Source organism: Hemiscyllium ocellatum, chromosome 23 (genome assembly GCF_020745735.1).
Source record: "Hemiscyllium ocellatum isolate sHemOce1 chromosome 23, sHemOce1.pat.X.cur, whole genome shotgun sequence".
NCBI classification, from domain to species: Eukaryota; Metazoa; Chordata; class Chondrichthyes; order Orectolobiformes; family Hemiscylliidae; genus Hemiscyllium; species Hemiscyllium ocellatum.
The window spans coordinates 48,656,711-49,810,143 of NC_083423.1; the positions used below are offsets into that span (position 1 = coordinate 48,656,711).

Sequence of the window (1,153,433 nt, forward strand, 5' to 3'; positions counted from 1 at the left end):
CATACCATCCCAGTCCAGCTCACTTTGCTTTAAAGTTATGTTTGTAAGGAGCCTGAAGTTGAGCGAGCACGCAGTGTCTGACAGTTCACTGCACACTTCACTCTTTCAATTAAGATTTCAGGCATTGGATCTAAAACTCTTTGCAGGACCTTCCCTCAACTTGATTGCCTCACATCAACATGCGGAGGATTAGGTTACTTTACGCAGCACTGAGTTCATTCAGGAAGGATTCAAACAAGTGGCACTGAAGGGGTCATGGTTGAATTGAGCTTACAATCTTAACAACAACAACTATGTGAAAGGTCCACCATCTTACTCATTAATGTTTGTTGGTGGATTATGCAGTGGTGAATGAAATAAACAGACAAAAATCAGGATCATTTCTGCAAAATCAACAAAGCCTATATTTGTGCCAGTGCACCTTCACATATAATGGCAACTCGTTTCTTAATTGTGGTGCTTTTCTCAAGCAAACACCTTTTGAATTCTATGCAGATAGCCTCACCCCTTGTTCTCCCTTGAAGGCCCAAAAGATTGAGAGGATCTCCTTTAGTTGATATGTCCTTTAAGAATCATGCGATGAATTCATTGAATTTGCCATGAGAAGCATTCACGGCTGTTCAGGTACTGCTGCAGTTGCTGAAAAATCTCTTCAGGCAAATTCCAGCACCTTGTTGCTGTGGAACCACCAAGTTGGCATGGTCTGGATTGGTGTTATTAGTTCTTCTCTGTTCTTAGAATCTTTCAATACCGAGTCAGTGGCCGCAGTCATTGTTTCTTTAGTTACTTCACCATCTGTGAAGATGTTCTTGAGATTTTCCAGAAAATGGCAAACATGAAACATCACTTCAGTGTAGACCGCACCTTTTGTTGTTGGGTTCAAAAAAATGACTGTGAGCTTTGAAAATGGCCTTCAGCTCTTGTCCAAAGCAGACTGTTTAAGGTAAAACATTTGCTAAACCTGCTTCGCATCTTTGTACAGTCTCCTTCCAAATCCCCTTTTTATTTATCCATATACTTTGGTAACAGACAAGGCAAGAACTCCTCTTACTTTTCCTATTGCAGGTGGAAGTTGTACATTTTTGGTTTCTTTATAGATGGTCCAAGTTCATCAATCATAATCTTTGTTCCACCTTGTCGTTTATGCCATTATTTTGCTGCCAGTCATAGTGGCTTCTAGCTCCTTTCTTCTAGAACATCCAACATGTTGCTGACTGCTTTCATAGAAACCATCACCAATGATACAGCACAGAAGGGGGCTATTCAGCCCTTTCCTGTCTGTGCTGATACTCAGATGCCCTTTATAATCCTATCAGAAGATCACAGACCAAGAGAATTCACATGCAAGTAAATGGAAGTCCATCTGGACCAAACTGGAACCTGATGCAACAAACTGGCAAAGCCTGATGAGTACAATCCCTTTTCCCTAGCCATTCAGCTTCTGGAAGTGGGTGGTCATGTTGCAGTGTTTGATGATTGCCATATATGCAGCAAGGGTACACGGGCCAGCAATGAGATCAAATGTCAGAGACGCTGAGATCTTGATCAATTGGCCAATCAATATGTTAGAAACCACAGCTCTAAGATGATAAGAAGCAGTATGAACGAGAAGACTGCACAGCAATGAAATCAACAAACAAACTCCGAGTTTACCACAAGCACAGTTATACTTTTCACTTTAGCATTTAATCATATTATATGGTGTCTATTCAGTTCCTTAGTCCAAAAGTATAATTGACTTCTGATCTTCGCCATTAGATCAAATGAATAGGTAAATCATTGGGTTGGAGACTGCATCAGGAACAACAGTTTGAGATGGTCTTGTTATAGAATCATGTATGCTTACAATACCATTAGTGGCCATTCAACCCATTATGTCAATGCTTAGCTTTTGCCAGGGCAATTAAAAGTTAGCCTCATTGCTTTATTTTCCGCCCCAAGCCCACATAGATTTCTTTGCATCAACTGTCTCTCCAGTTCAAACATCAAAGCATTTCATGCTCCATTGACCTTTTGCAAAACAGAATTCCTCTCCCTCATCCCCTCACACCTCATTGTCTTAGGTGCTAATTTCAAAATGATGAAATCCTATCAAAGTGTTACACATTCACATATTTTATGGAACCACTGTATCAAAGCAAACTTACAAATGTATTTCTGAATGTATCTTCCATACACAATAACTGTACAGCATCTTTCTAAAGTTCTGGATCAGTGGTGCTGGAAGAGCACAGCAGTTCAGGCAGCATCCAAAGTACAGTGAAATCGATGTTTTGGGCAAAAGCCCTTCATCAGGAATAAAGGCAGTGAGCCTGAAGCGTGGAGAGATAAGCTAGACGAAGGTGGGGTTGGGGAGAAAGTAGCATAGAGCACAATGGGTGAGTGGGGGAACAGTCTTTGCGTAAGGCGGAAAGGGGTGGGGAGGGAAATATATCCCCTGTGGTGGGGTCTTTTTGGAGGTGACAGAAATGTCGGCGGATGATTTGGTTTATGCGAAGGTTTGTAGGGTGGAAGGTGAGCACCAGGGGAGTTCTGTTCCTTGTTACGATTGGAGGGGTGGGGTCTGAGGGCGGAGGTGCGGGATGTGGACGAGATGCGTTGGAGGGCATCTTTAACCACGTGGAAAAGTCATCCGCTGACATTTCCGCCACCTCCAAAAAGACCCCACCACCAGGGATATATTTCCCTCCCTACCCCTTTCCGCCTTCTGTAAAGACCGTTCCCTCAGTGACTACCGGGTCAGCTCCATGCAGCCCTACAACCCACCCTCCCATTCTGGCACTTTCCCCTGCCACCGCAGGAACTGTAAAACCTGCGCCCACAGCTCCTCCCTCACCTCTATCCAAGGTCCTAAAGAAGCCTTCCACATCCATCAAAGTTTTACCTGCACATCCACTAATATCATTTATTGTATCTGTTACTCCCTTTGCAATCTCCTCTACATTGGGGAGACTGGGTGCCTCCTAGCAGAGCGCTTTAGGGAACATCTCCAGGACACTCGCACCAATCAACCACACCGCCCCGTGGCCCAACATTTCAACTCCCCCTCCCACTCTGTCGAGGACATGGAGGTCCTGGGCCTCCTTCACCGCCACTCCCTCACCACCAGACGCCTGGAGGAAGAACACCTCGTCTTCCTCCTCGGAATACTTCAACCCCAGGGCATCAATGTAGACTTCAACAGTTTCCTCATTTCCCCTTCCCCCACCTCACTCTAGTTCCAAACTTCCAGCTCAGCACTGTCCCCATGACTTGTCCAGACTTGTAATACCTGCCTAGCTCCTTTTCCACCTATCTACTCCACCCTCCCCCGCCCCTGACCTATCACCTTCATCCCCCTCCCCCACTCACCCATTGTACTCTATGCTACTTTCTCCCCACCCCCACCCTCCTCTAGCTTATCTCTCCACGCTTCAGGCTCACTGCCTTTATTCCTGAAGGGCTTTTGCCCGAAATGTCGATTTCGCTGCACTTTGGATGCTGCCTGAACTGCTGTGCCCTTCCAGCACCACTAATCCAGAATCTGCAGTCATTGTTTTTACATCGTTCTAAAGTGTCAGCCATGGCTCAAAGTTAACATTCTCAAAACCCTCTGCAGAAACCTGAGCTTATAATCATCTCGATAGAACTAATTTATTCCACATTTTAAGCTAATCCTGCTATCTACACAGTGTGATACTTCTCCTTATTACCTGTGGCTGTGGTTTTCTGCACATATGGCTCAGTGATTTGCACTGCTGCCCCAGAGCGACAGGACCGGGTTCAATTCTAGCCTCAGGCAACTGTCTTTGTGGAGTTTGCACTTCTGCATGGGTTTCCACCCACAGTCCAAAGCTGTGCAGAATAGGTGAATTGGCCATGCTAAATTGCCCATAGTGTTCAGGGATGTGTAGGTTGGGTGCATTAGTCAGGAGAAATACAAAGTAACAATGTAGGGGAATGGGTCTGGGTGAAATACTCTACAAGGGGTTGGTGTGGATTTACAGGCCAAAGATTAGATTAGATTCCATACAGTGTGGAAACAGGCCCTTCTGCCCAACCAGTCCACACTGACCTTCCAAAGGGTAATCCATCTCCCCTCTGACTAATGCACCTAATACTATGGGCAATTTATCATAGCCAATTCACCTGACTTGCACACCTTTGGACTGTGGGAGGAAATCAGAGCACCCGGAGGAAATCCACACAGACACAGGGAGAATGTGCAAACTCTACACAGCCAGTCGCCCGAGGCTGGAATTGAAACAGGGACCCTGGTGCGGTGAGGCAGCAGCGCTCACTACTGAGCCACCATACCACCCTCATGGAGTCTGCTAGCCCATTATCTTAAAGTAAGTCTCCCTGGTGTCCTTTCAATACTACAACACTCTTTAGTCATATCTCCATACAACAGATTGCTTAATACAGCGCTCCAGTGTAGAATCTAAAATCTCTTCTTCTATATGCTTCATTTAGTCTAATCTTTTCTCCTGCTCTACTGATGTCAGAGTAACATCATCTGTTTCATCATCATCATTTGCTTAAACCATTATTCTACACTCCCAAGTTTCTTTTGTAACTAGATTACATATTTCTTTCACTTGTTTTTAATTATTTACATTAGCATTATTATAGTTATTCCATTGTCCCTCCCACCCCTACCTCAACCTCACAGATCAAGAGAATCTGGAACATGCCAATCATTTCCACATAAAGATGATCATGCTTGACTATTTCTGGAACTGCTATTCCATTCTGTAATAGATTTAATGTAAAATGGGTATCTCTGTCCCAACTCCTGTGATAATTGTATCCAGTCTCCCTTTTTGACTCAAATAAGTTCAACATCTTTCTATTTCTCCTGAATGTCCTCCAGGTGTCCCTGAATAAGATTTGTCTGTTCCTCGAAAGACTGTTGCCTGCGATGTTTTGTCTCTTAGCAGACTTTCTGACTTGGTATTAAAATTAACAGTACCTTAGTCCTGTTGCTGCAGTTGTGGTACTCTTTAGCTGTGGTAGTTTTTTTCATTTATTCACCTTCTTGTGATCATGAGAGGTTATGCCCAGTTTGAGATTGCACTTTAATACAAGCATATCTGTTTCAATCTCCTTTCCAATTCTTATCCAGTTGGTGAATATCCCTTATTCAATAGTGTTACTTTGTAACTGAGTTGTTCTAATTCTCGTCCATATTTCTATAACATTGATGTCTTTACAGTTTCTCCTTTTGACTAAGGAACAAGGGGAAAACTTGAGACCTGACTGAGACCTGTTTCGGAAGTGAACTTTCTAAATACCTTGCTCACAAAGTAAGCTTCATTGTCCAAATCTCGTTCCTCGAGGTTTAAAATGTATTGCAGAAATTAGGTTCAGTGTTCTAAACACTGACCAGGCCATGTTTGAGTGAAATCTTCTTAATTTAATCCAGTTTGAATGGTAGTCAACTGTAACGTCCTCCTTTTGAAGTCAAATGAATCCATCGCTATCTTTTGTCATTACCTCTCTGGATATTGTGCTGACACTAATAGTTCTGTCGGCATTTGACTGTTCACATGCCAAGATTAACTTTTTCCATGAAAATGCTTAGCTAGCCATCGTACTGACTGCTGAGCTCTTGCTCTGTGTTTCAATATTACTAAACATTCTCAAGAGAGCCTTTACAGGATCTCTTGCCTCATTGATTCTGAAATAACCATTCTATGGTGCACACCACATCTTCCAGAAACATTCAGTGCTGCTTTTATCCATGATATGATTTCAATGACTCATCTGCTGGACAGCATTTCGAACACCTTACCAGATCAATTTGCTTAACATTTGTGAACCCATAATTTACCCTCTAAGATTTATACATTTTTAGAATGTTCATCTCAAGACTGTTACCTGCGATGCTGTGTCTCTTAGCAGACTTTCTGATTTGGGTTTAAAATCAACAGTACTTTTTTCCTGTTACTGCAGGTCAATTACTGCAGTTACTACTCCCCCTTTCCCACTGCCAGGTGTTTTGTGAGTAGCTACTCATGTGTTAGTCCTGGATTTTTCTTTTAATGAGAGGTTGTAAAGGCAGAGGTGTCGAACTGGCTACAGTAAATATCTTAAATAAATAAATCTTAGGAGGCCCTTAGATTTGTTAAAAACAGTTGAAACAATGGAAAGGAAGTGGCCAGCTCTCACTGACCAGTCTTTTTTAGCTGTACCACTCAGAGCATTGGGGATCCCAGAAAAGTTGGAGTTTCAGTAACTGATTCCTAGCTGCTACTTTCTCTGAAATCTCTCTTTGTTGTTCTTCCTCCTGGATTGGAGAACTGCATAAAAGAATCTGAGCCTGAATTTACTTTTTTGCCAAGAGGTTTGTTTATGCGATTTTACTATATTGGAACAGTTAATTAGTAATAAGCACTGCATCTATTGATCAGTTAAGTTTCCAATGGTTAAGTTATTCTAAATTCCTCTTTCTTTTGTTTGTACTTTAACCAAAGTGTTTTCATTAATTGCATTTTTATAACATTGAGTAATTTGACCAGTTGCATCACATTTAGAATGTACACTTCACATTGATCTTTAAAATAAGTAAAATTTAGGGTCTAGGCTATCTTCTTGAGATTTATTAAGGGGCCTAGTCTGCACGATAACACTGTAGGATATAATTCTTCAATAAGAATTAATTCTTCTTTGTCCACTTGATCCACTCTTGCCCTTGATAGTCAATCAGCCATTACCTGTGCCTTGATGGAAATAAAGACTATTCTGTTGTTGTGCTTTATCAAGCTAAGTCTGAATCTTTGTATGTGCAATGACAGTTTTCAGATCTCCTTTGATCATATTATTTATGGCTTCTGATCTGTCTTTACCTGGAATCTCAATCTTACGAGAAACTCCAGAAATCTTTCACATACCCACGTATCTGCCCTTACTTCCTTTTTCACTATTAATGTGATGATAATGTGAATGGACCGACAATCCAGTGACTCAGCACATGTTCTGAGGATGTGTATTCAAATAGCAGCTGGTGAAATTTGAATTCAATAAAATCTGGAAATGAAAGCTAGTCTAATGTTGACTAAAAGTCCCTCTAATTTTCCTGACTCCAAGTGGTCTTCTGATGTCCATGCATGGCAGCAATGTGTGGATTAGATTAGATTAGATTCCCTACAGTGTGGAAACAGGCCCTTCAACCCAACAAGTCCACACCCACCCACTGAAGAGCAGCACAGCCAGACCCATTCACACCTGACTAATGCATCTAACACTGCGGGCAATTTAGCATGGCGAATTCACCTGACCTGCACATCTTGGGATTGTGGGAGGAACCCGGAGCACCCAGGGGAAACCCACGCAGACACACTGGGAGAATGTACAAACTCCACACAGACAGTTGCCCGAGGTGGAAATTGACCCTGGCTCCCTGGTGAGGCAGCAGTGTTAACCACTGAGCCACCAAGCCGCCCAAGAAAGCAATCAGTGTGTATATAGCTTCCCAGTGGTTGTGGACAGCTTAAAGGGAACACTGATAGTGACCATGTAACTAGTTTCAAATTTTGTGAAAACACATCTGCTTCACTAATGTTGTTTAAGGAAGGAAGTCTGCTTTCCTTTTATGGTCTAGCAGATGTGTGACTCCAGACTTGCAGCAATGCAGTTGATACCTAGCTGCCCTGTGGAATGGCCTAAAAAGATAATCAGTTCAAAGACAACTAGAGTCGGGTGACAAGATTCAGCCTTTCCAGCAAAACCCACAGATAATCAAAACAAATGCTGAGGTTGTGAAAGCTGCTATATAAATGCAGCATTTCTTATGTTCTGAGTCTTTATTCCAGATGATGATTGAGTTGCTAAGCAATTGCGGCATCTTTCATTTTTAATTCAGATTTCCAAAATTTGTTATTTTGTTTTTGTATTCTTGTCAGGTGAGATTTACATGGAAGGATACAGGGCTATTTCCTGAACATTTGGTCAGTGATTTTGCTGAATTTAAGGACATATTAATTGGATTTGCAGCATCGATTGAAATGATTTTTAAATTAATTGTACTGATTTCTAAGTGTTGATCAAGAGTGTTTTTGCACACACATATTTCCAGTGTGTTACAATTTTGAACCAATTGGTTACATAACCAACCTATGAACGAGATATTTATTAACCAGTAGTAATGCTGCCACCTAGAGGTATGCTTTGCATAATACATATAATAAATTAGGATGTTGACAGTTCAATGATACAAGAAACTTTGCGAAAAGCAGACACATGCTAAGAACCTACTTGTTTTTGTTCTTATCAATCTACCTTTTGCAAAATATATGATAGTATCCATATATTAGTCGATATATAATGGGATCTATATTAGTGACTGTGTACAGTAATTGTGGAGATGGAACCTTCACATTGTGGATGTAATGTTGGAATGTGGCAACATCATTGTTCTAAATGGTTTAATTGGAAGCACACTAGCTTTCGGAGCAACGCTCCTTCATCAGGTGATCAATCACCTGATGAAGGAGCGTCGCTCCGAAAGCTAGCGTGCTTCCAATTAAACCTGTTGGACTACAACCTGGTGTTGTGTGATTTTTAACTGTGTACACCCCAGTCCAACACCAGCGTCTCCAAATCATGTTCTACATGGGATCTAGTCCTGGTTAGTAGTAACTAAATTTAGATTTAGTCACACAACTGGGCTTCCATGATATGCTGAGCATCATCAGAAGAATTGTAGCAGCAGCAAAATTATATTCAGACAGAACATGTAATCTCATCGCCTGGCATCAAGCTAGGAGGTCAACCTTGGCTCAAGGAAGAGTGCAAGACGACATGCCATGACCAGCACCAGGCATTGCTAAACGTGAGTTTTCAACACAGCAAAGGTACAACACCAGACTATTTGCAGGGCAAACAGTGGATTCGGCAAGTGATAGACAGGCGTAAATGATCCCATAACCAACAGATCACTTCTCAGCTCTGCTATCCTGCTCCATCAGTTAAACATTGATATTCAGTTAAACAAGGAACAGGAACAGGCATCTCCAGAAATACCCCAGCACTCAGCGATGGGGCAAGTCCGGCACAGCACCTTCTCAACGCCTGAAGTCTACAGCCTAAATGGATGAGGGCAACAGATGTAGAGGAACACCACCAGCAGCAGGTTCACCTCAAAGTGCACACTATCCTGCTTGGAACTGTATCACTGTTCCATCATTGTCACCAGGGTCAAAATCCTTGCATCCCAGGGTACTAAAAGAGATAGCGGGCGAAATAGCAAGTCTACTAGTGGTAATTTTCCAAATTTCGTTAGACTCTGGGTCAGACCCCAGATTGACAGATTGGAAAACATCAAATGTGACACCATTGTTTAAAAAGGGAGGTAGACAAAAGATGGGGAATTATAGACCTGTGAGCTTAACCTCTGTAGTGGTAAAGATGCTTGAGTCTATTACCAAGGAAGAAATAGCAAGGACCTCGACAGAAATTGTCCCGTTGGGCAGACACAGCATGGGTTCATGAAGGGCAGGCAAAGCTTAACTAATCTTTTGGAATTCTATGAAGACATCACGAGCAAGGTGGACAACAGGGACCCAGTGGATGTGTGTACCTAGATTTTCACAAAGCCTTCGATAAGGTGCTGCACAGCAGTCTGCTGCATAAGATAATGATGCATGGCAATAGCATGGATAGAGGATTGGTTGACTAACAGGAAGCAAAGAGTGGGGAGAAGTGAGTGTTATTCTGATTGGCAATCAGTAACTAGTGGAGTGCCTCAGAGGATTGGTGTTGGGACCGCAATTATTTACAATTTACACAGATGATTTGGGGATCATGTGTTGTGTGTCAAAGTTTGCAGATGACACTAAGATGACTGGCAGAGCAAAGTGTGCAGAGGACTGTGAAACTTTGCAGAGGAACATAGATCATTTAAGTGAGTGGGCAAAGAGTAAAAAGTGAGGTCTGCAGAGCTGGAGATCAGAGCTGAAAATGTGTTGCTGGTTAAAGCACAGCAGGTTAGGCAGCATCCAAGGAATAGGAAATTCGACGTTTCGGGCCAGAGCCCCAGTGGGCAAAGGGTCTGGCAGGTGGAATACAATGTTAATAAATGTGAAGTCATCCAGTTTGGTAAGAGTAACAATTAAAATATTATTTGAATGGTAAAAAGATGGAGCATGCTACTATGCAGAAGGACCTACGTGTTCTTGTGCATGAATCACAGAAAGTTGGTCTGAAGGTATAAAAAGTAATCAGGAAGGCAAATGGAATTGTGTCCTTCATTGAGTTTAAAAGCAGGAAGGTTACGCTGGAGTACTGAGTGCAGTTTTGGTCTTCTTGCTTGAAAAAGCATGTATTGATACAAGAGGGTGTGCAGAGGAGGTTCACTAGGTTGATTCCGGAGTTAAGGGGGTTGGCTTATGAGGACAGACTGAGTTCACTGTGATTATATTCATTGGAATTCAGAAGAATTGGGGGGGGGGGTGGATCTTATAGAAACACATAAAATTCTGAAGGGAATAGATAAGATAGAAGTAGAGAATATGTTTCCTCTGATGGGTGAAACTAGGACAAGAGGGCATAGCCTCAAAATTAGGAGGAGCAGATTTAGGACTGAATTGAGAAGGAACTTTTTCATCCAGAGGGTTGTAAATCTATGGAATTCTTTGCCCAGTGAAGTAGTTGATGCTATTTCAGCAAACATTTTTAAAGCTAAGACAGATTGTTTTTGAACAATAAAGGAATTAAGGGGTATGTTGAGAGTCGAGTAAGTGGATCTAAGTCCAGGAAAAGATCAGCCACGATCTTATTGAACGGTGGAGCAGGTTCGAAGGGCCATTCAGCCTACACCCGCTCCCTGTTCTTCTCTCCTTATGTAACCATTTACGGGAGTGACTCATACAATAAACTCAATTTATACTCTACAGCAAACCTCCCAAGTCACTTTGTCATGGTATTAAAGTACTGTATCACCTCTTACATAAAGCTCAACAGGACCTAACTATTGACCAGCACTACAGAGGAGCAGCAACATGGTTACATAAGGAGGTTAATGCCAGCTGTAGCATTAACTCTGTGATCAAGCCCTGTCACATTGTAATCTTTTTCCTTGCAAGCTTAACCTTTTTGACCAATGTATTGTCATACATCATCAGTAAACTGGTTAGAATTGATATTAGTTTGCTTCATTTTCTGCAGAATGAAATGCCGCACCTATTGTACAAAAAACACATCCTGACTCAGAATACCTTCAGCAAAAGTGTTTTTAAAATTTCAATAGCAAGTAATAGTCCTTATCCTTTATGTAGTGCTGCTTTATTCTGCATAATCGCAGCTTCAGAAATCTCAGCACAATGTGTATAAAATACCTTGAATATAACAGTTGACGTGTGAATAATGGACGTGCATTTCTTCACAGTTCTCCTTCTTTGTATGGTTGTAAGTGAAATAGGAACTGCAATATTGTAGTTTTTCTTTATTTTTGGAAAAAAATCACATTTTGTCAAAGCATTTCACTTTGTATTCATAGAACAATTCGTAAGAAGTACAAAAGTGTAGAGAAAACAATTTGCATACTGCATAAAAGGAGAGTGTTGATTGGTTGGCAGGTGAACTCAGGTTGGTAAAGACGTTGCCATGGAGAAAGCAACAGTTATCAATCTTGCGCCAGATATAAAAGGAAGTAAACCAAATCTCAGCTTTCTAGTCCTCATCACTCACAACCCTTAACCCCAACACAATTCCTATGTTGCATCCATGCTATACCATGCCACTTCATGGCTCAGTCCAATCTCCACGGCCATTATGTCCCACAATGACAACCAAAGAGTCCTCCCACCCCAGTTGTAATCTCTTCCAACCTCTTCCATCTGGCAGAAGATACAAAAGTTTAAACATATGTACCAACAGGTTCAAGAACAGTTTCTTCCCCGCTGTAGTTAGATTTCAGAATGGACCTCTCAAATCTTAAATTTAATGTTAATTTCACTCCCTGTGCACCTTCACTGCAGCTGTAACATTGCATAATTTGCTCTGTTCTATTACCCTAATGCACTTTGTTTGGTATGATCTGCAGTGTACTGCAGGCAAAACAAAACTTTTCACTGTACCTAGGTACATGTGACAATAAAAATCAAATCAAATCAATGTCCTTTGCTCATCCCCATAGTCCCACGCATCCACATGTTAACTTAGCTTCCAGCAGTTGTGGATGACTACTATTGAAACAAGCTGTGCCAAATCTCTCGGCTTCCCATATGCAGTGCAATGATGCGTAGATAACTGTTCCTAGACGTTTGGAAAAGACATTGATCCAAGGTCTATTGTTCTCTGCCGGCACTGAGCCATTTTCTATGGCTATTTTAAGCTGCACATATCAATTAGCATTACCTTTTGTATTTTCTCAACCAGTTAGCTGGCTCATTAACTGCTTTTGAAGTGTGAAGATTATTGTAGGTGCACTGCAATTCAACTGTTATTTCTCATTGCACCTTACATGTCCCTCTTTTCACAGTCACCACTTAGGAATATGAAGCTTTGGGGAATTTGTTCTCAATGTTAAAAAATTGAAAACATTTTAATTTCATGCTGTATGTTATGAATATTATGTATGCTAATGTATGAATTGAAACACTAATTGAAATTATAGCAGTGTTACAGTACAGGCCAGTTCCTTCATGAGAAAAAGAAAATCAGACATCTTAACACACTTTCCAGCCAATGAATGACATCTGAAGTGTAGCCAGTGTTGTAATGTCAGCCAAATTTGCACACACCAAACTCACACAATGCAAAAATGACTGCCTGTATTATTTCTCACAGTCAGTATGTCAGTGTGTCTTTAAGAGACATGCTCATGATATTATCACTTCATCAGAGCTTATGACTTGGGTTTATAAAGATTTCAGATTCCATCTTGCCTCAGATTGCTTGAAGTATGACATTGCACTCTGCATACACCCCTGCATAATCTAAGGAGTTTAATCTTCTTCAAACACTTACACTCACAAATGATGAGTTTGTGCACAAAAGTTAGTTTAAATAAATGACCAGCAGGTAGACAAGCAGAAGGCTGGAAGAACACAGCAAGACAGGCAGCATCAGGAGATGGAGAAGCTTCGGATGTAACCCTTCTTCAGTGTCTGGTGGTTCCTTCAATACCATGATATCCACCTGCAGCTTCTTATGTCAAAGGTGATAATAGAAGCATTGTTACATCAGGTTAAAAAATCCTGCTGGAGACAAACCTTCTTGGTGAAATGGAAATAAGGATAAATATTGATCTGCGACACTTAGGATAGCTTTCTCCAAATAGTTCCCTGGGATCTGTCACATCTATTCAGATGGGACTACCACGTTCTCGGAAGTGAAAAAGTAGTCATACCTCAGAAGTTGATCATCAACTTTGATGAACCTAGCTGAGCCACAGTTTTGTGGACAGGTACTTTGCTCAGTTCCACCAGAACTCACTTCCTATATGTTTAGCAGCAGCACTCAATGCAGTATCTGCTGTGGTTTTCATATTATTTAATGAGATATTAGCTCACTATCCCGGCAGACGTATTGTCCAGCCCTCACGGCTGCTGGCAATGGTGTTCAAGGATTTTGACACAGTGGCAATGAAGAAAGAGAGATACAAGTGCGAGTCAGGATGATGTACGGCTGGGAACAGAGTTTGCAGATGATAGTACGTCCATACAACTGCAGCCCTTGTCCTCCTAGGTGGTAACAGTCTGATTAAAGTTTGTGAGAAGATTTGTAGCTCGGGAGCTCGTTGTTGTGGTTCTGTTCGCAGAGCTGGGAGCTTTTCTTGCAAACGTTTCGTCCCCTTTATGGTGACACAGCGTCTCTTGCCCGTAGGTGTTCAAAGTTTGTGAGAAGATTTGTAGCTCGGGTGCTCATTGTTGTGGTTCTGTTCGCTGAGCTGGGAGTTTTTCTAGCAAACGCTTCGTCCCCTTTCTAGGTGACTGAAGATGTCACCTAGAAAGGGGACGAAATGTTTGCAAGAAAAACTCCCAGCTCAGCGAACAGAACCACAACAAGTAACAGTCTGAGTTTGGAAGGTGCAGTCAAAGGAGCCCGGATGAGATAGCACAGTGCATCTTACAACTGATACACATTGCTGCCACTGTGCATTATTGCTGTAGGGAGTGAATGTTGAAGCTGCTGGACTGGTTGCTAATCAGGTGTCATGGGTGGTGTAAAGATTCCTGTTTGAACTAAATTTATCTTTGCATAAGAATAGATTCACTAATCTCACATCCACCCTTAAAGAACCACAGGGTGCAGTTCAAGGAATTTAATGATTTCAGATGTGAGGGCTCATCTGACACCAAACTCAACTCAGCCTTCCTGATTTATTATTGCCAAATTACTCTCACTCAGCAGATCAATCCCTGACTTCACTGACACGATGTGGCCCAAGTTCCCCTTCCAGATCGTGGCAGCAGATTTTGCTTACTGTATGAATGGAATGAAGAGAGAAGATACAATGAGTTATCAGTTTTCAGACTCTCAGTGATCATTTTCTCATGATTGGTGGCAAAAGCAGAGTGATCCAGGTTCAATCTCCACATAGACATCAGGTGTTAACTCACGTTGGTAGCTCCAGAAGAATACAGGGTGTGCCAGTATAAGAAGAACATCGTTTAGTTTATTGGTCATAATGGAAAATAGATTTAGTCAGGCATAAATCACGAAGATCACCCAGGGGATACACCTTGTGATGATCTATAATATCAGAGTGTGCCAATTAAATACAAGTTGTTGTTATAAACAATGGTATTTCAAGCATTACCTTGTTCGCATCAGAACCCAAGTTAAAACAAATTAGAATTTCACTGGGCTAGTATAATCAATCAAATTAATATGATTTATTATCTTCTACAGATATAAATGACCAGGTGCATTATGAAGCATCCATTAGAATTTTTCTGTCAATGATAATAAGGTTTTTGACAGCATACATAATATTCGATATTCCAAGTACATTGTGAAGAGAAACAGCATTTTACAAGTTGGAACTGATATTTATGAGCATCTGTCTGTCTCATCTGCCTAAAACTTAATGTGCCACACTGATTTTGCTGTTACATTGTCTCCCTCAAGCTGCAATTAATGGGAAATGTTGGAGTATCAAACAACAAGGTAGCTTAAATGTAGTTTAAATCACTGGTTTAAAAGTTTCTGTCAGCTTTCTAGCAGAAGACTAAATTCAGCTCAGATTGTTCTCCATTGCAGATCCCTATTGAAGGCAAACGGTATTTTCATAAATTTCATTTTGACAAGTTGCCGATTGACATGTACTATCACCATTACACATATTGTACGATGGTGGTCTGTTAAAATTCACTCCTGGAATCTAGTGACAATGTGCAGTTTTCACATATTTTAGCCTGAAGCTATTGATGGTGATGGATGAGGCTGAAACACTCTTTCTTTCATACATCTGAGCAGAAACCTCTCAGATTCTTAAGGCCTGCCATTGACATGTGCTAGAAGGATTTGAGGGTTGATAATAAATGTTTTTAGCCAATTCATGAACATTCCTTCCTTGACCATCAAGCTCTGGAATGGTACTTGATCCCAAGGCTTCTAGTTTGGGGGCAGGGCTGTTACCCACTGAAACGCAGGTCCCCCGAGTGTATAAACTGCAATATAATACTGCTTCAAAGTAGGCAATTGCAAAATGATACATTTCCACAATATTCCTGCTTTTGAGGATTGTGGGTGTCATCACCTAACCTTTACAAAATCATAAAAAATTTGACACAAAAGAGGATTATTTGTTCTGGGACTGACACAGAGTTGCCCCACCAGCTTTGCCCACCCTAATCTATTTCCCTATTTGTTTCCTTTTGCTTTAAATGCTTTTCCTGTGTTTTCTTAATTCTGTCTCTAAATTGACCTGGCTTCAACAGCCATTTGTAGAAATCTACTCCAGGAATACTGCATTCAATTCTGATCTCCCTGCTATAGGAAAGAAGCTGTTGAAAGGGTTCGGAAAAGGTTTACAAGGATGTTGCCAGGATTGGAGGGTTTGAGCTATAGGGTGAGGCTGAATAGGCTGGGGCATTTTTCCCTGGAGCGCCGGAGGCTGACCGGTGACCTTATAGAGATATGTAAAACCATGAGGAGCATGAACAGGGTGAATAGCCAAGGTCTTTTTCCCAGGGTAAGGAAGTCCAAAACTCAAGGGCATAGATTTAAAGTGAGCGAAGAAAGACTTAAAATGGTCCCTGAGGGGCAACTTTTTAATGCAGAGGGTGATGTATGTATGGAATGAGCTATCAGAGGAAGTGGTGGAGGCTGGTACAATTACAACGTTTAAAAGACACCTGAATGGGTATATGAATAGGAAGTGTTTAGAGGGTTATGAACCAAATGCTGGCAAATGGGACTAGATTAATTTAGGAAATCTGGTTGGTATGAGTGAATTGGACCGAAGGGTCTGTTTCTGTGTTGTACAACTCTATGACTCTAATTCTTTGTGTGAAAAGATTTCTTCCAATTGTCCCATTTGCATCTCTTTTGCTGTTATTTCTATCACTTTGGATATCCTGAGGTTATAAAAACAGGTTATTTAATTCATTATTTATTTTTTTGAAATGATACACAGCTCTTCTGCTCTGATTAGTAAAGCCATTTCCAAAACAAAATATCTTCTCTATGCTGGAAACTAGAACAATTTTTAATAGATACTTTGTTGCATTTGTGTTTACAAAAAAAAGGTAAGTTAGAATATAGTGCAGGCAGGCAAAACAGAAATTGTTGTCAAGGAAGGAATGTGATATACTGGCTGGGATAAACACAGTGATGGAGGATATCTGAAGGTGTTTAGCATCTTGGAAAGTGAATTAATCACCAGGTCCTGATGAAACATATCCCACTCAGCTAACAGAAGCAAACAAGGCAATACTGGAGGCTCTGATCACCACTTCCCAATTCTCTCTGGCTACCAGGTATGATGACAGGCAACTGGAGAACTGCTAATGTTTCAAAAGGGAGGCAAAACGAGCAATTACAGGCCATTCAGCCTAATCTCAGTGGTGACAAATTCAAAAGTCCTGAGAGATGATATAAACCATCACTTAGAAAGCACAGTTTAACCAGCAAGGAATTGGTAAGTGACATTCATGTCTGACTGACTTTATTTAATGTTTTTGAGGAGGTAACAAGAAGGGCTTTCACAAGGTGAGTTTCCAACTGTATATTTCAGGTGTCCATTTATGACCAGGCCAGTACCTTGCACAGACTAACCTCTTTTGCCCCAGACTGTAGCTGCATGTCCATCTGTATCTGATACCTTTCCAGTGAGAGGCAGAACTCCAGAAAATGATGGCTAGCCACACCATTGAGTTTAAACATTTTGCCAAGTAGCTTCACACAGCTGAATTGTGATTGGTGCACTCGCACACCTGGTACCTTTCCCAGATGCTTCCTAATACATAAACTCGATGAAAATGAATTGCAGCCATTCGTATTCAATCTTTGTGTTTTGAGTTCTTTGCAGCCTGTATCTTCACTTGGCAGATAACAGGGTTCACTGAAATGGTCATTGGTTTGAGCCTCACGCTGCAAGATTGAACTTTATTTTCTTAAGTATTTTTGATTTTTATCAAAAAGCAATCTTAAATGAAATATTACAATCAATTTTTTTTCAGAGTTTATTGGTAGTTGGTAATCTTATTTATTGAAATAAGGATTTGCATTCTACACTAAAGCCCAGACTAGAAATTTTTTTGTTAATCATATTAGAAAATTTATAATGCAAACCAATCAGGTTTATTGCCCAAAACTTAATATTTCATTAGTCAAGGCACAGCACTTAAGTTCAACTCGTGTCCATCTGTCTTTCCCCTATATCCTGGGACTACTTGTGACCTACTCTTTGTGGCTCCTTGAACTTATTCTCTTAGCAACACATCACTAATATGCAATCAAACACTTTGCAGCTTTAAGACTTCACTTCAAGTAGATCTTTTTCCAACCCACAGCCTGACAAACTACCTCAACTTCTGCAGCCACACATTTCACAACAGCTTCCTGAATATTTTCTCTCTCTATTCATCTTTCTCTTTCTGTCAAGGAAACACTTTTGTAATGCAGACTACGGTTTCGCCAAAGTGACTATGAGGCTATTTTACGACTCATTTTCATAAACTAGTATTTAACTCATTCCTCAGCAGCTCAACGAATATGTGATTTTCCGTTCAGTTTCTCTTAAGAAAATTACTTTTAGCTGTAACTCTCTTGTTTATATTGGGCCCATTGCTCTCTAATATTGGATTCTTAAGGCAATATTCTGAGAAATTGCTATTCCTCCTACTTTTGCCTCCCATTGTTGATATAGCCACTTTACCAAGGAATACTATGGATGTTAATTTTTACACTTGTTTCTCAGAAGTCTAATATTTCCATATCTACTATCCCTACACATATTTGCCTAATCTCCTTGAATTCTCACTTACTCTTGCCCTACCATTAGGGGTGCTGCCTTCAGCCTCTTAGAACACATTCTGGAACTTATTTCCTCAACATTTCTAATTGTCTCACTTCCTTAAATACTCTCCTGAAAAAAAATTAAGCTTTTTTTATTACGTCTCCTCTGGTTTAGAGGCTGTTTTTCAATTTAGTTTAATGTTTTTTAACATCAAAAGCTCTGGTGAAATTCAAGTTGGTAACTTTGTCTATGTCTGAACAGTTAATCCTTCATTAGTACCGCTTCATTGTTCCTGCATAGCATTCCCAATTGCCTATTAACCTCCTTTATTTCTTTGTCACCAATTGGCCATATATAAAGGATATCCAACAGCATTGTTGCACTACCGCTAATTCTCCATTCAATACAAAGAAATTTAGCCTCAGTGCTGCTTTGATAATATCCCTTCTTCCTAACATTTCAATCACCTTTTAAATTAGTCATGCATTTCCTCTCTTCTCCACTTTGTGTTTGCATCTGAAGTGTTTAGCCAAGAACATTTTATTGCCATTCATGATCCACTTGAGTTCAAGTTTTTGTCACGTGATTGTGTAATATCTCCCTGTAGAAATTAATATTTCTTGTTCCTCAATTTTATTACTAATGGTTTATGAATCCAAATAAGTTACTTCAAGCATGTTCTTTTGCTACTTCTTACTTTTTCCTTTCATTTTTTTTTCTTTCTCTCCCGTTACTCTTTTGCAGACATTTGGGATTTTCTTAATTATGTGGTTTTATTGGTTTGGATTTTAATGTCTCTTCAATTCCGTAGGTGCACCCATTAAGCTAAATACCACAAGCTCCAGTGATCTGTACATAATTTGCTAATAATTTTACTAAAGACTTGAATGTTAAAGTTTATGTTGCATTGTCACAGCAAAGATTAATCTTCTTCAGTCTATTCTTTGAGTTCTCTTTGATCCTTTTAAATTAATCTTCTGAATTTTTCCCAAGTCCAATTTTGACTGCTGCTGTGCTAAATCAGAAAACAAAATTGAAAATTATGTTGAATTGAAAATAATGACATAATGATGATATTACAACCAGTATTAAAACAAAACAGAATTAATAATACTCTAATGAGACCACTATATATTATACATTAAAAGTAGCATGGTGGCTCAGTGGTTAGCACTGCTGCCTTACAGTGCCAGGGACCCGGATTCAATTCCCACCTTGTGCCACTTTCTGTGTGGAGTTTGCACATTCTTCCCATGTCTGCACGGGTTTCCTCCCACAATCCGAAGATATGAAGGTTAGGTGAATTGGCCATGCTAAATTGCTCATAATGTTAGGTGGATTAGTCAGGGAAATGGATCTGGGTGGGTGCCCTTTGGAGGGTCGGTGTGGACTTGTTGGGCTGAAGAGCCTGTTTCCACACTGTAGGAAATCTAATCAAGAGACTAAGAACATTTCACATCCCAGGACATCACAAAGTCTTTACAACCAATGAAATGCTTTTTTCAGGAACATACTCACTCATGTAATGTTGGAAAAGTAGCAAACAATTTGCTCATGCAAGCTCCCAGAATAAACAATGTGACGCAACTATCCGATAGCTTTTTTTTCAATGAGATGGGAGGTGGGATAAATATAAGGACAACAGGATGGATAAACCAGCTCTTTAAATAGTGTCAAATAGAGAAAGTTTCTGTATCCTATATGACTTTCAACAGAGCATAAGGAAAGTTTTAAAAAATGGCTTTAGATACCTGGAACTGAAATAGCCATAGTTTCAATTAGGTACTAGCTGACATAAGACCACAAGCGATAGCGACAGGAGGACACTGTTTGGCCCCTCAAGCCTGTTCCGCCACTTAGAAAATTGTGGCTGATCTGACCTTCCTTATAATCACTTCCTGCCCTTTCCCCATAACCCTCGATTTCCCTACTGATCAAGAATCTATGTTAAATATACACAAGGACTCTGCCCTCATAGCTCTCTGTGACAAGGAATTGCAAAGACACTTAACCCTCCGAAAGAAGAAATTCCTTCTCATCTCAATCTTAAATTGTTGCCCCTTTCTTCGCAGACTATGCCCTCTGATCCATAAGGGGCAACATGCTGTTGGCACTTACCCTGTCGAATCATTAAAAATCCTACCTGTTTCAATGAGATCACCTCTCATTCTTCTAAACTCCAGTGAGTAGAGTCCCAGCCTGCTTAGCCTTTGCTCATCAGCCAATCCCTCCGTACCAGGGATCATCCTCATGAACTTCTCTGAACTGCCTCCAATGAAACTATTTATTTATTTAAACAAGGAGACCAAAACTGCTCAAAACTACTCCAGACGTGGTCTCACCAGCACCTTGTACAGATGCCGTAAGACTTCCCTTCAAATTAGCCCACACAACATGGCTTATGCCCAAAATGTCAACTCTCCTGCTCCTCGGATGCTGCCTGACCTGCTGTGCTTTTCCAGCACCACACTTTTTGACTCTGATCTCCAGCATCTGCATCCTCGCTTTCTCCAACATACAAGGGGAGGTGCACTGATTGCAAGGACTGACCTTCTCTGCAACAATTGACTGTAAAGTGAAGACACCCCTTGGCCTCGAACAGAGCAGCTGGTAAGAGAATGGAATAAGGTCGTGGATCAACATGAGAGGCCATCGCTCAAGCAGGTCGACAGTGGGAGAGAGAGAACAAGCTTCTGTGAGAGACCTCAGGAACCATCACCGGAAGAAAACAGAGGAGGTGGCCAAGGAGGTCAATTCTCAGAGTCTGGCCCTGAGCACTTGGTGGAAGTTGCTGCACGATATTCAATAACCTCAAGCAGGTGGTCAAGGTGAGTGAAGGTATCTTCAGATTCTATCTTATAGCAGTGCGATTTTTAACTTTGTACAGCCCAGTCCAACACTGGCGTCTCCAAATCATCTTATAGCAACTGCGCAACAACCTCACCCATTGTTCAATATACCCCACCCTGATTGACTACTCCATTATCAGTCCTTAGCAGTCATGACTGAGATCTGATATGAACTTCACCTAATTGTCACATACCTTCGAATTCCGTCAGCCTCCTGCAGTTTCCACTTACCTCTAGCTGCCTCCAATAAAATAAGGTCTTTTCTTTAAGTAAGAGAACCAAAACTGCTCACAATACTCCAGATGTGGTCTCACCAACACCTTGTACAATTGCAGTAAGACCTCCTTGCTCTTAAACTCCAACCCTCTTGAAATAAGGGCCAATATTCCATTAGCCTTCCTGATTACCTGCTGGCCCTGTGTGATAGCTTTCTGTGTTTTGTGCACAAGTCTGCCCAAGTTCCTTTCTTTTGTAGCTTTCTACAGATTTTCTCCATCTCCACCATGATCACTCCCTCCTTTCCAAAGCTCCTTACCAATCATAAATCTAATCCAACCTTGAATAAATTCAATGATCCAGCCTCTACTACTTCCTAGGGAAGAGAGTTTTGCAGACTCTAATGTCTCTCTGAGAGAGAAAAAATAAATTATCTACATTCTCTGTCTGGGAAGGAAGGCATCTTGCTCTTTAGCTGTGGTCTCCAAAGTTTGAAACTCCAAAAAGAGTCAACATCCTGCTAAGACAACTCTTGATCATAAATCAATAAAATCTCTATATCTCTAAATTCCATCTGACCCAAATGCACAAGTTTTCTTCCAATGATAAATCGTCTATTCCAGGAAGGAGTCAAGTGAACCTTTTCTGATTTTATTCTGTTTTTTTTTGCTTCTGGTTAAAGTTTAGATTAGAATTAAAAGCAAGTCGCACAAGAAGAGAGGTAATGAAATAATAAAGTCAAAAAAGTGGCTGTTAATAACATGGATCAAAGAGATAATGTGGGCTCTAATCTGCATACATTCACATTAAACCAGTTAACATCCCATGAGGAGGAAATGAGGACTGCAGATGCTGGAGATCAGAGTCGAGAGTGTGGTGCTGGAAAAGCAAAGCAGGTCAGGCAGCATCCGAGGAGCAGGAGAGTCAATGTTTCAGGCATAAGCCCCCTCATCAGGAATGGAGGACTTCTTCAAGGTAGGCATCCTTGGAACAGGCTTTGCAGTAGGGTTGAAATCAACTAGGAGAAAGTGAGGACTACAGATGCTGGAGATCAGAATCCAGAAAGTGGTGGTAGAAAAGCACAGCAGTTCAGGCAGCATCCGAGGAGCAGGAAAATCGATGTTTCAGGCATAAGTTTTTCATCAGGAATCCTGATGAAGGGCTTATGCCTGAAAGATCGATTCTCCTGCTCCTCAGATGCTGTCTGACCTCCTGTGCTTTTCCAGCACTACACTCTCGACCCCCAACATCTCATGAGGTGCCCTTCAAGCATTTCCCTGGGTAACAATGCTACACATGTTGTTCTGCTTAACTATTCAAGGTGGAGCCTCCACTCCAATGCAGCTTGTTTATTTAAAATGGACTTAGTAAGGTTTAACTTAAGAAATCAAGATAGCTGGATGTCTTGTGGTACAGTGGGTATCTACCAGCCAGAAGCCCCAGGTTCAAGTCCCACTTCAGGAACTAATGCAAAGGGAAATTATGTTTAGAATGTAGCCAAGGATTGAGTATCAACTTGTACATTTTTTTCAACATGTGGCAAGAATTGGTACCTATGCCATTATTAGAGATAGTTCCAGATTTCAACACACAATATCATTGGGAGCTGATTGACTGGCCAGCTATATTATGCTCATACTTCACTAGCACTATGAATCAAACAGGACACAGACAGTGGGTAAACCTGAACAGGTAATATTTCATTATGGGTCCTCTCAGCTCCTCAGTAAGTTTTAGACTGCCCTCCAGAGCATCCAGGTCACCTGACCCACTTTCTTAAAGTTGCAACACACTCCCAACAACATATATAACACTCCTTCCCCTTTATTTCTGTACTCCCTTTAACAATATGTACACATCCAACAATGATAACTATTACGCAGGTTGATGTGTATATCATCAGGAATATTTACAAAACAATAATGAAAGAAGAAAATGACCCTTCCTGAGGCTACATTGACCTGATCAATTTCTCAGGAGGATGGTGATTCCTTGAAGATCACCTCCTCACCTCAGGAGCCTTTTCTAGAGCTGTGTCCAGGATTCTGGCAGCTCCGATTGTTCTGCAGATACATCCCTTCCTGATTGATTATTGTTGCTGTGTGATGCTGCTATTGTCTCCTCATTGGGTGTGGCTGACCGTGACTTGGAGACACATGACTCAGTCGACACCACTGGGTCCTATCTGGACCTGCTCAGTATTCTGAGGGACATTCTCCCTGTTAGTGAGGTGTGGCAACCCGCTGGTCTGTGAGTCTCCTCCACACCACTTCATCCCAGGTTGGCACGGTATATGACAACAGTCCTGTTTGTGCCACCATCACCACCCGCTGGGATTCATTCTACCCGAAGTATAATTCTGGGCCAACAGGGTATCTCCTCTTTGGAATACCCTCCACCATAAGGTTCCTGCCCTCTTGACTATCTGTCCTTCTCGATCTTGCCCTATTACCTCTCCAGTCTCTTCCAGCTGCAGTAAGTTAAACATGATTCTCAGCTGGCAATTGAACATTAAGAACACCGGCACATAGTCGGTTATCATGTGTGGCGTGTTCCTGTAAATGCTGAGGAATTTGTTGATTTACCATTCTATCAAGCCCTCCTTTTGTGACCAGCTTCAAGGTGTGTACAAATCTCCACGCCTGGCTGTTTATCACAGGGTGATATGGAGCCGATCTCTCATAGGTCAGACTCCATGAATTTCCTGGTACTCCTCAAACTCTTACATCACAAACTGTGGGCATTGTCACTCACAACTTGTTCAGGGTTCCCAAACTTGACAAATGTTTCATCCTGTTGCATGTGCCCATACCAACTTCATGACCACCACCTCAGGTTACTTGGAATGTGCATCCACAATCTCTAGTAACATCTGCCCTCTCCTGGTCCTGCAAAATTGACATGAATCTGAGGCCATTCCCAGGGGTGAAGGGGGCACAAGGGTGGCACCTTCCTTACTAATGTGCAGGATTTGCATACTCTCATTTTCTCCTCAATCTAGCTTCTGGCTATTTCTTTCATTCGCATCACACTGGGGTGCCCTTGGGATACTTGTTCCAGAACCTTCCCTCTTAACAGGTAGGAACAGCAGCTCTCATTCCCCACATTAAGCATCCATCTGATATGACCACCTTCCACCTCCTGGACAGGCAGAGGCGTAATTCTGGGTTGTTTCTATGACAAGTCCTTCCCCTCAGGAGGAAGTCCACCACTCGACTCAAAACCAGGTCATTCCAAGTAGCATTCTGTACCTGATTTGCTGACTCAGTACCTGACTTGGTACCTTGTCATCATTTTCAGGTTCCTATCAAGAACGTCCTTATTCCCAGTAGTGATAATCTTTACAAAGCATCTACATTGCCATGGTTTTCCAGCTGTCGGTATCTGATTTCATGTGGATAGACTACTGAACCAATGTCCATCACTGCAGGCATATAATCATCATTGAGTGCACAGTTTACATAGCTCCCCACTCCTCCCCAACCCCCACCCCAGTATGTGGGCCAAACATGGAGGCTAGCAGCCAGGGATCTGTCAGTGACATGGAGTGCTTGCCCCAAAGGAAACGGATGAACTTCTTAAAACTGAATACAGCACTCAATATTTCCTTTAACACTTTGGGAATACTTCTCCTCCACCATCGTTAGTGACCTTGATGCAAACGCAATGGGCTTTTCCTCTCCGTTCAGCAAGATGTCTAACAGTGCAGTGCCAACCCCATAAGATGAGGTGTCACACACCAACTGCAGCAAAAATTTTAGGTCAAAATGCATTAACACTTCTGACCTTTATGGGGCTTGCTTCACCTCCTGGTAAGCCTCCTCACAGTCCTGGGGTCCATTTCCATGGCCACCCTTTTCCCAGCAACCTACATAAGGGTTTTAGCATGGTTGCCAGATCAGACACAAACTTGCCATAGTAACTGCCAAGTCCCAAGAACAATGTCAGTGGGGACATATTCTCTGGTCTAAGGGTTTTCATGGAGGCCTCCCTCTTCTTGGGTACCTTGTGTAGCCCCTGACTATTGAGTTGTAGCCCAGGTTCTCTCTTGAATCTTAAAACAAAACCTCATTTCTCCCTTGTTACTTGTAGGCTGTACTCCTGCTGCTTTCTTTGGGATTCTTTCAGGTTTTTCAAGTGCTCTTCTTTGGAGGATCCAGCAACCAAATTATCGTACACTGGGCATCACTCAAAATTGGATCCATGTCCTTCGGGAAAGGATCCAGTGCTAGCAAGATGCCGAAAGGCAGTCACATGTAGCGGAATAGTTCTAATGTCACTATTGGCAGTGGCATCTGGGACTCCTTTGTGACCCTTCGTGTAAGGAGGCCTGCGACAGATCTGTCTTTGTGAATTTATTTCTCCCAGCCAGATCCTCAATGAGTGCAAGGAGGCATTGATCTCCACTCACAGCTGGATTGACTGTGACCTTCAAGTCACCACAAATCCACACCATCTGTTTTAAGACAGGAATATTGGGAGTAGCCCATTCACTGGTTGTTATTGATTCCAACACTCCCAGATTCACCAGCCATTCCGGTTTCGCCTCTGCATTAGGCCAGATGGCGTATAGTAGTGGACATATTTTCAGACTCCTTTGACAAACCAAAATTTAACTTCTACTCCTTTTCTGTCCCCCAAGGTCCCCTTGAAGACATCTTTACACCTGTCCAAAATCTCTTGTAAACCCACCTGTCTATTAACTGCGCCCCAATTTAAATTTAATTTCTGTAACCAGGAGCATCCGAATGTTCTGATGAAGGGTCACTGGACCCAAAATGTTAATTCTGATTTCTCTCCACAGATACTGCCAGACCTGCTGACCTTTTCCATCCATTTCTGTTTTCGTTTCTGATTTGCAGCATCCACAGTTCTTTTGTGTTCTATTTAGCATCTAAATAATGCAGACTTTCACAGAGGCAGTCCGGCGCACTGGTCCCTAAGCTGTACTTTAACCCATTTAGTGGCACCACTTGTTCTGTAAAAGTCCATTCCTGAAGAAGGGCTTGTGCCCAAAACGTCGATTCTCCTGCTCCTTTGATGCTGCCTGACCTGCTTTTCCAGCAACACATTTTTCAGCTCTGATCTCCAGCATCTGCAGTCCTCACTTTCTCCGTACTGTAATTTCGGCAGGCTTCAATGGCAGTGGCTTTTTCCCTACATATTGATTCGGGAATCAGAGACAAAGTTGCACCCGTATCCACTTCCATCTTCACTGTCTTCCCCTCTAATTTGGGAAGAACGCAGAAACGATCATCTTCACTCCATGCCAACAGGATGTTTAACCGAGACTCTACTGAGCCTAGGCCTTCTGCTTCTCCTGCAGACCCACCTGACTCCAGGTCTACTCCCTGACACACGCCATGAATCTTGTCCTCTAAATTGTTTGTTTTAGATACCCCTTCTCTTATTTGGGTTGTACCTTCTGGCAATATGACCCACTCGCTTACACCTGTGGCACTGGGCTTCTGCAGGCCAACACATTGACTCCTTGTGCCTGCTCTAGCCACACTGCAGCATGGTACCGCACTGTGCTGAGTATCCGCAACTTTATGAACCAGGGTGTAATCGCCCAGCCGGTTGCTTCGCTGGCGGCCAGCTCCATCAATGTAGTAATTTCAAAAGCTGCCTTGAAATCCAGGTCTCTCCTTGATAGTAGCTTCCATTGGTTGGGTTTGTGTCGGAGGCCACAAACCAACTGGTTCCGCAAGGCATCTTGGAGGAACCCCAACCCAGGGGAACACCAGAGAATTGGCAATATTCCATTTGCCTCTTTAAGGCACCTACTAATTGGGCAATGGACTCTCCTTCATGCTGGACCTAGTTATTAAAACGGAAATGTTCCACGATCATCAGTGGCTTTGGCACAAAATTAATTCGCATAGATCTTGGTATGTCTTCTCAGCAGATTCTCCAGTTGTACTAGACTCCTTAGAATTACAAAGGTCTTACTCTCAACTATCCTCCAGAAAACCAGTACCATTATGTCTTCAGCCACTTGGTTCACCTTTAAATACACATTAACATGTTCAGTGTACAGAATCTAAATTTCTGATCAAACTGACCCATTGCTCCAAATTGCCTGCCATTTTGTTTTCCTGTCAGCAGAAACTTTTCCTCCCGCTTGAGTTTAGTAGCTGATCACAGACCAAGTCCCTTCTGTGAATGTTTTCTGCACTGGCCGATTGTGGCGGGAGCTATGATTTGGACTTGCCTTCAGGCTGAGAATTTAAGGGCAGCACAGTAACTCTATAGTTAGCATTGCTCCCTTATAGCGCCAGGGACCCGGGTTCGAATTCCAGCCTCGGGTGACTGTGTGGAGTTTGCATGTTCTCCCTGTGTCTGCATAGGTTTCCTCTGAGTACTCCAGTTTCCTCCCACAGTCCAAAGATGTGTAGGTTAAGTGAGTTGGGCAAGCTAAATTGTCCATTGTGTTCAGAAATGTGTAGATTAGGTGCATCAGTCTGGGGTAAATGTAGAGTTATTGTGTAGGGGAATGGGCCTGGGTGGGTCACTCTTCAGAGGGTCGCTGTGGATGCATTAGGCCAAATTGGCTTGTTTCCACACTGTACGGATTCTAAGATGAATAAGGTAGCTATCAGTTGGAATTGCTCTTCAGTAACTTAACCGTCTCCCAAGCACAAAAAGCTGGATAAATTCTCAATAACCAGAATAAGCCAACCAGTTTTGGATACCATCTGTGTTATTTATTGATCCTGAAGACAAATTACGCATGTGACATTTCAGTTTGTTGACCATTCTATTTCATTTTGTGCATACCCTCATATGCCAATAACATTTAAATTACTAATTGCATCATGTTTAATAATTAAAAATGAACTTCCTGGCACCTATAATGACTTTGTCCTGAAGGTCACAGTGCTCTTTTAGCTAGAAAGGAACTCAGTCTCATTACTTTTAAAGGCCCACTTGTAATTAGACAGGTTTGTAACTTGGAGATTTCTGAATAATTTTGGAGTAATGTGAGATGCTTAAAAAAAACGCTTCCTTTAAAACCTGATGTCGGTAAAAAAAGAAATGCGTAATTAGAATAAAATGACATGCTGCACATAAATGTAGATACAGCTCAATGTTAATGATTCAGACTTCGACCACCTTAAAATGCCATTAATCATTTTATAAGTTCCAGAGGTAATCATACGAACAAAGTATAGATTGAAAAAGGCTATTTATTCTGTAAAGCCATTTACTTTAATGGGCTATGCACAATCTCCATTTGACTCAACCCATTTATTCTGCTCAGGGTGTGCTCTACAAAATTATACCTTTCTCTAGTGGGCGAAAAAATACAACAGAGGATCTAGCCCAACATGTCAGATGATTAATCCTCAACTAGTTAAGTCTTTTTTTATCATACCACTCTCAAAATTCAAAAACTTCAATCATCTCTCTCCACGTACTTGATTTTATAGCACACATTTCCACTTCCAGCCAATCAGTCCTTTCCCCTCCTCTAAACACAAAGGCAAGCTAACATACTTTTAGCTGGGAATTTTCTTCATATAGTTTGTCCCCAAAAGTCGGAATTAATTCAACATGCCAGGCTGTAGGAAAACAATTGACATCTATGTCCAAGATAGTTTGGGAATTAAAAATAGGGCACTGTCACTCCATGATTATATCAGACAGCATGTCTAGTGAATACTGGCAATTCTGTCCACCGACTGTCCACTAAAAGTTAGCCTTGACCATGTCAATTGCTTGCTCAATGATACATCGCATTGTGAGGCAGCATTCATTGCACTGCTGTTGTGTTTCATTACTGGGTTTTCTAATGATTATCATCAGCCTAGTTTGAAGTGAATATCTCTTGTCTCCTAGTAGCCACCGCCTTACACCTGCCGGCAGACACAAAGAGGTCAAGTTGTTTGACGGCCTGAAGAATGAAGGCATATTCCCAGGAATCTAGAAAACACCTGCATAAGCTTTTCCTTGAGACTTCATACCAGTTGAACACTGACGGAATGAAATTTTTTGCAGCTTGATAATAATGCCTGGTTGATCAAGGAGTTAGATACACCTAGCCAAGGCTGCCTGAGTAAAATCCAGAAGTTAGCACATTGACTTTCTATGTTTTAATTTAACTCCTTAACAGCATCAAAATCCACCTGCTCTTCAATTCCCCCAATGCATCTATAAACAAATGACAGTTGTTGTAATTAACCATTTGCTAATACACTCAGCATCACACAAATCTATTGAAATATATGAAACAAGCTGATGATGAGACAAACGCTTTGTTCTTTGTTCTAATATTTACAATATTTAAAGCGAACACATTTTTAAAGTCAGGATCTATCCTCCAAAAACATTTACTTCTGCAGTAAGTCCCAGCTGGAAAATGCCAGCTAGCATTTATACATGCTTTTTGCCATGTCTGCTCTTTTGCAATTAACGTTAAACTGTTGGTATCAAGAAGCTAGCTTCTTGAGAGTAGTTAATTATCTTCTATTCTGCACAGGATTTCAATGTTTGCAATTGAAATTACAGTCAGCTTTTGATACTGTGGCAGTCACTGTGAAATAATATTTCCTTCCAAGCAGCTCAGGTTTCAAATGTTTCTTTCAAGTGCAATAGGCACAGAATTCAATTTTAATAAGAGATGCTTTGAGCATTGTAATGACTGTCAATCATGTGCACTGCATATTTCAGCTCAGCAGTGGGAAAACTGAGGATATGCTAAATAGCTCTATGATTTAATGACTATTCCTGCTCTTCAAAAAGAGTTAGGACCTTTAAAGATGGTGGTTCAGTAGTTAGTACTGCTGCCTCACAGTGCCTCACTGCTCCCTCACTGTATCCGGGCTGAATCCCAGCCTCAGCAACGTTTTTCTGGAATCTTTTCTGTATGGGTTTTAGTTTCTTGTCTGTGTGTGTTTCCTCCAGGTGCCCTGGTTTCCTCCCACAATCCAAAGATGGGCAGATTTGTTGGATCAGCCATAGTACATTGATGATAGTGTCCAGGACAATAGTGCAGGCTAGGTGAATTAGCCACGAGAAATACATGGATATAGGAGAGGGGGGGATGGGTCTGTGTGGAATGCTATTCAAATGGTTGATGCAGAGTCGATGGGCCGAATGGTCCCCTTTTACGTTTTACGGGTTCTATAGCACTGTGCCATTTTAACCTCATTTTGATATCTTTTCAGTGCAAATGTGAAGAATTTGTCTGCTCCCACAATATCCAGGAGAGGGAGCACCTGTCTTATTTAGTAACCAAGCATGCTTGTGAATAAATGCCTGATCCTGCAATTGAATCAGACCACCAAATATTCATAATCATAAGTGGGCAATATTTGAGTGATGCTACCCTTACACCTTTTATAAATTATTTTCAGATTTATTTTGTGTCTGTGGTCAAGAGTCAATAGCATGTTACATTTCCTGTTTTATAATGAGGGATTTTGCTGATCAAAGTTAGGTTTTCGAAAAACAAATGTTGTTATGTTAGAATGTGGGGTCGTGTTTCACTGAAAATCCTGTTTCCTATGATTGAGTTAAGAAAAAGTTCAAAGCAAATTAAAATCTGTTCTGAGTTGTGGAACACAGTTGACATAATTGTGGCCAACATCAGATTTTCATGTTATTACCTTCACCAGCTTACATGTGGACACTTGGTTAATGTTAAATAACATGATTACTGCTATTGCTCCCAATAATATAACACCATTAATGCAGTAAAACTTGAGGGAAGGATAATCAGACAAAAATCACTCTGAGCTGAAGAGATATTACAGCAAATGGTTTGCTGAAGAGGTCGGTTTGAAGGAACATTATGAAGCAGGAGAGAGAGAGAGGTAGAGAAGTTTAGAGAGACACTTCCAGTGTTAATTTTCACAATCAATCGTGTGCATATGATGCCATTCTCCAGTAATATTGAATCGCCCATTCTCCCTGATCAAACTAATTTCTCTTATCGTCCATCCTACAATCATTGCTGCCTTAGAAGCTGAGTAGATCAGGATCTACAAGTAAGGATGTCATGACATCAGATGACCAAGTTTCAGCAGTTATGACTAGGCATGTCATCTCATTAGATGGAACATAGTTGAGAGCTTTCCCACGCCACCCCGACGTGAGAGACTGCATTAGATCCTGCCACTGACAGCACGCACTTCAAAGGTCAGTGCTCTGCAAGTTCTGAACATTGACTTAGATTATCCATCTGATTATCTTGCCTGTTTTTCCCAACCGAGCTCCCATTTCATCACTGTCCAAGTTGCAGGCTCTGTGCCATTTAAATTTCTTTTTCCTGTCTTACTCAGTTGTTCTCATGTCTGTTTGTTCATGTGCAACCTTTAAATTAATTTTGCACACTCCCGTTTTCTATTCATGATCATGCCCATTAACTAAACTGGGAGCTTTTGATTTTGAGGAGCCAGTGTTGGACTGGGGCGGATAAAATTAAAAATCCCACCACACCAGGTTATAGTCCAACAGGTTTATTTGGAAGCACTAGCTTTCGAAGCGCTGCTTCTTCACCTGATGGTTGACCACCTGATGAAGCAGCGCTTTGAAAGGTAGTACTTCCAAAGTAACCCTGTTGGATTATAACGTGGTGTTGTGTGACTTTTTAACTTTATCTGGGAACTGTGTTCTATCATGCTAATGATGCTCGTCGAGTCCCTACAGTGTGGAAGCAGGCCATTCAGCCCATCGTGTCCATACCAACCCACTAAAGAGAATCCAATCCAGACCCACACCTCCTACCCTATGACTGTAACGCTGCATTACCCATGGCTAACCCACCTACCCTGCATATCCCCGGACACAATGGGCAATTTATCATGGCCAATCCACTGAACCCAAACATTTTTGTGGGAGTAAACCTGAGCAAGCCTACAATCAGAATATGCAAACTCCACACAGACCATTGCCTAAAGCTGGAATTGAACCCAGATCCCTGGCACTGTGAGGCAGCAGTGCTAACCACTGAGCTATCACCTGTTCATTTTTTAAAAATTAGCCGGAATTATATGCTGGGTCTGAATAACAAAAACATATCAGATTTCTTACCTTCACTATGCTTAGTCTTATAGACATTTTTCAGTTTCATAAACTTGCTAATTTGGGCAAAATGAGCCTACACTTTTCAAATCAGCTTCCAGTCTATTTTTTCCATTTCTTTTTCAAATGTATGCTTAGTCATTTTTGTATTAAGGAAGACAACTGGGCATTTTCAGGACTAACCTACATAGCAATGCATCCATCTCAACATCCTTGCTCTAAACACATGCATAAAGAAAGGCCTGTGCTATTAAGTAACAGAAAACTGTTGCCTACAACAATACTGAAACACTCCATGAGTTGACATTTCCCAGCTAACTGGAACAGAGAGAAAAATAAAACTGAAATGAAGGTTAACTTCTTCCAATAGATGTGGGAAATTTGTCCCAAGTCTAGTAAAGTTCTTTCGCATAGTATAACATGGCAATACCCTTTTGGACGGTGAGATTGAATGACACATTAAATAGTCCATCTTTTGTTGTTCAGGAAAGATTTAAAACTGACTTTATTCATTATGTAATATGATAGGCACACCTCAGGCTTTTAATTCAGGAAGTTGTGAAAACTCGACTTAGCAATAACCCTGCAAATAGTTCTTTTTTTCAAAATGGTGCTGAAAAGCAGATCTAGCAGCTGCAACCGCTCCAAAATAAACACCATTACCTGAATCAAATCAAGCCCCTTGTGAAAGAGCAGCATGTGTGTGCAGAGGATAAATCCTTGTTGACATGCAGGTGATTACATTGTGTTTTTAATACCATGGTGTTAGACAGAAGATCTTTTTACCAAATTCATTGATACAGTACACAAAAAAAATGTACTAACTTGGTTGGGAGCGCATGAAGGTTTTGGGAGGAGGATAAAATTCATGTTACCAACTGCTGGCTAACAGGAGGCAGAGAGTGGGCAGAAATGAGTGTGTTTCAGGTTGATGAATTGTAATGGATGATATATCCCAGTGGTTGGTACTGGGACCTCAACTGTTCACAGTTTAGGAAATTATCTCATGATTTGAAGTTAGGAATTGTCGAAGTTAATAAGATTTTCACTGAACCCTATGCAAGTCGTCCTTCTTTATCACCCCAGTACATTAAAGCATGACATTAAAGTAACAGTCACAACTTTCCATCCTGCTTCTATCTGTCCCTACCTATTTTGTGACTTGGCAAATTTTTGTAAATCTAGATGCAATCTCAGCAGGGACTTTGTGGAGGGAATGGGCTCTGCATTCATATGAGTGCAACTCTGTGTCTTCAGTTAAAGATTTGAAGTTCTGCAACCTTAGTCTTTTGATCTGGAGCATTTAGATAATTGACTGAGTAATAAGGTAATGGATAAATACAAGAGCTTTTTCTTTAAACCACAACTCTTTTCTAGTTTGTTATTGACTGAATAGAATAACAAAGAAGCAACAAGTTCATTGTTTCCATGAATTAGTTCAACGTCAATTAGAGTCATAGAATCATAAAGATATACAGAGCCGAAACAGACCATTCGGTCCAACTCATCCATGCCAACCAGATATTCTAAGTTAATCTAGTCCTATTTGTCAGCATTTGGCCCATAACCCTTTATACCCTTGCTATTCATCACCCATATAGATGCTTTTCAAATATTGTAATTGTACCAACGTTCACCACTTCCTCTGACAGCTCATTCCATATACTTACCACTCTCTGTGTGAAAACGTTACCCCTTAAATCCTGTTTAAATCTTTCCCCCGTCACCTTAAACTTATGTCCTCTAGGTTTGGACTCTCTTAGCTGCAAAAAAGACAATGGCTATTCACTCTATCCATGCCCCTCATGATTTAATAAACCTCGATAAGGTCACCCCTCAGCCTCTGACTCTCCTGGGAAAACAGCCCCAGCCTGTTCAGCATCTCTGTACAGCTGAAACCCTCAAGCCTTTCGAAAAGGTGACCAAATCGGTGGATGAGAGTAAAGTTGTGGATTTCAGTAAAGCATTTGATAAGATTTCCCATGGTAGGCTATTGCAGAAAATATGGAGACATGGGATTGTGGGTGATTCAGCAGTTTGGATCAGAAATTGGCTAATGTAAGAAGACATAAGGTGGTGGTCGATAGGAAATGTTCATCCTGGAGTTCAGTTACTAGTGGTGTACTACAAGGATCTGCTTTGGGGCTCATGATGTTTGTCATTTTTATAAATGACCTGGATAAGGGTGTAGAAGGATGGGTTAGTAAATCTGCGGATGATACTAAGGTCAGTGGAGTTGTGGACAGTGCAGAAGAATGTTGTAGGTTACAGAAGGACATAGATAAACTGCAGAACTGGGCTGAGAGGTAGCAAATGGAGTTTAATGTGGAAAAGTGTGAGGTGGTTCACTTTGGAAGGAGTAACAGGAATCCAGAATACTGGGCTAAAGGTAAGAATCTTGATAGTGTGGATGAGCAGAGACAGCTCGGTGTCCATGTGCATAGACGCCTGAAGGTTGCCACCAGGTTGATAGGGTTGTTAAGAAGGCAGATGGTGAGTTAGCTTTTATTGGTAGAGGGATTGAATTTTGGGACCATGAAGTCATAGAGTCATAGAGATGTACAAGATGGGCAGTTTTACAAAACTCTGGTGCTGCCGCACTTGGAGTATTGCATACAGTTCTGGTTGCCGCATTATAGGAATGATGTGGAAGCATTGGAAAGGGTTCAGAGGAGATTTACTAGGATGTTGCCTGGTGTGGAGGGAAGGTTTTATGAGGAAAGTTTGTTTTTGTTAGAGAGAAGAAACTTGAGAGGTGAATTAATAGAGACATACAAGATGATCAGAGGATTAGATAGGGTGGATAGTGAGAGTCCTTTTCCTAGAATGTCGATGGTTAGCTTGAGGGTACATAGCTTTAAATTGAGGGATGACAGATATAGGACAGGTATCAGTGGTAGGTTCTTTACTCAGAGAGTAATAAGGGGTTGGAACATCCTGCATTCAATAGTAGTATACTCGCCAACTTTAAGGGCATTAAGTGGTCATTGGATAAACATTTTGAGAGTCTGGTGCTGGAAAAGCACAGCTGGTCAGGTAATATGTGAGGAGCAGGAGAATTGACTTTTCAGGCATAAGTCCTTCATCAGGAAGGACTTATGCTTGAAACATTGATTCCCCTGCTCCTCGGATGCTGCCAGGCCTGCTATTCCTTCCCAGCACCACATTCTTGACTCTAATCTCGAGCATCTGCAGTCCTCACTTGCTCCTATTGGATGATGATGGAATATTGTAGGCTAGATGGACTTCAGATTGGTTTATCGGTCGGCACAATATCAAAGGCCGAAGTGCCTGTACTGAGGTGTAATGTTCTACGTTCTAATCCTGGTAACAATAGACAATGGACAATAGGTGCAGGAGTAGGCCATTCTGCCCTTTGAGCCTGCACCACCATTCAATATGATCATGGCTGATCATCCTTAATCAGTATCCTGTTCCTGCCTTATCTCCATAACCTTTGATTCCATCCTTGAGAGCTCTATCCAACTCTTTCTTAAATGAATCCAGAGACTGGGCCTCCACTGCCCTCTGGGGCAGAGCATTCCACACAGCCACCACTCTCTGGGTGAAGAAGTTTCTCCTCAGCTCTGTCCTAAATGGTCTACCCCGTATTTTTAAGCTGTGTCCTCTGGTTCGGCACTCACCCATCAGGAGAAACATGTTTCCTGCCTCCAGATGTCCAATCCTTTAATAGTCTTATATGTTTCAATCAGATCCCCTCGCAGTCTTCTAATCTCAAGGGTATACAAGCCCAGTCGCTCCAGTCTTTCAGTGTAAGGTAATCCGTCATTCCAGGAATTGACCTCGTGAACCTACGTTGCACTCCCTCAATAGCCAGAATGTCTTTCCATCCTTCTAAATCTTTTCTGAACCCTTTCAGGTTTGCAATATAGAGATAATTGTGGTATCAAAGATGACGTCACTAAAACAGATTATCTGCAATTTGTGAGAGCTTGCTGTGTGCAAGTTGACTGCCATGTTCCTGACATTACTGCAATGACTGTACTTCCTTGGCTGTCACGTGCTTACTTTGGGAATTGATGGAACTATAGGAATGTACACTGAATTCTTAACATTTTCTTGGGAAAAATTATTGAAAGTGGGCAGGCAATGTTTCCTCTGGTTACAGAGCCTTTTGACATCCTTTGAACTTAATATTATAATTGTTATTAAGTTGAAGGCATGTTCTGTACCTTTAAGAGAGCGTGAATGCTGTTCTGAACCAAGAGCTGACAAGACTAGCTAGCAGTCTCAGAGTGACTGGAAAATTGAAATATTTGGCTGTGAAATAGATACCTGAGTTGGTTGCTGTTTTGACAACAATTTGAATTTAACTAATCAGTTTAAATTATGCCCCAGGATACTAAAACCAATCGAGTTTAAATTTATTGTTTTTGCCAACAGTGAACCAATGAGACAATCCAATGTTGGGGGTAGAAAAAAAACAGGCATTTTGAAAGTCAGCCTCCATGTTCTGTGCATGGCAATTGCTTCTGGAATTAGAAGTTAATGTTACATCTATCAAGAATCTTGCAGTGGCTGCACATGTGCACAGCCACACTACTAAGAGGGACTGCTGAGTGGGAGATAAAAGTCTTGAATGCAATTTTCTCAGTTTAGAAAGACAATAGAGCTAGACTCTGGAATTCTCTGAAAAGTGGGCAGCACAGTGGCTTAGTGGTCAGTACTGCTGCCTCACAGATCCAGGGACCTGGGTTCAATTCCACCCTCAGCTGGCTATCTGTGTGGTGTTTGCACATTCTCCCCTTGTCTGCATGGGTCCCCTCTAGTGCTCCAATTTCCTCCCACAGACCATTGACGTACAGGTTCGGTGAATTAGCAAAGCTAAATTCTGCGTGGTGTTCAAGGATGTGTAGGCTTAGGTGCATTAGTTAGGGAAAATGTAGAATGATAGGGGAATGGGTCTGGCTGGGATAATCTTTGGAGGGTCAGTGTGGACTTGTTGAGCCTAAGGGCCTGTTTCCACGCTGTAGGGATTCTATGATGCTTACTGAACTGTATCTCAACACTGGATTTTGAGCAGAAGAAAGAATGAAATTGGGGCAACCAATTTGCGACAATATTCTGTCTTACTGCTGGTTTTTCTCATAAACCTAAAATCTGCCCCTGACAATTACACAATCTGGCAAAACTATCATTCACTGAGAATTAAAATAACTACAGATTTAGTTACTGCTGCAGACATGATTCACCAATTAATCGACAATGGCCTCAGATTTAAAATCTAACACTTTGAAGATTCTGAGCACTCTTAAATTGTAACCTTTATTTCTCTGTGTCTGTACTGACAGTCTTCCTTTTAAACTCATTTCCTGCATTTGAGTGTGTGTGGTTGATGACATATTTTTATTAGTTTTCCTCAGTAGTGGATAATAAAACTTTTCTTTCACTCAAGAAAATCTTGATAATTGACTCCTGCATTTTCAAGTGAACTGCATTTTAACTGAACTGTGACACCTTGTAAAAAAAATTGAAACATTTGTTGTGACACGTTTGAGAGAACTTAAAAAGAGGTAAAAGGCCTGCTGCCCCTTCATCACCTTGTTATAACAGCCCATTTAAATACTGTGCTCATTATTTTAGAGCAGTTGATGTGTAAAGACAGTAGAAGGCCCAAACTGATTCATTAGCACAGCCATCTCCTTCAATTTATTTCAGATGAGTTTCTGGGTGTGAGAAACACAGCAACTCATTTGTGTAAAGTCAACTTCTCACCAGCAGCAATGTGATAATGATCAAACAATCTCTTTTACAGACATGGGCTGAGAGGATAGATTTTGACCAGGACAAGACTTGTAAATGCTCTGTAGCATCCAAGGAAGTGTAAACTAGATGGACTTTCTATGGTGAATGGGGGGTTAAAGGGATGGGATTTAAGAGTGAGTCTGGGTGGGATGCTCTTTGGAGTGTCAGTGTGGACTAGATGGGCTGAATGGCCTCTATCTGCATTGTAACAATTCTGTGAATCTATGACTCTATGAACGCTAAGCACTCTCCCACTCTTCTACAAATAGTACTACATCTTTTATTTTGACCTGAGAATCTCAGTAAGAAAAGTTTCATCCCAGAAAGCAGCATCCATAGCAATGCAGCTCTCCCTCATTTGTCCTGAAGCATCACCATCCTTTCTTAATCTATAAAGGGGGTGAGTAAGAAGAAATGTCATGGTAATCAGGGCCAGTCTAATCAGGGCGGATTGTTCTATGCTGCAAAGTGTGAGGGTCCAGATGCCTGCACAACGTCTTGGCGTCATGGTTCAGGGCATCTGCTCAGGGCCGAAGAGGATTGGCGGGGATCCCATCCTCATAGTCCATGGCATAGACAGGACAGAAAAGGAGGTTTCAAAGAGCCAGAATCAGGAGCTAGGTGCCAAAATAAGAAGCAGAAGCTCAAAGGTCATAAGGTATTCTTACCTGAGCCACATGCCAACTGGCATGCAGCAAATCAGATTCAAGTGACGAATATGTGGCTCCAAGGCAGGTGCAGGGAATAGGTTCTGCTTCATGGGGAAAGTAGGATCAATGGGACAGTCTCCATCTGAACCATGGTGGGGCTGGTGTTCTTGCCAATCACTCAACAGACAAAGTATGGAGTGGAAAGTAATCAAAGAATGGCGTTGAGAGTGTGTTGCTGGAAAAGCACAGCAGATCGGCAGCATCCAAGGAGTAGGAAAATCGATGTTTCGGGCTAAAGCCCTTCATCAGGAATCTATGTTCCTGCCCCTCATTCGCTGCCTGACCTGCTGTACTTTTCCAGCAACTCACTCTCAACTCTGATCTCCAGCATCTGCAGACATCGCAGTTTCAAAGATATAAAGAGGTTAGTGGGAAACTACAAATGTTAAAGATAGCATTAAACTAATAGAAAAAGCATATTATTGTGTAAAGATAACCAACAGGTCAGAAACAAACATAGAAAGTGCAGGAGAAACTCTGCAGGCCTGGCAGCAACTGTTCAGAGAGAAACAGAGTTACTGTTTCAAGTCGAATATGCCTTCTTCAGTTCTGTTTTAGGAACTTCATCCTGAGCACTTAAAGGAAGTTGATCCACTGGTTTTTATTTTCCAAAACCTTCCTTCATTAGATTGGAAGATAGCATCAGTCTTTTATTCAAAAAGAGAGGGAGAGCGAGAACAGGAAATTAAAGATCAGTTAACTTAGCATCTATCATTGGAAAAATGTCAGAAGTTTAATTATTGTAGAATTTATAGCAGGCTACTTGGATAGGTTCAAGGTAAACATTGGGAAACTGGAGATCTTTAAGGAGATAACAAATCCTGTACATAAAAGGCAACCAATAAATGCAATGTATCTACATTTCCAGAAGGCATTTGATAAGCTGTCACATTATGATTACTGTGGAATGGCACATGGTGTAGGGGGTAACAAATCAACATAGACTGGCTGGCTCACAGGAACTAGAGAATAGGCAGGTAGACAAATCGTAATGGATGATATGTCACAGTGCTATGACCACAACTGTTTACATTTGTCTAAATGACTTAGATGAAGGGTCAGAATGTATACTTGACAAATTGGAAGATGACACAAAGATAGGTAGGAAAGCTGTGTGAAGGATATTAGGAGCTCCACAAAGGGATATGGATAGGTTAAGTTAATAGCAAAGAAATTGAAAAGGGAGTATAATGTGGAAAAATGTAAAATGATCTGGTTTGAAATATTATCTAAATGGTGGGAAATTACAGAGTTCTAAGATGCAGAGGGATCTAGGCATCCTAGTATATGAACCACAAAAAGATAGTATACAGGCGCAGTAAGCAGTTATGAAAGCAAGTAGAATGTTATCATTTATCATATGGGCAGTTGAATGCAAAAGTAGAAAGATTATGTTTCAGTTTTACATGACACTGGTGAGACCATATCCAGAGTACTGTCCATAATACTGGTCACATTATTGAAGGAAAGATCATAGTATAGAATCCCAAAGGTGTGGGAAGTATCCATGTGGCTAATCAAATCGCCAATGACCCCCCTGAAGAGAATCCCACCCAGATCCACCTTAATTTATAATGGCTTTCTATTACAACTTTATTCACACAAAAGCCTAGCATTTCAAATTAAGTGTAGTCTATTTATTTCCAACAAAGACATCCTCTGAGATGTCTTCTACTTCCCCTGTTCTAAAGGGCTCTAAAGGATTTAAATGCTCCAAGGCTCTACACAGCAGCTCCAGGGCTGGCCAGTGTAATACTGCACAACTCTTCAGTAGATCTTGTTCAGCACTGAAGTCCAAGGAATCTGTAGCCTTCCTTAATGGATGTTCTTATTATGCCACATACTTGACTGAACACAAGGGTCACAGTGACTTACACACAGAGAAAATGTCATTTTGATTTATAATATGAAAGCAGCAATTTCACGGATTGGTTGAAACATATCAAAACATTGTGTGTTTTCCCCTCGTAAGGTGATAACATTTACATAAGGTGTACCTTGGTTTGCAGATGGATCAACTAAAATTTAATCTAATCAAATCTGAGAATTATTGCTTCTTCTCCATAATTTCTAATTATCCCAGAAAAGATTTTCTGACACGAGACTGCACTTACCTTTAGTATGAGTTAAGCAGAAGCTTATGTTGAACTTGATGTTAAAAGTTAACATCAGACTTTTTCAGAGGGATCATAAAATTGAAAAAGAAACTGATCAGACAATATTGGAGTCCTTTGTTGGTGAGCTTTAAGAAGTTGATCATGTTTTGTGAATGTAATACAATCATCATTAAACAGCATGGAACTAATCTATGGGCTCTGTGGCACCAATGACTGCCACGAGATTTTGGTCTCAAAGTCCAGGTATTGTTGTCTATTTGTGTTGTGGGTGCCAGTCTTCTGTCTCTGAGTGGGTGGGAATAATGGTAATTGTTGAGCATCCAAAAACCAGATTCTTGCTGAAGAGAAACCTCTCACAATTAGGTCTGCCTGCTTGCGAGATCAAATTCTTGCCATCAAGTGGTGAGAAGCCTATAAGTATGCAGTTGCATCTCATTAAAGACACAACCCTTTCTTTCTGATTAGATTCCCTACAATGTGGAAACAAGCCCTTCAGCCCAACCAGTCCATACCGACCCTCCGAAGAGTAACCCACCCAGACCCATCTTCCTCTGACTAATGCACCTAACACTATGGGCAATTTAGCATGGCCAATTCACCTGACCTGCACATCTTTGGATTGTGGGAGGAAACCCACACAGACACAGGGATAATGTGCAAACACAGACAGTCACCCAAGGCAAGAATCAAACCTGAGACCCTGGTGCTATGAGGCAGCTGTGCAAACCACTGAGCCATTGCACCGCCCTGTAAAATGTCCAAATAAGAAACTTGAGTCCTTAAAAATGTAACATTACCGATTCAGCAGGTACATGTTGAATTCGATCCTCAGTGTTGAGTCTGGGTGAATTCACAGTTGTGTCAGTCACTTTCCTTCTCTTTGCTCTGATAGGTATCACTTCAACTGCAACTTGTGCTTCCATGGTCAACGATAAAGGTTTCTATTGGATTCCTCAATAACACAACTGGCTTTTAACTATTGCTTTAGCTTCTGGCTTAGAGACAGTGCTTCAGTGCAGAGGGAGGAACAGGAAGCTCATGGCTCTGGCAAACAGTGAAGAGCATGTGTAAGGGTCCTAAAGGGGGTGGACGTGTCACTGTATGGCACGGTGCATCATCAATGGCAGAGCTGTAGTAGCAGTTTACGCAGCAAACATACTGCATGTGCTTGAAGAGAGTGTGAAAGTCAAAGGGAGGAGTGTTTAATGGGGCAAGTTCTCACGTCACTGCTAGCATGGAGTCCTCTGCTTTGTTTCTTATTCTCAACAGTCCCAGTTGGTTAAAGAAAGGTCAGTTATTATTTCTATTGCAAATCTGATATCCTCACTTCTCTGAAACCAAAGGTACCTGCACAAAAGTGTCTCCTGCAATGTTAGTGATAAAGCAGCTTTGTAACAGTATATACTTCAATTAGATCGCTCAGTGCATGTTGGTATCAATATGGTCCATGTGCTGAAGACAAAAGAGTAATTTCAGGGAGAACGACTAATTTTTCATTCATCCTGAGAATGTTTCTTCTGAGAGATTGTCCATCACCAGCCTTCAATGTTTCATCTAGTAATGAAACTACAGTGTGCCCCACCATCCTCTATGGCAACACTCAGACTGCAATGAGCTGTAATGTTTGCCCTGTTTCACTGCAGTACTTTGCATGATGAATAGAAGTCAACATGTGAGTTGGCTATTGGCTATCTCAGTGAATTTCATGTTGCGCCACTGCTTTAAGGAGGGCAGACACAATGGACGAGGTATAGACGCATCACCCACACTGACATCTCTCCCATAAGGGGTGAACTACAAGTGAGTAACCATTGTTAGGCTGCTGTAGTGGAACACATCCTTTCAAAGATGCTCCAACTTTTCCCAATGCTGGAACTTTACATGTTCCTATAGACACAATAAGAATATAAGAAGATGTTAGAACATTGCAACTTAATGCAAATTACTAGACTGATGTATTTACATTTCGTTTGCACACCCATTTTCCCTCAGAATGTTTTCTTCCTTCTCTGCTTTCTACAACATTGCAGCACAGAGCCAACATTGCAGCTGGGGTCAAGGGTGTCTGCTGTGTTGTGGTGGAGGTGAAGGGTCATATTAGTGGAGTGTATCACTGATGTGTGTCCACAGCCCACTGAAGGAGGTGCTGGGATGCCTGCTGTAGCCTTTCCTTCCTGTGGGTCTCTGCTGGCATCACCTGTCTCCTTCGAGAAAAGGGTGCCTGAAGTGAGGTGCCTCTTTTTCCAGTCAAAGTCCCATTAATGCTAAGCACTTTTGCCTAAATTGAAGGATTGCAGGTCCAAGTGCACAACAGGCAGCCACTGAGTGTTCTGCTTAGACCTGAGGCTCCAAAATAGGCACACCTTTTCCAGTAGGGAGAACTACTGCCTGAGTCATCACAGTACTGAGAATGTAGATGCACTCCTCCATGTTATATTGGGTGGCATGGTGGCTAGGTGGTTAGCACTGCTGCCTCACAGCGCCAGGGACCTGGGTTCCATTCCAAATTTTGCCGACTGTCTATGTAGAGTTTGCACATTCTCCCCATGTCTGCGTGGATTTCTTCTGGCTGCTTCAGTTTTCTCCCACAGTCAAAAATGTGTAAGTTAGGTGGTCTGGCCATGCTTAATTGCTCATAGAGTCGAGGGATGAGTAGGCTAGGTGGGTTAGCCATGGGAAATACAGGTTTATGGGAATAGACTGGGATGATCTTCAGAGGGCCGCTGCAGACTTGAAGGACTGAATGGCCTTTTCCTGCAGGGTAGGGGTTCTACATTACATCCAGCCTACTGAAGGGACTCTGGCACACTTACTTGATGTTCCCATGCCTATGTCTGCAGATTGACTATGTCATCTCTGACCAAGTACAGAGGCACATCTCCTAGTTGGGGCTCAGTAGGTGGCTGATCTCAGCTGTCCTCTGGGTGTCAGAAACCCCCGGTTATTACCTCCTTCAGTGGGCTGTGGACACACATCAGTGATACACTCCACTAATATGAACACCCCGAGACTCATCGAGATAGTCAACCCACTGAGGAGATACTGGTGATGAAGCGTTCAGGCTGTTGTCATTTTCACTCTGAAGTTCTCTGGGCATCGCTGGTGCCTACATGAGATAAGAGTTAGTGAGGACAGAGAAAGACTTGTACAGAATAGAGTGATAGCTTCAGCATTGATGCAGGAAGAGGTGAGCACAATGTTGGAGGGTCACTGTCACCTCCCCATCTTCACAAGACCAGTTCTGGCATTCTTCAGCCAGTCTGACCATCAAAGGGGGTGATGTCCGCTATACTCCTGCTAATCATTGCCCTTTCAAAAATTGCTGGTCAAGCTTTCCCACATGAGAAAGGTGGTGAGGTGTTTCCACTGAGCAAGTCGGTAGTACATAAGGCAGGCAAGATTCAGAAACCTTCGGACCAATCTGGCCTTCTTCAAAGCCATTGCTAGGGGCGACCATCATAGTCTGAGAAGCAGGTCCTGGTTTTCAACATCTGAAATGGTGTCCAGATGGCTTTTAAATATAACATCAAAACATTCGAACCCAAAAGACCTCACCAGTGGTGTGCAGCTTACTTACGGCTTGTGCACACGTGATTTACCAAATGGCTCACGCCACAGCTTGCTTCCATAGGTATTGAGATGCCAAGTGTGCCACCATATGAAAGAAGTTGTCCAGAACATGGGCATCCAACACGATCACCACCATTTTTTAACTTTAAATGGGAGCATTCCACTGTCTAACTCCTAACCTATGGTCAGTGGTCCTGGAGATTAGGAATGAGATTTTTTATTGTTAATGCCCTTTTGCACGAATAAACCTTAAATCAGAACGTGAAGTCTTATTCATATTGCTGTTGAAGAGAAATGGCATTTAATAGAAATATAAATTTAAACTTCTTATGAAGCCCTTGTGTAACTATAATGTATCTGTCATTCATAAGTAACAAGTACTAGGAAATTCCGCTAACATTCCAGTGACTGGCACCAGTTTGAATCCCTACTGTATTAAGATAACTGACATCATAGCCAACACTTTTTTAAAAACATTTGGTTATGAAGATTAAGGATTAAACTCAATATATCTTTTTAATTTCTGGCAAATTTGATTAATACTTTGAATGTTTGAAATTGAACAGATAATGATGTGGTTCTTTGAGAGAGCCATTAATAAAGCACACAGTACTCTAGCCTTCATTAATAGTGGCATAGAGTAAAAGAGCAGGGAAATTATGACGTACTTATATAGGACACTGGAGTACTGTGTACTATTCTACATGTCTCCCTATAGAATGCACTGGAGAGTGCAGAAGAAGTTTATAAGTACAGTTTCAGGGACTTCAGTCATGAGGAAAGATTGGAAAAGTTGGGATAATTTACCTTGTCCACAAGAAGGTTAAGAGAAGATGAGGTAGAGAGTTTGTGGTTTGTACAGAGTAGATATGGAGAAACTCTTCTCGGTTTTAAAGCTTAAAATAAAATCAAAGGCAAGGTTCGAAAGTATTTTGTAAAAGAAGCCAAGGTGAGGTGAGAAGAACTGGGGCTTTGAATGCAATGGAAACGTGGCAGAGCCGGGTTCAATCGAGGCATTCAAGAGGGTATTGGATCATTATTTAAGGAGAAATGATATGCAGGGTTTTGAAGAAAAGGAAGGAAATTTGTTAGAATCATAGCATCCCTACAGTGTGGAAATAGGCCATTTGACCCAACAAGTCCACACCAATCCTCCGAAGAGTAACCTTCCCAGACCCATTCTCCTACCCTATCATTTTACATTTTCCCTGACTAATGCACCTAGCCTACACATCCCTGGACACTACGGGCAATTTAGCATGGCCAATCCACCTAACCAGTACAATTTTGGACTGTGGAAGGAAACCAGAGAACCTGGAGGAAGCCCACACAGACACAGGGAAAATGTGCAAACTATAGAGAACTGGTGCAGACACAATGGGCTGAATGACTTCCTTCTGCATTGTAACATTCCTGTAAGAAGTCATTAAATCACGTTCTACTGGCTGCTTTTGCAGCAACAGAGACACTACATGACTGTTGCCACACTGAAGCCACAGGTCAAGCCACAGTATTGACTTCAAACATGTCAGTTCCACGATCTGCTTTCTGATCAGGTTATCAAAGAATAAAACACCTCAGTGTAATCAATTATTCAGGGGCAAGGCTGTTAATTTTCTCCTTCTAACTATTTGAATATTTCAGAGTGCAATGGTATAAAAATCTCAGTTCACCTGGGTTTTATGAGTGTTGACAGACTTCTGTTCAGGCCTTTAATGTCACGCACTAATACCGGCAGACTTCCTGGAGAAAATGAATACTTAAATGTGATTGATGTGTTGTGAAGCAGTAACTATAGGATGTTCCAGCACTGATGTTAAACTCAATGTGAAGTACATTATTGCAGAGGTCCAGATGGCAGTAAAAACTGATTATTGCAGTTCTGTTGAAGCAGCAAATGGTCATCTTCATTTTTAATCCTCTGTGCATAATGGATTACTTTTGAGACAGTGATGTCTGGGGGATAATTCCACAGGAAAGAGAGGAGTATACACGTTTTTAATTCTGCTCCTTGACACAGATAATTTGGACTGATGCAGAATGCTTATTGCCTTTAGGGGAATGCAAAACTACAGTCAGAATTTGAGAGGATACAGCAAATTGTTAACACTATGTTACGTGAGTTTTTTTTGTTGAATTATGCTGTCTCACAGTAGATGTGCAGTTATGAGTAAATTAGTGGTGAGTGTTTGATTGCTTACTGTATGTTCAGCTGGTGGGTGCCGGAGGAATCCATTTCTCGCCTCCTAACAAAATAAACTTCTCTGGAGAAGCAGAGGGTTTCTGACTGCAAAGGTTTATCATCTCTGATCTTTAAGTGAGAAGTCAGTTCTAGGCCTCCTGATAACTTCCCAGCACTGTAAAAGATTTCTGACCTTTGCATTTTGATTTATGCAGAGGTAAAGCTCAAACAAAAAAAACAGATGGAAGGGAATTCAGCTGAGCACATGACTCAAGGGTGCTTGCACTCAATAATGAACTGGTGCTTGACGTGAATCGTTACTTTTGGTATTTAATTGCTGCTGCACTTTTTAATTAGATTGTGCCTCTCTCATTTGTATTCATTGACATGCGTACCGCAGTCAAGCAAGGCTCAAACATTAGATTGTCATGTAAAATATTATCATTATTCACTATTCTCATGGTTCCTTGTAGCTGAAGGAGTAAATCATTAAAATAGATGTTGTCATTCAAAATGTCTTAGTACAGTCAATAACATTTGATTTCATTTCATTTCATTTCATTTTTTACTGTCACGTGTACTGTCACAGTGAAAAGTGTTGTCTCGTGCTTTATGGGCCGATCATACTATACAAGTGCATCAGGGTAACAGAACAGAGTTCAGGTTACCATGTTACAGCTGCCGAGAAGGTGCAGACAGAGATCAACATTACTATTAAAGGTGTTCATTGAAAAGGCTTGGGAACAGCAGTTGCCACACCACACTGTAATGCATCCAGACAGAACGCTTTCTATGGTGCATCTATAAAAATTGATAAGAGTCTTCATGGACTTGCTAAATTTCCGAAGCCTCCTGAGGAAGTAGAGGTCTTGCGGCACTTTCTTGACCATAGTGTCAATGTGGGTGGACCAGGACAGATTGTCAGTGATTGTCACTCCCAGGAATTTGACGGTCCCACCATTTCCACCTCAGCATCATTGATGCACTCAGGGGTGTGCCCTCCTCTGCGCTTCCTGAAGTCAATGACTAGCTCCTTTGTTTGGCTGACGTTGATGGAGAGATTGTTGTGTTTACACCATGTCATTAAGCACTATAGCTCCTTCCTGTAGTCGGTCTCATCATTACAGTCGATTCATACTACACCATGGTAGTTCCACTCCCGTGCAATCTTGTGTTAGATGTAAGTCATGCAATAGCAGAACCATTTAAACTAATGGGACTGGAATCATGTTATAAGCAATACACAATTTAAAAGTTCGCGCTTTGAAAACAATGACTCCAATTCATCAATAGCATCATAGCAAATTCACGTTAACAAAGTGTGCCTTATAGCAGAACAACCTTAATTTGAGATCCGATCCACAATGGTGGTGTCGCCAACAAACTGGTTTGTGAAGGTTTGTAGCTCAGGTTGAGGGTTAGGGTGCAGGTTTGCTCACTGAGCTGTAGGTTTGATATCCAGATGTTTCATTACCTGGCTAGGTAACATCATCAGTGGCGACCTCCAAGTATGGATTATCATGGAGGTGGTATTGTCACCTTTCTTATTGACTGCAGTCTGTTGATCAACAAAAAGAGAATCCACTTAGAGTCATGGAGACAGACCCTTCGGTCCAACCCATCCATGCCGACCAGATATCCCAACCCAATCTAATCCCACCTGCCAGCACCCGGCCCATATCCCTCCAAACCCTTCCTATTCATATATCCATCCAAATGCCTCTTAAATGTTGCAATTGTACCAGCCTGCACCACATCCTCTGGCAGCTCATTCTCTGCGTGAAAAAGTTGCCCCTTAGGTCTCTTTTATATCTTTCCCCTCTCACCCTAAACCTATGCCCTCTAGTTATGGACTCCCTGACCCCAGGGAAAAGACTTTGTCTATTTATCCTATCCAGGCCCTTCATAATTTTGTAAACCTCTATAAGGTCACCGCTCAGCCTCCGACGCTCCAGGGAAAACAGCCCCAGCCTATTCAGCCTCTCCCTATAGCTCAAGTCCTCCAACCCTGGCAACATCCTTGTAAATCTTTCCTGAACCCTTCCAAGTTTCACAACATCTTTCCGATAGGAAGGAGACCAGAATTGCACGCAATATTCCAACAGTGGCCTAACCAATGTTCTGTACAGCCACAACTTGACCTTCCAACTCCTGTACTCAATACTCTGACCAATAAAGGAAAGCATACCAAACACCTTCTCCACTATCTTATCTACCTGTGACTCCACTTTCAAGGAGCTATGAACCTGCACTCTAAGGTCTCTTTGTTCAGCAACACTCCCTAGGACCTTACCATTAAGTGTATAAGTCCTGGCAGAGGTGACATTCCTGAAGAAGGGCTTATGCCCGAAATGTCGATTCTCCTGCTCCTTGGATGCTGTCTGACCTGCTGCGCTTTTCCAGCAACACATTTTTCAGCAGTGTATAAGTCCTGCTAAGATTTGCTTTCCCAAAATGCAGCACCTCACATTTATCTGAGTCGATATCCATCTGCCACTTCTCAGCCCATTGGCCCATCTGGTCCAGAGCCTGTTGTAATCTGAGGTAACCCTCTTCACTGTTCACTACACCTCCAATTTTGGTGTCATCTGCAAACTTACTAACTGTACCTCTTATGCTCACAACCAAATCATTTATGTAAATGACAAAAAGTAGAGGACCCAGCACAGATCCTTGTGGCACTCCACTGGTCACAGGCCTCCAGTCTGAAAAACAACCCTCCACTACCACCTTTGAGCGAGTTCTGTATCCAAATGGCTAGTTCTCCTTGTATTCTGTGAGATCGAACCTTGCTAATCAGTCTCCCATGGGGAACCTTGTCGAATGCCTCACTGAAATCCATATAGATCACATCTACTGCTCTGCCCTCATCAATCTTCTTTGTTATGTCTTCAAAAAAACTCAATCAAGTTTGTGAGACATGTTTCCTATGCACAAAGCCATGTTGACTATCTCTCATCAGTCCTTGCCTTTCCAAATACATGTACATCCTGTCCCTCAGGATTCCCTCCAACAACCTGCCTACCACTGAGGTCAGGCTCACCAGTCTATAGTTCCCTGGCTTGCCTTTACTGCCCTTCTTAAACAGTGGCAGCACGTTTGCCAACCTCCAGCACCTCACCTGTGACTATCGATGATACAAATATCTCAGCAAGAGGCCCAGCAATCACTTCTCTAGCTTACAGAGAAGGGGGACAGAAACCTATGCCCAGGAGCTTGCAGATGAGTTTTTTTTTGGAATAATGGTGTTGTCGGTGGAACTATAGTCAATAAGAAGGAGCCTTTGTTGTCCAGATGTTCCCGAGATGGGTGTAGGTTCAGGGAGATGGTATGTGCCATACTCATCTGAGAACAGATTTATAAAACACTTCAAAAATCATTATTCAGTTCAAGTCCTACTCCAGATCTTAATGGCCCAGGAAATAGCATTCATAAACCAATCAAACAGGTTGACTATCAGTTGTGTTATTCCTTATGGTCAATATGACCATATACCTTTAAGAGTCATACTCATCATAGCATCATTGTACCATAGGACGTAACCTGAAGGTACTGTATCTGATTTTGGATCATTTGAAGCTTAACACTCTACTAGAATCATGCTTCTCTGTTGCAACATTCTAGCTCAATATTTGGTCAGCTATCTGCCTGAGAATATGTTTGTACACATTAATTGTAATAAATTAAAATATTCAGTGCCACAAAACTCACCGCCAATTTAAAGCACAGCCAGTCAGGCAGCATCCGAGGAGGAGGAGAGTCAACATTTCAAGCATAAGCTTTTCATCAGGAATGCGTTTTTCCAGCACCACCCTCTTCGACTCCGATCTCCAGCATCTGCAATCCTCACTTTCACCAAAGAAGAACAGACTACCTTCCCAGCACAACTCACGCTCAGGAGGCCAGTGTGAACAATCTTGCCCAGCAATCTGTTGTTTAGGCTTTCCAAAACACAGGGCATTCTTCCTCAAAAACAGGAGTATTAAAGGAATGCACATCGAGAAAGCAGGCAGAGAACTGCCATAATAATACACGAGGGAGAGTTCAAGATACAAATACATCTGGATACCAACAGAGATTTCTAGAACATGCAAACAGCTCAGACCACACAAAGTCATGGCTAATCATGGTGAACGTTGTTCAGTAACAGAAGCCAGCTCAGATCAATCTACTGCAGTCATGCTCAGAAAGTCAGTGGAAGAAATGTCTGACTATATTTATGTTGTGTGACAGCAACAGGCAGCAAGACAACCGAATTGTCAAACAAGTGCAACCAAGAATAATGCATTCCTTTCCGGGCTGGTGTACAATCACCAGTTCCAGATGAATTGTTCCAACACAATAAACTGATGCTTGAAATGTTAGTCTTGTAAACTTCATTTTACCTGTTTGCATATTCATTAAATTGAAAATACATGACTTTATACAACAATGTATACCTATCTGGGATAAGATTTTATCTTTTATCTTTTGTCTTATGTCTCAGTCAGTGTGTCATTGTATTTTTAAAAGGCATGCTCATCATTTCATCACAGCGCCATAACATGTGACCTGAGGGTATAACAATCTCAGAATTCATCTTACTTTGGATCTCTTGAAACATGCCATGAGTGGAAGCATGTTATTCTGTTATCACATAAGCACTTAATCTTAGCACAGACACCTTGCAATTTACGGAACATAATGCTTTCATATAATAGTCAGTTTTAAGGGATGTCTGTTGGAGTCTTCAGTGCCATTATAAAGTACCCTGTTAAAGGGAAACTCATGCCATTAGCAATCTGCAAATTTTTCCAACACGTGTCAATGGCAAATGTTAAGAGTAGTAGCGATCTCTGATCAGTTTTGTGATATTCCCAGCTGATTCCATTATCTTCACTCCAACCCTCCTGCAGACACTCAGTTCATTGTCCTCTCATTGCTATAAGCTATCACACCATCGTCCCCTTGCTGCATGACACCCTCACTCAATCACCCTGTCACCTCCTCACTCCATTCATCACGCCCTCAGTCCATTACCTCTTAGTTCAGTTGTCCTCTTCATGACATTAACAACAGGGTTTCATCCAGAGCTGTAAGAAATACAGATTGCTATGATTTCCAGGAAGTTTTAAAATCTTTATTGCTTGAAATTCATTGACAGAAGCATGATTATCAATGGAATCCAGATAGCCATGCCAACCTGTGACAATCAAATTGAGACTTTCGTGCATGGATTTGAGCTCTAAGCATTGAAAGTACGTGATGCTATCAGACAATACTGCAGGAGGAAATGATGTAGCAAGAGCGAGTAAAACAGAAGTAGATATTTTCAATATTATCATCTAAAGCACAGCATTTGCCAAGAGGTGCGAGGGAGGAGCGAAGGACTTCTGGGAAGGTGAGTCTAACTGTTTAAAAGCCTTACATCAATGGCTGAAGGACCTGTACTGCGCTGTAATGTTCTATGTCTATGTTTATAATACCAGATGGAATATGTGCAATTCAGAAAAATTAGACCTGATGGTAAGTTTCGGTGTCGAAGACATTTTTAAAAAAAATCTTAGGTGCGCTAGGTAGAATCTTCGCTCATGAATAAAGTTCCAAATTTAGCAGGATTTTAAATTTTGTCTTTTTTGGAAATATTTCTGCAACTCTTAAGAAGTTCGTGGAACTATTACAACTTGTATCCTCATCCGACTTTTCAAGAGACACAATTCTCTGATCTCTCTGTAATCAACAATTTTGTCCACTTAATTGGGACCTCAGCATCAAATCAATCAATAATGGGTTTGAAATGGAATTTTTTTGATGAATTGTCCCTTCTGATACGTGGGGCTGAACTGTAACAAAAATCAGTTGTCAATCCCAAGGGACTACCATGGAAGGTTTCTCTCTGTGAACTCTGGCAATAGGGTTACAATTAGGGTTAGGTGAGATCCAATAAGTTTTTGCACACAATCCTCACTGCTCACCTCATCTAATGTGCACCATGCCCCTCAAGAGCTGCGCACACACACAGTCTTACACTTGGCGGAGATATTCATTGCTGCTGGGTTTTTTAGGGATTTCATCTTTCAACCCAAGTTGTACATCATGTCAACCGCTGCAAGCCAGGAACTGCCAAGCACAAGAGATGGCTGATCATGCCAGGCTGCTGCCCTGATGTTCTGACAGTGACCAGGAGGTCCTGGTAGAATATTGTCTTTCCTCAGGATCATCACAGTATCAGACAGACTCTGCCAGCCTGGTCTGCAGACAGTGCAGTGTCCACAGTCCAGAGGAACCCTCAGCACTGTGGCACTAAGATTAATGACCTTCTGCAAAGCTAAGTGCTACACACTTCTCTCTACCACTTCAGGCTCATTGCAACTCTGCTACTGCATCCGCCACCCACCAAGGCTCGTGTTCAACCATTCTCACTATTGTGTGTCACACATTTTCTCAGTTACTCTCACCCACTCTAAATGCCCAGGCTACGCACCCTGCCTGTCCTTTGCATTGCCTGCAGATTCACCTCGGTCACATATTTCTCCAGTACAAATGGCAAGGTCATGAGGGCAGGCGATACCTTGATCCCACCCCAGGTGCCCCTTGTTTTCAAGGAAACAGGGGGCTGCCAGTGGTCACTCTGCTGGAAGAGAAACCCCTGACAGCCCTCCTCCCATCCCCCCACATATCTCCTCTCAGGTTACACCCCTCCTCCTTCACCCTGCCTGAAACCTCCAACCCTTCCAGAGTTCAGGCTGAGGAGGGTGCATCTGCATCTGGATGGGATCTATTGTTGTTGCGTCGTCAAAGCCTTACCAAACCATAGGGCTGTACTCTCATTAGAGAGAGATCACTGATGTTGATTTAGCCTGAGGGCCACCATATCTCAGGAAAGGTTGAGAAGGAGAGTCCTCCTGGGTAACCTCAACTGGTGATGGCAACTGAACCCATGCTGTTGGTGTCACACTACTTTGCAAGCCAACTGTCCAGCCCAACTGAGCTAAACTGACCCCCTTTAGATAGAATACGAACAACACGTCTGGGCCATTTAGGCTCAAACACTGCCAGTGTCACCCATGCAATGCCAATGGGCACCACTGTAGGGCAGGTTCTAACCATTCCAGCTGTAGATGTAGTGGGAGGGAAAGGTGACAGCAAACTTCCTGAGGATGTGGATGTGGATGTGGATGTGGCAGGAGTGAAACTTTATCGTAAACACATCATCACTTTTAAAGTATATTTTCACTTTTCTTCATCAGCTCAGTGAGTGAATGGCATTGCCACTGCAACTGCAAAGGTGAAGATAGGGAGGCTAGTAATTCTTAGCACTACATGACTTTCTAACCCTAACTGAATGATAGGTATCCAACACCTACAGGAAATATTGTCATGATTGAATAAGGGTCTTCAGATGCTGTCAAGATTTCCATCAATTTGTAATGTCATCTTTTATTAAAAGGGTAAAAATATCAATCCCGTGAGTTGCAGTTGGGTTTATGCACAGGCTATTGGTCTCAGCACCATCAAAACATTTAGAGTCAGTGAAAGGTGACTTCACCCACCTCAGTTTCATTGAACGAGAAAGCCAGAGATGTGCTGAGATAACACAATAAGGCTGGTGTGTGTCTGATTCTAATCTTCAAGGATGAAGGATGATGGTAGTTATTAACTATGGAGAGTCCTCTCAGATGTTAGGGGCTGCTGGCCTGTTCGAGGCCTGGAAGAGCAAGTGACAAGCTGCTAATGGGTATAAAGAGGAGGTGAATACATCAACAGTCAGTGTGAGTAATGGAAATCTCCAGAGAAAGCAGAGTTGGCCAGTGTTACAGAGGATGGAGAGACCAGGCTTAAAATGCATTTAAACATGATCAAAAGCAAAATACTAGGAAATCTGAAATAAAGACTGAACGTGCTGGAGAAAATTCAGCAGGACTGGAAGCATGTGTTAAAGTTTCAAGTCTAATCTGACTCTTCTTCCAGTCTGCTGCCACTTGCCTGTCACCAGGGCTCGAGGGGACAGAACTGCACATAAAACATGGCTGACCAGGCAATTTGTCTGCTCTTACTGACTGCCATAGGCATGTTGGGAGGTTTTAAATGTTGATAAACAAACTGGATGGCCACATTAGCAATGCATCTTTAATGGCCATCAAACCTTGGGATGAGATTCAACCAGAACCTTCAGGTTCAGTTGCACCATAAGAGATCCTTTTCATTATACTGATACCTGCCGAAACCACTCCTTGTAAATCCTGCTAACACAGTCATAGCAATGAAGAAATAGCTTGAATGCACATGCTCAGTATTTAGGATTTAGCATTTAGTCTGGTATTCCAGAGGCCCAGGCTAAACTGTGGGGGAAAATAGATTCAAATCCCAACACGACTACAGGTTGAATTTAAATTCATAAATCTGGAATAAAAATCTAATCCCAACCATAAAATTATTAACATTTGTTGTAAAGACCCACTTGTTTCACTAGCAATCTTCAGGAAAGGAAAACCTTTTTTCTTTTGGCCAACATATATAGCCAGACCCAGAACAATCTGGTTGCCTCTTAAGTGCCAAGTTAGGTGGCTTAACAGACCAATTAGTTCAATGCCATAATGGATGCAGGCTGTGCCATGATAACCAGAGCTAATGAAAGGACAGATTTTTAAAAAGTGCTTCAGCATTCAGTGAATGATCTTACTGCACTCTATATTTCCATTTGTGCACAGAAAGATCGAAGAAATAAAACATATGAGGTAAGTGGCCTTCAAATGTTTTATTTTATTTCTACAGAGGATGAACTGTTGATGGAGCACCATAGAACTTTTATATCCATCTGAATTGTGAGAATGTGGTACCATTTAGCTTTTCTTTTGCATTTACTGTGGAATTGGATAGGAATACAAAAAAGCTGACGATTGGGCAAAGGATTGGGGTTAGAACACTTGGCTACAATTCAAGACTTAGTACCGCTATAATGGTCCAAATGGCCTCATTTTATGTTGTTATTCCTAAAACTATTGTACTGCCTCAAAATGCAGTATACATGAGCAGTGAGAAGTACTTTAACCAGAAACACACAGTTCTGCAGAAGGATCTGAAATGTGAACTCAGCTTTCTCTCCATGGATGCTGCCCGGCCTGCTGAGTTTCTCCAGCAATTTCTGTCCTTGTTTCAGATTTCAGCATCTGCAATTTTTTGTTGTATTTAAGGGTATCTTAATAACCTGGGTCTAAGGTTAAGTGTTCAGTGTAATTCTTTTATAACCACCTGGGAGGAATGAGACTCCACACTTTTAAATGTTCAATTTATGGGTCAGATAGGTGGAATGGCAGTCATCAAAAATGACATAGTTAAGAGCACTTATGCAATTATTTACTAAGTATCACTTTCTGTGGCAAGTTTAATGCATAGTTAATGTACAAGTGCAAAAGCTTCACAAAAATCACAGGGAGATTAGAACACAGTGTTCAGGAAGCCGTCATCATTTCAGAGGCTTCTCAGGACAAGAATCCATCCAATTGTACCTGAGGCAGTTGATGAACCAAAACCTAATTTTGCTGCTTCGTTTAATGTTTCCCACAAAACTGAATTCAAGAGAAGACTTCATTAACGGAATCTGATCTCCAACTCTCATTAATATTTTCATTCCCTAATTTTATTTTAATGACTCTTTTGAATATTAAACAATCCAAATCTATGATCAGTGACTTTAACGTTTTTTGCATTCTGTGCTTTTTCTCTGATTTTAATTATCCATTTTGACCTTTAAATACAGATGGCATTATTACAAACCTGTTCCTGAGACAAGTAACACGATGAAGCTGAATGAGTATACAGATGTGACATTGTAGAATTACTGAACAATGGGGAGCATGTTTGAAAAGATTACATTTAGTTCCCTGACATGGTTGGAAATGAACTCCCTGACAAATTCCTCAAGTGTTTCATCAGTGTTCATTGGTAATTTAATAAATAGAAAATCATATTAATAATCATTTTGAAATTTATTTACTTTTGATACATATGTTAATATTGCAAACTGTACTCTAAGTGCAGATTTAACCATGCAACAATTTTAACAGTTTAAGTATATTATAAGATACAGTGAATGGGGTAGTTGGGAGAAAATTGGGAGCAATGGATCTGGGCTCAACATTACATGGAGACATATTGTTCACCTGCTGTTGCTAGAAAAATTGATGAATTTTTTTAAAAAGCCTACCCTCCAGTTATAAAACATTGGTGCAGTCCAAATGAGATCACAGAGGGATTTGCACTCCTCAGAGAAAGAAGGTGCCACCATTAAGAGCAACCAATCAGATTGTCCAGCAACTGAGCAGTCACACCAGTGCCCATATGTGGTAGGAGCCACTGCTAGTATTGAAAACAGCCCTGAGGAGACAGCCGACAGTGACCAGACTTAGACGCAAGTCTGGGATCCTTGATGATGGATGAACCTGAGTTCCTGGGAAGTGGTAAGGGGGAACAGGAGGAGTGTGAAGATTTAGAGAACGTACAAAGAAAGGATTAACATTCAAGGGGTAGTGCCCTCCCTCCATACAGAGTACAACTCAAAGAAGGTAACCTCCTCACCCACCCCTAGCCGTGCCCCCCACCCCCCCCAACCCAGCACCCCAATCTTTCTCACCTTTCCACCTGAGGAAATTGAGTAGTAAGCTGTCTCCTGCTTTCTGCCTTCTCCAGCCACTCATATCAATAGCCAAGAGATAAACAGGCCATTTGATCCTTTATCCACATATTATGTGGGAAAACTTGGGTGTGGGTGGGAAGGCAAGGAGTAAGCCTACATTCTTCATTTATGTGCCCTACCCCCCCCCACTTGCAAAAATACCAGCTGGGGGGAGCAGCAACATGCCCATCCTGCCCCCAACCCTGCTCCTCCCCCATCAAGTTGCATGGTAATATTCTGCTGACAGTTCGAAAGAAAGAAGCTAAATTCCTCCAGCATCTCACATCATCACGTCCCAAAGTATTTCTTAACAGATGAGGCACCTTCGAAGTTCAGACACTGTTGTCACGATAAACAGAGCTGTCACTAGTGCACAAGAATACTCCAGAAACAGGCGAAAATGAGGACTGCAAATTCTGGAGATCAGAGTCAAGATTAGAGTGATGCTGAAAAGCACAGCAGGTCAGGCAGCATCCGAGGAGCAGAAAAATCGACATTTCTGATGAAGAGCTTTTGCCCGAAACATTGATTTTCCTGCTCCTCAGATGCTGCCTGACCTGCTGTGCCTCAGATGCTGGCTGACCTGCTGTGCTTTTCCAGCACCACTCTCATCTCTACTCCAGAAAGAGTGCCAGGGATCAAGAACACTGTGTTTGATGCTGTCGTTCATGTTGCCCAAGGCAATGCAAACACTCCCTGCTCCCTTATGAATTGCGCTTCCTGATTTCATAATACCTTTAATATTCTTATTTGGGACAGTATTTCTGATAAAGTGCTGCATCAATACATGCCTCAGACAAACCATTGCATTTATGTGCTTCAATCTTGGTGGCTTTTAATAATTCAGAGGTAGAAGCGGCCCCCACTGATTTCAAGCTGTGAGGAACAAAATAAAAATTGCCAAAAATTGACTTGTGATTTGCACACCTTTTGTTTCCAAACAGCTGCAAAATTGAAATTTATTGCCATTTGAAGGATGATATTTGCATCTTCCTCATGCTGAATTTTATCCCAGACACAGGTATGAATGCAGTGAAGCAGTAACATACGCATCAGTTTCCCAGTAATCATTTGCCTTGTGGCATATGCCAGCATCAATGGATGTGGCTCGATATGAGAATTTCACAAGGTTGAGTAGAGGTCATGATTCACTTTTTTTTAAAGATCAATTAAATGCAGAGAAGTGTAAGGTGATGTGCTTTGGTCAGAAGATCACTGAAAGATGACATAAAATAGTGGATACAATTCTAAAGGGGGTGCAGGAATATTTAGACCTTTGATGTATATGTGCACAGATCATTGATGGTGGCAGGACAGGTAGGGAATAAATAAAGCATATAGTGTTCCCAGCTTTATTGGTAGGGACACAGGGTATAAGAAGGAGATGATATTGAACTTGTACAGGGCACTTGTTAGACCTCATCTGGAGGATTATGTACAGTTATAGGAAAGTGTGAATGCATTGGGAAGGGGATATGAGGACAACAGAAATAATAATCCAGGTCAACTTCATCTACTGTTATCTGTCTTCACTGTGGCAAATGCACTAACTGCTGCTCCCTGCCATCAGCAACAGCATAATAAAGGTTCAAAACTTGTGAAAGTACCAATCCAACATCGCTTCCTTTACCTAGCTTTTACCTGTCCTCAATCTTTGTTACACTAAACATTTCCATCCAACATCCTAACCAATGAAGTTCGCCAGTCACATTGACACTTTGGAATACTTTTCAGGACAGAACTCAGCTCAGCTCCCTGCTCACTGCTAAGATTTTCTGAGATGGAGGGATAAGTCATTTGTCCTCATGGAAGCAGAAGCAGAAATATTAGAAATGCATGGCTGTTCCAACAGCATCCTTGAAGAGGAAAGATAGGTTAACATTTCAGCTACAGCTTTTCATCACACCCAAAACATAACCATGATTTTTCACGCAAAGGCGTTGAGTACTTTGAGATGTTTCTGTCTTTGTTGCAGATTTTCAATCTTTTTGGTTCACTTTTCTTTTGTCTTTTCCAATTCTATCTTAGATTCTTCCCTTTAAAATACTTGTCAGTTGGAAAATCAAACCAACCAGCAACAGTCATGAAAATAGTCATAAATTCCTTAAGATAGATTGAGGATTACACTTGAACACCATCGGAGATCATCTTTCACAATTTGAGTTTTCCTGCAATTATTGCTCTAAATGTCATCTGGAACTAGGATCATCTTTCACAATTTGAGTTTTCCTGCAATTATTGCTCTAAATGTCATCTGGAATTTGCCCTTCTATTCAAGAGTTTTCAGTGGCTGTCTATTGATGATATGCAAGAGAAATATAAAAATGGGTCAAGACTAGTCAACTCCTCCAATCTATTCCAATATTTGGTCAGGACATGGCACATTTGGAACTTAACTAACCTGCATTGAATCTGTAACCTTTAACACTCTTGATTCAGAAAAACCATCAATTGGTTTTAGCATTTTTACTTTGTCCGTGTCTTAGCAGCTTTTGGGGTGAGAGTCCCATATTTTCCATACCTTCCATAGAAGAATCATAGAAACACTGAGCAGAGAAAGAGGCCATTGTACTCATGCAGGCTCTTTGAAAGAGCAGTCGTCCTTTAGTTCTATAACTCTTATTTTTATCCATGACACTGTAAATTCCTTATTCTCAGGCACTGCCAAATCTCACAATTCTCTGTTAAGTTAAAAATAATCACATTCAGATTCAAAACCAAGTGTATTTCTTGGTGCTCTTCATGTTGCTGGTACTTAAGGGCAAGGAGCTAACCAAGGGCAAGGACAATGTATGTGTAGATACCCACAGCCGAGAGGTACTAAGTCAACTATCTAACTGTATTGGTAGCAGTACCAGCTGGAAGCACGCTTTAAAGCATTGTATGACTTTCAACCTTACCAGGGTACCATGTTTTCCTGAATGAATCTTATAGATGCACAGCTTGTCCTATTAATCACTTGAGTAGGGATTTGGATTGCTTGTTGAAATTCTTTTTTAACTGTTTTTAACTGTGCATCAATGAGTTGCTACCTAACTTCCTCCTGGCCATTGGAGGGATCTATCTAGCTTTGCAGAGTTGGCATAGATTTTCTACAATTCAGAAGCTCTGCAGTTGATTTCATGTCAGCTTTGAGGGGTGTAGATCAGACTGACAACAAGACGAGGTTTGGGCCTTGCTTTGTCTCTTGGCATTTTACGAGGCTTCTCTTGACCATCTGTATGTACCTTTGTATAAACCCATGTTCCCTTGAATGATACAGTGATGATTTCGAACCCACATGATTCAGTGAATTCCTGAAGTTCATGGTAGTGAATTAGGCTCTATTGTCTCATGTGAGCCCTTCATGAAGCCATTACTCATCCTCCTGAGAGGATTCTTGCAGCTCCCAATGAGGAACTTTGAATGGTAGTCTTCAGCTATGCGATACTACTGTTGACTATCTGAATAAATCAGCTCGCACAGAACGCCGCGATCTGGATGTTGGTTCAGTAGCTATCGTAGGATCCCTACAGTGTGGCAGCAGGCTATTTAGCCCATCGAGTCCATGCCAATCCTCTACAGAGTATCCCATCCAGAGCCACTCTATTCCTGTAACCCTGTATTTCCAATGGCTAATCCATCTAGACACTATGAGCAATTGAGCATGGCCAATCCACCTGACCTGCACAAGTTTGGACTGTAGGAGAAACCCAAGCAGACATGGGAAGAATGTGCAAACTCCACACAGATAGTCACCTAAGGCTATAATTGAACCCAGGTCCCTGGTGCTGTGAGACAGCAGTGCTAACCACCAAGCCATCATGCCACCAGTCATCTTTGCTTTCTGCTGGGTATTTCTGTACTTCTGCCATTCATTCTTTCAATGTCTATCCAGAATACAATAGATCTGCCTCTGAGCTTACATGTCTTCATTCCTTTTTAACCTTTCATAGTGTTCCTGATAGGTTCTTCTTCGGAGTAGGGTTTTTCTGGATCCAGCTGGATGAACATCATGTTTGGATAAGATGTCATCTCTACTGGATCAGAAATGCCATAATTCACATTGTGTTTGCTGCATCTTCCTGGAATCATAGAATTATTACAGTGCAAAAGGAGGCCATTTGGTCCATTGTGACTACACTAGCCCTGCTACCTCATGTCAATCTCTTGCCTTTTCTCCATACCCTTGCACATTACTCTTATCCAAATAACCATCCATTGTCCTCATGAATGCTTCTATTGAATCTGCCTCCAGCACATTTCCAGACACTGCATTCCATACTCTGTCATCTCACAGTGTGACAGCTTGTTCTCTCACATCACCATTGCTTCATTTGAATGTCAATTTAAATCTATGACCTTTTCTTCTTGTTTCTTTTTGAAGCAGAAATGGCTTTTACATATCTACTCTGTCCAGCCTGATCCTGATTTTGAAAACTTCAGTCAGTACTCCTATCAGCTACCATTTCTACGAGGACAACAGTCCAAATTTCTTCCATCTCTTCATCGACATAATGGAAATTTCCCATAACTGGAACTACTCTTGTAAATCACTTGCGCCCTCTCCTCAATGGGAATGACCTCTTTATTCTAAAGTGGCTTCCATAACTGCACATAATACTTCAGCTGAGGTGTAACAAGTGTCCTGGACAAGTTCAACATCACCTCTTCCTTCTTGTACTCTATGTCCCTATTAATAAAGCTCAGAACACTGTATGCTTTATTTATTGGTCTCCCTACCATCTATGCACATATATACCCAAGGTCTGTGTGTTCCTGCACCCCCTTTAGAATTGTATCCACATATTGTCTTTCAGTGTTCTTCTGACCAAAGTGCATCACTCTGCATTGAACCTCATCCCAACCTGTCCACCCATTTGTCAGCCATTCTTGGATCAATTACTAAGAGAGTATCTGTTCCTCTTCACCTTTGTAAATTTTCTCATTTGACTTGGTTTTGCTGGTGTTACATTCATGAGGTGATGGGCATTCATCTAAGAAACTGTTATCTCATTATTTACTGAGAAAAGCTACAATTTTTTACTTAGTTCTTCTTGCTTAATCCCAGACTAGCTGAAGCATGTGTATCAATGCGATAAAATACTGAGTTAATATTTGTCATTGATGTGTCCTTCTGATTTGATTTGTTTCTAGCTGTCAACATTCAGTTATCCCATGTGGCACTAACATGTTGGTGTTTGGTTTCAGGATGCCCTTCCTTGGCTTCTCATTTGCATTCATGATTTCCAGGAAAGGTAATCTCCTGCAGTTTGAGAGCGATGACATGATTCTGAAAGCTGGTGCCACGCTTCAGCTTCAGATTTATAATTTTGGGTTTGTTTTTCACTCTCTTCCTAATCTGAATAGTTGTGTGCATTTCTTTTCTCTGGGCACTGTCTTATCTAGCCACGTTGCATCTCAGATGTTTAATGGAGTCAAATGCTTCTTATCACAAGCTTAAGCTTATCATCATCTTCCAGGCTTGGGGACGGTTTGGTTTCTTTTTATACCTTCCTCGCGTTGCACTGTCATTGATAACTTGTTTGCCATCTTCCTTCTTTGTTCTACATGCCGTTCCCAAGTGACTTTGTTTTCTGCAATTTGATTCAGATGTGGCAGAATAGCTACACATTTTGTAATTATTAAAGGAATCAGGTTCTATCACATTTTCAGATGGGGTTCCAGATTCCTATAACTTTCTGGACAGAAACAAATTTTCCTCAACTCCCTGATAGACCATTTGCCAATGATTTAGATCTGTCTGTTGACTCAGTCATGGAATCACCCGACACCAAATTATAGACCAACAGGTTTATTTGGAAGTACAAGTTTTCGGAGCGCTGCTCCTTCATCAGGCCTGTTCTTCCAAATAAACCTGTTGGACTATAACATGGTGTCATGTGATTTTTAACTTTATCCACCCCAGTCCAACACCGGCACCTCCATGTCATCACTAAAGGAAGAAATAGTTCCGATTCTACCTCAAACTCTCATTATCTTGAACTCTGCTATTAGAGCATGTTTTTACCCTAGGCTGGTCCAGGATGTACAATTCCAACTTATTTCAACTTTTCCATATAACTGAAGTCTCTCAAATCTAGTAAACCTCTTCTGTCCCCTCCAAAGGTCTTAACATCTTGACTGAAATATGGGTGTATAAGATAGGCCATAGTAATTAAGCTGAGGCTCAACCAGTATTTTCTAAAGCCCTAGGCTGATCACTTTATATAATATTCTATGTAGGAGAAAGTGAGGACTGCAGAACGAGGAGATCACAGTCGAGAGTGTGGCGCTGGAAAGGCACAACAAGCCAGGTCACATCCGAGGAGCAGGAGAATTGATGTTTCGAACATAAGCCCTTCCTGATGGAGGTCTTATGCCCAAAATGCCAATTCTCCTGCTCCTCGGATGCTGCTTGGACATAATGTTCAATGTGCTTATTAATATACCCATTTTCCATCTGCCTTCTAATGACATTGTCTTTCCACCCTCCCAGTTTTAAGGACTTAATAATCAAGGTGCTCCTTCTCACTTATACATAGTTGTCCAATCAATTTATTTAATCATCTGAAAAACTGCAATTAGATCATTCCTAAATTTCCACACTGTATGTGTTCCTACATCCCAAGGATTCCAAGTCAGTCCTACATCCCAAGGACTGCATGAAAGCATCTCACCTGCAGCTCCTTCTGTGCAATTAGGGATAGCCAATGAATGTTGGCCGAGTCAGTCACACCCACATTCCATGAACAAAGAATTACGGTGTTGGAATTGTGCTGAATTATAATGACTGTGGCCACACAAGATACTTTTCAAATTTATTGTGTATTGTCCACTGATAATTCCACTGAGATCAATGTCATTTCTAAGTCCTTAGAATTTGTGCCTGCCCGCAGTCAAATGTGGGCAAATTTCAAGCTTAGACTGAGAAGTAGCTTACAGTATTGAGCAATATCCATCTCCAACAAGTGATAAACTACTCACTTCCGCTTGATCTTTAATGATATTATCAATGCTGAAACCACCATCATCGAAATCTTGGCGTCACCACTGACAAGAAACTTAGTTGGACTAACCACATAAACAATGTGGTTACAAGAGATGGTCAGACGAGGAATCCTGCACAAAGGAGTTGACCTCCTCACTCCCCAGAATCGGTCCATCATTGACAAGACACAGTTCCAAGTGTACACTTATCTGGATGACACTAAACATGATCCAGTTTGCTTGACTGGTACACCAAACACCACCTTAAACCCTTCACTTTCTCCAACACCCAGTGGGAGTAGAGTACTCCATCTACAAAATGCACTGCAGAAACTACTTCAGCTCCTTTAATAATGCTTTACAAACCTGAAACCTCAACTAACTAGAAGGACAATGGCAGCTGATGCATGGGAACACCACCCCTCACACCCAACTACACATCCAAGTTCACACATTGTCCTGACTTGGAACCATATCGGCATTCCCTCATTATTGTGGGGTCAAAATCCTTTCCTAACAGTACTGTGACCACACCTATCCAACTGTGGACCAACAGCTCACCAAGGGCACTTAGGGATGGGTAATAACTGTTGGCCTTGTTAGTAACATTGACAGGCCCGGTGTAAATGTGAAAAATCCTATAATCTTAATGACTTGTAAAACCAATTAAAATTAACTCAGTTTATTACCACATGCCATCCATGCTATCGCAGTGCAGAGATATAGCAGCGGAATTTGTGCATCACAGAACAAAATGAGTGTTGTGCAAATATTTTGAATTAATGAAAGTTCAGGGATTCTCATTTACTCACCACTCTAATCCAAACACTTTTCTGCAGTGCTGCTGATCCCCTCACTGTTTCCCTTCCTCTCAATGCAATGCTGTTCCACTGATCGCCATTCCCGGGAGCAAGGGAGAAAGGGGCAGTGTGGGGTGGAGTGCAGAGTGCTGAGTGAGGGAAAAGTGGGGTCCCAAATGGGGAAGAGATGCATGGAGTGAAGTGGTGAACAGGGGGAACAGGGGGAACAGGAGAGTGGGATAGCCAAGAGCGAAGGACAGTGAGCGGGGGAGAAGAGTGGGACATGAAGCATAGTCACAAATGCATTGGGGATGTCGAGGGCTCATAGAATCCCTATGGTGGTGGAAGTAACTATTCGGCCTATCAAGTCAACTCTGAGAGCATCCCACCCAGACTCACCCACTCCACCCCACGGTCTCCCTGTAACCCTGCACTTCCCCTGGCTAATCCACCTAGGCTCCACATCCCTGGACACATCCATGGGGTGATTTAGATTTAGATTTTATTGTCACATGTACTCAAGTACAAGAGTACAGGAGTACTGTGAAAGTGTACAATGTTGCTCCTTAAGGCACTATCTTGGGTATAAGTAACTAGTACAAAACCATCACAACAAGGTAGAAAGAAAGAACATAGTTAAAAGTTAAACATTATAGTAAGTCTTAGTATCAAATTGAAAAATAAAGAAATAAAGCTAAAAGTCCAACATTACAAAGTGCTTAACCACATTGGGACTGTACTTCCTACAGGGGCGTGATTGCCTCCTCTGTACTAGGCTCTCCCTGCACAGGACCTGTACTTTATTGGACTGTGGGAGGAAACCGGTGCACCTTTAGGAAAGCCTCTCAGACATGGGGAGAATGTACAAACACCACGGAGACAGTTGCCCGAGGCTGGAATTGAACCTGGGCCCCTGGCGCTGTGAGCCACCACCTTGGGCAGAATCAGCTGGTGAAACTCAGCAGGTCTGTCAGCATCCATAGAGAAGAAAGCAGAGTTAATGTTTTGGATCCAGTGAAACCTGCACAGAAGATTGAAGAATCAAAGATGCTACCAGACTTGCTGAGTTTTTCCAGCAATTTCTGGTTTTGTTTCTGATTTCCAGCATCAGCAGTTCTCTGGTTTCTCGGGGCAGGTTTTGCCTTGGTTTTAGGCTTTCAGCACACATTGATGATGCCAACAGCACCAACTTCCCTTGCTAATGCAGGGGCTCAGGATACTTTGTTTAATATTTCACTCCTTTGTGCATAATGTCATATTCTGCTAGCAGTGGGGAGCATGAAGTACATCTCTGCTCCTCAACAACATCTCAGTAAAATCTCACTGCTCTGGATTAGTAAAGTAGCTGTCCAATATAACAACTTACAAGCTGCTCATTATTCATTATCACACATTAAATAGCTATTAACAATCCATCTCCCAGAGTAGCTATTCTAAGAAGTCAGTCCCTTGACACAAACATCCAAATTAGGAGCAACAATAGATATTCAACCCTGTTCTGTTATTTGATCTGATCTGTTTGTGGTATTTTGTTGAATCATAGAATCCCTACACTGGAAGCAGGCTATTCAGCCCATCGGGTCCACACTACCCATCTGAAAAGCATCCCTCTCAGACTCAACCTTATCCCTGTAATCCTGCATTCCCCAGGGCTGATCCACCGAGCTGCACATCTTTGGATTGTGGGAGGGGACCGCAGCACCCAGAGGAAACCCATACATGTGCAATGCATAAATGTCACACAGACAGTAACCCAAGGGTGGAACTGAACCCAGGTGTCTCGTGCTATGAAGCAGCAGTGCTAACCACTGAGTCACTGTACCACCTGGTATTTCCTCTCAATTCTTATATTTTCTGACCTCTTTGTCACTCAAGAATTCACTTAACTCAGTTTTAGAACTACCTCAATGACCTTTCCTCCCTCTGTTCTCTGACATTAAGACTGTGATATCTGAAAGGAAATTAAAATCCACATCTCTGCCATAAGTGTCTGGCTTTGAATTTTTAAAACTGGTTCTAGTGTCTCCCACAAAAGGCCCAAAGAGGTCTGAGTGGACAGTTTAGTGACAAGAGTGTAGTGCTGGAAAAGCACAGCAGGTCAGGCAGCATCTGAGGAGCTGGAGAATTCCTGATGAAGGGCCTTTGTCCGAAATGTCAATTCTCCTGCTCCTCAGATGCTGCCTGACCGGCTGTGCTTTTCCAACACCACGCTCTCGACTCTAATCTCCAGCATTTGCAGTCCTCACTTTCGCCTGGACAGTTTAGTGCACAATCCTGGGCTTGGATCAGTTGGAATTCTGCCTTAACCAAACATCATTTGCAACTGGGGTGAAACAAAAAATATTGCACTTGCTGAAAATACAAAATCAGATGGATAATCCTGGAAACTTGCACCTGAAATGATCCTTTCCACTAATATCTGCTGAGTATTTCCAGCATTTTCTATTTTTATTGGCAACTGCAGCATTCCAAATCAAACAGAAAACTGGAAATGATGGAAGGTGTCAACTGATTGCAATTCAGTCGACACTGCAGATCAGTGATAATATGGGAGCATGGTGAGGTTCGATGAAATTCCTGTAATCAAGCGTGAATCAGTCCACTGGGGAAACAGACTGGATTGCTGCTCAGATGCCAACAAAGAAATCGATACTCATTGATGTCAAAGAATCCCTTGGCTTGGGAATTTGGAATGGGACGGCTCTCAAACTAATCAGAGAAAGAGCAGACAGTTCAATCAATAAGGTACAAATTCCCCAGAAGCACAAGTAAAGTATATGTACTTCACACCAAATTTACATAGAGTGCTGCCCTAAATCCCTTTATATTATAGCTACCATCAAGCCACCTCAAATACTCATTACAGAGTTAGTTCTAAAATGCTAATGGACAGGAGGCAATTGGCTCTGTTGGCTCTGGTACTACATGAAATTATTCTACAAATGTCAGACATGCAGAATAGGGTCTCAGGGATGGTGGGGGGTTTTGAATGGGCTGGCAGAGCCATAGATTTTTTTTGCTGGCCCAGTCACACACTTTTCTGGTTTTCCTGACGTGACCAGAATTCCCTGTAAGGACTCAAAGCCTTCTACAGTTAGATGCCGAGTGCAGGGAACGCACATCACCCATTCATATCTCAACAACGCCATTGAGCATCCAAAACATATCAGAGGCTTTTGATTTCCATAGACTCCTGACGGCCCTGCCTGATACAGGATGTTATGACATTAAGATAATTAGGTAATTAGCCATAGCCCACAATGGACCATTGCAGTCTCGTTTCATTAGAGAGACAATTGGTTGTAGAGGTTAAGAGCCACCACTCAATGACAATGGGGCAAGGAGAGGAGACAGGCCTGCATAAAATATGACATGTTATTGAATTACAAAGGTTATTGTGACAATGTTAATAATGCTGAGGTAAAGCTATCTAATTAAATATAAGAATGAATCATTACATTAGTATTGGAGTATCCAATTGACCATTGTCAACTTGCATCAAAGGTAATTTTGGACAAAAACAAATCTTTCAAATTAAATCAGCTGCATTCCCATGAAGTTGAACTTAATTTTTAAGTGCGACCAATTGTAAGTTCCCAACTCCACACAGACCTCTGGATTTTGACTCATGTTATTATTTCTGTGGAGACCAATAACTTTTAAAATGATATTCAAATATCTAGCATCTGACTGGGAGGCACTCACAAAATTTCAAGTTTTAAGACTTTTACTGTAATAAAAAAATTACAAGCCATTTTTAAACATTGTTCAACGGACAACTTAAAATCACAACTACAGAAAGAAATTCATCACAAGTTTTAAAACGACTGACAATCTTCTTCCATGGTCACAGTTTACTCTATCCCTTCTGTGGTCATTTAATTCTCCGGGAACTGGTCCAAAACTATTCTCAGATCCTGATGGTGTTTTCGTCCACTTTCATCTTCCAACCAGATGACTTGCAATTCCCAACTAACTGTCACATTGAACATTACTCCTCCAGGTCGTCAAAGTTAGGTGAATCTTCTAACTTTTGTATTTATATCATCATAAAATGGATTTCTTCAGTTCAAATCCAAACTCCCAATTGTATTTTGCACACATGGCTTTCACTATCTCTTGCTGAGCACTCTCTCTCTCTGTGAATCACAGACTCTTACAGGCACATTTGTTTCTGTTAGGCTTATTTTGGAAAACCTTGTAAACTAATTCTGTAAAGGCTTTCTATGGATTCTTCCCCTCTCAAAGTCATCTCCATGATGTGATGCATCACATGGGCATTGTATCCAGGTAGAAATATTAAGCAGCTATCTTTAAGAACCCCCAACTCCATTCTATTATGACATTTTATAAAATCTCTGGTGCATACTTCATGGCAGAGGGAGACCTGGAGATAAGTTTACTTGCTGAGCTGGAATGTTCGTTTTCAGATGTTTAGTCACAATACTAGATAGCATCATCTGTGAGCTTCCAGCGAAGCACTGGTAGTATGGCCCACTTTCTATTTATGTGTCTAGGTTTCTTTGGGTTGGCAATGTCATTTCCTGTTCTTTTGCTCAGGAAGTCATAATTGGGATCCAAGTCAATATGTTTGTTGATGGAGTTCTGATTGGAATGCTATGCTTCTAGAAATTCTAGTGCATGTCTCTGTTTGGCTTGTCCTAGCATGGATGTGTTGTCCCAGTCGAAGTGGAGTCTTTCCTCATCTGTCTGTAAGGGTACTAGTGAGAGTGGGTCATGTCTTTTTTGCAGCTAATTGATGTTCATTTATCCTGGTGGCTAGTTTTCTGCCTGTTTGTCCAATGTGATGTTTGTTATAGTCCTTGCAAGGCATTTTGTAAATGACATTAGTTTTGCTTGTTGTCTGTGTAGGCTCTTTCAAGTTCATTAGCTGCTGTTTTGATGTGTTGGTGGGTTTGTGGGCTACCATGATGCCATGAGGTCTGAGTGGTCTGGCAGTCATTTCCAAGATGTCTTTGATGTAGGGGAGAGTGTCTAGGGTTTCTGGACACATTTTGTCTGCTTGTTTGGGTTTGTTGCTGAGAAATTGGCGGACTGTTTTCATTGGGTACCCGTTCTTTTTGAATACACTGTATAGGTGATTTTCCTCTGCTCTTTGTAGTTCCTCTGTGCTGCAGTGTGTGGTAGCTTGTTGAAATAATGTTCTATGTGTCTTTGTGTATGGTGTAAGACATAACAGCCCTATTCATTTCCATCAACATCAACCTGGCCAAGAAAACACTGATTACACTATTAGAAGAACCAAAGACACATACACCAAACACCACCAACTTCAACAGCAAGGACAATAGTGGACCTATGCCCCACCACCCACTTCACCTTCAACAACAAAATCTACAGCCAAACTAACGGAGAGTTCGAACAAACAGCTCTGCCAACCATCCAACCCAAACTTTGGGTCCACTACATGAATGACACCTTTGTCATCACTAAATGAAACAAATTAGAGGAAATCTTCAAGACCATCAAGAATACCTTTACTGGCATAAAATTCACTAAAGAGGAGGAAAACAATAGCAAACTGCCATTCCTAGATGTCGCAGTAGAGCAAACAGCCAATGGGATCTTCAAACCAAAGCCTATAGGAAAACAATGCATACGGACCAAATACTGAACTACAGAAGCAACCATCCCAACACCCATAAACGGTGCTGCATTAGAATATTATTTCAATGAGCCACCACACACTGCAACACAGAGGAACTACAAAGAGCAGAAGAAAATCACCTATACCATGTTTTCAAAAAGAACAGGTACCCAATGAACAGTCTGCCGATTTCTCAGCAACAAACCCAAACAAGCAGACAAATGCGTCCAGAAACCCGAGCCACTATCCCCTACATCAAAGACATCTTGGAAATGAATGCCAGACTCCTCAGACCCCTTGGCATTATGGTAGCCCACAAACCCACCAACACACTAAAACAGCAGCTAATAAACTTGAAACAGCCTACACAGACAACAAGCAAAACTAATATCATTTACAAAATACCTTGCAAGAACTATAACAAACATCACATTGGACAAACAGGCAGAAAACTAGCCACCAGGATACATGAACATCAGCTAGCCACAAAAAGACATGACCCACTCTCACTAGTATCTTTACATACAGATGAGGAAGGACACCATTTTGACTGGGACAACACATCCATCCTAGGACAAGCCAAACAGAGGCATGCACAAGAATTCCTAGAAGCATGGAATTCCAACTGGAACTCTCTCAACAAACAAGTTGACTTGGATCCCATTTATGGCCCCTGAGCAAAAGCACAGGAAATTACATCACCACAGGAAATGACATCACCAACCCAAGGAGACCTAGACACATAAATAAAAAGCTGGCCACACCACCAGTGCTTCACCGGAGGCTCACTGATGTATAGTGACAAAACATCTGAAAACGAACTTGCCAGCTCAGTGAGCAAATTTACATCTACAATCTCAACCTGAGGTACAAACCTTTTCAAAACTCGCTGAAAATGACCTTTTGCAAGCATTCAGCATACTTTTTCTCATACAGTGTACATTGCTGTTCCCTTTGAAACTTGATATTCTTGCACTGCCCGATGAGTACAAGATAAAATGTTTTGACAGCATGTCTCCTTTTTCTGCAACACTCAAGTTCCACACTACCAAGCATTTAAAAAAAGTTTCAGCGACAATGATTGAATGTTCAAATAAAATGCAAAAGAGAATTTATCTTCTTCAAGCCAAGGATATATGCATGGAATTATTTTACAGGATTATCATGGATAATTATTAGGTGTTCAAAGGTCAATACTGCTTTTTAAGGAATCGATGATGTCAGGAGAGGTGTAGACATAGACTGGAGAAGACCTGCTAAGCTTACACACAGATGAGTTAGATGAAGCATCTACCTTACCTCTGTTAACTGCGACTTGTTTTTCTCAGAATGGATCACTAATCTGAAGCTGGAACATATTAAGTGTTACTCCATATCAAGTGTTGCTGACCAGGAGTCTCTCCTGCTCTAACTGCCAGCATTGGTATATTGGAAATACTAGCATGGTGACAACCAATCATTTATAGACAAATCTTGTGTGGCCATTCACCCTGAAGTAGGACTCAGTCTAAAACCTCTAGCTCAGTTGGACAGTACTTGCCACAACTCCAACTTCCCTTGAACAGATGAAGAGGAAGAAAACAAAACAAAAAGTGAAAAATATAAAAGCAGAAATGAGAACTACAGCAACCTGCTGTGTTTTAATTTTATTAGATATTATTAAAGTTTGTAACGCTAGCTTTCAGAAAACACAAGGCACCGTTCTTTTAAAGAAAAATTTGTATTTTATAAAGATATATTCTTGCAATGCATGAATTTAATTGAATTATATGATGTGGCTATGAATCTTATGCCACCTCAGGCATTGACTGTTGGACAGTCAATTGCAATCATTTCTTACAGTTGAATAAAACTCAGTTCTCCTAAATGCTGTTCAACCTGTACGAAAGATCCAACTGTGAACAGTTTTATAATGAAATTGAGATATTACTTCAGAAATGGTTGAATAATATCTAGGGCTGGAGCTGAAAAATGACTGGAAATAATAGCTAGATCTTTCAGGCCCTCCAGCTGTTCATTATTGATTTAATTGTTTTCTTTGAACAGGACCATTCAGATAGGAACTTCTGATTTGGTCATTAGTCAGGGTGTGACAGTGATTGCGGGAAGTAAGTGGACCCAGAGGGCAGAAGTGCTGGAGCCTCAGCCTTTGTGACTGCCCAACAAGCTTGACGTTCTCTTAATTTGTATGGTTGAGAGTGACGGCTGGAGAGTAATGAACTAAGTAAGCATGGCACCTTGTGCAGGAAGCCATTCAAGTGGAGGAAGCAGTAGTATGGAATAGCATATTGAGCTCTGCAGCAAGGAGTAAGTGCCCAGAAGCTGTCTTCCCTGTATGGTGCATATTGTGAAGTATGCGATTCACATACTAAAATTATTTATTTTTGATAGTGGATTTTGCTCTAGTGGCACATGGGTTTTAGTGTATGAGGTGGGTATGCCAGTATATTTTAAGCTATGACTTTTTATACAAATAGTCTGTGATAGAAACTTTCCAGAGCAATGATGGGACTTGTATTAGGAGAGTTTTATATGTGGGTAGAGTAAACATTGAAGAACACTAGCTTACTTTCAGTTCGAAGAATCAGGAACATTTCTTTCCCCCTAAGGAAGATAATGTTTGCAAACCTTTTGGTTTCGGGGTTTTTCAGATATCCTAGTTGAATTGACATGTATAAAACTGTTTCTCATCGAGAAAGGAGTCAGTTCAGAAAAGTTAGGAAATAAGTTAACTCAGTGAAGTTTGAAAGATTAAGAAATCCAGACCAGAAGTGTTTGATTAGAACCCATTTTCTGTAAAATTAAACCTTCGTGTTTTATTATTAAAACTGAATCTGCAGTACAGTGTGTTTATGTTTCAGTGAAACACCACCATGCTAAATAAAAGAAAATGAAGTCTGACCTATCATGCTGGATTTCAGGCCTGGATCTAACTTGTCCAGTACTGACATCAGCTAGGATCACAGTAGCAGTGTTTGGAACATCTGACACAGGAAGGTCAAAGAAAGAGGTTCTGCACAATCAGTATGAGGAGCTTGGCTTCAAAGACAATAATCATTGGATCATCATGTGCAATTTTCCAAATGGGTAAAAGTAAAAAAAGGATCTATTGCTACAGCAAGTTAAGTCACTCGGTCAGCTGCTTTGAAGACACGTCAGGGACCTGACCACTTGAGACAAATCCTAGCTCATGGGAATTCTAAGCAAGCAGTGTCAATGTGAGTTTGCTTAGTAGATTAATAAACATATTCTATGTGTCATGGAATTATATAATCCCTACATTGTGGATGCAGGCCACTCGACCCATCGAGTTCATACAAACCCTCGGAGGACTATCCTACCTAGACGCACACCCCTACCCTATCCCTGCATGGCTATTTCACCTATCCATGCACATCCCTAGGCAATTTAGCATGGCCAATCCATTTAAACTGTATATCTTTGGCCTGTGAGAGGAAACTGGAGCACCCAAAGGAACCCACATAGACACATGGAGAATATGCAAACTCCACACAGTCACCCGAGGCTGGAATCAAACCCAGGTCCCTGGCACTGTGAGGCAGAAGTGCTAACCACTGAGCCACCCAACAGAAGTTGTGGAATTCAGTGGAAGTAGATCCAATTTTTGTGTGCCATTGATATCTGGGCCACACCTCTTAAATGAGGAAGGAGGTCTTGCAAGAAGGTGCATGTGGTTCCTGTTGTGGGAGAATCTAGAACGAAGGGTCATTGTTTCAATGTAATGGGTCACTGATTTACGACGGAGACAAGGCAATTTTCTTTTCTTACGGCTGCTTATAAGACTTTGGAACTCCTGTCCTCAAAGACAGTGGAAGAAGAATCTTTAAATACTTTTAAGACAGAGGGAGATAGATTCTTGTTAATCAAGTGGATGGAAAGGGATTACAAACAGTTTGCAGTGAGATACTGATAGATTAAGTCAGTGGGCAAAAGGTTGGAAAATTAAGTTTAATGTTGGAACACATGTTGGGAGGGAGAAGAAAGGAACACTATTATTAAAATGGAGAAAAACTACAGGAAGCTATAAGGCAAAGGAACTTGGGAATAATTGTATACGAAAACAAGCACACAAGTACATCAGGTAATCAAGAAGGCTAATGGAATGTTGGCCTTTATTTCAAAGGAATTGGAGTATAAGAGTGGGGAAGGCTTATCACAACTGATAAGATGCTGGTAAGACTGTATTTGGAGGACAGAGAGCAGTTTTGGTCCCATTACTTAAGATGTTGCTTTGTTGGAAGCAGGTTCAGAGAAGGTTCACAAGGATGATAAAGCAAAGAACTGAAACAAAAACAGAAATTGCTGAGGAAACTCAGAAGATCCAGAAGCCTCCATGGGGAGAAAGCCGAGCTAATGTTTTGAGTCTGGGCAGTTTTGATGAACAGTCACCAGACTTGAAATGTTAACTCTGCTTTCTCCCCACTGATGCTGCCAGACCTGCTACATTTCACCAGGAATTTCTGTTTTAGTTACATTCGGTTGATCCCCATTATGAAGGCATTGTCTTAGAAGCCAAGGTTGAACAGGCTGTGACTTTACTCAATGGAGTCTAGAAGAATAAGGGTTGATTGCATTGAAACATGTCAGATTCTTAGGGGATTTGGCAGGGTCAATGCTGAGGGTATGTGTCCCTTCATGCAAGAGTCTCAAACCCAGAGGGCATAGTCGCAGAATAAAGGGGCACCAATTTAAGACTGAGGTGAGGAGGAATTGCCTCTCTTGGAGACTTGAAAATCTTTGGACACTGGGGGCAATTTCCTTGTGTATATTTAAGGCTCAGATAGATAGATTCTCTGATCCTCTGATAGAATAGATAGATCCAAACAAACGTCATCTACAAGTTTGCAGATGACACCACCATGGTTGGACAGATAACAAACAATGATGAGTCAGGATGCAGGAAGGAGATAGTGGGCTTGGTGTCATGGTGCAATGATAAAATCTCTCTCAATGTGGCAAAACAAAAGAACTGATCATTGATTCCAGAAAAGGAGGAGAAGAACACACCTCAGTCTACATCTATGGAGCAGAGGTTGAGGGAGTTGACAGCGTCATGTTTCTGGGAGTGATGATTATCGGCAACCTGTCCTGAACTTCCCACATAGATGTAATGTCAAGAAGGCACAACAACGCCTCTTCTTCCTCAGGCAGCTTTGGAGATTCACCATGTCCATTAGGACCCTTACCAATTTTTACAGATGCACCATGGAAAGCATTCTGTCCAGATGCAGAACAGCCTGGTATGGTAATTGCTCTGCCCTGGACTGTAAGAAACTACAGAAGATTGTGTGCACAGCCCATACCATCACAAAAGCCAACCTCCCATCCATGGCCTCCATTTACATTTGTCATTGCTGCAGAAAGGCTGCCAACATCATTAACAACCCCTCCCACCCCGGTAATGCTCTCTTCCATCAGGCTGAAGATGTAGAAGCTTGAACACATGCACCAACAGGTTCAACAACAGCTTCTTCCCTGCCATTATTAGACTGATGAATGGACTCTCTAACTACAATGAATGTTGATCATGTAAATGTTGATCTTGCTTTGTGCACTTCCTTTGCAGTGTAACCTGTACACCTTGCTATGTCTAAGCATCCTACAATCTGTATGACCTTGGTTGCTATGATCCACCTCTACTGCTCACAAATAAAGCTTTTCACTGCAGTTAGATACACGAGGCTCCAATAAGTCAAATCAAATTCTTGGTCAGTTCTGGAATCAAAGGTTCTGGGAAAAATGCAGGAAAACGGATATAAGAAATGTCGGATCAGCCAAGATCCTATTGAATGATGGAGCAGGCTCGAAGGGGCCAAGCAGCCAATTTCTGTTCCTGTTTCTTGTGGTCCTATGGTCTAACTCCAGCTTGTCCATCTGCGTCCTGAGTGCACACCCCTACAGTGATAAGACCTGGACAACATACTGCAAGCAGGTGAAAAAGCTGAACAGTTTCCATCATTGTTGTTTCAGAGATATCCTTGGCAAAACGGGGTCCTGACTCAGTGGTTGTGGAGTGTGTTAATATCACAAGCACACATTCAGTGCTAAACCAATGACCTTTGCATTGGCTTTACTGCATTGATCATAATGTGAAATGATGACAGTGTAAATGGCCAAATGAACACATATGCCACTCTTATAAGACCACCTACAAATGAGACATGATGATGACAGACAGTGACACTGGCAACTGGGAGATAGTTGCTGGTGGCCGTAAGTTTGGAAGCTCTTTGGCAGAGTGTTGGAGGAGTTGGGCAGAAGCAAAACAGTGAGTTGATCAAGAAGGGGAGCCCAAAGCAACAAAGGCCAGTGAAGTGTGCACCTTCTCCACCCAGATTGATCTAGAATAAATGGTGGGTTGTTAATTTGGGTACCTGCCAAATTATATTACCTCATCAATGTAATGTAATGTAATGTAATTTAGCAGGCACCCAAATTAACAATCCACCATTTTTTAAACAAACTCATTAACAGACAATTAACCATGTTTGGAAGTCAATTATGATGAAGCTGCTCCTTCAACAAGATTATGCTGTCCTTGGTTTTTTTTTCCAGAGAGGTCATAAAAGACACAGACTCCAAAAAGTCTAAGTTTGAAGGGTTTTAGAGCCAATTTGATTATAATTATAAGATACTCCCCCAGGCAAAAGGCTTTCAAGTTTAAAAAAGACACTTGTACAACAAAAGGGGTGTGATCAGTTCTCCCAGCTCAGCTTTTCTCTGGTTTGGTTTGGTTTGGTTTTTAGCAGTAGTGTTGAAAAAGCTGCTGGACTCCAAAGAAGCAGGGGGATCGTCCTCTCTCTCTCTGACCTCTCTCCAGTAAGGCACTGTATATGATTTTTTCTTTTGTGCCAATGGGGATTGGTGCAATTATTGGAACAGCATCATTAAGTTAGGATGATCTGTTGGGCTTTCAGATAGATTAGGTTATTCTGTATTCTGTTCTCTTTTGTTTATGTTTCATTCGGTAATCTTGTAAATAATCGTTTGTTTTGTTTAAAACTAAGTGGTTTGACCAGCTGCATCCCTCCTGGAATATAAGCATTACACCTGCTTAAAACACCTAGCAAAGTTAGGGTCTGAGTTACCTTCTAGAATGTTTCGAGGGCCTCTGGTCCATAACACAATCGACTGGAATAAAAAGAAATACGGCTAGTGAGAGTTAAATTTCTTCTCAGAGACTTATGGGAATAAATGGATATAAAGGCTTCAAGTGCCTGACTCTAAGAGAAGAGCCTGCTGCTGAATAAGAGACTTTGGTACTGTTGTGAATGTTGTTTCTCATATCAATTATATCTGCATCTGGGTGGTCATTTGCTGAACATTGCACAGCCTGGTCTTTCAGCATGGAAAAGCATAATCAGAGGAGGAATTGGTGGAGACTTGAAAACACAATTCGCTAACAAGGAATCTAATGAAGAGGTTGATGGCATGCACACAGCAGATGTGCAGGCCTGTTCACAGGCTCTGGAGATCCATGAGATAACTAACACGCTCTCTGATATTGAAAAGATTCAAATTGCAGAGTATCTCTAGCTCAAAAATGTCTTTCTTGTCCCTAATGGGAAGTCCCATTAGTTCCCAGCCATAAATGCCAACACCGTGTCAGAATAATCTGAGTTGCTAAATAATGTCGCATAGAGGGATGCACATGCCCTCAAACTCCCGAAAGAAGCGCAAAGAATTCCAAATTATTGCCCTCCACATCGCTGAGGTAATGTACAAATGCAATTAAAAGTTTCAGGTGAAAAGAAAACTCATTAGAGTTCACAACAAAACAATGGTCAAATGTCACAAATCCAAATGTGTGCTCGATATGGAGCTCACTTAAATTTTTTGTGGATGTTGCAGTGTGGTGCCACTCCATCCTCCCCAGCTGTGGTGGAGGCAGGCTGCCCAGCATTTCATCCCCTTGCTTGGGATAACATTGGCAGATGTCCTCAGGCTGCTGGAGGCCACAAGGGATTTAATGTGGTGGATGTCTCCTGCACAGTGCCAGGGTGACCCCAAGCCAGAGCAGTCAGAGGCAGCGGTGCCAGTGGCAAAGGCTGTCCCCCCGAGAGCTGCCCCTCTGCTCTCATAAGGTCCACTTGACCCTTTCTGTTTTTGTGTGAGAGGAACCAGCAACTTGTTATGAATATAGAACCAGTCTTAACCCTTACCCTCCTTCTGAGCCTGAAACTCCAAGACAGGGTAATGGACAATAAAGCAGAACGCCTTCCCAGTGTCCACTAGTGAGATTCTGGATTTTGAAGTTTCAGAGCATTTGGCAGCTGCATAATGGGGCATGCCATGCATTTCAACGAGTGGGTGATCACAGCACTTGGACCCTGAACTGAATCCTCCAACATCTTTATAAGACGTGAAGGCATTGGAGAGGGTGCAGAAACGATTTGGAAGAGTGGTTCCAGGAATGAGGAACTCCAGTTATGAGGCGAGAATGAAGAAGTTGGGACTGTTCTTCTTGTAGAGAAGAAGGCTGAGAGATGATTTTATGGAGGTTTTCAAAATCTCGTAAAAGGAACAAAAATGAGAGGGCACAGATGTGCAAAAGAAGCAAGAGTAATGTGAGGAAAAGCCTGTTCACAGCATGAGACGTTAGGTCTGGAATATACTGCCTCGAAATGTGATGGAGGCAGGTTCACCTGAGGCCTTCAGGAGAGGCATTGGATGATTATTTAGTTAGAAATAAGGTGAGAGGGCTTGAGGAAAAGGCAGGAGGTTAGCGTGAGGGAATAATGCTCATTTGAAGATAGGCATTATGGGCTATATGGCCTCCTTCTGCACTGGAACAATTCTATAATTCTGTCTGTGCGAGAAGGTGCAATCCCTTCAGAATCTCTGTCACATGCCTATATCAATGTCATTGGAACTTCAGCATCAATCACCCATGATTCCAGGGGTTCAGCATCAGCTTGGGGTTCAGCCTTGAGATCACTTCCAGCCCTCCTCCAACTGCCAGAAACCAGCAGCATCTCAGTTCCTGCAACTGTGATGTGCTATCACCAATGTCTATCCACTACCACCCACGTATATACGCCCACCCACTGCAGTAGTGTATCCATGCTGGTGTTACATACACAGCTAAGATGGGACAGTACACCTCTGTGGCGCCCTTATCCTCAGAGGCTAAAAACAGGGCTGTATCCTGCAGCTTACAATGTTGCACTTCTGGGGCAACCAGGAAAGAGGGTTGAGACTTGCTTGCTGAAACAAGCTTCTTCATTGCAAGCACTGGAACCAGGGTCGGAAATCTGACCTTTCAACATACAGACACATCTTCCACCCTGAATTCTCCAAGTCTCAAAAGATATAAACCATCAATTGAGACCAGCTTCCTCAGCTCCAAGCAACCTTCCCGTCACCCAGCCCCTTCAGCACTACTTGAGGCAATACTAGAAATACATCCTGGAATCTCAGCACCCTGGCGCCTTCCTTCCATCTTACCTTGACCTATGCCTGACACCACGCATTAGCAGTGAAATCCACGACACTATGACTGTTTGGATGTCTAAGTTTCTCATTCTGTTCCTCTCTCCCTATCATTGTGCATCTTCTTCTTCTGCAATTAAAGCAGAGAGTTGTGATGTTGATGGTGCTGTTCTGATGTAATCATGCTGTCAAATGTGTGGCCGTCAAATACTTTGTCAGCACTCTTTTCCGAAAGCTCTCCACCAGCTAACTGGCATTCCTTCATAATCGCTGTTGCCATGCAAAGTACTTATACTCTAGTATCAGGCTACTTATTCACTTGTATATCACACAGATCTATTGCACTTATTGATCCCTGTCACATCTTTCCATTTACATCCATCAGCAGAATGGGAACCCAATCCACCCTTGTTAATCTCAAAAGGTCATTCAGCCTTTCCACTACTGAAGCCAGATGCACTGGACGACCCCAAGACTGGTAACCTCTACTCTGACCTCCATCCAGCTACTTTTGTCTGTTTAAGAGGCTCTCTCATCCCTTCTGTGGTGATTGCAACTCAAAGAATTTCTGAAGAAATGGACTTCAGACATTAACTCTGTCTCTCTCTGCAGATGCTACCAGTCCTTCTGAGTGAACCTTAAATTATCCTTATCTCCAGAGCTAATAAAAGGGGCATCGCATTTGGTGTTGGACAGCATAGACAGAGAACAGTTGTTGATTTTTTAGGGAAAAATAGGGCATCAGCTCCAAAGGGGGAACAGGGAAAATGTGATAGAACTAAGGTACAATCTGCAAGAAAAGGAAGCTGAGTAAATTAAATCACCTCTTCTTGATAAATTGACAGTTCCATTTGTCCAGATGGGCATTTCGCAATTTGTTAAAGCTCAGACAGAAGTGAAAAGAGAAACACTGAAGAGAGAGACGTGACCATTGTTAGCCTCTTCTGTAATTACTCTTACTTAGAGCGTGAGCAGGTTTGATGAGACAGTTTCCATCTGATATTCTCTAACAAGAATCAAGGGCTGTCTGGCTCAGATGCATCAACCAGGCATTCAACTCCTCTGAGCCGAGATGGTTTCCTTCAGATTAATCACTGATATAATATGCTGTCAGAGTCCAGTGGTTCAAATTACTTGGGACATCTGGTCTGATGATCAGTCGCATTTATCTCAATGTTCATACAATGTGCAGTGTGTCTGTAGAACTGTGGAAAGTGAACCCTTCCAAAACTGCATAACTTTGTGAGTTTTTAGCCTTTTGAAGTTCCGCTTCAGATCTGTCCATTACTTAACATTGAAAAAGAATTTACAGAGCATCCTAAGGGATGAGAGGGAGGTACAGAAGCACACAGGTTTACGGAGAGATTTCTTGAATTTAAGGCCTCAAAAGCTGAAGAAGAGGTTGCTAATGAAGTCCTAATGCCAATCAGGGATGCGCAAGCGTCCAAAACTGGGACAACAGACTGTTCTGAGTTGAGAGTAGGGCTGGACAAAGTTATAGAGTTTGGAATGGGTGAGAGACTGACCTAGAGAGAGTTGAGTGCAGGGGTGAAGAAGGCCTTGTGGATGACATGCTCAATGATAGATGGGCTGAGGCACGGTGAGGGACAGGCAATTTTACAGATGCGCAATTAGGAGATCTACATGATTGAGAGGTTATAAGATCAGAAACATTGGGTAAAGTGGGACTCAAGATTTGATAGGCTTTGTTCCTGCAGCTTCCTTTTTAATTGCTGCATACATATGGGTTTCAAGTGATTTAGAATTGAATTTACAAAACAGGAACAGCAAAATTGCAATATTTTTGGAATAAACTGTCAGAGATGCGATTCAAAAGCATTCGATAAAGCATATGACCACTGGTGTCTCAAGGTGTCAAGAATGTTGCTTCCATCAAGATTTGAAGAAGCCAGTCTCAATTTGATATTACTGATTTATTCCGGACACACAATCAGAAGCCCATTTGTGCAGAAGAGACACTGTACCAGTATGAAGACTGTCTAGATATTGCTCCCAGTGTACTGGCCAACAATTAACCCATCACCATTATCACCAAAACAGTAGCTGAAAATGTATTGCTGGAAAAGCGCAGCAGGTCAGGCAGCATCCATGGAACAGGAAATTCGACGTTTCAGGCATAAGCCCTTCTTCTTTCTCCTCACCAAAACAGGAGATCCACCCATTTTTTTCTGTTGTTTTTGGGAGATTGCTTTGTGCAAATTGACCACTGTGTTCCTTACAGCATAAAATGTACTTCATTCAATGAAATGAACTTTTGAACGTCCTCCATAAAAGTGACTGTGTAATTTAAGCCTTTCTTGTATGCATGGTTAAAATTATGTACTGTAACAGAAGGGACCGTTCTAAGTTCATTTAATCACTCCTCAGTAGGAGCTATGCTTAACATGAACATAGACCAGTGAGCCGCTGCTCCACGTTCCCTGCAAGTGCGGTTTCCTGGTGCTTTCATGGATAATCTGGCTGCACTATGGAACAGGGACTCATTAAAAGCTGATAAATTGTAACAATGACTGAGGTTCTGGGGAGGCGAGGTGCAGAATTTAACATTGGTATTGCTGGAGAAACATTGATTAGCCTGTTGAGTGAACAGCACAGTGTGGGATAGTGAAAGGAGCTACTTCTCAAGAAGACTGGTAATAGCACTGAGAGCTCAGAAAGGAAAATATACAGTTTTAATTTTTTTTAAAATGAATCACCTGACAGGTCAGGGAAAAGCAGTTTATTCTTGGGATATAGTCAGCTGTGATGGTGAATACTGTGAATATTTGTTCATGTATTTAGAAGCATAAAAAACATAGAAATGAAGGACAGTATTTGGCTGTTTGGCATATTGAGTCTGCTTCACCATTCAACATGATCATCACTGATCCTCGATCTCAATACCACAGTCCTGCCTTCTCCCCAAACCCTCACTTGACTTCCTTCTGGACTCAAGTTCAACCTTCATCTCTTGGATGAGTGCATGCATTGGCATTCCTGGTAACCTCACCTCATTCACAAAACTCAAAAGAACCAAATATGCACAGTCCTGCCTTCCATCAAATTCGTAGTTGCCGTTGTATATGTGCCCAAAAGGGGACCTTCAGCCCTTCATTTGTTAGCAAAGTTAAAAATCACACAACACCAGGTTATAGTCCAACAGGTTTATTTGGAAGCACTAGCTTTTGGAGCGCTGCTCCTGCAACAACCACCTGATGAAATAGCAGCATTCCAAAAGCTAGTGCTTCCAAATAAACCTGTTGGACTATAACCTGGTGTTGTGTGATTTAACTTTGTCCACCCCAGTCCAAAACCAGCACCTCCACATCTTTGGTAGCAAAGACACCAAGATTTTCTGAAAACATGCTCAAGATTTGAAATGGGTCACCAAGATAATGAAACGTTGCCCAGCCAATCCCTCATGAACATCTTGATATATCCAATGGTTGACTCACTCAGAAATAAGTAAAATATCTTCTTGCTTCTATCAATACGTTCACATCACCACAGGGTGTACATGGATCTAGGTTCATAAAGAAGAGGACCTTATAAAACTGACACAGCACATGGTGGTTACTACTGCTCCCTCACTACCCCAGGGACTGATTCAAACCTAGGGTGACTGTCTGTGTGGAGTATGTGCATTCTCCCAGTGTCTGTGTGCGTTTCGATCAGGTGCTCTGGTTTCCTCCCAAAGGCCAAAGATGTGCTGGTTAGAATGGATTAGCCATGCTAAATTACCCATAGTGTCCAGGGATTTGCAGGCTGGGTGGATTAGCCATGTAAAAGCAGGGATATAGGAATAGGGTAGGGGGAAAGAGTGTGGATGGGATGCTCTTTGGAGGGTTGGTGCAGATTCAAGGGGCCAAGTGGCCTCTTTCCACACTATAGGATTCTATGACATTCCTTTGACACAGAGGGCCGTGTCTATGTGAAACATTTGTACTTCTTTGTAACTTCCAGATCTCCCAGCATGACTGGACAAGACCCCGCCCAATTTCCGACATGGCCATTCGGTTGAATACACTTACAGTGTGTTTGCCGCACAGGCAGCTGGCTGTCAGTGTTAAACTGACATCTCAGTTTGCAGTACATCAAGATGTCTGCCCCACTCTGCCACAGACATAAGCATAACAAACATCTTTCTGTATATCTGTGTGAAAGTTGATATGGCAGCATTGATAGTTTTTGGCTCCAGGTAAAGTGCCAATGCCCTAACAAGAATGGCAATGGTATGGGAGGCCACAGATGCTTCGAGCATCCAGACAGGCACTAGGTGAGCAATCTCTAACAGAGCAAGCAAGCAACCTGAGATGCAGCCTGGTCCATTCGATGGGTTGGGTGTCTAAACCTGTGCCCAAAGTGACCATGCACTGAAAGTTTAGTGTGCCCTGCAATGCAGTCTGTAATCCCTAACTCCCCTGCAAGAGATGATGTGATGGTTGTGAAAGGTTGGATGCCAATGTATACAGATGAGGGGTGCATAGTCCTGGTGCCCAAGGATCATGTCCCGAGGTGCTTATGATATTCTGAGCAACACAGAGGCTGCTTGCAGCTTATGCCATGTTGAAGTCACCAGGTGCCATATTAAGCTTTCTTTTTTTTTTCTGTTTTCTTTATTCCTTTTTTTTATTTTCCATTTTTACCCTCATATATCAAGCTTTCTCAATGTCTACCTCATTTGGAGCATTTGTTAAGGTAGAAAATTGAATATCCATGAGGCGAGTTGGTCCATTAATAAAGCATTTAACAAGCTATAATCTTCCTTAATTAGAACTTGTCAGTGCCTAGCAAGAAACTCAGCTCACTGCTTGGCAAAAGCCCAAAAGATGGAGTGAAATACTTCTGACTTCAAAATAATACAAATTCCAAAAGGACAGAGAAGAAAAGAATGTTCTGTTAATAAATTCCAAAAATACCTTCAGGTAAGAACTACAGCCTGGTTAGATTCGGTTCAGCTGACTTTCCAATTTACCTTCACATTGACAAATAGATTTCAACTACGATTTGGGAAGAATTCTCAGTAAGTTTCCACTCGTCTTGTTCCAATAGTCCCCAGGGCTTTATCTTTCCACGGAACTCAGGTGAGTAGAAGTGATTTTGCAAATTCCATTTTTTTGTTTCCGCATTCTACTGTTGGTCAACACTGTAACTTTACTCCAGATTGTATCAACAATAAGAGTTTAAATAAATTATACAGCACATTGTGAACTACCAAAACCTGCTATGTTTCTTTTGCAGTTTGGTCTCATTTACTGGAACCTCGTCATTTTCACGTGACTCTGGGCTAGCTGACTGGCTACAATATTCATAAATCTCTTGGGTTACAGCTCGTGCAGGTAGGGGCACACTCTATTTCAATTTTAAACTCTTGAAAGTTAAGTGAATACTCACAAATTTCAAACTCCTGTCAACTTACAACGGTAAATCCATTCAAATTTAAAGGTCGCTTTTACTGAATCAGTAAAGACTCACCCTACCTTCTTCAGTCACAGATTAAGCATGTAATGAGTCAAGTAGGCAGGAATTTTTTAACGACTACAAATATTGCAGGTAGTGCTGGACTTTGACACTATTAGATGCAGTGTCTCATCTATTTAATGTTTACATTAAAAATGCTTTTCACGGCCTTGGGTTGGGATTTATATTTCGGTTGGGAACATCATGAACTGAAGGTTCATATACAACTACGTCCTTGTACAAACTGTGACATTTATCATAAGGAACGGCTGGAATTTAGAAGCCAATAGACAGTCAGGTTCAGCACCAAGAGAACAAGGTTCGAGAAGACGGGAAAATGGATTAAACAACAAGAAAAAGAATGGATCTGCAGATTCAGAGTGACAAACCTGTAGTTACCCCAATCTATTCTGTTTTGTGTGAAGATTATCCATTTTTCCTGACCCCCCTTTGGAAGATTGTTCTTACAACCAGTTTAGTTCTACAGCTGTTTGCTAGAAGCAGCTCGTGTTATGTGTACAAACAATGTCTATTTGCATTAATCCCTGTAAAAAGCAGATGAAGTTGGTTTAGACAGATAATTCAAGATTGCTGGACCCAGAGTTATCCAAGAGCTTGAAACAATTAATATGGATCAGAGATTCTGATCTTCCCAGACTTGTAGTTTATTTTGTTTTCCAATACCAGGCCTTCAAGTGAAAGCTGTTTAAACAGTGCAGATGAGAAGGGGTGATGTTCACGCATGGGGAGTCAGCTCTGCTTTGCCCTGAAGGTGATAAATGGCTTGAGATAGGTGCATGGCATCGGAGATTTTCTTGATATTCATGAAAACTAATTTGACTGACAGGTCAGTCACTGTAAATGTTTCAGAGTGGGTCAGCTTTGATTAACTATAAGGTAAGCAATATCCAACTGTCATCCTGTGTCTCGCTGTTTTGATTTATTGCGATGGCTATCTTTTCCATTACTTGCACTTCAGATTGGCCTACAGAGGGCTGGATTGCCTCTAAGTCTCCCTCACTACGTCACTAGTTAATCTCGACTCCTAGGCAGCCGAACAAGCAGTGCTGGCTGACAAATGTCCATGCAAGTCTGAATTCATCCGCAGCCTCTACGTGACAGATGAGTGTTCAAAGTTTCAGAATAATAATGGAACTTTTGACATGTTTATCACCCTTGAAACCCATTTAAAAAGCTGGTGTGAAATTAAATATTTTCATGAGCCAGTGATGTCTGCAGCATTTACTTCTGCAATGATACAAAAACAAACCTGATTCACAGCTTAAAGTTGAGACATATAAATCTGGTTGTACATTAATAAGAAATAATCTGAGTATTTGGGTTGGATTCTGAGAGATTTTCAGTGTTCTGGTTCATGATTCACTCCACGCAAGCTGTCTTATGGGTAACATTGTGTCATACTCCTGTTGACTGGAGACGTACCTTGCTCAAGGAAAATGGTCCTTTATGCTCAGAATAAGGTGCTCCGACACTGCCAGGATTATGACACATCTACAATGGCCAGCTCAGGTTGGATGGCTCCAGAAGTGTCATCCCACAATCCCCTGCCTCCAACCAACTCCGCTCCAACATCCATATCAATGTTTACCATGTTCCCACACCAACTAACAATGGGGTCTCACCATTGTCAGCTAACACCCCTTTCCCCTAACTACATCCTGTATTTTTATAACTAGTAAGTTAACGTGTTCAAAAATTTGATTTGCTCTACTATTGCCACATGTGAGACACAGTGAGAAGTATTGTTTTACGTGCCAGCCAAACAAATCATATCTTACATAAGTACATCAGTGTAATAGAACAGCATGCAGAGTATAATTTTTAATTAATAAAACTCTTTCTTCATTGCTCATGTTTGTCTTTTGGATTCCTTGCAAAATCCTGGTAAAGTGTCTTCAGTTCCGGAGAAGGTCCAGGGCAGTTCTAATGGGTTGGCAGTTCTTGGGACATCACAGGTGGAGAATGTGCAGGGGCTTGGTGCTGATCAGAGAGAGAAAGAAAGAATAGTAACTTGCTAGTCACAGAGGAAGAGAGAGCAGGCAGCTACAGATCAAAGACCCACAAAGGAGCACTTTCCGATTGGAATTTCAGAGAGTGGAATCCCAGAGCTGGGGTTTTCAAAAGAGGATCAACTCCAAACGTTGGGATGCTGAGATTGGGAACCAACACAGCACTGGTGGGAATGTGGGACTCAAGGGCAGTGGATTGATAGCGGCAGCCAATTACTGGGCTGTTTCCAGTACTACTGTCAAATTGACAATAGCAGCTCCTCCCATCCATCTCCCTCTGCCCTGCCAAGAGATTCAAACAGATGAGCCGCAGTCTCAGCAGTGCCCCATTAACGATGGCTGCGACTGGTACCACATGATGAAGAAAAGGGTTCCTCCATAGTGAGGCATGCTCTAAAGTCAAATATATTTTGTAGAGCTGGTTGAGGACTGGCGAGTAGACCTCAGTGCCAGGGTGGGCTCTCCTCTTCCAGAGGTCTTGCCTTGGCTGTCCTGGGGATGGGTATTCTCTTGGCTGGCCCCTCTGTGAACCTTGGAGTGACCATTGAGGTGGTACCCTTGACCCTGGAAAGCTCTAGGAAGCCTAAAGGGATTACATAGTGATACCCGCAAGAAGGGGAGAGCCCTCCTAATGCAGGCATTGAACCAGCATGGGAGGAATCAAGTAGCCATCAATTGGGCACATGGATGACCTAACTGGACATTCAATTGCCTGCAACACCATTACACCTCCCATTACAGGAATATTCCACAACAGTGAGAAGATGTCAGGCTGCCCTTCCAGCGCCTTCTCATATTAATAAGAAATCCCACCCCCTCATCCCAGAACATCTTCAATGGGCTGGGAAAAGTCAAACTGACTGTGGATCAGTTGATTCATCCAAGGGATGATCAATTTCCTAACTGGAGGCTTTGACTGAACCCAGACCCATAAGATGCATAAGATGGAGATCTCATAGAAAGCTATAACATTAGAGTCATATAACCATAGAGTTGGACAGTATGAAAACAAACCCTTGGTCAAACTCATCCATGCTGACCAGATATCCTATATAAATCTAGTACCATTTACCAGCATTTGGCCTATTTCCCTCTAAACCCTTCGCTGAGGCTGTTTTCCCTGGAGCGTCGGAGGCTGAGGGGTGACCTTATAGAGATTTACAAAATTATGAGGGGCATGGATAGGGTAAATAGGCAAAGTTTTTTTCTCTGGGGTTAGCGAGTCCAGAAATGTGGCACGGTGGTACGTGGGCGGCACGGTGGTTGTGGGCGGCACGGTGGTACAGTGGTTAGCACTGCTGCCTCACAGCGCCTGAGACCCGGGTTCAATTCCCGACTCAGGCGACTGACTGTGTGGAGTTTGCACGTTCTCCCCATGTCGGCGTGGGTTTCCTCCGGGTGCTCCGGTTTCCTCCCACAGTCCAAAGATGTGCGGGTCAGGTGAATTGGCCATGCTAAATTGCCCGTAGTGTTAGGTAAAGGGGTAATGTAGGGGTATGGGTGGGTTGCGCTTCGGTGGGTCGGTGTGGACTTGTTGGGCCAAAGGGCCTGTATCCACACTGTAAGTAATCTAAAAAAAAATAGAGGGCATATAGATTTAGGGTGAGAGGGGAAAGATATAAAAGAGACCTAAGGGCAACTTTTCCACACAGAGGGTAGTACGGGTATGGAATAAGCTGCCAGAGGAAGTGGCAGAGGCTGGTACAATTGCGACATTTAAAAGGCATTTGGATGGGTATATGAATAGGAAGGGTTTGGGGGGATTAGGGCTGGGTGCTGGCAGATGGGACTAGATTGGGTTGGGATATCTGGTCAGCGAGAACAGGTTGAACCGAAGGGTCTGTTTCCACGCTGTACATCTCTATGACTCTATTCATATACCCATCGGGATGCCTTTCAAATGTTGTAATTGCACTAGCCTCCACCACCTCCTCTGGCAGCTCATTCCATACACACACCACACTCTGCACAAGAAAGTTCCCCTCTAGATCCCTTTTAAATCTTTCCACCTCACTTTAAAGCTATGCCCTCTAGTTTTGAATTCCCCCACCTCAGGGAAAATACCTTGACTATTCACCCTATCCATGCCCCTCATGATTTTATAAACTTCTATAAGGTCACCCCCTCAGCCTCTGATGCTCCGGGGGAAACAGCCCCAGCCTATTCAGCCTCTCCCTATAGCTCAACCCCTCCAACCTTGGCAACATCCTTGTAAATCCTTTCTGAACCCTTTCAGGTTTCACAAGATCCTTCCTGTAACAGGGAAACCAAAATTGAATGTAGTATTCCAAAAGCGGCCTAACCAATGTCCTGTACAGCTGCAACATGACCTCCCAACTCCTGTACTCAATACTCTGACCAATAAAGGAAAGCATATCAAACAAATTCGAACAAGATGAATCAGAGCAAATGCAGATCAGACGTTCCTGATGACCAGGGAATCCAAAACCAGGGGTCACCATCTAAGGATATGTAATTTAGGATGGTGATGAGGAGAAATCGCTTTACCCAGAGAGTTGTGAGTCTGTGGAATTCTCTGCCACCGAAACCAGTTGAAGCTGAAACATTGAATATCTTCAAGAAAAAATTAGATATAGTTCCAATATTCTACAGCTTCATACAGGGCTGAATGGAAACAAAGGTATGGAGAAACAGGATACTGTTTTGGATGATCACCCAAGATCATTTTGAATAACGGAGCAGGTTTGAAGAGGCCAAATAGCCTAATCCTACTCCTAGTTTCTATTTCCTACATTCGTGATGGTCTGACAATCTCAGAAATCCAAGAATCACACATCGAGAAAGGAAGTCATTTTCTCCCTCTTGCTAAAATGGTCAATCTCACAACCCTGGAGTTCAGTTCTATAGGGTATCAGAGTCTGAGGGATTCCTATTCCTTTTTCTGGGATCGCTGGCCAGTGTATAGCATCAAGCAGGTACTTAGTGATCACCAACAGGCCTTAAACATGATCCAGGATGCTGAGGAGAGAAACTGCTGTTGACTCGGGGAAGCTGGCCAATCATAAGCGAGCAGCATTTTTGCAGTGCCACTGAAGAGGCTGTGAGAGCAGCCAGAGCCACAGTGTTGAGGAACAATGCAACCTCCAGGAGGAGTATTGTAGGTCGAGGGCACAATGAGAGGGCTGGAAAGGGAGTGTCAGCAGCGAGGGAAGTGGTTAGTCTCTCAGCAAGCTCCCCTGCTTACTGATGTTGTGGCCCTTGATCAAACAGTATGTATCAATGAAGAAGGGACCTTCCTCATTACCAGCCTAGCAATGGATCAGCCCAAATAGGCCACATTGTTTTATCTGTCATACAATTATAGAGTCCCTATGGTGTTGAAGCAGGCCATTTGGTCCATTAAGTCCACACCGACCCACCAAAGAGCATCCCATCCAGACCCACCCCCAACTTTCTTCCACTTTTTATCCTGCGATTTCCCCATGGCTAATCCATCCAGCTAGCACAAGTCCTGGACTCTACGGACAATTTAGCATGGCCAATCCACCCTAACCTGCACATCTTTGGACTGTGGGAGGAAACCAAAGGATCTGGGGGAAACCCCCAGCAGACACAGGGAGAATGTACAAATTCCACACAGGGTGGAATCAAACCTGGGTCCCTGGTGCTGTGAGGCAGCAGAGCGAACCACTGAGCCACCTTGCCCTGTTGACAGACCTGCCCTCCAGTAGGTTAATATTTTCATTTATTTACTTTATTTATTGTCACCTGTATTTTGTTACAATATTTTGCTCTTGACCCCAGAATCCTATCTTTCTCCAGAGTGGGGGAGTCCAGAACTAGAGGGTATAGGGTTAAGGTGAGAGGAGAAAAATTTAAAAGAAACCTAAGGGGCAATGTTTTCATGCAGAGGGTGGTGCATATGTGGAATGAGCTGCCAGAGGAAGTGGTGGAGGCTGGTACAATTACAGCATTGAAAAGGTATCTGGAAGTGTACATGAATAGGAAGGGTTGAGAGGGATAAGGGCCAAGTGCTGGCAAATTGATCTCAATGAGTTTAGGATATCTGGTTAGCATGGGTAAATTGGACTGAAGAGTCTGTTTCCATGCTGTAAATCTCTATGCCACTGGGTTAATGAACAGGATAGAGGATGAGGTCTTTAACCAGTCATTAATTGCATACTTTACACCTTTCAATTGGTAATGAGGCAGTGGGACTCTCACACCTCTACCTTTGATCGAGGTAGGAGAACAATGGGATTGAGACATGTCACCATCCCACCTAATTCCCATCTCCAAACTTACCATAAGAGAGATCCCAGTTACTCTCTCCACCTTAGCCCTGCAAATTTTCCTTTTCAAGTATATACCTAATGTAAAGATTTGTTTGGTATCATTGCCTGAACTGCTGCAGGAATATCAAGAGAACGTTAGAAATGATTTCTCAAAAGTGCTGTCACCGGAGTGTCAGTAAACTGCAATTTTTGTTCCAGAACTGTCAATAAGTGTTACCCAGTGAGCAACTATTTTTCAATGATGCTACTGCAGATGTGCTGGCTTGCAAAACTACTTGCATGTTTCTTTGAACTGCATTGGTGTGATTATCCGCTGGAAAGCTCAGAGCTCTCATTATTCATTGTAGCATCGGAACTAACTCTCAATATCACTGCACTCTGATTTGAAAATGCTCCTGAGGGTTAAGAGCTCAGAAAATAGTCCAGGATGCAATGGGTTTGAAGTTACGTAAATTATTTTTATAAATGATTTGGATGAGAATATAGAAGGAATAGTCAGGAAGTCAGTGAGTTTGTAAGTTAGTAAGTGTGGGTGACACTACAATCGGTGGTAGAATGGATAGTGAAGAAGGTTATTTAAGTTTACAAAGAGATCTTGATCAACTGAGTCCATGAGATGAAGTGTGGCAGATGGAGTATTATTTGGATCAATATGAGGTATTGCAGTTTGGTGAAACAACCAAGGGCAGGACTTATACAATTAAAAGTAAGGCTTGACAAGTGTTGTAGAACAGAGAGGTTTGGGGTTTCAGGTATTTAATTATGTGAAGTTTGTGTCACATATAGACAAGTTGCTGAAGGAGGTGTTTAGCACGCTTGCCTTCATTGCTCAGACCTTTGAGTAGGAGTTGGGAGTTGAAGTTGTAGACTTCATCAGTGAGGCCTGTTCTAGAGTATTTGTGTCCAGTTCTGGTCTCCCAGTTATATTAAACTGGAACGGGCTCAGAAGAGATTTACTAGGATGTTGCCAGGAATAGGGGGTTTGTGTTATAAGTAAAAAATGAGGTCTGCAGATGCTGGAGATCACAGCTGCAAATGTGTTGCTGGTCAAAGCACAGCAGGCCAGGCAGCATCTCAGGAATAGAGAATTCGACGTTTCGAGCATGAGCCCTTCATCAGGTTTGTGTTATAAAGTGAGGCTGGATAGGCTGGAATTCTTTTCACTGGAGCATAGGAAGTTAAGGTATAACCTTATAGAGGTTTGTAAAATCATGAAAGGTGTAGATGAGGGTAAATTGCAGATATCGTTTCCTTGGGCTGTGGGATTTCAAAACTGGGGACATTTTTTAAGGTGAGAGGAGAAAGATTTTAAAAAGACATTGAGGCAATTTTGTTTTACACAGGGTGTAGTTCATGTGTGGAATGAACTTCCAGGTGGAGTGGTGGATGTGGGTATATTTGCAATTTTTAAAAGATATTTGGGTAAGTACATGAATAAGAAATGGAGGATATGGGCCAAACACAGGCAGATGAGACTAGTTTAGTTTGGGATTATTACCAGCCTGGATTGGTTGGACCGAAGGGTCTATGTCTGTGCTGTCTGGCTCTATGACTCTAAATTCTTCTGTTGAGGAGACTTCCAATGATTAGGCAGGTTAATGGGAATTGCCAATGCCTGTACACAAGAGACACCCCCTCCCTAAACATCTATGGATGCTGAAATGACTGGAACTTTGAAGTTCAACAGATTAGAAATATCATGGAATGATTAAAGCACAGGAGGCCATTTGGCCCGTAACGACCATGCGGGTTCTCCGCAAGGTCAACTCACCTGGTTCTACTGTCTGCTTTTTCCCCATAGCATTGCAAATCCCTTCTCTTTCTGGAGATCTCTGGCAGACAGATTAAGAACAGATAAAAACTCATCAGATGGGGAAAATATGACACAAAATCAAAAATGGGAAAAGTCAGCAGGTCTGGCAGCATCTATGGAGATAAAGAGTTAATGTTTTGAGTCTTCTTCAGAGCTGAGGTACAGGGAAGTATCCATGATCCAACTGAATGGTGAAGTAGGCCCAAAGAACAGGCTCCTCTTCCTATATCCTCAGATGATATTTGAATTCTTCCTCACTATTAAGTTTATATTATTCAAACTGATGTGTGGGTGGCAAAGGGATATAGCTTCAGGAAAATAATTACAAGAAGAATTTTAAGAGTTTTGTTTCCCACACTGAGATTGTTATATTTCCAATAAGTCATTTTTTTCCCCATGTTCAATTGTTGAGTGTTTGATTATGAGTATTGGGTTTACATTGCAATAATGTCCTGCTTCACATACATGTCGCTCAACATTGTTTTTTCACTTTTCCCATCAGTCCACTCTCAGGCTGAAGCAATCAAGCACCATGAGCATCAATGCTAAACAGACTCGCATATTCAAATACAGAATAATTGACCGTTTTGGTGTTTGGCAGCAGGTGACACTCCTGCAAATGACCTTCAGCTCCTGTTGCTTATTCAGCATCAACATAATCACATGAAACACTTGTGTGTCCAAAGCTGTATGCAATTCTTCAGTGATAGCCAGCCAATGTTTAAGAAAGAATGCTGACATTTCCACACATAATGATCTAAACAATTCATTTGGAAGAACCAGTTTTTAAAAATCTAAAATTGGCGAGGCCACATTTTGATTGATAAAATTATTTTCCTTCCAAATTACATTCAAACAGAGTTGTGTAATCCTAAAATATTGATTTATATCAGCAGTGAAATGGTGCGGAGCCATAGCCTGCTGAAAGCAAAAACAGGTGCAGTAATACTGAAACTGTAAACCATTGACATTGCATTCCAGTTTACTGGATAGACTGCAAGCTGTCATGTGGTCTTTATGAGCTTGCCTGAGTAAACACTCTAACAGATTGAGGTTTAACTTTGCTACTAAGCAGATATGGCGAATGTGAAACTATACTTGTGCACACAGCTATTCACTTGCGTGCCCAAGAAATGTTGCTCCTCTTGTACTTCAGCTCAGTGTTAAAGTGGACCTGAGAATGCTTCAGATTAAAAAGCCCTGATTTCATCCATTTTACTTGGTGGTCTACTATTATCTCCTGATGCCTGCAGAATGACTTGGAACAAATCAACTGGAAAAATACCTTCAGAATCCTTTGAAAAACGGTCAGAACAAAGGAAATTAAAAATATGTCCCTCAGAAGAATTTCCTGTCATTAAATGAAAGATGTGACACTTTCTGGGGAGCACTTGAATAATTGATATGCAGAAAATTTTCGATGAATAAGAGGTTGCACATCTAAAAGCAATTGCAGCAAGAAACATTCTCACATTGGACTTGTTTGAACCCTACTTAATTTCAGCGCAGTCCTAATTTGTGTAGTAAGTAAACTTGGTTTTAAATTTTTGTGTGTCATGTCATCAAAGAAATAAATTAGTAAGTAAACATCTGGAACAGGAATGCTTCATTTTATTGCAAATGACAATTAAGACAAATATTTTAAGATTATTTATTGAAAAAAGGAATCAAATAGACGTGATATGGACCAGGAGCAGGCAAGTGGGACTCATTTAGTTTGGGATTATGTTCAGATTGGACTGGTTTGAACAAAGGGTCTCTTTCTGCTCTGTATGACTCTGTACCTTTATGTGATAAAGAAGGATCTAAAGGGAAACAGGGAGTGGAGTTAACCCAATTGATGGGCACTACCAGTACTGCTACTTTTGTTGTATAAAGTTCTGCCTTCTTTGGAGCTCAGTATAGTCAGTTTTTATTCCCTAATACTACAAGAGCTCGTAGATATTTGAACATCTGTAATCACGAAGAATAGATTCAAGTAGCTTTGATGAGAACTTGGCTTTCTGGGTGTTACGCACGTACTTAAAGATCTTAAATGGCATCAGTGATGTGTCTACATACACTTTTGGGGTGATTTGTGACAGACTTCATGTTGTAGAGAGCATCAGCAGATTTCTCGTGAATGGTTGCTGCAAGTGTGCAGAGCATTTCACGATGTCAACTTTATTTGACACCAATATGATCATTTTGGAGCGGAACACTCTCCAACTCACATCCTCTCTTAACCTTAAAATAAACAGCATTTGAAGATACGTTGACGGATGTGGACTACAGGTACTCATATGAGATCATTGAGTTTCTCGTGATACAGCACCCATGCCCTTGGGACTTGACTCTTGGTAATAATCTCTGTAGATTGTTGCTTTCCCTTGCTTCATTATGTCTGCTATGGTCTTCTGGCCCCCTTCAGGTACAAGGTAACTTTCCTTCCTCCCAGCTCCTTCAACAAGTGCAGCATCGGACAACCCAGGAGCCTGCTGTCTGAATTGTGCCATTCTTTAATGTTTAGCCAGTCACATTCACTTCCTGTATGACTCTCCGTTCCTGCTGCAACTTCAATACTCTCTTCCTTTATCAGGTGAGCCTTAAGTGTTGGTTATTACTTAAGACTCTGGAAACATTACTGTCATGCCCAAGTGATGAACATTTGCAGTTTGTGCTGCCTAGATATTAAAATAATTGAATTGAGCAGGCAGCATGAAATTGGAGAGCTGCCTGCATCCCAATCAATGGTTTCAGGTTTAATCACTCCTCAGGGTTCCCGAGTTTGTACTTGGCAATGCTGAGGTTCGCTGCTGTTGATTTTTTGGGTGTCTCCTTTCATTCAGAAATAAAGTTGGAAAGATAAGGCAAATTTTCTAATTAAGTTGAACGCAGATGGGGAGGGAAAAAAACAAGTAGGTCAATCACAGAGCAAAACTGAAATTAGCTGCAATCTAAACAAGAAAGTGAAGCTAATTAGATTTTAAAAACACATCTCCATTTGCTTCCTTTTCGCTGCAGTTTCCACCTCATGAAACTGCTCCTCACAACCCCAATGTTTTTTCTACTAGGTTTGGGTATTTTTCTAAAGACTAATTGGTACTTCCTAAAGATAATATTTCATGGTGCTGCATAGACCTATTTATTTTAATTTTAAGATTAAATCTGCCTACTAATGTTCCACAATTGGACTGTCTGTGTATATTTTTCTCTCTTTTTTTTGCAACTCCAGTGAGTGGTTGGTTATCTTTCAGTTTTTATTTGATATAAAGATTTCTCCCCCTGAGCCATTAGCCTGTCTTTTCTTCTTTACAAGTGTTGGTGCTTTGTATTTCTAACCTTTTCTACTTTTGGTCCTTTCCTGAAACTTGCCCAAGTTTTATTATCAAAACCCAACAGACAAGAATTGGGAAAGTGCCAACATTATATAAAAAAAAATTATTACACGGTACAGTTGTCTTCTTGACTTCAAAATATTATCATAACTGAAAAGGAAAGATTTTTATTTGCTACTTGTCACGCTTCGAATGTGTTTCCTCAATTTTGCAAAAATCAAATAAACGTTTATCCCTCAGCAAGAGATAAACCCATGGCATCAATTTATCCACTTGCAAAAGTGTTACTGTAAAGAAGTAGGAAATATACTCATGACAATCTCCATAACCAGCATGTTGGCAACCAAACATTGTTGGATCTGGTGTGAGGGAATAAGTTGAGGCAAGAGAACCAAGTATCTACTGGGGAGCATTTGGCTCCGAGTGATCATTGTACCATAAGGCTTAGAGTAACAAGGGAGACAAACCTTCAACAATCCAAAGTAGGGTTTCTACATTACAGGCAGGCTGACTGCAAGGAATGGGATCTTATTGGGGTAAACCAGGGCGACGAGTGACAGAAAAATGTTTACTGAACAATGGGTTATCTGTATGAAGGAAAAACATCAGGTGAATTGAGATACATCTCAAAATGTGTGAATGGTCGGGGAACAGAAACCTCTGCTCCTTCGATGAGGAGGGAATTAAAGCATTTCATGAAAGAGGGTTAAGACTGATGTCAGGTTAATTCTATAAGCACAATTGTAGCCCAAACACAATATGTTGACAGGAAAAGTGAGGAACTCAGACTCGCAAAAAGGTCATATGAGAATAAAACAGCAGACAACATAAGATTTTCTAACAACAGATAATAAATAACAGGAGACTATAAAAGGTGAGATAAGAGTCATAGAGATGTACAGCACGGAAACAGACCTTTCGGTCCAACCCGTCCATGCCAACCAGATATCCCAACCCAATCTAGTCCCACCTGCCAGCATCCAGCCCATATCTCTCCAAACCCTTCCTATTCATATACCCAACCAGATGCCTTTTAAATGCTACAATTGTACCAACCTCCACCACTTCGTCTGGCAGCTCATTCCTTACTCGTACCACCCTGTGTGTGAAAAAGTTGCCCCTTAGGTCTCTTTTATATCTTTCCCCTCTCACCCTAAACCTATGCCCTCTAGTTCTGGACTCCCCGACCCCAGGGAAAAGACTTTGCCTATTTACCCTATCCATGCCCCTCAGGATTGTGTTGCTGATAAAGGTGCTAAGGTTATAGGCACAGGGAGGCTAGAGTATGTATTTTGTATCAGTTTTTCATTAGGAAGAAAACACTGACAAAATCTTTGTTGTTGCAAAGATGGTGGAGGTAATGGGTGGATTGAAAGCTCATGCGCAGAATATACTGAGAGGTTGCCTATGGTTAGAGTAGATAAGTCACCTGGAATGGTTGGCTTGCAACTTAAGTTGCTAATGAAATGGAGATGGGGAAGGTAGAAGGGCTTGTCACATTCTTCCAGTCTTCCCCAGGTATGTGAGAGATGACAGTGGACTAGAGAGGGGAATTTATGGCAACATTTGTTCAAGGAAAGATACAAGGACATTCCTTACAATTATCAGTTTATCATTGGTGGTAAGTAAAGATTTAGAAACAGGACTTCAGTAAGGCATTTGACAAGGTTTCTCATGGTAGACTAGTAAGCAAGGTTAGATCACATGGAGTACAGGGAGAACTCAGAAAATGCTCATCACATGACAACAGTTTATAGTCCAACAGATTTATTTGAAGTCACAAGCTTTCAAAACACTACCTCTTCATCAGGTGAGGAAAAAGTGAGGACTGCAGATGCTGGAGATCAAAGCTGAAAATGTGTTGCTGGAAAAGCGCAGCAGGTCAGACAGCATCCAAGGAGCAGGAGAATCGACGTTTCGGGCATGAAGAAGGTCTCATGCCTGAAACGTCGATTCTCCTGTTCCTTGGATGCTGCCTGACCTGCTGCGCTTTTCCAGCAACACATTTTCAGCTCTTCATCAGGTGAAGTGACTTCACTTCATGTGAAGGGGCAGTGCTCTGAAACCTTGTGATTTCAAATAAACCTGTTGGACTATAAACTGGGGTTATGCGACTTTTGAACTGTCTACCCCAGTCCAACACTGGCAACCCCACATCATAAAATGCTGTTTAACAAAATTGATACACATGGAATAGGAGGGTTAGTGTCAATTTGTATGAAGAAAAATTGCTTTAGAACAAAAATGAATGAGTCATGATGAATGGTTGTTTTAATGATAGGTGGTAGATGCTGGGAGCACTGTTTTTTTTAAATGGATGGAAACAACTTGCACATTGAAACATGTTGCAAAAGACTAAAACTTCCTGTTGACACCAAATTTGGATGCACAAAATCAAACAGAATTGGCAGGGAGGTAGCAAATAGGGAGAGACAATATTACCTTTAATGGTGTAATTTTAAAATGAGTGCAGCAAGCTCATAAACGTAGATCTCTGAAGGCAGCAAGATGTACTGAGAATAGGAAAAGTAAATGGAATCTAAGGCTTCACAAAGACAGACATTGAGTCCTAAATCAAGGACGAAAGCTGATTTGTTAAATCTTTATGAACAAAAACAGAAATAGTTGGAAAATCTCAGTAGATCTGGTAGCAGCTGTAGTGATAAAGCTAAGTTCATATTTCAGGTCCACGGACCTGCTGGGTTTTTCCAGCAATTTCCATTTTTGTTTCTGATTTCCAGCATCCACAGTTGTGTATTTTGTTGTGTTTAGTTAAATCTTCATCAAGTTCTCTTTAGACAACAACTCGAGAATTGCAACCAGTTTTAGCCGCTATACTTCAGGAAAGATCAGAAGGTCATTGAAAGGTTGCACAGGACATTTACCAGAATAAACATCCAATTTGGGAATGTAGGTAGCTCATTCAGCCCCTCAACACTGCTCTGCCATTTGATAAGATCATGACTAATCTGATGGTGGCTTCAAATTCACTTTCCTGCCTATCCTTGATACTCTTTAACTCCCTCGTTAGTCAAGAATCTATCTACTTGTACCTTAACTACGTTGATTGAACCTGCCTCCATCACTTTTTGGGAAGGAGAGATTACCAGAATCATGACCTTCTGAGAAAAAGAAGCAAGATACTCTCATTTCTATTTTAAATAGGAGAACCTTTATTTTTAAACTGCGTCCCCTAGTTCTTGTCTCTCACAGGATCCTATGTGATCCTATTCTTCTGAAATCCAATGGATACAGTCCCAACCTATACCCTTGTAGGTTAATTAATCACGTCATTTAGGTAATCAGTTATGTAAACCTTCTCAGAACTGCTTCAAAAACAATTATGTCCTTTCTTAAATAAGCAGCTCAAAACCATACATGGTAATCTAGATTTGTTCTCACTACTATACTATATAATTATAGCAAACCATCACTACTTTCAGATTCCATTCCCCTTTGCAATAAATGACAGTGTCCCATTTGCCTTGACTCAAGTATCAGGACACAAATTCTTCTGCCAGTGTTCTCATATAATATGGTATTTTTCTATTCTTCTTGTCAGTGTGGACAAGTTCACATTTTCCCATGTTATATTCCATCAGACTGCTCACTGATATGTCTTAACTATGTCTCTTCTTTTTCAAGAAGGCAGCAGAGTAGGGAGGCTGAACCTAAGACTCGTCTACTTTCATCTGCTTTCTTTTTCTTCTTCTCCTTTTACTCTTCTTGTTCTTGTTTTGTTTTCTTTTCTTTTAAGTCTGGAAATAGGTGGGTGAAGGAGGAGTACTCCTGCAACAACACCAGGATGAGCTAGACAAAGCCTCAGCCTAGGTCAGGTTCTCCCAGTGAGTGAAGATCAGGTCCCGTCCTGACTCTACTGGCCTGATCTCGAGGGCTGGGATAAGGCTCCAGGTCCATAGCTAGGCCTGAATGCCTAAAGGAGGAGAAGGACGGTCTTGGCCCAATGTGGAGTCTTCTTGCGTGGCAGTCTCCTGGTATGGAGGTCTTGTCATCTTCGTCTTCAGTGTCCAGATATTCCAGTGACCTAGCAGTCAGTCTCATCCAGGCATAGTGGTCTCGGCCCAGCATGGCAGTCTTCTTCGGCCAAGGCTTCTGGCCTAGTATCCAGTGGGCTGGCCCAGTGGTCTCAGCCTGGTTGCATCTTCAGGATATTCCATCATTCCTAAATCAGCCTCCCCCGACCTCTGGAGTCATGAAGTAAATTGTGATTAACTTTGTCTTAAATTTACTTCTGTTTTTAATATATGACTTCTGTCATTGAGCTAGGCACCATGGTAAGGAGGCTTATAAAACTTTTCAGTGTATTTTTCGTGTAAAAGTACACGTGATACTAACTTTCTATTCTATTCTTATGTCTTCTTCACAACTTATTTTCCCATATAGCTTTGTAAATTTAGCAATCCAACTTTCAGTCCCATCATCTAAGTCATCAATATAAATTATAAATAGATGGGGCTCCAGCCTTGATCCTTGGAGCAATCTATTCAATACATTTTGCCAATTTGAAAAAGATCCATTTATGCCTGCTCCCTGTTTCCCGTTAGCTAATCAATCCCTCTGTCCATGATAATATTACTCTCTACACCAAGAATTCTTAATTTGTTTAATAACCTTAGATTGACACCTCATCAAAATCTTTATGAAACTCCGTATACCTTATTCCACATATTTCCTTCTGCTCAGAATGCTTATTATTTCCTCAAGGAATGTTAATAATTCAGTCAAACATGATTTCCCCTTCACAAAACTATATTGGCTTATTGCATTAAGAATTTTATAGCACTTTGCTATATCCTCCTTAATAAAAGATGCCTTACCTACAGATCTTTTCAAGAATCTAGTAAATTTGGAAAATTAGAACTAAAGCATTTATTGTGTCAGCAGCCACTATTTTTAGATCCCAGGATGAAGTTCACCAGCAACTGAGGTCAGCTTTAAATCTAGTCATTTTTTTTCAATAACCTTTCACTGGTGATTGTAGTTGTTTTAAGACTGTTGTTCCCTTTCAGCTTTTGCGACACATTTATTAGTGGCATGTTGTTTGTATCCTCCACAAGCAAAGACAAATGCAAAATATATATTCAGTTCATCTGCCATTTCCTTATTGTGCAGTAATTCTTCAGATTCACTCTGTAGAGGCCAATGTTCACATGACTTATTTGAAAATACCTGTCGAAACACCTACATTTTAAATATATTTGTTTCTCTTGTTTTCTTATTTCACCCAATTGATCAATCATTCCTTGCTGATTTTATATTGTAATTATATGATCTGTCGCTAATCTTTACAGAACTATATGTTTTTTTCTTTGAATGTGGTACTATCTTTAATTTTTTTGGTTAATCACAGATGGCCCATCCTTCTCTAGAGTCTTGCTTCCTTATTAAAATACATCTTTGCTGAATGCAATGAAATATCTCCTAAATATCTTCTTAGTTATCCTTTAACTTAATTTCTAAGTTCAATTTAACCAGCCTGTCTTTATCTGCTCAAAATTGTCTTGTTCAAAACATTTGTCTCAGACCCAGTCTTATCAACCTCAAACTGAATACAAAAATCAATTATATTATGATCACTGCACCCGAAGGATTTCTTCACTATGAGTTAATGAATAAATATTGTCTTCTTGTGTGCTATCAGATCGAGAAAAGCCTGAATTCTGGTTGACACTAGAGTACAGCGCAAATAAATTGTCCCCAAAATACTCCATGAACTGACCTTCCAAGTTATCTTTGGAAATTGGATTCATCCAATCTATATGTAGATTTAAATTACCCATGATTATTGACATACCTTTCACAAAGACCAAATTATTTATTCTTGTACATTCTATCCCACAGAGTGATTATTGTTAGGGGGACTATAAACTACAATTATAAGTGACTCCCAACCTTTGCTATTTCTTATCTCTACTCAAACCGATCCTATATCTTGATCCTTAGAACTAAGGCAATCTCTATCTATTTTCATAATGCCATCTTCATTAACAAAGCCAACCTTCTGTCTTCTGCTAGCCTCATGTCCTTCTGAATTGTCATAACCATTAATCTTTCAGGACCTAGCCTTTAACATCTTGCAGTCATGTATTTGTAATGGAGATCAGATCTTACTAACGCATTTCTGTTTGAATTGTGAATTCATCCATATCGTTAACAATTCTACACACATCAGGTACAGAGCCTTTAACTCTGTAGCACATTTATCACAAACTTGCTCCATTGCATCACTATTTAGTTTAATGCTCTTTCTTTCATCCTAGTTATACTTCTTACTAGAACACGATTCCCAACATGAATTAGGAACATCATCCCAGCTCACACTTTCCCCATTACTAGAGCCAGTGCCCAATAAATCAAAACCTATATCTCCAGCACCAAACTCCAAGCTACCCATTTAACTCCATAAGTAAATTTATCTTGTGCCAATTTGCTTGTGGCTCAGATATTAGCCCAGAAATTATCAGGTTTAAGGTGTTGCTTTTCAATATAACCAATAGCTGCTTTTCTAACCTTAATTCTGTTGTTGGTGCCTACATGAACTACAACCATTGGATCTTCCCCTTCCCACTGCAAGTTTCTCTCTAGCCCAGAGCAATTATCCCGAGCCCTGGCTCCAGGCAGGCAACACACAGAAAATTATGCCAATTCCCACTTACTATACTGTCCTCAACTACCATGACATTGCTGTTTACTCTCCCTCGCTTGAATGGCCTTGACATGTTGCAATATCCAGCTCACTCGAGGAACGAGGGACTGTAGCTCCAAGGTTGGACTGAATAGGCTGTGTCTTCTGTCCTTGGATCAAAGGAGTCTGAGTGGAGATTTGACCGAGGTGATAAAGTCTAGCCCTGGAAAAAGCACAGCAGGTCAGGCAGGGTCTGAGGAACAGGAGAGTCAACGTTTCGGGCATAACCCTTCATTAAGACTGGAGAGGGGGAAGTGGGTTGAGAAATAAATGGGGGGGAGTGGAGCTGGGGGAAAGGGAGGTGGGATGGCAATAGGTGGGCGAAGGTCAGAAGTGATAGTGATAGGTCGGTGGGAAATTTGGAGTGGATAGGTGGAAAGGAAGATGGACAGGTAGGTCAGGTCAAGAGGACAGAGCCAAATCAGAGGGTTGGATCTGGGATGGAATGGGGGTGGGGGAATAGGAGATTTGGAAACTGGTGAATTCAGTGTTGAGGCCATGTTGCAGGTCCTGAGGCAAAAGGTGAAATGTTCCTCCTCCAGTTTGTGGGTGGCCTTATTTAGGTGGTGGAGGAAGCCGAGCATGGACATGTCGTTGGGCAAGTTGAATTTGATGGCCACTGGAAGATGGGGTTGGTTGGTGCGTATGGACCAGAGATGTTCCTTAAACTGTTCCATGAGTTTGCACTCGGTCTGTCCGATGTTGAGGAGACCACAACGAGACTAGTAAATGAGGTTCAAGGATATGCAAGTAAATCGTTGCCAGATTTGGAATGATCCTATGGGTCCTTGGTCAGAGGTGAGGGGAGAAGTGTGGGTTCAGGTTTTACACCTCTTGCGTTTGCAAGGGAAGGTGCTGGGTATGGAGAGGGGGTTGGTGGGAGAGTAGACCAAACAAGGGAGTCATGGAGGGAACAGTCCTTACAGAATGCAGATAGAGATGGGCAGGGTGGATTTGAAGTAGATGTCAGTGTTGCGTCAGTCACCAGAGACAGAGAGGTCCAGGAAGGGGAGAGTGGTATCGGAGATGGTCCAGTTGAAGGTCAGGGCAGACAGTGTTGGTGTGGTGGATGAACTGTTCAAGCTCCTTGTGGGAGAACAAGGCATTGCTGATGCAGTCATCGATGTAGCAGAGGAAAGGGTGGGGGATGGTGCTCATGTAATTGTGAAAGAAGGATTGTTCCACATATCCTATGAAGAGGCAGACTTAGCTGGGAGCCATGCGGGTACCCAAAGCCACCCTCCTAGTTTGTAGGAAGCGGGAGGATTCAAAGGAGACTTTGTTGAGGGTGACGACCAGTTCCCTCAATCAAATGGGGAGTGTCGGTGGAGTGGGACTGGTTGTGTTGGTGGGAGAGGAAGAAACAGAGGGCTTTTAGGCCTTCCTCATGGGGGATGCAGGTGTAGAGGGACTGGATGTACATGGTCAAAATGAGGTATTAGAGGCCGAGGAATTGGAGGTCATGGAGGAGATGAAGGGCGTGGGTGGTGTCAGAACAGTACAGGGAGCATCTCTGGTCCGTGTGCACCAATCAACCCGACACTCCTGCGGCCATCCATTTCAACTCCCCCTCTCACCTCCCTGATGACATGTCTATTCTTGGCCTCCTCCACTGTTGAAACAGGGCCACCCTCAAACTGGATGAGGAACACCTCATCTTCCACCTCAGGAACCAACAACCACACCTCCTCAATGTTGAATTCATAAGTTTCCAAACCTCCCCTCCGCCTCCACCTCCACACATACCCGCACCTCCACAACCTCCCCCCCAACCACCCCCCGACTCAGTTCTGCCCTCTTGCCCTGTCCTACCTGTCCATCTTCCTTCCCACCTATCCCCTCCACACTTCACACTGACCTATCACAATTACCTCCTACCTTTACCCACCTATCGCCATCCCACCTGCCTTTCCTCTACCTCCAGGTCCCCCTATTTATTTCTCATCTTCCTCCCTTCCCCCTCCCCAGTCCTGATGAGGGGTAACACCTGAAACATTGACTCTCTTGCTCCTCGGATACTGTCTGACCTGCTGTGCTTTTTCTGGCACCACACTTCATCGATTCCAACTTCTCCAGCATCTGCAGTCCTCACCATCTCCAATTTGATAGAGGTGTGTAAGTAGATACTTGCTGAACCTCAGCTGGAGTATTGTGTATAGTTGTAGGCGCTACATTGTAGGAAAGATGGTTACACACTGGAGGGAGTACAGAATGGATTTACAAGAATGGTTCCAAGCATGAGGATATAAGGTATGAGGATAGATTGAACAAGTTGGTACAGTTGTCCTTGGAAAGAAAAGGACTGAGAGGAAATTTGATAAAGATTTCCAAACCCATGAGTAAGCTGGAGGGAGTAGCTAGGGAGAAGCAGTTCCTGCTTGTACCAATTCTGTGATTCTGTGGTGGTGATCAGTTTAGATAAGGTAGACAAAGTAGAGCTGTTCCCATTACTTGATCATTCAAGGACGAGGGCATATAGTGTCAATGTTTTGGACAAAAGTTGGAAGGAGGGTGCGTGAGAAAAAAAGGAAGTGGAAATGACCTGGAACCTATTGCCAATGTTGGAAGCAGAGATGCCAATGATTTCAAAAGGAAATTGGATAGGTGTTCAAAGAAAAGAAACTTTCAGACCATGGGGGCAGAATCAGAGAATGCCTCACAGAAAGCCATCACAGAGTTGATGGGATAAATGGTCTCCTTCTGTGCCATAATGGCTGCATAACATTATGACAGTGACCAGTCTTGATTATAATCATGCTGTAAACATTACGCATTGCTGGAAAAGGCTAGGCTTAAGACATGCTCATAGCCCAAAGATAAAGACCTGATTTAGTTTATGTATGCACACAAATGGTTCTGGCTGGGCTCTCAGCCATGATGAAGCACGCAGCTGTATCCTTCTGGCTAAAACGTTAAATCTAAGTCTTGATCTGTCGCTTGGTTCACACTCACATTGATATATTTTATTTGCCTGTTGCTCTGCATTTTCTCCGTAAGGCTTCTGGCTCATTCAGAGAAGTGGCATTCTCCCCAGAGCCAGCCAGGCTTGAGAGTTTTCTGGTCATGTGTCATGATCCCGCGTCAAACTTTACCCAGAGGGGGTGGCCAACCTCTATAAAGCTGCAGAGTTGCAGAGCAAGACCGATTCTGCTGAAAAGCTGGGGCGGTCAACCTCACAGGGGTTCTGTCATTTGGTTTAGGACTCCCACTGTCAGTGACACACACATGCAGCATGCCTGCACCTGAGCGCAGTAAATCTCGAAGCTGCCATATGTACTGTCCCTGAAGCACAGTTCATTCCCACATGTTGAAGTTGCCTCTGGCACAGACCCTTCTCTGTCATTAACTGAGCAAGCCATACTTCTCCCTATTGCTGCTTTTAAACAGTCACAGCATAACATGTGTACTGCTGAAGATCAGCAAAAGAAACATGATCAAGGAACACAGAATCTATGGAACAGAAACAGTCCATATTGCTCAACAGAGTTCCACACATACTTGTTCCTCACTATCAAAATATCACTCTAATCCTTTCTCATCATGTACTTATCGTCTCCACGAGAGCATCTTTGTTCTTCACCTCAGCTATTAAATGGTGATATTTGGAATTGTTGATGTTGAGAAGGGTCTGGCTGCCCTTGTTCATAAGTCACTAAAAACTGGCATGCAGCTGCACCAAGAAATAAGGTAGATAAGTGGCACATCCGCCTTTATTGCAAGTAGATTTGGATACAGCAGTAAAGAAGTCTTGCTGCAATTGCATGCAGCCTTGGTGAGACTGCAGTTCAGTGTGTGTTCATAGTTCTGATACGCTTGCCATGACAGGAATTCAACAAAAGCTTCACCAGACTGATCCCTGGACATGCGGGATTGTCTTGGGAGGAGACATTGAGGAGACTGGGCCCCTATCGTCCAGACTCGAGACAATATTTAGGGCTCAACTGGGTATATGCAGAATATATGTTTCCTCGAGGTGGGGCTTGGAACTAAGGTGCACAGTCTTAAAATAAGAGGCAGGCCATTTAGGACTGATTTCTTCACTCTGAGAGTGTTGAATCTATGGAATTCTCTATTCCAGAGAGTTTTGGAGGTTTACTCTTTGAAGATATTCAAGACAGAAATCAATAGATTATGAGATATTAAAGTTGTCAAGGGAGATAGCATGGGGACAGTGTTGTTGAGGTAAAAGAGCAGTTATGATCAAGTTGAACAGCAGAGTCAACTCAATGTGCCAAAGAGCCTAACCCTGCTCCTGTTTCCATGTTCTTGTCTTCATCTTCTAACCATTCTGTAAATAAGCACTTTTCTCCTAAATTCCCTCTTGGACTTATCAATAACTTTCATATGTTTAGGACCCCTAGTTGTAGACATGCAACAACAGGGAACATCTGTACGTCTATCCCATGAAACCCATTCTTCATCTTAAAGGCCTTTGTCATGAGCCTCTGAAAATAGTTCCTGCTTGTTCATTTTGTCCTGACAATTATCGTGCACATGAGATACAATAAGAATGAATGTTTGATGAAAATTGGTGAATATCATTGAATGAGGAGCAGAGAGGATGATGAGTCGTGAATACAAAAGTAATTTAATAAACAATATTTCAGAGGGAAAATTAATTCTTTTCAAATTCTTGAACTAATGCAAGTGCAATACTGAACCCAAGAGAAAATGGAGGTGTCAGGATGAGGATGTAATAGTCATTATCACACAGTGCAATTTAAAAGTTTGAGCTTTCACTGTATCGTACAAGTGTTGTAAATAACCTTGTTTTCCACTTATTATTTCCCAGAGGTAGGTACTCATTCACCACCAGTCTACTTTATTAATGTGATTAATACAGGGGATCAGACTAACTCCCCAGTCACAGCAAGGAATGTAGCTTCAAATCTGCTTGACAGGTGTCCTAAACAAAAACTGATTGACAGCATCTGCAGTTCTATCAAAAACAAGTTCAGAGATCACTGGAAAAGCTCAGCAGGTCTGGCAGCATCTGTGAAGAGAAATCAGTATTAATGTTTCAGGTTGAGTGACCCTTCCTCCAACTTTGCCCAGTTTTGAGGAAGGGTCACTCGACCCGAAACGTTAACTCTGATTTCTCTTCACAAATGCTGCCAGACCTGCTGAGCTTTTCCAGCAATTTGTCGCTGATAGGCACGTATGCCTCTCAGTCCTGAGAAACAATGACCTTGATTTTCACTCCTTCATCTGGCAGATACCAGGAACAGGACCTTGACTATTTCTGTTCCTTCCTGAGCTGAGTGCAAATTGCCTGAATGAGTGCACCTCCAGATTCTCCAATAATTATTTATGCTTTGTTTCCCTGACTTGGCATGAAATTCTCAGTAGTCAACTAAATGCCACTTGTCCAGGAACTGCCTACACAGCTGCCTCCTGCCCATCAACTCCCTACATGCATTAACCATTTACTGAGGTCAACTCTTGGCTCGACTCTCCAGAAGACATTTTAGGGACAATATACCTTGGTGAGGTGAGGTGAGGTGATGTGACTCGCAGTGCACAGTTCTCAAATCCAGAGGCCCAAGTGAATGGGGCTGGGGGCATGGTTTCAAACCCCACCAGGGCAAGTAATGGAGTTTAGATTCAATTAATCAGTACATTTCGGTAATTTTTAAAAGACTGGAATTCAAAACAATATTTAGTGGTGACCTTGAAACCATCATTACTTGTTATACAAACACATTTAGTTCACTAAGGTCCTTCAGGGAAGGAAATCTGCCATCCTTACCTGGTCTGGCCTACACATGGCTGCAGACCCACAGCAATGTGGTTGACTCTTAACTGCCTTCTGGGAATGGGCAAAAATTGCTGCCTGACCATCCGGTGAATAAATAAAGACCTTATAAAGCTTTATAAAATCATGACGGCCATGGATAAGGTGAATGACAAGTGTCTTTTCCCTGGGGGGGGGGGGTGGAATCTTTCAAGACTAGGGGGCATATTAAGGTGAGAGGCGAAAGATTTTCAAAAGGCATGATGGGCAATTTTTTTCTACACAGAGTGAACTTCCAGAAGAAGTGGTGGATGCGGGTACAGTTGCAATGTTTAAAAGACATTTGGATAAGTACATGAATAAAGATGTGCGGGTCAGGTGAATTGGCCATGCTAAATTGCCCGTAGTGTTAGGTAAGGGGTATATGTAGGGGTATGGGTGGGTTGCGCTTCGGCGGGTCGGTGTGGACTTGTTGGGCCGAAGGGCCTGTTTCCACACTGTAAGTAATCTAATCTAATCTAAAAAAAAAGTAATCTAATCTAAAAAAATAAGAAATCTTTATAAGGATATGGGCCAAGCGCAGGCAGGTGGGGCTAGTATAGTTTGGGAATATGGTCAGAATGGACTGATTGGACCAAAGGGTCTGTTTCCGTGCTGTGTGACTCTATGACTCTTAATACTGGTCTTGACATAAACAGCTGAGAAAGAATATTAAAAAACACAAAGCTGATTTCAGTGGCTCTGTCTCCTCCTTTCCAGTGACTCCTTTCCCTGACACCCTCCCATAACCACCCCATCATCACCAACCCTTTCCGAGCTACCATCAGTTAAGAAGGAGAGTCCCTGGACTCGAAGCATTGACTCTGCTCTCTCTGCAGAGTTGCTGCCAGACCTGCTGAGTTTCTCCATCAATTTCGTTTTTTGCCTCAGGGTCTCTTTGAAAACTGTCTCTTTTTCCAGTTTGACAGATTGACCACTGATGAATAAAACTTAGGGAATCCTCCCCAGTTCTGGTAGGTAACACAGCCTTGAATATGAACAGCGACTCATATGGTATGACCTTTCATGAAAAGCCCATCAAAACCCAAATTTAATTCTGAATCAATTATCATCTGTAAATACGTTTCTGAAAATCAAAATAAAGCATGGTACAGCATATGGAACAGGTGTTCTTTTTATGTCTGATTATAAATGATAATGATAATTTAAAGTTCAGAGAGACCCATTAAATCCCAATTCAGTAAGCATCAAGCTGATTTCCTTTGCTGTGTAAGATTACATAACATATGAGGCATAGATTAAAGTATTTTATTTTGATTAATCTACAGCATGGCTGGTTATTTTTACAATTGCAAATATTATTCAGTTGATTTTTTTTTATCTTGTAGGTTATTCTGATCGGGTTGTGATGTTCACATTTCTGAGGAAGGAACAGTGAAGGTGGAGTGTTGGAAAATGGAATTACCAGCTGATGGGTATCCTCCAGATCAACAACAATATCTTGCTTCCAATTCCTCAGTGCAGGTTCCATATGGCTGGCAAGTAAACTACACACAACCAGGAACTGGAAGTGCTGCTACTAACCTACAACTGATGCCCAATTCTGTGCAATCTCAAGGGATAATAACTACGGCTAATCTATTGAATCCAGTGCCCAATTACCAGATAGCATGTTCAATGCAACAGGAAACCTTTCCTGGCTGTCAACCGCACTGTAATGAAGCGGGCAACAATATTTGGCATCCCGACCTGCAGAATAAAGAAACCTGGGCATCAGTTGGCTTACAAAATGTTAGCTATGCAAATCCCCCTGAGGAGAGCTCTTGGGATTGGCACCTTGCTTCAAACTACACAACACATGGCAGAGAATTATTCAGTTTCCAGAAAGATCCTGATGTGGAACATCCCAATGGGATTTCACCAATGACTCTGCAAGGATCAGGTGCAGGACAGACACCGTATCCCATTCTAGTTCCATATCCTGTAAATCCTGAACACCACGATCCATTTGATTCATTTTATAAAACGTTAATCACACCTTCAGCTCCCTTGGAACAGAGGGAAAACTTGACAAATGTTGGATGGTCTTTGTATAATCAACCAACACCACCCAGTCTAATGCAGGATGGCCAAATCCCACCATCTCTAAAACCAAATATGATGAGCTTGAATAGTGAGCCAGAATACGTTGGAACTGGTTATCAAGAAATGTCCACTCTGGGATTTCAGGATGTCATTCCTGTAAGCTCCAATTCACTTAGTTCCTCTTATCCCGCCTCTACAATGGATGCAAGTAGAAAATCCGAACACCAGTTGTGGCAAACACCAGTTGTGGATTCCAAATCTCTGCATTCGTCGCTCATACCGATAGGTTTTGAGGAAATGGGGTCATCCAATACAAACCTTCCTCATCAATATTCATGTGATGCACCTTTCCCAAAACCATTCAGCATCTGTGAAGCAGGCACTCGGAGTGCACAATCACATGTTTTGCCATCTACCTCACTGATAAATTTGTGTCCTCAATCAGAGGTCTGGACAAAGCTACCAGCCTCAGATTTTCCCACCTCTGACCATGAAGTCCTGTTTCAAACTTATAATAACAATGTAAGTAATGTTTTATGGAATGGGGAACTTTTTAAATTTAGTGTTAGTTTTCTGCATTGCCATTACCTTTCTACACTGACAAAGATATACTGTTTGCTTTGAACTTCAGTACAGTGTAAATAACTTAATTGTGTAGCTGAAATTTTCATTTTTCCAATGATTTGACAAGTATTTGGTTTGGATATCAACAACATGCATCAATGACATGTTGACATAGATGGAGAAAGAAATAGAGAGAGAAGGATACAGAGAGAACAGTAGAGTGTCAGAGAGAGAGAGAGGAATGGAGAGGGAGAACAGAAGGAGAGGAAGAAATAGAAAAAGAAACAGGATAGAGAAAGAGATAGAGGAAGAATTGAAGAGGGAAGGAGGGAAGAGAGAGAAAGGGAGAAGATTAGGCTTAAAGTAGAAATGCAGAGAGTGAGAGAGAAGGGAAAGTTTTTGACCATTTATTTGTGTTCATTTATTTTACTAAACAGCTGGACAGTGATAACATGAGCTGATTTCTCTTCTCTCACTTGCTATGTCTCCCTTTCTCTCTCTCTCGCACACAAAAACACACATATACTCACTCCCTCTCTCATATACACACACAACTGCATTTCTATACATTTCCAGTCATCTTCTTCCATTTCTAATATCTTGTGCCCATATTTATAGTAGAGCCATAATTCTGGGATTTTCTTAAGTTGCTCCAGGTCCAATGTGGCAGTGGTAACCACATTTTAGAATGGCCATTTTACTGAAGGTCGAACTGCAGCAATGTGAGGAAATTTCCATAATACCTATTTAAACTAACAGAGACCAACTAAAAACTTGCAGTAAAATTAGTATCAGCAATGCTATTCTCATTGTCATCTGTTACCAGGGTGAATGGGGTGGAGGGGCAGTGCATGAGAAGGTGGAATTCAAACACAATTAAATCAAGCATAACCTTATCGAATAACAGAGTAGGGTCAAGGGGCTGAATGGTCTAGCTCATATGTTTGTATATTATGATGCTATAACCATACCGTTCCTTTTATTGCTCTCAGGTCATCCCCATCCAATCTCTATTTCCTCCCTTGATCTCTCCAACCAGAAGTGTCTTGTTTCCTTGGCATTTTCTTTTCCTCTAACAACCCTCTCTAACCAACCACCATCACCAACTGCTGACAACTGCACATTCCTTATGTACTTGAGTTCTCTGCATATCCCTAACATACAGTAGGTTAAGTCCTGAATCAAACTGCAGACCATTCAAGAAAGTGCAGACAGACAAAACCTGGTTATTTTTATAATAATAGATGCATGTTGTAATTGTACACAATTACTAATGATGGTCCTGCAGTGACTTCACTGGAAGGTTGGTGGAATGCACATCAAATGTAAATACAGTCATTTTAGCTGGAATAAAAGCAGACACAATGTACACAAAAAGTCTCAAGTTTGGGTTTAACATTCTCCTTTGCGCAGCTACTCCTGTAGTTGGTCGAAAACTCCTACAAGAACAAAATGCTGCCAATGCTGGAAATATGATTCTATGATCTGAAATAGAAACAGAAAGTGAGAGAGAAACTCAGCAGGTCTGGCAGCATCTGTGGTGAGAGAAGTAGAGTTAACATTGACTCCAATAGGACACTCCTCCTACAGAGAAGTGGTACCGACTTGACATGTTATCTGTGTTTTTCTTTCTCCCAAATTGCTGCCAGACCAGCAGGGATTCTCCAGCACTTCCTGCATTTACATTCAGCACTGTGCCCACAACTTGCAATATCTAATTGTGGGATTGTGAATCTAGAATCCCTACAGTGTGGCAACAGGCCCTTCAGCCCAACAAGTCCACACCAACCCTTTGAAGAATAACCCACCCAGACCCATTGCCCTACCTATTACTCTACATTTACCCCTGACTAATGCAACTAACTTACACATCCCTGAACACTATGGGCAATTTAGCATTGCGAATTCACTTAACCCATACATCTTTGGATTGTGGGAGGAAACTGGAGCACCCAGAGGAAACCCACACAGACACTGTGAGAATATGTAAACTCCACACAGACAGTCACCCGAGGCTGGAATTGAACCCAGGTCCCTTGTGCTGTGAGGTAGCAGTGCTAACCACGCTGCCACCGCACTGCACCGGATTGTATAACCAGAAAATCTTGTGAAAGGAATCATGTGTGATGTGAAATTCACATAGTACTTTTCTCATGTATCTGATATTCTAATTTCACCAAAGGCAGGTTGGAACATGTAACCTTGCCCTACTCTGTTTTAAATGTGGATTGAAGATTCTCCTTTCCTTTGCAATATTAACTCCCACCTGAGGGTTAGTTTACTGTTCTTTCTGCAAACAAAATCTTATTTTCTCAAATGATATATTGACAATAGGATAGTGTGGCACACAATACATCTTTGACATCAGTTATGACCTTATTGATTCTTATGACATTTCCATTGCTTTCATATACTAAAAATTGGAAATATAGGTACTGCTGTAAAAGCAACTAAATAAAATCTCATGCTACATGGTAAATTCATTCATGGGGTATGGCGTTGCTGACTAGGCCAGAATTTATTGTCCCTCCCTAGTTGCCCTTTAGAAGGTGGTGATGAGATGACTTCCTGACCCACTACAGTCTATGTACTCTAAGGACACCTACACTGTTGTGGTGAGTTCTAGGATTTTGGGCCAGTGACACTGAAGGAACAGCAATATATTTCCAAGTCAGGATAGTGAGTGGCCCAGAGGAGAACTTGCAGATGCTCCCATGTATCCCATCTTTGGCAAATTTCTGCAGTACCTCTTCTGGACAGTACATAGTGCTGCTAATGAGCAAGAGTGGTGGAGGAAGTGGATGTTTACAGATATGGTGCAGGCTGCATTGTCCTGGATGGTGAAGTCTTGATCTGTACTCAACCAGGAAAGTGGGGAATGCTCAATCGCACTCTTGACTTATGCATTTTAGATGGGGGACAGGCTTTGGGGAGCTGAGGGGTGAGGTACTCACTGAAGTATTCCTAGCTCCTGACCAGCTCTTGTAGTCACAGTGTTTATGTGGAGAGTCCAGTTGAGTTTCTGGGCAATTGTAACCCCCAGGATGTTGATAATGAGAGATTCAGCTTCACATATGGTTCACATACCATTGAATATCAAAGGATGATGGTTAAATTCTCTCTTGTTGGAGATTTTCATTGCATAGGAATTTTTGTGGTGCACAAAATGGATACTATCTGGTTCATGATGCATTTGGACATGGGAATTTCCTGTGCCTTTTTTTGTGGGGGGGGGGTGGGGTTTGTTGGAGAGGGGTGTTACCACTGAGACACAGCAGAAAAACGTACTTAAAGTTTACGAGGTGCTTAAGACGCTTGCCTTCATTGCTCAGACCTTTGAGTGGAGGAGTTGGGATGTTGTGTTGAGGGTGTACAAGCTATTGGTGAGGCCTCTTCTGAAGTACTGTGTCCAGTTGTGATTGCCCTGCTATAATAATGATATTATTAAGCTGGAGAGGATTCAAGATGATTTACCAGAATGTTACCAGCAATGGAGAGTTTGAGTTCTGAGGACAGGATGGATAGGCTGGAATTTCTTTCACTGAGGCTAAAGAGATTGAGGGGTGACCATGTAAATGTCTACAAAATCATGAGGGGGAAGAGCTAAGAAGAATGGCAAGTATCTTTTCCCTAGGATGAAGGATTTCAAGAGTAAGGGGCATATTTTTAAGGTGAGAGGAGAAAGATTTAAAAAAGGACATGAGGTACTTTTCTTTTTACATAGAGAGTGGTTCATGTACGGAATGAACTTCCTGAGGAACTGGTGGATGCAGGTACAGTTACAACATTTAAAAAATATTTGGATTAGTACATGAATACACATGCACAGCAATATTGATAACTCCTGTACACAGTCCAAACATCTTATGTTCAACATTTAATTATGCAATACAGTAACGTGAGGATATAGTGAGAGGAAAATCTTGTGTGAAATGAACGCTTTGTCTGTTATTCCATTTGCCCCCAAGGCAAGGCAGAATGTTGCAGTGCACGAGGTCAGTTACAAACCTTTGCGTGTTCCAGCTGAACATAAAAAGAACCAGTTGTAAAATAAATCCCAACCCAAGAAAACCTCAAAAACAAGAAAAATACTTGCACTTGCAATTTTTATAAACCTATATAAAATCATTTGGTTTCAAAACACAGTCAAACATAATTAATTACCAAACCTTCCCAGCAAAAACAAGGTAAATCAGAGATCATAAGGCAGTCTCAGTATTTAGTTCAGCTGCCAAATCAATAAACACTATTCAACTTTGTTGTATGCTTTACTTTGTTCTCATCAGTGATCCATCAGTGAATATTAAAACATAATACTTTTCTACATAAACCAATTTACTGTGCCAAAACATTGTCACACACAGCAACAGAGTCTGGGGAGGGGGGACAACACACACTCCTAAGGTGATGAAACATCAGTAAATTTTCTTATCTTGTTTCCTTGTTGAACACAAAATAAGATACAAGTCTACATTAGACCTCAGGCACTGAGAATATATGATGTTTCTCATGCTCTTAAATGTGTTCCATAAAACACAAGAAAACATGTATGAGTAAGTGCCCATTAAAATGAACAAAGTGGCTCATGAAGGTTGAGTCTGGCACACAGAGTTTTGATGAGAATTGTAATTTCTCCTGCCTGACAGAAACCTAGAAAGGGAGTGCTTTTTTTAAGTGTTACTCACTTCAGGTCTGTTTGACTGGAAGGTTAATTGCAGGCACAACAGGGGCACCCAATGGGGTCTTTTAGGCAGATTGGGATTTGATAACTGATACTGTTTTAAATTGAAATCTGAAAAGGGCCACAGAAAATCAATTTTCATGGGCAAAGAACACACCTTGTAACGTTCTCTGGTTTCAAATAAAACAGAAATTGTTGGAGAAACTTAGCAGGTCTGACAGAATCCATGGAAAGAAAGCAGAATCAACGTCTTGGTTCCACTGTACCTTCTTCTAAGTTCCATGGATTCTGCCAGATCTGCTGAGCTACTCCATCAATTTCTGTTATTATTTCAGATTTCCAGCATCTGCAGGTCTTTGTTTATTATTTATTCTCTGTTTTCATGTAATCTGAAAGAACGCCTTTAGATAATTATTGTACATTTGGTTGCTCCTCTCAAAAATAATATTTACCCAAACTGTTTATCCAGGTTCCTCTTCTAACACAGGAAACCATGTTCACTTTCCAATGTCAGAATTATCCTGTCATGGTTGAGTTGTCGCACTTTGCTGAGCTGGAGCAGCTCATCATGACAAATGAGGGTGAGATGATGAAAGAGTACAATGAGAAAAAGAGGGAGGAGAGGGTCAAACGATTAAGCGAAGGAATGACAGAATGAGGCAGGGGAGGAGTGACTGGTTGAGATATCATATCGAATGAGGGATGGCAGGAATGATTGATTGAGGGAGAGGAAAAGTAAGTGAATGAGGGAAAGAACTGAATAAACAAGGGAGGGAGACTAGGAGAAAGGGCCAATACATAATTGAGGAATGGAGTAAATGAAAAAAAACTTCCACAACAAGCTTAATACAGAAATCACAATGGAAACGACAGTACCCTCCAATATACCCTAACAGTACTGACTCCATTCACACAGACCAAAAGAACACTAGTAAAGTATTGTAGAAAGTGATATCTTTTGGAGGTGTAGTTGGTTCGTGTTAGACGGGTGACATTATGATTATGATGACAATTCCATAACAAAATCAGAACAGGCATACTAACAATGCTACAAGTGTTCAGAAACTGAGAGTGGTAACCTAAGATTAACAGGTAGGTTTTACTGGATGGAGTAGAAGACCAAGGATTCACACATCTCAAATAAAATCTCTGTCATCTTATTCAGTAAAACTATAATAGCCCAAAACATTTAATAGCTCAGGAAATTGATGAGCTGGAGTTACCTTCATGATATCAGGTGAAATTGGACAAGAAATCGGACCAGAGAGGCCTACGGCTGTAGTTTCATCCATTGTGAAATTATCCAACGCCATCCCTATTCCCCAAACCCTCCCTGATGTGTACAATAGCTCAGTATGAAGGGACAACAGATTACTGGGTCACCAGCATTATCTGTCCATTGAAATTTATTTCGATGTAATTTTCAACAAATATTTAACTGGAGAGTTAGGAAAGTGAAATATGAATCTAATTAAACAGTCTACTCATTTTTAAAGGCCAGGAGATGATTTGGATATAGCCCATTGCTTGCTCATGATAAAATGCATATTCTCGGGCTTCAAGAAGTGTCGGTCTAACTTATGGTACCATTTATTGCTTTAAATATGCCAACTGAGCTAGTAACCCATTCTTAAAAATGTGTTGCTGGAAAAGCGCAGCAGGTCAGATAGCATCAAAGGAACAGGAGAATCGACGTTTCGGGCATAAGCCCTTCTTCAGGAATCTTATGCTTATGCTCAAAATGTCAATTCTCCTGATCCTTTGATGCTGCCTGACCTGCTGCACTTTTCTAGCAACACATTTTTAAGCTCTGATCTCCAGCATCTGCAGTCCTCACTTTCTCCTGCCTCCCCATTCTGACTTTCTTTATAACCAGTTCCTGATGAAGGGCTTTTGCCCGAAACGTCGATTTCGCTGCTCGTTGGATGCTGCCTGAACTGCTGTGCTCTTCCAGCACCTCTGATCCAGAATCTGGTTTCCAGCATCTGCAGTCATTGTTTTTACCTCTTACCTTTATATCCAATCTTGCAAGAGGAGATCCTGATTTTTATACTAGTACAATAATCATGTAGTTGAAGGAAGTGGTGGGGGTGGTGGGGGCTGATGGGGGCACTTAAGACAGTTCAGACAGATGGGGGCACCTAAAACAGAGTGTGAGAGAAGGATCATATACTTCTGAAATAGCAAGGTGGTGTAAGGAGAGCAGTTTTATGAACAGTGGAGAAAGTCTGGGGTCAACAGCTTGTCAAATAGCATAAGGAGGCACATAACAGCAGCTTCCTGAAAAGAAGAGTAGACCTACATCAGGTGGTAGATAAAAACTGGCAACTGAGAGCCCCTGTTAGAATCTAAGTGTGACAAAACAGATAAACAACACGTGTTTCTTTTGATTGAACAAGTGGTTCGTACAGTTAGAAAATTCATTTTTAAAATATTTAACATGTTAAATAGAATAGAGATGGCTAGGCAGGTAATGTGTTGCAGCTCTAAATATGTGGGAATTGGTGTGTACCAATGCAATCCATGGTGACCAAATTGGCACCAAGTGTTGTCTTCTTGAGGAGCTTTGGCTCAGAGTTGGTGAATTGGTCTCTGGACTGCAGATGCTGCAGGGACAGTGTTACCTGGACGTGATGTTTCAGGAGACAGTGTTATGGACCAGACCAAACCCCCTCAAAATACCTAGAAGATAGTCTAAACTCTAACTTTTAATAATGTTAAATGTAAGGTGTTGCATTCCATGTGCAATTCTACTGGATTTAAAGCAAAACCCACTTTATTCACCCATTATATTTAAAATACAATAAAATAAATAAGGAATTGGAATAACTTAAATCTACTGGAAAACTTAACAGAATAATAGATACAGTAACTATTGCTAATTAATTTTTCCAGTATAGCAACATCCCATTAACAGATCCTTGGCAAAAAGGCAAATTCAGAAAACAGATTGTCTAACATGCAGTTCTCCAGTCCAGGAGGAAAGAATATCAAAAGACTGTTGAGAGAGAGAGAACTCAGGTTTTCACAACCCCAGCAGCTTTTACTGATAAAACTAAAAATCTTGGTTGTCTAGGTGGGAGCTTGACCACACCCATTTAGGCTGCTTCTATCATTCCAACATTTAAAAAAAAATACCCAAGACCTCAAAAGTGGTTTACTCTAGAGGTGTCTCAGCCTTAGAACCTCCCTGCAAACAAACTTAGGACAAAATACACAGTATCATCACATAGTCTCATCTCTTAAATTGATTACATTGAATTTGGGTCCATGGTCAGGGACAGCAGGCTATGTTAGTAAGTCAGAGTTGAAAATGTGTTGCTGGTTAAAGCGCAACAGGTCAGGCAGCATCCAAGGAACAGGAAATTCGATGTTTTGGGCAAAAGTCCTTCATCAGGAATGAAGGGCTTTTGCCCGAAACGTCGAATTTCCTGTTCCTTGGATGCTGTCTGACCTGCTGCGCTTTAACCAGCAACACATTTTCAGCTCTGATCTCCAGCATCAGCAGACCTCACTTTTTACTCTATGTTAGTAAGTCAGGCAGGTATTAAGTACCAGAACTTAGCTTTGGAAGAGCTGCGGCCAGTGTCCATGTCCAACAGGTCCAAGGTTCCTGCTCGTAATGTGAACTAGGACACAGACTACAGAGAGAGAGGATGAGTAAACAGACCAAGACACTTTGATACAGAGTGCTGTTCATGATGGGGGAGTAAAAACAAATGTAGTAGAAATACACTGTGGGGCGGCATGGCAGCACAGTGGTAAGCATTTTTCCCCTCAAAGTGCCATGGACCCAGGTTTGATATCAGCCTCAGGCCACTGTCTGTGTGGAGTTTGTATATTCTCCCCGTGTCTGCTTGGGTTGCCTCCAGGTGCTCCAGTTTCCTCCCACAATCCAAAGATGTGCAGTTTAGGTGAATCAGCCATGCTAAATTGCCCATAGTGTTCAGGGATGTGTAGGTTAGGTACATTAGTCAGGGGTAAATATAGAGTAATAGTGTAAGGGAATGGGTCTGGGTGGGTTACTCTTCAGAGGGTAAGTGTAGATTCTATTCTAAATAGTAGTTAGGAGAGTGAGGGGAATAGATGCTGTTCTCTGCAGCAAAGAAAATCCCAAAGGCTATGTTGCCTATTTTATGTCAAGATTCAGGATCTTTCTTCTGGGCTGAAGGGGAACTTGGGAGTGGGAGGAGAAGGATCCAGTTGTCATGATCCATGTAGGTAGGACAGTTTCTGCTGGGAGATAATGAGCAGCTCAGAGCAAAACTAAAAGGCAAAACCACAAAGGTAATAGTGTCTGTATTACTAACTGAACCACATGCAAATTGACACAGAGAGGTAAAGATTGGTGTGGAAGAAATGTGTTCTAATTCTTAGGGCACAGGCACAAGTGCTTGGGAAAGAGAGCTGTCCATTAGGATGAGCATCGGTTGAACATTGCTGGGACCAATATTCTGGAGAATTGCACAATGTAAATAGGGCTTTGAATGAATTAGAATGAATTTGAATGAATGAATGAATGTGCAGAGGAGGATTTAACTCAAGGGGAGTTAAAAAAAATCAAAAAGAAATGAATGGGCAGAGGTGCAGGTTAGAGAATAGGGGAAAACTAATCAAAGTGTGGCAAGGAGAGTTAACAAGAAGTATACAGAAGAACGCAGCCAAAATTAGAAACAATAATGGTAAAAAGACAAAGCTTAGGGATCTTTCCCTGAATGTTCATAGTATTTGTTGCATGATAGATGAGTTGATGACAGAAATAGAAATAAATGAAAATGGGTTCATAATTCTTACAGAAAGGTTACATGATATCCAGGACTTAGAATTCAATATTCGAGGGTGTTCAATCTTCAGGAAGAATATGCAAAAATGAGAAAGAGATGAGGTAGCTTTGTTACTAAAGGAAGATATCAGCGTAGTTGTGAGTAGTGACATTATTGCAATACATCATGACATGCAATCAATTTCTGTGAAAATAAGGAATACAACGGTCAAAGGGTCATCTCTAGGACTCTGAACAGTTGCCTCGCTGCAGGACAATGTATCAACTGGGAACTAATGCAAGCATGTAAGTAGGGCATTTCAATTACAAGGGTGATTTCAATTTACAAATTAAGTTTGAAATATAGCAACTCAGATCTCAAAACCAGTGTCCTCAACTCAAACAAGGGCAACTACAAAGGTATGAAGGAATAGTTATCTAGAGTAGCCTGGGAAAACAGACTAAAGAGAAAGTCACTGAATGAGCAGTGGCAAATATTTAAGCAGATGTTTCAGCATATTTATTGCTTGAGATATAATGCTGAACTATATTCTGGTCAAAAAGAAGACTCGATGAGAAAAATGAATCACCCATGGTTAACAATGGTCAAGGAGAGTATCTAATCAAAAACTAAGGCAGACAAAGTGGCAAAACTTGATGTCAAGCCAGTAAATTAGGATATTTTAGAAATCGGGTATAGATTACTTTAAAGCTAATAAAGAGGGAGAAAATTGATTACAAAAGTAAATTGGAAAGAAATTTTAAAAGAAGCAAAAGCTTCTACAGGTGTATAAAAAGAAAAACAGTAATTCAAGTAAGTGTGGGAACCTCGAGAATGCAACTGGAACATTAATAATGGGAAACAGGGAATTTGCAGATAATCAAAACTAATATTCAGTTTTCAAAACTAACATCTCATAAACAAGATGCAAATGGGAGTAAAGCTCTTTTAACAGCCTCTGTTGGGAGGACAAAGTACTTAACAAACTAATGGAACTAAAGGCTGAAAAGTCATTAGCACCTGATAACCCTATACCTCAGGGGTTTAAAGGAACTAGCTGCAGAGACAGAGCAGGTATGGGTGGAAATATTTCAAGACTCACTGGATTTCCGAAGGGTTCCAACAAACTGGTAACCACTATCGTGATGCCTTGTTTCAAGTAGGGATGGAGACAGACAGCTGGAAGCTATCAGCCAATTAGCCACACATCTGTTGTTGAGAAAATTCTACAATCCATGATTAAGGAACACATCGCAGGACTTTAAAAACAATTAACATAATCAGAGTCAACATGGTTTTGTAAAAGGGGGATCATGTTTGACAAATTTGCCAGCGTCCTTTGTGGACAGAAGAGTGTTGATAAAAGGGAATCAGTCGGTTTTGAGTACTTATATTTCCAGAAGGTATTTGATAAGTTGACACATAAAAGGTTATTGCACAAGATAGGAGCTCATGGTATTGAGGATACATTAACACAGATGTTCAAGAGTCAGAAATGGGTCTTTTGCAGGTTGGACGATGTAACTATGATCTATATTGGTGACTTGGAGTAAGGGACAGAATACAATGAATCTAAATTTACTGATAGCGCAAAAATAGGTGGTACAGCATGTTGTAATAAGGATCAAGGAATCTGTGAGAAGACATAGATAGGTTGAATGAGAGGGCAAAAGTTTGGCAGATGCTGGAAACTGTGAGGTCATGCATTTTGATAAGAAGACTCAAAAGGCAATTACCTAAATGGAGAGAGGTTTCAAATAAAGTTCAGCGGAGAGCTGGATGTCCTTGTACTGGAAATGCCAAATTAACATGCAAATACAGCAAGTAATTAAGAATGCAAATGGAATTTTGATCTTTGTTACAAGAGAGTTGGCATTTACACATAAGGAAATCTTAGTAATGTATCTTGGCAGCATGTTAGTGTTGCAGTACCTGGAGTAGATTAGATTAGATTCCCTACAGTATAGAAACAGGCCATTCGATCTAACATGTCTACATCCACCCTCTGAAGAGTAACCCACCCAGACCCATTCCCCTACCCCATATTTACCCTTGACTAATGCACCTATCACTATGGACAATTTAGCATGAACAATTCACCTGACCTGCACATCTTAGGATTGTGGGAGAAAGCCAGAGCACCCAGAGGAAACCCACGCAGACACAAGGCAAATCCCACACAGTCACCCGAGGCGGGAATCAAACCCAGGTCCCTGGTGCTGTGAGGCAGCAGTGCTAACCACCGAGCACTATGCCACTCGAGTACTGTGCACAGTCTTCACCCAAGAAAGAACATAATGGCTTTGGAGGCTTTTCAAAAGAGATTTACTAGGTTAATTTCTAGGGTGAAAGAGTTGACTTATTGAGAATGATAACCTAATGCCGAAGAGTTAAGAAGAATGAGCGGGTGATCTAATCAAAATGTCTCCAATTCTGGAGGGTCTTGACAGGAGAGATCTTGAGAAGATTTTTCTACTCGAGGGTGAATCTCGAACTAGATGATTTAGTTACAGAAGAAGGGGACACATGTTTAAAAATGAGATGCTAAGAAATGTCTCCTCCCAGAGACGAGTGAGTGGTTGAAATTTTCTGCCCCAGAGATTTGTAGAGACTAGATCACTGAAAGTATTTAAAAAGGCAATAGATGGACTTTTGAAATATTGGGAAGCTGAGGACCGGGGGTGGGGGGGGCGACATGAAAGAGGAGTTAAAGCTAAACGCGGTTCAACCATAATCTATAAGGGACAAATGCCTACCCCAGCTCCAATTTCTAATGGTTTTATATCCTAAGACATGTTTACCAGATGGCTTCTGCTGTGAAATCCTAGTTCCAGTCTTCACATCCTTCCTAACCATTCATAAACTTTATGAAAACTGTCCTGCTGCCTTGGTGTCAAAATCCTTTGTTGTTATTTCAACTTTGACATTACTTTTGATTCCAGTTTTCAGTTACGTACAACCCAGAGGAATTGAACAGAGGGTCACTGCCTCCGAAGGACCATGAACTGAAGCTTGTAGATAAACCTGGAGGAAGCAATGAGGAGGTTGCTGCCTTCTGCAGCATGTTAAATGTGTGAGTCAGAAACATTCAAATAAAGTCATGAACCATTGATCGTAATATCTGATCTGTGCCTAGTGTTTAAGTAAAGGCATAAAATGTAGTTTCCAAGCTTTCTCAATCCATTCAGCTGTTGCCCCTTAGGGCTCCATCTCTGTTGTTGATGTACTTTTGTCTTTTAAATCCAGCTTATGTTTAAGAATTAATTTTACACTATAATATGGCAACTACAGCACAAACTTAACAGAATCAGGAAGTGCCCCATTTAACATGCTTACATTTAAATAATTCTACTTCTGGCAAACTAGGGCTGGAACTTAGAGAAGAGAACAGGATTTTAAAAAAAATAACATTCCATTTAGTCCAGGTGTGCTTCCAACATCAACGTTATAAATGAGCACCTCCAGCAGAAAGCTTTGCCTGACAGTTGCATTGATTAGAAACTCCAGCAGATGTGGCCTAGGGGTGCTAGTTTGTAAAATCTACACTAATCACAGCTCCTATAACCACTCTCTTTCTATCAAAGCTTTTTCACATTTAGTTTAATGTGATTTAATGCTCCTCAGCCCAATCTCTGCCAGACATCTTTACTTCATTTTCTTCTGATTTAGTAAGAACATAAGACATTGGAGCAGGAATAGGCCCAACCTCCATTGCACCTTGCCATTTTATAAGATCATGGCTGATTTGCCTCAAGCATTAACTCTTCTTTCATACCAGCCCCTCATGACCCTCAACTCCCTGATATTTCAAAAATCGATCTGCCTCCTCTTTTTAAAACTTCCAGTGAGCTAGCCTCCACAGCTCCATGAGCTGGAAAATTCCAATATTCACGATCCTCTGAGAGAAGAAACCCTTTGCAGTTTTAACTGGGTGTGACTATGTCTCTTAGTCTGAAAGTTCCTGACTAATAGAAGTACCTTCTCAACATTGATCTTGTCAAGCTCCCTCAGAACTTTCAATAAGATCACCCTCATTCTCCTGAACTCTAATGAATAAAGGCTTAACCTGGGTAGCCATTCTTGATAAGTCAACCTCGTCATCCCAGGAAACAGCCCGGTGAATATCTTCCCAGCTGCCTCCCAAGCCAGAATATCCTCCTTTCTATGTGGGGACCAAACCATTGCCACCGGTGCAGCCTCACCATTGCACTGGGAAGTTGCAACATGACTCAAACCCCTAGCAATAAAGGTCAAGCAATTCAATTTTCCTTCTTAATTACTTGCTGTACTTTCATGTTAACTTTTATCATTTCAAGTACAAGAGTGTTAAAATCTTTCCATACTGCACTTTCTTGGAACCTCTCTCCATTTAAATTATTATCTGTTTTTTGAGTCATCCAATCAAAGTAAATGGCCTCACATTTTCATACATTAAACTCCATCTGACAATTTTTTGCCCACTTCCTCAACCTATAATCCTGTGCAGATTCTTTATGTCCTCATCACAACATGTGCACTCATCCATTTTTTGTGTCAGCGGCAAATTTAGATACATTACACTCTGCCCTCTCTACCAAGTCTTCTTTTATCCAATCCCCAATCATGCTAATGTATTACCTCTAGATTGTGAGTTACTATATTGTGCAATAACTTTTTAACTTCACTGAATGCTTCTGGAAGTCCGAATGCACTACCTCTACTAATTCCTCTTTAACAATCCACATGTTATATCCTTAAATTTATCAAGTATTAGGCTTTTCTAAGCATCCTGTTTTTTCTTCTAAATAATGGACTCTAGTATTTTCCCAACAACAGATGTTAGACTAACTGGTCTATAGCTTCCTGTAATCTTTCTCCTTTCCTTCTTCAACAGGGTGTTGCATTAATGGTAATCCATCCATTGGAATGATGTTGGAATCCAATCTTTGAGTTCAATCTTTGAGGTGTTTCTCCCTTCCTTCATGTTCCTGCTCCAGCTCTTTGCTCTTAATTTTCTTGTTACTATATACTTTGGGCTCCTCTGCGTCTGGTAATAAAGCACAAAAACAGACCCTTTGGTCCAATCTACCCATGCTGAACATAATCCCAAACTAAACTAGTCCCACTTGCCTGCTCCTATCCCATATCCTTCCATACCTTTCCTATTCATGTTCCTACCAAAATGTCTTTTTTAAATGTTGTAATTGTACCAGTCATTTTCACCACTCCCTCAGGAAGTTCAGTCCACATGTGAACAACCCTCTGTGTAAAATATTTGCCCCTCATACTTTTTAAAATCCCTCTCCTCTCACCTTATAAACATGCTCCCTAGTCTTGAAATCCCCCATCCTAGGGAAAAGACAACAACCATTAACTCTATCTATTCTTCTCAATGTTTTATACTTTTCTATCCGGCCACCTCCTTCACCTCCTATGCTCCAATGAAAAAAAGTCCCAGCCTATCATTTGTTACTCAAACTTTCCATACGCAGCAATGTCCTGGTAAATTTCTTTGGGACCCCTCCAGCTTAATAATATCCTTAATAATATAACTGAGCAACTAGAACTGGACACAGTACTCCAGAAGAGGCCTCACCAATGTCCTGTACAACCTCAACATGACTTCCCAATCCTAACTCAAAAGACTTAGCAACGAAGGCAAGCGTACCAAACCTAATTATCTTTTCCACATACACGGTTCTTTAAGGGTTCTGTTTTGGGTGACCTGTTTCTTGTAAGCTATGTTGCAATGAGATGGAACCAAAAATTCATCATTATTTTTCTCCAGTGTTCCTCTTAATGCTTCAACTTCTTCTGCATGCCCAGTAGCCAAAGACCTACTTACATAAGAGCTCTCCATCCAACAATTTTTCGTGTACCTTACCTGACCTGGTTTCTATAAGGCTTCATTCAGTTGCCAATGTTGAGGCAATTCTGTAAAGTTTTGCCTCTATAATACGATAATGGCAGTAATGTCTATAAGACGTTTACAGTGGACAAGAATGCAAGAGTGCTAAACAACACCTAATACTCATGCAGAATATTAAAGAAAATAGAAAAAAATCAATAGAAAAGCATAAGCCAGGAAGACAACACTGTAGTCAAAAAAATATAAACAATAGTGAAACGTCTTTGAGTTTAGCCATTCTAGATTCAATGCCCAGTTCATTCCACACTAGTTGGAACATTATTCTCTGTTAATTTATTTAGAACATTTAGCTGCAGACAGGGATGCTTTCAGGTAGATTGAAGCAACTTTCTAGAAAATCCCAAAAGATGCAGCTATCTGAGCAAGTTTTTCCAAGCCCCTTCCTTCCCGTCGTATTCTGCATCTATTAGATTCCTGCCACGTTGGAGTCAGTCACTGGAAAACCACCCAAGTTATTTCTGAATGCTGTCCGAGGTCAAATAAAGTGCGAAAATATCGGCTTCCTGTCACCAGCTTTAATGGAGGTAAAGGGCGAAGCTCCATAGCACCAGCGTATTATTGCGTTGTTGTTTACAATGCTATGCTGTCTGACTAAAATAGCAATCTCTCTTGCTAATTAATTTGTTTCTCCAAGCAGTCTGTAGAGCTTATTTCAGTGCCTATGTTGCCAGGGCATAAAGTCAGAACACAACAGATCTGTTAACAATAATAAAAATAATATTAGATAGAAAGGGCTGGAAGTCCATTGAGGTGCCTTTTGCATTTGTAAAAACGAACAAGATACTTCCAAATAAACACTGCAATTAGATCTTAACTCAACTTGTCAACAAATGCAGAGTTCTTTACTTTGATGTCCTTTGTGCTCCCAAACAGTTTCCATTGTAACAGTTTCCACTGTAAGAGCTTGTTCAATTGCCAGCTTTTCCAGTTTTGCTGAAGCCTTGAAGGGCTCTGGCCTGAAACAATGATTCTCTTGCTCCTCAGATGCTGCCTGACCAGCTGGTGTAAATAAACCTGAATTCAGGTTTTACTTCTGTCTTTATCTGTCCCTCTCTGTGTCTTTGTGTCTCACACTCTCTCTCTTTCTCTGTCTCACTCTGTCTCTCTCTCTCTCTGTCTTTCTGTCTCCCTTTCTCTCTCTCTCTCTCTCTCTCTCTTTCTTTCTCTCTCTCTCTCTCTCTCTCTGTTGCTCACAGCTCCTTTTGTTTTTGTTGCACAGGCTAAGAGCTAAATACCTGAGTTCAGCGATGCAGTCTGACTACGGTCTGATCAGGAGTGTTGTCACAGTTCTTCCCGATGAGCTTCTCTGGATCTGGCATATTCCTGTAACGATTGTGACTGACATTTTTCCAGAACCAGTTCAAACATCCGTACATGGTTGGTAGTGTTTTTACATTCAAGGTGTTCTTTATTGGCCCCATAGGCCATAGAAGAGAAATGGTTGACATTTCTAGAGAAACTAGTTTTTTCAACATACTTGCATTTAACTTTTCATCTCAATTTCTGTCCACTGCATTTGAGCAGAGCACAGATATCATTTTACATATCCTTGTGAACTGTCACTAACATATCAACCAATTTATAAATTGACTGAGGGATCTGTTCCTGGCCAGCTAACCTGTTCAGTATTTCCCCTTTGTATCTTAAATGCTTAATCAAATCCAAAGAAAGAAAATACAGACAGCATAAAAGGCCAGTAGTCCACATAGTGGCCTGTTAAAAGAGCTAATCTGTAGCAGAACAGTGATGTAGTGTTGCAGGGCTTGTAAGCCAGAGGTCTGACTACTGCTCACGAGGCAATTGCTGGGGGAATTGAAAATCGATCAAAAACAATCTGGAAGAAAATACTCATCTCAGTCATGGAACTATATTGCTATTTCTTCACTGACGCCGTGTCAAAATCCTGGAACACCCTTTCTAATAGCACTGTGGGTGTTCATAAACCACAAGGATTGCAGTCATTCAGGAAGGCACCAGTGGGGCAAATTAGTTTGAGGGAAGTTATTCTTGTAATGCTTGTAGTTTAATCAGAAATTGAAAAGACAATTTGGAATAAGCAGGTTTGTGAATCCTAGAAGAATGAAACTGTGGCCTGCGTTAAGACTCTGAGAAATTAAATCAGGGCAGATGCGAAATGTGGAAGTTTAAATTGTTGGTAGATTAGGCTCAGCATTTTTATTGATTCTGTATTTTGATATTTCTATAGTTGACACCTCCACAGACTGATAGATTTTCCCCCCGAGATAGCCTGTCTGAAAAAAGGCTCCTGATTAGATGCCATTCTGTCAGTAATCAAAGGAGGAAAGGGGTGCATGTCTGTATTACCTTCCACAACATCAGGACCATGTCCCCCAGTCAGAATGTATTACAGCCAATGGAGAATTATTGCTTGAAGGAGCAAACACAGCAGTTAATTTCCACACCACCAACCTCCCACAGAAATGAAGAAGTAATTGATTAAGCTTTCATGGATGTTTGAAGACACTGCCTTGGTTTGGCCGTGGCTCCAAGAGGCAGCATCTCTTGTTGCATTTTCTCAGCAAATATGTGCCAGCCTAGATATTGTGCTCAAATCTCTGTAGCACAACGTAAACACATGACCTTCTAAATCAATGTGTTACCATTGAGCCAAGCTGCCAAAAACAAGTGTTTGATTTTGTTTTGATAGTCTAAGCTGATATCCATTATTAAATTCCTCTGGTACTCAACAAGCTTTGTATAAGCAATATCCCATATTGTGTATCATTTGTAGAGCCAGAGACCTAAATAACCCCCACAGGAAACAGCCTGCATGTGCAGAGCTAAGTCAATACTTTCATTTCCAAGGCTCGCAGAATTCCCAGAAGTTAATACAAATGAGCAATAAGCTCTGCAATTGATTGAGTTTCAGAAAGTCCTCCTGTCACTCAATGTCAACTTTAAGTAGGAGCTTGGACACTAAAGTATCCATAGTGCTTGAGGAGTTACCAAAGTCAGAAGGTGTGGATTCAAGTCCCAGCCTCAGAGTTGAGCATAAAATCAAGGCAAATACACCAATGCAGTACTCCAGGAGTGCTGCACTGGAGGTGCCACACTCAGAGGAGTCAGTAAATTAAGGCCACATCTACCTCCTTAGGTATAATAACCAATAGGACTATACTAAAGAAGATATTCCTCAGACAAAACACATAACCTGTTCATTACAACATTCCTTTTGTGGGAAAACTCAGCTGGTCAGGTAGCTCGGTAAAAACAATGACTCACTGAGGACGAACGATCAGTCCTCAGCAAAGGACTCACCTTCATCCCCCTCCGTCCATGCATCAATGAATTTAATACACGCCATGACGTTGAACAATTCTTCCGTCGCCTCCGCCTCCGAGCTTACTTTCACAATCAGGACTCCTGCCCATTTTCCGGGGACCTCTTCACCCACCTCCAACACACTGCATCCACCTGGACACCCCGCGCTGGCCTATTACCTGCCCTCGAGCTCTTCATTTCTAACTGCCGCCGGGACATTAACTGCCTCAACCTGTCTACCCCCCTCCCCCATTCCAACCTCTCACCCTCACAACGCACAGCCCACCAATCCCTCTGCTCCAATCCCAACCTCACCATTAAGCCAGCGGATAAAGGGGGCGCAGTGGTAGTCTGGCGCACTGACCTCTGCACAGCTGAAGCCAAAGGCCAACTCGAAGACACCTCTTCCTACTGCCCCCTCGACCATGACCCCACCCCCCCATCACCAAACCACCATCTCCCAGACCATACAGAACCTCATCACCTCAGGAGATCTCCCACCCACAGCTTCCAACCTCATAGTTCGGGAACCCCGCACTGCCCGGTTCTACCTCCTTCCCAAGATCCACAAGCCTGACCACCCTGGCCGACCCATTGTCTCAGCATACTCCTGCCCCACTGAACTCATCTCTACCTACCTCAACACTGTCCTATCCCCCCTAGTCCAGGAACTCCCCACATATGTTCAAGACACCACCCACGCCCTCCACCTCCTCCAAGACTTCCGTTTCCCCGGCCCCCAACACCTCATCTTCACCATGGATATCCAATTCCTCTACACTTCCATCTGCCATGACCAGGGCCTCCATTTTTTCCTCTCCAGATGTCCCCCACAGTACCCTTCCACCGACACTCTCATTCGTTTGGCCAAAATGGTCCTCACCCTTAACAATTTCTCCTTTGAATCCTCCCACTTCCTCCAGACCAAAGGTGTAGCCATGGGCACACGTATGGGCCCCAGCTATGCCTGTCTCTTTGTTGGCTACATAGAACAGTTGATCTTCCGTAATTACACCGGCACCACTCCCCACCTCTTCCTCCGCTACATTGATGACTGCATTGGCGTCACCTCATGCTCCCGCGAGGAGATTGAGCAATTCATCAACTTCACCAACACATTCCACCCTGACCTTAAATTTATCTGGACCATCTCTGACACCTCCCTCCCCTTCCTGGACTTCTCCATCTCCATTAATGACAACCGACTTGACACTGACATTTTTTACAAACCCACCGACTCCCACAGCTACCTGGATTACAACTCTTCCTACCCTACCTCTTGCAAAAATGCCATCCCGTATTTCCAATTCCTCCACCTCTGCCGTATCTGCTCCCAGGAGGACCAGTTCCACCACAGAACACACCAGATGGCCTCCTTCTGTAGAGACTGCAATTTCCCTTCCCACGTGGTTAAAGATGCCCTCCAACGCATCTTGTCCACATCCAGCACCTCCGCCCTCAGACCCTACCCCTCCAACAGTAACAAGGACAGAACGCTCCTGGTGCTCACCTTCCACCCTACAAACCTTCGCATAAACCAAATCATCCGCCGACATTTCCACCACCTCCAAAAAGACCCCACCACCAGGGATATATTTCCCTCCCCACCCCTTTCCACCTTCCGCAAAGACCGTTCCCTCCATGACTACCTGGTCAGGTCCATGCCCCCCTACAACCCACCCTCCCATCCTGGCACTTTCCCCTGCCACTGCAGGAACTGCAAAACCTGCGCCCACACCTCCTCCCTCACCTCTATCCAAGGCCCTAAAGGAGCCTTCCACCTCCATCAAAGTTTTACCTGCACATCCACTAATATCATTTATTGTATCCGTTGCTCCCGATGTGGTCTCCTCTACATTGGGGAGACTGGGCACCTCCTAGCAGAGCGCTTTAGGGAACATCTCCGGGACACCCACACCAATCAACCACACCGCCCCGTGGCCCAACATTTCAACTCCCCTTCCCACTCTGCCGAGGACATGGAGGTCCTGGGCCTCCTTCACCACCGCTCCCTCACCACCAGATGCCTAAAGGAAGAACGCCTCGTCTTCCGCCTCGGAACATTTCAACCCCAGGGCATCAATGTGGACTTCAATAGCTTCCTCATTGCCCCTTCCCCCACCTCACCCTAGTTTCAAACTTCCAGCTCAGCACTGTCCCCATGACTTGTCCGGACTTGTCCGACCTGCCTAGCTCCTTTTCCACCTATCCACTCCACCCTCTCCTCCCTGACCTATCACTTTCATCTCCTCCCCCACTCACCCATTGTACTCTATGCTACTCTCTCCCCACCCCCACCCTCCTCTAGCTTATCTCTCCACGCTTCAGGCTCACTGCCTTTATTCCTGATGAATGGCTTTTGCCCGAAACGTCGATTTCGCTGCACTTTGGATGCTGCCTGAACTGCTGTGCTCTTCCAGCACCACTGATCCAGAACCTGGTCAGGCAGCTAGATCAGTGCAGAGATTCTGAATTGCAAAGGCGAGTCACTCAACATGAAACATTCAATCAGTTTCTCTCTCCACAGATGCTGCCAAACCTGCTGAGTTTCTCCAGCAATTCCTATTTCCATAGTAGGCAGAAAGTCTTCCTGAAAATGTCTGGCAGCATCTGCAGAAACTGAAGTCGAGCTACCATTTCAGCCAGTTGATCTTTCATCTGCCCAGGAAGGATTTTAAGAAACGTGTTAAGTGAGTAGGAGTGGAAATCACATTTCAGCTTGACAAAGTCCTGATTAGAGCCCAGATGGAATACTGTCAGCAGTTCTAGGCACCATATCTTAGGAAAGATACATTATTCTTGGAAGAGTACACTGTAAACTTACTAGAACAATACCTCAGGAGTTCATTTACAAGAGGAAGGTTACACAAACTAGGGCTATATTCCCTGTAATTTACGAAGATAAAAGGATGATTTGATCAAAAGGTTTTCAAGATGTTAAGAGAATCAAGTATTGTAGGTAAAGAGAAACTATTCCCATTGGTTTGGAAGATACATGGGAGAAAGAGAGGATTGCAGATGCTGGAGATAAGTGTGGTGCTGGAAAAGCATAGCTGGTCAGGCAGCATCCGTGAAGCAGGGCTACAACACAGTCATACTTTTCAAGACTGAACTTGAAAAGTAAGAAAACGTTTTGTTTATATGGTGCTTTACAAAGCCATTGGACATATGAAAGACCTTCACAGCCAATGAAGTGCTTTCCGATTATTGCCATCAGTGTATGAAGGAGCCAGTTTGCACACAGCAAGTTCTCACAATGTGATATTAACCAGGTAATCTGTTTTTTGTTGTATGATATTACTTCAGGAATAAATATTGGTCAGGACAGTGGGGATTTCTCCTTTGCTCTTCTTTGAAATAATGCAACGGGATCTTATTCCCCCGCCTTTGCAAGTGTAATTCCCAGTTTAATGTCTTGGCCATTAGTGTAATATCTTGACGTACTGCACAGCTGAGTCAGATCTTTATGCGCAAGACTGCAGTGGGTCTTGACCCCAAATCAAACATGATTGGAAACAATTAGGAACCACTTTTGTACACTTTTGAAACTCAATTTTACAAATTCACTGGAAGGAGTAAAAGATGATTGGCGGTATTGGGACAAAGTCTCATCTGCTAATTCAGAGGGGAGATAAATAATATAGAAATGTGTGTTGTCAGTAATTTAACTTTATTGACAGGTGTGGATCGATCATGACATTGTGCTGAAGTTTTCAGTCATGATATAATCTCCAAAATGATTAGGTATGGTTGATACTGCCAAAAGTTATTTTACTCAAATAAAATATAGTAATCATCAAACATATATATTTTAACTTAACTAATTTTCCCTACTATTTTAGCCTTAGTGTTGCCATGGATTTGCAATGTTATTGTACGATGGACCTTCCCCCTTTGTCTATATAGATGTAACAAAAATATAGCAATGTTAGTCATAGATTAAAGAAAACTAGCAGCTTGTATCAAAACAAACTACACTTCAGTCAACAGTAAGAAATTGTTGAACTTCAGTGAAGATTTTAGATATTGCTACTTTTCTGATTTAATCAATGAGTCATGAAGAATCAGGAAGCTCCCACATTTACTTTCATTTGCACATTAGTCATGGCAGCATCACTGTTGCCACGGTGACAGTGAGGAAACAGCAATATGTTTCCAAGTCAGGTAGTGTATGGCTTGGATGGGAACTGAAGGTGGCGACAGGATGCTTGTTTCAGCCTTGAGCACGCTTGCTTTCATTGCTCAGACCTTTGAGTATTGGGGTTCAGATTTCATGTTGAGGTTGTACAGGATGTTGGTAAGACCTCTTCTGAAGTATTGTCTTGTTCTGGCCACCCTGTTATAAGATGGATATTAAGAAGCTAGATAGGATTCAGAAAAGATTTACCAGGATGTTGCCAGGAATGGAAAATTTGGGAAGGGACTAAAAAAAAATCTCTGAGTATGCGGAACATAATTTAATACCCTCCTCTGAGGGGCATTTGATGGTGGGAGTGTATTTAACTGGTTGGGACATTTCCTGCTTCTGTCCTGGTTAATTCCAGGTTCACAGAGAGGTTTCCTGTTCTGCTGCCAATTGAGGCCCTTCACTGGGCAATCAATGCCACTTTTGAGTATCTACCCAGTTTCATGAGTGCTCAACCAGTGACAAGTGGGGGACTCACAATGTGGGCAGCCAGAAAGGGAAAGCTTGATGGTTTTGGGTTAGATATGACCAGCTACCTTGTGCAGGTGAATTATTGCGCCTTTTTTTTTGATTTTATGAATATAACAGAAATTACAAAGAATTGAAGTACATGCAAGGTGAAGATACAGAGGAGCCTCAATTATCCGAATGACATGGGTGGGAAATATTTTGTTTGGATAATCAAATACCAGAATACACAGTTTAGCCAAAGATCAAGACATTGTGATCTTGTTTGGATAATCTGAAATTTGGATAATCAAATGCCAGATAATCAAGGTTCCTATGTAATCCCTTCCTTTTGTTATGAATGTCTACCAACATATGCATTAACAGAAGAGTGATTACTCAATTTTTCCCATAGGGTCACTTGTCTCTTCCCGTGTCATGAATTTTTATTCATTATTTAGCCACCTACATACTTAATACTAACACCTTCATACTACACTGCACCATTCATTCACTATCCCAGATTGATTTGAGCTCACCTACAACTCAACTGTCCAGTTCTGTACTACACTAAGCTCTGGTCGTCTTTTGCTGACCTCCGCTGTGCAAATTCTTGCCTGTGTCATCTATAGAAAGAAACATTCTGTACTTCTTCAACATCTTCTGTCCCACTTGAGGAAAGGGCATGCTGTTACCCTAAATCCTTCCTTTTCATTGTGCATCCTAAGCATTCACAATCCTGCATTTGTTTAATCTTTCTCACCAGTCCTCCATCTTTCCTAATCTCTCCCCTTTTCAAAACCTAGCTCTTTGAAGTTCAAATGTAGTCTGAAAAACAGCAGGGAGTGGTGCCCCGAACAGTAGAATCACAGAGACTGAAGCTTTAAAACAGCAATGCAGCAAAGTGTTGAGCCTTCAGTTAATGATTGTCAGGGATGTGGGAGACTAAGAACAGACAATCTAGATGTATTGTATTTGTGTTGGCTTTCCTTTCCCACTTAAAGCAAACTAGGGAGGAGTGCTCCACACAATTAGCCAGTTGGAACATAGAAATTGTTTAAAAAAAAGCTCAAGGTCCATTTAGTTTATCTTCTACATGATAAGATAATGAATTTGTTAATTAATACCTGTATTTAAATAAAGTAAAAGCTCATTGCTACTGCTCTAACTATTTCATAGTTACAGGATTATAAGGGATTGTTTCATCAACTTGTATTCCTGGACTTTTGCTGCTAGGTCCACATGTTGATTAATTTGCCCAAATTTGGATTTGCAACCAATTTGCTGAATCTTGGCTGGGGCATAATATTGTTCAGTAAAGGCACTAAAGCTTGTGGGCCAGAGAGGGGTAAATGGAATTCCAGCAATGATCCAATTGAGTAGCAGAACTGGTTCAAGGAGCTGAATGGCCTACATTTTCTTCTCATGCTCCCATGCTTGAAGTGAAAATTCGTAAAGTCTACTCCTTAAATTCACAAGAATGTAATGTTGCAATGCTGCCATTACTATTTTATGCCCTTGTTTTTAATCGCTGACATGAAATGAATAGAGATGTCTATCAATATTTCCATCCTTCCTATACTCATATGTATAGACCCTCAAAATCAAATTTAGAACCTGCACACTAAACCTTTTAACTCAAGACTTAACTTAATTGCCACCCAGTTCTAATAGATGTGAGCTGGGTGCAGGGATCATTCATTGACTAAACACATGGTGAAACCCAAAGTGTAGAAAAGTCCGTGTACACTCTCAGGAGCAAACACCATTTTTGTTTTGTTCCTTTCCCCTTCAGCTTTGCCGATGTTGAATTGAAGTTAAGATTTTCTAATGTCAAAAGGCTTTCCAGTGTGTGATATGACTACATTGAACAATGAGAAGATGTTATCTACACTGACCATTGGGGAAAGAGTAATACTCGATTAGGCAGGATTCATGGTATAGTGCTGAGGATGGGTAACCTGAGTAGTTCGACTCTGTTGCTGCGGTTACAATGACAATCGGCCAAACATGTGATGAAGTAAGGAAAGTAAGACAGGAAAGCTGAGCTTTAAATATGGTATTGGGAATCCCAGGCAGTCCTACCAGTGTGGAGTATTTCTGCTGTTGCCAAGTGCACAATAGAGCAAGCAGGACACCTTAGTAATTTGACAGGTAAATAATGACACAAGCTGCAGAGAATCATCTCAGATAACATGCAAGAGTTCACTGAAGGCCCCTCCAAGAAACTCCCTGAAACTGACTAGTGAATCTTTGCTAATGCTAATGTATCCTTTCTTAAATATTGGAGATCAAAATCACCAAACTTTATTCCAGGTGTGGTCTGCCCAAAAACCCTGGACAATTGTAAAAAGACTGTTTTTTTCTCTGGTGCCCCATATTCTTGTAATAAAAGGCAACATTCCATTTGTTCTCTGAATTGCTTATTGAACACATATACTAACTTGGTGGATTCCTTGTGTGAATACACCAAATTCACTCTCAATGTTAACAAATTCAGGTTTCACACCATTTTAAAAATATTCTGCTTTACTGGTCTTATGACTAGAATGAATAACATCACATTGCCCAGTTAATATTCCAGCTGCCATCTGTTGCTGACTCTTTGGTCTTTCTATAAATCTTTGTGGCCTCTTTATGTCCTCTCACTGTTCGAATTTCCACCTGGCTTTGTTTTGTCAGATTAGATTAGTCTCTGTCCTTTCACCTGTGTCATTAATATAGATTGTAAATAGCTGATGCCAGCAACAATCCTAATGACACTGCAGTGATCACAGCCCGCCAACTTGAAAATGCCCCATGTTTCCCTGTTGTCTTCTTCCTGTCCATTTACCATTCCTCTGTCCATGTGAACATATCATCCCAACTCATGAATCCTTACATTGTGTACTAATATTTGTGTGGTATCTTGTCTAATGCCTATTTGAAATCTAAGTATACCACATCCATTTTTCCACTTTATTCAAAGTGCTAGTTACACCTTCAAAAAAAAGTAAAACATATCCATAAAATAAACATTATTTCCCTTTCTAAAGCTATTTTGATTTGGTTTACCATACTATGCTTTTCTAAATGCATTGTTAGGACGTCCTTAATGATCAGATAGAAAGGGCAAATTTAAAAAGCACGCTGACTGTGCAAGGTCAAGAAATGCAGGATTAGGTTCAGTTAAATAGGTTACATTGATATAAGCCTATTAAACATAAAGTCCTCATCTGCTTCCATGTAACTCATTTCAGTGAAGACTTTAGTCCAAATTGTTCTGGTTACCTGAATGTCTGCAATTCAAATTCCACAGACATCAGATTTTAATCAGCATCTACCAGATTTGGGCGAGAACAAATTAGATTAACAAGGCAAGTGCTTCCATCCAAATTCCAGCACAGCTACACCAACAGTACAACATGTACGATATGAATATTTTATGGCAGTGACAAAGAACATTGCCCAAAGATGTGCAGGTGTGATGGATTGGCCATGCTAAATTGCTCATGGTGTCCAGGGATTAGATTCCTTACAGTGTGGAAACAGGCCCTTCAGTCCAACAAGTCCACACCGACCCACCCAGATCTTTTTCCCTACATTTATCCCTGACAAATGCACCTAACACTACGGGCAATTTAGCATGGCCAATTCACCTAACTTGCACATCTTTGGACTGTAGGAGGAAACCAGAGCACCCGGAGGAAACCCACGCAGACACAGGGAGAATGTACAAACTCCACACAGACAGTTGCCTGAGGCGGGAATTGAACCCGAGTCCCTGGTACTGTGAGACAGCAGTGCTAACCACTGAGCCACTATGCTGCCCTATGGTGGGTGGATTATTCATGGAAAATGCAGAGTTAGGGTAGGGATGTGGGTTTGGATAGGATGCTCTGTGGAGGGTCAGTGTGGGCTGAATGGCCTGCTTCCACACTGTTGGGATTCCATGATTGTGTGATTGTAAAAATAAACAACAACAAGAACCACCTCACCTTTACTGAAATATTTGCCAAAATCTGTTTTCTAACTTTTCCAGCTGGCTACACTGTCAAGGAACTCATTCAGACAATCTTGAGTGATACACGGCCAAGGGTCGAAGCCAGGAATGATTACGTTTTAAAGCTCTGTGGTTCTGAAGAGATTTTGCAGAAGTAAGTCATTTGTACATTGCTTGTTTGTTGCTTCCTTAATAAACTATGAAAAAAGTATGTACCAATTGAAATTTTAACAATAAGGGTAGTAGAAATCTGGAATTCTCTGAATCCCTATCAATTACTCCAATTTTTCCAACCCTTCCAAAAGACTATGTGTAGGGAGAGAATGCAGAAATGCTGAAATTGAGGGGTTTTTATTAGCTAGGTACTAACATAGAACAAAGATGGGAGAAATTCAGTAGGGGTAAAAATTATCTGTGATCTAACTGAATGGCTTGAGGGTTAAAATACCTAATTATATTCTCAATTGCTTTCAGTATTAAAAGGTAAAATGCTGCTATGATGTATTTCCAGCTTAATCACCAAAAAACAAATCCTATGTACATGACTTTATTTATTATTGTCACATGTACATAAGTACAGTGAAAAACTTTGGTTTGCATGTAGTTCGGGCAGATCATATCTTACAGAATGCACAAGGTTAATAGAATAGAGCGATGAATACAATATTATGCTGGCAGAGAATGTGTACAAAGAATGGGATCAAAATTAAATTTAAAATTGGAGAGGTCCATTCAGGAATCTAATAACAGCAAGGAAGAAATTTATCTTGAACCTGTTCTATGTGTTTAAGCTTGTGTATATAGGGATGTATTCTAACAATGCCAGGGCTTGTCTTTACTCTTTAGTAATGGTCATGCCCAAAGAACATCCTAAAGAAAGCAAGTAACACTATCTTTTCCAACAAAAATTCTTAGTTTAGCTATTAGTAAATCCAAATTACAAGTGATTCTGCCCTATTTGAGGCCAAGTTCCCTGGACTCAAAAACACCATTTATCTTCAAGGTTTGTGCGAAGATTTGTAGCTCGGGTGCTCGTTGTTGTGGTTCTGTTCGCCGAGCTGGAAGTTTTTGTTGCAAACATTTTGTCCCCTGGCTAGGCAACATCATCAGTGCTCTGGAGCCTTCATCCACAAACTCCATCAACAAACACATCGACCTGGACCCAATATATCAACCACTACAGCGGACAGCTGAAACTGACACCTGGAAGCGGCAAGGACAGACCACTATAAATACCGGAAGAAACATCAAAGAAGCGCTTCGCAGGAGGCTCCAAAGCACTGATGATGTCACCTAGCCAGGGGACGAAACGTTTGCAACAAAAACTTCCAGCTCGGCGAACAGAACCACAACAACATTTATCTGATTGTTTTCTTTTACAATTCCCATTCCAATATCAATGTTGTCATCAGATGAGTAAAATTAACTTGTACTCAAAGAAAATTAAATAACGTGGAGGAAATTGTTATGTGTATAAAGTCTGATCTGTTTTGGTGGGTCACATGACCTAAGAAGGGGCTATCCGTTTATTGCTTTCACTCCTCCCCAGGGAGTTAAAGCTGACTTCAGATTCTTACAGGTCATTTGTTTCTATAATGTAGGTAACTACGGCCTTCTTGGCACTTCCTACTCATTCAACCTCCTGCTGCAGGCACCATTAACAAAGTTAGCATTGATCGTTCTGAAATGATCTGACTGAGTGCCTTGCTCAACCTTTCAGAAACCACAAGAGTTGCCCATATGAGTGTAGGACCAGAGTCACCCCACATAGGCCTGACTAGGTTCGGGTGGCAGGTTTACTTTCCGAAATGGCATGAGTGGAACCAGTTAGACTGCTTGACCTGCCGTGCTTTTTCCAGCTCAACTCTTTATATCCACTCTGATAATGGCACTGCCTGATGCCTTACCTGCTGATGCAGAAAAGCAATGCTCTGCAATTATGACAACTGATGTCGCATTTTTGCTGTCATGTCAAGGAAGCTTTTCCCGTAGAGATCTTCCCATCTATTGAATGGTTGACTTCCTTATCTCAAACCAAAATGTTTCTTTCAAATTGAAAGTCTTGTATGCCTGTTTCAGATTCTGAACAATCCTGACAATCTTATTAGGTCATTTAATGTATTACGGATTTAACTGTAAAGGTATCTAGGTTGCTCTAGTGAGAGGCTGCTTCAACTCACTTTGCAGAATTGCCTTTTCTCTGCTATCAGTACTTTTATCATTGAATCCCTACAGTATGGGAGCAGGCCATTTGGCCCATTGAGTGGACACTGACCCTCTGAAGAGCATCCCAATCCCATACCCTATCCCTGTAACCCTGCATGTCCCATGGCTAACTCACCTAGCTTGCACATCCCTGCACACTATGTTCAAATCCTCGTGGCCAATCTACCTAAACTGCACATCTTTGGACTGTGGGAGGAAACTAGAGCACCTGGCAGAAACCCATGCTGACACGGGGAGAATGTGCAAACTCCACACAGTCACCTGAGGGTGGAATCAAACCTGGGTCCTTTCCACTGTGAGGCAGCAGTGCTAACCACTCAGTAATATATTTTCAACTGTAATCAATGTTAAGTTAGTTACTAACAGGGAGCAAAAACATACATAGAAAAGCAGACACTAAGAATTTGTGTATCATTCCAAGAACACTAATTTAGCCAGAGGGAATATTTTCATTTTGAAAAGGCATTGGAATTCAAAGTTTTCAAACAAACACTGCGTTGAATCAAATTTGAAAGCTTAAATTCTTGCCTCCTCCTTCAGAATTGTATCTTCCTTTTGATATTGTGGTGTTGTTCAGACAAATAAAGAATTTGTTGGTGACATATAGAATTTATGTGATTTTATATGTTATTTTCCCTTTGCAGTTTAGGTTATTACTGTATATAGTTTAATTTTCTTGATCTAGTCCTTGTACTTTAGGGAGCCATGAGTCCCTACGGCATTATCTGAAACTTGGCACTGACATCAAACTTCGGTTACTCAGGCAGAATGATCTTCAGCGGATGTTGGCTCGAACTGTAAGTGATAATTTTATTCAGAACTTTAGTAATATTGAGCTTTATTGTCTGAGACAAAGATCCAGTGCAAATAAAGTTTTTTTTAACATTTTCACTCTTAACTTCAATTCCTGCACAATGGAATTACTGTCCATTAAATTACCCAAAATTACTCTCATCAGGAAGGGGATGACCAAAGTCCATTCACTTTTCATCAAACTGTACCCAAAGAAAGTGACGCATCAAAAGTGAGCATATCCAGGTAAGAAATGTTTACTGAACCTTCTGACCTTAAATATTGACATGAGTGATGTTCAGCATTATTCTCAGTGGGTTCTGATTTAGACAATGAATTCTCGTGACTAGCATTTTCTGAATTGGTTTTCTGTTCCCTCCAAGTCGCCAAGTTGTATGGTTATAGATCCTCACTGCATATTTGTGCATCTTGTAGATAATAGGATTCCACTATCTCTGTGTGCACGTGGCCTATGCTTCTCATTTGCCATTCATGTCCCTTATATTTTCATCCCCAATTTTCTGAAACAGTGAGTTACCCAGTCTCCACTGGGACTGCAGTCCTCCATGTTTTTTTTCCCCAAGCTCCCAGATCTTCATATGTAAAGCAGCACAGGTCATGTGCTGTAAAGCAGCACACGCTTCCATATCTTCACAAGAACTATGGTCAGAACACTTCTCCAGATAAAACAGAGCCACCCAATACCCATTCGGATACTGTGTCTTGGCATTTACCTGAGGGCTGCAGACAGGTGACCTGACACTAGCAGCTATGTCCACATCTGACTATGGTGGCATTGTCAATGCTGAGAGATCACAACAAGGATCACTGAGGACCAATTTTCTTTGACCCCCGCAGGCCTCTAAGCTTGGGCAGCATTGGTCACACTGCACTGATTCTAGACCAATTTCTAGGCCTGTGCACCTCAATGTTATATATACTGCTTGTTTCCATTTCCAAAACAGATCAGTCAAGACAGATTCTATTTTAAAATGAATAGCTATGATATGATATAAAGTTAGAAGCTGCCTATATTTTTCACTTGGTTTAAGTATGATCTTCAGTGTACTTTCAGCTTAAAATCCATCATAAAACAATTTGTTGCAAGTAATATTTTGTGAAGTTGCCTAGTGTGAAATTTCAACAGTTAATTTAAATGCAGTTTGTCTTCTGGAGCTTTCTCTATTTTTTTCCTAACCTTCATAGCATTAAATTTAGTAGCCTTCCATAAAATATGGTCAGTTTATGTTTCTTTGCTGTTTATGGCCTTTGAGGTGCTTGAGTTTTCCAATTTTATTTTCACAGGAGAGCCCTAAGTTCAAAGCTCAATAGCTATCACCATGAGGCAGACAGTCTATTAACCAGTAAGGTAAGATGGGAGGATGTGAAACAGCCTGTTGTATGCAGCCAATAAGTTAATTTCAAGTAACAATCCAATTGGAAAAACCTTTCGAAACAACTTGTCTGATTAATTCATTCATCCTCATTAAGCAAGCACTGCATGCTTGAGGAATAATATGATCTCTGACCAAATGGTCCCTCTAAATGAATACTTAATAATATAGAGAGCCTATAATTGGCATAGACTGAACCATGAATTAGATTATTAAATCACTGGAAAGTAGTGAGATCTAAATTAATTCAGCATTGTGCAGGCAGAGAAATGGAATGATTCTTTTAAAGATGTACTGCCAGTTTCAACTGTAGTATGTTCTTTACATATGAGATTTAATGTTGCATTTGGCTTTTTGCATAACTGAGCGTTGTATATCTATAGAGGTAAGCAACACATTTGGAGTATGTAGCCTAAAGTGTTATATAACATGAAACTTATAGCTTAACTACGAGAGTAGAAGCCATGAGGGAATAATTATCAGTCCACATCCGAGAGCAATTTATGCTTTCCCATTTCAGGCAGGAATAGGCAATCTAATGAAAACAGACCAGTGTTGCATTCTACTCACAAGCATTTATTTCTCCCTCTTACTGTGTCATATTTCTCAGGTGAGAACTGGCCTGTCATTGTAGATTAGATTAGATTTACAGTGTGGAAACAGGCCCTTTGGTCCAACAAGTCCACACCGACCCGCCGAAGCGAAACCCACCCATACCCCTGCATTTACCCCTACCTAACACTACGGGCAATTTAGCATGGCCAATTCACCTGACCTGACCGGAGCACCCGGAGGAAACCCACGCAGACACGGGGAGAATGTGCAAACTCCACACAGTCAGTCACCTGAGTCGGGAATTGAACTCGGGTCTCAGGCGTTGTGAGGCAGCAGTGCTAACCACTGTGCCACCTGTAGTACATTGACTTTACAAGTTCTATTCATTCATGGGACGTGGGAGACACTGACAAGTGCATATCCCTAATTTCTTATGAGAATATGATATTGAGCACTGTACTCTTTAAAATGTAATTATTGTGTGCTATTATAGCAGCACGTTTTAGGCGATTTTACACAGCAATCACTTACTCACTGCATTATCATGGAAGGCACATTCAAAGACACTCAGTACCTGCTTGAGTGACTTGGCATCTGGAATGAGAGGGATTCTGCTGAAAGAAACCCATTGCCATGGCTGATACATGTCACTTCCACGCCAACCACCCCCCACACCCCACCACCACCCCAACCTTCCATTATCACTCACCTCTGGCCTGGGATCCAAGAATGCTTGAACCTTGGTTGTAGCTGTACCAGCAGGAGCAATTGCCCTCGTGGTAATCATGCCATTCAATAAGGGAGGTGTAAAATATTGAAAAAATAGCACTGTCCTAACTGAAGGAAGATCTCCTGCCCAACAATAATGCTATTATGGGCGGCACGGTGACACAGTGGTTAGCACTGCTGCCTCACAGCACCTGAGACCCGGGTTCAATTCCCGACTCAGGAGACTGACTGTGTGGAGTTTGCACGTTCTCCCCGTGTCTGCGTGGGTTTCCTCCGGGTGCTCCGGTTTCCTCCCACAGTCCAAAGATGTGCGGGTCAGGTGAATTGGCCATGCTAAATTGCCCGTAGTGTTAGGTAAGGGGTAAATGTAGGGGTATGGGTGGGTTGCGCTTCGGCGGGTCGGTGTGGACTTGTTGGGCCGAAGGGCCTGTTTCCACACTGTAAGTAATCTAATCTATTCTCTCCATCCTGGAAACAGGAATCATAACCAATCAGTTTAAAATCAATCTCTTCAAAATACCGCCTTCTTCCAGTCATTCCAAATAAAATTTATTTTGCACAATCTTTTTTTCCTCACTCTCTCCTAAAGCAGATAAATCAAAATAATATTGTAGAATTGATAAATATTTGCTTGCAATTCTCTTTGAGCTTATCGTTACTACACACGTTCCCGGTCTGTATTCCCCCTGAGATGGAAAGCAGGCTGAGGGTAAATGGAGGTGGTGAGGGAAATCAGAGGGTAACTCACACTCATTCTCCTTGTGGCTGGCTGAACAGTGGCATTTTAATAGTCCTGGGACTAACCGTTGGGGATTGATGTGTGATGATGAGAGACCTAAAGGTCATTTGAAGGAGTTGATTGATGCCTGGAACATGTTTTGTCTGTTCTTTATTGCCACAGTGTACTGCAAATAAACCATATCTGTTGTGGAAAGTCTACTGGATGGCTTCTAGGTGATAGAGAGCATGCCTTGATTGACAATCTCTTTATTCTGATTGCTTTTATGCTGACGCTGCCCGGATAAGTTTACACAGTTGTAGCTTGAACAGTTTGTTATAACTGAGTTATATGCAGAGTTGGTTCAATGGCCCTTTAGAATTACCAAAGCAATTGCAAGGATGAAGCTGCAGCAAAATTGCTCTTCAGAGTCATCTGAATGATAATTATGCATATTTTCTTCATTTAAAAACTGCACCAACATGTAGTTTTGCATGTGTTAATGTCACTACCTAATGGCTAATTTATGAAGATGTATTTGGTGATTTCTGGTTCAAGCATTGTTTCATCCTAGAGCATATAAATATTTTTAAAATTTGTTGGGAATCTAAATACTTTATCATTCTGGTGAATCTGATAACATGCTTGATTTTTAATCAATGATGGTCTGGTATCAGAGTATATGATCATGCAAAGTTCTCTGAAGGGATGAATGATTGTGGTTGGAAGTGGAATCTGTTTGGAGATTCAGAACTCAGTTCCCGGTAGATTGTCATTTGTGGGAACAGTCTCAGGAGGATGGTGTGAGGAGTTGTGCTGAAGGCTTGCTAAATAGCCAAACAATTGAATAACCACATCGCAAAAACCAAATTACTGCACTTGATTTTTAACCGGCATTCAGGTATGGATTTAAGTTTGAAGATTGGAATTTGGCCAAAATTAGATTAGATTACTTACAGTGTGGAAACAGGCCCTTCGGCCCAACAAGTCCACACCGACCCGCCAAAGCGCAACCCACCCATACCCCTACATTTACCCCTTACCTAACACTACGGGCAATTTAGCATGGCCAATTCACCTGACCCGCACATCTTTGGACTGTGGGAGGAAACCGGAGCACCCGGAGGAAACCCACGCAGACACGGGGAGAACGTGCAAACTCCACACAGTCAGTCTCCTGAGTCGGGAATTGAACCCGGGTCTCAGGCGCTGTGAGGCAGCAGTGCTAACCACTGTGCCACCGTGCCGCCCAAAATCTGTTGCATCTATGTGGAATAATAAAACTGTTGCAATGCCAGTCATTATCAGCTTGTGGTTGGGACAGCTTGCTGCCACTGGGCTCATACCTTGCCTATGTTGACATCATTGGCAGTCTGACTAAAATCTCCTGGCATACTTCACAATCATTCTTCAGTGAGGGTTATGGTCAATAGACACCATAGAAGATCAAACCCTTAAAACATTCATATTAGTTTCCCCTGTCTTTTATTTTTAAATGGGTGGGTTAAGCTGGACACTTCATTGAAACAGTCAACATTCTGTAATGTGGTCAAAGACTGAGGGAGTGGGACTTACTGGATTAAACTTTGAAAGAAGCAACACAAACTCAACAGGCTAAATAGCTCCTCCTCTGCTACATTATAGTATGATTCAGTAATTAAAACACTTGAAGGGTGATGTCATATAAATACACATCATCTAATATCACATAGTTACCGGTAACATTTTGACTAAGGCAATCAAAGTGTTCCATTACCCGGAATGCCTACAGCCATGATGAACACTAAATATGATTGTGTATGTAATTAGTCACATGCAAGCTAAGAGAACCTTCTGAGAAAGCATTAGAATGAATCAGGAAAAGTTTAAGGAACAAGTCCCCACAGAGGGACTGTTGCGATGGGCGTTCCTTGGGCAACCTATTAGTAAGTTAAGAGACTTGTTTAAGTAAGGACTGCAGACTGCTGGAAAGATAGAGCAGGTCAGAGACCATCAGAGGAACAGGAAACGTACAGGATGCTGCCTGACCTGCTGTACATTTCCTGTTCCCCTGACGCTGCCTAACCTGCTGTACCTTTCCTGTTCCACTGATGCTGCCTGACTTGCTGTATCTTTCCTATTCCTCTGATGCTGCCTGAGATGCTGTACCTTTCCTGTTCCTCTGATGCTGCCTGACCTGCTGTATCTTTCCTGTTCCTCTGACGCTGCCTGACCTGCTGTATCTTTCCTGTTCCTCTGACGCTGCCTGACCTGCTGTACCTTTCCTGTTCCTCTGATGCTGCCTGACCTGCTGTATCTTTCCTGTTCCTCTGACGCTGCCTGACCTGCTGTACCTTTCCTGTTCCTCTGATGCTGCCTGACCTGCTGTATCTTTCCTGTTCCTCTGATGCTGCCTGGCCTGCTGTATCTTTCCTGTTGCTCTGAGGCTGCCTGACATGCTGTACCCTTCCTTTTCCTCTGATGCTGCCTGACCTGCTGTACCTTTCCTGTTCCTCTGATGCTGCTTGAGATGCTGTACCTTTCCTGTTCCTCTGATGCTGCCTGACCTGCTGTACCTTTCCTGTTCCTCTGATGTTGCCTGAGATGCTGTACATTTCCTGTTCCTCTGATGCTGCCTGACCTGCTGTATCTTTCCTGTTCCTCTGACGCTGCCTGACCTGCTGTACCTTATCTGTTCCTCCGATGCAGCCTGACCTGCTGTACATTTCCTGTTCCTCTGATGCTGCCTGACCTGCTGTATCTTTCCTGTTCCTCTGACGCTGCCTGACCTGTTGTACCTTATCTGTTCCTCCGATGCAGCCTGACCTGCTGTACATTTCCTGTTCCTCTGATGCTGCCTGACCTGCTGTATCTATCCTGTTGCTCTGACGCTGCCTGACCTGCTGTACCTTTCCTGTTCCTCTGACGCTGCCTGACCTGCTGTACATTTCCTGTTCCTCTGATGCTGCCTGAGATGCTGTACCTTTCCTGTTCCTCTGATGCTTCCTGACCTGCTGTACCCTTCCTGTTCCTCTGGTGCTGCCTGACCTGCTGTACCTTTCCTGTTCCTTTGATGCTGCCTGACCTGCTGTACATTTCCTGTTCCTCTGATGCTGCCTGAGATGCTGTACCTTTCCTGTTCCTCTGATGCTGCCTGACCTGCTGTACCTTTCCCGTTCCTCTGATGCTTCCTGACCTGCTGTACCCTTCCTGTTCCTCTGGTGCTGCCTGACCTGCTGTACCTTTCCTGTTCCTTTGATGCTGCCTGACCTGCTGTACATTTCCTGTTCCTCTGATGCTGCCTGAGATGCTGTACCTTTCCTGTTCCTCTGATGCTGCCTGACCTGCTGTACCTTTCCCGTTCCTCTGATGCTTCCTGACCTGCTGTACCCTTCCTGTTCCTCTGGTGCTGCCTGACCTGCTGTACATTTCCTGTTCCTCTGGTGCTGCCTGACCTGCTGTACATTTCCTGTTCCTCTGATGCTGCCTGACCTGCTGTACATTTCCTGTTCCTCTAATGCTGCCTGACCTGCTGTATCTTTCCTGTTCCTCTGACGCTGCCTGACCTGCTGTACATTTCTAGTTCCACTTTTTGTCGAATGAGACTTTAGTTATTCGCCATTTAAGAACGTGCGGCAACCTTTGCTCCCTGATGATGCGAGCCCAAACCTTCTCTTCTGCTTCCTCACAGAAAAGCACCCGTCGTCTGGTTGAGGCGGTTCGAGCCATTTGTTACCTGCTTTCATCAGTGGAGACAAAGGAAATAACTGACGCCATTCAGCAGGTGCAGTCAGTTGCTCTACAGCAGGGAAAGGTACAGTCTGAGTTAAATCAATGTAGAGTTTATTAGTCCACGTGCTTTGGCATAGCTAAGGTTTAATACTAGTTAGCTCTGACAATGGAGTGGACCTTTTTTGGATCAGATCGGAAGTGGAAAGTTGGGCTACGAAACCTCAAGTTGAATTCTATCGTTAATATGCCACGTTGCAAAGACCTGACAATCTCTGATCAAATGGCAAACATATATCTTATCTGTCAACCCGAGGTCCATTTTAGGATATCATGCGATTTTTAGGCAGAGCTACAGTTTTTGCTTGAACAAAGCATACCTATTTTACTCTACAACCTGATGGCTCTCTGATGGAAACTCTTCTCAGTCTATCATTTTGGATTGGTCTAGTTTCAGTGATCACCAGATTGTCTAAGTAATCAAGATATATGTTGGCAAGTTCTCAACTTATACCGTAATACCATAGTATTCAAAATGATGGCAGCTTCTACACACAAACCCCCTCTGTGATGAAATTAATCCACTGCAAGTAATGTGTGTATATTCGATAGCAGGCCTTGACGATAGCAGGTCTGATGATATTCAATTCTGAGGTGTTTTTTTGAGTAGCTTTTGTCAGTGGGGTGTGCCATTGTCTTCTATTGTATGTATTGCAATGATGTGGAGTGGGGTGGACAAGGTCTGAAGTCACATGACACCAGGTTATAGTCCAACATATTTATTTGAAATCACAAGCTTCACCTGATGAAGGAGCAGTGCTCTGAAAGCTTGTGATTTCACATAAACCTGTTGGACTATAACTTAGTGTTGTTGACTTCTGACCTTGTGCTGCTATATCAGCCACTACGAGGTTACGGTTGGTGTTGTTTGCTACTGTATATGGCCTCATTGGCTTACATTGGTAGAGCAAAACAGTGAGTGAGTCTCATCAAGAGGAGGCTCTCGTTTTAATGGCATTTACTGCAGGATAGCACAGATTACATTAAGAATTTATGCATTCTTGCTAAGACTATTAGAAGAAGTGTGGGTACATGTCTGTACCACACAAGGTCCTAACATGATCTGTGTTATCCCTGCCTAAGCCCGTGTGGCATCATCAGATTGGCTGGAATTTAATGAAGTCTCCAACATGAACCCTTTCAGAATCGGTATTTTGTACATCCCTCTGCAAGCCTTTTTTCATGTTGTTCACATTTATACATTCAGGTATATTATCCTGCTAAGTCTCTGAATTTACAAATTCACGTAGTCTGGAGGTTTCACGAGTTTTTCAGCTTGTTATCTTTGGTGTTAGAAGATTGGTGGGTTTTTGATTTGAGGACTGTTGACTTTGATTCTCTTCTGCTGAGTCAAATGATTTGTCTCTTACCTTATGTAGAGGGCTCTTCATCTCCTGAATTCTTCCCTGAGGAATCCTTCCCTGTTGAATCAGGTAGCTGCCCTGAGTTGCTGCAACCACTCTCTTTTTTTAATTCAGTCTCAGGGCCTAATTGTTTCACAGCAGTGGTGTGAAACCACATGTGATGGGATGTGGTTATTAACTTAAACAAGATGTAATTTATGGCATAAAAGCAATCAGTTTCAAGTTGTGTTAGTATATTAGACATTAGGCAGAATCTTCCTAGCTCCTGAGCACTGTGGGCAGCTGCAAGAAAGTTGTGAGAATTGTGTAAAATGGCAGCTTCCTGATAGCTACAGCAAAATTTGCCATTTTCCAACTAAGTGAGCGGAGCTGCTAGTCATTGAGTAGCAAGAAGCCAACTTACATACATTAACATTATATGTATCCTTAGTATAATATCATCTCCCCTCATTGATATGCAATTTTCCATTTTCCCATCTACTGCATAGAAACTAGACAGTGATAATTCCCCATTGAAAATCACAGGGGCTACCTGGTGACTCCAGCTTATGACCTGCTCCTCCAGCTCCCAAACAGGCATCAACATCTGAAGGCACGTTCTATGGTCAGTGACTATACCCACCACTCATATACATCGGGATCTCCAGGGCAACACCAACAAAGTGGGGTAATTGACAGGAATTGCATGGGCAGCTGCAGGCTGCCAATATTTGACTGGTTGTATGCTTAGGTTTTAAAGATGGTGCCAGAAATAGGAATCTGTCAGTAGTTGCCAGTACTTCCACTGAGAGCAAGTGGGAGAATGCATGAGGGCCACCAAAGGAGCATGGTGTTTAGGAAATGATGCAAGTTCTGGACCCCAACCATAAGCTGGTAATAGCTGATATTGCAACACAAGACCAGAAGTCACACGACACCAGGTTATTGTCCAATAGGTTAATGTGAAATGACAAGCTTTCAGAGTGCTGCTCCTTTGTCAGGTGAGGCTTGTGATTTCAAATAAACCTGTTGGACAATAACCTGGCATCGTGTGACTTCTGACTTTGTCCACCCCAGTCCAACACCGGCACCTCCACATCATTGTAACACATACAATAGAAGACAAAGGCACACCCCACAGAAACCCTTCATAAAACTTGTCAAAATTGACACTTAGCTGATTTCTGGTAGAATTTAGTCCTGGTGACTAACCTTATAAGAGACAGTGGATACTGGGTTTCAGTTCTCAATATCCAAAGGCATTCTGCCTTTTCTAATTCAAGTCCTTGTGATTCATCCAATTGGGTGGAGCTTCATGCAGTTTCCAATATTAAATTTTTCAGAATGCCTTGCAAAACGCCTTCTGTTTCCCTGTGGGAGTGCAAGGAGGCAGATCCCCAGTTTGCTTCACCAGGAACTGCAATCAAACCCACACTGTTGGCATCATCCTGAACTGCCTACCCCCCCTAAAAAAACATTTAATATGAACAGAAACTAAACCAACAGTTCTTTGGGTGATGACACAATGAACACAATGTCTGGAGAGATTAAATTAAATTAAATTGTAATTGTGGAGTTCAATTTAGAGGAAACAAAATTTTGAAAAGCCTTTTCCCAGTGTGGAACCTCCTTTGACATGAATATTGAGCAGAAAATCAGAAATTAATTACCAGAAACCCATGAGGTTGACATTACTCTATGAGATAACTTTGGTATGCAGTTCCACACTCTATGCTCCTGTGTTGCTGTCGGTACGTTAACTTAGAGACTCCTGATAACACCGGAAGCTAAGTGCAACTTTCTCAAAGCAACTCTGTCAAAGATTTAAATGTTATTAAAATGATGCTTCATAATTTATAACAATTGAAACCATCAGATAACAAGAAAAAATCCTTCAAAGGTCATGGTGATCACTTTTGAAAGTTGCCCCATGAATATGTTCATTTGAAGACAACATCTTCACTATTACACTATTGAACCATTCAGGAAGCTTACAAAATTCACTCTGGCAGCATTGACCCTGAAAATTATAGTAAATCACTGAACACTTTGGCAGCTAGACATTTAGAAGTGGCTACGCAAGAGCAAAGCAATCCATTCATCGGTGGCTTAGCCTTGTTGTTCAGAGAATGGATAATTTTCAATAAACTAAAATTGAATTTCACAAAAAAACTTTTACATACCAAATGCAGAAATTGGGGTGAAAGATACTAAGCAACATACAGATATTTTTTAATCCGGCATATTATTACACCTCTGGAGCAGTTGGGATTTGAAACCTAATATCCTAGCCAAAAGGTAGGGAGACTAGCAGTGCACAATAACAGTTGAAATCACATGCACTGAATCAGCCCCAGTCAAAATGCCAACAAGCAATTGAACAGAGGCTTGCTTGGGTCTTGGGTAGAACTTCCCTACAGTGCCCCCCAGGGTCAAATGGCGAATTGACACTTCTTATTCAGGTTGCAGCTGAAGACTAGTCAGTTGGTCAATGTGCTGGAGAGTGGTTGGTGTCTGTAGTGTTATGCCCCAGCCAGGAAATAGCATCAGGAGAGAAATGTGGTGACAGAACCAGAGCAGAAAATAATTAAACGCAGGAGTAGCCCTTGTATCCCTTGACCTATTCAACCATTTAGAATAATTATTGCCAATCTTCTACCTCAACTTTATTTTCCCATCTTATCCAAACATGTATTGATATTATTCAGCCAATCAACAATTCAGCTGCAACTACCTTCGGCAATAAAAAAATTACAGTTTCACAACTTTGATTAAAGAAATGTATAATCAGTGCAGTCACACAAATATATGAATTAGGAATGGATGCAGGCCATTCAGTCCCTTGAATGTGATTCACCATCCAATAAGATCATAGATTAATAGCTGAACCCCTACACCTCATTCTAGACTCTCCATGAACAGGAACAATCAATGCCCATGTACCCTGCCAAGTCCTCTTCAAATTTCAATGAGGTCACATCCAATTGTCCACAATTCTGGAGAATTTTGGCTTAGTTTAATCAGTCTACCCTCAACAGTTATTACGCTCACCTCCAAATAAAGTCTTGGATTCATCAAATTATACAATGTGGAAACAGACCCTCTAGTCCAGCTCATCCATGCCAACCAGATATCCTCAATTAATCGAGTCCCATTTGCCAGCATTTGGCTCATATCCCTCTAAACCCTTCCTATTCATGTACCCATTCAGATGCCTTTTAAACGTTGTGATTGTACCAGCCTCTACCACTTCCTCTGGCAGCTCATTCCATTCATGCATCATCCTCTACATGAAATCCTTTATATCTTTACCCTCTCACCTTAAATCTATGCTGTCTAGGTTTGGACTTCCATACACACCTTGGCTATTCACCCTATCCATGCCCCTCATGTCTTTAGAAATCTCTACATGGTCACCCCTCAGCCTCTGACACTCCAGGGAAAATAGCCTTGGCCTATTCAGCCTCTCCCTGTAGGTCAAACCCGCCAGACCTGGCAATATCCTTGAAAATATTTTCTAAACACTTTCAGGTTTCACAACATCCTTCCTGTCGTAAATAAGGAGAGAGGAAAAGCTGTGAATCTTAAACGGAACAAATACATAAACAAGCAGCTCACAATCAAGTGTGTTATTTTGCAAATATCCTTGGAAAGACCCAGCACAATGTCCTGCTGCCTAACTCGGCCTCACCAAGGTGGTGGGAATTTTTTCAAAGCTACCCATTATCTCAGCTTGCAGGACTGGTTATGTACAAGTCACTCAACTTCTCTCATTATACATTGTTCCCCTTGGGTGCCTGGAGAGCCAACAAAATAAAATGGCTGACTGGCAAAATTGTTGGTAAAATTATGGCTGGGTTTGTGGTCAGCGCCCCCGCCAGGTGAAGCCCTGCAAGCACATGTAAAGTCAGAGCAAGAAATCCCTTGGGTTCCCAAGCGTTATCATCACTCTGCAACCAATGCTGCAGTTTTTAAAATGAGGACCTAAATTACTTTATATTCTTGGCTCTCTTCCAGAGTACAGTATCAAAGCCTCTGAAATATATTCACCATCACCATCTTAGCTTATTAATTCAAACACCTCAATATTTAGCCATTGACTTGCTGCTCGTTTTAAACAGCAAATGTGCATAATGATATGAAATGCATGTTTCTTTCTAACGCCATTTTACTAATACTTGTCAAACACTAAAATCAACAAATACACAATTAAAAATCACACAACACCAGGTTATATTCCAACAGGTTTATTTGGAAGCAAATTACATCTGCTTCCAATTAAACCAGTTGGACTATAACCTGGTGTTGTGTGATTTTTAACTTTGTCCACTCCAGTCCAACACTGGCATCTCCAAATCACAACAAATGCACCACCCTCCCAAATATACTTATGTCTTTATTTTAATATTTTATCAGCTCACACAACCCCAAGTAATAGTTTGCTACAATGTGTTAATGTGCAACTAGAGACTGCGTTTTCAAGTTTGATTACAGACAAAAATAATGTTTTAAAATCAAGCCACTTCATCACTTCAAAACCCTCATCCTATTCTTTGATGTTGCCTCAGAGCATGCACAGATGGATAGCAGTAGCCATTTATAATAGGGAGCTTTTGTGCTGCATTGGCAACATACGATGTATTCAATTACAGCAATTCACATGGAACACAAAACCTGAGATAATTTCCTGAATTTGTGTCGCTGCCAGTTTTTTTTCCCCCTGAAAGACGGCAGCTTGTATCCACTGGAATGAAGGCAATTGCTTTTGATTAGGAATGGGTAACTGAAAGCATTTTACCACCATATGCAGCCAAAACGTGAATCTCTCAACAGCAACACTGTGACACCAAGGGTCCTGTTGTACGTGCAGTCAAACCTCACCATGTTATAGGTTTTCTGCCTCCATCCTCTCTGCATGTTACAGCTACAGAGCTGGTTTGGTCCAGTGTTGTCAAAGAGAACCACTTCCTGGTCTAGCAAGAAGAGTCACTTGTAGTTGTCAAGATATTGTTCATTATATGACAGCAACTCATTGCAGGTTATGAAAAAACCATAAGATTAGGAGAGCGTTAGGCCATTCAGCCCTTCGGGTCTGCTCCACCATTCAATGACATCACGGTCGACCTAAACCTCAATACCATGTTCCTGCCTTTTCCTCATAACCTTTGATTCCTTTACTGCTAAAAAAAATTATCTATTTCAGTCTTGAATATACTTAATTGCCAATCTCAACACCCCACTGTGGTAAAGGATTTCACAGATTTATCATCCTCTCAGAGAAGAAATTCCTCCTCATCTCTGTCTTAAATATGCAGCTCCTTATTCTGAGATTATACTCTCCAGTCCTAGATTCTCCCAAGAGAAACAACCATTCTGCATTTAACTGTCAACTCCCCTAAAACTCACGTGTTTCAATAAGTTCACCTCTCATCCTTTTGAACTCTATTGATACAAATAGATATTGTCACGGAAGCTTTGAGGAGGTCCGGGCTGGTAGGGTTTTACTCCTCCAAAGATCCTAAGATTTTCTGCCCCAAATCCATGTGGCATCATAAATGTAGGTGGCACTTATGGCACTCCACAGAATTAATGCTTTCAGACTCTTATAAAATAGATCCCAACTAGCAAATTAACCTGATTCCTATGTGTTTAGACAGCTCATGATTGCAGTAAAAGACGACTGTGCAGTAATGTTAACTTCAAGATTGTCTATTAGTTTGGTGCACACACAGTGGACAGAACTTTGCTTATTCCTTGGGGGTGAGCTCAGTGGTGGCAGAGCATTTAATCAAGTTGGAGGGTGGCATTTTGGAACTCTGCAACCTTCCTGCATCCATCCTGATTAAAGCCATTGTATGTTGGCCCATTGATGGCATCCTCCCCTCACTGCCAATTGAAGCCCGCAAGTGGACAATTTATATCCACTTGATGGCTTCATCATACTGCCACTGACATTAAACTGTGGCTGGCAAGGAGTTTGGCACATGAGAAATACAGCAAGCCAACCTGTGAGAGGTTGACTGTGGACTACCAGGGAGGTGAAATTCCTTGTTCAAAGACATTCAGCATTCAATGGAGGGATGTGGCATTGGAATGGAACGAGTCTCACAGAGTGATAACCTTCTGCCCTTGGTGTTGACCTTCTTCTAAGTCCCAACATCACCCCCCCCCCCTTGCCAATGCGCACTTCTGGCCTGGAATCCTTTCAGTGAAGCTGCAAGCCTCTGATTGGCTGACTGGCTCAAACAGGAAAGACTGCGAAAGTGAGGACTGCAGGTGCTGGATATCAGAGTCAAGATTAGAGTGGTGCTGGAAAAACACAGCAGGTCAGGCAGTATTCGGGGAGCAGGAAAGTTGATATTTCAGGGAGGAGGCCTCATTCCTGATGAAGGGCTCCTGCCCGAAATGTCAATTTTCCTGCACCTCCGATACTGCCTGACCTGTTGTACTTTTCCAGCACCACTCTAATCTTGACTCAAACAGGCAAGATTTCAACCCTTTAAGGTGCTTGATGATAGGAAAAGGCCTGCAGTTGACTTTTCAAGTGCCTGATTGGCCTTCTCTTCAAGGAGAGTCATTGGCTCTCATCAGATCTCCAGCCGGTGGCAAGACCCCATTGTCTGCATCCAGTGATTCCATCTAGTGTTTTGAGACATGTCGAGAGCTATGACAGAATGTAATATTCATGAAATTATTTCCCAAGTATTTAATGTCCTTTAAATATTCACTTCTATAAACAAGCAAACAAAAAGATTAAACTGCATGTGGAAGCCATAAGCTGTTTTTTTAAGGTGCTAGGTTCTGAAAGGTTAATGCGAGAGTCCATTAAGTACTATCCAATATGACAATATCATATTAACCTGGTGGGAGAATGGCTCTTGATCCTACAGGAGACAGGCATAAATTTAAACCTAATCCCTCATAGTCTTAGTAACAACCAATGTAACTTATGCCTGATTGCTGTCGCACAATAAACTACAGCTTTCTTAATACAAGAGCCCCTTCCCAAGTAGTGTTCCTCTACCATATCAAATAGTCAGGTCCTTTAGATTCCAATTTAAAAGAGGGTGATAGTCACAGATCTAACTGAAGAACCTTTCACTAAAGTGACTGGTAAGAATCCATTATACAACCTGGTGTGCAATGGTGCAGGTTCCATTGACCTTTGAAGAAATCTTCATACAGTTATAGAGTCATAAGAGATGTACAGCACAAAAACAGATACTTCATTCCAACTTGTTCATGCTTACCAGGTATCCTAAATAAATCTAATCCCATTTGCCAGTAGTTGGCCCATATGACTCCATCCCTTTCTATTCAAATACCCATCCAGATGCCTTTTAAACGCTGCAATTGTACTAGCCTCCACCAATTCTTCCGGCAGCTCATTCCATATACGCACCACCCTCTGCGTGAAAAAGTTGCCCCTGAGGTCCCTTTTAAATTGTTGCCTTCTCACCCTAAACCTGTGCCCTCTAGTTCTGGACTCCCCCACCCCAGGGAAAAGACCTTGGCTATTTATCCTATCCATGCTACTCATGATTTTATAAATTTCTATGAGGTCACCCCTCAGCCTCCAACACTCCAGGAAAAACAGCCCTAGCTTATTAAGCCTCTCCCTGGCAACATCCTTGTAAAACTTTTCTGGACCCTTTCAGGTTTCACAATATCTTTCAAGAAAGTTACTGCTGAAGAGCAACTTGTCGCAAGGTCCAGCAAGACAGAATTTATAAGCAATAGCAAAAAGCATTTCAGACCTGGTAAAAGAAGTGTAGAAGCAAGTGCGAGTTAAACATTATATGGAGCAGGATACTGCTCACATTTGCCAATTACAGACGTATCATGAGACAATGAACTGTGAGAGTAGTCCTGAGCCATGATTCAGACAGAATGTGTGAAATCCCAGGTGAGCAAGGAGAAACTACGGCACAGTTACAGGATAAGAAAACCAGAAGTAGATGGAGTTACTTACATCTCAATATGACCTGATAGGTGCCATGAGACATAGCTACATAAGGGAAATTAAGGGCCACACAGTAATGGTAAAATGAAGTTGCAGCACCAGGCATGTTACAAAGCCAGAATTATAATGATAATGTGGAAATTTCAAAGCCCAAGCAAACAAATCTAATGAGAAAGTAAGTGGGGAGTCTAGTGAGTCTGCGGAAGAAGACATGAGATACATTATTTAAAGTTTGTGAGAAGATTTGTAGCTCGGGTGCTCATTGTTGTGGTTATGTTCACCGAGCTGGAAATTTGTGTTGCAGACATTTTGTCCCCTGTCTAGGTGACATCCTCAGGGTTTGGGAGTGTCCTGTGAAGCGCTTCTGTGATCCTTCCTCTGGCATTTATAGTAGTTTGAATCTGCTGTTTCCGGTTGTCAGTTCCAGCTGTCTGCTGCAGCGGCCGGTATATTGGGTCCAGGTCGATGTGCTTGTTGATTGAATCAGTGGATGAGTGCCATGCCTCTAGGAATTCCCTGGCTGTTCTCTGTTTGGCTTGTCCTATAATAGTAGTGTTGTCCCAGTCAAACTCATGTTGCTTGTCATCTGCGTGTGTGGCTACTAAGGATAGCTGGTCGTGTCGTTTCGTGGCTAGTTGGTGTTCATGGATATAGATTGTTAGCTGTCTTCCTGTTTGTCCTATGTAGTGTTTTTGTGCAGTCCTTGCATGGGATTTTGACAAACAGGAAGACAGCTAACAATTTGCATCCATGAACACCAACTAGCCACGAAACGACACGACCAGCTACCCTTTGTAGCCACACATGCAGATGACAAGCAACATGAGTTTGACTGGGACAACACTACCATTATAGGACAAGCCAAACAAAGAACAGCCAGGGAATTCCTAGAGGCATGGCACTCATCCACTGATTCAATCAACAAGCACATCGACCTGGACCCAATATACCAGCCACTGCAGTGGACAGCTGGAACTGATAACCGGAAGCGGCAAATTCAAACCACTATAAATGCCAGAGGAAACATCACAGAAGCGCTTCACAGGAGGGTCCCAAGCACTGACTATGTCACCTAGACTGAGGATGTCTGCAATACAAATTCCCAGCTCGGCAAACAGAACCATAGCATACATTATTTAAACCAGAGGAAAGTTAGGAAGAATGTATTAAGACCACACGCGTGAGGACTCACCTGGGTCTTATCCACCAAGCAGTAAGGATTATTAGTAGTCTTGTAGGTAATGCTTGTCAACTAGGGACATTCATTAAAGAAGTGGATCATCTTATAAAGCACTGGACTGGAATTCATATAGTAAGCTGTTGAGAGAACATGATTTTCTTCAATTTATTCATTAAATAAAATGGGAATTATATATTAGGCTAGAAAAGCATGAGAAGGCAAGAATCCTCCATTTTAATTGCAGAATGTAGAATCCTCCATTTTGACCACATAAGCATAGGAAAAGCCTCCAATACCAATATTATTATAACTACAGAATTAAAATATTTTAAAACAGGAACAATCAAGCAAGACTGAGAGACAGCAGAATTAAAAGAAGTTAAAGTAAGAACAAAGCATAATTACATTCGGAAGGCATGGCAGCAGAAATAATATTGCCTTGAAAATTTAATTTCACAGATGTGTTATGAAGATATGGGTGTACTGTACCTTTAAGAGAGTAAAAGCTAGCAGTGACAGCCCCAAGTGTTCTCAATAAGACACAATGCAACATGTGCTCCAGCCGCTGGGGTAGCTAGTGTAGCTGGTTGCCTGGAAAAGACAAAACAGATTCGAATTAGGCCAATCAGTTTAAATTATACCCCGAAAACTCCAGTCCAGTTTGAATATAGTATATTAACAATCTTAAAAGCCAGTGACACAACCCGATGTTTTGGGGCATAAGATCGTGGAAAATTGAACAGTTGGGAGGAGAATTGCCAAGTCCAATAGCTGTAGACTGCTCGTCAGAACTCTCTGAGAGATACCTGTCCAGAGAACGGGTTTGCACAGAGAAAAAACATCAACACTGACCTAGTGAACCAATCTACCAACGAAGATAAAGAGAAGATTCGACCGCTGGCTGGTTTTAACATTTGAATTTTTCTGTAAATCTTAATGAGGAGTTTTATCGAGCTAGTATTATAGAAGGGGAGGCAAAAGATAGGTTAGAGGAAGAAATTTTAAATAGTTCTTCGCTAATTATTCTCTGTTATACTTTAAATAAAGTTGTTAATTTTTACTTTAAAATAGCTCTTGCCCACTCGAATTTTTACAGATTACTGCATGGGATAAATCTTTTCTGTGTTGCTGGTTTTAAGTTAAGCGGGAGGGTTTACCCAGTGTCATAACAGATTTGGGGGCTTGGGTCCATGATTTGAACTGTTTTAGATAGATTTGAATAGATTTGGGGGCACGAAAAGTGCCAGCAAATTTAAACACTTGCAGGTTGTGTCCTAGATCTTTCAATAAAACGCAGGCAAGACAAGGTGACTTGTGATTGATTAATGTAAAAGTGAGAGAAATGGCTCTTAAAATTGCTAAAGAGGTTCTGGGATTGGAAGATGTTTCTCAAATTTGCCAGGAATGTTTAGAAGGAAAGAAAAAAAGGCCAAACCTTTAAAATTAGCAAAGAAATTAGATTTGGGTTTAAACAAGGACAAAAGTAAAACTGAAATTGGAAGGGAGTTACTCAAATACTTAGGTGTGCCAAAGAAACAGACAAATGCAGTAGAGGTAGATAAACATAAATTACAATTGAGGAAAATGGAGTTAGATGATAACCAAAGAGAGAAAAGGGAAGAGAGAGAGAGAGAGAGAGAGAGAAAAGGTTCTTGGCTGAGCAAACAGAGAGAGAAGAAAGGGAGACAGAGAGAGAGAGAGAGACAGAGAGAGAGAGAAAAGAAAAAGAGAGAAAGTTTTTAATTGAGCAAAAAGAGAGAGAATTTGAACTTGAGACATTGTGACTTAGTCAGCAAAGTCAAGTTAACAGAATGGAGATTAAAAGAGAAGGTAGTGATATATATATAAATGTCAAATTTTGATGAGAAAGATGTCGGAGCCTTCTTTATTTCGTTTGAAAAAGTGGCTAGACAGATGGACTGCCCAAAGATTTATGGGTAATGCTAGTTCAGGCTAAACTGGTTGGCAGAGCCAGTGAGATATTTGCCGCACTGTCCGATGAGATGTCAAGAGGTTAAACAGGCTATTTTAAGTGCTTATGAATTGGTACCAGAAGCATATAGACAGTGGCTCAGAAACACAAAGAAGGAACCAGGTCTGACTTACACTGAGTTCCAAAGAATTAAACATAGTCGTTTTGATCAATGGGTGCATGCTTTGAGGAACTAAGACAGATTATTCTGCTAGAGGAATTTAAAAGCTCACTCCCAGAGATTGCAAAAGTTTATGTGGAGGAACAGAAAGTTCAGGAAGTGAGAGGAGCAGCAGAATTAGCAGATGAGTACATGTTGGTGCATAAGACAAGCTTCCAGCCAGAATTTCATCCAGTGAGGGGTAGACATTGGGAGAAAGGGAGGTCCGACACTACAAAACCAACAGTCGAGCACAATGGTAAAATTTTACCACAGGTTAAAGAAGTCCAAGAGGGTGGACAGGAGGTGAAAGGCCTCAGGTATTTTCACTGTAATAGAGTGAGACACAGAGCATTACAGTGCCAGTGGTTTCAGAAGGGCACTGGGAAAAGGTATTTTCACTGCCACAAAGTGGGACACGTAAAGTCACAGTGCTGGTTGTTAAAGAAAGGCACTGTGGGAAAAGATGTGATAAAAGAAGCTAAGCCAGTGGCATTAGTGAAGGTAGTAATGGAGACCCCAAAAATTGCCAAGGAGCTACAGGAGAGTGCACAGCCTAGGCAGGGGTTGGGTATGGAGATAATACCTGATCTCTACAAAGAATTCACCTCTGTGGGTAAAGTTTACTCAGAAAGAACAGGGGGAGAAGCACAAGAAGTTATAATTTTGAGAGATATAGGATCTAACCAGTCACTGATTGTAAGGGATGAGTGAATGTGCACTTTTTCTGATTTGTTACCCAAGAGTGTGGTAATTTGTGGGATAGATGGACAGAAATTTAGAATTCCCCTATGTAAGATCAGGTCAGGGTGCTAACTTAAGACAGTGAGAGTAATTGACAGAGTGTCAGTTTCAGGAATTCAGTTTGTTCTTGGGAATGATTTGGTAGGATCCATGGTGGGAGTGACACCCCTTGTTGTGGAGAACTCCATCTGCCACTCCTCAGCCCATTGGCCCATCTGATCAAGATCCTGTTGTACTCTTCTTCACTGTCCACTACACCTCCAATTTTGGTGTCATCTGCAAACTTACTAACTATACCTCCTATGTTCACGTCCAAATCATTTATATAAATGATGAAAAGCAGTGGACCCAGCACTGATCTATGTGGCACACCACTGGTCACAGGCCTCCAGTCTGAAAGGCAACCCTACATCACCATCCTCTGTCTTCTACCTTCAAGTCAGTTCTGTAACCAAATGGCTGGTTCTCCCTGTATTCCATGAGATCTAACCTTGCTAACCAGACTCCCATGTTGATCACCTTACTGAAGTCATCACAGATCATGTCCAACACCCTGTCCCATCAATCCTCTTCGTTACTTCTTCAATAATCTCAATCATGTTAGTGAGACATGATTTCCCATGCACAAAGCCATCCCTAATCAGTCCTTGCCTTTCCAAATACATGTAAGTCCTGTCCCTCAAGATTTCCTCCAATACGTTGCCAACCACCAATATCAGGCTCACTAGTCTATAGTTCCCGGGCTTTTCCTTACCACCTTTCTTAAATAGTAGCACCACATTGGTCAACCACTAGTTTTCTAGCACCTCACATGCGACAATCGACGATACAAATATTTCAAGCAACCACTTAGGAGAAAGTGAGGACTGCAGATGTCAGAATGTTCAACAATGCTCAGTGTCCAGAGATATTTGAACTCAAACAGCAAAGGCAGTAACTGTGCAGATTCACTGCTGTGTCAGTCAGAGGTATGGGTTTCTTTGTCTTTTTTCCTCTTTTTTTAAAGTGCCATTGTTTTGATCATTTTCTCCCCAAGCTTCCAAAACAATGCAACAGCTGATCAAAAGTAATTGCTGCTCCTGGAATTTGAGGAAATCACCTCCAACACCTAAAATACCTCCAAAAAGAAGCATCTCTCAGCTACATTTTTTTTCCTATCCTCCATCTTGGATCACCATACGGTAGAACAAATACAATTCTTGGGAATAATACAATTTTACTGAAGAGTTAAGCAACTGGGAAAATCCATAAATAATTTAATTGATGATGTACAGATTGGCGGAAAAACATTGCTATGGAGCTTAGAAGTCATAAGCAACAGAATTGTCGTTTGAATTATTGATGAGTCTTTGTATCAGAGTCTGAGAAATATTTGACTTTGGAGAAAGCCATGCATTTGGTGAGTGATATTTGTCTTCAAAAGGAATGCAAGTTGATCTCCAAAGCAGAGGATCAATCTTATCACAAGAGATCAGCAGAATCTTTTCAGTGTCTGAGGTACAAGAAATCATGGGAAGCCTGTAGTGACGGTCGGCCAGGCAGCAGTTATGAAGAATCAGTGTCAATGTTGCAGATCAAAGAAATCTCACAGGGATAAGCAGTGCCAGCTACTAAAAAAGGATGCTCCATCAGTTTAAAACAAAAAAGTAGGTCACTTCTAGAAGATGTGTAGAAATAGGACACAGTTACAGAGGACAAGATGTCAAATAAATGCACACACAAAGAAGTTAATGAGGTAGAGCAGGCTACTATAGCAGAAAAAGTACAGGTATTTCTAGGGGAAATAGGTGATCTAAACTAAGTGATACAATGGCAATTGTCATTGTGTTACCAGGATTAGTTGATTGATTTATTTATTGTCACATGTACCGAAGTACAGTGGAGATATGCAATGGCTGAAGAAACCCTACAAAGCCACAACAATGCAGCTATATGGGATTTATTGCTGTCAAGGTTTGAGGTACGGCACAAGCAACTCTTGTGTCAGAGGGGGTGTCAGATAAATACAAACAGTATTTGTATTTCACAATAAAGAACTCTCACTCTTGAGCATGAATGTATATTTTCACCCCGATATTCTTCAAAGAACAGAAACAGATACGGTCACCAGTTAAAATCCATGGACAACTGCCAAAAAGCATCTCGTCATCCCATAACTGTTCAAGGAATTTTGGAAGCACAGGACAAAGAAATGTTAAGTAGTGAACAACCAGTCAAGGGATGACCAGTAGACACTTTTATAGCATTCCCAAGACTCATGGAAAAATCCAAAAAAGAGTACATAACTCATTGACATAAAAGAATTATTTAATATAGTTAACAGGATAGAAACGTGCGATTGTACAGGGTTTTCCACTCGTTATCAGACAATGTGACTCAATAAATTTTGTGAGGAGTCACAAATGAAAAGAAAAGTAATAACCAGTATTCTACACTTGAGCTCACTGTTGGCTTGTTTTACTGAAGCCATTCAGATGGAAACACAGGCTGGGAAACAAGTAGTTACAACAGACTCTAATCTGATGTCAGCTTTAAATAGGCATGTTTAAATAGACCATTTAATTCCTTCATCTTCCAATGAAGAATATTCTGTACCAGTGACACAGGTCATACCAAGAAAGGAGTGATACTCCAGCCATACAACTGGGGAAGTGGACATTTAGCATTCACCAGTAAAACAACCACCAGTACAAATGAAACGCTCCAACCTGACTAAAGTGCTGAAATATACAATTACTAATACATCAGCACAGGTTTGCCAGCAGTTTGAGTATAAGGATTTGTCTGCGCATGTGGAAGATGGGCTGCATCCAGTTCCATAAAAGCCACCACTGAGGGGAGATGGCAAACTACGATGGATTCATGATTTAATGGGGAAGAAATCACCCAACTCAGACATCCCGGGTACTGTGAAACAGCCAGTACCTGTTTTAGTTGGGAAGCCACCTTCAATAAAAGGAGTTCATGAGATTAAAGGTCTCCAGATGTGCAAATATAGCAGTTGCCTGGTTCAACAAGAAAGTTGCCTTCCACTAAGAACATCCAAGAGATAAAAGGTCCTCCCGCCTAAACAGAACTTGGAAATCTCACACAGTTAAGAATAGAATCAGGATCTATAGTCCACAAGCCAAAGACCTACCAATCTTCCAACTTCTCCAGAGAGAATGTGCACAGGCAGAGTAACAAAATCACCAGCCTGTCTAAATGTGTGAAGTCAGAGAGATGGAAGAGTGGTAAATGTAACTATGTACATGAATATGTGAACAATAAATATGGAGAAACAGTTTGCTGGAGATTTTGTATCATTAGGTTTCTGAAGGCAGAAGTCTCACCCAGAGAGAGCTGGCCAGTCAGAGGCTAGCAACTGTCACCCACCGCAGCGCCTCGGGTGGGATCATAACTGCTCTCGGAAGAACAGGCAAGGTTATGATGATCCGAGGAATCAGCTATGTGACTTGGCAGTGGTGTGGGGCCAGGACACTTTCTTCAGTTGGAGTTTGCAGGAAAAGGGTGGGTTGGGGGTGTGTTGATGGGTCTCAGGCAAAGGCAGGGAGTCACATCTCAGCAGTCGGGCTTTTGCCTGAAGCGTCGATTTTCCTGCTCCTCGGATGCTGCCTGAACTGCTGTGCTATTCCAGCACCACTCTAATCCAGAATCTGGTTTCCAGCATCTGCAGTCATTGTTTTTACCTATATCTCAGCAGTCACCCAACAAACCATGCCCTCAAGCGTGCATGAATTAGTTCAGATGGAGAGGCCCAATTGCCCTCACTAGTTTACCAGTCAGGTGAGCCATTTCTTATTTATTCTTCCTGGAGCTGAGATATTAGCAATCCAGACATGAATTGGCTTTGAGGTAATCCTTAAGTAGACATTCATTAACTTCTTAAGGGTCTCAACTGAATGCAGAGGAGGAAATCACACATCATCCTTCAGAACGTAACTCCTCTAGTAGTAGATTAGATTCCCTATAGTCCAACAAGTCCACACTGACCCTCCGAAGAGTAACCCACCCAGACCCATTCCCCCCTGACTAATGCACCTTACACTATGGGCAATTTAGCATGGCCAATTCACCCAACCTGCACATCTTTGGACTGTGGGAGGAAAGTGGAGCACCCAGAGGAAACCCACGCAGACACAGGCAGAATATGCAAATTCCACACAGACAGTCGCCCAAGGCTGGAATCGAACCCGGGTCACTGACTCAGTGAGGCAGCAGTGCTAACCACTGAGCCATCAACAGTGGAGTACCGGGGCACCACTATCCCATATAATTACATTCACACCTCCAGGACCGCAATGTTCTGCACCTCATTAGTAAGTTGAACAATTAAGTGCCCTGATTTCTTATGTTTGATATTTTTATAGCTAATGCTCAAATAATTCTATTTAAACAAAGGTCTTTCCTCTGTGACTTTCATATTGGTTTGCTCACAACAGATTCACATAGTTGTCCTGAGATTCCAAGGAAATCCTGGACTGTCAGCACCCCTATTGACACATGCAATCCCAATTGAGAATCATTCTCATTCTTGAGTGTTGACTAGAATCGAGAGTGTGGTGCTGGAAAAGCACAGCAGGTCATGCAGTATCCGAGGAGCAGGAGAATCGATGTTTCAGGCGTAAACTCTTCATCAGAAAGTTGACTAGTTATATTCTCTGATTCTACATGGTGGATATGTTGACATTAAAATGGCGTTACCATTCATCAACCAGTGGCTACTGTAGTTCCGATGGTTTGTTGGGCCCAACCATGATAGATGCAATATATACGCCTGGGAAGCATATAAATAGTGAATGAGAAGTTAACATTAAACAATCTCCAGCACATGAGTGCCTGATTTGTGCTTTACATACCAGTTAACTGAGCAAGCTTTCAAAATGGCAGCTCATTCTAGGCCTGAATATCTCACATTGGCCACTAGATGGTGACCTACCATTGGCTGAATCTGACTGGCAATCACAGATAGCTTAAAAAAATCATAACTGGGTGTTCTGTCCATGACACACCCTCACTTGAAAGTAAAGCAGAAATTGCTGGAAAAACTCAGCAGGTCCAACAGCATCTGTGGAGAGAGAGCAGAGTTAATGTTTTGGGTCCAATGACCCTTTTTCAGAATCTCAATTGATAGGTTGCAGCCAACATGAAAATCTTAACCAGGAATCTTGACGGATAATATTGTAAAGGTAGCCTTGGGTAATGGAAAGCAATATTGTCCTCCATCACCACCAGCATCAACCCCACCCCTGTGGGAAATTTTCTTATACTGATACTATTGAGAAAAAAAATGTTCTGTTGATGCCCCAAAGCAGTATCCTACAATAAGAAAGCAGCCAATTTGACACATTATGGGTGCATCAGCTTTTGGCAAGTTGAGATTCATCTGCCCAGCCCCCTCCCACACCACTCTTTCTCCATTACCTTGCAAATTGTTTCCTTTTCAAGAGCACAGGGTGATCCCCGTATCCGTGAGTCTGGTTTCCATGGTTTCAGTTACCTGCGGTTTACCACAGCCCGAACGTATTAAAGGGAATGTTCCAGAATGAGGGATCGGGGGCTGCTGGGAAGGTATGTTTCCCATTTAAATGAATGGGTGTGCATCTATTCGTAGTTTAGGGCTTCTGTGGTTGGTCTTGGAACATATCCCCCAGGTACTGAACATCCAATTCTCGATTGAGATAACTAATCAACTGCTCATTATTGATGTTGAAATTGCTAGTCTGTCTATGTGGCATTACACTCACTGTCTCTGCAGAGCTACAGAGACTGAATTGGAGCAGTGAGGTGAATGGAACATGAGAAACCTGTTCTGACATTCATGTCTGAATTTGTCTGGCCTAGGGGAATCTGTTCATATCTGACTTTTTCACATTTGTCAACTTGCTATCACCTCTAGCATGTTGTCCATTGATTCCTCTGCAACAGACAGCAGTCAATCCAATTAGAACCGGGCCATGACTGTTCCAGATGTTTGAGGGGGCAGTTCGTGATGCGCTATGAGCTACACATTGTATCTCCAACATCCAGCAGCCTCAGGACCAACAGACGAGACAATTTGTTGGACTACGGGAGGGCACATTTCAGAGTCACCATGGGACCAAAGGCATTTGTTCCATATGAAGTTGAAACATATCATTTTTTTAATGTCTGCCACACCATTCTATGAGCAAGAAAATAAATATTTTTCACAAAGAGTCCGGTCAGAATGATCTGAATTATTCCAAACCAGAAAGAAAAGCACTTCACTGAAACGAATGAAGCCGCAGAATGGGAAATGTGTGCACCATGACCTATACAGTGATCTTAGAGGAATCAGAAACAGAACTGGCACCATATTGCAGGTGCCAGATGACAGAGGTTCCTGGACTGGAGAATGCCAACTTACAGAGACACAGCATTCAGTTATAAGATCTTTTTCCCATAATCTGAAAATATTGTCTGGGAAAGAACCCAAACCCTCATGTAAGCCTACGATACCAAGGACAATGTTAACTTGGAATAATATAGCACCTTTAGCATCCTAATAGGTCCCAAGGTCCATCACAAGTTGGGTATCAGACAACATTTAACAGGGGGAAATACTGAGAAAGGTAGCCAAAGCAAATGCATATATATTATTGGAGGAAGTGGTGCTGGATTTCATAAAAGTGGATAAATCCCCAGGACCTGATCAGGTGTACTCTATAACTCTGTAGGGAGCTAGAGAAGTGATTGCTGGGCCCCTTGCTGAGATATTTGTATCATCGATAGTCACTGGTGAGGTGCTGGATGACGGGGGGTTGGCTCACATGATGCCACGATTTAAGAAAGGTTGTAAGGAAAAAGTAACTATAGACCAGTGAGCCTGACATCGATGATGGGCAAGTTGTGGAAGGGAATCCTGAGAGACAGGATTTACATGTATTTGGAAAGGCAAGGACTGATTACGGATAGTCAGCATGGCTTTGGTGTGTGGTAAATCATGTCTCATGAACTTGATTGAATTTTTTGAAGAAGGAACAAAGTGGATTGATGAGGGCAGAACAGTAGACATGATTTATATGAACGTCAGTAAGGCGTTTGACAAGGTTCCTCATGGGAGACTGATTAGCAAGGTTAGATCTCGTGGAATACAGGGAGAACTAACCATTTGGATACAAAGTGGCTCACAGATAGGAGACAGAGGGTGGTGATGGAGGTTGCTTTTCAGACTGGAGGTCTGTGACCTGTTTTTCATCATTTATATAAATGATTTGGATGTGAATTTGGGAGATATAGTTAGTAAGTTTGCAGATGACACCAAATTGGAGGTGTAATGGACAGCAAAGAAGAAACCACAGGATCTTGATCAGATGGACCAATGGGCTGAGGAGTGGCTGATAGAGTTTAATTTAGATAAATGTGAGGTGCTGTGTTTTGGAAAAGCAAATCAGAACAGGACTTGAACACTTAATGGTAAGATTCTGGAGAATGTTGCTGAACAAAGAGACCTTGGAGTGCAGTTTCATAGCTCCTTGAAAGTAGAGTCGCAGGTAGATTGGATAGTGAAAAAGACGTTTGGTATGCTTTCCTTTCATGGTCAAAGTATTGAATATAGGAGTTGGGAGGTCATGTTGTGGCTGTACATGACATTGGTTAGGCCACTTTTGGAATATTGTGTGCAATTCTGGTCTCCTTCCTATCAAAAATATGTTGTGAAACTTGAAAGGGTTCAGAAAAGATTTACAAGGATGCTGCCAGGGTTGGAGAACTTGAGCTATCAGGAGAGGCTGAATTGGGTGTTTTCCCTGGTGCATTGGAGGCTGAGGGGTAACTGTAGTGGAGGTTTTTAAATTTGTGAGGGGCATGGATAGGATAAATGGACAAAATCTCTTCCCTAGGGTAGGGGAGTCCAGAATTAGAAGGCATAGGTTTAGGGTGAGAAGGGAAAGATATAAAAGGGGACAACATTTTCACAAAGAGGGTGGTGTATGTATGGAATGAGCTGCCAGAGGAAGTAGTGAAGGCTGGTACAATTGCAATCTTTAAAAGGCATTTGGATGGTTATATAAATAGGAAGGGTTTGGAGGGATATGGGCTGGGTGCTGGCAAATGGGACTAGATTGGATTGGTTTATCTGGTCAGCATGGACAGGTTGGACCGAAGGGTCTGTTTCCGTTCTGTACACCTCTATGTCTCTATGTTAATGAGTACCTTAAAAAAGGAGCGAATATTAAAAAGGTGCAGACTTTGGGAATTCCAGAATTTAGGGTCCAGTCTGCTGAAAGGTTCAGATGTCAATGGTGTGATGAAGACTGTTAAAGATCTGCATGATTTCATGACACCTTTGAAGCTTATGGAGCAAGCTTATCTTTAAACTGGGCTCAGTACCTGAAACAGGATTTTCAGAATGGCATTACATGAACAGTAAATCATGGTGTGTTTTCATGGCAACTTGTTACACAATTCCCACACTAACTTGACACAGCTGAATGTCTTCAGAAAACGCTTCATAATAACAAGTCGCCTGTTATGAGGACACCTGGTAACACTTTGTGTCTGCTCATCATATGAGTAATTATCCTCTTTCCCCAAACTCTGACTGGGTGTAATTGACTTGAGTGTCCAATTAAACATTTCGCCAGCCTCCTGACTTGTGTATTTCAGCAATGTGTTGATAGGTGCCACAGGTGCAGAAGCAATGTCGAGGTTAGATACATCTCTGAGCATTATATACAAACATATAAGCCACATTTTCAGAATATGGGTTAAAATTGGCTAACCTTAAAACTCTCTGGAGCCAAATTCTAACCTCAATATCTTGTATTGTGCACTAACACAGAGCTAATGGGTCCATATGTTATTGGTTGTGATGTTCAATTGAGGCTTAAATCTGCATCTTTTTAACATTTCTCCTTTAAAGTACCCATTGAAACCTATCCAATTTTTTTTGTTTCATCTCTCAATATCTATTTATACATCGCTGACTGTTCAATGTTGTTCGATAACTCACTTGTGACATAGCTCATGATCTGTTACTATGTTTAAGTTATACACTTCTCTGGAACATTGCAAGCAGCTCACAGACTGATTTATCAGATTAATGTTTGGAAAGGGCACGCTGACTTACGAGGAGAAGCTGGTCAGGCTAGATTTGTATCTACTGGAGGTTAGAAGAGTTAATGTTGGCTTGATTGAAACATATAAGATCCTGAGGAAACGGGGACAGGATGGATGTGGAAAAGATGCTTCCTCTTGTAGGAGAATCTAGAATTTGTGCTGACTCTTCAAAATGAAGACGTCATAAATAAAGAAAGAGGAGGAGAGTTTTTGTTCTTCCAGAGAGCCATGAGTCTTTGAAAGCCTCTTCCTCAAAAAAAATGGAGGCAGAATCTTTGAATATTACTAATGCGTAGGTAGATTCTTGAGAAGCAATGGGTGGAAGATTATCAAGGATTGGCAAGAATATGGAGTTGAGTTTAAAATCAGATCACTCATTAGAACATAGAACATAGAAAAATACAGCGCAGTACAAACCCTTTGGCCCCCGATGTTGTGCCGATCCAAGCCCACCTAACCTACACTAGCCCACTATCCTCCATATGCTTATCCAATGCCCGTTTAAATGGCCATAAAGAGGGAGAGTCCACCACTGCTACTGGCAGGGCATTCCATGAACTCACGACTCACTGAGTAAAGAATCTACCCCAACATCAGTCCTATACCTACCCCCCCCTTAATTTAAAGCTGTGTCCCCTCGTAATATCTGACTCTGACACTGAGTGGCCTACTCCTGTTCCCAATTCATGTGTTCATATGTTCTCCATAAAGGTTATAATATTGTCTTTTTGATTATACACTATAATGGCCACTAAAAGAAGAGTATTTAACTATGAACTCCTCGACAGAACATTCCCATGTTCCTGTTTGGTTGTAAATTATTATGTGACCAAAGTTTGCATGTACTTCTCCATCTGGGCTATGTGCCCTGGGTTATTCTTGAATCATGTTAATGCAGTGCAAGAGATATAATTCTGCCCAGAGAAAGAAAGTGTCACCAGATTGAGAATTATGCTGATGCTGGGTTAAATGCCAACTTCTATAAACTACGTTTCCATAAATCACAAGACCGTGCTGCACCAATTCTTGCATATATCTTTGTCTGAAGCTGAAATGAATTTGGCACTTACCACAACAAGAAAACCTGGATGGGAATGACAAATATATCTTCTTGTCTCCTCCTCTGGTGGAATAATCTACCTTCTCCTCTGGGAGGTGTATTTAGACAATCAGAAAGGAGAAAATCTCACTCGTTCTCTTCCCCAACAGAAGTATTATTGGTCTCAGTGGTAGTTATCAGTCCCATGTCACAATCTATATTCTTCAGTTCAGTTGTGCTGCTGATAATTTTTAGATCTCTGTGGCTTTTATTACACAAACTGGATATCCTTCATGTATTTGGTTTGCTGTTTATGCCCAGTGCTAATAAACTCAGTTGCACAGCATTTTAAAGTTGATGCAAACAGCAAATGAATTATTTTTAAAAGGTTGATAGCCAGGTCAGTAAAGTATACCAATGTACATGGAACCAAATATGACCTCAGCGGCATCTGTTTGAATTCATATATCTTCATTAGTAATGAAAGCTCCTAAAGATCTGAATTTAGATGAGAAGAATTATTTTCTTGGTAACTAATTAGATATCAAATCTTTTCCACTTTCAGGCTTCGTTTCATACAGTTCAACTGCAGGACCAACAAGGTAAAAATGTAATGTTTTACGCACTCATGCATATTTGTTTATGCTGAGCAGGGCAAATGGTTTAGTTACTGGGACTTGTTATTTCTTTTTCATCTCTGAATGATACCACTGAGGCAGCATTTATGGATCAAACCTTGTTGCTTTGAGGATTTTGGGTGAACTGTATAACGTGAGACCATAGTGCTTTAGGGTGGCAGGTTCCCTTCCCTACAGGGCAATGACAGACTGATTGGGTTTTTACAAAACTCCAACAACCTTTGCTGTCATTGTTGATCAATTATAGCTCAGCATTCACCTATTTTATTGAATTCCACTTGGAATGGAAATTGCCATCAAGGTAAGTCGCCATTGTCTGATCAAACCATAGGGCCACTCTCTCGTTAGAGAGAGATGATTGGTGGTAATTTAACATGAGGGCCACCATACCTCAGGCAAGGGGAGAAGTTGAGAAAGACAGCCCTTCAATGGTAACTTCAGCTAGTGTGGGGATTGAACCCATGTTGTTGGCATCAGACTGTTTTGCAAATCAACCATCCAACTCCAATTGTCTTCTCATTAAGAAATGATATTTGTGAAAGTTTGGGTTATTTTAACATTTAAGGGTCACTCTGCCAGTAAAATGACAATAAAACACATTTCAGATTTCAAGTAAATTCACAAACTATTGTTCCTTCTGATCACTTTCCGCTGGTCACTGATGGACTTGATGTGCAACAGCATGTGTTCATGTTACGGGGCTAGTAATCCAGAAGAAAGTAATCTAATATTCATACTGCAGCAATTCATAAATTTGAATTCAGAATAATAAAATATGTCGGATTATCCATAAAAATCCGATTAGTTTGTATGCAGCCTTTGTGGAAGCAGATTTACCATCCTTATGGGACTGGCCAAACTTAACCCCAGTCCAATGCTAACTATGTTTGCCCTTGGAAATGTCTTAGTAAACCATTGACTGTATCAAGCCAGTAAAAGCTATTATTGCTAAGAATATTTTTTAAAGCTTCTCCTACATTCTAGGTTCACTAGTGAGAGCGGTCAATGAGTTAACTGCTGCAGTCTCACAGCTGGTAACTATCTACTGCAACAATTTTAACACTGACTATCAAGTTGCCCATGTTGGCGCCATTGAAACTGTATCAGCCGCAAAGACACTGTTGAGTACAACAGCTTTGAACTTCACCATTTATGCTGTGCATGGAGTTCCCAGTGCCTGGGCTGTAAGGTGAGCTGAATTATCTCTCCTCCCTCCACAGTTTCGGCCTGCACTCAGTTAGCTGTATTCTCACCTTTGAGGTGGAATGTCACACATTCAAGACCCAGTCCAGAGGCTGAACCATCTAATCCAGGTTGATTTTACAACCTGAGGGAATGCTACATTATCAGAGGTGCTGAATTTCAGATGAGATTTTAAACCTGTCTACTCTCTCTGTTGGACATAAAAGCTCCCGTGGCATTCTTTGAAGGACTGCGGTAGAGTTTTCCTGGCCAATATGTATCTTTCAACTGATTTTCTGATCATAATCATAGTGCTGATCGTAAGAGTTTGCTGTGTTCAAATTCATAGAATTGCTCCAGTGTGGAAGCAGGCCACTAGGCCCATTGAGTCTACACCAACCCTCCCACTGAGACCCAACCTCCTACCCTATCCCTGTAGCCCTGCATTTCCCATCACTAACCCACCTACCCTCTACATCCCTGGACACTATGGGCAATTTAACATGGCCAATCCACTTAATCTCCACACTTTTGTGACTGTGGAAGGAAACCAGAGCACCTGGAGGAAACCCATGCAAACACGGGAGCATGTCCAAACTCCACACAGACTATGGGTGAAATCAAGCCTGGGTCCTTGCCACAGTGAGGCAATAGTGCTAACCACTGAGCCACTGTGCCACCCACTTTTCAGGTTTCCTATATTACAACCGCTAAAAAGGAACTTACACATTTTCTCATATATTGCAGTGTTTGGACAGCCATAACTTAACAACTTCAAAATGGCTTACTTTAAGTAGCTTACCAATTCACTGCTGTTACAATATCTAGTTAGATTTCTTAGTGTGTCATATTCATTGCTTGAGGAAAAGTTCATTCAAAGAGTTAAAATTAAGTCAGAGGCCCCACCTCTTCCTTCCTGCATTCATTTATTAACATTCATAGCCAGGCACACTATGAGCAGACTTCCCATTATCTTCATTCTATTGTTAACCTTTGGTTAAAATAAAATGCTGCCGTTGAACAATTTTCAATTCTATCATTCTAGTGTAGTTCCTTTCTGCTCAATGTTACTGAAACTGTGGTGGCCAGAATGTTTTTCATCATTAATTTTCCAATATTTGCATTACAGCTGAACTGTGATTTTGCTGAATCAGGAATTCTCCACATTGATTTTTTCTTTATTTTTCTTGTTGTAGCTACGAGAACTTATTTGTGTCTTGTTCATTAATGTATGGAGCTAAGGAGCTGTGTCAACAGGTGAAAACAGAAGAAATTTCCATCACAAGATCTCCCCCTTTTGTTCTGGCTAGGTGGAATCAGAGGTAAGTACAACATAGAAATCATGACAAGCTTACACGAGTCAGATGGAATTCGTTATTAGAAGCTTCCGAACTTTGGTTTGGTTCTGATTGCAATTAAAGGTTACCATGTGCAATAATATGCAGCAGAATCTTCAGAATAAACAATTTAATCCACACAAAAAATGTTTTTACGTTGTGTCCTGATGTAAAGGAATAGAAACAAGAAGTCTGTATATTAGTTCTTCAGACTCTGTTGTGGATGGAAACTGCATTTTGTGGATTACACTACAAATTCTAGTCAAGCAGACTTAATATTAACAGTTGGAATTTTACCACAAATCGTACTTCAGAATGTCTTTCATAGATTTCCTACAGTATGGAAGCAGGCCATCTGGTCCATTGAGTCCATGCTAACCCTCCAAAGAGCATCCCACTCAGATCAATCTCTGTACCCTATTCCCACAACCCTGTATTTCCCATGGCCAATCCATTCAGCCTGTACAATTGCTGGGCACTATGGGCAATTTAACATGGCTGAGTCACCTAACCTGCACATTTTTAGTCTGTGGGAGGAAACCCACGCAGACACGGAGAGTATGTGCAAACTCCACACAGAAAATTGCCTGAGGGTAGAATTGAACCCAGGTCCCTGGGGCTATGAGCCAGCAGTGTTAACCACTGAGCCACCATGTTACCCTTTCTATTCCAAATAAAGATCTTAGTTTTCTACTTTGTGAGAGAAAGTAAGATAAAACCTGTCTACGGATTCACTGCTTGCTATGTAAAACACTCAAGACCTTGGACAATGTCCATCATTTGACTTATTTGAGCAAAACAATCATGCAAGAGTCAATATCCAACAGCACCGAGAGACAGTCTTCATCTCATGGGCTGTAGCAATTTAAGGTTGCTGCTCACCATCACCTTGCCAAGGGCTACTAATTTCCGTCAACAATAATTCAGTGCATCCTGCTAGTGTACCTCATACCCCGAGCATGAATTTTGAAAAAGAAAGAACCATTTTCTGGTTTGAACTAAACAATTTGCTATTTCCATTTCAGAATACACATGCCCATTGAAATTGCACAATTACCTTGTGAGACGATTCTTAACCTGACATTGTATGGAGACTGTACCACTACTGGGAGCTATATCGATAGCAGCAGACACCCCAGAAATGCTGACTGCTTAGCAAGTGTCTCCATGCCTCTCTACAGCTCCAAACTGTAAGTTCATAAAAGCAGAGACACTGGTTGAATCCATTCCACATAACGTGACTTGTAAATGTTATATATGAGTCACTGGATGCCATGATGGTCTTTCTGGCCAATCAGGATCCTCATTTAACATCATCACAAGACATTATGATATAGAAGATGGTATCAGCAATAACATTAGCAAATTTGATACTAAGCTGGGTGGCAGGATGAAATGTGATGAGGATGTTGGGAGATTACAGGCTGACCTGGACAAGTGAGGTGAGTGGGCAGATGCATGGCAGATGCAGTTTAATGTGGATAAATGTATGGTTATCCACTTTGGTGGCAAGAACAGGAAGGCAGATTACTACCTCAATGGAATTAATTTAGGTAAAGGGGCAGTACAGAGAGATCTGGGTGTTCTTGTACACCAGTCAATGAAGGCAAGCATGCAGGTACAGCAGGTAGTGAAGAAGGCTAATAGCATGCTGGCCTTCATAACAAGAGGGATTGAGTATAGAAGCAAAGAGGTGCTTCTGCAGCTGTACAGGGCCCTAGTGAGACCACACTTGGAGTACTATGTGCAGTTCTGGTCTCCAAATTTGAGGAAAGACATTCTGGCTATTGAGGGAGTGCCGCGTAGGTTCACGAGGTCAATTCCTGGAATGGAGGGATTACCTTACACTGAAAGACTGAAGCGACTGGGCTTGTATACCCTTGAGTTTAGAAGACTGAGAGGGGATCTGATTGAGACATATAAGATTATGAAAGGATTGGACACTCTGGCAGCAGGAAACATGTTTCCGCTGATGGGTGAGTGCCGAACCAGAGGACACAGCTTAAAAATACGGGGTAGATCATTTAGGACAGAGATAAGGAGAAGCTTCTTCACCCAGAGAGTGGTGGCTGTGTGGAATGCTCTGCCCCAGAGGGCAGTGGAGGCCCAGTCTCTGGATTCATTTAAGAAAGAGTTGGATAGAGCTCTCAAAGATAGCTCAAGGGTTATGGAGATAAGGCAGGAAGCGGATACTGATTAGGAATGATCAGTAATGATCATATTGAATGGTGGTGCAGGCTCGAAGGGCTGAATGGCCTACTCCTGCACCTATTGTCTATTGTCTATTGTCTATTATCTGAGATCAAAGAATTACCCATCGCACATACTCAGAACATTGCCAGTTTCCATAGCAACACATACCCCCTTCACATCCTGCTGAGACTTTTCCAATTTTAACATTCTGAATGTTTTTTTTTGCTATTGTGAATTGTTTTTATGTTGCAAAATAGATTATTTTGACACATGTGGCTTTCTATCACAGGGTAGGATGTAACTTCTGCACTCCAAAGATTTGCCTTGACTTTAGAATAGTTATGACATGTTACAATCAATATGATGCTGCTTCATAATCAGTCATATTTGCATATAATTATAAAACAGAAGAGTGATTTCTTCAGATTGAATTTTCCTTTTTCAAATACTATGCGCCTTATTCTCATTCAGTTTACATAGGAGAAGCAGAGCAACATGGCATTGCCTTTATAAACATTTAAAATGAATGGTATGTTAAAAGAGTGCATGATCATAGAGTCACAGAACAAGGAAACAGACCTTTCAGTCCAACTAGCCCAAGCTGACCATTTTCCCAAACTAAACTAGTCCTGCCTGCCTGCATTTTGGCTACAAACCATATATTTAAACTAGTGTCTTTTAAAATTTGTAACTGTACCTGCATCCATTGCTTCCTCTGGCAGTTCATTTACACACTGACTTCTCTCTGTGTAAAAACCATTGCCTCTCATGTCCTTTTCCAATCTTTCTCCTCTCACCTTAAAAATATGCCTCTCAGTTTTCAACTCTCCATCTTAGGGAAGAGACCTTTGCTTATCCACCTTATCTAAGCCCCTCTATAAGATCACCCCTCAACCTCCTATGCTCCAGAGAAAAAAACTCTCAATCTCTCCTTACAACTCAAACCCTCGACTCCCAGCAACATCCAGGTAAATCTGTTCTGAACCCTCTCTGGTTTAATAATACCCTTCCTATAACAGGGCTACCAGAACTGCACACAATACTCCAGAAAAGTCCTCATCAACATTCTTTACAACCTCAACATGATGTCCCAACTCCGAAACTAAAATCTTGAGAGAATAACATTTATCGTTGGATCATAAAGCACAGAAGGAAGTTAGTCAGCCCATCAATACTTACAATTCTTTAAAAATATTAAACCAGTCAGTTTCACCCAGTCCTGCTCTTTCCCCATAGCCCTGCAACATTTCATTTATTATGTTGAGATTCAACTTGTTTTGAATGTTCCTATTCCATTTGCTTCTGTCAGTTGTTCCTTCACATTATAATAATTTGCCAGAAAACCCACAGAAACAAGGTTTTTGGTTAAAGGACGGCATCAGAATTGAAGAAATTTCAAGGGAATTCACCACCAAAATCAAAAAGACAAGCAACATTTCAGGACAAATTCAGAGTGGCTGCGGCTCCAGAACAAAGCCTCAAGGGATGAGTCAGAGACACATATAATCTGGCAGATACTCCTTTCTTGTGAATCCTTACTGAATTTGTCCTTTGTGACTGATTATAAACCATTGTAACCTGTGAAAGGTCTAAATGCAGGCTGTGCTGAATAGTCCAGTAGATCCACTTAAAATGCTGCACACAAAGTAAAATATGATTGTTATTCAAGTAATATATATAATTACTAAAATTGACATATTCCACAATTTGCAACAGAGTTTTAGTCCATGATACAAAGTTATTGCATCTTGTCCCAGCCAACGCCAACCAAGCAGACAGCTTGATTCTACAGGTAAGCAATGTTTCACTGGCATTGAGTTATACAATAAATCCAATAAAAGAACAATTTGGTATAATGCTAGATAAAATAATATAACCTACCAAGTTAAGAAGTGCGATGTCATAATGCTGTCATTAGAGTTCCCTTTGTATTTACTTCGATGATTTCACTTAAGAGGAGTTGGCAGGCAGCAAGTGCACATAAATCATTTTGTAAAATGTTTGATGTATTTGGACTTTTAAAATGTTAAATGATCTGAAATGTTTACTGCAATGATCAACTGACCACCAGTCAGCCACTTGGGTGAGACGCCAGCTTTTTATATGCCCAATGATGAGATAACTGGCGATTACACTAATGTAGCAATTCATTACCATCTACCACTGAGAGTACAACTACTTACAGGGCTGACAGATTCTATGCATTGTGGAATTGGGAATTAGACCAAAGTGGGACAATGGATTTAAATTTGAACTGATTAATATTGTCATTGTGTGAGTTTAGCTGAACAATTCCATCCCAGGATCAACAGAAAAATTGGATACTTTGATACCAGTCTTGCCACCTTCAGTCAATGGAACACAATTGTGAATAATTTCCAGATTAACTAGTGATCGACAATAATTCAATAGACCTGGTAGGTTGCTCTGCAGTTGGATGACTGCGGACACAGCTAGTTACGAAGTCACCCTGGGCCAGATGAATACTAACATGAAGTGAATGTCAATAAATGAAACACCGCACTGAATATTCCATCTCTGGTTGTGGTGAGTCTCAGAACTTATGAATAATTGTCCAAAGTAATGGTGAGATTATTCTCACTCAAGGTGGAGGAACTCTAAATTCAAACCAACTGAATAGAACCACATTCATGATTATTTTCTCATACCAATCAAAATGGGCGAAATATTCTGACAGAGAATTTCAGTTCAGTCTCATCCTGAAGAAGAGTGCAGACTTAGGCTTTAAGAAAGCAGGAAATGGGAAGGAGAAAGTGAGGACTGCAGATGCTGGAGATCAGAGCTGAAAATGTGTTGCTGGAAAAGCGCAGCAGGTCAGGCAGCATCCAAGGAGCAGGGGAATCGACGTTTCGGGCATAAGTCCTTCTTCAGGAAATGGGAAGGCCAACCAACCCCTCGAGTACGTTTTAGCATTCAGTTAGATTATGGTTGATCTATGTCTTAACTCCATTTACTCACCTTCGTTCCATATCTCCGAATACATTTGGTAATCATTCTGATAACCATCAAGTTTAGAAATCTCCAACTACCCTAACTTCAACAATGTTTCAATTTTACCTTTGTTTCCAAGTTTAAAGTTTAGTGACAGAGGTAATTTTGCTCATTTGAACCATTCTTCAGAGACGCTGAAATCCATGCATCCCATCGCCCCACCCCACAACGGCATGTTGCATGCACTACAATATTATCAATAAATGAAAAGAATGCGGAACCTCTCACTTCAGCAGGAGGATAAATATTGCACCAGCAGATCACCAATCCATTCTATACCCATCAATCTGTCAAGTGAGTAACTGCTAATCCACTAGCGCCTTTATTCAGCTCCCAAATGAAAGTTCCCGCATTGAGTATTTGGCTGCATTACTCAACCTAAAGTGATCTCCAGATAGTAATCATTAATTGTGTCAAGACAATCAATCTGATATCTGTCCTAAACTTGCCTTTCCTTAATTTGTGGACTTCACCAGTTTCCTTATTTCCCCCCACCCCCATCTTACCTCAGTTCCAACCTTTCAGCTCAGCACTGTCCTCATGACCTGTCCTACCTGTCAATCTCCTTCTCACCTATCCACTCCACCCTCCCCTCTGACCTATCACCTCCATCCCCACCCCATTCATCTATTGTACTCTTTGCTACCTTCTCCCCATCCTAGAGGCTTCCTGCCTCTATTCCTGATGAAGGGCTTTTGCCCAAAACGTCAATTTTCTTGCTCCTTGGATGCTGCCTGACCTGCTGTGCTTTTCCAGCACCACTCTGGTCTAAACTTTCCTTAATTTGTGCATTCTTTTTCCATTGTCCAAGTGACATGATTTAACTGAATATATTACTTTGAATGCTCTTGTATAATTTTGTATCAGTGCAGTACTCAAATTTATATTTGTGGGCTAGAGTTAATCCCGTACCCTCATACCTATCTGGCGTGTTTTTGTTGAGGAGGGATCCATATATAATGTTCCAGATGGCTAGACCACAGTCATCCTTCCCTACCCAACCTAGTGCCCATAATAGAGAGAAGGGCAGTGTGCCGACTAACCTGCCTGCCCTTAGGTCTACCAGGGCCTTTGAGTGACCAATTATTGCTCTGTCTCCCCTGCCCTAATATGCTGAGCAGTGGAAGGCAGGCAAGAGTGGTAGACCTTCTGAAAACAAATTTGGAAAAAGCAGGAAGGAAGGAGGTGTAGGTCCTTTGAAGGATCCATGCACACTGGAGGTATTCCTTCTCCAGGCATAATCCCTTTTTGTGTCTCTTCATCTAGCCTCCAACACTTACCCTGCTACCCACCTCCTAGCTCTCCTGCTTAATATTCCTCACCCAAAATCATTGGGACTTCTCTGGGTCGGGTCTCACCCTCAATCTTCATTGGCCTCCTTTGGGGTGCCATACAGCTGCACAAGAGTCCAGGTTGCTATGGGGCTGCAAGAGGTAATACACAATCAGATGGACCAACTGCGCCGGAGAATGGGACACCCTTTTCACTGGTAGGTTGTCCCACAGCCAAACCTCAGCCCATGTCCCCTGCATTGCATTATTGCTGCAGGACAGCCTTTTATCATTTTCTGCTGGGGGACAGAACAAAAAAAACAGACCAATCACCCAGTGAAATTCATCCCCACGTGTGAGACAGTAGAAAACAACAAAACTTTAATGTTAATGCTCCAATAGTAACTCTCCAATAAGAACACTCACACAGAGCTGCCAGTGAGTAAAGGTGGGTTCTTTACTCCAGCAGTCCCTATCAAAAGCCAGCCAATTCTCACAAAAATCAAATAAACCTCATATGCTGCTCAGTACCAATTCTTAACAATATATTCCTTTTGAATGCTACAGAAACTTATTGCATCACTGCTTATAAACCTACTTTAATATGTGTTTATTTGTTCAACACACAAGAAATGTGTTGGAGGGAGGTGGGAGTTGGGTGGTAGTATCAGCAAAGATGTCTGCTCATAATATCCAAGAAAATTGTTTGTTTCCTCTCTTTCCTTCACTCTTTATTACATTGCAGTTATGAGGTTTGTAAGATTGCCACATTTTGGGACTGTGTTTTTGGTTTCAAGTAAAACAGGTCATGTAACATGTGCTGAAGTCTGCCTGACAGAATGTGTGGGCAATTTAATTATTTGAGATTAAAGTGGGCTCAGATTGTTTTTACTAGGAAGACAGTGCAAGTGTTTGCTTTTGCAAGGTAATGATTCTGAAATAGTTAATGTTGAAGTGCATTAGGTCCACCAAACCTGATAAGGCCACACACAGTCTTTGGGTGGAGACAAGAATTCTACCCTCGCCATCATTGGAAGCAGAGTTATTTTGTGCAGTTCCTTGCAATCGTCAGTAATTAGACCTGACTAGTAAAGTAAGTTACACTTATTCTTGTCATACAGTGAGCTACCTTGTTAACTGAGATAAGCACATCTTTTGTGGTTTATCCTCTGGTAATTAGACAGGCCGTGGACACAATCTAGACAAAGGAGAATTTATGGCAATAAACTACCTCAAATAACCCTTATCTTGTGTTTCACACTAGGGGAACAGTAGGGTATTATTATTAAGGTGAAAAGAGATAGATTTAAAAAGGACATGAGGGGCAATCTTTTTACACAGAGGATGGTTCATGTGTGGAATGAACTGCCAGAGGAAGTGGTGGATGCGAGAACATTTAAAACATTTTTAAAAAACATTTGATAAGTACATGAATAGAAAAGTTTGGACGGATATGAGCCAAATGCAGGCCAATGGGACTAGTTTAGTTTGGGAACATGGTCAGCATTGACTGGTTGCACTGAAGGGTCTGTTTTCGTGCTGTACAACTCTATGACTCTATGAATATAAGGAAATTGGGTAAGATGCTGAGGGACAGATTCTCCCACAGAAACTGTGCCCAGCAAGGAGTCAATTCCCACAGAAAATGCTGAGGAAAATTTTTAAGTAAAGATATATGATTCCAGTGCCCTGTCCCAACGAAAGATTGGATAATTTTGTGGCCACATACCAAAGGAAAGGGGCGGCATGGTGGCACAGTGGTTAGCACTGCTGCCTCACAGCGCCAGAGACCCGGGTTCAATTCCCGCCTCAGGCAACTGACTGTGTGGAGTTTGCACGTTCTCCCCGTGTCTGCATGGGTTTCCTCCGGGTGCTCCGGTTTCCTCCCACAGTCCAAAGATGTGCAGGTCAGGTGAATTGGCCATGCTAAATTGCCCGTAGTGTTAGGTAAGGGATAAATGTAGGGGTATGGGTGGGTTGCGCTTCGGTGGGTCGGTGTGGACTTGTTTGGCCGAAGGGCTTGTTTCTACACTGTAAGTAATCTAATCCAATCTAATGAAAATGTCCAAAACAAACCTTAATTCCAGTAACTTCCACATTTTATCCCAGCTGATTGACTTCATGTGGAAGTTGCTGGAATTAGTTCTCAATTCAGAATATTCCTGTTTGCAAAACAAATCAAAATCTTGGCAATGTTTCAAACATTTGATAAGATGTAGGAAGCAGAAGGTAATCTTTTAATAAATAGACATTTTTGTTTTGATTTACAAAGAATAAATGTTCACTACTCAGAAACTGAATGGAAATGATAAATTAGAATACATGATACAGGGTATTTTACTGGGAACAGAGACTTAAAGCTTTACTGTTAATGAGGCATCATAATGGTAGTACTTTTTCAAATTGAAGATTGTTTTTATTCATTCTCAGGGTGTGAGCATCACAGGTTGAGCCAGCATTTATTGCCCATCCCTAATTATCATGGGAAAGGCAGTAGTGAGCTGTCTTCTTCAACTGCTTCAGTCCATGTGGTGTCAACATAGCCATCGTCCCTCCTTTGGGAAGATAGTTTTGATTCAGCAATACTGAGGAACGGCAATATATTTCCAAGTCAGGATAGTTGTGGCTTGGAGGGGAATGTGCTGGTGGTGGTGTTCCTATGAATTTGCTGCCTTCTAGGGTGGCAAAGACTATAGGTTTGGAAAAATGATAGTGGATTTAAACATTTTGAGAGATGCACATGGCTAAATTGTTTCCATTGATTGGTGAGTCACTGATGAGAAATGGTGAGCTAAAGTAAAGATTAGAAGAATTGTTTTAACGCACACAGTTACCTGAGTGTGAAGCTAATTACAACATTCATAAAGCAGAATTAAAACATCGATGAGTATGGGGAATAAGAGGCAAGTAAAAGAGACTGTGCAAAAATCAGCTCCCAATTAGATTCTAAACATTTCAGGTAAGGGGCAATTCTGTTACCTGATATGTTTGTTTTTGTGATCAGTGGCAATTATAAATAAAATGCAGCATTTATATTGCACCTTATCATGTCCGAAAATCTTAAGCTGCTTTGCACAATGGGTAACGTTGAAAATGACTGAGTGTTTTGCGCATTTTAGCATATTGAAATGTTTATTTCGGTGCTCCCTGTTATTGACGATCACAATGTACTGGTAATGAATTTTGAGACAGTTTCTTGCCAGAATGTTAAAGTATATGTCCAGTATTAAAATGCAACTCGTATAATTTTAAATGCAGATAAATTTTCCAGACTCATTCCTGGTCACGTTTTCACGACCTGCTCCTGCAAACCACTGGCAGTATTTCACCGACATAGATGAAATGTCCAGAAAACAGATTGCAAACATCCAGCAGAAACACTCTCTGCTTTTGTAAGTATGTCCCCTGTCTATGAAGCATCTCTTTGGCCACGTCCTTGGAAATTAATTCTCGCATCTCAGCCCTGACATGAATGCTGCAATATTATTTCTTTCACAGAGCTAGCACGAGGATAATGGATTGATGGGCCATCTTCTGTGCTGTAGGATTCCATGTGGTTGTTCAAATCTGTTAGGGGGAACCAATGTCATTTCTCTCTGTCAGCCTGGATTCACCAAATTCAAAATTAATAGAATTTTGTTGAAAAGGCAGCTGACTTTATAGGGTGAGGGAGTAGTAGAATTAGTTTGTCTGGATTTTCAGAAGGTATTCAAATTGGCACCTCACAGAAGGCCAGTTAGTCATATTGAGTTTTATGCCATAAGAAAGATTAAGTATAAACTCATATATGTAGCTTCCAGCAACATTACAATGGCAGGGTTGGCTTTCTCAGGTATAAGCTGCATTTTTGGTCTCAATCTGTGTCCTGTCCCACAGTCTGTAAGGTTACAGGTCCAGCAAGACAGGCAATGCAGTATTAAAGAACAAAGTACCCTAACTGCAGATTAATGAAACATTTTGAGTCATTTTCTATTGCAGTGTCTGATAGTATTCTGGAGGAGTTCAGATCCTGCATTTACCAAACATTGTCACCAGATTGTTGCAGGGATGGCAGGGAAGAAGGTGGCCTATGCACACAGAGACTCCAACACATATGGAGGCAGTGGTAGTGCCTCTGGTTTTGCAACATGTCTGGGAGATTGAGCCAAGACTGTCAAGTGGGCAATCTCTGTGCCATGTCCATTGTCAATATGGGGTGCCTCAACAGCGACAGAAGCCAAGTCAGATAATGCACTTGAACATCTCGGTCTCTAAGCCCATTCAGACCCTTCACAACTCACCTCTGTACTATCTCATGACTGTCCTTATCTGAGTCCACTGCATCAGTGCATATCTCCCTCACTTACCGTAGCAGTGAAGTGGAAACCTTCTGGTTGTAGCTCATTCAAGCCCAGTGACTCACTGCGTGCTGAACCCAACCTTTGTTCTTACCTCCAAATGTTGCCAGGGTCTGAGCTGGTGGCTTGCTCTCCTTTCTCCTCCTGGGGCTGATGTGGTTGGGAAGTCCTCAAAGCAGCAACTCAGAATGGGATGTTTGTGAAGTGGGAGGGGGTCTTAATTGAGAGGGAGTCAGTACATGGACACAGTATTGGCAGCCCATCAGGTAGAAGATGGGTGAAGGTGTTCTGAAAGTTGAGAAGCCCACAAACCAGGAAGATACCACTATCTTCGATGTCCCCAGCAAAGATGGATGCCAGGGCCCTCTCTAGGATATCGAGAATCATCTCCTCTTTAATAATCAGGAGGTGCATGCATCTGTGTCTTCAGCTGATTCGACTCTGCTCTGTTCTCACCTGATCTTGCAAGAGAGATTGTCAGATGTAGTGTTGCACTGTTTTTGAGTGCTTCCCTGTTCTGGATGAATAGTTACAGGTATGCGGAGACAGTGAGAGTTGGGGAGAGAGTTGGCTTGCAGGATGAGATGAAGAGTGTTAGACAGGAGTCCAGTGCATCAGGGACTGCCGAATGATGTGGATGCAATACATTGAGCAGCATGGCAAGTGAGCACCATTGTGCTGTTGTGGTGAGTAAGTGAATTCACAGACTCTGACTGACCCCTTGAGACCTCTTAAAGTAAAGCTTGGATGACGACTCCAGGGTTTCCTGGCCAGCAGCTCCCATTCCCTTCTGCGAGACAGGAGAGTGAGGATTCTCTGGGCCTTTCCTATAAGGTGAAGCTATTAAAATCTGGCACAGAGCAAAATAAAAGAACCACATAAATTGTGGGGAGTTTTCTAGCTGCAACAGGTTATAGAAATTGGAATGAACAAGGTCATTATGAAATTTCAAGACAAGGATGCGAACATAGATTTTAACATGGGCTAGGACCTAAAAGAAAAATTAATATTACCTATTTCTGTAAAAGTTGCGGAATGATTCACTGATAGCTAAAATAATAGCCATTGCATCATTCCTAAGGATAAGTTAATATTTGTTGGAAAAGATAACATAAGACAGTGAGATTCATTTTGAAATGTTGTAGCAGAGCCTTGTCAGGTCAAATAACTTCTTACTGTGTTTGAAGATTCTTTGACCTGTTTGCCTTTGTTTGCATTAATTGAGTAGCAAGACTGCCCTGCCAGTATAATACAATATAGAGGTGCCATGTGGTAACTTCCAATCTCTGACAGCAATCTCATTAACATGGGCACCAATCCATTTCTCTGGGGTCGATAATTTGACCAAGTTGATCCTCCTGTCTGTTGATGAAGAATCCAAGTACAAAATAAACAAGTTTCAAAATCTCCATGCTAGGGTTAGTGAGGCAAGGCAGATAAAATCTATTATACAAAGATCACTACATCCATGAGTGAGTTACCTGAAAGGAGCTAGCCTGAGTTAACCGCATCTTGTGAAAGTGAGGCATGAGAACAGTGAGATCTCAGAATTTATCCCATTTGTCTTGAGCAGGCTGATTCGTTGTAGTGAGAATTAGCCTAACCGTCCTATTCACTGGAGTAGGAATTCCTGCAGGTATAGTGAGTGCCACATTGCTGAAAGTCTTCTGTTTCCTTTTATCCTTGGTGCTGAGTCCATTTTTGTGTTTCTGTCTAAGATAAGAGCTTAGAATATAGATTAATCCTGATCTGCATGTCCCAGGTCATTAATTCGCTGACAGATCAGATGTTTTGAATTTTACCTTAAAAACAAATCAAGATATTTGATGTGCCATGTTCTTTCTGTTTTTGAATCAATATCATGAACTTCCAAGATTAATTTGCCCCTTTTGTATAGTCCCGCCCAGCACAGTGCTTTGGAACACAATTTATCTCTCTGATTTTGGTTTGAATCCAACTCCTTTCATTTTCTCATGCAGTAAAAAGGCAGCATTCACATTCCCTGCCAGGGATTTTGTTCAAATGTCCACAAAATGGAACACCTTAAACACAAAAATGGTCAATCAATCTGATTTTAATTGACTTTGAATTGACAATTCCCATTTCCCGATGAAGGGCTTTTGCCCGGAACATCTATTTTCCTGCTCCTTGGATGCTGCCTGACCTGCTGTGCTTTTCCAGCACCATGGTGGTCTCATATCAAGGGTGACAGGGATTTGAAGCGCAAGCATCTATAAGACAGGTAGCTGGCCTCGGAGTAAAGCTCCAATACATTGTCAAAGAAAGTTTTGACTTGTGTCATGCTGTCTCAGGTTTTCACTCAAGGGAAAATGTTCCAATTCTGAAATGCTGGTATTATTCATCGTGATTACAACCCAAGGGGTATTGAGCTTTGGTGTCACAACATTTTCACTTCTGTACTGCTGTCGTTTGCAGGATTGAAGAAGGCGAGAAGAACTTGCTCTGGACAAAACGTTCATTCTCTAACAGTTCAAACTGTTTCCTTCCTCTCTTACTGGGTAGTGCACCTAGCTGTGGTTCAGAATCACTATCTGAGAGTTATGCAGTGCTCAGAAGGTGGAACATCTCAGCAAATCCTTTAGAGTCACTGGGACTATTGCTTTCAAGGTAAGAGTCTGACTGATCTCCAAGTGATCATCCTCCCACTTACCTTAAATGTTCTGGAAATATGAGACTTTATTTAAAGCTAATAGTTTCTGAAAATTCTCTTTCATCAGTTTCATGTTTGGGCTAAGGTAATTCTTAGTACAATGAGTTATAAGTTGGGCGTTTCACCTCCTTGACTTCAAAAAAACTGATGAGGCAGAGGTTTGTTTTCTCTGCCATGAAAAGCTCGTCAGAAATATATGCTTGCAAGTGTCAAGGAAAGTGAACATGATTTGTCAGCAGAAAACAGCCCATCACCTCTCAATTTTAGTCAGGGAACCACACAAATGGCCATTGTAGGAAGTATCAAATCAGTACAGAGTCATGGCGAGGTGAGGATTGAAAAATGTAGACAAGGCATGTGGATCACGCTGAGTCAGCTGAAACTAGGACTATCTCTTCACTACAAACAATTCACAAGGGTCACACACCAGATTAGAATATTTGGTGCCCAAGTTTAGAAATTGTAAGTGACTCAGTGAAGAAGCTGTTGTGATTTCTGTCACGTTTGCATCTCTTGGATCGAAGGAACTAAATAGGATATTGATGCTTTATACAATGCTGTGCAATAGCAATTTTTATCAGTTGGATGTTTTTTCAATTAGTGGCCTTTGCTTATTTGTTTTGTATTGAACAAGGTATTTTAATTAGGAATTGAAGCTTGCTGTGTGAGAGTGTGTTTGGCAGGGGCTGAAGGATCAGGGGGATAAGTCCATCTGCAACCTCTGATCAAACCTTAATGTACCAACTCATAAACCCGATAGCTCCAAGCTAACTTTGCGAATCTGTTTCATACTTGTTCATTTGTCATGTTTCAGTTTTGTAGATGTCAAGGTTAGGAGAGGTTTGCCTCAATGCAGTCTAAGTCTTAAATCAGAGAACAGACACCTGTCCGTAAAAACAACTGGAGATGAAAATAAATGAATGGGAACTTTGATTTAAGGTTTGCACTTAGGCCCCAAGACTCTCTAGGAACGTCAGACCTTGAGTTGGCCCCTCAAGTTTCTTTCATCATCCAATTGATTGATCATGGCTGATCTGTATTTTAAGTCCATCTGCCCACTGTAATTCCATTGCCTTTAATACTATTTCCAACCTCTGCAAGTTTGGGGGAAGTGAGTTCCAGATTTTCATTGCACCTTGAGTGAAGAACTGTTTCCTGAAATCAATCCCGAAATAGTCCACATTTAATTTTGAGATCTTGCCTCTTTATTTTGGGCTCCATCACCATAAGGAATTGTCTCTCTCTCTCTCTATCTACCCTTTTATTTCATTTAAACCCTTCAATTATGTCACCTCTTTTCTTCTATAATCTGGGAAATATAAGGCTAAAGCAGGCACCATGTTGCCAAAACTTAACCTTTTTAATTTAGTTTAACATGGTGCATACTTAGGTTAGCCATGAAGACAAAAGACTTGTGGAGAACTTTTATTTTCAAGAAATTGTAAGTATTTTTGACAGGATAATAAACTGCTACCAGCAGTTAGAGTGTGTGTTAGTGGGAGGAGGTTTTGAAATGCAACCTCACAGCACTATGATTATAGGATAAACTGATAACATCTTTCAACATTCCCAGTAATAGAACTATAAGAATCCAGTCACCACAGGCTAATCAATTTGAGACAATGGCCTGTCAGTGAGGCCTGCTCCCCACGCTGCCCTCCTGTTGCCTACCATGTGAAAATAAAACTGGCTTTGCAAATGGATTTGTAAACACACCGTACAATGATGAACAGATTGTGTTTAGCACTTGGCAGATGCAACCTAATTCATTCCGTTTAGGCTCATTGTCACCGAAGCCACCTGCCTCAATGGGGCTGACTTGCCTGGGGTGTGATGCGGAGGAGGAACTGGCATTAGCTCATGATGAAATGTTGCATGGAAATGAGATGGTGTTTTAAAAAAAGAGGGGAAAAGGTGCTTTGGTGAATGACAAAATACAAGGGAAAAAGAAATAAGTCAATGAATGCAGTATGGCCAAGAGGAGTTTATATTATTGCTAAAGCCACGTACAATAAATCTCTAAATGAATTATGTTGCTATGTAGAGACAAGGTTTTGTTCCATATGTTGTTAATGACAGAGGAGTAGGAAACTAGTTATTCATTTGTTCCACAAGCTGGTATTCTGAACTTAGCCGAGAGAATGATTTGACTGATCTAAACTACAATCATTTTAACTGCTGGTCAACAGCAACTGGCACACAATTACGTGGACAGCAACAAACAATATGTGAGTGTTGCACTCTAGTGCAAACTTAGCTCAGGAAAAAGGTATGCAAAATTGAGAACACCATGCCATTAATGTAGCGAAATTTTCAGCATGGGGGGGTGGGTTCCTTGAAAGAATTAAAGGTGGACCAACCATGCAGAGGGCAAACAATGTGGAGGGCCAAAAATGTGCAATATTCAAATAAGCAATTCTTGTCATGAAAGTGACAGAGTAAAGGAATGGTTCAGTCACACCTGCCAAGCCATGATTGAGCTGTGCAATCACAGCCACAGAAGCATCAGGGTCAATTGGCCACTCACACTGCACTATCAGGAACGACTTCAGGGGAACAATACTCCTCCTGCTCCCTTCTTGAATAACTGTACCGCATTGGCTGTCCTCCAGTCCTCTGGCATCTCTCCTGTGCTGGGAAGGAATTGAAAGTTATTGCCAGCACCCCTGCTATTTCCTCCCCTGCTTCACTCCATTTGCCTGGGATATATTTAATCCAACCCTGGAGATGTATCTACTTTTAAGGCTGCCTGATGTCTCAGAATCTCCTCTCTGCATAAGCTAACCTTTTCATTGATATCAAAATCTTTCACTCTGATTTCTGTACCCACCTCATCCCTCTCACTAGTGAATACTAAGCCAATTAATTTAGAACGCTATGAACGCTTTGTGACTCCACGCACAAATTACCACTGTGTTTGTGTGCAAATGAGCTGCATTGTCACCTTTCCTTGATAAAATCTTAAATTATCTCAGGATGAGATTTAAAAGAAGTTCTGGGATTTACATTTTAATGAATCAAAACCTGCATTCCCATTCTAAGTGATTAAAGACTTAACAGCAATCCACATTTGTTCAATACGTTGCATCAGTTGTATGACACTTTGATCTTTTACTATAAATTCTAGGTCCTGTGATCCTACCCCTCTAGCTACCACATGAAGGAGCAGCGCTCTGAGAGCTTGTACTTCCAAACAAACCTTTTGGACTATAAGCTGGTCTTGTGTGATTTTTAACAAAATTTGGTGGCATTTTGTTGATAGTGAAGAGGATAGTCTTGACTACAGTCTGATATTGATCAGCTGGTAAATTGGACAGAGGAATGGCTGATGGAATTTAATCAAAATAACTGTGAGATGATACACTTTGGGAGGTCTAATAAGAGAAGGATATGCAATGTATAGTATGTCTTTGGGAATTACTGAGGAACGAAGGGACCTTGGTATACAAGTCCATAGATCCCTGAAGGTTTTTGGATCAGAGTGGTGCTGGAAAAGTACAGCAGGTCAGGCAGCATCCGAGGAGCAGGAAAATCAACGTTTCGGGCAAAAACCCTTCATCAGGAGCAAGATTTTCCTGTTCCTTCGATGCTGCCTGACCTGCTGTGCTTTTCCATGACCACTCTGATCTAAACTGTGGTATCCAACATCTGCAGTCCTCACTTTTGCCTAGATCCCTGAAGGTGTCAGCACGGGTAGACAGAGAAATGAAGAAGGCATCCATAATACATGCCTTAATTAGGTGGCATGTAGAATATAGGAGCCAGGAAGTCTTGTTATAACTTTATGAAACATTGGTTAGGCCACAGCTGGAATATTGTGCAGTTCTGACCACCACACTATTGGAAGGATGTGACCGTACTGGAGAGGGTGCAGAGTGGATTCTCCTGGATGTTCCCCAGGATGAAAAACACAGTTGGTTTCCTTGGAGCAATGGAGGCTGAGGGGGGAATCTGATTGCAGTACACAAAATAATGAGATACATAGACAGAGTACATCATGAGAATTTCTTCCCCATGGCTCACACATCTGAGAGTAGAGTGTATGAGTTTAAGGTGAAGAGTAAGTGGCTTAGAGGAGATCTGAGGAAACATTTTTTCATCAAGAAGGTGGTAGATGTATGGAACGTGCTGCCTGAGAGGGAGGCGGAGGCAGATACTCTAGCAACATTTAAGAAGCATCTGGATGAGCATGAAGGCTACGGACTAAGTGCAGGGATTACTGTAGTTTGGAGATTTTTGGTCAGCAAAATGGGCTGAATGACCTGTTTTTATGCTGTGTGACTCTTAGGCTCAATGACACCCTTTCTCTTTATTGGAACAAGTTGGCCTTGGATTATCCCTATTTCCTTCTTGAATGTGTCTCACTGCGCTGTCTCAGATTGACCTAAGATTATCTGCTCCTCGTCCATTCTGGCCACATCACACCTGATCTTACTGAAAGTAGTTCTTGGGCTCAAACATGGAAAGGCCCGTGTGCAGCTTTACGTTTCATTGTACTTCTACACAGAGTGAGTAAAGAAGGGGAAGCACTTAGTTTTATGTTTGAGTTCTGTGGGTTGTCCCAAGGTGCTTGGAAATCTGTTTAGAAGTATTTAGTTTGTTAAAAATGCTCAAGGTTAATAATCAAGTATTTTAGAAGAGTAAAAGGAAGAAAGCAAATGGCCTGTTGGCTAACAACAAAGTGTCCTATGATTTGAGAAGGCAGAAACAAATTCTTTATAGGAACAGAGAACAAGCAAAAAGTTCAGGTAATGTATAGGTTTCTATAGACTGAAGCAGGTTATTCAGGGAGAAAAAGCCTGTAAGAGGAATAGCGCAGTTTAATTGTTTCCAGAACATTTGGGCAAAAGAAAAGGTATACAGTTTAACAGCAAGGAGGACGTGCTGGAATCGTGTCAATGTTAGTTAGAGGGTATTACGGGTAGTTCTGGAATCTACATTATAGGAAGGATGTGAAACACTGGACAGGGTGCAGAAGAGATTTACCATGATGTTGCCTGGAGAGTTCCAGTTATGAAGAGAGATTGAACTGACTGGGGTTGTTTTCTGTACAGCAGAGGAGATTGAGAGGGGACATGATTGAAATGTACAAATTATGAGGGGCATAGATAACGTAAATCAGAAGAAACATTTTGCTTTGATGGAGGGATCAATGACTGGGGGCATAAGTTTAAGGGAAGACGCGAAGTTTTAACGGAAATGTGAGGAAACCATTTATCATCCAAAGGGTAGTGGGAATCTGGAACTCACTGCCTGTAAGGGTGGTAGAGGCAGAACTCTAAATACATTGATGAATTATTTAGATGTACACTTTTAATGCCAAGGCTATGGGTCAAGTGCTGGAAAATCGGATTAGAATAGTTAGGTGATTGCTTTTGACCAGCATGGATGTGATGAGCTAAACGGCATTTTTTTAGTGCTGTATATCTCTATGACTGTCGGAAAAGAAATGCCGAGTGGCTTAATGCCAACAAGAAAAAGCTTCATAAACCTCTGGAAGAGGTTGGCCAATTGAAGAAGGAACTTTAACATGTAAACCAGGTGACTCTTCACTGAGATTTGAGGATATAAAGATCATTGTTGAGGGTAAAATGATTGAATCTTTATTTTTGGAGTAAGAGTGGTTCATCTAGTTTTTGGATGTTGTAAATAGGTTGCATCATTTTTTCAGTTGTGTGTCATAAACATTGATGCTCTGTTATTAAACAGGCACTTGTAAGTATGATTGGTGACTGAGTACCGTGGTAACCAAAATTGCAAAGATAAAACTTCCAATGTATCGAGCCAGATTTCTCTCTCAGATATGACTTATCCAGTTTTGCCATCAGCTGGTATCATAAGAATACAATAAAAAAAAGCAACAGGGGGTTCAAAAAAACAGAACAGATTTACAGATTCTTATACTCACATTTTAAAGATCAAAAAAGGTGAAAGCAAATAGTTAAGCATGAATTGGTGCAGCACTGACATAACTTCAGTTATTTAAAGAAAACGTAACTCTTTAATGGAGATAAATTTGCTCGCTGAGCTGGAAGGTTCATTTTCACACATTTCATCGCCATACTAGATAACATCATCAGTGACCCTCCAGTGAAGCACTGGTGGTATGTCCCGCTTTCTACTTATGTGTTTATGTTTCCTTGGGTTAGTGATTTCATTCCCTGTGTTGATGTCAATTCCTGTGTTCATGCTGTCATCTCCTATTCTTTTTCTCAGAAGTTTCTCTGAGGGGAAAAAAACTGGAACTGGCATCACCAACACAGGAAATGACATCACCAGCACAAGGAAACCTAAACACATAAATAAAAAGTGAGATATAACACCAGCGCTTCACCAGAGGCTCACTGATGGCATTACCTAGTATGGTCACGAAATGTCTGAAAACCAACCTTCCAGCCTAGCAAGCAAAATTATATAGAGAACCTCAACCTGAGGTATAAATCTTCTCAAAAATCGATAACTCTTTGATTTATGGAACAGCAGGTAACTGACAAAGAATAAGAGGCAGCTAAATTTCTTCATGCTTTGGCCACTGAAGCATTAAGAAGAAGAAAATTCTCCAATATTTCTGACAATGATCAGAACGATCTAACAAAGTTTTTCCAATTTTCTAAGATCAACACACAGTTCAAGTCAATTTCAGGCTTGTGTTCATGTCATACTGACAACAGCCATGTAAAACAATTGAAAAATTTGTAGGTAGACATTGATATAAAGATACTTAAGCTAGTTTAGGATTATGGAACTTGTCATTGCCTCTAGATCCATCAAATCATTCCAAAAGACACTTGATGCATTGCTAGACAAAGGATGCAAGCCTGAAGGAATTGTGGTAGGCAATCATCTTCTGCAAGTGCTTGATTTTGAAACAACTATTGCACATGTCCATAGGTTCAGTGTACTTTCAAATGCATGGAATGTGGCCTGGCTTATCAGTCAAAACAAGGTCCAGCATCTTGTGACATGCGCAAACTATTCTCTACAAGAGGGCAATGGGCTAACATAAAAAGTAATTTATGTTAGGATAATTAACATAAATTAGAAAAGAAATTACTGAGGAAACTCAAAGTACCACCCAATACTCCACAATAACATGTGAAGAAGAGCCAACCAAAGAGCAATGCAGAGAAGCTTATGTCCATGGAACACAAAGCATGTCAATGAAATGCAATAAGTCTGATAATAAGCATGGTAAACTTGACAGAGCATGGACACCATCAGAAAAAGCTGAAGCATTTGCCTCCACTCCAGTCATATATCTCAAAACGAATGGACATGTGCTAAATACTAAACTTTGACACTGGTACAAGTGTCTTTTCATGCATCTTACACACGAGATACTCAGAAAACTGTGCAATATGGTGTAGTCCACACAAGAATAGCTAACTGTTTATAATGGGTCTAGCATCCCATACAGTGACACTATCCCATGCAGTGAAGCTATCCATCCTAAATGTCCATTTAGATCATCATCTTGAACCCCAGAACCTTTTCCACTGTTAAAGAAGAAGGACCATCCATTATCAGTCTGCTAGCATGCATGATCATAAGGGATGATGTGGCAAATATATGAGTTGCAACATGAAAGATCCTAGACCATAACATGGCTCTCGTACATCTTATTCAGAGCTGCTATGACCCCAACTGATGCTATCCCTGGACAAGTCAATTACAGATAGAAATCTGGCTTGATAGGTTTAACAACAAACATAGTTTATTACAAAGAGATTATAGGTAAAACAGAATCATCCAAACCATGTACTTATGCTATAGCCTCAAAGATTTTAAACACGCGATAAAATGATAATCACAAAACTCTCTTTTATAAATTGAAAATAATCAAAACATATTTTATGTAGCATCCAAAACATCACTCCTCATCCAATATTTAAAACATACCCCTGGTACAGTTCCTAAAATACCACTCATATAATGCTCACACCAGAATCCTTCCAATTGACACTAGGTAGGTTTAGGTCACTATTACTTCAACTTGTAAACTGGAACTGCAGGTAGTTTCTTCTTGGAACTGCCATACACTTGAACTCCAACATACTCAGCTTAAATAACCCCTTTCTGGGTTTATCTGGTTTGGGACTAACACCCCCTCTTCACTCTAAGGGCCTAACACATTATATATCCTTCTCAGGGGCTCTTTTCTTTACAGCCAACCAATTCCAAGGTCCTCACAGTACTGACACTAGCTCAAATTAAAAGTGAAACTAAAAGTCTCACTCACTCAGCTATGGGTATTTCATTTAAACTTAAAAATAAAGATTCCAGAACAAACCTTGATGGCGCCATTATTTATTTTGGGTCACAAAGCAACTACAATAAACAAAGGTCATTAGTAGACCAATCCATTCACACTACAGCCAGGCTTTGACAACTGTCTTTCAAGAAACCTTTCCTCAAAAGACAACCCTCTAATCCTAGCCATTAATCTAGGAGTGCCTCAGGTCTGTGCTGGGCCTATTGCTGTTTGTTAGCTATATCAATGATTTTGATGAGACTGTACAAGGTATGATTATTAAGTTTACAGATGACACTAAAATAGGAGGTATCATAGTGAGCAAGGTTATCGGAAATTGCAGCAGGACCTTAATCAGCTGGGGAAGTGGGCCGAGAAATGGCAAATGGAGTTTAGTATAGATAAGTATGAATTGTTCTATTTTGGAAAGTGAAATCAAGGTAGGAGTTTCATGGTGAATGGTAAGGCCTTAAGGAGTGTAGTAAAACAGAGAGACCTTGGAGTTCAGGAACGCAGTTTTCTGAAAGTGGAGTCACAAATAGACAGGGCAATGAAGAAAGCTTTTGACACACTGACCTTCATCAGTCAGGGCTTTGAGTATAGAAGTAGGGAAGTTATGTTGCAGTTGTACAGGACATTGGTGAGGCTGGACTTGGGAGTACTCTGTTGTTTTGGTCACCTTGTTATAGGATGGATGTTATTAAACTGGAAACAATGCAGAAGAAATTGACAAGGATGTTGCCAAGATTCAACTGTCTGAGTTATAGGGAGAGGTTGGACATGCTAGGACATTTTTCTTTAGAATGTAGGAGACTGAGGGGGGATCGAAAAGTAGTGTATGAGATCATGAGAGGCACAGATACGGTGAATGCACTCAGGGTTTTTCCCAGGGTTGGGGAGTTGAGGACTAGAGGGCATTAGTTTAAGATTAGAGGGGAAAGAATAAGGGGGAACCTGAGGGAACCATTTTTACACAGAGGGCGGTACACATATGAAAGTGGTTGAGGCGGGAACATTAACAACATTTAAAAGGCATATGGACAAATACATGGTTAGGAAAGGTTTAGAAGGATATGGGCCAAGTGCAGGGAAATGGGGTTAGCGTGGATCCACATTTTGGTTGGCATGGGCCAACAGGCCTGTCTCTGTGCTGTAAGACTCTGTGACTCTATCAGAGCCTAATTATCTGTGGTATATTTGATGTGGCTAGCATATGTAATACACCACAAATGGCATCAATACCCATTGTCACCATTGATTTGCTTCCCTGAAAATGACAGATGAAGACCAAGATGACCATCATTTCAACTTGTCCATATCATTGTATGCTGTCATGCATCTCAGGGTAAATGAGCTGATAGACCCACTGATATCAGGTTGCATTTTCTTGATTTGAAAATTGTCCTCTGATGTTTGTATCCTTCAGGATACATAGTTACCCCTTCATCACCATTATCCTTGATTTTCTCGTGCATGTCATCATATATTTGTCAATGTGTACTTTTGTTGGGAATTGCTGAACCAGCAACATGTTCTGTTACATGCAGCATGCTATTTCATTCTGATTTTTGGAAAGTGGATTGGACAGTCAAGTCTATAAGTGCAAATGGTCATTGGATATTACTTCATTATTTGAAGTAAAGTGCACGTTGACGCAACGTACAGTACAAGTGAATCAACATGTGCTCAAGGAGATGCATAACCTTTGGCTGGTGATCGTTTGAGGACAGGAGGTGTGGTCTGATTAAAGTGTTCGACATGTCATACGTGAAAAGGATTCAATAGTGCAGATACTGAGTAACTATTCCTTCTCACAAAGGGATCAATAATGAAGGGACATGATCTTAAAATTAGACATTGGTCATTCAGAAGAGAAATCAGGAAGTGCCCCTTCAGACAAAGGCTAAAAGAATTCTGGAGCTCTCTCCCTCAAAAAAGCTGTGGGTACTTACTGAACTCAGGCACTTAAGACTAAAATTAATAGATTTTCATTTCAAAAGGGATGTGATGATGAGACCGACAAGTTAAATTGAGCTGTAGATCAAGTCATCTCTAAGTGACTGGAGGAGCAGCTTAAAGAGCTGTGTGGCTTCCTCCTGTTCCTAATGATATATGCCTGTACAGGCCTACAGCTCTCTCCTTCCCGTCAATTCCAAAAATGTATTACAAATGTGAATGTACTCAATGTTACTCCCCAAGGGAATTCCTTCCTACAATGTTTTCCTATTGTCTTCATGAGGTGTGCAGTATTCTTTGCATGAGCCTACTATTTTTGTTTACACTACCTTCTTGATGTTCCCTTGTGCAGATGCAGCAATTTTTGACTTGAATAATTAACCTTATAGTGACTGTTACCTCCATTGGAATCCTATGCTGCTATTTTACAATGAAATTCTTGCTTAAACATGATTTTCTTTCTTTACCAGTGGAACAGTTCTGAAGTCCATATAATATGTGCTAAGTTGCCATGTTTCTCATTTCTCAATGTCTAAATCAGTTCAATTCATTTAAGGGTTAAATTCTCTTGTCAAAATAAATCATCCTATTTCTCCCTTCCAGCCCAACAAAAGTCTGAACAATAGAATGCACTTTATGAGTTTGCTACTCAGCCAGTATGCAATGGTTTTACAAATGCCACAACAGTTTTAATTAGCTCTTCATTCATCATTGCCTTATTGGTGCAATAGTGACTTCAGAGGTGTTAAAGGATCACTGTACAGACAATATGATTGTTTTGGTCTCTTTCATTTCAAATGAGAAAATTGCATTAGGCAAAATCACCACAGCCAAATCTTCTAAACCCATTGCCTCAGGAGCAAACTGTGTTCGAATTTATGAAAAGAGGCATTTCTCACATTAAAAAAAGGAAAATCTGGTCATAAAGAGACTTTCAACTTTCAACAAATTAACTTTGTTCTGACAGTAAGCTCATTTGCTTTATTTTTTCCAAAATTCTGTTATTGGTTAAACTTGGGTTGATTTAACATCTTGTTACTCAGCTGTGACGCGGGTGTCAATGATGGAAGTAAGTTCACTCACTCTTTCATTTTCTTTCCATTTGATAAGCTTTTCAGATCAAGAGATTCGTCAGGCTGCAGTCCAACAGATTGGATCTATTCCGGATGATGAGTTGTTAGATTATCTGCCGCAGTTAGTTCAGGTAAATAGGCTTTGGTAAAATACTGCATTGTATGGCAGAATAGCAGCCAAATATCACTCTCTCAGCTTACAGTCACTTGCACAGTGGACAAAGTTAAAAATCACACAATACCAGGTTATAATCCAACAGGTTTATTTGGAAGTACTAGCTTTTGGAAGAGTGCAGGAGCAACTCTCCAAAAACTAGTACTTCCAAACAAATCTGTTGGACTGTAACCTGGCATTGTGTGATTTTTAACTTTGTAACCCACAGTCCAATACTATCATCTCCAAATCATTGCAAAGTGGAGCTAGTCTTCTAAAAAAAGATATTAGCTTGGCAAAGGGGGAGATTTGTAATAATGGGATAAATTAATATACCACACATGAAAAATACAAAATGGCAAACAGAACCATAGCTGTGAGTTCTTTCAATAGGTTGGTTTGTCAGGCCCTGCCACTAGAATCCGTGAGAGGAGAAAGTGAGGTCTGCAGATGCTGGAGATCAGAGCTGAAAATGTGTTGCTGGAAAAGTGCAGCAGGTCAGGCAGCATCCAAGGAACAGGAAATTCGACGTGACCTGCTGAGCTTTTCCAGCAACACATTCTCAGCTAGAATCCGTTAGATTTGATTTCTGATCGGTACTGTTTTGGCTGATTCAGTCTGACCATTGATTAGACCGTCAATGCCAAGGGATGCAACTAGGTTCCCCTGCTGATGTGAGTTCTGTGAGCTCCATTCAGGAAGTAAGTGGCTGGAGCAACACTGAAATAGATGCTCTGCACTGGTTAAGGTCAAGGTTTTAGAGCTGAAACTAAAAAGCAGTCAATAACCTCAGCTCAGCAGGAATTGGGAGCTATGGAGAATGGGGTTAAATAGTTGGTGTAGGCTATTTTACCAGGTTATTTTACCTCATTATGGTGTTATTGTGGTGTACGCTACAGAACATCATTCTCATTTTTGGATGCCAGCACCATGCCAGATTGTAATCATACTCTCAAGACGGAATATCTTATTATTATTTGGGGATACAAACACAGGGTAAGAGAATATATCATCATAAGCTGTAAACCATCATTTTGATAAGGATGCAGGAGCATACTCCCAAATATATTCATGCAGATGGACAAATTGATCAGATGTTTAAATAAGTATATGGGATCTGTAATGGGAGATGTGAATACAAAGATACAAGTGGCATGCAGTAAATCAGTCAGAGCCCAGGTGAGGTAGTTGTGTGCATGACACTTCAGAAAGATGCCAAGCTTCACAGAAGAGATCATTGAGAGTTTACAGGGCAGGAGGGACTTCAGTTCATGTGAAAAGATTTAAGAAGCTTTGCCTGTTCTCTTTACAGCAAAGGAAGCTAAGCAGAGAATTGCTGCGCTTTGATAGAGTAATTAGGCAGAAACTACATTGTCTGGCAGGTGCGCCAGTAACAAAAAAAATTGAGATTTAAAATTAGCAAAAGAACTCGAGGGGATATGAGATGATACAATTTCACACACTGGTTTATGATGATCTGGAATTAGTTACCTGAACTGATATTCCACAAGGACTTTCAAAACAATCGGACATGAACTCAAGGAGAAATAATTTGCAGCATTGCTGGGACAATCTGAGGTGTGAGATTAAATTTCAAAGTGCTGGCAGAGATGAGCTAAGCTGAATGGCCTCCATCGCTTATGTGTGATTTGTTCATGTGTTTGGACAGGGTTGATGATTAGGTTCCCTTCAGTATGGAAACAGGCCCTCGGATGAAGTAGCTGGTCTTCAGTAGCCCTCGTTTTCAAGTCCTTACATACTAGTGTGGTTCATCTCAACAAGAAAATGTGATGAATTACATTAATAATTAATCTATAATCATTATATATGCATGTAGCACCCAAAGTGAAATGCGTGAGTGGGAATACCAGTGAGATTTATCATTTAAAGGATTTACTTTCATTTAATGATTTTCAAAACAGCTGAATAAGTATATTAAATATGGATTACATGTTAAAGAATTGTGGGTTTTTTTCCAGTTTTGAGATCACTTTTGTAACTCCAACTATTAGCCTTCACGTGGTGATTTATACTTTATATTTCATAGAAGGAGTATACTAGATAGGTCACTTAGGACTGAAATGAGGACTGATTACTGGAGCATCAAAGTCTAAGGATATGGGATGGCCATTTAGGATTGAGAAGACAAGAAATGCTTTTACCAAGAGCCTGTGGAATTCTCTGCCACAGAAAGCAGTTAAGGCCAAAACATTGAATGGTTTCAAGAAGGAGTTAGATATAGCTCTTAGTGCTCAAGGGATCTCTGGGTATGGGGAGAAAGCAGGAACAGGATGCTTAGTTGGCTGTTTAGCCATGATCATATTGAATGACAGAGCATGGTCAAAAGGCCAAATGGTCTACCTCTGCTCCTATTTCTTATACTTTTACACTTCCTGATCACTGCACCTTGCAGCCACCACTGCACACAAATCACAGGGAAATGATACAGAGATGGAGTGTGAGGGGGTAGTTCGGAGGTGTGCTGACAGTAGGTGTGGCTCTCAGAGCGATACACCTCTGTGTGTGATTGCTCATGATCTCCTCCTTCCTGAGTGCATTAAACTGCCGAATCGTCATCCATAGATATAATGATTCCAATGCTCACCCAGCTGGCCTCCAGCCCTCCATTAAAATCAGCTCATCCAAACCTCTGCTGTCCTTACCCCAACTTGCACCAAGCCCTCTTCAACCCTCACCCCTGGGCTCACTGACTAGCAATCTGGGCTCACAATCTGGCAGTACCATGATTTCAAAATTCTTATCCTTCTTTTCAAGTCCCTGTTTGACCTTGTCCCTCCTCATCACTGTCACCTCCAGAAGCCAGGAGAAAGTGAGGATTACAGACGCTGGAGATCCGTCGAGAGTGTGGTGCAGGAAAGACTTAGCAGGTCAGGGAGCATCAGGAATGAGGGCATTCTTCATTCCTGGTGAAAGGCTTTTGCCCAAAATGTCGATTCTCCTGCTCCTGAGGATGCTGCCTGACCTGCTGTGTCTTTCCAGCACCACAGTCTCAAGAAGCCCTCCTATTCTCCAACACTTCTGTGCTCCTTGAATAGAGCTCTCTGGCCTATCACTACTTTCCAGCACAGCAATATTGGCGACCTTGCTATCAGCTGTACTGGCCCTTAAGGTCTGGAATTCTTTTCCCAAGCACCCCCAGCCTCCGCACCTCTCCTTCTTCAAAGTCCTCTTCATAAGCCCAGGTGTTTGAATATTGCTTTGCTCAACTCTCTGAATACTTCCTATATGATTTGGTCTCAATTTAATAACACTACTGGAAGATGCCTTGGGATATTTTACTGCATTAAACGCATTATAACAATAGCTGTTATGGTTATTGTAGCATATTTAAGGCTCAAGGCTTCAAAGTATCTTCTGTGTTTACAGAAATCCAGCTCAAAAATAAACAAACCAAAAGGAAAATAAAAGGCCCTTTTTATCATATTTTATACCAGCTTCACTTGATAGTAAAGCTCCTTAATCTGGGATTAGTGGACCTGTGATAAGAAATGACTTAGAATTGCAGTCTTGAAGGTCATTTAGTTTCTCACAGTTCTGTATTTAGCAGCCCACTACACAGTCAATGGTTACTGAAGCAGAGTCAAAGACAAACTAACATTCACAACCAAAAATGCCTGGAAGGATCTGCAGTGATTAGTAGATCATCCATTAGTACTGCATTGTATAAAACATTTGCCCTTCAAAACTGTAATGCAACGTGTTCCCAGAGTTACATATTAAAATCGGCAACTTTGATTTATTGTCTACGTCATTAATTCCACCCACACCACCTCATGCATCAATTGCTGATTAAAAAACTGATCTCTGGATAAATATCAATAATAGTTGCTGATAATCTTAACCTTTGCTAATGCTGGTTCTTGATTGCACTTGACAATCAAGGGGACATGGTGGTAATATCACTGGGCTAGTAATCTGAAACACTAGACTAATGATCTGAATCCATGGGTTTAAGTTCCACTTTGGCAGATGGTGAAATTTGAATTCCTTAAGAAGCTGGTCTTATAGTGATCATGCGACCGTTATTGATCATCATAAAAACCCATTTGGTTCGCTAATGTTATTTAGCAAGGAAAATCTGCCGTCGTTATCTGGTCTGGCCGACATATGATTTCTGACCCACACAAATGGGATTGATTCACAACAGTCTTCTGGGTAATTAGGGATGGGCAATATATGCTGGCCCAGTTAGTAATACCTGTATCCCATGAATGTTTTAAAAAATTAGAAGGGAAAATGAATCTTATAGATATGTTGGAAACCCATCTGTAACAATATACTGACAAACATGTGAATAATCTCCAGGTTATGAATATCTATGTTTATTTAATTTTTAGCATAAGATGAAGGTCTGATTTTTGACCATTTCTGATTAACATTTTAATGAGATGTAGGGTGTTATATAAGATAATGATCTGAAAGGGCTAATGCTGAAGATTGGCGTTAATGCTGAGGCAGCCCAGTAGCGAGATGCTGTTTGGAGAGTTGGTGCAGACTCAATGGGCTGAATGACCTCTATCTGCCGTGTAGGGATTCTATGACTATGAGATTACTGTATTAATCTGCTGATTTGACAAGGACATAGGGTGGGGAAAAGCAGAATCACTCCATATGATGAAGGGGACGCACCCCACCATCGAAGTCTTCTAATATTTGTAATAATAGAATAGATGTATAAATCCCAACAGTGTGGAAACAGGCCATTTGGCCCAACAAATCCGCACCAACCCTCCGAAGAGTATCCCACCCAGATAGACAAAGCAGATCATGTATGTCCCAAACTGAAAAGAAGATGGTGGCAATGAATCTAATCAAGAATCCAGCTCTCTCATGAAACATGGTGAGCTGTAGTGGTGCTTTGAAGAATTAATTTTGCTGCACAATTATGACAGGTGCCCTTGACAGAAAACACTTGTCAAATATGAATCATGATCTCAGAGGTTTATGAAGTGAATTGCAACATGTATTGACATTGGTTATGTTAATGACTGAAATTGGAAATGTTGATTGTCAAATTGTGTTTCAAATACAGTGATCAAGTTTTAAATGCCTATGCTACTTTTAACAGGCAGTAAAATTTGAATGGCATCTTAACAGCCCGCTTGTGGAACTTTTACTCGATCGCTCAATCAGGAATATTCGAGTTGCACATCATTTGTTCTGGTAAGTGCAAAAAACAACTTCCCTTTTCAAATTCAGGGTCAACCATGATTGAAAGCTCCAACAAATCACCAATTAGCACACCCCCACCTCAGTTAAACAAAATTAAGTAACACCTACACTCCCACCATTTTGCAGTAATGTGTTTTCCACTCTGCTGCTGACCTTGGCATTTTTGGGGCCTCTGGTTTGTTAGCCCAGGTCAATTTCTGCAATGGTTGCAATGCAAACAGTGTCCATCATCCTTAAGGGAATGCTGCACATCACATGGTTGTGCGTTTCTTGAATGTATTTTAAAACATCTTCATGGAGGAGCAATTATAGGTCCCATAAAAACCATTCAAGTCTCTGTCTGCCCAATTCTACCCTCACCCTTGACAGCTCATATTCCTATCCATGATCTCATCACTATGCATAAGAAGACAGTACCAATTGGTTGGCAAATGGATTCTGATTGGTAGAAACATTGCATTGGAGGGTGGACCCAATAATGATGACTGACAGTTAATTGTCAGGCTTTGTTTAAATATAAACAAGCTGGGTTAATAGTGACTACTCAGAGCATTGCCCTTAGAAATTAACCTATGAATTGGCTGATGCTATGCTCAAACTCCACTGCAGTGGCTGGGAAACTTTAAATTTAATTAATAAAAGTTGGGAATTGAGATAACTTGGGAGAAACTCTGGAAGTAGTAGTGGTAGTTTCAGACAAGAATGCAGAATGTTTGTATGCAGTATGGAATAGTTGGGCTTAAGGGCTTATTTTTGTTCTGTAATTCCTGTATAATAAGAATTGAAGAGTTGTGTTTTAACACAGTAGGTGGAAGCAGAGTCAATCACAACTTTCCAGATGGGATTGGACATAGACAGGAAAATAACATAAGAATTACGAGCAGGAGTAGGTGACTCAGCTTCTCAAGCCCACCCTATCATTGGGTAAGATTGTGACTGATCCGCTCCAAGCTTCAACATGTCAAAAGGAGGAAGTTATATGGACAGGAAATAGGGGAAAGGAATGGGACCAATTTGATAGCTTGTCAAAGACTCAACACCGATACAATGGGACAAATAGGCTGCTTCTGAACTGCATCCTGATGATTCCTGGAAATGCAAAGCTTCAAAAATAAGTTTTTAAGTAATTTGAACAAAGTGACTTTGAATTCTATCCAATAATTCAATAGTTCAATTCAGTAACAACACTCTTATGGGATGTGTTGAGCGCTTTATCAATACAATTCATTTACTATTATTGACAATTTGGGTTGTCATATTCCAATGGACTATGATAAGCCATATTTCTAACTCCATAATAGCAGAAACAGTAAGTCGTTTCCTCATGAGCAGTATTTTCTTGCTTATCACGCATTCACACCTCTTTTACTGAGTGTCTACTAGATTGTGGGCAGCACGGTGGCACAGTGATTAGCACTGCTGTCTCACAGCGGCCAGAGACCCCGGTTCAATTCCCACCTCAGACGACTCTCTGTGGAGTTTGCACATTCTCCCCATGACTGCATGGGTTTCTTCCCACAACCAAAAAATGTGCAGGCTAGGTGGATTGGCCACACTAAATTGCCCATAGTGTTAGGTGAAGGGGTAAATGTTGGGCAATGGGCCTGGGTCAGTGTGGACTTGGACTGAAGGGCCTGTTTCCACACTGTAAGTAATCTAATGTTTTGCCTCTTTAGCGTGGATGTGTTAGAAATTCCAGCCTTTACAACATACAAGGAGCACATTGAAGATCAAGGGCTTGTTTGTGTTAAAATAAAACATAGGATTGTGTATGCTCAAGGTCTGAAAACAGAAATTATTGAAGGAACCTGCGCTTCTGCAATAGATCTTCCCCTGCTCACCAGTGCAACTGGCACTGTAGCTGCATCGGCTAGTGTTTAACATTGGATGACTTCTGCCGTGATCATGAGCCAAAGGAAAAGTTGAAAAGAGCACTGAATGAATGAGTGGCAATCTGCCTTCTGGGCTTTCCCATTGCACAGTAACGTTGGGCAAATCGTGCACCTCACCGAAATTGTACTATGTTGACCACCCTGTCCCCTGGTACCTCAATGTGAACCAACATTTAATCCTGATTTGGAGATGCCAGTTTTAGACTGGGGTGTAGAAAGTTTAAAAATCTCACAACACCAGGTTATAATCCAACAGGTTTAATTGGAAGCATTAGCTTTTGGAGCGCTGTTCCTTCACCAGCGTTCCAAAAACAAATGTTTAATCCATGAAGTTCTGAGGCCATACTGAAGTATGATGCTGGTGGCTTATTCAAACATGTCATAAGGTAGGGTATTTTCATGCCAGCTTTTGTTCCTGTAAACTTACCTGTTCGTGGTGACATTAACTTTTGGCAACAGTATAAAATGGCCAAGATTCAATCAGATCAAAGTGGCGTCCATTACATATCTCTATCGATTTTCATTTCCACTGATGTTTGTTGCAAGGAAAATTGTTCAAGTATTGAATAATGGACGAATTGCTCAATAGAGCCATTGTAAATGACAGCTGAAAAAGTGATTCCTATTGTATTGCCTCCCTTGGAAATGGTGCTGGAGATAACCCAGAGTATGAACTTAAACAAAACCTGGTAGAACTTCACTGGCCTGGGTGACGTGGAATAGAGCCCCTTTCATCTGCTGGTTTCATTATTTTTCTGCCGCTAATGATCTATTATCGTGTGAGGTGCCATCTAGTCTGTCAGTTTGTATCCAGTGGAACATGACAAACAAGCTGGGGGCTTTGGTGAAAACTAGCACTAAATTAGAAAAACTCTCCTTTCCAGACCAAATCAAAATAATTCACAGCTATCTGATTATGCAGCAAATGATAAAAGGGATGAAAGTAAGGCTTCACTTGGCAAAATCAATGTTGTGCCTTCTCTAGGCTAGAATTGAAAGATTGATGCTCTATACTTGGAACACTCAGTACTGACTGCTCCGCTGGCTTTCAAACTAGGCTACAATCTGTAACACATCCCCAGCCAGTGGAAGTATCTTTTGTTTTGTGTTTGTATGCTGGAGAAGAGCCCATATACTGTTTAATCATCTTGTTTAGCTGAAGCCGTATAAAACCAGCCACGCATGCACAATCGTGTACAACGCCCCATTAATATCTGAGTTGCAGATTGTAGCTCCAGCTCTTACAATTTCTCCTCATGGCCGTATCCAAAACTGTTTCCTTCTCACCTTCCCCCTTCCCCACAGCCTTATTCTTCTTTTAAAAATCAGCAGTTATTTGTCATTTGAGTTGGAAAAAAATGAAGATTTAATGAATATTATTGGAAGATGTGATGTTGCAGTCTATCACTTTAAGTTCTATCCTGTCACTGGCTTTGCCAACCTTAGGAACAAGAAAAACTATTAGCGGAATGCTTGAAGGTGGGTGGACACAAAAGAAGATGGGTTGTTAGCTTACCTATGTTTCCGAACCAAACTGTTCAGAGGTTTCATTATACACCTGTGGAGCAGGTGGGTTTTGAACCCAGCCCTCCTGTTTCCGGGATAGTGACATTACCACTGCATCTCAAGAGGCCCCTCAGATGGTAAACTTAAAGGAAGAAAAAAATGATTTTCAATTGGCTCCAGATAAAATAATAGCATCATGTAGAAAGGACACGATAGGCCGAATGGCCTTCTGTGGTGGAATCATTCTTTCATAGACTGATTCAATCTTCCTGCCATTGTGACTCTTTTCAGCCCACATTTGTAAAGAAGTACCAGCTTTTTTTTTCTGTAGGGATTGGAGATTGTCGGGATCAAAGATCAGAAACTCTGTCTTCACACCACACCATCCAACAGGGATATGCTCCTTGCTGCAGTGCACATTGGAATTGCTGAGGTTCCAATTCAGCTCATTCCCTGCACACTGCCCTGGAAGTTAACACTTCCAATGGGCAATAGCATCTGGAAGCCTCCAAATAAAACCACCCTAACTCTAAATTAGAGTTGGAGACTTTAGGAGGTATCAACTGCCTTAGCTCAGTAGATAGCCAGGAAAATGTAGAGGTATTAAAATTTGCTGTAACTCCTAGATAGCTACTAACCTGACCTCCTATAATTTCAATCTACACCCAGTCCCTCCCACTACCTCAGGCCTAATATCCATTCTGCCAAACTCAACCTAACACCCAACCTCCCTAGACCCCCTCATGGATAGCAGGCAACACACCTACCTCATGCTGAACCTGCCCCACACTGCAGCCTACCCTCTCTGATTCCCCATGGACCCAAATCACAGTCACCCGAAAACCAAACATGGGTTATTTCCCACCTTAGCAGCACCCGCAAAGATCCCCAAAACCCACCACCCCCACAAACAGAGCCACCCTGACAGCTCCTGGCTGCCATCTGACACAACGCATCCCTAACCTTTTCACTGATTTAGCTGTAAATCTATCTCAGGCTAGCATTTACTGCAAGTGCTAACTGGAATGAGGAATCATTTTGCTGTGCATCTGGACTCACATGTTGGCCAGTAAAATCGACGTTTCGGGCAAAAGCCCTTCATCAGGAATAAAGGCAGAGGGCCTGAAGCGTGGAGAGATAAGCTAGAGGAGGGTGGGGGTGGGGAGAAAGTAGCATAGACTATAATAGGTAAGTGGGGGAGGAGATGAAGGTGATAGGTCAGGGGTGGGGGGAGGGTGGAGTGGATAGTTGGAAAAGAAGATAGGCAGACAGGACAAGTAATGGGGACAGTGCTGAGCTGGAAGTTTGGAACTAGCGTGAGGTGGGGGAAGGGGAAATGAGGAAACTATTGAAGCCCACATTGATGCCCTGGGGTTGAAGTGTTCCGAGGCGAAGATGAGGTGTTCTTCCTCCAGGTGTCTGGTGGTGAGGGAGCAGCGGTGAAGGAGGCCCAGACCTCTATGTCCTCGGCAGAGTGGAAGGGGGAATTGTAATGTTGGGCCACAGGGCGGTGTGGTTGATTGGTGCGGGTGTCCCAGAGATGTTTCCTAAAGCGCTCTGCTAGGAGGCGTCCAGTCTCCCAAATGTAGAGGAGACCGCATCAGGAGCAATGGATACAATAAATATTAGTGGATATGCAGGGAAAACTTTGATGGATTTGGAAGGCTCCTTTAGGGCCTTGGATGGAGGTGAGGGAGGAGGTGTGGGTGCAGGTTTTACAGTTCCTGCAGTGGCAGGGGAAAGTGCCAGATGGGAGGGTGGGTTGTAGGGGGGCGTGGACCTGACCAGGTAGTCACGGAGGGTACGGTCTTTGTGGAAGGCGAAAAGGGGTGGAGAGAGAAATATATCCCTGGTGGTGGGGTCTTTTTGGAGGTGGCGGAAATGTCAGTGGATGATTTGGTTTATGCGAAGGTTGGTAGGGGGGAAGGTGAGCACCAGGGACGTTCTGTCCTTGTTATGGTTGGAGGGGTGGGGTCTGAGGGCGGAGGCGTGGAATGTGGACGAGATGTGTTGGAGGGCATCTTTAACCACGCGGGAAGGGAAATTGCAGTCTCTAAAGAAGGAGGCCATCTGGTGTGTTCTGTGGTGGAACTGGTATTCTTGGGAGCAGATACGGTGGAGGCAGAGGATTTGGGAATACGGTCGATCTTCCATAGTTACACCGGCACCACTCCCCACCTCTTCCTCCGCTACATTGATGACTGCATTGGCGCCACCTCGTGCTCCCGTGAGGAGGTTCAGCAATTCATCAACTTCACCAACACATTGCACCCTGAACTTAAATTTACCTGGACCATCTCTGACACCTCCCTCCCCTTCCTGGACCACTCCAAATCCATTAATGATGACCGACTTGATAGTGACATTTTTTACAAACCCACTGACTCCCACATCTACTTGGATTACACCTCTTCCCACCCTACCTCTTGCAAAAATGCCATCCCGTATTCCCAATTCCTCCGCCTCCGCCGTATCTGCTCCCAAGAGGACCAGTTCCACCACAGAACACACCAGATGACCTCCTTCTTTAGAGACCGCAATTTCCCTTCCCGCGTGGTTAAAGATGCCCTCCAACGCATCTCGTCCACATCCCGCACCTCCGCCCTCAGACCCCACCCCTCCAACCATAACAAGGACAGAACGCCCCTGGTGCTCACCTTCCCCCCTACCAACCTTCGCATAAACCAAATCATCCGCCGACATTTTCGCCACCTCCAAACGGAGCCCACCATCAGGGATATATTTCCCTCTCCACCCCTTTCCACCTTCCGCAAAGACCGTTCCCTCCATGACTACCTGGTCAGGTCCACGCCCCCCTACAACCCACCCTCCCATCCTGGCACCTTCCCCTGCCACTGCAGGAACTGCAAAACCTGCACCCACACCTCCTCCCTCACCTCCATCCAAGGCCCTAAAGGAGCCTTCCACATCCATCAAAGTTTTACCTGCATATCCACTAATATCATTTAGTTGCTCCTGATGCGGTCTCCTCTACATTTGGGAGACTGGACACCTCCTAGCAGGGCGCTTTAGGGAACATCTCCGGGACACCCGCACCATTCAACCACACCACCCTGTGGCCCAACATTACAACTCCCCCTCCCATTCCGCCGAGGACATGGAGGTCCTGGACCTCCTTCACCGCTGCTCCCTCACCACCAGACGCCTGGACGAAGAACGCCTCATCTTCTGCCTCGGAACACTTCAACCCCAGGGCATCTATGTGGACTTCAACAGTTTCCTCATTTCCCCTTCCCCCATCTCACCCTAGTTCCAAACTTCCAGCTCAGCACTGTCCCCATGACTTGTTCTACCTGCCTATCTTCTTTTCCACCTATCCACTCCACCCTCCTCCCTGACCTATCACCTTCATCCCCTCTCCCACTCACCTATTGTAGTCTATGCTACTTTCTCCCCACCCCCACCTCCTCTAGCTATCTCTCCACGCTTCAGGCCCTCTGCCTTTATTGCCCGAAACATCGATTTTAATGCACCACTATTCCAGAATCTGGTTTCCAGCATCTGCAGTCATTGTTTTTACCTCACATGTTGGCCAGGCCAGGTAAGGATGACTAATTTCCTTCAAAAAGGCCATTAGAGAACCAGATGGGTCCTTACAACAATTGGTTATAAAGTCACCACAAGGTTTACTTTTCTTATATTAGATTCTTATTAAATGAAAATTTCTCCATCTGCCATGGTAGGATTCAAACATGTATCCCCAGAATATTAGCTTAAGGTTCTGGATTACTAATACAGTGACTTTAGCATATGCCACTATATCCTCAAAGGAAGAAAGGTCTGAACTATCCATATCAGTGCAATTGATATCCACAGAGTACAGCAAAGAGGAAGCATTTGGGTCATTAAGGAGATACGTGAGAGAAAGTGAGGACTGCAGATGCTAGAGATCAGAGTCATAAAGTGTGGTGCTGGAAAAGCACAGCAGGTCAGGCAGCATCCGAGGAGCTGGAGATTGACGTTTCAAGCATAAATTCTTCATCAAGAATTACACATTCTTGATTGATAGCTTATGCGCAAAACATTAACTCTCCTGCTCCCTGGATTCTGCCTGACTGACTGTGCTTTTCCAGCACCACACTCATTGACTGATTAAAGAGACAGTGTCTTAGGACCAAGATGAGGAGACTATTTTTCACTAGAAGGTTATGAATCTTTGGACTTGTCGACCTGACAGAAACCATTGAGCATGTTTAAGGTCATGATTTCAAAACACCACTGAAGTAAAGGGGTATGAAGATAGTATGGGGAAAAAAAATGCACTGAATGGAAAGATCTGCCATGGTCATACTGAGTGGGGGAGGCGGCCTAATGGGTTAAATGGCCTAATACTGCTCCTATGTTACTACGCTTGCCTGAGAACATTTCTCCAGCATTTCATTTTACAGATCTTGCTTTTGTACATGTTTATTTGTTGTTTTCAGCCTGAGGCAAAGGAGCTTTTAATACATTAAGCATAACCAGGAACAGTCAGTCAAAAGCTAACAGCAAATGAAGTCTATCAATACATACCCTTTTTAAAGGAGATTTTGGTTGACATATTTTAAATAGGTTTGTGGCTCCATTAGATGAGGGGACAGCGAACTGTCACATAAATGTTTCAACCAACCTCACACCAATCAGCAGCAATCAGTTCAAGCCTCAGGTCATTTGGGAATTAGTCAGGGTTTAAAGGATTTAAAGATATTTATGCCCCATCCATCAAAGGTCTCAATAATACTGAGTCAGCACAAAGTTAATCAGATATTTCCCTATTCAACCTTCCTCTGATCTGCTATGGAGTCCTAGAAGAGGACTAATGGCAATTTTTGACGACTGAAATCATTTTTGGCGTGAGGGACTCTGGAATGTTGTAAAAAGAAACCAAATATAGTATCAATTAATTTCCTCTGAAACTTGATGAAAAATAAGATCAAGGTTTTCGACCATAATAATCACTGGCTCCTAATTTCATGTCTATTTACATGTTATAGAGGGAAAATTGAGTCTTGTCAAGCTCTAGAGCCAATACCCAGCCTGTTAAAGGTAACAGACAGGAATAAAAAGTAATCAAAAAGGCACATTGACTTAGACTTGAGCTTAATGGCATACCACATTTGGAATGCTGCATTCACTTTCACTCACCAAACCTCAGAAGGGATATATTTACTTTGGCAGACAGAGGCATGGAGCACATATTTTTACCAGAATAAAGGAGTAAACTATGAGGATAGTGTACATGTCTAGTATATCCCTTGATTAAGATTGAGGCATAATCTTACAATATTTAAAAGATTCAGTAGGATGGAAAAACTACTGCCTTTGCTCGAACAGACAAGAAAAAGAGAACATAAATTTCAAAAGCCAACTTGACCATTTAGATAGGAATTCAGGCAGCAGCTCTTTGTACTAAGGATAGTAGAAAAATAGACATCTCTCCCCAAAATCCAGTGGAAGCTGGTTCACTTGAAGATCAGGGAATATGGAGCTAATTAGAAGGCTGGTAGAGCAATCACTCTTGATCTAATTGATTTATAGAGCAGGCTCAAAGGTCTAAATGTGCTACTTCACATCTCAAGTTCCTTCAGCAGTTTCTAAATCCACTACGGCTGCCAACTATTCTTTTATGTACTTCAGATATTTCCCCCAAGTAAATATGATCCAATATCTAATGCTGCTGAATATGTTGAATTTTGTTCACTTGTAGCAGATTTTCTCAAGCTTTTGTAAAGGTTTCCATGTATTTTTGTTCTGAGTCAGCCAGTATGGTCAAATGGGTTAGAACGTGTTGGTAATTAATCAAAAATATTCAGTCTTGGTTATGGAGGAGGGATGTGACTGTTTTGACAGACAGTCATTAATGTTTATTTTAGCACCAAAAAAACGCTGCTTTTGGAACCATTTCCTCAATTAGAATCACAGAATCCCGACAGTATGCAGGCAGCCCATTCGGCCCATCGATTCCACACCGACCTTCCAGAGAGCATCCCACCCAGACCACTCCATTCCAGTAACCCTGCATTTCCCATGGCAAACCCACCCAACCTGCACATCCCTTGACACTATGGGTAATTTAGCACAGGGCAATCCATCTGACCTGCACATCTTTGGACTGTGGGAGCAAACTTAAGCACCCAGAGGTAACCCACGCAGACATGGGGAGAATATACAAACTCCACACAGACAGTGACCCAAGGCTGGAATTGAACCCACGTTCCTGGTGCTGCGAGATAGCAGTGCTAACCATTTTGCCACCCCTGCAATTTACATTGCAGAGCCAATCTCAACCTTATGCTTTTGAGGTAAATGTTCAACATTCCAGTGTTTCTGATTTTTGATGTTCATTCTGTCCATGAAGTGCAAACTCAAGTGGAGACTATTCTTTGTGTCCCTCCACAGGTTATTGAAAGATGGCTTGGCAGACTTTCAATATAAGGATAGGTATAGCCAGCTATTAGCAGCTGTGCTCTGCTGTTCAGGGCAAGCCATGCGAGAAGAATTTGATAAAGAGACCAAGCTCATCGATAAGTTAGCTGAGGTAGCACAGAAGGTCTGGGCAATGGACCAGTCAAAACGTTCGGTGAGTACAAGCAAGATCTATCCAATTACACCTTTGGTAAGTTTTCCTTTCATTCATGGGTTGTGGGAGTTGCTGTCTGAGCCAACATTTATTGTCCATTGCTAAATGCCCTTGAGAAGGTGGTTGTCATGAGTTGTCTTCTTGAACTGCTGCAGTCCAAATGTGCTGTAGGTACCCCTAGGGAGGGATTTCAAAGATTTTAAGCTGAAGAAGTGGTGATAAACTACCAAATCAGGATGGCGAGTGTCTCGGAGAGGAACTTGCACATGGTGGAATCCCTGTGTATCTGCTGCCTTTGACCATCTTGGTAGAAGTGGTTATGGATTTTGAAAGGTATTGTCCAAGGAGCTGTGGTGAATTTCTGCAATGCATCTTGTAGATAGTACACACCACTGCTACTGAATTCAGCCGGAAGGGAGGAAATGTTTGTAGTTTGGTGCCATTCAAGAGGGCTGCTTTGTCCTGGATGGTGTCAAGCTTCCTGAGATTTGTTGGAGCCGCACCCATCCAGGCAGGTAGGGAGTCATTCAGCACATGCCACACTATGTGCTGTGGACTTTAGCACTTTTAAACAACTTTGGAAACCACTAAACACTTCTAACTTCAAGAAGAGCCAGTAAACGTCAAGTAGCAACTCATCTGAAAGAAACTGACTTACTTGCAATAGCTGGTAAGGTCTCTTTCAGGTTGCTGAATGCATATTCAGCTATGCAAGGTTAAAAGTGGAAGGTACAAGCTTATCTGCCAACAGTATCTGAATGCTTACAACCAATGGAAATGTGCATGAGTTGAAGATAAAACAGCACGCACAGCATTGGAAATGGTGGACACTACAGGGACAGATTTGGCCCCAGATGACAGATATTATTTGCTCTTTTCTACTGCACAATTTTCTAAAGCATATACATAACTTAAATGTCTATAAAACGTAAAGTTCCATGAACTCTCTGTTAGCTCTTCCCCATGAAAAATCTCCTTGTCCATGAATCACAATGCATTTACACCCTCTCCCCAGCAGAACTTCACAACTTCAGATTAATCATCCCTTGGATGATTTGTACATAACCTGGGAAAGTTTTGCAGCCTTTTGAGCACAGTTCACTCTTGGGAAATAATGTACCATTGAACTTCTCCGCTGGTTTCCTATTGCTGGCACCTTCTCTGTACGGGAAAGGGAAGAGTCCACTTCATATCTAGTACAATGATTGTTTTGATTACTTTGGCCAAGGGCATATTTCGGTTTGTTCTTGCATTAGAAGTAAAAACTTTTTCTTTCACATGTTTCAGACTTTATTAGCGAAAGAGATTGAAGAATTAGACAAATTCTTCTACCAGGAACATGTTTGCCGTCTGCCATTGAATCCTGTATTTGCAGTCAAAGGCATCGATGCCAACGTGAGTTCACATCTGAAGAACCTGTGGTTGTCTCATGATTTACTTTTAAATTTGATCTTGGTCAACTGAGGTTCTGGGTTACTGTACAACCCTTAATGTTTTCTGTTTCCTTCTGTCCCCTCAATAAGCAATGTGCAAATAAAAAGTAATTGCCATGAATCAGGAAGTCAGAGCTGGAAATCTAAAAGCCCATTCACTTGACTTAAGTTATGACAAGTTCATAAATGTGATTAATGGGGATTCTTTGTGTGACTACTAATGCATGTTTTATATTTTGGCTTGATGCAGAGATTTCTATATGTGTATTTGCAATTTTTATTTGTGTATTTTTAATTTAATTTTTATTTAAAATTCTTATCCATGCTCCAGATCTTGGTTCCAACTCTTTCCATAGCACTGTTTACTTTTCTCTGAGTCCACACCCAGGTTTAACCAATCAAGGACAGTGAGCATCAATAGTGAAACAACTTATATAGTTAAACATAGAACAACTACTGGGGTACAAAGAGGCTATTAAAACTCTTTGTAAAAGGCCATATAAGAGAGAGAGAAAGAGAGAGAGAGAGAAAGAGGCAGTTATTTTATTGGTGGATGTGGAAAGATCTAATTGACATTGCAAAACTTGATTTTGAAACTAAGTAATAAATGATTGCCTACTTAATTAGATTCTGTACAATCAGTGGGCAGATTTTGAATTGAGATTAAATTAATTGCATTCTTATTGGCAAAAGTACATGTGAAATAGCAGTAATTCTATATAGGGAGATGTTATGAGTTGGGTCCAGCAGTGATTGGTTTTTCTAGCCACTGCTTTTCACAACAATTATTAGTAATCTGGATGTATCTGAATAGGAAATGGAAGAAAAAACTAACCACAAATATGTAGATTGCATAAGAATTTGTGCAGGTTTTGGAATCTTGAAATCAGCCACAAAATTGATTATGATGAGGAAACAGATTTACATCTAACAGATACCATTTTGGTGAATAAAAACTGTGTTGATAATGTGATTAGGAATAATGATACAAAGTTAGGGGCTTAATGGTGTTGAGTGGAAATAAGACCTGCTATAGCAGGTGAATCTCTGAAGGTTCAAGACTGGAATCGTAGGTGTCTTCCAGTGCAGTAGGAGGTTGTTTGGCCCATCATGCCTCTACTGCCTCATCAAATGAGCATCATCACTTCGTGTCAATCCCCTGCCTTTTCCCAGACACAGGCATTATTTTTATCTAAATAATAATCCAATGTCACAACTGAACCTACCTCCACCACACTTCCAAGAAGTGCATTCCAGACCATAATTACTCACTGAGTGAGAAAGCTTTTTCTCACTTCATCCTTGCATCTTTTGCAGATCACTTTAAATCTATGCCCTCTTGTTCTTGTTCCTTTTATGAGTAAGGGCAGTCTGTCCCTAACTGTTGTATCCATCCCACTCAACATCAATCAGATCTCACCTTAACCTTCTGAGATTCTGAGATTCTGCAAGATTATTGCAAAAGCAAATGCAGTTGATGGTATGGTATACTCTCAGGATGATTAAATACAAAACAAAGGATATTATATCCACAAAACAAAGGATATTATTCAATCCTTGAATAAGACCTTGATTTAGGCTGTAAATATGCAGGTGTTGAAAATGTTTTCAAGAAAGAACACTAGACTTATAGTTAGTGTCAGGGCTCATAGTTCCAATGAATGAGAGAGAGAGTTGAGGTTGGATTTTTTGGAGGTGTGAATTGAGTTTAGAGAAATTTCCTGGCATCTCTACCTTGCTTTCATCCCCGCACCTGATGAAGGGCTGAGCTTCAAAAGCTTGTGTGATTTCAGATAAACCTGTTTGACTATAACCTGGTGTCATGTGACTTCTGACTTTGTCCACCCCAGTCTGACACCAGCACCTCCACTCCACTCCATCCCAGTAACACAGCTAGCGAGATTTTCATCAGGGAGAGCTGTGATCAGATCTTTTCCCCACCAGTAAGGAGGAATGGAAGTGTAAACGGAGACTCATGCTGATGTAGCATTCCCTCAGTACTGCATGAAATGTCAGCCAAGATTAACGGCTGAAATCCCAGCTTCAGGCTTGTGCCCACAACGACTTTAAGGTGAATAAGCTAGCAACCATATAAACTGACATTTAACTGGAAAAACTGGAAGGGTAAGATACTCAACCACAGTTTCTTCTTTTCATTGTTTTGGGAGTGGCATGTAAATGAAAAGCTTTTCCAGTATTCTGGCTAAGTCAGCATTTCAGAAATCAAATCAGAACAAAAGACAATTCTGAGTGGGTATCCTTTTGTTGTTCTGTTGAATCAAACTGCAGATGTTTTTGACATTGAGAAACATGATTAAACACAAGGAATCAGCACTTTCAAATCAGTGCTCCATTCCCTTTTTTCTATGGGGTGGCGAGTGAACAGAATTTAATGCAGCAGCAGAGTTTTCAATGTGCGCCAGGTTTTATGGAGCACGAGAGATGGAAACCAGCCAGAGAGCAATGGAACTGTCCAGCCTAAAAGTGACAAAATCATGAAAAAGCATTTCGGCAGCAGACAGGTTGAAACAGCAAGAGAGGCAGGTACTATTACAAAAACGGAATTGATGAAGGGACGAAGTGAAAAGCTTAGGTTTCAATCAAATCAGAAAGAAAAAAGCCATTTTCCTCATATTCATTCCTCAACTAATAGCATCACATAAAAACAAAACTGTTCATTTATCTTGCACAATCTTACTGTGGATTTGCCTCCTAAATATGGACTGTATTTCTAAACTATTGTGGGTACTTTATGGTGTCCTGGAAAAATGAAGACACTCTATAAGTGAAAATTCCTTCTTTTAACTATTGTAGAAATCATTGATTTGTTCCCTTATTCTTTGGTGGAATGTGGACACCGCACACGAAGCTGATGTTTGTTAGCTACAATCGCCCTTGAACTAGGCAATTTCAGACAGAAGCCTGCTGTGGATTCAGCATCACATGTAGGCCAAACCAAGTAAAGATGCAGATCTCCCTCCTCAAAGGAACTTAGTGAACAAGATGGGATTTTGGTATTGATATTGATATCTGCCTCACTGCCAACTTGGTACATCGTCTGGTCATCCAGAACCATCTGAGATCCCTTGGGTAGCTTCAAAATCACCAATCCTTCTTCACAGGATTAATCTAATTACTGATACCATGTAGAATGGTAATGATTGGAATGAGGTCAGCCAGGTGGACTCCTAGAATATGAGTTTCCTGAGGCTGTTAATCTGGTCCAATCAGGGAGCCCTAGCTGACAGATATAAACAGGATGGGTGAATAAAGATACGTGCATCTTGTGTCTCTCACTGTGTCTCACACCTGCACACACACACCATGGGTGCTGGGGAAAAAATAAGCACTACCAAGAGAAAAAAGAAAAAAAAGGAATCAGTTCCATTGGGTTGTATCAAAATGTGTTTTTATTAGCATATAATAGCACAGACAATGCTGCCACTAAAAAAAACAAGATGGTCACATGCACACACAACATGGGTGCTGAGGAAAAAATAAGCTCTACCGCAGTTAGGTGATAGTGTAAAAAAATGGTAAAAAAGAAGAGCGTCAGAGATTTTGTTTAAAAAAATGAAAAGAAAAAAAAGAACAGGACTGTCAGACACCCTGTTCACTTTGAGAGCTGGTTCTGAGGGAGCTGGACCAGTGTCAAGGACTCTTGCAAAAAGAAATAATTAGAAGGTTCAGAGGTTCTGTTCCCTCTGAGAGCTGGCTCTGAGGAAGTTGGACCAGTGTCAAGTACTATACACATGTAAATAAATGGTGACCTGGTGACAGGATACTAGCCTCCGTGGAATTATTTTAGCACTCACAAAGTCTTAGGCAAAATATAGGCTCAACTTCAATAAACAGTAAAGGTTTATTACACAGTACTTAATAATTAATTACGTTGCATCTGAGATACATGTTAATGTCTTGTGAGGCTACCTGTTTCAACATAAGAGCAAGTACACATTACTGTTAGTTAGATGGACTTAGCATTAAGATACAAAATGCCTTTTGCTACTCCCAGGATCAATCTTGTCCACCCTGATGGGCAGGGCTTATCTTGTTCTGTCAGTTAACCCTTTCAGGTACTACCTTATATAACAGTCACTATTACAGTGATTAGCTTTATGGATATTTTCTAATCAAACTGTTCATGCTTTATATTCCAAATTTCTTAATTGAATTTAAGTTCCACCAGTCAGCATGGTGGGACTTGAACCCAAAACATTAATCTGGGTTTCGGATTACTAGTGGCATTACTTTGCTATCTCAACCTGAATGTGTGAACTAATTACATTGTGATTCCTTGTGCAACAAATACCCATCAATTAAAAAGTGCACCTATGGCAATGCAGCACTCCTTCAGTTGTGCACTGAAGTGTCTCTCTAAATTTCAGATTTGGGCCACCTTCAGAATTTGAACTCACAATGTTGTGACTGAACTAAAAACGTTACTCTCTGAGTCAAGACATTAAGTAGATTTATCTTTCTGATTGATCAATGCCATTTTGTAAAGCATCCAAAATATGTTCTAGTCTAAACTTAACAGAGTTCCAAACTGCAGTCTAAATCATTTATACCTCTCTGTTCTTTACAAATCTAATGCGTTATTTACTGAAAGGTTAAGCTATCACATTCACTCGACAAAATGGAATGCTGATTTTCAAATTTGACAACGAATTGAAATCCAATGTAGAATGAAGTGAATTTAATGATCCACGTTCTCTGGTGTCTGAAACTTGTCACAGGGGAAATAAATTACAAGTTTGTAATAACCTTAAGGCCTCTGCTTAAAGCAAAATTACTTCAGTCCCCTCAGCTCTCAATCTTGGACAGCAAGCAGTCGAACAAAATCATTTGTTAGTTGTTTAAATGAGGCACTTTGCTGCGATTAGCTTGACATAGTGATTCAAAACACAGAAATCTAAAATCTAAAGCTTTTCACATGCACTCAGGAATTGTTTCTATAGAAACATCATATAAGCCAGTGCAAAACAATTACTGTACAAGTGTGATTAACTTTCTCCCAATGCGGGAGGGTGTGGACTCTATTTACATGACATATTGTGCTGACACAAGGTCTTTTTAATCACTCTGTGAAATAATTTACAGGTTTCATTTTCGAAGGACTCAGGCTAGAAGTTCTGATTGACAATATCCTAACCGAAAACATTTAGGCTTTATTGCTTTTTGTTGGTTAACCATTGCTCACTCATAGGAAGCATATAAAAAATAAATTTGCTTTTAATGCAACATCTTTCAGGCCCTCAGGACTTCCCAAAACCATTTCAGAATTGATCCAATTTATTTTTGAAACACATAGTTGGTTTATAGACAAACATGGCAGTCAACTGAAGAAGAACATAATTACACAATGGGAATAATAACCAGAGGGTGCATTTCTGGAATAGTTGGTTAAGGCTTTGTGTTGGCTAAAGGGAGCCCCTTGTATTTTCAAAATGTGCAAAGGAATTTTTTGCACATGTTAATAGAAAGAGGGGGACCCATCTTGCCTGGAAAGCAGCACCTGCTACGAAGCCACACCTTCTGTATTGAGCAGAAATGCCAATTGCTAGAGTATATGTTAAGGCGAGTAGAAATTGAGCCTATCATCATTTGAGCCCCATCAATGGCACCAGGACATGATTTGACCCAGCAGTCTTTGTTATAGCAATCCAGTTGGCCCACTCTTTGTCTGTATATACTTCAAATGTTGAGCAAATCAAAATGTTACCAATTTATCATGGTACTTATATTTCCATGTTTTTCTTTTTGCAAAATAGGCTTGTTCGTATTTCACCTCAAATGCTGTTCCTCTGAAAATATCTTTCGTAAATGCAGACCCTTTGGGTGAAAATATAAACGTGATATTCAAGGTATGACTGGAATGATTCAGGTCAGCTTAAATTGTTAAAAATCACACAACGCCAGGCTATAGACCAACAGGTTTATTTGGAAGCACTAGCTTTCAGAGTGCTGCTCCTTCATCAGGTGCTCCTATTTAACTTTGATTTTTAACTTTGTCCACCCCATGGCTTAAATTGTGACACATTTGCAAAATCCTACTTAAAGATCGACAGAGCGGTGATTACTTATGATATCAAAGCTATCCCTCTCTGTCAGTTTAAAGTAATGACTGGTAGGTTGTGTGACGTTTTTGTTTTTCCCAAAGCCAATTGCTGGAATACCAAAGTAGAGCATTCTAAAATTATACTTGATGTTTCAAGATGGACATTCCTGGAAAGATCAATCTGCACCATTCGATATGAACAATGGCCAGTTTTTTTTTAGATTAGATTCCCTACAGTGTGGAAACAGGAAACAAGTTCACACAGACCCTCCGAAGAGTAACCCACCCAGACTCATTTCCCTACATTTACCCCTGACTAATACACCTAACACTATGGGCAATTTAGCACGGCCAATTCACCTGACCTGCACATCTTTGGGAATGTGGGAGGAAACCGGAGCACCCGGAGGAAATCCACACAGACGCAGGGAGAATGTGCAAACTCCACACAGACTGTCGCCAGAGGCCAGAATCGAACCCGATGTGGGGCAGCAGTGCTAACTACTGAGCCATGGTGCTGCCCTTGAAGTTGTTTTAATTGGTCCAATTACTGCAAAATTGTCATTCAAAAAAAGTAGCAAACCTGAAATGGCATCCAGGAGGGGTAATACATTATACTTTCAATTTAAGGACCAATGCAGTTTACAAGGATAGATTGCTTTGCAACGGAACAAAAGGGCTAGCCACTTGAAAACAGTGGAATTTAAAAGCAGTGAAGTGTTGGAAACAAGTGGTAGTTTGAAACAATGTGATAGAAGAGGCATTAATGAAAGAATGAAGGCAGAGGGAATGGCAAATGATTTGAATAAAGTGAAAGAAAGGCAAGGAAAAGGAGGGTGTCATGGGAAGAGATTGAGGGAACAATTGGGGAAGAAGTGAACAAAAGGAGAGAAATTAGCACAAAGTGAAGTAAGGCTGAAGGATTGGTCCATTGAACAAAACTGAGGCAACTGAAGAGTTAGTTTTGAAATCAAATAAGTAGATAGGAGGGAAGCACTGGGATAGAGTTTGAAGAGATAACTGAAGAGGCTAATTACAGAGATGTAGCAGATTTCAATTCATAGTGTGCTACAATCTTTTTCATGTCCTGAATGTAAATGACCAAAATTAATTGCCACACTCATTTTTGATTAGAATAGAATGAGTAGCACCACAATCTCTGCTTTTCCACAGATGCTTTGAGAGCTCATTCAATAACATGATGTTACTATAATAATCTTGTAGCTCAGTGAATATAGCTTCTTGTGCTTACTGTTAAAATGACAAAAGACGTCCAGTGAATAAATTTACATTTATCTTTATAATGATAGCTGCCGAACCAATCTGATCCAAGCATTTAAGAATGTGACTACCTAGGGAGGGCAGACATAATGAGATGGCAGTTAAGATTAGCTCTTATGATGTAAATGGCATACAGATTATCTGCTTTATTCCTTTCGATGCTTAAAAACCTGGTTAATTACATACTAAAATCACATACTGCCAGAATGCCACATGAGGTAAATGTTTTATCATCTATGGTGGTGGTACTGCTGGACAAGTCAGATCCCAGAATGAAATCTGGCTTGATATATTGTATGTTTAGTTGTTTATTAATGTGGTAGTCAGTCACTGAGACATATTCACATGAGATTATAGATTTTCTTTAACAATCTAGCAAAAGTTTATTACACAAAATGCAAACAAAATAGAAACAAACTAATCTATCTAGATGGGGCAGTATGGTGGCTCAGTGATTAGTAGAGCTGCCTCACAGCACAGGAATTCCAGCCTTGAGTGATTGTCTGTGTGGAGTTTGCACATTCTCCCCCTGTCTGTGTGGGTTTCCACTGGATGCTCCAGTTTCCTCCCATAGTCCAAAAGATGTACAGGGTTGGTGGACTGGCTAAGCTAAATTGTCCAGGGATGCATAGGCTAGGTGGATTAGCCACGGGAAATGCATGGTTACGGGGATAGAGTCTGGTTAGGATGCTCTTTGGAGAGTTGTTGCAGACTTGATGGACTGAGTGTCCACACTGTGGGGATTCCATATAGAAGACAGTTTTAAAATATCTTAAAACACACAGTAAAACAAAGCTTTCAACTTATTTCTCAATAGCAAATATTTACAGAAATTCAAGTTCAGAGAATTTATGCCCTTATATTAAATCTTTAAGTCTGACTAAACTGATTATCTCTAGTTTTTTTCACTTTGTGTACTGTGGAGTCTTCTTGCGTGAATACCTATGAAACTAAGAGTCTAGATATTCTCAGCTTCTAATAACTTGCACATTTCTAACCAATCCTTTCTGGTCTGTACGTTCCACAGAGTAGACTTCTGGTGAGGTAACTTATTCCCTGTTATATTCTGAGAACTCCATTCCAGGAGAGAAACCAAACTTGTCTCTGACTCCAGTCAGGTCTCCTCTAATCTCCCAAAAACATGTTGAGTTTTTATGAAATAAAATCAATCCTTGGTTATCCTGAAAAGAAGTGTTGAAAAGTGTGGTGCTGGAAAAGTGCAGCAGGCCAGACAGCATTCGAGGAGTAGGTGAATCGACGTTTCGGGCATAAACCCTTCTTCAGGAATGAGGCTGGTGTGCCAAGCGGGCTGAGATAAAAAGTAGGGAGGGGGGGGAAATTTGGGAGAGGGGCGCTGGGAATACGATAGGTGGAAGGTGAGGGTGAGGGTGAGGGTGATAGGCCAGAGAGGGCGTGGGGGTGGAGAGGTCAGGAAGAAGATTGCAGGTCAAGAGGGCAGTGCTGAATCCAGGAGTTGGGACTGAGATAAGGTGGAGGGAGGGGAAATGAGGAAGCTGGAGAAATCTACATTCATCCAATGTGGTTGGAGGGTTCCTAGGCGGAAGATGAGGCGCTCTTCCTCCAGGCATCGTGTGGCCAGGGTCTGGCGATGGAGGAGGCCAAGGACCTGCATGCCCTTGGCGAAGTGGGAGGGGAGTTAAAGTATCCTGAAATGAAGCAAAGCTAATAACCATCCATTGTCTATCCTACATGTAGGAAGCAACCACAGTACAAATAATATTCCCTTAATACTCAACAGCCAGTCACCTGCTCTCTGACCTTGTCCTTTCAAAAACAAAATCCTGAAGACAGTAACCAACACCGATGTATACATAAATTAAACACGATACATCACACAACCGAAGTCAAAGTCTGACTTCAAGAAGCAAGGCTTGAGTAGGTTCTTTTAACCATCATGAACTTCAATGACAGTTTCCTGCCACTGTAAAGCGTTGGCTCAGCTACTTCACTAGAACTTTAGTATACTTTCATAAATGAAAGGCAGACAAAAATTTGAGTATTACCTTTCTCATATGAAGAAAATTAATTGCGCAGGATGTTGTACGAAGTATAATCTTCAAGAAAAACATGATTTGAGGCCAAAGGATATTTAAACCAGTTGAACCAACATAATATGATATGTTTTAAAGTTAAATGTTCCAACATGTTTTAATATTTACAATGAATTCTGCTGTTACTATTTTGTAATGGAAACTATGTGTGTAAAGTTGTCATCTTGAAACCATACCTGTCTATCAGTGGTGACATGCTAATTCCTGGCCAGTTTCAGTTTTAAATATCAATGTCAGAAACTTGAATGAAAAAAATATTCAATAGATATTCCTGTCTGTCATAATATGGTGTGCACTTCCCATGATTGTTCTATTTGAAACCTGTGACAGCTTTCCTAGTTTCATCTTTGTTGGTACCAGTTCTGCAACACAATAGTATCTCCTTCAACTTGTATATTGTGTAACTTTAAAACTCTTGTGTCCAGTGAAACATCCTGCAAATATCACAGTGACTTCCGATTGAATTATGTATGCTTCAATATCCCCAGCAGCAATGTAATTGGGGCATCTATTACAATCTTGCTGGATTTCTAAACTTATTGGTTTTGAAATTTCTTTTCAGTCAGGAGACGATCTTCGGCAGGACATGCTTGTTCTGCAGCTGGTTAAAGTGATGGACAGGATCTGGTGCCAGGAGGGGCTGAATCTGAGCATGATCATCTACAAGTGCATATCAACAGGAAGGGGAAGAGGTCTGTGCTACAGTGTTGTCTTCTTTATTAAACATATTAGACCCTTTAAAAAGGTTTAACTCTTAAATTACATTGATAAAAAGTTTACATTTTCTGCAAACCAATATTTTTAAGATCATCCCTGCTGGATTAAGTTGCTCACTATATTTGGTAATATTTCAAGTGCTTATAGCAAAGATTTCATCTCAATATTTTTAGCATTACACACAAGGAAGCCAAAATATTTTCACTTCAAAAATAAATAAGTAATACTCTGCATTTGTTAGAAATTTGATGCCGATGAAAATGAAAGGCATTTTCAATAAAAATGATGTGAAATCTTCCCTGAACAACTTACTGAAGATCACGGTATAAATTCAACCCTTATATTTTAGTTTATTCATTTACTGGATGTGGCATTATTGAGTAGGCAGCATTTATTGCCCACCCATAATTGCCCAGAGGGCAGTTAAAGTCAATCACATTGCTGTGGGTCGGGGGAGTCACATGTGGGCCAGACTAAGTAAGGATGGCAGTTTCCATCCCTATAGGACATTTGTGAACCAAATGGATTTGTCCTGACAATCAGTAATGATTTTCTGCTTATCATGAGACACTTAATTCCAGATTTTTATTGTATGAACACATCACTATCTGCAATGGCAGAATATGAACTTAGAACCCCAGAACACTACCTGAGTTCTAGATAAATAGTCCAGCGATAATACCACTCGGCCATGATCTCCCGATTTGTTACTATTGTACAGTGATTGATTTATTGCAAGTAAAAGCAAAATGTTCAAGGCCTTTGTACACTGCTTCACTCAAGCTCTTGGACTCCTTGCAGGCTTGGTAGAATTGGTCCCTGATGCCACAACACTTGCCAAGATCCATATGAAACATGGTATCATTGGGCCACTCAAGGAGCACACTCTTTTAAAATGGTTCCAGGAACACAACCCCACTGAAGAACAGTACAAGAACGTGAGCATTAACCTTATGTTTGCATCATAGGTTTAAAAAAAGTGGTGCTCCTCTACTGCTGTACTATTTTTCTATTATATAATCAGTGATTTGGGAACTGCTTGTGATCAGTTCAGTGTTGTTGTGATTACCTCAAGCTCCCATCCTTTATTATTTGTTGTGTATTGAATGGAATTTACAATTGATCAAAGCAGATCTTGCATTGAACTTGTACATTCTATATTCAGAACAGCATTCATATGTTCAAGAGTTGGATGAGATTGCTTGATGTTATAAAGAGAGTTTCCCAAAATCCATTATATTTGCAATCCAGTAGAGTAAATTGGAGTCAAAGTTGAGGGAGAATTGAATGCAGATTTAGAAGACTGAACCATATTGGTAGAGCCACACTGTTCCATTAGTAAAATCTCACAATTGCAATACTTCCTACAGGAGTCACTGCTTAAGGTTTGGTACAACAGCACTGAGTCAACTTCAAATTGTATTGTTACTTCTCTAAGGGCTGGCTATGCTAATAAGTCAAGGACCAGAATGAAATGACATGACTGCTTTGCACAGTTCAACAGAAGCAAGCTCGAGCCTAAGTACATGTACAGTTAATTATGACTGCAACTTGTAGTCTCAGGTGTTATATAAAGCTGATTTCAAGTTATTTTGTGTTACAATTCACATAAATAAAACCCAACATGGTGGCAGTGGTGGGGATTTTTCTAAGAAACGTAAACAGTGATGTGAACTTGCTTCTGATGATGTGGAGACACCAGTCTTGGACTGGGCTGTACAAAGTTAAAAATCACACCACACCAGGGTTATAGTCCAACAGGTTTATTTGGAAGCGCTGGCTTTCAGAGTGCCGCTCGTTCATCAGGTGGTTGTGGAAACTAGGATTGTAAAACACAGAATTTATAGCAAATGTTTACAGTGTGATGTAACTGAAATTATATATTGAAAAAGACTTGGATTGTTTTTAAGTCTCTCAACTTTTAGAATGACCACGTTGGTTTCAGTTCTTTCATATGTAAATTGCAAAAGTTTTATTAAAAAAGTTACATTCACAAGTGAACTTTAACAATGTGGGCCCAGATAATGTATTGAAGGTGCGAGTTTCCCTATGACGCTCTCTGTGCCACCATGGTCAGACTGATTCTAATCTAAAAGACGGATTCACAGAATCTTACATGGATTGCTTCTGATGGACTGTGCATGGTTGTTGGTTATGTGGTTTCATCCTATTCTTGGCTCATTGAGATATCCAGCTGTTAAAGCAACACAAATTCTTCAAGCAGTAACACAACAATTCCCAATCTCCTCAAGCAGCTACTGTTACACACAAGAAACAGACTGTCAGTAACAGACGTCACTTAGCACTTTCAGAAAGGGTTGGTTAAATATTTGATTAACCGATGACTCCAGAATGAATCATTAACCAGACATTTGTTGACTCCAATGAATGTAAAAGATCCCATGACATGATTCAAAGAAGCGCAGCCATTTTGGTGAACATTTACCTCTCAATCATAATAAAACAGCACATTAACGGATTGGCAAGTTTTAGAAATTCTGAGCAGTTCAAGCAGGGATTTAAGGATTTTAGGTCTTTATCTTTTCATTATAATTCAGCTTTCCACCATCCACAGTACTTTCCTCTCACATTAATTCATCAGTTACCTTAACATTATTTTCAGGATTTGGAGGTGCTGGTGTTGGACTGGGGTGTACAAAGTTAAAAATCACACAATACCAGGTTGTAGGCCAACAGGTTTATTTGGAAGCACTACTTTTGGAGTGGTGCTCCTTCATCCTTCAGGTGGTTGTTTATATTTACAGGAACCTGCTAACCAAATCAGTAACTTTGTAACAGCAGTGACAATAAATATAAATTTATCAGGCATAATATGCTTTAGCATTTAACCGTAATTTTCATACATCCACCAATGGTAATGATACCTTCCGCAGCCTACTGTCTAAGATTTGGAGTTAAAAATCACACAACACCAGGTTATAGTCCAACAGGTTTATTTGGAAGCATTAGCTTTCAGAGCAGGGCTCCTTCATCCTTCAGATGGCCACTGAGATCTCTCTCTCGTCCACACTGCCAATGTTTCCTTCAGTTAAAGGAGCAGTGCTCCGAAAGCTAGTGCTTCCAAATAACCCTGTTGGATTATAACCTGGCGTTGTGTGATTTTTAACTTTGTACATCCCAGTCCAACACCAGCTCCTCCAAATCTTAAGTTTTGGAATTCTACTTCGATGTTTTCCTAAGTTCTTGGTAGCTCCAAAGAATTGAGACCGATTGTGGCTGGGCTTTCCTAAAACGCAATAATAACACAAAAGACTGCACTTACTGGAAAATGCTGAACCTGTTGGTTGATAGTTCTGATGACCATAATACCTTTATTCTTGATAATTCATGAAATATGAATCTCTGGCTGGGCCAGCCTTTGCTCTCCATCACCAACATGCCTTGAGAAGTTAATGGCAAACTGCCTTCTTGACCAATGGCAGTTCATAGGTTTGGGCACACCCCCACTGCTACTATAAAGGAAATTCCAGGAGTTTTACACAGTGATAGTGAAGGAACTGTGATATTGTTCCAAGCTAGTTAATTGTGGAATTTGGAGGGAACTTGCAGGATAAAGTATTCCTGTAGGTCTGCTGCCCTTTTACTCCCACATGGTGGAGACTGTGGTGTTGAGAGGTCCTATTGCAAGTTGCTTGCCAGATTCCTGCATTGCATTGTGTCAATGGTACATACTGATTACTCTTTGCTGATAGTGGAAAGAGTGATTGTTTAAGGTGGTGAACTGGGTGTCAATAATGCAGACTGTTTTGTCCTGGGTAGTGTCAAGTTTCTTGGATTATATTAGAGCTGCCCCTCATCCAGACACATGGCCCATATTCCATCACGCTCCTGTACTTATTCTTGTAGATGGTGAACAAGTTTTGAGGAGTCAGGAGGTGAGTTACTCAACTCAGGATTCCCACTCTCTAACCTGCTCTTGTAGCCACAGTATCTTTATAACCTGTTCATCATAACAGCCAGGATATTGACAATGGGGGATTATTTGAGGTAAATGTGTTGAATGTCAAGGGAAGCACAGACTGCTTTGTATCTGAGAATGGAACAGAACACTACATAATCATCAGCAAACATTCCTACCTCTAATCTGATGATGGAAGAAAGATTGTAGATGAAGCAGCTGAAGATGGTTGGGTTGAAGATATTACACTGAGGAACTCCCTCACAGATGTCATGGGGCTGAGATGCACCAACCACAATCATCTTCCTTTATACCAAGGATGATTCCAACCAGTGGAGAGTTTTCTCCCTGATTCCTATTGACTCCAGTGTTACTAGAGCTACCTTGATGTCAAAGGCAGTCACTTGCACCTCAACTCTAGAGTTAGCTGTTTTATCTATGGTTAGACCAAGGCTGGAATGAGGAGAGTAGTCAGGTGACTCTGGTAGAACCTAAACTGAGCATCAGTGAGTAGACAAGTGCTGTTGTGACACCTTCCATCACTGTGCTGACAATTGTGAATGGATTGACAGTGTGGTAATTGGGTGATTTGGAGTTATTCTGCTTTTTGGGCAATTTTCCATATTGTAAATTAGATACCAGCAGTGTAGTTGTACTGGTAAATCTTGGCTAAGGGCTCAGCTTATTCTGGAGTACAAGTTTTCAATCTGACAGATGGAACGTTGTCAGGGCCCATAGACTTTGCAGAAACCAGAGCCTTTAGCTGCATTTTGATAGCATGTGGGAAGAATTGTATTAGCATCTTAAGAAGATCTCACAGGAGGAAACCAAGGCTAATTGTCAATGAGAAGTGTTCAATAATATTTATTCACACATTACAATGCTTCCTTCATCTGAAAAGTCAGCAAAAATTTCACAAACTGCTTTGTCGTGGGGTTAACTGAAAACTCAAGTTGCAGTTGAGTCAATATTGGTTAAAGTATTCTGTGTAAATGAATATTCCTATTCAGTTGTAATTTTTTGGATGGATCTTGGCCATAATTAATGTAGTGGCTGGAATATGATAGATATTCCAATGAAATCTGTGATTGATCTTGCAAGGAGGTTTGGGAATTTGAGTGCTGTGAGTACAAGATAGTCATCATATTCATATATGAGCATGCACAGGGAGGTCTTTCAGTTGCATGCACTGATATGAAGTCCAGGGACTTAATTTTCAATCTGGGGGTCAGAAACCCACCCCACCCCAATAATTTCCAAGTCCTGAGCCCAGATCTTAACTGCATTACTCAGGAGACATTATCTTTACATACATATGGTCTCATACGTTGTGCTGAGCTCCACCAGGCAGCAGTAGCTGACTGTTAAGCATCATCCTGTCGGGAAATGACAGCCATGGTGGAGCCTGCTACTACTTTGCAGAATCAAGGAACAAAAAAATCAATGGGCCAGGAGGAAGAATCCCACCGTTGGCACAGAGTAAAGGTGATGCAAAACCTTCCTTTTTTTTATCCCCACACTCCACACAGTCTTTCTCAGAGCAATACAGAATGGAGAGAAGAACAATACTTGCAAACAAAAAGTGGTTGAGTTAGTGTCAGCCCGGATTACGCACTGAACTTTATGGAGTGGAATCTGAGCCTGCAGCCTTCTGACTTGAATGCTAATAAGTGACATAATGTTGAGAGCAAGTTCATCAGGGATCATTGGATGTTTGTGTTGACTGTCAGATTAATTTGGTCTTTCCACGAATTAGTGAAAAGGATAGCAGGAGGAATTTCTAAACTCTTTAAATTCTCCTTCTTTCTACCATGTATGGCCAAAGAGGATTCCATCAATCATGCTGAAATAAAGCTGTTTTGATTCTATCCTGGCATTATGGGTTCCTGCCAATTGGATCTCACAATTGTTGTGCTGAAACTCATAGTGAGCAAGACCAGTTATTTAGTTTGAACCTTGTCTGCTCGATAGCAGGTCTTGCCCAATGCGTGGATTCTGGCTAGTTTCATGAGGTCACAGGTGGAGCCTGAGATGAGTCCAGAAACTTTTAAAGACCAAGAGATGTTGGAGCAGAAAGAGGCCATGCATTCCAAGTCTACTCCACCATTCAATTAGACCATTCTGATAATATTCTGCTACACATTCCTACTTTTTCCATATAACCCTCATGCCCTTACTGATTAATCATCTGCCTATCTCAGCTTTGAATCTACTTAACAACCCAGTCTCGACAGCCCTCTGTGGTAAAGAATTCCACAAATTCACCACCTTCTGAGAGAAGACATTCCTCCTCATCTCTGTCTTGAGCATGTGACCCCTTATTCTGAGATGATGCCCTCTGGAACTGGATTCTCCCATAAGGGAAAACAACCTTCCACATCTGCCCTATCAAGTTCCCCAAGAATTTTATACGTTTCAATCAGGTTGTTTCTCATTCTTCTGTATTCCAGTCAGTAAGCCCAAACTACTCAACCTCTCATCATAAGACAGTCCCTCAATAGATGTAGTAGACTCAACAGCCTTCTCTGGACTGCCTCCAAATGCCAGTATAACTTTCCAAGATAAGGGGCCTAAAATAGTTCACACTATTCCAGCTGTGGTCTGACTACTGGCCTTGTCTCGTTTTAGCAAAGCCTCCCTATTTTTAATGCTCATTTCTCTTTGAAATAAAGGCCAACATTTCATTTGCCTTCACAAAGGTGAATATCCAAAGACTTTTCACATGGTTCTGCAGGGCAATGTTTTCACACAGAAGATGGTGCGTACATAGAACAAGCTGCCAAAAGAAGAGTTAGAGGCAGATACAATTACAACAGTTAAAAGACTTTTGGTGAGATACAAGGATAGGAAAGGTTCAAAGAGATATGGGCCGAAAATGTGTTCCTGGAAAAGCGCAGCAAGCCAGGCAGCATCCAAGGAGCAGGAAAGTCGAAGTTTCGGGCATGAGCCCCCCTCCCTGAAGAAGGGCTCATGCCTGAAACGTCGATTCTCCTGCTCCTTGGATGCTGCCTGGCCTGATGCTCTTTTCCAGCCACACATTTTCGGGTCTGATCTCCAGCATCTGCAAAGGGATATGGGCCAAACACAGGCAAATAAGACTAGGTCAGTTGAGGAAACCTGGTCGATATGGATGAGTGGGCCAAAGGGCCTGTTTCCTTGTTATATAACACCACGATTCAATTACCCACTGAACTTGGACGCTGGCTTTTGGAGATTCGTGGATGAGGATTCCGAAATCCCTTTGTATATCTATTTCTAAATGAAGTACCATGATGGAGATAGATTTTGTTTCATTTCCTGGATTTAAAGTTCATGTTGCATCGTTCATGCATTACTGTTTTGCTCATTAGGCTGTGGAAAACTTCGTCAACTCCTGTGCAGGCTGGTGTGTTGCTACGTTCGTTTTGGGCATCTGTGACCGCCACAATGACAACATAATGCTGAAAACCACAGGCCACATGTTCCACATCGACTTTGGAAAAATATTGGGTCATGCTCAGATGATTGGAAGCATGAAAAGGTCAGCATATTTAACTTTTTCTCTAGAGTGTCTTACTCCTCACATCCGTGGGGATGATGTCAAGTCTAAATCCAGAGATGACAGCTGAAAATTTTGGCTGATAATCAAGTACAGTACTGAGAGAGTGCTACATTATCTAAATGTTCAGGTTCAAGGTCATCCTGAGGTACTACCCGGCCGTTAAGGTGGATGTTAAATCTGGGCGGCACAGTGGCTCACTGGTTAGCATTGCTGCCTCAGAGTACCGGGGCCAGGGTTCAATTCCCTTCTCAGGTGACTGTGTGGAGTTTGCACATCCTCCGCATGTCTCTGTGGGTTTCCTCCCACAATTCAAAGATGAGCAGGTTAGGTGTGTTATGACACAGTGGTGAGCACCTCTGTTAATACACCCAGAATAGCTCACCTCACCTCGTAATCTGTTAAAAGATGAGTGACAGAGAACTCCCAAATTCCACTATTTAAAGAAAATAATATCAATTTATTCTTTAACTCTAAAGGTGGACGTTGAACAACAACTGTTCATAACCTGAAGCCCCCTTTCTCTTACAGCTTAATATCTGCCTCCAACTCTGTAACATTATACTGTTCCAATAAACCAATAACTTACAAAACCTTCATTTCAAAACCATACAGCAACTGTTGTTGTCAGTGTCTTTCTTCTTCCGGATAAAGGTTCTCCCTGGGTCACCTTCCTTCTTTTTACTGTGAAGATGTTTCATATGAAAAGATACCTTTGATCGAGAGTGCTTCAAATGGCAGTTGTTCTCTGACCTTGAAAATGCCTGCCTTTTTTTATATCCCTGACATCAAATCATCACATTGGTTGGATTTTGTCAAAACAATAAATGTAATACATTTTAGTATCCTGGGGCATAATTTAAACTTATTGGTTAAATTTATATTGTTGTCAAAACAGCAACCAACTCAGGTATCTAATTCACAGCCAAATGTTACATATTTTCAATTTTCTAGTTTCCTCTGAGACTGTTATCTCGTCATATTACACAGGTGCTTGTCAGCTCTTAGTGCAGAACAGCATTCATCTCTCTTAAAGATACATTACACACCTTCAACTTCATAACAGGTGGATTGGCCATGCTAAATTGCTCATAGTGTCAAATTGCACACTATGTCGACTCACTATGGGAAATGCAGGTTACAGGGATAGAGTGGGATGCTCTTGGGAGGGTTGGTGTGGACTTGAATGGCCTGCTTCCACCCTTTACAGATTCTATAATATCTCAAGGCAATATTTGAAAAAGATTAGGAGGGTTCATCTAAATTTCCAGGCTGATAATTGTCTCTTAACCAACATAAATAGAATGGTTAATATCTAGTTACTTATCATAGTGCTGTTTGTGGGATCTCGCTGCGTGTTTCCTAATTGACAACACTTATCACAAAGACCCAGTGGTTCAACAAGGCAGTTCACCACCACTTTCTTAAGGGCTATTAGGGATGGGCAATAAATGCTGTCCCTGCTAGTGATACCCACATTCTGTGAATGACATTTTTTTTTTAAATGACGATACTTCAAAAGTACTTTGTTGTGCTAAAATGCAGTAGACGTCCTCAGGTTATGAAAGGTGCTAGCTCTTTTATCATATCAAAGAGTAAAGTTTCTGTTTATTAATTCAGAAGGGTACAGTCCATATGTTAATCAGGGTCTGTCCATGGTTACAACCAGGGATCGAGCGCCTTTTATATTTACATCTGAAATGGAGCATTTCATCACAGAAGGTGGAAAAGATGGAGCTCGTTTCCAGATGTTTGTGGATCTAAGCTGTCGGGCTTACAACATCATTCGACAACACACTCAACTCTTGATGAATTTACTGGAGTTGGTAAGAGCGAAAAGACACTTTTTGTCGGGTTTTTGAAACACGAAGGTCCTCAAAATCCCTGAATCCAAGGAGAAGATTTCAGCCTGGTCGTGGTGAGGAAATCTGTGCACAATGTTTCCATTGCTAAAAATCATTTTAAGGTACTATTCGGTGACTAAATGCAGTTCTTTAGACTATGGTCTGCCTCACCATCTAACCCCTGCACCAAGGGGGCAAATCCTGGACTACCCCAGAGATTCCTTCCGATCTAACCCTTAAAAGCCACAAGGCTATCTTCTGCAGACTGCATTTGGGGAAAGAGGCGGTGTTTAGTTGGATAGGGATTGACACAGTTCCAGACCCAAGCATTGAGATTCCTACAAAATTAAAATAAAATGGGGAAAATGTCAACCCACTACATCACGCTTTTCCTCTTAAAAACAAAAGACCCGCAGCCCCAGATAATTAGAGAGTGATAAAATCTATCTGATGTAATCTTCAGATGGAGCTCTAAGTCCAAAATGAGCCTAAACGCTGCTGAACTATACAAGTCAGAGAGCCACTCTGACAATGCGACCTTAGTAACATGTGGGACAGGGTGTGCAATGTTGGGCATCCTTACCTGAGGGTTTGAGAGGGTGCTTAGAAGTGTGCCTAGGAGATGTTTCATTTTTAATTTTGTTGCACTGTTCTCAAGCTCATTAAAATCTCAATCCCACTGCTGGCTTCCCACCAATCTCAGGATCACCGCATCCTCTCAGTTAGATCCAACATGTCAGACTGTGAAGATGCCTGCTTCCTGCTCACCCAGGTTGGACCGATGACGATCCACAATTTAGACTCTCAAGCCCCATAACCCAGTGGTAACTCTGGATTTCCACCGTGGTGTGTGTGTGTGTTTGTGTGTGTGTGTTTATGTGTATGTGAAGAGTGTGTGACTGTGACTGTGAAGAGTGTGCGAGTGTGTGAAGAGTATGTGTGTGAAGAAAGTTGTGTATATGTGAAAAGTTGTTAGTGTGAAGAGTGTATGTGTTTGTAGAGAGTTGTGTGAGTGTGAAGAATGTATATGAGCGTGAAGAGTGTGAGTGTGAAGAATGTGTGTGAGTGTGAAGAGTGTGTGTGAGTGTGAACAGTGTATGAATGCGAACAGCGTGTGTGAGTGTGAACAGTGTGTGAGTGTGAAGAATGTGCGTATGAGAATATGAAGAGTGTGTGTTTGAAGAGTGTATGTGTGAGTGTGAACAGTGTGTGAGTGTGAAGTGTGAGTGTGAAGAGTGTGTGTGCGAGAAGGGTGTGTGTCTGTGTGAGTGTAAAGAGTTTGCATGTGAAGACTGTGTGAGACTGAAGAGTGTGTATGTGTGAAGAGTGTGTGTGAGAGTGAAGAGTGTGTGTGAGAGTGTAGAGTATGTGTGTGTGAGTGAAGAGTATGTGTGTGTGAGAGTGAAGCATGTGTTTGTGTGATGTGAAGAGTGTGTGTGTGAATATGTGAGTGTGAACAGTGTGTATGCCTCTGTGTGTGTTTGTGTTGTTCCTTTTTATTACCCAGCAGTATATTGAAAATGTTGTGTTTCTGTATTGAACTCCTGCCCTCAGCAGCTCATAGCTGGGCTCTGCATAATTTAAAAACTGAAAATGAAGAATTAATCAAGCTTAGCTTTTCATCACCAATATCTTTGGCCATCAAGCAAGCTATTCATGTGCTTTTCTAATTTCCTCATCCTATTTTCCATCCATAGCAGCCTCAGCATAAAAGCAAACGAAACGCTGTAGCTCAGCAAAGTCATTACCATTGCATGTATTAACAACGTTAGCAATCATAGAAGACAGATGTCTGTCTTTTATTTAGATTTGAACTAATACAGTGAAAGGATAACAAATCCTGCTAGACTGCAGGAAGGCAGACCAGTAAGAATGCAGATAGCTAGCTCCACGAGTTACCATTTCAAAACATCCAAGCCAACACTTCTTAGTCTTGCTTGGTAAAATGAGTTAGCTTTTGTGACTTAATTTTCCAACTATTCTGTAGAGTAGCTCATCACAGTGTTCTTACACACCAGGAAGAGTCAAACTGCAAGAAAAAAAGAGAACAAAGAAAATTACAGCACAAGAACAGGCCCATCGGCCCTCCAAGGCTGCTCCAATCCAGATCCTCTATCTAAACCTGTCGTCTATTTTCCAAGGTTTTGGAGCCTTCTGCTCCCTGCCCATTCATGTACCTGTCTAGATATAGCTTAAATGACACTACCATGCCCACCTCTATCACCTCTGCTGGCAACATGTTCCAGGCACCCACCACCCTCTGCGTAAAGAACTTGTCACGTGTACCTCCCTTAAACTTCTCCCCTCTCACCTTGACGTCATGACCCCTAGTAATTGAGACCCCACACTGGGAAAAAGCTTCTTGCTATCCACCCCGTCTATACCTCTCATGATTTTGTTAACTTCAATCAGGACCCCCTCAACCTCCGTCATCCTAATGAAAATAATCCTAATCTACTCAACCCCTCTTCATAGTTAGCACCCTTCATACCAGGCAACATCCTGGTGAACGTCCTCTGCACCCTCTCCGAAGCATTCACATCCTTCTGGTAATTGGTGACCAGAACTGTGTGCAGTATTCCAAAGGTAGCCAAACCAAAGTTTCATACCTATGTAATATAACCTGCAAACCCTTGCACTCAATACCCTGCCCGATGAAGGAAAGCGTGCCATATGCCTTCTTGACCATTCTATCGACCTGTGTTGCCACCTTCAGGGTACAATGGACCAGAACATCCAAATTTCTCTGTACCTCAATTTTCCCCAGAGCTTTTCCATTTCCTGTAGGTTATCGCTGTAGAATTGAATCTTCTGAAATGCATCACCTCGCATTTGCCCGGACTGAACCCCATCTGCCATTCTTCCACCCAGCTCTCCAAACTGACAGTCCCCTTCACTACCTGCTACTCCACCAATCTTAGTGTCATCTGCAAACTTGCTACTCAGACCACCTATACCTTCCTCCAGATTATTTATGTGTAATATAAACAATAGTGGTCCCAGCACAGATCTCTGTGGAACATCACTGGTCACAGTTCTCTATTTTAAGAAACTCTATTCTACTACTACTCTCTGTCTACTGTTACCCAGCCAGATCTCTATCCATCTAGCTAGTACACCCTGGACTCCATGCAACTTCACATTCTTCATCAGCCTACCACGTGGAACCTTATCAAACACCTTAAGTCCATGTATATGACATCTACAGCCCTTTCCTCATCAATTAACTTTGTCACTTCCTCAAAGAATTCTATTAAGTTGGTAAGCCATGATCTTCCCTGCACAAAACTTTGCTGCCTATAACTGATAAGCCCATTTTCTTGCAAACATAAATAAATCCTATCCCTCAGCATCTTTTCCAGCAGCTTCCCCACTGACATCAGGATCACTGATCTATAATTACCTGGATTATCCCTGCTACCCTTCTTAAACAAGGGGACAACATTAGCAATTCTCCAGTCCTTCAGGACCTCACCCATGTTCAAGGATGCTGCAAAGGTATCTTTTAAGGACTGAGCTATTTCCTGTCTCACTTCCCTCAGTAACTTTGGACCTGGGGACTTGTCCACCTTAATGCCTTTTAGAATATCCAGCACCTCCTCCCTCCTCATGCCGACTTGACCTTGAGTAATCAAACATCTATTTCTTAACCTCAACAGCCATCACGCCCCTCTGCTCAATGAATATCACACAAAGTACTCATTAAGAATCTCACCCATTTTCTTTGACTCCACACATAACTTTCCTCCTTTGTCCTTAAGTGAGGGAACCCTTTATCTAATTACCTTCTTGCTCCTTTTATACGAATAAAAGGTTTCAGGATTTTCCTTAACCCTGGTTGCTAAAGATATTTCATGACCCTTTTTAGCCTTCTTAATTCCTGGTTTCAGATTGGTCTTACTTTCCCGATATTCTTCCAAAACTTTGTCTGTTTACGGTCACCTAAACCTTATGTATGTTTTATTTTTCCTCTTAGCTAGTCGCACAATTTTACTTGTCATCCATGGTTTTCTAATCTTGCAATTCTATCCTTCATTTTCACAGGGGCATGTCTATCCTGCAGTCTAATCAATCTCTGTTTAAAATCCTCCTACATATCAAATGTGGATATACCCTCAAACCGCTGCTCCCATCTACATTTCCCAGCTCCTGCCGAATTATGCTATAGTTGGCCTTCCTCCAGTTTAGCACTCTTCCTTTCAGACCACTCTTGTCTTTGTCTATGAGTATTCTAAAACATACGGAATTGTGATCACTATTCCCAAAGTATTCCCCTACTGAAACTTCAACCACCTGGCCAAGCTCATTCAACAAACACCAGGTCCAGTATGGCCCTTTCATGAGTTGGACTATTTACATACTGCTCCATAAAACCCTCCTAGATGTTCTTACAAGTTCTGCTCCATCTAAACTTCTAACACTAAGTGAATCCCAGTCAATACTGGGAAAATTAAAATCTTTCATCCCCACCACTCTGTTGCTCTTACCTCTTTACATAATCTGTCTACATATTTGTACTTCTATCTCACACTCTCTGTTGGAGGTCTGTAGTACAGCCTCAAACATTGTTACGGCACCCTTCCTGTTTATGAGCTCTGCCCATATTGCCTCACTGCTCAAGTCCTCATAGTGCCCTCTTTCAGCACAGCTGTGATATCCTCTCTGGCCAGTAGCACAACTCCTCCACCCCTTTTACCTCCCTCTCTATCCTACTTGAAGCCTCGATATCCTGGGCTATTTAGTTGCGAATCTTGCCTTCCCCTCAACCAAGTCTCAGTCATTACTATAACAACATACTCCTAGGTACTAATATAAGCCCTAAATTCATCTGCCTTAGCTACTACACTTCTTGCATTAAAACAAATGCACCTCAGGCCACCCTGCCCCTTTGCATTCATCATCTGTTCCCTGCCTACTCTTCCCATTGGTCATGCTGACTTCATGCTGGTTCCTTACAGAAACAGGTCACCCAATAGGAGAGTATGTACCATGACAATTGCACGGTTATTTGGTGAGCCAGGTGTGTGATATGCATGAAGCTTGTTACTGTTCATAACCATCTCCAAAATAACTTTTAAAGAAATTGATATAAGTAGACTTTCCATTTTCCAGATATGTTGTAAGTGTACTCTGTTCTTCCAGGGTCATAGCTTCAGGCTATAATAGCCAAGTGTTAAGGACTTCCAACAGTGCAGCTTGATACTTTTGAAATGGTCTAAGACCATACCTCTTACCAGCACAGAGCAGTGGTAAACCTCACACTCTTTGGATCATCCTGTGCATCATAACAACATTGGCCTTGCCAGATGATCTGACATTGAGGGGAAACATTCCTTTGTACCCAACCCAACTGTGAGCTCAACCAAAATCTCCTCTCTTGCCTTTCCAGAATTAAAGTGTTGCAAGGATTTTGGTTTGTTTTAACATAATCTGTTCATGGCATGTGAACTTTGTTGACTCGGCCAGCATTCATTGCCTATTGCTAATTGCCTTTAATTGATTAGACTGCAGGATAGACATGCCCCTGTGAAAATGAAGGATAGAATTGGCAAGATTAGAAAACCATGGATGACAGGTAAAATTGTGGGACTAGCTAAGAGGAAAAAAGAAGCACACATAAGGTTTAGGTGAGTGTAAACAGACAAAGTTTTGGAAGAATGTCGGGAAAGTAAGACCAATCTGAAACCAGGAGTTAAGAAGGATAAAAGGGGTCATGAAATATCTTTAGCAAACAGGGTTAAGGAAAATCCTGAAGCCTTTTAGTGTTATGGATCACAGCTTACAGAAAACAATAGTGAGTAACAGACAGGGTTATTAACGTACAAGTTGCCCAGCAAATTCATAGAATTAAATTATACATTATGACCTGTGAATTTCAGAACTTTCTGGTCAATATATACGTCAACCATTTGCTTCAAGGAGAAAGTGAGTATTGCAGATGCTGGAGATCAGAGTCGAAGAGTGTAGTGCTGGAAAAGCACAGCAGGTCATGCAGCATCCAGGAAGCAAGAGAGTTGATGCTTATGCCTGAACCATTGACTCTCCTGCTCCTCGCATGCTGCCTGACCGGCTGTGCTTTTCCAGCTTCTTTGACTCGAATCATTTGCTTCACACAAAAAGCATCATACCCTTAAGAATTTTCTAGATTTGGTTACTAATTCTTGAGTTAACTTGCTGCAGGAAGTTAAACCTATTAATTAACAGCATAATTCCCCTTTAAGGCTGTGACAAATATTAACGACAGCCAATCAAGATCTCTGGCCCAGAAAAGGAATAATTTAAACAGTAGATTTGACAGTAAATTTAAATAGTAGATTTAAACACTAGTTCTTCAGGCAGTGAATTATTACTGGAAATTTGAATGTTTTTCTCTTGCTTTTCCCTTCTTCTCTTCATGCAATCTTTTATATTTGTTTCTTTCTGATTCTGCATCTGATCTCATTCTATCTCACCTCTTTATTTCTCAAAGCTAACATTTCACTGGCTAAGGTGATACGTTGTTGGCCACAGCATTCACTAGGTTTCCAGATGCTTAAGCCATGGTGTCACCAAGTCATACTTAAAGCAAGTTATTTCAAATTAGGTTCAATCCGAGGGTGTAGGAAAAGGTTTAAGTAAAGATAGACAATGCTTACATCATCATCCTACTCGAATAAGTTCCCCATGATGTGCTAATAATAAGAAAGATTTATGATCAAGATCATACCAAGTAAATATAGGACGCAGGTACCTATAATGGATGAGAAAAATAGCACAATTCCAGATTTCTGGGGGCCACTGTGTGCAACGAAATGGCATTGCCTGTAATTTGTGCTTCTGGGACCGACTCTGTAATTTAACAATAACAGATCTGTCATTCTTGCCTGTTCAGATGCTGTCAGCTGGACTTCCTGAGCTGGCTGAAGTCCAGGACCTGAAGTACGTTCACAATAACTTGCGACCAAAGGACTCGGATGCACAGGCCACCTCTTACTTCACAAGGTTGAAAGTTGAGTTTTTGCTTTTCCTATTTACTATGCAACTTGTCCCAGCTCCTTCTCTGTCTAAATTCGATAAATTTAATGAAATAAGTTTGTACCATAGACCAGACAGCTAATTACACCAACCCTTAACAAATAAGCTTTGTAATTAATACAGTAAAATGGTTGATTAATGAAGCAAAGCAGTCAATGGCTGGGACGATGTTCAAGGTTCTCCAGAATTACTTGGCAGTAAGCCCTCCCCAGTCAATCATTTAAATGTAGAAGGGTTGCTGAGAAATATGTCATAGCATAAGTGTTGCATTAATAGGGATTATGTGAATTAACACTTTACACTCATGTATTTCAAAAAGAAAATTGAATACAATCAATAGGACTCCAGGTTGATAAATGAAATTTGGAACAGAATATTTAATATGTGGAGCAGTTTGTATTATCTATGATGGCTAAGCTTTTGCAATTCCTTTGCTGAAAAAAAAATGCAATTCATCAGGTCCAGGAGACTATTGGCCTTTAACACCCCAACTTCCTCCCCCCAGTTTTCCCCAGAATCTTTCTCTACTGATAGTTCTTGTGTTTATTTCTTTCCTTCCTCCCTCATCACTATACAGTAGTCCCTTGATTATTTAGTATTTCGGGAATGCTTTCGTACACTCTGATGACAGGTGCAAAATATTTACTCAATCCCTCTGCCATTTACTGGTTCCCATTATTTATTTCCCAAGCCTCATTTCCTAAATGTATTATACATTTTCAATAAATTGTTAAATATCGATTGTAAATATATTAACCATTGGTGCCTACTAAATGAGTTTCGTCACAAATCACCAGTGAAAGCTGAAAATCAACACTCAAACATAAGATGTACAGAGTTTATACAAAATAAGAAGCAACTCGAAGTCCCTCTACAGCGCAGAAGTAATTGTAAAAGATTCACAATTATTCACCATTACAATCACTGAACAGATTGCATGAAATTCAAATGAACTCACAATGCATAACTATTAAAATTCAGGCCAGTGCACTGGAAATGTTCCAGTGTAACTGAAGGTGTTTATTGGATGTCGATAGTGTCTAACATTCTATGACACAGACCAGTGAAATTGATTCTTTTCATCACCAGCTTGATAAAGGAGAGCCTGAGAAGCTTACCAGTGAAGATCAATTTTGTCGCCCACATCTTAGCACAGATGAAATTGGTAGGCCCAGATGTCCAGCCAAGCCTGACCTTTGCACCAGAAAAGTATACATTAGAGACAGACGGTCTAATAAGCTGTGTGGCAGTGTGTGGTTATGAGAAGAAAATTGTTCCTCCTAAGGATTATGTAAGTACTATGGAGATGTAGACATATGCTTAACACTGGGTTGACACTAGACTTGAAAAATTTTATAATTATGAGTTTTGGAAAATTCTTTCTGAGACAAACTCACTTTTAGTTTAAGAAATCATTCAGTCTCTTTTTAAAAGGTAAAGCTGAGTGTGCAGGGTGCAACAGGAACAGAGATTATTGAAAGTCCACAAGCAGTTCACACTTCGTATTAATGTATGCAAATTCAGTAACTACATTGCACTTGGCTGTAGCAGAAAGAGTTTAATTTACTTTGGAAACCACATGCAGATTGTGTGGTTTCCGGGTCTTGCAAGGGGTGGAGATGATGCTGAAACTGGTTCCAGTGCCAAGTTCAACTAATTCAGAAACTAAGTTAGAGGCTACAATGAGCACTGCCCACAACTCAGGACAACTCAACAAGGCTTCTTCAGCAAGAGTTTACAAACACAGGACCTCTATTACTTCGAAGGCAAGGGGGCAGTAGATAGCTGGAAACACCACCACCTGTAATCCCCCTGCCAAATTACAAACCATCATAAATTGAACAAATAATACCTGTACCTCACTGTGGCTGGGTCAAAATCCTGGAAATCTCTCCCAAACAGCACTGTGGGTGTATTTACACTGGACTGCACACGTTCAAGAAAAGGGCCCATCAACACTTTCTCTAGGGCAACAATTAAGGAATGAAGAAAGACATGGTTAGCAAGAAAATCAGAGACACCCACATCCCAAAATGAATTTTAAAAACGTGTTAACTATTTATCAGTGCCAACACAAGATAAACGTTCATTCCAGCAGCAATGGTATACCTTAACCTCCAGCTGGCAGTCAGATGTCAGAGTCCAACTATTTATTTTCTGTCTGTTGTCAGTGTGATGGAATTGCTTTCATGAATAGTACTTGCCCTGAATTACCTCTGCCAAATGACATCATTCGGGATGGGTGTCAAAAGCAGGCCAGCAGGGAGGCAGTGGCTTAGTGGGATTTTATTGCTGGACTGTTAATCTAGAGACCCAGGTAATATTCTAGGGATCCAGTTTCAAATCCTGCCATGACGAGTGGTGGAATACAATTTTAAAAATCTAGAATTAAGAGTCGAATGATAACCATGAAACCATTGCCAATTGTTGGAAAAATCCATCTGATTTACTAATGTCCTTCAGGGAAGGAAACAGCCAGCTTTGCCTGGTCTGGCCTAATGTGACTCTTGACCCACTGCAATGTGAGTGACTGTGCCCAGCACCATGGACATTTAGGGATGGCAAATAATTGCTGGCCCAATCAGTGATGCCCTGGACCCATGAATAAACAAAAAGCAGCCGACTGCCAAGTCAATGCACTCAAGCACAACAACATCGTAAACATGATGCCTTATCCAGTAGTCATCCCTGAACCATAATCAAAGACTTCTCTTACCTGGTGCACGAGGCCAGCTCCCAGGCTGAGCTCAGCAGCACAGCTCAAACTGATCATCAAACCTGGAACCTTGACAGAATTCTATTACTCCCCACTTCAGGTGACTAATATATCAGTTTGAACCACCAGGCATTGGCAACTTCCAGTGTCCTCCATTCACTAGGAATTGAAGACTGGTCTCCAGCATATTGCTTCAAACATTGCAGAAGAGAAGTCATTTGGGCATTAAAACAATGAGGGTTCTATGAATAATTCCACTTATTTTTTATTGACCACTTTCGAAAGCGGGGTAGGCAGGGGATTGAAAGAATTGTTTGACAAACATGCGGATTATTCCAATTTGTGTTTTGCAGTTGGCAATGTGCCTGGATGCTGGACCAATGATAGGAGGATAATGATAGTGTGGTTCAATTTGAGACGTCATGTGTTGAAACCTCCAGAAATCGGCCCAACAGAATTGCCAACCCTGCCAGCAGAGATTACGTGATCACAGAATGTTTACAACATCATTTGGGTGTAAAACCTAAAAACATATTAAATGAGCAATACTGAATTCCAATACAGCTGGAAACATAAAGCAAGCTGACTTGAATAATCCTACTCACACAGTGTTTACAGAGCACAAAGGACCCACCTTCCTTGCAAGCAAGTCATAACTCTTTTAGATTTGACTTATGGTTGACCCAGTGAATTAATTAGCTGCAGATGAGAGCGCTACATTCCAATGCAATGTTTTAGACAACATCTTTCCTCTTTTAATATATCTGGGGACTCTGCAAATGCAGTTATTTCGTAAAGAAACCTCACTCAGCAAGCTGAAAAACGCTGATAACTAAGTGGAAAATGCACAGAGGTCAGGAAGGTTACATTCTATCAACCTTAAAGTAGCTCAAGAGTGCTGCTTGTCAGATGCCATAAACCCCAGTAATGAGCATCTACGCTGAAATCTTGGAATATATTGTGCAAGGCTCCTACCACACAGTTAATCAGCTTGAAGTCGTACAGGTAGAATCTATCTGATTTTCCTAACTACTCCTACATCTGCCTTCATTTCAGTTTTATAAGATACAAGTGGAACGAGCAGGGCAGAGTCAGGCTTCCTTCATTGAAAGAAACTTCAATCAATTTGTTGAACTCAACAAACAGCTTCACTGCTGCTTTCCAGCATCTGAGTTACCGAGGTAAGGAATGATTATTAGGCAGTTTGGCACACTAAAGACACTTCCTTTAAAATATCATCCAGTCCATTCCCCTGCTATGCAACTACCCCTCGATCCTATAATGCCTAATTCTCTGTCCTCACCCTGTCTTGAAGACTGCCCTTCACTCCCCTCACTGCTATCAGGTACCTCTTTGACAATCTAACTTTCACGCTGCCTTGCTCTTCAGTAAAGATGGAAGCTCCTTCTCTCCCTTACTCAGTTATCTTGTCACGGGGACAGGAAATCTCAATATTCCCACCACAGCAGATGGTGGAATTTGAGTTAAATGAAGAATCTGGAAGTTAGGATCTAATGATAACCATGAAGCCATTGCCAATTGCCAGAAAAACCCATTTGGTTCACTAATGTCCTGTAGGGAAGCAAATTTGCCATCCTTACCTGGTCTGGCACGCATGTTTCTCCAGACCCACGGCAATGTGGTTGACTCTTAACTGCCCTCTGGGCAATTAGGGATGGACAATAAGTGCTGGCTTAACCAGAGATATTCACGGCCCATGAGTGAATAAAAAAGAAATGAGAGTTCTCAAGCTTTGACCCAACAGAGAGGTGGTATAGACATGAATGCACCAAGGGAGGAAGGAAGATGCAGGTGTCCAAACACAGTAAAATCCAAATCAGGGTTGTGTTTTGAGCCCCCCACATTGGTGAGGAAAACCACGTTGTTAACTTAGGAGTCTACTCCGAGGGCATGCAGGATCCCTTATTTAAATTTGGTTGTGAGAACTGAACAAAGCCCTTCTCCAGGCACCCACTAATGCCCAACTGCACAGCCTGGAATGGCCACTCAGAGATAGCATGTAACTTAGAAAACAAATTTGCCAAATAGTTACAGCTGGCTCCAATATAGAGGGTATGTTTCCTCTTGTAGAAGTCAACATTACTACAGCTCCGAAAAAGAGTCCTACCCGAATCAAAATGTTAATTCTATTTCTCTCTCTCCACAGCTGCTGCTAGATCTGCTGAGTTTCTCTTGCATTTTCTGTTTCAGATATTCAGCATCTGCACGATTTTGCTTCTATGTGGCATTAACCTTCCTGCTTCTTGCTTCACAATTTCAATGGCTACAGCCGAATGAATTTCTTGACTTTTCCCACTGAGTCATTTCATTCAGTAGGATTTTACACATCTAAATTTTGGAAATGGGACCATTTAAGGCTTGCCTATGCTCAGGGTTTCTTTATGCCACCTATGTCCTTTGATAACCATGAGAACTCTCATTTCTTCTTTATTCACTCATGGACCGTGAATATCTCTGGCTAAGCCAGCATTTATTGTTCATCCCTAATTGCCCAGAGGGCAGTTAAGAGTCAGCCACATTGCTGTGGGTCTGGAGAAACATGTGCGTCAGACTAGGTAGGGATGGCAAATTTGCTTCTCTACAGGACATTAGTGAACCAAATGGGTTTTTCTGGCAGTTGACAATGGCTTCATGGTTAACAATTGTCCATCAACTGAATTAATGTGATGTCAATGCAACTTGAGACTGACAGGTTGCTGTGTGAAATTGAGCAGAGCGATGAATTTGTATAGCTGTATTTGCATGGGAGCTGAAGAATTTGCTTTCGTGTTTCATCAGCCTGTGAGTTTCAAAATGAGAACCAGACCTTTACAATTCAAGTGTTGAAAGCTGGGTGCTGGAGGAATGTGTGAATTAGTTTCTTGTTTCTGGCCTTGCTTGTAATGATTTATTTAAATGTCCACACATTTGACATTTATTTTGCTTTTTCATGTAGAAGGTGAAAATAGCCACAAGAGCTGTAAACCATGCTGCTGATTTTTCTATATTGAATGCATGGCTAAAGAGGATACTGTTCCCTCAGCAGAATTTACACATTTCTTATTCTTCTAACATGAAGAGCATAATTTTATTTGCCCTCAGTATGGGCCTACTTGCATCCCACCAATTATTATCACTACACACACTGAAGCTGCTGCTTACTTGGAGTTTCCTGCCAAATAAAGATCCTCAGTGATGTGCACGTCCAGTTCATGCCCGATGGGAAAAAGGAGAAATCCACTTTTCTTTTTCTCTGTTTCTTCCCCTTTCCTCAGCAGCCCATCACCCCAAATCATCACCCATCCTTCGACCAATCCATAGTGTTTAATCTGTGTTAAGAATTAAATCTTTGGGTGGCTATTCATACTAACATCAGGCCTTACAGTGTGGGTCCCATACGTAGTTATAATGTTTACCCTTGGAACCCACATGTATTACATAGTGAACGAAACCAGTCCAAAATTGCATGTGCAATTTTTCTCTGGGAGGTATTGGAATGCACTAAAACTCTTTCCCCACTCCAATGTCTCAAACTGATAGTTACAAGTTTTAGTGGCTCATTAAGTCCCAGCTTCTCTTTCTTTTAGCACCATTGCTATTAAATGTTTTTCAGAAGTGGAGAAATTAACCTTTTGCACCCTGAGCCTGATTGCCTACCAAAAGAAAAGTTCAGATTTCTCTCACAGTTTCTTGTAGTTGGTGTTATGGAAATATTGGGAATCTGATGACTTCAGCAAATCAAGTCTGCAATACTCCAGGGTACTGGATGATTTATTGGCTCACAGATGGGAGCTGGAGTGTTAGTTCTGTTATTGGGAGCAGGGAGTTCCTCCCTCCACAAGCCAACACTTAGTCATTGTTCATTGAAAACTTCCCTGAGGTGTACAGTACTCCAGCAATCTCCTCATGCAGAAGGCCTCTAAGGCTAGGTGCAGTTCCAGAAGATACCAGTACCCATGACATCAGAGTAACCATTGGAACTGCACCCTGTGTATCCTGCGGGACAATGCTAAGACTATTCTAATTGGCTTAAACCAAAATTATGTTTCTTATTTCTGTAATTACGATCCCATAATAATACCCCTTTCTGTAATTAATATAAAATTATATAATTAACAAGAAAAAGTAGAGAATAAAAAGTAGAACAAAGCTAAAATGTCTCAAAGACAAAGGAATGAGACTGGACAAACCACTGAGCATCAACCAAGACAATACTAACGACAATAACAAATTTAGCCCTGCTAATCTTGCAAAGTCTTCCTTACTGACATCTTGGGCTAATGGCAACTTTGGGAGAGCTGTCCCACAGACTTGTCAAACAACAACCTGACACAGTTGTACTCATGGAATCATATCTTACAGACAATGTCCCAGACACCACCATCGCCATCCCTTGGTATATCCTGTCCCACTGACTGCATAGACCCAGAAAGGTGGCAGCATAGTGGTGTAAGGGAGCAAGGGTGTTGCTCCCGGGAGTTCTCAACATTGACTCCCAACCCCATGAAGTTTCATGGCATCAAATCAAATGTCTGCAAGGAAACCTTTTGCTAGTTACCACATATTGCATCTGCTCAGCTGACGAATCAGTGCTTCTCCATGTTCAGCACCAGCTACAGGAAGCACTAAGAGAGGGTAAGGACACAGAATGCACTTTGTGTGGAAGGGGCTTTATTATCCACCACTGGTACTAGCTCAGCAATGTCACTACCAACTGAGCTGGGCAAGTCCAAAGGGAAAAGGCTGCTAGACCTGTGTCCTGTGGCCAACAAGATGGAAAAAAAAACTTGACCTCATCTTCATCAATCTGCCTATCACAGATACATCTGTCCATAACAGAATTGGTAGAAGTGACTATCATGCAGTCTTTGTGGAGACTAATGTCTGTTTTCACATTGAAAATACCCTCTAACATGTTATGTGGTGCTATCACTGTGCTAGATGGGACAGACTTCAAACAGATCTAGCAACTCAAGACTCTGTATCCATGAGACACTGTGGCCCATCAGCAACCACAGACCATTACTGACAAGCCAGGGGCTCTACTCTGGTTCAATGGCAAGTGTAGGAGGGCATGGCAGGAACAGCACCTAAAAATGAGGTGTCAAGGTGATAAAGATACAACACAGGACTACTTCGGTACGAGACAGCATATCTGCAAGCGGCAGATGTAGCCAATTCCACAACGAACTGCCAAATCAAGATGCGAATGGTGGTGAACAATTAAATAGCTCACGGGAGGAGGAGATTCTACCAATATGAAAGGGAGTACAGTGCAATAACACAAAAGTCAAGTGTGAAGCCTTGCAACAACTTTCAGATAGAAGTACTGAATGGATAATCCATCTCAGCCTTCTCTAGGGGGTCCCATCACAGACGCCAGTCTTCAGCCAATTCAATTCATTCCATCTGATATCAAGAAATAGATTAGGGAGAACACAAAGGCATTTTACACTTATGTGAGGAATAAGAGAATGGTCAAAGAAAGAGTAGGGCCGATCAGGGATAGCACAAAGAATTTGTGTGTGGAGTCTGAGGAGGTAGGGGAAGCCTTAAATGAGTTTTTTGCTTCTGTCTTTACGAAAGAAACAAACTTTGTAGTGAATGAAACCTTTGAAGAGCAGGTGTGCATGCTGAAATGGATAGAGATAGAGGAAGCTATTGTGCTGAAAATTTTGTCAAACATTAAGATTGACAAGTCGCCAGGCATGGACCAGATTTGTCCTCAGTTGTTTTGGGAAATGAGAAATGCAATTGCTTCGCCACTTACGAAGATCTTTGCATCTTTGCTCTCCACTGGAATTGTACCTGAGGACTGGAGAGAGGAAAATGTAATTCCTCTCTTCAAGAAAGAAAATAGGAAAATCCCCGGCAATTACAGACCAGTAAGTCTCATGTCTGTCATCTGCAAGGTGTTAGAAAGGATTCCGAGGGATAGGATTTATGACCATCTGGAAGAGCATGGCTTGATTAAATGCAGTCAACACCGCTCATGCCTCACAAACCTTATCGAGTTCTTTGAGGATGTGACTAGAAAAGTTGATGAGGGTCGAGCTGTGAATGTGGTGTATATGGTCTTCCGCAAGGCATTTGATAAGGTTCCCCATGGTAGGCTCATTCAGAAGGTCAGGAGGAATGGGATACAGGGGAACTTAGCTGCCTGGATACAGAATTGGCTGGCCAACAGAAGACAGCGAGTGGTAGTAGAAGGAAAATATTCTGCCTGGAAGTCAGTGGTAAGTGGTGTTCCACAGGGCTCTGTCCTTGGGCCTCTACTGTTTGTAATTTTTATTAATGAGGGGATTGAAGGATGGGTCAGCAAGTTTGCAGACGACACAAAGGTTGGAGGTGTCATTGACAGTATAGAGGGCTGTTGTAGGCTGCAGCGAGACATTGGCAGGATGCAGAGATGGGCTGTGAGGTGGCAGATGGAGTTCAACCTGGATAAATGCAAGGCGATGCATTTTGGAAGGTCGAATTTGAAAGCTGAGTCCAGGATTAAGGATAGGATTCTTGGCAGTGTGGAGGAACAGAGGGATCTTGGTGTGCAGGTACATAGATCCCTTAAAATGGCCACCCAAGTGGACAGGGTTGTTAAGAAAGCATATGGTGTTTTGGCTTTCATTAACAGGGAGACTGAGTTTAAGAGTCGTGAGATCTTGTTACAGCTCTATAAAACTTTGGTTGGACTGCACTTGGAATACCGCGTCCAGTTCTGGTCACCATATTATAGGAAAGATGTGGATGCTTTGGAGAGGGTTCAGGGGAGGTTTGCCAGGATGCTGCCTGGACTGGAGAGCTTATCTCATGAATAGAGGTTGACTGAGCTTGGACTTTTTTCATTGGAGAAAAGGAGGAGGAGAGAGGACCTAATTGAGGTATACAAGATAATGAGAGGCATAGATAGAGTGGATAGCCAGAGACTATTTCCCAGGGCAGAAATGACTAACATGAGGGGTCATAGTTTTAAGCTGGTTGGAGGAAAGTATAGAGGGGATGTCAGAGGCTGGTTCTTTACACAGAGAATTGTGAGAGCATGGAATGCGTTGCCAGCAGCAGTTGTGGAAGCAAGGTCATTGGGGACATTTAAGAGACTACTGGACATGCATATGGTCACAGAAATTTGATGGTGCATACGTGAGGATCAATGGTCGGCACAACATCGTGGGCTGAAGGGCCTATGATGTGCTGTACTGTTCCATGTTCTATGTTCTATGTTCTATGATACTAGAAAGGGTAAGGGCCCTGACGATGTTCCAGCAATAACACTGAAACTTGTGCTCAAGAACTTGCTCTGCCTCTGAAACAAACTGTTTCAGTACAGATTCAATGCTGGTATCTACCAACAATGTGGAAAATTGTCCTATCCACAAAAAGCAAGACAAAATCCAACAGCCAACTCTATCAGTCTTCTCGATCGTCAGCAAAATGATTCAAGGGATGGGTGACAGTGCTATCAACAGCATTTACACAACAATAAACTGCTGACTGATGCTCAGTTTGGTGTCTGCTAGGCCCACTCTATTATTGACCACTTTTCACCCTGGGTCCATATTTGAGAAAAAAAAAGCAAATTTAAGATTGAAAATGAAGGTGATTAGCCTTACATCAACACAGCTTTTGATTGAGTTTGGTGTCAATGAATCCTGGCATAAATTGAGTCAATATGAATTGGAGGAAAATTCTTCACTATTTGTGGAGTTTTACAGACCACAAAGGAAGACAGTTGTAATTGTTGGAGATCAATCATATCAGCTTCAGGACACCTCTGCAGTAGTTCCTCAGGCTCGTGTCCTAGCAGCTTTATCATAGACCTTCCCTTCACCATAAGGTCACTGCTGATCGCACAATGTTCAGCACCATTTGCGACTCCTCAGATACTGAACAAGGTCATGTCCAAATGCAACAAGATATGGACGATATCCAGGTTTAGGCTGATTAAAAGCATGTGCTGGGCAACGATCATCTCCAACAAGAGAGAATCCAACCATCAGTCCTTGACATTCAACAGCATTCCTATGGCTGAATCTGACACTGCCAATACGGTGGGGGTTGTCACTGACCAGAAACTAAAGTGAATTAATACATTCTGTGACTGCAGGTCAGGCACTACAATTCCTGCAGTGAGGAACCAACCTTCTGACTCCCTGGATCCTGCCCAAATCAGGGTCTGATGGAATACTTCCCACTGGCCTAGATGCCTGCAGCTCCAACAACACTCAAGAAGTGCGACACCATCTAGGACAAAGCAGTCCACTTGAGTGTTAGAACATCCACAAACATCCATTCCATCCATCTCTGATGCTCAGTAGCAGCAGATACATTTACAATCTATAAGGTGGACTGCATAAATTTACCAAGGATCCTTCAACAACACCTTCTAAACCCACAGCTACTGCCACCTAGAAGGACAAGGGCAGCAGGTACATGGAACACCACCACCTGCAAGTTCCCTCCAAGTCATTCACCATTGTGACTTGGAAATATATCATCGTTCCTTCAGTATCACTGGGTCAAAACCCTGGAATTCCTTCCCATATGTCATGTGGGTCTACCTACAGTATTTGGACGACAGCAGTTCAAGAAGACAGCTCACGACCATTTTCCCAAGGGAACCAGGGATGGGCAGAAATGAATTCTGGCCCAGCCAGTGACACCCACATCCCATTGAATGAATAAAACAAAATACTGATCTTCGCCTCTTAATTCAAAGCTAGAACTGAAATTGATGTTTCAATTTCTGCATGTAACATCCCCATTTGCTTTAAGCTCCCACTTGAACATCTTATTACATTGCCTGTTGGATAGTGTAGTGTTTGTAAAGAGGTCTGCTGGGTGGACCTCATAGAGTACAAGTTCCCTCATTACAGCTGTTAATCTGGTTCAATCAGGGAGCCTTGACTGACAAATATAAACAGGAAGGTCAGAGGTTCTGCTCACTCAGAGAGCTGGATCTGAGGAAGCTGGATCAGTATCAAGGATTCTCCACATGTAAATAAAGGGTGACTTGGAGACAAGATATCGGTCTCTGTGCAGCTATTTCAGATAGTGCCGCCAATGTTATACAGAAAACAACCATCTCACACAGTCAGGAGGAGCTGCAACTTTGGTAAATTCTACAATTTAATTCAGTGGCGGTGTGAAGTTCTGCCTCTCTGCAAAGGAGTTTCATGTCAAGACATCAATTAATTTCAGGATGATGATTGCAAACAGCTACCACATGGAGCCAATTTATGATCACAGTTCTGCTGCTCATTCACTGCCCTACTTTTCCATCCTAACCAGCGTGTCTACACAATTACTTGTAACACATCTGGAGAAAACATATATACTTGCATAATCTGTTACACACACGTGCAGGTATGATATACACAGGTAGTTCTTCTATAACAGAATGGTTGCATTCTTGTGCAACCCCACATTAGAGAAAAACTGCTTTAGAAACAGTGCTTTAAGTATTGGCGATGTAATCGCATTACAACCAACACTCCTTTTAAAAGTTTCCCTTTTAGAAACACCGTCCCCAATTTGTCAATCGCGTTACAGCTAATTCGCATTAACAAAATGCATGTTACAACCTGGACCTAGAGGCAGTGCCATTCATATCCTCATATACAAACAAAGCAAAATGTGAGACAGGAGTACTGTGACGAAAATTTTCCACAAGAGTAGGAGAAGGCTACTTAGCAACTCAGAGCTGAAAATGTGTTGCTGGAAAAGCGCAGCAGGTCAGGCAGCATCCAAGGAACAGGAGATTCAACGTTTCTGGAATAAGCCCTTCTTCAGGATTCCTGAAGAAATGCTTATGCCCGAAACGTCGACCCTCCTGCTCTTTGGATGCTGCCTGACCTGCTGCGCTTTTCCAGCAACACATTTTCAGCTCTGATCTCCAGCATCTGCAGACCTCACTTTCTCCTACTTAGCAACTCAGTCTGCTTTATCCTTGATATTTCTAAAAATTCATTCATGGGATATCTGTGCATCTGGCTAGGCCAACATGTATTGCCCATCCTCTGTTGCCCAGAGGGCAGTTAAGGGTCAACCATATTGCTATGGGTCTGCAGTCACATGTAGGCTGGAGCAGGTAAAGGATATTAGTGAACCAGTCGGGGGTTCGTTTTTCTGATAACTGACAATGGTTTCATGATCATTAAACTTGTAATTCCAGATTTTGATTGAATTCAAATTCCATCACCCTCCATGAAAAGATTCCAACATCGCCTCCTCATGAATCATGTTTCACGTGTGATTCCCTGCATCTTAATTCAGCTTCCTTCAATCCAAATCCCCCATTAGCTTTCTCTAACCAAACTATATCAATTTCGGTTTTGAAACTTCCAGCCTCAACCAGCTTACTGGGGAGAGAATTCTAAATCTCCACTGTCCGTGATGTGCGAAACCAAGCCATAGTGGCTTAATTCTGATTTAACATTCTCTTTGTTTTACAAAGCTGATGGCCCCATCCAAGAGTAAGGAATAAAATCTTTATAATCAGGATGGTACTACATCTGAGGGTTAATCTCAGTCGAGACGAAACCAGTTAAAATCTGTATGGTAAAAAACTATTTGATATATGTGCAATGATTGTTAAATTCACTGCTTCAGGAGCGTGTTTAATTTCATACAATAACTGAGATACATATTAGTAACTGGTATTGGATTCTTTACTGAATCACTCCCACTCCTCATATTACCTGCTATATTCTTCAGATTGCTCCCAAAGGTTTCAGGACTTTTGCTGACAGCTGTTGTTTTATATTTAAGCAGTTGCCCACCCCCCCACCCCACAGCCTTTATAATGCTTGCCGTATAGTTTCTCAGTTGATGGGGAGATTTATGTTTAATCACACGCAGAATCAAATATAAACCTTTATCAATCTGCAGTAGCTTCCCAGCAGCTTGTCATCAAGTAAACATTTGGATTCCAAATTAGTTAAAGCAACTATTGGGAAATAATAGAAATACAAAATGTATCTGCAAATGCAAATTAAATATGGAGTGTCATTTAAGCGATTACTAGCTCTTCAAAGCTCAATTGATATCAGCTCGGCGAACAGAACCACAACAACATCAGATTCAGCTGGTAGATTCAACCTCCAATGTCAGGACTGCACCATACAGTCAGGGTTGTCATTTCTCTTTCTTCAGATACCATATCTCTCGGTGGGCATTGGTGACCATGGACCTCGAGTGGATTTATTTTGCTTCGTGAAATTGCCAGTTTTGGGAAGATGTGTAGCTCAGGTTGAGGTTCTGGATGTAAGTTTGCTCGCTGAGCTGGGAGATTCATGCTCAGACGTTTCGTCACCATACTAGGTAACATCTTCAGTCAGCCTCCAGATGGACCATTGCTGATGATTCCTGCTTTCCATTTATGTATTTGGGTTTCTTTGGGTTGGTGGTGTCATTTCCTGTGGTGATGTCATTTCCTATGGTGATGTCATTTCCGGTTCTTTTTCTCAGGGGGTGTTAAATCGGATTTGTTGATAGAGATCCGGTTCGAATGCCATGCTTCTAGGAATTCTTCGGCGTGTCTTTGTTTGGCTTGTCCTAGGATGGATGTCCCAGTCGAAATGGTGTTCTTCCTCATCTGTATGTAAGGATACTGGTGAGAGAGGGTCATGTCATGATGCCAAGGGGCCTGAATAGTCTGGCAGTCAATTCTGAGATGTCTTTGATGTAGGGGAGAGTGGCTTGGGTTTCTGGGTGTGTTTTGGCTGCTTGTTTGGGTTTGTTGCTGAGAAATCTGCTGACTGTGTTCATTGGATGCCCGTTCTTTTTGAATACCCTGTACAGACAACAAGCAAAACTAATGTCATTTACAAAATACCGTGCAAGGACTGTAACTAACACTACATTGGACAAACAGGCAGAAAACTAGCCACCAGGATGCATGAACATCAACTAGCCACAAAAACGTCTTGACCCTCTCTCACTAATATCCTTCCATACAGATGAGGAAGGAGACCATGTCGACTGGGACAACACATCCATCCTAGGACAAGCCAAACAGTGACACGCACGAGAATTCCTTGAAGCATGACATTCCAACCGGAACTCTATCAACAAACATGTTGACTTGGACCCGATTTACCACCCCCTGAGAAAAAGAACAGGAAATGACATCACCATAGGAAATGACATCACCACTGGAAATGACACCACCAACCCAAAGAAAACCAGACATATAAATAGAAAGCAGGAATCATCAGCAATGCTTCGTCCGGAGGCTCACTGAAGATGTTACCTAGTATGATGATGAAACACCTGAACATGAACTTTCTATCTCAGTGAGCAAACCTATATCCAGTACTTAAATTGCCTTCTACAATATGGCTGACCAGGAGAATCTGTTGTTGCCATGATGCAGATTGTGAGGATCCACAGACCAAGGAGAAACTTGCTTAGCTGTAATTTGAATGTACCTTCCTTGGCCATCTTGGGGTGGGACTCAAACCCAGAACTTCTCCCTCAGAGGTTAGGGATGCTACCCACAAGACCACAGTGCTCACTTAGTAAGTTTTACTATTTTGCTTTATGTTCCTATTTGGTGGCTGCATTTGTAAATTTGGCTGTCTGGAGAGAAAGAGAGAGAGAAAGAAAGAGGTGGAATATTGCCCCTAAAACATCTAACAATGACCATTCACAGCAAGTCAAGAGGGATTGGATTGCAATCTCTTGTAGTTGCAAAATTAATGAGGGGCTGAATGCCCACTGTCCATTGCAATGAGCCTTTTAAAATACATACTATGTCCAAAACTGCAGACAGGCTATATGCTTTGAATAATACACAAAGCCAGTTTCAATTCTATTGAAGTGGGCTAGTAGGATTGAGATTCTCATGAGCACCAGTAGGATAAGGTTCCAATGTGTACTAGACTCTGTTTCGAACAATGTTGTGATGATTACAGTCTAAGAACTGTCTCCTAGTAACTCCTGTATTGTAGGTAAATATCACTCTTATGCTGAATATTAGCAATCAGCTAGCGAGCAAACTGGACAAAGGGAAACAAGACAACAAAGAACTCTCTCGAATCCTGAACACTGGAATTCAATCATGATTGAAAAGAGTCAATGTCATCATTGTCAAGATGTGTATCATTTATGGGCTTGGGCTTGCAACATTAATCCATCCACAAGTCAGCATATTTGGCATTAAGTTGGTCGATGGGTTCAGAATATTTGGTGTGAAGAGTGGAAATATCACACTGTTGCAGTAGATGTCCTTTGAAATTGGGAATTGTGATGCATTGTATGCAATAAAACTTCACCTTGTAATATATATTCCATACCAGTTATTGATACGCAAAATGGGAAGAAATGTTTTTTAGTCCAATTGGCTGCAACCAACAATTGAAATAGTCAATCGACTACAGCGTTTCACAGCACTTAATAGCTTTCTGTGCCAGATATTTAGAACAGTTACTCTTGAATTTGGCCATCCTATCCATTGACCCATCCAGCAATTCAAATTTGGAAGGCTCAGTATTCTCAAAACCGTTCTTCCAGTGAAATCTTCTTACTGAAAATAACCACAGTAAACCTTTGTGTTCCAGATTTCCTTACAAACCATTGATGGGACTATTTAAAGAAAGGGAATTAGCAAGGAAAAGAAAGGATGAGTTGAATATGTATGTGAAGTATTTGCTGAATAGTTCACCTCCTGTTGCAAAGGTAAGTCACAAAAAACTTCAATTAAAACATTTGGGAGCAACACTGGGATGGCCCTGAAAATAGGTGCAGAGATCATGAAACACAGTAAGTTACGTCTGTTTGCAATGCAGGAGACACACCACTTGGTGCTACTTGTTCATTGTGGGCAGCACGGTGGCACAGTGGTTAGCACTACTGTCTCACAACGCCAGAGACCCGGGTTCAATTCTCACCCCAGGTGACTGACTGTGTGGAGTTTGCACATTCTCCCCGTGCCTGGTTGGGTTTCCTCCGAGTGCTCCGGTTTCCTCCCACAGTCCAAAAATGGGCCTGTTTCCACCTGTAAGTAATCTAATCTAGATTAATCTCTGCTCTAACTAATGATAAGCATTCATTAGCTAGATACATCTGTAGGGATCAGCATCATGAGTGACTAGAATCACTTAAGTCTACTCTGCACTACTTCCAGCTGGCCTGTAGCTTATATAGAGACATATATTCTACCTGGCTGTTGAGGTTGATGATAAACTGACCTGGAAACACTGAAGAATAGAGCAACAGATGATAAAGGTTTTTGGTGTTTAGAAGATCTTGGTATACGACAGGGAGAGAAGGAGGGATATTATGTTCTCCAGATGAGCAGCAGTAGGAGTTGATAACAATGGGGGTCAAGGACAGGTGTCAACCCCAAGAATCAGTGCCGAATAAGTTAATTGAAGTTGCATGCGTGGTCAAAGTCAACAAATGTATCTTAAAATGTCACATCCTACCAACTACACCATTAATTTCTGTCCTATGCACCACTCGCCCATCAATCACACAGGAATAACCTACATTCCCCAGACCTTCAGACACACAACACTGCTCCGAGCTTCACACTGTCATCTGATACTTCCCATCAGCTATTCAAACATGAGAGCCATAGCAGCCAAACAGATGTAACCAAATTCACTTCCCCTCTCTTACAGGAGCACACAATTGGAGGGAACAGGAGCTAGCTAGAGGTTGCTATAATTTTTTTAAGCTTTCAGTCAGACTAGATCTCAGTCAAAGCTGTTTCAATGCTGTCATGCACTATTCACTTCCATTGGGTGAGGACATATAGCCTTTTAGCTTTTCTCCAGTCAGATCTTGTGGCCACCAGTGGTGAACTGAAAGAGGAGTGTTTTTTCAACGAGTGGGTGCAATATGTTTGACTGGAATAGTTGAATAGCTAGGTGAAAGTAGACACTGTAGATACTGGAGATTAGAGTCAAGATTAGAGTGGTGCTGGAAATGCACAGCAGGTCAGGCAGCATCCGAGGAGCAGGAAAATCGACGTTTCGGGCAAAAGCCCTCCATCAGGAATTGACGAATTCCTGCTGCCTGACCCTCTATAGTTGAATAGCTGACAATGTGTCCACACTGTGAGGCGTGGATGTGAGGCTCATAGTGGAGCTAATTGTGTGAATCTTAGCCTTGAGTTGTCACTGAGAGAGTTTGTTGGTAGCTGAGGGTTGGCTTGGTGTATTAAGCACTGTGAGAGGCTAATGATGCAGTTAGGACAGTATGACATATGAGCATTCAGATTTCTTTGACTCTGAGCATTCATGTGAGATTGTCAAACATCTAGCAGCAACATGTTCATGCCTGTGCAGTTACACAAAAAGCCAGCTATCTGTGCTTTTTGTAATGTGGGATGTGGGTGTCACTGGTTGGCATAGCATGTTTTGCCCATTGACTGCCTTGCTAGGATCACCATGCGGATGGTTAAAATTCAACCACATCGCTGTCAGTGTGTGGAGTCACATGTAGGCCAGACATGGTGAGGATGGCAGATTTCATACCCCTAGTGGGCATTAGTGAACCAGATAGGTTTATAACAACAATCAACAATGGTGACTTGATTGCCATGAGACTGTTTTTAATTCAATTTTTTAAAATTGAATTCAAATTTCACCTTCTGCCATGATGGGACTCGAATCCACATCCCCAGAACATCAACCTGGGCCTCTGGATTACGAACCGCCTCTATTTGCTCCCACTGCCTTTTGACAGCATTTGCCCATCTTCTGTGAATGAAGAACTTCTCTCTTCCTGTTCACCTGCCATTAGCCCTCCAATACTCGCTCAGTAAACCTTGGAGACCACCCTCTACTTTATTCTTTCATTTTTGTCACTTTCTGAGGGGAAAGCTCACCACCAGCACAACGTCCCGCACCTGATCCAGTTAAAATGATCTCCACTTGTAGAAGTGGAGGACAGCACTAAGTAGCACAGGCTGCTTAACCTCTTGTGATTTTACTCAAGTACGCAGTCCCCTAATAGTGCCTTAAGGGTGACCACAGATATGATCATATAAATGAGCAGACAACTCCAAATTTCCCAAGTTGACAATATTCCCTGTGCCTATTTTCTGGCCTTATTGCAGTTTATAACCCATCTCTGTTCATTCCGTCAGATATATATATCTCACCATAAAATCAGTGTTTGTATTGATCCTGTGCTCCTAGTTTTAACCTCTCTTTAATTGAATTTGTACCATCTGTCTTCATATTGATCCTAAAATGTTCCAGCCATGAATAATCATAGTGCCAATCCAAAGAATATGAAAGACCTTTCTGAAAGCATTGCTGATGTAAAGAAAAAGTCCTTTCATGAACAAAACCACGAGAAGTCTATCCAGAGAATGAACATATGACCTACATCTGATCCCTGAGGTACACCTCTCATCAAACTTAAAATGCAGTACTCAATTTACAGTGCTATAAAAATAGTAGAGCACAAATTTTATCATCAATTCCATTCAACACATACAAAATTCATCTTACAACAATGAGAGCTAGCTAAGTAAAGAGGTTAGGATCAAGATCCTCCAATATTGCTGCTGTTGGAGGTAACGGTTGAGAGAGATGACTGTGCTGTTTGGAACTTTGTGAGCAACATGCATTTACTATTTGGCTGAACAGGAAATGTGAGAACTCTCCCAGTGGTGCACTTTGTCCAATCCAAACCCATGCCCATATTTCTGTCCAGATCTGTGCACATTTAGTTTAGTATAAATGCAATACAGTACACAAGAACATCATAAATAAGAATGGGAGAAGACCAAGATCCCTCTGCTCATCCACACTACCAAGTATCTGACCATTAGCCCAGTACCCCATTGAACTCCATTTGCCACCTTTCTGCCCAGCTCTGCCGAAAGAACTCTCAGCTCTTTACTATGAACCGACTGACTCCCACAGCTACCTAGACTACACCGCCTCCCACGCTGCCCCCTGTAAAAACACCATCCCATATTCCCAATTCCTTCGTCTCCACCGCATCTGCTCCCAGGAGGATCAGTTCCAATACCGTACAACCCAGATGGCCTCCTTCTTCAATTTCCCCCCAGACGTGGTCGATGATGCTCTCCACCACATCTCCTCCACTTCCCTCTCCTCCGCCCTTGAGTCCCGCCCCTTCAATTGCCACCAGGACAGAACCCCATAGGTCCTCACCTACCAACCCACCAACCTCCGTATACATTGTATCATCTGTCGTCATTTCCGCCACCTCCAAACGGACCCCACCACCAAGGATATATTTCCCTCCCCTCCCCTATCAGCGTTCCGAAAAGACCACTCCCTCCGTGACTCCCTTGTCAGGTCCACACCCTCCACCAATCCAACCTCCACTCCCGGCACCTTCCCCTGCAACCGCAAGAAATGCAAAACTTGCACCCACACCTCCTCCCTCACTTCCCTCCAAGGCCCCAAAAGATCCTTCCATATCCACCACAAATTCACCTGCACCTCCATACACATCATTTACTGCATCTGCTGCACCAGATGTGGCCTCCTATATATTGGGGAGACAGGCCGCCTACTTGCGGAACGTTTTAAAGAACACCTCTGGGACACCCAGACCAACCAACCCAACCATCCCGTGGCTCAACACTTCAACTCCCCCTCCCATTCTACCAAGACATGCAGGTCCTTGGACTCCTCCATTGCCAGACCATAGCAACATGACAGCTGGAGGAAGAGCGCCTCATCGTCCGCCTAGGAACCCTCCAACCACAAGGGATGAACTCAGATTTCTCCAGTTTCCTCATTTCCGCTACCCCCCCCCCCCGCCCTTGTCTCAGTCCCAACCCTCAAACTCAGCACCACCTTCCTAACCTGCAATCTTCTTCCTGACCTCTCTGTCCCCACCCCCACTCCGGCCTATCACCCTCACCTTAACCTCCTTCCACCTATCGCATTTCCAACACCCCTCCTCCAAGTCCCTCCTCCCTATCTTTTATCTTAGCCTGCTTGGCACACTTTCCTCATTCCTGAAGAAGGGCTCATGCCCGAAATGTCGATTCTTCTGCTCCTTGGATGCTGCCTGACCTGCAGGACTTTTCCAGCAACACATTTTCAGCTCTGATTTCCAGCATCTGCAATCCTCACTTCCTCCTTAAAAACATTCAACCAAGTAGCCTCAACTGTTTCACTGGGCAAGGAATTCCATAGATTCATAACCCTTTGGGTGAAGACATTCCTCCTCAACTCAGTCCTAAATCTGCTCCCATTTATTTTGAAATAAATACCCCCTAGTTCTAGTTTCACTCATTAGTGGAGACAACCTCCCTGCTTCTATCTTATCTATTCCCTTCATAACTTTAAATGCTTCCATAAGATCCCCCTCCCCTCAATTCTTCTAAATTTCGATGAGTTTGGTCCCAGTCTTCTCAATGGGGTGGCACAGTCCCTCACTGCTGCCTCACAGCACCAGGGTCCCAGGTTCGATTCCAGCCTTGGGCGACTGTCTGTGTGAAGTTTGCACATTTTCCCCGTGCCTGTGTGGGTTTCCTCTGGGTGCTCCGGTTTCTTCCCACAATCCAAAGATACGCAGGTTAGGTGAATTGTCCATGCTAAATTGCCCATAGTATTAGGAAAATTAGTCAGAAGGAAATGGGCCTGGGTGGGTTACTCTTTGGAAGGTCAGTGTGGACTGGGTGGGCTGAAGGCCTGTTTCCACACCGTAGGTAATTTAATCTAATCTAATTAATCTCTCCTCATAAGCCAACCCTCTCAATTCCAGAATTAACCTAGTGAACCTCCAATGCCAGTAAATCCTTTCTCAAATAAGGAAACCAAAATTGCATGTAAACCATCTCTTCTTGAAACAGAGAGTCTAGTAAGGAAAATGGTCAGGAATTCAAATGGATAGAACAAAGGTAAAGTGAGCCTGCTATTGTCAGATTACCAATGCTGTGTTCAGTTCGAGACCATTTATCCTGACTGACTTTGGTGATCAAGATAAATAGAGGCATGTGGAAAGCAGAGTTCAAAGTTCAAATCTTCTGGTTATGAATCATCCAGTGGAAGTGGCAGCCATTAAGACTGTCTAAGTGAAGAACATAGCAATCTATAACCTATCTGCCAGCTGAATTTCTTAAACTCACTTTGTTTTCCAAAGCCCTTCTGCGGTATTCTGCTCAGTATGCAGTGGCGATATCAACTGATCTGTAAATAGTCAGCAGTTTGTGTGAGGTATTCAGTTCATAGCTGGACACGTTTTGATCAAGGTGAAATGAAACACATCAGTAATGGTTACCCTGTGCAGCAGAGTACTGTATATCTTTTGGGCAAAGGTCATCACACACTCATCGTGTTGACACTGAATTGAATGGAATGATATGCACCCTAACCAAAACCTCACACTCAACATCTCTCCTAGCTTCCTGTCCTTAGAAACACCACTCCCCCACACACCTACTGACATCATTCTCTGCTCCTGACAGTCTAAGTTATTATTAACTAACTAGTCAATATACCTGGTACTTATCACTTTCAGCACATAATAAAGTGTACCTTGTTGAAAAGATAGACACTTCTCCCTGTTAAGATTTCCTGGTGATTCACCCTCCACCACTGTAAGCAAAAGAGGTCCTTCAAACCTGATTGGAAAAGATGGGTGCCATGATCTGGAAAATATTCAGGCCTGGACTAAAAAGTGGCAAAAACCATTCGAGCCTCACAAATGCCATACAATGACACGTCCAAAAAAGACAAAATCTAACCATCATTGAATGGTGTTGCCATCGCTGAATTCCCCACTGCTAACATCCTAGGGGTTACCATTGTCTAGAAACTGAACTGGACTAGCCATATAAAAATTGTGGTTATAACAGCAGCTTTTAAAAAAGTAGGAATCCTGCAGTGAGTAACTCACCTTCTGACTCCCCAAAGCCTGTCCACCATATACATGACATAAGTCAGGAGTGTGATGTGATACTCTTCATTTGCCTGGATAAGTGCAACATCAACAACACTCAGGAAGCTTTACACCATCCAGGACAAAGCTAGACTGGTACCGCATCCACAAATATTCAATCTCTTCACCACTAATGCTCAGGAGCAGCACTGTGTTCTATCTACAAGATGTACTGCAGACATTCACCAAGGATCCTGAGACAGCACCTTCCAAATCCATGATGACTTCCATCTGGGATGACGAGCAACAGATACATGGGAACACCACTACCTGTAAGTTCCTCTCCAAGCCACACACCATCTAAATTGGAAATATATTGCATTCCTTCACTGTCGCTGGGTCGAAATACTGGAAATCCATGTAACAGCATTGTAAGTCTCCCTTGAGCACATGGACTGCAGCAATTCAAAAAAGCAGCTATCATCTTCTCAAGGATGACTAGGGATGGGCAATGACTGCTGGCCCAATCAATGATGTCCACATCCAATTAATTAATTAAAAAAGACTACATTCTGTGAAGTGTGATGCAGTGTAATAATTGCACCGTGGTTTCTCTAGTTTAAGATATTGTGAAAGAATGACTTTTCTATCATTTAGTGTATTAATTGCCTAATAAGTCATGATTAGTCCATGTTGATTTAACAGTATCTATTATACAAAAGTCTTAAAATCTTAACTTCTTGAATTTATCACTGGGAAATTCATATCTGTTTGAAATGCTATTGGTCGCTGCATGTATCAAAACTTGAGGGACACCAGGAAGATTAATAGCACACTATTTGATTTGTTAATTGCTTAGAGATTGCAGTCTGGGAGTACTTCAACAGTACACCATCTAGACGGTCTTTGTATCAATAATAGCAAGTTATGGATTTCCACATTATTGTGTATATGTGCAGACTCAGGAATTTGCTGTCTGTTTCAGTGTAATGGCAGAAAATGCTGATAGTTCTTTTTCTTGACAATACTCCTGCAAACGCCACGTCTTGAACCATATTGTTAGGCTTCTTGTATTAAAGGAAAAAAAATGAGCCTAAACATTCAGGGTTAACAAAGTGTCCTCAGACAAGTCCTCACTTCTCAGGTTTGTTCATAAAAGTTCACTATGTCCTGAACAGAATTAACTAAGTGTGCTGACTTTCCTGCCTGAATTTCCAATTTTTACTTTTATTCATGAGAAGATTCTGAGAGGTAAGATATACGTGCACTTGGAAAAACAGGGTTTGATTAGTCAGCATGGCTTTGTGCATAGCAGATCATGACTCAGAAAGTTGTTAAAATTGAAATGACCAGGAAGGATGACGAGGGCAGGGTGGTAGACAGGGAGGTACTCTATATGAATTTCATTAAGGCCTTTGATAAGGTTCCAAATGGTAGGCTGCTTGAGAAGGTTAGATCGATTGGAATCCAGAGGGAGCTGGCAAAATTGGATACACAATCGATTTGATGGGGAAGCAAAGGGTAATAGTGGAAGGATGCTTGTCAGACTGGAGGCCTGTGACTAGTGGAGTGCCTCAGGAATTGGTGCTGGGCCCATTGCTGTTTATTATCTATATCAATGATTTGGGTGAGAATGTACAAGGCACGATTAAGAAGTTTGCAGATGACTCTAGAATAGGAGGTAATGTGGACAATGAGGAAGGTTATCAGAAATTGCAGCAGGACCTCGATCGGCTGGGGAAGCGGGCCCAGACATAGCAAAAGGTATTTAATATAGATAAATGTGAGGGCTTGCATTTTGGAAAATCAAATCAAGGTAGGAATTTCATGGTGAATGGTAGGGCCTTAAGTAGTGTAGTGGAACAGAGGGACCTTGGAGTTCAGGTGCATGGTTCTCTGAAAGTGGAGTCACACATAGACAGGGCAGTGATGGATGCTTTTGGCACACTGGCCTTCATTAGGCAGGACATTGAGTGTAGAAGTTGGGAAGTTATGTTGCAGTTGTTCAGGGCATTGGTGAGGCCACAATTGGAGTATTCTGTTCAGTTTTGGTCACCTTGCTATAGGAAGGATGTTATTAAATTGGAAAGAGTGCAGAAGAAATTTCCAAGGATGTTTCCTTGGCTCAAGAATCTGAGTTTAGGGAGAGGTTGGACAAGCTAAGACTTTTTTTCTTTACAACATTGGAGACTGAGAGGGATCTTATAGAAATGTATAAGATAATGAGAGGCATGGATAGGGTGAATGCACTCAGTCTTTTTCGCAGGGTTAGGGAATCGAGGTTGGAGGGCAACAGTTTAAGGTTAGAGGGGAAAGAATAAAAGGGAACCTGAAGGGCAACGTTTTTACACCGAGGATGGTACACATATGGAATGAGCTACAAACGGAAGTGGTTGAGGCGGATACATTAACAGCATTTAAAAGGCATTTGGACAGATACATGGATTGTAAAGATTTAGAAGGGTATGGCCAAGTGCAAAGAAATAGGGTAAATGTAGGTTGGCATTGGTCCAAAGGGCCGGTCGCTATGTTGTAGGACTCAATGACTGTATGACATTGACAGGATGAGGGTATCACTGACTAGGCCAGCATTTATTGCCCATCCTTAATTGCCCAGGGGGCAGTTAGAATGCATTATATTGCTGTGGGTCTGGAGTCACATGAAGGCTAGATCAGGTAAGGATAACAGTTTCATTCCCTAAAGTTCGATAGTGAACCAGATGGGTTTTTCTGACAATCGACAATGAATTCACAGTCACCTTTAGACTCCTACTTCTTGTGCTAACAATACCAACAAAGGAAATCCAACATGCACAATATCTTAATGTGAATTTTTGTTTTCATATTTTGCAGAGTGATCTTGTCTATACGTTTTTTCACTGTTTTCCCAATGATGAAAGAGCTTCTGGCTTGCCATCCCCAGGTATGGAACAGCACATAATCTTGTTTGCCATTCTGCTCATTACCATTTGGCAAAGTCTGTTCAACTTATACAGCAAATATCAGATAAATGCTTTCACTCCATGGTTGATCAGTTTTGATGCACTCACTTGTTTTTCAGAAGCCGTATCTCACACTGGGAAACTGTCAGCGAGCACACAACTCTGCATCTCTTGGGAGAGCAGCAAGCTGTCTGTGATGGTGAAGCATGTCAAAAACATTGTACGTACATAAGTTACATGCAGCAGGTGTTCAAACCCGCTGTACTGCTGTGCTGCAGACTTCTCTCTCAGCGGAAGTACAGTTGTGAAAGTGCCTTATTTACATAAGACAATATAATATAGGTTTTTGGGGCCAAATGTACCCTATCATGCTGGAAGAAAATGAGGACTGTTCCTCCTGAAATTCCTGATGAAGGGCTTATGCCCTAAACGTCGATTCTCCCATTCCTCGGATGCTGCCTGGCCCTCTATGCTTTTCCAGCATCTCACCCTCGAATATCATGATGGGAGTCAAATAATTTGGTCACAAAGCATAAAAATCATAAGTGGCCTCACACTTCCTGTGTCATTTTAATCAATTTTTTTTGGGATACTCATTTGTGGCATGTTGCTGGCTAGACTTCATCCCTAATTATCTTTGCGATGGTGGCGTGCTGTCTTCTCAACTGCCACAGTCAGATTTAATTAAACGCAGAAAGAACTTTTATTTAAATCATGCCCTTCACCAGCTCAGAGCATCACAGAGCGCTTTACAACTAATGAATAAAAAATGAAAGAACTGCAGATGCTGTAAATTAGAAACAAAAACCGAAATTGCTGGAGAAGCTCAGCAGTTCTAGCAACATCCGTGGAGAGAAATTGGAGTTAACGTTTCGGGTCCGGTGACCCAACCTCAAGTAATGAAGTTTGTTTTGTCGTGTTATCAGTGTAGGGAAGGCAGAAACAAGTTCCCACAAATAGCAGTGAAATCAATGACCAAATCAATGGGTTATTTTCTATGTTGTTTGAGGAATACATGTCACTCAAAGCATGAGGAAAAACTGACTTTCTCCTCCTTGTGTAGTCTCTGGGATCTTTGTACACCCACTAGCTATAGCTTATCGTGTCAGCTGACAGTCTGAACCCCTGAGAGGACAGTGCTCCCTCTGTTGAGACCAGACTGTTTGCATGTATAAACTTGCATAATAACTGGATCACTCCTTGAAATGCTCACAGAATAATTCCACAGTCTGGAGAAGAGGATCTCAATCCTGACACTCACTCGCTCTCAGAGCACATACATGTCTTCATGAGAGATCACAGGAGCCCGGGACGATATTGTTCAGATTGCTACTGTGATGACTGCCTCTTCACCTTTAAAAACGATATCTTTGGTTAAGAAGCTGCAGGCTGCCTTTAAGTATCAGCTGACCCGTCAGATTAGCTGCCATCACAATGGGCCAGTTGAGAAATGTTCATCTATTATACATAAAGAGAGTCTAACCAAGATAAACGGAATATGTCACCGACCAAATATATCTGGTGGGCTGATAGAAGCCCTAAGCCCTGGCCTATATATACTACCACTGTATGACCATTATCCCCACTCTGTGGTGATAAGAGTCTGAAAGGTATGGGTGCACATGCTGTCTCCAATTAGCTGACTGGAAGTTGATCAATGTAAAGTGAGCTGTACAATCAATTTATAATCAGCATTGCAAGTCAACTCACTGGAGGTTTTCTTGTTTATAAACCGACCGCTATACATGGTGAATATTGCAGGTAGGTTGTGATGTGCTGAAGTAAAGGAAAGGCTCTTTTGCTGCTGATAGCTACACTTCCTGGGGTCAGGATCAGAACTCAGTCCAAAGAATATAACGGACATACTGTTGATGTCATACATCTTATGTCCTTCTATATGAAAGGAAATACTTCAAGCAGAAGCAATCAGTAAAGTGATGCAAGAGGTCATCAACAGTGCTATCAAGCAGCAGCTGCTCAGTGACGCCCAGTTTAGGTTCCACCAGGGCCATTCAGCTCCTGACCTCATTCCAGCCTCGGTTTACACATGGACAAAAGAAAAGAGCTGAATTCCAGAGGTGAGATGAGAGTGACAACCCCTGACATCAAGGCTGCATTCAAATGAGTGTCGCATCTAGTAGCCCTAGCAAAACTGGAATCAATGGGGATCGGGGGCAAGCTGTCTGGTAGTTGGAGTCATACCTGACACATTAAAAGATGGTCATAGTTGTTGGAAGTCAGTCATGTCAGCTCCAGGACATCTCTGCAAGAGTTGCTCAGGGTAGTGTCCCTGGCCCAACCATCTTCAGCTGCTTCATCAATGACCTTCCCTCCATCATAAAGTCAGAAGTGGGGATGTTCATCGATGATTGCGCAACGTTCTGCACCAATCGCAACTCCTCAAAAACTAAAGTAGTCCGTGTTCAAAGCAACAAGTTCTGGACAATATCCAGGCTTGGGCTGACAAGTGACAGTTAACATTCAAGTCACTCAAATGCCAGGCTATGACCATCACTATTACAAAAATATCCACCCACTGGCCCTTGATGTTTAATGGTGTTACCATCACTGAATCACTCACTATCAGCATCCTGGGGGTTACCATTGATGAGAAACTCAACTGACTCACCACATAAACAATGACGACAAGAGCAGGTCAGAGACTGAAAATACTGTGGCAAGAAACTCACTTTCTGACTTCCCAAAGCCTGTTCACCAAGGCACAAGTGATGGAATACTCCCTACTTGCCTGGATGAGTGCAGTTTGAACAACACTCAAAAAGCTCGCCACCATCCAGAACAAAGCAGCCTGCTTGATTGACACCGCATCAATAAGCACCCAGTCTCTCCACCATTGATGCTCAGTAGCAGCAGTGTGTACTATCTACATGATGCACTGTAGAAATTCATCAAGGATCCTTGCACAGCACCTTTCATCCATGACCACTTCCATTTAGAACAACAAGAGCAACAGATACATGAAAACATTACCATCTTCAAATTCCTCTCTGAGCCACTCACCATCCTGATTTGGAAATATATTACTGTTCCTTCACTGTCGCTGGATCAAAATCCTGGAATCCCTCCCTAATGGCATTGTGGGTCAAGCCACAGCAGATGGACTGCAGCAGTTCAAGAAGGCAGCTCACCACCACCTTCTCAAGGGCAACTAGGGACAGGCAATAATTGCTGCCCAGTCATTGACGCCCACATCCCACAAATTAATTTTTTAAAAAATTCTACCATATGGTGGCATTCTCAGTTCTGTTGAACTTACTGTTTTTACACAATGAGGCAAACGGTGACAAATGTGTCCGAATTAACAACTGCACAAATTGCAACTTTTCTTGCAATCATTGATTCCATCTCGATGAGAAATCAAGAAGCAGAAATCCACATTGATATCCTGTACATGGAGTGATTTTGATTTGTAATGTTCCTTTAATGCAACGGAACATCAAAAGGGTTTCGTAGATGAGTAATCAGGCAAAATGTGACACCAGGTTATATTTGGACTGGTGACCAAAAGCCTGGTCAAAGAGATTGCTTTTAATGATCACGAGGACAGATGCAGGGAAGACAGTTCGCAGGTAGCAAAATGCTTTGGTAGCTGAAGGAACTACTGTCAATTTGCAGCAAAGAAAACTGGAGATTGTCAAGGGATCAGAATTGAAAGAGTACACAGATATTTTGGAGAGTTGCAAGGCTGGAGGACCTTACAGAGTGAGGGAGAGATGAGACAATGGAGAGATTTGAATGCCAGGATAAGCTAAGTGTTCAGCCAGACAGAAGAGCAATGCTCCCTCTTGAGTCCACAAAGACCCATTTCTTGCTTGCCCTTATTTGTATCATGAGTCACAATATAGACGCTAATGTTATTGATGGTTTTGGTACAGTATTGCAAAATGATGCCAAAGTAGAAATGCCTTCAAAGGTTCATATTTATTTTCTCCTGTGCATTAACTCTGGCCCTCAGATTTTTATAATGCAGCATTACAGTTTTTAAAGTCTATCAGGGTTAGAGGTTTGCAAATAAATACTGTATGTAAGATGATTTTTTTCAGTGTAATGGTTCATTCGTCTCCCTTAGAGAATGAAAGCTGCATCCTTCCCAAGTCTGGCTTATTTATGACAATTCTCATGCCCATTTGCTTGACTCTTAACTGTTCTCTGCTTGCAACCCCCTCAGTTGTATCAGCTCAGTGCATTAGGGATTGATGATCTGAATCATTTTTACCAGTGATGCCCAAATTCTCAGAGTGGAAAAGAAAGAAAAGTTACATTTTTCTATTCAGCTGTAATGTTTCACTCATTACAGCAGAATAACAAACCCTTTGCATTTACAGATTTTCCAACAGCCAGTTAATGAACAACATCCTGTAAGTAATGTAATCTAATCTAATCTGGAAACAAACCACATGGAGTAAGAAGAGGGTAATGATTTGTGTCGGATTGCTAGTTCACCTCTTGCCCACTCATTGCTTCAACGCATTGGGAGGAATCTTCCCAGTCCCTGAATGATGTAGGCACTGATGAGTCACTTGGGTAAATGAGACAGGATTGGAAGAAATTAGACCCTTAATGTTAAGCAAAAGTGTCTGATTCTCCAACCAAGTTTTGAACAGTGCAACAAGAATCTTATTAGTGGGCAGCATGAGGCTGATTTGCGTGTCTAATCACACCTCGTTCATATGGAATTTCCTATTCTCTCCTGAGTCAGATGAAAGAAGTTGGCCAACAACAATTCCCAACCTGAAAGTCAGAGTGGATACTGGATGGAACCGACTCACCTCTGGGCCTCTATCCTGTGCAGCAGCGCCCAATATTTTGGGGTGTGCACCAGAAGTAGTGACCACTTGCTTTGAAGAAGTTTGGCATTGGACACTTACCAACCTCACCACATCAGCATGGCACATCCCTGACTCACATGGAATACAGTTCTGCACTTTGGAGTGTGCTGGCACCTTCCAGGACACTTTGCACACAGAGGGTTCCTCACTTGCTCTCTTAGCGCTCAATCGCTTTGCACCTGCAAGTCGTTCCGCAATGACATGCATTTCGTGGAGGCGAATGCACTGTAATGCGATTGACGAACTGGGACACTGTTTCTAAAGCGCAAACTTTTAAAACGCGTGTAGGCTGTAATGCGACTATTTCGCCAACACTTTAAGCGTGTTTCTAAAGTGCAATTTTTCCATAATGCAGGTTGCACAAAAATCCAACCATCGCATCATGGAAGATGTACCTGTACTTGGATACTCCCAGCATCTCTGCTTTGAGTTGCCTTTTACATTTTGTTGCATTCAGAACTTAAAGAGCCTCAGTGCTTCAGTCTTTCTTTGCAGTTTAACGTAGACATATAGCCAGGCATGTCATGGTTGTCAGGCAAGGGGCTGGACATGTTGCTGTACAGCATTGTGCTACATCAGGCTGACACCTGTACCATGCACCAGGAGTGTAAACAGCAAATACACTGTATGTGCTTCAACCAAAAGTCACAGGGGACTAGGTCCACAGTCAGGTCAAGGGAGACAGGCTTCAGTGAGGGATTACTAGCAAGTAAGTTTGATATCAGTGTTAGGGACTTGGATACGGCCAGTCAGCTGCTTTGTGTGGTCAGGGCCAGGGGTTTCTCAGGGAGTGGACACCATGATCTGTACCGCGCGTCCGGTTCAATCTGTCCAGGAGGTCAGAGTCAGGAGCTGCACAGAGATCAGTCAGACGTCCAGTCATTCATCAGTTGGGTTATCCATTCCTAGTCCCTCAGCACAGTGGACTGGGGATGGGGGGAGGGAGGGGGTGGGGGGGAGATGCGGAAATGACTCTGTTACACAACCCCCTGATTGAGGATGAGTGTAGATATGATGCACTCATCCTTCAACCAGGGCAGCCTGCAGCAGACAATAGGTCTGCTGGAAATGGGGTTCCAAAGCTCGGACTGGTCTTTGGCATGGAATTGGGGTGGGGTGGGGTGTCCGATACTGTATCTCACAAAATCCCAGCATGCTGCCGTCTGCCCAGCCAGAGCAGGTGAAAGGGGAATATGATGAAAGCTGAAGAACTGAACAATTCTTCAACAGTTTGAAGGCTTTCCAGTAAATGACGCACCCACATTGCACTATGAAGAGCGTGTTATGTCATGCTGTGTGTTGAGCGAAGTGTAATATTCCCTTAGACAGCTGCATAATGAGGCAAACTACAGAGAATAGTGTGAGAAAACTCACTGGCACTCGCAGAGAGACATCCTCCGTGAAACTGTCCAAAATTGACACTTAGCTGATTTTTGGTAAAATTCAGTCTGTTGCTTCTAAGGCAATCGCAGGGTTTCCCTCCCCACCACTCAGACCCCTTATATCGAGGTTGAAAGGCTGAAATTTGTTCAACCATTCTTCACAATACAAGCCTTTGTTATTGAGGATCAGCCTCATTACTCTCCTCTGCACTCCTACCACGCATGAATATCCCCATTGTTTATTAGAATCAGTAATCCAAGGTTATGTCTGACCAAAACATGACTTCCTCTGAACGTATTGTCCAAAATTCTATTGACTTTGTTGATTGTTGGCTTGTGTTGGCTGGACACATTGAGTATTAAGTCTATTAAGATTACTGAAGCTCACTCAACTTTATTGTCAGCGATTTCAACGTCATTAGCAGGGCACAAATAATGCTAATTTTTCCTTCCGATGAACCGTACTTCATATTTGCTTATATTAAACTCCTTCCATCATGACAATTCGAGGAAGTTGCCATTGAGTTCTGGGTAGGTTATAAGCATCTTCTTTGTAAGGTTTTCTGGCATGACGACTTTGTTCTGAGTTTCGCTAATGTTTCTCCTCTGCTAGTTGAGGCTTTGTGCCAGGTTCTGGATAAGGAGACATGTTGAAGTAAGAGAAGAAGATTGAACACTTCTCAATATGTCTCTGGCCCCGGCAGCAGTTTGCCTGGCGCCATTTCATGCTCTTAGGATCATTAGTCAGCACAACACTGGAAGGAGCAATTCAGCCCCCTCACAAACATGCAACAAAAGCACAGCATGGATCTAGGCCTTCTCTTTCAAAAAACCAAACTCATTTCTGTGCTCTAACCAGGTAAAAGACAAACATTGTCAGTATTTGAAAGGAAACTATGGCTCAGCATCATCTCTTGCAAACTGTGCACATGTCAAATTTCAGAGTTATTCCAATTGGTTGACACAAGTGACTCACACGAGGTTGCAACTCTGTGGGCAATGTATGCCAATATTTGATATGGCAATGAAGATTTTGTTTTGGGAAGATATTTCACTTGCTAGGAATGAAATCACAGAATTCTTATAGTGCAGAAGGTTGTTACTCAGCTCCCCCACATGTCTGTACTGGTTGACGGTCATCCTCATGTTGTCCAAGAACTCGCTTAACAGCAGGTTCAGGAAACCAAGTACTTTTTTTTTAAAAGAACTCTGAGGATATTGTATTTGCATTTTGTTTTCACATTTCTCATATTAAGACAGTTCAGCTGTAGTCTGTAGGGAAAACATTGCTTTGCAAATGGAGTTATGGATCACTGAACCCAGAAGGAGAACCATCAATCATACCTGTGCCTTTGAAAGAGCCATCCAGTTTGTTCACTGTCTTGTTTGCTCTCAGTGGCCATTCAAACTTTCCTTGAATAGGTGCAGTCCCAACTCCATTTGGACAATTACTACTGTATCTGCTTCTATCCCCCTTTCAGCCAGAAAATCATAGCAACTTTTTGCAAATAATAATTTTTACTTTCCTCCATTGAAGGCACTTTACTGGCACCAGCATGTGTTGTGAATCTACTTGTTGGCTTACATCTCATTGTTTAATGATATAGTCTGGATTTTCGTCGACTGCACATGGAAGACTGTGAACAGATCTGGGTCCCTTATCTAAAGAAAGACGTTGGGGCAGCCTGGAGAAGGTTCACTGGGTTGATCCCAGGCGTGGAGGAGTTTTTTTATGAGGACACGTTGGGTAGGTTCGACCTGTACTCAATTGAGTTTAGAAAAATGAGAGGAACCCTTACTAAAACATACAAGATTCTTAGGGCGCTTGACAGGCTTGATATAAGTAGGTTGTTTTCCCTTGTGGGAGTTTCTAGAAACAGAGAGCATTACCTTAGAATAAGGAGTTACATATTGAAGACAGAGATGGGGAGAAATTTCTTCTCTCAGAGGGTAGTGAATCTATAGAATATCTTACCACAGAGAGCTGTTGAGGCTGGGTAATTAAGTCTATTCAAGACTGAGGTAGGCAGGTTTTAATCAGTAAGGAAATCAAGGGCTATAGGGAAAAGACAGGAAAGTGGATTTGAGGGTTATCAGATCAGCCACAATCTCACTGAATGGTGGAGGAGACTTGATGGACTGAATGGCCCACATCTGTTCCGACATCTTACAGTCTTACATAAACATGAATCTGATACAAGGAAAACATTGCAACTTGCTATTCCCTGCCATATTCGTACAATAGAAATCCCCAACCAACCATGACCTGTATTGGCAAATACATTCATCAAAACTCAGCAAATACTGTTAAGTTAGCTCATTCTGTCAAAGCTGCCTTTAAAAGGCTAACATTAAAAATTTAAATTGTATTTGTGTCAAGCTTTGCCTCACTGGGGAGCACAAATCAATCAGATTGAGCAGCATCATTAACTAGGAGAGGTCACACAATAACAGCACCTCATTCAACAGAGGTTCAGGGTAGTTTGGCACTGGATATGTACAAGTAAAACATCCTATAAATCTAGTCAACTGCAAGTTTTATTCCCTGTTGCTTTGTAACAGTTGGTTTTGATAAATATGAGCTGGGTTAAATATCCAAAATCAGCCCACCTCCATTGTCTCTGGTGAATATTCTTTACTTCAGGAGCAATAAGCCTAGTTAATGTCATATATAATATTCTTTGCTGTCAGACATGGTTCAAAAGCTGCTTAAGAGAAGCGAGAAGAAATTTTCAATTTTTTGTCATAGCTATTATCTTCATCCTTTAACTTGGCTTCATTGGTCTCAAGGACTTTAACAATGGAGTTACACAAATGCTGAAAAAGATACAAAGAAACAACACCATTAGGTGGAATGAAGGTGCTTCGTCTATATTAGATAAATTAGTTCATTGATTACCTTCAAGCTTTCACTGATTACGTTCAAGATAAGTAGAGGTCAAGTGCAGTTTTACAGTGAAGCAGGGTAAGAAAGTTGGGAAAATCATTGGAACAAAGCAGGAAAATTTAATTCAGTCCTATTTTCAAATCATACTTCCCATTGCTTTTAGTCAATTACAAACCAAGCATTGATTTGGGAAGGCAAAACTAGTAGAGTCAGTTTTGGTGCAAAATGGAGGGAGGGTGCGTGAAGCATCGAACTCAATCTGCCTGATCACACCAGGAAGCCTGATTGAGTTGTGTTTGTCAGGCCTTCTCCCTGAAGTAGGACACCCGAGTCACTGGTTAATCAGGCAGCTTGCCATTGGGAAACTGGGTGAGTAGAATAGCACAGGGCAAGAACCATTGGAGGCCAGATAGGGCAGCAGACTGCAGAGACAGGTATACTTTATAAACTGACTTGGCAGCAAAGACTAACATAAAGAAGATTTTAGTACTAAAATTTCTTAAGAGGCCAAACTTCTATTTATTTTAAAATAGTGATGGAAAAGGATGGACCAGGTCTAAAAGTTGAAGTTCTAAACTGGAATAAGGCTAATTTTTACGGTATTAGTCAAGAACATTCAAACGTTGATTGGGGGGCAGATGTTCGCAGGTAAAGGGGCAGCTGGAAAATGGGAAGCTTTCAGAAATGAGATAACAAGAATTCAGAGAAAGTATATTCCTGTCAGGGTGAAAGGGAAGGCTGGTAGGTGTAGAGAATGCTGGATGATGAAAGAAATTGAGGGTTTGGTTAAGAAAAAGAAGGAAGCATATGTCAGGTATAGACAAGATAGATCAAATGAATCCTTAGAAGAATATAAAGGCAGTAGGTGTATACATAAGAGGAAATCAGGAGGGCAAAAAGGAGACATGAGATAGCTTTGGCAAATTGAGTAAAGGAGAATCCAAAGGGATTTTACAAATACATTAAGTACAAAAGGATAACTAGGGAGAGAATAGGCCCCCTCAAAGATCAGCAAGGCGGCCTTTGTGTGGAACTACAGGAGATGGGGGAGATACTAAACCAGTATTTTGCATCAGTGTTTACTGTGGATGTAAAATGTTGGGAAATAGATGGTGACATCTTGAAAAATCCAGGAAGTGCTGGATGTCTTGAAACGCATAAAAGTGGATAAGTCCCCGGGACCTGATCAGGTGTACCCTCGAACTCTGTGGAAAGCTAGGGAAGGAATTGCTAAGCCCCTTGCTGAGATATTTGTATCATCGATAGTGACACGTGAGGTGCCAGAAGACTGTAGGTTAGCTAACGTGGTGCCACTGTTTAAGAAGGGTGGTAAGGACAAGCCAGGGAACTGTAGACCAGTGAGCCTGACGTCAGTGGTGGGCACGTTGTTGGAGGGAATCCTGAGGGACAGGATGTACTTGTATTTGGAAAGGCGAGGTCTGATCAGGTATAGTCAACATGCCTTTGTGTGTGGGAAATCATGTCTCACAAATTTGCTTGAGTTTTTTGAAGAAGTAACAAAGAGGATTGATGAGGGCAGAGCAGTAGACGTGATCTTTCTGGACTTCAGTAAGGTGTTCGACAAGGTTCCCCATGGGAGACTGATTAGCAAGGTTAGATCTCATGGAATACAGGGAGAACTCGCCATTTGGATATAGAACTGGCTCAAAGGTAGAAGACAGAGGGTGGTGGTGGAGGGTTGCTTTTCAGACTGGAGGCCTGTGACCAATGGAGGGCTTATGCTTGAAATGTCGAATCTCCTGTTCCTTGGATGCTGCCTGACCTGCTGCGCTTTTCCAGCAACACATTTTCAGCACCAATGGAGTGCCTCAAGGATTGGTGCTGGGTCCTCTACTTTGCATCATTTATATAAATGATTTGGATATGAGCATAAAAGGTTGAGTTTGTAAGTTTGCAAAGGATACCAAATTGGAGGTGTAGTGGTCAGCGAAGAAGGTTACCTCAGATTACAATGGGATCTTTCTCAGATGGGCCAATAGACTCAGAAGTGGCAGATGATGTTTAATTTAGATAAATGCGAGGTGCTGCATTTTGGGAAAACAATTCTTAGCAGGACTTAAACACTTAATGGTAAGGTCCTAGGGAGTGTTGCTGAACAAAGAGACCTTGGAGTGCAGGTTCATAGCTCCTTAAAAGTGAGGTTGCAGGTAGATAGGATAGTAAAAAAGGCATTTGGTATGCTTTCCTTTATTGGTCAGAGTATTGAGTACTGGATTTGAGAGTTCATGTCATGGCTGTACAGGACATTGGTTAGGCTACTGTTGGAATATTGCATACAATTCTGGTCTCCTTCCTTTGAAAGGCTTCCGAAAAAATTTACAAGGATGTTGCCAGGGTTGGCAGATTTGAGCTAAAGGGAGAGGTTGAATAGGCTTGGGCTGTTTCCCCTGGAGTGTTGGAGGCTGAGGGGTGACCTTATAGAGGTCTATAAAATCATGAGGGGCATGGATAGGATAAATAGATAAATTCTCTTCCCTGAGGTGGGGGAGCCCAGAACTAGAAGGCATAGGTTTAGGGAGAGGGGAAAGATATAAAAGAGACCTAAGGGGCAACTTTTAAAGCAGAGGACGGTGCATGTACGGAATGAGCTGCCAGAGGAAGCGGTGGAGGCTGGTACGATCGCAACTTTTAAAAGGCATCTGGATGGGTATATGAATAGGAAGGGTTTGGAGGGAGATGGGCCGGGTGCTGGCAGGTGGGATTAAATTGGGTTGGGATATCTGGTCGGCATGGACGAGTTGGACTGAAGGGTCTGTTTCTGTGCTGTACATCTCTATGACTCTAAACGTCGTGACAGATCTGCTGCCCATCTCTCCCAAACTGCAGCTAAGTGCTGTTAAGAGTCAACAACACGACTACACTGGACTGGAGTGACATATAGGCCAGACTGGTTGAGGAAGCACATTCCTTTCCTTAAGGACATTAGTGAACCCAATGGCTTTCTACAATGAATTGACAGCTTCATGGTCATTTTTACTGATAGTACTTCGATTTATGAACCAGATTACTTCCATGGAATCTTTGTACTTCCATGCTGTGTTTTTTTTATTTGGCCACTAGAATACTGGTCTGTCAAGAGACTGTTATAGAATCCTACCCCATCCTGGAATCACTAACATTATGAGATGCTTTATCCATCTCACTTCTAATGTAAGGTCATTAGCACACGATCATTCTCTCCAAACTGAAAAAAAAATGCTTCAAAGATTAATGAAAATTATGTTTAAAAGTCAGTAGATTAGTCCCACAGTGGTCCAAGAAATGCTGATTCAGAGAATGTAATTGATAAAATGGAGAAGTGAATATATTCAAAGCCCTTGGAACTGAAGTCCCAAACATACTCCAGAATTTTGATATAGCTTTGATTGCAAACCAAAACATAATTTGCTATCTAATTTGCACTTGTGTCTATCAGGCCTGGGATTTAAATTGTGGCTCAATATGAAGATTTCTTTTTTCCTTTCCATTTGCTGTTTACACTTCCTAATTGAGACATAGATGATGTATAAGAATTTTTCGGAAATCATATAGCCTATAGATTGATGGATTGCAGTTTACTACTCAAGCTGAGCTTATCAAATCTGAGAAACAAATCAGACAGGCAACATTTCCGATAACTGGCTAAAGATATAAGAAAGCTGACAAGCAATTGAAAATGCAAACATTAAAAAAAAGCTACCATCTGTTAACAAATTTACTTTGTGATTTAGCTTCACAACAGAGACATGGATTAAGTGAACTGGTGTCTCAAGAGGGGGTGGAAATAGGATGAGGTAATAATTCAGCTTATGAAATGAGAGGAGATGGATGAAAGCCATCGCAGTTTATTCACTTTATTCATAAATTCCACACTGCTGAGCAATCCTACCATGATCGGAGAGACCTCTCTTTGGGTGCACAGTAAGTTCCACAGCCAAGAAGCTTGAGCGATTGTTCTCTGGTCTTTGTTTCAGAGTCACTCGTCTGGTGTAATTTATAGCTGTGTTTATTTTGTTGTTGAACAAAGGCCAGCGCAGGACCACTGCCTTCTATTTCCTGTGCTTTCTCATGCCATGACCTTATGCACAACTTTACAACTCCACATTATCCTCTTTGTATTGTTCATATTGTTTCAGGTTCTCATCACAGTGTGACCAGCTGTTATTTATTACAAGCACTCACTGTGTTAATATCAACACCCTGAAGCTTCCACATTGAACCAAAATGCTGGCCCAGGGTTTCTGCACAGTTTGCACTTTCTGGCATCTTTCAGCTGTTATTGGATGCCTATTCCCTCTTCACATGTCTTTTTTTTAAATTCCTTGTTGTATTGATGCTTTATTAATAGAGTTCAGCTCTGTGTTCCACATTATAGACCAGACGTGAACAGGAAAGGGCGCAGAATTAATTTACAAGAATAGTTCCAGGGATGAGGAACTTCAGTGATGAGTTGGAGATGCCGGTGTTGGACTGGGGTGTACAAAGTTAAAAATCACACAACACCAGGTTATAGTCCAACAGGTTTAATTGGAAGCACACTAGCTTCCGGAGCTCGTCTTTCGGATCACCTGATGAAGGAGCGTTGCTCCGAAAGCTAGTGGGCTTCCAATTAAACCTGTTGGACTTATAACCAGGAGTTGTGTGATTTTTAACTTCAGAGATGAGGATAGATTGAGGAAGTGGGGGCTGTTCTCCTAGGAGAAAAGGCTGAGAGAAGATCTGATAGAGATTTTTAGTGGAATGTCTATCGAGAGAAACCATTCTTTTTTGTAAAATGAACAAGAATAGGAAGTCATAGATTTAAAGACAAGTGAAAATGAAGCAAAGGTGAAGTGAAAGTGAATAAAGTAAGGATGGAAGCAAATTCTGTACTCAAAGAGTTTAGAAGGATGATAGGGAATCTGATTGAAACTTACAGAGTACTGAGGGGGCTGAATAAAGTGGACATGGAGAAGATGATACCACTAGTGGGAGAGACTAGGACCTGAGGGCACAGCCTCAGAATAAAAGGATGATGGTTTAGAACTGAGAGGAGAAGGAATTTCTTCAGTCAGAGGGTGGTGAATCTGTAGAACTTATTGCTGCAGAGGGCTGTGGAGGCCGAGTCATTGAGTGCATTTAAAACAGAAATCGATAGGTTCTTGATTGGTAAAGGGATCAAAGGTTACAGGGAGAAGGCAGGAGAATGGGGTTGAGAAATATATCAGCCAGGATCGAATGGTAGAACAGACTCAATGGGCTGAATGTTCTAATTCTGCTCTAATAGCTTACGGTCTAAAAAAAATTCCAGAATTGGATAGTTAGGGTATGAATGCACCGCATGGAAATGTGGTGGAGACAGGTTCAATTAAAGCATTCAAGAGGGCATTGGCTAATTATTCGGATAAAAGTAACTTCAAGGGGATGGGAAAGAAAAGCAGGAGATTGACACGAGATAATGATGCTTGTTTGATGAGCTGTCGCAGGCAAGATAGGCCGAAGAGTCTCATTTGGCACCATAAAGAAAATCTGTGCTTTATAAAAGTTTTACAGTCCTTCCTGTTAAGTGCACAGTCATGGGCCTAGAGTAGTCAGCTGCTGGAAGAAGAGTCACCTCTCTCCAGCGCCATTTGCCTCCATCCACACTGCCGCTACCACATGTCCTCGCTGGACTTCACCGGTGCAGCTACCACTGATGCCACCGGCTCTCACACTGGGCCCAAACTCGCCCCTGCTACCACCTCCATGAGTCTGCGCTGTACGCTGCAGGGAACCCATATCCCCCCTCTGCAGCACCAGCCAAAAGTCAGCACTAGGCCCACCTCGTCAAGACCCCAATCTCACCTCTGATGCTTCTGTCACGAGTCAGCACTGAGTCCACCTCACAGCTGCCATCGCCGTGACTGAGCTCCTCACAAAAGGTAAGTAAAAAGAAGAAAAGAAGTCAAGAAAGAGAATAAGACAGACAAGAAAGAAAAGCCGACGGAACGGATGAACTCCAGGCTCAAGAGGCCTACTCCACCGCCATCTTCAAGAAACCCAAGTAAAGTTATTTATAACCATGTTAAAATGTTTCTCCTGAACTTTGATTGCCATTTTAAATTTGAGGGATCTGTGGACTTGAAAAGACAAATATAATTTCCAACAGTCATAGCTTTGGTAAGCTCTGAAAATTGTCTCCATCACCTAAGGGAGGAACAGAGAGGAGTTTGTTTCTGGTTATCCTTTCCAATTTTGGCCTGGACTTTTGCCCATCCCAGGAGATCTCATGGTTTCCAGGTAGGGTGGGAAACGTTTATATTGTGATAATAATCATATCAAACAGGCTGAATGGATAGGGAGAGTCTTTTCCTGTCTGGCATTTATTCTCTGTTTGTATATTCCGCCCACTTGCAGTCGAGCCATTGGTTCTTAGCAGGACAAAGGGCAGCTCACTCATAGGATGTGAGGTGAATATTAATAAACAACCTCCTGAGCCCAAGTTTAAGCAAAAATTAAATTAACACATCCAAGGTGCAAATTATGACAAGTATCAACAGAAATGTTGGTGCCATTTGCACAAACTGTGAACTAGACACAAGGGTAAATCTTGACAGTCTGGCTTCAATGTATGTAGTTTAGAAAATCACCCATTTATTCAGGAGTGCCAAGTCTAGTGTGAATCTGCTCCCATCAAATTAAACACCAGGTCAGGAATGGTGAGACAATATGTAACAATGATACACTTGCTGCTGTTTTGCACATTCCTGTAAGGCTACAATAAGTAACTTGAACAGTCAAATTTAAACACCAGCCAGCACAGACTTTGCACAAGTCCCTGAAAACAATATTCTTCCTAGTCTGTGCCTTTTTGTTAGGCATCCAAGTTCTCACCCCAACCACCCCCACCCCCACACACCACACAGCACTCCCCCCTCCGCTCCCCTTCGTCTGCCCCTGACCTGTCTCCAGGGCAGCTGACTGGACACCAACAACACACTGCTGCTGCTAGAGTCTCCAAATAGCATACACACACACACACAAGGTTCCAATGGAGAGATTATCTGGGAAAGGGGCAGTTTAGGGTACATGCCTGTGTAGAACTCCAGGGAAAGTGTGGGAAGAGAAAGAGAGAGAGGGTGGGAGGTCAGTCATTTAGAGATGGTGTCTGCATTCCCATCTGTCCAGGACTGTTCTTGGCAGCACTTTTAATCATTGTAAACAAAAGACACAATCAATGTTGGAAACATGTTTTTGATGTAATGTTTCTGTTTTCACCTCAAGATCTCATTCAGATAATCTAATATTCAGATAATTGATATTCGGATAATTGAGATTCCACTGTATATGGTTAGTCCAGTTGAGTTTCTGGTCAATGGTAACCTCCAGGATGTTGACAGTGGGGGATTCAGTAATGGTAACATCAATAACTATCAGGGATGATGGTTAGATTGTCACTGCTTGGAGATGGTCTTTGTCTGGCATCTGTGCAGCGTGAATTTTGCTTACTACCTTTCAGCCTAGGCCTCAATATTGTCCAGATCTTCTTGTATTTGGATGTGGACTACTTCATGCCATAATTTATATCATTGTGATCCACAGTCTTATTTGACTGGAACATAATCTTTTCCCTCCAACATGTTATAGATCTCGATCAGATCAGGCCCAAGTCTAGGCTTCTCCAAAGTGTGGAGTTCAGCACTTTTAGACTATGCTGACAACTAAGATGCTTCAGACTGGGAATCTGTCCAGTGGCCTTCCTCTGCAGTTCCTCCAAGGTTCAAACATCATCCACCATTTGGGAAAACCAAAACTAGACACGTAAGGCCGAACCAATAACAAAATGCCTTTGCATTCAATACTCCTGTGAATGTATCCCAGCATTCTGTTAGTTCTAATGATAATTTTTATTTGTGTTTTTTGTTTTTGCCACTGTCTAGCTATTATTTAGTATCTATGCTACTTAACTCTGTGATCTGCCTGTATTGCTCGCAAGACAAAGCTTTTCACTGTGCCTTGGTACATGTGACAATAAATTCAATTCAATTCCATTCATGCAACAATAATGTGCCAGAATGCCCACATTCCTCTCTTTCTCCAGCTTCCACAGGGGCCTGTGTTTTTTCTAAAGAACTATTTCATTATCTATTCTCTAAGAACATTTAGCCAGGACCAAATTAAGACTTTGCCCAGTAAAGCTCCTCTCCTGGGATCCAGAAATTTAACAGGCTTTATGAATTGCTTAAGTATTGCTGGGAGTAATCCCAGAGTTATTTGTCAGCTGGACATATACCACGAAGGTTCCTGGTCACTGATTGTTGTCTGTCGAGGGAGGTCATTGTAAAACCCAGAAACTGACAGACTTGGGTAAGGACGAAAATCGAGGTTAGTATTTGCAACCATGATTGTGGTTTACGTGTGCCTGTCAGTGCTTCAAACATTTTAAACAAACCGCAACAGTTTCTGAAGCTAAGTCTTCCAAACTCTGGCCCCAAGCAAACAACTGTGGTCCAGTCTGTAAGGATGTGGATTTCTTCAGATGTACTCAACATCTTTTCCCTGTCAGTATGCAAGTCATTAAAGTCCCCAGTCCAGTAGTAGTGGGCCTAATCTACTCCAGGTTTGGGAGGGCATTACATTTTATTGTCTCAGATTAAAAGAAATGTGTTAATATCAAAGTGCTGTTTGGTTGAACTGAGAATGCATTTCCAACGCCCCTCCCCCAAGTCCCTCCTCCCTACCTTTTATCTTAGCCTGCTGGACACACTTTCCTCATTCCTGAAGAAGGGCTCATGCCCGAAACATCGACTCTCCTGCTCTTTGGATGCTGCCTGACCTGCTGCACTTTTCCAGCAACACATTTTCAGCTCTGATCTCCAGCATCTGCAGTCCTCACTTTCTCCTGAGAATTTGATAGTCAAATTAAATTTCATGACAGAGGACAAGGTCGGGCACCAAACCACCAATTCTAAATTAACAAGATCAGTTAGCACTCTCCTTCAGTGCTCAGGATGGTGGTGAGGGAATGGTCTTCCTGGGCCTCAATAGTTCTTAATCTGGCTCTTTATTGAGTCGTGGATGGATTTATCTCAGTCATAAGGAATGAATGCACACATGGCTCACCTTATCTATCCAGATACAGAGAAAAAAACTCACTAGAACGCAAGAGGATGAGAGGAGACCTGAGAGAAGTTTATAAAATGATGAGGGGTACAGACAGAATTAAGGATAGCTGTCTTTCCCCAAGGATGGGGGATTTCAAGACTGTGGGCACATTTTTAAGGTGAGCTGAGACAGATTTAAAAAAGGCATGAGGAGCAGTCTTTTTACACAGAGGGTGGTTCGTGTGTGGAATAAACTTACTGACAAAGTGGTGAATGTGGGTACAGTTACAACATTTAAAAGACATTTCAATAAGTACATGAATAGGGAAGGTTTGCATGGATATTCTGTTTGGCATAGACTGATTGGACTGAAGGGTCTGTTTCCGTGTTGTATGACTCAATGATTTTATTCATGGGATCTTGCTGTGTATATTACCAGATGCTGCATTTTTGCATAGCCACAGGGACAGAAAACATATTTCTAAAGATAACATTGTTCTTGTGAATTTGTTGTGAGCTGCCCTCACGATGTGAGAATGTGCTGGATGAGTTTTTCTTTTATTCTATATACCTGGGATACACCAATGTATTTGTGAGTTTTTGTCAAAATCCTTTTTCCAGTGTGTGACATGATGTCAATAGTATGTAAATAAGCACCACGTTAAGAGCCAAAGAACATTTTAGAATTGGAGGAAGAGGCAAGTCAGATGGTTTCATGTGACATTTTCTTCCAGTTTTTACCAGATGGCTCCACACCAGATGCCTACGTTAAGATCTATCTTTTACCAGATGCGGAGCGAAGGACCAAAAGGAAAACAAAAGTGGTTCCAAAAAGCAGCAATCCAACATATAATGAGATTGTAAGTATCTAACACTCCATGGGTGATTTGAATTAGTCACTCAACTGTGTCAGCTCTCTCTCAAATCTGGCACAAATTCCAAAACTACTCAGCTAAAGTGAAGTCAAAAGCTCAAGCATGAAAAAGCATTCCTTTCTGATTTAGCCCCTTCCCTCTCTCCTTATCCTCCTCCCACCTTTACTATTTAATATTTAACTGTGCAAGTGATAGTGGTGGTTAGTCATTTACAAAAAAAGTCAAAAAGGATGGTCGCTCAACTCTGTGTGATAGCACTTCTAAGTAGACTGGAAAAAAATGAAAAAAAAGTTAATGAAATTGGCTCAAATCCATTGATTGGTCAAGAAACGCCACACTGCAGAATATGACCAATTAGCTAAACCACCTGCTTCGATTTATACTGAATTGTCACAAACTCTGAAAAGGGGCTGTAGTGGCGCAGTGGTAGTGTCCCTATCTCAGAGCCAAGAGGCCTGCGTTCATGTCCCATCTGCCCCAGAGGTGTGTAATGATATTTCTGAACCAGTTACTTAGAAAACATCCACAAACTCTGGGAGATGGGGCTCCAGTGGTGCAGTGGTAGTGTCTCTAGGTCTCAGCCAGACCCAGGTTCAAGTTCCACCTGAACCAGAGATATGTAGTAACGTCTCTGCACTGATTAATTCAAATATCCAGGCAAAACACACTGCAAGCTCTTGGACTTGCATCTTTCATCCCTCCAACTATCTCTATTTCCCTAAGAAATATTTCCACATTTCTTGTTTTTGTGTCAGATTTATGGCATCTGCAGAGTTTTCATTACTTTTGATTACTATTACCCCCACCACTGTTTTCATCCCTATTTATCTGGAAACAATGTACTTCAAAAACTACTGAACAAGTTTCAACAAAACTTGCTGTAGGATACAGTATGAGATGAAGAAAAACTGATTAGTTGTTTTGGCAAAGATGTGGATACAGATCCAGTAATTTAAAAAAAAAATTCACGAACATTGAATTTCCCAAAGGATTTACATTTTTTTAAAAGAAGAATGTTGACAGTTTTTTATTTAAACCGTTGTTGATTGTTTTACAATGTTGAGGATTATCTCCACCGTTCTAGTGGAATCTCCACCAGTTACAGCTGTCAACATGGGAGTGTTTTCAGTGCAGATTCTTGGTGGGATTGGCCTGAAGCCACCTCCCATAAGATAGAGTCATAGAGTCATAGAGATGTACAGCATGGAAACAGATCTTTCGGTCCAACCCGTCCATGCCGACCAGATACCCCAACCCAATCTAGTCCCACCTGCCAGCACCCGGCCCATAACGAAGATTTCCTTTATAGAGTCATCGAGATGTCCAGCACAGCCCTTTGGTCCAACACGTCCATGCCGACTAGATATTCTAACCTAATCTAGTCCCACCTGCCAGCACTTGGCTTATATTCATCCAAACCCTTCCTATTCACTTACCCATCCAGATGCCTTTTAAATGTTGCAATTGTACCTCCACCATTTCCTCTGGCAGCTCATTCCATACGTACACCACCCTCTGCGTGGAATTCTTAGCTTTGTAGTTCCAGAGGACTAACCAAGCAGGAAACAGCTTTGTGAAAGAGTTGTGTCATTTTAATGACATTGAGTTAATACTAATATGGGAGATGTATGCAATTTTAAAAATGCCCTTTTCGCTTGTTATCCTTTATAGAACTACCACTGTTTCACAACATCCTGGCCAGCAAGGAAAATAGCATGAGCGGTCACTGTTAATTTTATTTTCACTGTGAGGTTCAGAAAGCTAACTGTTGAATTGCGTGAGACTTTCTAAAAAGGAGGTTTTGCCTAATGTGTGGGGCATCGGACTATTGTTGAAACAGTAACAAAAGCTTTAAACAGTGGGGTGGTTTATGTTTCAGTGCCGTGTTCCCAGTGAGTCCTGCTAACAGTTAATTCAGGGCAGAAAATGGCACTAAAAATGTTGTAAGTCAAACTCTGACCCGTGCTGATTTTGAACATGACTTTTTTTTTAATTGGGTATCTGGTATTGTGGAATCACCTCTACCATTCAAATAAGAACCAGACCAGGGCCATGGCCTATTAAGTACATGAACCAACTGAAGCATGTTGAAAATGAGATTACCAACTGGGCAAAACTATTTTGCCCTGGCAGTGAGAGCCATATTAAAATCCAAGTTTCTCTCACTGCTCAGTGAGGAAACAGGAGAACTGCAGTGATGTGTTGGAGTAGCTTAATACAGTACTTAAAGAAATATGCGTGATCAATGTTTACAGAACAAAAATGAATTTGGACCATTCCAAACAAATTTCAGACAAAACTTTTTTCTTTTCAAAGCAACTCAGACATCATCTTACAGTTCATTGCTAACTCCTCGTTGCAAATCATCCAAACTGTAGTGATGGGAAGAGGGTCAGCCAGGTGGACCTCATAGAATGAATTTCCTGATTGGACAAGATTAACAGCCCCAATCAGGGAGCCCTGGCAGATAGATATAAACAGGAATGTCAGCAAATCTGCTCACTCATCGCTGGCTCTGAGGGAGCTGGATCAATGTCAAGGACTCTCCACTGTGTGCAGTTCTGGTCTCCCTCCTATTGGAAGGTTGTTGTGAAACTTGAAAGGGTTCAGAAAGGATTTACAAGGATGTTGCCAGGGTTGGAGGGTTTGAGTTACAGGGAGAGGCTGAATAGGCTGGGGCTGTTTTCCTGGAGCATTGGAGACTGAGGGATGGCCTTATAGAGGTTTATAAAATCATGAGGGACAAGGTCTTTTCCCTGAGGTCGGGGAGTCCAGAACTGGAGAACATAGGTTTAGGGTGAGAGGGGAAGAATTTAAAAGGGACTTAAGGGGCAACATTTTCACACACAGGGCAGTACATACACACATGGACTGAGCTGCCAGAGGAAGTGGTGGAGGCAGTTAAAAGGCATCTGGATAGGTATATGAATAGGAAGGGTTTACAGTGATATGGGCCAAGTGCTGGCATGGATAAGTGGGATCAAAAAGTCTGTTTTCATGCTGTACATCTCTATGATTCAAGGTGTAAATAACCACCTGATGAAGGAGCGTCGCTCTGAAAGCTAGTGTGCTTCCAATTAAACCTGTTGGACTATAACCTGGCGTTGTGTGATTTTTAACAGTGTAAATAAAGGCTGATTTGGTGCTGGGATACAGGTCGTTCTGCTATAACACCTGTTTTGTCAATGCAAATTTGCTGTAATGTGGTTGATGAATTAGGGATGTTGTTTCTAAAGCTCAAATTTTTAATACATGTTGTCTGTAATGTGATTACATCGCCAATATTTAAAGCGCTGTTCTAAAGTACAAGGATGCAACCATCGCCTTATGGAAGAGCTGACTGCACCAGCCTCTTTCGAGTTATTCAACAAACAACCAATCCTATCTCTAGAAAGGTACTTTGTATTCAGCAATTAATCATAAAATTCTTAGCACTGATGAGCAAGTCAAAAACATACATCTATTGTGCATTTTTAATTTAACAATCACGCCAAAGCCCTTCACTGTAGCATAATAGAACAAAATGTAATATGAACTGCATGAAATATTAGGAAAGATAGCCAAAAAGCTTTGTTAAGGATGTTAATTTTGAAATGTATTTTAAAGGAAGAAAGCAAGACTGGGAAATGGAGGGATAATGTTTTTTTTTGGGGGGGTGTGGAAGGGAAGGAGTGTTGGGGAAATCTAGAGTTTCAATCCCAGACAGCTAAGGCAGAGCCACCAATATTGGACTAATTAAAATCCAGAATGTGCAGGAGGTCAGAATTGAACAATAAATTTGTAAGACTGTAACAGGTTACAATGATAGGGAGGGACAGGTCTCTGGAGGGTTCTGAAAATAAGGATGAGAATTTTTGAAGTGATGTTTAGTCAGTGCAAGCCAGTGAACACAGAATGATGGATGTATGGCATTTGATGTGAGTAAATACACATAGGAAAAACCTTCTGCAAACTGAGGACATAGGAAGCTGGCCCAGGTTGTGTTAAGGTAATCAACTCTGAACATGTTAAAGGTGTGGATGAGGATTTTAGAAATGGAAGAGCTGAAGCAAGAGCCATGTCAGCTAGAGTGAGCTACATCAGGACTGCAGATGGTTCATAGAATAGAATCATAGATTCCCTACAGTGTGGAAAGAGGCCATTCAGCCCATTGAGATTGCACCAACACTCCAAACAGCATCCTATCCAGAATCAGATCCCTACCCTAACTCCATAAATCCATATTTAACATGGTTAATCCACCTACCCTACACGTCCCTGGACACAATGGGGCAATTTGGCATAACCAATCCACCTAACATTCACATCTTCAGACTGTGAAAGGGAGCCCACACAGACACGGGGAGAACGTGCAGACTCCAGTAGACAGTTGCCCTGAGGCTGGAATCAAATCTGGGTCCTTGGTGCTGTGAGGCAGCAGTGCTAACCATTGAGCCACCCACCCTTAGCAATTCTTCAGGTTCAATTCATCACCTGATGACCTGAAGTTGAGACCAGCATGTTCAACTTTAGTGCATTTTAGGAGTCCACCTTTATAGGATCACAATTAAACTTAAACATTGAGATCAGGTGATGTGTTGGTTGTTTCAGGAAATGCGCTCACTACAGCTGTTTCCAGTACTCAACTAAGTTTCTACTTACTGCACCTGAAGGACTGAACCCAACATCTGGTTACAATAAGTCTAATGAGCATGCATTAACCAGTCTCTTTTAAACACTGTATCCCATCTGAGCACAGCATTTGCACTAACACCACCATACTCCATTTTCAGCAACTGTAATCCAGCTACAAATAACCATTTTCATTATGATTTTACTATATATTTTCAATAATGTCAAATATTGAAACATTATTTTATACGTATATGGCCACTTTAAAAAGTAGCAACGTATCTTCATAAGGGAAGGAAATCAGCTGTTCTTCTTAATAATACTTTATTATAATCTATCCAGCTGTTTACAATTACTTATCAAAATACAAATTTTGATTGTTGTTTTCAGTACTTTCACTCATCACTTTCCAGAACAACATTGCCATCAAAAACAAAAGGCTCAAAGGCCTTTAACACAATTGTCGAGATTGGGAGAGATTCAATTGGCAGTCATTCTCAGAACTGGGACAAAGTAGAGGTACCTAACATCAGCCAATTTGAAACTTCCCATTTAACACCCAGGTTTAAAAAAAAGGCTATATAGGAAATTTATTCAAGTGTAAAAAGCTCATTGTTTTAAAAAAAAGGTAACAATGACAATTTTGCATTTATGCAGCACCTTTATTAGGAAAAAACATTCCAAGATATTTTACAAAAGGATGCAAATCCACAATAAGGGAACTCCAAGGTAATGGTTCAACATCAAATTAAGACATTGGACTCTAATTTCCCTTCATCTGTGTCTTTGTGTTTGCAGCTGGAGTACGTTGGGATATCAGGCATTGATCTATCAAGTCGTGTCATCCAGCTGAGTGTGTGGAGCAGACAGACACTCCTGGGAGCAGTAAACATTCCTCTGAGAACTGTAAAGCTGGATGAGGAAAAGTGGTACAGATTGGGAAATTCCTTAGTCTGACTGGAACAGGCTAAGGCAAGTTATTACCATTCAATGACCGAGCTACCTCTAATCTGAGAGAGTCAGTCTTCATATTCACTGTTTTGTAGCCCTTTGGTATTTAGCTGGAGGATATTTTCTCCTGTGTTAGATGCTACTTGACAACTGTTTAAAGATGTAACAAGCAAGCTAGTTGAAAACAAGCTGCACTTTTTACTGTATTTGCATGAAAGTGAATATTAGTCTCCTTGTAATTGCTAATTTTCAAATAGAATGCTGTCAATACTAAAATTTATCCTAATTTAAAGGCAACACAGAGGATCCACAAATTGTCTCCTCGTACAAACCTGAAAGCATTAAAATACCACATGTGAAATGACTATGAAACTGCTTATATGAAGATAATATAAATGTAGTTAAATACTTGAAATGCAACTGTATTTTCTACAGTGAGCGGTATGGTATTGTGTTAAATTACATGCAGTGAGTGAGATGTAATTTTGACTTTGTGCAATAATGCAACATGGGTGACAGCAAGTCAGCAGCTCATTTTACTCCTCAGAATTTTCCAATCTATTCCAATTTCAATTTCCTTTTTGGTTCAATGCCAACAATCAAGACATGTTAATCAGCTGCCAACTCATTCTTGCCCGTTTTACAGTAGTGCAAAGTCAAAACTATTTCCTTGAACTGGAATTTTCTATAAAATGGTGGTTTTGATATCAAGGTTATGAGAGGAATCTTCCTGTCTATTAAAATATCCTTCCATTGAACAAATGCAGGTCATGTCCCCAGTGGTTTTTGAATCTTGCCAAAAGCCTAAGCCCTACATTACCTTCTTGGGTGCAGTTATTCAAACTGCCTACGGCATTGTCGAACCAAGAGCCCCACTGGGAGAGCTGGGTCTGCTCAAGTACAGAGAGTGGGACGGTGCCTTAAAATGGAACCCCTTCAGCAGTATATATCAATACAAAACTGATGAGGATCCAAGCCAATAGGCCCTTCAGAGCAGCCAGGAGGAAGTTCTTTGACTCTATATATAGCCTTTCTTACCCTTGGTGCCTGCCAATGGGCCATGAAGCTTTCTGCTCTGATGGCCCCTTGCTACCTTTGTGAGGCTGTCAAACAGTCCACAGGCTGTCAAACATTACATGCTGCAGGCACCACTATGACTCCAGGAAGATTCTACTGGAATCTTCTTGTTCCTCTCTTAACCAGCTCATAACGAGTAACTACCGGTGACCTGCTGTTTCCATTGTTTGTTCAGCTCTGAAAAGAGTCTAGAACACACTTGCTCATTGATCTGCATGTTTTCTAACATTTGTGCAATGAACACCACCTCTGGTATACCAAGAGGATTCTACCCTATCCTCCCAGCTATGTTTCAAGTTGATGCAAGAGGAACAACAGGCAGATAGAAACGGGACATTTATATAATGCCTTCGGGATATCCTAAGTGCTCGACAGCCAATGATGTACATTTGGAATGTAGCTACTCTTGCCATTTTGGAGACGTGGCAACAGTTTGTCTTTATTAAGGGTGGCACAGTGGTTAGCACTGCTGCCTCACAGCACCAGGGACCCAGGTTCAATTCCAACCTCAGGAGACTGTCTGTGTGGAGTCTGCACATTCTCCCTGTGTCTGTGTGGGTTTCCTCTCACAGTCCAAAGATGTTCAGGTAAGGTGAATTGGCAAGACTAAATTGCCCATAATGTTCAGGTAGGTTAGTTGCATTAGTCAGGGGTAATTATAGGGTAGGGGGAATGAGTCTGAGTGGATTACTATTTGGAGGGTCAGTGTGGAGTTGGGCTGAAGGGCCTGTTGCCACACTGTAGGGATTCTATGATCTATTATGTTGGTCAGACTTATGACCTGTGAAGATCTGCCACAGTAACTTTGGAGTCAGAGTTCCATGGGACTTACTTGCTCCATCGTCCAGTTTAATCCATCTCCATGATGACAAGCAGAGTGTAAAATCTCAGAATGGGGTGGGTTTGTTGGTAAATGAATTGGAGCTCTCCACCTGCTTGGAGCTTCATATTGATGTATTGACACTGCGCACTACCATACCACAAAATGAGGCAGCAGCAGACTGAAGACCTACAGATTTTGAGCAATGAGGCTGCTTCTCAAAAGTTCAGACTTGGCAAGTCCAATGAGACCTCAATTGAAAACTAAGACCAATAAAAAGTCACATATAATAAAGCAAGCAACCTTTACATTTCACAAGGGAAAGAGATAGAGATGAATGCCTATTTGTTTCCAATGTTTAATCAAGATGACATGCAGAGCTGCGCAATGTGTAGTTCCTTCTCCTCCTGCTGAACATCCTTAACATAGAACATAGAACAGTACAGCACAGAACAGGCCCAACAGCCCACGATGTTGTGCCAACCATTGATCCTCATGTGAAGTAAACCTAATGTATGAACCCTCAAATTTCTGTGACCATATGCATGTCCAGCAGTCTCTTAAATATCCCCAATGACATCGCTTTCACAACTGCTGCTGGCAATGCATTCCATGCTCTCACAACTCTCTGCGTAAAGAACCCGCCTCTGACATCCCCTCTATACTTTCCGTCAAACAGCTTAAAACTATGACCCCTTGTGTTAATAATTTCTGCCCTGGGAAAACATCTCTGGCTATCAACTCTATCTATGTCTCTCATTATCTTGTACACCTCAATTAGGTCCCCTCTCTTCCTTCTTTTTTTCCAATGAAAAAAGTCCAAGCTCAGTCAACCTCTCTTCGTAAGATAAGCCCTCCAGTCCAGGCAGCATCCTGGTAAACTTCCTCTGAACCCTCTCCAAAGCATCCACATCTTTCCTATAATAGGGTGACCAGAACTGGACACAGTATTCCAAGTGTGGTCTAACCAAAGTTTTATAGAGCTGCAACAAGATCTCACAGCTCTTAAACTCGATCCCCCTGTTAATGAAAGCCAAAACACCAGATGCTTTCTTAACAACCCTATCCACCTGGGTGGCAATTTTAAGGGATCTATGTACCTGCACACCAAGATTCTGCTATTTCTCCACACTGCCAAGAATCCTGTCTTTAATCCTGTACTCAACTTTCAAGTTCAACCTTCCAAAATGCATCACTTCGCATTTATCCAGGTTGAACTCCATCTGCCATCTTACAGCCCATCTCTGCATCCTGTCAATGTCCCGCTGCAGCCTACAACACTCCTCTATACTGTCAACGACACCTCCAACCTTTGTGTCATCTGCAAACTTGCTAGCCCATTCTTCAATCTCCTCATCCAAGTCATTAATAAAAATTAAAAGAGTAGAGGCCCAAGAACAGAGCCCTGTGGAACACCACTCATCACTGACTTCCAGGCAGAATACTTTCCTTCCACTAACACTCGCTGTCTTCTGTCGATCAGCCAATTCTGTATCCAGACAGCTAAATTTCCTTGTATCCCATTCCTCCTGACCTTTTGAACAAGCCTACCATGGGGAATCTTATCAAATGCCTTGCTGAAATTCATTTACACTACATCCACTGCTCGACCCTCATCAACTTGTCTTGTAACATCCTCAAAGAACTCAATAAGATTTGTAAGGCATGACCTGCCCCTCCCAAAGCCGTGCTGACTGCATTAAATCAAGCCATGCTTTTCGAGATGGTCATAAATCCTATCCCTCAGAATCCTTTCTAACACCTTGCAGACGACAAACGTGAGATTTTCTGGTCTGTAATTGCTGGGGATTTCCCAATTTCCTTTCTTGAAGAGAGGAATTACATTTGCCTTCCTCCAGTCCTCAGGTACGACTCCGGTGGAGAGCGAGGATGCAAAGATCTTCGCAAGCGGCGAAGCAATCACATTTCTTGCTTCCCAAAGCAGCCGAGGACAGATCTGGTCTGGCCCTGGCGACTTGTCAATCTTAATGTTTGTCAAACTTTTCAGCACATCAGCTTCCTCAATCTCTATCCGTTCCTGCATGCTTACCTGCTCCTCACTGGTTTCATTCACGACAAGGTCCTTTTCTTTAGTAAAGACAGAAGCAAAAAACTAATTTAGTGCTTCCCCTACCCTCCTCAGACTCTATACACAAGTTCCCTATGCTATCCCTGATCGGCCCTACTCTTTATTTGATCATTTTCTTATTCCTCACATACATGTGAGGACTAAGATGTGTTTTCTTTCATTTTACCATCACTTCATTTCAATACTGCATTCAAAAGTATTGCCAAATGCTTCTTTGTAATTTGCCTATATTTGCAGTGAGTTCCTAATAGCAAATGATTCTCCAGTTAGTCGCATATTGAGGTAATGTTTGTAAATAGATCAAGCCTAGCTTAGCATTGTTTTCCTGAGTGTATGTTTACTCAGGCTTTGCTCATTTTTTCCTACTGTTGTAGCCTATTCATTGCCTTAAATTTAAGCCCCTCAATTTTATCTCAATCAGGCAGCTGGTCAGAATTCAGTTTGAATCTGACACTTTACGACTCACTTCCACCTTGACTTTTTATGACACATCAGGCATGTTAACGTGTAGTTCTGCCCTGACATTTTACAGCACAGTTTTATCTGAACATTTTATCACTCGGATCCAACCTGACATGTTATGAGCCAGTTCTGGCATGCAAAGTGGTTTACTTTTCTGAATTCATTTTAAATGTAACAGACTGCATTTTCTCATGTTGTGGAGGTGGCTTTATTGACAGGGCATAAGGAAATTAGGAATTATGCATGCCGGTTACTTCTCTGACGTGTTCCCACTTTTCTTTGAGCGGGATTTCAATGCATTCAATGACAACAACAAGATCCAATTATAACGGAAATAACTGCTTCAGCGGGAGGCAATAGCCTAGTGGTAGTACCACTAGACTATTAATCCAGGTAATGATCTGGGGAAGCTGGATCGAATCTTGGAATTCAAATAGTAGAATTTGAGTTTAAATAAAAAAAATTAGGTCTCCAATGGTGACCATGAAAAACCATTGTTGATTATCAGGAAAACCCCATCTGGCTCATGAATATCCTTTAAGGAAGGAAACTGCTGTCTTTATCTAGTCTGGCCTACACGCAACTCCAGATCAGTTGACACTATTAGGGATGCGCAATAAATGTTGCCTGGCCAGTGACGCCCACATCCTGCGAATAAATAAAAGAAATTTGCAAATTCCCAGGCCATGGGACATTTTCCTAAAGGTTAAAGGCCCGCTGCTGCATGAGGAGTCCGAACATGGATTGGAGGGGTGTCACAGTGGGAATTCTGAGCCGCAACTTGAATGTTCATTTTCCAGCAGTGGTTCCAAAATACACTTTGCCTGCCAACAATATCTCCACTCATGCCTGTCTTGCTGAAATTCCCTCCAATTAAAAACAAGAGCTGCAGATGCTGGAAACCAGATTCTAGACTAGAGTGATGCTGGAAAAGCACAGCAGTTCAGGCAGCATCCGAGGAGCAGGAAAATCGATGTTTTGGGCAAAAGCCCTTCATCAGGAATAGGAAATTCCTGATGAAGGGCTTTTGCCCAAAACATCGATTTTCCTGCTCCTCGGATGCTGCCTGAACTGCTGTGCTTTTCCAGCAGCACTAGTCTAGAAAATGAAATTCCCTCCAACTGATTGAGTCCCTTCCTGCAGATGGCAGCCCTTGCCCATACCGATTGTACCTCTTGACTCTGGAAACCAGCCACCCTCCCTCAGAGTAAGGGGCTCCTTCAGGCACTTAGTTAGTCAGATCAGGAAAGATCACATTTGTCACCCTACCCACTATGTTGCCATGCCGGAATTCAGCTTAATGTCAAAATTGCAACCAATCCACACCCCAGGGAAAATTCAGTTCCATGAATTGGTTTGCAAGTAATTGCTTCCAACTGTTAAAATGTTTCACTTCAATCAAAGTATATATCTTACAAGGCTCCTGAGTTTAGTTTGAAGGGTTCCAGTACAACAGTACCATTCCTGATAATGTACAATGTCAAGATGTGTCTAAAATGGTGAGAATTGGTCACACAGGAGCCATTCAATAATTTTTCAGGTATTAAATTACTACTTACACTCGCTGCTCAGCACAGTCATTGTCATACCCACCTCTATCTCTGCTGAGTACCTTCCTCTACCAATCATAAAGAACTCTTCCCAGGAAACATTAGAAGACTACTAGGCTAAAGTTGCTGTTCTATATCAAAGAAGGAGATGAGGGGACTGAGGTGCTAGTTTAATTATTAATTCATTCTCAAACTTTAATAGATTAACTCATCTCTTATTGGAACTGACAGGATATTAGCAATGCCTGGCAATTATATTTTTTTGTATGTTAGTTATGCATCATTGTAAGATGTTATCTTAATCACTTAATTTGACATCTAAGAGCCATAAATAAATCACAAAAGAAAATTCTGGAGTTGTGAACTGTATTTTGATAAAAATCTGTGAAAATGGTATGCATAGATTAGAAACACAGAGCTTCCTCATGATGATAGACTTCTAAGCATACCACACATACACAAACAGCATCGCTGGAGCAAGCCTTAAACCATTGGAGCTTAGTAAAGGTACGTTGTGATAACCTGAGAAAGAAGCAATGAGCAGTGGTTAGAATATGATTCAAAAATATTTATAGATGATAATACTTCACAATTTCAAACAACTACCAAACACATCATTTTATAACATGACTCCTCAGTTGTAATGTTTTTACCTACTGTGATAGGATACCTCATGACAGGCATTGGTAAATGGAAGCTAGGTTCTGCTCCAAGGTCAATAGAAGGGTAAATAACAGGATTAGTTCTATACACACATACAGGGCAAGTGGAACTTTAACCTGGGCCTTCTGGCTCACAGATCAGAACACTACCCACAGGAACTCTCTAAATTATACAAATATGCAGGGAATCATCAGCTGGACCACCAAGTCTGCCCCATACCTCAACAAAGGCTGGCACATCATGACTAAACAAACTTCCAAACACACTTACTAGTAATGTAATGTGCAGGGAGAGACAAAGAACCTTCACCTACACTTGGTCAACTCACCTTGTTGAAGAATTAGGGAAGGCTAAGGAGTATATTGCACTGTAGACTGGAAGATATAAAGGGTGCACTTCAGTGCATCTTATTATCCTTCAGGGAAAAGAAGTGATTGGCAGGAGAGGGAGGACAGAATACAATCCCTGTTTGTGTTTACAACATATACAGAAACCAGATTACAATTTGCATCATGAAAACTAAATGCTAAAAGGAAGATTACTGCTTCCATTGAACTGCCTAGCAACTGTTCATATTCAAGAAACATATCAATGTTAACTGAATCTCTCTTTCCTAAGTTCTGATCTACACAGGTCTTTATGGCACAACCAAATATATTCTAGCAGGGTTCCCTTCTTCCAGAGTCTCAAAGTAACCAATTAAATGCGCACAATTACTAATGCAGCAAGCTGTCATATTAATGTAATTGTCAGATGATGGATCTTATTAACTTGCATTAAAGTTGTGTTCAAACTGTTAAATCATCAATTCCATGATTATCTTACATCCATAAAACACAGGAACAGTAAAGTTGACTATGTAAAATAATGTGATATTTTTACCAAGGCAGTTTGTAAATTATACTGACAGCTCACTGATTGAAAATTCAACCACATATTATAGTATTCTTCCTCCTTATCTATATACTTAGAATTGCCATTGTACAGTTGGCTTCACTCTTAAAAGCATTAACAAATGCAACTATTGGGAAAAACAGTTTAGTCAAAAATAAAATCTGTTTAAACATTTGCCTAAGAAATTGTAAATGTCTTTTAAATGTGATATTTATAGCAGATACTAGTGAGTCTATCTGGTAAAATTGTATAATGGATTTCTGTAAAGCCATTGTTCCAATATATTTTGCAGTAAATTCCAATTAGTGCTAATACATTGTACTTAACCATTTGGGCAATAAAAAACTTTACTCAACTACTATAAAACAGGCTTTCAAGATATTTTTACTAAATCCAAAAATGGTGCAAAAGTTTATATTTTATTTCTAAACTTTTATGTGTATAGTTGTCAGCTTGCTTTGATTTGTACGGTTGTTAAGTTAGATTATACATTGGAAGTTTAAAGAAAAGTAGCATGATTTTCTGTCTCCAAGTCTCCTAAGTGTTTCTGCTTAAAAAAAAGTGAAATTTGAAAGAAATATTTGTTCAGTTATATTCATTTTACTTTTGTTCAGGAGGATTTTTTTTTCCCTGTAGATCACTTGAGGTTAAATATATATCTTTCTTTCTGAAACACCTTTTATTACTCTGAGCATCAATGATAAATTGGGTTTAATGATACTAATTATGATGGATATATATATATAGAACCAATGTTCTTTTTACTTTGATATAGCATCATGAATTATTAGATTTAAAAATGACTCCAATATTTTTAATCATTGTACTCTCCCTATTCAAAAGAGTACAATAAAGGCATCAGAACAATCCAAAGGACAATTTACAAAGCAACTCAACTTGAGAGTAAGTATAATTTTAGAGTTTTTCAGAATGTAACTACTGGTCTAGCCTGATCTTAATTAGCCAAACACTGTCAAGGAGCATGTGAACTGGAGACCAATAAGAGGTCATGAAGATAATGCAAAAGTGATGGCAAAGGAATCCAGGTGTAAAAGAAACGGAAGAGGAAAATACCAAAAGTACAAATGAAGAGAAACAGCAAAAAATAAAAAAAAGTAGATTTTAAGCATTATTTCATCATTCAATCACCTCAACCTATTATTTATGTCCAATTTCATTAGTGTCATGCAGAATGCTCCAAATTCCTTTTTATATGTTTTCTTTAGTCAGGCAAAAAAAAAGTTAAAATTCACAGCATGAACTGTATGTAATTTAGCTCTAGCTACACATAATAAATTAACCACCTCCTAGATGCCCCAGTGATAGCTAAAGTGAATAACAGAAGTATTGAACTCGTCGGTAATCCATACTCTTTGGAATTACGGTCAGGTACATTGTTAGCTGAGTTACAGGGAGCTTTATCTCGTATCTAACCATGTTGAACCTGGAGCGTTTCATGCTGACAACAATGTGCAGCAAAACAAAAATGTACTGACACTTAATACTGACATCCGTAAATTTACTGAATACAAAGTCCATCATCAAAAGGAAAGTTCCAGTATCATATTTTTACTGTTCCTTGAGCTTTTCCATTACTTCTAGTCCTCTCCAGCTGCCGAAACCAAATAGAGTCATAGAGACGTACAGTACAGAAACAGACCCTTCGGTCCAACTCATCCACGCCAATCAGATATCCCAACCCAATCTAGTCCCACTTGCCAGCACCCGGCCCATATCCCTCCAAATCCTTCCTATTCATATACCCATCCAAATGCCTCTTAAATGTTGCAATTGTACCGGCCTAGACCACATCCTCCGGCAGCTCATTCCATACACGTACCACCCTCTGTATGAAAAAGTTGCCCCGTAGGTCTCTTTTATATCTTTTACATATTATTTTAAAACCAAAAGAAACTTGGATGCTGGAAATCAGAAACAAAAACAGAGATTGTTGGAAAAACTAAGGTGTGGCAGCACCTGCAGCAAGAAATCAGAGTTAACATTTCAGATCCAATGATCCTTCTTCAGAATAATGTTTTATTTGGTGGATAATGTTACGACACAGCGGTGAATCCTTCTGTTAATTGAACCAAACACCCAGAAAAGCTTGCTGTGCCTCATAATCTGTTAAAGTATGAGTGACAGAGAATTTCCTAAATTCCACTATTTAAGGAAAATAATATCAACTTATTTCTCGACTCTAAAAGTGAACATTAAACAACAACTATTTACAACTCCAAACCTTCTTTTTCTTAAATGCTTGTTATCCGCTTTCCACTCTATAACAATATACTGTTCCCATAAAAATCCATATTAAAATTACATCAACTTAAGTTCAAAACCACACCGTGACTCATCATCAGTGTGTCCTTCCTCTGGCTGAAGATTTCCATACATCGTCTTCTGTCTTTTACTGCAAAGATGTTTCATATGAAAAAGGTATCTTTGATAGAGAATATTTTGAATGGTAGTTACTCTCTCCAACTTTCAAAATGCCTGCTTCTTTAAGCATCGGATTGTCTCATTAGTTCGAGGTTGGCAAAAACAATAAATACAAACTCAATTGGGTTTCAGTATCCTGGGGCATAATTTTAAATTGATTGACTAAATTTGAATTGTGTCAAAACAGCAACCAAAACGCAGGTATCCATTTCACAGCCAAATATTACATATTTTCAATTTTCCAGTTTACTCTGAGACTGCTAGCTAATCATATGACAGATGCTTGTAAGCTCTTGTGCCAAACAGCATTCACTCTCTTTAAAATACATTACACGCTTTCAACTTCATAACAATATGTAAGCCCAAAGTACTTTTCCCCTAGGCATATCTGAGTTCATTAAGACTTTTTATTCTCCTCTCTTCATTCTTTCTCTTTTGTCAATTTCATTTCTATCATCTATTAATGTCACATTTTATTCCTCTTTCAACTACCAACTCATTTCCAACTACTTGCTCCTACCTCATCTCAGTAAATTCTCCCATTCCAAATCTGTGTCCAACTTTCCTCAGACTCCATGTTTGAATCTCTGTGCCACAGAAATGAAATAGCTCTAATCAAAGCACAAATATTATTCCCATTAACTTTGACAACAGTGCAAATTCCCTCTGTATCCTTCATGACTCCTTTTCAATTGATTATACCACGAACCACATCAACATCCTTCAATGCATTTTCTCCATTGTCTAAGCCTGAGATTGCCATTGCTAGTTTTCCCTCATACCTGTATGATTGTAGCATCTCCAGAAATAGTTTACCTTATCACCACATCTGATACCCCTGGACTTCTTGAAAAACCATCCTTCATCTGTTTCTTTCTCACATGTGTGCCACCCTTGGTGGTAATATCTGCAGACACGTGTGCATATGTAAACCAGCAACACTCTGTTTTACTTCTTTACCTTTCTCTATTCCATCTATTGGATTGTGTGTTCAATATTCAGTCTTGGATCAGCCAAAATTACCTTCAGTTACAGAATTATTCACCATTAGCCCTTGTCTCAAACTCCATAAACTCAACACAGATTCTAACCCTTATCCAAGTCCTTGTTCCAGACTGATCTAGACCATTTGCAGTCTCAGCATTCCATTCAGCACAGAGGTGAAATTTCATTCACTAAGACCTCAGACTTCCATCGCCATTTACCACCACCCCTGCAGCAGCTCATCTGTTATTGCAGACCTCATTCAGGCCTCTGTCAGCTCAAGATAATGAGCATTCCAAAGTTTCCCTGACTAATTAGTGATCAAAAATAAAAACAAATGCCGAGATGCGCAGCAGTAGGAGTGAGCTGGAACACCACTCACACTAAGGCAGTTACAGACAGCAGTGGTCTGTAGAAGCTATCCCAAGTCAAGTTTTGGCTGGTGAATAAACAGACAATGGAGGCTCATGTGTAAAGTTGAAGGGGAAAAGCTTTTAAAACTGGCACAGATTTACCAGGCTAGAAAAGCCAGAGGTAAGTCAGATTCTTACAGATCAGATCAAGCATTGCTACCAGAGTGAGAAATCACTACAAGGCTGCACACTATCACAAGAAAATCAAGGGGCACAGGAGCAATTTAAAATTAGGCATTGACCTAGAGATCCAACAAAAGGGGAAGTTCAGAAGCCTCAGAAAACTTTATTTAATGCAAGTTGTTTGGACACTATTGTGGCCCCAGAAAAGGCAATAGATCCATGGTTTAAATCAACCCATTCTTTGTAGGAATAATTCAGAAAAAAGTTGTTGAACCAACAAGGATTGTTATTTGGTGTTGTAAACAGTGAAAATGATCTAGGAAATACATTTACTTATATCCAGAAGTGCTCTTATACACAATTCAATTTTCTTTTCCCCAATCACCAAATCATCCATGGTATATTTTCATCTATTAACCTCTACCAGCAAATTGTCTGTTTCCAACTGATTAATTTACATGCGAAGGGCAATGCAAAACAATCAAAGCTGGGAGTGAGCTGAGGAGAAAGGGAAGGGGCTAAATCAAAATGGAAGAGTTAAGAAAAAGATCCTTTACAGTGCCCACCTCTCTCTCTGAGGACATTGAAGGTCTTGGTGGTATTGCATGCTCCCTCTGCAAAGGCACATGGGCACAAATATAGCCACAAAAGGCTTTATAGGAAAGGTGAGGTTACCCTGTTAGGAGTTTTCTACAGGCCTCCTAATAGTCCTAGAGACGTAGAAGAAAGGATTGCGAGGATGATTCAGGAGAAGAGTGAAAGTAATAGGGTGGTTGTTATGGGGGACTTTAACTTTCCAGATATTGACTGGGGAAGCTATAGCTCGAGTACGTTAGATGGGTTGGTGTTTGTCCAATGTGTGCAGGAGGGTTTCCTGACACAATATGTAGACAGGCCGACAAGAGGTGAGGCCATACTGGATTTGGTTCTGGGTAACAAACCAGGCCAGGTGTTAGAATTGGAGGTAGGTGAGCACTTTGGGGACAGTGACCACAATTCGGTGACTTTTACTTTAGTGATGGAGAGGGATAAGTGTGCACTACAGGGCAAGAGTTATAGCTGGGGGCAGAGAAATTATGATGCGGTGAGGCATGACTTAGGATGTGTGGCTTGGAAAAGTATGCTTCAAGGGAAGGGTGCAATTGATATGTGGAGCTTATTCAAGGAGCAACTATTGAGTGTCCTTGATAAGTATGTACCTGTCAGGCAGGGAGGAAAGGGTCGTGTGAGGGAGCCGTGGTTTAATAAGGAATTGGAATCCCTTGTTAAAGGGAAGAGGGCGGCCTATGTAAAGATGAGGCATGAAGGTTCAATTGGGGCGTTTGAGAGCTAAAAAATGAGGTCAGCAGATGCTGGAGATCACAGCCGAAAATGTGTTGCTGGTCAAAGCACAGCAGGTTAGGCAGCATCTCAGGAATAGGGAATTCGACGTTTCGAGCATAAGCCCTTCATCAGGAATGAGAGAGAGTAGCCAAGCAGGCTAAGATAAAAGGTAGGGAGGAGGGACTTGGGGGAGGGGCGATGGAGGTGGGATAGGTGGAAGGAGGTCAAGGTGAGGGTGATAGGCCGGAGTGGGGTGTGGGCGAAGAGGTCAGTAACGAGATTGCAGGTTAGGAGGGCGGTGCTGAGTTGAGGGAACCGACTGAGACAAGGTGGGGGGAGGGGAAATGAGGAAACTGGAGAAATCTGAATTCATACCTTGTGGTTGGAGGGTTCCCAGGCGGAAGATGAGGCGCTCCTCCTCCAGCCGTCGTGTTGTTATGTTCTGCCGTTGGAGGAGTCCAAGGACCTGCATGTCCTCAGTGGAGTGGGAGGGAGAGTTAAAGTGTTGAGCCACGGGGTGGTTGGGTTGGTTGGTCCGGGCGGCCCAGAGTGTTCTCTGAAGCGTTCCGCAAGTAAGCGGCCCATCTTCCTTCTCTGAAGCGTTCCGCAAGTAAGCGGCCCGTCTCCCTTCTCTGAAGCGTTCCGCAAGTAAGCGGCCTGTCTCCCTTCTCTGAAGCGTTCCGCAACCTCCGCAACAGAGTCCCCCCAGACGTGATCGACGATGCCCTCCACCGTATCTCCTCCACTTCCCACTCCTCCGCCCTTGAGCCCCGCTCCTCCAACTGCCACCAAGACAGAACCCCACTGGTTCTCACCTACCACCCCACCAACCTCCGCATACAACGTATCATCCGCCGTCATTTCCGCCACCTCCAAACGGACGCAACCACCAAGGATATATTTCCCTCCCCTCCCCTATCAGCGTTCCGCAAGGACCACTCCCTTCGTGACTCCCTCGTCAGATCCACACCCCCCACCAACCCAACCTCCACCCCCGGCACCTTCCCCTGCAACCGCAGGAAATGTAAAACTTGCGCCCACACCTCCACACTCACTTCCCTCCAAGGCCCCTACGGATCCTTCCATATCCGCCATAAGTTCACCTGTACCTCCACACACATCATCTATTGCATCCGCTGCACCCAATGTGGCCTCCTCTATATTGGGGTGACGGGCCGCTTACTTGCGGAACGCTTCAGAGAAAACCTCTGGGCCGCCCGGACCAACCAACCCAACCACCCCGTGGCTCAACACTTTAACTCTCCCTCCCACTCCACCGAGGACATGCAGGTCCTTGGACTCCTCCACCGGCAGAACATAATAACATGACGGCTGGAGGAGGAGCGCCTCATCTTCCGCCTGGGAACCCTCCAACCACAAGGTATGAATTCAGATTTCTCCAGTTTCCTCATTTCCCCTCCCCCCACCTTGTCTCAGTCGGTTCCCTCAACTCAGCACCGCCCTCCTAACCTGCAATCTCCTTACTGACCTCTCCGCCCACACCCCACTCCGGCCTATCACCCTCACCTTGACCTCCTTCCACCTATCCCACCTCCATCGCCCCTCCCCCAAGTCCCTCCTCCCTACCTTTTATCTTAGCCTGCTTGGCTACTCTCTCTCATTCCTGATGAAGGGCTTATGCTCGAAACGTCGAATTCCCTATTCCTGAGATGCTGCCTAACCTGCTGTGCTTTGACCAGCAAGTAAACCAGCAACACATTTTCGGCGTTTGAGAGCTATAAGGTAGCCAGGAAGGAACTAAAGAGAAAGCTAAGAGCAGCAAGGAGGGTACATGAAAAGTCCTTGGTTGGTAGGATTAGGGAAAACCCAAAGGCTTTCTATAGGTATGTCAGGAATAAAAGAATGACTAGGGTAGGAATAGGTCCAGTCATGCATAGTAGTGGGAAGTTGCGTGTGGAGGCTGAAGAAATTGGGGAGACACTGAATGAATACTTTTCGTCAGTATTCACTCAGGAACAGGACATTGTTGCCGATGTGAATATTGAGTCACAATTAATTAGAATGGATGGCTTTGAGGTATGTAGGGAAGAGGTGTTGGAAATACTGGAAAGGGTGAAAATAGATAAGTCCCCTGGGCCTGATGGCATTTATCCTAGGATTCTCTGGGAAGCAAGGGAGGCGATTGCAGAACCATTGGCCTTGATTTTTATGTCCTCGTTGTCTACAGGAATAGTGCCAGAAGACTGGAGGATAGCAAATGTGGTTCCCTTGTTCAAGAAGGGAAATAGGGATAACCCTACTAACTATAGGCCGGTGAGTCTTACCTCTGTTGTGGGCAAAGTCTTAGTGAGAATTGTAAGGGATAGGGTTTATGAACATCTGGATAGGAATAATGTGATCAAGGATATTCAGCATGGTTTTGTGAAGGGCAGGTCGTGCCTCACAAACCTTATTGAATTCTTTGAGAAGGTGACTAAGGAGGTGGATGAGGGTAAAGTGGTAGATGTGGTGTATATGGATTTTAGTAAGGCGTTTGATAAGGTTCCCCATGGTAGGCTACTGAAAAAAATACGGAGGTATGGCATTGAGGGTGAGTTGGAGGTTTGGATTAGGAATTGGCTGGCTGGAAGAAGACAGAGGGTAGTAGTTGATGGTAAAGGTTCATCTTGGAGTGCAGTTACCAGCGGTGTTCCACAAGGATCTGTTTTGGGACCACTGCTGTTTGTCATTTTTATAAATGACCTGGAGGAGGGGCTAGAAGGTTGGGTGAGCAAGTTTGTGGATGATACGAAAGTCAGTGGAGTTGTTGACAGTGAGGAAGGATGTGGCAGGTTACAGCGGGATACAGATAAGCTGCTCAGCTGGGCAGAAAGGTGGCAAATGGAGTTCAATGTAGCTAAGTGTGAAGTGGTTCACTTTGGTAAGAGTAACAAGAAGATGGAGTACTGGGCTAGTGGTCGGATACTTGGTAGTGTGGATGAGCAGAGGGATCTTGGTGTCCATGTACACAGATCTCTGAAAGTTGCCACCCAGGTAAATAGTGCTGTGAAGAAGGCATATGGCGTACTGGCTTTTATTGGTAGAGGAATTGAGTTCCGGAGTCCTGAGGTAATGTTGCAGTTGTATAAGACTCTGGTGCGGCCGCATCAGGAGTATTGTGTGCAGTTTTGGTCGCCATCCAATAGGAAGGATGTGGACACACTGGAACGGGTGCAGAGGAGGTTTACCAGGATGTTGCCTGGTATGGTAGGAAGATCATATGAGGAAAGGCTGAGGCACTTGGGGCTGTTTTCATTGGAGAAAAGAAGGTTTAGGGGTCACTTGATAGAGGTGTACAAGATGATTGGGGGTTTAGATAGGGTTGACCATGAGAACCTTTTTCCACGTATGGAGTCAGATATTACGAGGGGGCATAGCTTTAAATTAAAGGGTGGTAGGTATAGGACTGATGTTAGGGGTAGATTCTTTACTCAGCGAGTCGTGAGTTCATGGAATGCCCTGCCAGTAACAGTGGTGGACCCTCCCTCTTTATGGGCATTTAAACAGGCATTGGATAGGCATATGGAGGAAAGTGGGCTAGTGTAGGTTAGGTGGGCTTGGATCGGTGCAACATCGAGGGCCGAAGGGCCTGTACTGCGCTGTATTTTTCTATGTTCTATGTTCTAAAAGAGGGGCAAACTATCAGCAGCTATGATCCCCCCTGCAGCAAACTTCCAGATCCATTGTTGGACAAATTAGGGCCAGAAGCAGACCCACAAAGATGTCCTCCATCTTGCCCACACCCCTCAGCACCAGATGCCGAAAAATCAGGAGCATGGGCCTGAAGTGTAACCAAAAGCACAAAAGATTTTTCAAATAACCAAAAATGAGGGCTTAATTATCCCAACCAATATTTACATGATTCACTACTCCACAGCACCACAAAGCAAACAGTTAGGTTGGGAGTCCATCAACCACGGAGGATATACACTTTTTTTTAAAAGAAACTGGATTCTTCTAATGCATCTGCAAGAATAGGATTTATTTGACAAAGCCATTAAGGGTCATTATTAAAGCCACAGAGAGTGGGATTCATTCAGTAAAGCTGTTAAGGAAATGGGAACAATTTATTCAGGCCACAGCTATTGGTTCATAGGATTCAACTTGAGAAGCTGTGAACAAGGTGAGAATCATACATTTCATTTTCAGAAAGTGGAATATTCTATTCTGACCTAGATATATTGAAAATTCCTCAGTATGTGTTAGCAGCATTGCTATGCCACCAAAGTGAAAGTCTTTAAAACATGGAAAATAAATAATTATATGTGGAAGCCATGGCACCAGAAACAATAGCAAGATTTAATTTCAGGAGATCACCAGAGAAAACAATTCTTAAAAAACAGAATTTCTTTGAAGCTTTATGATAAATCAGAAGCTGAACAAGTAAATATAATTCTGTGCACAATTGGGAATACAGCTGATGATACAGCATGTCAAGATGTAAAAGAAGCATGAGTGACCTTTGAACAAGTTCTGTCAATTTGACAATTATTTTAAATTGCTCATAGCGTACAGTGATGTGCACACTTGGTGGATTAGGCAGAGGAAATGTATGGTTACAGGAATAGGGTAGGGGGTGGGTCTGGGTGGGCTGCTCTTCGGAGGGGTGGTGTGCACTTGATGGGCTGAATGGTCTGCTTCCACACTGTAGGAATCTATGATAAGTATATGATGACTTTGTGAAGGTGGTGAGGTGCACACAACTCCACAGAGGTCACCACTGAGAAAGAATAACCAATGTTCATAGATTCAGAACACAGTCAACAAGATATTGCTTGGTTCAGAGGTCCTGGAAACTAAATAAAAGTGCCCATTTTAACACCATATCCATCTTCTGCAAAGGAAATTCATGGAATTAAAAGGTTCTCTAGATATTCCAAAGGAGCAATAGCCTATTTCTACAGAAATACATCCTCAATGAAGGATATCCAAGGGATAAAATGTCCTCCAATTAAAGGCAATTTCAGACCTCACACTGTCAGGAACAGAATCAAAATCAACAATCTTTAATCCACAACCCTACCAGTCTTCCAATTCTGGAGAATGCATTCTGAATACAGAAGCATTCTGTATTGCCCGTGTCTCTGAAATCAGAAATTTATGGAGGTGATAAGGTCACTATAAAAGACATTATATGCATAAATGTATGAATATTCATAATGAAAAAAATATCGATGTAAATGTCATACATGTGTGCAAGAATCTGAAAGGGTCAGTGTTGAGAAGTGCTATAAGCACCACCCTATATGATGATGCCATGTGCGTTTGGCAGGAGAACAGTTTAGGACCTTTCTCTGTACCAACATTTACCATATTAATGTAACTTGTACATGGCCAGAATCTTGCAATAAACTACATCTTATTTGTTGGTAGTACAGAATTCAATTATTGCTGAAAAAAACATTTTGTTAAAGCTTTTCATCTTATACTTATCAGGATTATTTGCAAGAATACCAACTTAAAGGGAGAAACAACATTTATACAATGAGAGAAAAGTGCTGATTGATTGGCAGCTGAATTCCAGAAATAAAAGTATCCCCATCTCTTTTAAAAGGCTTCCTTATTTTTAGCCCATAATTGTAGTTCTAGATTCTCTCACTAGAAAAGGTTTCAACATCCATTCAGTCAAGACCTCAGAGGATCGTTTATTTTTCAGTCTACTCCTTTCCTCAAAAAGCAGTCCACATATTCCAGATATTAGTCTGTTCCCACTTTCTCCCCATACGCTTTGATCCCTTTTAGCCCTAAGAACAATTTATGTCCTTCTAGAAAACATTCGATGTTTTGGCCTCAACCGCTTTCTGAAGCAGAGAATTCTACAGGCTCACCACTATTTGGGTGAAGAAATATCTAATTTCAGTCCAAAATGGCCTACCCTTAATCCTTAGAAAATGGACTCTGGTTAGGAGAGGTATTGCCAAGGAAGATACACCAGTTAACGATCAGGATAAATCTTAAGGCATGTTTACTCTGATTATCAAGGTCACCTATTTGTTGAGTTGAAATAGGAACAATGATTGTTCATATTCTTTCCAAAATCAAAGAACAGGGCTTTGTGTAGCTTCCAGTACATGCAAATGTAACATACTGTGATCGTCCTAAATTGGGTGTAATCATAATTCTTTTCACACTTAGGGTTATCCAGCAAATGCTGTCCAATTGCCAAATTAAATCAATGCTCTTGAGATTTTTCAGATACAGGTTTGTTGGATAACATCAATAACTTGTTTATTGTGAAGAACTAAAGTGATAATGCTGTTTAATATGCTCTGCCTGTCTTTGGACTGTACATCACTCTGGCACTGAAATCCATATATGACATTTCTCATTTATTCTGATGAGTGAAAGATGAAAAGCTTCAAGAAAATATGTCTTTCTCCAGGAAGACAAATGCCACTTCTTATAAAACTGTCAAGTGATTTTTCTTCTCCCACACTGGACCAAGCAAGACTTGTAGATCCCTACCATGGAAGAGGATGGTGGCTGCAAATTTACAAAATGGTTCATAAAACATGATGAGCAGAGGTCAGGATTCATTTTACAGCAATTCTGAGTTTTCAATAGCAAACCTTCTCAAATGGTTTAAGAAATTCAATGCCCTGTTATTTCAACTTGTTTGGATTGACACTTTCAAAGCAGTTCCCTCCATAATCATGCAACTGATATAAAACGTTGCAGAAACAAAAAACAGAACTTGTTGGAAGAGTTCAGCAGGTCTGGCAACATCAGGGGAGAAATCAGAGTTAATGTTAGGGTCCAGTGACCCTTCTTCAGAACCGATAGCAGCTAAGAAAAAGCTGTTATTATGCAGAACATAGGGTGGGGAGAGGGTAAGGAGAAAAATAGGTGGATATAGCTGCCAAACAGAGAGAAGAATAGTAGGACAGACAAATGAGTAGATAATGACCAGCCTAGGAGAATGAATAGCTAATAATAGGGATTATTAGTGGCTAACAATAGGTTGTGAGTAATTGGAGACCATGTGATAACAAGGCCTGGTGTTTGGGCGTTAGGCTAACGACATGGGAGAAGGTGTCTCCAGCTCAAGCTCTAAAAATGTTGAACTCGATATTGAGTCCAAAAGGCTGTACAGTTCCTAAATGGAAAATGAGGTGTTTTTCTTCCAATTTGCACTGAATTTCACAGGAGCCCTGCAGCAAACCTGAGTCAGAGATGTTGGCCAAGGAACAAGATGGTGTATTAAAGTGGCAGGCAACTGGAAGGTCAGTCATATTTTGCAGCAGAACATAGGTGTTCTGTAAAGCAGTCAGCCAGTTTACCCTTTGGCTCCCCAACGTAGAGGAGACCATAATGTTGTTTCCCAGCATAGACATAATTAACATAATTAATCTTTTTAAAAAATTTATTCCTAAGAAGAAAGTAGCTTATTTGTTTTATAAGCCAATTTCAGTAATCTAAAATTGCTTTGTTTACAGGCAGTGGCTTAATATTCTAGACAGAATGCTACCACTTTAGTCCTTATTGAAATGGAAGGATCATTTTGGGGGAATGCATAACGGATCCTCTACAGTACATCGTTTACAAGAGCTAGAGAATTCACATTACACATCTGGACTCTCCGATCTATAGAGATGGGCATGGCGGGTGCAGGTTAACATCTCAATTTTGGCAAAGCAAGATTTCTACTTTAAAAAGGAACCACAGGAGGTATCTGAAGGGCCCGTGACATTGGAATGGAGAGGAAGTTAGGGAAAGCTGCCCTTTTGGGTCTCTCACTCCAGAGATCCAGCTTTGGGATCCGAGCAACTGCAGTGTGCACTACAGCCAATCAGGTGTGGATAGAAATGCAGAGGAAGGCAACAGCAGAAATTGCAAAACATAATTCATTAGTACCTGAAACTACTGTTAAGGTGTAAAAAATGTAATCCATCAGCTAGCATTTGTAATTTTTAACTCATTACTGCATGCAGATGTATAAATTCTGACAGTGAATCTTGTCTCTAGTGATTACATTTGCATGAAGAAGTTTCTTTTGGCTTTCTGTTAACAGATGTTCAATTGTGACTCAATATGTTAATAGAGTTGTTACAAAAACAGGTTACAGCTGCCAAGACACAGATTGCCAGAAAAACCTGGGACATCTTTACCTTTCTTCATGCTTGTAAATGGCAACGTGTACTGACCAAGCAAATCATTCTCACTGAGAGGATTAACGTCTTTTACTGTGAATCGCACTAATGCCAGTTCTGGAATTTGAATGCAAAAAAGCAAAGAATCATTCCACAATGGGTAGCACCCTAGAGAGGAAAGAATACAACAGTTTAGGAATTTGGTTTGCTGCAATCAAACGTAATGTGCAGTAGTTAACATCCCCCTGCCACTGGATTTGTGACTTTCCTATTGCCCCCATCCCAAAGATCTACCCAGTAAACAGATCAGGTGATAGATCTCGGAGGCAGGATTTCCTCCCCATACAGGGGCTTAAAGCATTCCTCCAGCCAATTAACAGTCCTCAGAGCTTTATTGTGCAGCCATCAGGAACAGGGATGTGCCACCCCTATCACCAGTTCATGCAAATGGAGAATTGGTCTACTATTCTGACTAAGTTCCGTGCTTCCCATGGACAAACACAAAATTAGGAAATTTGACCTGTGGCGATGAACCCTATTTAAAATCAGCTCTCTTGCGTCTCTCTGTAATAACTGGTGTAATCATGTATTGATGGGTTCTATCAAAAAGGAAGTAATTCACATTTTTGGTCCCTATTCTGTTGACTTTAATTATTTTTGCAAAGTAGGACTGCTTGAGTTTCCCCTTTGGTTAGCACTGAGCACAGCACATTTCAACTATGGGAAACACAAGTCACTGAACTCTCTATTTAACAGAAAGTATCAAACATTAGGATGTCTATTTAGTACTGGTGTCAGTTCATGTGGCATTGAACTGGATGCATTGAGGTATCATTAATTAGTAGAAAGTGAGGACTGTAAGATGTGCTGGAGATCAGAGTTGAAAAGTGTGGCTTTGGAAAAGCATAGCACGTCAGGTAGCATCTAAGGAGCAGGAGAGAAGATGTTTCATGCATAAGTCCTTCATTAGGAATGTACTTTGTTATTCCGGATGAAGGGTTTATGTCCAAAACATCAGTTCTCTTGCTCCTTGGATGTTGCCTGACCTGCATCATTAATTAGTAACAATGGATGCTAAGGAACCATAGTTAAAGGGTGAGGTTTGACAACATGAATATATTTTCTCTGGAATAAATAAAAGTGATTGAGAACTTTAATATTTTTCTTAAATTATGATGTGGCAGTGCCGGTGTTGGACTGCGGTAGACAAAGTCTGAAGTCACATGACACCAGGTTATAATCCAACAGGTTTATTTGAAATTACTTGAAGAAGAAGCAGCGCTCCGAATGCTTGCAATTTCAAATAAACTTACTGAACTATAACATGGTGTCATGTGACTTTGGGCATTCTTGAATTACACCAGGATTTGACAGGATAAATAGGGAAAAAGTAGGAGTCATTGACAGATAACTTAAAACCATAACAGAGAGTGAAACAAAGACTTAGGATAGTTGCTCTTTTATAACTTTGTTTTTTATTGTTTTGCTTTAGCACAAGGTATATGAGAGACTAAAAAACACATTATCTTTTCAGAGAAAGGCTAAGTACTGTGAGCAGAGAGTGGGGTAAAGAATTGATATAGCAAAGAGCTTTGTCAATATGTATGCTTCTAAATGATTGTGATAAGAATCATAGAAACCCCTACAGTGTGGAAACAGAACCTTTCGTCCAACAAGTCCACACCAATCCTCTAAAGAGTAACCCACCCAGATCCATTCCCCAACCCTATTATCCTACATTTACCCCGACTATTGCACCTAACCTACACATCCCTGAACACGATGGGCAATTTTGCATGGCCAATCCACCTAATCTGCACACCTTTGGACTGTGGGAGGAAGTCGGAGCACCCGGAGGAAACTGGGGAGAATGTGCAAACTCCACACTGACAGTCGCCTCAGGCGGGATTCAAATTCAGGTCCCTGGTGCTGTGAGGCAGAGGTGCTAACCACTGCGCCACCATGGTCTAAGTATCATCATGTAATCAGACATCTACAAGTCGTGTAGATATCCTCTGGTCACATCAATAAAACATGGTTTAAAAAGTAAAAATGACAAATAGCTTATTGTATAAAAAGATATATTTTATGTTTCCATCTTTTCCTTCAGCAAAGTATTAATTTGAACACTCACTCAGCACAGAGCAGCCCAGTCTTTAAAATAATTTCACTAATGTTTTAATGTAGCAAAATAGCATATTTAATTACACAAAATTCTGTTTGAGATATACTCACTTGCCTCACCTGCACATGTTAACACCTTGGTTTGTTGTGCTACAGTGTCTTTAGCTACACCATAGATTTCTACACGAACACAAGCATCAACTGTTATTTTGCTGGGTGTTCTACAGATTGGTAAATTCTGACCGCTAATGATCTGTACAAAAAGAAAATCAATCAGCCATAAATCAAACACACAGATTTCAAACACACGTAGCACCAGTCTACTGGGATTTTTCAGTGACTCTGCACCTTCACCAAGAACTCTCCCACAAACTAGACAATACTGGAGAATTAGTGCAAAGCTTCTCTAACCCACCTCTAATCTCTGCTTCTGTACAGGTGCTGGACTGGGATTGTGAAATCATTCAATTTTTCATTACATTACAAAGAAAAACAATGACCAGATATTCTTAATTAGAATAAAAACCAATTACGTTTTATAACTAAATTAACAAGTTTTTTTCCAATCACATTTGCATTTTATTACAAACAGCAGAGCAAGTCTTTCCCCATAGTGTACTTACTTCTCAGTACACAAATGCTTCAAACAATAATGACAAATTCGATGTACATAAAACTGATGATTAATGATGAGTCATTATTACATAGCATGATACAAAATGTACCAAACAAAAAGAAACTTATTTGGCCTGAACAGCTCATGCTGGCTTTAGCTCAATATGAGCCTCCTCTCATTCTGCTTCATCTGATACAATCATAAATTTCTATTTTCGCCCTCATATAATTATTGAGATTTCTCTTAAATGAGTCTTTGCTATTGACTGTAAATACGCTATGTGACCTACAACTTCTACTGTCAGTGAATTTTTTTGAATCCCATATTGTATTTATCAGTAACTATGATTATTTGCCTCTACGTTTTATCTCCCACACTCTACCCTCACCAAGCCAAATTACATTGTCACACCCTTTCATTATCTTAAAAACCTCCATCAGCTCACCACCATCATTATCCACACTGTGCCAACCGCAACACCCTCACCCTATCAACCATTTCCTTATTTGTTAGTAATCATTCAGATAATTGAAAGCCTTACTGAATAGGCATTAATTGAGTCCTTACTCTATATGATGTTAAGTAACAACTACCTTCATTTCATAAAGTTTAGAATCAAGTTCTTAGGTAAGATGTACAATGAGTTTATACTTCTTTCTTCAATGATCACAGTTGATTTTACATTGTTAACTTTCAAAAGGGTATTCAGGTAATCATCATTTTTACTGATGTATAATAAAAGGGTTAACCAATTAATCTCACACACATATAAAGAAAGACAGACGAGAAAGAAAAGGATATCTTCAATCCATTGGTCCAGAACACAGTATATAGCCACGTGACCATCCTCTAAACGACTGATGGTAAGTGGGAATAAAATAATGATTAAAAAAAAATTTATGATCTATCAGTCCATACTGATTTTGCTCATACTCTCCTTGTTACTCAAAGCCTTATCTTTATCTGACTGACTAAACTTGCTCAAATGTTTGATATTAATACCAACCTGTATAACAACGATAATCGGTTCAACTCTCCTAGAAGCCATCGGGTCAAATGCAATGTCATGATTCATGAATTTGGGTTTGAGAACATAGCCACATCCTCCATTGTCCTGAAACTTGCCTCTGTTGAGGTCCATACCTAGTCCAGGAACCTCATAATTTAAAGCAACTGCATACACAAAAAAGGTCAAGTAAAGTTTAAGTAACAAGAGAAAAAACAATCTGGCTATATTTATGTCGCTTCTTATATCATAAAACATACTTTTAGATTAGATTAGATTACTTATAGCATGGAAACAGGCCCTTCAGCCCAACAAGTCCACACCAACCCTCCAAAGAGCAACCCACCCAGAACCATTCCGCTACATTTAGCCCTTCACCTAACACTACAGGCAATTTAGCATGGCCAATTCACCTAATCTGCACATCTTTGGATTGTGGGAGGAAACCGGAGCACCCGGAGGAAACCCATGCAGGCACAGGGAGAATGTGCAAACTCCACACAGGCAATTGCCTGAGGCGGAAATTGAACCTGGGTCACTGGCGCTGTGAGGCAGCAGTGCTAACCACTGTGCCACCGTGCCGTACTTAAATTACTCTACTGTCCACTCCACTAGCAGTCAATTAAAACAACCAATTCAACCTATAGCCAGTCCTCACTTAAGAATTAGGTGCAAGTGAGTACTGCAGATGCTGGAGATCAGAGTCAAGAGTGGAGTGGTGCTGGAAAAGCACAGCAGGTCAGCCAGCATCCGAGGAGCAGGAAAATTGATGTTTCGGGCAAAAGCCCTATATCAGGAAGCCCTTTCTGATGAAGGGCTTTTGCCAAAATGTTGATTTTCCATACTTAAGAGTTGTCCACCAGTGCGTTACCAAATGAATATCCTTCATGTCTTAACTGAGGCAATTGGACTTGTCGTTAGTTACAGCAAGGACATCACAGCCAAAAGCCATGTTTCCCTTCATCTGACATCAGAGTTAATACAGGTTTCAGAGCCTTGGCTTATTTAAAAATTCCCTTGACTTGAGCCACCAAGGCTTATTATAAGATCTCTAATGTCCCTCCAAATGAGATCAGGTCACCCAGAATTATTCTTGGGACATCTTGATCCTTGAGCACAACGTTGGATTGTCCACTGAGCTGCCATTAAGGAATATTTTCATTAATGTGAGATTGAGTTATAAAGTCAGGATGGTGGATTGCAGTGCATTTCTGTTTGGATTTCTAAAAGTGTATTTAATTTTAAAAATCTTGCAATGTAGAGCATCTTTTATGACTTCATACCATCTCACAGTGCTTACCTGCCAATTCAATACTGTTTTGGCAAGAAATATCTTTGGAGTAGCCAATTTGTATATGGAAATGTGTCACAATCAGCAATGTCATAATGAGCAGATGAGCAATTTGTGATGCGGTTCCAGTAAAAATTATTGATCAGGATATCTGACCAAACGTCTCTGCTGGCTGACCAATCATGCTAGGGATCCTTTATGTATTCTTTAGCAGTAAGCGAGGCCTCTGCCTTTCATTCCTCACTTTTTTGTTACAAATTCGTGCGAAATGGGTATTGATGGCTTGCCCAACGTATATTGTCCAACCCTAGATGCCATTTCAGTATTTCCAATATCACATGGGTCACCTCAATGCTGATTGATTATTCTTCATATCAACCACTACATCAACGTCCCCACACCCTGCCTTGCAACTTTTTAATTGTGCTGTATTTGTGGATTTTGGAGTGGTTTTACAGCTGAATGACAGGGGCTCAATTTCCCATTTCATTCAAAATACAGCACAGCACTGCCTCTGTACTGCACTAGACTATTGCTTTAGATTTGTGCTCAGCTCTCTGAGGTAGAAATTGAACCGGCGGCCTTCTGATTTTGAGGCAAACTTGAGTCAAGGCTGACTATTAGGATAATAAATGGACTATGACAAATTTTGTACCACATTCCAGTTTTGTCAAATTCAGTCTGGGCCACGGTCTCACTTTTGTCTTCACAGTTCTCATTTACCACTGCAAAGCTAAGCCTTTTTAACCTATGAAAGGGTCACAATTTCTGAGCCCTTTAAATGTGGACTAGTGTTTCAACTTGGAAATGGTTATCTGAGAACTTGACCAAATATTTCATCCATCCTGCCTGTAAGCATTCCACTGGTTCCTCAAAGAGCAGATGAGGGGGAAATAGACTAGAAGCATGTGGTTGTGCCAGACTATACAATGGGTCCATCTAATAACAAAAATAAGTTGCAGTCTTTGGGTCTGTAAAGATCAGGAAGTACTCCAGAAACAATATGCAACTGGTGAAAGTGGAAGTGCATAAATCTTCTCATTCCCATACTTAGTTGCTCGGATTAAAATGTTGAGTATTCATATGCCAACATTCCACAATAAAACTTCAAATCCAAAGTATTTTTAACTAATTTTTAAGATGACCCAGATGTAAATTTATATTCCAACAGGGTTGTGGATGATCCATAACAATTGTTCATGAAGTACGTAGTCACATTATATGGAGTTGAAACTTACCCATTTGACAGCCAACATTCCAGAATTCGTGAGGTTTGTAGTTGGAAAGATTCCGTCTGGCACCTGCAGAGTAGGTTCTTGATAGGAACTTTGAATTATGTGCTACAAATTCAGAAGCTAGAATGAAAAGATTTTTTTAAAGTCAGTTTACCCAATATAGAGCACAATTAAACATTACAAGACAGGGGATGGGGGAGGATGGTGTAGTATAATGTCACTGGACTAGTAATCTAGATGTCCAAGTTAATGATTAGATTAGATTGCCTACAGTGTGGAAGCAGGCGCTTTGGCCCAACCAGTCCTCTGAAGAGTAACCCACCCAGACTCACTTTAGATTAGATTAGGCTTACAGTGTGGAAACAGGCCCTTCGGCCCAACAAGTCCACACCGACCCGCCGAAGCGAAACCCACCCATACCCCTAACCTAACACTACGGGCAATTTAGCATGGCAAATTCACCTGGACTGTGGGAAGAAACTGGAGCACCCAGAGGAAACCCATGCAGACACGGGAAGAACGTGCAAACTCCACAGACAGTTACCCGAAGCTGGAATCGAACCTGGGACCCTGGTGCTGCAAGGCAGCAGTGGTAACCACTGAGCCACTGTGCCACCAGAATAATGGTCTGGGAATATGCATTCAAATCTCACCACAGCTGGTCATGAAATTTTTAAAAACCAGAACATAAAGTAAAGCTCAATAATGCTAGCATGAAACCATCACAGCAATGATTCTTACTGCCCTCTGAAATGATCTATTAACCATTTAGTTCAAGTCCAATTAGGGATCAGCAGCAAAAAGTGGGTCTTACCAGCAGCACCTGCAACATTTTTCTTTTTTTATATGCTAACTCAGTTCATTCTGGGTTAATTCCTTTCTCTAGCAGTCCCACCCGAGATCATAAGGGGTGGTGATAGCCGAGTGGTATTTATCACTGGACTGCTAACCGAGAGACCCAGGTAATGTTCTGGGAACCCAGGTTCAAGTCCTACCATGGCAGATGATTGAGTGAAGAATCTGGAATTAAGAGTCTAATGATGCTCATGAATCCATAGTCAATTGTTGGAAAAACCCATCTAGATTAGACTGGTGCTGAAAAAGCACAGCAAGTCAGGCAACATCTGAGGGGCAGGAAAATCAACACTTCGGACAAAAGCCCTTCATCAGGAATATTCCTCGGATGCTGCCTGACCTGATGTGCTTTTCCGGCACCACTCTAATCTAGACTCTGGTTTCCAGCATCTGCAGTCCTGTTTTTACCCTGGAAAAACCCATCTGGTTCACTAAAATCCTGCAGGAAAGGAAACTGCCATCCTTATCTGGTCTGGCCGACATGTGACTCCAGAATCAAACGTGTGGTGCAGGAGAGTTGACATTTCAGGCATAAGCTCTTCATCACATTCCTGATTAAGGGCTTATACTCAAAACATTGATTCTCCTGCTCCTCAGATGTTGCCTGGCCAGCTGTACTTTTCCAGCACCACACTTTTTGACTCTGATCTCCAGCATTTGCAGTCCTCACTTTCTCCTACATGACTCCAGATCCACAGCAATGTGGTTGACTCTTCATTGCATTCTGGACAATTAAGGATGGACATTAAGTGCTTGTCTAGCTAACAATGCCCACATCCCATAACAGAGGTTTTTAAAAAATTATCCAACTGAATGGACAAGTCTCTTTTGTTGTTGTTACATGGATAACAGCTTGATGATTAAGAATAAACTTTCTGATTTACAACCAAGCCACAAGCTATACTGGAAGGACATGCATCAGGCCTACCAAAGTCTGAGAATCCCACTGTGCACTGCATCTATGGCACTGTCTTGGCATTCTCAATTAACTTATTGGATATTTTCAAGTAGCTTTAGGAAAGAAACCTATTACAATTCTTTGGCCCATGGCATGATTGATTATAGTGACAGCTGACTTGAAGAATGTATTACACTAATGGCTCTGAAATTTAACTACTGCCCTACTCCAACATGAAGAGAAAATTCAGTGGATTGCAGCTGCTTCTCAAGCAAGAGCAGATAAATTGGAAATCAAAACTTATGCTCCCATTTTAATCAGTTGAAATTTCATGTGAACTAAAAATCAAAAGCTGAATTTAATATACACTTACCTGATTGCTTTATTAACTTCATTGCTTTGTGTTCTGAAAATGAATTGCTTTCATAAAACAGCTGGTTGTTCTTTGAGTGTTTGAAGTCTTTGAAATCAACTGACTTTGAGTACACAATAACGTTCGAGAACTCCATGGCGAGTCTAAACATTTGTTTCTGCAAGATGAAAAAATAATGCCTCAAGATGACAAAATAATTACGGCCACTTAGTAATTACAGCATTTGGACATTGCTGAAAAGAGAGACATGTTTCTTTCTTCTCCTGCACTCATCAAAACATATGCAAGAATGCCAAATTTCAAATAAGCTCCATGATTTGTACCATAAGAGAAATGATCCTGCAAGTTGACTTAGATTATCAGAGAGAAAGCAACTTAACATAGCTCCCCTCTGATTTCTGCATGGCCAGCAATTTGACCAGCCAACTTGCCGGCCAATCTTCTATTTTGTGATTGGTTGAATATTTGGCACTTATTTGTCCCAATATGTCCTCCCAACACACACCCCCATGCCCATTGCACATTGCATATTCACTGTCTGCATAAAGATGGGACATGTCCAATGAGGATATCATATTCCTAACTTTCAAACATTTGAAAATTTACATTAAAAGTGCTATTGGCCTAATGAGTAAAGATGAAAAGCTTTGGCAAAATGTCCCTCTTTTCAGCAATCTATCAAATGGTCATGAAAACAAAACAAAACCTGAAGTGAAATCAGGGAGCGAAACTGAGACGGGTGGTACTCATGGTAAAACAGCAGCAGTTTGATGGTTCAATATTCAAACCACTAAGTTGTGTTTTGTTCATTTATCTAATGCAGTCATTCTGAGATGCAATAAGAATATCATTTGACATGTAGTGAAATGAGTCATCAGGTACTGCTGAGATTTTGCATTTCTAGGAACAAGCACATATAAAACAGCTTTCTTGCAAACAGTTTGACAAATGATCCAGGCACTGACAAGTTAATCAGGTAAAACACTGTAAAGGAGCGAGATCAGATAATATCATAAGCAATAGCCAAAGAGAAGGATCACAAGAGAGATACAATTCTTGGTTTATCCATCTATAACGATCCTGCAATTCATCATCATTGTATCCATGGCATTTTAAAGGATTAGCACTACAGGTAGAAATAAATGGAAAATTCAGAGGGGGAGGTCCCATTGTTTCTGACCTTTAGTATGACTTGTACACTTGCACCACACCAGTCTCTCAGCCTTTACAGCAGTTTACCCTGATTGATTTTGTAATACTTAGCATTCTCCCTTCACTGTCCACACAGAGACATCAATAAGGATATCACATTCCTAACTTTCAGAAAGAGGGCTTCAATCAGTGTGGATACATGAAAATTAAAATTTATAAAAGTGGTCAACATGTTACCCTTCTGCCCTGAGGATTGTCTATTGAATATCCCTTAACCAGTCTCAATAAATCTTTGCAGTTGTTGGTTTCTTCAGCTTCCAATAATTTTGTTTGACAAAGAGATTGTGCATCTACATCTTGACAAGTCCAGACACTTTGCTGGGATGTCCTTGGTCTGTTGCTGGTGCATGTACAGTCAAAATTGTTTAGCAGCTGGTGACCTCATTGTGTTTTTATGGACATTGTGGTGTTTGAATAATATTTTCAATGCTGAACCCATTGCTGTTGGAGAAGGCCAGCATACACCTGCCATTTCCTTGAGTGTGCCATTTGCAATGGAAGAGACTGAAGGACAGGGAGATATTGGGCCCTTCCCAGCCTAGACTCTCAAATAATCTGAAGTATTATGGAGAGTGGGCAATATTAAGAAACAGTGTAAAACTTCAAATGAGAAGTGAAGGTGAGTGCAGAAGTCATAATTAGGTGGAGCAGAGGAACTATCAAAGAATAATGGATCACTCACATGATGTGGAAGTTGATGACAAAACAAAGGTGAAGATCAAGAAGGAGAAGGAAAAGAAGGTGAGTCAAAGGTAAGATGATCAGACTGGATGAAAAATCCATGTACATGAGCTGCATGAGTAACAACTGAGAATAAATAAAGTTTAAAGACAGGGTGTCACAAAGAAAAATAGATTGGCATGAGTACAATATGTTGGACAGGAACCAGCTATTGCAACCACAACTGTATCAATCAAAGAGAAGGACTGTGGAATGGAAGTGATGGATAAGGAGCAGAATGGAATACTTTCAGAGACTCCCAACCAGATCAGCCCCATGGTTGAGTTCAATGAAGTACCGCACTAGAACAGCCTAATGCTGACATATAAAGATACTCCAAGATTACAGGGTTAAAAAGCTACCAAAAGCCTCAAATCAACAAGGCACCTGAGTTTAATGAGATGCCAATAAAGCCATTGAACTATGGCAAGAACAACATTACAAGAGATCTCACAGACATGTTCAGCAAGACCAGGTATTATGGGAAGTGTGGAATAATCAGCAAGCAGCCAAACAAAAGAGACCTCAGTGACTGCAACAATTGGAAGAGCACAACACTTCAGTCAGTACAAGGCAAAGTTTTCGGCATAGTACACTTCAGCAGAGTGAATGCTGAAGTAAATGATACCATTTATGAAGAACAAGCAGGTTTTGCAAGATGGCAGCTCACTCTGGGCACAGAACAAATGCTTTTGATAGTATTCATCAGCAGTCATGCTGATACAGTGCAAGACAGTATGCCACACAGGAATGACATATTAACATATTAAAAACCTTATATCATGACTGGAGATGGCATGTCAAGACCATGGTTTCCTTCAACATCACAAAAGGAGTATGGAAGGGGTTGTATACTGTCTTGATGGGCTGAATGGCCTATTCCTGTTCCTATGTTTCTACGTTCTTCCCTGTTCTTTTTGCTCTAGGTTACTGATTTCAACATGATATAAGTCACAGTGCAATCTTTGGCTTCCCATGGAAATATCTTTGTTGGCAGATCTGGATTTCACAGATGGCATCATCATGTTGGTTGAAGAAGAATCACTTTTTGTTTTATTCATTCAAATTGGTTAGGCCAGCATTTATTGCCCATCCCTAATTACCCAGAGGGCCATGAAGAGTCAACCACATTGCTGTGGGTCTGGAGGCACATGTAAGAATGGTAGCTTCCTTCCCTCAAGGACATTAGTGAACCAGATGGGTTTTTCCAACCATTGACAATGGATTCATAGTTGTCATTGGGCCCTTAATTCTAGATTCTTGTTGAATTCAAATGCCACCATCTGTCATACTAGGATTCAAACCCAGGTCTCCAGAACATTACCTGGACCTCTGGTTTAACTGTCCAATGACTATACCACTGGGGCATTGATTCAAATGTGAGCTCCAATACATGAGTACTAGTTTTGAAAGTTATAGTGCAACCTTGGCACGCCTATTACAGCCCAGATTGGAGAAGGGCTTTGTTGGCATCCATTCATCAATGTTTTGATATTGCTGCACTGGTGTGACCTCACACAACCAACCATGACTTCTCCCAGCTCCTACCATGTGTAATTGGTCCAGTTCTGAAATTCTTTCACCATTGGCTTTGGTTCTCATTAGTTTAAAACTGTATTGGCTTTGGATTAAGGCTGTCTTCTTGGAAGCAAATGAAAACTTTTTCCAAAGTTTCCAATCCAAGTGTGGCATGGCAGACACTGATTGGGCTTGATTATGTGCACATAAGACTAAACTGCAATTCATCAAAGGCTCAACAGCGAACTGAAACTTTTAAAGGTTTTAGAAAATAGCTGAGTTGTCTAAAGTGATTTTCCTCCCAATTTTGAATTCATTAAATTAGTGTGTCAGTCCAATGCATTATACCCATACATCATAAAGTACACCATAGTATTAAAAACATTAAATGTATTCTTGACCATGCTCAGAATAATAGCACTTTTGTTTTGTAGCTTTAAGGACATATGAAAAACAAACAAAGTGGCATTGAGTCATCAAATATATGGGCACAAACCAAAGCAAATACATTTCTGCAAGACAACAAAGTGATTGTTCTTTGATTGAAAGTCATTTCCTGTGGACAATTTCAAAGTTAACCATCCTAGGACCACTCAGTTCAGCTGACTATTTGATGTTTAATTGCTGGATACATCACACACAATATCTTAGTTATTGCAAAAAGCAACTAAGTAATATAAATGACAAAGCAACGAATGTTAGTGAGGAAGCGCAAACTCTCTGTTAGACTGAAATCTGAAGGTAAACAATCATTTTAGAAATGTTTGAAAATAATGGAGTGGTTGGTATTCCCTCAGGTATAGAAGATTAAGTGATTACCTAGCTGAGATGTTTAAAATGATTGAAGGTTCTGACAAGGCAAAAAGCAGTTCTTGTTCCTCTGTTGAAAGGTTGAGATCAGGAGGTATTCAAGAGTGATGTTAAGTGTAGGAACAAACTAGAGTATTATTCCCAAAAAGCTCTTGAACAGTCCAAGGGATAATAGGGTCTATTTGGTCCCTCGAGAACAGTTCTGCCTTTCAATATGACCATAACTGCTTTGATTGTGGCTTTGAGCTGTACTCTTAGAGTCCCTTATCAGTCAAGAAACTAACTCATCTTTTAAATCTTCAATTAACCTATCTCTGCTGGTTTCGCCGGGGAGGGGGGAGGGGGGGAATGCCACAGACTAAAACTCAAAAAAAGTTCTCCTCATCTCTGTCTTCCATGAGTCACTCTTCTCTTTTTGAAGCTGCTATTCATGCTTTCTCGCATTGTTTGAGAAGCTGCTGAGCCTTGCTCTTGTTGAAGCTACAGGCCCTGCAGTCTCTTGCATCATTTCCAAAGCATTGGATCCTCTTTGCTCTCACTCACAAACAGTGGATAATGGGTGAGATGCCATGGAGGGTAGACTACTCAAGTGGATGAATGGGTTTACAGGAGTTGACATCAGAGTTTTATCGAAACATGAGTTGACATGGGGTATGCATGTGGCATGAGTGGGATGATGGGGCGGGAAGGGAGAGAGCAAAAACATCCTAAGATGTAACCAAACAGGCCTTGTGACCAGCCTCTCCTGGCACTAGCCACCATAGCTGCCCCTACATTTAGTCCAACACAGTCCTGCACCTAGCTTCCTGGACCTGAAGTTCTCATCATTTTGGGACCATTCTTCCATGTTGGATGCAGCGACTGCAAAGTTCCTGACTCAAGCTACTTACTTCAGTAGAAAAGATCCACACGTGGCCTCAGTGGAACAGTTTACAATTTCTGACTAAAAATTGGGATTTCTATTTCCACTAATGACTTGAACATACTGGCTAGCTGATCTTGCAGTACATCAGCAACGCAGTTTGATTGATTTTCCTAGCTTTCAGATAGTCTACATCTAAGGCAGTTAATCTCTTGCAAAGACAAATACAGAAGAAACTCGATTATCCAAATACCAATTATCCGAAAATCAGACTATCCAAAGGAGATCTTGAGGTCCCGATGAAAACATTACATCAACGATATGTTTCCAACAGTGTTCGCGTCTTTTGTTTACAGTGATTAAACAGGCACCGTCTCCAAATGACCGACGTCACGCCCTCCCTCTCTCCCCACATTTTCCCTGGAGTTCTAAAGGGGTGTACCCTAACCATTCCCCCCCCTCCCGATAATCTCTCCAACATTGTCCAGTACAGGGCAAAGGTGGAACCTGTCAAAAAGTTGTGTGTGTGGCTGTGGCTGTGTGTGTGTGCGGATGCATGTGTGCGTGCACTATTTAGAGACTTACTCCACAAAGGCAGCTGCAGCAGTATGGTTGTTGGAGTCCAGTCCTGCTGTCCCGGAGAGAGGCGAGTGTCTGCAGTGTTGGGGATGCGTGTGAGGGGGGATGTTGCACAGGGTTTGGGAGCAGGGGAGATATTGGGGGTGGGGGCAGTGTTGGATGGGGTTCGGAGGGGGGTAGCACAGGGTTGGGGGCGGGGAGGTGTTGGACAGCGTTTGGGGCGGTGTTTGCGTGGAATTAGGGCAGGGACACGTTGGGGGGATGGTGTTGGATGTGGCTGTGGTTGCGGGGGGGTGTTGGGGGCAAGGGACCTGTGTTGGGGATGGGGGTGGTGTTGAATGGAGTTGGGGACTGATCTCGCGCGCAGTGTGCTGCTGCAGTCTCCTGAACGGGAAGCAGACTTTAAAAGCTCCAAGCCCCAGAGGAAAGCCATTTGACCAATTAACCGAATAATCGATTATCTGAACAAAATAGTGCCCACCTATCAAGTTCAGATAATCGAGGTTCCCCTGTAAACCTCTATTCAGTAAGGGCTCATACCCCACACTAAATATTTTGTAACATCTTTGAGCTGTCATATTATGAACTCAGAATTCCCTACTCTGATAACTGTAGTATTTCCAAATCAATTGACATTCATAAATACATTTCATGACATGACAACAAATATCTAATGGAATAATTGCAAGTTTTTTTCTTCAACTCTCACTGACACCTGCTTCCAGTTTACCTTTTTCCCTTTTTGTTCAAAAAAATGTGTCGGGGATTTAAATAACTTCACATCATGGGAGCTACATGGTACACTCTATCTGCCTTCCAACACATTTATGTCTACTCATAAAACTCAGACTTCAACATTGCGGGTTAAAGGCATTGCAACAGCCAAAATGAAGTCTCTCTGAGTTCAGCACTGAGTTCAAACAGCCCTGTTGAGTTCAAATTTCTCTTACACGTGAATTACACTCAATTATTTTCCTTTATCTTTGGCTTCCTAATCTAGGGTCCCCCCACCATTTTGGGAGCTTTGTCCACAGCTCTTCAATAATTCAGGTCAGTGTCTCAAATTTTGGGTTTGTGCAATGTGTGTGTGACAGACTAATGACACTCCACCCTGGATTTTACCTTCTTCATCCTGAATGTCCGTATCCCAGCTGGTACCACACTCTTTACTTCAGATTCTGTTTCAGGGTCGAATTCTTCACCGTTATCTCCAGTCTCTCCATCCACAAGCTCCCATATTTCTGGGTACATGCAACTGAACTTTCGAACATTCTTACACCTGATCAATATCTTATATTTTAACTCCTGTAAAGGGAAAAAAGGCCACACAAATTGAATATGGAAAGAAGTGCAACAAATAAGTATAAAAAACAAACATTTCCCAGTGTATCATGAGTGAAGATATTACTCCCATTATATTATCAGAACATTTGATGCAAAATTTCTTTAAGTTTTACTAAATTTTGAATGTTATGGGTTAACAACTGTCCTCTATTTTGGTGAATAAGGTCACCTCTGTTTTCAGAGCAGTCCAAGCTAGAGATCTGCATTCTGTTAAATTGGAACAAATTTTACTGGCGTTTATATACAGCTCTACAAACTTGCACAATGTCTACTGCGACCTATGGTAGTGTGAATGAAATATGTTATTCAGTACGTTATTAAGTTAAGACTTTGGTATATGGACTTGAGTACATCAAATTAATATATTGCAACAGGCTGCTTGGCATAACCAGTCTATGGTGGTGTTATGTTCCATTTAAGCCTCCTATGTTTCATTATGTAAATCTATTGTTATAAAACTCTCTATTCCCTTATTTCTCATGTTTATCTAGCTTCTCCTTAAATGCATCCATATTATTGTTTCAACCGCTTCCTATGGTAGGAGTTCTACCACTCTCACCAGTGTTGAGGTAAAGAGGTTTTTTTTCAATTCCCAACTGGATTCTTGGTATGTTAATGGCCTCTAGTTATATGTATTTACCTCCAAAAACGTAACATCAAACTCTTCGTAATTTTAAATGGCTCCTTAAGGTCACCCCTCAGTGTCCAATTTTCACCAAGAGAATAGAGATCCAGCTTTATTCCTGATAAAGGGTTTTGCCCGAAACATCGATTTTACTGCTCCTCAGATGCTGCCTGGACTGCTGTGCTCTTCCAGCACCACTAATCCAGAGACCCAGCCTGTCAATCCTTCCAATTTGCATAGATGGAAGTTCTCTGAATATAAGATCTCAACATGGACAATTACCAGAAAAAGGAGTTTAAAGCCATACCTTTGCCCAGGACGAAACACAGATCTGCACCCATGCCTGCACCCTGAGTGGAAGTCAGCTGTAGCAGGATGTCCAGATATGTGAAGGCCTGCCAAACTGGCACATATATCAAATGCTACCAGGTGATCAGATGCAATAGCATGAACTTTCTGAGCAAAGCTACAGTCTGAGTCAAGAACGCCCACAAAGTCAACCCAGAGTGCAGCCAGATGTCTCACCTGGTGCTTCATTTGACATTTTCTCCCTCAACCTTCAGCTTTAAAAACATTTGCGCCACAATTTGCTGCATGACTTACATGTTAAAAATACCGAGTGCCAGTAAACTAGCTTTCACTTTGCAGCAAAATCTCAGCCTGAATAAGTAATTATAAACAATGATGGAGCTGAATTATTTAATTGATTCTACCATTATCAGCTTTATTTTCACTGATGGAAGATGACAGACGAAAGACAACTCCACCAGACTTGCATCTTGCAATTGTTTCATAACCATTGACTCATAATCTGAAGTCTGTGTAACAATCTGACCATCAGACTGCTGCTGGCTACATTTGCTTACATTAAGGGTTAAGTCAATGGAGAAAGATAGACAACAACATAATCCAAGACATTGTATATGAGGACATTAGGATGTGTGACCAATAGCTTGGTTAGAAATGCACATTTTGAGGAGTATCTTCAGGTAAAATAGAGAGGTAGAAATTTTAAAAAGGAGGATTCCAAAGTTTATGATCGTCTTAAATGATTGTGTGGTTAAAAATAATCCAGCACTGAAAACTAAAGATGGTCAAGAAGCCAAAACTGGGAAGTGGCAAAGCTTTGATTGAGAAAAGGCTGAAGTATTTTAAATACAGATGTTAAAATGTAGGAAGCAAATATTTACAATTTTGTTTTGCCATTTGTTACAACCAGACTCTGGGTGAGATTCCCCAATTCATTATACAGTATGTTCTGATATAATACAATAGTTCCATTGCGATCCCACATTATAAGAAAATTGCATGTTAGCATCACCATTTAAACCAATGGGACTGGAATCGCATCAGAGCCAATGCAGATCACAAATGTTTGTGTTCTAGAAATAATGGTCTAAATTCTTTAACCGCATTATAGCCAATTCATGTTAAAGAAATGTGAGTTATAGCAGAACTGATTGTAGTTCCAGACAAGCTATCCCACTATGAAATTCCTAAGTGAAGAGGGAAGAATTGGCTCTCCTCATTTGTTCACCCACCTCTGAGGATACCTTTTGCCCAGAAACAAAAGGAGCCTTCAAAGGTGGCCATTCAACCAGGCTTTCTGAATAAGGATTGGGCTTAATAATTACTAAATATGAGAATAATTGGCAACACAACACAGAAATTATAAATAAGACATGAGTCCAAATAGATAAAAGTTAATAAAAAGATAGTTGGAACTATTCACAAAATGTGGGAATTCGAACAATGCAGCTATTACAAATGGCAATATTGACACTGGTCATTTGCTGGGATTCTTGGTTGTGTAATCCTTGTGATTGAAAGTTAATTTGTCCTGATCTTTCTAAGGAACTTGGAATGAGAGAGATCTTCACATGCAACGCAAGGTAATGAGGGTATAATTCTTTGTCTGTGACCAATGCAGCACACACTGACACTTAAACTCAGGCAAAGAATGTTCAGTCCAACTAGTCCATGCTGACGTGAGTTGAAATTTGCTTTTTACTAACTCTTGTCATTGTGTTTTTTTCTGTTGAAAACACACAATCTGTCTGCACTTAGAACATAATCTGATTTGTCTGGCTCATTGTTGAGTGGAGTGGTGGTGTTTGTACCATGGGGAAAGTGAGGACTGCAGATGCTGAGATCAGAGCTGAAAAATGTGTTGCTGGAAAAGCACAGCAGGTCAGGCAGCATCCAAGGAGCAGGAGAATTGACGTTTAACTGAAGAAGGACTTATGCCGCCTGACCTGCTGCACTTTTCCAGCAACACATTTTTCAGCTCTGGTGTTTGGATCATGTTACCTTTGTAGTTACAAGAAATCGCAAGCCAGTCTGTTTGAAATATTCTGTGACACCCTTAAGAGCTAGTGCCAATTTTGTGTTTACACCTGCCTCTGTCACAGCCCTCTTTTATAAAAAAGGCATACTGGAACTAAAGGCCTAAAAATGCCTGTGGTATTTTAGGATTCTGATCCATTGCTATTACTATTCTGCCTTCGAACATTTGCAATTCCTTTGGGCTATCCTTACTCACTACTATCCAACATCACAAGTATTCAGCAGCAGGTAGGACATGTCCTGTAGACAATATTACATTTATTCTAGGTATCATCTGCCAGTACTGTGGGCCACAGGTGGCTCTACATGCTGGAAAGAACTGACCCTTGCCCATGAGAGTTGAATCCTGACATGAAGCCATTTCCTGAATGCATCTCAGGGCTGCCTGATCCTTCCTGCCTCAAGGTAACCACTGTGGGCTAAGGGAGCTGTGCAGTCATAGGAAAGGGAACTGGAGAGACCAAAGGGTGAACTACCTGGAGATTAAGTTGTAATAGGACCCACAATACCAGAGTGGAAGATAATATCTTCTACCCCAAGAACCACCCAGGAAGAAGCATTGACAAGATAGTAAGAGGGACCTTAACTAGAAGGCATAGTAATGGAAGTGTTGGTTTAACTGGGGGTTGCTGAAGTGTTTGCAAGGAAATACTTTGCCTTGCTTGTCCTACAAAGAATAACCAATTTCTTCCAGCTCTGTTTTACAGTTGTGAGGGTAAACTGACAATAAATGCCAGGTCCATTCAGCACTCCACCCAGTAATCTGATTGGTGCCTTCCAAAGACCTGAAGGTTTGTCTTACTGACTTTGACACAACTATCTTCGAGCATAGATGATACCTGAGTATTTGTTACCTTGTAAATAAAAGGTCAGCAAATAATACTGTGAAATAATTTGTGTGAGAGAAATAAAAGCACAAAGTAATGCTCTCTTTACTTATCTTACTGCCGTTCAACTATACCGGAGTTGATGCTTAATGCAGGCTGAACAATGCATTTAAGAGATTGGAGAGGAATACCCTCTTCTGTATGCAACAAATTTACCATTTTCAGATCAATCGGTGCAACTAGATAATTGAGAAACATTAGTACTGGAGATCAAGAGGCAAATATTTTTTTAAATACATTAAACTGCAGTAAAAGTGTTTAGGCCACAGACCATTGAAAAAAATTATTTTTATGGTTGCAATATCTGCCCAGAATCCATTTTATTCTCAAACCAGAGTCTCTGCCTTACCCAAAATTATTTCCTGAATCCCAAACCCAAATCAGGCACTTGTAATTTTTGAAGGAGAAGTGGGGGTGGGTTCGTTACACTTTGCACATACATACTGTGTATATATTTGAAGACAGCTCCACATGTTGAAGGTGTAGCTGCCTTCAGTCAGGTCAAATGATTGCTCATGAAACATAACCTGTGCACATGACCTAACCATTAATTCTGATTTCTCTTCACAGATGCTGCCAGACCTGCTGAGATTTTTCAGCAATCTCTGTTTTTATTTCAGATTTCCAGCATCCATAGTTCCTTCAGTTTCTTTTAAGCTCAACTGATGTCGTCCATCGAGATTTCTGTGACAGGTAAGGTGCCCTTTGGGACTGATAAAGGTAGACATGAAGATTTATGACAGTGGATTGACTCTTTTGTATTGTCAAATGTTTGAGGAATCAATCAAGGTAACTGCCAAAACATTGAAAAGTCCTGCCTTCAAATTAAAAGTAAAATGTATGGAGAGAGAGAAAAAAAATCAGCACTTGCTATTTCAATCTGTCTATTGACATTAACCTGTGGAATATCATTACAGAATCCAAGCAGCAAACTGGTATTTCACAATCTTTCAGTGTCCCATTGGGCTACCTTACAGGTGATTGTCAGCTCCAATTGCTCGTAAATTCTACGAAGCGTGGCTATGAATACATTTGTATGATTTTATAACAGATTAAATAGCTGAAGGAAGTTAATTGTAGTGAAGGGTTTTTATGAATGAGAGATTTTTAACAGTGACATCATCAATAGACATTTTCAACTTTATCTTACTCCATTTCAACATGGGTCTTAAGATTTAATAATAATGGATATTGCTGAAACAAAAAAAGAACTTGCTTGAAAAGCTCAATAGGTCTGTCAGCATCTGTACAAGAAAGGCTCAAGTGAGTACTGCAGATGCTGGAGATTAGAGTCAAGATTAGAGTGGTGCTGGAAAAGCACAGCAGGTCAGGCAGTATCCGAAGAGCAGGAAAATCAACGTTTCAGGCAAAAGACCTAAATCAGGGATGACTTATGACCTACTGTGTTTTTCCAGTACCACTCTAATCTGTGCAAGTTAACGTTTCAGGTCCGGTAACAGTTCCTCAGAACTGATGGAAGGGTCACCAGACTTGAAACTTTAACTCTGATTTCTCTCTGCAGATGCTTCCAGACCTGCTGAGCTTTTCCAGCAACTTCTGTTTTAGTTTATGATTTACAGGATCTATTGTTCTTTCGGTTGTCAGAAGTCACATGACACCAGTCAGGCAGCATCCGAGGAGCAGGAGAGTCAACTTTTGGGCATAAGCCCTACATAATGTGACTTTTTTTTAGATTAGATTAGACTTACAGTGTGGAAACAGGCCCTTCGGCCCAACAAGTCCACACCGACCCGCCGAAGCGAAACCCACCCATACCCCTACATTTACCCCTTACCTAACACTACGGGCAATTTAGCATGGCCAATTCACCTGACCCGCACATCTTTGGACTGTGGGAGGAAACCGGAGCACCCGGAGGAAACCCACGCAGACACGGGGAGAACGTGCAAACTCCACACAGTCAGTCACCTGAGTCGGGAATTGAACCCGGGTCTCAGGTGCTGTGAGGCAGCAGTGCTAACCACTGTGCCACCGTGCCGCCCACTAATGACTTCTGATAACTGAAAGAACTATGGATTCTGTAAATCAGGAACAAAAGCAGTAGTTGATGGAAAAGCTCAGCAGGTCTGGAAGCATTTGTAGAGAGAAATCAGAGTTTACGTTTCCGGTCTTCTCACCCTTCTATCAGTTCTGAGCAGTGATAACCAGACCTGAAATGCTAACTCTGATTTCTTTGCACAGATCCTGCCAGACCTGTTCAGCTTTTCCAGCAACTTGTTTTTGTTTCCGATTTACAGGATCCATAGTTCTTTCAGTTGTCAGAAGTCACACGATGAAAACTGTCCTGCTCCTCAGATTCTACCTGACTGGCTGTGCTTTTCCAGCACCACAGTCTTTGACTCTAATCTCCAGATCTGCAGTCCTCATTTTCTCCTCGTTGACACCAGATTATCACAAGCTTTCGGTGCACGGCTCAGTCATCAGATGAAGTGGAAGGAAGAGCACCAGCACAGAATTTATTGGCATTTACATCACTGATAAATAATTCCAAGTTATTAAGAGTGCCTTTAATTAATCAGATCATAGGTTATCCCTTCACTAGCTATTCAGCTACTGACACTTTACTCACACCGTTTGACACTTTTGATCACCTGTAAAGACTAGTTATTCAGCCTGTCGTCACTCCACTCACATCATTTGTACTATCTTTTCACCTCTTAATTACCTCGAATTATCTTGCAATGATCTCTCTGCCTATAAATTCGGTGCCTGTGCATTTCTCTCTACTTGACGAAAGAGTAGCGCTCTCAAAGCTTCTAATTTCAAATAAATCTGTTGGACTATGACCTGGTGTCATGTGACTTCTGACTTTGGGTTTTTATTATGAATACTGCTGAGTTGGCATGGATGATACAAAGGCAAAATAGAGCGGATGGAGGGCATTGGCGGCATGATTTGCAACTAAATAAGCACAAGGACTACAAAGGGCCATCGGGTAGATGGGTATAGGTTGGTATGAAGGATACAAGGGGCCATGGCTATAGCCATGTTGGGGTGCATCAGATGGGACACAGGGAGTATATAGGATAGGTAAGGAGGTGTGAGGGGCAATGCTGGGGCAGACTGTTTTGTTCTGCTATGATTTTAACAGCTTTAACAACATGCCTAAACACCCAGGTGACCCTTTTCCACAGGCTGCTGATGCACCCAGCAACTCTTATGGTGGCCTCTGAACTGATCAGGAGAAAACAGAACTGACTTGCTTCAACATCCACCCACCAAGCTGCTCCCGTACCCCTAACTAGGGAATTAAAACGAGACCGGGTACTATCAACTAAACTGGATCTGGGGAGCGAGAATTTTCTGTAAAAGTTCATGCCTCGGATTAAAACACTTGAGTCCACTTGAAATAGATGGTAAAAATGATGCCCTTAAAAAATATTTTTTGGTTTCTGATTTTGACATGTTTTATTGATTTCCAGTAAAAATGTAAAGGTAGAAGTCCATTTATCCTGGCTCACAATTCTCTGATCTAACATGTATTGTCTTCAAATTCCAATACCATTTTTCCCAATGACTAATATATACAGTCCATTGATAATTCATGTCATAACTAGGTCTTAGATAAATAAGGATTTCTTATTGTCTCCTCCCATATAGATCATAGAACTTCTACAGGCCCTTTGGCCCTCAATGTTGTGCTGGCCTTTTTTCCTACTCTGAGGTCAGACTAACCTACATACCTATCATTGTACTAACTTCCATGTGCCTATCCAAGAGTCACTTAAATGTTCCTTATGTATCTGACTCTACTACCACTGCAGGCAATACATTCCCCAAATACAAACTGTATACCTCTGACAGCTCCCCTAAACACTTCTCCATTTACATTAAAAGTTTTGCCCCTTCATGATTTCTGCTATTGGGAAATAAAAGTGTCTGGCTATCCACTGTATCTCACCATTTTCCAATCAAATTTATTTAGATATTTCATAATATTCAGTGTTCTGGGCTTGACCATTTTTTCCTGGTGGGCTATTCTATCTATTAATTACCACTTTAAAACAGTTTGGCAAATAAATTGAAATAAATAGATTAATTGGTCTGAAGCATGATTTTAAAAAAAATACAAGCTATGAGGAGGATCTCTGGTGCTGTGAGGCAGCAGTGCTAACCACTGAGCCACAGTGCACCCATTGTAGCACCCTACTTTTCCAAAGTTACCTTGACTCTTTCACCTAATTCACAAAAGACAAAAAGGAAAAGCTTCAATCACTCCCCTCTCGGAAATGCACACCTTAATTACTTCACAGACACCATATGTTGGGTCCATAGATCCTGCTCCTCTAAACGCAAAATAAGGTATAAAAGACAATTCTACCCAAGCACTGGAAGATCTAATGAGGAGAATAACTGGGAGAAAGTGAGGACTGCAGATGCTGGAGATCAGAGTTGAGAGTGTGGGGCTGGAAAAGCACAGCCAGTATGCATCACAGGAGCAGGAGAGTCGACGTTTCGAACATAAGCCCTTCATCAGGAATGAGGCTTGTGGACCAAGGGGGATGAGAGATAAATGGGAGGGGGGGGGGCTGGGAGGAAGGTAGCTGAGAATGTAATAGGTTAATGAAGGTGAGGGAGAAGGTGATAGGTCGGAGAGGAGGGTGGAGCAGATAGGTGGGAAGGAAGAAGGTGGAACAGGTCAAGAGGGCAGTGCCGAGTTGGAAGGTTGGATCTCGGATAAGGTGTTTTGGGGGGGGGGGGGGGGGGGGGGGGGGGGGGGGGGGGAGGAGGAAATGAGGAAACTGGTGAAATCCACATTGAAGCCATGTGGTTGGAGGATCCAAATGAGGCATTCTTCGTCCAGACATCAGGTGGTAAGGGTTTGGTGATGGAGGAGGCCCAGGACCTGCATGTGGGAGTGGGAAGGGGGAGTTAAAGTGTTCAGCCACAGGGTGGTGGGGTTGATTTGCGCATGTGTCCCGGAGATATCCTCTGAGAGAACAACTGGAGAATAACTGCTTATTGCACAGATGGAGTTTTCTGTCATTTAATTGGGTCAGCTATGTAATGGGCATCAAAAGAACAGTAGTAAAAAAATTGATTCTTAATGCCTTAAAATTATATAGTGATATCATTATGCCCTCAAAATGATTTTCAATAAATTTCCAAAGTATAAGTTGCCTTGTAGCCCTCTCATAGTTGTGATTGTTAATATTGTTCCAGTAATCAGCTATGAATTCGCTCCCTTGCTGTTTGCTAGGTGGTACTGAGCAATATAAACTAGAAGAAAGGTTTCATTTTTCATCGTTGATTAATGTTGAATTATCTCATCTTACAGAGGTTTAAACAGCAGGTGTCACATTGGCTCCAGCTCACAGGCTAAACAGAGAGGAGAGCAGGTTATGTAGCCTCCGAGGAACAGGAAAATCGAAGTTTCAGGCACGAGCCCTTATGCCCGACAGGTCGATTCTTCTGTTCCTCAGATGCTGCCTGACCTGCTGTGCTTTTCCAGCACCACAGTCACAACTCTGACCTCCAGCATCTGCACTCCTCACTTTCTTCTAAATAGAGAGGAAGTCATGATTCAGCAGCAAGTGTGGACATCAAAGAAGAACAGGACTGGGCTCTGTTATGATGAGCTGGTCAGCAAAAATGACACAAAAATTCCTCTGTTAGCTGAGGAATTGCATGATCGGTTTCTGCTCGTGAAACTGAATTCCAACCTAAAGACACAAAAATGCATTATGAAAATGGATTCCAGATCCAGTAGCCTAGGTTTTTCAGGATCTCGTTTCAAGGAGCAGAGCTTCGTTAATTTCCCATACACCGACCATTACACAATATTTATTCAGTTCTCACAATACAAAACTGCAGCTCCTCTCATTGCATAATTTATTTTAATATCACTATGGCAACAGATCCCGTTGCATTCCAAATATTGAAGCATTCCAGATTTTGAATTATCTCTCAAGCTATGGTTTACAATTTGAAACGAGCAAACAGCGTTCTCTGTGACAGAAGCACAGAACCAGGAATTTGAGCATGGACAGGATTTGCAATTACACAGAGAGAATGCAGGGAACTAAGGGAGCAATTCCAAGCTTTTCAACAACAATAGAAGTTAAAGGGAGTGGGGAAATCCAAATTGAGTAAGTTATCAAAAAATTGAGAACACTGTCAATTGGGTGGAATATCCAGTGAACACCAAATGAGGCCATGGTAGGTATGAACCAATGGTGGGCGTGAACTCTTAAGGGATGTTTTCATTTTGTTGAAATTTACCAGGGAAAAGTGCATGAATAATTAAGGCTTAATATTCTTCAAGCCATTATGTAAAAATTCAATTTAAACCAGGAAGATAGTCAATTTTTCTGATTGACTGCTATTCAAGACAAAAGTAATTCATACCAGGTTTCAGCATTAAGAGGAAGATAACTTTTATCATCCACAACCATATTCTTTAGTGGTAGAAAAAGACCCCCACAAATTTTCTACAATGCAACTTAAACTATAACCTTAAAACCCCATTAACACATTCACTCAAATATAACACAGTCAAAAGGAAGATGATTTGACACAAATGTTATGGACTGATAAATACAGACTGGTGAGGTATAGGTAGTCCCCGCTATCCTAAACTAGAGCATTCCCAGGAAACCTTTCCTAAGCCGGAAATTGCATAAGAAAAGTGCATGATTTATATGGGAAAAAGAATTGCCGTTTTCGTAAAAGTGAAAGCCCTCTTCAGATTCGCGAAAACAGGTACTAATGTAGGTCGTTCGTCAAAGCAAAATTGTAGAAAGCAAACGTTCGAAAAGTGGGAGATACCTGTAGACAAAATTCTTAAGATTGAAACTTCAGACTGCAAGGTGAATTTTACCCACAGAGCTCTTTGGATTTTCGCAATGGTGACACTTTGATCTTCATTTTACAGACATTCTTTGACTCAATAACTGCTTGCTGCATTAATAGAACATAGAACATTACAGCGCAGTACAGGCCCTTCGGCCCTCGATGTTGCACCAACCAGTCATACCAATCTGAAGCCCATCTTAACATACACTATTCCATGTACGTCCATATGCTTGTCCAATGACGACTTAAATGCACTTAAAGTTGGCGAATCTACTATTTTCTTGTATTAAAATCCTTTGTTCTAAGTTTATGGGTTTTTGTCTTTTCACTCACACAGAGAAGGGAGAGCGAGGTTACCTGTTTATTAGCTCTGGATGCTTCTAATTGCACAGCTCTTCCAAGTCTGCTTATCGCCCCCTTGACCACGACCCCACCTCCCACCACCAAACCATCATCTCCCAGACCATCCAGGACCTCATCACCTCAGGGGATCTCCCATCCACCGCCTCCAACCTCATAGTCCCACAACCCCGCACCGCCCGTTTCTACCTCCTGCCCAAAATCCACAAACCTGCCTGCCCCGGCCGACCCATTGTCTCAGCCTGCTCCTGCCCCACCGAACTCATCTCCCAATACCTCGACACGGTCCTGTCCCCTTTAGTCCAAGAACTCCCCACCTACGTTCGGGACACCACCCACGCCCTCCACCTCCTCCAGGATTTTCGCTTCCCCGGTCCCCAACGCCTTATTTTCACTATGGACATCCAGTCCCTGTACACCTCCATCCCCCATCACGAAGGACTCAAAGCCCTCCGCTTCTTCCTTTCCCGCCGCACTAACCAGTACCCTTCCACTGACACCCTCCTTCGACTGACTGAACTGGTCCTCACCCTGAATAACTTCTCTTTTCAATCCTCCCACTTCCTCCAAACTAAAGGAGTTGCCATGGGCACCCGCATGGGCCCCAGCTATGCCTGCCTCTTCGTAGGATATGTGGAACAGTCCATCTTCCGCAACTACACTGGCACCACCCCCCACCTTTTCCTCCGCTACATCGATGACTGTATCGGCGCTGCCTCGTGCTCCCACGAGGAGGTTGAACAGTTCATCAACTTTACTAACACCTTCCATCCCGACCTGAAATTCACCTGGACTGTCTCAGACTCCTCCCTCCCCTTCCTAGACCTTTCCATTTCTATCTCGGGCGACCGACTCAACACAGACATCTATTATAAACCGACTGACTCCCACAGCTACCTGGACTACACCTCCTCCCACCCTGCCCCCTGTAAAAACGCCATCCCATATTCCCAATTCCTTCGTCTCCGCCGCATCTGCTCCCAGGAGGACCAATTCCAACACCGCACAACCCAGATGGCCTCCTTCTTCAAGGACCGCAGATTCCCCCAGACGTGATCGACGATCCCCTCCACCGCATCTCCTCCACTTCCCGCTCCTCCGCCCTTGAGCCCCGCTCCTCCAACCGCCACCAAGACAGAACCCCACTGGTTCTCACCTACCACCCCACCAACCTGCGCATACAACGTATTATCCGCCGCCATTTCCGCCACCTCCAAACGGACCCCACCACCAAGGATATATTTCCCTCCCCTCCCCTATCAGCGTTCCGCAAGGACCACTCCCTTCGTGACTCCCTTGTCAGATCCACACCCCCCACCAACCCAACCTCCACCCCCGGCACCTTCCCTGCAACCGCAGGAAATGTAAAACTTGCGCCCACACCTCCACACTCACTTCCCTCCAAGGCCCCAAGGGATCCTTCCATATCCGCCACAAGTTCACCTGTACCTCCACACACATCATCTATTGCATCCGCTGCACCCGATGTGGCCTCCTCTATATTGGTGAGACAGGCCGCTTACTTGCGGAACGCTTCAGAGAACACCTCTGGGCCGCCCGAACCAACCAACCCAATCACCCCGTGGCTCAACACTTTAACTCCCCCTCCCACTCCACCGAGGACATGCAGGTCCTTGGACTCCTCCACCGGCAGAACACAACTACACGACGGCTGGAGGAGGAGCGCCTCATCTTCCGCCTGGGAACCCTCCAACCACAAGGTATGAATTCAGATTTCTCCAGCTTCCTCATTTCCCCTCCCCCCACCTTGTCTCAGTCGGTTCCCTCAACTCAGCACCGCCCTCCTAACCTGCAATCCTCTTCCTGACCTCTCCGCCCCCACCCCACTCCGGCCTATCACCCTCACCTTGACCTCCTTCCACCTATCCCACCTCCATCGCCCCTCCCCCTAGTCCCTCCTCCCTACCTTTTATCTCAGCCGGCTTGGCTCTCTCTCTCTTATTCCTGATGAAGGGCTTATGCTCGAAACGTCGAATTCTCTATTCCTGAGATGCTGCCTAACCTGCTGTGCTTTGACCAGCAACACATTTGCAGCTGTGATCTCCAGCATCTGCAGACCTCATTTTTTACACAAGTCTGTAACAAACTCCAGCTTCACCAATCTGAGGGCTGTTATCAGGCAGTTCAAAGATTTCCCTCAGTGTGCAAACAGGCCATTTGGCCCACCAAGTCCACACTGACCACCTGAAAAGCATCCCACCCAGACATATTCCCTTAACCTATCTCTGTAACCCTGCATTTCTCACGGCTAACACATGTAGCCTACACATCCCTGAACACTATAGCATGGCCAATCCACCTAACTTGCACATCTTTGGACTGTGAAAGAAAACCGGAGCACCTGCAGGAAACCAACGCAATTTAGTTGAATCCACACACATGCAGCAAGGTTGGCAATTTTCTATCACGCTCATGACTTCTACCTTATCAATAGTAGTCAAGTATTCAGGAAACAGGATGTGAATACAGGCACGTATGATTCCACTTACAATCACAGCACTTACATAGCTGATCCAGTTCAGTTTCCAGTCAAAAGTAAGCTCCAGGATGTTCATAATAGATTCAGCAATGGAAGTTAATATTTTCAAATGTAAAGGGGAGATGGTTAGATTCTCCATTTTTGGCACACATGTTACTCACTGCTTATTAGTCTCAGCCTGAATGGTATCCAGGTCTGGCTGCATGTGGACACAAACTTGAGTATTGGAGAAGTTGCAAATAGTATAAAACCCTGTGCAATCATCAGCGAAAATCTCCATTTCTGAGGTTATGATGGAGAGAAGGCCATCGAAGTAGCTGATAATGGTTAGGCCCATATCCTGCATGTGATAAGTTTGACCTCCAACAATTTTAACCAGTTAGGTATGACTTCAACCAGGGGAGAGGCTTCCTTTGATTCTCACTGATTTCAATTTTAGTAGTTTCTGTGCACCAAGTTGTGTAAATCAGGTCAGTAAAAATTACGTTTTTGAAGGAAAAGCAGCTAAATCAAAATTGAATTCAGGTTAACAGCGAACCAACAGATCCAAATTCTGGTAAAGGCTGAACAGGCAATGCATGAGGTTGGTCACATGTGGGAGGTTGTGGACTGGGAGGCTATCCTAAATTTCCACATCTGCTAGAACATTCTCTGGCTTTAGGTCACACTGGCCACTCAGCTAAAACGTGAGTTAGAGTAAATACAAACTTTTACGCAGATCAAATCTTGGAACTATATTAATGGGTCAAAATCCCTGGAACTCCCCACCTGACAAAAATGCTGACCAATTAGGATGATACAGACAGCAGCAATTCAAGATGATTCAGCACATTTTTCTCAGGGACCCTTTGAGATGGGCAATAAATAATGGCCTTGTCTGAAATATTCCCACAGAGAAGATATAACTGCGGTGGAAACAGTGCAGAAAAGATTGACTCAACTGATCTGTGGGGTGAAGGGGATACCTAATGAGGAAGTTGGGCACGTGGAAGAATGAGGTGATCTTACTGAAACATAGAAGGGACCTTGACAGTGTGGATGCTGAAAGGACATTTCCTCTTGTGGAAACGGCTGGTATGAGATGACAAAATTTAAAAATAAAGGACCGCGCATTTAAAATTAAAAACTGTGAAGATCTTTATTTCTCTCTCTAAGGTTCATCAGTTATTGGAACTTTTTTTTTCCCAGAAAGCAACGGAGGTTGGGTCATTGAATCTGCTGAGTTAGATAGAATCTTGGTTGACAAAGAGTATGGGGAGTAGAAAGGTTAGTCATGATCAGATTAATCATGATCTTATCGAATAGTGGAGCAGACTACCATTTGGTGAATGGCCTTAACCTACTCCTAAAATTCATAAATAGGTTTATATATTATGTTTGAAGATAGGCAAAGGGAGGAGGTCCTTTTGATGGAGTATTCAGGGTTAAATTTCAAGCATAACAATCTCTGGATTTTTCTCTGAATCATGTGAATTTGGCAAGGAGACACAATTCTGCAATATCATACCTAAAGAGCTGCTGACAGAAAGAGAGGTTCCTTTTCATGAGACACTGCCAGCAGTACTGGGACATCAGGATTTGTATCAAAGGGTCAGACATGCTGTGAACCAGAATGGGAGCAATGTCACAACCAAACAACAAATAAAGTTATGGCAAAAACTGTAAACTAGTTAGGACAAGTGGAATGTTCTACAAGTAAGGAAAGAAGCTTAAATATAAGGATAACCAGAAAGAAGAGTATGGATCAGACTAACTGAGGAAGGAAAATAAATGACCTGTGAATAGAGTAAAATGGGAGTGCCATGAACAGTTTAAAATAAAGTAAGAGGAGTTCCTATTAAAAATAAGTAAAACTATCTGAGCAGCAGTACACACAATGCCCAGAATGATAGAGGCGAACTGAAGACAATAACATGATTGCAAGGAATCAGATATAAAACAGTTGGGATTGCTGAGACATGGCTACATTGAATTCGATACTGAAAATTAAATATTGCAAGGATAACGTATTTAGGAAAGAGGAAAATAGGGAGGGGGATTAAGTATTGCTTCCTGTGCCCTCTCAAAAAAACTGAACTCTCATCTCATTGGGTGAAATCTGGAACGTGTGCCAGCCACATTCAATATCTTCAATGGAAGAGGGTCATTGTCCCTGTATCCTGTTCCTTAAAAATATTGTCTAGTCATGCCTAATCAGCATTTGAAATGTTAAACTATTAGGTGTCCATTTTAGTGCCTCCTGGCAACTTCAAGTTGTGAAAATCAGTCATTAGCGCCAAAACTACATGTTCAAACCAGACTTTCAAGCAAGCAGGTTTTAAGAGTACAATACACATTTATTTAATGTCTGTTTCTTCAGTACATCTCTGACTCAGAAGTGAAAGGGCAGTCACTAAGCCAAAGCTAGGTCTTCAAGGTCAGCCTTTCTGTCTCTTCTCCATAATGCTTCAATGATACAGGCAGACAAATCACACAGGCAACAAACTGAACACACTGACATCAGCCAAGGGATATTTCAGTCACTGGTAGTTGATTTTTGCCTGAACTTGGATTCATTCCACACTGCTGGTCATGCAGCCTATGGCCCAAAATGTCCTCAGAGCTGTTCCTGCTCCAAGATTATGATTCTGCTTACGTGCATAAACAATAGCATTTCTGCTGCACATCTGGCAAAACTTGGCATGAGGTCAAATCCGAGTCATTATCCTTCACAAAAACAATCAATAACTCAAAATGTTTGCACACTTTTCTCCTCCCATCATCTTGTTTCTCTGAGCTTTAAACAAGCCCCCATTTTCTATTTTATTTTTAATTCTCATCCACATCCTTCCAGACAATTTTACTTCAAATTTTTGATTTTCATCAAGGTTATCTTTCTATATATTTAAAATTAAATCGAATATTGGCCAACCTCCCAGCTTCAATAATTACACTCAGACATATTCTGTATTTCCTCACTGAGCCACTTAGGCCCAGCATTTAACATCAAAGGCGCAATTTTAACTTCAACCAGCTGGTGGAAAACTGATATAACATGGGGTAGATTCTTGTGCTGCCAGAGATGGTGAGTTTAGAAGCAAGGAAGGGCACTTATGTACCCAAATCTCACCAGTGCCTTGCCTCCACTGGATTAAAGTTCATGACAAGAAGGCCCACAATTGACCCTCGCCCTCTGCCACCAAGTGAACCCTTTCAGAGACAAATTAAGGGCCTCAGCCCACGACTACTCGAATTAACTATTTGGCTCAGTTGCTCAACAAATAAATCTGTGCAGGCATCAGTTAATGGGAGCATAGATCCTTCGATCAAAGACAATCAGTGCCTGATTGGTCAGTCTCCTGAGAACCACACTGGTGTATTTACCCCAAAACCCTCTGTATCCCTCTCTTGGTGATATCCAGGATAAAACAGCCCACTTGAATGACATAACATGCACAAGCATTCATGCCCTCCACCACCAATGCTCAATAGCAGCAGTAGATACTAATTACAAGATGTACTGTAAAAATAAGCCCCAAGATCCTCAGACAATAGCTTCCAAAGCCACAACCAGTTTCATCTGGAAAGAAGGGCAACAGATACATGGGAATACCAGCACCTGCAAGTTCGCCTCCAAACCACTCACCATCCTGAACTGGAAATATATCATTGTTCCATCAGTGCCACTGGGACAAAATCTTGGAACTCCCTCTCTAATGGCATTGTGGGTCTATCTACAACAGTTCAAGGCAGCAGCTCACCCCCCACCTTCTCAAGAACAACTAGGGACAGGCAATAAATGCAACACTTACATCCCACATGAGAATTTTAAAAAAATCAACTTCTTCAGATCCATCTATTCTTCAAATGGCATCAGACTTGATCCTAACAAAATAGAAGATGATGTACAGAAATGCCTGTAACTCAAGACAAATGTGACTTAAAGCTATCTCCATTTCTTTAGTTTTTTATCCCTAAACATTACAATTGTCCTGGTGGATGTTTATCCCCTTCGAGATCTGCTTCACAAAGATACTTGAATCATGGAGCATGACAAACACCAACATTTCTTTTAATCTCAAAAGCATTTTATCTTCCAGTATGTTATTCTAACCATATCTGTTCTTGCTAACATTTCCTTTGATAATCAACTTCCAATGTTACTGTTTTAGAATTTGAGAATGACTGAGATTCTGCGAAAGGTTCATGACGGAATTCTCTCCACTCCCACCCTCTTGGATAAAGCAGGAATCGGCTCAGATCGAAATTGCTCAGTAATCAATCACCCTCACACAGTGAAAAGACAACCAAAGCTAACCCTATGATCTCCAAGCAGGTACAAAAAAAAATTACTGGTAAAGTCATGTTACAATCTGGAGGGAAAAACAAGGGTCTGGAGCTATAGCGCAAAACCACACAACCCTGTGTGCAGAGTCAATGGCTCGAGTTTGAGCAGTGAGATTCAAGAAAGGATTGCTCCCGGAGGGGAGACACACTTCAAGTGTCCACTTGGTAGGGTACCACAGGGACACTGCTTGAAGCAGAAAACAGATAACTATAACTGAAGCAGGAAATATCAAACTGGAAGACTGTTTTCAGTGAGGAGCCATATCACATGTATCTGATTGGTAGGATTCCACAGGGAGGCTGAACCGGAGAAGGAACCAGCCCAACTCAGTAACTCTTTCAAAAAGACTTAAACTCTTTCACCACTGAACTGTCGTAGAGCTCCTCAAATAGGGTTTAACAGTTGGAGGTCAGAACTGCTGAAACTGATGAAATCCATATTGATGCCATGGGGTTAGAGGGTCCTGAGGCGGAAGATGAGGCATTCTTCCTCCAAGTATTGGGTGGTTAGGGTGGGTGATGGACGAGGCCCAGGACCTGCATGTCCTTGTTGGAGTGGGAGGGGGAGTTGAATTGTTCGGCCACGGGTCGGTGGGTTTGGTTGGTGCAGGTGTCCCTTAGATGTTCTCTGAAGCGCTCTGTAAGTAGGCATCCTGTCTCCCCAGTGTAGGAAAGGTCACATGGCATTAATGTTGATTTCACCAGTTTCCTCATTTTTCCTCCCCCCACCTTATCCCAGTTCCAATCTTCCAATTCAGCCCCACCCTCATGACCTGTCCATCTTCCTTCCCACCTATTCGCTCCACCCTCCTCTCCAACCTATCACCATTACCCCCACCTCCTCGCACTCTCAGCTACCTTCCACCCAGCCCCACCCTCTCCCATTTATCTCTCTACCCCCTTGACTCTCAAGCCACATTCCTGATGAAGGACTCAAGCCCGAAACATCGATTCTCTTGCTCCTCAGATGCTGCCTGACCTGCTGTGCTTTTCCACGACCCCACTCTCGACTCTAAATAGTTAGTAGTTTTAAGGTTTTATCTCACATCTTTCCCAGGATTTTAGAAAGTATTTTTTGTTAGTAATAAATAGTTATTCCTGTTTTACATAAAACTAACAGTATCAGGAGCCTTGGCAATAAATATAGCTCAGGAGCAGTATATTGAAGGACAAGTGAATTGGGGAATTATTGCAATATCCACAAAACATTCATCACATGTTACAGCCCATAGTTCTCCACTTCATGGTTGTCTGCATGATTAATTCAGTGTCCTTGATCATTATGATCCCTTCAAGTTGACCACATTTGGAAGTAGATGCATTCCAAAAATGCCTAAGAGCATGTATATTGTAGAATGATAAGCCTACTGCATTTGCTTTTGAAGTCCTGGAACAAATCAAGCAAAGTGATTTCAACATAGAAAGGCAAACTCTCATGCTTTCAGTTTTGGAATAAAAAAGGTACCACCATACCTATTTGACAAGCCTTTCATTGTTTGTACTGAACATAAGCTGTGGGAAATTGACTTGGATTTTCTGATGGCCAGATGATGGTTATTCTAGTGTGGATGACAGTTGTGCAAGGGGGTTCCCCATTGAAGCACATTCCAAAGGAATTGCTGGAGAAATTGATAATTTCCCCATGGCTGGAAACCTCAGAGAGTCTTCATTTAATTCAGAGAATTTGGTGATATCTGATTAAATTAAGCAAATAGCTACACAAGTTAGATGACGGAATTGTCGTCAGACCCCCTACTTCCTTCACACACCCCCAACTATCCTGACCCAATACTCCCAGGCCTCAACTTGCCCTTCCCCCACTCTGCAACTGACTTATTTCCACTGCCGCTGGACCTAACCCTTCTCCTGCTCCACACATGGCTTCGCTTCCCCCATTGCTAGGGAATGCTCCCCACTTTCCCCACCTCTGGGCACACTCCACCGTTACGGTGCTGAAGGACAGTACATCTGAACCTTCCGCCTCTCCCCTCACCCCTTCTCCACTCTGCACTCGAGTCTCCCTCCTGTACTGCTGGAGGCATTCACCCCCTTCTCTCTGCTGGACCCTGACACCAATCCTCTGTACCCCGCCATACCTGGTGAATCCTAGTTAGCCAACCTACCTTAAATATTGTATCAGTTACCTGGGCTGCTTGACACTCTACTCATTATCCAGTTGGCATCCAACCCAACTAATGCCTTATGAACCTGGCACCCTGCCCACCCAATAGACTACTTATATGGCATCCTTCCCTACCTATCTGGCACCCCACCCACACCCCTCCCAGCATCCTACCATCATACTTACCTTATGTAAGTACCATTTCACAGCAGCCATCAAAGTGGCTGTCAGAACCTTGTAACATCAAAATACCGAAGCTAACTGCTGTGAAAACTGGGTACGGTTTGCTTTCCCCAAATCGTTCTGCATTTCATAAACACTGTCAGAATCTAAGTGTGACTCTGCATTTCTGAAGGAGCCCTGAAAAAAGAGGGGTGGAGTGGCAATCTCATGTGAAATTGCCAGTGCCCAGAAAATGTGTCCCACTCTGTCAGAAACTCTTTAACGGTGCTTCCCTACAACTATGATAGGGTGGCACAGTGACTAGCACTGCTGCCTCACAGTGCCAGAGACTTGGGTTCAATTCCAGCTTTAGAAACTGTCTGCATAGAGTTTGCATGTTCTCCCTAGTCTACCTGGGTTTTTCCAAGCGCTTCAGTTTCCTCCCACAGTCCATAAGTGCACAAGTTAGGTGGATTGGCCATGCTAAATTATCCACAGAGTGCAGGTTAATGCATTAGTCATGGGAAATGCAGGGAGAAAGGGCAGGGGGATGGGGATGGGGATAGGAATGGGTCTGAGTGGGATGCTCTACAGAGAGTTGGTGTGAACTTGTTGAGCCAAATGGCCTGCTCCCACATTGTGGGGATTTTATTCTAACATCTACTTGAGAAGATCCAAGTGTATAATGTCGCAGTCCAATACAAACCTGGTTCTGAGCTGACTATTAGACAAGGTCAAAAATCACACAACACCAGGTTTTGGTGCAATGGGTTTATTTTAAAAACTAGCTGTCAGAGCACTGATCAAGGAGTACATTCAAATAAACCCCCTGGGATTATAACCTGGTGCCATGTGATTTTTGATCGTCTTACCCCAGAACTTCCACAAAACCCACCCATCATATATTCTTATCACCTAACCTCAGTTACGTGGTGCACAACTGAAAAAAATGGGAGGACATGCTACAAGATCATGCTCAACAAGCAAAAGGACAGTTATCCTATTTTGAAACAAGACAAAGTGTCAAAGTTCAAGACTTTATGAATTGATGTGATTGTGGAAAGATACTGTGACATTCTGTACCAGCCCAGACAGTGGTCATTTCTGATGAAGGGCTTATGCTCGAAACGCTGACTCTCCTGCTCTTCAGATGCCGCCTGTGTTTTTCCAGCACCACATTTGTTGACTTCGAGCAATGGTCAAATCTTACAATGAACCATCAATGCATCCAAATTGTACATCTCAACTATTCAACATGCAAGATGATGACTCTGACACTGAAACCATCATATCAGACAATAATCAGACACTCATGATATACTTCATTATGATAACTTTAGATGGAATAGATCCAATCCAATTTTCTGTCCACCAACACATTATTTTATTGCATTAATACACTGATGTGAATCCTTGTATTTTTATCAGAACAGGTTTCCCATTTTTCAAAATGGAAAAGATGGATGTTGTATTCTTCAGATCTCAAAAAGGCTCCATCACAATATGACATCACAATAAGTGAGGGCTTAGTATAAGAGGTATCTTACTCTGTTAGGTAGCAATTGAGCAAGCAGTCGGTAAATTTGCTAGTCTCTCAGTTACTATGTATTTAAGGAAGCATATAATGCAGACTGGATAGGCAAGTCTAAGGTATCATATTAGTGGATTAGTTCTTAATAAACATCTGGTTATCTGACGCAGTAGGAACCCAAATCTATGATGTGTGTGCTAACAAACAGAAAATCACAAGCACGTCATTTTTGACCTCAAATAATTTTCCCAAGTCTCTCTCCTATTTCTGGTTTTGAAACTGTAACATGGTATGTTCATTTCAATATGTTTCTGATTCACCCTCCCCAATGTACTGGATTGATAATACCCAAGTATTCCCTTCTCTAATCTTCCCAGCTAAAACATTTCCATTAAATTTTAATTTAAATATTCTTACCAAAGGAATAGAAGACAGTGAAAACTAGTCCCAAATTAACAGCAGAGACTTACTGTCCCTTTTTGAGCAAGGTTTTTCTCCATTTATTTCACATTAGGATAATTAGTGGTTTAGATAATTATAACTCTCCTGTACTGTGATGTTCTCTTTCTCTGTTCAAATAACTCCATATCATCCTGTAGTTTCAACCTTCCACCTGCCTCTATAGTCGACAGCAATTTCTAGTTATTAATTTTCTTAGTGTTCCTATCTGATTTTTTATATCAAAAACACAGATTTCTTTCCAACTGTTTCTAGTGACAATAACTTGGAACCAACATCATATCATCCTCAGCCTCTTCTCTCCATTTCAAATGTTATACACCATAAATTTGGCATTTGTCCCTTAAGTTATATTCAGACTCCCAAATGGCAATTATATCCACACTTACGTAACAGGACATTGTATGCTACATTTAGATTTGTGCAAAATTACTTTAGGTAAAAAATGAGGTCTCCAGATCCTGTTCCTTGGATGCTGCCTAACCTGCTGTGCTTTAACCAGCAACACATTTTCAGCAAAATTACTTTAATCAATATTTCACACAAATCTCACGTATTCACAGATCTAATTGCTATATTAGTCCCTTTCATGTTTCTACCTCCAGTTGCAAATTTATCTTCAAATAAATCAATATTGTACCCTCTTACCAAGTTTTCTTTTTTTTACAAGAAGTAGTGCATCGTTGCAAAATTAGTTGAAAGCTTCCCGGAAAGCCATGTCAAACCTAACTGTACTCCATTGTCTCTTCTACACTCTATGTCATCTGGCAAAAACCTGGTGTTCTGCTTAAACCCGACTTCATTGCTAATTGTTCTCCAAAAAATATTCAGTTCCCTCCTATGTACAGCAGAAAATGATTGTGTTCATCCTGATAATAAGATAATATAATAGACACAATATAATGGTAAATCACTGGTGCACGTCTCTATTTTTACATGAATCATACACATATGTGACAAATATAATCTTATTCATCCTATTCAATATTTTAATCAACCTGGGTATAAATTGGTTCAGGTAGCTTCTTACCTCAGGAGAAGTCAATCGAGTTGGGTCATCACCAACATGGTTCATGCTGATCAACTTGTCTTCAAGGATATTGACCAAATAATTGGCTATTACACGCTGTTGAACTGGGTTGCAATTCATTTCGAGCAAAAGGATCAGTGGGTACTCAGATGTCTGTAACAAGAAAAAAACCACAGCATGAACTTAGACATAGAATTAATTCAAGTTGATGATACATTCTGCACAAGGATACATTTCCTGTCAGCACTTCAGAAAAGCCCTTTGTCATTTAGATGCAACAGCAGTTGTTTATTTTAAGACTTTCAAAAAAAAATTTATAAATTAACATCCCACAATAACAATACATTTACATACTTCACCATTTTAACAGAAGAGGGGACTGATAAACCAGACATTATAGGTCATTATCTTGACTCTATTGTGAGAACTTTTCTTCAATTCACAACAAAAATAAAACAGTGAGGTGCAAAGCAATTGGAGAGTTAATATAGATTTGTAAACAGCAGGAAGCACGTGGAGTAATTGAATTGGACTTTTTGAAGAAATCATCAGGTCTACAAATATATTGAGTACAATAGATGGTGCAAAATTGATTTGCAGAAGACTGCAGCAGTTCAAACCATTCACTCTCATCTTCTCAAGGGCAGCTGGCAATGCAACTCAGCAACAATGTCTATATTCCCAGAAGATTTTTTTTGATTATCAATGACAAATATTTGGTGTGTTTTAATTTATAGCTGTCCTCTTTTTAAACTCAATTATTGGACTTAAGTAGGATTTTTATCTGAATAGTTTCAGTTCTGAGCACTGTATCAAGTTTATTTGATGGAGATATTGAACAGTTCTTTCAAAACTAGCTTTAAGTAACTTTAAAAGGGAGGAATTGAAGCAGACGTCCAGCTTTGAAAAACCATCAAGAGGGTAATACCTCATTCACTCAAATGCATGACCGTCAATTATTTTGAATTTCAGTCTTAAAAAATCCCAACAAGTCATACCGATCTGGATGTTCCCATCAGTACCGAAAATTGAAGTAAACAATTGTAGTGATGTTAAATAATTCAGTATCAAGTAGCAATTATCAAACAGGGTTATGCTCTTCATATTCCCACATACATTATAAAACCTAGACTAGGAAAAGAGGCAAAGCCAAGACACACTTGGAGATGTCAAGTGTTGCTGAAAGGCAATGGCCTAGTGTTATTATCAATAGATTTATTAATCCAGAGACCCAGATTATATTCCAGGAATGCAGGCTTCAATCCTATCATAGTAGATCGTGGAATTAGATTTAAAAAAAGAGTCTAGAATTAAAAGTCTAATGATGACCATGAAACCACTGTCAACTGTCATAAAAACCCATCTGATTCACTAATGTCCTTTTGATCAGGAAACTGCCATCCTTACCTAGTCTGGCCTGCATACAACTCCAGACCCACAGCAATGTGCTTGGCACTTAATTGCCTCTGGGTAATTAGAGGTGGACAATAAGTGCTTAGCCAGGACCACTTGGACAGAAAAAAAACACACACACAAACATTGATCAAGGATTAAAAGTGGTCAAGTGCAAAAAAAAACTGTCTCCTCCCTAATCTAAGAGCAATAGGGCCAGCTAAAGCTCCATGACATCTGACCTAGCTAAGAGTTAACTCAGAACAGAAAAGTGATCAAATCTGGATTAGATCTTTGATCTCTCAAAATGAACCACATGCTAAAGAACCAAAGTTGCCTGGAAGGCTCAACAGCATTGTTGATAACATTTTTGATTATTTTTCTGGCCTAGAAATAAGATTGCTGCCCTTCATATCTGGGTCACTCTATTCCTGTACTAAATATAAATGCTTGCTGTACTGAACCAGAATTCCCTAAATTCAGCAATGAGTTGCACTACATTTATTGCTGTTTCCTATTTACAATAACATTAGAATCCCCAACTGAACATTAAAAATTATAAAACCGAAAAGGTGCTCACCTCAAATGCATGAATGTTAATAACTTCAAGCACCTCCTTTACCAGAATGTTGGAAGTCAAGGCGAAGCTATGATATAGTCTTGGCTCATTATCAGGTCCATCCCAGCAAACCAGTTCCAAACAGCGGCAGCCTTTTTTCAAAGCACTTACAAACCAAAGGAAGAAAATAATGTTATAACAGATTTGACTGAATTGTCATTTTGTTACTTTAAATCCAATTTCACCCTGAGCCCATTTCTTAGACAACACATGATCCAACAATCAATACAAAAACATTCTTTACTTAAATAAAACAAAAAATTATAGCGCTGTTCTCAGTACTCAAGAATGGTCACAAGACTCAAAATGTTAACTCTGTTCTCTCTTCGCAGATTCTGCTGGATTCCTCCAGAGATTTATGTTTTTGTGAGTTATATAATACCTAATACTGATGAGCGAGAGCATGCATACACAAAATGTATATTAAATAAAGTTAAAGTATGTAAATAAGTGCCACAGAATGTTTTATTACATTGAAGGCAGTGGAGGAAAGCAAGTTGCTCGGACTGGTTTTCTTGAGCTCGCTTTCCAATTTAAAAAACATACAGCACAAACACACGGAATTAACTTCACATGGGATTTGATTCAAACAAGGAACAGAAGAAATCTTCTATTATGTTGGGAATCAAGAGAAAGATGCTGTTGGAGTCACACAGTCATACAGCAGGAACAGACCCTTTAGTCCAACCAGTCCATGCCAAACATAATCCCAAACTAAACTGGTCCCAATTGCGTGCTCCTGGCCCTTTCCTAGTCACGTTCTTATCCAAATATCTTTTAAACGTTGCAATTGTACCCACATCCACTACTTTCTCAGGAAGTTCATTCTATATGCAAACCACCCTCTGTGTCAAAAGATTGCCCCCATTCCAATTTTGGTTTCATGGTTTGCCGTGCATGTTCCATGAACACCATTTCCACCCTTCAACCTGCGCCAAGCTTAGTACAGTACTGGTTACAATCATGAAACTGCAGTTGCCTCCACTACAAAGGGTCCAAATTGCACATGTCATCCTCATGAGGCATGTCAAATCTTTAACAACTCTGAATAACCTGCAATCACACAGGTGTCCCCTCTATGCACCAAAAGCCACTTAAATGGTCCTGCCATATGAAACAGGAGTAGGCCATTTGGTCAGTCAAGCTAGCCCTGTCATTCATCAAAACCATGGTTGATCTCTCCCAGGCCTCTGCGCCTTTTTCAGTGCCAACTTGGCATAGCCATTAACTTCCTGATATTGCAATAACCTATCTACCTCCTCTTAAAATATATTCAGTGATCTAGCCTCCACAACTCTGAGTTGAAAATTCCAAACATTCACTACCATCTGTAAGGGCATTCCTTTGTTTTGCAACTATCTTCCCTGGTTTGAGATGTCCCAAGTGGAAACATTTTGTCAGTCAAGATCCCTCAGAATCTTATATGTTTAAATAAAGTCAACCCTCATTCTTCTAAACACAAATGAATAATATTTAGCTGTCTTTGATAAGTCAACCCTTTCATCCCTGGAATCAGCCTAGTAAATGTCTTCTGAATTGCCTCCAATGCTGATACTGTATATCCTTTCTTAAATGCAGGGGCTAAACTTGGACATTGTACCCCAGGTGAGGCCTCATCAACACCCTGTACAGTTGTATCAAGGCTTCACTGATTTTAAACAAACCCCAAGCAATAAAGGCTTAAATGTTATTCACATCCTTAATTACTTGCTGTTTCGGAATGTTCACTTGCATTTCCTGCACAATAATATCCAGATCCCCTCATGCTGCACTTTTTTTGGAGACTCTCTTCATTTGCATAATAGACTGCCTTTTGATTTTTCCTACCAAAGTGCATGACATCATAATTCCTACAAACTCCATTTACCAAGCCACTCACTCAACCTATCTATACCCCCCTTTGCAAATTTATTACATCCTCATCACAACATACTCTCCCATCTACTTTTGTATTTTCAGCAACTTCGCATACATTGCACCCTACTCTCTCACAAAGCATTCAAAGAGTCAGTAATACAACACAAACAGACCCTTGGGTCCAACTCATCTGCATGGACCAGATATCCTAAACTGATCTAGTTCAATTTGTCAGCAGTTGGCCCACATTTAAACCCTTCCTATTCCTATACCCACCCAGATACCTTTTAAATCTTGTAAGTGTACCAGCCTCTGCCAATTCCTCTGGGAGCTCATACCATACACACACCACCCTCTGACAGCAAAAGTTGTCCCTTGGATCCCTTTCAAATTTTCCCCCTCTCACCTTAAACCTATGCCTCCAGTTTTTGACTCCCCTACCCTGTATAGGCTGTTCCTTGTATGCATGCCCCTTATGATTTTGTAAATCTCTATAAAGTCACCCCTCAGCCACCAACACTCCAGGGAAAAAAGTCCAAGCTTATTCAGCTTCTCTCTATAGCTCAAACCCTCCATCCTGACAACATCCTTCTTAACCCTTTCAAGTTTAACATCTTTCCTATCGTAAGGAGACCCAAACTAAAACCAATTTTCTAAAAGTGGCTGACTCAATGTCCTATACAGCCGCAACTTGATATCCTAACTCTGATACTCATTGCACTGACCAATGAAGGCAAGCATGCCAAATGCCTTCTTCACCACCCTGTCTGAATTAGATCCTTTGGCATTTCATTAATTATATCTTCACACCCTTAAAAAAGACCCATAATCCTGATTGCGTTCTGTGCATGAATTAATCCTTAAACCATGCTAATACATCACCTTCTGTATTGAAAGCTCCTGTCTTGTGCAACAGCCTCTTATATTGAATTTTATTGAAAGCCTTCTAGAAATCCATGTATGGCACTCATATCAATTCCCCTTTATCAACTCGTTATATCCTCAAAGAAATCTAGCAAATTTGACAAACATGATTTTGTTTTCATATATCCATGTTGATTCTATTTAACTGTGTTGTTTTTGTGAAGTGTCCTGCTAAGACCTTTGGAATAGGTGCAGAAATTAGGCCATTCAACCCATCAAGTCGGCTCTGCCATTCAACCATAGCTGATAAGTTTCTAAACCCCATTCTCCTGCTCTCTCCCCATTACCTTTGATACTCAGGAATCTATCTCAGTCTTAAATATACTCAATGAACTGGCCTCCACAGCCTTCTATGGCAATGAATTCCATAGATTCCCCACTCTCTGGGTGAAGAAATTTCTCCTTATCTCTGTTCTAAAAGGTCTTCCCTTTACTATGAATCTATGACCTCGGATCCTAGTCTCACCTACCAATGGAAACATCTTCCCAACATTTACTCTATCTAGGCCATTCAGTATTCTGTGTGTTTCAATTAAATCCCACGTCATCCTTCTAAATTCCATCAAGTATAGACTCAGATTCCTCAAACATCCCCATATGTTAAGCTTTTCATTCCTGGGACCTGCCATTTCTTCCTAGAAGATGGACTCCAGCGTGTTTGCAATGATAGATGTCATGACCTTACTCATTCATTCTTATTGCCGATTAGATACCTTATTTACAAAACTATTCATTAAACATTTTTGCTTGTCACTCACCAAAATGTGCAGTTTCAAGAAGTTTCCATCCCTCATATTACATAAAGAGTCATATATTGATTAGTAAGGTAATTTAATAGATTTCTGCTGCTCTGATGTCTCCAGAAGTATTGTGTAGTGCTTTTGGAGATGTTGCAATGAGTTCCTGTATTTTACAATATCATGGCCTCAAAAGAAGTCATCAAATTTTAAATTTTGAACTCAGTTATGAGCAGAAAGAATTATGCCATATGTTTTCATGTTTCAAAAAAGATTGCATTATCCAAGAATTAAATGAAGTAAGCACTACTAACTGAACATCATATTTCATAAATTCTTATTCTTTAAGCCAGAAAATTTTAGCAGGTCAATCTCTATTTTTATTCCCAGAGAAGCACTTTATTATACTTTCCAGGATCAGGGGAGTTCTTTACTTCTTCTTGGACCAATCTAAGGTATGCCACAGTTCCCAGGAATTCATTTCAATTTTCCTCAGCGCTCTTATGATTCTCAGAGTATGAGATTCTTTGAGGTCCTCCACTAACATGGGCCTCCTCAGCGCCTTCTTCTTTACCAGTTTATAGTTCCTAGCAGCTTTTTAATCTCCGTTTTCCAACATATGAACAAAGGAGCAGGAATAGGTCATTCTGCACCTTGAGCTCAATCCACCATTCAATAGAATCATGGTTAATCTGATTCGAAACTCAAATCTTCACTTCTGCCTGTCCTAATGATGTTCCACCCATCCCCCCACCTTTGCTTAATAAGAATCCATCTATCTCAAGGATACTGCTTCCACCCCTTTTCAGGAAGAGTTCCAAAGGCTCACAAACTTCAGAGGAAAGAAAAGTCACCAGATCTTGGCTTTAAATGGACAACTCTTTTAAACAGTAACCCCTGGTTCTAGCTTCTCTAATAGTTTGAAACATCTTCTCCACATTCACCTTGTCAAGACCCCTTAGGATCTTTTATGTTTCAATAAAGTCACCAATTACTTTTCTAATTTCCAAGTTTAGCCTGTGAAATCTGTCCTCATAAAATATTTCACTCATTTCAGATATTAATCTGGTAAACTTCTCTGAATTTCTTCAAACAGTTACATTCTTTTGATAAATAAAGTAATCAATACTGAGCATATTATTCCAAGCTGCATTGTCACCAGTGCCCTGTTAACTGAAGCATAAACTCTCAATATTTGTATTCAACTCTCATGATAAATGATACCATTCTATTATCAAGTAATTACTTGCTGTTTTCAGCCTGCTCCGACTCTAGATGTAAATGCATGTTTTCTTTAAAACAACAAAAAAAATCACAAATCCAAAACAAAAAGTATTTGTTTTTGCAATCTCTTCCAGTGGGAATGTGGCACACCAGAGATGGCCCCAATAAAGATTTCAATGAATAACTACAATCTTCAAACCTATCCTTTATCAGGTGTCTGAATAAGACATTTGAAGAACTCTCTTTTTTGTACCAGGTACATTCCAACTCTTCTTTGTTCTGGAAATTGCACCAATAATTTAAACCCCTTAGGCAGATTCATCTCATGAAACTCAGAAAGCAATCATCCATTGCTAAACTATTTCCCATTTCCATCTCTGTTAAATAAATACAAGCCTATCCTTTAAATGGCAAACAATTCAGAAGTCATTTAATAACTTCACGGACTCTATTTTTTAACATTTGTTTTACAATTTAGCACTTCAATACCCAAGTTAAATCGTTTTATTCCTTAACTCATAAAATGTGACTTTTTTTCTTGGAACTACAGGAAGGGCTGCTGACTCCATTTATTGGGCGGGGAGGGAATAAAGATGCTCTTCGGAGGGTTGGTGTGGACTCAATGGGCCAAATGGCCCATTTCCACACTGTAAGAATTCTATGATTCTATACAGCACAAATGTGTGTATAATGGTGGCATCTTTGGACTGTGTGTGTGACTGAATGGGAGACGTGACTCCTGAGTGTAATGGACTGCTACGGCTATGGTGTATTGAGCAGCATTGTGACACCGTTGGTGGTACAGTGGGTGGAATGTGTCATATATTGAATGGCCTTGACCACCTCTGAGGGGTTTTAGCAACTCAGGAAACCAAACGGTTTAACAATATTTTAACATGATTTATTGTTAAATACTAAAATAGATCTTCTACTCATGGCATACAAAGGCTAATCCCAGCCTGGGACAGACAATTCTGCTGACATGTCCTTGGGTCGGCATTATTTTTATATCCATATGTTTTATCCCTATCATCAGAAGTTTGTTTTTATCTTCCCCCTTCAGCTTTTTAATTATTTTTTCCTCATCAACCATCTTTAGCGATGTTACGACACACTTCTGTACTGGTGGGATCTGAACCCAGGCCTCTTAGTTCAGAGACAGGGACACTACTACTTGTGCCACAAGAGCTCTGGATCTATTTAGAGCCATGCTGGCCAGGCCCAGAAGCAGACCCACAAGGAGGTCCTCCAATCTGCCCACACCAAATGCCCTGGTTGCGTAAAGATCAGGAAAGTGAGGCTGAAGTGTCATCAAAAACACAAAAAATAAACTAAAAGGAAATGCAATCACCCACAGCCGATATGAACTTGGTCCAACTGGGTCTAATTTATATTTTTTTCTCTCTACACAGAAGTGTTGTCACACACAACTGAGTGACCTTCCCACCTTCAAATTCACTGTAACTGTTTTGTTTTTGTAAACTACTAACCACCACCAGTAATTACCCATTCAGCGAATTAAGCATTTATATGCAAAGCCTTTTAAGGGCTTTATGAGGATGTGTCTGACTCCATTTGTCTTCATAAAGTTCTGAAACTCTTCTGTTGTCTTTGCCCTGTATCATGTGGACTAAAGAATTGGTGGAGTTTTCCTATATTCCTGTAAGAGTTAGTAGAGTCCATTTTGTGCATGTCGATCTATTTTGAATGGGTGTTGATGAGGATTAAGAATATAGAGCCCATAAATAGTTCTGTGAAATCTGCATTTACTCGCACCCAGGGACTCCCCAGCTACTCCCATGGGTGCAATGAGGCTGCTGGTGGGGCGTTTTGGTTTTCCTGACATTTTTTGCACCACTAGACCAGGTTTTCAATACCCTTATCAATGACAGGTCACCAAACATAGCTCCTTGTGAGCATTTTCATTTTAGAAATTCCTGGATGGCCTCTGTGCCATTTTTGATATATTGGTCACTAGCCTGGACAGGGGATAACCCGTGATCTCCACAAGATGATGCCAGTTTCTATGCTGAACTCCTGATATTTTGAGGTAGAGGGTTTCAGCTCTTCATAGGGTGTCTTTGTGTTCCGACATTTAGGATGATCTGATGCAGCTTTGTACGGTTATTTTAGGGCCTAAGCCTGGATTTGCTTGGAAGATACTGACAGTGTGTCCAAGAAGTTCAAAATCCTGAGGACTTCATCCACCTTTGGAGGTGAAGTTAGACTGGTAGATAGCAGCAGACAGCTCAAGGTATCTACATAGACAATATGTTTCCCTGGACAATGTTCCAAGGTATATTCATAGGCACCTCATAGCAGTGCCTAGTACTGGATCTGAGCTGATACAGTGGAAGGAATCATCTGTCTTCCTCGAATAGGCCAGTCGCTATGGTGAAATGTCGATCAGACATACTGGCAGAACTTTACCATACCATAGCCAAACCTTCTTTATCGATCTAGGCAAACTTCTTTACTGCCTCCACCAGGATGCGTGATGCATACATGATTGGACATTCTTATCCTAAATATTTGTTTTTATTCATTCATGGAATGAGGGCATCACTGGCTAAAGCAGCATTTATTGCTCATAACTGATTGCACAGAGGGCAGTTAAGAGTCAACCATGTTGCGGTGGGTCTGGAGTCACAGGTAAGGATGGCAGTTTCCTTCCCTAAAGTTAACCAAATGAGTTTTTCCAACAATCGACATGGATTCATCATCATCATTAGACTCTTAATTTCAGATTTTTATTGATTTCAACTTCCACCATCTGCCATGGCGGAATATGAACCAGAGTCTGTGGAACATTACAAGTATCTCTGGATTAACAGTCCAGTGATAATACTATTTAGGTCATTGCCTTCCCAATAATATGTAATAATACCGCCCCATCCCAAAGCAGAGGCATTGCAGGGTACAATGAGTGGTCTCAGTGGGTTGTAATGAGCTAATAGAGTTGCTGACAGTAGTTGTTGTTTGAAAAGGCTTTCTCTTGCACTAGGCACAACCATTTCTGGTTTTTTTCAGCAGGGTACGGAGGGGTAACAGCGGGTCACCAAGTTGGGCATGAATCTCTCAGCAAAGCGAAACAAACAGTAAAATTCACAACTGATCTTGGAGGAACCTGTTTGGGAGAGATCATAAAACCCATTCTTTTCACTATTGCAGACTTTATAGCAAGGTCTCAAGGCCACACTTCCACTATTCACTTATCTGTCTCTGTGCTTTCACGATTATATGTTTTATTGATATATGTCTCTTGATTAAACTTTAAAATAAGCCACAGGTATTAAGTAAGCTTTCAGCAGTGTTTTGTAGAAGAATACAATGGTGCTATTTTCTGGGTCTGAGATTGGAAGAAGGAAAAATGGCCCTTGACCCCTTCCCCGGCGACCTTTTTTTGGAGAAAATGTTTCATTTTCAGACGAATTTTTGTATTGCTTTATTTTATAGTATTTTTAATGCTTGCACTCTCATCTGATGTATCCAAGCTTCTAATAGAAGGCTCATATTAATTGTCATCTTCTGAGCTCGACATCTGGGCGTAATTTGTAAAAAAAAATCAGAAAAAAACCAAATGACAGTGTGTGCCCAAAAGCGGTGCATTGGCGCTTCTTGCAATGCCTGAGGCAGAACAGACACAGCTACCAGACGTATGAGTCACCGAGTATACTCGTTTCTAGCTGAGAAGGGCCCAGAAATGCCGAGAATTGACGTATAAACTTGTCTGTGGCTGTTTTTGAAATTATATGTTTTGGACGAGTTTACTCGTCGCACTCTGAAAAAGACACATTGGGTGAGGACAAGTTGACTCGTCTTTCCTGGGTAGGGGTTAATAATAGAGTGATATGCTCTTCTTGTCAGATGTGGGAGTTGAAGGAGAGTTTATGTGTTACTGAGGATTATATCTGCAATAAATGCTTTTGGTTATGAATCCTATCACATCGAATGGAAAGGTTAGAGTGACAGAGGCAGTAAGGAATTTACAAGAGTAAGGTGGTGCGATGGATGGCAGTTATAGGAAGGGAGAAAAGTTGCAGATACAGTCACATAGATGGGTTAACTCTAGGAAAGGTAAGAGAGGTAGGCAGGTAGTGCAGGGATCTTCTGTGGCTAGCCCCATTTCAAACAAGTATGCTGTTTTGGAAAATGGAGGGGGTGATGGATTCTCAGGGGAATGTAGCATAAACAGCCAAGTTTCTGGCATTGAGACTGGCTCGAATGCAATGAGGGTTAAGTCAGGTTCCAAGAGATCGATTGTGTTCAGGGATTCCCTAGTCCAAGGTACAGACAGACGTTTCCGTGGCCAGCAGCGAAAAATCAGAATGGTGGGTTGTTTCCCCGGTGCCAGGATCAAGGATGTCTCAGAGAGGGTGCAGAATGTTCCCAAGGGGGAGAGGGGCCAGCAGAAGGTCATTGTACACACTGGAACCAATGACAAAGGAAGGGAAAAGGTTGAGATTCTGAAGGGAGAATACAAACAGTAAGGTAGGAATTTAAAAAGGAGGTCCTCAAGACTAGTAATACATGGAATACTCCCTGTGCTATGAGCTAGTGAGGGTAGGAATAGGAGGATAGAGCAGATGAATGCATGGCTGAGGACTGGTGTATGGGAGAAGGATTCACATTTTTGCATCATTGGAATCTCTTCTGGGGTAGAAGTGACCTGTACAAAAAGGATGGATTATAGCTAAATTGGAAGGGGACTAATATACTGGCAGGGAAATTTCCTAGAGTGGCTCGGGCAGATTTCAACTAGTCAAGCAGAGGGATAGGACCCAGGGAGATAGTGAGGAAAGAGATCAATCTGAGACTGGTATAGTTGAGAAAAGAAGTGAGTCAAACAGCCAGGACAGGCAGGGACAAAGCGAAGAACAAAGTAGGGCTGATAAAGTAAACTGCATTTATTTCAATGCAAGAGGCCTAACAGGGAAGGCAGAAGAACTCAGGGCGTGGTTAGGAACATGGGAGTAGGATATCAAAGCAATTACAGAAACATGGCTCAGGGATGGACAGGACTGGCAGCTTAATGTTCCAGGATACAAATGTTACAGGATGGTCAGAAAGGGAGGCAAGAGAGGAGGGGGAGTGGCGATTTTGATTAGGGATAGCATTACAGCTGTATGAGCGAGGATATTCCCAGAAATACATCCAGGGAAGTTATTCGGGCGGAACTGAGAAATAAGAAATGGATGATCACCTTATTTGGATTGTATTATGAACCCCTAATAGTCAGAGGGAAATTGAGAAACAAATTTGTGAGGCCAACTCAGTTATCTGAAAGAAATTTAGGGTGGTTATGGTAGGGGATTTCAACTTTCCAAGCATAGACTGGGACTGCCATAGTGTTAAAGGTTTAGATTGAGAGGAATTTGTTAAGTGAGCACGGTGGCTCAGTGGTTAGCACTGCTGCCTCACAGCGCTAGGGACCCAGGTTCAATTCCCACCTTGGGCAACTATCTAAATGGAGTTTGCACATTCTCCCCGTGTCTGTGTGGGTTTCCTCCCACTGTCCAAAGACGTGCAGGTCAGGTGAATTGGCCATGCTAAATTGCCCGTAGTACTAGGTGCATTACTTAGCGGTAAATGTAAGGGACTGGGAGGGTTGCTTTTCAGTGGGTTGGTGTGGACTTGTTGGGCTGAAAGGCCTGTTTCCACACTGTTGGTAATTTAAATCATGTACCTACTAGAGAAGGTGCAAAATGACCTACTCATGGCAAATAAGGCAGGGCAGTTGACTGAGGTGTCAGTGGGGGACCACTTTGGGGCCAGCAACCATAGTTCTATTAGTTTTAAAATTGTGATGGTGAAAAACAGACCAGACCTAAAAGTTGAAGTTCTAAATTGGAGAAAGGCCAATTTTGATCGTGTTAGGCAAGAACTTTCAGAAGTTGACTGGAGGCAGATGTTCACAAGTAAAGGGATGGCTGGAAAATGGGAAGCCTTCAGAAATGAGATAACGAGAGTTCGGAAAAAGTATGTTTCCTGTTAGGGAGAAAGGAAAAGCTGGTAGGTATAGGGAATGCTGGATGAGTAAAGAAATTGAGGGTTTGGTTAAGAAAATGAAGGAAGCATATGTCAGGTATAGACAGAATAGATCAAGTGAATCCTTAGAAGATTATAAAGGCAGTAGGAGTAGATTTAAGAGAAATCAGGAGGGCAAAAAAGGGGATTATGAGATAACTTTGGCAAACAGAGTTAAGGAGAATTCAAAGGATTTTTACAAATATATTAAGGACAAAAGGGTAACTAGAGAGAGAATAGAACCCCTCAAAGCTCAGCAAGGCAGCCTTTGTGTGGAGCCAAAGAAAATGGGCATTTAAATGGGCATTGGATAGGCATATGGAGGAAAGTGGGCTAGTGTAGGTTAGGTGGGCTTGGATCGGCGCAACATTGAGGGCCGAAGGGCCTGTCCTGCACTGTATTTTTCTATGTTCTATAAATGAGTATTTTGTATCAGTTTTTATTGTGGAAAAGGATGTGGAAGATATAGACTGTAGGGCAATTGATGGTGACATCTTGAAAAATGTGCATATTACAGAGGTGGTGGTACTGGATGTCTTGAAACGCTTAATTGTGGACAAACCTCCAGAACCTGATCAGATATACCCTAGAACTCTGTGGGAAGCTAGGAAAGTGATTACTGGGCCTCTTGCTGAAATATTTATATTACTGATAGTCACAGGTGATGTGCTAGAAGTCTGAAGATTGGCTAACGTGTTACTAATATTTAAGAAGGGTGGTAAGGACAAGCCAGGGAATTTTAGACCAGTGAGCCTGACATCAGTGGTGGGCAAGGTTTTGGAGGGAATCCTGAGGGATAGGATGTCCATGTATTTGGAAAGGCAAGGACTGATTAGGGATAGTCAACAATGCTTTGTGCATGGGGAATCATGTCTCTCAAACTTGATTGAGTCTTCTGAAAAAGTAACAAAGAGGATTGATGAGGGCACAGTGGTAGACATGATCTTTCTGTATTTCAGTAAGGTGTTCGACAAGGTTCCCCATGGGAGACTGGTTAGCAAGATTAGGTCTCATGAAATTCAGAGAGAATTAGCCATATGGACACAGAACTGGCTCAAAGGTAGAAGACAGAGGGTGGTGGTGGAGAGTTGTTTTCAGATTAGAGGCCTGTGACCAGTGGAGTGCCACAAGGATTGGTACTGGATCCACTACTTTTCATCATTTATATAAATAATTTGGATATGAGCATTAGAGGTATAGTTAGTAAGTTTGCAGATGACACCAAAATTGGAGGTGTAGAGGACAACACAGAAGGTTATTTCAGATTACAACAGGTTCTTGATCAGATGAGCCAATGGGCTGAGGAGTGGCAGATAAATGCAGGGTGCTGCATTTTGGGAAAGCAAATCTTAGCAGTACTTATCCATTTAATGATAAGGTCCTAGGGATTGTTGCTGAACAAAGAGAGCTTGGAGTGCAGGTTCATAGCTCCTTGAAAGTGGAGTTGCAGGTAGATAGGATAGTTGAGGTATGCTTTCCTTTATTGGTCACAGTATCAAATACAGGAGTTGGGAGATCATGTTACAGCTGTACAGGACATTGGTTAGACCACTGTTGGAATATTGCATGTAATATTGGAAGGATGTTGTGAAACATGAAAGGGTTCAGAAAAGATTTACAAAGATGTTGCCAGGTTTGGAGGATTTGAGCTATTGGGAGAGGTTGAATAGGCAGGGGCTGTTTTCCCTGGAGCGTTAAGACTTGAGGGGTGACCTTATACAGGTTTATGAAATCATGAGGGGCATAAATAGGATAAATAGACAAAGTCTTTTCCCTGGGGTAAAAAGTGAGGTCTGCAGATGCTGGAGATCAGAGCTGAAAATGTGTTGCTGGTTGAAGCACAGCAGGTCAGACAGCATCCAAGGAACAGGAAATTCGACGTTTCGGGCCAGAGCCCTTCATCAGCTGCCTGATCTGCTGTGCTTTAACCAGCAACACATTTTCAGCTCTTTTCCCTGGGGCTCAGGAATCCAGACCAAGAGGGCACAGGTTTAGGGTGAAAGATATAAAAGAGACCTAAGGGGCAACTTTTTCACACAGAGGGTGGTGCGTGTGTGGAATGGGCTGCCTGAGGAAGTGGTGGAGGCTAGTACAATCGCAACATTTAAAAGGTATCTGAATGGGTATATGAATAGGAAGGGTTTGGAGGGATATGGGTCGGGTGGTGGCAAATGGGACTAGATTGGGTTGGGATATCTGGTCGGCATGGACAGGTTGGACCGAAGGGTCTGTTTCCATGCTGTACATCTCTATGACTCTATGTTTCTAATTTCTGAGACCTAGAAAAGACTTCAACTCTATTGTGTTCCTTGGAGTCAAAACTTCTTTTTTTAAAATGGACTTCACCTTATCTTCAACAGGGTGTCATCCATCCTTATTAACCCTGTGACAGACGTACATTACTTCATTTACTTAGAGCACCCATTATTCCCTTTTTTGCTGAGCACCAGCTGCAGAGAATCGCTGCAAAACCCACCTCCAAAAACTCTCCTAATGCTGTTTTGCATTAGCTCCTGGGATTAAAACATCATCCAGCTCGACTCCCAATCATTCCTTGGAGGAGGTTCTCTGTGAAGATATCACAGGGACTAGCAATACATTGGTGCACCAGGAAATCGTGTCCTGGGTTTCCATTCTCCTTCTTCACAGTTACAGCAATACATTACCTGTGATTTAGTGTAAGAGGGCCAGGCTGGGACTATCTGGTACTGAAAGTGCACACTGTCTGGCCTCCTGCTGAGCAGTCAGGCAGCCAATGATTAAAATCTATTTGTTTCAATGCTGCAATCCAGTAAATTAAACAGCAGCACTATGTTAGTGTAGCCCATCTCCACAGCAACACATGCAGGCTGATCTCGAATTGTCACCCCATGCCCAAAAAAACACCAATCTATTTCTAGTTTTATCGGTTACTTTTAGCCATGCCTACCCAAACTGATGGTAGAATTATTATGTTCATTACAGTGCTGTTAGTTCACTTCTCACACCCATCATTATCTCTTGCTTGAGTGGGAGCCAATCTAAATGAATCTGTCACCCATCCTATATTCAAAATATCCATACTAACAGGATGACAGGAATACTACATCACTGCTAATTAACATTGTTAGTTATTCTACAATATGTTTCATCAATTAGCATTAAGAAGACTGATAGAAAGAGAGGGCATTTGTGGCACAGTGGTAGTGTCACTACCTCTGAGCTAGGAAGCCCAGGTTCATGTCCCACTTGTTCCAGAACAGGTAAATTTAAAAGAGTTGCAGTTGATAAGGATATTCCAGCGAAACACAAAACAAAAAGAACATCAGATGAACGTGTCCATCTGTTAATTTACTGAATACTGTGTTGCTTTAAGAAGCAAAATGAAAGGAAAAATTTCAGTCGCAGCATCTTCAAGCATTCATACCTGATTTACATTGTGAGTTTAGCATTATCCTGTCTAAAAAGTACCACAACTCATGACAATCAAAATAACATCCTCCTCATGATAGTTTCCTAAAAAGTAAATTTTCCACAAAGAAAGTTTGCTCTAACATTCCATTCCAACTAAACTAAGTTAAACACTTTAAACTGAAACTTCAAAAAGTGAAGTACAAACCCATTTGTTTTTAGCAATGTCTGACATTACAGTGAACTTACATTTGCCTTCCAAGATGTCATTTTACCCATTCTTTCATTTTAGATGCCATTTTAGTTCAATTTCAATTATTTATGTAAAAATTTGACTCTGGCTCAAAAAATACCATAGTGTGAGCTCCATGTATGCTCAAAGGAAAAACTGGAAGAACAAAGTTTTGTGAAGGTTATAGCTCTGGCAGCTGAAACTTTCAGATTAATTAACCTACATGTTCCCCAAACAGATGAATACTTTTCGATAAGAAATGAAGTTCACTTTCAAATTTACAACAGACATAGGAAAGAATTTGCATTATTCCTATTCTTTCCTTATTCTGCTATGCAAAATAAGCTGTGAATTGGGACAAATTGGAGGGTTCTTTCAAAAAAAAAAATCATAGTCACGATGGGCCAAATGGAAGTGGTGCGTAGGTGGGTGAAGAATCACAGTTTCACTGAAAGATCTTGCAAATCTCAATAGGATCACACTGATGACAGACATGCAATCATCACACATCAAATCAAGTTCTGGTTGCTCAAAGCAAACCCATGTAGCTACAGCAATAAAGCAATTCTAAATATGCAATGATCCAGCTTGTCTTTATGCCTATACTCTAAGGGAATAAACTGTTCTATTGAATTCTGCCAGTACAGTGCTCTGTTGCTTTGCCAATTATGTAGATTATTTTGAAAATTATTTTCAATATACACCAAAAAGAAAAGAAATATGAATTCAGTTTTGGGTCTCCAACCCTCTAAAGTATTTCATACTTTCTTCTGATACCTGTAGTAACCATATAAAGCAAGATTTTCATTTTGTTTTTCAGCTGTCCCAGACATGATGCAGTTTGTTTGTGTTGACTTAGGCTCTTGGGCTGAATTAGTCACACAACAGTCTCAACTTGAACTTCCTCCTGGCTTACCAGTGACTATCAAAGTTATCATTGCCCAGCATTGCTTCTGGCTCCTCCTGGGGATCTGCTGTTTGCATTTTCAGCATTTTGGACTTGGCCCCTTCACAAAGGCACTAAGCAGATGATTGATGCCATGATTACTAAGGAAGGCAACTATGTAAACATTGTTTCCCATGATGCTAGTCAGAATGGTGTCCCTGGCTTTAAGAGTCTTGTTGTCTTCCCATACGTTCAGGCATCGTTGACTGTACATGTGGCAATTAAGACACCACCCTCCTGAGCATCCTGGAATATTCATCAACTACAACTTCTGCTACGTTAATGCACAATGCAACCATAAAAATATATTAATCCAGTATGTGCAAACCTTTCTTGTGACTGTCATGTGCTTGCATTCAATGGCATTCTAACTTTCCAGATCTCTCTGCATCTCAAAACAAATATAACACCTGTAATGGACTTATAGTCGATTCATAGCAGCACAGAACTCCAGAGCGGCACTCAGCAATTTGGTCCATTGAATATGTTCTGCCTTTCAATAAGGTCATGGCTGATTTGGTTTTGGTTTCAACTCACTTTCTTGTCTAACCCACAAAACCCTTGCCGCCTTCCTTGCCTATGAAAAATCTAACTTTGTCTTGAATGTCACAAATATAACAGCATGCATCTAACTCATAAAACTTTTCCAATTTCAGGCTGTAAAATAATGAAATGCTTGCACTACCAACTTGGAAGGAAAGAACTAACACATCTCATTGAATCACTTGACGCCATGGATGCTTTATCTGAAGCACAATATTGAGGTGGTTTTGAGAACTAATTAATTTTAATGATGGAAAGTCATGCAGGTTAACTCTTAGCCTGTTGCCAACCATTGCACCTGCCATGTGAAGTTGAGTGCCAGAAGCAATAGTTCATGTAATTTGGTCCTAGGTCTGTTACACAAATTGGAAAAGTGATAGGGTGTGAAAAAATCATTAGCACTGCTTCAGGATAAATTGTAATGCATTGAACATTTTTTAAACGTCATTGGAATCTCCTTTCTGGTTTACAAGTAAACAAAACTAAAATACTGGAGCACAAACAATGTACATCTTGTAAAAGATGCTAAATGCTTAAGGTACACCATTGTATCAATGAACATTGGATATTTAGTTGCAATGAGTCAATGAAACTTAATATCCATTGACTTGAATCTATTGCTATACTTAATTAGCAGGAAAAGGAGTTGGAAATATTCCAGTTTGGCAATTGGACTGCATTAATTTTATCATTTAATTCTTATCTGTATGGCTCAGGAATATAAAGAGAGAGTGACATGCATTTACATTGAGCCGCTCAATCTCAGGCCTTCACAAAATACTCTGCAGCCACTTTAATACTTTCAATGTAGAGTAATTGCTCTATTGGAAGAAACATGCAAACTCAGAGCTTGGTTCAACAAACAAAACTGCTAAAATGACTGGAAATCTATTTTAAATGGTGGTGGTGGTGGTTTAGAGATAAATATTTTCCATGGTCCGAGGGAAAATAAAGAAGATGTTCTTCTTTAAAATGTTTTTTTAGGGGTCCACTTGAAAGGACAGAGAGGGGCTCAATTTAATGGGTCATCCAAAAGTGGACATCCGTGAAAGTGCAGTGCACTCTTTGTATTCACTGAGGTATCAATTTAGATTTTGTGCTCCAGTCTCTGCAATAAGACAAACCTTAAAAAAATCATAGCAAAGGAAATTATGTAACAGGAGTATAAACCAGGAATTTGAGTATCCAAATCAATGCAGCCTATATGACTTTCTGTCCACTATTCATTCACTTAAGAGGTGTATCTCTCAAGAGCCAATAATATACATTCATGTATGCTCTGTCATAAAGTTCTTGTACCAGTAAAGTTAATTAATCAAGCCCTGTGTTTCCAGCAACTGATGCTTCAGTGGGAGATGATCAAATGTGTCGACTGACCCATGAACAACTTTCAAGAAGATTATCTTTACAAATTAAAAAGTCTCTCTCCCAAGCCATAGCGCACAACTGAAAAAGATAAGTCCCTACCAAATAAATACACTAAGAACTGCTCAACTCAACTAATCTAATTCAAACAAACTAATTAATAGAAGTGCCATGAGGTTAAAATCCATCAATTAAAAGAAGTTCTTCAATTTCTGGATTCCACAAAGGTGTATTTTCTTTTGTGCAGATTTTCAACTTTAATCCAATTTTGCTTCTTGAACAGCACCATTGAGAACTCTCAAATATACCTGCTTGGTCATTCTGTTTGAATTTTGCTACCAATGTCAAAACCTCCCTGATCTACTGGTTCTATTAGTTCCAAACTTTAGTCACATGCTCCTTGGTGTATTTAACTGCATATAATGAACCTTCTAAATCACCGGTACCACATAAATCCAGCCTACAACCTACCAAAACCTTTGCACAATTCCATGTTCTTTGACACATACCAGTGCATTCAGATGTCAAAGAACTAAATTCTGCAATGCTCTCCTTAAATCCTCTTCACTTCTCTGTACTCCTGTAAGGCTATCCTTAAAGATACTCCTTAAAATCTAACTCTTGGAGTAAGCTGTTGTTCATATGTCCCAATCTCTCCCTATGAAGCTAGTTGTAAGGTTTGTCTGGTTACTGCCCTGTGAGGAGAAGGCTCATAAACACTTTTGCACAGAGTGAACACAGCAATTTCTTCTGCACTGCTGCACCAAAAATAATAAAGGACTAAATAATTTGCACTTTGAGCTGCAAATTTGTGGAACAGATTGCCAGTTATCTTGGTGAAAACAAGACTACATTGAAGCAAAGACTCTTGATTAAAAAGAGGGAGTAGAGAGATACATCCATACATGTTAAAAAAGACAAGCTATGAGCTGAATGAGTAATGGATAACAAGGGGAATCCGAAGACTGAATTATCTTTTCTCCTATATGATCCTCTTGAAGATAGACCCTCTGTGGACTTTGTTTTCATCGAGTTTGCTTACCACAAGACTCTCCCTATAAAATTCAGGAAAATACTTCTACATGCAGAGAATATTTAATAATTACTGGTCATCTTTGCACACATGGTTACTTTTAAGAGTCAAAATATTTCACTTCATATTCATCCCCTGAAAAGTACTTACCAATCTACATTTTATGTAAATAATACCCTTTTCCTAGCAAAAACGCCTCATTGTGTTATGCTCAAGCCAATAGAATGTGCACTACTCTGCAATGCGAATTTCATCATGGCAAGTGTTTCCTATTAATGAGCTGTTGAAGAGCTGTAGAGTTTAGTCATACTATATGTACCTGTTTTTGATTTGTTTTATCTTTTTAATCCAATATTTACATCAATAATAGTATATGGGAGATTTCCATAAAACTACTAAACATAAATGTTGCCATACAGGTCCTTGCTGAAATCAACAATATGTGCACTTTTACAGATCAAAAACATGCAGACAACCAATTATATTTGCAAACATACTGTAATATAATTTCAGAAATATGTTAAAATAAGTAATTTTCCATTTACTTTGATTTATCTTGTTACATGACAAACCGTCCTGCAAGCAGTGCTGTGGTTCGCTTGATTGGAATCAAGCAGGACAATTATTCTTAATATCTACACCAACATCAGCAAACTTTATGTGGTGTATTTATAACACATCTCTTACGAGCAAGTAAAATACTTTGGCAAGTGCACAGTTACTGTGCAATTCACATAACCAAACAATGTATCAACAATTCTTAATGAATTATTCTGACACATTAAAAAGCTTCTACTAGCACATTGAAATTTCATACAAAAAAACCTAAGTTTGCAATTTTTGAAAGTTGTGCACCATGTACCTTATATATCCATTAATAGCACTTTGTTCGATTAGTTGATTGCTCACGAAGCAGGTGTCTTGTGAAGATGCTATGAAGTAATTCACCATGGGCAAATCCATACACTGATAGATTTTGGTATGATCTTGATTGAATATGGAACAATCCGTGGAGGTTAGGTATCTTAAGAAACCACTGGATGTCATCAACCTTCTTTTTGTTTTGTCTGCACAACAGAATAATGTTTAAAACATTAAGTACATTTTGTTTCTCCCTTCCTGCCCTATATACATATTACATAATTCCAGAGTACAATTCCACAGACATCAAGATACCTGTGGTTTCTTTCCAAGTTGCCCATTTTTGTATGCCTGACTCTCAACATTCAACTGTGTTACCAGACTTGAATAGGCACAAGCAAGTTATGGCAAAGTCACAGACAAGAATCAGAAGCTGATCGTGCCTCTTTCTAGTCTAAAGTGACAGAGCACATTGTAGTTTTCCCACTTCCCTCCTGTTGAGTGTAACTAACCAAGCACAGACCAGAAATCAAACATAGCAACTTCCTAAGCAGTGAACTTACTAACATAGTCATTAAAATAGTCCGCAAATGTTTTCTTTTAATAAATAGAACCACAAAATGCATCAGTTACAAATTTTTTCTTAAAAAAAGCACAAAATGAAGACGCTTGCAAAGAAATCACAGAGCTGTGAAACAAATTTGAAAGGTAATACTTCCAAGCTCAGTAATCTATTGGGAAGAGTACAATTTGTAGCAGTCAAGACTTTAGAAACCTGAGATACTGGAAAACCAAGCTGTGACTAAATCTTCTGAATTCAAAGTCATTAGTGTTATTCTGTCCAACAGGGCTTGTGATAGCTGCCAGAACAAATGATAATTTTCTACTATTATAGTTGATCAAAGTGTTAGCACAGATGAATGAGGTGAGTCATTTCACACAGTTCAAACGTTTTATGTGATTGGCACGGTGTAGATTTTTTGTAAGGCACTTGATTGACAGCATAGCCCTGTTGAAGACCCAGCAGATCTGTGGGAGGGATGGAGGCATGATTCTCTACGGACGTTTTCACAGAGAACGCGGTCACCAATACTTACCTTCTACATTTATATTATTCGGCCTGCACTCAGCTTGTACCCACATCAGGAGGACAAGACTTGTAAAAGAACTCTGTAGCAGCACACAGCCCCAAAGGAAGAAAGCAATTGTTTGTTGAAATTCACTCTTATGTGGAGGCTAGCACACGAGATGCATCTTCACTATTATCAACATTTCAGCATTCATAATATTTGCAATTAGTGTAAATATTCTGTTTGTTTTTTCCCCATCTTACATTCAATAAATGTAAACTTGTGGTTTATCATTTGCACTATGATCTGACGTTGTACCATTATTCTATCTATTGAAGTTGAGGAGATCACGGAAGGATAGATAGATGATGGATCCCACTTACATAACAGTACTCTCATGGCACCACAGGTATGTTTTGGTTCGGAAGAACAGATTCATGTCCACAACAGCCAGCAACCAGAATCCGAGAGAAAAAAATGCATCCAAGCCAACAAGAATAATTTCACAGGCTAGAATGCAACAATTTCAATATGGCAAGTACAGTATAGGCATTTTCTTTAAAAATCGTTGCTCAATGGCATCCTTCTTCTGATTTTCCATGATGCTGACCAAAAGATAAGAACACAGAGGATACATACCTTGGTATGTTTTGAAAGGAGAATATTGTGTGGGAGAATACAGTTGCCAATACTGATGCCATAGGTACAAGCTCACACACAATAACAAACCATAGGTGAGCTTATTCCCATCTTTTAAAATTCAGTCATGGGACAAATGTGAGGCTGGCATTTATTGCCCATCTCTAGTTGATATTAAGGAGGGTGGTGAGCTGCCTTCTTGAACCATTGCAGTCTATGTGCTGTTGATAGACCCATAATACCATTAGGGACGGAATCCCAAGATTTTGATCCATGGACACCAAGGAACTGCCAAAGATGGTGAGAGGTATGGCGGGAAGAGTTGTAAGTTCCTCTCCAAGTCACTCACTATCCTGATTTGGAAATATATCCTCAATTTAGTTGTTAAAATTAAGTCCCACAGAATCTTGTGATGTCAAGCAAATCCTTGGTCATATTTCACCAAAAATTAGATACATTGGGAATCCAGATCTGGGTCTGCTCAAGTCAGGTTATTTAGGAATTCACAGTTTGCATTGGTGTTTCCAGTGTTTAGTTTTCGTTTATTAAACTGCAATTCAATTTTTCTTAATCTTATTTTATCCATTAGTTGATTATACTAATTTGGATTATTTTACACTACTTTTTATTGCAATTGTCATTTAAATAGCACCATTCACAGTAGTGAGATTTGTTTTTGGAATTCCCTTATAATGGCATGATTTTGTAGCAGTCTCCTGGGTGCTAAAACACAGATAGATTGCCAACTTGGCCAAACAGAAAGGGATTCTGGGCACATTGGCCAAGTGAAACTCTGAAATCACAAACCCACACACCAGATAGTGCATGCAAACACAGCAGCCAGGTGCTAATGACATGAGCATAATGTAAAATATAACGTTATGTGCAGGTGAGGTGAACTGGCTATGCAAAATTGCCCATATTGTTCAGGGATGTGTAGGTCAGGTTTATTAGTTGGGGGTAACTATAGAGTAATAGGGTAGGGTAGGGGGGATTGGGTCTGGCTGGGTTCCTCTTCGGAACATTGGTAAGAGTTTATTGGGCCAAATGGCTTGTTACCACACTGTAGGGATTCTATGTTTAATATACAGTTATTAAGTGTATCTCTCTGACTGGCCAGAACTATAGAAAAATCAAGAAAAACAGCTAAAAGGTATAAAACTTGGGTTCACCTGCAGACCTGCTCTTAGAACCACTCTTAGAATGTCTGAAAGACCCTCTCAGGAGACCAGCATGGCAAGAGACAGAGACCAGCTGACTAACGAGAGAGAGAGAGAGAGAGAGAGAGAGTGAAAGCAGCTTTGAGAGCTGGAGACAGAGCTACCTAAAGACAAACTGCACACATTTACAAGAGACTCAGGAAGTATTGTATCCTTAAGGGGCCAAATAGGATTATGGATAGTATGTTTAGTATTAAAGACTATTGTAATTTTGTTCCTCATAAACTTGGGCCTGCTTTGCTTTGGTACCACCTTGTGTTTGTACTGATTTGACCTATTTGATATAGTGGGGCACCTGGGCAAATTCATTCATGACACTCTGGTCAGAGTTATCTGTAATTTGTTTAAAGAGGAACCAGACAACAATTTAAAATGAAGGAAGACAAGTTCTTGAAAGACAACTATGGGAAAGCATCTAAAGCTCTCTCTTGGTTGGTATTCCAGGATGCACATTAATAGAACCCTTGTATCAGAGGAGCTATGTCAGAAAGCGATTACCTTTGCTTTGCTTCACAAGGTAGGGCAGCATGAAGGTGTTTAATCTTGTCTCCAGACATTTGGAGCAAGCACAGCTTTTCCAATAATAGTGAAGGTTATCACCAAACAAACCTTTTTGCCACTTCAAAGCCACTGAATTGTCACTGACAGTATTATGAGTATACATATAAAATGACAAATCAGAAAAGAACTGGTCCATCAAGCCTGCCCCATACGTGATTTCGAATGTATTATAATAAAGTGCTTCCCCACAGCACATGGCATTCCAGCCAAATCATCTCCGAGAGGAAGCATAAAAGCAAGTGTTGAAAACATAAGGTCTATAGGAGAAAGGAAGCTCTTAAGATTTCCATCCATCTCTCTCAGACTATCAAACTCAATCCAGAAGATCACATTGCAACATTGACCACAGGATAAAAGTGCAAAGGGCCCCACATTCATCAATTTCCTTCCAGAAATATAGTTGCTTCTAAAGATACTGGCCAGAAGGACTGTCAGAGTGAACATTTTGATCATAAGGACCAAAAAATTATTTTAAGAGCAGGGCTCAACCTAGATGAATGTGATCCACTCCTCAAGCAACCTGAGTTTTGAGAGTATTCTGCCACATTGTCTCTAACCACATTAAATCCATTACCAAAAGAGAAAATGCTGGAAATGGATGGGGACAGAGAGAGATGGGGAGAGGGAGAGAGACAGAGATGGGGCTGAGAGAGAGAATGGTGAGAGAGACAGAGGTGGGGAGAGAGAGAGAGAGTTGCTAGAGAGAGAGAGAGAGAGAGAGAGATGTGGAGAGAAAGATGGGGTGGGAGAGAGAGAGAGTTGGGGAGGGAGGGAGAGAGTTGGCGAGGGACGGAGAAAATGCTGGAAAATCTCAGCAGGTTTGGCAGCATCTGTAAGGAGAGAAAAGAGCTGACATTTCGAGTCTAACTGACCCTTTGGTTTCAGATTCCAGCATTCGCAGTAATTTGCTTTTATCCACATTAAATCTATTGTCTGATAACAGTGGTGTGTTAGTGTTGAAAGGCAAATGCTTTGCTTAAGAGGAACGTTCATCACTTAAGATAACGCTGTTATCACATTTTAACATAACAGAAGAACATCAGACAGAGGAGTTTAGTATTCAATTGTACATGCCAGTAACGTTCATTGAGGCAGAGATGTGTTATTTCCCAATCCTTTCCTTCAGTTGCAGTTCAGATTAAAGTTATATTTATCCTTTGTTAACTGAAAACAAAGCTAAAGACAATAAGACCATAAGACATAGGAGTGGAAGTAAGGCCATTTGGCCCATTGAGGCCACTCTGCCATTTAATCATGGCTGATGGGCATTTCAACTCCACTTACCTGCATTCTCCCCGTAGCCCTTAATTCCTTGTGACATCAAGAATTTATCAATCCCTGCCTTGAAGACATTTAGCATCCCGGCCTCCACTGCACTCTGCGGCAATGAATTCCATAGGCCCACTACTCTCTGGCTGAAGAAATGTCTCCGCATTTCTGTTCTGAATTGACCCCCTCTAATTCTAAGGCTGTGTCCACGGGACCTAGTCTCCTCGTCTAACGGAAACAATTTCCTAGCGTCCACCCTTTCCAAGCCATGTATTATCTTGTAAGTTTCTATTAGATCTCCCCTCAATCTTCTAAACTCCAATGAATATAATCCCAGGATCCTCAGCCATTCCTCATATGTTAGATCTACCATTCTGTGTGAATCTCCGCTGGACACGCTCCAGTGCCAGTATGTCTTTCCTGAGGTGTGGGGACCAAACTGGACACAGTACTCCAAATGGGGCCTAACCAGAGCTTTATAAAGTCTCAGTAGCACAACGGTGCTTTTATGTTCCAACCCTCTTAAGATAAATGACAACATTGCATTTGCTTTCTTAATTACGGACTCAACCTGCATGTTTACCTTTAGAGAATCCTCAACTAGCACTCCCAGATCCCTTTGTACTTTGGCTTTACGAATTTTCTCACCATTTAGAAAGTAGTCCATGCTTGTATGCTTTTTTCCAAAGTGCAAGTTCTCGCATTTGCTCACATTGAATTACATCAGCCATTTCCTAGACCACTCTCCCAAACTGTCCAGATCCTTCTGCAACCTCCCCACTTCCTCAGTACTATCTGCCTATCCACCTAACTTAGTATCATCGGCAAACTTCGCTAGAATGCCCCCAGTCCCTTCATCCAGATCATTAATATATAACGTGAACAGCTGCAGCCTCAACACTGAACCCTGCGGGACACCGCTTGTCATCGGCTACCATTCCAAAAAAGAACCTTTTATCCCAACTCTCTGCCTTCTGTCAGACAGCCAATCCTCAATCCATACCAGTAGCTCACCTCGAACACCATGGGCCCTCAACTTGCTCAGCAGCCTCCCATGTGGCACCTTATCAAAGGCCTTTAAGAAGTCTAGATAGACCACATCCACTGGGTTTCCCTGGTCTGACCTACTTGTCACCTCTTCAAAGAATTCCAACAGGTTCGTCAGGCACGACCTCCCCTTACTAAATCCATGTTGACTTGTTCTAATCGGACTCTGCTCTTCCAAGAATTTAGAAACCTCATCCTTAATAATGGATTCTAGAATTTTACCAACAACCGAGGTTAGGCTAATTGGTCTATAATTTTTCATCTTTTGTCTTGATCCTTTCTTGAACAAGGAGGTTACAACAGTGATCTTCCAATCATCCGGGACTTTCCCTGACTCCAGTGACTTTTAAAAGATCTCAACCAACGCCTCCGCTATTTCCTCAGCCACCGCCCTCAGAACTCTAGGATGTATCCCATTGGGGCCAGGAGATTTATCAATTTTAAGACCTTTTAGCTTTTCTAGCACTTTCTCTTTTGTAATGGCAACCATACTCAACTCAGTCCCATGACTCCCTTTAATTGTTGGGATATTACTCATGTCTTCCACTGTGAAGACTGACGCAAAGTACTTGTGAAGTTCTCCTGCTATTTCCTTAGCTCCCATCACTAGGCTTCCAGCATCAGTTTGAAGTGGCCCAATGTCTACTTTTACCTGTCGTTTGTTTCTTATGTATTGAAAGAAACTTTTACTATCATTTCTAATATTACTGGCTAGCCTACCTTCATATTTGATCCTCTCCTTCCTTATTTTTCTCTTTGTTATCCTCTGTTTGTTTGTGTAGCCTTCCCAATCTTCCGATTTCCCAGTGCTCTTGGCCACTTTATAGGATCTCTCTTTTAATACATTTCCTGACTTCCTTTGTCAGCCATGGCTATCTAATCCCTCCCCAGATTATCTTTCTTTTCTTGGGGATGAACCTCTGTACAGTGTCCTCAATTATACCCACAAACTCCTGCCATTTTTGCTCTACTGTCTTCCCCGCTAGGCTCTGCTTCCAGTCTATTTTTGTCAGTTCCTCTCTCATGCCCTCATAATTACCTTTATTTAACTGTAACACCATTACATCCGATTTTGCCTTCTCTCTTTCAAACTGCAGACTGAACTCTACCATAATATGATCGCTGCTTTAAGATCTTTTATAAAGTCTGGTTCATTATATAGCACTAGGTCCAGAATAGCCTGCTCCCTTGTGGGCTCCATGACAAGCTGTTCCAAAAAGCCATCCTGTAAGCATTCCATGAATTCCCTTTCCTTGGGCCCACTGGCAACAGTATTTACCCAGTCCACCTGCATATTGAAAACTCCCATGATCACCGTGACTTTGCCTTTCTGACATGCCTTCTTTATTTCCTGGTACATGTTGCGTCCCTGGTCCTGACCACTGTTAGGAGGTCTGTACATAACTTCCATTATGGTTTTTTTGCCTTTGTGGTTCCTCAATTCCACCCACATTCCACACAGACTCCACATCATCCGACGCTATGTCATTCAGTGCCATAGATTTAATTTTGTTCTTAACTAACAAGGCAACCCCATCCCCTCTGTCCACCTCCCTGTCTTTTCAATAAGTTGAAAGAGGCTTATATTTGTCACACAAAATCAAGCATAAACTGACAAAAAATAAAACTTCTACATAAATCAAGTAAACTTCTACATGGCAGAATTTAAATTTCACTTGCCTAAAACCAATATTAGATTAGATTACTTACAGTGTGGAAACAGGCCCTTCGGCCCAACAAGTCCACACCGACCCGCCGAAGCGCAACCCACCCATACCCCTACATTTACCCCTTCACCTAACACTACAGGCAATTTAGCATTGCCAATTCACCTGACCCGCACATCTTTGGGCTGTGGGAGGAAACCGGAGCACCCAGAGGAAACCCACGCAGACACGGGGAGAACGTGCAAACTCCACACAGTCAGTCGCCTGAGTCGGGATTGAACCCAGGTCTCAGGCCACCGTGCCGCCCTAAATCAATTGTAATGAGAAATGCAGAATTTGAAATACTATTGTTTATTAACAGAAAAAAATGGCAAGTTTAAAATTAAGATAAGTAATTAAAATAATTGGTAATGGCTAAACTCTCAAGATAAAGAAGTGTTTTGTAATCTTGGGAAAAAACAAGTTCAGCTAGAAAAGACTATATGTGATAGTGTGTGTTGAGATACTGAAGGAAGGGCACACAGCAGGGCACATCTTAAGCTTATCAGAATTAGATCCTGAGGGAACTGATAGTATTGAATGCCAAGATTGCTCATGAGAGAAATCAGAATTGGGGAACAAGTTAAGAATAAGAGAACTCCTTTCAAGATGGAAATGAGAAGCTATTTTCTCTCTGTCAGCATTTTTTGAAGAAATGACAAAGAAGATTGATGAAAGCAGAGTGGTAGACTTTGTCAAGATGGACTTCAACAGGGCATTTGACCAGGTTCTGCTTGGTGGACTGGTTAGCAAGATTAGCTCACATGGAATAGATAAAAAAAAGTTGGCTTGAAGGTAAGAGACAGAGAGTAGTAGTAGAGGGTTGTTTGCCAGCCAAGAGGCCTGTGACTATCCACAAGGATCGACACTGGGTCCAGTACTTATCATCATTTATAATCAATTATTTGGATGTGAATATAGGAGGTATAGTTTGTAAGTTTGCAGGTGATACCAAAATTGATGGCATAGTGGACAGTGAATTTTATCTCAGAGTACAAAGGGATCTTGTTGAGATGGACCAATGCACTGAGGAGTAGCAGATGGAGTTTAATTTAGATAAACGTGAAGTTCTGCATTTTGGTATGGCAAATCATGGCAGGACTTATATGGTTAATAGTTGGGCTCCTGGAGTATTGTCAAACAAAGCGACCCAGGATACAGGTGCATAGTTCCTTCAAAGTGGAGTCACAGATAAATTGGGTGGTGAAGAAAACTTTTGGTATGCTTGCCTTCATTTGTCAATGCATTGAGCATAGGAGTTGGGACATCATGTTGCTGCTGTACAGGAGATTGAATAGGCCACTTTTAGAATACTAGTCTCCCTCTATAAGAAAGATGTTCTTAAACTTGAAAGGGGTCAGAAAATATTTACAAGGATGTCGCTGTGGTTGGGGCGGGTATTGAGCTATAGGGAGAGGCTGAATAGGGTGGGGCTGTTTTCGCTGGAGTATCAGAGGCTGAGGGATGAACTTATAGAAACTTATAAAATCATGAGGGGCACAGATAGAGTCATTAGACAAGGTCTTTCCCCAGGGTAGGGGGGGTCTACAACTAGAGAGCTTAAGGTGAGAGGAGAAAGATTTAAAAGGGACCTGAGGGGTAACATTTTCAAGTAGGTGGTGGTGTATGCATGAAATGAACTGCCAAAGGAAATGGTGGAGGTGGGTACAATTACAAGATTTAAAAGACATCTGATGGGTACATGCATTGGAAGGGTTTACAGGGATATGGGGCCAAATGCTGGCAAATGGGATTGGATCACTTTAGGATATCTCGTCGGCATAGATGGATTGGACTGACAAGTCTGTTCCCCTGCTGTATAAATCTATGACTCTGTTGTTTTCGTATGGATTTTTTTTCTCAGAAATCAAGAGGGGCTGAATATTTGAATTTATTCAAGGCTGAGTTTGACAGAGTTTTGATCGGCAAGGGTTATGGGACAGCAGGAAAGTGGAGTTGACACCCAACCAGTTCAGCCATAAAATCACTGATTGGAGTGTGGAATAACTTCAAAAGAATAGAATGGCCAATTTTTATCCTCACTTTAAAGCCACAGAGAAAGTTCAAGTATTATAGACAACCAAGCAATCAATAAACAAACGCAATAAAAATTGTGCTAGGGAGAGATCTGTGGTGAGTTAGGGATCTTGTGTCCTGACTGGGACAATGAAAGATAGCTAGGAAAGGCCCATTGTACTATGAGGACATTATTCAAGATTTGGACTGGTTTGGGGAGCTACCTTAGCAGGGGAGGGGGGAGGGGAGTGGCCGTGTCTGGGTTGTTAAGGGGAAGAAGATCCATTTCTTTTCTCAACAAATCAGACCATTTTGCAGGAGGCTTCAGCAATAATACCAACAATTAATTTTGTTAGAAAACCAAAGTCTAACTGGGAAATGACAAAGTGGTGAACACTGTTGGTTAGATTGATGAAAGAACCTTTTTGAAAACCATACTTACTTCTCATCATTGGCTCATGGTTGTTAATTATCGTTAAAGCTGTGTGCTCATCTGCATTGCTCTCATGCTGATCATTTTTGAGGAAATACAGTAGATCAGAAATTGTCATGTTTTTGCCATCTGAGCTATATTGCTTAAACAGGTCACGAGGTTCAGTTCGTTTGGTGAAGCCTTTATACATGAAAAGAACGTCTTCTGGCCCAAAACTCCGAAATTTAACTTTGTCAATTGCCTAAGAGAGAAAAACCAAAATGATACAAGGCAGATCATAAGGTGTACAAATTGTCATGGAAATTATACAACCATCTAAATTTGAGACATGCTGCAATTCCAATTGGCATTGCATTGCTACTTAGGATGCCAACATGAACCTGGTAATCGTGCAGAAGGTTTAACTGAGTATTGCCTATCCTCATAGCTTTTGTACGCCTGTACTGACCTCACGATGGGACTCTGTGCAAACATTGATGATTGGAACGTTGAGTTTGTGTAATAACGCCATCGTTTGCAGCAAATCGATGTTTCCATTTCTGAAGTCGTATTTAATAGCCCGGAGGAGCCATCTACGGAAATAGGTTAAGAATTTCTACTCTATTTCTGGTGAGTGATTCACTAATTAACATAAAAAATTCTATACTCAGGCAAAATTCCACTAATTCGGAAAAACCTTTTCACACCCCAAATGCATCAATCTCGTGATTCGCTTACTAATGCCCTTCGGAAAAGGCTCTATCAAATATGTTTTCGGTGATATTAGCCTGATCGCACCAATTTAGAAGTTAGTAAATACACCTTCGCTTCTCTTCAGGCAATGTCTCAGTTCCATTCCACCCAAACACTCGAGAGTCCTAATTTTACTTCGCGTATTGTATGCGTAAACAAACAATTTACAAACAATTTAAAACGTATCCAACATCTCTTTTTGTTAAAAAAAAGGATAAATACGGCTGCGAAAGGATACTCGTTTTCCTTCTGAGCTTCGCATATTTGCGAAGGATATTGAAACTCCTGCATATTTGGTGAAATTATACTGTATAAGCTTTAGGTTCCGCTGAGTTTTGTGTATCGACAATAGATATGTCATTCCAGATCCTTTACTCCAATCGGTAGGTCATGCCAAGCAGCAAACAGTTCACCGTTTACAAGGGGGACGTGAAAAGGGGAGGCTTAAATCTGGTTGGCAGCGATGAGCTCATAGATGGGACATTTATTACAAACTGACCCAGTGACCCAATTGAGAGAGGAGCTGGCTGTGAGCTCACGACTCAGTCAATGGCGATTATTGCACTGATGTGGGCTATAACTCACTGCCCTAGTTTAAACAGTTAAAAATCACACACCAGGTTATAGTCCAACAGGTTTATTTGGAAGCACTACCATCAGGTAGCTGAAGGAACAGTGCTTTGAAATCTAGTGCTTCCAAATAAACCTGTTGGTCTATAACCTGGTGTTGTGTGATTTTTAACTTTGTACACCCCAGTCCAACACCACATCATATCTGTTTAAACAGATAACAGTTAAAACCATCCAGAAAGGATGTTCTTTTACTCTGAAGTGTCAGGATGTGGAGACATTGGTCCAAAAGCTGGTGAAAGCAGTCAATCATATATTTTTAAGGGGAATTATATATATTGAAAAGAGGAGGATTAGGGAGAGTAAGAATAGAACACACTCTTTGGTTTAAATGAGCTTTAATTGTGGCTCAGTTGTTCGCATTGTTGTCTGTAAACTATAAGGTCATGAGTTCAAGTCCTTGTGAGTGGATGAACACCAGTGCTGTAGGAGAACTGTACCGTCAGAAGTCCTGCCTTGTAGATGAAATGTTGAACCAACTTGGATCCCCATCTGTCAGTTGTAACAAGGTCCAATAGCATGATTCCTGATCAATATTTACCTTTAGATCACCACAAAGAAATAAACGATCTGGGGGACATTATCATATTCTCAACCACACATTTAGAGTAAAACAAGATGTTGGCAGAATACAAGTGTTAAGCTGTGATCCTGATACACCTGAAACAGATAAGAGGTAAATACTCTATGATTCTGCAAAATATCTAAGAAAGAGCTTGTATATCTCTGACGTTTTGTATGAACTCAGAATGCCTCAAAGTGCTTAACAGCCCAACAAAAAAAAGTGATCACTTTCTCAATGCAACAGTGTAATACTATAGAACAGCTTTGGGTTACTTTGGATACAGTTGCTGAGATACTTATGCGTGTGCCTGTGTAGCATATTGAAGTGAAACAATGTAAGCTGTGTGTCTGGTAATAAGAGCTGAGCAACCATTTCAGAAATCTCAATACCAAAGTACTTTAGGAAGAGAGAATGTGTGTTTATCTAACTCCCCACCATATGCCAAAGTACTTCACATTCAGTGCTGCTGTATAGACAAACAGGCAGCCAAATCAGAATACAGTACCGAAATACCAAATAAACTGAATGACCACCTCAACTGGTCTGGTGCACTGGTCAAGGGGAATGCTGGTCAAGACACTACGTCAATTCTGTACCATTTTTCAAACAAAAATTCATGTCTAAGACAGCCTCTAGTTTCAGTGATCTGTAGAAGTTTTCTGAGGACTGTACTTTCACAGAAATAAACACAGTAGATCTTCTATCTACTTGTACAATGGTGAAAGCAATGTGTTTTTACAAATTAAGCAACATTCCAAGAAACATCAGCTTGAAGCTCATTGAGAACCTGTGTACTGAAATATTACATCTGTCTAGTAATGAAACTGGAGCTTGGAGCATTGGAAAAAGGGAAGGAAAATCGACTGTTTTGAAATGTGCAGGAGAAAGGCAAGAAGGGTAACCTGATTAGAGAAAAGAATGAATGAGAAAAATATAATGCTGGGAGAACAAGATAACTCTCCAATAAGATCAAGAGGTGACAAATGGTGTTCTCTGGACATGTTCTCCACACAGAAGGGTTAGAGTGTCGCAGCGCAGGCAGAAGGATGAGCAAGAAACCAACAGTGATAAAAGCACCTGGACAACTTTTCAGAGACTGGATTATCCAGAACCCAACAACAGAGTCATCCACTGTTGCCATCATTGGAAAATTTCAAAGACTCTGGTCACTTCTGTCCATCAGCATGGCTCTTATTCATTGTGATATCCAGAAGCGTAACAGTGACAGCCCTTCATGATATGATTTCAGCTCTTGACAGGCATGTGACAAGGTGAGCCAAGGTATTGCCAAGATTTAACCTGTACACAAAAGCAGGACAAATCCAACCTGACCAATTACCATCCCATCAGTCTGCTCTCAATCATAAGTAAAGTGATAAAAGGTGTGATCAACAATGCTATCCAACAGTCTGCTCAGCAATAACCTGCTCACTGACATCCAGTTTGGGTTCTGGCAGGGCCACTCTGCTCCGGAACCTATGATAGCCTTGGTTCAAACATGGACAAAACAGCTGAATTCCAGAGAGAAGGTGAAAGTGAGAATGACAGTCCTTGACATCAAGGCCACATTGCCAGAGTGTGCCATTGAAGAGCCCTACCAAAACTGAATTGATGGGAATCAGGGAAAAGACCTCCCTCAATTTGAGTCATACCTAGTGCAAAAGGAATATGGTTATAGTTGAAGGTCAGTCATCCCAGCTACAGGACAGGAGTTCCTCAGGCCCAATCATCTTCAACTTCTTCAATCACTTTATCATAAGGTCAGGAGTGTTCGATGATGCACAACATTTAGCACCATTCTTGACTCCTCAGTTATTGAAGTAGTCCATATCCAAACTTGGAAAGACCTTGCCAATATCTAAGCTTGGGCTGAAAAATGGCAAGTAACATTTGCATTGCACAAATCCAAAACAACGACCATCTCCAATGAAAGAAAATCTAACCAGTGCTCCTAGACATTCAATAGCATTACCATCACTGCATCTGCCACTGTCAACATTTGTGGGACTTACCATCACTTAAAAACTGAACTTGTCTTGCCATATAAAATGCTGCAGTGACAAAAGCAGGTCAGATTCTGGTATTCCTGCAGCTTTTCATTCACCCTGACGCTCTGAACCTTACAAAGGAATAAGTCAGGAGTGTAATGGAAGACTCCATTTGACTGGATGAGGGCACCTTCAAAAATACTCAGGATGTCCACTGAGGACAAAGTTATCTGCTTGATTGGTATCACATCCACAAACATTCACTCCATCCACTGCCCATGTACAGTTCCAGCAGCATATACCATTTACAAGATGTATTGCAGAAATTCAGTAAATTGTTTTTAACACCTTCCAAATCAATGGCCATTACCATTTAGAAGGACAAGGCAGCTGGTAGTTAAGGATACCATCACCTAGAGCCCACCCAGTCCTCTCTCCACAGCGTCGCATCATCCTGATTTGGAAATATATCACTATTTCTTCTCAGTCACCAGGTCAAAATCCCTTCTTGAAGTCTTTGTGGTTCTAGTTACAACAAATGGACTGCAGCAGTACAAGAAGGCAGCTCACCACCACTTTCTCAAGGTCAATGAAGGATGGACAATAAACACTGGCCCAGCCAGCACCGTCCAAATCCCATGAATAAATAATTTTTAAAAATCTCAGATTTTCCAGTTGAAACTGTCAGCAGCCACTCATCATTGTCAAACATATATCATCTGCTGGAGCTTGTACGTGAACAGTTCATCCAGAAATTCAGAATTTGTTTGCAGTGATTCCTTGCTCCTGCACAGAGTGGTGCAGGGGTAAGTGCAGCAATATTTAAAATCTCATGCTGTGATATTTGATAGTCACAGGCGAGGTCCTGGAAGACTGCAGGTTGGCTAAAGTGGTGCCACTATTTAAGAAAGGTGGTAAAGACAAGCCTGGGAGCTATAGACCAGTGAGCCTGACATCGGTGGTGGGCAAGTTGTTGGAGGGAATCCTGAGTGATAGGATGCACATGAATTTGGAAAGGCAAAGTCTGATGGAGAACTAGCCATTTGGTTACAGAACTGGCTCAAAGTTAGAAGTCAGAGGGTGGTGGTGGAGGGTTGTTTTTCAGACTGGAGGCCTGTGACCAATGGAATGCTACAAGGATTGGTGCTGGGTCCACTACTTTTAGTCATTTATATAAATTATTTGGATGTGAGCATAAGAGGTATAGTTAATAAGTTTGTGGATGACATCAAAATTGGAGTTGTAGTGAACAGTGAAGAAGGTTACCTTGGATTACAATGGAATCTTGATCATATAGTCCAATGGGCTGAGCAGTGGCAGATGGAGTTTAATTTAGATAAATGTGAGGTGCTGCATTTTGGGAAAGCAAATCTTAGTAGGACTCACATAATGGTAAGCTCCTAGGGAGTGTTGCTGAACAAAGAGACCTTGGAGTGCAAGTTCATAGCTCCTTGAAAGTAAAATCATAGGTTGACAGGATAGTGAAGACAGCGTTTGGTATGCTTTCCTTTATTGGCCAGCTTATTGAGTACAGGAGTTGAGAGGTCATGTTGCAGATGCAAGGAGATTGGTTAGGCCACTTTTGAAATATTGTGTGCAAATCTGGCCTCCTTTCTATCAGAAGGATGTTGTAAAACGTGAAAGGATTCAGAAAAGGCTTCCCAACTCAGGCGACTGAATGTGTGGAGTTTGCATATTCTCCCCGTGTCTGCGTGGGTTTCCTCCGGGTGCTCCGGTTTCCTCCCACAGTCCAAAGATGTACAGGTCAGGTGAATTGGCAATGCTAAATTGCCTGTACTGTTAGGTAAATGTAGGGGAATGGGTGGGTTGCGCTTTGGCGGGTCGGTGTGGACTTATTGGGCCAAAGGGCCTGTTTCCACACTGTAAGTAATCTAATCTAATCTAAAAGATTTAAAAGGATGTTGCCAGGCTTGGAGGATTTGGGCTATAGGGAGACGCTGAACAGGCTGGGGCTGTTTTTCCTGGATGAGGGATGATCTTATAGAGGTTTATAAAATCAAGAGGGGCATGGATAGGGTAAATAGACAAGATCTTTTCCCCAAGGTGGAGAGCCCAGAACTAGAGGACATAGGTTTAGGGTGAGAGGGGAAAGATATAAAAGGGACCTAAGGGGCACCTTTTTCATGCAGAGGGTGATGTACGTATCGCGTGGGCTGCCAGAAGAAGTGGTGGAGGCTAGTGCAATTGCAACATTTAAAAGGCATCTGGATGGGTATATGAATAGAAAGGGTTTGGAGGGATTTGGGCCGGTGCTGGCAGATGAGACTAGATTAGGTTGGGATATCTGGTCGGCATGGATGAGTTGGACCAAAGGTTCTGGTTCTATGCTGTACATCTTATGACTCTATAACTTATCTGTGAAGTCTCTTTGGGATATAAATGCAAGTTACTGTAGTTGATCATTACAATGGTAATGGTATTCTGTGACAACGAAGAGTAAATCTCCATTTCTGCTGTGCTGAAAAATATGGCCATTGGCCACAACAGAAAGAAAAAATAATTGGCAGAGAGTTAGATTTATCTATGACCTCATCTTAGTATTTGCAAATGCTTGCTCAGCATCATCAGTAGGAGTTTGAGAACAGCTCACCTCCTTGTTCTTCTGAATTGCTAGAAATAAGGGACTAAAAACTAAGTGAAAAAAGTAAAGGTGGTGGAGTTCATTAAGTTATATCACACTCCATAAATATAAAAAATCCAGCTGATTTCAATCTTGAAATATAATTTCACCAGCACTGATATAGAAGGCATGTGGTGACAATTAACACCTAGGGTAAATGCTCTTAGCGTTTAAAGAGTTTTACAACACTGTGATAAGCATTTCTGATTGTGCAATAATAAGTCTTGTAATTAAAAAGATATGTGTGTTTAACAGTTATGTATCATTAGGGCCGTTAAGGGAGTGATTTTACGCTGGCAGGAATTTTGATATCAATTCCAAGGGCTCACAAATCCAGATGTAGATTTAAAATGATAGCAAATATGTTATACAAGTGTTCTAAAATGTTCATATTAACTAGTTAACCATGTTAATGTTAACTAGTTAATCATCTTAAATAGTTACTGGGCTAAATATACTTTATCTTCTGTTGAGAATTCCCAACTAATTCCAGTCTCTTAATAGCTTACAGTTGCTAATCTCCCCAGCAGCTATTCATATGCACTTGCCAAGAACCATGTGGTGATAATACTGCTGAACTGTTTCTTTATTACAAGGCATGCCAAAAGAAAATCTTGCTTTGCTGGACAGTAATAGGTTGAACTCTATGTAGTCCAGTGCAACATTCCTTTGCGTCACAGCATATATCATTATAATTTACTTCATAGTGATATATAGTCTGCAACAAGGAGAAGGAAAACTGGTTTCAAACCTCTGCTGCCTTGTGGTCAGACCCACACGTGGGAAAGGCTTCAGGAGAAAAGCTCAAGGAAAAATTCAAAGCCAGGGCCCTGAAGGCAGTTCGTCATTATTTACAACCTCATTCTGGCAGCTCCTGCGATGGCGCTGGTACCAAACTGTAAAGGCGTTGCTGTTCCTTCAGATTAGCCAGTGTCATGGAGAAGATAGAACATGCTGCATGAGCAACAGCTTGTTCCCCCATACCACACCGCTGAGGCTTGCATCCTACCACCACCACACCTGGAGAGGACAGTCCAGCTTTGCCCGCAGCATCGACACAACATGGAGGGCAGCTGATACCAGTTTTAAGTCATCGCTATATTGGCGTAGAGCGCGATGCCAGGGGTTGCTCTTAGTGGGAGGGATTTTCGGATCCCACTGGTCAGCTATCACCCACCTCAAGCTGGCCAACCCCCAGCCAGTGAGGTGCTGTCCCGCCACAATCTGCTATTCTCATTGGATGCATGGGGATTAGGAATTATCCGAACAGCAGATTGCAATCACCGCACCGAGCACCAAAACCAAACAATAAAAGAGTCCAGCTGTAAAACTGGGAAGTTGGAAAATCCAGACAATGATGATCGGCCTCTCAGAAAACTTCTAGGGTATCAACTCAGCTGTCATAGCTACCCTTCAAGAAACAAGGCTGTCAGAGGCAGGCTCACTGAAAGAGAAGGACGACACCTTTTACTGGCTGGGGAAGGGCTCTGATGAGCCCAGAGAGCACGGAGTTGGCTTCATAGTAAAGAACAGCCTGATGAACACAGTAGAACCAGGCAGCAATGGCTCAGAGTGACTCATGACTTTTCGCTTCAATTCCACTGCAGGCTCAGTCACCTTTATCAGCATGTATGCCCCGACACTGTCCTCCACGCCAGACACAAAGGACAAGTTCTACGACAATCTTGCTCCCCTCATTAGCAGCATCCCTAGAAAGGAGCAACTTGCTATTCTGGGTGAGTTCAACACCAGAGTGGGTGCAGACCATGACTCGTGGCCCTCCTGCCTTGGGCATTTTGGTGTGGACAAAATGAATGAGAATGGACAGTGACTGCTCGAACTGTGCACTTACCATGATTTATGCACCACCAATTCCTACTTCCAGACAAAGCCTCAGGACAAGGTTTCCTGGAGACACCCGCGCTCAAAGCCTTGGCACCAACTTGATCTGATCCTAGTTAGATGCACCGCCATCAAACACCTTCTCCATGCACACTCTTAGCATCGTATGTTGCAAGATCAGGCTGTAACCTAAGAGACTCCATCATACTAAACAACATATCCCAGCCAGACCTTATGCAACAGTTCTCAAAGGCTTTTGAGGGAGAACGCAGTACCTTGCCACATGGAGACTCTGCCACAGAGAAGTGTGAAACCTTGCGGGATACCAGGTACCGCACATCCCTGGCTATCTTTGGGGAGAAGACCTGCAAGATACACGACTGGTTTGAGGCCAAAGCAAACGAGATGACTCCTGTCGTTGAAGCCAAGTGTGCCACCTTAGTTGAGTACAAATGGTCAGCTAGGTGGGTTGAACACTACCCTGATCTCTACTCCAGAGAGTATACTGTGTCTGCTTCAGCACTTGATGCCATCATGTGCTTGCCGACCATGGATGAGTGAGAGGCAGAGCCATCAGTAGAAGAACCCAGCAAGGCCATTGACAGCTTGGTCTCAGGTAAGGCCCTGGGTAGCAACAGGATTCCTCCTGATCTGATCAAGTGCTGCAAGACTAGCTTACTGCTCCCATTGCATGGAGTCCTCTATCAATGCTGGTAAGAAGGAGCTGTACTGCAGGCCATGAAGGATGCCAAGATCATTGTCCTCTACAAGAACAAGGGCAAGAGAAACAACTGCAACAACTACAGGGGCATCTCTCTCCTCAAACACTGTCAGCAAAGCTTTTGCTTGAATCATCTTGACTCCCCTGTAGAACCTGGCAGAATGTGTATACCCAGAGACACAGTGCAATTTCCGAGCTAAAAGGTCAACAGTGGACGTGATCTTCTCCCTTTGCCAATTGCAGAAGTGCAGAGAATAGAAAATGCCCCTGTATGTTGTATTCATTGACCTCACCAAGGCATTGGTCTGGTCATCAGAAACGGCCTTTTCAAGATTCTCCTGAAGATCAGCTGCCCACCGAAACTGCTGAGCATAATCAAATCCTTCCACAGTAACACAAAGGTTACAGTGCAGTTCAACGGCAGCTCTTCTGAGCCCTTCGACATCTGCAGCAGCGTCAAACATATCTGCATCCTTGCTCCCACAGGCTTTGGGGTTTTTTTTCCTGTGCTCCTGAAACATGCCTTTGGCACTGCAACAGAGGTGATTTACCCATGCACTAGATCAGATAGCAAGCTGTTCAACCTGGCCTGCCTCAGAGCCAAGACAAAAGTACGCACAGCACTCATCACGGACATGCTGTTTGCCGATGATGCTGCAATTGCAACGCACACCCAACAGAAACTCCAGTTACAGATAGACTGCCTCTCTCATGCTTGCAAGGATTTCAGGCTGACTATCTGTCTGAAGAACACGAGCGTTCTGGATACAGAAGCACTGCTTGTCATCACCATCGATGACTACAAACTCAATGTCGTCCATCAATTTATGTACCTGGCCTCTACCATCAGTGACAACCTATCCTTTGACGCAGAGATCGACAAGAGGATCAGGAAAGCAGCCTCAACTCTTGTTCACCTCATGACTTGAGTATGGACAAATTCCAAGCTGACAGTGAAGACAAAAATGTCAGTCTACAATGGCCTGCATCATAAGTACACTGCTGTACGGCAGTGAAACATGGACTACATATGACAGGAGAGAACACCTTCCACTTGAGTATCTGCCATAACCTGCATATATCCTGGCAAGACAGTGTCCAAAGCAGTGGTTCTCTCTCACACAAGCCTTCCCAGCATGTACACTCTGCTTAGGCTGCACAGACTGTGCTTGCTGGTCCATGTCCACCGCATGGAGGACAGCCGCATCTCAAAGTATATCCTCTATGGAGGGCTTGCATTCAGGAAGAGATCCACTGAGCGTCTGCAGCTGCACTTCAAGGACGTCTGCATAAGGGCCATGAAGGCACTTGATATCATTATGGAGTCCTGGGAATGGCTTGCAGCTGACCACACAAGATGTAGAAGTACCTTGAATCAACACCTCAAAACAGAAGAAAAGCTGATGAGTGCTGCAGTAGTCAAGCAGGCATGAATTGAATTGAATTGAATTTATTGTCACATGTATCGAGGTGCAGTGAAAACCTTTGTCTTGCAAGCAATACAGGCAGATCACAGAGTTAAGTAGGATAGATAGTAAATAATAGGTAAACCGCGGTAAAAACAAAAACACTGGTACAGCCGAATGTGAAGAGTTTGTGAGTCCATTCGGTATTCTAACAACAGTGGGGTAGAAACTGTTTGCGAAACCTGCTGGTGTGTCTGTTCAGGCTTCTGTACCTTCTCCCCGATGGTAGAGATTGTAGAAAAACATTGCCAGGGTGGGATGGATCTTTAAGAATGCTGGCGGCCTTTCCTTGACAGCGGGCCTGGTAGATGGATTCTAGTAGAAGGAAGGTGTGCAGCAGCTCTAGCAGATCAATGACCACATACAGACGTGACTTCTGCGACAGGGACTGTCACTCCAGTATTGGTCTCTTCGGTAACAAGCAATGTTGCTTCAGGGAAGCAGAAAGCCAGAACAACGGGTGCAATCCATGGTCAGCCATATCCAAAAGGGGCCTCACACAGAGTCTGCAATTCACTGTATAAAATTCATCATCATACAACTCGAGTAGAATTTGTTGTGGTGAATGAGGTTGGCTTCATTGGTCGAAGCCTGATTGCTCACTTCTCCTTTGAATGCAGAACATGCTGATCTACACATCCTATTTACTTATCGTTTTCTTTTCAGGGGACTGTACTCTGGCTCTGCTGATAATTGCTGTTTTTAATATTTTTGTTATTCCCTCCTGCTTTTATTGCTGAACTAATTTTCCTATGTCCTGCCCACCCATCCACTCTCTTTTCCCTCAGTTGTGTTTTTTTTCTAAACTTCAGGTATTTCTGATCATTTTTGACCAGAAACTCAACTGGACTAGCTATGTAAGTACACTGTGACCACAAAAGCAGGTGAGAATCTAGAAGCTTTGCAGCAAGTAACTCACATCCTGACTCCACAAAGCCTATTCACAAAGGCATAACTCAGAAGTGGGATAGAATACTCCCCACCTTTCTGAACATGCGCATCTCTAACAACACTCAAGAAACTTGACACACTCTAGGTCAAAGCCTCTTGGCACCACATCCACAGACAATCACTCCCTCCAACACCAATGCTCAACAGCAGCAGTGTGTATCATCCATATGATGCACTGCAGAAATTCACTAAGGATCTTAGACAATACCTTTCAAATCCATGACTTCTACCATCTAGAAGGGCAAGGACAGAAGATTCATGGGAACATTTGGGGTGGCACGGTGGCTCAGTGGTTAGTACTGCTGCCACACAGCACCAGGGTTCAATTCCAGCCTCAGGCGACTGACTGTGTGGAGTTTGCCATTCTCCCTGTGTCTGCGTGGGTTTCCTCGGGTGCTCCGGTTTCCTCCCACAGTCCAAAGATGTGCAGGTCAGGTGAATTGTCCATGCTAAATTGCCCATAGTGTTAGGTGCATTAGTTAGAGGGAAATGGGTCTGGGTGGGTTACTCTTCGGAGAGTCGATGTGGACTTTTGGGCCGAAGGGCCTGTTTCCACACTGTAGGGAATCTATTCTAATCTAAAACATGACCATCATTAGGCTTCCCTCCAAGCCTTTCACTGTCCTGACTTAGAAATAAACTTTTCTAAGTTTTCTGATTAGAAATAATACTGTTCCTTCAGTATTGCCTGTTCAAAATCCTAGATATCTATTCCTAAAGACATTGTGGGTCAACCTACAGCACATGGACCATAGCAGTCCAAGAAACTAGCTCATTATCACCTCCTCAATGGCAAATATGGTTGGGCAATTTGTGGTATGAAGCAGAGAAACAAGCATAAAATCCAGGCTGACATTTCAGGACTGTACTAGGGGAATGTTGGACCATTGGAGCCACAGTTATTTACAGCACAGACAGAGGCAATTCAATCCATCATGCCCATGCCAGCTTTCCATGGAGCAATCCAGTTAATATCAGCAGTGTGTTCCATCTACACAATGCATTGCAGAAATTCACCAAGGCTCCTAAACTAGCAATATTCAAAACAACAACCATTATCATTAAGAAAGACAAGGGCAGCGTAAATATGGAAACAACACGATCTGCAAGTTCACCTCCAAGCCATTCACTCCATCCTGACTTGGAAAAATATCATCATTCCTTCGGCATCACTGGTTCAAAATACTGGAACTCCCTAAAGGCATTGCGAGTCAACCTAAATCAAATGGATTGCAGCAGTTCAAGAAGACAGTTCACAATCACCTTCTCAATGACAATTAGGTGTGGGCATTAAATGCAGGCACAACCAGTAATGCCCACGTCGCAGAAATGCAGAAGTTTTTTTAAAATCCCACTTCCCAGCTGTACTATCCTAGCTCTGAAGTCTTTTCACCCATCATGTTAAAGTAATTTATTTAAAATCTCTTATAATATGCTAAAATGAGTGTGCAAATATTCTGCTCTACTTGATAATAAACTGTACCATGTTTAGCCTGGAAATAATCTTGCAAATGACATATATCCCTTGGTCTGGATTGCAAATGTACCTATGTGTTTTAGAATGCTCTGAGACTTCATGGGGAAAACAGCATAGGCCAAAGATTTTACTGCTACCCCACAGGTCACAGTTCTCATTCCTATTATCAAACCTTTGTTAGCTGTGAGTGGAAAATTGTTTGGCTCTTCATTATAGCTGCAGCCTTCTGGTCATACAGATAACTCCTCTACAGAATTAAGAAAATGATTCCATTAATGAGATGTCTAGAAATAAAGAAGGAATGGTGCAAATGACGCATAGATAGAAATAGATACATAGCCCAGTAATAGGCCATTCAGCCCTCAAACTTGCTCCACCATGCAATTATATAATGGCAATCTTCAGAACTCTAATTATCTGTGACAGCTTCAGATGCCTCGTCAGCCTTCGCTGATGAGGCGTGGAATAATAAATGTAGTCCACAGCAACAAAGATGTATTTAGAAAAGGTTTCACAAAATTATCACCGAACATGCAAATATTATGCTTAGTTCTTTCAGAAATGTATACTGCATGAGGAGACTGTTGTCAGTAAGGTTTATTTCAATTATAGACTGTAGGGATGAAGTGCTTGTGTGACAAAGTACTCCGCGCAGCATTGTCATCTTTTCTGCAAGCCTGTATAAAAATTTAGGTTATTCAGACATTTTTTGCTGTGGTAAGGGGAGAGGGGAATTCAATTATATTTGTGAAGTAACTCGAGAGAGGCCAGTATCCTGTCACCATGTCCCCTGTTATTTACATGTGCTTAGTACTTGACACTGGTCTGACTTCCTCAGAGCCAGCTCTCAGAGTGGGAACAGAATCTTTGGCACTCCATTTATGTCTGTCAGACAGGGCTCACTGATTAGACCAGATTAACAGCCCCAACCAGGTAACTCATCTTCTATGAGTCCACATGGCTGACCTGATTACAATCACTGTAATTTTCATATCTCTTCTACAGTCGATTTATTGGGCAGGTTTTAACAAGTAATTGCGTGTGGGTGGAGGAATGGGTGCTGGTTATTATAGTGATAACCTTTACGGAAATTGATTCCCATGGATGGCTTCAATGCCATTGGGCTGCTTGTGAGCACCCTTTCCAAAGTGTGTGAGAGTGCAATGTGTTACCTATTAACAAAGATTAATTACTTAATGGGAGCAGTATTGGCGCTGACTTTACTGTTTATGGTGAGAGTCAAAAAGTTGGTTCTGGAAAAACACAGCTGGTCAGGCAGCATCCAAGGAGCAAGAGAATCAATGTTTTGAGCTTAAGCTCTTCATCAGGAATGTGTTTACGATGTGGCACAGAGGTTTATCACGTTTACTGAACTCACCATGGAAGCAAGTCAAGAGCATGGCTCTGGTTGAGGGGGTTAACCAATCCCGAGGAAGAGTGGCATTACACACTCAGTGCTGACAGCTACATCTTGACTTGTTTATAGAAAAGGAATGTTCATAGTATTTGTTCGTGAGAACTAACTTTCGAGATATTGGAGGTTTTAATAGTCAGGATGGGTATCATGCCTTCTTAGATGTGACTTTGAATGTGGAAAAAGATGGGCAGAAACAGCTCCTACTGCAGTTCTCTGCTCACAGACCTGCAACTGCACAAGACATAGGAAGAGTAGAGAAGTACAGGATGCAAGAACGAACTAGAGAGGGTGGAGACAGATGCAGAATTTCTGTCTCATGTCCAAACAATGGTCTCTCAGGAGACTCATAGGGATGGTGTGACATAGTAACAGACATCTGCAGCCCACTGGAGGATGACCTGCTACCACTTGGATTTGGTGGCAGTCTGCCACCAATGGTTGTCAAAGTCATCATCACTCTCATTTTTTTTGTCTCTGCCAGAAACCATGGTAGAATTTCCATCAGCAGCAAATATATGGCAGGTGATCTTACCAATGCCACTTCTCAAAAACTTAACAAACAATACTCATAATAAATACTATACCTTCTATACCATCAACAGATTTTTCAAATCAGAAACCATTCATATTGGAAATGCACTTTAGGTCCATTGACAGATCTGGAGGTGTCCTTCACTGTGCACCAGACAGGATATTGGTTTGCTGAACTGCATTTTGAACAGTGTTGTGCAGCAGGAAGAAGGGTGAGATTTGCTGAAGGATCAAGTCAGAGCTCAAATCCTCTTTGAAGGATCCTGAGGAGGAGGAAGAAGATGAGGAGAAAGGTGACAATGACACCCCACACCTACACTCCCATCCACCCAATACCACAGCACAAAGGAATCCTGCAAACAACCAACCATCACTTTCTCATCCCTGTTGTTCACCATCAATTCAAGTTTGTCCATTCACCATAAAGCAACTTAAGATGCCACTTGTAGATCACAACACAGGATGAGCAAGATGGGTGAGTAGTGCAGGTAACAAATATTAATGTATTTTGACTAAAAGACAGAAACCAAGCAACAAATAGCCAAGGCACACTTCTGAAAATATATTTATTCTTCCTTTTTCCAGTATTGTACATCTCTGCAGCACAAAAACCTGTGTATACTGCTTCTGTGATCTCTGCTCCGACTGCTGTGATGTTCTCAGCTGACAACCTCATAATGTTGGAGAAAGTGAGGACTGCAAATGCTGGAGATCAGAGTCAAAAAGTGTGGCACTGGAAAAGCAGAGCAGGTCCAAGGAGCAGGAGAGTCGACGTTTCAGGCATAAGCCCTGCAGCAGGAATGTGGAGCCCAAAACATCGATTCTCCTGCTCCTCGGATACTGCCTGAATAGTTCAGTGCCACACTTTTTGAACAACATGATGTTGTACACTGTGAGGGCCCTGACAAAGACCACTCCTCTCACACCTGTGTATGGCAGATTGTCCATTGGTTGACAATCCAGCCTATTGGGTATTAGTTAGTGAAGTGAACAATTATGGAAGTATTTTAAGGCAAGTCCCCATTTTTATGTTCCACATGCCACTATCCTTCTACTGAACCAGCCACACTTCACTGCTACAGCTGGAGAGCACTTTACTGCAGGTCATTGGATACTGAAAGGCGATGACATTAGATGGTTTCTTCAATAAGATATACAAAGTCTATTATTCTTATTATTATGTAGGTTATCCTCTCAATACTGTGGAGTGTTGGTCATTATTGCTGCTTAACTACTTCCTAGTTTTATTAGATTAGACTCTCTACAGTGTGGAAACAGGCCCTTCAGCCCAACAAGTCCACACTGACCCTCCAAAGAGTTACCCATCCAGACACATGTCCCTCTGGCTAATGCACCGACACTACGGGCAATTTAGCATGGCCAATTCACCTGATTAGCTTGAAAATGAAGCATAATATCTTAACCGGATCTGTATTTTTAAGTCCAAGTACCCACATTTGTTCACTATCCCTAAATACCCTTGAATAACTGAGTTTATTGTAGTGGTTCTGTTCGCCGAGCTGGAAGTTTTTGTTGCAAACGTTTTGTCCCTGGCCAGGAGACATCATCAGTGCTGTGGAGCCTCCTGCGAAGCGCTTCTTTGATGTTTCTTCCGGCATTTATAGTGGTCTGTCCTTGCCGCTTCCGGGTGTCAGTTTCAGCTGTCCGCTGTAGTGATTGGTATATTGGATCCAGGTCGATGTGTCTGTTGATGGCATTCATCCACAAATTCCATGCCTCTAGGAATTCCCTGGCTGTTCTCTGTCTGGCTTGCCCTATGACAACATAGACAGAGAACAGCCAGGGAATTCCTAGAGGCATGGCATTCATCCACAAATTCCATCAACAGACACATCGACCTGGACCCAATATACCAGTCACTACAGCGGACAGCTGAAACTGACACCCGGAAGCGACAAGGACAGACCACTATAAATGCCGGAAGAAACATCAAAGAAGCGCTTCACAGGAGGCTCCACAGGAGGCTCCACAGCACTGATGATGTCTCCTAGCCAGGGGACGAAACGTTTGCAACAAAAACTTCCAGCTCGGCGAACAGAACCACTACAACAAGCACCCGAGCTACAAATCTTCGCACAAACTTTGAACTGAGTTTATAAATCTTGGTTTTGAAAATTCTAATTAATCCCCAGATTCAACAGCCTTTTTAAGAGACAGAGTTCCAGACGTTTCATAACTTCTCTGGAAACAATTAGTTTCTGATATCACCCTGAACAGCATGGCTCTAAATGAAAGGTGATCTGCTCTTGTTTTGGACAACTTTACCAGAGGAAATACTGAGTCTATCTTTTTATCCTATTAAATCCTTTAATCATTTTAAACACCTTGGTTAGATTGCCCCTTCATCACCTTTACTTGAGGGAATTCAAGCCTAGACAACATAACCTATTCTTGTAATTCTAGGCCAGTTGCTGCAGAAACAACTCATTGGCTTAACTACAAGACCTAGCCCTCAAAATGGACAGGTCTCTCATGGACGGGAATAATTGGATGTTTTCCATTTGTTTCCTGTGTGGCCTATATCTAGAGCTGAAATGTACTATGTAGTTTACAGCAGGATTCCCTGGATAGTAATCACTCTGGCTTTTGCTATTCTTCTTGCTGAAGAGCATAGAGACTCAATATAACACAACTACTAACTATTCCAATTCATATCAAGGGACTCAAAGTGGGATGCAGCTATCTGTGTATGGCCCAGTACTACATTGGCTGTTACAACTAAACGCATTGGGAGACTGTCATTTTTATATCGTAAATCCTTAGTTTTCTGGACACACTAGAGCTGGAAGATATAATTATTAGACAATTCTTATGTCAGTATATAAAAGTGTAGATATAGAAGTTTTGTATAAAGACCATTCTTCAGATACTATTCATGTCCAGATTAATCCAAGAAGCAATGTAAAGTGCGCAACAGCAATACTAAACCGATGTACAATGATATACAGTATAGGCCTGTAAAACTTCGTTGTAGTTCAAAATATCCTTCATGATACAACAGAATAATAATTTGAATGAAATGTCCACAAGTTGTAGGGAAGCCATTCAAAAATAGTACTGTGTCCAAAATTTTAAGACCATAAGCAATTTAGAAATTGGAATAAACTGATTTTATATAGTGTATTTCAAGATCTCAAGCTTTATTAAAGCATTTTGCAGCCAATTAATTAGTTTGAAATGTGGCACATCATGTTATATAAGGGAAACACCGTTGATGTGTACATAACAAGATCTCAAAAATATGCAAGGGGATACATGATCAGATTATCCCTCAATCATCAAGTCTAAAACAGATTATGTCCTCTATCCCCGATTGCTTCCTATCTCTTCATATTGTTAACTAACATTTTCAATCATGAAAATTTCATTTGACCTAACACTACAGCCTTACAAGGTAAAGAATTAATGATTTTAACTACACTTTGTTGGAAGAATTGATTTTTGATTTCACTCCAAAGTGGCACAATCTAATTAGAAAATCATACATTGCATTTTCTGGATTCCATTACCAAAGGAACCAGATTCTCAGACCAGATTTTCACATCTGAACACTAGGCTGAAATAAGTTGAACAGAATTTAAAGATGGGAAAGAGATCCAGATAAGGGATTCCCAATCCCCATTCCCAATATTGGAAATTTGCAGAATATGTATGTGGGTCAGGGACCTGCACGCTACTCGTCTAATGTTGTTGGTACCATTGCATGGCTAACGTGAGTACTGCAGATGCTGGAGATTAGAGTCGAGAGTGTGGTGCTGGAAAAGCACAGCAGGTCAGGCAAATTCTGAGGAGCAGGAGAGTCAACGTTTCAGGCAAAAACCTTTCATCAGAGATGAGGCTATGAGCTGAGGGGGTGGTGAGGTAAATATTGGACATTGCAGCCATGCTAATTTCTACCATTTTGCTTGGAGATTTCAATTAAAGCAGTATAGAACTGTCAAGTCAAAACAACAGCACTTTTAAAAGGAACAAAGGCAGTAAGCACATGGTCTACAAGGGAGAGAGATAAAGAAACCTACACTGCTAACTGAATTGCAGTGAATCTGCACAGCTACTGCCTTTGCTGTTTGAATTCATGTTTACTGGACATTGGAGTGTGTCTAGGAAAATGTAACCAACAGTGAAATTTACAACTGATCTTGGAGGAATCAGTTTGGGAGAGGTCACAGCACAGAAACAGGTAAGTAAATAGTTTTAAGTACAGCCTTGCTGTAAATCTATAATAGTGAGTAGAGTGATTATATGTTTTTATTGGGATCTGTCTCTTGATTAAATTTTAAAAATATAAGCCACAAGTATTAAGTTAGCCTGGGGCAATGTTTTGTAGAGCAATAAGACAATGCTATTTTTGGGGTCTGTAGATTGGAAGGAGCAAAATGGCCTTTATTAGAGTGAAATGCTCTTCTTGTCGGATGTGGAAGTTTTGGGAGAGTTTAAAGGTCACTGAGGATTATATCTGCAATAAAAGTCATTGGTTACGAATCCTATCAGATTGAATGGATCAGTTAGAAAAACAGTTAGAGGCAATGAGGAATTTACAGAGTTAGGAGGTGTATTGGATAGCAGTGATAGAAAGAGAGAAAAACCACTGATACAGTCAGGTAGATGGGTTAACTCCAAGAAAAATAGGAGAGGTAAATGGGTAGTACAGGAGTCTTCTGTGGTTATCCCCTTTTCAAACAAGTGTGCTGGTTTGGAAAACATAGGGGGTGATGGATTTTCAGGGGAATGCAGCACGAACAGCCAAGTTTCTGATATCAAGCCTGGCTCTAATATAATAAGGGGTACATCGAGTTCCAAGCAATCGATTGTGTTAGGGGACTATCTGATCAGGGGCACAGACAGATTGGTGTGTTGCCTCCTTGGTGCCAGGATCAAGGACATCTCAGAAAGGGTGTCAAATGTTCTCAAAGGGGAGAAGGACCAGCAGGAGGTCATTGTATACATTGGTACCAATGACATAGGAAGGGGAAAAGGATGACATTCTGAAGGGAGAAAATAGAAAGTTAGGCAGGAATTTTTAAAAAAATCCTCAAGGGTAGTAATATCTGGGGATTACTCCCAGTGCTCAGACCTAGTGAGGGTAGAAATAAGAGGATAGAGCAGATGATTGCATTGAAGAGCTGGTGTATGGGAGAAGCATTCACATTTTTGCATCATTGGGATCTCTTCTGGGGTAGAAGTAACCTGTACAAGAGGATGGATTGTAACTGAATTTGGAGGGGTCTAATATACTGGCAGAGAGATTTGCTAGAGCTGCTTTGGAGGATTTAAACTAGTAAGGTGGTGGTGGTGGGTGTGTGTGTGTGGTGTTGAGACCCAGGGAGATAGTGAGGAAAGAAATCAATGTAAGACTGGTACAGTTGAGAAAAGAACCGAGTCAAACAGGCAGGAACAAAGCAGAGAACAATGTAGGACTGATAAATTAAACTGCACTTATTTCAATGCAAGAGACCTAATAGGAAAGGCAGATGAACTCAGGGCATCATTAGGACCATGGGACTGGGATAACAGCAATTACAGAAATGCAGCTCATGGATGGACAGGACTGGCAGCTTAATATTCCAGGATACAAATGCTACAGGAAGGACAGAAAGGGAGGCAAGAGAGGAGGGAGAGTGGCATTTTTGATATGGATGAGCATTATTGCTGTACTTAGGTAGGATATTCCTGAAAATATATCCAGGGAAATTATTTGGGTGGAACTAAGAAATAAGAAAGGGATGATCACCTTATTTGGATTGTATTATAGACCCTCTAATAGTCAGTGGGAAATTGAGAAACAAATTTGTTGGGAGATTTCAGTTATCTGTAAGAATAATAGGGTGGTTATGGTAGGGAATTTTAACTTTCCAAACCTAGACTGGGACTGTCAGAGTTTTAAGGGTTTAGATGGAGAGGAATTTGTTAAATGTGTACAAGAAAGTTTTCAGAGTCAGTATATGGATCTACCTACTAGAGAAGGTGGCAAAGTTGATCTACTCTTGGGAAATAAGGCAGGGCAGGTGACTGCCATGTCAGTGGGGGAGCACTTTGGGGCCAGCGACCATAATTCTATTAGTTTTAAACTTGTGATGGAAAAGGATAGACCAAATCTAACAGTTGAGGTTCTAAATTGGACGAAGGCTAATTTTGACAGTATTGGGCAAGAACTTTCAAAAGCTGATTGGGTGCAGATGTTCACAGGTAAAGGGATGGCTAGAAAATGGGAAGCCTTCAGAAATTAGATAATAAGAGTCCAGAGAGAGTATAATTCCTGTTAGGGTGATAGGAAAGGTTGGTAGAGGTAGGGAATACTGGAAGGCTGGTAGAGGTAGGGAATACTGGATGCCTGGAGAAATTGAGGGTTTGCTTAAGTAAAAGAAGGAAGCATATGCCAAGTATAGACAGGAAAGATCGAGTGCATCCTGAGAAGACTATAAAGACAGTAGTAGTAGTATTCTTAAGAGGCAAATCAGGAGGGCAAAAAGGGGACATGAGATAGCTTTGGCAGAGAGAGTTAAGGAGAATCCAAAGGGTTTTAACAAATACATTAAGGACAAAAGGGTAACTAGGGAGAGAATAGGGCCCCACAAAGATCAGCAAGGCAACCTATGCGTGAAGCCGCCAGGAGGTGGGAGAGATACTAAACAAGTATTTTGCATCAGTGTTTACTGTAGAGAAGTACATGGAAATGGTAGAATGCCGGGAAATAGATGGTAACATCTGGAAAAATGTCCATATTGTGGTGGTGGTGGTACTGGATGTCTTGAAACGCATAAAGATAGATAAATCTCCAGGACATGATCAAGTGTACCCGAGAACTCTGTGGGAAGCTAGGGAAGTGATTGCTGGGCCCCTTGCTGAGATATTCATATCATCGATAATCGCAGGTAAGGTGCCGGAAGACTGGAGGTTGGCTAAAGTGGTACCATTATTTAAGAAAGGTGGTAAGGATAAGCCAGGGAACTATAGACCAGTGAGCTTGACGTTGGTGGTGGGAAAGCATTTGGATGGAACACTGAGGGACAGGGATTTACACATATTTAGAAAGGCAAGGACTGTTTAGAGATAGTCAACATGGCTTTGTGCATGGGAAATCATGTCTCACGAACTTGATTGAGTTTTTCGAATCAGTAACAAAGAGGATTGATAAGGGCAAAGCAGTAGATGTGATCTATATGGATTTCAGTAAGGAGTTCGACAAGCTTTCCCATGGGAGACTGGTTAGCAAGGTTAGATATCATGGAATACAAGGAGAACTAGCCATTTGGATACAGAACTGGCTTGAAGGCAGAAGACAGAGGATGGTGCTGGAGGATTGTTTTTCAGACTGGAGGCCTGTGACCAGTGAAGTGCCACGAAGATCAGTGCTGGGTCCACTACAGTTCATCATTTATATAAATGAATATGAACTAAGGAGATATAGTTAGTAAGTTTGCAGATGACACCAAAATTGGAAGTGTAATGTACAGCAAAGGTTACCTCAGATTACAACGGGATCTTGACCAGATGAGCCAATAGGCAGAGAAGTAGGAGATGGAGTTTAATTTAGACAAATACGAGGTGCTGCATTTTGGGAAAGCAAATCTTAGCAGGACTTATAGATTTAATGGTAAGGTTCTAGGGAGTGTTGCTGATCAAAGAGACCTTGGAGCGCAGGTTCATAGCTCCTTGAAAGTGGAGTCACAGGTAGATAGGATAGTGAAGGCAGCATTTGGTATGCTTTCCTATTTTGGTCAGAGCATTGAGTATGGGGGTTGGGAGGTCATGTTGCAGCTATACAGGACATCGGTTAGATCACTTTTGGAATATTGCATGCAATTCTGGTCTTCTTTGTATCGGAAGGATGTTGTGAAACTTGGAAGGGTTCAGAAACGATTTCCAAGGATGTTGCGAGGGTTGGCGGATTTGAGCCATAGGGAGAGGCTAAATCCACTGGGGCTTGTTTCTCTGGAGTGTCGAAGACTGAGGAGTGACGTCATAGAGGCTTATAAAATCATGAGGGGCATGGATAGAATAAATAGACAAGACCTTTTCCCTGCAGTTGGGGAGACCAGAACTAGAGGCCATAGATTTAGGATGATAGGGGAAAGATGTAAAAGGGATCTAAGGTAGTGGTTGAAGCTGGTACAATTGCAACATTTAAAAGGTATCTGGATGGGTATACAAATAGGAAGATTTAGAGGGATATGCGGGCAATGGGAGTAGATTGGTTGGGATATCTGGTTGGCATGGATTGTTGGACCGAAGGGTCTGTTTCTATGCTGTACGTCTCTATGACTTTATGATTCTATAACTGTCATGAATCATGGGTAAACCATGAGTTGGAGGCAAAAACTGAATAAAAGTTAAGTAGAAAGGTGTTGCTTAATTTACATGTTTTTGTTGAGGACATTTTGGCATAGGTTACATTTGTTTTTACTGCTGTTAAGACGGAACTACCGTCCCCGGTGTTCGTTTGAAGGAGAGAGACACTGGATCTGATTCAAAATATAAGCTTTTACTGAGAGAGAGAGACGTACGCAATACAGTGAGATATTTACTCCTCACTGGAGAAGGCGCGTTCTGAAATCTTTCCAAAAACCCCTGCTTGATATATTGTTTGCTAAGCTAACGCTACGTAATCACTCACACACGTGATCTCTCACAGACAAAGGCCTCCTGTGAACAGGCCTCGGCCTTGGCAGGTATCCACGAGATGGTCTGTCTTGTAAACAAGGTCTCCGAGTAAAGGCGGCCATTGTATTGGTCTGACCTTGGTAGTCCAGCTGCACAGGCAGTTTCGGTAAACAGTCCAAACAGCAGCTCCGCAGCGCCCCCCGATTTCCCAAGCAGCAGCTACAGGTCTACCCTCCCTAGGGGTATAGATGTATATCCCAACACTACAGTGAGTGATAATAGGCTTTCTTTTGTTGTTTAAGGGTTTCAAGACCTTAGAGCAATCTTGTGATGATGTCATGGAGCTGAACATCACAGATATAAACAGGACAGTGTGGATAGTTTTAGAACAATCTAAACTGGAAGATTCAAAATAGCACATAAATTTGAACACAAGCAGAAGATTAATTAGTCCTCCCTAATATAATTGTAATGTCAGAGTCTGATATATCTATTACCATGTATAACAGTATTCACTTTCATGTATCACAAGTAGTGTTACTTTGAAGTCTGGCACTGAAGACAGTTCTGGAAATTGTTAGAATCCATAACATTTAGGATGTAACATTCAGACATTTGGAAAGACAAGTACAATCCACCAGAGTCAGCATGGGTTTATGAAACGTAAACCATATTTGGCTAATTTTCCAGAGTTCTTCAAAGATATAACAAGGAAGTAGATAATTTTAATCCTGTAGATGTAGTGTATCTGGACTTCCAGAAAACATTTGATAAGGTGTTGCATGAAAAGTTAATACACAAGGTAAGATTACAGTGGGTTATGAGTAAATTATTACCTTTTATTAGAGGATTGGTTAGCCAACAGAAAGCAGAGAGTCAGGACAAATGAGTCTTTTTTCTGATTAGCAAGATGTTACGAGCGGAGTGTAAAAGATTTGATCCTCGAGCTCAACTATTTACAATATGAATTAATGACTTGCATTCAGGAACATTTGCCAAATTTGCAGATGACAATAGGTGGGAAATTAAGTTGCAATGAAGAAATTTACAAATGGATATTGATATGTGAGGTGAATGGGCCAAATCTGGCAGATGACGTTTAATGTGGATGAGTGTGAGGTTATCCATTTAGGTCTGAGAAATAGAAAAGCATCTTATGATCTAAATGGAGAGAAACTTCAAAGTGGTTCAGTGCAGGGAAACCTGGGTGTCCTTATGCATGAATCAGAGATACTAGTTTGCAGTCAGCAGGTAATAAGAAAGGCAAATGGAATTTTGGCATTTATTACTAAAGGAATAGGGTATAAAAGTTGAGAAGTATTGTTGCAGTGTATGAAATATTCAACATCTGCACCTGGAGTTTTACAACTTTGGTCCCTTTTGAGGAGAGAGGTATTTGCAACTGGAGAAGTTGACTAGATTGATTCCAGAGATGAGTGGTTGTCTTATGAAGAGAGACAGGGCAGTTTAGGTCTGTAGTTTCTGGAGTTTATAAAAATTGAGAGATCTAATTGAGATATATAAGCTGCTAAAGGGAATTGACAAAGCAGGTGTTGAATGAATGTGGGGCAATGTAGAAAAAGATGTCATAATTTTAGGATAGAGAGTGGTAGATTTAAAACAAAGATGAGGAGAAATTACTTCTCTCAAAGGGTCATCACTAAAACCAGAATGCAGTGGATGTTAGAACATTGAGTAAATTTAAAGATGAAACGGACAAATTTTTAATTAGTAAAATGATGTTCTGCAATATACAGTTTTGAAAAGGGAGCTCAGTTTGAAATGCAGATCCAATTGTATGAGATGTTCCCTTGCTTTCATGTTTATAATTGGGACTGGTTAATGAGTTTTAAGGAGTAAAAAGGGTTGAGGATAAGAATTGGGAGAGATGAGAATAGTGGGAGAGAGAACAGTGAAGGATGTGAAGTTTACCAGGACTTCACAACCTCTGGAGCTGGGCTGATAATTCAAAGAATGGAGGAGTGCCTTTTAACCTGGACACCTCAGTATCAGCTTGATTCTGCCTCCTCATCTCTGGCTTCCCCAATGTCAGAAAATCTCCCAACTCCTGCTTGGAAAAAGAAAACTTGGCTCTCTCTGGACAGTAGATAGAATGTATCTATTTATTGAATTCCATTATCATTTTAAAAGTTCACAATTTGTAACTGAATTTTTATTGCTCTAATTGTTGTCTTAGATCAACTATTGTAAACGATTTCAAATGATCTACAACTACCAATCATACCCTTTCTCTTCTTACCAAATTTGTTCTTATCTTACTACTATATCTAGGATACAATGCACTTGATGAAATGTACTACTGTGATGCTGAAATAAACAAAGGATATTAAATGATGAGAAGGGTAAGTCCTGGCCAACCTTATTCAATAATATGTAATTTAGCAATCTTAAAAATCTTATCTGAATAAGGCCTCTTTTTTGACTGTGAAGTATTCTGAATGCTGCATTTGGTTTATTACTTTTGCAATCAAATAATACCTTGTGAAAACTTCTCTGACCAAAATAAGTAAAATCCCTGAATCTGAGCTTGCCCAAGCAGTTCTGTTAATGAAATTCAAGATGAATAATTTTTAAAAATTTATAGATGGGGATAATAAAATGCAGAAATGCTGTAAAGTTGAAATTGCATTTTTCAATTGCAAGCAAAATTCTGTACATTGCTTTCCTGAAATTACAGGAAGGAAAGGGGAAAGCAAAGTTTCAACTGAAGCTGTTTTATCATAGAATCCCTACAGTGTGGGAACAAGCCATTTGGCTCAACAAATTCAAAGAGTAACCAACTCAGACCCATTCCCCTACCCTATTACTCTATATTTCCCTTGACTAATGCACCTAACCTACACATCCCTGAAAACAATGGGCAATTTTACCATAGCCAATTCACCTAACCAGCACACCTTTGGACTGTGGGAGGAAACCAGAGCACCCAGAGGAAACCCTCACAGACACGGGAAGAATGTGCAACTCTACACAGTCACCCATGGCTGGAATCAAACCCGGGTCCCCGATGCTGTGAGATATCAGTGATAACAACTGAGCCACCATGCTGCCCTTATGTTCAGGAAACACAGAAGAAAGTGTTTTCCTCTGGTCCTGATAAATTCTATGGCATGCCTGATGACCATTTTCTCATCTCTAATTCACAACTACAGCCAACTAGATGTTGAGACCTTATTCAACAGACCACAGTCAAAACTGAAAAGAGGGCGAGAAGGATCTGGAAGGAAGGCAAAATCAGAAACTAGAGGAAGTGTGGTTTGGAGGCTTAGTGTGGGAGTTCGAAGTCTGAGAGTGATGGAAAGCTTTGTATTTGAGATTATGGCGTGGGAGGATGTTGTGGTTTCAGTAAGGAAGGTGAACTTTGATGCTCGTGGACTGGGAAGTACAGTGGCCAAATAATTGCGAGAATAGTTCAGAGTTAAGTGTCAGGATCTAGTAGGAAGTGCTCCTGCCCTTCAACCATTTCTGGAAAGATGCTCAGCTCCTGGAAATTGTAATCCTCACTTCTCCTTAGCTACTGAGTTTTCCTGGGCCAAGGGACAGTGTTGGATACAAAATGCAAGGTATAAATCCTCACTAAAATATTTATCTTAGTAGTAAGCCACCTAGGAACATTCCAGTTATCCACCCACACACACCATCCTGTCCCATCCTGATTCCATTAAAACTGGATGCAGATGACTTTAAGAAGGTTGGCTTTAGATTTGAGATTTTTTGCATTTTGACATCCTAACTCAGGCAATCCTATATACTTTGGGGATAAATTTCTCCCTGGTGCATCAAAATGCAGGCTTCATGTTGTACTTATAAAGATTGGGGGGAGAAAGCTCTTCTTGTTTGGATTTTCACATGTGATATGCCTTTCCACTGTCAAGTGCCCACAGGCCTTGCACGTTATTGTGAATATTGGAACCTCCAGGGTTGGTTATGTTTTATAATGTCTTCTTTAACAGAAGGCTGAAACAGAATGATCTGGACATGAGTGAAAGGTGGTGACATTAATTTGAAAGCTCTGTCCAGAGACAGGTCTGTGTGATCTGGTTGCCATGAAAGAGAAACTCATACAGAAGGCTATTGAAATATCAAGTAACAGTTCCTACAGCTTTCTGTGGTAATTCATAGTAAAGGGACACCGACTCTGTGACAGAGTGTGAGGATGAACACAGATGCTGCTGTGTAAGAAGCAACAAGACCACTACTGTGAAAGCAGGATGAGCTGTTTTGATGTCAATAATCAAGAAGGGCGCTTGTAAAGTGGTTTTATTGTTTAAACAGAAGCAGACACAACTGAAAGAACTTTTGAATGTTTGAGAAACAAGGAGTTATCGAGTTGGGCCTTGTGAAAGAAAGTGGTTTCTGGAATACAAAGGTTGAGTGGACTGATTTTCAAGAAGCGTAATTACAAATTTCAGAATTATCCCATTGCTTCAGCTGCAAAGTAAAAGCAGTTCTTTACATTCAGCTTACTTAGATCATCTTAAGCTGCAACTAGCCAAAAACGTTACTACATTCACAAGGGAACATGTCATCAGATAGAAATCTACTAATAGCATGACTGAGCATGTGAGTTGCTGACTTGCCTGGGAGAGTTGACCATCAGGGTTTTGTGAAGTAAACACAGGCAATTCTTGACTTTTGAAAAAAGTATGTTCTGTTTTTAAAGAGAATTGCTGAAAATATTGATACGAATACCTACAAGAAATTTACCTACTTTGTAATGAATAGGTAGCACATTTAAACCTTCCACATCCAAACTTTTCTCTGATATGTACATGTAAGAGGTAGTGGGGGATAATTCCCCATTCCTAAGGCAAATGGATATGAAAGCCATAAAAGTGTAAACCAAGACACCAAAAGAATACTAATCAGACAAAAGCAAGATGAAGCATTTAGATAATTATCAAAAATAGTCTGGCCTGTACATGACCCCAAGTCCACAGCAATGTGAATAATTCTTAATTGCCACCTGGACAAATGTTGGTCTAAACAGTAATGTCCCCATTTGAAGAACAAATAAAAATGACAGTAAATTAACTGGCACTTTACAAAAAGTACATAATCTCACATTTCCCACAATATATTCCATTTGCCAAATTTTTACCCACTCACCTAACCTGTCCATATCCTCTGCAGACTCTTCGTATCATCTGCACTACATGTTTTCCCACCTATTTTTGCTCCAACTGCGAACTTGATTACAATACATCTAATTTTCACATCCAAGTCATTAATATATATCGTAAATAATTGTGGCCTCAGCACTGATCCCTATGAAACGCCACAAGTTAAGTGTCCCCTTATCTCAACTCTCCATTTTCTATTAGTTAGCCAATTGTCTATCTGTGTTGATAGACTACCTCCAACACTATAGGCCTTTATCTTATTAAGTAGCCTGATGTTTGGAACCTTACCAAAACCTACTGGAAATCGAGATATTTTATCCACAGCTTCCCCTTTTTATCAATCTTGCTTGTTACCCCTTCAAAGAATTCTAATAAATTTGTCAAGCATTATTTCCCCTTGTGAAGCCATGCATAACAATAGTCCTTTTCAGTCAATTCTGTTAACCATAATTAACTGCATAAACAAATTGGTCTTTGCATAATTTTATTTTATTTACATCAATATCTAATACAACCTAAATAAATCCGTAAACCTCTCATACCACTACCACTCAATAAAGCTTGATATTTACTTGCCTGAATGGATGCAGCTCCAACAACACTCAAGATGCTTGATACCACCCAAGACAAAGCAGCCCGCTTGATTGGCACCACATCCATAAGCATCCACACCCTCCATCACTGATGCTCAGTAACAACAATATGTACTATCTACAAGATGAACTGCAGAAATTCATTAAAGATCCTTAGACAGCACCTTCCACACCCACAACCATTTCCATCTAGAAGGATGTGAACAGCAGGTACTTGGGAACACCACCATCTGCAAGTTAGAAGGTGATTGGTTGGGGAACTTTGTGGAGGGGACTGGAGTCAGGATGATAGGATGCAGAGGAGATTACAATTATGAAGGGGGGAGGCAACTCTATAAACAAGGTATAGAGACTATGTGTGGCACGATGACTCTGAGAGTTAGTGCTGCTGCCTTCACAGTGCCAGGGGGCCAGGTTCGATTCCTCTTGGGACAACTGTCTGTGTGGAGTTTTCACATTCTCCCCAGTTGGTGTGATTTACCCCTGGGTGCTCCGCTTTCCTCCCACAGTGAAAAGATTTGCAGGTTAGATGTATTGGCCATGTGAAAAATTGTCTCGTAGTGTTCAGGGATGTGCAGGCTAGATGGGTTAGCTTTGGTGGGAAAAAAAACATGGGACTATGACGATGGGGTAGTGAGTGGATCTGGGTGACGTGCTCTTCAGAGGGCTGGTGCAGACTTGTTGAGCCTCTTTCTGCACAGTGGGATTCTGAGATGATGCAAAATAGAAGTGAAAGGGGTGGTGTAGAAGATGGGGAAGGAGAGGGGGTCATCAACAGTTAGTAATATCTTGGCTTTGATGGGGGACCTTGGATGACTAAATCCATATCATTTACTCAATATGCCTGGGGTTGAGGTATATGGTGAGCAGATCAAGGTTTAAATAGACAGGGTGGTAGGGACTTGGGGAAGTTCAAACCCTGTGGGATTGACACAGAGAATTGCGGAGAAGGAAATATTTACATTTGAGGTGGTTCAACAACTCTAAAAGCCTGAGGCTCATTGTGGGAAGTGTGAACTGCTGCTGCCTTTTCAGCATGCTGTAAATAACAAGTACAAGATAAAGATGAAACAACTGCAACCACTCCCGGACGGGGTGGAGAAAATGCTTTATTCTGTGAGGGAGGTAGCTTCAGTTCTTCAGTGAGGGGGCAGCACGGTGGCTCGGTGGTTAACACTGCTGCCTCACAACACTAGGGACCTGGGTTTGATTCCCAGCTCGGGTGACTGTCTGTATGGAGTTTGCGCATTCTCCCTGAGTCTGCGTGGATTTCCTTCGGGTGATCCAGTTTCATCCCGCAATCCAAAGATTGCAGGTCAGGTGAATTGGCCATGCTAAATTGCCCATCGTGTTATGGTGCAGTAGTCAGGGGTAATATAGGGTAGAGGAATCGGTCTGGGTGGGTTCCTGTTCAGAGGATCACTCTTCGGAGGGTCAGTGTGGATTCATTGGGCCGAAGCGCCTGTTTCCATACTGTAGGGAATCTAATCTTCAGTTTCGAGTGAAGACAGTCACATCATAGGGCAATAGCATTAGAGAGACATACATATACTGAAGCTGAAATATACCTGTGAGCACTGTACACTTTCTGAATCTTGGGCATTAACCTACTGTGTACACTTCAAATCCTGACCCCAAATATCCTTGACCAAACCATGCAACATAATGAATGCAATCCCATTATTGCAATAGCAATGTTGTGTTATCTGGAAAGCATGAGTCTACTTGCAAAGTGGCAATCACTGCAATTTATCCATTTCCTGCAAAAGGTGCAGGAGCTGCTCACTATAAACCCCGGACCATTGAACATAGTGTCATGCACAGATGGCTAGGCTCTGTACATTCTTCTGTCCACTCTGGAAGCTCCCTGCCTCTATTCCTGATGAAGGGCTTTTGCCCAAAACGTCGATTTTCCTGCTCATCGGATGCTGCCTGACCTGCTGTGCTTTTCCAGCACCACTCTGATCTAAACTCTGTACATTCAATGTTATAGCTGCAGCTAGACTGACATTCATGCATACATTTGATGGTGAAAAGTGAACATGTATTTACGAATGTGAAAGCTCACTCACATTGATGTGTCTTTTTCTTTGCTTCCCTTTTGTTATGTGTGCGTTTGTATGTATGTCCATCTGTCCTCCAGCTGGGGGCCTGGTGGAAGGGGCACCTGGAATTAGCTCAAGGTCCCTCATCCCCCTGTCACTCTGCCATTGGTGCTGAGCACCTTTGGCTCGAGTGCTAGAGTGCAGTTGACTCTGTAGCTGCCAATGTATTCGTGGATGCAGTCAGATAATTGCGTGCCTGAGGCAGCAGGGTCCACAGCTCATTGCTGCAGTCCAGCAAGATTTGTGTCAGGTTGCCAAGTGCCACTGGCAAACCAGCCTGCTGCCCCTGTGTCTGCTTGTGTGTGTTGATAAAGTCATGAGTTGTCAGTACCATGGATCCTCTTGCCTTGGGGCTGAGCAGGTGCTTGGTCTCCAGCAGCAAGCATTTCTCCCTTGGCCAGCTACAGAAACGTGACAGTAAAGTGTACATCAGCAGGTCCTCCTGACTATAATTTAAATAAAATACCCACCGAGCTGTCAGTACCTGAGCTGGTAAGGGTACAGGAAGCAGTCTTGCTACTTCTGAGGCATTTGTACTGTCTTCTTCAGAGGTGGTGGATGAGATGTCTTCTAAGGTCACCTTAACCGCAGAGATTCAAGGTCACTGTTGGGGACAATTGAGAAGTACTCTAACCAAGGGGTAGAAATGGGGCATTATAATATATCCATATGAAAGGTGTAATGGGAGAGTAGCATAACAATGGACATGCTTCATACTTGGTTAAGGGGACTAGGGCCTTGCACCATCTTCACAGGACTAGTCCTGGTCCTCATTGGTAAATGCCAAGTTTCTCTGCTCATAGAAGTTGAGGGATGAATATCCAGTACAGCACCTTCTTCTTGGCTGTTTCAGCCCGATCATAGGCCATTAAGCAAAGGAAGGGAGTGTAAGATAAAAGTGGGTGGCAATGCTGTTGATGTTGGTGCAGGTGGAGAAAAGCTGGTAAGGTATCCTGAGTGAGTAGGCAGGGCAGAGGCTGTGCAAGGTTAATATTATGGGCATGGAGGGGATGAGAGTGAATGAGGAAAGATGCTGCTTGCAGTAGTGAGAGAAATAGAGCATGAGCCTAAATGAGAGGTTTGTGTAGTAGCAGAGAGAAGATGGTTGAACTTACTCTGCTACATTCTTTAAAGTTTAATCAATGCTGTGTGTAATTTTGAGGCCCATGTGCACCAGTGTATTCTGGAACCGGAAGTCAATGTGTCCACACATTGATAGCATGGAACATCTGAGTAGCTGTGTGTATTTTTGAGGCCCATGTGCACCAGTGGATTCTGGAACCAGAAGACAATGTGTCCACACATTGATAGTATGGAACATCTGAGTAGCTGTGAGGCTATATTACTGTTATCCAAATGAAGGGGAGAAAACCATTAACCTTGTTTCAGCATTGCTGGGCTTTGCCAGATTTTGGATACCACTCTGATCCAGGCTGGCAAGGTCTGGATTGTGATCTCCTCTGCCGGTCCTGGAGGAAGAGGATATTCTGCTCTGCACCATTCCATCCACCAAGGTCTTCAGGTCCCTGCTACAAAACAGGGCACCAATTTCCCCCTGTCTGCCATGCCTGAGGTAAATGACTCCAATTGTGCAGGGAAGCTCCAGACTGCCAGTGCTGGACTGGGTGTGCAACAACCTTTTAAATACAGTGCTCACACCAGGGATACCAGGATATGCAGTACTTCAATTGCCACCACCTATGCTGAGTGGATGATTCAGGCATTAAACAAGAGAGGAACTACAGTGGCATTGTAGGTAGCTAAGGAGGCATGTTTGAAATTATTGAATGAACAAACTTGCTCAGCTTCAAAAGGCAAAATTTCCCTGAAACTCAACAGAAATTACAATTAGCTAATTTCTGGTAAGATTCAGACTTGGATGGATGAAGGTAGAAACTAAAATATTAGAAATAACCCTCGTTATATTTTAAAACTATGCATTTTTTTGATAAACCCACTTACATCTCATTCAATGATGAATGGTTTTTATAAGGGTTTTTACAACAATACTACTAATGTAAATCTGGAGTTTTTTCATTAATGTATTAATTATGGAGGGAGTTCACTTGGTGTAGAATTGTCTGCAAAGGCTTGGGTCACTGACAACAACTTCTGCATTATTCTGTGTCTGTAGAGGTTCCTTAATTTCAGTGGAGTAATGGCAAAATCCAAATCAATATTATGTGCGGTGTGACTGAGTTCACAAAGAAATGCAAATAAATTGCACAAATTCATTTCACATGGAACCTTCAGAGCAACAGAGAAAACTTTCATCCTGTCATTCTGGGCTAGATTTTTGAGTACAAGTCCCACAGGTAAAATGTTCTGTCTAAGTCCACTTCACGATCCATCCATCATGGCAGAGATATTTATAGCAAACGTGACAGCACAAAACTACTGATTTTTAAAAAAGACAATTTAACTGTTTTTCTATCAAAACAGTGAGTCTATTCTAGAAAAATAAATTTCTATACTAAATCCCATGTTAAAATCCTCTTCCATTTTACCTAAGTATTAAAGTGAAACTTCATTAATTAAAGGTTTAACCCTTCAATTTAAAAAAAACACCCGTTTATATGGTGCTTTTCAGAACTTAGGATATCCTTAAGTACTTACAATCATTGGAGTACAATTTAAAGTAAAGCCTTTTTGGTAAAGTAAATAACATCACAACCAATGTGCATGCAACAAACTCCAAAGACAACAATGTGGGAATGCCCAGATCATCTATTTAGAGTATATTGATTAAAGGATAAATACTAGGCTGGGTATCAATGAAAACACCCCTGCTTTTCTTTGAGATATTGCGATGGGCTCTTTCATATCCACCTGAGAGGATTTACTTGGTTTAGCCTTAAATAAAGGGAAATTACTCTGGATGCTGGAAATCTGAAGTAAAAACAAAAAATTTTGGATAAGAGTAGCAAGTCTGAGAGGATCTGTGGAGATTCAATATTTTGATTTCAATCACTTTTCTTTGGAACTGAAGCCAAAATAGCTGCAGTTATATGTTAACCCATTCTTTTATGTGGTAAATTGCCATCACCGGCACAGAGTTTGGAGTTGGAGCTGGCATGTAGAATGGAAGGTGTTTCAGGTCAAACTTGACTTAATTTTTTTTTGTAATATTTCTCTTCAGTCACTGAGATGGAAAATCCAAACAAATTCTATAATAGTAGGGTAAAATGGATAATTTTGAATGCATGAAGGAGCAAAACCTTCTTTATAATTTGACTGAAGTCATGAGTGATGGCTTTGTTTTCAAATACCACTATCAGATTTTCCGTGCTATTGCTCCGGATGAATCAGATAATGACAGGAATGGAAGAACAAAAATGTGTTCATGTTATGCCTTTATCATATTCCCAAAGCACTTTACAGTCATCAAGTGGCTTTAAACAGAGTTGCTGTTGTAATGTGGGAAATATTGCAGCCAGATTATATTCACCAAGATCTCACAAACAGCAATGAGATAACTGGCTAGATAATCAATTTTGGTAGTATTATTAGAGAACATCATTGACCACTTGGGAAAATTCTTCTGATGTTTTACAAATAGCACCAGAATACTTTTAGTATCTGCGTGACAAGGCAGGTAATATTTCACTTACAATAAAATCAAAAACAATGGATTCTGGAAATCTGAAACAAGAACAGAAATTTCTGGAGAAACTCAGGAAGTCTGGCAGCATCTGTGTACAAAAAGCATAATTTATTTATTTATTCATGGGATGAGAACATTGCTGGCTAGGCCAGCATTTATTGCTCATCCATAATTGCCCAGAGGGCAGTTAAGAGTTAACTACATTGCTGTGGGTCTGGAGTCACACGCAGGCAGTTTCCTTCCTTGAAGGACACTAGTGAAGCTTGAATGAAGGGTCCTGATGAAGGGTCACTAGACCCAAACCGTTGATATGGTTTTCTCTGCACAGAACTGCTGAGTTTCTCCAGCAATTTCATTTTTTGTTGTAGTGTTTCAAATAAATGTCTCATCTGAAAGATGATGCTTCCAACAGTGCAACATTCCCTGACATGGCACTGAAGCATCAACCTGGATTTCATGCTCAAGTATACAATAATGTACCATGATTTAGAAAATCTCTCCTGGTTTTGTTTACAAATAATGGACTGTTTATTCCTTGAGTGTGCAATTTAGGGTGATATTTTTGAGAGGTGCTGTGGCTGTTATAGTATTGAATCAATTACATTTACCTGTCCCAATGGTTCAGATAAATTTTGTTTGGTCCAAAGCACCATTGAAAGAACGTGAGAAAGAGGTCCACCCTGAGAGGTGGATAACAGTTCTACATTGTGCAATTGTACCAAAAAAGGTTCACCAACTGTCTGTGCAATTGTCTGTTTCTGTGCTGTATGATTTTACAAAATGGCTCATAAAGGCTGCAGAAAATGCCTGGCTAAGAACAGTTACTGCACTTCAATTATGGTCAATTTATAGGTGTAAAGAATTCAGATATCTCAATATATTAATGCACAATATAAAAAGATTTCTAAGTTCTTGTATTTGTTTCACTCTTTCATTTCCTCATTGTCATTTGCTGTAACTTCTTGCGAACTTTGGAAAATGAAACAATATGTGCACTTGTACATCTTTATCTTCAAGATATCTATGACTATGGAGATAACTAATCTAGACCATCACACGTAAGCATTTGTTCTGTGTTGGAAGTGTTAACCTGGATTAGGGCAGCATGATAGGTCAGTGGCTGGATGGAGTTTGCACATTCTCCGGGTCTGCGTTGGTTTCCTCCCATGGTCTAAAATGTGCAGGTTGGGTGGATTGGCCTGCTAAATTGCCCATAGTACCCAAAAATGAGCAGGTGAGATGAATTAGCAATGAGAAATGCAGGGGTACAGGGATAGGAGGGTGGATCTGTGTGGGATGCTCTTTGATGTTGGTGTGACTCGATGGGCTGAATGACCTGCTTCTATACTGTAGGGATTCTATGATTATCATTTGATCAATGTTGGAGCTGGGTAATCTATTAGTTTGCTGTCTGTTGGGTTGAGTTAAATGTATTGCTTTGACAGTTGTATCTTGACTCCTTCTTATTTCTCATTTGTTTGTTTCTCTCCACATGGTTCTCTTTAACCATTTGGTCCACCTAAATTAATCAATGTAAAGACATCCTAATCTTCTTCATTGCAACATTAATTAATTAGTTCTGGAATGAAATAAGAGTTCTTGCCATACATCCACGGATTAATCACTCTTTGGGAAGTCTTATTGATAAGAATACTATTTATTAGTTTGAATTTGTGGCGGCCTATATGATTCTCTCCAATTGTTTTAAAGTTAATGTGAAATATACCTTTCCCATCTAGTTGTAGTAACTACTGGTTGTCTGCTATAACGTGATAGTTGTGTTTCTCTGCAATCTCACACTATAGAATATCACTAATAGAAAATTGCTATACCCGTTCAGTAGAAAGTTTGCATTATCCAAACAATGTCAGCAATTCATCAACTGCTTAATAACCAATTTGTGCTGACAAAATGTGCATTATAGCAGAACGACTTGCACTTTGAATATCTCTAAGATCACTGCTCACACATTTCCATTCAAGCTTGAATGGCAGACGTTTCTACAATATTTCACCATTACTCAGGACTTTGATCAGCCTTGCAGATCTGATGTAACATTTGCTTGCCTCTTTTTAATCAAACACCAATGCTGGTGTCACCGTTGCTTCAGTTTGTTACTAATTATTGCACTTTGTTCACATGTTGCCCAAAATTTGACAATTAAATGCACAACTTCTTTGAAAGAATTGATGTGGTAGACAGGCAGACATAAAATTTAGATTACTTATATAACAAAATAATCAAATGGCATAATCATTGCCAACTCTTTCGTAGACAAAATCTGGTGGGGGCAGAGCAAATGAGAGCAGCAAAATGGTAATAAAGTAGGTACAATTTTGTAGCTTAAGACCTTTACTGTATGTTTTTTAAGTTCTTTCTGAAGCCTTTATATTATAGTAAGGGTGACATTTTAAACCTTAAAAATGCTGCTAAAATGTTATCATCTATTACTGACCTGTTCTCCCTTGTTTTTTTTTGTATGACTGAACCCAGTATATTCACAACCATCTTACCTTGTGATAGTTGTGGTTTGTAGTTCTGTAAACCGTTATTTCCCGGACAAAATAAAAAAAAACCTTAATCCCACCACCATTGCTGCCAAGAAACAAATGAGGCAAGGCATAATTTTCTAACATCGAGCTCAAGAATTTAGCCTACTTCAGAGTCTTCTGGGATTAATTGGTCTTCTTACAAATGTGAGAGTTTTGGAGGTTCCCTTAAGAATCGTTTTAATGAAAAACTAGGTCAGAGCTCCCAGTCTGCAAGTGCTTGATACAAAGAATATGATGAGAAATGTCTGTTGGGCACACAAATGGTATCTGAGTATCAATTTGTTGTAATAATGGCTCTGGAGATTCTAAAAGTTGCAGATTTTTTTTTGTCAGTGATGCCAATTAGGGGTCATCTAAAAATGTCACTGAAAGATATTTCGAAAAAAGTTAGGCGGTGTTATATTTTCCAGTCTAGCTCCAACAGTGAGGCTGGTGGGAGGAAAAGAAAAGTGAGTGGGGATTAGGAGAGTTGGAGTCCCAACACAACATTGATAAAACAACGACACCAAGGAACTAGAATTTAAAAATTCAACTATATTAAATGGGAGAATGTTAAATCTGAAAAAAAAAACTTCTGAGCTGTTGTAACCTACACTCTAACCAGTTATAGTTCAAGAATACTAATTAATGAGTTTTTAAAATTTGAATGCCTGGGAGTGTGAGTGACTAGGTTCTAGAGCAAATGCAATGATTTCAGTGTGAGGTGGCTCAGTGGTTAGCACTACTGCATCATAGCGCCAGGGACCTGGGTTCAATTCCTGCCTCAGGCAACCATCTAGGCAAAAACAATGACTGCAGATGCTAGAAACCAGATTCTGGATTAGTGGTACTGTAAAAGTACAGTAGTTCAGGCAGCATCTAAGGAGCAGTAAAATCGATGTTGGACTTTTGCCCAAAACCTCGATTTTACTGCTCCTCCGATGCTGCCTGAACTGCTGTGCTTTTCCAGCACCACTAATTCAGAATCACACAACCATCTGTGTGGAGTTTGCACATTCTACCCGTGTCTGCGTGGGTTTCCTCCGGGTGCTTCAGTTTCCTCCCACAATCCAAAGATGTGCAGGTTAGGTGAATTGGCCATGCTAAATTGTGTTAGTTGCATTAGTCAGGGGTAAATGTAGGGGACTGGGTGGGTTGCTCTTCGGAGGATTGGTGTGGACTTGTGGGGCCAAAAGGCTTGTAAGGAATCTAATCTTATATCTAAAAAAACAGTTGGGATGAATGCTGCTCAACAAATTTCACTTTAACCAGTGTTTGTAATTTGGCCATCAGCAACTGCCATCTGAAAGAGGATGCTTTTTAATCCTTCTCATCCAGCCAACAATGGTGATACCTTATAGAAGCAGGAATAGATTAATCAGATCTTCAAACTTATTCTAACATTCAATTAGGCAATGGCTGATCAATAATATATGTATCCATTTAGGGCATGGTTGGCAACAAGGGACTGGCATTTCATAGCAATTAGAGACATTGCTCAGGGATGGACAGGATCGGCAGCTTAATATTCCAGGTTTTAAATGCCATAGGAAGAATAGAAAATGGGGCAAAAGAGTAGGGGGGAGTGATAACATTATGGCTGTCCTTGGGGAGGATATTTCTGGGAATACATCCAGGGACGTTATTTGGGTGGAACTGAGAAATAAGAAAGGGATGGTCACCATATTTGGGGTTGTACAATAGACCGCCCAAGAATCCATGGGAAATTGAGCAACAAATTTGTCAGGAGATCTCAGTTATCTGTAAGAATAATAAGGTGGTTATGGTTATGATTTTAACTTTTCAAACATAGAGTGGGACTGCCATAGTGTTAAGGGCTTTGATAGAGAGGAATTTTCTAAGTGTGTACAAGAAAATTTTCTGATTCAGTATGTGGATCTGTCTACCAGAGAAGGTGCAAAACTTGACCTACTCTTGGGTAATAAGGCAAGACAGATGATTGAGGTGTCAGTGGGGGGCACTTTTGGGCCAATGACCATAATTCTATTAGTTTTAAAATAGAGATGGAAAAGGATAGACCAGATCTAAAAGTTAAAGTTCTAAACTGAGGAATGCCAACTTTGATGATATTAGGTAAGACCTTTCAAACGTTGATTGGGTACATGTTTGTAGGTAAAGGGATAGCTGGAAAATGGGATGCCTTCAAAAATGAGATAACGAGAATCCAGAGACATTATGTTCCCATTAGGGTGAAGGGCAAGGCTGTTAGGTGCAGGGAATAGTGGATGGCTAAAATATTGAGATTTTAGTCAAGCAAAAGAAAGAAACATATGTCAGGTATAGACAGCAGAGATCAGGTGAATCCCTAGAACAGTATAAAGGCAGTAGGAGTATATTTAAGAGGGAAATCAGGAGGGCAAAAAAGGGGACATGAAAAGACTTTGGATTCTCCTTAACCCTATTTGCCAAAGGGCTATTACAAATGCATTAAGGACAAAAGGGTAACTAGGGAGAGAATATGGCCCCACAAAGATCAGAAAGGTGACCTTTGTGTGGAGATTGGGGAGGTAATAAATTAGTATTTTGCATCAGTGCTTACTGTGGAGAAGGACATGGAAGATAGAGAACATGGGGACATCTTGGGAAATATTCATATTATAGAGGTGGTGGTGCTGGATGTCTTACAACGCATAAAAGTGGATAAATCCTTGGGACTGATCAGGTGTACCACAGAACTCTGTGGGAAGCTAGGAAAGTTATTGCTAGACCCCTTGCTGAGATATTTGTATTATTGGTAGCCACAGATGAGGTGTCGGAAGACTGGAAGTTGGCTAATGTTGGACAACTATTTAAGGAGGGTGGTAAGAAAAGGCCAGCGAACTATGAATGAGTGAGCCTGACATTGGTGGTAGGCAAGTTGTTGAAGGGAGTCCTGAGGGACAGAATTTACATGTATTTGGAAAGGCATGGACTAATTAGGGATAGTCAACATGGCTTTGTGTGTGGGAAATCGTGTCTCATCAATTTGAGATTTTTTTTAAGTGGTAACAAAGAGGATTGATGAGGGCAGAGCAGTGGATGTGATCTATATGGAACCTCAGTAAGGCATTCAACAAAGTTCCTCTTGATTAACTGGTCAGCAAGGTTAGATCACATGGAATACACGGAGAACTAGCCATTTGGATACAGAACTGGCTCAAAGGTAAAAGTCAGAGAGTGGTGGTGGTGGGGGGTTGCTTTACAAACTGCAGGCCTGTGACCAACAGTATGCCAGAAGGCTCAATGATGGGTCCAATACTTTTCATCATTTATATAAATGATTTGGATGTGAACATAGGAGGAGTGGTAAGTAAAGTTGCAGATGACACCAAAATTGGAGGTGTAGTGGACAGCGAAGATGGTTAACTCAGATTACAATGGGATTTTGATCAGATGGGCTGAGGAGTAGCAGATGGAGTTTAATTTAGATAAATATGAGGTGCTGCATTTTTGAAAGGCAAATTGGTGAGGGAGCTTATACATTTCATGGTAAGGTCCTGGGGAGTGTTGCTGAACAAAGAGACCTTGGAGTGCAGATAAATATTTCCTTGAAAGTGGAATTGCAGGGAAGCAGGATACTATGGAGGCATTTGGTATGCTTGCCTTTATTGGTCAGTGCATTGACTACAGGAATTGGGAAGTCATTTTGCACTTGTACAGGACATTAGTTCAGTCACTTTTAGAATTGCATGCAATTCTGGTCTCCCTGCTATAAGAAGGATCTTGTGAAACTTGAAAGAGTTCAGAAAGGATTTATGAGGATTTTGCCAGGGTTGGAGGGTTTGAGCTTTCGGGAGAGGCTGAATAGGCTGAGACTATTTTCCCTGGAGCATTGGAGGCTGACGGGTGACCTTATAGTGGTTTACAAAATCATATGGGCATGGATAGGGTGAATAAGCAAGGACTTTTCCCAGGATGTGGGAGTCCAAAACTAGAGGGTATAGTTTTAAGATAAGATAGGAAAGATTTAAAAGGGACGTAAGGGCAATGTTTGGAACCAGAGGGGGCTGCATGTATGAAATGAGCTGCCTGAGGAAGTGTTAGAGGCTGGCTTTTAAAATCCATCTGGATGGGTACATAAATAGGAAGAGTTTGGAGGGATATGGGCCAAATGCTGGCAAATGAGACTAGATTTATTTAGGACACCTGATCAGCATGAACTAGTTGCACGAAGGGTCTGTATCCATGCTGTACATCTCTATGATTCTAATCGCCTCGGTTACATAACCCTCAATGCTTTTCTCCAACAAAAACCTAACAATTTTGATATGTTCTATTGACATAGAATTAAGAGCTGCCAGTCTCTGCAATTAATAGCATTGTGAGTCTTCTCATTTTTCTTTTCTTTATCACAGTGACCATGCTGATTGCTTGTGCAATTTTTTCTTTAACCACAATCCCCAGCTATTCACCAAATTCCGACAATAGTTAACACCTGACAATAGCTCCTTAAAAGTACCAGGATGAAAGGTGATAAAACCATGCTGCTGATGTCATAGTGAGACAGCAACATCACAAGGCAGATTATTCCCAACCTTTAGTCCAAACAGAATTTCATAAAGGTCTTGCTCAAATAAGCTAAATAGCCTGTCTTGAATAATCTATGCCTCAGCTATGACATTTTTATTCATTCCTGGAAAGTGCATTCTACTCAATTTCTAGACAAGCATATCAGAAAACGTAGGCCATTGCTTTTTTTTTTCTGTCAATTTACTGAGCACAAATGTGTCACCTTACCCTTCAGGGAGCTGGCACTTGTGCTACCTTTGCACCTGCTTTGACAGCATATATGCAGTGACTCACTTAAGCGCGGATCCTGTCTCTATGCTACCAGTGAAAGTATGCTCAGGTACTTTACCTGAACTGGTGGGTACAAGCACTTTATGAATCACTTTTGAACTAAGACTTGTACATTTTTGAAACAGGCTAAATGCTGCCCCTGAAATCTTAAACTGAACTTTAAAAATACAAATTAAATGGTTAGTATCAATTGGGTATGGCTCAGATATTCCTTGGATGGAGAGGTCACTTGCAAACAATGTATTTGTGTGGCATTTTGCTGATTTCTATTCTCTGAACATTGATGTTCTAAGGCTATCACATCATCTGGTTCTTGCCTTCTTAGCAATTTGCTTCAATGTGCTGTTAATTTTTTCTTGGACTTCTTGAGTTTTGGATTTTTTCTTTCATGGCACGTGGATATAGCTGCCAGGGTAAACATTTGTCATCCATCCTCAGTTGCTATTGAACTAAATGGCTTATGAATCCATTTCAACCATAATGCTTTGGGTCAGGAGTCACGGGTAGGCCAGGCCAGGCAACAAAAGCAGATTTCCATGCCTAAAAGACATTGGGATCTAATGCGCTTTTACAATAATCAACAGTAGTTTCATGACACAATTACTGAGATTAGCTTTTTTACAAGAGATTAATTCATAGTAAATTCTTCCATTTTATAACCTTGCAAAAGATGAATTATATGGTTTCCTGCAGAATGTTTGTGTTTTGGTTTTGTTGGCTCATCAGCATATTTCAACTGATTTTTATACATTTCTGATACATTTGCATGTTGTCTGTGACCTTTTATCATCCTAAATTTTTAGGTCTTTTTTTAACCAAAGCAAGAGAGAAACTCATTACATTACATCATGGTAGCTGATGAGTTGGAGCATCACTTAGGTTGCATCAGTCTTTATGGCTAATGCAAATCAAGTTCACAGTAAGTACTGTTCATAATGCTGTCTGAGTTAATTTACCATGTAGGAAATCAATATTTATTTGCTGCATCTTTCATAACTGATCCTTCAGCTCTCTAATCAGTAGTGACATTAGGTTGGCTTTGATTAAATGCACATTACCTCCATCAATTTGACTAGAACAAACAATTAGGCCATGTTTAGTGGTATTTTTGTACCTCTGAATGATCTATTTTTCTTCCTCAAAAGTCAGCATTTACTTTAAGCATTTCTAAGACAGTATAAAAAATCCATTATTTTTGATATTATTTTCTACAAGCAGAATAAAATGGTTCAGTTTTTAATTAATAACTATTTCAGTGAATTTAGAAGTTCTGAGTTGCCTGCAAATCATTAGTGGATTTAATTGACAAATAATTAAGAGAACCCAGCTATATTTTCTCAGTAAAGACATTTCTATGAATGTTTGCTTTGAAAGTAATGATCTATGGGCTACAGTATAACACAAGAATCACAAGAATTTTAGGGTCAAAAAAGTTGTGGAAGTGGAGCACTTAAACGGTGAAATGACGTGACTGAGAGGGAAAGTTCGAACATAACAGCATAAGGCATAGGAGCAAAAATTAGGCCATTCAGCCCATCGAGTTTGCTCCACCACTTAAGCATGGCTAATAAGTTTTTCATCCCCATTCTCCCACTTTCTCCCCATAACCCTTGATCCCCTTAATACTCAAGAACGTATCTATCTCAGTCTCAAATATACTCAATGACCTGGCCTCCACTGCCTTCTGTGGCAATGAATTCCACAGATTCACCGCTCTGGCTGAAGAATTTTCTCCTTACCTCCATTCTAAAAGTTTTTCCCTTTACTCTTAAGGTTGTGCCCTAGTGATTTCTGAAAGTTCACCACTAAATCTTCCACTATCTCTTCAGCTAATTCCCTTAGAACACGAGAACTATCTAGTCCAAGTGATTTATCCACCTTCAGGCCACCCAGTTTTTCTAGCACTTTCTACTTGATGATGGTCATCATACTCAGCTCTGCCCACTCACTCTCTTGAATTTTTGGGATATTATTCATGTCTTCTACCGTGAAGACTGATGTGAAGTAATTATTCAGTTCCTCAGCTATTTCCTTGTTCCCCACTACTAACTCTCTAGTACCATTTTCCAGTGGCTGAATGTCCACTTTTGCCCTTTACATATCTAAAGAAACTCTTTCAGTCTTCCTTTATATTATTGGCTAGCTTACCGTCACATTTAATCTTCTTGCTCCTTATTTTTTTGTTGCCCTCTGTTGGTCTTTGTAAACTTTCCAATTCTCTGGTTTTCCACTGTGTGTCAGTTTTGCTTTCTGTTTTGCTTTAATGATACCCCTCACTTCCCTGGTCAACCATTGTTACCTCATCCTCCCTGTATCATGCTTCTTTTTCCCCAGGATGAATTTTTGCTGTGTGTCCTGAATTACCCTCAGAAACTCCTGCCATTACTGTTCCACTTTGGTCCTGGTAGGCTCCTCTCCCAGTCAATTCTACCCAGCTCCTCCCTTATGCCTCTGTAGTTGCCTTTATTCAGCCGTAATACCATTATCTCTGATTCTATCTTCTCCCTCTCAAAATGCAGAGTAAATTCAATCATGTATGATCACTGCCTGCTATTGGTTTCTTCACCTGAAGCTCCCTTATCAAGTTCCCCTCATTGCACAACACTAAATCCAGGATTGCCTGTTCCATAGTGAGCTCTACCACAAGCTGCTCCAAAAAGCTATCTCGTAGACATTCCACAAATTCCTTTTCTTGCAATCCACTACCATCCTGATTTTCCCTGTCCACCTGCATATTGAAATCCCATGATCACTGTAACTTTGCCTTTCCTACACATCCTGGTGTATCTTGTGCCCCAGCTCCCGAGTACTGCTTGGAGCCCTGTACATAACTCCAACTATGATCTTTTCGCCTTTGCAGTTCCTCAAATCTACCCACACAGATTCTACACCATTTGACCCTACTTTGTTTCTTCCTATTGATTTAATTTAATTTCTTACTAATAAGGCAATGCCATCCCCTCTGACCGCCTGCCTATCTTTTCGATAGGATGTGCAACTTTGAATATTTAGCTCCCAATTCTGATCCCTTTGTGCCACACATCATACTTGTCACAAGCTCATTTACCTTATCTCCTCATACAGTGTGCATTCAGTTATAACACCTTCAGTCCTGTGTTAACTATCCCTCTTCTCATTGTCATTTGTTTGCCCAGTGTGCTTGAAGTTTGATTGCTAACCATTTCCACACACTCTCTCCAATTTGTGTCTGTGCTGAAGACTTTAATAACCTCTCCTGAATTCTGCACTCTTACCTCCTCCTTTACTTTCTTTGCCCAATAACTGAGCCCTCCCCCGCTTATTTAGTTTAAAGCCCTTATACGAGTTTAGATTAGATTACTAACAGTGTGGAAACAGTTGCTAGGACTCTGGTCCCAGCACAATTCATATGAAGAGTGTTTCTTCTCCCCTGTACTGGTACCAATGTCGCATGAATTCAAACCCATTTCTCCCACACCAATTTTTGAGCCATGCATTTGTCTGCTTAATCTTATTGGCCCTGTACCAATTAGCTCATAGCTCATTTAGTAATCCAGAGGTTATTACCTTTTTGGTTGTGCTTTTTAACTTAGCTCCTAGCTGTTCATTCTCCCTTAGCAGAATCTCTGCCTCATTTTATCTATGTTATTGGTACCTATTGGTATCTTTACCCTCCCACTCCAAGTTCCTCTGCAGCTCAGATGAGGTATTTAGAACCCGAGCACCAGGCAGGCAACACAACCTTCGGGACTCTCGGTCCTGGTCACAGAGAAATGTGTCTATGCATCTAACTATACTATCCCCAATTATAACATTTTTCTTCTCTCCCCCAACTTGAATGGCTCCTTCCACCATGGTTCTGTGGTCAGTCGGCTCATCCTCCCTGCAGTCCCCATTCTCGTCCACACAGGGAGCGAAAATCTTGAACCTGTTGGACAAGGTCAGGGGCTGATCCTCCTGCATCCCTCTACCTGCCTCACTTACAGCCTCATCCTCCTGTCCCCTACCACTGGTTGAACTCCAGTTAATTTGTCTAAAGGATGTGACTGTCTCCAAAAACTCAGCATCCAGGTAACTCTCTCACTCCCTGATGTGTCACAACGTTTTAAGCTCAAACTCCAGCTCATCGACTCTGAGCCGGAGTTCTTCCAGCAACCAAAATTTACCACAGACATGGTCACTGGGAACCAAATGGTGTCCATCAGCTCCTACATCATGCTGAAACAACACATCACCTGATCCCCTATCCTTATTTTACTTAATTAATTTTAAATTTGTTTTCTTCAAAGGAGAGGTTTTTGAGGGTGAGGACCAGTTCAGCCAATCATATGCCCATATATTTAGCTGAGGCGTCAGCAGAGCCCAAATGACTGCGCGGGCCCCCTGTTCTTCTTTAGGCAGGCAGATGTTGCACGGTGGTCTTTCCCTACGTCCCTCAGCACGTAGTCCTGGACCTTGGAATGTGCCAGTCTGCAACACTCAGTCAGGGTCAACTCCTTCGGTTGGAAGATCAACAGGTTTCGGACCGCCCAGAGAGTGTCCTTCACCGAATTGATGATCCTCCAGACACAGTTGATGTTTGTCTCGGTGTGCGTCCCGGGGAACAGGCCATAGAGCATGGAGTCCCGCGTCACGGCGCTGCTTGGGATGAATCTCGACAAACACCACTGCATTCCTCTCCAGATTTCTTCTGCGTGGGCACATTCCAGAAGAAGGTGTGTGACAGTCTCGTCCCCACCGCATCCGCTTCGAGGGGAGCGTGCGGTGCGGCTGAGAGTCCGGGTATGCATAAAGGATCTCACAGGCAGAGCCCTTCTCACCACCAGCCAAGCCATGTCTTGGTGCTTCTTGGAAAGTTCTGGCGATGAGGCATTCTGCCAAATGGCTTTGACAGTCTGCTCAGGGAACTGCTCGACAGGATCCACCCTCTCCTTTTCCCAAAGGGTCTCAAGGACACTACGTGCTGACCACTTCCTGATGGACTTGTGGTCAAAGGTGTTTTTCTTCATAAACTTCTCCACGAAGGACAGGTGGTATGGAACGGTCCAACTACTTGGAGCGTTCCGCGGCAGCGAGGCCAGGCCCATCCTTCCCAACACTGGGGACAGATAGAACCTCAGTACGTAGTGACACTTGGTGTTTGTGTACTGGGGATCCACGCACAGCTTGATGCAGCCACACACAAAGGTGACCATCAGGGTGAGGGTGGCATTGGGTGTGTTTTTTCCCCCGTTTTCCAGATCTTTGTACAGCGAGTCCTTTTGGACCCGGTCCATCTTTGACCTCCATATAAACTGGAAGATGGCCCGGTTGACTGCAGCGGCACAGGTCTGGGAATAGGCCAGACCTGTGCCACATATAATAGCAATGACAGTGCCTCACACCTGATGACCAGGTTTTTTCCTGCGATGGAGAGCGACCGTAGCTTCCATCTGCCCAGTTTCTGTCTGGTTGAGTTGGTCAATGTTGTGGCAGCAGTTGGAGATGAAGAGCTTCACAAACCTGACTTTAAGCACTCCTTGATACCAAGCCCACAACAATCCACTCTTCATTGCAGGTGACTGCTTCCAGACTGTAATGTATGTGCCAAAGTGATGCTTCTCCCTCTCCAGGGCATTATAAGTTATAGGAAATTAAATGAGACAGATAAGAGACACATGTTTCAGATCCTCTAGTATAGTAGAACAAGACAGTGTTGCTTAAAACAAACAGGATATGCAGGAATATATAGTTGAGGTTAAAATCAGATCAGCCATGATCTTATCGAATGGCAGATCACTCTTGAAGGGCTGAGTGGCCTATTTGTGTTTCATTTTTGTTTGTTTGTATGAAATTTTACAGCACTTCTTTCTTGGCAAGATATTCACAAAGGAGAAGACTCATTCAAAAGTTAAACTATGTGACAGGAGAGTGCACGCCTTTGATTCTGAATGGATTATGCCATGCTGTTTAATACTTTTGGGACATTTTTACAATGTGAAAGGTGGCTGCGTGAATACAAGATTTTTCTTTTCATTCCTTCATGAATGTTGTGAAAAATGCAAAGGTGCACAACTCAGACCTCAAAGAAAGTTGCCCACGAAGATCCAATGATCTCTCTGGTGCAAACTTTGCTTTTCCAATGACAGTATAAATCAAGTGCAAAGTTTGGGGGATTTTCAGACATCAAGCAGCAATAATGTCAGCAATTAGACTAAACAGCCAATCACATTTACATAATCAGAGATGGCAGACAATGAGTTTAAATTTTCAGATAACAAACTTAAATAATCATGAAATATGGGTGATTAATAAAGCAAAACTGTTCTAACAATTTTGTTTTTCATCATTTCAAAAGTGCTTTTCTCATAATGGAGAAAACTGATTTTACACAAAGGTAATTTAGTCTTCCAAGCACAATGAGGGTACAGAACAGTATTTACAAAACAGATATACTGTGAAAATTAATTAATGAATTAATTAATTCAACGACTTTTAATGTTTTGAAACAAAGAGTAACAATAGATAATTAGGGCACTTGAGGCACAGTGATAGTGTCCCGATCTCTCAACCAGCCGACACAGGTTCAATCTCTACATGTTCCAGAAATATGCAATAACATCTCTGAACTGTTGATTAGATTTAACAAAAATCAGGTGGAAATTTTCAGGAGTTTATAATTGCTTAGAAATTGCTCTCTGGGCTAACTTCAACTGTGCACCTTCTGCAGAGTATAGCAAGAGACTGACAGCAACTTCTGAATTTTGACATTATTCTCTGCATGCATGGACTCCAGAGGTTGCTGTCAGTTTCAGCAGAATAACGATGACAAATACAGGCAGTTTTGTCCTCATTAACTCTTAACCCTTCAAAATTCGAGCCATTGACATGGGTTTCCTCATCTTAAAAACATTTACTCATGTAGGAACAGAGGAACATAGAACAAGAGTAGAACATTTAGACTGTTGAGCCTGTTCTGCCATTTCATACGATCATAGATGTTTGAACACTTCAATGTCTTTTACCCACATTGTCTATAAAACTGTTTCTGTCACTGGTAATTAAAATCTATCAACCTCGACTTTAAATATACACAAAGACATAGATTTCTTTGTCCTCTTGGGCAAAGAAATCCAGAATTCAGAACGCTTTGAATGAAAAAAAATTCTTCTCCTTTCGGTCCTTAATGGCATCCCCTTTATTTTTAAATTGTGCCTCCTGGTTCTACACTTCCCAACCCTTGAAAACATCTTGATTGTATCTGTCTTGTCTGTTCCTCTAAGTAATTGTAAGTTTTTGTAAGATTACCTCTGATTCTTCAAACTTCTAAAGAAACAGGCCCTGTTTCCCCAATTTGCTCTTCATAGGACAATTTTGCCATCTTGGGAACAAGTCTAGTGATCAATTGTTGTATTGTCTCCACAGACTGCACATAGTACTCCAGGTTTTGTCTAACCAAGTTTCTATATAATTGTTACAACAAGACTCCACTGCTCTTGTACTCAGAGCTTCAAGAAGGGAGAAAAGTTTGTTTGCAGAAATGATAAGATGAGAGTCCATGCTGTTTGACACAGGAATGATCCTCCTTAAGTGGTTGAGCAACTCCTCCCACTATCACAGTTCATTTTCTCCCCATTGAGAGACACCACAGACATGATCTTCTCCAACTGACAAATGCAAGAATGGTGAAATTAACAACATTAATCATTGTAAAAATGACTATTTTTGATACCACAAAAGCATTTGACAGCCATGCAAGTTAATGCAGTGCACTCCTCTGAAATTTGTCAACATCCTTTTTCTACTCCTTTAAGTGATGTAAACTGTGATTTTTATGAATGAAAACCTTATCTCAGTGAAAACTGGGATTAACAAGGCTATGTCAGTGCACTAACTTTTTTTTTCCCATTTTGTTCATATGATATTGCATGTCATGTCCATACTAGTGGACATGATCTACAGAACATATGAGAAACTATTCAACCTGTGCCATATACAAACCAAAATGAAAACTCCAAAACTCCAACCTCGGTCATAGAATTTCACTATATAGATGATATTTGTGTGTATGTATGTATATGTACTTTCTCTGATGCTAAGCTCCAAGTCATTGTTGACTCCTTCTGTGAAGCATATCAAAAAATGACCTTTTAACTTCTTGCCTGAAAAACTAAGAATTTTTTCCAACCAACCACTCCAGCAAAACTCTTCTCATCATTTAAGATCAACAATGAGCTGCTTGAAAATATAGACCATTTTCTGTATCTTGGAACCTCCTCTCAATAAAGGTAGACATGGATGAGAAAATTCATCATTACCTCCAATGTGTCAGCTTAGCCTTTGGACAATGCAGGAAGAGAATACTTGATGACAAGGGTGTACAGAAGACACGGTTTATCAGGTGCAGCATCCTCATGCTCCTATTTGCTGCACAAACTTGGACGATGGATTTAATTGCTAGAGAAGTAGTGCCAGCAATGCCTTTGCAGAGCTTCTGACTCCAGTAGAATGTCCTCCTCAAGCCAACTAATCACTCAAAACCAACTCCACTTAGTGGGAAATGCTGTTTGCATGTCTGATGCCAGACTCACAAAACAAGTGCTCTACTTGGAACTTGGCCACAGTAGGAGGTGCCAAAGGAGGATAGCAGAAACACTTCAGGGACATATTCAAACCATCTTCACAAACATAACTGCTGAATCATAGCAGATTCTGCTTTGTGATTAACTGAGATAGAGATGGCATGTTTGGTGAGGCACCTACAACATTGATAGACTTTGACAAGAGCATGTAGGGGCAAGGTTGAGGCATCAGAGGGAATGCGAGAATAACTCATCTGCTCAAAGCTTCAAGAACCATATGCAGCAGAGACTGCAGATTGCACCTTGGACTTAGCAACCATCCTCAAACCTATCTAACAGATTGAAAGTAAGTCACCTCAATCCAGAGAGATCAAGCAAAAGGCATAGCCTCCACAAGATAATTCTGAGTCAACAGATGTATATTCTGTAGATCAATCACATTTAATAACAAATAGAATAACCTATTTTAGGGAGCTTAACACATGATAATCTCCCAGGCTTTTTCACATTGAAAATCATTTTGTTGAACTGTTTGACTATAGTATGCTGTAGTAGCCTTCCTAATGAATACTGTTCTTGAGCTTCATGTTTGGAAGTCTCTTTGCTTGCCATATTTACCTGCAGAAACCTCAAACAAGTTCTTACCTATGCTTTATAATTTAAAATGTTGCATATTAAAACACTTTGAACAGGCATTGAAAATTGAAATTTATTCTGGAAATCAGGTGACTACGTACATTTCTAGTGAAAACAGAAGTAGCATTCAAAAGCGACTTTGATTATTATCTTACCACAAATCAATACAAACAGGCAACGAAAATGAACAAAAACGGAACCATTGATAAAACAAAAACAGACACTTACATGGAGATATGCTAGGTTCAGAAGTCTATAATATATCATCTACAGAGCAAAGTACTATTTAGTTAAGCAAATTTTAGAATTCATAACGTTCTGCAAAAAGTACCAATTGACTCTACAGTGTGGAAATTGTTATTTTAGTCATTTTTAAACAGATGTTGTTCCTGTGTGATGCAAAAAACACTAAACTGATTCTTGGCATAATTAAGTAGCAAATCTAAGTGATTGGAGGAAATTGTTTTTCACTTGCTCTTTGAAATGATCACAGGTGTTAGTATTCTTGTTCTCTCACACTGCAGTGTTTAGCTATGGCTTATGCACAATGGTTAAAATCAAGCTACTAAACATGAATCATGAATGAGGACACAGGCTGATTACAGAACAGAAATAAACCATTTGGCTTGTTGAGCTCAAGCCAGATCTGTGAAAGACCAGTTTAGCTTGCCCTATTCTCCAATCTTTCAGTAGCCTACAAACCTTCTTTTCCAGCATAGAAAGGTTAAATGAGAAACAAAATTGAAACAAATTGTTAACTCATTGAAATGAATGACAACTTGTTTGAATGTTGTATCTTAACCCTGCTGAGCAGATCAATTACTTTGGATGTACTGTTACAGAAGGGTTGGAAAAGTAACTATTCAAAAAGGTTGCTGGTATACTGATGTAGATATTCAAAAGCAAACATGTGTATCTTATTTTTGTATCTGTGTGTGAGGCTGCCCTTTAATCATCCTTATATACAACTCTGAATATTAGCGAGTTTTGAGAAGATTTATAGCTCAGGTTGAGGTTCTGGATGTATATTTGCTTGCTGAGCTGGAAGGTTCATTTTCAGACATTTCATCACCATACTAGGTAACATCATCAGTGTGCCTCTGGTGACCCACTTTCTATTTACAGGTTAAGGTTTCCTTGGGTCGGTGACATCATTTCCCATGCTTCAAGGAATTCTCGTGCATATATCTGTTTGGCTTATCCTTGGATGGATGTCTTGTTCCAGTCAAAGTGGTATCCTTCCTCATCTGTATGTAAGGATACTAGTAAGATGTTTGTCTTTTTGTGGCTAGTTGATGTTCACGTATCTTGGTGGCTAGCTTTCTGCCTGTTTGTCCAATGTAGTGTTTGTTATAGTTCTTGCAAGATATTTTGTAAATGACATTAGCTTTGCTTGTTGTCTCTGTAGAGTCTTTCAAGTTCAAACAAACTGCTCTGCCAACCATCCAACCCAAACTTTGGGTTCTCTACGTGGATGACCTCTTTGTCATCACTAAACAACACAAATTACAGGAAACCTTCAAGACCATCAATAACATCCTTATTGGCATAAAATTCACTAAAGAGGAGGAAAACAATAACAAACTGCCATTCTGAGATGTCACAGTGGAGCAAACAGCCAATAGCAAACTTCAAACCAACGTCCACAGGAAAATAACACATACAGACCAAATACTGAACTACAGGAGCAATCATCCCAACTCCCACAAATGAAGCTGCATTAGAACATTATTTCACACACTGCATTCTTTTTACCACCACCAAATCATCAACGTTACTTTTTCCTCTACCCCCAAATCACCATGTTTTTAATTGTTTGACCAATTAATCAGCACATTGTTACTTATAATTGGTTCATCAATGAAATGAATGATGCACATTTTTAAAAATATGATTCTTAACACATTTGGGTACTTTAGCTCACACTACATTCTTGCTGAATGCATGCCAAATGCACTGGAAACGCATGCACTCGTCATTCAACCCTGTTGCTGTTTGCAAATTGCTTATTATCAGCCTTGTTTTATGTTATACAGGATGTTCCAACTGGATACATTTTAACTCTAAATAGCATATGTCAATTAATTTATAAACATCCTGCATTGTTAAAAATCACTCAACACCAGGTTACAGTTCAACAGATTTATTTGGAAGCACAAGCTTTCGGATCGCTACTCCTCTAAAAGCTTGCACTTCCAAATAAACCTGTTGGACTATAACCTAGTGTTGTGATTTTTAACTTTGTCCACCCTAGACTAACACTGGCACCTCCACATCATCATGCATTGATCTTTTCTGTACTTGTTTATTTGAAAATAATCTTCTTCGAATGAAGGCAAGCACTCAGTCACCAATTTTAATAAAGGACTTGCAGTTATGTTGAGACTTGTCACTTCCTCATAGCATTTCACAAATAATTAAGTATTTTTGATATACAGTTCCTATTGGTGGAAAGGCAAATACAGCAACCAATTTTGTGCACAACAAAACAGCAATACTGGCGGCTTGAATGCTAGACCAGAAACCTCATGGAAGTGGGATGAACAGTGACCATTATGAGATGAGTAAAAACATTAATTATTTCTCGTTGATGGTAGCCACCAATGGTACTTTTAAGAACTTCTAGTTTGACTTCTGAGCGATTGAAGAAACTGACCATAGCATGTAGACACATGATGTGATCATTCCTAGTCTAATTTAGGAAAAGGATCAATGTGTGTTAAGTACCTGATTTGCAAATGCAATGAGCCAAATGACAATTTCAAGCATACGTGTGGATGGCTACTTAAGGACCTAATCCAATGCAGCTGGTATCACACTTCCACCATGAATTGGACTCTTGGCTGCCATCTTACACTTCTAAAATTAGTTCAGCATAATCATATTCTTTGATAGTCAAACATATTTCATTTATGGGTGCACTTAAATGTAAGTTTGTCTAATCTCAATCCAATTCCTGGTAGGTCTACAACATCTACCTATCCTCAAACAAGACTGCATTAGCCACGGACACTACTATTTGAGCAGTAATGCATTTGATGTTGTCTTGTTGATATATATTTGGAAATAGAACTTTAAATTCTAGGATACAGGAAAGATTATGATTGTGTCTTTATCTGGGTAGATCCACCTTAGAAAGAATTTTAGGTTTAGAGATTATGTTCACTGAAATGTGGACTTTTATGTTACGGGCGGCACGGTGGCACAGTGGTTAGCACTGCTGCCTCACAGCGCCAGGGACCTGGGTTCAATTCCCGCCTCAGGCGACTGACTGTGTGGAGTTTGCACGTTCTCCCCATGTCTGCGTGGGTTTCCTCCGGGTGCTCCGGTTTCCTCCCACAGTCCAAAGATGTGCGGGTCAGGTGAATTGGCCATGCTAAATTGCCCATAGTGTTAGGTAAGGGGTATATGTAGGGGTAGGGGTATGGGTGGGTTGCGCTTCGGCGGGTCGGTGTGGACTTGTTGGGCCGAAGGGCCTGTTTCCACACTGTAAGTAATCTAATCTAAAGTGAAGTAAAGGTATAGAGTCAGAGTCCTACAGCATGGAGACAGGCCCTTTGGCCCAAACTTGTCCATCCCAATCAAAATGTCTGTTCATGCTAAACCCATTTTCCTGCACTTGGCCCATATCCTTCTAATCCTTTTGACCTTGTGGGTATTTAATTTTCAGTCTCAAGAAACTAGAGTAATTTTTGATCAGGTGTTCCGCTGACATATTATTGAATTCAGTCCTGTACAGAGTTGAATAGTTAACTCTGATTTCCTCCTTTCTGCCCCTCCCTTCTGTTACAGACAGACCCCAGGTGAGGATCCCCGAGTTATTATGGTTCTAGACAGGATATCTAAATTGTTAAGCTTCTAGGTCAGGAGAAATGAAGTAGCTCCCCTTCCTTATTCACCTTCCTCATCCATAGTTGATTGCAGCAAAGGTAATTTATACAGGATACCTTATCAATCAGACCAAATGAATTTACGTTTAAAAGGAGCCTGGTTAACCAGGTTTTCTTGGATTAAGAAATAATTTTGTTATTTAGTAAATGGGAGAATAAATAATAATGGACACATATACACAGATTAGAAATGAGAAGCAATTCCAAAAAAAAAGTTTCCAAAAACAGGTTAGTCTATGAATCATTTGAGAAGTCTATATAATAGAACATTCTTGCCATTATAGATGATATTACTGGTAGTGGTAATGGTGATACTTGAACAATCAATTTTGAAATTCTTTTGTCCTGGTTCCTTTGGACAGGCTTACAGGCTATCTGGTTTCTAACACTCTGAGTGAGAGAACATTGAGCCACGTTATCTGCAACACATAGGTCACTAGTGCATGCTTCATCAACTGTCCTTTACAGTATCCTTGTGTTCAAGTAAAAAGTGAGGTCTGCAGATGCTGGAGATCAGAGCTGAAAATGTGCGGCTGGTTAAAGCACAGCAGGTCAGGCAGCATCCAAGGAACAGGAAATTCGACGTTTTGGGCCAGAGCCCTTCATCAGGAATGAGGAGAGGGTGCCAGGCAGGCTAAGATAAAAGGTAGGGAGGAGGGATTTGGGGGAGGGGCGATGGAGATGTGGAAGGAGGTCAAGGTGAGGGTGATAGGCCGGAGTGGGGGTGGGGGCAGAGAGGTCAGGAGAAAGATTGCAGGTTAGGAGGGCGGTGCTGAGTTCAAGGGAATCGACTGAGACAAGGTGGGGGGAGGGGAAATGAGGAAACTGGAGAAATCTGAGTTCATCCCTTGTGGTTGGAGGGTTCCCAGGCGGAAGATGAGGCGCTCTTCCTCCAACCGTCGTGTTGTTATGTTCTGGCGATGGAGGAGTCCAAGGACCTGCATGTCCTCGGTGGAGTAGGAGGGAGAGTTAAAGTGTTGAGCCACGGGTGGTTGGGTTGATTGGTCTGGGCGTCCCAGAGGTGTTCCCTGAAGCGTTCCGCAAGTAGGCGGCCCGTCTCTCCAATATAGAGGAGGCCACATCGGGTGCAGCGGATGCAATAGATGATGTGTGTGGAGGTGCAGGTGAATTTGTGGCGGATATGGAAGGATCCCTTGGGCCTTGGAGAGAAGTAAGGGAGGAGGTGTGGGCGCAAGTTTTGCATTTCCTGCGGTTGCAGGGGAAGATGCCAGGAGTGGAGGTTGGGTTGGTGGGGGGTGTGGACCTGACGAGGGAGTCACGAAGGGAGTGGTCTTTGCGGAACGCTGATAGGGGAGGGAGGGAAATATATCCCTACTGGTGGGGTCCGTTTGGAGTTGGCGGAAATGACGGCGGACGATACGCTGTATACGGAGGTTGGTGGGGTAGTAGGTGAGAACCAGTGGGGTTCTGTCTTGGTGGCGGTTGGAGGGGCGGGGCTCAAGGGCGGAGGAGCGGGAGGTGGAGGGCATCGTCGATCACGTCTGAGGGGAATCTGCGGTCCTTGAAGAAGGAGGCCATCTGGGCTGTACGGTATTGGAACTGGTCCTCCTGGGACCAACCAACCCAACCACCCCGTGGCTCAACACTTTAACTCTCCCTCCCACTCCACCGAGGACATGCAGGTCCTTTGACTCCTCCATCGTCAGAACATAACAACACGACGGTTGGAGGAAGAGTGCCTCATCTTCCACCTGGGAACCCTCCAACCACAAGGGATGAACTCAGATTTCTCCAGTTTCCTCATTTCCCCTCCCCCCACCTTGTCTCAGTCGATTCCCTTGAACTCAGCACCGCCCTCCTAACCTGCAATCTTCTTCCTGACCTCTCCGCCCCCACCCCACTCCGGCCTATCACCCTCACCTTGACCTCCTTCCACCTATCACATCTCCATCGCCCCTCCCCCAAGTCCCTCCTCCCTACCTTTTATCTTAGCCTGCCTGGCACCCTCTCCTCATTCCTGATGAAGGGCTCTGGCCCAAAACGTCGAATTTCCTGTTCCTTGGATGCTGCCTGACCTGCTGTGCTTTAACCAGCAACACATTTTCAGCTCCTTGTGTTCAAACCCAGTGAGCGCACATGAGCATCTCAATTCACTAGCCTACTTTCCTCCAAGAAAAACACGTGGATTGGTGTTAAATTGGCTATTAATCTAATTCTTGTGCATTCATGAAGGGGGAATCACAAACCATGATTCTCTCCCAGAATGTGGACTTTTCGCCCATCATGTCCTTAGCTGAGATAACTTCCAGGAGATTACAGTTCAGTTGGTACCTTTTTCTTCAGATATGATGTTTCAGGAACTCTCTCTCTCTCTCTCTCTCCCCCCCGAATTTATGTCTGCAGTTATTTGCTTGGCTACAGAAGTTCTCTCTTAAAAAGTGTGTTAGAATTAAACCTTCACTGTGTCTGCAGGTGATCCAGAGTTATGATCCATGGTCATAGCACTCCCTAATCTACAGGAGTAAAAGTATATTATTTGACTGTGTGGACTGCTTTGATCGGTTTAGAGGTCATGACTGTTGGGAGTTTATTTGAAGGTTGGTGCTTGTTGCATCCAGAGGCACATAGACATAGGTGCAGGACAGCCAATATGGTCATGGATCTAGTGATGATTGGTGGTGCTTTGAGGGACAAAAAAACACATGTATTCTGAGGATTCTCCTACATCAGTTATCCTGGCTGGAGAGATTGTTTCAATAAGGCATGGAATGGAATTAATGGAAAAGTATAGCAAGGAAAGGGTAGCATGGGAACAGTTGATGAGATGATAGAATTAAATGTCTCAGATGGTAAGGACAATCATTTGAATAATTAGGATTCGAATGAAGATTCACTAGAATTTTAATGAGATGTTGTAGAAATAATTGTCAGGTGAACTGAAAGAAACATCCGTGTTGATGCTGTAGACAAAGAAAATGATAACTGACTATATCCTCCAAAATGTCTACACAATCCAATTCTAATGGGCATGTCACCACACAAACTTAGACTCAAGAAAGGAATAGCTCTAATGTTCAGATCAAACTTGATTCTTAAACAAATACTGTCAAAGCTCAAGACTGACAACTATCAAGCTGTTTTATTTGGTGATAGATATTGAAATTATAACAGGTAGATTGTAAACCTGTCTTTTCTACTTTGGAGAAAACACTTTGCAATATTCTTTCATGTTCTATGACTAAACAAATTACTAGATCAGACTCTTCATAAATTATATTTACATGTCTACATCTGTTTCTTGCACATGAACCGCTGATCACTACCTGTATTTAAAGGGGAACAGAATTGGAGAATAGGGAAGTTATGCTAAACTTGTATTTTGTTACAAACTATAAAAAGGATACTGGGGAACTGGAGAGTGCAGAGAAGTTTTACATGGAAGATACCAGGCAGGAAAGGATTGTTATGTTGAGATTCCTACCTCTTGAGAAATAAATGTTGAAGGATGACCAAATTGAAGTCTGTAGATTGATTAACTTTTTTTGATTGAGTGGATTCAGAGAGAATCTTCCGTCTTTTAGGGAAAAGCTTAACTAGTGGCCATCAATAATATAATCACCAAGAAATCCAATAGGAATTCATAATAAACTTCTTTGCGAAATGAGTAGGGAAAACATGGAATTCAGATCACAAAGTGTAGATTAAATGAAAAATATGCATTTATTTAAGGAGAAAGGAGACAAGCAGATGGAGGGTTAGGAAATAGAGATTTACAATAATAGATTTCATTGGGAACACATTTGGGGGAATGCTCAAGTACAGCATAAACACTTGTTTGAACTCATTGGGTCAATTAATCTTAAGTCAGTACCATAAATCCTGTGCAATACCATAAAGCTTTAAGTTTTTTTCTCAGATACAGAAATTTTGATCCTATTCAAGTTATTAGTTGTGGAAATCGTATATGTAAAGAAATGCCATTGCAGCAAAGATGATAATTTGACCGCAAATGGTAATAATATGATTAACTTGCTAGTTTTCCATGACAGCACTGCTTGCATACTTCACAACATATTGGGAAACCCTGGCACAACAATAATGTCGTTCGCTCGAAGTTTCATCCTGAGTGCGCTACTCTTTTGTAAATGGTTATTTGCACATTTCTCCTGTGCCTGTTTGTTGTAAAACGCATTGGGTGCAGTGCAGGATGTACCTATTCAAATGTGTTACCAACCAGTGAATTGTCCTTGGCTGTCTCAGATGTTGCAGACTGACCAGTGGATCCCTCCAAAGATGCGTGTGGCATCTACAAAGGCATCATCATGTTTGTCAACAGGTTACGTCCCCTCTGATAGAGTTGGAAAGAAATGGATGATATTGCAATACATGCAAAGAAAGGGTGGGGAAAAGAGAAATCTCATTACCTCGGGGCAAATTAACCCATATTACTTAATGTATTTGATACTTAGAATCACAGGAGATGGCGTTAACTTTACATATCAGCAATTGGTTAACCTGCAAGTTAGTGCTAGTCAGGGAAGTATGGACTTGTTCACAGTAGGTGACATGTTAAAAAAACAAGTGTTTACTTAGCCAAACACAGTTGTTTTGCCCATAACAAGCATTATTGACCACAATTCATTTTATTTTACACTATCTTTAGTAAAGCTGTTGTCAAGTTCCTTCAGTAACTGATATCTCCTGAAAATACGTTGCGGACCTTGTTGCTTTCGTTCTCTTTTTTTGTACTTACTTTATTGCTCCCTACAGGCCAGTCAGGGAACAGCAAGTGCAACAAATATGTCAGTTACAGTATAGCAATCTGTCTGGGCTGTATTTTGCTGCAGGTTTCTTATGAAAATGGACTGGTTTCTGCCTTGTTCTGAAGAATTCTGTAGTGCACTGGGCTTATTGTGAATTTAGAAACTTGCACCTACCTCATCCTACCTGGTCCATGGAGAATGACACAATCATTCGAGATTGTGCACAATAGTAGGTACCTGCTGGTCATTTTGCTGCAGGGATTCCCCTTCTGTATGCAGTATGGGGATGCTTTATCTACGTGCCCTCCCAAAATAGATATGAATAATCCATTACAGGAAATCCCTAAAACAGTCGCATTCATAATAGGCAGATTACCGACACAAAGTGCTTCTCAATAAAGTCATGTCTGAGTTTCCTAAAATAAGTGTCCATCCCTAAAACTTGGTGATCATAGGCTGTAGCTTCCTGCAGTGTGTCTCCATACCTGAAGCTGGGTGTGTATGGGCTGGAGTCACCTACATGTAATGTTCCTATGTATGGGCTGGTTTTAGCTATAGGGAGTATTCCACCCTGAAAATGTGTATTTATGGACTGGAGTTGCTTTTGAGGGAACACGACTTGCTAAAGTTGGATGTAGATGGCCTGGTGTTTCCAACAGGAATTCTTCCTCTCCCAAGTTGAGATTGCATGACCTAAAGTTACTTATAATGAGTGTTCTTGAGTGTAGGCTGGTGTTAAAGAAAATCACTACAATTGATTATGGATAGGGTGGCATTACCTATTCGGAGTGTCTCTCCGTACTGTTGTACAGCTGGCTTGGTATAACCTCCAGAGAATGTCCAACCCTACAGTTGGGTGTAGATTTGCTGGTGTTACTGGTGTCACTCCCTTCATTGGGTGTGGATGGGCCGGTATTATCTGTAGAGAGTGTCCCTCCTTACAGTTCAGTGTAGATAGGCTGTTGTTATCTATAGAGAATTTCCCTCCCTAGAGTGGGTGTGGAAAGGCTGGCACTACATACATGGGATATACTTCTCTACGGTTGAGCATTAATGAGCTATTGATACATGAAGGGACTGTTCCTGCTTGAGTTGCCCATTGTGTCCCTCACTACAGTTGGCTGTGGACGGGCTGGTATTACCTTTAGGAAATGTCCTCACTGGTGTTAACTATAGGGAGTGTCCCCACTAGAGTTACCATTAGGGACCGTCCCCGGTGTTACCTGTAGCGTTACTCTCTACAATCGCCTGTGGATGGGCTGGCGTTACCTGTAGTCAATGGCCCCGCTGGTGTTACCTGTGTGCAGTGTCCTTGCCAGCATTACCTATAAGGAGTGTCTCTACCATCTTTACCTGTAGGGAGTGTCCCTGTCAGCCTTACCTGTAGGGAGTGTTCCTACTGGTGTTACCTGTATACAGTGTCCCTGTCAGCTTTGCCTGTAGGGAGTGTTCCTACTGGTGTTACCTGTATACAGTGTCCCTGTCAGCTTTGCCTGTAGGGAGTGTTCCTACTGGTGTTACCTGTATACAGTGTCCCTGTCAGCTTTGCCTGTAGGGAGTGTTCCTACTGGTGTTACCTGTATGCCGTCTTTACCTACAGGGTATATCCTTGCTGCTGTCACCTGTGGGCAGTGACGCTCCCTGCCCTTGGCTGTGCGTTATGTCCGAGGGGTCGATGAGTGCCGGTGACTCGTCAGCGCGAGCGGGCCGGTGTCCTCGCGCCGCCCACTCCCTCCCTCGCGCGCGCGGCCGCGGCTACCTGTGAGGGAGAGGGGCGCGTGCGATGACGGTTGGAGGCGGTGCGCGTGCCCGCGGGCAAGGGGGCGGGGCTGATCCAATGCTGCGTCGGGAGCGCGCAGGGATCACCCCCACTCCCCGCTCTCAGACATGGCGGATTACAGGTCCGAGTGGCTCCGACTGCCTGGCTCCTGGTCGCATGGGGTTACACGGGACGGACGGGTCTTCTTCATCGAGTGAGTATCGGAGGCGGCTGGGCTGAGGCGGATACGGAAAGCTAACATTTGAATTTATAAATACACTGACCGTGTCCTCTCTCTCAAACACAGTGAAGAAGCGCAGAGAACAACCTGGTTACATCCAGCGACCGGCGAGGCCGTCATCAGCGGACACCGCAAAACACCAGGTGGGGATCGGGGGACAGGCAACATTCACCTCGCCCCCCCCCCCCCCCCCCCCCAAAACCTCACCCTCCGACTCCAGGCTGGGGAAGGAGAGGCCACTACACCCGCCCCCCTCCATTCCCAACTTTACTCCCGTCTTCACACCGCCCCTCACCCCCTCACCCCAACCCCCTCACCCCACTTCCTCACCCCCACACCCCCTCACCCCCGCTCCCCAACTCCCTCCCCCCACTCCCTAACCCCTCCACCCCCCACTCCCTCACCCCCCCACTCCCTCCCCCAACCCCACCACTCCCCCTCCACCCCACCACTCCCCCTCCCCCCCCACCCTCTCCCCCCACCCTCTCCCCCCCCACCCTCTCCCCCCACCCCCGCCCTCTCCCCCCCCCCCCCCCCCCCCCCCCCCCCCCCCCCCCCCCCCCCCCCCCCCCCCCCCCCCCCCCCCCCCCCCCCCCCCCCCCCCCCCCCCCCCCCCCCCCCCCCCCCCCCCCCCCCCCCCCCCCCCCCCCCCCCCCCCCCCCCCCCCCCCCCCCCCCCCCCCCCCCCCCCCCCCCCCCCCCCCCCCCCCCCCCCCCCCCCCCCCCCCCCCCCCCCCCCCCCCCACCCGCACCCCCCCCCCCCCCCCCCCCCCCCCCCCCCCCCCCCCCCCCCCCCCCCCCCCCCCCCCCCCCCCCCCCCCCCCCCCCCCCCCCCCCCCCCCGCCCCCCCCCCCCCCCCCGCCCCCGCCCCCCCCCCCCCCCCCCCCCCCCCCCCCCCCCCCCCCCCGCCCCCCCCCCCCCCCCCCCCCCCCCCCCCCCCCCCCCCCCCCCCCCCCCCCCCCCCCCCCCCCCCCCCCCCCCCCCCCCCCCCCCCCCCCCCCCCCCCCCCCCCCCGCCCCCCCCCCCCCCCCCCGCCCCCCCCCCCCCCCCCCGCCCCCCCCCCCCCCCCCCCCCCCCCCCCCCCGCCCGCCCCCCCCCCCCCCCCCGCCCCCCCCCCCGCCCCCCCCCCCCGCCCCCCCCCCCCGCCCCCCCCCCCCGCCCCCCCCCCCCGCCCCCCCCCGCCGCCCCCCCCCCCCGCCCCCCCCCCCCGCCCCCCCCCCCCGCCCCCCCCCCCCCCCCCCGCCCCCCCCCCCCCCCCCGCCCCCCCCCCCCCCCCCCCCCCCCCCCCCCCCCCCCCCCCCCCCCCCCCCCCCCCCCCCGCCCCCCCCCCCCGCCCCCCCCCCCCGCCCCCCCCCCCCCGCCCCCCCCCCCCCCCCCCCCCCCCGCCCCCCCCCCCCCCCCCCCCCCCCCCCCCCCCCCCCCCCCCGCCCCCCCCCCCCCCCCCCCCCCCCCCCCCCCCCCCCCCCCCCCCCCCCCCCCCCCCCCCCCCCCCCCCCCCCCCCCCCCCCCCCCCCCCCCCCCCCCCCCCCCCCCCCCCCCCCCCCCCCCCCCCCCCCCCCCCCCGCCCCCCCCCCCCCCCCCCCCCCCCCCGCCCCCCCCCCCCCCCCCCGCCCCCCCCCCCCCCCCCCCGCCCCCCCCCCCCCCCCCCCCCCCCCCCCCCCCCCCCCCCCCCCCCCCCCCCCCCCCCCCCCCCCCCCCCCCCCCCCCCCCCCCCCCCCCCCCCCCCCGCCCCCCCCCCCCCCCCCCCCCCCCCCCCCCCCCCCCCCCCCCCCCCCCCCCCCCCCCCCCCCCCCCCCCCCGCCCCCCCCCCCCCCCCCGCCCCCCCCCCCCCCCCCCCCCCCCCCCCGACCCGCCCCCCCCCCCCCCCCCCGCCCCCCCCCCCCCCCCCGCCCCCCCCCCCCCCCCCCCCCCCCGCCCCCCCCCCCCCCCCCCGCCCCCCCCCCCCCCCCCCCCCCCCCCCCCCCCCCCCCCCCCCCCCCCCCCCCCCCCCCCCCCCCCCCCCCCCCCCCCCCCCCCCCCCCCCCCCCCCCCCCCCCCCCCCCCCCCCCCCCCCCCCCCCCCCCCCCCCCCCCCCCCCCCCCCCCCCCCCCCCCCCCCCCCCCCCCCCCCCCCCCCCCCCCCCCCCCCCCCCCCCCCCCCCCCCCCCCCCCCCCCCCCCCCCCCCCCCCCCCCCCCGCCCCCCCCCCCCCCCCCCCCCCCCCCCCCCCCCCCCCCCCCCCCCCCCCCCCCCCCCCCCCCCCCCCCCCCCCCCCCCCCCCCCCCCCCCCCCCCCCCCCCCCCCCCCCCCCCCCCCCCCCCCCCCCCCCCCCCCCCCCCCCCCCCCCCCCCCCCCCCCCCCCCCCCCCCCCCCCCCCCCCCCCCCCCCCCCCCCCCCCCCCCCCCCCCCCCCCCCCCCCCCCCCCCCCCCCCCCCCCCCCCCCCCCCCCCCCCCCCCCCCCCCCCCCCCCACCCCCCCCCCCCCCCACCCCCCCCCCCCCCCCACCCCCCCCCCCCCCCCCCCCACCCCCCCCCCCCCCCCCCCCACCCCCCCCCCCCCCCCCCCCCCCCCCCCCCCCCCCCCCCCCACCCCCCCCCCCCCCCCCCCCACCCCCCCCCCCCCCCCCCCCCCCCCCCCCCCCCCCCCCCCACCCCCCCCCCCCCCCACCCCCCCCCCCCCCACCCCCCCCCCCCCCACCCCCCCTCTCTCCTCCCCCACCCCCCCTCTCTCCTCCCCCACCCCCCCCTCTCCTCCCCCACCCCCCCCTCTCCTCTCCCACCCCATCCTCTCCCCCTCTCTCCTCTCCCACCCCCCCCCTCTCCTCCCCCACCCCCCCTCTCTCCTCCCATCTCCATCACCACTCCCAATCCCTATCACTGATTCCCATCTCCCCCACCTCCCTATCCCTTTCAACCATTCCCATCACCACCACCTGATCCCAGTCTACAATCCCTACATCTTCACCACAACCCTGCACTGAGTCCCATCCCGAACTGTCCCATCCACACATCCCGCTCCACCCTCCCACATGCCCTGACCCCCATCTGCATATCCCTCTCTCCACTCCTTCAATCCCTAATCCTCCCCCACTCCAATCCTTATCTCACATCCCTCTCCCCACCAGTATATCCCGACCCTCACATTCACCCCACATCTCTCCCATGCCCCCATCTATCCATTGGTCTGTCTTCAAGATCCGTCCCCACCCTTGGACAGCACATCTCCACCCCACTTCCAACTGATTTCCCCCTCTCCCTCTCCCACCCCCACCCCCACCCCCGATATATTTGTTAACCTCCTCTCCAATCTGTGTCTCAACCACATCCCCACATGTTTCTCTTTCCTTAATCCCATCATCTCGAGCGCTTAATTGCCAAAGGGCATAGATTGGGGAGAGGCCAGACATTCTGGAAATGTTCATTGCTTGATTGTCTTAATTTTTCGCCTTTTGTTTCACCTCATGGCAGACCTACCAACCGGTTGGGAAGAAGGATACACCTTCGAAGGGGCTCGATACTACATTAAGTAAGTAATTCAAGAAGATAATAGGTTCATGATCTGTTGACTGTGCGAGTGGCTTTATGCATTCTCTGATAACTCAGTCCTTCTTGTACATCTGTGTTCTTTCCAGTTGGATACATGTTTGTGCCTTTTTAAAGATGACATACTTTGTAAAAAGTTGTAAAACACAGATTGTGTGTTTTCTGTGAGGTGGGCGTGTCACATCAGTTTGATTTCAACATCGGTTCCAACAATGCTTTCATTCAAAACTGACGCTAAAACGTCAGATGAAATTTAAACTTGCAGGCAGTCGTTATTCTCATCAAGGTTTCTGGTAGCTTGTTTACTGGCAGAAACGTGCCAGATTTAGTCATTCTAATTCCATTGTACAAGAACGAACAAACTTTTCCCCCATAATTTTGTTTGCCTCATTTTAATGAGATCAATGTTATTACAATCATTCATGCAAGGATGATATTTTTGTTGCGGGGGAGAGGGGGGGGAAGAGAAAGAAAGCTAGCGTCATCCTTTTTAGATATCGACCTGTAATTTGCGAACTGTAAACACTGGCTGCTGATTCTGTGCTTCTAGTCAAGTGACAGTTTGTTTATTTCCCTGCATTATCAAGAAAAATAAAAAGAAGTTGAGAATTATTTGACGGTTTTAAATCAAACTGAGTATGTGCTTAATAGAAATAATTACTTTAATATTGCTCCACAACTACGTTTGTCGCATATGTGTGTTGATTGGCTTTTTATTAGGTGTGTTATGTTAGAAGGTAGTAAAATACTCTACCTTGTGGTATAAGTGTGATATGCGATGGAAACCTTTTCTGCTGATAATTCTGTAAATAGATCTTAACAACACAAGCAGTTTTGCTTTAATACTTATGAAGCAGGATTCTTGAGGGAAAGCAATGTGCCTGCCATTATTATTGATTTCCCATCTTGTTAAGTTTAGTTTTGTAGATTATTCAGATTACGATCTTACTGAAAATTTGCACGGTGCATTTAATTTTATTTTGTTCTGTTGCTTTAGAGAGCTAAGTGTGCACTCAAATTATATCCAACTGTAATTTGCTATATGCTTGAGATTGATAGTTATCAACTGTGTGGTTTTAACTCATTTTATTTTTGACTCTTCTCAATCAATTATTCCAATAATCATGCTGCAGTCAATCCACTTTCTGCTATGCCTCAGATATCTCGATGATAAACACTTGCAAAAGAAAGTAGACGTTTTGAAATGTAAATGTGAAGTGGAGGGCAGCAGAAAAAGGGCTAATTTTGGTATAATGTAAATGAATACTGGAGGTCTGGAAAAAACAAAAACCCTGGAGAAGCTCAGCAGGTCTGGCAGCATCTGTGGAGAGGAAATCAGTTAATATTTTGAGTTTAGTGATGCTTTTTAATTGATGTCAGTGTGGCTACAGGCAAGCTTTAATGGATGAGTATGAGCGGTTCCATGACCGCAATTAGAATTGGCTACCATCAGAGGCACAGATTTTGGGTAAATCTGTCAATTGATGAAGCATGTCTATTTAGATATTCAGTACAGAAGTGAAGCATAACTTAACCTAAGGATGATACTACATACCTCGTATAGTCTGATTTCTTTGGAGTCAGTGTGCCTCTTTTAGTTGGAGGAGTTAACAAAGCAGTGTTTGATTTGACTTGTTAACGATTTGTAATATAGTAGAACTCTGACGATAAATAGTGAAATAACAGCACAGAGGCCAATATCCCATCACCAAGTCACCTTTATTTGCAGGTGGAAAGTCCTTAATACTGATTCAGTTCCCTCAGAGCCAGATGTCAGAGTCAACAGGATGTTTGACACTCCTGTTGTCTGTCAGGTATGGCTCCCTGTTTGGACTAGATTAACAGCCTAATCAGAGAACTCGTATTCTATGATGACCATCTGACCTTATTACAGTCACTACGAATAGTATTCAGAATAAAGCTATGTTTGAAGGCAAAAAACCTGTGCATTTCAGCTTTGTAGACATTTTTGACATTTTAATTTCCAATCCATTGTTCTAAATCATCTTCCTATCAACATATACTATGAATAGTATTTGGGTTCCACATAATAAAAAAAAAGGGGTTCAGATGCCAAATTCAAATAATGCTATTTTACAAAGATTAAATGTTAGTGTAGTTTAATTCTTTTCGAAGTAGTATATCTTTTTCTTAAGAGGGATAGGGACTGCATTGAGTTTCAATTTGAGAGATTGAGATAATATAGCATTGAGAGCATGAAATGTGAATATGCTCATCAAGAAATAGATCAGTGATTTTTGTGACTTAATTTATGTCATAGCACTGCTGTTCAGGTTGGGATAGCCATTGCTGGAAACTTTGTAAAATAATTGTTGCAAAATAAAATAAATTTCCCAGTTTGGATGAATGCTTCCATACTTATTAATTTTCTCTGCATGTCAGAAGCATGCGAGTTTAAATGAAAGAAATGAGACCCTTAGGTTTAATTTGACATCAAAAACCAGTGTTTCATCCTGAGTGGGTGTTCGATAAGCTAAGGTAGCAAAGACTGAAGGAATGGAGATTGCAGTGAACAACATCACTGTGATGGAGTTATGTAGAAGATGTAGGTTGTGTATGTTGGAGAAATGTAGGAGAATTTTAGTGAACCGAGTTCTTGATTCAGGAAGGCCAGAAGAACGTATTGATAATGGTGTTCGAGATTGTGAAGGCTTCCAGCAAACACATCAAAAAGGTGTTGCTTGATCTATGAGTCTTACAGAGCAGAATTTAGAACTACCGAGAAGCTTTTTAAAATGTTAAGTGGTATGTGAATATTCTTTTGAAGAGCATTAAAATGTCACAACAGAATTTGGTTGCTTTCAATTTTCTTATACTTACGGTTGCGGCATATTGCTGTTGAATTTTGTGGATTTAAGGTACTATTAAAAATAGTAAACATCACAGTATGAAACAAATGATCATTTCTAGATTGTTGAGAGCATAGTGATGTTTTTTTTTATATCTAATTGACATGAATTTTGTAAAGGGACTTAAGGCAAGACTGTCCGTGGTCAGTGTAATAGTGTAAATTGGACAATAACTCCTGGAAAACCAACGTTGCTCAAAAAAAGAAATCATGTCAATCTGTTGCTCCCATAAATTCTTATCTCTGTTAGATACAACAGAAAAGTTGAGACTGGTATGTTTAGGTGCAAGTGAATTTTAATTACAGGCAATCATAAGTATTGGCGAATAAAGTGTTGCCCTGATAATTCAGGATGCAGAAGATTGGTGGGCAGCATTATTGTCTATGTAATATAAGTCTGTCCCCAGATGGTAAACTCAGATTTTCCTGATAATGTTTTCTGGGTAGCTATTCAGATAAGTCAGTTAGAAATTCTGACATTGACACCTCCAACTTTGAATTGAAGAGTTTGCTGCCTGGGTTGCAGGCAAGTTGCCTGTGAATTCCTAGACAATTCCACAGGGATCAGGTATTGGGACTTTTCCGGTGTTCCGACTGGATCTTGGGTTGCACGCCTGCTCTCTGATGGTCTGGAGATTAGACAACGTAGGTTTTTATCTCTGTGAGGATTCTCCAACCTCCAAAGAAACTTACTTTTTCTTGCTTTGCCTTGCTTGTAGATGCCACAGGTCCCTATAGAGGGCGACATGCTGACTCTCATGCCAGATTAAAGCAAATATTTTCTCTTAAAAACTCCTTGGCTAGTTGGAAGTGAACACTGTTTCTTCATTTGTATGCAAAATTCAGGCCATTGTTGATGTAACATTATAAAAAATGGCCACTTTTGTTTTCACTGAACTCTTAAAATGCATCACTGAATGTTATTTGAAATACTGAATTACATTTAAAACATATTATCTGGTCATTATTACATTGTTGTTTATGGGAACTTGCTTTGTGCATAATGGATCTGTGTTGCAACTCTTTCTTTATTTTGGAGGATGTGAAGTACAGCAATTCTGGGTTTGAATAAAAAGCAAAAGGTTTCTAAATGGTAAGATTTCTATTTTTTAAATTTGCATGAAGTTTGTACGTTGAGTTCTGCAATATGTGGTGTTGACGTTAAATCTAAATTTACAAACTGCAAATTTTCACTGTACCCTGCTACAAACCGTCTCTAAACTTGTGAAGAGAAAGCAAACTTAGTTTCCAATCCAGTGACCCCTCTTCAGAACATTCTCTCTGCACAGATGCTGCTAGACCTCAGAGTTTCTCCAGCAATTTGTTTTTGATTCAAATTTCCAGTATCCAGTGTTCTTTGTTTTACCTTAGTGTCTATTGCTAAACTTGTTCATTAATCTTTCGATGCAAGCATAAAGGTGTAAAGAATGAACTTGTGTACTCTAGTTTTTCCAGAGAAGTTTACAACAATTACTTTTGTTCTGAACTACAGTTACTGTTATGAAAAAAACAACCCATGAATGAAGGATTTTTTTGGTCTTGACAAATTTTTAAAAATAATCTGTAGACAGTCTTTCATCTGGGACCAAGAATATAAATGGTCTAGACTTTGTGGGGCTTTTGACATGAAGTGTCAGCATTTGCTGTCATTTCTTCACTGAATCTGCCACTTTAGGATATAGTGTAAACACAGATTAATTCAGTAATCTGGAAGTTGTGGTTTGCCATTCACTGCTGTGGGTTGTTCTGTAGCCCCTTTGAGTCAGTGATCTGTGGAATCCATTTTCCTCTTAAATATTACTGTTTTGAGATATCAGAAAAGTTACATGAAGTATTTTAATGGTGATCTAACCAATGACAATTGCTGAATAATGGATATGGCTATTTAAAAAAAACTTTGTATTCATGGAATTTTAAATGTCTCTATTATCAATTATTTTTGTCAATTTTCTAAGTTATAAAATTTATATGTTTGAGTTTGTTTTTTTTATCACATCTACTGAGATACAGTGCAAAGTGGTGTTTTGCAAGCTATACAGGCAGATTGTACCATTCAAAGTGCATCAGGGTAGCAGAACAGAATGCAAAACATAGCGTTACAGTTCTAGAGAAGGTGCAGAGAGAGAGAGAGGGGGGTCAGCTCAGAACTCCTATAACAGCAGGGAAGAAGCTTTTCTTGAATCCATTCACACCTATATTCAAACTTTTATATCTGCTTGATGGAAGAGGATATAACCAGGCTTAGAGGAGTCTTTGATTATGTTGGTTGCTTTCTTGAGGCAGCTGGAAATATAGATGGAGTCAATGGATGGAAGGCTGGTTTGTGTGATGGACAGGGCCATGTTCATGACATTCTGTAGTTTCTTGAAGCCTTGGGAAGAGCAGTTGCCATACTGCACTAAGATACATCCAGATAGGATATTTTCTGTGGGGCAGCTATAAAACATAGTAAGAGTCTTTGTAGACATGCCAAATTTCCTGAGGCTTCTGAGGAAGTAGAAACATTGTTTTCTTGACTGTTGCATCGATGTGGTTGGACCAGGACAGATTGTTGGTGATCAACACTCCCAGGAACTTGACACCGTTGACCATCTCTACCTCAGTACCATTGATGCAGACAGGGACATGCCATCCATGCTGCTTAATGAGTTCAGTTACCAGCTTCTTTTTGCTGATGTTAATGGAGAAAATGTAGTCTTTACACCATGCTACTAAGCACTCAATCTCTTTCCTGTACTCTTGTCTAATTAAAGCTTGAGATCTGACTCACAATGGTGATATCATCAGCAATCTTGTAAATGGATTGTGGTGGAATTTAGTTGAGTGTATAAGGAGTATAATATGGGGCTGAGTCCACAGCCATGCAGGGCATTGCTGTTGAGGATTATTGTGGAGGAGGTGTTTTCACTTATTCTTCCTAATTGTGGTCGATGGTCCAATTAGAGAGCGGAGAGCAAAGACCTAGGTCGCTTGAGTTTGGTGGTGAGTTTACTTAGGATTATGATATTGAAAGCAGAGCTGTATTCGGTATACAGGAAGCTGACGTTATCCATACGTTCCAGGGACAGGTATGTGGCCAGATGGCGTCTGCCATGGATCTGTTGTGATGGTAGGCAACTTGTAAAAGGCAATCTGGTAGGCTGGAATTGATGTGAGCCATGACTAACATCTTGAAGCATTTCATAATTATGGAGGTCAGAGCCGTCGGTGGTAATCATTGGAGGCATGCTGCCTGATTTGTCTTTGGCACCAGAATGATGGTGGTCCTCTTAAAGCAGGTGGGGACTTCAGATTGTAGTAAGGAGAGGTTGAAGATGTCAGTGAATGCTACCACCACCTGACCCGCACATGACCTGACTGCATTGCCAGAGACTCCATTCGGACCAGTTGCTTTCTGTGGGTTCACTGTCAAGAAGGCCACTCTAATGTCTGTCGTGCTGACTGCTGGTACAGGTACATCTGAGGCTGTTTGGATAAGTGGCATTGTTTCACCAACCTTCTGTTTAAAGTGAGCATAGACTGCGTTGAGCTCAACGTGGAGGGATGTATTGTTGCCCGCTCGAATTTGCTTCGTCTTGCCACAAATGACAGGTGTTCGTGTGGTTATTCTGTGTCTCAAACTTAGTTTGTTATTGCCTCTTGGCATCTCTGATGGCTTTGCGAATATCAAACCTGGATTTCCTGTATAGGTCGGAGTTGACTGACCTTGAATGCTCTGACCTGGACTTCAATTGGGAGTGGATCTTCCAGTTCATTAATTGTTTCCGGTTGGTGAACATTGAGATTAACTTTTTTGGCACACAGTCTTCTACACACTTAATACTGAAGTCTGTAATGGTAGCGGCATACATATTTAAGTTGGCTGCTGAGTTCTTGAATCTGGACCAGTCTACTGGCTCTAAGCAGATCCGTAGTAGCCCTTCTGTTGCCTCAGATCAATGCTTGTTATTTTCTGTACTAGGTTCTCACTCTTCAATATCTGCGTGTAAGCCAGGACAAGGAGCACAGTGTTGTGATCAGGTTTTCCAAAGCGCAGACGAGGGACGGAGCAGTAGGCACCTTTGGTTGTATAGCGATGGTCAAAAATGTTCAAATGATCTTGATTTTTCAGCCATCACAATTTGTAACATGTATTCCAATCTTTATTTTGCTTTTTGTAACATTTCTTAGCAGGTAATCTGATTATCAGTTTTTCATTTTTTGATTGGTTGAAATAATTCTTCAATGTGATTTAAGTGTTGGATAGTTTGTTGATGTCACTGCAGCACAGCACTCAGAATTCCGATTAAACAACAGTATAATTGCACTAGATTGGTAGATTTGAGGCTTTCTTAAAGATTAATGGTGAGTATTCTTCCTTTGCCACTGATTGGAAAATCCAAATCATTCCTTTTGTGCCTGTACTGGTCATCAGATTAAAAAACAGCAACATAATTTTGGGTTTCAGATTACCATAATAAATTGGTCTAATATCATGGTTTACGGTGTCAGTTGTATCCTTCAATTGGACTGCATTGTAATCATTGTTTCTTGTATCATGTTTATCATGTATTATTAAATAGAACAGGGCAACTGTTGTATTTTGGGGCAATACCTGTGCCCACAAACCCTCTTAAATCTCTTGAATGAATATTGTTGCCATAAGCTACATGAAAATAAATATAATGCACCCAACACAGTTCAGTGGTATTAAGACTATTTAATGGAACATAATTGACTTCCTCCAAAACGGCACATCCTTACTACGTCATTGAGCCTGCTGGGCTGAATGTTTTGCACAAGATCAAATTGTTACTGTATAATTACTTGCTGGTACTTTAGCGATACCCTCCTATTTACCCCAGGAGCCCAAATATAGAGAAGCTGCACATAATTACTTGTACCAGTTTGAAAATATGCAGTGAAATATTTGCAGGAATCCAGTTATTGCATTCTGCTTGTAGAACAGAATCCTAGACAATGTCATTCCTTGAAAGACTGTTTCAAGAGTATCATTGACTCAGCAGTGAATGTTTGAGTGTACGTCAGATTGGAGGAAACGGTAGGCTTGGCATACCATACAAAGGAAATCCTGATCTTTGAGCGCACTGTAATCACCAGAGCCAATTTTTTTAAACAACAGACTTGTTTCCATTATACTTTTATATGTCCGAGAATGTATACAGATATGTGGAAAAAATATAATCGCCTTTTTTTCTTGAATTTCGAAGCAAAATACAGAAACTTTACTTGCGCTTTATGAAGAGATTTGTGTTCTTATCGTAAGTTGCGAACAGCAGTATCTTGCACATCGTCGTTACTTTAAAGGTGCAGGTCAAATGGAATTATAAAAACTCAAGCTTGTCTGCTGTTACAACTTGATTATAAACTGAAACTTTTTGACCCAAGGAAATAATAAACACACTTCTGTTTCAAAATTTCACTGGAAGCTAAATCAACTTTATCATTACTTCTAAGACTCACTGCTGATTTAAAAAAAAACCCCTTAGGAGTAAAGTAAGCATATTTCATAGATGTATTGCTGAGCTTACAACAATAGACCATTGTTGTCAATTTCTCCGATCTCTCTGTCTGTCTGCCTGTATCTCCACCCTCCACCATATTGTTTGAAGCAACTGACTTATTCTTCCACGTGATTTCATGGAAAATTACGACGTGATAGTTTGCTTAAAAACTCAGAAAAATGAGTGTCAGTAAGCTTTTCTTCTTAGTGTTATTTTTGCATACCCGCCGTACCAACCAGTACCCTTCCACTGACACCCCCCTTTGACTGACTGAACTGGTCCTCACTCTGAACAACTTCTCTTTCCAATCCTTACACTTCCTCCAAACCAAAGGAGTAGCCATGGGCACCCGCATTGGCCCCCAGCTATGCCTGCCTCTTTGTTGGATATGTGGAACAGTCATCTTCCGCAGCTACACTGGCAGTACTCCCTACCTTTTCCTCTGCTACATCGATGACTCTATCGGCACTGCCTCGTTCTCCCACGAGGAGGTTGAACAGCTCATCCACTTCACCAACACCTTCCATCCTGACCTCATTTACCTGGACCGTCTCAGACTCCTCCCTCCCCTTCTTAGACGTCTCCATTTCTATCTTGGGCGACCGAATCAACATGGACATTTACTATAAACCGAACTACTCCCACATCTATCTAGACTACACCTCCTCCCACCCTGCCCCTGTAAAAACACCATCCTGTATTCCCAATTCCTTTGTCTCCACCGCATCTACTCCCAGGAGGACCAGTTCTAACACCAAACGACCCAGATGGCCTCCTTCTTCAAAGATCGCAATTTCCCCCCAGACATGATCGACGATGCTCTCCACTGCATCTCCTCCACTTCCCGCTCCTCCGCCCTTGAGCCCCGCCCCTACAATCGCCATCAGGACAGAACCCCACTGGTCCTCATCTACCACCTCACCAGCCTCCATATACATTGTATCATCTGTTGTCATTTCCGCCGCCTCCAAACGGGCCCCGCCACCAGGGATATATTTCCCATCCCTCCCCTATCAGTGTTCCGAAAAGACCACTCCCTCCATGACTCCCTCGTCAGGTCCACACCCCCCACTAACCCAGCCTCCACTCCCGGCACCTTTCCCTGCAACCTCAAGAAATGCAAAACTTGCGCCCACACCTCCCCCCTTACTTCCCTCCAAGGCCCCAAGGGATCCTTCCATATCCACCACAAGTTCACCTGCACCTCCACACACATCATTTACTGCATCCTCTACACCCGATGTGGCCTCCTCTATGTTGGGGAGACAGGCCGCCTACTTGCGGAACATTTCAGAGAACGCCTCTGGGACACCCGGCCCAACCAATCCAACCACCCCGTGGCTCAACACTTCAACTCCCCCTCACACTCCACCAAGGACATGCAGGTCCTTGGACTCCCCCATCGCCAGACCATAGCAACACGACGGCTGGAGGAAGAGCGCCTCATCTTCCGTCTAGGAACCCTCCAACCACAAGGGATGAACTCAGATTTCTCCAGTTTCCTCATTTCCCCTCCCCCCACCTTGTCTCAGTCCCAACCCTCGAATTCAGCACCACCTTCCTAACCCACAATCTTCTTCCTGACCTCTCTGCCCTCGCCCCCACCCCCACCTCCACCCCAGTCTATCACCCTCACCTTATCACCCTCGCCTTAACCTCCTTCCACCTATCGCGTTTCCAATGCCCCTCCCCCAAGTTCCTCCTACCTTTTATCTTAGCCTGCATGGCACACTTTCCTCATTCCTGAAGAAGGGCTCATGCCCGAAACGTCGATTCTCCTGCTCCTTGGATGCTGCCTGACCTGCGCTTTTCCAGCAACACATTTTTAGCTCTAATCTCCAGTATCTGCAGTCTTCACTTTCTCCTACTTTTGCATATGTCCTGTAAAGTTTATAGATGCATTTTCTGTAATTAATCCTGATGATTACTGACTGTCATTGTTTGATTTTATCTTTCTCTCTCCTTTTCCCTCGCACCCTGTCAGGTTGCTTAGCAGTTCTTTGAGAATTAAGAGTTCTAAAGTGCAGGAACTGGGTTTCATGGACAAAATGAGTTCAAGGAAGACCATGCAATAAACTAGAGAAAGATGTAGACCCCAAGTTAGGGTGGAGGAAGATCCTGGAAAAAGATTTGTCCTTGTGAGTAACTAGAAATTATGGATGCACAAGAGGCACCTGAATAGACTATGTTGGGGACAAAGAGGTTGAGTTGTTGACTTTGGGTGAGTTGGGGGATGGGCATGGAGGTTGATGATGTGTAAATGGTTACCATGACAAAAAATGACCCAAATGTTATCTTTGCTATGTAGGATGACGCTGGAGATTTGCTTCAATAAAGCGGAAGCCATTAGTGCTTTCTGGAGATCTGCCTTATGAGGTGATGGATAGCTAAACCAGATTGACAGAAGTACCTACATGTTTTGCATTGTAGTGAGTGAAAATAGATACCATACCAGATGACTACAGTAGATCAGAGTAAGGGATGCACTGAGATAAAGGTATTAAACAAGGAAGTTGTTCAACAGATTATTGTTTGCAGTGTTTTTGTGACAAAGAGAGGAATGAGTGGAAAGTTAGGTAGTTGAGATTCAGAAAGTGGACTTGGAAGTGGTTCATCTCCCCCAGCGTTCGGGGCAGGATTAAAAGCCAGAAAGGTCTGGATTGTGAGCAAATATTTGGTGATAATTATAAATATTGAAATAGGAGTTATATGGAAGAAGGATTTTAAGCAGAGTCATATAGATGACTTAAGCAGACTCTGCGTCCAACTCGTCCATGCTGACCAGATAACCTAACCTTATCTCATCCCATTTGCCAGCACTTGGCCCATATCCCTGTAAATCTTTCCTATTCATGTACCCATCTAGGCGCCTTTTAAATGCTGTAATTGTTCCAGCCTCCACCACTTCCTCTGGCAGCTCATTCCATATACACACTACCCTCTGCATTAAAAAGTTGTTCATTTGGTCCCTTTTACATCTTTTTCCCCCTTACCTGAAAGCTATGTCGTCATTGTCAACGGGAATAGTACCAGAGGACTGGAGGATAGCGAATGTGGTCCCATTGTTCAAGAAAGGGAGAAGGGATAGCCCTAGTAACTATAGGCCAGTGAGTCTGACTTCAGTGGTGGGCAAAGTCTTAGAGAGAATGGTAAGGGATAAGATTTATGAACATCTGGGTAGGAATAACGTGATCAGGGATAGCCAGCATGGTTTTGTGAAGGGCAGGTCGTGCCTCACAAACCTTATTGAGTTCTTTGAGAAGGTGACTAAGGAAGTGGATGAGGGTAAAGCAGTAGATGTTGTGTATATGGATTTTAGTAAGGCGTTCGATAAGGTTCCCCATGGTAGGCTAATGCTAAAACTTCGGAGGTATGGCATTGAGGATACATTAGAGGTTTGGATTAGGAATTGGCTGGCTGGAAGGAGACAGAGGGTAGTAGTTGATGGATTATGTTCATCTTGGAGCGCAGTTACTAGCGGTGTACCACAAGGATCTGTTTTGGGACCATTGCTTTTTGTTATCTTTATAAATGATCTAGAGGAAGGACTTGAAAGCTGGGTAAGCAAGTTTGCGGATGACACGAAAGTCGGTGGAGTTGTGGATAGTGAGGAAGGAAGTGGTAGGTTACAGCGGGATATAGATAAGTTGCAGAGCTGGGCGGAAATGTGGCAAATGGAATTCAATGTAGCTAAGTGCGAAGTCGTTCACTTTGGTAGGAATAACAAGATGATGGATTACTGGGCTAATGGTAGGCTACTTGGTAGTGTGGATGAGCAGAGGGATCTTGGTGTCTATGTACACAGATCTCTGAAAGTTGCCACCCAGGTAAATAGTGCTGTGAGGAAGGCATATGGTGTACTGGGCTTTATTGGCAGAGGATTTGAGTTCCGGAGTCCTGAGGTCATGTTGCAGTTGTATAAGACTCTGGTGAGGCCTCATCTGGAGTATTGTGTGCAGTTTTGGTCGCCATACTATAGGAAGGATGTGGAAGCTTTAGAACGAGTGCAGAGGAGGTTTACCAGGATGTTGCCTGGAATGGTAGGAAAATCTTATGAGGAAAGGCTGAGGCACTTGGGCTGTTCTCATTGGAGAAGAGAAGGTTTAGGGGAGATCTGATAGAAGTGTATAAGATGATTAGGGGTTTAGATAGGGTAGATACTAAGAACCTTTTACCGCTAATGGAGTCAGGTGTTACTAGGGGACATAGCTTTAAATTAAGGGGTGGTAGGTATAGGACAGATGTTAGGGGTAGATTCTTCACACAGCGGGTTGTGAGTTCATGGAATGCCCTGCCCGTATCAGTGGTGAACTCTCCTTCTTTATGTTCATTTAAGCGGGCATTGGATAGGCATTTGGAAGTTATTGGGCTAGTATAGGTTAGGTAGGACTCGGTCGGCGCAACATCGAGGGCCGAAGGGCCTGTACTGCGCTGTATCCTTCTATGTTCTATGTTCTATGCCCACTTGTTTTGGACACCCCAAACCCAGGAAAAAGACCTTGTCTATTTATCCTATCCATACCCCTTATGATTTCCTGAACTTCTACAAGGTCATCCCTCAGCCTCCGATCCTCCAGGGAACACATCCCCAGCCTTCTCAGTCTCTCCCGATCAGTCAAATCCTCCAACTGTGGCACAATCCTTATAAATCATTTCTGAACCTTTCAAGTTTCACAACATCCTTCTAACTAGAAGGAGACTAGAATTGCATACAATACTGTATTCTAAAAGTGGCTTAGCCGATGTCCTGCACAGCTGCAACATGACCTCCCAACTCCTGTATTCAATACTGTGAGCAATAAAGGAAAGCATAGCAAACGCCTTCTTCACTATCTTATCTACTTTTGAAGCAACTTTCAAGGAAATATGAACCTGCGGTCCAATGTCTCTTCAGCAACACTCCCCAGGACCTTACCATTAAGTGTATAAGCCCTCTTCTGATTTGCTTTTCCAAAATGCAGCACCTTGCATTTATCTAAATTAGACTCCACCTGCCGCTCCTCAGCCTGTTGGCCATCAGATCGAGGTCCCATTGTCCTCTGAGGTAAACTTCTTTGTGTCCACTAGACCTCTAACTTTGGTGTCATCTGCAAACTGACTAACTGTACCTCCTATGTTCGCATCCAAATCATTTATATAAATGACGAAAGCCAGTTGACCCAGCACCGATCCTTGTGGCACAGCACTGGTCACAGGCCTCCAGTATGAAAAGCACCGCCCTTTGTCTTCTACCTTCGAGCCAGTTCTGTATCCAGTTGGCTAGTTCTCCCTGTATAGTGGTGCAGGTCAGGCAGCATCGGAGCAGCAGGAAACCATCATTTCAGGTAAAAGTCCTTCATCAGGATTGAGGCCTTTTGCCTGAAACATTGATTTTCCTGCTCCTCGAATGCTGCCTGATCTGTGCTTTTCCAGCACCACTCTAATCTTGACCCTAATCTCCAGCACCTGCAGTATCCACTTCCGCCTAGTTCTCCCTGTATTCCATGAGATCCAACCTTACTAATGAATCTCCCATGAAGAACCTTGTTGAATGCCTTATTGAAATACATGTTGATCACATCTGTCACTCTGTCCTTATCAATCCTCTTTGTTACTTCTTCAAAAAACTGTCAAGTTTGTGAGACTTGATTTTCCACGCACGAAGCTATGTTGACTATGCCTAATCAGTCCTTGTCTTTGCAGATACACGTACATCCTGTCCCTCAGGATTCCCTTCAACAACTTGCCCGTGTCAGGCTCACTGTTTTATAGTTCCCTGGCTTGTCCTTACTATCTTTCTTAAATAGTGACACCATGTTAGCCAACCTCTAGTCTTCTGACACTTCACCTGTGACTATCGATGCTCCAAATATCTCAGCAAGAGGCCCAGCAATCACTTCCCTAGCTTCCCACAGAGTTCTAGGGGACACCTGATCATACCCGACATTCTATATCTTCCATGTACTCCTCCACAACAAACACTGATGCAAAGTACTTGTTTAGTATCTCTCCCATCTCCTGTGGCTTCATGTGTAGGCTGCCTTCCTGATCTTTGAGGGGCCCTATTCTCTCCCTAGTTACCATTTTATCCTGAATGTATTTATAAAATCCCTTTGGATTCTCCTTAACCCTATTTGCCAAAGCTATCTCATGTCCCCTTTTTGCCCTCCTGATTTCCCTCTCAAGTATACTCCTACTGCCTTTATACTCTTCTAAGGATTCACTTGATCTTTCCTGACATATGCTTCCTTCTTTTTCTTAACCAAAACCTTAATTTCTCCAGTCATCCAGCGTTCCCTTCACCTACCAGCGTTTCCTTTCACCCTAATGGGAATATACTGTCTGTGGATTCTTGTTAGCTCACTTTGAAGGCTTCCTGTTTCCAGCCGTCCCTTTAACTATGAACATCTCTCCCCAATCAGCTTTTGAAAGTTCTGACCTAATACTGTCAAAATTAGCCTTTTTCCAATTTAGAACTTCAACTTTTAGACCCAGTCTATCTTTTTCCATCACTGTTTTAAAACTACTATTATGGTTGCTATCCCCAAAGTGCTTCTCCACTGACACCTCAGTCACTTACCCTGCTTTATTTTCTAAGATTAGGTCAAGTTTTGCTCCTTCTCTAGTAGGTACTTCCAGATACTGAATCAGAAACTTTTCTTGTACACACTTCACAAATTCCTCTCCATCTAAACCCTTAACACTGTGGCACTCCCAGTCTATATTTGAAAACTTAAAATCCCCTACCATAACCACCTTATTATTGTTACAGATTACTGAAATCTCCTTACAAATTTGTTTTTCAATTTCCTGCTGACTGAGGGGGTCTATAATACAATCCCAATAAGGTGAGCATTCCTTGCTTATTACTCAGTTCCACCAAATAACTTCCCTGGATGTATTTCCAGCAATATCATCCCTAAGGTAATGCTTTCCCATATCAAAAACGCCATTCCCACTCCTCTCATGCCCCCTTTCTATCCCTTGTATAGCATTTGTATCCTGGAATGTTAAGCTGCCAGTCATGTCCATCCCTGAGCCATGTTTCTTTAGTTGCTATGATATCCCAGTCCCATGTTTCTAACCATGTCCTGAGTTCATATGCCTTCCCTGTTAGGCCTCTTGCATTGAAGTAATTGCAGTTTAATTTACCAGTCCTCCTTGTTCTCTGTTCCTGCCTACCTTGAATGTTTGACTCGCTCCTTTTCCCAACTGAATCAGTCTCAGATTGATCTATTTCTTTACTGTTTCCCTGTGCCCTATCCCTATACCTTACTAGTTTAAGTCCTCCCAAGCAGATCTTTCATAACTTCCTCTATTAGTCCCCTTCCAATTCAGGTGCAATCCATCCTCCTTGTACAGGTCACTTCTACCCCAGAAGAAATTCCGATGATCCAACAATGTGAACCCTTCTCCCTTGCATCAGCTCGTCCGCCATGCATTTACCTGCTCTATTCTCCAATTCCTACCCTCACTAGCTCATAGCACCGGGAGTAATCCAGATATTCCTACCCTCCAGGACCTCATTTTTAAAATCCTGCCTAATTTTCTCTGTTCTCCATTCAGAATCTCATCCTTTTTCCTTCCGATGCCGTTGGTTCCAATGTGTACAGTGACCTTCTGCTGGTCTCTCTCCCCTTTGAGATATTCTTGATCATGACACCAGGGAGACAACACACCATTTTGATTTTTCGCTGCTGGTGCAGAAATGTTTCTGTGCCTCTGACTAGAGAATCCCCTATCCCCTATGGAACCTGACATAACCCTCATTACATTAGAGCTAGTCTTGATACCAGAAACTTGGCTGTTCATGCTACATTCCCTTGAGAGTCCATCACTCCCTATGTTTTTCAAAACAGCTTGTTTGAAATGGGGTTAGCCACAGAAGATTCATGCACTACCTGCCTACCCCTCCTACCTTTCCTGGAGTTAACCCATCTACGTGACTGTATCTGCCATTTTTCTCTCTTCCTATAACTGCCATCCATCACACCCCCAAGCTCTTGTAAATTCCTCGTTGCCTCTAACCGTTGCTCCGACTGATCCATGCAACCTGATAAGATTTGCAACCAAATACACTGCCTGCAACATATTCATCAGTAACATGGAAGCTCCCCCTAAATGCCCACATCCGACTATAAGAGCATATCACTCTACTAAAGACCTTTTTTGCTCCTTCACAATTAGACCCAGATTATAGCAGCATCTTTTTGCTATTTAAAAAAAACCCTGCTCCAGGCTAATATAATACTTTTGGTTGACATTTTTAAAATTTAATCAAAAGGCAGATCTCAATAAAATATGAAATCTAGAAAGCACCCACTCTACTCACTACTGCTGACTTACAACAAGGTTACACACTAAAAGCTGTGTACTTACCTGTTCTTGTGTTGTGAACTCACCCACACCGGTTCCTTCAAGGTCAGCTGTGTATTTTGCTGTGTTAATTCTTCCTAGACACAGTCTGATGTCCAGAGATACATGAACTCAAACAGCAAAGGCAGTAACTATGCACATTCATTGCTGTGCCAGTTAGCAATGAAGGTTTCTTTCTCTCCCCCACTGACTGTGTTCTCTGCCTTTTTTTTCTGTTTTCCACCTTTTTAACATGCCATTGGTTTGATTTTTTTTCCCCTAAAGTTCCAAAACAACGCAACTGTCTATAAAACTGTAATTGCTGCACCTGAAATTCAAGGAAATCACCTCCAGCACCTAGAATACCTCAAAAAAGGAGCAGGTCTTACAGCCACAATTTTTTTTCCCATCCTCCATCTTGGATTACCCAGAATCCTATCCTCATCATCTGCCACAGACCCAGTCTGGACATGATGTGCTTTAAAACTTGGTCAGCTATATCAGTAATGATGCTACCCAGCCATTCTTGAGGAAGGATATGGAACTCCTCCTTCCGGAGTATATTCTGTGCCTGAGCCATCCTTCCTCCTCTTCTAAGTGGTATTCAATATGTACACCCAAATTCATTAATTGCCAAGGGTGGGATGGAGGCTGGGGAAAGGGAGCATGCGCAAGACAGAGGTGGGGTGTTGCCGCTGGTGATTATCAACCGGAAGTTTCCTTGTCCACATTTGTCCTGATACCATGAGACCATATGTGGTTTGGAATCACTGTGGAGGATTTCAAGAGTAATGCCCATCTGATAGTACATCATTGTGCCACAATCTCAAAGTGTGACAGAAATGTCTGGAATATGTCAATAAGGCTTGACTATGTCAAGCTTGACCAGTTGATGGACACTTCTGATGTTGGTGTGTGTCTCCATTTGTTAATAAAGATTTTACAGGGTTGTCAGTGCAGTGTGCGCCACTGCAGTTTCTGGTGCCTACACCAAATCTTGGTGTTCTGCCCAAATTCATTCTACTGCATACACTTTTCTCCAGTGACTGCATACTTCAAGATTTGGAAGAATCAGCCACATCCCTTTGGGTTTGGAGTCACATTTAGGGGCAGGTAAGGATGGCAACTTTTCTTAATCAATGGAAAGTGAAGCAGATGGGTTTTTCTACATTAGCAGTAGTTTCATGGTCATCGTTACTGAGACTAGCTTCAAGCACCAAATCTATTAATTGAATTTTACCAGAAACTTCCACGGAACTCTTGTCCCCAAAAGATTGACTTAGCAATCCAGGTTAGCACTACCAATATGCCACCAACCACCTGTTGTCTTATACTGGTACTTGACACAATGCATCTGACCAAATCAATTGACAAAGCATTCTCTCATAGTTTAACTGCTTTTAAATGTTTCTGTTGATGTTGCAAATATTTTAGTCTCAATTAATAAATATAAGGGAATGTTTCCATAGGAGAAGAATAATAAATCTGCAAATACTTCAAATTTAAATAATAATTTTGAGATGCAGGAAACAGTGTTGAGGCCAGTAACAGACTTCAAGAAGACATAAGAAACTGGTGAATGGACGTAAGGTTGAGAAGAAAATTGGCTCAGATCTTCTGATAGGAAGATAGTCATTGCAACCATGTGGAAGTTGCAATGCAGTAGCAGTCTCCAAGAAAGCTACCTCATTGGGGTCTGGGTGTAGCAAGATCCTTGCTTTTATAAATAAAGCCAAGATTTGTTGCCCATATAATTGCCCTTGAGAAGGTGACCATAACTCTTACATATTATACAATAACTGAGTATATACTATCAACGACTTACCTAATTAATTTGCTTAAGATAATTAAATAAATTGTTAATGTCAATGAAAAGAGCAAGATCGTCTGGAGAACCAGTGTGGAATGTGAGTATAATTAGGGCTCGGCTGTTTGGAGATGATATCAAGAATAACTTTTTCAAAGAAAACATGGAATGCTCTTCTCAAATTATGTATGTGAATGCATGCGTTTCTGAGAAGTTGCACCTCATCTGTATAAAGATGGAGTCTCTACGCAGCTGCTTTTAAATAACCTGGCTAAGGGAAGGTGAACTAGCCAGAAACATTTTTTTTAACAATCCTGGCTGATGATCTAGAAAAAACAAAAAAAAAGGTGGCTTGGATGAATATTGAGATCACTGAGAATAAATGTCAATGAAGAGGCTGAGGGATCACAATGTGATCACAATTAACTAACAACTATTTACAATTCTTTTCTCTAACTTATTTTTTATTTTCCCTTCTTTAACTCTGGTCTGATAAAACTCCCAATTAAGATTTACCAAAAAAATTCAAATTTTAAAACCAGCCCCCTGTTGAATCTTCGCTTTGTATCTTCATCTGTCGTCTTCTTTGGGTTTCTATTTCACGGGTTGTTGATAGATAAAGGTACTGTAAGAGAGTTATTCTGCGGGCAGTCTGCATGTGTTGATGGTTTGGCAGTTCTCCTCCAACTGTTCTTTTTTATATACCCCAAAGCATCAGATCATTTCATTGGTGTTAATATTGTCAAAAAAACAAATTCAAACTTGATTGGAGTTTGTTATTTTGGGGCATAATTTAAACTGGCTGAAATTGAATTTGTTTTTTGTCTCCTAGCAACCCAGTTACTGCTAGCTGTTGGATCAAATGTTGCATTGTAAATTCTCAAGTACCCTGTGTCCCTCTGAGTCTTTGCTAGCTTTCACCTCTTAAGGATACAGTGTACCTTCAAAACAATGGTTGTGTACTATTAACTAGCTTTGTAATTTTGTTTTCCAGTTGGAATTTTCATGACAGAAGTGGACCGTTTCTTTGAAAGCACATATTAAACTAACCATAGTAGCAATTCTCTTAACATCACTTTGAGTGGTGTGAAAATTAAGAAACGTTTGTTTGTTCATTTACAGCTGGTCAGAAAGTTCAAATGCTGAATATCAAAACTAATTAAGACACTTTGACATGATGGTCAGTCACAGTAAATGCATAACAATAAAATGGTTTTGGACAAGATCTGGAATATGGTCAACTAATCAGATAACGTGTTTGTCAGACAACTGAAATGTTCAAAGCTTGTGATTCATTGCGTAGCTGTTTGATACATGATAAATTCATTGTGTCTGACCATCTCACAATGGCATTTAAGGATGTAGTGGTATTGCAGTACTTAATGTTTATTTGGGGGGGGGGGGATACTTGATGGTACAAAGGTAACCCTCTTTTCAAAACATTTTTTTTAGTTTTGAAGCTGTAACAAAAGGTTGTTGAGTAATGTATGGAGAACTGCAGAAATCCTTGCTGATCTGTTTGCTTGAATTGCTTTTGGTATTTTTTACCTCCTTTAAAAAAAACATCCATTTCAAACAAGGAGACTCTTCTTGTAATATACATTTGCTGTTGGCTAACATGGCTAGTCCTTGAGATGCAGCTGGGATGAGTTGTTGGTTTTGAGAGTGGCATCTGTGGTCAAGATGTTACAGCTAACTATTAGAATGACCATGCATGATAATCTACACGAGATGGTGCCATTTTCATCTGCTGAAGCTCGTGACTCCCTTATGTGGTAGTCTCTGTCTAGGATCTTCTTCTCATGTTTGTAAGCATCCTTACAGTAGAGCATTTGGCTTTCTCTTACACAACCCTTGGAAATGTAGTTACAAATACTCATGGACTGTCTCTCATGCTGTGAAGTGTTCTCCAGAACTACTAGCATCAAGGAACAATGTGTTGCTCACCATTCACATTGCTGTAAAGCTGTGAAACATTGTTGGCTTCTAACTATTAAAGAAATAAGCTATACAGTTTTCATATTTGTTGCATGCAATACATAATCGGTCCATTCTGGCAGCAGAATTTAAATAATGGATGAAACTGTTCATCATTGTTAACACCCATAAAGCAGAAGCTACTTTCGTTCTGGAATGTCCACAGAATGGAAGATGAATACTTCAATAATTTAGTCAAATTCTAACCAATGATGGTGTTTCTCAGAACAAACACTGATATAAATTGATATATTTATTATTGGTAAATTTGTGTTTTTTGAAAGGTTAAGTTACAAAACAAATGTGTTTACAACCCCCACTCCCCCTCCCCCAAATAATATTGTGTATTTTAGTCAAATGTAGAGGAAATACTTAAATCAGTTCCTGCGCCCAAAAGGATCTCATTTCTTCAAGGAAGCAAAGTCAGAGATTTTGAGAATTCATTCTTGCAATGTAGGTGTTACTGGCAAAGCACAAATTTTCATGTAACTTTAAAGCAGCAAAGAAAAGAAGAACAGAAATGTAGCAGCCTGACATGAAATAAGGCAGGGAAAATTGCAACATTTTCTCTAAATTTCTAGTTTCATCTAAGACAGCTTAATTGTGTGTTCTGCCTTAATTAAACTGTGGAATAAACAGCGGAGGGCATTATAGAGATTTCGCTCCCAGATGTGGAAAAAAAGACAATTTTCCATATGTAATGGGAATTCTAAAAATGGATTTGTTGAAATGACGTGGGAAGGTAAGTTAATCAGCTTTTGATCTATAGTTCAACATATTTCCTCTTATTTCAGATTATCCATATGAACAGACAAAAGGAAGGGAAACAAAAAGATTGATCAAATATGTTAATCAAATACTCCTTTTAAACATTATTAAGTCAGAAGAGTCATGAATGGTCAATTCAGAAAATATTTAGGTTTTGTTTCCTATTCTTTAAGGCAGTTAAGCAAGGATTTGAGACCACCACGGATTTTGTCCTGTGAGTTTGCAATACTCCTGTCTTTCAATCTCTCTCTCCGTGCATACTCCCCAACCTGTATTCATGGCCTCTTCCTTGTCATCTTACATGGTTATGATGGTTCTAAAGTATCAATTGCATATAAAGCCATTATTGATCAATTTCTTGTGACACTACTCACATCTTTCTTCCACATCTCAACCCAGTCATGTTCTGCATCAGTTTCTGGAAAAATACTACCCCAATTCACAAACAACAATGCTTTAAAAATTCCAACTGCCTACCCTTTGGGCCTCCATTTGCCACAACATTTCTTGAACTATTGATTTACTTAACTTTGCCTACAAGTGTGATTCCCTCATCTGCATTAAAGCCATTATAATTTCTTGTCCTGGATATTTCCCAGTTATGGTCCTCATGTCATGTTTCCTAAAGAAAAATATATGCTGACTGGAAAGCATGTCATGGATTACTGGTCTGACCATTCACTTCTAAGTCTGGCTGGGCCACTTAAAAGATTATTGGGCTTTGCTCTTACCTGTAATTACTGTTTCTGGATAAATCTGAAATGCAAAGTAAGTCTAGAATTTTTTTCCTGTTACAAGCTGTCATCTTAAACACTCTCCCCATACCTTTAAAACTCTTGCCTGTAGCAACAATTGTGAAAAGTTATTGAACTGGCCTGTGACCAGTGTTGTGCCACAAGGGTTGGTGCTGGGTCCACTGCTTTTTGTCATTTATATCAATGATTTGGATGTGAACAAAGGAGGTTTGGTTAGTAAGTTTGGAGGTGTAGTGGACAACGAAGAAGCTTACCTCTGAGTACAATGGGATGTTGTCAGACGGGCCAATGGGCTGAAGAGTGACAATTGAGTTGAGTTTAGACAAATGTAAGGTGTTGCATTTTGGAAAGGCAAATCAGGGCAGGATTTACAAACTTAATGGTAAGGTCCTGGGAAGTATTGCTGAACAAAGAGACCCTGGAGTGCAGGTTCATAGTTCCTTGTAAGTGGAGTCCTAAGTACACAGGTTAGTGAAGGTGTTTGCCTTTATTGGTTGGGGAGTTGGAGGTCATGTTGTGGCTCTACAGGACATTGGTTAGGACATTTTTGAAATGCTGCTTGCACTTCTGGTCTCCCTAATATCAGAAAGGATGTTGTGAAACTTGAAAGGGTTCAGAAAAGATATGTTGCCAGGATTGGAGGGTTTGAGCTATTGGGAGAGACTGAACCTGGAGAATCGGAGGATTTAAAATCATGAGGAGAATGGATAGGGTAAATAGACAAGGTCTTTCCCAGCAGTGGGGGAGTCCAAAACTAGAGGCCATAGGTTTGAAATGAGAAGGCAAAGATTTAAAATGGACCTAAGGGGCAACCTATTCATGTAGAGGGTGGTGTGTGTGTGTGTGTGTGTGTGTGTGTGTGTGTGTGTGTGTGTGGAATGAGCTGCCAGAGGAAGTGATGGAGGCAGGTACAATTACAATATGTAAAAGACATTTGGATGGGTGTGTGAACAGAAGGATTTAGAGGGATATGAGACCAATGCTGGTAAATAGAACTAGATTAATTTCGGATAACTGGTTGGCATGGACGAGTTGGACTGAAGAGTCTATTTCCTTGCTGTATATCAATGACTGAATGACTTCTTTGACGCTAAGTTTGAAATAAACTAATTAACTACAATTGCCATGTCCTCCCCCTTCACCTTCCACTGGCCCACCCTGCCAGTTTTCATGTAATGGTCTCCCTTTCTCTGGTCCTATATTCTTTCTTTGTTTTTCTCCTATTTTCCTCTATGTTCTCTCCAAACTCATGTTCTCCATGTGACCACATCCTGTTCTCTCATTCCTATTCCTACTAAGCTGTCGATCACCCAACCTTGCTGAATGGTTCTTTCCCTTTAAATTTTTCTCCTTCTGCTTAGAGCTGCCTAGTCTCCCTTATCTCCCCCCCCCCCCCCCACCACCAATCTGCCACCGACCCATCTAATCTACAACCTCCCTTTCCTCTCTATAGTACTTGAGCAAGTTGTTGCCTCTCAAATCCATTCCTTATCTTTACTGGTATTTCATTTTTGAGTCCCTTCAGTTCCCACAAGATTCGGTAAGGATGGTGGGATTTGAACTCATGTCCTTAGAGAATTAGCCTGGGCCTCTAGTCCAGTGTCATTGCAATTATGCCACCATATCTCCAGGGCCTCTTCACCTGTCTGTGACCTTAGAGATGGTTAATCATGCCATCTTTCTCAACTTCTCTACTGACGCAAATGATCAGACTGCTATCAACATCTACTTCTGGATGAGTAGAAATTTGCTCCAACCAAATATTGGGAAGATTTTAATAATTATTTAATATCCCTGTGCCAAAGTTAATTCCTTATCTATTGAATCCATTTATCTTCCTGACTAGAGTGTGAGGCTAAGCCAGTCTGTTTGGAACCTTAATGTTACATTTAATCCATATACATTTTAATTAATGACTGCCATTGCCATTTCTCCTGGGTTTTTTCTATGGTTTCTTCTCAATAGATATGCACTTTATTTTCGGAGACTTGTTCAGGCTGTCCTCCTTTTGCCAAGTAATGCAGTGTTTTGCAATCTCTAGCCATCTGTATAACTTGGACTGGATTTCAGTTTTGCGTCAACCTCTCTCCTGAGATTTGAACTGGATTTGCACTAGGAATAATGGTCCATATTCCCCCTCTGGATCCCTGAGAACTGATTTGTTTGAGTATGAATAACTGCAGTGTAAATTTTGACATGGATAGCTTGAGTTTTATTAGCACTGAAGATATGCAATCAGTCAATTACCTGGTTTTTAATAGAATCTCTACAATGTAGAAAGAGGCCATTTGGCCCACCAAGTTCACACTGACTCTCCAAAGAGCACCCACCCAAACTCCATCCCCTATTCTGTTACTGTGACCCTGCATTTCTCATAATTTATCCAACTAGCTTGCTAATTGTTGGACAGTATGGACAGTTTAGCAGTGTATCTAATCTGAACATCTTTGGACTTTGGGAGGAAACGGAGCACCCAGTAGAAACCCACGTAGACATGAGAGAGTGTGCAAACTCCACACAGACAGTCACCCAAGATTGGTATTGAGCCCGCATCCCTGGATGTAAATTTGATCAACCAATGTATTCTTGAAAAGACAACTTGTATATTGAACAGCAACACTTAATTTCTTGCTTATTTATTTTTTCCTGTAATTAATACTTTTCTTTTATTAAAATACAATCCAAATGTCCACTGAACAGCTGAGTAGAAAATGGGTACTAAAACATTCAAAGTTTTTGTGGAAATGTACAGGTCGGTCTGTTGGAATGCGCATTTCCTCAAAGCAAATTTGCTGTAACATGAAGGATGAACTGGGAATGTTGTTTCTAAAGCATGAACTTTTAGAACATATGTTGGCTGTAATGAGATTGCAGCATCACCACTTTAAGCACAATTTTTCTACAATGTGGGGTTGCACACTAATGCAACCATTGTGTTATAGAAGAACTGACTTTATCTGGATGGCTGTTTCTGTGTTCTTTAAGTTTGATATTGCTTGTGGATCATTGAGCTGTACAATTCAAAACATTGCAGGTTCAAACGTCATGGTAGGTAGAGCTAGCTAACTTTACTAGGAAGCAAAAATTGATCTTGGCCGTGGCCCTAGGGCACTGCAAATGAGTAGGATTTTTAGTAGCATTCTCAATAACTTGAAAGTGTGAAACAAATACAGAAATTTCTGGAGAAACTCAGGACGTTTTTCAGCATCAGCGGAGAGAGAACCAGAATAAACAATTCAAATCTAGTGTGCCTTCTTTATTCTGAAGAAGAGTAATACTGGGCTCAAAATGTTAACTCGCTTCTCGCTCAATAGATGCTGCCAGACCTACTGAGTTTCTCTAGCACTTGATTTTTATTTCAGGTTTCCAGTATCTGCAGTGTTTTGCTCATAACTTGAAAGTCTGTGCGTAGGATGATAAACGTAGCTGTTTTGATTTCTTCAATGTCAGATTTAGCCTGTAGACATTGGCTTATGTGGAGAATGGTGGGTGTAGACAAGGGAATCTTAACTATTTAAACATAAGGTAGGAAGAAAAGATGCAGAGGCAGAAGGTTAATAAACTGAATAGATTGAGGTGGCATCAGTATCAATTGAGTTTGAGTGTATTGGCATTATCATTCATATACTTGTGTTTTCTCAGACATCCAGTAAAGATTTTCCTTGATTTTCAGGCATTGGCAAATATCAGCTTATTGCCAGCAGCAAAATATCTATGCCAAGGGCAATAAGCAGTACTGCTTGCTAGTGTGCCTTGACTCAATGGTCTGTACCAAACTCTTTGCAGTGTGGAATGCTATTCCGTTTCTTTTTGTGAAGTCAGTCATGGTTTCTGACTAATTAAATCTCTGAATATATCCCGACAATCTGGTTAGATGATAAGGAACGAAAAATTGAATGCCTAAGAAGCTCTCCGATAGCTTTCAGATAGCTAGGCATCTCACAAAATCTCCCACTGTTTGTTTTTCTTTCTCAGTAGCAGATATTTTAAAAAGAGCCAAACGTTTTCTGGCTCTTTTCAATCAACAGCCTCTATTGCGACTGTGCAATGCTTATTTTTAGATGTACATTATGTTTGCTGCTTTGTCATCATATTGCCCTTCGTCATAATTTAGTATGGATGCTCTTATGCAACATTTTAGATTTACTGGAGAACCAATGGCATTTAACTCTGGAGTTTTGGCCTTTCATGTCTCTCAATATCCCTTTGTAATGTTATGCCGTCATCTGCACTGCCTGCAATACCACCTAACTTCATCTCATCAGCAAATTTGGATATGTGACTTTCTATGCAATTGTCCAAGCTGTTAATAAACAATGCGCATAGCACAGATCCTTGTGGGTCACCACTGGTCACATCCAGCATTATCCCTACTTTGTGTTGCGTGCCACTTAGCCGATTTCCTAGCCATGTTAGTAATTGGCTCTCAATTCTGGGGTTCTACCTTAGTTAACAGTCTCTTATGTGGGACTTTATCAAGTGTCATCTGTAAGTAAACAACATCTAAGATTTGTCAGGCATGACCAATCTGTCATGAATCCATGCAGCAGTCTTTGATTAACTGCAAAATTCTGAGGTGTTCACTTGCCCTGTTCTGGATTATTGACTCCACCAATTTACTTATCATAGATGTTGGACTAACTGTCTGTAATTCCCCGATTTTCTTCTTTTGCCCTTAAAAAGCAGAGCGAATTGCAATTTTCCAACTCAGACTTCTGAATTTAGGCAACTTCAAAAGATTATGATAGGGCATCTTGAACATGCTCCCCGACTTCCTTTAACACTCCTTGGTGGAAACTGTCAGGTCTTGGGGATTTACCACTCTTTAATTCCATTAATTTTCTCATTATTGATGTTTTACTCGTGTTAATTTTGTTTAGTTCCTGTCCCCGATCCATGATTCATTTCTGTGGGATTTGCGGCAAGGTATCCTCCTTTTTCTACTGTAACTACTAAGACAGAGTAATCATTCAAATGTCTGCTGTTTCTGCATAATTATTTAGAAAATTGATTAGAGAATTTTACGGATTTATATTAAAACTTCAATTATTCATCTACTGAAGAATTGAAAGAACTTAGTTTTGATAAAATGTTCTACTCCAGCCAGCAAACCTTTGAACCGGTAGGATCTGTGGATTTCTCATCTGTCAGTAGCTTGTGCTTTTAGTGTGCTCTGAACTTAACTTTGAACTTGATGCTTGAGCAATTTTATGTCACTTCACAATTCAAATTTTTCTGGCACCCAGTCTCATGTTAGTCTTTTTTTTCCTCATTTGCACCTTACGACACCTTAGTTAAATTGAGGGTTAAGGCATCAGGAAAACTGTTCATATCTTGCAAAGAAAAGGAAAATTGTGGAATCATTCAATGGAACAGTAGCATGTAAATACTTCCAGTACTTAATGTTTATAATTCAAATCTGCAGCATCTGTAGTATTTTAATGTGAGTTTATTGTTCATATGTCACAACTTGAATCTGTTATTTAATATTTTGGACAGAATTTTTCCATTGTCACTATGGTTCGATTTGAGCTATTTACCTTTCGAAATAACAACATATCTTTTAGATCCAATACTACTTTAAAGCTTTTTTCAATCAAGCTGACTTTTATGACCAAAATGCTTGTTTATGAAGCTTGTGTTCTCATCATCTTATTGTGTGGTTGTGAGAGATGGCTGACTTTGCATGAACATGAGTGAGCTTTCTTTCTTGCTTGCTATTTGTGGCACATTCTGGACATTTCAAAGAAGGACCAACTCACAAATGTGACAGTCTTCTCTTGAATGTCCCTAGGTGTGTTGGCATTCATCAAGCAAAGGTGACTGTGTTGACTTTGGTACATTTGCAGGTCTGAAATGTCACAAGCTTAAGAATTTTGTGTAGCAAAGCAGTTGAAGTTAGACCACCAACCAGTAGGATGCCAAAAACTTCAAGGATACTTGTAAATATGAGATGAAGTTCTTAAACATGAAATTTCACATTTGGGATGTATTGGCTAAAGACAGAGGGAAATTACAACATCGTTTATGGACTTGCATGCACCATTATGATGATTCATGATTACAGCAGATCGGGCCAGATACCATCACAAAGAAAAACTCCTAATGTCACCTGTTGACCACATCATGTGATCACATTTGGCAATTGTGACAGAGCTTGCTACCATCAGCCAAAGTGCAAGCTGTGGAGATACCACATCCCTAATTGCTTTGATTTGTATCATTAAGCAAGTGAAAAGATGCTGATGATCATTAATTCGAGTGTCTGAATTTGGACATCAGTCAATTCTGTCAAAATTTACACAAGTTTCCAATTAGTTCAGTGAGATGATCATTGGTAAATTAGTGGGGTTTGTAGATATTTATCATCGTGTGCAATTTTTAATCGTGTACTATTAAATTGGATCACCTTTGATGACTTTAGAAGATGAAATTGTTTCCATTATAACAGCTGCTACTGGCAAAGCTATCGCAAATGAAGTGATAATACATTCTAAAAGTATTGTGATTTAATATAACGACTGTTTGTTCCAATAAACATGTAACATGACCAACTAGATACTGTTAACTGGTGCACACAAAGCAGGAGCTTTAAAATGCTCTACTTACTGACTTTTGTTTAAAAAAGTTTCATGATAAATTATAGTGAGAATGTGAAGCGATCCCACAATAAAACTTGAATCAAAGGCATTCAGTTTTTCAGGCCCTATTCTAGGCCCATTGGGATACAGTAAGGTATTACAGTGCTTACGATGAATGTTTCATTATTAAAAATCACACAACACCAGGTTATGGTCCAACAGGTTTAATTGGAAGCACACTAGCTTTCGGAGCGACGCTCCTTCAGGTGATTGTGGAGGGCTCGATCGTAACACAGAATTTATAGCAAAAATTTGCAGTGTGATATAACTGAAATTATACATTTCATCTGGTGTTATTTTTAACTGTGTACATCCCAGTCCAACACCGGCATCTCCAAATCATGTTTCATTATGTTACATCATTTAGACTGTTTTAGACAGTCGTGTATTGATGCACATAGTAATACTGGCTCAATATGTTTTGCTATTGTCCTTACCCTGATATTGTGTTGACTGAAAATTGCCAAGTATAACATTGCGATACAGTAGTATTGCGTCCTAGTCTGTCACTGTATAACACTGGGATACAGTAATATTCTGTCCTGGTCTGTCACTGTTTAACACGAAGGTGCAGGTTGTTCTGTTATAATGTGAGTTTCATCAGTGTGAATTGGCTATAATGTGATGACAAATTGTGGACATTGTTTGGATAATGAAAACTTATTCTGAATGGGTGTAGGGATTTTCTATAACTGCCTCCATAACGCAATTTTCTATAGTGCGTGTTTGCAGAGGAACACAACTGTGCGTTACAACAGAATGACCTATACAGTAATATTGGGTCTTGGTCTGTTACTCTGTAATGCTGTTCCGTAGAAATGCTAATTCCACCCTTTTATTTCAAACCAATTCAATAAAAATTGAGTCTTGATATCGGAAGCATTATCAACTGCAGTGTAATTTGTTGAATCAGCTGCACGTTGTTATTTTTGTTTTTCTTACTGTTGGAGAAAATATGTTTTTCACTTGAGAAAGCAAAATATGATATCTGCCGCTCTTGTAGAATGGGATTTACTATGCTGTCCAGTCATGAAAGTATAAAGGTACTAAGGTTGCTGCTCCAAGTTTGATTGACTACATTTCAAAGCTGCAGTACTCCTTGTTATATCCTGTTTTACATAAGGTTGTAATTCAAAAAATAGGAGCCAGAAAGGGTAAATTAAATCCACCTTACTATTCAATAAGATCAAGCCAAATAACCTCAACTCCATCTTCTTACGTTATCCCTTGATTCCCTTTATCTAATGATCAATGCTGAATGATTGTGGAGAGGATGATTCTTCTGGAAAATCAAGAATTTGACTGACTGTCCACTATGAAAAATGGTCACAGCAAATAAAAGAGTTTCAGTGGGGGTGTCTTATATGGCACACCTTTACTGATAGCTAGAGCCCACCTGTGGCGAGGCTGCTTCTGCCACAAGTACTGCACCTGAAGGTACCAAATGTTGTTTTTGCTTTTTGATGTTTGTTCCCACTGCCACTGTAGCCACTAGTCGTCATTATAGTGCATCTCAGTCCACAGGAGGATTTGCCATACTTTGTTAGTTAGTCATCTCCAAATGTGATCATCATAGTTTTGAGCTTTCCTGCCATGCTTGCAAGCATGCTGTTGGGAAGCTTTGGACATCCCATTGGTCATCTGGGTTCATCCTCCCCACAATACATAAGATCCTGAACTTTAAGCAAATCATGATTAGAGGTCTTGCATCTCCATTCTTGATCACACTGAAAAGCATCCTCATGCAAGTGGTTAACGAAGTTTGTTACTTTTGTCCAAGGTGACAGACAACCTTCTCTTAATGCAGAACTTGATAGATACATATTGAAAGCTGCTACCATCTGTGATGGCTCTTAAAATATACGTGGTATAATGTCAAACTAATCCATAAGATTGTAACTGGATTGTAATCTATGCTTTGTAATATGTTGTAATGGCATAGCATTTTGTAGCATTGCCCTTTCCATTGCTCAAACTTAGAGAGCGATAAATACAGTTGCTTCATGATGGCTGTGATATGTTAGTCTTCATAAAGCACACAGTAGAAAGGTGATTAGATTTAGAGAGTCTCTTTTCACAATTCACTTGTAAAATGAAAAACTGAAGAATGTTGTGATGCATTTTTGGAACTGCTAAAATTAATTTTGAAAATATTGGGGCAATTTGAAAGATTGCTGATTACAGACAAGAATTTGGATGTACAGAGCGTCAGCAGGGTATGTAATTGAAAGTATGGCACTGGGAACATATTTGAAATCAATGTGGGAATTCAGCCCTAATGAAGAGAACTGCTTTAATTATCTTCAAAGGTTATACATTGAAAGTGAATAAAAAAGATGAGGATCAAGTAAGTATTTTTCTCTTCATGATGTAATGTCAGGTACAACAAATGTAGTTCGAGAGATCCAAGTATTGTGGAATATGCTGAAATTATTGAAATTCCACCATGTACAATAGCAGGACACCAAGAATGGAATTACCCTGAGTTGTCTTTGTAAAAATGTTTATGAATTGAGACTGTTGCAGATTACATTCTTAAATAAAGTAACTCTCACATCACTGCAGATGAGCTGTGAACTTAGGAATCAACCTTCGAGATGCATTTCTAGGAGGCTTAATGAATATAATCCAGGCCAAGTTTTGAACAATAACAATAATCTCTGGAAGGAGGCCTGTGATGAGACTGCCTGATAGCTGTAGAAATGAAACAAAGATGTGGTTGCAAACAACAAGGGTGTTTCTTTTCCTTGTGCTAGTGATAGGGGGAGGGCCCCCAAATGTTTGTCAGATCCAGGTTACAGCACCCAAGTTTGCAGTCTCCAAATCAGCAATTTAGGTCCTACCACTCCCATGGAAGTCATATGCCATTTAAAGGTCCCAATTTCAAGTCAAAAGTGCTATACCTGTGGGAAAGTTGCTCATATCCAGTTAACATTTAGGGGTACAGAAAATAAGAATAATGCTCAAGGTTGTGGTTCAGTTTCAGGTCATTGCTATATACCAAGTCAAAATCGCAATTAATCTGAAGCTAGCTAAAGTGTCATGGGGAAACAAAAATTGATGTTGTGAATAGGGAGCTCTATGATTGTATTCAATCTGAAAGCAAGCAGAACAACACTTGAAAAATGTGTGATAGAACTGAAGATAAAATTCCAACTTCCTCGGTAGAAATGAAAGTCAGAACTTATATCAGAAATTCAGAACTTATATCAGTCATAGCTTCTGCTGAATTTGTTATCACAAGAGACTTTAAGAAGTCTAAGTGAAATTGTCTAGACATCTCAATAACAATGGTCCAAATATTCCCATGGACCAAGAGTTGTTGGGGCAATGTAGACTTGGGTTACAGGTCGGGATCGTATGGAATCCCTAGTGCAGCTGACTGTCTGAGAAATTTAATTTTCTGACGGACATTTGCCCTGCATCTGGAACCCTCAGATAGAGTCCATTAGTGTTGGGAACTTGAAGGATTCCAACTCACTTAAACTTATTAATTACTGGAAAAAATTAGAGGATTCAAAACCTACTCTAACTCCAGGGTAACCATTAAACTGAACTTCCAGTTTATTGTAGCCCTTCATCAGCACTATACAACAGAACCTCTCTGACCCCTTTACACCCCCTGAAGTGATTAAATCCACTCTCCAGGATCGAACTCAACAACTCCAGCCCAGGACTGCTGAATCCAATTGTCTCTATCTTTCCCCCATGTTGACCTGACCTGACCTGACCAAACCTCCCTCACCCATCTTGCATGAACTCTGAGTTTACTGACCTAGCACACACTTTCCTCTCACCCACACTCTCTTGTGTATGTGATGCTCTTAACTCCTCATGCACTTGGCACTCTATTCCCCTCACTTGTTTAAGTCTTCATGCCTCGTCCTAAGTTGGTACCTAACCATCCCTCACCTATACAATACACTCATCCTCTGGATGCATTTATACTTGGCCAGACTCAAACTATTACAAAATCTTGTCAGACAATGACTCTGGCAGGTAAGTGATAATTCTAAAGGGGATTGCTGTCAGTGAAATTTTCTGGCATAATTTAAGTATCTGGGTGATATTCCAGTTGATTTGCTTTGATTTATTATTGTCACGTGTATTGATAGACAGTGAAAAATATTGTTTTGTGTTCTAACTGGACAAATCTTACCTTAGACAAATACAGCAGGTAATAGAATAGAATGCAGAGTATAGTGTTACAGATACATAGAAGGTGCAGAGAAAGATCAAGTCTAATATACATAAGTTTTGATAACAGCGGGAAAGAAACTGTTAAGTCTGTTGGTATGTGTTTTTAAACTTAAACCTGATGGAAGAGGGTCTTTTATTATGTTGGCTGTCTTCCTGAGGCAGTCGGAAGCATCAAGGGCTGGTTTTCATGATGGACTGGGTTGTATTCACAACACTGTCATTTCTTGTGGCCTTGGGCAGAGCAGTTGCCTTCTCAAGCTGTGATTCATCCAGATAGGATGCTTTTTATGGTGCATCTAGAAAAGTTGGTACGAGTCATTGTGGGCATACCAAATTTCCTTCGCCTTCTGAGGAAGTAGAGTTGGACTTTCTTGATTGCAACATTAATGTGGACGTTCTAGGATAGATCATTGAGTTGTTGCATGTTCCAGGGTTTAGATGTTTCAATAAGAGCGGGGAAGATGGTAAAAGAGGGGGAGGTGTGGCATTGTTAGTCAAGGATATGATTACAGTGGTAGAAACACAGTTTGATGAGGACCCATCTACTAAGGTAGTATGGCTGAGGTTAGAAACAGGAAAGGAGAGGTCACCCTGTTGTGAATTTTCTATAGGCCTCCAAATAGTTCCAGAGATGTTGAGGAAAGAATTGTAAAGGTGATTCTGGATAGGAGCGAGAACAACAGTGTAGTTATTATGGGGTTTTTCACTTTCCAAATATTGACTGGAAATGCTATAATTTGATACTTTACATGGGTCAATTTTTGTCCAATATGTGCAGGAGGGTTTCCTGACAGTATGTAGACAGGCCAACAAGAGTTGGGATCACATTGGATTTAGAACTGGGTGATGAACCAGATGTTAGATTTGGAAGTAGGTGAGCATTTTGGTGATAGTGACCACAATTTGATTACGTTTACTTTAGCGATGGAAAGGGATAGGTATATACTGCAGGGCAAGAGTTACAGCTGGGGGAAAGGCAATTTCAATGAGATTAGGCAAGATTTAGGATGCACAGGATGGGAAAGGAAACTGCAGGTGGTGGGCACAATTGAAATGTGGAGTTTATTTAAGGAACAGCTACTATGTGCCCTTGATAAGTATGTACCTGTCAGACAGGGAGGAAATGGTCAGGGAGGGAACCATGGTTTACAGAAGAAGTTGTATCTTTTATCAAGAGGAAGAACGAGGCCTATGTAAAGATGAGACAAGAAGGCTCAGTTAGGGTGCTTGAAAGTTAAACGTTAACCAGGAAGGACCGAAAGTGGAAGCTAAGATGAGCCTCGAGGGGACATGAGAAGTCTTTGCCAGGTAGGATCAAGGGAAACCCTAAAGCTTTCTATAGGCATGTCAGGAATAAAAGAATGACTAGAGTAGGATGAGGTGAAATGAGTACTGCAGGTGTTAGCGATTAGAGCCAAGAGTGTGGTGCTGGAAAAGCACAGCAGGTCAAGCAGTATCCAAGGAGCAGGAAAGTCGACGTTTCGAGCAAAAGCCCTTCATCAGGAAAGGTTAGGGTCCGTCAAGGATAGTTGTATGAAGTTTTGTGTGGAATCCAAAGAGATAGGGGAAGAGCTAAATGAATATTTTTTGGCAGTATTCACACATGAAAAAGACAGTATTGTCGAGGAGAATACTGAGATACAGGCTATTAGACTAGACAGGTTTGAGGTTCATAAGGAGGAGGTGTTAAGTGTGAAAATACCCCAAGTCCCTTGGGCTGGATGGGATTTATCCTCTGATTTTCTAGGTAGCCAGGGAGGAGATTGCAGAGCCTTTGGCTTTGATCTTTATGTTGTCATTGTCTACAGGAATAGTGCCAGAAGACTGGAGGATAGAAAATGATATTCCCCTGTTCGAGCAGGGGAGTAGAAACAACCCTGGTACTTATAGATCAGTGAGCCTTCGGTTGTGGGTATAGTTTTGGAAAGGATTATAAGAGACAGGACTTACAATCATCTAGATAGGATTAATTTGATTAGGGATAGTCAACGTGGTTTTGTGAAGGGTGGGTTGTGCATCACAAACATTATTGAGTTCTTTGAGAAGGTGACCAAACAGGAGGATGAGGGTAAAGAAATACAGGCATAGACTATTTTTAAATGGTGAGAAAATTCATAAAACTGAAGTGCAAAGGTATCTGGGTGTGCTAGTCCAGGATTCTCTAAAGGTTAACTTGCAGGTTGAGTCCATGATTAAGAAAACAAATGTAATGTTGTCATTTATCTCAAGAGGGTTGGAATATAAAAGCAGCAATGTGCTTCTGAGACATTATAAAGCTTTAGTTAGGCCATAAGGTGGTCATAAAAACACAAGTTCTGCAAAGTCTGGGCTTGGATCGGTTTTAGGGCCGATTTGATTACGGCTAACAGATCAGCCTCAAACAAAAGACTTTGAAGTTCAAAAAGAAACACTTGTACAATGAAAGTTGGGTGGCTGGTTCTCCCATCTCAGTTTATCTCTGATTTGATTTGGATTTTGGCAGTCTGGCTCTTCACTGAAAGCAGACAGGCAGTTGTGAAGCTACTGGACACAAAGAAGAAGGTCCATGCTGATCTCCTCCCTCTGATGTCTCTCCTGTAAGACCCGAAGTTTGATTGTACCGTTTTTGCCAAGGGGTGTTTATGGGGATTGTTCTAAGTATTGGGAGCAGCATCTTTAAGTTGGTACAATGTGTTGGTGTTGCAGATAGGTGAAGTTTTTCTGCATTGTGTTCTCCCTTGTCTGTGTTTCATTCTATAATCTTGTAAATAATTTTTTTTAAACTGAGTGATTTGACCAGCTGCATCCCTCCTGGAATATCCATGTTAGACCTGCTTAAAACAACTCGCAAAGGTAGGATCTGGGCTACTTTCTTGAAATATTTTGAGGGAGTCTAGCCTGGTCCATAACACCAGTTGTGAAAATTTGATATTCTTGTGTTTGTACTGATGTATCATTGAGCATCCCTTTATCCCTCCTCTGCCTTTGTCAAAAAAAAGCACCATTTTCCAAACCCTTTAAGTTCTGATGAAGTCTTATCGGACTCCACTGACGCTGCGAGACCTACTGAGCTTCTCCAGCATTTTCTTTGTTTCAATAGCATGTGTAATAACAGTGCTCAAGTTTTGTATATCATATTCTGCAATTTTCACCAATATTCTACTTAAATCACAAATCAGTGTACCTGTTTGTGAATTGCAATTTCTGTTATTTAACTCGGGTTCGTTCATAACCAGTCCTTAATGATAAGAGCAAGTCTTGCTCTTCTATTAATACAGTATATGTTCTGATGTAAACAATACTTACTCAAACAAGGGTGTTCTGACTTAGTTGACTATCTAGTTAATAATTTATCTAACTGAAAAATCAATGCCAAAAGATTGGTCTAAGTTGCAGTTTGAACAAATAAATAACGTAAAAAATTCATACCTGATGTAGCACAAAATCCTATTCTGTGCATTGGTAAGTCAGTTGTGGGGTGTCATTTGCATTTTTGTCTGTATACACTCTGCAAATTATTTCAATTAATTTATATTTGATTCAAGATAAATACATTTAACTGTTAACTGCAGACTTGTATAGTTTGGGGAAGTTATCAGCCGAAGTAGGTAACTTGAGATTGGTTCCTCAGAAGTAAAATATTCATTAAAACCCCAAATGTGATTTTATTCCATCATTTAATGCTATGTATACCTTGAATTTTATAATGTTTATGTGACTGGATGAGCAGGTTCGTTAATGTTTAAAGATGATTTACTTTCGATGAGTGGTCAGAATAGTGCTCTGTATTCAGAGGTTTGTTTGTTATTGTGTAACTTCAAAATTATGTCTGACATGTAAGTAATAACCACAGAGTGCTTTAAGTTTTATGCACAGCTTTTAGCTTTTCTCGACATAAGCACATGCATTTATCACAGGTGAAAGGGCATGTATTTGCATTGCTAAAAGAATGTTAACAAATATCTATTAGTAAAATGTAACAGTGCTACATGTGTGCTTGGAACTGATGTTGAATATTTACGATTTTTATTTTTTATGACAACATTTTTCCTACCCCTGGACAAAAATACAATAACAGTGGACATTTTAGTGGTTGTTGTAAATTTGAAAATAACTTGTGCCTGCTTTTTTTTTAGTAGCCTATGCTGTTTGTTTTAGTTTGGTAAACTTTTGCATCGTTTTGCTTTGTTTTAATAGCAACTAATTGTTACTTATTTTATTCTTTCAATACCTGATTTCTATAATTTAGCAAAAAGCAATTTCTGTGCATACAGTGTACAGACCAACCCCTGTATTTGCAGAATAGTTTTTGGCAGTTTCAGTTACCCATGGTTTAACATGGCCGGAACATAGTATGAGGAACATTTCGGGACCAAAGACCGGGGACTGTCGGCAGGTTAAATTTCCCATTTAATGACTGGGTTCGCTTTTATTTGCAGTTTCGGGTTTCTATGATAGGTTCATAAATCTATCGCCTGTGAATATTGGGGGACTACTGTAATTTCAAAATCCAATACTGATTCATTTGAATCAATTTAAGTGTTTAATAGATTAGACTGAAAATATACAATTTTGTGATCATGAGTGGGAGCAATAATGGAGTAGACACAAGTTTTCATTCTTGGGCTGTTGTTGAAATTTCGCTGCTGCTGCTGCTGACATCTCATCTCCCTGATTTGTCTTATTGCCCATCTGATCTGCAGTTCTGGATGAGCAGAAATCTCCTCCAAGTGCCCTGAATTCTTCAGTCGTAGTGACAAAAAATTTGCAGCATTCTCCATAATTTTTTATTTGAAAATGTCAGCAACATCTGAAAATTGAAGATACACTGGATAATACAGCAAGCCACAAGATGTTGTTAGTGATCCAAGGGGTATACTGTTGAGGTCTTCATGTCCATGTTGTGGGACTCCAGATAAGTTGTTTTGGCATCGTCTTAAAGATTTTCTGTGCTCTGAATCCATTATTTGGGACTCCAGCTATTGAGCATCTCATGAGAAATTGAGGCATTTAGGTCTATACTTAGAGCTTAAAATGTATTGGGTTAGAGTCTGAATTTCATGTAGTCTGGGATTTGGTTGTTATATATTGGAGATTAAGAGATCAATATTTGCATTTTGGGTTTCTAGTCAGAGGTTTTGAAATTCCAAGTTCAAGTTTTTGGAGAGCAGAAAATATCCTTTCAAAATAACCTCCTTTCAAAGTAATCGTTGGAATCAGAGGGACTGGATAGAGAAACTACTCCACCTTAGTTACAGGATCTCTCCCTTCAAAGCCCCTTGCTGCTCCTTCCATCACAGGTTTGTTCCCACTAACCCATCCACCTTCATTGCTCCTTCCATCGTAGATTTTGTCTTTCTTGAAAAGCAGCAAGGGTTGGAGAGATGGAACCATGAACATGTGAGGGAGAGAATCCATCATAATAGAAACAGGTTCTAATCTCACACATATGGGTGAGACTATTTCACATTTGTCAGTTATTAATGCTCCATTGCCTTTCAATGACTTTCTAATTGTTGACTTTGATAACATTTGAATGCTGCTGACTTCATCACTGTTGCTGGAAGCCTGGAGATTCCCTTAACTTGGTGTCAGAATCAAACTGATTCCAGAAAGGGAAATTCCGTGTCTGAGAGATTACTATCGCTACATAGGAAACTTTCTTTGAGATCAGAGGTATAAGCCATTGCTTTTCTGAACACACAATCCAGCCTAATATCAGGAAAAGCAAAGCCGTTGACTTTGGTCATCACTGTAAACTGTTTTCTTCAGCAATCCTTCTCCCTGATTACTGTTTGAAGCTGAAACAAGCCAGCTACCATGTTTTCCCTGAGATGAGTTCCAAATCATATTGCGGGGCTTGAACCTTCACTTCTAATTCAGAGGTAGGACATGACCCCAAATTACTTTTAACCAACCTGTTTGAACGTAGAGTCATAGAAGTAGCATGGAAGCGGACCTTTCAGTCCAACTTGTCTATCTTGTCTGTGCCGACCAGATAACCTAAATTAATCTAGTCCCATTTGCCAGCATTTGACCTGTATCCCTCTAAACCTTTCCTACCCATCCAGATACCTTTTAGATGTTGTAATTGTATGAGCTTCCACCAGTTCATCTAGCAGCTCATTCTATTCATGCGCCACCATCTGTGTGAAAAAGTTGTCCTTTAGGTCCCTTTTAAATATTTCCCCTCTCATCTTAAGCCTATGCCCTCTATGTTTGGACTTTCCCACCCTGGGGAATAGATCTTGGCTGTTCACCCTATCCGTGTCCCTTATGATTTTTGTCAACTCTGCACACCTCCAGGGCACATAGGATTCGAAAGCCTGGATGATCTGCCTTGGAAATAGAAGACAACATTGCACACAAGATCGTTATTTACCTTGGGAATTTATTCCATTTATTAGTCACTCCTGCAGTTTTGTACCCTAAGTTTGATTTTTATAAATACCTGTTTCATGTTTTAGTCAGTTAGCCTATTTTGTTGAACACAGTCATTTACTGTTATCATGTAGTTAGGTATTTAAACTGTATGCCATGAAGATGGCAGGTTTCTGCACCCACATAATTTCTGTGTTCTTTGAAGATCTGATCACTTATTGGCAGTTTAATGTTGTCTAGGGATGGATTACTAAACATGCCACATGCTGAACAGTGCTACCATTACTTGGTCAGATATTTTATTCTGGAGCATGAAGTGGTTGTCCTCCCAGGACTCTGGGAAGTGTTCTGTGGTTGTGACATTTGGGTATGTAGAGCAGAATTGGGTTGGGAGCAACACTTTGGTATATGCTTGTTTCTTGCATACATCTTTGTCAGTCATCCCCTCAGCTGAGGGTATATTGATTGGTGGTATACACAGTAACTGTAATGCTTTCAAAATCATGGCTATATTATTGATTTTAAATCGTGGGGAGGAGAGGCTGCATTCTTTTGAATACTGAATCGAGCTGTTTCTCTTCCTCGTTAAATAACATACTGCCTTTTCTGTGGTTGAGGACTAAATTCTATGAAGAATCAACTCTACAATGTGCATGTCCATTAATATATATATCCTTTCTGTGGTTTCAGGAGTTTTAATGTTAAGTGCCAGTCCCAGCCTGTGCTTTTTCATTACCTGTCAAAGAGACCCATTGCAAACAAACTGATGGCAAGCTTGCTATATATGATAGTATCACATTTGGTGTATTAATTTGTTTACTATCCTTAATTGTTTCACACTTGTTTAAAATTTTGCTGTTTAAAAATTGAGCGTACCAGTAGCAGGAATGAAAGAGTTGTCTGCCTAAAACTTCATTGCTTGAAGTGCTTATCTGATTTGTTGTTGTTTTCCTTGTCCTAATGTCTCTTCTCTCACTGTTGTAAAATGTGTAACCTCTTTCCATGATATCTGTTTCACATGACGCCTTCATGTTGCAGTGCACGTATTAAATGTGTCTGTAGCAACATAATTCTGCTAGTCCTATTGGTTGAACAAAATAATTTCAATCATTTTCGTTGGTAATTTGCTTGATGCGTTAGCATTTGTTTGCACCTGTTTTTCTAGTTCTTTTCAAAATTTAACATTGCTATGCAAGTTCAAGCCCTCCTAAGTGAAGTCAGCATACCTTAGTTATGCCATCAGCAAATCTAAATATTAGCTGTTACCAAACTAGCACTTCAGTCAATTAATATAGGGCAGCGAAGTTAGTAAAACATGCTTTACTTGAATGGGTATCCATCATATTTTCTGACTCTCAGTCACATTTATCTCAAATGCAAGACTTAGGAGCTGGATGTCTGCCTCATCAGCCTGGACCTGGAGAATGGCTTTGACAGGATATCGTACACCTACATATGGAATGTGCTGTCCAAAATGGGCTTTGGGGAGGGAATCTGTGATTTGATTTGATTAGATTAGATTAGATTCCCTACAATATGGAAACAGGTCCTTCGGCCCAACATGTCCACACCGACCCTTCGAAGAGTAATCCACCCAGACCTATTCCTCTACATATATTTAACCCTGACTAATGCACCTAACACTATGGGCAATTTATCATGGCCAATTCACCTGACCTGTACATCTTTGGAATGTAGGAGGAAACCGGAGCACCCGGAGGAAAACCATGCAGTCACTGGGGCAATGTGCAAGCTCCACACACGGAGTCTCCCGAGGCAGGAATTGAACCCAGGTCCCTGGCGCTGTGAAGCAGCAGAGCTAACCACTGAGCCACCGTACTGCCTTAAATTGGATCCACTTTTTTGCATCAACATCATTGGTGCAGTCTCAATCAGTGATTGGGAATCAGAAAATGTCCTGGTCAGATCCAGAGTCAGGCAGGCCTGCCCACTCTCTCCTTCCTTGTTTGTTTATTGTATATAGCCTTATGCGTAGTCCATTAGGAAGGATATGAGCGTGGGGGGGTCACTATTCCGGGCAGTGGCGGCCTGCAGGTCAAAGCCTCCCTGTACATGGATGACATTGCTGTTTTCTCCTCAGATCCTCAATCAGTGCACAGACTCATGAGCAAATATGACTAGTTTAAACTGGCCTCGGGAGCCAAGGTAAATCAAGGCAAGAGCGAGGCCTTGTTCTCTGGGAACTAGGCTGATCGATCCTTTGTCCCCTTCACCATCAAGACAGATTACCTGAAAGTGCTAGATGTATGGTTTGGAAAGGCTGAGGCAAGTGCAAAACCTTGGGAGGAGTGCTCCCTCTATGTTATAGGTAAAGACCTGGGCATAAGGTGTGAGCTACTCTCTGTTGTTATACATGGTGCCAGACCCCGTGCCATTGAAGTCAACTGACTTATCTTGCACTTCATTTGGAGGTCTCAGGTGGATCGTGTCCACAGGGACACCATGTAGAAAACTCTGGATAGGGTAGGGGAAGAGCATTCTCAGTGCTGCCCTTATCCTAGTGGCTGCCATTGTGTGCAGATGCATCAAACTGTATAGACCCTCAGTATGCAAACATCAAGTATCACTGCGTACTGCGGTTCTACCTATCCTTGGTGTTGCGAAAGATGGGATTGGTGTTGACACCTAAGAATACTCAAAGTAGTTGACCTGTCCTTTTTTGAGCGATTTGTAGTAAAAGACACCATTGACCACAAGTCCATCAGGCAGCGGTCAGCATGTGGCATCCTCGAGACCCTGTAGTAAAAAGAGATTGGATCCTGTTGTGTGGTTATCTTAGCAGACTGTCAGTCATTTGGCAGACTTTTCATCACTAGAATTTTCTAACAAGCTTAGCTGGTGATGAGAATAGCCTAGTGAGTACAAAGGAAGTCTGAGGAGAAATGTGGTTTTTGTCGAGGTTTATCTTGACCAGTTCAGTGATGCAGGACTCTGTATTCTACGGTCTGTTCCCCAGGACGCACACTGAGACAAACATCAACTACACTTGGAGGACCAACAGTTGGGTGAAAGATGCTCTTTGGTCTGACTGAAACTTGTTGGTCTTCCAGAGCAAGGAGTTGACCCCAACTGAGAGTTGAATAGTGTGGTGCTGGAAAAGCACAGGCACTCAGACAGCATCCGAGGAGCAGGAGAGTTGACCTTTCGAGCATAAGCTCTTTCCTGATGAAGAGCTTGTGCTCAAAACGTCAACTCTCCTGCTCATTGGATGCTGCCTGATGGGCTGTGCTTTTCCACCACATACTCTCTTTGACTCTGATCTCCAGCATCTGGAGTCCTCACTTTCTCCTCAACTGAGTGTTGCAGAATGGCAGATTTCAAAGTCCAGGACTCTGTGCTGAAGGATGTACGAAAACTTAGGACAACTGCCGCCAAGCCACACTGGGGAAAGGCCACCATCTAAGGTCTTCCTAATGAAGTTAAATGGGGGTCTGATCAGTTATTGGATCTTCTCAGTGCCTCAAATCTATATAAATGTAGTCTTGATGAAGGAAGAAATGCCTTTGGTTTGTTTGTTGGGTAGAGTCAAACTCCAATAGAGTCATAGAGATGTACAGCACGGAAATAAACCTTTTGGTCCAACTCGTCCACGCCAACCAGATATTCTAATCTAGTCCCATTTGTCAGCACTTGGCCCATATTCCTTTAAACGCTTCCAAACCATATACCCATCCACATGCCTTTTGAATGTTGTAATTGTACCAGTCTTCGCCACTTCCTCTGGAAGCTCATGCCATACACACTCCACTCTGCCTGAAAAAGTTGCATTTTAGGTCCCTTTTAAATACTTCTCCTCATCCTAAACCTATACCCTCAAGTTCTGGACTCTACCAACCCAGGGAAATAACCTGTCTATTTACCCTATCCATGTCCTTCATGATCTTAAAACTTTATCAAGGTCACCCCTCATCCTCCAACGCTCCAGAGAAAACAGCCCCAGCTTATTCGGCCTCTCCCTATAGCTCAAAGCCTCCAACCCTAGCAACATCCTTGTAAATCTTTTCTGTACTTGTTCAGGTTTCTCTTTCCTATAGGAGGGAGATCAAAATTGCTTGCAGTATTCCAAAAGTGGCCTAACCAATGTCCTGTTACAGCTGCAACATGACCTCCCAACTCTCAATACTCAATGCTCTGACCAATAAAGGCAAGCAGACCGAATGCCTTCTTTACTATCTTATCTACCTGTGACTCTGTTTTCAACAAAGTATGAACCTGCATTCTAAGATCTTTGTTTAGCAACACTCTCAGGACCTTACCATTAAGTGTATAAGTCCTGCCCTGATTTGCCTTTCCAAAATGCAGAACCTCACGTATATCTAAATTAAATGCCATCTGTCACTCCTCGGCACATTGACCCATCTTATCAAGATCAATCTGAGGTAACCTTCTTCACTGTCCACTACACCTCCAATTTTGATGTCATCTGCAAACTTATTAATTGTACCTCTCCTGTTTGCACCCAAATCATTTATAGAAATGACAAAAAGCAGTGGACTCAGCACTGATCCTTGTGGCTCAGCACTGTTTGAAAAGCAAGCCTCTACCACCACCCTCTGTCTTCTACCTTTGAACCGGTTCTGTATCCAAATATCCAGTCCCCCTTGTATTCCATGTGACCTAACCTTGCGAACCAGTCTCCCATGAGGAACTTCGTTGAACACCTTACTGAAGTCCATACAGATCATGTTCACTGCTCTGCACTTAACAATCCTCTTTGTTACTTCTTCAAAAAGCTCAATCAAGTTAGTGAGACATGATTTCCCATGCACAAATCCATGTTGACTATCCTTAATCAGTCCTTGCCTTTCCAATGTTTGATTGTTTCTTCATATATGCCTGTACAAAATGGAACTGTTGTCGTGACGATATATGTATGCAAAGATACTTCATGAATAAAGTATATTTTTGAAAATAAAAGAAAATTGCAAATTTGTTAACATCAGACATCCTTGGCTTTGCTTATTGCCTTCTAAATGAATGGACAGAGAGTGCAATGTTGATCATCAAAGGTCTTGAGATGCATCTCTGAATTATTGGTCACTAATTGCTTTTTTAGTATCATTGATCCCAAGCCTAAAAGCAGAGGAAGTAGTGCAGAGCACATTATCTCATGATAGCCTCAGAAAAATTTAAGCAGTTTACATGAAGTGCTGATGTCATGTACAAACAGTACAGATTTCTGAAAATGCTGGTGGAAGATATCAAGCTGAGCCATCAATTTGTCCTGTTGCCATGGTGCAACTGGACATGATCATCATGAACCCCTGCTCTGTCATTCCCGCTCATCACCAACCCCTGCTCTGTCACTCCCGCTATCACCTCCATGCCATAGCCAAAGAATCAGTGGGAAGAGGAAAACAACTAGACTGATTTAGAGATAAGACATTGAGCCATTTTCTTTTGAACCCTTGAAGGTAATCACAAATTCAAGCAAATCTTTCATTGCAAAACTCATTATTAAATGCCCCATTTACCTTTGGTTAGTAGTGATAGCCACAGTTAAGGACAGTTCTGTTTTGTGTGTTTCCGAGACATTTGCATTCTATATCAGCTGCAGCATTGAGGGTCAGTGGCATTTGGAACAATGAAAAGAAAAACTAGCTGACATGTAAACTGTTTTTCTTGTTTAATTCATATGTTTTTTTTCTGGACCCCTTTGATGCACCATTATGGATCAAGCCAAATTTTTCAAGATTTTAATCAAGTCGTCTCAAAGTATACAAATGACCAATGTTAACCATCCCAGTGCTCTTTGCCTATTGTGGCCAATAACGTTTGGGCAAGATATTAAATTTGTGGTTGTCCTCAGATCCTTACTCAAGATTAAATGTACAACAAGTGAGGTAGGAGAGGAACAAACATTAATATCACACAGCACTTAGCTCAATCTTCTTTCCCCTGTTTTATATAGTATAGTGCTTTTTAATTTTCTTGTTTACAATCTTGTCAGGCAAACAGTACTTGGTGTTAGCTTTACCAATGTGCATGACTCTCTTGTCTGTTCAGTCTAAATGTCACCTGCTGAAATCTGGCCAGTTCCTCCATCATACATTGAAATGCTTGTAAATTATTTTTCTCACCCAAGCTTCCAGCCAAATCTTTTGCATAAAGCAGCCTTTCCACCAGTTCCTGAGAGGGCTGGTGACCAGTCCCTAGGCAGAACCATTGTTATTATGCACATGTAACCAGTTTATTTTTGATTCAAAATTTGATAATCCCACAGGAATCTAATTTCATAACCAGATTATCAAAGCATTTTGTCAAAAACATTTTGAAAGTCTAGATATACAAAATCAGTTGAGCTACTGGTGTCTAGTAGCTTCCTCAACAAATTCAACCTGGAATTCGATGTACTTGGTATGATATAAAGAATTTTTTCCAAAACTACATTGAAAGTATTATAATAAAATAAAACGAAGAGAAGGACATGGAAGATACAGAATGTGGGGAAATAGATAGTGACATCTTGAAAAATGTCCATATTATAGAGGAGGCGATGCTGAATGTCTTAAAATGCATAAAGGTGCCCCTGATCAGGTGTACCCTAGAACTCTGTGGGAAGCTAGGGAAGTGACTGCTGGCCCCCTTGCTGAGATGTTTGGATCATTTATAGTCACACATTAGGTGCCAGAAGACTGGAGGTTGGCTGATGTGCCACTATTTAAGAAAGATGGTAAGGAAATGATTGGTGAGACTGACATCAGTAATTGGTCAAGTTGCTAGAGCGTATCCTGCGGGAAAGGCAAGGATTGATTAGGGATAGTCAACATGGCTTTGTACCGCAGAAGTCATGTCTCATAAACTTGATTGAGTTTCGTGAAGAAGTAACAAAGAGGATTGATGAGGTAGAGCGGTGGATGTGATCTTTCTAGACTTCAGTAAGGTGATCGACAAGGTTCCTCATGGTAAACGGTTAGCAAGGTTAGATCACGTGGAATGCAGAGAACTAGCCATCTGGATACAGAACTGGCTCGAAGGTGGAAGACAGAGGGTGGTGGTGGAGGGTTGCTTTTCAAACTGGAGGCCTGTGACCAGTGGAGTGCCACAAGGATTGATGCTGAATCCACTACTTGTCATCATTAAGAAAATGATAAGGATGTGAATTTGGGCGGTACAGTTAGTAAGTTTGCAGAAGACACCAAAATAGGAGATGTAGTGAACAGCAAAGAAGGTTACCTCAGATTACAACACGATCTTGAACAGATGGGCAAGGGGCCGAGGAGTGGCAGGTGGAGATTAATTTAGATAAATGTGAGGTTCTGCATTTTGGAAAGGCAAATCAGAGCAAGATTTATACACTTAATGTAAGGTCCTGAGAATGTTGCTGATCAAAGAGACCTTGGAATGCAGTTCAACTTTGTTGAAAGCAGAGTCACAAGTAGATCGTGTAGTAAAGAAGGCATTTGGTATGCTTGCTTTTATTGATCAGAGCATTGAGTATTGGATTTGGGAGGTCATGTTGTGACTGTACTTTGGTTAGGCCACATTTGGAATATTGTGTGCAGTTCTGGTCGTCTTCCTTTGGAATGATGTTGTTAAACTTGAAATGGTTCGGAGAAAAGTTACTAAGGATATTGCTCGGGTTGGAGGGTTTGAACTATGGGGAGAGGCTGAATTTTCTGGAGCTGTTTTCCCTGGAGTGTCAGAGGCTGAGGGTTGACCTTTACAGAGGTTTATAAAATCATGAGGGTGTGGATAGGGTAGGTAGACAAAGTCTTTTCCCTGGGCTGGTGGAATCCAGAACTAGAGAGCAAAGGTTTAGGTGAGAGGGAAAAGAATTAAAAGGGATCGAAGGGGCAGTTTTTTCACGCAGAGGATGGTGCATGTATAGAATGAGCTTCCAGAAGAAGTGCTGGAGGCTATTATAATCACAACATTTAAAAGGTATCTGGATGGGTATATGAATAGGGAGGGTTTAGAAGGATATGGGTCAACTGCTAGCAAATGGGACTAGATTAATTTAGGAGTCTGGGACATGGATGAGTTGGAGCAAAGCGTCTGTTTCTCTGCTGTACATCTCTATGATTCTAACTGTGGATGCTGGAAATTAAAAACAATACTGGAAAGCCCGGAGATACTCAGTAGGTCCATCATCAGTATAAATTTTCCAATGCCTTTTAGTTCTGACAAAGGGTCACTGAACTTGAAGTATTACTGTTTTTTCTCCATGGATGCTGCAGGAACTTCTGAATATCTCCAGTACTTTTCTTTTTGTTTCTAACAGCTAACTGTCAAATTGGTCATACAAAGTCCTGTCCTTTTAACATTCACTTTGAGCATATACGTCAAGCTAATGAGCCGTAAAGAACAACAAATCATAAGGTTGTGAACGGTAGTACTGCATGGGCCTCTCTCCCACCATGAGAGCATTCACAGATTCTAGAGCAGTGTTCTGTGCTGTTAGCAAAACATTTTCTTTGATTGATAAGTATGCAAAATTGGTAGAGTACAAATATATTTTTCTGATATAAGCACATACTGTAGATGTAAAACACGTTTTTGTATGGGTTTAGAAAGAGAATTGGCCCCTACTGAGGGGAAAGATTGCTGAAAGGAATATGGAGATTACCTATGGAGACTACCTTACTAAATTGTTGAAAGGAATATGGAAAGTCATATGTTTTAAGACTGCACTGTCACCAGAGTGTCATATTTTGGTTTGGGTAGTTTTCTACCATCAATCCTCCTCTTTCTCAATGTTTTTATTCAGTGTGTCCAGACATCTTATAACACACCGCCACGGCAGGGTGGGACTTGAACTGGATCTTCCAGTTTAGCAGTAGAAATGCTACCGTTGGATCACAAGACACTGTCCCTCCTTTCTGGATGCTGAGTCTCTGGCCTGTCTAATTATCAATGTTGGAAGATAGACCACTGATGAGTCCTAACAAAAGTTACCCTTGTCTTCCAAAACAAAGTTTGTTGTATGAAATCGACAGTTAAAGTTTACATTAATAGTTCAGACTTTATTACTAAGGACTCTTACTGACTGTAGAAGAGAACATAGTGAATATATTGACTCACTTTGTGTACTTGTGTTGATGTCTCTGCCTCCACTTAAAGACTATGTGACATTATCAGATTTAGTGAAGTTCAATGTGACATGAGCTTGAACTCCATCAGAACAATTACCTTGTACTACAACTTGGTTGAGGTGAGGGAAGATTGAAATGCACATAGATGAGGCTCAGGAAAGCTGGGTTTCTATTGTGTCTTAATAAACGTAGGTTTGTTAATCTACCACCTTTGACTTTTATATGAACGGAACCACAGGAAATATTTGAGTATTAGAAAATTTTGATTATGTCATGAATTCTTTTTTGATCTGCATCTATTTTGAATGATTGGTAAACATCATCTTGTTTGAAATAATGCAGTTTGATGTGTCTACCTCTGTTGCGTGGAAAGGAAATGCATGCTGTTTATTTGGTCATGCAATGAATTACAATTTGAAGACAGGATGAAGAAGTAATTTCTGCTTTGTGCCCACTGGGACATGAAATGAAGCAATTTATTTTCTGTTTAGTTAAAAACCGAAATGACTTTTACTGATTGGACTGAATTTAAATTTAACTTTTACTTTGTAATGTTGGTAATTAAATGCCTCAAGTTAGTGGAACTTTTCTAATCTTCAGTGACTGCCATCTGCTTTTCAAATCCAAGGTTATCCAAAAGTCCACAATTTTTCCATTAAGCAAACACCTCAATAGAAATGAAGTTTTTTTTAGTACCCCTGTAAATGTTTTCTGATGTGAGAGGGAAATATTTTAAGTTCTGTCAGATGTTCCAGATTCTCTGCCATTGTGATAGTTCTTAATGTAAAAATATTATCTGCTTATCATGTTGTATGCCATGTCTTCTGTTGATTCGAACCAGTAAGTTTAATGAAATTGCACTAGTGTTTTCACAAGTATCCCCTTTTAAACCAGCATTTGTTTTTGAGATCTTAATTGAGTGTGTGTTTGTTTTACAAACTTTTGTATTCACATTTTTCAGTAATTTTGTGTACAGTATCTCAATGGTTTTCAATATGGATTGAATGCGCGCAAATTTTGGAAAGAAAACAATAAACCAGCACACAGCCTGTGTTTCAGATTTCCAATGTCCACAGTTCTCTCTTTAAATTTAGCCGTTGTGTTAATTGAAAAGATTTAGGTTGTTCAGTGTAACAGTTATCACTGACCAAACAAGTCAGTCGGCTCTCGATGTTGCACAGATCCGTGGAACCAATCTGAAGCCTATCCATCCACACTATCCCATTTTCATCCAATGACTATATAAATGTCATTAAATTTGGCGAGTCTACTACTGTTATCGGCAGTGTGTTCCACATCCCTACTACTCTCTGAGTAAAGACACTACCTCTGGCATCTGTCCTATATCTATCACCCCTCAATTTAAAGCTATGTCCCACCATACCAGGTAGCATCCTAGTAAATCTCCTCTGAACTCTTTCCAAAGACTCCACATCTATAATTTGGTGATCTGAACTGTACGCAATACTCCAAGTGCAGCTGCATCAAAGTTTTGTACAGCTGCAGCATGACCTTGTGGCTCCAAACCTCAATCTCTCTACCAATTAAAGCTAACACATTGTATGTTTTCTTAACAACCCGATCAACCTGGGTGGCAACTTTCAGGGATGCATGTAGATGGACACCAAATCTCTCTGCTCATCTACATTCCCAAGGACCTTACCATTAGCCCAGTACTCTATTCTTGTTGCTTCTTCCAAAGTGAATCACCTCACACTTTTCCACATTAAATTCCATTTGCCATCTCTCAGCTCAGCTCTGCAGCTTATCTATGTCCTTCTGTAACCTGCAACATTGTTTAGCACTGTCCACAACTCCACCAACCTTAGCATCATCCTCAAATTTACTAAGCCATCCTTCTACACCCTCATCCAGGTAATTTATAAAAATGACAAACATCAGTGCCCCCAAAACAGATTCTTGTGGTACATCTCTAGTAACTGAACTCCAGGATGAACATTTCCCATCAACCAGTACCCCTGTTGTCTTTCAGCTAGCCAATTTTGGATCCAAATTGCTAAATCACCCCCAATCCCGTGCCTCCATATTTTGTGCAAAAATTGAGTTGATTGTAAATGAGGCAGCAATGAAGCAGTTTGATATTCAAACGCTGAAAAAAATTAGAAAAATTGAATAAACAAATTAAATTGAGAAAAGTGGACTGCGTTTAGATTTTTAGAAGCTTTCCAACCCTTAGAGTCTTTAGTTTTTAAGGCTTGTATGGAAAACTATATTCCTGTTGGTTTTAAGATTTGGTAAACTGCAAATACTATTGCAGATTTTTGCATATAAAATGTGTTTGGCATGCTGTCTGGCAAGTAATGTCTCCCCTTCTACATGGTCCCACATCAGTAGGTTCCAATGATGCCTGGATGGTAGCTAAAGTAAAGAAGACTATTTACCTTTATGGAATATTCTTTATTCATCAAGTAAATCTTTATTTCCAAGCTCCAGTTCAACCATCTGTCACTTCACATCTTGAGTGCATGTGGGGGGGGGGCGGGGGTTAAAGAATTGCTATCAATTTATCTTTAGATTGAATGAATTGGAGTAATATGTGATCAACTGAATCATGGCAGCATTTATGTGTTCTAAGCAAATTCTTATTATGTCATGAATCTCCTGTAACATCTTAATACTTCACTCCAATTTTGAAGTACTTGGAAAAATTTAAGCAAACTTTATTCCAAATAAGCACTGATCAATATAATTTTGCAAGGATTTGGTTTAATCTTTGGCACAATCAGAAACAAGAATTACACTAAAAAAATTGCTTACAAATTGTATGGAATGCAGAACTTGATGATTATTTCCAATTCATTTCACATGTTATGTAAAATTGCATTACCTGAAACAGTCAACTAATATTGCACATTGTTATAAACAACATTTTTAATATTGTGAGTGGTAAATATTACATGAAGTACTAGACAGAGCACTGTTGAAAAAAGTGATATATCAAAGCTTTTTATCTTGCTTTCATCAAGACAATTTTCAAGAATACCAATTTAAGGGAAAAGCCAAAACGTCTTTTTGATTGGCAAGTGAACTCTGATTGGTAGAGGTGTTGACATGAGAAATGTACTAGTTAATGATGACTTACAGTTAAATTTAAGTCAGGCAGGTTGACCTTTATCAAGGCACTGCCTTGAGAAATGAAGCATAAGTGATTGTCACCAGTATTTTAGAGTTGCAAAAGATACAGTGCATGTACATGCTCTTACCATTTGCTTAGAAAAGTTTACCATACTATGAGCCAGACTGATGATCCTAAATTTGCTGTATGTGTAATTCTTCTTAAGCTCTGATGACCACTTCAGCCTCAGTTTGGAAAACTGAGTACACCATATCCGTCGCATGCACTCCACATTCCATTTGGATTGAAATTAGGAGAAATTTCATTACTCAGTGGGGAGTGAAATCCTGAAATGCTTTACCACAAAAGGCTGTGAAGACCAAGTCACAGAATATGTTTGAGAAAGAGATAAAACTGTCAAGTGTTGGGGAAAAGAGGAGGGGCGTAACATTAAGATAGAATCAACCATGGTTGATGCTTGATGGTTGGAGTATGCTTGATGGCGCGAAGAGCTCAGTTCTGCTCCTATGTTTCCATAGGATAATTTAAAGAGGAAGATGCAAAGGGAAGATTCGACAGCTGTCTGGTTTTCAAATTTGAAGATTTGGTATATCCATCTTGGGGGGTTTTATAGTACTAGTATTATAGAAGGGAAAGTAAAAGGTTAGAGGACGGAGTTGTAATACTATGTTTTTAGTATTACTGATTCCTGTATAAGTATTACATGACTAAACAATAATCTGGTAGACAAATTGCCAGATTTTATCCAGTTAAAGCCAAAATTTGATGGGAAAACCCATGTCCAGTAACATTGTGAAAGTGTGTTTTATTACATTAAAATTCTTTGCCAACTAGGATTCCCAGAGTGATCAGATAACTTCAGACACGCTTCTGTATTCTAATTAATTATTACTTTTTCTAGTCAAATGATTTTTTGGAAGGGTTCCCTGAATCTCGGATGGACAAATTCTTTCCTGCCTAGCAACATTCTTGCAGGGATGTTCCCTAGTACAGTTGGGGAGGGTTTAAAATAACTTGGCAGTGTGTTTGAATCCAGGGAGGATGTTCAGTCGGAGGTGAGCCATCAAAATTAGAAGAGACAGCAAGTGAGTGAAGAAAGCATAGAGGTTTTAGGTAATTATAAGGTTGAATGCTATAGGGAGAGGCTGGATAGTCTGGGACTTCTTTCACTGGAGCATAGGAGGTTGAGGGGTGACCTGATGGATTGTTATGAAGGTGTAGAGATATACTGTGCCTTGAAGAGAATAAGGACTTAGCAAGCACACAGAGTGCTAGAGAATTTACAATGTAGCATTTGGTCCAGCAGTTAGCACTGGCTGAGTTGCTAAGAGACAAAAACAAATTCAAATTCAGCCAATTAGTTTAAATTACATCCCAAAGTACTAACCTCCAATCAAGTTTGAATTTTGTATATTGTCAATATTAAAAACCAGTAAAACAATCCGATGCTTTGAGATTTTATACCGGGAAAAATTGAAAAGTTGAGGGGAGAACTGCCAAGCCACCAGCATTTACAGACTGCCTGAAACATAACTCTCTTAAAGGTACCTGTATCATTTACCTGTGAAACAAAAATCCCTTAGATAATTTAAAGAGGAAGATGCAAAGGGAAGATTCGACAGCTGCCTGGTTTTGAAATTTGAAGATTTGGTATATCTATCTTGGGGGGGTTTTATAGGACTAGTATTATAGAAGGGAAAGTAAAAGGTTAGAGGACAGAGTTGTAAATAGTTGTTAGTTAATTATTCTCTGTTATACTTTAAGAAATAAAGTTGTTAATTTTTACTTTAAATTGTTCTTAGTCTCTTGAATTTTCACTGAATACATCTTTTCTGTGCTGTTGGTTTAAATTAAGCAGGGGTGTTTACCCATGTTGTAACAGTTTGGGGCTTGCTTCTGGGATTTGAACTGGTTTAGACAGATTTGAAGAGATTTGGGGGTATGAAAAATCCCAGCAGATTTAAACCCTTGCAGGTTAGTGTCTAAGATCGATAAGTCAGTTACTGATTGATTAAATTAAAAGTGAGACAAATGGCTCTTAAAATTGCTAGAGGTTCTGGGATTTGAATATGATTCTCAAATGTGCCACGGAAGTTTAGAAGGCTAGAAAAAGGCCATACTCTTAGAATTAGCAAATTAGATTGAGTTCAACCAGGGGCAAAAGCTGTAATTATAAGGGCACTATTCAACCACTTAGTTGCATCAGAGAAACCGACAAGTGCAGTAGAGGTAGAAAAACTTAAATTTGCAATTGAGGAAAATACAGTTAGAAGATAAATGAGAAGGGGGGAAGAGAGGCAAAAAAAAAGAGAAGGTTCTGAGCTGAGCAAAGAGAATTTGAACTTGAGAAGTTGTGACTTAATCAGCAAAGTCAAGTTATCAGGATGGAGATGAAAAGAGAAGGTAGTAATATATACAAATATGTCAAAACTCTGCCACATTTTGATGAGAAAGGTGTTGAAGCCTCCTTTATTTCATTTTTAAAAATTGGCTAAGCAGATGGAGTGGTTTGAGCATTTATGGGTAATGCTAGTTCAGACTAAACTGGTAGGCACAGTATAGAATGAAACAGGTGACAGATAAAAGTTCTGAGACTTGAACATTTTCCCGAAGGGATGATGTGTTAGTACTGTTACCAGTGATAGGAGATCCCTTCAAAGCCAGGTTTTGTGGTCCTTAGCAAATAGAGAAAAAGTTGTCAAGTGAACTATCTAGTAAAAATGCCAGATAGGAATGAAGAGGTATTGAGTATGTCAGGTGAACATGTTGAAACCATATTATACTAGAAAGAAAGAACTGGAGGAAAAGGTGTTAGTTACTGTTGCGTAGAGTGAGGAATCCGATCCAGATGATGTGGATTTTGATGTGTCTCAAAATAGACTAAAAAATGAAAAAGTCTTTGAGGAGTGGAATAGGTTAGTCAACTATCTGTCTCATGAGCATAGAATGCAATTGAAAGATTTGTTGCTACAGTATAAGGACATATGTAAGAAACAGATGGGAAGAACGAATGCTATTGTACATGAAGTAAACTTGGGGAAAACTGCTCCAATAAAGCAATATCTCTATCACTTTAATCCTTTCAAAGCTAGCCAGGTCCAGAAGGAGGTGGAGGCTCTGCTCGATAAGGATATCATTGAACCAAGCCACAGCAAGTGAAGGTTGCCTATGGTCTTAGTCTCCAAACTAGAGGGGACTCAGTAATTCACATGGATTATTGGAAGGTAAACGCCATTAAATTATCGGACTCCTATTCAATTCCAAGATTGGAGGATTATATCGAGAAAGTTGGACAAGCTAGTTACATTACCAAGGTGAACTTAATGCATGGTTACTGGCAGGTACCTTTATCAGAGATGGCGAAAGAACTTGCTGCATTTGTAGCCCCAAAAGGGCTATATCAATTTAAAGTGATGCCCTTTGGAATGAAGAATGCACTCATCACATTCCAAAGACTTGTGAACAGAATTGTGGCTGGCTTAACAAACTGTACAATCTACTTGAATGATGTTGTGGTCTTTAGTAACTCCTGGAAAGATCACATGGTACAATTGGCAGAGCTCTTTGAACGACTGCAAAAAGCAGTGGTAAACTTAAACAAAATTTAATTCGCTAAAGCAGAGGTGACTTTTTAGGACATAACATTAGTCATGGAAGGTTGACCCCACAGAACGCAAAGGCGAAGGCCATCGAGAAATTTTCATGACCAACCTTGAAGAAAGAGGATCTTCGATTCTATCAGAAGTTTGTTCCAAACTTCAGCAGTGTAGTGGCACCATTAACCAATTGCTGAACAAGAATGCAATATTTTGGTGGTCAGAACAATGCCAAGAGGCATTCGACCATTTGAAAGCAGTATTAACCACCAAACCAGTTTTAGCTACACCAAACTTTCCAAAACCATTTAAAGTCAGCATTGATGTTAGTGACATAGGAGTTGGAGCTGTACTGCAACAGTGGGATGAAGATGAGATTGAACTACCAGTTGGTTAGTCCACAATCGAAAAAGAACTAGTGAGTTTGGTACTGAACCGTACAACATTTTAATGTGTATGTCACGAACAACGGTTGTGTACACAGTTCACAATCCTCTAACATTCTTTGAATGCTTTAAAGACAAGAATATGAGATTATTTGGTTTGAGTCATATGTTACAGACTTTTAATTTAAACATCGTACATGTAGCAGGTCGTAAGACTGTAATCACAGATGTGTTATTGTGGATTTAACTGATAAAATGTAGATAAGGTGCATCTATTGTGAGGTGACCTTTTTAGAGGTTTACAGAATTATGAGGGGCATGGATAGGATAAATAGACAAAGTCTTTTCCCTGGGATCAGAGAGCGCAGAACTAGAGGGCATAGGTTTAGACTGAGAGGGGTAAGATATAAAAGAGACCTAAGGGCAACGTTTTCATGCAGAGGGTGGTACGTGTATGGAATAAGCTGCCAGAGGAAATAGTGGAGGATGGTACAATTGCAACTTTTAAAAGGCATTTGGATGGATATTTGAATAGGGAGGGTTTGGAGGGATATGGGTCGTGTGCTGGCAGGTGGGACTAGATTGGGTTGGAATATCTGGTTGGCATGGACAGATTGGACTGAAGGGTCTGTTTCCATGCTGTACATCTCTATTACTCTATCTGGTGTGTGTGTGTGTGTGTTATATTTAATGTGTGTATGTATATTATATATACATATGTATGTGGACTTAGATTAAAGTTATCTGTATGTTATGGTAATATGTTCAGACATTCAAAAAAAGGAAACGGTCGTTTCATTATGATGGTTCACTTTTTCTTAGAGGGAGGTATTATGAAGGTTAGAGGTGTACTGTACCTTGGAGAGAGTGAAGGACTTAGCAAGCACACAGTGCTCAAGAATTTACAGTGTAACATTTGGCCCAGCAGCTAGCACTGGTTGAGTTGCTATGAAGTGTGAGACGGCACGGGGCAGGGTGACACTAGACACACAGATACACAAGATGGTTGCTGAGTCATCATTTGGCCACTTGGCACATAAGATGCCCGCTGGACCAAATATGAAGAGAGACAGCAGAGTAAATACAGACACTGCCTGGGGCCACCAGAATGCCAGCACAATGCACTCGCAACCTAGTTGATTAGTTTAAGGTGGGTCGGGGAGAGAATACACATGAGTAATGTACACAGCCTGCCGAAGTGTCTGGGTCCAATCAACACCTTTGATAGGAATACTTGTCAGCTTGATACGGACTTGATCCGAAGTGCTAATTGCCAGGGCTGCAGTAATTGTTCTTCTCAGGAAGAGTGATTAGCGCCCATTACTACAGCATTGGACTTTGCGCAGACATGAAATTGACAATGTCTGCATTGAAACTAACACCAAACTGCACTGAAATAACAAAGGTTGCATTGGAACTGACAATGACTGTATCGAAACTATTCACAATTCTGCAATGATTGCCATAAACAAATCATGTTATAAAGACAACAATCTCATCACTGATCTATTGTATCACAAGATGTATAAAGTATCTTGACATGTGTTCCAAGTTAAGAGAAGAATCGCAGCTGACCACAGTGCTGTTGATGTCTTTCTCTCCCTGGAGAGTTTCTGTATTTCCTTGTACAATAAACTCTGTCTTTGAAGCCCGATTCTGACTTGGAGACTGGTGATTTTCCCCATAACAGCTATGAGACAAATTCAGCTAATCAGTTAAAATTATACCCCAAAATGCCAACCTCCAATCATGTTTGAATTTAGTATATTCAGTGTTAAAAAAACAATGAACCAGACTGATGTTTTGGGGTGTAAGACTGGGAAAATTGAACAGTTGAGGGGAGAGCAGCCAAGCCACCAGCATGTACAAACTGCCCGAAACACAGTTCTCTTAAAGGTGCCTGTATCTATCAATGACCTATGAAACAGAAATCCCTTAGTAAAAGACAATCTACAGAGGAAGTTACAAAGGTAAGATTCGACAGCTGCCTGGTTTTGAAATTTGAAGATTTGGTATATCTATCTTGGGGATTTTATCGGACTAGTATTATAGAAGGGAAAGTAAAAGATAGGTTAGAGGAAGGCGTTGTAAATAGTTAATTATTCTCTGTTATACTTTAAGAAATAAAGTTAATTTTTACTTTAAATAGTTCTTGGCCTATCGAATTTTCATGGTTTACTGCACGGGAGAAATCCTTTGTGTTGCTGGCTTAAATTAAGCAGGAGTGTTTACCCGTGTTGTTACAAGATGGTTTTTAAAATTATGAGGGGTATAGATATAATGAATGGTCGGTGATTTCTTTTTCTGTGGTGGGGATTTCAAGACTAGGCATATTTTTAAGGTGAGAGAATAATTTAAAAAGGAGATGAGGGGCAACTTTGTATACAAGTGGTGGTTTGTGTGTGGAATGAACTTCCAGAGGAAGTGGTGGATGTGAATACAGTGACAACTTTTAAAAGACATATAGATGAGTATATGAGGAAGGAAGGTTTGGAGGGATATGGACCAAATGCATACAGGTGGGACTAGTTTAATTTGGGAATATGATCAACATAGACTGATTGGACCGAAGTGTCTGTCTCCATGTTGTAAGACTCTATGGCTCTTAGGAGTCTGATGAACAGGGCAGTTGAATTGAGATCACAAATTGAAAGGGAGTATGATGTCATTGCTATCACTGAGACGTTGGTGTGAGAGAGAGAGACAGGATTGGCAGCTCATTAGGATATAGAATCTTCAGGTGAAACAGGAGAGGAGGTTACATGAAATAGGGGGTATTGCAATATTGATCAGGGAGTCAAATGCAGCAGTGAAGATGGATGGCATCTCTGAAATCTTGTCAAATGAAGCCATATGGGTGGAACTTAAAAATAAAGAAAGAGCTATCACTTTACTGGGAGTGTACTATAGGTCCTTAAAGGTCAAAGAAAAATAGAAGCATAGATATGTAGGCAAATGTCAGAGAATTGTAAAAATAATATGATAGTGAACTGGGACAGTCATAGTGGGCAAAGTTTAGAGAGAGACAGGAGTGCTTAAAATGCATCCAGGAGAGCTTTTTGAAGCCAATGAATAGAAGTCAGTACAAGAGAGGGAGTGGTCTTAAACTTTAAATTTATGTAATGAAGTCAGGCAAGTGGTTGAAGCATCAATGGGGAGCATGATGCAGATAGCAATCATAATTCCATCAGCATTGTTATGGAAAAGAACAAGGATGGGCCTGAATTTAAAGTTCTAAACTGGATGAAGGCCAATTTTAACAAGGTCAGATATGATTTGGACCAGAGTGGTCTGGGACCAGAAACTCTAAGGTCAATCTGTGTCAGAGCAGTGAAATGCATTCAAAAAAGAAATAAGGAAGGTACAGGGCCCCCCACGATCCAATCAAGAGAGAGGGTGGGATCAACAAATCTCTGGTATGAAGAGATGTAAAGGATTGAATGAAGAGAAAAAAGGAAGGCTTATGACAAATATCTAGGGCTTAAAATAGCAGAAGACTTAGAGTGCAGAATATCCAAGGGGAAACTTAAGAAAGAAATTGCAAATCAAAAAGTGGGCCTGAGCAAGTAATCGCAGCTAATTTCAGGAAACTCCCAAGTTATTTCTCAAATGAATTAAAGTAAAACTCAGGAAAGAATAGCAGCCATTACCGACCAGCTTGGAAATTTGTGTATGAGTCAGAGGGTGTAGATAAGGTTCTAAATGAATAAATACTTTTGTGTCAGTGTTCATGAGTGTGAGGGGTACAGAGATCAGGGAGAATAATTTTCGATTCCTTTCTGGCCATAGGAGGACAGCTGACTTTGTATGTACTTTAAAAGAAAGGAGCAAGGGACAAACCAAGAAACCACCAGCCAGTCGATCTAACCTCAGTTGGTGGAAATTATTAGAAGCAATTCTAAGGGACAGAATTAACTGTACTTGGAGAGCATAGTTTTCTTAAGGGGAGATCATATCTGACCAATTTGATTGAATTTTTCAAAGAGGTGACCAGGTATGTAGATGAGGGCTATGCATTGTGTAGTCCACTTGGACTTCAGCAAGGCTTTTGATGAGGTCCCTCATGGGAGACTGAAAGTAGGGGCCCATGGGATCCATAGAAATTTGGCTAAATGGATCTAGAACTGGCAGAATGGCAGGAAGCAAAGTGTAATGGTTGCAGGGTGATTTTGTGACCAGCAGCCTGTGTCCAGTAGGGTTCCGTAAGAATTAAGGTGAAAGTCATTGTCTGTGGTACATATAATTTAGACTTGAATGTAGGAAGATGAATCCGTAAATGCATGGATGATATGAAAATTGCTGGTGTGGTAACTAATGAGAAGGATTATAGGATCTTATAGACAGACTAGTAGGATGGGCTCATCAGTGACAAATGGAGTTTAGTCTGGATAAGTGTGTGGTGATGCTCTTTGGCAGGACGAATGACGTAAGAGAATGCAGGATGAACAGTATGATCCTGGGAAGCTCTCAGGATCAGAGGAAACTTGGTGTGCATGTCCACCAGTCCTTTATGGTAATAGGGCAGCTTGATAAAGTGGTTAAGGAGATGGCGAGTTTTGAGAAGATTTGTAGCTCAGGTTGAGGTTCTGGATGTAGGTCTGCTCGCTGAGCTGGAAGGTTCAGTTTCAGATGTTTCGTCACCATACTAGGTAACAACAACATCAACTTGGATCCCATTTATCACCCCCAGAGAAAAAGAACAGGAAATGACATCTCTCAGGAAATCACATGACCGCAAGAGATGACGTCACCAACCCAAGGAAGCATAAACACAAAAATAAAAAGTGGGCTATAACACCAGTGCTTCATTCAGTGTCTCACTGATAATGTTACCTAGTATGACAAAACGTCTGACACCAAACCTTCCAGCTCAGCAAGCAAACCTGCATCCGATTAAGGAGACATCTGGGAAGTTTGTCACTTGCCATTCTTCTTAAGTTGTGTTTAAGAGCAGATAGATTGTGCAAGAAATGTATAAAACATTGGTTAGCCTACAGCTAGAGTATTGTGTGCAGTTCTAGAATCCATCTTAAAGGAGAAGAGTGATTGAGCTGGAGAGGGTGCAGAGGAGATTTACCAGGATGTTGCCTGGGCTGGAGAGCTTTAGTTTTAAAGAGAGACTGGGTAGATTGGGGTTGTTTACCTTGGAGCAGAGGTTGTGATGTATAAAGCTATGAAGTTTATAGACAATACACAGGAAGAAACCTTTCCCCTTGATGGAGGCATCAGTGACCTGGAGGTATACATTTAAAATAAGGAAGAGGAGGTTTCAAGGGGATGGGATTTTTTTCACTGAGGATGATGGGAATCTGGAACTTACTGCTTGGAACGATTGTACAGGCAGAAGCCATCAAAGGATATACCATTGTGATGTCAAAAACGACATGGTTATTGACCAAATGCTGGAATGCAGAATTAGAATAATTAGTTGCTTATTTTCTGACAGGTGCAGACTTGATGGGCCAAATGGCCTTTTTCTTTGCTCCTTTCAAATTTTTCAGCATATATCTGGTGAATGTAATGGCACTGGAATGTAAAAAATATCACCTAGTTAAACAGAAAAGAGAAAACTCCTTGAAGGTTTGTTAGATATAAAGAAACTGAATGTGAATAGAGCTGTTGCTAAACTTAGAGCACAAATCTATGCTTTCTTTCTCTCTCTATCTTACCTATGTTGGTACTTAAACTATCAGACAAAACATTTTCATTTGGTATAGTAAATTAATATGAATTCCATTAATAGGACCTTGGAAACTGTATTTAAGCTTCCAAGCTCTGTTCTAATTAAAATTGTGGTCTGTTGTTTACAAAAACTGTGGTGTGCCAGGGTTCCATTCCACCCTTGGGCAATGGTCTGTGTAGAGTTGACATGTTCTGTCTGCTGGGTTTCAGGGGCATGATAAGGGGCTGTGTCTGGTTAGGATGCTATTCAGAAAGCTGGTGGGCCAAATGGCCTCTTTCTACACTGTAGAGATTCTACGTTCTGTGAATAGTTTTCAGAAAGAGTTTAACACTCTGTAACCATTCAGTATTTCCCTGCCTTTTAGATGTGGAACGCTCTGATTACATGTGTAGCAGGACTAATATATTTATTCAACTGAAAGGGTGCTGCTATCTTGAGAAAATTCACTGTCTCCTACATCATATCTGAATATTTTCAATGATACAACTTGATGAGAGGTGTTTAAAAAAAATGCATGATTATTTTGTCTGCAATTGTTCCAAAGCTGTCAAGTTGAGAGATTTGGGGCTGTTAGACGCATCCTCTAAATCACAAGATGCCTTTCAACATGTTCTGCATTTTCTGTTTGTGTCCTTGTTTTGCAATGGGATATGCTGCGGTGGAGCACAAATCTCTGCCTCCTTCACCTTCAATTGAATTATGTAACAGTATGATAATTTGATCTATGGGGATGGGAGAACACAAAGTCAGTAGCAAAATTTGAAACAAACTCATGCAGGAAAGCATAATCTGATGAAATAAGGTTCACAATAAGGTTGAAATAAGGTTCAGTTATCACAATACTGGGGGCATTGGTAATCTGAAACAAAAATAGAAAATGCTGGAACAGCTCTGTAGATCAGGCAGTAAATATCTGTGGACTGAGAAATATTAATATCTTAGGTCATTAAATTGAAACATTAACTCCTAATCTCTCAACAGATTTTGCTTGACTCAGAGTTACTCCAGAGATTTCAGTTATATTTGATGAGATATTCAGACTAAGTTGCCAAGACGAGGTTTACTCTCAGTATCAAGTTGAGTGGCCTGTAACTCCTTCCATGGCAGCTACTATTTTCCAGTTCTCTGTTTTGTCATCTCCCCCCTGCCTTTCCCATCTCCCCTTTGCCTTTTGAGTGTATTTGTTCCAGTGGGTATGACTATCTGAGATTAGAATGCCAGAAGTTTTACGTCTGAGTTAGAAGGTTCATGGCCCGCTGAGTATGTGAAAACATAGTGTATGACTGTATAGTCTAGGCTGAGGTTTCTGTGGAACATAGACAGATTGCTACACTATAGAAATATATACTGAACCTCTTGACCGTATGCACAGAAAAGCATTATTTGAATAAAAGCAGGTGAGTTTTTGGAGTGTCGGCGGTAGCACTTACCTTCTATAAACATAGAAATGCTCGGCAGGGCAAGTCTAAATGTTTGATAGGGAAGATATATTTAGTGGTGACATTAAGCTGAAGGTTGTTGAAATGGTGAACGATGATCTTCTGAATAGTTCACATACTTCTGCTGTCTCCCATTTTCCTCTGCCCCAGATCTTTTGTAACTATCCTTTGTCCTAACCTTCTACCCTTTGCGCTCCATATTCAGTGCATGTTCAGTGGTTTACTTGAACTTATTATATTTGCTGCTCACCATTCTCAAACATCTGAGCAACTGTCATTTGAACACTATCAACTTTAGATTTAAACTTCTCCACAATTTTATTCTCTTTATTTTTGTTGTTTTTGTCCCTTTCCCCTTTTTATTATTTTCCCTTTTTTCTGATGGCATTTGTAATTATTCTGCCATTCACACCACTTCAGGACAATGTTTTTGCAGTTGTCCATGGGGCATGGGAACCAGGACTGTAGCTTTAGGGTACAGGACCTTGAGTGTAGGGAGGGTAGGAATAACGCAGCGATCTCTAAGGAGGGTGCCTGTAACCAGAAAGGTGGATTGAAGTGTGTATACTTCAATGCCAGAAGTATAAGGAATAAGGTAGGTGAACTTGCAGCGTGGGTTGGTACCTGGGACTTCGATGTTGTGGCCATTACAGAGACGTGGGTAGAACAGGGACAAGAATGGCTGTTGCACGTTCCAGGGTTCAAATGTTTTAGTAGGATCAGACATGGGGGTAAAAAAGGGGGAGGCGTGGCATTACTTGTCAAAGACAGTATCACAGCAGTGGAATGGACGATGGAAGAGGACTTGCCATCTGAGGTAGTTTGGGCTGAGGTTAGAAATAGGAAAGGTGAGGTCACCCTGTTAGGTGTTTTCTACAGGCCTCCTAATAGTCCTAGAGAAGTAGAGGATAATATTGCGAGGATGATTCAGGAAAAGAGTGAAGGTAGCAGGGTGGTTGTTATGGGGGACTTTAACTTCCCAGATATTGACTGGGAGAGCTATAGCTCGAGTTCATTAGATGGGTCGGTGTTTGTACAATGTGTGCAGGAGGGTTTCCTGACACAATATGTCGACAGGCCAACAAGAGGGGAGGCTATATTGGATTTGGTTCTAGGTAATGAACCAGGCCAGGTGTTAGACTTGGAGGTAGGTGAGCACTTCGGGGACAGTGACCACAACTCGGTGACTTTTACTTTAGTGATGGAGAGGGATAATCGTGCACCGCAGGGCAAGAGCTATAGCTGGGGGCAGGGAAATTATGATGCAGTGAGGCATGACTTAGGATGTGTGGATTGGAAAAACAGGCTTCAAGAGAAGAACACTAATGAGATGTGGGGATTGTTCAAGGAGCAGCTACTGCGTGTCCTCGATAGGTATGTACCAGTCAGGCATGGTGTAAAGGGCCTTGTGAGGCAGCCGTGGTTTAGTAAGGAATTGGAGTCCCTTGTGAAAGGGAAGAAGGCGGCATATGTAAAGATGAGGCGTGAAGGTTCAGTTGGGGCGATTGAGAGTTATAAGGTAGCCAGGAAGGAGCTAAAGAGGGAGCTAAGAGAAGCGAGAAGGGGACATGAAAAGTCTTTAGCTGGTAGGATTAGGGAAAACCCAAAGGCTTTCTATAGGTATGTCAAGAATAAAAGGATGACTAGGGTAGGTATCGGTCCAGTCAAGGATAGTAGTGGGAAGTTGTGTGTGGAGGCGGAGGAGATTGGAGAGACATTAAATCAGTACTTTTCATCAGTATTCACTCAGGAACAGGACACTGTTGCTGATGTGAATATGGAATCACAAATAATTAGAATGGATGCCCTGGAAATATGCAGGGAGGAGGTTTTGGGAATATTGGAAAGGATGAATATAGATAAGTCTCCTGGGCCTGATGGCATTTACCCCAGGATCCTATGGGAAGCTAGGGAGGAGATAGCAGAGCCATTGGCCTGGATTTTTATGTCGTCATTGTCTACGGGAATAGTACCAGAGGACTGGAGGATAGCGAATGTGGTCCCATTGTTCAAGAAAGGGAGAAGGGATAGCCCTAGTAACTATAGGCCAGTGAGTCTGACTTCAGTGGTGGGCAAAGTCTTAGAGAGAATGGTAAGGGATAAGATTTATGAACATCTGGGTAGGAATAACGTGATCAGGGATAGCCAGCATGGTTTTGTGAAGGGCAGGTCGTGCCTCACAAACCTTATTGAGTTCTTTGAGAAGGTGACTAAGGAAGTGGATGAGGGTAAAGCAGTAGATGTTGTGTATATGGATTTTAGTAAGGCGTTCGATAAGGTTCCCCATGGTAGGCTAATGCTAAAACTTCGGAGGTATGGCATTGAGGATACATTAGAGGTTTGGATTAGGAATTGGCTGGCTGGAAGGAGACAGAGGGTAGTAGTTGATGGATTATGTTCATCTTGGAGCGCAGTTACTAGCGGTGTACCACAAGGATCTGTTTTGGGACCATTGCTTTTTGTTATCTTTATAAATGATCTAGAGGAAGGACTTGAAAGCTGGGTAAGCAAGTTTGCGGATGACACAAAAGTCGGTGGAGTTGTGGATAGTGAGGAAGGAAGTGGTAGGTTACAGCGGGATATAGATAAGTTGCAGAGCTGGGCGGAAATGTGGCAAATGGAATTCAATGTAGCTAAGTGCGAAGTCGTTCACTTTGGTAGGAATAACAAGATGATGGATTACTGGGCTAATGGTAGGCTACTTGGTAGTGTGGATGAGCAGAGGGATCTTGGTGTCTATGTACACAGATCTCTGAAAGTTGCCACCCAGGTAAATAGTGCTGTGAGGAAGGCATATGGTGTACTGGGCTTTATTGGCAGAGGAATTGAGTTCCGGAGTCCTGAGGTCATGTTGCAGTTGTATAAGACTCTGGTGAGGCCTCATCTGGAGTATTGTGTGCAGTTTTGGTCGCCATACTATAGGAAGGATGTGGAAGCTTTAGAACGAGTGCAGAGGAGGTTTACCAGGATGTTGCCTGGAATGGTAGGAAAATCTTATGAGGAAAGGCTGAGGCACTTGGGGCTGTTCTCATTGGAGAAGAGAAGGTTTAGGGGAGATCTGATAGAAGTGTATAAGATGATGAGGGGTTTAGATAGGGTAGATACTAAGAACCTTTTACCGCTAATGGAGTCAGGTGTTACTAGGGGACATAGCTTTAAATTAAGGGGTGGTAGGTATAGGACAGATGTTAGGGGTAGATTCTTCACACAGCGGGTTGAGTGTTCATGGAATGCCCTGCCCGTATCAGTGGTGAACTCTCCTTCTTTATGTTCATTTAAGTGGGCATTGGATAGGCATTTGGAAGTTATTGGGCTAGTATAGGTTAGGTAGGATTCGGTCGGCGCAACATCGAGGGCCGAAGGGCCTGTACTGCGCTGTATCCTTCTATGTTCTATGTTCTATTACTGCTGCCTTTGACCATTCATCATCAAGACCTTTGTTGTTTAATCTTTATTGCCTTATACCCTGACAGGGACACCATTTTGGAAACTTTGCCTGGCTGTTCTGAAATAACCCATCTTTTTCCATGTGACTACTCATTCTATCCTGAACATTATTAATTTACCCTTTATTTTGTATTAACTTTCCTTGTTCTTCCTGTTAAAAATAGAAATTGCTCAAATGTTCAGAGGGCAGCACCTGTGGAGAGAGAAATAGAATTAACATTTCACCCCAGCTCTGGATATTTTCCAGGTTTTGCTGCGTTTGGGCATGTACTGCTTCAGTATCAGAGGAGTCTTGAGTATTGTTGAATACTGTGAAACCATCAGCAAATATCTCGATTTCTGTCCTCATGATGGACCATTGATAAAGCAGCTAAAGATGATTGGGCCTCAAGTTCCCCGAAGACCACCTGCAGAAATGAGCTATAAGGAGAGGCTGAATAGGCTGGGACTGTTTTCCCTGGAGCGTCAGAAGCTGAGGGGTGACCTTATCGAGATTTATAAAATTGAGGAGTATGGAAAGGGTAAATAGACAATGTCTTTGCTGGGTGGAGGAGTCCAGAATCAGATGGCAGAGCTTTAGGGTGAGAAGGGAAAGATTTTGATTTTTTTTTTAGATTTGGATTCCCTCCAGTGTGAAAACAGGTCCTTTGGTCCAACAAGGTAAAAACAAGGACTGCAGTTGCTGGAAACCAGATTCTAGATTCGAGTGGTGCTGGAAAAGCACAGCAGTTCAGGCAGCAGCCCAGGAGCAGGAAAAGTGACATTTCGGGCAAAAGCCCTTCATTAGGACTAGAGGCAGAGTGACTGCAGGGTGGAGAGGTAAATCAGAGGAGGGTGGGGGTGGGGAGAAAGTAGCATAGAGTACTATGGGTGAATAGGGGTGGAATGAAGGTGATAGATCAGAGAGGAGGTTGGAGTGGATAGGTGCAAAGGAAGATAGGCAGGTAGGACAAGTCATGGGGACAGTACTGAGCTGGAAGTTTGGAACTGGGGTGAGGTGGGGGAAAGGGAAATGAGGAAACTGATGAAGTTCGCATTGATGCCCTGGGGTTGAAGTGTTCCGAGGCGGAAGATGAGGCATTCTTCCTCCAGGCATCGCTGGGTGAGGGAGCAGCAGTGAAGGAGGCCCAGGACCTCCATGTCCTCAGTTGAGTGGACGGGGGAGTTGAAATGTTGGGCCACAGGGCAGTGGAGTTGATTGATGCGGGTGTCCCAGAGATGTTCCCTAAAGCGCTCTGCTAGGAGGTGTCCAGTCTCCCCAATGTAAAGGAAACCACATTGGATACAATAAATGATATTGGTGGATGTGCAGGTAAAACTTTGATAGATGTAGAAGGCTCCTTTAGGGCCTTGGATGGAGGTGAGGGCGGTGGTGTGGGCCTAGATTTTGCAATTCCTTCCGTGGCGGGAGAAGGTGCTAGAACGGGAGGGTGGTTTGTTGGGGGCGTGGACCTGACCAGGTAGTCACAGAGGGAATGGTGTTTGCGGAAGGTGGAAAAGGGTGGGGAGGGAAATATATCCCTGGTGGTGGAGTCTGTTTTGAGGTGGCGGAAATGTTGTCAGATGATTTGGTTTATGCCCAACAAGTCTGCGCTGATCTGCCGAAGAGCAACTCACCCAGACTCATTCCCCTACATTCACCCCTGGGGACCTAAGGAGCAACTTTTTCATGTAGAGGGTGGTGCATGTATGGAATGAACTGCCAGAAGAATTGTGGAGGCTGGTGCAATTAGAACATTTAAAAGACATGGATGGGTACATGAATAGGATAGTTTTAGAGGGATGTGGGCCAAGTGCTGGCAAATGGGACTAGATTAATTTAGGATATCTGGATGGCATGAAAAATACTGGATTTCAACATGGAGCTACAGGGGGCGATTAACCAGATTCCTGTTTGGCTTAGGTGAAAAGCAGTGTATGGTCCACTTCATGCATAAGCCGATGACAATGCATATTCCTAGGATGAGACCACGGACTATCAGTATGTCCCACAAGATCCATCCACACAGCAACCATTACCATTAAGTAATATTCCATTCACATTATTTGGACGACTATGGGACTGGTATCTTCCCTGTGTCTTGACCTGTTTTGTTGCTAACATCTGTGTCATCCAAATGTCTTTTGAGAAATCATCGATGTAGATGCAATATTGCTGTCAGTGACTGAACAAGTGCCTCCTTCTTTAGCAAGGAGGAAATCTAGCACTAGTTGATTCTGAAGCATCAACATCCGGGTCTCCTGTAACTCTCTATTCACCCACTTCAAAGCGTGGGCAGTTCAAGTTGGCAAGCTTTTCAATTTCATACGCAAGGTCACTTATCTGATCTAGGGCCACCTCAACACTCCAGCCAGGAATAAGATTGCCCAGCATCCTGGATCACCAGGTTTGTTGATGGAAGTTGTGTAAGTCCAGTTTTGTTTTTCCTCGACTTTTTGTTCCGTATTGATTCATATGTTGGTGGGCGTTCCATTCATCATCTATTTCACATACTTCATGATGAAGAGTTAAATGTTGTAAGGTGTAGTCTCAGGCACAACATCTGTACCAGTCATTGGGTAACTATGGATAGGCTTTGTTTTCGCGTAGCCAATGAAGGCTAAAAGGAGTTCCATGGGTGCACTTCTGTGAATGAATGATGAGTCCACTCAAAGCAAGAGCTGATCTTGTAAACAGTGGGTGCTATCAAATATTCGGTTGTTCAAGTGTTATTAACGAATGGAAAGTAGGAGTATGACCAGAGTCTTTGATAATAATTTTTACATAGTTTTTGTTTCACATGCCCATGTTGTGGGTATCGGAAAGTCTTTCAATGCACCATTCTAACAGTGGAGCAATGTTAACATCGAATCTTTTGGGTTTGTCAGTGCACTTCACACAGCTACGCGCTTCTTCTGACGAATGGTTTTTCCATCATAAATGAGGGATTGTGTAAGTGTGTGAGTCCTATTTATACACAGTACTTCAGAATGTTGGAAGAGTGAGCAGATAACACATCGATCGGGGGTATAGCTTGAATAAAGAAACTATTAGTAACAGGAGGAGGATTGGGAGTACATAGTATTTGTGGTCTTTCTTCATCTTTCCAGCTTATCTTGTTAATTATAGGAGTGACTGAATGCAGGAAATGTGTAAAGGTCAGTGATGGTAGGTTGGATAGTTGACACAGTATAGGTGGTATGTTTCATGACAAAAGGTGCCTTAGGATTTGGTGACTTTGGTATTATGTGCTCAATAACTGCAATCTGAATGGTTCATTTTGAGAGGGGAACAGACAAATGTTTCAAAGTAACAGTTTTTGGTTGATGGAGTGGATGAGGTTATGGAATTGTGCCATCTCATGATGACTGGCATAGAAGTGTTGAGAGGATGACAACAAGGTCGAGAATGATGTTTGGATACACAATGCGAATAGTTTAAATGAGTTTCAGCTGAAACACTGCATTCATGACTTCCAATGGTACTAGTGTAGGTTTCATTTATGCAGTCACGTTGGAGTTTTAGCTGGTCTGAGATATCATAGGTGGATTGGTTACATTTGGGCACATGTTCTTGGGTTAGGTTTTCACAGGTATCAGTGTTAGTACTAACACTCAGACTGTGAGGGTGATACAAGTTTGCAATGTACTTTGTAGACCCATGTTGAACTGCCTTCTACCTTTATTACAGTTTCAGACTTTGTAGACCCATGTTGAACTGCCTTCTACCTTTATTGCAGTTTCAGTTGTCAAAAGAACTTGATAAGGATCTTTCCAGCGGGGGCCTAATTTTTCACGATTGAAGTCTTTCATTAGTACGTAGTCACTGGGGTTAATGTCTTTAAATGTTGGAGCTCTTTCTTCTTTCCCTGGTACTCGATAGGCTTCTTTGACCTGTTGATGATAAGACTGCAATGCTTTGGTTAGCTTACTCAGGTACCAGTGCATCTCTTCTGCCATGACATGCACATCAACAGGGTGTTGGGCAGTTAATGGTGCAGATCAAAGAGTCCTCGGGGGCTTTTCATGTATCAGTTCAGCTACTGAGAATCTTGTCTTTTTCTGTGCCATGATATTAAAAAAGGCAATTGTGAGTACTTGCAGCTAATTCAGGCCTGTTTCTTTAACCAACTTGCTTAGCTGACCTTTTAAGGTACATTGGCTCTTTCTACAATTCCCCCTGCTCAGGGATGGTTGGCACGATGGAAATTTTGATTCCTATTCAAATCCTTACATAGTGCCTTGTTTTGGTCCGCATAGAAGTTGGGGGTGGGAGACATTATCTGAAGAGACCATTACTGGTATTCCTAATCTTGGTATGATTTCCCTTAGTATAGTTTTACAAGCAGTTGTTGCTATGCAGTCATTGGTGGTCCTTAAAAGTGAAGGCAAAAAGGTACTGGCTATCTGGATGCAATGGAAGACAAAAGAATACATGTTGGAGGTCAACGATAGTAAAGGTCTTGGCATCAACTGGAACTTGGCTGAGGACAGGAGCAGGATTGGCAACAAGAGGATGACAAGGCTCAATGATTTTATTTACTTTACGAAGGTCTTGAATGAGTTGCCATTCAGAGCATTTGCAAATTTAACCATTAATGACCTGTTGCTTCAGTGAGGTGATTGTGTTTCAAAAAGGGAAGTTATAGCCAAGTGAAGTTTAAGTTTGGAGGAGAGACAGTTTGACCACATCTGCTCCAGCATTACATTTCATCTTCTAGTGGCACTGTTAAACTGGAATCTTCCAAACAGCTGTCTCCATCATCATCTCTTGCCTGTGCAGATTTACAGATTATCTGTGAAGGCTATAAGAAAAAATCATGCTACACCGCAATGATATTTCTCAAACTGTTGGAATCTACCTGACAACCTTGAACCAGCCATGAGTATATAACTGATTGGGATGTGTTTGTTGAGATAGGTTTTTGACTTGGAAAAGGTTATGCATTTTGGAGGTGCATATTGTTTCATAATGATATCAGTTAAAAATCATGCGTAAGTTAATCTGTTTCCTTCAAAGATTAATTTTTGGAGTGCCAAGACTTGTTACTGAAATTTCTTTGGAAATAGAATTTGTTACATTGTAGAATTAAAGCTTGTATTAATTTTTACTAAAGGCATTAAGCAGTGACATCACATCTCATTTTTGACTCTAACACTGTACAGAGTTCATTGTGACCTTTTAGCGTATGAATCAGAAAACTAAGTGAGAAAGCTAAACAGGATAGAAAAGACAACCTTGTCGTTCTGAAACATTGCAAAAGAAGGTGGTGTCAGCAGCATTCTAAAGAACAGAAGAGAGCTGGGGAAATCACTTCATAAAAGGTTAAACAGAGATCGAAGGCTAACAACTTCTGAAACAGCATAGGGGAGTGCAGCAGCTTCATGAAGAAAACAGCCAAAATGCATGCGAAGGCTTTGATACTGGGGGTTTGAAATCAGTGGTAGAGAGCCTCTTCAACCTGTTTCTCCATAATTCTACATATGACATCGCAGGAAAATGAGTAGGCCATTGGTGGATATTTCTTCCATGTCTCTGTAGATTGACCATGTAATTTATATCAGCAAACAACATTTGCTTTTAAAGCATATAATATCCAAATTAATGTATTAAATAAAGTAATAATGACTTAGTAATGATTGTAGGAGCTGGCGGATACTGCTATGATCCACAGTGACTACATCTACAACCAGTGTTGGCTGCATGAGAAACTTTGACTTACAGTTGATGAACTGAAGTCTGAACTGCAGAAACTGTGACATGTAAGTGAGGAGGAAAGGCTCTATTTTAGGAGGCAGTCATACCATTTAGATTAATTACATCATATTTGATCCATGGTGAGGAACAGACAGGCGTAAAGGCAAGTGAGGCAGGCATGGGAATCCAAAATTTAGCTTTGGAGAAGCCGCAGCCAATACCCTTGTTTAACGGGTGTGAGGATTTTGCTTCCAGTATGGACCAGGACCAGATACTGCAAGGAGGATGAGTGAATTGACTACAGTATTGTGGTTCAAAATGCCATTCAGCTAGAAAGATAAATGTTGTACGAGACAGGAAAGTTAAGGGAATAGATACTGTTCTCTGCAGTACTTAGAGTACTGTGTACAGTTTTAGAACATAGAACAATACAGTGCAGAACAGGCCCTTCGGCCCTCAGTGTTGCGCTGACCTGCGAAGTATTCTAAGCTCATCCCCCTACACTGTCTCATCATCATTTGTGTGCTTATCCAAGGATTGTTTAAATCTCCCTAATGTGGCTAAGTTAACTTCATTGGCAGGGAGGGCATTCCACACCCTTACCACTCTGAGTAAAGAACCTGCCTTTGACATCAGTCTTAAATCTATCGCCCCTCATTTTGTAGTTATGCCCCCTCGTATAAGCTGACGTTATCATCCTAGGAAAAAGACCTTCACTGTCTACCCTATCTAATCCTCTGATCATCTTGTATGTCTCTATCAAATCTCCTCTTAGCCTTCTTCTTTCCCATGAGAGCAGACCCAAGTGTCTCAGCCTTCCTTATAAGACCTTCCCTCCAGACCAGGCAACATCCTAGTAAATCTCCTCTGCACCTTTTCCAATGCTTCCACATCCTTCCTGTAATGGGGCGACCAGAACTGTACACAATATTCCAAGTGCGGCCGTACTAGCATTTTGCATAGTTGCAGCATGACATTGCGGTTCTGGAACTCAGTCCCTCTACCAATGAAACCTAATAAACCTAATGCCTTCTTAACAGCACTATCAACAGCATCTTTCAGGGATCTATGTACGTGAACACCAAGATCCCTTGACATATCCACACTACCAAGAATCTTTCCATTGACCCAGTACTCTGCCTTCCTGTTATTCTTCCCGAAGTGTATCACCTCATATTTAGATGCATTGAACTCCATTTGCCACCTCTCAGCTCAATTCTGCAGTTTATCCAAGACCCCCTGCAACCTGCAACATTCTTCCACACTGTCCACTACTCGACTGACTTTAATGTCATCTGCAAACTTACTAACCCATTCACCTATGCCTGCATCTAAGTCAATTATAAAAATGACAAACAGCAGTGGTCCCAAAGCAGATCCTTATGCCACACCACTAGTAACCAAATTCCAGGCTGAATATTTTCCTTCAACCACACTCGCGGTCTTCTTTCAGAAAGTTAGTTTCTAATCCAAACTGCTAAATCATCCTCAATCCCATGCCTCTGCATTTTCTCCAACAACCTATCAAGTGGAACCTTATCAAAGGCTTTACTGAAGTCCACGTACACCACGTCAACTGCCCTACCCTCATCTACGTGCTTGGTCACTTTCTCAAAAAACTCTAGGTTTATAAGACATGACCAGCCCTTGATGGAACCATGTCTGAAATCAAATTCTTGCTTGCTAGATGATTATATATCCTATCTCTCATAATCCTTTCCAAAACCTTTCCTACAGCAGAAGTAAGGCTCACTGGTCTGTAATTACCTAGGTCATCTCTACTGCTGTTTTTGAACAAAGGCACAACATTTGCAGTCCTCTGGCACTAAACCTGTAGACTATGATGACTCAAATATCAAAGCCAAAGGCTCGGGTATCTCCTCCCTAGCTTCCCAGAATCCTCTGATAAATTCCATCCGGTCCAGGAGGCTTGCCTATTTTCACTCCTAGAATTGATAACACCTCTGCGTAACTGACCATGATCCTTTCTAGTCTAATATCTCAATTCTCATTCTTCTCCACTACAATATTCTCCTTTTCCTGAGTGAAAACCGATGAGAAATGTTCGTTTAGCATCTCTCCGATATCCACAGGGTCCACACTCAACTTCCCACTTCTGTCTTTGACTGGCCCTATTCTTACCCTGGTCATCCTTTTATTCCTCACATACCAAGAGACAGCTTTAGGGTTCTACTTTATTCTACGTGCTAAAGACTGCTCATGTCCTTTTTTTGCTCTTCTTAACTCTTTCTTTAAATCCTTCCTGGCTAATCTGTAACTCTCCATCACCTTATCTATACCATCGTGTCTCATCACCACATGAGCCTCCTCCTTCTGCCTAACAAGAGATGCAATTTCTGGAGTAAACTATGATTCCTTACCTTACTACTTCCTGCCTGCCTGACAGGGGCATACCTTTCAAGGACACGCAGCATCTATTCCTTAAACCAGGGCCACATTTTCATTGTCCCCATCCCTTGCATTTTGCTCCCCCATTCTATGCATCCTAATTCTTGCCTAATTGCCTTATAATTGCCCTTGCCCCAGTGATTACACTTGCCCTGTGGCATGTACCGATCCCATCGTTAAACTAAATGTAACTGAATTATGGTCACTGTCTCCAAAGTGCTCACCTACACCTGGCCTGGTTCATTACCAAGAACCAGATCCAGTGTGGCCTCCCCTCTTGTCGGCCCTTCCACATAATGTGTCAGGAAACCCTCCTGCACACATTGGACAAAAACTGATCCATCTGACTAGAGTTATAGCATTTCCAGTCCATGTTGGGGAAGTTAAAGTAACCCATAATGGCCACCCTGCTTCTTTCACTCTGACCCAGAATTGTTTTGCCAATCCTCTCCTCCACTTCCCTGGAACTCTGTGGAGGCCTATTTAAAAGAAAACTCCAAGCAGTGTGACCTCTCCCCTCCTGTTTCTAACCTCAGTCCATACTACTTCAGTAGACGAGTTCTCGTCAAAAGTTCTCTCAGCCACCCTTACACTATCCTTGACTAACAAGGCCACACCTCCCCCTCTTTTACCGCCTTGCCTGTTCTTAATGAAAGATCTAAACCCTGGAACCTGCAACGTCCATTCCTGACCCTGCTGTATCCATGTCTCCGAAATGGCCAAAATATCAAAATCCCAGGTACCTATCTATGCTGCAAACTACCTACCTTATTTCGGGTACTTCTGGCATTGAAGTAGACACACTTCAAACCAGCTTGCTGTCTGCCAGCACATTCCTGTGACCGTGAAATCCTGAACCTGTCCTCCCTACACTCATCCTCCTGTGCACTGCAACTGCACCTCAGGTTCCCATCCACCTGTTGAGTTCGTTTAAACCCACCCGAATAGCACCAGCAAATTTCCCACCCAGTGCATTAGTACCCCTCTGGTTCAAGTGAAGACTGCCCTGTTTGTAGAGGTCCCACCTTCCCCAGAAATGAGCCCCAATTATCCAAGTACCTGAACCATCCCTGCAGCCATGTTTTCAGCTGATATCTCTCCCTGTTCCTTGCCTCGCTATCACGTGGCATGGGTAACAAACCAGAGATAACAACTGTTTGTTTTAGCTCTCAGCTTTCACCTAGCTCCCTGAATTCCTGTCTTATATCTCTATCCGTCTTTCTATGTCGATCTAGGTGGACCACAACTTGGGGCTTGTCACCCTCTCCCTTCAGGACCTCAAAGATAACGTTCTGAAACATCACGCACCCTGGCACCTGGGAAGCAACAAACCAACTGTGAGTCTTGTTCGTTCCCCACTTAAATAGCTGGATGGAAATAAAAAAAAAGTCCCTCTTTTCCCAGAAACCTCTGCTCTCTGATGTCAAATATAAAAACTCAAATCAGTGGCTCACCGCTCCCAACAGGTCCCTGGTCCAAGCTCCTGCCCTTGGAGCTGCTGCTTCAGAAAAACAGAAATGGAGGACTCCTGCATTCGTATTAAGTTTTTAAAGGTTCAAATCAGTGACTCACCTCTCCCGACAGCTCATGCCCTAATTTTGGTCTCATATTTAGAAAAGGATGCAGTAGCATTGGAAGCTGTTGAAAGAGGATTTACCAGGCTTGTTCTGGGGATGAAAGAGTTGGCTAATCAACAATGGCTAAACGAGTTAGACTCTAGATTAGAGTGGTGCTGGAAAAGCACAGCAGTTCAGGCAGCATCCGAGGAGCAGGAAAATCGACGTTTTGGGCAAAAGTCCTTCATCAGGAATAAAGGCAGTGTGACTGCAGGGTGGGGGGATAAATGAGAGGAGGGTGGGGGTGGGGAGAAAGTAGCATAGAGTTTTCAGGGCATGGTTGAAGAGCTTCAGGGCAGAGGAAATGACCTGGGAGTTGCAGTGGGAGAGGGACTTACTGAGATTATTGTAGAGAGAGGAGGAAAACTACTTCAAGGCAGGCATCCTTGCAAGAGCATTCGCAGTGAGGTTAAAATCAACTAGGTAAAAACAAGGACTGCAGATGCTGGAAACCAGATTCTAGATGCCCGAAGCATAGATTTTCCTGCTCCTCAGATGCTGCCTGAACTGCTGTGCTTTTCCGGCACCACTATAATCTAGAGTCTGGTTTCTAGCATCTGCAGTCCTTGTTTTTACCCAAACGAGTTAGACCGCAGTTCATTAGTGCTTCAAACAATGGGGGTGATCCCAGTCAGACATAGAAGATTCTGAGGGAGTGTGATGAAATGTTGAGAAGATGTTTCCACGAGTGGAAAATTTTGAACTCGGGGATATTATTACAGAACGAGAGGGAACTCTTTTAAAGATGGGATGCAAAAGATTTTCTTTCCTAGATGGCAGTGAATGTCTAGAATTCTCTACCTCAGAACTGTGGAGGCTTGATCACTAAAAGTATTGAAGAGGAAGTACATACATTTTTCTTCATATATGATACAGTTTCAAAATATTTGCGAGTTGAGGGGCTGGAGGAGCTGGTATGAAAGAATGTTCGAGGCTTTGAGCAGATCAACCATGATTTTAGTTGGTGGAACAGGCCTGAAGGACTGTGTGTCTACTTCCACAGCTATTTCATATAATAAAACTTAGCTAAGCCTCTTAAATACAGAGTTCAGACTAGTCAATGTTATTGCAAGTTATTAGAACATAGAAAAGTACAGCACAGAACAGGCCCTATGGCCCACAATGTTGTGCCAAAGATTAATCCTAATGTCATATACAATAACGTAACCCTCAATTCACTGCTATCCATGTACATGTCTAGCAGTCGCTTAAATGTCCCTAATGACTCTGCCAACGGTAGTGGTGGAAGCAACGCATTCCATGCATTCAGTACTCTCTCCATAAAGAGCCTTCCTTTGACGTCCCTGTTTACCTTTCTCCTAATGTCTTAAAACTATGACTCCTAGTGTGCCAGTCAACCCTGCCCTGGGGAAAAGTCTCTGGCTATTGACTCTATCCATGCCTCTCATTACATTGTATACCTCGATCAGATCAGCTCTTTTCCTCCTCCTCTCCGGAGAGAAAGGTTCGAGCTTCGTCAACCTGTCATCGTAAGGTAAACCCTCCAGTACAGGCAGCATCCTGGTAAACCTTCTTTGCACCCTCTCCAAAGTCTCTCTATCTTTCCTATAGTAGGGTGACCAGAACTGGGCACAATATTCCAAGTGTGACCTCATCAGGGACTTGTGGAGCTGTACCAAAACCTCGCGGCTCTTAAACTCGATCCCCCAGTTAGCTATGCTAAGTTTGAATAATCGAGCAATTAATTCAAATCTCAGCCAAGAATGGCAGCTACCTTTTTGAGTGTTTTCTGCATGCTGCAAGATATGTTAGTCTAACCTTTATCGCTCGTTTCCTGTGACTTTGACATTTGTGTCATGTAACTATAATTTTTATATTGTTATATTTTTGCTCATCAGAATTAAACCCAGATTTATTCTCAACAGTAGTTTGTATTTGATTTAAAAAATGGCATTCTATGCAGGATTAAAATAAAAGATGCAAGTCAGATGGCATGATTTTTCTCCAAGGGATAAGCGAAACCTTGTCCAAAGAGAGTGAAGACAATAGTTCGAATGGAGGGAATTACAGACCATGGGGTTTAGGTAGATAGCAAAATTATAGCTTCCAGTAGCTGGGTGAAAGTCTAGAAAAATACACCTTGTCAGTGCAGAGATTTTAGGGGTGGCAGGTCCAAGGTCGGAAGATGTTAGAAATGGGGAGGATTTGAAGCCAGGGACTACAGAAACTTGCGTTACTTGTCTCTGATGCATAAATTCTCAAGCAGGCTGGGGCCCACTCATTTTGTCAGCTGCAATTGAATGCATTTCTTTCTTGCGTAATTGGTTTCTTCTGGTTCAATACATAAATGTTCACCTAAAATTTTATTCTATGCTTGTTCTTCAACTATGTTGTTAATACAAACTACTTTCTTTATCGGATGATCCATGATTCATATCCCAAGGGCCTATATTTAATTTCTTTTGCTACCAACAAAACATATTAATCTAAGTAAATTAATGAACAAATAAGTGGTGGACTTACACCTAAATTTGTATCTTTTTTAAGTATATTCTGTAGGAAGTTTTGTTTCTTGAGGTTGTAGTCTCCTGCATTATTTGGGTAATGCCGTTTACATGCAGCTGTTTGATATTCTGCTATCTTCTAATCTGCACTGCAGTGGCACCATTATTTGGGTAATGTGGCTCAAACACAGCAGTTTCATTTCCTGCTATCTACAATTGGAATGCATTTTGACATCCTCCCCACACATTACAGTTCCTTCAGGTTTCTAGTACTGCACTTGTCTTTATCATTCAATATTTTTCTATGCTGAGATGTTCTGTCCATAATAATTGCTAGGGTTGCTGCACATGATGCATGTTCATTAAAATGAAGTTCCATCCCAGTTTACCACATTCTTTCATTACAAATATTTGGTTCTTGAATAAAAGCCAACTGTTTTAAAATAGAACATTGCATCTTATCTGTAACCAATTACTTAAGTCAAGCTGTGAGATTCTTTTTGGCGACCTGGTATGTGTTCACAAAGTCATTTTGCATTACAAGCGTATTTGCAGCCTAAAATTCTGTTGTCTTGAGTGCTGACCTCATTTTGTTTCTCACACTTCTTCTACCTCTTATTCTACAGTATGCTCCTCATGATCATGCCCCTCATGGAATGACAGTAGTTTCAACAGAATGTTTTTTTTTGGAGCTAATTTGGGTTCATCCAGTGTTTTGAAAAATAATTTGAATTTATAAAGTAACTTTGTCACAGTAAAACAATGTGTAATATTTCACAATAAAACTTAAATTTATCTAGCATCTTTAATATAATAAAGCATCCCATAGCATATGTTAGGGTAGTGGAACTAAACTGGACACCAAGCCACATAGGATAAATAATTGAGTGTTTAAGGAACATCTTAGAGCAGGGGTACATGGAAAGTTGGAGAGGTTTTGGGAAGACATTCCAGAGACTGAGGGCAAAGCATTTGAAGGCACAGCTGCCAGTGGTAGAATGATAAAAAAAAATTCTGTACATGCAAGAGAGCAAAAGTGGGAAAGATAACTTGATGTCTTGTAGCTCTGGAGGAGGTTACAGCATTGTCCATGGAGGGATTTGAACTCTTTTTGGAAAAGGAATCAAATTACATTAGGGTGACATTGAGCAGGTTAGAGGAGACAGAGTTTTGAATGAGCTCCAGTTTATGTAGAATGGAAGCTGGGTGACTGGTCAGGAGATAATTGTAATAGTTGAGTCTTAGGTAAAGCACGGATGGGAGTTCAACTGCAAGTGAGCTGAAACAAGTTGAAATGAACTACTGTTAGAAGGATGAATTAGGGAAACTTGGTAACAAAGTATATGTGGTCAGAAGCTTATTTCCGTGTAATTAGCTGCAAGCATTGAGAATGATTTGGTTCAGACTTGCACAGTTGCCAGGGAGAGAGTTGGAGGCAGTGTCTGGAGAATAGATTTTGTGCCAGGGACTGAAGACTATGACTTATACCTTAATTATTAAGTGTAAAGTTTTGCTTTTCTAATACACAACCTGTTTCTAGCATCTGTATCACATGAGACACAGTAAAGGGGTTGAGGTGACGAGAAGGTCAGTGTCAGCAAATATGTGGAACCTGATGTTTGGCAGCCTTTGGATAATGAATTTTGTCAAGTGGTGTAGGGGAAATGGAAGGAATTGGCAGAGATAGCTGAGCAGATAGCCTCAATCTTGATAAAGGTGTCTATGAGCATCTTATGCATGTGAATGAAACTGAAAATGGAGGTAAAGGAGGACAAGGTTTGTGTAAAGATTTGTAGCTTGGGTACCAGTTGCCATAGTTGTGAGTATGTTCGCTGAGCTGGGAATTTGATTTGCAGATGTTTTGTCCCCTGTCTAGATGACATCTTCAGTGCTTTGGAGCCTCCTGTGAGGCGCTGCTGTACAGTGTCTTCTGGAATTTATTTGGTTCTGTTCAGGCTGCTTCCGGTTGCTGGTTCTGGTATTTGTTGTAGTGGTCTGTGTGTTTGTTGATGGAATCTGTGGATGAATGCCATGTTTCTAGAAATTATTTGGCTGTCCTCTGTTTAGCTTGTCTTATGATCGTTGTGTTCTCCCAGTCGAATTTGTGGTCCTTGTCATCAATGTGTGTGACTACTAGGGACATTTAGGTTGTGGCAGTTAGTAGCTAGTTGGTATTCAAGGATGCGGCTTGCTCGTCGTCTGCCTGTTTGTCTAATATAGTGTTTTGTGTAGTCTTTGCATGGAATCTTGTAAATTACATTTGTCTTGCACGTGATAGGTGTCGGGTCTTCGATTCTGGTGAGTTGTCTGAGCGTGGCTGTCCGTTTATGGGCCGTCATGAGTCTGAGTGTTCGGAGAAGTCTGGCTGTCAGTTCAGAGACTTTTTTTTAAGATAAGGTAGTGTGGTTAGTGTGTTGGGTTCAAGCTTCTCTCCCATGCACTTGCAATTTCCTGAGACATGGCCCTCATTTTCATGTTAACGATGTTTCTATTGGCAATAAGCTGACCAGATCACCTAAGTGCTTAAAAGTTAGAATGAATAGTGGTAAAAAGACTTGACAGTTTCTAACTTGAGCATGCAATTGCAGATAATATGTTGGAAAGTTTTACTTTGAGGTGAGCAAAAAAGGAGCATGAAATTGGGATGGGTAGAGGGAATGTGTTTGGGGAATGAATGATTAAAAATTATTTCCTCTGTGACTGACCATGATGAGAGTAGCTAGAACATATGAGATTACAAGGATAAAGTTTATTTTTAAATTATTCATTTTGTGGGATGTGAGCATCGCTGGCTGTCCAGCATTTATTGGCCATCCCTAGTTGCCCTTGGCCAGGTGGTGGTGGGCTGCCTTCCTGAACTGCTGCAGTCCACCTGCTGTGGGTTGACCCACTGTGCCATTAGGGAGGGAATTTCAGCATTTTGAGCCAGCAACAGTGGAAGGACGGAAATATATTTCCAAGTTAGAATAGTGAGTGACGTGGAGGGGAACTTGAAGGCGGTGGTGTTCCTATGTATCTGCTGCAAGATGGAAATGTTTGTGGATTTGGAAGGTGCTGTCTGAGGAAGTTTGGTGAATTTCTACAATGCATCGTGTAAATAATACACACTGCTGCTGCTGAATGTCAGTGATGGAAGGGATGAAGGCTTGTGGATGTCATGCTAATCAAGTGGGCTGTTTTGTCCTGTATGGTGTCAAGCTTCTTGAGTGTTTTGGAACTGCACTCATCAAGCCAAGAGTATGATGGAGTACTCCTCACTTGTACCTTGTAGATGGTGAACAGGGGTTGTGGAGTCTGGAGGTGAGTTACTCACTGCAACATTCCTAGCCTCTGACCTGCTCTTGTAGCTAAAGTTTATCTGGTGAGTCCTGTTGAGTTTCTCGCCAATGATTACTCCCAGGGTTTGATAGTGGGAGATTCAGTGATGGTAACACCATTGATTGTCAAGGAGCAGTGGTTAGATTGTGGTGATGGTCACAGCTTGGTGTTTATGTGTCGTGAATGTTACTTGCCACTTCTCAGCCCCAGCCTGGATATTGTCCATATCTTGTTGTAAATGGATATGGACTGCTGCAGTGCCTAAGGTGTTGTGAATGTGTTGAACATTGTGCAATCATCAGCAAACATCCAAACTTCTGATCTTATGATGGAGGGAAGGTCACTGATGAAGCAGCTGAAAATGGTTAGGCCGAAGGATACTACCCTGAAGAACACAGCAGACAGCCTGAGTATGATTATGGGAGGTTTTGCAGACAAAGGAATATAAGAAGGATAGGAGTTAAGTGGATTTTAACCAGGCAAGATGAGTTGAGATGTAGATTGAAATAACTGTGCAAACAGTGGGAAGCAGTCAAAATATCTTGGTGAGAAACTTGGCATGGTAGTTTAGTGTGTGGCTAAGAATAAGGTGGAAGGAATTATCAAAGTAAGATGTTTAAAGGAGAAGGAGAAGTTGCAAAAGAGAGAGGATCAGCATCAAGTTCTGATTTGATGAAGGGGACTAAAGTGCTACTATGGCAATTGGGGCATCACAAATGATAGAAGGTTAATTAAAGAGGGTAGATGTCATCATCCCAAGCCAGATTTTTGTGAAGGCATTAATACTTATGCAATCATCTGCATTAATCTCTTGGATGGCTGGGCCTTGATCATGTGACTGGATGTTCTGAAAGGAGAAGTGGATTGAGATAGCTATAAAATAGAGAAGCAGAAGTCATTCAGCCCATTGAATGCTGGAGCAGACTCAATGAACTCATGACTAATCTGATAATCTGCAACTCCACTTTCCTGCCATTTCCACCTAACTGTCAATTTCCTGATTTCTAAAGATTTGTCAGCCTTGGCCTTGAATTTACTTAATGACCCAGCCCAGCCGCCCTCTGAGGTAAAGAATTTCATTGTTTCACCATTCCCTGAGTGAAGAAATTCAACTTCTCTCTCTTTCAGATGTGTTACCTCTTATTCTGAGATTATGCCTCTTGCCTTTGACTTTCCCAAAAGGGGAATCAACATATCGACATTTATCCTGTCAAGTCTTCTAAGATCATTGTATGTTTCAATTAGATCACCTCTCATTCTCCAATATTCCAACGAGTACTTGCCCAATCTACTCAACCACTCCTAATAAGACAATTCTTCCATACCTGGTATTGGCGTAGTGGACTGTTTGTAGACTACCTGCAATGCAACAATATACTTCCTTCGGTAAGGAGCCCAAAACAGTTCACATTATTCACACCGTGACATGATTGGAGATGCCGGTGCTGGACTGGAGTATACAACATTAAAAGTCACACAACACCAGGTTATAGTCCAACAGGTTTAACTGGAAGCACTAGCTTACGGAGCGCTGCTCCTTCATCAGGATAATGACCTGATGAAGGAGAGGCGCTCCAAAAGCTAGTGCTTCCAGTTAAATCTGTTGGGCTATAACCTAGGGTTATGAGATTTTTAACTTTGTACACTGTGACATGCTGATGAAGTTGATACTTGAGTTACTGTCAGTGTGTACACCATCAGTGCTGGGAAAGGTGAACGGGAAGGTTAACAATCAGTAAGTGCTTTGTGGACTAATAAATAGGGAACTGAGGGGTGACAGGAGGAGACAGAGCACAATTAAAGTCCAGAGATCCTTGGTGGCATAAAGTTGACACAAGATGGATTGAGCAACCAACTGTTGTCCAGATTCAAAATGAACAGGGTGAATCTGAAAAATACCTGTGGGGCAGAGCACTGCAGCAGCTGTTTCTTTGGAAGCAAAGAACTGGAAAGAATGTATGAAGTGTCACTGGCTAGAAGTTAGCCATGATTCATAATATTGAGTTAAGCAAATTTAATAATTTGAAAGTAATTCCACCCAGCACCGAATCTGTTTCTTTGGTTACTCTGCCCTCGATCCCACAAACTGCCTCTCTTTACTCTCTAGGTAAGGATGTATGTAGACTAGTAAAATGAGTAGCCAAGCCAGCATGAACAACCAGCTGGTGATGTAGTGATGGATTTCTTGTTTGTTGCGGCCCACTATTTTATTGAAGCAGGTTGGTCAGAGAGCCGCATTATTGCTAAATCTGTCACTGCTAAGGCTGATGACTTATTAGTGACTCTAAGTATTAGATGAGCAGATTTTGGATAAGTTATGAGAAACATACCCAGTTTTGCAATTCCAACTGAAAGAGGAGGCTTGAGTGAGCACTGCCACCATGTGGCTGAAGTGTGACTCGTACGTAGAACACATTTTAGTATTTTAATTTGTCTATGAGAGGAAATTTTATTTTTATTTTGTGCAAAAACCAAATGCAGTTATTTGCAGTTATTGACTGCAAGTATATGATGTATTGTTTGGGAGGTTAGTGTTTGCATCAAATAAATTTTCCATCAATGAATATTGCATAAAGGACGGAGACATTACAATAAGCATCAAAGGCACTTCCATGATCAATGTCGTCAGCCATGCAGCAGTATTATGGTTTAATGATGTCTCTGGTCTATTATTACTTAGCAAATGTAAAAAGCCCTGAAGCCAAGTGATAGCGGCAACATTTATGGCGTTCTTGCTATGTTTGCTATTTAGGGGCAATTATCCTTTCCATAGAGATAGTAGGGAAGGTGGCTACTGTTAGATTTTTAGTTTGATGGCATAGGATTGGTTGCATAAGGACAAGATGTTTCTTTGAATGTGTAGGCTCAGGTGGACGAAGGTATGATTGGTAGTGAAAGGATAGAACAATGGGAAGAGCATAGGAAGAATCAATAACAGTTTTGAATAGAGAGACTCAACAGGATTGGGGGTGGGAATTGCAAAACTGGAATGCTTGTTTAAGCGTTATGATGAAAGTGGTGTGATATAAGTTATCTTTTCTTTAGAGTTTGTGTTTCAAATAAATGGCATTTAGATGTCAGACCTTGCTTTTGTGAAGGAGTCTAATAGTTAGCCAGGTTGTTCTTTCTGGAATCAAGATTTATAACTAGCAACTGTCAGAGAGCAGATGACTGCAAGGCTTTTTGGAGTGTTCATTCACAACTTAGAAAAGCAGAGAGTAGGAAGCTTTTGGGCAGTTTGAAGGAGACCTGATTTAAGTCCAATTCAAGAATACTTGTTCCAGAAAAGAGATTGTTCAGACCAGTTAGGGAATAAGTAAATTTGGTAAAACACTTCAGTTTGTAAAACTTCCAGTCCAGGAGTGCTTGATGAGAACTCTGTGGATTATTAAAAAACATGAAAAGGTTAAGCTCTCAGTTGTGTAACTATTCCAGGAAAGAGGCCTTCAGACCAAGGACTAGTGAAAAACAGTTAAATGAAACCTGAAGATCTGATCGGGAAGGAATTTCACTGGAATTTGATTAACTGTCAAGTGGTGTTAGGAAGTAGATGAGATTTTGTTTTCTGTATGTTTTGAAATCCTTCAAACTGCTGTTGTTAACTTGGTTTGTTACATTTTTACTTCTTTTGTACAATAAACATCAGCCTGCTTGCTGTTGGAAGTAAATCTGCAGCCTAGTGTGCTTATGTTTCAGTAAAACTTAGAAACTCAAAACTTCACCTAACTTCAATCAAAGACGTCACCCCAGACCCAGATAATGGCCTAGTAATTTATTGTGCTAGATTTAGATCTTGGTGGAACTGGAGCTATATAAAAATGTTTTCTCCTTTGCTGAAGACTATTTTACTGTAACTGTAACCCAAATTCTGATCTGGCAGCACTGAGCTAGCCGTCACCTGCATAAAAGTTCTGCAGCAAAAGATAGTAGTTGTGGATTGGACATTTGTATTCTTATCAGCTGGGATAAAAGTCATTGAAACTGAAACTGAAACTTTTAAGGTCATGCTGGTGCCCTGATTTCAATTGAACTAACAAAGATCTAGAACTGAATGTAGAAAAGGTAAATAAATATGTTATAGTTCATAAAATGTATCTCCCCCTCCATTTAATTTTTAGCTTTTAATATTTAAAATATTGTTTAATGAAGGTAAAATATTAAAAATAGAATATGCAATCAAGTGATTGTTACTTATGGATTTAGTTGACCATTTAACAGATCTTTTATCACTTTATTCTGATTTCCACAATTTTAGCATTATAATCTCACAGTCAATTGAAAGTTTGCCCTGAAAACATTGCACATGTTGAATATAGTACAGACTTGGTGATATCTTGCAATTTATGGTTAGAATTTACATTGGTAAGACCTCAATAATATTTAATGAGCTTTTTTAATTTGCTTATGAGATGTTGGTGTCACTGGCTAGGCCAGAATTTATTGCCTTTATCTAATTACCCAGAAGGCAGTTAAGAGTCAATCACATTGTTTTAGGCCTGGAGTCACATATAGATCTGATCAGGTAAGGAAGGCAGATTTCCTTCCCTGAAGGACATCAGTGAACCATGTGGAGTTTTAGAACAAGTGTCAGTGATTACATGGTCACCATTAGACCAGATTTTTAATTTAGTTTTTGTATTGAATTTAACTTAGAACAACTGTGATTGCAGAATTGAAACCCATGTCCCCAGAACATTAGTCTTGGCCTCTGGATTACTAGTCCAGTGTCAATAACATTAGAACCCCCCCTCCCCACAATTAAGTGCAGATAGTTCAAGACAGTGTTACAAACCTCAGATTACTTTGAAAATGAAAAGATGTTTCCTATAGTTTGATTATCACTTTTGTTAGAACCCACATTGATTTTGCATTATTGAGTTTTTTTTATCATTTAGGTTTGGCGCTGTGAACTGAAGGTAACTTTTTGACTGTAAACAACTGCTTTTTTTTAAAAAAAAGCAAACGATTACTTGATGAGGCCAGGCCTGAATGTTAATTGTAGGTTGATTATTGATAAGAGTGGCTCTTATAGGTGTTTCGACTCCAGAGAGTGCTTGTGTTCAAACAGATGGCAGATACCATCTGAGACCTTGTGGCGAAGCAATCAGCCTGGTAGGGAATGGCCAGCATTTACATCAAACACAGAACAGTGCAGGCCCTTCGGCCCTTGTTGCTGTCCTTGTCTTAAGGTCAAACTAACCAACATACCATACATTTCACTATCATCCATGTGCTATCCAAGAGTCACTTAAATGCCCCTAATGTACCTGACTCTACTGCCACTGCTGGCAGTGCATTCCATGCACCTGGCATTCCCTGTGGAAAGAACCTATCCCTGACATCTCCCCTAAACCTCCTTCCAATCACCGTAAAATTATATCCCGTGTGATAGCCATTTCTGCCCTGGGAAGAAGTCTCTGGCTATCCACTTTATCTATGCCTCTCATCGTCTTATACACCTCAATGAAGTCACCTATCATCCTCCTTCGCTCCAATGAGAAAATCCCTAGCTCCCTTCATAAGATATACACACCAATCCAGGCAGCATCCTGGTAAATCTCCTCTGTAAAGCTTCCACATGAGGTGACCAGAGGTGAACACAACTTTCCAAGTGTGGTTGAACCAGGGCTTTATAAAGTTGCAGCATAACCTTGCAGGTCTTAAACTCAATCCCCTGCTAATGAAAGCCAACACACCATACACCACTTCCACAACCCGACTGTGTGTCAACTTTAAAGGATCTATGGATGTGGACCCCAAGATCCCGGTGTTCCTCCACATTGCCAAATCCTGCCTTTAACCATGCATTCAAATTCGACCTTTCAAAATGAATCACTTCACGATTTTCCAGGTTGAATTCCATCTGCCACTTCTCAGCCCAGCTCTGCATCCTGTCAATGTCTCTTTGCAACCTACAACAACCCTCCACACTATCCTCAACTCCAGCAACCTTTATGTCATCAGCAAACTTACTAACCCAACCTTCCATTTCCTCATCCAAGTTGTTTATAAAAAATCACAAAGAGCTGAGGTCCCAGAACAGATCCGTGCAGAGCATCACTGGTCACTGAGCTCCAGGTTGAATACTTTCCATCTACTATGACCCTCTGTCTTCAGTGGGCCAACCAATTCTGTATCTGGACAGCCAGATTTCCCTGTATCCCATGCTTTTTTACTTTCTGAATGAGCCTTCTGAATGTGGAATCTTATTAAGTGCCTTGCTAAAATACATATACACTACATCTATTGCTGTACCTTCATCAGTGTGTTTTGTCACATCTTCAAAGAATTCAGTAGCTTGTGAGGCATGACCTGCCCCTCAGAGTCATGCTGACTACCTTTAAAAAGCTATGCTTTTCCAAGTAATCATAAATCCTGTCTGTCAGAATCCTCTCCAACAATTTGCCCACCACTGATGTAAAATTCCCAGGGTTATCCCTATTCCCTTTCATGAACACTCGCCAATCATTTAGTACTGCTCCAGTGGGCGGTGAGGATGCAAACATCATCGGCAAAGGTGCAACGATCTCTTCCCTTACCTTCCCGTAGTAACCTTAGGTGTATCCCATCTGGACCAGGGGACCTACCTATCCTCTTTTTCAAAATTTCCAGCACATCCTCCTCCTTGACATCAACCTGTTTGAACGTATCACCCTGCTTCACGCTGCCCTCGCAAACAACAAGATCCCTCTCACTAGTGAATACTGAAACAAAGTATTCACTAAGGACCTCCCCCACTTCCTCAACTATCTCTGATCGGCCCTACCCTGACTCCAGTCATCCTATTGTTCCTCACAAGTGTAGAACACCTTGAAGTTTTCCTAAATCCTATCTGCAAAAGCTTTTTCATGCCTCCTTCCAGACGACCTAAGCGCATTCTTCAGTTCCTTCCTGGCTACCTTGTAAAACCTTTAGAGCCTTGTCTGATCCTTGTCTGATCCTTGTTTCCTTCTTCCTCTTGACTAGATGTTCCACATCTCTTGTCATCCAAGGTTCCTTCATCCTGCCAGCCCTTCCTTGCCTTGGAGGGACAAACCTATCCAGCATTTGCAGCAAATGCTCCCTCCATATTTCTGTCATGCACTTCACTGAGAATATCTGTTCCTCATTTATGCTCTACAGTTCCTGCCGAATAGCATTGTATTTCCCTCTTCCCACAATTAAATACTTTCCCATACCATCTGCTGCTATCATCTCCATGGTTATCGTAAAGATCAGGGAGTAGTGATTGCTGTCACCGAAATGTTCTCCCACTGAGAGATCTGACGCTTGACCTGGTTCGTTGCCAAACACTAAATCTAATATGACCTCCCCTGTAGTTGGCCTATCTACGTATTTTGTCAGGAATCCTTCCTGGACACACCTGACAAAATCCGCTCCATCCAAACTATTTGCACGAAGGAGGTTCCAATCAATATTAGGGAATTTGAAGCCACCCATGACAGTAACCCTGTTACTTCAGCATCTTTACAAAATTTGCCTCCCAGTCTGCTCCTCCATGTTTCTGTTGCTATTGAGAGAGGTCTATAGAAAACTCTAATAAAGTGACTGTTCCTTTCCTGTTTCTGACTTCTACCCATAATGACTCAGTAGATAAACAATCCTCGATCGCCTCTCTTTCTGCGGCTGTGATGCTATCCCTGATTTGCAATGCCACTCCCCCACCTCTTTTACCCCTCTCCCTATTCCTTTTGAAACATCTAAACCCCGGAACATCCAGCAACCATTCCTACCCCTATGATATCCAAGTGTCTGTAATGGCCACAATATTGTAGCTCTAAGTACTGATCCATGCTCTGAGTTCATCACCCTAACTCCTGATATTTCTTGCATTTAAATAGATTGACTGCAACTTCGCCCTATGAACTATCTGTCCTTCCTCTCAGACTCTCTGCATGCTGTGTCTGCCTGTTCACCAGCTGCCCCATCCTCTGATCTGTATCTCTGGTTCTCATCCTTCTGCCAAACTAATTTAAACCCTCTCAAAGAGCTCTAGCAAACCTCCTTCCCAGGATATTGGTACCCCTCCACTTCAGGTGCAACCTGTCATCTTTGTACAGATCCCAGTGTCCCTAGAAAGTATCCCAATGATCCACATATCTGAAACCCTCCCTCCTACACTAGCTCTGCAGCCATATGTTCAGCTGCACTTGTTTTCTGTTCCAATCCTCACTAGCCCATCGTGCTGGTAGCAATCTTGAGATGACTACTCTGTTCGCCCTGCCTTTTAGCAAGAATAGGGATTTGAACTGGTAATTGGCCTATATTGTGGTCAGAAGAATTGTGTCTGTGATAGCTAGGGGATGGAACTTTGGTTGCTCCTTGGTTCTTCCCTCCTCCTCAACTTATGGAAAGTTCGAACAAGAGAATTTTGGTTTAAAGTATTTAGTGAATATTCTTCTAAGCCCACTGGAAGCTATTTGCATGTATCATCATCAGAAACTCAGCAAGGTACAAATTCCATGTGCCTGTAATGTTTTGGATTGTGGATACTGGTGAATTACAACTCATTTATTTCTGGGTTTTTTTCCTTTTGATTTATTCTTTCATGGTGTCTGTTTCTCTGAATGTCTTTGTGTGAATATTGGGAGGGAACCTTGAAATAAAGAGGATTGGTTTTCACCTAAGGCACTAATTAGATTGTCTTGAGGTTTAACTTTGCTCTGTTAATGTTACTGTGTTATGAATAAATTGTTAAACTTTTTGTTTGTGTCTAATATCAGTTATTCAAAGTCTAGTTAGGAAACATTGGGATCAGTTTTGAAGGTCGTTTGAGTATTTTAATTTTACTGTGTTGTAAATGCAGGAATAGGGAGACGGATTTGATATGGCAATCTATTGTTTTGAGAAAGAGCACCTTTCTGGGTTTGTAATGATCTGTGCGTGAGAAAGGAAAATTCAGGGTCCTATCTGACAAACTGAAGAAAATGCAATCATGTTTGTTTGCATGAGTACAACAAAATGGGTCTGGGATGTATGAAAAAAAAATCTGTTTTGAACCAAAATAGTAAGGTAATTGTGCCACATATAAATCACCGGAGTGATGAGGCATAAATATTGAAAGAGCTTTTGCATTACAGAAGGGTTATTGCACCTGTTGAAATATAGAAGAGAGCAGCCAGAATGCTCAAGGGAGAAGCCTTAAACATAAGGTAATTAGACAGGAAGGACAATAATGAATATAGGGCATGTTCTCGTGAAAAAAGAGTGAATACCAAAAGGTAATATGTTAGCTGATTTCAGGATTCTCAAGAGCTTAAGCAGAAATGACTACAATCACTGTTCCATCTTAGCCAATATCATAAGACCATAAGAAAAAGAAACAGAATTAGGTAATTTGGCCCATCAAGTCTGCTGTACTGTTCAATCATTACCATTAACCTGCTGCCTTCCCATAACCTTTGATCCCCTTACTAATCAAGAATCTATCCATTTCTGTGTTAAAAGACACTCAGTGACTTGGTCTCCATAGCCTTCTACGGCAGTGCATTCCACTGATTTACAATCCTATGGATGAAGAAATTCCTCCACATCTCAGTTCTAAAGAGTCATCCCTTCACTCTGAGGTATTGCCCTTATGTCTTAGTCTCTCCTACTACTGGAAACGTCATCTCCGTGTCCACTTTATCCAGGCCTCTGAGTATTCTGTAAGTTTCAGTGAGATCACTCATCTTTGTAACCTCCATTGAGTATAGACCCAGAGTCCTCAACTGCTCTTCATATGACAACACTTCATTCCTGGGCTCCTTCTTATGAATCTCTTCTGGGTTACCTCCGAGGCTAGCACATCCTTAGATTTGAGGCCCAAAACTGCTCAGTGTACTCCAAGTGAAGTCTGACCAAAGCTTCAGCAGTATATGTCTGCTCTTGTATTCTAGCTGTCTCAAAATGGATGTTAACCTTGCATTTGCTGCCATAACAGAAATTAGCCAGTGCTTTAATGGGCTGTAAACATAGAAGTATTTCAGTGATCAAATGGTTAATCAATGACCGGATTCCCTCAAGGAATTGTGATAGCAGCTAATGTTGATTCTTCAAATGCAGATTGTAATTTTTTTTCAGAAAACAGTACTCTCATGACTCTGGCAGGAGGTTTACATTGGTAGTTGAGCCCCACTACTCCATGAGCTATGTCAAATGTTTCATTCAATTGTCAAAAATCTTCACTTTATTTTTCTTCATTACTATTGACGAGAACTGCAGAGCATTTCACCAGGTTTTACAATAAATCCAAAAACAGCATTTATTGTGGGCAAACTAATTCTTCAAGCAAGTAGAAAACTGTTTATTAACTAAGCTAATATGTGAATTGAAATATAACCCTTTTAATCCCATGCATGCACACATTCATTCACATTAAAGTATCTTATGGAACTGGAGAAAATTCTCTGTTTGAAGCAAGCTGTTAGAGGTCAATTATCTCAGCCCCAGGAGAGTATTGTAGAAGTTCCTCAGGGTAGGGTCATAGACCTGAACATCTTCCAGTATTTAATCAATGACTTTTCCTCCATCATAAGGTCGGAGGTGAGGTCTTTCACTGCACATATTCAGTTCCATTCAACTCCTCAGAAACTCAAACAGTTCATTCACACAGTGAACAACCAGAAGCCTCAGGGACAGCAGACGCATGAAAAAATAACCACCTGCAGGCTTTTTTTCCAAGTCACACATTCCGACATGAAAATAGATTACTGTTCCATTATTGTTAGAGGGTCTCAGTCTTGGAACTCTCTACCATACAGCTAGTTTAGTATATGTACACTGCATGTATAGTTTCGTAGTTCAAGAAAGCTGCTCATTATTGTCTTCTAAAGGACTATTAGAGAACTGGTGCCGAGTTGCTGCCTTGAACAATTACAGTCCATGTGGTGTACATATACCTACTAAAATACATGAATTTAAAAACATAAGAAAAGCTAACTTTTTATACTTCTAATTGCTGATACTGCCACACAATGCCCTTTCTATCACTAGTGACTGACTGGGAGTGCTGTGCCCAGAGACATGAAAGGAATGAAAGAGACTGGATGGAATGGTTGGGAAAAGAAGTGGCGAGTGGAAAAGGTGGTGCTCAGACGGATTGCAAGTGGGAGAGGCTGCCCAAAATATCAACAATTGGATCACATGAGCTGCATTGGCCTGGCACAACAATACTTGAAAATACAAGTCCTGATAGTGTATGTACACCCATGACATAAGGGAACACCTTAAGTGAAACAACTTAAAATAAGGACTTACTGTGGTAATAAAATGGTGGCATGACTTTAAATGGACATGAACTTCCTGTTCCCCCTCTCTGTTTCACAGTCATCAATCACATTTACAAATCAGATTTAGCAGCATAGCAAGTGATTGCTGTATCAGTAAAAAATCTAGTTTATGAATTTTATATTTGCCATACTTGTATATTTTTAAATTATTCAAAAGTGCAAAAAGTATTTGTTAGAACTGGAAATACTTTTGATTACATTTAATTATGATATTGGCAGGGTGTGATTTTGAATGTACTTACAGAAGTACCTCACCTGTGTTTAATCTACTGTTGACTGGAACAGGTTGAGTATCTTGAGAATCTCAAGTTATAAAACTGATTTAAATGCTTGGTTTTTAGAAACTGGAAAGAATCCTGAATATTGAGAATTAAATCTTTCATCAGACATTTAGTTTCTTTTCCCCTCATGTTTCACATTATATGCAAATAAATCTGTGCAGTGTAACTCAAGAGGATTTGAATCTGTTATTTCATCCCATGAAGCCTTCAACAAAGTTTGAAGAAGGGAGTTTATCGTAACTGGCTAAATTGGAATCTTCTGGTTTCTTCAACTGAGAACTTTGTGTGCATATATGTTGTGTCATAAGGTTTGAAATACTGTACTGGTGTTTTTTTTTAAGGTGTTAAGAATAAAAAACAATGTTTGGAAATAAAGCAAAATATAAATTGTAGTGAGTTTAATTGAATAATGAAGTGTAATAGTATAAACTCTAATTGTATTAATTTATGATTATACATTTAAATCATGTGGTTAATTTTTGAACAATGTTCTATGATTTTATCGATCTTGTAATTTGCGTAATAATTTATGAAATATTTCTATAATTTGATATAAAGCTATTCATGAAATTCCTTATTTGTAATTGTGCAGAAGAGACAAAATTGCTTTCAATTTCATGCATATCTAATATTGCTTATTTGATGAGCCGTGGATGCTGGAACAAATGACTGATCAATTTTCTACCTCCAGTATCTGTAAAGGAATCTTGGTATGAAGCACTTGCGACAACCTTCATCCGAAAGTGCTGATTGTCAGGTCCCCATCATCACGGGTGTCAGACTTCAGGCAATTCAATTCACTGTACGTTATACCAAGGAGCAGCTAGGGGCACTGGGTATTGCAGAAGCTGCAGTTCCTGAAAGTATTCTGGCAATACTGAAAACGTGCTGCAGAACTTGCTGTGCACTTAACCAAGCTGTTTCTATACAGCTACAACACGAGCGTTTTGACAATGTCAGTAATTGCCCAAGCAATCCTGAATGAGAAAAGCAGGACAGATCCATCTGGCAAATTATTGCCCCATCACACTATGTTTGATCATCAGTGAAATGATGGAAAGTGTCACCACAATAGTGGTATCAAGCAGCACTTTCTTACCACCAGCACTAACTGCTCACTGACACCCAATTTGAGTTCTGCCAGGGCCACTCAGCTCCTGATTTGATTGCAGCCTTGGTCCAAATGTGGACAAAAGAGATGAATTCCTGAGGTGCATTAAGAGTGAAAATACCATATTTGTCTGGGTGCATCATCGAGGAACCTTAATAAAACTGGAGTCAATGGGAATCGGGGAAATCTCTCTACTGGTTGGAGTCATTATATAACCCAAAAGAAAGATGGTTGTGGTTGATGGAGGTCAGTCATCTTTAGGATATCTCTGCTGGTGTACCTCAGTCCTAGGTCCAATCATATTTAATTGCTTCACCAATTGCCTTCCTTTCATCATAAGATCAAAACTTGGTATGTTCGCTAATGATTGCACAGTGTCGAGTACCATTTGTGACGATTCATACTGAAGCACTCTGTCCAAATGGAATATGATAGAATACAGACTTGACCTAAAAGGTGACAAGTATCATTTGTGCCACAGAAGTGCCAGGCAATGATAATCTCCAATAAGAGAATCTAACCATTGCCCTTTAATATTCAATGTGTTGCTATAACTGAATCTGTCACTATCAACAGCTGTGGAGTTATTGTTGACTTAAAACCGGACTGGACTTGCCGTTGAAATACAATGGTTATGAGGGCAGGCCATTCACTCCAGTTTCTCTAGGATTCCTCAGTGCCACACTTTGCCAAGTATGGCCTTGACATCAAGGGCAGTCACTCTCCCCTCACCTCTGGAATTCAGCTGATTTGTCCATATTTGGATCAAAGTTTTAATGAAGTCAGGAACAGAGTGGATCTGGAAGGACAAGTAGCAGATACATGGGAACACTGTCACCTGCAAGTTCTATTCCAAACACTCACGATCTTGACTTAGAAATATACAATTTTTTAATTGTGTTACTGAGTCAAAATCCTGAAACTCCCTCATTAGCGTCAATGTGTGTCTATCTACAAAACATGGATTGCAGTTGTTCACGAAGGCAACCCACCAGTACCTTGATATGGGCAATAAATTCTGGCCCAAACAGTGATACCCACTTCTCATGAATGAATAAAAAAAATTAAAACCTGACGATGCTAATAATGCAGCAAAAAGCGAGGTCATGGTGTTTAGGCTAGCTTTTTATAAGATTCAGTAGTTTAAAAAGAATGTTCTTGGGTTGTGGGCCCGCCTATATTTGCCCATCCCTAATTCACCTTGATGTTAGTGGTATAGTCCAGGTCAGGGTGTATTTACTACTCTTGCTCTTTAGGATGGTAGAGATTTCAGATTTGGAAGGTATTTTTGAAGAAAATGAAATGTCTTGTAGGTGATACGTACAGTTGCTACAGTGTGTCATGATGGAGGGAGTAAATATTTAAGCTGGTGAAAGTGCGAGCTAACTGTTCAGTCCCAACTAGGCGGGAAAACTAATGGAATGTTGGTCCTTCCTTTGAGGCGTTTGGAACATGTGTAGGAAAGTCTACTGCAGCCGTTTTAAGGTGTTGCTGAGACCAGATATGGAGTACTCAGAGCAGTTTTGGTCTCCTTACTGAAGGAAAGATATTTGAGACAGTTCAGAAGGTTGATTAGGATGATCCCAGGAATGGATGGATTGTCTTATGAGCAAAGGCTGAACATGTTAGGATTCTACACGCTGGAATTTAGAAGAATGAGAGCTGATCTCAATGACAGATAAAGGGTTTGTAAAGAATTTGACAGGGTAAATGCTGAGAGAATGTTTTCCCACATGGGGGAGTCTAGGACCAGATGGTACAGTCTCAGAGTTAAGGGCTGTCAATGTAAAACTGAGATAAGGAGCAATTTCTTCTGTTGGAGGGTTGAGTGTCTTGGAAACTTCTTGCCACAGAGAGTCCTGGTGTATATTTAAGGTTAAGATAGGTTCTTAATTAGTAGGGGAATTGAGGGTTATGGAGATTAGAGGGGTGGTGGGGGGTGTGTGTGGGGGTGGGACAGGATGTTGATTGACTTATGAAAGATCTCTGACTTAACTAATTCAAAGGTACCAATTGTAGCATCTGATGAAGGAAAGATAAGCTAGTTTTCATTAGGTTTAAAATGGCTTCCAGCAGAGAACTGTAGGCTGCTTCAGTTATATTGGTTTCTGTTTTGCTTTGGCTAGCTTTTCACTAGCTTGCCTACAATCCTAAACTGTTCAGCTACTTGACAACCTTTGTCATTTATAATTAGCCACTAGTTCATACCAATCAATTTCACTTATAGCCAACCCCTTGACTCCAGTTTGTTTGCACATTGCTGGAACCTTCAATTCACAGTTGGTTAGAGACAGAAAAACTGCAGATGCTGGATTCAAAGGTAGACAAACAGGAGGCTGGAAGAGCATAACAAGCCAGGCAGCATCAAAAGGTGGAGAAGTCAACATTTTGGGTGTAACCCTTCTTAAGGACCTATAGTTACACAAGTATTGTAATAGGTACAGGTTGTTCTGCTATAACGCGACAGTTGTGTTCCATAGAGTCATAGAGATGTACAGCATGGAAACAGACCCTTCGGTCCAACTTGTCCATACCGACCAGATATCCTAACCTAATATAGTCCCATTTCCCTGTACGACCCATGTCCTTCTAAACCCTTCCTATTCATATAATCATCCAGATACCTTTTAAATGTTGTAATTGTACCCAGCCTCCACCACCACCTCTGGCAGCTTGGTCCATACGTGCATCACTCTCTGTGTGGGAAAAAGTAGCCCCTCATGTTCCTTTTAAACCTTTCCCCTCTCAGTCTAAACCTATACCCTCTAGTTTTGAACTCACCCAACATCAGAGAAAAGACCTTGCCTATTTACTCTATCCATGCCCCTCATGATTTTATAAACCTCTATAAGGTCATCCCTTAGCATCCGGTACTCTAGGGAAAACAGCCCCAGCCTATTCAGCCTCTCCCTGTAGCTCAGATCCTCCAAATAAACTTGTTCGACTATAACTGAAAATGCGTTATGGAAAACCGCTACGGAAAATTGCACTTCAGAAGATTGCTAATAGAAATTCGCTATATCCGTTCAGCAGAAAGTTTGCGTTACCCAAACAACATTCATAATTCGTCTATTGTATTATAGCTAATTTGCACTGATGAAACGTGCGTTAAAGCAGAACAACCTGTACTTTCAAAACTTGCCTTACTTTCAAAACATTCAGCCATCCTTTGGGCGGCACGGTGGCACAGTGGTTAGCACTGCTGCCTCTCAGCGCCAGGGACCTGGGTTCAATTCCCGACTCAGGCGACTGACTGTGTGGAGTTTGCACGTTCTCCCCGTGTCTGCGTGGGTTTCCTCCGGGTGCTCCGGTTTCCTCCCACAGTCCAAAGATGTGCGGGTCAGGTGTATTGGCCATGCTAAAGTGCCCAAAGTGTTAGGTAAGGGGTAAATGTAGGGGTATGGGTGGATTGCGCTTCGGCGGGTCGGTGTGGACTTGTTGGGCCGAAGGGCCTGTTTCCACACTGTAAGTAATCTAATCTAAATCCCTGGGTTTCAAAACAGTTGTCTCCTTTCTATCTATAGTTTTTCAAAAGCACAAAACTAAAAAGACATCTAGTTTTACTCTTACCTGTAAAGACTTATATGTGATATCCACCTGGCTGGATGACAGTGAAGAGGCTTTGAAGTAGAATTTTGTGGTTAACAGTCAAAACCTGAAAATGGCTCGAGAAGGACAAGGAAGATTAACTTATCCTTTGCCTTAATCATATAGCATATCATATTTGATTTCAGTAAGATCATTTTTGATACTTAAAAATTTGTTTCTGGGAGTTGAATGTCTTTGCTAAGACTAATATTTATTTGTTTATTCTCAATTATCCTCTAAGGTCGTGTTTGTTACTGACTTTACTGGCTTGAGAGTGTGGTGCTGGAAAAACACAGTAAGTCAGGCAGCATCCAAGGAGCAGGAGAATTGATGTTTTGGTCAAAGCCCTTCATTAGGAGGGCATTCCTGATGAATGGCTTATGCCCAAAATGTTAATTCCCCTGCTCCTTGGATGCTGCCTGACCTGTTGTGCTTTTCCAGCACCCCACACTCAACTCTGATCTCCAGCATCTGCAGTTGTCACTTTCTACTACTGCCTTTACTGGCTGTAATATCTATGGTCTGGATACACCCAGTGCTGTTACAAAGAAAATTCCAGGATTGTGGCCCATTGATTAAGATGGAATACTGATGTTCTCAGTCAGGATGATGTGACGCGAGGAGATAAGTTGGCAGATGGTGGATTCTGGGATTGTAAGATGCTGTCAAAAGTGTCTGTTTCTCCAGTGGTTGGTATGTTTCTGCAATGCCTTTTGTAGGAGGTATGCATTGCACAGTGCAACAGCAGAGAGAATGAATGCTTAAAGTGGTAGTTGCTATGCAAATTAGTTGTGCTGGGGAGTCTTGTTTGGCGTTGAGCCTCTTGAGTGTTGTTGAAACTGCACTTTTCAGGTAATTGAGAGGTTTGCACCATATTCAAACTAATGCCCTTTAGTGGTAGATAGGAACTGGATTTCCTGCTGCAGAATTGAGTTTCTGATCTTTTATAGTCACATAATTGTATGGCTGCTTCAGTTCAGCCTTTTCCAGTAGTAGCTCCCCAGAATATTGATGTTGGTGGAAACAATAAAGGATTCAAACATAAGGTTCTGAGAAAGATGGGTACATACAGGCAACCACCTGTACAAGGACTTTGAACAAGAAAGGGAGATCTTGAGTTAGGGTTGTATTCTGTACCAGTAAACTCTTCAAAGGTTTTTCTGAGATAGTATTGATAGCAGAAGATCAGAAGTCGATCATGGAGAACAGTGCATATAAAAGTTAATTTAAACTGTCTTACCTGGTTGGTTAGTTTTAAGCCCAAGTGAGTGATTTCCAAACATGAATTGCTCAATATTTAGTTATCCTGCTTTTGAAAATTATTCCAGTCATTTAGCTTGATCGATGTCCTTATCTCTAAACCAGGCGACCCAGGTTCAAGTCTGACTTGCTTCAGAAGTGTGTTATAACATCCCTGAATAAATTGATTAAAATGTCTGGAAGGTGACTTGTATGGCTTATGTTAAATGTTTGATGAACTGATGCAAGACATAGCCAGACCCTACATGCTAAGTAGTAACAAGTTCAAAGAACAGGTAGTTTTTTTCAACAACGCAATGGTTGCATCCTTGTGCATCCCTGCGTTATAGAAAATCGTACTTTTTTAAAAAGCGCTTAAAAGTGTTGGCAATTTAATGATTATTAAAGCCAACACACATTTTGAAAGTTCACACTTTAGAAACTGTGTCCACAATATTCAATCGTGTTGCAGCGAATTCACACCAACAAAATGCTAATTATAGCAGAATAACCTGTGATTTATTTTGCCTAAATGAAGTACACAAAGCATGACAACATTTCTACTTTGCTGCTTTGGAAGCTGCTACTGCAGTGAGGATGAATAAACTGTACTGAGAGTAAGCCTGAATTGCAATATTCAGCATCCATTTCTTGTTAGGTGGGAGGTATAATATAAAGAAAATGGACCATTATAAAATGTTCTCATCTACATGATCAACTGACAGGCACATGAAATAAGGTAGGATTGTTTTTCTTCAAAATCTCTCTTTAGTTTAAATTGCAATTCTGCAGTTGATAAATCAAATTTCTCGGCTCATTTTACACAGTCAAATAAATTATTCTGACGAAGGGGAGGTATTTCAACTCATTGAACAGATTGAATTTTAGTAGGCAATTACGAGTAAAGTCTCTGGTCAGTTACAAAAATTAAATGCAGTTTGGCAGCTTGAGTGTTTTCTGATTTAATATTGGCCTTCTTAATAGGCTTACAGAATATAAAAATGTGTAGAAGCTTTTACTTGAAAATTGTTTCAACTGCTGTTTTGCATTTGGGTAGAAAACATTGTGATGTGTTATTCACAGAATATAGAGCAGGAATAAATATTCCTAAGATTACCCAACAGGCTGTAAGGGTCAGAAGAATTTTGTTCCCTACTTCCATTTTGGAGAATGCATTTATTAAATTAGTTGTTCCACATTGTCAGCCTTTCTGCTACTAGGCTGTTTATTGCAGAGGTACCAGAATTCAGCCATTAATATATTTGGAAATTAGAAGCTGGATGTCATTTTACCAGACATTGAGCATGCTCTATATTTACTTATAGCCAGGTTTCCTGAAATGCAACAGCATAGGTTTCTTTTAATCTTCTCTCAGCAAAATTGCCAACAAGTAAGAGCAGAAATGTTAAAGTTAGAGAAAATATTCATATCAGGTAGCAATGCACGGAGTTGGTTCACTTGCTGTCCCAATTCTGATCCCAATAGAACATCTCCCTACTGGTAAGTATATAGCACTGGTGCTTCTATGCAAGTGTTTTACGTCAAACAAAATCTTTTTTTAAATTGATGTTGAACAACATTCAGTTTACAGCTTTTGTAGTATGAATAAAATAAATTAATGTTCTTAAGTGAGAGATCTGTGTTTGTTTTTGATCTTTAAATTTGAAAAGAATCTTGCCAATAATTGTACAATGTTCAGCATCACTTGCAATGACTCAGAATCTGAAGCAGTACATGTTCAAATGCATCAGGGATCTTGATCAGATGGCCATTGGGCTGAGGAGTGGCAGATGGAGTTTAAGTTAAATAAATGCGAGGTGTTGCATTTTGGGAAAGCAAATCTTAGCAGGACTTATACACTTAATGGTAAAGGTCCTAGGGAGTGTTGCTGAACAAAGAGACCTTGGAGTGCAGGTTCATAGCTCCTTGAAAGTAGAGTCACAGGTAGATAGGACAGTGAAGAAAGCATTTGGAATGCTTTCCTTTATTGGTCAGAGTATTGAGTGTAGGGGTTGGGAGGTCATGTTGCAGCTGTACAGTCCTGTACATAAAGCACCTATCGGAACAATGTTGTGCAACTTGAAAGGGTATAGAAACGATTTGCAAGAATGTTACCAGGGTTGGAGGACTTGAGCTCTAGAGAGAGGTTGAATTGGCTCAGTCTGTTTTCCCTGTTACGTTGGAGGTTGAGGGGTGACCTTGTAGAGGTTTATAAAGTCATGAAGGGCATGGATAGGGTAAATAGACGAGGTCTTTTCCCTATGGTTGGGGAGTCCAGAACTAGTGGGCATAGGTTTAGGGTGAGAGGGGAAAGATATGAAAGAGACCTAAGGGTCAACTTTTTCATGGAGAGGGTGGTATGTGTTTGGAAAGACAAAGTGGTGAAGGCTGGTACAATTGCAGCATTTAAAAGGCATTTGGATGGGTATATGAATAGGAAGGGGTTAGAGGGATATGGGCAAGGTGGGAATAGATTAGGTTGAGATATCTGGTTGGCAAGGATAACTTGGACCAAAGGGTCTGTTTCCGTGCTGTATATCTCTCTGACTCTCAGACCTGAATGGTATCCAGGCTTGGTCCTGTCACACATGTCACACAAGTCACACAAATGCCAGGTTGGTCATTTGGCTTTGGCAACCACTGCTGAACTAATTTGTCTCATTGACAGAAATTTTTCTGACCATTTTCTCTCTCATTTTACGCAGTAGCCCCCTTAAATCATTGTTTGTTTATTTGTATTCTTCGTCTTGAGTATGCAATCTTGACTGAGACTTTGGTACAGTACAGAAGTAGTGCTACACGGTTGAAGGTGTTCCCTTCTATATCTGGCATGAAAGTGAGTAACATATCTCCAGGTTAGAAGAATATTCCTATAGTTAAAGTAAAAGAAAAACATGAGTGTTTTCCCAGTGTTTTAGTCAATATTTATCCTCCAGTCAAAACCAATAGACCAGATTATGTTTTCATTTATCTAAGTTGCCATATGTGGAAAATTGGCTGCTGCATCTCTCTCTATGACAATAGTGGCAACAATTCAAAGATATTTCATGGGTTGCAGAAAGTTTTGGGAATACTGCCGTTGTGAAATGCATTGTGGAAAGACCAGTTCATACTTGCAAGCATACATGGATTACTTGTATGGTGTTTTCACTGTGGACTAACTCAGTATAGCTGGAAAATTGTGCTTGACCTTTTCCTAGTCTGCAAGGTCTTAACAGGCTGATCCATCAATGATACTAAATATCAAAATATTTTTCCTTAATTTTAATGCCACTTCAAAATTGTTTGTCAACTATATTGTCAAAATATTTTCAGCCTTAAATTTATACCAGCAAGATAAAGATTTCTGTTTGAATGACTTTGTGATTGATTTTCCTGATTCTAGAGTGCTGGGTTTATTCATCTGGCATGCTTACTAGTCTTGGTGAGTTCCTCCAATAAATATTGGTCAAACTGGACTCTTCCACAGATGACTGTTTTGATTTAATGTCTACTTAAATAATTAAATCAAGGCTTACTAATGAATCAGTCACGTAATGAGGTATGAGAGAGTGCCCGACTTAACATGACAATAGGCCCCTGCATCCAGAAGGAGAGAGGAGAAACAAAATGCCAAATAAGTGTGTTCCATGTTTCATTTCAGCAGATGAGGAATTTTGTAACTTTTGGAGAAAGGACAACAGATGTTGATGCTTGAGCAGAATAAAAGATATGAAGGTAATTTCAAGCTTTTCTTTTTCAAACGTCCACAGAAGTCGAAACTGGTTTCACTTCCAGTTGCTCCACTTGTATCTTTCAGTTTTGATGATGTGGTGTTTAATAGGTTTGTCCATTGCATCAGTAGGTGTTAAAATGTATTGATAAGATCTCCAGTATGTACTATATCTCAAGAGAACCAGGTATAATTATTTATGAAATAAACTAATCTTGAAAGTTGTTATGAAGTTTGAGAGTATGCACAAAGCAATAGGCTAAGCCATGAAATTGATCACCCTCGTGAGCATACCCTGAGTTTCAGTTCATTATCTCTCAGATTTGTGTGTGTGATATTGCCCTAGGTTTCTAGGCACTAATTAATTGCTCTGCATAGCACTTATGATTCCTTTTAATTGTCTGTTTCATGCTTGATTGTTTTTTATTTTAGTAGACACTGCTTTTCTGAACTTCTCTTGTAATGCACAGTTCTAACCATTGGATGTCAGTTTAACATTTGTTCTGTTAGAATATTTAGAGTTTGGCAGCTACTTTGCTGTAAACTAGTATTTTGCAAAAAGAGCAGAACTGTGGATTCTGAAAATCTGAAATAAAAACAGAAATTGCTTGAGAAACTCAGTAGGTCTGACATCAACGGTTGAGAGAAAGCAGTTAACATTTTGAGTCAAGTAAACCTTCAGAACTGATATTCTGCAGTTTCTATGCAGGACAGAATTTATTGAGTTTTAACACTGTGACGACTCATAAGTGTATTAGTGGCATAATTAATATTATCATACTAACCGTTCAAGACTTTTGATTATGATAAATATTAATAGATATATCTCAAAAGGAAACCACAGGAAAATGGTCACCTTGATTTTAAACGCATTGCCAAGGCATTTGGTAATGTATCTACCTTGAACTCAGAGACAAAATCGATTGTTTTCAATGGTAGTGTCCCTACCTCTGACCCAAGATGTCAGGATTCAAGTCTCATCTGCCCTAACATTTCTGAATAGATTGATTTGAAAGTATGCCCTGAGATGTAAAGAAAGAACTGTTTAGGTGCACAGAGAGTTTCCCTACTTCTGAGCCAGGAGGCCCAGGTTCAATCTCAGCCTGGTTCAGCGATGTGTAATATGTCTGAACAGATTGAGTCGAAAATATCTGCTTGGATGAGAAGACCGTTCTGTTTCTATTGTGTGTTGTCCAGCTCACTTTACACACAAAAGGCCCTAGATTTGAAACCTGGTAAAAGTTATTTATTGTGCTTTTATAGTGTGGAGGGTATTATGTTCACTCTGTGCGCCAAAATTCCCCAAATTGAATTTGGATTAGTGGTGCTGGAAGAGCACAGCAGTTCAGGCAATATCCGAGGAGCAGCAAAATCGATGTTTCGGGCAAAAGCCCTTCATCAGGAGTAAAGGCAGAGAGCCTGAAGCGTGGAGAGATAAGCTAGAGGAGAATGGGGGCGGGGAGAAAGTAGCATGGAGTACAGTAGGTGAGTGGGGGAGGGGATGAAGGTGATAGGTCAGGGAAGGGGATGGAGTGGATAGGTGGAAAAGAAGATAGGCAGGTAGGACAAGTCATGGGGACAGTGCTGAGCTGGAAATTTGGAACTAGGGTGAGGTGGGGGAAGGGGAAATGAACAAACTGTTGAAGTCCACATTGATGCCCTGGGGTTGAAGTGTTCCGAGGCGGAAGATGAGGCATTCTTCCTCCAGGTGTCTGGTGGTGAGGGAACGGCAGTGAAGGAGGCCCAGGACCTCCATGTCCTCGGCAGAGTGGGAGGGGGAGTTGAAATGTTGGGCCATGGGGCGGTGTGGTTGATTGGTGCAGGTTTCCCGGAGGTGTTCCCTAAAGCGCTCTGCTAGGAGGCCTTCGCATAAATCAAATCATCTGCCGACATTTCCGCCATCTCCAAAAAGACCCCACCACCAGGGATAGATTTCCCCCCCCACCCCTTTCTGCCTTCCACAAAGACCATTCCCTCCGTGACTACCTGGTCAGGTCCACGCCCCCCTACAACCCATCCTCCCATCCTGGCACCTTCCCCTATCACCGCAGGAACTGCAAAACCTGCGCCCACACCACCCCCCCTCACCTCCATCCAAGACCTAAAGGAGTCTTCCACATCCATCAAAGTTTTACCTGCACATCCACTAATAAGATTTATTGCGTCTGTTGCTCCCGATGTGGTCACCTCTACATTGGGGAGACTGGGCGCCTCCTAGTAGAGCGCTTTAGGGAACATCTCCGGGACACCTGCACCAATCAACCACACCGCCCTGTGGTCCAACATTTCAACTCCCCCTTCCACTCTGATGAGGACATGGAGGTCCTGGACCTCCTTCACTGCCGCTCCCTCACCACCAGACGCCTGGAGGAAGAATGCCTTATCTTCCGCCTCGGAACACTTCAACCCCAGGGCATCAATGTGGACTTCAACAGTTTCCTCATTTCCCCTTCCCCCACCTCACACCCTAATTCCAAACTTTCAGCTCAGCACTGTCCCCATGATTTGTCCTACTTGCCTATCTTCTTTTCCACCTATCCATTCTACCATCCTCCCTGACCTATCACCTTCATCCCCTCCCCCACTGAGAAGAGCCAGCCACAGTAGCCACATAGTCTGCCTTGGGTGGAACTATACAGTAATGCAGGCCTGTTGTGCTAATTTTATACCAACAATTTTTGCTGTTTATAGTGGGGTGGTTATCATGTCCTCCTCACATGTTGAAAGTCATTGGTGTGAAACTGGGTTGCAGTATTATCAGAGATTATTAATTAAGATTGGATGGTAAGTTATATCATCCCCATTTGTTATTAAATATGGGTCTTGTAGCAGAGTCATAGCATTTTTGGATCTGTGCCTGAAAGTCATGGTTAAAGTCCCACCAGACCCAGGTTGACTTAAGAAAATAGTATGCCAGCCAGCACTAAGGATGGATTGTTCAGATTTGAGATGTAAGCAGGCAATAAACTGTCTCTACCAAAGCAATCTAGTCTTGGTGTATTCTTTTTAGTGGTTTAGAAAATATCTAATATTGTTCTCTATAACTCTATGTGAAACTCTGGTATGTTTTTGTTATATACACAAGAAAAATATTTGGTAATTAATTTAAAACTTATTTACAATATTTGTAAAAGACACTAGGTTGAAATACTCAAACATTTATAAAATCACTGGAATTATAGTTTCTATCTCAAATAAAACAATCCTTTCCACTAATTGCTTGTAAAAGTCACAAGTTATTTTAAATTCATGAAATAGAAAGTTATGGAAAAGTCTTCACAGACAATTCATCAAATGACAAATCACAGCATTACCTACAAAACATTTAGTTGACAAAGTCAATGTAAAATTGAATCAGTTTTATTGCTTCAAACGTCAACTTTTAAAAGCAATGGCAATGCTGTTTAACTATCTAATGCATTATTTTATGTCATTTCACTGCATCTGGATTTTTTTGTTGCAACTCATTTCTTTTGTGGTCTAAATAATGGTAGCAAGCTACTTTAACCAGAAGATTACATGGGTATGATACAGCAATTCCATATCCTGATCAGTACAGAAAAAACTTATCTGTGTGATCCAAGGAGACTCTCTTTTAGCAGAGAACCTAGGAGGTCTCCGAAATATTTTTCCCTCATGGCTCACCATTTCAGTTTGATTGTGGTGCTGGTCGTTCAAGCTTAGAGCACCACTTCAAGGGCATTTAGGAATGGGCAATAAATAGTAGCTTTGCTGGTGATGCCCTCTAACACTGAACCAATAAGTAATATAGTATATTTTTGATTATCTGCTGCTAGTGCAGTAAAAAGGGGGGTTGAAAGGGGTTCACTTTTGAGGACAGCTTGTACAGACTGGGCTTGTCTTAATTTGAGTGAAGAACTTTAAAGGCTGATTGAATTGGGATCTTTAAGACCATTAAAGGAATTCATGTGCTAAATAGTTGGGAAGTCTGAGTTACACAATTTGGAGGTGATGTCTAGAAGTACTCCTCATACAAAATGGTCATGGAAATCTACCACACTGTCTATCTGCTAAAAAGCTGCTCAAGCAGGATAGTTTGGAAATTTCTAAACAGTCATAACATTTTATTAAATAAAAAATTATGGAATCAGGCAGCTAGATGAGTTAAAGATAAAAGTAAGCCAAGAATGAATTGATTTTTACAGCAGGTTCATGGAGCTGAATTGTCTATGTTGTTCTTGCATTTCACCATTCTTATCTAATGTGACAGGATTTCAGTTTCCTAATGCATCTGCCACGGATGATGGTACAGGTCATCTTTTCAATGATCATCTATTTCATCTGATTCCATTAATGTAATTCTATAACGGTGACAGAAGTAAATTCTCCTTGTTAGCCTTAAAATCTTAAAAGTGTGGTTGCTGAAAGTTGGTGGCACATATTCATGGCAATTGGAAATAGTGAATAATATCCTTAATGACTGGAAGGAAATCTTTTGCATGGCTAGATTTCCTCAGGTATATCAAGTACCTGCTTGAACCACTCTCAATCGGTTTGTTTTTATTTATGATTTATTATTGGTTTATATACCTCCAAGACATTTACATGTTAAATGAACAGTTTTGTTTTTATCCAGTTTATATTGCACTGAAAGATTTGTCCCATCGAAGCTAAATTGGTCACTGCTTGATGGGCAGTAATGAGTATAACAGCACAGTCCAGTCATGGGTGTTTTCCTTGAGCATACCATATATTTGTGTAACATAGAACAAGATACATCTTGTTTGTAAGATTTTATTGAAGGCATTAATCTTTGAGCAATATATAAGTTTAAAAAGACGATAAAGTGAATTATGTTAAATGGCGCCTCAGCAGTTAATAAAACCAAAATACTCTGGATGCTGGAGATCTGGAGTAAAAACAAAGTGCTGGAGAAACTCAGTGGGCCTGACAGCATCTGTGATGTCCAACATGTTATATTTTGTATTTTTGAATGTGAACTGAAACTGGAAAAATATTGCTCTGTATCGAAGGGACTACGTGGAAAAGGGCTACAGTTATAAAAATGTTTCCTGAAGCTGGTTGCAGATTGCAAAACAAATATATCATGAGAAACTATATTGTTTTGTGGGAGATAACAAAGCCAAACAAAGTGTCCCTGCTTCTTTGTGTTTAGGGCAAACCTGTCCAGCTGCACTGATTGGTTGGCTTATCCATGGGTCAATTGGAATGGATTTGAGAGAACTCCATTTAACCACAACATTGGAATTGGCCTGAAGGAAGTTGTGTGTGAGAGCAAAAGCAGCAGAGAGAACTATATTTTTGTGGGAAGTGCATAACGATATAACCCTTCTCTCTGCTTTGCCAGAAAAGTACCAGTAAATCCAACTGCTACTTGATGTTCTTACCCACCTTTTCCTGTAACTTTTTTTTCCAATACCCCTGCCAAAAGAAGGAAAAATCCTTAAGGATGTTTAAAAAATCAATTTTCAACTAGTGACTGATAGGCTGAACTTTGGTGCAAACTTGGCGCTGTCAACAAATAACTGAAAAAGGTTTGAAGGAAACTAGAAGATGTCAAAATCAAACCATTGGTCAAGTTCTGGTTTCCTAATTGCATTGTCCCTTTTTTGTCACATTTTAAAATCCATATCTTGTGTTTGTCTGTGTGTGTGTGTCTGGGTGAAAGTGTAGAGCCATAGGGTTTAAGTTAGTAATTTATATTTCTTTGTTACCACTAGTTTGTCAGTCAGGTAGATTGGGTAGTTTAAGTACATCGTACATGATTTAGTGGGTCACAAAAATGGAGAAAGAAACAAAGTTTACATTTAAAGTCCCAAGACTTTTCTTTCAGACTCGACGTTAATGCTCTTTCTCTGTCCATTGATGTTGCCAGATGAGCTTAGTCTTTTTCTTGCTGTTTTTATTACATATTTGGTATCAGTATGTTTTTGAACTGAAAACTTGCTGTTCAAAGACTAAGAACATAGAATTTCTACAGTGTGGAAGCAGGCCATGCAGCCCATCGAGTCTGTAGTACCCTTCTGAAGAGCATCCCACCCAGACCTACAACCCGATCCTATCCTTGTAACCCTGCATTTCCCATGGCCAGTCCACCTAATCTTTGGACTGTGGGAGGAAACTACAGCACCCCAAGGAAACCCATGCAGACACAGGGAGCATGCACAAACTCCACATAGACAGTCATCTGCAGGTAGAATCAAACCCATGTCACCATTACTGTGAATCAGCAGTGCTAATTACTGAGCCACCATGACATCCTCAAGCATAATTTTGAAGTTAGAAAAGTTTTGATTGGGTATTGAGGACTGAAGTCAAAGTAGACCTGATATCTCTCCTCTTAGGTCTACCGCGTTTACCCTCTTTAGACGGGCATGGGAAGAAACTATTTAATATTCTTGCACACTGTGCATGGAAGAATATTCTCATGAATTGGGTGTCTGAGAACCCACTGGGCTGGCAGAAATTAATTATGGAGCACATTCCTTTGGATTTTTTCATAACATGGTGCACCACACAAATAATTTTTAAAAGACATGGCAGCCCTACTTGAGTTATTTGGATATAGATTTATCAGTTATCTTAACTAAGGCATTTGCTTAACCAGGATGATTAGATTTGTCAAACCTTGGACTCTGGAGGGGGTATGTATACATTGCTCCCGTTCCTTTGTTTGTGAGCCTTGCGCTGAGCATAGATGTTCTATATGTTTTTGTTTTTTGCTTTTTTTTTGGGTGTTGCTTTGCAGTGTTAGGGTTTGCTGTGTATCATAGAGTAGGTTACTAGTTGTAATGTGATTTGTTTTCTTTTTATTATACTGATGTGATTTTTTTCAATAGTTTAATGTTTGTAAATTTAATAAATTGCTAATAAATATATTTACAAAAAAAGTTTTGATTAAAATTTTGATATTAAACAACTAGCTTCTGAAGATCTCAAAAGAAATGAAATCCAGGGTTTAGACGTGATCCTGTCAGTATGGTCTCTTCATCCAGCAGGGTTGTGGTGAGCCCTATCGCTTAAAGAATAAGGCACTTTATTTAGTCTTTATGTCTGATGCTATCATAAGGTCTCTAGTTAAGGCTAGAATAAATGGCCCAACTATTAGAGGTTTAACATACCTTCTTCACTTTTGTATTTTGTTCCTCTGTTAATAAAGCCCAGTGCTTCAGATATGATTCTTTGTTTGGAAATTGCACTCTCTACTGCCACCACTAGCAAGTTTTATACATACACCTTCAAAGACCTAGTTTCTACACTTGTCATAGTTTGCATTTCTTTCCTGTATTTTTAATTGTATTAAATTAATCAAGATGTACATTAAATTTCATCCGTCTGTTTATTTTACCAGTATGCCTGTATTTTTCTGAAGCTTATTACTATCCACCTCACTCATTCCATTTCTAAACTTCATCCTGATATCCCATCACCAAGTCACCCTTTATTTACATATGCATATACATGGTACATGACACTGCTCCAGCTCTGTGAGCAGAATCTCGTATTTTTTAAAAATATATTTTATTAAACAATTACAAAAGAGATTACAGCGAAACAACAGTTAACATTTACAGCTATATACAACAGCAATTTTACAATTGAGAGGAGCAGCAAAGCCAGGCCCCAAACCTTACTGTTTAGGCTCAGTTCAAACACCAAAAACAGTGAAGACACATACAGAAAGAAGGAAACTAGAGTCCAAGGGCTAACCCCTACCACAAAATTAACATTTTACTTGAGAAAAAAGACAAAGAAGAAAAAAAGAGTAACACAGGCTGTAACCAGCCAGTGAAACAACAATCCCCTAATGAGAACTGAGTTACACCTGAAACACATTATGTGCATCAGGAGTTTAACAATCAGTCCTCACTAAAAGAAATGTCAGTTAACATACTTGCTAAATGATTCAGCCAGTTCAGAAATCAGGTTTCCACCCCAGAAAAATAGGAGCAGAAATCAACTGCAACAGTAAAATACTGACTGTAGCACCAGCCAGCACAGAGTCAGTCTAGTAAACTGAGACGACTGACTCTCCTGTTTATAATATTTTATTAAACAAATTACAAAACAGGTTTACCAAAAACTGTTAACGTTTACAACAGCAATTTTACAAGGGAGAGGAGCAGCAAAGCCAGACCCCAAACCCTACCATTCAACCAGTTTACAGGGAAATGAGGACAAACATCAAATCCCAGTTTCAAGCATGACAAGACAGCAGCAATGACATTTATACACAAGACAATCCAGTTACATAAAAAGAGTGCAGACAATACAGACCCAGCAAGCCCCCGTCCCTCCCACCTTCCGACCTCTAAGGCAGCCTGTCCCTACACACCTTCTGGCTTTCGATCCACCCCCTGACCCTTCCAGTTCTCGGTCCACTCTGACACCTTTCGACCACCTCTAGGGCAGCCCGCCCTGGTACCTGCCCAGGGTGACAGCGCTGAGGACAGCTACCCACCTTCTGGTTCTTGGTCTGCCCCTATGTACCATTGGGCTGTCACCCACCAATGCACCATCTGGCCAGTGAGCTATCCTGGCACACCTTCCAGCCACCTCTAGGACAGCCCGTCCCCTTCCCTGGAACGACAGCGTGCAGGGTAGCCCACAAGCCTTCCAGAACTCAGCCCGCCCCTACACACCTTCTGGCTCTCGGCTGCTCTGACACCTTTTGACCACCTCGAGAACAGCCCGTCCCGATTACCCCTTCATGGGACAACAGTGCTCAGAACGGCTTACCCACCATCTGGCTCTTGGGGCGACTGGCATCAGGGTGGCCTACCCACCCTCCGGCTTTCAGCACAGCCTACCAACCTTCAGGTTCACAGGATGGCCTACCTATCCTCCAGCTCTCAGGGTGACAGCTTTCAGGACGACCTATGAGCCTCCCAGCTCACAGTAAGGCCTGCCAGACCCAGGGACACAAGACAGTGCAGGTGTTAGACCCCGGAAACACCACAATACAGTTAATTGCCAAAAAAAAGTCCTTCCTGGTACAAAGTCCAAATCTATAGTCTTCAAAATATAGAATCCATTTCCAGGAAGAGTCCACTCCAGTATACAATGTGCATTGTCAGAAATAGAGTCCACTCCAAACTGCAGAGTCTGTTGCTAAAAACAGAGTCCACAACCAAGGGCAGAATCCACTCCTGAAGGCAGCAAATGCACACCCCACAGTGTACAGGTGTTCAGTCTCCATAGAGTCCTGGCCCAGTCTTGGAAAACCAGGCCCACTCACAGGAACATAGTACAGGTGCAGTTAACTCACAGGGGCTTGGTCCACTCCTGAAGGTATGATCTTCTCCAAAACGCCAGGATACAGCAAGTGCTCACCTTCCAGCACACACACACAGGTGTTCAATCTTGAGGCCCAGTCCCAGGGTTAGGCCTCCCCATAAAATGTATGCCTTCCACAAGGGCTCAGTCCAAACACAAATAAAAAGGTGAAGACATACAAAAACAACCACAGTCCAAGGGCTAAGCCCTACCATAAAATCCACATTTCTCTTTTTACTCTTTTTGAGAAAAGGACAAAGAGTGAAAAGAGTACCCCACCAGCTGTAACCTGCCAGTGAAACAACAGTCCCCTAATGAGAACTGAGTTACACCTGAAACACATTGTTAAACTCCTGATGCACACAATCAGTCCTCACTAAAAGGGATGCCAGTTAACAAACTGGCTAAATAATTCAGCCAGCTCAGGAATCAGGTTTCCCCCCTCCAACAAAGGAAAACAAAATGAACAGTAACATACTGACTGTAATAGAAGCCAGCATAGAGTCAGTCCCATAAACTGAGGAGACTCTGAATCTCCTGTTTTTTTTTAATTTTATTAAACAAATTACAAAACAGTTTACAAAAAAAACATTTACAGCTGTACACAAGAGACAGCAATTTTGCAAGGGAGAGGAGCAGCAAAGCTAGGCCCCAAACCCTACTGTTCAACCATTTTACAGGGAGAGGAGGGCAAACCTCAAATCCCAGTTCCACATATGATAAGACAGTGACAGCGACATTGTACATTAGACAATATTGTTACATGCAAAAGTGCAGACAATACAGACCCAGCAAGCCCCCGTCCCTCCCACCTTCCGACCACTCTAAGGCAGCCCGCCCCTACCCACCTTCCGGCTCTCAGTCCATCCCATGTCTCTTCCAGTTCTCGGTCTGCCCTGACACACCTTTCGACTATCTCTGGGTCGGGGCAGCCCGCCCCAGTACCTGCCCGGAGTGACAGCGCTGAGGACGGCTCCCCGTCTTCTGGCTTTCAGTCTGCCCCTACGCACCATTGGGCTCTCACCCACCTTGATGCGCCATCCGGCCAGTGGGCTATCCTGGCACACCTTCCGGCCACCTCTAGGACAGCCCGTCCCCTTTCCTGGGTTGACAGCGTGCAGGATGGCCCACAAGCCTTCTGGATCTCAGCCTGCCCCTACGTACCTTTTGGTGCTCGGCTGCCCTGATGCCTTCCAACCACCTCTAGGGCAGCCTGTCCCGATGACATCATCTTGGGTAGACAGTGCTCAGAATAGTCTACCCACCATCTAGCTCTCGGGGTGACTGTCATCAGGGTGGCCTACCCACCCTCTGGCTTTCAGGACAGCCTACCAACGTTCAGGTTCACAGGATAGCCTACCCACCCTCCAGCTCTCGGGGTGACAGCTTTCAGGACAACCTATGAGCCTCCCAGCTCTCAGTAAGGCCTGCCAGACCGAGGGGCACGCAAGACAGTGCAGGTGATAGACCCCGGAAACACCACAATACAGTTAGATACCAAAAAAACAGAGTCCTTTCTGGTACACAGTCCAAATCTATACAGTCTTCAAGATATAGAATCCATTTCCAGGAAGAGTCCACTCCAGTATACGATGTGCATTGTCAGAAATAGAGTCCACTCCAAACTGCAGAGTCTGTTGCTAAAAACAGAGTCCACAACCAAGGGCAGAATCCACTCCTGAAGGCAGCAAATGCACACCCCACAGTGTACAGGTGTTCAGTCTCCATAGAGTCCTGGCCCAGTCTTGGAAAACCAGGCCCACTCACAGGAACATAGTACAGGTGCAGTTAACTCACAGGGGTTTGGTCCACTCCTGAAGGTATGGTCTTCTCCAAAACTCCAGGATATAGCAAGTGCTCACCTTCCAGCACACACACACAGGTGTTCAATCTTCAGAGGCCCAGTCCCAGGGCTAGGCCTCCCCACAAGCACAGCTCTTCTGGTAAAATATATATCTTTCACAAGGGCTCAGTCCAAACACCAAAAGCAGTGAGGATACATACAAAAAAAACAAAGAAAACTAGAGTCCAAGGGCAAAGCCCTACTATAAAATCCATATTGTCCTTTTCTCAAAAGGAGACTCTGAATCTCCTGTTTGTATCTGTCAGCTAGGGCTCCCCGATTGGATTAGGTTAACAGCCCTAATCAGGGAGCCCGTATTCTGTGAGATCCACCTGGCTGACACGGTCCCAGTTACTATCCTTACTATCTGCAGTTCGGTCTGTATAGCATCTTTGTGTCATTAGGACCACTGCCTTTCCTGTATATTAATATTGGCTGTGAGAAACACTTTTGAAAAACAACCTTTACTATTAAAGTCCAAAATCTAGTTTTGAATACATGTTGCTGCTGCCCCATTTAACCTCACAAGGTTACACTATAATAAGCTTATCATCACTTGGATATGCAACACAGAATGTGGTCATTGAGGCTGGTGAGTCTGCGCTGGTTGTTTGAAACATGATTAATTATTCTGGAAAATCACTCTTGATCTCCGTAATGATTTGCTGTCCTCTACAATGATCTGGTGTCACTAGGTCCAGAAAGGTTTCCGTTCTAGTTGTGGTGGCCCTTTTGTTTCCTCATCACCACCAGCTGTTTTAATATTGCTCGGAATGAAACGTTTTGCGTCCAGTCTGATATTATCAATGGTAACAGGAAGGGTGTCCAGAAAGTTTAAAACCAGCATGGACTCTTTCAGTGCCGCCACACCAGTGGTGTATCTACCAGCAAGAGGCGGCACAAGGTATTGCATTTGTTACTTGGCCTGCCGGATGGTATTCCAACTTGTAATTGTACGCACTTATGAGTGACATGGCTTTGTCCTCTTTGACTAGCCCTTGGGGGGAATTTGTAATCTGTTACTATTACAAATTTACATCCATAAATTATTGGTGAAACTTAGTCACACCAAAGATGACCGCCGAACCTTCCTTCTCTAAGTGGGCATATTTGTGCTCTGCATCAGCCAAAGTTTGGGAACCATATGCTACTGGATGTTTTTCTCCATTGGGCTTCCTGTGAGTCAACACCACCCTGATACCATACAGGGAGGCATTACATGTCAGCATTGCGTCTCTCTTGGGATCATAGCATGCCAAGACTTTACACAATTATATCTGCTTCTTCACTTGCCTAAATGATGTGTCTTGATTATGAGACCATTTCCAAGGCTGATCCTTTTTCAATAGCAGATGTATGGGTACCAGGATGAAGGAGAAAGTGAGGTCTGCAGATGCTGGAGATCAGAGCTGAAAATGTGTTGCTGGAAAAGCGCAGCAGGTCAGGCAGCATCCAAGGAACAGGAGATTCGACGTTTTGGACATAAGCCCTTCTTCAGGAATCATTCCTGAAGAAGGGCTTATGCCCGAAAAGTCGAATCTCCTGTTCCTTGGATGCTGCCTGACCTGCTGCGCTTTTCCAGCAACACATTTTCAGCTATCAGGATGAAGGCCTAGTTACATTTGAACTTTCTATAATATTTCAGTAATCCAAGGAAAGATCTAAACTCTGGTATAGATTTTTGATCGTTCTCACTTTATCTTCCAATGGATGTAACTCGGTCTTCATGAAGGACAGACCTCCTGCCAGTTTTGAGTACAAGTCCTCTGTGCAAAGGATTGGGTATTGACAAAGCCATTTGCAGTTTGAAATCCAGTTGGGCTTTTACTGATAGATGCTTTTGTACATTCCCTTCATTAATCTCACATACCAAAGGGTTGCTCAGCATCTCATTAAGGGTTCAGCCAAAGTCCCTTGCATTCGTCAGTCATCTTAACCTCCTCAAAACTTGCCACGCAGATTTCCCTGGTTCTCAACCTACCGAGCAAAGCCCATAACATCCCAGAATTGCAGGAGGCTTGGGGTCATAACATTCTATAATCAAAACTGTCAACTCTTTAAAGGTTTTAAGGTCTGATGCCTTAGCAAATGGAAAAGCTGCAGATTGCCAAGCAGATTACTTGTTGTTTTTCAACTGCCTCAATATCATTCACATTTTTAAAAAATTGCTTTCTTTCCACACACTGGACCTAGTCTTTGATGGCAGGATTGAATGAGTCAAGCCTCCCAAATAGCATGATGCCAGAAATGCTCACTCCAATTCAACAATAACTGATGAGTAAATTTCTTTAGGAGCATATTTTTTCTCTTGTCATCACTGAAATAACTTCATAGTGGCTGGTATCCCGTCACCAAGTTACCCTTCATTTACATGTGAAGAGTCCTTGATACTTATCTAGCTTCCTCAGCTCCAACTGTCAGATTGAACAGAACCTCTGATACTCCTGTTTTTATCTATCAGCCAGGGCTCCCTGATTGGATCAAGTTAGTGGTCCCAATCAGGCAACTCGTACTTTCTGAGGTCCACCTGGTTGACCTCATTACAGTCTGTGTTAATGTAAGTAGAATTGGGATATAGATTTAGATTTTATTGTCACATCTACTCAAGTACAGATGTACAAGAGTACAATGAAACGTGTATAATTTTGCCACACACAGTTCTGTCCTTGGTACAAAGGTACCTCTACAAAAAGCTTAGGTACAAAGTAGTTAAAGGAACAATTTAGAAAAGTTAAGCATTACCTTAATGGAATAAATAGAAAAATATATAACATAGGTCTTACTTAATTTTAAAGTCCTGCTTAATACAAACTAGAAAAATGAAGGAAAAAGGCTAGAAGTTCAACAATCTATGATGAGTCCTCTGCTTGGTTTGCTCTCTGGGAGACCTCGACTCCCTGTTCTTTCTGCTGCAGAGACCAGGGAGGGGGGCCTCCCTCATTGCTTGCGCTTTCCGAGTTGGGCCGCGATGCTGTTGCTGAAGCTGTCAGCTACCCAATTGCTTCCTGCCTTCAGATCGTGCCTAGACAGGAGAAATGTTGAACAGTAATTGTTAAAATGATGTTAATATGCTACTTCTGCATGACTTCTGTGCATTTAGGTGTATTTTCAGCTATGTTACTGTCACAGTTAAAGAGTGAAAGTCATTGGCCTTCTTGAAAAATTGTCCCAATTCCTGACTGCAATAATTCTATTAGGTCAGCTAAAATTCCTGCCAGAGTTGGCTATTAGCATAGCTAGGAATTTGGAATTGAGAGAGAGATATTTAATGCCTGCTAATAACCATTACTTAAAAGGAAAACTGCTCAGAAAACAATTTTAAGCCCATAGCAGTGTGTATCACATCTAAAGGATAAGTTGTTTGTGTACAATCTGATATGGTGGTCCATGTGACCTGATGTCCTTGACCTTGAAACAAGACCACAAGAGGAAGGAAATTAACAAAGCGATTCCATGTAGCAGACAAAATAAGGGAAGGATAGAAGAGCAAACTGAGAAGGAGATCTACCGTTTAGAAAAGTTGCAAGGCATGCGTAGATTATTGCTGATATTTCTTTCACTTTTGTTTGATTCAATGTCCAAAATTAACCAACTTAAAAATCACACAACACCAGGTTATTGTCCAACAGGTTTATTTGGAAACACTAGCTTTCGGAGCGCTGCTCTTTCATTAGTTGATCCTTGGAGGAGCAGCATTCTGAAAGCTAGTGGTTCCAAATAAACCTATTGGGACTATGATTTTTAACTTTGTGCACCCCAGTCTAACACCGGCGCCTACAAATCAGAATTAACCATACTCAGTTAAGGTTTGCCTCATACTTCCATGACCAGCAGGAGCTGAGAGTTGAAACAGCTCTGAAAAGAAGTTGACGTTTGTAGAAAATGAAATGAGAACTCTCTATGGAAACTGCTTTCTGCAGGGAATCAAAGTCCTCAAAGAAAAGGCCTGGAATATTCAAGGTAGTTGGAACTGTAGAGGTGAAGTGGACTGCTTAGTACATCATTGGGTTCTATCATGGTTATACCTGTGTAATTTATGTGTAATTTATAGCTCCTATCTACTATGATTTGCCAGTTCTATGTTTAACTACTGCTGATAATGTTAGAATAAAGTTTAGTAAAAGGGAAATCTTGTTGACCATGTTTTTGACTTGAGGGCCATTTGGTGAACTTGCTTATTTTGCTTTATGAAATCTGAAGAGGATTGTAACATAAGATTCAGGATTAAATTTGTAACTTTATCGGCTATAAATGCAATTTTCAGCTTCCTTTTCCATTCTTGCTGGCATATCTGAACCAGCAAGTGAAAAGTAAGTAATTTATTGACAATGTTGTAGTAATGCCATTGTGAATTTACTATTAAGTGTATGCAAATCTGATTGTTCACAGTTAGAAGGATAGGAGTGTCTGGTAGAAGTCAGTACCTTTTACACTACCTTCCCCGAAACACAGAAACTTATAACTAATATTGGGATGGAAATAATAAAATCAAGTTACTTCTTTGTTTTGAAGTGACAGATTGTATTTAAAGCCTTCACAGAAAAATTATTGACATCTTTGGTATGAAAATTAAGGAATTGGTCCATTGTACTGCTGTAAGTTCCAGATTCTTCATAGCCACAACATTCTCTTTCGTTTCAGGTCAATAATTTCCTCAAATTTAGTTACTGTAAATCAAAACGTATAAGTTAACACAGCAAGTAAGACAAGCTCTTTTTATTTAACATCAAAAAAAATCTTTTGACATATACTTGGTGTGTAAGTCAACCCCTCCCTGAATTTTTCACTTAGACATGTTGTGCTCACATTTAGAGTCAGCCTCAATTTGTCACCTCAGTAATATGTGTTATCATTTGGCACATGGGATCAAGCAGACAAAGTGGGCCGTGATGCCAAAACCATGTGCAGGATATTTGGTCAAGCCCAAATAGACCAGATTGCAAATGACAATCAGCTGTGTGCTCTGACAGAAAGATTTAAATATGAAACTGGTTTCAAACAAATGGTCTAATACTTTTCAACTTTCAAATAACTGTGTTGCAATGAGGAAAGCAAGTATTAACCAGAAAATTGATGACAGAATGGGAGAATGAGAATCTGTCCTGAAGTATGTGCCCAAAACTAAATGCACCATGCGAACGAGGATCAATCCCATTTGCCTAATCTTAAAACAGGAGGCAGATCTGTTGAAAATCATCAGAATAGTTACATTATCAACAGGAATGCAACATGTGGATACGCACTCAAGTGGGCCAAATCAAACTATATGCACAGCAAAAAATTCAGAGTAACTATCAGTTGGGTAACTATAGTATGAAACAAAGCAGTCTAGTTTGTAAATGAAAACTGGAGGATGGGTCACAGGCTACCAAAAGTCCTTGCTATTAAATTTACAACTTTGCAATGATACTTCATCAGCAAAAACATGACCATATTGTCAACATGGATGAAACATCAATGACTTTTGATATTCCCAGCACTCACACTGTGGAGTGAAAAGAATCAAGAGTTTTAGCAAGACCTACAGAATTTGAGAAGCCAAGATTTACAGTGATACTGGACTACACGGATGATAGAATGAAATTAAAGTCAATGGTAATTATAAAACATAAAGCCATTCCAGAAATCAAGTTCCTTGCAAGAGTTTATCTGCATGTCTATGACAACAGTGAGTTGTGCATTGTTAATTGTGCAAAAGGCATCCCATTGGCATCTGTGCTGCATTCAACCATAAGTGATATGCTCTTTGCTACTTGCATCCTACTTGAATCATATCAGTCTAAGTACTGAATCATGATAATCCTTTGGGCCTTGAGTACTTCTCCAACTATGACAGTTGGCCTCGACTGAGTGTTGCAGACTGGCATATTTCAAACTCTAGGAATACGTGCTGTGGAATGCAGTAAGGCTTGGGGCAGCTACTTCCCAAGCAAAGTGGGGAATGATTGGAATCAAAGTTCTTTCTGTCAGCGTCTGAGGGTCTGTTCAGTTTCATGCGTAATTCAGTCTAGGACATATGCTCTGCATTTGTCCCCCAAACATCTCTGTATGCCAATTTTAAATCCACCTCTTTAATCAAGCTTTAGGTTAGTTCTGTCATGAGTCTCATTTTGCCTGTTTACTCATTTTTGAAACACCTTTGGCCTTTTTTTAGTGGTTCAGGAGTTTGAATGTACATACAATTTTTTTTGTTCAAAGACTTGCTATTAACATTGCACGCAACATATGCCAGTTGTAAAGGAAGAATGAGTGATTAAACTTGCTTTTATGTAGTGTATTTCATGATTTGAAGTTGCTTCAGTGTTTTGACAGCACATTCCATGAGCAGCAATGAAATAAAGTCCAGATTATTTGTTTTCGATGTAGTTCGCCAGGAACGATTGAGTTGGCCAGGACATCAGGATGACTCTTCTGACAATAGTGCCATAAAATCTTTTGCATCCATTGTATGGATCTCATCTGTACCTCCAACAGTGCAACACTCCTTTGATACTGCACTAAAGGTTCTGCTCTGACTATGTGCTCAGGGGCCTTGAATTCATTTTTACTTTTGAAATAGATTTAGCTTTACTGTCACGTACTCAAATGAGTACAGTAAAAAGTTGACAAGTCACCACCTTAGGTACAAAGATGTCTAAGTACAGCTTATTAGTTATAAGATAAGTTACACTGTAAAAATTTCACCAACACACAATGCCATTGAACATTTTACTGTCTTAAATAATGAATTTTTTGTGACAAAATTTTGTTTGATTTTTATCCAACTTCATGAATGAAACAAGAAATAAATTAATAACTGATCAAAAAAAACAGCTAATGCGCTTAAAATCACCAGTTTTGTGTAGTTGCAGAATGAACTGAATCAAAGATGTATAATTGAGAAAAGAGAGCATTTTATAATGGGTTAATGTAGATCAAAGTGCAAAGGATTCCTTTCTCCATAATGCTCCAGTTTGACCCTTCATCTGTCCCATGTACTTAGAACTTCCATACTCCCTGAACTACTATGTTTTCCTAGTGCCTATTGTTTGTTTCCCAGCACTAAGTACAGATAGTTCTCCTATAACATGCATTTTTAAACATGATTTGGCTGTAATGCGATTTGTGAATTGCGGACCTTTTGTTTGATAAAGCGAACTCCTGTTCACTGTTACGCGATTCCCATTCCCGGCACTAGGTGTTGTATTGCATGGAGGACTGGTCATTCAGCTCACGTGCTTTCTAGCCAAGCGCTTTGTGATAGGTACAGTGCTTTTGAAATCAGTGATGTTAGTGTTAAAGTGTTAATTATACTGTATTTTATTAAAATATTTGATTTAAAAATCTACTTAGACTGTACTATTATTTGTGTTAGGCTTACTACTCTTTATCTTTCAATTTTTATTGGTATTTTTGGTGGTTTGCCTCTAGCCTATTTTTCCCATAGGCCCCAATAGCTCTATTGCGTAGTTTTTTATAACATGGTGTTTCACAGGAACATGACAACCACGTTATAGGAGAAATACATGTATTTTTTATTATTTCCATCAGCCAATCCCAGTGTTTCCCAACTCAATATCCCATATCACTCCTTCCCAGGACATGACACCACCTATTTCCCTTCTACTTCCAACTTGCACGTATTATTTCCAACAACATAAAAGCTTAAGAAATAGGAGCAGGAATAGACCATCTGACCCTTCGAGTCTAGTCTGCTGTTTAGTAAGATCATGACTGATCTTTTTGTGGCCTCAGCTCCACTTATCTCCCTCTCACCATAACCTTAATTTCTTTACTGTTCAAAACATTACCTACCTTAGCTTTTAAAAACATGCCATGAGGAAGCTCAATTGATTCACACCCCTCTGACTGAAGAAGTTCCTTCTCAATTTGGTCCTAAATCTGCTTCCCCTAATTTTGAGACTGTAATCTCTTGTCCTAGTTTCACCAATCACTGGAAACATCCTCCCTACTTCTATCTTACCTATTCCCTTCATAATTTTATATGTTTCTAGAAGATCCCCCAACTCATTCTTCTAAATTCCAATGAACATAATCCTAGTCTACTCGGGGTCTCTCCTCATAAGCCAACCACCTCAACTCCAGAATCAACCTAGTAAAACTCCTGTGCAGCCTCTCTAGTGCCAGTACATCATTTCACAAGTAAGGAGACCAAAACTGTACATGGTACTCCAGATGTGGCCTTAATAGCACCCTGTATAATTACAAAATAACCACCCTGCTTTTAAACTCAATATCTTTAGCAATGAAGGACACAATTCTATTTACCTTTCTAATTACTTGTTGTACCTGCAGACCAACCTTCTGTGATTCATGCATAAGGACACTCTGGTTCCTCTGCACAGCAGCAAGCTGCAACATGTTTACCTTTCAAATAATAGCCCTTTTTACTGTTGTTCCTACCAAAATGGATAACTTGACATTTATTAACATTGTGCTCTATCTGCCAGACCTTTGCCCATTCACTTAAGCGATCTATGTCCCTCTGCAAGGTTTCACAGACCTCCGCACACTTTGCTCTGCCAGTCATCTTAGTGTCATCTGCAAACTTTGACACACAGTTCCCAGCTCCAAATCATCTGTATAAATTGTGAATAATTGTGGTCCTAAACATTAATCCCTGAGGCACACCATTAGTCACTGATCGACAACTGGAAAAGCACTCATTTATCCCCACTCTTTGCTTCCTGTTAGTTAATTAATTCTCTGTCCATGCTAATATGTTACCCGTAACACCATGCATCTTTATCATATGCTGCAGCTTTTAGTGCAGCACTTTGTGAAATGCCTTTTGGAAAGCTCGATACACCACATCTACTGGGTCGCTGTTGTTCACCCTGCTCGTAATGTCTTAATAGAATTATGGTAGATTAGTTAAGCATGACCTGCCCTTAATGAACTTATGCTGCATCTGTTCAATGGGACGATTTCTGTCCAGCTGCGTTGCTATTTCTTCCTTGAGAATAGATTCAAGCATTTTCCCACTGCACAAGTTAAGTTAACCAGTCTGTAATTCCTCATCTTCTGTATACTTCCTTTTTCAAACAGTGGTTTCATATTTACTGTTTTTCAATCTGCTGGAATGGCATCAGAGTCCAGCATGGGAAATCAACACGTGCTTTTGTGTTTTTTCCTGTCATCTCTTTTAGTACCCTGTGATGCATTCAATCAGGGCCAGGAGACTTGCCTACCTTTAACTCCATTAGCTTGACTAGCAATACCTGTTTGTCTTAACAATTGTCTCCAGGTCCTTACCTACATTTGTCTCTTTGTGAATTACTGGCATGTTATTCGTGTCCTCCACTGTGAATACTGACACAAAATACCTGTTCAAGCCTTGGTTGTTTCCTCATATCCCTTTAATAAATCCACTTCCTCATCCTGTAAAGGACCAAAGTTTACCGTAGCCATTCGTTTCCATTTTATGTATTTATAAACGTTTGCTATTTGTCTTCATTTCCTGAGCTAGTTTACTCTCGTAATCTATCTTAATTTTCTTTATAGCTATATTTGTGGCTTTCTGTTGACATTTAAAGTTTTCCCAATCTTCTAGTTTCCCACTGGTCTTTGCCACTTTGTGTGCCTTCCCTTTTAATTTGATAGCCTGCCTTATTTTCTTAGACACCCATGGCAGCTTACCTCTTTGTCTTTCTTTTCACTGTTCAAGAAAACTATTGCAGATACATTGCAAACACCTCCTCAAGGCTATACTGACCAGCCTGGTTCGATCAATCAACAAGTGGATTAAAATCCCCTATGACAATTGCCATACCATTTTTACAGGCATTAGATATTTCTTTTCTTATTGCCAATCCCAACGTGATATGATTATTTGGTGGCCTATAGACAAGGTCTATCAGAGACTTTTTTCCTCTTAGAATTTTGAATTTCCACCCAAATAAATTCAACCTTATTCTCCGTAAAACCTATTTCATCTCTCACCACTGTCCTGATGATCCTTAAATATCAGAGCTACACCACCTCCCTCACCTTCCTGTCTGTTTTTCTGAATAGTCCAATACCCCTGGATATTTAATTCCCATTCATGACCATCCTGCAACTGTTTCTCCGATAATAGTTACTAAATCATACTCATTCATGATGATTTGTGCCATTGATTCATCTACCTTATTTCAAATGCTATGAGCATTCAGGTAAAGTTTCCATCAGAATCGCAGCAGTATACATTAGCAAAATGTGAAAATGGATTTTCATAAAAGAGTGTGGAGAAAATAGTAAAAGATTGATGTACTGCAATGTGATAGACAAAAATAATGGTAAGACAAGAAATAAAATACTACTCAGTTCATCTTAATTTACGACTGGGGACCTACTAGTAAACTGTTAAAAATCATGCATCTAACATATCCAAATACATTGCCTAATTTTCTTGCAAATGTAAGGGTATCTTAAATTGCTGGCTGCAGTTTTGGTGAGTTTGAAACCAGCTAACATCTTCCATTCTGCAAAACTGACCAAGATATAGTTCAGGTATGATCTAAATTTTAACCTTAGTGATCACACTTTAAGAAAAAAAGAAGTCGAGGTTGCAGGTGACATGATTTGTTTTCCTCAATATAAGTAATTACTATTCAGAAATTAAGAGACTTAAACTTTCACTTTGCAGCAGAGTAAAAACATTGTTTTGCTTGGACAATGCACATCTATTTAGTGTGAACAGTTAATGGTTTGAAAATAAATTTACTATTTGTTGCAAACATGAAGCCTTGAAATACTGACATTGTTAAAAAAGAAGTATTGATGGAAGGTTGAACACCTGACAGCCTTTGAGGTGACCTTCTGGATCTTTATTAATTTGAGAACTTGGTTGGTTAGGAGTAAAGATGTTCTGACTTGTGAGCCGGTCCAAGCTATTCATTATGTATGTATATATATTTATTTATTAGAAATAGTGGGTTGTCACTCATACATTCACTAACTAATTTTGAAGAAACTTATTTCAGAATTGTTAGATGTATTATTATCTCACATGTTGAACGAACAGCACTTAATGGAGGCAGCTTCTTAACTGTAGTTTTATGCGCTACCTGACCTTTCATTCCCAGGTTGGGTGACCCCTATGTAGTTCAGAGTTTTCCTTAATCTCTCATCAAAGCTAATTCTCTCCTCCCCCGCGAACCATCAGGTATTACAACAGCTTCCAAATGGAGTAGTTGAGGTTAACAGCACAAGTACGTTTAAGAAAAAGCTACATAAGTATATCTGGGAGTAAAGAACACAGGATAGTTTGAGATGAAACCAGTAAAATTGAAAGAGACTTTTATGGAGCATGTACAGTAAAAGCTTTGTTTCTGTGCTTTAATAATTATCTGGAATTCTATTGAAGGATTCAAATGAGTGTAGTTTGTTTATGTTCTCAATGTCAAATGCATTTCTGTCAGGTGCCTTTTTGTTTTGAAGGATTAGTCTTGCTGTAAATTATGAATGTCGCTGTCTAACATGCTGGCACAATGTTTGATTTTCCTTGAGCTTGATTTCACAATCCTTTGGTCTGATTGGTTGTTACAAAGTTGTTTTTCCTGTTTATTCAGATTCCAGATGTCCCTTTTTCTTATCTGTACTTTATTAGAATGCACGTCTAGCGATTTTCAATTTAAAAATGTTCAAAGATTGGCTATGCAAGAGAAATTTTAGCTAACACCAGATACAATCGGATATCCTTTCACTGCAAAACTTGGTTCAGATTATATGGAGCTTGAGAAAATATTGACGTGAAATGCGCATTGTCTGAATCAAGCATTACTTTTAAATTTCTAAAACACAACTGATCATCGACCCATTTTGCCCTTCTGTCTACAAGAAATGTCATTTGCTAATTTCAGGATATTGTTTATGTTCTTTAGCTGCATTTAATATATTCTAATCGTCTGAAATACTTTTACCGGATTTGTTCTTTAATACAACCGGAATTTCTCCTAGTACTAACATAGTTATGAAAATCTAAAATCGATTTCCTCTTCAAAATTCTACAACTTCTGTCTCACTTGTTCCTTTCCTGTTTCTGTATTTTTAAGTGATTTTCAGTTGTCTTTCGTATAAAGCCTATTTTAATGTTAGTTTACATCAATGGTTTGTTTCTTTATTTTGTTTTATAATCTTATTAAACCACCGTGGTTAAGATTGGCTTTCCTAAAGCAAATGTTTTCTCACATTGTACAGTGGCTTTAAATATAGTTTTCCTCTGTTAAATGTAGTTTCCCAGTTTATTCCTTCTGTCTTCTAAAGAACACTGAAGTATCCAGTGCTGTCCCTTTTTTGCATAAAATTCATTTAGTTTTAAGACTGATCTGTGATACCCAGGTCGCAGATGCGCACAGATATCCGGGTTACACCCCATTTGGATAATTAAGCACTGAATCGGAATGCAGCTCTTGCCTTTGTAATTTGACACTCATGTTATGACATTTTCTAATTATTACCTTAAATTTGACATTTTCCCTTACCACTTTTGTCCCTGAAGTGTCCACTCAACTTCCAGAAGTTAAAATCCTTCGATTAGTGGATTACCGTATTCCGCAGTCTTCAGCCTAAAAATCCTCCCTGACCACATGTTCCATTGTCTGTTACACATCTATCATAATTGCACATTCATAACAAATATCCATTCATGTACAGTTGTAATATAGTTATCCACCTATATTGCAATTCCCCATTTTTTTGGGCATTTCCCAGCAAAATCATTTACACCATCTGAATCAGTTCTTGATAACATTAAGGTTTTATTTTTGGTTTATGTAAAAATATAATTATTAAAGCATTCCTTATTTGGGCTTTTTTATTTATATTCACATTTTCTTGTTTTACGTACTGCTTTCTTTGACCTACATATTTAAGTTCTGTATGATGTATCCTTTATTCGAGAGATTAGATACTGGTCCAGTTTTCAGTGATGTTGCATCTGCTTGCAAGCTTGCCACATTGTCCAATGATCAAACTTTCTGAAGCCAACTTTTTATGTAGGTTCTTTCTCATTCACATTTTTGACTGTAATTTAAACGGTGAACTACATTTTTGCTCAAGAACTGTCATGACAATGTCAAATTACAAAAAGACTGCGGCATGTCTGTAGAGCTGTGTCCCTTGCATATAGTTCTGTTTAATAAAATGTTTTTATGTTCATTTATGCAAGTGTAAAACTAATCTTATTCCTTCTGACTTGCATATAATCCTTAGACGTTTCTCTGAGGTGGGTGTATGCCTTAGTAGGGAAAAATGTGTTCTGCAGGCACCCCAAGAGACATACTTGGGTTTCAGATCTCTCTCTCCCCCTCCCTCTCTCTCTCTCTCTCTCCCTCTCCCTCTCTCTCTCTGTCTCTCTCTCTCTCTCTCTCTCTCTCTCTCTCTCTCTCTCACATACACACACACACACACACACACACACACACACACACACACACACACACACACACAAAACGAAGGGATACTCAAAGAGAATGATGCTGTGCTGTCCATAGCTCCTGGTGGAATTCCGTGGTGGACTCTCATTTTAAGTGCATGTAATTACAAGTTGGGATACTGTCCAAGAGGCTAAGTAGCAAATGTGGATGTCTTGAGCTGTCTGTTTCTGGCAGATATGCCATTGGAAGAGTCTGTTCTGGTTGTAAACTTTCTGGACAACCTTCCTGTCACCACTGACAATATCAGACTGTTGATGCAAAAAAGATCTGATTCAGTCAAAAGTAAAGCAGCTGGAAACAAAATAGCCATCACAATCAGAATCGAAACCTTTCTAGACCCGGTAAGACCAGATCACTGTAGAGGAAGGCATTTTTTTGTGGGGCGCAAAAGTAATTGTTCCAAGCAAAGGACATCACCAGATACTGGCAGAACTCCACCAGGGTCATCCAAGGGTGACAAAAATTAAGATGTTGGTGCGAAGTTTAGTGTTTTGGGCAGACATAGCTGTGATGATGGGGCAGTACCTGGAGTGCCAATAAGGACAAAAGTTAGTGCCAGCAGCTCTCCCACATTTGTGAGAATGGCCTGGTAAATCCTTGACTAGGTTACATATCGACCATGCCAGCCCTTTCATGGGCTCAGTGTTCTTAGTCATTGTGGATGTTAATTCAAAGTGGTTGGACTTGCACAGAGGTCATTTGTCAAACACTGAGATGACAACAGAAAATGTGCAAGCATCTGGGTTACCAGATATGTTGGTTAGAGACAATGGGCCACCATTTACCAGCAGGGAATTTGAGTGTTTCCTGAAGTTGAATGGCATGCAGCATTTTAGGAGAGCTCCATACCATCCATCATTCAATGGTCTAGCAGAAAGAGCAGTCCAAACTTTGAAAAAAGACTTATAGGAACAGCTTACAGCTATACCAAACTATTCCAGTTCCTGTCTGATTATCAAACCACCCCTCATGTAAGTATAGGTTAGCTCCAGCAGAGTTGCTAATGGGGATAAGACACTGCACCAGGTGAAATCTAATCTTCTCGAGGTGCAGAGGGTGAAATGGCAAAGTTTGGATAGGTGAGGCAGTCCTGAACCAGCATGTGGACCACATGAAAGCTGCAAACTCGCAAACAGGGCAGGAGCAAAATATGATCATCTCCTTTGAACTGCCAGAAAGGCTATCAGAACCTATGGGTCGTTTCCCTCCATCTAGCATTGATAAACCTCAGAGTCTGAGATAGATACTGTTGATTTAGTGGACTCCGCATCTTTAACACCTGAAGAAGTAGATGACTTTCTTCTGCCACACTCCAGATGAAGAGGCAGGCTACGGATCCGATACCCGTTGCCCATGGCAGAGACTGTGTTGGGGGATCCAAATCTGATGCAAAAATGCCTCAGGAGAGGCTTAAAAAAAACAAGCCGATGTCCTCAGACTCAAATTGGGAGGGATGCAATGATTGTAAGCCAGGTGGATCTTATAGAATATGAATTCCTTGATTAGAACTGTTAACTGGTCCAAAAGGGAGCTGTGGCTGATAGATATAAACAAGAGTGTGCCTACAGCCTGAAAACGCCCGATATCGTGTGGTCTCAGAAGCTGAGCAGACTCAAGTTTGGTTAGTACTTGGATGAGAGACTGCCTCGAATACCAGGTATAAATAGGAGTGTCAGAGGTTATGTTCACTCTGAGCTGGCTCTGAGGAAGCCAGACAATTGGGAAGTACTTCTAACTTGTAAATAAGGGGCGATTTGGTGTTGGTTTACCAGCCTCTGTGGAGTTTTTTCAACTTCCTCTTCTGTACTTCACTATTCCAACCAGTCATGGGTGATCGCTGTGGTAGAAGGAGAAGTGTCAAGAGGAATGTATTTTCATATTTAATTAATTTTTATGTGGCTTTGGCCATGATGATTTTGTGGAAGGAAAAAGCACACATGCAAAGCTCTTAAGATCCTTTTAGTTTAAGGAAGGTGGCCAGTCATTGCACTAAACTGTTCAAGTCAAGTTGCTTTGAATTGTCATTTTTTTTTCAAATGTTAAGAAAAATGAATTTGTCAGAAGGCCAGAATTGAGTTCTACTGAAAGTGAGTGTCAAACAAAAATACATAAGTTGATAGACAATGAAGAAAGTGCTTCTGAGGTCTGCATATTGCGTGATAGATAACTGATGCACAAATGCTCGAGAGACTTTGTTCTTCAGAGGGAGGAAAGAATTTCAGCTGTAGGATTTTGAGTTATCTATTTCACCCATCTCTTCATATTGAGGTAACAAAAAAAATTTCCATGAATTTTTTTATTCATGCAGTGCACTGTTCCCTAAGATTTTGGAATGAGCATCAACAAATTCACCATGTTTAATTCTTTTAAAAAGCAGGTCACAATTGAAATGTTGTACTAACAATACTTGAGATCAAACACTTGTGATGATTTCTTAAGTAGTTATTTTTAGTATAAATAAACTGGGATGTATTTTAATACGAATTTTATGTCGTCATTTGTTGCCTATCTCAATGCAAATGAGAATGTCGTGGCTGCCTTAAGCGTTGTCATTTTTCTACCAACTTGACCACAGAATGTGATTGAGAGAGATTTTCAGAATTCTGCAGATGGTGAGTGATGTGTGAAATTGGACGGTTTCATTGCAGTGTTGTGATGACTGAAGACTTGCATTGATGAGGTGCAGTGTAAGATATAGGGAGAACTCACAAGATGGATAAAGGCCCTGGAATTATTTATAAGTGAATATTTAATTTGTAAATTGAAGGATGGTGGACTATTACAACCCAGTGACAAATTGTCAGTTATGATGTGTAGATGGTAAATTGACATTTGTGCAGAATAGTGGCGGAAACGTCAAATACGAAATCATGGTGGAACAGAGATTAACCAATATATCTAAATAGAGCAAATAGAAGCAATAATTTTGGATGGAATATTTTATCAATAATCTCCCAATCATTACTGTCTTTTCCTCAGTATACTAGAATTTAACAAGTACCTGAATAATTTTGATTGGTTGCTAACAGTATTTTACTTAAGTGCTGTATATGTTGTAATTCTATCTGGCTTTGAGATGCAATGCAAACCACCAATGGTGAGAACTCCCATTTCATAAATAGTTAAAAGAACACAGAATTGTGAACTTCAGTCTTAATTACATATGTATAATTTCCATCTGAGAAGGATACATATGCAAACATGTATTTAAATGTGTTTATCCTATTTATAGAGTCCGAGTAATATAACTGGAAACAGACCCTTCAGTCCAACTGGTCTTTGCCAAACATAATCCCAGACTAAACTAGTCCCATCTGCCTGCTCCAGGTCCATATCCCTCCAAACCTTTTCTAGCCATGTACTTACCCGAGTGTTTTTTAAATGTTGTAACTGTGCTCACATCCAACACTTCCTCAGGAAGTTCATTGTACATGCGAACCACTCTCTATGTAAAAAGTTTGCCATACCTATATCCCTCTTACTTTAAAATGTATAAATACAAAAGTTAGACAAGTATGTAATAAAACCAGATTGGTTTTAATTAATGCTTGTCACATTCAAATAGATTACAATAAGCAGATGAGATGATGTCAGAAAAATATTGATGTTCTAAAACCCAACAGGAGTTCAGGCTATACTACATTTATTAATGAGTAATGAGCCCGATTTCATTAAACTAACCTGAGAGTGCTTATCTAATAATGATCATAAATATGATCAAGTTCAGTACTGCATTAGAACGAGAAAACTAAAACCAGTCGCTAAGATTTTAAATTTAATTAAGCCTGACATTAATGGTAACAGACTGGGTTGTTCACAGTGAACTAGGCAAATCTATTAATGAGTTAAATGACTGAAATCAGTGGGAAGTGTTCAAAACAGCTGTGAGATGATACATAACCAATTTTAGTGGGCAAGAGTTGTCCTTGCCAAATAGAAAAAAAACAGAATGATAATTGAGGTAAGGGATGATACAAAATCCAAAGAAAAAGCATATGGCAAAAATAGTGCATCCTGGTGAACGGGAGAGTTACATAAGTCATAAAAGAGGTGGCATGGTGGCTCAGTGGTTAGCACAGTTGCCTCACAGTGCCAGGGACCCGTGTGCGATTCCATCCTCAGGCGACAGTGCAAACACCACACAGACATTCTCCCCATGTCTGCGTAGCTTTCGTACTGGTGCTCTGGTTTCCTTCCATAGTCCAAAGATTTGTAGGTTTGGTAGATTAGCCATGCTAAGTTGCCCCTTACTGTCCAGGAGCGTGCAGGCTAGATGGGTTAGCCATGGAAAAATACAGAGCTGGATTTGGATCGGAAGCTCTTCAGAGGATCAGTGTGAACTCACTGGGCGAAATGGTCAACTTTCACACTGTAGTGATTCTATGAGATGGTCAGAATAGCAAAAGAAGATATTAAAAACTTGCAAGGGGTATGGATTGTTGCAGTGTTTCTACTGTGATATTGTGAAAAAGCAGGTGTTCGAAAGTAATGTCGATCCCTTAAAAATTGACATTGATCGTGTATATGAAAATAAGTAAATGACGGATTTATTTCATTTGCATTGGTATATATAGTGTCTGCGATTTCATACACTCATGCAGAAAATAATCAAAAAGGCTGATGGAATTCTGGCGTTTAGACCTGAAGCTTTTGGTTGCCAAAAGTAGACATCATGCAGCTTAAATAGAACACTTTTGGACAATTTAGACTACCTGCTGTGATTGATCGATAGAGAGAAACTCTTTCCACTGGTTTGGAGAACACCAAACGATGGAGCATATCCTACAAATTAGAGCCGTGTCTTTCAGACCAAAATTAGAAAGTCCTTTAGCCACTGTAGGTATCCTGTTCCTCATTTGGAACTAGGGGTCACTGTCTAACAATCAGGAGTTATTCATTTAAAACAGAAATTAGTTAAAAAGCAAATTCTGTCGGGTTGTGAGCTTTTGGAATTCTTGAGTTATCGAGGAGGCAAGCTGATTTTTGTTAAAGAGATAAGGGACAAAGTGAGTCTGTGAAGCAGCATGTTTGAGGGGCAAAATGTTTCTCTAAGTACATTCTTCTACATAAAGATACTTATTCAATTATAATTATCATTCAATTCCTCATACAGATATTACATTATCCCGCTGTTTATAAACGCCAACTTGTCACTAACTCTTAACCATTATTTCCTTGGAAACTGCATATGTAAACTTGTCCTGTTATATTTATATTTCCAATTCATCGATGCACTGTAGTGCAGAGAAATCCCAATTACCTCCCTCCCAGGTCCTGGTTAGTTTGCAAATGGATTATTGTCTTGATCTGTTTGGGAAATTGCACATCATAGAAGTTTAAAGATGTAATCAAATCACTCAAAATTCCCAATTTATCTGTGTAATACAACAAAAAAACACTGACCAGGTTTCTGGTACTTAACGTTAACAGTAACTCATTACAAATAAATCACTTCTAACCAGAGGAAAATATTCAAATAACTGTGCAAGCTGAAACTGTCATCTCTTCTATAATCTCTTTCTACATCTATGCAGGCAGACACTGACTCAAAGTAACATTGATATTGTGGGAGAGAAAAAAATGGGGAAACACAGTTGAATACACTAGTCCACAGGATTTGATGATGTGTCCCTTTTGCATCTTCTGACTGCTTCTGATCCAATCTCCTTATTTCCAAGGTGCTTTCAGTTCTTTGCTAAAATACAAGGCATTTGACATCTTAATTGTTCAGTTTTCAGTCACTGGTTAGAGACAGCAGCTTATTAAAAAATGGTGGGAGAAATTAGCTGTCTTTCAGTTCTTGGTTATTTCACTGCAGAAAGAGAAAAAGATGCTGTCTTTTGCAGTCTGAAGACTGTATTGTTCGCACTGAAACTATTCACCTGCAAAAATACCAATTAGAATTGTTGTCATGCTGATGACTCCTGTACCACAAAACTAGTCCTATTTGAAAACCCAATCAGCAGTCTGTTTCTAGGCAAAGCTTGCTGTGAACACACCCTTGGTGCCAAAGGGTGTCAAACATCTTTCCCCAATGCCTTGAACGAAGAACAATGTACAGATACACACAAATCCACTTTGTTTTCGAAGTGCAGTAGCTCATTCCACTGTATCTTTTTCCCATTTTGGTCAACAATCCAACAGAAAGAGGAATAATTAGATATGGTTTTTAGGGTTATAAATATGAACATAAATTCAAGATAAGTTCAGAATGTCACATTTAAAATTGGGATTCTATTAATTCTCCGATATTTGTCTCATTATTCCCGACTCAGTCAGAGTCCTTCAGCTGAAGATTGTATTTTGTCCAGACTCCTAACATATCATGTAATGTGCTAAGTCGGACCTTTGCATATACATTTTATCACTGTACTGAGCTCTTGTCATAGTTGCCTGTGATGTGTGTTTCTGTCACTATTGTCTCTCAAATATGCTTTCGTTTGATCTTTGTTTTAAACATTGTGTATAACTTGAGTAGAATTATGTCAGATCAGATATACAAACATAATCAACAAAATTGGCAGTAGAGGGATCAATGAGGTGAAAATTGGTGACAACAGTATTCTTGTTGAAATCTAACTCCTTTTTAAAATAATGTCATCAACTAATGTCTGACAGTGAAGAGAAAAATAGACCATTTACCTATGCCAAGGATAACATGCAAGCAGAAGAGGGAAACCCATCGAGAGCAATGCATGCCTGGTTTGAGTCAGTAAGGCAGCTGAAATGCTGAATGTAGTGGAAAAGGGTTGGCGGATAATGGATTGTGATGAATAATTTAGAAAATAGAAGCAGTTTTGAGTTTGGCTGGTAAGGTGGTTCATTTGCTATGAGCAAGGCAGGATGTCATTACTTGAAGATGATGAGAGAAATTGGAATCCTCATTGTTCTTCATTGTCATCTCCATCAGAAACTGTCTCTGTAAATGTCACTTCCTTTTATTAGATTGATGTAGCACCTGCCATCCTCGTTTCAATATTACTGGAGTACTGTGGCTCTATTATTGTGTGATATGAAGAAACCTCAAAAGTCACAGCATAAGTTTGAGTGTTGGGTATAGTGTCTCTAAAGAAGCTTTAATAAGAATCCTTGTCGTATGGTAGGAGCATGTGGAACTGTTGGATAATCCAAATATGACCTGTCCGAGTTCTCAGTTGCATATATTCTTACTGTCCCTTGTTAAGCAGCCATATCCAAGCCAACATATTGAAGCTGTTCATATGTCATACTGATTGAGAAGTGACTATGATTAATTTCACTCCATTGAGGGTTAGTTTTATTATTTTCTCAATTTTATACTTGTAGAGTTGGATACAAAAGATCTTTGTGGTATTATTGATTTTAAAAAAGTAGGGAATGTTTCCATTTCCCTCACTAAAATATGTCTTTCAACCATGAAAATATAAAAGTAGATAATGCCTTACATTTTCTTTTGTGTGACCTTGATATGCACAAATTAATTGTATTGACCTACACATGTTTGCACTTCAAATGCATTGCTTTGACTGTTGAGCAGTTTGGGATATTCTCATGATATAATCTGTCGAACAAATGTTGCTTTCTTTAACTTTTTCATCTTTTATTTGCAGTATGTTTTGATTAATCTTCAAAAATAGGAACTCACCAGCCGCTTCATTTAATTAACCTTGTGAAATATGTTCTTGAAATTTAAACAGGAAGCTAGCAATATTTATTGTCTTCTGTGGTTGACTCTGATATCTTCCAGAAGTGATTTTCAAACACTGAAATTTTATAGAGCTCTTTAGTCATCATTCCTGCAGTAAAATATTTCTATCATGATTATTATTCAATGCACATTTTCAAAAGTTTGTTTAGCTATCAAATATTAAGTACACGAATGACGAAGTTTATATAGTTTATCTTTGTCATTATTGAAGTTCATACTCCAAGGGTGCTGCCCTGTAAAATTTCGGCTTGTGTAGAGAATAAAGAGAATGAATAATAAGGAGAATAATGCTGTACATTATTGCGATTGAAATGCAGTGGTTTCCTTTAAGTTTGAAAGCCTTCATGAAGAAGGAAATTAATGGTTAAATGGCTCCTATGAGTCTCCATTAATTTATTTTAAACAAGCATAGAACTGTACAAAATAAATAATGTAATTCTAGGCACACTCTTTCTGTGTTTCATCCTTGGTGAGTGTTGTGCTGGTAGCAAAGAGTAGGAAGTCCCTGTTAGCGTAGTATTCCATTTTTAAAAAAATATTTATGTTCGATTCCACGGTGGAGGGAGGCGGGGGGTGGAGAGGGCGGGAGAGAGCTGGTTGGAAAGGCAATGACTATTCTAACTTTGCTCTAATATGGGAGATTAGGATCACCAGTGATGGCTTTTGTACAGTGGATTTCAGAAGCTTCCAAAATTTGCTCAGACTTCACAAGTTGCGGAATTATTGATGGTAAAAGTGTGACTCCTTGAGGACCAGAACACCTTTTAGAGACCTTGTAGTAGCCCTGAAGACTTTCTTGAGACCCCTGTTTGAACAGAAGATGAACTCTGATTGAAGTAATTTTTTATCCTCATTTTACTTCAAAATGGCGCTGGCTTATGGCGATAAAACACTCTTCTCTGTATCTTAAAGATGTATGTGACAATAAATAAAATGTTTGAAAATAGTAACATAGTAATAGTAATTGTAAAATAGAAATAATATGATGAGAGCTAATATGATGCATTGTACACACAAACTCATGCTTTTCAGAAATGTCAATTTATAAGCTTGTTTTTTCTGGAACAAATTATATACTTGCATGGTATGAGAAGGCAAAACGTAGAGCTGTTCCATATAATGTCTTGTTGAAGTGACATCATCTGTGGTGTCGTGTTTCAATTTCTGCAAGTGGCTTGGCAGCTGTGATGCTTTATTTCCCTGTCTTAGGGCAACAGAGCACTCACTGGGGAAGCTCTTCAAAGAAACAGGATCCATTTCAGAACTTAGCAAATGCTGCAGCTTGACTGATGTCTGGAGCTCAGTAAAAGAGTTGAATTACCTTGAAGACAAAAGTCGTACTTTGTGCTTTGATTCTGTTTCTACCTTGCTATTTGAGTTGCCTGAACTGGGCAGCAAACAGCAATGAATATATAGAGAATGTAAGTATGATCACTTTAGCAATATCAGGAAGAAATAAAGTGGTTGCGTGAGATATTTGCGTGCTGTGCTAAGTTTGCTTAACATTTCTCATTGCAATCATGGCTTGATGTTGGGTTTCAATTTAATTTAAGCATTAAAACGAATGTGTGTGTAACAATAGGTATAAGAAAAAAGGTATGTACGTGGAATTTTAAATGAAAGATCTTTGTTAGATTTTGTGAAGCCTCAAATGGGTTTTAAATTTCAGAATTTGGTTATGAAAGAATGCTACTTAATTCACCTTAGGCGTTTCTTTTTGATTGTGGCTGACATTAGGTTTTCTGCTTGTGTGATTTGATGTTAATGGCAAGGTACTACCTGGACTGATGTTTGACTTCTGACTGATATAGATCTGAAGGAGCAGTTCTTGTTTCACATTCATGTTTGGCTAGATAAACCTTGTGGCAGTGGGCTGTCTCAATGTGATATCTTCTTATTTGTGAATTGGGCATCTAGGTTCTATGTTCAGTTATCTGTTCAAGATGACTGCAGTTGGATACCTCTAGATTGATTGTAATTTTCTATTTATGCATCAGAAGTCGGTATCTGGCATGGTTCATGCAGATTTGTATTGCCCATAAGTTTTGTTGAAGATTAAAGTTGGGGGTTTTCTTCAGTATAAGTGTACAAAAGCATTGCAAGCAGAGGGAATGTAAAGGTATTGCATAAATGATTCTCTGGCAATGTACTACCTCATATTGGTAAATCACATTGATGTCTTTAGAATTAGCAAAAGTCTACAATATTTTGGTTTAGTTCACAAATTTCTGGTGTGCAAATTGCCACCTGTGGTGATAACTTATTCCAAGATTTTTTTTAAAAGGACAGTGCCTTGGATAGAGTATCCAAGTTAAATTTAATCTTCTGATGCAATTTTTAGTCACTCAGTAAAAACCAAAGAAGGCTTTATTGTGAAATAGTTATTTCTGTGTACCATGCCGTAAAATGGATGACTAGCTAACACTCTCTGCTGCAATTTGTTTAAATGCCTATTCTCTTCAAAGGAAAATCTCTTAACTGCAATTTTTAAAAGTCTGTGACAAATCCTTTAAAACTGCATGTTTTCTAAACATGTAGGATGGGAAATAATTGAGAATCAGAAGACACAAATTCCATGCTTTGTTTATTTTTTCTCATTGTTATGTTATGCAACAGATTCAATTAAGTTTATTTCCAAATCAAAACATTTCAGCTCATTCAAGAGAAAGATGTTAGTTTTGTGCTCCTGTAACCATTCCTAATCGACAATGTCCACTTGCCACAGTAATCAGGTTGCACACTATTTATGTTACTGTTTTTATTTCAGAATGCAATAGTATAGAATGTTAAGAGCCCTGGAGGTTTTCATTTTGATGCTTAGAATTTATAGGATTACAAGTATTTTCTTGTATTTCAAATGCGTCTGACTATAGTAAAAGCAGAAGCAAACCAAACTCACTTCTGAAATTTTTGTTTTATGCCACCAAATCACTAATTGTTACATTGATCATTTTAGTGCATGCATAAGTGATCAAAGCTGTAGCTATATCTGTACACTTGAGATTTTTGTTCAAATTTCTCAATTCTTGCCTTACCAATCTTGGGGACATTTATACTCTGACATAAATCTACTCATTGTTCCCCGTCCTTTGCTCTGCTATTGGCATGGCTTAACCATTTTAGCTACCTCTTCCAAATAATCTTTGCCTTGCTCTTTATTTTTCTGCATTTAAAATTTGCTAAAGATATTTTCAATTCAATGATTTATTTGACTCCTTAATCTATTGTCATTTCCAGTGTATTAATTTGCATTTATCAGATCAGGGAAGTCAATTGGAATGTCTGATGATAGAGTCACAAAATAATTTTTTGAGCAAGACAGAGCATTTGCAGTGCATGAATTTTTGCTTTCTGGGCATCATGTGATTGTCTCCTTTTAACTTTTAATTACTCAGTATTTCTTGCATATTTTACCTTTCCTTCTACTCAAAACAGTGGTTGCTAGCATACAGTTTCACTAGAACTCCAAGCAGTAGCACCATAAGTGCCATAAGTTAGTGATTTGTTCAGCTAATAACAGCTACTTTGTACTTTTATTCACATATAACAAGATGCCAGATAATGATTGAGTTTTGGTGATGCTGATGGAATCAACGTGACAACCATTTCTAATGCTGCCTGACAGTTGGTCAACCAGAATAGCCAAACAATGCAGGGCATGCTGGATTTCTCCCTCTCTCTTACCCCTCCCTATCACTAGTAGCACAGGCCAAATTCATCACTTCAGAATTGTCCAGGCTGTAATAGTTAACTCATCTTGCATTCCAGGTATACAAGTTTTCTCACTGATCATTATTTTGAAGAAGGAAAGAGGAGTTTTTTTTGTTAAAGCTAAGATTAGCATGTTGCCTATCAGTCAGTTTTTGTTCCCCAATATAATTATATTTGCTTATTATGGCCTTTGTTCCAGGTAGCCTGTTGAGTTGTCCACCATTGCAGTGACTATGGCATCAAGTTGCTTTTATTTACTTTGACTGTGCTATGTCTGATGCATTACTTTATCTTGTCTTTTTTTCTGGGAATCAACTCTGATCACCTGGCAATGTGATCCGCTGACGACTTTTGGGTATTCCTGCCAAAATGCTTCTTTCTCAGTTTCCATCCCCCATCATGGAGGACGACACCACCCACGCCCTCCACCTCCTCCATGATTTTCGCTTCCCCGGTCCCCAACGCCTTATCTTCACGATGGACATCCAGTCCCTGTAAACCTCCATCCCCCATCACGAAGGACTCAAAGCCCTCCGCTTCTTCCTTTCCTGCCGCACCAACCAGTACCCTTCCACTGACACCCTCCTTCGACTGACTGAACTGGTCCTCACCCTGAATAACTTCTCTTTTCAATCCTCCCACTTCCTCCAAACTAAAGGAGTTGCCATGGGCACCCGCATGGGCCCCAGCTATGCATGTCTCTTCGTAGGATATGTGGAACAGCCCATCTTCCGCAACTACACTGGCACCACCCCCCACCTTTTTCCTCCGCTACACCGATGACTGTATCGGCGCTACCTCGTGCTCCCACGAGGTTGAACAGTTCATCAACTTTACCAACACCTTCCATCCCGACCTCAAATTCACCTGGACTGTCTCAGACTCCTCCCTCCCCTTCCTAGACCTTTCCATTTCTATCTCGGGCGACCGACTCAACACAGACATCTACTATAAACCGACTGACTCCTACAGCTACTTGGACTACACCTCCTCCCACCCTGCCCCCTGTAAAAACGCCATCCCATATTCCCAATTCTTTTGTCTCCGCCGCATCTGCTCCCAGGAGGACCAGTTCCAATACCGTACAGCCCAGATGGCGTCCTTCAAGGACCGCAGATTCCCCCCAGACGTGATCGACGATGCCCTCCACCGCATCTCCTCCACTTCCCGCTCCTCCGCCCTTGAGCCCTGCTCCTCCAACCGCCACCAAGACAGAACCCCAATGGTTCTCACCTACCACCCCACCAACCTCCGCATACTGCGTATCATCCGCCGTCATTTCCGCCACCTCCAAACGGACCCCACCACCAGGGATATATTTCCCTCCCCTGCCCTATCAGCGTTCCGCAAAGACCACTCCCTTCGTGACTCCCTCGTCAGGTCCACACCCCCCACCAACCCAACCTCCACTCCCGGCACCTTCCCCTGCAACCGCAGGAAATGTAAAACTTGCGCCCACACCTCCTCCCTCACTTCCCTCCAAGGCCCCAAGGGATCCTTCCATATCCGCCACAAGTTCACCTGCACCTCCACACACATCATTGCATCTGCTGCACCCGATGTGGCCTCCTCTACATTGGGGAGATGGGCCGCCTACTTGCAGAACGCTTCAGGGAACACCTCTGGGACGCCCGGACCAACCAACCCAACCAGCCGTGGCTCAACACTTTAACTCTCCCTCCCACTCCACTGAGGACATGCAGGTCCTTGGACTCCTCCATCGCCAGAACATAACAACACGACGGCTGGAGGAGGAGCGCCTCATCTTCCGCCTGGGAACCCTCCAACCACAAGGAATGAACTCAGATTTCTCCAGTTTCCTCATTTCCCCTCCCCCCACCTTGTCTCAGTCGGTTCCCTCAACTCAGCACCGCCCTCCTAACCTGCAATCTTCTTCCTGACCTCTCCGCCCCCCCACCCCACTCCAACCTATCACCCTCACCTTGACCTCCTTCCACCTATCACATCTCCATTGCCCCTCCCCCAAGTCCCTTCTCCCTACCTTTTATCTTAGCCTGCCAGACACATTCTCCTCATTCCTGATGAAGGGCTCTGGCCCAAAACGTCGAATTTCCTGTTCCTTGGATGCTGCCTAACCTGCTGTGCTTTAACCAGCAACACATTTTCAGCTCTGATCTCCAGCATCTGCAGACCTCACTTTTTACTTTCTCAGTTTCTACTCTAGATTGATTGATTCAATTGTGCTCTAAAGTACAATTGTTTGGTCTGAGGAAGAGGTTTGAAAAGCAGAACCAAGAGTAAAATAAGAAACTAATGGAGAAACACTCATTGCAATAAACTAGTGATGTATTCAGCTACTAACGACTACATTGTAGTTTTATCTATGTATAACTATGAATTTTAAGTACCTTGATTGCAACATCATGCTATCCTCAATCATGTGTTGTACATGTTTGCTTTTGTTCCGACAGAATTGTTTCAATCATCTACACATATTGATGTAGGATACTCTACCCATGTGGTTCTCAGCATGAACCTTTTAATGCTTATTCTGGTGAACTGTTATTGTAGATTGCTTGCTCTGCAATTTCTAGTTTTGTCACTTTTGTAACAATATGACCCAAAGCCAAGTATTAGAGATGAAAATTCTGATGTGAGCTACTGTTATGAATTAAAACTTTAATTGGCACATTCTGCTGATTGAAATAAATTGGCAACTTTATAAAGACTGTTAAATAGTGTAGTGAGTAGGTGATGCTAGCAGTGGTTTGAATATATTCTGACACCGACTCCCACACAGTTTTGACACTGACTCATGCTCACTGTACTTTGCTCCCACACACACAAAGCTGTTTTATCTGGCTTTTCAAAATCTGTGACAGAGAATACTTGGTAAAGAGAGTTTTTAGTTACTGTTAGTGAACAAATAGTTTTTGAAGTAAGGCAGTAATTTCACAATATCCCTTGGACATGCAAAATCTTTAAAGGTTAAGAACTGACTAGTGTTCGGTTTCAGGAAGAAACCTTTTCCCATTGCTGACGGAGATACTGAATTGTCTTCATATGGCTATGTACTTTGTGTTAATTGATGTTTTTTTAATAAAGCTTCCACAGAATTTTCCAGAAGTGTAATTTTCAGCATTTGAAAATTCTGTATTAAATGCCTAACTAGAGGGCACAATTGTCGATCTATTCTTGATTCCAAACAGCTGTTAATAAATGTTTCTGTTTTTAAAATTAGTCTGAAGATCAAATAATGAATGGTTTAATTATTATAACTAAGTTAGTTTGCCCAGAGAAACAAGTAGATACAAATAGTCCATTGAGGGGCTATATAGTGTAGACAATGCACTGAGCTTTAGTTTTGCTACCAAGTGTATTTCAAACTTTATCCAATACCCTTTGAAATCACAAGATCACCTGCATCACTTTCATCAAACCACTTAGAGATTGATTAAAATCATTTCTGGGTTTCATTTATGGTCCTGTACTTTCCCAAAAGCTAGTTCCCAAAGGTCTATGAATATCCAGAACAGCAGAAATGGAAGCTTTCAAAATTAAAGCTGAGACATGAGTAGGCTAAATTTATGCTAAACACGAATGGATCAAAAAAGACATGCATTTTTCATTTTACCAAATTTAAACTTTGTTTGACTTAAAGGGAAAGTAAACTCAATGAGATTTAAAACTGACAAACAATTTGATCTTTTTAATTTCCAGCATGGTGAATTACGTTCAAATTATACTAATACATCTGTGAGTTTAGGCCAAGGTTTCTTGAACTATATGTTTGTCACTGTACAAAGTGCAAAATAAGCTAAGCATAAGTCACAATCATTGTTTGCAAGGTATCTGGGCAGCATATATAACAATATATTTTCCCTGCATCTTGATACTGAGCTTATCTCAGTACCTTTTTGTTTTAATGTATTGACAATGGTTAATGATTTCCCCAGACTAGACTGCCCTTGTTATAAGAGAAAAGAACAAAAAAAAATCCAATGCTGGTTTATTTCTTAGATTGCCATTCAATGAGTCTGAAGTGGGTTAAATAAAGATGGATATTGAAGTACAGAAGGACAATGATTATGTGCCCAACATCAGCTATGTAATCATATAGGACATCTGTCATCAATAATCCATGTTGTCTGCATAAAAAATAAATGAAAACTGTTCAGCTTTTGAGTCAAAGAGTCATACAGCATAGAAATGGAGGCTTCAGCCAACTATGTCTATGCCAACTAAGAAATTACACCAATCCCATTTATTTGGACTTGGTCCATGGCATTTAAGTACTCATCCAGATGCTTCTTAAATATTGAAAGTATTTGCCTCCACAATCCTCTTAGGCAGCACATTCCATATCTTTGCTACCTTCTGAGGGAGAATTTTTTTCTCAGATTTTCTCTCTACCACTTGCACCTCACCTTAAATATATGCCCTCTGGTATTAGCCATGTTTGCCATAGGGAAAGAGATTTTCACAATCTCCTTTGTCTACACATCTCATAATTTTGTATACCTCAAGCACACCCTTCCTCAGCCTCCTGTACTCCAAGGAAAACAAACTCAGACTATCCAGTCTCTCCACATAACTTGAGTCTTTTCAATTGAGCCATATCTTGGTGAATCTTCTCTGCACCCTCCCCAGTGCAATGACATCCTTCTGCTAGTGTTGTGATCAGAACTGTATACAGTTGTGGTCCATTTGTGGCCTGATCAATGTCTCATAAAGTTAGAACAAGACTTCCTTGATCCTGTATTATACACCCTGATTAATAAAGGCAAGTATCCTGTATGCTGCTTTCACCACCCTGTTTACATGTGTTGACACTTTCAGGGATCTATGGACTTGTACGTCAAGGTCCCTTTGTTCCTCAGTACTCCCTAAGGACCTCCCAAAATGTATCACCTCACATTTATCAGAATTAAACTCTATCTGCCATTGTCTGCCCAATTTACCAGCTAATATCAGTCTGTAGCCTGAGAGCGTCCTCTTCAGTATCATCAACACCACCAGTTTTCATGTCACATATTAGTGAACTTGCTGTTCTGGATATTCGTTATAGTATAAAACAGTGGTCTCTGAAATGTGATGCTAATGCTTTCCAACATATCTATATTGTGCCAAGGATTAGATGAGTCCAGCAGATATAGGAAATTGCTTGATGCTGAATGCTCATTAGCATCGGCTAAGAGTGTCAACATGAACTATTTTGAATTGGCGAGATGTCTACATGGTGAATGCAGATTGTACCTAAAAATTGTCTTGACAGTGGAAGACAGAGGGATGTTGTTCAGACTGGAGCCCTGTGACCAGTTTGGGCCACAAGGATCATTGTTGGGTTCACTGTTTTTTGGTGGCAGATGGGAATTTAATTTGGGTAAATGCGAGTTGTTGCATTTTGGTCAAGGAAACCAGGTAGATCTTAAACTGTTAATGGTGAAACCCTGGGGAGTATTGCCAAACAAAGAGATGGAGGGGTGCAGGTGCATAATTCTTTGAAATTGGAGTCATAGGTAAATTGGTGATAAAGAAGGCATTTGGCATGTTTACCTTCATTGGTCATAACATTGAGTATAAGAGTTTGAATGTCATGTTGCGGTTTATTGGTGAGTCCTCTTCGAGGGTACGCTTTACAATTCTGATTGCCCTGCTATCAGAAGGATATAATTAAATTGGAGAGGATTCAGAGAAGGTTTAGCAGGGACCGGAGAGTTTGAGCTATAGGGAGAGGTTGAATAGACTGGGGCTATTTTCCCTGAAGTGTCGGAGGTTGAGGGGTGACATTACAGATGTTTATAAAATCATGAGGGGTATGGATAGGGTGAATAATTAAGATCTTTTCCAGATAGAAGGGAAGTACAAAACTAAAGGACATAGGTTTAAGGTGAGAGGGGAAAGGACATGAGGGGTAACTATTCATACAGCGGGTGATGTGTATGTGGAACTAACTGCCAGAGGAAGTGGAGGCTGGTACAGTTGCAATATTTAAAGGTTTCTGCATGGGTACATGAATAAAAGGGTTTTGAGGGTTATGGACCAAATGCTGGCAAATGGGACCAGGTCAGATTGGGATGTCTGGTGGGAGCAAATGAGTTACACCAAAGATCTCTTTCCTTGCTGTCTGATTCTGATTCTTTCAATTACACTTCAGAGTACTCATTTTGGAGGTCATGATGCCAGCCAGGGCAATACCTCAGCACAACCCTGATAAAGCTCAACACTGGCTGCTCTTTAGTGATGCTCTTTAAATTAATATCATTGGGCATAAGCAGATGCCAATGAAATATCATGCAATGTCTTGGTATTCTTGAAGACTGGTGAGAGTGTCTGTATGGAGGAGCAAACCATATCTGTTTATGACTGGATTGGCTCCTACTGTTGGACACATCTCTCTATTGGATATCCACAAATTCTTTTTCCTTTGGAAGACCTCTGCTCTGGATTTTTGTATGGTTGGTGACAGGAAGACAATATAGATTTAAGTCCTCAAAGTTATGACTCAGTTTGTGAAAGTCAACTTGTAGGAATATCCTCATTTCCCAAGCAATCCATGTGAAAGCCAGAGTTTGGGTGCTGCAGCCATTTGATGTCTGTGGAAAAAAAAGTAGAAGTTGAAATACTGTATTATGTAGTGCAACACTATGCACTCCTACTTGTTGCACCTCGCAAAATAAAAGAATGCACGCAACAGAACAGAAATGCAGACAATAGGATCTGCCTCTGCTTGGGAATGACCTGCTTCTGCAACAGCTGGTAAATTCATTGTGCAGTCATATTTTTTAGTTCATTTAAGGGATGTGAGTACATTGGCTCAGCCAGTAAGTAGTGTCTAAAGGACTGTTGAGACTCAACTGCGTTGTGATGGTTCTGGTGTCACATGTACTCGAGGCCAGATAAAAAAAGGAGAATTTTCTTCCTGAAAGGACCTTCCTGAACCAGATGATTTTTATGACAATTGGCAGTGATTAAGTGGTTACCGTTAGACTAGCTGTTTTTCTTCCAGATATTTTGTTGAATTCATGTTTCGACATATTCCAGGCTCAGATTCAAACCCGTGTCCCTACATCATTAGCCTAGGATTCTGGCTTATTAGTCCAGTGAAATGTGACTGTATTATAGACCCCCTAACAGTCAGATGGAAATTGAGAAACAAACTTGTAAGGAGATCTCAGCTATCTGTAAGAATAATAGGGTGGTTATGGTAGGGGATTTTAACTTTCCAAACATAGACCGGGACTGCCATAGTGTTAAAGGTTAAAATAGAGAGAAATTTGTTAAGTGCATGAAAGACAATTTTCTGATTCAGTGTGTGGATGTTCCTCCTAGAGAAGATGCAAAACTCAACCTACACTTGGGAAATGAGGCAGGGCAGGTGACTAAGGTATTAGTGGGGGAGCACTTTGGGGCCAGCGACCATAATTCTATTAGATTAGTGATGGAAAAGGATAGGCCAGATCTGAAAGTTGAAGTTCTAAATTGGAGAAAGGCCAATTTTGACGGTTTTAGGCAAGAACTTTCGAAAGCTAATTGGGGGCAGATCTTCACAGGTAAAGGGACAGCAGGAAGATGGGAAGCCTTCAGAAATGAGATAACGAGAATTCAGAGAAAGTATATTCCTGTCAGGGTGAAAGGAAAGGCTGGTACGTTTAGGAAATGCTGGATGATTAAAGAAATTGAGGGTTTGGTTAAGAAAAAGAAGGAAGCATATGTAAAGTATAGACAGGATAGATCGCGTGAATGCTAAGAAGACGATAAAGACTTAGTAGTGTTCTTAAGAGGCAAATCAGGAGGGCAAAAAGGGGACGAGATAGCTTTGGCAGAGAGAGTTAAGGAGAATCCAAAGAGTTTTTACAAATACATTAAGGGCAAAAGGGAGAGAATAGGGCCCCTCAGAGATCAGCAAGGCGGCCTGTGTGTGGAGCTGCTGAAAATGGGGGAGATACTAAATGAGTATTTTGCATCAGTATTTACTGTGGGAAAGGATATGGAAGATATAGACAGTAGGGAAATAGATGGTGACCTCTTGCAAAATGTCCAGATTATGGAGGAGGAAGTGCTGGATGTCTTGAAACGGGTAAAGGTGGATAAATCTCCAGGACCTGATCAGGTGTACCCAAGAATTCTGTGGGAAGCGAGCGAAGTGATTGCTGGGCCCCTTGCTGAGATATTTGTATCATTGATAGTTACAGGTGAGGTGCCGAAAGACTGGGGGGTGCCACTGTTCAAGAAAGATGGTAAGGACAAGGCAGGGAACTATAGACCAGTGAGCCTGACGTTGGTGGTGGGCAAGTTGTTGGAGGGAATCGTGAGGGACAGGATGTACATGTATTTGGAAAGTCAACATGGCTTTGTGCATGGGAAATTATGTCTCACAAACTAGATTGAGTTTTTTGAAGAAGTAACAAAGAAGATTGATGAGGGCAGAGCAGTAGATGTGATCTATATGGACTTCAGTAAGGCGTTCGACAAGGCTCCCCATGGGAGACTGATTAGCGAAGTTAGATCTCATGGAATACAGGGAGAACTAGCCATTTGGATTCAGAACTGGCTCAAAGGTAGAAGACAGAGGGTGGTGGTGGAGGGTTGTTTTTCGGACTGGAGGCCTGTGACCAGTGGAGTGCCACAAGGGGTTCGGTGCTGGGCCCTCCATTTTTTGTCATTTACATAAATGATTTGGATGCAAGCATAAGAGGTACAGTTAGTAAGTTTGCAGGTGATACCAAAATTGGAGGTGTAGTGGACAGCGAAGAGGGATATCTCAGATTATAACAGGATCTGGACTAGATGGGCCAATGGGCTGAGAAGCGGCAGATGGAGTATAATTCAGATAAATGCGAGGTGCTGCATTTTGGGAAAGCAAATCTTAGCAGGACTTATACACTTAATGGTAAGGTCCTAGGGAGTGTTGCTGAACAAAATGACCTTGAAGTGCAGATTCATAGCTCCTTGAAAGTAGAGTCGCAGGTGGATAAATAGAGAAGAAGGCGTTTGATATGCTTTATGTTATTGCTCAGAGTATTGAGTACAGGAGTTGGGAGGTCATGTTGCAGCTGTACAGGACATTGATTAGGCCACTGTTGGAAAATTGCATGCAATTCTAGTCTCCTTCCTATCGGAAAGATGTTGAAAGGGTTCAGAAAAGACTTACAAGGATATTGCCAGGGTTGGAGGATTTGAGCTATGCTGGGCTGGGCTGTATTCCCTGGAGCGTTGGAGGCCGATGGGTGACCTTATAGAGGTTTACAAAATTATGAGGGGCATAAATAGGCAAAGTATTTTCCCTGGGGTTGGGGAGTATTTTCCCTGGGGTCCAGTACTACAGTGGAGTTTCGGGTGAGAGTGGAAAGATATAAAAGAGATCTGAGGGGCAACTTTTTCACACAGGGTGGGATGAGCTGCCACAGGAAGCGGTGGAGGCTAGTACAATTGTAACATTTAAGAGGCATTTGGATGAGTATATAAATAGGAAGGGTTTGGAGGGATATGGGCAGAGTGCTGGCAGGTGGAACTAGATTGGGTTGAGATATCTGGTCGGCATAGACAGGTTGGACTGAAGGGTCTGTTTCATGCTGTACATCTCTATGACTCTGACTCTATGACATTATGACCATGCATGATGTGTTCTATGCCTAACTAGGTTGCATGTGTGTAACGCCTCTTTGAATATTTAAATGAACAACTCCTCAAGTTTCACTTGTGCTTCAGCGTCCCTAGTCCTGATTGTTGATCACCCACTGCAGAGGAGTGGGTAGGACAGCAACGTTCATGCTTAGACCGCCGCTCCTGAACCTGACCAAGCTGGTCGGGTACCAGTTGGGTGAGGTGGGTCATTCAGCCTGACTGGTATGTCATGCAGCAGGTGCATGCAGTGTCTAAGGTACGTGCAGCTTTGAAGCATTTTGTGATTGATTGAATGCTGTAAGTCTTGGAGTGCTTTACCACCTCCAAAATGGTACTTCAATTGAAATTTGAGTTTTCTTTGGAGCTTTGGTTTCAATTACAGTGCCTCACATTTGCAGTTTTGTAGTTACTAGGCCTGGTTGTTCAGTCAATTGTTAATCAGCTTTATTTACTCAACAGAATGTAAAAAGGAGTTCTTCTGGAGTATTGGTAATGTCCCTACCTCTGAGCCAGAAGATCTGGGTTCATGTGGCATCTGCTGTAGATGTGTGTAATAACATTTCTCAACAAGTTGATTAGAAAGTATCAAAAACACAACTGGGACGCAGGTTATTGATCAGTACAATAATCAGAGGTCTGTATTATTGCATTCTGTAAAGAAATTTCAATCAAGAAAAGCATCCATGTCTAGCTTCATAACTTCACCATCTGGCTCAGTGCAATTAGCAATGGTGACACTAAAACCTTTCATTTGCTAGAACAAAGGACAACAAAGCTACATATGGAACCATTGCTAGACACAGTACAAGATTAACTCAGTATACTTATAGTCACATGATTGGTCACTTGTTCCAGTTTTTGTCAAGGTGTGATCCTATGGGTGACTTAATGTTTGGTCTTGGCACAGCATGTATTTAGGACGTTGGGGATGGGAAATGTGGGAAATGCTGTTACCTACCTGTAAAAAATTTTATGGTCTTGAAAGTCATTTGAAGATGAGTAAGGTTGTTTATCTAAATAATTAACAGTTTTAACAGGATGGATGTTGGAGAGACTCTTGGAGCTTTGATTATACAATACAATAGAGCACAGCACATGAACAGGTCCTTCCACCCATCAAGCCTGCGCTGAGGTTCTTATAATGTGGCCCTGTTGCAAATTTAGGGTGGAGCTAGATTTATAAAAATCACATGATCTCATTAGATATTATGTCACTTTCAATTTTAAGAGTGACTAGTATTAAATCACAATGTTGTCTCAGTCTTTTGTGTGTCTTAAATAATCCTCATTGACATGAACAAATAAAGCTTGCATTATAACCTAGGAAAAAAATGTTCTTTGTTGTTCCTGTAAATCCTGTGGAATAATATTTACCACATTGTGAATGATTTTCCGCATCTGTTCATTTAAATCTTGTTGTGGAGGAAGTGTTAGCAACCTCCTCCCTGTACTATCACAATTCTGTAATTATATGTAATAATGCGTTTCTTAAATGGGGAAGTACTTTGTTTGTTTCAGTTGTCAATTGGTAAATTATTGTAAACTAGCTATGCTAAATTTTTTATTCTGATCATTGACATTGCCCACAGTGCTCTGCTTTAGTGTGATTACACAAGTTGTGGAAGTTACAGAATGTAGGAAAATGTATATGATACATTAATTTTTCTACATACAAAGACTCTACTTGTCTGTTCCGAGAGATATAGTCTTTGATTCTGAGGGCAGATGTTAAACCCAATCAATAGTCAACAGATGAATAAGGCCACCACTTCCCCAAAACGTACCTGAAGTCACACTTCCCTTCACAGAATTATTTCCATCACCCCTCACAGTTAGTTCTTTTCCTTTAAATTTGTCTTATTTGAAACAATTTTTTCTGCATAATGGACCTTCACAATGGAAAATGTACAAAATTTTGATTTCTCTTTGGAGTAAAATAATTGCTTTAATTTTGTTTTTGAACTTTTCACATTTGACTACGTGAAATCTTGCTACACTGTTTTCATTGAATATGTATGATTTGGCAGGTTTTTGACTACTTCAAAGCAGCAAGTGAGTATTTATTTTGCAAGGGGTAATAGTTGTCAAATTTGGTGTTGAAACAAAATCACTGAGATTGAAATAATCTCACAAAGGAATTTTACTTCCTGGTCAGTTTTTGTTTTGAGAAGGTTAGATGTCATGAGTGAATGTTTCTTAAGTTTTTGTGCAAAATTTGTTCTTTTATTGGTCAAGTGCACAGTGTTTTGAGATAATAGTGACCAGAAATGTTTAACATTGAAGGTGATTTTTTTTATCTGATAACAGGTATGATAAGTCTATATAAAGTCTTGCTTCTTCCATGAAGAAAGCGTGAAAATACATAGATTGTGTTCTTTCTGGAGAATTTGTACTTGAAGTTTTTGTATTTAAATTACACTTTTTAGAAGGATGAGTTGGATTGTGACTTAAAAATTTTCAGCATGCTGAATCTGGTAGCAGTGTAACTGACTGTTATTTTTGTAAAAATGCATTGCTAATGTAATTGCATGAAATACTTTGTATTGTGTATTTGTAGCTTCACTACTTTGATGCAAGAGCTGTTAATTAGAATGAAATACTACAGCAGATGTTTTGCCTTGAGCTCCGATAGTTGGCTTTTCAATATTTAGGAGGCATTGACAATGAATTGCAACATTGTTCCAATGTTTCGCAATAATCATGACCATGCAAACTTTTACAGTGTTATTAGAGCCCTTGTAATAGGTAGTTTAGGGGCTTGAAAGCCCTTTTAGGTGATAACTACTTTGGATAGGCTTCTGCCTAATCCTTCAGTTTAAAGTTTTAATGATTCTGAGTCGAAGCTCATCTTTGAGAAAATGCTGACCCACCCTCTATGCTTCAGTGATGACCATTATTTTCGACCTTAAGTATGTAAAAATTAAAGCTTCCAGGCTAGCATTTAGTTTTGGATAGGATCGGAAATACTTTCTGATTCTCCAAACATGTAGCCAGATGTCCTGGGGCTGGAGCTGGAAGAGGAAGAATTTAAACGTAACAATTGTATCTATACAGCATCATATAACAATCAAAAACATCCCAAGATCCTTCCTGGATTGCCGTCAAGCTGCAGTCACAAAACATGAGTCAGCTGCCAAAGAGAAGGGTAAAGCATTTTAAGGCAGCACTATTGGAGAATTCCAAGTAAAGAGCAAAACAAAGGGTGAAGGAGAAATAAACATAGCCTGAAAAACCGAAGCTGAGCGATAGAATTAGGGATTGAGAAGTAAAATAGAAAAAAAGGGACCATGATACACTTTCTGCTTGAGGACAAAGATTCTCCTGATCTTATCACTGGGGACAGGAAGATGATGGAGACCAGCAGGGATGGATGTGACAGAAGAAAATAACTTGATGAAATACTGGTGAAGACTACAATCCTGCACAAGTTGGAGATTACATAGGAGAACCGTGAAAAGGCCACTAGATAAAATTAAGCCCAGAGATAATCATACATAGTGAGGATTATGTGGAAGTGACAGGGAATTCGGAATCCATGATGCATTGAATTAAAATCCTGACTCTAACAGTAAAAATACAGTCTTCTGAAACCATGCCAATCAGCACTCTTTCTTCATAAGCTACTGTTCTTCCAATACCACAAGTATCTATCAGCTTTTGAGTGTAACATGGTTGAACTCGGGCACAATTGTTGCGTGTGAAACCTCAGGAAACGAACCTGAGATGTAACTCGCACACACCAACTTCTACAAACAGTTAAAGTTTATTAAAGCTTATATAAGCTAGGTGACTACTTTGACCCTCTTGGCAGGCGTGTGAAGTCGAGTCAGAGAGGCACTGGACAAAGAAAACACATCCCCTTTATACAAGTCAGTTGGTAATGCTCACAGATACTCTGGTCACTCCCCCATAGCCACATGCCACTCGACAGCCTCACAGTCACATGTTACCCCAGGTACAATGGTAGGATGAGATCATCCTCAGAGATAATGTAAATTAAACGCCCTCATCCTGGGGAATCGTTATGCAGACGATTTCCTGACTTAGTGATTGCCCAAGACAATGTAGGTGTGACTTACCTAGCTTCGGGGGATGGCTAGAAAGCATTTCTGAATTGAAGGGATCGAATGATAGTTTAATTTTATAATAGTTGGGGAAGTGGTAGCAAATGACTGTCTAATTGGAGTGGGGGTCATTCACATTCTTGCGTGACTATTATCCTCACCCACTTCGAGAATGTTCACTCAGTGTAGTTTAACCCTTTAATATTACATTAAAGTCCAGGGAGATATTCAGATTTAATCTTTTAACATTACGCAGTGACCTTTCCTAACAACCAAACTGGTGCTGTCAAACAAGCAAATTGACAGTCTGTAGTCGTTGTCAATGTTCACCAAGTACAGGTCATTCTGCTTTAAACGCATTATGCTCATTTTGTTTATGCAAATTCCCAAAACACGATTGACGAATTGGGGTCACTGTTTCTATAGAACCAACTTTTAAAGCATATGTTGGTTATAACATGATTCCAGCTCCAGTAGTTTAAATGGTGCAGCTTTGTATGATTTTCTTATTACACGGGGTTGCACGAGAACGGAACTACCACATTATAGCAGAACTGCCTGTAATCTCTCTGTATGATACATTAATTGTTTCCACACCTGTTTGCTACCTATAGCCTCGCTTCTTCAACAGACAAAAGCCACATGTTTTTGAACCTCATTTCAAAATGTTCCCCAGTAACCTAGTTGCAGACCTGAACAACCAAATCTACTCGGACATAAATAGTAATTGTGCTTGGATTGTGACAGAGGTAATGGATAAATACATTGCAAAAATCAAAGAACAGATCAGCACAGGAGCAGGCCCTTTATCCCATTATGACTAAGATGAAAAATGATGGCTTTCTGAACTAAAAACCTTTTGTGTCTATGATCGAATCAAATTTATGTAAAGCTATTGTATCTGTTTCCTGCAGCTCCCCTGGCAGAACATTCCAGGTACTTACCATCCTGTGCATTAAAAAAATGCCCCTCGCAGTTCCTTTAGACCTAATCCCTTTAATTAAAACCTATTTCCCCTACTAATTGACATTTCTACCCTGAAAAAGAGAATTGTGACTATCCATTCTATCCACGCCTCCCATAATTCTGTAATTATGGTAGTGCAACTTCCACTAGGTTGCGCCTCATTCTTTAACCTTCAAGTGTCCATCTTCCCTCATAGCTATATCTCCCAAACCAGGCCCAATGTCCTTCTGGTAGTGTGGCGACCAGAACTGAACACAATATTCTAAATGTGGCCTAATTGAAGTTCCATTCGGTTGCAACATGACTTGCCAATTTTTATACTGTGGCCTCACCAATGAAGGCAAGCGTGCCATATGCTTTCTTGATGATTTTATCTACTTGGGTTGCCATTGTCAGGGAACTGTGGACTCTGTATGCTGAGGTCCCTCTATCTTGATGCTGCTATGGATTCTGCCATTTATTGTATACTTTTCTCTTGCATTAGGTCCTCCAAAATGCATCACCTCAATTAAATTCCATCTGCCATTTCTCTACCCAAGTCTGCAGCCTATCCATATCCTGCTACACCATCTGGCAATCTTCCTAACTCTCCATAGTTCTCCCAATCTTTGTGTCATTTACACACTTGTTAATCAGACCACCTACATTCTCTTCTAAATCATTTATATATATTACAAAAATAGGGGCCACAGCACTGATCCCTGTGGAACACCCCAGTCATAGATCTCCAATCTGGAAAATACCATTCCACCACTACTCTGTCTTGTATGGCTAAGCCTGATCTGTATCCTTCTTACCAGCTCACCACGGATCCCATGTGATTTCACCTTTTGTATCAACCAGCCATGAAGGACCATGTCAAAGACCTTGCTGAAGTCCATAAATTATCTTTGTCATTTGCTCAAAAAAATCCCTCCATAAAGTCATGCTGCTTATCGTTAATAAGTGCATATTTTTGCCAATGTGTGAAAATCTTGTACTTAAGAATAATTTCCTTCCCACTAACGTACGGCCTATAATTTCCATGGCGAGTTTTGAGAAAATTTGTAGCTCAGGTTGAAGTTCTGGATGTAGGTTTGCTTGCTGAGCTGGGAGGTTCATTTCCAGACATTTTGTCACTCTACTAAGTAACATTTTCAGTGGGCCTCAGGTGAAGCAGTGTACATAATTCCTGCTTTCTATATATATGTTTGGGTTTATTTGGGTTGGTGATGTTATTTCCTGCGGTGAAGTCACTTCTTACTCCATTTCTCAGGAGGTGGTAGATGGGGTCTAACTTGATGTGTTTGTTGATCGAGTTCTGGTTGGAATGCCATGCTTCTCGGAATTCTTGTGCATGTCTCTGTTTGGCTTGTCCTAAAGTGGATGTGTTGTCCCAGTCGAAATGGTGTCCTTCCTTATCTGTATGTAAGGATACTAGAGGGTCATGTTACTTTGTGGCTAGTTGGTATTCATGTATCCTGGTGGCTAGTTTTCTGCCAGTTTGACAAATGTAGTTTTTGTTACAGTCTTTGCACGGTATTTTGCAAATGATATTAGATTTGCTTGTTGTAATTTCCATGATATTCCGTTTCCTTTCTTAAACAAAGGAACAACATTGTCTCTTCTCCTTTCCTCTATGTCCTCTCCTGTGATTCTAAGAGGGTACCAAGATTTTATGCAAGGTTCCAAAAATGTCCTCACTCATCCATCTTAACATTCTGGAATAGATCCCATCAGATCCTGAGAACTTGTCTACCTTAAAGCTTTCCAAAACACCCAATATCACCACCTGTTTAACATTGACATGCCCTAGAATATCAACATACCTATCCACTGCATCCTCTTTTTGTGGATACTCATGCAAGGTATTCACTAAGGACTTCACCCCCTTCCTCTGGCTGTATGAATAAATTCCCTGCTTTGTCCTTGAGTGGACTTGTTTGTCTACCTTCAGTATGTATAAAATGCTTTGGGATTTTCCTTAACCCTGTACGCCAACACTCCTAATTCTTTGTTTGAGATCTTTAATGCTGTCTTTGTATTCTTCAAGGAGTCTGTCTATCTTCAGTTTCCTAAACCTTATACATGTCACCTTTTTCATAAGTGCTCAATTTGTCTTGTCATCCAAGGTTCCCAAATATTGTCACTCTTATCCTTCATTTTGACAGGAATATTCTGGTCTTGAACGTTAATCAACTCGCCTTTTAAAAGATTTCCATATGCCAGATGTGGTATTACCTTCAAACAGCCACCCCCAGTTCCTACCTAATACTTTAACATTGCCCCAATTTTACATGTTCAGAAATGCCATTACACACCTGTGGAGCAGGTAGGATTTGGATCCGGATCTCCTGGTCCGGGTTTGAGACACAGCCACTGCACCACAAGAGGGCTCTAAAAACACAGTCAGTTGTGCACTGCCCAGCTCAGGTATACCACATACTTCACTTCGGAGTAATGAACCTTGGTAAATACTTTCATTTGATTACACTTCTTACCCTTACCTATAAAATTTTAAAATTACAGAATTATGGTCACTGTTAACAAAATGCTCGCCCAATGAAATCTTGATCATCTGGCCGAATTCAATGTTTAGTCTGGCCCTTTCCCTATTTGGACTGTTTGCAAATTGTTTGAGAAATGTGTCCTAGACATATGTAACAAATGCCCTCCACACACATGCACGTGCACATGCATCCCCTTGGCCACGCCAAGCCCTCAGCATGAGGGAGTCCCAGTCAATAAAGGGTAAGTTACAATCGCCCACCATAACAATCACAACCCTGTTGTTTTTGCATGTATAGATAAGCTGTCCAGCGATTTGTTCCTCTACCACCGCTTAGCTGTTGGGAGACCTGTGGTACAGTCCCATCAAAATGATTGCATCTGTCCTGTTCCTGAGCTCTACCCATATGACCTTGCTGGATGAGTCCTCCATGCTCCCTTAAAAGTTTTTATTCTCCCTTAAAAGTAATACAACTCCCCCACCTCTTTGACAGTCCTCTCAATCTCTCATCAGATATCGAAATCTTGGGACTCGAAGCTGTCAGGCTTGCCCCTTCTAAACAAGTTTCTGTAATAGCTACAACATCATAGTTTTTTGTATTAATCCAAGCTCTAGGTTCAGATGCCTTACCTATCAAACTCTTTGCATTAAATCAAATACACCTCAGTCCTGCCAAATTCAATAATTTCTCCCTGCCCATCATCATCTTAGTCTTATTTGTCTTAGTCTCTGAATCCTCCTTGGTCATTTTACTTGCTGACCTACTGCTTTTGTTCCTGCCTCTTGCTACATTGTTTAAACTCTTGAGTGACATGAACAAACTTCCCTGCCACCCTTCTCGTATAGGTCCCCTGCCCCATGGACAGCTCAATGATCCACATACCTGAAGCCCTCAGTTTTACACCAACTCTTTAGCCACATGTTTAACTGTACTGTCTTCCTATTTCTAGCTTAACTGGCACGTGGCAAAGGAAATAATCATGAGATTGCAACCCTAGACCTATCTTTGTTCAACTTCTCACCGAACTCCCTGAACTCCCTTCTCAGAAGCTCATCTGTCTTTTAGCCTATGTCATTAATACAAACATGTACCATAACCTCTGCTGTTCACCCTCCCCTTTCAGAATAACCTGTGCTTGCTTAGAGACCACCTTGACCGATATCCCTGATGAAGAGCTTATGCTTGAAACGTTGATACTCCTGCTCTTCTCTTTGCTGCCTGACTAGCTGTACTTCTCCAGCACTACACTTTTTGACCCTGGCATCCAGCCACAAGTTGTCTTATAACTGAGAGGGCGAAGAAATTAAGTTGCTTATCCTAGAGCAGGGAAGATATGGAATTTTAATGTCATTTTTAACACAGGATTTGAAAGGATTGGGGGGAGATGTTCTTTCACGTATGTAATATCATCATTGAGCAGTTTTGGAAAGAAATTGGAGAAATTTCATACTATAGAACTGTTGGAGACTGGAATACCATATCACAGTGATGCAAACAATGCCGATGATACATCCCAGGTCTTTTCCTTATAGCTCTGCAACTTTTTTTTTCTTGTTCTTATGTTTTTCATTTCCCTTCCTATCTGTGTCCTGAATCTTTGTTCAAATCCAATCTCAACCATTTTCCTTCTTTCTTTTACTGCACTGCCTCTCTCCTCTTGCTTATTATTCTTCCTTCATCTTTCATCTTCTATTTCATCCCATTACTGCTCCTCTTCATTGCTACCCCTTTCCTTCAGTCAGCATTTTACTTTGCTTCTCTTTCACAATCACCTACTCCTCTAATAATGTATCATCCTGTGCCCCAGTTCCGGGAGAGCAAGTTGATATCTGTTCTTTGCTGGCGACCAACTGTTTGAAGTGTAAGTACATTAAGTCCTTAAATTTGCAATTTTCAGGAAGAAAACTGTAACTTCAAGTAAGTCAGGTTTTAATGGAAAAATCTATGTGAAAGTTTGGTTATGTTCTGTAGGGTGTTTCTGATGAGGGAACAAAAATCAAAACATTAGACTGTAAGTTCCTATACTGGTAGATTACACAACTTTTAGGCGTACCAAGTTTAAAAAAAAAGTTTACTTTCCATCTACTACCTCCCTAGCTGTCTCTACCAAGCTTCTTGATCTCAGCCACTCCTGTTCATTGAACCTGTCACTTGCCAGACATCTGCTCTCAGATCCATCCTCTCACCAAGCCCACAGGCTTACAACTACTCCCTAACCCTAACTCTTGCTGGAGTTTTTTGGCTCACATCCTTCATCAGTCCCTGATTTCACCAGGTTGCCGTGATCTTTTTCTCGTGCCTAAATCCTCACATGCTTGCTGCCCTCAGGTGAACGTGTGAACATGAGACATAGGAGCAAAAGGAGATCATTCGGTCCTGAGAGCCTGTTTGGCCATTCAAATAGATCATGGCTGATCTAGTTGTGTTTGAAATTCAATATTGCTATCTACCAGCAATGACGTTTGATTCTCTGCTTAATAAGATTCTATCTACCTCTGTCATTAAAAATATTTAATGATCTGGCCTCTACCACCTTTTGATGCTGTGTTTTAAAGTCTGTCAATGCTGTAAGAGAAAATAAAATTGTCCTCCTCTTTGCCCTAAAACGACCCACCCTAAGCTGTTGCCCCTAGTTCTGGACTGACCCACATGTGAAAACATCCTTTTCATATCCACCTTGCCAGGAATTCAAGATCGTGTACATTTCAGTCATGTCATCCCTCACTCTTCTAAATTCCAGTGGAAACCTATTTGTGGAAGACAACTTACCCATTGATACCAATCCAGCAATCATAGTTATTATAGTCCCGGAAAATCGTAGAGCTGTTGTCATTCGAGAAACATGACTGGTGGCTATTTTAACCTGAGGGTCTCCATGCCTCAGATGAGGTTGAGAAGGTGTGAGCTTAATGATGACCTCAGCCAGTGTTGAAATTGAAACTACTTTGGTGATGTCAACCACTATTGCAAACTAGCTGTCTAGCCGATTGAGCTAACCAGTCTCAAACTAGTGAATCTCTGAATCACCTCCAAGGCATTTGCATCCCTTCTTGTATGAGAACACTAAAACTGCACACAGCATTCAAGATATACGTGATGAGCTGTGTAATTAAAGCATGACATCCTAAGTTTTAGATTGCATTCCTTTTGCAGTAAAGGTACGATTCCATTACATGCTGTACTTGCATATTAACATCTTGTGACACGTGCACTTGAACACCTAAATCACTCTGCACACTGGAATTTCACATTCATGTTCCATTTCAGTAAAACTCTGCTTTTACATTCTTCTACTACTTTGAGCAACTTTACTGTTTCCCACATTATATTCCTGCCAGTTTTTATGCCCCTCTATCACTGTACCTCTATCCTAATGTACATACATTATAAATAAAAACAGAAATTGCTGGAAAGGCTCAGCAGGTATGGTGACATCTGTGGAGAGAAATCAGAGTTAATGTTGCAAGTTGAGAGATTCTTCCTTAGAACTGAGGAACCACTTTGTGTCGTCTTCACAATATATATTCCTACTTAATGAATGCAAAATAACTGCATACTGGGAAAAAAAAGTCATAAAGATGTGCAGCACGGAAAACAGACCCTTTGGTCTACCTCATCCATGCTGACCTGATATCCAAAATAAATCTAGTCCCATTTGCCAGCATTTAGCCTATATCTGTCTAAACCCTTCCTATTCATGTACCCATCCAAATGCCTTTTAAATGTTGTAGTTGTACTAGCTACCACTACTTCCTCTGGCAGCTCATTCCAAACATGCATCACCATCTGCATGAAAATGGTACCCCTTCGGTTCTTTTTAAATCTTTTTCCTGTTACATTAAATCTATGTTCTCTAGTTTGGACTACTCCATCCCAGGGAAAAGATTGTCTATTTACCCTATCCATGCCCCCCATGATTTTACAAACCTCTAAAAGATCACCTTTCAGCCTCTGACACTCTAGGGAAAATAGCCCCAGCCTATTCAGCCTTTCCCTATAGCTCAAACTCTCCAAACCTCTAACCCTGGCAACATCCTTGTCAATCTTTTCTGAGCCCTTTTAAGTTTCACAACATTCTTCCTTTAGCAGGGAGACCAGAATTGCATACAGCATTCCAAAAGTGGCCTAACCAATGTCCTGTGCAGCCGCAACATGACCTCCCAATTCCTAAACTCGATGCACTGACCTTCCTTAAATAGTGGCATCACTTTAGCCAACCTTCAGTCCTCCGGCACCTCACCTGTGACTATTGATAATGTAAATATCTCAGCAAGGAGCCTAGCAATCACTTCCCTAATTTCCCACAGAGTTCTAGGGTACACCTGATCAGGTCCTGGGGATTTATCCACCTTAATACGTTTTAAGCCATCCAGCACCAACTCCTTTGTAATACAGACATTTTTCAAGATGTTGCTTTTTATGTCCCCATGTTTTCTATCTTCCATATCCTTTTCCTGTTGCAAAACACTGTTGTAAAATACTTGTTCAATATCTCCCTCATCTCTTGTGGTTCCACACACCAGTGGCCTCGCTGATTTTTAAGTACCCTATTCTCTGCCCAGTTACCCTTTCGCCATTAATGCATTTGTAGAATCCCTTTGGTTGTACCTTAACCCTATTTGCCAAAGCTATCTCATGTCCCCTTTTTCCTCTCTTGATTTCCCTCTTAAGTATACTCGTACTGTCTATACATTTCTAGGGATTCACTCGATCTCTGCTCAATATACCTGGCATATGCTTCCTCCTTATTCTTGACCAAAACCTCAATTACTCTCGTCATCCAGCATTCCCCGCACCTATCATCCTTGCCCTTCACCCTAACTGGGCCATGCTGTCTCTGGACTCTTGTTAAATCTAAAATAAAAAGAGAAAATACTGGAAAAGGAGAAAGAAATCCGGGTTCATGTTTTGACTCTGATATAACTCTTCAAAAAGAGTTCAAGAAGGATTTTGTTTACTACTTATTTTCTTAGCTATCTTGAGTTTATCTGTGAATTTAGCCACCATGCCTTTGCTCTCCTCAACTAAGGTAAAAAATTATCGACCTTAGTCCAATAGGTTTATTTGAAAATACTAGCTTTTGGGGTGCTGCTCCTCCTTCAGGTGTTAGTGAGAGAGGAAGATCTTAGACACACAATTTAGAAAGAAAAGATCAAATGGTCATGCAACTCATGCAAAGGAATTGAACCCGCACAAAATCTTTACAGTTAAATGAAGGTGCAGTTTTTGATTTATATACAAATCCCAGAATTTCTTTCAAGTCACTGCTGTCAGATAACTTAAAGCGCTATCAACATAAAGGAGGTGACACTTTTGGTCAGACAATGTACTTTCAGCATGAGGATTTGTTTGGAGTCTGTCTATGTCTTTTATTTCTAAAGTCGGTGTTTGTAAAATGCCATGTTGACCATCTGTGTACAAATTCTGCACTTTGAACAAAATAGAATGGATCTGCAAATGCACATTCACCCCACAGATTTGTGAGCATGTGTGAGTGAGAGAAAGGCAGAGTGTGTGTGTGTGTGTTTGTGAGGGGGAGAGAGTGTGTGCAAGTATGAGGGAGTGTATGCATCTGAGTGTGTGTGTGTTGTGTGTGTGTGTGAGAAAGCTAGAGAGAATCTGTGTAAGTGTTTTTGCTTGTGCGTGTACAGTGTGGTGGGGTCGCGTGTACAGTGTGGTGGGGTCACGTGTAGTGTGCCATGACCCCAAGATTCCAGTTGAGGCTGTCCTCATGAGTACCAAACTTGGCTATCAGCCTCTGCTCGGCGACTCTGCTTTGTTGTGTACCCTGAAGTCTGCCTTGGAGGACGTTTACCCAATGACCTGAGGCTTAATGTCCTTTCCCGCTGAAGCGTTCCCCCTCTGGGAGGAAACGTTCTGTCTGGCGATTGTTGTGCTGTGTCCATTCATCGTTTGTTGTAGCGTCTGCTACAACAGTCTTTCACCAATATACCATCCCTCGGGACATCCTTGCCTGCAGTGAATGAGATATACAACATTGGCCAAGTCACGTGAGTATCTGCTGTGTACAAGGTGGGTGGTATCCCCACGTTTAATGATAGTATCCATGTTGATGCTCTGATATGTCTTGCAGATGTTGCCCTGACAGGATTGCATGCTTTTGTGATTCATGATGTCCTGAAGGCTGGGTAGTTTGCTGCGAACAATGGACTAAGCCATGTAAAAGTTTGAAGCTCCAGCACAGGCATCTACAGGACTCCATGTTGTATCCTGCCAATAAGACAAAGACCTGTTTATGCATACTCTTGTTTTCCATCAGTCAGCCAATCTTCTAGCCATTCCAGTATGTTGCCTCTTATATGATGAGGTCTCACTTTCTGCAGTAACCTTTGATGTGGCACTTAACAAATGTCTTCCAGAAATCCAGATGAAGTGTGTCCACAGGCATCTTTGTTTTAATCCACAGCATAAGTAACTATTTCAAAGAACTCCAATAAATTGGTTAAACATGATTTAATTTTGACACAGTTATGTTGACTCTTCCCGATTACCTTGAGCTTTTCTAAATGCATAGCTATAATCTCTTCGGTGATTGATTCTGACCCTTCTGCATGATAAATGTTAAGGTAATTGACCTGTACGTTTACTGTTCTCTGCTTCTCTCCCTTCTTTGACTTGCTATGAATGAGTGTTTTGGAAATGCGCAGTTAGAGACAAAAAAAAGCAGCTTTGACTTGCAGAATGTAACCTACAGCCTGGTAAGGTAACAAGGAAGCCTTGGGGTGAAGCAGAGTGTGTGAACAGGATGGTCACTAGCTCGGAAGAGGATCAGGGAGTGGAAGAGGGCAATTCAAAATTATACCAATTTGATCTCCAGTCCTAAGTCAGACCCAGCATGAAGCAACGTAAAACACAACAGCCAACCCTAAACACACAGACATTTGACTGACTGTTAAAATGGAATAACTTAAAACAGGGAGTTGCTGAATGTATTTACTTCGTTTCAGTGACCTACATTATTAGCACATACAACGGTTCTATTAAAAAAGCCTTCTAGGATCATGTGAGAATGGAAATAGCTAAGTGCTATTCGCAGTATATTCTGAGGAAGATAAACTTGTGGAAGAAATCAGCTGGCTGGACAGATGGCACCAGGAAGCATGCCAAAGCACTCAGCATGAAAAAAACAGGAGACCATTGTTTCAGCTGCTGCTGTCTTTAATTTCTCTCACTGCTCTAATCTGGATTTCTGTTTTAGAAGTGATTATGGTTGTTTCGATTATGCAGAGGTTTTGAGGGTGCTGCAGAGGGGACAGATAATTGGAAAGACAGTAGGGATGAAGAGCAGTAAAAAAGAGTGCACATCTTGTTTTCACCAAAAATACTTCAATCGCAAAACTGCAGGGCAGTGGAATGAACTTGTCGCATTCACATAAAATGGAAGCCAAAAGGAGAACACAGATTCAAATTTTTATTGGCGAGATGAGAAAAAGAGGCCCACTCTTAAGATTGTAATGCAGTACTCCATAGTAGATGAAGATATGGTAGATATAGTTGGTTGTATGGTTTGTCCATGTGTAGAAACTATTTTGCAGTTATACTCTTGGAGCTGTTGAAACTCATCAAGAATCACAAGGTCCTTGTTAAATTCTGTAGACATTACTTCTTCAAAAGTCGCACTTAAGAATGCTAAAACAGATATAGATCTTCAAAGTTATTTGCAATTTTATGCATTAACCTTTAGATCTGATCAAAAGTATCTGGGTTGCGTTCTGGGAAGATGAGGGTACACTTAATGGTATTCATGGGACAGATCCATCGTTTGTGTGTTCTTGCCCCACTGAACTTATTCCTTCCTATCCTAACTCTTATTTTCGTCCTTTGTTCACTCTCTCCTTACCAATATCTATAATTCTGCTGACTTTTAATGTCGTTTCACCAATTTCCATTTTCTGACCTGAACTGGCCTTTTCACAAAGGACATCATTGCCTGTACACCTTCAGTCCTCAGCAGAACTGTCAGAGGCCTCTCCACTTCTGACTTGAATGGAGGCCCAAATGTTTCCCGTCCATGACAACCATCCTATACCTGGCTGACCTTGTTCTCTTATTCAACGAATTCCACTTGAACTTAAGTAATAAATAGCAATTACTTTGTTGATGCCCCTTTCTGCACTTGTGGAATGAGAAACATTCAGTAATTTTACTTTTAATTTCCACTTTCCCGCAGCTTCATCTGGTCCATCATTGACCTTTCCCCTCTTTCCTTGACTTCTCTCTCTTCATTTCTGGAAATAGGCTGTCTACTAATGGCTGTTATAATCCCAAAGACTCCAGAGGGAGTAGTCCAGAGCCCTAGCTTGCCTAATGGTAACCTTATACCAGTCATTGATTGTCATTACTCATCTGATCATGAATGTCCTGCAGGTAAGGATGGCAGATTTTCTTCCCTAGTCTGGTTGACATCTGACACCAGTTGGAGAAAGTGAGGATTGCAGATGCTGCTGATTCCTGAAGAAAGGCTCATGCCCGAAACGTCGATTCTCCTGCTCCTTGGATGCTGCCTGACCTGCTGCGCTTTTCCAGCAACACATTTTCAGATCTGACACCAGAGCCAACGTTGTTGACTCTTAAATGCGTGATGAAATAGCCGGGAGAACCAGTCAGTTCAAGGGCATGTAGGGATGGCCTACAAATGTGGACTTGCCAGCTATGCCAACATACAATGCATGAATAAAAAAAAATGACTGATAGCCTGTTTCCTCAAAGGACTTAATTGCATTCCCATAGTTTTGTCATCCTTGTTGCATCTGCTCCAATGAAGCTTAATTATCATAACTGCTGTTTAGACATTTACTTTTCCTTCAACTGAGGCCTAACCCCACCCAATGCTAGTTGATAGGGCCCCCAACCCTTTTTTTTTTCTGCATCTGCTTTCACCCCTTCTCTTTCAACCCAAAACCACAATGGAGTTCCCCTTTTCTGACTTCCCTCACCAGTCTCTGTATTTAAAGATTATGCACTGCCATTTCCACTTTCAGCATAATGTCACTAATGAACACCTTTTTACCTCTCCTCTCCTGTTAGTTTTTGGAAGGAAACGTTACCTCTAGGGCACCTGGCCTACTTCTGTATCACCCCAATATTTCATTCCCCATCTTACAAGGTCTTCCCATGCAATAGCAAGCGGTATACCACTTGCCTGTTTAACTCTTTTCTTCTCACTGTCTAAGCTCCAACATGCCTTCCACATGAAGCAGCAATTTATTTGTACTACTGTCAATCCAATATACTACCTTTCTTTATATTCATATATTTATTCCTAGACCTATGTTAAAAGAAAAGCTGGTGAAACAGCACCTCATTTTCTAATTTGGCACATTACACCAGGCGGAGTCAGCATTGAATTCAACAACTTTAGAATATGAGCTCTGCTCTCCATTCTGATCTCTCTTCCTGTCCTGGCTTACTCTCCAATCTGTCTTCTCTTCTTCTCCAGTCCCTCGCCTAAAGAAAAACTACCAAAACAAAATTGTTTCCATGACTTTGCTTTCAGTCAGGGCTGAACTTTTATTCTGCTATCAGCACTTGCTCTGGGTTAATCCTTTATTCTTTGCAACAATCCCACTCCTTTTGACTGTTGTTCCATGACACATTTTTAATTCTGATCTCTTCTAACCTTTCTCTTTTGTTCCACTTGCCCCTAACACACTTTCCAACAGCATAAAAGAAATCACCTTTCTGTGTGTTTTGTTCTGAAAAATAGTCATGCCATGTTGAACCCAACATTAATTTGGTTTCTCTCTCCATAGATGAAGTTTTCTGCTACCTTTTTGGTTTTATTATACCAAGTCAAAAAATATCATGGGGTGGAGATTCCACTTTGGGAACAACTGACATTTTGACACAAATTGCATTTGAGATTGCAATAACTTTCCGAAGTTGAGGTTCAAGTTTCTGATCAAGATAATTTGCATAATTAAAGCAAAGGATTCAGTGCAATTGGGTAATATTTTATGACTTAACTCATTTTAATGTTGAAGAAAAAGATTATGTTTAAAAACTGATGTAACTTTCTTAATACTGCTGAAAATGGGGGCTTTGTCACAAAAGGAAGCATTTTTAAGATGTGTCTAGTCCAATGCCCGAGTGTAAGCTGATATAAAAGCATGGGTGCAAGATTTCCAGAGTGACAGGAAACTGACAGTAGTGGTGAACTGTGAATACAGTGGGGTTCTAATTGGATAAGTGCAGGCACTGTTGCTTTTGTGGATTATATAATAATGAACTGAACTTGAGTGCATTGGGCATAACTTTGAAATTTGCAGATTATAAAATTTGGAAGTACCCTGTAATGCTTATGTCCAAATCACCTGTAGATATTGGAATTTTCAAGATTATAGAATGACATTATAATGCCTTTAGTTATAAGTGAGATAACTGTGAAAAACTGTAGGTGCAAATATCTATTGAATCAATAGACTGACATAAAACATTGTAAAAATCATTTTACTAATTCATACACTATATCGTCTTCCAAAGTACTGCACTAAAACAATGCTATAGTAGCTTTCATCTATTCAAAGAATATGTGGAAACTGATGTTTCCAAACATTGATTTCTGGATTGGAGAGGATTTACTGCATTGTAAACCGTGAGGGCGAAATTGAAAGACTTCAAGAGGATGAAGACAGGCTGGTGGAATAGGTGGACGTATGCCAAATCTGTTTTAATGCATATGTGCTTCTAATGTGATTTTTGTCATTTATGTAATTTCTTTTGAATGCGAATATAGGAGGTATGGTTAGTAAGTTTGCAGCTGACACCAAAATTGGTGGTATAGTGGACAGTGAATAAAGTTACCACAGAGTACAATGGGACTGTGATCAGATGGGCCGAGGAGTGGCGGATGGAGTTTAATTTAGACAAATACGAGGTGCTGCATTTTGAAAAGGCAAATTGGGGCAGGACTTATGCACTTAATGGTAAGGTCCTGAGGAGTGTTGCTGAACAAAAAAACCTTGGAGTGCAGATTCATACTTCTTTGGAAGCGCAGTCAAAGTTAGGTAGAATAGTGAAGAAAGCATTTTGGTATGCTTTCCTTTATTGGTCACTGCATTGAGCATAAGAATTGAAAGGTTGTGTTGCAGGTGTACAGGAATTTGTTTAGGCCACTTTTAAATACTGCCTTCAGTTTACGTCTCCCTGCTATAGGAAATATGTTGTTAAACATGAAAGGTTCACAAGAATGTTGCCAGGTTTGGAGGGATTGAGCTGTAGGGAGAGGCTGAATAGGCTGGGTCTATTTTCCCTGGAGCGTCGGAGGCTGAGGGGTGACCTTGTAGAAGTTAATAAAATTATGAGGGGCATGGATATGGTGAATAGTCAAGGTCTTTTCCCCAGGGTAGGGGAGTCTAAAAAGACAGGGAATAGGTTTAAGATGAGGGGGGAAAGATTTAAAAGATACTTAAGGGGCAACTTTTTCATGCAGAGTGTGGTGTGTGTATGGAATGAACTACCAGAAGAAATGATTAAAGCTTGTACAGTTACAATATTTAAAAGACATCTGGAAGGCTCTGTGAATAGAAGGGTTTAGAGGGATGTGGGCCAAAAAGTAGGACTAGATTAATTTTGCATATTTGGTCAGCGTGGATGAGTTGAACTGACTGGTCTGTTTCTGTGTTTGACATCTCTTTGATTAAATGTGAATACATTTGGAAGAAAGAACATACAGAGGCAGAGCAAAATGAAGTATACAATTCTGAAGGGAAACAGTGTCAGAGAAACCTAGGACTGTATATGCACAAATATTTGAAGTTGCCTGACCAAATTTAAGATTCTCGAACTTCGCAAGTAGAGGCATGTTTTACAAATGCAGGGAAGTTCTGATGAGCCTTCATAAAGTGTTAATTCTGCCTCAACTGACAAACTGTCAGATTCTACACACTAACCCTAACAGAGCATGTGAAATGTTTAGAAGTTGCAGAAAATATGTACAGTACTATAATAGTTCACGGGATGTAGACTACAGTTCCTTGACTAGATTGGAGAAGCTGGGGCTACTTCCTTTGCAGGGGTGATTTGAAAGAAGTGTTCAAACTGACGAGGTGTCTAGATAGAGTGGAAACTTATTTGCATTATCAAGGGGAAGGAGCAAGAACCATAAGATACCAATTTCTCTTGATTGACAAAAGACCCAACAGAGGCACAAGGAAAAGCATTTGTAGCCAGTAACTGGCAACTGGAATGCACTATTCAGCATTGTGAGGGAGGCAGCAATCGTTAGGACTCTTAAAAGGGAGTTCGATAATTTTGCAAGAAAGGAATTATATAGGATTACTAGCATTAGCAGAGTTGATTTTGCGGACCATGGCCTGAGCAGAAAAGACGATGGCCTCCTTCTGTTCTATTGCCAATAACATTCTGTGATTTGATGAATGGCTCTCATTGGATGCAGTTAATGAGAACTCACCATGCTTATTAATTTGATCTGGGGCTCGGATGAGCTTCCATTATGATTTATTTTAAGCCCTAAATAAGAGATCATAGAAACATTATAGGCTGAACATAATCTGCACTTGATCTTTTATACTGGCTTGGATAATTTGGGGCAAATTGCATTGAAGTAACAACAAAAATCTTAGTCCGGTATGTTTAAGCAATGAAAGAATTCTGTTCTAAGAGATCTGAATGAAATTATTTTGGAGGTGCCAGTGTTGGTCTGTGGTGTACAAAATTAAACATCACACAACATCAGGTTATAGACCAACAGGTTTATTTGGAAGCATTTGCTTAAGGAGTGCTGCTCCTTTATCAGGATGCAACTGAAATTATATATTGAAAAAGACCTGGATTGTTCAAGTCTCTCATCTTTTAGAATGACCACGTTGGTTTCAGTTCTTTCATATATAAATCCCAGAACTTTTTTTTAAAGTTACTTTCTCAAGTGAACTTTAACAATAGGTGCCATCTCAGCTCAGATAATGCAGTGAAGATGTGAGCTTAAAGTCTGTGCCCCAGTGTTCAGACCGATTCTGTTTCTAAAAATGGGGTTTACAGAATCTTACATGGATTCATGCAGTTTTTGAGAAAAATAAAATGTGACTCTGCAAGTACAAATTCACCCCACAAAGCTGTGTGTGTTCGGAGGAGGGTGTGTGTGGTCTGTCCGTCGGTGTCTGAGAGTGTGTGTATATGTGTGTGGGTGTAAAGAGTATAAGTCTGTGAGAGGGTGTGTGTGTGGGTGTGTCTGAGAGAGGGTCTGCCTGAGTGTATGGGTCTGTAGGAGTGTGTGTGTGTCTGCATGTATGTGACAGTGTGTAATGCAGTAGGGTTACCTGTAGTGTGACATGAATCCAGGGTCCTGGTTGAGGCCATTCTCGTGGGTACCGGACTTGGCTATCAGCACCTCACTCTACCATAAACCCATGGAAAACCTCATGATGCTACACTTCTCCAGCTTTCACCCAAAACACATTAAAACAGCTACCCCCTATGGACAAGCTCTGCACATATACAGGATCTGTTCAGATGAAGAATGTGATGGGCACTTGGAAGTACACAAGGGTAGCCTCATAAGAATGGGGTACGATGCTCAATTCATCGACCACCAGTTCTGATGTAGCATAGCGAGAAAATGTAATGACCTCCTCAGGAAACAGACACGCGCTGCAACCGACAGTACTTCCCTGGAGCCGAAAAACTACACCATGTTCTTTGTAGACTGCAACACATTATTGATGAGGGTAAGCACCTCGCCAAGACCATCCCCATGCCTCCATTTCTCTTCTTTAAGCAACCACCGAACCTCAAACAGATCTTTCTTCGCAGAAAACTGCACAGCCCTCCGGACAACACCATACAACTCTATCATGACAGATGCTGCAAGATGTATCAGTGTCAACACTGATACCACCATTACACATGGAGATACCTCCCACCATGTACATGGCTAGTACTCATGTGACTTGGCCAATGTTGTCTATTTCATACACTGCAGGCAAGGATGCCCTGAGGCATGATACATTGGCGAGACCAAGCAGAGGCTACGGCAAGGAATGAATGGACACCGCACAATAATCACCAGCCAGGAATGTTGTCTCCTAGTCGGGGAACACTTCAGCCATCTGGGACATTTGGCCTCGGACCTTTTGGGTGACCATTCTCCAAGGCAGACATCGGGAAAGGCAACAATGCAAAGTGGCCGAGCCGGGACCTTGGGTTCATGCACTCATGCACGCACACACTTCTACAGAACCATACACTCACTCTGACCCTCTCTCATACGCTCACACATACACACCCCCTACACGTGCACCCTCTCACAGACCTTATACCCCTTTACGCTTACATACACGTACACGCGCGCACTCTTTCTCGGACATTAACACACCACCCCCACATGCAGACATGCACATAAGTTTGTGGGGTGAATTTTTACTTGTAGAATAATCTTTATTTTGTTCAAAAAATGCATGAATTCATGTCAGATTCTGTAAATCCCATTTTTAGAAATAGAATCAGTGTGAACATTGGGGCACAGACAAACAGACTTTAACTTCACACCTTCAATGCATTATCTGAGCTGACGTGGCACCAATTATTAAAGTTCACTTGAGAATGAAAAAATGTTCTGGGATTTACATATGAAAGAACTGAAACCAACATGGTCATTCTAAAAGATGAGAGACTTAACAAACAAACAATCCAGGTCTTTTTCAATATATCATTTCAGTTGCATCACATTGTAAACTTTTGCTATAAATTCTGTGTCTTACCATCTATACTCCACAACTACCTGGTGAAGGAGCAGCACTCCAAAAGCTAGTGCTCCCAATAAGCCAGTGGACTATAACCTGGTGTAGTGTGATTTTTAACTAATGAAGTTTAGGAATTGTAGTTATTGGTCAATTAAAGCTCCCATTTACATTTCACGTCAAAGTGAATCTGCATTAAAATTAATGTTTAGATTTTGTTAAACTTATAAGTGAAAATTAATTCAATGATTGAACCAAAATAATGTAAAGCAGTAAATGTAAGAGTATTGGACAGGAAAATGTAAAATAAAAACAGTTTGTTAGTTTGCTTCCCATTATTAGCAAACATTTGTAGACTAAAAGAAAATAGTACATGAATCAAAATTGGTTTGTCGAATGCTCAGTTTTTACATTCGAGGGAAAGCACTAGAAGGTTGGTCAGAAAGTGGGTGTTGATTGGCTAGAGGAGAAAGTGAGGTCTGCAGATGCTGGAATCAGAGCTGAAAAAGCGCAGCAGGTCAGGCAGCATCCAAGGAACAGGAAATTCGACGTTTCAGGCATAACTCCTTCATCAGGAATTGGCTAGAGTCATAGAAATATACAGCATGGAAATAATCCAACTCATCTATGCCGACCAGGTTTCCTAAACTGAACTAGTCCCATTTGCCTTTTGACCCCTATCCTGTTCCTTTCCAAACGGCTTTGAAATGTTGCAATTGTAGTCGTTTCCACCACTTTCTCTCGCAGCTTGTTCAATATATGCACCACCCTCGGATCCCTTTTAAATCTTCCCCTCTCACCCTAAACCTATGCCCTCTGGGTTTGGACTCCCCTACTCTGTTGAAAAGACCGTAGCTATTAAACTTTCTATGCTCCTCGTGATTTAATAAACCTCTAGCAGGTCACCCCTCAGCTTCCTATGCTCCAGGGAAAGAAATCCCAGCCAACCCAGGATTTCCCTATAATTGAAGTCTGTTCGTCTTTATGACATCCTTGTAAATCTTTTTTGCACCTTTGCCAGTTTAATAACAACCTTCTTGTAGCTGGGCAACCAGAATTGTATGCAGTACTCCTAAGGTGACCTCACCACTATTCTGTACAGCTGTAACATGATGTCCCAACTCCTGTACTCAATGCTCTGACTGATGAATGCAAGTGTACCAAATGCCTTCAATGCCCTGGCTACCTGTGACAACTTTCAAGGAACTATGTACCTGCACCCTAGTGTGTCTCTGTTCAATAACACTCTTGAGGACCCAACCATTAACTCTAAGTCCTACCCTGATTGCGTTTTATGAAAATGCAAAATATCGCATTTACCTGAATAAAAGGCCATCGGCCATTCCTTGGCTCGCTGACCCTGTTGACGAAGATCCATTGTACTCTTAGATAACTTTTTTCGCTGTCCACTATTCCACCAATTTTGATGTCATCTACAAACTTAGTCATCATGCCTACTATATTTTCATCTAAGTCATATATCTAAATGGTGAACAACAGTGGACCGAGCAATGGTTCTTGTAGCACACTGCTGGTCACAGGCCTCCAGTCTGAACAATAACCCTTCACCACCACTCTCTGATTCCTATCTTCAAATCAATTTTGTATCCAGTTGGCGAGCTCTCCCTGGATTCCATGTGATCTAACCTTACAAACTGTCTACCATGCAGAACCTTGTTGAACGCCCTGCTAAAGTCCACAGAGACAATATCTACCACACTACCCTCATTTATCTTCTTGATCACCTCATCAAAACACTCAGTCAAATTTGAGAGATGAACTTGGATTGTATATTTGACAAGATTGGATGAATCAGACCATTGCGACAATTTAACTTGAATGTGTCTGTGGTGTATTAACTGGAGTCGCATGCTTTTAGAGGTCCTGCGGATAGATTGAATTGAAAGGCCATTTGTTAAAAAGAAGAATCCTTCTGTTTTCTTTTTTCAGTGTCCTGATGAACATGTTGCCTAAAGCCAACAATGAAACTGAAACCTGTTTCCACACGTTGTTAGCTGACCCCAATTTTGACCTTGCAGTGGCAGAATTAAAAATGGAATCAAAGATTGGCCAATAACTTGCACTGATGTCTGCTCCAGAAATTTAACATAATATTTGAAGTTATTATAGCAAGTGGAAAATTAATTGTTCATTAGCTAACCTTACTTTTCTACTTGATTGTTCTTCCTGTTTTCTGGAACACTATTTCTTTTTTATGGCATAAAACAATGAGTGATGGTAAACTTGAATCTACACAGTTGCACAGTGTTAGTTAAAGCAAGAAGTGTTGCTTAAACATTGAACCTTCATTTGTTTCCCAAATCTCTTAGCTTTTCTGCTTTCACTCCTGCAAGAATTGCCTCTTCATAGATTATGATAACTCTGGTTTTGCTGGTCTTCCATCTATTAGCAATTTTGTAATGTCACTTGTCTTCGTTCAGTAGTTTTAAAATGGCAAGCATCAGATCAATCTTGTGCAGCAGACATCAATCATACACAACACCCAGCTTGGGTTAGTGAATAGCTTGACACCATCCAGATGAAGTAGCCTGCTTGATTGGCACCCATCTGACACTTTCAACATTCACTCTGTCCACCAGTGACATGCAGTAGCAGCAGTGTATACCAGCTCCAAGATGTACTGCAGAAAAGCATCCAAGTTTCTTAACTAGAACCTTCTGATCCCACGCACCATCCTAACTTGGAAATACATTGTTGTTCCTTTATTGTTACGGGAACTTGCTCCTCAGCGGCACTGTGGATACACGAACATCCCATGGACTACAATTCAACTAGGAGAAAGTGAGGACTGCAGATCAGAGCTGAAAAATGTGTTGCTGGAAAAGCGCAGCAGGTCAGGCAGCACCCAAGAAGCAGGGGAATCGATGTTTCGGGCATAAGCTGAAGAAGGGCATATGTCTGAAACGTCGATTCTCCTGCTCGTTGGATGCTGCCTGACCTGCTGTGCTTTTCAGCAACACATTTTTTAGCTACAATTCAAATAGGCAACTCACCATCGCCATCACCTCCATGGCAATTAGGGAAAGGTAATAAATGCTAGTCTACAATGTGACCTACATTTCCCACATCCTGTTAACAAATGTTTTATAAAATCTTTGGTTGGGTTCATCCAGTCATTCTCCCTACTCTATCATGTCTTGTTATTAACCCTTAACTTCAATTTAATTCCAACACATTACCAAACGCCCTGCCTATGGAGCAATTGGAACTAGTGTTAGGTAAGGGGTAAATGTAGGGGTATGGGTGGGTTTCGCTTCGGCGGGTCGGTGTGGACTTGTTGGGCCGAAGGGCCTGTTTCCACACTGTAAGTCTAATCTAATCTAATCTATCTCAAACCAAACTTGGGTGTTGCTTTTCCATTTAGAAGAATGCAGCAGTAATATCATGGGAATGCTATCATTGTAAAGTTCCCTTCTAAACCACAAACCATCCTGACATGGACATTCAAGACTGCTGGGTTAAAACATTCAAAATTCCTCACTCATGTCATTGTGGCAGCATCTTATGCACAGAACCGCAATGATTAAATTAGAAGACCCAGTGTTACCCCCTTGCGCTAAACTTGGACAAGCTGCTGTCGCCAATGTTCTATAGGCAATTAAAAGAACAACTTTTTTTATAAAAGATCATACAAAATGTATTGATTGTAATTTTTTAATGCCAGATGGTAGATCATTCTGATTTTAGCATGTTTGTGACTACCTATTGTGAGTAATGAGGCTGTATCGTAGTAACTGCATTTCTTTATTGGAAGATAGAGAGCACCATTATGCACTTGGAAGAGCAATAAAATGGTACATGTTAAGTTTCATAGGGCCCAGGAAAATTTATTAAGATATGTTAAAAACAAAATATGCAAAGGCATTGGGGAAGGCAGGAGAATAGCAATAAATCATAAAGCACTTTTGAAGTGCTGGTGCAGACTCAATGGGCAGAATGTCCTCCTTCAATGGTATAACACTTCTGTGATTCTCTATTAATTGAATAGGCATTCAATTGGAAATTGAATTACATTCAGAGCAAAAGACATTTAATGTGACCTTTATGGCAAAGTAACATGCCAGTGAGTAAAGTGAGAAGTGCTATGTCAGTTGGTGCAATTGATTTAATTGTGTTTGTTTAGAAATGTATTGATATTTCACAAATGTTGTGGGAGGTATACATTTTGAGACATTTATTTTTTTCTTTCAAGTCTTATTTTTCCAGAAAATTGATCACACTGAAAAAAAGATAAACATTTTCTGTTTTCCATTTATTAGCTGCACAGTGTTTACTAATTTAAGCTGGGTTCATTCCTAATAATATGCTACTATTCATTTTAATTGATGGCATCGTGTATTAATCTTTGAGGGTGTCAAGAATGCAGGACACCTTAAATCCTTGTACTGCTTTTGCCATACAGCTGAAATGAATTAGCTCATGACTCATCCAATAATTTTGCAGTTACTTAACTAAAGTTATCACTGTGGCAATAGTGATTTATATTCTGTCTGCACTCATAGAACAGCTTACTCATTGGTTTTGTGGAAAACATTGTAAATGGTTATTCATATTGGAGAAAGATAAAGTATTTGAGTCATCAGTGGTATCAGCATAACATTACTGAAGCTACAGGGGAGATCTGAATGTCGCTAGATAGTATTTTAAGCTATTTTTGTGTGTGTTTTATGATTCACTGATGCCATCTTGGCATCAAGGTCATCTTGTTCAATTGATGTGTGTTATGCTGTACAGCATGTTATCTTTCACAGTGTGTGCCTCTGGGCAATGAGAAATTTTCTGACTGATTCTTTCTGTTAATGTGGTTGGTCAGCAAAGCTTTGAAGGGCCATTGAGTCGTTTCTGTTCTCATCTATTAAGTTTGATTCTGTTTAAGAACACTTATTACTTCAGCCTACCAGTTAATGCAAACTGATTTTCCACTCACCATCATACTGAACGATATTTGTCTCTTTTGACATAATCAGAGTTAAAAATGATGCAGTTATCAGATGTTGCAGTTCTTTCTCAATTACTGTCCATTTCAGTGTTATGACACTAAGACAGCCAAACCAAATCAACGTTTCTGCCTCTGGATTCGCAACACAGTAAAATGAAGACCTTCAAAATTGACTCAAATAGTTCTTAATCACACTTATCAAATAATCAATCCCAGACTCTGCACGTAAGCAATTATAAACATCAGTTTATACCTTAAACAGAAAACCTTATTAACAGTACATTAACTTTAGCAGAACAAAATTAAACAACAAAGTAATCTAATGATTTAATTCTGGAATAGTGGTGCTGGAAGAGCACAGCAGTTCAGGCAGCATCTGAGGAGCAGTAAAATCGACGTTTCGGGCAAAAGCCCTTCATCAGGAATACAGGCAGAGAGCCTGAAGCGTGGAGAGATAAGTGAGAGGAGGGTGGGGAGAAAGCAGCATAGAATGCAATGGGTGAGTGGGGGAGGGGATGAAGGTGATAGGTTGTTGTGGGGGGCAGGGTGGAGTGGATAGGTGGAAAAGATGATAGGCAGGTAGGACAAGTCATGGGACAGTGCTGAGCTGGAAGTTGGGAACTGTGGTGAGGTGGGGGAAGAGGAAATGAACAAACTGTTGAAGTCCACATTGATGCCCTGGGGTTGAAGTGTTCTGAGGCGGAAGATGAGCCGTCCTTCCTTCAGGCGTCTGGTGGTGAGGGAGCAGCGGTGAAGGAGGCCCAGGACCTCCATGTCCTCGGCAGAATGGGAGGGAGAGTTGAAATGTTGGGCCACAGGGAGGTGTGGTTGATTGGTGCGGGTGTCCCGGAGATGTTCCCTAAAGCGCTCTGCGAGAAGGTGTCCAGTCTCCCCAATGTAGAGGAGACTGCATCGGGAGCAACGGATACCATAAATGATATTGGTGGATGTGAAGGTAAAACTTTGGATGTGGAAGGCTCCTTTAGGGCCTTGGATGGAGGTGAGGGAGGAGGTGTGGGCGCAGGTTTTGCAATTCCTGCGGTGGCAGGGGAAGGTGCCAGGATGGGAGGGTGGGTTGTAGGGGGGCGTGGACCTGACCAGGTAGTCACGGGGGGAACGGCCTTTGCGGAAGGCGGAAAGGGGTGGGGAGGGAAATATATCCCTGGTGGTGGGGTCTGTTTGGCGGTGGCAGAAATGTCAGCGGATGATTTGGTTTATGCGAAGGTTGGTAGGGTGGAAGGTGAGCACCAGGGCGTTCCGTCCTTGTTATGGTTGGAGAGGTGGGGTCTGAGGGTGGATGTGCGGGATGTGGACGAGATGTGTTGGAGGGCTTCTTTAACCATGTGGGAAGGGAAATTGTGATCTCTAAAGAAGGAGGCCATCTGGTGTGTTCCTCCTGGGAGCAGTTATGGTGGAGGTGGAGGAATTGGGATGGCATTTTTGCAAGAGATAGGGTGGGAAGAGGTGTGATCCAAGTAGCTGTGGGAGTCGGTGGGTTTGTAAAAAAAAAAATGTCGGTATCAAGTTGGTCGTCATTAATGGAGATGGAGAGGTCCAGGAAGGGGAGGGAGGTGTCAGAGATTGTCCAGGTAAATTTAGATCAGGGTGGAATGCAGTTGATGTTGATGTTATCTTCCATCCTACCAACCTTCGCATAAACCAAATCATCCGCCGACATTTTTGCCACCTCCAAACAGACCCCACCACCAGGGATATATTTCCCTCCCCACCCCTTTCCGCCTTCCACAAAGACCGTTCCCCCCGTGACTACCTGGTCAGGTCCATACCCTCCTTCAACCCGCCCTCCTTCAACCCACCCTCCCATCCTGGCACCTTTCCCTGCCACCGCAGGAATTACAAAACCTGCGCCCACCCGTCCTCCCTCACCTCCATCCTAGGCCCTAAAGGAGCCTTCCACATCCATCAAAGTTTTACCTGCACATCCACCAATATCATTTATTGTATCCGTTGCTCCCGATGTGGTCTCCTCTACATTGGGGAGACTGGACGCCTCCTAGCAGAGCGCTTTAGGGAACATCTCCGGGACACCCGCACCAATCAACCACACCACCCTGTGGCCCAACATTTCAACTCTCCCTCCCAGTCTGCCGAGGACATGGAGGTCCTTGACCTCCTTCACCGCTGCTCCCTCACCACCAGACGTCTGCAGGCCTCATCTTCCACCTCGGAGCACTTCAACCCCAGGGCATCAATGTGGACTTCAACAGTTTCCTCATTTCCCTTTCCCCCACCTCACCACAGTTCCCAACTTCAAGCTCAGCGCTGTCCCCATGATTTGTCCTACCTGCCTATCTTCTTTTACACCTATCAACTCCACCCCCCAACCTATCACCTTCATCCTCTCCCCCACTCACCTATTGTACTCTATGCTACTTTCTCCCCACCCCCACCCTCCTCTCACTTATCTCTCCATGCTTCAGGCTCTCTGTCTGTATTCCTGATGAAGGGCTTTTGCCCGAAACGTCAATTTTACTAGTCCTCAGATGCTGCCTGAACTGCTGTGCTCTTCCAGCACCACTAATCCAGAATCTGGTTTCCAGCATCTGCATTCATTGTTTTTACCTATCTAATGATTTAAACCCACTGAGCTTTATTTTCAATAAAAAAAGCATGGAAAGTTCTACAGATGCTGGAAATCAGAAACAAAACCAGAAATTGCTGGAAAAGCTCAATAGATCTAGCAGCAGATTTGGAGAAAAATCAGAGTTAGTGTTTTGAGTTCAGTAACTCTTCCTCAGAACTGATGGTAACTAGAAATATGTAGGTTTTTATGCAAAAGATAGGGTTGCGGGGGTGGGGGGGAGGGGGGAGTAAAGGGGTAAGGAGTACATAATGGGTGAGGTTAGAGACCAAAGAGAGAGAAGGACAATTGGACAGACAAACAAGTGGATAATGATCAGCCCAGGAGGGTGAATAGCTGTTAATGGGGACCATCTGTGGCAAAAAATGAGTTGGTCTGTAATAATTATGTGATAACTAGACCTGAGTGTAGGGTTTGGGCTGAGGACACAGGAGAATTTCAAGCCCTAAAGTGGTTGAATTTGATATTGAACCCAGAGGGCCATACAGTTCCCAAGTGGACAGTGAGGTACTGGGCTTTGCTGGAGCACTGCAGCATGCTTAAGACAGGCATGTTGGTTTATTTCCAGTCCAATTACATAAAAGGCAGAAAACATTAAGGGATTAAAAAAAAATAAAACTGGCTAGATTACTGGACATGGTTTTCAATGCATTGTTCCATAGGCATGGATGATTGTTTCTTGGTAGATTTAATGAAGATGCCGATCAGGGCTACCTTTTCCAATTCACCCTGGTGAAGTCAGTAATACTTAATATCTTTTCTCTGACCTTCTAGTAGCTGATATTGGGAGCTTAGACAGGGAGTTATCAAATTTCATGCTGTAGCATCAACAGCCAAACTCATTCTCTCAGAAAATAGTCTAAAACCCAATTCAAACTCTGGCCTTTCCCTGTCAGAACATGTCTCCATGAGGTCCCAGTTACTGTTCAATCTCTGGCATCTGCTCAACCATAAATGTCTCCCAAACATGCTGGAACCAGTTCCTAGCTACAGACTACGCTAATGGCCAAACATCTATCTTGTTTCAACATTCTCTTCTGGTGTAAAAAAAAAGTCTGCTGAACCTATTGATCAAGAATCAATCCGCAATTAACTTCCAAGTCTATCCTCTTAGACACCAGTTTGCTTGGTCTTTATTTTGATACAATCTGCTACTCGTAGACCAAAGTCTATCTTCAGTTCATAGTTCTCAATTCATATCTCCAAACCAAAACGGATAAAAGAATAAAATAACACTAATGAAAAGTTATTGATGGTTCTATCATTAGAAATACTTGTGTATCTGTGGTTCATTCATTGATGCATCAACTTGAGCCAGATGAAGAAAGATTATTTATGAAACCGACTGAAATACATCAGTATAGAGGTTGAATCATGTCGCCAATATAGGCAATGTTTTAGGTGCAAGCTAAGTGTATTCAAATGAGTGTAAAAAAATAGGGGAACCTAAAATTTGGATGACAAAGATGATGGACAATATGATGAAACAAGTATGACATATAACAAATGAGCCTCTGAGCAGAAATGAGAGCACACAAAGAAATGATGATGAAAGTGTGACTGGCAAAGAGAACATGAAAGTAGAATGCAGTTATTGTCAAAAGATATCCAAAAGCCATCTTCTGGTATTAAGGTTGTGTGATTTGTATTTTAATAACAATCATTTTGGAGTTTGGATTTGAACTCATGGCATGTGGAATTTGGTTGAAGGGGATCTATTAATTAACTTGCAGATAGTTCTGTAGCCATGGTGTTTTCTTTCCCAAAAAAAAGGGGTGGGAAAGAGAGAATTCTTGGTGTGCAATGGAGTTTGTTTTCTTTGGGAAAATTTTTATGAGCAAACAGTTATGCATAAAAATCCATGCAAAATGCCAGTAATTTATTCACTTTCTATTGAACGGGGGAACACCCGTAGCTTGGAAAAGGCTTGTGAGTTTCAGTTTTGCATGTTTATAAAAATCTTGGCTGAACTATGTAAAACAGTTGCTTCTCAGAAAGAGAGAGTTTATAAGGAGGTTGATTTTAAAGTTACAGACCAGAAGTGTCTGGTTAAATCCTTGAAATTATTTGAATCTGAGAACATCTAAGCTCAGTTCTGTGTAGGCTCAATGAAGAGACAGTCAGATTTTTGAGACTGGAGAATTGAAGCCACATCTCAGTCAGACCCTTTGGATGATAGAGAAAGGAATTCCCTCTCTGGTATTTGAGTACTGGACAGGAATGCTGTTGGGAATAATGTAGCATAAAGAAAATGAGGACTGCACATGCTGGAGATCAGAGTTGAGAGTGTGGTGTTGAAAAGCACAGTAGTCAGGCAGTATCTGAGAAGCAGGAGAATGAATTTCCTGATGAAGGGCTTATGCCCAAAACATTGATTCTCCTGCTCCTCAGATGCTGCCTGACCTGTTGTAGTTTCCCAGCATCACACTCTCGACAGTACTATATTATAGCTTCCTGTCTGTTTAAAAATCTTTAAATGTGTGTCATATATAAATGCTTTGGCTTATTCTATTTTACCATCATTTGTTTCATACAATAAACATAAGTTTTATTGTTGGAATCAAATCTGTGGCATCATATACTTGTGTTATAATAGAAAATCACAATGTTAAAGTGGGGAAAAAAATGACTATCAAATCAGATTTCAGTCTGGGACCTGACTTTTTTTCAGTATTATTGTCAGGTAGAATCCACAATTGGAGGCCCTTGGTTGGATTTGAATTCACAGGATTTAAGAGGGACCTGTGTCCATCTTTGTAAATTAGTGGGTACATAATAGTTCTGGACATACTACAGCTTTGCTGTGATTAGGCTAATGCATGAAATTTGAAGAAGGCTTTGAATATTGCTAAGAGTTTTCTGAAGTAGAAGATATAACACTGGCTGACATGAAATCTTTAGGAAAATTAAATTGGATGAGATAGCAGATTGAAGGTAGAAGTAAAAGCTAGAATTTACAAGGATGAAATGCTTCAACTTATTATCCAACATTTAGAATTAGGAGAAAGGAAACCTGAAATTCACCATCACAACTGGATTTAGCTAAAATAGTTAGAAATGAAAACAAGACGACTTAGAGAGAGAAAGAGAAATTAAATGACTTGAATTAGAGCAGAGCAAAGAACAGAGGAAAATGGAAAGTGAGAAAAAAGACATCAAGAGGGGGATAGTTTTTCTTTAGTTCGAACTTAAGAGTTATGAAATTGACAAACAAACAAGTTTGCCATGAAGCAGCTTAGAACAAAGAAGAATGGAAGAGGTACCAGTTTTAGAGAACAGATAGATGGGTGCCAAAGTAATAGAGGAAAAGTTAGAATCAAAAACTGATATAAAGAAAGAACATGCTTCACTTGTAATAAGACTAGACAAAGCAAAGTCATTGGCTGGAAGTTAAATGGGATCATAACAGTAGTAGGAGGAGAAACATGGCTTGTTTGGGACAAGGCAGGAGACATCCACATCCTGAAGATTGAAAGAGCCCAGCAAAACTCTGGTCTCAATTTATTTGGGTGTTTGCTGAGAGTTTTGCTTCAGTTTGGATTTCATTTGTGATGCAGGTCACTGAGGGAAGGTAGACAAAATAAATAACGGGGGGAAAGTGAAGACTGCAGATGCTGGAGATCAGAGTCTAGATTGGAGGTCAGGCACAGCAGGTCAGGCAGCATCCGAGGAGCAGGTTGGGCCTGCAGTTTAAGCAGACAGAATGCTAAGTGTGTTCACTGCAGTTTAAATTTTGTGAGGTTGAAAGATTTGTTCAAGCTTGCAGCCATTGGAAAAATTGACAGTGGTCCTCACAGTTATGGACTATAAGAAAGTAAACAGCAGAGTAGGTTGGGCAAATCAAGAAAGTAATGAGAATAAAGGCCTGAGACATTGACAGTCAAGAGGCAGAAAACAAAGAATATTGCCTCTGAGAACAGCTAGAACTGAGGAGAATTGAAATAAATTCCAGAGGGTTGAGGCACACTTTGGGTGGTCCCAACAGAAGTAGCTGACTCCAATATACGGGGATTATTGGGGAAAGTAAGAAATAAAACTGAATGAATAACATAGGCAAACCATATTTAGTTAATAGTATTTAAGTGATATAAAATGTAGACTGTCACTATTCATTAACTTAAAAGCCTGAGACTTTTGTTTGAGAGAAACAGTTAAAAATGAGCTTGGATTCTTAAAAATGGCTACTGATGTCACCTGAACTGAAAGCTTAAGCACCTAAGCTCAACGGGAATTCATATTGGAATTTCTAAATAACATGGTTGAAGCTGTCCATCAGACCCCCACGAAGTTTATTCAACATTGATCTTAATTTCCAGGAACATATTGCTCAGAATGGGTATGTCACAATGAGACTTTCCAGTGTGCCTGGGAACAAGACTTTTCAACTACAGGTTTTGCTGAAACAAAGATATAATCTGAAATACGTCATGAAAAGAGGATCTTTGAAACCTCTTTTGTATATCAAAGATAACAAAACAATTCAAATTCATTACTGAAACTCTTAAAACTGAATTATCCCCAATTACGCTAACAGACAGTATTCGCACATTGATGTCCACCATCTCAGAGAACTCATCATTATAGACTTGTATTTTGCTACAGAGAAAAAATCAATACAGTAAAATCAGTAAGTCGCACGAGCAGTTGGAAGGGAACACAAAGTGAGACTGTGTGCACATTTTTGGGAATTCGTAGCACCATGGAAATTCAGTGCAGAGAGGGAGTGGTGCTTTTTATTTTTTTCTGTTTGATAGTAGCATTTTCTTTTTTTTTTGCCAGTTTGTAATCCTATAGTTTTCAGATTGAATCAAGCAGAGGGAGGAGAGTCCAAGGTTAACAGCAATGGCTTCAGGGTCTGCTGATTGGGAAAACAAATCAAACTGTGATGTCACAGGAGAGTTGTGGGCTGATTGATTCATGTATTTAAAAAGTGTATTTTATGGAAGAAGAGATTATTTGAGAAACAACAAGAATAAGTGAAAGAGCCAATATAGTAAAGGAATATAAGTAAGGGAAGTACCGTTAGTCTAAAGGAAGTAACCTAATAGTCTTTTTACATAAGCATTATAATTTCTTTTAAAAAGCGAGCAACTAAGTGGTTTAACAGAGTCCAAACAGTACATATGATTTTCCTAGCATAGGAGAAACAGGAAAACTTCAGTTGACCGAGTGATCACATAAGCAGGAAGTTGTCGAGCTGCAGCTCCTGGCAATCTGCATTTTGTAGCTAGAGGTGCAAGTTGATTCACTCTGGAGCATCACTGATGTTCAATGAGGTGGCTATACCACAGATGAAGACTGAACAGGCACAAAAGGCATGGATAACCACCAGGCAGTGGAGAGGAATGCAGATGGTGCAGGAGTTCCCTTGGCCATCCTCCTCCTAACAGATATACTATTTTGGATCCTGGTAGGAGAGATGACTGCAGGGAAAAGCAGGAGCCAACTTCATGACACTGAGGTTCTACAAGTAAAATTTTAGGGAGCTGGGAAGTAGATTGAAGAACATGATCCAAAAGGTACTAATCAGCTGCATCAAAGGGAAGAACAGCAGGTATATAGTAATAGGGGATTCAGTTCTAAGGGGAACAGTTGGGCATTTCTGTAGCTGCAAAATAAACTTCAGGATAGTATGTTGCCTCCAGATTGCCGGGGTCAGGGATGCCACTAAATGATTTCAGGGCATTCTGAAGGGGAGGCAAATGGTGAGGGACCATGGTACATATTGGTATGAACAACATAGGTAGAAAAAGGATGAGGTTCTGCAAGTAAAATTTTAGGGAGCTGGGAAGTAGATTGAAGAACATGATCCAAAAGGTACTAATCTAGATATTAAGGTTAGGGGAAGATAGTATGATTTGGCCAGAGTGCACCAGTAGATGATGCTTTGTGTAAATCTGTGTCAGAGCAGTGGGGCACATTCAAGAAGGAAATGGAGTGTACAGGGCCAGCATGTTCCAATAAAGATTAAAGATAATCCAGTGAACCTAGATACCGAGGTACATACTGAATTGGATAGATATTAATGCCCCCTTCAATAGGATTAGCATATAGTTCTCAAGATGTACAAGTTGGTGTGCAAGTTTGGGAAAAGGTATCTTGGTACTTAATTTTCCTTCCAAGAGTGTGATGCTGCAAAAGCCAATAAGGCAGCATCCAAGAAGCAGGAAAACCAACGTTACTGGCAAAAGCCCTTCATCGGGAATGAGGCTGGGAGCCTCTGGTGTGGAGAGATAAATGGGAAGGGGGTGGGGCTGGAGAGAAGGTAACTGAGAGTGCAATAGGTGGATGAAAGTGGCAGTAAAGGTGATAGGTCGATGGGAAGGAAGATGGTCAGATGGGATGGGTCATGAGGTTGGTGCTGAGCTGGAAGGTTGGAACTGAGGTAAGGAGTGGGGACGGGAAATGAGGAAACTAGTGAAAACCACTTTGATGCCATGGGATTGGAGGATCCTGAGGCGGAAGATGAGTTCCTCCAGGCATCGGGTGGTAAGTGGTGATGGAGGAGTCCCAGGACCTGCATGTCCTCAGTAGAGTGGGATGGGGAGCTAAAGTGTTCGGCCACAGGTGGTGGGGTTGATTGGTGTGGGTGTCCTGGAGATGTTCTCTGAAGCACTGTGCGAGTTGGCATCCAGTATCCCCAATGTAGAGGAGGCCACATCGTGAGCAATGGATACAGTAAATGGCAGTTAATGGATGTGGAAAGCTCCTTTGGGGCCTTGGACAGAGGTGAGAGGGGGTGAGATGTGAGCACAGGTTTTGCAATTCCTACGGTGGCAGAGGAAGGTGCCGGGAGGGGAGGGTGGGTTTTTGGGGGGCTTGGACCTGATGAGGGCGTCACGGAGGGAATGGTCTTTACGGAAAGCCGATAGGGGTAGGGAAGGAAATACATCTCTGGTGGTGGGGTCCGTTTGTAGGTGGTGGAAATGGCCACCTTCCCCTGCCACTGCAGGAATTGCAAAACCTGCACCCACACCTCCCCACTCACCTCCGTCCAAAGACCCAAAGGAGCTTTCCACATCCATTAGCAGTCATTTACTGTATCCATAGCTCCTGATGCAGTTTTCTCTACCCTGGGGAGACTGGAGCCTACTCGCGCAGCACTTCAGAGAACATCTCCGGGGTACCCGCACCAACCAACCATCCGTCAAAGTTTCACCTGCACTTCCACACGTCATCTTCTATATCCATTACTCCCGATGAGGGCTCCTCTGCTACTCACAGAGCGCTTCAGAGAGCATCTCCAGGACACCTGCACCCATCGACCCCACCGCCAAGTGGCTGAATACGTTAACTCTCCATCCCACTCTACTGAAGACATGCAGGTCCTGGGCCGCCTCCATCACCACTCCCTTACCACCACCCGCCTAGAGGAGGAAGGCCTCATCTTCCACCTTTGGATTCTCCAAACCCATGGCATCAATGTGGATTTCACCAGTTTCCTCATTTCTCCTTACCCCAATTCCAACCTCCAGCTGAGCACCATCCTCATGACCTATCCCATCTGTCCATCTTCCTTCCCACCTACCCGCTCCATGCTCCCTTCCGACCTATAATCTTTACTGCCACCTCCATCCTCCTATTGCACTCTCAGCTACCCTACCCACCCCCCTCCCAAACCCTACCCCCTCCTATCTTTCTCTCCATCCCCGAGGCTCCCAGCCTCATCCCTAATGTAGGGCTTTTGCCCGAGACCTTGATTTTCCAGCTCTTTGGATGCTGCCTGATCGGCTGTGCTTTTCCAGCACCACACTCTTGGCTCTAATCTCCAGCATCTGCAGTACTCACTTTCGCCTATTTAATTTTCCTGTCTCGCCTTCGCTGAGTGAGCTCTCTTTGATGTGATTAGTACGGAAGTTTACTTTGGAGGCAATAGGGGATACTTACCAACATCTTCCCAATTCCGCCAAAACTCTGGAACACTAGCCTCCTGTGGTGTTTCACGTTTGTGTTGCAGCATTATGTATTTTGAGGTATTTTCTGTCTCAGTACTGTTGTAAATTTGGTAAGATTTTACTTCATAATGCTCCAGTGAAGCACCTTGATCTTTTATTATTTTAAAGATGCGAACTGAATACATATTTGTAAATGGTCAAACAGCCAGTTTAAATTCTCAGTCCAACTCCTCAGCACAGTTATTTTTAATCATTTTAGACTATTCTTTATAAAGATTATTTGTATAAGCAACCAAGTCAAAAATCTCTCAACACCAGGTTATAGTCCAGCCGGTTTATTTGAAATCAGAAGCTTTCGGAATGACACTCTGTCAGGTGCAGTGAGAGAGGGCACACTGACAGAGTTTATTGGCAGAGAGATCAAAGGATCATTCAGTTGGTTTAAGTGGACAAACCTAAAATATCTGATGGAGAACTCTCATTGCAAGTTTCGATTGATAAAGATACAAATTCAGAATCTGTTTCAAGTCACTGCCCTGAGATAATTAAAATTTTTATCAGTGTCTGTCTAACTTTCCAAACCTCAATCAGGAGAGATGTAAAAGGTGACATCTGAGGTCAGACATGGAATTGCAGGTGTGAGGTCTCGTCTGAGTTTTAAATCAGGCTGGTCTTGTTGCGAAAGTAGGAATTTGCAAAATGCTACACTGACTGTGACTACAAATTGTGCGTTTTTTTGAATAAAATAGAATGTATCTGCTTCCGGAACAAGATCAGCCAGATTTAAACTTGGAAACAGATTCTGAGCGAGGCTTCACACCTGCAGTTCAGTGTCTGACTTGGCCTTTGTATCTCTGCCAGATTAAGGAGCATCGCCCCAAAAGCTTGTGATTTCAAATAAACCTGTTAGACTGTAATCTGGTGTTGTATAAGTGAACAGACAACAGTCATTGTTGTGTTTATGTTAGATTCCATTGGTATGATTTAAATTATGAATAATTCTTTATTTGCCACATACTGGGGGAGGGTATTTGTGTCAATGTACTTGTGACTTTACTGATTAAATGAGAGCTCAGAATCTGAAGGGTGTTTTTGATCTGGAACATTTTCTGCAAATGTATCAGTCTTGAGTCTTGATGATGTTTCTGAAGTTAAGGCATCATTAGATTTCCTTGAAAATGAGCCTCCTTATGACAAATCCTCCAATGTGCTTATTTCAAGATCATCACTACTTAAATAGAGTTCAGAGTCTTAGTTATTGAAATACTTCTCAGGCATAGAAAAGCGTGTACTTCGAGGCAAGATATTTGTCATTGATTTCTTTTCTACTTCTGCCCTATTGAAATTTGGTACTGCAGCTGATTTAATAGTCCTGTTAAATTAATCAAATAATTATGAATTACGAACAGTGTGCATTCCACAACTTTTTACAATAAAAAAAAGTCCTCGTTAAGGATTATGTGAAGACTTTTTTTTTCCCAATTACAACCTTGGAAGACGCTGCTTGATCAAAAGGTAACACTACCGATGAGGTTTCTTTACTTGATGGAATTCTGCAATATCAAAGAAATCTTAACTTTAATTCTTCATTGATAAATTAACATAGTTCAATCCATCAAGGTTGTTAAAGATTTGAAACTGATTTTGACTTGTTTTCTAATTAATAATACTTAGAAGGAATTCAGAAACCCTTTAAACAAAAATCATGGATGGACCTCCGTTAAAGGGTTTTTGCTTTCCTCATGTGGAATAAGCTTAACTCTTGCCTTCAACCTTCATATTTGTAAGCGGGTCATGTCTATGTTTTCAAAAAAGAATGTTTCAGCATGCAAATTAATTTGTTGTGGATTTTATCATCTTTTAATGCTTCATATAAAAATAATAAATTGGACAAGTAGTGCCTTCACAACTAAAAGGTTATTAGAATATTAATACAGGCTATGGTTTTCTATTTTACCACTAAGCAGAATGTAAGTAATGTTTAGAAATATTTGTTTGGATTTGATTGTATTTTGAGGAAGGGAATGTGCTATGAAGGAATTCATGAAGGTTTGAACAATGTTCATAATTTATATTTCTACTATGAACTGCAGTTGTTGTGCAAAACATGCTGTTAAAAATGAAATGTGTGCAGGCTTTAGCCTATAAATTATTCTTTGCTTCAATGATTAATGTGTAACAAAGTGAAGGCAAATGTGTTGTGCCGGTTAATTTTTGGCAATTGAATCACCTCCAAAGGACTTCCAAAATAAAAAGTGCTTCATCCTAGCAGTTAGATTGTAGAAATTGACATTCTGTTACATTGTAAAACGTGTTGTTCCTACAATGACTTAACAAGGTTATTCTTAGCAATTTAGCTTACAAACATGATCAACAACTGTTCAGTCAGCAGAGAATAATGTGGAAACCAAGTACTTGCATTCACTTAATATAGTAAACTTCACCATGCTGTTCAAATAATGAGTGCACAAAAACTAAATTTGATATTGTAACCTGGGTTAAAGGCTTAAAAGCAAATGAATAGATAAACTATCTTTATACTGTTCTTGTTCATAGAAAACGCACACAGCGAACATTATTTCTGATTTCTAGCATCCGCAATTTTTTTTTTGTTGAATATGGAGTTTGTCTGTGCAACTGCAAACTATTAACTTTTTTCAGGGGGAGTGTGGCAGGAAGTATTTTACTCTGGGTACGGAGAGCAGTGGAAGAAAATAATTTAAAATAGTGTCTTAAATTTAGTATTGTGTCTCACATCTGGATAGTAGTAACAGGATAGATCAGAGTCAGCATGGATTTATGAAGGGGAAATCATGCTTGACTAATCTTCTGGAAATTTTTGAGGATGTAACTCTGAAGATGGACGAGGGAGATCCAGTAGATATAGTGTACCTGGACTATCAGAAAGCTTTTGATAAAGTCCCACATAGGAGGTTAGTAAGCAAAATTTGGGCGCATGGTACTGGGGGCAAAGTACTAACTTGGATTGAAAGTTGGTTGGCTGATAGGAAACAAAGAGTAGTGATAAACGGCTCCATTTTGGAATGGCAGACAGTGACCAGTGGGGTACCGCAGGGATCAGTACTGGGACCGCAGCTTTTTACAATATATGCTAATGATATAGAAGATGGTATAAGTAATAACATTAGCAAATTTACTGATGATTCTAAGCTGGGTGGCAGGGTGAAATGTGATGAGGAGATCCAGTAGATATAGTGTACCTGGACTATCAGAAAGCTTTTGATAAAGTCCCACATAGGAGGTTAGTAAGCAAAATTTGGGCGCATGGTACTGGGGGCAAAGTACTAACTTGGATTGAAAGTTGGTTGGCTGATAGGAAACAAAGAGTAGTGATAAACGGCTCCATTTTGGAATGGCAGACAGTGACCAGTGGGGTACCGCAGGGATCAGTACTGGGACCGCAGCTTTTTACAATATATGCTAATGATATAGAAGATGGTATAAGTAATAACATTAGCAAATTTACTGATGATTCTAAGCTGGGTGGCAGGGTGAAATGTGATGAGGATGTTAGGAGATTACAGGGTGATCTGGACAGGTTAGGTGAGTGGTCAGATGCATGGCAGATGCAGTTTAATGTGGATAAATGTATGGTTATCCACTTTGGTGGCAAGAACAGGAAGGCAGATTACTACCTCAATGGAATCAATTTAGGTAAAGGGGAGTACAGAGAGATCTGGGTGTTCTTGTATACCATTCAATGAAGGTAAGCATGCAGGTACAGCAGGTAGTGAAGAACGCTAATAGCATGTTGGCCTTCATAAGAAGAGGGATTGAGTATAGAAGCAAAAAGGTTCTTCTGCAGCTGTACAGGGCCTGGTGAGACCACACCTGGAATACTGTGTGTAGTTCTGGTCTCCAAGTTTGAGGAAAGAGATTCTGGCTACTGAGGGAGTGCAGCATAGGTTCACGAGGTCAATTCCTGGAATGGAGGGATTACCTTACACTGAAAGACTGAAGCGACTGGGCTTGTGTACCCTTGAGTTTAGAAGACTGAGAGGGGATCTGTTTGAGACATATAAGATTATTAAAGGATTGGACACTCTGGAAGCACGAAATATGTTTCCGCTGATGGGTGAGTGCCGAACCAGAGGACACAGCTTAAAAATACGGGCCATTTAGGACAGAGATGAGGAGAAACGTCTTCACCCAGAGAGTGGTGGCTGTGTGGTATGCTCTGCCCAGTCTCTGGATTCATTGAAGAAAGATTTGGATAGAGCTCTCAAGGATTGTGGAATCAAGGGTTATGGAGATAAGACAGGAAGAGGATACTGATTAAGGATGATCAGCCATGATCATATTGAATGGTGGTGCAGGCTCGAAGGGCAGAATGGCCTACTCCTGTGTCTATTGTCTAACACCTCGGAATTTTCCTGGGTTTTGTGACCAATGAAGTACTTTTGAAGAGTAGTCTCTGATGTGGTGTAGGAAATGAAAGCTCCCACAAACCATACTCATCAGATAATCTATTTTAGTGTTATGGAGTGGATGTGATGTGGACAACATTGGCTGAGTCACATGAGTATCTGCCATGTGCGTGGTGATTGGTATTCCCATGTGTGATGGTAGTATCCATTTTGATGATCTAACATGTATTGCAGAGGTTGTTATGGCTGATTACTGAAAACAGCCACTGGAGATCTCAGTGGGTCAGGTAGTATTGATGGAGAGAGAGCAAACTAATGTTTTGAGTCTCGATGACTCTTCATCAGACCTAACATCAAGTTTGGAGGTGACAGCATTTATGCAATAGTGGGGGTGGGTGGAAAAAACAGAGGGTGAGAGAGTGATGGAGTTCACGGGATGGGGGAGAAAGGATGATGATAGTTCAAATTAGGTGATTGGAATGTAGGAATGGCATGATAATAGTGTGTCTAACTGTCAGAGTTGAAAGAACAGACAGTCCCACTGGGGTGTGGGGAGATTGTCCAATTTCTTATTGTTAGATGAAATCTTTGAGGCACTAACTTGTTCAAAAGCATTTATACTGTTATAAATTCTGCATTCTAGCCCCAACAGAAATTCAGAATCCTGGATTGAGAGTATTATAATTTATGATTTTTCTTTATATAAAAAAATTAATTAACAGTAATTCAATATCAAGCTAGAATGAACGATAAATAGAGTCTGCCTTTGTTTTTGCTTCCTAGATTCATTTGCATGATTTCCTGTTTTGGAATTCGGACAGAGAATCTGGTTCTGAGCTTGGTCCTATGTCACCACCATTATGTAATCATTCAAAGCAATCCTGGAAACTTGATATTGTCACTTTGTGCAGTCTGTTTGAGGGCAAGTTTGCAACTGTATCCTGTTTATTTAGGATTTTAAATGTATGTTTAAATAAACCATACAAAATTGTAACTTTTTTCCATGGAATTAATTTGTCATGTATTATTTCAAATATCGTATTATAGAAAGGATATTGAAAAGCCATAAAAAATTGCAATGTAAATAATAATGAATGATATTGTGAGGGGATATGTTTGGCACTAATGAGATATTCATAAATCTGGCACTAGTGTTTCCAGAGAGCAAAGTAAACCAAGGGAATGCCTACTGAAAATTACAATTTAGCGACTTGAAAGGATGCACAGTGAAAAATTACTCCTGGATGGCAGGCATTGGTAATATGTAGCATAATTTATGTCTGCAATGGTAAGACGGGCCGAATGCCCCCCTTCCATGCTGTATTATTTCTCTGGTTCTACATGCTTTCGAATAAGGGTTTAAAACAAGATTTTTGGAAGTATGTTACATTTCTTAGAAGATGATATACGTTACCGCAAGTAATTGTTAAAGCCAAATCAATGTAATATATCTAGATTTCCAAGAAGCCTTCCATAAATAACAATGATTAATGTGGCTAAAGAAGGGGGAACCAAGAATGAAACAGCAGAAGGGATAGCCAGCTGCCTGCAGGAGAAAGTAGAGACTATGAGTGAAAATGCATTGCTATTCAGATTACTGGAAAATTATGTCCCACAAAGATTCAGTTCTAGGACCACTCTTCCACTGTTTATATTAAAAATTTAAGCTTGGAAATGTGTATTTGATTCTAAAATTTGCAGATGACATCAAATTGAAGTGAATGTACATTGAGGCTAACAAGTTAAATGAAAAACATTAATCAACTTGTAAATTGAGCATTAAAATCACAAATTTCAACTGGTGTGAGATATTACCTTTTTGATCAGGAAAAATAAGAATCAAAATAAGGAAAGTAGAAATTTATAATTTTTAAAAATTAATTTTGGGCCTTGGGCATGGCTGGCTGGCCAGCATTGATAGCCTAGCCCTATTTGCCCTTGAGAAGGTGGTGGTGAGCTGCCTCCTTGAATTGTTGCAGTCCATTTGCTGTGGGTTGACCCACGACACTGGTAGGGAGGGAATTCCAGGAGTTTGAGCCAACAACTATGAAGGAACAGCGGTATACTTCCAAGTCAGGATGGTGAGTGGCTTGGAGGGGAACTTGCAGGTGGTGGTGTTCCCAAGTATCTGCTGCCCTTGTACTTCTAGGTAGAAGTGGTTGTGGGTTTGGAAGGTGCTGTCTAAAGGTCTTTGGTGAATTTCTGCAATGCATCTTGTAGATAGTACACATTGCTGCTACTGAGTGCTGGTGGTGGAGGGATTGAATGTTTGTAGCTTTGGTGCCAATCAAATGGGTTGCTTTGTCCTGGAAGATGTCAAGCTTCTTGAGTGTAGTTGGAGCTGCACCCATCCAGGCAAATGGGGAGTATTTCATCACTCTCCTGACTTGTGCCTTGTAGTTGGCGAATAGACTTTGGGGTGTCAGGAGATGAGTTACTTGCAGCAGTATCTATAGTCTCTGACCTGCCCTTGTAGCCATTTTGTTTACCTGGTGAGTCCAGTTGAGTTTCTGGTCAATAGTAACCCCAAGAATATTGACAGTGGGGGATTCTGTGACGGTAATACCGTTGAATGTCAAAGGGCGGTGATTACATTGTCTCTTATTAGTGATGGTCATTGTCTGGCATTTGTGTGGCGTGAATGCTGCTTACCATTTGTTGGCCCAACCTTGGATATTGCTCAGATCATGTTGCATTTGAGCACGGACTCCTTCAGTATCTGAGGAGTCACGAATGGTGCTAAACACTGTGCAATCATCGGCGAACAACCACACTTCTAACTTTACGACTTAGGGATGGTCATTGATGAAGCAACTGAAGGTTCTTGGGCCTAGGACACTACCTTGAGGACTTCTGCAGAAACGTCCTGGAGCTGAGATGACTGACCCTCCACAACCACAAGCACCTTCCTTATTGCCAGGTATGACTCTACCAGCAGAGTGTTTGCCCGATTCAGCTCTTTTGTCCATGTTTGTACCAAGGCTGGAATGAATCAGGAGCTGAGTGACCCTGACAAAACCCAAGCTGGGCATCACTGAGCAGGTGCTACTTGCTAGCACTGTTGATGACCCCTTCCATCACTTTGCTGATGGTGAAGAGTAGACTGATTGGGCGGTAATTAGTCAGGTTGGATTTGTCCTACGTTTTGTGTACAGGACATACCTGGGCAATTTTCCACATTGTCAGGTAGATGCCAGTGCTGTAACTGTACTGGAAGAGCTTGGCTAGGGAAGCGGCAAGTTCGGGAGCAAGCATCTTCAGTACTATTGCTGGAATGTTATCAGAACTCATTGCCTCCAGCTGTTTCTTGATATCACATGGAGTGAATTGAGTTGGCTGGAGACTGGTATCTGTGATGCTGGGAACCATTGGAGGATTTTGAGATGGATTATCCACATGGCATTTCTGACTGAAGATTGTTACGAATGCATCAGCCTTATCTTTTGCACTGATGTACGGGCTCCTCCATCATTGAGGGTGGGAATATTTGTGGAGCTACCTCCTCCAGTGAATTGTTTAATTGTCCAACACCATTCAAGACTGGATGTGGAAAAACTGCAGAACTTAGATATGATCTGTTGATTGTGGGATCACTTAGCTCAACAAGTAGTCCTGTTTGGTCACTTCACCAGGTTGATACCTCATTTTTATTTGTGCCTGATGCTGCTCCTAGCATGCCCTCCTGTACTCTCCTTTGAACCAGGGTTGATTTCCTGGCTTGATGTAATAGATAAGTGGGTGACATGCCAGCCATGAGGTTGCACATTGTGCTGGAGTACAGTTCTGCTGCTGTTGATGGGCCACAGTGCCTCATGGATGCCCACTCTTGAGTTGCTAGATCATTTCAAAGTCTGTCCCACTTAGCACAGTGATAGTGCTATAGAATACGATGGAGGTTATTCTCAATGTGAAGGTGGGTCTTCATCTCCACAAGGACAGTGTAGTGGTCACTTTTATCCATACTGTCATGGACAGATGCTTCTGCAGCCAGCAGATTAGTAAGGATGAGGTCAAGTATGTTTTCTCCTCTTGTTCGTTCCTTCACCATCTGCTGCAGACCCAGTCCAGCAGTTATATCCCTTGGGACTCAACTGGCTCGTTCATTAATGCTACTGCTGAGCCACTCTTGGTAGTGAACATTGAAATCCCCCACCCATAGTATATTTTGCACCCTTGCCACCCTCGGTGCTTCCTCCAAGTGTTGCTCAACATGGAGGAGTACTGATTCATCAGTCAAAGGAGGATGATATATGGTAACCAGTAAGAGGTTTCCTTGCCCATGTTTAACCTAAAGCCTTGAGACTTCATGAAGTCTGGAGTGTATGTCGAGGACTCCCAGGGCAACTGCCTCTTGTCTGTATACCACTGTGCCACCACCTCTGCTGGGTCTTTCCTGTTGGTTGGACAGGACATATCTAGGGATGGTAATGATGCTATCTGAAGTGTTATTCGTAAGGTATGATTCTGTAAGAATGGCTGTTGCTTGACTAGTCTGTGAGACAGCTCTCCCAGTTTTGGCACTAAGGAGGATTTTGCATGGTTGACAGGGCTGTTTGTGTTATAGCCGTTGTCTTTTCCAGTTCCAAGGTCAATACCAGGTGGTCCATCTGGTTTCGTTTCTTTGTTGTGATGTTCTAGCAATCAATACAACTGAGTGGTTTGCTAGGTCATTTCAGACGGCAGTTGAGAGTCAACCACATTGCTGTGGCTCTGGAATCACATGTAGGTCAGACCAGGTAAGGATGGCATATTTCCTTCCCTAAAGGACATCAGTGAACCAGATGGGTTTTTCCAACAGTTGACAATTATTTCATGGTCATCAGTTGACTCTTAATTCCAGATTTTTATTATTTATATATATATATCACTACACTTATTGACACCGATTAACATAGCAGCAAAGAAACACACCAGGCATGAGGTTTTGTATTTAGAGGGAGAAAGAATTATAAATTAACTATGGTAAACTTCTAATCGAGGCTTAGTTAAACCATACTTGAAACTGAAGAATGATCACTGGACTCAATGTTAACTCTGCTTTCTCTCCACAGCTGCTACCAGAACTGTTAAGTTTCTCAAACAATTTCTGTTTTTGTTTTAAATTATTATTTTGTGTTTATTTAACTGAGAATTATACAAGAATATCCCAGAAGTAGAGATCCAAGTGGCTAAGGAAAACGAGACGCCATTAAGAAGGTTGAAGTAGAGAAATTATAGGGTTGAAAATTGATAACTCTGTAAGATCCGATTATCTACATTCCAGAGTGTTGAAGGACGCAGCTATAGAGATCATTCATGCATTTATTATCTTCCAGCATTCTTAGATTCTGGGATGATTCCTGCACATTGGAAAGTAACAAATGTCAACTCACCATTTTAGAAGGGAACAAGAGAGAAAACCGGGAACTACAGACCTACCAGCCTTTTATCAATAACAGGGAAAATTCTGGAATTTAGTATAAAGGATGAGGCACTGTGGGCCATCAATAGCAGCAGAACTGTACTCCAGCACAGTGTACAACCTCATGGCCTTGCATGTCACCCACTTATCCATTACATCTAGTTGATTTTGATCTGATTAGGCCTAGACAGCATACATTGTATTTGATGAACTTTTTGGAATTGATTGAAGATGTTACTAACAACTAACAAATAAGTATACCACATTCTCCTGGCTCTTCTTTATTAAAGAAGAGCCAGGAGAATGTGGTATACTTATATTTTCAGAAGGCTTTTGGTTAGGCCCCCAAAAAGGAGGCTTGCTAGTAAGATTAGGAAAGGAGGTAACTTGATGGCATGATTAATGATTATCTAATGTACTGAAAACAGAGTAGGAATAAGTGGTTCATTCTTGCGTTGAAAGGCTGTAACTAGTGGGTACTGCAAGAATCAGTACTTGGACCCCAGATGTTTGCAATAACAATCTATGGTTTGGAGGTTGGGATCAAATATAATATTTCTAAATTTTGGGATGATACATAGCTAACTGGTGTGTATTGCGAGGAGGACATAAAACAGCTTTAGGAAGATTTGCACAGGCTTATTGAGTGGACAAGAATATGGCAGATGAAAAATAATGTGTAAACATGTGATGTTATCCACTTTTGTGTGAGGAACAGATGTGCACAGTATTCACTGAATGCTATTATCAAGCGCAGCAACCTATTAGGAAAGCTCAAATTACTGCAGATGCTGGAATCTGTACTGAAAACAACAAATGCTAGAGAGTAAGCTAATGTTTCGTATCTAGATGACACTTCTTCAGATCTGAAAAGTCATCTAGACTTGAAACATTAGCTTCCTGTTTCTGCAAGGATCGTGTCTGACCCTCTGTGATTGTGCTAGCGTTTGTTATTATAGGTATTAGGAAGGCTAATGGAATAATTTCTCTTTACTGAAAGAAGATTGAGGGTATTAGAGTCATAGAGATATACATGGAAACAGACCCTTCAGTCCAACTTGTCCATGACAATCAGATATCCTACATTAATTTAGTCCCATTTGCTGGCATTTGATGCATATTCCTCTCACCCCCTCCTATTCATATACCCATCCAGATGCCTTTTAAATGTTGTAATTGTACCAGCCTTCACTACTTCCTCTGGCAGCTCATTCCATACAGGCACCACCCTCTTCGTGAAAAAATTGCCCCTTAAGGGTGTCTCAAATTTTTTCCCTCTCAGTCTCAGCCTGTTCCCTCTATTCCTGGACTCCCCCACCCAAGGGAAAAAAAACCTAGTTGATGCTCCTCATGATTTTATAAACCTCAGCCTCTGACACTCCAGGGAATACAGCCCCAATCTATTCAGCCTCTCCCTGGAGCTCAAATCCTCTAACCCTAGCAATGTTCTTGTAAATCTTCTCTGAACACTTCAAAGTTTCACAACATCCTTCCAATAGTAGGGAGGTCAGAATTACATACAATATTCCAAAAGTGGCCCAACTATACAGCTGCAACGTGACCTCCCAACTCTTATACTCAATGCTTTGATCATTAAAGGAAAGCAGACCAAACGCTGCCTTCATTATCCTATCTACCTGCAACTCCACTTTCAAAGAACTATGAACCTGCACTCCAAGGTCTCTGTACAACAAAACCCCCAAGGATCTTACCTGAGTACAGGAATAATGAAGTCTTGCTTCATTTGCGCAAGAGTATAGTTATACCAAATGTAGAGTAGTGTATGCAGTTTTGTTTATTATCTCATGATATTATTGCCATTGAGGAGGGCACATTACTGTAAAAAATGCACAGGATATAGCAAAAAGGTTCAATGCTTCTAACCGTACATCTTTTTTCCCAACTTTGTGTGGTTGTTGGCTTGAAGTACAAAAGATTATCTTTGTTCTTGGAATCAAAAATAGAAATGCTAGAATCACAGATCAGTCACTATCCATGAAGAGGGTAGAGAAGCTGACAATCAACTGGTAGACCCTATTTCAGAGCTGTTTGATTGAGGAATCTATTGAAACATTAGCTTATTTGTTCTCATAATTGGCATTGGTTGTTTAAAGCATTTTCTGTTTAAAGCATTTTCTGACTGCAGAGTTTTGCATTTTATCCTTTGAATAATAGGCCTTAATAATTTATTTGATTTGAGATGATAGTATGAAGTCATTTGAGATAATTCAAATTTGAAAGAGAAAGTTGGATACCGAGCTGCCTTGTTCCTTTGTCTAGCATGACTTAAGTTTGTTCAGATTGTGCTTACTACAGAAATTTACCATAGCCAGTCAATTTAATGGAAATTCAAACAACGTACGTCCATTATTTAAGGATGAAAGATGATTGCAAAATAGAAAGTCAACCAATTTCCCATTTGAAATTGTGTCCATTAGTACATGATGCAAAATGAATTGATTAGGTTATCTTGATAACTGAGCAATAACGATTCAGGTATTGAAATCACAAATTGAGATCTTTTTCATTTTTTTCTTCCCTGCAGTCATAATGAGTGGAAGGTAACCTGCAAGCATCCGGTGACAGGACATACATCCCAAGAAAACTGTATCTTTGTAATGAATGACGAGTAAGTTTTTTTAAGCCTGATTTATTCAAGTAGATGATGACTGTAAAGCAATAATTGAAATAATTATAAGACCGTAAGACATAGAAGCAAAAATTAGGCCATTCAGCCCATTGAGTCTCTTCTGCCATTCAATCATGGCTGATAAGTTTCTCAACCTCATTTCCCCATTTTGTCCCCATAACCCTTGCTCCTCTTGACAATCAAGAACCTATCTACTTCAATGTATGCAATGGCCTGGCCTCACAGCCTTCTGTGGCAATGAAATCCATAGATTCACCACTCTCTGGCTGAAGAAACTTCTCCTTATCTCCTTTCTAAAGGGTCTTCGAGCAGATTTCTTCCTAAGGCTGTGCCCTCAGGTCTTAGTCTCTCCTACCAATGGAAACGTCTTCGCAACATCCACTCTGCCCAGACCATTCAGTACTTTGTAAGTTTCAATTAAATCCCCCATATCTTTATAAACGCCATAGAGTATAAAGCCAGAGTCCTCAAATGTTCCTGATATGTTAAGTTTTTCATTGCTGGGACCATTCTTGTAAATCTCCTCTGAACACACTGCTTCCTGAGATAGGGGGCCCAAACCTGCACACAATACTCCAAATATGGTCTGACCAGAGCCTTATAGAGCCTCAGAAGTATATGGCTGCTTTTATATTCAAGTGTGCTCAAAATAAATGCCATTGATGTATTTGCCTTCCTAACTACTGACCCAAGTTTACCCTGAGAGAAATCCTGGACTAAAACTCCCAAGTCTCTGTACTTCAGACTTCTAAATTTTCTCCCCACTTTCAAAATCGTCCATGTCTCTTCTTCCTAACAAAGTGCATGCCCTCACACTTTTCCACATTATACTCTACTTGTATGTATTTGTTCACTCTCCTAACCTGTGCAAATCCTTTGGCAGCCTCCCTTCCGCCTCAGTGCTACCTGTTCCTCTACCTATCTTTGCCTTGTCTGCAAATTTAGAATGCCCTCAATTCCTTTTTCTAGATCGTTAATGTATAAAGTGAAAAGTTGTGGTCCCACCACTAACCCTTGTGGAATACCAATTGTTATTGGCTGCCATCCTGAGAAAGACCTTTATATCCCCTCTCTCTGCTTTCTGCCAGACTTCTATCCACACTTGCCCCTAACACCACAGGCCCTTATCTTACTCAATAGCGCCTTTGTGTCACCTTGTCAAAGTCCTTTTTGACATGTGGATAAAATCCATTGGCTCTCCTTGGTCTAACCAGCTTGTTACTTCCTCAAGGAATTCGAGCAGATTTTTTGAGCATGACCACCCTTTGATGAAACCATGCTCTTTCAAGTATTCAGAAATATCATCGTTTACAGTAATTCCAAGATCTCACTCACGAACGAGGTTAGGTTAATTGGTCTGGAAATTTTGCTTCGCTTTTGCCATTCATATATCTAAAGAAACTCTTCCTCTATATTACTGCGAGCTGACCCCCATATTTAATGTTCTCCCTCCTGATCTTTTTTTTTGTTGCCCTCTGTTGGTGTTTGTAACCTTTTGGTTTCCCACTGCCATTAGCCACATTACATGCTTTCTCTTTTGCTTTTATGCTATCCCTGACTTCCCTTGTCAGCCATGGTTGCCTCATGTTTCCTCTACTATGCTTCTTTTTCCTCGGGATCAATCTCTGCTGTGTCTTGCGAATTATTTCCAGAAACTCTTGCCATTGCTGTTCCACTGTCTTTCCTGCATAACTCTTCTCTCGGTCATGGGGTCATAGAAATGTGCAACACGGAAACAGACCCTTCGGTCCAACTTGCCCATGCCAACCAGAAAGCCTAACCTAATCTAGTCCCGTTTGCCAGCACTTGGCCCATATCCCTCTAAATCCTTCCTATTCATATACTCATCCAGATGCCTTTCAAATGTATTAATTGTACCAGCCTCCACCACTTCCTCTGGCAGCTCATTGCATACGTGCACCACCTTCTGTGTGGGAAAAAAAAATCCCCCTCAGGTCTCTTTTGAATCTTTCTCCTCTCGCCCTAAACCAATTGCTTCTAGTTCTGGACTCCCCCACCCCTCTTCCCTGGCTTTTCCTTACCACCTTTCTTAAATAGTGACACCACGTTAGCCAACCTCCACTCTTCTGGCACCTCATCTGTGACTATCGATGATACAAATATCTCAGCAATTGGCCCAGCAATCACTTTCTTAGCTTTCCATAGAGCTTAAGGGTTCTGGGGATTTATCCACTTTAATGTTTTTCAAGACATCCAACACCACACATCTGTAATATGGACATTTTTCAAGATGTCACCATTTATTTCCCGACATTCTATATCTTCCATGTCCTTCTCCACAGTAAACACTGATGCAAAATGCTCGTTTAATATCTCCCCCATCTCCTGCGGCTCTATACATAGGCGTTGCTGAGGAGCACTATTCTCTCTCTAGTCACCCTTTTGTCCTTAATGTATTTATAAAATCCCTTTGGATTCTCCTTAGCCCAATTTGTCAAAGTTATCTCATGACCCCATTTTTCCCGCCTGATTTCCCTCTCAAGTGAACTCCTACTGTCTTTATACTCTTCTAAGGCATCACTCGATCTCTGCTGTTGATATCTAACATATACTTCATTCTTTTTCTTAACCAAAGTCTCAATTTCTGTAGTCATCCAGCATTCCCTACACCTACCAGCCTTCCCTTTCACCCTAACAGGGATATGCTTCTCTGGATTCTCATTATCTCATTTTTGAAGGTTTCCCATTTTCCAGCCATCCCGTCACATGCGAACATCTGCCCCCAATCAACTTTTGAAAGTTCTTGTCTAATACCATCAAAATTGGCCTTCCTCTAATTTAGAACTTCAACTGTTGGATCTGGTCTATCCTTTTCCATAGCTATTTTAAAACTAATTGAATTTTGGTCACTGGCCCCAAAGTGCTCCCGCGTTGACGGCTCAGTCACCTGCCCTGCCTTATTTTCAAAGAGTTGGTTAAATTCTTTAGGTACATCCACATACTGAATCAGAAAATTTTCTTGTACGTACTTAACAAATTCCTCTCCATCTAAACCCTTAACACAATGGCAGTCCCAGTCTACATTTGGGAAGTTAAGATCCCCTAACATAACTACCCTATTATTCTTACAGATAACTGAAGTCGTCTTAGAAATTTGTTTCTCAATTTTCCACTGACTATTAGGGAGCCTGTAATACAATCCCAATAGGGTGATCATCCCTTTCTTATTTCTTAGTTCCACCCAAATAACTTTCCTGGATACATACCCAGGAATATCCTCCCTCAGTACAATACAGCAGTAATGCTATCCCTTATCAAAAATGCCACTCTCCCTTCCTCTCTTGCCCCCCCCCCCCATTTCTATCCTTCCTGGGGCATTTGTATCCTGGAACATTAAGCTGCCAGTCTTGTCCATCCCTGATCCACATCTCTGTAATTGCTTTGATATCCCAGTGTCATTTTTCTAACCATGCCCTGAGTTTATCTGCCTTTCTTGTTAGGCTTCTTGCGTTGAAATAAATGCAGTTTAATTCATCAGTTCTATCTTGTTCTCTGCTTTGTTCTTGCCTGCCGTGAGTGTTTAACTCACTCCTTTTCCCAACTGTACCAGTCTCAGATTGATGTCTTTCCTCACTATTTTCCTGGGTTCCCCCACCCCCCACTCCCCACATTCCTAGTTTAAATCCTCCCACACAGCTCCTGCAAATCTCCCTGCCAATATACTAGTCCCATTCCAATTCAGGCGCAAGCTTCCTTGTACAGGGCATGTCTACCACAGAAGAGATTCTCCTTGCACCAGCTCCTCAGCCATGCATTCATCTGCTCTATCCTCCTATTCCTACCCTCACTAGCTCATAGCACCAGGAATAATCCAGATATTACCAACTTTGAGTACTTCCTTTTTAAATTCCATTCTAACTTTCTATATTCTTCCTTCAGAATTTCATCCTTTTCCCTTCCTATTCTGTTAGTTCCAATGTGTACAATGACCTCCTGCTGGTCCCTCTATCCTTTGAGGATATTCTGCATCCTCTCTGAAATATCCTCAATCCTGGTATCAGGGAGGCAAAACACCATTCTGATTTTTCGTTGTTGGCTGCAGAAATGTTTGTCTGTGCCTCTGACTAGAGAGTCCCCCATCACAATCAATCGCTAGGAACCCAACATACGCTTCATTATATTAGAGCAATTCCCGGTACCAGAAACTTGGCTGTTCATGCTATATTCCCCTGAGAGTGCATCAGACCCTACATTTTCCAAAACAGTATGCTTGTTTCAGATGGGGATAGCCATTGGAGACTCCTGCACTACCTGCCTGGCCTTCCTGCCCTTTCTGGAGTTAACCCATCCACCTGACTGTATCTGCGGTTTTTCTCCCTATCTATATCTGCCTTCCATCATACCCCATAGCTCTTGTAAATTCCTCATTGCCTCTAACTGCTACTCCAGCCAATCCATGTGATCTGATATGATTCGCCACCAAAGACACTTCCTGCAGTTGTAATCATCAGTAACCTGGACACACTCCCTAAACTCCCACATCCCAGTTCCTCCCTCATGCCTCTGTGATTGCCTTTATTCAGCTGTAACTTGGTTACCTCTGATTCTATTTTCTCCCTCTGAAATTGCAGAATAAATTTAATCATATCATTATCACTGCTTCCTAAGGGTTCCTTCACCTTTGTGGATTTTGCCTCATTAAACAAAACTAAATCCAGTATTGTCTGTTCCGTAATGGGCTCCACCACAAGCTGCTTCAAAAAATATCTCATGGACATTTCACAAATTCCTTTTTTTGCAATCCACTACCAGCCTGATTTTCCCAGCCCACCTGAATATTGAAATCTTCCATGATTACTGTAACTTTGCCTTTCCTACACATCTTTTCTATCTTCTGGTGTAGCTTGTGCCTCAGCACCTCACAACTGTTTGGAGGCCTTTACATAACTCCAACTATGTTTTTTTTACCCTTGCGGTTCCTGAATTCTACCCACACATTGCGATTGCCTTAGAAATATCCATGATGTCTGCCTTAATTACTTTCAATGCAAATGGTTTGAACATTTGAGTTCAGTGGTTTAGTTCCTGAGGTGGCTTTTTAAATGAATCTGTTTTTTATTCTGAGTCAACATCTCCAAAAATCCTCCACAGTAATTGAAATTTCTGCAAAACATTCAAAGCATTTAATTATGCGACCATAATTATGTCCAAATGTTTTTTAACTTTGCATGTGCCAGATTCTCTGACCTTAATTCATTTGCTGTTTTTGCTGATGCTTTATGAAAATCTGACATACCCACCTATTTTATCCAAGAGGTTAAACAATGCATTACCAAAAATGCTTTAATATTTGGTGGTGAGACATTGTTAATCCTGCCCAAAATTTTATTGTCAGAGATCTGAACTTTCCTGGAAAATACCAACTGATACTTCCTCTGTTTTTAACCAAAACATGTCAAGTCAGCTTCGAACATTTTTGCCAATAATGTCTTAACAGCAGATTGTGAAAGGTCCAAAACAGTGATCTCAAGGTTGTAGGCACTGCCTGTGCAAAATGTAAATCACTGTTTCTCAGCACTTTTCAAACAAGCCTTATTAGGAGATATAGTATAGATCAGTAGGAATACCCATTGGGTATTGCAGATTTTTGTTTCAAATACGACTACGGTAACAACAGAGGATGCTAAAATCTGCAAAATTAGATTTGTTAATCATGCATGAAATACTTCCAAATAAAAGTGTAAAACTTATGGGTGTATATCCAAGGTGTTCCGTTGAAATCGTTCCATTGAATTCCATTGAAAATGATATGAATAAGGTGCCATTAGTTTATCATCTGAGGGTGATACGTGTAACCAGGATCACCCACAAGGGCTATTTCCATTAGAAATTCAGGCTATGGCAGCGCAACCTCATTGATTATCAAACCTCATTCTGAATTTTATGCTTCACCTTTATATTTTTCATCATAGTCTTAAAGGCTTGCTTGGTGTACTTTTTAAATTAATAGTCATGTATTGAAAGGAAGCATCCCAAGAAGTCCTCTCTAGAAAGTGTAGTAGTTAAAGGCTAGTTTAGCATTAAGGCATACAAACTAGAGTAACTTGATTCTGAACTTGTGTTGAGACAAGTTATCATAACCAGAATTGAAATTGAGTTGCTGCATTTGCCATCAGTGATCTTGTGCGGGTTAGCATTCATGGCCGCTGTCGTAAACTGACAATGCTCTAACCCAATTGTCAACTTATTTGTTTTTCAGGGAAACCTAAATTTTCCCGATGGGTTTAGTGATTCAAATAAGTCAACCCAAATGTCTCAGTCCTCTATCACCACCAATACTTTGTTTAATCGGAGGGTAGGAAACTGAAATATGTTCGGCCACACATTCAGCAATTCTTGGTTGTATACACATTTAGATCACAGTATTTTTAAGTAAATTGATGGTGTGGAATCATTCTTCCACATATTTTAAGTGATTGCCTCTGAAGAGGTTATAACTAGTACTTTGTAGCATTAAAACATGAAAAATATGTTTTTACATGATGAATCTTTATGGAATACGCTCAGCTGTTGCTTTAAGAGAAGATCGTTCCTTCAAAAGCTGAAGCTGCTTATTGTAACTGCTTATTTAAAATATTGGTATCTCTATGCCCCCCCCCATACAAAATGCCTGAAAAGTGAACATCACGCTTTCAGCTAAACATGTTGTATCCCTCTTTTGCATTTGTATCCCACTTCTGTTTCTAAGCTCATTACTCCGAACTTCATTTTTTTTGTAATTCAGGTTCTTATAATAAAGGACTGAGTACAACTCCATTTTAAGTTGAGCCCTTTCCAAATGAATTCTTGTTTCTACATGCAATTCCAATATGTGTTGTTTCTGAACTGTTTGCTTTGCTTTGTAGGGAAAGGAATTGATTTTTCATCTTCTGATAGTTATTTGGGGCTGGTGTATATGAGTATTTGGCTCCTCAGGCAACCCCGGTTAAATAGTGTCTCAATATGCATGAAACATGACTGTGCAAAACATTGTAAATCTACCAGTATTAACTGTGTCACTTCAAAGTAAAGCTTTTTCAAGGATAATTCTGCAAAATTCTACTTTCAAAAGTTCCTCATTCATCAAAACCTTAAGCAAGCATCATTCTTGCGTAATGATGACTGGTATTTTTCTCATATGTAAGCAATTGCCAATTGACATCTGCTTTGTTTGCATCGGTTCTGAGACTCCATCTCCGCCTTTGGTTGTAACTGCCCTAGTTTTAATGGGCTTAGAATGAACCTATTTCTGCACATCCACCTTCAGCCATTAAAACATCTCTTTAAATATAATGTATATTTTTCAACCTCACTTCCTACCCTCAAAAGTTCCTCAAATTATTGTGTGAAATGTGTCAATATATCAAGTAAAACAATGACTTCTAAAAATTTGTGCTAAACAGTTGTTATTTCATAAAAACACCAATCAAAATAATTTCTTTATGAAACTGTGATATATCTTTTTGAATGCAAAACAATTTGGAAGGAATGAAATTGTATCTGTAGGTCACTGATCAGTCCATTGATCCATTTCTATCCTCTCAACACTTTTGAGAAGTTAAAGAAAGGCTGTATTGTATTTGATTTATTGATGGTGTGATTTTAAATAGGTCAATTTAACCAATGTTTATGGGTTCACATTGCCATCACAAGGGCACACACAGACTGAATTTGAGATTACAACCAAACTAATTTAGTTGCAGTAATTCAATAAGGTACTAGCTTTTCCACTATCCTTGAATCCATGGAATTACAGCTAATGGGAAAAGAATAATTTCAAAACATTAGTTTACTCATCAGTGCATCTAACAGTGGTGACAATATCCCTGATTTTGTTGCAGCGGAACATACAATTATATCATTATTTGCTCATATTTGTACATATTTAGGCCTTTGCAGTTGTCATGCTAAAGTGTATAAAAAGAGAGTTGATAACACGCAAAGAAAATGGGTGAACAGGATGTGCAAGTGGATCGCCCCGATTAATAAGATTGAAGGATTGTGAAATGAATAACAAAACATTGGAGAAGAAATAAATTAGAATGGATAAATTCCATGTCAGGTCAGGTACAGGAAAATAAAGAAATAGGGAGAAAAACTTAGAGAGAAACAGAAAGGCAGGTAGTTTTTTTTAGCAAGGTGAAATTTCTAATATCTCACCAGCAATAACGAACTTCAGGAATGATATCCAAATTTAGTACCAGTTCATCCAGCATGAAAGGAGTTACAAATGATCATTTTAATTGGTTCTTAGTGAATGTGGATCCTAAGCATAAAACATGTAGCTTGCCAGAACTTCAGAGATGTTAAGAGTTTGTGCTGAATCAAAATAGGTTTTGTTTGCAACTAATATCTCTGTTTTGCTGTTAAAATAACAGACCAGTGGTGCACAGTGATTTGCATAGTTAACTGCCAGTATCCAAATGTTGCTATCCAGATTCAGTCCACTGTTAGTTTTATGAAAATAATGTTTTACTCTCCACCTCACTTTGAACATGCATTGAATGTCATGAAGATACTATTACTTGCTGGTATTTCCAACATTTTGAGAAGGGATAATTACAGTAAGCCCAGATACTTTTCATATGATGTAATTAATACTAATAATTGCTTGTCATTCTCCGTGGCACTGAAAGTTATAGAGTCATAGATGTTGGCATATTGTGTGCAATTTGATCTCCTTCCTATCGGAAAGATGTTGTGAAACTTGAAAGGGTTCAGAAAAGATTTACAAGGATGTTGCCAGGGTTGAAGGATTTGAGCTATAGGGAGAGGCTGAACAGTCTGGGGCTGTTTTCCCTGGAGCATCGGAGGCTGAGGGGTGACCTTATAGAGGTTTACAAAATTATGAGGGGCATGGATAAAATAAATAGGCAAAGTCTTTTCCCTGGGGTCAGGGAGTCCAGAACTACAGGGCATAGGTTTAGGGTGAGAAGGGAAAGATATAAAAAAAAGACCTATGGGGCAACTTTTTCACGCAGAGGGTGGTATGTGTATGGAATGAGCTGCCAGAGGAAGTGGTGGAGGCTGGCACAATTGCAATATTTAGCAGGCATTTGGATGGGTATATGAATAGGAAGGGTTTGGAGGGATATGGGCCGGGTGCTGGCAGGTGAGACTAGACTGGTTTAGGATATCTGATGTGGATGGGTTGGACTGAAGGGTCTGTTTCCATGCTGTACATAGCTGTTTAAAAGTTTGAAGTCCCATTCTTTGAGACTTCTATTATTTGAGACGATAAAAATATGGAATATTGAATTTAAAGAAATTTTTCCTTCCAGTCTCCTTTTAATCGTTACTTATTCTAATCATATTCCTCTCATTAATTCTTTTTCTGTATGCATGATCCATTTTTTATTTCACCCTTCTACTAAACCACTTGACAGTTTATTTCCCTGTTCCTTGAATTTAATTGATTGCCTGCTTGCTCAACTCTGTTTGTTTCGCCATATTATTTTGTAGCTCCTGCATTTTGAAGCTGAAAAGTAAGAGTTCAATTGCCAAGAGATGCTGTTAGATTCTGTGCAACAGCAAATATGGCGCATTATATTTTACTGTACGGGGTGGATGCATGAAGTTGGCACTGGCATCCAAAATAGTCAAATATTTTATTTCATGCACCAATGCTACCAGCATTTATTTTGAGTGCAATAATTCACTTTTTAGAAATCGCAAGATGACATCAATTATTACAGTAATTATGAGCTAATAGCTTCAGTTACCACTAACCGTTTAATTTTTTGAGTACTGTGAGAGGGAGCGATGGAATATTGAAAATCACTGTTAACTGTACACATTTCAGATAAGGCTGCCTGCACTTTTGAAACAACGCTGAACAGGATGACAGAAATGATAATTGAATACAAGTGTGTTGAGGTTTAATTTTACTTTAGAAAACACTTCAAATATTTTGTGGTTGACTGCAGTATTCTCATTAGTCAGTTTGTTAATATATTTGTGGTCCATTAAGCTTTTGTGAAATGTCCAATCTTGCTGTGAGGTCAGTTACAATAAACTAGGTAAAATTAGAGTTCATCCTGACTATTGTATAGGAAATATGCACCAAAAATCTTTCCAATTTGAGTGATTTGCAACTTAAGTTAAGAAATCAAAACATACTGCCCTGTTAGAATAATCTCTGAAGTATGAGTAAAATGATTCTGTGTAGAGTTTGTAGTGTTGCAAGCATTTTGCTAATTAAAAAGCTTCATAACCGTCTTAATTGTAAAATACACTGTAGGAAGCCGCATCAATTTTATTTCCTGTCATTGTAAGAATTGTAGATGACCTGGTTGTCTTGGTTCTTGATCTTGAATATTGTCATCATTTAACATAGTGAATTGAAGAATGTTGACTCTGAAGCTAATTGCATATGCAGTTTGAATTATTCAGCTGTTGCTTATAGTTGCAAGTTGACTGAGATGGAAGATTGAAGTATTAGACTTGTTGCATTCTTTTTACATTCAGTTATGATTACTCCATGAATTGTGTATTTTACATGGCTATCACATTCAAATTGATATTTCAATTTTTTATGAATATCATAATGATGTTTAAAGTTGGTGCATATTGTTTCTAACATGATGCAGTAATACATTCGCTCTGACCAGTTTGGAGATCAAACGTTGAGAAAGATGCATAAATGGAATCAATATATTAGCCACTTTTCTGTGTAAATGTTTTAAAATAGTGATTCTAAATGCATCTGAAAGTTGGTGTGATTTAATTGCAAGGAAGGAATGAATGAATTATGTAGTTATCTATTTCATAAATTGTGTTTTCTTTATTCCTGTGGCTTGGCAGTAACTGTTAAAAAGCTTATATGATATCTCCAAGTAATGATGAGCTATGCTTGTGGAGAAGACAGTCTTTATGAACATCAATTATTTAATCTGTTTCTGAAGATCACTTTAAAAGAGGGCAGTATTCTCTGTATGTTGGAGATAATAAGGACTGCATATACTGGAAATCAGTGTGGAGCTGGAAAGGCACAGGAGTTCAGACAGCATCAGAGGAACAAGACAGTTGATGTTTCGGGTCAGGACCCTTCTTCAGGACTGGGGAGGGAGAAGGGAGCTCAAATAAATAGAGGGAAGGAGTTGGGCTGGAGGAAAAGTAGATGAGGTGTTGATAGGTGGATGCAGATAGGGTATAGTTGTGAATCGTCAGTAGGGAGTTTGAAGCAGATAGGTGAGAAGAAAGATGGATGGGTTCGATCAGGTCAGGGAAATGGGGAGGAGAAGGAGGACTGGACATGGAATGAGGTTGAGGGTTGGGGACATTTTGAAGCTGGTGAACTTTATGTTGAGGCCATTGGGCTGTACACCCCCAAGGTGGAATTTAAGGTGTTGTTCCTCTATTTTACGTGTGGCCTTATTTTGACAGTGAAAGAGGCCCAGGATGGACATGTCACCAGAAGAGTGGGGGAGGAAGTTGGAATGGCTGGCAACTGGAAGTTGCTGTTAATTGGAACATACGGAATGCAGATACTCCGCAAACTAGTCCCTGAGCCTACACTTGGTTCCTCTGGAAGCAACGGATGCAATAGATTAGGTTAGAAGAAGTCCAGATGAATCTCTGCCAGATTTGGAATGATTGTTTGGGGCCTTGGATGGAGGTAAGAGGGAAGGTGTAGGGGTAGGTGTTGCACTTTGTGGTTGTAGGGAAAGGTGCCAGGTATGAAGGAGAGGTTGGTGGGGAGTGTGAAATTGGCGATGGAGTCGAGGAGAGAATGGTTCCTGCAGAAAGCAGATAGGGTGGGGAAAGAAATTTCTTTTTGGTGGTGGCATCTGACTGCAGGTGGTGAAAATGGATGATCCATTGGATTTGAAGATAGGTGATGTGGTATGTGAGGACCAGGGGACTCTATCCTTATTGAGGCTGGGGGGAGGGATTTGGAGTCCAGAGGAGCGAGAAATTGAGGAGATATGGTTGAGGGCATTATTAAACACAGGAGAAGGGAAATTATGGTCCTTGAAGTAGGAAAACATCTGGGATGTCCTGGAGTAGGATCCTTCATCCTGGGAGCAGATGCAGTGCAGGCAGAGGAATTGGGAATATGGAATTGTATTTTTTATAGGAAGTGGTTGAGAGGAAGTGTATTCGAGGTACCTGTGGGAGTCGATGAGTTTGAAATGGATATCTAAGTCGGTTACTGGAGATGGAGACAGAGAGGTCCAGAAAGGGGAGGGAGGTGTCAGAGATGGTCCGAGCGAATTTGAGGTCGGGATGAAAGGTGTGGGTGAAGTTAATGAACTGTTCGAGATCCTCGTAGGAGAACGAGGCAATGCCAATGCAGTCATCAATGTAGTGGAGGAAAAGGTGAGGGCTGGTGCTGGTGTAGCTGTGGAAGAGGGGATGTTCCACATTTCCTATAAAGAGACAGGCATAGTTCGGACCCATACGGGCACCCACAGCCATCCCTTTGGTTTGCAGGAAGTGGGAGGAGTCAAAGGAAAAATTGTTGGGGGTAAAGACCAGTTCTGCCAAGTGAATGAGAGTTTTGGTGGAGGGGGACTGGATGGGCCTGTGGGAGAGGAAGAAATTGAAGGCTTTTAGGTCCTCCTCATGGGGGATACAGCTGTAGAGAGACTGAATATCCCCGGTGAAGATGAGTGTTGGGGAATTGAAAGTCTTGGAGAATGTGGAGAACGTGGGTTGTGTCCTGAATATAAGTGGGGAGTTCCTGGAACAAAGGGAAGAGGCCGGAGTTGAGATCAGAGGAGATGAGTTCAGTGAGGCAGGAGCAGGCAGAGACAGTTGGTCGAACCGGGCAGTCAGGTTTGTTGATTTTAGGTAGAAGAAACAGGCGGTGCAAAGTTAGGAAGCTATCAATTTGGAGGCTGTGGAAAGGAGATCTCCCGAGGTGATGAGGTTGTTGATAGTCTGGGGAATGATGATTTGGTGATAAGAGGTGGGGTCTTAATCGAGGGAATGGTAGGAGGGGGTGTCAGAGAGTTGAGCGTCTGGCCTCAATGATGATGTGGTCAGGACGCCATACTAACACTGTGCTACTCTTGTCAGAAGGTTTAATAGTGAGGTTAGGGTTGGAGTGGAGGACAGTGCATTGTGATGGGGAGAGGTTGGAATAGATGAGAGGGGTGGAGAGATTCATGCAACTGATTTTGTGATGACAGTTGGAGTTGAAGAGATTGAGGGAGGGTAGGAGGCAGAGAGGGAATGTCTAGGACGATGGAGTTTGTTCGAGACAGGAGAAAGAATCTTCAGAGGATGGGTTGAATCCACGTTTGAAGAAGTAGGCACGGAGGCCGTGGAAAAAGAGCTTGACGTCTAGACATCTGCGAAACTCATTGACATATCACCATCCCAGCTTCCTTTCCACCAGCTCTTCCCATTTTATTCTGAGCTGCCTTTGCCCTCCTGATGAAGGGTCCTGACCGGAAACGTAGCCTTTCCTATTCCTCGGATGTGATCTGACCTGCTGTGCCTTTTCAGCTCCACATATTCTCTGTGCATTGTTGAGTGAATACTAATGAAGTGCTGTAGAAGTTGCACAATTGAATTGAAAATAATTGAAGTTCCTTCAAAACTTCGATTGTGTCATACAAGTCATGAAGGAAGATGTGGATGAATATATTGTGTGCTGGTTCTGTCAAATCTCAAGCAGCCATGTTCCTGAAATCGCAAAGCATGGAATCTAAACTTGTCAAAAATATCCAGAGATTTTTCTTTTAGGAATTTCTGAAAAATTGGAGACAATCATTAGGTAATTAGTGTAGGTTCTGTGTTTGGAAGTTCCACGGTGTAAGTGAGAGCAGGGACTTTTGAGATTTGAACAGAAGATTGTTATAAAATCTTATGTAAATTTGCATAATGTATAATTACATACAGTAAAGAGTTGTTCGAGTTTGGGCTGCTTAATCAATGCAGTGATTGTCTGCTGAACACATCTGGTAGTTTTTTTTCTTTCAAGCTTTGAAAACACATCAGAGCTTCAAGCACTGTATTTGGGAATAAAGTACTCGATAAAGCAGAAAAATGAATAAATGTTATGCAGAACAAAGATTATTGTTGAGAATGTAATTAACAGGGTTGCAGTCCTGTTGGAGCACACAGTGCACTGTTCTGGCATCTCCAGTGAAAAACAGAGGAAGCTTATTTTTATAACTGTTTAATTTTAAACTGCTGTAACATCTCAAACTTTGGTACTTATACGCCGACTGGTTAGCCAAAAATTAAATGGCTTTTAAAAATACCTAAAGTTTCAATGTAGCTAGTTTTGTTTCTTCTTTATCCACCCCCTAATTATGCTTCCTTGTCCCATCACCTTGGGTTATCATATCGAACAATTGAAATATAAATCTGAACCTCATTTTTCAAGAACTTTATCATGGTGGAAAAAAGAATATGACATTTATTTTAACAATATTGTAGCCTTCTTTTTGGCTGTGCTTTAAAATTAGCTTAGATAATACAATTTTTCTTATTTTCTGGATCATTGCACCATTATTTGTAGTCATTAATCTTTGAAAAGTGGAAACATATTATTGTAATGAAAATCAACTTGCGACAGTATTATGGCTTTGAGGCATATTTTGTTGTGGAATTTTTTTGAAGAGAGGATTTGAGCCATAGGTGTGAAGATATCTCCTCCAAGCTGATAATATAAATAGCTTGTGAGACCTGGGTTTTGTTTTAAGTTCAAACAAAAGAAGCAGCATGAATGGAAAGAGTCAGGCTCCCACAGAACCAGGATTTTAGTTTAGCTTTCAGCTGTTGTTGGGGTTTTGAAGTTGATTGTGGAAACAGCTAAAAGCTTGGGTTCTCTGGCTGTTGCCAGAATTGCATGTGAGACAACCTGTTTTACTGACTTTGCCTTTGCCAAGTATGTTGTTGTGGTTCTGTTCGCCGAGCTGGAAGTTTTTGTTGCAAACGTTTCGTCCCCTGGCTAGGCGACATCATCAGTGCTTTGGAACCTCCTGCGAAGGAGGTTCCTCTCCACCTATACAAGGTATTCGCCAAAAACGGATACCCGCGCAACTTCATCAACAGATGCCTAAGAGAAAGACCACGGAATGAGGACATGCCACAACCAAAAGGACTAGCCACACTACCATACATCAGGAGCGTTTCAGAACTGACAGACTACTGCGACCCTTAGGACTCATAACGGCACACAAACCAACAGCCATGCTCAGACAACAACTTACTAGAACGAAGGACCCGATACCCAACATGAGCAAAACTAATGTAGTGTACAAAATACCATGCAAGGACTGCACAAAACACTATATAGGACAAACAGGAAGACAGCTAACAATCCGCATACATGAACATCAACTAGCCACAAAACGACACGACCACCTATCCCTAGTAGCCACACACGCAGACAACAAGCAACATGAATTCGAATGGGACAACACTACTATCATAGGGCAAGCCAGACAGAAAACAGCCAGGGAATTCCTAGAGGCATGGCATTCATCCACAAACTCCATCAACAAACACATCGACCTGGACCCAATATACCAACCACTACAGCGGACAGCTGAAACTGACAACCGGAAGCGGCAAGGACAGACCACTATAAATACCGGAAGAAACATCAAAGAAGCGCTTCGCAGGAGGCTCCAAAGTACTGATGATGTCGCCTAGCCAGGGGACGAAACGTTTGCAACAAAAACTTCCAGCTCGGCGAACAGAACCACAACAACGAGCACCCGAGCTACAAATCTTCGCACAAATTTTGCCAAGTATGTGTTTATGGGATGTTACTATATTGGAACAGTTGTTGCTTAGTAGCTAAATCTATTTTTCCATTAAATTTTCCAATACAATTAAAGTTATACCAATTCTACTTTCTTTTGTTTGTATTTTAACTGTAGAATAAGAATAAAGTGTGTTTTGCTTAAATCCGAGGAGTGTAACCAAACGAATTATATCTGGAACACAACAACTTACCCTTGCCCTTAAATAAGATAAAAGTTCTTGTCTAGACTATCTCCTTGATATATTTGAAGTGGGATTGGTCTGGTCCATAATAAAATCTATAACACACATTATTTTAATGGAAGATGTGAGTGATGCTGTTACAAGCCCCACATTGAACTCAGTGATAACACTGATGATGTAAGAAAGCCGAGACAGTGTGGAACCAGTGGGAGAGGCCGTTGAAATAATGCAGTGCCAAGGAGCTGAGGAAAGTCTCACAAAGGAGTGTAAGCCTGGACTTGCATTATTTCTTTCCCATAAGTAAGCAGGATTGCAGGCTCCTAGGATAAGGGAGTGGGTTACATCATGTTTGTGTTTGTGTCTGTCCATCTGTTCCTGTGTGTGAGGCAGAATCTGATCTCCAATCACCTCCAGTTATCCTGGATAAAGATTTTGTTCTGGTAGAATCATATTGTAATTGGTATGTCATTGTCACCTGATGTTACAATTGTCTTGTCATAATCAATTTTGGGATCTGGAAGATGAGGATCCTTAAGGACAATCTCAGTAGCAACAGGCCTGAAATTTGCACTGCTATCGTTGCCCAGAACGTCAGGGAATTGGCAACTGGATTGAGTGATACACAGTAGGCAGGAGAAAGCCAGCTGAAAGAAAAAAGTGGTGGATGCACCTTCTGGCAAGGTAAATTGGAAGACAAATGTTAACTCTGTGAGGTCACTATAGAAAGCAAGCTTGTCGACCATCTCAGTGAAACCCCTTGTGGTGCAAACAAATGGTTCATGTCCTTTTGTCTTAAGTGCACAAGCCCCCTCCCTAGAAGCAATTGGTGAAGCCAAAGAAGAATTCTAATCTAGCCCTGACTACACTTTGCCTGTGATTTACAAAGGGAGATTATTCTTGGTGAGTTCATAGCCAGACTCGAGAGAAACCTCTGGAAAGACTTCATTGGCAAGGAAGATGGAGGAAAAACAAAGATTTACAGAGTTCTCCTTTCTGACAAAAAAATCCAGTACATATGTCTGGTTGAACCAATTTTGCCAAAATACAAGAGCTTGTGACAGTATCTTTGTTCCAGACATTGGCCACAGAGGACATTGTCTATTCCCTTGACTGTACTATACCTGATTATAACTGCATTTCTTTTTGTTTTCCCCTCTTCAATGAGTCCCTTTTTAAAAAAAACTATTGGTCTTTGAGTTTTTAATGTGTTAAGTAATTTGAATAGCAATAATCCACTCAAAATTTCCTCAAAAGACAACTTTTTATCCCAAGACCAGCCAAGTGACCGTCATCAGATTTGCATCCTGTGTTATATCCTTCATTCACTTCATTGTACTTCGTTTATGAGGACAGCAGATTCCTCTATACCACAAGTTTATGCAGTCTTTCTCCATTTAACTTAATTATCTGCTTTTCTATTCGTTCTGCCTATGAGAAAAGCTTCAGGCATTCTGACATTATACTCCATTTCTCAAATCTCTGCTCACTGACTCATTTATTTGCCTCCCTTTGCAGACTCTCTTTACCTTTTCATAACTTGCTTTCCTACCTAGCTTAGTATAATTAGCAAGTCTAGATACCACAGAGTTCCTTCATCCAAGTCATGAATATAGATTGTAAGTAATTGAGGCCAAGCACTGATCTCCATAACATTCTGCTGGTTATGGGTTGCCAATTGAAAAAGACCCATTTATCTTCACTGTGTCCAACTGACTAATTGTGAATCTGTGCTAATAGGTTTTCCCCAACACAATGAGCACTTTACCTTTTGGACTAGTACTGGTTCTCCTTTCTCCATTCTGCTTGTTACATCTTCAAAGATTGCAAGTTAAGGAAATAAAAATCCTTTTCTGCTTGAACTTCAGTAATGGATTGAAGCATTTTCCTTCGGGGAGAAGTCAGGCTAAATGACACAGTTTATTTTCTTTTTGTCTCTTTCTTCTTGAATAGAAATATTATATTTGTGAATTTCCAATTTATACATGAACAAGCATGAGTAGGCAATTCTTGAGCCTGCTGAAGCATTTGGTAAGGTTATAGCAAATCATTGAGTTGTTATGATTCAAGAGTAGGCCGTTCAACCCAACATGGATTTGTTTTTAGATTAGATTAGATTAGATTCCCTACAGTGTGGAAACAGGCCATTCAACCCAACAAGTCCACACTGACCCTCCGAAGAGCAACCCACCCAGAACCACCTCCCTCCGACCAATGTACCTAACACTAATGGCAATTTAGCATGGCCAATTCACCAAACCTGCACATCTTTGGACTGTGGGAGGAAACCGGAGCAACCAGAAGAAACCCACGCGGAAACTGGGAGAACATGCAAACTCCACACAGACAGTCGCCCAAATCTGGAATCGAACCTGGGACTCTGGTGCTGTGAGGCAGCAGTGCTATCCCGTCTCAAAGCATTTTGTCTTGTTGCCAATTTCTTGCATTTTTCCCCAAAATAATTCTATTTAAGTTCGTCATTTTATGCCCCAGCTGAATTTGTCTCCATCACACCTCCAGGCAGTGCATTCCAGGCTCAAACTACCTGCTGTGTGGAAAAGATTTTTCTTGTGTCTCATTTGCTTCCTGTACATTGAATCATAGAGTCATATAGTCCTACAGCACAGCAACAAACCCTCTGGCCCAAACTAGTCTATGCCGGCCAAAATGTCCATCCACGCCAACCCCATTTGCCTGCACCTGGCCCATATCCTTCTAAACATATCCAAATGCCTTTTAAATGTTGTTAATGCACCTGCCTCAACCACTTCCACTGCTAGTTCATTCCATAGGTGTACCACCCTCTATGTAAAAAAAAATGTTGCACCTCAGGTAGATTTTATTCTTTGCCCTCTAACCTTAAACTGATGCTCTGTAGTCCTTGATTTCCCAACTGTGGGAAAACGATTGAGTGCATTCACGATATCTGTTAGGTTCTTTTCCTGAGGTTTCACACACGAGATACAATTCGCGCACACTAACTTATGCAAACAGTTAAAGTTTATTAAAGCTGATACAAGCTAGGTGACCACTTTGACCCTCTTTGCAGGTGTGCAAAGAGGAGTCAACGAAACCCTGAATAAAATAAACACATCCCCTTTATATAGGTCAGTTGGCAATGCTCAGATACTCTGGCCCCTCCCTCACAGTCGTATGCCACTCAACAACCCCCAGCCACTCCCACATAGTCACATGCCACTCAAGGCAACCCCAGCCACTCCCTCACAGTCACATATTACCCAAAGTACAATGGTAGAATGAGATCATCCTCCGAGATAATGTAAATGTAAAATGCCCTAATCCTGTGGAATCGTTATGCAAATGATTTCCTGATTTGGTGATTCTCCAAGACGATATAGGTGTGATATACCTAGCTTTGGGGGAATGGCTGTGAGAGCATTTCTGAATGGAAGAGGTTGAATGATAGTTTAATTTGATAATAGTAGAGGGAGTAGTAGCAAATGACTGTCTAAGTGGGATGGGAGTTCTCCGCATTCTTACACGAATGTCGTCCCCACTCACTTCCAGAATGTTCAGTCAGTGCAGTTTAACCCTTTAATATTACAGTAATGTCCAGAGAGATATTCCAATTTAATCTTTTAATATTACATATCCATGCCCCTCATGATTTTATACACTTCTGTAAGATTCCCCCCTCCCAGTCTCCTATGCTCTAAAGAAAAAGTTCCTAGCTTGTACAACCTCTCCTGTTCCAAAATTCTTCAAAGTTGGGCTGCCTGGTTCTCAACCTTCCATCAACAGAATCAGTTTCTGCCTGTCTATTCTGTCTAGACCACTCTTGATTTTGAAAGCTTCCAGGAAATATCCCCTGTACTTTCCACTCAAGAAGAAAAACAGTCCCAGTATCTCAACCTAACCTTATAAATTAGGTTTCTATCCCTGGAACTAATCTTGTAAACCCTTTCTGTAGTCTCTTCAATACAATCCTAATTAGTTAACGTACGATATCCAGACCTGTATACAATATTCCACCTGAGATTTTAACCAATATCCCATTCAAATGCAGCATAATCTCCCTGCTGTTGTACTCTTTTAGTATCATGTACTCATTTAGTATCTGATATAACACCAGCCCCTCATAAAAAAGTGTGGTAGTGGGGTTTCAGCATCAAGGAAGCGTGGTTAAATTCTTTCTTAGAGTCATAGAGATGTACAGCATGGAAACAGACCCTTCGCTCCAACCCGTCCATGCCAACCCAATATCCCAACCAATCTAGTCCCACTTGCCAGCACCCGACCCATATCCCTCCAAACCCTTCCTATTCATATACCCATCCAAATGCCTCTTAAATGTTGCAATTGTACCAGCCGCCTCCACATCCTCTGGCAGCTCATTCCATACATGTACTACCCTCTGCGTGGTCCCTTTTATATCTTTCCCCTCTCACCCTAAACCTATGCCCTCCAGTTCTGGGCTCCCCGATCCCAGGGAAAAGACTTTGCCTGTTTATCCTATCCATGCCCCTCATAGTTTTGTAAAGCTCAATAAGGTCACCCCTCAGCCTCCAACGTTCCAGGAAAAACAGCCCCAGTCAGTTCAGCCTCTCCCTATATCTCAAATCCCCCAACCCTGGCAACATCCTTGTAAATCTTTTCTGAACCCTTTCAAGTTTCACAATATCTTTCCCATAGGAAGGAGACCAGAATTGCACACAATATTCCAACAGTAGCCTAACCAATGTCCTGTACAGCCGCAACATGACTTCCCAACACCTGTACTCAATACTCTGACTAATAAAGGAAAGCATACCAAATGCCGCCTTCACTATCCTATCTACCTGCGACTCCACTTCCAAGGAGCTATGAACCTGCACTTCAAGGTCACTTTGTTCAGCAACACTACCTAGGACCTTACCATTAAGTGTATTAGTCCTGCTAAGATTTGTTTTTTCCAAAATGCAGCACCTTGCATTTATCTGAATTAAACTCCATCTGCCACTTCTCAGCCCATTGGCCCATCTGGTTCAGATCCTGTTGTAATCTGAGATAACCCTCTTCGCTATCCACTACACCTCCAATTTTGGTGTCATCTGTAAACTTACTAACTGTACCTCTTATGCTCGCATCCAAATCATTTATGTGAATATCAAAAAGTAGAGGACCCAGCACCAATCTTTGTGGCACTCCACTGGTCACAGGCCTCCAGTCTGAAAAACAACCTGATACCGCCATCCTCTGTCTTCTACCTTTGAGCCAGTTCTGTATCCAAATGGTTAGTTCTCCCTGTATTCCATGAGATCTAACCTTGCTAATCAGTCTCCCATGGGGAACCTTTTCGAATGCCTTACTGAAGTCCATATATATCATATCTACTGCTCTGCCCTCATTAATCTTCTTTGTTACTTCTTCAAAAAAATTCAATCAAGTTTGTGGGACATGACTTCCCATGCACAAAGCCATGTTGACTATCCCTAATCAGAGCTTGCCTTTCCAAATACATGTACATCCTGTCCCTCAAGAGTCCCTCCAACAACTTGCCCACCACTGAGGTCAGGCTCACTGGTCTGTAGTTCCCTTGCTTGTCTTTACCGCTCTTCTTAAATAGTGGCACCACGTTAGCCAACCTCCATTCTTCCGGCACTTCAACTGTGACTATCGATCATACAAATATCTCAGAATGAGGCCCAGCAATCACTTCTCTCACTTCCCACAGAGTTCTCGGGTACACCTGATCAGGTCCTGGGGATTTATCTCTCTTGTTGGAGATAACCATTATGGAGATGGCACTTGTGTACCTGCATGGTGTCCAGATCTTGCTGCATTTAGATTTAGACTATTTCAGTATCTGAGGAGTTATGAATGGTGCAATCATCAGTCAACATCGCCTGTTCTTATAATATAATGGAGGAAAGGTTTTTGATGAAGTAACTGAAGATGGTTTGGCCTAAGCTATACCCTGAAAAACACACTCGGCAAAATCCAACGCTGAGAAGATCGGTAACCATGAACTATAAGCGTCTTCCTTTGTGCTTGATATATGTCCAAACAGTTTTACCAGTAAATAGAGTCATAGAGTTAAACAGTATGGAAATTGACCTTTTAGTCCATCTCATCTACATTGACCATTGAGTCATAAAGATGTACAGCATGGAAACCGACCCTTCAGTCCAATCCGTCCATGCCGACCAGATATCCCAACCCAATCTAGACCCACCTGCCAGCACCCGGCCAATATCCCTCCAAACCCTTCCTATTCATATACCCATCCAAGTGCCTCTTAAATGTTGCAATTGTAACAACCTCCACCACTTCCGTACACGTACCACCCTCTGTGTGAAAAAGTTGCCCCTTCGGTCCCTTATATATCTTTCCCCTTTCACCCTAAACCTTTGACCTCTAGTTCTGGGTTTCCTGACCCCAGGGAAAAGACTTTGCCTATTTACCATATCCATGCCCCTCATAATTTTGTAAACCCCTCCGCCTCCTCCTCCGACGCTCCAGGGAAAAAAGCCCCAGTCTGTTCAGCCTCTCCTTATAGTTCAAATCCTCCAACCCTGAAAACATCCTTGTAAATCTTTTCTGAACCCTTTCAAGTTTCACAACGTCCTTCCTAAGGCCAGATTTGCCCACAATATTCCAACAGTGGCCAAACCAATGTACTGTACAGCCGCAACATGACCTCCCAACTCCTGTACTCAATACTCTGACCAATAAAGGAAAGCATACCAAATGCCGCCTTCACTATCCTATCTACCTGTGACTCCACTTTCAAGGAGCTATGAATCTGCGCTCCAAGGTCACTTTGTTCAGCAACACTCCCTGGGACTTTACCATTAAGTGTATAAGTCCTGCTAAGATTTGCTTTCCCAAAATGCAGCACCTTGCATTTATCTGAATTAAACTCCATCTGCCTCTTCTCAGCCCATTGGCCCATCTGATCAAGATCCTGTTGTAATCTGAGGTAACCCTCTTCACTGTCCACTACACCTCCAATTTTGGTGTCATCTGCAAATTTAACAACTGCTCCTCTTATGCCCGCATCCAAATCCATATAGATCACATCTACTGCTCTGCCCTTATCAATCGTCTTTGTTACTTCTTCAAAAAACTCAAGTTTATGAGACATGATTTCCCACTCACAAAGCCATGTTGACTATCTCTAATCAGTCCTTGCATTTCCTGTCCCTCAGGATTCCCTCCAACAACTTGCCCACCACCGACGTCAGGCTCACTGGTCTATAGTTCCCTGGCTTGTTCTTGCTACCCTTGTTAAATATTTGCACCATGTTAGTCACCCTCCAGTCTTCCGGCACCTCATCTGTGACTATCGAGAATGCAAATATCTCAGCAAGAGTCCCAGCAATCACTTCTCTCACTTCCCACAGAATTCTCAGGTGCACCTGGTCAGGTCCTGGGGATTTATTTACCTTTATGCATTTCAAGACATCCAGCACTTCCTCCTCTGTAATATGGATATTTTGCAAGGTGTCACCATGTATTTTGCTACTTTCTATATCTTCCATATCCTTTTCCACAGTAAATACCGATACAAAATACTCATTTAGTTTCTCCCCCATTTTCTGCGGCTCCACACAAAGGCTGCCTTGCTGACCTTTGAGGGGCCCTCTTCTCTCCCTAATTATCCTTTTGTCCTTAATGTATTTGTAAAAACCCTTTGGATTCTCCTTAACTGTATTTGCCAAAGCTATCTCATGTCCCCATTTTGCCCTCCTGATTTCCTTCTTAAGTATACTCCTATTTCCTTTCTACTCTTAAGGATTCACTTGATCTATCTTGTCTATACCTTACATATGCTTCCTTCTTTTTCTTAACCAAACCCTCAATTTCTTTAATCCTCCAGTATTCCCTATACCTACCAGCCTTTCCTTTCACCCTGACAGGAATATACTTTCTTTGGACTCTCGTTATCTCATTCTGAAGGTTTCCCATTTTCCAGCCGTCCCTTTACCTGCGAAGATCTGCCCCCAATCAGCTTTCAAAAGTTCTTGTCTAATACCATCAAAATTGGCCTTTCTCCAATTTAGAACTGCAACTTTAAGGTCTGGTTTATTCTTTTCAATCATTATTTTAAATCTAATAGAATTAAGGTTGCTGGCCTCAAAGGGCTCCCCCACCGACACCTCAGTCACCTGCCCTGCCTCATTTCCCAAGAGTAGGTCAAGTTTTGCACCTTCTCTAGTAGGTACATCCACATACTGAATCAGAAAATTGTCTTGTACACACTTAACAAATTCCTTTCCATCTAAACCCTTAACACTGTGGCAGTTCCGGTCGATGTTTGGAAAGTTAAAATCCCCTATCATAACCATCCTATTATTCTGACAGATTGATGAGATCTCCTTACAAGTTTGTTTCTCAATTTCCCTCTGACTATTAAGGGGTCTATAATACAATCCCAATAAGGTGATCATCCCTTTCTTCTTTCTCAGTTCCACCCAAATAACTTCCCTGTATGGCGATTGAGGGAATGCAGCATAGGTTCACAAGGTCAATTCCTGGAATGGCAGGACTCCCTTATACTGAAAGATTGGAGCGACTGGCATTGTATAACCTTGAGTTTAGAAGACTGAGAGGGGATCTGATTGAGACATTAAAGATTATTAAAGGATTGGGCACCCAACATGTTTCCGCTGATGGGTGAGTGCCGAACCAGAGGACACAGCTTAAGAATATGGGGTAGATCATTTAGGACAGAAGTTTGGAACTGAGTGAACCTGGGGAGGGACTCATACTGCATGCTGGAAAGCCAGTGTTGCCGGATAGCATCATCAATGACATCTTCCATCACTTGGCTGATCATTGAGGGTAGATTGTGAATATAGATGTGGGTGGATTAGACTGATCATACCTTTTTGTGCACTGGATATAGCTGGGAAATTTCCCACATGGTTGAATAGCTATCTATATTTTGTTGCTGTAGTGGAACAACTTGACTCAGCTTGAAGTGATTGACAAGTATTTAGTGTTTGAGCTGAGATTTTGTCAGAATAGTCTTCGCTGTATCTAGCCCATTTAGCAATATCTGATATAACATAAAATTGAATTAACTGAAGACTGGCATCTATGATGACACTGAGAACCTTGGTGTAAGGCGAAGATTGGTCCACTTGACACTTCGTGGTAAAGATATTTTTAAATATTGTTTTTTTTTGCACTGACATATTGGGCTGTAACATCAATGAAGATTAGGGTCTGTGAAGCCTTTTCTTCTAGTTGATTGTTTGTGTGTCCACAATTCATGACCACAAAATGGACTTCACAGCTTTCATATAATCTGTTGGTTGTGATGTTCCTCTAAGCCTGTGACACTACTGCTGTCTAGCACGTAATCTTATAGCTTCGCTAGATTGTCACCTCAGTTCTTAACTAAGCTTGATGCCGTTTCTGGCATGTTTTCCTGCACTACCTTTTAGTGTTGATCACATGGCTGGATGGTGATGGTAGAGGGAGATCTAAAGCAGATTATGAAATCAGTGTGTTTGAGTACGACTACACCTCTGATTAATAACATGTCTTGGAAGCGTGTGAAGTGATGAATTATCTCGTCTATTATCTGTTGTAATTGGAATGATTCAAATTAAGCAATATTCTCAGTGCAAAATATTTCAAAGGAAACTGTCATGCTTTTAGAATTCATTTAGCTTTAACTTGCCATAATATTTTTACACTTATTTGTCTCACTTTACTTTTTGCTTTGATTCTTCCTTTGTTTAATTAAGATGCAAGTTGTAATAAATGAGTAAAAAGGCTGATTTAATGGATCATTAAATATTATAATTCATTTATCGATTTTTGTTCTTCTCATCTGACCCCTCCCTCAAATTTTCATAGATTCTGCTAAAGCTGGAAGAGTCATTGTGGACCTTTTAATAATTGCTTACAATGCAGAATTCTTAGCCATTCTAAGTGAGGTTCCAGCATTCTTCTTCTTTGCTCCCCTACTCCTCCTATAACATTCCACTTCAGTGAAGGCTTCCACATTTTTTGATACACTGAAGTTATTCAAAAACATGATGTTACTTTTGGCAGGTTGTCTGGAGTATCTAAGCTTTAAAGCGAGTTTGAAATTTGATTATCCTGGCAGAGCCACACGAGCTAATTTGATGTAATTAACAACTAAGATTTTGAGCTTCAGGACTTAATTTGTGTGAGAGAACAAAGCTTCACATTTTGAGCTGTCATCCTGAGTTCATATGACAATGGGTAGGAAAATTGGAATTATAGGTACTTCAAGAGCAGTTACTATTTATGCTTTTGTAAAAATATGATTGTTTATAACAAAATAATTAATCTCCACTAGGACAACACTAGTGGACAATACTTCCAGCTGACCTTAATTATTCAAATGTCATTCAGAGGGAAAGAAGCAAAGAATTTAGAGCTGGATCACAAATCATATTTGAAAAGAAGAGTTTTTTTCAGGAAGGTTTTGAAAATAGGAGCGAGTGGGGTGTTCATTCGGCTTCCATACCATAATTGTGTACAACTAGATCTTTCTTAACTCTGCTTGCACAATGCAACCAAATTTGTTGATGAGGGAAAATTGTGGAAGAGAAAACCATGTTTTTTTGTCCATATTTCATTAATTTAACCAAAATGGAGTTGATAAATCAGTTGCAAATTATTTCAGTAGCTTGGCTTTGAAGATGTAGGTCCCATTCATTTGTATAGATATTGTATAGATCTCAGGGCATGAATGGAGCATCTTATAGGACATGGGCCTTTGGTGGGAAATGTGGTAGAATTGTGCCCAACCTCCGGTGAGGTCTATCTCCATGTCAGGAGCATCTTGCTGCATTAAGATCAGCTGGAAATATTGTCCACTAGTGTTGTCCTAGTGGAGATTAATTATTTTGCTATAAACAATAATACTTTTACAAATACCAGACCTTGAGGTGAAATTCTTTCTAGGCAGTGACAAATTGTCTACCAAGGAGTATTGTTGCGTGTTAACAACTTCATTAACTGCAGATTTCACTTCATTAATATGCAACTTACTCTCCTACAATCTGCTGCAAGCCACCTAGGTGCCAATAATTCTTGACGCAGAAGTCAGATTAGGCAACTGGTGTCTTCAGCTTATCACTAGCTCCAAAGGGCCTGCATGTTGGACATAAGACACCAACATTTCAGGGCATGATTCAATGGCATTGACCACGGACACTCCATATACTTGGCATGAAACACTTATACACTTAATGGTAAGGTCCAAGGGAGTATTGCTGAACAGAGACACTGGAGTGCAGGTTCATAGCTCCTTGAAAGTAGAGTCGCAGGTAGGTAAGATAGTGAAGAAGGTATTTGGCATGCTTTCCTTTACTGGTCAGAGCATTGAGTATAGGAGTTGGGAGGTCATGTTGCAGCTATGCAGGACGTTGGTTAGGCCACTGTTGGAATATTGCGTGCAATTCTGGTCTCCTTCGTATCGGAAGGATGTTGTGAAACTTGAAAGGGTTCGAAAAGATTTACATGGATGTTGCCATGGTTGGAGGATTTGAGCTATAGGGAGAGACTGAATAGGCAGGGGCTGTTTTCCCTGGGAGGTTGAGGGGTGGCCTTATAGAGGTTTATAAAATCATGAAGGGCGTGGATAGGATAAATAGACAAAGTCTTTTCCGTGGGGTCAGGGAGTCCAGAACTAGAGGGCATAGGTTTAGGGTGAAAGGGGAAAGATATAAAAGGGACATAAGGGGCAGCTTTTTTCATGCAGAGGGTGGTGCTTGTATGGAATGAGATGCCAGAGGAAGTGGTGGAAGCTGGTACAATTGCAACATTTAAATTGCATTTGGATAGGTGGATGAATAGGAAGGGTTTTGAGGGATATGGGCCAGGTGAGACGAGATTGGGTTGACATATCTGCTCGGCATGGACGAGTTGGACCGAAGGGTCTATTGCCATGCTGTACATCTCTATGACTCTGTGTGCCAACCTCTAAGAATCTTCCTGATAGATTTCCATTCCATTTCTAGTCCATGTCTGCAATTCAGTGTTGTACCTTATATCATTGTATCAGTGTTGCATATCATTGTAATGTTGCAGCAGGAACGTTCTGTATTCTGGAACTCGCACCCTAGCTCTTGGACTGGATCAGGCTGCATCTCTGATCTGTTTGCTTACTTTGAGCCTCCCTGGATGCTCACAGCATCCCTCCGTAGCATCATGGTGCCTTGCCTTTTTGCATCTTGATCCTCAGCCAGGGATACCAGGCTCTCAGTATTCCTGTATGTGCTAGCTGTTTCGTACAGGCACAAAGTAAGGAGGCTTGTCGTCATTGTCAGCAGTCCTTAGTCTAGTCAAGGGAAATTGCCTTTGATCAGGCGTTCCACAGCAATAAGTCAAGCGTAGCCTCTGATATCACCGGAGGGGCTTATATATGGTCACTCAGCCACTCTGGATGGCCACAGCCGGAATACTCTGCACATAAGGTTGGGAAGCTGAATATTGAGCAGGTCACCACCTGCCTCGACTCTGTGACCCCTCTTGTGGCAACATTCTTCCTGGAATGGGAGAGCTGCCAGTATTAAGTGAGATGAAAGCAGGAGGCACAACTGTTAATTTTGTTGCATGTGGAGAGGTGTTTGAGTCAGTGGGTATGTACGCAGTTTGCAAACAGTTTGTGTCAGAGGTAAGGGTGAGTGAGGGAAGATATTGCAGACAACAGTGAAAGTTAAAAATCACACAACACAAGGTTATAGTCCAACAGGTTTAATTGGAAGCACACTAGCTTTCGGAGCGACGCTCCTTCATCAGGTGATGAAGTTGGGAGGTTCTGATTTGTTGTTGTGTTGTGTGATTTTTAACTTTGCACACCCCAGTCCAAAACCGGCATCTCCAAATCATAACAGTGAAAGTGGTAGAGTTTCAGCCACAGGAGCAGAAATGGTTAAGCATTGGAGAGATGGTGACACTTACATTGGTGCAGGAGAGTAAGTAATTAGCCTCCTTCCCACATTGCCAGACATTCCTCCAGGTAACTAATACTGTACTGACCCAGGTGGCAATGTCTGACTAGGCTGACATTGACTGCTATTGTTTGTGCTGCAGGAAGAAGATGTCCCACCTCTGCACCACCCCATCCACCAGGTCCTCAGGTACCTGCCTACAAAATTGGACATCCATTTTCCCTTCAATGCCATGTCTCAGGCAAATGTCAAAAACCTTGCAGAGAAACTTTGAGCTCGCGGTGCTTGATTTTTAAAGATGGCACCAGTATCAGGGATGCCAGTCCATTCTGGGATAACCTGGTATAGGCATGTTGTTCCAGGTATGGTGAAAGGTAGAACGGGGCAAGAATCTAAGAGTGCCATAGGTGTAAAGTGGTCAATTTGGTAAGGTATCACAAGAGTGATCTCTTGCAACCTTGCAGCAAGAAACCCTCTGTAAAATTGATACTTGACTCATAGCCCAAATAAAGGTAATATTCAGCCTGTCATGTTTGTGTCTCAAGTAGTGTTGAGATGGATTGGAGCCCTTTGGGTAATAAATTAATCTAGTTGATGAATTTCAGAAGAATTTTCACTTGTGTAAAATATGCAAAGGTCTTGTTTATTTCGAGTTTATTTTTAACAACTGTATAGCTAAATATCTAGCTAAAAATTTGGTACCATCTCAAGCTTTGAACAGTGCATTTTTTTTAAAGAATGAAGTGGGCCTATTTTATGTGTGCCTACACATATTCTAAGGAAATCTAGTTAAATGTTATTTGGATAGCAATAGATATTAAATTTTAATCTACCATGTAATTGCTTCACCTTTTCAAAAAAAAGGCAGACTTCTACATCGCGTTGACATTCTTTTTACTTTGAATGCAATTGTTTAAGATGAAGAAGAAAAATATATAGTGACAAAGTGTTGTGTTTTATATTTATTCGGTAAAGATCTCTAGAAACCTCTCCAGGCAGTTGGCTGAAATCACAATCTGCTTAACATATTTTCACATGTATTAGAGCCTGACTACTTATTGGAAATACATTCCGTGTTCCAGTAAGGCAGCCAGAAAATAGGACGTGGTTGGAGAAACAGCAAGGGATCGTTTTCTATTTATAGCTGTCCTGGTACAGAGTAGGCTGTGTGCTTTCACTATACCCCATTTACAGTTTCAGGACTGCTGCAGCAATGGCATCACAAGAGAAAAAAGACCGACCAGTCAGCATGGTGAGTGAAGTTTCAACCTACACAATGGCATCAGAAATGGCATTGCTTCCAGTGAGTCCTGCAGGCAGAGTAAGTATTACCTCTTTTCAATGTAACTAAAACTGAAATCTAATACCCATTAATTTGTGACATTTCTAATTTGATTTTCAAATAGAAGGCACTAATTGTGCAAAACGTGTAGCACTGTTGTCGTTATTATTTCTTTAACATCAAGTAGAATATACATAATGTTTTCTCAACCTGTTTTTGTTAATTAATGGTGAAAGTAACATCTATTTTCAAACAGCAGGCTTTGTAAACCTTTTAATTCAGTTTCAAACAGATGCATTATTATATATTTAATCTGAAGAGTTCAACATTTTGATTCAGCTGTTGGTAGTGTAACATTTCAACAAACCAACCAGCTGTCTTCTGTGAAAGTGGATCGCAGTTAACCATTCTAAAGAGAAAATTTCATTGTGGATGTACGTTGCAATGGCTCTATTTAAGCTATGAAGTAATGTTTATGATTATTTTAATTTTTGAAATTGGGAATATAACTCCCACAATCGAACAAGGTAAAGTTGTAATTGATGAACAGAGCTTTTAAAAGGCATGTAACAAAACACAAGCAGAACATAGATAATATAATAGATCCAATACAAAACTCTGTTGTCATTATTCTTGTCATTATCTGTCATCCATGGCCATGGATGGTGAAGGGAGCAAATTTGTTAGTTGGTTTCACGAGAAAATTAGATGAATATCTGAAAGGGGGAAAAATGCAAGGCTAAGAGAAAAGAGCAGGGGAATGGAGCTAATTAAGTAGTTACTTCAAATGGTCTACACAGGTTCGATGGGCAGTATGCATTGTATAATTACAGTTTTTCGTTGTGAAGGCTTAGAAAAGATTATGTATTTTGCTGTCCATGCTCATAGCAATAAACACATGAAATTCTGTTCTAAGTTTAAAAGTTAGATTGAATGCACTCTAAGGAATTGCAGTAGTCAAGTTGAAGTGGTAACCTTATAATCCTTAAAATGTAGAGGTTATAGAGTCATGAAGTTAATCAGCATGGAAACACACACTTTGGTTCAACCAGTCCAAAATCCCAAGTCACACTAGTTCCACATGCCTGTGCTTGACACATCCCTCCAAACTTTTTCTATTCATGTACTTATGTAAATGCATTTTAAATGTTGTTACTGTATTCTCATCCACCACTTCCTCTGGATGTTCATTCTGTACACGTGCCACCTTCTGTGTAAAAAAAAAAGGTCCCTCATGTCTTTTTAAAGTTTTTCTCCTCTTACCTTTAAAAATATGCCCTCAGTCTAAATTCCCCACCTAATGGAGAAGACACATGCCACTCACTTATCTACACCCCTCATTATTTTATACATTTCTATAAGTTCACTCCTCAACTTCCTGTGCTGCAGTAAAAAATGTGTCCTGGCCTATCCAGCCTATTGTTGTTATAGCTGAAACTCCATTCTTGGCAACATTCTCGTAAATCTCTTCTGAACTTACTCCAGCTTAATAATATCCTTCCTATAACAGGGCGACCAGAACTGCACATAATGTTTCAGAAGAGGCCTCATCAATGTCCTATACAACTTCAACGTAATGTCCCAATTCCTGTACTCGAAAGGTCTGAGCAATGAAGGCAAGCATGCTAAATGCCGCCTTAACCACCCTATTGAGATTTGATTTGATTACTTACAGTGTGGAAACAGGCCCTTCGGCCCAACAAGTCCACGCCGACCCGCCAAAGCGCAACCCACCCATACCCCTACATATACCCCTTACCTAACACTATGGGCAATTTAGCATGGCCAATTCACCTGATCCGCACATCTTTGGACTGTAGGAGGAAACCGGAGCACCCGGAGGAAACCCACGCAGACATGGGGAGAACGTGCAAACTCCACACAGTCAGTCGCCTGAGGCGAGAATTGAACCCAGGTCCCTGGCGCTGTGAGGTAGCAGTGCTAACCACTGTGCCACCGTGCCGCAAACTTCAAAGAATGGCGTGCCAGAATTCCTAGGTCTATCTGTTCTACAGCATTATCGAAAGCTCTACCATTAATTGAATAAATCCTGCCCGTTTGTTTTAATAAAATGTAAGACCTCACAATTATCCAAATTAAACTCCACCTGCCACTCTTCAGTCCATTGACCCAATTGATCAAATCTCTTTGTAATCTTAGATAACCCTTTTCACTGTCCACTATCATCAATCATGTTGTCATCTGCAAACTTACTAAGCATGTCTTCTATGTTAATTAACTGAAGCAGTGCATGTTGCTCTGGCATTAAGTAAGATGAATTTTCATTGAAACACAAGGGCTTCCTTGCGGAGTGAATTTCTCATCTTGGCAGTGCTACTGAAAGGTAGTCAGTTCAAGCAAATTTTCCTGCAGCAAAATGTCATTGAGAACACATTTTGGCCAGTCTTACTTTGGTAGCAACCGATGTTGACCTGGTGATCCAAATACCATATTTTCTAATCATGTCACTGTGACAAGATTATAAAATCTGTGGTATAGCAAATTAAATTATTGTGTGCTTTTCAAATCCGTTTTGAATATTTTTGAATATACCTAGTCTTGTTAAAACATACTGTATTAAGCTCTAAACTGTTCCTAAAAGTCAGTAACAAAATAATACTTATCTCAGCAGATTCATTATGACACATTCTTAAGAATTTTATAATCTTTGCCAGAAAAGTACATTGGTGGTCTGAAAATAGGATATTGAGCAGAATGGTTTTTGTAGCACTTTCAACTCTGTAATTTCATTTTGTTACCTATTATGTTTAATTATTTTAAAAAAACGATACATTTTGTGGTAAAATCTCAAAAAAAATCTGCATCATTTGAAACTTTTGAGCAGTAAAGCTAATGCTAACACATGTCTTTGTGTCTTTCTTGATTCTGTTTGGAAATGTCTGACTTTTTTAAAATCAATAAGTTAAGACTGAAATTAATTTTCCTCTTGATTGTCTGTATCGAGCATGTTCACTGTGTTAATTGTTTTAATCATTTTGATTAGGTCACTCAACTAACCTTCTGAATTCAACCCAGGTTGATGCAATATGTCCACATATGTTTTACATCTTTTAGTTTGTTCCAGGCTCTGGTATAGTGGTAGCACCCCTGCTTTAGGGCCATGCGGCCCAAGTTCAAGTCCCATCAGCTCTGGAGGTGTGTAACAACACACTGAACAGATGGATTAAAAATTGCAGGGCTGTTATGGTGCTGTGGTAGTGTCCCTACTTCTGAACTAGAAAACCTGGGTTAAAATTCCACTGGCTCCAGAGGAGCATAATGACCTATCCGGAAAGGGTGATTGTTAGAGACATTACCTCTAGACCAGGAGGCCCACATTCAACTACCATCTGCTTCAGAGGTGACTTATAATTTTGCTGAACAGGTTGATCAGAAAATACTTACTCCTCTGGTTCTGAGACTGTTTATCCACCTCCCTGTCAGACATTCAATTCTCGCTTACTTAATAGGTATGTCATAACATCTCTGAACATGTCCAATGTTTAAACCTTAGTTCATGAGGAAGTTTTATTTTATCGATCCAATGTCTTTTCTCACATGAAACCTATGTTCCAGTGCATGACATTTGAAGAATAGCAATACAAAGAGCAATTGTTGTCTTTTACTTATGTAGTTTATTAGAGATTGTACTGAACAAGCATTAATGTCTCCTTTCAAAGATCGTAAGACTTTCATATCAAAAGAATGACATTTACAGTCTAGAACTGTCAGTCAGATGTCTTCTTAAATTGAATAATGCACAAAAACAGCAACATGCAGCAGGATGCGAAGAAAGCAATATCAGCTTTGCACAGTCGATAGCCGTTTTTGAAACAAGAACAGAATCTAAAATGAGCTGTTGTTATTTTATGCTTCTGATTAGTCCTTTGTCCAAGGTGGATGCTTGTGAAGGCTACATGTTTGCAATTCTCACAAAAGATGCAATTGAGTTTTCATTTGCAAAGTCTATTTTAACTTTATTCATCTGGTAGTTGATTAATTCGATTGACACATGCCACCCTGTTAATTGCATATCATAATCTCAACTATTATTGTTTGTCTATGAAAGTTCACTTATGTATGCTCTTCACTCAATGCATTAGTTGCATCTGTGAGCAATCTATGGTTCACATGCATTTCTTTGAACCGTTTCTCCCTTCTATTTCTTCAGTCTCACTTCAAACACCTCCACTCTTTTGAAAGTCAAACAAAAGCTGACCTTTGCTTGCGCTGTCCTATTTTTCTTTTTTGTCATAATTTGGGGACTTGACAATCTAGTTTCTTCTTATTCTCTACTCATTTGAATTAAGGATTTCTTGAATTAAAATGCTTTAATGCCATTCCTAAATGTCATCCAAAGTACTCTGTACATTCTCCAGCTACCAAGAATAACTGGAGGGTTATAATTAAATGGCTTGAGAGGTTTTTCACTGGAGTTGTGAAATGATTAAGGAATGACCTGCCACAGGGCTTCAAAGTTATGAAGGGTTAGTGGGGTTAATTGTCATGGATTGTTTCAACATGAGCAAAATCATGACAAAAGGGCACAATGTAAAATAATCACCAAGATGTTATGGAAAAGATGTTTTTTTAAATGCTTGCTAGAAACCATTATTGAAGCTGGTCAAAATGTTTATTAAAAGAGAATTAGGCAGTTGTCTGAAAAAGTGGAAGAGTTAGGAGAATTAAGAAAGAACTCAAAAGTACAAAGAAGCCACTTTAGTCTAGATTTTCAATAAAATCATCCACCGTCTCTTTTAAGTTTACTTGGTCCTGCTTGTTCCAATTTTGCATCAGTATTCTTCTATAAAACAATTTGTAATTTAATTTTACACAGCAGTCACAACCTAATCTTTTGTCTTCTAATTTTCCTTTTTGGTGCAATTGTTGGAATACACATGTTGAGGCCCAGATTTGGGGGCATGAGTGGCAAATGAAGAGGCCCAGATTTGGGGGCATTAGTGGCAAATGAATTGTGAGCAGGAACAGGTGCAATGTTTTAACATGTTCTTCCTGTCTGCGGTGAACAAAGCCCTGTGCAACAAAGTGTAATATGCACGTGTGCAATACACTTCAGCTCGCTTGACAATCTTAAGTTGGCTAAATTCCACTTCAAGTCACCAAAGTAGTGATAGCTGTTTTCTGGTCTATTTTTCAGAGCCATGCTATGGTTTAAAATTTAAACAAAGCTATCAGTTCATAGTCAGTCCCCATTTAACTGATGCTTTCCCCGTGGTACCACGTCGATCAACCAGCACTGTCCTCCTCTACAGTAAAAATGTTTTTTGTTTTTAGATTGATATTTTTGCAAATTGTCCTGACGAGCATGAGAAGAAGAGCTTTGACGAAATTTCACTTTTTTTTTCCACCCAGTGGGACTCAAGTTCTGTACTGTCAAACTATTGTTCAAGTCTCACTTGTGTCTTTCCTTCCCCTCCTTCCTTTTTGGTCCATGTTTTATAGAAGTAATGGTGACTGTTACTAAGGCACAAGTTTGACAGCAATATCTGGCATCCACCGATGGACAGTTAAACTTGGAACATAAGAATTTGTTTTCAAGTTTACCCTGCTAAATGCCTGAATAAGGTAACATAACTAGTAGCTGAGTGGACAGTGTGGTCATCCCAATTGCTGACACTCAAATACTAACAATAATAAACTATTTGTCACGTCCAAGAATCTAAAATTCTACCTAACAAATCTGAACACTCCAAAATGGAATTTTAAATTATTCAAAGTACACATTTACTAGAATATACAAAAATAGGTTATGTACTATGCGGTTAACATATAGTTCATAGTTATTAAGCTGGTGTCCTTTCTAACAAGTGTAATGCATTCCGTTGGATTTTTAAAAAGTTTTTACTTTTGTTTATTTTCTTCATTTTAAAATGTTCCATTGTTGAATTCCCATTGCTGTTTATTCTCCATGTTCTTGACATTTCTTCGTTCTTTACTCACTTTTCTGTATAGATCAGGCAATAATTAGGAAATTAAGTGAGAGAAAGATCTGTGCAATTTAAAGAGAAGATTGATTAGGATGTCATTAAAGTTTAAATGAAACAAATAAAGAATATGCCCAAACTAAAGTACGAATATCCAGTTACAGAAAATTAATGGCCGAGATTTAAATGTAAGCATGAGTTGTTTGTTTAGCATTAGAGAACAAAATGTCTTTGTTTCAGTTGTACAACAACTGTAAGTAACTTGCTCCAAGTAGTTTGCTCCAGACTCTAGTAAAGCTGTGAATCCTGACCTAATTTCAGGGTCTAAATCCCATTTGCATTTCCCACCTGCTCCCAACCATCATTATCAGCAGCCTAGGCTTGCCATGGTCCAGAAACTGAACTGGACTCATCATATAAACACCATGATTCCAAAAGCAGGTCAACATCTAGGAATCCTGCAGCAAATAATTCACCACCTGACTTCCCAAACCCTGTCAACCATCTTCAAGGCTCAAGTTACGAGTGTGATAGAATTGTCCCTACTTGCCTGGATGAGCGCAACTCCAACAACCCTCTGGAAACTTGGCACTATCCAGGACAGAACAGCCTGTTTGATTGGCACCATATCAACTCCCTTCAACACCAGTGCTAAGTTGCAGCAGTGTGTACTATTTACAAGATGTACTACGAGATGCAGAAATTCGCTAGATAGCACATATCAAACCTATTACTGTACACTGTCTAGAAGGACAAAGGAAGCAGATATATGGAAACACTGCCACCTACAAGTTTCTCTCTGAGCCATTCATTATCTTGACTTGGAAATATTTAGATGTTCCTTTACTGAACTGGGTCAGGATCCTAGATTTCCCTCCCTATACCACTGTGAGTCTGTCTGTAGCACATGACTGCAGCAGTTCAAGAAAGCAGCTCATCACATCTTAACGGCACCTAGGGACAAATGATAAATGCTGTGTCCCATGAGTGAATTTTTAAAAAATTGAGACAAAGAGCATGAGTTATACGTAGTGTTGTTAGGTGTGAATTGCACTCCTGCAATTAGTGATTGAAGTGGTATGGAGGATAAACAATAAATGATCTGGTAGAACTAAAAGCCAGTTTTCAAATTGTAATTTCTGTGTATAAACTGTGTCAGAATCTAAGTTAATCGTATGTAAACATTATACCTGTGAGGCCTGTATTTCAGTATTTTTAGCAGCAGAATATTATTAGTCCTTGTCTGTCTTGTGACATATTACTTTGCTAAATTTATTATATCACTACAATGAGGAGCATGATATTGCATTTCAGCTGTCGAAAGATCTTAGTATGTGAGAAAATACACTCCAGGCACAAAGCTTGAGGTGGGATATCAATCTTATATCAATAACTTAGTTATTCAAATCTGTAAAACTGCTGTGCACAGTTGGAAAAAGAAGAATAGATTTTGATTGAATCCTCTTTGATGGTAAGAATATTATGAAGTATTCACCAAAAGTAAATGTGATATTAAAATTGTGGTTAAGTATGTAAGATCACATAGAATATAAGACACATAAACAGATTCAACTTGGTCCAACCAGTCCCATATTAGTGTTTAAACTTCACAAGCCTCATCTACATTTATCATTGTAACCATCTATTCCCCTCTGTGTAGGAAAACTTCTCTTTTGCTTATGTGTCACATTGAGCTGGACCACATGCAGATTTACAAATGATCTTCCATTGTGAATGAATGTGTCTAATTCATGACAAATCTCTACCTTCTCTTAATGGAGTTTCATATCTGATCACTACTCACTGTATTACTAGCCTCCATATAATAATAAAAGAATTAAATTAAAATGGTCTATAGTTGTCCATCTTTTTTAAGGTATGTTCTTTAATAGAATAGCTGTACTTTGTCAGGTATAGTTTGATCCTTTAATTCAGTGTACATTTCGTGAAATAACTAGAAGTCAATTTGTCAACAGGAAATCAGAATTATGTGTGGGTATTCATCAACGTAAAAGTTAAATCCAAAGGCAGTCACTTTGATTTTGATGAAGCATCAAAATTTGAGCTGGTATATTTTGTAAATTCCAAGCTGTAGCTTGTCCTGAAGACTTGCAATTAAATCTATAATTTTCAATTGTATTTTCTGCTGTGAGGAGATTCTAGTTTTGGCACCGGTACCATTTAACACTTCTCATGAATCATCTGTCCATGTTATGTAATTATTCCTTTGCATACCAGTTTCTAAAAAATATTAAAATATATAGTAATGCATAAATATTTATTCACACTTGGAAGCTACAAACATGTGGTTTCTGTATTGGTGATGAATCGTTAAAGGAAAATGCTCTTTCTTAACCTACTCAAACCTGACCATAGTTTTTTTTAGCCAATCAATACTATAGTTTTCTTTTCATTTGCCTCTGCAGTGCTTTCCAAAATTATATTTAAAATTTATTCTTCTTCCCAATGTTCAAGTAGAGATTTAATCTGTCCAATACAACCCTTCACACCAGAGAACATGCCGGTAGGCATGGGGTATGATTATGATGTTTCTTCAGTGTAATATGTTTCTTTTAATTGTGTATCACCTTGAACCCATCTAAACTGAAATTTCATGCACTTCTGTTGCAGTGACAGTATAATGTTGACTCAACACAGTAACTGCTCCAGACTACATTGCATATAATCCAGGTCCATACATTGCATATCCTCCCTCCTTTCATCCATGTATATAGAGACATGCAAATGTATACTGTGTTTATCCATAGTATACTGTTATGTTGTGCCTGTTTCTCAGTATATTGGCCCATCAAATGCCATTCCAATGTGCAATCAGAGCAAGTTGATATCAGTGTAAACATAATTTGAATTGATAAAGGAGTGTTAGTTTATATCAGGGGTTTGAATAATTTTAGAAATGTGAATGTGGTGTGAAAATCCTGATAGTCTGAAGACATTGATGTGTGTTTAGACTGATACTGAGATTTATGATTTCATGCAACTCGAGAGAGGGAGGATTATCAGTCTGAAGGCAGGAAATATTGAAATGTAGAGTCTATAGTAGCATCAATATTCCAAACCTTGGATTATGCCTTCCTAATCCTGATTGAGGTAAGGAGTTCATATTGTCTTTCAGTGTATTTTGGCATGGTTTTTGTACACGGTACAGATGTTGATTTCAACATTTGGCTGCTCAATAATTAGCATAACCTCATTTGCATAACAATATTAATTTTACATTTTAACCCATTTCTTGACTTACCACCTTGTTTTACTTTATTTTGCATTAATTTAGCATTCCAGAGATTTGCTGCTGTCGCTTAGAAAGCTGCCCTTTTTTAAAAAAAATTATAAGCTCTTCGCCTAAATACAATGTAAAGAAGTGACTTTATTGATTAGAAAGTCAGAATTACATAGACAATATGCAACTTTCTTTCTGACTTTGCAAAGACCTTTTGAAGACTTGAGCTGGCTTTGGATGTGTTCCGAATACTGTTTCAGCAATCCTGTGCAAAGACTTCCTTGGAATGATAAGACAGAATTCTAATTGCTGGACAGCATTTGAGCAAAATATACTTTAATATAGTTATTGTAATAAGTCAATTTACAGTGTGGAGGAGAACGTGAAGAGGAAAACAATCAAGTAAAAGCTGAACTTGTGGGAAAAGCTTCAGCTATGACATAGAAATAAAAAGGGAAGGTGCAATAATATTTGTAAATGGCTTTTAAATTTGAATAAATCTTTGTAAAATAATTTGATTCATTTCTTGTTTCAATTTCATCCTTTTTTGAAAAAAAAATTAAACCTCTGCCCAGATGTATCTGATTGTGTGAAATCAGGATATTTTTGTTCAGTGTGTAGAATCCTTTGCTGGATCTTGCTGTGTTGCAACACAGCCAGTAACGTGTTCGGGGAACACTTAATCCTATGTGCACCTTTTGAATAGCTAGTCATTTTGTTCTGTCTTAAATTTCTTTCCTTCCTACTGTATAACAGAAACTGGATTTGTTCGGTCATTTAAAATTATATATCACTGGTTCATTATGTGTCTTCTAAATTTATTTCAGTCATCAAGACCTTCGAAAAAAGTTCACAATTTTGGCAAAAGATCCAACTCTATTAAGAGGAATGCAAACGCACCAGTTATAAAACGTGGCTGGCTTTATAAACAGGTACTATTTGAATTTAATGGCATATTTGTGTTCTTGAGGAGGAATGTACTTACAGATCACGTGTGAAACAAATCAATTTTTTTCTCCATATGGGCGGAGAATGATCAATGGTCAAACATCAAAAATATGCTGATCAACTGCATAAAAACTATCCATTTTCCCCTGTATGTTTCAGCCATGATATTTTAGATTTATAAACACATCTATATTTTGTTAAAATAACCAAGGAAGCAACTGTTTTCTCAAATTCCAACCGAGAAACCAAACAGACATTTTTCTTCAGGACAGCTTGCTGTTAAATTGTACAAGTTTATCTTGAATATCCAAATGAAATCCAGTGAAAACACATGTTTTGAGACAAATCTTACTTTTATCTAAATATAGTATAAAAATAATAGACTTTCAACCTCTCCCAACTCTTAATAGTGCCGAATTATACTGCCTGTTCTTTTAGCATCAGGCCATTGACACTCATCAGCAGTTATCTGTTAAAATATACGAGACCTAATCATCTAATAGATCAGTGCTAGGTTGCCTGGATGTCTGTCCCCCTCTGCTACTTTCTTATCAAAATGAAGATATGTCTTGTTAGAGTCACAAATGTACAGAGGTATCCTCCCACAATCTAAGATGTGCAGGTCAGGTGAATTGGCTTTGCTAAATTGCCCATACTCTTAGGTGTAATAGTCAGATGGAGATGAGTCTGGGTGGGTTACTCTTTGGAGGGTTGGGCTGAAGGGCCTGTTTCCACACTGTAGGGAATCTAATCTAATCAAGTGAGCCCTGAAATATGGAAAATATAAAGCAGTTCACTTTATATCTTCAGTAGTGCTTCTTCTAAATTTGCATCCATCTGAACTGTTTACAAAAGCAATCTTAAATTATTTCTTGCCAACTCAAGTGCTACTTGCCATACTGTTTAAAATAACATTTTAAGATGTTAAAATTCATTTTTCTGAATTTGAGACCATGTGATCTTGTAATCTTTGTGACTGCATAAAACCTGTACTGGGTTTCTATTTGTTTAATCTGTTTGGAATCTTGAATATTTGTTATCTCTGTCACAGCATAAGTACTTCCATTTTCTGCTTCCTCAAAGCTAAGATGTATCAACTGTAGTATTAAATGATAATTGGTTTAGCTACCTACAAGTTTTGTGCACGATCATCCATTTGGTTCTATACTACTTCCACAGAGGAGAACTCTATCCCTCTCATTGTACACCGAAGTCATTGTTTGGGGTTTTGCTGCAGCCGGACACTATATTTCAGTATTCTATTCACTATTATTTCCAGTTTGTACTCCTGTAAACAGTTACTCTAAAGCTTGTAATGTCATTGTTCATTGTCCTTCCTCATCTAACTGAATAAAGATCTCCTCAAAAGCTGTCATTCATTTCTGGATACACAATCAGCCACAAAAGTTAATTGTATCTCAAATTACACAACCATAAATAGTTGTACCAAAGGGCATTTTGTCTGAGTTTTTTTGAGACATTTCTACTGGCCAACTGCTGCATAGCAATGTAGTAAAAGTTCTTGAAACATACATAGTTACAGAAAAGGACTGGTAGCTTGATAAAGTAAATACTAACCAACTGTTTGTGACATGAATAACAACATTCTATATTGGACTTGCAGCAATTTGAGCCATAACTACTGGGGAGAATTTGGGGTTAAACATGCAATTAACTGGATGACTCTGATTTTGTATGTGACATTGATTTGAGGCTGGAGTTTTCTACCAAGCTGGGTGATATCTGCTGTTAATGTGCTACTTACAGGTCTGCAATAACAAAAGTTCAAATAGTTAAACGATTGAAGATGCCTGATAAGATATTTATAATTGTTTTGTAGGATAGTACAGGAATGAAATTGTGGAAGAAGCGCTGGTTTGTGCTTGCCGATCTGTGCCTGTTCTATTATAGAGGTAAGGTGGTTGTGAAATAATTAACCTGCAGTGATGCAGATCATTTGTAAAATCATCTTATATAAAACCTGATCATTTGACTTGAATTTTAAATGAGAGAATCTGCAATTTTATGGACTTCATAAATATTGCTCTATTTTCCTAAGAATTGCTGAATTTAATTAGTTTATTTTAAACTGTTTATGTTTACCCATGTAAAATCTTTTAGCCTCATATCTACATTATGAACAGTGACCAAGCAACACATCAATTTTGTAATACTTTCTTTTAGATGTAAGGGAAGCAAGGACTTGAGTCTTGGTTTTCAGTTACTCTAGAACATAGAAAAGTACAGAACAGAACAGGCCTTTTGGCCCACTATGTTGTGCCTAGGTTTAATCCTATTGTAAAATATAATAACTTAACCTTCAACTCACTGCTATCCATGTGCATGTCCAGCAGTCACTTAAATATCCCCAATGATTCTGCTTCCACTATCACAGCTGGCAATGCATTCCATGCATTCACAACTCTCTGCATAAAGAACCTACCTCTGATGTCTCCTTCATACCTTCCTCCTAATATCTTCAAACTATGACTCCTCGTATCAGTCAATCCTGCCCTGGGGAAAGGTCACTGGCTATTGATTCTATTTATTCCACTCATTACCTGGTATACCTCGATCAGGTCTCCTGTCTTTTTCTCCTCCTCTCCAGAAAGAAAAGTCTGAGCTTATTCGACCTTTCTTAATTAGGCAAGCCCTCCAGTCCGGGCAGCATTCTGGTACACATTCTTTGCACCCTCTCCAAAGCCTCTACATCTTTCCTATAGTAGGGCGACCAGAACTGGACACAATGTTCCAAGTGTGATCTCACAAGGGACTTGTAGAGCTGTAGCAAAACCTCGTGGCTCTTAAACCCAAACCCCCAGTTAATGAAAGCCAAAACACCATATGCTTTCTTAACAATCCTATCCACTTGGGTGGCAACTTTGAGGGATCTGTGTAGTTGCACACCAGATCCCTCTGTTCCTCCACACTGCCAAGAATCCTGTCTTTAATCCTATATTCAGCATTCGAGTTCAACGTTCCAAAATGCATCACTTCGCATTTTTCCAGGTTGAACTCCATCTGCCATTTCTCAGCCCAGCTCTGCATTCTATCTATGTCACGCTGCAGCCTGCAGTAGTCCTCTATACTATCAACGTCACCTCCAACCTTTGTGTCATCTGCAAATTTACTAACCCACCCCATAACCTCCTCATCCAAGTTATTTATAAAAACAACAAAGAGCAGAGGTCCAAGAACAGACCCTTGCAGGACCCCACTCAACATTGATCTCCGGGCAGAATACTTCCCATCTACAACCACTCTTTGCCTTCTGTCAGCCAGCCAATTCTGAATCCAGATAACCAAATCTCTCTGTATCCCATACTTCCTGACTTTATGAATGAGCCTACCTTGGGGAACCTTATCAAATGCCTTGCTGAAGTCCAAATACACCACATCCACTGTTCGACCTTCGTCGACTTGTCTGGACACCTCCTCAAAGTACTCAATAAGATTTGTGAGGCATGACCTGCCCCTCACAAAGCCATGCTATGCTTTGCCAAATAGTCGTAAGTCCTAACCCTCAGAATTCTTTCCAAAGCTTTGCTGACCACAGACGTAAGACTGACTGCTCTGTAATTGCCAGGGATTTCCCTCCTACCCTTCTTGAAAAGAAGAACAGCATTCACCTCCTTCCAATCCTGCGGTACGACTCCGATGGAGAGTGAGGAGGAAATCTCCTCGCCAGCAGCTTAGCAACCTCCTTTCTCGCTTCTCGGAGCAGCCTAGGATAAATCTGTTCTGGCCTTGGGGACTTATCAATCTTAATGTTTTCCAAAATTTCAAGCACATCAACTTCATCAATTTTGATCTGGTCAAGACTAGCTCTTCGAAGTTTTCATTTGCAACAAGGTCCCTTTCCTTGGTGAAAACCAAAGCAAAAAACCCTAAATGGGCTTCCCCTATCTGTTCAGACTCCACGCAGAAGCTCCCTCCACTATCCCTGCTGGGCCCTACCTTCTCTCTGATCATTCTATTATTCCTCTACTCTTAAGATGTTTAACGAAAATTGAAAAGCAATCACTTTCTCAAAAAGCTAATTTTCATAGAGAATTCTGCTCTCCAAGTGATTAATAAAACTGAGTTAAAAATGATTTTTGCATCTAATATGCCTTTGCAGAGAGCATCATTCAAACAGTTATTTTCACATCACTCTTAGCAGTTATATAATTGGAAGATAGAAAGTAGGATCATGAGTGAGGCATTAGGCCCTTCAAGCCTGCTCTGTCATTCAATATGATCATGACTGATCATCCAACTCAGTATCTTGTTCCTCCTTTTTCCATATTGTCTTGATCCTTTTGTCCTAAGAACTTTATCTAACTCCTTCTTGAAAATATTCAATGTTTTGGCATAACTTACTTTCTGTGGCAGAGAATTCCACAGAAACGGACTCAGGGTGAATAAATTTATCTTCATCTCAGTCCAAAGTGGACTAATTAGTATCCTTAGACTACTGCTACTCCTGGTTCTGGACTCCCTGCTCATCAGGAACATCCTTCCTCAGCAGTGTTAACTGTATGGTGATAGAAAGTACTTTTGGCCAGTGAACTGTTATTATAGCCTTGGACTTTCTACTCTAGTTTACATTGCAATTAGTTAAGTCTAAAATCAATTTATGCTATTAGTTTGCTCATTTAAAGCATAATTTGACTTTGTGTTAGAACCTGAATCAAATGTTTGAGTTCAATCTGAACTATGGATAAGATAATAGATTATCTAAACCTATTACTTCAGTGCATGACAATTGGGACTCTGCTTTAATAGCACTATTATGTTTTGGTAAGATGTTAAATTGAGTCCGTAGAAGAAAATAATTCACTAATATTATTTAAAGAGCAGGAGGGGCCAATTTTTCTTCATCCATATATCAACACAATCAAAACAGATTAATTTGTCACTGGTCTGATTTGCTGGTTAGTGGGATTTTGACGGGTGCAGATTTGTCCTGTTTTGCTTAAATATAGTGATTTCACTTCAGAAATATTCTATCGACATTGAACCATTTTTGAATATGTATGGATAAGAAAGTATTGCATATAAGCAGAAATTTGCATCTAAGGAACCAGGATTCAAAGTCAGGTCAAAGATTAACATGAAAATTAAGACAATGAGACATAGAAGCAGAACTAGGTCATTCAGCCCATTGAGCGTACTCTGCCATTCAATAGTCTCCACTTTCCTGCCTCTTCCCCAAAACCATGATTCTCCTGATTACAATTCTGTGTAACTCTGCCTTGAACGAGATGATTCCAAAAAAAAGTCATACTGGACTCAACATTAACTTTGTTTTACATTCCACAGATGCTGCCAGATCTGCTGAGTTTCTCTGACACATTTTATGTTCAAAAAACAGGTGATGTGGGATGTCAAAAAATTTCCATTTATGTGGAATTTGCTGTGCGATCAACTAATCTTCTGGGACCTTTGATAATGATTCTCAACAACAATTTGCAAGAGGCAATACATGCTGGCCAAGTCAATGACACCCATATAATATGAATGAATAAAACAAAATATTCATGGTGCCAGACTAAGAACATTCCACTTCTCATGTTGTTATTCTCATATGCTTGGAGTGCACTAGTAACTATAAAATTTCTTTCAACGCTTGTTCATTAGTAATAGTAACTTATTTTTGAGAGGGGCTATATAGCTCATTAATGTGCCCGATGCTAAGGATTACTGTGTTTAGTGTCTCTACCAATCAGTGGTAGAAGAAAATTTACAATGAAGCATAACTACTGAATTTTAATTTAGTACCTTTCAGCTTACTTGAGTCACTGTTTCGATGTTAAATTCTCCAGAACATTTTTTGATACTTTAAGGGCTTGTTAACACTAGAAGGTTGAGGTATAGTTCATTATTATGGTACTACAAAGAAACATATTGTTCTCCTTTAGAAAACATTTACTCAGAATATATGGTTTATAAATTCAGGTGTTGTTTGCTCACCTGTTTTTATATTTAGTAAACTTTGTTTCTCTTTTTTCCACCATTGACTGAAAGTACAACCTAACTCTGCCAGATAATGAGTAACAAAATCTCAGAATATTACTCAAGTCACCAAATCAATTAGTTATTTTATCTACAGCTGAAGCTTGGCAGAGAGTGTACCACCTGACCTGATGATGCATTTTTAGACATAACTGCTTCATCTTTTGTAAGGATTTATGCATATATTAATATACTGCTCTTTTCATATGCAATATATATAAGGAATATAGGTGTTCAGAAAGTAATGTGAGATGAACTTGGAATTTGCATGTTTTGGGATCTGGGAATTGGCATATTTCCTTGAAGTTCTAACAGTTTGGAGGATAGGATGTACAGCACAGTAGGAATGATGCTGGTTTGTTGTTTTGAGTCAGGCTTGGCCTTTAAATAGGAGTCACCACATTATTTGATTTTTTTTGCTGAAATTGCTGAGAATCGAGTCAAACACCTGTCATTAAATTAGTTGCTGCACTAAAGCCATTTAAGCCCTTTCCAAGATGCTCAGCTCAATTCTCATGCTAACACCGGACAGGAGCAGCAGTAGTGCCAGCTCTGATTTAATTAGTGCCAGAGGAAAAATGAGCTGTGGATTTTCCAACTGACTCTGTATGGCAGCCTGTCATTCACTTTCTTAAGAAGAAACTACCGGCCAACAGCTATAATATGCTGACATGAGGGATTTGTTACTTTTGACTAACAAAAACTTGCTGCAGAACAGGGCTGTCAGAAGTGCCATGGATGAGCTTGTACTGAGTAAATGGCAGAAATAATAGCAGACAGAAACTGTGACCAGGATTAAACTCAAGAATGAAATTAGTAAGACCAAATAGAGGGCCAGGAATGTCAGCTTGAAACCCACCAAGACATGGACTGAGAAAATATAAATTTGAATATCTAAATGAATGCAAGGAGAAGGAAAACAACTTATAATCCCAAAGAAAAAGGCTGTATTTTAAAATAACAATTTTAGTCTGTTTATTTTGCTAATTTTAAATAATGCATATATAAGCATTACCTATGGTGCAAGCTTGCATTTGGACTCCACAATATGATAGAACAGGGAGATGATGAGGTCTGGAGATCAGAGTTGAGAGTACGTTGCTGGAAAAGCACAGCAAGTCAAGTAGCATCCGAGGAGCAGGAAAATCGATGTCGGGCTGGAGCCCTTTCATCAGGAAGGGAGAAGGCTTGGGGAGTACAATGAGAGAAAGTCTGACTGAAATCTTTGCAGAGAGAGTAGGAGGACTTCTTCTTGGGAGACATCCTTGGAAGAGGCTCCGCAGGAGGGCATTGCTGATGCATTCCTGATGAAGGGCTCTGGCCCGAAAACGTCTATTTTCCTGTTCCTCGGAGGCTGCCTGACCCGCTGTGCTTTTCCAGCAACACACACTCAACTCTGATCTCCAACATCTGCAGACCTCACTGTCTGCTAGTTGATTTCAACCTTACTGTGAAGCCTCTTCCAAGGATGTCTACGTTAAAGAAGTTCTCCTCCTCTCTCTACAAAGATCTCAGTGAATCCCTCTCTCACTGTACTCCCCAAGTCCTCTCCTGATGAAGGGCTCCAGCCCGAAATGTCAATTTTCCTGCTCCTCAGATGCTGACTGACCTGTTGTGCTTTTCCAGCAACACACACACAAACATGATAGAACACACAGCAGTTGATTCTATGCATACAAGAAAAGGCCATCTTTGATCATGCAGCAAAACCAACAAGTACCAACTAGTGCACCAGCAGAATTTAAATGTTTATTGAGCAGGGTAAACTTTGGAGCTGTATAATATCGTTGCAACTCTGGAATAGTGATAGAATTAGCATATTAGTTCTTTATAGGTCTTCCAAAATGCTAATGTAGGAGCTGTCTTACAGTTCAGATCATGTGACGTTTGGCACTAATGTGACCCAAAAGACAGCTGTTCTCTTAAAATGGACATCAGTCTTTCAAAACAAGTGATCAAAGCATAGGAAATAGCAGCAGAAGTAGGCTATTTGACCCACCATTCGAAAATATAATGTCTAAACTTTACTGCCTAACTGTTAACTCCCTTGTCTATATATATTATATACATATATACTTTCTTCTTCCAAAGTTATTGCCATTGTTGATGTACCAATATGTCGGTATTTCATTCTCTTTTCTCAAAATCAGATTTCCCAATCCTCTGAGTAGGTTACCAAAGATTTTCTGTACCTATTAATTAGTAAGAGACAATACAAGAATTCTGGGATCTAGGGAGATTCCGATTTGGATACGTTCGGGACACCACCCACGCTCTCCATTTACTCCAAGACTTCAGTTTCCCTGGCCCCCAATGCTTCATCTTCACAATGGACATCCAATCCCTCTATACTTCCATCCGCCATAACCAGGCCTCCAAACCCTCTATTTCTTCCTCTCCCAACATCCCTTCCACTGACACTCATTCGTTTGGCTGAACTGGTCCTCACCCTTAATGATTTCTCCTTCGAATCCTCCCAGTTCCTCCAGATCAAAGGGGTAGCCATGGGCACCCATATGAGCCCCAGCTATTTCTGTCTCTTTGTCAGCTATGTCGAACAGTCCATCTTCCGTAGTTACACTGGCTCCATTCCCCACCTCTTCCTCCGCTACATTGATGACTGCATCGGCGCCACCTTGTGCTCCCGCAAGGAGGTCGAGCAGTTCATCATCTTCACCAACACATTCCACCCTGACCTTAAATTCACCTGGACCAACTCTGACACCTCCATCCCCTTCCTGGATCTCTCCATCTCCATTAATGATGACCGACTTGACACTGACATTTTTTACAAACCCACCGACTCCCGTAGCTACCTGGATTACACCTCTTCCCACCCTACCTCCTGCAAAAATGCCACCCTGTATTCCCAATTTCTCTGCCTCCATTGTATCTGCTCCCAGGAGGACCAGTTCCACCACAGAACACACCAGATGACCTCTTCCTTTAGAAACCACAATTTCCCTTCCCACGTGGTTAAAGATGCCCTCCAAAGCATCTCATCCACATCCCGCACCTCTGCCCTCAAACGCCACCCCTCTGACCGTAACAAGGACCGAACCCCCCGGTGCTCATCTTCCATCCTACCAGCCTTCGCATAAACGGCATCATCCACCGACATTTCCGTTGCCTCCAAACGAAACCCACTACCAGAGATATATTTCCCTCCCCATCCCTTTCCGCTTTCCGCTAAGACAGTTCCCTCCGTGACTACCTGGTCAGGTCCATGCCTCCCAACAACCCACCCTCCCATCCTGGAACCTTCTCCTGGCACCACAGGATTTGCAAAACCTGCGTCCATACCTCCATCCAAGGCCCAAAGGAGCCTTCCACATCCATCAAAGTTTCACCTGCGCATCCACCAATGTCATTTATTGTATCCATTGCTCCCGATGCAGTCTCCTCTACATTGGAGAGATTGGACGCTGCCTGTCAGAACATCTCCGGGACACCCGCACCAATCAACCCCACCGCTCCATGGCCCAATATTTTAACTCCCCCTCCCACTCTGCCAAGGACATGCAGGTCCTGGGCCTCTTCCACCGCCACTCCCTCACCACCCAACGCCTGGAGGAAGAATGCTTCATCTTCCGAACCCTTCAAGGGGATCAATGTGGACTTCACCAGTTTTTTCATTTCCCCTCCCCCCATCTTACCCCAGTCCCAAACTTCCAGCTCAGCATCAACCTCATGACCTGTCCTACCTGCCAATCTCCCTTCCCACCTATCCGCTCTACCCTCCTCTCTGATCTATCACTTCCATCCCCACCCCCATTCACCTATTGTACTCTTTGCTACCTTCTCCCCAGCCCCCCCACCCCCCATTTATCTCTCCACCCTGGAGGCTCTCTGCCTCCATTCCTGATGAAGGGCTTTTGCCCGAAACATCGATTTTCCTGCTCCTCGGTTGCTGCCTGAACTGCTGTGCTTTTTCACCACCACTCTACTCTAGACTCTGGCTTCCAGAATCTGGAGTCCTCACTTTTGTCTAGATTCAGATTTGGATTTTGTGATGACCTTGTTGCTCAAAGAACTCCTATTATGTATTCATTTCAGTTTAAACCCATCAATCAGGAATTTGTCCCATACACATCTGAATGGCAATAAAAGTCATGTCAGATATGTTAAAGATAAAGATTTCTGAAAAAGACTCATCAGATTTGAAATGTTACCTCTGTTTCTCTCACTACAGACCTCCTAACTACAGACTAAAGATTGACTCAGACCTCCTGAGTTACTCCAGCATTTTCTGTTTATTTCAGATTTAGAATCTGCAGTGTTTTGTTTTTATTAAAGATATTCTTTTTGAATGTTGCAAACCATTCTCATCTTTTAAATTTCTCCTGGGCTTCATCTCTCCATGTATTCAATAAGATCCCTGAAGGTAATTGGGCAGGTAGGTTAGCCCATCAGTGGAAACATAGTGTTTTTCTTTATTAGTTGAAAAATGGATTATAAATGTAGAAACATTATGTTAGAACTATATAAAACATTAGGTATACATTTTAACGTATCTTCAAGAATGTGCACCAAAAACTGAGGAGTGAATGTAGTCTGGATAGTTCATTTTTCGCTGATGCAGATATGATGGATTGAATGACCTCTTTTATTTTCTGTGTACTAGATTTGTGTGACTGGTTTTGCACATTAGCGTTGGTCGAGAAATTGTATTTGTCTCTTAAACTGCCACATTGAAGCAAGTGATATGAACAGATGTCTATTTGGACAGCTGTCTATCAGTCAAGTGTCAGCACTTAATGTGTTTTGTAATTGAACACATCCTGAGAGCATTTGCCCTCTGAATGTTTCACTCGTTTGCAAAACACACCTTCTTTGTAGATGTATTTTGTGAGAAAAAAAATCCAAGGTGCTTCTTTGAAAACTTTTTTGCCTGCTAATTTGCATCAATCACTTTTTATAGCTTAAACCATTGAGTGTGAATCACAAATGCTAGTTATTATCAGTTTCTTTGTTGGTATTTGAGACAACCTGCAGCTCCTTTTTGACTAGAGCTTTGATCAGACAAAATAGTTAAAGGAGCTATGCGTTGAGAATTTATTTTAACAATTGTGTTAATTGTTTAGTTGAAACAATGAATGTATATCATTTTCACATAGCTTTTATTTATTATGTTGAAATCTGGCATCTCATGTTTGACAAAAATCATTTTTGGCAAATAGGATTTTAATAATAAATTGTAAAATTATATTTTTAAGTTCAAGTTTTAACTGTAAGAAGTAAACTGTAGAACAAAATGAAATTAATAAAACAATATTGGAAGGTGATGGTTTAATGGTAGTGTCATTGGACTAGTAATCCAGAATCCCAGGTTAATGTCCTGAGAACATGAGTCCAAATCTCACCATGGTAGATGGTAAAATTTGAATTACAATTTTAAAAATTTGCATTAAAAAGTCAGCCTAATGGTGACCTTATAACCACTGTCAATTGTTATAAACACCAATCTAGGTCACTAATGTTCTTCAGTGAGGGAAATCTGTCCTGACCTAGTCAGGCCGACATGTGACTCCACAACCACAATAATGAGATTGATTCTTAACTGCCTCTGGACAATTAGAGATGGATAATAAATGCTGGCTAAGCCAATGATGCCCACACCCCGTGAATGAATAAAAGAAAAGTGCAGCAAATTTTGAAAAAAACTGTAGTGACCAGTTGTGAAAATAGATTTAGATGTGGTAGTATAACATTTGGTTATATCAGCATAAGAACAGAAACGGAACATAGAAACAGGAGTAGACCTTTCAGCCTATTTAGCTTGCCCTGTCCTTCAACACAATCATGGCTGATGAAACACTTTAATGTTTTTCACTGACTGCATCTCCATAACCTTGTGGACCGTTGGTAATTAGAAATGTATTAATCTCTACCTTAAATAAAGTCAAATGTTGTGCTTCCGATGCCTTATGTAGTCGAGACTTCCAAAGGTTCACAAGGTTCTGAGTAAAATAATTTCTCTTCATTTCTCAAACCTAAGTAGCGTCCCCCTTAATTTTAAATTGAAATTATCAATTCCCCAACCGGGGGAACATCTTAATCTGCATTTACTCTATCTATCTCTTGATGTTTTTTGTAAGTTTCAATGAGATCACCTCTGATTCTTTGGCATTGTAGAAAGTTAATACATTCAACCTTCAGGTCTGTTTCACTATTCAGTATTTCAGCTCTCTCGCCTACCTTGCCCCTTGATATTTTCTTCAAGATTTCATTAAACCATCATTTTGAGAGGGTGAGCACACCTTACTTTCACTATCTGTTTTGTGAGTAAAGTGCCTCTTGTTCCATGTGTAAATGGCTAAGTTCTGATTTTCTTATTGTTCTGCTTTGTCCATATTACTCCAGCATAAGAAATTGTTTCCTTTTTAATTATTGTAGAGCCTTCAGTTACACCATTCCTTAATCTTCTGATCTCAAGGGAATGCAGATCAAGTTAACACTGTTGTCCACACCATTTAACCTTTGAAGCCTGGTTTTGCTTTCAAGGAGTGTTGAATTTCATTCTGAAACCAGTGTATTGTTCCTGTGTTTTGGGTACTCTGAACTGAATGTTGTAGGTAAGGTTTGATCACAACAGCCTGCAACTGAATTATAATTTTCACTCCTTTGTATTCCAAGGAGTGAAAACCTGAACATAGTTGAACCTGCTGCTTCATCATGCTCACCTCCTTTAAAGATTATTTTTACAGCCTACCTTTTAAATAAAACTTTGGTTTGCACCATATGACCTCTCCAATTGTTTGGCATCCATTTTAGATTAGATTAGATTGCAGAAACAGGCCCTTCAGCCCAACGAGTCCACACCAACCCTTTGAAGAGTAACCCACCCAGACCCATTCACCTACTCCCTACTAATGCACCTATCACTATGGGCAATTTAGCATGACCAATTCACCTGACCCACACATCTTTGGACTGTGGGAGGAAGCCAGAGCGCCCAGAGGAAACCCATGCAGACACTGGGAGAATGTGCAAACTCCACGCAGACAGTTACCCAAGGCTGGAATCGAACCTGGGTCCCACCGCTGTGAGGCAGTAATACTAACCACTGAGCCACTGTGCTGCCTCCCGCTGAAATTTGTCCAGTAGCACCTCTGTGAAGCACTTTGGGATTTATTTCTAAATAGTACTTGCTTTATAAATGCAAGCTGGTTTACGACATGAGGAATAAAAGAGATTTGATTTTGCTTCTTTCCTGGCAGATGAAAAGGAAGAAGGCATTCTGGGAAGCATTCTTCTGCCTAGTTTTAAGATAGCTCCAGTTAGCCCAGAGGATCATATAAACCGCAAATATGCATTCAAGGTCAGTGTATAACATAACATGGTCTTTCTGTATTTTGTTTTCTTGAGCTTAAAGTTGGGGTGACCTACATAACGAAAGCATTAGAGTTTATTTCAGTAGCAAATACCCAACTGATTTTTCAAGAGTGAGCAATGCTTTTTAAACATATCCTTTTCAATAACATTTTTTAAATATTGCATTTTAAATACTATATGTTATATAGTAAACAGAAAAGATGTATTTTATCTTGTTCTATTGTTAATGTGTCATGAAATAGACAAATACTGAAAATGAATTTTAAAATCTCATCTTGTTAATTTTTTATATTTTAACATAGCCCCAGATTCAAATCTTTGTGTGTCTGTACATGGGAAAAGTAATAACACTGCAACTTTGTTATTAAGATAAATTGTTAAATTCTATCCTTTGATAATTCAGTTTAACTATGAACCAACTGATGTCACCAAAATCATTACTGTGATGATCAATATCATTGTGCTATGTATTAATATGTATATATCTTTATTTTCAATCTGCCTTGTACTTTTGAGCAACTGATGAACTTTGGATGTCTCACAGCTGTTGGGAATTCATTTAAAATAGCCCAGTAAGTATGAGCAGCATTTAGAAATTTTCTAATTAAATTGCTCAGAGCTGTTACTGCACACTTCTGAATTAGATGGAGCTTGATCCCATGACTCCTGCCTCAAAGGTTGGGGCACAACCACTGTGCAACAAGAGTCAACATTTAGATTACAGGTACGTAGGTTTTGCACCTGGCTTGAATTGTTGGTGTGCAAAGTATGTTCATTGGCACATGTGGGAGGTGGAACGAAATTGGGTTGGGATACCTGGTCGGCATGGATGGGCTGGACCAAAGGGTCTGTTTCCATGCTGTACATCTCTATGACTCTATGAACAAAACCATCATAATCCAATATCTATTGTTGAAGAAACAATTAAGCGAACAATAGAAAAGCCCAATTAGTAGTCAATATTATAATTCTGCTCTGTCCCAACTATATTTTTGTTCACACCAAATTAGAGTTTTATTTTTTCTTAAAGATTCCCTACAGTGCGGAAACAGGCTCTTCGGCCCAAAAGTCCACACCGACCCTCTGAAGAGTAACCCACCCAGTCCCATTTCCCTCTGGCTAATGCACCTAACACGGTGGTCAATTTTTATGGCCAATTCACCTGACCTGCACATCTTTGGACTTGTGGGAGGAAACCCACACAGACACGGGGGGAATGTGCAAACTCCACACAGACAGTCACCCAAGGCTGGAATCTAACCTGAGACCCTGCTGCTGTGAGGCAGCAGTGCTAACCACTGAGCCACCATGCCGCCCTACATATACAGTCAATTGCCTTCTCTGATTGTAAATGAACACTTGGGCTTTGAGGGGAACAGGCATGTTGCAACAACTAGCCATTTTAGTGAAAGGATTCAAACTAGGATTTGCAGGGGCTACATACTGTACACTCTTCTGTGATAGGCAGAAAAGCATCATGCCAGCAGATCATTATTCTTCAGATTAAATATTCAACTCGAGTTATTCTGGAGAATTGGTAAGCCACAAAAGAAATTAAACATTTGGATATAAATACTTGGAAAATAATGGAGATTTAGCCAACCTGTCAGAATTTAGAAATTATCTTTTTCTGATGAAGGCAAAGGAATTGTGGTGACCACTTGATTTCTCAGATCTCCTGATCTGAATATTCCTGAGATGAATATCTTCCCTTTCACCATAGAATTCTTACATTGCCCAAGATGTAGTTAGAATTGCTAATGGTGAAAACTTGCTGAGTATTTTCCGAATCTTAAGGCTGGTAAACCATCAAGTACAATTCGACAATTAAAGAACATGAGCATTGAGTCATTTGATGGATGAATTTCATACGCCCTCCAGGGATATTTATTCATTGTCATTGTACCTAGAACTGTGTCCAGGAAGGCAAAGCAAGTTTCATCTTAATGCAGGTTGTACTCAAAAAGTAGAAAAAAATGTTTCTAAGTTAAATAAGCAACTTCTCATATTAAAAAAGAAAGAACTTATTTCTGGTGTATTAACCTGTTTCAACTAAATAAATTCTATTAAATAAAAGCAAAATACCATGGATGTTGGAAATCTGAAATAAAATAAAATTTACTGGAGAAACTGAGCAAGTCTGGCAGCATCTGTGGAGAGGAGAACATGAATTAACGTTTCGTGTTCAGTGTGATTTTTTTCAAGCCATTTTGACAAGACACTGTTTAATTTTATTTTAAATTTGTATACTAGAATAACTTTGACAAAAGAGGCATCCTATGGTAAGCAATCCAGAACGCGGCCATCTAAAGTAAGGCAAAAAAACCTGAGTATGTTCAAGCAATTGGTGTGAAAAGCATTAAAAGGCTTTGAGTAATAGAGAAAAGTGGAAAATGTGATGGAAAAAAAATGCACATAAATCAGGCAAAGATAGAAACTAAAGAAGTATAATATGCAATAAGCATGCAGTAGAATAAGGTATACAAACTGACAGGAAAGTGTGAAGAATTTGGGACAATTTCTTTGAAATCTAACCTATTGAAAATTATTTTAACATAGTATAGGATTATTATTTCTGTTGTGTAGCTTGACTCAATGTAATAATTATAGTAATTGTGCTGCAATATGTTCAATAGAGTTGGAAATTGATGATTTCTACTTGCATTTGTTTCAAGTAATGGTGATTTGTCTTAACTATATATTGATTTGCTCTTCTTTTTTTAACAGGAACCATTTAACTTAGTAATCACTATAATTTCTGGTCAGGCTTCTCATCCAAATATGCGGACCTATTATTTCTATACTGAAACAGCCAAGGAAATGGAATCCTGGATGAAGGCTATGATAGAAGCTGCCCTTGTTCAAACAGAACCCGTGAAAAGGTACTTTTGATTTTGAAATTTTCCCTGACCATTCTCCTCCCCCTTCAACAAACAAATTATTCAACCAATTATGAATTAAATGGCATATTTCCAAAACCATATAAGATCCTAACCTCTGAAAATGGTTTAAATTTTAATTGAATTATAGATTTTGCATTCAGGCATTGTTAAAATCTTAAATGATTATTATAATCTCCTGAAAGGACAAAATCAATCAAGTCTTCATGTGATGGAGGGTTAGGAAAAGAAGAACATAATTTTGAGATAGCTGCTGTTTGTGTATATTATCCTGATTCATTAACATAACACTGCTGAAAACTTAGATTCACTTAACCACCCAGTCCAAGGACATGGTGATAGTTAGATGATCATACAGTCACAAATCAACAAATGCATTCCCATTGATACAGATCTTTCACTCTTTGTAAGTGTTATACAAAAATTTAAAGTTATTTAATTTCTAATTAAAATGAGTTCTAGTGATAAAATGTAGTGATCAGAAGGCTATACCTTTTGAGTATATGTTATAAATTGAAACAGTAGAATAATTTATAGCAATCATTGAAAAAACAGCTTTAATATCTCATAACATTTCTGAATCTTGTTCCTTTTGAAGTCAGAGACAATTGTGATATGATTTGAAAATATATTTTTAATTTAAAAATGACACAATAAATGAAAATTTGGATGAGCAAAATAACTGAGTCAAATTATTACTGAGTAGCTTGAAATATGTGCTTATAATTCTGGTGAAATCTTTACATGGAATATTGCTTATTTTTCTACTGCGAAACCTTATTAGTTTCAACCTTTTTCCAGTAAATTCTATGCATATTTATAGTTTGTTGTGACTGACACATCGTCCCATAACTAACAACATAGGTAATTACAGAATCTAAAGTCAAGTAAACTATTGAGAGCAGGGCACAAGCTATAGGATGGTTAAAATGTTAATCAGTGTAGTCTTTCATTGCAGTAGCATCAGTCAACTTTGAAAGCAATCTCTCCTGTTCTCTCCCTTCAGTGTTCAACAAACTATGACATGGCTCTAATATGTAATTAATTCATCACTAATTTATAAATATGTGTTTAGAATAATAAGGAATGGATGTGTGCCATTGGAAGCTTATTTTCATTGAAATTCAAAAATGTATATTTTGTAATTTAATCCAATGTCCCAGATTAAAGAATTTTTCAATACTAAACAAACAACGGAAAAAACTGAGGATGCAGAAAATTAGAAACAAAAACAGAAATGCTGGGAAAAGCTCAGCAGGCCTAGCAGCATCTATGGAGGGAAAACCGATTTAATGTTTCAGCTCCAATGACTCTTCCTCAGACCTGATAGAAGCTGGGAAAATGTTTGGTATTTATGCAGAATATGGGTTTGGGAAGGGGGGAAGGAATAAACGATAAGTGGAGATAGAACCCAAAGAAAGGGAAAAACAGTTGGACAGTGAAATGAGTGGGTAAAGGTCAGCCTTGGCGAATGAATAGCTGATAAAGGAAACTGATAGTCACTGACAATGGGTTGTTTGTGGTAGCAGCCCATTTGATCACAAGGCCTGGTGTGTGGAGATTGGGTTATGACATGGGAGAAGATGCTCAAACTGTAAAATTGTTGAACTCGTTATTGAGCCCAGAAGGTTACAGAGTTCACAAGCGGAAAATGAGATGCTGTTCTTCCAGCTTGTGTAGAGCTTCGCTGGAGCACTACAACAGAGATATTGGCCAGTGAGGTGCTGTGCAGGAGTTGGATCAGACCTGGCTGAGGGCCCTGCAGCCATCACAAGCACTTCAGCCCTCACTCCCTCTTTTGCCTACCAAAACAGCAATACAGTTCCCCTTGTCCTTACCGACTATCCCACCAGCATCCACATCCCTAGAATCATAAGCTGCCATTTCCATCACCTTCAATGGAATGCCACCAACAGACACATAGTCCTGTCCCCTTATTGTCAGCCTTCTGCATGGGCAATTCCCTCTAGGATGTTCTGGTCCACTGCTCCTTCACTTACAATAATCCCCAAGCCGAACAGCACCTTCCCCTGCACCTACACAAGGTCTAACACATGTCCGTTTACCTCTTTCCTTCTCAGTATCCAAGATTCCAGACACCTTCCAGATGAAGCAATCTAGCCTACTGTATTCGCTGCTTACAATATGGTCTCCTGTAGTTGGATCTACATCTACATTCTGTCTGCAAAAATGACCCTGAGCTTCCAGTTGCCTGCTATTTCAACACATCACCATGTTTCCTCGCCAACACCCCTATCTCAGTGAAGCTCAACACAATCTGGAATAACAGCGTCTCATTTTCCACTTGGGAAGTCTGAAACCTTCTGGGTTGAATATTGTGTTCAACAGTTTTAAGGCTTGAGCATGTTTTCTTATGAACCTACCCCAAACTCCACACATGAGGCCTTGTCATCATTTGGGCTGCTCCTATGCACAACCCATTGTCAACTGCTAATCACCCCCCATTAGCAGCTATTAGTTCTCTCAAGCTGACCTTTACTCACTCCTCTTATCCACGGCTGCCTCCACCATAAAATCCAAGCCAGCCAACGACTCGAGGAAAGTCGCCTCATCATCTGCCTTGAGACCCTTCAACCACATGGCATCAATGTTGATTTCACCAGTTTCATTATCTCCTCTCCCCCCACCTCATCCCAGATCCAACCCTCCAACTCAGCACTGTCCTACCTGTCCATCTTCCTTCCCACCTATCTGCTCCACTTCCCCTCAACCTGTCGCTATCACTCCCCACCTGCACATACCTTTCGCTTTCCCAGCAACTTTCCCCCGCCCCCACATTCCTGATGACGGACTTAAACCGAAATGTCGACTCTTCTCCTCGGATGCTGCCTGACCTGCGCTTTTCCAGCGCCACACTTTTCGATCCCATTCCTTTCTATGTCTAACTGTTTTTCTCTCTCTTTAATGTCTGTCTACATCAATCACTTATTCCGTTTCCCTTCCCCCACCCCATATTCTACATAAATACCAACCTTTTCCTAGCTTCCATTAGTTCTGAAGCAAAATCAGTGGACCTGAAACATTAACGTTGTTTTCTCTCCACAGATACGACCAGACCTGCTTTTTTTCTGGCAATCTTTATGTTGCTAAAGAATTGTTACTTTTCTGCATGCATGCATGCCTTTTTAAGATTTGCTTTGGCTGCAACAATATAAATTATTACTTTTTTTTCTTTATCTTATAACCACTCACTATTGTATTTTCCTCAGTAGTTTAATGGTTTAATGCCCTGTGGATATTATGCAGCTGAAATTTGTTCTAGTTGCAGTTTCAAGATGATGTAAGTTCAGGTAAACGAGCAACATAACTAAATGTTAGCAGAAATTCTTGAAAAAATGTGCAGCGCATTTCTAGCTCAAGAGCAGTTACTTGTGCAGCAAGCTAGTTTGTAATTTCACTACTGCATCAATCATTTTTGCTATAACGTTTAAATGGGGAAAGACAGTTGCTGCTGAGGTCATGAAGGTATTGTGCAGACAAAGTAAAGCAATAAAGTCTGACTTATTTCAGATCAAAGGTTGCAAAACCATGTTGCATGATATGGATGACAAACATGCTTTAACTCTCTTCCCCCACAGGACTGAAAAGCTAACATCTGAAATTTTACCTCCTAAAGAGGTCAACCATGTTCCAAACCACAAAATGCTGGTCAAGCCTGAAAATCAGAACAACCAGAAAAATATGGATACCACTCTGGGTGTCCAACAAAAAGAAAATCTGAACATCACTCATACTGACAAATATCAGGTTGAGATAGAAGGACTGGACCAGCACAAACCTTTGACTAAAATCAATAGTATAAAATTGCAACCTGCAAAATCAGAGAGCGACAATGTCACGTCAAATACTAACAGTGTTCAATCTCAACAGTACAAATCTCTGCATGCAAGTGCTTCCAATGAACAAAGTTCAATTTGTCCAGTCAGTACTCCTGTAGAAAGTGTGGACACTGGAAGAGAAAGACTGGTTAGTTTAAATGAAAGTGGAAGGGGCATTCAACGGACTAATTCAATGGTGCAGTTGGAGCAGTGGGTGAGAACACAAAAAGGAAAGGGCCAAGAGGAAGAACCTAAAAGGTATGGAGACTTCTTTTAAACAGTTCTTTGTAATACATAGAAGCATAATTCAAAACTTATTTTTAAGAGTACATGGTAAGTAGATAGACAAATCTGCAACTCTTAGATTTTCCTCTTGTAAATGTACAATGATATCAATTAAATTACATGTTTCTATTCTGTATTTGCAAAACTAGGATTTACATTGACTAAAAGCTTAATAGTTTAACATAGATGGGAGACATATCAATATCAACTTTAATCACAGTTCATGATACTAACTGTCACAACTGAGCAACAGTAATTGTAAGTGGAATGTGGCGACATCCAATTTGGATTTTTTTGAATCTATTGTCACAAAGTGTCCTTTAAACATGATGTGATATAGAGAAACTTTTGATGCTTCCCACAGGAAGCTGGAAGATAATTTGCTGTTGACTGTTGATTTATAACTTTTATCAGCTGGTACAGGAATTAGTGTCTGAATGAATTTGTTTCACTATTTGTACCAAAAATCATAGCAATGATTCTGGGTGTTGCATATTCAATTTTCCTGCATTTTTCATCTAGATTCCCTACGACTTGAAGACTGCTTAGTTCACACGCCATACTTGAATAAATTTCAAGTATTCTCGTTAATTATTAGAAAAATAGTGTAGCTTGGGGTCATGTTGACCTTCATGCCCTTTAAGTTATTATGAAGTGTAGTGAGGAAGTAGCATACATAAAGGTTTGTCTGGTTATTTTTGTCTGTGTTTACTGAGATATGGTAACATTCAAGTGCTGTTTGAAAATGCTTGTGTGTTTTGTTTGTCCTTACTTTGCAAGTGCCATAATTTTCAAAATAGTATATCTAATCTCATTTTCAGGGGTCATTAGTCAAAATTCCTCCTCATTATGTATCATGCTTTTAGGTGCTTCCAATACTGCAGTCGAGAGTGTGGTGCTGGAAAAGCACAGCAGGTCAGGCAGCATCCAAAGAGCAGGAGAATCCACGTTTCGGACAAAAACTTATCCAGCACTATACTCTCGACTCTGATCTCCAGCATCTTCCGTCCTCACTTTCTCCTAGTTTCCAATACTGCAGTCAAAGTGACTCTTCATTGACAGAAGTTTTGAATAAAGCCAAAGATTCCACTATCATCCTATTTCACTGAGCAACTGGTTCCTGTGGACTTGCAAAATTTGAGGTAGTGAAGTGGACAGAATGAGTTGACAGCATTTATTGATCAATCAAATGTAATATCTAGCATGCATATGCAAGGTTTTGTCACTATATGTGTGAGTAAGTTTGGAACTGGAGCAAATTTGTTTCTTACCAGAAGCAAAGATCTTCTAATTTTACCAGAGGCATTGACAGGCCATTTGTAAGTGATGGACATCAGCTGCAAATAACTCTGGCAAATAACAGCAGATGTGCCACAAGTAGAACAAGTGGTTCTACTTTGGAACATGTGTATTTATACCCTCATGCAATATGAAGCAAAACAAAGAATTTAAAAGAGATTCCATTGAAATGTAACATTTCTAATGCATATGCATATAATTCATAATTGTTTGGAATAGAAATGAACTACAAAAATACACATTTTCAGATTTATTTTTAGGGAAAGTTGTATTTGGAAATCTATAGCATTTTGAAAATTTGATGAATATATACAGGTTGCAAATCCCTCTGATAGTTCTATTGGAACAAAATTTGAACCTAGTTTTTCTTTACAGATTTATAGGCAACTGATCTACCTTAAATAATTTCTGTATGTAGGCATTGAAATAGATCAGGGGAGTCTTTATATGTTTTTAGAAAATTGTAATGCTTAAGATATAATTCATTTGGTTTAGGATTAGAGGAAATAATTTTCACAACAGAAATGGTCACTGGAGGATAGAAATAGTAAAGGATCCTGGTGCCAAGAGACACACATTAAACTTAGAACAAAGAGACAAACTTAACATCAATAAATGTATGTGTCCTGCGGACAATTAAGGTTGGTAGTTGCATTATTCAGATTAGTTTACTTTTTATCTGATGAAATAATTTCATTTGAGGTTTCACGTGGTAGTATTTGTAGCATTAAATTGATAGGGCAGACTTTGCTGTAAATGTGTAAATCATTGAGCCATACATCATCCTGTTCCAACATGTTATAACCCACCTTTGAGTAATGTGAAACTTGAAGCTGGATCTTCTTGCCCAAAGGTAGCGACACCAAGACTAGGCCACAAGATCCTTGCACCACTTTGTTGTTAACTTCATGAAAGTGACGTCTTGTCCTCATGCCGTCTTAATTTTCATAAAGTTGTACATCAATGTACAATGCAAATAATGTCTCTTAAAATCATAACAGAAATCCAAGTCCAAAAATCAACGACTTAAGTACTTGTTCGTTGGTGTATTTTTAAATAACTGACTGTATTAAGTTCCCTGGCCCAGACCTGAACTCTTAAGAGATTTGAAGAATATCAAACCTTTTATTTTACTTTTATGTTTGTTTTCTTTTTCAATCTAATCAAGGATAAGCTATTTATGTAGAGCCTTTAATTGAATGATGTGTCCCATGGGTCTACACCATAGCATTATAAAGAAATTCTCTAGACACAGAATGATGTTAGACCAGGTGGCTAAAAGCTTTTTCAAATGTGTAGATTTTAAGTATCCTAGAAGAAAGAAAGTTGTAGTGATTCATGAGGAAATTCCAGAGCTTGGACAGTTGAAGGCAAAATCACTACTGGCAAAGCATATAAAATCAGGGATGCTCAAAAGGCATACATTTGATTAGAGTACATAAATTGAAGGGTTGTGAGGTTGAAGGAGATTTCAAATTGGGAAAGTCATGTTATGGAGGGATGTGAAAACAAGATGAACATTTCAAAATCAGGGCATTATTTGAATAATGTAGATCAGCAATCACAGGGATAATAGGTGAGCAGAATTTGATATGCGTAAGAACGTGGACAGCAGTTTGGATGACCTCAAATTTATAAAAGGTATAATGTCAAGCTATAGGAAGTGTATCAGGATATTTAATTCTGTTTGTAGAACATTAGAATGAGTGTTATAGTAGCAGATTATTTGAGGCAAGGGCAGATGAGCAACGTGGGTGTGGAAATATGCTGAGGAGATGCCGGTTATTGGACTGGGGTGGACAAAGTTAAAAATCATACAACTCCAGATTATAGACCAAACCTGACACCTCCACATCATGGCTACTATCAACACCAACTGCCGGTTCAAAGTGGAGAGGATGGCCAAACCCCTTGGGACTATGACCTGGTGTCGTGTGATTTTTAACAAGATGGAAATAGGCAATCTGTGTTATGGCGTAGAAATATGGTTGGAAGCTCATCTTGGGATCGGGTATAATATCATTCACCAGAGAGACCAGAGAGATAAAGTTTAATGAAGAGCTTACGAATCTTCATTTTAGCAACAGTGATGGAGTTGAAAAAGGCAGCAGTTAAATCGAGCTTGGTATTGTCAGTGCACATGTGAAAATTAATTCTGAGTTTCATGATTGGCAGCATGTCAATGAGAGGTAAGAGAGGACCAAAAGTAAATCCTTGATTACCAGAAGTGATGATGTGGAAATGGAAAGTGAAGCATTGTTAGGTTATGCCCTCGATATAATGAGCAAAGGATTGAAGCCAGAAGACTACAGCCCCCACCCAATTGGACAACAGTGGAGAGGTGCACAAGGAGAAGAAGAATGCAGTCACCTATTTCAAAAAGCTCCCGAATAGTTAAAAAGGATGAGATAGATAGTTTACTTTTGTCATAGAAATAGAGAAACAGATCCTTCAGCCCAACCACTCCATGATGAGCATAATCCCAAACTAAACTAGTCCCACCTGCCTGCTTCTGGCCTGTATCCCTCCAAACCTTTCCTATTCATGTACCTGTTCAAATATCTTCTAAATGAAATAATTTTACAGTTGGTTCTGCTATAATGTGCGTTTCTTCAACATGAATTGACTATAATGCGACTGAAGAATTTAGACCATTATTTGTAGAACACGAACTTCCCTACCTGTATTGGCTGTAATGCAATTATGGTCCCATTATTTTCAATGGTGCTGCTATTACACGATTTTCTTATAACATGGAATCACATGGAGATGGAATTATCGTGTTAAAAGAAAATCATGTGCCCTCTTCTGCACGTGAACCACTCTCTGTGTAAAATAATTGCCCCTCATGTCTTTTTAAAATCTCCCTCCTTTCACCTTAAAAATGTGCCTGTATTCTTGAAATTCCCCCATCCCAGAGGAAAGACAATTACCATTAATTCTATCTATACCTCCCATTATTTTATAAACGTTTATCAGGTTGCCATCAACTTCCTATACTCTAGTGAAAGATGTCCCTGTCTGTCCAGCCTTTCTTTATAACTCAAACCTTCCATACGTAGCAACATCCTGGTAACTGTTCTGAATCCTCTCCGGCTTATATCCTTCCTATAACAAGTCATACTATTCTGGAAGCGACCTCACCACATCCTGTACAACCTCAAAATGACTTCTCAACTCCTATACTCGAAAGGACCAGGCAAAGGCAAGTGTGCCAAACACCTTTTTAACCGCCCTGTCTATATGTAACACAAAATTCAAAGAATTATGTACCTGCACCCCTAGGTCCCCTGTTCTACAACACTGCCCAAGGGCTACCATTAATTCAAGTAAATCCCACCCTAGGAAGTCATCTTAGCACCCTTTTATTCCTTTTCTGTGCCTGATTTAACATTAACACACAAATTCACTCTCCTCATCAGATAGTTCTGTGCATTTTTCCTAATTCTTAGTCATTGTTTAAACCAAAATAATTCTCATTGGTCACTACTATGCCAGATATCGTCATTGCATCATTATCAATTTGCACTATTCCAGCAAATTTACGGGCAGAAAAACATTAAACCCAAATATGCTTAAGTCTAACTAATAGGGCATATCATGAGGTGGCAAGCTCAGCAAAATCTGACCAAAGAATTTCACAGGTATACTTAGCAGAACTTTTTATTTAATACCATGTCTTCATGCGTAATGTTTGTCATTTGCCACTAAATCCTACAGACCAGGTAAGATCTATATTTGCTTGGCTGCGTAAGTTAATCGCACTGCAGCAATTTGCTATCTATAGATTACTATTAGAAAGTGTATCTGTCAAACTAGGTTGAAGGCAGGCTCAGCTGTGATCCCCTAGTTTGAAAGGTCTGTCAGTACCTACTGTCTGGGCTCACATGTACAAAATGTCACTTGATAATGATGCTGGAGGCAGCTGGCATTGTTTCTGTATCCTCTCATATGTCACTGCTGTCCGGGCTAAACGGGAACTGGAAGAAAAAAGCAATTTTTTAACTACCATGGTTTCTTTCATTAGGTAGAATTACTGTCACAAAGGGTAAATCAGCACAACAGTTCTTTTACTGGCCTAGTTAGTAATACAGAGGCCTAGATTATTGATCTATAGGCATGGGTTCAAATCCCACCAAGCAGCTGGGAAATTTAACAATCAAATGAATTTGATTAAAACTGTTGCCATTAGCAGAAGGGTTACGAATCACAGAACACTGGTGAGTAGAAAAAGAACCAGTATCAGCACACAAAAAATCTTACTTGCACAGCAAGAGATCAGGATATGGATTACACTACCTCAGAATGAAGAGGTGACTGATTTAATTATGGTTTTGAAGAGGATATTGGGTAAGTACCTGAAGATCAAAAAATTTACAGGATTATGGGCAATGGCACAACTCTTTTGGAGAGTTGACATAGTATTGCAGGGTCAAAGAGCCTCCTGTACTGTAGCCATTCTAACATACAATTATCAGTATTGGTGGCCTTGAAGCTAGGGAATTATCTTATGTGAAATTCTCTATTTTTGAAGGTGGGTTACTCATGGAGCATCTTCCCTGATTATGGTTGTGTAACTCTCCTGCATTATTTATGAATGGATGTACTAGGATTGCAGAGCTTTGAGTGTCTAAAGCCAGAAATGCTGAATTTGTGATCTATCTCATTTTCTCCTGAGGTTTCTAGCATTATAGATTGATTCCCTCCATGTGACAGGAGTGGCTAAAGGAACTAAATATTGCAAAGGCAATGGGATCTGATAACATTCTAGTAATAGTACTGAAAAATTGTGCTCCTGAGTTTGCTGTACCCCTTGCCAAACTGTTCCACTACAGCAACATCACTAAATCTATTTAGCAAATTAGAAAATTGCCCAGATGTGTTTTATCTACAAAACAGGACAAATGCAACCAAACTAATTGCTACTTTGTCATCAGTATGACAGTGGAAGGATTTGTCAATAGTGCAGTCAGCTTGCTCAGCAATAACCTGCTCAGTTTGGGTTCTGTCAGGGCCATTCAGCTCTTGCCCTCATTAAAACCTTAGTCCAAAGATGGACAGCAGAGCTGAATTCCAAGGGTAAAATGAGTCTTATCACCAAGGCAGCATTTGATGAAGAATGGCCTCAAGAAACCCAAGCAAATCTGAAGTCAGAGAATTAGTAGAAAGCCCATCCCTACTTGGAGGTATCCCGAGCACAACAAAGATTGTTGTACTTTGTTAGCCAATGATCTCAGCCCTAAGGCATCACAGCAAGAACTCCTCAAGGTAATACCCTAGGTCCAGCCAACTTTAGCTGCTTTATTGATGAGCTTCCTTCCATCATAAGGTCAGAAATCAAGATGTTTACTGATTATTGCACAATAATCAGTACTTGTCATAAATCTTCAGATATGAAGGCAGTGTGCATCAAGACATGTCAACATCCAGAAATGAGCTGATAGTTGACAAATCGCATTCATGCCACATAAGTACCAGGCAAAATCTTTCTCCAAGAAACTCCCCATGACATTCAATGGCATTACCATCACTTAAAATCACTATTTTGGGGATTACCGTGGATCAGTAACTGAACTGGACCAGTTAAATGCTATGACTATAAGAACAGGTCAGAGGATAGAAATTCTGAGGCAAATGGATTTGCCTCCTGATATCTAAAGCCTGACCTTATCTGCAAGACATAGGTCAGGAACATGATGGAATACTTTCCATTTAACTGCTCCAATAATGCTCACGAAGCTCAGTGGCACAACCCAACAACTTGAACATTCACTCTGTGCTCCAATGTCCTGTGGCATCAATGTGACTATCACAACATGTCAAGGATCCTGCAACAACACCTTCCAAGCTCATGACCTCAACACCTAGAAAGATCAAGGCTTCAGATGCATGCAAAAAACACCAACAACAAGGTTCTTTCTCAGCCATGAGCTATCCTGATTTGGAGTTATATTGTTGCTTCTGCACTGTTATTCAATCAATATCCTAGAGCTCCTTTCTTAGAAGCACATAGATGTGCCTACAGCTCTACACAATCGCAGCTGTCAGTGGCAATTAGGTGGAGCTGTAAGTGCTGCTGTAACCAATAATACCCATATCCCATGACCAAATTTTAAAAAGTTGAATAAGGGATAAATTTGATGCATTCACTGAATGAAATATTCTGTTTCTGCTCAACATTCTAAATATAGGCATTTTGTTTCTTAATGTACATAATAGTTACTATTAGTTCATACATTTGATATTTGTTAGTTTGTACATCCTTAATTCTTCATTCAGCATTGTGGCACATCATGCCATTTGCCTGACCAAACTCCAGGTGCTTCAAATAAACAAAACAACTATAGAACAGAAAGCACATGTAATTGTTAATTGTACATAGTAGCACCACTGTGTAATTAAGCTACCTGTTGCAGCTCAGTCCAAGTACTGAAAAAATAGCCTGTAATGGCCACTTCTTCCTCTGGACAGTCATAGTTTGCTTGTTATATTTGTTCTGTTACTATGATCTACTGTGCACATGAAAGTTATAATGTACTTGTTGCTTGGATGACTTGTGCTCCATTGTTAGATGTCACCTAAAGGGAATGTATCAGGGCATGTGCCATGATCCATTGAGAATAGGTGAAGACAAAGCAGTAGAAGGAAACATGGAGAAAGTCTCAGCTTGACTATTATCTAAAGTCTCTTGTAGATTTCAGTTTCATTTGTGAGAGAGTGACAAGTGACCTCCATAGGATACCTGTTTTTAAAATCAGACCTGGGTGCTGGAAGACCATGTTTTACATGTTGCTCTCTCCAGACTTTGGAAGCATGCTGCAGTCTTGAAAACTACTTTTAATGTAGTTCATTCCAAATCTTTGACGTGGTAAGTCACAGATCCAGCATGAAAGTGGCTTTCCGATTTAATGGTTGCACAGATGATGGATCATTTCTGTGTTGCTATGTCGCAGATTGACAAAGAAAGAACTTGCCCTCTGCAATCAACCATGTTTCGTAAAATTATACTTAAGCTAGGGTGTTATTTTCAAACATCACTTAGATTACAAAACTAATGTTTATCTAAGCCAAAAAAAAGTTGATTGAATTTTTGATTGCTATTTTCAACTATCATCAACATTTTGTTACAGTATGTTTCCCAAAGTATGTGCTCCCAACTTAGTTTTCATTTTGAATGTGTTGGCCTTAATTCAATGAGAAACATTTTCCATTACAGCAGCTTTTCTGGTTGTGATATTTGGTACACACATGTAAGTTGAATTGTAATGCTTTTCCATGTGTCAGCTTGTACTTCAGTAAAAAATGAAATTTTTATGAATCACTTATGGGTGCACTGAAGATGCATTTTGTTCCAGGTAGAAGCAAAGTCAGAGTAAAATTGTTGTTTATGACCTTATCTGTCCTAATACTGTTGTACAGATTTGTTCTTGAGATTGGTGTGCTGCATTAGCCCACCAGGTACTGAAATACATATAGTAAGAGTTGAAAGAGCTCAGCAGGTCAGACCTATTGTGTTGAGAGGAAAAGAGATCATTTTATTGGGCTGATTCTATTTTATCAGAACTGTTGATTTATTTTTGAACTTAGATTTCTTTCTTCTTTCCATTCTCTTTTCCCAAAGTATTACCTCTGATAATCCACAATTTCCTAATTAATTCTTTACCCTGTTCATTTTCTATTTCACAAGTGATGCTGTGTCAAATTCATCACATGAAGAAATTGAGGGAAGAAAACTTTGTGAGGGAATTGAAGGATTTATGTTTCAAAATCAGTGTGTAAACTTTTCTCAGAAATGTTCTGTTAATTTACAGCATCGCCTGTTATCAAACATTACCAAGGAACCTGCCAAGCTATCGGACTCAGGTCATGCCATGTTACAGAACAATGCCCCATCACAGTCGTACAAGACCTGACAGCATCTGTTCAGTGTCACCTTCTGCATACGACAGGGTCCTTCGACCACCGTCATTAGAAGAAAAACGGAAATCGATGAGGGATGATACCATGTGGCAACTATATGAATGGCAACAGCGTCAGGTCTACCATAAGCATGGGACACTAAGCAGGCATGGTACTTTAAGTACTCCTGTCACCATGATGAATATTGTTGAACAGTCACGCTCTATTCCTCCATCACCTTCTCACGGTTCACTGGCCCCCTACCAGGTATACTCTCCCCTCAGGTCCTACAACATTGAATCAAGATCAGAAGTATTGTCACCTGTTTTAAGAGGAGACATGACCATTGATTCCATGAAATCTCGGCGACACAGGACACCTGTCAACAGGGTAAAAACACCTTCCTTGGTTTAGCCATTCAACCTGATCTCTATTCTTAAAAGTTAGATTCAGCTAATTTACAAGGCTTAATACTTGTGGGTTTTTAAAGTACAATGGTATATTTTTGTACCAGGATAGTGGTGTTACAATATTCTGTTATCTTTTGTGCCAAGTGAAAAATCTGCTATGGAAATCAAAACTTATCTGGTTGTTGATTTTTAATGGGAAGATAGTGACACCCATTTTAAAGTGGGAGTGATATTTTCTAATCTATTAGTCACACAATGAATCATTAAAATATAGTACTATAGCAAATGATTCATGGTTCTTCAACAATCACATGTCCTGTTCTTGCTAGGTTCTGAGGAATCTTCATCCAACATATTGAAGTGAGAATTTTTTTGTCCCACTTTGTTGAACAGATAGAAATCTTTTGTAGAATAACTTTGGTGATGTTTTGGAGACTGGTCTTCTGCTGGAATACTGTGAACTCCCAAAGATTATAAATGAAAAAAGGGAGTATGGGAGAAACATCATTGATGTAGAATTGTTTTCATTTCTTCTCTTAGTTTATCTATCCACCTGACAGAAGATCGATGCCTGCTAATATACCTGTGCAAACCATTACACCTGAGAGCTTGCAAGGCAAAACGGTGAGTCATTTGAGTTTGATAATGGGGCACATTTTTGAAATTTGTTCATCTGAAGAAAATTTTCATGAAATTGATCATTTAGGCCTGCCTTCTGTTTTGGCAGATTTAATTCTGTGAATGAATTAATCCACCATCATTTATAACTATTGTCAAGCACCTAATAAGGGAAATGGAGAAAACTTCGGCAATATTATGGTTTGTTTAGAGGTGCAAATTTTGTTCTGACTAAGTAATAAAGCTGCCATAATTGGTCATATCTAACCTCTAGGTCTGTCTGTGTTCATTAACACATTGCAACTTCAAATCTTTTATCTAAAATCTTGTATCTGTAATAAGGCTCCCAAGCTGTGGGTTGAGATCCCTAATGGTGTCATCTAGATGGTTTTTCAGATCATGAGCTCTCCCCTCTTCGAAGGCAGCAATGGTGACTACAGACAAGAAATTTTGGCAGAGCAGCCCTGAACTTACTGAATGCTTGTCTTCAAACAAAGGGACAAATAGTGAGTCCAAAGCATGCTGTAACCTCTCCAGTTGTGATTGCCAAGTGGGCTTGGGACACTTATATGCCAATTTGTACAAGCAGAAAGAAGCAAGTGGCGTACTCACTGAGTACAGGAAATCTGGAAGTCAAAGAGATGTACAGCATGGATCTAGAGGAAATAAAAGTCATAACAGAAAGGGAGGCTATGCAGCTAGCCAGAAAAGTGAGTGGCTGCTTTAAACTTGTGTGCGTTTCTGCTTCAGTCTGCCTGTTGTACAGCAAAGGCTGGTTATAATATAAACTGTATTATTCCACGTAGCTATTGATATTTAAAAAGAATGTAGATAAATATCTAATGAATGTTGAAAGGAATGAGAATGAAGTGTCCCAAGACGGTGGAGTCAAGGGATTTGTGGTTTCTGTAGCTGATGGTTCCTCTGTTCTTTTTTAGTATATCAGCATTGCACCATTTCTATTGTCACAGGTCCTATTCCTGTTTGTTCCATTCTTGTGTTTGAAATCTTTGCCATATTTAAATATTTTAAATAACTGTTGTGGTCCTGTTCGCTGAGCTGGGAATTTGTGTTGCAGACATTTCGTCCCCTGTCTAGATGACATTCTCAGGGCTAGGGAGCCTCCTGTGAAGCGCTTCACAGAAGGCTCCCAAGCCCTGAGAATGTCACCTAGACAGGGGACGAAATGTCTGCAACACAAATTCCTAGCTCAGCGAACAGAACCACAACAACGAGCACCCGAGCTACAAATCTTCTCTCAAACTTTGAATTTTAAATAACTCATTAAAGAATGTTAAACGATTCTAGTTGGTGGTTTTAAACTGATCAAGAGTAAAATGCTCAGAGCACCAAAATAACTATTGACCTTCATCTGAATTCCACCTCCAGCCTCCCTTTAATTTCCTTCAGACCCAGTTATCTCCTCGGGGGATGTGGGGGCAGTGGGGAGATAGTGAGTGTATGATGGTGTGGTGTAACTGGATCAGAGCAATTCAGTCCAATGTAATACTTACACAGGCATCGCCTTAACCACTGTAATTATGATATTTAGGGTCCTGTTTCTGCCCCTCAAGCTACATCTGTGACCATTTAACTCTCTTCGTTGCTACTTGTGAAGCTGCAAAATCAACAAAAATCATTACTGTTTCAGTTAATATGTAACCTCTAATGATAAATTTGTTTGTGATCCGTAACTCCAATGTGTCAGAAACAAAAATCTGTTCAGAAAGAAATTATGAGAACTGAGATTAAATGTAGGGTGCAGAGCTTATATGTTTGCATGTGAATAAATTGCACATTAGACTATTCTGGGACAAGGTAGAGTAGTCCCAGACTATTCGAACATACATAATAGTTTACACATGTTTGGGTGCTTGTTTAGAAATCTGGGACTTGAACTTTGGTCTTGTTACTGGGAGGGGAACATGTGGAGGTAGTGATGACAGAGTGACTGGTTTCTCTCTGTGTGTAGTGAGTCTTATGGACCAGATCATGCCCCCTCAAAATGTATTAAGAAGATAACCTAAACCCCAATTTTTTCATATTTTAAAAGGAAATGTAAGGCATTGTGTTCCGGATACAATTCAGTTGGTCAAACTTTATTGAAATATTAAACAAGCTGATATATATGTTAACTGTCACTGATTAGCTGTTCCAAGATAGTAACATTCCATAAACAGAGGCAATTTCAGTCGTGTCTCACATGCAATGTTTCTCCGGTCCAGGAGGAAAGAACATCAAGAGAAAACTCAGAGAGAGAGAGAGAGAGAAAACTGTTTTTCTGTGGCAGGGAAAGATGTATAGCATCTTCCAAACCGAACAGCTACAGAAAGTTAAACTAAAATCTTAGTTCTGAGAGAGTTTGACTCACCCATTCAGGCTGCTTCTATTGTTATAACTTTTATTTTAAAAAAACCCAAGGACACATGAACTTTATTGGCTTGGAACAGACTACTTGTGACCTCTGTCTAAACTTTTCTTCATTAAAAAAAATAACAAAATACACCTCTTAAAGCATGGTATTATCTAATGAGGGAGAGGGGCTGGTCACTATGCATGTATTGGGACTGAAGGGCAGGGAGATGCTGCTTATATTTTGTGTGGATATAGCATAGAGAGGGGCTTCACTGGGACTTTTTGTCACTTGGGAATATGAAAACATTGGCCGAAAACTACATGAGTATATAAAATACTAACATTTTTGCAACAGACTTTAAATAATGTATTATTATTTAATTTATTATCAAGAAACATCATCATAAATTACTGTGATCATGGTGTGCAGCTTTAGTTGTACAGTCATACAGCATGGAAACTGACCCATCAAGGCATGCTGACTGTAATCGCCAACTAAACTAGTCCCAACTTCCTGCGCTTGGACCACATCCCTCGAAGCATTTCTTATTGATGTACTTATTCAAATGTCTTATAAATATTATAACTGCATCTGCATCCATCATTTCCTCTGAATGTTTATGCCACATGTGAAGAACTCTGTGTAAAATAATTGCCCCTCATGTCTTTTTAAATTCTTCTCTCACCTTATAAATATAGTCTTGAAATCCCCCACTCTAGGGAAAAGACATCTGACATTCAACTTTAATTGATTGGAGCATTCTCCTTTTCCATTGTCCAACTTGTATATCTGCACTTGTTCCATTCTTATCTATCCAATCATAGCCAAAAGAATTATCTGCAATGGCTTCTCTTCTCATTCCTCACCTGTATCTATTTTGCCTGAGGATCTATCATTGACTTGCTCCTATTTCATATCTCCAAATTTCCATTCAGCAAAAACATTCAAAAACACAATGCCAAGTTTGCATGTATGCTGATAACACATCAGTTCGTCCTCACCAGCACCTTGATCAATATCCCCACTGCCATAGTTGTGGATATGTTTAATGAGCTAGGAAGTTGATTTGCAGACGTTTCTTCCCCTGTCGAGGTGACATCTTCAGTGCTTTGGGGCCTCCTATGAAGCGTTGTTGTGCTATGTCTTCTGTAATTTATTTGGTTCCATTCCTGCTGCTTCTGGTTGTTCGATTCAGTGGTTGGTATATTGGGTCTAGGTCAATAAGTTTATTGATGGAGCCTGTGGATGAGTGCCATGCTTCCAGAAATTCTCTGGCTGTCCTTTTGTTGAGCTTGTCCTATTATCGTAGTTTTGTCCCAGTTGAATTTGTGGTACTTGCCATCTGGTCGCGGCATTTAGTAGCGAGTTGGTGTTCATGGATGTGAATGGCTAGTTTCTGCCTCAATGAACACCATAAATAAACACATTGACCTAGACCCAATATACTGACCACTGCACCGAACTGGAAGCAGCAACAATGGAGCCAAATAAATTTCAGAAGACACAGCACAACAGCGCTTCACAGGAGGCTGTTATCACCTAGATATCACCTAGACAGGGAATGAAATATCTGCAATACAACTTCTCAGCTTGGCAAACATACCCACAACTACCTCAACTGGCATCTAAACTACAAACTTTCACGCAAACCTTGAACAATATCTCCACTGTTTAATATTTATACATTTTTCATCTGACCTCTTGTACTGGATGAGCACCAATTTCCTCGAGTTAAATATTAAGATTAAATCCTCATCTTTGGTCCTGTGCTAAAAAAAATCCATATCTTTTCCACTCACTGTATACCTCTTTCTTGTAACGCCAAATCATACTATTTGCAGATTTGAGATGATTAACAACTGCAGAGACTGTCATTTTTGACCATCAGAAGTTTACTCTGCCTTAGCTTATGAACTGCAGGAATCCTTAACAATTGCTTTGTCACCTTTAGAATAACTATTCCAATTCATTATATTAAACTCATCCAAAATTCTTCAACTTGTACCCTATTTTATAACATATAACTTTCACCCATCACCTCTGTGCTTTGTGAGCTATTATGTGTCTCTCTCGAGCTATGTCAGGATTTTAAAATTCTTATCCTCCTTTTCATAGCCTCACCTTTCTCAATTTCTGCAACATACCTCCCCAATTCGATTTTCTTCACTATTCCATGATTTAAATTGTTCCATCTTTAGAATCCAAACCTTCAGCTGCCAAGGGCTTACACTCTGGAATTCCCTCCCTAAACCCCTCTATCAGCCTACCTATCTTTTCACTTTTGAGATTCTCCTGAAAACCAAACTTCATCAAGAAAACATTTTCCTTTGTGGCTTGTGTCAAATAATGTTTTTTTTTAGATTAGATTAGATTACTTACAGTGTGGAAACAGGCCCTTCGGCCCAACAAGTCCACACCGACCCGCCGAAGCGCAACCCACCCATACATTATCCCTTACCCCTTACCACTATGGGCAATTTAGAATGGCCAATTCACCTGACCCGCACATCTTTGGACTGTGGGAGGAAACCGGAGCACCCGGAGGAAACCCACGCAGACACGGGGAGAACGTGCAAACTCCACACAGTCAGTCGCCTGAGTCGGGAATTGAACCCGGGTCTCCAGGCGCTGTGAGGCAGCAGTGCTAACCACTGTGCCACCGTGCCGTCCTTGTGAAGTACTTTGGGAGGTTTTGATACATTAACTGAGCAGTATAAATCTAATTGGATATTTTTGTGACACTCAGAGACTTTTCAAAAAAGGGGAGAAAGGAAACAATAGATAGAGAAAGACACAATGATAGAGATAAAAAATTGCTCCATTTGTAGGGAAAAGAAGTGACAAGTTTTACTGTTGTCTATTGTGTATTGCAGTCAGAATACCATAGTGTTTTAAAAATGGACTGGTATGAGTCCTGTCATGCCATCGTTTCTCAGTAATCTACAGAATTATAAGCGCACAGCTGTCAGCTGGTGCAGTGGATGATGCACTGACTGGACTATGTCTATTCTGTAACATTGTGTGCTGTTTAATTACCTGATAATAGTCCTTCGAATTGCAGACCAATTCTATCTCCTCCTGAAATCATGTAGCAGTATTTGGCAGCCATTACATCATAATAGCCTCATTGTTTGCAGTCAATCTAATCACAATTCTGCTTTAAACTATCATTAGGGCTGCTTTCATTGTATTGAGAAATAGTACATGTTATAAAAGTAGAAGCTGAGAAAAAGTCTATTATTTTTTTCTCTTGGATCAGATGACTCAAGTCTTTTCCTCTGACTAAACTAGAGCATTTGTTTCCAAGCATCCATAATTGAATGTTACAATGTGTTGTTCATGACAATGCTGTTTTTGCATAGCTCCTATGACCAGAAAACAAGCTAACTGAAGTAGCCATTTAGTCCATGGAGTCTGCTCTGCCATTCAGAGAGATCATGGCTGATCTGATAAACATCCTCAACTCCATTTCTTGGCTTTACTCATATCCCTTGAATCCTTTACGAATTAAAAAAATCAGTATATCTCAGCATTGAATATACTTAGCAACTCAGCCCTCTGCAGTAAAGGATTCCACAGATTCACCACGTTAAGGGAAGAAATTCCTCATCATCTCTATCTTAAATGGGCAACCCCTTATTCTGATATACTTCGTGGTCCTAGATACTACAACCTTTCCACAGCCCCAACCTCTTAGCACCTACATATGCTTCAACCTTGGACCAGGTTGGCTGGGCCTCGTGACTTGGGCTCCTCTGCTGGTCCTCTTTTGCATCCCCCATCCATCTGGGATTCCAGATCCCTGTCTGCACAGTGACATGCAAACATCTGCTTATCTGCCATGTCCTGAGAAAATGTCAAGCATCGTGTAGGGCAGCTGGTGCTTGACCGGGTGCAGAGCAGCCTTTTAAATTTGGTGCCAACATGAGGAATCCTAGGATATCCTAACAGTACTGAGTATTATGGTGAGCAGGAGAATCAAGCCGGATCAAGCGAGTGTGTGCCCAAAGAATGGTGCTTGGTTAATAAGAAGGGTATTTGGATGATAGCATTTATGAACTTTCATGTGTTTTGTAAGAGCGTATTAATGTGTTTAAATATGATTCTACTTTTTTCCTTTTTGTGCATGTTAAGAAGAAAATCAATTCATTATATATTGTATCCAGATACTGCTTTGTCCATATGCAGCTACCTGACAAAACAAAATTAGCCATCATGAAAATTTAACCTGTAACGCTCTTCATCCCAACGGTGATGCCTTGTGTTTGTATGTAGCAGTATCTGTAAATTTAGATCAGTGTTTCCAGAGAACAATGCACTTACAGATAATCCAATTGTATAGTTAACAAATTAACATGTTTTCCCCATTTTTTGGCTCCCTAAACTGCATATCTGCAGCCAGAGGAGTTGACACTGCTGCTAATCAAGCTGAGGCGGCAGCAAGCTGAAGTAAACGGCATCCGGGAGCACACAGCAGCACAACTCATGCAGTTGAACCTCAGTGATGCAAATCCCAAGGTCAGCTGTAAAATAATATATTGTACTCCACCACCATTGTCTTATGGTTTGTTCATCCATTACTGATTTGTGTGCTGGTGCTCATCAACTTTTTTTTAATAATTGGAATATTCATGTGCAGTAGTCCCTTAATGCAACGCCTCGGTAAGATTAAATTTCTAGTCTATTATTGAATCTAATGGCAAAACTGCTCCATCCTATATTGATTTCATCAGTCTTCATAAAAACAGTTGGTTGCTTTTGCAGAATTTATGTAAGATTGAGTGATGATTTCCATACATCCCTTGACTGTGTACGGTTACCGTTGTTCCATTTTGTAAAAAAGAGTTTACTTACTGGTACAAATATGTGTAATATTTTGGTTGGGAGATAAGAATCAAAATGCTGAACTTAACAATGTTGTGTTTGAAACTGTGAGCACTGAAAGTAATTGTTTAGTGAATTGTGTCTTTGAGGGATACGTCTAGTTTTTGTGACAGAACTATTTATTTTTAATTGCCTAGTTTGCCATTGCAGAAAATAGAAACCTCTAGCAAAGAGGGAGGCCTTTTGGTCCATCTTGTGTTTGAAAGAACTAGCAATTGGTTCCAGTCTCCTTTTTCCCCACAGCTATGCGAGTTTTTTCAATTCAAGTTTTTCTTGTTCAAGATTGATCCATGTACTTTTCAAACAAATGCTTAAATTTGCCTTTGGCTTTTCATTTATAACTGAGTTGGTGTTTCTTAACTTGACTGGTACCTTTACTGTTGCAACCTTGTGTCAGTGAATGTTTCATTAAATTCCTGGAATCCTTTTAAAAATATTTATAGTCTGCTGTTCTTTGTCCTCTTTCTTATTTTAAATTATCTGTTCTTCTTTATTGCTGCCTGTTAGAATGATATCCTTATTCATCACCTTCAAAGAAATCTCATGTATTTGGATTATCAGGTGGGAGTACTAGAAATTAATTGTTTTGTCATGTTGAGTTTCCCATTGCATGAGTTACTTTGTTGTGTCACCAAGAATTCTTCAACTAACTTAATAGCAAAAAGAGGGACCTGTTCCAAATGTGCAGAATTTTTGAACCATGTATCTGTTAGTGTTTCCAGTCTTGCTTTTAAATGTTTTGTTACCTTGTTCCTCAGTACCCTACTCTCCATAAAATGAAGCAAACTAAAGCATTTTATAACTTGATGATGATCTACTCAAGAGGAGTGATTTCTCAGAATTCATAAATGTTCATTCTTTAGAGACCCACTGAGAACTTTCTATGGAAGCTTATTATTTGTAATGATTGGAACTGCCTATTTGTGTTAATTCAGTCTTCGAAAAGTTATTGACAAGTGAAGGAAATTTGAGAAGTGGCTTAACTGGCTGATGATAATAACTGCATAATTGTCTGGGAAATTTTCCAGGCCATTTGAGGTGGGTGGATGGGTGTTTAGGGAAGAATAGGAGGATGAGGCTGCCAGATGAGTATCCTGACTTCTTCCTGTAAACTTCCTTCCTTTCCTGGAATGGGTTGGAAATTTTGTCAGCAACCAGCTGGCACCACGGGAAGGCAATCACATAATTAAGGAGGCTGTTGAGAGAAATTTTGTATTTTCACTGACTTTTCGCAAAGAATAGACAGGTCACACACACCGTATGTACTGCGGCACCATCGAGGAGGCCAGTGTACAGCACGTTACTGTACTGTGCTGTCAGCATTATAAAGTGACAAGTCTGAGATCAGCCATTGGCAGAGGCTTGCAGTGACAAGGCAAGTCTCTGAGGCTGATGTTACTGCTCATGATCTTGGTGAAGAAATTAGTGGCAATTCCTGCAAGAAACATTCACTCCTAAGGGGTGCTATAGACCTTCCCATTCACTTTCTTCAGAGGTAGCACCTCCAAGGCACCACACTATAAATCTCTGTTTAATCACTGTTAAGGCCATCATTGGCATTTTAAACCCTGTATACTTGTGTACAATCTTGCCTGCTATTCTTAATTGAACAGTTATCTTAGAGGTGATTTCAATGCCTTCCAGAAATTCAACTAGTAATTCTGCTACTCGTGTGTTCAGGTTGACCCAAAAATCACCCTGTCATTCATGCTAAAACTCAGATGATAAGATTCAGACCCAAGTCTTGAATGAGTTTGAGTTTGTTATATTGATCATTTAAATAACATATATTAAGCAACATTATTTTGACAGTATACGTGCAATTCATCTTTAAATGTTAATTCTGTAACTTCTATTCAATGCAAAGACATACTGCACAATAAGTTATAAAGATTTGTATATACATGTTGGTGTATTACAGTCCTTAAGTATGTTCAAAGTTTAAACTTCCAGGGTCTGCTTGTGAATTGATATTCTACAAAGAGGCTTTGGCTAATTTTAAAAACAAAATGTGTTATCTCATCAGAGAATAGGCAATGTAAAATCTCCATTAGTAGGAAGAACTGAGATACACCAGTGTGTATGCATTCATTTTTTTTAGTATTTAGGACTTTATGATGGTTCTCTTCGAAAAAAAGTCTTGTGTTTTTAAACTTCTGGCTGTTGTGGGAGGTAAGAGATGATATTATTGAATCATTTATAGCTCCATTAAAAATCTTGGATTTTTGAGTACTTGGACATAAAAAAAATGGAAAACTAGCAAGCTCCATATTTTCAGTGATAAAAAAATGTGAAATGGAAAATGAGTAAGCTCCATATTTTACCTCTTACTGCAGGAAAAAGAAGTATTTTGCCTGAGTTTCAAGCATTTCACCACAGTATCATACTGAAAATATTATCGTTTATTTTGAATAAAACTTAAACCTGTTGAAATAATACAAATTTACCAAATGATTAAATTTTACCAATACGTTGTCAACAGAATTTTGTGATCAGACTTTGGAACTTTCCAATTTCTTTATATCTAGTACCCCGAGAACCTTTTTTTTCAGTTTGGTGTATAATGCTTGCAAAAGGCTTTGGTACCGATTCCAAAAAGCAGGAGCTATAATCACTGTTTCATCTTTTAAATCCAGCCATGCTGTAAACTGATGTTTACTGTATGCTCCTCCTGATTTGAAATAGATGAAAGAAAATGAACCTTTAATCGCCACGGTTCACACAATGATTGAGAACTCAGCACCAAGGCCACAAGTATACAAGCAAGTAAGGTCTTGGATATTGATTGCTTTGCTTAATCACAGAGCCCTGTGTATGGCAGCTTTCAGTTAAATCATACCCTAGAGTTCTTATTTACTTCAGTGACATTCATCCATGCATTTGAACAATGCTGAAATAGTGTTTAGCATGGCTTATTTTACCATTCAAAACATACGTTATGCTTTGCTGCAAACACTGCTGAAGATATACTTACTCCCTTATGTTTTAGATCTGGTTTTGGAATTGTACAGGCAAGTCTAACAAGTCCCAGACTGAAATTAATTTCATATGGAACAAGTAATGTTGTAAAACATAAGAAAAAGAATCCACTGATTTGTTACAGTAACAAATCATATCAAAATGGATTTATGAAATGGTTTCATAATTTACAGAAGTATGGGTCAGTCTTAATATCTGAGGTAGCTGAAGTTTGACTGGAATTCTGTTGCTGAAGATTTCTAATTTATTTCAAATTTTTAAATTTCAAAACAAAAGCATAATTATTTTGCAAAACTTTACTGAAGTATAAATATAGCGCTGTTGTTTATTCATACACTGACCTTCGCTCATACATCCTAAATGTGTAACCACAAAGTAGTCTGAAGTTGATTACAAACGTGATCCCCAACTGTGTTTTCAACATAGCTCAGTGTTTCTGCATGGCAGTTGTGACAGCATGCTTAAATGTACATAAAGCAGAAGCAGCAGAAATGTTGTAGTTTGCAGTTTGTGTCTATACTGTCTTCAACCTATATGTGTTTTAAGTTCAGGTGCAAGGTACTTTTGGTGATCTTGTGAATAATACTCCATGTACTGACAAAAGGGAATTCTAAATTAATTAAACTCGTGTGTAAACTATTAACTGTTTCTTGCCTTTCTCACATAAGCATGTAGTATTGCAGATTTGTAGTGCAAAATGTATAAAATGAACATTCTGATTTGCAGCTGCATTTTGAGGTAAGGTTGGTTTTACCCTTGAGAAGAATATATGTTAACTGCCCAAGTGACACTGGCTTGGTGGTATGGACGTCTCAGCTTTTCTTAGTAAAATAGGATTACAAAGTTGACCAGATAATATATATTCTTTGATATTAAGCTGACAGGATAGATAGTTAACTTGATGAATATATTCATAAACTGACTGATTATATAAGCTGTGATCAGATAATTTGTGCAAGTATTTTGTGTAAAACAGGATTTGGAGGTGCCGATGTTGGATTGGGGTGTACAAAGTTAAAAATCACACAATACCAGTTTATAGTCCAACAAGTTTATTTGGAAGTATTAACTTTCGGAGCGCTGCTCCTTCAGGTGGTTATGGAGTATAAGATCATAGGACATGGAATTTGTAGCAAAGGTTTACAATATGATGTAGCTGAAATTACATATTGAAAAAGACCTGGATTGTTCGTTAAGTCTCTCATCTTTTAGAATGGGCGTATTGGTTTCAGTTCTTTCGTATGAAAATCCCAGAACTTTCTTAAAGTTACATTCTCAGGTGAAGTTAACAATAGGTGCCATTAGGCCCAGATAATGCATTGAAGGTGTGAAGCTGTCTGTGCCCCAATGTTCAGACTGATTCTAATCTAAAATAGAGATTTACAGAATCTTAGATTCACACCTTCATTGCATTATCTGAGCCAGCGTGGTACCTATTGTTAAAGTTCGCTTGAGAATATAACTTTATATATAAAAAAAGTTCTGTGATTTTCTTATGAAAAAATCTGAAACCAACATGCCCATTCTAAAAGATGAAAGACTTAACAAACAATCCCGGTCTTTTTCAAGATGTAATTTCAGTTACGTCACACAGTAAACTTTTGCAATAAATTCTGTGTCCAACGATCTTATATTCCACAACCACCTGATGAAGGAGCAGCACTCCGAAAGCTAGTGCTTCCAAATAAACCTGTTGGACTATAACCAGGGTTATGTGATTTTTTTAACTGTATTACTCCTGTAATTGTTCACAAGGGATAAGATGAACATGTTCCATTCAGACAACTTGCATCAAGCAAGTTGACTGACTCTTCTGCAGCATCATAGCACCGCCCTTCCCGTTTTCTTCAATGGAAAATCTAAAAAAGGGAAAAGCATATGACAATGTGGTTTGTTACTAATGGCACAGAATAGTTTTATTCCCAGTTTATATTGCCTGTTTTAAAAGGGAATTTCAAACATGTCTGACATTTGCTTCAATTTGTCACTTCTAGAAGCTAAATTTCCAGACGATGGTTGCCTTACCCAAAAAAAAGTATTAATATATGTATTCAAATAATTCAGCTGGGAACATCCAAACTTCTGTCTCTCCTGCAATATTGCCTACATTTTACAGTTGTGATATGTGTTACAAATTTCCCCAATATGATATCAACTCAATTTAACTTTATTGTTAATTCATAGCTCTGGAACCTGCTAATAGCACTGAGCTTTGCTGGTTGATGTGCAGTATAGGATTTAGCTCACTGCTATTAAGTTTTGACTATAAAATCAGACTTCTGTTTAATATATTATGAGGCTGAGATCTTTACACTATCTATCTGCAGAAGAAGAAATAAATCATTTTTGAACCATCTCAGCCAGGGTAGCTTTGAGGAGGAGTTCGTTGAGTGTATCTGAGAGTTTTCTTGAACAGTATGTAATGGAATCAATGAGGGAGCAAGCTATTCTAGATTTGGTCCTGTGTAATGAGACAGGAATAATTAATGACCTCATAATTAGTGATCCTCCTGGAAGGAGCGATTACAGTATGGTTGAATTTAGAATACAGATGAAAAGTGTGAAGATAAACTCCAATACCAGAGTCCTATGCTTAAATGAGGGAGACTACAATAGAATGAGGGAGGACTTGGCTAAAATAGACTGGAAACAAAGATTTTATGGTGCGACAGTTGACAAGCAGTGGAGGATTGTCAAAGCAATTTTTCAAAATGCTGAGCAAAAGTATATTCCAGTGAAAAGGAAGGACTGTAAGAAAAGGGGTAATCTGCAATGGGTGTCTAACAAATTGAAAGAGAAGGCATATAAAGTGGGCAAGAACAGCAGGAAACTAGAAGATTGGTCAACAGGAAGCCACAAAAGAGCTATAAAGAAAAGTAAGATGGGAGTATAAGAAAAAAACGAGCACAGAATATAAAGACAGATTGCAAAAGTTTCTATAAATATGTAAAACGAAAAAGAGTGATTAAAGTAAACATTGGTCTTTTAGAGGATGAGAAAGGGCATTAAGTTATGGGATATGAGGAAATGGCCGAGGCATTAAACAAGTATTCTGTATCAGTCTTCACAGTGGAGGATATTAATAACATGCCAGGATTGACAAAGAGACTAAGGTAGATGAGGACCTGGAAATAACCATTATTACTGAAGAGGTAGTGTTGGATAAGGTAATGGAGCTCAGGATAGGCAAGTCTCCTGGCTCTGATGGAATGCATCCCAGAGTACTAAAAGAGATGGCGGGTGAAATAGCAAGTGCACTTGTGGTGGTTTTCCAAAATTCGCTGGACTCTGGGGCAGTCCCAGCAGATTGGAAAACAGCAAAGCTGACGCCACTGTTTAAAAATTGACATAGACAAAAGATTGGGAATTATAGACTTGTGAGCTTAGCCTCTGTAGTGAGGAAGATGCTTGAGTGTATTATCAAGGAAGAAATAGCAAGCCATCTCGATAGAAATTATCCTGTTGGGCAGACGCCCTGTGGGTTCGTGAAGGGCAGGTAATGCTTAACTAATCTTTTGGAATATTATGAAGACATTACGAGCAAGGTGGACAACGGGCACCAGTGGATGTGTGTACCTAGATTTTCTAAAGGCCTTCGAGAAGGTGCCACACAGCTGGCTGCTGCATAAGATAAAGATGCACTATAAAGCATGGATAGAGAATTGGTTGACTAATAGGAAGCAAAGAGTGGGGATAAATGAGTGCTCTTCTGGTTGGCAATCAGTAACTAGTGGAATGCCTCAGGGATTGGTGTTGGGACCTCAATTCTTCCCAATTTATACAGATAATTTGGAATTAGGGACCACGTGTAGGGTGTCAAAGTTTGCAGATGACACTAAGATGAATGGCAGAGCAAAGTGTGCAGAGGGCTGTGTAAGTTTGCAGGTGACACTAAGGTGCTTTGAGTGAGTGGGCAAATGCCTGGCAGATGGAATACAATGTTAATAAATGTGAAGTCATTCATTTCGGTAGGAATAACAGTAAAAAGGATTATTACTTGAATGGTAAAAAGTTACAGCATGCTGCTATGCAGAGGGACCTGGGTGTTCTTGTGTATGAGTCGCAGAAGGTTGGTCTGCAGGTATAGCAAGTATTTAGGAAGGCAAATGGAATTCTGTCCTTCATTGCTAAAGGGATTGAGTTTAAAGCAGAGAGGTTATGTTGCAGCTGTACAGGGTGCTGGTGAGGCCACACCTGGAGAACTGAATACAGTTTTGGTCTCCTTACTTGAGGAAGGATGCACTGGAGGGGGTGCACAGGAGGATCACTAGGTTGGTTCCAGAGTTGAGCGGGTTGCCTTGAGACGACAGACTGAGTAGACTGGGGTTATATTCATTGGAATTCAGAAAAATGAGAGGAGATCTTATAGAAACATAAAATTCTGAAGGGAATAGATAAAATAGAAGTAGAGAAGATGTTTCCACTGGCAAGTGAAACTAGAACAAGAGGGCATAGCCTCAAAATTGGTGGGGGGGATCAGATATAGGACTGAATTGAGAAGGAACTTCTTCACCCAGTGGGTTCTGAATCTATGGAACTCCCTGCCCAGTGAAGTTGTTGATGCTACTTCAGAAAACTTTTTTAAAGCTAAGATAAATTTTTTTGAACAATAAAGGAATTAAGGGATACAGTGAGAGCGTGGGTAAGTGGAGCTGAGTCTATGAAAAGATCAGCCATTTTCCTATTGAATGGCAGAGCATTCTCGAAAGGCCAGATGGCCTAATCCTGTTCCAACTACTTATGTTATTATTATGGACCATGTTTCTGTTACGTGGTTTGCATTAACTTTGACAAGTATTTACAATATTACCTTATTAAGTTGAACAAACAAAATATTGCCTCATCACTTGGAATGTAGTGATAAAAGGTAGATTGTTGTGCTTCATACATTTTATCATACACATACTTACCTCTGAAAATGTCATGCCTTGATGTAATTTTTGAAATAAAATCAGTGCAATGTAAATGTGCAGCAAGTCTAGCAGCATTTATGGAGACAGAGAAAGGGTTAGCATTTCAAGTCCAATATGACTTCTCTTAAAAAATGTTAACTTTGTTTCTTTGTTAAGTCCTTCCAGAAATTTCTTTTAATTTTAGGTTTCTTGAATCTGCAGCATTTTTCTTGAATGATTTTAAATATTTAATACCGTTAAATATTAATTGCGTTGTATGTAGGTTAGTAACACCATTCAAAATACAGGCAAAAGAAAAGTCACATTGTGCATTGTGCATTATGCATTGATACTTTATTTTTCAAAGGAAATAATTTAAATAGTTAATTCTTTGTTCAGTGTAAGTATAAATGTTCTGTTGTAAGAATACATTCTATAACCTGGGATCTCTTTATTTCTGAGAAAGATTTTTTCCTATGGAATTTTTATCTTTCTTACTAAAGATAACATTCATCTTTCATATTTCATGATAAAAATAAATCATGAACTGTTTAACCCGAGGGCTAAATTCATCAATCCCATTGGGAACCTTGTTTGAACTCTGTATAGATTGAAGAATCAATGCTACATGTTGTTACCCTATCTTCAACACAAGCTCCCATCAATTTAGACTAACACCTGGGGCACCACATTGCTGAACTTCTCTTTTTCAATTAATCCATTGAGATTTTAACTTCATTATTTTTTTCTTACTCATGTTCTTATAGCTGGCTCAGCAAGATGATTACAGAGAAACTTTATACAGCCACAGACGTGAAAATCTGGACATTGATGTATGTGAAAATGTTTTCTAGTTTTTTGATCCCACAGTTTTGACTAATTGTGTCTTATTTTATGGTGAGATGCAACTAAGTTTTTGTAAAGTATTCTAAGGAAATAGTATGTGCAATTTTTTAAGTTGGATTATGTCTTTTGATGTATATCAATGATGTGGGGGTGTTGGTATTGGACTGGGGTAGACAAAGTTAAAAATTACATAACACCAGGTTATATACAGCAGATTTATTTGGAAGTACTAGCTTTTGGAGAGCTGCTCCTTCATCAAGTAGTTGTGGAACAGGATCATAATTCTGGATTGGTGCTGGAAAAGCACAGCAGTTCAGGCAACAGGATCATAAGATAACGAATTTATAGCAAAACATTCGGTGGCATGCATTTGAAACAATATATTGAACAAATATGGATTCCTGTTAAGTCTTTTATCTTTTAGTGTGGGTTGCAGCCTTCAGTTCATTAATATGTAAATCCCTGAACTTCTTTTAAGTCACATTCCCAAGATAACTTAAGGTTTTATTTTAAGAAAAAGGTGACATCTCAGCTCAGACAATGTATTAAAAGGTGTGAGGTTCGAGTCTGTCTGTCTGCCTCAAATTTTCAGGTGACCATCCTCCAAGACGGACTTTGGGATACGCAACAACATAGAGTGGCTGACAGCCAAGTTCGGTCCCCATGAAGATGGCCTCAACCGCAACGTTGGGTTCAGGTCAGACAACACCATAGTCTTGTGCATACAGACACACACTCTTGCATACACAGACACACCCACGTACAACCCCCACACTCTCACCCACGCGCGCACACATTTCACAGGCTTATGTTCTGTCACACTCATGCACACTTCTATCAAGCAAGCACACATGCAAACACACACACTCACGCATACTCAAACTCTCATGCACACACTCGCCTGCATGCGTGTGCTCCTCTTCTCCCCCCCGCCCCTTTACATGGGCGCACGCACACACACACACACACACACATAAGTTTATGCAGCGAATTTGCATTTGCAGAATTGTATTTGCAGATAAATTCTATTTTGCTCAAAAAGCAGACAACTCTCAGGTAGTCAATCCATGCAACATTTTATAAACTCCTACTTTGGAAATAGAACCAGTCTGTCTCAAGATTGGCCTACAGACACTCTAACTTGACACCTTTAGTACATAGTCTGAGCTGAGATGACACCTTTTGTTTTAATAAAATCTGAAGTTATGTTGAGAATGTGACTTAAAGAAGTTCTGGCAATTACATATTAATGGCCAAAAGCTGCAACCCTCTCTAAAGATGAAAGACTTAACAGCAATCTAGGTTTGTCCAATATGTTGTTTCAATTGCATGACACTGTGGCCACTTGGTGCCGTATGAACCTGCTCCACAACTACCTGAGGAAGGAGTGGTGCTCTGAAAACTAATACTTCCAAATAAACCCGTTGGACTATAGCCTGGTATTGAGTGATATATGTTAAACATACATTTGCCTCCTTAATAAAAATCATGCAGTACCAAAATTGCTTTTTGTTACCAAGAATGCTTTATTTCTGTCTTATGTTTAATTAATATTCTTGGTCAATTGATTACTCAATTATGAATCTTAGATTGCCAAGGAAATGATCATTCACTAATTCGATCCACTATTTTCTTTTTATTTCCCTTTCTCACCTAGAAAACTAAAAAAGCTTGACTGAGAATGTTTTCTTTAGGTTTAGAACTGTTTCATTTGAAATCAGAATCTAAAATAACTGGATTACCTAAACCTTAAAAATTTTCACAAGCAAAAACAGAAGTTGTCAGAAAAGCTCAGCAGCTCATGCAACTTCACTTTTTGCTTCTGATTCACAGCATCCGCAGTTCTTTCAGTTCTTAAAAAATTTCACCTGATCAAAGGGCTAATGTGGATTTATAAAGAGTAGATGTGCCTAATAAATATAGTTGAGTTTTTTAAAATTTGATTGATATGGTGTGCCAGGGAACATCTATCCATGTTATATCTTGGGAAATAAAATACAAAAGGTCAGAAATCTGCTTCAGTCGTAGGTTACGCTGCACCTGGGGTACTGTGAGCACCACACATTAGGGAGTGAAGTGTGGATTTTCTGGAATGATAATTTATTCCCAAGGGTTAAATGATAGGAAGGGGTTTAATAAATAAGGTTGTACTTCCTGAAATTTAAGAAGCGAAGTTGGGATTTGAGTTTGATTTATTGTCACATTTACCAAGATACAGAATAAAGTATTGTTTTGTGTGCTGTACTGGCAAATCATACAGAGGGCAGAATACAGTAAAAACCAAAAGAACAGTGGATGGTGGAAATCGGAAACAAAAACAGAAATTGCTGGAAAAGCTCAGCAAGTGTAGCAGCTTCTATGCAGAGAAATCAGAGTTAATATTTCTGGTCCAATTCGTTGAAGAGTGAAAAATGACTTGATTAAATTGTGCAAATAGGCCCTTCAGCCCAACAAGTCCACACTGCCCCTCCAAAGAGTAACCCACCCAGACCCATTCCCCTGCCCTATATATACCCCTGACTAATGCACCAAACACTATGGGCAATTTAGCAAGGCCAATTCACCTGATCTGCACATCTTTGGACTGGGAGAAAACTGGAGCACCTGGAGGAAACCCACACAAACACGGGGAGAATGTGCAAACTCCAAATAGATAGTTGCTTGAGGTGAGAATCGAACCCAGACCCTGGCACTGAGAGGCAGCAATGCTAACCACTGAGCCACCGTGCCACCCACTTGATTGAAGTACAACAGATATAACAACAATGTATGGTAATAAAAACAGAGTAGATCCTGAAATGGTCTTGACAGTGTGGATGTAGAAAGCCTATTTCCTCTTGTGGATGGGTCCATTAATAGGGACACTGTTCAAAACTTTTTGTTCACCCTTTCAGGACAGAGATTCAGAGAGCTTATTTTTGAAGGATTATGCAACTTTGAAACTCTACCTTCAAGATTGAATCAGAGAGCCTTATGTTTTTAAGGGCAAAGTCAATAGATTCTTAAACAAAAACAGAAATTGCTGATGAAACTGGTCTGGCAGCATGTAGGAAGAAAGTAGAGTTAACATTTCAAGTCTGGTGATTCTTCATCAGAATTTCTTCATATTTCTACTCTTCAATCATACATTCAAATGTCCAGATCAAGGGGCTGGACTTCTTTAGGCTGGGAAGCCTGATGCTAGACAGCTGCAGCATGACTACAAAAAAGGAAGGACTTTGAAGCTGGAAAGAAGAAATTGATTGACCACTGAAGGGAAGATTGTGGTAGGTTTCTTGGGGGTGTTGGTGGAAAAGATTACACTTCCTCCTCTTCCACAAGCTGTGTTGGGAAAATAAACTTCATTACTGAATCTGATAGTTCTGACACTTGTCTTGACCACTCTTTTCTGACCCAGGGCAAACCCAAAGCAGTGATTACATTGAAATAGATGGTAAAATCAGTAGTATGCAGTTTGCTAACTGTACTCACATTTCTGACCCATCTCTTGATGAGAGGTTATTCGCCCCACCCATTTTCAACCAGAAGTAAGTCCATTTATCATTTTAGAATTCCACATTGTTTAAGAATTTAAATCTGTTTCGGGAGATTTTAATCTTCCAAAATATTTATCAGCTACAACATAAAAACAATATTTTGATATTCCATTAGTTTGCAAATGCAGGTTATTTTTCAAATTATATTGTTCAATAAACCAGAAGAGATTATGAACCTGGTTACTGATTTACCTTTATTCAAAATGTGAGATTAGTGTTCTCAAGCAGGGAATGCTGGTTTGCTTTGACTGGAAGAGTTGTTCTAGAAATTTGTTAGAAAGAAACACTTAGGTTCACATTTTTCTTGATGTACGCTTTCAGCAATTGCTGAACTTGAAGGAATGTTAAAAGCCATGTGCTACTCTGGTGGAGAGTTATTGTTATTTTGTCAATCTTTGTGCTTTCTGTTGTAGGGTAAACTGAGCCAATTATGTGAGCAGGATAAGGTTGTTTGTGAGCAAGAAGAGAAGTTGCAGCAGCTGCATAAGGAAAAAGTAAGAAATTATGATCAAATTACTTCATTTCAACATAATGCATATCTCTAGTAAATATATTAAATTCAGACTAAATTATACATACTGCTTTGACTCTTGTAGCATACGCTTGAACAAGCTTTACTGGCTGCAAGTCAGGAGATTGAAATGAATGCAGAAAATCCTACTGTAGTGCAAAGTGTGGCCTTACAAAGAGACGTTTTACAAAATGGATTGCTCAGCACTTGTCGGGAGATATCAAGAACCACCACAGTGAGTTGTAGTCACTATGCCATTTGTTATTTGTAGTAAAGTCTGAAGGCCAGGTCTGCTTTAGCTTGTAGTTCTTTTTTAAATGTTCTGTTCGCATGTTATACTCCCACATAAACTGTTGGTGAGTTTTTACTTTGCATAGGATATATATTCAAAACACTTCAGGACTTTTCTGATTATATGTATCCTTTTGAGTATCACTTTAGCACACCATATTCTGCAGAGCTGATTAATGCAAGATTATACCAATAATCTTTTGCTGTATCATTAACAGGGAGTCAATGAGCATTTCACTCGATTCCCAAAATTGTGGAGGGAAGCTGGTCAGCACATAAACTGAAGAAGTTGCTATAGTCAGCCCTTACACCCCACCTGGTGGCTAATCTGAGTGCCAGAAATCGGAAGCCTTTTCCCAGATTCACATTTATGACCCATCTGTTAAGGAGAAATTATTCACCCACCCATTTTAAACCAGAAATATGTCCATTTGTTCCTTTAGAATTTCACGTTTTTAGGAATTTAATCTTTGAAAGATTAAAATCTCCTGCCAAAGTTTTTATCAGCTAAAACATATGTACAATTTTTTGATTTTCCATTTCTTTGTAAGTGCAGATTAGTTTTCAAATTGTTTTGTTCAGTAAATTTAAAGAAAGAGATTGTGAATTTGATTTTGATTTGCCTCCTCTTCGTTCAAAATGTAAGATTACAACTTTCCCAATTAAGTTAATCCTGGTGTATAGCATGTAGGATTGTTTTGAAGAATGGAACCGATTGTACATTTAAAATGAAATAATTCTACTGTTTAAACTATGTACTTTGTGATTTAGGAACTGGAAAGAACATGGAAAGAGTATGAAAAGTTAGAGTATGACGTAACTCTAGCAAGAACCCACTTACAACAACAACTAGACAAATGTGATGAAGTTCAGGTACTGGCTGTATTTGGACAGATGGATCTGATGTCTGAGCATGTTTATACTAACAATAACATAATCTCTTTTTCCAGCAAATACGTCTCCAGCAGAGCACAACTGTCAGCACGTTGTTCACTAGTTTCCTTATACTTAATCCAATTTATAACAACTGTATTGCATTTCTTCCTTGCATACAGCACGCCTAACCAAACACTGTTGTCAGAAACACTTTTGTTACCTCTTTAATGCATTTCATGCATGATAAAACATCTGTGTTCATGACTGCTGTATTTGTTGTCAAAAGGATCTTTACTTTTTTTCCCAAGGTGGAGTTAACTGCTCAGCAACGCCCTCAGATTCAAAAGGAGCTCTGGAGAATTGATGATGTTATGGAAGGACTCACCAAAAGTAAACAGCAAAGAAGGAACTCTAGCAACACTGGTAAGAAAAGCCAATCCTGTTTTAGGTCAGAATTTCAAGTAATTAAGTAGTTGCTGTTGTGGATTCCAGTAGAGGTAACCAATTGAAGTGTTGTTTTATTTTCCTTTTTGTTATTTCCCACCCTCCACTGTGAATATGTTTAAGTTTCAGTTTATCTACAAAGACTGAAATCAGCTTGTTAGTTACGCTATGAACTCTTGAACTGCTTTTTTGTTTGCTTTGGACTGATGAACCAAAATTGTAGTTTTCTCACTTAAGAGGGCCTTTCTAGTTCTGTTGATGTCATGGGTTACGGTAATTAGCACAACTATCAATCTGTCCTTGTGTTAGATAGGATACGTGCAATGAGATGATCTCCTGCCTCCCATTCTAAAGTTTAAAAAAAAGGGTCAATATTTAAGTATTTCAGCATAGAAACAGGTAATTCAATCCAACAGATCCTCCGCAATATTTACGCTCAAGACCCTCCTCCCACTCATCTTCATCTACCATTATATTCCTTTCTGCCTTGTGGTTATGTAGCTTCCCCTTAAATGCATCTTTGTAACTTGACTAATCTATTCTGGGTGGGAGCAAGTTTCACTTTCCAATTGTACAGGTATAGAAGTTACTTTTCCACCACCTGTTAGATTTATTAGTGACTCTCTTGTATTTTTGGGCTGTAATCCTGGACTTTTCTCCTTCGCACACAAGCAGGAGCCTTTTCACTGTCTCTACCCTATAAAGGAAGACAGTAAAGTAGTGTGAATGTCATTGTACTAGTAATCCCGAGACCTCAGCTAACGTTCTGGGGATTGGAGTTCAAAACCCAGCACTGCAACAGATAGAAATTAAAATTCATTACTTAAAAACAATAGAAGCAAAACCTAATTTCTTTAATGATGTCAATGAAGCTCTCGTGATTGTTATCTTCAGGGATACAAGTCTGCCACCCTTATCCTGTCTGTCTATATGTGACTCCAGGTCTGCAGCATTGATTCTTAACTGCCCTCCGTGCAATCCTAAACAACCCACTCAGTTCAAGAAATTTAGGTATGGACAACAAATGCTGGCTTGTCATCATTCCCAAAACTCATGAAAAGTTGAAGAGAAAGAAAAACTTTCAAGAACTTGAAGACTGGTAGGCTGTTGGAGAAAATGTGGAGGCATAGTATTGAGGGTGAATTAGCAATTTGGATAAGAAACTGGCTTTCTGTAAGAAAGCGGTGGTTGATGGAAAATATTCAGCCTGGAGTCCAGTTACTAGTGGTGTGCCACAAGAATCTCTTTTGGGACTACTGCTGTTTGTCATTTTTGTAAATGACTTGGACGCACGCATAGGTAGATAGGCTAGTATGTTTGCAGATGACAGTAAAGTTGGTGGAGTGGTGGACTGTGTGGAAGAATGTTGCAGGTTGCAAGGAGACTTTGATAAACTGCAGAATTGGGCTGAGAGGTGGCAAATGGAGTTTAATGCAGATAAATGTGAAGTGATTCACTTTGGGAAGAATAACAGGATGGCAGAATACTGGGTCAATGGAAAGATTCTTGGTAGTGTGGATGTGCAGAGGGATCTTCGTGTCCATGTACATAGATCCTTGAAAGTTGCCATCCAGGTTGATTGTGCTGTTAAGAAGGCATTTGGTGTGTTGGGTTTTATTGGTAGAGGGTTTGAGTTCTGGAACTGTGATGTCATGCTGCAACTGTACAAAATGCTAGTGCAGCTGCACTTGGACTATTGTATGCAGTCCTGGTCGCCCCATAACAGGAAGGATGTGGAAGCATTGGAAAAGGTGCAGAGGAGATTTACTAGGATGTTGCCTGGTCTGGTGGACAGGTCTTATGAGGAAAGGCTGAAGGATTTGGGTCTGTTCTCATTGGAGAGAAGAAGGCTAAGAGGGGATTTGATAGAGCCATACAAGATGATTAGATAGGGTGGACAGTGAGAGTCTTTTTCCAAGGATGATGACATCAGCTTGTATGAGGGAGCATAGCTGCAAGTTAGGAGTAATAGATTTAAGATAGATGTCAGAGGCATGTTCCTTATTCAGGGAGTGGTAAGGGTGTGGAATGCCCTGCCTGCCAATGTAGTTAACTTAGCCACATTAGGGGCATTTAAACAGTCCTTGGATGATGATGGGATAGTTTAGGGGGATGTGCTTAGACTTGTTCACAGGTTGGCGCAACATTGAGGGCCAAAGGGCCTGTTCTGCGCTGTGTTGTTCTATGTTCTATGTACCTTGATATCATTATCTCCAGTCATTTCTTCTCGATCCCGAAAGTCAATTCTGATATTCTAGTATATTTTCTTTGTAGCTCCCGCAGTGATACTGTTCATTTTTAAACACACAATATAGCCTCTGTATAAATGTTTTCTTTTTCCGTTTTTATTCTGTGGATGTCAGAAACAACAATTCAAGCTCTTCAAATTATGTAAGTTTGACATAACCTCCCTGATTTTCAAATTTAACCCTTCAGAAGGAAATAAATATACTTCATTTGCTTTGGTTTTATGTTGCCCTGTAATGTGTGTCATTATTTTCAGTGATTTGTGTCTATCAGGTTCTTGTGTTCCTCTGACCATTTAAACACTGACTTGCCAAGCTGTATATATAGTGCAGTTCATATGCTAATTTCACACCTATTCTTCAAGTTTATGAGACACTTAACGTAGCCCTTCTCTGTATTACTTACATCCCAAAATTAATGGTCATCCACAAACTTGAAAATTTTCTCAATAATTGCCAGGTCCAAATTGTGCATGTACACAACATTGGCACCACTTCCCATCTTTGTCAATCCAAGTAACTATCTTTACCTGTTTACATACAACTTTGTAGCCAACTTAATTTCCATTCTGCTACTTGTTCACTTACTCCACTTGTTTAAAATCTGCTATGCAGTACCATGATGTAGACTTTGTGGAAGTGTGCCCATCCAATATTTTGGGCAAGAATCCATGAGTATGTATTTTTTCCTCAAGTTCGACCAGTACCTCCCAATCAGTTATTTCTTTGCTGTGCCAAAGTTGCAATATTTAAATTGCAGCTCTCCTGTAGATTTTCTAACTTTAGTCATGGCTGATTTGAGATTTTTTTTTCTGTAACTCTCCTGCTGAGCATTGCTTGTGAATTTATATCAGTTGCTGGAAGCCAAAGTCAATAGATGTGAAGCTGGAAAAGCACAGCAGGTTAGACAGCATCCAAGGAGCAGGAAAGTCAGCACTTCAGGCCAAAACGCTTTGTTAGCACTGGGGAGGGGGAAGTATGTAGAGGGAGGGAGGTGGGGCTCAGGAAAGAATAGGTGGGATGGTGATAGGTAGAAGCAAGTGGGGGTTGTTGTGATTGGTTAATGGAAAAGGTGGACTGGATAAATGAGCAGGTTAGGACTGGTCAGACAGGTGAGGAGGAGGGGTGGGGCTAGACATGTGATAAGGCTGAGGGAGGAGGGATTTGAAGCTGGTGAAGTCAATGTTGAAGCCATTGGGCTGTGAGCTTCCCGGATGAAATATAATGTGTTGTTCCTCAGTTTCCATTTGGTCTCACATTGACAGTGGAAGACGTCAAGGATGAACTTGTTATTAGGGGAGTGGAAAGGGGAATTAAAATGGATAGCAACTGAAAGGTTGATTTGGTTGGTGCACAGATGCTCTATGAACTGGTCCCCAAGTCTGTGTTTGGTCTCCCCAGTATATAGGAGACCACATCGCGAGCAATGGATATAATTGATGTGGTTGGATAATGTGCAAGTGGAGCATAAGTCTTCAGTTCACTTGCTAGAATGTTGTCTGGACCCAGTCTTTGCAGTATCCAGTGCCTCCAACTTTCTTGATGTCACATAGAGTGAATGGACTTGGCAAAAGACTCATGTCTGTGATGCCAGGGACCTCTGGAGATGGCGAAGAAGGATCATTCACTTGGCACTCCTGGCTGAAGATTGTTGTGAATGCTTCAGTCTTATCTTTTGCACTGATGTGCTGAGCTCTCCAATCATTGAGGGTATGGATATTTATGGACACCCTTCTCTAATGATTTGTTTAATTGTCCACCACTATTCACAACTGTATGTGACAGGACTGCAGAGTTTAGATCTGATCTGTTGATTGTGGGTTCATTTAGCTCTGTCAGTGTCTTGCTGCTTATGCTGTTTGGTATGCGAGTAGTGCAGTTTCGTAGCATCATCAAGTTGAAAATTCATCTTTCGGAATGCTGGTGCTGCTCCGGGCAGGCCCTCCTGCACTTCTCATTTGTCCGTATGTTATGTAATTACATTCACTCTTGTTGAATTGTGCTCACCCTACTGAATTTTGTATAAGCAGTTTTCCAGGCTTACTTTAATCTGTTGTTTAATACTTGTTATACTTACTTAAATCCAGTGTTTATGCTCACAAAGCTTAAGTTTCTCTAAACCTTTTGGATGGATCAAATCAGGAATCATTCTTCCTATTATTCTGGATGGAAAATTAAGAGGAAAATTGCTTGCTTATCTCTGTCCTCTACTTAAACAGAAGGCAGGGCACTCTTTGGACAAGATCATTTAAGTTTGTTTGAAAACATTTTCCAGGATAGTAGTACATCACATGGAATTCAAAAATAAGATGAGTTTCCACAAGTAAATATTGCAAGAATTTTATTTGAAATTCTGTGGCTTCAAAACATCTAATTTCTTTTTTCCCTTTTAGGTACTGCTGGCTCACAACCTGGATCTGCTTCTACTTTAAGGTGTAGGCAGGAGGTGAGCAATTTATTCTTAGTCACTGGTTGTTGTGGGAAGAAACATCTTTGGTTAACTTTTAGTTATAATCTGTAGATGAAGTTTAGACAGCCTTGAATTAATACCTGATATTTTAACACAAAGATAGAACTTTCATTTGGTAACAGTTCTAGTTGATGGAGAACATTTATTTTTCAAAAGTTAAAAGATGGAGGAGTGTAAATAGAAAAATGTACTCCTCATCCATTCTTATTTGTAATGGACACCCTACTCTGGTTATTCAAAGTTACTTTGACACAATATTGAAATTTCAGCAGTTCAAATTAGCCAACATAATTAAAATGTCAGTGCCAAAAAAGTCTCGTAATTGCCTAATCATTTGAAAGGGATGACTTTGAATTGAAGAATAGATTATAAAATATTGCAGTAAAAGTTTGTACTATCCAGAATGCAGCTGGACTGTGTTGTGCTGGCAAACTAGAAAGGATCACAAAAAGCACAATACGTTATGCTTTCTTATGTTCACAAGTGACCATCACTCCCAAATAATAATAAAAACATCTCTTCATGATGGGTTTTGAATATGACAGTCAGACATCAATGACACAGGCCCCCATCCATTGTTGTGCTGTGTGCTGCATATCCGTGATTTCTGCTTGCTATCTTCAGTTTCTCTGATGGCATGTTGAAATAAATCATTTAAGCCTCTTATTCCACGATAAAGTGCGATACAAAACCAGAGAAAGGTATTCACCTGTTAAGTAAAGGAAAATGCCTCAAACAGCCCATCAAGCATTAAAACAGTCCAGCTTTCGTGTCACAAGGTTACTCAACAGCAGCTGACTTCTTTCTTGCAACAGAACTTCTTCACAATGTTGTCCACCAATGGTCCATTGTCATTTCGCATCAGAAAATCTTTACTAAAGCATTTGTTCGTTATCAGGGTGGGATCAGAGAAATCAATTGGTGGAGCTTTCTGGTTTGTGAAATGCCAGACCATATGAATTTTATTGTATTTGCTTTCTCATTTATTAGAACTTAAATGATGGAACATGGTCATGTTGATTTGCATACATCTTAAATTGAAGGAATATCTGGTATATCTCAAACTGTTAGTGCATTTATTATATGGACTCTTTAGGAAGATGAAACAGCCCCTCCTCGCCCTCCTCTTCCCCAGTTATATGACTTGACAGAGAGGGCTCCCACAGTTCCCCCTCATCCCAGTGAGAGCATCATTTGGCCCTGTTCTGCCAGAAACCTGGTACATCAACCAGATGAAATGAAGATCCACCATGAACCAGAAGATCCAAAGCATGGAGCAGATTCTGTAAGTGGCTGATTATTGCCACTGTTTGCCTGTTAAACCTGCTCCTCCCACGTTTCCCTTCTCATTGTTTTATGTCATGTGATTATTTTGTTGCTTCATTTTTTAGTTGGTCACTTTGTCATTGCTTCCTTTATTGGATTATCATTCCTGAATGATGTAGTTACAAATGAACTGTCCTGCGTAATTGTAGCCCAATAACCCAAGTTTTAAAATAAAATCTTAAGTGGAATTGTATCTGCAAAATTTGTTCATAATATTTGCATTTTCAGGGCATCTTCAGTTAACTGTTTGGGATTCATTCCCTTTCAGTAATCTGTCCCAAAATCAGCAATTGTTAAGAGATGTTTTACTAAATTTATTTTCATATTTGCAATACATGACTGAAGAATTAAAGTTTTGTTAGAGATTTCTGTATTGGTGCTAAATTAAATGGAATTAAATATTTTTAGGTTTTTAAGTAAAGTAAAAAATGTGTGGTGGATTTTTGCCTTTACCTAATTTCTATGCTTGATGGCTATCAATTGTTTTGTAGCAGGACAGTTCATTTAGTGAATCTAACCTTAATATGTAACTTTAAAAATGAAATCCATCAGTGGATGGGTATAAAGGCTGCTGTTATACTGCAGTTATTAATGTCAAATTGTGTCTGGATTACCATGAGTTCTGACATTTTCTGCAATTGCTAGACCCAATTTAAACTATAGATTATGCATCTTCTTTAAATCAGTAACAAATAAGTTACGTCAATGCCTCGTTAACTGTACAAACACAGCTTCCCTACTAATGATCTGTGTTATTGGAGGGAGCAGCTTGCTACATGTGAAAATATAGATCTCGGGATTTCAGCAGGCCATTTATTGGAAACATGGCTTTGAATCCGTTTGAATGGCAGAGCCTAGTTTGTGATGCCATTAAAGGAGGGGTTCATGTATCTCTTGGCTTTAGTGCTCTTGAAAGTCAGTATAAACTCATTCCAAGCAGTTGTAACACTCAATCGGTTAGACGCAATTTGGTGTTCATTAACACAAGAAACTGATTTGCAGTCACACCAAAACGGTAATATAATGGCAGCCCAACCATTTATGCTAACACTTTAAGCAACTTGACTAGCTTTTGAACTCACTTTATTGTTGCTATAAGATTCTTACTATCTTCCAAATGTCCTTTCTTAATACCAAAATCTAAAATGGATATCTTTTATCAGTATTCGCAACCAAATAAGTTTTTTGCAGTAGGACTAAATTTTGAATAAGTAGTTGCATAATTTTCAAACTTCACAAAATAACTCTTTGGAAAAAAAATGATAGTCTTGATTATACATATATCTATTTCTTAGTTTCTTGGAATGTGCCAAAGGTAATTTTGATGTTATAATATTCTTGTATATTAAACATTGCTCTCTAAACAAAATGTATGCAGTTTTTCTTGTCCATTAGTGGGCAATGATTCAAGTATTCTTTTCTAAAAATTGATCCTGATTAGAATTTAACTGAGTCTTGAGGACTTAATTGCTCAGCAAATTATCCACTTAATAGAAATCACTTTCCAACTACAGGGTCCTGATTATCGACTGTACAAGAGTGAACCAGAACTGACAACTGTGACTGAGGTTGATGAATCAAATGTGGATGAGAAGTCAGAAGTGGTACCTGACAAAGAAAGTGTCACATCTAAAGGTAGCAGTAGTAGTATACAGAAGATAAGATTTGTATATCTGGATTGCACTTCACCTGATTGTCCTCCTGTTCATACTTTAAATGGTTTTAGGTCAGATTCAAATGGAGTGCAACCACTCCATGGCTACGATTCTGAAGATGTTTGTTACAAACTGATCTTAAACTGGTTCAAGTCTGAGTTAATATTGTTAGGATTGATATCAAATGTAATTTTGTTTCTGGACAGCTGTTTAATTCAGTTCCACTGTAATCTTGTTCTATTATTGCTTCCAAACAGATGTCAAGAGCACAGGAACAAGGATAAATCATTTAGCTCTTCAAACCACTCAGCCTGCAGTTTAGCTCTGATCTCTAACTCCATATTATCCACATTTATCACATATCCTGCAATACCTTTAGAAAGCAAAGATTTATCAATCTCAGATTTAAAATTGATCGTGCATCAACTACTGTTTCAGAAGATGGTTCCACCTACTGATCAGTCCTGGTGCATAGAATTGCTAGGAGAAAGTGAGGACTGCAGATGCTGGGGATCAGAGCTTAAAAATGTGTTGCTGGAAAAGCGCAGCAGGTCAGGCAGCATCGAAGGAGAAGGCGAATCGACGTTTCGGGCATAAGCCCTTTTTCAGGAATGAGGAGGGTGTGCCAAGCAGGCTAAGATAAAAGGTAGGGAGGAGGGACTTGGGGGAGGGGCATTGGAAAGGCAATAGGTGGAAGGTGGTTAAGGTGAGGGTGATAGGCCGGAGAGGGGGTGGGGGTGGAGAGGTCGGGAAGAAGATTGCAGGTCAAGAAGGCGGTGCTGAGTCTGAGGGTTGGGACTGAGAAAAGGTGGGGGGAGGGGAAATGAAGAAGCTGGAGAAATATGCATTCATCCCTTGTGGTTGGAGGGTTCCTAGGCAGAAGATGAGGCGCTCTTCCTCCAGGCATCGTGTTGCCATGGTCTGGCAATGGAGGAGGCCAAGGACCTGCATGTCCTTGGCGGAGTGGGAGGGGGAATTAAAGTGTTCAGCCACGGAACGGTTGGGTTGGTTGGTGTGGGTGTCCCAGAGGTGTTCTCTGAAACGTTCCGCAAGTAGGCTGCCTGTCTCCCCAATGTATAGGAGGCCACATCGGGTGCAGCGGATGCAGTAAATGATGTGTGTGGAGGTGCAGGTGAATTTCTGATAGATATTGAAGGATCACTTGGGGCCTTGGAGGGAAGTGAGGGGGGAGATGTTGGCACAAATTTTGCATTTTTTGCGGTTGCAGGGGAAGGTGCCGTTGGGTTGGTGGGGGTGTGGATCTGACGAGGGAGTCGCGGAGGGAATGGTCTTTCCGGAATGCTGATAGGGGTGGTGGGGGGGGGGGGGTAGATATATCCTTGCTGGTGGGGTCCGTTTGGAGGTGGCGGAAATGACGAAGGATGATCCGATGTATCTGGAGGTTGGTGGGGTGGTAGGTGAGGACGAGTGGGGTTCTGTCCTGGTGGCGATTGGAGGAGCGGGGTTCAAGGGCGGAGAAGCGGGAAGTGGAGGAGATGCGGTGGAGAGTATCGTCAACTACGTCTGAGGGGAAATTGCGGTCTTTGAAGAAGGAGGCCATCTGGGTTGTTTGGTATTGGAAATCGTCCTCCTGGGAGCAGATGTGGCGAAGGAATTAGGAATGTAATCTAGGTAGCTGTGGGAGTCAGTCGGTTTATAGTATACGTCCGTGTGGAATCGGTCGTCAGAGATAGAGATGGAGAGGTCTAGGATGGGGAGGAAGGATTCTGAGATGGTCCAGGTAAATTTGAGGTCGGGGTGGAAGGTGTTAGTAAAGTGGGTGAACTGTTCAACCTCCTCGTGGGAGCACGAGGTAGCGCCGATACAGTCATCAATGTAGCGGAGAAAAAGGTGGGGTGGTGCCAGTGTAGCTGCGGAAGATGGACTGTTCCACTTATCCAACGAAGAGGCAGGCATAGCTAGGGCCCATGTGGGTGCCCATGGCTGCTCCTTTGGTTAGGAGGAAGTGGGAGGATTGGAAGGAGAAGTTGTTAAGGGTGAGGAACAGTTCAGTCAGTCGAAGGAGAGTGACAGTGGAAGGGTACTGGTTGGTTCGGCGGAAAGGAAGAAGTGGAGGGCTTTGAGGCCTTCGTGATGAGGGAATGGAGGTGTACAGGGACTGGATGTCCATGGTGAAGATAAGGCGTTGGTGGCCGGGGGAGCAAAAATCATGGAGGAGGTGGAGGGCATGGGTGGTGTCCCAAACATAGGTGGGGAGTTCTTGGACTAAGGGGGACAGGACCGTGTCGAGGTATGCAGAGATGAGTTTGGTGGGGCAGGAGCAGGCTGAGAAAATGGGTTGGCCGGGGCAGTCAGGTTTGTGGATTTTGGGCAGGAGGTAGAAACGGGCGGTGCAGTGTTGTGGGACTATGGGGTTGGAGGCGGTGGATAGGAGATCCCCTGAAGTGATGAGGTTATGGATGGTCTGGGAGATGATGGTTTGGTGGTGGGAGGTAGGGTCATGGTCAAGGGGGCAGTAGGAGGAGGTGTCCGCAAGCTGGTATTTAGCCTCAGCAATATAAAGATCGGTGCTCCAAACTACTACCGCGCCTCCCTTGTCTGCCGGTTTGATGGTGAGGTTGGGGTTGGAGCGGAGGGAGTGGAAGGCTGCACATTCCGAGGGAGAGAGGGGTGGAGAGGTTGAGGCGGTCAATGTCACGGCGGCAGTTGGCTATGAAGAGATCAAGGGGTAAGAGGCCAGCATGGGATGTCCAGGTGGATGGGGTGTGTTGGAGGCGGGAGAAGGGGTCCTCAGAGTGTAGGCGGGAGTCCTGGTTGAAGATGTAGGCACGGAGGCGAAGGCGGCAGAAGAATTGTTCGATGTCTCGCCGTGTGTTGAATTCGTTAATCCGGGAGTGTAGGGGGATGAAGGTGAGGCCTCTGCTGAGGACTGATCTTTCATCCTCAGAGAGGGGTAGTTCTGGAGGGATGGTGAAAATACAGCAGGGCTGGGAGCTAGGACCTGGTGTGGGGCTGGAGCTGGGAGTGGGGGTGAGGTTAGGCACGGGGGTGGGGATGGGTACGGGGCAGAGACACATTCGGCGTGGTCAGTGTGTAGGCGAGTGACGTCACTGGGGGCGGAAGTAGATGCTGTGACGGCAACTCCGGGGTCGGAAGTGGCAGCGGCGAATGCAGAAACGGTGTTGTTCCCGGTGGCTGTGGACCCCGTGGAAGCCGCAAATCTGTCGGCGATGGTCTTCCTGGTGATGCACCGGCCGTTTCTACCATGTGTCCAAAATTCACAAACATGACTGCCTCAGCCTGCTCCTGCCCCACCGAACTCATCTCTGCCTACCTTGACACCGTCCTGTCCCCCTTAGTCCAAGAACTCCCCACCTACGTTCGGGACACCACCCACGCCCTCCACCTCCTCTATGATTTTCGCTTCCCCGGCCCCCTACGCCTTATCTTCACCATGGACATCCCTATACACCTCCATCCCCCATCACAAAGGCCTCAAAGCCCTCCGCTTCTTCCTTTCCCGTCGAACCAACCAGTACTCTTCCATTGACACCCTCCTTCGACTGACTGAACTGGTCCTCACTCTTAACAACTTCTCCTTCCAATCCTCCCACTTCCTCCAAACTAAAGGAGCAGCCATGGGCAATCGCATGGGCCCTAGCTATGCCTGCCTCTTCGTTGGATATGTGGAACAGTCCATCTTCCGCAGCTACACTGGCACCACCCCGCACCTTTTCCTCCGCTACATTGATGACTGTATCAGTGTTACCTCGTACTCCCACGGGGAGGTTGATCAGTTCATCCACTTTACTAACACCTTCCACCCTGACCTCAAATTTACCTGGATCGTCTCAGACTCGTCCCTCCCCTTCCTAACCCCTCCATCTCTATCTCGGACGACCGACTCAACACGGACGTATACTATAAACCGGCTGACTCCCACAGCTACCTAGATTATACCTCTTCCCACCCTGCCCCCTGTAAAAACACCATCCCATATTCCCAATTCCTTCGCCGCATCTGCTCCCAGGAGGACCAATTCCAATACCGAACAACCCAGATGGCCTCCTTTTTCAAAGACCGCAATTTCCCCTCAGACGTGGTTGACGATACTCTCCACCGCATCTCCTCCACTTCCCGCTCCTCCGCCCTTGAACCCCGCCCCTCCAATCGCCACCAGGACAGAACCCCACTCATCCTCACCTTCCACCCCACCAACCTCCAGATACATCGGATCATTCTTCGTCATTTCCGCCACCTCCAAACGGACCCCACCAGCAAGGATATATTTCCCTCCCAACCCCTATCAGCATTCCGGAAAGACCACTCCTTCCGCGACTCCCTTGTCAGATCCACACCCCCCACCAACTCAACCTCCACTCCCGACACCTTCCCCTGCAACTGCAAAAAATGCAGAACATGCGCCCACACCCCCCCACCCCCACTTCACTTCCCTCCAAGGCCTCATGCGATCCTTTATTATCCATCAGAAATTCACCTGCACCTCCACACACATCATTTACTGCATCCGCTGCACCTGATGTGGCCTCCTCTATATTGGGGAGACAGGCAGCCTACTTGCGGAACGTTTCAGAGAACACCTCTGGGACACCCGCACCAACCAACGCAACCGGCCCGTGACTAAACACTTTAATTCCCCCTCCCACTCCGCCAAGGACATGCAGGTCCTTGGCCTCATCCATTGCCAGACCATGGCAACATGATGCCTGGAGGAAGAGCGCCTCATCTTCCGCCTAGGAACCCTCCAACCGCAAGGGATGAATGCAGATTTCTCCAGCTTCCTCATTTCCCCTCCCCCCACCTTTTCTCAGTCCCAACCCTCAGACTCGGCACCGCCATCTTGAATTGCAATCTTATTCCCTACCTCTCCGCCCCCACCCCACTCCGGCCTATCACCCTCACCTTAACCTCCTTCCACCTATCGCATTCCCAACGCCCCTCCCCCAAGTCCCTCCTCCCTTCTTTTTATCTTTGCCTGCTTGGCACACCCTCCTCATTCCTGAAGAAGGGCTAATGCCCGTAACGTCGATTCTCCTTCTCCTTCTCCTTTGCTGCCTGACCTGCTGTGCTTTTCCAACAACACATTTTTAAGCATAGAATTGCTACCCAATCATGAATGATCTGGCCCTAATTTTTAAAATATGGCCCAAGCTTTGGACTCCCCCATCAGTAGAAATTGTATTTATCTCGCTTATATTTGGGCAGCTGGGAAATGTAGAAGTTATGTGCAGCTTGAGCTTTGAAGAGGACATTCTTGTTTTGCTGGAGGGCATTAACACATGAGAGAAAGCAATTAAGCTGAGAGAAAGCAATTAAGCTGAATGAAAGTGGCACATATAGTTGGAACTACTGGGCTGTCTCCAATAGTGGGAGAGACTATTGCATCCCATTGATAAGCTGCTACTCACTGAAGTCAACCAGCATCCAACAAGTAAGGTGCTAACTCACCACAATCCAACTATTTTAATATACATGGAATTTAGAGTCTTTGCTTAACAATGGACCAAATCCATTGCATCAGGAAACAGAAATACATAGGGATAACTCCTTGATTGGCAAGCCGAACAGTCAGAATCAGGTGCACAGAGCTAACTGATGGTTTGCAACTGATTGCCAGTGTCTGCAAGCAGATGTGATTGGCATGAAACTTCAAAGGATGAAAGTTGCCTTTTTGCAAAACTCAAGACTCGCTCAAAGGATCATTGAAACAAAAGCACTGCATGTCCGTTAAGGAGGGTAGAATTTTGAAGGACTCACTGTAAGGAACTTTCAGCTGTTAATGACAAAACCAAAATATGTTTCAGAACATGTCCTAACTATCCAACTCTCAACTCAAACAGGGCCAGTAAACCTCATGAGTGCTTAAGCTCCCAATGTCATGCTGCACAATAGAATGGAAAGACCACTTCTACAAGGCACTCAGTGATTCTGTCAATAGCCGTACTGAGACAGCATGTCTTTACCTACTGAGGGGATTCAGTGTGATGACAGATAAATGGAACTGTATAGAAACTACATGTACTTTGCTCCTAAACTAAACTTCTGGTAAATAACTTTTTTTTTCTCAGAGTGATCCATGCTAAGGGTGATTAGGGGCATCCATTGGCAGCTAGAGACCTGATTATCCCCAGTGATGACCTCAATTACCAAGGCAGAACCACCTTAGTACTAATTGTAATAAAGATCCCTTTGTGGTGTGCATCAGGGTCCAATGCAACTAATGAAGCAGAAGGACCATCTTTATATCAATGTTAACTGTGCTGCCTATTCAAATAAAAGCCAGCAGTTCTTGGCTTAATTGAACAAACACACTTTAAAATTAGTCCACACTGAAATCCACAATTCTGCAGTCAACACACTGGAAACAAGAAGAGAAAATTGTCGTTCAAAGCTAGTATCGCTGTATGGAACACAACATTGGGCTGAAGTCGAGGGAGAATATGATCACTGAGGCTTCTGTATGCAACAGAGAAACTATGCTTGCCAGTGAAGCACTTGATGTCAAACTAGTATTGGAGGAACCTAACCAAGCTATTGGTGTGCTGACTATTAATAAAGCTCCAGGTCGTGTTGCAATGATGCCATACTATTTGAACTCATTAAATATGAGAAACCAGCAGTCTTGAAGCATCTGCGAGAACCTCTGTCTTGCTGGAAAAGGATATGGTGCCCAGGATATGTGTGATGCAAAAACTTCTGCCCTGTAACAGGAACAAGAATGATCCCAGTGATTGCAACAACTACCAAAGCATTTCACTCCTGAGCATTGTGGGTAGAGCATTGCCCATGTGACCCTTGTAAGGCTGTAGATATCTGATTGACATGATCATCTCAATCTTGACAGCTGCAAGAGAAATGCCATGAAGAAAAAGGACGACTGTTATTCTCGACCAGACAAGACCATTCTATTATATGCGCATAAGTGGTCAATTTAAGCTGCTGAAGGAAAATAGCTACCAGCTGAAGCTAATAATTTCTCCTTTCATGATAACCTGAGGCTTAAGATTAGCACTGATGGAGCATTGTCAGAGTTTGAGCTTCACAATGAGGTCAAATCAGGTTGTATGCCAATGCACATACTCCAGCATATTCATCTCTGATGGAAAGCTGTTCAGCCTTACTTAAGATCCAAAACAAAATGCTGTCAATGTGACAGTGGAGGTTGCTGATATCTAAGTTCCACAATCACAGGCAATTTGTCATTTGATGCTGAAACCAATGTACACATTACGAAAACTATTGCTCTAAGTGTATGTGGAGCAAAAGCAACTTGACTGAGAACCTCAAACTGCAGGCCTCCCAAGACTATATTTTCAGTACGGTAGGTAGACCTGGATAATTTAAGCCAAGCACAAGAAAAGACAACATAACTTTCAACTTTGCAAATATGTAGTCTCGTATGCCTTGGTGGGGTAAAATCACCACCTCAAGACCCTGTAGCATGCTAATTTTGTCAACATATAATCATTTATCGAATGGCATTGGTACTTGCTTGGCCCATGTTCATTGGATGTATGATGACTGTATTCCAAAAACCATCTGTACATTGAGTCACAACTTGCTGTGCACCCACCCCTTCCCACAAAAACACCTACATATAAGATTCTGAAAATGGTAAACATGAACACATAATGGGAGACAACTGCCAATGGAAAGGGTGTCCAGATGCTCATTGTTTAGAGAGACATCAGAAGAGTTAAGGAGAAATGGAAAGCTCACCTGGCTGAGAAGAGGACCAAGAAAACATGATGAACAATTCAGCACAGCTTCTTGATGACTTCAACAAATGCAGCAAAAGCTGCTTGGCAAAGTGGAGCCCTTGAGCCTACCACATGCTGCTTACCACGTGAATTGTACCATAATGAAAAACTGCCAACTAATGTAATGAAAAGCTATGTGTTGCTGTTCCTAAAATATTGTCCTGGCCTCGCTATTGAATTGGGCTTGGCCCCTGCCTTAATAGTAAATTGAGGAATATGCAAAATCAATAGACCATAGGTTGTCATTAAATACAATTCTACTGATAGTTGCCACGGTGCCTTATGAATGTCTAGCTTTTATTTGCTGGATTTGTTCTTAACTTATGCCATTTTATGATGCTGTCACACAACTTGATGGCAATAGCCTCTATGTGAAGACAGAACTTTGTCTCCACAAGGACGATGCAGTGGTCTCTCTCACCACTACTTTCAGCAAAATGATGAAGTCAAGTAGAATTATCCATCTTATTAATGCTTTGTACAGCATACATGTCCTTCAGGATTCAGCCAAATTGGTCAGTGATTGTGTTAAGTGATCACTCTTTGTAATAGATTTGTTTGTTGACACCAGAAGTCAATTCTCTGTACCTCCTTGATTTTTCAAATTTGGAGGAATATTGAAGTAGAACTGTAAATGGTAACTTACATATTTCCTTGCCCATGTTGGTCTGATGCAATGGAACTTCATGGGTTCCCATGTCGACTTTGAGATCCCCAGGCCAACACCTTTCTGAATGTATATTATTGAGCTGGCAACTCATGGGCAAGACATTCTCAACGATGGTGAGTGTGTCAGGCTGTTGTCCAATAGTCAATGTGACAGCTTTGTAGGTGATGAGGAGGACTTTGAAGGGGAAACTAGACAAAATTTAACTTTGCAACTTATTCTGGGATTCCTTTCCACTGTCTATTCATCCATTTTTTAAGAACATATTTCTTTGTCATTTAGATAGAAATTGAATGATTTCCAAGGTAAAAACAATAAATGCCGACGCTGAAAACCAGAATCTGGATTAGTGGTGCTGGAAGAGCACAGCAGTTCAGGCAGCATCCAAGGAGCAGCCGATTTCCAAGGCTATTTGAGAGACCAGTTTAGAGTTAATTGTATTGTTGTGAACCTGGAGCACATACTGGCCAGACTGGACAAGGGTCCTCGGATGCTGACTGACCTCCTGTGCTTTTCCAGCACCACACTCTCGACTCTAATCTCCAGCAGTTGCAGTCCTCACTTTCGCCTGTGGATTAATAGAAGAGTAATATTATGACCATGTTACCATTTCCAAAAAGTTCTGTAACATGTTTCTCAACTTCAAAGGAATCAAGTAGCGCTCAGGAATTTTTTTGTCTCAGCTTAGCTCAGTAGATTGCACTGTTATCTCCAAGTCAGCTGATGATGGGTTGAAAGACCTTTCCAAGACTCAAATACAAGATTTAACTTAAGTAATGTGCTGGGAAAGTGCTGTAACATTAGAGGTTCTGATTGTGGATAAGATGTTGAACTGGGTGCCATGATTGCCTGCAACAAACACAAAGCTATGGAGAAACTCAGGTTTGGGAGCATCTGTAGAGAGTGAAACAGAATGAACATTTCAAGTTTGAAGGAGAGTCATACTGGACACTCCACAGATGCTGGCAGAGCTTCGAGGTTTCTCCAACATTATCTGTGCTTGCTTCAGATTTCCAGCATCAGTGGTACTTTGCTTTTATCTGTCTGTGAGAGCATGGAATGCATTGCCAGCAGCACTTGTGGAAGCGAGGTCATTGGGGATATTTAAGAGACTGCTAGACATGCATATGGTCACAGAAATTTGAGAGTTTGTACATTGGGTTTACCTCACATGAGGATCAATGGTCGGCACAACATCGTGGGTTGAAGGGCCTGTTCTGTGCTGTACTGTTCCATGTTTTATGTTTTAACTCGTTTCTGACAGTGAACTTATGTAACTTATGGCTGTGTAACTATCTCTTTTAAATTCAAACCATATGGCCACTGGAGGAGTTGGATTAAGAAAGGAATCCTTCATGCCTCTAACCTTAGTTATAATAATAACTTTATGTAACAAAGATACTTTGTAATGTCATAGCTAAAGTATATGTGGAATGACAATGCACGATCAGGCTCAATATGAATCAAAATTGTGTTTCTATCTTTGATCCAGTATGTAACAGTTACAGTTGTGTTTTGATATTAAAGCACATCTAACAACTCATAATTTGAAGAATCCGAATGGAATAGGCAAAATATTTTTCTTCCTATTTTGAACTGTTGCTCTTTTGGTGTTTATTGGTTTCTGCTTGCAGCACTGTAAAAATAAGCTTGCTCATATTGACATTCATGTTCAGTGTATTGCATGAGATGGGCAACAAAAATATTTTAAAGCTATTTATTTAACTTAACTTCCATGTTTGCAGGTTTGTCTTTTCCAGTTGGTATAGTTCCTCCTCGAAGCAAATCACCAATGCCTGAATCTTCTACAATTGCTTCTTATGTTACTTTAAGAAAGCATCGAAAAATGGATGGTATTGTACCTAACGTGGTATGTATAAGGACTTACTTGCAAAAATATTGTTAATTAAAGTGCATCAGTCCAAACTTCTGTGTAACCTGCAGATTTTTTTATTAAGAGAAGCACTGAAAATTGAATTATTCAACTTCTTCACAATCTATACTGATAATGTGATTTATTATCTTTATCCATTAGTTATTCACAATTCCGAACAGTTTGCGTGCAAACTCCAAAATTAACTTGAAAGAGGAAATCCAAATACACAAATCACATTTTGTTTTTATTATCTCCTCTTCATTCTAATACGACTCTTCCATGTTCCAAATCTCCAGGAAATAAACTCCTTTTCTTTCCTTTATTAAAACTTAGAAACTTTATTCCCCTTTGTTCACACTGTTACTTATGGAAATTCCTGAGGGATTGACCAATTAGTGCTTATGCATAAACAATATTTCTGCCAGGAATGAAAAACCTAGAATGCATCAGTACTGAAAGGCTGGAATGGCAGCAGAGCATGCTAATTTGAGAACAAAATCAAGCAGCCACTTACTCGACCACAAACAATCAGGCCTTGCATCTTTTTTTTTCCCCCTAAATAGAACAGCATATTTGTTAAATGTGATTAAATGTCATTCTAGCAGGAAAGACCCAGGAGTGCAGTTGAGCAGCTTTTTCTGGCAGAAGGTCCACGACCTCGAATGAGCGTTGAGGAACAACTTGAAAGGATAAAACGCCATCAGCAAGCTTCTCTAAGAGATAAAAGGAAAGGATTAAATTTGATAAGTCTGCAAGATCAATCACCAGCAAAAGGTCTATCAAGAGAAAAGAACCAGATAAAGCCACTTCATTCTGGAGACAAGTATTCAGTAAGTTCAGTAGGTTCAATTGAATAAATGATTTTTGGAATTGAAGGGAGAAGTGGAGAATGAATATTCTGGTGATGTTGCCCTGCACTGAATTGCAGACCTGTTTTTTTAAAAAACCAATTAGTTTGTATGAAATACTAATTCTTAATTTTAACTTCTGTGTATGAAAGAGGGATCTAGAAGCCCTCACATTTATTGGCTAGTCATTTGAATCGATATATTAGTTCTGGTCAGAATCAAACGATTAGGGCAGAATGTTTCTTTATTTCTCTCACATGTCCATTAGATCTTAAAATATCCACACAGTAAAATGGCTGAGAAGAGTCAAATATAATTATTGGACTTAGTCAACTAGTAATCATTGTCTTTGGAAATGAATAGCAAAGACATGATGAACATGTGGTGAGAGGGGAATGATATAAAAGGGACCTAAGGGGCAACTTTTTCACGCAGAGGGTTGAGAGTGTATGCGCTAAACTGCCAGCGGAAGTGGAGGAGGCCAGTACAATTGCAGCATTTAAAAGGCATCTGGACAGGTCGATGAATAGGAATGGTTGAGAGGGATATGGGCCAAGTGCTGGTAAATAGGCAAGATTAGGTTAGGATATCTGGTCGCATGGACGAGTTGGACCAAAAGGTCTGTTTCTGTACTGTACATCTCTGTGACTATATGTCGCCTTTGGGCGTAGGCACTTCAAGGTATCCAGCTTTACGATGTTAATTATAGATGAATAAATCCTTTGTGGCAAAGTCTGTCATTTGATTCACGTACCAGTCAATTCACAGTCTACTGTTATTGTTGTCTGACCAATCAGTTTGACCTAATAGTTATACTTTGTGGGTGCAGTGGTGGGAGTAAGGAACTTGCCACTGGCAGCTGGAATTCCTCCAGGTACATGCCAGTGTCCTAATGGGTAGACTGACCATGCATGGCCAAGTAACAGGAAGTTTTATCTCTGCTCTGTATAAGAAAATTTTAGAACTTCAGACTTTTACCCCAATGTATGGGAATTTCTAAATTTTGCCTGTGCCAATCATTGCCAAACTTCTCTTGAAAAAGAAATGGGCAGACGTATTTGAAGAACGTAAACTCTGCCTCTGAAGTTTCAGTACTTTGTTTGAAAGACTTTTGAAAGTGATGATCGGTTTCCATATGTGCTAGACATTCAGCTGAGTCAAGAAAAAGTGACTTGTATTTATTCTGTCTGAATGATCACTGCAATATTTTAAGACATTGAAATGATTCATATGAGCTTTGGTGTAGTCAGAAAAGGTCAGTGATGTAAACTTGGTTTTGGGTGTCTACTTAGATGTGTCATGGATGTGTCATCTATTAATTGCATTAGTCACATCACCAATGCACTTAATGACTCATTGAATCCATAAATTGTTTTTAATTGTGGAGATTATTTCAGGTCTAGTTTCTCACCAGCAAGTCACTACATTTTTCCCATGGACATCTTATTTTTATTAACATTTAATCTTCTGGCATGGTTAGGAACTTCTATTTGTGCAATTCCACAAATGCATCTCATCGCTTAGTCATTTCCAAAGAGACTGAATCGCTTTGATTGGAGAGGAGTATTTACAATGTGTTTTTTTTCAAATGGTAGCTTGACCTGTGCAACAATCAGACACACTTATAACAGAAATACTTTCTTCATACTTTTATGAACTTAAAAGGAATCAGTTTTGAAAACTGTGAAACAAAATTGATGATTTATTTTAATTAAGCACTTCACACCAGTTTATAATTTGCTATGCATATGAAATAAGGATTAGTAACTCTGAATTTTGGTAATTAATCTGGAATCAAAGTTAACCTCGGTAATAGTGACTGTGGAATTATCGAATTGTTATGAAATTGATCTGGTTCATTAATACACTTTTTAGGGATGTAAATCTGCCCTCTTTATATGATCTGGCCTACATGTAACTCCAGATGTACAGCATTATGGTTCTCTCCTAACATGCCTCTCAAATGGCCTAACAAGCAACTTGATTGTACAAAACCCATGTAAGAAAAGGCTAAAAGAAATGAAACAGGTCCTTCCTGACCGCACCGTGAGTGTATCTGCACCGGATTGTCTGCAATAGTTGAAGAAAATAGTTCTGCAACTTTAAGACAATGAGGTTTGGACAAGGTTGACATGTATGAATTAAACACAAACTAAGTGCACCCTGTTAGAAGTTGCAGTTACATTGTTACCTAACAATCAACAATTGAAAATTTGTTACTAAAAATGAAGTTATTTGGTTGGCCCCAAAGAATGTTTCCCCTTATTGCATTTTTTCTTACTTATAGGAAAAATTACTCGGGGGTGAAAATGGCAGTGGAATTTTAATCAGTCATAATTGAAAGACTGTACTTCCCGAACAAAAGGAATAGTATCATATAAGCAGAAGTACTCAGCAGGTCTGTCAGCATGGGTAAAATGAGAAAAGCAAAGATGTCATTTCACATCTATGATCTTTCATCAGAAATGGGGAAAAATGAGAAGATTTTGAAGGAAGTGAATAGGGCGAGGGTGTGGGAGGATGGGGCAAGATGGTAAAAGAGCAAAATGTAAAGTCGTCTGTAATGAAGTGAATGCCAAGAGATTGAAAATAAACACTCATGGTGTATGGCTATAGGAAATAGGACAAGTAAAGAATCAAAAGATGTAAGTAGAGGTGGCATGAGTGGCAGGATTCTGGATAACAGCTATCTCAAAGCAAACATAAGGAACAAGAGAAAAAAATCCAGACCTTGCAAAGAGAAAGGAAGCAAAATCAGTAGAGATTAATCTGCGGTTGTCGGATTGATGTTGTGCCCAGAGGGCTGTAAAGTGCTCTGTTAAAAGATGAGATAGTGTTCCTTGAGCTAACACGTCATTAGAATGCTACAGGAGATAGGGATGGAAAGGTTGTTCGGAGGTCAGTTTTCCAGCTCAGGACATCTCTGCATTAGTTGCTCAGGGCAATGTCTTTGGCTCAACCATCTTCAGCTGCTTAATCAATGACCATCCCTCTATCATGAAGTCTAAAATTGCTGCTGGGTTGTGCCATGTTCAGGTACTGGAGTATTCCATGTTCATTTGTAACAAGACCTAGACAATCACAGTGAATGCTGGAGATCCTCAGTAGGTCTAGCAGCATCAGTAGAGAGAAATAGAGTTAGAATTTCAGGTCTAGTACGACTCTTCTTCAGAACTCTTAGCAGACTCAAAATGCTAACAGTATTTTTCTCCACAGATGCTGCCAGACTTGCTGAGTTTCTCCAGCATTCTGTGTTTGTTTCACATTTCCAGCATCTGCAGTATTTCGCTTTCATTAGGGCATAGACAATATTCAGGCTTGGGCTGACACATGGCAAGTAACATTGTAGCACAAAAGTTATTTTGTGCTAGCCATTTCCAACAAGAGAGAATCTAACTATTGCCCCTTGAGATTCAGTAACATTACCACTAACAAATCCTTAACTGTCAACATCCTGGGACTCAACACTGATCAGAAACTGATCTGGACTCATCATTTAAGTACTATGGCTACAAGAGCAGGTCAGTAGCTAGCAATTTTGCAGCAAGTAGTTCAACACCTGAATCCCCAAAGCTTGTTCATCATCTACAAGACAAAGTTGCCACTTGATTGGCACCACTTGATTGACACCACTTGCGCAAGCATTCAGTTTCTCCTCCGTTAGGCTTAGTAGCAGCAATGGGCACCATCTACAAGATGCATTGCAGAAATTGTCCAGTGTTACTTACAACACCTTCCAAACCACAACCTCTATTATTTCATAGATGAAAGACAGCAGATACATACGGGAACACCACCAGCCGCAAGTTCCCCTCCAAACTACACCGTCCTGATATAGAAATATATTGCCTTTCCTTTTAGGTCACTGAGTAATTATCCTGGAACTCGCTCCTGAGTGACATTGTGGATCTACTTACACCAAATGGGCTACAGCTGTTCAAGAAGGCAGCTCACCACTACCTTCTCAAGGGCAACTAGGGATGGGCATTAAATGTTGGCACAGCCACTGACACCACATTTCATCAATGTATGTATATAAACAAAATAGAGAATTAAAATGACAGCTGATTGGAAATTCCAGATTCATGCTTATGGACTGAAAGGAGATGTTTCATAAAGTCACCATCAGCTGAGTCTGTATTTGAGGAGACCTCATTGTGAACAATGAACACATCATGTTAAATTACAAGTAAATTGCGTTTTTATATGGAAGCAGTGTTTGGACTTGGATGGTGAGTAATGAGGGAAGACAACAGATGTTGCATCTCCTGTCCTTGTGCGGAAAGTTGCTACGGAGTGCAGAGTCGAAAAGTATGGCGCTGGAAAGGCTCAGCGAGTCAGCATTTTAGGCATAAGCCCTTCATCAAGAGTGTTTGGGTGGGGGGTGGGGGGGCGGAATTGCTGAGAGATAAATAGGTTTTTTTTAGATTAGATTACTTACAGTGTGGAAACAGGCCCTTCGGCCCAACAAGTCCCCACCGACCCGCCGAAGCGCAACCCACCCATACCCCAACATATACCCCTTACCTAACACTACGGCCAATTTCGCATGGCCAATTCACCTGACCCGCACATCTTTGGACTGTGGGAGGAAACCGGAGCACCCGGAGGAAACCCACGCAGACACGGGGAGAACGTGCAAACTCCACACATTCAGTTGCCTGAGGTGGGAATTGAACCCAGGTCCCTGGCGCTGTGAGGCAGCAGTGCTAACCACTGTGCCACCGTGCCGCCCCACCAAAAGGTGTTGGGGGGAACGTGGCTGGGAAGGCAAAAGGTAGATGCAGGCAGGGGGTGATAGTGATAGGCCAGAGAGGAGGGTGGAAAAGAAGATCAGATCAAAAGGGCAGTGCTGAGTTGGAGGGTTAGATCTGGGATGAGGGTGAGGGGAGGGGTCATCAGGAAACTGGTGAAGTCGACGTTGATGCTGTGTGGTTGGAGGGTCCCAAGGGGGAAGATGAGGCATTCTTCCTTCAGGCATTGGGTGGCTTGGATTTTGGTGGTCCAGGACTTGCATACCCTTGGCTGAGGGGGAATTGAAGTGGTCAGCCACAGGGCAGTGGGGTTGTTGGGTGCGTGTGTCCCAGAGATGTTCCCTGAAACGTTCTGTGAGTTGGCGTCCTGTCTCCCCAGTGTAGAGGGGACCACATCGAGAGCAACAGATACAGTAGATGAGGTTTTTGGATGTGCAGGAAAATCTGTGCCGGATTTGGAAGGATCCTTTGCAGCCTTGAACGGAGGTGTGGGTGCAGGTTTAACACCTCTTGTAATGGCAATGGAAGGCGCTGGGACTGGAGGATGAGTTGGTGAAGGTGTATGGACCTAATGATGGATGATCAAAGTTTGGGAGAAGATTTGTAGCTCGGGTGCTCGTTGTTGTGGTTCTGTTCGCCGAGCTGGGAATTTGTGTTGCAAACGTTTCATCCCCTGTCTAGGTGACATCCTCAGTGCTTAGGAGCCTCCTGTGAAGCGCTTCTGTGATGTTTCCTCCGGCATTTATATTCACTATAAATGAAGAGTTTATGGAGAAAACATCACAGAAGTGCTTCACAGGAGGCTCCCAAGCACTGAGGATGTCACCGAGACAGGGGACTAAACATTTGCAACTCAAATTCCCAGCTCGGCGAACAGAACCACAACACCTAATGATGGAGTCGTGGGGGAATGATCTCCATGGAATGCAGATAGGAATGGGGAGGGAAATATGTCTCGAGTGGTGGGGTCTAATTGTAGGTGGCAGAAATGGTGGAGGATAATGCACTGTACCTGTAAATTACTGGAGTGGAAGGGGAGGTCCAGGGAGATTCTGTTCTTATTGTGGTTGGAGGGGTGGGATTCAAGGGCAGAGGTACGGGAAGTAGAGGAGATGCACTGGAGTGCAGGAAATTAAGAGGAGGGGAAGATGTATCGAAGTAACAGAAATTACAGTGGATAGTCTGCTATATATGGAGATAGTTTATAGATTAGATTAGGTTAGATTACTTAGTGTGGAAACAGGCCCTTCAGCCCAACAAGTCCACACCGACCCGCTGAAGCGCAACCCACCCATACCCCTACATTTACCCCTTACCTAACACGGGCAATTTAGCATGGCCAATTCACCTGACCCGCACATCTTTGGACTGTGGGAGGAAACCGGAGCACCCGGAGGAAACCCACGCAGACACGGGGAGAACGTGCAAACTCCACACAGTCAGTCGCCTGAGTTGAAGGTTTGAACAAGGAGAACCCCATTCTGTGCCTGGCAGGGAAGAATAGGACCAAGGGCAGCAGTGCATGAAATAAAATGATCATAATGAAGGTCTCTGTCAACCAGAATGGTCAGGAATTCTCAGTCGAAGAGAATGGAAATTTAAATTGAAAGCATCTATATGGAAACAGAGAAACTAGAGAATAGTATATAGTCCTAACAGGATACATGGTATTCAGCTTCATCAGGTTAGGATTGAGCATGTCAATTAAGTTTAATTAGCCTGACAATGTACATGTGTCAGTTGCAACTCTGGATTCTTTTGTCAGATCTGTGTATGAAATCCCTCTATCTTCTTCCCTTTCCTCCTCAACACATCTTGTAAATTCTATCAATTTCAGCAGTAAACGTATTCTGCTGTCAGGCTCTACCCCTCAGGTAGCAATGGGTCCCCAATCAGTTTTTCAATCAACACTAACTTTTCCTGTTGAATATTGAAGTAAAAAACCATTTTGGTTCTATGTTTGCGATCAAATTGAATTTAATACACGCAAGACTCTGTGCTCTATGGTCTGTTGCCCGGGACACACACTGAGATAAACATCGACGGTGCCTGAAGCACCATCAGTTCTGTGAAAGATGCACTTTAGAGTGCCTGAAACGTATTGGTCTTCCAAAGCAAGGAGGTGACCTCGACCAAGTGTTGCAGACTGGCACAATCCAAGGTCCAGGATTATGTGCTGAGAGGTGCTATAAAGCATGGGGCAGCCAGGGCAATACCACCATCTAAAATCTTTCTGTCAAAGTTAAATGGGGGTGTGTTAAGTTATCGTACCCTCTGGGTATTCCAAATATATGTAAATATTGTCTTGTACAAGTAAGAAATCCCTTGGGTTTATTTTCTGGATGGAGTCTTACTCCAATGATTGTTTGTTTGTTTCTTCATATGCTACTGTACTGTACGGAAGAGTGTGGTGTGCTGAAAAAGCACAGCTGGTCAGGCAGCATCCGAGGAGCAGGAGATTCGACGTTTCGGACATAAGCCCTTAATCAGTGATGAGGCTCGTTGCTGCAGACGGCTTTAGATGGTGGAGAATCGATTGCCTAGTTTTTGGAATAGGATTGATCAGACAAGGACAGGGCTTTCCATAAAGGACTGTGTGATCCAGTTGAGTTTTTAACAACAGTGTGACATCTTCATTCTTGCTTTTGCTGCCCATTATTTCTAGATTTTTAAAACGGAATTCAAATTCTGAAGCTATAGTGGTAGAATTCTCAGCATTATTTCCAGATCTCTGGATTATCAGTTCTATAAAATAACCAATCACATCCTCTCAAAAAAGTTTCTTATTTCAGGTTCATAGAAATAAAACTGCTGAAAGTAATATCAAAGCGTTGGAAGCTGCTGTTCGAAACAATAGTTGGGACCAACATCAAGAAACTGCAGCAGAGGAAATTGCTCGCTTAAAAGAAGAACGCATTGAACCAAATCAAAACAAGTTAGAAAGTGGAAATGATGTGAGTATAGATTGTTTTGTGATAGATATTTGGCCTTGTCATTCTCACTCTCTATCTTGTGCATATGATAACTAAAGTACAGATATTCTGGGGAATTTATGTATAATGTATCTTTGGGCAGGCCATTATTGTGAGGTTATAAAAGCAATGCAAAGCTTAGATCAATTGGCATGTTATAAGGATTACGAGCGAATAGTTATGAAGAGGGACTTGGCATGTTTGAGTTTTTTTCCTCACTGGATTTAAACTAATTAAATGGTGATCGTGTGAAACATGATGCGAGTTTGAAAGGTTATGAAGGGTCAAGTAGTGAAAGACTGTTTACACAAAGCAAAATATTAGGGAGCAATTATAAAATAATTACATTCAACATCTTAAAATGATACTTTCTCAAGTAATGATCCAAGGGCTGTGGCTCCATTTCAGGCCAGCCTTGGAATAAGCTTAGGCCTGCATGCTACGAGGTGGTCATTTCATTCAGTTTTATCTTTTGCCTGTCTTCTTTTCACATATTTTCTAACTTGTTCAGAAATGTTATTACATAATTCAGGAGCAAGTGCAACTTGAACTCAGGCCTCCTGACTTAGGGGTAGTGACACTACCACTGCACCATAAGAGCCCCTCTAACCTCTTTTTTTTTTATTTAGTCTAATCAACATGTTCAGAGATGTTATTCCACACCTGGGCTTTAACCTGGGCCTCCACTGCGCCACAAGAGCTGTGTTAACCTCTTTTCTGGTGCAGCTAAATATGGATGCAGTTGTGAGCATTTAAAGGCACCACTTTCCAGTATTTCACATTACCACTGTAATTCAGGGTCTTTGACAAATAGTAAACCTTGAAGACAACTTCATCATCCTTAATGCAAGCACTTTGTTTTTGCAATTCTCTAGTCCTCAGGCCAAGTGATCATGTCTGAAAGGTGCAGTGAAGCAGAGTCTGAAATACAAAGCCCTGACGAAGCTGTGGATAAAAAGAAGGATTTTGATGGAATAAAATCCAGAAGCAGGTATATTCTTATTTATTTTTTGGGAAATGAGGCAAAAAAAATGAATTGTGTTTTTATATTTGTTCAGTGTGAGTATTTCTTACTAAATGGCATGAACATATATAATTATCATGGCAGAAGATGATGGTGTAAAAATTATTATTGCTAGATGAGGAATCCAGAGAGATTAATAGTTTTTAGGAGACCTGGGATTGACTCCGACTATGGCAGATGTTGCCATTTGAGTTCAGTTTTAACGATCTGGAATTAAAGAGAAGTATTTTAAATAGAAATATAAAAGGCGTAATGATGAACACCCATCTGATTCACTAATGCCATTTAGGAAATGCAAACTGCCATCATTACCTGGTATAGTTTACATGTGACCTCAGACCCACAGGCTTAACTGCCATGTTAAATGGCCTTGAAAGCTATTCCATTTGAACTGCTGAAACATCTCAAAACTGAAATAAAACTGGACTGCCATCTGATTCACCTTAGGTACCAGAAATGACTGTGACAAACTCTGTTCTTTGAACTGACACAGTTCTCCTTACCAACATCTTGGATTTGAGAATTAGAACAGCAACAGCCTTCAGTAGGCATATTCTCAGAATCATATCCTACACACAATATTCCAGACAATTCCTTCACTGTCCTTGGATCTGTTCTGCCATACAAACCGACCTAGCAGAGGTATTAGGACAGTGATACAGGGTTAGAAAAGAATATCCCAGGAGTACTCAACTGTCACACTAGACCCAGTGACATCTCATGACAAGAGGTCAAACATGGGGAGCAAAGCACCTGATTACCACATACAGTGCCAGCCTCTAACTTCCCCAGTACTCCTTAGAAAGTACGGAGGGTGGCAAATATACATGTACAGAGTAGGAGTCTTCAATGTCCATCACCAAGAGTGGATTGGCAGCACCACTACCAACTGAGCTGGTTAAGACCTAAAGGATATAGCTGCTAGACTGGGTCAGGAGAAGGTGATGAGGTAAAAACTTCATTCTCCTCAATTTGCCTGTCACAGAAGCATCTTAGAAGTGACCACCACACAGTGTTTATGGAGACAAAGTTTTGTTTTCACTGTTATGGATGTCCTCCATTGTGTTGTGAGATACTATCATCACGCTAAATGGATTTTCAACAGATCTAACAGCTGTTGCGGTGGGATGACCTACCAGGGATAAGCCATGGGGTACAAGTCTCTGGCACAGAATCTGTCCCTGTTGCTCAGAAGGGAAGAGTGGGGATGAGCAGAGCATTAATCATTGGGGACTCCATAGTTAGGCGACAGATAGGAGGTTCTGTGGGAGTGAGATAGACTCCTGTTTAGTGTGGTGCTTCTTGGATGCCAGGGTTCGCGATGTCTTGGGTCATGTTTTTGGGATCCTTGAGGGGGAGGGGGAGCAGCCCCAAGTCATAGTCCACCTAGGTACTAACGACATGGATCGGAAAAGGGATGGGGATTTCAGGCAGAAATTCAGGGAGCTAAGATGGAAGCTTAGAGCTAGAACAAACAGAGTTGTTATCTCTGGTTTGTTGCCCATGCTATGTGCTAGCGAGGGAGGAATAGGGAGAGAGAAGAGTTGAACACATGGTTACAGGGTTGGTGCAGGAGGGAGGGTTTCGAACACCTGGATAATTGGGGCTTATTCTGTAGTAAGTGCGACTTCAACAAATAGGATGGTCTACACCTGAACCAGAGGGGTACCAATATCCTGGTGGTGGTGGGGGGGTAGTTTGCTAAAGCTGTTTGGGAGGGTTTAAACTAATTCAGCAGCGGAATGGGAACCTAAATCATAGTTCCAGGTCCTGAAGGTTGAGAGTAGTGAGGTCAGAAATGGGGTTTCAAGGTTGCAAGAGTTCACAGCAAGCCGGTAGATGGTTTGAAGTGTGTCTACTTCAACGCCAGGAGTATCTGGAATAAGATGGGTGGACTTGCAGCATGGTTTGGTACTGGAATTTTGATGTTGTGGCCATTTCAGAGACATGGATAGAGCAGGGACAGGAATTGTTGTTGCAGGTCCTGGGATTTAGATGTTTCAGTAAGAGCAGAGAAGATGGTAAAATAGGAGGAGTTGTGGCATTGTTAGTCAAGGACAGTGTTACAGTGACAGAGGACTTTTGAGGACTTGTCTACTGAGGTAGTATGGGCTGAGATTAGAAACCGGAAAGGAGAGGTCACCCTGTTGGGAGTTCTCTATAGGCCTCCAAATAGTTCTAGAGATGTAGAGGAAAGGATAACAAAGATGATTCTGGATAGGAGCCAGAGTAGCAGTGTAATTGTTATGGGAGACTTTAACTTTCCAAATATTGATTGGAAATACTATAGTTCAAGTACTTTAGATGGGTCAGTTTTTGTCCAATGTGTTTTCTGACACAGTATGTAGACAGACCAACAAGGGGCAAGGCCACATTGGACTTAGTACTGGGGAATGAACCTGATCAGGTGTTAGATTTGGAGGTAGGTGAGCAGTTTGTTCACGGTGACTACAATTCAGTTATGTTTACTTTAGAGATGGAAAGGGATAGGTGTATACCGCAGGGCAAGAGTTATTGCTAGCAGAAAGGCAGCTATGATGCGATTAGGCAAGATTTAGGATGCATTGGATGGGGAAGGAAACTACAGGGATGGGCATAATTGAATGTGAAGCTTATTCAAGGAACAGCTACTGTGTGTCCTTAATAAGTATGTACCTGTCAGGCAGGGAAGAAGCGGTCAAGTGAGGGAGCCATGGTTTATTAAATAAATTGAATCTCTTGTCAAGAGGAAGAAGAAGGCTTATGTTAGGATGCTTGAGAGTTACAAGTCAGCCAGGAAAGACCGAAAGAGAGAGCTAATAAGAGCCAGAAGGGGACATTACAAGTCGTTGGATCAGAAATTGGCTAGCTGAAAGAAGACAGAATGTGGTGGTTGGTTGGAAATGTTCATCCTGGAGCTTAGTTACAAAGATCTGTTTTGAGGTCAATGCTGTTTGTCATTTTTATAAATGACCTGGATGAGGGCATAGAAGGATAGATTGGTAAATTTGCAGATGACACTAAGGTTGGTGGAGTTGTGGATAGTGACAAAGGATGTTGCAGGTTATAGAGGGACATAGATAAGCTGCAGAGTTGAGCTGAGAGGTGGCAAATAGAGTTTAATGTGGAAAAGTGAGCGGTGATTCACTTTAGAACGAGTAACTGGAATACAGAGTACTGGGCTAATGGTAAGATTCTTGGTAGTGTAATGAACAGAGAAATCTCTGTGTCCATGTATATAGATCCCTGAAAGTTGCCAACCAGGCTGATATGGCTATTAAGAAGGCATACAGTGTGTTAGGTTTTATTGGCAGAGGGATTGTGTTTCAGAACCATGAGGTCATGCTGCAGCTGCACTTGGAGTATTGCGTACAGTTCTGGTCACCGCATTATAGTAATGATGTGAAAGCTTTAGAAAGGATTCAAGGGGATTTACTAGAATGTTGTCTGGTATGGAGGGAAGGTCTTATGTGGAAAGACTGAGGGACTTGAGACTGTTTTCCTTAGAGAGAAGGAGGTTGAGAGGTGACTTAATTGAGACATATCAGATAATCAGAGGTTTAGATAGGGTGGACAGTGAGAGCCTTTTACCTCGGATGGAGATGGCAAACATGAGGGGACATGACTTTAAATTGAGGGTTGATAGATATAAGACAGATGCCAGAGGTAATTTCTTTACTCAGGTAGTAGGGGTGTACCTGCAACAGTAGTAGACTCGCCATCGTTAAAGGCATTTAAACGGTCATTGGATAAACATATGGATGAAAATGGAATAGTGTAGGATAGATGGGCTTCAGATTAGTTCCACAGGTTGGCATAATATTGAGGCCCGAAGGGCCTGTCCTGCACTGTAATCTTCTGTGTTCTAATTCATAACTGGGCTTATTTGAGGTGCTGTGGATAATTATCAAATGAACCATACTCAAATACAATCTGCAAACACATGGCTCAACATATTCCTCACTCTATCAACAATCAAGCCAGGGGAATCAATGAAGCTTGCAGGTGGCATGCCAGGAGCGACACCAGGCATACCTAAAATAGAGTTATTAACCTAGTGAAGCTATGACACAGGACTTAGTTGTATGCCAAAAATGATAAGCAGCAAGTGAAAAATAGAGTAGTTTCCACAACCAAAAGATCAGATCTAAACTCTGCAGTCTGCCACTTCCAATCATGAATGGTGGTAGATAATTAAACAATTCACTGGAAATGGGAGCACTACAAACAGCCCCTTCTCAATGATGGGGCTTTACCATACTATACTTACCTTTACTATAAAAGGTAAGGCTGAAGTATTTACAACTATCTTCAGCTCAAAGTGCGAAGTGAATGATTATGCTGGCCTTCTTTAGAGTTCCCTGCATCACAGTCTTTCAGCCAATTTGATTCATGCCATATGATGTAAAGAAATGGCCGGAGTCACTGGATCCTACAAAGGCTGTCTACGACAGAATGGCAACAGTGCTGGAGGTGTGTGCTCCAGAATTTTCTGTGTCCTAGCCAAGTTTTGTCGTACTAGCATCTAGTTGAAAATGTGACACTTTTCCCAGGGATGTCCTCAACACAAAAACAAGATAAATACTGCCTGGCCAATTACTGCCCCTTCAAACCACACTCGATCATCAGTAAATTAATGGAAAGTGTCATCAACAGTGCTTTCAAGCAAAATTTGTTTCACAATAAACTGCCCATAGATGCTCAGTTTAGATTCCACTAGGGCCACTCAATACCTGACCTTATTGGACTTTAATGTTAACAAAAGAGCTGAGTTCTAGAGATGAAGTGAAAATGACTGCCCTTGACATCCAGATTACATTTGACTAAGTGGCGTAATGAGAGTATGATAAAACCCTTAGGGTCAGTGGGAATTGTAAAAACTCCACTAATTGGAATTATATTTAGCATAAAGGAAGATGGTTGTAGTTTTTGGAGGTCTGTCATCTCAGTTTCAGAACAGGGTTTCCTCAGTAATGTCCATGGCTCTTTAACTACCTCTTTGGTGACCATCCGTACAGCATATAAATAGAATATAGAACTGTACAGTACAGGGCAGGCCTTTCACCCCTCAATGTTGTACTGACCTTTTATCCTACTCTAAGCTCAACTACATACCCTTCTTTCATCTGTGTGCCTATCCAAGAGTCACTTAAATGTCCATAATATATCTGACTGTACCAATACTGCTGGCAGTGCATTCCTTTTGCCCACAACTCTGTGTAAAGAACCGACCTTTGACATCTCTTCCAAAACTTCCTCCAATCACTTTAAAATTATGCCCCCTCGTGATAGCCATTTCTGCCTTGGGAAAAAGTCTCCGACTATTCAATCTATCTCAACCTCTCATTATCTTATACACATCTGTCAAGTTACCTCTCACTCTTATTCGCTCCAATAAGAAAAACCTCTACTCATTCAACCTTTCTTCATAAGACATGCCCTCCAGACCAGGCAGCATCCTGGTAAATCTCCTCTGCACCATCTCTAAAGCTTTCACATCCTTCCTATAATGAGGCAACCAGAACTGAACACAATATTCCAAGTGTGGCGAAACCATGGCTCTGTAGAGCTGCAGCATAACCTCGTGGCTCTTAAATGCAATCCCCCTGCTAATGAAAGCCAACACATCATACACCTTGTTAATAACCCTATCAACTTGGTGCTAAAAATGTGTTGCTGGTTAAAGCACAGCAGGTTAGGCAGCATCCAAGGAACAGGAAATTCAACGTTTCGGGCCAGAGCCCTACTATCAACTTGGTGCCAACTTTGAGGGATCTATGAATATGGACCCGAAGATCCCTCTGTTCCTTCACACTGCCAAGAATCCTGCCTTTAACCCAGTATTCTGCATTCAAATTCAACCTTCCAAAGTGAATTACTTCACACTTTTCCAGGTTGAACTCCATCTGCCACTTATCAGCCCAGTTCTGCATCCTAGGAGAAAGTGAGGACTACAGATCCTGGAGATCAGAGCTGAAAATGTGTTGCTGAAAAAGTGCAGCAGGTCAGGCAACATCCAAGGAGCAGGAGAATCGACGTTTCGGGCAGGCACCAAGTTGATAGGGTTATTAAGAAGGTGTATGATGTGTTGGCTTTCATTAGCAGGGGGATTGAGTTTAAGAGCCAAGAGGTTATGCTGCAGCTCTACAGAGCCATGGTTTGGCCACACTTGGAATATTGTGTTCAGTTCTGGTTGCCTCATTATAGGAAGGATGTGGAAGCTTTAGAGAGGGTGCAGAGGAGATTACCAGGATGCTTCCTGGACTGGAGGGCATGTCTTATGAAGAAAGGTTGAATGAGCGGAGGTTTTTCTTATTGGAGCGAAGAAGAGTGAGAGCTAACTTGACAGATGTGTATAAGATGATGAGAGGTTGAGATAGATTGAATAGTCAGCCATTTCTGCCTTGGGAAAAAGTCTCTATCACGAAGGGGCAAGGGCTCATGCCTGAAATGTCGATTCTCCTGCTCCTTGGATGCTGCCTGACTTGCTGCACTTTTCCAGCAACACATTTTCAGTTCTGCATCCCATTGCCACCTACAACAGTCCTCCATATTGTCCACCACTCTACCAACCTTTTTGTCATCAGCAAAGTGACCCACCCTTTCACTTCCTCATCCAAGTCATTTATAAAACTCTCAAAGAGCAGAGGTCCCTGTGGAATACCACAGGTCACCGAGCCTCAGCTGAATACATCTTCTACCACTCTCTGTCTTCTATGGGCCAGCCAGTTCTGAATCCAGTTAGGCAAATTTTCCTGTATCCCATGTCTCCTTACTTTCTGAATGAACCTACTATGGTGAACCTTATGAAACTAAAATCCATGTACACCACATCCACTGCTCTACCTTCTTCAATGTTTTTTGCTACATCTTCAAAGAATTCAATAAGGCTTATGAGGCATGACCTGCCCCTCACAAATCTATGTTGACTACCTTCAATCAAATTATGGTTTTCCAAGTAATCATAAATCCTGTTTCTCAGAATCCTCTCCAATAATTTATCCACCACAGATGTAAGTCTGACTGAGCTGTAATTCTCAGGATTATCCCTTTCTTGAACAAGGGAATAACGTTTGCCATCTTGTGATCATGTGGCACTACTCCAGTGGACAGTGAGGACACAAAGATCATTGCCAAAGATACAGGAATCTCTTCCCTCGCTTCCTGCAGTAATGTCTAACCCAGGGGACATATCTATCATTATGTTTTTCAAAATTTTCAGCACATTTTCCTTCTTAACATTGACCTGTCTGAGCATATCAGCCTGTTTCATACTGTCCTCACAAACAACAAGGTCCCTCTCAGTAGTGAATATTGAAGCGAAGTATTCATTAGGAATAGGTTGTTTGCTGATAATTGCGTATTGTTCAGCATCATGACAACACGGATACTGAAGCACTCCATGTCCAAATGCAACAAGATCTGGTCAGTATCCCGGTTTGGGCTGACAAGTGACAAGTAACATTCACACAATATGTTTCAAGCAGTGACCATCTCCAACAAGAAAGAAACTAATCATCACCTCTTCACATTCAGTTGAACTACCGTCACTGAATCCCCCGCTTTGAACATCGTAGGCTTGCCGTTGACCAGAAATTGAACTCATCTAGCTCTATAAATACTGTGGCTACAAGAGCAGGTCAGAGACTAGGAACCTTGCAGTGAATAGATGCACCACCTGACTTCCCAAAGCCTGTCCATCATCTATAAGGCACAAGTCGAAAGTTTGTTGGAATACTTTCCATTTGCTTAGATGAGTGCAGGTCCAATTCAACATTCAAAAGGCGTGGCATCAATCACAACAGAGCTGTCTCCATGATTGGCACAACATTCACAAATATTCACTCCCTCAATCACTGATGCTCAGAAGCAGCATTGTATCATATACAAGGATGCACCTGCAAGAGGGTCCTTAGCTTCCAAATCCATGGCCACTACCATTTAGAAAGACAAACACAGCAGATGCAATAGTTAATCTTTACTTGGAAGTACCCCTCCAAGCCACATAATATCCTGACTTGGAAATATATCACTGTTCCATAAGTATCACTGAGTCAAAATAATGGAACTCCTTGGCAAAAGTGAGGACTGCAGTTGCTGGAAACCAGAGTTTAGATCAGAGTGATGCTGGAAAAGCACAGCAGGTCAGGCAGCATCCTTCCCTAATGACGTTGTGTGTTGTGAAAGTGCAAGAAAAAGGAGCTGACTAAATTTTTTTTTTCAAATGATCAGCATAAAAAATTATGGGCTGATATATATAGTTCTTTCAACGTAATTGTATGCCAGATTCAATTGTAATGCATTCAGTGAATCTTTCCACGCTAAAAAAAATGCTGTCAAGAAGAGTCACCTGTAAAGAACATAAGACACCAAAAATATAGTTTTTGGCCACTTATGCCTGATATGTTGTTCATGTATAAATTATTCCATTAAAAATTGCCTGTGCTATACTGGGGTTAGAAAGAGCTTTTGAATTTTTCATGCAGAGTGCTGCCTAATTTAAATTGAATGGAATGTACAGTAGTGAGCAGTGGGAATAAAATGTTGTCTTACCAGTTAACTAGCACTTTTATGCAGATATGTGCTGAACTTGATATCCTAGTGTTCCTCCTCTGTAAATGTTTTTTGACCATGTATTTCATTCTTACTATTGAGTATGATGGATGTTTTCATTGTTGAAAACCCTTTATAAATATCCTTGACTTTGAATTTACTGCTTTAATTATAAAATAAAATGAGTTTCTCTTTTGTTTAGAAGCTTATAAATTCGCAAAACTGTTACAATGTTGTGGTTAATAACTGACAAGTTGCTTTGTCAGTCATTCATACTTTGAGTACTTAAATGCAAATGCTCAAGTCGGCAAAAATCTTTATTAATTTCTTTGAACTGCAATGATGTTTTCTCCTAACTAGTTTTTGTTGCTTTTAGTGTGTTAACTGTGGCCCCCACCGTTAACCGCAAAACCGATATCAGGGCTGATGAGGAAAATGCTCAGGAAGAAGTGAAGATGATTAATATCTCCAGTGAACTAGCTGCAGATGCACCAAGAAGCAGCAAACTTGTAGCAGGCAGGTTCAACTTACATTTTGAGCCAATGAAGATATAATGTTATGTCAATGTATGGTGAAACAAAAATACTAAGTTTAAATCTTTTCAGAGTTGACAGCACTGTTCCAAAGAATTTTCTGGTTTCATTGCATTCAGTGTTCAGGAGTGATGATAAACAGGAAGTACCAAGTCAAGACTTTTACTGAACAACAGCTATGTTTTAATTTACCCCTCTTTAGATTATTTTATGGTGTTCAGTGCTTGTGAGTTTATATTGCATATGAAGTTCATACGTGACACTTTTACTGCACTAGAATAGCAGGTCTCTGTATCTGGTTGCTTTGTGGTTTTAGCATATATGGCATTCGGAATGACCTAAATATATGTAGGTCTGTAGTGCTATTATGAGAATAATGCCACCAGTAAAAGCAATGAATTATACATCAGTTCATTTCTCTGTTTTATATATTTTGTTCAACAATTACTGACGTCATGTTGAAATGTATTCTCACTCCACTCTAATAGCATCAGGTTATGTTATGTGTCCATGAAGAGAAAATGCTATTATGTCCACAAATTCGTACTGTTTTTTCCTTTGGACTCATACCCATGTCCTCACCCTTCTCCTTGTACTCCAATTAAAAATTCCTCTCATCAAAAAGGCAAACTTCAATAGATTGTTATTCACTGAAATCATACTTTCTTTTGACAGTGACATTGATTTTCCTAAAACAGAGTGTTTCCTTGAAGACTTCAAGTGGGCTATTCTTTTTATCACTGTCAGACTGCTGTTACATGGGTTCATTGCGCTGTGAAAAATAAAAATGAAGGTCAAGCATATCTTGGAGCCATATAATTCACCATATCCTAGATTCTGTGATTATCCTTTCATTCTACTAAGCACCACTTTCACTTTCATACTGACGTTTTTTTTATTTGGACCCAGTTATTTATCATTTTCTGTTTTGGTTTCCTACTTGTTGCATATTCTTTTTTTTCTTTGGACTTTGTTATCTCCTCAAATGTATTGAATACTCTGGTGTCATTTTTCCATCGATGCTCAGTGTACAAATATATAAAAAGGGTATGCCAGCCAGATCTCACAGTATGGCCACATATAACACCGATTCACTTTCCTCCAACTATCCAAGTGAAAAGGGAAAAACCATGAGGCTAATTAAGGGAAACATTTAAGAAATTTCTCTCAAACTCTAAAGGAAATTAATCAAGTTTGAAAGTACTACAGCAACTCCAAGCAATAATCCTAATCAGTTTCATTTACATTTTTAGCTGAGATGTTTTCTACTTTCAGAAAAGAGTCCAGCAAATTGTTTCAACGATTATATTGAATACCGACAGTGCAAATTTTGTGTAGATGACTGACTCTCCATTAAAATAATGCTTTCTTGTAACTAAGCAAATACATTTTCAAAAATTTTTAAAATCTCTATTAAAATCCACTTTGGCTTCTTTTCTTATTGGGTGTAATCCAATAAGAAATTGGATAATTGGGTGTAATCCAATAAGAAAGAGCATTGAGTTTGTTTTCATAGCTACAATTTCTCATCCCTGGTATCATTCAGATGAATCGACATTGGCTTTACTTGTTGCCACTTTAATGTCCTCTGCAATAATTGGTCAAGCTGCACACAGTGCATTCTGACCATGATCTAACTACTGTCTAATGCTAACTTAACATCAGATTTTTGGTCTTGTATTCTCTGCCCAATTTATGAAAGTTAGAATGCTGTTCATCTATTCAATTTTACCTGAAGTAGCATTTTGAAGCGGTATTTGCACTTTGTCTCTCAGTCTTCCACACTCCTTAAACATCTTTAAGTTAGGCTAATATTCCAATCAGTTGTTTACCTTTTAAAATGTTATTTCAACCTGTATGAACAAAATTCCACCAGTAAAATTTTGTGTTGCACATTTGTTCATCCAGGCAGTCTTTCCCAGCATTTAGACATCTTTGTCCACAAGTCAAATCACCATTAATCAACATAGCTTCCACGTAAAGTGGACCACAGAAAATCCAATTTGGCTATCAGACCTCCGTACAATCCAAACACTTCTATATATTGTGGAAATCTTGAAAGCCAAACTGTTGATTTAGATGATCATCCAGTTATTATTATGATGTTTACACAAAAATTGTGTCCTGCTATTCGATACTTCCCATTTTGAATGCAGCTCTATTGACCTGAGCTGACATTTAGTCCAAATATGCATATGACAATGCATTTGAACTATTTTCTGCCTCACTTCATTAAGATGTTTAATAAAGTGAACTCACTTGAAAAGCAGTTGAAAGTATTGTTTTATTTCTTGCTTTGAAAAAAATGCCCTTGCTCTTTCAGAAGATTGTTGATACTGTTATGCTCCTTTTTGATGTTCATTCTAATCCCTGGGTCTTAGAAATGTTGTTGCTGAACCTAATGCAGTTGCAATGTTCTACTTCCCACGTGGTGCTTTGAGTGAAGCTCTCAATGCCACATAGTAATGTGGTGGGAGAAGACACTTGTGTGAACAGGAGGGAAAGACACAATGGGCTTTTTGAAAGCAACCTTTGAGAATCAAACATAAATGTGGCAGCCATTATCCTGGTTGTTAGTCTGCTACTTAGGTACGTATATGGCCTTTGAACATCTGGTTTTAAATAAATAAAGTGAAAGCTTTATCGAGTTCATCGGGCAGAAAACTTGAGGGCATTAATTGTGTAGGGCCTTGCTGTGCACAAATTGGCTGTTTAATTTCTCTGTAATATAACAGCAACTACACTTCAAAAGTATCTGATTAGCTTTGAAGTTTTTGGAACATCCGGAAGTGATATACATTTTAGCCTTTTATTGAAAATTTAGTTTGCTGATTGAATTCAGAGATCTTCTGACTGGCTACTAAATCACCATAGTTTTTTTCAAAGCTTTTCCCTCATTATGATTTTCTGTATTGCCATTTTCTAACTGAGAATACAAGGAATTAGCTGACCAGGACTCAACATATAATTGACATGCATGAATCAATCTGGCTGACTCACTTCAGTTTTGCCTGAATACTTCTGCAGAATTACTTCTTAACTGGTATTGCCTTTACAGGGATAGGGCAGCTGTATGGGTCAGATTTATTTATTACTGTGTGATAGTCGCTGTTGCAGCTTTGCTTTTGAGTATTTTCTAATCAGCTTACCAATCTCAGATCAAATCCTTATATATTTCACCATTCCCCATCTTGTCTCTCACTTCCTGGGTCTCTGGTTCATTTTTTAAGCTATTTACTGTTAACAATTGCCAATCAGCATGTTATGTTTCTGACCATCTGACAAGGGAAGCAAGCTTTTGCAATTTGGAGAGCTATTTCTGCTCCCGAAACTGAGTAAGAAGTTTTTTTTATAAGTGGTACCAGTTGCAATAAATGGAACATTACCATTCATACTGTGACTCTAGGGATTATCTTTTCTGCCATTAGAATTCTCTTCTTGTATAAGGAAGCATTGGTGAGATGACAAAGGCAACTAGAAAATGGATATGATACAGATATTCTCTCAATATAAAGAGAGGGGAAGAGAGCAGGGTTGGTGGCACCGAATCAAGATGTGAGTGAGGAGCCAAAGGGATTTTTTTATGATCTGATGTTTTGCCCTTCCATCCCCTCCCCACCATCCTATTCTTTTTCAGTAGATATGATTGTGTTACAGTTTATCCAACAATGTTCCATTATGCCACCATTTGCACTGTTTTGCTAAGGTTGACATTTCAATGGTTATAAATGCTCCCCACTGTCTGGAGATGTTCTGAAATTTGCAGCAATCTACCAGTGACCAAAGAGAGTATTTGGGAGATTTTGAAACAGACTAGACAGTGCAGTGACACCCAATCAAATTCAAACTTCACCCTAAGAATAATACCAGTAGGATTTTAATTGCCTGGGATTTTGGTGGGCTGCAGTGGGTTTAATCGAAAGTGAGGACTGAAGATTAGAGTCGAGAGTGCAGTGCTGGAAAAGCACAGCTGGTCAGGCAGCATCAAGGAGCAGGAGAGTCGACATTTTGGGCAAAAGCCCTTCAGGATTCCTGATGAAGGGCTTTTGCCCGAAATATCGACTCTCCTGTTCCTTGGATGCTGCCTGACTGGCTGTGCTTTTCCAGCACCACACTCTTGACTGCAATGAATTAGTAGTTTAACTGACTATCATTTGGGAAGAGAGGCACAATTGGAGCGAGAATCTTTAACTTTGTGTCAGGTTAAGATGGAGTCCTGGTCTAGGATCCTCCTGTTGATTTGGTACAGCTTTCATGCCCCATTCTGTGACTGATTTAAGTGTTCCAGTGTACCTGTGCAAGCAAGTGGAGCTGGAGTAGTATGTTCTTTCCTGCAATATTGAAAAATCAAAAAAACAGATATTCTACTGCCATGGTCCGGTGAACCAGCTTTTCGCCACTATCCTTAGAGTACTCTTAGACCTACTCTGCTGCAGATAGGGCCCAGTGTGAGTAAGAATATTTTAAGAGCATTGTATCTCTTAAATTTGTAACCAAACAGAGGTCTTTCCAGTTGAATTAAAAAAGTTTTTTTTATATAAACGCCCTCTAAGATTCTTAACTGGGTGTCGAGGGTGCTGGGTAGGGCAGGAACTTTTGTTTGAACTAATAAGGAACTAAGTCTTTGCTTACCCTCAACTCACTCCTGTTTCAATGCCAGCTTTCTGTTGATAATCTATCCATTGATGTCTCCCAGAGCTGACAACTCTAGATATTTCTCTTTGTTAATATACTGACATTAGAAACCTTACTTTACATTTGATGGATATGTTATAGAAATAGTTTATATTAGATGCTGAATAAATTTGAAACCTTGGTGTGCAAAGGACTCATTCAAAAGAAATATTACATGTTTTAAAAATTAAGCTTTCTGTAGCTGGCTACAATATTTTCCTTTCTCTTTTATTGTTAATAATCTCTCTCAAATTTGTTTCCTCATTAATTTAATGTTACAATGTCTCATCTGATTGTTAACTGTTTTCAATTTCCTAATATCCTAATGCAATTTCTTTCACATACCCTCTTGGAGAGCAAAGAAAAGCCTTTTTAAAAGAGCTGATATTGAGATTCAAAACAAATGTGACCGCACTCGAGCTAAATTACAGCACTGAAGCATGTTTGTACGAGTACTACATTTTCAAATGTCTGTCTTCTAGCTTTCCATTATGCTCATGGTTGTCCACGTTCTTTGCGTTCTTGGTTGTTCCTTGACTTTAACCACTTGAGTTACAAGTAACTTGCTTACGGAAACTTGTGTTTTCTTTTGTCCAGATACAGTAAAATTGTATGTTAAATTATTTTGGATCTTAATTTGTTCAGTTATAGCCTTATAGTTTATTGAAGGTCTGTATTGTACCCAATTGTGAATTTTGCATTTTCAAGTCTTGTGTCTGAATGTGACTTATATTTAAAAATTATATCAACTACTTATTTATTTGACATTCAGGTTGTGTTGTCTAAAAGATGTAGCATTAGTTGGAAAAAGTGCTTCTTGTCCTTTTTGATTGTGATCTTGGTGGTTGTCAGTTTTTTTTTCTTGTACTTATTTGTTTCCCTACATTCACCATTCTTTGCAGAACAAAGTCTGTCTTCTCCACATCAATCCCCAACATCCCCATCGCACCCACAGCTCACAGAAGGATCTCACTTTATGTGTGTCTGATATAAAAAAGTAAGCTTAATTTATTACAATAATTTTTGTCAACTTACTATTTCTTTTCAGCCAACTATGTGCAGGCAATATTTTCTTTTAACTGATAATTTGTTGCCGTAATGTTGTCCTGCTGAATTCTCAGTGGAAGTTCTCATTGAGCATTTTGTTCTTTTCTCCCTTCTGTCAAGATACATGTCTGGAAGATTGACAAGCTCAGTAGCATGAATCACATTTAATTATGTGTCTAACTGTAAAGGATTGAATCTTGCATTCTTTCTAATCCATAACAATCTATTTGTCTATCAACCTAAGAAAAATGTCTTTTGACAGTAGCTCAGGAAAAGTTGATTTATAATTTTTATTATTCTTTATTTTTTTCAAGTTTCTCCACAATGTGAGTTTGTCTGGCACAGTGCACAGAGAAAAATAAAGTTGAAATTTTCTTTCTGAGGTGAAAGCAAAATATTGCTTAATCTGAAATGAACAAAGAGCTTGTGAAGAAGTGTTATTGGACCTGAAATGTTAACACTTTCTCTACACAAATGTTGCCAGACCTCCTGAGTTTCTCCAGCAATTTCTATTAATGTCCCCAGGGCATGAGTTCATGTCCCATCATGATAGATGATGAAATTTGAACTCATTGTTAAAAATCTGGAAGTTAAAAAGACATGTAACTACTGTCGATTGCTGTAAACTCCCATTATTATCTTTGAGGAAGATAAATCTGCTTTCCTAACCTGCTCTGGACTACATTTGACTCCAGACCCACAGTGATGTGGTTTTACCTTCTTCTGAAATGGCCTCAGAAAATATTCAGTTAGATGGAAATTAAGGATGGGCTACCCAAGCCAGTGATGCCCCTATTCTGTCAATGAGTAGGGTGGAAGGGAGATGTACATTCAGTGGCAAAATGAATGTCAGATTTAGAACAGGATGGTAATGTAATGAAGAAAGAAACAATGATTCTGTAGCAGCAGCAACTGCCAACAGCAGAATCATTACTGGTATCTGATGTTTGTAAAAATGGAATCAGTCATTGTGATCCAAAATTGTTGCATTCAATTCTGAATCCAACATCAGTGAAGACTTTGAAATTTGAAAATTAAACCATTGTTCCTCAAACTTACATTGAACTTCATTAGTTTAAGTTGACTTAGACCATCGTCAAAGTCGTCTAAGAACATCAAGGTCAGAGTGGAATTAAAATGGAAAGTAAACTTGGGTGGCAATATTCAGCAAAGTAATCATCCAATCTGTTATTAAAGATGACCCCATCAGAAGAAGCAAATACTCAAAATGACAGCCATGTGAATAAATTGCTGTTGGAATAGAGGCAGTGACAGGGCAGGGTGTTGCATTTTCTGTGTTTGTATGGGAAGGCAAGTGTTTGTTGAGATGATGGCAGCATAGCCAAAGATTTCACAGTGAATCATGTAGCCTTTTGGATTATTTACAAGGAAAGACAGATGTTTTTCTTGATGGCATCACTTTCAAGGTAGGGAAAATGGCTGAGGTTAATCTATTGAATGTAGATGTGGAGCAAGGTGAGGACACAGGTTATATGAAGAATGGAAGGACTGAGAACAGAAGTGCATCAAATTGGGTGGACATGTTCTGGCATTGATGACAGTGCTGAAGGAGAACGCCAATTGAGGAGAAAGAAGTTCAATTGGAACCACTTATTTGGAAGGTGGCATCATAAGAACAAATTAAATGGAGGAACTAAGAAAATGGCATAGACATCACAGGAAACAAGGTGAAAGGAAGTGTAAGCAAGCTGGCTGTGGAAATTATTGAGCTTATGCTAGACATTAGTGACTACCATTTCCCAGAAATGGAGATTGAAAAGTTGGGAAAAGGATGGAAAGAGTCAGTAATAGGCCATATGAAGACAAGGAAAGGATGGAAATTGGAAGCCAAGTTGGGAATTGCTTTAATTTTTCAGTTGGAGATGAAAACAGGAAACTGTACTGATACAATCATTGGGCATGGTGGCTCAGTGGTTACCACTGCTGCCTCACAGCACAAGGGACCTGGGTTCAATTCCCACCTTGGGGCAACTGTGTGTGTGTGTGGAGTTTGCACATTCTCCCCGTGTCTGCGTGGGTTTCCTCTAGGTGATCTGGTTTCCTCCCACAATCCAAAGATGTGCAAGTTAGGTGAATTGGCCATGCTAAATTGCCTGTAATGTTAGGTGTAGGGAAATGGTCTGGGTGAGTTGCTCTTCGGAGGGTCAGTGTGGTCGGTGTCGTCAGTGGAAGCAAGAGTACCCCACACATATTACACAAAGAGAGGCACGACTGGAACTTGTATGAATTACCAAAGTGTATTTTCTTTGGAGAAAGTAAGCGAAGTCTAAAGGCAGCCATTGTTTGTAAGAACATTTCACAGATTGAGGAGGGTTTTATGGATGGAAACTGGTTGGAGCTCTGAGGAAGAGACAGAAGGTTCTAAGCTGAACCAATGGGGATGGAGGTAAAAAGAGATGGACATCTATGAAAAGATGATGGTTAGGGCCAGGATCCTGAAGATGGTTGAGGGCTGGTTGTAGGGGGGAGAGGGGCAAACTGTGGAGCTGACCTACATGTAACTGCAGACCTACAGCTCTGTCTTGTGAAATGATCTGGCACGTCACTCAGTTCAAGCGAAATTCTGGATTGGTAACAAATGCTATTTTTGTAAGAATGCTTTTTAAAAAAATCTTGCCTTGTCTTAGATGGTTCTGGTGAAGGATCCTCAGCAAATTGTGACCGTGCATCTTGCAGGTGGTACTCATTGTGTAGAGAGAGATTGGTTAAGGTGGTAAATGGTTTCCCAGCCAAGTAGGCTTCTTTGTCCTGGATAATGTTGAGATTCTTGACGATCTGACAATTTTCAATCACGTTCCTGCCTTCTAGATAGCGGACAGGCTTCCAGCTGTTGATTTCCAGCTTTTCTTCTGTTCTTTTAGCCACAATATTTATATGGCTTGTTCATTTATATTTCTGGTCAATGGTAATTCACCATCTTTAAGGTATAGGACTCTATGATTACATGTTGAGGGGAGATGGTTTTGTTACAGATGGTCATTGCCTGGAGTAGAGAAACCGAGGCAGTTGATATTACTCTAGCTGTTCTTCAAGAAAATATCTAGAGTAAGAGACCAGAAGGAGGGTGTCTAGGATGAGTGAGAATTTTAAAGATAAAAGATTTTCTGTAGTGGGAATAGAGTCCTGGCCAAAATAGTAGCAATAAAAATGAAAGAAGGATTCTGCATTGTATTCAGTTGAGGGCATAGGGAATGATTTTGATGTCTGCTAGCTGACGGTCAGAGAGAGAGAATGAGGGGTCAAGGGATCATGAAAATGCAATGAGATGAGGTGGAGGGATTTGGAAAGTAAAGGAGGATCCCAGAGGAGTTTAGGATCGAAGTGTTGTTAAGGCTTACAGGTGTTGACAGCTTGAAAGGCACAAATAAGGTGTTTTTGTTAAAGTGCTGGATGAGACAAAGTGAATATTGTTCTCTGATCTCCTTTGTGAAGAATTCGCACAGTAAAGGACCTCTCCCAGAGAACTAAATGCTTTTTACCCTTTGAGAACTCAGTGAATTAACCATATGGAAAGTAACAGCTCTGCTTCCCAGGTGTAATAACAATGTGGCTGAACTTGAAACACTGAAGCTCAAACCTTGGACATGGCAACCTTATTACCCATCTTAGCCAAGCCACATTGTGGGAAGTTTCCAGCAGGAGTTCATGCTGTGACACTATACCTGTCTCAAAGGGAAAATCACCTTCCTGTGCTTTTAGCTATGGACAAGTTCAGGATAGAGGAGTAATGTTCTCACTTATTTGACACTGTTATACAGTCTTTACTCCCTTTAAAATTATTTCAAGGATCATCATGTGACAAAGGTGGTACTGATTAAATTAAAATGATGAGAATATTTCAACACCACAATATGTTTAGGTTTTACTTTAGTGCTTGCACTAGGTGCTTGGGATCCTGCCCTGTTGAAAAGCACAAATCACAAAACAGATTTTTAAAACACTTAAGAGGAGTAACAAATTAAAGCTACTTTAGCTCAGACAAACATTATTTGGATCTTCTATAGTGATTATGATCTGAAAAGTCTTTTTGAATTTGACTAGAACTACTAATTGCATACCTTTAAAGCGACTTTTTGAGTTATGTTGAACTAAACTTTTCACTAAAAAGATTAAAAGAAATTTATTTTTGATACTGCAGCTCAGAATGTAGCCACAGGCAAATCATACACATCTACACAAGGCTGAGGCTCGAAGGAGTTTGACTGTATTTGGAAGGACACCAGGATGGTGGTCAAAATTTGACATCTGTATATGGAACTGGAGTACACCAGAGCACAAGAATTCAAGCAAGTGCTGGAAGCAACACTTGATTCAATATTAAACACTCCTTATAGGAAATACATTTTTGTTGGATTTAATGCCGATATATTACTTACTTCAGGAGCACTGATTGCTCCATGGCAGATTTTTTAACTTGCTCTTTTTAAATTTGCCAGTGTGTGGAGACCACAATATGTGAGCACATAAGGTGATTGGGTCTCATTTCAGTTAATGTATCAGAACTTAGTTTTCATTTTGAATTACATAGTATGTATAATGCCTGACTTTAAGTAACTGTGGCCATAACCTATATGAAATAGTTCACCAATGTTTGATGTATACAATAGGAAATGGCTTCACATTTGTTTTCTTACCACTTTCAATGATTGCAGTGCCATTGTACTGGTACAGGTTAATGCTGTTCCTTGGTAATACCATCTGCTGTAGCTATATATACTTAGTGTTGTATTGTCTGCAGTTACTGCCAAACTACTCTGAACAAATGTAAAAATGTCACACTTTTCATAGTTTCCCTATGTTCTCTGCCTTTAGTGAACTTTTCATACAAGCTTTATAGGGCAATACGCTCTAACTTCAGTACAGCTCAAATGCAAAGCAATATGTAGAGGGCTTTATATTCAGTATCTCATTGTATGTACAAAAGAGTGTAATTATGTTCATTGTGTACATAGCTTACAATGAGCAGAGCCTATAATAAAATGCTACTTACAAGTGTTAATATGCAATGTTCATATCACATTGTTTTATATCATGTTATAATAAATGGTAATGTTAAATTTGGTGGTGGTATTTTAATATGCATTTATTGCTGATTCATGCCAATAAGAAAAATTACCTGAAGAAATACATACTTGCATTGTAATGTTAATGTATCAAATTTGATTTTTGACTATTCACAAATATTGAAAGTTTTTCATTAAATCTTAAACCCTAAATAATGTTGATTACTAATTTATTTACAAATCTCTCATTTTTTTTACCTGAAATATTCTCATTTGATCAAGACACATCTTTTAGAAAATGTCTGTTTAATTTTAAATTTCAACTCAAGGGTCCAATGTTTATGCACGTTCAGTAAACGTTCAAGATTGTTTCTCTGAATGGGTCTGTGTAAATTATTTTAAACTACTTTTGCTAAGTTTGAGAAGTTGATGTATACAATTATTATGGTGGATGGGATGTATGGTTGCTATTTCATAGCATAAATGTTTTTGATAAAGACGTTCGCGCTATCCACTCACGGACAACCTTTTAGTTATTTACATGGTTCTTGGAACCTTAAATAAATGCCTATTCTCCTCTGCTGGCCACATAACAGAAGGGTTAAGTTAGATATCCTATTCACCGTGTGATCTGAGTCCCCATACTGTAACAGATTGTTAAGTTGAAATTTCTATGATTTAGATGGAGTTGGGAGTACTTAATTAGCAATAAATCTAAACAGTCCTGTGTCAGGTTTCCTCCTACAATCTAAAAATGTGCAGGTTCGGTGAATTGGCTGTGCTAAATTGCCCAGTGTCCAGGGATATGTAGGTTAGGTGCATTAGTCAGGGGTAAACTAGAATAATAGGGGAGGGGAATGGGTCTGGATAAGTGACTGTTGGGAGGGGTTCGTGTGGACTTGTTGGGCCAAGCGGCCTGTTTCCACACTGTAGGGATTCTATTTTTTAAAAAAGTATAAAATTAGTGAGTATGGGAATCAGGCTGCACAGAAAGTAAGGATGCAAATACTTAGGAGATTGAATCTATCTTAAAACTAATGACCTAAGAATTTTCTCCCCCTCTGAAAATTATTTGAGCAAAGGTCAGCCCATTATCTCTTAGGAATAGATTCACAGCTCAAAATGCTTTAATAATTTAGCACAAATTAGTTATTCCACTGAAGAATCCATTGGAATCCCAATGTGGAAAATGGGTCAATGTATCAAGAGTTTTTATTTCTGTGACTGCTCTGGGCTTCTGATCTTAAAACAATGTCTGTGTAAAGTTTAAAATCAATTTCTCCTCCATTGTTATCCTACATTATGAACTGAATGTTTTACCTGGAATTTTTTTTTCTGTAATTGAAAGTTGCTGAGAAAGTAAAACACAAACAGGATCAGTCAGAATAATTACAGAGCTATCATCATAACCAAGCAATTAACAAAACCAATAAGCTGATTCTTCCCACAAGCTACATTCGATCCAATTATGCACCTTGATCTATTGGTGCAAATACCTTAATTTCTTCCTAATTCTCAAAAGTAGCAACAAAGATTTCTCCATTCACATAACGCTGCTGTTCCATTCTGGTTGATTGTTTATTTAGTGGTTGTCACATTTTAAGACATTTATTGCAACACTGAAAATACAATATTCATGTTCTATATTTACAATCTGGATGTAGCAACTGAGAGCATTGTTGCTAAGTTTACACATGGCACAAAGATAAGTGGAGAGACAGGTAATGTTGAAGAAATAGGGTGAGGGGGGAAAGATATAAAAGAGACCTAAGGGGCAATTTTTTCACGCAGAGGGTGGTGCTCATTGAATGAGCTGCCAGAGGAAGTGGTGGAGGCTGGTACAATTGCAACATTTAAGAAGCATTTGGAGGGGTAAATGAATAGGAAGGGTTTGGAGGAATATGGGCCTGGTGCTGGCAGGTGGGACTAGATTGGGTCGGGATATCTGGTCGGCATGGACCGGTTGGACCAAAGGGTCTGTTTCCATGCTGTACATCTGTATGACTCTAAATGGAGAGGCTGCAGAGGGCTTGGACAGACTTGGTGTGGGGGTGGGGGGGGAGGTGTTCGAAGTGGCAGCTGTAATACAATGTTGCTAAGTGTGAGGTTATGTTGTCTCTGTTCTTCCTACCAGATTATTTTCCAAATGGGGAAAGACTATGGAAATCTGAACCACAGACTTGGGTGAAAAATATGTTGCTGGAAAAGGGCAGCAGGTCAGGCAGCATCCAAGGAGCAGGAGAATTAACGTTTCGGGCATAAGCCCTTCTTCAGGAATGAGGAAAGTGTCCTAAGCAGGCTAAGAGGTAGGAAGGAGGGACTTGGGGGAGGGGCGTTGGGAATACGATAGGTGGAAGGAGGTTAAGATGAGGGTGATAGGCCGGAGAGGGGGTGGGGACAGAGAGGTCGGGAAGAAGATTGCAGGTCAAGAAGCCAGTACTGAGTCTGAGGGTTAGGACTGAGAAAAGGTAGGGGGAGGGGAAATGGAGAAATCTGCATTCGTCCCTTGTGGTTGGAGGGTTCCTAGGCGGAAGATGAGGCGCTCTTCCTCCAGGCGTCGTGTTGCCATGGTCTGGCGATGGAGGAGGCCAAGGACGTGCATGTCCTTGGCGGAGTGGGAGGGGGAATTAAAGTATCCAGCCACGGAGCAGTTGGGTTGGTTGGTGCGGGTGTCCCAGAGGTGTTCTCTGAAATGTTCTACAAGTAGGCGGCCTGTCTCCCCAATGTAGAGGAGGCCACAGCGGATGCAGTAAATGATGTATGTGGAGGTGCAGGTGAATTTGTGATGGATATTGAAGAATGCCTTGGAGGGAAGTGAGGGGGGAGGTGTGGGTGCAAGTTTTGCATTTCTTGCGGTTGCAGGGGAAGTGGCCGGGAGTGGAGGTTGGGTTGGTGGGGGGTGTGAATCTGACGAGGGAGTCACCTTTCCGGAATGCTGATAGGGGAAAGGAGTGAAATATACCCTTGGTGGTGGGGTCTGTTTGGACGTGGCGGAAATGACGAAGGATGATACAATTAATCTGGAGGTTGGTGAGGACCAGTGGGGTTCTGTCCTGGTGGTGCTTGGAGGGGTGGGGTTCAAGCCTGGAGGAGTGAGAAGTGGAGGAGCTGCGGTGGAGAGCATCATCAACCACGTCTGAGGGGAAATTGTGGACTTTGAAGAAGGAGGCCATCTGGTTGTTCGGTATTGGAATTGGATGTGGCGGACGCAAAGGAATTGGGAATATGGGATAGCATTTTTACAGGGGGCAGGGTGGGAGGAGGTGTAATCTAGGTAGCTGTGGGAGTCTGATTTAATTTTAAAGTAAATGAATTTAGATCCAGGGGACTCAATAAAAGAATAAATTCACAAAGTTGGTTTTGAAAAGACAAAACTTTTCTACTGAAGTAACTAATATAATCTACTTGCACATATGCAACTTAATTCTAAGATGGTAATATTAATATGATATATATGGTGACAGACTATGAACAAAAACCCAGCAGCGCATATCAAAAAGCAAATGTAAACAAGATAGATCACACAGATCTTTTCCAGCTATCAATGACGTGGTTTCATGAGATTTGAAGATCTACCATAAGGGCTCATAATTTTTCACTTTTGACAATCTAGCCTTGAAACTCCTTCTTGAGAGTGACTCCCTCATGTACTGTCTCTACAACTATTCCATTTTAGTCCAGTACCCAGGCAACACCCACATGGTCTGCTTGAAGGACTAGTTTTGAATTTCTAATTTCTTTATTTTTCTAATTTGTTTTGAAGACCATAAGACATAGGAGCAGAACTTAAGCCATTCAGCCCATCGAGTCTGCTCCACCATTTAATTGTGGCTGATATGTTCCTCAACCCCATTCACCTGCTTTCTCCCCAAAACCCTGTTCATTTTGACAAGCAAGAACCTATTTATCCCCATCTTAAATATACTCAATGACTTGCCCTCCACAGCCATCTGTGGCAATGAATTCCATAGATTCACTACACTCTGGCTAAAGAAGTTTCTCCTTATCTGTTCCGAAAGGTCTTCCCTTTACTCTAAGACTGTGCCCTCGGGTCCTGGCCTCTCCTACCAATGGAAACATCTTCCCAACATCCATTCTGTTCAGATCATTCAGTATTCTGTAAATTTCAATTAAATCCCTCCTCATCTTCTAAACTCCATCATATAGATCCAGAGTTCTCAAATGTTAAGTGTTTCATTCTGACAACATTTTCATGAACCTCATCTGAACCCACTCCACGGTCAGTACATCCTTCCTGAAACGGGGCCTAAAACTGCACACAATACTCCAAATTGTGGAGTGACCAGACCCTTATAGAGCCTCAGAAGTGCATCCCAGCTTTTATATTCAAGTCCTGTCAAAATAAGTATCAACACTACTGACTCAAGTTTTCCTTGAGAGAATCTTGGACTAGAACTCTAAAGTCTCTTTGCTCTTCAGACTTCTGAATTTTCTCCCCATTTAGAAAATAGCCCATGCCTCTGTTTATTCTACCAAAGTGCATGACCTCACACTTTCCCATGTTGTACTCCATCTGCCACTTCTTTGACCAGTCTCCTGTTAAAATCCTTCTGCAGCCTCCCCGCCTCCTCAATACTACTTGTCCCTCTATTTATGTCTGCAAACCTAACCAGAAAGCCTTCAGTTTCTTTATCTAAATCATTAACGTATAAAGTGAAAAGTTGTGGTCCCAACACTGACCCTTGCAGACCACTTGTCTTCGGTTGCCGTTCTGCAGAAGACCCTTCACTCTGCTTTCTAGCCCTGCTAGCACCTTGACTCTAACACCATGGGGACCCTTAACTGACTCAGCAGCCTCCTGTTTAACACCTTGTCAAAGGCCTTCTTGAAATCTAGGTAGATATAATCTATTGGCTCTCCTTGGTCTAACCTGCTTGTTACTTCCTCAAAGGATTCTAGCAGATTTGTCAGGCATGACCTCCTCGCAATGAAACTATACTGACTTTGCCCTATTTAACCATACTTTAGATTAGATTACTTACAGCGCAACCCACCCATACCCCTACATTTACCCCTTATGCCCTAACACTAGGGCAATTTAACATGGCCAATTCACCTAACCTGCACATCTTTGTGACTGTGGGAGGAAACCGGAGTACCCGGAGGAAACCCACGCAGACACAGGGAGAACATGCAAACTCCAGTCAGTCGCCTGAGTCGGGAATTTAACCCGGGTCTCTGGCGCTGTGAGGCAGCAGTGCTAACCACTGTGCCACCGTGCCGCCCACACGTTCCACGTATTCAGAAATCTCTTCTTTCACAATAGACTCCTAACTGAGGTTAGGCTAATTGGTCTGTCTTTTGCCTTACTCAGTTTTTAAACGGGTGACATTAGTGACTTTCCAGACCTTGGGACCCTTCCTGACTCTAGCAATTGCTAAAAGATTACCACTAATGCTTCCGCTATCATTTCAGCTATCTCTTTCAGCTATAATCTTTCTTTTTCATATATTTAAGAGCATTTTTTGGTTTTAGTTAGTTGATAATAACGCTCAGCTTACAATAGCAGGGGACCTCAGACCAGTGGCATGTGCCTCTTGCTTGATGTGGGAGCTTAGGAACACGTCTGATGTTCCTGACTCTTAAGACTTGCAAGATGGGTGTCGAGCTGCAGCTCGTTTGACTGCATGAACGGCTCTGGAGCTGCAGATGGACTCACTGTGGAGCATCCGTGATGCTGAGGCGGTCATGGATAGCATGTTTAGTGAACTGGTCACACTGCAGGTTAGAATTGCTGAGGGAAACAGCGAATGGGTGACCAAAAGACAGAAAAAGAGTAGGAAGGCAGTGCAGGTGCCCCCTGCGGTCATCTCCCTCTAAAACAGGTATACCATTTTGGATACTGTTGGGGGAGATGGCTCACCCGGGGAGGGCAGTTTCAAGATCATGGCACCATGGCGGATACTGCTGTTCAGAAGGGTGGGAAAAAGACTCGTAGGGCCATAATCATAGGGCACTCCCAGATGGTATGTTGCCTCCCAGGTGCTTGGGTCAGGGATGTCATCGATCGGCTGCAGAGCATTCTAAAAGGGGAGGATGAACAGCCAGTCGTCTTGGTGCATATAGGCCCCAACGATATAAGTAGAAAATGAGATGAGGTCCTGAAAGAAGAATTCAGGGAGCTAGGAGAGAAGTTAAAGAGGAGGACCTCAAAGGTAGTGATTTCAGGATTACTGCCAGTGCCACGTGCTAGCCAGCGTAGAAATGAAAAAATAGGCAGGAAGAACACATGGCTTGAGAGATGGTGTAGGAGGGAGGGGTTCAGATTTGTTGGACATTGGGACCGGTTCTGGGGAAGGTGGGACTATTACAAAATGGATGGTCTATATCTGAACCAGACCGGAACCAATATCCTTGGGGGAGTTTTTGCTTCTGCTGTTGGGTAGGTTTTAAACTAACATTGCAGGGGGTTGGGAACCAGAAGAGAAAACAAGTAGGCAATGAGGTGAAGAATGGAGACTGTAAGAATTATGACGATAGCATTAATAAAGGAAAGAGTAGGCAGAGAGCAGAGTAGCGCAAAAAAATTGTAGCCTGAAATGCATCTACTTTAATGCAAGGAGTATAGTGTGTAAGGCAGCTGACCTTAGGGCTTGGATTGGTGCCTGGGAGTATGACGTGATTGCAATCAGAGACTTGGTTGAAGGAAAGGCAATCATGATGATTGGCAACTAAATGTTCCAGGATATAGACGCTTCAGACAGGAGAGGGAGGGAAGTAAAAGTGTGTGTGTGTGTGTTGGGGGGGGTTGCAGGTGAAGTTGCATTGCTAGTCAAGGATGATATCACGGCTGTGGTAAAGGAGCACACTATGGAGGTCTTGGGTAGTGAGGCTTTATAGGTGGAGCTGAGAAATAAGAAGGGGGCAGTTACATTGTTGGGGCTGTATTACAGACCTCCCAACAGTGAGCGTGAGGTAGAAGAACAAATAGGTAAACATATTATGGAAAGATGTAGAGGCAATAGGGTAGTGTTGATGGGAGACTTTAATTTTCCAAACATTTGACTGGGATACACTTAGCGTCAGAGGTCTGGATGGGGTAGAATTTGTAAAAAGCATCCAGGAGAGTTTTCTAGAGCAGTATGTCAATAGTCCGACAAGGGAAGGGGCCATACTGGGCCTGGTACTGGGGAACGAGCCGAGACAGGTGGAAGTTGTGGTGGGGATTTCTTTGGGAACAGTGACCACAACTCTAAGTTTTAGAATACTCAGATAAAGAAGACAGTGGTCCTAAGGGAAGAGTACTAAATTGGGCCAAAGCCAATTATATCAAAATTAGGCAGGAACTCGGAAATGTGGATTGGACACAGCTATTTGAAGAGAAGTCTACATTTGAGATGTGGGAGGCTTTCAAAGATAGGTTAAAGATAGTGCAGGATAGGCATGTCCAGTTGAGGACAAAGGATAGGAAGGGCAAGATTAGTGAACCATGGATGACAGGAGAAATTCTACGACGAGGAAGAGGGAAGCGTAAGGTCTAGGCAGCTAAGAATAGAACGGGCCCTGGAGGAATATTGGAAGAGTAGGACAAGTCTTAAATGAGGAATCAAGTGGGCTAAAAGGGATCCTGAAGTAGCTTTAGTGAGCAGAATGAAGGATGAGATTCTGAATTATTAGATTGCATCAGTGTTCACCAAGGAGAGGAACATGATGAATGTTGAGATTAGAGATAGATGTTTGATTAGTCTGGATCATGTTGACATAAGTAGGGAAGATGTGTTGTAGGATTGAGGATATTAAGGTGGACAAATCCCCAGGACCGGATGGGATCTATCCCAGGTTACTGAGGGAGGTGAGAGGAAATAGCCAGGACTCTGGCAGATATCTTTGTGACATCCTTAAATACAGGTGAGGTGCTGGAGGACTGGAAGGTTGCTCACGTTGTCCCCCTGTACAAGAGTAGTAGTAGGCATTTTCTGGGTAACTACAGACCAGTGAGCCTGATGTCGGTGGTGGGAAAGTTGCTGGAGAAGGTACTGAGGGATAGGATCTATTTATATTTAGAAAAGAATGGGCTTATTCGTGATAGGCAACATGGTTTTGTGCAGGGGAGATCATGCCTTACCAACTTAAGAGTTCTTTGAAGAAATGACTAAGTTGATAAATGAAGGAAGGGCTGTTGAGGTTATATACATAAACTTTAGTAAAGCATTTGATAAGGTTTCCCATGGTAGACTAATGGAGAAAGTGAAGTCAAATGGTGTGCAGGGTATTCTAGTTAAGTGAATAAAGAACTGGTTGAGCAACAGGAGACAGAGAGTAGTAGTTGAAGGGAGTTTCTCGAAACGGAGAAAGATGACCAGTGGTGTTCCACAGGGGCCACTGTTGTTTGTAATATACATAAATAATCTAGAAGAGGGCACTGTTGGGATGATCAACAAGTTTGCAGATGACATGGTGATTGGTGGAGTAGCAGAAAGCATAAGGGACTGTCAGAGAATGCAGGAGAATATAGATAGACTGGAGAGTTGGGTGGAAAATAGTTTTCAATCCAGATAAATGAGGTGATGCATTTAGGCAAGACTAATTCTAGAGCAAATTATACAATGAACGAAAGAGCCTTGGGAAAAGTTGATGAGCAGAGAGATCTGAGAGTGCAGGTCCATTGTACCCTGAAGTTTGCTGCACAGGTGGATAGAGTGGTCAAGAAGGCATATATTTTGCTTGCCTTCATTGGACGGGGTATTGAGTATAAGAACTGGCAAGTCATGTTAAAATTGTACAAGACATTTGTTTGGCCGCATTTAGAATACTGCATACAGTTCTGGTCACCACATTACCGAAAGGATGTGGACGCTTTGGAGAGGGTGCAGAGAAGGTTTACGAGGATGTTGCCTGGTATGGAATCTGCTAGCTATGAAGAGAAGTCAAGTAGGTTAGGTTTATTTTCATTAGAATAAAGGAGATTGGGGGGGTACCTGATTGAGGTTAAGAAAATCATGAAGGATGGATAGAGACAAGCTTTGTCCCAGGGTGAAAGATTCAATAACAAGAGGTCACGCTTTCAAGGTGAGAGGTGGAAAGTTCTTCACACAGAGGGTGGTGGGCGTTTGGAACCTGTTGCCAGCAGAGGTGGCAGAGGCAGGCACAGTAGATTAATTTAAGATGAGTCTGGACAGATGCATGAGTAGGTGGGGAGCAGAGGAATACAGATGCTTAGGAATTGACTGACAGGTTTAGACGGTACATTTGGATCGGCTCAGGCTTGGAGGGCCGAAGGGCCCGTTCCTGGGCTGTAAATTTTCTTTGTCCTTTGTTCTTAAGCGCCTGTACCTATATATCATATCCAAATCACTTTTATAAATGATTAAAAGTAGTGGACCCATCACTGATCCTTGTGGCACTCCGCTGGGCACAGGCCTCCAACCTGAATAACCCTTCACCACCACCCTCTGCCTTCTACGTTTGAGGAAAAGACAGGACAGGAAGAAACTAAACATATTCTAACATTCTAAGTTTGTTTTATCTCAGCCTCAGTCAGCTTTTGTGATTTTTCTTTTCATTGCCTTTGCAGCTGCTAGTTTAGTAGGTAAAAAAAAAATCTGTGTGCAAATATCCCTGACATTGAAGCTAATTCAAGTTGTTTACTAATCTGTGGCTTTAAATATGTTGTGAAAGTACATTTTTGTGGATCCAGACAGTGAGGAATGTTAGATGCCCATATGCATACTATCCACCACTTTGCAAACATTTAGGAACCTTGTCATCTGGTACAAGGTTTGTGCATTAATAGCTGATTCTATATGGGTATCAGCTGTCCATTCCCACATTTTTCATCTTGGAAAATAAAGAGATCCCTGTTCAGGTCCAAGTGCTGCTACCCTCTCCCACCATCATTAGGTCATCACCAGTTGAACATTAGACAATTAAGGTAGAGAACAGAAACCTAAAAATTCTCATTCAGCATGGGATAAGCAGCACAGCTTAATGTCACTATGTAAGATATTTATTGTGCCTTGGTAAAGAAGAATTTCAAAAACATTGCTTATCCATTGCTGGGGACATGAATTCTAAACTTGAATTGTTTATCCACAGCTTTAGCTATTTGGAGTGAACCCGCACACAAAAATGGATGTCGAGGTTAGTGTTACCTTAGTTGAGATTCCTTTAAATAAGCCTTTGAATGCAAATTGTTTTCAATAAACACGTTTAGTGGATCCAGATCGAGGGCATCTCTCTCGGCCCAGGATTCTAATTTCAGCCTTTCTGGAAATTAAGACTTTACTGACTTCCCACTTCTCAAAACCTATGCTTGAGAATCCTGCCATAAAATGAAACTGAGAAATGGTCAATAGAAGATATTGTTATGCATTTCAAATAGAAGCATCTTATAGAATGAAAGTTCCTCTCTAAGTTGCACACCAGAATTCTTAATGGACCAGCATACCAGTCCCTTTGGTTACAAAGACAATCAGGGATGGGCAACAAATGTTTGCCTTGCTAATGATGCCCTTGCTCCATGAATGAATAAGCAATGTCACAAAATTCAAGAAAATAAGGATGTGGCTGAATACCATCTTCCCTGTGGTGGGCAGAGAACTTAAACAGTGGTGTCATAATAACGTCACTGGACTTGTCACCAGAAATTCGGGCTATTGATATGAGGTCATCGGTTCAAATCTCAAGATAATAGCTGGTGAAATTTAAACTGAATTAATAAACCTAAGTTAAAGTTTGTTTGAATAATGGTGACCATGACAACTTCCATTTATTGTTGTAAAAACTCATCTAGTTCATAGATTTCCTTACAGAAAAGAGATCTGCCATCCTTTAATTGTCTGGCTTACATGTGACAACATACCCATAACAAGTTGGCTTTTAAATGCTCTCTGAAAGGGCCAAGAGAGCTATTCAATTCAGCAATTGGGGATTGGCAACATTGGTCACAAAGCACACATTCCATGACAGAATAAAGAAAAAGAATCCCTTTCTGGGTCAAGGGTATTGTTGTTTTACATTGGGATGGTTATAGAACAGGGATATAACCAAATTTTGCGAATTTATTAAAGTGTACGTTTTCTGCCTCTGCTCCCCATTTGAAAATGTCTTCTTGTTACCTGTGATGCCGGCAGGGCAGTTGCTGTTGTTTTCTGTGTTGAACTGAGTGATTAATCTGCATCACTTTGTTCTGACATTATCTACCTCACTGTTATGTGCAACATCATCTTGAATAAATAACAATGATCTTTTAACTTAAATCCCAGTCTTGAATGCTGTAGAGCTATATTTTTGATTTTTTATATATATATAACCTTATCTACTTTTATAAGCTGTGTACAGCTCTTGTATCTGAAAGTTTATCTCCATATTTTTTTCCTTAAATTCTGTCATGACTTTATTACTCCCACTCTCCCTAATTTTCTCTAGTTGTACAACCTCAAATCTTCTAGTAAAACCAGAAAATGCTGGAGGAACTCAACAGGTCAGATAGCATCTGTAGAGAAAGAAACAGTTAACATTTTGAGTCCGATATGACTGTTCTTCAGAACCTTCCCAAACTCTTTGTTTCTCTGAACCTTATCTCTTGTAATGTCTTTTCACCCTTACCATGGTGGATGAGCCATCAGTTATCTTTGTCTCACTCTAGAATTCCTTTGGTAAATAACTTGAGCATCTTTCTTCTGTTTAAAACCCACCTCTTTGTTCAAATTAGTTACACAAAAGCAAATTACCAAACAAGCCCCACTGAAACTTTCGGTCCTCAGGAAAACCAGACTTCAGATCAGGTTCCTCATTTGTTATGATGCCAGACAACCTCCAGGCAGATGAGGGTGAACTGATTCCACTTCCGCATTCATCCATCTCTTTGGTAGGTTCCAATGAGGTTAAGTTAAACAGGATCCTTTCCCTAGTGGATATGTGTCCCAGACTCAATATATATTTGAAAAGGAACCAAATGAACCAGTCTTGTTGAATTAAAGTGTAAGTTTATTAATTACTACAAGAGAGAAGAGATACTAATGCCACACACTGATTAGAAATAAGGAGCAAGTCCAAACAGAAACTTCAAAGAACACAGATATATGGATATGTCTGACTGATTTGAGAAGAGCAGGTAATTGAATCTTATAATTTGTGGTAATGAGGTTAGCGGTAACATTGGCATTGGTAATAGAATAATTGATTTCATGATCCTTAGTTTCTCCGATTAGTTGAGATTCTGGTGTTGTAATTCCTTTTCAACATGATTAAATCCAGTATTCAGGGGCTGTGTGTATGTGCGCACGAGAGAGAGAGACACCTTTTCTTTTGTCCTTTTCCCTTTTATCTAGTTTGCAGCAAGGTTTTCCTTTACTTGGAACACTAGTTACTGAGGGAGAATTCAGGGTTGGTACACACAGGAACATTAAAGCCCACTTGCGCACTCCAGTCAAGATGAAACTGGCTTTTTAATCTGCTGTCTTTGTGTATTCTTAAAAGGGAAAAGCAAGTGGCTGGCTTGCTTTTGAGCAGCATGTTGTCAGCTCCTCACTAACTTTTGTAGTCAGAAGTCTATGGGCAGTAGAAATAGTCAGTCCAATTTGTTTTGACTTGCTTCTTTCGAAGATCTATTGTTTGGAGTTATTTTTGAGTCCAGAGGTGTGACATTCTTTCTCCAGACACTTAATTTACAGCCGTAGCTATTCTTCTTTTAAAAGGCATATTTTGAAGTTACAAGTTTAATAAAAAATCAAAAGCAGCTTAGGATTCTGATCTGTAGTTATGACATCAGTGATCCATTCACACAGTAATTATCTCCATATTGTTGCTTTTGGACAGAAAAGCAAGGACATAACAGGGAAAGTCTCAAATGTTTCAGAAAGCAAGCACTTGAGAATACGTTGAGTTTTAATAATTTTTTAAAGATACCTTAACAATGCATTCCTCTTCACAAAATTTTGCATATACTTTGTAGTAATGCACTTTTTCACACCCCAGCATGTAACTTTTCCAATACTCTTCAAAACAATCTCATTGTTTCCACCATCCACCAACTGCAAATCATGATATTTTCTTGCCTAAATTCCTTTTGTCCCCGACAGGTTGCACTAACTTCCTATGTCCTTGTAAATTAAAAGTTTCATCCACATTAGCAAATCCTTTCATACATTGCCCCTTCCTTCATACATAAAGAGTTCCATCTTTATTTCTTTGCCTCCTCCTCCAACGGGGAGTACGTCAAGAAAGCATGAGATGGATCACAAGGGCTGAATTTGAAAACAGTATGGGAGACGTGAGATGCAACTGGTACTTTTTAATGCTTGGAAGATTGAGAGACTTTGGGATGTGGTTCAAGTGAATGGAAAAAGCTAAGACGAGGTATGGTTTTGATCTCAGAGATTCATTCCTCACACTTGGAATTGCAAAAAAATGGTGAAGGGGCAGAGATAAGCAGTGTGTTGGTGAAGAGACTGAGGAAGGTGGGTACAGCAAAGAAGTCTGCATAAAATCTGAAGGTGACAGACAGCGAGAAGAAAATAGAGCAAGGTAAAATGACACAGTGACATTATTTTATATTTTTGGAGAGATTTTCTTAAAGTTGGAACTTGAGCTGTATTAAGAAGTTTAAACAAATCATTACTCTTGTTCATATATCTGAGAGCTTAATGATACTTACAAAAGCTGCTTTGACATTTTGACTGCTACTTCCAAAGGGTTGAAGCTTTACAAATCTCTTTCATGTACAATGTCAGCAGATGGCACACATTTTCATTTCATTGCTCTGGGCTGATTTTTAACTGGGTCACAGATGAAAGGATATTGGGTCATTTGTTAATACTTTTGCTAATTTATCTTCTGAGACATCATTGAAATACACCAACTTTGCACATCTTGTTTTCTTTCGCTGTATTGTACACTCATTCAGCCAATATGTGCACTTCCCCAGGAATCCCACTGATTTTTAATGTTTCTTGTAAGGTTGCAGATTTCAGTGCTAAATTCCCATCACCAATAAACATCTCCTGTTCTCACCAAAATCCCAGTCGATAATACATTCTCAGTATTACAAATGTGATCCCTATTTTCTATTATAATACCAAAGTAAAATCACATTTGTAAAGGAAAGAAGGCAAAGTAAATCAGTAAAGTTGCGATAATGCAATTTGCTAAAATTGAACAGTCTGCATTTTCTCCATTTCTACCTAATGCCATCCAAATCTTTCTGCACACACTTATCTTCCTTACCTTTAGGCAGAAAACCTCATTTCCCAAAAGATACATTGCAAGTCCTCACAATGCATTTACTTATTATATTGATGTCAGGAATAACAGAAGAATTAAATATCAGATTTCCATAGTTGTGGGATCACAATGAATAGATCAAATTGACAATTAGGAAAAGTTCCTCTTTGCATTGAGGAGCTAATTGTTGCTGTGTTAGATGTTAGACTTACCACAAAATTAAGGCGGGATAATAGCAGTCGGAATTCTTTGTTGAAACTAGAGTTGAAGACTTTTGTGTGTGTTTTTTTAAAACAGTCAAATGAATTCAGGCCTTTTATATCTTGGATTATAGCTTGACTGATTCCATCAGTACTGCTCTCTGTGATTCACTACTTTAGTACTCAGTCATCTGTCCTTAATTTAAAGAGGAGCTCAATTAATGAGAATAAAGCAAATAGCAACCAACTTATAAATCAAGCAGCATTGCTGACACTGGCATTCATTAATTTACTTTGTCTCTTTGTCAACTCCTCGGGATGCCTTGCCCAGTATAAGAATGTACCAGAAACTCAATAGGCATTATCAAAATTATAATAGCAAATAAAAAAAAGGAAGGGATGTTAAAGAAATATTTTTCTGTCTTCTCTAAGAAATACTGGAGAATCAGTGATCTAATGAGAGAGAGAACCACAATTAATGTTGCTAATGAAAACGTGCTGGATAAGCTAACTGTACCAAAAACTCAAAAGTGCCCCGAATCTCACAGCCCATAAGTTAATATTTTAAAAGAGACAGCTTCAGACATAAAGGACATGTTGGTTTTGATCCCCTAGAAATCCATAGGCTCTAGAACGATCCCAATAGGTTGGAAGGAAGAAAATGCAATCCTGCTGATCAAGAGAAGGGAAAATAATTAATTATGTTGTTCACTGACAGCAGGGGTCGAGGCAGTACTACAATTCAGTACCAGACATTTGGAACAGGAACTTGGCGAATCACAATGTGGATGAGAAAATCATTGTGATATGAAAGGGAAATTGAGTTTGACATATCTCCTAAGAGTTGTTTTTGAGAGACGTAGTTGATTTAGTCCATTTGTATTTTCAGAAAGCTTACATAAAAAGGTTGCAAATCAGATGTAGGTTCAATGGATTGAGAAATGGTTCAAGGTCCGATAACAAGGGAGTCAGAGTAAACGTGAGATTTTCCGGATGCCACAGTAGAGCAGTTGTACAATAATCAGTACTCAAGATTCAGATATTTCCAATCTGATATCAATTGATTGGATTATTGATTGAGGAAGAAAGTTGTTGAAATGAAATTACAAAATTATCCATTTTAGTAAGAAGAATGGATTTTTAAAGAAAAAAAATCAGACAACGAAATGTGCCTGAACCATAAAGTAACAAAGATACAGCATGTGTACTTGTGTACAGGTCAGTCTCATGTATAAATAGACTCCTTATTATGGATAACAAAATCTGGTATTTTCATATACTTCATGAATAAGTCAACTCTAGTTTCTCAGGGTTCTCTTCCTGACCATATATACAGCCTTAGAGGGCATTATTTGCAGATTTTTAATTCAAATGCAATATCTGCATTATCACATTACGCACATCAGTATATATTAGCGCAATGCGATTTTCAAATCGATAAGTTGAATGTAGATAAATAGTGTATATAGTTACGTAATATTTACGTACATATATTTGACCTGTGCATGCAAACATCTATGGTACTTTATGGCAACCCTTGACTTTGTGTTCCCGCTGTTGCCTCAGTTTCTTAAAAGTAGGTGTCACACGCAGTTGTGCTCTAAACTTATTGTAAAACTCCCCCAAATTTAATAATGACCATAATTCTTTTTCCTTTTGTCATTTATTAATTTAGAGAGAGATCTGGCTGTTTGTCTATTTTTTGACTCAAGCCAAGCATAAATTTTCATCCCCTCAAAAACAACTCATGTATAAGTCAACCCCCTAAGTTCAGCTGAAAGGTAGTCATCAAAACTCGACCTATACACGAGTATATATGGTATGCGGAAAGGCAAATGGTATGCTTGCCTTTATTGTAAGGGATTACAATACAATAGTAAGGAAAGCCTTGCTGCAATTGTATAGGGTTTTGATAACACCAAACCTGGAGTTTGTTAACTTCTTTACCAAACAAAGAATATACTTATTTTAGAGTAGGTACAATGGAAGTTCATTAAATTGATTCTTGCAATGGGAACATTTTTGCCTTATGAGAGGAGATTGAGAAGAACCAACCTCTGCAGTTTAGAATGACAAATGGCCTTAATAAAAAGATATATCACTCTTCGATAAAAGCAAATTACTGCAGATGCTGGAATCTGAAACTAAAAGAGAAAATGCTGAAAAATCTCAGCAAGTCTGGCAGCATCTGTAAGGAGAGAAAAGAGCTGACGTTTTGAGTCTAACTGATCCTTTGTCAGAGCTTTGACAAAGGGTCAGTTAGACTCAAAACGTCAGCTCTTTTCTCTTCTTACAGATGCTGCCAGATTTGCTGAGATTTCCCAGTATTTTCTGTTTATATCCCTCTTAGGTTTGCTAGGGTAGAAGCTGAAGGATTGTTCCCCCAGTTACATTGTAATGCAGGTCACATTACATAGCGAATGGTTGAGTATTAATGGATTGGAGGTGTTTTTGCCAATTTGAATTATTGCAGTTAGAACTGTTGTATAATAGTGTGTAAGTAGTGACACCACATGAGTGAGCTTCTCTAAGTTGAGTCAAAAAACATATTAGGACATGCACTGATATACTGAGAGCAAAATAATGTACTTCCCTCTCAGTTACAAGTTACACAATATGTTATCAAGTACAACGTTGTACGTACTTGTACCAGAATACTACATTTTAGGTTTCCTCACCAAGATGTAAATCATAACATTTATTAGTATTATTGTAGCCTACATTAAAGCCTATCTGCGCATAATTGCTTCTCAGTAGGATGTAGATAATTTACAACTATAAATTACAAGTCTCGTCACATGCAGGTTCTTGCAGCCTACCAAAAATTAGATTGAGCTAACCACAAACATCATCTGTCAAGTCAGTTTTCGATTCTATGGTTGTCATTCTGTCTGCACTATGCTCTGCAATGAAATACTCAACCTTCAATAAACTTCCTTCAGTGCCATCCCAACAAAAACTTTGCAAAATCCAAATAGATCATCTTTCCCTCATAATTGTGTCCCCTGATCTGTCAAGACGGAGGTATATAAAGGAATTCTGTTGACATCAAAAAACGGCAAGTATGATGAGTGGTGAGGCCGATGTTAGACAATGCTGAAACTTAACTTCTTTCTTCACAATATAATTGTAAAGAAGGGTTTGTACATTTTTAGGACAGCATCACATTAGACATTTCTTAAACTAAAAGTGATAATTCCATCTTAATATTAAGCAACCAAACTGTTCTATCAATTATCTAGAATGTTTACAATGACAAGCGTTCTACGATATTGACAAGTTTGTCTTCATTCAATATTGAGAGATGACTGTTCGTTTTAATTAAATCATGAGAGGCACATTGTGTACTTGTCTTTGTTCCAGGACCCATAGGCTCATTATGATAATAATTCAATTGTACCCATTGGCTTCAGGCTGAAATAATGAGTGACTTGGTGATTAGCAGTCAATATTGATAACAGCTCCATATAATTGACAGTTTGTGGCAGTAATATCACCTTGCAGAACTCTCGAAAGCCTACACGCAGCCTTGAATCAGTCTTTGGAACTCTCATCTGTATAGCTATCATTAGTTAAAACTGATCTAACCAAGGAAATGTGTCTTGTGTGATGTTAAGGGCCTATATTTAAAGTGAAAGTGAGTTTTTTTTTATATATTGAGAAGTGTCGGGTCTGTTTGCTACTTATTTGTTCAAAGGTAATCCAGTCTACTGTTTCAACAGAATAGAGAATTCACATGCTATATTTGATATACATTCTCAGTTATAGTACAGTCTAAGGGGTTACTTTTTTTAATCACTAGGTGGCTCTACAAATATTGTGTGGTAGTTGTTGTGCAACAGCATCTCCAAGGTGAAACATTGCACATACAAACTCCTGCCATGGTAACCATCATCCTCACTTTGAGAGACTCCTAGAGTGTATGATTATAAATCACCCAAAACTCAGATACAAAAGGGTGTACTTCAAAACCCTAGGTATGATGAGGCCACAGGAACATCTATTAAACTAATCCTTCAAACTGTGCTCTTTAAGGCACTAGATCACCCACTAACTCCAAGGTCATCAAACTCCACTACAGTGACAGGTTCCCTCAACCCTGCTGCAGAAGATGGGACTGCCCTAACATGTGGGAGTCACAGGGAGAAGAAAATCTTCTGAGGACATAATGATAGTGTACAATGCATGCCTAGTAATGAAATTTATAATAAAACATTAAAGGAAATTCCTCAAATAAGGGAGGAAGAGTGCTTGAAGACAATGAATCCAAAAAGAAGTCAGGACTAATTTCCCCTCCTGATTATGTATAATGCTGGATGGTGACCAGCAGAAAAATACTAAATGTTTTGATACACAGCCCATGGAAAGAGCTTGCACAGGGGATATTTTGGCATGGAGAGGCTGTTGCACTACATTTGTTTGTTCAAGACTCTGTACAGCCACAACTGCAACCGGCAGACATGAAAGGCACCCATCCTTGCATCCATGTACCAAAGTGTGAAGTAAGCAGCTGCTGCACAACGTGCAGGGAATGGGTAAAGCACAGGTGACTGTGATCCATTTCTCTGTGTACAGATACTGCCATCATATCACAGGCATTACTGGGCTTCAGTCTTGATCTTGTATGAAATAGTCTGCAATGATTGGAGCATTATGCATGGTGAGTCAATGTAAAGGGATTAGCAGAGATTCCATGCCTTCTAATATGTTTCTTCTACTGGATATAGGTTTGTGCGGAATGCTGTTGCCTATTCAAGGCTTCACATTGCTAGAAGTTGAAGACCGCACCACACCCACTCCAAGTCATAACCATTTCATTTCCATTGCACTCGTGCAATTTACAGAATGAGAGGAGATAACAATGGCTACTCCTCAGTTATTTCCAGGTTCCCCATGTACAGGTGAACATCCAAACATCAAGCTCCCCTCCCTGGTAGCCCATCCCATCAACACTACAGGTGTCATTCCTCTCCATGTACCCACCCAAACCCTCTATTTGAATCTGTAGCTGCTCACTTCCACGAATACCCCTCCCATCTCAAACTTATGAGGGTGTGGTTATCATCCCATTTCCCCTTCAGTCAATGCAAAACGCTCAGACACAGGATAGCGTTACCTCCTTCATCTTTATTCCAAGCCCTGGAGGAAGAGATCAATCGCCCATGTGCACAGGGACATGAGTTCACAGTCTTTTCTGAATCAGTGGTTTCTCAATAAACTATATTGTCATTTTACAGGGAGGAGCATCCAGATAAGGCCACATACATATTAAGTGGGTGACTGTTACAATCAATGAGTATTAATAGAAGAGACCAAGCCCTTTACTGTTAAACAATGAATGTTCTTAATCTTGTTAACTGGATTCATACAATGGATACTTTTCACCTTGTTAACTGACTTTACAAACTGAGTGCTTCCAATATTGTTAAAATGGCTCTACATAATGAATGCTTTCCAACTTGTTAACCCATTACCCTTGTATCCAGCACCACATTGTTAACTGTAAGTCCTTATCTGATCTGAGTCATGCTCAGCTAAACCCCTTGTTTCACAAAACTCAGGACATAACTTTTTTCCCTGCCTGCTTATACCCTATACACATTCTCATGGTAACATAGTCCTCTGGGTCACCAGGTTGCTGCTCACTGTCAATGAAAGCCCCTCTCCCCCATTCTACATAACTCCATTCCCACCCAAGCATTATTGAATGCAGTGAAATAGCCTTGGTCACGTGCACTCAAATGACATCCTACCCCTTACATCCAGCATTGCCCTTCCTTACAACTGTCATCCCCTCTGCATCCCACATTCCTGATGAAGGGCTTTTCCTTGAAACATAGATTTTCCTGCTCCTCGGCTGCTGCCTGACCTGCTGTGCTTTTTCAGCACCACTCTAATCTAGACTCTGGTTTCCAGCATCTGCAGTCCTTGTTTTTACCTAGTTGATTTTGATCCCATCATTCAGCCCTGTTCACCCAAGACTACATTCCACAGCCTCTCTCCTGCAATGCAAGACATCCCCGCCCCAACCTTGAATTAAAGATCCCCTCCCTCCCCAACTGGACTTGCTGTGGCCCACCCTGTTGAGAGACTTGGCTGAGAGGTGCCCAGATCCCTTTCTGATGACTGTATACCCATGTTGCAGAGGTTGGTTGCACTTCATGTACAAGTCTGCTAGTGACCCACTACCCCACCGAGAACACCACAATCTGATACCTAATCGTCACCAATCCACTGGACTGAACTTGGAGGCTAACTTAAGGGTTCTTCGCTGGTGTGGGCACTGCTTGCATATGTTGTAGGTATGAGATTGACATACCGGTGTGCTATATGTTATGAAGGTGGAGTCACAGGTAGATAGAATAGTGAAGGCGGCATTTGGTATGCTTTCCTTTATTGGTCAGAGTATCGAGTACAGGAGTTGGGAGGTCATGTTGCAGCTGTACAGGACATTGATCAGGCCACTGTTGGAATATTGCGTGCAATTCTGGTCTCTTTCCTATCAGAAAGAGGTTGTGAAACTTGAAAGGCTAGGTGTTGGCAGGGGGGACTAGATTCGGTTGGATCGAAGGGTCTGTTTCCATACTGTACATCTCTATGACTCTCCGTCCACAACCAACACTTGTGTGTGCAGAGATGCAAGTCATGATGGAAGCACTGTTAACCTTTTAGGGTCTGCTTGAGGGGCCACCATGCTCAAAGGCAAGGCAAGGATGCTGTTAATGTGCAGATCGGCACTAAGTGAGTGGGCAGCCCTCCGATGCAGCCTCTTCCATTCCTCAAGCTCATTGATTGGGATTGCGCCAACAATGTTATGCCCAAAACAGTCAAAGGCTGAATTTATCTGTCATTAACAAACTCAGTTCAATGACTTACCATTTTTAATGTCAAAAATAACGTAAAATCTTTCAGAAGTACTTTAAAGAGTGTATTTACTGTCATGTTTGTGTGAATCAATTTGTTTTGTCTACATGCTGAGGTTATAATACACAAACAACAAAGTAATTCTAGGGGCCCAACATGGGAGGAATATTCCTTTGTTTGGTTCAGGCGTGAACATTCTGATTCATACTGTACAGGACGAGGGTGGAGTTGGAATCAATTCACACTGATGTTAACTTCATAGTGTAAACATATCATGTTTAGTTTGTCAGTTTCAGTCAGTGCCTATCTTTAACTGTCAATAATTTGAACATTAATACTTTTACGAGGTTCCCATGGAAACGAAAAAAAACAACAGGATGCTATGAATTATTCCAGTCCTTCCGCAATTCCGTTCATCTTGAGATAATATCAGTGCCCTAATCAAATAAAATATACAGTTTGAGAGTGTAAACACATAGACACCTTCAACCTGGCGATGGTTCCAATGAAAGATCACTGACTTGAAAAGTTAACTTGGCTCCTTTCGCCATAGAGGCTACTTGATCTGTTAAGTGTTGCCAACATTTTCTGCTCAGTCTTAATATGATTACCAGAATGACTTAGAAGTGATTTTTAAAGAAAAATGTTGAAGTAATTTCTTTATCACATACCTGTAGCTTTGGTTTCAGTGAGATTTTGTAATGAAATCTGTCAAATGGCTTTTAAAAAGAAAAACTTAAAAGATGTTGCAGTACTTTCTTTAGAAATTTGTTTCTTTCAAAATGAAACATTAACAGAAAAAGTGAATAGTCGGATAATCTGACAAAACATCAAATTTGACTAACCGCTTACTGGAATCAGTGACAGGTTATCGTAACATTTTTCAACAGTATGGGTGAACATAGATGTGTAAAATCAATTCGTCTGATCAGCAACTTTTCAAGGGAGTTGTCTCACAAAATGTATCTCATACTTTGAGATGAATTGAAATGGAAAAATCAAGTAGGGGACTGACTAAACATGCTTCCTGGTTGAGAACTATTTTGAATTGCCAGTCACCTTTGTTTAAATATTGCAATTGTCTCCATTAAAAACAATCATACATTTACTCATTATTATGTACTAATTTTAATAATTAATATAACTTGTGCATATACATTGCATGTATGGATACAGGATTCATTAGGGAAGTTCTAAGTAATATAGATCACAGTTTACATTAAAGTAAACAAGGAATTAATTCAGAAGAGAATTTAATTTTAAGATATATTGCTATGCAATGGCATCTATGATAGTTGAATGTTTCTGACTGTTTTAGTGTCTTGGTGAAAATTTTACAAAATTTCTCCTGAGTTTTTCTGGGAGCATAGCAAGACTCACAGGGAAATTAGATCAAGAACTTGTTTTCCCTTGTGCCACAGGAAAGATCATTAATTCGGAAAGGTACTAGTAAAACAAGTTATGAGCTCTGACTCTACTAGATATGGCCTGTTTAAGTTACCCTTTGCCCTCTTATAGTTCTGCTATTGTGTTTGAAGTATTGCAATGATGTTGACAACTGGTATGCATGTTTGGATTTTTTTTTCCTGGTTTATATGCAGCATTGAGCTGAATAAAAGAAAGGGGTCTGTTGGCACAGCAAGATAATTTACTATAGAATTCAATGCTTGACAGTAATCTATTGGTCTTCCTGAGGTTTACTACTTAGCTTCAATTGACATTGCCTACCAATGCCAATAGATGGAGCACTGGACTTGTAAGCAATGTGCCATTTTACAAATGGGGCCTGCGTTAGGATGACTTGAACAAGCGACATTACCATGAGCAAAACTGTGGAAGATCAATAACAGAAGATCTTCAGATATCTACCATAAAACAATTTGTGTTGGAAGGAAAAAAATACAAGCCAAGAAAGTAGTTCCCTCCAAATTAAAACAAAAATGCAAAAGGTAACTTTTGCAATGTTGTGCAAAGTCAAGTGAGTTGAGAGTGTGGTATAACGGGCTACTGCTTAATTACTGAATTGCAAGAAAGTCACTCAACTAACATTAAGAAAATGAAAAATGGAAACTGCTACATTGCAGCATCCTGAGAGCTCATGCAATCAATTATCATAGTACAGATGTACAGTACAATGTGGATCCTACTATTGAACAGATCTCACCAGGAACCAAATGGAGCTGCTGCTACAAAACCTACACGTTTGTATATGTACACATGTGTAATGAGCATGTGCATTAGCGTTAGAAAGTAGATCTTGGATGTCTATAGCACTATTCACAACCTTAGAACTTTCCAAAATACTTCATAGCCACTTCATCACAAATGTAGGAGATGATTGTCAAGTGGTATTATCACTGGACTATTAATCCAGAGACCCAGGCAATGTTCTGGGGACTGGGGTTCAATTCCTGCCACAGCAGATGGTGGAATTTGAATTCAACAACAATCTGATGACCATGAATCCATCGTTGATTGTTGAAAAAACCCATGTGGTTCACTAATGTCCTTCTGGGAAGGAAACTGCCATCCTTATCTGGTCTGTCCTCCATTTAAGTCCAGACACAACAATGTGGTTGACTCTTAATTTCCCCCTGGGCAATTAGGGATGGACAATAAATGCTGGCCGAGTCAGTGATACCTTAATCCCACGAATGAATAAAAAAACTCACCACATGAAAATTAAATTCAGGGACAGGGCCCTTTTCCGTCCCTGGAAAGAGGGCAAGACTAAGAGCTGGGCAATTCAGGCTTGAGTAGGTTAGAAAATTTAGAGGTACTGTGACATGAGTGATCAGTGAGAGATGGGACCAAGAACTGCAATACCGGACTTGTGTGGATTGGAGAGAGGAATGAGATTGGTGTAGGGCCCAGAATTTGCTCCAGCATTGGAAGTAGCAGCATGGTGAAAGGGGGAGGAGCAGCCAGTAAAGGAGTGAATGAAACCTGGAACCATTACTATGGATAAAGAATGGAAAATGCTTGTAAATCAGTGGGTGAACAGGTTAACAGGAATATAGAGACTGAGGAGTCTTAGGGAAGAACCAAAAGGAAAATGAAAACCTTGTGTATTTCAGCTGCTTCATAGCAGTAGTTGGTGTGAAACTATGAGTAAAGATGATCAACTACAGGAGACCAATCTTTATCATGTAAATGTACAAACATTTGCAGATATTACATTGATCAGAAAATCTCATGCTCAAACCTCCGACCACAATTGGTAAGCTTTGCTGCTACTATCTGTGACAAACTGGCCAAATGAAAGCCAAGAGCTTCAATTCAGAAAAACAAGAGTTGGAGGAGGAATGGTCATAGAGGGGAAAGAAGCCTTATGTGTCTGTGCAGGTCATCAAGTAACTTGGCCAATCGGCCTGTATGCTAGTGTTTCAAATGATTGCCTAAATATTTGATGGTTCCCACCCTAACCACTTCCTGGCACTCACTCCCAGACAGCCACCACACTTTTTCACTTTCTCGGTAAAAAAGGAGCTTTCTTAAATCACATCTAAACCTCATATAGAAGGGTGACCCTAATTGTACTCTGTATTCTAAAAGTGGCTCCACCGATGGCCTGGACAGCTACAACATGATATTACAACTCCTTTACTCAATACTCTGGCCAATGAAAGTAAGCATGTCAAATGCTTCTTAAGCAATTTGTCTACCCAAGACTCCACTTTCAAGGAACTATGCACTTGCACCCTTTGTTCAGTAACACTCCCTCGGGCCCTCACCCTTGTTAGAACTCCAAACTGTATCACCTTAACTTTTCAGGGTTTAATTCTATTTGCCATTGTTCAGTCCATCTAGATTTCCCCTCAGTTTAAGGCTTTCCTCCTCAACATTTAGCAAACCAATTTTCACAACTTGAGCTTCTATCACATATGTTTGAAACCGTAATTTATACTCGTGATCAATTCAAGAGCTGCATTTCTGTAATTCACTCCTTATTGGTCTCCCCACATCCATAGATTACTGCAGCTGCGCCAGAATACTCTCGGCCTCTGCTCTTACTAATACGATGGCCCTATTACTGCTATCCCCATCAGTGTTCAGTTATCAGAACTGACTTCAAGGTCTCACAGTTTCAAGGCATTCATGGCCTCAACCTTCTCGTTTCCTCTCATTATGTGTCATGTTGTTTTGTTTCTGCTACTTAAACACTGGACAACAATGAGAACATTTCAAAAACACTTTATTGGGTGTAAAGCTTTCTGGGGATATCTGGAGTCATGCAGGATGCTACCTAAATGTATCCTTTTCTTTTACTTCCTATTACCCAATCATTCTTCAAATGTCAGTGAACTCATTTTAACATTTATATTCCTGTTCTTGAGACCTGCTAACTTGACGGCCAGTTCACAATATCACTCCTGATCATTATTCTTCCCTCCATCAATATATAAAACAAATTATCTGGTCTTCATCTCATTGCTGTTTGATGTTGCTACATGCATATTTGCTGCTCCACTTCCTACACTACAACAATGGCCATACTTCACAAAGTCGTCCTTCATTGGCTGCAAATACTTAGAATTATGGAGACATCAGGAAAAGCACTATAAATTGGAAATGCGAGTCTTTCCTTTAAACTTGGTTTGTGGCAACCAACTTGTTTTTCTTGAGCACCGTTCACCTTTTAAGGGAGCTGGAAATCCATGCCCAGGAAAGAATTGGACCAAAACCCTCCACCGTAACAAGATTATCTATCAATTTGAAGAGTCAAGTTTATTTCTCTATCCACAGCCTGACGTGCTGAGGATTTCCAATAGTTTGCTTTTTTCCCTCAGATTTTCAACATCCACAGTGCAGGTATTTTTTCTTGTGCAATCTCAAGCCAGTCTATTTTCATTCAACACAGTATTTATAATTTGAAGGGTCACAGCATTTTCTCCACAGATGCTGCCAGACCTACTGAGTTTCTCTCTAACAATTTGTTTTTGTTACAGATTTATATTTTAAGCTGCATGAGAACGTTATGCAGAATTTCTGGTCAACACTTTCACTTCAATATTTCTTTTTAGTACAATTTCCATTCAGCTAACATTGACTTTTGCATTAATTGTCCTATCCTGATTACTTTTTAAGAGACCAAAGAGTGCAGATGCTGAACATATAAAACAGTTTCAATGGCATCTCACTAAAGAAAAGACAAGTTAACATTTTAGGTTTGTGAAATTATATCTTCCATCTTCAGATGACATAAATCCAGGTAGTAAAGGAAGCTATGAAGAGGACATTATAAATAGGTTCAGAGTCAGCAAAGATCCAGTGAATAAAATACAATCTTCCTATCTCCTTGCGACTCTACTTTCAAGGAGCTATGAACCTGTACTCCGAGGTCTCTTTGTTCAGCAACACTCCCTAGGACCTTACCATTATGTGCATAAGTCCTGCTAAGATTTGCTTTCCCAAAATGCAGCACTTCGCATTTACCTGAATTAAACTCCATCTACCACTTCTCTGCCCAGTGGCCCATCTGGTCAAGATCCTGTTGTAATCTGAGGTAAACTTCTTTGCTGTCCACTACACCTCCAATTTTGGTGTCATCTGCAAACTTACTAACTGTACCTCTTATACTCACATACAAATCATTTATGTAAATGACAAAAAGTAGAGGACCCAGCACCGACACTTGTGGCACTCCACTGGTCACAGGCCTCCAGCCTGAAAAACAACCCTCCACCACCACCCTCAGTCTTCTACCTTTGAGCCGGTTCTGTATCCAAATGGCTAGTTCTCCCTGTATTCCATGAGATCTAACCTTGCTAATCAGTCTTCCAATCTAATCAACCTTCTCAAATGCCTTACCAAAGTCCACATAGATCACATCTACCACTCTGCCCTCATCAATCCTCTTTGTTACTTCCTCAAAAAACTCAATCAAGTTTGTGAGACATGATTTCCCATACACAAAGCCACATTGGCTATCCCTAATCAGTCCTTGCCTTTCCAAATACATGTACATCCTGTCCCTCAGGATTCCCTCCAACAGCTTGCCCAACACCAACGTCAGGCTCACTGGTCTATAGTTCCATGGCTTGTCTTTACCACCCTTCTTAAACAGTGGCACCATGTTAGCCAACCTCCAGTCTTCTAGCACCTTACCTGTAACTATCAATAATACAAATATCTCAGTAAGAGACCCAGCAATCACTTCTCTATCTTCCCACAGAGTTCTAGGGTACACCTGATCAGGTCCTGGGGATTTGTCGATTTTTATGCATTTCAAGATATTCAGAGCGACATGGTGGCTAAGTGGTTAACACTGCTGCCTCACAGCACCAGGGTCCCAGGTTCGATTCCAGCCTCAGGCTACTGTGTGGGGTTTGCACATTCTCCCTGTGTCTGTGTAGGTTTCCTCCAGTTTCCTCCCACAGTCCAAAGATGTGCAAGTCAGGTGAATTGGCCATACTAAATTGTCCATAGTGGTAGGTGCATTAGTCAAAGGAAAACGGGTCTGGATGAGTTGCTCTTCGGAGGGCCACACTGTAGGGAATCTAATCACTCAGCGCTTCCTCCTCTGTAATATGGACATTTTGCAAGATGTCACCATCTATATCCCTACAATCTATATCTTCCACATCCTTTTCCACAGTAACTACGGATGCAAAATACTCATTTAGTACTTCCCCCATTTTCTGCAGCTCCACACAAAGGCTGCCTTGCTGATCTTTGAGGGGCCCTATTCTCTCTCTAGTTACCCTTTTGTCCTTTATGTATTTGTAAAAACTCTTGATTCTCTTTAATTCTATTTACCAAAGCTATCCCATGTCCACTTTTTGGCCTCCTGATTTCCCTCCTAAGTATACTCCTATTTCCTTTATCCTCTAAGGATTCACTCAATCTATCCTGTCTATATCTTGCACATGCTTCCTTCTTTTTCTTAACTAAACCCTCAATTTCTTTAGTCATCCAGCATTCTTTATACCAACCAGCCTTTCCTTTCACCCTAACAGGAATATACTTTCTCTGCATTCTCGTTATCTGAAGGCTTCTCATTTTCCAGCCATCCCTTTACCTGCGAACATCTACCTCCAATCAGCTTTCAAAAGTTTTGCCTAATACCATCAAAATTGGCTTTTCTCCAATTTAGAACTTCAACTTTTAGACCTGGTCTATCCTTTTCCATCACTATTTTAAAACTAATAGAATTATGGTTGCTGGCCCCAAAGTGCTCCCCCACTTACCTCAGTCACCTGCCTTATTTCCCAAGAGCAAGTCAGGTTTTGCACCTTCTCTAGTAGGTACATCCATATACTGAATCAGAAAATTGTCTTGTACACACTTAAATTTCTCGCCATCTAAACCACATCAGTCAGCTTATTTAAGGATGGTTATAAATGCATTAGAAGCAGTTTAAGAAAATATTTAGCAGATTATTACCCGTAATATCTAATCAGGAAAGGTTGGACAGGCTACGCTTCTACAGTTTAGAACAGAAAAAGGCGACTTGATTGAAATATGCAAGATCCAGAGCAAGCATTCTTGTGGCGCAATGGTAGTGTGCTTGTTGCTGAGCCAGGTGCCCGGGTTCAAGTCCCACCTGCTTCAAAAGTATGTAACAACTTCTCTGAATAAAAATGATCCTGAGGCACTTTCACAGGGTGAATGTGGATACGTTATATCCTCGAGAAGAATCTAGAACTTGAGTTCACTGGCATTGACCGTTTACAACAGATATGAGGCAAAATGTCCCCTGCCCCTCCCAAGGGTGGAATGTGTTTGGAACTTTGAGAAGCTTAAGGGGACAGAGTCCTTGAATAGGTTTAAGGCAGAGGAGCATAGATTCTTGTTAAATGAAGGAGGTGAAAGTTTATCAGGGTGGGTAAAAATGTAGGTTTGAAGTTACCATCAGATCTGCCATTACCTTATTGAATAGCACAGCAGGCTTGAGGGGCTGAATGGTTCCTGCCCAAAACATTGATTTTCCTACTTCTCGGATACTGCCTGACATGCTGTGCATTTCCAACACCACTAAATCTTGACTCTAATCTCCAGCATCTGCAGTCCTCACTTTCACCTGAATGGCCTATTGTAGTACCTTGTTTGTATGGGATATCAAATGTAATAATGACCTAAATCTATTTCTTCTCATGTTGATTGAGCAGACCAGCAAGAGGCCAGACCATTGCACTGTACCTGGAAAGGATGCCATTTGGATATCTGCACACACAAACTTGTAGGGTTGAAACTTTAACAGACACACGGGGAGGGATTGAGAAACTCAGCAGGGCTGCTATTATCTATGGAAACAGAAACAGTTGAAAGTTCCAGACTAGTAGGACTCTTCTTCAGAAACTTTCCCAAACACTACCAAGGTCTTCCCAACTTTAGAATTAGAATCCCTACAGTGTGGAAACAGGCCCTTCAGCCCAACTAGTTCACACCAACCCTCTGAAGAGTAACCGACCCTGACCCATTCCCTCTAACCTGACTAATAACCTAACACAATGGGCAGTACAGCATAGCCAATTCACCTAATCTGCACACATCTTTGGATTCTTGGTTTAGGTACTAAACAAAGAAAGTCAAAGACCACAGCTGCTGGAAATCAGAAACACAGACATTTCTGAGGAAAAAAAAACTCAGCAGGTCTGGCAGCATCTCTGGAGAAATAGCAAAGTGAAAGCGAACAATCCCAGGCTTCAGTGAATTCCGCTTCACAGTGATAGCAGGAGCCGACACTGACTAAAGGAGCAAACAGCCACAAGCCAGCCAACCCTGTGGTAACTTTCTGATATCTTTTACTTAAAGCCCAGAAGGATCGTGAGGCCCTGCCTTCACAATCAACATCAGGCCAGTCTTTACCCTGCTGCGCCACGGCAGGTTTCTCTCACCCACAGCCTGCAAGACGGCGTGACACTCTGCTCTGTCTCCACAGACCTGCTGAGTTTTTCTAGTAGTTTCTATCCGTGTCCTCCGATCTTGGATGTTGCTCTTGTGGCCCTGAACCAGAGCCGGTGGGAGACTCTTACCTGGTCCCCGTGACACTCCGCGCGGCCTGCGCCGTCCTGCTGCATCCCCGCCCACAGCAACCACGCAGGCGCACTAGAGCCTTTCCCCTCCCTCCCCAACAGGGCAGCACGCTCTGCGCAGGCGCGCGGGGAGGTGGCCCGCCCCCCCCGAGGTCCCGCCCCCTCCCACTGAGCAGGCGCGCTGCCGGCACGTGACCGTCCGGGCTGTAGCCGCGCGGGGGAAATGGCCGCAGCCGCCGCTCCGTCCCTCAGCGCCATCGCCAACGACACTCCGAGCCAGGCGGCGGTGGCAGCAGCCCCAGGGGGGACCGGCAAGAGCTGCCGCTCGGAGGCCAAGTGCGGCGGCGCTGGTAGCGCGGGCGGTAGTAGTAGCCGTTCCCAGGCCGTCCTGAGGCAGCAGCAGCTCCGGCAGCGGCGGGACGAGGAGGAGAGTGAGCCCGAGGCCGGCGGCCCGCAAGCTTCAGGCTCCCCGACTGGACACAGGGCCACTGGAGCTTCCAACTCCGGGCTGTCCCGCAACCTTCCCCAGCAGCACCAACAAGCGGCCAAAGGCAGCAGCGGGGGCCTCAGGGGCGGCCAGCAGCAGCAGCAGCAACGGGGCCGGGAGGAGGCGGCGGCCGCCGCTGTGGCGTCTGGTAACAGGAGGCAGAGTCTGGAGAACTCGTCAGACGGAGAACCGCTGAGCCGCATGGACTCGGAGGACAGGTGAGGGGGTGGTTGTTTCAGGGGGTACGGAGTCCTTCATGACCCCAGGGGCAGTCACTCTTCCAGTTCCCTCCCCCCGGGGCTCCAGCTTCTCTGCTGAGGTGAAAGTGTAGACCTTTACCCACTTTTTCTGCCGTCTCCCCACCGGCGGCGGGGAGATTCCGATTCTTCCCCACCCCCACGCTCCGTTTTATTCCCCTTGCCCTTCTTCTGTCCGTTCCCTGCTGCAAGAATCGAAGTAGCTGTCTTCCCCCCAACTCCCCGATTCAAAAATTTCTTTTTTTGTTTCTCCAGCGCTTGAGTTCCCAATTAGCAAAAAGTATTCGTTCTTTCAAACTAATGTCGCTTTGTCCGAGAAGGATCCGCGTAGATTTTGTGATTGCAGGATACTCGAAAGATAAAGTGGAAAGTATACTCCGAGCCCTGCTTTTTTTTTCGGAATGTTTTGGGGGTGATGGAGGTGGTCTGTGCTCTGTGAAATTTACCATGCTCTGTGAAATTTACACTTCGCCTTCTCGGCATTTTTAAGCTGTTCTCATCTTTGTTATGAGATGGCGCTTTCCGAGTTTTGGGGGAAAAAAAACACCTGGAAAAGCCCAAGTTTATGTAACCGTAACATGAGTTGAATTGGTCATACCGGTGACTTTTTTAATGTCAGCCATCCAGTAAGCAAAAGATTAGTCATAGTCCAGAATAAATCATACCTACCCTCATTGTGTTTGTTTCAAATCCCCACGCAGATGTGATTTATGCACTAGCTTTTTAAGTTACAGCTTTTGCCATAATATTGTGTTGGATTCGTAAAATTGCAGAACAACGATTATGAGCGATGCGTTTGTTCTTTTAATAGGGCAAAGCTCCTTCTCAAAATAGCGTTTTGGTGCAGCTGACAGTTTGGATCTGATGTACTGGTATTCAGCTTTACGTTTTAAATATGAAAAGTTGACTGTGTCAGCTTGGCTCATTTGGTAGAACTTGGATGCAACTCAAGGTCGTGGGCTCAAACCCCACACCAGTAATTAAGCATGTAATCTAGGGTGACACATCAGTGGGAACGCTGCATTGTCAAAACTGATCTCATTCAGATGATGTGGTGAATTAAGGCATAAAAGATCTGGAACTCTCTTTGAAGAAAAGAGACTCTTTCTCTCTCTTTCCGCCCCCCCCCCCCCCCCCCCCCCAGCTTTTAAGCAACAATTTCCCCTTCATCTGATATTCGATGAACTGTTAATCTACTAAGTTTAAGTTGTAATTCTACATATGTGAGTATGTTTCAAATTCACCTGACTGTGAAGTGCTTGGGGATGTCCTAAGAAGATGCTGTCAAGGCGAATGTTCACATGAACTAAACCAGATTTTAAAGCTGTTAGTTGTCCTGGGAACTTGATGAAGCATTGGGTGGATAGCAACAATTTTGTTCGTAGTCTTTGCTCTAATTTTGGGTCAAGTTACATATTGTTCTTTGATTACAATTTAAATAATAGTTTGTAATTTCAATGGTGTAGGTAAATGTAGGAGATTGAGGTGTTGTGTTTTTGCCGTCTTAGCAATAATTGACTATTCTGGAAGGAATTTGATGCTTGGTTTCAGGCTGACAGACTGGTATCATAAATTGAAATATATTTAAATTATTGCAATACTGCATAAGTGTATTTTTACAATTTTCAGATCTGAGTAGGAGTACTACTTCAGATTTCAATAACAAAATTAATCTATCCAAAATTACCAGTAGTGATTTGGTTTTCATTGTTGCAATTAAAAATGAAGCCACAATGGATTGACTTTTTTTAAACGAACAATGTTTTATAGTTTATGCATAAATATAAGGTGACAAAGATGACAAAACATTCACATAATATTGATTGTATTTAGCAGCACTGTTCCAGGCAAATTGTGATATAGTTGATGTATTTGTTTTGAAATAAATCCTATTTGGTTTATTTTCGTGTTACTCACGTTGATTGATCTTGTATGCTAATGCCGCTAAATGTCAGCAACTGCATAAACAGGTAAAATGCTGTTCATGAGGGAATTTTACATTTGCAGTTGTTATATCTTTTGTTTAATTTGAATGTGACATGAACTTTGGGAAAAAAAATCTTGCTCTAGTTGGATATTTTGCAACAGTTCTGTTTAATCATCAAGAATATTCTTGAAATCGAATTACATACATGATTTTAAGTTAGAGCAAGCTTTAGAATTGAAGAATTGCAGCAGTGTTTACCCCATAGTCTTGTGTGTATAACTGCAGTTTAGTAATGTGTTCAAGAATATTGTGTGTATTGCTCTTCCCTTTGTGTATCAGAGCTTTGTGGCTGGTACTTGTTACTGTACTTTGATTAGCTAGAGGTGAGGTAATGCTGTTGGACTACTATTAGTCATGTTGATGTGACCAAATGCTGCTTGGTGTTAATTTTGTTTAGCATAAATACATGGTTTCCAAGCAGATGTATGTGAAAGAAAACAATTGTACTTTGGGATTGGACAGCTATGTGCAGCCATGACTCTCCAGTATTTCCTAGTTTCTTGTCTCTCTTTTGAGATGGGGGTGATCATGTTCTTCAATTAAAGGTTTTGATGGGCATACAGGTGACTGCGAAGGCCAGCATGCAACCAGATGATTGTCTTGCAAATAGACCAGGACACAGTTTAGCTTTTGAAGAATTGCTGGCTTGGGGTTTCCTTTCCTTACATCTCAAACATTACAAGAGAGAATTTGTAAATCCATCCACTGAACTTTGTAAATATGAAATAATATGCAGTGTTTCAGGTCGACCACACCTTGAGCACTCAGGTGGGAAAAGACAGTATTCATGGTCTATTCAGTTATAAAAGTAAGCAAAATTATTACAATAATGTGAAGTATACTGTAATAGAAAATCAGATCCCTCACATTTGAAATAGTGAGACACAAATGTTAGGCCTGCTCTGACCAGGTTTAATTCAGTTGTGAACATACCGAATTGATTTTGAACAGAGTGGTGGATGTAAAATAATTTGTTTAATTGATGATTCAAAACCCCATGTTTTTTCCAGATTTGGTGAGTCAATGGCCATCAATGTCTATCTTGTGATTTTGACACTTGTCTTTTGAATAATTCTTCTGTTCCATTCATCCTGGAAAGTCCCCAAAATTTAAACAAATACTTAACTTTTTATGCTGGAGCAAATTTAATATGGAGAATTGGTTTTATATATTTATAAAGGAATTACTTTAAGTGTTACCATGTTTTTATGATAATCTATTTCTGAATACTGAATGATATTTTATTGCAGCCAGTATAGTTCAATTGACAGTATAGTCTGATTAAAAATTTTCACCAAAACTGTTGGGTTATTTGAATGTAGTGGACAAAAATGATTTACTAGTATCAAGTCCTATGAAATTGAAAAGCATGATCTAATTGCCTCCCCATTGTGATAATCACAAAAACTCAATTTATTTGAAAGCTGTATTCATGTAATTATGTTGAAATTTATACAGGTTGTTCCCCCGCTCGTGCTTTTGTCCCTTACAAAAGTATTCATATAGGCATGTTGACAGTTTTCTTCTCATATGAGAATTGGTTGTCTACCACAGTGACTTTTAGTGTTACCAACTGTGAAAATGGTTCAAATTGTGGTCACATTTGAAGTAATCATAATACTCTTCCACTGTATGAACCCACCACCTCATGCAGCATCTAATTTAGCACTGACTGCCACTCTCCCTCAATAGTTGTGAACCAATGGCATAGAAATTGAACAACCACATGACTGACAAAACTTTAGTTTAAAGTTATGAATGGTTTTACATTTATAGCTTGAAATATTTTAGACTAGGAAAAATATCCTTAATATTCTGGCTGTTATCCCTGATCACCTGGTCAGTATTCCGCAGTCAACATCACACACTGAAACAGGCTAATATCTCGTTATTATTGTGTTGCAGTTTACTCGAGTTCGCTAGTGCAAATTGATTCCCATATTTCCTATAATACAACAGTGACAACTTTTAAATTATTTTATTGGCTTTAAAATGCTCTGAGATACATGATCATGAAAAACACTGCATAACTGCAAACTTTTATTTTGTAAATGTGCCAAAACAACAGTGACACCTAAGCCAAGTTGTATTAGTAATATGGTTGCATAAAATACTTGTTTCATTTCATAAATGTGTTCTTTTGGGAATTGTTACAAAGAATGCTGATCTGAATGCAGTTCAAACGACTTAAACATGATAGCAACATTGTTGCTTAAGGTTTGCTGTATTTCAAAGAAGCATAAAATATGTGTGTAAATGAATGGGGACATAAAGCGATTCATGTATTTCTTCCTCATCAAATATAGCTTTCACAACTTGTATCACCTTGATTTAAGCTCAGAGATTAATTCAGCTTTGACTTGGAGAAGGAATGGGAACTGTTGTCTTGTTCTGATATAATATAAATGAAGGTTGGCATGTTTGTATGTGATAAATTATAGATTTTCCATCAAAACAAATTAAGAGTGAATGCTAATCTATGGTTTTTTATGCATACTTTTTTGTGTAACTGATTTTTAAACAGTGTAGACTATAGGATGAAAGAACTGGGAAGAATCCACCATCTTTTTTGTGTGGGTGAATGATTTTCTGAAAACCTACATGTGTAAATCTTGAAACTGAATTTGAGTTTATTCCGACTTGTTGTGCTTGAATCCTGGACCTGGCTTTTGGAGAGTGGAGTGGAGTGGGTCGTGGGATTGGAAATAGTGACTTCACCCTTAATCCTAACTTGAGTCTAAAGTTTTAGTTTGGAAATTTAATAGGATCCAACAGCCATAATTTTCTGACTGTCAAAAATGGAGAAATGGTTCATGTGGCTGCATAATGCTGCAAGCAGTTAGAATTTCTTCCACAAGTAGTTTTTATTTTGGAGATTGTGTGCAAGAATATGGATGCGTTGTTTCTTTTGGGCAGTTTAGAATTTACCCAAGATTTAGAAGTATTAATACTCCAGTATTCCAAGTTTCGAACATCTACCTTCAGCACCTATTGCATCTTGTTTTGAAAATAATTGCCAAGTGTAGGTCTGAGTATTCTTCCTTTGGTCTGTTTTTCTTTGGAGGAAGTTGTGGTGATAACCAGCACCATTTCCTCTTGTTAGCTGCATGATATTCACCTGCGAGGAACTGACAAAACATGCATGCAATGTTTTCCTAAGCAAGATGGTAGTGACCATTTGTCAGGTTGTTTTGACATCAAAACTTGAAAGGTATCTAAATTTGGTTCAGTCCGTTGTTCATCACCTCAAACTTCATTTTGGTCAGTTATCACCTGTCATTTACTTGTGTTTAATCTTACTTAGCAGCCTGGCCACTGACATTTGATCTAAAGCCAGACTTTAGTGAGGAGATCACAATTAACACCGCATCTGACATTGCTACCAAAAATATTTGAACAAAGAAAATACATTCGTCTAATTATCCTCAAAACTTCCAGGACAGCCTGTGATCCATGGCATGTTGAGGTGATTCGCTCTATGTGGAAATGTTTATCGTTCTTCTCTTCCTGTTAATATTCCAAGATTTTTGGTGTGTCAAACCTGAAATGATACCTTAGCAGGACACATGTAGATAGGTCATTCTCTGCAATTGTCGTGCAATGTGGACAAACCATTCTAAGGCGAGAGTTGGAAATTCGTGAAAAAATTGTGACATTTATAAAGTATTTTAAGTTTCTGTTTATGATGTACATTGGGGTCATGACTTCTGAACTCTCTGCCAGTTAAGGTTTGCAGTACTTGCATTGTAAGGGTAGATGTTAATTCATGCTGATACTTGTTAATGTCAATATTATGCTGAAGTCTGCAATAAGAATGTGAATCCTTGCGTATTTGCCATTTATCTTATGGTGTGGTTAGCGTATTTATTGTGGGATGTGGGCAGAGCTAGTTGGAGGAGTAGGGTCAATTGCAGTGACGAGAGGAACTTTTTAAACAGAAACTTAAGGTGCAATAGAATAACCTAGAAAACAATCATGTTGCTGAAATCTGGATGCATGGAATTTGTGCCCACTAGAGAATATCTATCTCATCCTTAATCAGAAAAATCTCGAAACAAGAAAGATGCCAATGTGAGCCAAGTGCATTTTGTATGGAATCATTGGATTGATTAAGGTTTCAGTGCACCATATTTGGCCACAGTTGTTGTGGCATGTTTCTACATTTGAAAGCAATTATGAATGCAAATTTTTCTGTTTCCACAATGAAGATGAGCTGACTCGTGTTGCAGTGTAACAGGCCTAGCATGCAGAAAATGTATAAGTATGAACATTAATTGCAAGGAAGGACTGATGCTCATAATTTTTTGTCTTCAACTTTTGTCCATGATTGAGGTTAGAAATTTTTCAGCTGTTCTATGATCCACTTACAAACCAGGCTTTGAGAATTAACAAAGTAACTCAAGTAATATGAAAGCTCAGTTAGCAAGAATGAAAGGTGCAAGTGGAAAGAAGTGCCTCCTACCTAACTGCGCTGAAGATAATTTCAACCCACAGCAAATTAATCAGCCTTCAACATATTGGCATAAATGATAAATATCCAATTTTGTTCCTTTCTTGCCATCAGTTCAGTTTTGTTGGTTCATTGCAAATGTTGCTACTTCCGTCTAAAGATGTGCTTGAAGTTATTCTCCACATAGCATGTTTTGTTTTCCTGGATTTTCTTTAGTCCTTCAATTTTTCACTTTTACTGTCTATTGTTTCCCTTTCATAATTCATTGTTTTGCCACTGTTAATTGTCTAATTAATCTGGCTCTCCAGTATTGATTCTGTTTGTATCTGCCAGTTTTGTCATTTGTACAGTTGTCATATTTAATTCTAAAGTGAACTTCCAATCTCCCAAAATTACTTATTTCACAATGTTGCTTAATATTGCCTTCATTCACTAGCTAAAATATTCGTTCTTGCTTTAGCTATTTCTGGAATATTTTAAGACATTCCTTGTTCGTTCCCCCATGTTCTACAATATGTAAATGTGAAGTTATCCAGAAGTTGTCCTTGTTTGCACCAGATCATATTTTTTTCAATGCTTTGGTCTATGTTGGATTCTGGCCAAGCAGCATATTGCTATCAAAACAAGTTAGCAGGTCAAACAATCTTTGTTTTGTAATGTCCATGCTATAATGCAGATGCAGTTCTATTCGTTGTACTCCATTTTCCCTATAAACCCTATTTTTTTTTCCTTTGTTCAAGAGATGTTTTGTTGTTGTCTAGGTCTGCATTTGTTACTCATGCCTAATTGCACTTGAAAAAGTAACGTAAAGCTGCCTTCAGGAGCCAACAGTGTGCTTTGTGATGTGGCTACATCCACAGTGGTTTGAGGGAGGGAGATCCAAGATCTTGACACCGTGAAAGAGCAGCAGTATAGTTCCAAGTCAGACTGGTGTGTGATTTTGAGGGGGACTTGGTCTCCTTGTTATTCTAGAACACTATTCCTTTAGTGTTGTTGAAAGATCCTTAGTGAATTACAGTGCGTCTTTGCAATAATACACACTTGCCACTGAAGGAGGAGAAGGGAATGAATGTTTAAGATGGTGAATAAGGTGCTGATCAAGTGAACTGCTTTTCTTCTGAATTGTTTCTTGTGTGTTGTTGGAGTTGCACTCATCCAGGCTATTCTGTTGTGTTCCTTATTTGTACCTCAGATGTGTTGGGCAGTCTTCAAGAGTTAGGAAGTGAATTGTTTGCCACAGAATTCCCAGCCTCTGTCCTGCTGTGTTTATATGACATTGTCAAACATACTTTCTAGTGCACAGTAACTCTTAATGTTGAGGGATTGAATTGTGTTGGTACCTGTTTTATATTGTTAAATAAGCTTTTCTCTTTTAAAGTAACGATTAAAATTGTTTCTACCATCCTAACGTGGACATTCCAGATCCTAATTATTTAACTATACAGTGTTTCCTCATTTTGCTTTTGATTCTTCTGCCATTCATCAGAAATTGGCACCTTGAGTTTCAGGGCCCTTCTGTCAATGGGGCAGTTTCTCTATCCACTTTGTCTTGTCTCCTCATTCTGGCCCTATCAAATCTCTTAACACCCTCCAAACAAGGCAATCCCAACTTCTGCATCTATCCATGTAACAGAAGCCCCTTTATTCTTGAACTATTCTTAACTTTTTTTCATTGTGTGATGCCTTCACTTGCAAATATGAGATCTGACCTGAACTGGAGTACAATGTCCAATTCTGCATACAGCATATTTGGAAGTGAGTTTCACCATAATTTCATTACTTTTCTATTCAAAGTCTAAGTTTATAATGCTCCAGCTTTCCATATACCTATTTTTAACCTGCCTGTCATCTTCAATTTGTATCTATATACCTCGAGATTTGTCTGCGATTGTATCCTTTTAGTTTGTTTGTCTTTGTTTGTTCTCTTATCACTTTACCCTTTTCAGGGGTGAATTTCATCTGTCATATTATTTATATGCTTACAGAAGGTGGTTGTTTGCCTTTTATGTTGACTTCTAGTTTCTTCAGTCCATCTTTCATTTACTTTATATTTTCAGTTTGGACATCAATTGTATTAGCAACCTCTCAGCTGCCCTTTTCAGTACCTTCATGCTCTGTTTCTTTTGATTATTTTTTAAATTCCCATAACCATTTTGAAGGTCTATGTGCCCAAAGCACCCCCTGCTCCCCAAAATGACCAGCAGTCCCAGAGTCTGTTATCTAAACTTAAAATTCTGGCCTCTTGAGCTCCTCAGTCATCTAGATATTCCGCACAGAAACAGACCTTTCTGTCCAACTCATCCATGCCGACCAGATATCCTAAATTAATCTCGTCTCATTTACCAGCATATGGCACATATCCCTCTAAACCCTTCCTATTCATATGCCCATCCAGATGCCTTTTAAATGTTGTAATTGTATCAGCCTCCTCCACTTCATCTGGCAGCTCATTCCATTCATTCATCACTCTCTCTGCATGAAAAAGTTGCCTTTTAGGTCCCTTTTTAAAATCTCTCACCTTAAACCTGTGCCCTCCAGTTTTGGACTCCAATTGTTATCTGGCTATGACAAAGCTGCATAATTCCTTCCCTGCACCTTATTGCCTCAATGTCTCTTCTTTTAAAACACTTACTGTTTGGCAAACTTTTTTGGTTGTCTGATTTGATCATGTTTTTGGCTTGGCATCATTTTTTTTAATCTGTTATATTAAATGTTCCATATAAATATGACTGGTCTTATTATGCCCAGAATTGCTCATCAGGTGAGTGAATTTTGCATTCATTTTGCAGAGCTGGTGTTCCACCAGCAAAAACACTATTACTGTTCAAAATGTTACTGGAAAAATATAGTATTAAATATTACCTTTCTGTTTTTTGTGACACTATCAATGTTGTGGCCTTATGTGATCCTTAAACTGACATCAGAGCATTCTTTGATCTGCTCTGCGTATCTACAGACAACACAACAATATGGTCACTTTAAAATGTTGGTGCTTGTTTGGGTTTGGTTTTTTTGTTTTAGTTTCTTTTTACATAATTATACAGGGAAATGGGCTGAAACCTTTAGTGTTTTGTAATGTGCAAGACCCATGAGATAAGTTGTCTGCCCACTAGACCATGTTTGTTGTTTCTACAAGAACCTTTGAATTGTATGCTTGCTTCAGACTGCATAATGATTTGTTTTACATTGCATGTCTGCAAGAGCACCTAATGGTGCACAACTGAATTGAGCACTACTATTGTTATTCTTCAAGACGTGAGAACAATAATAAAGCTTAAAGCCTGCAATGTCATGGTCTTGTAAGTTGCATTCATGCTCTCTGCCTTTCATTCTAAAGTTGGTTTTTGCAAAGTAAATGACATGTTTTATTAGCCCAATTCCTTTGACTATGTTGTAGCAGTCATAAAATCCTGATTTTAAGACTTTAATTCTAATGAGATGCATGGTTACTGGTGTTAAAATGGTCAGTCTGTATCTTTTCAGCTGATAATGTTTTCCAGAGTTAAAATGCAACTTTTCTGTCAACTGTCTTGTTGGAAATACTGATGTGAAATGTGAAGTAGTTGAAAAGATGTGTTCCCGCCACAAGTACTTAAATCGTAGGACAAAATCATTCATCGAATGAGTAGCAAAAATCTGTTGTCAAGGTTGTGAAAAGCCCTGTCAGAGCATGTCTTTTTCAAACGTTCCATTTTGGGATTTCCTTGGCTGGATACCATTCAAGAAAAAAAGACAGCTGGTCAGGAAATAGAACCAATTTGGTTGTGTGAATAGTAACCTCAATTCAGAACATTGACATTGCAGAAAACAGATTCTGAGGCTTCCCAGGTGTTTTCTGTCTTTGTTCTCTGTGGCATCTTTCAGCAGAGTTTGTTTTAAATGAAGGTTAGAGTAGTTTTTATCAGCCTAGCCCTACTCCTGATATCAATTATTTAGTGCTGATAACCTATCCATCATCCCCTTAATGTAACTGGTAGCAAAGTATGAGAAGTTAATCGATTATAAGTTTACAAAAGCCCAAGCTGCCTGAGAGGTAGTAAGACATTGGCTGTACAAAGGCTATATTAAAACCACCATCGATTGTTCATGATTTGACAGCAAATTTTAGCTCATATTTGCACTTCTGATTTATGCGTTTCAAATGTTGCATTTATAAGTTTTATCTGTCGATTTTTCTCAGCAGCACACTTGCAAAGATGTACACCCTGATCCAGCGTCAGCATATAGTACTTAGAGAATGATGCATTTTCAAAGTTCTGTCATTTAGATGAAATCCCATTTCCTGACATAGTTGAGCAAGCAAAAGACCCCTCGGCACTTCATGAAATGCAAGGCATTCTGCCAATATCCTGGCAGAGCTTGGCTTTCTCAGGCAACACTGAAAGCGGTTTATTCACAGCTGTGTTGTTTTTGGGGCCTTGCTGTGCAAAACTAACTCCTACATTTTTTGACGAAAGTACTATTCAAGAAATATCTTGAATATGAGGCGTTTGGGAATTTTGAGTGTTCAACTAAATGCTGTATGGAAGTTCTTTTGCTTGTTTGCATTGAGCATTGTGATGCTGTGATTGTATTAATGCCATCACCGTGAAAGCACTTTGAGGTGTTAACTCAGTAAAATATCAGTCACGTACATTTCAGCATATTGACTATGAAAACAAGTAGATTTTCAAAGTCCGTTTGTGTATTCTGACAGTTTGTATAACCATGATTTTGATTGTTGAATAGTAGGCCATGTCTGACTAATCTCAAATTTTTTGCAAAGATGCACAAAACATTCTATCTGGGACCATCTGTAACTGTAGTAAGTCAGTGTAGAGCCCTATGTGGGGTACACAGTTTGAACTCAAGCATAAGTTAGAATAATTTAAAGTCAATTAAGCCATAAAGCAAAATACTGAGAGCAAACTATTGGCATTCTTCAAGCAAGTTTTTTTTAAAAGCAGTATTTCTACATTGGTTAAGTTAAAAACCATACAGCACCGGGTTATAGTAATCCAAAAATGTGCAGGTTAGGTGAATTGGCCATACGCATAGTGTGAGGTGCATTAGTCAGGGGTAAATATGGAGAATGGGTCTGGGTGGGTCACTCTTTGGAGGGTCGGTGTGGACTTGTTGGGCCGAAAGGCATGTTTCCATACTGTAGTTAATCTAATCTAGCTTTAAGTGCTGCTTCATCAGGTGGTTGTGGAGCAGAATCACAAGGCACAGAATTACAGCAACGGATTGCAGTGTCATGGAATGAGATATTAAACCAATTTGGCTTAAATCTTGCATCTTTTAGAATGATCAGTTGCAGTTCCTTCATATGTAAATCCCAGAACGTTTTTAAAGTTACTGTAATTTCATATTTCAGTGTCAAGTTTGTAGTATACTGGTACTATATATCAAAGCTTCTGGGGGAGCAGAGCAGTTCTGTGCATAACTGTGTTTGGAAGCTACTTCCTACTGTGTGGTTGTCAGTGATATCATGTGAATAGAGAACAAGCTTTGAAAAATAAGCATAGAAAGTTCTGCATTTAACCTTTTTTTGAGAGCGATTATCATGGTCATTGGATAAACCATATATTTCTGACGAAGAAGTTTAATTAGCTAGAAAATTGACGTTTTCATCTTGTTTGTATGCTAACCCTTTTATTAAAGCAAACTTTTATAATTTGACTTTGAGCTAATTTTATTTACCTTTTTAAATTTTCAGTTACAAAATAAAATCTGGTGGCTTTTAAGTTTCATTCCATTGGATCTTACTCCGGTTCTGCACTGAGTGAATTTGCAATTTTTTTTTCTCAAGAACTTCACTTACTTCCATTAAAACAGAACCTTTTGGTCAAATTAAATATTTAGTGTGAATATGCAGTTCTTCCAGTGAAATCATTTCACCTGCAGATTCTATCTCTTTGGATCGAGGACTGAATCCGCATGATTTCAAGTGGCATGATAAAATTCTCTTTGGTTTACATCATTGATCAAATTTAGCTCTTGGTTTGTGATGATTAACTATTTTGCTTACTGATTCAAGTATGAATGGGGAGAATCAAATTAGATTTGTTCTCCTTTTTTGCTTTTATTAGTTGGTGCCCGTATATTTGCTAGAAAACATGACACAGGTACCAAAAGTTTGAATAATTGAGTCAGTGTTATAAAAGTTCTTCATAGCTTTAATAGAAACTACTGAACCATAAATTTACTGGGATCAGATTTAAATTTAAAATTAATTGGTTTCGCATTCACTTGGCTAACATTTTCACTAAGTAATGGCTGTGCTGTCCTGTACGAAGATTTTCTTGAATTTCTACATTTGTAGATATTTGACATTTCTTAAGAGATTAAGTTGCTCATATGCACTTGATTGTTCAATCCTGTTGAATAGATATATTTCTTTGTTACAAAATAATGATAGGCATCCAGAACTTGCTCTTTGACTGCTCAAACTCCAAGCAGGCATTCTCGCTCTGTCAATTCATGGCAATCATATGCTTGTGGGGGTGGGGGGGGGAAATGCTGCAAGCCATATGCTCAATTTGCTAAGGCAGCTCATAACAATTGGTAAGATTTAGTTTTTCTGTCAGCTCTTGTCAAGCCTTGCAGCTTTGTTCCATTTGCATCAAAAATGGTCCTCAAGGAACCCAGCAGCATTTGTTTCTTGCTAATCAGAGGGTAAAAAATTTTTGTCATCGCCCAACAGAAATGGTCAGGTAGAATTTACACTAAAATTGTTAAGTATGAGAATTCAATGTTTGCACAATACTATAAGGTAATGATAAAGACTATCCAAACAATTGACCCAGTCTGGTTTTTGCCTCAACTCAGAATTTTCATTTTATATCTATTATTGACTATAAATTATCATGTTTTATATGAGAAGTTTGTGGTTAGGAGCTATATCTGTAGAACTGGACAGTTAAGCAGAGTGCTTGACAGCTGTCTAGTAGAGAATTTAAACAAGACAAATGAGAGATTAGGTGGTTGCGTGCATTAAGTAAGTTCAGGATCATGTACCTTATGCCAAAACAGACAATCTTGGAAATGGGCCAGTGTAAAAGCATAAACCAAAATAATTTCTGGGTTAAAATTATTAGTTAACCAGGGTAACTCAAAAGAAAAGAACACAAAAATAGTAATTGAAGGTCTATCTAAATATCTTGCCTGCCAAATAACAAGGTGCAGCACTCTGCTCATGTCCCAATCGTGGGTCAAATGTAAGGTCTGATACTAGCATTTGTACAAGCATTGTACTATATCACAAATTAGCCAAGAAGGTTAAGTACTTAATATATCTATAATGTAATTTCCTTGTTACGTTTGTTCCATCTTGAACAAGTCCTAGTTCCCTGGTATTTCTGTTTGTGCTGATCTATGTTAGCTCCCAGTCAAGAAATATCTGCAGTTTATCATCTTGCCTCTCCCTATCTCTAATCTTCTCCACTCAGCAGTACTCCAAGGTATCTTGACATGGCCTCTTATGAATTCCAGTTTCTCATTTCTACATCAGTGGTGGCTGTGTCTTCAATTGTTCAGGCTTTAAGCTATAGGTTTACCTTTATTCACTAGTCCAAATGTCTCCTTTTAGGAGTTTCCTTTAAATGGCTCAGGGTCTTGGTTTCTAATCTTCCTGGGAAGAGCCTTGGGCTTTCATTGCATTAATGTTGGCAGATATTCCTTTATTCTGAGTCCAAAAATTTGTTGCGAACGTGCTTGATGACTGGGCCTCTGCAAAGCTCCGGTTGAAAATTCCAAAGATTTGTAGGCCTCTGTTTCAAAAAAAATTGCACTTCAGTCTTTCTAAGTGTGACATTTGAGTTTTTCTTAATAGAGTCATAGAATCCCTACAGTTGCTGTGATCTTTTGCCAAGTGGGAGCACTTAACAAGTGTAATTTCTATCCTGTCAAATATGTGACACTGTATAAAGGAGAGAATTGACTTGGAGAGTTTTGGTTTCCAAAATGATTTGATTTAGTATTGTGTTTTGTAAAAGACCACAGCTTGTTTCTCGACATACTGTTTTTGGATGGTTTGAAACTATTATATAAAATTTTGTTTTACTGTTCAACTGAGAACATAGTGCACAGAATGCACTTAACACTGCTTGTGTATAAGATTACACTAGAAACATCTAAATGCGTTGCTAGTTTGTTTTGAACTATGGAATAATTGCCACGGGAACTATTTTTATTGGTTGGTTAGGGTGTAATCATTGGAATTTGGGATCAAGGCAAGTAGCAGGAAGTTTATTCTCTATCTAGGTGTGCTATAAATGGCCACTGGGCAGGGGAAAAAAAACTAATAATCCACTAAATGTCTCCAGTTCCAACACTAAAAGGAAATAAAGTCATGTCTTCCTCAAAATTGGAAGTTAAATCTGTTTCATGCACACATTTTTAAAGCAACTGAGCATTAGAACACTTAACCTATCAATACAGCAAAATAACAAATTAATCATACTGAATTTTTCACATACAATAAATTGGCAGCACAGATTTACTTTTCGTATAAGCAGAATTGATAACTTATCTGTCATTGGAGTGATCAAACCACAGGTTTGTCAGTTTAGGAATTTTGTCTTTTTGTCTTGTTTGGCTCAGTGTAATATATTCAGTGTCTCCACTTGAAATCGTACTCGTCCTTACAAAAATTAGCACCATCTATAATAGTGTAAAAAGTTGAATTGTTAGATTTATTTTTTTAAGGTTCAATTTATAGGGTCGACTAATATGCGGGTGCTAATTTTGAGGGGCTGAAATTCATGCAGTTCAAAATAATATTATTAACAGAAGACGAGTTGATCACACAGCTAATCCCAGGTCAAGAAGAAAAACAATGAATTATGGTGAAGGTAATTACTGGATAAAAACAAGAGGCACCAGAATGAATTGCTATTAGGAATTTTTAGTTATACGCTCCGGTACACAAATTTAACATGTTAACCATTCATTGAAATTCTGCAAAATCACACTGTTCAACATCATTCTGACCTGTTATAATGGCACACTTAATAAATGTTTCATTTTAAGTTCTGAATGTGTAAGCTTCTTGAACTTTCCCACCAAATTCCTCCGTTTCCCTCCCATTTACTCTCATATGTTATGAAGCTCAGCAATATTAATAAATTAAAGATATATGTAGCCAATACATCTCTTTTATTCTGCTATAATGGCACAATTAAAATGATTAACTTTTTTACAATATTAGCTTTTGGAAGTACAGTGAACGATGTGCAATAAGTATCGATAGACTTAGTACGAGTCTGAATAAATGTATGAACCAAAATGTACTGCAGTAAACCAAGTGGGTAAGTAGAGTTATGAATGAGTAGAGACGCAATGTAGTGAACAAAGAGCAATGATTAGAGATACCAGTATGAATAGAAGAATGTGATTTTGTTTGTGTCAATGGGAACGTGCAGCTTCCTTTGTAAGAGTTTATAATGCGATATATAGAATAACGTCAGTTATCCGAGCATCAGTAATTCGAATTTTGGTTTATCTGAATAAGATCTCAAGGTTCTGTTAAAAAAAACTTTACTAAATTTAAATAAAAGCACAGCAAGAATAGGCAGCCGAGGCTGCCGGCGGGAGCAGGAACAGTGTCACCATGGGAACCCTGTTCAATTATCCGAACAGCCAGTTATCCAAACAAAATACTTCCCACCTGTCTCATTCAGATAATTGAGGTTGTTCTGTAGTAGGGTCAACCTTTACATGAGATATATGGAAAATACAAGCTCTTTTTGCCAAAATTAAAGGGTTGACTTTTACACAAGTATATATGATAATAATTACAATTAAAATGTAAGCCTGTGTTAGATTGTGCTATTGGAATGTTAGAACTTTTTCTGCAACTATTTCATCTCAAGTAACTGCTTGTGAATATTTGATAACCTAAGTGCTAAGCAAGTGAATTTAGTTTGTGTGAGAGTATATGTACATCGGAAAATATGCTCTCTCAGACTTGAGCTGTGAAATACTAAGCAACAATCTCCAGTTTGAGAGAATAATTTTTGCTGGACTAATTGACTTACAATGCAATAATTCTATTAAGACCTCTGTGTACAGATGTGAAACTTTAGGATTTTTATTCTAAGATTTTTCTTTTTGACCACCTTTTGAAGGACATGTGTCTTTGCTTAGCGTGCACCTGGTTAGAGGTTGAGAAAAATTCCCATATCTTTCCACTCGTCAGAAGTTGTCAGAAACCATGGACTTGGTCTTTTATGATTCAACTGTTGAAAGGATAGGTGCAAACAACTAATCTGACGCACTGGTAGTTTTAAAATTTTCTTTTCTTTGCCAACTTTGTATACAAGATGAGATTTATAAATACATTTTTGTACTGGGAACGTTTTATAATAGATATTTTGCTAAATATTGATCCTAATGAAAGTACCACCTTCCTTTGCAAAATTGATGCTTGATTAGGATTCATTTATTTACAAATCCAAGTGAGGCTTATGAATACACTTTAATTGAAGTTACTCATTTCCAGTAGTGGCAGTAAATAGACACTATTCACTTTCCAAAATTGTATTTTTTGACACTCTTGCTGTGTTTTAAAACTGGGTTCATTCTTAGCCTGTCAGTTCAGACTTTGTGTGTTGTGTTGGATGACTGTTTAACTTGGTTTTAACATCTTTTCTGCAGCTACTATTCTTCCTGGTCCTGTTCTTTTCTCTTTAAAATTCCTTGGTCTGCTGTAATATCCAAATTCAATTAAATGGAGCTTAAATACTAGTAAAGGAGAAATCTTGCGAAATTTAGTGCAATGTATTGAATCAAATGTTGCTATAATCTAAAAGCTTGCTGTGTCTCGCTTACTGTTTTGTCTATTTCTCCGACTATGCGCTCTGAAATAGTTTGGGAATTTCTTTTAGTTTAAGAACGGTTACATAAGATGATTGAGAGGGATACAGTTCAGATATGCAGTCCAAATCCAGGAAACTGACAGCACTGTTTTTCTGAGAAATATTCAGAACATTAATTCTCTCGTGCAGTAATGCAAGATTTTTCCTTCAGCTTTCTTTCCTACAGGCGCATTATGGCCCCAGATCTGGCTTCTCTCGCTCGGTCAGTTCTCTTAAGCTTTTATTTAATATGTAGCTATTATATTGCAACAGAGGATCTTGTTTCAAGTAGAGTATCATACTTCAAGAGATAGACGGAGCAGATTTTTACACCCTCCAGCCTCTGACTTCGTCACAGATTACCCAGGCATTGGGTCCTTGAGATCTTGTTTGGTTAATACAAAATTTGCATAACCATGGTTGCTCTGTAATCTTGAAAAATGCACCCATGATTTTAGCAAGATTTCAGTAATAATCAACCCGTCTTGTCCATAATCTTAAAAAGAGCGATCCATTTTCTTCGTCCTTCGACTCTTGGTCCATAGATATTTAGAGCATCTCAAACGCTTCTATTATTTTTTAAATAAGGTGAGATATTCTGCCGCTATGCCCTTTTTTAGGTAGTGGTTTTGAAAACAGGTTTCATTTTTTGGGTGAAACTATTTTTCCTAATTTCCCATCAAATCCTTCCTTCAATTAGTTCAAATCTGTGGCCCCTAGTTACTAATCTCTCTCCGAATAGAAATAGGTCTTGCTCTCTGCTCTATCCAGGCTCTCTCATACCTTTATACATGCCAACTAAAATTTTCTTCAGCCTGGAGAGACAGTACTGAGCTATAAAGCTGAGAGGCATTTGATAAAATGTGACAAAAAAGATTACTGCACAATGCAAGAACACATGGCACTACTGGTGAGATATTAGCATGAAAATAGATTGACGTACCAGAAAAATATAACAGTTTAGTGTTGCTGAGATCATTGGGACTTCAACTGTTTGATTTTGTCATTAATAATTTGGATGAAGGGACGAACTGTGCTTTAGCCAAATTTGCTAACAATACGGGAATTCGTAGGATAGCAAGTTGTGAGTATATGAACAGTCTGCCAAAAAATATTGATTGCATGAATAAAATGGCAGCAGGAGTCTAATGGAAAAAGAATTGTTTTTTCCCTTGAGTAAGGGAAAAAGAATTTTGTTTAAAAGAAAATTGCAGAATGTTGCCTTTCAAAGAGTTTTGGGTGTTATAGAAATTAAATCATAATGTCAGCTTGCAGGTACAACAAGAAAAAAGGCAAATGAATGTTCAATATTGCAAAAGGACTGGAGTATAAAAATTGGGGACTCTTGTACAAGTGTGACGCACCTAGAGTACTGTGTACAATATTGGCCTCCTTACTCAAGGAGGGAAATACTATTAGAAACAGTCACTGTTCACTCAGCTGATTCTTAGAATGAAAAGATTTGCCTTCTGAGGAAAGGTTGAGTGGGTTAGATCTGTAGTCACTGGAATTCAGAAAAGTGGTGAAACTGAAGAAACTTGTCAGAATGAATGTTCAGGATAGTTTCTCTTGGGGGAGAACCTAGAACTAATGAAGGATATTTTAAAAGTAGGGATAGATAAAGAGGAAGTTATTCTGTCAGTGTTGTTTGACTTTGTAATTCTCTTCAATACAGAGCAATGGAGGCTTGGTCATTGAACATATTCCAGTCTGAGTTAGATTTTTGACGAACAAAGGACATTGAGAGTTATGGAGGGTAGGTAGGAAAGTGGAGTTGAGACTGCAGTCAGATCAGCTAAGATTCTATCATAGTTGAACAAGTTTAATGGGCTGCAATGATCTGCTGTTTCTAATGATCCTATGTACTCTACCAGATATAAACTACAGGTCACAAAAACACTTGTCAAGCATAACCACAGCATCAAGTCCACAAGCTACTTCCTCAAATAATTCAATCAAATTATATGGCCGTGACCCTCTCATAAAATGCTTACTGACTGTCATTGATTAGTTCAGGCCCCTCTCAAAGTGACCACAAGTTCTGGCCATGTGTTCTATTTATTGATTATTGATGTAATATGTGACAGCCCTTTTTGTGCTTTTTTGACTGCAAAAAGAGTATCTAAACAAAACATGGAAGCAATCTGTTTTTTGACAAAGTATGTTCCTTCAATTCATGCTGGAACCAATGCCAAGAACCAGTGCATGGAGCAGATTGAAAATGTCTAGACTTGAATTTAGCTAGAATACTTGCTGAGGAGGCATTTGAAGTCTTTAACATCCAAGCCACCGTTCAAAGGATCTTTGATACAAAATAGAAAATTCCCCAAAAAAGTGAGTGTGACTATTGGCAACTATAACCACAGCTGTGGTTAGTGTCAAGATCCAGGGGACTGAACACATCTGATTGTGATGGATGTCAGAGTTTCTGAGCATGTAACTGCATTAGCTAATTATCATCTTCACTTGGCAAGTGCACTGATATTCGGATGCTGCAGTTGATTGACATGCATTCACTGTTTGATGCAAGGTAACTTTTTGCTGTGAAATAGCAATGATTGAAGTTCCACAAAAGGGAATGTGTCAACTCCCTTTAGAGTTGTGAAGTAAACTAACAAAGTTTTAATTTTTTTTTAAAAAATCCTTGGAAACTGTTGGTCTTACTCAAGTAGCAAAACAAAAGCATGTATCATATTTTTGGATAAAGGGGAATTCAAATGGTAAAACCTGGTCACATGATTGCTAAGTTTTCAAGATAAATGAGAAAAGGTTTATTGCATATAGCTAACTTTTTAGCAATTGGATCCTGTTTACACCAGTTGTTTCATGCTGTAAGGATATATAGAATCGTCGAATTCCGACAGTGCAGAAGCAGGCCACTTGACCCATCAAGTCTGCACCGAGCATCCCACTCTTACCCTATCCCCTCACCCTGCATTTCCCACGGTCACTCCACCTCACAAACCATATCCCTGATCACTATGGACAATTTAACATGGGCAATCCACTTAACCTGCATATCGTTTGGCTGTGGGATAATTCATATTATCGTTAATTGTGTAGATGCGTTAGCTGGTGACCTCCAATTATTTGGTTTTTAGACCAATGATGGCTCATCCAGTAGTTCGTTTGTGGCTAGAGATTAATGCAAAGGTTGCCTGTTAAGTATCATTCCCCTCCAAGTTTTATCAACGTCATATAGTAAAGATTCGTGCTGACAGGTTGTAATCTTTCTTTGGTTTAAAATATTCTGGTTTGAAGAACCTCTAAAACTGTACTTTAATATGATGTTTTTCCTATGCAGACCCGATTAAAATGCTATGCATAGCATCAACATTTAAAAGCTTTAAAAGACATTAATGACTTTTAGTTGGCAACAGATGACTAAATGAAATAATCTAAAGGTTTATTTTCCAAAAAGCTTTAATTTTCAGCAGAAAAATGAAAGGACTGTGGATGTTGGAAATCAAAAACAAAGTCCGAAATCACTGAGAATTTAGGAGGCCTGGCATCGTTACTGGAGAGAAAGCAGAGTTGACATTTTCAGTCCAATGAATTTCTTCATAACTGTATTGTATGTTCTGAACAAAGGTTGCTGGACCAGCAACATTAACGCAGCTTTCTCTCCACAGATTCTGCCAGGCTTAGTTTTTCAAGCAATAACTGATTTTGTTTAGAATTTTCACCAGTTCTAATATATTTCATTGGAACCTTGGGTGGTGTTGAGCCAGTGTCCATTTCTTGACTCTGACCAATAACGTTGTTTCCAGTAATGTTGAGTTGTAATTCTTGTCATAAATGTAATATGAGATATTTATGATTACAGATTAATTTTAAAACAGTTTTCAACTTTATTTAATTTGATACCTATAAGAAAGCAGATTTGGGCTTCAGGCCAAATTTTACAAGAGGCAGTGCCAGTAAAAGAATTCAGCAAATAATTTAAACAGTATCTCAAACCTGGTAAGTGAAGCTGAATCCTGCAACACAATATTGCACTGATAACCTCAGACTTAAATATTGCATTATTAACTTTATCTTGATGGTTCCTGATGAAGATAGTGTATTCTTAAAATTGGCCTTACAATGGAATTTTGTCCCAATCAGTTTACACTGATATTACAGAATAGTCCAAAACCTCCATGCTTGCTCCCTCCTACCCTGCCTTTCTTTCTCTGAGGAAAACATAAAACTTGAAGTCATCTCTGTTGCTCACTCTAGAATTCAGCCTTGTATGCAGGGAAACAAAAACATTTTCATTGTCCTCATACTTTGATTTCTTCAAATGAGAGAACATTTTACTCCATTTGTGCTATGCACTCCTACATCCCCTCAATGGAGTGCAAATTAGCACATAATACTCAGCCTTTGATTCCTTTTTTTATTGTTTTCCTCTTTTGGATTTTATATTCTATACTAGTCATGGAACACATTTTCTAAATGCTGTATTTGATGACCGTGAACTTTCTTTATTCGTATAATATTTCATTGTGTATTATAAATTGATGTTGTTCATGCATTCAATTAAAAATGCTGCTTTTTCTTCAAAGTATCAGCAGCACCTTAATGGATATGGACAGTACTATCTCCAGTGGACGCTCTACTCCTGCGCTGATAAATGGTCACGGAAGTACTACTTCATCGGGAAAGAATATCACTTACAACTGCTGCTGGGACCAATGCCATACCAGTTTCAGCTCCAGTCCAGATTTGGCAGATCACATCCGTTCAATACATGTGGATGGGCAACGTGGAGGGGTCTGTTTTTTTTCTCTCTTCCTTTGCATTTAGATGGCAGTGCCAATGTAAAATATCTTTAATGAACTCTAGTGGTTACTTGAGTATCATCAAAAATTGTGCTTTTGAATGTCTAAATAGCAGCTTAGAACAGCAGTTGACAAAATTGCAGATTGCTCATTTGTTTTTGATTTAATCTTGGTGACACAAGTATATTTGTGCTGCATGAAATTTTACCACACTCCCTGGTTTGGGTAAATATTGACTAATCCAGCAAGGCGGAGGTTACCACTTTCTCCTCCCTCCTTCCTCCCCTTCCTCCAATTGCATTTTTCTTTTATGTGAGGTAATAAAGTCACAGGTGTTGACTTGCAGAATAGCATGCTCTGCCTACTTTGTTTCCCCTTTGAAAATGCTGCCAGGTAGTGTGGTGTGTATTAGCAAGATGAATATTGAATCATCAATCAGATTGGAGGATTGAATTTAACATAGGTGGAAAAAAAAATCAATATTTTATCTGTAATTTATTTGCTTCCTTTCATTCTTCACACCACCTGCTCTAAATTTCTTTCATTTTTGCATTTTAACTTTCTTGCATCATTAGCCATGATGGTCTACTCATTGTTATTGGATGCGTGAGTGCAACTAGAGAAATTGGTGAATTTGATTCTACTTCCTATTTTTCATGTCTAAGTGCACAGATGTCATTTTTTCCATAATAGTCAGAATCTGAATTGCTTTAATTATGCTGAATTATCGAAGATCATGTTCAGTATAGGCTTTTGATACTTATTGCACAACACACAAGAACACTTGCTGTTGATTAGACTGGATATGGACTTAATTCTGGTTTTTCAATTTGTCAGAGTATGCTTTAGAAAATAGTTGAATTAGTAAATTGTTTTAATGTGTCATGGAGCAATTGGTTAATTTGATATCCCTTCCCCAGCAGTTCTGTTTTTGTACTGTCTATTTTACATGTCCGTGTAGAACAGCATCAAGCATGTATCTTGCAGTAATTGTGACATTAGATTTTTGTGCAAATAATCTTTTCTATTTGGTGTAGTTAATTTCATTTCAATTATCATCTGCCTTATTGTTTAACATGTATATTTTTAAATATGTCCATCTTCATTCCTTGTTGCAGTATTGGTGTCTTGAAATAACTGTTTTGTTTTCTGTCTCTTGACTGGTTTCTGTCTAGCTTCTTGCCTAGTTTCTACATCACTATCTTTGTACTGCCCCCTCAGCCCAGTGTTCCACTTAAGGTTCAGTTACTCAAATCACAAGAAATGTACTACTGCCTGCATTCAACTTAGTTTTATAAGAACTTGCTATGACTTGATATTTGAGAAAATCTAGCAAGTTTATAGATAACAGATCTCTAACGATTTTGGTTATCATCTGGAACTTAGCATAGCTGAAATAAAGTTGTGATTCACACATTCTAATGCAATAAATTTATGTAAGGTGTTTGATTTGAAATCTTGGTATTGGATGATTTGCTGCTTCTGAAAAGATAGTCAAGAGCAAGATATGTAATACTGCTTGCATGCCAGTTCACAGAACTTGCTGAAGTTGCAAGGAACTTTGTATGTCTGAGTTCAAACCATCCTCCCTATCTTAGAGCGCTGCCGCCGCCTTTGTTGTATTTCAAGACTACGGACTATTTTCATTCTTGCTCTTTCAATGGTAATTTTTAGGGGTTTTTTAAAAACTATTATTGTTGTGACCCTACACCCTCAAATGCAAGAGGGATTGAACTTAAATCTCTAGAGGCAGACATCTATATGTGGTTTATTGCCATGTCAATATCTGCAATGTCTGGCTCACATGAGTTCCTTCAATATTGTCTTGATTTATATCCAGTCAGTTGAAAATACATTTGGCAATGATTTCAGCCATTTGATAATTTTTGTCCCAAAGATAGGTGGTTCAGATATGTGCCTCCCTAGACTCTTTTGAACTTGAAAGTTGGCAAAAAATCCAAATTGGTTCACTGAATTTAAAGTCCATTGTATTGTTTATTTGTCATGTTAATTTTAGCTTTCATATGAAATTGTTTCCAGCTTGCTTGCTTCCCAGAATTGCCATATAAATCTTTTGGCATGAAGGTTCCATTCTAGTACTTTTTTGGATGAAATTTGCCTTCACCAGCACAAGAGATTGCAGGAATTTAAACACAAATTCCTTCAAAATTGGTTTAAAACTTCATGTCAGGAGTGTTTGTGGCCCCTTTGAAGACGCTGTGAAAATGAAGGCAGTTCTTTTGGAGTATTTTAAAATCTTTGTTTGACTAATTACTGCGATACTGAATTAATGGCTGTCATTCAAGATGGTTTTATAAGTTATGGTGGATTGACAGCAACTTAAAAATGTTTATTTTTTGTGATTAAATCTAATTTTGGCTATATTCAGTTGTGCCAAATTAGCCCCCTCACCCCCAACTATTAAATGTATTTTAAAACATGTAATTTCATTTTTAAGCAAAGATGTTTTAAAATGCCAAATTGCACTGGCTGAAGGCAGATTTTACATTTGGTGATATCCAAATGAGCTTAAACATTTTCCAGTCATACCCAAAGCAGACCACACTGTAACACTCGTACTAATTATCCCACTGTTTTCTTTCCATTCATATTCCAATGAGGTCTGAAGTGAAAATGTTCAGGCTAAAGTTCCATTGGAATTCCAATTTGTGGAGTGCTTTTCTGACAACATAATGGGGTTGATGTAAATGTGTTAATATAAACTTGAAATTTAACTCTTTCTGTTGAAATGATAAGCATTCAATTTATCAAAATTGTTGCCATTTTCCAGAATGCAGTTCATAAGTTTTATTGAAATAGATATGGTCCAGGATTTGAATTTGTTTTACTCCAATAATCTTTGGTTTTCAGAGAGTGCAGTATGTTGAATAAGTAGAAACTGATGCACTGATTTTGTTACTGGATTTGTCTTTTGTTTTTAATCATACCCTCTTTGTCTTGTGTTCAATTTGTGAAGCATAGTACACTCTTCCCTTATTCTGTAATCTCTCAAAGTTGCAAGAAATAAGTGAAGAGATACAGAGGATTTGATTTATGTATATTTCCCTATCTCGCCAGGGTTGCAGACTTGCCACTGCTGCTTTTCAGGTTATAAACATTTAAGGTTGAAATAGCATTGTGATAATTTGTGGCTTGATATGTGTATTTTTAAAAATATATTTCTGCTTGTCATGTGTTCCCATTACGGCACCAAATAAAAGTGCATGCAGCAGAAATGCAACATGTTACTATTGACCATCTGAGCCAAAGCACCTTCAGTGATATGCTTTATATGGAAAACTGGGTCAGATTGATTTAACTTGTGAATTTCAATGAAGTGTACTAATAAAATTTCATTCATGTTGAAAGCATTAATTTTAGAGTTATCAAATTTGAGATAAAGTTAGTCTGTCTGGAGAGACCCCTTTGAAGTGTAGCCAAAGGTGAAGTATTGGTGGAAACTATCAATGGTGACTGTTGTATTGAATTTCAGTAGTGTTTTGACTTGAGAAATTTCCCCCTCCTGTGCCTAAAACATTTTATCAACGCACCCTAACCTAGTAGCAATACTGAAACTCAATTTACTGACAGATTGAGTAATTTATTTCATTGTTTGCGAGTTGGAAGCCTCTTTTGGTCATTGCAGTCTCCGGTGTATGGGGTTTAATAAGATGATACGACATCTTACAGAACAAAGAAAGACAACATGAACTTTGCCAACAAAAATGTCCTCATTGAAAATGATCGAATTAAAGAATGTGAAACATGATATTTGTTAAGTCTCAGCTATAGAATTGAGCAAATCGGGACTATCAAGTATTTAACTGACAGGGTCAGTGGCGTTTCAGGCTTGATTAAACTCAGATGATCAATATTTTTTTTCTGACTGATTTAAGGAATCCTTGACTTTAGGACTCCTTGACTTTTTCAGCTAAGTCCTCAGGATAAGGTGGGTGTTTAAGAGACGTTGATACAAATTTTCACTTATCAGTACAAAGTGCCAACAGCATTTCCAGGCTTTAAAAAACAGGACCAGTGCAGAGTGAAACTTACTGTTAAATAAGTATTTAAACCCAATCCTGAAAAGCAACTACTCAATTATCTCATGTCCAGTTCCATTCCCATGTTAACCACCCCTTCAAACTCTTGTTGTGTGCTGATGCTGTCAGTCATGACCATTGTAGCTGGCAGTATCTGCTAAATTTAAACTCTGGCAGAGAGCATGAATGGTCAGGTGGTAATCAAACTAGCCATTCAGTTCTAACTGAATGGAATGTATTCTGACTTTAAACCATGCTTTTCTTGAATTTGTAAAGCTTATATATGAGTGATCAGTGAAAGGATCTCTGTTGCCAAGTCTGTTCAGATTGAGGAGCCAGTGATGTGCTTTGTGCCCTCCCCATGGAGTAGTAAGACAGTCATTCACTGGAATGTTTCCCATAGGCAAGTTCCTGACCTCTGCTCGTTATTTGTGAGGCATTTCTGTTTACAGAAGGAGTGGAAAATCTTGATTCATATCTGACATGCTAGGCAAGCCTATTATTGTCATCACTCATGTTTATTTTGTTCCATTGCATAAAGATGATTGTCACTGTTTCACTTAAAAGTGAGAATTACATGAATCAGTTCTTCGCTTTCTCTTTACTCTCGTTATTCACAAAATTGCTAGTCACTTTAAGTGAACTAGAAAGAAGTTAATTCCAGGTGATGGCAAGATAACTTTGGCTGTAAAAATAGCTTTGTTTCTTTAATATTGTAGAATATGAACCCCAATGCAGCATCTAGCTGGTTCTTAACCATGCATTGTCTGACATTTGTCACTCTCCTTGGTGATTATTCTATTATTCTCGATGCAAAGAATTATTTTTCACCTGTTAGAAATTTTGTTCTTTACACAATGGTCATTGTCCCCCGGCATATTTGAAAGCCTAAGCAAAGTCTTTGTTTATCTCTTCAAACAGCTTGTCAAATATGAGCCTTAAATTCATTCCTTTAAGCTGAGATCGGCCTCATTTTGATATCTGCGTGGCACTTCGAAGCTGAACACTTCTGATTTGTATTTTTAGTTGCAGTGTGACCAGGTCACAATTTCAGCATGATCTCTTGTCATTTATTTCAAATTGATCTGATACTAGAACCTGGCATTCTGTTAACTTCCTTTATTGCTCTTTTAGTGGATGTGCTGAGCAACCCTTTGGCTAATATCTCCAGATGCCTTTCAACTTGGCGAGTTTTGTCACATGATTGAGTGTCTCCCATTCTTCCTTCTCCCAATGTTTTGTACTTTGCATTTGTCCTTCATGTGAAGCTGACCAATTCAGAATGATATCCTGTTGAGTTGTCTGTGTAAGATCTTCACTACCTCTGTGTCTGCTGCTCTTTTCTCTGTTGTTCATCAGCTTGGTGAACTTTACTCAGCAAGCTTATAAACTCTGCCCTGATCGTTGACCTGAAACTTGAACATTAAGTTTATGGTTATAAGATTTCTCTTGTATTGGCTGTATTAAAAGATAGCATATTACGTAAAAGATCTGGTATTTGCATATTCAAATGTGATGCGTTCTTCTAATTTGAATTCAGAATTTGAGATATCAGGAGAGTGTACGCTGTCTTTGTTTGACTTCTAAATAGTTGGTTAAAGAAGGAATCAGCATTATAAAGATCAATCTCGAAAGCAGCCCAGATTGACAGGATAAAAGCCAGCTATGTGAAAGTCCTTGTGAAATTATAACATAACGATATCAAATTAGTGCAGTATGAATGTGCGTCTGCCTTTGAACATGTTGGAACAGTGCTTGTAGTTGTACTAAATTGTGTGCTGCAAATCACATGTTATAATGGGAGCTCAGAAGAAAGGAAGATGCTCAGCTGCCAAGCTCTGGCATTCCTTATCTTCTGTTTTCCAAAATGTTTAGTTTTTATTGAAGGAGAAAAGGTTGTACCTGGAATATTGAATGGTATTCCCTTGAAGTAGTCTTTAAAACATTTGCCAAATTTATATTTTCAGGTATTTGTCTGTCTGTGGAAAGGGTGCAAAGTATACAATACACCATCTACTAGTCAGAGCTGGCTGCAGAGGCACATGCTTACACACAGTGGAGACAAACCCTTTAAGGTATGTGTAAAAACATCCGTTGCAAATTCTATCTTGTGGCTCCAGAAGAACGTGGGTGAAATTTCGTATGGAATGAGTCAAAAGGCATATGGTGATTCAGAACTCTTAAAATGCCTATGCTTCTGTTTGGCCTAAGTCAAAGACCATATTGGAAACCAGTTTTTGCAGATTGAAGCTAACTATACAACTGCCTTTTGAGCTTTGGCTAGTTTATCTGTAGCATGATGTATAATTGGCAGGCCAATGCTGCTTGCTGCAAATCTGTCAAGGCGATTGGATGACCGATGAAAGAATTCTCTATCTGAACACTTGTATGCATAGAAAATAAAACAGTCTTACATAATTCAGAGTTGAGCACCTGGTTCTCTTTGAAAATGCTCATTTTAATTAGACTGCAAACTTGATCATCTTAGTATGCTACAGGACTGTCTTTTGGCAGGATCTGTCATTCCTTGCATGACATGAGACATCAAGTTAGAATCATAGTGCTTTCAAAATATTTTTGAAATATCAGTGCACTGATATTTTAAAAAAAGACCAGATAATTACACCAAACTGATGGCCTAAATACAACAGTGTGAAAAAGTGAAACAAACTACAGAGGAGGTAAGGTAGGTTTATAATGTAGGACTAATATTTTCACTGCTTCAAATCAAGGGTTAGAATCTAATATCTGTTATTAGATCAATCCATTGTTAGGCACCTGACATTTTAATAAAATTTAGTTTTCTCCTGGAATTGTTTCTCATCTTAATTGATACACTTGAAGTTTTACCAGTCAAATCCTGCTGGGGCTTGGATATGAAAATGTAAGTTGAAATTCATATTAACCATAATTAATTATTAATATTATCAACACAACACACAGCAGATCAGTTAGTAACTCATTTAATACGCTTTCTTTAATTGTATTGTCTGCTTCTGTTTAAATTGAGTGGAGTGTTCCTCCTTGAAAGCTAAGAACCGGGGAGGAGGAAAAGCCTAAACTGGCAGCAGCTGAAACTGATCAGATTGTAATAATGGATTGTGCATTGTATTGTGGAACTGAGGATAGGTGGTTGAGGCTGGTTTCAGATCTCCTTCAGATCACCCTTCTCATTTACAGTAGGCACTTTCCTAATATTGCTCCCCAATCCTTTTTTTAGTAGAACTTTAGGGACAAGAATTGATCATTGAGCTCTGCAAGCCTTTTATTCTTCAATGATAATGAGCAATTTTGGATTAGCTCAGTTGGCTGGTTAATGATGCAGAGTGATACTGCAGCATAGTTTCAATTTCCATAGTGGCTGAGGCATGGTGACCCTCATGATGAACTCTCCATCAGTATCTATGTCTAATGCAACAGCACCTTCGTGTCCGATGGAACTTTTAAATTTCATGGTTTATTGTGCATCAACTCTATCTACTTGTCATTGCTGCGACCATACAATACCCTTAAATGACACATGGATTATAACTTGTTTATCATTATTTTTAGTTGACTCGGGGACTAGAGCATTTAATGAGAATTCCAGATTTTCACTTTCTTTCATGAAACGGTTTCATGAAGTCTTGAAACATGTTCCTCTAATTTGAAGTTTTGGATTGTTGATGGTTACCATGTGTCTTTATCATTTTGATCATGTCAGTTGTTGTCAACTGTCTAACCTCAAGTGAATTCAAGCAAAGTTTTTATAACCTTTCATAATTTAACTCTTTAACTTTGGGAGTATCACACCAATGCCAAAAACGTTCAGTGAAAAGATGTATTAAGCTCTTAATTCTCTCCAAAGCACATCTCCATTAACTCTGGGTGGATATATCGTTCTTACTTTCATAGTTTTAACTCTAATTCTGTGAAGACTTGATGAATTTGCAAACTAACTACCGAGTTCCATTTCCAGAAAGTTTTGCGTTTATATAATGCTTCGTGTAACTGTTGAATGTCATTTATATGAGATACTTTTCGAACTGTAGCACTGTTGTAAAGTTTGAAACATGGCAGTCAATTTGAATTTCGCACGCTCCTTTGCACAGCAATGTCATTGTGTTTCTGTTGTGGAATACGTTTTGGTAAGGACACCTCGCTTAATCTAGGTAGTGTTTTGGGATGCTTAATGTCTAAAACAGCAGTTAATTTCATATCTCATTCAAAAGACTGGGTTTCCAACAGTGCACTGCTTCAATACTTATGCATACATAATTGGGACTTGGACATGGTACCATGCCATTCAGAGAAGAATGGCTGACATCATGTTTTTGGAAGATTCTTCATTTTTCTTCTCAAAGTAGCTGACTTGCTATTTGCATGAAAATGAATGAACGTCTTGCTGTTGTTTAATTCAAAGGTATGTTGTAAGTGATTACATCAAAAATCTAAAGATCTAAAATGTTTAATTTGAAAATGGAAATTTGGTTATAATGGTGTGCTGTATTGGAGTTATTTGGTTTATTTGTGTAACTGCAGATTTTTGAGTTAATCAGTCCGCCTGTTGTACAATTATGACTTTTACAGTGGTTCGCTTTTGATGTTGCAAAGTGAAATGTGATTTTTTTTTTCTGGTGTATTTTGTTTCAGTGTGTCGTTGGTGGGTGTACTGCCAGCTTTGCATCACAGGGTGGCCTTGCTCGTCACGTACCTACACACTTCAGCCAACAGAACTCTGCAAAAGTCACTAGTCAGCCGAAGGTTAAGGAGGAGTCACCTTCTAAAGCAGTTATGAACAAACGGAGAAGACTAAAGAATAAACGACGACGTTCACTACGTAAGTTATTATATTTCTGATTTGTTACACTTCTAACCAATGATCTCCTTTCTAGTTCTGGCTTCTATGGTTTAAATAAGAGCGATATTCCACCATGTCCTTGGATGCAGCAGTTGATATTTGGTTCATCTCATCTCAGGAATGTATTAACTTTATTTTTGTTCAGTGTGGTGATTTTAATTTCCTTGGTGACTATGCATGATTGAACCTAGTTACCTTTGGTTGTAGCAATGCCTGTAATTTGTAAAAGAAAAAAAAATCCCAGTTGTAAATGGGTACTTTGCCGTTTAAGGCAGGTATGGCAAAAATGATTTTGTATGGATGAGTGTGTTGGCCTGATGATTTCATTTCCCCCTCACCTTTCCTAATCTCGTTATTAAATGTTAGTAAATGCCCAAAGGGTTTATTGATGCCTTTTTGGAAATTGAATTTCCAACTCTTGCATACTTCAGCCTGTGTATGATTGAAGTCTTGTTTCATGTGGTTTAACGCCTACCTTCTGAGATCTCCTGTATAGATACTCAGGTGGACAAACACAAGGGTATCTCTAGTCACAAGATGGGTTTACCACTGTCTTCAGCTACCCACTGAAGTAGTGAGATGTTTGGTTAGCTCAATAATCTGAGTATGACGATAATTTATTTCAACTCCAAATAATTATTCTTTCATATTTAACTATTGGCCTATCTTTGTTTTGCCTTAGGCAGACTTTAAGGCAGTGAACAAAATTCTGGAAATAGAATGATTTTAGTCAACATGAAGCCTGATCAGATTAACAATGACTTACTTTCAGTTGGCTTCTGTGCTGGAAATTGTTGGATAAGGGGCTCCTGTTATGAACTTTTTCCAGGAATCCACAAATTTATCTTTGCAAATGATCTTCCTAACAACCACATCACTACTTGCAGTCGTCACAGTGCCTTTTTATTTTGAAATTTAAGTGTCTCGCAGCACATTGGGCCCTTTGACAGCTCCTATGAAAAACCTTTGAGTTATGTGGAGTTAGTAGTGTGGTTGTCAGGCCTTTGATGTTTGAGTCTGGTAGCAATGTAGTTTGGAGGGACAGCTTACCATTGTTACTGGTGACTTAAAATAGGTTATTAAGTTCCTAACATTACATAGATATCTATAATCTTTTGAGAGAGTCAGATCCTCTTGAATTCTATGTCTTTAATGGACTCTGTTGGAGGGTTTCAAACATGGGAAATGCTCATTGGGGAATTCAGTTTCCTGTGCAATTCCCATGGGCTTTCTGCATGACACAGACGTGTACCTCAAACTACGTAGCTTCAACATTTCAATGGCCTTTGGAATATCTGTGGCTATGTAACCCGTTCGTCAAATATTCAAAGCACAGAGATGCAGTTTAGTGGATGAAATGTTCACAAAATTTGAATGACTGCCACTTAATTTCGCTATGGTTTAATTGTCTTCCTTCATTATTGAAACATTGGATGACTGGCTTAGAACATAGGATATTACAATGCAGTACAGGCCCTTCAGCCCTCGATGTAGCGCTGCCCTGTGAAACCAATCTGAAGCCCATCTAATCTGCACTATTCCATTCTGATCCATATGCCTATACTTAGTACTATTAAGCTTTATAGAGCAGCATGCTTGCAGAAATAAGAATAAAGTGCTTTTGTTTTGTTCTTTTGTGATATATGAACAGGGAAGAGTTTGTCTGAAGTTTTGGCAATGACTCCAGCATTAGTTGCTCCAAGGTGAGACTGACCACCAAAACTCAGTGGTTCAGGCTGCTTTGTCATGGTAAGCAGACGGAGTTTTGCTGTTATCACGATCATTTTGCTGATGATAAGCAAATAATTGAGAGACGTGATTCATGCATGTGTATGGATAAGGACTCTTTTTCTGTCATCCCCACTGCTAGTGGATGTGCTCTGTTCAGAGAGCACAATGCCAAATGTGTGAAATAGGAGTAGAATATAGGTGGGCTTTAGTGCAGGCAGTTTGTTACTGTCTGGCACATACAAATAAATTGACTTTGACTTCGGTCTAACCTGTACATGAAAAAAGTACACACAATATTTTTCTACAGTTGAATCACCAGGTTGATTGTCCCTCAAGTGAGCACAGGTAGTGTTCACTGATGTCGTGTATATAACATTTGTGGTGTCAGCAGAAGGCTACTTTGAACCATTTACAGTGTAATAATATTTTTGTCTTTATTGAAGTAACAATTTAGAATTTGAGAACAGTTGATTTCTGATGGACATGAATGACTTTTTGACCTTGAGAAGGATTCCCATACTTTCTACTGATTTTGGTAGTTGCAAAAGCTTTGCTTTTATAAGCCAGGATATAATCTACAACCCAGCCCGTGCTAGTTACTACTTTGTAATTGCAGCACCTTTTATGATCAAATACCTTTTGGTGACAGATGGTACAGAGATATATTACAGGTATTGTAACAGATGAGTTTTACTGTGGTCAGGACTGTAAGAAAAGCAAGCTATAAATTTGACCTGAGCCAGTGACACAAATTTATGTAGCTGTGGGAAATTGGGGTAAAGGTACATTGCAGCCAAGTGATATTTTTGGATGGTATGTATAAAAGTGAATGTGTTCAGTTCCAACTAGATTTGGAACCGAGGAAACGTTTTTTTTGAGGAAGAATCAAATTTGCATTCTGAATCTTTGAGAGCTGCTTTAATTCCTCTATGTCATATTAAAATGAGATCATCGAGAGTCTGAGATTTGCATCTGGATACACAGGCTAACTTGTCATGGTGTACAGCTTGTAGTTGAAGCACTTGCCATCCTTTCAGCCAACTTAAGTTAGCATGTTTAATGTTAACCACCAGAATTTGTTTACCTTTTATACTGTGCATGTTTTGCCTAAAATATGTAAGTGTAATTTGAGGTGGAATTCTGACTGGCCCTTTTTAAGTTTTTGACCCATATCACACTTAATGTTTTTACATTTTATTTTGAGAGCAGATTTTATTTAATTTTTGATCTATCCTCTAGTAATTAATTGGATAGATATCAAAAATATTGGTAATTCAAGTGAAGTTATATATATATTAAGGTGAACAGCCCTTTGATAACTTCCTTTTATTTTGCAGCAAGACCGCATGACTTTTTTGACGCACAAACAATGGATGCAATACGACATCGGGCCATCTGCTTTAACCTGTCGACTCATATTGAAAGCCATGGAAATGGGCATAGTGTTGTGTTCCATAGCACAGTGAGTAAAATTTTCCTAATGGGCTGCTTTTCTACTTAAGGCTGTTGACTTGCAGGCATAAGTTCTTAGTATCATCATATCCTTTCAACTCAGTCTAGTGGAGACTGCAAATGAGGGCTGGAAGTACATAGGATAAAAGATTGAGACAGATGTCTGTCAGGTGAGAACATACATGGCTCATTTCTTGCTAGATTAAATGTGCAGCTACCCTTGTGCCAACTAAGTATGCTGACGAGACAACTCCATCTGTAACAGTATCACATTTTACTCTGGCCGTATTCCCCTCATTGCACATTCTGGCGATTGATGATTGGATGTTTCATACTAAAAAAGTCTTCTGCAGTGACTGCGTTTATGTATGAACTGGATGAGCATATGAAATCCATTTAATACTGAGGTCTTCCAATTGAATGTTATTCATTCAACGATGCTTAGTCTATTGTTAATCATAAATTCCTGAATTATTTAATAGTGTTGAGCTGATTGATCGCTGTTGGGTTGAGAGCAGTTTGGGATTCCATGTTGGCCTTTGCACCCTGGACTAGCGAGCAGTAACATCTACTACCATAGACTATTGCATACAAATGTAAGTCTTGAACATATTAAAATCCCACAACAGGTTGTCTGAGTGCACTTGTGTATCATATAGAGACTCGGTAGTTTTGCATCCAGGTACATTAGGCCATCTGTCATGTCATGAAGCTTTTGTGTAAGCAATTTCCATCCTTTGAGATGATGTACGTAACATGAACCACTTGGTTTTGTTGTTTTGCCTAAAATACATAAAATATATCAAGCTAAGCAATAAAAATGAATGTGAGCAGGTGGACCTTTCTCTGCACTGAGGAATTGAGCATCGCTTATGAGAGGATGGCAAAGACAAACTGTTTCAGAGAATGATTGTTTCCAGTATTTTAATTTGACAAATTAGTGCCTTCCCATAGATGTTTTATCAAAAGAAATAATTTTACGGCAGCAAAAGAAACCTGGATATGTTAAATTTTATAGATTTAATTCAGCATTTTTCCAACTTTATTACCGTCTACCAGAAGATAGGGATTATATCTGTTTAATTCATACAAACGAAATTCCATAAAAACAAGTTTCTGCTTCACAGCAATGCAAATCATGCATGTTTAGTTAACACACAAACTGATCATTTATTAATATGATCAAAGGCAATTTCTAGACATACTCTCGATGCCCATTCAGTTGCTATCCACCAGTGGTCCTACCTTAAGTTTCACTGAAGAATAAAATCACTGCGAAACAACCGCTGGTTGCTACATCCCCAGAGCCAATGTGATAAACCACAGATTTTTGTCTATTGGTATTATGAGTTCATCGCTGGTATGATGACTTCATACAGTCATTCTGCATTTTAATGCACTTAATAAATTATGCCTTCAAAGCTGATCCAGATAAGCTGAAAAAATCTATTGCAGAAAATTGCTGGGGAGCAAAGTAAAGGGCTTGCAAGCGAAGTATTGATCCAGGGTTGATATATACACAATGTTTTTTAAATTCATTTTGTGGGGGTGCAGGTGTCACTGGCTGGCCAGCATTTATTGCCTATGCCTAGTTGCCCTTGAGAAGGTGTTAGTGAGTAGACTTTTTGAACACTGCAGTCCCTAATGTCATGAGGGAGGGAATTCCAGGATTTTGACCCAGAAGCAGTAAAGGAATGGCAATATAATTACAAGTCAGGATGGTGCGTGGCTTAGAGGGGCACTTGATGGTGGTGTTCCCATATATTGTTGACCTTGTCTTTCTAGGTGGAAATGGTCGCGGGTTTGGAAGGTGCTGTCTAAGAATCTTTGAATTTCTCCAGTGCATCTTTTAAATAATACACATTGCTGCGAGTGAGTGATGGTGGAGAGAATGGATACTTATGGATGCAATGCCAATCAAGCAGGCTGCTTTGCCTGGCTGGTGTCAAACTGCTTGTGTTATTGGGACTGCACTCATCCAGGCAAATGGGGAATATTCCATGGCTCTCCTGACTTTTTAGATGATTAGTAGACTCTGGGAAGTGTGGTGGTGAGTTATTCACCGCAGTATTCCTAGCTTCTGATCTGCTCCTGTAGCTACTGTATTTATGTGGTGAGTCCAGTTGAGTTCCTGATCAATGATAACTCCCAAAGGACAGTGGCTACATTGTCTCATTAGTGATGGCCATAGCATGCATTTGTCCAGCGCGAATGTTATTTGGTTGACATATGCTGCAATCTATATTACATAGCATTAATTCCTTATTAGTTTCTGTGTATGCACGTTGGCTGAGGATTGGATTATAGTGCAATTGCCTCAGTTCAAAGTATCATCAGAGGCTTTCTGTTGAGGATTATTTTCAACTCTGTTTGAACAAAGCAATACACCTGCACATGGATCTGTGTATCTCGTGAAGGAATAGAGAAATGTTGGTCAATAAACAATGTAGCTAGTTGAAAAACTTGAACTAGCAGTGATGAATGCAGGATAATTTGCATTTTTCAATGTCAAATCAGCTTCTTCAGTTTAGTTAACCCCTGTGATTGTGCTGATGTTTGTCACTCCTATGAACTAAATGTCCTTGTCAGTCTTGATCAGGTGGTATAGCTATGTGCAAGCAATATTAAACTTGTTTCTACTAGCTAACCTTGTGATGCTTCATAAATATCAAAAATGCAGCACAGTGCTTGGTTTGGAAAGGGTTAAATGCCTGAGCAAAATGTAGACCAGGGAGCAGGCACCAAACCAGTTAAATTTCTTGAGCAGGTTCTGAATTAACTCCTTAGATTCAATTACTTGAAGGCATGATGTCCTGATGCCCCTCAAGGCAAATACCCATGTAACCTCCACATGGTTTAAATTGCTGTCTTCTGTCATCCATTTCACAGGTTTTGAGAAAGTCAGTGGGCTGGATGGGTAAAGGACCAGAGGTCCCATTTTTTGTATGAGATATTAAGCCAGGGCCCCGTCAACACAATCAGTGGATACTAAAATACTCCGTTACTATTTCAACTAAGAGCAGGGTAATTATCTTCTGTGACCTAGGCGGTATTTAGTCCTCAAATGCAAATTGCGTAGGACATTGTGGTCGTTAGCATATTACTCTGAGTTTATTGTACTCAAATGGCTGCTGTATTTCTTGAGTTCTGCTGGGTACTACTTTTCAAAAGTGCTTTTGGGAAATGTGTTTGTACAAAGTACTATATAAATGCATACTTATGTTTATGCAAAAGTATCAGGAGTGTTGTTAGATTGGGGGCATTGGGTTGTAGTTGCTGCAGAGGTATTTTGTTATATGCACAGCACCTCAGCCTAAGTTACTCAAGATGTTAAGTTGGTGAGAACAATTCAGCTTCACAGTAAACTGCCATACTCTCATTTTATGAGGCTGTGTTTCCACATTTATTATCCATTAATGTTGCATATGCTCATAGGAGCTTAGCTGTTTGGAACACAGCTCACTGTTTTGACCTTCCAACAGGGGTTATGTTTCTGGTCAAAGAAATAATGGGAGCCATCTAGAGGTGACACTTCAGCCTGTGGATGGTGGAAATCGGCAACCTTTTCCTAGCTACAGTCAGTTCTAAAGCAGGGTCACTGGAGTCTAACATTAATCGTTTTGTTTTTGTTTGTTCTTTGTGGATTAACCAGAAACTCTGCAGTGGGGTCAGGGACCCAATCCATGCTTTTTAGGTTAGATATTACATGGGGCATGTGTTCTAACAGACATGAATGGTTTGTTTTATTTCTGTTCCTTTTCACAATTGCATCCTTGTTTTTAATACTTTATTTCACCTCACTAAGCTGTAAGGTAGGTTTTTTTCAGACTGTTTTCCGAGAGTTTAGCCCATTGCTCTTCCAGTTTCTAACTAATTTGTTACCAAATGTTGCTAAATTAGTAACTTTCTTCTTGAGTCAGGATGGCTTGTGCAAGAAATGAAGAGACATGACTGAGAGTGAGGTGTATTATTGAAACAGGATAGATGGTGCTGTGCTGCTTACCTGACAAACAGTGCTTCACCTTTGTGTATATATAATGTTGAGTATACTGAATAAAATATCCTGTTGCGCACGAAACTTAGAATGTTTGGACACACTGACTTAAATGTTTGCTACATTGTTGCTGAGTTTTAGGCACAAATTCCATTATTTTTAGTGTGGAAATATTTAGATCAAGAGAATACAGCAATTACAAAATCCATTCTGCCAATGTAAAATCACTTTAGATTTGAAACTCTAAAGTGTTTATAGTATGCCTGAATTTTCCCTTCCAATTGAGGTTAGACCCTCCACGTCAATGTAGGTGTATTGAACTGGACCTTGTTTAGGCGTTTCCTTTGATCAGAAGGAGAAATTAGAGTTTTTGTGGGGTTGCAATTTTTGTGTTCGTCCCACAAATGCTTATCACAGCAGCTACCCCAAGAATATAACATGATGTTAAATGTATGAACCCTTTCCTTTTGATTCTCAGAATATAAACTGTCCTTAAAGTGTGAAAATATAGATTTAAAATAGACCGTGTTCACCACGTCAAGGTGGAGCAGGGTATGGAGGAATCAGTTATAGATGCTAGTCATAGAAAGAAAGACTAGCCTTGCTAGATAGCAGTGAGGTACATCATTGCTTTAATGAATTGTTCAGTCAAGTTGATTTTTGGTCATTTAATCTTTTTTCCCCTGACCCTTTGTTTCTTTTTTGAATCACTAAGACCTTGCATTGAACATTAACAATGTCCATTTTACACAATATTATCTGCAAGGCAAAGGAGACTTTTGGAGGGATTGCAAATAATTATATCCCAGGAACTCCCAAACTGGGGATGGCTGCAAAAAGAGAGGGGGAAATCAAATATTTGTTTCTGATGTAAAGATGTAGAAACCTTCACTTATTAAGAATCTAGAAAGAATACAGTTAGACCAGGGAGAAAGTTTCTTTGTCCCATTCTCTCAAAAAGCATGGGAAGATTCTGCATCATCTTTAACCCACTGCTCCTAAATCCCATTTAAAGGAAGCATTTCAAATAGTTAAATGTTTTACACAGTACAGTGGAGTTCAGTAGATTTCCTTGCATCAATGGCATGGTAGACTTGCACAGGAAATACCTGTTTTAATGCAGGACATCACAAGTGCACACTGGTACCAATCTGGTGATCACTATTTTTGAGCTCATGCAGAATGCTAATCTTATTATCTTGTGAATGATAGCTGCCATTGAGAAGATTGCCAGTCACTTCCTGTACAGAAGCAACTCATCCTACAGTCTGACACAACTAGTAGTGCTACCAATCTCTATTGGACTCTGCTTAAATCAGTGAGATTAGCAAATAATGGAGTTTGAAGCCTCCTTGGCAATCTAATTTCTTTCTTATATAGTTGATTCACATTAGCAAAAGCTAAAATGATGTTAATTATAGCAACTCTAAGAATGCAATGGCTAAATTACAATAACAGTTTTTCAGTAAAATAATGTACAAAATAAAGAACTCTCCAAACATTTGTTGTATGATGTGCAATCTAATATATTTGTCCACAAGAGGGCAGCCAGCACTCATTTTAAAGAAGCTGCATTTCTTTAAACCTCTCCATGAGCTTTGAGTCAAAGTTGTGACAGTTTTTGGCCTCAGTTTGATTTCTACTGTAGTTGAAATATGGGTGCAAGATGACAAAGTGCATAGCACCCTTCTTATTTTAGTAATTACAGGGCATCCAAAGTCGAACATTTTGAAATGTCATCATTATTGTAACATAATAGAACATACCGACTAAGTTTTAGTCCTCATAAAAGCAGAGTGTTAAGTAAGCATATAAACCCTTGGTGCTCTTTGGTTCTTAAGTGGCTTCATGGATTTTCTTCATTGCACATGAGAAGGTTGAATTCTTTGCTTAACATCCCACCTGAACATTTGCACTTCTGTCATTGGAGTGTAGCCTCATTTGTTTAGTCTCTGGAGCCTGACACACACACCCCACCCCAATCTTATGACTGAGATGCAAGAATTCTGTCAACTGAACAATGTTACTATTCTTACAAAAAAACTGAGAGCCACTTTCATCCATGCTGGGATGCTTTAATTTACAGCACAGCCACAAAACTAGAAGTACAGTTTTTGATCTGGATGATTGAGACATTGGTGTCCATCTCATGATGTTTGATTGTTAAAAGATTTAGCCATTTGTATCCTGTGAAAGCACACTGCATTTGGTATATTGTGGACAATTCTGAGCATATCCTGAGCAGGAGCAGCATTCAAGATCAAGGTTGAGCTATTGTGAAGGGTTTCATGTTCAATTGACCCCTATGTGATATGTGCTAGTTTATGTTAATAGTTTTTTTTAAAAAAATCTATTTAATATGTTCATATAACTACATTGAAAATAAGTTTATTGAGAACAGAACTTAAACATTTTATAATTTTGACTTTAGTCTTTCCTTCTAAAGTTGAATTAAAGTTTACCACAGGCTGTTGTGCTGTAACACATTTCATTAGCTTGAATTGGCTATATCGTGATTGACAAATTATGGACGTTGCTTGGATAATACAACTTTTCAACTGAACGAGTATAGCGATTTTCTATTAGTGATCTTCTACAGCATGATTTTCTATAATGGGTTTTCTGTAGTGTAAAGTTGCAGAGGAACAAACTGTTGTATTATAACAGAACAACTTCTGTCGAATTATTTTAAGTCTGGTGTTTTCGTTAAATGAACTCAAGTTGCACAGTCATATAATTGAAGCATGGCTTGTCTGCCACTCATTGGATACTTTTTCAAAAGTGCTCTTGCATTTAAAGGTGTGGGGGAGGCTGAGTATCGTTGCTGTGCATTTGTGGTAATTTGCAAACTACCTGTTTCCCGGGCAAAGTGCTCTGGTGATTAAGTGCTGTCTGCCATGAAAGCTGATCTTGAGATGGGCACTTAGAACCACTGAGGAGAAAATCCCCAAAAGAGAGATATCTAGATTAACTCCATGATTGATTATTAGCAACGTTACGAGAGATCAGACAGATGATTAAATGTCACATGAATTGTGCAGATGTTAGATTATGGATGATATGTTTTGAAGGTCTCCTTTTATTTCAGCATTGAAATCCATTTCTGCAGGTGAGTTGACTGGATTTTATGGCTATTGAGATAAGCATCCTGAAACATATCTACAAAAGCTTGAATGGAACAGTGAATGATCTGGTTACATATTGAATGGTCATTTATCAGAAATCCATTCTGAAGTAGAAGTTTGACCTGTTTCTTGCATTATTTTGAGAATTTTTACAATCTCACAATGTGCTGTACAAAAGGCAACTTTTTTTGCCAGTAAATTCAATAAGATTTGAAACTGGTATTTTCTAATTGGTAAATTTCTTCTAAATTGTGTTTCTGGCAGGTGATTATACATATTCACATCATTCAGTAAGGTGGATCATTGTATTATTGATATTTAACACGTGAATCACCTCAGCTGCAAGAGAGAGTACAAACATTGGGTTGAATGCCCAGACATATTTTGGGAAAAGTGCAGCATGTCCTCAGTCTAGATATCGAATATCATTGTTACGTTACATTACATGACTTGTATTGTATGAGGTTTTGTAACATTTTCAATTCCAGATTTGATAGCCTTAATGTAGCTTCTTGAAATGAAATTATAAGATTAGCTTGTTTATTTTTCAGATGAGAGTTGCAGAAACTGAAGCAATCAATAAAATTGTCATAAATATATTGCAGTGATGGTAACCTCTGGGACAGAAGCACTGTTGGGACCCTTAGGATGTTGAAATATTATGTCAGTGTAGGAGAAAGGGATTTGTTTGCAAAATTCAAAGATTTGCTCTTGGTTTGCCTTTGCTTGTGAGCTTTCAACCATTTTTGGAGGTGGGAGACAATAAATGATGATTTGAAGGATAAAATATGGAAGTGAGCACCAGGCGCAGGAAAAAATGTTCCTTGTAAAGGAATCTTTTCTCAAAGCATTAAAATTGATGTGAACACAGTTTAATCTTTGGTCTGTCATTTGAAGTGTCAGCACCAACCATTTGTTCGTTTGGGTATTTATTTCTGGGAAGCATGTAAATATGAACCAGGATTGCAAAACATAAAATAGTAGTTAATCAATGTATGTAGTTTTTTTTTGTATAATCGTGTTGTCTTTGCTTAGTTTAGTTTTGTTTTTAATTCATTAGGTAATAGCACGAAGGAGGGAGGATTCTGGGAAGGTGAAAGTGCTGCTTCACTGGACACCAGAAGATATGTAAGTTTTTGAATCTATGGTGCCGCTTTCTTTTTCCAGATCAAACATTGGTTAGTTCACCTTCAAATGTGTTAAGAAGGTACGACCCAGTGTGTCTGTGAAGGTATGACACTGAAGTTGCTTACAAGCTTATTAAGTTGCTTCAGCAATTGCTTTGCACCTGAAGTTGGAATATTTTTTCCTACAAGACTAAGGAAATAGTTTTGGATGATGAAGCAGTGAATCTCTTGAATGTGCTCAAACCTTTTGTAGGGCTGGCAATAAAATACCTGTAGTACCAGGCTAGGCTAGGCTCAACAATAACACTGGTGCCTGAATCAAAAGATTGAGGGCTCGCATCCTGTAATGAGGAGGTCTGCAGCAGGGTTAGATGGTGAAAGGTTCTATATAAATGCATGTCTCTCTTTTCCATGGAATGTAAATTTAGACAATCCATCATTTGATGGACCAGCATGCACTTGTGTTGAGATACTTAATCTGATTCCAGTTTCTGTTTTCCTTATAAATAGATGCTGTACTGTTTTCTATTCAAGCAGTGATCAAATGTAAATTTATATGCATATAGGTTAGTCTTTGTGGCTGAGAATTTCACATTCTTCTTCTCTTGTCTAAATTAGTAAGTTTGTGTAAGGTTGGTTACCAGACTTTGGGAAGGAGGATGGATTGATCCTGAGGGGAATGCAATATAGGTTTGCCAGCATGATACCTGGACTCCAGTGGTCAAATTACAGGCTGAGGTGACACACTATAAAGTTGTATTCCTTGGAATTTAAAAGGCTTAGGGTGATTTGATTGAAGGTTTCAAGGGATTCAGCGGAACCAGCTTGGCGATGAGTGGGACAATTGCTATTTGGAAAACCAATGACTAGGAAGGAGTGTCATAGTCTAAACATGTGATTCAAGTCTTTTAGTGAGCTTGGAAAACAGGCAAAGAGTGGAGAAGTTTGGTGCTATCTTCTGCCAATGATAGGTGATGCTCGTTAAATTAATTTTAAAGCAAAGATTGATTTTTTAAGCTGAATATTTAACAACTTATGAACAAATACAGGTATGCTTGGATGAGTATGTGGATCAGAGCTGAAAATGTGTTGCTGGAAAAGCGCAGCAGGTCAGGCAGCATCCAAGGAACAGGAGATTTGACGTTTCGGGCATAAGCCCTGAAGAAGGGCTTATGCCCGAAACGTCGAATCTCCTGTTCCTTGGATGCTGCCTGACCTGCTGCGCTTTTCCAGCAACACATTTTCAGCTCTGATCTGCAGACCTCACTTTCTCCTCCTTGAGTATGTGGATCAGCCATGATCTCGTTGAAATGAACAAGTTTGAGTTATTTGCCTATTCCTGTTGCTGTGGTGTTAACTGTTTCTCTGAATTGATTATTTGCTCTATGAAATGTCATTTCAACAATATAATTTTGGCCAGGTCTGTTGTCTTACTGATTCTGTTATGCTAAGCATATAAAAACTGTTTAGGGTGAATACTAAAACATTTGTGGCTGGATCTATGCATTTCAAAACCAGTGAATATATGATGTATAACTAAAGCTGTGCCAATTGCTGTCTCCTTTCTTCTCAAATCATTTAATCTATTTGGGAGCTGAAAACTCATTGTCTGACTTGCTATTTTACAGTCCTCATTACAAACTTATGCTGCAATAGGTGAATTGCCATAATTTAATCTAATTGCACTCTGAAAGACTAGATTTGTTTCACTGCCCCATTATTTAAAGACCCAGATTGCTTCTGTCAGATCTCTATCTGTGAATCCCTGAGCGATGCCAGCATGTTTTTGATTGTAACAGCTTATCATGAGGGATATAGATTGCTGATTTCTCTGGCTGGGAAGACTGGCAAACCTTAGCTCAGGTTAAAGTTAGGAATAGAATAGGAATTGGCCTTCCAACCCTTGGATCTGCTCTTAATTAAATACCATGACTGGTCAACTCCATCTTCCTGCCCTTCCCCATTCGTGCGTAAATGTATCCGTTTCAGTCTGAGATCTACTCACTAAAAGAGCATCTGCAATTCTTTGGGACGGGCTCATTCCAAGCCCTATTCCTAGCAATTATTAATTACCTTCTACGGACTGGCAGTCATTCTTCTTCCAGATACCTCGTGTTTAGACTTGTACAGTTTGCACTGTCATAAACATTACCCGACTTGTGTGATGTGAAAGATGTTAACCGATATAATGAGAGCTTCTAAGAGGAAAAATCATTCATTTCTCCTAGACACTTCAAGATAATTCAGTTGTCCAATGTTAGAGTGGAATTGTAAGCATTCCACCAGAGACCTATGAAGGACCTGCTTCCCTACTTCAACCCTCACCTGAGGCATGATGGCCCTCAGGTTAAACTCACCACCACTTGTCTTTCTCTAATGGGTGAGTGTCCTCTGGGACTAACAACTTTCATTTTCACAATACAGCCATAGAAAATTTACAGCATACAAGCTTTTCAATCCAGCCCCTCTCCTCCAACTGAATAATCAATGCACCATTCTAATTCCACCTGCTAGCACTTGAATGAAAATGCTTATTGCCTTTGTGTCTATTAAAAATCTACCAGGTAACTGAGGGTACTTTTATTTGGTTGATGTGAAAATCATCCAATTTTTTTGAAGTTCTGCCAGACCCTTCAAATGTAAAATCCATCATCTCTTGGCTACTGCTTAGCTGAAGTAGTTAGGCAAGATAATTTTTTCGTGAAAGTGTATTGGGTAAGGAAATGTGCAAAAATTAATGGTGAACCTTGTTGAGGTGCAGTAATTCACTTTTGCTTCTATTACATGGTCATCAGTCATCGATTTTGGTCTTTGAGAATTGTATATCAGTGCTTTTTCCCCTCTTCAAAAAGGCAGAATTTTGCACTGAGCCCCTAATGGGGGAGGTAGTTTTTTTTTTGCGCAACAATATTACAATACTTTGAACCATACCATTTGGTTCTTCATTTCATAGGAAAGATAAATTCGCATTCTTGGAAATTGCCTCCAAATAGAGTGGAGAGACAGCTGTCTATGGGTCAAGATACACTAATCCCTTGTGGGAATGTGGGTAAACAGGATTTTTTAAAAATGTTAGAACATTGAATTTTATTTTTCTAGAGAGATGAACTGACCAATAAAGAAATTAAATCTGTGTGGAGCCCCCTCGTTGACACTTCCAGTACTGTGAAGCATTTGCTTTTCTCAAGTTTTGAGAAGATTTGTAGCTCTGGTTGAGGTTCTGGATATAAGATTGCCCTCTGAGCTGGAAGGTTCATTTTCAGATGTTTCATGACCATATTAGGTAACGTCATCAGTGAGCCTCTGGTGAAGCACTGGTGGTATGGCCCACTTTGTGTGTTTAGGTTTTGGGTTGGTGATGTCATTTCCTGTTTTTCTCAGGGAGATAAATGGGATCTGAGTCAGTGTATTTGTTGAGGGTATTTGGGTTGGAGTGTCATGCTTCCACGGATTCTTGCATGTGTCTCTGTTTGGCTAGTCTTTGGATGGATGTGTCGTCCCAGTCAAAGTGGTATCCTCCTCCATCTGTTTGGAAGGATATTAGAGAGAGAGAAGGTCATGTTGTTTTGTGGCTAGTTGATGTTCATGTATCCTGGTGACTAGTTTTCTGCCTGTTTGTCCGATATAGTCTTTGTTACACTCCTTGCATGGTATTTTGTAAATGACATTAGTTTTGCTTGTTGTCTGTATAGGGTCTTTCAAGTTCTGTTTTAGTGTGTTGGTGGGTTTGCGGGCTACCATGATGTGAAGGGGTCTGCATAGTCTGGCAGTCATTTCCGAGAGTGGCTAGGGTTTCTGAACATGTTTTGCCTACTTGTTTGGGTGTGTTGCCGAGAAATCGGCAGACTGTTCAGTGGGTACCCGTTCTTTTTGAATACTCAGTAAAGGTGATTTTCCTCTGTGTGCTGAAGTGTGTGTTGGCTCGTCGGAATAATGTTCAGCTGCAGCTTCATTTGTGGATGTTGGGATGATTGCTTCTGTGATTCAGTATTTGGTCCGTATGTGGTGTTTTCCTGTAGATGCTGGTTTGAAGTTCCCCATTAGCTGCTTGCTCCACTGCGACATCTAGGAATGGCAGTTCGTTTTCCACCTCTTCAGTGAATCTTATGCCAGTAAGGGTATTATTAATGGTTTGCAGGTTTCCTCTAATTTGTTTTCTTCAGTGATGACAAAGGTGTCATTCATGTATCAGACCCAAAGTTTGGGTTGAATTGTTGACAGCTGTTTGTTCGAGTCTCTGCATTACTGCCTCTGCTAAGAACCCTGATATCAGAGATCTCAAGGGTGTTCCGTTGGTTGAGAGGTTTTTGTTGTTGAAGGTGAAGTGGGTGGCAAGGCATAAGTCCACTAGCTTGACTATATTATCCTTGCTGATGAAGTTAGTGGTGTTTGATGTATGTGTCTTTGGTTTTTCTAATAATATGGGACTAGGTCAGATTGGGATATCTGGTCGGCATGGATGAATTGGACTGAGGGGTCTATTTCCATGCTGCAAGAATCTATGACTATGTAGTCAGTGTTTCCGTGGCCAGGTTGATGTTGATAGATGTGAATAGAGCTGTTACATCAAAGGAGATGATTAGTTAAATTTCTTCTATCTTGGTGTCTTTGGTCTTCAGGAATTCTTGGGTGGAGTGGATGGAGTGGCGTGAGTCTTCTAGTATTTTAATCTTTGGTATAGCTCTTGGCTAATCTGTAAATTGGGATTCGGGGTAGTGAGACTATAGGTCTGGGGGGGGGGGGGGGGGCGCTCCTGGTGTGTGAATTTTGGGTAATCTGTAGAAGCGTGGTGTGTTGCATCAGGCTGGTTGCATTTATTTTTTGGAAGTCTGTCTTATTTCTCCAGATTAGAGTCAGAGATGTACATCGTGGAAGCAGACCCTTCGGTTAAACCGTCCATGCCGACCAGATATCCCAACCCAATCTAGTCCCACCTGCCAGCACCCAGTCCAAATCCCTCCAAATCCTTCCTATTCATATACCCATCCAAATGCCTCTTAAATGTTGCAAATGTACCAGCCTCCTCCATTTCCTCTTCCACTTTCCATACCCGTACTACCCTCTGTGTGAAAAGGTTGCCCCTTAGGTCTCTTTTATATCTTTCCCCTCTCACCTTAAACCTTGCCCTCTAGTTCTGCACTCCCCAACCATCGGGAAAAGACTTTGCCTATTTACCCTATCCTTGCTCCTCATAATTTTGTAAGTCTCTATAAAGTCACCCCTCAGCCTCTAACGCTCCAGGGAAAACAGCCCCAGCCTGTTCAGCCTCTCTCTATAGCTCAAATCCTCCAACCCTGACAACATCCTTGTAAATCTTTTCTGAACCCTTTCAAGTTTCACAACATCTTTCCAATAGGAAGGAGACCAGAATTGCATACAATATTCCAACAGTAGCCTAATCAATATCCTGTACAGCCGCAACGTCACCTCCCACCTCCTGGACTCAATACTCGGATCAACAAAGGAAAGCATACCAAATGCCTTCTGCACTACCCTATCTACCTGCGACTCCACTTTCAAGGAGCTATGAACCTGCATTCCAAGGTCTCTTTGTTCAGCAACACTCCTTAGGATCTTAGCATTAAGTGTATAAGTCCTGCTAAGGTTTGATTTCCCAAAACGCAGCACCTCACATTTATCTGAATTAAACTCCATCTGCCACTACTTAGTCCATTGGCCCATCTGGTCAAGAACCTGTTGTAATCTGAGGTAATCCTCTTCGCTGTTCACTACACCTCCAATTTTGGTGTCATCTACAAACTTACTAACTGTACCTCTTCTGCTTGCATCCAATTCATTTATGTAAATGACAAAAAGTAGAGGACCCAGCACCGATCCTTGTAGCACTCCACTGGTCACAGGCCTCCAGTCTGAAAAACCACCCTCTGTTTTCTACCTTTGAACCAGTTCTGTATCCAAATGGCTAGTCCTCCATGTATTCCATGAGATCTATCCTTGCTAATCAGTCTCCCATGGGGATCCTTGTCAAACGCCTTACTGAAGTCCATATGGATCACATCTACCGCTCTGCCTTCCTCAGTCCTCTTTGTTACTTCCTCAAAAAACTCAATCAAGTTTGTGAGACATGATTTCCCACACACAAAGGCATGTTGACTATCTCTAATCAGTCCTTGCCTTTTCAAATATATGTACATCCTGTCCCTCGGGATTCCCTCCAACAACTTACCCACCACCGACGTCAGGCTCGCTGGTCTATAGTTCCCTGGCTTGTCCTTACCTCCCTTCTTAAATAGCGGAATCATGTTTGCTAACCTCCTGTCTTCTGGCACCTCACCTGTGACTATTGATGATACAAATATCTCAGCAAGAGGCCCAGCAATCACTTCTCTAGCTTCCCACAGATGTCTAGGGTACACCTGATCAGGTCTTGGTGATTTATCCACCTTTTACCCATTTCAAGACATCCAGCACTTCCTCCTCTGTAATGTGGACATTTTTCAAGATGTCACTATATATTTCCCTACAGTCTATATCTTCCATATCCTTTTCCATAGTAAATACTAACGCAAAATACTTATTTAGTATCTTCCCCCATTTTCTGCGGCTCCACACAAAGGCCTCCTTGCTGATCTTTGAGGGGCCCTATTCTCTCCCTAATCACCTTTTTGTTCTTATGTATTTGTAAAAACTCTTTGGATTCTCCTTAATTGGATTTGCCAAAGCTATCGCATGTCCCCATTTTTGCCCTCCTGATTTCCCTCTGAAGTATACTCCTACTTTATTTATACTCTTCTAAGAATTCTCTCGATCTATCCTGTCTATACCTGACACATGCTTCCTTCTTTTTCTTGACCAAACCCTCAATTTATTTAGTCATCCAACATTCCCTATACCTACCAGCCTTTCCTTTCACCCTAACAGGAATATATTTTCTCTTGATTCTCATTTCTGAAGGCTTCACATTTTCCAGCCGTCCCTTTACCTGCGAACATCTGTCCCTCATCAGCTTTTGAAAGTTTTTGCCTAATACCGTCAAGATTGGCCTTTCTCCAATTTAGAACTTCAACTTTTAGATCTGGTCTATCCTTTTCCATCACTATTTTAAAACTAATAGAATTTTGGTCGCTGGCCCCAAAGTGCTCCCCCACTGACATCTCAGTCACCTGCCCTGCCTTATTTCCCAAGAGTAGGTCATTTTGCTCCTTCTCTAGTAGGTACATCTACAAAATCAATCAGAAAATTGTCTTGTATACACTTAACAAATTCCTCTCCTTCTCAGGAGTTTGCACATTCTCCCCATGTCTGCATGGGATTCCTCCGGGTGCTCTGGTTTCCTCCCGCAGTCCAAAGGTGTGTAGGTCAGGTGAATTGGCCATGCTAAATTCTCCACCGCGATAACTGCATTAGTCAAAGGGTCGTGGGTCTGGGTGGATTACTCTTCGGAGGGTCGGTGTGGACTGGTTGTGTCGAAGGGCCTGTTTCCACACTGCACGGAATCTAATCTAATCTAAACCTTGAACATCCTGAAGTTTTTTGAGTAGGGTTGTGACTTGGTTCTCTCATTGTGGGGTCAGGTCTATTGCCACTTGTTGGTAAGTGTTGGTATCTGTAAGCAGTGCATTCACTTTCTCAACGTTGTCTCTTTGATTTAAAATGACTGTCAAGTGTCCACTGTCTGCCGGTAGGATGTACAATTTTTTTAGTCCTTCTAGTACTTTCCTTTCCTTGTGTATTGTGTATTTCCTCCTCAATGTTGGTGTGACTGCCTGTCTGTCTGATGGTTTGCTGGGTTTCTTCTGAGAGTTCGTTGTCTTTCAATGTTATTTCTAATGCTAAAAAATCTGTTTCCGAATCCTGGAGGTTTGTAATTTAATCCTCCTTAATAAGGCGCATTTTTCAGTGTATATTAAGGGTCAGTCAGATAAGTTTTTTTTTAATCCATGATTTTGTGTTGTCTGTTATTTTCTGTAAATTGTCTTGTGTTTTCTGCAGGTCTAGTTTTTTCATTTTGTTTGTCGCTGTCTAATGTCTATGTCTTGTCGTACTGTGTTTGTACCTTTAACACGCCACTAGCCAAAGGAATGGCAAAGCAAAACGGCCGCAGAATGCTGAGAGAAATGATTAATGATGCCTACAACAAACTCCGTAAATACAACCAGGAAATTTTGTGCCAAAGAACTTTACTCACTAATGCAATGAACCATGAATGGACAGACCCAATACAACAAACCATAGATATTAACAGCGACAAATACAGAAAATGAAAATAAACTAGACCTGCAGAAAAACAACTAGACAAACTTTGAGATGGTGTTGAAATACTGTTTGTAGGAGAAACTGTCCCAAAGATCAAAAACTGTAAGTACAACAAACTTTTGTATACCCACCTCCATAATCAGCATTCCTCAAACATTGCAGAAGGTTCCCCTGGCCTCCAGAACTGCTCGGACGCCATTAGCCATCAGGCTGGTATAGTTACCATCCCCACGGCGATCGATGATGTAGCTTCTGCTTCCACAGTCCCTTGCGCCCCTATTTCATGCATGACATCATTTACGCCCCTGATGTAATCGCTGATGTCATGTCAGCGACTCGCGCACCTCCTCCTGCCATGTTCGCCACCACTTCCGCCCCCAACCAATGCCACTCACTTGCATACTGCTGACATTGTCCCCCCCCACAGATCCCACTATCACCATCCCCACCTCACCAGAATCCTGAGGGGAACATCACTCCTCATGACTCCAGCCCCATTCCCCCAACCACTATACCCACTCCCGTTACAGGTCCCCCCCCCCCCCCCCCCCCCCCAGCTCCACACCTGCCCCAGGTCGTAGCTCTCAGCCCTGTCGAGTTTTACCAGACCTCCCACTCACTGAGGGCAAATCATCAACCCTCAGCAAAGGCCTTATCTTTGTCCCCCTCCATCCATGCGTCAATGAATTTAATACGTTCATCAAACATTTCTTCTGCCGCCTCCAAGCTCACTTTTTCAATCAGGACTCCCTCCCACCTTCTGAGGGCCCCTTCACACATCTCCAATACACTCCATCCATCTGGATGCCCTGTGCTGGCCTATTACCCGCCCTCTATCTTTTCATTTCCAGATGCCACTGAGACATTAACCACCTCAACCAGTCTACCCCCTTCCCCTCACTCCAACCTCTTACCTTCACAACGTGCAGTCCTCCACTCCCTCTGCTCCAATCCCGACCTCAGCATCAAACCAGTGGATAAAGAGGGTGCAGTGGTGGTTTGACTTCTACACCGCTGAAACCAGACACCAACTTGAAGACACCTCTTCCTACCACCCTCGACCATGACCCCACTCCACATCACCAAACCATCACCTCCTAGACCATGCACAGCCTCATCATCTCAGGAGATCTCCCACCCATAGCTTCCAACTTCCTAGTCCAGGAACCCTGCACTGCCCGATTCTACCTCCTTCTCAAAATCTACAAGCCTGACCACCCTGGCCGACCCACTGTCTCACCCTGCTCCTGCCACACCAAACACATCTTCTCCTACCTTGATACTGTCCTATCCCCCCTAGTCCAGGAACTCCCCACATACATACGAGATACCACCGACACCCTCCACCTCCTCCAAGACTTCCATTTCCTTGGTCCCCAACCCCTCATCTTCACCATGGACATCTAATCCCCCTCTACACCTCCATCCACCATGACCAGGGCATCCAAGCCCTCCGTTTTTTTTCCTTTCCTGAAGTCCCCAATAGTTCCCTTCCACACTCATTTATTTGGCTGAAGTGCTCCTCACCCTTAATTTCTCTTTTGAATCCTCCCCACTTCCTCCGGATGAAAGGGGTAGCCATGGCCACCTGCATGGGCCCATGCTTTGCCTGTCTCTTTGTTGGCTACATAGAGCAGTCCATCTTCTGTAGTTACACCAGTACCACTCGCCACTTTTCCCTCTGCTACATTGATGACTGCATCAGCACCACCTCGTGCTCCCACGATAAGGTTGAGCAGTTCATCAACTTCACCAACATGTTCTACCCTGACCTTAAATTCACCTGGATCATTTCTGACACCTCCCTCCCCTTCCTGGACCTCTCCATCACCATCAATGACGACCGACTTGACCCTCCCTTTTTTTAAAATCCCACCGACTCCCACAGCTACCTGGATTACACCTCTTCCCACCTTATCCCATATTCCCCATGCCTCCGCCTCCGCCGTATCCGCTCCCAGGTGGACCGGTTCCACCACAGAACACATCAGATGGCCTCCTTTAAACACTGCAATTTCCCTTCCCACATGGTTGAAGATGCCCTCCAATGCATCTCATCCACATCCTACGCCTCCGCCCTCAAACCCCACCCCTCCAACCCTAACAAGGACTGAACCCCCCAATCCTTGCCTTCCACTCCACCAACCTCTGCATAAATTGCATCATCTGGCAACATTTCCGCCACCTCCAAATGGACCCCATCACCTTCCACTTTCCGCAAAGACAGTTCCCTCCCTTACTGCCTGGTCAGGTTCACCCTCCCCTCCTGGCACCATCCGCTACCACCGCAGGAATTGCAAAACCTGTGCCGCACCTCCCCCCTCACCTCCATCCGAGGTCCCAAATGAGCCTTCCACATTCATCAAATTTTCACCTGCGCATACACCAATGTAATTTATTGTATCCGTTGCTCCCGATGCGGTCTCCTCTACATTGGAGAGACTGTGCGCCTTCTCACAGAGTGCTTCAGAGAACATCTCTGGGTCTCACGAAACATTCAACCCCACCACCCGGTGGTCCAACATTTCAATTCCCTCTCCCACTCTTCCGAGGTCATGCATGTACTGGGCCGCCTCCACCGTTGCTCCCTCACCACCTGACGCCTGGAGGAAGAACACCTCATCTTCTGTCTCGGAACCCTTCAACCCCAGGGCTTAAATGTGGACTTCACCAGTTTCCTAATTTTACCCTCTCCCCACCATACCCCAGTTCCAACCTTCCAGCGCAGCACCATCCTCATGACATGTCCTACCTGCCAATCTTGTTTCCCACTTATCTGCTCCACCTTCCTCTGACCTATCACCTTCATCCCAACCCCCATCCACCTATTGTACTCTTTGCTACCTTCTCCCCAGCCCCACACCCCCTCCCATTTATCTCTCCATCCTGGAGGCTCCCTGCCTTCATTCCTGATGAAGGGCTTTTGTCCAAAACGTGGAATTTCTTTTTTTTTTTTCTGCTCCTCAAATGCTGCTTGACCTCCTGTGCTTTTCCAGCCCTACTCTAAATCTAGACTCTATTTTAAATCAAAGACTACATTTGAGAAAGTGAACACACTGCTGTCAGATACCAACACTTCAAAACACAAAAAGTCATGCTCCGCTCTTTCTAGTACCCTTACTTACAGATGAGGAAGGACACCACTTTGACTGGGACAGCACATTCATCTTAGGATGAGCCAAACACAGACACGCGTGAGAATTTGTGGAAGCATGGTGCTCCAACCGGAATAGCCTCAACGAACACATTTACTTGGATCCCATTTACCCTCAGAACAAAGGATAGAAAATGACATCACCAACCCTAGGAAACCTAAAGACGAATAAAAAGCAGGTCATACCACCAGTACTTCACCAGCGGCTCACCGATGACGCAATCGAGTATGGTGACGAAATGTCTGAAAACAAACCATTCAGCTCCGTGAGCAAACTTAGATCCACGATTTGATTTTTGTATTATGAGAACTTAAATAGATGCATAAACCGGCTCAAAGTTTGTGAGAAGATTTGTAGCTCGGATGCTCGTCATTGTAGTTCTGTTCGCCGAGCTGGGAATTTGTGTTGCAGACGTTTTGTCCCCTGTCTAGGTGACATCCTCAGTGCTGGGGATCCTCCTGTGAAGCGCTTCTGTGTTGTTTCCTCCGGCATTTATAGTGGTTTGTCTCTGCCGCTTCCGGTTGTCAGTTCCAGCTGTCTGCTGCAGTGGCTGGTATATTGGGTCCAGGTCGATGCATAAATAGGCTGATCTTTTGCTTCAACACTTCTTGCCGTCCATTTCTCATAACTCTTAATTTACTGAGACCAAGAGTCTTGTGTCTTCACTGGAAGTCTACTCAATATTAAGAGATATCAGAGTGGTGTGAACAAAATTGTAAGAACTTTACTAAAACTAACAGTTCAACCTATTAAGGAAAAAAGTTATCTGACTGGAGATGTTCCTTCCAGACTGAAGGGTGGCCCGTAAAAGTTAAATGGGTTCACTTTGCTTTTGTCACTACAGGTGAGACCACAACTAGGGACCCGATAAGGCAAAAACTGTGTAGAGAAACAAGACTCATGTTTCAGGTTATGTCATTTTGTCAATACAAAAGTAAAAAAAAATCTAATAGCTTTTAAAATATAGAGGAAAAGTAGAGGTAGAGGCAAAGAAATGGCAAAAGAGGTGGTGCACGGCACTGATAATTGAATAAATACAAAAACTAAAAGATGAGGTTAGGGTATAAGTAATAAGTTATCGACAGCTATTGCTCAAAAAACTGGGTGGTGGTGGTAATCTGGAATTGAGCTCAATGTTCAGTCTGGAATATTGTAAACTGCGGGATTGCAAGTGAAGGTTTTTTTTGAGCTTGCACTGAATTTCTTTGGACTGGTGGAGAAAGCTAAGGACCGCAAAGTTGGAATGTGACATAAAATTAAATTAATTAAACTGCGAGAAGTTCAGGAGCTTGTTTTGAGACTTGAGGTTTTCAGAAATCAGTCGCCTAATCTAATTGAATTATTGATAAGAAAGCATGGGGCATGGAACAACCTGTTTTATCCTCCATTAAGATGAAGAATTTCCTGTCAAATCATTTAAAATCTTTACATGCAGAGCTGATTGCTACTGATTTGACAGGCTGCCCATTCAACCACCTGCTCCTGCAAACAATAATGTGGCACTGTTAAATCTGATCGATCGACCTTCAGAGCCCTTCTCCTTTTCCAGTCCAAATGATACAGATTTGAGTGTTTACTGCTGGAAAATAGTGTGGGCACTATCTTCGATAGACCAATTTGTTTTTAAAATAGATCATTTGATCTTCTGGATCATTGTTTCATTTGGGGTGCAAATGGAAACACTGGTGGTGAGCACATACGTGTTTATCTATACGTATGTAGTGTACTGTAGTTTGTTTCTTTTCATTCATTTGGCTGTGTTCTGAGAGGATAGAGATGATCAAATGATCAGCCAGTCAATAGGAGAGACATCATCCAGCAGAACAGAAGATACGTTGGTTGTTCCTGTCCAAGCTAGCTGCCAGCAAAAGCAAAGCAGTGAAAGTTAATGAAGAAAATGAAATGCTACAGGCACTAATCGTATTATCCTCATTCCTATAGTTGATAAATGAATAATATTGATTTTAGTATTTGTCTTAATTTGTACAGAACAATTTTTCATTTAAACTCTTGAAGAAAAATTCTACTGTATAATTTTTGAGACTTCACATTAATCAAGATGAAATTTTGTGGAATTTTAAAATCTGCTGTGACTTCTAATAAAGTGAGTGAATAATTTCTAATCCTATCTGGATGAAACGTAAATGTTCTTTTTTTTGAAGTAATGTCTCAATATTTCCTTTTGCAGTCTGCCTGATGTGTGGGTGAATGAAAATGACAGATCTCAACTGAGGACAAAAGCAGTTCATTTGTCTAAACTACCACAAGATGCTGCTTTGCTCCTTGATCCAAACATATACCGGTACGATTGAGGTTTATCTTACCAACTTAATTTACTTTTAGAGTAGTGCATGTTCTCTCATTTCTTTCTTTTCTGAGAAATCTACAGCAAGATTCTGGTGATGATTTATGTTGAAGGAAAGCACCTGTGCACCATTATGTGCTGAGCTGTTTCTCTGCTGAAGGGGTCATTAATTCAGATAAATGTCCCAGTGTAGCTTTATGTGTTGTGCTTTCCCTCCACCATGTGAAATCTTAATTGTGTTAACATTTTTGTAACATTGTTGCTTTTTGTTGTGTCCACTTAGTTGAAACTGTGTCTGGGTTAAATGTGAGAGAGTGTTATCCTTTTGAGGTGTTGTAATTCATTTATTAAATGTAAACATCACTGAAAATGATGGTAATTTCCTATTTCATAATAGGTAAAGGCCAGAAGGGTTGAAAATTCAAGTTGTTGGTTGAATCTTTAAGTTGCTGCATGGCATTGCCCTTTTTTAAAAATAATTAATTTTGCATTGTTGTGCTTTAAACTTGGTTTAATATTGGAAGGGAACTATTTGAGTTGAAGTAAGTTCAGTTTGGATTGGAGCCCAGGTGTGGAAAGTTGCTCTGAATTCTGAAATGTCCGTATCCCTTAATGAAAGGGGACTTCAGCTTTTGTCATCATAGAAGTCATCCAGTGTCCCATCATTCAGGAAAAGTATAATTAAGCTCTCACGGAAGAAATAATGGATCAAAACTAGCTCTACTCTTCGTTTTCACATTGCTAATTCGTAACACTTAAGTTTCATATACTTGATACAATATTCAGCCACACTCGAACACCCTGCATCATCTTGACCACATTTTGATCCACAATTTTGCAGTTTGAGTGCAGTGCTCATTGACATTGACCCAGTGGGTCACTTCCCTGAGCATTGTTCTTCTTTTGAAACAGCATCATAACACTCTGCCACTAACTTTAAAAAAGTGTACTTTCATCCTTTTTCAGCTTCATTTCTGCATCCTCAATGGCATCACGTCTGTGCTGGTCTGTCCCCAGTATCACTCTTGGCTATCGTTTTCCAAATTAGCAAGTCCAGTGATGATTGCACATTGGTGGCAAAAATTGCAATCAAACTATCACTATTTTTGAAAAGGTCTTTTGGCTGACTGATATTAAGTCTGTTGATTTTAGACTAGTTTTGTTTTTGGTTGAGAAACAGGCACTAAAGTATGTTTTAAGTTGAACTTCTGTGGCAGGATTTTCTTTTTCTTGTAACTTGTTACAATTGATTAACGATACAGTTTGGAGAATCTCCGTTCTGCTTTTGAAACACTGGTATGTGAAATTTGTCTGAACTTTGATTTGGATGTTGGAGTGGTGGGTATGCATTAGGACATCAACTGAATTACATCTGGAGTAGGAAAGAGTAGCTGCCTCCTGTTTCATGTGACTTTTTGTATGTTGATCTGTGATTGTGTTTGTTTTAAAGCCATCCCCGTGGAGATTGCTGAAGGAAGTATTGATAACGTAGAAAGTATTTTTTTATCTTCCATGTTGGTACAAAATGCCACTTAGCCAGGTAGCTCATTGAAATAGAGATTCCTGCAATGTGGAAACAGACCATTTGGTCTGTAAATTCCACACCAACCCTCTGAAAAACCGCCCACTGTGTAACTCTGCATTTCCCATGGCTAATCCACCTAGCCAGCCCATCTTTGGAGCATGGGAGGAAATCGGAGCATGGGAGGAAACCCATGCAGACATGGAGAGAATTTGCAAACTCCACATACAGTTGCCCAAGGGTGAAGTGAACCCTGGTCCGTAGCTAACCACTGAAGGACCAGGCAGCCACATGGCTGATATCCTTCTCAATCTTGTATTATGCTTATAAGCTGTTTCAGTTTCACCTTCAGAAGCCACCTTAGAGTAAAGTCTTTATCACACCTAGTGCACATATAAGTTCAGAATCTATTGTGAAACAACATGTATAGTTGATAGAAAAATATTGGCAATAACTAAGTACAGCTGAGGTGGAAACTGAGGGACTGTGCTTGCATGTGAACTTGCGCCTTGGCAAATTTCAGCTTTTCATCACAGCAAACGATTGTTTGTGAATGTAAATAGTCACACTTTTAATATGGAGAGGATCAGCATTAGAAAATTTTAAATTATTACAGATGAGATTTCCATTTCACTCACTGCTGCAAGTATGTCTCTCTTTGTAGTGAAGCTGCTGAGGTCATGAACTAAGCATCTGATGGATTTTGGTTAAAGCTTGTTTTCTCAAAACTCTGGTGCCAGAATCATCCAGTATAACAGCTTTTTGAATGTGAACTTCCAAAGACCCATCTTTTGCCTTAAGATATTCTCATAAATCATTGAGTGAAAGCTAAAACTAATGTAAATTTAGTGAAGAACAGCTGGAGCTGAGAAAAAGGCATTTTCTTTTCTTGGGCACTATTTCCATTTAAGTGTGTTTTTGCGACAGCGCATTGATGCACTGATCCTTGGCGTCACAAAGATTGCAGTTCAACCACACTGGGTTGGGAGTCAGCAAGCAGAAGGCTAATTTTGAAATTTTAATGCATCATACTCACTAGCTGTAAAGTTTGACTTTTTGGAGTGCAAATTGCTGCATAATCTCGGAGTGTCTTTAATAGGTTCCACGCTAAGAATTGTTGTGCTCAACATAAGACATAAATTGTAGGAGCTGAAGTAGGCAATTCAGTCCATCTAGTCTGCTACGCTGTTGGTGAGATTGTGGCTGATCTGATAATCCTCATTTGATAATTGCTCTGCTTTCCCTTAGAGATCCCTCGCTGATTAAAATCGGTCTGTCTCAACCTTGAGTGTACTTAACGATCCAGCCATGCTGGTCTTCTGTGGTAAAGAATTCCACAGATTTTATAGCCTCGCAGAATAAATTTCTCCTCTTTGCTGTTTTAAATGTTAACACCGTACTCTGAGATTGTGCCCTCTGGACCTGGACCACTCTAAGAGGAAATAGCCTTTCTGTACCTAGCCTGTCAAATCTGCTCAAAAACAAAATCTTTAGTCAGCTTGCCTCATATACTTTTAAAAACCAGTGAATGCAGACCTCTCTTCATGAAACAATCCTTTCATACAGTTTTTTTAACCTTCTCTAGACTGCCTCCAATGCCAGTATATCTCTTCTTAAATAAGAGGCCCAGAACTGGTCACTGTTGTGGTCTACGCAGTACCTTACATAGTTTTAACGAAACTTCTATTGAAATAAAGGACAGCATTTCATTTGCTTACTGTGTCATTAAATATCACTGAACTTGGTTGCTAGATTTATGACTTATGGACGAGGACTCCATATCACTCTTCTATAACTTTCTGCAAATGTTTCTCCATTTAAATAATATTCAGCTGCCTTAATCCTGGCTAAGTGCACAATCTCTAATTTTCTCACATGGTATGATATATCTTAAGTGATTTTGCATTGGCTTAGTATTTCGGGTAAAGATTCTTAGTGAAAAATGGATCACTTTAGAAGAGACTAGCAGCTGGGCAATGTTTAGTCTTCTACTAAAGGCTGAGTTGTAGATGGATGTAGCTGTAATTATTGTTTAAGTTGTTGGAAAACAGCAGGTGAAAAGAATGGTTAAATGCTGGAGTAATTGAATGCCTGCGTGTAAAAAATGAGCATATTTTATGACTACCAGTGTGTTTGCTTTTATAGCTGATTTTTTTGGGATGAATACTGCTTTGGAAGGAGCCTAAAGGTAGAATGAGAGATTGTGACTGTATGACTAAACCTGAATTAAGAGTGTTGGTGGGTTGCGAAGTGTCAGTGTTGATGACATCTTGTGTTTATCAGTGGAGTAGTTATGACTGTAATCCGTTCATCAATCTTAAGTCTGAAGTGAGTTACACTTGTGTGCCAGCAAATAAGGAAAGGAAGTGGGAAAAATCAAGCGCAGACTTGTAAAATGAGTTCTGGCAGAGCAGCAGATTAGATTGATTGTTCATTGATGCTAACATGTCTTGAATAAGTGTTCCTTGTGAAATCAAATCCCTCATCAAGGTATGACAAAGTAAATAATCAATTACATTGTTCTTTGAATACTTGTCCTGGTCCAAAGTCCTCTCTATTTCACTTTGGCAATATTTAGTTTATTATTGTAATTTATTGGAAGAGTATGTTCTATTAGATCAGTATTGGTAATTTCAAAACACTGCAGTCCGTGTATTATTTGGTCTTGGCCTTATTGTTGGCAAATTTAAACTGCTGGGTAATGTGATGAGAGGTCTGTGCCTGCTATCTAAAATTTGGAGCTTTATTTGACAGATCAAAAGCAGTGGTGAGCTCATGATTGAGAGATTTGTTCAAACCCTGCCATGGCTGCTGAGAAATTTTAAATTCAGTGCAATAAGCCTGCACCAAAAAAAAATCTGGTATCAGTATTTGATCATGAAACTGCCAGATTGGTGTTAGAATTCTGGTTTAATGATATCCTTGGGGGAAGGCTGTCTGTTTCTTTTGGACTGGTCTCTATGTGAATGACGTGTAACGACCCACTGCAATAGTCTTATATAGTACTTCCCAAACTTTTCCTCACTTTAACCACATTTGGTGTGTGAGAAAATTGTTGTGATCCTCAATGCAAATTGAGGGAGAAAAATAAGGGGCTGTTAAACCAAGAGCACAGCTATTAAAGCTTACTCAGATTTCCATTGCTGTTTCTCACCTTGGGACCTTGAAATCTCAGCTGACAACCCTGCTTAGGAAGCTATGGTCTTGCAGGTCTTTTAGTTTCTATTCACTTAGGCAGGCCACGATATGTATTTTAGAGGGAAGTAAGGGTGGGCGATTAAATACTGACCTTGGCAGTGTCACCTTCTTCCCCTGAATGAAAAAAGTGTTTAAATAAGGTGCCTTCTCAATCTTTGGAAAACAGAATCTTGATGTGGAAATAAGTGATAGGAATGTTCTCAATAGGTAGTGAATTCTTGCAATATGGTAAATCAAGAATGTTGCTGGAGATGCATTTTTTCTACTTATTGAATTACACTTCAGACAAAACGGTTTATGTTTTGAAAGTTTTATAATATTCAGCCATTATGCGTAGTTACAAAGAAATAAATCAGTATGCATTCTTACTGGGCTGTGAATATCACTTCCTGTCCTGCACATACCATAATATTTCTGGTGAAGTTGCATAGCCATTTTTTTTGAGGCTGTATATTGTCAGCCCCAAGTGAACCTACCTATGTAATAATTTAATTAGCCACACTCACTTAAGTATAACCTGACGGTATTTTGTTATTTTTTAATATGCTGGTTTTCTTATTGGCAATAAGTTCTTTGTTGTACCTGCTTTTCGATTATAGTTGATGTCAGTAAGCTTTTACTGCAACCAGTAGTGGGTTTGCAGATCTCCACTCCTCAGTTCATACTCAAGCTCTAAAGCTAGACAGTGATGATCAGTTTGTTAAATGAAGAGACATTGAATGGACTGGACCTGTAATTTCTGCATTTTTGATGGATGGGAGGGATTCTCGTTGAGCCTAGAACAAGGGGTTAACAGTCTCTGGATATGCAGTAGACCATTTTGGACTGAGGTGGACTGTCTTTTCTCAGTTGTGAACCTGTTGAAGTCTCTACCAACGGTGGCTATAGGGCTAAGTCTATGTATTTAAGAGTGATATAGATTTTTAGAAGCTAAAGCTGTCAAGTTGTAGGAGGAGGAACTAGGAGAATAACATTGAGACAAAGGATTAGCCTTATTGTATGGAATGGCATTGTGGGTTCAACAGGTTGCATGGCTTCCAGGTTGTGCCTAAATTGCATATCCAAGTCAGAACTCAACATAGGACAGTGTAAAGCATCTATTCATAAATACAGAAAATGTTTGTATGTTTTTTAAAGTTACACCTCTGGATAGGATTGCCCTGTTAAGTATGAGGGTTCATAAGTCAGACTTTGATAAATCAGGGCTACCTGAACCTTTGCCCCAGTTTCCAATGTTTATAAAAAGTAATTTCAAAATTCCAACTGTCTAGATTTCCAGAATTGCAATGAGTCCTGCTAGCTAGCTAATGTTAAAGTAGTATTTATAAGACTGAAGGTATGTAATCTGAAAATAGGTACTTTAGCATCTACTTTGTGTATATGTGTCTCTTTAAAGTCATTTCACTGCACATCGTGGTCTAAATTTCCAATGTCCTCTAACCCATTGCACCTAAAACTTCATTTTAATTCTTGACACTGAGGGAGATGAGCTAGCATTTAAAAATATAATTCATTGCTAATGAGCCAGGGAAGTAACATATATTCTTGAGTAAAAGTCGACCTGTTAACTTTGGCCAAAAAATCTGGAATTTTCCACATATTTCAAGTAAAAGTCAACTCTAGTTCTTTACGATAACAGATCTACATTTGTGAGTCAAAGTATTATTTTGTACATGTTATAATGAGGAAATGAATTGTTTTGATGTACACTTACACTGATTTGGCGCGAAAGTTTACAATGCATCAGGTCAGGATCAGGTGACAACCTCCCTTTGTGTGCAGCTCAGCTGAGCTCTGTTCTCCTGTAGCATTTGTGGAATATAGTTATATACCTAGTTGACCAGTGTGATTTTAATCAACTTTTGAATCTGGCATCTTTAATTAAAGATGTATCATGTAAGCTGTATCATATTTTCTACTTTTTTGTATGTATGTATAAAAGCTTACTAATTCATTTTTGTTTCTATTGTCTTTATCCGATAACTACCATAACTAGTTTTTTTTAAAAGATCAATTGGGCTTCTACTAATGATATTTTGGACTGTTCCATGAATTTCAGCCCCTCCGAGATAGTATCCATGTAATAGTTGACCCCATAAATTTAACCTTAAAGCCTTAATGAAAATTCAACTTTTACATGAGTATATCTGATACTTGTTTTCCTGCTGATAGGATTTTTGTTAACCATTCCGTAATGTTGCAATTCTAGAAAGTTGAACAGTTATGAAGATCACAATTTGTCCATTCATGCTGAACTATAAAAACAGCCTTAGCTTATATTGTAAACGCCCAATGCGCATCTCATTCTCTCTTCTTATTTTAACACATGCATTCTAACATCTTTTACTGTTCCTTTACCCACCTGCTTTCCTGCTTAAAAGCTGTCTGCAAAAGTTGACATTCTCATTCAATGGAAAGATTTATATTATTAATACATGACATCAGTCCAAATGTCTTTGTGCAGAATACTGCAAAACTCGATTCTAATGATGACAGCAATGGGCAACTTATCTCCAGAATAAAGTACTCGCTTGATATTATATGTAGTGAAGGTCCCAATAATCCAGTGGGTAAATCCCTTTAGATCTGGAGGAAGGTGTTACATAATTTCAAGTTTCTACTTTGTGATGGACAGAGATTTTGTTGTAGTGTGGTGCTGGAAAAGCACAGCCGATCAGGCCGCATCTGAGGAGCAGGAGAAATGATGTTTTGGGCATAAGCCAGCCTGATAAAGGGCTTATGACAGAAATGTCGATTCTCCTGTTTCTCGGATGCTGTCTGATCTGTACTTTTCCAGCACCCCACACTCGATTCTGATCTCCAGTATAAGCAGTCCTCACTTTCTCTTAGTAAATTCTGTTGTATTCCATATTGAGATTTCTGGGCTTTATTATCAAAAGAGGGAAATTGAATTTGGGTGTTAGACTTCAAATGTTATCTTTCCATGTTAATAGAAAATGTATTATTCTTGTCAAACTTTATACCAACTTATTGTTGCTAAGTAAATTGAAAATGGAGATAGGTGATTGTAGATTTATATTTAAGAGCACTGTATTCTCCAAACTTACCTATGCAATCTGTGTGGCTGTTATTCATATTTCCATCTTCAGTTTAAGAAGCAGTTTTTTTTTCTTCTGGTAAAAGTAGGAATAAGGTCTTGACTGCACGCACATAGTCCAATTTTTGTGCTGCAGCCGGGTACTGTACTTCTGAATAATTCAGCTTTGAGCTGTTTTTACTTGTACTGACAGGCCGACTGGCTCCTTACAACATTATGAACATGGCTCCATGGTTGACACATGACAACTAAACTTCACTTAAGTCTAGAAGAAGCAGCACAGGTAGGGGCTAAAAATAAAACTCAATCTACATTCTACAAATATTGTTGCAAGTGTACTTTGAAGGCAGGTCACATTACTACACAAGTAGGGATTTTGTTCTTGAAACTTTTAAAGACCGTGACTTAATGCAGTTCACGCCTTGCATCTCTGTGAACAATTTGATTCTAATCTGTGATAAATTGTGATAAACGTCTCTCTCACTTCCATTTTCCACTTACCTGATCCTTCACAACTAAACCAATGCAATCCATAAACTCCAGTCCATTACTGGTCTCTAAATGGCTCTTAAATATCAGGAAATAACAGTTCATTGGTGTTACAACTCTAATTTTTAAAATGTATTTCAAGTCAAAATGCTGAAGTGCTGTAGCACCAACAATGAAATTTGGTTTGTAATTCCAAACTCTGTAGTTGTTATATTTATACTTTCATGTTATCAAAATACATAGCTACAATATTTAAGAAACAACCCATCTGATAAGCATGCAGTTAATTTTTAACTTTCTGCTAAATGTTATACAGAAGCAATTTGTGATTTATAGTGGAGACTAAACGAAAAAAATTGTTGAAAGAGTGGAAACAAATGCAAGGGTGAATTTCAAAACTGTTGAGCCTAAAAATTTGTTAATCTGTCAGTGAAGATCTTACAATTTGCTTTTTTGTTAGTTACACTTCTGTTTAGTTAATGAAACAGGAAATTTTTAATCATGTGTAAAAGCATTATTTTTATTATGCTATCCATCTTCACATTTTCTCTACAATGGTCTAATATCTGCAGTACATAGTTTTTCTTCCCGCTCCCCCTTTGACGGAGTATCCTAACTCGTTAGAAAAGTCAGAAAAATGTGATGTGGTTAAGAAAGGAATCTTGACGTTGTTAATTCCCTTCTCCCACCTTTCCTGACTTTCATAGTATGGCCTTGATTTTGCCATTATTAGTTTCACTACTGTGTCCAGCTTGTCCTTTTGAGCTACAGATCTGCTTTGCATTATTGTCATTGGGTATATGTGGAGAAGAGGAAGTTTTGCTTTATCGTCTTAAAACTGTAGTTGGATTACGTCAGAATAATATGTAGAGTTTTGGGAGCCACGTCTTGGAGTGTGTGTGTTGGCCTTGCATGGAGTTCAGTACACATTCACTAGATTGTACCAAATTCTAAATGTTATTATGAAGAGAAATTACTTGAACTGGATTTTTAGCATTCACCAAAATATACAAAATTAAGTGCTGATTACGGAAAGGCATTTGATAATGTCACGCAAGCTTATTAAGGTGGAAACATATGGGATTAAAAGAAAAGTGTGTTTCAGATTTAAAATCAACCTGCGAGCAGGCTGCAACATATGTTGATTTTTCAGAACATTGCTATACAGTGGTGTCGCTTGATCCAATTTCTCAGAAATAAATATTATAAATAACCTTAATTTGGATGCAGGGGACAACATTATAAATTTATAGATTACAGTTTTACAAAGTTCTACATAAAAAGTGATGAGGTTATCTATAGGCTTCAGGGTGGAGGATTGGGCAGAAGACTGGCAGTTGGTGTTCAGTGATCAACTTGTGAAGTGTTGCTCTTCAGTGTGACCAGTGTGGAAAGAAAGTATCGTATGGTTTGTTTCAAAAGTGTAGATGAGAGATTTTGAATGTACAATTCTCTTGGATTGCTTTGGGGAGGTTGGGGGGGGTGTGAGAGACGAAGGAAACACATGGTGAGGTGGTGAGGTAATTGCAAGAGAGAGGGAGAGAACCTGCACGGTTACTGCCTTTGTTTGAATTCATGTATCACTGGACATCGGAGTGTATCTGGGCAAATTAACAAACAGTGGAATTCACAACTGATCTTGGAGGAACTGTTGGACGAAGCTCACAGCACAGAATCGGATAAGTTAATCGTTGTATTAAGTGTGGCCTACAGAGATTCTGCAGTAGTGAGTAGAGTGGGTTCTTGATTGTGTTTTTGGAGATAAGTCTCTGATTAAACTTAAAGTATAAGCCATAACTACTAATTTAACCTGGGGCAGTGTTTGTAGAGGAATAAGACGGTGTTATTTTCTGGGTCTGTAGACTGTGAAGGAGCAAAGATGACCTTAAATAGAGTGGGAGATGTGAGAGTTTAAAGAGAGTTTAAGGGTTAATGTGGATTATATCTGCCATAAATGCTGTTGGCTGTGAATCTTCTAGGAGAAAGTGAGGACTGCACATGCTGGAGATCAGAGCTGAAAATGTGTTGCTGGAAAAGCGCAGCATTTCAGGCAGCATCCAAGGAGCAGGAGAAACGACTTTTTGGGCATGAGCCCTTCTTCAGGCTCATGAAGAAGGGCTCATGCCCGAAACGTCAATTCTCCTGCTTCTTGGATGCTGCCTGACCTGCTGCGCTTTTCCAGCAACACATTTTTGGCTGTGAATCTTATCAGATCGAATGGATCAGTTGGAGAGACCGTTAGAAGCAATGAGCTATTTGCAACAGCAACAGTATGGGATGGATGGCAGTGATAGGAAGGGGGGGAAAGTCTCAGATACAGTCACATGGGTTAACTCCAGTTAGGGTAAGAGAGGTAGGCACCAAGGGCAGGAGTCTTTTGTGGGCATACCCATTTCAAACAGGTATGCTGTTTTGGAAAATGTAGGGGGTGATAGATTCTCAGGGGAATGTAGCACGAACAACCAAGTTTCTGGTATTGAGACTGGCTGTAATGCAACGAGGGGTATGTCAGGTTCCAAGAGATCAATTATGTTAGAGGATTCTCTAGTCCGAGGTACAGACAGATCTTTCTGTGGACAGCAGAGATAAATCAGAATGGTGTGTTGCTTCGCTGGTGCCAGGATCAAGGATGTCTCAGAGGGTGCAGAATGTTCTCACGGGGGAGCATGGCCAGCAAGGGGTCATTGTACACGTTGGAACCAATGACATAGGAAGGGCAAAGGTTGAGATTCTGAAGGGAGATTGCACAGAGTTAGGCAGAAATTTAAAAATCAAGTCCTCAAGAGTAGTAATATCTGGATTATTCCTGGTGCTATGAGCTAGTGAGGGGAGAAATAGGAGGATAGAGCAGATGAATGCATGGCTGAGGAGCTGGTGTATGGGAGAAGGATTCACATTTTTGAATCATTGGAATCTCTTTTGGGGTAGAAGTGACCTGTACAAGAAGGACGGATTGCACCTAAATTAAAAGGGGACTAATATACTGGCAGGGAAATTTGCGAGAGCTGCTCGGGAGGATATAAAATAGTAAGATGGGGGGGTGGGACCCAGGAAGATAGTGAGGAAAGAGATCAATCTGAGACGGTTGTGAACAGGAGTGAGACCAACAGTCAGGGCAGGCAGGGACAAGGTAGGACTAATAAATTAAACTGCATTTATTTCAATGCAAGGGGCCTAACAGGCATTTTTGATAAGGGATAGCGTTACAGCTGTGCTGAGGGAGGATATTCTTGGAAATACATCCAGGGAAGTTATTTGGGTGGAACTGAGAGATATGAAAAGGATGATGACCTTATAGGGATTGTATTATAGACCACTTAATTGTCAGAGGGAAATTGAGAAACAAACTTGTAAGGAGATCTCAGCTATCTGTAAGAATAATAGGGTGATTATGGTAGGGGATTTTAACTTTCCAAACATAGACTGGGACTGCCATAGTGTTAAAGGTTTAGATGGAGAGGAATTTGTGTGTAGAAGGCAATTTTCTGATTTAGTATGTGGATGTACCTACTAGAGAAGGTGCAAAACTTTACCTACTCTTGGGAGATAAGGTGACTGAGGTCAGTGGGGGAGCACTTTGGGGCCAGCGACCATAATACTATTAATTTAAAATAGTGATGGAAAAGGATAGAGGTGCCAGAAGACTGGAGGTTGGCTAACGTGGTGTCACTGTTTTAAGATGGATGGTAAGGACAAGCCAAGGAACTATAGGCCAGTGAGCCTGACGTCAGTGGTGGGCAAGTTGTTGGAGGGAATCCTGAGGGACAAGATGTACATGTATTTGGAAAGGCAAGCTCTGATTAGGGATAGTTAACGTGGCTTTGTACATGGGAAATCATGTCTCACAAACTTGATTGAGTTTTTTGAAGAAGTAACAAAGAGGCTTGATTAGGGCAGAGTGGTGGACGTGATCTATCTGGACTTCAGTAAGGCGTTTGACAAGGTTCCCTATGGGAGACTGGTAAGCAAGGTTAGGTCTCATGGAATATGGGGAAAACTAGCCATTTGGATACAGAACTGGCTCAAAGGTAGAAGACAGAGGGTGGTGGTGGTCGGTTGTTTTTCAGACAGGAGGCCTGTGACGAGTGGAGTGCCACAAAGATTGATGCTGGGTCCTCTACTTTTTGTCATTTATGTAAATTATTTGGATGTGAACATAGGAGTTAGTGAATTTGCAGATGACACCAAAATTGGAGGTGTAGTGGACAGTGAAGAGGGTCACCTCAGATTACAACAGGATCTTGACCAGATGGGCCAATGAGCAGAGAAGTGGCAGATGGAGTTTAATTCAGGTAAATGCGAGGTGCTGCATTTTGGGAAAACACTTAATGCTAAGACCCTAGGGCGTGTTGCTGAACAAAAAAACCTTGGAATGCAGGTTCATAGCTCCTTGAAAGTGGAGTCGCAGGTAGACAGGATAGTGAAGGCGGCATTTGGTATGCTTTGCTTTATTGGTCAGAGTATTGAGTACAGGAGTTAGGAGGTCATTTTTGGGACCATTGTTTAGGCCATTGTTGGAATATTGTGTGCAATTCTGGTCTCCTTCCTATTGGAAAGATGTTGTGAAACTTGAAAGGGTTCAGAAAGATTTAAGAGGATGCTGCCAGAGCAGGAGGATTTGAGCTATAGGGAGAGGCTGGGGCTGTATTCCCTAGAGCATCGGAGGCTGAGGGGTGACCTTTATAGAGGTTTACAAAATTGAGGGGCATGGATAGGGTATATAGGCCAAGTCTTTTCCCTGGCGTCAGGGAGTACAGAACTAGAGGGCATTGGTTTAGGGTGAGAGGGGAAAGATATAAAAGAGACCTAAGGGGCAACTTTTTCACACAGGGTGGCACATGTATGGAATGAGATGCAGAGGAAGTGGTGGAGGCTGGTGCAATTTCAACATTTGAGGCATTTGGATGGGTATATGACTAGGAAGGGTTTGGAGGGATATGGACCAAGTGCTGGCAGGTTGGATTGGGTTGGGATGGACGGGTTGGACCGGAGGATCTGTTTCCATGCTACACATCTCTATGACCCTATAAAGGTGGCAGTGCATGTTAGTTAGGTGATCTTGAAAAAAAGCTTGTTTGTAAATGGAGGAATAGAATAATCAAAAGAGCTTTTAGAATTTTCTCTGCCTCAGCAGGAGGACTGGACAATTCTAGCCACTTCCTTTTGAGGAAAGATGCAAATTCCTTGAGAATATGTAGATTCATCTGTATGTAACCAGAGATTCGATGCTCCTCTGATGCTGCCTGACCTGTGCTTTTCCAGCACCATACTCGAATGAGCAGGTTACAGGATTGCAGAAAAAAGGCTGCAAGTGACCCTAAGTATAACTGTTCTTTCTAAGAGTCAGCACCGGCAAACAGCCTAAGTAGGTTATTAGATTTGGCTGAGGTTCTAAGGTTTTGAAAGGATTTTTCTTCACTGGTGGGGATATTTAGAACAAGAGCATAGCCCTAATCAGCCAGGCCATTCAGAAGAGAAGTTAGGAAATTCATGACCTAAATGGTGGTAGACATTTGGAACATAAATGTGACTATGATCTTAATTAATTATTTTAAATCTGAATTTTTTGTTGAAATTAAAGATATGAGGCCAAGCAAGGTAGGTGGGTAAATTAAACGACAGATCATTTGTGATCTGACTGAATAATGGAAAGGCCTACACCTACAGTGTTCAATGTTCCTCACACTTAATAGCATTCTCTGAGCTGATGGCAAGTGTGGTAGAGTGGCTGAGATAGAATTCACATACAATTAAGAGAATGATTCGGGCATAAGCCCTACATCCTGATGAAGGGCTGATGTCTGAGACATTGATTCTCCTACTCTCAGATGCTGCCTGACTTGCTGTGCTTTTCCAGCACCACACACTCGACTCTGATCTCCAGCATCTGCAGTCCTTACTTTTTCCAGAATTAATGTGCAGTCAAGGGAGCCTAAAGCTTTTGCTTTATATTTGCTAAATATTTGGATATCAAGACATCCTAATCATTAATTAATTCTGCCACCTTGAAGGAACTTTTAAATATATTAATAATCGAGTACTGTGGATGCTTGAGATCTGAAATGAAAATAGAAAATGCTCTGGAAACTCAGCAGGCCTAACAGCATCTGTGAAGAGAATGTTAACTCTGTTTCACTCTCCAGTGAACTCCAGTTTTGAACAGGGATTTAATTTCTATCAAATGTCACACTTGAGTTTCTCTAGCATTTTTCTTTAAGTTAAAGAAATTAATGTGCCAGGAGCATTGTCTTGGCTTTTAATCTCAGGAATACCCATTTCCAGCTTGATCAGGCTTATTGGTAAACTGTTAACTTTGGCTTGATGTATCTGTCTCCTTTTACTTAAAACTAAAAATCACACACCACCAAGTTATAGTCCAACAAGCTTTTGGAGTGCTGCTCCTTCGTCAGCAGCATTCCGAAAGTTATTACTTCCAAATGAACCTGTTGGACTATAACCTGGTGTTGTGATTTTAAACTTTGTCCACCCCAGGCCAACACCAGCACCTCCACATCATTACTTAAAATTGGTGAACTGAAAGCAACTCAAAAATTGTTTTGAATTCTGATTGAAGTTGTATCTGACTGGAAAACCTAATACACATTTTGAACAAATGTAAAGCATCAGCTGCAGTGGAAAATTGAGTGTTATGCTCCCTATTCCCCCCACCCCTAAATTAACCGAGGTAGTTAAGTATGTTTGTTAATGCCAAGAATCAAGAATTGGAAGTAATGGGTTAGAGAAATGATGAATCCTAATTGAAGGTGAGTTAGTTCCCATTGTAATACTTTATCCTCAGCTCTGTCAATGTCAAATATTCACTTTAATTTATTACTTGATCACTCACCTGAGCATTTGAATTTGACTGACAAAAACCACAAGTACCTCTCCCAACCATATATTTATTTAGGCAATAACTGATGCAACCTTGTACCCAGATTGATGAATTGGAAACTCCATCTGGATATTGCTGTAAGGCATTTTTTAACATATTAGCATCATAACTACTAGACAAAACTTTTTTGCCCTTGGAGCTGTGCTCCAATTATCATGACATTTTGGTAGAAATTAAATCCCTGTTCAAAACTGGAGTACCCACTCTGTCTATCTTTCTTTGATTCTGAGGTTGTTTCTGTAAAAAGTACTACCTTGCAAATTGGTAACACCCATCAGAATGATTTTACTCCTGTCCTAGCTAATGCAACACAGCAACAAAAGCCTGAGTTTATCTAACTGAAATTTTCAGTGTACAAGAACATGGCATTGGGACTTGGAGCAGTTGTGTTCATGGCAAAGTGGGCATTCTTATTAGATTCGTTCAAATTCTGTTACTGTGGAAGGTGCAGAAATAGTAACAGTTCTTATCAGAGCAATGACACTCATTCAAGGAGGGAAGAGCGAGAGTACAGTACAAATATACTCCCATAAAGTGAAAGGGTGAGACTGAGACCAAAGAATCATAGATGTAAAGGGGCAAAAAGGTTTAGGGTGAGGGCTTAATACAGCAGAGTCCCTAGACTACAAAAAGTGCATGGGATGAATTTAAAACGAAATTAGGAAAAGTTGGAATGCATGTGAGAATAAATTAGTGAGTAAAACTGAAGAGTTTTAAATTTGTATGAAACCAGAGAATAACTAAGGAAAGAATAGGGCCACTCTGGGACCATTGAGATAATCTGTGCATGAGATGAAAGATGTGGACACAGTCCTCAATGGATAATTTGCATTGGCCTTCACAATGAAAAGTGATACTGGATTAAAAATCAGGATGGAGGACTGTGAAATATTAAAAGAAATCAAGCATAGGGAGGCAGTGCTAGTGGGTTTAACAGTTTTAAAACTTAATGCATCCACAGGCCTCAATGACCTGTATGTCTGCCTGTTAGGGGAGGCAAAGGGAGCCATTGCAATAATTTTCAGAACATCTCTGGTGACAGATCTGGTACCAGAGGGCTGGAAAACTATTTAATGTTCTCCATTTTTTTAAAAATGAGGAATAGACCAGCAAATCTCAAATCAGTCCATCTGACCTTAGTGGGAACATTAGAAAGGACAAAATATATTTGCACTTGGGGAGAAACGTGGGTCAGTCAGCAAGCATTGACATGGATTTAGTAGAACGTTATTTTTGATAAATTTTATTGAATTTTATTAAAGGGTGCCACTAGTAACGTTTGGTGTGGCTTTAGTAGACTAGTCAAGAAGGTAAGAGGCCATGGATTCCGATTCAAATTGAGCATTGGATCCAAAATTGGCTGAGAGGTGGGAAGCAGATGGCGATTGTCGAAGGATGTTTGTGTGACTGGAACTCTGTTTCCAATGCATTTTTGCAGTATTCCACACTGGGGCCCATCCTGCTTGTAGCACACACGAATGGATTGGACTTCAATGTACATTGTGCATCCATTAAGTTAGAATAATAGAAAGGCAATAGTGAACAGAAGGATATTGACAAACTGGTCATGTGGGCAGACTAGTGGCAAGTGGAACTCAACGTGGAGAAGTGAGAGGTAATGCTCTTGAAAGGACTAACAAGACAAGGGAATTTCACTTTGAATTGTAGAACTCTGGAAAATATTGCATATCACAGGAACTTTGTACACTGTAGATCCATGAAGGCAGCAGGGCAGGTAGATGAGTAGTTGAGAGGTTGAGATTCCTACCTTATTTAATCAAGGTGTGGAATTTTTAAAAAATGAGAAAATTATGCTGGCCAGACCACAACTGGAGTGCTCTGTGCCACATTCGGGGCAGCATGGTGGCTCAGTGGTTAGCACTACTGCCTCGGCGCCAAGGACCCAGGTTCCATTCCAGCCTTGGGCAACTGTCTGTGTGGAGTTTGGACGTTCTGCCCGTGTCTGTGTGGGTTTCCTCCCAAAGTTGAAAGATGTGCAGACCAGGTGAATTGGCCATTCTAAATTGCCCATTGTGTTAGGTGCATTAGTCAGAAGGAAATGAGTCTAGGTGGGTAACTCTTCAGAGGGTTGGTGTGGATCTGTTGGGCTGAAGGGCCTGTTTCCACACTGTGGGGAATCTAATCATTATAGGAAGGAGTAAGTGAGGACTGCAGATGCTGGAGATCAGAGTCACAAAGTGTGGTGCTGGCAAAGCACAGCCGGTCAGGCAGCATTCCTGATGAAGAGCTTATGCTCAATGTCGACTCTCCCACTCACTGGATGCTGCCAGACTGGCTGTGCTTTTCCAGCCCCACACTTTTTGACATTATCAGAAGGATATGACTGCACTAGAGGAGAGGCAGAAGAGATTTAGCAGGATGCTACCTGTGCTGTAGGATCTGAGCTAACAGGAAAGATCAGATAGGCCCAGGTTTGTTTCTCTTGGAGCAGCAATGGTTGACAGTGGAATTAAAAGTGGTGTGTAAGACTTTGGGGCACAGAATGGATGGGGTGTTGCTGTTTCCATTAGAAGATGTTTCACTAACCAGAGGGCATTGAATGTAAGAGCTAGAAGGCTAAAAGAGTTGCTGAGAATCTCTTCACTGGGAATCTGGAACTCTGCCTGAAAGGGTGGTTAAGTCAGGAAACCCTTGAAACATTTAAGCAATATTTAGGTATTCACAGGGAAACAAGGGCCTAGTGATGTGATCACTGCACTGTTACTCCAGAGACCCAGAGTTTGAATCCTGGCATGGCAGATGAATTTGAATTCAATGACCATGAATCTATTGTCGATTGTCAGGAAAAGCCCATCTGGTTCTCTAATGTCCTTCAGGTTATGAACTGCCATCCTTACCTCATCTGCCTTACATGTGACTCCAGACCCACCGCATGTGGTTCACTCTTAACTGCTCTCTGGGCAATTATGAATGGGCAGTAAGTGCTGGTCTAGCCAGTAACACCCTCATCCTGTGAATGGAATTTTTTAAAAAATCTTGTACCTATCATCTTCAGTTCAGCGAGCCAAGAGATGAAAAATTGGATTAGTGTAGTCAGGTCTTTGAGTGATTCAGGCATGACAGGGCGAATGGCCTCCCACAATGCTGTCAACACCGAGCACCCTCTGTGAAGGAGGAGTGGGGGCAACCAGGGTAGCTGAAGCCTTAATTTTTTTTTTGTGTGTGAAGGTGAAATGCAGAGAGAGAGATGATCTTCAATTTGCATAACTAGGTAAAAATCAGCATCCTGCGTTCAGTTTCTTTCAACAATTTTCAGGAATCTATTTACAACTTTATATTTTTCCTAGTTACAGACATAATTCCTGGAAAATCAGGATTAATGTTGCATCATTTTTACATAAGGTATGCATTTAACTATTTATTTTGGTGAATGCATAAAAAGAGAGTATGGAAAATTTTTATGATTAACAAAACATTTTGTTTATAGATTAAGTTATAAGATTTGATATTTGTTTGTATACGATCTTTGGTATTTGTCTTATCTATGTAAAGAAGAAACTCAATTTAAACAAAAAAGCACAAATCCAGAAGGTAATGTTACGCTGTGTGTCATCTAAAAATGCATTAGTGAGAAAAGGAGCTCCCAAAATCAAAAAAAAAACAGCCCTTGAGAAAGTCTCTTGAGCAAAAAAATAATTTGGCCCCTAATATGGGGATGTGTTAGACATTGTTTTGCTGTCAGCTGTTCATTCTTTTGTTCTGTGAATTTGAATAGTTCACTTGTGAGAAAGGAGTCACTCCCTTGACATGCCCATTGGAAGTAGTTGTCAATGTTTAACTCATTGGGCATGTGTCTGTGTCTCGGCAAATAGGTGGCAGCCATTGTCATTTTTTATGTGCTTTTGAAAAATCAAAAGGTAAGCATACCAAAAGTCTGCTGGATCTGTTTGTTTCCCTCATTATTTTTGCAGATTTGTTATCTTGTTCCAAAGATCTGTGGATGATGCAATCTGATTAAAATTCCAGCCTGTAAATTAAGGTATTGTTTTGTAAATGAAGCAGAGAAGTTTACAGGTGAGCATTTTGCCTATCTGCGTCAGTACTGACTCTGCTAGGCAGTCCAAACTAAAGCCACTGACCTGCTCTCTCCTCATGACTTCCAGTGCTTCAAGTGTTTATTCCATCTGCTGTTTAAAAGATGCAGTGATCTCTCTGAAAACTACTGCCTGCAGCACATGAAAATATGTTTGCCCCATAATAAATATTTGGCAATGAATGTGCTAACCTTTTAACAAGTGGTTACAAAATCATGTCATGAGCAAGGGTTAAATATCATACTTAGTCATTTCACTTCTGTTGAGTTTTGTTTAACTACTTTCAGATCATATTGCAATTAGCCTTAGAGGCAAGATTTTGATTTTTAAATTTTTCTTTTTCCCTCCTTTTTAGGACAATGCCACAGAAAAGGCTGAAAAGGAGGTAAGGTCCAATCTGGGAACCAGAATGGTGTCAAAATTAGTCGCCATGACTCGAATAGAATATTGCACATTAGAATCACTTTTTTTCTCCCAGTCCTAGCTGATTATTTGTACTAAAAGCAGACTTTGGGAGAATGGATCTGAAGCTTCGCACTCCACCTCTTCGAGATGAGACGGTACAATGGGAAAAGTTCTACAGGGAATGTTTGGCATCTAACAAGGGGGGATGTGCAATGAGAAACTTCCTCCTTGGAACTTGTTTACTCGCTGCTTCAAGCTGTGCCCCTTTCTAATCTAAAATCAAGATATAAAATTTCATTGAGGATTTTTAAAAAATCCAACTGTCCCACTTTGATCAGAAATGCAGATTTTTTTATTAATTTCTCCCAATTGCTACTTGTGTAACAACCTCAGTTTAATTAGATACTTTAATGGTTTTCTATAATTTCTTCATTTCAAATAACTTTACAGTAAAAGTTCATGAATTAAGATTTGTGAACTTTAAACATCTTGTGTTTACCTTGAAAATGATCTCAAATGTTGAAAATTAATTTCTGCTGCCAATTTAGGTTGTTGATCTGATGGGGGAATAAAAGCTGGAAAGTTTTATTTCAATGCACCAAAGCTTGCTGCATAGAAGATCCTTAGAGACGAGATTAACCAAGTGATTGCATTGTTGATAATCTTCATGCTTGCGTGTGTGTCACGTGAAAGAGCCTGTATTTTTACTTGTATGAAGATGGGAAAAATTCTAGATTATTCTGTAACATCCTAGTCTTAGGTTCAGAAGGCGCAAAGAGTTGCATATAGATAATAGTAAATTGCTTGTAAATATTTCTGCAGATTTGTAATATATTTTTATACTTTAAAATGTACTGTAGATTTCAATTTTGGTTTACCTTTTAGAAGCATGGAAGCAAATTTTGAAATGTATATATTACGGTAGAACAAATGTTGAAGGATAATGTAATTTTCTTGAGCTGCCAGAATAACTGTTAACAAAAACCCCACAAAAAGCACCTTGCCTAATTATAAATATAAAGTGACATTTGTGGTTTTCTGCAAATGCCAATTACTACTGCTAATGTCTTAATGTATTGTGCAAGATGTAAACAGCATGACTTGGATTGTGTCTTTAAACTTAGATTTCCTGGACAGAGGCAGGCTTTTTAAAAAAGCCTGTAGTACCCTTGTTTCGCACAGTTGTAAACCCTTCATACAATGTATCCTTACCTGAGCACTTCACCTGTATCCACTGCTTCCCATCCAAATCAAGTTGCTACTGCTTTTTCAGCTGCATTTTTATAATAAACTATAAAATGAAATATTTTGTATCTCCTGTCATGTTTAGTTGTATTCTATGTATAAATGTGCCCAGTTTGTATTGCCTAGCCAAATTCTACAAATCAAACTGAGATTCTATGAAACCAAAACCCTGACATAAAGTACAATTTTTAGCAAAGGAATAGAAGCTGGTCCATGTCTGTTTACCTGAGCCTCTCACTTCATTCTAATCATAGCAAGTCCCTTTTTTTTTACAAATGCTTATCTAACTTCCTTAAATAAATCAGTGGCTTATCAGTTGCAAATTTATAGACTTTCATGATGCTCATTGTGTTCAGTAATTCACCGTGAACACTTCAAGCAATTTGGATTTGAAGTGCAGGTTTGTTAATTGGATTTATGATTATTACACAATAAGAGCAAATCTAGATTAGCTTTCATTTCTGAAAAATAGATGGCTACCTTTTTATAGAAGAAAAGTTAAATAATAATGGTGGATTTGAGAGCTGCAGCAACACCAAATGAAACTATTTCTGAAATGAGGATTGAGCTCTGACTTTGGAGAAGAGAAATATTGTTAAAGATTGGTGCATTTGTGCAAAACGTTACTAAAACTTCCAATTTGTTGATTTAAAAGAAAATCTTGCTCAGTTTGCTGGTTTTAGAGTAAGATGCTACATTTTTCATCCCACAAAGGGAATTTTTGAGATGAATGCCAAAGAGGTGCTATGGGAAGCTAAGAGTATGATATTTATTTGGCCCAGTCCAGTATTGTTTGCACATTAAGAACTATCAATGGAACTCGTTTGTGAATTTAAAAATAGTGCCAGCAAGCTATGCAAATGAAAATATTTATGTGGCATCTTTTGTTCATAAATATTTTTAGCCACGCAAGTTTTCATCTGATTAAATTGGCACTGCAGCCAATTCTTTTTGATTAATTAACAGGATTGAGGTGCTACCTACCAGCAAGGCTAATACTTACTTGCCACTGTTTTTGGACTTGATAGTGAGCCATGCCACTTTGAATGCAACTGATTAGTTTCCAAGGTATTTCAGGGGCCAATTCAAAATTATCTATGTTGTGGGTGCACTGTCACACATAAGCCAGACATGGCAAAGACAGCAGATTTCCTCCCCTAAACACCAGATTGGTATTTACAGCAATCCAGTCATTTCATGGCCACAGTTATTCTCACTGGCTTTTTTATTTCGCCAGTTGATAGTCATAGAGTCCTACAGCACAGAAACAGGCCCTTTGGCCCAAACTGGTCAGTGCCAATCAAAATGTCCGTCCATGCTAACCCCATTTCCCTGCAATTGGCCCATATCCTTATAAACTTTTCATTATCCATGTATTTGTCCAAATGCCTTTTAAATGTTAATGTGTCTGCCTCAACCACATCCGCTGGCAGCACATTCCATACGCATACTACACTTTTTTTAAAAGTTGCCCCTCCACTTCTCTCGTATACTTTCCTCCAACCTTAAACTGATGCCTTCTCATCCTTGGTTCCGCAATCCTAGGAAAGGACTGAGTGCATTCGCCCTATCCATGCTTTCATGATTTTATACACTTCTATCAGGTGCCCCCTCCGTCACCAACGTTGTAAAGAAAACTGTCCCCACTTGTCCAACCTCTCCCTATAGCTCAGGTCATTGAGTCCTGGCAGCATCCTTGTAAATTTCTTCTGCACTCTTTCCAGTTTAATAACGTCCTTCCTATAACAAGGTGACAAGGTGAACACAATACTCCAAGTGCAGCCTCACCAATATCCTGTACAGCTGCAACATAGCTTCCCAGCTTCTCTACTCAATGCCCTGACTGATGAAGGCCAGTGTGCCAAAAGACGCCTTCACTGCCCTGTGACTTCACTTTCAGAGAACCGTGCACCTGAACTCCATGATCCCTTGTTCCATTACACTCCTTTAGGCCCTACCATTCAACATGAAACTCCTACCTTGATATGACTGTCCAAAATGCAAGACCTCACACTTAACTGTATTACACTCCGGCCCACTTCCCCAGCTGATCAAGGTTCTGCTGCAATTTCTGAGAACCTTTCTCACTGTCCACTATACCAACTATTTTAGTGTCATCAGCAAACTTACTAATCATGCCTTATACATTCTCATCCAAATCATTAATGTAGATAACAAACCATCAAGCCAGCTTTATATCCAATTTGCTAGCTCCCCCTAGATTCCATGTGATCTAACCTTCTAGAGCAGCCTAGCATGGTGAACCTTACCAAAGTCCTTACTGAAAACCATATCTACTACATTGACTACCCTGCTCTCCAACCTTTCTGGTCACGTCTTCAAAAAACTTGGGGCATAATCTCCTATAACAAATTTGTGAAGCATAACCTCTCCCATACACAGCCATGTGACTACTCCTAATCAAACCCTGACTTCCAAATGCATGTATGTCTTAACTCTCAGAATCCTCTCAGGCAACTTATCCACTGCAGATGTTAGGCTTACTGGTCTCTAGTTTCCAGGCTTTCCTTTGCAGCCCTTCTTGAATAATGGCACAAGATTTGCTACCTTCCAGTCTTCTAGAACCTTGCCCTTGATGCAAAAATATCAGCTAGGGCCCCTTCTCTAGCATCTTGCAGTGTTTTTGGGTATATCTGGTCAGAACCAGGAGATTTATTCACCTTCATATATTCAAATACATCCGACACCACCTCTGCTGTGATGTGGACTGTCCTCAAGATATCGCCACTAAGTTACCCAAGTTCCAAAGTGTCCATGTCTTTCTCCATGGTAGACGCAAGAGAGATATTCATTGAGAGCCTCACCTATCTGTGGTTCTACTTGTCAACTTTGATCCTTGAGGGACCTATTTTCACTCCAGTTATTCTTTTTCCTTTAATATACTTAACCTCTTTTGGATTCACCCTAATTTTCTCAAACAAGGCTATCTCATGCCCCCTTTTCACCCTCCTGATTTCCTCCTTCAGTAAACTCCTGTGTCCCCTGCAAACCTCCAGGGATTCCCTTGATCCCAACTGCCTCTACCTAAGTCACACCTTTTTTTTGGTGAAAGCCTCAATGTCATCCAGGCTTCCATATTCCTGCCAGCCTTGCCCATCACCCGCTCAGGATTATATTGACCTTGAACTCTAGTTCTCGCTTTAAAGGTCCTCCCACTTACCAGAGGTCCTTTTTGCCAGCAAACAAACTATAATTAAACCCACTGCAAGCTCCTTTCTTATTCCATAAAAAATTGCCAATATTGAACTTGAACCTGTGGACCAGTTTTGTCCCTCGCCATAACTATTTTTAATAGAACTGCTGTCACTGGTCCCAGGGTGCTCTCCTGCTGTCATCTCCATCACCTGTCCTGCCCTATTTTCCAAACGTAGGTCAGGTTTTGCCTTTTCCTGAGTAGGACCCTTTACATACTGCTTGAGGAAACTTCCCTGGACACAGTTAACAAATTCCACCCCAGATAAGCCCTTAACGCTCTGGCAGTCCCAGTCTTTGTTAGGAAAACTGAACTCCCTGGCTATGACAACACTTTTTTGCTCCTGCAAGACTCCCCAGTCTCCCTGCATATTTGTTTCTGTAATTCCTGTTGACTATTTGGGGGGCCTATAGTGCAACCAAGAACATCACCATCACCACCTTATTTCTTAGTGGCACCCACAAAGCCTCACTGGATGATACTTCAGTTATTTCATCTGACTACTGTTGTGATACTTGCCTTAATCAATAATGCAGCTTCCCTCTCCCCTCTTTCCACCACCTCGGTCCCACTTAAAGGACCTGTACCCCAGCATATTAAGCTATGTTTCAGTAATGAATATAATATCCAAATCCCATATACCTATCCACACCATGAGTTCATTGGCCTTAACTGTCAACCGTCTAGCATTGGAATTAATTGCAATTTAATCCAACAGGTGTTTCTTGCTCCCTGTCCTGTTCCAGCCTGACCTGTTTCTTCAACTTATTATTTCTGATTACAGTATCTCCTTTGAGCCTCGCATTTGCCACCCTGCTGTTGAGGATCCCACCTCTCTGCCAATCTAGTTTAAATCCTCCCTTGCAGCACTAGCAAATTTGGCTGTCAATATGTTGGTCCCTCTCCAGTTCAGATGCAAACTGTCCCTCTTGGACAGAAAAGATCCCAATGGTCTAACAATCTGAATCCCTGCCCCCAGCACCAATCCTCATTCATCTGCCATATCCTTCTGTTCTTAGCCTCACTAGCATGGGGGACTGGATATAATCCAGTGATTATCACCAACAAGGTCCTGGTTTTAACTTTTTCTTAGCACTCTATAATCACTTTGCAGGGTCTCCTCCCTATTTCTGCTTCTGTAATTTGTGCCAATGTGTGCAATGACTTCTGACTGTTGCCCCCTCCCCCTTGAGAATGTTCTGCAGCCACAGAACTTTGAATCGATACTTCCCAGCAAACTGTTGGATCTGAGTTCGTGATTCTGTATTGAAAGTCGAGGTGTCTGGATAAGCGAGTCCCATAAAGTAACCATGATATTCTGATATCATTGTTCATTATTGTGAAAGAAGTGTTAATTTAAAATGGCTTTGATTTTGTTGAAACTTAGTAGTTAAGCAAGAATACTACAAAAAATTTGTAATTCACTTGGGAAAATCTTTGATACTTTGCTATGATGTTGGTAAGGTGTCTAGTCTCTTCCTGCTCAGTGATGATGGACCATGCCACATCCAGTTGAAAAGGGCATACAAGTTGTTCTGCTGTAATGAGCATTTCATTAACATGAAATCATTGTAATTGATGAATTGGGGACACTTTCTAAAGTGCAAACTTTTAGAACATGTTGGCTGTAATGTGATTACATTGCCAAAACTTCAAATCCTGTTTCTGAAGTGTGATTTTTCAATACAGGTTTGCACAAGAACGCAACTATCCTGTTATAGATGAACTATCTGTCTAGGAAATGTTGCAAATATCCACTAGATTAGATAGCACCTGTGGTGAGAGACAATTAGCATTTCAGATGATTGGGTGAGTTTAACCCATTCATTTCCTTCTAAGCTTCATGTCTTTGTTTAAACGTTTGTTCATGATAGAAGATTGTGCATGTCCAAAAGTGGCCCACAGCTGAAATCTTTATCGCTAGAACAAAGATTTTGTGTGTAACAATAGTAATCTTCAAGTCAACTATTCCTACAAATAATGATTCCTAATCAAAAAACTGAAATTTACTCAACCCACTGTATTTGTACAGTCCACATTCCAGGTCAATGCACATGACTATATTATCCAGTCATAGAATCCCTTGAGTGTGGAAATAAGCCACTTGGCCCACCGACCCTCCCACCCAGACTCCTTCCCCAACCCTATTACTCCACATTTTCCATGAATGATGCACCTAACCTGCACATCCCTGAACACAATGGGCAGTTTAGGATGGCCAATTCACCTAACCTTCGGACTGTAGGAGGAAACCCAAGCAGACATGGGGAGAATGTGCAAACTCCAGCCTGAGGCTGGAATCGAACCCAGGTCCCTGGGCTTGTGAGGCAGCAATGCTAACCACTGGGCCACCATTCTGCTCCAGTCATATCATTAAAAGCAGCATGTATTTCACGATTAGTAATAAACCTGCACTGTCTGCTTCCCCTTTTTGTACAAATCAATAAGCTAACATCAGAGTAGTTCTTTCTATTTGAGCATTATTTAATTTGGTGATAAAGCTTATAAATACATGAAAATTGTTCATGGAATGTATAATAAACTAGCAGCGTGTGCAATGTAAAATTCAGATGTAACGTTTTAGTTATGTGAAGCCTTACTGAACACACTTTCTTCCTTTCTTTTCAGCCTTCAAAAGAAAGGCATATTGCTGCAGCAAGACCTTCAGTGTAGGACTGGGAATGCAAGGACATGTAATTTATTGCCAAAGGTTCAATTCTTCTTCAATTTGATCCATATATTGTCAATTTATGGCAATGTCCAAAATTAGTTCCATGAGAACTTTTAATCATATTCTGATGCGGGTGGGTTCGGAGGTTGCCATTAATAGATCAACTAATAATCACCATTTCATCTTCTGGATTGTGGCTGGAAAACATTGGTCTTCCCTCCCAAAGCCTTCCGCCACCCACTGTCTCCCTCCGGGTGGTGAAAATCCAACTCCCTTCTTGTGATAAGGAGATTACAATTATGTTGGACCAAAGTCAGGATGTAAAGCTATGTAATGCAGTTTATGACCCACTTATAATTCATCTGTCTGTTCTAGATTCCTCCAGGAAGAATGTTTTGAATGAGCTGATGTTCATTATAAGAAAGTTAATAGGAGTTTGATATGAGTTTAAACCTGAGACTTTGACAACGCAGCAGAGATAAAATCTATTTCTGCTGATTTGGCGAGTCAGGGATTTAAATTATAAATTTTAGGTAGTGATAAAAATGGAAGAGGTTAGATAATTTATTGAATGTTGGGGTTGTTCAGATATAAAATTGACAATCAAAATAAAAACAATCTAAATTGGCTTTGAAGGGCAAATGGGAAAATATCTGGAAATTAAGCAAAATATGAAATGAACAATGGAGATAAAATGATTTTCTAGTAAACCAACACTAATGTATTGATTGATTTGGCCACCTGTGCTTTTTAATCCACTCTTAAAATATGGTAATCTTATGCTGTAAGTCTTGTATTTGGTGTCCTTTTGGTCAATGTCTCGCTTTCTTGCTGAAGGCAGCAGAATTATTTGGTTGGCTATTTCAGGCGTCAGTTAAGAGTTCACCACATTATCATGGATTTGTGGAGACACAGACCATGCTGGGTAAGGATGGCAGATTTCCAAGCTTGTGACACAAATAAAACAGATGGGTTTTTTATGACAATCCAGCAGGTAAGTGTTCACTAATACTTATTGATAAACTTGTAGGTAACTTTTTCTAAATTTCAATCTTGTGAATTGACTACATCTAAGTTCCCCAGTTTGAAGTAACCATTACTCCAGGTGTCTGGCTTACAAGACCTGATGCTTATGCTAGCGTCACTACATAATGCTGTAAAAATCAGATCCTGTTTTTGAGATCAGGTTGGAGAAATGATTTGGAGATGCCGGTGTTGGACTGGGGTGTACAAAGTTTAAAAATCACCAACACCTTTTATAGTCCAAAAGGTTTATTTGGAAGCACAAACTTTGAGTGCCGCTCCGAAAGCTGGTGCTTCCAGTTAAACCTGTAGGACTATAATGTGGTGTTGTGATTTTTAAGGTTGGAGAAAGGCAGAATACGATACAGTGGAACCTTCTGTTCTTGCAAGGAACAGTTTAGCAACGTCTTTTTTCAACAAAAAAAACCTTGTTCTCAAATCCATCAATGACTGTGCTGCTATCCATCTCCTCCATGCCTACAAGTTCTGCATTCTGCTTTTGATCACTTTAGTACTGATGACTGTGCTTCAGCTGACTAAGCCCTAAGATTTGAAGCCCCTCCCCTCTACCTGTCTTCCTTCATTAAACTTGTTCCTTGAGCAAGCTTTTGGCAATCTGCCCTAATATTTCCTCCTGAGGCAGAGTATGAAATATTGTTTGATACTGCGCTGAATCTCCTTGATACTAAAGGCAAGGTATGTAATTTTAATGTCTTTTACATTAATTATGATGTCTAAATTCTGATGTCCTTACTCTACATCATGCTTCTTCAGGTGGCTGCAAAATATTACTCAGTCTTTATTGCTCAATTATTCCAAGCACAATAATGGGAACAAATTCAAGTGTTTGACTTGGGTGATTTTTTTTCTTCATACCATCTTTTTCACACCTGTAATCCTTGAGGCAATCTTAAATTTTGAGATTTGCAATTTGTCTACCATTGGCAGATTTATTTGACACTTACTAAATATGCACACACAGGAAAATTCAGCAAATAATATAGCATGTGTCTTTTAAAATACTTCTGTAGAAAAGGTGAGTGAAAAAATTCCATTACACTGAAAATATTGGTGAAGGAATGAGAAACTTTGAAGTCATCCCTTGTTTAGTTGAGAGATAGTAATCTGACCTTATTTTGCAATTTTAATCTGAGGTTAATTCATTTAATTTGAGTCGATTGAGAATAAATTGGTTGCAGTTATTTTATTCAGGTGCTGTTAAAGTAGTTCATTATTCAGCAGCCTGAATTTCATGGCAGCAAAAGCTTTATTTAATTTTAAGTATAGTAATAGATTCTGGCAGGCTGACCCAGGAGTTCCACAGAAAAATGTTTTGCGCATTGGTTGGCGTATGCATAACCAAACCAAAATGTGAATGACAAAAAAATTGCAGAATATTTGATTACTATAAGGTAAGATGTTTTAGCAGCAGTTGTTCAACAGAGCATGCCTTTATGTAGGACTGTGATTAAAATTATATGATTCATGTCTGATACCCATCGAGCCTACCCAGCGGCTGAGAGAAATTAGCAGCACTTCCAATTAGATGAGCCAATTCCCACATAAATCACATTGTATTTTCAGGGGAAAAAAAATCAGTTATTTAAAAAAAAAATCAGGAGAAATGGCTGTATCGATTCAAAAGGTAACATTGTGGAAATTTCTGCACAGTAGGTTGTCTCCAGGCCCGTTTTAAATGTTGGTAGTCAAAGATGTAGTCACCGGTGGGTGTTGTGCAAAGTCGCTCAGTGCTGTTTGTCCTAATAAATCTCTTTTGGAGAAGTGGGGGCGCAATGGAGGTAGGAGGAGAAAAAAAACGCAATGCTAAGCAGGAATAAAAATTTATCATTGATTTGTTTCAGCAGCATCACTTGAAATGTTGACCAGGACGGCGGGCAGAACTTCCCTTCTCTTCAAATAGTAGCTTCTCTGTCCACTTTTGAGAAAAGATTGTCAAGATATCTACTTTACAATTCATTAAAAGACCATTTGGATCTAGACAAGATAATTGTTTTCTAGATCAACTGCACTGAACTCAATTACCTTTTTTTTAAACGTTCTTGATGCAGATACCCTTTTCAGTCAGTCAATCGTTAGCTTTTGTTCATGCCTAATTTCTCAGTGAAAAGTTATCTTAAGAACTTTTGGATTCTGTTTTAAGTGTTTTCCAATCTAAAGATAAAGGACTCCATTTTATTTCCTCTTGACCATGACATCATCCAGACTTGAATTTTAAATGATTGTATAGAGCAGAGAGCTGGGCCTTCTGTGTAAAACGATAAAAGCTGTGCACTATCTTGATATAGGATAGGGAACATCATAATAGATTATGATCGTGGATTACAAACAATTAACATGTTTTTTTAAAACAAGGGCAAACGGCCATAACTTGACTATTTGAATTCGGTGGTTATCTGGCAAAGCCATATGTGAACCCATGCAATGTCACACCTGCGCAGTGTCAGGGAAACTTCAAACAGCATTAAAGGAAGTTATAATGGAGCTAACTACCCCTTAGCAGGAGGCCATCTCTTGTGTATTGTGGTCCAAGCTGAGGACAATATTTGTTTTCAGACTGCCATTTCTTTGAGTCAGGTTTTAGTTTGAAATTAGACTCCCTATAAATGAATGAAAGCCAGTTATTCACCTGAGCAGCAAGTCATTGATATAACTTTAGTTATGACACTAGCTGTGTTAAACTTTAGTTAGGCCACACTTGGAGTATTGTGTGCATTTCTGGTTGCTACACTATAGGAAGGAAATAGAGGCTTTGGAGCGGGTGCAGAAGAGGTTTACCAGGATGTAGTCTGGATCGGTGTATATTACCAATAAACAGATGCTGGACAAATTTGGATTGTTTTTGCTGGAGTGTCTGAGGCTGATACAAAATATATAAAATTGAGAGGCTTGGATAGTCCTTTTACCCAGGGTGAAAATGTCAAATACTAGGGGGCATTGGTTTAAGGTAAGAGGGGGGGAAGTTTAAAAGGAGATATGAGGCAAGTTTCTACTACTCAGGGTGGTTGGTGCAGAGGATGCACTGCTATGGAAGCTGATAGAAGCAGAAATGATAACAGCAGTTAAGCATTTAGACAGATACATGAACAGGCAGAGAATAGAGGGATATGGGCTATATAGTAGATTGTATTAATTTAGAATGGCATCATGGTTGGCACAGACATGGTGGGCTGAAGGGCCTGTTCCTATGCTGTACCACCATAGAATACCTACAGTGTGGAAACAGGCCATTTGGACGAATACATCCAGACTGACCCTCTGAAGAGCATCCCACCCAGACCATCCCCCTACCCTATCCCTGTAACCCTGCAGTTCCCATGGCTGCTGCACCTAATCTATACATGGCTGAAGAATATGGGATAAATTAGCATGGCCAATCCACCTAACTTGTACATCTTTGGACTGTGGGAGGAAACCAGAGCAACCACCAGAAACCCAAGCAGACATGGAAGGACATACAAGCTCCACACAGGCAGGTGCCCGAGGTTGGAATCAAACCCGCGTCCCTGGTACTGTGGCGCAGCACTGGGCTCCTCAAGCAGCAGCCAGACTGTTCTATATGCTTTCAGGCATATACAGGAAAGGGGATTGAAACCCAGCTGCAACCCCTGATCTTGAAGTATTAGCTGATGAACATATGAGGTGTGAAATTCAGCTTGAAGACCACCACCACTAGACAAACCATGGCTACGAGGAAAGAAGTGACACACTCTTACTGAGTACTGAGCTCAAACAAAACAGAGGTCACTGTGGAGAAGGAAACAAAGCAAAAGGCTGTCAGCTACCAATGTCTGCATTACTCACCATCCAACCTAATAGCTGTAAAGTTCCACTATGTACTCTTCACAATCTAACGGTTGATTCATCCAGCTTTTTATTCTATTCATTTTTCTAATGTGCAAATGTCATCTTTTATTATTTTTTCTCAGCTAACTAACAAACGCATTGTTTTTTTAACTAGGATTTGGGGGTGTCAGTGTTGGACTGGAATGGGCAAAGTTAAAAGTCCTACAACACCAGGTTATTGTCCAACAGGTTTATTTGAAGTACAAGCTCTTGGAGTGCTGCTCCTTCAGGGAGCTACAGTGGGACAGGATCATAGAACACAGAATTTATAATAGAAGATCAAAATGTCAGACAACTGATGCAACGTACTCATAGACAGGAAACCTTAGCCCAACAAGTTCACACCAACCCCTCTGAAGAGTAACCCACAGCCCTCCCCTGTTAGCCGACATTTATGCCTGACGAATGCACCTAACCTACACATTGCTGAACAATATGGGCAATTTGGCCTGGCCAATTCACCTAAACTGCACATCTTTGGATTAGATTAGATTCCCTACAGTGTAGAAACAGGCCCTTCGGCCTAACAAGTCCACACTGACCCTCCGAAGAGCAACCCACCCAGACCCATTCCCTTACATTCACCCCTGACTAATACACCTAATACTATAGGCAATTTAGCATGGCCAATTCACCTAACTTGCACATCTTTGGACTATGGGAGACATGGGGACAATATGCAAACTCCACACAGACAGTTGCCCGAGGTGGGCCCTGGTGCTGAGAGGCAGCAGTGCTAACCACTGAGCTACTGTGCCACCCCTTAATAGCCTAGATTGCTATTAAGTCTTTAGTCACTGAGAATGGGGATGCAGGTTTCAATTGATTGATATGTAACTCCAGTTATTAGTATATTAAAAAAATGTCACAGCTCAGACAATGCATTGAAGGTGAGGTGAGACTCTGTATTCCAGCCTTGAGTCAGACTGGTTCTATTTCCAAAGTAGGAATTTATAGAATGTCACATGGACTGACTACAGATAGTCTATTTTGTTCAAAAAGCACACAATCTGCAAATACAAATCTACTAATGCAAATTCACCCCAGAGATTTAAATGTTTTTGTATGCATGTGTGGGAGAGTGTATATGTATATGTGTGCTTGATAGTGTGTTCAAGAATGTGAACCTGTGAGAGGGTGTGTGTGTATTATGGGGGGGTTACCTGTAGTGCCACATGAACCCAACAATCTGGTTGAGGCCATCCTCATGGTACCAAACTTGGCTATCAGCCTATGCTCGGTGACTTTGCATTGTTGCATATCACAAAGTCCGCCTTGAAGGGTGGTCACCAAAGATCCGAGGCCGAATGTCCTTGATCGTTTCAGTTGGGTGACCATCCTGCAAGACTGATTTCAGAATACACAACAATGCAGAATTGCCGAGCCACAACTGATAGCAGAGTTTGAAACCTAAGAGGACAGCCCCACCTGGGATCTTGGGTTCATGTCACACTACAGGTGACTCCAGTACACTGTATTTTCTCTCTCTGTCTGTCTCACTCAATCACTCTCAGACTCCTATATACACACTTTCAGGCACACGTTCAAGCGCACACCCTCTCAGGCATATACTCCATCACACTCACGCATGCATACACACTTCTCCTCTCCCACATGTGGGCACACACTTTCTCTCTCTCTCTCACACACACACACACACACACACACACACAAGTCTGTGGGGTGAATTTGCATTTGCAGATACAGTCTATTTTGTTCAAAAGCACACAATGTGTAGGCAGTCAGTCCATGTGACGTTTTATAAATTCCTACTTTGGAAATAGAACCAGTCTGACTCGAGGTTGGGATGCAGACAGACTCTAACCTTACACCTTCAATGCACTGTCTGAGCTAAGATGTCACTTTAAAAACAAAATACTGCTAAACCCTTCAGTTGTCTTGGGACAAGAAGTTTCTCTTTATCTCCGTTCTAAAAGGTCTTCCCTTTACTCTGAGGCTGTGTCCTCATCTCTCCTGCAAATGGAAACATTTTCCCAATGTCCAGTCTGCCCGGGCAGTTGAGTATTCTGTAAGTTTCAATTAGATGCCCCCCTCATCCTTCTAGACTATGACTATCGACCCAGAGTCCTCAAACGTTTCTCATGTTAAACCTTTCATTCCTGGGATCGTTCTCGTGAACTACCTTGTTTCCAGATAGTGGAGTTAGAGGGAGGAGCACACAGGGTAATTGCAACCACATGATTGGTTAATAGGAAATCTGTCCTAGCTTTGAAAAAAGCACTGAAAAACTAATTAATAAATAACTAACCAAAGATTAACAAATAAATTAATTAACTCAGTATAGATGGTCAGGTAGGTGATGTGTTGTAGTTGTATGGTGTGGGAGCTAGCTGATTCCGTTTTGAGCTGCAGTGACCACATCTGCAGCAAGTGTTGGTTACTAGAGGAACTTCAGCCCAGAATTGATGAGCTGGAATCTGAGTTTCAAACACTGCGGCAAATCTAGGAGGGGGGAGAGTTACCTGGGTGCTCTGTTTCAGGAGGCAGTCAAACCTGGTAGATTAAGTCTACCAGGTCAGTGTTCCGGGTTACAGTTCCGTGGCCATAGAACAGCAGGGTGTGGCTGCATGTGTGGAGTCACACCCTCCATTCAGGAACAGAGGAGCCTCAGCACTTGGCCATGTCCAACAGGTACGAGGGACTTGCTCCCTGTGTGGATGAGGAACAGGATGAGCCAGCTGACCATGCCACTGTGACACAGGAGGCCATTCAAGCAGTGGGAAGCAAAAAGGTAAGTGGTGGTTGTAGGCAATTCCATGATCAAGAGAATAGATAGCATCCTTTGTAGTCATTCAGAGTCCCGCATGGTATGTTGCCTGTCTAGTGCCAGAATGAATGACATCTCTGCCCGGCTTGAAAGGATATTGGAGAGGGAGGGGCAGGATTCAGTTGCTGTGATCCACATGGAGACAAACGGCATTGACAAGACGAGGAAGGAGGACTTCCTTAGGGATTATCAGGAACTAGGAACTAATGAACAGCTCTTCAAGGGCTGTAATCTCTAGATAACTGCTGGAGCCGGTGTAAATTAGCATAGGGATGTGAGAGCAGGGAAAGTATATACATGGCTAAAAGAGTGGGGCAGGAAAGAGGGGTTTATTCTCATGGAGCATAGGCATCAGTATTGGAACGGGAGGGATTGATATCGTTGGGACCAGTGTTCAAATGAAAAGGGTAAATAGGGTGGTCAACGGGACTTTAAACTAGAAAGTGGGAGGGAACAGAAGGGTAAAACTCCAAGGAGTTAGCCAATGGGAAACAAAGCAGTAGGTTGACATCTGTGACGATGGATTCATCTGCATGGGAAAGTATGAAAAAAATGAAAAGGAGAACTTGAGAGGTTATTAAAGTCACTAGCGCACAAAATAGGACAGTGTTTGGAAAGGTTTAGGAAACAAACTTCAAGCATACTGGATAAATGAATGACAATGAGAAGAGGGGCAGTCAATGCAGGACTGAAGGTGTTGTATTTAAATGCACACTGTATATTAAGTAAGGTAAATGAACTTGTGGTACAGATCAAAATTTGCAAGTATGATGTAGTGGGCATCACGAAGACGTGGCTGCAAGGGGATCAGGACTGGAATCTAAATATCAAAGGATATACTTCCGATTAAAAAGACAGGCAGGTAGGCAGAGGGAGTGGGGTTGCCTTATTGGTATGAAATGAAATTAAATCAATAGCAAGAAACAAACTAGGGCCAGATGATGTAGAATCTGGATAGAATTGGGGAACCGCAAAGGCAAAATAAAGCCATAGTGGGAGTTACGTACAGGCCTCCAAACAGTAGTCAGGAACAGGGGCAGAAGACACACCACGAGATAGAAAAGGTATGTAAAAAAGCAAGGTTACAGTGATTATGGGGGATTTGAATATGCACATGGACTGGGAAAATCAGTTTGGCAGTGGATCACAAGAAAAAGAATTTGTGGAATGTCTATGAGATGGCTTTTTGGAGCAGCAGAAGTGGAACAGGCAATACTTGATTTAGTGTTGTGCAATGAGGCAGACTTGATCAGCTTACAGTGAAGGAACTCTTAGTAGTCAATATAATAGAATTTACTTTACATCTGATTCCACTTTCTTCTCAAATTGCAATGATATTACAGTTGAATGAAGGCATCTACAGAGGCATGTGGGAGGAGCTCACCAGAATTAAATGGGGGAGGACCCTAGCAGGGAAGACGGTGGAAAGCAATGACCGGGGTTTCTAGGAATAAATTGAGAGACACAACAAAAATTCGTCCCTAGGAAAAAGGAGTATACTAAAGGGACGATGAGGCAACCATAGCTGACAAGGGAAGTGAGGGACAGAATGAAAACAAAAGAGAAAGCACATAATGTGGCAAAGGGCAGTGGGAAGCCAGAGGAATGGGAATTTAACAAAGGCTGAGAGGACAATGGGAACAAAAATACAGAGGGAGAAGATTAAATAGGAGGATGAACTAGCCAATAATATAAAAGAAGATTTGCAAGAGTTTCTGTAGATATATAAAGGACAAAAGTGGACATTGGACTGCTGGAAAATGATGCTGGAGAAGTAGCAATGGGGAACAAAGAAATGGTTGAGGAACTGAATATGTACTTTGCGTCAGTCTTCATGGTGGAAGACATGAGTAACATCCCAAAGGAATTGAGGGGAGGAGGCAGAGGTGAGTATGGTGGCCAATACCAAGGAGAAGGTGCTAGAAAAATTGAAAAGTGTGAAGGTGGATAAATGACATGGACCAGATGGAATACACCCCAGAATTCTGAATGAGAGAGCTGAAGAGATAGTGGGGTCGTTGTGATGATCTTTCAGGAGTCGCTGGAGTGACGCAGGGTCCCAGACAACTGGAAAATTGCTAATGTAATGTTCCTACTTAAGAAAGGATTAAGGAAAAAAGATGAGAAATTACAGGCCAATTGGCCTGACCTCAGTCATTGGTCAGACTTTGGCAGGTTAGACAAAGGAGAGCCAATGGATGTAATTTACCTGGACTTCATGAAGGCCTTTGACAAGGTGCTGCACAGGAGGTTGCTGACTAAGATGGTGTTAGAGGCAAGGTGCTAGCATGGATAGAAGATTGGCTATCTGGCAAAAAGCAGAGAATGGGGATAAAAGGGTCTTTCTCAGAATGGCAAGAGTGAAAAGTAGTGTTCTGTGAGGCTCAGTGTTGGGGACATAACTTTTCACTTTATACGTTAATGATCTAGATGAAGGAACTGAGAGCATTTTGGTTAACTTTCCAGATGATACAAAGATAGGTGGAGGAACAGGTAGCATTGAGGAGGCAGGGAGCCTGCAGAAGGATTTAGACAATTTAGGACAGTGGGCAAAGATGCGGCAGATGGAATACAACTGAAAAGTGTGAGGTCACACACTTCGGTAGGAAGAGTAGAGGCAAGGACTATTTTGAAAATGGGGAGAAATTTCAGAAATCTGAAGTGTAAGCAATTTGGGAGTCCAAGTCCAGGAGTCCCTTAAGGTAATCTTGCAGGTTGAGTCAGTAGTTAGGAAGGCAAATACAATGTTGGTATTTATTTTGAGAGGAATAGAATATAAAAACAGTGATGTTTTTCTGAGGCTTTTATAAAACTCTGGTTAGATCACATTTAGAGTATTGTGAGCAATTGTGGGCTCCATACCTCAGGCAATATGTTCCAGCCCTGGAGAGGGTCCATTCCAAAGGGGTAAATCAAAAAGGAAACATGAAAATGGTAATTTACTAGTTGAATTAAACCATTTGAAATGTTTGGGTGCCTTACCTTCATGTAATCCTTGGAAGATTAATTGTTTACAGTCACGACTATTTATTAATTTCAAAGTCACTGATGAATGTAAATAGTTTGATGGACTTCCAAGAGTATTTGCTTATTTCTTACACATTGGAATTCTTTTCTCAGAACATTCAACAATTCTTTAATTGGATAGAAACTAGGGTGTGTAAAGCATTGCAACCAATCCCATAGCTTCCAGAAATCACACTGCACCTGCCAAAACCAGTCAAAACTAGTTTTTACTCTCCTATTCTTTTTTTTAAATCAATATTCTCTGTGGTTGGCTGGTCAAAATTGGTCTTCCCTTTGATTAACTAATTCAATATCCAACCAGCAATTAGCCTTGGACATGGCAATACACATTGTTGAATAGTCAACAGTGTTCCTTAGATTAGTGAGTAAGCTGCATTGATCTTCCAGGTCAATTACCAACAATAAGCAACTGCATTTAGATTTCTTCCCATTTTTCTGTACCAAACACCTGTTCAAATATCATCTACACTAACCTCAGTCACTGTTCTGCCAAAAAAGTGAAAAATATTGAGGGCCCCTACATGAAAAGATGTATGAAGATGAGTCATATATTTTGTTCAGCCATGCATACCTATATTTATACAGGAGACCAAGAAGTTGGTTCCCCCTGATTTCATTGGACAACAAACTGTCCTATGTATTTAAACGGGATAAAGCAAGTTAGGTCTCTGGTGATGCTACTCCTTTAGTAAGGTTATGTTGTCGTTTTTTTTTCAAGAGAGGTTGTAAAAGCAGAGGTTCCGATATGTCTGGAAATATCTACTTGAAAAGGCTTTTAAATCTTTTTTTTGAAAAAAACATTTGTACAATGAGAGGGGAGTGGCCAGTTCTTCCAGCTCAGGAATTTTTCTGGTTTAGTTTGGTTTGAGCAAGCAGTCTGTTCGAAGCTGTTGGTCAAAGAAAGCTGCTGGGGAGAAAAAGGTTCCCTAACTCAACGGATGTTTTCTGGCTGACTCTCTTCTCTGTCTGCAATCTCTCTCTCTCTCCTGTAAGAGCCTCTGCCAAGGGATGTGTTTATGGGATGTTGCAGTAAATCAGAACAGCTCTATGTTAAGTTGCTTTTTCATGTCGGTTGGATTTTCAAGTAGTTGTTCTTTTGCTCATGTGTAAATAAATTCTGTTTTATTTTAACCAGCTGCGTCGCCCCTGGAATATTCACCTTACGTCTGCTTAAAACAAATAGAAAATTTGGGTTCTGGGCTATCTTCTTGGGTTGTTTTAAGGAGGTCTGGCCTGTACCATAACAGATCCTATACGATTACACAGGGCAATGAGAGTTATATTCTATAGGAATTTATAGAATTGCGGCCTGTCTGAATCTTGTCTGATTGTAATTGCCTCCTGTTGCTTCACAGTGGCACTCTAAGCCTGTGATAAAGTATGTCTGCAGATCATGGAGAAAAGCTGTTTCAAAAATAAAAATTATCCCAGACACACTGCCTTGATTAATTAGATTCCATTGCTTTGTAAATGAACTAAAATTGTTTCTACTCATTGCGTGTTAAATTTTTTGTTGTTCAGGATAGGGAAACCTGAGGCAGAAACATGCCTTGGTTTTTCATTGATTCAATAATGTCACCAACTCATCAACAAAGGTACTTATTTACTGTTATAGCAAAACAACCTTGACAGCATTTTCAGTAGCTTCATTATATAGTTAAAAGACTCTGGATTGCCTTTTTCAGCTCTAGTATGAGGACTGAAAGCCTTATTCTGCTTTTTCTTTAATTTCCCGTCACGCACAGACTGATGCGCATTGCTTCTGACAGCCATAAATGTTTAATTGTTGCAAAAGCCACAGCACAGATGCTGTCTCTCTTTCTCTCTCCCACTTCAGACCTAGACCCTGAGGAGAAACAGCTTCATCCTGTTAGGTCACTCACGTCACAGGAAAAGAGCTACAAGCATCGACTATATCATGGAAGGACTGCAAGTCCAGTGAAAAACTACATTACCTTAAAACAGTCTGTATTTTGTTTTAATATTACATGCATCAGTGAAAAAAGTTAAATTTTTCAGCTTCAAATGTTCCGCTGCCCTGTTAATTCAGTGAGGTATTTGTCCTTAAACTGAAATGGTGGAAACTTATCGAAGCTCAACAAGAAGAGCCATTTCATTCAGCAAAATTGTGATTCAGCTAACCTAATCTCTCTCAGTCTCAGACGGTCATTCATATTCAGAAAGATTGAAGTGACTACTTGCTCAAGAGCTTCTATACCACATCCAGCACGCAATTTTAATACAGTTGAAAAGACAGGTTTCTGATTGACATTTCAAAGGTTGTGACCTTTTCATTCTAAATAATTAAGGACTTCTTGACAAAAGAGAGTGGCATCAGCAGCAGTTTGCACCATTACCCCATCTCAAACTTCTGTTTTCATGATGTCCTGTTTTCATTCATTCATTTGCTCTGCCAAATTTTGGTGATTAAATTGGGTGATTAACTTCCTGGGCAGTTTAATAAATAACCATTACAACCATTTAAAACTGAATGAGAACAGCTTAAACAAAAGATGCATTTTGTCAAAGATTTTGTCTTGAAATCATCAGGGCAATTCACAAGAATACCAATTCATGTGAAGAACCAACGTGTAACTGAGCGAGAACAGAGCACTGATTGATTAGTGACTTGATTCTGGTAGAAGTATTGTCATGAAGAATGCACCAGTTTATAATATTTAACAGTAAGCTGCCAGGCTGTGTTTAAATGTTGCAATGTAAATGTAGGTTTTCCACTTGAATAGGGATTCTTGCAAATTTTCCTGAAGCTTACAAGCAAAATTTTCAGCAACATTCAAGCTCTGTGATACCAAAAGACAGACAATGCATATAACTAAAGCAAAGGCTGAGGAAAACTCAATTGGCCAGGTAGCAACAGGGGTGAGAAATTCACCATAAAATTTCAGATTGGTGAGCCTTCATCAGAACATATTTTGTTCACTGCAATGAATTGGCTGAGATCTCTAAGAAACCATCAATAGAAGTAAAAATAGATTGGAGTGATGATTCTGACATTTACTTTTCTGGAAGTCATTTGCACTGGTCTGCATTGGAACATCCTGATCAGACTTGCTGTTTTGGACAGAACCTATGATAAAACTACTTATGCACAGAACATGATTGAACAAACTAATGTAATGCTATCCTCTGTAGGTTAGATTGTAAAAGAGTCGTTCCAGCTATGCAAATCCCTGGTTATACCATACCTGGAGTATGGTGAACAGTTCTGAACATCACACATTAGGAATAAAAGCCTTAGAGAGAGTGCAATGTAGATTTACTAGAATGGTATTTGAATTTTAAGAGTTTATTTAGAAGTGATCACATAAATTTGTATAACTCCACAAATTAGGGTTGTATTCATTAGAATTTAGAAGATTGAGGAATGATTTGATCGATGTTTGTAAGGTATTGAGATAGGTGAAAAGTATTTACATTGTTTAGGACTTGGAGACAGAGTCTAAAAGTAAAAGCCAGTCCTTTGTGCAAAATTCTTATCTGCAAATGACAATGTTAGATCAGCTGTTACTTTTAAAACTGATGCTTACAGATATTTGCTTTCTGAAGATCCTCAGAGATATATATGAGGAAAGGTATTTCTATGGAGTCAGATTGCAACTCAGTAATGATCTCATGGAATAGCAAAACATGCTTGGCAGGCTAAATGTCCTGTTCCAAGCTTTTCCACAAACAAAGGGTATCCTGATGAGGTTATGAATCATGTTGTTAAAGAATAAACTGTAATGAAGTATTAGAATTTATTTTGCAAAGATTAGTGTTAACAAGGTTGGATGTAGATTCAGAAAATCCGAAGATATGTTCTTTGAGTTATGATTCCTCATAACTCAACATAACTGAGACCAAGCTGTAAGATTGTCACATGACAAACTGTTCCATTCATGTCTTAAACTGAAGAGCAAGATTGAAAATATACCTAACCATCTCTGTTCTGTGATTACATCATATCCTTCTGCTAGACTTACTTTTGTTTTTTGACATAACTAAGAAAGATATGCTATCAGTTTCCCAATTGTATTTGCATTTGTCCCGTTGCTGGGTGTAAGCTTGAGTTTATATGATAGATCTCTTGTTAAGATACCCGTCTTTGTAGTCTCCAGTAATGTCCTGCAGTAAACCATGGCACGGTATGATGTTTGATGGGCCATCACATTGTTTGCTTTAGTTACATCTGCTTTAATCAGAAGAATTTGTACCACTGTATATTCTGTAAAATGCAGTCCATCCAATTGTTATGAAATCCATTCAACATTCCAAATCAGTTGATGCTTCATAGAGTCGATGTAACAGCACTGTTCACCTCCATCGACATCGACCTGGCAAAGGAAACACTTACCACACTTTTAGAAGAGACCATCACACACACCCCAACCACCATCGATCACATTACCAACAAAAACATCATGAAGCTAGTGGATCTGTGCCTCACCACCCACTTCACCTTCAACAACATCATCTACACACCCATACGATCTCCGCTATCAGGAATCATAGCAAAATCAGTAATGCAAAGGCTAGAACAAACAATCACAAAATGAAACAAGATAGAAGAGACATTTAACACCATCAACAACACCCTCACAGGCATAAAGTTCACCAAGGAGGAAAAAACCGACAACAAACTCGCATTCCTGGACATCACAGTCGAAAGAACGGAGTACGGAGAACTATAAACCTACATATACAGAAAACTGACAAACACTGACCAAATACTTAACTACACCAGCAACCATCCCAACACACACACAAATGACCTTGTATCAGAACACTATTCCAACAAGCCACCTCACACTGCAGCACAGACGAACTTCGGAAAACAGGGGAGAACCACCTATACGACGTATTCAAGAAGAACGGATACTCAAAAAAATACAGTCCGCAGATTCCTCAAGAACAGACCACGACAAGCAGACCAAACACAGCCAGAAACCCTAACCACTTTACCATATATCCAAGAAGTTTCAGAAATGACAGACAGACTACTAAGACCCCTTGGAATCCTAGTAGCACACAAAACCCACCAACACTCTCAAACAAAAACTAACAAACTTAAAAGACCCCAGTACAAAACCAACATCGTCTGTAAAACTCCATGTAAGGATTGCCACAAACACTACGTAGGACAAACAGGAAGAAAGTTTGCCACCAGGATACACGAACACCAGCTAGCCACAAAAAGACACGACCCTCTCTCCCTCGTAGCCCTACACATGGAGGGAAAAAAATCACCATTTCGACTGGGGCAACACATCTATCCTGGGACAGGTTAAGCAAAGACATGCCAGAGAATTCCTCGAGGCCTGGCACTCCAACCACAACGCCATAAACAAACACATAGATCTAGATACTAACTATCAACCCCTCAGAAAATGAACAGGAAATGACATCACCACAAATCCCAGGAACCCCATCCAGGAAAAACATATAAATAGAAAGCTGGAGACGACAGTTTCGCTTCACTTGGAGGTCACCACTGATGATGTTACCTAGCCAGGTAATGAAGCGTCTGGATATCAAACCTATAGCTCAGTGAGCAAACCTACACCCTAAAGAGTCAAACAAACTTTCTAACATTTTCCTGATCCATGTTTTCCAACGTAATCCAACAGTTCATGAGATTAAAAGTGATATCTCTTTAATGAATGGAATAGACCAAATTACCAGTAAAAATAACTGGCTTTCAACCTAGTGACAAATGGTGTACAAAATGAACTGTGACTAGATGAAGAATTCACTGCAGCAATATTATCCTCTGAGTGGCTTTTCCGGTGCTGACATGGCTTGTCAAACATCCACCTGCCAGAGTATGTTACATGTAAAGGCCGTCACATGGGATATCAGTTTCTTTCTTGTGAGGAATTAAAAGAATCATTTCACACATGAACAAATTTGTTGATTACATTTGAAAATTGCATTTATTGCAATTCCTTCTGGTCTCTTAATTTTGTAAAACAAATGGAACCTTATCTGCAGTGAAATTTGCAGTGACTAAAGGCTATACTACTTCCATTGGCAATTCAAAACATTTCTTAACATCAACTTGCATCTATCTAAGGTGGGTAAAGCTTCCCAAGACGTTTCACAGTTGGGTGCAAAACAAATTTTCACACAGAGCCATGTCCAGATATTAGGATGTTTGCGACTTGGTCAGAGGTAATGCTTAAGGAGTTTCTTCAAAACAGAGAAAAAGATGAGGGGTAGATTGTGTTCAGGGATGCTCCAGAGCTTGGGGTCCATCCAAATGAAGGCAGATGAATTATTTAAAACTGTGGGAGAGCAGATTGGGGAAGCCCAAAGATCTTGAGGACAGTCAAATTGGAGAAGATTAACTGCAGGCTTCATCGTTTACTTTGTCCGATCATTTCCCTTGAGTTTAATTTGTGGTGCAGCCTGTATTGTAAGACTTTAGCTCTGAGTTTTAACTGTAACCTTTTCATTTGCTCAAATTTCTTCAACCTGTTTGCAGAATAATGGTGACATGAACACATCTCCCTCAAAGTCCAGTAATGAAACTATAAGCAACTGTGTTTAACCTATACCCAATAAAAGTTTAATTCATTCTCTGGGAGTGATTGCTTTCCTCAGAGAAAACCTTTCACATTGACAGCTCTGTCTAACATACTGTCCTCAGAGTACCCAGTAGTAAGAAAAAAACTGATCAGATCACATTATGAAAGGGAGGGCATTTTACATTGAAATTTCAAAGATGCTTGAAATGCTTAGTGGTAAGTTACTAAAAGCCAAGTGGCAAGCACATTATCCTATAAATGTCACAATTAATTGAATATATTTATTGCTCATAACTGAGATCATGACAAGAGTCGATGATTTATTCGAATGACCGTGGTATTTGAGAGAACAACTAACCCGGGAAATCATCCTAGAGGTGATGCAGAAGATTTTTTCTGCTAGGACCTTTTCATAGTCCACTGCATTGGAAGACAATGGGGAGACACTGTAAATACTTTCTAGAAGTGACATGATGCCCAAGTGATTAGCACTGCTACCCCACAGTACTGGGGACCCAGGTTTGATTCTAGTTTTGGGTGACTGTGCAGAGTTTGCACATTTTCCCCATGTCTGTGTGGGTTTCCTCCGGGTGCTCTAGTTTCCTCTCACAATCCAAAGATGTGCAGGTCAGGTGAATTAGCTGTGCTAAATTTACCCATAGTGTTCAGTGGTGTGTAAGTTATATGTATTAGTCAGGGGTAAATATTAGATAGAGGGAATGGATCTAGGTGGTTTACTCTTTGGAGGGTCAGCATGGACTTGTTGGCCTGAAGGGCCTGTTTCCACACTCTGGGGATTTTTTTTAAAAAAAGCTCCTTATATGACCAAACTTCAAAATTGAGGTGATTTGATCCACAAAGATCAGAAATATTCTTCTGTAAAATTAGATTAGATTACTTACAGTGTGGAAACAGGCCCTTCGGCCCAATAAGTCCACACCGACCTGCTGAAGCGCAACCCACCCATACCCCTACATTTACCCCTTACCTAATACTACGGGCAATTTAGCATGGCCAATTCACCTGACCCGCACATCTTTGGACTGTGGGAGGAAACTGGAGCACCCGGAGGAAACCCGCGCAGACACGGGGAGAACGTGCAAACTCCACACAGTCAGTCGCCTGAATCGGGAATTGAACAGGCGCTGTGAGACAGCAGTGCTAACCACTGTGCCACCGTGCCGCCCACTAATTCTGTATGATTTGATATTATTCTGAAGATCATTGTTCCCATAAAATTAAGGATATCTCTCGGGCCCTTCTCTCAAGTTTAAAAGGGCTGGTTGTTCAGTTCATAAGAATTTAACCGGAGGTGATAATCAATAAGTTCACTGACAAGTCTAAAGCTGCTTTAAAAAACTGATTTTTGTTATGTTTTTAGCTACTGTTCGAAGAAAGGGTCACAGGACCAGAAACGTCAACTCTGGTTTCCTTCCACAGATGTTGCCAGACCTGCTGAGCTTTTTCCAGCAACTTCTGTTTTTGTTTCTGATTTACAGCATCCACAGTTCTTTCAATTTTTAAAGCTGAATTTGAATTGAGGTGGATGATTCTTGCCAAAGGATGGTCTATGGAAGTGTGAGTTGTGTATAATCCACATTTAATAGCTTACCTTGTGAATGACCAATGGGTTTGGTGAGGTTCTCAAACCCAGTATTAAACATATCGTGAGAGAGAAATCTCAACCATCAGCTTTGCCGAACTTACTTGCCACCCAGATTGACAGGGTTGTTAAGAAGGCATACAGTGTTTTGGCCTTTATTAATTGAGGATTGAGTTCTGGAACCAGGAGGTTATGCTGCAGCTGTACAAAGCTCTGGTATGGCCACACTTGGATATTGTGTACAGTTCTGGTCACCGCATTATAAGAAAGATGTGGAAACTTTGGAAAGGGTGCAGAAGCGATTTACTAGGATGTTGCCTGGTATGGAAGCAATGTCTTATGAGGAAAGGCTGAGGGTCTTGAGGCTGTTCTCGTTAGAGAGAAGAAGGTTGACAGGTGACTTAATAGAGACATACACGATAATCAGAGGGTTAGATAGGGTGGACAGGGAGAGCTTTTTTCCAAGTATGGGGATGGCAAACATGAGGGGACACAACTTTAAAGTGAGGGGAGATAGGTAGATGAGAGGGAGATGTCAGAGGTTTCTTTACTCAGAGAGGAGTAAGGGTATGGAATGTTTTGCCTGCATCGGTAGTAGATTTGCCAAGTTTAAGTGCATTTAAGTTGTCATTGGACAGGCAAATGGACATACATGGAATAGTGTAGGTGGGATAGGCTTCAGATTAGTATGACAGGGCGGTGCAACATTGAGTGCTGAAGGACCTGTACTGCGCTGTAATGTTCTATGTACTTTCCAGGAGTGAAAAGCCTGTGCTTGTTTAGGTAATCAAGTAGGTGGTATTAGCTCTAGCTCTGCAGAAATCCCATCAGCAGTTCAACACTTGAGGAGATTTGTATAAAACAGATCTCACCACATGGCAATACAATGAAGTCAGATAAGGTGCAACTTAAAAATTCTCAGTTCCCTTTGCCTTCAAACTGAACTTTATCAGAACTTCAAAAATGATATTGAAAACCAGTTAATCAGATTGCAATGCCAGAACTATTGTGGAATAGACTGTTGTCTTCAGGCAGAAGAAATTTTAATCTCACCATTAACCATTGCGATAGCTGCTTCAATAGTTTCATGAAGCAGATGATTTTTCATAATTCTGAGATGACTGCTTTCACAGCCTGGCAATTGTAGGTCAGATATATGTCTGTCGGCTACTATCGCTTAAGTAAAAGTTGCAAAGTCTGGCAGTGGAAGGACAACCACTTCATTAAAACAATCCAATCTGGAAAATGATGATTGAAATAAAAGAAGTCTTTTAATATGGTACATTATAATTGTGGTATAAAAAGTAGGTGAGAATGTTTTACTCCTGCAGGTGTCTTGCAGACTTGCATCTCTTATCTACGGAAGAATATATTATCATTGGGGACCATACTTAGAAAGTTTACTGGGCTGATGCTGCTTATGGAGGGAATACATGAAGAGTGGTTGAGTAGATTGGTCTTGTACTCATTGAGGTTTAGAAGATGGACAGGAGTATTATTAAAACATGTAAAGTCAATAAAGGTAGATGTGGAGAGGCTGTTTCCCCTTGTGGGAACATTTAGGACCCGAGGGCATAATCTAAGAATAAGGTTATTTAGGACAGAAATGAGGAGGAAATGTTTCTCTTGGAGGTTAATGGACCTGTAGAATTCTTTGCCACAGAGCCCTATAGAAATTGCATTGCTAAGTACATTCAAGACTGAGGTACACCTATTTAATCAGTAAGAGAATAAGGTTTATGGGGAAAAGGCGGGAAAGTGGAGTTGAGGATTATGACATCAGCCATGATTTTGTTGAATGGCAGAACTAACTCGATAAATTGGCTGAATGGTCAATTTCTGCTACTATATCTTATAAAGAGGCAGTGATAATCTAGAATATAATTGGTTTAACTTTGACTTGATTGTGAAGGTCTAGGTTTAGAAGTTGTTAATAAGTGTTCTGTGTCGGAAAAATTTCATTAAGGCTCGTGGAAATAACTTGTAACAATGACGATATTTAAATAGTGACTTCAACGTATTAACAACATCTCAAAGCTCAAAGACAAGAGGCACTAGATAACATTTGATACAATGAAACAGAAAACAACAGTGTGCCAGAAACAGTGCTCAAGATTCAGATTGCTCAGCTTGGCGCTTCAAAAGCACTGCACAGTTTGAGACTTTTAAGCCGATGAAAAGGAGGGTTTTGGGACCAGAAGCTTGGTGAAGGAGGAACATCTTGCAACAGAAGATAGAGGAGGAAGGACCATGAAGAGAATTCCAAAGCTTAGCTGGCTGAAAGCTGCAAGGTGGTGAGGCTAGAGAAATTAAGCCAACAAGCCAGAATTGGATAAACACAGAGCTCTGCTACAGTGGTACAATATGAGGACGTTACAGGGGTAGGGAAGTGTGAGACCATTAAAGGGATTTGAACTGAGAATTTGAAATTCAAGGTGCCCCTGGGCTGACAGCCAAAGTTTGTCAGTCAGCATGAGGGAGACTGATACCTTCGTCATTCCCACAATCAACTTTTCTCGTGGGCAGCCTCCCCTCTTCTATCCTCTGTAACTTCTAACTGGTCAAACACTCCATTACGTTCCCAGGATTGGGCGAGTCAGAGTTCATGTAATTGAGCGTTTGATTGTGGAAATAGTTGAAGGTGTGGATGAGAGTTTCAACAGCAGATAGGCTGATGTAGAGCCAGTAGTTGGTCTTAACAGACACAGGTGTAGACAGTCTTCATCGCATAAAGGATAGGGGATCTGAAACTAAGTCTTCGTGTGACTGTGCACAAGTCATCGAAGGTTCTTAGATAATATTGAGAAACTTTATATCACACAAAGAAGATATAATACAACTTGAACTATTTAATACAAACCAAGGGACACTGCTTCAACTGAAAACAAAAAATGCTAGAAATCACAGCAAATCAGGCAGCATCCATGGTGAGAGAGCAAGCTAATAATTTGAATCTTAGATGACTCTCCATCAGAGCTGACGTGAAGTGTGGAGAGGGCAGCACTTATGCAATAGCGTGGGGGGGTGGAGTGCAGTGGAGTGGACCGGTGGTGGAAGAGGCTACTGACAGTTCAGGTTAAGTGATCAGAATGTGAGAATGGCGGAACAATGGTGTGTCTAGCTGCTGGACTGGAAAGAACGGGTGGTTCCATTGGGGAGAGAGGACGTGGTGACAGAGAGTGCAACAAATAAAGCTGAAAGAATGGATTCGCAATCTGAAGGTGCTGAACTCAATATTAAGGCCAAAAGGTAGTCAAGTGCCCAGTCTGAGGATGAGATGTTGTTCCTCCAGTTTGCGCTGTGACTCACTGGAACACTGCAGCATATGGGCATGCAAGCAGGACACTGTGTTAAAATGACCGGCTACGGGAAGGTAGAGGTCATTCTTGCACATGGACTGGAGGTGTTCTGCAAAGTGGTCACCCAATCTGCATTTGGTTTCTCCAATGTAAAGTAGGCTACATTGGGTGCAGCGAGTGCAATAGACCAGAGTGGAGAAGGTCCTGATGAAATATTTCGGTGACTAGGCTGTATTGGACATAGTTTGCTTCCTCCCAAATGATAGGTGATATACTGGCTTTGAAAGTGGATCTGAGGAAGAATAAATTCGAGCTTAAAAAAGCATTGCTACTCAGACTCAACTATTTTGGAGTATTTACTTTAGAGCAATATAGACTTCAAGGTCAATTGAGATCTACGTGAATAATTTAGTGAATGATTAAAGGGCTAGATACAATTCCTACTTTTTTTTAGATTTCCCTACAGTGTGAAAACAGGCCCTTTAGCCCAACAAGTCCACACCAACCCTCCAAAGAGTAACCCATTTTCCTCTGACTAATGCACCTAATGCTATGGGCAATTTAGCATGGCCAAACCACCTGAGCTGCATACCTTTGGACTATGGAAGGAACCTGGAACACCTGGGCACTGGGAAAATGTGCAAATTCCACACAGTCACCTGGGGCAGGAATTGAACCTGGGTCCCTGACGCTGTGAGGCTGCAGTGCTAACCGTTGAGCCATCATGCTATGGCTGGTTTGGGAAGCAGTGTGATGCCAACAGTGTGGGTTCAATTCCCATCACCGGCTGAGGTTACTAAGAAGGACTCTCCTTCTAAATCTCTTGCCTTCCCTGAGGTATGGTGTTCCTCAGGTTAAATCACCACCAGTTCTCTCTCTCTCTCTCTCTCTCTCTCTCTCTCTCTCATTAATGAGAGAGCAGCCCTAGAATCTGGTAAGACTATGGTGACACAACATCTGTAATAGCATCTAATTTCATGTTTCACTGACTGGTTTGGGGATAAAATCTTTTGGGTGGCATGGTGGCTCAGTGGTTAGCATTGCTGCCTCACAGCGCCAGGGACCCAAGTTCAATTCCAGCTTGTGGCAACTGTCTGTGTGAAGATGGACATTCTCCCTGTATCTGTGTGAGTTTACTCCAGGTGCTCCAGTTTCCTCCCACGATCCAAAGCTGTGCAGGTTAGGTGGATTAGCCATGCTGAATTGCCCATAGCATCCAGGGATGTGTAGGTTAGGTGCATTAGTCAGGGGTAAATGTAGAGTAGTAGGGGAAATGAGTCTGGGTGGGTTACTCTTTGGTACGTTAGTGTGGACATGTTGGGCTGAATGGCCTGTTTCCACACTAGAGATTCTATGATTTTTCTGAACTCTACTTGGAAATAATTAATATTTGTCTCATGGAGCTCATAGTCGATTCTGAATGAATATCTAGACTTGGGGGAAAGGATGTGAAGAAAGACGATCAATGTCAGAGAGTCACCAAAAGGTCCAGTAGAGAATTCAGAAAAAAACTTCTTCAGCCAAAATGCAGTGAGAATGTGCAAATCACTAATTCAGGGTGAATTGTGTAGATTCATTTGGAGGACAGCTGGACAAGGGTGAGAAAGAGATGGAGGGCTAGGATGATAGGTTTCGATCAGAAAAGATGATGACAGCTTAAGTGTACATAAACACTGGCAGAGGTAGTTATGGCCTGATGCTGTACTGTGTATCTTGTTCACTTCTATGTAAAGACAAAGGTCTTTGGTGCTGGTATCACTACCACAGCTTCCCCCTACCTCGCCCTGTTCATTACAAAGACTAATGAAATGGCAGCCTTTATAACTAGAATGATGGAATATGTTTCACTGCAGGTATTCAACACCCTTTTAGACCACCACTAGAGTGCCGCCCAGTTGAAAGTTGATATAATGACATTGAAAGGAGTCTGGTGCAGCTTCAGCAGAATTTGGCCAGGGGTCAAAGGGTTAAATTAAAGAGCGCAGTCCCACAAACAGTGCTTATATCCCCTTTAATGTAAGAAGTAAATTAATGATTTGATTTAGGTGAACATAAACAAAATGGTTGTGCAGATGGAGAGAAACACGTACTGTTGCTGGGGGATGTGAAGACGGCAGCTACACTACCATGGCAGACAAGTGAGAAGTTAGGAAACATTTCTTCATATAAAGGACGGTGAAATTGTGGAACTCCACTCCCACAAACAATAGTCAATGTCAGCTTAAGAAACCGTTTGGGAGACTGAGTGTTTTTTTGCTGGATATGGATAGAAAGGATGGGCAGTTTAATGATTGATCAGCTGGTCTCATTGAATGAGAGAATATGCTTTGGGCACGAAATGGCCTTCCCTGTTCCTGTTTGCCAACAATACATGCAAATAATCATCCTTCATATTATGTTGGCTTTCCATCACAGAATACAATGAGTTCATTTCAGTACAATTTCTTGATTTCCTGGAGGCTTGCAATTGTTGCAAACAATTGTGTCATGGTCTGCCGTGGATGTTTAGAGAGGTGAGTTCTCACACGCACGGGGAATAGCTGAGAATTCAGAAGAGTGTTCAGGCAGTTTCAGTTTATAAAGGGACTATATCACATTAGCAGATACTGACAATACAGATGCAACAAAGAAGTTCTGATGCAATCCGCCAAGTAATGAAGCAAGCTTAAAATCCATATAATCCCCATCTCTTCTCTCCATAGCTGTTTGACTGAGCTGCCGAGTCCTCCTAACATTTTCAGATTTCAAGTCAGCTGCAGGACTTCTTTTTGTTTTGCTTTATTATTTGTTTTTCAACAAATACTCAATGTTAGTGATTCATTTTGCACTCTCTTCTTGAGATATTAAATAAATAGGCTTGACATGAGAGAGTAGACTGGACAGCAGCAGGCTATTTGATCAGCCGAGAGTCCCTCAGTCACTGCATGCTTCCTTATTGTGTCACGGTTTGACTACATTGTCAGAAATATAATCGATATTCATAATGTATTATGTTAGCAGGAATTTCATGATTGTGGCAATCTACTGTAGGAGTCATTACAGATGAGTAATCTAAGGTTATTTTGAACCTTCTGCCTATTGTGCAGCCCATATTGTTATGCTTTTAACAAGAGTCTGAATGCAAACTCTATTTGAATGAGAGTAATAGATTTTGGAGAAAAGGGTTCAATTTGATATAAAAAATGACATAATGACATGTGCACCACTGAAAGTTGCTCTAATTCTGAGACATTTGCCAATGTTTTGATCTAAAATTTGTTGCAGTTTACATCTTTTTTTTTGTAAATATCATGAAAGTAAAAATGTGACATTTAAATAGGATCAAACCGAGTTTCTGATCTAACAATGTGATAGGAGGTAAGAATTCAAGCTAATAGACCCACTCTGTGTAAGCATTGAAATTTTCTATAACTATAATGTAATTTTGAATAAAGCGAAAGTAGGAGGCTTACATTATTTAATAAAATTACTCTTGCACAAATATCCTCTGGACTCAGACTTGCATTGCAACCTGTAAGGGATGAAACAATTCTCTATTTTTCCAATGTTTCATTGTCATAAAATAAAAAGGAAGAAGGAGGAGTGGATGAGTAAATCCCCATTCCTCTACCATCTGCCTTCTTTAACTCCCCACAGCTCACCCTCTCTGCTACTCTGAAATCTGTAGTGAAAGGTTGTTAGAGACCAGACCAAACTCCCTGAAAATATATTCAGAAGATCGTTTCGATCCTAACTTTTTTTCTTATTTTAAAGGTAAATGCAAGGTATTGCATTCTGGATGCAGCTCCATTGGTCAAATACCAGATTTGAAACAAAACATACTTTATTCACAAAATATAGTTAAAATATAACAAAAGAAAAGAATTAGCCTAGCTGTAACTCTATCAAAATGCTTAACAAAATGACAGATACAGTAATTATTGCTAATTAGCTGTGCTGATATAGTAATATCACATAAGCACACCCTTGGCAAAGGGCAAGTTCAGAAAACTAAGTTGTTTCACAGGCAATTCTCCTGTCTAGGGAGCATTAAGAGAAAACACTGAGAGAAAGAGAAAGTAGCAGGGGAAAATGTACTGCAGCTTCCACCCAGCTTCAAGACCCCAACAATAATTGCTACTGAAAACCAAAAAAACCAAAATCCCTGGCTCTGTGGGAGCTTGACCCCACCCATTCAACCTCTTTTTATTGTTCCAACTTTAAAAAAAGCCAAGGCCTTACAAACTCTTTAATTTAGTGGCTGTATGTAGACTGCTCAGTGCCTTTGTCTTAAACCTCTCCTCACAAATAAAATCCAGGACAAAATACACTCTTAAAGTCACAGTGGCAACTACTGGTAGATTTTTCACTTCTTGAAGGAGGGTTTCACATTTTTAAAATGCCCACATTATTTATCCTTTTATAGGATGTGAGTATTGCCGGCTTGGCCAAGTAGCATTTTTGCCCATCCTTTATTGCCCTTGAACTTACCTGGCTATTTCAGAGGTTAGTTAAAAGTCATCCACATTGCTGTGAGTCTTGAGTCACATGAAAGCCAGTAGATTTCCTTCCCTAAAGGACTATACTGAACCAGTTGGGTTTTTGTAACTATCAAAGGCAGTTGTCCTGATCATCATCTCTCAGACCAACCTTTTATTCCAGATTTATTAATTTAATTTTAAATTCCACCAGTTACCATCATGAGCTTCATTCCCATGTCCTCAGAAAATTTGCCTGGATTGCTTAACTAGCAACATCATTATCACACCACCATAGCTCATGAGACAACTTGAAAACTTTAGAAACGAGGCAGGGACACTTCTTTAGTGTTAAGGGTAAAATGATCTTTCTCACATTTGTCCTCATATTGTTTCAGAAACCAGTCAGCTTAAGAAGGAGCCCTGGCTAGTTGACTCACATTTACAAAGCTTCTTTCTTTTAATTAATTCATAGGATGAAGGCATCGTTGGTTTGACCGGCACTTATTGCCCATCACTAATTGCCCAGAGGGCAGTTAGGAGTCAACCACATTGTTGTGGGTCTGGAGTCACATGTAGACCAGACCAGGTAAGGATGGCAGCTTCCTTCCTTAAAGGACATTAGTGAACCAGATGGGTTTTTCTGACAATTGACAATGGATTCATGGTCATCCATAGACAGTTAATTCCAGATTTAAAAAAAACTTTAATTTAAATTCCACCATCTGCTGTGACAGAATTTAAACCCAAGTCCCTAGAACATTATAGGGTCTCTGGATAATACACTATGCCATCACCTCCTTGTTTCTATTTCATCAGATTTCATGAAATCTGCATTGATTGGCTATTGGGCCTTGACGCTATTTCACTGTGCTGAGACTGAGGTCTGGATTTTGCCATCAGCAGCAAAGGAAGTGTGTTCACTGCTGCCCTCAACAGAAGTTATGCAGGAATATCTGGCAATCTATGTGGTGAGCACTGAAGAGGGGCTTATGCCCGAAACGTCGATTCTCCTGTTCCTTTGATGCTGCCTGACCTGCTGCGCTTTTCCAGCAATGCGTTTTTAAGGTGAGCACTTTAAGCCCTTTACTGAGGACTGCTGTGATTGAGCTGCAGCAATGCCATCAAGCTGCCTGAGCATCCAAAATGGGCATTTTTGCAAAGTGAAGTAAAGGTTGTGTCATAAGCATGGATCAAGGTGGAAGCTAGAATAACACAAACAGGCTTTTATTCCAAAGGAATCTAATAACTAATGCAGCACTCCACAATTTTTATTCATTGCAAGTTTGGTGGTCAGTAATATTTAATTGCAGTGATCATTGTTCAAAACCCAGTTCCACCTCAGTGCACATAGCATAACTTTATAATGGGATTTCTAACTGCAATCTGAGACTGGGAGAAAGAGATCAATTGATTTTGCTCATTAATTGCCTGCTTGGATAAGTGGGAGGGGAGTGAGATCTCACACTATAGCTTGTAGCAGAACAAGGAATGACAGGCTGTAACTTCAGCATTTCCACATTAACCTGAGGGTTTTTACTAAATCCTGATGTTGTGGTCAGATTTTGAGAGGCAATGACACCTAACAGTGGAAAAACTAACAAATCTGGTGCCTGAATTATTACAGCTCAAAGTATTAAAGTCACACATGTTTAGATTAGATTCCCTACAGTGCGGAAACAGGCCATTTGGCCCAACAAGTCCACACCAATCCTCCAAAGAACAACCTACCCTCTTAAATTTACCCCTGATTAATGGATCTAACACTATGGTTAGCATGTACAATTCACCTGACTTGCATATCTCTGGACCGTGAGAGGAAACCCACGCAGACACTGGGAGAGTGTCCACACAGACAGTCGCCCAAGGCAGGAATCAAACCTAGGTTCGTCTAGCTGTGAGTCAGCAGTGCTAACCACTGAGCCACTGTGCTACCTTTAACAAGCACTCCTTCCATTAAGTACTGTTTAGAACATTGTTAATGAGAGATAAAAATTTGGTTCATGAGTTTGGAGTTGAGAAAATGATTCTCAGCTTTTGAGAATAACGACACTGTTAAATTTCCAGTCCATTTTGTGTTCATGTCTGAATGATGAAAGCATTGACAGTAACCAACAATTAATGGTTTTACTAGTAAAAAGTGTGTGCTGGACTCTGCTGGAGTAATCTTGATACTGGGCATGTGTTCCTAATGTCTCCAGCTGGCGGGGTGTTTGGTTACTCACTTACAACAGTCACTTTTATTTCATAGGCTTCTGGTAAATGTGAAGAAAGTTACTGTAGCCAAACTCCTAATAAACTAATTAACCCTTGACAGACCATATCCCTCCTGCTGGTTGTGACATCTCCCTTACAACTTCATTTCAATGTGAGTAATTGATATCTGATAGTGTTGATCATGGTCCCTTATTCTCCTCATAATCTTCCTTCTTTCTTTATCATCGATAAGTATCTATTCCTTTTGCCTTTCTATTTTCCTCATGTTTCTGTCCCTCCCTCACATTACTCTCTCCAATCCCTTAATTTTCATTTTAGTCACACTTGTGAGTATTGGTGCAAGTATCCAGAAGATGACTTCATTTCAGCCCTGGAGGTTTTGGCCTCTCCATTTCCCTGATTGAGATACTGGAGAACCTTTAATGTTTATGTAATGAGAGAGTTCCAAGGATATGCTTTGAATTAGGTGAAAGTATTCTCTCTTGACTCAGTGAGGTAGCCGGTCTAAATTACCGTCTCTGTCACTATTTCTCATCATCTATTGAGGCTTCTGTTACTTTATTACAGCAAGCCTTTTTTTTTTGCTATTTATAACAAAATAGCAACACTATGTAAAAGCCAGTAAGCCCCCACTGCTCACATATGAAGCATTTGTAAATAGCTGTTCCTGTGCTTTTCATTTTGTACACCCACTGTAGCATCACTGTATGTTTATCTGAGGTTCTGGGAGGCAAAATAAGAGGTTATGTAAAGCTCCATTGTTGACACATTGCACTATATTTCAGATGACTAGAAAATAAATTAAAAAGCAGGATCTCAAAGGTAGCAATCTCAGGATTGTTCCCAGTTCCTTATGCAAGTGACATTAGGAAAATAAACCAGTTGAATGTCTGGCTGGTGTTGGAGAGAGGGATTTAGATTCTTAGGCCATTAGGATTGATTCTGGAGAAGGTTGTACCGCTTGCATCCGAGCAGAATTCGGACCAATATCCTTGCAAGGAGCATTTGCTACAACTGCTGGGGTAGGAGAGGGGATGCTTCAACTTGAGTGGCAAGGAGACAGGCTCCTGAGCAGGGTGATGGGTGAGGAAAACGAATAGGGATAAAGTATGAAAAAAGATATACAAAAATATCAAAAAGATTAGCCTAAAGGTAATGTATCTGAACACATGGAACATTCACCATAAGGTAAATGGGTTAACAGTGCAAATATTTGTGTACAGATGCAATATGATTGTCAGGTTGTCTTTAGTTTCATGTAATGAGAAGGGTTTAATTAATAATCTTGTGAGAGGCCCATTAGAAAAAATGATCATAACATGATAGAATTCTTCATTGCAATAAATGGAGTAGTACAATCCAAGACGTGGGTCCTAAATCTAAATGAAGGAAAGAATACAATCGGAAAAGTTGCCCAACTATGGATAACAAAATAAATTAAGAACAGTATTCAATCCACATAGTAGTCACATCAAGTTGTTAGAGAAAAACAGCAAGTCTGAGGATTAGAAACAGTTTAGAATTCAACAGTCCAGTATGAGCAGAATGATTAATAGAGGGACGTAGAGTATGAGAGTAAACTTGCAAATAACAGAAAAGCACACAGTAGCTCCTTCAATAAGTAAGTGAAAATAAAGAGATTAGTAAAGTCTATTGTATGTCCCTAGGGTCTGAAATACGAGGATTTATATTGAAAAACAAGGAAATGGCAAAACAATTAAATAACTACTTTAGTTTTGTCTTCACAGAAGGCGATCCAAATAAGTTCCCAAAAATGCTCAGGAAGTAATGATTTATTGGGAAGGAGAAATTGAAAGAAATTGGAATTAGTAGAAACAAAGCTGTTGGAGAAATCCATGGAACTGCAAATGCATTGTGCTTTTAGTCATAATGTCCATCGTTCAATGAAGTTCTCCATCAAATTTAATAGAGGATACTGTCACTGGTCAAGAGTGAAGTCCAATCGCAGTCCATAGTCTTTGCCATGGTCAGTCATCGCTCCAGCTCTCTCCAGTATAGTCTGGACAAAGTCTGTTACATCATCCTGGTGTGCTGTGCTCCACATAATTGGAGCAGGCAGTGAGGCAGTGTGCTGGAGGGAGAAGAACTGAGAGAATGGAAACAGTCTTCCAAAGAGGAGGACATGGAAATTTGTACTAAGTCTTTTTATTTAAAGCATAGTATGAGTTAAAGGGTCAGGCTGTCACATCTGTCAGTCTAAGAGAATTCCTGTTTGCATTAAATTTCAGCATCTCAAATCCATATTATTGGGCATAGTTCATCAGGTCTCTCAGTATTCTGTAAGTTTCAATCAGATCCACCCTTATCCTTCTAAACTCAATCAAATACAAACTCAGCATCCTCAACTGCTGCTCATATAACAAGCCAAGCATCCTTGGGATCATTCTTGTAAACCTCCTTTGGATCCTCTCCAAGGCCAGCACATCCTTCCTTAGATACGTGGCCCAAAACTGCTTACAATATTCCAAATGAGGACTGACCAGAGCCTTATACAGCCTCAGCAGTACATCTCTGCTCTTGTATTATGGCCTTCTTGAAGTGAACGCTAACACTGCATTTGCCTTCCTAACTGCCAACTGGACCTGCATGTCAACCTTAAGGGAATTCTCAACTAGGATTCCCAAGTCCCCTTATACTTCAGATTTCCAAAGCCTTTCCCTGTTTGGATATGCTACCTGTCTTTAAGATATAGCCTTTTGGACTATGTGTCATTTTTGTGAATTTATGCTGCACTCTGTCCTTGATGAAACTTGACCTTTTCCTCGAGCAGTTTTCAAATTCCTATAATCATGTTGTCCATTGCAGTCAACCAGACATTTGACTAATTTTCTGCAAATTGAGATTTTGATGACGTATTGGAGGAAAGATGACCCTGGTAGAATTGATTCAATGCCTTTGACTAAGTTGGGAAAGAACCTTGACAGAACAGAATCAAAAGTTGCTCATGACTAAGTGTGAGGTTAGAATACAAACTTAAGTTCTTGCTGGTCCACTGCAACAGAATACAACATATTCAAATGCTTTTCTTTTTCAGCATTTGGCTTTGTAATCTCTCGATGGTGCCTAATAAATTATTGTCTTTATACTGTGAATCAGCACTCCCAGAGTCTGTAGAACTCTCAATATTTGTGAGCATTTTCATGAACTGTGTTCTAATAGCATCATGGGATGGCTAATTAACTGAGACATTTATAAATTTTGGTCAATCTAATGCAATACGAGGGGGATCTTGTGATACAGTCACCCTAGCTTCCAATCAGAAGGCCCAGGTTTAAGTCTTACCTGCCCCAGAGGAACATTTGAGCAAGTTAATTAAAAATAACTGCACATTTATTGGCTTACAGATTGTGCAAAATAATCCCAGCAGCTGTGAGAGAATAGAAATAGAATCTTCTGTGTTTTTTCAGAAGTAGAATAAATTAATTGTACTTGTAATCTATAATTTGTAGACCTCCTTTGGATCCTCTCCAAGGCCAACATGTCCTTCCTTAGATATGGGGCCCAGATCTGCCCATGGCATTGCAAATGCGGACTGACCAGAGCCTTATAAGCCTCATCTCTGCTCTTGGCACCTGTGCCATCTCATTAGCAAACATCAGCGGCTGGCTGTTATTAGGGTTTTAAATCCAGCTATTGCCTTCAGGTTCAAAAGCACAAGTTGTTTTTGCAGGTCAGCTCCATTCTAGAAGAGACTTTCCAAGATCAATGGTAATGTTCCCAGGAATTGAAGGGCAAACCTTGTCAACTGCATCGCAATCTTTAATGCAGTCTTCCTTAATTTTAGAAGGTGATACAATCAACACATTACTTGACTTTGTCTAACAACTTGATTTCTTAAGCAACAAATTATTAAGTGTAAAGGAACACAACTAATTTAGATTTTATACTAATTAACTTTAGCTATCTTGAATAACCAAAAATTATGATTTCTGTGCTAAAATCTGATGTACAAAATGATGTTTGGTTGTGATTCTTTACCATTTCCTTATTAACCTCGACGTGGACTATCTTTGTCCCTCCCTCAAACAAAAACAACTGTAACCAAACAAATTGGAATAAGTGATTGGTTGGGTTGAGTTGAGTTCATCCAGCACATTTTAAAACAAATGTATTTGCACTTTTTGGGCTTCAGTTGGCCCAAATGGCACGTCTACTTGTATAGTTGAATAAAACTTGTTTTGCATTTTACTTATTGCAGCAAAACAAAGCACCATTTTTTATTAACACCTTTGGGTATGTGGTGATGTTTTGCTTAACCCTTGAAGATTTCAATGATCCCTTAATTGCATTTTCTCTTCAAGGTCATAGCACTAGTGGCAATGTTATTGGACTAGTAATCCAGAACCTAGCTCACTAGTCTGTTTTTATCCTCCAGAGGTTTACTGCTCACATCCTTCCTATTTCTTGCATTGTCAAGTTTGGTATCATCTACGAACTTTGAAAATGTTCCCAAGTGTAGATACAATATGCATAACAAAGAATGATTGTGATAGCAATTCCTGGGGCAGGGAGAGCCATTGCACATCATTTTCACATCTGAAAAACATGCATTCACTATTGCTCACTGCTTCGTATTCCCTAGCCAATTCCGCACTCAAACTGTCACTGACCTAGTCGTTCCAAAAGGCTTCAATTAATACCAAATAATTTCTATATATGGCTTTATATCAAATGATGATTGTTAAAAGTTCAGCACACTATTTGCAATTCCTGACATGCAGCCACAGGCTTTGTACATTCGCATCAAGATCTGGACAATACTCAGGCTTGGGCTGATGAGGAGCAAGTATCATTTGCACCACAAAAGTGCCAGGGAATAACCATCTCCAAAAAGAGAGAATCTCGCCATTATCCCTTGACATCCAATTGTGTTGCTAACCCTGGATTTGCAAACGTGCATTAATCCTTGAGCAATCCTTAATTTCAAACCCAGTTCTTTTCCTATTTCAGTCCATAGTTAAAAATACAGAAGAATGAAAAGACTCAGTCTTTGCAAGGTTTGGGAAGGATACTCCTCACGAGTTCCTGCAGTGCAATTTAGGAGGGGCAATAAATACTGGCTTAGCCAGTGACATCTATAACTCATGAACAAATTAAGAAATAAATTGTGCTCTTTGTCTTAACCTTTGCAGAATGTAAGTTTTCAAAAGTGGGATAGACACCCTTCCTAAATAGCTTCAGATTTCCACTCAAAGCTTAGTTTCTATGAGCACTAAGATACATAACATGACAAAAGTACATAATGAGATTAATGTAAACTGTGAACAAGTGATAATAGATTATATTGTGTACACAAGTATGAGAGCACAAATTTATAAGTCAGATGCTTAGCTGAAAATACTAACTGCATGGTATCGAACAATTCTCGTAATCCAAGGTTTGTGACAAATCTGGAAGAGGAGATTAAAATATCCATCAGCCTCCAATGAATTAAAATGGTTGATTCAGGAGACACCACCAAATTAATCTATTATGCCTTAGACATTTGAGAATTTTGGCAAAGTTTTGTTGGATGATGACAGTAAAATCACCTTGAAAGTAGAACGTTTGATAATAACTGATGTGCTTTTGCTTAACTGCTTAAGCAAAAGCAGTTCCTTTTGCTTAAGGAACTTGAAGCAAAGTTCCTTTTACCTTAATTGCTATGTCCACACTTCAAATGAAAACTGCCCGTGTAAATTTGGCACAATGTAAATAGGCCTTCAGGTCACTTGTAGGATTTCACTGCTTTGGTCTGCACCTCCCAGCTCCTCATACTGTGCTGTAGATTGACTCTTCTGCTCCAACCAAGCACACATTTCTAGAACTTTAAATTTTTACTTATAAATAATAAAACATCAGAGTAATAAATGAAAAGGACAGAATAGATGGCTGGAAATAAGGACAGCATTACATCTGGATGTCTCGGTTCAACTATTCTCTGCCCTTCATTCCCACTTTTGATGAAGACTGCACTCAGGCCTAACCCCCTCTGTGGGGAATTGGTTGGAGCAATTGAAAACAGTGACAAATTAAATCATGCTTCTCATTTTTCATTGGCAATAATTGTTTCACTGTTCTTAAATTATTTGTTTCTTTCCTCGATTCCATATCCTTTGTCTATGAATGTGTAATTTTACCAGTCCTCTCCCCTCCCACCACGGAAATCATTTCTCTTTGCACTCATTGTTCTTCGAATTCTGTCACAAGTATTTTGCTTTCCCCTGAGTGAATGCATCAGTGCCCTTGGAGGCAGCTCATCGCATTATGTTTGCATTCAGAAAGGTTTTTATTCTGAAAAGAAAGATTAATTTTTTATCAATTACTGCTTGACTGCATCAGCCCTGCGTCATCACCAGCTCCCTACATGAACTAGATAACTTGCCTGTGAGAGGATGAGCTCAACACTTTATCATCCTAATATGGCATATCTGACAATATGAATAGACATATACTTTATCACTTCACATAATGTCAGTCCTTACCCCTGTGGATCTCTCATTTCCAACACGGTGAAAAATCTCTTTTAATCGAATTGCTTTACATCATATGCATATGGAAAATACATCAGGCCTCAGCAAGTTCTCCATTCACAGAATTGTTTCTCATGAACTTGAGTGTATACAAACTTCGTCTAGTTGTATGAGATCAAAGGAACTTGAAGTTGCCTTTTTCTTATGAGACTTTGTCCAGCGCAGCCCAGAGTCAAAAATCGATTAACCTCATGGAACTAAATGGCAGAAAAGTTTTAATCGTAAATCACAGTAACACTTACAGAGAGGAAAGTTACTTTGTAACTTGTATCAAGTAACTGATTAGCTCCAAGACTTTGCCAGAGGCTGGGAAATGAAGCACAGCGACAAGAATGAAACCAGCCGGTTCCTCCACATCGTACAGAAACACAATGTGCTTCTTTATGCAGCGCCGCGATTTTGATTTACAAAACAAGGACAGATAATAGCTGTAGATTTTTGAGCAGTACTGCCAATCCAAGCCTCTGCTTTTTTTTCTCTTTCATTAGACTGGTGCTTTATACATTTGCACAAAATTATTAAAACTCCCTCCTACAATAACGTGCACATTTTAGATACATTTTCACAATCAAACCGCTATTGTTTCATCAGAATGAATAGTTTAGAAAAAGTTAAAATGCAGTGGTATTATATAAAACAAAGGCAAAACCTGCTCCCCTAACTTTGGAAAGAAAAATTAACTTCCAATAGATTTCCCACAATACACTCTTCCATTTTTTTCCCATATGACATGTTATTCATAGAGTGCTAGTGGACCGACTTTGTGCCAATTAGAATTTTTGGATTTGATGAATGATTTTATAGCCAGATCCTCTTCCTGTTGCTAATCCTCCATGTTTACTCAGGTTGGGACCAATACACATTAAGTTGCCTGTACCAGTGACTGAAGACTAACACACACCGGATTGTCTGTACTAGTGACTGGGGACTAACACACACTGAATTGTCTGTACTAGTGATGGGGACTAACACACACCGAATTGTCTGTACTAGTGACTGGGTACTAACACACACCGGATTGCCTGTAGCAGTGACTGGGGACTAACACACAGTGGATTGTCTGTAGCAGTGACTGGGGACTAACACACACCGGATTGTCTGTACCAGTGACTGGGTACTAACACACACCGGATTGTCTGTACCAGTGACTCAGAACTAACACACACCGGACTGTCTGTACCAGTGACTGGGGACTAACACACACCGGATTGTCTGTACCAGTGACTCGGAACTAACACACACCGGACTGTCTGTACCAGTGACTGGGGACTAACACACACCGGATTGTCTGTACCAGTGATTGGGGACTAACACACACTGGATTGTCTGTACCAGTTGTTTGGGTCTTCTCCTGCCAACAGGTCTTGGAATGGGACTTGAACCCAAAGCGTTCAAGCTCAGAAGCAGGGTCCTACTGCCTGAGCCGCAGCCTCTCTCTGGTAAATTGCCCAAAGCATTGGAACTCAATAGCAGGCTTTGAAAGCATCAATAATAGCCAACCATGTCCGAGGGAAGTTGAACTTTTATAATTAGGAGATTTACGAACATTTAGCTTGAATTCCATGTTTTCTTGTTAAGTGTGAAGACAATGCAGATACAGAAATTGTAAGTTGGTCTAAAAGCAAAAGTCATCCTAGGAGGGCAGTATTGAAGATGAGCTTTTGGAGAATATGACTCTCAAGAATCTCATAATATCATTGTCCTGCTATTGTAATAAATGTTGATAACCTTCAGCTCTTCAATGGTGTACTTTCAGCATACAGTATTTTTTCACTCACTTCTCTTCATAAGACCACAAGACATAGGAGTGGAAGTAAGGCCATTTGGCCCATCAAGTCCACTCCGCCATTCAAGCATGGCTGATGAGCATTTCAAGGAGAAAGTGAGGACTGCAGATGCTGGAGATCAGAGGTGAAAATGTGTTGCTGGAAAAGCACAGCCAGTCAGGCAGCATCCAAAGAGCAGGAGAATCGACGTTTCGGGCATGAGCCCTTCTTCAGGAACATTCCTGAAGAAGGGCTCATGCCCGAAATGTCGATTCTCCTGCTCTTTGGATGCTGCCTGACCGGCTGTGCTTTTCCAGCAACACATTTTCAGCTGATGAGCATTTCAACTCTACTTACCCGCACTCTCCCCATAGTCCTTAATTCCTTGTGCGATCAAGAATTTATCAGTCTCTGCCTTGAAGCTACTGCGCTCCGTGGCAATGAATTCCACAGGCCTACCTCTCTCTGACTGAAAAAATGTCTCGTCATTTCCGTTCTAAACTGACTCTCTAATTCTAAGGCTGTGCCCACGGGTCCTGGTCTCCCCGCCTAACAGAAGCAACTTCTCATCAAAAGATATTGGGCAAGATATGGAAATCAATGATGACCCGTAAAGTGGTACCCTCTCAACAAGCACCTGCCTGTCTTCAACCTGAGCACCGGGCTGTCTGCATTATGATACAGAAACCCATTTGCTTTCAGTGCTACAGATTTGGGGATATCACCAGCAATTCTTTTTTGTTTTAGCTGCAAACAGTATGGTTCTAGCCCATTACTTTCCTCCACCATTAAAGAAAAACTAAGATTGAATGGGAGCTCTCCACAGTTCTTGAATCTCTGAACAACAAGCTTGGAGGTGAGATGAGGTGGGCTTGGAAATGCATTCAAACTTAATGAGAATGCCTCTAATTTAATGTTTCAGATGACAGTGCTAAGAAAGTGCTTTTAGTTGGAAACTGGAAAAGTATTTCTGTAGGAAGATACAGATAACATTAACTAAACATGTAGTTGAGTCTATGAAGTCACTGTGACCCCAGTGGTCATAGAGTCACAGAGATGTACATCATGGAAACAGACCCTTCAGGCCAACTTGTCAATGCTGACCAGATATCGTAAAGTAATCTAGTCCCATTTGCCAGCCTTTGTCCCGTATCCTTCAAAACCCTTCCTATTCATAAACCCATCCAGATGCCTTTTTTTTTAGATTAGATTAGACTTACAGTGTGGAAACAGGCCCTTTGGCCCAACAAGCCCACACCGACCCGCCGAAGCGCAACCCACCCATACCCCTACATTTACCCCTTACCTAACACTACGGGCAATTTAGCATGGTCAATTCACCTAACCCGCACATCTTTGGACTGTGGGAGGAAACCGGAGCACCCGGAGGAAACCCACGCTGACACGGGGAGAACGTGCAAACTCCACACAGTCAGTCGCCTGAGTCGGGAATTGAACCCGGGTCTCCGGCGCTGTGAGGCAGCAGTGCTAACCACTGTGCCACCGTGCCGCCCAATGTTGTAATTGTACTAGCCTCTGCCACTTCCTCTGGCAGCTCATTTCAAACACACACCACCCTCTGCTTGAAAACATTGCCCCTTAAGTCCCTTTTAAATCTTTCCTCTCTCATCTTAAATCAATGCCCTCTAGTTTTGGAACCCCCTCTCCTGGGAAAATTACTTTGACCATTAATCCTATCCATGCCACTTATGGTTTTATAAACCACTATAAGGTCAGACCTCAGCCTAAGATGCTCCAGGGAAAATAGCCCCGGCCTATTCAGCCTCTCCCTATAGCTCAAACTCTCTAACCCTGGCAACATCCTTTTAAATCTTTTTTGAACCCCTTCAAGTTTCTCAACATCCTTCCTGTAGCAGGCAGACCAGAATTGAACTCAATATTCCAAAAGTGGCCTAACCAATGTCCTGTACAGCCACAACAAGACTTCCCAACTCCTATACGCGGTGCACTAATCAATAAAGGAAAGCATATCAAACACCTTCTTCACCACTCTGTCTAGCTGTGACTTCATTTTCAAGACCTCTTTGTTTGGCAACACTGCTCAGGACTTTATCATTATGTGTATACGTCCTGCCCTGATTTGCCTTACCAAAATGCAGTAACTCACATTTATCTAAATTAAACTCCATCTGCCATGCCTCAAAACATTTTGCCCATCCGATCAAGATCCCATTGTACCCTGAGCTAACCTTCTTTGCAGTCCAGTACACCTCCAATACAGGTGCCATCTGCAAACTTACTAACACTAAAACACAGACTTGCAATTATGTTGTATGCTGTAAGTAATAAAATGTCCCGTAGAGACAGCTTCCAGGCGATTGCAGAGTTGCTGATGGGTTGGAGGTATTGGTGTTAATGATGAAAAATGGCTGAATGGGACATTTCTGATGGATCAACCGGTCCTTCAGAATCCTTCTGCTCTCTATGCTTGTAACAGTTACCAAAGATTGACCAGTGATGATTCAACCAATCAACACACTTTTCTCATTGCTCTCCTTTTCTTCAAGTGTGTTTCTTTAATCCTACGCCTGATGAGTGCAAGGTGAAAAGTTTCCATGTGTTTTCTTCTTTTGACACATTTTAAATCATGCAGGCTGTACGCAACTTGTTTTCAGGGCAACCAGGAGGTGGAAGTAAAATTGAGCTTTCACAGTGATGTTCGCATCATCAGATTAAATCTATTGGCTTTGTACGTGCTATAGATTCCCGGTGTTTGCAGTTTTTTTTTGCCAAACATTTATAAAGGGACAGAGTACACAACATCAAAGAAGCTATAATAAATCTGCAGGGAAACATAGGATAAGTGGGAATGAAAGGCAATGACAAAGTGCACCTGTGCATTGATCCAATACCACTTAACAATGCCCTCAAAAATAATCACTACCCACTTTGATGTTATTCTGTCTGAACTAACAAAAGCCAAATTATTCATGATTGTCTATGCAAAGAATGACGTTTGGCTCATTGGACAAAGATTTAAGTCAACTGTCCAACTGCCCAGCACTATTTTAAAAGTACAGGTGCATTGCACATGTCTGTCAGAATCCCTCTAGCTCTGGTGCCAAAGCTCAGAGAAGTCTTGAGGTACTAGGTAATTATGGAAGGAATTGGCAAGTGACATTTGAATCAATGGCTTAGGGTAAACGGGATCACGATTGTTAACTAAAAGGTGTGTTGAAGTGATGCCAACAGAAAGATATCAAAGTGCTCATAGATAAAAGTGAGTTCAAACAGAAAAAAAAAGGTGAATGGTTTGGGCTATGACTATTGAAGATGATTAAAACCAAACGCTGTTCAGGTTGAAACAGTGCTTCATGTATCTTCCCTCATCAATAAGCAATGTTCCGAATCTTCTTATTGCCATCAGTTCACCCAGTGTTACTAGAGTTAATGGGTTCTCTTTGTAATCTACTGAAGAAAAGTTGTTTTTTTATTGTATGATGGCCCTGGATGAGGTGAAGCAGACCTTCTCCCATGCACTGGTATGGAAAATCTTGGATATCAATAAGCCAGTGCTTATGAAAGATAGTCACTTATGAAACAGAGACAAACTTTTCTCAGATCAAAAAGAAACCTTCCACTGTGTCTCTTGGTTGAGAGAAGACTTTGAACAATAACATTTTGTAGAAAAAAGCATGCACTGATGGCAACAAGTTCAATAGAAGCTTCTCTCTTTTGACTTTTTCCCATGTTGCTTGGGGTCACCACAACAGACGTTACTCATTGCCCCCAAAAGGCTCCAGAAAATGTCATTTCATTAAGATGATAACTTTGATGTCCACAAGAAGGGTGAGGAGATATTTCGCCAAGTCTGTTTACTTCATCAGTTCAAGAAGTTGTATCAGTTGATGCAAGTTTGTAAAGAAAATGATTCATTGTCATTGTTTGCAATCACCTGTTTACCCAGGAGATTCTGAGCCATGGGTTCTGTGGGTCCTTGTGTTGCTGATAAGCTCAATCCTAGAGGCCGCATCTCCAACCACACATTTGATAGGTTGTTTCTTGGAGATAGAACTGGCCCTTGGTCTTGAGATCATTGGCATTTCTATCTGCAATTGCTTTTCAGTACTTCCCCTTGCTGACAGGAGTTCTCAAAGAATTATCTTCCTACAAACAGGAGCTTCCTACAAACTGGGTGGGCGACACGGTGGTTAGCACTGCTGCCTCACAGCGCCAGAGACCCGGGTTCAATTCCTGCCTCAGGCGACTGTGTGTGGAGTTTGCACATTCTCCCCGTGTCTGCATGGGTTTCCTCTGGGTGCTCCGGTTTCTTCCCACAGTCCAAAAATGTGCAGGTTTGGTGAATTGGCCATGCTAAATTGCCCGTAGTGTTAGGTAAAGGGGTAAATGTAGGGGAATGGGTCTGGATGGGTCGCGCTTCAACGGGTCACTGTGGACTTGTTGGGCCAAATGGCCTTTTCCACACTGTAAGTAATCTAATCTATATTTCTATCAGCAAACTGAAATTCCAAGACTAGGGAGCTGCTGAGCAAGATGAAGGTCTGAAGATGTTCAGAATGTTGATAAGGGTGACTGGGGAGTGGTTCTACAACAGATTATTGTGTGTAAATGAATGCTTGCATCATTCCTGGTCTCAGGATGTTTCGGAATCACGTTAGACCCTAGTCACTGTTGGAATGCATCTGCCAAAATTTGCACAGCAGGCATCCACAAACAGCAACATGCTAATGACAAGGACAGAAGAGCTCATCATACAGGGTTAACTGATTTTTAAGGGAGATTGAATGGTTAGCCAATGTCATCTGAAAGCAAGGATATTGTTTTTTAATTTCCTGAGCAAATGACAGGTTGATGTTGGGAAGTTTTACAAACTCAGGCTAATCACATTTATTGGTGGCTGCCTTAACATGAATGTTCTAATTTATCACAGTGCTTTCCTGATAAAGTGACATCTTGGGAAATAATAGAACATCCTGGATAACACTGGAAGACAAATACGGCATTCGTATTTGGTGGGAAGTGAGTGGTGAGTGTAAATATGGTGGGGGTGGGGATCCTGTTTGCTCAAACAAGATGACACTGTCATTGAGATATCAACAGCAATCTCTCCTTACGTTCTCAACTTTCTCGCCAAACTCCACATCATCCAGGGATTGGGAAGATCCCACCTAAAGATTCAATGCAGTATAAATGAATTTAGGCTTTTCAAAATAAGTTAAAAATCACCTCACAGTCAGATTTCTCTCTACCGGGTCTTGCTGTAAACAATGCTCATGGTGAGTTTAGATTCTTAAGGAGAGATTTTTAAGGAATGAGACACAGCTTCACTTTTACTAATTCATGGGACCGATAGGAGTAGGTAAACACAGAAAATAAGACTTTGATGCAGGACTAATAGTTAAAATTGAATGTTTGGAATGAGTGTTAGAGAGAAGTGGAGATGTTTTGCTGGTGATTGCACAATGATCAACATGTTTCATCTGATTCTAAAGCAGTTTGTATTCATATGCAATTCGACCTGGGCAGTTCTAGGCTTGGGCCAATAAGAAATAATCATACCAAATAAATGCTAGGCAGTGACCATTTACCAACCTGAGTGAATCGAACCAATTTTCTCTTGACTAGCAATGGCAGTACGATTGCTGAAACCTCCACTATCAACATCCTGGGGGTTATCATTCACCAGAAACTAAACCAGCCATAAAAATATCTTGTCTACAAGAGCAGATCACAGGCTTTCAAATCTGTTCACTATCAGCAAGGTGTAAATCAGGAATGTGATGGAATACTCTCCACTTGTCTGGTGAATGCTGCTCTAACAAGACTTGAGAAGGTTGTCCAGAATAAAGCAATCTCTTTAATTTACTGCTCATCCGCTATCTTTAATATTCACTACTTCACCACCGATATACAGCAGCATCTACTCCCCAAGGCACCTCAGACAGCACCTTCCAAACTCATTACCATTTAGCACCTGGAAATACAAACAGCATCAGATACTTGCGAGTATTCCGTCCAAGCCACCCGCCATCCTGACTTGGACCTAACTTTCAGTTCCTTCAGTGTTGCTAAGTCAAAGACCTGAAACTCCTTCCCGAGGAACACTGTAAGTGCATCAATTCAACACCACCATGTTTTTGCTTGCCTCACAGCTCCACTCTTAACAATTCAAGAAGATCATCACTTTCTCAAGGGCAATTAGGGATGGGCAACAAATGCTGGCCTGACCAGCAACACTCTTATCCCATCCACAAATGAAAAAGCTAGATGTGGGTGACTGGGCTAGTTCTGAAGTGAAGCTTAGTAAAGTCTGACTACACTTTTGGCTTAAATCGCTTATAATCACTTAATACAATGTAACAGTCCCAATGGAACTGCAAAACTAATTTCATTACTTAAAAATCTCTCCTAAAGAATCCAAACTCATTACAAAGGTTGTTCAACAGCAAGACCATGTAAAAGGAAATCTGACTGCAAGCTGATTTTTTAACTTATTTTATACTGCATTGAATTTTTAGGTGGGATCTTCCCAATCTCAGAACAATGTGGACATTGATGAAAAAGTTGAGGACATAAGGAGAGATCAATGTTGAGAGCAAAGAGTCCCGTACTCCAATTAAGCTCCCCAGAGGGAGCTGCATCCCCCCAGCTTGAACATCCACAGAGCTGAGGGTGGTAGGCAGAGTAGACTTGGAAACTTCTGAGGAGCCTACATGTGATTTCTCCTCCGGCTGGGAACCTTCTCCTTGTGAGGAAGAGGCACCTGAAGTAAGGTCAATGTCCCTTGTCCTCACCTTGTCCTGGTGCTGATGCTCAATGCAATGGCCACAGCAATGGAGTTCATTTCCAACAGATTCTGGGGCCACCATTAGAGATAGCAGACAATCAAATAGAGGGTCAGTGAGCTCAGTTAGCTGGATGGCTAGCATGCAATACAGAGCGATGCCAACAATGTGGGTTCCATCCTCACACTGGTTGAGGTTAATATGACAGGCTCTCCTTTTTAACCTCTCCCCTTGCCTGATGACCCTCAGGTTAAACCACCACCAGTGGTCTCTCTCTCTCATGAAAGAGTAGCCCTTTTATCTGCTAAGAATATGGTGACTTTGCCTTTACCTTACCGCATGTTGGAGCCAACACTTTATTGATCACTTTGATAGACTTGACAAAAATTTGATTTGGTTAACCAGGCGTCTTGCACAACTCCACCTATCGCTCTTGCGACTGTTTGTACGTTTGCATGTAGTTATTAATATCTAACATTAGGGTGTCCTCTCATGCCTGGGCTGAGCTGGGAGCTAATTCCCAACAGACCTCTGACAGCCAGAGAGCTGGGCCATTTTTTCTTGACTAACTATGGAGACATGCTGGTGATGTATCCACCAGACACCGAGTTTAATTTAGAAAGGGTACACTCGTAGGTGAAAGTCTGTAAGGTGTTGGAAGCTGCTGAAGAATGTCTTGACTGGGCAATCTCTTAGGGATCTGTGGTTTCTTCCTCAGGAGAGGAAGAAGGGCCTCATGGGGTGAGGGGCTATCTTTTTGGAGCAGGTGTCTTAGCCCTGTTGTCTGATAGTTTCTCCTGCAAGAAGATAAAAGGATGGAATTCAGTGAGATGAAAGTAGTTGGGAGAGCTGCTGGTGGCAGTACAGGAACAGGGAAGGTGGTGAGTTGTCCCTGGTGGGTGAGTAGGAAGTATGGAGGACAGCAAATCTTAGTACCTTGGGAGGATGAGTGGGGGAAAGATATGAGTGAAGATGCCACATGCAATAATGACAGTGGAGACCACGGGCCTTGGTAGGAATGTGTGGAATGACAGAAAGTATGAGGTAGCAGTAAGACAATATGGCACTTACTGTTGCAGGCAGTGTGAGGACATAGATTTTTGTATACATTGTTCTGCTTCTCTTCTCACCCCAGTCTCTGTACTGACCTGAGTGGTTATCTTGGCCCAGTCTGCCAGAGGTTGACGCCGTGGCATCCTTTAGAAGGAAGATGTCAGCTTTCCTCTCCACAACTCCAATTACCAGGACCTTTTGATCCCTGTCCATGGACAGTGGTGCTGACATCCCTTCAGTAGGCAACTCCTCTATAGCTACTGTCGAGCAGCAGACATTGACTAGCAGTTTCTGGCATGCAGCTTTCGAGGTGATGTCCAGCCAGGGTTTAACTATAGCACCAGCAGTGTGAACACCAGAAAGTCTCAGTAGTGCACTTATATCTCCATGACCAAATGGGGAGGTGCTGTGAAGCTACAAGTAAACGGGCGAGCAGTGGAGGATTGTGTGAGATCGATCATCATGGACAGTCCATGTCCAAATATTGTAGACCTGGGCAATATCCAGGTTTTGGGCTGAGGAATAGCCAGTCACATTTTTTTCCATCCAATTGCCAAACAATGACCATCTTCAATAAGACTTAATCTAACTAACACCCTTTGATAAATTCCTAGATTCGTTTGCCGAGCTGGTGTGGTTTTCTGCAGATGTTTCATTGCCTCGTTAGGTGACATCATCATTACGTCTTCAACATTGTGTTGGTGGTCTTTCCTGCCTAGTATTTATGTGTTTCTGTGTTTAGTTACTTCCAGTTCTGTACCTGAGTGGTTTGTATATGCGGTTCAGTTCAATGTGTTTATTGATTGAGTTTTGGGTGGAGTGCCAGGCTTCCAGGAACTCTCTCACGTGTCTCTGTTTAGCTTGCACTATGATGGTTACATTGTCCCAGTTGAATTTGTGTCCTTTGTTGTCGATGTGGATGGAAGTGAGACAGTACTGGTCATGCATGGCAGTGGCGAGCTGATGTTCATGCACTCATACGGTTGGTTTTCTTCCTATTTGTCCTGCATAGTGTTTTTCACAGTCCTTGCAGGGTATCTTGTAGAATGCATTCATCCTGTTGGGTGTGAGTATTGGGTCTTTAACGTTTGTGAAGTGTTAGCGAAAGATGTTTACTGGTTTGTGGGCCAGTATGATTCCTAGGTGTCAGGCAGTCATCTCTGATATGTTTGATGCATGGTATGGTCGTTATCGTGTCTGGTCATGTAGTGTTTTCTTCTTTAGATTCATTTTGTAAGTACCGGAGGATAGGGTACCCATTCTGTTTAAATGCTTTAAATAAGTGTTCCCGTTCTGCCCACTGGAGTTCTGGATTGCTGCAGTGTTTCCTTGCCCATTTCAATAGTGTCCTAATGTGGCTTTGTTTATAGTTGTTGGGGTGGTTGCTATTATAATTCTGTATCTGGGTATTCTTCCTGTACACACTGGTCTGGGGTTCACCGGTAGTGAACTAATACATGCTGGAAGGGGAATATGCTGTTGTTATCCTCTTCATTAGTGAACATTATTTGGGTTAGGATGTTATTGATGTAGTGGTGAGTTTCTTCTAGTTGTGTATATTTAATGATGACAAAGGTGTCATCTACATACCGCTCCAGAGTTTGGGTTGGATTGTGGGGAGGGCTGTCCGTTCTAAGCGTTGCATTACTGCTTCTGATATAAGTCCTGAAATCTGTGACCTTCATTGGTGTGCCATTGATTTGTCTATACATTTGCCCATTGAATGCAAAGTGAGTTGTGAGGTATAGGTCTAGTAATTTTAGCCTGCTATTCTTGTTGATACTGCTGGTGTTGTCGGGTGTCCTAGTAACCACTTCATCCAATAATGTGGCAATGGTCGCTTGACTAGGTCAATGTCTATTGATTTAAAGAGTGCTGTTACATCAAATGAAATCATTATTTCATCCTCCTCTACTGTGGTGTTTCTGATTATGTTAAGAAACTCTTGGGAGGAGTGAATGGAGTGGTTGGAGCTGCAAACAAGACTAAAACATCTAATAGAATTCTCCAACCACTCCTCCCAAGAATGGTACTGTTACTGTCTGTATATCCCCAATTTGAACCCATACTCCTGGAGCTATAGTCTGGGCAACAGTTTAACATCCAGTGACATTTCCACTGTGCCATATATTCCCCGATAGACAGACAAAACCTGAAAATTAGATAAAGTGGGAACTTAGTAGCTATTGATGATAATGATCATTTGAGAAATTGATAGACTTTGTCAGAGAAATGAAGGGAAGCAGATTCTTACGAAGCAAGGGAGTGGTGAATGATCTGGGGAGTTGATGGGGCTGTGGAATATTCAGAGAAAACTAATTGAATAGTTAGAAGCTCCTCCTGCTTCTAATTTGTTTGCTCATATTGAAACCAAGAAATATAAATATAGTTACGATGCAGTCCAGCAAAGATGTGATTGATTGTCAGAGCATGTTCAAGGGACTGAGTATTTGGAACTCTTGAGCACTTTATTGCAAATCACACTTTCATTGCTAACTTTCTAAAGCAACAAATCCTAACCACTGTTGTTCTGCTCAACCTTAGCCATTGAGTACTGCATATCAATTATAGGTAATTGAGTGGGAGGTAATTTCAATGGTTATGACTTATTTTAAAGCTGTGGTAGAAATGGATTTGAAGCTACGAGACAGTACTTATTATTTAGTTATTACGTAGCACTGAAATGCCTTTTTGAAATAAAATGGCTGTCATAAATAAGAGGTTTTGATTTTGTTTTAACAGTAGTTTAATGGGTCTGATACCGTTGTGATTGAAAGTTCTCTCAGCTGAATAGTCAATGTTCAGGAACCAAGCTCATGGAGTTATGGAGTCACAGAAAATCAGCTGAATTTGTGCCTGCGTTGAAATGTTTGTTTTTTATCTTCACAAGTGATAAACTTCCCTTTGGGAATGTTGGAAGGTTAATTATTGACCCCCAGTTTGACCTACATCATGATCTCTCATTCTGTGGTCAACAAAATCCGAAAGTGAGAATTGAAACCAGAGTTTCTGGCTCAAACGTTGGGGTACTGCCTGGTATGCCACATGACCTCCACACTTGAGGTAACTGAAAGGTACTACCTAACCTGGAATTAAACTAGTAAGCTGCTATATCCTACATTGCCCTGGGCAAGTTTAAGGGTCCTTGATAAATGGGAGAAAGGGGTCAGTTTACTTATTATCTTTCACATCTGATGATCGCCCAATTTCAAAGTTATGTAAATGGTTTTAATTTTTTACTTCTTGCCGTGGAAACTGGGGATCCTCAGTCTTAGAAGAAAAATATTTCGGTGAGGATGTATACATGATACTTCACAGTATCAAACAAGAAACTCCACACAGCCAAACAAATGGCCTCAGGTAAAGAATGTAAACACCAAAGTTAGAATCGATGTCAGGAAATATTGTGTTACGTAAGGATAACCAACAGATTGTGCAATTTAATTTTTAGATTTAAGATTTAAGCTTTATTGTCAGGTGTACTCAAATACAGAAGTACAGGAGTAAGTGTACAATCTCCTCACACGTGGTGCGATCTTAGATATGAAGGTACCCAGGTACAAAACTTAGATACAAGTAGTAACATAGAGAAACGTTAAAAGTAAGGATATCATTATGAGTATAATACATGCATATATTAGTGAGCTGAAATAAGCATCTGTTAGGGCTTTCAGTATCACATTCCCCATGTTTCTTAAGTCATGAGGGATGAGATAAGTATTACCATGTCAGGTAAAATACCCTGCAGAGGCAAAAAGCATATCAACTATCTTCTGAGGAATAGAATTCCTTTTAAGAGGAAAAACTTTGCCTCAGCTCAATGGAGGCTACTTGTTCAAGGTCTTATACATCTAAAAGACCTCTTTGAAACTCTAATGGATACAAGAGTAACTTGTTGAGTGTTTAGTGGATCTAGGCTAATAATAAGACAATATTTGATGCTAGTTTCCGCAAATACCTGTCATTCTGTCTCCACATTACAATATTTGATTCTTAGCAGTTCATTTCTTGACTGATAACTGGTAACTGGTAAAGGATAACTGGTAACTGGTAGCCTCTCTGGTACATGGAAGCAGTTGTGAGTTTGAACCCAACATAATTTATGAGAGCCTGAAGTGTCGTTCCCCGAGAGCAGGCCAAATTGGGGGAAACTGAGCCCTCACAGGGGAGTACATTTGAGAAAGATTTGAACTTTTATCTTTATTTTTCTACTTAATACTAGGAAGGGCTTTAATGTTAACTTTTAAACTTATCTCTTTTTTTCTCTACTTATACTAAGAACAACAGTAATACTTTACTTGTCTGGGCTAACATTCAACTATTTGGTTGCAAGGAACAGCATACTTCCATGTATTAATCTGCATCTGCCTTTGCTTGACCTAAGGTATGGATCCCAACAATACCAAGGATATCATTTCATTCCTGCAGTTTCAGAGTAGATTAACATTTGCTCTGTCTCAATGTTGTAAATACATTAAACAATGTAAGCAAATCAAAAGTACAGAAGACATTTTAAAATCTTAGTTAACAAATCTTAGTAACTAAAATGCATGTGCTTTCTATTCAGTTGAGTAGGGTTAATCAACAGATTTATGACTAATGTAACAGTTACATTTTAATTTACATTTACTCTGTTCAGCTGCAGTGTGATTCTATCTGGTATATTTTCAGGATCTGAAAGTGGGTATTTTTAAGTATGTGAAATTGTCTAGTAGGTACAAGTCTGAGTAGCTATCAGTCCCTGGAGAGCTTCACTTGCTCAAAATACTCTTCACGCCCTTTTGAAGTTACAAAAGCCTGCTTTGGTGGCTTAAAACTAAACCACATAGTTAGTTGAAATACAGCTTTGTTGCATTCCAATTCTTTTGCCTCTAGGGGTTCTCTTAGTGATTCATTGGCATAAAGAAATCATCCTATTATCAAACTGCATAGAGCTCAGTATCAGACACAAAGGTTCCTTAGGTATCAAACAGAACATTAGTTTATTGCAACAATCATTACATAGGTATAAATGTAAAGATTATTAACATAAGGTACAATTTGCTCACTGATTACTGCATGTATATTTATATATAAAACTGCCCATCTTGAAAAGTAACACATATGTACAAACACATATTTAACTTCCAAGTCCGACTAAAATATAAAGCATAGCAGACTATTATCTCAAGTCTACTTTGACCAATTAGCAATCAAATTTACAATAAGGAAACGGCTATTCACAAATTGTCCAAATGCAGGTCTGCAGTCTCAGTCACTTCACATACAAGCTATTTGCACTTGGATTTCTTCACAGTCATCATTAGACTCTTAATTCAAGATTTGAACCCAGATCCCCAGGACATTACCTGAAATCTCTGAACTAATAACCTAGCAATAATACCACAAGGCCATTGCTTCACCAAGTATGATGATTGACCTGCATCTTTTTGGACAAAGAAATTGCTATTTAATACTTTTTTTAATGACTCACCTCTTATATATGGTGAAGTTGTACCTGTCTTACTGTTGAGTCAGGCAATTATAAATTCAGTCCCTGCCCACAGAACCCATCAGCCAGTTTAGTATTGAGGGAATGGTACACTGTAGCAGGGGCTTTATCCGTCTTCCGGATGGACACAAAAAAATCCCCATTCACTATTCAATGAAGATTAAAAAGTTCTCTTCATATTCTGACCAATATTTATCCCTCAAAAAACATTATTAAAACAGGTTCTCCGAAGAAACATCTGATTATCAGTTAAGAAAACTTGTGGTATGCAAATTGGCCGTCATATTTGGTCATTTGCATCAGTGACCACAGAGGAAAGATGTCCCATTGGAATTTGGTAAAGATCTTCTCCCCAACAATTGATACATTATTATCTGTGTCTACCACCATGTCTAGGGGATAGCTATTTTATCTTCAATTGGGGCCACTTTGGGAGCAGTGATGCAATTCAGTAGTATCAATTCCTCCTCCTGATGCTGATTTATTTGCAAAATCCTGTCTTGCAAAGCTTTTTGATGTGGGTAGTACCTGCTTTGATGTTTCGGTAACTTTTACTGGGGCAAACTCTATGACCACAAGTGAGTCACCAACATTCTCACTCCTCACTGTGTTGTAGAGACACTTCCTGCCCTCAAATCCCCTCTAAACCTTCTGACTTTCACTTCAAAAATATGCCCCCCCTTGTTATTGACCCCTCAACTAGGGTAAACAGGGGCAAAACCAAGACACAGGTACAGGCAAAAGTTAAGAGTTTGTGAGTCCATTCAGTATTCTAACAACAGAAGGGTAGAAACTGTTACGAAACCGTCTGGTGTGTGTATTCAGGCCTCTGTACCTTCTCCCCAATGGGAGAGGTTGTAGAGAAACATTGCCAGGGTGGGATGGATCTTTAAGAACGCTGGCGGCCTTTCCTTGACAGCGGGCCTGGGAGATTGATTTCTGTGCTTTGAAGAGAACAACCCAAGCTTATCCTCTCTTTGTTGCTGAAATGCTCCATCCCAGGCAACATCCTGGTGAAACTCAACTGCACCCTTTCCAGTCATATCTTTCCTATAGTGTGCTGACTGGAACTGCACAGAATACTCCAGCTGTGGTCTAACCAGAGTTCTGTACAGCTCCAACATAATCTCCATGCTCTTACGATCTGTGCCACAAGTGATAAAGGCAAGCATCCCAGTGTGCCTTCTTAACTACCCTACTAACTGGTCCTGCCAGCTTTGGGAATCTGTGGACAAATACTCCAAGGTCCATCTGAGCTTCCTAGTGTCTTGAAAGTAATTGTTGAAAATAATTAAAGAGGATGTTGATAGGTTTTTTAGGTACTGGGGAGTTGAGGGCAATGAAGAGCTGACATGAAAGAGGAGTTGAGGCCTTTAGCAGATCGGCCACAATCTTATTGATTGTGGTACTAAATGAGCTAATCTAGTTTCATATGTTCTTCTGCTCTGGCTATTCTCCACACTGTGGCTTCTTAGCTTGCATTTACATGAGAGGGATGGGACTTCATCAAAAGGAGGTAAAAGTGGTGGATTGGTCACCCCAATCTGATCCTCAGCACAGCAATACAACTTTGCCTCAATTAAATGCAGATTGTATGCTATATAGCTCTTGGATGCTGAAGGTGGATAGACCTGAAAATTCCAAAGAAAGGAGAGAAATATGTCTGGAATACAATTGATGTTCAATACAGTATCTGTCTCTCTGGAATTAAGTATTTATGCAGTAAATTATGCTAATAAAAATACTTATGCTTTAGAAATGAATGGTGGAGGATCAGTGTGTTTTTTGGGTGAATAATTAATTATTTTGGTTACATACTTTTAGTCAAATATCTGTACTGGTGAAAAGATAAGGAATGCATCACATTTTACAAATAAACTTTTGATAGTTCCAAAATTTTTATGTCAGGCATAATATAGAGAAAATGCAGAGTATAACTTAACTCCATTGCCTCCTCATGAAACAAATCTAAATTGAAGCCTTGAAAAAGATGGATCCATTTTGTACTAGTGCAGCGTTTACATTTCCCACAGCTCTAGTTCTTCTTCTCTTTGAGTGGGATTGCCAATTTCATGTCAATTAGTGTTAAGTTATGGTGTCATGGACTCCAGCCCAGTGGAGCTGGCTTAACATTGCCAAGATTCATTTTGCTTAAACCTAGCAAACAGATCGAGAGAGGAAGAGACAGAGTCAGCCCTTTATCCGTCAGGACTACTTTTGCATGGCATTCATCAGTAAGGATTGGAAGCAATCCCTCATCCGGTAGATGAAAGAATAATTGAAATAATTACATGAAATGGTAACATTAATGTCAAATATTTCCTGAGCTAAACATGTCCCAACATGCTTTGCAGCCAATGAATAATTTTGGAGCAGTCACTGCTGTTTTGCAACCAAACATGGCAGGCAGTTTGAGTATAACAAGTGATAACGATTAATCTGTTTTCGATGAGAGATAACTATTGAAACTTCCTGCTCTCCTTTGGAAAGTAGCATGGGATCTTCTATGTTCTCATGGATGGACAAATGAAGCTTCAGCCTAGTGTCTCATCCAAAACCTCTGCCATTTCTGACAAACAGTCTTCCCTATATACAACAATGAACTAATTGGTGCACAATGGTACAATTTTAAATTTTTGGAATGCGCTCGACAATGATTCTTCTCTCTTGGGGAAAAGCCCATATTTACAATTGAGAATGTCCCTTCAATCCAAAGTGAAACTTCAGAATACTCTGAAGAGGGTGTGAGTAAGATTGTTATAGAGGATGAAAGTTAAAAAGAAAGGCTAAGGAGACAGCTAATCGAGAGGTTGAATCACAGCTGACCAAGAACACAGAATTCTTGGAAGGGGAAGCAAATAAACTCTCTGTGAGCAGACCAGTTTTCTATTTGGCAGTAGGAAGTTAACACAACACCAGATGCTTTTGGTGAAGCAACGTGTGAGCCAATTGAGTTCTGTAACAGAAGGACAAGTCTGTGAACCAGGTGTGTTGGTTGCTCAGTGAAAAAGAAAGTCTAGAAAGATGCAGCATCAGAGCTATCGTGGCACAAGTAGTGGAGGCATCATAGACTGATTCCTAGTTAGAATGACCCATGGTCCTGGGATCTCGGATAGAATGCAGCTGCTGGTGAGAGTAATTCAAAGGCCAATTTGGAAGCGAGGAATCCTAAATCCTAAAAGTACTTACAACGACACAAGGCATTTATTTTTTGTATTGACTGTTTAAAGTGAAACTTAACTTCTTCTTTGAATTATTCTTTGCTTGTTAATTAATACTTGATTTATGTTCATTTTAGTTAGCTATATGGTTGTAACCACTGTCCATCGGTTTGCAATTTGTTGGTGTGATTTCTTCTTCAAGGTTATTGGTCTTAATGGGAAATACACCCTTTTGTAATTTAATGTATGTGATAAATAGCATTGCTTTGAAATAAATTTCAGTGTTATTTATTTTGCTTTATTTAAATTATTAGAGCATTGAATGCAATTGTTGCAAAAATGTCTATATTCTTGCATAATATTAGTCTGAAAGCTGCTTGAAAAACAAATTATATTCTTTATGTAGAATTAATTATTTCTCCTGACTCATTAGGATGCAAATTTCCATTGAAGTATACTTTATTTTGTGAATCATAATATTTGTTTTGCTGTTATCTGTTCATGGAAAACGACATTACCATCAGGTGCTGGAGTGAGCAGAATTGGCCTTCAATTTCCGATTTAAAGCTGGAAAGGGACAAGCAATAGAAATATAGAAAAATAGAGAAACCTTGGAACTGTCTGCCTAACACCATTATGGGCTGACCTACAGCACATGAAATGCAGCAACTCAAGAAGGCAATGCACCACCACCCTCTCAAGGACAACTAGAGATGGGTAATCAACACTGACCCAGCCAGCAACAACCAGCTCCCACGATTGAAGTTTTTTAAAAAAGTCATGTTTTTGCAGCCACAGTTCTTGCCCCTGCATGGACCTACTGACCAGTTGCAGACGCAGCCTTTCTCCCTCACACCTTGGCCATTGCGATTACACTTGTGGAGTCTTTCATAGGTGCTGTGCACTTTCTACGAGTTTCATGTTTGAAACAGTATTGAGCAATTCTATGTCACTTGCTTGCAGTCTCAGTGATAACATGCCACCAAAACATTCAACATCCCCCTCTCTTTTCTAAGTACCCATTCTGCCAAACCCAACTTGCACTGGTCATCACCCACATGTGTACATAGATCTGCCCACCTATCACCCACAACCCCTACTCCATCCTCCTCCTTTATTTCTGTGAACGGAGGCAATGGCCAGTGGCTCAATCCCTCAAGTGATGAACTTGTGAACACACATGTTCCCTGACTGTGGGAGACCCCTGCCTTCCAGACTGACCCCAACAGAGACAAAAGTCTCATTGTGACCCACTACCTGGAGCACAGAGGCACATTCTCACCTGGCAATGTCATCCTGAGAGACGTGATTGTGGTTGAAGCCCAGGAATGGTATGGGAGGTTGCCCTTGTCTGCACTGATTGACCATTGGCCTACGAACCCCCCCAATAGTGGATTACTTCCTTCAGGCTTTGGGATACAGCTGACTGCTTGACGCAGAAACAGTGTGTTTGGCATGACTGCTGCTGCCACATGGTATGGATGCAACACTGACATGCTACACTGCTGTATGGAGAGGTATAGGTACCCTTGTTGGAAGGTTGCTGCACAACATGGCTGCTTGCCTGGTCATGTGACTGCACCAGTTGCCATTGTAAGGCAGGGCAGGGAAAGGCATAGCAGAGTTGCTTTGGGCATGCCAGTAGGTACCAATTGAGGGAGCGAGGGAACAGCCCTTGTAGACAGCTTGATTCACATTGCAGACTGGGTACCTGTTGCTATCTGGTACCTGTACCCAATGTTGATTGCTGGTGTGTCCTGCTAGACCACTCTGGGCTTACAGGGCACATGCCAGAGTGGAGTCATAGTCATAGAGTCATGGAATTGTACAGCTCAGAAACAAACCCTTTGATTCAGCCAGTTGATGTCGACTTTAATTTCAAACTAAACTAGTCCCACCTGTCAGTGCTTGGCCCACATTCCCTCCAAACATATTTCTTATTCTTGTACTTATCCAAATGTCTTTAACTGTTGTAACTGTATCCACATCCATCACTTTCTCTGGAAGTTCAAACCATACACAAACCACTCACTGTGTATAAAAATGGCCCCAATTATCTTTTTTAAACCTTTCTTCTCTCACCTTAAACAAAAACTCCCTAGTCCTGAAATCCCCCACCTGATGGAAAAGATACCTGCCATTCACCTTATCTACAACTCCTCCTTATAAACCTCTATAACGTAACCTCTCAATTTCCTTCACTCCAGTGAAAAAAGCCTCAGCCTATCCAGCCTCTTCTTATAACTCAAACCCTCCATTCCCAGCAACAGCCTGGTAAATATTTTTGAACTCTGACCAGCAGGGCAACCAGAACTGGACACAGAATTTGAGAAGGGGCCTCACCCCAGTGCCCTATTCAACCTCAACATAATGTCCCAACTCCTATACTCAAAGGCCTGAACAATGAAGGCAAGCATGCTAAATGCCTTGGATGGTGAAAATGCCTCTGAAGTTTGGGTGACAGTTTCAGAGATGGAAGGGCAGGTGTGGCTGGTGCTTGTAGATCATGACTGTGAGTAAGCTGGAGATCGTTTGGTGTAGGTACCATCTGCCCTGATCTCTAGGTTAGATTTGCCACATTGCCAGCTTATTTGCTGGGCTCGGTAACGCAACAGGAATATTAATGAGTTTGGCTGCTAACAAGTGGCTTAACAAACAATAAATGATCACCATCAAATGGCAATTCCCAGCCACTCAGTGAGATGCTTGCAGTTTGTAGAGTGAGCTGATCTTGACACTGAGATCAGCCTTGCCTCAATTCTCTCCTGATTCTGCCACATGTTTCACCATTGGCCATGTAACTCAGACCCCTCTTAGACTTCTTTTTAGTAAGGGTAATTGAGGTGAAGAGCCAACATCCAGAGACCAGAGTTGCACCCAGACTAGAACTAGGACCCGAGGGCACAGCCTTAGACTAAAGGGAAGACCTTTAAGAACAGAGATAAGGAGAAACATCTTCAGCCAGAGAGTGGTAGATCTATGGAATTCACAGCCACAGAGACTGCAGAGGCCAGGTCATTGAGTATATTTATGATGGAGATAGATAGGTTCTTGATTGTCAAGGAGATCAAAGGTTATGGGTAGAAAGCAGGAGAATGGGGTTGAGAAATTAATCAGCCAAGATTGAAATGGTGGAGCAGACTCGATGGGCTGAATGGCCTAATTTCTGCTCATGTGTCTTACGGTCTTAATAACAAAAGATCAAAGTCAAGTCAGGAAATATTGTCGGATGGTAACAAATAAAATAATGGAATACGCATTAATGGAAAGATTCAATAGCGCTGAAGTTCTGGGGAAGTATAAATATTGACTATGATAAATATAGGTAGAAAAGTGATGTTAAATATTTTTGCACCACTAATAGTGAACAAGTAACCCCACATGGATGGAAATGCATTCTAGGTTACTGTGGGAATCAAGGGTGACATTAGCATCATCAGTAAGTAGGTGGTAGGGTATCCATTAGTAAGCGTGAATACCTGAAATAAAAATATTGATTTGAAAATAATGATGGGTTTGATCTTTTCAAGAGCTGCTTACTACACTGGACAGATCTTTTAAAAAGTGAAGAATATTGCATTGATTGAGAAAGTGAAGTTGCTATGTAATGTGTACGATGACTCTGTCAAGACCGGAGGTTTCAGTTCACAGCAGCAATCTATCCCATCCCATCAAACACATCCCAAGGGACAGCTGCAGGTATTGGAAGCATTTTTCCGTGTGTTCTGGTTCTCTTGTATTTGCTGGAACAACAAAAGTTCTAAAATTGCTCCAAGGAAGGTCTTGGCATGAACTAATCCAAATCACCAGCTCCTAGAGCTACTGGGGAGGGCAAATGATGTCCTTGTAGATTTATCTACACATCATTCCACATCTTCACAAATGTCATCACCCGTCATCAAGAGTGGCTTGACAGTCAATCCCTTTAGAATCTTCATTAATCGTCACTGCAGCTACAATAAAATGAAATTACAAGTTTGCATATTCTTTCCTGTGGGAAAACTTTGGATTATTGGGTGCTGATGGGCGAAATTCTGTCACATGAAATATCAGAGCTGCCCGTGACTATCAGCGAACCTGGCATTTATATGATTGCATACTACATGCAAATTGATTGAATGAAATGTTTAGCAGCTCATGCTGTACCATTTGGAGATTTGAATGCCACTTATATTCCTTTGATTGTTTCTCTCAGCTGTGCCACTCTGCTTTCACTGGGAAGGATGTGAGTTCTGCTGGCCTCCTGAAACGAGTATTTGCGATGTTCTCCAATCATGAACTGTTGACTGATTAAAGTGGCAGATAATATTGCCTGGAAGGATACACAAGTTAAAGCAAACTCCAGCAAGCTGCTGGAAGTGGACGATAGGTTTCCAGCTCACAGTTGCCATGTCTTCCTTATAACCACTGGATGGAAAACAGCCTTCAGAGGGTCACTGACATTCTGAAAAGTGTATACATCAGGAGACAAAGGTACATGCGTATAACCAGTAAACATCTTTGGTGTTCTGGCATAACATTAAAGGGATTCCCATTGAATGATTATGCCACCAAGTTTAAAACTGTATTGTTCTTGGACCAGTTTAAGAATCACAGCAAAAAGGTCATGGCATAAAATGATAGAACTGAAGTGATTGAAACACAAGCAAAATAACCCAAAATGCAAACTGCTGATCCAGCAAATAAAGCAGCCTTCTCAAAGTGCCATTTACTTCAGAAAAACCTTTGAGATATTTTTACATAGTGCTGCTAATGATTTGGGGAGTAGTTTGAAGCCAATAGATTGGAAAGAGTAACCATTCTTATTTGACACTGATTTAAGCATTTCAAGTTCCCAGATCTTAAAACGAATGGCAATTTTTTTTTGAGAGGATACTTTTGATCAACAAATAATGCCAGACTGGACGTTTTGAGTTGATAAACATTACATCTCATTTTGTTGCATTTAATGTCCCAAAGTTGCCAGAAAGGTGCTTATCCTTTGATTGCTGATCAGTTTAGACAGGAACTTTTCAATCATCACATTATTCAAAGTATATATCGTTTAAAAAATCTGTGACAATCCATTCATCTTTATTAAAGCCTTTATCTGTAATGTTGATTATGTTCAGTTAAGAACATAGAACAATACAGCACAGTATAGGCTCTTTGGCCCTCAATATTTTGCTAGTCTTTTATCCTATTCTAAGCTCAAACTAACCTACATACCCTACATTTTACTATCATCCATGTGCCTATCCAAGGGTCACTTAAATGTCCCTAATGTATCTGGCTCTACTACCACTGCTGACAGTGCATTCCACGCACCCACCAATCTCTGTGTAAAGAACCTACCTCTGACATCTCCTGTAAAGCTTCCTCCATTCATCTTAAAATTTTCTGCCCTGGGAAAACATCTCTGGCTATCCACTCTACCTATGCCTCTCATCATCTTGTACACCTCTATCAAGTCACCCCTCATCCTCCTTCGCTCCAATGAGAAAAGCCCTAGCTCCCTCAAACTTTCTTCATAAGACATGCCCTCCAGTCCAGGCAGCATCCTGGGAAATCTCCTCTGCACTTTCTCTAAAGCTTCCACATCCTTCCCATAACGAGGCGACCAGAACTGAACACAATATTCCAAGTGTGGTCTAACCAGGGCTTTATAGAACTGCAGCATAATCTCAGCTCTTAAACTCAATCCCCCACTAATGAAAGCTAACACACCATATGCCTTCTTCACAACTCATCAACTTGGGTGGCAACTTTGAGAGTTTCATGGACACAAATCCCAAAATCATCCTGTTCCTCCACACTGCCAAGAATCCTGCCTTTAACCCTGTATTCAATATTCAAATTTGACCTTCCAAAGTGAATAACTTCACACTTTTCCAGGTTGAACTCTATCTGCCCCTTCTCAGCCCAGCTCTGCATCCTGTCAATGTCCTTTTTCAAATTATAACAGCCCTCCACATTATCCACAATTCCACAAACCTCCATGACATCAGCAAACTTATTAACTCCACCTTACCACTTCTTTATCCAAGTCATTAATAAAAATCACAAAGAACAGAAGTCCAAGAACAGATCCCTGCAGAACTCCACTGGTCACTGAGCTCCAAGCTGAATACTTTCCATCTACTACCACCCTCTGTCTTCTATGGGTCAGCCAATTCTGTATCCAGCTGCAAATGTGTTGCTGGTCAAAGCACAGCAGGCCAGGCAGCATCTCAGGAATAGAGAATTCGACGTTTCGAGCATAAGCCCTTCAATACAATTCTGTATCCAGACCTCCAAATTTCCCCATATCCCATGCCTCCTTACTTTCTGAATGAGTCTACACCTTGCCAAAATCCAAATATACTATATCCATTGCTCTACCTTCATCAATGTGTTTTGTCACTCCTCAAATATTTCAATAAGGTTTGTGAGCCATGACCTGCCCCTCACAAAGCCATGCTGACTATCTTTACTCAAGCTATGGTGTTCCAAATAGTCATAAATCCTGTCTTTCAGAATCCTCTCCAAACATTGGCCCATTACTGATGTAAAACTGACTGGTCTGTAATTCCCAGGATTATCCCTATTCCCTTTCTTAAACAAGGGAATAACATTTGCCACCCTCCAATCCTCTGGCAGTACTCCAGTGGACAGTGAGGATGCAAAGCTCATCGCCCAAGGCACAGCAATCTCTTCCCTCACTTTCCGTAGTAACCTTGGGTATATCTCGTCTAGCCCAGGGGACTTATCTATCCTCATGGTTTTCAAAGTTTCCAGCACATCCTCCTTCTTAACTTCAACCTGTTTGACCATATCAGCCTGTTTCATGCTGACCTCACAAATGTCAAGGTCCCTTTCACTAGTGAATACTGAAGCAAAGTATTTATTAAGGACATCCACACCTCCTCCGACTCCAGGCACAATTTCCCTCCACTATCCCAGATCAGCCCAATCCTCACTCTGGACATCCTTTTGTTCCTCACATTTGTGTATAATCCCTTAGGGTTTTCCTTCATCCTACCCGTGAAGGCATTTCATTCCCCCTTCTGCTCTCCTAAGTCATTCTTCAGTTCCTTCCTGGCTATCTTGTAACCCTCTAGAGCCCTGTCTGATCCTTGCTTCCTCAACCTTAAGTAAGCTTCCTTTTTTCTCTTGACTAGATGTTCTACATCTCTTGTCATCCAAGGTTCCTTCACCCTACCATCCCTTTCTTGCCTCAGTGGGACAAACCTATCCAGCATTCATGGCAAGTTGTCCCTAAACAGCCCCCATATTTCTGTCATGCATTTCCCTGAGAATATCTGCTCCCAATTTATGCTCCAAGTTCCTGCCTAATAGCATTAAATAATTTCCCATACCGTCTGCTCCTATCCCTCTCCATGAGTATATTAAAAGTCAGGGAGTTGTGATCACTACTACCCAAAATGCTCTCCCACCGAGAGATCTGACGCCTGACCTGGTTTGTTGCCAAGCACTAAATCCAATATGGCCTCCCGTCTAGTTGGCCTATCTACATACTAAGCCAGGAATCCTTCCTGGACACACCTGACAAAATCTGCTCCATCCAAACTATTTGTACTAAGGAGGGTCCAATCAATATCAGGGAAGTTGAAGTCACCCATGACAACAACCCTGTTACTTCTGCACCTTTCCAAAATCTGCCTCCCAATTTGTTCCTCCATGTCTCTATTGCTATAGGGAGGTCTATAGAAAACTCTCAATAAAGTGACTGCTCATTTCCTGTTTCTGATTTCCACCCATAATGACTCTGTAGACAAACAGTCCTCAAGCATCTCCCTTTCTGCAGCTGTGATACTATCCCTGATTAGCAATGCCACTCCCCCACCTCTTTTACCTCCCTCCCTATTCCTTTTGAAACATCTAAATCCTGGAACATCCAACAACCATTCCTGCCCCTGTGATATCTAAGTCTCTGTAATGGCCACAAGTATTGATCCACGCTCTAAATTCATCACCCTTATTCCTGACACTCCTTGCATTAAAATAGACACATTTCAACCCGTCACACTGACTGCAACTTTGCCGTATCAACTGCCTATCCTTACTCACAGACTCTCCATGCTGTATCTGCCTGTTCACCAGCTACCCCATTCTCTGATCCACAGTTCCTGTTCCCATTCTCCTGCCAAACTAGTTTAAACCCTCCTGAAGAACTTTAGTAAACCTCCCACCCAAGATATTGGTATCCCTCCAGTTTAGGTGCAACCCATCCTCCTTGTACGATCTCACCTTCCCCAGAAGGTATCCCAATGATACATATATCTGAAGCTCTCTCTCCTAAGCCATATGTTCAGCTGCACTCACTCTCTGTTCGTAGCCTCACTAGCCATGGCACCAGTAACAATCCTGAGATTATTACTCTGCTTGTCCTATCCCATGTTCACAATGTGTGGGTCAGTCGATATTTCAATGAAAAGAGTCATCTCTCCTAGCTCTGTGGCCATCTGAGTCATAGAATCCTACAACACAAGAAAAGGATGAACACCATTTTTAAATATATATTTACATCCTGGGATGGCCCTGGCCCTAGAACAGAGATCTAGGGGTATAGGTTCATATCTTCTTGAAAATAGAGTTACAGATGGACAGGGCAGTGAAGAAACCTTTTGGCATGCTCGCTTCCATTAATCCAAGCACTGAGTAAAGGAGATGGGATGTCTTGTTGCAGTTGTATAAGATGTTGGTGAGGCCACGTTTGGAGTACTGTTTGCAGTTCTGGTCACCCGGCTATGGAAAGGACATTATTAAACTAAAAAGAGTGCAGAAAAGATTTACTAGAATGCTATGTAGGCTGAAAGGTTTGAGTTGTAAGGAGAGTTTGGTTAGGGTGCGAAGAAGACTGAGGGGTGACCTTATAGAGGTTTATTATAAAATCATGAGAGGCATGGATAAGGTATTGCTGACAGCTTTTCCCCAGGGCAGGGGAGTTGAAAACTAGAGGGCATAGGTTTAAGGTGAGAGTCGGGGAGATACAAAAGGGTCCAGAGGGGCAATGTTTTTCACACAGAGAGTGGTGAGTGTCTGGAACGAGCTGCCAGAGGTAGTAGTGGAAGCAAGAACAATTTTGTCATTTAAGAAATATTTAGACAGCTACATAGATGGGATAGGTATGGAGGGATATGGTCCCAAGGCAAGCAAATAGAATTAGTTTAAATTGTGAAAACTGGATGGCATGGACAAGTTGGGCCTGTTTTCATGTAGTAGACTTCTATGACTCTGATGGCCACAGAATAGAAGAGAGAACTCATTCCATTGAAATATCTATTGACCCACACATTGTGGACATAATGTAACAAATTTGTTGCCAGAAAGATGGAAATAATGACAGAAAAAATATAATCATGATAACAAAATCAAAAGCTTTTTGAGATCTTCTCACACATAAATAATATGTAATGTTATAAAACATGAATATATAAATTAGTATAGCAATTGAAACCAATCATTGTGTCATTTTTCACTCCTACAATATAATTCAGCTGTTGACATTGGCTTGTACTTCTCTGGCACATGAGGATTTTTGGACAGCAGTACCTTATCTATTGAGAGATAATAACTTCATCATAACTGGTGGATTTTAGAATCTGCAACCACTTGGAATCCTAAAGATCCAGTGCAGGGAACTCACTAAATGCAAGCTGCCCTGCTCGTTAACTATAAGAAGCAGTGTAATAGGGTACGTACCTTTTCCAGCAACACATTTTTAAGGTACGTATAAACAGTTTGGACAAAGCTGACCCAATATCAGTGAACAGGATTGAATGAGCCACCCATCACTGCACAGCATTTGCAAAATGCAAAACACCCTGTGTGCATACTTTCACAAACTGCGATTGCAGGCAGCTTAGTGAAGATTGTAATTGTAGTTTATTTCATTCATTGCTACATGTGGAGCCATTGTTAACACTACTGAGGAATGGGATGGTGACAGCAATAATGACTGGTGTTGAACATGTTATATCTCATGGATGCTACTGCAGAATATTAAAACAGTAATGAAACAAATCAAGGCATATTGAACAAATGCAGTCAAATGATCACCCCCTACTGTAATATGATTTATTGCTGTGCAAAGGCCATTATAATGTACAGTTGTTTTTAGTAAACTGTTTTACATTTAATTCCATCCCATTTTATTGCAACTGACAGCTACCAGAAGTACTTCATGTACATGTTTTCGTCTGGCTCACATTCAAGATTGCATCAGGTTGAACAACTCTAATAAGGGAGCTAGAACAGAAAGAGGGAGGAGGTGCTGCTTCAGTTATGCAGAGTCAGACCCCATCTGGGCATTGCATCTTGGAAATGAAACAGTGGCCTTGCAGAAGCTGAAGTGTAGATTTACCAGAATTATGGTTACTTTATGAGTTTGAGTTGCATTAACTTGGCTGATATTTTCTTCAGTTGAGAAAATTGAGGATTGAACAGATTAAGCTGTTTAAACCGTTAAAAAGATTGAATATGTGAGGTCACTTAATTAGCGTGGTGGTATAGTTATGAAAGGTGCTATATCAATGCAAAACTTTAAAGGAATTGGTGCAACAGCCAAATGTCTCTAACTCAAACAATAGCTGCCACTCAGTATTCTGTTTCTGATATCCCTCCCTCACCGTTGTGCTCACTGTTTTGCAATCAATTTACCATTCTAGCAAATGAAAAAGCAATGAGGAGATCGGGGTAGAAAACCGATGTAAGTAATGGCAGACATCACCATTCCCAGGAATTCCAGGCCAGTGAAATGCAAGGAAATAAGATGTGTCTAGAGGTTAACAAAGTGAAGAAATGTGAGAGATGACAGTCATGCTGCCTCATCAGTCATTTGGCAGCATTGAAGGAACAGGCTCACTATTGTGTCATGAAAAAGTTTCCTGCCTTTCTAGATAAGCCATCCCTAACCTGGCATGGTGGTTCAGTGGTGCTGCCTCACAGCACCATGGACCTAGGTTCAATTCCTGCCTTGGGTGACTGTCTGTGTGGAGTTTGCACATTCTTCCTGTGTGGGTTTCCTCCAAAGTTGTGCAGGTTAGGTGAATTGGCCATGTTAAGTTTCCTATAGGGCTGGGTGGATTACTCTTTGGAGGGTCAGTGTGGATTTGTTGGGCTGAAGGGCCTGTTTCCATACTGTAGGGAATCTAATTCTAAAACCCTGACATTAACACTAATCACACTGCAGGAACATTCTCAACTGTGCTTATTTTATTGTGGGTTCAAATGCTCTTCAGATGAGTTGAGGTCAGACCTCCAGGTTTAAACATTATTTATTAACAATATAGAAATGATGACATGGCAGTAGGCATCTCTGCCTTGAGCTGTTCTCCTTCCAACCTTCTGAGAGGACCACACAAGCCCTCTGTAAACTCTTGTGTCACAGCAATCCTCAGATGCTCATTTGCTTACACAGTAAGCCCCATCTCTACAGTATAGAATGATGATTTTTTTTCGACTGCCAATCTGAGGCCTTGGAGAGTAAAGGCATCAAATTTCATTCAGTTTTGCAGCACTCATTAATTCCTTTTAGAGATACCACAGAATGGCTGCTATAAAATGTTAAGAATAATTAACTTTGCTTGCTGAGTTGCATGACTTGCTGTCTTCAACAATTTGCTGCCTATTGTTATTATAGTGTTGCTCAGTTTGTTTTTGTAATTAGCTTATTTAATTTCTCTTAACAATAAAAGTAAGGGCAGCAAATCTTATAGAGGTTTCTATTATGCATTAAATTTTCCTTGACCCATTTCATGTTATCACAGAAAAGCTAAAATGCAGGTACATACATGAAGCAATGTACCCAAGTCTGATCTGAAATGAAGGCATAAGTGGTCTCTGTAATAATTATTATTGCCATCTGCAAAAGCATTTCAAAATAGTCTGTGTAGTGACTGATCATGTCCCTCAAACAGCTTCACAGGCAAGCACTGAACAGAGAGGCAAAAAGAGCTTTACTCTGGAATGATCCATTGCACCTTTGTTGGGAATGGTGTTTTCTGTTTTGTCATAAACCATTCACTTTGTTTCACGTTGGTTCTCTGTGAAACTAGAGAAGTGCCAGACTGGGCTGGGGTCGCATAGCACGGGTTGCTTTTATTTCCTCTTTGTCTGCATCCCTGTAATGTCTGTTGATTTGCCATTTCCTTATTACCATGTATTATTTCCTGCATTTCTAGATAAGCCATCCTTAGTGCAGCTTTGATCCTTTCACTCCCAGTTCTGTCCTTTCTCTATGCCAATTCCACGCTAATTGTTCTGCTACGTAAGCACACTCTGGAGAAGCCAAAGGTCAGTACAGTCAAAGCCGATAAACTGGGAAGTTAAACAGAATTGTAAAGTGGGAGTTCTTACTATAAATCAACTGGCTCCAGATTCAGAACACTTTAAATGCATTCAGTTTAACTGGAAGAGAGTTTTATAAATTGACTCGTCTTGTTGGAAACATACATTGTCTAAATGTCAACAACTGCTCTTCAAAAGGCAATGCTGATCTGTGAAGCTCTCTGAGGGGCATGATCAGTCACCGTATATACGCAAGTCTATTTTGAAATACTTTTGTAGTTTGCAATAATAATTCATATAGATACTGTTTATGCCTTTCCTCAGATCAGACTTGAGCATATTACAGGGCAGCATGGTGGCTCAGTAGTTCAGACTGTTGCCCCACTGTGCCGGGAAACTGGGTTTGATTCCAGCTTTGGGCGACTGGCTGTGTGGAATTTGCACATCTTCTGGGTGCTCTGGTTTCCTCTCGCGGTCTAAAGATGTGCTGGTTGGGTAGATTGGCCGTGCTAAATTGCCCATGGTGTTCAAGAATGGGTAGGTTAGGTGGATTAGCCATGGGAAATGCAGAGATGGCTGGAGGGGGATCCTGAATAGAATGCTCTTTGGAGAGGTAGTGTGGACTCATTGGGCCAAGTGCCTATTTTCAGACTGTGGGGATTCTTTAGGATATTGCTTTCTGTATATCGAAGAGTCATAGAGACGTACAGCACGGAAACAGACCCTTTGGTCCAACTTGTCCATGCTGACCAGATATCCTAACCTAATCTAGTCCCATTTGCCAGCACTTGGCCCATATCCGTCAAAACCCTTCCTGTTCATATAGCCATCCAGATGCTTTCTAAATGTTGTAACTGTACCAGACTTCACCACTTTCTCTGGCAACCCTTTCCATACACACTCCACCCTCTGCGTGAAGAAGTTGCTCCTAGGTCCCTTTTAAATTATTTCCTTCTCACCCTAAACCTATGCCTTCTATGTACCTGCATTTTCACTTTTCTGTGATAACATGAAATGAGTCAATATAATAGGAACCTCTATAAGATTTGCTGCGCTTAAACAGAAAAGTAAGAGAAATTAAGGAGATTGATTTAAAAAGAGCAACATTATAAAAAAAACCTAACAAATAGTTTAAAACAACAAATCAACTGTTGGTAAAATTTAGTTTTACCTCTGAGGATTATGTGTCTTTTGAGCTGTTTGAATGCTCAGTAATTCTGGCAGCTCTCTATTAGAGATTTTTCTTCCACCTTATGTCTGGTGTGTTTTACTCCTGATTGTGTATTGACAGGGGTATATTTTTAAGATAATGGCAGCAGGAAGAATTTATTGAGCACCTTGTCCGAATGCTTAGGATGTCCCAGAGTCAGGGAACTGCTTTTTGTAGTTGAGTGCCCAAATAGTCAATTCCTGTCTGTTTGATAAATTAGGTTGGGGAAGAGAGTTCCACTTTTCTTTGGACAAAGATATTGTATCTTTCTTGCCAATCCCAACTTGCCCTATTTTTAGCTCTTTTTCATCAAAAGAGGTGATAGTTTGATTTTCTCTTGTCAGAGATGGTCATTGTCTGGCATTCAAATAGTGCCAATATGACTTAACAGTTATCTGCCCAGGTTGTGTGTTGTCCTAGTCTTGCTGTTCATGGGCCCCACATGTTATAATGTCTGAGGACTTACGAATGTGCTGAACATTATGAAATCACCAGTGAACAGCCCCAGTTCTGACCTCATGGTGGAAAGATGGTCATGCATGTCACAATTGAAGATGGCTGGGCCAATATCACTGTCCTGATGAACTCCTGCAGTAATATCCTAGGACTGAGATGATTGATCTCCAACAACTTCCTTTGTTCTAGCTGTGATTCCCACCAGTGGAGAGTATAGCCCTGAGTATCATTGACTCCCATTTGCTCAAACCCCATGATGCCCACTTGTTTGAATGAAGAGTCACTTGACATCACATTTGGAGTTCAGCTTCATTTTTACACTGTCCAGGACCTCCATCCATGGTCCCAAAGGGGCCTTCCACATCCATCAAAGTTTCACCTGCATTTCCACACATGTCATTGACTGTATTGGTTGCTCCCAGTGCGATCTCCTCTAGACTGGGGAGACAGGACACCTACTTGCAGAGTACTTCAAGGAACATCTCCGGGACACCTGCACCAACCAACACTTCTTCTCCCCCTCCCATTCTGCCAAGGACATGCAAGTCCTGGACCTTCTCCATCGCCGCATGGAAGAATGCCTCATCTTCTGCCTTGGGATCCTCCAACCATACGGCATCAATGTGGATTTCACCAGTTTTCTCACTTACCCTCCCCTCACCTTATCCCAGTTCCAACCTTCTAACTTGGCACTGCCCGCATGACCTGTACTACCTGTCCATCTTCCTTCCCACCTATCCACTCCACCCTCCTCTCCAACCTATCACCATTGCCCCTACCTCAACCTCCCCATCAAACTCTCAGCTACTTTCCCCCCAACCCCATGCCCTCCCTTTCCAACCCCTCAGCTCACAAGTCCCATTCCTATGAAGGGCTTTTGCCTGAAATGTCAATACTCCTGCTGGTTGGATGCTGCCTGACCTGCTGTGCTTTTCCAGCAACACACTTTTGACTTGTACTGACAACAGTTCATTCCATCACTTTGTAGGTGATTGAGAGTAGATTGATAGAGCAATCATTAACCATGTTGGATGCGGCCTGCTTTTTGTTAAAAGGACATACCCTATCATTTGTGTACATTGTCAGGTAGGTCCTAGTGTTATAATTGTACTGGTGTCTGGGGTGTTCTGGAGTACATATCTTCCAACCTATTGCTGGAATGTTGTCAGGGTCCATAGGCTATGCAGCATCAATTGGCCTTAGTTATTTCCTGATATCATATGGAATGAATGAAATTGGCTGAAGTCTTCATCTCTGGTGCGGCCTCATCTGGAGTATTGTGTGCAGTTTTGGTCACCATACTATAGGAAGGATGTGGAGGCATTGGAACGAGTGCAGAGGAGGTTTACCAGGATGTTGCCTGGCATGGTAGGAAGATCGTATGAGGAAAGGTTGAGGCACTTGGGGCTGTTCTCATTGGAGAAAAGGTTTAGGGGAGATTTGATAGAGGTGTACAAGATGATTAGGGGTTTAGATAGGGTTGACAGTGAGAACTTTTTTCCACTAATAGAGTCAGCTGTTACTAGGGGACACAGCTTTAAATTAAGGGGTGGTAGGTATAGGACAGATGTTAGGGGTGGATTCTTTACTCAACGGGTTGTGAGTTCATGGAATGCCCTGCCAGTTGCAGTGGTGGACTCTCCCTCTTTATGGTCATTTAAGCGGGCATTGGATAAGCATATGGAGGTTATTGGGCTAGTGTAGGTTAGGTAGGCTTAGGTCGGCGCAACATCGAGGGCCGAAGGGCCTGTACTGCGCTGTATTTTTCTATGTTCTATGTTCTATGTTCTATGTGATGCTTGAGACCTCAACAGGAGGCTGAGATGGATCATCTACTCGGCATTTCTGACTGAAGATGGATGTAGATGCTTCAGCCTTTGTCTTTTGCGCTGATGTGCTCGCCATCCTCCTCATAAGGATAGGAATATTTGTGGAGCCCCAACTCTATGGCTCCATCTGTTGGTTGTTTAATTATCCATCATCAATACACAACTGGATGTGGCAGGTTTACACAGCTTGCATCTGATCCATTGACTGAGTCACTTAGCCCTGTCCATTGCATGCTGCTTCCATGGCTTTGCGTGAAAGTAGTCCTTTTTCGTAGTGTCTCCAGGTTGACACCTCATTTTTAGGATTGCCTGACACTGCCCTTAGCATACCCTCTTGCACTTTTCATTGCACCAGAATTGATCTCCTGGCCCGCTAGTGACTGCAGAGTGGGGAATATGCTGGGCTATGATGTTACAGATTGTGTTTGAATGCAATTCTGACATTGCTGGTGGCCCATAGCTCAACATGATCGCCAGCTTGACTTGTTAGATCTGTTTGAAATCTGCCCCATCTAGGCTGATGATAATGAGCTGAAAACTGTGTTGCTGGAAAAGCGCAACAGGTCAGGCAGCATCCAAGGAGCAGGAGAATCGACATTTCAGGCATAAGCCCTTCTTCAGGAATGGAATCTTCTGATCTCCAGCATCTGCAGTCCTCACTTTTTCCAGGCTGATGATAATGCAATGCGACACGTCTGGAGGGTACCCTTGATATGAAATTTTTAAAAAATCTTTGCAAGGACTGTGCAATGACCATGCCTACTGATACCGTCTTGGATAGACACATCTGTGATGAGTAGCCTGGAGAGGACGAAGCCAAATAGATTCTTCTTTTTTGTTGTTTCCATCATCTCTTGCTGCATATCCAATCTAGCAGCTATATCCTTTAGGACTGGGCAGAGATAGTCTGTGTGATGCTACTGTGCAACCTTTTATGATGGGCATTGAAATCCAACCCCACCCCCCCCACAACTCCCAACCCAGTGGACATGTTTGCTGTCCTCAGTGCTTCCTTCAAGTTGTGTTCAACATGAAGGGTTGCTGATTCATCCACAAATGGCAGAGGAGGGTGAGGTGCAGGCTTAGTGGGTAGGTGATAATCAGAAGTTTTCCTTGCCTTTGTCTAAACTGACTCAATCAGATTTCATGGGGACTGGAGTCAATGTTAAAGACTCCTAGTGCAACATTCTCCCTTCTAAGCTGCCACCTCAGGGTTGGTAATGGTGGTGTCTGGGACAAGGTCTTTAATATATGAATTGTGTGAGTAGGACTAAGTCAAGCTTTTATTTGACTAGTCTGTGGGATTCTATCCCACCTTTGGCACTAGCCCCCAGATGTTGGATGTTTGGGATGAGGGTGATGGGCTTGATTTTGTAGAGTTGATAGGACTGTGTGTGCCAGTGGCATTTTCAGTGCCCAGGTGGATGCCAGGTGGTTCATCTGGTTTCATTCCTTTGTCTTGGCTTTTTGGTGGTTTGGTACAGCTGAGAGGATAACTTTTTAAGCAGCAATTAAAATTCAGTGACATTGCTGTGAGTCTGGAGTTCCACATAGGCCAAGCTAGGCAAGGATAATAGATTTCCTTCCCTAAACAGCATTAGTGATGTGGATTTTTTTAAAGATAGACATCATTGGTTATATGGTCACCATTAGGTTATTTTTAATTCCAGGCTTTTTATTAAATTCAAAATTCACCATGACAGAGTGCAAACCCATATCTCCAGGACATTGGCCTATGTCTATGAATTATTAGTCCAATGATATTGACACCATGTCATCGCCACTGCTTTCCTACCCAGTGGTCTAACAATCTGTATGGGATTGAGGTACCCACCATCAACTCCCAGGTAAACCAGGAATGAGCAATAAATGCCAATCTTGCTTCCAATAACAAAACCATGGTACAAATGAAGATAATTAATTTTCTTGACATGTGTTATGCCATCTGAAAGAGCTCATATCATGAATAAAGATTTGAAGATTGATCATATATCACGTCTCTCATATTAAAATTGGAACGAAAGTAAGAAAGACTGACCTGAAATTTCGTGGAGACAAATGTCCGTCAGATTAAGTTCATTTAGGTTTCTAATTGCCAATGGGAAAATTTGTTAGTGAATATGAAATATAACTGTTTGTCTTAGAAGAGCTCTGTTCATATTTACTGTTCTTTCTTGAATGTGCCTGAGGACTTTGTGAAATAATTTGCATTATAATAGAGAAAGTATATTTATTCAGAGACTTGGCTAAGAAATGAGATTATCACACTAAGCGTGGTTGTGGCAATGTTCGAAATAATGACAAATAGAAACAGCTAACACTTTTTGAAGGGAAGTAAAACAACTAAAAATATAAGTTCTTTGAGAAACTTACCTCAATTTTCTGTTGTACTTTTTTCTGTGCGATCAACCTGAAATTGGTACTACCCAAGAAGAAAGCAATTTTCAGCGCAAATTATGACCAGTACAAATCAGATTTCTGTGATGTTTCATACAAGGTACCTAGCCCAGTTTCACTTTGCCATGGGCAGTTTCAGAATTATGGGCCTTCAGTGCTAATGCTGGCGATTTGAATTAAAAACAGAAAGTATCAGAGAAACTCAGCAGGTCTAGCAGCATCTGTGAAGAGAAAAAGAGAATTAAGGTTTCTAGTCCAATATGACTCCCCTTCCAAACTGAAGAAGCAGTTCTGAAGAAAAGTCATATTGGAATCAAAGCATTAACTTTGTTTCTCTCTCCATATATTGCTGTCAGACCTGCTAAGATTCCCCAGCATTTCAGTTTCTTCATAATTTATTGTTTTTAATCTCTTAAAATTAAACCTTTTTTGGGGGGAGATCACATTCATAACAATGTTTCAACGGCATTGACATTTTTGAATGTAAATATCATTGGTAAATTTGGAAAGCAATTGAATAGACCATTGTTTGACAGGAAACAAAATATGCAAGAGCGGACTAGAACTGTATGTTGCTGATTTTCTCTTTGGTTAACTGTGCAAAGTATTAATCTGATTTAGAAGCAGCCCCCATACGCATTTACGCTCAAACGTAACTTCAAGAAAATTCCACTTGTGGCACATCATTTAAGAAGATGAGAACCAGGAACAGGAGTTTGCAATTCAACCACTTGACCCTGCTCCACCATTTAATATGATAATTGTTGATCTCACCTCGGCTTCAACTGCACTATTCTGCCTGTTCCCAAACCCTTTAATCCTTTACGAATCAAAAATCTGTCTATCTCTTCCTGGAACTTACTCCTGTATCTAGTGCACTCTGGGTTAGTGAATTGTACAGATACATTACCCTTCCTGATAAATAATTTCTTTTCCTCTGTTCAAATCTGGAATGTAGGGAAATAGATGGTGGCATCTTGAAAAGTATCCACACTACAGAGGTGGAGGTGCTGGATGTCTTGAATTGCATAGAGGTGGATAAATCCCCAGGACCTGATCAGGTGTACCCTGGAACTCTGTAAGAACCTAGGGAAAGGATTGCTGGGGCCCTTTCTGAGATATTTGTATCATCGATAGTCACAGGTGAGGTGCCGGAAGACTGGAGGTTGGCTAACCAGTAACCACTATTTAAGAAAGGTGGTAAAGACAAGCCAGGGAATTATAGACTGGTGAGCCTGACGTTGGTGGTGGGCAAGTTGTTGGAGGGAATCGTGAGGGACAGGATGTACATGTAGTTGGAAAGGCACAGACTGATTAGGAATAGTCAACATGTCTTTGTGCATGGGAAATCATATCTCACGAATTTGATTGAGTTTTTGAAGAAGTAACAAAGATGATTGATGAGGGCAGAGTAGTGGACATCTCCTCCACTTTCTGCTCCTCCGCCCTTGAACCCCACCCCTCCAATCGCCACCAGGATAGAACCCCACTGGTCCTCACCTACCACCCCACCAACCTCCAGATACATCGTATCATCCTTTGTCATTTCCGCCACCTCCAAACAGACCCCACCACCAAGGATATATTTCCCTCTCCACCCCTATCAGCATTCCAGAAAGACCACTCCCTCCGCGACTCCCTCATCAGGTCCACACCCCCCACCAACCCAACCTCTACTCCCGGCACCTTCCCCAGCAACCACAAGAAATGCAAAACTTGCGCCCACACCTCCCCCCTCACTTCCCTCCAAGGCCCCAAGGGATCCTTCCATATCCGTCAGAAATTCACCTGCACCTCCACACACATCATTTACTGCATCTGCTGCACCCGATGTGGCCTCCTATACATTGGAGAGACAGGCCACCTACTTGTAGAACGTTTCAGAGAACACCTCTGGGACACCTGCATCAACCAACCCAACCGCCCCGTGGCTGAACACTTTAACTCCCCCTCCCACTCCGCCTAGGACATTCAGGCCCTTGGCCTCCTCCATCGCCAGACCATAACAACACGACACCTGGAGGAAGAGCGTCTCATCTTCTGCCTAGGAACCCTCCAATCACAAGGGATGAATGCAGATTTCTCCAGCTTTCGCATTTCCCCTCCCCCCACCTTTTCTCAGTCCCAACTCTCAGACTCAGCACCGCCTTCTTGACCTGCAATCTTCTTCCCGATCTCTCTGCCCTCACCCCCTATCCGGCCTGTCACCCTCACCTGAACCTCCTTCCACCTATTGTATTCCCGACGCCCCTCCCCCAAGTCCCTCCTCCCTACCTTTTATCTTAGCCTGCTTGGCACACCCTTCTCATTCCTGAAGAAGGGCTTATGCCCGAAATGTCGATTCTCCTGCTCCTTTGATGCTGCCTGACCTGCTGCGCTTTTCCAGCAACACATTTTTAAGCTTATGCACTTAGTGGTAAGGTCCTAGGGAGTGTTGCTGAAAAGAAAGACCTTGGAGTGCAGGTTCATAGCTCCTTGAAAGTAGAATCGCAGGTAGATAGGATAGTGAAGAAGGCGTTTGGTATGCTTTCCTTTATTGCTCAGAGTATTGAGTACAGGAGTTGGGAGATCATGTTGCGGCTGTACAGGATATTGCTCAAACCACTTTTGGAATATTGCATGTAATTCTGGTCTCCTCAATATCAGAAGGATGTTGTGAAAGTTGAAAGGGTTCAAAAAAGATGTACAAGGATGTTGACAGGGTTGGGGTATTTGAGCTAGAGGGAGAGGTTGAATAGGCTAAGGCTGTTTTCCCTGGAGCATCGGAGGCTGAGGGATGACCTTATAGAGGTTTATAAAATCATAAAGAGCATGGATAGGACAAAGAGACACAGTCTTTTCCTGGCCTGGTGGAGTCCAGAACTATAGGGCATAGGTTTAGGTGAGGGGGAAAGATATAAGAGAGACCTAAGGGGCAACTATTTCACACAGAGGGTAGTATGTATATGGAATGAGCTGCCAGAGGAAGTAGTGGGGCTGGTACAATTGTAACATTTAAAATGTATAAGGTAAATCAATAGGAAGGGTTTGGAGGAATATGGGCCGGGTCCTGGCAAGTGGGACTAGATTAGGTTGGGATGTCTGGTCGGCATGGACTAGTTGGACCAAAGGGTCTGTTTCCTTGCTATCTCTATGACTCTAAATCTGCTGCCCTTTTTCCTAAAATGATGACCTTTCGACCTAGATAGCCCCGCGTGAGGAAACATCTTCTTGACATCTACTTTGTCAATTCCCCTTCAGCATCTTATATACCTTAATTAGATCTCCTCTCAGCCTTCTGAACTCTAATGAGTATAGCCCTGAAGAAGGGCTTATGCCCAAAACGATGATTCTCTGTTCCTTGGATGCTGCCTGACCTGCTGTGCTTTTCCAGCAACACATTTTCAGCTCTCATGAGTTTCGGCCTAAACTGCTCATTAGACATGCCTTTCATCTCTGGAATCAACCTTGTGAGCCTTCTCAAAGGTGACAGTTCCTTTGCCAGGAAACAATCCCCATCAAACGTTCTGAGCCAAGGATCCTCATTACCATTGGACTCTGTTAGAACTTTGCAAATGTTCTGCCAAAATAATTGTGATATTTCCTGAGCTTGGACCTAATTCCAGGTTAACGTAAAGAATGGTCACATTGAAATATAGGGAGTGAGAGAAATAGCGGAAAAAAATGAATAAAATAAAGAGGAGCAAGCCTTGGCATTAGACTTGAGCCCAGGCACTGCCCTGTACCATACAATTCTCTGGCAGGTGCCAATAAAATTCTGGTCTGGAATACAGAAGCGCAAAATTGAGGTGTCTGGTTATAGGTGATGTGCTGAGGTGGCAGTTCTCGAAGAGACCTCGGAGCTATGCAAAATGGAGAGCTGGGCGTGAGACTATTTGATGTGAAAGTGCAGATGGAGACCCCACTTCTGGCTAACATTGTACACTGACTCACTCACAACTTCCACAGTGAGTAGACTTGGAACACTATAGTGGAAAAGTGGCAGACAAAACGCTTGCATCTGTTTTCCACAGCCTCTGTTTCCGGGAGCAGGTCGCGAGCCTGAAGCCAGAGGCTATAGCTTAATGGACACCAGTCCACCTCTGGCAGAGTGGCCAGGGGACTCTGCTTGTCACAGGCCTGTTGGAAGGATTTGCAAGTTCATCGGCAACATTTGTATCACGTTATGAATGTACCCTTTCTTGATTATCAAGTCAAGGGAAACCTTAACCTGGAACTTCTGGTTCAGAGGGAAGGAAACCTATTACATAAAGTGAGAAAAAGGAAAATATTACATATATGTTCAGTTGTTTACCAGTTTATACAGAAAAAAAACCAATGTTGTGTCAGGGAATCTATGGAACTTTTATAACACACAAGATTGAACCTCAGAGGAAAAATTAACTTCTGCATGACATAACATTTGATTTCTTAGTGACCAGCTCTCAGAATGGCAGAAAATGCTGAGCTTTCAAATTAATAATTTTGTTGAATATAATTTTGTTCATGGGAATGAAAAAAAAGCAGCCAATAATAACACTGCAGTCCTACAAACATAGTGAAGTATGGAATCATGAAATACCATTTTGATTCATCTGACTGGCTCCTGGGTACAAGCACAGAATACACCATTCATTGCTTATATTCCTCAATTAAATAATAATCCTTTTAATACTTCTCAAACAGCTAGCAAGCCAGTTAGGTGGATTAAATAATAAGACGGTGGTAATCTTGGCCTGGAATGTACAACATTTCAGAAGTATTGAGTGTATTGAGTTCAGAAAGGTAAACTTCTCTAGCTCTACAGTTTTCTTTTATTATTTATTCATGGGATTTGGGCATCACTGGTTAGGCTAATATTTATTTACCATTCCAAGTTGCCCTTGAGAAGCTAATAGTGAGCTTTCTTCTTGAATCACTACAGTGAAGCTACACCCACAGTATTGTTAAAAAGTGAGTCCCAGGACTTTGACACAGTTTCAGTGAAGGTACAATGATGAAGTTCCAAGTCAGGATGGTGTGTGACATGGAAGGGAACTAGCAGACAGTGCTATTCCAATACAGCTTGCTGCCTTTGTCCTCTGAGGTGATAGATGTTTCCAGGTCATAGGTTTGGAAGATATCAAAGAAGCACAGGCAAGTTGTTGCATGCATCATGAAGCTGTTATATACTGCTACCACTTTGCAATGATGGAGAAGAGTATCAAAGTTTAAAATGATGGCTGGGATGCCAATCAAGCAGTCTTCTTTGTCCTGGATAAGATTGGGTTTCTTAAATTTTAATGTTACTGAATATCAAGGGGACATGGTTAGATTCTGTCCTATTAGAGATGGTTGTCACCTGGCACTTGTGGAATGTAAGTGTAATTTGCCACTTATCAGCCCAAACCCAGGTCTTGCTGCAAAGGGAAATGGAAACTTCAGTGTTTCAAAAATTGGAAATGGTCCTGAAGATTGCGCAGTCATCAATGGACATTCCCACTTCTGATCTTATGATGGAGGGAGGATCATTGAAGGTCATTGAGTCAAGTTTTGCTTGGGTGCCTTGATGGCATGCTTGATCATGTGTTCCCTTAATATCATGCACAATCACTCTTTCCTCATTTCTGGAGTTCAGCTCCTTTGTCCATATTTGGACCAACTGCAATGAGATCATGGGCTGAGGAGTTCCTGGAAGTCAGTGAGGAAGTTACTGCTGTCTACGTTCCACTTGATAGCATTGTTAACAACCACCTTCCATCACTTTACTGATGATTGAGAGTAGACTGTTATTGTAATAATTGGCTGGGCTAGATTTGTCCCATTTCTGGTCATATCTTGGCAATTTTCCATTTGTTAGATATATGCCAGGATTATTGCAGTACATGAACATCTTGACGGGGGGTCAGAGCCAGTTCTGGAGCATAAGTAAATGCCATTGCCAAAATAGTACTGCTCACTCCTCAGGTGATAGGCTTTATTAAACATAGCTGTTGTACAAAATGATAAGAGAGGACACCTCTGGAATCCTACACCCACAGGTCCCAGCTCCATGTGCTCTGATATTACTATAAAATTCCACCTTACTCACATGCTCAGTTGCTATTACTAGAATGAAGGTATGTGAATTCTTTACTTCACATCTCTTTTCATGTTCTTTCACATACTCTTTATTACTAGTGTTAAAACTGAGCCTTCCACTCCCTCTTCCCCATCTTTCGCCTGAGGCACCAATAGCCATGAAGAACAATGATGAGCAAACTGATTGAAGAGTGATCCTCCAGAAATTTAACCAACAGTTCCCCTTGAAGAAAAAACAACAAACTGAAGTTCTCCCATTTCAATTAACTTGTGGCACACTCTAAGCCGGGAATAAATCTAATGGCACAAAGGAAGAATGAAGAGCATTATGCAGACAATTCTGGAGACAAAGGAATGAGGAATTCCCCACTTCTTTTAATAAGCTTTCACTTTCTCTCGATAGTAGCATCAATTCCGCATCAGCTTCACTATGAACTTAACTCCTACAGACAGAATCATCTCAGGATTTGCAGCAGAAAATAAGAATGTATCACCAACAAGAAAATAAACTTGTGGTCTAGGATCCATAAGACATTCAGGGTAGTACTGTATTCTGTAGGGGTTGGATGGAAAATTGGATAATAGGTTATCCATAATTGTATAGTGCCGACTAGTCTTATCAGCCAAATATTCTGACTGGCTAGATATCAGGGCTCAAGTTCCACATTGTCTCTCCAATTAATTTCTAATCATCATCATTGTGGAGGTGTTTGCTGTCATTAACAAGAGTTGCCTCTTCCATGATGGTCTTCTGCAGATGGAACCAAAGGTTCATGTTCTCTCTGTCTCAAAGTTTTCCTTTTGAAGTATAAGATCATGACTCATTGAGAGTAGTAGGATATTTTCCTCAGCTAATAATTCAGTGTGATATTCAAGCTCTGAATAGTTCAGTAAAGGATAGACCTTAAGGTATCTCTTTGTTGTGTTACTTGTGGAAGAACACTGGCTGTATCTACACAGAACTTGTGAAAATCTGCTATGACATTTTTTTTCCTAGTTTCAAGGCTTGGTAGTGTTGTATAACTGCTAATAAGAGACTTTAGGTCAGCAGTCTCTTGGAGATAATTAGACTGCTCCAAATCACGCTTATTTTGATATATTCAAGCTCCTTTTGATGCTCATCTCTAGATCGAAAATGTTCTGAAGGTGATGGATATGTTAAATATAGGTTAACTGGGAGCGGATTAATTGTATACATATGGGGAGTTAGGAATCTATGGAGTATGGGTTTTATTGCATGGCCAACAGAAATAAAATATAGACTTGGATTCTGTTTAAATGAGCTTATTTTTTGAAATATAACATTCATTTCTGGAAATTCCATTTGTTAGGCCTATGTCTATTTAAAAAGTTCTCACATGGTTCCATGGTTTGCTGATGAGGCTCGATGCCATTTATGAATAAGTTTTGAAAATTGGTATGATCCTTTTTCTGGAGGGATCCTGAATGTTCATTTTTAATCATCTCTTGCAGTTATTGAACAACGTGATAGGACGTTTCTGAGGTCTCACTTTTCTCTTCACATATCAGTTTTCTAACTTGTGGACTAATTGAATGATGTTTTCTTCTCCATCTCTGTGAATGCCTCTGATCTACAAGCATCTATGAATCACTTTGAGAAAGCGTTTTGCATACAATTAGCCACTGTGCACTTCTCCAGCCCTGTGTAAAACCTCCCTCTCCATGATCCAATATCTAGGTGTGCCTTGAATTCTTTAACCCTTCAGACCTCCCTTCACGTTTTAGCCCCACTTCTGTAGTTGGATGACTGGGCTGGCCTCATCCTTCATCTATAGCACTACACTGTCACTGGGTTTTATTTTAGACACTCCTTGCCACTTGCCTCCAACTCTGTGAGTCTTGTCAACATTGTCACTGTATAATAAGATTGTATCTGCCCTCAGGTAAAAGATCATTAGCTGAAAATGTGTTGCTGGAAAAGCGCAGCAGGTCAGGCAGCATCCAAGGAACAGGAAATTCGACATTTCAGGCATAAGCCCTTCATCAGGATGCTGCCTGACCTGCTGCGCTTTTCCAGCAACACATTTTCAGCTCTGATCTCCAGCATCTGCAGACCTCACTTTCTCCTCGAGAGAACATTAGGCATAACTAGATCCAAGAGCAGCTAAGAGAGGACATCTTTGCAACCCTATAGACTCAGGTTTCACTTACATGTAAATTAAAACCATAACTTGTCCTGTTTCAAACTTAGTGGTGTGAATATTCAGTCAATCAACTACTGCATGAGGAATGATTTTTTGCAAGGATACAATAACTGAGCATACAAATTATAATATCAGTGCTATATTGTACGAGCCACACACAAATGTAGTGGCATTAGTGCTAACTCAGTAATGTAGACAATGGAATAAGCGGGATAATCTTTACTTGGGAACCTTGGGATCCAAATTCTGTGAATAGTCTTGGCAAGGCGGGCATTGTATGGGAAATTATTACAGGAGGTCATGAAGGAAGACCTTAAGATTTCACAGAATGACCAGTAATCTGTATTTGTATAGTATCGAACACTCTTCCACAATGAAATATACAAAATAACAACAGGAACAGCAGGTTTTTATGTGTTTTGGAGTTTCATCAGTGCCAACATTGACACTGGATTCAGCTCGGGAAATCAAAGAGCCCAAAACAATTGTAGCAAAACGAGATTTCATAAACTTATCAAATTCTCTCAGGGCCAACAAAAATTCAATTGCGGTGGCTCACCTGTTCACATGTCAATGTTCACTGATCATCCCATAAACTAGTGGAGCTGAAATATCTCCCATCACCTTTGTTTTGCACGTGCACAGAGAATAGGCTCTGACTAGCCCGCCAGAACCAGTCCTTTGAATGAAGAGACTCTCTGAATCTCCTGTTTGTTTTATTTTAATTAAATGTTTATTAGAATGGAGACTGTCCTGTTGCAAGATTGGGAATATTTCTTAACTCACACAGATTCCTTTATTCATAACTCGTGCAAGATAACCGTATATGATCATGACATAAAAATCTGACGTAACTGACGCAATTTACTTGAACAAAAGCTCCCAATGCAAGGAAAAAATGTAGCTACAATCTTGAGGTTTTAATACCCAATAAACATAATCAGTCAATCTACTGACAGTTGTAGAAGAAAGAAAATAATACATTTTAAAGTATAAATAGTTTGTCTGGAATTATTTCATGAATGCTTTTACTTAGATCAAATTGCATGCTAAATGTATTGTAATATGACAAGTTTGAACTGTTCGGGAGGAATAGATGTTAAACTTATCCAAATTCAAACACATGCAATTCAGCGTCTTCCACAAAATGCCTAATAACCATTAAACCATAATTACACTACATGATGTAAGAGCTTATTACACTTAATCAAGTCCCTTAAGATTTTGTAACACTTATCAAAATTCATCAATACCATATCAGAACAAGTAAAAAATGTAAATAACTTCTCATTCTACATGCATGACATTAGGTAATGTAACTAGGTGAACATTTTAACATGACGCTTATGAAGATACAAATAAACAGTTGCCATGATCCCAGGGGTTCCTGACTGACCCAGGTTAACAATCCCAATCAAAGATCTCATAACCAATGGCCCTGGTTTCAATCACTACAGGATGGAGCACACTGACCAGCATGTCCAGAAAGTGTGACACACATGCTACCATGCAGTCGAGGCGTACACCATAGCAAAGGCTTAAGGGAAAACAACATTGTAAGAGGCGACACCTTCTGGGTCAGGCTGCAAAGCCTTCTCTGACAGTAAAAGGTCCCACTCACTTATTCAATCAGAGTAAGGAAGTTCAACCAATATTCCATATCCCTTGAATAATAATAAATTATCTTTGATATTTATTTTATTGACATTCGATATTGGCAGTGTCTTGCTGTACACAAATTATCTGTCGCGTTTGTCTACATAACAATAGTGACGATTCTTCAAAATTAATTGACTATAAAGCATATCGAGATTTTCTAAGTACTTGACAGATCCTGTACAAACACACATTTTTGTTTTTTTCTTTCACTTAAACATCTTGCTGACTTGTCATTTTGTTAATTGTGCAGTCAATAAAGCAGGTATTGCTCAATATAAATCTCCATAAAGCTGAGCTATCCTCAAATGAAAGTAAATGAGTTAAAAATATATGAACAGAATTAATCCAGAACATATTTTAACATTATCATGGTTTAGAAGGAGTGTATTCAGAGCAATATTAATAATGATTATACCTTTTTGATACAAACAGTATTGTGAAAGAATGTATCTCTATAAAAAGCAATAGTATTAAGTAGGTTTAATAAATATCGAGTATGAACAAAGTTACAAAGACACACGGCATCTGTTTAAAGCAGTATCACTGGATGTTCTTTATTAGTGTGAACCATTTAGATTTATCACAGGTACTATGAAAGTACTCTAAACTCAATTGCAGGTTTCAGTGAGTTCAGAATGCAGTAATCAGAAGCAATATTACTGGCGTATGAGAATTGTACTGTTTTCTTAATCCATCAATCGCAAAGTTAAGCTCATTGAGTTTAATCTGTTGGGCTAAAAGGACCTTAGACATCAGTCTTTGGCAGTAGAACCCCCCTTTAGTAAAGGTAAATGTTGCCAGTTCCTGGACTTGCACCAGGTAGTAAATTTGTACATCAGACAATAGCATGGTCTTCATAAATAACATCAAGAATCAACTGTAAATGACACTGTAGGTGATTAGTTCCTTTGAAAACTTGACCACAGAATATAAAGGCACCTTTTCAATGTGTAATGCTGTCACATAGTAATGAACTACATTAACAGTGTGTAGTGCTAATTTACTTTCGAGCTCTGTTGGAAGTTTTCTCACAACAATGCAAGGTATGAAAGAAAGACTTGCATTCATAGATCACTTTTCGCAACCATTGGATATCTCAAAGTGCTTTGCAGCCACTGAAGTACATTGAGGGGCAATCACAAATAGGCTGGGGCTGTTTTCCCTGGATGATCGAAGGCCTTAAAGAGGTTTATAAAATCATGATGGGCATAGATAGAATAAATAGACAAAGTCTTTTCCTTGGAGTGGGAGAGTCCAGAATGGGAGGGCATAGGTTTAGGGTGAGAGGGGATAGATATAAAAGGGACCTAAGGGACACGTTATTTTCACACAGAGGGTGGTACGTGTATGGAATGAGCTGCCAGAGGAAGTGGTGGAGGCTAGTACAATTGCAACATTTAAAAGTCATCCGGATGGATATATAAATAGCAAGGATTTGTAGGGATATGGCCAAGTGCAGGCTAATGTGTTAGATTATGTTGGGATATCTGGTCGACATGGACGAGTTGGAACAAAGGGTATGTTTCCGTGCTGTACATCTCTGTAACTCTATGACATGTATTGTGGACAATGAGGTAGCCAATTTGTTCACAGTAATATCCCACAAACAGCAATGAGACAATGACAAGGGGTGTAATCTGGTTTTTGTAAATTGAATTGAAGGGTGAATCATCCCAGACAGTGGGAATAAATCTTCTGCTGTTACTCAAAATAGTGCCGCACAATCTTTTACATCCAGCCAAACAGGCAGATGGGGTCTCAATTTGTCTTCTCAGCACCTCTGAAAGATCAGCTCTCTGTCAGTACAACACTGGAGTGTCAATCTTGAGATTTTTATGCTCAAATACCTGAGATGGAACTTGAACCTGGTACCCTGACATTCAAAGGCAAGTTGCTACCAATTGAACCGTAACATTTTCCATTTAATCTTCTACTTGCACTTTTTCCTTGCTGTGATGGCAGGTTGTACTCCTTGCAGATATTCAAAAAGGCCCAGAATATGGTTAAGAAGGAAAAGCACCTCATAACATGTACGTGTTCACAAGAGTATTGAGTTACCTGGATTTTCATGACCAAATCAGGAGGTCTCCTGGATTCTAGGAAGTTCATTGATCATAATTTGACTATTCCAATTTCCTTCATTTCTAATCCACTAAATTCATGAAGTTATCTAACTTTAATTTGGCTTAAACGAATTTATAAAGTGATATTTTGAAAACAAGATGTCTAGACATGGCAATTGTGCTCCAATAGAAACAAGAGAACTCAGAAGGTGATGATTTGGAGGTTTTACTCTCAGTAAAAAGTGAGGTCTGCAGATGCTGGAGATCAGAGCTGAAAATGTGTTGCTGGTTAAAGCGCAGCAGGTCAGGCAGCATCCAAGGAACAGGAAATTCGACGTTTCGGGATAGATGTTTGTGCCCGAAACGTTGAATTTCCTGTTCCTTGGATGCTGCCTGACCTGCTGCGCTTTAACCAGCAATACATTTTCAGGCTTTACTCTCAAGCCACTTGGTTCCTGTCAGTGGTCTGTCCCGCACCACACCCATCACTGGATAAATACTCAAGGCAAATATTCATTTTCCAGCTTCAAATTACCATAGTAAAAGCTTCTAAAGCTTTTTATTGTTCATTTTCTGCAAAGGATAACACTGCTAAGACTAAACTTTAGTAATTATCCCTAATTACCCTCAGATGCAGGTAATGGTGGGATGGCAAATGGAGTGTTCCTGCAAAGAAGTGACTTCCTGAGTTATTTCAGAGGGCAATTGTGCATCAACCATTTTGGGATGGGACTAGACGTTTTACCAGAAAGCAAGCATTGAGCTATTGTATTGTACATGCACAAAGTACTTGAGTCTTCATGAGGATTTCATACTTTGACCAGACAACAATCCCAGGAATAAACAGAGCTTAAATAAGAACTAAATGCAGTGGATGCTAGAAATCTGAAATAAAAATGGAAAGTACTGGAGGAACTCAGCAAGTCTGTTCAGTGGATAACATTGCTCCGATATTCACATTTCTGTCTTGATGTGGAAGTGCTTGTGTTGGACTGGGGTGGACAGTGGATGGAGGAGCAGCACTCCGAAAGCATTTGATTTCACATAAACCTGTTGGATTTTAATCTGGTGTTGCGTGACTTCTGATGACATTTCTGTCCTGGGTCTGATATAGTGTTTCAATGAAGCTTAACACAAACTGGAGGAACAACACCTCATTTTCTGCTTGGGCATTTTACACCCTCGAGGACTCATTATTGAGTAACACAACTTCAGAGTACGACCTTTGTTCTCCATTTTTATTACTCACCCCTTCCCAGTCATGACTTATTTACGTCTCATTGATTTTGCTCTCAGCAATCCATTGTCTCCTTTTCACATTTATAATTTCCCCCTACTTTACATCTCTATCTCTCCTTTAACACCAATAGCATTCCCTCACTTTTGCTCTGGCAGTCTCTCCATCTGTTCCACTCACTCCTCCTCCTATGTCAACAGCATGAAACCCACTATTTGCTATTCCTTTCCAGTTCTGCAGAAGAGTTATACTTGATTTGAAATGTTAAATGTGTTTGTCTCTGAGATGGTGCCTGACCTGCTGAGTTTCCCGATCATTGTCTGTTTTTATTCTAAACAAGAAAAGCTTTTTCTTGAGTAAAGTAATAGTTATCGCATTTATCTCCAGGTCAATTGTCACTATTTTAAGGCTGGCAAAGGCTTGATGACATTAGGTACTGATGACATCATGTGAAAATGGGCACTTGATGTAAACAGATGATGCTATGATTTCTTAAAGTAACCCACACATCTCAGCACATACAAAACAATTGCTAATGTAACCAAAATAACAACGTAAAACATCCCCATTAAATGGAACAGTCCATGTCTCTCTCACATCTTTAAAGCAGCTAATTGCAGTTTTGCTGTAGCAACCTATCTATTGATGTGTTTGTTTAAGGATTATGACATTCAGCAGTGAAAGACAAGTCAATTGTCTGAAAAGGTTACTACAGCTGAACAGCATTCACCTTTGACCTACTAGTAGCCACAACTTCCCATTTACTTTTAAATACAGTAAATGACAGCTGTGACATAAATGGATTGAATAGATCAGTTTGTCCCAAACGTACAAAGGAGTAAAGGAGTACAATTACCATTCCCACACATCCATTATTCAAAAGAAGCTATTTAATAAATGCAGCAATTTTTCCTTGCCATTTCAACACAGAGAATATTTATGAATACTTATACCAGTTGCCCATCTGTCTACCTTCAAAGTTCAAAAAAATGCCACAGAATACTCAACTCCTTTATTCCTTGACTCAATTTATTACTAAATAAAAAACAATTCAATTATATTTCCAGATTGTCAACTCTTTGACTTCTCAGACAGTCTGCAGCAAACACTCACCAAATATCTTTCCTGTTACTATGTGATTTAATCCTCTGGTTTGATTCAGTTCCACTCCATAAAGTCAATGAAAACTCTGATAAATTGTCTAGGACTGCCTTTTTCATTGCTCATATTCTCAGCCTTCTTTATGTTTCCTTGTATTTCAGAAAACTGACCTCCAGACTTTGTTTCCTCACTCTTCTATATACCCCCTCCAAAATCTCGATGTTCATATTATAGCACATTGAATAGCATTATACGCAAAACTAGTTAACAACATTTGTTTGATATTGTACTTTAGGACATAGTGCTTCAATAGTAATTGATAATGCACTACCAGGAATTCCTTTTCAGTTTTGCAGCCTGTATTTATCTTATTGCTTGGTTTCTTCCTTCTTTTGCTACTTATTAAGAAATAATCCTGCATTTTTATAGGATCCTTACTTTTCTTATACATAGGAAGGAGCAAAAGTACACCCTTTGGTCCGTTGAGCCTCCTCTATCAATCTGTAAATCATGACTGATTTGGATATTGTCAGAAATCCATGTTCTTATCTTTCTCCCCATAACCTTTAACATCCTGGTCTATCAAAAATCTATCCAGCTGTGCCTTGAATAACTTCAATGACCCAGCTTCCATTGCTTTCTGGAAATGAGATTTCCACTCTCGAATGACCCTCAGAAAGAACAATTCTCACCTCTCTCTTAAAAGGGAAAGCTCTCATTCTTAAGCCTGTACCTTCTAAATCTACTCTCCCCCTCTAAAAGAAATATCCTGCTGGTATCCACTCTGTCAAGGATCTTATGTGTTTCAATAAACTCACTTCTCATTCTGCTAAATTTCATTGGGTAAGCCAAACCTGTTCAACCTTTCTTTATTAGATAAACCCTTCAACCCAATGAGTTGACAGAACCTTCTCTGAACTGCTTGAAAAGCAATTATAACTTGTTTCCAATAACAAGGTCAAAACTGTACACAGTACCTACTAGAGAAGGAACGAAACTTGACCTTCTCTTGAGAAATAAGCAGGGCAAGTGACTGAAATGCTACTTTGGGACTAGTGATCATAATTCTTTTCGTATTAAAATAGTTATGGAAAAGATAGGCCTCTCCATAAAAGTTAAAGTTCTTAAATTGAATTAAGGCGAATTTTAATGGTACGACACAGGAACTTTCAGAAGTTGGTTGCAGTAGACTGACAAGTGGGAAGCCTTCAAATGTGCAATAATGGGAGTTCCAAGGCATTGCATTCCTGTTAGAGAGAAGGGTAAGGCTGGTAACTGTACAGAACAATTGATGAATAAAGATATTGAAATTCTAGTCAAGAATAAGAAGGGATCATAGATAAAGACAACAGGGATCAAATGAATCCATTGAAGAATGTAAAACATGTAGGGCATTCTTAAAAGGGAAATCAGGAGGGCAAAAACAGAAGATGAGATAACTTTAGTAGAATAGATGAAGGATAATCTGGAGATTCTACAAATATATTAAGAGCAAAAACGCAATTAGAGGGAGAATGGACCTCTTAAATGTCAACAAGGTCATGTATGTGTTGAACTTCAGGATATGTAAATGAATATATCGGGTTAGTTTTTACTATGGAGAAAGAAATGAAGGCTAGGGAACTTGGGAAAATAAATATTGATGTTTTGAAAACAGTTCACATTACAGAAGAGGAAGTGCTGGAGGCCTTAAAAAAAACACAAAGATGGATTAATCTCCAGGATCTGGTCAAGGGTATCTCAGACTGTTGTGGGAAGCTAGGGAAGAAATTGCAGAGTAGAAATATTTCTATCATCTATATTCATGAGTGAGGTTCCGGATGACTGGAAGGTGGCTAATGTTGTGCCTTTATTTAAGAAAGGGTGTGCGGAGAATCCTGGGAACTATAGACCTGTAGATCTGACATGGGTGATGGGTAAGTTGTTGGAAGTGCTTCTGAAAGGTGAGATGCATTTGGAAAGGGAAGGACTGATTAAACATAGTCAGCATGGTTTTGTGTGAGGGAAGTCATGTTTTACAAACTTATTGAATTTTTTTGGGGAGGTAACCAAAAAGATTGATGAAGTCAGAGCGGTAAACATTGTTTATTTGGACTTTAGTAAAACCTTTGACAAGGTTCCACATGGTAGACTAATTAGTAAAGTTAGATCACATAGGATGCAAAGTGAGCTTGACAATTGAATACAAAATTGGCTTGACAATAGGAGAGAGAGGGTGGTGGTGGAGGGTTGTTTTTCGAACTAGAGGTCTGTGATTAGCGATACTCCAGGGGGATCAATATTGGGACCATTTTTGTTTGTCATTTATATCAATGACTTGGATGAGAATTTAGGGGAATTGGTTAGTAAGTTTGTGGATGACACCAAAATTGGTGGAATAGTGGACACTGAAGAAGGTTTTCTAAAATTTCAAAGGGATTTTGATTGATTGAGTCAATGAGCTGAGGAGTGGCAAAACAAAAATAAACAAGGGCAGGACTAAAACAATTAATGGCAAGGCCCTGGGTAATGTTGTAGACAGAGAAACCTAGGGCTTCATTTACATAACTTTTCAGAATTTGTGTCACATGTGTTTAGCATGCTTGTTTTCATCCCTCAAACCATTGAGTATTGGAGTTGGGACATTATGTTGAGGCTGTACAGAACATTGGTGAGGCCTCTTCTGGAGTACTGCATACTTCTAGTTGCCCAGTTATAGGAAGGAAATTATTAAGCTAGAGAGAGTTCAGAAGAGATTTACCTCCTCAAAGCTCTAATAGATTAGTTGAACACAATTTCTCTTTCATTAAGTCACATTGATTCTGCCTGACCACATTTTGGTTTACTAAGTATCCTGAAATGACCTCGTTAATAATGGTCTATAATCTTCTGTTTTCTGTCTTCTCATTTCTTGATGAAATGTAAAAATCTGGGACAGTTGGTTACTTGTGTAAAAAATAACTAGAACCAAATCCAAAGCTTTAAGACAAGGGATAAATGGAAAGAAAATAATTGTCAGCGTGACAGAGTTTACAGATTGGGTAAATTCCATTATTAGGAGAAATAATAGTAAAAGTCAAATAAATGAGGTACAGTCAGACATTGAAATGATCAAGGCCGATGTTGGAAGGCAATGTTTTGCAGGTCTCCACTAGGGGACATTTTGCAGTGGGAGTGGGGGAGGGAAAGTCCATCTAAATTTCAGATGACCTCCCTTCCAGTCTCCAATCTAACCATGACTTATCTGAAAGCTTACAGGGATGGGATGTGCTGACCATCTGTGAAACACTCATACTTAGATGATTGCACCCATTGGGATTGGATCTTTTGATTTGATTGGTAGTCAAAGACACGCAATTGTGGCCGCAGCTGAGACAAATAGGGAGTCCAGAGTACAGGAGCCTTTCATCATGTCTGGATGTAAGTAGGGGCTACAAGGTGGATAAATCATTGACCAGGGCACTGTGGAATCCACTTGAGTGACTGGAATGGAAAGGAATGGCATGGGAGTTGGGTTAGTACAGTCAGGCAGGATTAGCTCAGTTCTCTGCAGAGGATAGTGAGAAACCAAATGCCTGCTGACCTCCTGAATTCAGAAAGTCCACTCAGGGGAAACTTGGTAGCCCAGTGGCTAGCATGGCTGTCTCACAGCGCTAGGGACCTGGGTTCAATTTCACCCTCAGGTCAGTGTCCTTGTGGAGTTTACACATTCTCCCCATGTCTACGTGGGTTTCTCCTGGGTGTTCTGATTTCCTCCAACAGTTCCTGAAGAAACTGTTCAGGACAAGTGCTTTGGTCGTGCTAAATTGCCCATAGTGCCCATGGATGTGTGTGCTAGGTGGGTTAGCCATGGGGAATGTGGGTTAAGGGATGGGTGTGGATGGTCTTCAGAGGATTGGCGTGAACTTGATGGGCTGAATGATCTACCTCCACACTGTAGGGATTCTACTTACAGTTGCAATTCCCAGAAGAATCTTCAGTGGGAGGGTAAGGACCCAGTCATCTGTCTCAGTCGAACGAGGTGTGGAACTTACTCGGCTGACAGGATCAGGCTGTCTCTCCATCCCTACAGAAGCAGTCCCAGATTTCACCTGTGAAGGATAGAATTTACTCCTCCTAGGGGTTGAGGAGTCTGATGTCGGGCACCCCTTCACCGCTAAGGCTTGCTCTGTCCCATGGTGGGCTGTCTTCTTCTGGAAAGAGAAATATTGAGTGAGACAGAAGTGGGTGGCATAGCTGGTGCAGGTGGTTGCAAACTGGTGAGATGCCCCACATGTAAAAAATTAGGTCTGCAGATGCTGGAGATCACAGCTGCAAATGTGTTGCTGGTCAAAGCACAGCAGGCCAGGCAGCATCTCAGGAATAGAGAATTCGACGTTTCGAGCATAAGCCCTTCATCAGGAGTGAGTAAGCAGCAGCACAGAGAGAAATGGTGGGGAAGGTGAGAGGGAATGAGAGCGAGTCAGGAAAGGTGGGGCAGGAAAAGTGAGAATGACAGAGCGTGAGCTTTGGAGGGAGTTGGGTGCAGTCACAAAGGCTGCCTGAGGCAGTAGTGAGTGTGGCACTTACTCCTGCAGAATGGCACTGCTAGCTATTCCTCTCCACAGGAGAGACGATAATAACTGAAGTGATGTCCTTGGACCAGGCTTCCAGGGTCTGGTGGCATAGTCCCCTCTGCCAGTCCTCCAGGAACAGGATGGCCTTTCACCACCCTCTTCACAAGGACCTCAAAGTCCTTGACTTACAATCACAGCACCATTTTCCCCTTCCCTGACATCTTCTAAATGAGTGTCCTCGACAGAGCAGGGCAGCTTAGGAATGCCAGTGCTCATCCAGGTGGCCTTTAACAGATGGCGTGGGCAGCAGGGGGTGCTGGTCTTTCAGCTGCTAGCCAGTGAGTGATGAGTTATTCTGGGTAAGATGATGCCAGAAATGGGTGAGAGAGACTCCATACTGGTGGTGTAGGTAGTAATGAAGTGCGTTGGGAAGTAGGGTACAAGGCCTCATGATGAGAAACCCTCTAAACACATTCAACTCAACACAAACTTGACAAAAAGAAGCCTTCTGATTCAGCTAATGTGCTAATCCCGTTTCTGTCATTTATTAGCCTCCTGTTGAATCATGATGAATCTTTGCGCTGGTGTCACAGTGCTTATGATGGTGCAATATTGAATGCAGCTGTGAAGTGTATGGTATTCTCATGAAAGGGACCCCTACTGAAACCAGTGAGGAGAAAATTCTGTATTGTCTTGCCATACCAATTGAAACACAGGAAACATTTTATCATCTGGCACCTAAGGGACCAGGGGTGTGCTGATTGGTCAAATATTCTGAATCATCAAAAGGTCCACATAATCAATGTAAAAGCACGCACACTAAGTACAGTGATAGAAACATAATGCAGAGGGTATACACATCCCTGTTATATTTTATTTACAGCGCAAACCACTTCAATAATAAAATAAAACTTACCAGCAGAGAGCCTTCTCACTGACCACTTGGACATTGCCGTATTTGAGGAGAGATTGACTTGGAATTGAATCATCTGTTGAGATTTGGTTTGGCCATTCAATTGAACAACAGGTATCTTTACATTGAGGTAAATAATTTTAAAAATAAACTATAATAAATAGAATAATACAACAAACTTCGTAGTATTGAGGTGTATAAGTTTGGCCAGTATTGAGTGTGCTGATTCGTAAGGTACTGGTTAAAATAATGTTTGCTTTACTTTAGTTACGTTATATTCCAGTAGAGTGTGTAAGGAGATTCAGTATCAAACATGCAGTCAAGGATCTGTCAAAACCTTCTCGTTTGTGAGAAATGAATTTTCAACACCCTTTTTTTTACACTTGAAATAATTACATCCTGCACTAGAGTTAGATGTGCAAAGTAAAGGGAAAACACTTCATTCCCAATTAGATTCTGGCAAGCATAAAACAGTTGAACAATAGAATAATTGCAAGAAATAAATATGCTTTAAATAGGAAAGCAAACTTTTTTTTGACTGAGTTATCTATATTTCTTCATTGATTGTGTTGAAGAATTTTGTGACCAAACAGAATTCATGGATCTTGTTAAAATCACATCTGAGAAGAGTAAAAGATGACTCGTTGTTGTCCTGTGACATTGTTCAGGGACAATGAAAGCATTTCTCCTTACATAAATGCATCACTCTGCTTATCTCACACTCTTTCTGTCTTGATGTCTCCCTTTGCTTATCATCTACACAGTCTTAGACTTTTCCACTCCCTCATGCTTTTTTTTGTCTTCTGTTATTTTCCTGAGTCTTTTTCTCAAAAGTTTTTTCTCTCTCTTTCTCTTAGTTTCTGAACAGGGCTTACTCTTCACTAGCTACTCCTTTTAATGGAATCCCCATGTTTCTTTCCTCCCTCTCTAGAGCTCCTGTAACTAATTTACAAAATTGTTTTTCTTCCTACAATTACACTTTTTATTCCCACCCTGTTTTCTTGACCTCCATTCCACATCCTGATGAGTTTACTCTTTCTCTTATGCACAATTTACTGTTACCAACTCTATTGCTACTTAAGGATAAGCATTCAATGGTTACCATTCTGAGACAGCCAGAAATATGTTCTTCCACACATCTCCTCCAACTGGCATGGGTCCCAGTGATGCTGCCCAGTGTGGGGGTTGTCAGCATCCTATCTGTTTAATGTCAGAGCTTAGGTTTCCTTCTCTCAGACCTACAACACTTGCATTTCCCTGATTGCACCATGCCACCTCCTGCAAAGTCACTACCATAATCCTTTGTGATCATTCATCTGGCTTACTATCTCCAATTCAGTTTTGAAGATGGCGAGCCAGAAAAGACACAACCATGAGGACAAGTAAGAGCACAGTGGATATTTAATCTCAGAAGATGTGAGAAAATCGGAGGGATATGGTTTATCAGATTTGCTTGTGGTCAAATAGTAAATCCTCTATTTATATATTGATAAAGTGCCCATAATAATGTACATGATGAACTCAAGACTTTTTTTTTAATTCACTCATTGCATGAGGTAGCATTTATTGCCCATCCCTAATTTCCTAGATGACATTTAAGAGTCAACCACATTGCTGTGGGTCTGGAGTCAGATGTAGGCCAGACCAGGTAAGAACGGCAGTTTCCTTTCCTAAAGGGCATTAGTGAACTATATGGGTTTTTCCTCACAATTGACACTGGATTTATGGTCATCATTAGACATCTCATTCCAATTTCTTTTCATTACTGAATTCACATTCCACCATCTGCTGAACATGGGTCACTGGAATATGGTCTGGGTTTCTGGATTAACAGCAATAAAAGCACAAGGCCATTGTGTTCCCCCAGTGGGATGATGTACCATATAAATAGCACTACTACTGTAAGAATAATAGGTTTGTGCTTGTCAAATTAACAAAATGTATCTGGAAAGCGGGACAGAAAGTAAGTGTGACATGTCAAAGAAATATTCACTAACTTCCTGATTTTTAACAGATTATGGATCAATATATTTATACAACAGATAGCAGGATTAGATGAAACGTAACCAGATGTAATGACATTCAGCAAAAGATGGAGATAGAAAATTAAATAATGATGAGTGATGTGATGACAATGCTTCTTGCAAGAAAGAATATTATGGAAAGGTTCGCATATTTTAGTTTTTAATGCAGAAATTGTTAATGAAATTAAAAGGATAACATCAATTTAATCAAATAACTATCAATTTGACACAATTTATGAAGTAACCTACAGTTTGAGGGAAAAAAAACACAGATTATTAATACATTCAGTTAGACCGTTACATTTATCACACAAATGTACATCTGATATAGTAATTCAGTTAAAATAATCCAGACCTGAAAATATCATATGATATCCTAGAATCAAATGAATTTTGACAAATACATTATTGCCTGATTGACTCACATTGCTCTATTCATTACAGGTATGGTAAGCAGCCTGAACAGTAGGATAGAAGATGGAATTGATACACACCATTATTAGATGAAAAATGCATTTAGTTAACTTCTGATGCTGAACTCTCTGCGGGGTAACCACGATAAAACCAGACTGACCTTTGTGTGTCATTTGGTTCTGCAAAGCCATTGCCTAATTGTGCAAATGGGATAAAGGTAATGTCCTGGAAAGAGCATTTTACCATGTATTTTAACTTTAGTGTTCTGTTTACACAGCTTTCTGCTTACTTTTTACATATGAAGTTAGTAACTAGGTAAATATTTGGTATGCAACTTTGGCATATATTTTCTAATGTCCCTTCATCAAGAAGCATTAAGCTGAGTATTTTAGTTTAGTTTATTGAGTGGAAAAAATATTGATTGTGTAATAATTTCCTTCGCTTACTTCATATGTACTAATGAGATTGCTGTCAGATAGACCTGTCGATTGCAAAAAGAGCACAAGGGCCTTGCTTACACCGCATAAATTGATGTCCTAGTTTAAAACTCCTGTGAGAAACTACAAGAAAGGAAGTTTCATTTTGTGATGTGCTTTAAATCGAATCACAGTACGTAAACAGTTAAGTAAAACAGCTGCATTTCAGATTCTCATGGCAAGCAATGTTCATGTAATTTTGTAAGTTGGTTGGATATAGTTGAGAGAAAGAAATAACTCAAAATTAAACAACAGGCTTCATTTTATATGTAAGTGACAGCTCAAGTTTGACTGTTGGAAATAGTAGGTCTTTCTGGGTGAATGAAGAACGTTTTCCCTTGGGTGGAGGAGTTCAAAACTCGAGGGCATATTTTTAAGGCAAGAGGAGAAAGATTGAAAAGGGATCCACGCGACAACCTTTTCAGAAAAAGGATGGTTTGTGCGTGGAATAGACTGCCTGAGGAAGTGGTGGGTTCAGGTACAGTTACAACATTTAAAAAAGATTTGGGCAGGTATGTGAATAGGAAAGGTTTGGAGGGATATGGGACAAACGTAAGCAAGTGGGACTAGTTTAGTTTGGGAAATCTGGTTGGTGTGCACGAGTTGGACCAAAGCGTTTGTTTCCATACTATATGACTCTGCGACTCTAACATGGTTAAGTTACTTACCCTAAATTGTTATTTATGTAGAGGCCTTCCTTTCCATGGCAAGAAAACAAAATGTTACAAATACTAAAAGAACTTTTTTTGTTTTTTTTATATAAGAGGTTACAAAAAGAGAACAACATATATTTTTTAAAAAGTTAAGCCAGTCTTCAAAACAAGAAAATATTCCCAGATAAAACAAAGATGTTTGAGATTTGAAACAAACAAAAAATAGAAATTGCTGGAGAAACTCAGCAGGTTTGGCAACATCTGTGTGGAGAACACAGAATCTGTCTTGTTAACCTTTGCTGCAGATTTCTGAGGCAAGGATATCCTTCCTCAAGTAAGGGTCCCAAAACTATAGGAGAAAGTGAGGTCTGCAGATGCTGGAGATCAGAGCTGAAAATGTGTTGCTGAAGAAGGGCTTTTGCCCAAAATGTCGAATTTCCTGTTCCTTGGATGCTGCCTGACCTGCTGCGCTTTTCCAGCAACACATTTTCAGCTCACAAAACTATAGACAATAATTTGAAAGTCGTCTCACTAAAATCAAAGAAAGTTACACTTAATCTTCCTAATTCTTATACTCTATCACTCTTGAAACAAAAGCTAACATGCTATTTACCTGTCCAATTGCTGTTGCACCTACGTGATAATTTCTTTACTTCCATGATCAACTAAGGTGGTATAGATACCTAACTGGAGTTGGACCTGTTTCCCTTGGACACAGTGAGGAAGCAGTCACAGTGAACACTAAGAACCAACACTGTTTAAAAGATCCACTTTGGTGGTCTGGTGCTCTCAAGACCCCAAGGCCACACATTCCCCATGCTTCATCCATACCTCTCATTCCACCTTGCCAACCTTTTCTGGGGTACTGTGTCCAGTTCTGGTCTCCCTGTTAGAAGAAGGATATTATTAAGCTGGAGATGGGTTCTTAAGAGATTTACCAGGATGTTGCTAGGAATAGACGGTTTGTGTTATAAGGAGAGGCTGGATAGGCTGGGTCTTTTTTTCACAAGAGAGTAGGAGGTTGAAGAGCGACCTTTTAGAGAATTATAAAACCATGAGGGGCATAGATAAGGTGAATGGCAGGTGTTTTTTTTCCTTTGAGTGGGGAATTTCAAGACAAAAGGACATATTTTTAAGGTGAGGAGAAAGATTTTAAAAAGGCATGAGGGGCAATTTCTTTACACAGAGAGTAGTTTGTGTGCGAAATGAACTTTCAGAGGATGTAGTGGATGTGGGTACAGTTACATTGTTTTGGATAAGTACGTTATTAAGAAATATTTGGAGCGATACGTACCAATCACAGGTAGGTGGGCAGGTGGGACGAGTTTAGCTTGGGATTACGGTTAGCATGGTTGGACTGAAGGATCTCTTTCTATGCTGTATGGCTTTATGACTCTATGACCTATGCCGCTCTACTGTTCATAACTTCCATGTAAACACAAGACCCTCTATTTATCTCCCACAGCCCCTTATACTCCCCACTAACTTCTTGTACAATGACACCCAAATTCCTCCATATTCCAACATTTCCCTCGTCTCTTTTCAAAAGATATCTGTCTTTTAACTCTTCTTATCAAGGGGCATAATCCCACATTTCCTGACTAATGCTGCCATTTCATGGAAAATCAGAACCTATCTTGACTGTTCGAACTTGCAATTTTAAACTTGATTGACTTAGAATTCATTCCATTGCCAGAAGGTGCCATTTATTTTTCAGGAGATGTTTCACTGCTTGAGTATATCTCAATAGTTCAGATGACTACATTCAGTATCTGTCAGGAGTCAGATATATATACACGCTACATATTGCTCCAGTATTACATTTTCAACATTATCAGTGGAATTAGGAGACAGCATATTAAAAAAATGTAGCAGGTCATTTGTCACAGTCTTTAAATACATAGAAATAGTCTTTCTTTAGCTGAAGTTGTGCAGTCCATTCAAATAATTCAGCATAGTCACCATCTGGCAAGTTGTGGTCTGGATTACATGTGATTCCAGACCCACAGCAATGTTGTTGACCTTTAACTACCCTCTGGGATGGGAAATAAATGGTGGCCTAGCTGGCGATATCCTCATCCCACAAGTGAATAAATAAAAAAATTTCCATGTAATTATCTTGATTTGGTGCAATGACCAATCCCTTTAGGACTTAGGTTACATACTTGCATTATTTAATACAACCAAAGGTTCCAAATGCAATATTTTGTTCCTAAACTAAGTGATTTTTCAAATTTTCATTTTAATCTTCAATTCTATTCATGATTAATATATCTCTCTCCATTATTTCTGACCATTTGTGACACTGTGCCAGGCAATGACTATCTTCAACAACGGAGAATCCATTTACCACCCCTTGATATTTAGTGTCATTACTCTCACTGAATCCCCTGCTATCTACATCCTGGGAGTTATCATTAACCAGACGTTGAACAACACCAGTCATATAAATACAGTAGCTACAAAATCAGGGGCTTTGAATTCAGTGGTAAGTGTCTCACTTCCAGACTCCTCAAAGCTTGTCCAGTGTCCACAAGGAGCAAGTCCTCAGTGTAATAGAAATTGCCCCTCTCTCACCATTTGCCTGGATGAGGAAGCTCCAATAATGCTCAAAAAGCTTAACGCGATGCAGGGCAAAGCAGCCCACTTGATTGGCAGCCCCTCCACCAATTGCAGCATTCACTCCCTTCACTACTGACACACATGGTAGCAGTGGGCATCATTGACAAGGTGCACTGCAGAAATGCACCCAAACTTATTTGACAGTACCTTCCAAACGGATGATCTAGAAAGACAAAGGCAGCACATATGTTGAAATCACCACCAGCCACATACTATCCTGTCCTGGGACTATTTCACCATTCCCTCACTGCCACTCAGTCAAAATCTTAGAACTCAACGGTTTAGGAATGCAACTCACCCCACCTTCACAAGGGCAGTCAAGAATGGGTGATAAGTGCTTGCTTACCCAGTGATGCCAAGATCCCATGAACGAGCAATAATAAAATCAACGTCTTTCTAACCACAGAAATCTTTAGTTCTACTGAAAACGTTTTTCTTTTAAATAATTCATTCATAGGATGTGGATTCACTGACTAATGCCAAGAGGATAGTTAAAAATCAAACACATTGCTGTGGCCCTGAAGTCACAGCCAGACTGGATAAGGATGGTAGATTTCCTTCCCTAAAGGAAATTAGTGAACTAGATATGATTTTTTCCCCCCAACTATAGTTGTATTGTCATTATTAAACTCTTAATCCCAGACTTATTTAACATTGAATTCAAAGTCCAACCTCTGCCGTGGCAGGATTCCCATCCAGGTCCCTGGGTCTGTGGATTGGTAGTCAAGTGCCAATACCATTAGGCTATTGCTTCCCATCCGGCACTGCATATTGGGTAGTTCACTGACACCCTGAATCAATATACTGAGAGGCAGAATTAGCACTCAGCAATTGTCCAATGATTCTTTTGCTTGTGTGGCTGAGGCCTGAGTTTATGACCGTTAAGAGAGAGCTTAGAATGGAACTAGATTAGACTAGATTACTTACAGTGTGGAAACAGGCCCTTCGGCCCAACAAGTCCACACCGACCCGCCGAAGCGAAACCCACCCATACCCTTACATTTGCCCCTTACCTAACACTACGGGCAATTTAGCATGGCCAATTCACCTGACCTGCACATCTTAGGACTGTGGGAGGAAACCAGAGCACCTGGAGGAAACCGACACAGACACGGGGAGAACGTGCAAACTCCACACAGTCAGTCGCCTGAGGCAGGAATTGAACCCGGGTCTCTGGCGCTGTGAGGCAGCAATGCTAACCACTGTGCCACTGTGCTGCCCGGTGTCTTGGGATACAGCTGGGCTGGACATCAACGTGACAGGAGAAACCGTAAGTGAGCATGCAACCAGAAAGGACTGAGTCAGGGAGGAGGATGTGGCAGTCAACTGTATCAGAAGCTGAGATTAGATGACAAACCACAGTTGCAGTAATCAATAATACAGTTGGAGAGTATGATCAGGGTGGCTGTGATGATCTGGACTGGTTTTTAAAATGCTGTTTGTGGTTCCATTGTAATCTGTTTTTTTTTCCTGAATATTTTCTGCTAACACTGATTTACTGTGACTGTTCTAGCAGAGAGAGAGAAAAAAAATTCTGGCAAGGCCACAGACACAATAAAGCGCCCACATGAAAACAACGAGAATACCATTCCACCACTGAATGTAGGAGGTAAGTTCCCACCAAGATAGATCGGGCCTGAGACCATTCAGTAAATGAATAAGACTTCAATTTCCAAAGAACAGCGCTGAGAATGTGGTGATATCACCAGAAGCGTCATTGTATTTGTGGCTCTTTGATCTCTTCACATCTGAATAAAATTCAGATCCAACGTTCAAAAACTCACTGTGAATTCATGCAACCACATAGCGATCAACCCACACATTATTAATTGAATGCCATTAACCTGCAGGAAAATGGAACAAATTCAATTCTAGGATATGTATAAAAGTGAGGATGTTAGCATCAGAGAAATACAGTGGGAATAAAAAGGACTTAAAAAGCAATTCATAAATACTTTATTTTTTAAATCAAAAAGAAAACATTTGAGAAATTCTGGATTTTTCATGAATCTGATAAAAGTAAGGAGCATTTTTAGTTTTGATACAAACAAATAATTACAGAGATTTTTCTATACTATTCAGCCTTTCTGCCACTTCAAAGCCACCACACAGAATAAGTGCTAATTGGTGAGAGACAAACATGTTAACATGGATAAAAATTTAATTGGCCAACAGGAAGCAGAGGGTAGGGGTAAATTGACCATTTTCTGGTTTGTACACTGTTACTAGTGGAGTACCATATAAGTCATGGCTGGGATCTTAATTATTTACTTGACTTCAGTGAAGGACCAGATGTTGAGTTGCTAAATTTGCTGATGCCACAAAGATAGGTAGGAACTTAAGTTGTCAAGGAGACATAAAGATTCTACAAAGAGATTTAAGGAGGTTAAATAAGTAGGCAAAAATTTGGCAGATGGAATATAATGCTGGAAAATGTGAACTTCTCTATTTGCACTCATCTGTACTTGTGATGCCAAGGCATACAAGGCCATGTGCCAAGTGCTGGAAAATGGGATTAGAATAGTTAGATGTCTGTTTTTAGCCAGTGTGGACTTCAGAGGCCAAAGCTGAAAATGTGTTGCTGGAAAAGCGCAGCAGGTCAGGCAGCTGGGGCACCCGGACCAACCAACCCAACCGGGGTGGTTGGGTTGGTTGGTCTGGGTGTCCCAGAGGTGTTCTCTGAAATGTTCCTCAAGTAGGCGGCCCGTCTCTCCAATATAGAGGAGGCCACATCGGGTGCAGCGGATGCAATAGATGATGTGTATGGAGGTGCAGGTGAATTTGTGGCGGATATGGAAGGATCCCTTGGGGCCTTGGAGAGAAGTAAGGGAGGAGGTGTGGGCGCAAGTTTTGCATTTCTTGCGATTGCAGGGGAAGATGCCGGGAGTGGAGGTTGGGTTGGTGGGGGGCCGGGAGTGGAGGTTGGGTTGGTGGGGGCCGGGAGTGGAGGTTGGGTTGGTGGCAGGCCGGGAGTGGAGGTTGGGTTGGTGGGGGTACCCAACCACCCTGTGGCTCAACACTTTAACTCCCCTTCCCACTCCACCAAGGACATGCAGGTCCTTGGACTCCTCCATCGCCAGACCATAACAACACGATGGTTGGAGGAAGAGCGCCTCATCTTCCGCCTGGGAACCCTCCAACCACAAGGGATGAACTCAGATTTCTCCAGTTTCCTCATTTCCCCTCCCCCCACCTTGTCTCAATCGAATCCCTCGAACTCAGCACCGCCCTCCTAACCTGCAATCTTCTTCCTGACCTCTCCGCCCCCACCCCACTCCGGCCTATCACCCTCACCTTGACCTCCTTCCACCTATCACATCTCCATCGCCCCTCCCCCAAGTCCCTCCTCCCTACCTTTTATCTTAGCCTGCTGGACACACTTTCCTCATTCCTGATGAAGGGCTTATGCCCGAAACGTCGAATTTCCTGTTCCTTGGATGCTGCCTGACCTGCTGTGCTTTAACCAGCAACACATTTTCAGCTCTGATCTCCAGCATCTGCAGACCTCACTTTTTACTCGTTTATTGCAAGGGGAATGGAATATAAAAAGGGGGACATTTTACACAACCTCACTGAGACCATATCTACAGTATGATATAGTTTTGCTCTCCTTAGAGTAATAGAGTCATAGAGATGTACAGCATGGAAACAGGCCCTTTGATCCAACCCGTCCATGCCGACCAGATATTCCAACCTAAACTAGTCCCACCTGCCAGCATCTGGCCCATATCCATCCAAACCCTTCCTATTCATATACCCATCCAAATGTTGCAATTGTACCAGCCTCCACCACTTCCTCTACTTAAGAAAGAACATAATTGCATTAGAAGCCCTTCTGAGAAGGCTCACTTGTCTAATTCCTGGGATAGAGGGATTTGTTTTATAAAGGTTTGAACAGATTTGAAGTATGTCCTTTGGACCATAGAAGAATGAGAAATGATCTCATTGAAATATATGAGGTTCTGTGTGAATCTTGGATTTGGAGAGAGGGTTTTCTCCTGAGGGTCGACTGATCAAGTTTAAGTATTAGGGGACAACAACATAAGAATGAGATTAGGAGAAGTTTTTCTTTCTCTCAGAGGATTGTCAGTCTGTGGAAATCTCTTCCTAAGAGAATTGTAGAAGGAGGGACATTGAATATAATCAAAGCTGAGTTAGATAGATTTTGACTGAAAAGGGGGTGAAGACTTATGGGGTTAGGTAGGAAAATTGACTTTGACAATCAGATAAAACAGGTAAAGCAAATAATAATACTGTAAGCATGACGTACATATGCCATTCTTTCTTCATGTTTGTCCTTGGAGGACTGAGTGACTATGTGCTGATTTGGGTCAGCATGAGCATGTTTTCAGTATAAATGTGCAGTGTACTCATTGCATGGGTTTTTACTGGCTGTTATTGAAAACAATATGTCTTATAAATCAGAGATAATGCAGCTGTGAAGAGTTTCACAATAGATATTGTGATCAGGGACTTAGTCCTGCTACATCGGATGATGAAAATGGGTCTTTTGAATTAATTTTTAACTTTTAAATATGTAAGTACAAAGTGATGAATCTTTCTCGCAGCGTTGGAATGTGAGTGCCGGCCAAATGAGACACAATCAAAGATTTAGACAGAATTGTTGATCGGTTCTATGTCAGATTGCAAGATTCTGTAGTTTCTATTTTACTTTGGCTTTGCTTTCAGAGCTCTGTTCACCATGTCACCAGCTATTGCCCTGAAGAGTAATTGCCAGTGCTTCTGATGCTATAGCTGACTGAACTCCAGATGCAGTCACAAGCCACAGCTTGGAAATCTCTCAATCCTGATTAACCATCGTTAATAAAGCAAACACAATTGCGTAACTCGAGTCTTCCTGTCTCTTTCAGCTACAACATGACCTAGTTACATCCTCCCGTAATCATGCACTCTGATGTGTATCATAGCTGCCTCTGGCTATCTCTCACTGCTACTTGTTTACACATGTGGTCTTATAACTAAGATAGAGGGTTAGAATGCATTGTAAATTGCACAACAATTAACCCATGGGGATATGTGAACACAATGGCTAGATACAGTGAGGATAAGGTTTGTGAGAGTTTTATGAATGGTCTTTTTTTCGGAAGATTTCCCATTTCCTGTTTTAGTTGATGTTGCATTTAGAACAGGACTGGAGACAGCAATAAATAATTCTCTGGTTTGGCTAATGCTGAGCTGTTTATGAAAAAAAGAGAACATGTGAACAACAGAAATTGAATGGACCAGTTAAGACTAGCTGGACAAAGAGCTTGACCCCTACAGTTCAAGTTTAAATATGAGGGGCATCTAATTTAAGAATGAGATTAGGTGTTTTTTTTAACATGGATAGCTTTTGGATAGCATCCTCCCAGAATGCAAACTTTGCTGGGAGGAAATAAAGAGGGATATGCCTTCAGCTAATTTAAGTCAATGAATTTCCACAAAGAAAGAAGAACGAATTATTTTCAGCTGTATGGTGATGTTTCTTATCTCTGGCACAGTGGTTAGCACTGCTGCCTCACAGCGCCTGAAGACCCGGGTTCAATTCCCGACTCAGGCGACTGACTGTGTGGAGTTTGCACGTTCTCCCCGTGTCTGCGTGGGTTTCCTCCGGGTGCTCCGGTTTCCTCCCACAGTCCAAAGATGTGCGGGTCAGGTGAATTGGCCATGCTAAATTGCCCCTAGTGTTAGGTAAGGGGTAATGTATAAGGGGTATGGGTGGGTTTCGCTTCGGCGGGTCGGTGTGGACTTGTTGGGCCGAAGGGCCTGTTTCCACACTGTAAGTCTAATCTAATAATGTTCCAGAGCGCTTTATAGATTTGGAGTATAGTCACCCATAGGAGTTGTATGGTTGGTTTGCAATGTTAAGTAACACAAACAACAACATGGGTTCTACTCCTGCCTTGGCTAAGATTATTATGAAGGGCCCTCCTTTTCAACCTCTCCCTTCACCCAAGGTATGGCAATCCTCTAGTTAAAACATCACCAGGCATCTCTCAAGTTATGAGAGAGCAGCCCTGTGTCTGGTAGGATCATGGTGACTTTACCTTTTAAATTTTAGTGACTATTGTAATATAGGAAGTATGACAGTCAATTTATAAGCAGCAGGTTCCCAGGCACAGGTAAGTGATGTTTTCATTCATTTTAATAGTCTTATTTCAGCTTGAAACATTTAAATATTGAAAAGACTGCAGAAAACTGTGTGTGTGTGGAACTTTGCTGCACTATTTAAAAAGTTAGTTCTGCCTCTATATTCTGTATGATGTGCATCACATTAAGATAAACACAGTTAAGTAAGTTACTAGGTTTTGTATGTGTCTGATGCCAGGTTATATCATCATTCACTCCTGGCTGGGAGGAATCTGTATGCAAAAGACTAACATGTAAAAAGCAATAAACTAAGGAGAGGGAAAAGACAAATTCTAATTCTTAAGTTGTCACCGTCTGAGAAGTTAAGGTAAATCCCTGGGATGGTCATGGTCCTTTAAAACAGGCAAACTATATTCAGCAGCCTCATTGTAGCTGCAAGGGTAAATTCAGCATGAAGTTTAAATTTTAAGCCTCTGTACACATGTTTTGATTATATTTTGCAGGTCTCTTTATAGAATAGCAAAGTAAACTGTACTCTGAAAATTCTGTAGCTGATGGTTAGATTTAGATGGGGCCCAGGTGAAGGTGAGAGATGATGGAGGGGTTTGGCAAGGTACAGTGGCGCCAAGTGGTCTTGTGTACTCACAAGTGCACTCATTCTCTAATTATCTGAAAGCTTCTCCTGTAACCTTCAAGGAGTGCCTCCCAGTGGAGTAGGCAGCATCAAGGCTCAGTCTGGGTCTCGCCCTCTCCATCCGCTTCTCTTTGTTCATCCGCTTCTCGTTCTTCTCCTTTTTAACTTTTGTTTTGACTTTCCTTGTTGGAGAGAGTGGACAGTGACAGCTTTGGAGTGTTTCAGCAGCTGAGGGCCCAGAGTGGGACAGTCAGCAGATCCTCAGTGGAGTGAGACGACCAGCCATCGGTGGGTCCAGACTGGAGTGGAGTGGCTGCCTGGTGGGCCTGGAGTGTGGTGGCTGTCGGTCATCAGAATGAGGCCTGGTGTGGTCAGCCTGTCACAGATGGTGGTCAGCCGCTTGTGAGCTTGGTTGGAGTCAGCCCAACACATGGGAGAGTGAAACCATGTGTTGAAAACCCCCAGCGTGGAAAGACTGCAGGCTGTAGAAGGACCACAATTTTAATTTTATTTCTTTATTTTCCTAATTGATGCTGTAAACAACTGTAATGTGGAACTTTTAGTTTTTCTCTTTATTTCTCTATTTTTGTACCTAACCAATTTTAGTTCTAAAATTTGTAACTGGGTACTTTGTACCTAAGATTGGCACAGTGGGCATGGTGGCTCAGTGATTAGCACTGCTGCCTCACAGCGCCAGGGACCCAGGTTTGATTCCTGTCTCTGTGAGGAGTTTGCACATTCTCCCTGTGTCTGTGTGTGTTTTCTCCAGATGCTCCAGTTTCCTCCCACAATCCAAAGATGTGCGGGTCAGGTGAATTGGCCATGAGAAATTGCCAATAGTGTTCAGGGATGTGTAAGTTAGGTGCATTGGTCAGACAGAAATGGGTCTGGGTGGGTTACTCTTCAAAGGGTCGGTGTGGACTTGTTGGGCCAAATGGCCTGTTTCTACACTGTAGGTAATCTAATGTAACTAGGTTCTTTGTACCACATGTGGTGACAATGCTCACGTTTTACTGTACATTTTAGATTAGAGTACTTACAGTGTGGAAACAGATCCTTCAGCCCAACAAGACCACACCGACCCGCCAAAGCGCAACCTACCCTTACCCCTACATTTACCCCTTCACCTAACACTACGGGCAAATTAGCGTGGCCAATTCACCTAACCTGCACATCTTTGGACTGTGGGAGGAAACCGGAGCACCCAGAGGAAACCCACGCAGACACAGGGAGAATGTGCAAACTCCACACAGTCAGTCGCCTGAGGCAGGAATTGAACCCGGGTCTCTGGTGCTGTGAGGCAGCAGTGCTAACCACAGTGCCGCCCACATGAGTACACATGATAATAAACCTAATTCTAATTCAATTAAAACTTGCTGTTGACAGGCCAAGGAGCAATAGTGATGGTTCCAGCATTGGAGGCGGTTAAAAGGTTGAGTCAGGAAAGCTGGGCTTGTTCTCTTTGGAGCAAAGGAGATTCAGAGAAGATTTTATGGAAGTTATAGATTACAGCAGAATTAAATAAAATAGTCAAGCAAACTGACTTTCTATTAGCTGTAAGATTGGGGAAATTAGAATAAAGAATTTGGGCAGAAGACATCAGGGAGAATATGAGGACAGTCAGTGGCAATGACCTGGAACTAATTGCCACAGGAGGGTGGAGCAAGCAAATTATTTCAAAAGCAAATTGAGTGTGCACCTGAGGGAAATAAATTTGCGAGGTTATGTGACCAACTGGGACTTGTCGGACTCTCTAAATTGCTCTGCAGAGAGCCAACATGATGGCCCAAAAGGTCTCCTTTGTGCCATCAGTGAGTCATCAAAGACTTTAAACTGGCAGCACTGTACCCTTGGTCCTTGGGACTTGAGTGCAGCAATTGCCTCATAAATCAAGACTTTCCCCACCAGTGTGAGGGCAGAGAACGTCTCTTTTTCTTTCCAACTCATAGAATTGTAAAAAATGGAAATCTGCTGTCTGACATTCATCGGTTCCCTAACTTTCCCAAGTCAAATTCTGGACTCTCCTCACCTTATCTAAAATTTTGAACAAACACTGGTTCAGCCTCAACTACAGTATCACACCCATGTTTAGGAAGGAAGTGTGTGAATGCTTCAGAAAGAATGCAGGATATTCCCAGCGTCACAGAGTCATAGAGTCCCACAGCACAGAGAAGGACCTTTTGGCCCAATCTGATCCATGCCAACCAAAATGTCCATTAATGCTAACCCCGTTTCCCTTGACTTGGCCCATATCCTTCTAAATCTTTCCTATCCATGCATTTGTCCAAATGCCTCTTAAATGGTTTTAATGAACCCGCCTCAACCACTTCCATTGGCAGCTCATTCCATTTGTGAACCACCCTCTGTGTAAAAGAAGTTGCCCCTCAGGCTCCCTTTTATTCTTTCCCCTCTAACCTTAAACTGATACCCTCTTAAACTGGTTTCCCCAATCCTGCAAAAATGACTGAGTGAATTTACCTTATCCATCCCTTCCATGATGTTATACACTTGTATAAGATCCCCCCCTCAGTGTTCTATGCTCTAAAGAAAAAGTCCCTGCTTGTCCCACCTCTCACTGTAACTCAGATCGTTGAGTTCTGACAATATCCTTGTAATTTGCTTCTGCATTCTTTTCAGTTTAATAACATCCTTCCTATCACAAGGTGACAAAACCTGAACACAATACTCCAAATGCAGCCTCATCAGTGTCCTGTACAACAGCAATATAACTTCCCAACTTCTATACTCAGTGCCTTGACTGATGAAGGCCAGTGTGCCAAAAGCCTTTTTCACTGCTCTGTCTACCTGTGACTCCACTTTCGGAGAACCGTGTACCTGAACTCCAAGATCCCTCTGTTACACTACATTCCTTAACGCCCTACCATTCACCATGAAACTCCTTCCTTGATTTGACTTTCCAAAATGCAATACCTCACATTTATCTATATTAAACTCCATTTGCCATTTCTTGGCCCACTTCCCCAGCTGATCAAAGTCCTGCTGCAATATCTGATAACCTTCCTCACTGTGCCTATTTTAGTGTCACGTGCAAACTTATTGACCATGCTTTGCACATTCAAAATCATTGAAATCGATAACAAACAGCAATGGGCCCAGCACCGACTCGTGAGGCACTTTATTAGTAATAGGCCTCCAGTCTGACAAACATCCTTCCACTATTCCCCTCTGCTTCCTACCATCAGGCCAGTTTTGTATCCAATTTGCTAGGTCCCCTGGATTCCATGCAATCTAATCTTCCAGACCAGCTTACCACGTGGAACATTATCAAAGGCTTTTCTGAAATCTATATAGACTACAGCTACCCTACTGCCCTTGTCAACCTTCCTGGTCACTTCATCAAAGAACTCTCACAAATTTGTGAGGCATGATTTCCCATGCACAAAGTCATGCTGACGACTCCTAATCAAACCCTGTCTTTCCAAATGCATGTATATCTTATCCCTAAGAATGTTCTCAAGTAATTTACTACCACAGATGTTCGGCTTACTGGTCTATAGTTCCCAGGTTTTTCTTTACAGCCCTTTTTGAATAAGGGCACAACATTCACTACCCTCCAGTCTTCAAGGGACCTCACCCGTGGCTAACGGTGATGCAAAAGTATCAGCCAGAGCCCTTGCAGTTTCTTCTCTAGCCTCTTACAGCGTTCTGATTAGGACTAGGAGATTTATCCACCTTCATGCATTCTAATATGTCCAACACCTCATTTAATGTGACATGGACTGACCACTAACTTCCCCAAGTTCCCAAGTCTTCTTCAGAAAAAGAAGAACTCAGCCTCATTGGAAGATTGGAAAAGTAGTGACTGTTCTCTTTCGAGAGAGGAGGAATTTGTATTTTTAATCAAAGGAGTTTGGACCAAGTACAAAGAGGGAAATTATTCTTGTTGGGTGAACAATTAAGGAAGAGAGTGCATAGAAGTGGCAAAAGAAGCACATGGCAGCATAAGGAAAACATTTTCACACAGCGAGTGTTCAGGATCTGGGATGCAATGCCTGAGAGTACAGTGAAGGCTGGTTCAATTGAAGTAATTGAAAGGGAATTGGATTCTGACTTACAAACCAAGTATGCACAGGGATAGAGATGGAGAAGAATGATTAAATGATAGTGAATGGTTATGTGCTAATCAGGAAATGGTTATGTACTGTAACCATTCTGTGATTCTACCCCAGCTACAATGCACCTTTCCTTTTTGCGCTCTCAGGTATTCAGTTAATGTGTGGAGCCATCACAAATCATCTAACTGCCTGGCTAGCTCGATGGTGGCATCCTACCTTCAATAAATCTGACAGGCATGGGCTGATTGTGCATGGTGATCTTCATGTCCACTTTTGGGGCTGTGAAATTTAGCCCTTAAACTGGCACCTAGAAGTTTGACAGCTCAGAAAATAATCTCTGTAATCGACAATGGTTAGTACTGGTCTAGGAGTGAAATGTATTGTGACAGCTTTGGATTCACATGACATATTTGTCAACTGCAGTCACTGATGCAGTTTTTAATCAAAGAATGTTGTCTTCTCCCAGAAAGCGAATTATCTTGACAGTCATGACTTTTCATAAAGCAAAGAGCAAACACTTATCATTTCACTGGGAGCTTTCTAAGGATGTCCTCATCTAGACCTTTAGCCCTAAAACCTTTGGCTGTCATGTATTGCTATTTTCTTTATTGAATTAAATGAAGCTGCCATTCATCTGCAATAGCTCATTGATGTTATATAAATTGTAAAAGAACATGCAGTGCAGAAAGCTTGTGAAAATTACAGACACATCAGTTCTATCAAAGGTGAAACTGCCTTTTATTTCAAATGTAACATGCAAAAAAATTCAGTAGTTGAATATTTATGAAAAGGAGATATTGAATATATTATATGGGCACAATTGCTTTATTGCAGAGAAACCTCTGGTAATAATGAAGCCAAGGAATTGATACATTTGCACGTGCTCCTTTAAGCCTAAAATGTTTTAGTGTGGATGAGAATAGCCACATTCCTGGCTAGAAAAGCCGAATTTCTTGAACAAGATGAATTTTATTCCATTATTGCAACCATTTAGAAGTTCAAGAATAGGATAAACATTGGAACAGAGACTGTCAGGAGCACACTAGCCTCAGGTCAATTCCCTATTTGCTCCTTCTATATTCTTTGACCAAGTCCTCATCACATTATCAGTGGTGTTGCTTAGTGGTGGCTCACAGTGCCAGGGACCTGTTTTTGATTTCAGCCTCAGGTGATTGTCTGTATGGAGTTTGCACATTCTCCCCGTGGGTATCCTCTGGGTGCTCCAGTCCCCCCCCCCACAGATCGAAGATGTGTAGGTCAGGTGATTGGCCATGGGGAAAGCAGGATTACAGGGATAGGATATGCTGTTCAGAGGATTATTTTAGACTTGATGGCCTGAATGGCCTGTCTCCACACTGTATGGATTTTATTATTTCTATCACCCTCAATTAAGTATTAATCCTTTCAGAGTAAATATACAATATATCCTCCCAACTCATTTTACCCTTTATTGCTATTATATATTTATCTATTTTAACTTGCTACTATCCATCTTGCCCACCCCTGAAGTGTTTGATATTACAAATTCTGATATTCTGGAGGATTCTCTATTCTTTTTAAAAGATGGGAGGTGCAATAGGCCATTCAGCCCATTGAGCCTGTTCTGGTGAATGGTGAATTGCACAGTTGCAATGTTTAAAAGACACTTAGATAAGTACAGGAATGAGAAAAGTTTGGAGGGATATGGTCCTGAAGCAGGCAGGTGGAATTGGTTTCATTTGGAATTATGTTAGGCATGGACTGGTTCGACCAAAGGGTCTATTTCTGTGCTGTGTGACTCTATGAATCCATGAGTCAGTTTTTTCATGCCTGATAAGGAAACAATTTTTTTTAAAAGTATAAACAATTGAATCTTTGTTTGTCTTTGAGGTCCAAATTAAAATGAAGTAGTCTGATTTTAATAATGAAATGGAAGTACACTTTCAATATTGTCAGCTTTGATTTCTTAAATAAAAGGGATACTGTCCATGCGGAGATAAGTAATGTTTCATACGTGATTCATTCTATAGAGGAATAGCCATTTTCTGTCTGCTGAATGAACTTGTTGATAGCTGAATTGCAGTGGATGATAGATTTATGGAGATCATTTTTAAAAAAATTTTTAGAACTTTATTTAAACTGTTCCAATGATCCCAATTTCCTGGAGTATGCCTGGGGACGGTAGAAAATGCACGGACCTCAAAATGAGAGTGAGTGAAAGCTGGGAGGTTAATTCACTGGCAGATGGTTGAAATGTTTGTTGTTTGTCACTGAATTGGTTTCTTTCCCAGTTTAGAATTCAGACTGGCTATTGGTTCCAAATTTCTATTGATGCCAAGATTTGCATGAATCTCAAAAACAAACAGCAACATTCTGCGCACACACTTCACATCCTCATCTCTAATACATTATTTAAGGAGGAAGGACATTTAGCTCAGGGAGAAAGGAAGTGGTAACAGCAATCCTTTTTTCATGCAAAAAATAGCATAAACTACTTTTTGTACAAAAAAAACTTTTCCTTATACACATGTTGGAATATATATTTTGCCAGCTGATTGAGACCTTTTCCCACCCATCCTATTATGTGTACATTGAGCTTTTCCACACAATAATTCACTTATACTATCTTCATCTGATATAGCATTGCCTTTTGGGATATTGCCATGCAGAAGTGTTGCAGCACTGCATCATATTTGTGAATTAATGTTAGATGGGTGACTGGTTTGTGATGCAGAGTGCCATCTAAAGTATGGTTTTAATCCCTACCCTAGTTATTTTCATCACTTACTCCCCTGAAGTGTGGTGACCCTCAAATCACCATGCGTTGTCTCTCTGTAACGAGAAAGCAGCCTTTGGTCTTTTGGGGCTTCATTTTTCATTGACTAATTTCTAGACCCAATTTATACCATTCCTTAGGTTTTGCTGACAAGATTGCTAACCATCTCTTTTCGATACCAGGAGAACGTTCCACGTCACAAGTTTCTGCTTCTGAAATAGAACAGGCTTCTGGGGAGTTGATGCCAAACTTTGCCAAATGACTGGCAACAGCAAAGTCTCTGGGTTTTAGACTCAATCATTTTGTTACTTGCTGATAACTTTGGCTCAGAGTGCGAACACATCAAAATGTTATTCAGTCTGAAAATACAAGTGGAGTTGGGAAAACACTTGGCAGTAAATTGATGACTGAGTTCCAAGTGACATTAGGTGGCCTCGGGTGGTGTTATTTTCTGACTGGAGGGAATTGTATGTTGTTTTCTCAAGGATTAGGGCTGGGTCACGTCTGATAGGGTTTCAAATCCTGGACTTGTATGTGCAGCACTCAATTTCATAATTTGCAGACCAAAGAAAGAGGCTTGGAAATATATTAAACAGTGGTGAGTTTGGTACTTTATGAGACAGACTGAGTGGTGAAATGGTCATTAACTTTAACGTAGAGAACAGAGAAGTGATTAGATTTGATGGGACAAATTGAGGAACGGCAACATAAATTAAATGGTACAATTTTAAAGTAGAAATAGAATCAAGAATACTCGGAAGTGAACTTATACCGATTTTCCAACAGAACAGGACACCTTCAAACAGTTGTTAAAAGTTGAATGAGATCTTATATTTTATTACTAGAGGAACAAAGCTGTTATGCCACATTGTTACCGAGCACTGGAATTAGATGCCTCAGCTGGAATAGACAGCAAATTCTTTGCTCCATGCATTGGGAAAGACATCAAGGCCATATAGATGTTGCAAAGAAGATTTACTCGAATCTCACCAGGAAAGAAAGGTTTTCTGTTATGTAGAGATACTTGAGACACTGAATCTTTTCTTCATAGCGAAGTTTTAAGCGAAGCTTTAAAATAACAGTTTGAAATCATGAATAGTTCTGATTCAAGAGAAACTGTTTCCAACAGCAGAAGACTTGGTAAGCAAAGGGAAACAGGTAATCTGCAAAAGAAGCAAAGATGACTTGTGGACATATTGTTTTGACTCAGTCTGTTGTTGTGTTCTGGAATGCATAGCCTGCAAGATTGTTGGAAGAAGATTCAATAATGATGTTCAAGAATTGGATAAACCATTGAAGTAGGGTCAGTCACACAGCTTTGGGGACAGAACATAAGAATGGCACAGCTTGGATAGTCCTTTCAAAGTATTATCCTGGTAAAATGGGCTGAATGGGTTCCTTCCGCGCTGTGCCATTCTGAGTAACAATGGCAAAATCAAAGTTGCTTGTCTCCAGAGGAAGTGATAGGATAAAGTCTGGACTTGGTGCTGATATCAAGATGGAGAGAACAGGGGAAGGGCAGCCCACCCATTTTGAAAAGTTTTGTAAAATACAACAACGTCTCCTCTTCAGATTGAACTTTGGTGGGGAAGGCACGATAAGTGGGAGACTGAACGGGTACGAGTACAAGTGCAGAACCTCCAGATATATCCAGATTCATGATCAATTGAACAGGGATTTTGGGAAGCACTGCCTTGCAGGTTATAGTTTTAAGCTGTGTTAATCAGCTGGCTGTGGAAATAGCAGACCAATTCTAAGAAGCAGCAAAATGTTATCTGTGCAATGTGATTATTCTCTTGCAATTGCTTGCCCCTGACTAATTGCTTGGAAGATAAATTTAAGAACTGAATTAGTGAGTTGATTATCTTCACGCTAGTTTTTAATCCATTCCACAAAAATGGCACTTAATTTTGACACACATTTTCTATGGATACTAGATTGGTCTACTGATCAAATATTAGAGCAAAACCATTAGAAACAGGCACCGTGACTTGATGGATTGATGACCTGAAGTGATATATACTGGATTACCTAAAGTGAGAAGTAGAAGTAGCCTGTCATACTGAGTTTTGAATTCCAACCGACACTGGCTCGTGGTGGGAGTTGTTACCAATCCTTCTCCTCTTTTAACACAATCAAACCTCCCAATGAGGCACTGTAACAAAAGCACAAACTATTAACTAATGAAACTTATAGATGGCAACAGAAACATACTAAATTAAAATAATGTTGTCCAGGTGATGATTTACTCCAGCCCCCGTGGTACCCATTCTTCCTTTCAATGCTAAGTCTAAGGGCCTGTCCAATTAACAGTGCCAACATCATCAAAGATCCCTCACACCCTGTAATTCTCTATTCCAACCTCTTCAGTCAGGCAGAAGATATAGAAGTGTGAACACACGTACCGACTGGATCAAGGACAGCTTCATTCCTGCTGTTATTAGACTGATGAATGGACTCTCTAACTACAAATAATGTTAATTTTGCTAACGTTGATTATACTTCATGCACCTCCTGTATACCTCACTCTGTCAAAGCATCTATGATCTGTATGTCCTTGTTTGCAATGATCACAAAACATAGCTTTTTATTCTACTTTGGTACATGTGACTACAATAAATCAAATCAAATCAAAGAGGATAAACCACTGAGAATATGAACAAAAAGAAGCATTTGTCTTATATCACAAAGTGTAGTTTATTGCAAGATAGCAATGGGTACAATTAACAAGAACTGGTTCACCATAATTACAACTGTCAGGAGCCAGTTTCTTATTTCCATCAGGACCTCATGCTAGACTGCCTGATTCTCAACCCAAAAGCTGTGTTACATCATCAGATTGGGAGGAGCACAAAATAACTTCAACATTGACTTTTTCAGAATCACTTTACAATAAAATCCTGAATTCATCCCAAACTCTGTTGCTTCTACTTGAGCAACAGTCAGCAGGCAGATGTTTCTCTAGCTTTCCCCAGCACTGTGGTTTGTCTTATACCTCCCGACCATTGGTTCTGTGTAAAATGACTTGTATCATGGAGTTTTATGATGTTTCCTTGGAACCCAGTGGTTCCTTGATTTGAATGTCTTCTCTCAGTTATGTGCTAAGAGACACCTCCGGAAGTGGGCTGAATTACATATATTGCCAAACTAGCTTCAAAAAGAAAGCACTGATGATTTCTGTGCATCAAACTAAAACTGCTTTTGCTTTAACCAAGTGTGTCCAACACCCATTTGAACTTGGTAGTCAAAAGTAGGGAGTACAAATCTTGGGGAAAATCAGTCAAGGTAGAGTTCCATTGTCTTGTGCTTTCTTCCAACCACTATATTTTTGGTGCGCAAAAAAAATCAACTATAAATTGAAGAAATTTTAAAAATCCAGTTCCAGAAATAATCTAAAATTAGAGCTCGAGCGTTGTTTATAAAACGGAACTTCTAATTTGTTGTAATCAAGTTTAAAACTAGTGTGCCATGTTGTATTATCTCGTAAATATTTCACTAACATTGTTCCCTCACCAAATTTGTTTTCGTTTATGTTTGAATTGTAAATAAGCATAAACTTGTCAGAACTGAATTTTGATTGATTGAAGAACAGTTCCAATGCCCATTTCCTGGTTTGCAACAATCTCTGTTGACTCATCACCCCTGTGCTTCTTGACATATATTATCCATCAATGCCTCAAATATAAAATTCTCATCCTTGTGTATAATGTGCTCTTATCTCACTATCTCCTCCAGTCTTCATGTTCTCTTAGAAATTTGTATTCCTCTAATTATGATCTCTTGGACATCCTGATTTCCTTCAATCTTCCATTGGCAGCTATGCATTAGGTTCCTTGGTTTTAAGCTTGGTTTCCATTGCTAAACTTCACAGCTCTCTCCTCCTTTAACATATGACTTAAAAGCTGCCTCTTTATAGATGGTTTTGCTCACTGATCCAAATATATCCTTACATAGCTTGGTGTTAGATCTTGCCTGATAAAACTGATGCAAATTGCCTTGGGATGCTTTTATGATGTTAAAGCTGCTACACCAATTCATGTTGTTGTTTCCAATGCCCTTTATTGTAAGTGGAACTTGAACAGCAATTAGTGGCGGATTATAGAACCTGGATCCATGTGAAATCTTCTGGAGCTAACTGCATGCTAAATGATTAAATATTAATAACGTCACAACTTTGACATTTTGCAAGTTGTGTTTATTGTTGAAAGGAACCACTGTTGAGAAATGAGTGCAGGGTAAAATGAAAACAGAACAGTGAGTAATGGAAGCTCAAAGTGAAAGAGAAAAAATGATCACCTACAGCAAATCAGAAGAGTACAGAGATGAAAAAGATGCATTCAACAAGATAGAGTGTAAACAAGAAGCAAATATCAGCTGGTGGTTAGGAGGATTTATAGTGTGTAAAATAATTTCAATATTGATAGTTCAGGATAATATTGAACCCAACCCTAAATCTCACATCCTAAACGTGCAGTAGCAATCATAGAGTTGTACAGCACGGAAACAACCCTTTGGTCCAACCAGTCCATGCCAAACATAATCCCAAATTAAACTAGTCCCATCTGCCTGCAGATTATCCAATATTTTAGTAAATTGGGTCTTTAATGCAGAATATTATATTAACATTACATCATAACTCCTGCAAACACTAATCTTGATTGCTGTTTCGCAAATCATTGCTGGGCAGGATAAGTTGATAAGTTCATCTCCATGGACTATGGATAATGAGATGACTGCAAAGGAAAATGATGCATTTGTTCTCTATTTTGTCACTCATTTCTCTTTTCTTGCGTTGTTTCTCTCCTCTTCCATTCTCTCTCTATCTCCATTCTTGATAGAGAATCTGGATTGGTGCAGGTTTGGAGGACCAAAGGGCCTGTTTCTGTGCTGTAATTTTTTTTTGTTCTTTGTTCCATTTTTCTCTCTCTCCCCCTCAATGCTGTTTTTCATTCAGCTGTGTTTGCATGTAGAGGGTGCACTCACTGCTCTCGCAGTTGCTGTGTAGTCACTGCAAGTGATGCCATAGTTAAAACTTTGAACATGAACAAATTGGGATGTAGAATGCACCATTTGGTTTAAATTTAGATATTGTGTCTTGAGGCAAGCAGAGCGGCGAGTGAAGCAACAAGGCAGGTGACAAACTATGCGCTGAGAGGAGTGGCGAGTATGTCAATGAAGGGAGGAGAGCAGGGCAGTGAGAGAGAGAGTCAAATGGGAATACAGTGGAGCCTTAATTATCTGGCATTCGATTATCCAATTTGGGATTATCTGAACAAGATCGCAAGGTCCCAGTGCTTGGCTAAACTATGTTACCCAGCATTCGATTATCTGAACGAAATACTCCCTGCCCATGTCCTTCAGATAATCGAGGGTTTTCTGTAATCAGTGGGTGATGAGCATTCAACAGACAATGGCTGCACAACAACACATGTGCCAACAGATTGACTGGGTGCTGGCTCCGATGGGCACACGATGATGATGGTCATCCATAAGGAAAAACCAGCAAAATTTGCAAAAGATGAATACTCGTCTGATTTGTTTTGGATACTTCAGAACAGTGCTCCAGTATGGCACAACATCAGTTTCCAAATATTAAGGTTCTGGTTCTGGATGTAGGTTTGCTCGCTGAGCTGGAAGGTTTGTTTTCAAATGTTTTGTCAATGTACCAGGTAACATCATCAGTAAGCCTCCGGATGAAGCCTGCTTTCATGTTGGTATGGCCTGCTTTCTATTCACGTGCTTTAGTTTCCTTGGGTTGGTGATGTCATGTCCTGTGGTGACATCAATTCCTGTGATGATGCCATTTCCTGTTCTTTTTCTCAAGGGGTGGTAAATGGGGTACAAGTCGATATGCTTGTTGATAGAGTTCCGGTTGGAATACCATGCTTCTAGGAATTCTTGAGCATGTCTCTGTTTGACTTGTCATAGAATGGATGTGTTATCTCAGTCAAAGTGGTGTCCTTCCTCATCTGTATTTAAGGATACTAGTGAGAGTGGGTCATGTCTTTTTGTGGTTAGTTGATGTTCATGTATCCTGGGTGGCTAGCTTTCTGCCTATTTGTCCAATGTAGTGTTTGTTACAGTTCTTGCAAGGTATTTTGTAAATGACATTAGTTTTGAGTGTGGCCTGCATAAAAAAACATTGACTTGGATCCCATTTACCACACCCTGAGAAAAAGAACAGGAAATGAGATCACCACAGGAATTGATGTCACCACAGGAAATGACATCACCAGCCCAAGGAAACCAAAACACATGAATAGAAAGTGGGCCATATCACCAGTGTTTCATCCAGAGGCTCACTGATGATGTTACCTAGTATGGTGATGATACTTCTGAAAACAAACCTTCCAGCTCAACGAGAAGCCTACATCTAGAACCTCAACCTGAGCTACAAATCTTCTCTCTGTTAAGGTTTTGGTGACTAGTTTTCCCTCTGAGCGCTGGGGCTGACCACCTATTCCCGTGTGATGGCAGAAGAGTGTTATCTGTCTCTCTCTCTCTCTCTCTCTCTCTCTCTCTCTCCAGATGAAACATTGAAGTAGAACTATTGACCATGCTCACGGAATCATAGAATCCCTACAGTGTGGAAGCAGACCATTCAGCCCATTAAGTCCACACCGACCCTCTGAAAAGCATCTCATTCTGATCCAACCCCCCCTACCCTTTCCCTGTAACCCTACATTTTCCCATGGCTAATCCACGGATGTGTAGGTTTCCTCCGGGTGCTCCGGTTTCCTCCCACAGTCCAAAGATGTGCAGTTAGGTGAACTGGTCATGCTAAATTGCTCATAGAGTTAGACGCGTTAGTTAGGGGGAATGGGTCTGGGTGGGTTACTCTTCGGAGGGTCGGTGTGGACTAGATGGACCAAAGGGTCTGTTTCCACACTATACAGAATCTAATTTAATCTAATCTAATCTAATCCACCTAACTTGCACATACCTGGAGACTGTGGGCAATTTAGCATGGCCAATCTACCTAGAGTGCACATTTTTGGACTGTGGGAGGAAACTGGAATACCCAGAGGAAATCCACGCAGACACAGGAAGAACGTGCAAGCTCCACACAGTCACCCAAGGGTGGGATCAAACCCAGGTCCCTGGTGCTGTGAGGCAACAGTGCTAACCACTGTACCACCATGCCGCCGCCCCCCCTCCCCCACACCCCATCTTCTGCATTTTGTATGTAAAATCTTATCATGAAGTCATTATGAATGATATAACCTTGGGCCAGACATGGCCTGGATTTTACAAGCTTCCACTTCATGATGTCTCGAGGGAAGGGAGGCTTATAAAAGCTGTGTGCCTTTACCCTGCAACCTTCCCCATTTCCCTTTTTCTGGAATGAAGCTGACTTAGGCCATAGAGTCATAGCCAACCTTCTACAGAGGCACTATGTAGCCAATTCTGGTCATTCACCTCATTCCCTCCGGTACTTCTACCATGGCAGGGAGAAGACAAGAACCCATCTAGTTCACTAATCTCCTTCAGGCAGAGAAATCTGCCATCCTTACCTGGTCCGGCCTACTGTGACAAAACAGACCTATGGTAACATGGTTGACTTTTAACCACCCTCTGAAGTGGCCGAGTAAGCCACTCAGTTCAAGAACAATTAAGATTGGGCTATAAATGCTGGACAAACCAGTGATGCTCATATTTAACAGAAAGTGTCTCTCAGCAGGTTTTGCTGGATCTAATTTTGCACCTTCTTTGGTCATGCCCCACTCCTTTATCCCCATCACATTGGGCTCTCAAATCTGGCCATCCACCCCTCTCTCTGAGCCCTGTTAGCTAGGCCCCGATGCTGCCCTGTCTCCCTGTAATCTCAGCAGTAGCCATCACTCGAACCTGGGCTGCTGCAATTACAGGCCTCGTGGCTAATTGGCCGATGCTGGAATCTATGCTGAAAATAATAAATGCTGGAGTTCACAGCGGGTCAGGCAGCATCCCTGAAGAAAGAGCAAGAGTTCCTTATAACTCTTCATCAAAGCTGACAGAGCTGATGGCTAATTGGATTGGCAAGCAACTCTGTAATGTGGCACTCCTCTCCTCAGTTTGGGATGGGAGGGCGAAAGTCTTGCCTTGAGCCAGTCAATGGTCGGCCGAGTGTGAATTGGCTGTGGGCAGGGCGGATGTTTAGAGAGTGGGCTCCTGACTGAGTTTTCAGTCAGAGGGAGTCAGTAACATATCCAGCCCCACAGGGCAGAAGTGGGTACTGCAGATGCTGGAGATTAGAGTCAAGATTGGAGTGGTGCTGGAAAAGCACAGCAGGTCAGGCAGCATCGGAGGAGCAGGAAAATTGACGTTTCGGGCAAAAGCCCTTCATCAGGAATCACAGATGCTGCCTGACCTGCCATATCCAGCCCCACGTCTCTGGGTCTCTAGCCCTGAGAGGTTTTCATTCGGGATGAGCACCTCTGGAGATGCCGACAAATCTCCATAAACAAGCTGTTAAATTTTCTGATCTATCCTTCCTACAATAGGACTAGGAAGTCATACATTAAACAGTGAAAAGAAAACAGTCTTCCACCCACCCTTTCATCAAAACGAACATTGAAGCGTGATACCCTTGGGATAGCTAATTTACATGGACTGACAGTCCTAATGGCAAGCATTATCTTTTTAAATAGTGAGATTTGATGAGATTAATGAACTGGTGTGGAAGAGTTCCTGAGGCTGACTGTGTGAAAGAGCTCTGTACATGACTGGGAGAATCTTTTTGTTTTGGCTATACTATTTCTCCAGGCCACTTCCTCAATTCTCTAATTACCTTTAATTAAATCAAACTGTAAACAAGGAAATAAAAGAAATAATTAAAACTTTCATAACAGTTATTTGTTGGTGCTGTTGTTGTATAAAAAAAAAACAGCATGGTGCAACTGACAGTTCAGTCTATGTTTTCTGAGTGGCATTAGTTTAATGTTGCATTCAAAATAAATGGGTTCATTGTGGCGTTAAGAGAACACTGAGCTGAAAATTAAGGCTTTTAATTAAGGCATCCATTGATTTGTCTCATTTGAAAGGAATGAAGGAACGATGTGTCTTATCAATATTGTATTCTGTTCCAGGGAACAATTTGCATTGATTATAGTTTTAATATTCCAAGCTATAATTTGAAAGCAAGTGATTGAAATCTTTTACAAGCCCTCTGACAGGAAGACGAAATGTCTGTGCCAGAATGTGCAAATGCCAAGGCCGGCTGACCTGTTATAGTTACTGGATTATTCTGTAAAGTCCAACCCTGTGATCCAGTGAAAACTGAGCAAATTCCCTGCAATTTGCAGCATAATCCCCACCTGTCTTAGCCTTACTCTGCAACCTTCTATTGTCTGGGGGTTCTAATGTTCCTACCTCTAAGCCAGGAGGCCTGAGTTCAAGTCTGAATTTATCCAAAAGTGCGCTGTAACACCTCTATACAGAAGCTTTAGGAAAATGTCTACCTACCATACTATTTATTTCTCTTCTAGCTTCCCCTTAGAAAAGCCTATTTTATTTGAGTTCAAGTACTCCCATGTGGCAGAGAATTCTTGAAGAATGCGTTGACTAGCCATTAGTGTGATGTAACTGCAGATTTTCAATTGTGTGCAACATGCCAGCTGGGACATGCACAGTGATTAAGGCAATGGTGCATCTGCACTTGTTGAACAAATGCACTGCATTCACAGGGGCTTTAATCACTTTGGGGGTGCTCTTGTAGCATGTCAGTAATGTGCCTATCTCTGGATCAGGAGTTCTGGGTTCAAGTCCCACCTGCTCCAGAGGTTTGTAATGACATATCTGAATAGGTTGATTAGGAAAATACGACTTTAGGGCTGGAGAGTGGGACTAGCTGAGTTGCTCCTTTGGGATTCATGGGTCAAATGGCTCCCTTCTGTACGATAAGATTAAGTTGGATCAGGGAAATATTTCAGGATCAGCACACTGAAAACCACAGAAGTCAGTGATTCCTCAAACAAAAATGCTTCAGCTTCAATGTTGTGGCACAAAAACTATTGATAAAGCAGATATTGGAAAGAAAATCTGTCCTTTTCAAATGTGTTGATAGATCAAGCCTTACAGCAGATACCCAGGGCACAGGATAAAGAGCAAAAGGCTATCAGTGTAAGGCTACAGTGCAGTTTTCCACCTGGAGTATTTGCTTCATAACCTGTAGCTCATTTATACCACTTCACTGCAATTATCGATCCAATACTGTTCTCTTAAGAGTAAAATATGCCATTCAATGCTTGCAATCAATGGACATGTTGCAACTTGGGATGAATAACTCAGAACCAAAGCTGTTGTTAAGTAGGAAACTCAAATGGTTTTGACATTATTATGACAACTGTGGGAACCAATAACTTGAAAATAAAATAAAATTTTTTTCCAGTGATAGCTGAAAGGATGTCACAATGAGATGTCATGATTTTATTGTAACAACCAGCTGAAAAACACAATTTACTGAAACCTATTTTTGTGGATAACTTTAAACTTCAAAATGGAACTTTGCCCTTTTCTTTTGAACATAACTAAAATGAACTCATGTCACAGGTATAAATTATGCTGTACTTTAAGTGCATGCATAATTTTTCCAGACACAGTCCAAGTTCTTCTTAGGTTTTGAAGATTTGCTTCCATTCCTTTGCAATCCTTTTAAGCCCTGAACTGTCTTCCACGAAGAGGGTTTTGGTGTTACATCCTTTAATGCAAGCTGAGCACATGGTCTTGTTAATCTGAACACATGCTTCCATCTACTCTCCTGCGAGAGGTAAACTTTCAGTCTCTACCTGGCCCCTTCCTCCCAATTCCTGGCACACTGCCCTGTGCCTAAGAGTTTTTAGAGGTACTTTAGAAACTCTCTGATTTTCAAAGCCCATCTTCATGGCTGTGTGAATCACACAGGTTTTTATCCAGGTAGAAATTTTCTGACGTGCTATATTTTAGACTCCAGCTCTCTTTTATCTTAGAAGTTAATAAATAGTTAAAGCAGAACTTTATAACCAAACATTTGTAATACTTTCCTGGAACTTGGGAGACTAGTTGTCTACCTAATGTGAAAATAAATGCTTCTGCATTGTCACCTAATAGTTTCTTCTGACCAAAACAAACTGGGCCTATGTTTAATCTTTAATAACCATGTTACTCAAAACTTTCACTAATGTCCTTTAGGAAAAGAAGCTGCCATTCTTATCTGGTCTGGCCTACATGTGACTCCAGATCCACAGCAATGTGGTTGACTCTTTACAGTAAATGCTGGCCTGGCCAACAATGTCCTCATCCAGTGAATAAGTAAAGGACTTTGTTAGGTGGACATTAGAACATGTAACGTAATGTTGTTAATTTTACACTAAATTAAAGAGGCAGTTGCCAGAATATAACAAACTCATAAATCTTATATTTGCAACAACATAAGGAATTCTCAGTTGATAATGATTTTTTTTTATACAGCAAGTAGTGTATTTTGGTGTAAGCACAGCTGATTCTATTATCACATAATGATCCTTCCCTCATTCTGAAGAAGGGCCACTGGATCCAAAAGGTTAACTCTGCTTCTTCTCTCCACAGATGCCACCAGACCTGCTGAGTTTCTCTCGCAATTTCTGGTTTTGTTTAGAATTATAGAATCCCTGCAGTGTGGAAACAGCCCCTTCGGCCCAACAAGTCCACACCAACCCTCCAAAGAGGAATCCACCCAGACTCATTCCCCTACCCTATATTTACCCCTGATGTACCTACCCTACACATCCCTGAAGACTGGGCAATTTAGCATAGCCAATTCACCTAACCTGCTCATCTTTGGACTGTGGGAGGAAACCAGAGCAGAAGGACTGCTGATTGGTAAATAGTGGTCAGGTGATTCTTTTTGTTTCTTACCTTCAATTTCCATTCACCTTTTCATACCCATAAGATTTTAGAGTGGTGAGATTTAGGTTAGGAGTAGAGTAGTATAGTGCTGGGATTTAGAATCGGACCTGGACTGTTGTTTATAGCACACGATGTGGAGGTGCTGGTGTTGGACTGGGGTGGACAAGGTCAGAAGTCATACGACATCAGGTTATAATCCAACAGGTTTATTTGAAAACAGATGCTGCCCCTTCATTAGGTGAAGTCTGCGAAAGCTTGTGATTTCAAATAAACTTGTTGAACTATAATTAGTCTCATCTGTTTTCTGGCCTTGTTTACAGAATAGTGTGTTTCGTGTTTCATATTCTTTATTGAGTATCTACACAAGGGGACTTTCTAGTTAGCTGTAAATGATATTGAGCAGAAATTTATTTTTAATTAATTAATAGATGGCAAAACTGGCAGTCAGTGAGGTAGTGTGCCTCTACTGTAGAATGTGAGGAGTCAGAGAGAGTTTGAACACCCCTGACACCTACATCTGTAAGAACTGCATCCAATTGCAATTCCTTTGAGATCACATGGATCAGTTGGAGTGGCAATTGGACATAGTTAAGAGCATGCAGGAGGTGGGAAGCATCATAGACAGGAGGTTTAGAGATGTGATCACACCAAGACTAAGGCAGGCAGATGGGTGACTGGTAGAAGGGGCGGGTGGTCAGTGGATAAATCCCCTTTTGGTTATCCCTCCCTCTAAAAAGTATACCGTTTTTAGAATCCCAACAATGTGGAAGCAGGCCATTCAGCCCATCGTACTCACACTGACCCTCTGAGGAGCATCCCAACTAGATTTCGCCCCCCCCCACAACCCTATCCATGTCACCATGCATTTCCCATGGCCAATTCACCTAATCAGCACATCCCTGGACACTATGGGTAATTTATCATGACCAATCCACCGAGCCTGCATGTCTTTGGACTGTGGGAGGAAACCGGAGCACCTGGAGGAAAATCACGCAGACGCGGGGAGAATGTGCAAACTCCACACAGACAGTCACCTGAGGCTGGAATCGAACCCAGGTCCCTGGCACTGAGAGGCAGCAGTGAGTTTTTGACACTCTTGGGTAGGGGGGGTGGGGTTTGGTGGGGTTGGTGAGAGGAGATTGCTTCTTTGGGGGTGGTGACAGCAGCAGCCAGGCCAGTACCACCACAGTGTGCTCTGTTATACAGCAGCGAGGGTCAGAATGCAGTAGAGCAATAGTAATAGGGGACTCTATAGTTGGGAGCACAGAATGGCAAAAGTGGCCACTAAAGAGATTCTAGGATGGTGTGTTGTCTCCCTAGTGCCAGGGTCAAGGACATCTCTGAGTGAGCGCAGGACATTCTCAAAAGGGAAGGTGAGCAGCTAGAGGTCGTGGTACACATTGGCACTAACGATATAGGCAGCAAAAGTGACAAGGTCTTGCAAAGGGAGTTCAGAGAGTTAGATAGGAAGTTGAAAAGCAGGGTTGTAACCTCTGGGATTCTTCTCTGTGCTATGTGCCAGCGGGAGTATGACTAGGAAGATAGTACAGTTAAATACATGGCTAAAGAGATGGTGTATGAGGGAGGGCTCCAGGTATGTGGATCATTGGGATCTCTTCCAGGGCAGGTGGGACTTGTACAGGACAGATGAGAAGCATCTAAACTGGAGGGACACTGATGTCCTGGCAAGGAGGTTTGCTAGTACTACTCGGGAGGGTTTCAATTAGTCGGGGAGGGGGTGCAGGCAGGGGAACAGATTAGTGTTGGAGGAGGGAAGCAGAGCAGTCGGTCAGTATGTAAAATGACTGAGGAGGATTCAGAGAATGAGGCCAGTAAGACTAAGATGAAGAACAGACAAGGAGAGATGACTGAACACGGCAGGACTGGGGGTCTGAGGTCTTTTTGTTTTAACATGAGGAGTATGACAAAAGGCAGATGAACTTAGAGTGTATATTCATGCACACAACTATGATATTGTAGCTATTACGGAGATTTGGTTGAGACAGGGACAAGACTGGCAACTTAAAGTTCTAGGATTTAGATGTGATAGAGAGGTTGTAAAAGAGGTTGGGGAGAAGTGTTACTGACACCTTGGAGAGCTCATCCAGCAAGGCCGTATGGGTAGAACTCAGGAGTAGGAAAGGTGCAATCACTTTAATGGGATTGTACTATAGGCCTCCATCAGCCAGCAGGTATTAGAGGAACAGGTATGTGACAGATTATGGAAAAATATGAAAACAATACGGTTGTTATGGTGAGTGCTTTTAGGGGCGGCATAGTGGCTCAGTGATTAGCACCGCTGCCTCACAGCACCAGGGTCCCAAGTTCGTGTCTAGCTTCAGGTGACTATCTGTGTGGAGTTTGCACGTTCGCCCTGTGTCTGCGCAGTTTCCTCCGGGTGCTTCGATTTCTTCCCACAGTCCAAAGATGTGCAGGTCAGGTGAATTGGCCATGCTAAATTGCCCATAGTATTAGGCGCATTAGTCAGGGGTAAGTATAGTGTAGGGAAATGGGTCTGGGTGGGTTACTCTTCGGAGGGTTGGTGTGGACTGGTTGGGCTGAAGGGCACGTTTCCATACTGTAGGGAATCTAATCTAAACTTTTCCTATATTGATTGGGCCTCCCTTAGTGCCAGAAATTCAAAATAGGAGAGAATTTGTTATGTGTGTCTAAAAATATATACTCCAACCAGAAAAGGGGTTGATAGAAAGGGGTTAGACCTGATATCGGGAAATGAGCCCGATCAGGTGATCAACATTTCAGTGGGGGAGCATTTCGTAAACAGTGATCATAATTTTTTAAATTTTAGGTTACTTATGGAGAGGGATAACAGTAGACCTTGGGTGAAAGTACTAAATTAGGATGAATAAAAAAAGGCTAACCCTGACAATATCTGGCAGGAAGTGGAGAATGAAGGGGACAAAGGTTTAAAGTAAAATGGGGGAAAGTTTAAAAGAAATGTGAGAGGTTAAGTTTTTTACACAGAGGGTGGTAAATGCCTGGAATGTGCTGCCAGAGGAGGTAGTGGAGGCAGATACAATAATAATGTTTAAGAGACATCTGGACAGATATGTGGAGGGGAGGAAATAAAGAGATACCAACAGAGTAGAGGCAAATGCTTTGTAGTTTAGAAAGTTGTCACATGTCAACACAGTCTTTCTCGGTCAAAGTGCTGTACTGTTCTTTGTACTTACCACTTAACCCATTCAGCTATGTTTCCAAATGATACCTTTGCTGTGCATAAGTGACATTCATAGTGATGTCCGATACGTCTCTAACAAAGGCGATGTATCCCAACTCCTCCCTCTTGGCTTATCTGCAGCCACCATCCATTATTATATATCTGAAAGGAGGGCACTACCTGGCTTCCATTCTGATTTATTTGGAAGGATCACCTTCAAGGTTGTTTTCACCTTTTCCTCAGCAGTTAGCTCTGATGTCCCCCTAATGGCCTATCATTGCTTCCCATCGCAGGTAGATTGTTTAGTGAAGAAAGCATTTGGTATGCTTTCCTTTATTGGTCAGAGTATTGAGTTCAGGAGTTGGGACTGTACAGGACATTGGTTAGTCCATTGTTGAAATATTGCGCGCAATTAGAGTCATAGAGTCATAGAGATGAACAGCATGGAAACAGGCCCTTCGGTCCAACCCATTCATACCGACCAGATATCCCAACCCAAATCTAGTCCCACCTGCCACCATCCAGCCCATATCCCTCCAAACCCTTCCTATTCATTTACCCACCCAAATGCCTTTTAAATGTTGCAATTGTACCAGCCTCCACCACATCCTCTGGCAGCTCATTCCATACACGTACCACCCTCTGTGTGAAAAAGGTTCCCCTTAGGTCTCTTTTATATCTTTCCCCTCTCACCCTAAACCTATGCCCACTAGTTCTGGACTCCCCGACCCAGGGAAAAGACTTTGTCTATTTATCCTATCCATGCCCCTCCTAATTTTGTAAACTTCTATAAGGTCACCCCCCAGCCTCTGACGCTCCAGGGAAAACAGCCCCAGCATGTTCAGCCTCTTCCTGTAGCTCAGATCCTCCAACCCTGGCAACATCCTTGTAAATCTTTTCTGAACCCTTTCAAGTTTCATAACATCTTTCCGATAGGAAGGAGACCAGAATTGCATGCAATATTCCAACAGTGGCCTAACCAATGTCCTGTACAGCCATAACATGACCTCCCAACTCCTGTACTCAATACTCTGACCAATAAAGGAAAGCATACCAAACGCCGCCTTCTCTATCCTGCGACTCCATTTTCAAGTAACTATGAACCTGCACTCCAAGGTCTCTTTGTTCAGCAACACTCCCTAGGACCTTACCATTAAGTGTATAAGTCCTGCTAAGATTTGCTTTCCCAAAGTTCAGCACCTCGCATTTATCTGAATTAAGCTCCATCTGCCACTTCTCAGCTCATTGGCCCATCTGGTCCAGATCCTGTTGTAATCTGAAGTAACCCTCATCGCTGTCCACTGCACCTCCAATTTTGGTGTCATCTGCAAACTTACTAACTGTACCTCTTATGCTCGCATCCAAATCATTTATGTAAATGACAAAAAGTAGAGGGCCCAGCACCGATCCTTCTGGCACTCCACTGGTCACAGGCCTCTAGTCTGAAAAACAACCCTCCAACACCACCCTCTGTCTTCAACCTTTGAGCCAGTTCTGTATCCAAATGGCTAGTTCTCCCTGTATTCCATGAGATTTAACCTCACTAATCAGTCTCCCATGGGGAGCCTTGTCGAACGCCTTACTCAAGTCCATAAAGATCACATCTACTGCTCTGCCGTCATCAATCTTCTTTGTTACTTCTTCAAAAAACTCAATCAAGTTTGTGAGACATGATTTCCCACACACAAAGCCATGTTGACTATCCCGAATGAGACCATGCCTTTCCAGATACATGTACATCCTGTCCCTCAGGATTCCCTCTAACAACTTGCCCACCACCGAGGTCAGGCTCATCGGTCTATAGTTCCTGGCTTCAATTTACTGCCCCTCTTAAACAGTGGCACCACGTTTGCCAACCTCCAGTCTTCCGGCACCTCATCTGTAACTATTGATGATGCAAATATCTCAGCAAGAGGCCCAGCAATCACTTCTCTAGCTTCCCACAGCGTTCTCGGGTACACCTGATCAGGTCCTGAGGATTTATTCACTTTTAACTGTTTCAAGACATCCAACACTTCCTCCTCTGTAATCTGGACATTTTGCAAGATGTCACCATCTATTTCCCTACAGTCTATATCTTCCATATCCTTTTCCACTGTAAATGCTGATGCAAAATACTCATTTACTATCTCCCTCGAGACACAAAGGCCGCCTTGCTGATCTTTGAGGGGCCCTATTCTCTCCCTAGTCACTCTTTTGTCATTAATATATTTGTAAAAACCCTTTATATTTTCCATAATTCTATTTGCCAAAGCTATCTCATGTCCCCGTTTTGCTCTCCTGATTTCCCTCTTAAGTGTACTCCTACTTTCTTTATACCCTTTGTTGGGACGGACCCGTAGGGTCTCGTCTCCACGTGTTCTTTGGAAGGAGAGATCACGCCGGCTAGAGTTTGGAGCAAAAACACCGTTTATTACAGAATCAAGACTGGCAAACTATGCAACGAATTCAAAGGCATGCAATTCGTTGGAGAAGGCGTTCTGTCTTCCTCTACGGTCCTGGAGCAGTTATACTTCACGCTTCCTCGAGTTCCCGGTCAGGTTCCCCTCGTTCGGTTCTCTCATTGGTCGGTTCACCTGTCTATGAAGGGGTTAGTGTCTCTATTGGCTGCCCCGAGATACCTGTCCAGCTCCTGCTGTGCTGAACAATGGGTAGACATCCTGGGTTCAGCAGTTTCCGATCTTGTAAATTAAAAGTTTATTGTTTGGAAGGGTTTCCTCATTGCTATGCGCCTGGCTGTCTGGGCGTTCACAATAGTTCTCCATCGTTGAATATACAGGTATTATCATTTAACACAGGACCCGAATGAGTTTGACGTCAGCGGAGGCATTAGCAAGTACTTTATCAATCAAGTGTAGTATCGGTGCGATTTACACTATCCGATAGTTACCGGTTTCCTTTATTAACAATGAGATTGTAACAGGATGATCTGAAACTGACGGACATGTTCTAATCCCCAAGGAATGTGGCCCCAGGCAGACAGTCCTGCAGTGGCTGGGTTTACTTTACATGGCTGTGTTTTAGCTGGTATCTGACAGTGTCTGCTTTAATAATGGTGCTCCCCTCCCTAGCCCCAATGTAGGTACCCCGATAGCAGATTATCCCCAACATTCCCTCCCTTGGCCTCGAAAGAGGCCACACCCCCTTATCCCGTAAGGAACGCAACCCCACGAGGCGACCGGTGTCCGGTGTTGTATCGACCAGACTCACCGGTTCTTGGGAGACAGTCATATGGGGATGAAGGGTGCCCTGAAAAACGCGCCGCTACACAATTAAGCAATAGATAGTCACAGCTTCATGCTAAGCTAAACTAATAGTTGAAGTAATTGAGGCAGTGTCTGCAGAAATAATGAAAAGCACAGGATTAGACAAGCATTGCAATAAGTCATTCAGAGCTGGCGAAATGTACGCGAGTGCGTTAGAATAAGTAAGCCATTTAGTAAACGCAAGTCTGTAGTCCAAAGAGCCGGCAAATGTAAATGGGCGTTGTAAGTTTGGAAAGGGAGTAGGAACAGCCTGGTACCAGCAGTTAGGTACCCGCTAGAGATCTGAAACCCAGTGTGAAACTGTACTGTGCCCCGGTGGTCCCGTAGATCAGTATGCTCCAGAGAGCAGCAGTGCTGTCCAACCGACCGACACGGATACAAGCAGGCAGAAATCTCATTAAATGGAGACGAACGGAGGCCACCCGTTCCGATGTCAATGCGCGACTGTGCCTGTCTTAGGTTGTCCCTCGCCCGAGGGATCTTACCCGTCATTGGCTAACCAGTCGTGCTGCATTGAGTAATAGATGGCGACATCCATTTCACCGCCACAAGGACAGACGTGGGCAGCTCAGTAGCATGGTCAGTGGCCTCCGAGAGTGGCTGAGGCCAGTCAGGAATACTGGACAGTCCGCAAGGGCCGCTTGCAAGAAAAGCAGTGTTTCGATTGCCAGGGCGCACAGTACATCTCGCACACCCGCTGTTATGGAAGGATCAATTCACATATCCCCAATTTAGACGGGCAAAATAAATGAGTAGGGGCTCTTTGGACAACCAGGCTTCATTCAATGTACATGAAGGTGAAAATTTAGTCATGCGCACAACAGGATGCACAACAGGATCATATGAATTCGAAAGAAAACCATTGAGGGAGCCGACACGCCCCGGAGAGATAACCTCTACTACGCCCGAACCCCGAGCTCATGCAACGGCGGTACTATAGCAATGAAGAAAAGAATTGGGAGGTCCCCACTCGCCCGCCCTTATCGCAACCAGCCGTAAGCAAGAAGCCCGGTATCATGGCTCACGAACGGAAGTCATATAACAGCATGTATTGGATATGTCCCTGTCCGTTTGTAGGAGATCACACGCAGGCTGTCGTGTAGTCGGAGTTGGTGGCAGCGGCGTCTCCTGGTGAAGCTCAGCGTATGGGGGTCCGGTTGAAAAGTAATGATCCCATATTACCTTTAAACCAGCGAGATTGGGCTGTACGAATGCAGTAAAAAGGAGTCCCCGTATCACCAGGGTGATATTTGGCGGGGTCAGTCAGGAACTATCTGACTACCATGGGAAATAAAGTGTTGTGTTGTATGGGGTCTTTGGGGTGGCATGTCTGGGAGACCGGAATGGACGGGAGGCAGTCCCCAAAATCTCCAGTCAGTACTCCTGAACATAAGGTCTGTGCTCATGTGGCCTGTCAGATGCAACCAGGAAGAGTGTACTCAACCATTTGTGCAAGAGGAATGGAGGGAACAGATATGAGAAGACAATGGTGAAAAAGATGAAGGCAGTCTGAAACCCATAACCTTTCTTATGAGTTGTGGACCTGTACGTGGCAGTATTGCAATGAAAAATATCTACCAGGAGGAGTCACATAAAAATAGAGCGACTCTGTGTGAGGTAGAAGGAGTGGTTTCATGTAAGGGAAAGGGTACAACTTTACACAAAGGAAGTCAGAGGAATTCGTGATCTCAAATCAGAGAAAAAGGTTCCCCAGCACAGGCTGCCACAAAAAGGCAGTCGAGGCAAGGGTAGCCAGATTGTACTATAGGTGTTTTAATGTTCGTCGAATTACGAAGAGTCAGCGGAAAAATGTAAAAAACTCAACCACGACACTGGTTCAGTGTCGGGGAGCAGTCACGCAAAAGGTGTAAAGTCGCAATATTCTGACAAAGTTAAAGTCAAGTGTGCGCAGACTGGAAGACAATTAGTAGGATAATCCGTGTCCATTTGAGCAGCAGCACTACACAGGGGAGATGAAAGTCGGGACACTGATACAAATGCAAGATAGTACGAGTGGCAGTTATGACTCAGTAGGAATGTATACTAGCAGCTGCAGGAGCACAGACGCCTGTATGTATTAAGAACGCAATGTTATCCGCGACTGTGAGGCAGAAAGTATTGGTAACATCAGGAAAGGCGCCTATACAATGGAGAAAGACCGATGTAGACAAAAAGGGGTTGAGCCACCAGCTAAAGGGCACAACCTTATCCTGGCGGCTATTTGCCCGCTCGAAGCGGAGTCCATGATAAACAAGGTGGATCTCTTAAGATAAGGCTGAATGAAGAGTTTAGAGAGCGGAATAAAGTACACGAAGAGTAAGGATATTAGTGAAATGGACCCCTGTCGGGCCGTAGCTCAGACTGCACCTCCCCATCAGGTCGTGTCTCATCGAGTGATTTTAGAGATATATTAGGTTCTGCTGACCTGGAGCAATGAGAGAAGTGGTGCGTGTAGTGGCGTATGTGTTTCCAGCCAGCTCGGTACAAGATATGATGATGATGATTATGGAGCGGGGCCGTTCTCACTGGGCGCCTCATGAGCAAAGCAAAACTCTGGGCAATTGGGAGATTTGCGGTGGTACGAAGTTGGACCAATTCCCTGAGGGGGCTTGTTGCCCTGAATGAGGCGCAGAACGAGAGGTGCAAGGACGATCCTGGCCTAATGAAGAACCTGCTTATGAGAGCGGCCGTGTGCTCTAGCCAAAGGAGTGTGCACAGGTGCTGCGGGCATGTTGGAAAGGAGACAGAGAGAGAGAGAATCTCAAAAAGCTGGTCAGACAGATCAGGGCAGAAATTGGCTGTGTAGCAGTTTCCTACGTGAAATACATGAAGATTTGATGAATTTGGGGGAAGTAGCAGCCTTTAAAAGATACCTTTAGGGGTGGATTCAAAGAGGAACCTGGTCACCCTGCCGTTCTCAGTGCGAACCTGTGCGTCGCAAAAGATATGAACAGATGAATTGGCGAGGAGTACTCGCAGTTGAGGAGACTGAAGGATTTGGGCAGGGCATGAGGGTTGGGAAGTCCTGGTAGCAAACCTCAGGGAGCATGAGAGTGGGGAAGGTCCTGGTAGCAAACCTCAGGGAGCATGAGACTTTGGAAAGAAGATGGGGCGCAGAGCACGGCAGTAGAAGCATAGTGAGTGAAATGCCCTAATGGAGAGATGAGGCCAGAAGATGAGTTACTGTGTCCTGGTAGAAAACCTCAGGGAGCTTAAAACCTTAAAAAGAGATGGAGCGTAGGGATCAGCGGATCCTCAATTCAGTGAGAACCGGGTGAATTCAATGCAGGCTGAGTGAAAGACAAAGCTAAGACGACCTCAGATCCGGCGGTGAACATAAAGTGTGTAGGTTTGGGAGGAGACGATGAAGGGGCGTGACCACGGCGTGGGGAATGGAGAGCGGGGTGTAGGATAGGACAGTACAATCGGCAAGAGGGGTCTGTACGAGATTTCAATGGGAAGGTTTGGTACTGACTGGCAGTTACAGGTTGCATGTTCAACGCATTGGAGAGTGTAGCATCAGACAGGTAGACTGGCTGGCATCTTCACCCCGCATGGTTGTCAATACCCGCTTTAGGGACTGGAAATGGCAGTGTCTGTGGCAGCAGTAGCTCAACCCTCCCTAGCCGCAAACTTGAGGAGGGGGGGACAAGTAGCAGGAGGAAATTGCTTTAAAATGAGCGTCCATAATGCTTTAGTGAAAGAAAAATCTGTGGACTTGGGAGAAAGGATAAAAATGGATGCGTGAGAAGGGGCAGAAAAATTTGGAGGGCATAGACGGAAGAAGACGGAAGACGGAATGTGGGCCCCCCCTCATTCTTGGCACTTTGTGAACACGAGGGGAAAAGAGATGGCCTAAACAACCATGTCGGCGGACAAAAAGATGAGTGAGCGGCCGCGAGGAAGAGAGAAGGGCCAAGCACCCTGCTGTGTGCTGAGTAGCAGGTCCTAGCTGGAGGCCTGAGGCCTGTGACCAGCGGGGGGAAAAGAGAGAGAGAGAAAAATAAGTGGGTTGGGGGATATTTGGGCAGTGGGACGGCCAAACACTGGACATACAAAAGATTGTAAATGAAAACGCACAGTATGGCGATACGGCAATGCGCATGTTGTTGGCCGGGACGTTATAGTTAAAAGTAAAAGGTACAACCTGTCAAACAAGATGTGGTTAGAGGCATGATTCATATCGACATCCCAGTAACTGAAGAGGAGCTGTTCATCGAGTAATCCCATGGAGTAGGGCAATGACGCTTGAGAGACCCATCGCTGTAGTGGTGGCGTGGTAGTTGAGCTAATAGGGTGGCGGAACGTCCGCAGGCGAGCAGCCCCTTCTAGACTGTGCAATCCTGCCAAGAGTGAGCATTCGCGCCAAAAGCGAACGGGCACCGCCCCAACTGAGCGTTCGCGCCAAAAGTCAGCTGGCCCCGCCCAACCTGAGCCTTCGCGCCAAAAGCAAGAAAGCCCGCCAAGAACTAAGGTGACCCGCCCAGAGAAGGGTGACCCGCCAAAACTAGGGTGAGCACGGGACACCCCGGGATTTACCGTCTTAGGATTCCACAACCGTAGTGTTATAAAAATAAAAAGCTCCACCATCCCTCCCTGCGCCCCCTCCCTATATCCAGGTATTCCTTTCCAAGTATAAGAGTAACTAAACGTGATAGTGGGGGGACAAGCGGTATTTAATCCTAAAAATCAAGACGAGACCATGGAGAAAAATCCCAGACCATTAAGTGATCAATCCCAAACCGCTAAGTGTAGAGAACAACACTCACGTACTCCGACAGCAGTAAAACTGCTTTCGGCTGCTGGGCGGCTTCCCACGGTCCCTCTCCGTCACTCAGGCTGACGGCGCCGGTCCACTGTACACCGAGACCTGGGATGAAACATTTGCTGCGACACCTCCGTTCGCCACGTCCGTTAAAAATCACTGCACTCACTCACTCACTCCCTCTCTCACTGGGCCGGCCCCACACTGGTTTTCATCCACATACATGCCAATCCACGCATACTGTCGGTGTGTCCGTACTCTTGTCTCAGCCTGTCGCAGTCCCCTGTCCCCAGTTTTAGTGACATGTTTCGAGGCATTACATCCTCGCAGAAACTGACAATTTGTGAAATCGTAGCCTAATACCGGTTTCTATAATCCCGAATAAAGTCGGCCATACAAAATATGTCGTTGCTTGGTGTTCAGTAAAGAGTAAAGATTACAACCTGTTGGGAAGGATGTAATGGGAAGCATGATGTATAATCTCCTGTGTGTTGTTGTTGTGAAAGGACAAAAGATTGATCAAAAGGCTGATAGTGAAGCAGTTTTTTAGTTGTGGGAGGACAGAAGTTACCAACCCTAAAACAAATCAATGTGAGATTGTAGGGAAGTCCCAATTGAACCAGGCACGGACCGTGAGGTGCAAGGAGGAAAACGTACACAGTCGATCCCCAGTAAAACAGCTATTACTAGTTGTGCAACTCACCATGCTATCCCCATCTGTCATGGGCCCGTCAAGTAACCCTTGCGGTTCTCCATTATTAGGCAAGACCCATCCACCCATTCCTGTCTATCCCGTGTCCTGGGGCCCTTTTCGATAATCCCTTGGTTCTTTCCCCCCGTTGTCGGGGTTTGACACGTCTATACTCAGGGTGTCTATAAGAGGGTGAGCCAGCTGGGAGTGTGGACCCCGCTTGTTGCACCCTTTCCCTGCCGCAGTGGCGTGCTTTATGTCCTGTCCCATTACAAATCCAGCATGAGTCATCTGTCTCCATATCGCATCTATTAGAATTATGTCCAATTTCGCGACACTTCCAACAACGCCCGGGTAATGGATCTCTCCTTCGCCCCTTCCGTATCCCAGTGGGCGGTCGGGTCGGTCTACTGCGGGCAGGCATGTGGTACTGAGAACTGCCCGCCCTGTTAAGGGAGGGCGAGGGCAATAGTCCCTGGGCGTAGGGCGAAGGGGAACTACACGTCTGTGGAGCCGAAGGCATAAGCCCCTGCGCTGCGCCCTTCGTCTCCAACAGTAAAAGAACCTTTTCAAGTCGCTCTATAAGTTGCATAGGCAGTTTGGAAGCCTGTCTCTCGGCTTCCGCCTTTTCTGATGCTCGGTACCTGGATAGATAGTGGTGTATCTGTTTTTTCCACTGGTCCTCCGGCATTGAGTGTACCCCTACACGGTCATTCAATTTGCTCTGTACTGGGGCGGGGAGTCATTCCGTTACCCCCCTTCGAAAATGTGCTATTGCCAAGGGGGAGCTATCGGGCCTTTCCCCTGTGCCAGTCTCGCAAAGGTCCGTGGCCGTCACCAGATATTCATGTATGCTGTCCCCGACCTTTAGCCTGAGGGTGCCCAGCGCATCCAGAGAAGGGGGCGGCGGACTGATGTTGTGCACTTTGGCTTGGGCTGGTTGTAGAACTGAGGGTGTGTGGTGGGGAAGGGGATAAAGTGGGGTCTGGTGGGGAAGCCACTCGGGTTCATACTCCGGGAGGGGGTCGTGTTCGCTCTGACTCGGCGTCTCTGCGGGCGGGGCTGGCAAATGGGTCAGAGACCTTACTAAGAGATCCCGTAGGGAGACAGATTCGTCAGCTGCCTTAGCAGAAGGCTTTGACAGATTGAAAAGAACTTTCTTCTTCCCATTTCTTTTCCCATCTAAGTAGGTGTGGAGACTGGTTTGGAAGTTTTCAGAATGTACTGGTGTGAAAAAGGGCTGGTCAGCAGCAGGGAAGCAGCCCTTGCGCCGCCACAAATTGAGGTTGTTGTCGATGTAGCGGAGTGTCCGCTGAGTCTCTTTGGTGGTGTTGTTTTCTCTGAGCTGTGCACGAATCCCGTCTAGCACCTTTCCCATAAGGGGTGGCGGTTCCGGGGTCTTTGGGAATGGGGTGTACTCGGTGGTATGTGCAATAGCTGGAATGGAAACGGTGGCAGTGAGGTGGTGCAAATCTCGGTCGGGGGCGTCCGAAATGGCTGGGGCTGTGGTGGAGGTACCGTGGCCCTCTTGCCACTGCGGGTTGAATGTGACTAACAGTTTCGTCTTCCACCCCAGGGATTTATCGGCGGTCGGTGGTGCCCAATCAGTAGGGGGTTTCCCTAGGGCTATTGTTTGCCGCACTGAATATTGCGGCGAGAGTAGGAGACCGTTTAAAATCTTGGTCATTAGCGCCGTATCTGTGAAGGTCTCTTTTAGTCTCATCAATATCAGGTCTTTTTGGGCGGGCGCTTGGTTAAACACTTGATCCAGTGCTGTCTTGTGCACTGCTACACTGTCCAGTAATAAACGGGCATGCCAAGTTACGTCTGTGCCAACCGTGAGGTGCCACCAGGGCACTCCGGGGCGTAATGGTCGAAATTGGGTCATTTTTGGTGGTCCAAAGTTCAAGTCCCCCATGACGGATCTCACCTGGTGGGTACCGCTTTAAAAACAGTGCATCTTTCAAAAGCCTGACCTTCGCGTGGCAGATCTCTGCTCTTAACAACCGGTCTAAGGCAGACGCCTGTGCAGGTAAACCCTATCCAGGAGATGAGATCCGCCCTCTGTCCCCTTAGGATGCTAGCAGCGAGTGTGTCTATCGATAGTTGTCAGAGTTAAAGTGCTTATTAAAAAGAGAAAGGATCCAATCAGTCAAGTGCGGTCAGCGCTGTATTAATTAATTTCAAAAAGCGTCCAGGCTCCGTAAGCCACGCTGTACCTTAACTCAGAAAACTGCGTCCAGGATCCGAAATCCACGCATTAACTTAACTCAAAAACCGCGTCCAGGATCCGAAATCCACGCGTAAAACTCTACTCAAAAAACTGCGTCCAGGATCCGAAATCCACGCATTAACTTAACTCAAAAACCGCGTCCAGGATCCGAAATCCACGCGTAAAACTCTACTCAAAAAACTGCGTCCAGGATCCGAAATCCACGCATTAACTTAACTCAAAAACCGCGTCCAGGATCCGAAATCCACGCGTAAAACTCAACTCAAAAAACTGCGTCCAGGATCCGAAATCCACGCATTAACTTAACTCAAAAACCGCGTCCAGGATCCGAAATCCACGCGTAAAACTCAACTCAAAAAACTGCGTCCAGGATCCGAAATCCACGCATTAACTTAACTCAAAAACCGCGTCCAGGATCCGAAATCCACGCGTAAAACTCTACTCAAAAAACTGCGTCCAGGATCCGAAATCCACGCATTAACTTAACTCAAAAACCGCGTCCAGGATCCGAAATCCACGCGTAAAACTCAACTCAAAAAACTGCGTCCAGGATCCGAAATCCACGCATTAACTTAACTCAAAAACCGCGTCCAGGATCCGAAATCCACGCGTAAAACTCAACTCAAAAAACTGCGTCCAGGATCCGAAATCCACGCATTAACTTAACTCAAAAACCGCGTCCAGGATCCGAAATCCACGCGTAAAACTCAACTCAAAAAACTGCGTCCAGGATCCGAAATCCACGCATTAACTTAACTCAAAAACCGCGTCCAGGATCCGAAATCCACGCGTAAAACTCAACTCAAAAAACTGCGTCCAGGATCCGAAATCCACGCATTAACTTAACTCAAAAACCGCGTCCAGGATCCGAAATCCACGCGTAAAACTCTACTCAAAAAACTGCGTCCAGGATCCGAAATCCACGCATTAACTTAAGGCTAGCCACGGATCAATTAGTCACTTCAGTACCGCGAGAACAGGCAGGTATTAGTGAAGAAGTGAGAAAATAGCTTACTAGTATGGACTCTGCAACGTTGCTGCCAAACTGATTTAAAAGTACTGTTTGTGTTGGTGAGGATCAGGGAGCAGACAAAGACTGACTAACTAAAAAATTTACCTACTGGAAGTCTTTGCTTTAACAGGCGCTTCCTCACCTTTTAAAAGTTCGGCCGAAAGTTTGTCTGCCCTCCGGTCCGCCAACGTGGCCAACTTGCGGTCGTCTCTTTCCCTTCCCACGTTCAGGCTCACCATCTGTTGGGACGGACCCGTAGGGTCTCGTCTCCACGTGTTCTTTGGAAGGAGAGATCACACCGGCTAGAGTTTGGAGCAAAAACACCGTTTATTACAGAATCAAGACTGGCAAACTATGCAACGAATTCAAAGGCATGCAATTCGTTGGAGAAGGCGTTCTGTCTTCCTCTACGGTCCTGGAGCAGTTATACTTCGCGCTTCCTCGAGTTCCCGGTCAGGTTCCCCTCGTTCGGTTCTCTCATTGGTCGGTTCACCTGTCTGTGGAGGGATTAGTGTCTCTATTGGCTGCCCCGAGATACCTGTCCAGCTCCTGCTGTGCTGAACAATGGGTAGACATCTTGGGTTCAGCAGTTTCCGATCTTGTAATTTAAAAGTTTATTGTTTGGAAGGGTTTCCTCATTGCTATGCGCCTGGCTGTCTGGGCGTTCACAATAGTTCTCCATAGTTGAATATACAGGTATTATCATTTAACACAGGACCCGAATGAGTTTGACGTCAGCGGAGGCATTAGCAAGTACTTTATCAATCAAGTGTAGTATCGGTGCGATTTACACTATCCGATAGTTACCGGTTTCCTTTATTAACAATGAGATTGTAACAGGATGATCTGAAACTGACGGACATGTTCTAATCCCCAAGGAATGTGGCCCCAGGCAGACAGTCCTGCAGTGGCTGGGTTTACTTTACATGGCTGTGTTTTAGCTGGTATCTGACAGTGTCTGCTTTAATAATGGTGCTCCCCTCCCTAGCCCCAATGTAGGTACCCCGATAGCAGATTATCCTCAACATCTTCTAAGGATTCACTCGATCTATCCTGTCTATACCTGACATATGCTTCCTTCTTTTTCTTAACCAAACCCTCAATTTCTTTAGTCATCCAGCATTCCCTATACCCACTAGCCTTCCCTTTCACCCTGACAGGAATATACTTTCTCTGGATTCTTGTTATCTCATTTCTGAAGGCTTCCCATTTTCCAGCTATCCCTTTACCTACAAACATCCGCCTCCAATCAGCTTTTGAAAGTTCTTGCCCTATACTGTCAAAATTGGCTCTGGTCTCCTTCCTACCGGAAACATATTGTGAAACTTGAAAGGGTTTAGAAAAGATTTACAAGAATGTTGCCAGGGTTGGAGGATTTGAGCTATAGGGAGAGGTTGAATAGGCTGGAGCTGTTTTCCCTGGAGTGTCGGAGGCTGAGGGCTGACCTTATAGAGGTTTATAAAATCATGAGGGGCATGGAAAACAAACAGACAAAGTTTTTTTTTCCTAGGGTGAGGGAATCCAGAACTAGAGGGCATAGGTTTAGGGTGAGAAGGGAAAGATATAAAAGAGACCTAAGAGGCAACGGTTTCACACAGAGGGTAGTACGTGTATGGAATGAGTTGCCTGAGGAAGTGGTGGAGGCTGGTACAATTGCAGCATTTGAAAGGCATTTGGATGGGTATATGAATAGGAAGGGTTTGGAGGGATATGGGCCGGGTGCTGGCAGGTGGGAGTAGATTGGGTTAGGATATCTGGTCGGCATAGACAAGTTGGACCGAAGGGTCTGTTTCCGTGCTGTACATCTCTATGACTGCTATTTCCCGTGTTGCCCTCTGAGACTGGAGTGAGATTATGAACCTTTTAACTCGGAGACAAGAGTGCTAATGCAGAACTGACACTGAACACTGGTAATTGTCACTCCTGAGTTTCTTGACAATCTAGGAGCCTGGTGAGGTTGGGAATGCCTGTCATGCTACTGTTGGTGATCCTTGCCAAAGAATAGTGATGAATAACACTTCAGATGCCAGCCATCCATTATCCCAGGCTGGCCTCCTGTCCCTTCTTTGCCATGCCCCACTAAACTCATGTCAGAAAAGAATGATGCCATCCCATTGCTGCAGTCTGCGTGCCAGAGGAACTTACCAACACTCCTGTCACTTAGTTCCTGACATGCAATAACCTGGTTGTCCTCAAATGACCATTTCACACGGGCAAGGTTAGCACAGTGTATGCCTGATGCACAAAGGCAGCAGGTTCCCCTTGGGTGCCAGTAAAGTCCCATTGCATGAGACACGAAACAAACACTCAGTGAATGAATATATTGTGTGTGTCATCTGCATCTGGTGCTGAAAAACCCGACACCAATCTTACAGTGAGAGATCAGCAGGAGGGAAGCACGCAAAGTTCAGAATAGCTGGGGCTGCTGGCCAATTGCTGCTGGCTATGGTGTTGTTTGAGTTTCACACAAAAAGAAATCTCTTGATACTGTTCAAAAGAGTTTGGTGGAATATAGATGGAAGGAAATGGAAAAGTTAACACTGTATGTTCAAGGAATAATGCCTGATGTAAAAGTTATTTCTTTAAAAACTTTGAGAGAAGGAATGAAGGGATCATTCCACTTCCCTTGCTTAAATTTGGAATATGTGCATCGAACCCTATCAAATCCTCCCACTTCCTTCAGACCAAAGGGGTAGCCATGGGTACCTGCATGGGCGCCAGCTATGCCTGTCTCTTTGTCGGTTACGTGGAACAGTCCATCTTCTGCAGTTACACTGGAACCATTCCCCACCTTTTCCTCTGCTACATTGATGACTGTATTGGCGCCACCTCATGCTCCCATGAGGAGGTTGAACAGTTCATCAAGTTCACAAGCACATTCCACCTTGACATAAAGTTCACCTGGATCACCTCAGAACCACTCTCCCCTTCTTGAACCTCTCCATCTCCATCTCCAGCGACCGACTCAACACGGACATCTATTACAAACCCACCGACTCCCGCAGCTACCTGAACTACACCTCCCCCCTCCCCCGTAAAAATGCTATCCCTACTCCCAATTCCTCCACTCTGCTGTATCTGCTTCCAGGAGGAACAATTCCACTCCAGGATATCCCAGATGGCGTCCTATTTCTTGGACTGCAATTTCCCCTCCACTTGGTGAACAATGCCCTCCAGCATATCTCCTTCACTTACCTCACCTCTGCCCTTGAACCCCAAGACTCCAACTGCAACAAGGATACAACCCTTCTGGTCCTCACCTTTCATCCCTTTAATCTCCAGATACAACGCATTATCCTCTTTCATTTCCACCACCTACAGTCAGACCCCACCACTAGAGATGTATTTCTCTCCCCACCCTATCAGCATTCCACAGAGGCCATTCCCTTCACAACTCCAGCATTAAATCCATGCCACCCCCACCCCACCCCCCCTCCACCAACCCACCCTACACTCCCGACACCTTCATCTGGCACCGCAAGAGGTGTAAAACCTGCACCCACACCTCCTCCTCCCCCCACCCCCACCCCAATATCTCCATTCAAGGTCCCAAACGATCCTTCCACAACTGGCAGAGATTTTCCTGCACATGAAAATACCTCATCTACCGTGTCCATTGCTCTTGATGTGGTCTCCTCTACACTGGGGAGACAGAATGCCAACTCACAGAACATTTCAGGGAACATCTCCGGGACACACGTACCCAACAACCCCATCGCCCTGTGGCAAACCTCTTCAACTTCCCCTCCCACTCTGCCAAGGAAATGCAAGTTCTGGGCCGACTCCACCACCAAACTCTAGTCACCTGACCCTTGGAGGAAGAATGCCTCATCTTCTGCCTTGGAGCCCTCCAACCACACAGCATCAATATTGATTTCATGAGTTTCCTCATCTCCCTTCTCCCTACCTCATCCCAGATCCAACACTCCAACTCAGCACTACCCACTTGAACTGTCCCACCTACCCATCTTCTTTCACACCTATCTACTCCACCTTCACTCTGACCTATCACCATCACCCTCCCAATGTCCGTCGACCTATCACCTTCCCAGCTACCATCTCCCCAGCCGCAGCCCCATCCTGCTGTTTATCTCTCAGTCTCTTTCTTCCTCCACATTCTTGATGAAGGGCTTATGCCTGAAACATTGATTCCCCTGCTCCTCGGATGCTGCCTGACCTGCTGTGCTTTTCCAGCACCACACTTTCAGACTGTCCTCCTGAAACACTCACCAGAGTTTTATTTCAATTGCCACAATTTTCTTTTTCTAAGGGGCTGGTGGAGTAATTCAAGTAAATTCAGTCTCAGTGTAATTCACATCAAATCATCTGCACTTTGCCCTTTCTCTGGTCCTTGTAGTTCAGTTTTCCCTCAATCATTCTTACATTGTCCTTGTCACTTATCCACTTTAATCAGTCTTACCTCCTCGCTGTTTAAGGCACTAGTTTGCAAAAATTGTTAGCTAGTGAAAAATACTCACCTTAATAATGTTCCATTTCCTGACCAGCATTATTGACAATGGACTTTTGTTTTGTAAATTACATTACAATGAAATTCGCTTGATGTATGCAGCTTTGAATCACTTTGCTTTACTGAATTCTGCGTATACCTCTTTACACTACCCTAATTTTCTGGCATAGGCAGATCTCAAGAAGCCTGGTGTGTCCCTCAGAAAATGAAGGCTTTTTAGAATAAAGGTAAGACGTGGCATGGATGCTGAAGGGTAAGTTTCAATTAATGCTATAATAAAATTAGGAAATGCTGGAAAAGTAGCATCTGCAGAGGGAAGATCAAATGTAACAGTTTAGGTTGATCATCTTCAGCATAACTATACTGGTTAGGTTAAGCTCAGATTTCCAGTACATAACATGCAAGATTTCTTTCTTGATTAGATTAGATTCCCTACAGTGTGGAAACAGGCCTTCAGTCCAACAAGTCCACACCGATCCTCTGAAGAGCAACCCTCCCAGACCCCTTCCCCTAACACTGTAGGCAATTTAGCATGACCAATTCACTTAACCTGCACATCTTTGGACTGTGGGAGGAAACCAGAGCACACGGAGGAAACCCACGCAGAGAACATGCAAACTCCACGCAGACAATTGCCTGAGGTGGGAGTTGAACCTGGGTCCTTGGCGCTGTGAGGCAGCAGTGCAAACCACTGAGCCACCGTGCCACCCAAATGCTTCCAAATACCTTATTGATACACTTGACATAGGTATTTTCCAAATTGTCATAGTAAGGTAAAGAGCCATTTATAAGGGTACCTGATTATAGTGATTCTGGTGTTGGGCTAGTATTCCACAGAATGTGAATACAAATCAACTCCCTAGGTGTCTTCACCTTCGCTGTCTCCTTGCTCTTCCACCACTTCTTGGACACAGAGAAGTCTTGCACACATGAAAAGAAAAGGGGATGTGGCATTGGTTATGGTGAAGGGAGAGCATGCTTACACCATCCGTAGCCTGTATGTTAGGGTACATTGTGGAAAGACGGGTTAGCAGGATGGGAGAAGGATTAGCTATGTGGATGGCATTGCTCTCTGTGGTTTTAGCCTTGCTGTTTTAGACAGGGATTCAGCAGTGATCCATTTCAGAATGACCAGCATCTCAGGTACACCTGAGACAAAAATAGAAATTGCTGGAAAAACTCAGTGGTTCTGGCAAGCATCTGCGGAGTTAATGTTTCGGGTTGAGTGACGCTTCCTCAGAACTGCAGGTACACCTCTTTGTCTCTCTCTCTCCGATTAGTTCCTACTGCCTCTGTTTGTTGCACTTTTCCAACAATTATAGCATTAGAGTCGGAATTAGATTTATTGTAATGGGTTGTCCGGTACAGGGATACAGGAGTGCAGTGAAAAGTGCACAAAATCGCCATTCCCGGTGCTGTCACAGGTACAAACGTACCTAGGTACAAAATCTTACAGAACTAAGAGAAAGAAATAAAGTTACAAGTTCAATATTACAGTCCAGCTTAGCTATGCTGGCCTAGATCCCCACAGAGGCTCAATCTCCTCTACACTGGGCTCTTCTACCACACTGAGCTCCAGAAAAGTGTGTTAGCAAGTTTCATGCAAGCATTTTGACAATGGTTGAATAGCTGGAGGTTTTTGCAAGCCATGACATGTGATTTGGAATTCAATAGTGACAAGTATGAGTGTCAGTTGAGCATGTAAATATTAGATGTGAATCTTGTTTCACAGAGTTTGCTGTCAAGTGAGCAATTGGGAAAGGTGATCTCACCTTGATTACTCATGTTAGGTTAGTGAATGACCTTTTGCCCTGCATCCTTATGTCTGGAAGCCACTTATTTCCCTGTGGATACAGGGTTTAGCTCCTGATTTCCACATCCCGCATCAAGATCATTATTTTTAATTCACTCACAGGATGTGGGCATCTGTGGCTAAGCCAACATTTATTGCCGGAATTGTCCAGACAGCAGTTAAGAGTCAACTGCATTGCTGTGGGTTTGGAGTCACATGTCAACAAGACCAGGTAAGGGATTTCCCTCCCTCCAGGGTGTCAGTGAACCAGATGGGTTTTTTTCCGACAATCGACAATATTTTCACCATTGTCATTAGATCCTTAATTCCAGATTCTTATTATTGAATTCAAATTCCACCATCTGCCATGGCAGGATTTGAACTCAGATCTCTCGAAAATTAGCTGAGTTTCTGGATTATTATTCCAGCGATAAAACCACAAGGCCTTTGGCCTCCCTCCTGGGCAGTATGACTGAACTGTTATCTCAGTTGGGCGAAAGTGGGTACTGTAGATGCTGGAGATTAGAGTCAAGATTAGAGTGGTGCTCATTCCTGATGAAGGGCTCTTGCCCGAAATGTCAATTTTCCTGCTCCTCATAAGCTGTCTGACCTGCTGTTATTTTCCAGCACCACTCTAATCTTGACTGTTAACTCAGTTGGCACGACAGCTGGGTTACGATGCCAAGAGTGTGGGTTCAATTCCTGCACTGGCTGAAATCACCACAAAGTCCCCTACCTTCTCAAACTTGCCAGAGCTATGGTGGACGTCAGGTTAAACTCAGTTGTCTCTCTCTCTCTATTGACTAACTCACTTTCCAATCTCAGTCATTGACCTCTTTCTCAGGTCAGATTCAGTGGCAGAAGGACTCCTAGTGCCAATGTCGCGCAAAGTACTTTCCCTTGAAGAGATGCAGACTAACTTTAAGAAGCACAAGTTGCTAGTGGTGCCAATTTTACCGCTGATTTAGCCTACCAATGGGCAGCACTGGCTGCAAACTGAAATCTTTGTAATTAGTAAGCAGGACAAAGTTAGCATGCCAGCTCTAAAATATTTGTGCACCACATTTCCCACACCCAGTTACAGGGTCTATAATTTACAGACCAAGAACTGATGGCAAATTAGCTCTCTGAGCTTAAATTGTCAAATGTTGCTTAATCCTTAAACAAAACAGATGGGAGAATTGAGTATTAATTACTAGTTTTTGCTCAAAAATGATGGTAAAATATATAAGGACAGATTTTTGCTGAATAATTTAGATGCAGTCAGGGCCAATGAGTAGAAAGAGAAATCCCAGCAGAAGAAACTGAATTCGCTTGTACACTTTTAGGTTTAAGTTCTCTTTCTTTTAAAATGGATATCCATGCCGGACCCATAAAATGTCCAAGGCTGGTCGAAGGATTGTGTCTCCTGAAGCTTGTGAACCCACTACCTTGTATGGAAGTTGGAGGTGGAGCTGACTCAAGATGGGCTTGAGATGAGCCATCTGCCTCTACCTAGCTCTGGACAAGGGACCATTCTGCTCAATTCAACATTAACACTTTAGGATTACCCTGTTATTTTGCAAAAGAACTCTAATGGAGGGTGAGGGGTGCTAAAACTATGATGTTAGCTCAATGTCTGTCCTTTTTGCCCATCACAATGGACCCTGAGTACTTGAAATAAGACCATAAGATATCGAGTCTACTCTGCAATTTGATCATGGCTGATATGTATCTTAACTCCATTCTCCTGCCTTCCCCCACATACCCCTTCATCCCCGAACCAATCAAGAATCTATTCATCTCTATCTTAAATATACTCAATGACTTGGCCTCTACAGCCCTCTATGGCAATGAGTTCCTTAGATTCACTCCTCTCTGGCTGAAGAAATTCCTCCCCATCTCAGCTCAAAAGAGTCGTACCTTCACTCTGAGGCACTGTCCTCTGGACCTAGTCTCTTCTGCTGGTGGAAACATCTTCTCCACATCCACTTGTTCCAGGTCTCCCGGTATTCCATAGATTTCAATAAAATCCACCTTTATCCTTCTAAACTCCATTGAATACAGACCCAGAGTCCTCAACCACTCCTCATGTGACAAGCCCTCCTCCCAGGCTCATTCTTATAAACCTCTGAACACCCTCCAAGGCCAGCACATATTTCCTTATGTATGGGGCCCAAACTCCTCACAATGTTCCAAATGCAGTCTGACCAGAGCTTTTTTACTGCCTCAGCAGTACATCAGTGCTCTTTTGTTCTAAGTTTCTTGAAAGAACTGCAAACATTGTCTTCCTTGCCACTAACTGAACCTGCCTGTTTACCTTAATAAAATTCTGAACCAGGACTCCGAAGTCCCCTTGTGCTTCAGATTTCCGAATGCCTGTCCTTGTTAAATGGCTGAAATGAGAGTTGATTGAATCTTTTCAACATGCAGCTCTAGGACTTGAAATCAGTTGCTGTTTGACCTCCAGCGGGACAGAATGACTCCAGACTGATTTGGCCATTTGTCTTGGCCCATCCATCTCTGCTGACTTGAAGGAAGCCTACACTTTATCTACGAGAAGGAAAGCTACTGCGCCCAAATCACTGAGGAAATTACTATTGGATACTGCCCTCTGTGAAGTTGCAACGAGCGTGGACTGATTTCTTTTATATACAGGTCGTTCTGCTATAACGTGCGTTCGTGCACGCGAATATGATTGGGGTGCTGTTTCTAAAGCACAAACTTTTAAAACATATTTTGGCTGTGACGCGATTATATCGCCAACGCTTTAACCACTGTTTCTAAAGCGCGATTTTTCTATAACGCGAGGCTGCACAAGAACGCAACCATCGTGATATAGAAGAACTCACTGTACTCATCAGTTTAGCAATATTCCTTCTTTCCTGATGTGTGTGTGAATGGAGTAGCAATAAATTTTCCCAACATTATGAATGTTTTGTTGATAAACCCTAACTTTGATTTCACCTTAAAGATTTTTGCTCAATGGTTTATTTCAAAAACTGGAGTTCAAAAATCAAAGTTTGGGAGTACCTTCTTCAGTGAGACGGAAGATTAAAAAAGGAAAGGAGTAAATCAAACAGTATTTCATTGTCTTGAGCTTAAAAGATGAAAAGTAGCCGTCATTTTAATTTTTCCATGTTGCTACTGCCCATGACAGGCAATATCACTTGCAAAAAGGTCAAGATGAGATTTTCAGCAGTAATGTTGGTTTAGTTCTCATTTGACACAAGATGTCCACTTGCGAAAATTGTTGAAGTCAGCACAAGGAACGCAAACGCTCAGAAAATTGACGGACACCTAATTGCAATTTAATGTGTACGGTAGTGCTCATCAAGGTGGTTGAATAGCATTTAGGTAATCCCTTTCCTAACTGTGATAAGGCATTTGGGACTAAACAAAACATTCATTATGATTCTCTTGTGTTTCTGAAAAGGATTCTCGTTATTTCATGGCAGTATTGCTGGAGCTGCGGAGTGGACCTTTGAACACATTTGGAAACTTCCTAGGATATTTTATCCAAACTTCACCAACTCTCAACCAACATTTGTACCTGAAATTCTCCATGGAGTTTCCCCATAAGATTGCGTGCTGCACAATGTTACCATATTGAATGCCTTATAGGTGTCACCATGAGAAGGGGATTATTTGGTCTTTAGCATTCCATATTCTCTGGTCCTCCTTCATGAGAACCTCCAGTGATGCATCCAAGAATTTGTGCAGGTTTTAGCCCAGTCACTGAATACCCTGCAATGTACCACTGCGTGGTAACCAGAATCTCCACAACAGGGTGACCAACTCTTCCAAGTAAAGATAAAGGACTTTTCACAATGTGAGACCACAGAAATGGAATGGGGGTGTTTGGGGAGTGTTTTTTATGTTTAAGTTGATGGAATATATGTGTTTGTGCACTTTAAGAATTGTAATACAGCAGGAATGGACTGAAGCATCACCATTTTGTTTAAACCATGAATAAGACATGATAATGTGGCTTATTTATCAGCTGAGTCTGTGATTGTCATAGAATTGTGCTGTGTAAACGTGGCATGGTTGGTTGGATGACATGAAAGAGGTGAACAGTGAGCACAAACTAATCTGAAGGCAAAATTAATTAAAGTCAAGAAATAAACATCCTTCCAAGGAGATATCATTGATTAAACTGATTTGGAAAACACTTGACACATTTCTAATGTTTGCCAACAGTCAAACTGATCATTTACTAGAGACTGGATAGTGTCATGAGTTTAAATGCATGTTCTTATTGTATGGTAAGAGCATATAACAAAGTTGCCTCCTTGCAAAAAATTAGCTAATTCAGCAAGGTCATTTATTCAATGCCCAAAGGTTGAGATGAAGTGGGCTGATCTGATCTGATCTCTGACAATTCCATATAAAGGGATAGGCTTGTATTGTACAGGTAAGATTTTAACAGTTTTGTTTTGTAGGGGATTTTGCTTTTGTAAAGGACATTGAGTACAGTCTGTTGTTAGAACTGCCTCAGGGGCTACTGATATCTGGAGTGAACCAGATTGACCAGGGAAAGTGGGAATAAAATGGACACTCCCTGAGATAGTCTGTGGCTGAAATGACTGACCTTAAACCACCACTACGCTTTGGGCCAGTTATGACCCCAATAAGCAGAAAGTTTTGCTCCTGATTCTCATTGACTCCACTCATTGGTTCCTTGATACCACACTCAGTCAAGTACAATGGTGATGCCAAGGCCAGTCATTGTCACTTCACCTCTGGAACTCAGCTCTTTTGTCCATATTTGACATAAAACTGATACAAAAGAGAAGATGGTCTCCATACTAAGATAATATGCAAATCTGTGATTCAAGAGTCTTGTGGTGATGTAATAATGCCCCTATCTCTGAGCCAGGATGTCCAGGTTCAAGTCCCATCACCCCTGAAAGTATGGAATAACAGATTGGTTAAAAGTAACAATTTTTAGGAAGAAGTGATCAGTGTATTGGGGTTTTGTGATGGCTGAGTTGATGGCTAAAATATTGACCAGAAAGGTATATGTCTGGGCTTTGTCTAACTTGTCTGATGGGGGCGCAATGGCACAGTGGTTAGCACTGCTGCCCCCAGTGCCAGGGACCTGAATTTGATTCTAACCTTGGGCGACTGTGTGAAGTTTGCATGTTCTCCTGTGTGTGCGTGGGTTTCCTCTGGGTGCTCTGGTTTCCTCTGACAGTCCAAAGGTATACAGGTTTGGTAGGTTCGTTGAGAGGTGGTTGGGGGCTGGAGAGTCTGGATGGAATGCTGTTCCAAGTAATGGTGCAGACCCGAAGGGCCAAATGGCCTCTATCTGCACTGTAAAGATTCTATGACTTTTTTTAACCTCTGGGGTTAAACACTTAAAATGTCAGTCGACATTTATTTATAATTCAACCATGAGCAATTGGTCAACCATGGAAGCGATTTTAAGGGATGTGTATATTTCAGTCACTTTAAAACTGAGGAACACTGCACTTAAAATATTCAGGACTTTGATCAGAACCACTCTTGTAATTTTGAACCACCTGCTGCTCAATGCTGTTTCCTACATCCTACTAGCTGTATAATGGATCATAATAGCTTTTCACTTCGATGTTTCACAACCATTACATCTAGAAATTTCAGTTGCAGAAAGAGACAGAATACAGTATTGTTTAGATTAAAATAATAACCTTCATGTAGAAACTACCTCATATAACCTTGTGTACTTCTGAACTGCTTCTGAAGAACAGTCATACTGGATTTGAAACATTAACTCTTTCTCCCTCCACGGATGCTGAGACTCTCAAGCATTTAACACATTGTATATAATCCCTGCCGATTTTGGGTACTTAGAAAATTGGTCCTTTGGTTCTTTTTCATTAATTCTTAGGATATGGACATCACTGGCAAGGTCAGTCTTTATTGGCCATGCCTAGTTGCCCTTGGGAAGGTTGGTTGTTGAACCTCTGTTGACTCTGCCACAGCGCCATTAAATCAGGTGATTTAGACAGAAAGATGGAAGGATCCAAGTTGGGTGTGGTTGAAAACTTGTTTAGGTGATGGTTGGATGTGATGGTGTTCCTTCTACCCTGGTCCTTTTGGGTAGGGGATATCTCAGGCTCAGAAAATATTAATCTTTGTGCCTTGCTATGACTGGGCTTATGGCTTCCCTTCCTTCTTCAACTTACTCTCAGTCAGTTGCAATGATGTTTAAAAAAGAAGTGGCAAGTAACTAATACAATTTAATTAAAATTCGTTAACCAAATTGAACATGTAGGGAGAGCTCATTTCAAGGTTTTCTTGAGCGAAAGAGAGTGGCGTTTACTTCCAACCACCTAGGAAAAAAATGACTTCAAACACACACACACGCAGACGAACACAGTCAATAAGCAGTGCATGGGAGCTTTGGAAGATGCAGGAGTGTAAGATAAATGCAACTGCAGTCATGGACATTGAGACTGAGATTGAGAAAAATCAAGAGAAGAGTTTCCAGCGCTCTTGCTGTCATCAGTCAATATTTTGCTCAAAGGCTGATGTTTCCATGATTTTCCTTTATCAGATTCTGATGTCATTTCTTTCTTTCATTCCAAACTGGATGGGCGGCACAGTGGCACAGTGGTTAGCACAGCTGCCTCACAGCGCCAGAGACCCGGGTTCAATTCCTGACTCAGGTGACTGACTGTGTGGAGTTTGCACATTCTCCCCATGTCTGCGTGGATTTCCTCCAGGTGCTCCGGTTTCCTCCCACAGTCCAAAGATGTGCAGGTTAAGTGAATTGGCCATGCTAAATTGCCCATAGTGTTGGGTGAAGGGGTAAAGGTAGGGGTATGGGTGGGTTGCACTTCGGCGGGTCGGTGTGGGCTTGTTGGGCCGAAGGGCCTGTTTCCACACTGTAAGTAATCTAATCTAATCTAATCTAATCATCTCTCAGTATGTTCAGTTATTTCACAAGTGCGAATGAAGCAAAATCTGTGAATATCTTGACACTGGTCGAGTTTCAATGCCTCTAGCAGCTTCAATGACATTCCTCCACCATTACAAGTGGGGGTGTTCGCTGATGATTGCATAATATTCAGCTCCATTTGTGACTCCTCAGATACTGAAGCAGTCCATATTCAAATGTAACAAGACCTAGACAATATCCAGGCTGAGAAGTGACAAGTAACATTTGTGCCACACATTTGATTATTTTCAAAAAAAAACAATGTACCCACTCCCTTTTGAAATTCAATGGTTTACTATCACTGAATCCCTCAATATCAACATCCTGGGGGTTACCATTGACCAGAAACTCAACTGGACTTGCCATATAAATGAAGTGGCAATAGGAGCAAGTCAGAGGCTGGGATTACTACAGCAAGTAACTCACCTCCTGCCTCCTCAAAGCCTGGAGCACAAAAATGGAACACTCCACACTTGGCTGGATGAGTGCAGCTTTGACAACACTCAAGAATTTTGACTCCATGGGCAAAAAATGCTGCCCTAGCCACTGATGTCCACATTCTGTAAATGAATTAGGAAAAAAAAAGGACAAAGTGGCCCCCTTGACTCCGTATTCACAAATATCCACTCTCTCCACTAGCAACTTGGCAAGGTGTACTATCTACAAGATACCCTGCAGAAACATGTCAAATATCCTCAAGCACTACCTTCCAAATCTATGATAGATTCCATCTCGATGGGCGGCAGATACATGGGAACAGCATCATCTGCAAATTCCTTTCCAAGCCTCTCACTATACAGGCATTTTTTTTTGTATTCACTGGTGAGACGTGGGCATCACTGGCTGGTTGGCATTTGTTGCCTGTGCCTGGAAACTTAGACATACATGACCATTCCTTCAGTATCACTGGGTCAAAATCCTGGAATTCCCTTCCTAAGGCCATTGTGGGTGTACCAACAGTATGTGGATGGCAGTGGTGCAAGAAGGTGCGGGGGGGGGGGGGGGGGGAGGTGGTGGTGAGTGTTGCCGTTTTAATTGTATTAGTGTTGCTTTTGAATGCTATCTCCAACTCTGACAGACCTGGCAAGCAGCACAGGAATAATTCTAATAAGTGGATATTTGCATTTACCACTGTTACAGAGAATTTCCACAATATGAAGTGTTTTAATGAACCATACCAGCTTAAATAAACACAGAATTTGGAGACACATTGAACTTTGTATTCTGATTCAAATACGTCTCAGAGTGAAATTTTACAAGGTAGGTTAACATAACCCTTGTTTTGATTAAACAACTTTCTGTAGTACAGAGAAAGCTATTATACCTGCACAGCAACAATTTATATAGTGACATTTAGTGGTTATCAGGGAATGCAGAGATGTTGTAATCTCTGCAGAAAAAGACATATTCTTAAAAGTGCCATCTTAGCAAGCAGGAAAGAAATTTGTTTAAAATAATTGTTGGCTCCAAACAGACATTTAGCTAATGTGCCTTTGGCCAAAATGATTCAAAATGGAGTATGATTATTTGGTCATTCTTTTACATCTATTTCTGGGAGTCAGAAAATATAGTTTGAAATGTGAATACTTTTAATCTTTATCATCAATTCTCTGATGGTCTGGGAGACACAATTAATGAAGTGACATGTGCTTCACCAAGGCATTTATCAAAGCATGTTGCTCCAAACATTTATAACTCATCTGGCCATATTAGGACACATTAAGGCAGATGGTCAAAAGCTTGGTCAAAGTGACAGGTTTTAAACAGAAAGTAAAAGGAAAAGTGAGAGGTGAAGAGTCTTGGGAGAGATTTGCAGAGCTTCGGGTTGCAGAGTCATAGAGCCATTTAGCATGGAAACAAACTCTTCAGTCCAATCAGTCCATGTTGACCATAATCCTGAACTAGACTAGTCCCACTTTCCCTTGCTGGGTTCATACCTCTCCAATTCTTTTTTATTCATATATTTACCTACATGTCTTTTAAATGTTGTAACTGCACCCACATCCACCACTTCCTCTGTCCACACGTGAACCTCTCTCTGTCTAAAACATTTACCTCTCGTGTCCTTTTTAAATCTTTCTGCTCTCATCTTAAAAATATGTCCCCTAGTCTTGAGATCCCTCACCTCAGGGAAAAGACACCTGTCAGTCACCTTATCTATACCCTCCATGATTTAAACCTTTATAAAGTCACCCCTCAACCTCCTATGCTCCGATGACAAAGGTCCCAGCTTATCCAACTTCTCATTATAACTCAAGCCTTCTATTCCTAATAACATCTTGGTAAATCTTTCCTGAACCCTCTCCAGCTTAATAATACCCTTTGTATAACAGGGTGACCTGAACTGGACTCAGTACTCCAGAAGAGGTCTCACCAACATCCTGTACAACCTCAACCTGACACCCTAACTCCTATAATCAAAGGTCTGAGCAATGAAGATAAGCATGGTAAATGTGAAAGTGCTTGAAGGCATGGATGCAAGTGGTGAAGCATTGAAAATGTACAAGAGGTCAGAGTTAGAGATTATAAGTGATTGTGGGGCTGGAGGAGCTGACAAGGATAGACAGGGGTTTGAAAAGAAAGATGAAAAGTTTGTAAGTTTAATCTTGCTTCACCAGTGATCTATGTGTTGGTTCCCTACTATGATCCTAGGAAATGGAGGGCAGCTAATTAAGGTCAATTATTGGGAATTGTTGTTCCTATTAAGGTCCTGTTCTTGTACTCACTGAAACTCCTTGTTAGCAATTTGGATGACCTTCATTAAGATGCAGCCTGTGCAGGCAAATCTGGTAGTTATGATGATGAGAAATGGTGAGAGGGTGGCACAACGAAACACAAAGGTTGTTCCTCTAACTTTGTGACCAAGTAGTTTCTAAAAGAAAAGCTTCATTTCTGAGTGGGTCAGTGAACACCAGGGCAAAGAGTGAGGTGGACTGGGTGGAAGTGAGATGGTGGTGGTCAGTTTCCTTACAAAGGAAGGCCACTTGGAAGCTGTCCAACACTCAGCCTGCCAGCCCTACTAAGAGGCATTGAATCATACATGGAAATGGAAAGGAAGGCAAGACATTTACTTTCTTAAAAAGTTCCCTGGTCATGAGGCTTGGAGGGCCAACCTAGGTGATTCATGTGTCACTCTTTTGCAGCACTCATCCCCCATAAAACCCATCATTTTGGTCTAGACAGGTTACAGTGAATGCAAGTCTCCCGCATCGCCAACTAAAATTCCATTGGGTGCGGGATCAGCACCCGAAATTCCCAAAATGTGACCTGTTTGTCTCCTTTCCATTTCCTAGGATCATGGCAGGGAGCTGACATCGAGGACACAGGAGCTAAAGTGCATACCTGCCCACTTTTGATCTTGATTCAGATAAAAGTCCTGGCCAAGGACAATGCTAGGAACAACAGATTTGGGATACGAAAGATAAAATCTTTTGCTGTCTCATCATTAAAGGGACATGATTTCAGAGTCTATGAAGATCAGAGGCACTGAAGAATTTATAGCTCCTCCAAACATTTATAATTCAGCTATTTAACAATAGTGGGGCTTTTGGATAGATCTGCAACATTATTCCTGGAACTGTGCAGATCTGTGCCTGCCAGTTGAACAAAGGCGACATGATCTTTGAAAGGGTAAGTGCGCTCATGTCTCAGCTTTCATTATAATACATTTATTATAAGCTTGTGAGCTTGTAGCTTCAGCCAGTTTAAATTTTAACTCAAGATGGTTAGTCACTTGTTCTTTTGAAAGAAGAAAAAGACTAAAAGCCTTAGCATATGCAATGTGTATGTGCATGTCTTTAGTATAATATAGCAATAAATGCCAGCTTGCATCCCATAAATGAAGTTAAAAAAAGGCTTTCATAAACGTACTGCACAGCAGAGATAAGCTTTCTCATATTTCCCCCATTCACTATTTGTTATTGAAAGATCAAAGAGTTTCCATGATCAGTTCCCATTCCATTTGGGAATCTTCCTTGAAGAGATATGGAAACTTCTAGGGAAGTTATTCCAGTTACAGTTTGGGTTTTGGTGGATCTTGGAACGGTTTTGCAGGCTCATCCATCTCTTTCTTGGCGCGGACTCCCCGGTGCGTCATTAATCACTAACCATGAGTGATAACACACCAGGAGAATGCAGGACGTGGAAAGGTCACAGTTGTCAACATGGTGCACTCCAGGGCAATCAGCAGGAGAAGCAATGCAACTCTCACAATTTCAGGAATTTTAGCGCAACATTCTTCTCCCTTGGGAGGATGGGCAGGGAAGTGTTCAGTATGGATTTGTTTATTCCAGTAGCTATTGAGAGTTACAGATTCAGTAATCTGGTCTGTGTTGTTCTCATGCCTACTAGGAAACCTAAGCATTATAGGCATGATGGTGTATCACTGGAACGACTAGAAACTTATTTTGTAACCCCAGATAAAGTGATAGTTTATCCTTATCAATTCTTACATTCAAAATGATAGTAGATGGTCTCCTTAATAAGACATAAATGCACTTTAAAACTTACAGGCTGAATATTACAAAATTTCACAATTACCCTTCCATGAGATAATGTAAATACAGTGAAGTGAAGTAGTGACAGGGCGCACTTGCGAAACAGTATACATGCCCTTGTTACAGCATTAGAAACAATATCACTTAGTTCATGTACCCAAGGCCTTCGCCCATTGCTTTGCTTTTCCGACTTCTCTCTCAAATTGTTTTTGTGGCCAGCTTTACGAATCAATTAAATGTTGTCCTCAGCGGCCAATTTCACAAGTAGTTCATGTGAAATTTATTTCAGATTAGAGTTGATCCCAGTTCAGCAGCATAGGCTGTTTGTAATTCGTCTTGTTCCTTTTAAGTGCAGCCCAGCATTTCCATCAATCAGCTGAAAAGTAGTTTCTTGGAAATCAGGTTGATTAGAAGTTCTGCATCTATGAATTGTTTTGAATTATCTAAACTTCTGTTCCTCATTCTGTTATTTATTTATTTCCTGTCATTGTGGATTCTCTGGTTTGACATTAGAAATTATTTTTTCCTACTGACTCTTCAGTTGTTATCTTTTGCTTGAATTTCTCCATTACCTCACTCCTAACTAATCTCCGGGCTCTTTCTTTACAACATTTTTGTTTATCGCTGTGTCACATGTGCCTTAGCTGGCTAGGTCCTCAGCTCTAGAACTTATAATTAATCGCCTGTTAAAGCCTAACTCTTAGACTCTTCTGTCTCTCGTTCCATGACTTACTGGGCACCTCAAACAACTGACTGTGCGGAGTTTGCACATTCTCCCCCGTGTCTGCGGGTTTTCTCTGGGTGCTCTGGTTTCCTCCCACATTCAAAGATTGGTGGATTGGCTGTGCTAAAGTGCCCCATAGTTGTTCAGGGATGTGCAGGCTAGGTGGGTTAGCAATGTGAAAAAGTAGAGTTACAGGGATAGGGTAGAGGAGTGGGTCTGGGCGTGATGGGTTGATGTCGACTCAGTGGGCTGAGTGGCCTGCTTCCACACTGTAGGGATTCTATGATTCATCATCCAGAGTTGAGGACCTAAAACAACGTAAGACACAAGTTAAACACATGGAATACTGTGAACTGTTCTGGGCCCTTTCTCTAAGGAAAAATATACTGACATTAAAGGCAGACCAGAGAATGTTCAGTCAGTTGATTTGGATGTTGAGGAGAGGCTGAACAGATTGTGCTTATATTCATTGGAATTTAGAAGAATGAGAAGGGACCTTATTCAAACATATAAGACTCTTAGGGCACTTGACAAGGTAGGTGCAAATAAATTGTTTCCTTTTTTGGGAGAGTCTAGGACCAGAGGGCAAGGGTCAGGGGTCAGTAAGAGTTAGAACAGAGGTGAAGTGGGGTTTCTTCCCTCAGAGAGTAGTGAATCTGTGGAACTATTTACCACATGGGACTGGGAAAGGCACAGCAGGTCAGACAGCATCTGAGGAGCAGGAGAGTCAACGTTTCGGGCATAACCTTTCATGCCTGCCTGTTCTGTCTTTTTGAGTGCCACACTTTACAGACTCTGACTATCCAACATCTGCAGTCCTCACTATCTCCTACCACAGAGGACTATCAAAGCTGGTCTTTAAGTATATTCAAGGCTGAGAAAGGTTTTTAATCTGACTGGGAATCCAAGGGTGTGGTGAAAAGGCAGGAAGGTGGAGTTGCTGGTTTTCACATTAGCCATGATCTCAATGAAATGCAGAGCATTCTTGATGGGCTGAATGTTCTAATTTTGTTCCTACAACATATGGTCTTAAAGTCTAGGGTTCAAAAACAGATATCTGTGGATAGGCTAGCAATGATTTCACAACATATAGATTCAGGAATTACTTCATCTGAGTGGATATTGGTAAATGGCATACAGCTTTTCCAAAAAGAAAACAGTGAGGAATAAAGAGGGAACTGCTGACAAGTCAGTCTCAGGCCTCAGCAGAATTGGGGTGAAAATAGTACTAATTGCTCGGCACATGACTTAGGGAGCCCAGACTCAATGCTGTCATAGCTGTCATAAAGGCACACGGAAGTGGACGTCAAAATTGTCGATCAACAACAGTGGAGGAGCAGAGGAAGAAGGAAGGTCGGGTTGTGAGGACTGAATGTGCATGGGTTGATGGGCTCAAGGTCAGAGGTGCAGGGCCAAGGTCAGAGAGGTGAATCTGGAGCCAAGGAAGTTAGAGAATTGTGAATGACCAGGCCTGGCAAGGAGTTAAAGAGAAGAAGAAGCTGCAGAGGTTTGGAGAAGGGTGAAGAGACGAAAGAGAGAGAGAGAGGCTTTGTGGGGGAGAAGAGAGAGGCAGGTTACAAGATGGGAAGTAGGCTGGAAGGAGGATGGAAGTATGAAGAACTAGTGAGACTGCAAAGGAGTGGATAGAGGGAAGGGGGCTGCAAGTAAATAGCTGCACCCCTAGCCAAACTGTTCCAGTACAGCTACAAACTGTCATCTCCAAGACAAATCCACTCTGGTAAATTACTGCTGCATCTAACTACTCTCAATCGTCAATAATAATGGGTTGCTTACAGTCCTATCAGTTCTTTTTGCTTAGGAATAGCCTGCTTCCTGACAGTTAGCTTGGATTTTGTCAGTGCCCCTCAGCTCCTGACCTCAATGCAACCTTAGTCTAAATGTTGACAAAAAAGCTAAACTCGAGACATGAGGTAAGGGAGATGGCCCTTGACATCAAGGCTGCATTAGACTGAGAAAGGCATTAAGGATCCCTAAAAAAAACTGCAGTCAATCCGAGTCAGGGAGAGAACGCTCTGCCAGCTGGAGTCACATGGAGCACAACAGGAGATGGTTATTGTGTTGGAGGTCAATCATCTCAAACACAAGATATTTCTACAGGATAGTGTCCTAGGCCCAACATCTTCAATTGCTTCATCATTCACTTTCCTTTTATCATAAAGTCAAAAGCAGAGATGTCGCTCTGAAACAACGTGCATCCATATTCAGGAAGACTGGAACAACACCGATGCTGGCATTAATCAAACGAAAACATGATTTACACACACTATACAATGCTAGGTGCCAAATAGCTCAAGCACAGTAGCAAATTTGCAGAGAACTACCATTATTACAGAATAAAAATCTTTGAAGATGATAAAATTCCTCATTACGCTGGAAGCAATAGCACCAGAAATAATTATTTGGAGATGCCGGTGTTGGCCTGGGGTGTACAAAGTTAAAAATCATACAGCACCAGGTTATAGTCCAACAGGTTTAATTGGAAGCACTAGCTTTCGGAGCAATGCTCCTTCATCAGGTGGTTGTGACATTCTAGCGTTGTGTGATTTTTAACTTTGTGCACCAGAAATAGCTTTGATTGCTGACATTCAATGGCACTATCATGACTGAGTTCCCTCACTATCAACATCCTGAAGGTTACCATTGACCAGCAACTGAACTGGGCAAAAGTGAGAACTGAAGAGGCTGGAGATCAGAGTCAAGATTAGGGTGGAAAAGCACAACAGGTCAGCCCTTCCTGATGAAGGGCTCCTGCTCGAAAGGTTGATTTTCCTGCTCCTTGGATGCTGCTTGACCTGCTGTGCTTTTCTAGCATCACTCTAATCTTGACTCAGCAACTGAACTGGACTAGCCATTTAATAAATACTGCAGCTGCAAGAATAGGTCAAAGGCAAAAAAATTCACAGAAAGTAATTCATTTCCTCTCTCCCTCATGCCAGCCACCATCTGAAAAGCATGAGTCAGGAGTCTGATGGAATGCTCCCTCCTTGATTGGAGGTTCGAACAACACTCAAAAAGATTGACACGATTCACTGCCAAAAACGTAGGGGCAACAAGGTCTACCATCTGCAAGCTGTACTGCAGTAACTCACCAAGGCATCTGTGGCAATACCTTCCGAGTTCATGCCCTTGACCATCTTGAAGGTCAAGATCAGGAGATGCATGTCGACACCGCCAAATTCCCCTCCTAGCCACATGCCATCCTGACTTGGGTCAACACTTTTGAACCTTCACAATCACTGGGCCAGAATCCTGGAACTCTCTCCCTAACAGCAATTTGGGTGTAGTAGTTCAAGGATTGCAGTAGTTCATGAATGCAGCTCACCATTATCTCCTCCAAGAAAATTAGGGATGGGCAATAAATGATGTTCACATCAATTAAAAAAAAGAAGTACATTTACTGTGACCTCACAAATCTGTGGAAGGTGTGTTTAGGGCGAGGGCTTTTTGTGTGTAGATGCATCATAATATTTATCTATTTAATAATCAATGATATTTTGAAAATAACTTTTAAGGCTAACATGCTTGTTGTCTATTGTTAATTTAATACAGTGGAATATAAGAAATTATTGCTTTCATTGCATGTTGAGGTTTTAAATTTAATTGAAGATTTGTAATTCTTGAAGATATTGATGAATTCTTCCAATTCTGTTCTGGGGTCAGTCTAAATAGTTCATATGTCAATACAAATGGAGGTTGTTATTATTGTTATTATATGAGTACATCACTGAATAAATGAGTGAGTAAGAATGAAAATGTAGCTGCCAAAAATCAAAACACAACCCTCAGGAAAATCTCAAGAAGATTCCAGAGGGGAAGAAAAAATATTTTGAATACCTGTTCCAAATTGTGAAGAATGTGAGGGGGAAGGATATAGAACATAGAATATAGAACATTGAACAGTGCAGCACAATACAGGCCCTTTTGCTCTCAAAGTTGTACCTTTTATTCTATTCTAAAATCAAACTTTCCTGCATAACCTTCATTTCACTATCATCCATGTGCCTATCCAAGAGCCACTTAAATGTTGCTTAAAAATGGAATAAAGGACCAGAAACAAAAAAAAGCACTAGTGCCTATGATTTCTCTCTCTGGTTCTAAAAACATTCATTGGGAAAATATTGAAGTCTATTATGAAGTAAATCTTAATGATGCACTTAGAAAAATATGCCAGTATTAGATCAAACCAACATGGTTTTACAAGGGGGAAATCCTGTTCGACCAATTTACTAACCTCTTTTGGAGGATGTAACTGCTAGGGAATCCAGTAAATGTGACACGCCTGCATTTGCAAAAGGCATTCAATAAGGTACCACACAAAAGGTTAATTGGCAAACTAAGGTCACATACAAATTAAGTAAAATGTTTGCATGGATAGAGGATAGTTTCACTGAGGGGAGGCAAAGAGTGATAGTAAATGGAGCATTTTTAAATTGGCAGTCTGTGGCTAGTGGAGTGCCAAAACAATTAGTGCTGGGCCCTTGGATATTTACAATCTATCTTAATGACTTAGAAGGAAAAGACAGAGAATAAGGTATCAAGGTTTGCTTATGATACTAAGGAAGGTGGAAAGGTTAGCTGTTGTGAGAATAGAAGGAGGTTTCAAAGAGATTTACACAAGTTAAAAGAGTACAGAAGAAGATGGAATTTATTTGTAAGAATAGGAAATCAGGATATTTCATAAAAGGGATAACATTTGCAATTTGACATTTAGAAAACCTTGAGGTGCTTGTTCAGGAGCTCAGGAAGTTACCTTGCAATTAGAAAGGTGAATGGCGCATTGGCCTTGATTGTAAAGAGATCAGAATATAAGAATGAAGTAATTTTGTTACTGCTGTGCAGAGCTTGGGGGAGACCATATCAGGAATACTGTTGGCTGTTTCAGTCTCTGTACTGAAGGCAAGATATACTTGCAGTATAGATAAGTGAGGTTCACAAAATTGGTTCTTGGAATGAGGGGTTGACCTGTGACAGAAGATGAAATAAATTAGACCTATATTCTTTGAAGTTTAGAAGAATGAGAAGAGATCTTATTGAAGCATAAAACACAATCATAGGGGTCTTTGATAATGTTTAAACATTATATTTAATTCAAGTTGTCATCATTAGTTTTTTGATGTGTTTCCATTTGTAAAATAGGCAATTGTGCTCATGAAAACTCAAAGCAAGAACAATTTAATCATTTATATAGCACCTTTCATGACCGCTGGGCAAGATATAGTGATATACAGCAAGAAAAGTACTTTTCAAGTATGTTTGCTGTTTTAAAGTAGGAAACATAGCAACCAATTTCCACACTGCCAGCTCCCATGAACAGCAATATTGTAAAGATGGAAGAATCAGACTCTCAGATGTTGACTGAGAGAAAAATAATACTGATTTGCGTGTGTAACAGCGAGCACTGCACTTTAGTTGTTGGAAATGGTAAATGAAGGCAATTTGACTAATGGACAAGATTCAGCCAATCATACAACAGAAGATCTGTTGGTTTTCTAGTTGGAGTGGAAAGGCAATGTGTCATAGGAAGGATGTGCCGGGCAACTAATACTAGGGATAGGAGGTCATGTGACATAACTTCCCAATCTGAGTTGGCAACCATAGCAAATTGCCGCCTGTAGGTTTGTCTGATAATACATGACTACTATGTTTGCCAATGCCAAATCACTCACCTTGCAGTATCTGTATATAGATCTTCTAGAAGTTCTAAGGAATTTGAAACCAATCTTGAAACTTTGGCCCTCTTGACTTTCAGGGCTCCGGCAATGCTTACAAGCAGAGTTAGCTGTTAATGTGAATTATTCCAGTGTTATTCATGATCTATGTTTGAGACAACTCTGATCACATTCTCACTTCAGTTTTAGTTGACAAAAAGAGTTGTGATGCTCCAAACAGTGAAACAGACTGCACCTTTTAATCAGGCTTGTTACAAGAGTATTGAAATGACCTGTTAACATTTAACTTAGGTTAGGGTCACCTTCGAGTGCAGTTTACTAATGCTGTAAAATTAATGGAAATAGGTTAATGTTCATGTTACCTGAAGAGTGAATTTCTGAATTCATCTAGTTTATCAAGGAAAGTTGCCAACCAAGATGTGAATTCATCAGGTAAACAAGGACAGTTTTAGTGCTAAGAGAACTGACTGGAGCTCGATCTTCCTTCAGGTGTCCAGGGCACAGAAGAGTGAGATTGTGCTTTCTTTCACCATGTGAGATTGTGGGTGTTATTGGCTGAGCTAGTTCTTATTGCTCATCTCAATTTGTCCTTGGGAAGGTGGTATACAGCCACTTGCTTGAATTACTGCAGCTCAGGCAGCACAGGCGCACATCCACAGTACTCATAGGAAAGGAGGTCTAATGGCTTATCTCCTTATTTTTTAGCTGTGGAGATAGTATGTGATATTCTATCCCCAGAAACAGAAGAAAAAGAATTACTCAAAGCTTCCCTTGCTAATTATATTCTTAGAAATGCCAGACTTTTGGAGTGAACACAATGCTGTAGATGGGGTCTGATCCAGGCTGTATGACAGTGGCATAATCTTCTCCCTTTTGTATTCCTGTCTCCTTGAGTTAAATGCCAATATTCCTGTGCCTTTGTGCCTGTCCAGCAGTATTTAACAAATTGGGTACAAGGACAGTCAAGTGTCTGCTTCATTCCATTCTGCAATCTCTCACATTTAAGTTCCATTCAATTTCCCATCTCTTCCAGTCTTGGTGATTGATCTCACATTTCCTGTATTGAGCTTCTTTTGTCCCAGTTAATGCCCACCCACTTGGTTACATCCTTTTGTAACTTCCTATTTTTATCTACACAGTGTTCTATGTCCCCTAACTAGATGAATTATTTTTTAAAAAATTACGTTTATGCAACATTCTGTTTTACAGAAACCGAAATATCCTGGCATATACAACTGGTTAGAGCTTGCTTCGATCAAAATTATGTTAGCAATGCAGAGCAAGCAATGTATCAAAAACAAAATGAACTAATTTTAATCAATTCTGCTGCTTATTACTTGGACGGTTGAAAGACTAGAAACATAAAAACATACCAGCAGCCAAGTAATAATGAGTGAACTACATTCCACAGAGTTATGGTTGCACATTTGTGATAATTTAGATAGAAGACTGATATTTGGGAGAATGTCTAGGAAAGAGATAGTATCCTGAAGATTCCGAACTGGATTTCACTCATGCCTTTGGGAGAGATCTGGAACCATCTTGGCCTCACAATCACAGTTGGTAACCCTCTAGGATTTCTCTGGGGTCTCCATTAATAAAAGGTTAATAATAGAATCGTGGAATCTTAGAATCGTACTGTACAGAAGAGATCATTTGAATCTGTACTGCTGAATGGATGCTACTTGCACTACTTTCTCGCACTCTGCCTACAGCCTTGAACGTTACAGCACTTGAGGTACTCAACTTAAAGGTTGTTAGATAGCGGTAGAGACAATCCAGATTTTAAAAAATGTTATCAATGATCCTAAAAATATTTTATCAGTTCTAAACTATTTTCTAAATGTGCTGATTGGTTACTGTAAATGTTGTGTCCTTTTACTTTTGTGCTTTTCAAAAATTGTGGACCAAAATGAGAAAGAACAATTTTAAAACCAGTGTTTTGAAAGATTGCTGCATGTTTTAGGAATCGAGTAAGCTGACACTCATGGCAAGCATTGTTTGAATAGTTCCTTGAACAAGCAGTAATTGAAGATTAGATTATGAACAGGTGCCTAGAGGTTCTGTATTTAAACACAACCCTGGTTGACAACAAAAAACAATTAGTCTATGGTCTAGTGACCAGTTATTGATGACAAAGATCTTTTGATTGGTTCTCAGGTAACTGAATAGTGCAGTGCTGGGAGCAATATACAGAGAAGGGTATCAGATCTCTATCAGCTCAGGAGCTGCCTCTTTGCTATCTGCCCTTTAAACCTGAAAACACCACTTTATATTTATTTCAGCACTGCTATAAGTAGCAATTTTTGATCGACAAATCAGAGACCTTTTATAAATGAGCCAGCTACCCAATGCCTCTTGCAAACTAATGGAAACATTCAGAAAAGGAAGGCTGAGAACAAACCTTTGGATTAGCAAGAATCAATTTAACATACCTTATGAACAAAGACTATCAAACTCTACAGAGGGAAAACTGTCCATGTGTTTTGTGTTTGTGTGAGAGTGAGAGAGAGGGGAATGGAGAGTTTTAAGGAGATTAGAGATTTACTTTATAATGTTAACTACTTACACTAGCTAGAAGAATAATTCTGGTGAAGAATTACAGCACCTCATCCATTCTTCCTGTTAATGTGGATCTAAAAATCCAGAAAATATTTGTGTGGTACTTGTGTGTGGCATAATACACACTTTTTCATCATCGATACTTTTTAAAGACTCATGTGTGAAAGATTACAGAAATTAATTCCTTTGATATGGTGAAGATATTTGTTTTTAAAGGACTATTTTTTCAAAGACACATACTGGGATTCACATGACTTATGCTGACTGCTTGAATTTGTTGACTGAAAGTCACATATTTTCAGCTAACAGCTTGGATTTACTTGAAGTCACATGCAAGGATGTTGCCAGGAATGGAGATTGAGGTTATGGGGAGCAGCTGGATATGCTTGGATTGTTTTCACTGGAGTGTATGAGGTTGAGGGGTGACCTTATAGAGGTTTATGAAAGTGTGGGGGAGGGTACAGATCAGGTGAATAGCATATGTCTTTTCCAGAGGGTGGGTGATTTCCAGACTGTGGGGCATATTTTAAGGTGTGAGGAGAACAACTTTAAAAAAGACCTAAAGGGTAGCTTTTTTTTTTACAGATAATGGCTTGTGTGTGGAATGAACTTCCAGAAAAAGTGGTGAATGTGGATACCGTGACAGCGTTTAAAAGAGATTTGGGTAAGTACACGAACAAGAAATATTTGCAGGGCTATACGCCAAACACAGGCAGGTGGGACTAGTTTAGGTGGGGATTATGGTTAGCACAGATTGGTTGGACTGTAGGGTCTGTTTCTGTGCTGCTTGACCTTATGACTCTCTGCCTGTGTTTCTGGCTGTCAGGATGCTGCTGTTTGAAATTGTTTGGAGCTCAGCTGGGGTACAGTCTGTGAGCAGATAAGGTCCTTTGTCACCTTCCTGCGAAACCCTCTTAAGAAACGCATGTGAGAACTGCAAAACCGAAACAGCAATTCTCTGTGTTGTGCCTTTAGATGACCTCCTTGGAAACTCTCCTGAACAAACCGTGTTGGACAATCCCAGTGACCGTCCATGTCTGAGTCGAGTGACTCATTTCTATTTACAAGGACCCCAGACTGTAAACAATCTGAAACATTTAATATTTTATTCTTCTTCTATTCGCAGAGAATGAACAACTATTCTAGCCAAAGTATTTTATTTTTCAAACTAAAAACCTGTTGATAATGTTTCAAAAGAGTCAGACAGTTATGCAGTATAGAAACAGACCCTTTGGACCAACTTGTCCATGCCAACCAGATATCCTAAATTAATCTGTTCCCATTTGCCAATATTTGGCTCATATCCCTCTAAAACCTTCTTCATTATGTACCTATCCAGATGCCTTTTAAATATTGTAAATGTACCCACCTGCTCTGGCAGCTCACTCCATACAGCATCACCCTCTGCGTGAAAAGGATACTCCACAGGTCCCTTTTAAATTTTTTCCCTCTCAACTTAAAACAATGCCCTCTAGTTTTGGACTCCCCTCCCCCAGGAAAAGGACCTTGACCATTCACACTATGCGTACCCTCATGATTTTAGAAACCTTTATAAGATCACCTGCCAACCTCTATATTTTTCCTCTAACATATATCCGTTTATGTACTTATGCGTGTGCATTGAAGTTATTTAGATCAGTAAATATTCATATTTTCATATTTCAAACTGTCTTAAACAGTTCTGCATCTTTGTTGGATAAGTGCTGTTTTTATAATTGATTAGTAGTCTTCCTCTTTATGAAAGAAATCTGGTTAATGGATTTTTTTTTCTGAACATGATATAGGGAAAGTACATAAATTCCAAATCAGTAGCTGGGTAAAGCATATTAATTTATGACTAGTTCTGACTAGTTGAATAGTGGGATTAGAAGGAGAGTGTAATCATCAAACTCAGTTGTGGCAGTAAAAGGGCTTATAGTGGTAGAAGATTAATGCATCAACCACGATTGAGTTTTAACAAAACGAGGCACAATGGCAATTAGGTACATTGCTTCCAAGTTGATGACGATACGTGTGGGTATAGATCTGCACTTAATAAGCTCCTAAGATTGTTCTGCCTTTCCCCCTGAAGCTCCTGAGATTGGGTGGCATTCAATGAGGTCTCAACAGTAGCCCTTTCTGAAACATTACCTTATACAAAACTCAAGGAAACGAGCTGGACTTTTCAGTCTACCCCAGAGCTGGAGATGCACTGAAGTCCAGGGCCATAAATTGAATATTTAGCCAGTAGCATTATGCAGGCATTTAACCATTGACTGTGATTTTACCAGTGGCGAGAGAAGTGCTGAACAGTCTAATCGCCCCTCCACCTCCAGGCCAATTAGGACCCCTTTAATGGTTAATTAATTTCTCCTGCTTCTGCTTCTGCTGGGTTTTTATCTGTGACATTATTCTTGTTTCCAACATTAAACCTTGCAGCCCAGTGTCTTGGCAAAGGGCTGTATCTTTGACCTGGTCCCCTGTGTTTTCTCAGACCTCCGCCATGCCCAAGATTGTTTCTATCAATCTCCTGTCATGTCCACCATAACCCCTCCACCTCTTAGGGCATAGTGGCTCAGTGGTTAGCGCTGCTGCCTCACAGTACCTGTGACCTGGGTTCTAATCCAGCATTGGGTGACCATCTGTGTGGAGCTTGCACATTCTCCCCATGTCTGCCTGGGTTTTCTCTGGGTGCTCCTGTTTCCTCCCACAGCCCAAAGATGTGCAGATTAGGTGGATTGGCCATGCTAAATTCCCCATAGTGTTCAAGAATGTGCAGATTAGGTGGGTTAGCCATAGGAAATGCAGGGTTTCAGGAATAGGGTAGGGGGGTGTGGGTCTACTAGGTGGGCTGCTCTATGGAGGGCGGGTGTGAAATCGAAGGACCAAATAGCCTGCTTTCACTTTGTAGGGGATCTATGATTCATTGGACCTGCGTCAGCCTGTGCAACTCACGTCCTCTCTCTGGGACTTGCTGCAATCCCAGCAGAGCCTGCTGTTACTGGAGGTATTGCTGGGTATTGTGAAAGCTGCTGTCTACTTGATTGACTGACAATTCTCAGAGACAGGACTTCCTCCCCATTGGAGATGATGACCATTAAATAAATGCCTGCAGGATGAGCTAGCCAAAGGCTGCCTCCTGTTGTTTACACTGGGGCAAGGCTGGATCCTAGACCCTTTTTTAAAAATTCAATGAGTGATTCTGCTTGGTGAACACATTTTCTTATGTAAGTGATGTGCTGCTGTTCTATTCTGCATTGCTTGGGAAGTTGTGGTTTAATGTAGCCAAAATAATATTTGAAGGGGAAGAAAGATTAACATAAATATAAATACAAAATTGACTGGAGTGGAAGTAACATCAATACATCACTTCTTAAATTGCAGCTAAAAATTTAATATAAAAGCAATTATGTTTTAAGTCGTGGGAAAATACACTTGTGGTTCTGCTCAGTCTTGTATATAAGCATCTGTGGTAGTTAGATGTACAAATATGTTTAGTGAATTAAATAGGTCCCTGCTTTTTTTTTAACTGATTAAATCTAAGACTAAGTTTCATAAAATACTGCAGTTTTCTGTAAATATGTCAGGAAAGGAAGTACAGAGATGTGAGATTATCAACTCAAGCCGTTGACGGAGAGGACATATTTATTCCTGAGATGAAGTTACCCAACAGTTATTCCATATTTTGCCCAATTGTGTGACAGGAAAACATCAAACGCTTAGAAGATTCTCAAAGCACTACCTCTGGCTAGGGGCATTCAAATAGAAAGGTTCGCTGAAAAAAAGTGATGCATTACCTTCTGAGGGGGTGAAGCATACAAACTTTGCTATCTATGATTTCTGTCATTAATACAGACGCCATGGTATAGAACTTTGCACTGTATGTTTTTTCGTCATATTATGCGCATTGATAGATCGCTATTCTAATCTAAATGGAAGTTGAATCCTTCCATGGCCCTGGTTGCCAGAATGCATCATGTGGAAGAATATGTTTCGCTGTCATTTGCAAGTGATGCAAAGACTGACTGCTCACATGTACTGAGGTGTTCTGTTCCCTACGTTGGTCACACAGGCTCACTACCAGTGAGACTCAGCCAGTGGGGGGATGGTCGGTGCTGTCACAGCCATGCTAAAAGGCACAAGAAGGTGGAGATGAAGCAAGTCGGTCAGTCAGCCCTGGGCTAGCAGCAACCCCAGCAGGTCAACAGCCTCCACTACTGAAGAGCTCACAGCTGGAGAGCCCCTCTGAGTGTATTGGGGGCAGAGGTGAGCCAGAATAATTCCTTCTGAAGGAATGAGAGTCTACATGAACAAAAGAATTGTATTATCAAGACCAGGGAAATCATTAGGAAGACAAAATTCATGTGCACTGGAATGCCTAACCTATCCAGGTGTGTTTTATGGCTTAGTACTGAAATTCCAGGTTCTTACATAGATTCAATGCTGAATATCTTTGGTATGGAATAATACAGCATGTGAATGAGCAGGACAAATCAACATCATCTTCCAGATTTCCATGATTAACTGAGCATGTGTTGACTCTGGGAATTGATTGATCCCGTAAGATCAGTGAGTTCTCATAGCCTCACGGTTATTCGTAGCAAGAAAAATGGGCCATTGTAGCACATTTCTCTATAAAATGAACTAGCTTAATGTGTTCTGCTTATGCTTTCATTGATGAAATAAAAGTACTCGGTTCAAAAAGATCTCTACGTGTTCGAACTGATAAAGTTGTCACCGAGGCTAGCTCGGTATTCACTCGGCAGAATTGATGAATAAACATCTCCTACCTGGTAACACAATGTACTGCTATGGTTTCCATGACAACTGTAATTAAACAAAATGGTCTCTGCATTTAAGGCTAAATGGAGCATTTCCTTTCATCTGTGAAATATCCGTCGTGTGATAAAATGAAAGAAAATATTAATGGGGTTTTCAATTGTGTGCACACAGTAACAGGGAGTGTGGTAACATGGTTGAGTAGCAGTAAATTAGCCTGTGGAGGCCCTGATCAGATGTGGAACAAGAGCCACACATTCTACTATAAACCAGTGATTATAACACATATTCACAAAGCCAGCATAGAGTGTGCTGTGCAGTCAATTATCTGCTGCAGTTGTGGCTGCTATTATCTAATCTCATGCACATGTTACATTCTTAAAGTCAGCAGTTTCGAGTAAAATGCCATCTGTTTCTGCTTCCTGTTCTGCTGATGACTGTGAGAAACTCACTGGGTGACTTTCTCAAAATCCGTCACAATCAAAGACAATGTAAGAATTTAGTGCAGGCTCTCAAGATTTTTTTTGTTCATTTCTATTGGCTTCTAATCAGAATCAGTCAATAGCTAATAAAGCAAGTCAGTTGAGCAACTAAATACACTTTATCATCTCTGGAGTATCTATTTAATGTGATGCTTGGTATACAATAAATGGATAATTAATTTCAAGTCATAGACAATGAACTCAATGAGCTTAAGGTCTTTTTAAAATTTCACTCATGGGATATGGGTGTCTTTGCTTATTTCCCATCCCAACTGTCCTGGAGAAGATGGTGGTGAGTTGCCTTCTTGAACTGGTGCATGCCTTGGAGTGTGGAAATATCCACAATGCTGTTAAAAAGAGAGGTCCAGGATTTTCACCCATTGACAGTGTAAGAACGATGATATAATTCCAAGCCCAGACAGTGTGAAGAATAGAGAACATAAGAAAGAAATTACCTGTAAATAAGCTGATGCCTTCCCTCACCAGTGAGGCAAGCATTTATTTTAGAACTACTTGAGTGTGTTTATTAAGTGAAAAAGCAATTAATAAAGGTGCGTTCCAAAATCCCTTGGAGAAGGAAATTGCATTTCTTACCTAGTCTGGCTGACATGGTGATTTCAGACCCACAGCGATATGATTGACCCTAATAGAGTTGTAGAGATGTACAGCAAGAAACAGACCCTTCGGTCCAACCTGTCCATGCCTTCCAGATATCCCAACCCTATCTAGTCCCACCTGCCAGCACCCTGCCCATTTCCCTCCAAACTCTTCCTATTCATATACCCATCCAAATGCCTTTTAAACATTGCAATTGTGCCAGCCTCCACCACTTCCTCTGGCAGCTCATTCCATACACGTACCACCCTCTGTGTGAAAAAGTTGCCCTTAGGTCTCTTTTATATCTTTCCCCTCTCACCCTAAACCTAAGCCTATGCCCTGCAGTTCTGGAATCCCTGACCCCAGGGAAAAGACTTTGCCTATTTACTCTATCCATGTCCCTCATAATTTTGTAAACCTCTATAAGGTTACCCCTCAGCCTCCGACACGTCAGGGAATACAGCCCCAGCCTGTACAGCCTTTCCCTATAGATCCTCCCACCCTGGCAACATCCTTATAAATCTTATCTGAACCCTTTCCAGTTTCACAACATCTTTCTGATAGGAAGAACAGAATTGCACACAATATTCCAACAGTGGCCGAACCAATGTTCTGTACAGCAGCTACATGACCTCCCAACTCCTGTATTCAATACTCTGACCAATAAAGGAAAGCATACCAAACGCCTTCTTCACTATCTTATCTACCTGTGATCCCACTTTCAAGGAGCTATGAACCTGCACTCCAAGGTCTCTTTGTTCAGCAACACTCCCTGGGACCTTACCATTGAGTGTATAAGTCTTGCTGAGATTTGCTTTCCCAAAATGCAGCATCTCTCTGAGCAAATAGAGAAAGGGCCTGATGCATGGTGAAACAATAGGAGGGTCACAGCTACAACCGCACTGTAGCTCAAGGAGTTCCAATCCGTGGGATCCAACTCAGCATGCCGATTTCAACAATACATCACTCCCTCTCCCTTACCATTGGCAAGAACAACATCACAGGATATGATCAGGCACAAGCCAGACGTAGCCTGACTTGGATATATACTGTCACTTTTCATTTGGTGGAAATCTCTATCTAAAACAGCATCACCATCAGAACTGCAGTCTGATCCAAGGAGAAAGAAGAGGCAATGAATGCCTCAACTATACTGCTCACAACTCAAGAACAACATAAAACAAATAGGAATTTCTATGTTAAAATAATTGAACAAAATCATAAAGCAGTGGGAGTGTAATTATTGTAATCTCATTAATGTGGTCAAGTAGAAAGTGCTACTTTTAAAGCATAAGTTAAAGGATCTGATAGTAATGAAGTTTAAGTTTGAATGTCTTTTTTTTAGCTTTGCACCCTTAGCAAAACCTTTTGCAACATTAATGATTGTGTTTAGATTTTGTTAATTTAAGCATCGCATTTGCATTGAAGTTTTACCTAGACCTTCAGCTCTAGGTCCTAAGTTCAAATCCAGTCACTGTGATTGGGGCAGGTGACAGTGCATTGGCGATGCCACTAAGTCTATTAATCCACAGCCCAGGCTAATGTCCCAGGGACGTGGACTCAAATTCTGGAATCAAAACAGAATTAAAGGTTAGCCAAATGGTGACCATGTAACCAAAGTATATTGCTGTAAATACTCATCTGGTTCATTAATGTCCTTTAATGGGGCTACATGGTGGCCCAGTGGTTAGTATTGGTGCCTCACAGCACCAAGGACCCGGTTCAATTCTACCCTTGGGAATTTGGTACATTGTCCCTGTGTCTGTATGGGTTTCTGCCGGGTGCTCCGGTTTCCTCCTACAATCCAAAGATATGCAGGTTAGACAGACTGGCCACACTAAATTGTCTGTGGTGTCCAGGGTGGAAAAGTGTGGCACTGGAAACGCAAAGCAGGTTAGGCAGCATCCGAGGAGCTGCCTGTCAAGTCTGAACAACCCTCCAAGGGCAATACCCCGCACCCCCCCTAACCCAGCTCACACATTTGACATTTCGGGCATAAGCCCCTCATTAGGAATGTCCAGGGATGAGGAGTCTAGGTGGATTAGCCATGGTAAAATATGGAGTTATGGGATTAGGTTGGGGGGAGCAGGGTATTGTCTTTGGAGGGTTGTGCAGACTCAACAGGTCAAATGGCCTCCTACACCGGCGGTGTAGAGATTCTATGGTTAGGGAAAGAAATTTTGATTTGGAGATGCTGGTGTTGGACTGGGGTGTACAAAGTTAAAAATCACACAACACCAGGTTATCATCCAACAGGTGTATTTGGATGCACTAGCTTTTGGAGCGCTGCTTCTTCATCAGGTGGTTGTGGAGTATAAGATTGTACAACACAGAATTTATAGTAAACGTTTACAGTGTGATGTAACTGAAATTACATATTGAAAAAGACCTGGATTGTTTGTTAAGTCTCTCATCTTTTTGAATGACCATGTTGGTTTCAGTTCTTTCATATGTAAATCACAAAACTTTTTTAAAAAAGTTACATTCTCAAGTGAACTTTAACAATTGGTGTCATGTCGGCCCAGATAGTGCATTGAAGGTGTGAGCTTCCCTATGAGGCTGTCTGTGCCGTAATGGTCAGACTGATTCTAATCTAAAAAAGGGATTTACAGAATCTGACGTGGATTCATGTCATTTTTGAGAAAAGTAAAATGTAATTCTGCAAATGCAAATTCGCCCCACAAACTTGTATGTCTATGTGTGCATGTTTATGTGTCGGGTGAAGGGTTTATGTGTGTCTGTGAGAGTGTGTGTGTGTATGTGAGTGCAAAGGGGTATAAGTTTGTGAGAGGGTGTGTATGGGAATGTTTGTATGAGAGAGGCACCTGTAGTATGACATGAATGCAATGTCCCAGTAGGTTTCAAACTTGGCTATCAGCCTCTGCTCCGCCACTTTTCGCTGCTGCCTGTCCCAAAGTCCACCTTGGAGGACGGTCACCCGAAGGTCCAAGGTCGAATGTCCTGGACCACAGAAGTGTTCTCTGAATGGGAGGGAACACTCCTGTCTGTTGATTGTTTTGTGGTGTCCATTCATCCGTCGCTGTAGCCTCTGCTTGGTCTTGCCAATGTACAATGTCTCCGGGCCTCAGGAAGGAAATCTGCCATCCTTATTCAGTCTGGCCTACATGTGAATCCAGACAACACTAATGTGGTTGACACATAACTGCCTTCTGGGCAATGAGGAATAGACGGTAAATGCTGGCTTCACCAGTGATTTCCACATCCTGTGAATGAATGCTGACTTCAGGGACTTAGATTAAAATAGGTTTTTAATTTTGAGAAATAGGAACATGAGTAAGTCATTGTCTGCTTGAGCCTGCTGTGTCATTCAAAACAATCATGGCTGATCCAACATCCCTCAAATCCACTTTCCTAATAATCTTTGATTCCCCAACTAATCAAGAATCTATCTATCACAACCTTAATGATACACAACGACTTGGTCCCTCACCTCTCTGTGGAGGAGAAAGTGAGGACTGCAGATGCTGGAGATCAGAGCTGAAAATGTGTTGCTGGAAAAGCGCAGCAGGTCAGGCAGCATCCAAAGAGCAGGAGAATCGACGTTTCAGGTATGAGCCCTTCCTGAAGAAGGGCTCGTGTCCGAAACGTCGATTCTCCTGCTCTTTGGATGCTGCCTGACCTGCTACGCTTTTCCAGCAACACATTTTCAGCCCTCACCTCTCTGTGTCAAGGAGTTCCAAAGACTCACAATACTCTGAGAGATGAAATTCCATCTCAACTCAACCTCAAATTGGTGCCCTTTTATTCTGAAGCTATGCCGTCTGGTCCTTGAGTCTCCCACATGAGGGGGCAACATTCTCTCAGCATTTACCCTGTCAAGCACCTGAAGAATCCGATATGTTTCAATGAGATATCCTCTCATTCTTCTAAACTTCAGTGAGTAGATCCCCAACTTATTTAACCTTTGCTCATAAGACGCTTGTTATCAGTATAAAACCTTTTTTATGCTATATTTGGAGTATTGTGTGCAGTTTTGGTCACCACACTACCAGAAGGACATGGAAACTTTGGAGAGAGTGCAGAGAAAATTTACCAGCATGTTGCCTAGTCTCAAGGGCATTAGCTCTGAGGAAATACTTGGATTGTTTTCACTTAAAAGACAGCAGCTGAGAGAAGACCTGACAGAGTTCTATAGAATTATGAGAGACACTGATAAGGGTGGATAGTCAGAGGCTTTTTCCCAGGGTTGAAGTTTCATGGGGGTACAGGTTCAAGATGAGAGTGGGAAAGTTTAAGAGAGATGTGCGAGGGATGTTTTTCACACTGAGAGTGGTAGGAGCCTGGAACACACTGCCAGAAGAGGTGATAGAAGCTGACACATTGGCAACATGTAAGAGGTATCTGGGTGGTTACATGACTAGGGAAGGAATAGAGGGATATGGACTGAGTAAGGGAGAAGGTCTGCTAGGGCATGATAATCAGTACAGGTTGGAGGGCCGAAGGGCCTGTTCCTGTGCTGTACTTCTCTTTTGTTTCTTTGTTTGTTTTAAGACAATCCATCCATGCCAGTGATCATCGTCATGAACCTTCTCTGAACTGCATCCAATGAAATTATATCTTTCCTTCAATAAGGGGAGCAAAACTGCTCACAGTACTCCAAATGTGGTCTCACCAGAACCTTGTACAGTTAGTGTGAGACTTATCAATTCTTGTAATTTTACTCCTTTGAAATAAAGACCAACAGTTCATGAGCCTTCTCAATTTGGGCAGTTTCAATCTGGCATTGAACTGACCTCACTTTCAGATATGTTTGTGTCACAGGTAGACCAGATGTTAAAAAGGCGTTGAGCACGCTTGCCTTCATTGCTCAGACTTTTGCGTATGGAAGTTGAGAAGTCATGTTGGGGTTGTACAGGAGTTTGGTGATGCCTCTTCTGGAGTACTGTGTGCAGTTCTGGTCACTGTGTTATAGGGAGGATATTATTAACCTAGAGAGGTCTCAAAGGAGATTTACCAGGATCTGGCTGGACATGGAAAGTCTAAGTTATAAAGAAAGACTGGATAGGCTGGAACGTCTATCAGGTGAAAGTGAGTTCTGCAGATACTGGAGATTAGAGTCAAGAGCATGGTGCTGGAAAAGTACAGCAGGTCAGGCAGCAGGAAAATCGACGTTTCGGTCAAAAACCCTGCTCATTCCTGATGAAGGGCTTTTCGTCGAAAGTCGATTTTCCTGCTCCTCGGATGCTGTCTGACCTGCTGCATTTTTCTAGCACCACACTCTTGACTGGAACATCTATCACTGGAGCGTAGAGGTTGAGAGGTGACTTTGTAGAGATTTATAAAATAATGAGGGGTATAGATAGGGTTAATGGTAGGTGTCATTTCAAGATTTCAAGACTAGTGGGCATATTTTTAAGGTGAGAAGACAGAGGTTTTAAAAAAAGACATGAGGGGAAGATTTTTTACACAAAGTGTGATTCATGTGTGGAATGAACTTCCTGAGGAAGTAGCGGATGTGGGCACAATTGCAACATTTAAAAGACACTTAGATCAGTACATGAATAGGAAGGATTTGCAGGGATATCAGCCAGGTGCAGGCAGGTGGGATGAGTTTAGTTTGGGATTATGATTGGCATGGTGGACTGTTGGATTGAAGGCTCTGTTTCTGTGCTGCATGATTCTATGCCTGCATGTGCCATTAACTCAACACTAGAACAAAATCCTGTGAAATGACGCAAAACCAGATGATTGTACTTTCCAATTAATTATTTATCCATGCAAGTGAGAAAACCTCAAAAGAGATTTGCTTGAACTCATTTTGATCCTGTATACATGTTAAAAAAAAAACCCTTTGCATCAGTTCAAAGTTTTACAGCTTGTGAGGGAAGGGTTAAAACAAGATTTCTATGCATATTTGCATCTGCTTTTCTTTAAACAAATGATTCAAAGAAGGAATATGCTGTTCTAGTAAATGCATTAGTGTTTGTATTAATCTTACAATTTATATCAAACAGAGCACATTCCTTTTGTAAGGACCATAGGTCATCACATATGAAGGATATTTTAAAGCACCAATTATTCATTTTGTGTTTATGAAAATGAGAATTTTAATGCAGGAGAATAGAATATTTTTCATTCAGGACGTCTGTGTCTGTATTGAGCACATCACGACAGGCACAATGAAGTTAAGTATAGTTCCTTTCCTCTGTTCAAAGAATGGGCCCTGAAACCCAAGCTCAGAAGAGTAGCTCATGCTCATCAATGAAGCACTGTGCCCACATTGTGCACCTACCATTCATACAGCCAGTAATGCCAAGTCACCATCTCACAATAAATCAAGATACAAACCTTTAGATATATAAATCATGAGCTGTGATCTTTCTTCAAACCCAAACAGATAGAGATTGAAGTTGGTTTATGAACCACATTAGTGAATTATTTAATGTATGATGGGTTAGAGCTCTCTACAAGAAACTACATTACTGAAAATCCTGTTCAGGAAACATCTCCAAAATGCAAACTGCGATCACCACATACTGTGCCTTTCAGTCGGAGAATACAATGACTGTGATTGGGATGACAGCTGATCAAGGATAATATTTAATTTTATAAGTTTCCTTTCGTGTAATAGCTCAGTACCATATCATTGCATTTTAATAAAAAATAGCTTGTTTTGTTTGATGGGAAGATCTCACTTCTTATTCGTCCATTAAAGGAAAACAGCAATAAAAATCTAAGGCAAACTGCATCCTGGACATTACACATTGACTTTGTCCCTTAACAATTGCAAAGTGGGTGGAAAGAGTGGAAAGGAAGTCTGGCATAGCTGTTCCACTTGCTTTTGTGCAGTAATCACTGACTGGTTAATGTGGACGTCAGTCAATGTGTTACCATGTTGAGGATCAGCTTGACTCCTGGTGAGGGAGCAACTCCTGTGGAGAATCAGGCACCATATTTGATTGTGGGGCATAATCAGCTCTTCACTTAGCCAGCTGGCTACCTCCCCTCCCTTGGTTGCATTCTATTTATTTATTTTGACACCCTAGTGATGTGGAATGTACTGGGACAGGGTGGAGTAAGGAGAGAGATTCTCTGCTCCCAATTTGGGTGTGTTCAGAGAGATAGAGAGAGGTGTTTCATGTGGAAACAAAGACTGCAATTTGAAAGTTCAATTGTAAAACCATGAGTGAGCTTAGTTTTGCTTAAAAAAGTCAACTTCCATGACAAATTTGTGACATTGGCCCATCTGTCTCAGGGAAGAGATTCTGGTCTTGAGTTTCAACTTGCCATCTTGCCATTAAATTAGTCTTTGATTAACTTTGAATTCCCATTGAGAGAAAGCTGTGAGTGAAAAATATATAAGATAACTCAACTAATGGAATTGCAATTTTAAATACACTTTGGAGCCTTTATGCTTTTTACATTGCTAATTTGATTTATTTATTATAACTTGTATTTTGCTACTAGATTAGATTAGATTAGATTACTTACAGTGTGGAAACAGGCCCTTCGGCCCAACAAGTCCACACCGACCCGCCGAAGCGCAACCCACCCATACCCCTACGTTTACCCCTTACCTAACACTAGGGGCAATTTAGCATGGCCAATTTACCTGACCTGCACATCTTTGGACTGTGGGAGGAAACCGGAGCACCCGGAGGAAACCCACGCAGACACGGGGAGAACGTGCAAACTCCACACAGTCAGTCGCCTGAGGCGGGAATTGAACCCGGGTCTCTGGCGCTGTGAGGCAGCAGTGCTAACCACTGTGCCACCGTGCCGCCCCATTACAATGAAAAATGTTGTGTAGCATGACCACTCTCCGGCGCCATCTTTAAACACAGGAAAATAAACCAAGACATGGAATATAAAGGTAGAGAGATAAAGAAAAATGTCTGACTTTAGAATCTTCTTGTTAAGCTCTCCATAATAGGCCCAGGTGCCCAGGCATGTGTCCCCTTTGCTGCACAGTAAGTGCTGGAAAGAAAGTTGCCAGTCTTAGGCACCATCTTGCCTCCAACACTCTCACCACTATGAGTCCTCACCAGTCCTCACCAATACAGATGCTGCCAGGGACTGCACTGGTCCAAACCTAACTCTGCTACCGTGACAAGACCATACTGGCCCCACTAAGTGCCTTTGATGCCATCGTTGTGACCGAGATCTCCAAATAGTGGAACTTTAATGATGATAATTTCCTGTGTAGGCTTCCAGTTTCAGGGAGAGGTAATAGGACCTGAGCCGGAGATACTTCACCCCTGACAGGGGATGTGTGATAACAGTGGAGGAACACAAAGTGACTTGATGTAGAAAGTTCCAATGTCATTACAAAAAAGAGTTTGGTCAGAGCAATGCTGTCCCCTTGATATTGTCAATAAAAATCAGGAAATTCTGTGCATGATGAATAATTATTTTGCAGCAGTTTTTAACTAAAGTGGAAGAGTCGTAATGTCAGGTACCTCAAGGAATCCATTACTGAATCCCAAAAGTGTCGATCCACAAAATTAATGCGTGAAAGATAATGGTAATATTGAAGTTAGTTCCACTATAAAGAGAGACAACTTTCAGGATCAGATAGTTTCCATCCTGAAGTTTTAGAAGAAGTTGGTAAGAATATTATCTCCATAACAATCTTCTCATGTTCTCTTGATTTGGCAAAGATTTATTTAGACGGTGAAGTTGCACATGCCTCTCTTTAATTTAGAAAAAAATGGCATTCTTGCAGCTGTTCTGATGAGTGCAAGGTGAGAAATTTTGACAGCATGTCTCTTTCTTAGTAATTCTCAAGTTCTGTATCGTCAAGCGACTATTCTAAAAAGTGATAGGCAACACCTAAGGAATTTAAAGGCAGGAACCCTAATATCATCATGATTAATTGGAGTATTCAGAGAAAACCAACATGGAATTTGAAAAGGCAGATTGCATCTGACAGATCTGATTATATTTTTTCAGGGACTTGTGGAGGTACTAGACAGGCAAATGTCTGAATGCTACTTATAGGGATTGCCTTTAGTAGTTGTTGTAGGAAAATGTTAGCTAAAGTTGAAACTCTCAGAGTAGGAAGCAAATATTGGTCTGGGTGGGAAATTGGCTGAATTGAAGGAGACAGAAAGTAGGTACAAAAAGCAGGGATCTAATTGGTAGGATGTGGCCTCTGCACAGAAACACCCCCCAGGTCATCTCCTCTGCACAGAAACACCCCCCAGGTCATCTCCTCTGCACAGAAACACCCCCCAGGTCATCTCCTCTGCACAGAACACCCCCCAGGTCATCTCCTCTGCACAGATCCCTCTCTCACTGCACCCCCCAGGTCATCTCCTCTGCACAGAAGCTCTTATCACCCTCACCTTGACCTCCTTCCACCTATCCCACCTCCATCGCCCCTCCCCCTAGTCCCTCCTCCCTACCTTTTATCTCAGCCGGCTTGGCTCTCTCTCTCTTATTCCTGATGAAGGGCTTATGCTCGAAATGTCGAATTCTCTATTCCTGAGATGCTGCCTAACCTGCTGTGCTTTGACCAGCAACACATTTGCAGCTGTGATCTCCAGCATCTGCAGACCTCATTTTTTACTCGAAGATTTTAACCTACTGCGAATCCTCTTACAAGGATGCCTTCCTTGAAGAAGCTCTCTTCCTCCCTCTACAAGGATTTCAGTGAGTCCCTCTCTCACTGCACCCCCCAGGTCATCTCCTCTGCACAGAAGCTCTTATCACCCTCACCTTGACCTCCTTCCACCTATCCCACCTCCATCGCCCCTCCCCCTAGTCCCTCCTCCCTACCTTTTATCTCAGCCGGCTTGGCTCTCTCTCTCTTATTCCTGATGAAGGGCTTATGCTCGAAACGTCGAATTCTCTATTCCTGAGATGCTGCCTAACCTGCTGTGCTTTGACCAGCAACACATTTGCAGCTGTGATCTCCAGCATCTGCAGACCTCATTTTTTACTCGAAGATTTTAACCTACTGCGAATCCTCTTACAAGGATGCCTTCCTTGAAGAAGCTCTCTTCCTCCCTCTACAAGGATTTCAGTGAGTCCCTCTCTCACTGCACCCCCCAGGTCATCTCCTCTGCACAGAAGCTCTTATCACCCTCACCTTGACCTCCTTCCACCTATCCCACCTCCATCGCCCCTCCCCCTAGTCCCTCCTCCCTACCTTTTATCTCAGCCGGCTTGGCTCTCTCTCTCTTATTCCTGATGAAGGGCTTATGCTCGAAACGTCGAATTCTCTATTCCTGAGATGCTGCCTAACCTGCTGTGCTTTGACCAGCAACACATTTGCAGGATGTGGTTGGTGGTATCCTACAAGAATCTGTGCATGGACCTCAACTATTCAGTGTATTATTAACACCTTAAGTGACTGGTATTTCAACAGGTGAGGGTGGGTGAATTGGCAACCCCTTGGTTGGATGCAACAAAAACTTTAAAGGCTTTTTCAGTAAGAAGCTGTATTATCATACTTCAACTTAAATGTAATACAGTACTTGGCAAAATTGGAGTCAATTACAAAATTACCAACCCCGAGAAAAATAATAAAATGTCTCTTTAATTTTATACGCATATACACACACAATCACACACGCACAAACACATATGTGCACGCACAAACACATATTTGCGCACACAAACACACACACGCACGCGCACACACTGCCCTGCACACGCACGTCCACACACACAATGCACACATCCACATGCACTCACACACGGACACACGGGCACACACACATTCACACACATATAAAATTTACAAAAGGGGAGCGTGTGTGGTACAAAGATTTCATGAGCACAGGTCATCACAGGATCACCTATGGGCATACTAATCTTTTAATTTCAATACGTGTTTTTTGAAAAGAGATGGATATAAACAGCGAAAACAATTGCTTGAGATGTAAATTCAGTGGCTGGCTCAGCAGAGAAATGTATGAACCTATGAAATGTCACATCTGTACAGAGTCATAGAAACTGGAAAGATAAAAAGGATGAGATGACAGGAAGCTGATTAATGACAACATCCTTATCCCTCAGTGGGAGGCTATTGTGAATAATGTAGATGGAAACTTGAAATTGCAACTAAATATTGATTGATTAATTACACAGACAAAACTGCACCATACAAACTTCAATACAGACACATCTGCTAAAAACAATAGAACAGGTTACTTTCTAAATGCGGATGAGCTAGAAACAGTGAAGATCCACGGATCATTAGGACAGAAACCAGTCAATACAGCAAATGGAATATAAGAGCTCAATGGACTTGGATGATATATTAACATGAATAGAGGACTGGTTAATAGGCAGGAAGCAAAGTAAAGACAAATGGGGCAATTTCAAGTTGGTAAGCTATGACAAATGTAATCCTGCAATGATCCATTCTGGGGTGTCAGCTATTTATAATTTATATTAATAACTTTGACAAAGAGACAGAGAGGAATCTGTCTAAGGTGATGATATAAAAGGAGCAGGGAATGTAGAGTGAGTCGATGATGCAGAGAGGTCGCAAAATGACATAGCGCTGAATATTACCATATTCCAATGAAGTTTTTTTTATTCATTCAAAGGATGTGGATGTGGCTGGCTAGGCCAGTATTTATTGCCCATCCCTAATTTCCCAGAGGGCAGTTCATCACCAACCACATTGCTGTGGGTCTGGAGTCACATGTAGGTCAGACCCAGGTAAGGACAGCAGTTTCCTTCCTTAAAGGATATTAGTGAACCAGATGGGTTTTTCCAACAATCGACAATGGATTCTTGGACATCATTAGACTCGGAATTCCTGGATTTTATTGAATTCAAATTCCACCATCTGCCATGGCGGGATTAGAACTCACATCCCAGAACATTACATGGGTCTGTGGATTAACTGGTCAGTGATAATATCCTCCTCTTAAAATGTTATTTTCACTAAGTTTCATGGAGGGTTTCTGTCCATGAGACTTGGTTAGTTTTCTCATAGAGTCATAGAATCATAGAGATGCATGGAAAGAGACCATTTGGTCCAACTCATCCATGCGACCAGATAACCTAACCTAATCTAGTCCCACTTGCCAGCACCGGACCATATCCCTTTAAACCTTATTCATACACCCATTAAGATGCCTTTTAAATACCGTAATTGCACCAGCCTCCACCACTTCCTCTGGCAGCTCATTCTATTCACGCACCACCCTCTGTGAAGAAGTTGTGCCTTAAGTCCTTTTTATCTTTTCCTTCTCACTCTAAACCTATATCCTCTAGTTCTGGACTCTCCCACCCCAGGGAAAAAACTTTGTCTATTTATCCTATCCATGGCCTTCATGATTTTGTAAACCTTTCGACCTCTCCTCGACCTCCAACGCTCCAGGGAAAATAGCCTCAGCCTATTCAGCGTCTCTCTACAGCTCAAATCGTCCAATCCTGGCAACACCCGTGTGAAACCTGAAAGGGTTCAGAAAAGATTTAAAGCATCCTTCTGATAGAAAGGAGACCAGAACTGCATACAATATTGCAAAAGTGGCCGAACCAATGTCTTGTACAGCCGCAACATGGCCTCCCAACTCTTGTACTCAGTACTCTGACCAATAAAGGAAAGCATACCAAACGCCACCTTCACTATCCTATCTACCTGCGATTCTACTTTCAAGGAGCTATGAACCTGCACTCCAAGGTCTCTTTTTTTTCAGCAACAGTCACCAGGATCTTACCATTAAGTGTAAAAGTCCTCCTCTGATTTGCTTTTCCAAAATGAAGCACCTCGCATTTATCTAGATTAAACTTCATCTGCTAATCCTCAGCTCATTGGCCCATCTGATCAAGATCCTGTTGTACTCCGAGGTAACCTTCATCGCTGTCCACTACACTTCCAATTTTGGTGTCATCTGCAAACTTACTACCTATACTTCCTGTGTCACATCCAAATCATTTATATAAATGACGATAACATAGCTGCTCCATCATCAATTCTTGTGGCATTCCACTGATCACAGGCCTCCAGTCTGAAAAACAACCCTCCGCCACCACCCTCTGTCTTCTGCCTTTGAGCCAGTCCTGAACCCAAATGGCTACTTCTCCCTGTATCCCGTGAAACCTAACCCTGCTAACCAGTCTCCCATGGGCAACCTTGTCAAATGCCTTACTGAAGTCCACATAGGTCGCATCCAATATTCTGCCCTTATAAATTACTTCTTCAAAAAACTCAATCAAGTTTGTGAGACATGATTTCCCTCGCACAAAGCCATGCTGATTATCCCTAATCAGTCCTTGCTTTCCAGATACATATTTGACCCAAACGTGCCTTATTAATTACCTGCTCTATGTCACTCCTCTTATCCAAGGCTCTTTATCAGTTGCTGTAGTTGGAATAATTTGCCACTACCTGAATATTTCAGAACAGACCATCATGCATTGTACCATTCTGGAACTGTCCTGCGCATTTACCTATGACTTGGCAGCTCAAGGGAAATTGATACCCTGTTTTCTAGACAGGGAACCGAATAGTCCTGCTTGATGGAAAAATGCAGGGAGATTGCATCTGCGACCTCCAAGATTGGCAGTACAGGCCACAACAACAGAACCTGCCAGCCTGGTCCAAGGTTGCCATTTGGGTCAGTATGTTCTCAGACATCTTGAGGAACACCCACAAGAAGATCAGTGGCAATCTCTGCTCTGCCAGGGAAAGTGCTGCCATCTTCTCTCTGCTACCTTCTCATTCCTCAGTCTCTCCTCCTGCACCCACCTCCCACCAAGCTTCGTGCTCGACCATTTTACACCTAGCAGCTTCCCTCACACTCTCTGTACCACCCAATTTCCCCAGCCCTCCAATCAGTTGTGGCCGCCATGCTGCCGACTCACTTATGTGGGGCACCTCACCACCTTTCCTCCAACTGTATCAGAGCTAGCAGCTATGCCAGCCACTTTAATTTCACTCAATTCCCTCCCTTCCTCTCTGCGGTTCAAATAGGGCATGGCTGGGGTGCCCAACACCCTTCACGAGGAGAGACCCCTGACTCTGTGTGCCCCAAGCTCTGTTTGACAGTGCCCCAAGCACTTAGGTTGATATCGGAGGCTAAGCCCAATTTACTGTCCTGCATTCCCTCCTCCACTTCCAATTGTGTGGTGCCTCCTTGACGTGACTGAGGAATATACCCCACTGACCTTAGGACATGGTCATTTGGGATTGAAGCATATGCAGTGTCTGCCACATGGCAGACAGGGCCTGACCACTGCCACTGCATGATGCCAGAGAGCAACATACCCACACCCTGGACTGGTGACAGCAATAACCACGCCAGGCTGCCTGGCTTTGAGTTGGTGCCAATAGGCAAGGCAAGGCAGGGATTCTATGAGCATCTGAGTAGATGCAAGGTGACTAAGCTCAAGGAGAGTGGTGAGAGGCAGCCTGGTCCAGTCCGTGAGTTGGGTGCCTGTCCCAGTGAATAAAGTGTCTGTGTGTAGCAGCCTTCCAGTTAACTGAGTTGGTGTGCACTATGCAGAGGCATACTGTAGAGGGATGTTCCATGATGGTACAGCAAGGCTGAAATGTGTCAGATCTAAGGTTCATGGACATGATGTATGTGTAACCACCTCTCTGCCATGTGCCCCTCTAGGTTGGTGTGGGTTGTTCAAGTTGGAAGTCAGGAGCAGTCAAAAGGTACCCACTCAAACTTTCATGCCACGAATTCTCAGCATTTAATTATCGTCAGGCGGTTGGGAGAGTAGGTGAGATTCAGTGTTAGTGAGAGTGATAACAAGCAATAATCATCATTAATAGACATTCTATCATTCCCTATGAGAATCTCATCCTGACACCCAGAACTCTATTGGAAAAATGTGACTTGTTGCTTCCAGATGTCAAAAAAAGACCTCTGTGAACTTGTCTCAGAATTCTCCCAGATTTCATACCATAGCCCACTTTGTTTAGGTGAGATGCTGCTCATAGACAGGTCTACAGAATAGACAACAAGGTAGCAGATGGAGTATAACATTGGTAAGTGTGAGGTTGTTCCCCTTGGTCATAAACATGGACATCCAGAATATTGTTCAAAAGGTGTGACACCTGTAAATGTTAATGCTTAGAGTCTTGGATCTATTCATACAAGGAACATGAAAACTTAACATGCTAATACACCAAATAATTAGAAAAGAAGATAAATGTTATTCTTTATTGATAGAGGATAAGAGTACAAAAATAAAGGAAATTGTGTTGCAATTGTACAGGGATCTGGTGAGACCACAACTGGAATATAGCGCATTGCAGGCAGCACAGCAATGGTTCACTAAGTTGGTTCCCAGTATAAGAGGATATACTTAGGGGCTGAGTGTATTGGGTCTACATTCTCTGGAGTTTCGAAGAATTGTAGGTGATCTCATCAAAATGTTTGAGGTTATGAAGGAGCTTGACAGGGTAGATGCTGTGACATTGATTTCCCTGGCTGAGGAATCTATACAAATGGACACAGCTTCATAAGAAATGACAGATCATATCAGGCTGAGATGAGGAGACATTTCTTTACCCAAAATGATTGTCTGTCTTCTTGTGTTTTCTTCATCTCCTTGGGTTGGACTTCTATTGGATTGGACTGTGCATATGGGCAAAATAGTGAGGAAACCATTGTCTTCTGCAGAATGGCTGACTAGGGGCACTCTCCTGTTCTTAATGCCCTGCTATCAGACATATTGAAGGGCCTTACAGCCTGCTAATCAACCTGCCTTACAATGTTATAAAGGTGCCTCTTATGGCCCACAAGTCCTGGTATGCAATTTGATTCCAGAGTTTCAGGCCCAAAGTGAACAGTGTTACCCATTCCACCATAAGATCTCTTCTGGAGGTTTGTAAATCATTGGTATTCTCTATGCTCGAGGGTTAGAAATACATCATCCAGTATGCATATTTACAGCTGAGATAGACAGATTTTTGGTCTCATGATGAAGCAAAGGATATGGAGGTACATGAAAAAGTGGAGTTGATGCTGAAAACTTAGACCGCTATGAACAACTGTAGGCAACGCACCTTCAGAAGAATATGCCTTGAATGGATTGCAGCATAAATTTACGAGAACGCTATCTGGACGACAATAGTTAAACTCGAGGAGAGATACACACTAGGGATATATTTCCTGGAACTTATAAGATTAAGTGATGATTGATCAAAGTGTTCAAGACATTAAGCAGAACAGATAAGATAAATTGGAGAAGGCTATTTCTGCTAGTTGCAGAGTCTAGAACTAATGGATACAATCCAATAAATTAAATCCTGAAATCAGGAAGCATTTTTTCATGTAATGGCTATTAAATGTTTGGAACTACTTTCTGCAAATGGCAATTTATACAATTGATTATTATTTTGGAAAGTGAGACTTGTATTTGGTTTTATCCAAAGCATGTATATGGAATTGGGTCAGAGATCAGCCAAAACAGGCTGGAGGAACTAAGTGATCTTTTGTGTTCAATGGATATTGATGTGATGTAAGGCATTTGAATGATGTATATTTTAATATAATTTATTTTGGGCATTTTATTTATGTTTATTGTTTTCTGTGTTTGAAGGGGTTTAATCATTAACTTATAAATATTTCTGTAGCCATGGTGATTTGGTAACACGTGGAATTAGAGAGAGACTTCAGAGAAAGTATTGGAGATTTGTTTGAGTTGGTAAAGTTTATGAACAAACAAATGAAACAACATAATGCATTAGAATTGCAGGTAGAAGATTCTGGATTTATTTTGGGAAATTCTATAGCTTGAAAAAAGTTTTGTTTGAGTTTGTGCTTCTCTTAAATTGTGAATAACTCATCTCTTTGGTGTGTAAAATTCCCCCGAATTCCAGCTCCCATTTCTCTTGTGAATGTTTTCTTCTTCCTTTGCTTGTGGATGGTATTTCATACAATGTTCATTAAAAATATAAGCAATGATGGAGAGTGTTAGGAGATCATTAAGTAGCAGGGTCATCAGAGCCATGATATAACCCATTATCAGCTGTACAACAGTGAGGAAAGAGCTTAAACCTTTCAAAGAGTTACTGGATTGGGTTGGTTCATTCTTCTGGATAGTTTCCTTGTGGTATCCTACTAAATGGACATTCATGATACGAATCCTTGCTGAAAATGGTCTACCAGTTTGACTTATTCTGCTCTAGTCACAGTTACCCAGTCTACGCTTTAAACAATGTCTGCGTGATTCCCTACCAAGCAGGTACTGATGAGGAGTGGGAACTCCCAGTTCCTTGAAAGTGGCATCACAGGTAGATAGGGTGGCATGCTTGCCTTCATTGGTCAGAGCATTGAGTATAGGAGTTTGGGATGGCATGTTCCGGCTGGTGAGACCACTTTTGGAGTACTGTGTACAGTTCTGCTCACCCTGCTATAGAAAGGCTATTATTAATTTGGAAAAGATGCAGAAAAGATTTAGAAGGATGTTACCAGGACTTGAAGGTTTGAGTTCCAAGGAAAAGCTGGAAAGGCCGGGACATTTTTCCCTGGAGCATAGGAAGTTGAGGGACGACTTTATAGAGGTTTATAAAATCATGAGGGACATAGACAAGGTGAATAGCAAAGGTCTTTTCCCTAGGCTAGGCAAGTTCAAAACTAGAGAGCATGAGTATTACGTAGGAGGCGAAAAATTTAAAAATGGATCTGAGGGATAGTTTTTTCACACAGAGGATGGGGCACATATGGAATGAATTGCCAGAAGAAGTTGTAGATGCAGATACATTGAAAAGATGTTTGACCAGGTGTATGAATAGAAAGGGTTTAGAGACATATGGACCCAATGCAGGCAAATGGGACTAGTTTAGTTTGGAAAATCTGGTCAGCATGAATGAGTTGGACCGAAGGGTCTGTTCATGTGCTATATGACTCTATGACTCTATCATCCTTTCCAGAATCTCACTGATCAAGCTCTAGCCATTGATTCCTCATTCTGGGCTGCATGGTTTGACTTTACAACTCCGGTACCTCATTTCTCCCCCCAAGTTCTAACTTTTCTAATGGGTTGTTTTTGTACTTATTGTGAGGTCAGAGGGTTAAACTGACCCTAGGCTTTGGTTGGCTTCCTGTGGCATAGGGGTGTGACTGCCCAGCGGCAATCCTAATCTATACTGATCCCTGCTCTCCTCAAGCACAATTACCCAATGGCAAGGGGGTGGTGGTGGACTAAATTGTGAACCTCATACAGAATCCCAGTGTTTTTAAAAATCAATGTGAGAAGTTAGTCATAGAAGGAATTGAAAGCAATGGACCTATACCAACTGCTAGGGACATGATTGTAAACCTCCCTTTCATCTGACAGACATCCATAATGTACTACAAGTAGTTCTGCTAATATGTGATAGTTGTGTTCCTGTGCGGCCCTGCACTATATAAAAATCATGCAATAAAAATAGCACTTAAAGTGTTGGCGACGTAATTGCATTATAGCCAACACATGTCTTTAAATTTCGCATTTTAGAAACAGCGTCCTGTGTTCTTCAATCACCTTGCAGCCAATTTGTGTTGACAAAACGCGCATTATAGCAGAACTATCTCTATTCCCCGTATCCTGTTGCTCAACCTACTTTGTATCTCTGCTACTACTGTCTCTGTTTATTTCACAGACAAACCTATTAAATGGAACCTTATTTCACCAACCCTTGCTGTCATCTCATCAAAAAGCAAGTTAGTTAAGCACCATTTGTCTTTAACAAGTTTCTGTTGGCTCTCCTTAATTAATTTTGCTTGTCCAAGTGAAAGTTAATCTTGTTGAGTCCTGGAAGGGCCATTATATCTTTATAGAAGATGCTAGTGTCTTCTAACAAGCATATTTGACATGGCGTGATGAGAACTGCAACTCACTGCACCAAAAATACAATTCCATGCCTTTGAAAGCAAACTTAATAATGACTAATGCACTACAAGGCATTCGTTATTGTTTCAGCTTCTGAGTAAAGATTTGCAAAGTAGCAAAGCTAAAGCTGATGTCTAAACAAAGGTTAGGTGCATTAATCAAGGAGAAAGTAAGGACTGCAGATGCTGGAGATCAGAGCAGAAAATGTGTTGTTGGAAACGCGCAGCAGGTCAGGCAGTATCCAAGGAGCAGGAGAATCAACGTTTCAGGCATGAGCCCTTCCTGAAGAAGGACTCATGCCCGAAACATCAATTCTCCTGCTCCTTGGATGCTGCCTAACCTGCTGTGCTTTTCCAGCAACACATTTTCTGCTCTGCATTAATCAGGGGTAAATGTAGAGTAGTAGGGTAGAGGAATGGGTCTGGGTAGGTTACTCTTTGGAGAGTCGGTGTGGACTTGTTGCACCAAAGGGCCTGTTCCCACACTGTAGGGATTCATTAATTATAAATAAACATCATGATCTCCTGATGGTGTAATATCATTCATTCTGTGAAATATTTGCACTAACCAACCTACAACCTATTTGCAGGGGTTAAAGTTAGTGCACTCACTTATTTTGTAAAGATTTATTACAAAACAATAGCAACTTCACTTCTACATAGTACATAGAACATAGAACATTACAGTGCAGTACAGGCCCTTCGGCCCTCAATGTTGTGCCGACCTGTGAAACCGATCTGAAGCCCATCTAACTTACATTACTCCATTCTCGTCCATATGCCTATCCAATGACCATTTAAATCCCCTTAAAGTTGGCGAGTCTACTACTGTTGCAGGCAGTGCGTTCCACGCCCCTTCTACTCTCTGAGTAAAGAAACTACCTTTGACATTGGTCCTTTATCTATCTCCTCTCAACTTAAACCTATGTCTCTTCATGCTAGCTATTGCCATCCGAGGAAAAAGGCTCTCACTGTCCAACCTATCTAACCCTCTGATTATCATACATGTCCTAATTAAATCACCTTCCAACCTTCTTCTCTCTAATGAAAACAGCCTCAAGTCTCTCAACCTTTCCTCGTAAGACCTTCCCTCCATAACAGGCAACATCCTAGTAAATCTCCTCTGAACCCTTTCCAAAGCTTCCACATCCTTCCTATAATGCAGTGACCAGAACTGTATGCAATACTACAACTGTGGCCACACTAATTTTGTACAACTTCAGCATGACCCCATGGTTTCAAAACTCAATCTCTCTACAATTAAAAGCTAACACACTGTAAGCCTTCTTAACAACCCTATCAACCTGGGACTTTTAAGGATTTGTGTACCTGGGACACCGAAATCCCTCTGCTCATCTACACTACCAAGAATCTTACCATTAGCCCAGTACTCTGCATTCCTATTACTCCTTCCAAAGTGAATCACCTCACACTTTTCTGCATTAAACTCCATTTTCCAACCCTCAGCTCAGCTCTGCAGCTTATCTATGTTCCTCTGTAATCTACAACATCCTTTGTCACTATCCACAACTCTACCGATCTTAGTGTCATCCGTAAATTGACTACTTTTGTTGCTTGTGACATGTGCTTTAGGAAAAGTTGAATTTGCAAAGGGATACTCCTATTTGTTGAAACAATTTGAAAAAAAGTCTTGCATTAAGGCTTTATTTGATTTACCAGACACAAGATTACAGTTAACTGGAGATGTTGCTGCAGAAATGCACTAATTACACAGCAATAACATTTTTGGATTGCTTTCATTTACCACTTTGATTTAAGCAAATACTAAAAAGACAATATCAACTAACATCTTCTAGGTATTGCCTTTGGAAAATACCCATCATTCGCCTCCCAGCCTTTACTTTCAAAACACTTCAACTCACCTATAACTCCACTGCTTCTAACCCACACAAAGCCTGTTCATCCATCACTCTGAACTTTGATTGCCATCATGATCTTTCAATCCTCCAATACCGCCACATTAAAACTTTGTTCTTCACATTAAAATCTCTTTCTGGCTCCACATCTTGCCATCTCAGTGGACTCATCCAACCCTTCAAAACTCATGGAGCTCTATACATGCCTGATTCTAAATCATCATATATTCCCATTCCCTACATGATTAGATTAGATTACTTACAGTGTGGAAACAGGCCCTTCTGCCCAACAAGTCCACACCGACCCTCCAAAGAGCAACCCACTCAGACCCGTTCCCCTACGTTTACCCCTTCACTTAACACTACAGGCAATTTAGCATTGCCAATTCACCTAACCTGCACATTTTTGGACTGTGGGAGGAAACCGGAACACCCGGAGGAAACCCACGCAGACACGGGGAGAATGTGCAAACTCCACCACACAGACAGTTGCCTGAGGTGACCAATGATTGCTGTGCCCTTGCTTCTCCGCTATGTAAGTCCCATATTTTAGACTTCCTTCTGTAAACCTCTTTGTCTCTCCATCCCCGTTTTTCTTCTTCAAAATCCACAACTTTGATCATGTTCTAGGTCACTGTCTTTTTCTTAGTATCCAATATTGCCTACTTGTGCCCCATGAAGCACTTTAGGACATTTTCAACATCAAAGGTACTATAATAATTCAAGTTGTTGTTGTTGTTGGACCTGTCTTTTTAATCAAACATTCAGAGTCACTACAATGTCAAATGTCAATACTTGCACTTTAACAGCACAACTATATTATATTGGCAAGATTTCTATTTGAGAATAACTGCTATGACAATAGTTTTGAACTGTTATACTATCTTAAAGTCTGAATTTGGCACAACTAACATTGACTTTTTGAACTTTTAGCTGGCTTTGACGATGATTATTCTGCATTCGCCGTATCTATAATAATGGGAAAACAAATAAGGATTCCAAAAAGAAAGTAATATACAAAAGATGACACAAGAATGGAAATATACAAACCAGAAATTATTTAAAAATATCAGGACCGTTTAACATTAAGCAGCAACTTGGCAAACCCAAACAGATTTATTTAAATAACATTCGAAAGACATCCAAAGCTGAAAGGTTTATCTGTAAAATATAAATGGCTGTTTAATTAACAATGAAATAATTTCTGGTCAGAATTCAGGGAAGGCAATGATGACTAGTATAGTTGAGTAATTTTATTTTGACCACTAACACATGTTTGATAATGAAAGTCATAGCTCTTAGATTCTACGATGGTGGTCAAAGAGGTGAGAGTGTTGGTGGGAGATGTTTCCTTTGGTCTCTGCCATTTTGGGTCTCTGTCAGTTTTTGCGTTTCATCATTTTATAAGTGACAGAGCTCCCCTTCACTCAATAGGTGCAAAGGCTGAAGTCAATGGATGAGTGTAGTGTTTTGAAAATTACATTATGCTCTTTGTCTACATAAGACTACTTTACACATATCCATCGACAGAAATGAAGCAACGCATGCAATTCCGATTTTGTATCCATTTTACTGAATATCGTTTCAGAGGATGGTAAAATACAAGAAACATTGCTTTCAGGTCATTTGAAGGTCATTGTCTGTTTTCTACAGACAGAAGATTTTTACGTTAGAGATTTAAGGACACATTGAGGCTACATGAAACACACCAATTTCTGTCTTCGGAGGCTGGAGGCTAAATAACAGGAGAGTTTAAGGTAACTGGCAGAAATATCAGAGGCAACAATGGAGAAAGCTATACATCCAATGTGTGGTTTGGATTTGGAGAAGCACGTTGTTTTTGTTCATTCATGGGATGAGGGTGTTGCTGGCTAGGCTAGCATTTATTGCCCATCCCTAATTGTCCAGAGGGCAATTAAGAGCAATCACATCATTGTGGGTCAGGAGTCACGTTGGGGTCAGATCAGGTCAGGATAGCAATTTCCTTCACATTAGTGAACCAGATTAGAATTTCCCAAACAATCAACAATGGTCATCATTAGGTAAAAACAATGACTGCAGATGCTGGAAACCAGATTTTGGATTAGTGGTGCTGGAAGAGCACAGCAGTTCAGGCAGCATCCGAGGAGCAGCAAAACCGACGTTTCGGGCAAAAGCCCTTCATCATGAATAAAGGCAGAGAGCCTGAAGCGTGGAGAGATAAGCTAGAGGAGGGTGGAGGTGGGGGTGAGGAGAAAGTAGCATGGAGTACAATAGGTGAGTGGGGTAAGGGATGAAGGTGATAGGTCAGGGAGGAGGGTGGAGTGGATAGGTGGAAGAGAAGATAGACAGGTAGGAAAAGTCATGGGGACAGTGCTGAGCTGGAAGTTTGGAACTAGAGTGAGGTAGGGGAAGGGGAAATAAGGAAACTGTTGAAGTCCACATTGATGCCCTGAGGTTGAAGTGTTCCGAGGCGGAAGATGAGGTGTTCTTCCTCCAGGCGTCTGGTAGTGAGGAAGTGGCGGTGAAGGAGGTCCAGGACTTCCATGTCATCATTAGATTCTTAATTCCAGATTTTTAATTGAATCCAAATTCCACCATCTGCATTCGCAGGATTCAAACCCAAAATCCTTATTGGGGTGGCTAGATTAAGAGTCTGGTAATAATACCACGAGGCCATTGCCTCACCCCTCAAAGGAGAAAATGATGCCAGGATATGAGGTAAGATCAGGAGAGAGGCACAAAGTGATTTGACCTTCAACAGCATCTACATATGTGATGAGCCAAATAATCACCTTTGGCGTTGCATTATTTAATATTTTTATGATTCTACAAGTGTTTGCATGTAAGTCAGTTCTAGGGACTTCATAAAGCTGCTCCAGTGTATCCTGCTGCATGTCAGATCCTAAACTATGCAACATCATTGTCATTGGGAACAAACTGGTCATGAGGGGGCAGAGAATTGAAAATATCCTCAGAAGAACAAAGAAGAAATTAGAAGGTTCCTCTTGTCCCACAGAGAACCATGTGATAAAAGAACATTTCATGACAAAAGATTATTGAGTCAGAGTTTATAGTTTCACTGAAAAAGGGAATTAGATGGCTTTGAAAAGGGACATCGGGCAACATCGATGGAAAGAGAGAATGAACATTTCCAATCTTCTTCAGAACTCAATTATAGAGTCATAGACTTATAGAGTCATACAGCATAACTTCAGTCAACCAGTCCACACTGACCAAGTTCCCAAACTAAACTAGTCCCACCTGCTTGTGTATGGTCCAGATCCCTGCAAACATTTCCTATTAATGAAGTTATCTTTTAAAACGTTGTAACTGTACTTGCATCCATCACCTTCTCTGACAGTTCATTCCATGCACGAACCATCCACTACATTAAAACGTTGCCCCTCATGTCCTTCTTAAATCTTTCTCCTCTCACTTTAAAAACATAACCCTAGTTTTGAACTCACCTATCCGAGGGAAAAGACCATTGTCATTTATCTTAAATACACCCCTCATGATTTTATAAACCTCAGTAAGATCATCCCTCAACCTCATACGATCCAAAGCAAGAAGTCTCAGTCTTTCCAATCTATTTTTATAACTCAGACTCTCCATTCCCAACAATATCCTGGCAAATATTTTCTGAACTATCTTCTGTTGTGGGTGGCACGGTGGCACAGTGGTTAGCACTGCTGCCTCACAGCGCCTGAGACCCGGGTTCAATTCCCGACTCAGGCAACTGTGTGTGGAGTTTGCACGTTCTCCCCGTGTCTGCGTGGGTTTCCTCCGGGTGCTCCGCTTTCCTCCCACAGTCCAAAGATGTGCGGATCAGGTGAATTGGCCATGCTAAATTGCCCATAGTGTTAGGTAAGGGGTAAATGTAGGGGTATGGGTGGGTTGCGCTTCGGCGGGTCGGTGTGGACTTGTTGGGCCGAAGGGCCTGTTTCCACACTGTAAGTAATCTAATCTAATCTAATCTGTTTACTAATATCCTTCCTAAAACAGGGCAGCCAGAACTGCACAGTTCCTTCAGTATTCTCAGTGTTTGTTTCAGATTTCCAACATCTGCAGTATTTCATTTTTAATATTTCAAATCAGAGTGCCAACTAGGGGAGAGAGCTAAGATTGGAGTGCTCATTATGAGTTGAAGAGTAAGTACCAGGTCAGACACAATGGGTTGAATGGCCTCCAGACATGACCTAAATGCAAAAATTCTTTATGTGTGCACATGTGGATTTATCAACTGGTTATTGAATTTAGTTAAGAGAGGCAACATTAATCCCACTTAATCTTGGCATACTTGAGACTGGTTGTGATTCTGATGGGGCAAAATCTTGTCCTGCGTCATATACGGAAATATCTGGGTAATATTCAAAATAGCTGGGATGAAAAATGCATCAAAATGTTTCCTTGGGATCTGCGTGGGTTACTGAGGATAGTGGGATTTGGCCAAAGCCCCAGTAATTCTTGTGGATCTAATTATAGGTGCTGCGACTGACCCCGTCCAATTCATGTTGTTTACATTTCAAGTAGCCACAAGGGATTATTGTTTCCATGATGATTAGAATCTAAAATAATCAGGGACACACAGATACTCAGCAGGTCAGGCAGCTTCCATTGAGAAAATATGGGATATTCAATGTTCCAAATTCTTGATAATCCATCATCAAGGGTAATGTCCATAGCAGGGTAACAATAGCTACACTTTCAGAAAACCTTCAATGACTTTGCCTTTCCTGTCTGTAATTTCCTCCAGCTCTACAATCCTCTGAGATCCAAAATTGACAGCTTGTCAGAGTCTTTCCTCTACTTGACAGCTGAGAAAGAGGGATGAGGTGGAAGTTGGTGTGGGATGAATGAGTAATGGGGAGGGGGAGAATAAGAGAAGCCACAGGCCATAAGGTTCATAAATAGAGGTCTAGAAGAGGAAGTGTTTTTTTTATAATAAAATGAGGTTCCCCAATTGTTGCAGTTCCAGACAGTATACCGCAAACTGTAACCCCCTGGGTGAGGGGAAGGGGATGAACTAGCTCTCCTTCTCTATTCACCACTCTCTCAGTTGCTTGCAGCAAGGTAATTTTAAAAGCCTGTATTTCTCCCAGACTCAAATGAAGTAATGTGTTGAAAGGAGAAAGTGAGGACTGCACATGCTGGAGATTAGAGCTGAAAATGTGTTGCTGGAACAGCGCAGCAGGTCAGGCAGCATCCAAGGAGCAGGAGAGTCGATTCTCCTGCTCCTTGGATGCTGCCTGACCTGCTGCGCTTTTCCAGCAGCACATTTTCAGCAATGTGTTGAAAGGAGCCAATTTAACCAAGTTTTCCTGAATGAGTGAAAGAAATGATTACTAATTAGTACATACAAAAAGGAATACTAACACAGTAGACACACACGCACACATATACACACACACACACACATATATATACACACACATGTTATATTAAGAAGTGAGTTGAAAAAGTTAAAAGTGAAAGAAAGGTTATATGGATCAGTCTCTGAATTGTTCACAAAAGGCAGATAAGATGATTTAAAATGGTTGTGGCCATTATTGAATTGTGTTGATGTTGGAACTTGAACAGATGATATTCAAAAATTTTGGTTTTGTGGGCTGATGAAAGTTCTTTTGTCCTAGTTCATTTTAAAAGTGATTTATAGCAATGAAAATGAGAGATCTTCTTTTTGCAACATAATGTGAGTGGGGGACAGTTGGCAGCTGAAACCTTTATAACATTTTTTGCATTCATACTCAACCTTGAGTGTTCAGTCCCACTAGTCCACTCCAGCAGTGTTGAAACTGGCTTTGTCACCTCTGTTCTAATATGTTCTTTCAAAGGAAAAACATAAATGGGTCTGAAATGTAGGACATAATCCACAGAGAATTTCTCGTTGAGCAGAGTGTCATGATGTTTGTATTCACAAAAGATTACATTCCTTCAGTTTGAAGCTTCTTTGACACTTTAACTGTTATACTCCATCCATTGCTCTTTGTCTAGAAAGCCATTTAATTTACATTTGCAGCCATTTTTGGTTGTATTTAAATTTTGTAATAAAGAACTAAAAATGTACCTGGTTTTTGAGTCACCAAGCTTTTGCCATAACAGTATTGTATGGCTGTGACCTTTGAGGCATTCATAACAGCATTGAATGATTTCTTGAATGGAAACAACATGCAATATTACAGGCAAAAGATAGGAGAATGGCGTTAAGCAATAATGCTGATTTGAAGAGCTGGAGCAGACATAATGGGCTGAATGGCCGTCTGCTTTACCAAAACACTTCTGTGATTCTGACATTTGGTAACGTGTTGATTCGTTTGAGAGGCTCAGGAAAGCATTCACATTGCTCCTGTTCCAAAATAAATTCTGTACAAGAGTGTTTATTGAATCCTTCTGAATTTCACTGCTCTGCTCAAAACCATTTAAGCAAGTGGCATGGAAAATAATTGTAAGTTTGCAAAATTTCCAGGAAATAATTAATGTATTGCACAAAATGTTAAAAATGTAGTTACATAAGAAGAATTAGTTCAGAGATACATAGAGAGGGAAGGAACAGATATCCAGCTGCATTATATGATGACTGTAGTGGAATGGTATTTATAAAATACAAAATGTAAGAATAGTCAGAAAGATAGAATATATGTTTTATATGTAATGCAGTGGTCAGAACACTTGGAGTTTGGTCGTTTTCCTCCAATTACAAGTATGTGAGGAGATAGGTAGAGTGAAGTTTAAAATGGAAATGAGGAAGACGATAGCTTGAGATAATAGAGTTGAGACATTTTGAGAGGTACTCATCAGGTAATATAAAAATATTGAGGAGCATGGGCAAAGTAAGCCATGAGAACTACCTCAAAAATATTTCATTGACTGTAAAGTGCATTGGGACAACCCAAGGCTATGAAAGGAAAAGCATACATGCAGGTCTTTCTCTTAAATTATTGATTGGTGTCTGGAGCATGTAATTTTAACCTCATTTCACACAGAGTGTTTATCACTGAAACACAGACTGATACCTTTATGTTTCCCTTATATGGTTGTGTGGATTCAGTGGATAGCTAACTTTGTAATTCTGACATATTTAACAAAGTCCTCCAACTTCCCTCAAGTGCTCCAACAAACCATTACTGTTTTGTTAGGTTCGAACAGATTCATTTTGAAGACAGATCTGCCACTTAAGTTAAACAGTTTAAATGTGACAAAATGTTCTGTGTTCACTTCTTTTTCCTTTAAAGCGTATTCATTTACCTAGATGTTTGATCTATTCAAAACACACAGCAACACAGAAGGCTAAACTCTATCTATTCTAATATGATGGTTTGCAGATGTTGGCTGAGAAGAGAAATTTATGGAGCTTTCCCAGTACTTGGTAAAAATACCTTTATTTATTATCCTTCTTCAAGGCAGTTAAAGTACAGCAATCACTGCAAAAAAAGACTTTAAAATAAATTGTGCCAATTGTCTGAAGTCTCCTTGGTTGCCCTGTTGGATTGTCATTGTTACTGATTTGTCTTTTCCAAAGTCCATGTCAGTGATTTAATTCTAAACAAATTAATGCAGATTTTAGAGGATAAAAATAATTCGAGATAGCTAAGATGACCTTCTCCCACAATCTTCTAAATACATAAACTTCTAACTTTTCCTTGATAATTAATAAACTGAATTGTGTTGTAATTCTCACTAAAATCTCTAACTCCAAACCAGAGTTGAGTACGTTTCAGACGGTTTCTGATGCTGGATAATTGGCCACAGGAAGTTTCAACTTCCTGGACATTTCCTGGAGAGTTAGATGCATTTCTGCATAGTGCCAGTATGCAACTTCAATCTATGTCATTGTAATGACTAACTACCTGTTGGGATTTCTGAGCCTTTGCCCAGTGGTAGAATATTATTGTCTACTTTCCACATCCAGTCTACCATGTTACATCATTTTTTCATTGGTCCTAAATAGGAGAATTCGCCTTACTGCCTTGATTAGCGAACTAATTGCTCGACTCTTGTATTACTGTGAGAAGATTGAATGGGGGATTGATATGGCATGTTTTATGAGAAATTCTGCTCACATCTGTGTTATTAATTACAAGTATTATCTCATGCTCTCCTTGGCTACCACTCAATTATCAAAAAAGCAAAGACAACAAAGCAAAACTTTACCACTTAACTCCTTCCAGTTAATGTTCTGCTTATTCTTGGTATCCTGAATTTTGTAACAGTTGACAACTTGAGCGGTTTGTCAAAGCATTCGTCAGGGCATCTAGCAAATTTAAGGAAAGATCAACAGATTGGGTGAGAGGAGGGGTGAGTTATTTGGAGACAGTAACAGCATGTACAGCATGTTTCAACTCAGCAAAATGGAGAACAAACATTCACTGTTTCATTTCTTAAGGTAATGTCCTGACCACTCAGGATCAATCTGTTTGATTTCAAAGTTAAACAAAACTTTCAATCAGCTTTAATGGGTGTTTTCTCCATGGCAATGCCTCTACAACACTCTCAACACTCTCCTCACATACAATACAAATGTTGGATTTCGCTCCTAAATTTGTATTCTTTTGGAATGTCCAGATGAGCTCAAGCTTCAATCATATGTGTCTTTTTTAAAAACAATACTCAAGCTCTATACCACCAAATTACTATTAGTTTATAATTTAAAATAATATTCAATCATGGGATGAGGGTGTCACTGGCTAGGCTAGCATTTATTGTCCATCCCTAATTGCCCAGAGGGCAGTTAAGAGTCAACCATATTGTTGTTGGTTTGGAGTCACATGTAGGCCAGACCAGGTAAGGATGGCAGTTTCCTTCCCTAAAGGACATTAATGCACCAGATGGGTTTTCCCAACAATCAACAATGGGTTCATGGTCAACATTAGATACTTAATTACAAATTTGTTAAAATTGAATTTAAATTCCACTATCCACCACAGCAGAATTTGAACTCATGCCCCCACAATGGTCTCTGGATGAACAGTTCAGTGTTAATACCACAATGACATTACCTCTCCCTGAATAATTTGACAAAGGTTCCATGTTAAGCAGTGATATGCTGAAGATAAAGGATTCAAATAGATTGGAACCAATTGAAAGGTAAATTATTCATAAAGATATGAATATTAAGTATTTGGTATTAGAACAGAGAGATTACAATGAACAATAAACAGATGCCCAAGAACAAAAGACACGGTGGCACGGTGGCACAGTGGTTAGCACTGCTGCCTCACAGCGCCTGTAGACCTGGGTTCAATTCCCGACTCAGGCGACTGACTGTGTGGAGTTTGCACGTTCTCCCCGTGTCTGCGTGGGTTTCCTCCGGGTGCTCCGGTTTCCTCCCACAGTCCAAAGATGTGCGGGTCAGGTGAATTGGCCAAGCTAAATTGCCCGTAGTGTTAGGTAAGGGGTAAATGTAGGGGTATGGGTGGGTTGCGCTTCGGCGGGTCGGTGTGGACTTGTTGGGCCGAAGGGCCTGTTTCCACACTGTAAGTCTAATCTAAGTCTAATCTAATCTAATAAAAATAGCAAAGTATTTATGAATGAACATTGATCTTTCCTTGAGAAATTCCTGTTAATTTGGAGTTGGTAGACCCCAAACAATAAAAAAAAGCATATTGGGCTGTAAGTTATTGTACGGTTGTAGAGTTCACTGGTTGAGTGAGATTTTGAACAGTTTGTACAACTTTTGGAGACATTCCAGAGTTAGCCAACAAATATGTGTGTCTTTTTTTTAAGAATTTGACTTATGGGGAAAGACTGGCTGAATGCTGAATGAGAGACTATTGAGGAGGACATTGTCCACAATTTTATAATGTCTTGAAAGGAATTAAGAATGTGGAACTAAACAGATTGAGTTATTTGGATTAACTATTGGACATATTTAAAATGAATAAGACACAAGCCTGGTTTGCATGTTACACAGACTCCCAGCATATGAAAACTATTGATGGAACAAAAGCAATTGAGTATCAAAGTAGAGCTGGAAAATATCTGTATGGAAACAGTATTGGAAGACACTGGGATAAACATGAAAGAAAGTATAAAGTAAGAGTCTGCATTTAAATAACACCTTTTGTAACCTCAGGACCTCTCAAACCGTTTTACAGTGAATGAAATTAGATCGAAGCGAAGTTACTGTTAATGTTGACATGACAACTAAACTCAACAATAAAATTCCACAAACGGCTCTGTAATCATTGTCAGGTAATCTGTTTTCGATTATGAAAGAATGTATATTTATTTAAAGTGCTCTGGGATTAGTTATGCCTACCTGGGAGGCCAGGAACTTGGTTTAATGTCTCAGTGCCTCTAACAAGCTAGTGATCGAGAATACAGCATTGTTTTTCTGATCTGTAGTGATAATTGCCCCAGCCCCTGCTGCAAGTTGGGAATCTTGCCTTCCAGCAGTGCACATTCAGAATTTATTTGCCTGTGGTATTCTGAGCACAGTCAGTTTTGGAATGCATTCCAAGTCGGCATTGGTCCCACCATCAAAGCAAATTCATAAAGTTAAATTGAAGATCTTGGTTAGTAGTTGAGAGATTGGTACAAGGAGGTGAGAAACATAGGGTTGAAATTCCTAATTTTGTAAAAAACAGACATGTTGTTTTTCTCATAAAATGAACAAACTGCTAATAGAAGTGTACGAGCAGACTACTTTGATGTTTTTGTTAATACGTCATTGGTTATCACCAGAAAAAAGTGAATACTGAGGGGTAATGCATCAGAGGTCTTTAAAATTATATAGTGGTTGATGAGTGGATCTAAAGTAAATATTTCCACCATTATAAGAGTCCGGATATGGGAGTCATAAATATAAGACTATCGGTCATATATCGAATAAGGTTCTTATCAAAATAGTGGTTAAATTGTGGAATTTGCTAGCACAAACAGTAAATGAACAAGTAATTTGATACTGTATATTTACATAATATTTCATAATTTATTTGTATAGAGAGGCAATGTCATGATGAACTAATCATCAACAGGTTCAAGCAACATTCACATCCCACCATGAGAGATATAGTGAAATTTGCATTAAAGAATACGCTGGAATTAAAAACTAATGATAACCAAGAAATCATTGTTGATTGCCACTAAAACCAATCTGGTTCACTGACCTCATTTAGGGAAGAAAACACTGCTGTCTTACCTGGTCTGGCCTGCATGTAGCTCGAGATCCGTAGCAATGTGGTTGACTTTCAACTGCACTCTGAAATGCCACAAAATGTCACTCAGTTATATTGCTAGGAAGTCTCAAACTAAAACAAGGAACAAAACACCAAATGGACTGCTGTGGTTTAAGTAGTCAGCTCTTCACCACTTTCTCAGAGGCAACTAGACATGGGCAATAAATTATATACACAATTCCCATACCATCTACATGACTGAATTTTAAAAATGATACTGTTCATTACCATCAGAGACATTAAAGTGGTTTACATCCTTTTAAGTAGTTTTGAAGTGCACTCAATGTTGTAGGAAATGCAACAACCAATTTTCACAATCCCACAAACAATGGGCTGATAAATGAGTAGCTAATCTATAAGACCATAAGGTATAGGAGCAGAGTTAGGCCATTCAGCCCATTGAGTCTGTTCCCACCATTTGATCATGGCTGACATGTTTCTCAAACACATTTTCCTGCCTTCTCCCCATAACCCTTGATCCCCTTACTAATCAAGAACCTCTGTCTTAAATACACTCAATGACTTGGCCTCCACAACCCTTTGCAGCAATAAGGTCCACAGATTCACCACCATCCAGCTAAAGAAATTCTTTCTTGTCACAGTGCTAAAGGGTTGTTTCTTCACTCTGAGGCTGTGCTTTCAGGTCCTAGTGTCTCCCATTACTGGAAACATCTTCTCCATATCCACTCTATCCAGGCATCTCAGTACTCTATATGTTTCATCTTTCTAAACTTCATTAAGTATAGACCCAGAGTCCTCAACTGCTCCTCATATGACAAGCCCTTTATCCCCGGATCATTCTTGTAAACTAACTCTGTACCCCCTCCAAAGCCAGCACATCATTCCTTAGGCACAGGGTCCAAAACTGCTCACAATATTCCAAATGTGTTCTGACCCCAGAGCTGTATACAGCCTTAGCAGTGCATCTCTGCACTTGCATTCTAGCCGTTTTGAAATTAATGCTCAACTGCATTCACCTTCCTAACTGCCAACTGAACCTGCATCTTAAAATTAAGAGGATTCCAAACTGGGAGTCTCAAATCCCTTTGTCAACTTCAAATTCCTGAAGCCTCTCCCCATTTCAAAAATAACCTGTGCCCATTCTTCCTATCAAAGTGCACAATCTCACCCTTTCCCACATTGTAATTTATTGCTGTGGTGTTGGCCACAGACATTGGGGGCCACAAATATTGGCCCAGACATTGGGGATAACTTCCTTTCTCTTCTTCCAAATGACCTGTTTAATTCTGCTCTTAATTCTCTGTACTCAGTGTCACCTGTAGAATGATAGGAAATGTTAAAAATTGGTTGCAAGAATGGAAAAGCAAAATATTTTTTAAAACGCGTAAAATTTATAAATGTTGACATTGAGAGAGACTTGGTGTGCTCACATAGGAATGCGGAAATTTAAGATGCAATTTGGGAAGCATTTGATCTTTGCTACAAGAGGTCTGGTGAACAGGAATAGTAAAGTCTCGTTACAATAGTACACATTGATGAGCCTATATCTGGAATAATGTATGCAGTTTTGGTCTCCATGTTTATGGTTGAATTGGTGCTGGTACAGCAAAGGTTCACTAAATTGGTCCCTGAGATGAGGGTTTGTTCTGTGATGAGAGACTGCGTAAATAGGCTCTATATTCTCTGGGGTTTAGGACAATGAATAGCAATTTGATTGAAACATACAAGACGCTAAAAGACTGGTTCTATTGGTTGGAGAATCTATAAAATCAGGAGATAATCTCAAGGAATTAGGTTCTTTTAGGCCAATCCTTTAAGTCTATGATGGGGAAAGATTTCTTCACAGTGGAATTCTCTGCCCTAGCAGTGTGTAGATGCTCCCATTTTTTGTGGGTTGCTTCATTAAGGCTGGGATAGACAGACTTAAGGTGTCTCAGGGAATCAGGGGAGCATGAGGAAAGGTGGCATTGAAACTTATGGTTATGTAGGGCCATGTGGATCGATGGATAGACTCAGTGGGATGCTCCTGCTCCAAATCCAACGGCTTCTTTAATTTCCAAACGTTGAGATTAGTAATTACAATGGGGAAATTTCTTTTGAAAATGCTTGGAAACTCGGCATGATTTGGGGGGAAAATGTCATTAAATGCAACAACTGGATATGGTTAAATAGTCAATGTCTTTTCCCTTGAGTAGGGGAGTCCAAAACTAGAGAGCATAGGTTTAAACTGAGAGAGGAAAGATTTAAAAGGGACCAAAGGGGCAACTTTTTCACGCACAGGGTGATGCGTGTATGGAATGAGCTACCAGAGAAAGTGGTGAAGGCTAATACAGTTACAACATTTAGAAGGCACCTGAACAGGTATATGAATAGGAAGGGTTTAGAGGGATATGGGCCAAATACTGGCAAATGGGACTAGATTAATTTAGGCTATCTGGTCAGCACAGACGAGTTAACCGAAGGGTCTGTTTCCGTGCTGTATGTCTCTATGACTCTAATGGCTTCCAAGATCATCTAATTCAAATCATTAATCTTTCTGCCTTTAATACATGCTTGCATTTGCATGAGACCATTTTGTTTTCCAATCCGCTAAAATATTTCACAAGCAATTCAACTTCTCATAAAAGTGGCTGCAATGTCTGGCAAAAAAGAGACGCCTTTCCTACAAATATTATAGTTTCCACTTTACTCCCAATTTTAATACTTTGAGTTCTCTTGTTAACATAGGGTTTTTCTTGATTTTGCTTTGGTTTAACTTCAGTAACTCTATCTCAAGAGCTGCTCATTTATGTCACAGCTGTGAACATCTGTGCATTGTTTTACAAAAGATCTCAAGGAAGAATCTAGATAATGAATTAAGTGGCAAGATTCACTTAACTTCAAGCAGTTATGGTTCACTAACAGTGCAGCCCTGGCCCCCGCTCAAGTACCTCTTGCTTTACATTATAAAGTGCTTTAACAGTTTTAATTACACGTCTTCACCTGAAATGTTAACATGCGTTTACTAATGCCTCCATTTGCAAGGTAGTGCACTGGAAATCAAGCACTGCTAATTATGGAGTTATAGATTTTTTAAAAAAATCTAAAGTTTCCACAACGTACTCATCCTGTAGACCCAGGTTGACAGAAGCATGGGCCTGGTTTCTATACTTAACAGCAAACACTATTTATTGCAAGTATTTGGACTTCAGCTGTAGGTAAACTGTTATGAGCCAGGCACATAACCCCACTAATTAAAACTAAAATCCCCTTATAAATGTCCCTAACACACTTATACACACACAGACAGGAAGAATATTATGAAAAATAAGTTACAGATGCAAGGAAAATTTGAAAAGTAGTACAGTGATCTTTGTTCACAGGATCTGTTGAGATGGGCCTTTGTGCTAATCAGAGCATGGTGACTCAGTAGTTAGCACTGCTGCCTCAGTGCACCAGGGACCTGGCTTCAATTCCAGCCTCAGGTGACTGTCTGTGTGGAGCGTGCATGTTCTCCCCATATCTGTGTAGGTTTCCCTTCCACAATCCAAACGATGAGCAGGTTAGATGAATTGGCTATGCTAAATTGCCATAGTGTTCAGAGATGTGTAGGTTAGATGCATTAGGCAGGGATAGAAATAGGGTAGGGGAATGGGTCAGGGTGGGTTACTCTTCAGAGGAACGGTGTGAACATTGGGCCGAAGGGCCTGTTTCCACATTGTAGGGATGCTATGTCTATGTCTTCTGTGTCTAGAATACTGCTTATCAGTCATCCTTCTCTAGATGCTTCTATGAATTTGTAAGTGGTACTAGGTGGCTAGTTCACTGTTACAAGGTATCTGGTTTATTAATTCAAAGTCACAGCTTCAAACAGCAATTGAAGGGAAAATAAACTGTTTTTTCTTCAGACTTAACTTGGCTTACTGCACAGAATCGAGATAGATCCTGGCAGTGTGTGAAGGCTTCACTGTATCTTGTTTACAGCCTCAAGCTGTTCAGCTGTATGGGAACCAATCACATAATTGTTGGCAAGGAGAGGACCTTTATCCATGATAATGGGTTTCCAGCCCACAAACCAATCCTGCTACTTGTCTCCAACCAAAGCTTCACTTTACATAACCCTTTGGCTCCAGTTCATCTGCAGCCACTGCTGTAATCCACATCTGTACAAACATTGTTTACAGTGCATTTCAAGCTTCAAACCATGCAGCAATCATTGTTCTATATCACTTCTCTCATTTCAGTCCAAATAAAGGACCAAAACATAACGACACAGCATTTACACCATTTACTTGTATATTTTCAAGAATCACACACAATTTGTACTTGCAGAGTTATATTTTATTTTGCTCAAACACTGCATGAATCCATGTAAGATTATGTAAATCCCTTTTTTGATTAGAATCAGTCTGAACATTGGGGCACAGGCAGCCTCACACAGGGCATCTCACACCTTCAATGCATTATCTGGGCCTAATGGCACCAATTGTTAAAGTTCACTTGAGAATGTAACTTTCTAAAAAAAGCTTTGTGATTTACATATGAAAGAACTGAAACCAACGTGGTCATTCTAAAAGATGAAAGACTTAACAAACAATCCAGGTCTTTTTCAATATATAATTTCAGTTGCATCACACTGGTGGGCGGCACGGTGGCACAGTGGTTAGCACTGCTGCCTCACAGCGCCTGAGACCCGGGTTCAATTCCCGACTCAGGCGACAGACTGTGTGGAGTTTGCACATTCTCCCCGTGTCTGCGTGGGTTTCCTCCGGGTGCTCCGGTTTCCTCCCACAGTCCAAAGATGTGCGGATCAGGTGAATTGGCCATGCTAAATTGCCCGTAGTGTTAGGTAAGGGGTAAATGTAGGGGTATGGGTGTTGCGCTTCGGCGGGTCGGTGTGGACTTGTTGGGCCGAAGGGCCTGTTTCCACACTGTAAGTCTAATCTAAACACTGTAAATTTTTGTTATAAATTCCGCATCTTACGGCCTTATACTCCACAACCACCTGATGAAGGAGCAGTGCTCCGAAAGCTAGTGCTTCCAAATAAACCTGTTGGACTATAACCTGGTGTGGTGTGATTTTTAACTTTCTAACTGTACAGTTTCCTTCTTCTGTCTTCAATTGTAGGAATTATTGTTTTCTCCTTTTCTTCCGGTTCTCAGTCTTCATGTCTGCTTCTTCTTCTTCCTTGCAGGATCTGGTGATTTTTTTTCTCTCAGGGCCCATTTTCTATTTTGCATGTAAATTCCATGTTTGACCAAGGATGTTCTTGCAACTGAGCCCCAAACTCATGCCCAATCCCACCATCTCCAGACATACCCACACAATTGGGCTGATGTCGTTACTGAGTGAGAGGTTGTCGGACCTCAGAGAATCGAACATAAACCAATCAGCCAATGGAATTTTAGCCTTGGGAAGAGCCTTTTGAAACCACCAGGCAGACACATTTCAATTGAACAACTGAATAATAAATAAGACCACAAAACAGAACATGAATTAGCCAAGTTTCATGGCAGCAGTTCAGAAATTCTTGGCTTACATTAAATGCCAATGTTGTTGTGGCTACCAATCCATATAAACCCGATAATAAGAAAGTGGTGAGTCTGGATCAGAAAGGACTTACAATACAAGCTGCGGGAGCCATGTTACAATTGCAATGTAAAGTGGTGTTTAACAGAATATTGGAATATTGTATCCAGCTTTGAGAACTTAAAGACAAGCATTAAAACCATGCCAGCAGTGGGAGAGAGATTCAATAAACAGATATCACAAAAAGCAATATGCATGAAAATGACACTTACAACATAAAATAATCCAAAATTTTCATGCAGAATTTTAATCCATGGAAAATTATGAATGCCACATCAAAGGAGCTAGGTGAAAGATGTGGGCACTAAAGAGAGTTTCAAATCAGGTTGAGAGTTGAAGGATTCAGGGAAATATTTATTCCAGAAACTGGAGCAAGGACAGAACAGAATGCATAGCAACCAATGCTGAGGCAAAGGCGGAGTGGATATAAAAGACCTGAGTCTGAAGAACTGAGTTCAGGGAAAGGGCTGGGAACTGAGGACGGTTTACAAAATAGGTAGAGGCAAGTCCTTTATGGGATTTAAATATGAAGATAAGTGTTGTAAATTCCAAGTATTGAAAAATCAGGAGCTAATGACAAAGGAGGAAAGGTGAAATGGGTAAGTGGGACTCAAAGTGGATAGAATGCAAAAAGTTAAAAGATTTTAGTTATGAAAAACTGAGGTCCTTTTATCAGGCAGGAATTATTTTAAAAACAAAATACTTCAGGTAATGGGCATCTGAAACAATAAATGAAATCCACTAGGATAAGTGAAGAGTGACAGGGACCTAGCTGAACAACTGGACTGGGCTGAATCTTAGGGCTGCTCGCTCGATCCTTTAACATCCATTCACTTAATGCCTCGCCGAATGCTCAGAGTATACCTACCTTGCCATACATGTTAATGCATTCACACAACTGGGCAGTATGCCTTACTGTTCAGTCAAGAGTCATATATCTTGCTGTGTGGCAGTGTGCTACCTCAGTCACTCACCTGCACCATGTGCCAGCAGCTTACACAACAAACACACCAAGTGTGCAGCAAGTAGGCTGCCTTGTCTCACAGTCTCAGGAGAGTAGTCCTCACAGAAGTCAATGGAGGTACGCATCAGTCAGGGGGTCCCAGAGCAATATGTCAAGGGCAGTAACCATACCAGTCCAGGCCATGGTTCACTGTATGGTCAGGATATTCTGGTCAGGGTTTTTTTTGCCTCTGCAGCCTGGAGAGGCTGTTGCTCCTGTGACTTTGTCGTGCCAGACAAGGGGAACTGATGCTAATGCGGTGGGACATGTACAGCCATCATTCAGGGATCTGGGCACTTCTCATCCAAGACTGTCTGTTTAGGTTGCTCAAGGGGGTTGGATCTTATTTGGTTTGTCAGATCCATCCACTTGAAATAATGGGGTTGTGGGAATGGGGGAAAGGTGGCTTGTTGCTGCAGCAAAGAGACTTAGTGAATTATTTGTTTGCTCAGGAGACTGCATGCTGTGGGGGAAAGGGATGAAACAACTGTGAAGGGGTAACAGTGTCTGTGAAGGAGGAATGTGGTTGAACGTAAGTCTTGATGGTGGATGGGTGCAGGAGCAAAGATAAAGTGAGTGTAGGGTCGTGGAGTCAATTCCTGATGAAGGGCTCTGGCCCGAAACGTCGAATTTCCTGTTCCTTGGATGCTGCCTAACCTGCTGTGCTTTAACCAGCAACACATTTTCAGCTCGTAGAGAGAAGCCTTTTACCCTGGAGCAGTGGAGAGGGTCATTGACCTTCTTGTGTCATTGCCAGCCATTCTTCTGGATGTGGTAAAGGTACTGAGCCTGGCAACCTCGGTTCAGACTCCCAGGATCTGATCGGATGTTGACTCCTTCTTCTGATCCTCCGGGAAGGGGCTAAACCATTCTGGATCATGCCCTCCAGGAGCGTTCTCCAGTTCCGCGTCAAAGCATAGCCACCTTCCCTTTTTCTGCCGTCTTTAGCATCTGTCTTTCATACAACAGGGCAGCTTCGCATTGCCAATGCTCGTCTGGGTACACAGAGGCTTTCTAAAGCTGTGGCAGGCACAAGGGCAGCTGGTCTTTTGGCAGGTAGCAGTGGAACTGTAAGTTGTTTGGCAGTGACTCATGCTAATGTGGGGCTGGAATTGGAAATTAGGAATGCCGCGGTAGATAGTTAATAAGGCAAGTTTGTTAAGATCCAGCAATAAAACCTACTGTAGGCCTTATGGTAGAACCCTCCCAAAATCTCAACACAACTCGGACTTAGCCAAAAAAACACAAGATTCAGCCTTTGGTTAGCATTTCAGATCAAGCGACCTTTCATCCAAACATGTGAGGAGAGATTACTCAAGAAATCTATTTCTCTGCAAAGATTAGTTCCGGGTCAGACAATTGGTAACTGGATAACAGAAATTTAAAATTGCCACCCAACAATTTTAAAGTGAGAGGAGAGGGATTTAAAAAAAAAACACAAGGGGCAAATGTTTTACACAGTTGGTGGTTCGAGTATGGAATGAACTTCCTGCAGAAATGGTGGATGTGGGTACGATCGCAACATTTAAAAGACATTTAAATAGGTACATATGGGCCAGGAGCAGGCAGGACTGGTTTAGTTTGGGATTATGTTTGGCATGGACTGGATGGACCAAATGGTCTGTTTCCATGCTGTATGACTATTAGGGTAGGAGAATTTTAATTCTTGTTTATTATTTTTAATTTTAATTTTTGTTTACACTCAAGATTCTTCAGGCATGGAGTGGTCTAGAAGAAAAATTGGTTGGAGTCAATTCCATTTTGGCATTTAAATTGGTTCTTGATATATGTTGCTCTTTCAGGAAGCCTTCTGTTCTGCAATATTTATTCTTTGATTTATTTGTGAATTGAGATCATTTTAGAATGTTGAAAGGCAAATGTTTGAGATGTGAGAAACAGTACCTTTACAGTTTTTACAGATATCTGTGGATCACAAACATTACCTCAGCAAGATTAGAGTTTTAGTTGACTTAGATTGCAATGAGATGCGTTTTCTTTATAATGCATTTATGAGCTGTGGACATTGCTGGACTGGGCAGCATTCACTGTCCATTCCATGTTGCTATGAAGATGCTGATGGCCAACCATTCCTTTGATGAGTGGTTTCAGCCACTTCAGAGGACAGTGAAGAATCAACCATGTCGTGAAGACCCCAGAGTCACATGTAGGCCAGCTTTGCAAATTGAGAGCAGATTTTTTTTCTTTGCCAGACTTTATGAACTGGACAGATTTGTATGGCAATGCTTACCTTGATTGATACTAGCTTTTTAATGTCAGAATTATTTAACGAACTGAAGGCAAATTCCCTGACTGCCAAGGTAAGACTTAATCTCGTGTCTTTGCATCATTACTCATCCATGAGCATGATTACAATGGCATTGTTCTTGTGATAAAAATATTAGTCGACTCCATTCATCTGGAGTAGCATAATCTGCCGCATTTAATTCTGACAGTTCTGAAAATCTTCTACAAATAGCACATAAAAGCCATTATTAGTATGTATGCATTTTTAGAAATGGTACGATAGTTATAAATAAGTCAATGATTTAATGGATGCTTTGTGGTTCTTTCCCGTCAAGCAAAGTAAGACAGAGATTTTCTTAAAAGGAAGAGATGTCTCATTAACTTAAAACATTTTCACTGATATATTTTGGCTTTATTTAGTTTCAAACTCGACTAAGGGTCTGCACACAAAGCAGAAACTCAAGTATTAACAAAAGTAGCTATATTTTATTTAAAAGCATCTCCCTCAAAACAAGTCAAATAATGCACGCAATTCCATTCAGAAGTTCAATGCAATATCATAGAATTATAGGAACCCTACAGTATAGTAGCAGGCCATTCGGCCCATTGACTCCACATTCACTCTCCAAAGAGCAATCCAGACCTACCCCTTCTAGCCTATCCCTGTAATCTTGCATTTTCCATGGCTAATCCACTTCACCTGCACATCCCAAACTCTACGACCCGTATGTCTAACCTGCATATCTTTTGACTGTGGGGGGGAAACCAGAGCACCCAGAGGAAACTCATGCAATTATAACATGTGAATAAGCAACTCGGATTGAATTATGTTACCGTAAGGGCCAATTTAATATCTGCATGTTTACAACTGTGGTCATATAGTGTGTGATTGCCATGCTAATTGGGAACTTCTTTCACAACTGGTGGTCACTGCAGGAGGGTACCATCTCTTCTCAAACTGACATTTTGATTTCATTTATTAGGTTTGCATTGAAGTTTTAAATTAGATTATTATCCATTTAAGAGGTTGTCACTAGGTAGCTTTGTTTAAAGATTAAGTTTGTTCTGTTGCTTTTTATTGATCACTTAAAATAATATAAGGCAATATCTACACTGAAGAGAAAGAATATAACTTGCCTTTCTACAGCACTCTCTACAAACTCAAGATATCCTTTTTCAAAGCGAATACAGGTTTACTGTCTCAAATCCAGCTGGCCAAAACTGGGGCTGTCCAAAAACCAAACCTTTTTGATTTTTATTTTCATTTTTGCATTGATCTAAGGAAATGGGAAAAAAAACAAGAAATTGGTATTAAATTGAATATGCAAAAGATTCATTACTGTCAGCAGCAATGTGACCATTAACCTTAAAGTACCTTGCAATCATTTCAGTTGGTTTTCCTGTGCACCCTATTCACTAGATTGAGGTATTTCGATTTGCATTAACATGTTCAGATTTTTTTTCTGAAAACCAGCAAAATCTGTACAGCCTCTGGCATTGCTGGTTTTGAGTTTGAGTGCATGTAAAATAAATTTTAAATTGTAGTCCTTGTTATAATGTGGGAGTTAATGCAGTGAACAATGTCTCCACAACACCAGTATGCTAATAACTAGATCATTTGTTTTATTAATATTGCTTGAAGAATAACCGTTGAGCGGATCCATGTGGAATAGCCATTGGGCAGCATGGTGGCTGCCTCACAGAACCAGGAACCCGGGTTTGATTCCGGCCTCGGGCAAACTGTCTGTATGGAGTTTACACTTTCTCCCCGGGTCTGTGTGGGTTTCTTTTGGGTGCTGTGGTTTCCTCCCACAGTCCAAAGATGTGCAGGTTAGGTAGATTGGCTATGCTATATTGCACATAGTGTTCAGGGTTATGTAGACTAGGTTTGTTAGCCATAAGGAATGCATGGTTACAGGAATAGCTTAAGGGAGTGGATCTATGTAGGATGTTTGTCATGGGCTGATTGGCCTGCTTCCACCCTGTCGGGATTCTATGAGAACTCTTTACCTCCTCTTCAAATAGTGCTGGCGGACCTTTCAGGGTCACCTGACAGGGCATCAATTTTAGTATCTCATGCAAAAGACAGCATTTTTGAGAGTAAGGCACTCCCACATTCCTGCAGTGGAGCATCAGTATTTGTTATCTGTATTTTTAATCAACATGTTTTGACATACCTCAGGAGCAGATGGGACTTGAACATAGTTATTCTGTACTAGAGGTTGGGACATTGCCACTGTGTCACAAGACCCTTATTAATTTGACATTCCAAATTAATAAATTGTATCAAAGTTCCACCAGTGTCCACAGTGGGCTTTGAATCAGGGAAAGGGTCTGACTTCTGAATTGGTAGGACAGTGAAACGATCTCTGTGCCACCACCTTCTTGCCAGTCTTAAGTTTGCACTGAGGATCCTGCACAAGGATCGACGAGTTTATGATTAAAAGGCACGTGAATGGAGACTGATACATGAGGACAAAGAATAGGAGCTGTTATTTATTATTTTCTTTGTGAAGACTTTCCAGTCTATTGTTATGGCAGCAATGTCATTGCACTTACAATTTGGCAAGTCAACTGTTACATGTGTCCCAAAGATGTTTGAGTAAAAGTTGTATGCTCTTGTCTTTGTGGCTCAACTGATATTCTGTCTGAGCAATGCTTTTCTGTTCATCTTTAGAAAGAAGATGTGTTGAAATTGGGATCTGGTGAGTTCACAAGATACATAACAATTAATTCTAAAACAGACTTGATTTTCTTTCAACTCAACATCTGGAGTATGGTCAGGAAACAGTAACTTTATTTCCCTCCATCTCATCTTTGAAGATCTGCTTCACTTATATATCGGAGACTCTCTTACTTGTAAATAGCATTAGTCCTGTAAAACAGATGAAGAGTGTCTTGCTATAAAACCTTCAACTTATTTTATGATTGGGCTTAATAAAGAATTCTACAACATGTTCACCTCATAGTGTTTATGCTTAACTTTTACACGAGGCGCAAGTGTAATATTTAGATTATCCTTTTGGACAAGCTGTTCCTATAGTAAGTGGAATTCCTTATTGGGGAAAGAAACTGGAGGCACAACAGAAGGACCACGGTTGAGAGTTTAATGACCACCAAATCCCAATAGCACAGGACCACAATCTGTCGAATAGTTGGAGCTTTGACCCATTCAAAGGCCTACTCAGAAAAGCATCAGCATTAGCCTCTGGACTGCTATGTAAAGAAACTTTAAAACAAAACATTAGATGTTCAAAACAAAAGTTGCAGCTAAAACAAAACACGTCTCTGCACTTAAGATATTTGACTTTCAAAACAGTTTAGGAAATGTGCTTGACAGAAATAGTAGCTTTAGTCAATTTTTTTTTTACCTCTGGAGATTTAGGATTCACATGAAGCTTGGGGAAAAGGCATGATGGCTGCTACAGATTTGAGAAACATGTCAAAGAAGGTCATGGCGGTTTAGTTGTGAAGGATTAGACTAAGTTAGTCTCCATCCTCTAGAGTATAAGCATCAAACCACAGGGCTAAACTGGCTGAAATTCAACAAACAGATCAGTTTGCACTCTAAGGGCCCTAGGATCTACAGTTGACGCACCATCCGTTTAACTTCTGCTGTTTTGATGTTTTGTGCGCAGAGGCAATTGCAGAACCCCAAAGTGTCTGTAGCCCTTAATGGCACCTGGAAAAGTCTACCAGTTTTGCACTTCCCGGAAGACCTAGTCTTAAAACTGCATATCTTCTCTGTAACATAACAATAAAAATTAAAAGGTGTGATTCTCCTGTAGTTCATAATCTGGAAATAATGTAGCAAATTGTAAGCTTTCAGCTAAACAAATGTGAACACCCTCACTCGCAAGTTCACACAAAAATTAGAAAAAATCAGATGTAACATCAATTTAGTTCAATATTTGCAAGTTTAATTAGTTCAGTCATGCTGTTTCTAAATGTGCATTTAACCTCTGTTAATCATTGACCATGAATTAATATTACATTAAATGGGGACAATCAAGTTTTAGAATTATTTTGTATTATGTATGTAAGGTAGCAGGCCAGAGGGAAGCTAGACGTTACAGGAGACTGCAGATGAAAGTATTTGATAGGTGCCATATGCTTCACCAAGGGAGACTGGCTCTGTTCCAGCCTCTGACGGCAATTGATTGACATCAGCAATTCAGTTGTAAGTTTCGCAGCATAAGCTCCCACAGGTAGGGCTTAAAACACGCTTCAGTTTCCAAAGCCAAGACTGCAGAACTCTCTCACTAACAATGCTCAAGGCTAATAGCTCAAAATTAGAGAGGCATAGATTTCAGAGAAAGCATGCCACTAATTGACTAAAGCACCACTAATCACCAGCTGTACAGAGGCCCATTTTCTGAAGCGCTGTCATAAATGAATTAACATATCTTGGCACTAATTCTTTTGAGAAGACTCTAAGATTTCTTGCGTAATATCGTCCTTAAACGTAGAAGTACATCATTCAATAAGCTTTGTAAAATTTATTTTTAATCTTGAAGACGTCAGGTTTTATTGACAGGAATGACGTAGCTAGTTAGTCATTTGGTGCTACGGGCCTCATATGGTGTCAACTCTAAATGCTCTTCCTCACTGAAATTCACATGATGCTCTCATTCAGTTCTGACATTTATGGTTACTTACAACCATATGTTTATGCCTGCGTTCTTCATTCATTTGTGAAATGTTATTTCCTGATGTGTTCTTTCTTATTACTGTAGAATTCCTGCGAAAAAAAAACACATAAATTAAGTAGGATCAGCAGTTCAGCAAACGTGAGTTATTTGTCTGTAAGTATTCTAACATTAGTGGAATATTCAATCTCATTCAGCATTCACACCATGTCAAATTTACTGAAAGGGCTATTGTATCCTGAATTTTTCATGTTTATGTTGATATCAGAAGAATCTTGTCTCCTCATCACAAAAACATAGAAAACAGAAGAAGGAATGGGCTATCTGGCCAGTCATGCCTGCTCTGCTATTTAATATGTTCATGGCTGATCATCCAACTCTGTACCCTGTTCCCTCTTTCACCCCGTTCCCTTGAGCCCTAAAACTATCTCTAACTCATTCTTGAAAACATTCAATATTTTGGCCTCAACCGCTTTCTACGGTAATGCATTCCACAGACTCTTTACTCTCTGCATAAAGATTTTGCCTCATCTTTATCTTAAATGGCCTACTCTATATCTTTAGACCATGACGCCTAGCTCTAGACTTGCCAGTCATTTTGGTCAATCATATTTATTAATAATATTAATTATAATAATACCAAATATCAATACTAATTATTGGTCAGCAATTATACACAAATTGGGGAATTAGTTATGATGTATTGTTTTATGTCTAGGATTTATTATTTAGAATCTGCATTAGTTGCTGTCTGTAACTGAGTCAGAGATACTTATTTTTTAACCAACTACAGGACTCAGCAGAAAGAATTCAGTACTGAGGGGAGGTGCAGGAATGAAAAAGACTGGGTAAATACAGATTATTCACAAACATTATTTAATTAATATGAAAAGCTATCAATGCTATCAAAGGTTAATCAATGATAATTTTTAACAACGTTGGTCCCCAATGTACATTGGCAGAATCTAATTGTGATCTTGACAACAGATTATACTTTGCAGTGTTTCATTTAGTAACAGTAGAACAAACGCTAAAGGTTATATTACAGGTTTAGTGAATGCAAGCTCAAAGACTGAGTATTGTGCATTACTGATGGGCCTTCAGCATTAAGATTGTTTCTTGGCAACATGAACAGGGTGCTATATGCCCTTGCCTTGAATAGCAGGTCAGTTGTGGTATTAGATGGAGTGCAGTCCTTCTTTGATGTGTTGGATCATCTCTGGGATGTGTTTGCACTGAGTCATCATCAGTGCCTTTTGATGTAATACTCCTCATCATTCTTAATTTAGTGCAACTGGCTGCATTGTAACTTTCCCGGTTGACTGTTATATTGCACTTGGTGCATAACATTATAGAAAGTGACTGGCGCTTAAATTACTGCTCAGGATTTAACTGGACAGCTGGAGGGTACCGCCACCCTCCCCAACCAGTTGGAAAACTGCCCATGCAATTCACACCCTGAAGGGTGGACATCCTAATCTCAAGAAGCTGCCAGTGAATCTGACATTGGCTGCTCCGTACCAGGAGCAGTTGTTTCCTTCCTGCATCTCCTCAAATGCTGGCTTACTTCACTGGGCATTGGGTGCCTGTCAAAGAGGGAACCCTATGAGGCTGCAGACAAACCCAACAAGAGTGCCTGGGTAACCTTGAGGAGCTACAGAATACCCACCCGAATCCATTAGTGCCACCAGTTTCAGCGTGCTTTAACGATAACTGGTGTCTTGCATCTCATTAGTGAGCCTAATTTGTGTCTTGCTGGAAACTGCATACTAATAACCCTGCTATTCTTTCTGAGCCCTCACCATCATGCTCACTTTGCAAGCTCAACAAAATCTCATCTATCATATTCACTGCAAGAGAGTTGGAGCAGGCAGCCTGAGGTGACTGTTGGGAACAGGAACAGGCTGCAAGACCATGATAGCAGACAGCCCTGGATTGAGGTCAAGCCCACGTGAGGACAGTAAGCCCAGCATGGCCAGGTGCTCATGGACTGTGATGTTGTATTGTTAACAGTGTTTCTTTGTTCTTCCTTTTTTTTAGTAAGAAGGACTGTAATGCTGAATGTCCTTCTTCATTTTTATTCTTTGTACTGAGAATGGTACTGTAAGTGACGACCTGTAAACTTTTCGCTGTACTCGTGTGAGTGCATGTGACAACAAACCTATTCAATTCAATTCTCTGAGCCAGAGTTTGCTCAGAAGCACACAACTAATGGCAACATTTCAGGTTTTTCAAAATGACTGCATTGATGGGATATGGGTGTCAGTGATAAGGCTGGCATCTGCTTCCTCTGAACCGACCAGCTTGCTGGACCATCCCAGAGAACTGATAAGAGTCAACCATATAACCATACACCTGGAGACATATGTAGCTCAGAATGACAAATTACAGGGCCCATTTGCTAAACAAATAGGTTTAGATAACAATTCATGATATTTGTATTTAAGTATCAAACTTAAATCATGTTCACTGCCATGATGAGATTTGAACCCGCATCCAGTGTATATTCCTGGGCCTTTGGATTACAAGCTCAGTGACATTGCCACTATGTCACAATCTTCCCCTTTCCCAAATCACATGGCCCCTCTTTCCCAACACTGCCAGGTCACAGAGTTATTGTTTCATGTCAGACCATCCGCTGCCAGTGAATGGAATTCCTGTGATCCAACCTTCATTCCCAAACCTTATTAGGGACAGGTCCCCAAGTTCTGGAATCTAGATTTGGACAGTCCTGCCATTCTCTCTAACCATTCACCACCATGCCCACCCGGGAAATCTCATCCAGGTGTACATCCTGCTTCTGACAGCTGCAGAAATGGATAACCACTCATCCAAACACCTCTTCACTGTGGACATTAACCTGCTCCAGTAACTTGACTGCTTGTGGGAAACTCAAAAGTAAATGCAGTATTGCATGCCAGGGAAATTCCAGCCCAACCTCCTCATGATGATTTTCTCAGACATTGAAGAATCAAACCATCTGTTTTGGGGGGATGGTGAATGAGGGAAGAATGTGGACCAGGACATCAGAGGATTTCCCTTCTCCTTGCGAACAGTGAAGAGTTGGCCTTATTGAGACATGTAAAACCCTGAGAATACTTGATAATTGGAAGCTGCAGGGAGGTTTCACCTTGAGTTTAAAACTAAGGGAAACAGTTTGAAAGGTTAGGTGGCTCTCAGTTAAGACAGAGTTAGTGTAATTATTTGATTCTCAAAGCGTTGTTAGTCTCGGAACTCTCATTCCCAAGGGCAACAGCGCTATGTCACTGTGCATCTTCAAGATTGAGTGAGATTTTGATGAAAAAGGGAGTCAAAGGTCATGTGAGGCATTTGGAAAGCCAGAATCAAGGCCACAATCAGATCAATCATGTTTATTAAATAAAAGATCAGGTACATGGGGCTAAATGGTCTATTCTTGCTTTGACTTTTTGTGACGTGTGTAAACCATACCACATAAGTTGATTGATGACTATTGAAGGAAGCCTGCTGTGGAGTTAGTAACTTTGGATATATTTAAAGGACTTGGCAAACTCTAAATGCCATAATATAGCAGCGTACAATGTAGATCGATTTAAAGTACATTTTCATGGAATTATTCTGTACTGCATGATTCTACAAATCTATGATATAGCTCTGTACTTAAAAGGCAAGTGAACAATAAATTGACCAGCATTGTGTAAGCATTCATGCATATTATAGTACTTTATCCAGTGGAGAAAATGATCTATTGAATTCAATATTATCAGGAAATTGATTTCAATTGATTATCTGGGTATTGTGCTTTGAGTCTTTCACTATTTAAAGATTTGTTTATGCTTTGACAAAAATGCTGAATAGATACCAGGTAACAAATTGATTTTCCCAATCCACCTGCATATTAAAATCCCCTGTGATCACTGTAACTTTGCCATTCCTGCACATCCTTTCTATCTCCTGGTATATGTTGCACCCCAGCTCCTGACTACTATTTGTAGACCTTTATATAATTCCAACTATGGTTTTTTTTTTAACCTTTGCGGTTCCTCAATTCTACCCACACAGATTCCAGACAAGTTGACCCTACTTCATTTCTTGCTATGGATATGATTTTATTTCTTATGCCCGAAACATCAATTCTCCTGTTCCTCCGATGCTGCCTAATCTGTTGTGTATTTTCAGCACCACACTGTGGACTCTATTCTCCAGCATGTGCAGTCCTCACTTTCTCCTTATTGATTTCTACCGCACCCTCTCTGCCCACCTGCCCATTTTTTCGATAGGATGTATAGTAGATAGCTATAAGTCTGGCTAGATAACTTCAAAGACTTAGGGGAATCAGGGATAGGCAAAAAATGGAATCATTTCAACTGGAATTTAAATATTTCATGAACAATTGACTAAGAATCATAGAGTCACAGGGATCTAATGCACAGAGATATGTCGTTTGGCCCAAATTGGTCCATGCTGACTAAAATATCCATCCACGCTAACCCCACTTTCCTGCACTTGGCCCATATCCTTCTAAACCTTTCCTATCCATGTATTTGTCCAAATGTCTTTTAAGTGTTGTTAATGTACCCGCCTCAACCATTTCTGCTGACAGTTTATTCCACATATTAGATTAGATTATTTACAGTGTGGAAACAGGCCCTTCAGCCCAACAAGTCCACACCGGCCCGCCGAAGTGCAACCCAACCACACCCCTACATTTACCCCTTACTTAACACTACGGACAATTTAGCATGGCCAATTCACCTGACCCGCGCATCTTTGGAGTGTGGGAGGAAACCGGAGCACCCGGAGGAAACCCACGCAGACACGGGGAGAATGTGCAAACTCCACACAGTCAGTCGCTTGAGGTGGGAATTGAACCCAGGTCGCTGGCGCTGTGAGGCAGCAGTGCTAACCACTGTGCCACCGTGCCGCCCACTCTCTGTGTAAAAAGGTTGTCCCTCAGGTTCCCTTTTATTCTTTCCCCACTCATGTTAAACTGTTGCCCTCTCATTTCAATTCCCCAGTCCTGGGAAAAAGGCTGAGTGGATTCACTCTGTCATAATGATACACGCTTCTGAAAGTGGAGTTGCAGGTAGACAGGATAATTAAGAAGGCGTTTGGTAGGCTTTCCTTTCTTGGTCAGAATATTGAGTACAGGAGTTGGGAGGTCATGTTGCGGCTGTACAGGACGGGCCACTGTTGGAATATTGTGTGCAATTCTGGTCTCCTTCCTATCGGAAAGATGTTATGAAATTTGAAAGGGTTCAGAAAAGATTTACAAGGATGTTGCCAGGGTTGGAGGATTTGAGCTATAGGGAGAGGCTGAACAGGTTGGGGCTGTTTTCCCTGAAGCGTCGGAGGCTGAGGGGTGACCTATTAGAGGTTTACAAAATTATGAGGGGCATGAATAGGATAAATAGACAAAGTCTTTTCCCTGGGGTGGGGGAGTCCAAAACTAGAGGGCAGAGGTTTAGGGTGAGAGGGAAAAGATATGAAAGACACCTAAAGGGCAACTTTTTCACACAGAGGGTGGGACATGTATGGAATAAGCTGTCAGTGGAAGTGGCAGAGGCTGGTACAATTGGAACATTTAAGAGGCATTTGGATGGGTATATAAATCGGAAGGGTTTGGAGGGTATGGGTGGAGTGCTGACAGGTGGGACTAGATTGGGTTGCGATACCTGGTTGGCATTGACGGGTTGGACTGAAGCGTCTGTTTCCATGCTGTATATCTCTACGACTTTATGACTCTAAGAACATCCCTATGCCCTAAAGAATAAAGTCCTAGCTTGTCCAATCTCCTCCTATAATTCAGACTCTTTAGGCCTGGCAACATTCTTGTAAATTTCTTCTGCACTCTTTCCAGTTTAATGACATCCTTGCTATAGCAAGGAGACCAAAACTGAACACAATACTCCAAGTGCGGCCTCACCAACGTTTTGTACAACTGCAGCATGACTTCCTAACTTCTACACTCAATGCGCTGACTGATGAAGGCCAATGTGCCAAAACCCTTCTTCACTGTCTTCTCCACCTGTGACTCTCAGTATTGCTATTTCAGATAGCTTTTGATAATATGCCACACATTTGGTTCATTAATAAGATGAGTCCTTGATGCTCAAGGTAGCATATTCACATGAATGATGGATTGGCTAACTGATAGAAAACAAAGGGTTGGGATAAGGGGGGAGATTTTTTGGATGGCAACCTGTAACTAGTCAAGTGCCATCGGTATCAGTGATGGAACGACAATTATTTACAATATATGTTGATGACATTTATGAGGAAGTTGAATGAACTACAGTAGCCAAGTTTGTGATGTCATAAAAATAGGTTGGGAAGCAAGTGGTGAGGAAGACAGAGTCAACAAAGGGATATGGACAGGTGAAGCAAGTGGGCAAAAATCTTGCTGATGGAATATAACATTAGAAAATATAAGTTGACGCACTTTGGCAGGAGGAATAGAGGAGCTAAATATTATTTAAAAGGAGAAAGACTGTAGCAAGCTACAAAACAGCAAGGTTTTGGAGTCCTTGTCCATGAATTCCAAACAGCTAGGATCCAAGTTCATTGGGCATTAGGGATGCCAAATGGAATGTTGACCGTTATTTCAAAGGTAATGGAGTATAAGAGTACAAAGGTCTTATTAAAACCATACAAGGCCACAGCTAGATTATTGAGAACAATTTTGTGCCCCTTATTTAAGGAGATACATACTGCCATTGGAGGCAGTCCAGTAGAGGCTCACTAGGCTGGTACCAGGAATGGAGGAACTGTCTTGTTAGGAGAGGTTGCACCAGTTGGATCTGTACCCTTTGGAATTTAAAAGAATGAGAGGTGCCCTAATTAGAACATACCAAATACTTAGGGGACTTGACTTTCCCTTTGTCAGAGAGACGAGGACTAGGGGTTTTAATCTCAGAATAAAGGGTCACACATTTAAGACAGAGATGAGGAAAAATTTCTTCTCTCAGAGGGCAATGAATTTGTGGAATTCTTTACTACAGAGGACTGTCATGGCTGGGTTATTAAGTATCTTCAAAGCTGAGACAGACAGATTTTTAATCAGTAAGGGAATCAAGGATTATAGTGAAAATTCTCATAAGTAGAGTTGAGAATTGTCAGATCATTCAATGGCAGACCTGACCCAATGGACTCAATGGCCTATTTCTAGTTTTGTGTCTGATGATTGCAAGGTTTGATGCACAGTTGATCTTGGGTGAAGGCTTATGGAGGAGTCAAATATGATGGAAGATGTCTAGATTAGAGTGGTTCTGGAGAAGTACAGCTGGTCAGGCAGCATCCGAGGAGCAGGAAAATCAATGTTTCAGGCAAAACAAATGGAAGATGGATGGGTGCATGGAGTGGACCTGGAGATGGGTACAGGGTGAGGATTGGGTCCTTATGACTACTTAGAGAAGTCGGTCAATGTCCCAGCGAACAGAAATAAAATTTCCAATCTGTTAACTATGGTGTCTGCCCACCTCAGTTCTCTTCTTGAGACAGGTGCATGGGGGTGGTATCCTCAAATTCAACCCAGGCCTCGAGTCTGGATGGTAAGGTTACATGTTAGTGGCTGACTTCCAGAAGTTACAAATACGACATTACGACATTACAACTTAGCAGTCTCGCAGTCCCTGCCTTGAATGGGAAAATCCCACCCAAGAGTTTTATAATACCATAAAAACATAAGACAATTAAAAAAAGGAACTGGAGTAGACCATTCAGCCCCTCAAACCTGCTCCACCATTCAATAAAATCATGGCTGGCCCAACATTATTCATGTCCACTCTCCCGCCTTTTCCCCCTAACCATTGATTCCTCTACTGGTCAAGAACCCATCTGTCTCAGCTGTAAATATACTCAAGGACTCTGCCCTCACAGCTAATTGGGGCAAGGGTTCCAAAGGCTCAACACTCTGAGAGAAGAAATTCCTCCTCATCTCAGTTTTAAATTGATGCCCGTAACTCTGAGGTTATGCCTTCTGGTCCTACACTCTCCAATGATGGGAAACATCCTCTCAGCATTTATTCCCTTCAGCACCTTGAGAAACCCAGTCCCCAAGCCCTGTAGGAATGCTGATGGTTTCAACGAGATCACTTCTCATCCTTCTAAGCTCTGGTGAGTAGAGTCCCAACCTGTTTAACCTTTGCTCATAAGACAATTCCTCCATCCTAAGTATCATCCTAGTGAACCTTCTCTGAACTGCCTCCAATGAAATGATCCCTATCCTTAAATAAGGGGACCAAGACTGCTCCAGATATGGTCTTGCCAGTGTTAGGGTCCAGGCAAGACCCACTTCAAAATATTTGAAGAAGGTAGTCTAGACCTTAACTTTTTTTATTGTAAAGGCAGATGTGAAGTGGATATTCCAGCTGTGATGCAGCTGATCAAACCACTCGGCTTTAAGCAAAGCAGAATTTACTTAACACTACAAGTTGAAACATGAACAAAAGAAAGTGGAATTTAGAATAACTATTGGAAAAGTTAACCGGCCTGATACAGTAACTATTACTAATTAACAGTTCCAGAACAGCAACATCCCATAAACATACTCCTTAGCAAAAAGGTAAGTTCAAACCCAGATTCTTATAGACAGGAGGGCACAGCAGTAAGAGAGAGATCTCAGAAAAAAGTCAGAGGAATCTTTTACTGAAGCTTGCAACTCCCCTGGACTCTCACATCTTGGGACTGCTACAGCTAAAAACAAACTAGAAAAAACGTGGAGAAATGGCCATTATTGAACTAGACACTTTGGCACCTCTGCCTTTATGACCTCTCTTCAAAAAGTACTATGGACAAAATAACCTTTTTAAAAGGGGCAGCATCTTCACACCAGCACCTCGTACAGTTGCAGTACCACCTCCTTACTCTTATACTCCAACCCCCTTGAAATAAGAGCCAACACTCCATTAAAAGCTGAAGGAAAGTCATATTGGATTTGAACTGCTTCTGTCACAGATGCTGCCAGACCTGGTGAGGTTCTCCAGCATTTTCTGTTTTGATTGCCTTCAGTGCACTGCCTGTTTAATTGTGTCAGCTGTGGCTCAGTCAATACTGCTCTTACTGCTGACTGAGAGACTGTTGGATGAATTTTACTGCCACCCCACCTTTATGTTTGAAGTTGGGAGACTGCATAAAATAAAGCAGGTGGGCAACACACTGCCTTCCCACCCATTTCAGACTTATCCCCCATATTACAGTGGGTCAGTAAAGTGATAGGCTGCCCATCCACTCTGAGGCACTTAACTAATGTTGAAACACAGGGACATAGGAATCAGGAGGAGGAGGAGACCATTTGACCCTTCACATTTGCTGTACCATTCAGTAAAATCATGGCTGATTGCCCTTCCACAGCTTCCCATAAACCTATCAAAAATCTACCTAAATCAGTTTTGATTAAATTTAATGTCCAATTTGATCACCATCAGGAAAAGAGAATTCCACATGCCAATGATATTTTGAGACAAAAATACATTTGCCTCTTCTTTGACTGGAAAGGGTGATGTCTTCTTCATAAAATGTCTTCTTAAGTTTTAGTGTCCCCGGAAGTGGAAGCATCCTCCCTGCATCCATCTTTTCTAGTCTGCTCAAGGTCTTTTAGTTCCAGTACAGCCACCTGTCTTTCTTCTAAACTCCACCAGAGATTGGCCCATCTATTCAACTTTTCTTCTAACTAAGCCTTCATCCCCAGGAACGAATTGAGTGAATCTTCTCTGAACTGCTCTAACACCATTATGTATTTTCCAAATAAGGAAACCAAAACTCAAGACATGGTCTCACCAAAGCTCTGTTCAGCTGCAGTTAAAGTTCCCTGCTTTTATATTCTATTCCCCTTGCAACAAACAACAATTAAAACCTAAATTTAGGACCTAATTCTGTCTCTACTGCTATAATATGTGCAGCAGGGAAAGGCAGGAGGGAGTTGGTCAGCCTGACGTGATTCACTGTATGAGCCAAAGACTAGAAGTACTTTGTTTTGTAAGGGTTCACTATTCCAATTGAGGGCATTGCTCCCCTAAGATTATATTAAGTACCTTGTGCTTCCTTGCACAGTCCCCTGAGTCTTTCTGGGGTCTCCAGTCTCTGCCTGACCAAAATGGTCGGAACTAACCTTAAGTCTAAGGGACCTATTTAGCTCTTCCAGGAACTCCTTATACTTCCAGCAGTGGCCAACATTCTAGTGTTGCTGGGGCTACAGAGCTACAGGTCAATTAGATTGACTGAGAGCCCTCAAACATGGTACTTCCAGTTGATGAGGGGCGTAAGTCCCATTCGCAAGATTGCCCCAGCTGGATCAACTTTTTTTTTGATTGGTTGTCCAAGACATATATCTTCTCCTTAAATTCCACACATGTGAATTCAAAAGCCACTTCAGATATGCTAGCACGAAGTCTAAGTTGATTGCCTCATTGTTGATTGTGTGCTAAGGAAGTTTGCAGGAGGTGATAAAATGACGTTCTCTCTGCCCCTCACAGGTGAATGTAATAGATTTTCATTTACATTCACAATCGCAGGATGTCGCAAAGGGTTTTGAAGCCAGTTAAGTAATTTGAAAGTGTATAGGTGGAGGAGGTGTAGTGGTAATGTCACTGGGCTATTAATTCAGAAACCCAGGTTTTTGTTCTGGAGACATGGGTTTGTATTGCACCATTACAGATGGTGAAATTTACCTTCATTTAAAAAAAAACCTGTTATTGAAAGCTGGTCTAATGTTGGCAATCAATTATTGTACAAACTTATCTGGTTCATTAATTCCTTTAGGGAAGGAAATCTGCCATCCTTACCCAGTCTGACCTTAGCATGACTTCTGATCTACAGCCATGTGTGGTTGAGTCGTAGCTGCTCTCCAGTGAATAGATGCTGGTCTCGCCAATGACACCAATGTCCGGTGAATATTTTTTTAAACAAGTAACTGTTGGAAAGAGGGTAAATCCAACAGCTAATTTGTGCACAGAAAAGTCCGATAAACAGCAATAATTTGATTTGATTTATTGTAGTCACATGTGCATAAGTACAATGAAAAGCTTTGTTTTGCGAGCAGTACAGGCAGATCATAGCAAACCAGGACATATAGGTCTTAGAGTGCTGAGACAGAGCAAGGCATACAAGGTTATGGCTGCACAGGGGGTGCACAAAGCAAGATCAGTGTTAGCAAGACCAGCATTATTTGAAGTTAGAGAGGTCCATTCAGTGCTCTAATGACGGCAGAAAAGAAGCTGATCTTGCACCTGCTGGTTCGTGTGTATCCTCTACCTGACAGAAGAGGTTGGAAGAGAACGTTACTCAGATGGGAGGGGTCTTTGATGATGTTGGCAGTAATAAGTGTAAATAACCCCATGGGTGGGATGTTGGCTTCCTTGATGGTCTGAGCTATGCACACACCCACTGTAGTTTCTTACAGTCCTGGGCAGGGGCGTTGCCATCTCAGACTGAAATGAGCAGAATACTCTTGTGCTTGAGGAAGAATATTAGCCCAGACACTGAGGAGAACACCGCTGTTCCCTTTCAGATAATATGTATGCAATATTTTACAAGGCAGACAGGACCTTGATATGGTATCTCATCTGAAAGATAGCATCTCCGATTGCAGCATTTGCACAGCATTGCACTTGAAGTGTGTCACATCAGGAGCTATAAAGGCATTGGTGCAATTATGAACATTTCACATGTGAGCATATATATAAGTAGAGGTAACTGGATAACTACAGTTTGAATTATTATATGATGCTAATTACATATGCATCAAATAGTGCAAATGGAGATAAATTCCAAATTAAACGTCTGGCTGGAATACAGAGGACCAACAAACAGTAGAATGAAAATTTCCTCTGTGTTTAACAGAACTGCAACCTATTCTTCATAAACAGCATTATGATTTCATTACACAGTGCAGGGAGGAAATCCTTTTTTCCACACAGGGTCAATGAACAGAGACAGTGACCTTGTGAGAGAATCACTCTACTGCTGCCATTCAAATTCAGGCACACTAACTGTCACATGCAAAAGGTGAACAGGTTCGCTGTGAAATACACTATAAAAAGTTAATGGGATACTGACTTTTATGGCAAGAGTTATAGAATATAAAAGCCATGGTGCATCTGTATAAAACTATAATTAGAGCTCAGCTGAGGTATTGCGTGCGGTTTTAGACTGCATGTGAATAGAAGGGTGCTGAGATAATAGAAAGTGTACATTTTCTAGGATGCAACACGTATGAGGGAGTTACAAATGCAAAGACAGACTTGAAAAACAGGCACTGTTTTCATTTGAACAGAGCAGAGAGTGATTGGATAGAGTAGCTTAAAATTATGAAGTGGTGAAACAGAGTAGATATAAATAGCCTGTGACTGAGGTGTATAGAATGAAAGGATCATGGACATGAGATAAAATGCAAGAGATTTAGGATCAATAGCATGTAAGATATTTTTACACAAAACAAATTGACAATATCAAATTCACTGCCAGAATTAAGAGTGGACAAAACACCACGTCAATGTTCAAAATATGCTGATTAATTGGAAGCGAATGAAAGAGATTTGGGAATATTTTATTGTTTTATATCTACAACTAAGAGTTTGAGTTCTTCACACATACTGGTCAAGGAGAAGGAATGCCAAAACTGTCTTGGCACTCTATTCATTGAATGTTAATATTAAATATTCCTATTGATAATAATCCAAGATTTACCAAACTCCAATATTCTGTTACAGTTATAGAGTCATACAGCATAGAAACAGATCCTTTTGCCCAACCAGTCCATTACATTATAAAAGTATTCTCTACATTCCAACTGACTTACATCTCACTTCAGTCTGCCAATCTAATTAACTCCACCCAAAACTGTACTATTTAGGCCCAACGGAGTAAAGTTCTGTGACATCATCACAAGGTTGGTCCAGGATCCTGAAGCCCTTACTCAACAGTGAACTGGGTCTAACACATGGGACAAGAGCAGCCATTAGAGTGAAGGATAAACACCAAGAAAAATGGTTTGGGGTGAATAGCCACTTTAAGATTTGTAAAAGTAAAATTGGGCAACAGTTACTTTCTCTCTTCGCATCACATGACCACGGTTTCAACACAGACCAGAAACAGCAATCAGCAGAAGCGAAAATTAGGATTTGCCCCTATAATAGAATGTTCACCTCCTCTTGAGTCGTGGAGAGGAACTGGAGTTGCAGACTTCCTAGTGTCCGTTCTTTTTTATGTGCTTGCAACAAAAGAATGGAGAAAATAAAAACCTACTCACCACAGTGTACAGTGGCATGAAGGAAGGGAGATGATTTGATGAACCTGTATTTAGTATGGTACCAAATTTAAAAAGTACAAAGAACGCCATACAGTCGTGCAGTCGAGAGTGTGGCGCTGGAAAAGCACAGCAGGTCAGGCAGCATCCGAGGAGCAGGAGAATCGGGCTGATGCCTGATGAAGAGCTTATGCCTGGAATTTCAGTTCTCCTGCTCTTCAGATTTTTTTTTTATTTCAAAAATATACTTTATTCATAAAATATGCATAGAATAATTTGATACACTGTACATTAGGTGATGCCATTCATATTTCCACATTTACATACACAGCTCCGAATTATCATTATTCCATACAGCTCTGTGCATCTCTCACTCATGTATTGAGCTGAGGCGTCAGCAGAGCCCAAATGACTGCATGGGCCCCCTGCTTTTCTTTAGACAGGCAGATGTTAAACGGTGGTCTTTCCCCACCGCGCCTTGGCGGCAACTGCCCCAAGCTTCAGCGCGTCCCTCAACACGTAGTCCTGGACCTTGGAATGTGCCAGTCTGCAACACTCAGTCGGGGTCAACTCCTTCAGCTGGAAGATCAACAGGTTTCGGACCACCCAGAGAGCGTCCTTCACCGAGTTGATGATCCTCCAGGCGCAGTTGATGTTCGTCTCGGTGTGCGTCCCGGGGAACAGGCCGTAGAGCACGGAGTCCCGCGTCACGGCGCTGCTCGGGACGAACCTCGACAAATACCACTGCATTCCCTCCAGACTTCCTCTGCATAGGCACATTCCAGAAGGAGGTGTGTGACAGTCTCGTCCCCCCCGCAGCCGCTTCGAGGGCAGCGTGCGGTGCGGCTGAAAGTCCGGGCGTGCATAAACGATCTCACAGGTAGCGCCCTTCTCACCACCAGCCAAGCCATGTCTTGGTGCTTGTTGGAAAGTTCTGGCGATGAGGCATTCTGCCAAATTGCTTTGACAGTCTGCTCAGGGAACCACTCAACAGGATCCGCCCTCTCCTTTTCCCGACGGGTCTCGAGGACGCTACGTGCTGACCACTTCCTGATGGACTTGTGGTCAAAGGTGTTTTTCTATGCTTTTCCAGCACCACACTCTCCACTCTTATCTCCTACATCTGCAGTCCTCACCTTCTCCTCCATACAGCCATACAGCGCAGTGCATTCACAGAAGGCACCAATGCATTTTCAAGTTACCATTCAGAGATGCAGCTGAACTCTTAATGTTGAAATTTAACAAGCAGGGCAAATAGAAAATAACACAGTGGCACATAACTTATTCCGAAGAGTTCAATTTATTTGAAAAAAAATTTGAATGCAAATGATCCATTGGATGGAAGCTAGCTCGAGGCAATTGTCTTTTTCTTGTCACCTGCTTTTCATCTTGGTTTTTGCTGCAGAGTTTTAATTATTTTGCCTGCAGAGCAGGAAAAAAACCTATTTCTTAAAGTGGAAGAGTGAATGAAGCATATGACTAAATAAAGGAAATCACCCTCAGTCTGTTCTGCAAATTGAACGACAGTGCAGCATGTGGTGCAAGCCATTTATTTTCACAAGCTGTTGGTTCAGTTTCCTAAACAATTGTGTAATATATGTTTGATCAGTCTCAGCTTTCTAGAGATATTTATGGTAGTAACACATTTTGATGCTGATCATCAGTCTGGAAATCAAAAACTCAAAGTTGGTGTGTTTCCTTACAAAGAAATTAGAGTATCAGTGATGGACAGAGGACATGCTGAGATTACTTTGAAGTAAAATTCAGCTTGAAGGGAAATGTGCAGTTGCAGATTCTTAATGGATTTTATGAGATGCGTGATGAGTCTTAATTTGTGACTGAAATATGCAAGGAGCAGCAAGGGCATTGCTTAAGTCTTGCTGGGAACTGAGTTGACAAAAGATTTAGAATATCGAGTTTCCCAATGAAAATAAGAAATCAAACAGACCCAAAAGCACATGTAAATGATACGGTCTTCTGCATATTAATAACAACTCTGTAAGTCAGAAACAATCTTGGATATAAGTGTGACAGAGAGAAAGAGAGAGAGAGAGAGAGAGAAAATGACATGGTGGTATTCACTGCACTAGTAACTCAGGTAAATGCTCTGGGAGTATGCGTTTGAATCTACCATGGCACATGGTGAAATTTAAATTCAATTAATAATTCTAGAATTAAAAGCTAGTCTGATGGCGACCAGTAAATCATTGCCAATTATCATTAAAAACCCAGTGATGTCCTTTATGGAGGAAATTTGCCATCCTTATCTGGTTCAGCCTAGGGGCAGCACGGTGGCACAGTGGTTAGCACTGCTGCCTCACAGCACCATGGACCTGGGTTCAATTCCCACCTCAGGCGACTGACTGTGTGGAGTTTGCACGTTCTCCCCGTGTCTGCGTGGGTTTCCTCCGGGTGCTCCGGTTTCCTCCCACATTCCAAAGATGTGCGGGTCAGGTGAATTGGCCATGCTAAATTGCCCGTAGTGTTAGGTAAGGGGTATGGGTGGGTTGTGGGTCAGTGTGGACTTGTTGGGCCGAAGGGCCTGTTTCCACACTGTAAGTAATTAGATTAGATTAGACTTACAGTGTGGAAACAGGCCCTTCGGCCCAACAAGTCCACACCGACCCGCCGAAGTGCAACCCACCCATACCCCTACATTTACCTCTTACCTAACACTACGGGCAATTTAGCTTGGCCAATTCACCTGACCCGCACATCTTTGTGACTGTGGGAGGAAACCGGAGCACCCGGAGGAAACCCACGCAGACACGGGGAGAACGTGCAAACTCCACACAGTCAGTAATCTAATCTATATGCGACTCCAGATCCATGGGAAATGGAATTAAATCTTAACTACCTTCTGAAATATTTGTTCAAAAGTCACATGACACCAGGACCTTCACCTGACAAAGGAGCGAGGCTCAGAAAGCTTGTACTTTCAAATAAACCGGTTGGACAATAAGTTGGCGTCGTGTGACTTCTGACCTTGTTCAACCCAGCCCAACACTGGCAACTCCTTATCCTGAAATACTTGAACAAGCCACTCAGTTTTTAGAGCAGTTAAGGCCAGGTAATAAATGCAGACAGATTCACAGCATTGTTATGCTGCAAAAGAAGGCTATTTGGACCATTGTGTCTGTACTGTCTCAGCATATTGGTCCTAAGTGCCAAACTCCTTCCTTTTTCCCGTCACCCTGCACATTGTTTCCGTGTTAATACTGATAAATTTGGTTCCAAGCTATTGCACACTTCCCTTTGTGCCTGCTTTCATTTGCTTGTTTCTTGTTAACTGCACACAATTGTGGAGGAATTTATAGGTGAAAATGCACAAATCCTTATATTGAGAAATGAATGAGACTCCTTGTACATCTGAGAAAAGCAGACTGCAATGTTACTCTCTGGCTTCTCCTGCCATGCTAATCCATCTGTGCTCCTCACCTACCAGAGGCATTGTCTTGTCCATGTAAATGGTAAGAATGTGAAAATCTGAATGATAACAAACATACATACACACACACCCACACTTAGGTAATAATCTTAAAAAGGTGGAGGGTGTCTAGGCAGACAGACAGCTGCAGTTTAAAGTCCTTGAGTGCAATGTGAGCCCGAAGGGTGGCTCGGTGGCCTCAGTGGTTAGCACTACTGCCTCACAGCGCCAGGGATCCAGGTTCAATTCCAAACTTGGGTGACTGTCTGTGTAGAGTTTGCACATTCTCCCTGTGTCTGCTTCCAGGTGCTCCGGTTTCCTCCCACTGTCCAAAGATGTGCAGGTCAGGTGAATTGCCCATTCTAAATTGCACATAGTGTTAGGTGCATTAGTCAGAGGGAAAAGGTGGGTTACTCTTCGGAGAGCCGTGTGGACATGTTGGGCCCAAGGGCATGTTTCCACACTGTAGGGAATCTAGTCTCAATAGATATATATCTCAATAGATTAGCACACAATAGTACCTATACCCTACCCATTGGGCATCCTGGCACTTGATACAGCTGGCACCTTACCTTACCTTGCATCCTATCCACCTGACATCCTAACACTCTAATCAACTGCCACCCTAACTACACATTGAACCTTACATACTTAGCCTTTCACTTCAACTGTCAAGGTGTTTGGATACTTAAGTCATTAAACAGTACAATGATGATTGAAGGAAGAGGTGTGGATTGATATCCCGCATTATCCTGCACTATGAGGGAATTGTGTGATTTCAGGAACACTTTAATAACTCTTCCATCGCTATTGCTCGGTCAAAATCCTGAAATTTTCTTCTAGTCCCTTAACAGCACTGTCGTTGGCTCTACACCAAATGGATGTGGTGTTTCAAGAAGTTCACCATCATCTTCTCTGGTACAACTTGGAATTGGTGATAAATAATGTAGCGAAAATGAGGACTGCAGATGCTAGAGATTATAGTCGAGAGTGTGGTGCTGGAAAAACACAGCAGGTCAGGCAGCATCCGAGGTGCAGGAGAATCGACGTTTCAGGCATACACCCTTCATTAGGAATCGTGATGAAGGGCTGATGATTCCGAATGAAGGCCTAATACCCAAAACATCAATTCTCCTGCTCCTTGGATGCTGCCTGACCTACTGTGCTTTTCCAGCACCACACTCTCTGTGTCTGTCCTTGTGTAAGGTTGGCTAAATTGGATTGTCCATTTTGATATTCCTGTTGCTTATGTGATACCTTCACAGTACTGCTTATGAGCCACTGTGATTAGTATACTGTAACAACCAGATAATTTTCCCACTTAGCAGTCCTTCATTTGGAAACTAGTATGTAGTAGAGTTTTAATCACATGTGGCACATCACAATCCTCTGTATAAAATGCCATCTATTAATGAATGCATTTCATACTGTATTTAGATCATAATGTAGTTTCTTTCTTTCCCTCATCTCATATCCTAAAAGTCATACAAAACTTTGAACCATTCACAAATCTGTGGAGTGCTCCCTCATTGCCCTTATTAAGATTATTCATTAAGATTGTTGAGGTCAATAGTTCTTTCATAAATCTCCACAGCTTTATCTCCAGTAATTGGCACCCACACAGAAAATCTCACGCTCATTTGGCATTAAAAATGTGGTATTCAATCAAACAACCTGCCAATTCCTAACGTTTCTACTTTATAAAGTAACCAATTGCATGGCACTGTTTTCAAACCCAAGTGTAGCTTTTTTGATCAGCCTGTGCAGAGATGGTAAGGTGGGATTTGAACCAGAATCTTCTTGCTCACAGGTAAGGATACTACCATTCCACCACAAGACCCCTAACAAGGGATAACTTATCATGACTCACATGGGATTTGAACTGAGGATCTCTTGCAAACTCGGTCACTAGATATCGTAAAGTAAGAACCAAAGAGCCAGCTAAGTTTATACGCTGTCAATTGGGTTACCTCCATCGAAACACACTAGTAATGTTCTCAAAGATATTCAACCAGCTGAGTAAATTATGGTGTTTTCTGGAAGCCATATTAGGAATCTGTATTAGTGTACAGGTGGTGGCATAGGGATCTTTCATAGAGTCATAGAGATGTACAGCATGGAAACAAACCCTTCGTCCAACCAGTCCATGCCAACCAGATATCTCAACCCAATCTAGTCCCACCTGCCAGCACCCGGCCCATATCCCTCCAAACCCTTCCTTTTCATATACACATCGAAATACCTCTTAAATGATACAGTTGTACTAGCCTCCACCACTTCCTCTGGCAGCTCATTCCATACATGTTACCACCCTCTGCATGAAAAAGTTGCCCCTTAGGTCTCTTTTATATCTTTTCCCTCTCACCCTAAACCTATGCCCTCTAGTTCTGGACTCCCTGACCCCAGGGAAAAGACTTGACCTATTTACCCTATCCATGCTACTCATAATTTTGAAACCTCTATAAGGTCACCCCTCAGCCTCCGATGTTCCGAGGAAAACAGCCCCAGCCTATTCAGCCTCTCCCTATAGCTCAAATCCTCCAACTCTGGCAACATCTTTGTAAATCTTTTCTGAATCCTTTCAAGTTTCACAACATCTTTCCGATAGGAAGGAGACCAGATTGCATGCAATATTCCAACAGTGGCCTAACCAATGTCCTGTACAGCCTCAACATGACCTCCCAACTCCTGTACTCAATACTCTGACCAATAAAGGAAAGCATACCAAACGCCTTCTTCACTAACCTGAGACTCCACTTTCAAGGAACTATGAACCTGCACTCCAAGGTCTCTTTGTTCAGCAACACTCCCTAGGACCTTACCATTCAGTGTATAAGTCCTGCTAGGATTTGCTTTCCCAAAATGCAGCACCTCGCATTTATCTGAATTAAACTCCATCTACCACTTCTCAGCCCATTGGCCCATCTGGTCAAGATCCTGTTGTAATCTGAGGTAACCCTCTTCGCTGTCCACTACACCTCCAATTTTGGTGTCATCCGCAAACTTACTAACCGTACCTCTTATGCTCACATCCAAATCATTTATGTAAATGACAAAAAGTAGAGGGCCCAGCACCGATCCTTGTGGCACTCCACTGGTCACAGGCCTCCAGTCTGAAAAACAACCCTCCACCTCCACCCTCTGTCTTCTACCTTTGAGCCAGTATCCAAATGGCTGGTTGTCCCTGTATTCCATGAGATGACCGATTCTCACAATTTGGCTACTATCAAAATCAAGCGAATGTGTTCATGTGGCCCCCATGTCACCCTCAGCTTTCTTTTTCGAATATTGGCATGAATGAACTTTCTCTCCAAAGCATGCTGACAATTCCATTACTCAATGAGATGTTAAGTATATGTGTCGGGTTCAAAGATACCTCATGTAATTAATAAAAGGCGCAGCATATTCTGATACATGAGTGCAGTATGAGAGGCAACTTATTGTTTCCAATAAAACCAGAAAACTGATATGCAATAGAGAACTCTTATGAGATGCATTTTATTTCTAAATTAAACTAAGGACTCATCTTTTCCTGTCATGTATCCCTTCGTATTTTAATTTAACTTCACTAAATCATTGCACTTCAAAAGAATTAAATTATAATTTGAGTCTGTGGAATAAAAAAAAATTAGTTTTTTATATGTTTGACATATTTCAAACACCATTATCTTCCCATTTTTATCACAAGGGCAGAAGTTCAATTAAATGACCCAACGAGAAAGCATCCTGAATAAATATTTGAAAATGTGAAACATGTAACCCAACCTCAGGCATTTTTACGTACAGTTATTTTTGGACACCAGTTCATTTATTTCAGCCTGTAACTTGTATTGCAGTAATTATGTCTTAATACTTGCGTAGATATGCAAAATCTAGTCCTCCCTCTGTTTATCAGAATCTTCTGATATTTGCAGTGTATAAATTGTTTGTGCTTAGATCGAAAACAATTTTTGTCATTTCACTGATAATCCATGCCAGGAAAGAAATCTTGCTCACAGATCTTTCTTTGAAAGAGAACATATCGCAAAACTGATGATAAGCAGAAGGTCACAGTATCATAGGAAAAAAATAAAATTTAATTTAAATGAAATTTTGGCTTATGTCACGTGTACCTAATAGTAACTGATACCAATGGTCACTTGAAATTTAGCTGGATATTTGTAGCTATATTTGCTGACAATACAATGTTGGTTGGGAATGAGGGTGACACATGTTGAATGAATAATCCTCACTGCCGACCATTGTGTTGTACAAGGCTGTCTGTACTATTGTTAACTATGAAGTAGCCCATCGGGTAAGTTTCGTCTGTTAGTGCAAGGATCTCCAAGACCCTCTTGTTCTAGTGTGATTGAGGAAAACCACTTGCTAGTCTAACTAGAAAATGCTATCTTAAACAAAATAGAGTCTATTGCATGTTAGTAACTAAGCACTAATTACACTGAATTGATATGTACTGTAACAGAGTCTATAGATGGTCAGTGTTCCTACTTTGGGTTGTAAGCTGTTTTCTCACCAGGTTCCAATGACGCTGTAGGGGTGGTGGTGCTTAGGATACTCCTCAATATTAACTCTCTCAGATCCTTGTACCCTTCTATAACATCAATTTTTTTCCCCAAAATGTGCTGTCTTTGGAATTGGAAAATCAGTAGGTCACAAGGTCTGTAGGTTATTTCCATTGTCAGGCTCCTCATCCTGACCAAGCAGCAGTGGACAACTGATCCATAATGGGTTGAGGTTCCTTCAGTTCCTACATATAACTCCTTCAGCTGATTTAGAAACATAAGATCGCTGCTAACCTACCGCTCCTTCAACGAACATAGCATTCCATGAATCACTAATAGGAGAGACTAAGACATGAGGGCACAGCTTCAGAGTGAAGGGATGAACATTTAGCACTGAACTCATTGCTATCAAAGACTGTGGAGGCTAAGCCACTGACTGTATTTCAGATTGAGCTAGGTAGGTTCTCAATTAGTAAAGGGTTCAAAGGTCACAGGGAGAATTGGATTGAGAAACATATCAGCCATGATTGACTGGGAGAATAGACTCAATGGCCTGAATGGCCTAGTTCTGTTCCTATACCGTATTCTCTTATGGATAATACCATTATTCCATTGACTCTCGTACATCAGATTGTCAGTTCTCAGAAGAGCAGGAAATTGTCTTTCCCTAACTGGGAATCGAACACAAGCAATAGTAGCAAAAGCATCAAATCCTCACTCAACTGCCAGACTATTAGAGATAACAATGTTGCTGACTGGTTTTGAACCTTATCCCTTGCACCTGTTAGGTGAGGGTGAGAACTATTACATTACAGAAACATAGATCTTTGCCCTTTTGGATGGCTTTCAATCAACCTGGTCAGATAAGTTGTGACAAGCCTTGAGAAAATGGGCCTTGAACCTGGTTTTGCTGGCTCAGAGATAGGGACATTCCCACTGCACCACCATTGCCTGTTCTTCTCCTTTTTATCATGGTAATCAAATGGGATTACAGAAAACAGTCTCTCTTGTTTGTGGACTGTTGAACAGATGATATTGTGAATTCTGATTAACTTTATTTCACATGGTCCCACTTCCTTTTGGATGTTTTCTAACTGGTTCGTGTGACATATGGAGCAGTTGGAACTTGACCAAGGGTCTCCTGCCTCAGAGGTAGGGATATTATAACTGCACCACCAGAGTCTTTCCACCATTGACTACAATTGAAGTAATATTGGTGGATACTTTCTAATCAATCAGCCTGGAGACATGAATTGAATTGAATTTATTGTCACGTGTACCAAGGCACAGTGAAAAGCTTTGTCTTGCAAGCAATACAGGCAGATCACAGAGTTAAGTAGCATAGATAAGTAATAGGTAAACAGCAGCAAAAACAAAAACACAGGTACAGGCGAATGATAAGAGTATGTGAGTCCATTCAGTATTCTAACCATAGTAGGGTAGAAACTGTTGCGAAACCTGCTGGTGCGTCTGTTCAGGCTTTTGTATCTTCTCCCTGATGGTAGAGGTTGTAGAAAAATATTGCCAGGGTTGGATGGATCTTTAAGAATGCTGGCGGCCTTTCCTTGACAGTGGGCCTGGGAGATAGATTCTGCAGATGGGAGGTTGGCCTTTGTGATTAGCAGGCGGGACCCTGACTCCTGGTCCAACGCTAGGGACATTACCACTGTGCGACAAAAGCCATGCACTTCCTTTTTAGATATTATCTAATCATTCTGTTTAGACATGTTACAATACACTTCTGGAGCAGTTAGGACTTGAACCTAGGCCTCCTTACTCAGAGATAAGGATACTACCATTATGCAACAAGCAACTTCCCTACCCCTCCTTTAAGTATATATATAAAACTGATCAGTTAGCAATGGCAGAGAATGAACCGCTGGTGAGTTTTAATGAGAAGTGGAATTGGTCTAAACAGGATATCATTTATTGCATGATAGTAAGTGGCATAAGTTTCATTGATTAGTTAGACAAAATTACTAAGACTAACAGAGGTCACTAATGACAAATCTGTCTCCATCAGGATCGTGAGCAAGACTTCTCTTCACCCACTGAAGGGTATATGACATGATCAGATCGGATGGAGATTAATGCAGTCTCCATTAACCCCCTTTCGGCACCATTCCCACATATAACATATATTCGAGTATTTCCCTGCAATATGCTTCCTTCCACATGTAGTTGGGAGCCCTATTTGGCATATTGCTGCATTAGAAAGTTCTGAAGTAAGACCCTGGCTGCAAATATAGATGAAGTCAATATTTTATCAGTTGAACTTCATAAATATTTGAGGATGTTACAGAAGATATCCTTATGCTGCAGTGTTTGTTCATTCAAGATTGACATAACCCAATCCTTTGGGGTGTGCATAATTTTCTTGAATTGGATCTGTTTTGTGAAACTGGTTTCTCAATGTAGTCAAATCAAAATCAGTTTTGTTGATCTAATGTGATTTACTAAGGAGCTAATAAACATTTGCAATGTATGTCTAGTTAAATGGACGGTCTTTTACAATGTACAAATTCCAAGTGTAAACACAGTTCAACATTCACATCCATAGGAACTGCAGTAAACTGGCTCAGATCCACACAAATTATGAACAAGGTCTTTCATTTGAGAAAGCCAATACACAGTGGAGGTGTTGGAGGTGCAACTACATCACAGAAATACTGGGTCATGGCTTTTCCTTGCTCTCTCTCCATTGAAATGTTTGTGAAGATTGAAGCTACTTCACTGATGAAGAATTTATGATTTTACAAGAGTGGTTCCAGGAATGAGAAACTTCAGTAGTGAGGGTAGATTGAAGAGGTTGGGACTGTTCTCCATGGAGGGAAGAAGGCTGAGAGGTGATTTGGCAGGGGTTTTCAAAGTCGTGAGTGGGCTAGATAGAGTAGACTGGGTGGAGCTGTTCCCAATCATAAAAGGGAAGGGAACAAGATGGCATAGATTTAAAGCGATGTGTCAACAAAACAAGGGTAATGTGGGAAAAAAATATTTTCACACATTGAGTTGATAGGGTATGGAATGCAGGAGGAGAAAGTGAGGACTGCAGATGCTGGAGATCAGAGCTGAAAATGTGTTGCTGGAAAAGCGCAGCAGGTCAGGCAGCATCCAAGGAACAGGAGAATCGACATTTCGGGCATAAACCCTTCCTGAAGAATGCAGGGCCTGAAAATGTAGTAGAGGCAGGTTCAGTTGAGCCATTGGATAATTACTTGGAGCGAAATACTGTGCAGGCATACGGGGAGAAGGCAGATAGAAGAATGGCCTCCATCTGTGCGGTAATCCTATGATACAGTGCACTAGTTAGAATTAAAATCCCTATAGTGTGGAAATAGACCCTTCAGCCCAAAAAGTCCACATTGACCCTCTGAAGAGTAACCCACCCAGAACCTTTCCCTTACCCGATATTTACCCTGACTAATGCACCTAATCTCCACATCCCTGAATACTACGGGCAATTTAGCATGGGCAATCCACCTGACCTGCACATCTTTGGATTGTGGAAGGAAACCAGAGCAAACCCACACAGACACGGGGAGAATGTGCAAACCCCACAAAGACAATCATCCGAGGCTGGAATCAAACCAAGGTCACTGGCGCTGTGAGGCAGTAGAGCAGCCCAATGATCAGCAACATCTCATTTGCGGTCGTGGACAATTTGTGACTCTTTCAACGATGCTCTCCATTACTTCATAGCCCTGTCCCCAGGCTGGTGGTGTAATACTAAACCGTCTCAATAGCAACTTTGTAATTGAGGGAGAAATCACTTTCACACCTGACTTGAGAAGCACATAGAGAAGTAATCATCTCCAGCAATTAACTGGAAGGTTACCAGATCATGTTAATTTAAAAGCTCCTTTTTTGCAATTCATGTAAAGGAAACACTCGGAAGGTATACCTGATACTGTGACAAATGCTGTGTAAATACAACGTGTTAAGGATTATACCCTGTTTCTTCAGATCACATTTCTTATTTACTGAACTCTTTGTTCTGTAGACAGCTGGCACTTGTCAGACCACCTCGCGAGGTGGAGTAAATTTTATTCAAGAGGCCAGTGGACAGACGAAAATTCTAACTCTTGCTGCTGTGATTCCATTGCAATGTATTTCCAATTTACATCTATTGATAATCTGGCACCTTACTGGGTGTGGCACAATGGCTCAGTGGTTAACCCTGCTGCCTCACAGCACCATGGTCCCCTGTTTGATTCCAGCCTTAGGTGACTGTCAATGTGTAGTTTGCACATTCTCCCCGTGTCTATATGTGTTTCCTCCTGCAGTCCAAAGATGTGAAGATTAGATGGATTGGCCATTCTACATTACCCATAGGTCTGTGCAGGTTGGGTGGGTTAGCCATGGGAAAGTGGAGGGTTATAGGTCTGGGTTGTTCTTCAGAGGATTGTGGACTTGATGATCTGAATGGCCTGTTTCCATGCTGTAGGGATTCTAATATGATTAGATTAGAATAGATTATCTACAGTGTGGAAACAGGCCCTTCAGCCCAACAACTCCACACCGACCCTCTGAAGAGTAACCTACCCAGATCCATTTCTCTCTGACTAATGCACCGAACACTATGGACAATTTAGCATGGCCAATTCACCTGCCCTGCACATCTTTGGACTGTGGGAGGAAACCGGAGCACCCAGAGGAAGCCCACGCAGACACAGGGAGAATGTGTGAACTCCACACAGACAGTCGCCCGAGGCTGGAATTGAACCTGGGACCCTGGTGCAGTGTGGTAGCAGTGCTAGTATAGTAAACTTCAATATTGTGACTTAACACCAAATCGCAGAGCGCTTCCACACCATGTCCATGTGAGGGAATCTGCTTTCATAGAGCTGAACCTGCTGTTGGTGGTGTGCACCTCAACTGTCAGCTGGAGAACAGGTGACGGAGCCAGCATTTTATTGTCTAACAAAGGCCCACTGGATGTTCTGTCAATTGGGCAGTTCCTGGGAAAGCGAAGAGCCTTCTTCTGGGATTAGTTCTCCAGAGGCACAGGTCCCATAGGTCAGGAGCTGGTGGCCAAGAGTCATTGGCTGCTGCCTCAAGAGAAATCCCCACTGGAAGCCAAGGATCCAGGAGCAACACAAGCGATTTTGTTTGGAAGAGGTTTTATTTCTCAGGGGTAAGGTTGAGGTGCCATGGGATTGGATCTTGTTTGTCATACCATTGCCCACTTGTGAGACAGACCTCCATCTCCCACACTCTTTTTTTTTTGTTTCATGGAAGATCCATGTCCAAGTCCTCTAGCAGTTGGCTCATTCCCATGCTGAGGTTCAAGTTGGCCACTGAATGGCCTCAATTGGTGGCAGGATGGGAGAAGCTTGACCGTGGGCCTTTCTGCCCTCAACCTTACTCCATGGAGGCAGGGCAGCAGGAGTAAACAGAAAATCCCACCTAATGATGGAGAAGAAGTGGATAAACCTCTCTCGTTCCTGATATTTCCTCATGGGTCAGTACTTCCATGTTTGATCAAATGCACCAAGGTACTGCACTAAGAGTAGTAGTACCAAGGGAAGAGGAAGAAGAAGGAGTGCCAACAGAACCAGAGACATAACAATCAAGGGAACAAGCAACATCTGAGGGCAGGGACTAGGGGCCTCTGTACCTGAGGTAGGATGCTCTGGGAGAGGATTAACTGGGATAGAAAGTGCTGGAATGGGATTTGCTGGGATAGGATGTGCTGGAATGGGATGTGTTGGGAAAGGATGTGCTGGGATAGGATGTGCTGGAATGGGATGTACTGGGATTGGATGTGCTGGAATGGGATGTACTGGAATGGGATGTGCTGGGATAGGATGCACTGAGAGAGGCTCCACCAAATGCATTGCAGCTCCTTGTTGATGATGGAGTGAAAGGCAGTGCCAGAGATATCTTTGTATGACTAGCTCACACTTACAAGGGCCACAGTGTCTATGATGCTGATGATCACAGTGACATTGAATGTTCTCACCTCATACATCAAATGGGCAGGCGTGCAGCACCTCGAAATCAGAAGTCCATTTGTATGTTCATTGCAGCAAAGCAATGCAGTTTACCCCATTCACCATGGACCACAGAGTCAAGGTCCCTGAGCGATCAAACCTGCAGCAATTACTGGGCTCCCCCAGGTATAAAGGGGCAATTGACATGGTGACTCGATGGTTAGCACTGCTGCCTCACACCACCAGGGACCCAGGTTTGATTCCGGTCTCAGGCAACTGTCTGTGTGGAGTTTGCATGCTCCCCCTGTGGCTGTGTGATTTTCCTCCAGGCGCTCCAGTTTTCTCCCACACTCCAAAGATGTGCAGGTTAGGTGAATTGGCCATGCTAAATTGTCCATAGTGTTTAGGGATGTGTAGGTTAGGTGCATTATTCAGGAATAAACAAAGAGTAAAAGGGTAGGGGAATAGGTGGGATACTCTTCGGAAGGTTGGTGTGGATTAGTTGGGCCGAATGGCCTGCTTCCATACTGTAGGGATTCTATGACTGCATGTGTATGGCCCTCAGAGTTCCGTCATGGCATCCAGCCAGATCCCTGAACAGGAAAGCATTTCACTCCCTCAATGGTCAGTTAATTTGTGAACACAGGCAACCGCTATCCAGTGAGCTGTACAATGTTTACCATTCTGCATAAGTCCCATGTTCCTCAACTATATACTCTGCTGCATCATCCCCCGGTAAAAACAATGACTGCAGATGCTGGAAACCAGATTCTGGATTAGTGGTGCTGGAAGAGCGCAGCAGTTCAGGCAGCATCCGAGGAGCAGTAAAATTGATGTTTCGGGCAAAAGCCCATCATCCCCAGGGCTGGCTTGTGGGAGACAAGAAGGTGATCCCAACAAACACCCCTCAGGCTGATGCTAAACAGTACCATTGGGAACTTGCGTGGACACGCTGCTGTTGCCTGTCAGCCTCAGGAAGAGCACATTCACCTCAGCATGTGCAATGATCCACATGCCTCATGGTAGTCTACAGAGAAAACATAAATCAGCTGAAATTTTAACAGACTGGAAAAAAACCATTGGAGTGTCTGATAAAATGCTGTGCTCCTGTCAAGTGGCAGGGTACACAGAAGCACGTAAAGTTACTCTGATATTCCTTTTTTTATTGTTCCATTATTGGTGCCACCTTGGCAGCCAGAGCTGAGCTTGACCAAGTTCAGGGACTGCTCTGTCACTGTCTCAAGGTGACATCAGCGGGTAATCTCTGGTTGTCTGGGGCCTAGAGGGCTCCATCTTTTTGGGGCCTCCTCCCCATGTCTAAATGCCAGCCTGACCCGATGCAGCTGCATAGGTCCCTGGCAGGAGAGTGGTAGGTGCAGCAGGGTACCTCCGGAGTATCCTGAGGTGACAATCCTTGGGTGCTGGCCTAGTCCAGAGGCTCCATTTTCTGTACTGGGATCAGTAGGGGCCAGTTCTCTGCATGTCAGAGCCCTCAGTCGTCTCTTCCTTCTCTGGCTGTGGACCCTTGTCAGTGCTGTGCTCACTGGAATGTAACCCTAAGCCTGCTCTATCACCCACCATACTGAGTATCTCTGCGTGGTTGAAGGGTGAGGAGGAAAGCCTTGGTGGTGCATTCTCAGAGGGATGTTCTTCCTCTCAGGGGTGACTTGAAGGGCTAATGGAGATGGACTTAGGACCTTTTTTTTGTCTTGGTTTAGGAGAGACATCTGGAAAACTGCATAGAAAAACATTAAAATGTGGTTAGTGTTGCAAGCCACCAGCCTCACCTAAGGTTTCTTTGTGATATTGGTGTTTGATGTGCAGCTGGGAGAAGCTTTCTTCCTAGATGGTTGTATCTTTTCACCTCCCCGCTATCCTGCAATTCAAAGAGGGCTAGGAGCTTTATGTCAAGAAACACCACCACCACCATCACCACCACCACAGTGGGCATGGTGGCTCCGTGGTTGGCACTGCTATCTCACAATGCCAGGGACCTGGGTTTGATTCCAACCTCGGTTGACTGCCTGCATGGTGTTTACACATTCTCCCTATCTCTGTGTGGGTTTCCTCCTACAGATAAAATATGTGCAGGTTAGGTGGATTGGCCATGCTAAATTGCCCATTTAGGGATGTGCATTAGCCATGGGAAATGCAGGGTTGCAGGGAAGGGTCTGGGTTGGATGCTCTTCAGAGGGTTGATGTGGATTTGATGGGTCAAATAGGATTCTATTATTTTACCACCCCAAACAGGGTCAAGTGTGCATGTTACTCTTCTGTAGAAAGAGAGGAGCTTTAAGAGACAATAGCCTAGGTGCATGACACTATGAATGCATTGCAAGATTCAGATTAGATCCAATTTAGTTCCAAGACCTGTGATTGTTTGTGTGCATTATTAGTAAGAAGAATATGGTAATGTGGAAGTTATATGTTAAAGTGTTCTATCTGAGAGGTGATTCAATGTTATCACAGAGTTTCAGTTGATATAAAGCAAAGCATTGTATAATGTGTATGCCTGGGATGTCAAGAAGGTGTTCATGTTGAAACAACCTATTTGTGACTGTGTCCTTATCCATGTTAGTTGCTGGTGAAAGGCCTACTGTCTCATGGTTGCAATGAAAGCTCCGTGAGCTGCTGAGATGTCACACCTTTTCTGTTTAAGTGTGAACCCTGGCAGATGTGTGAGGGTCAGTGGTGCTAGTCATGCAGCGTTGAATGTCATTGAAGTGACAGATATTGATTGCACACAGGGCTAATGGAGATGCCGGGTAACTCCAGACAATGGCAACTGCATGATGCTAACTCACACTCATGGTGGAATAAAGCATTGAGCAGACCATGGTACATTCTGTGCCAGGGCACAGATCAGTCAGCGTCTTGCACAACTGGTGCCAAGTTCCCTTCACCCACACGTGGAACCCGATTTCTGTTCAGGCTGCCTCTGTCAGTTGTCATTTATCGACAGCCTCCTGTCGTCATCCCGAGGGAAAATAACTTTCCTTCACTCCCAAACAGTCTTCAGAACAACTGAAAGGGAGGGGTACTAAAACATGATGCTCCTTTTTTTAGTCTCCAACATTTCCAGGAGCAGGTGGGTATGACGAGCAGAGGTCACGTGATGCTCCTCAGTTGCAGAGACTCAAATTCTGTCTGGATGTCTTTCAAATGTGTTTGTATTTCCAGATCCCTCCCTGCCATCCTTCACACACAGACCAAGAGAATGACTTGGCCATCATGTCACAGCAGACTGAATCCAGACCCATGACCTGTCCTCACTCCAGAAGTAGATTCCCTGGGAGTACTCTGCCCACTCCACTTCAAAATCAGTTCACCCCCTGACCTGCAATTGACAGGCCTCAAGTTAAGTCTTAATTAAGAGCTGAAACAAGTTGCATCAATGCTGACCTTGAAATATGACAGCACCATTCAGTAATCAACCATTATTATATATTTTAATGGAATTTGAGTTCAACTACGATTAAATGGGAACATTTTAAAAGTACTTTTTAGATTCTTGATCTGTATGCAAAGAGTTTCCTTAACTCTTCTGTCATCACATATTCAAGGGAACATGATTTGAAAGTTAGTTTATAAATCACTGATAACTGCCAGTCAATCAGTACAGGAGAAGGTGTTATATTAAATCATTTAACCATTCTCAGCCAATCAGCAGCAATGTTTATATTTACAAGTAATAACATTTGGTTGTATATGAGGTAATAAACAGCTCTTAAATTGATTAAGTGTTGAGACTGGAGGCTAAGCGATCTGTTACCATGGACACTCCAAACAAACAGAACTTATTGCTGGCTCAAAATTAGATTGGTTTCGAAGAAGACAACTGCTCTCAACTTTCCAAAGCTGCCCACAGATTTCAAACTTCTCTGACGCTCCATCTGAAACTTTCCTTCTGGGAAAGCGTTCTGTCGAGATGGAGCTTCTAACAAAGAAGCAGAAGCACGCATTCCCAAGGCAGACAGCTGTTCAAGATGGCTGTCAGGAGCTAGCTGCACATGCCTTGTTTCAGCACACTCACAAACTACCCGCTGTTTGTTGACAAGAATCTCAGTTGTGCCTATATGTCTTTGTGGTGAGACCTGGTTCAGGTCTGAGTAGGAGGTTGCCAGTGAGTCGATGAAACACTGGACCATGGATTTTGGAGATGCCAACACTGTTTATTGATTTAAGGTTGTTGGGAGCACAAAAAAAAACCAAATTCTCAGAGTACCACATGTATACTTCACCATATCTACACACATACGTACAGTCATGCTTGGATGCTGTGAAGATGGTATCAATTTATTTTCAATATTTTTCACTGTGGACTGAAATGGAAAAAAAAGGGCTGTTGTACTTCTAAGGATTAGGGAAGGCTTTATTACACTTTTAAAAACAAATTTACTGAATCTCATTGTAAGTCGTGTTCATCCTATTGCTTTTCACACAGTATGTAGCTGCACATGTCATTTTGGATTGGACAATAAAATTTTCTCCCTCCAGAATCTGCATCTTTTTCCCTATATCCATACAGCTCATCGATTTTTGCTCAGTAAGTAAGCTCTACACATATGTGCTGCCCTTTGGCTAGACCTGACTATGCTGCCTGCAGCATAGATCACAACTGTCAACTCATTCCAATATATCTTGCAGGGTTGTCTCTGTAAACATTGAACTTTTAGAGACATTCTCTTGCCCCTTCCCTTACATTTTGAATTGTTGTATTTTCCAAGTATTTATCAACATCCCTTTTTAAGATCTATCATTAATTCTGCTTCCACTAGTTTTTCTGCTAAGGCATTCCTATTACATGATATCACTGTGGGTATAAAGCTCTCAATAACATCCTCCAGTCCCGACATTGAATCACACAATGGCTGTAACCCAGAAGGAGACCATATGCAGTGCTGTGTCCTTGCTAGCTGTCTGTAGGAGCAATACTCTTCTCTGGCTTTTCCCCACGGCCCTGCAAATCTAATCCCTTCATATAATTATCCAATCGAAAGCTACATCTGAACCTACCTCCATCCCACTCTCAGGCAGTGCATTCCACATCCTCACCTGTCACTGCTTCAAAAATGCTTTTTCTCAGGTTTCCGTTTAAGTTTTTTTTTCTGTTAGTCACCTTAAATTGATATCTCCTGATTCTCATCTTTTCTGCCACAGGAGACAGTATCTCCTTATCTGCTCTGTCCAGACCCTTCCTGATTCTGAACACACATATTCAATCTTCTCTTAACCTTCTCTTCTCAAGGGAGAATATTAACCACAAAGTCTCCAATATATCTGATATAATTGAACTCCTTCACCCCTGGAACCATTCTCATTGAATCTTTTCTGTACCCTCGTTAATGATTCCTTGTAAAACATGATGTTCAGAATTGGGTACAAAGCTCCAGCTGAGGTCAAACCAGTATTCTCTAAAAGCTAACCAAAACCCTTTTGCTTTTGTGCCTAAGCCTCTATAGTATTTATAAAGTCCAGGATCCCACATCTTATTCATTTATTCTCCACATGTCTCACCATCTTCATTAATTTCAGCCTCCAACTGCAACCTCCTTATTTTGCATTCCTTATTTTATATGGCATCTTCTAGACAATAACCTGATGGTATTATAGCTACGCTATTAATCCAGAAACTCAGTTAATGTTCTGGGACCTCGGTTCAATTGTGGAATTTGAATTCAATAACAAATCTGGAATTAAGGATCTGATAATAACCATTTTCCATTGTCGGGAATGTGGTTCATGGATGTCCTTAAAGGAAAGAAATCCGTTGCTCCCAATGCGGTCTCCTTTACATTGGGGAGACTGGACGCCTCCTTGCAGAGCGCTTTAGGGAACGCCTCTGAGACACCCGCACCAATCAACCAAACCGCCATGTGGCCCAACATTTCAACTCCCCTCCCACTCTGCCGAGGACATGGAGGTCCTGGCCCTCCACATCCATCAAAGATTTACCTGCACATTCACCAATATCATTTATTATATCCGTTGCTCCCGATACGGTCTCCTCTACATTGGGGAGACTGGACGCCTCCTCGCAGAGCGCTTTAGGGAGCATTTCCAGGACATCCGCACCAATCAACCACACCGTCCTGTGGCCCAACATTTCAACTCCCCCTCCCACTCTGCCGAGGACATGGAGGTCCTGGGCTTCCTTCACCACTGCTCCCTCACCACCAGATGCCTAGAGGAAGAATGCCTCATCTTCTGCTTCGGAACACTTCAACCCCAGGGCATCAATGTGGACTTCAACAGTATCCTTATTTCCCCTTCCCCCATCTCACCCCAGTTCCAAACTTCCAGCTCAGTACTGTCCCATGACTTGTCCTACCTGCCTATCTCCTTTTCCACCTATCCACTCCACCCTCCTCCCTGACCTAACACCTTCATCCCCTCCCCCACTCACCTATTGTACTCTATGCTACTTTCTCCCCATCCCCACCCTCCTCTCATTTATCTCTCCACCCTTCAGGCACTCTGCCTTTATTCCTGATGAAGGTCTTTTGCCCGAAATGTCGATTTTACTGCTCCTCGGATGCTGCCTGAACTGCAGCGCTTTTCCAGCACCTCTAATCCAGAATCTGGTTTCCAGCATCTGCAGTCATTTCTTTTACCTCATAACCCTCTAAACCTTTCCTGCTCATGTACTGACCCAATTATCTTTTAAATGTTGTAGTACTTGAATCCATTTTCTCTGGTATTCCACACGCATATCACCCTCTGTGTAAAAGATTTGCCTCTGATGTCTTTTTAAAACCTTTCTTCTCCCACCTTAAAAATGTGCCCCCAGTCTTTAAATCCCACACCCTCGGGAAATGGCACCTGCCATTCACAGTATTTATATCCCTCATAATTTTATAGACCTCTTTAATGTCACTCTTCAATTCCTACACTCTCATGAAAATTAAGACTGGTACTTCTATTCTTCCCTCAGTAACATGTCAACTTTGTGCACTGCCTTTGTTCGCCATTGCCTTTTATTGTGTGCAGTTTTGGTCTCCTTTTCTGAGGAAGGGTACTCATGTTTTTTTTTAGACTTACAGTGTGGAAACAGGCCCTTCGGCCCAACAAGTCCACACCGACCCGCCGAAGCGCAACCCACCCATACCCCTACATTTACCCCTTACCTAACACTACGGGCAATTTAGCTTAGCCAATTCACCTGACCCGCACATCTTTGGACTGTGGGAGGAAACCGGAGCACCCGGAGGAAACCCACACAGACACGGGGAGAACGTGCAAACTCCACACAGTCAGTCGCCTGAGTCGGGAATTGAACCCGGGTCTACAGGCGCTGTGAGGCAGCAGTGCTAACCACTGTGCCACCGTGCCGCCCACTAAAAGGAAGATTCAGTCCTTGTTTACTGTGTGGAAACAGGCCCTTCAGCCCAACAAGTCCACACCAACCCGCCGAAGCGCAACCCACTCATACCCCTACATATACCCCTTACCTAACACTACGGGCAATTTAGCATGGCCAATTCACCTAACCCGCACATCTTTGGACTGTGGGAGGAAACCGGAGCACCCGGAGGAAACCCACGCAGACACGGGGAGAATGTGCAAACTCCACACAGTCAGTCGCCTGAGTCGGGAATTGAACCCGGGTCTCAGGTGCTGTGAGGCAGCAGTGCTAACCACTGTGCCACTCCATGTTCTCAAGGGAGTGCAGCGAAGGTTTACCAGGCTGATTCTGGGGATGGCGGGACTGACATATGAGGAAAGATTGACGAGGTTAGAATTGCTTTCGCTGGAGATCAGACGAGTAAGGAAGGATCTCACAGAGACTTGTAAAATTCTAATTGGACTAGACAGGGTAGATGCATGAGGATGTTCCTGATAGTGGGTATGGCCAGAACCAGGGTCACAGTGTTTGGATTCGGGGTGGACCATTTAGGTCGGAGATGAAGAAACATTTCTTCACCCAAAGAGCAGAAGCCTGTGGAATTCA

The 1,153,433-nt window shown here is 41.0% G+C and overlaps 7 protein-coding genes across 16 annotated transcripts; 6 read left to right on the plus strand and 1 right to left on the minus strand.

Moving 5' to 3' along the window:
- Positions 1–104,921: 104,921 nt before the first annotated feature.
- Positions 104,922–139,685, plus strand: LOC132826622 (uncharacterized). The gene is made up of 5 exons (XM_060842578.1): positions 104,922–105,120; positions 112,001–112,236; positions 124,665–124,795; positions 128,850–129,007; positions 139,567–139,685. Exons 1-5 carry the CDS (start codon positions 104,922–104,924, stop codon positions 139,683–139,685), a joined length of 843 nt encoding a protein of 280 aa, XP_060698561.1.
- A 2,818-nt stretch (positions 139,686–142,503) lies between these two features.
- Positions 142,504–186,139, plus strand: LOC132826926 (phosphatidylinositol 4-phosphate 3-kinase C2 domain-containing subunit beta-like). The gene is made up of 9 exons (XM_060843226.1): positions 142,504–142,550; positions 142,712–142,791; positions 143,851–143,914; positions 149,612–149,734; positions 173,757–173,793; positions 174,814–175,018; positions 176,208–176,333; positions 177,374–177,538; positions 186,083–186,139. The coding sequence occupies exons 1-9, from the start codon at positions 142,536–142,538 to the stop codon at positions 186,084–186,086; spliced, it is 819 nt and encodes a 272-aa protein (XP_060699209.1). The 5' UTR covers positions 142,504–142,535; the 3' UTR covers positions 186,087–186,139.
- LOC132826623 (phosphatidylinositol 3-kinase C2 domain-containing subunit gamma-like) lies at positions 186,090–247,450 on the plus strand. Its single transcript, XM_060842579.1, has 14 exons — positions 186,090–186,216; positions 189,598–189,789; positions 201,150–201,243; positions 206,356–206,450; positions 216,257–216,437; positions 217,725–217,832; positions 223,645–223,737; positions 227,847–227,976; positions 228,803–228,939; positions 235,271–235,440; positions 237,128–237,284; positions 244,174–244,283; positions 245,406–245,607; positions 247,386–247,450. The coding sequence occupies exons 1-14, from the start codon at positions 186,167–186,169 to the stop codon at positions 247,425–247,427; spliced, it is 1,761 nt and encodes a 586-aa protein (XP_060698562.1). The 5' UTR covers positions 186,090–186,166; the 3' UTR covers positions 247,428–247,450.
- A 509-nt stretch (positions 247,451–247,959) lies between these two features.
- LOC132826624 (phosphatidylinositol 4-phosphate 3-kinase C2 domain-containing subunit beta-like) lies at positions 247,960–294,574 on the plus strand. The gene is made up of 7 exons (XM_060842580.1): positions 247,960–248,037; positions 248,089–248,213; positions 260,589–260,706; positions 269,707–269,776; positions 269,915–270,015; positions 288,711–288,836; positions 294,261–294,574. The coding sequence occupies exons 1-7, from the start codon at positions 247,960–247,962 to the stop codon at positions 294,417–294,419; spliced, it is 777 nt and encodes a 258-aa protein (XP_060698563.1). The 3' UTR covers positions 294,420–294,574.
- A 6,204-nt stretch (positions 294,575–300,778) lies between these two features.
- Positions 300,779–446,892, minus strand: LOC132826927 (1-phosphatidylinositol 4,5-bisphosphate phosphodiesterase zeta-1-like). Of its 3 annotated transcripts, none has more exons than XM_060843228.1 (12): positions 385,510–385,607; positions 385,071–385,302; positions 375,102–375,306; positions 355,923–356,067; positions 353,951–354,103; positions 330,565–330,747; positions 323,742–323,898; positions 321,619–321,735; positions 319,090–319,256; positions 317,588–317,720; positions 315,362–315,511; positions 300,779–300,933 (listed from the first exon to the last, which is right to left on the minus strand). In XM_060843228.1, exons 1-12 carry the CDS (start codon positions 385,570–385,572, stop codon positions 300,851–300,853), a joined length of 1,788 nt encoding a protein of 595 aa, XP_060699211.1. In that variant the 5' UTR covers positions 385,573–385,607; the 3' UTR covers positions 300,779–300,850. The 3 variants fall into 3 exon arrangements, with proteins under 3 accessions (XP_060699211.1, XP_060699210.1, XP_060699212.1); XM_060843227.1 differs by having other exon boundaries at positions 317,579–317,720; XM_060843229.1 differs by lacking the exons at positions 385,071–385,302; positions 385,510–385,607 and adding an exon at positions 446,806–446,892 and having other exon boundaries at positions 317,579–317,720.
- Positions 446,893–446,942: 50 nt separating this feature from the next.
- Positions 446,943–788,854, plus strand: plekha5 (pleckstrin homology domain containing, family A member 5). Of its 4 annotated transcripts, XM_060842972.1 has the most exons (27): positions 446,943–447,184; positions 447,278–447,354; positions 450,655–450,712; positions 648,867–648,950; positions 678,959–679,085; positions 689,060–689,164; positions 691,021–691,093; positions 702,398–702,498; positions 705,279–705,394; positions 709,012–709,509; positions 718,647–719,124; positions 719,685–719,768; positions 735,641–735,706; positions 739,669–739,749; positions 739,852–740,001; positions 740,829–740,930; positions 741,242–741,356; positions 746,017–746,069; positions 747,190–747,378; positions 748,934–749,054; positions 759,229–759,353; positions 759,962–760,189; positions 767,754–767,915; positions 768,809–768,924; positions 777,866–778,005; positions 783,599–783,693; positions 787,903–788,854. In XM_060842972.1, the coding sequence occupies exons 1-26, from the start codon at positions 447,099–447,101 to the stop codon at positions 783,682–783,684; spliced, it is 3,621 nt and encodes a 1,206-aa protein (XP_060698955.1). In that variant the 5' UTR covers positions 446,943–447,098; the 3' UTR covers positions 783,685–783,693; positions 787,903–788,854. The 4 variants fall into 4 exon arrangements, with proteins under 4 accessions (XP_060698955.1, XP_060698952.1, XP_060698953.1 ...); XM_060842969.1 differs by lacking the exon at positions 747,190–747,378 and having other exon boundaries at positions 446,945–447,184; positions 787,903–788,852; XM_060842970.1 differs by lacking the exon at positions 747,190–747,378 and having other exon boundaries at positions 446,945–447,184; positions 759,965–760,189; positions 787,903–788,852.
- Positions 788,855–819,188: 30,334 nt separating this feature from the next.
- aebp2 (AE binding protein 2) lies at positions 819,189–896,690 on the plus strand. Of its 5 annotated transcripts, none has more exons than XR_009645939.1 (10): positions 819,189–819,698; positions 841,563–841,770; positions 847,786–847,893; positions 850,451–850,637; positions 853,727–853,851; positions 862,021–862,088; positions 875,648–875,761; positions 883,736–883,825; positions 894,235–894,289; positions 895,337–896,690. XR_009645939.1 is itself a non-coding variant. In XM_060843230.1 (9 exons), exons 1-8 carry the CDS (start codon positions 819,217–819,219, stop codon positions 883,785–883,787), a joined length of 1,344 nt encoding a protein of 447 aa, XP_060699213.1. In that variant the 5' UTR covers positions 819,189–819,216; the 3' UTR covers positions 883,788–883,825; positions 895,337–896,690. The 5 variants fall into 5 exon arrangements, 3 of the variants coding, with proteins under 3 accessions (XP_060699213.1, XP_060699216.1, XP_060699215.1); XR_009645940.1 differs by lacking the exon at positions 894,235–894,289 and having other exon boundaries at positions 895,337–895,366; positions 895,460–896,690; XM_060843230.1 differs by lacking the exon at positions 894,235–894,289.
- Positions 896,691–1,153,433: the final 256,743 nt, after the last annotated feature.

Bases quoted from the DNA above. Each gene is read 5' to 3' on its own strand.
- aebp2 (XM_060843230.1), top strand. From the start codon at position 819,217: ATGGCCGCAGCCGCCGCTCCGTCCCTCAGCGCCATCGCCAACGACACT. The intron at 819,699-841,562 runs GTGAGGGGGTGG...TTTTCTTCAAAG, and splicing joins CGCATGGACTCGGAGGACAG to TATCAGCAGCACCTTAATGG. The intron at 841,771-847,785 runs GTCTGTTTTTTT...TTATATTTTCAG, and splicing joins TGGATGGGCAACGTGGAGGG to GTATTTGTCTGTCTGTGGAA.
- LOC132826926 (XM_060843226.1), top strand. The intron at 149,735-173,756 runs GTACAGTCTGAG...TTCCACTTTCAG, and splicing joins TTGCTCTACAGCAGGGAAAG to GCTTCGTTTCATACAGTTCA. The intron at 173,794-174,813 runs GTAAAAATGTAA...CCTACATTCTAG, and splicing joins TCAACTGCAGGACCAACAAG to GTTCACTAGTGAGAGCGGTC.
- plekha5 (XM_060842972.1), top strand. From the start codon at position 447,099: ATGGCGGATTACAGGTCCGAGTGGCTCCGACTGCCTGGCTCCTGGTCG. The intron at 709,510-718,646 runs GTATGGAGACTT...GTTAATTTACAG, and splicing joins CAAGAGGAAGAACCTAAAAG to CATCGCCTGTTATCAAACAT. The intron at 719,125-719,684 runs GTAAAAACACCT...TTCTTCTCTTAG, and splicing joins ACAGGACACCTGTCAACAGG to TTTATCTATCCACCTGACAG.
- LOC132826622 (XM_060842578.1), top strand. From the start codon at position 104,922: ATGGTCCAGTTGAAGGTCAGGGCAGACAGTGTTGGTGTGGTGGATGAA. The intron at 105,121-112,000 runs GTACCCAAAGCC...TCATACCGATAG, and splicing joins CTTAGCTGGGAGCCATGCGG to GTTTTGAGGAAATGGGGTCA. The intron at 129,008-139,566 runs GTTGGTAGTGTT...TAACTTTTCCAG, and splicing joins AGTTCAAACATCCGTACATG to CTGGCTACACTGTCAAGGAA.
- LOC132826624 (XM_060842580.1), top strand. From the start codon at position 247,960: ATGAGCATCTACGCTGAAATCTTGGAATATATTGTGCAAGGCTCCTAC. The intron at 260,707-269,706 runs GTAAGTCACAAA...CATATTTTGCAG, and splicing joins GTTCACCTCCTGTTGCAAAG to AGTGATCTTGTCTATACGTT. The intron at 288,837-294,260 runs GTAAGTATCTAA...TTGTGTTTGCAG, and splicing joins ATCCAACATATAATGAGATT to CTGGAGTACGTTGGGATATC.
- LOC132826623 (XM_060842579.1), top strand. From the start codon at position 186,167: ATGTCCAGAAAACAGATTGCAAACATCCAGCAGAAACACTCTCTGCTT. The intron at 227,977-228,802 runs GTCTGTGCTACA...GACTCCTTGCAG, and splicing joins ATCAACAGGAAGGGGAAGAG to GCTTGGTAGAATTGGTCCCT. The intron at 244,284-245,405 runs GTTGAAAGTTGA...TTTCATCACCAG, and splicing joins GCCACCTCTTACTTCACAAG to CTTGATAAAGGAGAGCCTGA.
- LOC132826927 (XM_060843227.1), bottom strand. From the start codon at position 385,572: ATGGCGTTATTACACAAACTCAACGTTCCAATCATCAATGTTTGCACA. The intron at 356,068-375,101 runs GTACATGGTGCA...TTGGTTTGTAAG, and splicing joins GCTATTAATGGATATATAAG to TGCTTTGAAAAAAGGCTGCC. The intron at 321,736-323,741 runs GTAAGTGTATAT...TTTTCATTCTAG, and splicing joins GAAGTTAATAAAGCAATCAG to CTTCTGAATTTGTAGCACAT.